Source organism: Lepisosteus platostomus, chromosome 9 (genome assembly GCF_059453375.1).
Source record: "Lepisosteus platostomus isolate fLepPlt1 chromosome 9, fLepPlt1.hap1, whole genome shotgun sequence".
Taxonomy (NCBI): domain Eukaryota; kingdom Metazoa; phylum Chordata; class Actinopteri; order Semionotiformes; family Lepisosteidae; genus Lepisosteus; species Lepisosteus platostomus.
This window is the reverse complement of record NC_142619.1, coordinates 42,881,980-44,035,412: the sequence shown is the minus strand read 5'-3', so window position 1 is coordinate 44,035,412 and position 1,153,433 is coordinate 42,881,980. Positions and strand designations below refer to the sequence as shown.

The following is a 1,153,433-nucleotide window of genomic DNA, read 5'->3' as shown; positions in this document are numbered from 1 at the left end:
CCCAGAAGGGAGTGTAAACATTGTCCAACGCGTTTGTTCCGCGTGTCCAGTAATTGATGTGCTGATGCAGGTTAGGCATGGTTTTCTTCAGGTTTGCTCCATTGCAGTGCCCAAGTGTGATGAATGTGCCCTCAGGGTATCCATTCTCATGTCTGTTTAGGTAGTTTGAATAGTTCATCCAGATCTCCTGTGGTGTTTGCCTGAGGAAGAATATTCAATGCTGTGAGGATCACCCATGTAAACTCCCTTGGTAGATAGAATGGGCGACATTTTATTGTCAGGTTTTCAGGACGTGGAGAGCATTACAATTAAATAGTCTCCATGTCTGTGCACCAGGAGTTATTAACCATGAAACACATCCCTCTGACCCTGATCTTCCATGTCCATTGTCCTGTCCTGACTGTGGACAGAAAAACTTTTCGGGAGAATAGCAGTGTCTGAAATAGACAGGTCAAGCCAGGTTTTGCAGTTTTGCAGTTCTTAATGTCATTTTGAAAAGCAAGCCTTGCTCTCAGCTCATCTAGCTTGCTGTCAAGTGACTGAACATTAACGAGAAGTACAGTATGGTTGGAAGTGGAGGGCGATTGCTGCGTTGTCTCAGTCTAACCAAGACACCTGCCCGCTTACCTCTCTTCCTGCTCAGCCACCGCTTTCCTAACGGAACAAGTATAGGTAAGATTCCATAGTCCAGGTAATCCATCATTAATTTTGGTGCAAACTTAGTTGATCCAATAGACGATCTTATGTCCATTAGCATTTGTTGGTCATACATTTAGCAGTATGGAAAACAACATAAAGTAGAGAAATAGACAGAAACGAATGGGAGCTTGCGGGACGGCAGCCTTCCTCAACGGCACCGTCTTTCACCCTTCCAAGTTCTCTAATTATTTTCTGATTACACTATTTCCTATTGTTTCAAATTGTTGAAATTGTATACATTTTCCTGATCACTGTTTTAATTCATTACCAAATGCTATTGAATAACACAGATGAGTAATTGTCAATAGCCATGTGCATTTCTTCATGCTTATGTGCATAAGTAATTAATGACTAATAGAGATTGATTAAGGCATCACACGAGGATGATTGTTTAATAAGTGTTTTTAAAATAGGCCCTATCAACCTCTTGGTGATGGGGAATTTAAATTAAAATGAGAAAAACGATTAGGAAAACCTCCAGACTCCAAACTACAGCACAGTGTCACGAAACAGTTCTTTCCGGGCCCTATGCAGACAACACAATCTGGAATAGTGAGGAAACATAGTTATGCAGGAGACGGGAATGGAGACTGGGGGCATGTCCTTGGTGTTCATGTGTCCGGGGGGAGTGAGTCCGGAGTGAACAATCCAAGAGCAAGTCCAAACGGGGAATCCAAAACACAAGCATAAGTCCAGGGCCAGGCGATCCATCCAGTAGAATAAAAACAGGAACCGGGTCGGGACCAGCGGGGGGAACAGGAACAGAAAGTTGAAAACATGACGGAGCCAGACGCAGCAGGACCTGGGCTCACATGAAACAGGATTCAATGTAGAGCCTCGATTGACGTGAGTGCTTGGCTTTTAAGGCAGACTTAAAGGGGGTTAGAATAAGGAACAGGTGCGGGGAATGAGGCAGAACGGGGATGAGCTGGAGCGCCCTTAAGAGGAGGAGTAGCGATCGTGACACACAGGATGTATTAACATTTATGTTGATCCTTCCAAAAATTCTACCATAACTCATGCAAGACTGGTAAAGAAACAAAATATGGAGGTTTAACACATGGCTAACAGATTGGAGCAGAGGACAGAGGTGAGCAGTATTTAAAGTTAGGAACTGAGGGGCAGAAAACATACAATAGGTCCAAATACTTTCATTCTTAAAAGCTAACATGTCAGTTCTGAAGCATAACAAATAAAATGTAAGAAGTGTACGCTTCTACATAAACAGGAATTCCTGAGACATAGCTGGTGGGTGATCACGAGTATGAATATAATTTTAATGGGGTACACTAATAATGTTTTTAAAGACAGACATCATAGAAGAAGTAGTGGGTTGAGACAGTATGTCAAAACCTGCTAGGTAGATAATGGAAGCAAGAGGATATAGGAAGTTTAGCATTTACTGAATGCTAGTTTAACCTGAAAAAAATAAACTCTAAAGTCTTAAAGGGAAAGGCATAGAATACCTAATGCAGGTTCCATCCATCCTTGGAGCTTACTCCAAGTTCCATCCGTCCATTTTCTTACTGGTTCATCCAGTTCAGGGTTGGGGGGTGACAGAGCCTCTCTCAGCACACAATGGGAGTAAGGCAGGATATACCCTCCAGTCGCAGGGCAGACATAGACACAGATACACGCATCTTGGGTGATTTTAAGTATTTCAAATGAATGAGCTCCTGAAATAATCAGCCTTAATACTTTTAAGGACATCTTTTAATTCCTGTTTTGAAGACCTATTGTTTGACTTACATATTGCTTTTGTCCTAAACAATAAAATAAAAGTAATGGCTTTTGAAAATAATCTTTGGTAGTTATACACTTTTTCAGAGGGGGCTTTGTATTCTAATGGGACACTGCTGCCGATGTTTGGTTTCTCAAGCCTTATTTTGTATTGTTGGCACTTGCATTATTAAAATTATTATTAGTTTGGGAATTAACAATGTTAAATTGGGCACAATGTTCCCAGGCCTCACCCACTCCTGCTTGATAAAATATTATACGAGTTCCTTGCAAAAGTATTCAAACTTTTTAAAAATTATCAAAGAGATCCCGGATTAGAAATGATACATCTTTTTCCAATCAGCATTTTTATTGCGAAAGTACATGCTCAAACAGAAATTTTTAAAAGAAAATTATTTGTCTACACATATCTTAAAGAAAGTCAAAAACTGAAATATGCTGCTTGCTTAAGTATTCAGACTCTGTACAATAATATTTGGACACTTTTTGCCACAATAACAGCTTTAAGACTTTTGGATTAGGTGTCTACCAGCTTTGCACACTGGTTAGGAGTGAAGTTCACCCATTCCTCTTTGCAAACTTGCTCCTGCTCATTCCAATTTCTTGGACGGTGCTTGCGGACCACAATTTTCAAATCAAGCCACATATTCTCTATGGGGTTGAGTTCAGGACTTTGACTGGGCCACTCAAAAACCTTCAGTTTTTTATTCTTGAGCCATTCATATATTGTTTTGGCCCTGTACTTGTGTTAATTTTCCTGCTGAAAGGTTAATAAAAGGTTACTTTTTGAGCAGGGTAAAGCAAGTTCCCAGGCAATATTTCCCTGAACTGCTTCACCCATTTTTCTTTCAGTTCTGACAAACATTCCCGGTACTTACTGATGAGAAGCATCCACCACCATACTTCACGCTTTGAACTGTGGCCAGAAAGCTCTCTTTGTCTCATTTGACCACAAAACCTATTTCCAAATTTTCGCTGGATCACTCTTGTGCCATCTGGCAAACACTACATAGGCTTTGACATGATTCTTTTTGAGTAACAGTTTCTTTCTTGCCACCCTCCCATACAGGCCAGTGTTATCCAGAACTCTTAAAGTCCACTCTCAGCCACTGAACTCTGTTGGACTTTCAAAGAGATTGTTGGTCTCCCTCACAAGTCTCTTTCTTGTTCGGATATACAGAATATAGTACAGTACAATTATCACATAAACTACATTTTGTGTGTAATAGTAATTAGATACTTTGAGTTTTAAAGAACAGCCTTTTTGTGGCAGTCTGGGTGGTGTGATGCAGCTTTCACTTATTTATTATTAAAGAGTGCTCACTGGGATATCCATGCACTTTGATATTTTTTGTACACTCTTCCTAACCTATACATTTTTATCACTGTATCTAAGTGATAGTGACTTTAACGGTGCAAAGCAGAGGCCAATGGTAAGGCAATTATTGCCTTGTTAGGGTAATTTATTTAATCTGTGCAAACTTAGAGTTATCAGAGCATAGGGGTCTAAATACTTATGCAAGCTGCACATTTCAGCTTTTGACTTTCTTAAAATATTTTCTGACAAATAACTAATTTTGTCTATATATTTTTTTCTGTTTGAGCTAGTCAGTTTGCAATAAAAATACTGATTGGAAAAAGAGGCTCACACCTGAAGAAGCCTCCACGACCGAAACGTTGTGTTTTCTATTTGCTCTTTTCAGCATGGAATTAACCTATTACTTGTTCCTTTGCAGCCTACGCATGCTGACACAGCCACCCACCTGAACAACTTAAACCTACATCTGCTGCTACCCACTATGTCTTCCTCTAAATCTTTTTCTAGATCTCTTCATCATTCCTTCTCTCTCTCCCTGGGTCACTTACATCACCCTCTCTTACTAAACCAGGTTTCCACCCTCACACCTGAAGAAGGCTCAATGGCCAAAACATTGTGTTTTCTTTCTTCTCTTTTCAGCATGGAACAAACCTATTGTTCCTTTGCAAGCTATCTATGATGTCTCATTTTGCTGAACTAATCTGCTAGGTTTATACATAGTTTGAAAAAGTAGAGTTTGTGTATATTTATTGCCTTGCAAACATGATCAGACCCTTCTATTTTGTGATGTTACAAAATGTTTAATACACGTTTTATAATAATTCATATTTTATCTAAAGCCTGAATGCTCAAACTGCTCAAATTGAAGATTTCTAAGAGTAAGAATATTCTACTCATCAGATTTTCTCAAGCTCTCTCAGGTTGCTTGGGGATCTCTTAAGGAGAGAAGTTTTCAAGTGTTTTCAGAGAATCTCAATATGCAGACTTTTGACTAGGGCATTGAAGGACAACCATGCATCCCTTTTCTAACTGCTTCTACTAATTCAGGGTTGCATGGAAGCTGGAACCTATCACAGTAAGCAAAGGATTGCAGAGTACACATTGGATAGGCCGCCAATCCATCACAAGGCAGACACGTGGACATAAACACACCTACTCACACTTATGGACAATTTTCCCAGAAGCTAATTTACCAATTAGCCAATATTATGGACTGTGGGGAGGAACCAGAGCACCCAGGGGAAACCCACGCGAACCCGGGAAGAAGATACAAACTTCAAGCAGATAGCTCTCCAGGTCCAGATTGAAGCTATCATTATTAAGACATGAGAGGCACAGATACATACTGTAGATGAGTCTCTAAATGAGGATTTCTCTCCCACTGAGTGGCTAGGTGAGGAGGAAACTTGTAAGGGATTTCACTATGAGGGCAACAGTTAATCTGAAAGAGTGACAAGGTGCAGTGACTTGTATATGAGAAAATGTCCATTGGAGAAAAATATCCCAGTCACTACACTAGAGAGTCTGGTCCTTGGCAGCCTCTACCCAGCAAGTTTGCCAGGTAACCATTAAAGTAGTTTCTTAAGAATTGCAACAATTTATCTGTGATCAGTTAAACAGGTTAAAGTAACATATTTTCAAATGATTTGGAAAAAAATCAGACCACAGTTTAATTCTCAAGAGTTGGGGTTCCTTATTTGAGAAATCCCTGATTTAGACTTGGACTAGGAATCCTCACATGGCAACACATAATTAACTGAGCACTGCTTAGATTACATGGGCTTCATTAAGGTCTTTGATCAAAATTCTTACTTAAATGATATGATATACTTTTATAAAATATAACACCTTCCTATCTTAATGCATTGCAGTTCTGTCTCATAGTTCAATTTAAGATGCAGTACTTTTATAAGATTTAAACTTCCATGAGGAATTACCATTTTCATGTGCATGTAATTTCAATTTGATGCTAATGATTGGAGTAACCTACAGAGTAATCTATCCACATGAAACTATTCACCTTTGTATCCAATATTTAAGGGTATTTTTCTTTTGTACGGTGAAATTGTTTCTACTTGATACTTTCACTTATTGACACTACTACATTTTCCTATGCTATTTATATAGAGTTGATCATATTTTTTTTCTCTGCTTTGTTTTCTGTGCAGCAATGGTGTTGGCTTCTTAAGCCGGTCATACCTGTAAATGAGAATTAGTTTGACCTGTCTGGTGAAATGAAGGATTAAATTTAAAACAAATATCATGAGGTTTGTGCTGCAAGATGAAGACTTACTCATTGATAGTTAAAGCATGTCTCAAACTTTAAACTATATCCCCAGCAATGAAAGTTGTACTATACAGTATGTTCTGTCAGAAATGGCAACTTGCAGTAGCTCCCCATGTGTAAGAGAATATGGACAAAAACATGCTCATATCATTTGTTATACAGTGTTTATACATGTGTAGGTGAAAAAAACAAGGATGGAAATGTGCCAGAGAACTAAAGAACAGCGGGGCTTGTGTAGGAAGAAATATACTGTATGGCAGGCTTATGAATTTCAAACATTACATTCCTGACAGTAGATTACTCTGCCACTGAAGACAGCTGACTATCTTTGTCATTAGTCCTGTACTTTCTTCCAAGCTACAGTATGATTAGATCATCTTTATCAAAGCTCTAAAGGGTGGCTCTGCCTTATCAAATCTCCAAAAACAGAAGCTAACAAACACCAAACCCATGCTGTTTTTATTTCTAATTCTCTTTAGGACAGAAAAATGACAAGCAGGGGGTTATTCATATAAGGAACAGATGAAAGATTTCACCTTTACTTTCCTGGAGTGGAAAATCATACAGTGAATACAATTTTGTTAACAATGTCTTGAAACAGAACAGAATAAAGGAAACTGAATCTTTTAGTACTGTTTGAATATTGCTCTAAAATAATATTTTTAATAGCATAAAATGTGTTAATTGTAGTTTGTCATTAATTTTAGCTGTAATTATTCTGCAGATTTGTCTAAGCTTTTCTTAGGAGAGTTAAAGCAGGCATCTGGAGGTTTGATTCAAAGCATGTGATATATTTTGCTTTAGACTTCTTCAGAACAATTAGGCTAATCAAAACTGTGTTTTCAGTTCCCCTTTCCACTACACATTCTACATTGAACTGAACATATCTTTTACAGTAGAAAACACTGCTATCATACCACTATCAATATGTGCAATGGCAGTACATTAGAAAAAAACACAAAATATTAATAAGCACAATCACCTAGATTTTAATTCCCCCCTCTATGTTAGTTAAGAAGATTAATTGCTGTTTACTACTTATTAATTATACTAAATGTATGTCTGTATTGAATTTTATCAATTATAATGAAATTATTGTGTTTGATTACTTAGTTTTAGTAATTCAGCTTTATGTAAACTGACTTTGGTATTGAAAATAATTCTGTTAGGTGCCTGAGGAATAGAACTGCTGTAAGTATGATTTATGAAGCAGGTGTCATGAACTATACAGTTATGGGGAATACAATTTCTATTCAATTGGCGCAACACACATCACACATCACACAAAACTTTGTAGCTGGTTTGTATGTCCTTGCAATGGATAATCCCTGATATCTCAAAGTTCAGAACATTTCACCCCCAACAGTATAACTTAATTGTGATCTGATTTTGAGCTTGTCTTCCTGTGAGTGTTATTTTTCATGCTGTTTTAAAGTTTTTCTTGTCTTGTTACTTGCTCTTCAGGAGACCAACGTTTTCCTTCCAACTGCAATTCTCAGCATTAGTATTCACAACCATTGCTGAAATTCCCAAGATTTACTCTTGCAAAGCAAGGTAATCTCCTAGTGAGGTTTTTCTGGTCTGTTCACAGTGATGCATTTGGCAGCACACCATCAGAGAGTTCATACAACTAATGCAGACCGGGGTTTTATTCCATCTTCCTGAGGATCAGCCCTACCATTCCACACACGAGTGTTTTCAATGTAATCGAATCTGAAGCAACTTTAGCATCTTTTGCCATTTTCCCTGTGATGCTCATCACATCCTGTTTTCTAGTTGTCATATAGCCTGTATCACGTACCTACCTCTGAATGTGCAGAGATATCAATAGCATGTCTCACTTCAACATATTGTATCACTTATTTGTACCACTTAACTGCACAACTTTGTTTCAGTAGTTTGGACAGAGCCTAACAATTGCAATATAGAGACAAAATATCTAAGCTGTTTGTTTGGCATAATTTGCCTAGCTGAGAGAACACCAGCCTAGACGTGAGGATGAGACTGACAGAACCCCTAAAAGGAGACTCAGAAACACAGATCTAGAATTCCTAATGGGGGAGCTTGAGACACACAAGTTTTTACTATCGCTGTGTTGGTACAGATATATGTAGATTTTAATGGTGGTGATTAGTATGTCATGACTGGCTGCAGAGGGTGCTATGCGGCTTCTTAAAGAGTGACTGGAAAAGTAATCATCTCAGAATCCAGCTCCAGGTAAAAAGGTCTGGAATGTGATGTGGGAACCAATGCCAAATAACCACTGGCTGCTTCTCTTCCATATATTGGGGTTGGATGAGAGACGTGATTGGGATGAACCAAGGCAATAGTAGATAGAACAGACTTGTAATGGCTAATATTGGAATCAAGTTTAAAGGAGTGAATATAAACATTTTGAACTGACTTATCAATCTTGCTTTACTTATGGTGATGTGATGGTTATGTGATTGTATTGTGAGTAAATAGGTTGACAAAACATAGATGAATGCATGGGAGAAAGATACAGTAGGCAACAGTGAAATCACATCATCACAGAATTTCGAAGAATGTGAGAAGAAATAATGTTTCTAGGGTTATTCAAAGGAAGCTTCAGTCAAATTTCCAAATTGAACAAGGAGAAATGAGTTTTGGGACACACTGATCTAGAGAAATGTGTGAGGCCAAAGAAGAGGAGGGAATAAGAACCCAAAACACAGACGCAGAACCATTAATCGTGGAACATGAAGAACGTTATTGAAGTAGATTGGATTAGGATTTGATATAACACCCATACATTCTAGTAGTAATGTAATGTTTAAACATGGTACTTGGAATTCCATGACCTGCAAAGAATACTATTCTACTCAAAGGAATAGTCAGAAAGCATTTGTTCTTGAAGCTAGTATAGTTAGTACTTCAATAAGTGGTGCAGAAACCAGTTAAAAGGTTTTATTTATTGATTGTCAAAGACTCTCGGTGGTTCAGAAGGGATGGCTGTTTCAAATGGGTTATTTGTAGTGGAAACAGAGAGGCTATGGAGACTTTTATGGAGATGGTTTTGAATGAATAGTTCATAGTGTGATACTCTGAAATCTGAGAAGGTGACACGGCATTCAAGAAAAAGACACTTGACTGTGGCTTCTGATAAAGCACAGATCCTTGACAAATGGGGCTGCATGTGGTACTTTAGTGAGTGGGCAGATTAGAGAATTAGAGGGCCAACACCACACCATTAACTGTGGGGAGGCGGGAACAACATCAAGATAGGCTTAGAGCATGGCACAAGCACAAAGGACAGCAAGGGCTATAAAGAGGGCTGGACCCAGTCCAGACTGATTGCATGTTTTTGCACCCTCAGATTGCAAGAGAGAGGAAGCTGTTCTGGAGATCCAGGGATTGGTGAAATCGGGTGAACTGAAAGAAATGAAAAAACATCATAGCAGGTGAAAGAAGCTGTTATGTTCCATGATGAGCTTGGAGTTGAAGAGCTACAGTACCTTTTAAAAATGGGTCAAGAAAGTAACTCCCAGTGTAGCTTGGTAATAGAGCGTCTGTCCCATTGACAGTGGTCAGATTCTGGTTTATAAAGGCCAGTGAGCAGGAGGATATGATAAGGTGAGAGGAAAGCAATGAGCATGGAAAATGTGCAAGAGCAACAAATGTAAGTTCCAGCAATACAGAGTGCAGAAAGCTGAATACAAGAAAGATGCACAGAGGCCGATTGAGGAGGAAATATACGTAGGAGAGAGATGAGATGGGTGAGATTAGTACCTGACCTACTTAGTTTCTCTTAATTGTAATTTTTCTAAAAACTCATTTTCCCTCTATTTCTTTCCTACCTTCCCTAGAAGATGCATATACAGATCTTAATATACAGTATATTTATGTAAATAAAGTATCTTAAATTTAGACTGTTTCAGCTACCATGTAACTCTCTGCATTTAAATTTAATATGCAAGGTACAGTGCCTTGCGAAAGTATTCGGCCCCCTTGAACTTTTCAACCTTTTGCCACATTTCAGGCTTCAAACATAAAGATATAAATTTTTTTATTTTATGTGAAGAATCACCAACAAGTGGGACACAATTGTGAAGTGGAACGAAATCTATTGGATTTTTGAAACTTTTTTAACTAATAAAAAAATGAAAAGTGGGGCGTGCAAAATTATTCGGCCCCTTTACTTTCAGTGCAGCAAACTCACTCCAGAAGTTCAGCGAGGATCTCTGAATGATCCAATGTTGTCCTAAATGACTGATGGTGATAAATAGAATCCACCTGTGTGTAATCAAGTCTCTGTATAAATGCACCTGCTCTGTGATAGTCTCAAGGTTCTGTTGAAAGCGCAGAGAGCATCATGAAGACCAAGGAACACACCAGGCAGGTCCGTGATACTGTTGTGGAGAAGTTTAAAGCCGGATTTGGATACAAAAAGATTTCCCAAGCTTCAAACATCCCAAGGAGCACTGTGCAAGCGATCATCTTGAAATGGAAGGAGTATCAGACCACTGCAAATCTACCAAGACCTGGCCGTCCCTCTAAACTTTCAGCTCAGACAAGGAGAAGACTGATCAGAGATGCAGCCAAGAGGCCCATGATCACTCTGGATGAACTGCAGAGAACTACAGCTGAGGTGGGAGAGTCTGTCCATAGGACAACAATCAGTCTTACACTGCACAAATCTGGCCTTTATGGAAGAGTGGCAAGAAGAAAGCCATTTCTCAAAGATATCCATAAAAAGTCTCGTCTAAAGTTTGCCACAAGCCACCTGGGAGACACCCCAAACATGTGGAAGAAGGTGCTCTGGTCAGATGAAACCAAAATCGAACTTTTTGGCCACAATGCAAAACGATATGTTTGGCGTAAAAGCAACACAGCTCATCACCCTCAACACACCATCCCCACTGTCAAACATGGTGGTGGCAGCATCATGGTTTGGGCCTGCTTTTCTTCAGCAGGGACAGGGAAGATGGTTAAAATTGAGGGGAAGATGGATGCAGCCAAATACAGGACCATTCTGGATGAAACCCTGTTGGAGTCTGCAAAAGACCTGAAACTGGGACGGAGATTTATCTTCCAACAAGACAATGATCCCAAACATACAGCAAAATCTACAAAGGAATGGTTCACAAATAAACGTATCCAGGTGTTTGAATGGCCAAGTCAAAGTCCAGACCTGAATCCAATCGAGAATCTGTGGAAAGAGCTGAAAAATGCTGTTCACAAACGCTCTCCATCCAACCTCACTGAGCTCGAGCTGTTTTGCAAGGAAGAATGGGCAAGAATTTCAGTCTCTCGATGTGCAAAACTGATAGAGACATACCCCAAGCGACTTGCAGCTGTAATCGCAGCAAAAGGTGGCTCTACAAAGTATTAACGCAAGGGGGCCGAATAATTTTGCACGCCCCACTTTTCATTTTTTTATTAGTCAAAAAAGTTTCAAAAATCCAATAGATTTCGTTCCACTTCACAATTGTGTCCCACTTGTTGGTGATTCTTCACATAAAATACAAAATTTATATCTTTATGTTTGAAGCCTGAAATGTGGCAAAAGGTTGAAAAGTTCAAGGGGGCCGAATACTTTCGCAAGGCACTGTATTTGCCCAGTCTTGAAATGTTACTATTTTTAAGAGTTTTTAGAGTGTTTGCTTCAAGCCATTCATCTGTCGATTCATTGTCAATTGGAGGACGGGTACGTCTCTCACCAACAAAGTTTTAACTCTTAAAAAAAGTTACATACTTTTTACCTTGAAATGAAAAGTGCATTATTAGTTATGAAAACGTGATTTATTTATTCAAGTTTTTTCAATTCATCAACCATATGCCCATTAATGGATTGTTTTACAAAGTCTGAACATCTTAACATACTGTTCTAAGTCTCCTCTAACAATTCCAGCATTTCATTAAAGACACCACTGCATGTCTGCAGGTGCCTGGGCAGCAGCTGGGGTCGCTACATCACTGAAAACCTAGCCGAATAATGTAATTCTACCCCCATGTAGGGTCAATTGTGTGCGTTTCACTTCGGGAATCTCTGTCACAGTTGTGATAACCCTGGCTCAAACCCATGATAATAGAGCTCAGCCTATGCTCAAGTGAGCATTTCACTCCTTGAGACGATAAAGAGCCCCCTGATCATCCTATTAGCTTGTCAGAATAGGCATCTTAATAATTCCTAAATAATCCAAAAATAATACAAATTAATAATTACAATTATTAAAATTAATAAAAATTAAATAATTCCTTTAACTCTCATAAGGTTATGCAGCTATTGCATTAAGATATGTTGTATTTATGAAGTACAGTCCCTTGAAAACAAGATATACAGTAGTTGAAGTGTTTGTTGAAAACAAATAAAAGAATAACAGTTAGGTAAGGAATCCTGATTTTCAATACCACCATTGCTAACTTAAAACTCACTTGTGACTTTACAGATAAATTGGTACACTTGCATACAGTATTCACTTTCTAAATTCTTCAATTAAACTATAATTTAATTCATCCTCCGATCATCAGCTACCTCATTTGAATTTCCAGAAAGTATTTGCAATTAAATATGAGTAACGATGGCTTGTGCTTTTCTCTCCTTTGTTCTGGCCTGCAGGCAATCTTGCTTGAACTTTCCATGCTTCTAAATGTCAATGTTTAAGGAAGTTCTTTAAAAATTGAAAAAGCCTATTACCAGTGACATTTCATCATCTCCATACAACAAATTTGGAACTGAAGCATTTTATCCACATGCAAATATTTTAATGTTTGATTGTATTTTCTTTATTAATTTTGGTATCCATGTTTAACAAAAGCTTTTTTCTCTACACCTGTGGGACCTTCTAACAAACCCATCCAATATTACAGATATGCTTTACTAAACATTAAGTTACACTATCTTCTTAAATTATTAATGGATAACATTTCAAGATTAATGAGTTGCGCATATGCAGTGATGCACAAGTGCTAAAAAATAAACAAGTACTATGTTCCAGTATATTGACATCTTCTGGTCCCTGTTCTTGGAGGGCACAAAATTATTTTTTAGATCTACATTTCTATAAGAGTAAAGAGTTGAATTAATGCAAAATGAAGTATGAGTTATAATAGTAAACAAGAAATTCACTTTGACTACTGCTCATTTTTCTAAAAGGAATAAATTATTTAATATACACCATAAACTCAAACTGACAAATATAAAATCTTACTTTACAGGTTAAAATTGATTACAAGTAGAAAATAAAATTATTTACTTCACTGACATGAAATTCAGTTTGAAGGTAGAAAATATTAATTTTACATGCACATGACTTGATCAATGGACATTTTATGAGTCTTATGAAACACTCACAAGTACTCACACACACGGATAAGAAGCATAAAATGTGTCAACATCTTAAAAATAAGATTATGGGTGTTTTAGCAGAAAGCTGCTGAAAAACATTCAAATGTTGTGGAAAGAGCTTGAAGAAGGGTAATGATATGAAAAATGCATATTGTATTTACAAAACCTTTTTAGGCATAATTTGCACTAACATTAAGTGAGCACAGATTGAAAGCAGGTACTGTACTGTATATTGAGCTAAGATCTGTCTTAGCAGAAGCTGCTGGGTAGCACAATTATTTTATCTTTTCATGGAGGTACTTTTTGACTTCAAGGAATTAATCTAATTGATGAATCAATTATGGTTGTTTACTGTAGAAAATAGTTTTAAAAACATAATGCTGTATTTAAATAGTAAATCAAGTGTAAATAAAATCAAACAACTATACCAGTTGAAAACTGTGATTCAGAATGTAATACATATTGCAATTTTAAATTTATAAAGGGAATAGAGTGAAGAGCTTTGCAGAAAACAACAAGCAGAGTTTAAGTCCATCCTTAAAAATATAAAATACCCTCAGTTTCAGATTAGGAGCCCTGTTTTGTCATGTAAAGAAAAGAGAAGGGTAGCAATAACAGGGAAAGAGGTGGAGCAAGAAAAAAAACAAAGGAGAAGATGGCTGAAGGTTACTGTAAAGGGAAACAGACTCCACAGGGAAGTGTGAAAGTCAGCAATCTGTAAGATGAAAAGGCGTAAAAGGAGAAAAAAATAATTGTTAAATTCTTGAAAATGTGTGATCTCAGCCTAAGGTTGATTTTGGCTTGTAACCTGTTCCTAGCATAGGAATCTTTGAATAAGCATGAAAAAGAACACAGAGGTCAGGGGAGTGTAATTACGATTGGAAGAGATAAAACAGTGGACTGTAGGCCTGGAGAGGGCTTTGATCCTCTCTGCTCTCAGTGGTGTTTTTCTCAGGTAAGAGCTCTGACAGTGGTCTGCAAAAGGTCACCTGTCACTGAGGAAAACTGTATTGTGATATTTTTGGTTTGGAAGTGAGACTCAACATTACGTTAAAAAGTCTGAGAAACTGATGAGTTTTTTGTGTGTTTGGATTGGAAGCACAGTAACGGTGATTACTGTGTGAATCAATGCATTTGTGATTGACAGAATTTCTTAATACAAAGACATTCGGGAAAAGCAGATTGGTGGAGGATATACAGTATCAACAATACAATTTAGGGACAGTTTTTTGGTGAATGTTTTGCCACTTGGTGACTTTAACCCTAATTTGTGCAGAATGCACAACTGATGTTTCTATTTGGACCTTTTGGTTTGTCAAAAAGATCTGTATTGCACTTGCATCAGAAAATACTAGTGATATTTGTTCAGTCCTTTGGAGACTACGGTGAAATTTTTTTGTGTTATCAGTCAGATGAGTTTTGAATGTCCTAATACATTTTGAACTACAGTTTGGCATGTTCTACATTTGTTTCAAGCTAGAATTCTCATTTCCTGGTTTGAAAGTTCATTATGAAATTCTGAATTGCTTTCTGTTCCGTTTTGGTACATCACATATCAAATTAGTAAGTATGCTCTGAGAGTGTCCCTGAAACTAGAAAGAACAGTGTGATGGTAGAGTGGGGTAAATTGTGACCTGGAATTGAACTTTGAAAAATTAATACAATGTATTTAATTCTTTCTGCACTGTTGTCCCTACATTACATTGCAAATGACTGCTAAATTGATGTAAATCACTTCATTCTTGAATAGCATTAAAACAAATCATACTGTATGTTCCCACTGAAAATACATAAACTTTCTTTCCAAACTAAAATTACTTTCAAACCTTTTACACAATGAATCTATCTAGCACTATACCACTCTTAATTCTATCTAGTGAATTATATCCCTGTTTTAAGGGTCATCACAAGCAGTAACTGTGGTGCAGTATCTGAATATTCAGACACTTCACTGCCTTAAAGTCTGAATTTAGTACGTGTAAAGAATTAATGAAAATCTGGTATCTGGTCTGATCAATAGTTGGATGGAAGACATTCTGGAAAATCAAATTTTCTGGAAGCAACTCTGCAGATTCTATAAGACGGTTTTGATTGTGAAGAGCTATCCATGATATGGAATATTAACGCTTTCTCCAAGAATATTTAATTATTTTATTGGAGTGCTTTTACAACCAACTCAAAGCACTGTATAACAGTATATACAGTATATATATTACACAACAAAGGAAAAGGGTGTAGAAATAAGCACAACAAAATGACAGCTTAACTGTATGTGGAAGATTCTTGCTATAGGCTATAGGATGACTCAGGTGACTTTCACACACACAACACAAAGAAAACAACTGTTGTTTTTGAAGATTGGGAAGGTTCCCTATTTTTTCAAAACCTTCTAAATGAAAAGTCTCCTTATAGGAGATGGAATTTTAAATAATCCTGATTGATAGTTTAAAATAAGGTTAAGGAAGGCTGCCATCACACTTCAATAACTAAATTGTTACCAAAAATAAATTTCTAACTCCAGGTATCATTATCTCTGCTTCAGGCTACTCACACCCTGACTACTTTATAACCTTTAATGCCAGTAGACACTAATTTACTGTATTCCATAGAACAGTGGTTTTCAAACTGTCTCAAACCCCAGGGGTTCCGCAGGACATCCGCAGGGGTTCCATGAGCTCTCGTGGAAATGGAGAAACAGACACTAAGACAAACTAAAAAGGGAGAATTCCAGCATGCTTCAATTAAACCTGGAACTATGAAAAGTCGAAAATATGATGACAGTTATTTATCCCTTGGATTCATTGAGCAGGTAATAGTTCCCCTCAATGCGCACTACTGTATGCATGAAAGTCTTCCCAAACAGCTCAATGGCACCTGCTAAAATGCACCGTCATTTTGAAAGTATGCATCCAGATTGTCAAAGCAAGAACACTGATTTTTTCATTCAGAAGCGAAATGAACATTTAAAAATAAAAACATATATGGTTCAGGCATCACAGTGACAGAAAAAGCCACTGAGGCATCTTAAATTGTTAGTTATCCTACCGCACGTGCTGGAAAAGTTCAGGAGTATCGATCTGGTCAAATGTATGTTGGACGAAAAGTCTGCTAAGCAGTTTTCTGCAGTGCCCCTTTCAAATGATACAGTTGCTCGCCATATAAAGGACTTGGCATTAGATGTGAGGACTGAACTAATATCCGAAAACATTCTAATTTTGCACTACAAATGGATGAGTCCACAGATGTTGCAGGACTAGCGGTGTTGCTTGTGTTCTTGAGGTATCAGTACCAGCAGTCACTGAAAGAGGACCTTCTTTTGTGTGAACCATTACCGACTAATACAACTGGAGTTGAAATATTCAATACGTTGAATAATTTTTTTGAGAAAAACAAAATACTGTGGGAAAACTGCGAAGGCATTGGTGGGAACAACAGCCGTACAGATTCAAAACGAGTTTGGTATGCTGCGGTAAAACTCCTTGGGTGTGTTGCATCACAACGCATTATAACGCGTCATATCTCGTCATACCGTATAGTTATGATAATAGTATCCGGAATCACCGCCAGGTGGAGCTAATAAAGCTTAATCTCTCATGTGCAGCATTTGAGCTGTCGCCGGAAAACACCTAGTTTCAAATCCGAGTCACTGCTGAAGGACAATCTTATTCCAATTAAGAATTTAGGTTGTATACTCTGTAGACTTTTGATAATTTTAAACTGTGTATTACAGCATGTTAATCATTAAACATTAAAAAGTCGGTATATTTTATAAAAGCAAGATTGCTCAGTTGGACAAAAGTACACCTTTATCATACATATTTTAATTATTAAGAAATATTTTATGCATCAAAGTCTTTACGGAAGATATTACTCATAGTATTAATAATGAATGACCTTGGACAGGCTGTAAGCTCAAAGTATTACCGTGGTCCATTTTCTTTGTAACCGTCTTTGTAAATAAAAATACGTTATTTTTTCATTGACAAAAAGTAACACCACAGCATTTAGTTTCACATATTCGTTTCCAGTCATACAAAGTAAGCTTTGAGAATCTCTGATTAACCATGCCTTTCACATGCTCATAAACGATATTAATTTAGAAACATAAACATATTATATAAACTGTATTAGCTGGTATTGGTAGTTTAAAGAAAAAATGCACACCAGTATTTCACTTTCTTCCTAAACATTTTAAGCATCAAAGTCTTACATGTGGTTATTTTGGAAACGTTTTTTATGTGCTCCTTCTGACCATATTAAGTTTATATACTTTGTGAAAAGTTCTAATGTTTTAACCTTTTCTGTGAATATGCTCGTTATCGGAGTAAACAAAAGCATATTTTAGAATAAACCATAATAAACCACATAAATAACCATAACCAAAATGGAATACTGGTGTGTATTTTTTCTTTAAACTACCAATACCAGCCATATAGTATACATAAACATACAGTTTACATAATATGTTTATGTTCCTAAATTAATATTGTTTATGATCATCAGACACGTTATGCTCCTCTTCTTTTTATGCTCAGCTACTAAAATTTCCCTTTAGTTGTAAAATTCCATATAAATCCCTTATCAATCATGGCCTCCTAATTAATCCCCATCTATGAATTGGCTTCATTACTCTGCTCTCCTCCCCACTGATAGCTGATGTGTGGTGAGCCTTCTGGCGCACTATGGCTGCCGTCGCATCATCCAGGTGGATGCTGCACATTGGTGGTGGTGGAGGGGAGTCCCCATTACCTGTAAAGCACTTTGAGTGGAGTGTCCAGAAAAGCGCTATATAAATGTAAGCAATTATTATTATTATTATTATTATTATTATTATTATTATTATTATTATTAAGTGTGTCCTTTCTTAATGGGCTACAACTTTAATTTGAAAGAGCGAATGAAAGACAGGGACTGGTTGCTCAGATTGGTTTACCTAGTGGACATATTTACAAAAATTAATTAAGTTAATCTGATTGAAAGGGAATCACACGACTGTATTCAAAGCCAGTGACAAAATCCGTGCCTTCAAGAATAAACTAGAATTTTGGGTCAGCGGGGTACAGCAGCACGAGCTCGATTGTTTTCGCAACACTGAAAAGTTTTTGTGAAGAGCTTGATGAACTCACTGAAGAAATAATCCAATATTTAAACAACCTACATAAGTCTGTCATGCAGTACTTCCCGAACGAGCAGGATGAAAAACTGCAGAATTAATCCTGGGTTAAAAACCCATTTATAGTTTCAGGGAAACCTCAAGACTTCACGTCACAAGAATATGAAAAGGTCATTGACCTGATTTCAGACTCTTCTTTACAAATAGCTTTTAATGAACCCTTTGCTAACAATGTAAAAAAATGAAAGTTTTCAAACCAGAAGAAAACCCTAACTTGGTCGAAGTTAGAACGTCGATACTTTTATTCTCAAAGAGTATTTCATAGAGTGATTAAACTTTATTGAACCCTAGGGGTGCTAATTGTAGACAAGTTATCTTGCGATTAATAAATGACCAAAATAAACTCAATGGGTTCATGTGATGCTTACAATTAAAACAAAAGTAATCGATAGTTTTTTTCCTTAATAATTGGCTAAATTGTCTCTGAATAATAATAATAATAATAATAATAATAAACTTTATTTTATATAGCACCTTTAAAGGTGGCTTCTCAAAGCGCTTTACAGGATCTTCTTCTTCTTCTTTTTCACAGCCTTAGTCCCAGACTGTCCTGGGGTCAGCTGCTTTGGTTGCTCTTCTCCATTTGTCTCTGTCGAGCACATCTTCCTCACTCACTTCACATACCTCCATATCTTTTCTCACACAATCTATCCATCTCTTTCTAGGCCTGCCTCTTCCTCTGTTACCTTCCACCTCAAATTCCATTACCCTCTTTGTTACTTCCTCAACGTCCCTCCTCATGATATGTCCATACCACCGTAACCTCGCCTCTCGCATCTTCTCAACCACATCCACCACCCTACATGGTGGTTGTCATGGTTGTCACCCTACAGGATGACAACAACAATAAATAAGAAGAATACACAAGATAAAACACAATTACAATATATAGAGGAGACCGTGGATGGTGGTACTAGAAAAAGCAGAGGGGTGAAGTGTGGAACCAGTTAAGTAAAGGCTTTTCTGAAGAAGAGTCTGGATTTGAAGGAGTTTAGAGAAGGTGACTCTCTGATATCCTTGGGGAGAGAGTTCCAGAGCTTGGGGGCATTACAGGAGAAGGCCCTGTCACCCATACAATGTAGACGGGCTTGGGGGACAGTAAGGAGTGCAGAATTAGAAGAGCGAAGGTTGCGAGGTGGGGAGTAGGGCGATAATAGTTCAGACAGGTACTGAGGTGCCAAGCCATGCAGAGCCTTATAGGTGAGCATGAGGATTTTAAAGTCTACACAGAATTTGACTGGAAGCCAGTGCAAGGACTCCAGGATAGGAGTTATGTGATCACTTGCACTAGACCTAGACTGCACTAGAATAGCAGTCCTAGAATGCTTTTTGCAGAACACCACCATAGCTAATCCTGAAAAGTAAGAAAAAAGGTTGCTGGGGATCCACGACATTAGCTTCGACAGAAAAGGGTTCCATCATTGAAAAAGTTTGAGAGCCACTGGTCTAAATTGATGCCCTGATGGAAAGAGCTCATATCTGCTGTTCAAGGGGTGGTCATGGCAGTAAATGATTATATTGGCCTTCCACATGATTTGTTTGATGTAGATGTGTTTCATCTGCAGCTGTTGTACACTGACAATTTTTTTGGTTACCTTCACTGTCATGTGTGTTTTAAATGCATGTATTAAGGTAACCAAACCGGGTCACTACAGCAAATAGAACAAATTCAATAAAGATATATAGATAAAAATATAGAATTAAGACATCATTGTACTATGTGCATTAAAAAATGTAGCTGGCTGTTTTGACATCTTCAAAGGTTAGCTTTTAATCAACAATAGTGCAGAGATATTTGTAATTTCTTGTTCCTCAGTGACTGTTGGTTTTGCTATTGGTGGTCACTGTCTACAGTCAATGATGATATCTTTGGTTTTTGACACAAGTTTAAGGAAGGAGTTGTTACATCATTCAACAAAATAATCCACCACAGGCCCATGATTAGTGTCTACATCTTAGAGAAGATTTGCAATGAAAGAGTTATAAGCAAATTTAATGATGTATCTTTCCTTAAAAGGACTTCTACACCTGTCTGTGTAAATAATGTACAGGATAGAGGATAGCACACAGCCCTGCGGAAACCCATTATAAGAGCTAAGCTACTCAGATATAAAACCATTTATCTCACTCTTTATAATCTGTTGGTCATAAAGTAAAAAATCCAACCAACAATATTAATGTTGATTCAAATTTGAAAGTAATCCCTCACTAACAAGTGTAGTAGAATGGTGTTAAAGGCTGATGAGAAATCTGTAAATAAAAGCCTTGCATTGTAATGACACTGTACAAACTGAAGGTTTCCATATCCCGAGAGCTGGGCTCTTTGACCAAAAGACAAGTGATCATAATGAAAAAAACAACAGAAATGATTGATACTACATTTTCCGTTATATTGTTGGAGTACAGCATGCACTGCTCAAAACACTTACTGTAATATAATTTTAATGAACCCCTGCTAAAAGTGATGTAAATAATGGCATCTAGATAAAGGCAGTCTGCAAGAATTATGTTAATGTTGTAGCGTACAGTTAAGTATGGATATCTGTGGATATTAATTCATGGAATTCTTCATGTGGGAAAACACGTCGGAAAATGTGTCTGTCCATGTATTCATTTCACACACCAAATTAAAAACTACAGTACAGTACATGCTTTGCTTGGTTGAAGGGTGAGGCACTTCCTGTTTCATTTGAAATGAACCCTTTACAAATTAAAAAAAACCTTACAATTATTTAATAAAATGTCAAATTAATTAAAACCACAAACAAACTCCAAACATTTTATAAATATTTGTCTCATGTATTTGTCTCTTCATGTCAGACCAAGTAGTCCAAATATATAATAATATAATAAATCCTGAAGGGAGGGTGGCAGGACAGCTTGATTGAAAGGCATCTGTATGCTACAGACATTGCAGGATGATTAGTGCAGGAAAGCACTAATGGGTTAATAAACATTTAATATTGTATTGATCTGTCTAACAAACACATCCAGCTGTGGTACTTTAAAAATTTACTGTGCCACCTGGTAGTTTTACAGTGGAGCAGTGGAGTCCTGTAATAGATTATTCAAAAAAATAAAATCATAAAGCACTGCTGTCCATGATATTCTGATGCCTACAGCTTTAACAACTGACATCTTGCACATTGTAGATGGCTGCATCTGTGTACTACCCCATGTACTGTCCAGCTCAAAAGTGTCCAGGTCCTTGTTAAGGGATTAGAGACAACATCCATCTGTAAATTTTACTGTAGTCCTGAAAACATCAAATAGACTTTAAACTTTCAAGCTGACTGTTTGTTTGCTTATCTTTGCCCTTCTTTACTTGCCCCCTCAAAAACTGACAATTTACATTGGCATATGTATTATATTTGTTGCACGGCTTCTCCTGCACACCAAAGATGAACATAGTGCTACTGTATGTCAAGCCACACTCTTTGAGTTGAATGTGTGTGATGGTGCAGGCTGAGACTCTGGTCATAGCCTCCTCTGAGAGTAAAAATTGGACATACCTGACTTAATTAACTAATTTGCCTCCTGTGGAATCAAATTTCACAGGCAGAAAAAAGGGTTCATCTGATTGGTCCTGTGCATAATTGAACATTCCTCAGGTGCAGCAGTCAGGTACATAGGCTTGGGGCTGTCTAAGCTCCTGCAGTCCAGGGAATTTAGTTTAGTTTAAGTTTTTTTTGCATAATGAGTTAAACCAGCATTTATTTTTGTTTTGCAGTTTTTGATTTTCTCTAAATACATTATAATTTGCTTATTTTAACTAAACATTAAATATTGTTTTTGCTTTCTTGTGCACAAGAAGTAAAGAGTGTAATGTTTTTTAAACACCACAATGCTCTTTGACAATTCACTTGTGTGATTTGCCCTCTACAACTTTTGTGAGGGACTGCATCATCACAGTGCTATTTTTTTCTTGTCAAAAGTGGGACATGAATTCTGACCATCATATCTCCAAAACAAAACTACCACTGCCTTTGAAGATTGGATCATTTTTACTATCTTTTCAGGTGCCTCTTCTTCTGAAGTCTGTTTTTTTCCCCAGCATATTCTTTACTGAATATCTACAAAACATTGTGGTCTTTTACTAATTGAGTTCCCAGCCGAACCAATTAACCCACAGTTTAGATGGTAAATCTTAGCTCTAAAGTTAAATGGAGACTTGTGTTTTGCTGAATAAGTTTATCAGTTTCAGCCACTGAAATATTATCCTGTTTCCATCTTATACATAAACTCAGAAGTTCAAAAGCAAAGTATTTCATATTGTCTCCTTCTTGTTGTATTCTCATTTTTATTCTTTCTATTAACTCATCCTCTAATCCTCTGATAGAAATGCTGCCATGAATAGAGTCTTAAACTCCTTTTGCTTAGTTTCTTATCTCCCACCAATCCCTTGCTGTATCACACACATTTCTCAAAGTTGCAAGAATTTCCTTCTCTGTCATAGGATTTAGAGCTAACTCCAAAACTGGATATATTTTGAGACTACCACAATAATTTAAATAACAGTTTAATTGTTGGTTCTTTTCATGTCCTAAACTTTTAAAACTAATTCTACTTCTTTATTATATAGTTGCAATAGGAAACATACCCAGATCATATTATCTTAAAGTCCCTATTTCTGTTCAAAATTTATCCAGCACACCTTGATATCTTACAAAATTAAGAAACATTTCATTTATCTGTTGTTGATACTAACCCTTGACTATTCTGAGAATTTAAATTCATGGGATAATTTAGCTATTAACAGTTTAATATTCCAACTTCTCTTGATTCCTAAATCTAACCTTTTTCAGTTAGAACAAATGCCAGAAATCTAAATTGTTCTAGTATTGTCTTCTTAACTGTCACAGTATTAACAGCCATTGTAAAATGTTCTTATTAAATGGTATCTTCACACATTTATACTCCTTAACTGGTTGCCAAATTCTGTAAAATAATTTGTTCAACGTTGGTTGGAGTGCAAGTCAGGTGTTATAAACTAACTGAAGCTACAGTAGGTAGCTGGTCTCAAATCAATATTAGGACTCGGCATCAAAAGCATTTTGCCTAACCTGTGCTTAATTTGTGCCAGAGATTCAGCATTGTAGACCATACACCTCTGAGCACATCACAAACACCTCCTCATGACATTAAAAATGTATTGTGCATTTACAATTTAATAACACCCTAATATAGACATCGAGAGTATTAAAGTGGAGCAGGATGAAGAGCCTCACTATTTGCTGCACTGTGGATGCTGCCAGTGTAGTAACATGCATTGTGATCTCCTCTGCTCCAGATGTTAAAAAACAGCAAAATGCACTTTGGAAAAAGGTTGTAGAACATGCTTGAACCAAGTCAGATTTAGCCACAGAGAAAGCTAAAGGGGACGTTTTAGTGCTGTCCATCGACAATGGTCAAAGTGAACAAATATCCAACACAGTCACAGTTTTCTGCACAGCTTAAAAAGAGGCTGAATCTCATAAACCTGCTTATGGTTTATACATCGAATTATCAGGACTTTAATGGGATTGATATGGGGTGGATTTTGCACCCCTAAAATTTAAGCTGAATTCAATAACAAATTTCCACAAAAATAAGGATAAAATAGTTTAACAATATAGTATATCATGCTCCAAAAATCTGACTCATGCTATATGAGGCTACTAGTTTAAATAAAGAGTGAATTGTAGTGTTACACACCTCCTTGTATATTAAAATATACCCACTGTATACAGTATATTAATATTAATAATATATATTAATATATTAGTATCAATGTTAATGGTATATAATATCATAATATTAATCAATATACAGAAATATGTTTAAATCGTGGTTTTATAAAAATAAAAAAGACACTGATTTTATGCAGAATGTGCTCTATGTAGTTTGCTGTGTGAAATTCTAGGGTCCAGCTGTTTAGGGTTCCAGGGGTAATATAATTTCTTGTTAACTGCATTGAACTCTATTACATATAAAGTAGATGAATAGTAGGTTGAAGAGTCAGTTTCTGAAACTCTTTTGGCAACAGGTGCATCAGAATAGAAGTGTTAGAAAAAAGCCTAACAACATTATGATGCTCTTTGAAATTAGTAATTAAAATGTATCTCAATGTTACTTTTTCGCAGATTATCCCAAGTGGTGGCTTGAACAAACTCTTTTAAAGTGTGTTATGTTGAGGTTATGCATGTCATTATTAAATGTTTCTGCTCTTCTTCTGCCCCTCATATATCCACTCTCTCCCATTCACACTGAGCTTTGTTACCTCATAAGAACATAAGAAAAATTACAATGAGAGGAGGCTTGTCAATCCATCTAGGTTATTTGGTAGTTAATCGATCCAAGGATCTTATCCTGCTGTTACTTGTTCATCCAGCTAATAGACAAATTAAGCATTGACCAAACCCTAACCAAGGGATGAAGGGATATTCACAAATAATTAACAAAGCTTTCAGATCGAGAAGAGAAGTATTTTTGTCACATGAGATTCTCAAGAGCCCTTCCATCTCACAGTACAGTTGTATTCCATATTATTAAAAGTCAATTGTGATTTGGTTCTATCAAATTTCACTTATGAATTAAGCTTATTGCACTTATAAACAAGTAGCATAAAATACTTATGATCAATTATTGCTAGAGCTAATCTCAGGAGCATGGCATATTTTACTTAAATTGTAATTCAATGAGCTCTAAGCACATATTTAAACTAGCTTTTCAACAAAGTTGAAATAAAACATGTCATTTAACATACTGTTGTGTTCATATGTGATTTGGTTGAGGACCAACTAGGGACCGCTGTTGTGATACTGATAGGCTTTAAAGGGGACAGGAAGGAATCTGAAAAAGTGTAAGGGCCATGTTTTTCAGTAAAAGCTATGTTGTTATTTGTGCTTCTTCATTTCGATACTGATACCTACACAACACATACATCTTCAGATAATTCAACACATTGAATGAATCATTTATTGAATCATAAAAATAGTCAAATACAAAAAAAACATGTACGAAAACACAGTCACTAAACCTCAGAGTAGGAAAAGTGGGGGTATACAAAATTTTGTTGCTCTACTTAAATCTTTACTGACCACAGCTTTAATTGTGAAGAAAACTAGGACACAGAAGAACTCTTTTTTCATATACACGCGGAACAGTTTATAGCATTAAAGGAGGTGTAACTTCTTCTGTCCCGTTCTCTCATATAAGTGTTTTAGCACACTGCGTGCTTCCTTCCCTTATAAAACGCTTCCAATGATTAATAACTGAACGACTATCCTCTTTAAGGAAGTATGGTCCCAGTATTAGCATACTGACAGGTTATGAGGGGCGTATGGGTGCAGAAGGACAGATGACTTTTAGTGCCTCAAACAGATATTGCTTGTCTATCCAATCAAAACATAATCTTTGCTCACATTCAAAACCAAAGATCCTGGAGACTTACAATACAAATATTGGATAATGCAAATTATTATCCAAAATACTGGGGCACAGCAGGAAGGGTCTGGATAAGCTTGATGCATGGCCATGATATTCCTCAGAAGGTTAACTAAGAGGCTTTACAGAATCTTGTACTCCTGATGCAACAATGACACAGGCCTCCAATACTTGATGAATTCACATTTGTTGAACAGAGTGATGACAGTTTCTCTACAACACAGTGGTAGCAGTTTGTCTCTCAAGACCTCCTGCAGATTAGATTTGATCTGAACACAGCACAGAATGACTTATAGAACTTAGTGAGTCCAAAACATTAAGTACATCCCTGGGGCAATCCCAGCAATTAGCCAGTTCAAGGCTACTGTTTGACTCTGTTAATCTCAATTTGGTCAACTTGATTTTTTTGTTGTTTCTTACTGTATAAATAATAACTGTGTAGATATGTTTTATGCATGTTATGCTCTGGAAACATGATCTTATGAAAGGGACACACACCTGTGCCTTGTTCCCAGCAAACTAGGCAATTGAGGCTTTTAAACTCTGAGTCATCTAGTAACCTCCTGGGATACCAACATTTTCTTCTGCTCCATGATATCCCCATTCAGCTCTCTTATTGACTACTTGTTCGGTTCATGTCATACTGCTGACAGAAAAGCTAGATCTCAACATCTGCAATCTTCAACCATTGTCTCAAAGCAAATATACAAAATTATTTTCTATACAGCAATGGAATGCTGTCATGCATAGCGCTGGGAAATATGTATAATAATATGGCAATGGTCAGACAAGCCATTGGGGGTTATGAAGCATCTAGCAACCAGAATGCTGTTATGCTTGCAGAAATAAAATCTATCCTACCTGGCTAGCAAAATAATGTTGATCCAGATGTACTGTATGGTGAAGCGATTTTAAATCCTCCAAACATCTACCAAATCATGTAGTTTTATAATTGGAAAAGGCTACTTCACCCTCTGTGGATATGACTCCAACTATTCCTGTACAATTTATTATCCACAGCACAATTCCAAATCACCCCCAAGGATCAGAATCTCTTCCACCTCACAGCCTGTGAAAACAGTACTGAACATGGGGAAAACTGTGTTCTTGTCTTCACTATCTTTAGGAGCAGACATATTGATCAAAACCACAGAGTCCCTTTATCTCAGCTCTCACTACCCATAATAATAAACATAAGCCACTGAAAATGTCTTTTACATTAAAAAAGCTATTTAAAATGAAAAGAAAGTATTTTTCCACATTCCCACTAACATTTGGACAATAACAAACTCCCCTTCCAGTTCCTTCTCTACTTACTCCCATTAATGACATTTGTATAGGTTTTGTGTACAAAGCATACATCTAATTTATTGTTGTTAATTAATTGAAACACACTGCTTGGATCTCCATTTATGTTCATATTCCCATATTACAGTTAAGACATACATTTTAGTGAAAAAGTACACCAATTACTTGTTAGGTGTTAAATCTTCACAAAATGTATTTTGTTACAAATTAGCCAGCTTTCAATATCTTGGTGCAAAAGTAGATAGTATAGTTAAAGTTTTCTTAACTATATTTTTTTAATTAAGAGAGTATGTGGAATCGGGTGCACCATAACATGTGCAAATGATTAGTTGATCATCAAGAAGTAATTCCACCTGTGGCATTCTTTGAAATGAGTCCTCCCTTAGAAAATATCAGGAAATAAATATTTTGCCTTTAATTTTTTAAGCTGCCAACAAAGCCACTCCCTTCCCTCTTCATCCCAGTCATCTCCCTTCTACACTATCTGGGCCTGTCATTATGTGAGTTATCCCCCCAGTAGACTGAAGTACTAATTTCTGGCATGGGAAACTCACCCTATCCACACTCAGAACAAGAACAATCCTTCCTAGACAAACTGCTCTTCCTGGGGTAACTCTCCTAAGCCAGCAGTCATACCACCCTGCAACTCACAACTGGCAATCCACTGAAGCTAAGCAGGTGTAAACCTACCTGGTCAGTATTTGGAAGGGAGACCTCCTGTGAAAAACTAAGGTTGCTGCTGTAACTGATATTAGTGGGGCCAGTGGGGGATGCTTACCCTGCAGTCTGTGTGGGTCCTAATTCCTCAGTATAGACATGTAAACAATGACTGGAGATGTGCAATAAATAAGAAATCATAATGAGGTAGATGGTGTACTGTAGGTGTGGTCCGAGGGGCATGACTAAATGTGTTCGCCAATCACACTGCTTGTGGATAGAAGCTATTGAAGAATCTGGTGGTAAGTGTCCATATGCTTTTGTATCTCTTGCCTGACGGCAATGGGGTGAAGAGCTCATGCCTGGGGTGGTGACTGTCCTCTGTGATGGCCAGAATTCTACCACGGCAGGGGTCCTCATAGAGCTGTTTAATCTTAATAAGACTACAGTCGATGATCTTCAGGGCCATACTGACCATTCTCTGCAGTGCCTTTCTTTCTCGAGAAGAGGTGTTGCCGTACCACATGGCGATCCCGTTGGTGAGGATGCTCTCGATGGTGCAGAGGTAGAAGTTCACCAACACAGGTACAGGTTAGATCTTTAGAAATGTGAATTCCCAAAAATCTAAAGCTGGTGACTGTTTCCACTTCCGTTTCATCAATACTGAGTGGGCTGTGAGTGTGTGCCCAGTGTCTCCGAAAGTCCACTATCAGCTCTTTCGTTTTAGTTATGTTCAAGTCAGAGGTTATTGCTATGATACCACCTAAGCAGCTGTACGACTTCATCCCTGTAAGTGGACTCGTCATCATCGCTGATCAGGCCGATTATAGTGGTGTCATCCACAAACTTAATGATGAGGTTATGCTGTGTCTTGCTATGCAGTCGTGAGTGAACAGGGAGTACAACCTTGGACTCAGACAGCAGCCTTGAGGGGTTCCAGTGCTCAGGGTGAGTGGTGTTGATGTTACCAATCTGCACCACCTGTGGTCTCTCGAAAGTCCAGCAGACAGTTGTAGACAGATTTGCACAGACCTAATCCCCTGAGCTTTGTCACCAGTTGACTGAGTATGATGGAACTGAATGCTGAACTGCAGTCCACAAACAGCATTCTACATACAAGTTCTTAGTGTCCAGGTGTTCCAAGGCTGTATGTAGAGCCAGGGAGACAGCATCATCAACTGATCTGTTGTTCTGGTAGGCTAACTGCAAGGGGTCCAGGGACTCCTTGATGGAGGAGTTGATGTGTGACAACACCAGCTTCTCCAGGCACCACAGATGTTAATGCTACTGGGCGGTAATCGTTCAGGCATGTCACTTTTGCCTTTTTGGGGAGTGGAACAATAGTGTTTTTTTTTAAGCAAGTGGGGACAATGGGCTGTGACAGGGAGGAGTTAAAGATGTCCGTAAACATTGTGGTCAACTGGGCTGCACATGTCCTAAGGATGCGGGGTGGTATCCCATGAGGCCCTGCAGCCTTATGGATTTTCACCCTGCTCAGAGACTTCTGCACGTCCTGCTCTGAGAGTTTCAGAACAAACTCACCCTGCACACTTGGGGTCTTCTCAGCAGTGTCTCTGTTCAGAGCATCAAAGCGGGCATAGAAATGGTTCAGCACGTCTGGCAGGGATGTGTTGTTTGTGTCAATCTCCTGGATCTCCTAATCTCCTGTGATTGACTGTAATCCCTGCCACAGCCTCCGGGTGTCAGCGCACTGCGTTTCAAGCCAAACTCTGTAGCGCCGTTTAGCGCATTTTATGGCTTTCTCTAATGCATACCATGATTCCCTGTACAGCTCTTTGTCCCCCGATTTGAACACGGTGGATCTATCTTTTATTTTATTATGAATGTCGTTGTTGAACCTCAGTTTCTGATTGGAAAATGTCCTAATTTTCTTTTCTGGTACACAAATGTCAGTGCAATATTTAATATAGCTGGTGACCGCGTCCGTATACTCATTTAAATCTGTGTCGGGAGCTCTGAATGTGTCCCAGTCTATACTATCAAAGCAGTCTATTAACCTGCTTTCCGCCGCCTCAGACCAGTCTTCAGCTTCTGTTTGTACCCAGGAAGCAACAGGAGAGCGATGTGGTCCGACTTACTGAAACTCGGTTTGGGAAGTGCTTTGTATGCTCCTTTTATTGTTGTGTAGCAGTGGTCCAATATATTGCCTCCTCTTGTCGGTACAGTGACATGCAGAATCTATTTTTGCAGTACTTTCCTCAGATTGCTGTGGTTGAAGTCCTGACTACAATTGAGATGGCTTCCGGGTGGGAGTTTTCGTGCTTGCTGATAATGTCGCGGAGTTCTTTGTGTACTGCTTCCACGCAGGCATGAGGCTGAATGTAAACGGCTGTAATAATGGTGGCGGAAAACTCCCTCGGCAAATAAAAGGGTCAACATTTTATGGTCAGGTGTTCTAGATTCGGTGAGCAGGATTTAGAGATTACCTCAATGTCGGTGCACCATTTGCTGTTGACCAGGAAGCAGATGCCTCCTCCCTTGTGTTTGCTGGTTGCTTGGTGGTTTCTGTCCATGCGGTAAACGGTGAACCCCTTTGGCTGGATGGCGGTGTCCGGGATGCAGCATTCCCTCAGGTCCCTTTCCGCATTGATCCGGCAATGTAGCTCGTCTATCTTATTCTCCATTGACTGAACATTAGCTAACAAAATAGACTAATGGAGTGGAGTGTCCAGAAAAATACTATATAAGTGTAAGGATTTATTTTTTCCTTTTGAATAACATCAGTGACTGCTCCACCAGAGCTCTGTCTATGAACAGCAAAGCAGCAGAAGACTTTGATTTTATAGTTTTCTTTGCAGTTTCTGCCGACATGTACTGTAACTTCTTTAATCCATAAAAGTGCTCCATTTGGCATAGAAGTTTTGATTAATAATATTCACTTAAAAAAATTATACAGTACATCATTTGCATTCAACAAAATGAGGCTGGAATCACTGGAATATGTTTGCAAGGAGCTGCAGGTTGTGTGCATCTAGAACTCTGTTCCAAAGCCTCTAAGCTCCCATTTAGCTCCTCTTCAAAAGAGTCCTGTTTGTTTCTCCAGTGTTTTAGGATCAGTGTAAGATTGTAGTGGTAAACAATGATGAGTAATACTCATCTGTTCCCAAAGATCAAATAATTACCTCTATCCATTATTGTAATTTATGAACTGCAAACACAGACACCATCAAATTGCTCCAACCTAGAACAATGTTATTTGAGATAAAATCAGGGCTATTTGAAATGAGTTTTAAAATTTTCAGGGTACAATCAAGCCCTGATAAGAAAAATGAAGGAATTAGTGATGACTAGTAAAACACTTGCTCCTTAACACTGGAGTAGTGTTACAATGATTTGGCCAGGTAAAAGAATATTTCCAAACAAAGTCATAGAATTCGATTTTGTCTTTTTTCTAAAAATCATGCTGTAAAAGACAATCAAAAATATCCAACATTCAAATATTCCCAAATATCTTCCACTGTTACAGTTACAAAACAATGGAAAACTCATTGACAGTTGATTATTTTTTTCCAGAAGAAGTAGATAAAATTTCAGAGGTAGTATCCTTTAGAGATTACAGAATATTAGACAGTACCCATATATCAGGAGTTATTTTTCCATAATTTATTTACAGTGACATTATCTATGTTCCATTTATTTCTTATTTTTTCAATATCCACTGTTTTTACCTAAATAAATAACTAAAATATATTATTACAGACCTCTTCCTCTTTTGAGTTATTACCCATTATCAGATTATTATGGATATTTAGCTAAAAAGGACATGAGGAATTATTACAATTTATAAGCTTTAAATCTTGTGACACCCTCTTAAGAGAAAGCCTTACCTTCAAGAACAAATGTTTGATCCCAAACTGTTTTATTTAGTTTCATTAAAAATGTTATATTTCAAACATGCGGTATCTGTTTATTTAATTTTCTTACACCTTTCCTGGACTCACACTAGTATAAGTTACAATTATCCTTTACTCATTGTTGAAAATGTAATAATGATCAGAAAAAAATATTGTTTTAACATTCATGGTACATGACCACTTGTCAGAAAATACAATAAACATTGCTTTTGTATATCTGCACATGTAAGCATTAATATACCATGTTTTCTATTAGTTTCAAGGTAATCTCTCCTGAAGGATTATTTTTTATGTACAGTATATACTGTATATTATATAATACCATCATAATCATCAATTTCCCTACGGGATTAATAAAGTATTATCTATCTATAATCTCAAAATTATTGCAATTATAAAACTTGTAACATTATGCCTGTACTCGAAACATTGATAACCTCACATCTGTAAAACATGTTTAAAACTCTTTTTTTGTCCTTGTGATTCTGACATAATGCATAGACTGCAGGTAGCTGCAAATTAAGTTTTTGATAACAGAAAGGCAAGAAAGGAAAGCCATTCAGCTGCTGGAAGAGGGGGCTGCAGAGGAATGAGAATTGTAACTTCTGTTATCTGGCTATAAAGAGAGCTCTGCCAGGGGAAGCGGGCTGAGAAAGAAAAAGGAGAGAGAAAAACTTGTTTTTTTCCTCTCACACTGCTGTATGGTGCCTTCACCTCAGATGAAACAAAAGAACCATGATTGCTTCACGTCAGTAGCCTGGACTCTGGTTCTTTTCCCAGTCCCCAGGGATTACTCTCACACATCTGCCTTCACTCCCCACTACTTCATAGTTATATATGTGTTGACATTTTTAATCAACATAAGTCCACATTTAAATGTAAACTAATATTACAGCATGCTGCAGTTCATACTTCTTAGTACTTCAAAAATGTGTTGCTTATTTGTATTGTATCACTTTTACTATTTTGATGGAATAACTGCAGTAGTAAATTAGTATTTGCTTACAATACTTAATCAGTAAATAGGAAGAATGAAATGTGCTGCTACTGCTGTCATCAGCTTATACATTTATCAGTACAGCCTGGTGGAGATCTACAGTATATATACTGTAGGTACTGTATACTGTATGTGTGTCTTCTGAACTGTATAGTCATAGAAATATAAAAAGTAATAGTGTATACAAGCTTGATATTAATAATGACTGAAATAAGTGTACAACTTTAATTTTAGTATGACGTTTTTCTCTAAAGGCAAATATTAGTGCAAAATACCATACATAAAACATTATGTTATAATTATAAGATCCTGATTTCTCACATGAATTAAATGCGGCAAGAATAAGTAACGTAAAATGAATACTGTTTGTTTAACAGAAAATATTATTCCCCCAGTTCAATAAGGTACTTACTACTGGTATGGATCATATAACACAAGGACAACTAATTATTTTCCTTCTTATCTTATCCCTTTCAACAGAAGAATATCTGAAAATAAATATGGATTCTTTTTGTACTTTGAGCTTTTAAAAATTGGGTTGTTAATGCTCAGCTGGTTTTTCTAGTCCTTGTCAAATGCAATGCTTAAAATCACTTGGAGCAGGATTCTTTTAGACACTGGATGTGGGAGGTTATATAAAATTTGTAACCAGCTGAGTGTTTCCTTAATGTTGGTGGAAATAAAAGACTCAAGAAACCTTTTGTGTTGCATTTATTACTGTTTCCAAAGATAGTCTTTTTTGGGGAGGGGGTATTAAATATGTATTTATTATAATTATTATTTTTTCTTATTGGCTAATATCACTTAATCATTTCTTGGTATTATGAAATGCAGTTTGTTTTGCTCTTTTCTCTAGAGTGTAATTCATGCTTTATGTGTTCTACTAAATGCCTGTTCAAAATATAATCCACCAGACCCATATATTGTTCCAATGAGACATGTCCTTTGTTATACAGTATCTCTAAGAAATATTCCAGACACAGGGCTGTTATGCTGAGACTGCTTTTATTTGTTGTCATAAAGCAACAGAGTGTTTGAAGCATAATCATATTTAGGATTATAGTTCTGTAACAGAAAATATACAGACTATCTATCTAAACACAAACTAGGTGTCTTTCCAGTGCTTTTGATTTTCTTCATCTATGTTGTAAGCTTCATGCTATTTTATAAGCCGATAGAGTGAAATGAAAAAGTGAAGGCTTTCTTCTTAATTTTCACCTTTGAGATTGGATTTACTAATATCTATGAACATAGATGAGACCATCATGGGCCTGCATAATATAATTTTATGTTTCATGTAATATAATTGATTTCTAAATAATTGAATTTGTGTGATGTTCCTTGCATTTCTCACTAATATTCTTCCTCTATGAAAAAAATTAAATAAATTTTATTTATTTAAAATAAACCACACCTTTCTATTGGTCAAGCTGTTTTGCTTACAAAAACAGTGTGTTCGTAAAATATCTAGTATATACAGTACCTTTATAGATAGTGAGATTATAAATCAGCAGAAAAAAATAATAGAAATGTACAAGCATTCAAATACAGATCTTGCAAAAGTATTCAACCCATTCCAATAATGTTAATTTTATTACTTTACAAATGATGTATACACATCTTTTAAAGTGAATATTTTGAATCAAAACTTGAATGAAGTTCAAAATACTTGAAGGTACTGGTGTGTGGAAATAAACACCTGTTTTCCAGTGTTCAAGGTTAGCATACTGCCAGAACATTAAAGGACTCTAGTTAAGTAATCTGGTGCTACTTGGATGTATAGTACATACATCCTCAGAACTCATCATGTGGTTATGCATATATAGTATGTGTACAGTATATGATCAATCATTTTAACACACTCAAGACTTTGGCAGTTCAGGTGAATGTGGGTATGAACAAAGGGTGTGCTCAAGTATCAAGTGTTTAAGAAGGATCCAGTTCATTTTGCAGGAAAAAAAGGTTAAGTCTTAAGATATTCTGAAAATATAAAAGGGAATATGGCTTCAACTACATGACTGGGTATTTAGTTCCCTACGCTTTTACATAAAAGCAGTATGTTTTTTCTCAGTCTCAAATCCACTTCTACAAATGGGGCTAAGACTGTGGATGTCACTTAAGATGCGTTTTATAGTATTGTAACGCTTACGGCCGACAAGCAGTGTGTGTAAGAGCCGGCGTACCAGAGCGGGTGACGTCACCGCCCTTCCCTGTGATAGCAGGACCACAGCTACTGGGCTGTGGAGAGATCTCTCTTTAGCTCACGGGGCTAGGTCGCTGCAGAGAGACGCCGAAGTCCCGGGTTCGAGCCCCGAACGGTGCAGGGGCCGACCTAATGCGGCAAGGGCGCCCGCCTGAGCCCCCGTTGCGTTACAGTATTTTGCTTAGTTACATTAATAACATTGCTCACCAGACTGAAAAAAAAATAAAAATGTTAACAAATATTAAGATAGGCGTCTATGTAGTTCTATTTAAAATAGGTTTAGTGATTATATATTACTATAAGACCTTTAGTAGAAAAGTGCTGGCTCTTAAACAAAAAAGGCCAGAGGTTTATTTCATATTTTATTAAACAAATAGTAAACCAATTTGCCCTTATTTAAGTATGCAGCATTAAAGACGTACATAAATCAATGCACATTACAGTCATATTTCTTTTTGTTTCCACAGACCATCTTAACAATAAACTTTGAGACCCAAAAGGGCCTACAGTATATGCATTGTGAATAGCTGAATTTTTGTTATTTTGTGTTTTGGTACTTCATGGCTTATGTGTCTGTCAGAATATATACGGTATTACTATTATTACTGTATTTGTTGGCTGTGATGGTCTGGAATGTTAACTTGCTTCATAATTTTTTATTACTTTAATGTTACAGTAACAAAGTCAACAATATTTTATTTTCATATAAAGGTTTACATTTACAAAGAATGTTTAGCCTTGTGAAATTCATAGCAAACACATTTTGTATCTTTTTTCCTGAGTATCTTTTATTATCCTTGTTTAAAAATCACATAATTCAATTTTTAATGGGTGAAATTTTGAAAATATGCCAAATGCACTTTATTCTATTAGTTTTAAATTTCACATGAGAGATTTGAAATGCATGTCTTATTATTATAGTCATGTACCTAAAAAATATTTTAATTAAAAAGAGATATTGTACAGCCTCACAATTTACAAGCATTTAGAATTTTAAAGGTCCCCGGAGATATAGAGAAACATTTTATGTATATTGTTTCTTAGTCTTAGGTCCTCCTGTGCTGCTGGGCACATTGGGCAGCGGTTTGACGCCAGAGTGTTTGATCGCATGCAACCATCTCAGCATCATCTGAGTTAACACACTGTAGGTCTTCTTGAAATGTGCTATGCCAGTTTTTCTTTGGCCTTCCTCTTTTCTGTTTACCATTAAATGGAGTCCATCGCATTGCGATCTTCGAATATCAATGATTTTGTAGGCACAAAAAATAACAAAACCTGCGCTCTGCTATGATGTCTTGTAATCTTTGTGAACCAGCTCTCTGTAGAATTTACTCATTGGAGGCATCGCTGGTGGAAGACATTTAATTTCTGTGCTATCTGTGTTATGTTCTTCCATGTTTCACTTCCATAGGTCATAGTCGCAGGATGCTGGCATTGTACAGGGGGATCTTCAGCGTGGTGCTGATGACTATTGTTGACCATATTGAACCTCCTACAAAGCTTTAACGGTCTTTTGTAGAATACACATGTTTAGCCTTATATACTTATATACTGTATCTTATAAGTATCTCATGGCTTTTAAAGATTAAACTAATAAGATGTAGTAGTATTTTCAGTGCAAGCTTTATTGTCCTCTGGGGGAAATGTGTTTAATGGCACAGTGCAATACAACACTAAAAACAAGGAAGACGTTTTTAACGTTTAACGTTACCAATAGAGAATAGAGTACAATAGAGTTACAGGAGATAAGAGAGTTTCTTTTTTCTTATATTGTTTATAAGATAAAGTAATATAATATTTTTGCATATCGCCTCTTGTTTCTGCCAATAAGACAATGTCGTCTGCAAACTCCAGGTCCATTATTCGTGTCAGTTCATTCCACTCTATGCCCAGATTCGGCCCTCTTATTGCTTTATGGATGACAAAATCGACTACCAGAAGGAATAGAAACAGTGATGTTGTAACAGAAAGAATAAGGTTCTGGATCCCGAGATGAAGTTAAACAGATGAGTTTATTGCATGCAAGGAACAATAAAGCCGAAGTCTTGTTTCCCGCAAGAAACAACAAAACCGAAGTGTTGTTCAATGTGCCAGTACAAACTTTTAGTTCATATAGTATTTTCTTTTCTGTTTCTGACGTCACTCGGTCTTATGGTAAAGAGGGGGGTCATGGTATTTGGCCAGTTAAGAGATCCTGGCCAAATGGTCAGTTTAAGATTACACCCCCAGGGGGTTCCTAGTTTGCATCTGGAATCCTTATCAGTTAATCCCCTTTCCTGCCATAAACTCCAGCTTGTTGTTTAGAAGTCTAAACCTCATACAGAAAGGATTTAATTTAAACCCCCGTCTTCACATCTTTCTTCAATGATAATACACATCTCTGATGGACACCGGTAACAATGGTGATGCCACACATATTATTGCAATCAGTGATGTTTCCTTTCCTCGGCAGTTTGACAATCATACCTTTCCTCCATTCTTCAGGAACACATTCTTCTTACCAGCAGGTGTTCAGCAGTCTTATTAGTACCGTTATTATACTAATCCTGCCATATTTAAGTAGCTCTGCTGGAATCTGATCAATTCTTGCAGATTTGTTGTCCTTCAACGCTTTTAATTGCTTTCATTGTTTCTCCTTCCGTAATCGTATTCATTTTTACATCCAATTCTTCAAGGAAGGTGGCATCATCGAAATCAAATATTGCGTTTGGCGGTGGTTGGTTTAGGATCTCTTTGAAGTGCTCCACCCAACACGCATTTTGTTCCTCCTGTCATCAGCAGCATTTTCCCATTCTTATCTTTGAAAGGGATGCCAGAATTGCTTCTTGCACCTGTTAGCTCTCTAACTATGCGATGCAATGTCTTTGCATCGTTTCGATTTGCTTCTTCTTGCACTTCTACTCATTTATTCTCCAGCCACTTCTTCTTATCAGCTCATCAACTACTCTTTACCCTACGGTCCAGTGCTTGATATTTTGCAGCAACTTTCTCCTTTTCCTTTGGTATTCTTGCCTGATCCTGTTGGTTTTTCATTGCTTTTCGTTCATCAATCAATAATCATGTTGTTTCTTTTATCCACCGTTCTCTCTGTGTACCTCGCCGTCTCCCAATCATTTCTTCTGCAGTCTCAGTTACTTCCTGTTCTTCGATATCCATGGCATGTTGCGACACCTGAAATCGATTATTGAGCTTCAGTTGGTATTGATTAGCGGTGGTAGAGTCTTTTAATTTCTCGACTGCAAAAGGCTTGGCAGATCTTTGTTCTTGCCATCTTTTCAACCGTAACTTTAGCTTCACTTTTACAAGATGGTGATATCAGCTCCTCGATATGTTCTGACGTCCTGTATGGCCGATCTACAATGCTTGCTAATGCAAATATAATCAATTTCATTGTTGATAATTCCATCTGGTGATCACCATGTCTTCTTATGGATGTTAGCACAGCACAGGCTGTTGATACTGCAGAACAGGAGAAGTAGCTCACCGTTGTTATTGGTCTGGCACGTCGTTGCATGTGGTCCAATCACATGCTTCATGCCCTGTCTATTATTTTATATCTATGCATTCATATCACCAGTGATCAATTTGAGGTCATAACTAGGTATGTCATTGACGGTGTCTTGCAGCTGGTCATAGAATGGTCCTTTTCGGCTTCATCAGCTTCTTCGGTCAGCGCGTATACCTGCACGATCACGGTCTTCACATGCTGAGATTGGAACCGTGTGGTAATAATACCATCATTTACCAGTTTCCACCTGATGAGTGGCCTGTGTTTTGCCTGTTTATTCAACATTATGTTGACACCGCAAACATCTTGTTCTTCATGTCCAGAATACAGAATGGTCTTTGCAATCACTGTTCATTTTGCCAATGCCAGTCCACCTCATCTCACTAACGCCAAGGATGTCTAGCTGGTAGTTGTCGAATTCTCTGAGTAGTTGCGCCAGTTTACCACTCTGATATAGCGTTCGTACATTCCATGTTCCGATTTTTGTTGTTATTTTAGCACTCAGAATCAGGCTCTTCATCAGGAGCTGGACTTTCTCACGGCTTTCATCCAGATCCATCATTAAGTTGAAAGACGAGCCATCATCTAAGTGCCGAGTGTGCTTAATTTCTCTGTCTACAAATGACAGTTTTCCGGGGCTGGGGTGCTAATCCTGCACCAACCTTCCTCCTTTCTCAGCACGGGCTTCGGACCTGCCTTGGCAGAATTATTATGTATATTGTTTACTTGAATGTAAGTATTAAAAGTATTTCTTCTCCTCTTCCTAGAATTCATGATGATATTTCACTTTAGCTTGAAGTAACCCTCAGTCATGGTCTCAAGAGAGTGGTTTGGAAATTACCTAAGCATTAGCTAAAATGGACATGTGATTTCTTTGTATTCTCTGGTACAGTTCTGGTGATTGGGTTATTTAAATCCTGCTTAGCCTCTCAAAGGTAGGACTTCTCTGCCCTGAGCTACACTCTTGTCAAAGCTAAGCACAGTTCCAGACCCTGGTGGTTCTCCCTGACCTTCACTTGCCTTCCCTGTGTTCTAATCCCAGCCTTCCAGTCTGCACTCCATGTGATCCTGGTGGACAGTCACTGGGCAGCCCTTGCTCCTGGATCCCAGCTTCTATTAACTCAGACAGTATCTTGGGAGCATACTCTATGGGCAGCCCCTGATTCCCTCTGATTCCCCCTGTCAGTTTTGCTTCATACAGGCCCTGCTTTGTGCCAGCATGTTCTACTGCTGAGGTGCAGTGAGATGGCCACTCCCCTTGGACTGCCGTGCTCTTGTTCTTGAGTCTATAACACCTCTGCCCCCCCCCCCCCCTTGGTCTCAGAGGCAGCATACATTATAACATATTAACCATAATATAACATGCTTCCACAAGACACAATGTTACTCAATATTAGGAGAGAACCGAGAATGTTTTAAGTCTGAGGATTCCACAATACAGAAAATCAGAATTTCCTAAAAAAGTGGCAGCAAATCTGTTATAATGTTCAGACTGGTTCTGTTCATGTTCTGGACTCCAAGGCTAATCAGAACAAGGTCCTCTGACATGGCACAAGCTTAGAGGAAGAGGAGCGTGAATGTGGTAGACCTTCTTTTCTCTGTGTCTCCATCTGTTTTTCTCTCTCCTTGTCTTCCTTTCTTCTGTCTGTCCTTTATTGCCTTTGCTTTTTCTGTGTTGTTACAGTATGCTTTCTATTGCTGTTAAATGTTTATCCCTTAATCAAGGTAAAGCACCAGAATTCCTCTTCGATCATCTGATCATTCATGTTTACCTTCCTCTTAGCAAACCTGCTTCCTGACTTATGCCTTGAGTAGAGCAATCAAGATTAACCACACACAACTAAACGTTGATATCTAGCCAGATCTTATAACTACTTAAAGGCCGCATCCCACAGTATAAGGAAAAATAAGTTTGACTTTGCTGTTCCAATATGTAGTAGAAATGCACTAGAAAAGGCCTGAAGGAAACATCAATGTTAACAATTGTTTAATTAAATAATTTATTAATTAAGTAGCATTACCTCAAATAAACTTCTTCTTCAGGCACACAATGTCATCTTTGGACAACTCCTTACATCAGAGTAAAAAAGTGTGTGGCAAGCTTACTGTAATTGTTGGATGTCCAAGAGTCCCTGGGGAGATTAATTAGCACAAGACAATGAAGGGTTGAATTGCTGTGCTATTTAATTTAATTGTTTTGTTGTATCCTTCAGGCTGGAAGCTGTGCTTAATTAAATGAGCTCTAGATAATTTTCATGATCTTCATGCTTTGGGATACACAAATATCTAGGTGGATAGCCCTACCAAATTTAAATGAGGAATCTTCAGTGGTTGCAAAACCCTCACCTTAGAAAGGGTTACCAAAAGAACGACACTGTTAAGTAATTAAATCTGAAATGTAAGTTAGGAACAAATGGGAGCAGACAGTATATTTCAATGTCATTTTTATTTGAGGTTATCAAGTAACCTATTTTAACCTATCTTTGTTCTCTAAGGTGAAATTAGTAAGGAGAATGTTTATTTTTATTATTATTATAATTTACAACTGACCTTGTGTAAAAATTAATATTTCATTTCATTGTAGATGTGCACATCCAAACCATTAGAAAGATTTTTTTTAAAGGCATGTCAGCCAGCAATGCTAATGGTTTTATGGATGTCTTCTCTTAATTCCCTATCCCTGACAGAAGCCTTATATGCTAGATTTGTATGTTAAACAGAGATAACAAAACCTTTCTTGTTTTTGGCCTGTGGTATTTTTTACATACAGCGTGATGTTTTAAGAATTTCATTTCCATCAGTATATAAATATAAACACCACTATCTGAATTCTGAAGAGTGTAACATATACTGTAGATAAATAATTCTAGTTGACAACCTTGACTCAAGTCAGTCTTAATGTTTCATATCAAGTGAATTGTCCCTTGAATACTTTTAGATATACATTTGAAAAATATTGATCAAATTCCCTATGTTCAGCTAAAATACTACAACACCATGTAATGCTAGCAACTCAGGTTGATGAGTTAAATGATCATTAATTGTCTTATATACTGTATGTCATTGTCATATTTTGTGTATTGGCATTGGTATTTAAATCACAGGGAACTGCAGTCCCAATTTCTCAAACCACTTATTAAATCTCGGTACCAAAATAATCTAATTGACAGTATTGCAAAATTGTACAAATTCCGAATTAAGCACAAACAATACTGTATAGTCTCTATGTTGCCACAGGTAAGAGCAAGAGTTTACGCAAATTGCAATGTGAAATTGCCCTTCCTGATCACTAGTCATTGTAATGACTAATGTAAAGAGATGTATGATTGAATAAGTACAGCTTTGTGCAGCAGAAACTTCACCACAGAAATTATGGTGACTACAAATGCTAACTTGTCAAAATAGTAGACAAGTGTACAACTGCTGCCTGAGCAGAGCATCTGTCTTTGTTTACATGTCATTAACTACAGCAGACAAGGTCTATAACATAAGTATTGAATGTTACACTATAATGTTTTCTCTATAATGTTTATTATATGAGCTTATGTTCTCTAAAGTGTAGTGTAATATTAAATATTCTTTGTTTTAGTATTTACTGATGAGTTAATTTGTCAAGGATAACAGGTGTACTGCAATTGCAACTGCAAATTTAATTTAATATTGTCTGCCAGAAATGCTTCATCCTTCAAAATCATTACATGGGAATATATGTTATTAATATATGTTATTACTGGGACTTGTATATACCATAGGTGTGGTGTAGATATTAAAATAACCATTCTTTAAAGTGTCAAGAAAAAAAGTAGACTGAGTATGCGGCTACACTTTAGCTATTAAGGCATGTGTACTGTTACTTCAAGGGTGATTTAGATTAAACATCTAAAATTAGAGCACAAGGGAATATACTTAGCTCTCCTTCTTCATAAATACATCATACCATGCTAAAGTAATGTGATTTCTCCATTGTTACAGGGTCATTCATTGATCTCTAATAATACAATAAGCTCCTTGGATTCAAATTCAGAGGTCACGTACAGGCTACATATGATTAGCAGACTACAAAGTATGTCTCACTAGATTTAAAAGATACTGATTATACAGAGTGGAATATACTATCCCTATCACTTAACTTTCATGGCTATGTGCGTAATTGAGCATATTTAAGTTTTTAACTTATGGAGCTTGTTTGAATTCTGTTCTGGGATACTGGGAATTGAACCCAGTATCCCAGCACAGTGAAGTGAAGCAGCAATGCTACCTTCTGCACCACCTTAGCACTATGTGATAACACTAATTGTGCTTTACCAAAATAGTGTGTAAACATATCCAAAATTCTTCAACCTCGTGTTGACTGAAAAGTTGATTGAGAGAAAAAATGACATGTTGTTAAAACAGTTTTTAGAATAAAGTCTAGATTATAATTAAATACAATTATAAAATATAAATTGATTGTGCAGCTTCCCATCTTATTCACGCATTAACTTGAAAGTTCCTGAGTTTTCATGAAGTAATACCCATTCAAACTTCTTCCCATTTTGTTATTGTAATTCATTTAGTTGGTTTAATAATGGCCTGATATATTTCTTACTCCTTATGTGTTTTAAGAAATAATGCACACAGTATCGTGCTAATACTTTCATCAATTTTCAATTTAGGGTCATGGGAGAACCAGAGCATGTCTCAACAAGTAAAGGGCGCAAAGCAGGGTACACCCTGGATGGGACACCAGTCAAACACAGGGCATACAAAGACAGACATAAACAGAGATACGGACACAAACAAGACCAATTTTCCCAAGAGACAATTGATCAAATCAGTATTGTATATTTTTGGACTGTGGGAGGAATCCCAAGTGAACACGGGAGAAGATACAAACTCCACATACAGTAGATAACACCCCAGGTCCGCAATAGAGCCCAGTATCCCAGATGAGTGAAGTGGAGCAGCAATGCTAACCTCTGCACCACCATGTGATAAAGCTTATTGTGCCTTATTGAAATTGTATGTAAACATATCCAAAATTCTTCAACATCATGTTGACTAAAAAGATTATTTAGGAAAAAGGGGACATGTTGTTAGAACAGTTCTTTAGAATAAAGACTGGATTATTATTCAATACATTTAAACTTTAAATACACTGTAAGTAAGTTGTGCAGCATTTCCATTAACTGTTTAAAAACAGTAATACAAATACAATTGAGGAACCATTCTATGCAACCTTAAATTGCAGAGAATGGGCAGTGCATGTTTAAGGGTGGTGCATTAATTTTCCTTTTTCTTAGGTTTCCTACTTGATCAAGGGCCCTACTTGCGCAGACACTTGTTGAGGACCACACAGTTCAGAGGTGACGTGGGATTGTGAGATAGGTCTGACTAGGACGTGGACTGGGAGGGGGTCTCTGGAACAGGGTGCGAATACACAATGCATCATTACACCTGGTCCTCTGTCTGTAGCCTGTTGACTAATGACCCCTGAGCATTTAGGTCTTTTCACACCCACGACATCAAATAATCACTCCCACCCCCACACGAAAAAGTAATCTGTCTGTGACACACTCTTTGCATGTTTTGTTAAAACTTAGAAAGTAGAGTTATGTTAGAATTAACACTATTAAAAATCACATAAATCATGCTTGTAATTTGAGAGTGGAAATAGAATATAAATTATTCTCACCTTTCTCAAATTTAGTTATAAATAATAATTAAATATAATAATCTCTCCAAAGCTCAGACACACTTAAGCTTTCTGATGACTGTGTTCTTTTATTGTATTAAGGTGGATGTATTGATGTAAGGATATGTTTTCCAAGTAGTAGATACTGTATATGTTTATTTCATTAATATTATTTCTGCAGTAAGATCATCTAGATGCTTTTATAATGCAGCACATAGTGATTCATTGCATTCAAGATGTCTGCCAGTATTTTAAAGTTTGTCAAGTGTCTTCAGTAATTAAAGTTCTATACATTATATGTTTTTTCAGAAGCCCAGGCACACACAACAGTATTATTTATCAAAACTAATCAACATTGAATTGTCTACAGCACAAAGTGAATTGCAGTCACATACGGTACACGTAGAGAAAATTATTTTTATTTCCATGCTATTTTATACATAATAGAATACTACTTAAAAATATTTACATTATAGAGGGATAGATGTTGTCATGAATACTTCAGTTTTATGTTTTTTCTGTTTCCGGGACAAAGGACATAGATTTTCAATTTGTCAGAAGATAATAGTTTTTTTACTCACCATTAATGTGAGGTGGCAAATTCACTTTTATATTGAATACCACAATTTGCTCACATTAGTACCTTTATAATGGAAATTAAACCATAGTGCAACAGCTGTGATGAGATGCTGTGAATCTCCAGGTTTCTGTGATAAATGATTGGCATCCAAGGATACACACTTTCAAACACCGAAATCGGGAGCCTGTCACGCCCTTTGCAGCCAGAGGGCAGTCCTACTCTGTCCTGTCCCTAGCTTCCTGTGCTTTGCTGTCCTTCCGGTGTCTCTCTCTCTCTCTCTGGGGCTATATATTTCCGGTTCACTGATTCACCTTCGCTCAGCATTGTCGTTCGGATGTCCTGAGACCCGCCTAGCATCCAGGTCGCCCTACGTCTGCTGCCTGATGGCTTTGGTTTCTATACGACTCGTGAACTGCTGAGCCCGGGCTAATCCCCCATTCCGCCACTACGCATATGGGTCTTTTTCCCACTCTCCTGTCTCTTCACGGTTCGTCCCTTCCGACATCCGTGACAGAGCCTCCATCCCTGGTAACAGTCTTAAATGTCACCCTACATTGCATGTGTTTTTTAAAGATTAAGAACACTTCAAGTTATCGATCAATTAAGAAAGTAATTTGTTCAATTAAAGGATTTCTGTTCCTTGAGGGCTGAAGAGACAGTTTTGTTCCAAATGGTCTCTAAATTACTTTATTTAACAAATTGCCTGTTTAACTGATCACAGTTAAATTGTTCATGGTAGAAATAAATGATTAAATGGCTATCTATAAAACCTGATGAATAGGGGCTGCTAAGAACCAGAGTTAAAGACTCCTGTTCTAAATCATGAACTGTATATGAGTATGCCTAGTTTTGGCATGCCTCTTCTCTGTGTGACAGATATCATTAAAATAAGCACTCTATTTTTGAGATCTGGAGAAAGTAATTGTTTGGTATACATATGTAGACAAAGAGGGCACAGATGTAGTGTGGAACTTTATGCTTTAAAATATTGGAGCTTATTTATACTCCATGTTTGCCACTGGAGATGATCTATGGACTCTAACAAGACTAAAACTACTGAATTTTGTTACCGACCTCATTGTCCTAATCGGATCCTGTAACGAAGCGTTCTTTCCGGACCCTTTTACAATTACACAATCCGGGGATGAGTAAGGAAAAAATGGGGAAAAAAGCATGCAGGAGTCGGGAATGAAAACAGGGGGCGTGTCCATAGTGCACAGGTGTTCGGGGGAGGTGTGGCCGAGGCAAACAATCCAGAAATAAGTCCAAGGGGGAATCCAAGAGGAGGCAAAAGTCCAAAGCCGGGGCGGTCCATCCAAGACAAACGAGGTTAAAAACAGGAACCTGGTTGGGACCGGCACGGGAACGGGAACAGGAACAGAAACTAAAACCTTAACGGGACCAGACGCTCAGATCCCGGACTCGCTTGGATTGGGAACCAATGCAGAGCCTGGAAGATAGTGCGCGTCTGGCTCTTATAGGGAGGCAGGAACCGGGAGCAAGTGCACAAAATCAACTCAAAAGTGAAGGAGCTAGAGCACCCTTAAGAGGGAGAAACTACAATCGTGACAGATCATTTTACTGTCTTTGATCCTCAAATTAATATTGTGTCTTATTTATAAAATAAATCCCTTTTCATGTCCAATTTACAGACTACAGAACATCCTTGATTTACCCAGTTAATTTTGTATTTCTACTGTATGGGTTTCCTTTCGCATCTTGTTGTTTTTCTATTGGAGCAATATTAAGTATAACATTACAATTAAAAGAGAAGAAAAGTACCTATCAATGAGTTCTCCTGTTTGAATTTCTTTTTATTTGTTTGTCCCCATCTTATTTTAACTTGATGGAAGAAGTTGGAATACATGAGATTCTCTAGAATCTAGTATCTTGAGTATTTCTACCCGAGGCAAGAAGCACCAATTTATGGTCATTTCCTAAAGCTTTTTTTGTCCATGCTTTTGTTTTTTATATTACAATATTGTCTTCATAATTTCATATAATATATGTGATTCACAAATAGAAACATAATATTTAGGTTTAATACTTTTAATTAATACTTCTGCATTGAACATTTTTCCAGGAATAAAGCAGGGTGACATGCGAGGGTCATGCAACATACTGTGTGCTGTAAATGTGTCTAACAATTTGGATTCAGATTATTTTTAGATACATAGAACATTTTATTTTTTTAATATAAAATAATTTACACTATGAAAACAGAAGTTTGTCTTCTGTCAAGTCCTTAGTTAGGGGAACACAGGCTATATGCATCTGTTAGCCATTGAGATCTTTTATCATACTCAGAAGAGTGTCTAAGACATTGTGAGCTGGATTTATTTAAGATTTTTAAAAGACACATCTATGAAATATAATCTTAGTTTAAAACAAAGAGACTGAAACAGATCTGTGCTTTACAGTGAAACTACACCTTATCTGTAGGGAAGATACTGAATTGAGCTCAGACTTTGTATTTTACGTAAGCCAGTGTCACACTACAGGACTCAACAAGACTTATAGTCGGAGAGCATGTCAAATTTAATGACTGCAGTTGCTGAATCTCGCTGCCTTTTCTGTCAAAATATACGACTAGGAATCACAGGGGGTAATTCCCTCATGACTTTTCATCACGGTTCCAAATCTTGCATTGCGCGGTGAAACTATTGCGAGGACAACTTATTTTGGCAGCCAATCAATGTGAGTCACATAGGAATAAGAGGAGAGGCACCACACGAAAGTAAACAAACAACAAACACGAAACGGCAAACACAAAACATCGAAGAGACATCTGTGCTGGCTCCAAAGTCCGACGAGCCTCTACTCTACTCCATTTGCACAGTCCAAAACATTTGCTTTCCTTCTTTCCTTGCAGCAACATTGTATGCATTGTACTTCCAGTTGAGAGCTCACTGTTGCAGACGCAAGAACCCACCCCAAAAACCTGTTTGATTTTATTGTAAAGAGTTGCAGAGTCATAGGGGCTATTAAGAGTGCTATGAGTCACTGGGGGTTTCACACTACACAACTGATGGTAACGGGCACGCGCTGAGACTCTACAATTCACTGTGATTTTCTTACGATTATGTAAATGAAGGCTACAACTGAAAATCCTAAAAAAGTCGTGTAGTGTGAAGCTGGCTTTGGTGTTGGTGTTGGTGTTGTACTGCAAATGTGAGAAAGAACACATCACCACCCAGAAAATGATTTAATATAACAACAAATATATAATTTTAATGTATGTGTTTTTTTAATCATGAAAATTAATTATAAGGGAAAATGCAGTAATCTAAAAAAATAAACAAAGGCTGATTACATTTTTTAAAAACATAATTCTATAACTATATAATAACTAATTATAGTTAAATATAAAAATAGTAATTTAATGCCTTTAATCAACTAATATAAACAAGTAACGAGTGTAAGAAGTAGAACTAAATCTATTCTCAATGGTAAATCAATTAAATATTTTTCATCTATTGAAGTCATCGTTAAACATTGTTTATATAATAACCACAGTCAATATTAGCATTGCCTTGAGTTTTAGAGCACAGTCTACTATACAAGGAGAAGTAAGAAAAAAAAAGTTCCAAACAAAAGCATTGGCTGTGTACAAGTTTTGTGTGGTATTCTTTAGTTTACTTTAAAATAACTATCACTATTCTGAAGTAAAAACAGTGAGAAAAGCTAATGATTGAGGTGAGAATAAAATGGCCATATATCCAAAATCCCATAGGTAATCCCTAGGAACCTCTTTTAAGGCACTGCAGTCGTTGCCCTGGCAACGCAGCACATAGTGATTTCTCCTAAATTATATAGATACTGAAGAAAGAAATACTAGCTTTCAGGCATTCCCTGGGCCAGAAAAATATCATAAAACTAAGTGAATCAAGACAACTTTTATCAGCTATGTTTTAATGTACAAATATAACAATGACTTTTAATGCAAAATCAAAAACAGAGATAAGAAAACACATTCTGATTGACAAAAGAGATGAGTGGAGTTTTGCCGTGATGGCAGTGTTAGGTACACCAAACTCGGTGCCTATTTGAAAAATGTTATATTTTCAGGGCTAAACCCCATTATGTGGGCACTTTAGAAGCCTGACTTGGTCACGGGGGAATTGGAGTCGGGTAAACCCTAGACAGAACACTAGTCCATCACACAGACCAGTGACACAAACCGAAACATAGCAGGAACAAACAAGCATGTACACAGTCACATCTAGGCTGGCTACGATTCCCTCAGTTAAGTGAGTCATGTCAAATACATCTATACATATTTCGTCCCGCCATTGCATTTATTAGAATCTAAGCAAAATTCTGAAGTTCCATCTCAACCTTGTGAATATCAAAGTCTAATATGCTAGCTTTTTTTTAGCATATTATGTTTCTCAATGCAGTCACTGAGTTATGTTTTTACTGCTTGGCTTTTTTCTGAAGAAATGTCTTTGAGATCAGATTTGAGCTTTTGTAATACCGTGACGGCTCCAGTGTTTCCAAGGGACAGTGGTGTGGAAAAACAGGCTGTAGCAGGGGAAACACATTTACACAGGTTTATTGCCCTATTATTTAGAGGTTGTATAATTAAGGAAGCAAAAAAATAGCTGGAAAGGCAGAGAGAGACGCAGACATCATCTGGACATACGTAATGAAAAAGAAAGAGTAAAGTCTTCCAGCTGTTTTTATGGGAGGCAGATGAGGAAAAGAGTGAGCTTAGTAAAGAAGAAATGGGAAAGGTGATGAGACTGTCCACTTACAGGGGAGCAAAACACTACAGTACTTTCTGTGACTGAATGTTATCAGACCTTGATAATACTCGAGCAAAAATAAAATCTCAAAGCTCTTCCACATTAAAAACATTTTAAATAATTACATTTTCATCTTGAAAACTTGCATTATCCAATTTACAGTGGCCTGTGAAAGTATTTAACAGAAATATTAAATAAGATTTATGATTATTTAAAAAAACTAGGATGCTTAGGAAGCAGTTTTTCTTGTATTGTTATGTAATGTTTTATATGCGGCAAACTAATAACGCTTGAGTTATTTTCAGAAAAACACCTACACCTGTAGCTAAAGAATAGGTGCCACAAGACCCATTGTGAATGAAATTGTTTCTGGTAACAGGTGTGTGCAATAATTATAGCATGTTGTCATTGTTTTTTTTTTAGTCTAACTAGTACTGGTAACTGTAAGCCCTTGCGATGTTTTGATGAAATACAAATACAGTATAGGTTGTCTTAATAAGAGCCCTTTGCCGATTATTCTAGGTAAAGCTAGGACAACTTATAACTTAAGACTTAAATAACTGCGCTACTCTAACTGGACAAAGGTTCCATCAGTAAGAAGTTCAATTGTTATATACATAAGCAGTTCCTCAATTATGCTGACAACTAATATTTTGAAAAAAACTATAAAATATATTTTTTAAATCTTAATAGCAGTAGAATTATCGAGGCTGAAAAAGTGAGTATACTGTCAATGACAAAGGTTTACCCTTTGTAGACAATAAAAAAGTAATACCAGTAAAGAGTGAAAACTAAACCAATTAAAATATCATTTTGGAAATTGCCATTTCTTATTAGAAAACCTAGACTTCCATAAACCATCTAGGGCTTGGGGTTTTCACTTATAATAACAGTATTTGTTATAATTATAATTATGTTCTTGAAAGTGTCTATTGTAGTTTCATTTTCATAGTTCTACAATGTCTTTGCCTTAACGTATATGGACAGGGGCCTTAGGCAGTGTACTTAGACTGATTGTTACTCTGAAAAGTTTAACTACCATCATAACTTTCTAGATAAATGAAACAAGTATCGGTGCAATATAGACTGGTACATTACCAGGTTGAACTAGAGGTTGAACAGTGTCCAGTCTCTTGATTTCTAAATAAGCAATCTTATTGTACTACCAATAATTCTTTCATTCCAAAATGGAGCATGTTTTGTTGGATGCTGTCATAATTTATTTATATTGATGAACTTTGCATTTCTTTCATCACACCACATAACTTAATTGCTTAATTTCAAAATCCACTGCAAGAGGGAATTACGGATTACTGTGTATGGAATTGTATCCATTATTGTCAGTGAGTCTAACAAGTACTCGTGTTGTGTATGTTGGTTTTGATTTTAAAAATTATACCATTATTCTAAACAAGAGGCACATAAAAAAATATTATTTTTCTGTCCATTGAGGGCTAGTTTCATTAAATTTTGCAGATCATGATGTACGACATTTTAAGCTACAGGAAATACATGTTTTATGACACTAATTCCTGAATATTTTATACCTTCTGCTGTAAGTGTGATGTAATAGGTACTGTACATATACAGCTTATAGTTATAACCACTGTCCATCGTGAAATGCAATGTTTAATTCAGTATGAAATTTCAGATTGAAACAAACCATTTGTGAACATACGAAAGGCTACAAAAGAGAACAGAAATTTTGGTATATCTTGCTTGTTTTATTTCTAATACCTAATTAAGTAAGTTCCATCAAGTTGCATTTGAGAGTGTTAGATTCTTGTTTGCACATTGGAGATGACTCATTTCATGCCACTTTAACAGCAGTTTTTTATCACAATTCCTGATTAGTTTGCTTGAATATGAGACAAAAGAATCTCCAATGGTGTAAAGATGCAAATCATGAGTGGGTTTTGTTGAAACAGTGTCAATGAACATTTTTAAACCTCTTTGGTTCAAAGCAAACACCTACTGTACATTATCACAGATAGAAATTATATAGTATCATGTAGTTGATCTTGGTATTCCAATATACAGTATATACAGTATATGTGTGGCAAGCATATATATATGTGTGTCTAGTGACAATAACAGCATGACACCTTGTTCTTTGCTTTTTCAGCAGCAGACACCTGTGGTAGCATATCGACATAATAGCCAGTTATGCAAGGTACTATAATTGTGAGGTTCATGAGTTTATTGATGTTGCAAAGATTAGGATTGGGGTATTCTCTCCTAGGACAAAACTGAACCTCATAGGAGAACAAAATGAAAAAAAATAACCCAGTCCTCACCGAGTGAAAACAAAAAACAAAAGGAATTTTATCACAACTTTAGTTTACAGTTACAAGCCTCCCAAGCAGTACCAGTAGTCTAGTTTAGTGATCCAGGACCAGATCAATTGTACTTTGCAAAAGAACATTAGGATGCAAGGTACTCCTCAGGCTGACAGCATGTTTATTGGAGCTCATTTGTCTTTTGCACTTTACAATTTTTTACAAGTGAAATCTGCATTCTTGAACAGCAGTGAGTACAAGATTCTGCCATCATTTCTAAAAGGGTACCTTTACACCCTTATTTTAAATACACTAGAGAGCTCTTTCTCTGAGTTTGGAGTGTATAATGTAATACAGATTTCAAACAGATCTATGCAGCTGATCTATTATGTTATTAGAGTTTGAGATTATATATGTTAAGAGCAGTTTTTTTCATTTTATTCCATTGTTTTATATTCAATGGCTGTTATGTATTGCTATTCGATGTTGTAGTGCTATGTCAATATTAGGATTAAAGATGGAAATTATATTTTTTATTTAAGTAAAAAAGTAATGTAACAGTCACACATTCAGTTGGATTTTAATAGTCTTCAATCAATTAGCTGAACTAGTTGAAAACCAGGAGATAAAAATAATTTCCTCATTAAAAGTTGCAAGAAGAAATAAACACCACTAAAAACATTGCAAAAGGACAACACATTTTTGTTTTGAATATGAAATTAATACAAAATAGAACTAAACCACTTTTTTTTCTAATTTAATTTTAAATGTATACACATTCCACATTAGTTCACATAAATACAGAGTGCAGGCAGATTAAAATAAAAATTACTTAAATCATAGAGAAGAATAAAAGATTTTGAAACTGACATGATGGTGTTTCCAGTCCTCTGCCTTCAACCACAAATGGTGGAGTGCTGACAGAATATACAGTATACACTCTGGGAAATGACTAGGAGTCAATATACTTCTAAGGCTGTTTGAAAGAGTGTCCAGAGAATGTATTATACTGTACCATTGTCACGGATGTCTGAAAGGACGAACCATAGAATGGCAGGAGAGCGAAAAGACCCTATGCGTAGCGGCGAGACGGGGGTTAGCCCGGGCTCAGCTGTTCAGGGAATGCCGTATAGAAACCTATGCCCTCAGGTAGCAGACATGGGGCGACCTGGTGCTAGGCGGGTCTCAGGACATCCGAACATCAATGCTGAGCCCCAGGATAGTGAAAGACCCGGAAATATATAGCCCCAGAGAGAGAGAAACACCGGAAGGACAGCGAAGAACCGGAAATGAGAGGCAGGACAGAGAAGGAGCGTCCTCTGGCTGCAGAGGGCGTGACAACCATACAGGTAGCAAAAAACAATTTACAGTACAAATACAAGATAAAAAACACTGCTCCTGAAGAAATTAATTCTGATTAACACATACGTACAGTATTTACATTTTCTAGGCAATATACAGTATAGGATAATAAAATAATGTTAATGTTATATCAATGATATACACCTATAGACCTACAGAGTGCCCCTGATTAAAAGAAGAAAGAGTACCACGTTCAATGTGTAGTGGCAATGCTTGTTAATAAGACAGAATTAAGTGTTGTGGGCTTTCCCAAATGAGGCCCCATCTCTCCCTTCATCTTTGTGGTGCAGCCACAGAGAAACTATTCATGCAGGCTGATTTAAAGATGTTTTCTTTTGATAAGGGACAGCTCCCAAAGGGGGATGCACTTAGCTAAGCCTGGCTATCATGATCAATGGTCATCCATTGGCGCCTATCTGTCTAGGGAGTGCCAGATGGACATCTGAACTGCATTCCTAAGTGTCAGGAGTAAGTGACTCAAATCTCACCTTGATCAACCAATCAGGGACTGGTAGGGCCGAGTAACCCACGCGGGACTCTGATGCCCATGGAACTTTCAGCCAATAAACGAGCTGAAGTTCCTCCAGGTAAAAACAGGCAACACAGAGAGCCTGAGAGAATTCTGGAGACTTCTGTGGACTTTTCTAAAGGGAATTCAAAGGAGAATTCCAGGGCAGGATGGCCCAGGAGCAGAAGGCTCCCAAGGGCAGGACATTCTCGCAGCGCGCCTCCTGACCATCCTGAGACTCAGCCCGGACAACCACGGAATGGCCAGTGTGTCCGAGTGCCAGAACTTTCCTTTGTTCTAAGAGTCGAGAGCGGAGGTTGCCAGAGAGTAACCAGAGGATCCACCCGAGGTTAGCACCAGCAGCAGGCCTCGTGAACAGGTCAGAACTGTGGACAGCTGAATCACTATTCAGAACTAGCTCTTCATCAGGAACGAACCGGTTCTCTTCCTGACTTGCTGGGACCCAAAGTCATCTTTTCTCCTGTTCACAAACTTTGCTAGTTAAAGCCAACACTAACTAGCCGGTCCGTGAACATCAGCAGCGCACCGTCGCATGCCGCACAGCACAGCCTGGCACGGAGCCAGAGAGCCCGCAGGAGATCTGAATCCCCAGAGATTGGATGAGTATTCAACTTCAATGCATTACAGCTCGAGAATTCAATTGTTATCCCAACCAGTTGATATCAATTTAATTCCTAAGAGTTATGTACTTGTTTTGAGTATCTAATGTAGAAGTTATAACCAAGTTCAATTACGAAACAGTCTTAATGAATGATATACTGAACGTATGTCCTCTTGATATGTGTAACACTTTGTAACTGACTGAATATATACCTTTTGTATTCTGATAACCCTCTCAATAAGATCTGTTAGGTTTATATGCATATTCTATGTATTAATAAATGTATCCTCGTGTATTAGTGCCTGTGTGTGTGCGTTGTTTGAGTTATATCGCATGGTTGGATTCTAAAGCCATCAAAAGAATCAATTTTGTGATTTACTGCTACAATTAATAATTGTCCCAGTAAATGCCCAAACCCTACAGAACTGGTGCCTTCAGAGAGCACACAACAAATGTATAGTGTGCATGGTTATGTTAATTAAAAACTATTAATTTTGCAACACTGTCTCTGCTTGGAGTAACACACAGCAATAAGCATGACAAGGATACTTCAGGGATGCAACACGATGTCCATGAAACATGAGAAAAAATAAAAAGACTTTGATGAGATAGTAATCATCCTTAGAAATCAGTCTAAATGAAAGCCACTGCTTACAACTGATCATTTTCCTTTCCAGCACTGCAATCAAAACACAATTAAAAGTGTGATCCAATATATGGCAATATAACTCCAATATATGGAGTTAAAATGATATTTCATAAACTGATAGTTTATTGCAACCTTAAGTTGTGGCACTTACAATGAAACGTGTCAGCAGTTATCATTGTTGGAAGCTAACTTAATACTTGCAAGAGTATATCAAATTTGTATTGCACATTGAAAATGTTTCCTAAAATACTCAAAAGCTTTGAAAAAATTAAAACACCAATGGGATCCATAAATAATGTGTCATCAAAGTCAGTTGTTCAGGCTAGTGGTTGCCTGTAATTATTGTCACAGTAAGAATCACAATTTCATGTCCTCTGAGGGTCACAAAAAAAGGCAAAATCAGTCATGAACATTAAAGCTCACAAATCAAAGAAACGAAAAAGGGAAATAAGCAAGTATATTTACTAAATAAGTGGGGACTAAAAGTCTGAACTGAAAATATTTTCACTTTTACGCATCTGTTGTAAATCTAAATTCACAGCTAAGTGTATTATTACTGATAAGGAGATAAAAATGGAAGTTTAAACTGGTGTCCTTACAAATAATTTACCTGTTAAGCACAACTACTGTATACAACCATGTTTTCACATATTCAACGTTTTGGTCTTGTAGGAGATGGATGTCTCTTACACTTTGCAAGGCTAAATGTGTTACGCTTGTCATTCCTGTGCATTTCTCATTCTCCTTGCTTACCTCTCATCTCAGCTCCTCATACTTGCTGGCCTTTCAAGCATGAAAGAGACAGTAATCTGACCACCATTTATTACAAACAGTTTCGATGGAAACTGTGCAACTGCAACAACCCTGATACCTATTCTTTCTTCCAGTTTTGCTTTTGTCGTCACCCCACCTGGAACCCTCAAACAACCACAGCTCCTGTTCCCAACATCCTCCATTCTCTTTCTCTTTATTGTAATGCTAGCTCATATGACTCTCTCCCTCTTCTTATGTTTCTGGTTGAACATTCATCTCACAGTGCCTATGGCCCCAACCTGTCTTTCTTTTTTCATCTGTTTACTCTTCCACATCACTGGGACAAACACCTGACAAATAATATTTAATGTAGACAAGTGCAGGAAACAGGTAGTAAAACCATGAACTGTAAATACAATACAGGAAATGCTGAACTTGAAGAGGCTACTTATGATAAAGACTAAAAGTCTTATTGTTTATATTTTTTATATTGACACATGATTTACAACTTTGGGACAATATAGGGAAGCAATTAAAATGCATTAAAAATGCTAGAATGTGTGGTTAAAAGATTAGAATTGACTTAAAGGTGCATAATATTAAAATTATACAATGCACTGTTTAGGCTTTTAGAACAAGTTTGGTACCTATGCTATAGAAAAGATACAGTTGCTCTGGAATCTGTCCAGAGAAGAGCAACCAGATATATTCCGTGGCTTAGTGAAAGAAGTGTCCTACGTTGACAGGTTTATTAAAAAGGAACTGAACTATTTTGGTCTTGAGCAGAGAACATTACAAGGGGACCTGATACAAGTATTAAAAGTCCTCAAAGACATTGACAAAGGCAATTCCATTAGGATGACCATGAAACACAAACTAAAGGATACATGTGAAAACTACATGGAAGTAGATTTAAAACTGAGAATAAGAGGCACTTCTTCAACAAAAGGTATGTGGGAGTGTGAAACAAGCGATCAATCAATGATGTTGAAGCCAATACTCTAACTTCGTTCAAGAAAGGGATGGATGAAATCCTTAAAATACTAACTACCAAGCAGACTATATGTGTCAAGGCTTCTCCTCTTTTGTAAATATTCTTAAGTTTAAAGATGGCATGTAAAAATCTTTTAAAATTATGTTTGTGTACAGAACATACAGACAGCATTGACATTTTTCTGTCCTAACTTACAAAAAAAAAAAATCATAGCATTATGGAAATCCTACAAAATACAGTTTAAATGTAGGTGCCTTTAAAATTCTTATGACCGGGCAACAGTAATAATTTCATATTTTTAGATGGATTTTGAATACTGTCATTGGTTTCCTGCCTGGTAACATAAGCAAGTTGTACGATAAGGTTCACTATAACATTTCATGTAATATTTCTGTCATATATTTTAGCCTTTGCTGTCCCAAAAACAATATAGATGTTTAAACTTGCAACAGTTTTATAGAGTGCTATATTAAAATGTTAAAATTATTTATAAATCTGTCTGAAAAATTAGAATTTAATTTTAAAAATGTTTATGCTATACTGTTGTAGAGACTATGCCTATTATTTCACTAAGAATTAAGTGTTATTAAAAATTTGTAATAATCTTTGAGCACCTAGACAAAGCAGCTGGTGCCTGTCCCTAAGTGCAGAGGAATATGGCTAAAGAGGCCCCTCAGATAAGTGACCATGTAAAACTGTGTCAATTACTTACATTTAATGATATATAGCGCAGATGGGCTCTAGCTTATTCATTCCAAAAACCACAGTATAAGTTTTGAGTATAAAACATCATTATTTTATTGTTCATATTATAATTCTCAAGAACTGAACAATAGTTGGGAGCATTGCAAACGCATGTTTGATGTTTAGCTCACAATAGCAAATACATATTTATTTGAGTCTGAGAATATAAATATGATCTAGTTATATGAGACTGATAAAACCTACGAACCCCCACTGTAACACATTACAGTCAATGTGTGTTGTGTTAGTAGATATCCCTGTATTTCCCTTAAGTCTGGTATTGTAACTGAATAAAATCATTCTTTAAAATCATTAATAAAATTAAAACTACATGAAAATGGGACTTAGGGCATGATGGTGGAGTGGTTAGCATTGCTGCTGTCTGCACATAATCAGACACAAGCCCTTAAACACCAACACATTCCAATGAGCACAGATTCCTGCCAATGCACAGACTAAATATCCAACCATGTTCCCCGTCCTGCACCACACCCTCCAACTACCTACTATTTTAGGACTGCTCACCAGCACCTCAACACTCAGTATTGGACTTATCAGTGTAGCTCCCTGTTCTCGTTCCCAAGATCACCTTTATTATTGCTAAACCTCTGAATCCTCTGCTTTTTGACCAGCAATCCGATCCTGACTATGATTCCTGACTGCTCGATTAGGCTATTCAACAGTTTGTAGGAGAATGGTATAAGTCATCCAGTCATGTTAACGATACGGATACCATGGATTATTTCAAGAAATATCTTGGTGAGATCCTCGGATGAATGTCCTCATTTGTAACTGTCCTTTTTATTTTTAATGCATTGTGTGCATAAGGCCTATTATTCCACTTAGAATGTGAATATGGCTAGGATGCCCCTATGATAAGAAATATTGGAAAGTGTTTCAAAACTAAACAGTGTAAAGACATATTGCGCAAATGGACAAGTACCAGTCTGTACTTTTCTGTTACTTTTCTGTTACTATTCATCACCCAAAGGGAGACCAACGAATTTGGATCTACTAGGTTGGCCAGAACCAACCCTGAGAGCATTTTCACCGGTTCCGAATTTCTCCCACTAAACTGAAAATCTGACTTTTCCAACCATGTGACTGCAAGCAGTCTAAATAAGGACTTAAAATCTTCTCCAAGATGCCAAGCTGAGAGAATGCATCAATAAAGTATAGAATTCTGTTTAAGATACTCTCTCTGAAATAGAAGAAATCTTGTGTTTTCGAACCCACTGTTATTTTTGCCTGATCAATGAAGTAAGACAGTTGGACTTTTTCTTTTTGTTAACATCTATAATATCCAAGCATATTCTGAACAAAACTATAGCAAGACAAATCAAAATCCCCTTTTGTCTACCTTGGGGCCAGACTGAAAGGAGACAAAGTGTGCACAGAGTGCTTAAAGTCCGCAAGATGTTAACTTTGGCAGAGCTGCCTGAGGCCATCTCAAGCTCCCCAGTAAAGTAAGGCAAAGCCTTTCTCTCCTCTGTATGTACTGGGACCCTTCCAACAAGGAGTAGCAGCAAGTCGGACCATGGACCAATCAAACCCCATCTATATTTTATGATCAGGATATTTAACTCATCAAGGATGTCTTACTAACATATCTTGAATATAAACTTTTTGAGACTGATAGGACCTACAGTATGAGCTGGACTGTAACACCTTATAGTCAATGTTATTAACGCTGGTCTCTGTAATCCCTGAGTCAACAATCAGTCATTTATGTCACAGTAGAACCATCACAGATACACTGTATTCTATGATGTTTGTTGTTGTTTTTTTTTGCATGTTTTGGTTTCATATAAAATTTAGATTTTACATTTAGAAACTGTGTGAGACTATAAATTATCATGTGATTGATTCCTAAACGTCATCAAGTACTCTTGTAATTTGCCTTCACAATTTATGATTGTTACAGTAAATTAAAACCCCCATCGCCTACTGTATTTTATCTCTGATAACTATTGACAATACAGTATATGTACCAAGATCAACCTCAACATCTATTTAAAAGGTGCATACCCAGTACACTATTACTAATGGATATCTGGCTAATTGTATGATGCTGTATGTACGTTCTTACTTTAGAAATTGGTTTAGTGATTTGGAACATACATGCCATTACCTGAATAACTATATATACTGTAACACATACGGCCGACAGGCACTGTGTAAGAGCCGGCTTATCAGAGCGGTGACGTCACCACCCTTCCCTGTAATAGCAGGACAACAGCCACAGGGCTGTGGAGAGATCTCTCTTTAGCTCACCAGGCTGGGTCCCTGTTGAGTGACGCCGGAGGCCCGGGTTCGCGTTGTAGTGTGCTCTCACGAGGCACCAGTTCTGTAGGGTTTGGGCATTTACTGGACAATTATTAATTGTAGCAGTAAATCACAAAATGATTCTTTTAATGGCCTTAGAATCCAACCATGCGATATAACTCAAACAACGCACACACACAGGCACTAATACACAAGGATACATGTATTAATACATAGAATATGCATGTAAACCTAACAGATCTTATCGTGAGGGTTATCAGAATACAAAAGATATATATTCAGTCAGTTACGAAGAGTTACATATATCAAGAGGACATACGTTCAGTACTGTATATCATTCATTTAGACCGTTTCATAAATGAACTTGGTTATAACTTCTACATTGGATACTCAAAACAAGTACATAACTCTTAAGAATTAAATTGATATCAACTGGTTGGGATAACAATTGAATTCTCGAGCTGTAATGCATTGAAGTTGAATACTCATCCAATCTCTGGGGATTCAGATCTCCTGCGGGCTCTCTGGCTCCGTGCCAGGCTGTGCTGTGCGGCTTGCGACGGTGCGCTGCTGATGTTCACTGACCGGCTAGTTAGTGTTGGCTTTAACTAGCAAAGTTTGTGAACAGGAGAAAAGATGACTTTGGGTCCCAGCAAGTCAGGAAGAGAACCGGTTCGTTCCTGATGAAGAGCTAGTTCTGAATAGTGATTCAGCTGTCCACAGTTCCAACCTGTTCACGAGGCTTGCTGCTGATGCTAACCTCAGGTGGATCCTCTGGTTACTCTCTGGCAACCTCCGCTCTCGACTCTTAGAACAAAGGAAAGTTCTGGCACTCTGACACATTGGCCGTTCCTTGGTTGTCCGGGCTGAGTCTCAGGATGGTCAGGAGGCGCGCTGTGAGAATGTCCTGCCCTTGGGAGCCTTCTGCTCCTGGGCCGTCCTGCCCTGGAATTGTCTCGCACCCCTGGAATTCTCCTTAGAATTCTCCTACTGGAATTCCTCCTTTTAGTTCTCCTACTGGAAAAGTCCGAATAGTTCTCCCTCTCCAGGCTCTCTGTTGCCTGTTTTTACCTGGAGGAACTTCAGCTTGTTCATTGGCTGAAAGTTTAATGGGCATCAGAGTCCCACGTGAGTTACTCGGCCCTACCAGTCCCTGATTGGTTGATCAAGGTGAGATATGAGTCACTTACTCCTGACACCTAGGAATGCAGTCCAGATGTCCATCTGGCACTCCCTAGACAGATAGGCGCCAATGGATGACCATTGATCATGATAGCCAGGCTTAGCTAAGTGCATCCCCATTTGGGAGCTGTCCCTTATCAAAAGAAAACATCTTTAAATTAGCCTGCATGAATAGCTTCTCTGTGGCTGCACCACAGAGATGAAGAGAGAGATGGGGCCTCATTTGGGAAAGCACAGCAACACTTAATTCTGCCTTATTAACAAGCATTGCCGCTACAGCGTCCTCGACGGAGCGGGGACGACCGTAAGCGGCAATGGCAAGGGCACCCGCCAGAACCCCAAAGCGTCACATTGGTGTCAGAAGCGGGGTGGGATAGCCCTTCGCCGAGGACAGCGAGTTAAGCGGGGGAAAGTGTAAGGCATAAGGCCGACAGGCACTGTGTAAGAGCCGGCTTACCAGAGCGGTGACGTCGCCGCCCTTCCCTGTAATAGCAGGACCACAGCCACGGGGGTGTGAAGAGATCTCTCTTTAGCTCACCAGGCTGGGTCCCTGTTGAGTGACGCTGGAGGCCTGGGTTCGCGGGGCCGACCGTAAGCGGCAACGGCAAGGGCGCCCACCAGAACCCTGAAGCGTTACAATACTATATTTCACAGTGAAAACTACAGTTGCTTACAGATCTATTCATACTGTACCTCCAATGAAATGTGAATGAAACCCATCATATAGCAAGTGTGTTACAAATTGTATAAATGTGTATTACCTAAAAAATATATATTTATATTAAACTGTAATCATAATAGCATTGCTCAAAGCAAAGTAATATTGAGTTGCATAATTGAATTCCATAAAACAAGAGATTCACAATTAAACCAACTCTATGTATTCCTTTAAATAAAATTAAACAAAACAAAATTCTACAATAACATTCTGTTCTTTGGAAATGCAATGGATGCCTCAGGAACTATTAGTGACCTTCAAAGGTTTCCTTTTTCCCTGGAGTATAAATGGATGTATTACTGCAGACATATATTAATTGACCTCAGAAGTTTGGATGACTAAAAAAGAATCCACATCTATCACTTTCCACTTTAGTTTCAATTATGACATTCAAAGCTTCTGTTACAGTGGCCACCTTGTCAAGTAGAGGACACAAGTGCATCTTATCACCATTGACTGCAAAACAAGTGGTTTGGATGGCAACAGCCAATTCAACCAGTTGGAGAACTCCAACAATGGCATGTGGCACGATACAAAAGTGCTGAAAACCACCATTTAAAAGTTTACCTGCATGTGGCATCATAGTGCTTTGCAAAGAAGACTTTATAAAGTGAACCAATAATTGTCCACTATGAAATATCGTGGAGGAATTGTTACAGGCTGGTGAAAACAGGCAGGGAAAGTTTTATTTTAACAAAATAAAAACAAAAACATCAAGTTCAGCAAGAAACATACTGTACCTTTTCATATCAGTTTTCTATTTTCTTCTGTAGGTCTTTTAGCTGCTTCCTGCAGCAACTTCAAACTTTGGCTCATTTGTCTTGCCTTTCTCCTAGTATTATCAGCCCCTTGGCTGTTTTCTCAGCAGTTTGGGTCTTCAGTTCATTCATCTGGTCTCTGCATCTCTGTCTCGAGGCCTTACTGAGCCCTGGCATGCATTGTCTCTCACCCTTCTCCTAAGTAACTCATACACCTGATAATTGGGAGCACACATTTAAATACAAAGGAGGACAGCTGACAGGTATCAGGATCACATGGACCGACAGCTGCCTCTTTTCAGATGGTGATTAGGCTGACTGCCTGTCACAGGGGTCTATTATGTTTTGGGGTTGTTTTACATCCTTGGGACTTGAAGCCCTTGTCAAGATAGGAGAAACCATGAATTCCAACATGTACCAGGGCATTTTGTGTGGACAGCTGGTTCTTTCTCCTAAACTCAAGCTTGGCTGAAATTAGACATTCCAGCATAACAGTTATCCAAAATGTGCATCCAGATAGACAAAAATGCTTAAGTGCACATGCACTTAACATGCAATGTTTTTGACTAGCCGTCTGAAGTCAAAGAACAATCAAGTTCACTGAGAATTGGGATTCTCAGTGATGTCAGTTCACTAATGGAAGCCAAAGGGTCTGCAGGACTTAGAACAATTCTGCATGGCTGAATGTTTATAAATTTCTCCTCTGAAGTAACAGAACAACAAAGAACTACAGGAGGCCTCTAATCAGTGCAATCCCTGCCAGAGAAGATTGACAAAATACTCACTACAGGCAAATGAATAAATGTAATCCTTTGGACTTCAATTAATTATTAGAGGTATGATTTGCTCTTTGCAATGCTATTCTTATCACCATGTAAGCTTTTTAGACATGTTATTTGATGTTTATTCTTATTTGATCTGGGATATGAATACATTTTGAGGACACTGTAGCAGTTAATCACAATCTTCATCTAAATATAATGATAGCTTCTAAAGAGAAAGTGGGACACATTTTTCAGTATCAACCATATCTATAAGAGAATTCACTCCTGTGGGACTGTAAATGATTGTATTCAGTTAATGTATTTTATTATTTTTAACTGAACAGTCTTCATTGGTGGTTTTGGCTTTAAAATAGTTGTAGGGATGATGTCCATGCATCAATTACAGTGACCTAAACTATATTAGTATAAAAATGTCATATTTCATTTGATTAATGTAGTAAAAAGCAAAAATGTTAAGGCAGTTTTAACTGATGTGGTTAAACAGCTGCATACAAGTTTTAAAAGTCAAATCCTGAGCTATTGCACTGCAAGTGTTAATTCATCTCTTCACCTGACACAAACATTTTTTTAATGTCTACAATGATCCACCACTAAACTATTGTATGTGTTGTTCCAATTATGTGACTCTTACTTCTTCATTGACCTCCTTACATTCTCCTCCGACTCACTGTGGCCTGTCATATATTCATCTTTCATCATACTTAACACTAGAGTTCAGATTGTGCTTGGGCTCCAGCTGATTTCTCCCAACTCCTACTGTTTGTCTTGTTAAATAATGCTGGAAGGCTGCACACATTACTTCTGCATATACTGCAGCTTCCCCAGTTGGAATGAATCTGGTCAATCAAAACATTTGCTCTTTGATCCATATAAAGAATGTGTTAAAATGACTGATAGAGCAGTTATAATGCGTCTTCTCAAAACTATGATTTGAAAAACACTTTATGCATTACTGATGCAATATTACTTAAGTACAAAACGTTAAACTGCTGTTCTTTCAATCAAAGGGATGCTATTTTAATAATTTTGTTTCTTTGGTTTACTACAATTACAATTTTTTACAGTTTACAATAAAAATTCCAAGGTTATGTGAACTCAACCACTCAAGTTATTGTTTAACAGATGCATAATTATTTGTTATAATTCTTTAAAGAATTTTAAACAGATTACATTTCTTTCTGCGTCGACTCTATCATCCCCACCAAAAGCTTTAAGGCTTTTCCCATTAACAAACCCTGGGTAACAAAAAGCCTTAATCATGTCCTCCTAAAAAAGAAATGGGCTTTTTCTCAAGAGGACACCCAGTTCAGGAAGTGAGGAGAGAGATGAAAAGGGAGATCAGGAAAGCTAAGGAACAGTATACGGTAGAAATAGAGAACACCATGATAATAGGTGACACCAGGATGACATGGCAGGGCATTAAAAACATGGCCAATATCCCTCAGAAGCGTAGTGGCAGCACTGTACCTCTGTTAAATGGTATGGATGGGCAACACCTGGCCAATGATCTGAATGTGTTTTATACCCGCTTTGAGTTGAAATCTACAACCACCTCAGCTCATAGTGATATTCACCCTGTATCTGGAGAGTTTTTTTTTAATTGACACAGCAGAGGTATGTAGACTTTTTAGGAAAATCAGTATTAGGAAAAGTGCTGGTCTAGATGATGTGTGTGGTAAGGTCCTACAATCTTGTGCAGATCAGCTTTGCAATATTTTTAGTTTTCTCTTCCACTCTTCCATATGTCCTTAAACTTACGGATCATTCCCTCTCTGTGGAAGAAATCCATCATTATTCCTATTCCTAAAACTGCCAAGCCTAGTGGCCTTAACAGTTACAGGCAGGTTGCCCTCACATCTCTCCCAATGAAAGCTCTTGAGAGAATAGTGAACCAACACATCACAAATGGTCAGCCTGTTGAAATTGCCGATGACTATAAGTACTTGGGACTGGTCATTGACAAAAATGACTAAAATGGGACAAATGTTGTGACAATATCTATAAAAAAGGCCAACAGAGTCTTCTTCCATAGGAAACTCAGCTACTCTGAGGTAGATAAAACTATTCTTACACTTTTCTACAATTCATTCATTAAAAATATCTTAACAAACTGCTTCACTTGCTAGTTTGGCAACATAAGTACCAGTAATTGTAATAGGCTGGGTAAATTAGTGAATATAAGTGGCAAAATAATCAAATCAACTTAAGTATCCTTTACAAACAGAGGGTGTGTCTCACCCCCTCCATTGCGAATTCATACTTCTCCCATCTTGGAAATGCCTTTTTCCCCCAGGTGTTAAACCAACAGACTCAGGAAATCTTTCATTCCCACTGCAATTACACTCTTAAACAAATGCAAAGTAACTACCTTGGCTCTTGTTTATTATCTCCTGCAACACTACTGTATTCTCTTCCCTTTTGGTGATGTTTATTTGTCAGTGTGCTGTGTTTGATTGTGCCATAAAACAAATTTCCCCTAGGGGACAATAAAGCTGGGATTGAAAACAGTAACACATGCTTCCAGTTAACAGTAGCTAAATACTGTTAAATATGAATCTTTGAAAATATATATCCCTTATATCCTCTTTAATGCTGAAAATGGACTTGTTTTTGAACTAAGAATGAAACACTATCTAGCTACAAAGAATCGATTTTGTGCTGAAGGGATTGTCAGATTGCCAGAAGTGGAGGATTATCTTATTTACCATATCATGTACAATTTTTTGTATTTTCTCTGAAGTTTAATGTCGGTTAAAGGGATCAACTAATTGCATTCTCCCAAGACTCCCAAGGCAGATATCAGCATGACAACTGTGTGGAGTGAGATGGGAATGGTACTCCCAGTAATCCATTGACTAGCCCATAACATCCTTACCTAATGCTACCCAGTACTTACATAAGCCATCCACTTCTTCCATTGATGTCCCCTTTCTTGCTCTTCCTCTTCCCATCCAGACTCTTTTCCAAATCTAGTTGCTGCTTCAGATAACCCGTTCATTACTTTCCATAATTTCTGTGTAATAAATGTAGTACTTCAGAGAAACCAGGTCACTTAATGAGCCACAAAACCGTGACATCACATATGCATTGGATATATCTGAAATGTGCTGCCTTGCCTTATTGATTCATTAGCTAAGTCAGCATAATGGATCATCTTTCTTTTATATGCTTCATCCACAACATCATCTCAACACACTGTTAATTCCATCAACTGAACCAGCCACGTTGAGCTGGACCGCAAGACCATATCTGCTTGAAGGGTAATCATGGCAATCTTAAACAGGAAAATGAGGTGTCCTCTAACATCTGTCTGAATCTTCTAATCTTTAGTTTTCTTTAGATGTCCATGTTTCAGGGAGGTTTCCATACAAATTTGGTATCTGCTTAAATTATTACAACATTATAATTAAAAGTAAAATAAAAATCTTTTATTTAACAAGGTAAGTCAGATGAGAACACATTCTCATTTACCATGACAGCCAGGCCAAGAGGTATACACCACGGTTCAACAGCAGACAGTCATGAAGGAAAGAAAAGAATAATCAATAAAAAGTAAATAGCATAACAAGACTTAGCATAACAGAATGTGGCAGTGTTAACATGTATCAGGCAGAAAAGATTTAATCACACAACTGAAAATGCCCTCAAATACAAAGGTGGATAGTTTCAGCTTACTCTGCAGATTGTTCCATACATTGGCTTCAGCAAATTGAACTGACTTGCTTATAGAGTCAGTAGTGCACTTAAGAGATTCAATTGCATAAAAGTAGTATTTACTGTGTATTGGTAATTCAAATGTCCATGTATGGACCTGGTTTACTTTACCTTTTTACTTGTAATTCTTTATAATTGATATTTTTGTACTGCCTGAAATGCAAAGGGTTTCCTTACATCTTTGTACATATTTAATATTATTTGTGTGACTGTGATTTTTCTACTTTGTGTTGTATTTTTTAGTCTTGCTCTGTTATAAAGAGAGATGACGCTGCATCTTTTTTACTATGCGTATCAAAATTAATGCATTTTTAACTATATAAGATATATAAGGAACATTGCTTGGATTAAATTACATTTTTAACAATGAAAGTAGCTACTAAAGCAATATACTAGATTGCTAGAAGAGATAAAAATTGAAAATATTTTTTTATTTTACTAAAATATAAAAAAATATATTTTATTGTTTTCAAGTGAATAGCATATGATTTGTCTAATAATATTTGATAATATCATGTAAAGGTTATTCATTATTTAAACTTCTGAAATTGAAGTTAGTACATTTCAGTTACATCAAGAGTTATATTTCAAGGCTTCATATATCCACCCATTTTCTAACTGCTTATCCCTAGGGTAGCAAGGGAAACAGTGCTTATCCCAATAAACAATGGGTGTAAGACATAGTACACCCTGATTTTTATGCCAGTCCATCTCAGGGCAGACACACAGACACAAACACAGAAACACCTAGGGCAACTGTAACCAGAATGTAACAAAGGCATTCTTTCCGGACCCTTTGCAGATGACACAATCTGGGGTAGAGTGAGGAAAACACGGGGAAAAAGGCATGCATGAGTCGGTAATGAAAACATGGGGCGTGTCCATAGTGCACAGGTGTTCAGGGGGATGAGTCAAACAATCCAAAACAGAATCCAAAGGGAAATCCAAAACGAGGCAAAAGTCCAAAGCCAGGTAGTCCATCCGAGATGAAGATAAACAGGATAAAAAACCGGAGTGGGATCTGGTGGAGGGTCGGGAGGAACAAGGGGGGAACGGGACCAGACGCTACCGGTCCCGGACTCGCCTGGTACGGGAACCAATGCAGAGCCTAGAACAGAGTGAGAGTCTGGCTCTTATAGGGAGGCAGGAACCAGGAGCAGGTGCACAAAATCAACTCAAAAGTGAAAGAGCCGGAGCATCCTTAAGGGGGATGGACTACAATCGTGACACAGAAGCCAATTAACCTACCAGGATGTTTCTGGTCTGTAGGAGGAAACTGAAGCACCCAGCAGAAACCCACGCAAACACGGGGAAAATGCACAAACTCTACACAGACAGCATTCCAGGTCCAGAATTGAACACAGGGCCCTGGTGTGGCAAGCAATGCTAACTACTGTACATACTTTAAAAATTCTTAATTTCAGCAAATTAGAATAAACAGAAATTATGGGCATTTTAGTTAGTGGATATTTAATTTTAATTTAAAGACAGAAGAAATATGTAACATTAGTACAATTAACAGTCACTAAATAATAAGCAGTAATAATACTTGTAACAGTCTTTAAAATTTTATATCACACTTTCACTTTAAAGAAAATATGGGTATAATAAGATATGAAGCAAATGAGAAAAAAACAGTTCTATATACTGTACATGGTCAGCATGTTTGATTCCTGATGTGATGGCTTGGTTTTGAAATTCTTTGCACTTTCATTTTCTTGGTTGAAGCCTTGATGGATAACTAAAGTTGGATTACGTAACATGTTTCACATGAAAAAAAAAACAAAAAAATTAAACAGTGCAATTCATTGAATATGCTTTTGAAATTGTATGCTAGTTAGCATCAACTTTCCAAAGTATTAAAAACTCCTGCAGGGATGGTCAGAGGATATGTGCACCTTTTAGATTAGTTTGTATAATTCCAAACATGTACTACAATAGTTGTTTCTTTGGAAAATCTTCTCTTGCACATTAGTGACTTAATGCAAAGGGAATACAATGCCACTGCAAGGTATAATAACAATCTGATACATATTCCACCATAATGCAGCAATGCTGTAAACTGGGAAATCTGTCAATGAAATAAACATTGGTACCAGAGAAAGCCAGCAACATACTGTAATCCTAATATCTAAATCCATTTTGGCACAGGAAGTCTAGAAACCACCGTGCATATAAACACATTCTACTTTGATACATTAAAAAAACATCTGGTTCTTTTTCTCTGGGTGGTTTTTAGAACAGCTATATATTTTCTATAATGTGGTTACCAATATTGTTCACAGTAGTCTAAAAGAGGCCAAACTACTGTATGCAATTCTACAATTGCACAACTCTTGATTTGAATTCTATGATTGATTTGAATCTTTTTGATTATATACTCTAACTTTGATGTCTTCCAAACAGTAGAAATGTAAATGGTATTTTAACATAAACGACAGTCTTTTATTTCATAAGTAGCCTCTTCTAGTTCAGTATTTCTCATATTGTATTTATAGTTTGTGCTTTTACTACCTGTTTGACAAGCCCTGCATTTGTCTGCATTAAACATCATCTGCTACATATTTGCCCAGATATGAATGTTTTTGAGAAAGGAATTTTAAAAGGAATAGAATGCTGAGATTAGCAGATTTATTGGTCTTAAATTAGACTAATTTAGTTAGTATCAAGTCAAGTTACTTGAAATAGCTTGCAATAGCACTTTACAGAAGAAGACCCAATTGATTATAATGTACAGAACTTACAGTAATGCCATTATGATAAAACAATTGTTTAATCAATACAGCTAATTAGGCCTGATGCCAAAAGTCATAACCAATTATAAAAATAAGGGAATATGTTTCAATTTTACTTTAAATCAATAAACAAACAGTATTGTGACCATGAAATATTTATTATGATGACTTTAGTGTGCTTTAATGCATATTAAGATTTATAGTTTATTTGATGTCATAATGATATAAACAAAAACTGTGATATGCATTGAGTAATTTCCATTGCAAGTGAAATAAAATGCCATGAATGACATTGTTATTAAATGCTTAAAAATTAAATATTTTTCCATTTTTATTTCAATCAATAGCACTAGCAGTGAAGAATTTAAGAAAACAAGGAAAAGAATGTTACATTGTTTGAATTACTACATTTTGTAATGACTATCACTGTAAAATAACTATTTTAGCTCAAGCACTGAGTTTATAGGTGAAAAAACAATTTACTGTGAGCCTGTCTGTTCTTCATGATACTTAGCACCATGTAGGATTTTCACACAGTCTGAAATGAAAGAGCAAGTGAAAGAAACTAAAAGATTACATGGTTTTGTATGAGGGCTCAATCTATGAGAAAAACATTACCACTTTTTTCATTGCAGTGGGTAATCTGTTGTTGTTTCTTTATCTGCTCAGAATCTCATTTGTTCTCTCTCAAGTCTATATGATTTCTTGTTGGGACCATCACTGTCCTCTGAATGTACAGCATGTTTGTACTGCAGCCTGAGAAAGCCAAAACAAAAAGAGAGAAAGGAAATTACATTAAAGTCTTCCATAGTGGCAGCTTAAGCTTCACATTTTGTAAACTTGTACAACACATCATGAAACATTTTTCATCTAGGTATAAATTTTAATTACTACCTTACATAGATTGCATTCTCAATATTAATACTGTGTCAAGTTAGCAAACACCGTTTCTCCTTTCTTTCCTACTTCTCATGCAAAACTTCTTTATGTACAGTATATGCAGCCTGGAGTTATTAAGAATTAATGGTTTTCTGTATATACAGTAAGTGAATGGTCATACACACAAATATACAGTATATTAATCATCACGGTTCTGCAACTTTTCAATCAAAAGGCTGGAGACAGCACTATTTTAGGGTTTGTTATTTTAAGTAAAGAATGTAGGGCTACAGGAATTTCTCCACATGCTTCATATAATTTAAACATATTACAACTGATTTCTTAAGATAATCTATCTTCATTAATAAAAGAATATAAAGCCACTAATCTGAATTTGGCAGACATTCCATAAGAATGCAACACCACACATCAGTAATAATAATTGCTTACACTTATATAGCGCTTTTCTGGACACTCCACTCAAAGTGCTTTACAGATAATGGGGACTCCCCTCCACCACCACCAATCTGCAGCATCCACCACACACACTCCAGTACTATGAGGCACTAAGGTTAGGGTCTTATATAACACTCTATTTATATATTATCCAGTCATTTTCTAACTATCCAATAAAGGGTTGCAGGAGAACTGGAGTCTTTTCTGGGAAGCAACGGGTTCAATGCAGGATTCACCTTGGACTTGACACAGTCCATTGCAGGACACACACACACACACACACACACACACACACACACACACACACACACACACACACACACACACACACACACACACACACACACACACACACACACACCAGGGACAATTTTCCAATTAACCTACCAGTATTTCCTTGAACTGTGAGAGAAAACTGGAGCGCCCATCGGAAACCTACACGAACATGGGGAAAGCATACAAACACAAAGTCAGAACCTCAGGAATTAAATCTAGAGCACCAGCACTGAGAGGCAGTAATGCTAAACACTGTGAAACTGCACCACCTGTATTGATGTATTAGTATAATAAAATATCAGTTAGAATATTTTAGGTGCTTGCATAAGTAACATATTTATTTTTTAATCAATGTGTTTATGAGGTTTTCACAAGCATGGTTTCAAACAGATCTTGAAATAAAAAAATACAAGACCAATTTGAATAATTTCCATCCTATCATCCATCCCCCTCTACCCAAGCACTACATTTTCAATAGTAACACAGTATTATTAAAAAAAAAACATTTGTGTAGAAAAATGTACACAGAAATATATAAAGTAGTACAATACAAAGATTAAAGAAAGAAGCTTGATAGGCTTTGTTCAAAAACAAAAAAAGAAAAGAGAGGATTTATTGTAATAGATAAATTTAACCAGAGAATAAAAATTCTGTGGCATCAACATGGGTCTTCAGATTGTTTCGGCCTGGATATATTTCATATGTATGAAAGGACCCTCTTAGTGCTTTTTTAAAAGGGAGTTGTTTATTTAATTATACAGAATCTTCTCTGAAAGAACAGATAAGGACAATCATTTTATCCACATTGATTCACATGGTGGTTCAGCTGACTTCCTACAATTTATAACAGCTATCATGGACATCTTAGTGAATCTAATGTTTTAATCCCCTCTATGTTGCAATACGGAGTCATCACCCAACAAAATAAATCTTGGTTCCGGAGAGAGCTTAAAACTAGTGATTTCTTCAGTAACGTAGAATTCTCTCCCAATACCTATCTGATTTTGTACAGATAAACAACATACTGTATTTTAGGCAGTAAGTTCTTATCTCCTGTATACATCAGATATTTAGAAAAAAACATAGCATCCAGAGACTTAAAAGACACCACAACTCTACTGAAATACAAAAAACATAAATGAAGGCCAGTTTGCTTTTCAAAGAGACATTTTGTTGTCTCGAAACATCTGTATAAAGGCACACTGTCAATGTGCAATGTCAATATCATGAGTGCAGCCTTCTCAGCCTACCTGAATTTTTGTGTTTCAAATAGTACTGAACAAGTCTGGAGTCAAGCGTATGCACACTGCAAATTCCCTATGGAAATACATCATAGATCTTGCAACAACACGGTCTGCAAGTGCTGTTCTACAGCTGTGGGGAAAAAAGACTGAGTAAAATTGTCCATTTCCTAAACCTGATTTAAATTTCCAGTGGGAAAAATCGGTGCAAATTTAAAACTTAGTTCCTTGTATGAAAGGAATTTCTCTGATAAGTAGTACAAGGAATACAATGAATAGAATATAATTAATCAAATAATAGCTGATGTTACTATGTAAAAGGGGCCTCTAATCTGCACATGCCATAGAGTATACTAATACAAATGCTAATACTCCTTCACACATATGAAAATTGTATTGATGAAGAATGTTTTATTAATTTAATTACTGCCCATCCAACAGAAATGTCTAAATCTTATGAGGCTAATTTAGGACAGAATTAATGTTAAAGTCTTATTTTGCCTATGTTTAATAGTTATAATTTAAGTTTAGTCACATGCATAGTTTTTCTAACTAGCAGATAGATAATTTAAAAAACTGAACTTCTGGTTATTTCTACTGTGTAGTCATGCTATTTATAGTAGTCTTAGTAATGTTTTTTGTGTATATTTGTCATTACATATACTGTAATGTTGTAATGTTGTTTGGTTGTGCATTCCTTCATACCAGTGATTATATTATTAGTGTTGATTATTTTCTTTCTTCACAAATTTGGCACATTACAGCTATAATTTCTGTTGTTTAAAGGTGTAGTCCAAAATTCTAAACAGTTGTTACACTGGAGATTATGATGTCCCAAGTAATTTTTGAGAATCTATTATATTAATTCAGCTGCTGTAGTTGCTGTAGTAGCTGTAACTTTTGTCCTCTGTGAAATTATTTGAAAAGCAAAAAGATCACACTGCCAAAAATTCAAAACACCACATTTTTACAATGAAATGAGACTTCATCAATAACGAAGCCATTTGGAGATGTCACAGAGCAAAAACATAAATTAATTAGAAAAATAATAAATGTATTAGTATGTTAAGTCTGCTGACATATTTTAATATACTGTACAACATTATTTCAATTGTGGGACTCTTATCATTAAAGACACATATTCAATTTTGACGCCACAGTGTCTTGTTCACATTCTCTTGTAGAACATTCTTACAATATAGTTAGTGTACTACGACAAAAAAGGATTAGTCTTTGTTTTTGCTTTTAAATTAGTGTGTCTATTGTTGTGTTCTGTATCTGATATTACATTAGCACATTAATTAAAAAAAATACTGTGAGTAGATGCAAAAACATGTGAGTTGAATTTTTTACAATAAATCCTTTAGCATTTCAATAATCCTCCTGTTATTGTACAAATTAATTAAAACACGGTCGTTTTATTCACTAACCACACATAATATTTGCTTATAAAAAAGTTTCTAACACATTCAAGAAATCCAAATAAAATCCATTCCTTTGTGATAGGTGCTAAAATACATTACATCCTTTTGAAGCTGTAGAGCTGAATATATTCTTTGGTATAGAAAGAAATACATAAAATTAATGTGGGTCTGCCACCAGACAGTTCAGCATTTAGTCCCCATCATGTGCAACCACAACAGTGAGGAGACATATTGGCAGATCTGAGAGAACTGCAATTTGCTTTGGAATAAGTCTGAGGCAATATCCATTCTTCTTCTAAAACAGTACACACAAGCTGCTGTTTTTTAAACTTGCATATTGAATATAAAGAATATGGTGTACTGTATACTGATGATTTCAGAAGAAGATTGTGTTAGTCACAGATGTACTCAGATCTAGTAACTACCTAGAGATGTTTTATGAGTATCCTATGATAGAGCAGGAGAACTTCACAAGATCCTTCACCTGTTGTGTGCAAAACAAATGTAATTTGTTAACTACAACTACCTTGGTTAGTATATCTGAGCATCAGTATTCATAGGCCTAAACCTCACATAAGACAGCTGTGAAAAATCACATGCATTCTGTACCCAAAATGCAGATTGCCACAATTACAGTGATAAAAACATCCATTTTGTATACTATTCTATTACGAACTTGCTTCAGTACTGTATATCCATATCTTTTTGTCATGTCATTTGCCAAACCACTTTAAACAATATGGTGTCACGGGAAGCCGGAGCCTTCCCATCAAGCAAAAAGTGTCCCCGCCACTATACTGGGGCATTAGAACTCACACAGATGGCAGGGTGGGGACACCCCCCACTGGTCCCACTAACACCACTTCCAGCAGCAACCTTGGCTTCCCAGGAGGTCTCCTCTCCAGGTACTGACCAGGCTCAACCTTGCTTAGCTTCAGTGGGTAGCCAGTTGAGAGCTGCAGGGTGATATAGCTGCTGGCAATATCTTTTTCTGTCAATGCCATTATAACGTTAAAGTGAAATGTAGATAAAATATCAAATCTACCTCTATAAATAATTACCCTTCTTGCACAAAACTGTTTATACCAGAGAATCCCATACTGACACCAACTGTTACAAATGTGGGGGTTACAGAAATGGTCAATAACAGGAAATGACCAAGAGGCTTAGTCAACAATAAAATAAATAATTGTATTTCTTAATTTGTAAGGATTTCTCCAGGAATATACCCAAGCAGGTGGTATAATTAGAGACGTATGAATTATGGCACAGATTTAGTGAAAAGAGTAATAATTCAGGTGCACTTGGTTAAATATTTATTAACAATGGCTGTGACACACACTATACTACACACAACATAAACATAAAACACACAAGTTACTATTTTTACAGACAAGGCATTTCAGAGACCTACATCTAGACCACCATTAAAAATTCCAGACTGCTACCAAGTATTTTTGTCTTAAGTAATGCCTACAGAGACCAAAATAAGAGATAAGCTGCCTTCTACACTAAATTCTGCATAACCTGAAGTTAAATCTTTGCAAAACCGAATGCCACAAAATAAATGGGAGCCTATTTCTCTATTCTAAATATGCACCTACCAAGCAGGCAAGGCTGTTTTTAGCTCATGTATTCTTTCCACAAGAAATCCAAGCTCCTAATAAAAACAGAATAGCATGCTCTCTGTAGAAAGGTTCAAATCCTTAGCTCCAATTGGGTCTTTTCAGTTGATCTTCAATAAGGGACTCTCACTTCAAGTTCCTCTCCTTTCTCCTCCCTGTATTTTGTGGTCTGGCTTTCTTTTCTTCTCCTCTTTCCTTTTTTTCTCTGTCTTGATCTGATTTTATATGGTGTCTTTCTGGACTGTTGACGGACACTGTATCCAGAACTTAATAAACTAAGGTTAACCAGAAGATTTGTTTAATCAGTATTTCTCACCCCCAGCAAAACTAAGCAAACATCCCTTATTTTGAAGCTCTAGGAAGTGGAATAAAGCTAGTTACAGTAGGTCGGTATTTCCTGGAAAAGGAAAAGAAAACAAATTTAAAAGAATGAGAGTTGGACAAATTGCAGGAGCAGGAGAGTTGATTAAGTGAGGAGTTAGTACACTTAATTTACTTTGTAATTATTGTGCTATAATGAACTTTATTACAATACAGTAGTGCCACATTAATAAAAGTAATAAAAGGAAAATGTAAAAAGAAAATGAGCACTACTTAGAATAAAAACAGATGGCTCTGATACAGCATTAGCTATAATATCATAATTGTGATCTAATTGATTTGTTGACATATGCAATAATTTGAATTATAGGGGGAAATCAAAGCTTTTTTAAGTTTCTAGTGCTCATTTTCATTGAAATACTATGAGTAATTATTATTGTATTATATAATATTTAACAATTCTAACAAAAATATTACTTTGGAAATGCTTGTTTCGCAAGCTGTTGAACCATAGTCTATTTATCTCACAAGATATTAAGTACAGTATTCGCAGATTCGCCATTCACGGACTTCAGGGTACCAAAGCGAGATTGTTTACTGTACCTCATCTCAGCTCAAGGAATTGTGAAATTCTTATACTTTGGCAACTTATAAAAAGTTATGGTACTTAACAGATAAAATATAAATAAATATCTTTAAGCCTTAAGAGTTTGGAAAGAACAAATAACATTAAGTTATATTAATACCTAAACTGTAGGGGAGTATACTTTTGATAAAAAAAAACTATTTTCTGTTTATTTTAAATTAGCACAGGAAGGCAATCAGTGCAGATAGGAACATGATTCAGTTGAAAAAGCTTTTTAAAAATTTCAGTGGGACATCTTACTTTTCACTATCTTCTTAATGGTCAAGGTCTACAGCTTAAAACCTTTTCAAAAGGTATTCTTAAACCCTTCTGAGGTTCCCTGATATAGTCCAGCTTTAACACAACAACTACACAAAAAAGAGTATTTTATTGTTCATACAAATTATTGACATTCCAAGTAGACATCAAGTCAATATGGTGCCCAAGATGGGATATTAATATTCCAGTAGTAAGTCGTTTAAATCAGGAAATATGTTGTGTGATCGTCGCGGTTCCGCGCGGGGTCATGCCCCCCGCCACCCGTTCCGTCTTGCACACCTGGGGCGCGAACCCAGGTCTCCGGCATAATGCACCATGGAACGAACTGCGTGAGCTAAAGGAGACCTCCCCTCAGCCCAGGCAGCTGAGGTCCCTGCTACGTGCAGTGAGGCCGCTGACGTCACTGCACTAGCTCCGCTACAGTTGCTTACAGTTAGCCAAAAGAAGAATTGGAATCTTATTTGGAACAATGGATGAATGAACAGTAAGTGAAATCACCAGAAGTTCATAGATTGCTCAAGAATCAGATACTGCAGAATACGCCAAGTGAAAAGTCTTTGGATGAGTTGACAAAGCATCTAGCAGACCGTTATAACCCAAATACACAAATGCACTAGTCATAGCAGTATGCTTCTGATTTCAAAGAGAAATCAAAAAGTCATACTTTGCAACACACTGCAAATTTCAAACACTTTTTGAAGATGTACTGTGATACATCAGTGGCCTACACTCTGAAGCAAAGCAAAGAAGATTAATGTCAGATTACTGTCAGAAAACAACTTGATTTTTTAAATGGCTTGTGCTTTCGATAGAGATGGTTTCTAAGAAAATACTCAAAGTTTTGTTAAAAACAAGGAACCGGTAATGATGAACATGTTTAATTAGAATTAAGTTAACCATTTCTAAAGAGGGAAATAGGCACAAAGCATATTGGTTTTAGAGTTGTAGAGTTCAAAAGAAGCTGAATAGATCAACAGAGCTACTGTTGTGATGGAAAATGTCTATTGCCCATTTGAATTATAAATTCAAAAAAGAAAAATCCCATCATTGATTTAAAGCATGGCACAAGAATCTTACTCCTGAGAAAAGATCTACAGTAGGATAGGTATCTAGTCCTATTAAATGTAATGATCAGCAGGTTATGCTATACTTATTTGTAATCAAAGGAGAAAAAACAGCTCTGTTAAAAAGAAATTATAATAATCTAATCAACATTTCTTTACATTCAGCTATTATTTTTGTTTTACAAAAAATAAACCTACAGTGCCATCTCGATAATACTATGTACAATTTACAATGGGTTGGATATGGTCTGTTGATTATTTGATGGTAATGTTTTTGATGTCAGAATTTAGAAGTCCATGATCCAGATCGTAACTGTTGCTGTAGATTTATATGATTCCTACAATACAAAACAGTTACCTAGACTTTCAACAGTTAAACTTTCTACACTAACAAAAATGGTTTATTTCCGCTGACTGCTTTTGCCATCAAGCTTGCAAGTTTTTTAATGTTAACTTGTTTTTTTAACAAACAACCAAGGACATTATCTAAATTTCTGCTGAGCTAGAATAATAAGGAGGCAAGACAGAGTCACCTAGGCAACAGCATGAATGCAGCTGTGTTATATTAGACAGATTAGGGAATGGGGAATGGGGTTGAAATTCACCCTGAAGGGGAACTATTTTATTTTGTTAATATGAATTTTTAGTACTGTTAGAGAATGTCTTCAAGACAGATCCCCCTGGAGCGGTAAGCGCTTTGAGAAGCTACTGTACTTTTAAAGGTGCAATATAAAATAAAGTTTATTATTATTATGAAAAATTAAATCTGCCTACCTAAAGGCTATTGAATTCCAATACAATCTCAACCAATTTTTTGTAGGCTTAGGGCAGGACCATATTCACCTAAAGAGGCTATGGAAATGGAGCTGGATAGGTTGGAAGATAGTGGCATTATTTGAGGGTTGAACAAGGCACGTAGGTTGTAATTCCAAAATAAGAAAAAGATCATTATATCTATGATGATTATAAGGTGACTGTTAATCAGAGTGTGGAAGAAGAGATATTTCCAAACTCAGATAATAACTATCTCATGTTTGCTGTTGGTAACTATGGTAGAAAACTGGATTTCTCTTATGCTTACTAGCAGCTATAATTGCACAAGAACAAAAGAACAGTTCCAAATATGATGAGGTCATTTTTTTCAATTTACTAACCAATATTTAATCCAAACGTACATGTCCTAAAAGACCGCTAAATGGTAATTTCAGAATGAATCTTTTATGAGGAACTTTGCCAAAAGCCTTTTGAAAATTTGAATACACCATATCATATGCTCTGTGTGTATCCATTACTGCTGTTGCTTGTTCTCTAACAAGTTAGTTATTGTAGGCAAGACCTATCTTTATTAAATCTATACTTTTTCCATGGATACTATTTCCATGTAAGTGATTCTTTATTCAGTTCCCAGTTTCCCTAACCTTACATGTAATGGAAGTTAGACGTATTAGTTTATAATTAATTGGGTCCTTCTGTAAGTTCCGACTACAATGAAGCATATCAAGTAAGATACTCCACATGTCTTGAGCAACTGTTGTACAGTAAGTGTTGCATCAATAGCTTATGAACAATATCTCGTTTCAAGGGGCTTTATTAATCACCCCTTCTAGTTCCAGGAAAACTTTAGCCTCCTCTCTGCTGGATAACTTTGTCCTTCCCACTCAGACTTTTAAGATAAGATAAGATAAGATCACTTTATTGGCCATATACAATTTCTTGTATTAGGAATTTGTCTTTTCGCATACCCCAACTTGCTCTCCATGAGACACACAAACAGGGAGAGAAGCTTGAGCTTCTCTCAGAGCTCAGAGCGCAGGGTCAGCCATTTATACAACACTCCTGGAGCAGTTGGGGTGAAGGGCCTTGCTCAGGGGTCCAGGGGAGTAGGATTTATCTGCCGTCCTTGGAACTCAACCAGCAACCTATCAGCCACAGGCGCAGATCCTTAGCCAAAGAGCCACCGCACCACCCCATTTTAATTTTTCATTAGTGAAGGATAGAGAGAAATACTCATTTACTACATGAGCCATTTCCTCTTAATTCCCTAGAAGTTTCCCATTGTTGTTGTAGATAGTTTACTTCATTGTTAATGTTTTTTTTTTACTCCTCAAAGATTCATTCAATTTTTTAAGCAGTGATGGATTAGATTAGACCAGGCTTAGACCATACCATGTGCCTCCTGGAAGATGTAGTTGTTACATGTTCCATAGATGAATGTCTGAGAAGACTGGAGGAGACGCAAGTGATGGCTTCAAAAATGTCAAAATGCACATTATGGCAAAAATGTGTAGTATTAGATATACATTATTAATGAACATTATTGATGAACAAGGTTTGCATGCCACAGCTGAGGATGTGTCGCTAATTATAGATGCATTGATACCTACACACATTACTGAGTCTCTGTTAAATTAAGGTTTTTTTAAGTACTTGAAATGTACTTGGTAATGATGCATCTGTATAAGGAGTGAGAGATCTAATATCACACACATTCAGAATGCATTGCAGATAATGCAGTACATTGCGGCGCACGTGCTGTGGGCTACTGTACTTTAAAAATAATATTTGTCAGACTGCAGTACTTTAAACCACCAGGTGAATCAGTGAAAGCTTAACGTGGTGTGTGAAAGCATTTGGGCTGTCGCCAGAAAATGCCTGGGTTTGAATTCTGGTCAACGCTGAGGGACAATCTTTTTCCACTTATAGTGTATTACAGTATTTAAAATATTTAATTAAAAAAGAGACTAGGGCTATATTACAAAACCAACAGTACTCAGTTTGATATAAAAAAATAGTTTATTATTCTAATATGACTTGTTGTGAACGCGATGTGCTTCTTTCAGGTTTACATCCGCATTGAGATAATCTATATTGAGCCTTAATGCAAATTTCAGCAAAAAGTAATCAGGATAATTTCACTTTAAATTTCGATTGTGACAAATATATTTCACACATACTGTACATTAGAGGCTTTAAAGCCATACAGTCTCATATATGATATATACCTAATGTACATACAGTACAGTAGATGGTAGTGGTAGCTAAATAAAATATATATTAAAAAATAAACACGGTATTCCACCATCTTCATAAAAATGTTATGTATCAAAGTCTTAAACTTGGTAATTTACGGTCATTATTTTGTGCTTGTTCTAACTATATACATTTTATATACTTCATAAAAAGCTATAATTGTTTATGCTCTTCTAAGAATACGTAGTAAGAACACTTGCTGTTATTGTTATAAAAAAGGTGTAATAATGATTTAATTTAACATTATAAGGAATATTAATATGGAATCGTGTAACTAACAAAATTTTGACAGTTAAAAATATCACTGTGGATATTTGGGAAACATTTTGACGTTCATTTGTTTAACTTTTATCGTCCTTATAGTGGTAATGGACAATGAAATGTTCATAGACTGTAATGTCTGTAATGTAGCAGACCACACCCAAGCAGCAGTTTAGCTTTTCAAGTGGTTGCTTTTCTGAGGAATGGGGTTCAAATCCCCATTTGAGCAATCATTTTGGCTAAGTTTGATATGTTTCTGCATGCTGGTGCATATGAGTCCTTAAATAATTGCATGATAATATATATTTTTGGCAACGTTTTATTTGAATCTATCCTGTGATGTTCAAGTTAAGGTCCCTTTAAAGGTGGCCTTCTTGTATACAACATGTTTATGCACCCATCAGGTATTAAATAAAAAAATGACATCCTGCCAAGCTGTTCCAAAGGAAACAAATTTAAAATAAAACATAAAAATTACGTAATCTGTTGACTTTTCTTTCATTGTCATGTTTTTGTCTTCATAACTTTTTATTGAAATAGGGCTTCTTTAGAAAACAGGATCCTTGGCCACAGTTGAATAAAACACAGAAGATTGAAATAGATTTTGAACATTTCAAAGCAACCTAGATTCCTATTGTCATGCAGTATTTTGTTTTAAAGATGTAACCAAATAATTCTGTAAAAACACAGAAACACTATGGAAATAATGTCTATATCATCTCCTGCTGTGAAAGACTGGAGTCCATATTTCACATGCAGAAGGCAAGCCTTTATAAAAATCCACAGAGATTTCCAAAGCGAAAAATGAGAAACAAAATTTTATTGTTCTATGTAACAAAATTCTAAGTCCTGCTTTGGGTAGGGGGTGAGTTGGAGTCTTCGTCTACAGCTTTCTATAGAGTCCTTGGTGTCTAAATCCATTCCTGGGTGCTGTGTTAAAAATTAGTTTCTCCATTTTCTTGGTTTTGAAGCTCACCCAACCATGGGTCAAAACTCATTTTTGGGGGGAAGGAAGTGTCTCTTTGAAGTCTTTGGTGTGGACATAGCTAAATGCTGTGGGCTTATTGATTATCTGGCTATATGCAGATGGCCAGGTGTAACAGTGCGTTGTGCATTTGTACCCTGTTCAAGAGCCTCAGTCTCAGTCTGAGGCCCAGTTAGACCTGTTGTGCACTCCCACATGTCATCTCTGTACTGTGTGGACATTAACAAATGTCTTCACAAGAAGGACCTTTGATCAATGGGAAACAGCAGATAAAGTGTCACACCCCAGTGTTGTGTGTGAGTAGATGTGGGTACAACAAGGAAGGTAATGCACCACCATTGTGGAGACCTGGCTATTCTATGCAAACTTAAGGTCAGCAGAGTCCCTGACACTCGTTGTCCCCACACCCAAATTTTGTCATTCTGTGACATATTGTTCAAAGTTCAAAACAATCTAAATGAAAGGCACTAGTGGATATCAATATGTACAGTATATAATTATATATACTTGTTTCTACATCAGCAGTATTATAAGGTATTTCAGAAAATCATAAGGTATTTTAAGTAAATTTGATTTCAAATAAACATGGTTAATCAATGGTAATCCAATGATTATTGCTTTTCAGTCTACAGACCTTAAATGCTAAATGTTTCAAGAACAAATCTAGTTATTTCAGAGTATCAAACATGTGACATGGGTATACCAGAGAAATGTATGTCTATCTCCAGGTAGTCATCAACAGCAAAGACTAGAAAGTAAAAGGTGATAAAACCAAGACAAATCAGTGATAACTCTCAGCCCAGCAATTCCCTTCTGGGAAATCTGAATCATATGTAGATAGACTGCCTAAAACGAAATGTAAATGCCAATTCTTAGACTTCTGCTTAACATCTTACAATGGTTGCTTTATTAGTATGTTGTAAACTATACATATTTTCATAATATTGTTAGTCCCATTTCACAAATGAATTAAGATCTGAAATTGTTCCTTTGATCTTTAAACATTCTGTAAGTGCTATTTTGTAAAAAAATAAGATGAACATATTACCGTTTCTAAAGACATATTGGCAACCTCTGACTCTGGCATTCTGTGTATTTTTATTACATTTGATATTAATGCTGTTTTTGATATAGCTGATCATGGAGTCTTGCTGGCCTGGAAAGGGTTGTCAGAAATAGTGGAATTGTTATTTTACAGTTGAAATCTTATTTACTGATACAGAAATACATGCTCAGATTGGGCACTGCTCTTCCTTAACAAAATTGATTATTTCTCTATCATCCAAGCCTCTTTTATATACCTTATTTTGGTTTGGGTTTATATGTCTCTATTGGGTCAGATTGTATTCTATTATTCTATTCTATTCTACTATTACGTATGGTATGAGATTTAGTTTATGCTTATGCTTAAGCCAACAGAACAATTGATAGAAAAAAAATCCCTCACAAAAATCAAGTATTATGTCATGGCTAAAAGGAATAGATGCCAAGAGTACTGATCTATCTGTTCTGTTAGGGGCTACCAAAAAGAACTACAGGAGAGCACATATTCCAGCTTCTGAATGAATTATCAAAGAGAATGGCATCGACTGGAAAAATTCGTCAGAGTTTTTTACAAACAGTGCTAGAACTATGACAGGCTGACACAGTGGTGTAGTTGCACGAATTAGAGAGGTTACTCCGGATATGAAGTGGACGCACTGCAGCATACACCATGAGGCCTTGGCAGTAAAGAAAATGCATGAGGATATAAAATCTGTGTTAGACTCTGCTGTCAAAGTTGTGAATTGTATCAAGGCTCGGCCAATGAATTCACATCTGTTCAGTGTGCTTTGTAATGAAATGGGCAGCAAACAGGTGCAGCTAAAGTGAGATGGTTATCAAGGGGTAAAGTGCTCACGAGGCTCTTTGAACTTCACTCCAAGGTACAGATGTTTTTGCATGACCAGCAATTTCCCTTTCCAAGTCTATTTGATGATCCAGTGTGGCTGATAAAATTAACCTACCTGGCTGATATATTCTCACATTTGTTATCATCTGACGCGACTTGAATGTCAGAATTGAAACGAAAGTCACTGTTGGATTTCTGGATCCAAAGACAGAGTGAATACCAAGCCCTCCCATTAAAGGCTGTGTGTTTTTTATGCCTTTTGCTACTACCTACCTTTGTGAGAAAGGCTTCTCTGCTCTCACTGCAATCAAGACAAAGTACAACAACAAAATGGATGCTGAGCCACATCTGTGTTTGAAGCTCACTGGCATTATCCCTGACATTGCAAGGCTTTGCTCGACTAAACAGGCTCCCAGTCTCACTGAAATGTTAAGTGCTCAGTGCTATTTTTATGATATGTATGTGTGAGTATGTGTGCATGCATGCTCATTTTGGTCATTGAGATTTTCTGTAGTTCCTATGAGAAGATGGCTTGTAGGTGGTACTTGGATGCTTTGGTTTTATCAGGGGTGGTACTTGGTCCAAAAAGTTTGAGAACCACTGCTTTAGATAATATCATTATATTGATGCAACAAATATTCATAAATGTGAACACAGATAAGACTGAAGTTGTGTTGATAGATTCCCCAATTAACACTCTAACTGTGTCATCTTTAGTGTGAATATTGATTATAGTTAAATTAGTTAGAACATGAAACTGTATGGATTAAAGGCACTCGACTTATAACTGAAAGAATGTGGGTTCACATTCCAGGTGGGGAAAGTAATGTTGAACCATTGAACAGTGTACTTTGCTCAGGATGCTTCATTATTCCCTACATTGTCAAGCTAATGAACAGAGAAGAGGTTATAAACAGGTATTCCAAATCCTCAAAGGCACTAACAATGATAGCCCAGTGGGCATCTTTAGAATCAACAGTGAAACATTAACCAGAGGGCACAGGATTTATCTACTGTACGTGCATTTAGAACTAAGGACTGCAGGCACCTTTTTACTCAAAGGGTTATGGGGTTGGCTTCCTTTCTTCCTTCCTGACTTCCTTTAAGAAATTACTTCATTTTTTTACCTACACTGGCATGTAATGTGTATGTTAGCAAAGTTGTGAAAGTGTCATTTTTTTCACCTTCATCACTGCTCATATTAGTGTATGTCTTCTCCAGTCTGGGGTAGAGCTGAAACTGTACACATATTTGCCTTTTCCAGGCTTTACTGGTGTAACACCTAACTTACTCATGCATCTAAACATACACTTAATCAGTTGAAATATGTTAAAAACTAAAACATTAGCTAAAACAAACAGGGCTCCTGTTTTACCTTACTTGCATTGGATCTCTGTGCAGTTCAAAGAAAAATAAAAAAATTATTCCCTACTTTTAATCAGTTCACATTAGTGCCTTGCAACACCTCCCTATTATCTGTTCGCAGAAAGTGTATGCAGTTCTACTTTAAAATTCAGCTTAAAAACATATTTAACACCTACATTTTCATGTATTAATTTCATGTTCAATTTTACCATGAAAGGCAATATTTAAAAATAACAACAACAACAACAACAACAACAACAACAGCAATAATAATAATAATAATAATAATAATAATAATAATTATTATTATTATTATTATTATTATTATTATTATTATTATTATTATTATTATTGATGATGATGATGATGAAGTGGAGGAGGATTATAACAATATCACCTAAATATTTATAGTTAATAGTTAAATATTTTTTTAACAGATACAATTGCAATCATATATTGTGCTTTGTATTTCATATATGCAGGTTTTAACTTATGGAGATACAGTGTATGTACCTTTATAACAACCTTTAAAAAAATAAAACTATACAGCTGTCTAGTCAAAAAAAGAGCTTTGCAACAGAACTGTGAACCCGAGATTACAAAATAGACAGTAATGTGGCACACTACCTGGTTAAAAAAAAGAAACAAAAAAACTGAACCACAAGTACACTACCATAACTTTATACAGTATGTATTTTTCATGTACTGTATCTTTCAGATTTTTCTAATCTACTTTTGCAGGGGACTGACTGAGACCATGAAATATATGGCTGCTTGTTGAGTTTCCACTTGTAAGCAGTCCTCTGTAATTTTTCTTTTGAAGCATACACAATGCCTAAAACTGTCAGGTGCACACTGCTGCAAGTATTAAATTGAGACCAGATGAAAATGTTCAATTATATACAATCCAGTAAAGTAGCAAGAAAATTGTCATGTAAGCTGACAATTTGTACAAAGGGAACACTGAGACTTCATATTAGGAAGCTTATGAATGAGGTGTGTTTGCAGCACTTAAACCCACTTTAAAATCTGTAACCTTTTCATCTTGCAAGGAAAAAGGTGAAAGCACTTTTCCTGAACTAATTCTGAAGTTTTTCAATGTATTTAAATCACTTGAAATTTATATTTGAAATATAATTTATGTGTGTGTGGTTGTGAGCCAATATACACAACAGTTGTGTCACAAAAACTTTTTGAATTAGTTTATTTGTTCAGTTCAACTCCACTCCTTGGCACATTGTGTTTGGTGTTGCATAAACAGAGCAAGTCCCCTGGTCTAAAGAGATTTAATCTTTTTCAAAGCCAATGACATAATGCACTTCATGAGGAACAATGACATCCAAGAATCAGATGCTTTTGAGAATGTTTGAGTATTTTAGTATAAGTTGTGGCTTAATCCACTTGGTTAAGGGTAGCTTAGTGGTTTCTCAACCACCATTCAGAGAGAGGAGTTAATGAAGGTTAGCTGCCAAGGTGGAGATGGGGTCTAAGCGGGGTAAATGTGAAAAAATGCAAGAAGAGATTTTATGTTTATAGCAAAATGGTGGGAGTACAAAAGGATTGACCCAGACCAGATCTGAGCCCATCGCTGTATACTGAAGGATTGTTTAGGATACCACAATGAAAAAGTTAAAACATATTGTGCACATGAGACAGACTTCTTCCATGGTCTCACTGACATAGAGCTTAAAACAACAAAAATACTCCCCCTTTCTCATATTTACAATGCTCTCATTTACAATTTACTATTTTCACAATACCTAATGATAAGATTTACAATAAAAACCAGCACACAATAGAGACAGTGATTTACCAGTGGAGCAGGAGGAAGAATGAACAGCAGGAGACAGGTTCATTTTACAATTTCCTCATATGTATCACTAATTTGGCAAAAGGTCTGATTAGTTTTATGGGCCACATTTACACAGTCACTCCTAAACTTATCTACTGGGACACTAACTACAGTATATCAATATAAAACCAAATCCCAAAGATAACTGAATGTAAATGAATAAATATTAAAATCACATTTCTTCCCATCCCCAGCAGAGAACCTATAGTGCCACTATACCTGTCATTGAAACGAATTACAAGTCCCTTGGAATTCAGTGAAAGACCAGATTTACTCTGCTACATGTGCAAAAGATATATACTGTATATAGCAAAATTCATAATTGTCATTTAAAAAGTAATAATTGTGATTTAAAATAGCTGGCTGTGATTGGTTGTTTGTCAGTAATTCATTTAAGAAATCGCAGTCTGTAGCACTTTAAGAAATAAATAACACAGATAAAATTAATACTAATTTTCAGGAAGAAAAACATAATTTTTCAATTGTAATATATACAAAGATAATTATACATTTTATGCACAAATTTGTACTTTAAAAAAATACATAATACCATGAGTACATATTCTTTTTATCTTTGCAAATAGGAAAACTTACTCAAAACAAATACCAGCAGTCTCTAAAGAAGTCATTTCTCCTCTGGATTTACCACTGACTGCTGAGTAAGAGCAGTTGGAACTTAGGAGGAGCCCATAGATAATGAGATAAAACTTGTGACAGCAAAGGCAGACCACACATGGAAACAGAGGATTAGCCATAGAGTATCTTGCAAGGTTAAAAAAAATCCATATTAACAAAAGGATTTGTAACAGAAAAGTCTATTTAAAAAGTTCACATTTCTACAGCTCAAATATACAGTATGTTTAAACAATTCTCACATTTTACTAATAATATCTACTTGCTGCAAAATACAATTGTTTTAATGGTTCTGTTCATATTTGAAACTTCTTCATGCTACATGATTCTACATATCTATCTAGACATGGGAATCAAATTAAAAAGAACTGTAGGTAGCCTATGTAAATTTCAAGGAATCATCTACCCAGAGGCTTAATTTTATTCAGTACAGAGGCTGAAATCAAGCAAACCATTTAAAGAAGGTTGCTACAATTAATTTTGACAAGGCAAATCCAAGCTTTCAACACAAATCTGCTTTAATGTTTTTTTTTCATTATTTTACCCTTGCTGGAAACAACTGAACTGCATTTGATAATATTCGTATTTCCTGATATTCAATGCAACTTGTCTTCTAATTTTGTAATATTATCATTTTTACCAACAGATATTTTTTTTCTTGTACTTTTGTTGAAATAAAAAAATGTTTTAGTGTACGAAGTTATCACCAGGAAAAGCAAAAGTCTTTCTTTGCCTTGAAAAACTGTTTTTTCTTGACATGGTGATTTAAGCCATAATGAATTGCAAAATGTAAGGCTGGAAAAATCCTTACAAACCTATATGCAAGTGTCTATTCATACTGTATCCATTCAACGCTTGAACCAGAAACCAGGAGCTTTCTCTTTGAGATCTCCCTTCTTACATGAGGGGAATGAACATTGGTCATGACTGAGAGTCAAGGAAGTTGAGATGGGTGGGTGGTGTCTGAGATTATTTGAATTTTGTTTATTTGGATATCAACAGGACCAGTATGGCTTGAGTTGTATAATACTGGTACACAGTACCCTGCAGCTGAGTAGACAATGACAAGAACTGATGTCCTAAAGGATTGAGCATTTGCACCACATGAAGAGTAAGCACATTTGCTGAAGAGATTGTTTGGAATTTCAGTCTTGGCTGCTATACGAAGTGATTACGAATTACTGAGCTTGAGAGGTGCAGCAAACATTGTGGGCATATATTCTTCTTCTGAGACTTGGTTAATGGCAGATTATTGGTGTAAGGACTGAAAATGTTTGGGACCAACATAAATCCCTGAGGTGAACAATTATTCTGAGCTCTCCGGACTCGATAATATCTTAAAAATTATAGTTAAAAGGAATTAGTGACCTAGAGAAAGAGAAGAAGGAGATTATAACAAGCCGACTGATTTGCCTGACCATATCATGTATGACACTGAGATCAAGAAAGAAAATGGTTAATTTGATGCTTTTTCCAACTAGTGATCCATCACATATGGGGTCACCAGTTTTTGAGGAAAGACTTATATTCTGTTTCAAGGCACAGGGTGTATGAAGAGAACTGTCCTCTAGGAATAACTTTGGAAATGGCTTTTTCAAGGATTATATTCATGATGACAAACATTTGTGTCCTTAACAAATGAAAACCTTAATATTTATATAACCAATGTGAAAACAGAATTCATCCTTATATAAATATATGAACACATAGATCTTCCAAAATATATATATATAGTACATAAATATTGAACCTGGATCAGCAGTTACGGTAGCAATACATCATTGTATTGATTATACTAAATCTGTTTTCTCCAACCCTGGCACTGGAGAGTCCCAGTCCAGCAGGTTTTATGGGTAGCCTTTAAATCAATTTCCCAAGGCCTGGAACAATATAACCATGATTAATTAAACAGGTGGTGTGTTCAATTAAGTGATTTAGAGATAATCTGAAACACAATTCAAAATATCCTTCAGCCTTCAAGCACCAGTGTACCCTTCATTGTATCATTTTAGGCTCACTGATCAATTGCTTAAAGAAGCATTTTTAAATAACAGGTGATTTAGGGTGACTTCCAAGACAAACTGCACTAAGGCTCTCTGGGAAAAGTGTTGGAGACCCCTGCACTCACTACCTAGTAGGTATTGAACCACTCAGCCAAAAGTACTTGATAAAACTTGAGTGGCAGTGACCTGCATCTGAAGTAACATTCATGTCATCCCACAAGTGCTTAATGAAAATAAGATCCAGAAACTTTGATGGGAACTGTAAGTCAATCTCATTTTCTCAGAACAACATCTGGGTATGAGCATTGTCATCCTAGAGTACACTATCACCATTTGGATAGTAAGCATTGCCACAACAGTAAATGCACCATCAGAAATGATAAGAAGAGCTGACCCAAACTAATGCCTCCACATCAGAGTGAACAACAGACATCATCCAAGCTGTTCTCTAGATTTTTCCACTAGAAAATTATAAAAATGATTATTTTTGTCTGCCCACATTGCACACTTCCATGTTTAGCAGTGCAATTGTTTCATTATTCACACCACTGTTGGAAGACTTAATGCCTTTTCTATTAGTGATTTAAGTATGCAAATTACAATTCCGCTTTGAATGCCCATCTCCTGAAGCTTCCATCTGTCATGGACAAAGATTTCTCCTTCAAGTACTAAAGTATACTTTGACCTTTTCCAGATTTGACTGCTTCTTCTCACAAAATATGAAGCTTGCTGTCTAGCTACTGTAGGAAGCTTCTTGTGGCCTGATTTGTACTTCTTGATAATGGTTATTTGCATCTGCATCAACCATGCCTTTAAACATTTGAGATTGACGTTATATATGAGCCAGGTGTGTTGTTGCATTTATTGATACACCAGAAGTAAATGCACCATCAACCATACTTCTCACTATTGTCAGCTCTTTTTATGTTTTCATACAGATTAAAACATCTAAAACATCTAGTCTATTACTCCTTTAAAATGATCAGTAACCAATGGTCATATGCTGGATTATTCCCAGTACATTTGGATAAGACTCAGCTCTCCTGTGAAACATACAATTTTGGAAATTTGGTACAGCATTATGTGTGACAATTAATAATCACTGTGTCTAGAAATATTGCAGTTTCTGCATTCTTCATGTTTTCCTCATATCTGCAAGCCAGAACAAATCAGTCCACTATGTGTAAGCAACCCTATTTTCAAAGCCTCATGGCACTGAAGAAGACATTTTCTTGTACATGTGGTACTGATAGAACATTAAGTATTAATGGAGTTGCTTGAAAAACAACATCAACAGCACCAAAAAAGAAAGCATCCACTGCAAATTGTGTTATGTGACATTGATACCGACTGTTAAGCAAGACAGTATTCATCCATATCCTTAATTCATGAAAAATATATTTTTGTGTGATTTTAAACCAATTTTTCAATCTCAGTCTCTTTTTTATCTTAATTGATTATAACTGACAATTCATTATACAACTGAATTCTATTTAGCTACATCTCTATATGTCTATTGACTCTACATTAATATCTAATGTCTATTACCTGGACCAAATCCAAGAGAATTTTGTAATTATATTTTATTGTGTTATCTTATCACACTTTAAAATAGATTCCTTTCAATGTGGTGTTTCTAGAAGTATCATGATTCTGTATTGTAGTTTGGAAAATAATTAATCATTTCCACAGATTTTAAAAACTGCACAATAAAATTAATGAAAATGTACCCTTCTGGAAAAAAAAAACAATTTTTAGAATATTTTTGTCTCAGATTTTAATGAGCTCACCTAATGTGTTTCATGTTGCTCATAAATGCATTCTGTTGTGTATCTTCTATTCTGTAATCCAATTTTTAATCTTATTTTCACAACATGTTTTCTGTGGTTTAAGAGAAACAATACTTCAGGTGGGAGAGTATATAAATGTTATCCATCTAAATAAACCTAAATATCACCATAAGAAAAAAAAACTGCATTACAATATTTCAGCAATGCAAAATACCTGAAGTTATTTTCTCTTCAGTTCTCACAAAGATCAATTGCAATTAATAAATCTGTTACCCTGAGCTTTTGGTTTTAAAATGACATGCTGTCATTTTTTCAAAGAATTGTTCTACCACATGTAACACATCACTGAGAGACCTTATGAAACTCCTGCAAAAAATCATTTTTTCATCTTACTGTTCTCATTTGCACAAAAATATTTCTTGTGTTCCAAAGAAATATTTTGTGCTGGAAATATGCATATATGCAAATAAGATCTAGCTGACTGTGCCTTAGAGCACATCCTGCAATGTGGAGATGTTAGATTATTACAAAGCATATAGGCCCTACAACAGCACACCTCCTTTATTAACAAATGGGGGCAGATGTGATGTGGAATAAGCCAAAGTCTTTCTACATTTACACAACATCCCAAGGGATGTTTGAAACAAGATTTACATATTTCAAAATCAACCAAGATTATCTGCACAACACATATAACTGCAGTGTTGAAATCAGTGTTTTAATTAGATGAAAACTCTAAGATGAAAGTGTTTGTCTTCAGTCTTTCTGTTCGTTTGAGGGGAGTGATTCCAAAATAACTTTAAAGAAAATAACAACAGTTTGCATGATATTTTTAAGAACAATGAACTCAAGCCTAAGTATATTTGGTACAACATCAATCCTGCATTAGGTTATGACACAAATAGATCTAAAGACTTCACATATTGCACAACTGCAGATAAAGCTCCAAGCGGCCACCAGGAATTTAATTCCCTCATGATTAAATAATTCAGGGTCTAATAAAAAATAAAGCCTCATCATAGAGCAATTAAACTACAACCCAAAGGCATAGCATTCTGTCACTCAATGACACAATGGTGTGAAGAGTGATAATAAGTCATCAATCTTCATGATGTAAAATTGCTTATTTATAGTGGTAGGAGTTTGTGCTGATGGAGCAGAGAAACACAATCACAACAGAGCAAGCTTTACAAATTAGTCCCTTCCTGGGCAAGTGTACCTGGTGGATTTAAAAAACCAACAGTGTAACACTTAAATCAGATGATCCATAAAAGGTGTTTTTCAGACGATGCATCAAATACTGCTAAATGTCAACAGCTTGGTAGGTGTAGCTATTAAACCAGAGTTGCATTTTATTAGGCTTGCTTTTCATAAAATCCAGTTCAACTGCAATGGCTTGTCACCCCTGTCCTGTTAGCACTTTTCTATCATATCCTCCCTTTGTATTTTGCTAGTCAGATAGAAGCAGCTAGCTGAAGTCTATACCAGAATGGAGCTCCAGGCAGGACAGAGAACAGACAAGACACAACAGCTTTCCCCCTAGTTATTGACCGATGGTCAGCAATCTAACAGAAGGAGCGTGCCAAGAGTAATCTTCTGCACTTGTTTAATGGTTTTGCATGCCATTTATACTTTGTTTAATGTTAATAACAACCCTACTTACATTGATTAATACAAATGAATATTAAAATATAGTAATATTGAGAATTTATAAATTAATATGCATGTCTTACCATTTTGTGATCCTTAGCCTTGCTTTTCCTTGATGAGCCCTCCAATCTCAGGCTCATAGCGTGAATCTTTAAGCAACAATCAAGCCGTTGAGTGTTCAGTTGTTAACTGGCTACAGGAGAAAGAGCATAATTTGTGAAAATACTTGTTCACAGATGGATGTTGAACCAAATTATGAAAAAATCCCAAATCATGGTCTTTTACAAACCAGTGTATTTTCCTCACAGAGCCTTTCACATCTGATGCTTAAAATATCCAAAATATACCTAAAAATAATTAGGCGTGTAAATGATGAAGTGAAAGATATGAAAAACTTCATACATTGCTCTCAACTAAATGCAGGTGGTTTCATTAAGATCCTACTTAAGTTCCAAAAATGAGTTAACTTTAATGCAGTGCAACACTGAAAAATCCATGTCGCTGGTATCAAAGCTGTCTGTTTCAATCAGAAAAGAAAAGAAAATGCCAAAATTTGGAAATCATGAAATCTGACAGAAAGTTCTCATGCCATGTATGCAAAAACGATTGTGCAATGTTTTGAAAGTTCTTTAAAATGTTACAAATAGCAGAAAGTTAAGATGTCAATGTCACAAGAAAAAAATACAAATTTTGCAAGAAATACCTTCCACGTTTCGAAAAGACCCATAACAGTTTGACCTGCACCTTGCAGATGGAGGTTGACTTCATTTATATGCATGGTGGTGTCGGCTAAACATTAGTTTTGGAACCCATTTTGCAGTTGGATAGTTTTGCAGTTTGGGGTAGTTTTGACCTCATTCTCACAAAAAGATCTTGATTGCATCAAGGCTTTGCAAAGTTTGACTTTACACTTAAGTGTGAAAAATGTAATTAGAGCCACAGATTGCGAGCTTTTGAGAAAAACAAAACAGGCTAGGCCCTCTAAAGATAATACAGTAAATAAATCAAGTGAATTGTTTTTTTCTACACCAAAGAGCCTTCATTGGGTAGCATGTAGAGACTTTCAGAACAGTCAAGCATATTTTATAACATTTATTATAACAATTTCGTTGTAGTTTATTAGAATGTTATTGCATGTACTGCTGTCATTACACATGCCCTTGAAAATCCCTATGCATGCCAAAAATGGCTTAGGTTGTTGACCTCAGCAGTTCGTTTTCATCATCGAAACAAAGTTAGACTATTCATATAAATAAGTGATCCAACTCTCTGATCGTGAATTGGAATTTACCCTAGATCAATGTAGTGCTCAATTCCTGTTTTGGCTGATGTGGATGCAAATTTGAATAACAGTTAATGTCCCAGCTGATCTAATTATTGGCAAATCTGAACCAGTTGAACAATACTACTAATGATTAAAGGGACCTCTGATTAACCTCTGATTAAAGGATTCCATAAAACACTCAACTCTTTATTAAGGCCTTAGATGAATAAGGCCATATATGAAAGGATGTTGGGCTTAATTCCTGACCTGGGGTACCAGCATGGAGCATATATGTTTTCATGTTTGTGTGGGTTACCTCTGGGTACTCTAGTGTGAGTGTATGTGTGTTTTTGTGACAGTGTGTTCCCTGTGATGGATAGGTGTCCCATCCTGGGTGTACCCCATCTTGCACCCGTTGCTTGCCAAGATTTTCTCTGCCTCCCCTGAATTGGATGAAGCAGTTAGAAAATGAATGAATAAGGTTTATAGTAGGTTGCTGACCCCTGTAGTAGCCGGTCAGATCTCAAATACCATTATGTCTTTGGGAGGTGGGAAGAAACTGAAAAACCTGAGTGAACAAGCAAACCTGGCACAGTTCAAAATCAAGACCACATAGGTCTGAGGCAGTAGAGCTAACTTTCATGCTGTCCTGCCATCCCTGCTCTAAATTAGTGATTCAACCATATTACAAATATAAGAAAATACGGGTTATTATTGCCTATTTCAAATATTGTTTCCTGCACATTTTCACTTATAGAATAATACACTTACAGCATATAACTGGTTAATTTCAGTAAAATTTAAATCAGTTCTATTTAATCCAGTCCTATAGAATTTTTTATATCATGCAGTTTCTTTCAGATATCAAATACAACCTTCCTGAAACTGGCATAAAATAAAATGCTTAAAAAGAAAGACAGGCTTCCTTTTACTTTGATGTGACTGAGGAAACTGCATTAGTTTGTCATGCTCCTTTTGAAGATTTCCTAATCCACTGCTGAAAGGTATTCTTGGATAAACTATAGTGAAACAGAGTTACCTATTACAGAAATAATTAGAAGTTATGAGGAACAGACAATATGGATTGAAACAAGGGTCAGTCCATTTTCAGACCTGCCACTGTTCATTATCACCTAACTTCATACTCATATTAAATACAGATGGGTTTTTAACTAAAACATTTAACGGCGTAATAGAAGAACATATTTTATCATGAATACCGAAAGAAATTCATGACAAATGGATAACAGAATGAATAGAGACATGTAATATTACTCCTGTCTGCTCTCTTTCTCCAGTGCATTTAATAGTTGCCAAAAGCATTAATTTCTTTATTGAAAACAATTAGGGGTTTGAACCCTGATCCTTTTCAAAAGTTGTGATTTTCCTCACTTACACTAAAACCTTTTTAATGTTGTTGTGTCTATTAGGCTTCAAAGCACAATCAATGAAACATACTGTAGTTGGACTGCCAAGGTTTGCTAAGCATTAGTAAGCTAGAGTATCCTTGTCTTGTTATGCAACAGCTACACCTGTGGCATTCTAGAATGACTGTGAGCATGAAGTACTGTATAACTTAGTAAGAGTCACATCAAACCTCCATTTTATACTTTGAGATGTGTTACACTAGCACTGTGTGGTTTTCAGTGCATAAAAGTATCCTCATCCTTCCTGTGCTTATACAAGGGTTATAGTAGAGGTCTGTGATGATAGACAGCTAGTTCTTTTCAAAGCATATGCACATGAAAGGAAAACCATTGGTTGACAATCTATTTTTAAAATACAGCCATTGCTAAATTCCCCTTATCAACAAAACAAGCACTTTTATTTGAATTCCAGAATAATGCTTTTAAGATTGTGATACATTCTGTATCACAATAGTGTTTTTGCACTTGCATGAAACAGTCAGTTCTATAATCTCCCAGAATCAAGTATGAAAATGTTAACTGTACAATCTTAGAACATGGTTACATTACTCTATAAACATGCCTACACTGCTGTATGAAGATATCAGAAGTTCTCTGTATGGAACCAAGTTCGTCACCTAAATCAAATTCAATGAAAGCTGTGGAAGAAAACATAACAGGTAAAACAGAAAATATAAAGGCAGAAATTTAAATAAATCCATCAAATGTATTTAATGATGGATTTGGTAAACTGCACTAATATTTGTTGTTTAGCCTCAGAGAGGGAAGAAATAAAAAAGTTCATTTGAAAAGCTCACAATTTACTTCGCCATGCACAGAGATATTAAGGATCATTAAAATGTTTTAATAATATTCTTCTGATTTGTGCCTTTATACAGCTTTTTTCCTGAGTTCTTGCTTCAAAATCACTACATGTCTACCAAGTAATCTCACAGAAATGCTTTTTTTCTGAAATCACAAGAACTCCTGTTATTTGACACAGAAAGAGGCCATTCCACTAATTGTGTGGTTTGTTAACGTAATTTTGTGCACCTAAATTAATTGAGATTTGCATCAACAAGGGGTTTGAATAATTATGCGGTAACGACTTCTCCATTTTCTTTGATTTTAATGATCTATTTACATATTTTTGTTGTTTGAAAGTGGAGAATAAGATGTGTACAGTTGAGTATATAACAAATACTATTACTATGAATACATGTAAATGATTTTTAAAGTATCATGACTGCAAGCTTTAAAGCAACACAAATATACATCGTGCTAGGGTCTCAATACTTTCATGATACTACTGTATATATACTGAGTGAAATTAAATATACTGTATAACCAATAACAACATATACAATTCATTCCAGTACCCATTCTTGCATTTACTGTAAATGCACATGAATGAATATATAAATGATTATTATTTTCCCATTTTAAGGATCTTTGCCACCAGGAATTCATACAAAACCATTTCCTATCAAACATAAAAATAACTGCTGGTTGTCAGTTTATAAATTGCATTGGTACCATTGATGATGGGCATGTGGTCACACAGTCTCCCACAAACGTTGGATCTGTCTTCTACAACAAAAAAATGTTTATATTTTGTGGTATCAATAATCTTTGTGGATTACATGTACTATGTTGCTACACTATCACTTACATTGGAGCAAATATGCTAGAAGCACACGGGGTAAAACCTTGCAAAATAACATTCTCTTTATTCCAACTGTCTAAATTTGTGCCTGGTGCATCAGAGCTTAGAGAAGTGCCATATGTGATAGCATGCAATGAGGCATTTCCCTTGAAATGCAATCTGATGAGCTCCTACCCTGGACAAAACATGGATGACAACAAGTGAATTTACAACTACAGACTGTCAAGAGTGTGCAGAGTAGTGGAAAATTCCCTCAGCTGTCAAATACAAGATGGAATCCTGGTACTATAGCAAACCTCAGTTTGAGAGGGAATCACTCATCAAAAGACGTCTTTACTGTGAGGGAGTCATTCAAAAATTGTCTTGTCACTATCTGGTGAAGTTTCATGGCAAGGAAGAGCTTTGGAGAGACATATTAAATGAAAAGCCTATGCATTAACGCATAAAGTAGCATGATATTACATAATGTAATATGTATGTATTGGATATACAGTATGTTATTTGTTTAATAAGCTGTTATGAAATATTTAATCTTTCTTGTTTGGATACTTAGACAAACTGTCTGTTAAAGGTTACAAATACATTTCATATATGAAATTATTTTGGACACACAAACATTATTGTGTCTTTGTTATTATTGTTTTCATGCTATCTGGCATCATGACACGCATATCATGGGTACAATATCAAACCAGGGAAAAAGATGTGGTTGTGATGACCCCAATAAAAAAGGTTTATGTATGAGGGCATAGTCAGCTTGCCCATCCAATTACCTCTTAGTTCGAACTGCTCAGATTCTAGGGATTTATAGTATTTACCGTAAACATTTACTTTCAAATATAAATAATGAGGTGTTTGATTTGTTGTTTCATGTTTCTTGTTGTTGATGTTCTTATAACTCATCACATTTAACATATTGTGCTGACAGTCTAGTTAATATTGGCATTTTTTAGATGTTTAGTCTCCTGTTTTTTGATGAAGTGATATAAAAATGAAATGGTATGAATGTGAATGCCAATTTTTTCATTACTACTGCCTTGGTATATTACAATTGTATAAAAGCTGCAATGTTATGCAGTGGAGTTGTGGGTGAAAATGATTTACTATCTGTTCAATATGATTATTAAATTTTTACTCATGGATTTTTGATTGGTTTTATCCTTGACGCATGCTTTAACAGCATATTGCCACAGTTTTTGGAATTCATTGTTCCATAGTTAATAGACATGAGAAAACAGTGTTGCCCACTGTTCCAGAGTTCAGTCTTCCAAGTTCACATCACAACAGCACTATCAGACCAATATCCTTTCTCATTAACAAGCGTTTTCTGCAAACCCTTCCTACAACAAGACTATCCGTTGGAAAATATTGGAGAATAGTTTATGTGAATACTGGCATTGCAGGCACCATGCACCTTTATCAAAACTTTGATGGTGTGTATTAACTCAATGTTAACAAAATATAACTTATTTTCTTTGATTACCGCATATTTGTGTGGACAGGACTGAGTGAGAGAATAAAGAAAACATTGGTATAGTATTTTATGATGCCTGCCTTGTTGAAAAAATGACTATTTCTAATGAAGTAGAAGTTATTTACTTAATATTATGTCTAATTAAAATTAACGTGAATCTATCTAAATGTATAACTTAATTTGACATTTGCAGATGCAACCACCTAGAATGTGCAAGGTGTCCGTAGGCATGCCACCATACACATGCAGTGTTCTTATTTTTCCCCAGTTGTCAAATGCAAGTCTGTAACACTGCTAGGTGGTGCAGTGAAGAATTAAATTCCCACACTAGTGTGCTGTCAGTTGAGAACACGTGTGTAAAAAATTACTAGTACCACACATGTATGACTCTCAATAACCTGTAAAAGTACAATTATATTTGCCATTGTATTAACAGATACTGTGGATTTTGCCTCTGAAATACAGTTAATATACAGTAATTACAACATAAAAAAGTTTTCTAGTTACTATACTATATGTACAGAGTAATCTTTAATTTCTGTATACAGTGCTGATAAACCCGGTAATTTCATTATCATTGTTATATTGTGATAAATTGCATTTGGAATTGTCGCTGTGGTAGTGATGATGAAAAGGGTTTATGTATAATGTTGTTTAATCAGTTGTTTTATTCTAGTATATGAACAGCACATGAATGCCCTAAAAGGTTAAAGAGAATATCTGGAATTTTGCAACTGAAGGGAAATTTTGGTAGCTGAAAATAAAAACAGAAGTATAATGTAATATATTGAGACCTGAAGAATGTGGCACAAATGAAATGTTGTGTCTTTTTTCTTTCCATTTCAGCATGGAATAAACCTTTACCTTTTCCTTTATAATGTAAAGGCAGTGAGATATTGGAACCATAACAGCAAATGATTGGCACAGACTTCATGCAGTTATTGCCATAAAAGATTATACTACCAAATACTGACTTTAACACTGATGTTTATTTAAAGTGAATACAATATGTCCCAAACCACATAATAACATGAAATCACTGAGCTGAACATAAATTGTTTCTTTTCTAATATGACCAATGTAGCGTGGCAAGGTGGCATAATGGTTAGCATTGCTGCCACACAGCTCTGTGGCCCTGGGTTCAATTTCAGACCTGGGGTGTTATCTGCTTAGAGTTTGTACATTCTTCCCATGTTTATGTGGGTTTCCTTTGGTTGCTCTGGTTTCCCTGGACAGTCCTAAGACATACTGGTAGATTAATTAATTTCTGTGAAAATTGGACCTGGTGTGAATTTGTGCATGTGTGCCCTGCAATGGACTGGTATCCTGTGCAGGCTGTAACCTGCCTTGTGCCTGTTGCTCTCCGCAATAATCTCTGGCTCACCCGCAACCATGAATTGGAAGAGGAGGTTAGAAAATTGATTAATGGATTGATTATAAATGGATATGTGGAATTACCTCAAAATATAATGTATTGTATTTATTCCTAGTAAACTCAAGATTACAAAGACAAATTGCTTGACTGTAAAGCAAAAATAACAGCTAATTTCTTACCGGTTTTTGAGAACACATTATTTAAGTAGTAAAATTGCAAACAAATGGAATTATTGTATCTGAAAAGTAACAGTAAGCAATGATGATGTTTATCTTTGTCTCAAAGTCCTTACAGTCAAAGGGAATTGAACAGTGTATAGGGATAATGTATTCTGAGGAATCTGGGGCACAGCCTTAGACATCTTTGTGACCATCCTGAGGTCATGACATTAGTTCCTTGTTGTGCATGCACAAAAGTGAACGTTTTTAGTGAACATATACTGAACATTATAAGAAACTCTGATAATTGAAACAAACTCACTAAAGTTATCAGGAAATGTGCACTGATATTTTATTATTGTTTTGTAAAAATAAAAAACCTGGTTTGAGTGTGTCAGAAGCCAATAGCACGTCACCACCTTTGGAAGTAATACAATCTGTGACCCATTCTTTGTACCAGTTTGCATATGATGTCATGTAGGCTTCTGTCTCTTTTAGAGACTGGATAAGTATCTATTAGTTTACTGGTCTCTGACATCAGTATATTTCACATACTGTATGTTGTACATTATGTTGTAAAAGTCTCATATCTGTCATGTATGGGATGCATCTAATGCCATATTCCTATCTTGCAAGAAAGCCCATGAGCAGCATGAGGTTGTACAGTTGGAAGTGTTCTTCAGGAAGGACAGCAAGCGAGGCCCCAAGGCTTGATCGATGTAGTGTTGTGGAGTCAGATTGTAATTAGTCACTATAAGTGATGTTCTGTAGCATCTGGGTACTCCTGGCTAGAGTAGCATTCTTGGACACATCCCATTGATCTTACTGAGATGTCATAAGTCATGGTGTCTTATTGATAGACCTAAGATCATGGCTTATTATTCATAGACTGTGTTTTGCTGTAATGCCTTACCAGGTTAGAAATTACTGTCTGTGAACACCCTGATGAAGATCATTCATGAACAGTTGGAGAGTGACAGTATACTGTTTTATTCTAACTTCCAACAAACTGTTGACAGAAAATAATATTTTTTCTGCTCATCAAAATATATTGTTCATTTCAGGGTTTTTCTTTCCTGTTATTTACCAGGCTTGACATTCAAGAGGATAAATCATCTCATCACCTGTTTCTAGTTAACTGTCTCACTAATGAGGTGATTTACAGTAGTTCTTATGCACTCAAGTCACTTGAGTTAACATGGCCCAGCATAATTGATAAATTAATTAGAATTGTTCCAAGAACATTTGATTAATAACCAAAACCCTTATACTCATTTTTTCAAAAATTATACTTGCAAAGAACAATACTTGTAATGAGACCCTGTATATTTCAGTCTTACACCATGTGTTTGAAACACATAAAAATAAAAGAACATATACAGTATGTTAGCAACTTCAAAAACAAAGAGCAAATACAATGCCCTGAGAAAGTATTCACCCCTCTTGGATTTTGTCACAATTTGACATGTTTGAAACTCAAATAGAAATACATTTATATGGGATTTTCCCTACACAAATTACACTATGATATCAAAGTAGAATGAAAGTAAAACAATTACATGCATAGTAAGTCCCCACCTCACCACAGTTTCCTAAGCACAATTTTGCCATAATGCATCAAAAGAATGCAAACAAAAATGGCCTTGTGCACGGACGTTTTACAACAAAGTGGTCAATGTCTGAACTGGCTTCCCTCACAATGTTAAGCTGCACATGAATTCTGCTTGTTTTTTTCATATCTATTCTCTTCAACTGCAAGTCTATGTTTACATTTTTTTACATTTCATATTGTTCTCACTGTACATGGAGTTGTGTTGTGTGTTTTTTTATTAATTGTGTCTCATTCCTGCATTGTCTTCTAAAAGTAAAATGTCAGCCAGATTCATGATGTTGAAACTAAAAATAATAGGAAACTGGTGACTTTAATGGAGGAAATTAGTTTTAGGTAAGCTGCAAGATGGAACATTTGCAGCAAAAATTGTGATTGTTGATAAAGTTTTAGATTTAGTGATATAATTTTGTCTTCTGTGAGAGTTAAGGCAGCAGAGTTCGGAGAAATCTGTATATGGAAAAAAATGGAAAGATGATCAAATGTGTTAAGCAATCAAATGAAAATAAATGCTCTGGAAATGCTTTATTTTGTTTTATGGTGAAGTATGATATACTGATATACATGCTATTGCACATATTGATTTATTTTTCAATTAATAAAACACCATGGTATATATTATATAAAAGTATCTAGTTTATTGCTCTAAGTGGGTATTTAGCATGATGTAAATCCTCTATCCTCAATTTTCCCATAAGATATTAATTTCCTCCAGTGCAGTTTCTTTCAGCACAGTACTGGAGAAATAAAGAAATATAACCCCTGCGTTGGAGGGGGTCTAATTGTAATGTAGACTGAAATATTTTAATTTAAGTATTCACTCCCATTGCTATGACACTCCAAATGGAGACCAGGTGCATCTTATATCCTTGTGAATTGAGTCTACTTGTGGTGAATTTAATCAATTGACACGATTTCAGAAGAGATATAAATAATATAAATATAAAAACATATCCACAGTAGGGTGTTGAAAGTTCAAAGGAGCACAATCAGGTCTCTGGCTCTTCCTAGAGCATGCCTCCTCCCACACTGAGCAATTGGGCAAGAAAACCTCGGTCAGAGAAGTGACCAAAAACACATGACTACTCTGACAAAATTACAGAGTTCCACAGTTGCGATGGGAGAATCTGTCCTGAGGTCAAACATTTCTGCAGTTTTACACATGAATCCATTCCTAAGAAAGTTTGTAAGAAGGCACATGGAAGACCCTGAGACCATGTGGCAAAAGATTTTCTGGTCTGAGTAACAATTGAATTCTTTGGCCTGAATGCAAAGCACTATGCAAACTGGACACATCTCATAATCTATGTAAAACTATCCCTACCATGAAACATGGTGATGACAGCATCATCTTATGGTGTCCCATATGTCTTATGAGGATGCTTTTAAGAGTCTGGGAATGGGGCACTGAACCTACTTCAGTCACCAAAATAAATTATACTGGGCCAATAATTGACATTCCAAGTCAAAACAACACTGTAGTGGCTTTAGAACAATAAATTGAATGTCCTTGAGTTGGCCTAACCAAAGCAAGAATGGGTGAAAAATCCCAAATCCAAATGTGCAAAGCTAATACAGATATACAAACTTGGCTAAGTTAGATTCACACAGAGTGACTTCCAACAGATCTGTACATAAGGTCTACAGAGTGTACAACAACTGCTTCTCCCTTTGAGGCTGCCATTCAAACCAACATTCACATAATTATGCAATACAGGTGAGATATTTAAAAAGTGAAAACTTTGATTACTATCCTTATGGTGGCCAATTATGGCTGTTATATTGTCAGTACAGATTGTAACCATTCAATCAAATGTATACTACTTCATTACATCTTTAATGGATGTTTTTCAGTTTCATGCTACCCTTGCAAAACAATCACAATACAATAAAGGCATGCATCACTAGAAATGTAACAGAAATAATAAAAAACATCTGTTTATACAGTAGCATAGTATTAAACTGGAAGCCAATCATTGCAGTGATTACATGTTAGCTTCCTTCTGTCCTTGAACTTTAAAAAAATAGACAAAGGAAAAACTGCTATTTTCCAGAGAATATACAAGGTCTGAATACAAAAATGCAACTGTGAGTCATTTCTCATTCAGCAGACAAAAAATTACACTGTATATCTGTGCATGTATTCTGTAAATGCAATAAGATGTCCTGGCCTTGATGAAAAAATGATCACTGTAATATGTATCCTGATTCTCTCTTAAAACATGGGTACAGCACAGGATTGAGTTCTAAGCCTAGCTGAGTATAACTGACTACTGCCAGCAGCCATATCACTCTGCAACTCACAACTGGCAACCCACTGAAGCTAAGCAGCTGTGAGACTGGTCAGTACCTGGATGGAAGACCTCCTGGGAAAAACTAAGGTTGCTGCTGGAAATAGTGTTAGTGGTGCCAGCAGGGGGCTCTCACCCTGTGGTCCATGTGGGTCCTAATGCCCCAGTATAGTGATGGGGACACTATACTGTAAACAGGTGCCGTCCTTCGGATGAGACGTAAAACCAAGGCCCTGATTCTCTGTGGTTATTAAAAATCCCAGGGCGTTTCTTGAAAAGAGTGGGGGTGTAACCCTGGGGTCCTGGCCAAATTTCCCATTGGCCCTTACCAATCATGTCCTCCAAATAATCCCCATCTATGAATTGGCTTCATTACTCTGCTTTCCTCCCCACTGATAGCTGATGTGTGCTGAGCGTTCTGGTGCACTATGGCTGCCATCGCATCATCCAGGTGGATGCTGCACATTGGTGGTGGTGGAGGGGAGTCTCCATTACCTGTAAAGCGCTTTGAGTGGAGTGTCCAGAAAAGCGCTATATACTGTAAGTGTAAGCAATTGTAATTATTATTATTATTACTACTGCTGATGCAGCTATTTTAAACCCATGCTGGGTTAAACTTTTTTTTTGAAAGATACTCGATGCTAACAAGAATTAATCATATTGGTATAACATACAGTATCCAATATACTGTATTATTAGATTATTATGACACAGGATAGTTAACTGAAGCAAATTTACAAACAGCTCTTTAAAGTGTTAAAGAACATAAAACTTTTTTCAAATTTTTGATTTTCATTATCCATTGTGGTTAAATTGCAGTATCAAGATGTTACTGCTATGGCATACAAAGAGGAAACTCAAGCTTTTTAGTACTACATTGTTGACAGAATTTTGCCTTCAGCGGTATTCAATAGTGTTTTACATATCAGATTTTAGTGATGTTTGAATTAGTGGGATCAGTGAACTGCAGAGTGAAAAAGGCAGAAAATAATTTAAATGCATTAATCATTACAGTTTCAGCAGTACATGTCACAGGTTATGTTAATCATCAAGTACGTAAATATCAGTGTTTTTTCTTAGTGACACCAAAATCATGAAATCATGAACAAAACAAACATGAAAGTTTATATTTTCAGTAATTCACTAAACAGCATTTTGTTGCTAATGCAGAAGCAGTAACAAACCCACCTGCTCCTCTTACCATGTGATTAAACCTCTGTGCAAAACAAAGAGTATAAGAGTATGAAGGTGTTTGAAGAGCAATCATTCAATCAATCAGTAAAACCAAAAATGTAAGCTGTGATTAACCAGAGAACTATTAATAACAAAAGAATATGTTTTATGGCACACAAAATTATTAAAAAATAGAATCTAGAACACTAATGATAACTTCAACGACATCCAGGAAATTATTCAAAATACTCAAGGACATTGCCAAAGTCAAACCAACTGATTGCTTCAGAATGTACAATGAAACACCTCCCAGAAGGTACAAATGAAAACTACATGGAAGTGCTTTAAAAATAGTACAAGAGTTCTCCGTTTTATCCACACAGCTTACGTTGTGAGAGTATGGAACAAGATACCTTGAGATTTTGTTGAAGATGATTGTCAGAGTGAAAAGAATGGGCTGTGGGAAAACTAGGTGTCAAGGACTGTATTGATGTTATGTTGCATTGATTGACCAGTGTCATCCTAGTGGTGATGTAGTTTCACACCTTATTATTTCTCCCATTTCTCCCTAAACATTTTAAGCATCGAAGTCTTTAACTAAAGAGATACAGTACAGTTTTCATACGGTAATATGTTTATGTTCCTAAATCAATCTCTTTTATGAGCATGTGAAAGGCATGGTGAATCGATTCTCAAAAATTACTGTACTTTGCATGATTGGAAACAAATGCGTGATTGCGAAATGCTGTGGTGTTACTTTTACAAAGACGGTCAATGAAAAAAAGAACGTGGACAAAGGCAATACTTTGAGTTTACACTTACAGCTTGTCCAAGGTCATTCATTATTAATACTATTAGTAATATCTTCGTTAAAGACTTTGATGGCCACAGCTGAAACATGAGAGGTTGAGCTTTATTAGCTCCACCTTGCGGAAATTCCGGATACTATTATTTTGCTTGTCGTATTATAGGAGAATTTACGGTAACTAGCGGTATTTACCGGTAACTCGCGGTATTTACCGGTAACTTGCGGTAGACTGCGTACAGCGTACCGGAAAATAATGCGGTATCGCCCGCGCATTTTGAATGGCTGCATCTGTACCAGTAACTTATTCAACTTAAAATAATCACTTTTGCAACAACACCTGTTGTTCACGCTTCTTAGTCCCTCACCAGAACCCACCTGCATCTAAAAACAATCTTAAATGTTACACCCCTTTACCACTAGACACTTGGGGTCATAACAAAAATTTAGAAAGTAACATTTATTTAATCAGGGGTAATTTCTATTTGAAGTGTTGAAATCATGCGTTTTGCATATGGCCAGTTAAGTTGAATATTCATTGCATCTTTTACACACTAGCAACACACTTAAGCTATCCTACTGAATATAACTGTTATTCCTGGTTGTACAACAATATAAATGTATACTTTATCACTTAGAAATAAGGTATCCTTCACTATCAGATTAAATAAAAACTGGAGTCAAAATAACATAGGCATTTAAATGTGGCAATATGCCTTATAAATTATACAGCATCTCACAACAGCTGCATTTGGAATTTAAAAATTAACCTACAAAATACATTTAATAATTCTGCATTAGTTTACAGCATTTTGGGACAGGTTGGTGCCTTATGCTACATTGGGGCCTCTAAATAATTTTCCTTTTGGATGATGGAGGTTGTTCTCCTCACCACCACAGAATTAAATCACATTGTTGCTTCTGTACTCCAGAGATAGATGTATCAGCCAGGGAAATGTATGTTTATTATTGTTTCATTAATATAAACCACCATCTTACCTTTGCCAGCATCTTATTATTATTCCATTTATCCACAAAGATCTCTAGAGCTTTCTTTCCATCTTGAATATGTTTGCTTACTTCGTGAAGAAGCATATAGCACGAATCAGGTTTAGCTAATTAAATTATGCCACCGCACATTCATTCAAAAATGATTTATTAACATATTTCTAATTCAACAATGTTCAAATCTGAATTTCCTGAAAATATGAAGGTGAGAGCTATTAAATTTAACCACAACTGACGGCACGCAATGTCCATAGAGCATCCTGCTGAGAACTTAATTTAAATTATCTTCATGTTCTCAGATTAGATTCTAGAATTATCACCTTGCCATGAGACTTATCAAACTTTGGCGACAAAAAATGTGCTAATGAACCCCCATTACAATCCATCAATCCATTTTCAAACCGCTTTATCCAATACAGTATTGCAAGGGAGCCAGAGCCTATCCCGGCAAGCAATGGGCGCAAGGCAGGATACACCCTGGTCAGGATGCCAGTCCATTACAGGACACATATGGACAAAAATAGGCACACACTCACACTAGAGCAAGTTTTCCCAGAATCCAATTAACCTACCAATATGTCTTTGAACTGCTGACCACCCCCCATTACAATGGAAACAATTATTTCATTACTCAAAAAGAGGTATAATTTAGGTGTAACCAGTTTGATTTTTGTGTGTGTGAGATTTTTGGGGGGTAGTGGAGAGAGAATACAAAAATGACAACCTGAGGTAAAAAAACAATCCCATTGTTTTTCATGCTCCTTATATGCAACCCTACCCAGCAAACAGCTCGCTTCCTTCTTCCCCATTCACACAGGACTCAGAAAACTGCAGAAAACTGCATCAGATAGTAGTATTTAGGAATACCCCTTAAGCCTTAAGCATTCCTCTCCTTGGATCCATGGACCTGAGCAATGGAGAGCTCCATCAAGAAAGGAAAGTCTCCCCTGACTTCAAGAAAAGGAATGTGAAGAGCACCAGCATAGAGACACAATTTTCTCCACAGCAATAATCCTAGCCTGCCAAATTCTGTCACTGCTGGACAGGCACATCCAGCAAAGATTCATTCACCAAAAATAACACTACAGAACAAGAAACATTTTTTCCAAAATACTAGATGAATTTGAGGAGACCCATACCCTGAACATTCATATATCATATGAAAAAAATGTCAATCACCCCCTGAGGATATCAGTGAGACTCAGAGTAGACAAGTAGGTTCCATGTATAAAATTAAAAGTAAAACAGTAGATAGGGATTTTAGAGGCAAAATTATTCAAAACACTATTCCAAGAAATGTCTTAACTCACACAAAGAATAACAACATTGATCAACATTGATCACCTTTAGTGTATATGGAGCTCTTAACAGGTGAATAGAGAGCTAATAGAGTTCTGCAGTTTTGTCCTTTACAGTCAACATTTTATGATTTTAAATGGCAGCTTTATGCCACAGGAAATCCCATTAGCACACATAGCAAAATGAAAAGATAGATAAAACAGAAAGACGTAACCAGTAAATTCTAATATGATTAGACATGCTGAAATTTACAATGATAAATGACTTTCGTGACAGGTGCTGGAGAGCAACAGAATGATTCTGAAAAGGATTGAAGTTTTTTCTGTGAGTCAGGAAGCTGGATATCATTATTCAGAAACCTAAAGGAACCCATTTGAACTCATAAAAGACCTAGCTTTTTGTTCTAGGGTTGCTGTAACAAAGTCCTTAAAAACTACTGCATACAGTGCCTTGCGAAAGTATTCGGCCCCCTTGAACTTTTCAACCTTTTGCCACATTTCAGGCTTCAAACATAAAGATATACATTTTTTATTTTATGTGAAGAATCACCAACAAGTGGGACACAATTGTGAAGTGGAACGAAATCTATTGGATTTTTGAAACTTTTTTAACTAATAAAAAAATGAAAAGTGGGGCGTGCAAAATTATTCGGCCCCCTTGGGTTAATACTTTGTAGAGCCACCTTTTGCTGCGATTACAGCTGCAAGTCGCTTGGGGTATGTCTCTATCAGTTTTGCACATCGAGAGACTGAAATTCTTGCCCATTCTTCCTTGCAAAACAGCTCGATCTCAGTGAGGTTGGATGGAGAGCGTTTGTGAACAGCAGTTTTCAGCTCTTTCCACAGATTCTCGATTGGATTCAGGTCTGGACTTTGACTTGGCCATTCAAACACCTGGATACGTTTATTTGTGAACCATTCCTTTGTAGATTTTGCTGTATGTTTGGGATCATTGTCTTGTTGGAAGATAAATCTCCGTCCCAGTTTCAGGTCTTTTGCAGACTCCAACAGGTTTTCATCCAGAATGGTCCTGTATTTGGCTGCATCCATCTTCCCCTCAATTTTAACCATCTTCCCTGTCCCTGCTGAAGAAAAGCAGGCCCAAACCATGATGCTGCCACCACCATGTTTGACAGTGGGGATGGTGTGTTGAGGGTGATGAGCTGTGTTGCTTTTACGCCAAACATATCGTTTTGCATTGTGGCCAAAAAGTTCGATTTTGGTTTCATCTGACCAGAGCACCTTCTTCCACATGTTTGGGGTGTCTCCCAGGTGGCTTGTGGCAAACTTTAGACGAGACTTTTTATGGATATCTTTGAGAAATGGCTTTCTTCTTGCCACTCTTCCATAAAGGCCAGATTTGTGCAGTGTAAGACTGATTGTTGTCCTATGGACAGACTCTCCCACCTCAGCTGTAGTTCTCTGCAGTTCATCCAGAGTGATCATGGGCCTCTTGGCTGCATCTCTGATCAGTTTTCTCCTTGTCTGAGCTGAAAGTTTAGAGGGACGGCCAGGTCTTGGTAGATTTGCAGTGGTCTGATACTCCTTCCATTTCAAGATGATCGCTTGCACAGTGCTCCTTGGGATGTTTGAAGCTTGGGAAATCTTTTTGTATCCAAATCCTGCTTTAAACTTCTCCACAACAGTATTACGGACCTGCCTGGTGTGTTCCTTGGTCTTCATGATGCTCTCTGCGCTTTCAACAGAACCTTGAGACTATCACAGAGCAGGTGCATTTATACAGAGACTTGATTACACACAGGTGGATTCTATTTATCACCATCAGTCATTTAGGACAACATTGGATCATTCAGAGATCCTCGCTGAACTTCTGGAGTGAGTTTGCTGCACTGAAAGTAAAGGGGCCGAATAATTTTGCACGCCCCACTTTTCATTTTTTTATTAGTTAAAAAAGTTTCAAAAATCCAATAGATTTCGTTCCACTTCACAATTGTGTCCCACTTGTTGGTGATTCTTCACATAAAATAAAAAATTTATATCTTTATGTTTGAAGCCTGAAATGTGGCAAAAGGTTGAAAAGTTCAAGGGGGCCGAATACTTTCGCAAGGCACTGTATATTGAATACATATTAATATTTACAGTTTTGAGAAGTTGTATAGATTCTATATATATATGTATATAAATGTACATTCTATTTAAAAGTGTCATAATTGTGAGTACAAATTGTAAGAACATTTGGAAATTTTGCAGTGAGTGAGGTTCCGTGTAACTGTAATAAACACAATATTTATTGCATATTGTCAGGAAATGTCATTTTTGTAATTGGTGCACTGTCAGTTTTGTGAAGAAATAAATTAGGTAAATTCATTTTGTTGAACAACATTTGTCTTCAGCTAGGCGTAAGCTGTGAAAGTCACTGGCTAGCAGCATGTCTGGCTATCACTGGAAGCAATACAAGCTGAAGAACTGTGACACATGGTTTGCATCAGGTTGCAGAGGCTCTCTTTTGTATTGGTATGTCCTATTCCTCCTGCATGTCCTGCACAAGCACGTGCCCATTCAATTCTCTCTGAATTATGGATACCACATGACATCCTAGCTAATCTCACAAATGTTCAATAAGGTCCAAGTTTGATGAATAGGGCATTTAAGGCATACCGTAAGTGTCACACTCCCATCTCGAAGGAAAGCCATAGTTAGCAGTTTGGAGACAAACATTGTCTGTGTTGGGGTGTTGTCACTTTAGGATGAGCCTGCTGGAAGGACAACATATGAGGTCCCAGGACTTGATCAGTGTATTACCATGCAGTCAGGTTGCCATCAATCTTTACAGGTGGTATTATTTAGTAATGGGATTCCCCCAGATCCTCCCAAATGACCTCTCCATTCACTAGTCTGTTATACAGAAAAAATATGTACATTGTTCTGCACCACATCAGAATAATCTACACAAAACATTAATTCTATGCTAAAGAAATCCATGGCTGGTGAGTCAGCCTGAGTGATATAATGCAAATTAAACATTCGGAATCTACTGAGAGTGTATCACGGTCAGTTATTACTGTGTGGGGTTTATTATTTACTCGTTGCTTTTTGGGTAATTATTATAATATGGTTGTGGTGTTAAATTACACATTCTCACATGGGTGCTAATTATTGATTATAGGTATATAAAGGTATTATTTGGTATTTGGGGTTCAGACTAGGAAGCAATTGGAGCAGACTAGTTTTGAGTTTAGTACATACAGAGAATGGAGCTTCTCTGCTTTCTTTGAGTGTAAGAACTACTAAAACTGTGCACTAACTAGTTACTTTATTATTTTAAAACCTTTTGTGCATAAGAAGTGGTAATATTTTTTTATGTTTAGCATATTTGTCATTTTGATATCATGAGACCAAATCAAAGAGGAAAAATATTAATGTCTTTCATTGCCCCTCACCTCAGGGTTCTACTCAATAATGCTGCAGTACTCAGAAGGCTTCAATGATGATGGGAAGTAATAAGCCAAAGCATTCCATATTAAAAACACTTTTACTTGTTCAGACTGGATTATCCCTTCAAGAAATATTGAAATGTCGAAAAAACTATTCATTATCACCAAGCACAAAATATAAAACAGGATATCATCTCTAGTGTTGTATGGATATGAGTATTTCCTCTGAATATACTGTATAAAAGGAATGTATTTTCAAAATAAAAAGTTATATGGATATATTAAAATAAGGTAATATCAGGCAAGAAATCAATGTATGTGAAATATTATGAATATGAAGATTACAAAAGCGTATATTTCAGGCTGACATTTTTGAAAATATGGTAGATTTCACAAGAGGTATATATAGTGATGGAAAAAAGAAATGCAACACCTCCTCCTCCACACTCTGCCCCCCCATCTGCATGCAACAGGCTAAAGAGTGACTCTGTCATGAATTGCATGCGAGCACTGTGACGTCACCGCATACCCACGAGCACCTCTCACTGTAGACAGTCACACACTAATTAATCAATTATCATTCCACACGATCTTCCCTATTTATACCCTCTCACTCCACTCAGTCTCCGCTCACTATTGAGGTTCCCTCTCCCGAGCTCAACCTGCGTCCTAGCTTTTTGGAAAGACTATTCTTCTGATCTACTTTTTGGCTCTTGAAACTCTTGCTCTATCCCTTGACTACGGCCTTACTTATCATTTTTCGGACTTACAGATGCAGCCATTCAAAGTGCGCGGTACAGACACGTACCGGAGGTAATTGGCTGCGGCGTCGCGCATCGTGACGCAAGATGACGCGGGGTACCGCGGTACGTGATTGGTTGACCGACAGGGGCACTCGTGGTCCTGTCGTAGAAAGATTTACAGTAAACGTCTTTACTGTGCCCGTTGCAGTATTTAATATTTATATGGAATTTTACCACTGAAGGGAAATCTTAGTGCCTGAGCATAAAAAGAATAGGAGCATACTGCAACGCGTGTGAAGGCCATAAACGATATTAATTTTGGAACTTAAACATACAGTATATGGCTGGTCTTGGTACTTTAAAGTAAAAAATACACACCAGTATTCCATTTCTCCCTAAACATTTTAAGCATCGAAGTCTTTAACTAAAGAGATACCGGAGTCAACAAGCATACTTTTAGAATTTGATTAAAAGGGAATATAATATGGAATCGCGTATCTAAAGAATTTAATAACGATATGATTATATTCGTGTACTGCGACAGGGCCGTGTAGGGCTGTTTCGCCTCCCTCTTCATGCGACTTCCCTTGTAGCCTACTGGTCTATGTGCCTGACTACCAACTCACGGGTTGTGTGTTCAAATCCAGCTGGTGCTGGACTTTTCTTTTAACAAACATTTCTTCGAAAAAATAGAATAGCGATAGTATGGACAATCAATTGACTTTTATATTTCAATATATCACAACATGATCGATTCTAAGTCATTTTTGATAACAATCAACAAACAAACATTTCTTTGAAAAAATGAGACGTTTCCCTTGGTCAGAGATATAAATATATAATATATAAATAAATTAAATTTAACTAACATGTGAAATAGTGTGTGAAAAAGTGGTAGTTTTAAGCTTTTCTGCTAATATAATATGGAATCGCGTATCTAAAGAATTTAATAACGATATGATTATATTCGTGTACTGTGACAGGGCTGTGTAGGGCTGTTTCGCCTCTCTCTTCATGCGACTGTACCAGGAAGAGGATTTCTTTCTATTCGAAACGTGTATTTTAAAAGTTTAAGAAGTAAAAACCTTACAGCGTACACAGATTTCTAAACTGATCAGGATCGTTATCTTTGTCTTATGCATAATGTTCACCGCTCTGTCCAGCAAATTAATAATAAACTTTATTTTATATAGCGTTTTAAACAAATAAGTAATTAGATTGCTCATAAACCTAATCACTTGCTTTTTCTTTTTATTTAGGCTCAGATTTCAACTATAGATTGTATTATTAATAACCATAATAACAACCAACCAACAAAAACAACCATATAAACATAATACCAACCAAAAACATAGATAACGACCACAATACAAAATCAAATATATCAAACCATTATACTCTTGCAAATTCCTCCAATTATCATAATCCCGCCCCTTATGCAAAACCAAACCCTCCTCCCATCCCAGTTTATCCTCTTTATCATAAACAAAATCCACCTCAATTTTCAACATAAAGCATTACTGCTTACTGGGTTTTTGAGGGGGGGGGGGGGAGGTGTCTTTCGCTGGAAATCTCGCCTGCTTCTACTTTACGAGTACAACCCCCTCTCTGCCGGAGTGCTGGCTGTGACGAATTAAACCGGTTTCACAGGTATTTTCAAAGTAGGAAGTACAGTGTTAACTGGTAGCTGGGCTCCTCAATGAAATCGCTTTAACATGCTAATGCATTGGTGTAACAGTCCGGGAGTGGCAAGTTTCCAATGTCAACTCAACTCGATTGGAAGACAATGAACGTATTTTAGCCCTAAATGAATTAATAGCAAACATGGTTTACATAAAATACATTTTTCCAAGAAAGTTTATAATAATACGATCTATAGTTGAAATCTGAGCCTAAATATAAAGGAAAAGCATTTTCAGAGAGCAGTCACGCTGTGTTTATGTAGAAAAAGCGATTAGGTTTATGAACAATCTAATTACCTATTCGCTTAAAACACTATATAAAATAAAGTTTATTTAGAGATGAATGATCAGTGTCGCAGTTTAAATAATTTTCGTAGGAGGGCTTGGACAGATTCCAAGTGCATTTTTGCAATTTACGTTGCATTGTCCAATGTGCTGTTGTAATACAGTTTAGAATACAGTTAGTCTAAGCTTTATCAGCTTTATTTATGGGTTGCAATTTAGAAAAAGTCAAAAACCGCACTCAAAATGCAGTTTAGAGCTTTCTGGCAAGAGGAGACACCCAATTTATAATGTAACATGCCACTGTTTGTGCATGAACAAAGTTATACTGCAATTTTCCTTAGATACGCGATTAAAAAAAAAATTGTTTGAATCCCCGGCGGAACAAAAAATCAGCGCTTTTATACAGTATATCGCCTTTAAACACATATATTTAAACACGCGTTTACGATTTAAATCAAAACGCGATTCAAATCAATATAAATGTTTATTTTGTAACGCATAGGTGACTATTCATTGTTATTAAAAAGACTTTAATTCGATCATGTTGTGATATTTAGAAATAGAAATTTGTTTGGTGCGAGTGAGGTTTTATTTAATCTCTGACCAAGGGAAACGTTTCATTTTTTCAAAGAAATGTTTGTTAAAAAATAAAGTCATAGTTCCATGGGATTCAATCACAGACCATGTGACATGGGAGTCAGGAAACTAACACACAGCGCCACCAGATTTGATAACGCTATAAAAACGCTATAAAATAATGTGACTAGGCACAGAACAAGTTTACAGCACAGTACAATAATAAATGCTGACCATGACTTTAGAAGCATAAATTACCTTACACTCAATTTAAACACAAGCTGTCTTTAGCCCTCTAAGCTGGTTCATACAGAAATGTAGAGATCCAGGCTCAGAACACACAGCTTCATTAGCGAATACATATGCAGGACAACTAGAGAAGACGTTTTACAGAGGATGGATTTTTAGAAACATCCCATCAGTGACATCACTGAAGTCAACTCCTAGGTACTGTAACTGTCGTGTGGATAGTTTCACAAGAATCAGACAAAGGTTTAAGCATCGCTTGTTCTAGATAAAACTGCAAAAAAAAACAACAACCCATAATGTACTTCTTTGCGGCTCTGTTTTCCCAAATCATATATTCACAACGTGAAATTTAGAAAATAATATTACATAACCAAAATCCGCAATATGGAAACAGAACCTGTGTAATTGTTGATAGATGATGTACTCGTAACATTTTTACAAGACGAACTACAACATTTACAAAATGACTTGTATGTACTTGATATCTCTAATCAATCCACGGCGACATTGTTAAAGCAGAGTCCCAGCACAAAACGAAACTAAAACGCCCTGGGCATACCGTTTCGCGCTTCTTATTAGTTGCTCAAAAGTAATTTGACCGTATGAAATGCATAATATAAACCTAGAAACATATACGTGAGCAGTATTTACGTACTGTAGTATCGGTGTTAAGACATACCTCTCAAATACTGTAAATCAAGTTAAAAATATCTCAAGACCGATTCTGGTCATAATGAAACCATGTTTCGTGTATGTTTTCTTTAAAGTACCGAGACCAGCCATATACTGTATGCTTATGTTCCAAAATTAATATCGTTTATGGCCTTCACACGCGTTGCAGTATGCTCCTATTCTTTTTATGCTCAGCTACTAAGATTTCCCTTCAGTGGTAAAATTCCATATGAATATTCAATACTTAAACGGGCACAGTTAAGACATTAAATATACATATACATACTGTATACAGTACAGTTTTCATACGGTAATATGTTTATGTTCCTAAATCAATCTCTTTTATGAGCATGTGAAAGGCATGGTGAATCGATTCTCAAAAATTACTGTACTTTGCATGATTGGAAACAAATGCGTGATTGCGAAATGCTGTGGTGTTACTTTTACAAAGACGGTCAATGAAAAAAAGAATGTTAACCAGGGCAATATTTTGAGTTTACACTTACAGCTTGTCCAAGGTCATTCATTATTAATACTATTAGTAATATCTTCGTTAAAGACTTTGATGGCCACAGCTGAAACATGAGAGGTTGAGCTTTATTAGCTCCACCTTGCGGAAATTCCGGATACTATTATTTTGCTTGTCGTATTATAGGAGAATTTACGGTAACTAGCAGTATTTACCGGTAACTCGCGGTATTTACCGGTAACTTGCGGTAGACTGCGTACAGCGTACCGGAAAATAATGCGGTATCGCCCGCGCATTTTGAATGGCTGCATCTGTAGATACTTTTGTATTTAACAGAACCCTTCTGAGAAAGAACCTACTACCACCTCGCATAAAGTCCAAACCAGCTGCTTCACAGCAACACCTGACAGACTCATCCGTGAAGAGGACCTGATGCCACTGCTGATGAGTCCATCATAGCCTCTGTCTGGCCCAAGCCAGTCAGGTGTGATGTCTAGGAGATGTGAGCAGAGGGCCTCTGACAGTCCAGCAGCATGGGGCCTCACTGTCCTGTCACTGATGCAGGCATTGTGTCTGCTGGCAGTTTCAGCAGCAGTACAGATGGCAGATCTGAAACAATCTCTCAGATGGACCAATATGATGTGTCAGTCCTGCTCTGGTGTGGTCACTCGAGGGAGACCAGATCTTGGACGATCATCCGTCCTGACTGTCTGCTGAAACCGTCTCTGCAGTCGGGACACAGTGGAGGGGCTTACTCCATAGTGTCTGGCAATGCTGGCACATGACATCCCTGCCTGCAGCATGCCAATGGCCCTCTCCCTTGCTTCTGGTGACATTCGAGGCATTATGGAATGCACAGGAAACTGATTAAGTGTGGCCTTTTTCTTGCAGTGACCTAAGGTTTGAATTAAGGCCTTTTTAAAGGTGACCTGATCAGGCATTGTTCCACCTAGACCTCTTTGGGTAAAAGTGCACCTAATGAGCTTTCATGTGATTGGCAAGTTGCAATGCCTCACTGCACAAGTTGTATAAGCTATAACTATAGTATTCTGATTCCAGAAAATGTTGCTTCATTTCAATTATCAAATTGACAATCAAGATTAGTTCTTTACAGCACTAAAATTGATGTGATGGTTAGGAGATATGTAGGTGTCTGTAAATTGCAGGATACAAGTTACATTTCATACTGATTTCATCACATTTTGTCTTCAACATAATGTTGGACATACTCTTGTAACCAGGAGATCTGCAGAGTGTCATCACTTGTTCCTACTGAGCCTCCCTGTAAACCAACTTTTGTTTGGGAATGATACAGTAAAAATGTAGCCCTCCTTTTAGAAAAGGCACCGCTATGATATACAGATGCAGCCACTCACAACGTGCAGTATTTCTTCCTGGTATGTTACCTCTAATGCGGTGCGTTGCATTATGTGATTCACTGGTCAAAGACAATCGATAGGTGGCACTTTTGATGTGTAAGATCTTAGAGAAAAGATTGCTTCATTTTATTTGTTTCTCTACTGTGCATGGTTTAATATTCCATATTAAGTGGATTTAATATATAATATATTGCCTGAGAAAAACTACTTATACCACACATTAAGGCCAGCATCCCCAAAACACTTGATCCTCACTAGTTTGCCTATCGCACAAACCTCTCCATGGAGAATGTAATCTCTATAGCTTTACACACCACATTAACCCACCTGGATAAAAGGAACACCTATACAAGAATGCTGTTCTTTGACTTTAGCTCAACGTTCAATCCCATCATACCCATAAAACTTGCTACCAAGCTCAGGACTCTGAGTCTAGTTTCCACCCTCTGCAGCTGGATCCTGGACTTCCTCACCAGCAACCTTACCTTCAACACTCTCACCCTTAACAGTCCCTCAAGGCTGTGTGCTCAGCCTACCTCTATACTCCCTGTCCACCCACGACTGTACTGCCAAGTTCAGCACAAACACCATCATCATGTATGCTAACGATACCAAAGTTGTGGGCCTGATTACTGACAACGATGAGACTGCCTACAGGGAGGAGATAAAACAACTAGCAGCTTGGTTCAGAATCAACAACCTACAGTATGTCTCAACATCAGCAAAACTAAAGAGCTGATCGTTGACTTCAGGAGACAAGGAAAAGTCCACTCCCCCATCTACATCAAAGGGACTGCAGTGGAAATGGTCAACAACTTCAAATTCCTAAGTGTTCACATCACTGAGGACCTTACATGGGCACTTAACACCTCCAGTCTCATCAAGAAGGCACAACATTGGCTATACTTTCTGAGAAGGCTGAAGAAAATATGCCTGCATATACGGATCCTCACAAACTTCTACAGATGCACGGTGGAGAGCATACTGACCAGCTGCATCACAGGTACGGCAACTGCACTTCATCTGATCGCAAAGCCCTGCAGCAGGTGGTCAAAACTGCCCAACACATCATCAGCAATTCCTTGCCATCCATCCAGGAAATCTACAACACCAGGTGTCTAAAAAAAAACACCAAAATTAAGACTGACCCCACTCACCCCATTCACAACTTGTTTTTCCCCCTACCATCTGGTAGAAGGTTCCAGACAATCCAGTAGCACACAACAAGACTCAAAATAGCTTCTTCCCCAGAGCCCTCAAGCTGATGACCCCCCACTTCCGCCAAACTTGAACTTAAAACTGTACTTTGATTGAGTTGTACTATTTGACTTATGCTGTATTATTTTGCACTGTTCACCATATTACTTTGCACTGTCTGCTCTGTTTGTGTACTTTTGCACAGTTTTTAACAGATATGGGTACTGTCACACTGGTACCATACTCGTTGTTTACATTGTTATTGTTATTGTATTTACTGTCTATTGTCTTGTCTGCTGTTCTATATATACTGCACCTGAGAGACTAATGAGAAACACTTTTCATTATATTATGCATCTATGAAAGTATAATGACAATAAAGTTGAATTGAATTGTATTTCATTATTATGGAATTTTACAACTAATAAAAACTATTTGGTAGCTGAAAATAAAACAAAAATTAAATGTAAACCTGAAAGTGGCACATCACATTCACAACAAGCTGTGATAATTGCCTGTGATAGTAAACATTATTTTTATATAAATTGAACCACTCCCATTCTGAGTAACAGGCAACCATCTAAACCACTGTGCTTAACTACCACGGCTGCAATGTGCTACTTTACAGTTTATGAGTGTTTCATTGTCAATTACCACTATAAGGATAATAAAAGTTGTTAAAAAATGAACGTCAAAATGTTTTGAAAATTTTCATAACTTGAATTTAAATTATTTCCTGATTACTTGTTGCTGAAATTTGCATTCTAAATATAGATTAATAGATCAAATTAAATAAATATATACAAAATATAGATTATCTCAATGTGGGTGTACATCACAAGCACATCATGTACTCAACAAGCCACAGTAGAATAATAAACTTTTTATCCAACTGAGTAGTTTTTTTATAAAATAGCCCTACTTTCTTTTTTCAATTAATTTATTATTTAAAATATTGTAATACACAGTTTTAAATTAATAAGTCTAAACACTTTACAACTTAAATTCTATAATTGGAAAAAGATTGTCTTAATGGGCTCAGCATTGACCAGGCATCGAACACAAAGGTTTTCTGGCAACAGTCCAGATGCTTTCACACGCCACGTTAAGCATTCACTGCTCCACCTGGCGGTTTTACAAATTCCCCCAACAGAATATTTTTTAAAATGCACAGCACACTACAGTGGTTTAAGGTGTGTACGGTGCAAAATAATGCATTATCCAGCATGCATTCTGAATGGCAGGATCTGTAGGTGTGGGAATAATTATTTCCTTTCTGGGGTATCCACCACAAAAAAAAAATCTGCATTTTGGTATATGGAGAAGGTTCTCTTTAGTTTAGGATCTATTTAGAGAGTTATGTTGTCCTGATTAGGGTCTATTATTTTATAAGAAGCAAATTTCCCTTTTCATCTATAGTATTTGTGTCGTTTTCAGGGTTAAATCTGTTTACTGATTCTGTAAAAGGCTGAGCTAGGTACTCACAGGTTTTGTAAATATTATTATTTGACTTGTGTGTCTGTGTTTTTCTGTTTATATTTGGAAATAAATATTAACCATCACTGTGCCCACAAGTGTTACTGCTTGTTATTTCCTGACAATAGGGTGTGTGTAATTATTAACTTTTATGATTTGCTTGCAAGGCAAGCTGGTATTAGAATTGTATTAAATGTTAGCCTCCTTTATTTAATTTGTGGACACTCTAGTAGAATGCAACAGTATTTAATCTTTCTCTGCTTCATGTTAATATCTGCGAGTGCCATTTTTGAAACTTCAAGGTTGTTTGAGTCCCCTGAGGCTCCTGAATTCATTCGCTCTGAATGCACAGTTCTTGCCTCACGAAGACAACAGTCCATACCTGATTAGTTCTTTTTTTTGTCATAAGTGACAATTGAATTTCTAAGGTTTAAAAATATCACTTAAAATAACTATATTTTAAAGTCTCCAAAAATATTTGACAAGGTACTATCTACTGCATCAAGTGATCCCCCACCTTCTTTCATATGGAATAAATCATTGAGCAACTTCATTTCTTCTGTGCAGATTAAATTTGTTTTAAATAGCAACCTCAGTTTTCAAGTTGATGGCAAAATATGGGACTGTCATGAGATAAGGTGCAAAATAAGTATACTTCTGATGCTCAGGTTCTGTATCTATTGGCATTAAAGGGAGTTATCTTTTTTTATTTTATTTCGGCAATTTCTCTACTTACCAAACTAATAAAAAATACATTTTTCCTAAATCTGAATATGTTTATACTTTAAAATATATTACCAGAGTTTTCATGATTACCTTAGACTCAAAAAGATTTTTTTTCTTATCTGTAAAAACCCTGCAGTAGAGTATATAGTTTATTTTTAAATCCATTTCAAATGCAGACAGTCATTTTCTAATCTTTTTGATGAAAGCATAGTGAGCACCTCATTAAATTCTACTCCTTCTAATGTTTTTTAAGGTGCAATGATGGGATTCAACTGTTAGCTTGATGTGTTCTGTGCAGAGTGAATAGAACTCAAAGATGTTTAAGATGTCAAAGATGTTAGGTTTTTCTTGTAATTTCTTTTTTGATGCATTCCTTTTCCTTCAATGTAAAATGGTTTAGTCTTCATCCAGAACTAATTCCATTCATCCATTTTCTAACCACCAATTCAAGATTGCAAGGGAGCCGGAGGAACAGGCACAAGCCACCCCGGACAGAATGCCCATCCATTGCAGGGCACAGAAAGACACAAGCACAAATAAGTTTGTACTAGGGCCAATTTTCTAAGAACCTGTAACGAATTGCAGCCAAGATATACACTGTAAGTAGGACCTTAATTGATATTTGAACAAAAATACAATACAAGTATAAGAGAAGCCAATGTACTTAACTAAAACACTGAATCCAATATCTTGGTAAAAGGTGGAGGTGTGGAGGAATGTAGGCAGAATGCAGGCTTGGAGAATCTGATGTTGTTGTCTTAAAGAACATTTAAGAAAATTTTTATTTTTTTACTTTTCCTGTCTGCTACGTCCGCTTTCGCTAGCCAATTTTCAGCATTCATATATATGGGGTTAGGGTTAGGGTTAGAAAATGACTGAAACCAGATGACTGTAAACAATGTGAATATGTTTTTAGTTCAAGGAGAATGAATTTTTTAATGGAACCTTTGAGTTTCTATAACATTTTTATTTTTTTACTTTTCCTGTCCCTGGTATTAGGTATTTGGCACGGCAGTAATGCACAAAGCATTGTATAAAAAGTTTGCAATTTTCTTCCTAAAACCATTGAAACACGCTTATTTTGGCCCATTTAAAGAACGTGGTATGCTTCTTTTCTCTTGAACTTTGATAGAAATTTTAAACCTAACCCTAGGCAGACCCCATTTGATCCCTTATTCTCATTACAACAACAATAATGATTTGCCATGTCAGGACACTCAATGTGTGAAACCTTGAAAAATCTTACTTCATCCTTTCCAAAATCACGACATTGTCACACTCTCTTACCTTGATATGTCTCCTCTATGTAAATTGCTGGTAGAACACATCCATGGAATTAAGCCGTAGCTGAATCGCTAGCCAATTTTCAGCATTCATATATATGGAGTTAGGGTTAGGGTTTTAAAATGACTGAAACCAGATGACTGTAAGCAATGTGAATGTGTTTTTAGTCCTAGGAGAATTATTTTTTTTTATGGAATCATTGAGTTTCTATAACATTTTTATTTTTTTACTTTTCCTGTCACCTGTATTAGGTATTTGGCTCTGCAGTAATGCACAAAGCACTGTATTAAAAGTTTGCAATTTTCTTCCTAAAACCATTGAAACACGCTTATTTTGGCCCATTTAAAGAATGTGGTATACTTCTTTTCTCTTGAAATTTGATAGAAATTTTAACCCTAACCCTAGGCAGACCCCATTTGATCCCCTATTCTCGTTACTACAACAGTAATGATTTTGCCATGTCAGGACACTCAATGTGTGAAACCTTGAAAAAATCTTACTTCATCCTTTCCAAAATCACCACATTGTCACACTCTCTTACCTGGATATGTCTCCTCTATGTGAATTGCTGGTAGAACACATCCATGGAATTAAGTCGTAGCTGAATCGCTAGCCAATTTTCAGCTTTATATATTTAGGGTTAGGGTTCGGGTTAGAAAATGACTGAAACCAGATGACTGTAAACAATGTGAATGTGTTTTAAGTTCAAGGAGAATGATTTTTTTCATGGAACCTTTGAGTTTCTATAACATTTTTATTTTTTACTTTTCCTGTCCCTGGTATTAGGTATTTGGCACGGCAGTAATGTACAAAGCATTGTATAAAAAGTTTGGAATTTTCTTCCTAAAACCATTGAAACACGCTTATTTTGCCCCATTTAAAGAACGTGCTATGCTTCTTTTCTCTTGAACTTTGATAGAAATTTTAACCCTAACCCTAGGCAGACCCAATTTGATCCCTTATTCTCGTTACAACAACAATAATGATTTTGCCATGTCAGGACACTCAATGTGTGAAACCTTGAAAAATCTTACTTCATCCTTTCCAAAATCACCAGATTGTCACACTCTCTTACCTGGATACAGTATGTCTCCTCTATGTGAATTGCCTATAAAACACATCCATGGAATTAAGCCGTAGCTGAATCTCTAGCCAATTTTCAGCTTTATATATTTAGGGTAAGGGTTAGAAAATGACTGAAACCAGATGACTGTAAACAATGTGAATGTGTTTTTAGTCCTAGGAGAATTATTTTTTTTAATGGAACCTTTGAGTTTCTATAACATTTTTATTTTTTTACTTTTCCTGTCACCTGTATTAGGTATTTGGCTCTGCAGTAATGCACAAAGCACTGTATTAAAAGTTTGCAATTTTCTTCCTAAAACCAATGAAACACGCTTATTTTGACCCATTTAAGGAACGTGGTATGCTTCTTTTCTCTTGAACTTTGATAGAAATTTTAACCCTAACCCTAGGCAGACCCCATTTGATCCCCTATTCTCGTTACAACAACAGTAATGATTTTGCCATGACAGGACACTCAATGTGTGAAACCTTGAAAAATCTTACTTCATCCTTTCCAAAATCACCAGATTGTCACACTCTCTTACCTGGATATGTCTCCTCTATGTGAATTGTTGGTAGAACACATCCATGGAATTAAGCCGTAGCTGAATCGCTAGCCAATTTTCAGATTTATATATTTAGGGTTAGGGTTAGGGTTAGAAAATGACTGAAACCAGATGACTGTAAACAATGTGAATGTGTTTTAAGTTCAAGGAGAATGATTTTTTTAATGGAACCTTTGAGTTTCTATAACATTTTTATTTTATACTTTTCCTGTCCCTGGTATTAGGTATTTGGCACGGCAGTAATGCACAAAGCATTGTATAAAAAGTTTGCAATTTTCTTCCTAAAACCATTGAAACACGCTTATTTTGGCCCATTTAAAGAATGTGATATGCTTCATTTCTCTTGAACTTTGATAGAAATTTTAACCCTAACCCTAGGCAGACCCCATTTGATCCCTTATTCTCATTACAACAATAATAATGATTTTGCCATGTCAGGACACTCAATGTGTGAAACCTTAAAAAATCTTACTTCATCCTTTCCAAAATCACCAAATGTCACACTCTCTTACCTGGATACAGTATGTCTCCTCTATGTGAATTGCCTATAGAACACATCCATGGAATTAAGCCGTAGCTGAATCGCTAGCCAATTTTCAGATTTATATATTTACGGTTAGGGTTAGAAAATGACTGAAACCAGATGACTGTAAACAATGTGAATGTGTTTTTAGTTCAAGGAGAATGATTTTTTTAATGGAACCTTTGAGTTTCTATAACATTTTTATTTTTTTACTTTTCCTGTCCCTGGTATTAGGTATTTGGCTCGGCAGTAATGTACAAAGCATTGTATAAAAAATTTGGAATTTTCTTCTTAAAACCATTAAAACACGCTTATTTTAGCCCATTTAAAGAACGTGCTATGCTTCTTTTCTCTTGAACTTTGATAGAAATTTTAACCCTAACCCTAGGCAGACCCCTTTTGATCCCTTATTCTCGTTACAACAACAATAATGATTTTGCCATGTCAGGACACTCAATGTGTGAAACCTTGAAAAATCTTTCTTCATCCTTTCCAAAATCACCAGATTGTCACACTCTCTTACCTGGATATGTCTCCTCTATGTGAATTGCTGGTAGAACACATCCATGGAATTAAGCCGTAGCTGAATCGCTAGCCAATTTTCAGCTTTTATTTATATGCGGTTAGGGTTAGAAAATGACTGAAACCAGATGACCGTAAACAATGTGAATGTGTTTTTAGTTCAAGGAGAATTATTTTTTTAATGGAACCTTTGAGTTTCTATAACATTTTTATTTTTTACTTTTCCTGTAACTGGTATTAGGTATTTGGCTCGGCAGTAATGCACAAAGCATTGTATAAAAAGTTTGCAATTTTCTTCCTAAAACCATTGAAACACGCTTATTTTGGCCCATTTAAAGAACGTGATATGCTTCATTTCTCTTGGACTTTGATAGAAATTTTAACCCTAACCCTAGGCAGACCCCATTTGATCCCTTATTCTCATTACAACAATAATAATGATTTTGCCATGTCAGGACACTCAATGTGTGAAACCTTAAAAAATCTTACTTCATCCTTTCCAAAATCACCACATTGTCACACTCTCTTACCTGGATACAGTATGTCTCCTCTATGTGAATTGCCTATAGAACACATCCATGGAATTAAGCCGTAGCTGAATCGCTAGCCAATTTTCAGCTTTATATATTTAGGGTTAGGGTTAGAAAATGACTGAAACCAGATGACTGTAAACAATGTGAATGTGTTTTTAGTTCAAGGAGAATGATTGTTTTAATGGAACCTTTGAGTTTCTATAACATTTTTTTTTTTACTTTTCCTGTCACTGTTATTAGGTATTTGGCTTGGCAGTAATGCACAATGCACTCCCTAAAAAGTTTGCAATTTTCTTCCTAAAACCATTGAAACACGCTTATTTTGGCCCATTTAAAGAACGTGGTATGCTTCTTTTCTCTTGAACTTTGATAGAAATTTTAACCCTAACCCTAGGCAGACCCAATTTGATCCCTTATTCTCGTTACAACAACAATAATGATTTTGCCATGTCAGGACACTCAATGTGTGAAACCTTGAAAAATCTTACTTCATCCTTTCCAAAATCACCAGATTATCACACTCTTTACCTGGATATGTCTCCTCTATGTGAATTGCTGATAGAACACATCCATGGAATTAAGCCGTAGCTGAATCGTTAGCCAATTTTCAGCATTCATATATATGGGGTTAGGGTTAGGGTTAGAAAATGACTGAAACCAGATGACTGTAAACAATGTGAATGTGTTTTTAGTTCAAGGAGAATGATTGTTTTAATGGAACCTTTGAGTTTCTATAACATTTTTTTTTTTACTTTTCCTGTCACTGTTATTAGGTATTTGGCTTGGCAGTAATGCACAATGCACTCCCTAAAAAGTTTGCAATTTTCTTCTTAAAACCATTGAAACACGCTTATTTTAGCCCATTTAAAGAACGTGCTATGCTTCTTTTCTCTTGAACTTTGATATAAATTTTAACCCTAACCCTAGGCAGACCCCTTTTGATCCCTTATTCTCGTTACAACAACAATAATGATTTTGCCATGTCAGGACACTCAATGTGTGAAACCTTGAAAAATCTTTCTTCATCCTTTCCAAAATCACCAGATTGTCACACTCTCTTACCTGGATATGTCTCCTCTATGTGAATTGCTGGTAGAACACATCCATGGAATTAAGCCGTAGCTGAATCGCTAGCCAATTTTCAGCTTTTATTTATATGCGGTTAGGGTTAGGGTTAGAAAATGACTGAAACCAGATGACTGTAAACAATGTGAATGTGTTTTTAGTTCAAGGAGAATTATTTTTTTAATGGAACCTTTGAGTTTCTATAACATTTTTATTTTTTTACTTTTCCTGTAACTGGTATTAGGTATTTGGCTCGGCAGTAATGCACAAAGCATTGTATAAAAAGTTTGCAATTTTCTTCCTAAAACCATTGAAACACGCTTATTTTGGCCCATTTAAAGAACGTGATATGCTTCATTTCTCTTGAACTTTGATAGAAATTTTAACCCTAACCCTAGGCAGACCCCATTTGATCCCTTATTCTCATTACAACAATAATAATGATTTTGCCATGTCAGGACACTCAATGTGTGAAACCTTAAAAAATCTTACTTCATCCTTTCCAAAATCACCACATTGTCACACTCTCTTACCTGGATACAGTATGTCTCCTCTATGTGAATTGCCTATAGAACACATCCATGGAATTAAGCCGTAGCTGAATCGCTAGCCAATTTTCAGCTTTATATATTTAGGGTTAGGGTTAGAAAATGACTGAAACCAGATGACTGTAAACAATGTGAATGTGTTTTTAGTTCAAGGAGAATGATTGTTTTAATGGAACCTTTGAGTTTCTATAACATTTTTTTTTTTACTTTTCCTGTCACTGTTATTAGGTATTTGGCTTGGCAGTAATGCACAATGCACTCCCTAAAAAGTTTGCAATTTTCTTCCTAAAACCATTGAAACACGCTTATTTTGGCCCATTTAAAGAACGTGGTATGCTTCTTTTCTCTTGAACTTTGATAGAAATTTTAACCCTAACCCTAGGCAGACCCAATTTGATCCCTTATTCTCGTTACAACAACAATAATGATTTTGCCATGTCAGGACACTCAATGTGTGAAACCTTGAAAAATCTTACTTCATCCTTTCCAAAATCACCAGATTATCACACTCTTTACCTGGATATGTCTCCTCTATGTGAATTGCTGATAGAACACATCCATGGAATTAAGCCGTAGCTGAATCGTTAGCCAATTTTCAGCATTCATATATATGGGGTTAGGGTTAGGGTTAGAAAATGACTGAAACCAGATGACTGTAAACAATGTGAATGTGTTTTTAGTTCAAGGAGAATGATTGTTTTAATGGAACCTTTGAGTTTCTATAACATTTTTTTTTTTACTTTTCCTGTCACTGTTATTAGGTATTTGGCTTGGCAGTAATGCACAATGCACTCCCTAAAAAGTTTGCAATTTTCTTCTTAAAACCATTGAAACACGCTTATTTTAGCCCATTTAAAGAACGTGCTATGCTTCTTTTCTCTTGAACTTTGATATAAATTTTAACCCTAACCCTAGGCAGACCCCTTTTGATCCCTTATTCTCGTTACAACAACAATAATGATTTTGCCATGTCAGGACACTCAATGTGTGAAACCTTGAAAAATCTTTCTTCATCCTTTCCAAAATCACCAGATTGTCACACTCTCTTACCTGGATATGTCTCCTCTATGTGAATTGCTGGTAGAACACATCCATGGAATTAAGCCGTAGCTGAATCGCTAGCCAATTTTCAGCTTTTATTTATATGCGGTTAGGGTTAGGGTTAGAAAATGACTGAAACCAGATGACTGTAAACAATGTGAATGTGTTTTTAGTTCAAGGAGAATTATTTTTTTAATGGAACCTTTGAGTTTCTATAACATTTTTATTTTTTTACTTTTCCTGTAACTGGTATTAGGTATTTGGCTCGGCAGTAATGCACAAAGCATTGTATAAAAAGTTTGCAATTTTCTTCCTAAAACCATTGAAACACGCTTATTTTGGCCCATTTAAAGAACGTGATATGCTTCATTTCTCTTGAACTTTGATAGAAATTTTAACCCTAACCCTAGGCAGACCCCATTTGATCCCTTATTCTCATTACAACAATAATAATGATTTTGCCATGTCAGGACACTCAATGTGTGAAACCTTAAAAAATCTTACTTCATCCTTTTTAAAATCACCACATTGTCACACTCTCTTACCTGGATACAGTATGTCTCCTCTATGTGAATTGCCTATAGAACACATCCATGGAATTAAGCCGTAGCTGAATCGCTAGCCAATTTTCAGCTTTATATATTTAGGGTTAGGGTTAGAAAATGACTGAAACCAGATGACTGTAAACAATGTGAATGTGTTTTTAGTTCAAGGAGAATGATTGTTTTAATGGAACCTTTGAGTTTCTATAACATTTTTTTTTTTACTTTTCCTGTCACTGTTATTAGGTATTTGGCTTGGCAGTAATGCACAATGCACTCCCTAAAAAGTTTGCAATTTTCTTCCTAAAACCATTGAAACACGCTTATTTTGGCCCATTTAAAGAACGTGGTATGCTTCTTTTCTCTTGAACTTTGATAGAAATTTTAACCCTAACCCTAGGCAGACCCAATTTGATCCCTTATTCTCGTTACAACAACAATAATGATTTTGCCATGTCAGGACACTCAATGTGTGAAACCTTGAAAAATCTTACTTCATCCTTTCCAAAATCACCAGATTATCACACTCTTTACCTGGATATGTCTCCTCTATGTGAATTGCTGATAGAACACATCCATGGAATTAAGCCGTAGCTGAATCGTTAGCCAATTTTCAGCATTCATATATATGGGGTTAGGGTTAGGGTTAGAAAATGACTGAAACCAGATTACTGTAAACAATGTAAATGTGTTTTTAGTTCAAGGAGAATGAATTTTTTAATGGAACCTTTGAGTTTCTATAATATTTATATTTTTTTACTTTTCCTGTCACTGGTATTAAGTATTTGGCTCGGCACTAATGCACAAAGCCCTGTATAAAAAGTTTGCAATTTTCTTCCTAAAACCATTGAAATATGCTTATTTTGGCCCATTTAAAGAACGTGGTATGCTTCTTTTCTCTTGCACTTTGATAGAATTTTAACCCTAACCCTAGGCAGACCCCATTTGATCCCTTTTTCTCGTTACAACAACAATGATGATTTTGCCATGTCAGGACACTCAATGTGTGAAACCTTGAAAAATCTTACTTCATCCTTTCCAAAATCACGAGATTGTCACACTCTCTTACCTGGATATGTCTCCTCTATGTGAATTGCTGATAGAACACATCCATGGAATTAAGCCGTAGCTGAATTGCTTGGCAGACCCCATTTGATCCCCTATTCTCGTTAGTATAACAATGTAGCGGCAATACTTGTTAATAAGACAGAATTAAGCGTTGGTATGCTCCTAAAAGAGGCCCCATCTCACCCTCCATCTCTGTGGTGCAGCCACAGAGAAAGAATTCATGCAAGCTGATTTAAGATGTTTTCTTGTGATAAGAAACAAACTCCCAGATGGGGATGCAATTAGCTAAGCCTGGCTATCATGATCAATGGTCATCCATTGGCGCCTATCAGTCTAGGGAGTGCCGAATGGACGTCTGGACTGCATTCCTAAGTGTCAAGAGTAAGTGACTTATATCTCACCTTGACCAACCAATCAGGGACTGGCAGGGCGTGGTAATACCACGTGGGTCTCCAATGCCCGCCAAACTCTCAACCAATCAGCACACATCTGGGTCTTGATCAAAAGGGAGCGCAAGCTCAGTTCTGGGCTCTCCTTGGCCATTTTCGCGCATCCTCAGAGACAATCACGTGACAACTGCTGTTGTCTGCAAAAGGACTTGGACTTTGTTCAAAGCGCGAGGCCGAGGATCCCGTACGTACTCAGAATTCTACCAACGTGAATGCTCCGCTTGATCAACGGCAGCCTACACTTGGACCCTCGTCGACAACCTGAATAGCTTATTCAGAAGCAGCGCTGGACCGGGAACGAACCAGTTTCTTCCCAGGCAAAAGAGTGACTTGTGAGGACTCGCGGTCACACTCTGTGCATAGAGACTTTCTACTAGCCAGCCGGACTGCTGGTAGATCCCCTCGGAGCAACGACTGCCCTGCGCGCCGCAGTTAGATTCCTCCGCCCGTCCTACTCCGAGCTGCACCTCGACTGGTTGGCCGGTAGCCAGAGGATGCCGACACAACGCCCATTGGACAACCGCTGGAACAGAGGCTGCAACAGAGCCTGTCAGCTGGTTTGGTGTCCGTGCCGGGAAATTCCAAATCCAAACACAGTGGATAAGTAAACCCCATGTTCTACATTGCGTCTCGAGAATTCAATTGTACCTCAACACAAGTTGTTATCAATTTAATTCATGAGTAATGTATTTACTTCCGAGTTTAGAGTAACAGTGGGTAATAACACTGATTAGCGATTTGGTAACCGAACGATATATATTGACATATATTCTCTGTTGTGTATCTCTTTGTGTTTGCATCTCTTCGAGATTATATACCTTGTATATTGATAACCCTCACCGTAAGGTCTGCCGCTCGTATCCAGGCAGACTAGTATATGTTTGGTGCACAGTTATATTAATAAATGTATCCCGTGTATTGAACCCGTGTGTGTGCGTTGTTAGTTGTTCTGACGATTGATTTTCTAAAAGCCCCAACGAACAACCTCGTGATTACTGCTACAATTAATAATTGTCTCAGTAAACCCATCAAACCACTACATTTAATGGCATCCCTGGGTGGGCTGAGTTTAGAATGAAATGAGAATCAATCGCACAGAATAACTGATATTGCTGTGAGTTCAAGTTCAGCACAGCACCGCGGCTTCTATACGCGAATACCGGGTGTGCTGATAACTGCGCAAAGAAATCCCCCTGTTTTCTAGCGTTTAGTGTAACGCATGCTGATTGGAAATCCATCTGCTCGGGTGTTTAGATTCCATACTGTATTTTGGTAAAAGGAAAAAAAAAGTAATACTCTTAAAGTTTCTCTGACGTAATGACAATGGCTGCTAAAATGTCTGAAGTGGAGTCGCTTAGAAGTACTATTTCTAGCGACGACAATCCTGGTTACTGGAGCGGTATCGAAAAGTTGAACTTTGATGATATTGAGAAGCTGCAAGTAGATTTAGTAGCTAAGGTAGCGAACCAGCTTAACACAGGAGGGTCCGTGAACGCAGTTCAGGTCCTATCGAGTTTCGCCTTAAATCTAGCTAAACAGCTGGAACTGTCTTTGTCCGAGCTGACAAAGTTTCAAAAGCTTCAGGGAAAGCTAGAAAGATATAAGGCGGAGCGAGTTGAGTTGCTGGATATAATCAGAGAAAAGAGAGTGAAAAATGAGGAAAGTGAAGACAGACTCAGGGAAGTTTTAGGTAAATTAGATGACCTGTCTGCTAGAGAAACTGCGGCTGAGGTAGCTAGGAGAGACCTGGAAGCGAGCTTGAAAGAAAAAGAAAAAGAAATTGAGAGTTTAAATGAACTCAGCCAGGAAAGGCAAAAGGAGTTAGATGCTGCCGTACTGGAAGCAAAACAGGCTAGATCCCACTTGCATGCCAGCCCACCTAGCAGCCCGGAGCACTCACCCAGTGCGCCGGGAGGAGGTTTCTCCCGGCCAGGGTCTGTGGTCGGATCGGCATGGGGGAGATCGCCGAGTGCTGCGCGAGACGCAAGGGCGATGCAATTCAGGCATAGACCCCCTGCTCCTGATCACGGCCGTCCCCCTGCCCGCGGAGAAACCATAAAAATTAATCTCCACTCCCTGAGGCAGTTAGCCAAAGATGTAGAAAGGTTTGACCCGTCAGTGTCAGGGAATAATGTGGAAACCTACATCGATGAGCTGAGATATACTTTGCAGTTTATGCCCGGAGCGTCCGAACAGGAAAAGGCTATGTTAGTAAGGAAAACTACTAGCCGAGCGGTCCACGAGTGGATGTCTAGACAAGGACCGGAGGTCTGTAATAGCTTTGAGGAGCTGTGTCAGGCAATGATCGGAGAATTTTCGGCTTTTATCGATCCCATAGCTGCCGTGGCCGCTGCGCACCATATTAAGCACGAAAAAGCTAAAGCCCCTCGCGACTATTATGAGAGGCTTAGGCGCACTTATTTTGCAGGGCGGAATGAAGAGGGTTGCGAAGAGAACGTGAATTTCAAAGGTTTATTCATTGCTAATCTGCATCCCTCAGTCAGGAAAATGATTGTGATGCACACTGATGCAAAAGCAATGAAAATGGCTGACATTAGAAGGTTGGCTCAAAAAGCCTGGGGAGCTGAAGTCTCTGCTTCCTCAGAGCGAAAACCTGCTAAAACGGCCGTGTTCGCCACTAAAGCCAGCAGGGTTGACGACTCGCCTCAGCTCGAGGGAGCTGAGGTTCCTGAGCCCTATAAGCCCCGGCGCAAAATAGGCAGGCAGGACCGCACTAAGTGTCAGAGCCGCCGTGAGCGCTACGGGGAAGGCAAGGGCTCAGGCAGAGCCTATCATAAGGCTGGACAAAAGGAGTCGACTGCAGCCCGTCTGGCCCGGCTTGAACAAGCCCTGCTTGAGAGATCGGGACAGGGTAAACCTTCCGCACCGAATGCCGGAAGCGTGAATGAGCTTAGGGGGACCACGCCCCTTCTCACTGGAGGAGGCGGGGATCCATCCCAAACCCCTCCCTCAGTCTATCTGATTGGGTGGGAGGGTTCCTGCCTGAAAGAAGGCTGTGACTCTGAGTTGGGCGCTGACCCCGCCCCTGAAGTCAAAGGAAAGGCAGGCAAAGCAAGGCGTATTTATATCAAGGTTTCTCTTAAAAGCCTCTTAGATAGAGAAGCACTGATTGACACTGGGGCTGAAATTAGTTTGATGTCAGCCGATCTACTCAGCAAGCTCAAGCGAGTAGCGAAAGGAAAAGGCATCAGACTTAAGGTAGAACCGTGTAAGATAGATATTTCAAGCTATACCCAGGATCATGCCAGGATCACACACCGAGTGTGGGTGGCACTTAGGTTCGGGCCAATGAATGTGGTGCATCCTGTTTACATCTCTAGGTTTAAAACAGAGCCACTACTCATTGGCCAAGACCTGCTTGACAGGCTGGAGCCTCTGGTGGACTGCCAGCGTGGAAAATTGTGGGCTCAGGTCAAAAACCCTAAGCCTGTCGTACAGCAAAAAGGGGGATTCAGTGGTTATGCTGTGACCACACAGTGCCCACTGAACACTATAGCTGAGTTGGAGGTTCCACCTGGTTCCTCTGGACGAGAAATAAATGTCTCTTCTTGCTTTCCAAAACTACAGGGAAGTCCTGCCCAGGCCAGCACTCCCACGGTCTCCCAACTACAGGAGCAGTGCTCCGAGCAGCTGCTTGACCCGCCAGGTAAAGCACACCCCTTTTTCATCCCTGAAGAAGAGTGGATCTCCCTGTCCGGTAATGAATGGGAGTCCTTTCTGTGCGCCCTGGTACCTCAGGGGGACCAGGACTACCACCCCATGGTGGTGGGAGGGGTCCAGGTGGCAGAAGTGCAGGTTGATGATGTAATTCTCAGCCTCAGCTCTGAGAAGTCCATAATCAGTGAAGGTCTGTTCAAGGACCTATCGCGAAGCCGTCAGGTGACCCTGGTGACGCAGTCACAGGTTCTGTGGTGGGCACCCCCACCTCATAGGTCCATTTGGAGCAAAGGAAGTTGTGTAGCTTCCATCTCCATCGGAAAAAGGAAGTTTGCTCACTACTTCCAGGTAGCACCTCAGCTGACCAATTCGGTCTGTATTGGTGCAGACCTCTTGGTTCGACTGGGCGCCCAGCTGGACACAGTAAACAGTGTGCTGTGGACACGGGTGAACCCAGATGCCCACTCTCTAAGCGGCGACCCCGAGAACATTCGGTCAGGTCAGACGATTCCTCAGGCCTGCCAGGTTGTAAATGAATCGGACCTGATCGTTCCTGCATCAACAGCAGGGTTTCCGGTACGCCTTTCCCTGAAGAAGGGACAGAGAATGGATGCTGAGATGGTTTTCTTCCAACCATCAGCTCAGTTTATCAGACTGAACCTAGCAGTCTGTGGTACCCCCAGACTGGAACGGAATGGCCGAGCCACCTGCCTGTTGGTGCAGAACATAGCAAAACAAGATGTCAAAATCCCTGCTCGCACTGACATGGGACTGGTAATCGACAATGGTTTCTATGATTTCGAACTGGCCATCCCAGTACTGGGGCAGCTCCCTGGTCCCTTGGCCAGGGAGGGGGGAAACGAGCAGGTGTACTACACCTACCCCCGGCGGATGATCGCAATTATGCCAATAGAGGGATTCTGCAACCAGGAGGTGTGCAGAGTGGACCTTAGCGATAAGGATGAGATGGTTGTGTACACAGTACACGCAGGTGTTCCGACGGACCACTCAGCCAAGAATGCGACCCGGGATACCGCCATGCCGTCAAAAGCGGGGTTCCTAGAGCAGGTACAGGAACAGGTTGGTAAGGCAGATGCCCTGGAAACGGAAAGCCAGCGTCAGCAGCTGCGTCAGATCTTCCAGGATTTCCAGGAAGTGTTTGCACGGGATGCCTATGACTGCGGGGTGACGGATTTGCACACAGTGCGCATTCCCACAGCCCCTGGCGCCCGCCCAACCTATGTCAGGCAGTATCGCGTTCCCCTCACGGCATACGAGTCCATAAAGCAGACGTTGGATGCTCTACTAGAGCGTCAGATCATAAGGGAGTGTAACTCCACTTATAACTCCCCACTGTGGCCGGTGCTGAAACCCAATGGTAAGTGGCGTCTGACCATTGACTACCGGCAGCTGAATAAACAGGTTCCTTTGTCACGATGGCCAATGATCTACCTAGATCAGGAGTTAGCCAAGGTGACAACAGCGAAATATTTCACCACAGTGGATGTGGCCAATGGGTTCTGGACCCTTAAGGTAGAACCGACAGACCAGTACAAACTGGCCTTTTCCTTCGGAAACAGGCAGTTCACCTGGAATCGATGCCCCTTTGGGTATTCCAACTCCCCAGCGGAGTTCAACATATTTCTGCACAAAGCCATGAGTGATGCAGCCGCCAGGGGCAACCTGGTCTATGTGGACGATATTCTGATGCGGAGTCAGACCTGGGAAGAACACATGGCCGAGATCCGGCATGTGTTGACCCAGCTCTCCCGTGCAGGGGCCAAACTGTCTCTGGCTAAGGGACAGTGGTGTAGGACCCAAGTGGAGTACGTGGGACTGTTGGTTGGAGCCCAAGGCATACAGCCACAGTCCAGCAGAGTCCAAGCTATCCAGAATATGAAGTCGCCCACTAACCTGTCTGAACTGCGCAGCTTTCTGGGAGTATGTAATTATTCCCGGCAGTTCATTGAGGATTACGCTGAAAAAGCAAGGCCCCTCCACAAGCTGTTGCAGAAAGACGTGCCCTTTGAGTGGGGACCTTCCCCAGAACAGGCTGTGATGGAGCTGAAGCGCAAACTCGGTAGTGCGCCGTGCTTGGCCAACCCTGACAAAAATAAGGTCTTCTACCTTGAAGCAGGGTTCTCAGAGCACTGCCTTGGGGCTGCTCTGAGTCAGGAATATGACCAAGAGCGAAGGGTGGTGGCGTATGCCAGTCGAGCCCTGACCCCAGTGGAGCAAAAGTTCTTGGACTGCGAGAAGGCCCTGTTGTCTACGGTCTGGTCGGTAGAACACTTCCGTAGTTATGTTGGGGGACAAAAGATCATCATCGAAACCTGCCACCAACCTGTGACATTCCTGCATAGCCAGAGACTGAAAGCAGGCAGGGTGTCAAATAGCAGGATTGTGGCATGGATGATGGCCCTACAAGGCGATGAGATAGAGGTACGTTATGCACAGAGCAAGAAAATGTACCTGGGACAGGGCCTGGCTTTGGGCCAAGTGTGTCACGGCTGTGACACTGACATGGAAGCTCCAGAAATGATTCCCGCTGCTGAGCTACCGAACAATCATCGGTACTACGATGAGAACGTGGGCCAGGGCTTACCCATGGCCTATGTTGACGGTTGCTCTTTTCGCCACGAACAGCAGGTGCTAGCAGGGGTAGGTGTAGTCTGGCAAGACAATACTCCCTGTGGGCCGACCCGCTATAAGCTAGGACCAAAGACTAGTCAGTATGCGGAAGTAGCTGGGGTGCTGATCACCCTCCAGCAGGCCCTGACAAATGGCCTTAAACAATTTGTCATCTGTAGTGACTCGAACTACGCCCGACATAGCTTCGTGTCCCATCTTCCGTATTGGAAGGGTAACGGCATGAAAAATGCCCGGGGCAAGGAAGTAAAGAACAAAGAGTTGTTCCTGGCCAGTGACAAGCTCAAGACCGAGGCTGGAATGATGGTTTACTGGAGGAAGGTGAAGGGACACTCCCAGGTGAAGGGACCCGACAAAGACGGGAATGATGAGGCCGACCGGCTGGCCAAATCTGGCGCCTTAGAGGGTGATCCCTGGCAGTTCCAGCAGGAATGGCTACCCCCAGAAACCGTGGCTGAGGTCAAGGCGGTCACCCGAAGCAGGGCTAGACAGGATGTCGGAGCCGACCCTCAATCTGTAGTGCTTGGGTCACAGGGTTTTAACACCGATCTTGCGGAAATGCAGAAACAGGACCCAGCAATTGAGCAAATGTATCAGCATATCGCTGACCCAGTGCGTCAACCTCTTTCAGAGCAGGTGCTGAGCCAGTCTCCGGAGGTGAAGGAGCTGGCAGAGGTGAAAGACAACCTAAAAATTATAAAGGGGTTGTTGGTTTGTGTACCAGTTGCACAAGGTGTCCCAAAGTGGGTAATTCCCCGCTGTCATCGGGGGGTCATGATCCAACACGCTCATGACGAACCCTGTGGGGGTCACCGGGGAATCAAGGCCACGTACGACACTATCCAGCAGGTGGCATTCTGGCCTCACATGGGCCAAGACATCGCCGCGTATGTAAAGGGGTGTCTGACGTGTAGCCAGTTCCAACCATCACGGCCCTTGCACCGTGCACCACTCCAGAAAAAGGGCATGACATTCCCCTGGTCCAATCTACAAATGGATTGGGTGGGGCCGCTGGTGAGGTCATCCAGAGGGAACAAATATTTCCTCACTGTTACGTGTGCATTCACAAAATGGATTGAGTGCCTCCCAGCACCCAACGACACAGCAGAGACAACTGCAGTGCTGTTGGTGAACCATGTGTTCAGCCGATGGGGACTCCCCCTGACCGTGGACTCGGATCGGGGAACCCATTTCACAGCTACAGTAATGGCAACCCTGTGGAATATGCTTGGGGTCAAGGCCCAGTTGCATATCTCCTACCACCCTCAATCCTCGGGCCAGGCAGAAAGGGCAAACCGAACGGTGGTTAGTATGCTCAAAAAGTTTGTCTCCACCAACAGTAGGGACTGGGACATTAAGCTGCCCCTGGTTCTGATGGCCATCCGAGCCACGCCCCATTGCTCTACGGGGGTCCCACCTTTTGAGATGATGACAGGTCGGAAGATGACTCTTCCCCTACACTGTCTCTATGGGGTTGAGGACCTGAGCACGACGGGGGCTGCTACGGCCCATCAGTATGTGTCAGACCTGCGAGCACATCTGCAGGCAACCTTTGCTTTTGCCCAGAACAATCTGGGAAGGAGTGCAGAGGGTAGGAAAGCATACTATGACCGAAAGGCAGTTAACCAGGAACTCCAAGTAGGAGACAAGGTCCTGTACTTCCAATTTGCCAAACCCACAGGGGTGGCCCGGAAGTTCTTACCCAGTTGGACAGGACCCCACGAGATTGTCGATAAGGTATCACCGGTAGCTTATCGAATTCGGATTGAAAAGGGAAGGCAATCTCTGGTCTACAAGTGGGTGCATCGCAACCACCTCCGGTTGTATCGCCCATCTCAAATGGCGCCGGAGGACACAGAATAGGGTTAAAAGTCTAAACCCGATCAAAGAGGGGGGTGCCCCTTTGTAGTTGCAGGTAGTTAGGTACGGTAGTGTAGGTCCTGCTAGGAAAATATATTCAAAAATATAGTGGAACTGTACCATGTGCCTCATCTGTGTTCCAGAATGGGAATCCTAAAACTGCCACGGCTGGTCCTGACAGTACTGTGGATCGCCTCAACACAGCCCCTTGAAGTTGTGGAACCTGGTTCTCCTACCGGCATAGTCCTGCAGGACGCTCCCGGATTGTTGTTAACAAATTGCAGAACATATACTCAGCGAGTGTATGTACGGCTGGACCCACATGATGTGTTTCGGAAGCACATCAACATGAACAGAAGGGTGTCCTATCATGGTAGGCAGTGGGCTGGGGATACTGTATGGCATGCCCAGCTAGACACTATACACATGCTCCGCCAGCTGAGGAAGGCAACAGTCACCCAGGAGGAGATGACAGGCCTCAGCCGCCCCAAAAGGTTCTTGGGGGGTCTGATTGCTGCGGCCTCCGCCGTGGGTTCGCTATTTTCAGCGGGTCTGTTTGCTGCTAACACTGTCACCCTGACCACCCTGAGAAGGCAGGTGTCTGGGTTACGTAAGGAAATGCCAGAAATTTATGACAAGCTGTATCAACAGCAGCAGCGGCTGGAAAGCCTAGGGAAAACCTTACAGGGCACAATTTTAGCAGTAAACCTTCATGCAGCACTGTTAAATAACACCCTCCACACCGTGGGCAGGATTGTCGACGTGTTACAGTGGGACTATTCTTATGTGCAACAGGTCAGAATCCTGATGCAGGATCTGCTTAGGGAGCTTAGTGCCACAGTAACTAGCCTAGCCATGGGACAGATTCCAACCTACTTGGTTCCACTGTCCTTAGTAGAAGAAGTACTGAAGACAACCACTTCCGAGATGGTACAGCCATTGCAAGTACATCTTGCATACAGTCTAGGCAGTGCCATTCCCATACATGTCAACCCCGAAGCCAAGGAAATAGGTTTCCTGTTGAACCTTCCCATCGTGAGTAGCAAGGATATCTATAGACTCAAGTCTATATTGAACGTTGGCTTCTGGAGGGGGGACATGCATGTGAAGTTGACCACCCCACCGCTCGTAGCTTACCAGGAGGATGATCCAAATTTGTACCTTGTTCCAAACCTGGAACTGTGTATATCAACCAAGGATATCCACTGGGTATGCCCAAGTAAGCCATTCCTTAGGGACACAACTCAGAGGTTGTGTGGTATCAGAAAGGGGGCTGCCACTGAAAAGTGTAAAGCCACAGTGACGAGCAAACGTGAGGTTAACGAACCCCAGGTTGAGCAGGTGGGAAAGAAATGGCTGGTCAGCACACCACAGTTAACGGTTACAATAACCTATGACAGACATGATACAGCTACCGAAGTGCAGCTACCCAACCAAACAGTTTTTCTACAAGTTCCTGAAGGAGCTATAGTGCATCTCAACGATTTAGCACTGTATCACCTGGAGTCAGAACTGTATGAAACGGAACTCGAGATTGTGGACGCTTTCAGAGGACACAGCGTTGACTTGGATGAGAGAATCCAAGAGACAGTAAGTCTTGAGGGTGTACAGGTAGTCGAATTTGTTCTCAACGACACAAACTTAAAAACTACACTGGTAGGTCCCAAGCACAGTCGTTGTGGATCCTCTGGGGCGCTAGGAACAGTAAACGTGGTCATCTTGACACTGCTGCTGGGTAGCTGGATCATGGCTGGGGTAATGTGTTGGATGCTGTTCTCTTGTATCAAAGCCTTGCGGGGTAGTTTGAATGAGACAAAGGGAGCAATAGTTTATCACCAAAATCAGGTAACCACGCCCAAACGTCTGCCTGCTGCAGAGCTATCCGATACTGATAGTGAACTGCCGGAAGTTTAAGGTCTAGGGCTAATGATGACGCCCGATGCCTCATTTCTATGTACCTTATAACTGAGAGCAGGTATACGCAATGTTCTTTCCAACACTATTTCCTGTACAAATTCTCGAGAGGTAATGTGAATATTGGGTGGTAGAATCCACCGGGGTACAACAGACATCACTTAACTCTGTTTTTGTTTTGAAGGCAACAACGCCTCAGGACCTCGTGACCTTCAAAAAGGGGGGATATGTAGCGGCAATGCTTGTTAATAAGACAGAATTAAGCGTTGGTATGCTCCTAAAAGAGGCCCCATCTCACCCTCCATCTCTGTGGTGCAGCCACAGAGAAAGAATTCATGCAAGCTGATTTAAGATGTTTTCTTGTGATAAGAAACAAACTCCCAGATGGGGATGCAATTAGCTAAGCCTGGCTATCATGATCAATGGTCATCCATTGGCGCCTATCAGTCTAGGGAGTGCCGAATGGACGTCTGGACTGCATTCCTAAGTGTCAAGAGTAAGTGACTTATATCTCACCTTGACCAACCAATCAGGGACTGGCAGGGCGTGGTAATACCACGTGGGTCTCCAATGCCCGCCAAACTCTCAACCAATCAGCACACATCTGGGTCTTGATCAAAAAGGGAGCGCAAGCTCAGTTCTGGGCTCTCCTTGGCCATTTTCGCGCATCCTCAGAGACAATCACGTGACAACTGCTGTTGTCTGCAAAAGGACTTGGACTTTGTTCAAAGCGCGAGGCCGAGGATCCCGTACGTACTCAGAATTCTACCAACGTGAATGCTCCACTTGATCAACGGCAGCCTACACTTGGACCCTCGTCGACAACCTGAATAGCTTATTCAGAAGCAGCGCTGGACCGGGAACGAACCAGTTTCTTCCCAGGCAAAAGAGTGACTTGTGAGGACTCGCGGTCACACTCTGTGCATAGAGACTTTCTACTAGCCAGCCGGACTGCTGGTAGATCCCCTCGGAGCAACGACTGCCCTGCGCGCCGCAGTTAGATTCCTCCGCCCGTCCTACTCCGAGCTGCACCTCGACTGGTTGGCCGGTAGCCAGAGGACGCCGACACAACGCCCATTGGACAACCGCTGGAACAGAGGCTGCAACAGAGCCTGTCAGCTGGTTTGGTGTTCGTGCCGGGAAATTCCAAATCCAAACACAGTGGATAAGTAAACCCCATGTTCTACATTGCGTCTCGAGAATTCAATTGTACCTCAACACAAGTTGTTATCAATTTAATTCATGAGTAATGTATTTACTTCCGAGTTTAGAGTAACAGTGGGTAATAACACTGATTAGCGATTTGGTAACCGAACGATATATATTGACATATATTCTCTGTTGTGTATCTCTTTGTGTTTGCATCTCTTCGAGATTATATACCTTGTATATTGATAACCCTCACCGTAAGGTCTGCCGCTCGTATCCAGGCAGACTAGTATATGTTTGGTGCACAGTTATATTAATAAATGTATCCCGTGTATTGAACCCGTGTGTGTGCGTTGTTAGTTGTTCTGACGATTGATTTTCTAAAAGCCCCAACGAACAACCTCGTGATTACTGCTACAATTAATAATTGTCTCAGTAAACCCATCAAACCACTACAACAATAATGATTTCGCCATGTCAGGACACTTAGCAAGGCAAAGCTCTGGAAGCCCAAGATTTGAAGAATAGTAAATAAAGTGTAAGCAAAATATTTAGAAGATTGGATCTACATTTGGAAACCCAATACTGAGCATAGTAATGGAGGTAAAGAGTCCTTAAATATTATGAGAACTGGAGGTGTTGTCGTCATCGAGGATTTTAACTGGGTAATTAGATTAAGCGCTCTTTGCTGGAATTAGAAGGTGCTTGATTAAGATTAGGTGGCATTTGGCGCCAGTGTTTGTTCTTATTAGCGCAGATCTTGACCTAACCCAATTAACCTACCCGTATGTCTTTGGATAGTGGGAGGAAACCTGAGCACCCGATAGCAACCCATAGTGACACAGGGAGAATATACAAACTCCACACAGATAGCACTCCAGGAATTGAACCTAGGATCCCATCACTATCACTGAGAATCAGTAATGCTAGTTACTGCATCACTGTGCCACCCAGCAGGGCAAATTGCTATTGAAAATATTTAGAAAATTGCAAGTGCTCTGGTTTGCAACAGTTTCCTCCAATAAACACCTCCTAGATTCCTAGAGTCCTCATGTAACAAAAAGAACCATTCTTTCTGTCCTTGGCTAGGCTTTGATTGATTGCTCTTTGCTCTTTTTCTTGGTACAGTATGTACCCTTTTGTAGTCTTGACATTGGATGGGATTGAGATCTTCTGCTTTGAACTCAGTCCCTGCTGCCTGCTTTCCACAGCAGTTCTGATGTTCATATATTATTTTTTGTCTATAAATACCAGTGTTTCCACCAGAACTGAGTGTGCTTTAATTGGAATTGTGCTGAAATTAGCATGTGCTCATGATAGGTTATAAAACATAAAAAGACACATTTACATATTTCTAAATGATTAAAACAGAACATAATAATAATAAAATAACAAAACATGGGAAATCATCAAAAATCATGACCTCATGGCATTTATGTAGTGGCAAGTGAAGTTGCAGCCCACTGAAATGACATAAACCATTGACTCATAGGCATAGTCTCAGGCTTTGTTGGCCTTTTCTACAGTGCATGTTGTGCTAAGAAAAATTTCCTTTGTGAAAATCACTATTTTATCTATTTATTGTTTTTTCTTCAGATACTGGTTGGTTACAAACTGTCATTAAGATAATGAATTAGCAATTTCACATGTAGTCAAGTAACAATACAATGCTTAATCCCTACATTATATCAAGCTGAGTAAATGAATAGAATCACAATTGTTCAACTGTTTTCACAATTGTGAATTTCAAGGTTCTGATTTACAAATGTTTTACAAATCCAGAACAAACATATTTGATTCCTGTATTAGACATATTGTTGAGTGTTCTCATACTCATATTGTTTAACATAAACCAAATATGCTTTATAAATAAGGAAATTATTATACATTAAATAGTTAAATAGTTGTGACAACCCCCTAACAAAAAGCTCTAAAAAGCCCCTAAGGCAGACAGAGGTATAATTTGAATTAGTTGCTTCATTGGTATAAATGGCCAGGCTGAGATAATGACAACCTGGCCAGGAGGAAGAGGCTGTTGGAAACCCCACTTTCTGAAGGAAGAGATAGGCAGTTGGTGCAAGGAAGAAGGTGGACTGGGGGCAAGGATGTGAAAATGAATTGCAGAACTAAGTGAGACAGAATAGTGACCTTTTTACATAGGTAGGCAGAAGTGGGGTGAAATTAGGGTTTGACCTCCTCTGAACTACAGTATCAAGATCTAAAACTTTCTTTCTGCCATAACGTTTCAAAGGGATTAAGATCTGCTTGAATTTTTAGGATCATGGTCTTGTTGCATGACTCACTTTCTGCTCATCTTCAACTAAGGAATGGATGGCTGTCAATGGTGGCAAGCCATTCACAAACCGTAGTACTCCCTCCACCAACTGAAGGTCAGGAGGACGTCTGTCTATTGGAGTGTTTGGTTTTAGCCAAACAAAATGTTTCTCATTGGAGCCAAAACTAAACTGTTGACTTGTCTTCCAGTAGTCTCATGGGTCATCACACAGAGAGGCTGTATATTACCCACACAGAACATGTCATTGACCTTCACTGTGGTCACAAGACAAGGTCCAGAGTTCGCCTTTTGTAAATGAATGGCAATTAATTTTCAACTATCTCTCTAGAGCAGTTACCATCTTATTACTGTTTGGACCAGGACAATTTGCATTTTGGATTTGTTAGTGTTACAGATGGCTCCTTGAACCAAACAAATTCATGAAAAATAGGTCTTCCAAAAACCATCTTCTTGGTGTCCTCTTGGCAACCAGAAACTCTAGTTGTTGCTTCCTTCATAAAGGCACCTTAGTAATTTAAATATGGACAACATTTCTAAATGTCAACATGTTAAAGTATAACTTTTTAAACTTTCAATTTAATTGGCTTTTTCCCTGGATAAGGAAATTAGAATTAAACTAAAATAAAACACAATGGTTATAAGTGCTTCAAACAAAATTAGAAATAATTGAAAAGGTCAGTCTGCATATTGATGATTCCACAGACATAAGCGGACACCCTGTTCATAGCCATTGCTAGGAATGTTGATGATGACTCCATCAAGGAGAATTTCTACTTTTGCAAAGTCACGCAACAGGAGAGGAATTTGTTACATCATAACTGCAACTTACCTGGATCAAGTACCATAACTTTTGCATTGATGAAACAGATTCCATGAAGGAAAAAGTCAAAGGATTAGAGCGCCATTTGAAACAAAATCCTGACATCCACATGTCACTGTATTTTGACCTATGTTGCCAAAACTATGTTGCCAAAACAATGTGATGTGTTTTGTTAATATGAGTGTAAGCAAGACCCAATGTGTAATTATACTTCAGTTATTGAACTATCATTACCTTTCTCTTGAGAATTAAAATAATGGTACTGCAGCTGTGCCTTTTATAATACAGATGTTTGATGACTGTACATTTTATTTGATGTTTGCAATTGATATTTCTGTACTTTCAGATTCCCTTTGTTGTCATTAAAATCTTTGTATAGTCTGAATGTTAGGCCATCTTGTTATTTTTATATGAGTTGTGACAAACAGGAGGCATTTAGAAAAACAAGGACCCTCCAACTTAAAATATGTATCACCTTTTTCTACATCCTCCTTCTTTAAAGGGTAAATTACTTCAGGTTCATGGACATGTAGCACACGTGTCACCAGTGGCTTCAGTAACCTTTTATCACTAATTGCATACCATTACAGTACATGTACAGTACAAACAACAAAAAAACCTAAGGGTGAAGTGTATTATAATCTTTCCTTCCAAAAAAGAAGATTTTTTAAAAATAAACAATATTAAAAAAATATTTTCTTAATTACCTAAAGCGGTTGCAAATTTCAAGATATGTAAGTATAGTTCAATTATGTTTTATAAACCACATCCCAATTGAACAAGGTTAAAATGTATCACAGCATTTGTTCCCCAATGTAGTCTTAAATCATTTCATATGATGAAAAAGTTAACATAAAATAATTGATTGGCGAGGTAGATGTCATTGCAGCATTCAGGAAACACAATAAAGCAAATTTGATTTACTGTATATCTGAAGCGACCATATACATTTCTGTTTTGGAAATGTCTTTTTGCAAAGCAGTCATCTGTTGAATTGTCATGAGAAGCAGTGTTGCATTAACTAGAGGGACGTAAAACATAAGATAAGACAGAAAGATGTCTGTTAATTTATTTGAAATATTATCAGGGATCATGTAATAAGTGTAGATTACAGTATATCAGACAGGAAGCAAATAACATATAAATGCCACTCCTTTATTGTAAAGGTAATAAAGTATTAATTCTGCCAGCAACTGAGTGAACAAAATCAAATGCTCACTTACCGAGGTTAAATGTTGAAAAAGAAAAGCAGGAAGAAGAAAGTCTTCTGTGAGGAGGCACCTGAACAACTAGATTTTTTAAGGAAATAAACTTTTCCACTCAAATGTTACCTCCATGGATTCAAACAATTTAGTTATTTTATATAACTCATTTTTAATAAAATGGCAGCTGGAGGACACAAGATCATACAGCTGTTTTTGAAGTTGTTTTTTTTATAAACCACTGCACTTTTCTTGAGCTTCCTCAACGCAATACAAAACAATACCAAAGGGAAAAATATGACTGGGCACTATACAAGAGAGCTCCAGAAACATAACCATGGCTTTTAAAATCTACATATTCACATATACTGTATGTGTACAACATTTAACAAAAAATCAATTGTGCAATATTATAAATGGAAAAATATTTATTCTACCATGGTTGTTAGATCAGTAGATAGATAGATACTTTATTGATCCCGTGAGGGAAATTGGAGTGCAACAGCAGCTTAACACACACAACACAGCCACAGTGTAACGAATTATATACTAATAGTACAATACATACAATACAATACAATACAATACAAGAGTTACTCACAGTCCGGACACACAAGAGGAAACTAGAACAGAACAGTACACAGAAAATCGTATCACACGTATGAATATAAATATAGATGTAACCATAGATATAAATATAAATATAAATGTATTGCACAGGTCCCTGGCATATATTGCACAAAAGTGGTTGTAAACGGGAAAAAGAAAAAGAAAAAGAAAGAGAACAGATGTAGCAGTAGATGTGTATATGCGTTTAGTCCAGAAACAGGTCACTGTCGCTGTTGCCTCTGCCAAGACGCACGGTGGATGCGTTGTACAGTCTTATGGCAGACGGCAAGAATGACCTCCTGTAGCGCTCCCTGTCGCACCGTGGATGAATCAGTCTATTGCTGAACGTGCTCTTCATTCCTGCAAGCCTGTCATAGAGGGGATGGGAGAAGTTGTCCATGATGGCCTCTAGTTTGGACATCATTCTCCTCTCAACACTACCTCCAAGGGGTCCAGGTCAGACCCAATGACAGAGCTCGCTCTCCTGATGAGCTTGTTCAGCCTTTTGGAATCTACTGCTCTAATCCCAGAGCCCCAGCACACCACTGCGTAGAAAATGGCACTCGCTACCACCGACTGATAAAACATGTGCAGCATCTTACTACACACATTGAAGGACCTGAGCCTCCTCAAGAAGTAAAGTCGGCTCTGTCCGTTCTTATAGATGGCCTCGATGTTCTTAGACCATTCCAGTCTATCGTCGATGTGCACTCCCAGGTACTTGTACGAGTCCACCATCTCCACGCCACTCCAATGGATGTAGACAGGAGTAGGTTTGACCTTTTTCCTCCTGAAATCTACCACCAGTTCCTTTGTCTTTGTAACATTCAGTTCCAAGTGGTTCACCCCACACCACTCCACAGAGCTGCTGACCAGTCCTCTGTACTCCTCCTCCTGCTCTCCCTTGATACATCCCACAATTGCAGAGTCATCTGAGAACTTTTGCAGGTGGCATGACTTTGAGTTGTACTTAAAGTCCGAAGTATAGAGGGTGAAGAGGAATGGAGAAAGAACTGTCCCTTGAGGTGCCCCTGTGTTACTCACTACCAGTTCAGACACACAGTTCTGAAGTCTCACAGACTGTGGTCTGCCCGTCAGGTAGTCAGTGATCCACGAGGTCATGGAGGCATCGACTTGCATCTCCTCCAGCTTTCTCCTTAGAAGTAAGGGCTGGATGGTATTGAAGGCACTGGAGAAGTCGAAAAACATGATCCTTACAGTGTTGCCAGCCCTGTCCAGGTGTGAGTAGGCCCTTTGCAGCATGTAGATGATCGCATCCAGTATACGTAATACAAAGCAAGCAAAGCATTAAACATAAACAAGTTATAATTACTACACTTACCCTGGCTGTAAAAAACATGAAACAGCAATATAAAAGGTATATTTTCATAAACACTACAAACATTACTGCTTTTTTCCCTTTTAACAGTTGATAACAAATACTAATGCCTCCATGTTTGTGTGTAGACTGATTAGTCATTTTTGCTCTTGGGTCTGGAGAGAAACAAAGTTCTCTACTTTTCATTCCTCCAGAGCATTTCAGTACTGTACATAATTGAAATTATTGACTCAGTCAATCTAAATTACTATGATCTATGTTCTACATAGATACAGATTGTATAATGATAAAGTATTAACTTGTTTGGAATTTTCCTGATGTAAACTGGCAAGAACATCTTCCTTGAAGAATGGAAGAATCTATGTAAGCCAGCACTGCAGAAGTGAGTGTTTGATCTACAGCAGAGATTGTTACAGTAAGACTCTTTTGGCATTTGTCCATCATTCTGCCTAGTTTGTCTGTACTGTCAGAGAAGAGAGACTGTCTTTTACCATTTATTGTATTGAGATTGCAGCCTATTTTCTCTGTCTTGAAAGACCCCTTTTCTGGATTGGGGACTTTGTTCTGTCTTTATCTTTGGAGTAAAGGACTGTAAGAACACAAACAAATTGCTGATTGCAAATTTCCTTTTGGGTCAGACCAAGCCATTTGATTGATCAGAAAGGATAAAGAGATAGGGATTCTTATTGGAGATGCTGTAGCAGTTTTGATATTTTCATGGGTCCATTTTGAGTTCACTTATTATGCAGAAGTAAATCAGCTGGACATATTTTGAAAAAAAATTTAAGTGGGGAAAGTGTGAAAGTTATTTTGATGCTTAAATTGAATTGAGTTTTTCTGTGTGGTTATTGAATTTAATGTGAAAACAGGTTTATTGAAAACTAAAATTTATCTGTGACATCTGTAATTTTCTCATTTTATTTATGTCTGCTTATAATATGGAGAGATGTTTACATCTATTTTTTTGCCATGTTGTATATTATTCTTTGAAAATAATTGGTTAATAAAGTTTTATGTATCTTAAAACCTTATCTATATAGCTTTTCCACTAATAGAACCAGAATTTGTGAGGACATGACTTAGACATTATGTTACAAAGATTAAGGCAATACCTTACAGTCCAGTGTGGTTTGCTTAGTATTCATTTTTTGCAGCAATTCTTCGGCAGTACAGTAGGTGTACGATTCACCCACTGCCAAGAATAATACTTTTCCTGTCTTGCGACAATCTGATCAATACAGGAGGAGTAGAGATTTCCATAGAAGTTCCTAAAAAAGGTTGGGCTGGTTAGTTTTACATTGGATGGAATGATTTAGTCAATTTTGTCAGAACATGGAATAATAAAGATATCTAGTCACATACATCCTCCACAATAATCAAAACTCAAAATATGAGTTGACTGACAAGAGGTAAAAATGAAGCTCAGCCTATGTGAAATTTTCTCATATAAAAAAGAGATTTTTTCTCATAGTTTAAAAAAAGTACAGTGTGAAAAAATTAATATTTCTTAACTATCAATTAGCCATCATTGTTTGCAACCCTTTGCAAATCATCAATTTGAACAACATTATTTAAATTCCCTCTCTGATACTTGAGTACTTTGCTTTATTGGTAAATTTTCCTGTGGCACATAAATGGATAATATCTGCTGTATTAGCATATAAAAGTGGAGAAAACATAACATAAAAATATCTACAAATGACAGCTACAGAAAAAGTCTTACTGCTGCAGAAATTATAATATGGAAATATTAACGCAGAAGTGTGTTCCTCAATCTCCTGCTGTTTTGGCAAATTGATAAAATTACTGTTTCGGAATCAAATGGATTGATATTTAAGCGGTTTACATAGGCCAGTAATAGGCATGAAGCCTGTCAGCATTAGTTAGGCAAAACACATATACTGTACACCCACTCAGAACAACTGCATGCAGAAAATTACATGAATAAAGGACACAAATCCTGACCTTCTTAGAAATGATTACTTCTATTATACTGTATAACTCTACATTCATTGCTGAGCAAAATTATGAATTCCCTAACTAATCCTAAATTTCCCTTTTCAACATAATTACTAATCACAGAACACTGTGAAAGGAATGCATATGGCTCATTCTATTGTCTGGTTTAGTTTTTCCTAACCTTTAAATATGTCATTTCCATTCATGGACAAAGACAGCTTGTCTGAAAAGTTAGTTAAATATGAAATATTGCATTTAAAGGAAGGACAACAGTATAGTTTGTGTAAGATAATGAATCTTGCTAATTATCTAAGGCAATTTGTTTGGTCAGGCATTTTAAAGTGCTCTTTTTGTGCAAAATGTATATTTAAGTCGGTGCTAGTAAAACTATAAATCTATTGAGGATTAAAGAATTATGCATCTCCCATTGTATGTGAGAAAATGTGTACCTCATATTTGAACAGATTTCCTGTGCTCAGTTTAAAATATAGAAATGTCATGATTAAATTTGTCAAACCTCCTTACAGTTTCAGAAAACATCAGTCAAATATGAACAAAATGTATTTTGGTTTTGATTAAGGATTACTTCAATCCATGGAACTCCTCTGCTGACATCAAACAGGCATAGCTGGGCACCTACTGTATATGTTTTCCCTTGTGACAAATGCTATCATCTATCTAACAATATGTGGTTAGCCATCTGGTTTGAAAGTGTGTCAAAACTGATGATACATTTTTAGTATTATTTCAAAGCTTGGGAACATTATTCATTTCACTTAGTATAACTAAGGTTGCTATTACTTCATAATAGTATTCACTTCATTCTTCATCAATGTTCCTCTGCATATGCAAATCTATTTGATCAGACAAGCTTAAGCCTGCACTCTATGAGCTTGTCATTCATTCCAAACTACGTGCACTTTCTCCTTAGATCTTCCAAAACTATTGCAATCGAACCAACACATTCTTGGCTCCATGTTAGTAGGAATCTGAGTCTGTGTTTTTGAGGACTGTCAGCCAGTGCTGCAATATCCTCAACCAGGCCAGCTTACAACAAAACAACAATAAATCACATGAATGATAAGTAATTTAAAAGTCATGAATGCAAAAGTATTCAAAAGCTTTTTCTGTGGAAAACCTAAATTACATTAGGCACAGAATTACCTTAAGAAGCCATGCAATTAGTTGAGTTGCCTCTGTCTGAGTGCCATAATAGTACAAACATGATTTCAGAAAAAAATATAGATATTTCTTTAAGGTCCCTCAGTCATATAGTGGATATCAAGCAAGGATTCAACCAAGAACACCAATGAGGGGTTATATCCCTACACTAACCTGAGGTGTACAGCAGCTGAAGCACAGTAGAATGAACCCAGTAGCTGGGCTCAAAGTGACCAGCAGGCAGCAGCCAGAAGAGAAACTGAAAGTGCACACAGTTTGTAGTCCAAAGGAAGATCCAGAAATCATGGTTAAAGAGGTTGCAAAGGTGGAGCCAGGAATACGAAGGACAGACAAGCTGACGAAAGTCCAAGAACAAGATCAAGGGTACAAATGAAGATCAGTTCACAAGTGGTAGAAGCAGGGAAATAAACTTAGGTTGCAAGCAAAGCTTGGGAGTGTTAAAGGAAAGGGATGCAGTGTTAGGGGATATGTCAGATATCCAGGTGAATAAACCGGACGACTGAGCTGGGAATGAGGCAAGATTTAAATACTGAAAGGACAATGAGGCAAATACCTATTAATTCATTAGAGGAATGGGGCACTGACAGTCGCACATACCATGTACAGATAACTCCAGTGACAGTTTCCGCCCACGTGGAGATGTGGCTAGCTACCGTAGGAGCATGAGAATGTAAGTTGGAATTTGCATGGGTATCACAGGAGGTTTAAAAAAAACTCGGGTATAAAGTTATATTCAGGAGAGGGGAATAAAAACATTTTTTAAATTCTTAATATTAATTTGTGCGTGGTCCAAATGCAAAGTGTTAGACCTTACATAACCCTTGCATTACTCTGTCAAGGCCATCCCTACTATCAAGTGTGGCTGAAGCAGAATTATGTTATGGTTCAGCTTCTCATCAGCAGGGACTAAGAAGCTTGGTAAGAATGATGGGGAAATATATGGAGCAAAGTACTGGAAGATCTCAGAGAAAAGCCTGTATCAGTCTGATAAAGATAAGAAACTGTAATAAAAATTCACGTCAGCAGGACAATGATCCACAACAGATGGCCAAAGCTACACTGGAGAAAACAATATCTTCAAGTGTTGCAGCCAAAAATTGCACCAAATTTGTGTGCAAAGTTGATTGGGACTTTCACAAAAAGGCAGCTGTAATTGCTAGCAGACATAAGTTTAAAGTTTGAGAATTCAGATGCAATAAAATAATAAAATAATAACTTTAAAAATGTGTACACATCACTTTGTAATTTCAGAAAATGGGGCACCATAGGAAGGGTCTGAATACTTTTACAAGGCACTGTACATTGTCACGTTTATACTTTGAAAATGTTGTCAAACATTGAATGTATTTGACAGCATTTGAAATATGTTATGATTGTTATTCTCTGCATAAACATACTGTAGAAAACAAGATTTTAATGTGAAAACTCTGTCCCCTGACCAACATAGGACTTCAGAATATCTGTTACTATCCATCCTTTTTCATTAAGCTCTTAGTCAAATACAGGATTGGGTTAAGTTGGAGCCTAACCTGGCAGATAGTAAACACAAGGCAGAACACACTCAGTCCACAGGGCACAAGTGTTTTATCATCAGTTTAAGAATGAAATAGTGTGCAAACAACTGGGATTTTTACTTCACTCTCAGTCAGCTGCAAACACGGACACTCTATATATTCTGTTACAATCTGAACAAATAGTTCTTACATTTCAGAATATTTTGTGGAACCTCTGACATGTGGGGGGCTCAGGTCTTTCTTTCATTTGATATGCATTACTTTTTCAGCTTTTTCAGTGGGTATCAGATTACAGCTAAAACGTGCATTGAAAAATTGAGTTTGGGGCAACTGAACTAAAAAAAATGGACTTTCTGTGTTTCTATATTAATAACCAATTTTATTTTTGCCTCACTGGAGCAGAGGTTTAACTTTCAAAATTGTTCTGATTTCAAGTAAATAAACACCTCTGGACATTTACTGTAAGCTGCAGTACATATACACGCAGTGTACACAGAGGTAATAAAATCACAGTTCTATGACTGAAATCATTTTATGACACCACAAAGTTTCATATGGAAATTATATTGTTTGGTTCTGTTGATTGGTTCAATCACCACAAAAAAAGAATCACATTCTTTATTGATATTGCTATAAAATATCACATAATTACATGCAGGGATCAATTATTTAATATGACAGGTCTGATACCTTTGTGTCCTGGCTTACATTTTGCTGATCTTATAGTCATATTTTTTATTACATTTTGATTTAATGGCACTGTAATTAAGACCAATTGAATTGATTGAATTATTTATTACTTTTCTTGGCAACAAGAAATTTATATACTGTGTATTGTATATGTTAATGGTTGCACTTGTAGATTTTTCTTGTTACTTATTTTCTTGTACTGTTTTCTTTTCAGTGACACGTTCTCCAGGTTAAATTGTCAGATTATTACTTTGAGAGTACTGTAGAAAAAGTGTTCAGATTTGGGAAAACATTTTTATTGTGACCTTAGAAAACATTTTGTGATAATGTAGAAAAAAATCTTAATAAGGAATATGCTTCCCATATTCATCTGTTGAGGGATGACCACCTTTTGAAGGACAAGGAGAAAGAAAAGTTATAAACTGTAACTGAATTGATTTGAATTATTTTAAATTTGCTTTAGCAAATACTTTGAACTAGAACATGGCCAGAAATTACTTTGCCCAGAATGACCCCTTTTCAAAATTAAAAGCAATTGCATTTAAAATCAATTTGGCATCTTTCTCCAGTGTAATATTCAAGCACAAAAGAAGGCTGCTTATCTATTCATTTCCATTTTATTAAAAAAGTATAGTAACATTGGAATTCGAAATCTGCAATTAGGAACAGTCACACTTAACCAAAATAGTTTACTAGCTATTTTAAATCATCCTTCCAAGTCACCAAAAATCACTTTACATAATTCTTTCATTATTGGTGCAATAATGTATTAGTGTCAGTACTCTTTTTAGTGCTCTTCATGCCTAACATTCTCAAGAGTGCTGCACAGATGGAAAACAAAAACACACACAACAGATAAAATCAACATGAATAAAAACATGATCAGATAAAAATATGCTTGACTTAAAACAATTCATATTTTTTAAACCTTCCCTGCATCAGGTAAATAGAATTCCACTGTCTGGAGGCATAACAGCAAGAAGCTCTGTTTCCAACAGATGTCAGACATTATCTTTGAACAACCAGAGTCAGCATTTGCTGATCTTAGGGGGAGTGTTGGATCATACAAATTAAGCAGCTCTTGAAGACACTGAAAACATTTAATCAGTTTTTCTGGTGTTTCCAGACATTTCCAACCTACACACATTTGAAACAGGTGTTTCTGATCACTGTCTTACTGGACCCGTTAGTTACTCTGCCTCCTATTAACAGTAAATGGAATTTCAGTAGACAGATTTAGGTGAATCTAATTCAACCGTTTGGTGGAGGAGATCACAAAAAAAACTTTATGTAAAGCAGCTCTATCTGATTGGCATGAGAATTATGTTATTCTTTACAAACACTGTAATTATATTGCTATTCTAGCTTCTATGAAAAAATAATTTCCTTTTATTTAATTTTTGTTCTACTTGTACTTCTTATAAATGCATATAATGATGCCTGCAAGAAGGGCAGATCTTCCTCCTGTTTTAGTGCTATACTGAGAGGCTACAGTATTTCTACAGTTTTTTACTCTGCAATCAATAGAATGATGAAACCAGCTAACAGCACTCTAATAAACAATATAACACACATGCAGTTTTATTAGGACAACTTTGCAGATTTGCTTCTGAGGACACCCTGTGACAGCATAGTGATAAAAGTTCCCCGAGTACAAAACTCTGGATGGCCAAAGACAACCTTGCAGATTTCTTCACAATGAACAATGAAACAGGTACAGTACCTTTCTATATGGCTTTGCAGTGTACATACTTAGCATACAGTATATAGTATTTTGCTTTTTTCCACTTTGTGTTCTCTTGATGACAATGCTCTTGCTTAAAAAGCTCACAATAAACTTTTTTATCATCAAATAAGGACATTACTTGGGGAAACTTTAATAATTAATTTGGTGTTCAATAGCTAATTGATCTGAAGATCTCATCCAGCTACCCTCTATCTATCCTGTTAATTCTTTTTGTAAATATACTATTCTCAATAACATATTGTTGTTTATTTCAACCCAATTCATTGGAAACATTCACATTGCGGATTGTTTCTCTGTAATCCCCGCTTCAGAAACCTTTATCTATTTTTTATGTGACTAACTAGGAACTTGCTGAATAGTTGTGCTGTAAATTAGTTTTTCTGGTATCTATATCAATGAACAAACAGTATTAAATCTGCAATACAAAAAAAAACATGATTGGAAGTGTGAATAAATAAAAAAAAATCCCTAAAAGTAAAATTTACATATAGTGTAATAACATGAAAATCTCTTTAATTCATTCTCTTAATGTATTGCATACTTTAATGTATATCATTTCCTATATTACATATACTGTATCAGGTCAATATTGCAATGTTCCTCCAAGTAAGCTTATCTTTAAGTGTTTCTACATACTATCAAAATGTGTCAATTATTACAGTTCTATACAGTTATTACAGTTCTATACAATAATTTCAGAATATACATATATATAAAATGTAGTAGTTCAGGTGGGTAGCTGCATCAGCATGCATAGGCTGCAAAGGAACAATAGGTTTATTCCATGCTGAAAAAAAGAAAAGAGAAAACACGTTTCGGCCGTGGAGCCTTCTTCAGGTATAAAATGCTGTGTATATATACTGCATATATACCCTATACTGGGGAATTTAAGTGAGAGGGGCTGGATTATTTTTTGTGTATTGGCCTTCTCAACAAATGAGAATGTTTTATCTACAAGACTGTAACAACGTTTGTCCTCACGAAAATAAATGCATTTAAAACACATAAAATAAGCAAACTAAACGTTTATATCTGTCAATATTTGTATTTAAATATCTGTTAATAAATCTAGTATTGTACTTTGATTTTCGTACAGTGTAATTTCACAGCGCCTGATATTACTGTAACAGTATAACATCGCCGCCGTAGCCTGAGCATGCGCACTAGCTGTTAACACAATCAAATACGCTTGCGCCTATTTACTTTGACCTTTAACCTGGCAGTTTAAACCGCAAGCGCGAGGGAATTGTTGTGGATGTAAGTATATTATTTTCTTTTATTGGTTAAAAAAAAGTTTGTATAGCGTTGACCTGTTTACAGTAACAATGTTCGAGTAACAAAAATGTGATCAGTAAGCGATCTAAACAGTTTCGAGATCCTTACATATATTTATTGGTAGCTAGTTTCCTTGTGTTTCTATAAAGCTTGATTTTACAGTGGCCAATAACCTGTTTTTGTTAGTATTATTATTGAACTTTGAAGGTGACAGATCGAGTTTTAATATTATTAATTACCATCTACTTTGAACTCATTAGCGAAAAGCGTAGCAAACCAGAAACTTAGATGCCATGCATATTTTACAGAAACGTAGACGCACTTGAGAAAATAACGAAATAGTTTAGTATACAGTAGCTGAACTAGGCGATATTAGGTCACGTTCTGATGTTTTCAAAGAAACCAGATGCAGGAGGAATATTCAATGTTTTAATTTAATTTAATAAATACGGATTTTGATGTTTTTATTACCTCGTGGATGCACTGACAATATGCCGCTCATTTCTGTGGTACAAATTGCAAACTTATTCACTATTGGTGATCACAGTAAAAGCTTTTTTGAAAATTGAAGTTTTCTTGAAAGCTTTGCAGTCCTCCATCCTCCAGTAAACCATTTTAGCTGCAGTTCTGAGTTTATTGAAACGGAGAGGATTAGCAGTTTAGTGGATCAAATATTCGTAAAGGTAATTGTATTTTTTTGCTCTTAGCTTCAAAGGCTTATTATTTGGACGTTATGTCGCATTTCTTTCGATAATGCTCCGCTCACCTCCTGTTCTGTAGTGAAACTCTTAGAATTTCGATTTCTTGCAACACTTTTATATTTTGTGAAATGAAGATGCGTTTCACTTTTTAGTCAGAAAATAGGTATGTGAAGAGTTGGGTTTAATGACATAACTGTAGACATACGTCATAGTAATTTGAGAACTGTTAACTTCCACTCTGTAAGAAAATTGCTGTCAAGTAACCCGACGAAGTGTTCTTTGGTCTAAATGTCAAAGTGAATGACGTTTAATAAAGGATCGAAATGATAGACTTTTTTTGTGGTATGGCAAGTTAGTGTCAAGTGTTTATTTTCCCCTTTAATTAACTCTGTTAAATATGTATGCATTTTGCGACTTTAACAAGTAACAACTTAATTTGAAAGCCACTATTTTCCTTTGTTTTCAGAAAGATTATGAAATAATAATAATTATAATTAGTAATTGCTTACACTTATATAGCGCTTTTCTGGACACTCCACTCAAAGCGCTTTACAGGTAATGGAGACTCCCCTCCACCACCACCAATGTGCAGCATCCACCTGGATGATGCGACGGCAGCCATAGTGCGCCAGAACGCTCGCCACACATCAGATATCAGTAGGGAGGAGAGCAGATTAATGAACCTAATTCATAGATAGGGATTATTAGGAGGCCATGATTGGTAAGGGCCAATGGGAAATTTGGCCAGGACGCCGGGGTTACACCCCTACTCTTTTCGAGAAACGCCCTGGGATTTTTAATGACCACAGAGAGTCAGGACCTCGGTTTTGTCTCATCTGAAGAATGGTGCCTGTTTACAGTATAGTTTCCTCGTCACTATACTGGGGCATTAGGGCCCACATGGACCGCAAGGTGAGCGCCCCCTTGCTGGCCCCACTAACACCACTTCCAGCAGCAACCTTAGTTTTTCACAGGAGGTCTCCTATCCAGGTACTGACCAGGCTCATACCTGTTTAGCTTCAGTGGGTTGCCACTGCCAGTTGTGAGTTACAGAGTGATATGGCTGCTGGCATAATAGCATAAAATCTTGCTGATGTGTTGCTTAATCACAGGAGAGTCGTGATTCTGTCTATAGAGGTACTGATTACTGTTTACTTATGAAAATATTGATCAAGACCTCTACTGTTGGTGTTACTACGCCATTACACAAACTGAAAAGTGGATTGGGTAACAGACTTCCAGTGTCTCTTATTTCATAGAAAGAAGCGAAAAAGAGGCAGTTGAGGTTTATGCGGCTATTGACAATTTGACGAATGATTAAAGATACAATAAAGCCTACATTTATATATGTAAAATGACCTTGGATAGCTTGACTACTTATAATCACTGCTAAACGATAATGGAGGAAATTGGAAAGAAAAGTTAGAGAAGACAGAAGACAATGCAATACTTTTAAACAATTAAATACTTTTTAAGCAAATAAGTTTATTTTGAATTTCATCAGTGAATTTTGATACTGAATCAATGTTTAGTTGTATATATGGGGAGATTCATCAGAATCATTTATACCCTGCAATTTACAATTAACACACTTTAATTGTACTGTATGTACTAAGGACTTCAGGGGTCTCTGTATCAATATGTAGGCCAAGATAATTGTGGCCAGCTGAAACCTGCCCAACAGGTTCCACACTACAGGACCTCGCCTGTATGAAATGTGGGTACTTTCAGTGGTTGAGACAGTTGGAGAGTTGTTTCTGTCTACTAAGTTTAAGAATTTGTGTAAGTTAGGAAAACTACATGGAATCCAGTTTTGATACTTTTAATTATTATTATGATGATGAATGCAAATGTTAATACTTTCAAAAGTATACACTAAATATGTCCCTATAAAATAGGTTTTAGCTGCCTTCTTGGTACATACTGTATAGTTATTTTTGAAATATTTTCAGTAATTTTCTGTTGTTACAGTAAGCTAATGATCTTTATTTTGAAGTGTGTAATGAATATTTGCACATTTAGCTCAATTAATTTAGCATAAATTGCTACTGTTGCAAGATGCTTCTCAGTAAATTAACTTCTTTTATACCGTTGGGCTTTGAAAACAAAAAGCGTGTGTTTTGACCCATACTGTTCTGTCATCACAAAAAGACTGCTGCTGCTGCTACTAATTGGTCAGATTAACTGTACAGTCTAACATATATGTTTTTTCAATCCTGATCTTAACCAGACAAGTCAATTAAGATCAAATTGTCATTTAAAGTGACAGCCTAGAGAATATCTTTTTTTACAGCATGACCTTTACGAGGGCAGTTTGAATGAAGTATGTTGCTCAAGGGTACAGCAGTAGGATGCCACCTAGGATTTGGTCCACAGTACTCTAGTTCAGAGCTCTAACCACTGCTCCCCAAACATGCTGTGGATCTTCTATAGTATGGGTGTCTATGTTTGGTCTGGAGGACTGAGTAATCTGTAGATTTTCAAGGTTTGTTTAAAGAGGAGGCATCTGAAGAGCTGGTAGAAGTTTGTAATTTTTCCAGTTAGAAGGCAGGAACCTGCTGGTTGAGCTTGTTGGAAATGGGAATGAATGAGAATGAAAAGCTGCACACACACCAGTTTCTAGGAACAGGATTGGAAATTCCTGGTTAGTAGCTACTATAATTAATCTAAAAATGACATTTTTCAGCTTCAAAAGCTAGAGTAAAGAACGATAACATGAAACAAATGTAAGTTGCTTTCGATAACCTTGTCAGCCAGATAGATTAATAATAAAGCTGCAATTCATTGCTCTGCTGGTAATGGCATCCCACAAAAATAATCCATATGCTTTTCCTTATTTGGTCACAGCTCAAAGTTTGCTGAGGTTCAATTTCTACAAAACTGTCCTGCAGGATGGACATTTTTAAATGACTGAACAACCAATTGACAGTAATTGCTACTTGGTACATGTCTTAAGATAAACAGTGTATGTGACGTGTATGAAGCTTGTTATTATTTTGTGCCATGTTCCAAGGAATAGACATGTCAAACATGCTACCGGTCAAGTATTGAAGCCGTCTTCTGTTTACACCTCAAATGAAAAATTCTAGTCATGCTTTGTGACTTTATTTGCAGCCTTTGTCTACTGAATGTCTAGTTATGAGATCCATAACAACAAGCAACAAGAGAAGGACTTTTTTTCACAGTAAATATTGATCTTTTGCAGAATGAATATTGGTTGGCTATTTTTTATGCAACTGGTTTAGCAGTGATACTCTGCATCTTTCTTCTTAACTGTTTTCTCTAATAGGTTTTCTTTTAACTGATTGTGCTTGGATTTAGACCATGAAAACATAAAAATAATTCATAAATTGAAGTAGGAAATTCTAATCCTAATGCTTGCCCTTCTTGCGATGTGAATGGTAAATGATTCAAAAGTATAGAAATACTTATAATACTACTACTGCTAAAAAGGTTACTACTATTTAACAATGCTTATTATGAAGTTGTAGCAAAAATTGTTATGCTGTAGTTGAATTCAGAGGCTGTGGGCTTCGAACTACTCTGGAATTACCGTAGAGCCTCCATTTGTACCTGTGGTGAAAGATCATTAAAAATTGATCTGGATGCAACAAACTGCAGTGGAAAAGACAAACGGCTTTTAAAACAAGAGAATTTAATTATTTGCTACTTTAAGTCTGTATTTAGTGTCTGTATCATGTGATTGTGTACTGTATGTATCACGTTTTGTTAAATGTTTTGCTGTAAGTGCTGTTAAGAATGAAGCCTAAAACAACCCACAGATTCATAAGAGTCATGGGAGCACCTGAGTTATTATTTGCCTGCAACATAATCTGGAGACATTATCAGAGGTAAATTAATTTGCATTATAAAGGTACCATAATTGCAAGAGTTAATTAGTTTCTACTTGGAAACTTCAAGGGCAAAAAATGAACATCTTTTGATGGTAGAAAAATATAAAATACAGCAGACTGAATGTTTTTTTTCCTCCAAGCCACTAATTTAAGGCCAGCTAACAAATAATCAGACTGCAAATTGTTGGGTATATTTCCTAATCAAAATTAGTGTAATTTGCTTCTTGTTAATATGAAATGTCATGAATTTTAATCACTTACATAACTTTTTTTTTTCTGTGTGTAATTAGAGAACCATAATTTCTTATCTTTCCCATATCTGTGGCAAGAACTATGCTGTGGTTTGGGCTCAATACTGAAGGATTAAGAAGATGTTAAAATGCTGTTAACACATTTGTAGGTTCTAGTATTTAATGAAACTGGGAACATGATGTTTCAAACATCTTTGAAACCTTCAAATGTATGTGGCAAAACATGCCTTACTAGTAGGCTCTAAAAAATTAAACCTGAAGCTTAAAATCTTTTGTTTGTTAAATATTTTTTAAACAATACCATTTCTAAGAGTCCGTTAGGTTTGTAATTCTTTTCCAAACAAACATATCCTTTACACAGTGTTTTTATGTCTGAAAAAATCTCTGAGCAATTCATGCCATACTGTAGTTATTGTCATGTCAGTAAAAATGCATAACATTGCTCTAATGATTTTGGTTTGCCTTGAGGGTTTTTTTTGTTCCTGTGTCATTATTAGCCATCTGTAATTTATTCAATTTGATCATGGAGCACTGGAGACTGACTGAAGATAACTTGCCTATCCTTGAGTTCCAACAAGAAAGAGTGTTCTTATTCACTTGATCCTGTGAGATTCTGTGTTCTTTGCACTTGTTCATATTCCTTTTGGATTTTGTAGGTTCTCAGCCTTTTATATCAGTAATTCATTCACAATTTCAATAACATTTTATATTTACAATTTTGTATTGTTTTTATCTTCTGCACTATGACACCCAACAACAAAAAAAGCTTTGTTACTATACAGTGCCAACAAGAGGATGGCTACTTCCTTTGCTGTCCACGCATACGTCTTTAGGATTTCAGCCAGAGGTCAATAGAGATTCTCTGAGCCAGCTCAGCCTGCACATGGCATAGCACTTATTACAACTTGTACCGTTTAGACTAAGATTCATTCCACCCTCCAAAGGAAATTTTCACAGATGATCCAGTCAGTAGCTGAATTATGTTTATTCCACTTTGTTTCATTTTGTACTAATTGAAAATATTATAACAAAGTAAAAGCATAGCAGTTAAGTATATTCTGCATAGGAAATGAATCTATAAGGACACACTGTAGCTGATGGTATTGAAATGCTTTTCTGTTGTTTCTTTGAGTCTTGTATTTTATTAATCAATGGACTGTTTCACACTAAGATGAGGAGGCAGAGATTATTGCAATTGTGCGAAAAAAGTCTGTACTATCACTGAAATGCAGAAGAACAAAGAACTGAGCTGTGTGCAGATTGTGAGGGGATTAACGTGGAAGTGGTTGCATAGAATTTCTGATGTAACCTAAAACCCAATTTAATGTGGGCCATTAAAGGAAATTGTCAACTTTTTTTCATTCAAACTTTGATAGAACTTCTAACCCCAGCACCAGTTAGATCTTATATTTCTAACATTACTTCCATTATTGTATTGGCATGATTTTGACTGCTGGACAATCAACATTTGCAAAAGCATTGCAAATTACATTGTGTTCCCAAAGTAAATATTTTGTTTTGCTTCACTGTTACTGTAACAAATTAAATGAACTAATTAATACCTGAGGCATTAATCATCTCTTTGCATGCAAATCTAGTGAGCTGGGAAAAGGTTTGAAGAATCAGTGAACCTTAAGAAACAGTATCGATGTGGTTTAAGTCCTAGTAATTATACAGATTTAATGCAATCTCTTGTTTCTTTCACATTTTTAGTTTTGAAGTATTTTGTATTGTTCACAACATCTATGAACAACATCACACTTGAAAGTTTTCATTTATGTGCTTTCTACAATTGAAACTTGCCTAACTTTTATTAAAAAATAAGAAAACACATAATCCTCACATATAACTCATATTAAATGACTGCATAAATCATAAGGAAGACTTCTGGTGATTTGACACTTTAATTGTCCAACTGCCAACATTCTTGCCATAGTAATGAGAGTAGTTTAAGAAAAAGCCTGTACCTGGGGTTTTGGTTTGAAGTTCTATCAAACCTTGGCTTACTGACTTGCCAAGGAAGTTCTAGTCATTTCTAGGTGTTTCTAAATTTGCCTGGTCATTTGGCTTTTGTGCTGCTTTAATTAATAAGATAAGAACAGGGACAACTGTAGAGCCTTGATCAGACAGGTTATAACCAACCATGGAATGCACTTGCTTTTGCTTAGTGCTGAATGTAATTTATTGTAACCTTATAACTCACAACAATATTACAGTAATTTGAGAATTTACCTAAAATACTTTTTTCACTGCACAGATGTATGCACAAACTCTAGTTTAATTCACACAGAATGACCTTCCTGTGTTTGATTCTGTGTGGCATTAGCATGTGCATGTGCATGCTGATTTTCTCTGGATGGTCTGATTTCCTCCCTCCCACCATCCAGAAATAACTTTGCTGTGTTTTATAGTCTCTTTTAAATTGTCCCTTTCTCTTTGCTCCTGTAATTGACTGCTGTCTTTTGCAGGGTGAGAGCATTATGCCTTGCACCCTATGTCTTGAGGATAGGCTATGGGTTACCATGACCTCCAGCTGGACAAGTGACTCCATGACAGTGGATGGATGGTGCTTTTATGTAACCCATTTTCTTCAGTGTTAATTTTCAAGTGATCCTTTGCTGTAGATATGTTTTCCTGTAGAAACTCTACTGATGCTAATTTTACCAGAAACATTAAACATCTAGCATACTACAGGACATTAAATAAGTCTTGTGAATGTCTGTCATTTGCCCTTTATCATGTTCTGTGTTTATTTTTTTCATTCTTTGTGCTTTGATTTCTCCTTGGTAAGTTAAGCACTCTATAATTAGCTTTTGAAAAGCCTAGTAAAAGCTGATTGCAGTATCCTGGCTCAGTACACGTCCCAGTAGCTTTCACTGTTTTTCTGCTAGGAAGAAATACAGTAAGCAGATGTTATTTTGTTTGCACTGACACTGTCTTCATTCATTCATTGTGTGCTTGCTCCGTAAAACATGGAGAATGTGTCTTAGACGCTCGGTGTTCAATTCATTAAGCCACCTGAGAACAGGGCTTATGTCATACATTTTAATACAATGCTAAATTGTAGTGTAATAACTACATGTTCTTAGTCAAGCATCTGTGTTTTACTAGATTTTTCTCAGAGATTGAAAAGTGGCATAGCTATTTCACTCTGTGTCTGGACTAAATCCATAGATTGTGTCTGCTAATTCTGGTTGGTCTGTCTTTTTGGTGAACCCAATTTTCTGTTACAGTATCATCCTTCAATGGTCGTGACCTGGCTTATACTTTTTGTTGATACTCACACGATAGCAGCTGTTTCCCCAGTGCTGTGAGCTGCATATTTTTCTAAGCTAAGTCATCTGCACAGAAAAATTAAAAACAGAAAAACATAACAGTGCTTCCAAATGTATGGAGGTCATTTGGCCCATCTATTCCATTTGGTAGTTAATTGAACCAATGATCTTATTCAGCTGTTTCTTGAAAGACACCAGGGCATTGGTTTCAACAGTATGGCAGTGAAGCTTGTTCCATACTTAGTACTGCATATTGAATACTGTTATACTATCCTGTTTCTCTTCTTTTCATGTCTTCTTGTTTTTGTAACCTGTTGCTGACCCCAGGACAGTCTGGGACTAAGGCTGTGAAAAAGAAGAAGTTGTTTTTGTAACCTGTTGAATTGTTTTCTGGAAGAGTTAGCATTAAAATGAGCCATTTAAACAAAAACGTAAGAGAATGACTATAAACACACAAAGAAAACTTGCAGAACAAACTGTTCTTTATGGAGGGTATAACATTTGGTAAATAAAATATCTCTGTAATCGAAGATGATCATTGTACTGTTTCAGTGGTATACAGGGCATAATTGTGTAATTGTGAATGTATCTTTATACAGTATGCAAAAACATGCATTATTTTAAATGCATCCTCTTTGAGGGCAGGTTTTTATATTTTCAACAGCTAATGTTGTAGACCTGATAGTAATTTTTAATTTTAAGACCTGAGCCTTAATTATCTATGAGTTTTTTATTAGCATGACGTCTGCAGTCAACATTCATGTTGTTTATATATTCTTATGTTTATTAGAGTGTAGGCTTTGCTGAATTTCTGTAATGTTAAAAACAATATAGCCTGTGCATGAATGATCATTGTTGTGCAACTCTTTGGTAGAAATGGGAAATAAAGTACAATATATAAATATACAGTTCCCTCCAAAAGTACTGGGACAAAAAACGTGTTCCATGTTGTATACACGAGAAATCTAAATTCACATAAAACAAATTATTCTGGGTCATAGTTCAGAAGGTCACCTTTTATTTTCAGAATATATTATATATAGATATTTATTTTGGTCTCATCTGTCCATACACCAATCGAGCCCTTCTCTTCTTGCTGCTGATGAGGGGCTTACACCTTGCAGTACAGCCTCTGAATTCTTCTTGGTGACGTCTCTGTAGATTGTGGTACTAGAGATTTACACCCCCACACTCTGGAGATTATTTTTGATTTCACGAACAGTACTCATGGGGGTTTCTTTACACTTCGAAATATTTTTCTGTCATCCGCTGCATTTGTCTTTTTTGGACACCCTGTTCTCTGCCTATCGTTTACTCCTCCAGTTGTTTCCTTTTTCTTAAGAACATTCCAGATTGTTGATTTTGCAGTGCCAAGAGTCTCACCCATTTCTTGGATTTTTCCTGTCATTTTCCAAACAGCCTTCTTTTCTGTCATAGTGTGTTCTCTGGTCTTCATGTTGGTTTTAGCTGACCTTCACAGCTCTTTTATGTGTGTGACATGTATGCAACTTGTAACACCTGGGCAATTAGAAACACCTGTAAATATCTGATGAAATTGAAGCCAACTAAAATAAAATGTGGTTTATATAAAATAAGTTATGTTGTCTACTAGTTTTGTTAAGAGGCTGTCCTAAAAATGAGAGCTGCTTGTCCCAATTCTTATGCTCATCTTAAATGAGGGGGGTTGAGCAAAGAAGTTGTTGTATATCGGTAAAACATTTATGCATAAACATAGCCTTATGTAAAAGGGGATATTCTCTGCTTTTGTCTCATATTCATCTTGTGATTTAAAATCCAAATTTCCTGAGCATACAGATATGGACTAATTTGATCTCTTGTTCCGTTTTTTTTGGAGGGCGCTGTATATACAGTACACTGATTTTTTTTTTCACTTGATAACATTCTACTTACCAAATGAAAGTACAATAATGCATCACCAAATGTATTTGTGCTACTTAAAAAGACTTACATCACTGTCATACTATATATTTTCTACAGTTATGAATAATTTTGTCACAGATTATTTAATTATTTATTTCTTCATTTTGTCTGCTCAAACAACATCAAAACAATTTGGCATATTTCTATTTTCTTCTGTAAAAGAAACAGTGAATTTACTGTAATATGATATTCTAATGTACTATACAAGTGAGCAATTTATGCAGAAACAAATACAAATAATTTTTGTGGTCTTAATATATTCTATTTGTATTTCAGGCACAGAGTGAATGTGATTCAGTGCAGGATTTTCTGCACTTAAGTTAAACTCTTTAGTTCATAATTATTATAAAAGCCAATGGGAAATGGTGTCAGAGTGAAGATTACTCTGGCAGTTCATGTAGCTTGCTGGTAATACTAGAGTTCCTCAGTTCATGAAAACTTTCAAAATTATTCTGTATAACCAAGCATCATAGAGGTTTGAAAACTGGTGGAACACCTTATTCCATGTCCAATTATTCCAATTTGAAGCATCATTAACTTCATCCATAACCAAAGGTTTGTAAACCTGCACTTGAAAGGCTGATGCATCCTAGGGATGAAGGACCAAGATTTCATCATATACATGCTGCAGTATAGTGCAACTTTGGAAGAATTTAAACATCCAAATAAGAGGATGCCATTCAGCCCAATAAGCTCACTGGGTTGCTACTTGCTAATTGATCTGAGCCTTACATCTTTACATGAACAAACCTATGGTATCATCTTCAATAGCGTAACTTGGTATATAAATTATTACTGCATGTAAAAGTACATTAACATTTAATATTGAGACTGGAAATCATATGCTAGAAATTTAATATTTAGGATCTTTTGTGTATTAAAGGGTAAGTAACTTTCCCTTGTGGTTGAAGGGATTGCTTTTGTTTTTAGTTTTTAACAAGTAAAAAATTATTATATTTTGTAATAATTTAATACCTTTTGTGAGAAAATGTAACAGTTATAGTAGAACTTGTTTTCTAATCAATATATTGCTGTTTATTAATATTTATTTTGTACTTACAGCAGCATGCAATAACCAACAACATTTTGCTTAATTAAAATCAAAATCAAAATCAAAATTTAGAAGTTACTTTTAATATTGCTTTTTTATCAGGTAACTTTTAATTCATCCCTTACAAAAGGGATTGGCTGTTTTACAATGTGACACCTGTCACAAGTGAAATTAACATTGGCTTAGCTCTGAGAAGCCTTAGCCCTTGGAGTGTGAAGAATTGAATTGACTGATTGGTACCAGTGATGCTACTATTGCTCCAGAGGAGGAATTACAGCTCTTTTATGCAGCATTGTTTCCCTTCAAATTGTGGAAGGAGATGTGCAGTGAAAAGACAAATTAGAAGCAAATTCTGTACTAAAAATGAAATCTGTAATATACCCTAAAGGCAAATGGGCACAGTACTGAGGATGTTCTGAAATCCCTCGCGCAGAACTATGTTATGCAAGCAATATAATGCAGGATGTTCCCCTTTCACTCCTACCATATGTATGACAGCTGTGATACTTTTTAGTTTTGACAATGTTATATTGGATTGGCCTCTTAAAGATAAAAAAGCATTTTTATGTTCCTTTTAAACCTCTGCTCAGATTATGGGAAAAATAACAAAAACAAAAATTTACAATTTGGCTTTTGTCAGCTTTCCAGGGAGATTTCTATGTCTAATCTTTTTTCTTAGATTTCTTTATAAAATATTCACTTTTGACAACATAATTCCAAGTAGGAGAACAGTAACGTTTTCAATACTTTTCAATATAAAGTTGAAAAACATCTGTTTAATCACTCTTGCATAGATTTCCAGGATGACTGCATATGAGTAAAAGCCACAGGACTCAGTCTGTGAGCTGTCAGTTTAGATTGATGTCAGAACTCAACCTGAAGCCTCTTCACACTTGATATTCATTCTGTATAGAACTTTTTAAAGAAAGATCTTCTGGCATATTTAACATTATTGGCTAATTTAATAAGAACATGATAAAAGTGTTTATTAAGCTATAGTATTATTTTAAGTTAATTGGACACTTATTCAGCAAGTGACAGGTCTTACTGAATTAGTGACTTACTGAATTACTTATTTTAAGACATGGGGGTTGACGCATAACATATGTAAATACTGTGTGTACAGACTTATTTAAGGTTAGTTATTTCCCATGGGCTCTTGGCAATGACAAAGTAAATTTCGTATTAGCATTCAAAGTGAATCAAAATAATTCAATACGTTATAGACTGTACAGACTATACAAGATTTGATTAATGTTATCTTATATAGTCTGTAGTCTATACAGACTGTTTGCTAGTGTTCAAATGCTAATGTTGTTTTGTGTTTGCTAAGGTTCAAACAAAGAACAGCAAACAGCTTGTAAGACCACACGCAAGATTATAAGCAACAGGAGGCCATTTAGGCCATCTAACTTGTTTGGTTGCTAGTAGCCAGTTGATGCAAGGATCTCATCCAAGTGTGTCTTAATGTATCACCTTCAATCACAAGGCCGTGTAGCTTGTTTTTGACTCAACCTATCCCATATATAAAAGTTCACCTGTTCTGCTTTAAACGTTCATCCCCATAATTTCCACTACTATACTCCTGTTTGTGTTTTACTTTTGAAGAAATAATTGCGTTAATTTTTGCCTTTCCTCTTTTAGGTCAATGATTGCCTTTGGTGATTTTGAATAAATGAATCAGGTCTCCTCATAGTTTTGAGTTTCAGGATTGTGATAATTTTTGTGATGTGTTAAAGTCCAGCTTCTTAAAACTTATATTCAAACTTAAGTTATTTGAAAACTTTGCATAATTTTTCTGTGGGATTATTCTTGTAGACAGACAATTCTGCATACACATCATCCCATTAGCAGCCCTTTAACCCAAGGAAAAAACAAGCACAAAAGAGACTTTTAACATGTCATTTAACATAAGCATTGTCAATTTTCAATAAATGTCAGTGCATGTAAAAGTGTAATATCAAAGTCAAGGTCAACACACAATTATTAACTTAGTGTTTTATTAATTGAATAAAGATCAGTGCTGTTCTAGTGGATATATATGCAATCAATTTTACATTTCATCTACTGAAACAGTAATTTCCTCTCATTGAATATTAAATCAGTTTTTCTACTTTGATGAAAGTGAACTATTTATCATATGAAACATGGTCATTTTGGTGTAATTTAAAAGTTTCTACAGAAGACATTTAGAGTCTCTTTGGTTCATTTAAGCATTTTTTCATGTCTTTGATAGAATTAAAGGTAGGACACTAAGCTGTTCTGTTGACAAAGTTAAGGTGCGTTGTTATTTAACAAAACACTCTATTTTCCATTTTGGAATTAAAATAAATAAATAAAATAATTAAAAAATAAATACAAATTATGCTGTTTTTATCAGTTTTGCCTTAAAGGAACATCTCTCTCCAAGGCAGCTTTGCCTTTACTTCTTGGGTTGTTGCTTAGTAGACCAGGAGTGACTTCAGATAAATGTAGCTTCTCAAAGCATTTACAAATCAAAGATACATTTTAAACATTGCACCCCAAGGGTGATCCCAGAGAATACACCCTGCCAGTCTGGAAATGGAATTGTGTCTGAAGGAAAACAGCCTTTGAGGAAGATTTGTCTTTGAGGCGAAAGTGATTTACTGAAAAATAATATCTGCTAAGAAATGTCAGTAAGACAAGCCTCAAAAGAAATGAGGGTAACTATTTATAGACCACTAACTTGGATATTTTTGGTGAGTCTTAGGGGTTGTGCTTACTGAGTTGAAAATTGCAAATTGCTAATATGATGTATTTTCATAAGAATTAGCATAGAACTGAGCCAAGTCATCACCGACCAATCAGTCATGTTGTATATAAACTACATGTAAATTAATGGACATAAAGAGCTTAATACAAAGTGCTTGATGAAAATAAAATAAAAATTGTATTATCGGAGAAAGTCGCCATAGATTTAGAAGAGACAAAACTTGTTTAGTTAACTTTGATTTCTTTGACGAATCAGCTGTATCTGGATAGTTATAAGGTGCATGTAAGAATTGTTTTGATAATGTTCCAATTGAAAGACTATTCTCAAACCAAAAGTAACAGGAATCCAAAGAAATGTAATACATATGGATTAAGTACTGATTTTTCTGCAGAAAACAAGCTACTGATAAGGTAAGTTACCTCAAATTAGCTTTTGGTTGCGAGTAGGGCACCACAGGGATTAGTGTTAGTAGATTGGTACTAATTTATATCAGTTCTGTAGTCTCTGGCACAGTTGGTATTCACATTAAGTTTACAGGTGAGGCAGAGTTACAAATAGTATATCAGCAGGACAAGCTGTATAAGAGGACTTAGACTTTATTCAGATGTGGTCAGAATTTAATGTGAATATGTTTAATGTTTTGCATGCAGATAGCACTAAAATACTTTTGAAATATCGAATTGGTGATACTGAGCTACATTAAACAGTGTAAAAGCAAAGTGAGGACATATTAAGTATGAAAAGATACAATTAAGGGTTTTCCAGATAGATTCAATTTTTTACTACTGAAGGATAAACTGTTGCTTAGTATATTTTTAGTATCCCAAGACCCAGGATTATGCTCCAATAGCCTCCAAATTTATTCATACTCTTGAAGTGCTGTACGAAAATTTTAGAAAAGAATATGTAGGAGTATCTCACAGTTTTTAATCTTTTACATGTTAAAATATAATCCAAATTTAATCTGTAAAAGTTCAAATAGATCCTTAGCAGTAATTGTAATAAGTAGTTTTCTAAATATTGAATGGTTATATTGAATGGTTGTGACTACCAGAAATAGAATGTTATTGTATAATTTTACCTAAATTTAATGTCAGAAAAAAAGATGTAAATCATATCTACTGGAAGTAAATCCATTCTAGTTTTAAATGTCACCTAATGAACTGGCTTCCACTAGTTGGTAAAGTTACTGAGGATGTTCTGGGTAATGTGATTTCGGAAAAGAACGACCATCTTTCCTAACCTGCTACTCTAATGCTACTAAGAAGTGGGGGCATTGTACTCAAGAAACATCTGTTAGCAACTTGATGAATGTGTGAAGAATTTGTAAATAGTAATATATTAAATTGCTTAATTAAGGCTAGAGTGAAGATGTTATATTTAAGAATACGTGATAATTTGAGAAGGTAATACCGTTCTTTGTATACTATACTGGAACCGCAGGTAACACCAGGAGATTAAAACAAAAATGTCTTTACAGAATTGTAGATGTTTTGCACAGACATAATAATGTTTAGAGGCAAATTTCTAGGGATTTAATTCAGTAAGGTTGTGGAAATCTTTTAATACAGTATGCTGCCTTCAGTATTTTGTTGTGTTTTTTTCAGGGAAGCACCACAGGCTGTTAAAATGACTAGCATAAATGCATGTTTAAAGACAGAAGGTAGTGTATGCCATTAATGATGCATTGAAAAAGGTAATGTCAAATCAATGAAGCAACCTAAGATTGTAAGATGAGATAAAAGAAGCATTGTGTGCTATTTTTTACAAATGTGCTGAAAATTATAGAACTAAATTAGCAATTTTAAAATCTTTCCTTATCCCAAAAGTTTTTTTCATTTCTTATCAGTGCTGCTTAGCAGTCATTGAGGTATTCAGCTGTCATAGTTGCAGATGCAGAACTCATTTTCAGTGGGGATTATCAGCACCATGGGCATGGCATAATACTGTAACTGCACATCTGCCATACCCTGTGCCTCTGAGTAACACAAACTCATTTGATTTTGAAAGGCTCATAAATTAGAATTTTCATTATGGATATAGGTGTCTTTATCAAACTAATTTGGTATTCTATTGTGTAAACTAAGGACATACACATTTCTTGTTTTCTCTAAAAGCAATGATAGGTCCATTGTACTGTATGTTTTAGTTTTTAGATATGCAAGAAATAGCTACTACATGTATTTAACTTAATACAATTGCAACATTAATAGTGTTTTAATTTGGATAGTCAGGACACTTTTAATATTTTTTTAAAAAATACCAATAGCTGTGGTCTTTCCAAGAAGTGGCTGCAGTGCCATCCATTGAAGAGGAGCTTTTGAATGAGTGGTTAACCTGTATTTATTCCTTACAAGCAGAGGGACATTTCCTCATCCTGAACATGCATGCAGCTGTGTCTAGAACTTTTGTTTTGTAGCACATCAAAGTTAAACCAGCCTGAAAAGTTCAGTATGAGTTGTATGCATATTTTTACATAAGGGAAGTCTCCCATTCTGCATCAGAGGCCTGTTTCAGTGGAAATGTAAATTAATTCAGGGAATGTCAGCTTCATAAAACAGCTTGGAATCATAACCTCTATAGGATTATTGCTTTTGTTTTATATTTAACTGATTTTTCTGCTTATTTTTAGAACCATTGTGATATTTCAGATTGAATTAATGTTTTTGAAATTGGAAATAGGAATATATTTTAGAATTCCTGTGAAATATGTCCAATATAATTATAGCGACCTGCCTTGACTAAATATTATTATTGGATTTCATTCTAAATTACTCAACAATGGCCTGGAAAACATTTGGAAAAAAGTATATGTGTCCTGGAAATGACCTCTAAATTCCTTGGAAAAATGCAGTTCTAATCTTTCAATAAGTGTATTTAAAATCACAGATGCATATAAACGATCTTTCCATTTTACTTAAGATCGTGCAGATTGGTCACATTGTATTCTGCAGAAATAATGTAACAAGTGACCAGATACAAATAGCTCCCTGCTTTTTGAATGCAGTATCTCTCCATTTCCCCTTCCTGCGCTGTGATGTCCTGCCCTTCATTTGCACAGTTATACGCACCCCAATGTCTCACACATATTTTTATAAAAGCAGACTAGGGACATTTATCATCTGTTCGTGCACTGCATTGACTGGACAGCACGCAGATAAACATGAAGCTTGCCTAACCCCAACCTAACCTGAAACCACAGGCCATATCGTTATTTGTAATTAAAATACCACTCATGGAGATACAGTATATAATAAGACAATTTATAACTTGGTAAAAACTATTCAAATTGAAATTTCACTGTCGTTTAGATAAACAGAGTTAAATGCACCTACCTTAAACATCCTTATTTACAAATATAATTTGATGTTAAAAGCAATCTTTTTTCTAAAATTCTCAATTAAAAATTATTGGAATGACTGAATGCAAAGTTTTATAATATTAACCACTGTACAGTAAAATGGTGCTGGAATAAAACCAAACCAGTTTTGCTTTTTAAGACTTTGAGACTTACACGATTCCTAATTATTGATTCAGCTGTATATACTGTGGATATTCTTCTGAGCTTATGCTTTGCACATCTGTTTTAAAACATCATGACATCTATTTTTGTGTGTTTGACTTTGAAATACTCTACTATTGAATGTAAAAACTTTCTAACTCTACAAATGTCAGTTTCTACTGCATATTTACTAATTATCAAAATGTATCCGAACTGAAATAATGCATCACTGTTATTTCTTGTTATCTTTTACGTTCCTGAAATAAATTGACTTTTTGCTGATATGCAGTTGAAGTCTTTCACAGGCAATACTCAATGTGATTTTTTACAGTCTTGTAAAGAATATATTACTGTGCGGTTTGTCCTACATTCGTGTATTCAAGATGATGGTGGATTGTACTAGAGGTTAACTGCAGCTTAATATTATTAACCAGTTTGCCTTGTGAACAGTCCACAGGCATTGCATTAAAATATTCTGTTTCAGGTAACAGAGTATGATTTAGGAAACTATGCTATGTACTTTAACAATTTACAATAATAAGTTTAAATGCAATTTGGTAAAGTTGCCAATTTAGGACAGATTTATTTTGGGAGGTTTTTGCATCATTGTGATATTAGCCTATAGTGCCTGCCTATACTGATCTACATGAATACTGGGTTAACATTAATGAATTGTGGCTATTTAGACATCATATAGGCTATATTTACTCTGTGTTCATGGGTAACTTGGTCAATATTTGAATATTTTGTCATTACTGCAAAAAAACTTACTTAAAAAACCAAATTATTTCTCAGATATGATATCCACCTACATCAATTTATTCTAGTCTGCCAGTTTGTCTCCTGGCCTTAACAGTCGCTGGCTGACTGAAATTAAAGTGCACTGTAAGATGACCTTCATTCTGGTTCAGGGCTGTAATGTTAAAATGTTTTGTCAATATGTTTCGGACACTGGAGTTGACAATTTAAGAATATGTGCTGTTTATTATTTCATCCCTTATTGTAAGCTGTTTAGTTTAATCTTTCATTTGAATTGTTAAGGTTGATTTTGTTTTTTAAATAAGTTTTTCTTTGCAAATTATTTTAATTGAATTTATTTTTATTTTATTTTTTTCCGCATAGTAGCTTAGTTTTGTAGTTTTTATTATTTTACTTTAGTGTTTGATAGAAATGCAAGTCAATAAAGACATTTATAGATTTAACAAGGTTAAAATGATAGAAGAAAGGTATCTGGAAGAGCACTTTAACAAAGACTGGTCTGCTCACCAAGGCTTTTCTATACCTACATGTATGCAGCTGGTACTTGCATGTTAATTTAAAAATGTGTAAATTCAAAATCAAGAATTAACTATTGTGTGGTGTGTATCTAGTTGCACATGCACATAATTAAATGCTTTTGACAGTATATGTAAGTACTAACGTGTAACAGAAAACCAAAAGTAAATCTGTAAGTGTACCATTACTACTATATAATCTAGTTTAAAAAATCTTGCATTTACATTATAGGCATGTTAAACTGTAGTGCTGAATATGTTAAGGACAATAATGAAAGGTTTAGGTTCAGAATGTGAATGACACATGAATTATCAGTACTATTTTTTTTATTGATGTCCAAGAATTAATATTGTATACCGTAAATTATCATTTTGTATGTTTCAAAAAAGTTGATAACCACTTCTACAGCTTATATCCTACTGTATATGCAGGTCTATTACACTTACAGCATTGTTACTTTCTGACATCTGGTTATGTTGCAATCATATTCATACGTGATATCACATTTCTGTGGTTTCATATACCGTGAAATGAACTAATTGCATTTCATCTGCGTCTTATAACCTTTAATTGTGTACAGGGGTATTTTGTAAGTAAAAATGTAAATGTACTGTAATCTGTAAAAATGTGAAGTATAATTCAATCACCAAAGAATATTGCTTTTCTTAATTTTTTATCTCAAACATTTAAGAACATTCAAGATGTTCAAAAGAATGCCAATTAAATTTTGTATACAGAAGAGGTTGTTTGCACTCTTTGTTACATTAATATTAAAATTATTTATAGGCGTATTTGTCAAAGGTTTGTTTTGCATCTTATATATATATTTTCAAAATATACTACAGCATTGGTGGACAGAAAAAATCTGTGTTGAGCTGATAACGTGTACTGGTCTTGCCTTTTTTCATTCCAAAGCAACTAGAGCAACACAAATCTTACTTTTCTAACAGATAAGTACAAATCCTGACTATCAAATAGATAAAGCATAAAGAGATCATAAAAGGAAACGCATACTTGCCTTTTTCCCACATTTGGAGGTATCCATTTTTTTATAAATGTTTTTTAGATTAAGAAAGTGTGATTTTCTAAATGAGGTCTTGCTAATGTGTTTGAAATCTAGAGCACATTTTCCTTTGATTTACATTCCATGCTTTTGTGGTATATATCCACCCCTTTGTTTTACTTTTCATTGCTTAAACTTTTTCACATGAATCTGCGTAAAAACATCCAGATCTGTTTCATATGTAGATTCCTACTCATAATTACCTATCCAATATTAAGGGCCCATATTGTATGTTTCTGCTTCCTATGTGGATCATTAACATTAAATGTAATTTGCAAAGTTTTTGCCCAGTCCCAAGTCAATTTGTGATGTGAATATGTTTTTATATCATGTGTAAATTAAACATGTTTGCTGACAATAAAATAATTAAAATCATTGATACTAAAAAGAAAGGGAAACAGACCTAATCAGATTATTGCTGTACACAATTGGTTATATTAATAATAATAATAATAATAATAATAATAATAATAATAATTGCTTACACTTATATGGCGCTTTTTCTGGACATTCCACTCAAAGCGTTTTACAGGTAATGGGAACTCCCCTCCACCACCACCAATGTGCAGCATCCACCTGCACATTGGTGGTGCAGGTGGATATTGGCCCAGTCAGATGTTAGGCTCCTTAAGAGTTTCATCTTTATCATCATGTTAATAGCAGTTCTCAGTTCATGTGCATATAATACCTTGGGTCCATGCAGTTTGTCATTTCAGCATTAGTTTTTTTATGAGAAGGCTTATCAAAAGCTTTCTGAAAAATCAAAATATATTAAGCATCAAAATGATACAATACTGGTACAGTATGTGGACTAAAACATTATACTTTTACATGGTGCTTGCAGTGAAGTGAACTTATTTTGCCTTGTGCATTACTGTATTTCAGCTTCTAGTCATGATGGTTCTCATGTTGATTTAATAATTAGCCTGCTTTTTATTTGATGACAGATAATAAATAACTAAGTGCAGATAATACTCCTTTAGGGACTGTAGCTTAAGTGATGGCATCTATTCCTTACTTCAGAATGAGCAGTTAAATCATTTTGATAAACACCTGTATTTCTCTTCAGAATTAATTAGATTTATTCACACAGTGTTGGGCATGGCAGCAGAAATATTCCAGTGAGGTCTGCATAATAAACAATAAAAGGATGAATGCTTTTTCTGTGTTTGATGTAGAATTTAAAATGGTAGATTTGTCTTCATGAATTCCTTAATTGCCAAAAGCAATAGAAACGGACAAAAAACGTCTGTTTTGGGGAAAAATGTTCATAGCTCTTCATGCCACATTCATTTGAGATAAAAAAAATACTGAAGTGTTCCATTTTCTTTTAGTTTCTTTTACCTTATGCCTCTGTGCTGCTATTAATTTACACTTAGCCACTTAAGTTTTACTTGGTTGAGTGATGTGGCTCATTGCCACAACTAGCACTCTACAAAAACATTTCCTTAGGAGTTAGAAATGGGCACCTTACTTTTTATACATTTAGAATCACTATTTTTTAAATTCACCCATTTTGGAATAGCCCATAAATATGTAAAGTAAATTTCACAAAGGAAGCAATAAGTGCTTGGACACAGATGTGCATTACATTTTCTGTGAATTGAATTGCAGAAACCTGCCTCTGTTTTTCATGGCAATACAGTCGGCAACATTATTAAATTATTATTTCTTAAAGCTGTGATAAATATTGATTTGCTGCAATAGTTAAATAAGCTCTGATTTTGTAATTTTACATTTACATTTTATCTTTTAGTAAGAAATTGCACAGTTACATTCTGAGAATGTGAAAAACATAAACATGCATGGCACAGTTTATTCATTTTCATATCTTTTGGTAATCTTAATACTGTTTGTTGCAAAGGAGATTGGAATTTTCTGCTAGTGTGTGCTATGATAATTAGATCACTTGTGTTTCTCTGTAGAATGCTTTGTGTCAGCACAAAAAGTCAGAAGTCTTCAACATGTTAATAAAGAATTAACAACTTAGCTAATGTAAACTGTTCAGTTTATATCTTATTACATTTTTTTATTTGTTTTAGGATTCAAAAGCATTTTTAAATTTACATTTCCATACTTGCATATACATTATTAAGCTTTTTGTTCCAATTGACCACTTGATAAAGACGAATGCAGATAGTATCTTATAAATAGCTATCAGCACAAGTTAATTGCAGTTTTTATTTTAAATAACATTGCTTTAAATTCTTAAGAATAGTTGCAAAAAACAATACTTAGGTGCTTTGCATCTTGGTAAGCTGGCTAAGGCTGCACTATGTGCATTTCCATTGTACAGGGTATTTGTATTCCATTGTATTGCCTCTGCTACTTTCTTATCCACAATGTAAAATGTATAATTTTTTCACAATATTTCTTTTCAAGTGGTTTGTTTTGCTACTTTTCTCCAGACTGAAATTGAGATAGATTAGGCTTAGATGTGTTGCTTGGCAGACGACTTTCTGAGAATCTTGGCAGAGGTTTCACCCAATGTCATGAGTGGTTTCTAACTTGGGTTGGGTAGTGTTAAGCAAGTGTTAGACAGCTCCTCCTGTGAAACATGCAACACAAATTCTATTCTGAGAACTGTAAGATCTTGTGTTGATTGAGTGCGGCTGCACATTTTGTCATGCAGCTTAGACTCTTTTTTAGCCTAGAGTAATTGCCTAATTTTCTAGTTGTTTATCCTAATCTTTTAAAACCGGCATCACCAATCCTGGTATTGGAGAAGAAATCTAGCAGGTTTTTTAGGTATAAAAGTTATAAATAACCACTGAATCATCAAATTCTAAAAACCTGTAATAATTTGATTATGATCGGGTAAGTAGGTTAAAAATAAAGAAGTCCTTTCAAGCCAAAATTAATATAATGTCTAGAATACAACAGTTAAGAGTTTCTTTGACTGAAGAAATTGCTTAATAGATCAGTAATTGCCCAGTCTTTAAAAACAGATAGTGTAAATTAACTTATAAGCCTCAAGTTGTTCGGACTCTTCAAGATATGGGATGGAGACTTCTGCTTTAAAAATAGTTGTCTTGACTATATTGATTCTGGCAATTGGCTTTTACTGTTCTTTTTATTAAGCTGAGAAACAAAAATCAGCATTTTATCCACTAGATATAGATTTGTTTCCTTGATGTCATTATCTTTCAGGTATTTCCAAAGGCAGTAACTTTGTAGTTATAGGAATCTTCTTTGTCTTTTCTAGGGACCTAAAAAGACTACAAATGATTATAGTAATAATTCCTTACCCTTATATTGTGCTTTTTTCCCACTTAAAGCACTTTAATGGGAACTCCCCTACAACACCACCAGTGTGCAGTACCCACCTGGATAAAGGCCATGCTATTACAATATACCATACTGTATATACTTCCACATTTTATTTTACAAGAGTATTACGTATGTTGGGTCTCAAAATAAGGATGTGGACTTTTGAGGACACATTATATATAGATACAAGTTATTTGAGCCACAGAATTTCTGCAGTTACAGCGTAGACCAAAGGAAAGCACACATAAAAATGCAGTATGTCCATTGCGATATCTGAAGCCCCAGTTTTTTGCTAATGGCATGCCGCTATCTTCTGTAGAGAATAGATGTCATGAAGCTTTGTGTTTCTCTCACAGTGTCACTTTTATCTTTCTGGCTTTGTTGAACTGAAAATTCAGGACTACCTTCTACTTGTCTGGTTGCAGATATAATCATGGCACAAGAGCTAAGCATGTAAACTTAGAATATTATTTTTTGTTTCACTTATGTCTTAGAAATACTCCCAAGGGAGTACTATTCAATAGTAAACACAAACAAGAAAAAAGGGATGGCTCTCATGGTAGAAATCAAGGTAACCTTGCAGGAAGCAGGCACACATTTATGAAAAGTTATCGATAACCTGTTACCATAACTTACTCTTTGCTACCTTATTCAGGGGAAAACGAGTGACATTTCACAGTGCTCTGTTGTTACATTTTCCCCTGGAATGCTCAAAACCAAACTGACAAGCTGCCTTCTTTTTACCTCTTCTTTTCACTTGTGCGTTGGTACTGCTTTAGTGTATCATTAAACCCATATCTTCTGTCCTGCAGGGCAATCATCACAAAGTTTGGCATCATAGTTCAGATGACATTGACACATTCTTCAGATGCCCAAATGCATTGCATAAACTTAAATCATGATGCTAGTTGTGGCAATTTCAGCTGATAGTTGAGTCTTGTTAGTTCGCGCTGTCTGTGCTGAGAATGTGAAGCACTCCATTGTTGATTACTCCGTCACCCTGGGTCATGTTTTCTGCACAGTGAAAGATGTCAAGGTTGACAATCAATAAGAAGAGTAAAACAGGAGGATATGTTCTCTGAGTATACTGTCCAAAAATAACAAAAAAAAATGACCTAAAGGTAAACCGCCTCAAAAACATGATATACTTGTGTGCCATGCCTGTAATAAAGTTCAAAATAAGTGACATTTCTAAAACCTAGAGTAGTTTATGTTACTAAACCTGTTTATTGATACCAGTGTATGCAGTTTTCTTGAAATTACATGTAGCCAGACTATTCAGATTGTAATGTCTGGCATCCCATATCAATATGTAGTGTTCCCCGGGATGTTCAGTGATTTTTTTTATGCAAAAAGACAGCACACAGTAGTGGTGCATTATTTGCTCTTGGTTCAGTTCAGTACTTTGAATATGGCCTTGTCTGGACCACATTCTGGGAAAACAGGGGGAATGAGCTACCACATCCGGTAACCTGACCAGTTGCTGGAGAACAATTGGTCAAGAGACTGTTTAAAAAGCAGGAAGCGAACACTTTCAGGGACAGTCAAGGATTAATCTGCTGTCTGGAGGTCAAAAGGTAAACATTCTGTATGTGCTTTTCAAAAGAGGGAGAAGGATTAACAAAGGATAAAAGGAGCTTATGGAGATCAAGTTTTGAGAAACATTTTGGGGAGTGACTGAGGTGCTATGATTGTTTTGAAGCCAGTATGCAGTTTAGCTACCCAGCTATGATAGTCCAGGGACTTTGTGAACACATTTAGTCGGGAGCTCAAAAAGGAGCTTTAGCTTTTGTTTTGGTTTCTAGTGACTATTTTACCCTCACTATAAATAAATTGCATTTGGGCAGAGCGGTGGCTCTGTGGCTAAGGATCTGCGCCTGTGGCTGGAAGGTTGCCGGTTTAAATCCTGCAGCCGGCAGAGGAATCCTACTCCGTTGGGCTCCTGAGCAAGGCCCTTAACCCCAACTGCTCCAGGGGCACTGTACAATGGCAGACCCTGCGCTCTGACCCCAGGCTCTCTCCCTATCTGTGTGTCTGTGTGTCTCATGGAGAGCAAGCTGAGGTATGTGAAAAGATCATTCCTAATGCAAGAAATTGTAAAGGGTTAATAAAGTAATGTTATTATGTAATGTTATATATTATTTTTTAACTTTACGTCTGGACCCACCTAATTAAAAGATCCTGTTACGACACCCACAAAGAGTGTTTGTCAAAATACTTTTTATGTTGTGAATAGAACTCTATGAGCACTGCAAAACACTTCAGTCAAACTACTGATTCGTTTTAAAGCTTCATAATTTTACATATTAGGTAATGTTAAAGGAAGGCAGCATGATGGATGGGATTGATCTCGAGAGGTTGGTTTTTGCACATCTGATATTGTTTTGCACATTACCTGTTATCTGTTGTTGTATTTGCACATTGCCTGTTGTCTCTGTCTTTCTTTTTTATACAATTGTATTGTTTTTTTGTACTGCTTACCATCTGAGAGCTAGCTAAATAGCATTTCGTTATACCATATACCTGTATATGAGTATAATGACAATAAACTTGTTGAACTTGAGATGTTGAAAGCACTCAGTGGTATTGGGGTTTTGTAGTTATAATGCCTCTTGAGTGTTACATGGAGTGTGGGCATAGTACCTTTGGACTGGCAGATTGGAGTGATGATCCCCTGGAAGCTGGAACCTGCTGCATAGGAAAGAAATGTCAGAGTACCTGACATACAGCATACAAAGTGTCACTACAACATTTGAGGTGCAGGCCTGAAGCAGGTGTTTGTGTGATGAAACCTGCTAGGGGTCAATTGAATTAATATTTTTGTTCCTGAGACAGCCGCAGTTTGGTGATCAGTTAGTCATTGTAATTTATGCAGGAGCTTCATTTCATCGTATGTTAACTGTATATTCACTTGAATAAAACATTCCAAGTTTGATCAAGATCCAAACAGTTGGTGAACAAAACCAATTTACCTAAGAGACTGCGTTTTGCCAAATATTTGATGATTCAGTGTGGGTGTGTAATTGATTGTAGCAGCTTGTGAGGTGCAAATGAGCAGCAACTTTGCTGAAGAAAGCTGCCAAGTTCCAATTCAGTCAATGCAGTGGTTATCAAGACAGAGATAGCTTTAATTGAGATAACAAAATTGCATTATGCTGTTATCTTGGTACATGCAGGAACCTTTCTGGTTCAGGGTAAAAGCTTTGGTTGTTAATGTAACCTGCCAAGTTTCAAATCAATTGGTACACTGGTTCATAAGAAAAGTGAAAGTTTGAAGCTGTAGATAAGGCCACCATCATGGTTAACTCATGTTTTAGTATATCTGCTTAGAATTTACTATGCTGCCCAATCTTTGAACATGAAAAGTTTCCATTACAGTAACTAACAAATTCAGTGCTTAGAAGTCATAAGATAAAATCACTTTATTGGCCTTATATAATTTCTTGTATTAGGAATTTGTCTTTGCGTACCCCAACTTGCTCTCCATGAGACACACAGACAGGGAGAGAAGCTTGGGGTCAGAGCGCAGGGTCAACCATTTATATTGCGAGTAGGATTCCTCTGCCGGTCGCGGGATACGAACCGACAACCTTCCAGCCACAGGCGCAGATCCTTAGCCACAGAGCCATTAATAGGACAAAACAACTGAGCATTATGCATGAAATCTTAATAATCTTTCTCAAACCACTAAGAAATTATAATTAGGAGTATTTGGGAAAGTTATCTAAAATTAGGCTGGAAGAAGCAGTTTGGAGGTCATGGGTTCTTTTTTATTTGTTAATGACAATATCTTAACATTAAATTTAAGCAGTTGTGCAAAAGGAGAAAAAAGTGAGAAACAAAACCAAAGTATGCAAAACAATTTCCTAATTTTTACTCTTTAGATACATGACTGCAGAAAACAAACTTAGTTTTTATGCTGAACTCCACTGTCTAATTTCTCTTGAACTCATTTAAAATTGAATGTAGCTAATTAGAGCCTTTGTGATAATTAATCGGCCTGGTCATTTATAAGCTTCAAGTGATTCTTTTAAAAATCATCTCTGACATTTAGCCTACTCAGGGATGACTTACATAACCGTGCAGAAAGATTCATGGCATTTACTGGATTGTTAGTCACTTTCTTGGGTCTTGTTCTAAATTGTTTTATATAATGCACCCTGGAAAGATTTGACTGACCTCATCTCATGCTTTCTATAATTGTCCATTGCAGAGAGACCCTTCTGTTTCTTTGAATGACAGATTATTCCCTCAACTGAATTTTTTAAATTCTTACAAGAGCAACTGTATTGACAGCAAGAAACCAGTAACAGTATGAGTTCTCATGCACTTATGGTTTTTCTTAGTTTTGTTAGGGAAAATCCCTAAAGATGTTTGACTGATTTCACAGCTGTTCTGTTTTCTCTGTTACAGCCTGTTAATTATGTTTTCAGGTTGTCTTGAAAAGTGTTGAACATTAAAATAAAACATATTGTCACTTTATATTAATGTATTTCTGGTGCATATTTTAATTTTTGTTTAAAAGGAAAGAAAATTTGAATATTAATTTTAAGTATTATTATATACAAAACCTTGCAAAAGTATTCAGCCCCTTCCAATGATGTCCTGTTTTGCTGAATTATAAGTTATGTATACACATTTAAGTCAAAACTATTCCTCAGACTGATCTTTTTGATGGGTGAAAGAAGTTATACACCGTTAAAAACTGCAAAGAAAAAACAAAAACTAAAATATGTTGATTGTATAATTATACATCCCCCTGTGCCAGTATTTTGTGGAAGCACCTTTAGAAGAATTACAGTTGTGAGTCTGTTTGGGCAAATCCCTATGCACTTCAACTCTGATCAATTAAAAAAACAATACCAATTTTTTCAACAACTAACACATTTTTGATTGATAAATTTAATTTATGACAATAAGGACATTCCACCCAAAACAGCAGTTTCTATTTGGATACCCTCCCATAAAATTATTTTCTAGGTTGTAATGATGAATGCATATCCATGGTAAACAAATACAGAAAAATGGCGGTGGAATGTATTTGGTTGATTTTTTTGAAGGGAGCTGAAAAATAATTTCCCATCATAACACTAAAGTCTAAAGTAATTTGCCAGTTGTTATCAATTCATTTGCTACTGAAAGCATTTTTTCATCATGCAGGAAGTTTTTTATATAGCACTGTCATTGAAAGATATATGGGGAAACTAAAAGCAAAATATAATACCTAGATTTTATACAGATGTTTTCGGTCACTGAAATAAGATGCACTCCCTGCGAACATTTTAATTTTTCCATGCTATACTGTAAAAAACTGAAGAAAACTTTTTTTTTAGAGAACGTGCTGCAGTTAATTATGTCACTCATTTTCCAATTTCAAGTTATTTCAAGTTATTTTTTAATACAATATATCCATGCTCATGATGGTCAGTGTAAATTATTACTGTATTATCTGTGATGGCACTGAATAAAATGGACACAATATAGTCACTAGTTATATACATTGCTGTTAAACCTGTCTACATAGAAGTAAGTTGCAGTGTGATGAATGTTTAATTTAGAATATGCTCTATTGACCTCTGGGTGCGAGAGTACTGAATTGCAGGTTAGAAAATTACAAAAACACCCACCACTAGTTATAACTGATAAGTTTCTTTTGATAATATTTTGATGTATTTGCAAAAAGTGTCAATTTTGGAAAGAGATTTTATAATAGGAACTATGTTTTACTGTAAAGGTTTTCTATCCTTTTTTAATATGTATTCTAAGAACTGCATTTTAATAACTGTTTTACAGAGCTGGAGACATGTCAGTGCATATACTCACAGGAGATGCACAGATACCATCGACCCTACAGAGGATCTACATAAAATACCTCAACCACGATTCACAATGTACAGACAAATATGTGAAGGTAAGCATAGCTTAGACAAGGACATGTCTGGTTCAGAGTGAAGATTTTGATAGTCCTGCTGTCTGACCGTGGAGCTGTGGTACTTTTTCCAGTCTGTGGTCTCAGTATCAGTGATTTAACCATTTGGCGTGACTGTAGAGGTGACCAGAAAGCCTCCCCTGGACTTTTTTCTCTCAATTTATTATAACGTAGTCCATGATTAAATTCACAGTTATTTAGTCTCTTCACAAGATTACGAAAGATCACGAAATGACTTTAAATTCCTTTCAGTTTAAAGCACTGAAAGGGGGGAAGGTGTGTTAGTTACCACCCAGTGTTCTTTAAATCACAAAATATTAGTCCAAGAGCACAGTATTATGTAAGAAATATACAGTGCCTTCAGAAAGTATTCAGACCCCTCCACTTTTGGATTTTGACACACAATATCCCATAATGACAAAGTGAAAACATGTTTTTAGGCTGTTTTGCAAATTTATTAAAAATAAAAGACTGACATCTCTCATTTACATAAGTATTCAGTAACACTTATCAGTAATAATAGCCCAGGATCTGGTATTTCTAATCTATGTTCTTGCTACCTGCAAGCAATACATAAGATTTTCAGACCAAGGTGTGAGACTTTAGAGTTATGCATTTACGTACCAATGTGGCTAGCAAATGGTCTCGTGGTGTATTACTACATCACAGTATTTCAATATGGATTCTTGTGTACACTTTGTTGGTGTTCATGCATTTGGTTTGCTAGGAAACCCTGGAAATGCTGCTCTTAATTTTTTATTTGATTTGATTTTTGTTCTTTTTCCCTTTTCTTTTAGGGAACTGTAATAATGAAGCACAATTTAATTGCCTTGACAAGAGGAGAAGATATGCTTAAGGCTGTAATAGAAGGTAGGGGAATTTGGTATTTTTAAATATTGCCATTCTATGACACTGCAGTCAGTTATTGAAGTCTGATGTTTTGCAGTAACTTCAAATTTAAACCTTTTAGGATAATTTTTGTGGATATTTGGTTCAGGTCCTTTCCTTTCTTCATTAAATGAGGAGCTGACTAGTTAATACATTTATTTCATGTCTACTTTTTTCCAGTGTATTTGGTGCTAAAACATAAACTGTTTATAATGTAACCAGCTTGCCTTATGTATTATTTGTATATACAATGCATATTCTCTAATGTTCCAGCATTCAAGTGATGCACTTAAAGTAGATCCAGTGAATCACACATACAATGGATATAAATTATCCTTGAACATTATTTTAAATAAACCTACAGTACAGTGCCAGTATAAAAATGTAGAAATATTGTGCCCGTATAAATATATGTAGAAAACAATGGCTTTGGTAGTCCAATATTGTGTATAGGCTTAAATTCTTACCAAATTTACCAACATCACTGTCTAAACAACAGTGTGTATTTAGTATAGAAATGTTTGCCAGACATTCATTTGATAAGCTTTTCCCTGTATAAAATGGTATTATAAATGTGTAGAATAAACAATTCATATTTCTCTTTCAGAACATGCACATCAGCATGCTAAATTATCAGAGACCACGTCAATCAATGTCTTTTCATTTGGCAAGCTGGCAAAAGACTTCTCAGATAAAATCAATCAAGGGGTGAGCTTTCATTTCATTATTTCAGAAAAAAACATACAAGCACATACTGCATGAATGCCTTTTAAAGTTTGGTATGAATAGAGATATGAACTAATTTTTAATGAATGTAATGAAACACATTTTGTGAGATCCTAGCTCTCACAATTTGTTATATTAAGGGGGGGTTATTTTTCAAAGAAAGTAGCTGTTTAAAAATAGTTTAAGTATTCTTACTCATTCTTTCTGTTATTAAAGGTTGTTATTTGGATAACAATAACTTTGTAAATGTTATTCATTTACAAAGCAGTTTGCTAAAATATAATAATCAGATGTTAATTCCATCCAGAAAAATAAAAAGAAAGGGTAAATAACAATGTTTAATCTGTGGCATTCTTCAGGTATATTAAGAAGCAAAGGATACCAGGAAAGAGGTCGGCTGGGTTAGGTAATATAAGGCAGACTTCAAAATAACTATAGTTTATAAATAACGTTAATCTTTGATAAATTAACTTGACATAAAGTCACAAATAAGCTCTTAAAAATCAAACAATGGTACCATCCTTGAACATTAACTTAAAGAGTTAGGCTTTTAAAGAGGTGGAAGCCTGTAGTCACTATAAGGATGTTTAAATGAGGATTTCAAGTGATGAAGATCTGTAGTGACTGCACAGAGTGCCTCTTAGTTTTGACGTATGATTGCTGTTTACATCAACCAAGATATTGGCATGACCCATGTATTCAAAAGCCCTTTCAACTCTTCATATGAACTGAAATATTTCCTGTTTAAAAAAATATTTGTGGTTTTTAGATAGTAATATTTAAATAACCTTTAATGCTTGCATTAAAAAGAATTCAGTAAACAAGATTTGCAAGTGTTTTTTTTCTGAGGCATAGCTTTCATTCTTTTTTACTGTGCAGTATGCTTCTCATTGTAATGAGTATTCCATGGTTAAATGTTGCCATGAAGTATTTTATGTCTTAAATCATCTTGATTTTCTAGTAATATAACTGTCTTCCTTCAAAACTCTAAATACAGTAGATCAGTTTAAATTATTAATAGGTATAAGTGCTCCTCATCTATTTTTAATATCTAAGTTACCAATACTTTAGTTTCTATTTGTTTGTGTTCTAATATTGTTTGAAACATTTTTGCTCAAACCAAGGTACTTTTTTCACCCAATGTCATTCAAATATAATATGTACGTTTGGTGTGTGTAGGGCTGAATACAAATTTTTGTGTTGTTTTGCACTGAAGTCCTGAAAATATATATTTCTGTACACAGAAAAAAGCAATACAAAAGCCCATTCTTGTAAAAGGGAAAATTGTTTTTTAGTTAAACAGTTTAAAGCATTGTGACGTAATAAATTAATTGATTTTTAAATGCCACGTGCCTTTTGTTTTAATTACTGATTTTAGATTTCTTTCCCAATATGACCATATGCCAGTATTGATCCATGGGTAGTTTGGCGTACATTGTGATACATTTTAGCTGTGGATTTTTTATCTTGCTCCTCAGACTCACATTTTTACCTTCTTCATTTCTTCTCTTATTTGAAAATAGCCACTCATAGAAAGTAGTCCAATGCCAGATATAAGACTCCTCATCTTTGTAAAAAAATGTACAGTAAACCCTCGGTTTAACAAACCGTTTAAACCTCAGATTTAGTGTACGGAATCTGCTAAAGGGAATTTTGCCTGTAAAATCAGAAATAGCAATTTCCCCCACAATATTGGTAGGAAAATTGTTTATGATGGATGTTGATTGTGTTTCTTATTTCCTAGCAAATATTTAAAAAAAACATAAAATACACCAAAATGCTTAAAATGCTAGGTAAATGCACAAATAATAAAGCAAATACTACACAGGTTTGAAATTAGGGAATATCATTGGTGCCCTTTATGGTAGGTCATTTGCTTATGATGGTATTGTTTGTATTTCATATGCTTTTACTTAATTTTGTACAGTATATTTAAAACATGAGATAAAGTGCTTGTATATTTAAGATTAAAAAGAAAAAAGAAGTCAAAAGTCCAGAAATCATATATTTTTTTCTCATATAATAGCGTGCTTCTGGGCTGAAAAAAACATCAGCTTCTGATATACTTAGCCAAACAGTTAAATTGATAAAGATAGGGGGAGCAGTGAACACAAAAACAGGAGCAAGGGAATTACAAAAATACTTAGACAAAGTGGCGTGTGATGCACATAGGTGGAATGAATACCATGCATACTATATGAGATATAGTGAGCTGCAGGAAGCTGTGGATGAAAGAGATCTACGTATTTATGTTAATTCTTCTATGTCCTCATCAAGACATTGTGGGGAAGTAATAAAGCAAAAGGATAAACTAGATATATAGCTAAATAGTCTAAATTATATACAGCGTAAGTTGTGTTCAGGTTTTATAAGTACTATTAAGATCTTATTAATAATAATGTGTTCAGTTTTGTAAGACATACCACATAATATATATTTTACCCTTAGAAACAGTTCAAAGAACGGCAACAGGAATGATTCATGGTCTCAGGATATGCCAGATATGGACAGGTTAAAGGAGGTAGAACAAAGGAGATTGAGTGGAGAGTGGAGTAGAAACCACAGTAGGAGGATCTGTCGTCCGGGCTATTTAACAGTACTGGGTGAATGCAAGTGAAGTACATGTGCCATGAAGACAGTTTTCCTTTCCTCCAGTAGTTTGTGGAGTAGTGTGTTGTAATGAAGTATTACTGTGCTTCTTCCTTTTTGTTTGGACCTTGTTCTCTTTTGCTGCATTTAATTACAGCTGTTATTTTCAAACTTTTCTTTTTAGCATGATTTTAAAGAATATATAATTAGTTTAGTATTACAAATGAAATAGTTATTTGTTGTTGTCATAGTTTGTGTGCTTTTTAAACAACATCAAGGAGCAACCAAACTAGCTACAAAGAAGGTTCCACAGCCGAAACATTGTGTTTTTTTTCTTCTCTTTTCAGCATGGAAAGAACCTATTACTTGTTCCTTTGCAGCCTATGCATGCTGACACAGCTACCCACCTGAACTCACTACAACTATGTCTGTTGTTATGTTTTACACAATACACCCACTCCCTGGTATCATAATGATTCAGCTCCTCAAGTCTTGGTATAACCTGGGATGCTGTCTATGTGGAGTTTATATGTGTTCCAGTGGATTTCCTAATTGCATGCATAATGTAGTTAGTAATGATGTCCAATTAACAAAATCAGTCACTAAAGTTGAAATGATCTAATGCTTTATAATTCTTAATCTTATCAAATGTTTAAAACATAAAATGACAACTGCAAATTTAAATATACAATCAAAATAACATATGTATGTACACATTTAGGTATATTATCCTACACATGACTTCATTTACACTTGTGAAGAATGTAAGAATGTAGAATTCCTATTTTATAGTTCACTGCGAGGAATGCTACTGCCTCAACTTGTGGCTTTGTGACAATGACCTGAGCACTCTGAAGGCTAATCTCAGCTATGGAATGACATATCAAATATTGATAATGATTAACACTGATAAAATTGTTTATGCTATTATTCCTCTTCAATAAAACATTTAATTTTTATTCTAGGACGCTATTGTCATAACTGGATTTAGATTAGGCATGTCACCAACAGTTAATAAAGATAAGAGGCACCTCTGTCAAATAGAGTTAGAAGAAAGAAGAGCAACAATTTATGTGAGTACTACACTTAAAACTACTAAATATTTATGTTTCCCCAGTGTTCTTTAGCCTGAATTTCCCCAAATTAACTTATTTTTTTTGTTTTCTCCTATGTTAGTCCTGCTGTGTTATTGCTTTATGTCCTTGTGAGAGGAAATGTACAGTAGGAGTAGTTGTGTGCCATTGCATCTTCCTATTAAATCTTGTTTCCTCAGCTAAAAAGCTTGTCCTTTGGCTATTTTGCCTGTTTTTAGTTTGCACTTCCAGTTTTCTGCATAATTCTGTGCTTATGATTTATATGTGAGGTGCTCTGTTAGCTTTCTGCAAATGTACTGGTGAATTTGTTATGATAGTGTAAATACTTAAACATTAGATGATCACATGAATGATGAATGAGTCAGCATAAGTTTATGTGTCTGGAACATCACTGAGTCATTGTGCATCCATGCAGAAAATATCCTTGGCCATGCGCCTGCAGGGTAACCTGGACGATAGCAGTGGAAAGTTTAGTTGGGATTGTTTCTTCCAAGATTGCTATATTTAGATCTTCAGCAATATAACCTGACTAAGTTAACGTGGAGTGTTAACACTTTATTTTTTATTTTACCACCCTTTTAATTTTTATCATCCAGTTTTGGCCACTGCAGTTTAGTAAAATGAAAAAATGAAGAAAAAAAGTTATGTTTTTTTAATGTTAAGTTATTTTTTAATGTTTTGTAGAATAAGAGCCATCTGCTTTTTTGGGACTGTAGATCAAATAAAAGAAAAGGCCAAGATATTACACATTGTAATACAAATGACCAAAAATAACTTGTATCTTTATGTATGACACTATTACGAACCTTTCAGGTTTGTCCTGCAGCTTTCTCTGGTCAGAGCTCATCTGTGGATTCTTCAAGGACTTCAGAACACAGTGCTAATGTGAGATTTCACTTTTTATGGATTTATTTATCAAAACAAATAAACCCAGAGGGAGCTCGGTTGCTGTTGAATATTTTATTTTTACAATGAACCATTTAACAGATACAGGCTTCTCATTTTAAAATGAAATTACCATCTGCTCTATCACTTGAAATGAATCCTTGAGTGGTCATTAAACCAGGTTCATCTTTTATTGTAATTTTTGTTTGATCAAAACCATGTATGAGTATTTGAGTTCACAATCTCAAACATGAAAGAATATTTCATGTAGTCAACTTAATGGACCACTTGTGAAAGCTTACATTGTCTACTACATGTGATCTACTGCACTCCAGAGCTGGATCTTAAAATAGTTAAACTCAATTTGAAAAGCAAATGTTCTCTATCCTACTTTTTACTTCAGTTCCTTGATCAGTCTGATTCATCCTAGTGCAACTGGCTCTGAAGTGCAGATCCAGTATGAATGTAGCCATCTTTATCACAAATTGATCAAAACCATTCACAGTAGACCAGATGTATGATTTGATATTGTTGGTACACAACATACTCAGCCTCTCCATACATTGCATAAAGTAGCCACATAGTTCTAAGCACATGGATTAGACCAAAAAGAAATTTGGTTTTATTCCTTTATTTTAGTACCACTATTGCTTTTATTAGTTCTTATAAAAAGTAGTAATGTTCTCAGTAGATTGTGATTTTTTTATTTGATGAATACTGTATCATTTTTCTTACAGTAAAAAAATGTTATTTTTATATCAATAAATCGGTTTTGTCCTTAACACATGTAAGGCTAATATATATTTACAAATATATGTACTGAAAAATAATAAATAATTTTATTTCCCTTTATCATCATCATGGCCTTATGCGCCATGTGTAACCACCAATGTCTTATTTCTTAAGAATCCTAAGCCAAAATATACCTATGTTCCTCTGAATGAGCTCAAGCCTGGAGAGGTTGCTAACGTGTATGGAATCGTGACCTTCTTCAAGCAGCCTTTTCAAACCAAGGGAACTGGTAAGTACAGAATAAGGAATTTGAAATGAAGAAACCAGTACTATGTATAATATGAAGGAGAGTTCATTCTTTATTCTTCATTATGCTAACAAATCAAATTAGAAATAACATTTTAGATCAGCGTGTTTCACAAGTGTATGCCTATACTGCTACCCTGGACTTGGTGTGAAGTAGTCTAGCAAGAAGCAAAATATAGTTGTAATGTCTAGGATCGGGTTGTCCTATGTAGCTAATAATAATAGGGACAAGTAAAAGGTTGATTCCATGCTGAAAAGACAAAAAAGGATACTCAACGTTTTCGGCTGTGGAGCCTTCTTCAGGTGTCAGAAACCAAAGTAGACCCAAACCCGAAGAAGATTTCAAAACCGAAACATTGTGTTTCCTTTCTTCTCTTTTCAGCATGGAATAAACCTTTTACTTGTTCCTTTGCAGCTTACCTATGCTGACGCAGCTACCTACTTGAACTATAATAGGATTGGAACATTTCTAAATTTTGGAATTTTGCTTGTTCTTCACCACAGGTACAACTTTCATGTTTTGAGTGGTCATTAATTTACAATACATTGTGAATGATTTTATTTGTGTAGCCATAGTTTTCATCAATTGAAATATATGAATTTTATTAAGAAAACAGCAGCATAAATTGGAACAAATGAGCAACCTTGCTCTTTCTGCAGAAATTGACACCATGTTTCTATTAACTCCATGATCCACTGAATGTTTGTATTAGTTTTTAAGTTATTAGCAAGCTTTGTGTTTGACCTGTGGCTGGGAGTTGTTTTAGCTGGTCTTCCATCCCATTAATTCCTCTACAAATTAGATTAATCTCAGTGGTCAGCCAGCCAACAAAGTATTTTTTGTGATCTGTGTTAACCATGGAGACATTTGCAAGAACACGTGGAATGTTTGTACAACAGGGCTGTATTTGCATGTAAGAAAGATGTATTTAGCTAGATGCTAACTATATTTAAATCCTATTTTCCTTACTTAAGTTCAATAAAAAAAAGAAATTGCCAAGAAAAAGAGTGATAGTGGTAATGAGGGTCATGTTCTGAGTATTCTTAATGAAAAAGGGAAATATTCATACTTTTGTATGAATATTCATTCATACTTTTCATACTTTCTTTCATATATTCATACTTTTGTTTGTAGAGGTATCTGGTACTTCAGATGCTCAGTTTAATCTCCTTTCTAGCCATACAATGCATGTAGAAAGTATTCACCCCTTTGGACCTCTACCACATTTTGTTGTGTTACAACCTCAAATTGAAACATATTTTAACAGGATTTTTTGGGTACAATTAACAAATCAAACTTACCATTTTGGTGGGGCATAATTATTTTTATTAAAAAATATTTTTTTATGAAAATCAGAAAGCCAACTTGAACAAGTATTCACCTCCCTGAGGCCTTAAGCATTTAATATTCAGTTCCCTCCCCATTTACAACAATTAAAGCTTCATGTCTTTTTGCGGTCTGTTGTTACCAGCTTTTCAGAGCTTGGAATTTTAATTTTCACCTGCTCTTCCTTGAAAAAATTGTTCCCGCTGTTGTAGGTTACTGGGGGAGCAGTGGTATACAGCATTCTTCAGTTCCTGCCATAGATTTTCAATGGGATTTAAGCTTGGACTTTTATGGGGCTACTCAAGGACTTTTACCTTCTTCTTTTTAAGACACTCAAGGGTAGCTTTGAATTTGTGTTTTGGGTTATTGTGCTGTTGAAACATGAATCTCTGTCCCAGTTTCAGATTTTTTGCAGACAGGGATAGCCTACAAGTCCCTTCTGATGCAAAGCAACCCTGGAACATTATGCTGTCACTCCCTTGTTTCAGTGTGGGGATGGTGTTTTGTGAGTGATGAGTAGGGCTTCATTAGGCAAGCCTTAATGAAAAAGACCACTCTTGCACATATTGCTGTTACTTTCATTATTCCTCTTCCCTGTATCTTCTAGAATTGCTTTGTTGTAAAGGATTTTTATGTTTACAAGGAAGCAATTCTTGTTTGTTTTAGCTGTTAAGATACTGATTTGCTTGATTTAATGATAAATTGATATTTGTAGATGGTCCTTTTTATACACTATAAGTAATCCAAGTAAAAAACATGTTTTACACATACTTAAATATTTCTGCTATACAGACATGTTTTCTTGACAAAGGGTTTGAGGTATCATATAAGGAAGCCTTTGCCATAAAACTGTTCCACCAAGAATCCCTGCCTTTTTCACTAAGCTCTGCTTCACTGATAAGAAAGCTGTAAGGAATACAGTACCACATTGAAATGCATGAAGTCTTGTCACAGCCAGTGGAACTAAAGCTGTGCTTTGATCAATACAGGCCACACAGGTGAAATCCAACATACAGATAACATTTTTTCTCCTGTTGATCTTCTGTGAGGTTGAGAGGTGTGTCTACATTCTGTATACCTTGCTTTAGAATTCGTTAGGTGTAAAAATCTATTCTTATCATTCTTTCTGTTCTATCAGTGATACCAATCAAAATTCACATTCTGAGAGTTTAGTGTTATAATGGCACATTTTTGCAGTATTCCCCACAGTCATTGAACCTTAGGTTTTGCAATTAAAGAATGATCAGAATAAGAGATGAATTAACTTCTTAAATTTCAATAATCTTGTGTTCATTATTAGTTTCTGACTTCATATATTTATTTTCTCCTGGGAAAAAGAAACATATCTGGATGAAACATAACATAATCAAAAAATAAATTAATAAAAATTATGGAGATTTGTGAGGAACCCATTCGCAATGTCGGCTACCAAACTGTACATGAATTGCTGAATGTTATTCCAAGTTAATATAATTTAAATAGCTTGCTGTATTAATAAGTTCTACTGCAGTTCCCTACATCACAAAGAAATCATCATAATGCATTATAAATTGCCCTGCAAGAACAAAATTAACACCTCTAAATCATACATTGCAAATTTATTTTCATGATTAATGAAAGCTATGTTACATGTAGAACAATGACAAAGAAGTAGTGTTTTTCTTTCAGTGTACTTTCTCCATCACTTCAGTCCATCACTACATAACTTTTACTTTGTGCCTTAATTTGATTAGGTATAGGATTAACACAATTTTAAATTATATTCTTGTGTAACTTGCATTACATTTACTATGTGTCAGTTATACCTTGAAAGGCGGCTTATGACAGTCATAGTTGATACTTAAGGTGGTCCTCTTGGTGTGCAGTTGACTTTGAAGAGGGTCCCTTCTAAGTACGTGCTATTTTTAGGTTTGGCATTAGACACCTATTTTTTGGTAATTTAGACTTACATTTTATAAATTTTATAATAGTCTTGATGACCAAATTCTACAGTTATGTTTGAATTGTGGCACCCATTGATAAGAGGCTTGTTCATTATCGCAACAGACCAGGCGGTTTGCTGAAGATTCACTTGTTACAGTAACCAGACTTGGTTTTCACACAGACACATTTCTTTTCCCCAGAATGTTTTCCCAATTTCATCCAGTATTCAGTAAGGTGGTGCCACAGATACCATACCACATAACATAAATGAAGGTGTGGGCCTTCTCCCATGGATCCCTCAAATCCAGGTTGTGAACCTTATGGAACCATTATGCAGACTAAATTGATGAGGGCTCAAACCTTTTTTTCTATCAGTTTGTGCAGTTTTTAAATGATTAATTATTTACTGGTTATGAATGTGGGCACAAACATTTAATGTGTGCTTTTTCTTTTTGTATGTTTTTTGGTATTTTCCTGGCATAACAAAATAATCAGTGCCTAGCAATTCTTGTGAGTCTTTGGGAACTTGAGTAAGAAAATGCTATGGTTTTCATGATCTTATTTAGAGTTGGTTTATTTTGGGAAAGCTATATATGATACGGTATGATACTACTTTGTCTGATTTGTCAGAATTTTGTTTTGCCACCGAGCAGCTATGTTTTACACACACAGAGACTTCCAAAAAACAAACTATACATTTGTTTAGTAGTTTGATTGAATGTGGGATAAAGGAGCTCCTTATTTTGTTGCATCTGCATTGAGGGACTCTAAAATATCTAGTTGAAATATATAACTAATGTAGTGTATGAACTATATGAAAGTTGTTAAATAATGTGTGACTAATATAAGTTACTCATTTCCAGTAGTAGTCTTATCAATTCATGCACTTTTGTGTAAAATCTATGCTGTACTTTCTCCACCTTGAAAAAAATAGGTTTGTCTCAATTGCAACATTTTATTCTGCCTGGCAACCCTTTTTAAACTTATTTAAGAGCTTGCAGATCGACTCAGACATATGGAAGACCTTGAAGACTGTGGCTTCCCTCTTCTGTCTTTACACTACCTTTTGTTCCTTTCTTTTCTCTTTTTCCCTTCGCTTATCTCATCCACATCTCTAGTTTCCTTTTTTCTACTCCTCTATTCCTGTTTTTATATAATTGTTGGATTAACACAGTTTGTTTAGGTACCGAGTCTGTCATGCCATGATTATTCTTCACATTTGTTCATTATTGTATATGGTACCATGTAATATTCTTTATTTTTCCTGAAAAACACATAAACGAATTGAACATAAAACCGAATCTGTACACTGCCTAGCCACCCATTACTCCTAAGGGGATTGCTCTAGTTCTTTACAAAGCAGAACGTGAAGTAGTGTTACTGCGCCATCTGCTGAACAAGTTGCCTAGAGTGGAGCACTACTGAATATTTAGATTTTTAAAATAAAAGTTATATCCACAAAGCATGTTGCGGGCTGATTATGTCTAATCTAGACTGGGGATGCACAACGTGTACACACTAGAAATTTGGATTTTAGGTAATAACATTTATAAAGAATGACCAATTTTTGTCACTTGTTATACTACATAAAAGGCATGTCTGCTGAACAAATACTGCTAAGCATGTAGGGTATTGGAATGTTTTGAATAATTATTGTGTTATAATTAAGTGTCCACAAGTGATTTTCCAGTATGTGAACTGCTTCATTGAGGGTGTTGAGCTGTTTTCATGTTCTAGTAACGGGAACCCGTAGTATTGGTTCAGCATTAATAAAGTTCTTTTTTGAATTAAGTAACATAAATTAATCTCCTTTTTCCTGTTCCCACCCTTGAGAAGTTATTGATAAGAGTAGCAGAAACAGAGCAAGTGCTTCTTTAATGAGTGGTTTAATTAGATGGGCTTTACTTCAGCCCATTTACATGAATTTTATGTTTGATCCTTAGTTTATATATAGAGAGTGGGTACGTTTGCGTTAGGAGTTACTTTTTTCAGTTGTTTTATTTACGTCTTTTTATGGCAGGTTGTAATAATTAGTGAAATTCTGGGTCTTGTTGCTAAATTATTTTGTCATTTGCTGCACTTGTTTCTTGTGCGGAGGCTATTGATGTTGCCGTGCAGAGTATGTGGCATCTAGCTCCATTTCGATTGCATTATCTGAGCTGCAGAATTTTGTTTTTCTTGTATGCCTTTCAAACTGACAGGTTGAATAAGTTGTTAGTCTGGCCAAGCAGTTAGTCATTTCATCGACCTGCTTCGGAAAGTGTTTGATAAATAACCATCCTCTCTGTGTATATCATCATGAAGGATGCGATCCTGGACTGAAACCAATTATGGTCTATTCAGTGTTTGATACTTAATGCGACTTATTGTATGGAATTATCTCTGTGTACAAACATTCAAATAATTGATCATACATTAGCTCTTATCACACAGCACAATGTAAAACGGTAAAAATCATTTTGATTGCATTATGAGCGCATTTCAGGGGCATTTTATAGAGTATGACACCACATGTTCTTTACTTCTTTATTGTACCTTTTTACTTTGATTGCAAAAGGTACACAGGATCTATTAAAATTAAAATTGCAATTAAAATTAGTTGTTTTGCTATACTTTGACTTTTACTTGTGACTTGTAAAAATAAAGATAATGTGAAAAGAGGGCAGTACTGTTATTTTACTAAATATTTTTTGTATGTGCTCTCATACAAAAGGACACAGTAAACATTCTCAAAGCGTGGCTTTTTTTCCTTTTTTCCATCCCAAGAGATGGTTTGTTCTTTTACAAATTATCTGGTTACATGTGATACCAATAATCTTGGAATCTTGGAGCCTTTTATCAGAGGAATTTACTTCAGCATCAAATGCTGGATGCAGGCTATGCACAGGTTGCTGCCATGTGTTTAGAAATGTAAAAAAGCCTCTATGCTTCAGGTAGTGTTGTCCATCAGTTGTACATTGGACTCCCTAAACAATTGTATATTAAGTGCTTCAGGTAGCTGCTAGACATGAGTGACCACGTTTATTGGACCAGAGAGAGCCTGATCTAGAAAGTACTGGCTATGGAATCAAAACGTGACAGGACTCTTTTATGGGAAAGAGTAGTTTTAATGACTGCAAAAATGCAATTTCGGCTGTCTGATTGGCTGGGCTGAAGAATATTCCAATTGTGTTATTATATTAGCTCATTTGTACAGTTGGATTTTGTATGCAGATGCAGAATAAAAAAAAAACTGCACACTGCATTTTGCAGGGGTCCCTTAGAATCTGAATATGAGTCTTGTACAACACATAAACACCAACTTAATTGTCAAAGGCTGCAATACATGGACAATTGTGCTCTAGTTCTCTAAGTGCCAGACTTTCTCTAAGTTAAAATTGTTTATGCAATTGTCATGTGATATCCTATAGTTGCAGGTACACACATAGGTCAGGAACTGGTTAATGAACAGGTGTACTGCAAGTACTGCAAGGACAATTAATGGTGTACTGCAGGGATCAATGATTCTGAAATAGTTCAGAAACTAGTTATTTGAGCATGGTACAAATAGGGGAGTGGCAAGTATAGAAACAGCAACAAGGGAGTTTAAAAAAAGATACAATTGTGGATTCCAAGACTTGGGTAGTGAAATTTAATGTTGATTATTGCAAAGTAACACACAGGAAGTAGAAACCATTGATATGCATATAATTATTCTGAGTTTCGTGAAGCTCCTTGTGGAATGAATTTGGGGCGCTGAGTACACTCTTCCATGTCCCAATCAATGTGGGGAAGCAATGAAAATGCAAAAAAGAATGCTTATGAATGTAGTAAAAACTTTAGAATTAAAATGAAGGGAAGTTGTGTTTAAACTTACCAATGTATAGAACTAATAAAATCCAATTTAAAATGTTGTGTTTTTGGCATTGTTCATAAATATATATATATAACTTTAGAAAGACTTCAAAGAGGCTCAACAAGAATTATTACTAGTTTCAGTATATTGTCTTATACAGACAGGTGGAAGGAGCTAATTGTCTTCTTTCCAAAATAAACACAAGCAAGGGGAGACTTTATTATATGAAATTAAACCTAAGGGGGTGTACGGTAGATCAGCAGTGAAACATTTAGGGCAGAGAATAATAACAAACCCTGGGTGTTAGGGACAGCTAGGTGATTCTGTTCCACAATATATGGGCTCTTTCAAGAAATGAAAGACCCTACTCATTTGCAGTTATTTGTATTTTATGGTATTAATAAGCTAAAGCATGCATTAAATGTTCACATCTTCAGCCATGAATCAATATTGAAAAACCCTTCTTATTTTTGATTTGATTAGTAAGAAATAAAGCAATATTATAGCGATCTTTTATGATTTATTATAACTATAAATGGTATATGTAATATAGACAGATAATAGAATAAGAAAAAAAATATCAAATGACAGTCTAAAGAAAGAATTACAGTGTTGAAATTTTCAACCTTTACACTAAGTTAAGTAAATGTATTTTGTTACTTTGCAAGGTTAAATAAATTTTTATATGACTTTAAATATAGTTTTTGATTCAGTAGCATGATTTAAGTTTCTTATTCAATGAAAAGACATTTTTGAAATAATGTATTCCATCCGCTGCCTAATCAAATCAGCCTGCAAAACCTTTTTTAAAAGAGTGGCTGTCTGCACTTATCATTTTCTTTTGCAGAATGATGTGACCAGAAAAGTTAAATGTATATTTGCGTGGTAGTGGGGTTGTGATATTAAAAATGAACCTCCAATAAATCTAGCTGCAATAATATTATATTTATAAACCTAAAATCTGTTAAGATTGAAAAGAAATAATTACATACTTATTATCTTCAAACCTTAATGTGAACGTCCTGAAAGTGTTGAAGCATAACTTGGAACAAGCTATGTTCAGCAACATCTTACTGTAGAGTATTATTGAGAACAAATTCCATTTTCTTTATCAGTAATATTTTAAACCATCAAGTGGGAATCATAAATGTTGGAACCTACACAGACAATAGCGACAACAAAGCAGAACATAGTAGTAAGAAAAGGTTCTACAGAATCCTATTAGTACCAAGGAGAAAACAATATTTTTTTTAAAGAATAACACAGCATTTAAATGCAAGATTGTTGAAATCAATAATTAGTATTAATTGCATTGTTTTTGGACTTTGAGGGTTGCATTCCTGCATTTCTTTGCATTCATGTAGTGTGCAAACTGAAACAGAAATACTGTTGACAATTTTCTCAAATCACATTGCGGAAAAAGAAAACATAAAGAACACAGTGCCTTGAAGATGTACAGTATTTAGACCCTTATAGTTTTCACATTATTTACTCTGTAGCTTGCAGTCATTCAGACACTTTGAAGTAGCAGTTAATATTTGTTATGTACAAATAATAAATGCTTACCCCATGCATTCAAAGATTGAAAACAAAAAAACAAACAAACAAAAAAGAATTAAGCAGATAATATGAAAGAAAATACATAATTTCATAGGTTTTCAAACCTTTTGCTCTGGCAAGCCTTAAATACTTTAAGTACACAAAATTACTATAGCAAGCCACACAATTAGTGAAGTAACCTCTCTCCGTGTACAATAACAATTATTATAAGGACCAAGGAGCTTTGAAAGCTGTGCTGGGATAAAGTTCTATACATGTACAGAACTGAAGGGCATAAAAGTAAACCCTTAAAATATCTTTGAGCATGGTGAAGTTGATAATTAAGTGGAGGCACCCAGATGCTACCTAGATCAGTCTGTCCAACCTAACTGAGCAGCTGGGCAAGGAGGAAACTTGCCAAGGGCGATTTTGAAAGTTCAGCGGCTGAGGTGGGAGAAAATGGCCATGGGTCAACCATATCCCAGTCACCCCACAAAGGAGGCGTGCGACAAAGTACTTAAGTGATTCTGCAAACATGTAACACAAAGTGTTGTGGTTAGATAAAACATAATTGGAGCTTTCCGAGGTAAATCTGAAGCTTTACATCTGTTGCAAACCTAACATAATTCATCATCGAGTCAACGCCATCTCTACTGTCAAGCATGGTGGTGGTAGCAATAGTTGTGCTTCTCATTGGCGGGGACTGGGAAGCATATCAACACTGATACTTAGGGAAAAACATGTTTTAGTCTGCTATAGACTTAAATTTGGGGTGAAAATTCACCTTTCAGAGAAAAACAACCCAAAGCGCAAGTCCTAAGCTACACTGGAGTGTCTTATTCTTAAGATAGTGAATGTCCTGACTTGAAACCTATTGAGAATCTCTGGAAAAACTTGAAAACCATTGTTCGTAAGCCATCATTAAGCAGCTTAAGCAAATCTGCCAAGAACAATAGGAAAACAATTAATCAAGCCAGTGTACAAAGTTGGTGAAGACTTACCCAAAAAGCTGCTATAATTGCTGTCAAAGGTGCTTCCACCAAATATTAAGTTCATGGGTCCGAATTCTTACACAGTTAATATATTTCAGGTTTTTCTTTTTTGTTTTTGCTAACATTTACAATAGTATATATTTCCCTTAGAAAGTTTCAGTTTGTGTGTTCAGATTTTGAATAAATTATTAATTTAAAAAATGTGCACGCTTCATTTTGTAATTTCACGAAATGGTACGCCATGGTTACCTGGAAGGGTCTTTTTCCACGATACTCTAAATGAATGCATTTAAAATGTCTTACCTTGGGGCTATTCTGGATTTTTTAACATTAAATTCTAAATATTAATGCAATTTAAATTAGTTAAGTTAAAAAACTCCATCACAGTAATGTATTGTGAATTTAAAAGTCTAATTGCAAATTTAAAATGTGAACGCTACAAGCATTTGCTGATACTTTTCATTGAAACTCTTGACAGTTTTTCTTCATAATTATGTGCATCTTGCTGAATGACCATTGTTGGTGTAGTGTTCCAAAATAGTACCAAATGTTTTTGTACTTTATTAATGGGCATTTTAATGTAGTGCAGATATGATTGACTAATGGAATTATATACAAACTGAATAGAATATATGGCTAAGTGAAAGGCCTTTATTGCTAAACTTTTAGTTTCTGACAAATTAATCAGTCTCATTGTGTATGACTTTATATGAATGTAGTAGTGCCTAATTATTAAAATAATGCATTACTAAAGAGGTTAGATTGACAATATGTTAAGATTGTCTCTGGAATATTAAATAATGCAGTAAACGATATCCCACAGATGACTAAATTGTATAATCTCATTATAGCTAAATGAAAAAATATGATTCAATTAACTCTTTGTTTTGGTACAACAAGAAACCACATTCACTGCAAACCTGTCCTTTAGATTAATGTGTTTGAATATTTAATAATATATCTTGTTATGCAGATTATCCACATTTATTTCTGAAGTCTAATGAGTATGAAAGCCATTTTTCCTTGCCATTTTATGCACTGCCTGTAACAGGCATGAGTACCTAAAGACTATGTAAGATTTCCCTTTTTGATATATGTGCAGTAATTACTTACTTTTAATCTTATACATTTTGTAGTTGGACACTATTTTCCATCTGCCTAATAGAATGTCAGTGGATTGCAATGGTTTTTTGTAATGCAGTTAGAGTACCACAGGAATCTGCAAGGACTGCTCTTCCTGTTTTGTATAACTGGTGTTAAGTCTGGTACATTGAGTATATTAGTGAAGTGTTCAGTGTATACTGAATTAGGAAGATTACTAAACTGTAGGCAATGCAAAGTAAATAATCTTGCCAGTGCTTTTTAATATAGAAAAATTAAGAGTGTTGCATGTGGATAGCAAAAAGCAGATAAGAAATGATAAACTGAGACTGAGCAGCTCATAAAAAAACAACATTTATACTGTATGTCTTGTAAAGAATGTGGGTTTACAAGAGCAGAAAAGGCAAGCATAAATGTAGGATATATATAAATAACACAAAAAGGAACAAATATGTCAGTGTATCAGGGGAGTGATCAGTGTCATCATGTATGATAGTAGGCTCTAGTGGAGCCTTAGTTTCTTTAGTGATTAAGATATGTATAGTTCACAATGATGGAAGTCAGAGGGTGTGACACATACTTGCAGAACAATATACTTGTACTGTTGTCCTTGTGTGTTTTCTGCCTTAAGTTGACAACCAGCCAAGCTCCATTCTTTAATTAGATGGGTGTCAGAATAAATGAAATAAATGAAATACTTTGTTTAGTTATTTAGCAAGCATGTAACTTTGGAATATGGAGTGCAACTAAAAAGATACAACTTAATTCTTTACTCACATATATACAGTTGGCCTTTTTTATTCTTAACTGTTTATTATTATTATTATTATTATTATTATTATTATTATTATTAATTATTATTATTATTATTAATAATAATATTATTATTATTGATCTTTATCTTTAATTTATCTTTACTATTTTACTATTTAATTTAAAAAAATACACAAATGTATTCCTTAATTCTATATTAAGAAAATATATTTTTAGATACAAATTATAAACAATACTAACTATGCTACAACTATACACATCACACTAAACTGGTAAATGTCCTAAGTTTGCATCATTCACTTAAAAAAGTTAAGCTTAGAGTATTATTCTGAAATATAACTATATAATGCCACAAGATTAAATAAGCACTTTCACCCAGCTTCAATGTTTTTGGTGGCAGGAACCAAATGGATGGTAGCAGATGGATACGCTGGCAGCCGATTACTGGCAGTGTGCTCATCAGTTAAGTTACTGTATCATCTATCCATAAGGTCAGAATGGAAGCACCACCATAGAATAAATACTGTCAGTCTTTCGTCGAACAAAAACGATCAGCGGAGGGGGCAAATGATAAAACTGTAAACTGACTACCGAATAATGCTAACTGTGTACACCAAATCAATTGATATACAGTGCCTTGCGAAAGTATTCGGCCCCCTTGAACTTTTCAACCTTTTGCCACATTTCAGGCTTCAAACATAAAGATATAAATTTTTTATTTTATGTGAAGAATCACCAACAAGTGGGACACAATTGTGAAGTGGAACGAAATCTATTGGATTTTTGAAACTTTTTTAACTAATAAAAAAATGAAAAGTGGGGCGTGCAAAAGTATTCGGCCCCTTTACTTTCAGTGCAGCAAACTCACTCCAGAAGTTCAGCGAGGATCTCTGAATGATCCAATGTTGTCCTAAATGACTGATGGTGATAAATAGAATCCACCTGTGTGTAATCAAGTCTCTGTATAAATGCACCTGCTCTGTGATAGTCTCAAGGTTCTGTTGAAAGCGCAGAGAGCATCATGAAGACCAAGGAACACACCAGGCAGGTCCGTAATACTGTTGTGGAGAAGTTTAAAGCCGGATTTGGATACAAAAAGATTTCCCAAGCTTCAAACATCCCAAGGAGCACTGTGCAAGCGATCATCTTGAAATGGAAGGAGTATCAGACCACTGCAAATCTACCAAGACCTGGCCGTCCCTCTAAACTTTCAGCTCAGACAAGGAGAAGACTGATCAGAGATGCAGCCAAGAGGCCCATGATCACTCTGGATGAACTGCAGAGAACTACAGCTGAGGTGGGAGAGTCTGTCCATAGGACAACAATCAGTCTTACACTGCACAAATCTGGCCTTTATGGAAGAGTGGCAAGAAGAAAGCCATTTCTCAAAGATATCCATAAAAAGTCTCGTCTAAAGTTTGCCACAAGCCACCTGGGAGACACCCCAAACATGTGGAAGAAGGTGCTCTGGTCAGATGAAACCAAAATCGAACTTTTTGGCCACAATGCAAAACGATATGTTTGGCGTAAAAGCAACACAGCTCATCACCCTCAACACACCATCCCCACTGTCAAACATGGTGGTGGCAGCATCATGGTTTGGGCCTGCTTTTCTTCAGCAGGGACAGGGAAGATGGTTAAAATTGAGGGGAAGATGGATGCAGCCAAATACAGGACCATTCTGGATGAAAACCTGTTGGAGTCTGCAAAAGACCTGAAACTGGGACGGAGATTTATCTTCCAACAAGACAATGATCCCAAACATACAGCAAAATCTACAAAGGAATGGTTCACAAATAAACGTATCCAGGTGTTTGAATGGCCAAGTCAAAGTCCAGACCTGAATCCAATCGAGAATCTGTGGAAAGAGCTGAAAACTGCTGTTCACAAACGCTCTCCATCCAACCTCACTGAGCTCGAGCTGTTTTGCAAGGAAGAATGGGCAAGAATTTCAGTCTCTCGATGTGCAAAACTGATAGAGACATACCCCAAGCGACTTGCAGCTGTAATCGCAGCAAAAGGTGGCTCTACAAAGTATTAACGCAAGGGGGCCGAATACTTTTGCACGCCCCACTTTTCATTTTTTTATTAGTTAAAAAAGTTTCAAAAATCCAATAGATTTCGTTCCACTTCACAATTGTGTCCCACTTGTTGGTGATTCTTCACATAAAATAAAAAATTTATATCTTTATGTTTGAAGCCTGAAATGTGGCAAAAGGTTGAAAAGTTCAAGGGGGCCGAATACTTTCGCAAGGCACTGTAAAGGTCCAAGTATGATGGTCTGAGCAGGATTGTCTTGTTGCTACAGATCACCACTTTAAAGACTGTACAATGAATGAGTCATGTACAGTAGGACTCAGAGACCAGTGACAACATTGTCCATGTGCAGGTTTAATGCCCAAAGCACAATATTCCAACACAGCATCTGCAGCCTGTTTCAAGGCATGCATCACACATGAATAGTTTCTAACTGTGGCCACACATTTCCCAAGTGAAATCTTAATCAGAACAATGACTTTAATCATATTATTTCAGTTCCATGAAATAATCAGTAATAAAAAAAAATGTTTCTGTGCCTTATGATAATTTTGTGAATGTTGAATTTATAAGCAGAAGGTTTCTTTGATGCATAGTAAATATATATATACAGTAGATTATGTATTTAATATAAAATACTACTATTTTATTATTCCAAAATTAGCATTACTTCACTTGAAATCAGATTGTTATAGAATCAAATACTTTCGTCTTTTTGAAGTGCTACAAAATTGGTACGAAAAGAAAAATGATTATAAAAAGCAAATCCTTCAGCTTATACAAGTTTTTGGGAAAGCTGAATAAATTAGGTTTGGGTTTTATCAGACAAATATATATTTTTGAATGTATTTTCAATTAAACTATTTCTTTAATAACCTACATGGCTTGCCTCTACAATCGTTTTGTAATAAATAGTTTTTTATTGCAGTACTCCACAAATTATGAACTATTATTGAGTGTACTTTTAAAAACCAAAAAGATTCTGTGAACAATTATGTGATATCCGCGATGAGCTTTTGTTTTTCCCTGACTTATATCGGGACCGGTTATTGTGAACAAAACAGCAGGTATATTATGGCCGGGGAGATCAAGTTAAATATACGTCAGGAAAAAATATTGTGAGATCTCCGCAGAACTCCTATGCCAACAGACGAAGAACAGTGGGAATAATCGAGCATTATCACTTTTAAAGGATAAGATAATGCTTATAATGATGATGTCATTATAAGCAAGGGACTAGTCAATAAGGCCAATCTTTCGATATCTTATAAAGAAAATTATATATTGTAGTTTCCCAAATGGTACACAAGCAGAATGAGTTCTTAATAAACATCCGATGATGAGAAAAAATTGTTTCCAAATCCGATTGTTTACGCAGTCAGTAAAAAGTCTACAAGAAAAAACAATCAGCTGATGCATTCTATGATGATGTGTACCAAATCCTACATTTTGGCTCATTGAGGATAAAGTATGTAGGCGAGCTCTTGACAGAAATTACACCTTATAACTCTTATGGCATGCTCTGAAGCTTAGTCAGCAAATAATGAACGCATAACAAAGTGTGGGATTGACCACTGCAACCACCTGGTTGAAATGTTATGAATAATTGTGAAGGAAATCATAGCTGCAATGAAATCTATAAATTTATTCCATAAAGTCACTTGAAAAATTAGTATGTAAATTCACCTGAAGTAATTATATAGCCATCCACAACAATAGGCTTTTGGATTTTTCTGCTCTAGTTTTTCAGAAAGTGAACATAGCAATGATCAAGATCTTTATTGTGATACATATCCGTATTGTGTAAGGAAGAAGAGGAATTATTGTTCTTGTTCGAATTTATTAATTATGTTTTCTGTTAAGTGATTTGATGGTGTATTCATAACTATTTTCAGTGAATAACTTTAAATAGACTCAATATACTGTAGCAATGTTATTTGAACTCTATAAATTGAATTTAATATGATCATTTGTTGGATATCTGTAGTGACTATGTGAAAATGTATTATGTTTGTATGTTGCTCATTTTGTGTCTTTCAGATTATTGTTTGGTACTCACAATTACAGATGAATCTGGTGTGAAACTAGGATGCTCGATATTCAATGAGAAATTAGAAGCGCTTCCCCAAATCTACAAAATTGGTGACATTGTCCGTTTTCACAGAATAAAGGTAATACATTATTTTTTAGTTCTTTGTATGAAAGTAATCACATCATAGTTTGAGTTTTATTGTGCAGCCAACGGGATATTTGTCCAGTGTTGCAGGAATTGTTGAAATGTTGTAGAGGTATATTTTAGTTTACCTTTCATGAATAACTCTGATGCACTCATGTGACTTTGTTGCATTAGCACTAAATCACCTCATTAGTGAAAGAGTTGAGTTAGCACAGGTGATGAGGTAATTTAACCTGTGGAATGTCAAGTTCATTAAAAATCAAGAATACAGAAACAAACCAGAAAAGTGTTTATCAATAAAACAAGGCCTTTATGTCAACAGTATGTTGGGAGACTGGACTACTGTACTGCTTGCTGTGGAGCCATGTTCTCTTAAGTCATGAATCAAGGTTTTATTTCACTCATCAGCAAGTATGAAATATATACAATTTTTTGTATACAACAAACCAATCAATGGGGAGGTCTGTTGTACACAATAATAGAGATTGATGACAAATGACATGACTTCCACCCTTTCTGCAGGCTTATCCTGACTTTACATTCCAGCAAGACAATGTATTTCCCCATGCTGTACATGTAACAGGCAACAGGTTTCCTGCTGTCTGAGGACAATATGAAAGTCATACTGTATATGCCCTGCTCACTAGACCTGAGCCCCATTGAAAATTTGTGGGATGAGCTGGAATGATATGTGGTATCTGTAACATTATTATTATTATCCAAGGCTCTTGGAGAGGAATGAGACAGGATCCCACAAGAAAGCATCTGCAACCAGGTGCAAAACAAGCATTGCAGGGTTGCTGGTTGCATTTCTTACAACAGTGGCCACACAAAGTACTACCCTGTGATTTTCAGAGTAGAACCCTTGTTGATCAACATTGTAGATGACTAATTTAAGCCCACCTAATGAATTTACTTACACCTGTTTAATAAAATGGCAGGGTTCCTCTACCTTCTTCAAAAGATGATTATTTGTCTGATAGCATTGTGAATTTACATTTATAAATGTTTCTTTTTGATGCTCAGTATATAAATATACTTACTGAATTTAACTTTCTTTCCATATGTTATTCTGAATCATAATGTTGTTGTCTTTGCTTTCTAACAGTCTCTCCTGTTCAACAGCAAGCTAAGTGGGATGACTAGTTTGGGTTTTTCTGCCCTAACATTTGATGGTAGAGTGGGAACTCCAGTATGTCCTCGAACATCAAGCAAAACCTACCATTTTGGGGAAGAAGATAGAAGAATTGTAGAGAAATTGCGTCAATGGGCAGCAACTATCTATCCAAATTCGGAAATAAGCCTGGCTACAGTTCAGCCTAAGTCATTTTTTGACTTGACCTGTCAGCTTCTGGCAAAGGCAGAAATCAGCAGAGCCTGTGTACTTTTAAAGGTATGAGCTGTTATATAATTATTTTAGTATATTTCAAGTATTTAAAGACAGAGTTTCATTCACTAGGGCCTTGGTGACATACAAAAATAAATCTACAGTATATTATTCTCATATGTCACGTAAGAAATATTTTGTCTTAAAGCAATTAAATTCTAAATGTATTTATTCAATATTATATATCGAATAACCCAGGAAGATATTCTTATAATATTAATGTTATTTTAAAATTAATATTTTAATTCATTTCGATATTTTAATTGGCATTATTTAAAATATATATCAATTTCATTTTTAGATTCTCCGGTACCTGTTGTTTATACCTTTAAGATGTGGTATATAGTATAGCTATATAGTACTTTAAAAACTAAAACTACAACAGTTGAACTTTTTTTGTTTATTTCCTATTGCCTAACTAAATTATACAGAAAATTGATTGTCACTAAACTTCACAGTTATTTTGGAAGGTTTGAGGTGTTTGGGGTATTTCCATGTAAAAGATGAAACACTGAAAATTTGATAATTCCATTTGTGGAAATTGTGTTTGTGACAGGCCAGCAATATGTATTAGTTTCAATAGACCTGCCACTAGAGGTTGTTCGGACCTCAATCTTGATTCACATAGTGTGAATTAATTAGGTAATTGATTAAGAGTGAGAGTCACATTCACAAATGGGTGTCATTTAGTCTAGCTGTGGTATATGAAACGTTTCACAGAAGATGTTGGTAATGCATTGCTACTGTTTCTTTTTTTGACGATCTTTTGAAAAGCCTTATTTCACAGCATTTTCTTTCCATCATGGTTTGTCCATGTGCTCAGGCCTCACGACCCACCTAAGGAGACGTACGGTGAAGTTGTGACATGCCTATAATTTGTGATCAGTATGAGATTTAGAGAACTGCTTGTTGAAAGATTACACGAGGCTTTAGAGATATCATTGTAGCTTAACAAAGAGCTCAAACCTTTCTTACATTGGTTTTCATGAATTTCCTGATTTTCATTTTGTTTCAGTATTTGCATTTATGATGCATTTTGTTACATTCATCAGGTAGTGTCAGATTACAAGTAACTTGTTAATTATTAGCATAATTTTTTGGTTTCAGATTGACAAAATCAGATGGTCCTGGCTGCCAGGAGTTCATTTCAGGATCTGATTATTTTAAATATATCACTGAAGCACACGTATTTCATAAGATAGTGAACAAAACAACAAAGGTTTTTCTAATGGGTTTACAGGAGATAGTAACCTATGGCAAACCAAGTGTAAGCTTCTTTGGACAGAAAGTGTTGTTTCCTGTAAGGCTGTTTTCAAGTTGCCTTATCTGCTCTGTGTGACTGCTCTGGGACACTGGCTATAGATGAGTAAAGACCAGACAGTTCATTAAACCATAGAGTTTTTTGGCCTGAGCTGATCATTACTGAAGGGCACACAATGCTGAGCAGTACTCTGTGGAATAAGAATTAGGAAATTCTTACAAGAACATCACAATAGCCAAAAATCTAATTTCATTTTTATGACAGCATGGGAGTATAAATTTATATTGGAGAAAATGTTTTGCTTGTCTGCACAATTTTTCTGTACAAAATGTTTTAATACCTAAGGAAGAGTGATGATCACATAAGCAAACAATACAGGTGCAACAATTGTCGTGTCTCGGAAAATGGAGATTGGTTATTTGATTATACTTTTTTATGTCAAGATTTCTGTAGTAACACATTCAACAACTATAGCACGTTGTATCAAGACTCATAAGGTATACCTAAATTGTGTAGTTTTATCAATTATTATTAGTACTAAGAATTTAATAATACTTACAAATATTTATGCAATACATAAACAATACAGTGTCTAACAGAAATACAATAGAAACATGATATTTGCAATTTTGCTTATTCACACAAAAAATGTAGTGACCACTTTTTCCACATTTGCTAACCAAATTCTCTCTATTCATGAACTTTTCAGTAGGACAGTAAATGTGGGCATCCTTTTTCACAGCATCTTCATCTCTCTGATCTACCTCGGCTGACCTGCATCAGTCCTTAAAAGTAAAGGCATAGCTTGGTTAACAAGGATAGTATGTTTAAACAGCAGTGCATCATGGGTTATGCTTTAGTTCAGGGGTTCCCAATCCTGGTCCTGGAGGCCCAAACACCTGCTGCTTTTCATTCCAGCTGAGCTTAATTGCTTAACTGAAGCCTTAACTGAATTAAGGCAACTTGCAAAAGTGACGGGTGTGTGGGTGTCTAGCACCAGGATTGGGAACCCCTGCGTTAGTTATTCAGTTTTCTTCATGAAAAAGTTAATGTGCTTTGTGTGAACACCTGTTACCAGTTATGTCTGTATGTGACTCAATGTTGTACTATGAAATAAAAGATACTTTAAATAACAAAAATAACTCTGGTCCCCTCAGTTATCATGACTGTTTTGAGTGCTTTGCAGAAAAGGGTAAAAAAAATATGAGAAAGAGAATAAGACAAATCGCAAGAGCAGGAGTCAGTTGATTGGGTGGGAAAGGAGTATTGTAAGTACACTTACTTTGTACAAAAACAAGATTTAAAAAGTAAAAAAAAATCACTCTTCTAAGAATTTAAAAAATAACCATTAATACAGGGTTAGCTATAACATCATACCAGTGATTCATTTTATTTGTTGACACGTGCAATAACTTAAATATAATTTAATAATAATAACACAAAATATAAAGCAGTTTTTCTATTCTTGCTTTAGGATTTGTTTCTCTACTCTTCCTTGCAGAACGCTTCTAGTTCAGAAATATCGTAGGTCGTCTTGCATGCACTGCATGTTTCAGATCTAAATTTTTACTTCATCAAGCATTTGTGATGCGATCGCAAGTAAGGTTTCCTTCTGATGACTCTTCCATGCAGATCATTTTTGTGTAACCAATGCTACACAGTGGACCGGTGCACCACTACTCCAGCTAAACCTTCCTGCAGGTTCTTTGCAGTGATATGGGGGTTTTGCTTTGCATTCCTGACCAGTCTACGAGCAGTTCTATCAGAGACTTCTCTTGATTTTCCAGATCTTGTCTTGACTTCAGCAGTTCCCCTTAACTTCCATTTCTTAATAACATTTTGGACAGTGGAAATTGCAAGCAGGAAGTGTTTAGATATCTTTTTATAGCCTTCCCCTGCTTGGTATGAGTCAATTATCTTTATTTTCTGCTTCCTCAGTTAGCTGCTTAGAGGAGCCCATGGTTGTTGAGTGTAAGCACAACACCCTGAGAGGTTCGAAGAGTCAGAGAATTTATGAAGCTCTGGAATTGTCATTACCTGACTTAAATTAAGGCCTAACGAGTCAATTAAGTTAGGACACTAATGGATCAACTTTTGCACATGCCACATACTGTATACTGTTTTATTTTTTTCAGTCTTTTACATTTAGCAAATAATAGTAACTGTGCATTAATATTTGCAGAAACATGTCAAGTGTAAGTTTGTTCTCTGCAGAGGTTGTGTTAACTTCTTTTTTTTTAATTGAAAATCAACAAAACATGTAATTTGGCCAGGGGTGCCAAAACTTTTGCATAAAACTGTACTTCAACAACAATACTGGATAGCTGATTCCATAACCCTTTTGGTAAAGGAGTCCCTCTTGATTTCAGTTTTAAATGCACTTCCTCGTACATGTGTCAGTTTGTTTTTCACGTTTGATTCTAAAATTCACTGGATTGACTTTGTCAATACCTTTGAGGATTTTGAGGATACTTGTTTCAGGTCCCCTCATAGTCCGCTCTGTTCAGGACTAAAAAGGTTCAGTTCTTTTAGCCTGTCAATGTGAGATAGTCCCTTAAGCTCTAGATAGAATGTGTGGCCACAGAATCATTGTTGCTCTTTCGAATGATTCTGGTGCACCAACAACTTTTCTAGAATATGGTTATCAAAATAATATTTGAACTGAAGAAAGTTAACTAATTCAATATTTTTTCACCTGGTTGAGACCTTATCAGTTTATGCTTTTAAGCATATGTTAACTTGGGAGCATAAGCAATCTGCATTTCTAAAACAGGTTTGCTGTACAATGGTTTATGATTTTGATACAGACAGGAAAGGAAACAAGTAATCTTAATGGCACTAGTGTTATTGCTATATTATTCTATTGTGATTGCATTTAAAAATAGAATAATTGATAAACATAGCACATAGCATGTGAAAGAGAATGTTTATGTGAATTGATTTCATTAAAAATAAAACAGATGGACGTGTATGTTATTGCTGCAATCAATTTCATTTGGTATTTAAAATTGTAGTGAATTTTAGGCCAAAAGGAAGCTAAAGTGAACTTCAGGATTTCAGAGCAGACTGAAACTTGGGTATTTTTATCCAAATAGAAATAATAGAAAAAATATTATATAAAACTAAAACTCATTTGAACTGTATAAGGTATGTAGATAAAATGGATGAACAGTCAGGGTGTTTCTCTGATTTTCAGTGAGTTGTTTTAAAGGTAGTTATGGAACAGAGATAATTGTTAAAAAAGCAAGGTTTAGACCAAATTATATACTACATTTGCTGCAGCAGATCATGCCAATTTAATAGATCTGCTTGGGGTGGTCTTTGTTGTAAGGTTATGACATGGCTTTGATAAAATATTTCTAATAACTTTCAAATAAGTACTTTTCTGTTTTTATGGATGAAGAGGGTGTATCCTCCACAAAGCTCTTTTTTATATTTTAAACCCTCTGATTAATGGACTAATTAGGTGAAGGGGTCTCAATTATTGCTGAATGTCCGTTAAATCACAAATGTTTTTTCAGCTCCAAAACGAACTGTTATATGAGAAAAAAATAGTGTGTGTAAGATGTTTTGACCCCTATTGTATTTTGGCACATTTTATTGTTACAACCGGAAAATAAAAGATAGATAAAATGCTGAAAATAACCCTAAAAGATCTATAATGTCTCAGAATTGAGACATTGAGAAACTGTGAGTCAACAATACCTCAGGTACTCCAAGAATCTGGACTGTATGGTTTATTGTCAAGGAGGAAGCCATATTTGAAACAAACACATATGAAGTTCCATCTTGAATATGCAAAAAAGCATGTAGGAGCCTCTGACACAATGTGGAAAATAAATTGTGGTCTGATGGGACAAAAATTGAGTTATTCAGTTTTATTGCCAAGCATTATGCATGGCGAAAGAAGAGCACTGCTCATCACTCACAGAGTACCATCCCTACATGAATGGTATGAATTGAAGCATGGTGGTGGGATCATAATGTCTTGGGGTTGCTTTTGATTGACAGGGACTAGTAGGTTTGTCAAAATATAGGACAGAATGGATGAAGCAAATTGTAGCAGATCTTGTATCAAAACTTGGAACAGGGAGAAAATGTTGTCGTTCGTTCCAAGTATTGTGAAGTGTAGTTTGACCAATAAATAATGTGAATGGTAGATAAATGATAAGGTGAGACATTCCATAGAGTAAAAGAAATCAAGAACATGAAAAACAACTCAAGAATACCACTTTCTTCAAACAGGTCTGGGATGGAACAAAATGCCCACATCGCCTTCTAAAGATCCTTGTTGAACCCAGTGCCATTGAAGGTAATATGGCTGCCATCCAAGACTTGCAGGACTTAATTGTGGAAATCCTTGTCTACGATAATCATGTGGAAGTAGCCAAAAAATTGAAGGTAACACAATTACTGTTATTGTTTATGATTAACATTAACATTGATTTATATGTTAGAACTATATAAATTCATATTGAACTCTATAAATTCATCGTGAAAAACTATTATAATACTATTCTGATTGCTTCTACTTAACTAAATTCTTCAGTAATTGTTATTAATTGCTTACAGTTATATAGCGCTTTTCTGGCCACTCCACTCAAAGCACTTTACAGGTAATGGGGACTCCCCTACACCACCACCAATGGTGCTTATCTAAATCACCATTTGTGTATATTTTTATATCGTGCAAATTATATGTCATATACTCTTCATGCTTGAATACCCAATGCTTTGAAACTTTTAAATTCAGCATTCAACATTTTGAGAAGAAAAGTATTAATTTGTGATATTGTCTCTGATCATTTCTGTATTTTGAGTTTAGCCTGAATGTCTTCACCAATATCCTCACTTGTGACATTTCGTGTCATGACATTTTAATAGATCTGTTTGGGTCATTCTTTGTTGTAAAGTTTTGACATGGCTTTGATAATATCTTTCAAATAAACACTTTTTGTGTTTATGGATAATTAAGGTGTATCCTCCACAATGCAAGTTATCCTTGGGTAAGATTATTGAACACAATGTGAATGTTCATTTCCATGCAGATTACATAAATGTACATATTCCTGTGATGTCAGCAGCCATATCACTCTGCAACTCACAACTGGCAACACACTGAAGCTAAGCAGGTGTGAGCCTGGTCAGTATCTGGATGTAAACTTCCTGGGAAAAACTAAGGTTGCTGCTGGAAGAGGTGTTAGTGGGGCCAGCAGGGGGCGCTCACCCTGCGGTCCATGTGGGTCCTAATGCCCCAGTATAGTGACGGGGACACTATACCATAAACAGGCGCTGTCCTTCGGATGAGACGTAAAACCGAGGTCCTGACTCTCTGTTGTCATTAAAAATCCCAGGGTTTTTCTCGAAAAGAGTATACGTGTTACCCCAGTGTCCTGGCCAAATTTCCCATTGGCCCTTACCAATCATGGCCTCCTAATAATCCCCATCTAGGAATTGGCTTCATTACTTTGCTCTCCTCCCCACTGATAGCTGATGTGTGGTGAGCATTCTGGCGCACTATGGCTGCCGTTGAGGTGGATGCTGCACATTGATGGTGTTGGAGGGGAGTCCCCATTACCTGTAAAGCGCTTTGAGTGGAGTGTCCAGAAAAGTGCTAAATAAGTGTAAGCAATTGTTATTAATTATAATTATTATGTATGGTGATACTTAAAGTATATGTACAGTTTGTGAAATTGTGTAAATAATTGTGATGTCTAAATGAGTAAAAACTGTTTTAATTTCTAATATGAGGTCTGAAATACCATCTTTAATAATGGATTAGATTTTGATTTATGTTTTAAGATAATTACAAGATTATCCTTTAATCGCCTTAGAAATAGTTCTAAAATAAGATTTCTGTTCAGACTTGATTATCCTTTTGTTGATTATTGTTGTTAAGGTTTTTAATTTTTTTCAACCCAGTTTCTCAGACATGTTTTTATCAACCCTTGTAGTAGTTTTTTTTACTCTGTATTTGAAATGTTAAATCTTAGTCATTCAGAGTGTAGATCATTCTCTCCCAGCAAGATGATTCTTGCCTGCAACATGTCCCAGTAGTGTTCTGCATGGTACCTCAGCAGGGTGATTAACTCTCTAATCCTTGTTATCTCTTGGAGATTGAGTTTTGAGTCCCTTTGTGAGCATTTGTTTTTAACTTCACGTCAGTTTTACTCTAAGCAGTAGAATGCATGTCATCCTATAAATAAGCTGCAAAGTTCAGACATTTTCTCTTTTTGCATGCGAATACTCCTTGAGAACATTGCACGGTATACATATTATGCCTCAGGATCATGTTCTATTTCCTTATTGGCATTGACATTTTTGGATGTAAAAAAAGCTGCCATTTGCAGCAAAGTCCTTTATTTCTGAAACAACTTTTATTTTTCTGTCACTTACCTGTTTTTTTAGCTTTATACTGTCTTGCTTGTCTGTAGTTCATAACTGCGGCTTTTCAAGCCCAATTACAATGAATAAATTGCAGTTATATGATGTAACTTTTGTCTTATATTTTTCTTACTCAGTATATCTTCTGTGGGAATCATGAGGCATTCTCACTCAGCTTGCACAATTTAGTTGCCACTTTTATATTAAGGACACTCATTGTAGTATTTTAACTATCTTTAATATTATTTTTCTGTCTAATTCAGCAATAGAATAGAATCTAAAAAAAATTAAAATTTTAGATATATCATAAATTATATTCACTTTTGGAGGCTTACAATTTTTTCCTTCTTGTTTTGATTCATGGCTATAGAATCCGCAGTGAAAGTTGTGCTTGAATAGTAAATTTAGATTCCCTACATAATAAAACAACAGTAAAGTATGACTTTTTTTTACTTAAGTATTGATGGAGGGAGACTACTTGGGTTTTTATACAGCTTATTGTATTGGAATTTATGAAGAAGGATGTTACAAATTAATTACCACATACAAATTATAAAAAGATAGGGAAGTGCCAAGTTTGTCTAGTGGGCAAATTAAATGGAACTTCCCAACGTATTGAACCCAATTAACTTATGCCTTAAGCAGAGGAAAATAACGTTTTTTTCTTTGGTCATTTACTCCCAGTTCCATTGTAGGTCATGTTTTCAGTCATGTTGAATAGCAGGGAAGGCAACTAACAAATAATAATAATGTTTCTTTATTAGCCCTGTACAATTTCTTGCATTAAGAATGCGTCTTTTCGCATACCCCAGCTTTTCTCCAGGGAGACACAGACACAGAGACAGGGAGAGAAGCTTGGGGTCAGAGCGCAGGGTCTGCTATTGTACGGCGCCCCTGGAGCAGTTGGGGTTAAGGGCCTTGCTCAGGGGCCCATCGGAGTAGGATTCCTCTGCCGGCCGCGGGATTTGAACCGGCAACCTTCCGGTCACAGGTGCAGATCCTTAGCCACAGAGCCACCGCTCCGCCCGTAAGACGTGCATATGGCAAACATAATACTTTGGTATTGAGCTTTAATACTGTTGTGTGTGCCATGAGACTTATTTTTATATGTGTATTATAGCTATAACTAATGTTGAACTGTTATTATTAATAAAGGCAATATGGATTTAAGAACAGAAAGAGCCTCTAGATGAGAGCCTCTTATCACTCTTTTGTCTCTTAGTTATTAAATTAAATTATATATCAAGTATCGTGGAAAACTCCTCAACATACAAGACATTATTATACTGGCTGTTATTGCTGGCAGCAACAGTATAATTGGATACCTCAAGATACCCTGAGAAAGTGTGAACCAGAACTCATGGGACTACAATCCTGCATCTCTTCAGAGGAGCTTTTGCAGTAAAATAGTGTGAATGGAGTTTAAATCAATATGTAGATTATATATATAGTCTGCAGTGAGACAGATAAATCAGGAGATTAAAGGCAATCATTGGTTTCCTGCATGACTAAATTTTATATTACATATATTCTTTATATTGGTATAGTATAGTATATATGGGGCAGTATATATTTAGGGGGAGAGAGTATGTAAATGTGAGTGTATAAATATACAACTATCAAAAGTATGGAAGCTTTAAAAATAAGATATCTAAGTCAGGAAGAATCAGTCCATTTAGTAGTCTATTGAGTTTAACATTTATTAACTACCTAAAAAAACAAATGCACAAGAGGATACATTTCACTGGTATTATTCTAATGGAAATATCCTTACTTGATAACAATCACATTGGCATGTTTGTAGAATTTCTCACAATTTCATCTTCATCTGTATTTACCTGTTGATTGTAACTGACTGATTGTGACTGGCCAAAACACATTGAGATACAGGCTGAAGTGGTGACAGGATGCCTAGAGCCAGTGCTGCCCATTTTGTTTTATCTCTATAGTACAGATTGTAAGGTAATTTCAGTGGTTTCCAGGAGAGGTAGCTGGGGGGGGGGGGGGGCTAGACAGGTCAAATGGTCTCTTGTCATTTGTAAAATTTCTTACATTCTCATGAAAAATAATGCCTTAGATTTTGCATAATGTTGAAGAACGTTGCTTATAGCTTTTGTTTTTACCGAATCTGCTCTGGGAGTTGAAAATGTCATACATTGTTTCCTCTGTCCTAGGTGTTTATGGTAGTTGCCTCAAGGTTTTCAGGCTCCATGTCTCCCCTTCCTTCCAGCTTCTCAGACATTTTTGTTTACCACCCCTTTGTTTATGAAGAGAGTGGATAATGCAGTAAATATGCACTTTTATTCAAGTTGGTGTTGTTTCTTAGAAGTTTTATGTCATATGTCAAATGTCATATGTTCTCCATTATATTTTTTGACAAAAAATTAAAAAAGGATTGAGTATCAACGTGTTACAGAGTTTAGTTGCTTTTGAGAAAATGTATTACCTTTTTTCAGGAAATATCCCTGATATAGTGATTAGCGGTTTCATTTTAGGATGTCACAGATGTTTTAGGCCATTTACCTGTAGAATTCTAAACAGGAGCACAATATATTTACTTTACCAATATGTCACTCAGTGATTGATGCACCATTTACACTATCTCTCATTTATTTATCCTTCTGTTACAATTGCTGCACTTTGTCTTTCTACAGATAAACTACTACAGATGTGACGTTGTTTGGTGTTAGAATAATATTTTATTTCATGTAAGATATAAATCCATTTTATTAGATTGTTTACTAGATGGTAAAACTTTCTGGGGACTACAGTACTGTATATAATGTGACTTCCAACAGAACAAAGTGTCAGATTTCACTGATTTTCAGTGAAGGATATTTCGGCAGATTTTACATAGATTAAATTAAAGTGGAAAGGTAAAATGATTTTGTTTAACTGGTTGTTTAGAAGAATTCTTCTTATAACAAGTACAATGCCATGAGAATATTAGCATAAAATCATTTGGAATTTACTCTGGTATCTATATGATGGTGTTCTGAAAAATATTGTAAATATAAAATATAAAATAGTTCTAGTATTTACATCCTAGATGCATGTTGTAACTATCATTTAAGAAAGGAGTCACAAAGATTCAGTGTAGATTCTGATGAGTAAACAGTGAAGTAGCTCCGTAAATATAATACAGTTTTACATTTTGTATCTTCACAGAAAATGATATTTAAATGGATTTCATGTAACTGGATAACCTTTATAATGCGAAAACTAATTTTATTCTCCCTGTTCAGAAAGAACTCTGCATTTCTGGTAATGAGATGCATAAAATTCTTAAATGCCAGGCATGGTGCTTCCAAACTAAACACAGCTATACTGTGATTTGCTTGGTGTCAACCTTAAATCAGTTTGCTTCAAATACAATTAGCTCAAGTAAAATTCTATATATGCTCTGTATGAAGAAATCTATGTTAAGTGAAAGCAGACAATGATTATTGCAGTAAAATCTGAGTTTAATTTGCATGTTAATGAAGCTTTACATTTTAGAAGATATCTTTCTTGTTACTGATGCCCTTCAGGTTGGTTTAGAATTGTGTATTAATTCCTAGAGTGAAGCAACAATCTGACTTTATGATAGTAAGCATTTATGAAGAATGATATTTGTGAATGTATGTTTTGAGACAATTCTTGATATTAAATGGACCTGTTTTTCCAATGTAGTTATTGAAGTGTTTTGGGATTTTGTGATTTAAGGTAATGAGGTCTATGTATTAGTTGATAAAAATCTTTAAAAACTTTTTAAACCCCCTTTATAATAACAATGTTAGAGATGCTGTTCTGCTGAGGGTGTTTTATTTTAATAATTTTCATTGGATTTAGCTGTTTTCTTCTTATTAACATGCATAACACTTGAGAGGAGGAAAGAAGAGGTCGCAATTAGTATTCCATACCTCAAGACAGTTTCTCAAAAGAGAAGGTACCCTATCAGCCATAGACCTTAACAGGCGTGATAAATGGATTATGTACTGTTCATGCTCAAGCCAGTGAAGAAAATTCAAGAGCTGAACACTGTTGACTTTGGCTTGTCTGTTTGTACAAGTCCCTATGTTAGATGACTGACCTACTCACCTCCTCATAAGCACGGCTGCATCCACGCCCTGAGTCTTTGTTTTCTGTTATTACACTTCCTACTTTTTTCATGTTGGTGTTAAATACCAAATGAGAATTGGAATCTCTTTTACTGTACTTGTCAGATTTAGATGATTCTGTCCAGCTGAATTGTGGTACAATACATAACTATGTAGTACTTTCTATTGTAATATTGTAAGTAACTGTAGATGTTTTAAAAGTCTGAGTCTTGTGGCCAAAACAGTGCTGCTTAATTATGTCTCCTATCTCTGTCGCAGCTGAGATTGTACTGTGACTTGACGGATTACAAGCCTAGTTAACACTCTGCATGAAAAATGTGTGCTTTGTACTATAGGCTACCAACATCTTTCATGGAACTGAGTATCTCCTTTTTGCAATTTTTATGACCATATACAATTATTAAATGCTTAAAGTGATACAAACTGATATATCTGTGTGCTATTGTCCTTAGAATATCCAAAAATCTGTGGAACCATCTAAAAATAATTGTTTCTGTTATTTTTAATATGGTATTGTTTCTGTAGGTATGTTGATGCTTAAATTTGAATTCCTTGTAATTTGTTTTTTTCTAATTAGAATTTGTAATGTATTCAAGTGCTTGCTACATTTTAATATGCACCACATCTAATTAACCAAATGCTTACTGCCTCTTAAGTAATGTTTTCCAAAATCAGTCTACTGATAAACATTTTTGTCATCTGTTGACAGCTGTGTAACATTTTAATTTGTTTTTCTTAAATTATTTGTGTCATTTGATGGATTGCATCGACATGTTCTTATTATCATTACCCTGCTTTTACCTTTTAGGACATTAAAAAAAAAATAAAGTAAAGTAGGAAATGTTAATAACTATTGAATTTTATCAGTATTACAATGACATATTACTCTTTTGTGCACTGTTTCAGTAATCTCTCTATGTTGTTCCTAATGGTAATTTGTTGTGTTTGGTTCATTGTTCCTTTGATCCAAGACAATTAACATGTTTTATCTACTGTAATTGTCCTTTGTGTAAGTGAGACATTTATACTGTACATATATAGAATATAACTGAAAACTTTCCTTCATCTAACAAAAAAATCCAAGTTTCTCACAAGAATTATGTGTACACATTTCAGAATAATATAAACCTATAATTGAATTTTGTGAACTTATAAAATGAGGAACACTGATTCTCTAGTTAGTTTATTGTAGTTTAGAAAAGGTGTACTTTATTGACCAGGTCCAGAGTTATCAAAATTTCAAAAACAATCACTGGATGATCATGAATATTTTTTATTGCATTATTGATACATAAAGTATTTGAAGCATTTTTTTTTTCCTTTGAGCACAAAATTACTACTTCAGTGCAGTAATATTGGTAATCCATATTTGCTGTGTAGTTTTCGAAGAAGTTTAGAAAGAATATAGGTAGAGATTTTATCTACAGTTTAAAGACCTGAATTGTATTCATGATTCATAAGAGAAGTTTTCAATAGTCTTGTAATGTCATTGGTTTTATAGATAAACCTGATGTTAAGTGAACTGTACTGTCAAAAAACGAAAAGGTCATAGTATTACTGCTGTGCTTGTTGTAGCTGGTTGAAAATCCCAAAAATGTTATGTTGGCAGGTATTCAAATAAAAAGTAAAACATGAGCCTGCCCTTTTATTAACACTCCTGAGCCAATTCATTTTTCCCTGTGGTCTTTACCAGCTTTATTTTATCATAAAGCATGTGAACGTACCACATTAAGCTATCCATAACAGTTCACATGGTCATTATGCTTTTAGCATTTAAAAGTTTCAATGTATTGCTTTGCAGGTAGTGGCAAAAAAACTGCATTTCGCATTAAAATCAAAGTAAGGTTTGTAAATGCTGTGTGTTATAAGGCTGTGGATCCAGACTGTGCTGATATTATTAGATAGCTTTGTCTCAAGCTAAATAGTTTGATCATACAATCAATTAAGATGCATAGGTGGTTGATCCTTTCTACTGTGTAAGTGAGCAATACTGTGTAGGGACATTTAATAGTCACAGTTCTATTTTTCCTTCCTACTTCCTTTTGACAAGGGTGACTAGCCACTAGAGATTGGGGGGAGGTGTTCAGACTCTTACTACTGAATTATAGTGTCTCTTATGATAAATCCATATACATAATATATACAGTACTTACGTAGTTCAGGATCCTGTCAAGCTCTGTTTGTTTGCTGCACAGCTTTATTTTATGGATTTTGTTTTCATATTTCATAGTGTGTAGAATGTTTGTGTGTGTATTGTCTTGCATACAGTGGGCTCCTTAATTGTCTTGTTACAAAGTGGGTTGGTATTGTATAAATAGTGTGGTGGGTGTAGACCATGAGTGGAATATCAGGATTAAAATGTGTACTCTGTGAGACTAGCAGAGAGTTCTGCTCTGAGTCTCAGAAACGACAGAAGACTTTCTTGTCTAGTTCTGATATTGAGGTCAGATTAAAAGAAGAGGAGCTTTTTTAAATGCTTTTATCTTATGGCTGCTACTCCTGATAGTGCGAACCTGTTTTCTATAATAGATTTACTACTTTTTTCCTGCATGCTTGTCTTCAATGGAAGCTCATTCGCTAGATTCTCTCTGTACAAACAATGTTAAAAACTGATTTTACACTTATGATTAAACAAAAGAAGCTGTAGATTTAGGAGCCATGCTACAACCTAATCTGTATTTTGCAGTAACATTGGATCCAAGGTATAGCTTGGTATAATGCTTTTACAAAATGACAAACCACATACCACTGGAATTAAAAGTAAATACATGCTAACAAAACATCAATTACTGGTAGTTCAGGTGGGTAGCTGCGTCAGCATGCGTAGGCTGCAAAGGAACAAGTAATAGGTTTATTCCATGCTGAAAAAAGAAGAAAGAAAACACAACGTTTCGGCCGTGGAGCCTTCTTCAGGTGTGGAAGAAGGCTTATCATATCAGAATCCAAGCCAGGTTTCTTCAGTAGTGATGTGATGCGATGTAAAGCTTTAGGGACCACACCCATGGAAAGGGAACTGTTGTGCCCCCCTGGAAATTCTGGAAAATTTGACTTATACCCATTTAGCTCTATAAATGTTTGGTGGAGTATACGCCATTGTTAGGGACATCCTGAGTACATTCAGTTAATGATGCAGCTGAGTTTCAAACCTGTGATATCTTGGTTGTATAGCTCAACCTGCACTCTTGGCAGGTTCCTTTATACTCGGAACTACTCCCACCCCCCACCACCCCCAAAACATACACACACACAAAACATTACATTTATTTTACTGTTAGTGCTAAACAGCAGAATAATAACCCTTCGCTGAAGAATAGTATCCTTTTGTTCAAAATATGAGGCAAAATTCCTTACATCAGAATAATTGATTTGGTATATTGAGCTGGTCTTGGGAATTCAAGTCTGCCTTTCTTTAGTTATTTGGTATATAGAAAAATAATGCTTGAGAGGAAATACAGTGCAGCAAATGGCATAGTGAGCTGGTATTCTGAAGATTAAGAATTTACTTGCTCTGTGTTTGTTGTTTATAGAGTGCTTTCTTTGAAAGTTATGTAAAGGTACTAATTGGTTACTTATCTTTTAGTTTTTCATAAAATGCTACTTTATCTCCATATTTAGAGGAACTGTTCAATTGTTTTTTCACTATTTATTATTTATGCATTTTATATACATTTATAGGATCACTGTTAACATGCTCTGTGTTCTTTACTTTAACTATAGTGTTTTAATAAATATGTTAAGAAAATGAAAATGTGTAGGTTGAGTGGAATATCCGAGGTAATTTTTCATTTTTCACAGCACAGTAATGGAGCTATGCATGGGCCTCTTCTATTTTTTCTGTCTCTTTCCAGGATGTGGAATCAATTTTGACTGAATCATGACTCAATGATGATTCCCTCCTTGTAGGCATTAACATGATAGAACTTAGTACTTGTAGTATTTTACTGTTTTCTTTCTTAATTTGTGAATTATTTATTGTTTTTTGGTAAAGTCACACCCCTAACAGTACTTAAACTGCTGTTACGTAATAATTTCCTCCACCTAAAAGATTCCTAGAGTACCGAGATTACTTCAAATTTATAATATATCATTGCATGTCAAGTTTGTAAGGGAACAGACAACAGTCAGTACTATTTATTATTACTATTAATATAGGCTGTCTGCATTGATAGTTTTCTACTTATTTAAATCACATGTACTACAGGACAAATTAAATATTCTACCTTAAATTAAAAATCATGATTTAACAAGTGTACTTTGATCTATTGCAAAATTAAGTAGTACCATGACACGTATTGAGAAGGCTATTGGTACACAATATGTGTACCAGTACACAAAATGCAAAATGTAATTTATTAAAATCTAGATATGGCTAAAAAAATATTTTACACAATGAATTTTTAGATCATATAGCATTTATTGAAACAAAACAAGATTCCGTGTAATATTATGTTGCCCTGGATGACTTTTCATTATAAAAACAGATGTCAGGCAAATTGTTTTCCTTTCCATAGTGTACCTTGGGCTGTTAATCAACTGTGACATTTGCTGCTTTTTCATTTGCTGTACATTTAAAGCATTTTAATTTCAAATATAAATGCCTGTCCTTTCCAGCTGAGCACAATTCTTGAAGACCTATTTCTAACAGGGATGAAAGTCTGAAGCTTAGACTGCAAATCCTGCACTTTATGAAATACAGAATGAACCAAAAGGCAATAAAATGAGCAGTGGGCCAGTGAAACTACTGATTTAATGGCATACTAGAACTGTACTGCATTCAAAATATATTTTTACTTGGTTAATGGAAAGAACACATGCTATAGGGGAAATATTTTCTAATTTTATAATTCTGCTTTCTTCAAAAGCTTCTTTCTGGTTTAGAGAATGGTCATATTTTCTATCATGGCTGGTGTTTGCAATATTATTTTTTACTTTGCTGCACAATTAACATATAACTTGACACTATTAATACTGAAACTGGATTAAAATGTTTTATTTCAAATAATTTCAGTGATAACCTGTAATAGAGGCGAAAAACTATAGTGTAGGTGTTGTACTGTGTTGTGTATTTTGATTTCCCATCAGCATTTAGTGTCTTTAAAGAACTCTGTTAAAGTAAAAATGTATAAATTACAGTAATAATATCATACTTCAATGGGCTAATTACACTATAGCAATTACCATCATTTAAACTTTAAAGAAACTTTATCTTGCACTTTGGAGTGAAAAAGTAAGATAAAACGTAAAAAATCTGCAAAGGAAAACCAGAGGTTTCAGTGTGCCCATTTTATTTACTTAGATAACCCTTGACTTAAGCCAGTTAATGGTGACTCCCTTAACTGAAACAGCTTACAATACAAAAAGTGTACATTGTGTATATGTACAGTACAAATAACGGTCATGGAGGTACAATAGAGTTTGATGTTTTTTTAAGTTTGCTTGGAGTTTTAATTATATAAACCATTTTCTATTTATGACAAAGCAAAACACAACACAATGTCACTATATTGTGACATTCAGTGTCACAATATAGTATATGCAGTATCAGGGAAACTGCACATATAATCTTTATATTTAAACATAAAGTTTTATTTTATGTTTTCCATTCACAATTAAACTGTTATGGAGGTGAACTGCAATGTTGATCAACAACACAGGCAGATGGAAAATGCCAACTACTTGAAATCTGTACATTTGATGAATGCTTTGGAAAAGACTATCAATATATTGCCAATAAATGTATATTTTGATCATGTAAGATTTTGATGATTAGAGATAATTAACCATGCTTGTGCATCAGTATTTTTTTATTTTGCCCCCTGTTCCTCCACCACACTCACGTCACAGCCGGTTTGCTAATTCTGCTTACAGTTAATACTACTGTCTCTATAGCACAAGGTGATCTGGACTAATGAGCAAGCAGTATTTTGCCTACTGTATTTCAGTGTTGAAATGTTGCCATTTTATGACCACAATCACAAGTCACAAAATAAAATTGTAAAATGTTTTACATTGGCCAATCCCAAGAGCTCCATAAATCCCCCAAGGAAGGACTATCATTGATAAAATATAAAAGATACAAAGTTTATAGATGTTGCATTTACATTATGCCATTATTACCTTGGCAGACACTTTTATTCCAAGCCATCTATTATTTCATCCAGTCAAGATGCGAAGGGTGCATCTAGTATTTGCGTAAAAAACACAGAAAACAATAAGAATAGCATTCATTAATGTGCTATGATGTTGCAAAGTGCTGAGGAGTTTTAGTCCTGCTTGACAGAAAGCAGTAATATAAGATCATAGACAGTAAGTGATGGTTAGTCACAAGCCTCCGGGATAAGGTATACCATGGATAAATTATTGAGTTTTTTTCTGGAAGATAGCAAATGAGCCCACCGTTTTTACTGTGGATGATAGGTTGTTCCACCAGACTTTTTTGTTTATTGGTATATTTACTTCAGTGAAAATGATAAATCGTTAATAAAAATGCTCATCATCCTAGCCTTACTCTTCGGCATGTCACAATGATACTAATTTACTCACTACTTTACACTCATTACTTGAAATTCTGTTTCTATAATTTATGCACCACACATCTTAATTTTACTAAATGTATGATTTTGTTTATCCGGGTGTAATCATCATTCGTTTTTTTTTTCCCCCTGAAAAGAAAAATAGCTATCGTTTAATACCACATCACCATCTGCTGGCCTGAAGTGGTATTGTCTGTCATCTAGTGAGAAAAAAATAAAAATCTATTAAAAATTAAATTGTAATGAATGTCTGTTACAAGAAATAAGTAATATATTTTTGACTGAGTACATATATATTCTGATCACATTTTGCAGCTGTAATCATTTCTTTGTACTGCAAATTGCATATTCTGAATATTAAAACGAAAATTGAGTTATATTGGTAGAGAGATTTTCAGTTTATCATCTTCACTGTTATTGTTTCAATTAAGCTAATAATTATGTTACTGTAGTTGTTTTTTTTTACCAAATTATGGTAAATCAGCATTTTTTAAATGTTTCTGAATTTTCCATTTTGAGTATCTCTGTTCTTAAATGCATTCAAGCTAAGCAACTTGAGAAGTGTCTAATATTATTTTAGTGCACTGAAACAACATCTTTGGGTTTAATCTAAATATTGACAGAAACAACCTCTTTTTGTGAATCATTTGGAGAAAATATATATTTTTTTCTATACACTGGAGATTGCACAGAAAAAAACAGCTTTTTTCTGCAAGGTCAATGGTTGACTAGTAGGTAGCTCTTCCCTCTGTACCTGAATTTCTAAACTAATTCCCCAGTATGGTGCCCAGTAGGCAGTGCTGCCCTTCAGATAAACCAATGTCCTGACTTCTTGGCCATGAAAGATCCCATAGCACTATTCTTCAGAGCATGACTGTCAACCTGGTATCCTGGCTAGAGTTCTCTATTGTCGTTATTCATCATTATTGTTATCCATCCATTTTCTAACTGCTTCATCCAATTCAGGTTTGCAGGGGGGAGACATAATAATGATAACAACATTTATACATGATAAAATAGTGAATAGTTCAATAGAAAATAATTGAAACAGAAAATGGAAATAATAGCCATCACGTTTTGTGCTGTACATTTGTATACTGTGTACATATATATAATTATATATAAATTGTTTGTTTTTTTTTTACAGCCAGGAATGTATCTACGAATTTATAACCTCCATGCAAAATTACAGGCTTCAGGAACAAAAGAACAAACTTCAAATGAGTGTCATCTGGGATTTCACCTTCATGGAGGAACTTCTTATGGCAGAGGGATTAAAGTCTTACCGGAGGACAGCAGTGACGTACAGGAACTAAAGAAGTAAGTCTTGGTTTGATTCATTATTTTGGGGTTTTTTTTCAGTTTGTTTTTTTTTTCAGCAAGGCTACAGTTCTAAGAACATCATTTAATATGCTACATAGGCTTGTTTCTGAAAAACATCAAACTGTAAAATTAATAATAAGATTTTGTTACTGAAATAATGGATGACTTTTCTGGATGAACTTGAAAAGTGAGATATTTTTATATATACTGAGAATATTTGCAGATTTGTTTTAATCAAAACTTAAAAGACACATTATGTAACCTTGTACAACCGTTCACTTTGGGGAAAAAACCTTTTCACCTTGTATTCAAAGTTGTGGTTTTGAATACTATAAAGGATATATATGGTGATGAATCACCAAGAGATAATAGTACATTTGAACATGTTGATCTACACCTATAGAGAAAGCCTGAAGCTACATTTGTGCATTTCTCTTACAGTGCAAGACTGTTGATATAAGACGTTAAGTAGGCTTTGTTAAATTCATACATTTTTAATTTAATTTGCCACCACTCTGCTTCCCTGCCTCCCTCTGTTTGAAGTTGTTAGATGATGATCAACTCACCTTTACCGCTATGACCAATTAACCATCACTTATGTTCTGAAATGCACACAGGAGTCACAAAATGCTTAAATAAGCCTTGATTAAGGCTACAGTTCTAGCTTTCAGTGACTGGATTGCAAGCTCACGGGCATGCTGTAGGTCACAGAAGCCACTGTTGCAGACAGGCATGGTTACACTGGATGATACAGTTCTGCCCAACAGGGGTTGGAGATTTTCCCACATAAACCCAAAGCATGATTCCCTTTTCATCATGAATAATTGAAAACAATTGGCTCATCTTCCATTATTAGTTTAAAAGAATCAAGCTGTAGATAAATTCTCACTTTATCAACTTTATTTTGTGTTTTTTTCATGGTTCATTTATATTCTGCCTGGAATATCCACGTTATGTATGCTTTCTCACCTGCCTGTCTTAATCTAGAGTTGTGAGAAAACGTTTGTGAATCCTTAGGAATTACATGGATTTCTGCATGAATGGCCACTAAAATGTGATCTGATCTTCATCTAAGTAATTATAATATATAAAGACAGTCTTAATTAACTAACAACACACAAAACATTTTACATTTCCATATTTTTATTATAGCCAGCAGCCATATCACCCTGTAAGTCACAACTGGCAACCCACTGAAGCTAAGCAGGTGTGAGCCTGGTCAGTACCTGGATGGGAGACCTCCTGGGAAAAAACTAAGGTTGCTGCTGAAAGAGGTGTTAGTAGGGCCAGCAGGGGGCGCTCACCCTGTGGCCCATGTGGGTCCTAATGCCCCAGGATAGCGACGGGGACACTATACTGTAAACAGGTGGCGTCCTTCGGATAAGATGTAAAACCGAGGTCCTGACTCTCTGTGGTCATTAAAAATCCCAGGGCGTTTCTCGAAAAGAGAAGGGGTGTAACCCCGGCGTCCTGGCCAAATATCCCATTGGCCCTTACCAATCATGGCCTCCTAATAATCCCCATCTATGAATTGGCTTCATTACTCTGCTCTCCTCCCCACTAATAGCTGATGTGTGATGAGCGTTCTGGCGCACTATGGCTGCCGTCGCATCATCCATTTGGATGCTGCACATTGGTGGTGTTGGAGGGGAGTCCCCATTACCTGAAAAGCGCTTTGAGTGGAGTGTCCAGAAAAGCACTATATAAGTGTAAGCAATAATTATTATTAAACAAATGTTTTAAACAATCAAGATCATTGATGGAAAAAGTATATGAACCCTTATATTTAGTAACTAGTGGAACCTCCTTTGTTGGCAATAAATAACCTCAACCAAACGCTTTCTGTAGCTGCCGATGAGACCTGCGCAGCGGTTAGGCCCAATCCTCTATACAAAACTGTTTCAGTTCATGTATATTTTTAGGATGTCTTGCTTGAACGGCCTGCTTCAGATCACATCACAGCATTTCAATGGGATTAAGGTCAGGACTCTGACCTGGCCATTCTAAAATATGGAATGTCTTCTGTTTGAACCACTTTGTTGTTGATTTACTTCTGTGTTTTGGATCATTATCATGTTGCATGACCCAACTTATTTTGAGTTTTAGATCACAGACAGACGCCCTGACATTCTGCTGTAGAATTTCCTGATACAACTTGGAATTCATGGTCCCTCAATGATTGCAAGCCATCCAGGCACTGAGGCAGCAAAGCAGCCCCACACCATTATACTCCCTCCACCATGCTTCACAGCTGGGATGAGGTTTTGGTATTGGCGTGCAGTGCTTTTTTCCCATCCAAACATAGCGATGTGCATTTCTGCCAAAGAGTTCTACTTTTGTCTCATCTGTCTACAGAACATTGTTCTAGTAGTGCTGTGGAACATCCAGGTGGTCTTGTGCAAACTTGAGACGTGCAGCAATGTTTTTTTTTTGGGAGAGCAGTGGTTTCCTCCGTGGTGTCGTTCCATTAACACCATTCATGTTCAGTGTTTTTCTGACAAGTTCAAGATATTTCTGCAGGTTTGCTGTTACCCTAGGGTTCTTTTTCATCGCCCTCAGGATTGCATGCTGCGCTCTTGCCATGATCTTTGCAGGACGCCCACTCCTAGGGAGGATAGCAATAGTACTGAATTTCCTTCATAGTAGACAGTTTGTCTTACTGTGGATTGATGAACACCCAGGCCTTTAGAAATGCTTTTGTAGTCTTTTCCAGCTTTATGCATCTCTAGAATTCTTCTTCTAAGGTCCTCTGATATATCTTTTGATCGGGGCATGGTTCACATGAAAAGCTCTTTCTTGAGAAGAGCAGACTCTGTCAGTAACCAACTTTTGTGTGCCTTGTTTATAGGGAAGGGCACCTCCAACCCACACCTCCAGTCTTTGGAATACCTGACTCCAATTAGCTTTTGACAGAAGTCATTAGCCTAGAGGTTCACATACTTTTTCCAACCTAGACTGTGAATGTTTAAATGATGTGTTCACTACCTACAGTACAGGAAGAAGTACAATTGTTTGTGTGTTATTAGTTTAAGGAGATTGTGTTTCTCTATTATTGTGACTTAGTTGAAGATCAGGACCATATTTATATGAGTAATTAATGCAGAAATCCAGGTCATTCCAACGGGTTCACAAACTTTTTCTTGCAATTCTATCTGATATGAGGAACTTTATTAAAAGCCAGCTGAAAATCTAAATTTACCATGTTTATATGCTCTGCATGTATCCATTACTGTGGTTACTTATTTAAAGAATTCTAACAAGTTCATAAGGCGAGACTTTTTATAAATCCAAGATGACCATTCCATAGGTTCTTTCCATTCCAAGTTATCTTCTTATTCCATTCTAATAATTGCTTCCACAACCTTGCATGTAATAGAAGTAAGACTTTTTTATATATAATTTCTTTGGTCAGTTTTGTTTTGTCTCCTATCTTGAGGATGCATAATATTATATCGTAAATTCTTCTGTTCATAGCTACCACCTCTTGCTCTTGTCTTTCTAGTTCATGTGCTTTCATTCTTTAGAAAACATTTGATTAAAAAGTAAGTACATGTTTTGGTGGGAACATATTACACAGTATGGGAGAGAGATTTGTTAATTATGTGCTTCAACAAAAGTAGATTTTTTTACCTTTGTGATGTATTAATTTATTTTTTGAAAAAAATAAGTGCATCTTCTTTGTTGCTTCTGTCAGGGCACTAGAATCTGCTAATCCTGAGGACACCATGGATGATTTAACATTATTAAATGCGTGTTGTGCTTCAGGTGAGCTTTCAAATGTGGTTCTCTATGTTGCTGTTCTGATGACAGTGATGGCAGTGCTGGACATATCTTTTGAAATTCCTTTCCAGTATCCAAGGTGCTAATGTTTTATAGGTCCCAATTTAGTGGACCATAGTGTGAAATTAAATAACAGGTTTAAGATATGTTGTTTTAAATAACTGGTAGAAATCACAGGAGGTCAAAGTAGTCTTGAATGAAGAGGAGAATGACTGGATGGGGCCACACAGTGGTGCAGTGGTTAACATTGCTGCCTGGCAGTGCTGAGGTCCTGGGTTCAATTTTGGACAGAGTGCTACCTGCGTGAAGTTTGTATGTTCTCCCTGTGTTCTTGTGGATTTTCTCTGAGTACTCCAGTTATCCAACTCCATTGGGCCCCTGAGCAAGGCCCTTAACCCCAACTACTCCAGGGGCACCATATAAATGGCTGACCCTGCGCGCCGACCCCAAGCTTCTCTCTCCCTGTCTGTGTGTCTCATGGAGAGCAAGCTGGGGTATGCAAAAAGACAAATTCCTAAAGCAAGAAATTGTATATGGCTAATAAAGTGATCTTCTTCTTCCTTCCACAGTGTAAAAACTTACTGGTAGGTTAATTGGCTTTAGGGAAAATTGGCTCCATAGTGTGTGGGTGTGGCTGTCTGGTTTTGTGTCTGTCTGCCTTGTGATGGACTGGCGTCTTATCCAGGGTGTACCCTGCCTTGTGTCCGTTGCTTTCTGTATAGGCTCTGGCTCCCCTGTGACCCTCACTTGGAATAATACAGTTAAAAAAAGGATGGATAAAAGATGTATGTACAAGTAGAAGTGGAGAGAAACTTCTATTTTTATGTAATTTCTTTTTTTGTTGTTTAAGCCATTGAGAACTCATTAAATGCTGAGTTATCACCTTATCAGGAAGACCCTTTAACAGGTATGGAATACTACAAAACGTTCATAGCATAATAAATATATGTAATACAACACAACTGAAATACAGTTGAGAGAAGCAGAAGAGATATAAGAACATTTCCCAAAAAATGGGAAGCCTTTGCCATTTGGATTTAATTAAATTCATGATGATTTGATAAAGAAAACAAACATTATTGAAGATAATTTATAAGCCCCTCATATTCGGTGTTGTATAGTAAAACCTTCCTGTTCCAGACAGCTAACAAAACCATTGACACTTCTAGAATTATCAGGAACAAATGAAAAATTTCCTGACTGCAAGGAGATAACACCTTAAATAGTAAAAACTTACATGTTGGCATTCTTGTCTTCCAGAATGCAAAAGTGAATAATTTTCTTTGGGTAAAAGCAGTCAAATATATATATATAACAAAGTTTTTAGACACATGGCTTTCCCGAGGTGTTGCATAATGTTCAAACTATACTACAGGGGAACCACTTTGCAAACCCCCCCCAACAACAAGAGATACCATTAAAGAACTTGCTTTATAAAAATTGATATTTCAACCATTTACATTGTTTACATTGATTAGTTTATTTTTTATCTTTATATGTGGGTTTGCAGTACTCACCTGTCATCACACAGTGAAGTCGGACCTGCTCAGCAATGTAAAGAATTCCACGCCTCCACAGAAGTTCCATATCAAGGCCAAGCTTAAATCCTATCAACCAGACAAGCTCTATCAGTCTGTAAAACTTTACTGTCCCAAATGCAAAAGAGTGTAAGTTCAAATGTGTTCTAAATATTTTAACAGTCTGGAAAAGTTGTTTTATTTTACTTAGATAGATGGGGATATAAAACAGTAATTGCTTAATATTGATTTGTTTACAGTTATGTCCACATGACATGTCCGATGGAACTCCAGATACCACACTAATTGAGACCATGTATAAGTACATGGTTAACATTAACCTCCCAAAACTCAATCTGCTCAAAAATCAAAGTAAAACAAATTGTGATCAATTAAATCAACATGGGCATGGCTTGAATCAAGACAGCTGCAGAGGCAAAGTTTCTGATAAGACTTAACAGAAATGACATTATATAAAGGTGTTTCACTTGTTTTTTTTATCAATTATGAGACAGTTATCCTGTGTTTATTATCATATTAATGAACTAACTTTCTGAGTAGGGATTTAGAATGATGTCATTTAATCTTTGATACATCCAGTAGTCATTGCCCAGTTTTCTTGAGAAGACTGAGCAAAGGGTCAACCTTTAATTTTGTCCTTGAGGTGCAAAGCCTTTAAGTCATGCATCTGGAACTCATCAAGTCAGGATTGATAAGGAGATCTTTTATTTAATTTTTTTGCTAAGAACTTAGCAAGATATTTAAACCATTTTATTCATTAATTTTAATTGAGGGGTGAGTTGTTTTTTAGTCCATGTATCATACCTTTTATTTCGGAGAAACTCATAATTTTCAAACATTTAAAACATTTTTCCTGCAAACAGTATTACCTTACTATTGCACTTCACTGAAACAGATGTGCTATGGGGTTTTTGATGCATGTTTTATTTTTAAATGAGATTTAAACCTCCTCTGTACGTAATGTTGGCTAGCCAGTTTTAATTGAGACTGCATTGGTGTTTTATGACTGTTTCAGACAGGAGATTCCAGATGATGAAACTATTGGGAGTCTGTTTCAAGAGGCTTTAAATCTACCAGTCCTCTCCAGTGATTCATGGTATGAGACATTTCTGTGGGAATCCAGCACCGATGTTGGAAGAAAAGTGGCAGTTCACTTTGTTAATGTACTTGGGAGTGAAGAACATTTATTAACCTTGGTACAAGGTGAGGAAAACAAGGTTTCAGATAACAATTGGGAAGCTTCCATATGTTTTTATCCCATGGTGGTTATTTTTTCACAAACATGATTTTTGTGTATTGCGGGAGAAAAAGCATGCTTCAGAAAAATACAGATAAGTCTAATTTCATTAATAATGATGAAAAACACAGAAAATCCACATCCATTTCACATTAAAACTCACAGTTTGTGTAAACATGTCTTGCAAGGGAGAATATAATAATAATAATAATAATAATTGCTTACACTTATATAGCGCTTTTCTGGACACTCCACTCAAAGCGCTTTACAGGTAATGGGGACTCCCCTCCACCACCACCAATGTGTAGCATCCACCTGGATGATGCGACGGCAGCCATAGTGCGCCAGAACGCTCACCACACATCAGCTATCAGTGGGGAGGAGAGCAGAGAGTAATGTAGCCAATTCATAGAGGGGGAGTATTAGGAGGCCATGATTGGTAAGGGCCAATTGGAAATTTGGCCAGGACACCGGGGTTACACCCCTACTCTTTTCGAGAAGCGCCCTGGGATTTTTAATGACCACAGAGAGTCAGGACCTCGGTTTTACGTCTCATCCGAAGGACGGCGCCTGTTTACAGTATAGTGTCCCCATCACTATACTGGGGCATTAGGACCCACATGGACCACAGGGTGAGCGCCCCCTGCTGGCCCCACTAACACCTCTTCCAGCAGCAACCTTAGTTTTTCAAATATGTGACTGTTGTCTGAAACACATCCCTATAATCCTACGTCTCTGTTGGTATGTTGTAATACCAAGTTGGATAGTTTCATTATTATAACCCTGACATTTATTTGTCAATAATTAAGTGGTGAGATTAATTAGTTAAATACCATTCACTGCAAATAAATTAGAGCCTAAACCTTCAAAGAAGAAAGCCTTGAATGTATACATCTTGAATGTATGTTTTCAGTAACTAATTGTAGGCATGTAAATTAAATAGACCTTTCAAAAACAATTTTGTCTACGACAACAAATCATTTAACAAAGAGACACAATGGTTTTACAAATCACAACTTTATTACAAGAAGATATCCAAAGGGAACATTTGGGCATTGTTAGACCCAATCATCTACATGCAGTAGTTAGTGCTCTTTGCACTGAAGCAGTGAATACTCAAATCCATGAATGCACAGTGATTAATGGTGAAGACACCCTGAGTGATGTATTGATTACTTATTATATTGTTAGGAGCAACTCTAGAAGAAGTCTGTAGACTTTCAACAAAATTTGAAAGCATAATTCCGATAAAATTCTCTGAAGATCAAATTACTTTGCTGGATCTTTCTGCTCCATTTCTCATCCAAGGAAAAAAGTGGTCCTATGGGTATGTAATTAATTTTGATAATCCTCTCAGGAATATAATGGAAGCCAATTGTCTTATCATAAATGTAGGTTTAATATTATTTATAAATCATCTTTGCAGCTTCATTAAAACGTAATCTATTGTGTAGTATAACTATATGCTTTATAGAATGATTAATGAAGCTTCATTAATGCTTCGTTATCTAGAGAATTATTTTGTAGATTGTTTTTACATTATTTGTGTGTTAAAAATAAGTTAAACAAGTAATTTATGGTTTTATAGGTATCTGTAATTAAAAGTAATTTGGAATCCTATCAGTTTTATTCACGTATTATGCATGTAACAGGTGTCTGATCTATAACATGTTTGTAGAAAGTAATTTTTGTTATTATTTGTAGCTATTTTCTTAAAGTACATTTAAAACATATCAGAAAAATAATTTAAGACTACAGAGTTTTACAGAGTTATAAAGTTAAGCAATTTCTATAATGTAAGTATCAATGTAGACAATACAATACAATAAATGGAATGCAATACAAGTGAAATAATGCATTACCACTGATATGGGATTGCAGAAATATGGAGCTCTATCGCATTATAATAACAAAAGGCACAAATCAATTGAACAAGTAATAGGTTTATTCCATGCTGAAAAGAGAAGAGAAAAAATACAACATTTCGGCTGTGAAGCCTTCTTCGGGTGTGAAGACTACACCCGAAGAAGGCTTCACAGCTGAAACTGTGTTTTCTCTCTTCTCTTTTCAGCATGGAATAAACCTATTACTTGTTCGTTTGCAGACTACGGATGCTGACACAGCTACCCATCTGAACTACTATAAATAAATTGAGCTGCTTTTTCCAGTGAGGAGTTTCAAAATTTCCAGAATCAAAACTTTTAAATGAAAATGGTTAAAATTAATTAATGTAGTGATATGCACGTGATTCCTGTTGTTTTATGAAAGCCTGGTCCATTGTTTGCTGAGATATAAAGTAAATTTGGAACCTTTTCGACTGAATACATGTACTGTATATTGTATGCGACACTAAATAAAATAAAAAAGGCACTTTTAAAATGTGCTTTATCTTAATGTGTTTTAGGTGCAAACACTGTTCCTGTGTCAAGAATATAGGCTTGTATTTAGAGCAGGAGATGGTATGGGAGCCTGAGAATACTGCAGAAGGTACAGTACAATTTCAAATTAAAATGTTAGCTATAAACCTGCTATTTACTGTACCGGTACCTACATTTTCTAACTTAATAATATACAGTAAAACAACATCAAAACAATTCCCTAATCTTCATCTTTACACTTTTCTAACAAGCTGGAACAATTTGAACTGTGATGGTTGCAACCATGTGACTAGTTCATTGTCAAATTGCCAGGATTTTGGAGAACATAACGTTTAAGTTGCATCATCATGGCGATGGGTTGTATTGTCATGAGTAGGTGTAGTGCGAGTCCTCATGTGGCATGTCCCTCAATGGTTGATCACTCTGGTCCCGTCAGTTGATTTATGGCAGGTGAGGGGGTTTGAGTCCAGACATGCCTCTCCCTTGAATACTCCCCGCAGACTTAGTGGTATCGATTTAGCGACTTCATTAATGGTGGTGTCAGGATAGGCCCAATTTGTTGTTGCCTAGTTTGTGTGTTGAACAGCCAGGATATCCTGCTTAGCAGAGTCACATCTTTGCAACATTTCTAAGAATCTAATTCAAAATGAGTTCTACAATTTCATTTTCAGTCCAAGGCAAGAGCAAAATTATTATAATATTTACAAACACTTCATTCTAATCATAGCCATTGCCTTCATTCTTTAACAGGTATTCTTTGGCTTGCACTTATATTGATAAGAGGTTTCTGGAGTTGTGCATAGTTCGAGTTTGAGCATTTTCTCTGTATAGCTTACTTTGAAATTGTTAATTTGAAATGTGGGGGAAGAGGAGCAATGCAAATCTTCTCAAGACTTCTTGCAACTTCACTGTAAATTCCAGTGGTTGCAGTAATTTTAAAGTCAGTGGCTCATATGGTCCTGGAGTAGCTAATGGCAATAAATAGGAAATGCCAGATGAGCTACATGCCTCCTCTAGTTTCTTATGTTCAATGGGGTTATAGCTGAACATAATGTAATACTTAATTATCAGGCAACAGAATTACAGTTAAAGATGTAATTTGGAGAATTAAGAGTTAGGGGAGTCAGGGAATGCATATGTTTTATAAACGTTTCAGATTGCGTTTAGGCAAATTTACATAAAGATGTTATTTTTGCATAACTCCTGTCACATGCCCATTATAGTCAGTACTGCAGTCTACTCTGGCTGCAAAATAACTTTTCTGTCCTCTTCTGCTTTTTTTTTTTTACACTTGCGGGTGTCTATTTTCAAATGTCCTATACAGTATATGCAGGATAAGTGGAGTATAAAAATACAAAAATTAATTCCTTAATGCAATGTCGATATTACACTTTCATACCATCCCACTATCATTCCCCCATGGCCCGCTCCTCCCAAAATGTCAATGGTTGCCTTTATCCTTAGATGCCACTAGGTTCATTCCTATGGCTGAATTGGATGGACTGGTAGATGAGGTCATAGTTTAAGGTGTCAAACCATGTTTTGCTTATGTTTACTTTCTGAGAAAACTTTCAAAACTAATTTCAAAGACGGATTACACTGAATTTTCTGTTGAGGTTAAGAAATACTAAGATCTCTATGACTCTAGCAGTCCTCGCATGACAAAAAAGATATGGTCTGGATTATCATTTCATCTGCTATCAGTGCACAGTGCGAGAATCAAATTTAATACATTGTGTGATGGCAAAATAATGGAATGAAATTTTTAACCATTACATATTATCATCTGTTGTACATATGTACATATGAATTTGTTGTTTGGTTATATACAGTATTGCTGGTGTTCATTCTATAAACTTGACGTTGGGAAGCTCCTTTTACTGGGCAAAAGGCGGTGGAATAGGATGCACTTTAGAAATAGAACTAGTTTAGAGTCAGGCATGTGGCATTTGAGCAGATCAGTCTTATTTCCTAAGCAGTGCAGAGTTCAGTTTTAGACTCAGGGTAAGGGTGTTGATTAAAGCACACTATTGGGATATAGGGGCAGGATTAGGCTTAGAGTATGTTTAGGAGTACTTTATTGGCCACATATTTCCTTTTTACTGTATGTGGATGATAAAGTGCTCCTAAACATACTAAAAACACTCATGCTGATGTATTACATGAAATTAAATAAATCCCGATATATATTGTGGTGTCACGGGAGATGGACACCATCTTGGGCATGGTCAGGGTCCCATTCTTACCTTTCACTCCCCTTTTTAAGCTGTTTTGGGTTCCTTTTCTTCTTCTTTACACGCACTCTCCTCCGAGAGTGGTGATCACACTGGCCCCCTCATTGGGGTAACAGGATACATGACTCCACATTCCGTTATTTCTGGGCCCTTTGCCTTCAGAGTCTCAGGTTCACCAAGTTCATCCTGTTGTCCTTACTGCTTGGAGCTTCCTGCTCCTACTCCATTAGGCCACTGTCTAATACACAACCAGTGCCTCAGACTCCCAGGTCCGCCTCCAGCCCTGACGTCCTCTCTTGACATCACCAGGTTGCATTACACAATCACACACTACCGACATCCCCGAGTCTCTTCTGCACTACACACCATGCCGAGACCCAACGCACTATCCCTCTCTAACACACACTCACAACCTCTCTGGCGCCTCACTCTCACGCCCCTAGGTTGTGAACTTACAGCTCCCAGCGCACCTCACATCGTGCCCAGCCACCACTGCACTATCTCCCAGATGGTGTAGCTAGATAAACCGCGCTTGCTTCCCCAATACCAATGTATTGCCAGAATGAGGGTCCCTCTACCACATAGCCCACTCTGGTCCACACACACTAACTCACAACTCACTCATACAGTGGACACCGACAGCCCAGCTCTCACACCCTAGTAGGATGCTGCCCCTTTAAATCTTTCGGTGATCTCAAAGCTCCGTTTCTTCTATCAGTCTCCTCCCAGATTGACATTCTCACTCTTTTCCTCGCAGGCTATTCCTCTCCACAATCTCCTCTGGGAGTGTCGTTCTTTTTCACCCTCTCACGGGGCTACTACAGCAGCTAGTCAGCCTTTGTTCACTCATACACTGCGGCGGCACACTCTTCTAACATCGCCCTGTCTATTAGCATCTCACATCCGCCACTGTCATGCTTCGGCCCCGCTCTCTCACAGCGGAGCCTCCGCATTCGTCCTCTCACAACTGCCTCTTTTTCCCTTCAGGAAGTATTCAGCCTAGTTTTAAACCACTCCACGTTGCATACAAAGTAGTTTCCATTTTAAGGTGGGAGTAAGATGGACAATAATAAAAGTGTAATACAAAGTGCTTAAATTATAAGTAAGGGATATTGCTCAGGTACATTTGGGCAATGGCTAAGGTTTGGGATTAGCCCTGAATAGTAGATATTTTGGGAATAAAAGGGATGAGATTGCCTTAATTAAAGCCTGCCTTTAGCTAAAAGTTTTGTAACCCTAAACTCACACCTAATCTTGCACCATAATGAAAACTTTACCCAACACTGATGTTTTGTTTGACTAACCAGATTAGTAACTATAATTCAATCTTTAAACAGAAGGCCAACCAAAACTAAATTAACTGTTGTTAATATTATTATAACACTGACCAAGATGAAATAGAGGAATGTTTTCAGAACTCTTAACTATTTCTAAAATATAATCATCTGCATTTTCCCTATACTTTTCTCTTTTCCATGAAGTGGGTGCTATTTAAGGACTTTGACATTTTTCCCAAGGCAAGATGAACAGATGGTGTTGCCTGTTGTTAACAGTTTTTAAATTAATTGTTTTAAACTGCACCTTTCAGTTTGAGAAATACAGTATACATGTTAGGAGTTCTAAATATAAAGTTCATGGCTTTGAAAATGTAGAAAATGGTGCTATTATTAAATTGATATTTCTTTTTTAAAAACAGTTTTAGGAGTCGAGCTGTTGCAGTATGTTTTTCTAATGAAGTTTGAGTTGGATGATGGAACTGCTTCATTGGATGCAATTCTTTGGGAAGATGCTGTGAGTAAAACATTTTTTAGGCATTTTTATAGGGGACTGTAGAAACTGAATCGACTTTCACAGACAGAGCAAAATAATTAGTCATATTGACTGGAAGTGGCAAACGAAAAAACATTCTTTTTAATTTCAGATTTACTCTAATGATCTCAGTCAATTTGTTAAAATTCGCACACTGAATTAGAAATAGAAATAATAAATTATATATGCAAATTTAAACTTTTTGTTTACCCAGGGCAAGTGTTGGATTCTGTGAAATCAATGTTCTTCTCAAAATCCTTCACCCTCACAGTTCTATAACCGCCTTATCACAGACAGTTAACCTGTAATGGTCAAAAACATTCAGCCTTAAAATTCTTCATGTTAATCTTACACCAAAGATGTGTGACATTTAAGAGAGTGCTCTAGCACCACCTCTTAAACTACATAATCCACAAAGAGAGAGTGTTTGTAAAGTAAAAAAAAAGTCACAGTCATGTAGGAAACACAATATTTTCTTTGTGATTTTATGGGTCATAGGAAAAGTTGTGAAAAACTTTTAATGACTGTCGGTGACCCAAGGGCCTTCAAAAGTCAGTTTATTAAAGTGTTTACAATTTAACTACATTCAGGTGATGCAAATTGATCTGTTTGTTCATAGTCTCTTCATCCTCTAGAGGCTTGCGGCAAGCCAGAGCCTGGGTGGGATACCATTCATGTCCATTCATCTTTTATAGACCTGGTTTATAGACCTTTTATAGACCTACTGGCTTGTAGGATTAGAATTTTCAGAGCATGTGTATGGTAGGTTTAATTAATTTGAATAAAATACTTATAAAAAACTAGGATTTTTAGATATACCAACAAGCAAATGGCTGTGGGTAAAATATGTAGACTGTTTGGCATGGATGTTGTGCCGTTTTGGGTAGACTCACTGTCACCAACTAGGCAACTACACAAGACTGTCCAGTATGACATTGCTGATCTGGATTCCATAACAGTTGGTATTCCAAATGTTTTGCATAAAAGGTGAAAATTTGCTTTTTATACAAAATATGGTTTTATTAAATATAAGATAAGTGGTTTATCCAATCATGAATTCTGTTACGTACTATTTATGACTGGTTTCTTATTTTTAAAGGAAAAGTTTTTTCAGATGCTTCCAGTTGAAGTAATGGTAAACAGAGCTATGCAAGAGAAAATGCAGATGGCAATGGCTACACTTTGCCCACCAGGAAAACATTTTGGTAAATAGTCTTTCCTATTTGTGGACTTATATGATTAACAGCTTTAAAATGTATACAGTAGGTAGTGTTTTCTGAAAAATGATTTTTTAAAATCAATTAAAATGAAATTAACTAATGAAATGAATTAAATTTCAGTGGATGCACTTTTCCTTTCTGGATATCCATCATTCAATTACAAAAGGGTAGAGGTACCATCTTAATATTTGAGGCTGCAGTGAGGGTTATGAAATTCTTAAGCCACATACAGATGATGTCAAATAAAGAAGATTTGTCAAATGAAGTGTGCCGAGCATATTTCTGTATGAAATCAGGTGATCAGAATAAATAACTATATAGTATATATGTATTGTATTAGGATGTATATATAAAAATTAATGAATGGGAGACCCTTCAGAATGATCTAATTCTTAATAAATAAGTATATTCTCAATGATCTGGAATTTCAACAGTTTATATTTGCACATTGGTTTTCTAAGCAAAGACCTCAAGCTTTTATAGTTAGAGAAGGACTCCAAATGTCACAGTTTCTTAAAAGACATCAGTAAGCAGATTTGTTTTCACTAAAATGAGATGTCTTGAAACTTGTCCTTTATGACTAAAACCAACACGTGATTTTTCTTGATAGTTCCTTAGTAATATTGGTCAGATCTTGTTTTCCCTGTAGCAGATTTACAGTGCCTTGCGAAAGTATTCGGCCCCCTTGAACTTTTCAACCTTTTGCCACATTTCAGGCTTCAAACATAAAGATATAAATTTTTTATTTGATGTGAAGAATCACCAACAAGTGGGACACAATTTTGAAGTGGAACGAAATCTATTGGATTTTTGAAACTTTTTTAACTAATAAAAAAATGAAAAGTGGGGCGTGCAAAATTATTCGGCCCCCTTGCGTTAATACTTTGTAGAGCCACCTTTTGCTGCGATTACAGCTGCAAGTCGCTTGGGGTATGTCTCTATCAGTTTTGCACATCGAGAGACTGAAATTCTTGCCCATTCTTCCTTGCAAAACAGCTCGAGCTCAGTGAGGTTGGATGGAGAGCGTTTGTGAACAGCAGTTTTCAGCTCTTTCCACAGATTCTCGATTGGATTCAGGTCTGGACTTTGACTTGGCCATTCAAACACCTGGATACGTTTATTTGTGAACCATTCCTTTGTAGATTTTGCTGTATGTTTGGGATCATTGTCTTGTTGGAAGATAAATCTCCGTCCCAGTTTCAGGTCTTTTGCAGACTCCAACAGGTTTTCATCCAGAATGGTCCTGTATTTGGCTGCATCCATCTTCCCCTCAATTTTAACCATCTTCCCTGTCCCTGCTGAAGAAAAGCAGGCCCAAACCATGATGCTGCCACCACCATGTTTGACAGTGGGGATGGTGTGTTGAGGGTGATGAGCTGTGTTGCTTTTACGCCAAACATATCGTTTTGCATTGTGGCCAAAAAGTTCGATTTTGGTTTCATCTGACCAGAGCACCTTCTTCCACATGTTTGGGGTGTCTCCCAGGTGGCTTGTGGCAAACTTTAGACGAGACTTTTTATGGATATCTTTGAGAAATGGCTTTCTTCTTGCCACTCTTCCATAAAGGCCAGATTTGTGCAGTGTAAGACTGATTGTTGTCCTATGGACAGACTCTCCCACCTCAGCTGTAGTTCTCTGCAGTTCATCCAGAGTGATCATGGGCCTCTTGGCTGCATCTCTGATCAGTCTTCTCCTTGTCTGAGCTGAAAGTTTAGAGGGACGGCCAGGTCTTGGTAGATTTGCAGTGGTCTGATACTCCTTCCATTTCAAGATGATCGCTTGCACAGTGCTCCTTGGGATGTTTGAAGCTTGGGAAATCTTTTTGTATCCAAATCCGGCTTTAAACTTCTCCACAACAGTATTACGGACCTGCCTGGTGTGTTCCTTGGTCTTCATGATGCTCTCTGCGCTTTCAACAGAACCTTGAGACTATCACAGAGCAGGTGCATTTATACAGAGACTTGATTACACACAGGTGGATTCTATTTATCACCATCAGTCATTTAGGACAACATTGGATCATTCAGAGATCCTCGCTGAACTTCTGGAGTGAGTTTGCTGCACTGAAAGTAAAGGGGCCGAATAATTTTGCACGCCCCACTTTTCATTTTTTTATTAGTTAAAAAAGTTTCAAAAATCCAATAGATTTCGTTCCACTTCACAATTGTGTCCCACTTGTTGGTGATTCTTCACATAAAAACTGGGACGGAGATTTATCTTCCAACAAGACAATGATCCCAAACATACAGCAAAATCTACAAAGGAATGGTTCACAAATAAACGTATCCAGGTGTTTGAATGGCCAAGTCAAAGTCCAGACCTGAATCCAATCGAGAATCTGTGGAAAGAGCTGAAAACTGCTGTTCACAAACGCTCTCCATCCAACCTCACTGAGCTCGAGCTGTTTTGCAAGGAAGAATGGGCAAGAATTTCAGTCTCTCGATGTGCAAAACTGATAGAGACATACCCCAAGCGACTTGCAGCTGTAATCGCAGCAAAAGGTGGCTCTACAAAGTATTAACGCAAGGGGGCCGAATAATTTTGCACGCCCCACTTTTCATTTTTTTATTAGTTAAAAAAGTTTCAAAAATCCAATAGATTTCGTTCCACTTCAAAATTGTGTCCCACTTGTTGGTGATTCTTCACATCAAATAAAAAATTTATATCTTTATGTTAGAAGCCTGAAATGTGGCAAAAGGTTGAAAAGTTCAAGGGGGCCGAATACTTTCGCAAGGCACTGTACATGGATTTTTGTCACTAAGTGTAGCTATTTTTTGTTTCTGTCATTTCCTGTTATTCCAATAATACATTCATAACACACTTTCCTTTTCATTTTACTGAATAAGGTCATCAGACTTAATTTATCTATAATTTATCTTGTTGCTTTTATAAGTTTTAATACATTTCTTAGTAGAAAAAAACATGCACTGTAGAACTGTTAGAAAAGATTAGTTTCATCACTTATTTAATCTACAAAACCATTCAGAAAGTGCTCTTCTGACCTATTGTGTCCATTTTTACAGTGCGTTTCCAGTGAATAAATTATACTAAAGGCTGTACATGCAAGGTTTGAACTTGAACTTGAGGAATGAAACTGCACTGATAAATGTTTCAGGAAAATAAAGACAATGAAGTAAATGTATTATAACAGTATATGCTTCCTTTTTTCTTCTAGATGAACTCCCTTGGTTGGAGTTTTGTATCGGCACATACACCACTGATGAAAACGAAGACCGCAGTGTGTATTATCAGATATTTGACACTATGGTTGCAGAGAAGCTGTAGGACTCTCGTAGCATATTGCTAGAGATGATATACCGGACTGTTGGCCATTTTAATACTATTTTCAATGAGATTTTATATGGAATCAGTGTTTTGCAAGAAATGCCAAATTTTACAAGAATGTTTTTTTTATATATATTGTGATACTTTGAAATTCTGTATTTATCTTCCCAGAATAAAATGCAAAATAAATGTGAAGCACTTCTTTTAATGTAAAAAGGCATGGATATGTACAATGTTTGTTATTTCTAAGTTACGTGTACAGTTTAATACAAACTTAAACAGTAAACTATGGCTATTTTAACCCTTCATCGCTCTGACCCATTATTAGTAGCCAAGAAAGAATCTCAGTTCCTTCCCATTAGTCAAGTAGCTAATGATGTCTTAAGTACTTTATTTGGCATAAGCCCAAAAGTTACTAAATCTGTTCCTACACAGGTCAAAGGCAGTTCTATCCTGTTGCCATGCCTGTCATTTTCTGCCGCTTGTATCTCCAGCTGAAGATTTTAAGAGCAGCTGGGTTGTACCTTGGTAATGGAAGTCATTTAGGAATGATTGATTTTTGTAATGGGATTATAGGCATTGTACAATGAGTATGCATTTGAGCAAGGGATCATTAACCACAGCTGTAATCTGAATTTAGACCTATCTTGCCACCTAGTGGTTTGCTCTGTACAAATCACCCAATAATGCAAAAAATAGTAAAAAAAAAACATGCTGCATATCCTACAAAGAGAGCAAATACTATACATAATATTATACTGTTTTAAAATTCTTATTATGGCCTTCAATCTGAATAGAGGTTTCAATTATACATTTATTTTTTCACATTCCTGATTCCATTGACATGAGTTATCTTATCTTTTTCAACAGGAGATTCAATATTTACTGGCAAACTGCCAAGGTAGATCAAATTCAGTTTCACAAACTACCTACAGGCTAGATTATACAGACTGCAGAGTAGGCATTACATTAATCTTATTGGATAGATTTGTACAACTTCCAAAGTCTCTTTTGTTCCTTCACATGTTTTCCATTTTTGCGTTTTCCTTCAATAAGTCCAAAACTGAATTCACCAAACATTGTTTTTACACAAACGTATCATAGGCAATTTTTGACACATTATGATTCATGTAAAGGTACCTTGCAAAAAAGAAAGCTCTAACAGGTGGTTTTTCATATTAGAAATCTGAATGTATTCATCTGAAAGCATGAACCTGCTTGTTCATTTTGTTTTCATCACATTTTCCTGTGCAGGTAGTTCGATTGCCTTGTTGTCTTTTTTAATCTTTAGTGTTGTTTTTTTTAATTAAATTAAAGAACTTGAGAGAGGTTAAAGCAAGTTAAGGTGTTTCATTTTTTCTTGTTCACATTGGATTTTATCATACTGTACTTATTTAAAACAACAATTTACTCTTGGTTGCTAACATATCATTGCAACAACTGTTATTTCATCACTTGAAAGTCTAATGGTGCAGTTTATTATTATGGTTGTAGTTAATTTCCTGAGGAATGCAAATTGATATTCCACGTTAAAAGAATAATGTTCTGTAATGTTTGGTAGTGTAAATATACTGTATCTGATAGTTGTTATAGCACATGATAAAAGTGGCAGACACAGCCATGTCAGTACTGACAAATCAATATTTACGTTTCAGAGAAATTGTACTAGATAATTGTTTAAGAAGGTTGTATCTTCGCCACGATAGCCGAAATCACCTACAGCACATTTGATTAAATCCAAATTAGCCTGGGGTGCAAAGATGTGAAACACAACAAGTAGAAAGCTTGTTGGATCATGAAAGCTCCCCTACTATTCTTGCTAAGGACACAATAAATAATTTTGTAAGTACTGATAAGTTTATTAAATTTACCTTAAGCTGTGGAAACTGCCACTGTCATGATGTAATCTTCTATATGTTTTAAGTGCAACAGCATCAAACCAGCTCTAGAAAATTAAATTTTGCTTTTGTAGTATGTGACTGTTTATAAAATAATTTTCTTACTATTTACTGTAAATCAGTAGCCTACTATTTTATTCTATTACCACTTGGTATCCTTGTACTTATTCCATACTGTATGTCCTTTTTTTTCTTCCAGAACTTTTACTGACTGGGTGACAAATTTGTCCATTTCATAAAATGACAACTATGCTGTTATTGTATTTATACTAATGGTGCATATTTTTCATGAAAGAAATGACAGAGACCTCCTTTTACAGCTGTTTAAACAGTTGAATGTAAATAATTGTACAGTACATATACAGTATAATTAACATGATATAATGTTAAATAATACATCTTCATTCTATCTCAAGGGCCATTTAGGAAGGAGTCGCAACTGATTAATCATGATTGGTGTAATTAAATTACTTAATTTTTTTTTCTTATTAGGAATTAACGTTGAATGAAACAGTATGAAACTGATCCTTATTGATTTTACTTGTAAAAGCTGAATACTGTATAGTAACTAAGCTACATAGTAACTTCATGATGTACTTTACATCAGAAATCCTTTCTTCTTTTTTTTCTTAACAAAGGGGGAAATTTTACTTGGATTATGATCGATTGAAAATATTCTAACATTGCCAAGATAAACAGAATTACTTTATTTCATTTTTATATGAAGAAAATTCCACCAACTGATAATATTTCATCTTCCTGATTAAGCACTAAATTTAAATAAAATCAAATCTATCTGTTATTATTGTAGAAGGGACAGTGAAGAACTACACCCATTGGCAACAAGAAAGCTTTAATTCATTTTACTGTCAAGCCTGACCTGTATAATCTTTGTCAATTAGTCTAGGGACTCTCATTGCCAAATTGTCAGAATTGTGCTTAGACATGACAGCCGTTGTTTTCAAGACTGCATTTTTTCTTTTATCCTGTTTTCTTCTGCATCAACATTAATGCTATCAGAAGTGTTTTGAACAGATTAACATTGATTTCAGATACTTTTTGCATATAATGAGTGATGAGGTGCCAACCACAATAAATACAGAATTATCATAAAGCAATTGGGATATAAGGGGCATGAAAGTCATGTAACTAGCCTTTTGTGACACATCAGCTAATTTTTAATATTTACTGCAAGGATTTTAAATAAACATATGAAAGATTACAAAAGAGAGAGGTCTTGAGCCCATCTAGCTTGTTTGGTAGCTAATAGGATCTCATCCAGCTGCTTCTTGAAAGTATCAGCTTTGACAATATAGCTTGTTCCAAATTCACACTACCATTGACGTAATATGGTGATTCCTGCTCTGTTCTTAATATGCTTCCCGTTGTAAAAATAATTTTAAAAAATGCATAACATCCAGTTAGAAACTAATGTCAAAAAGAAAACTAGTATATATATCTGACTGGTCTCAATTTAACCATTTACTATACAATGCATATGTTGTCTGTCTCTATAAAACAGTGAATTTTTGGAAGGTAGAACACAAACTAGGTATCACCCTTATGAAAGCACTTAAGCAAGGGGTTTGTCTGTCTGTTACGGATTAAACGCAATTAGACTTGGCCCCACTTTAAGGTTTTATTGCATTAAAGCACTGTCTTATTATTAATCACAGTGATGTGTAGTTCTGTGTTCTCTTAACCTTTCTGCTGCCAACAGGGGAGGATTCTTAATGCTGCTCTGTTAGCACTTCATCACTTCATTGGGCAGCTGTGAGTGACATATGCAAGCAGGGGGCAACATTCTCTTGCTTTTAAGATCTGAAAGCTCTCGGTAGCTTTTTAGGAAGGTTATTTTTGAAGTGCATCAGAAATGTAATTGATTGAAGCTTCACACTGCTGCAGTTCACAACAAGAGATGACATGGCAAATTAGACTGCTGCCATTTTACTTTCTCATATTATTTGAATGCAATTCAATACAGATAAACTGTCAGTGATAAAGCTTTTATTTTATTTTTTATTAAATCTTTGCTTTTAAAATCCTCACTTAGATAGCTGACAAAATGTATAGCCTTTATGAAAAATTGCTTTTTAAATACTGTATATAGTTTGATGAGCCGCATGCTTTGGCTGCAAAAGAGCAAGTAAGCTTTAATTCCATGCTAAAATTATAAAGAAACATTTCTGCTGTTAAGCCCTCTTCAAGTGTGTGACACCTAATGAAGGCTCCACATTTAAATATATGCAAGTATTTTCATTTTTGTTATGATAGACCTGATAAGTAACATTTATGAAGTATGAAAAAACAATCGGAGAGGGTTTATATAATAGTCGAGTTTTTCAAACACATAAAAGAATCCATTTGAAAAGCTTTCTTTACTAGTAGGTAAATATGCAGTATAATATTTTGAGAATAGAAAAATGAGTACCTTTAATTTTCCAAAATATTTTAAAACCTATCCTTCATGCTTTTCATTTATTTTTAATCAGTCCAAGTGTTAATTATGAGTTGGTCATTGATTGTATATTTGTAACTATGTAGATGCACTGCATATATATACAGTATATAACCTACATACTGTATGTACAGTTACAAAGAAATGAATGGTGTCAGTGGGTCTAGGTCTAAAAGCTGTATAGGGACTAGGAATCCAATCTCTTCAAATTAAGAGAGACTGTGCTCCAAGCAGATGAAGCCTTTCCAAGAACCAGGTTGGCATTGAAGTTTTCCTAAATTATTTGAAAATCATGTTAGAAAAATAGAAGTCATATTGGCTCAAATAGTGAAGACAATCATTCTGAGGAGAGATTGTGATCATTTGTCCACACAGTACAGGTTCAGATCTGGGTGATGTGGGACTGAAATGTGTGATATCTTGACTGTGACTGAATTTGAAAAAGCTATGATTAATTTGCCAAATAGGACCAATTTCTGGATTTTCTCTCTAAATTCCCATTTAATTTAATTTCACATCTTAAGGTACTGATGCATTAACATATTATGAATAAAACATTAAATAAAGAACATAAAAACATATAGACACAACAGGTATAAAATGTGCACTACCTGCTGTGGCATATGAATAAGGGAGATCATGGGGTGCATTTTTACATGGGCAAGCAATTAGTTTTGTTTTCCATCATGTTTTATTTTGTTGTAGAAGTCAATCATATTTTGTGAAAGTCAAAGATAGGGTAATAAATATTCAAAACTAGTTGGTGCAGAATGATCCTTTCATAGGAGAGAATTCAACATCATTGAGCATTAAATGGATCATCAAAGCTGGATAACAGTTAAATCCTTAGTAAGGTATTTGTGCAAGCAGCTTTTCTGCATTAAGTACTGTATTGACTTTTTCTTAACTGAAGTAATTTTGGAGTGAATATTTGTAGCGAAAAACTGAGGATTTCTGTTTTAGGAAAGACAATTTTGACAATGTGAACTATATTAATACTGTATTTTGTATTTTGATTTCTCCATGCTTACAGATATTAATTCAACTAAACCAGTGGTTCTCAAACTTTATGGACCAAGTACCACCCCTGATCAAACCAAAGCATCCAATTACCACCTACAAGTCATCTTCTCATAGGAATCCCAGAAAAGCTCAATGGCCAACATGAGCGCGCGTGCACACACTACACTGACACACACACATGGTAAAAATAGAACTGAGCACTTTGATAATTTGAATCGTACAGCCTTGTAGTCATTTTCCAATGCTTGCTAACACTAGCAGTGCTGTCTGTGTCAGGTTCAGCAGCAGAGCTAGTTTTGGTGGCCGTCTGGCCGATGTATAATTCTTCTCGGGCGTGCGTGATCTATCGGAGCTGGCTTCAGTACTCTTGGCATCTGTTCCTTTCAGCCATGACGTAACACATGATTTTTGCTAGGTATTCATTTTCGATCACTTGTTCTCTTGGCGAATGTGGTGCTAAGCTGTGTCAGTGGATGCTCGTGAGGAGTTTGAACACTCATGTATTAGGGCACGCTTTATCTACTTAGCTATGTATGTAGACTGCATATTTCACGCAAACTAGTTTTATTAAAATAGTAAATATGAAAACCCGTCTCAAGATTTCTGAAACCGATTAAGTAAATCGCAGATTAAAATTTACATAATTTTTAATTCCCAATTTTTCAGTGCACACAACAAATTTCCAGTGTCATCTGGCGTACCACCTGGGGGTGCCACTGATGGTACAGGTACCACAATTTGAGAACCACTGAGCTAAACAACATACTAATGAAGAAGGTGTAATATTTTCATATCTTTGTTTCACTGTCATTTTAACACAGGTATCTATACAAAGGGCACTATTCATAAATCTGTTATGGTCATGCTAACATTTCCCTTTAACAAAACAAAGTGCACTGATATTTTATTAAACAGACACAAGCTGATAAACATTTGTAGTCAACACAGATCCTACTGGGAAAGTCACAGGCTACTGTTTGTATCCATTGGAAGCAATGCAAGCTGTACATCTGTGATACCTATCAGAGGTTGCAGATGCTGCCTTGTGTGATTTTGCTCTGTTATTCTTGTAGAGTCTGGACAACCTGCGGCTGTTCACTGGTCTATGAGCCCTCAGTACATCAGTACCTAAAAAAGTCCAAAGTACAGCATCTCTGGCACAACATTCCCAACTCATCTTATAAGAAAGCCATTGTACCCAGATGAACCCAGAGGGAGTCCATCAGTTGAGGTTCCAGGATATGAACAATTAAAGTTGCCATCAATTACTATAAGTGGACTTCTGTAGAAACTAAAAAGACCTATCCAGACCATTTGCATATTGATTGGTAATAGCTGAATGCAACTATTAGCATATTCTTCTGCATGTCTGCACCACACTTTCTGATTTCCATCAAGGTAGTTTACAAAAGATCTTGATTCCACACTAAAGAGAATTTGATGTCCTGTGTGGTTTTCTGAGATGTATGTTATCTGTTTAGATGCCTTCCCACAGTAGAAGTGCTGATGGTTCCAACCTGACCTTTCTAATTCAGTAGAACCTACTGGCACTACATACATACACACACAATCATATACAGTAGATGGAGCACAATAGGTTTTCAGACTTGACAAAGGTGATGCGACTTATGGTCTCCCACATCATGGACTACCATTGATAGAAATTTCTGGCTGTGAATTTCCCAGACTCCCAGGAAAAGTGTACACACCCAGTCCAGTGTCCAGGCAATGGCATAAAAGCAGTGTTATCTTGCTAATCTTGGCATATTGGTTCTTTTTTTGTCTTGTTCTGTGTTGATTTTCACCGGGTTTGATGTTCAACGGTTAAATTATTTCATCTCCTGTGCCCAATCAAGTCTCTTAATAATGATGTTATTTAGTCTTTCAGCAACAAAGTCTTGAATATATTGGGGTTAAACCATGAGTGATCAATTAATCATAATCATGATAACTTATTCATAATTATTCAAAACTTTAGTGTATCTGAACCAGTTCTAATACAGTTTTACAGAGCCAGTATTGAGAGCATTCTGACTGCCTCTAAATCTGTTTGGTTTGGCAAGGCGTCTACCCATTCCAAAGGCAAACTACAGCGTGTGGTTCACTCTATGGAGAGGGTTAATGGCTGTCACCTGCCCTCCACTGATGATTTGTACAATTTCAGATTAAAGGAACAGGTGGGAAAAATGACTGATGACTCTTCTTACCTAGATTATCACTTGTTCCATGAACATGCCTCAGGCAGACACTACCTGTCTATTAAAACTAGAACCACCTAGTATTTGTAACTCCTTTACTAGGACTGTCTTTTTTCTTAACCAGAATTCCTAGTTATATTTTTATGATGTCTATTGTCTTGTTTGTGTATGGTATGTATACAATTCTTTTTGAGCATTAGGAATATCATAGTAAATTCCTTGTACATAAAATATACTTGGCAAGTAAAGGCAATCCAGATTTTGATAATCATGCCCAAGACATTTAATCAATATCCCAAATTTTATTTTTCTAAAAATGTATACACATACTGTACAGAGTGAGTTTCATTTGATGCTTAGTATAATAGATTTATATAGAATTTAACTTTTTAAAGAAGCATGTCATAAGCGCATTTTCATAAATTCAAACTATTAATAAAGTAAAGTGAGAAGAAAAAAAAACTATTTTTCCAAGAGTAATGTTTCTGACTAATGGCCAAATTAAAATAGTGTTGTTTCGTACTGGGTATTCAGTCATTTTTAGCTAAATTGCCACTTAATGATGTTCACAATAAATTCTGAAAAACTGTAACTGAAAGACTTCCCAGAAGAATTGGTTCTGCAGTTTTCTTAAAAAGAAAAAAGGCAATTGAAGGTTTTGAAAGGCATTCAGTGAGCAGCATAAAGGACAACTGCTAATGTATTTTACTCTTCTGAATACTATTATTTCAGAGCTTGTGCTTTTATAGCACTCCATTCTCACTCTGCAGTAGTCCTTTCAGAAATGCAATTTAAATAAATCCATATAAATTATAAAATTGAACAAGTCAAAGATTTATTCAATTCAATCCCCTCTAAATGTTCAACAATATGGGAACAATCATTTGCTAATGTTTCTAATGTCAATCAAAATGGAAGTCCAACTTATGATAAATAATACTGTACATTGCCTCTTTAATTTTTATTATCTTGTTACTTATCATTGATATGTGTTCTTGTGTATGATTTGTTGTTATTCAGGTTCAGCTGCTCATTTTGTAAAAATGGTCTAACAGTTCTTTCATGTTTGCCTAGCCTTAGGCTTTTATGGGGCATCCTGTCTACCTTCATTTCTTCAGAATGTTTCACAATAATAAGTCTTGACATGCAATAGGAAGGGCACTGCTAGAAAAATGGAACACATTGTTCCTATAACAACTATTAAACCAGTGGTACATTGCTTATTATCATGTCACAGTTTCCTGTTTCTTTGTTATTTGGCAAGAAATCATTTACAAAAAAAGTAAAGTAGATCTACCTGAATAATTAATTGCACACATCATATACCTCTACCATAATATTCACTACAGATATAGTAAATAATCTCTAAATTGAATGAATCATGGGGGGCTTAAACGTATTAGGAATAATTTGTTATTTATTGATTTAATAAGACATATTTAAGTTATTCTCTATTGATTTTTTTTCTTTGAATCACTTTAATGGGGACTTGCCAGAAGTCCTCTTCTACTATTTTCTTAACAGTCGCCAGAGGGCACCCAAGAGCTACTATCCTTGTAATTAGAATTAAATTTTCTATTTTGAAGGTAAAGACTTCAATCAGGTACTTATGGCATCATTTTGTAGCTATCACTTTGCCTCTGTGCATAAAACATGTTCTCAATTAATCACTTAATCATTATTTTCACACTGTTTTAGATGAAAATACCTTGATAATACAAGTATGCATGTACTATTTATGAGGTGAAATGTGTATTCCAATGAATTAATTTAATTATGTACTTATTTAGGGTAGCATTGTAACTATAGAGTCTGAAATTGGAGTTTACTTATCATCTGGTTTCACATCATTTTTTGTCAGGTCCCCTAGTTTCCTCCCACTTTCCAAAGACATGCTGACTAGGTTAAGTGGTGTCTCTAAAATGTCTCTTTCCTATGGCTTAGCATCCCATCGAACATGCAGTCCTGCAATGTGCCTATTAACACAAGATGTACTGTATGCATTATGTATCCATCATACTTGTGTTTCTTATATCAACATTTTGCTCCATTAGAAGAGTAAAGGTTTTGAATAAGAGCATAAGAAAAGCTTTAAAAGAGAAGGCCATCTTCTCTTAGTGCATCTTCTTGCTTACTAGTTTTGTAGCTAAGAGATTCTAAAATGTCACCCAGTCACTTCTTGTGAGCCACAGCTAGGACCTTAACTATATGGATGGGTAGCTTTTTTCAGATACCTTCAAGTCTTTGTGTAAAGAACCATTTCCTGCTATTGGTCCTAAATGTTTTTGGTTTGTAACTGTGAAGATGTGTTCTTATTTCACTACCGAGTAAGTAGAAAGTAATCCCCTGGGCTGATCGATACCTTGTAGGATTTTATAGATGTGGATCACATTTCCACTCAAGCTCTTTTGTTCTAGACTGAAATGGATTAGTTTATTTAATCTGTAAAGGATTAACAATCCCCTGTGACCAGTAAACATTCTTGTTTTTGTTCTTTGATCTCTTCCTAAGGCTATAATAACCAGATCCCATTCACGTGTAGCTTTCTGCTGCACAAAATGACCTACACAATATGGATAGTGTTATGCCCAGATGAGCCAGAGCTCCCACCCCTTGATTTCCTTGGAAACCATGCTCATTCTCACGAGGAGCTGCATTCCATCCTGGGCTATTCAGACTCGCTTGGGCCGATTTTCGCAGCCTCTCTCATCCAATAAATGGATGCTTCAGTCATCAAGACCACAATATATATACCCTGCTCTCCCACTGATCTGGGGCTCCGTCTTTGAGCCCTTCAGACTTAGTTAGTATGCCATGCTATACTAACCTGCATCACTGAAGGATACTCTGCCTGAATCCACCTGAAAGTTTACTAGACTGTCCTGAACCTCTTTTACCTGTCAGCAAACACCCCTTCTCAGCATGGGACCATGGGCACAGTTCCCTGCCTGAATCACGGACAGCAGTGCAGCCCCACTGTCTGCATCTACCGTGATGGCTATCCTCGTGTCCAGTCCTCCCAGATTCCGATTGCCATCTCACTTCCGTTATGTCTGTCTGTCTTCATCCTGCCTCATCCATCCCCAGCCATCCTCCAACATACAGTACTCCGAGCCCCAACAGACTCTTTGCACTTGGATTCCCTGGTCTGTCAGCAAGATGTGCCATAACACAGTGTACTTAATATTCCTACTCTAAAAGAGTTTGCACTTAAGAACATTGCATTTTACTTGCAATGTGTCTGGTTAATCTATGAGTTCCTCTGTAATTCCTTTGCTGCTATTTCTTTGAGTGCCACACAAATAACCCACTATTTTTCTACTAGAAAATAAATAATTGATACAGATAGGAAAGAGACAATGGGCCTAAAACAGATCTCAGTGGTACACCTGTCTACTTAGAAGTAATGCCCCTTAAGAAGGTCTTTTTCCTGTTTCTATTGATATTGAATTGTGTGCACACATTAATTTCGGTTCCCAAGAATTAAATTTTAATTGAGGGACTTCATCAAAATTTTAAAAATAAAGCTTTTGGAAATTGAAATATATAGTGTAATATGATTTAGTTATCAAATGCCTTTGTTACTTGTTTGAATAATTCTAGCAAGTTAAAAAATACATTTTATCCAAGTTAGAAGTCTATGAAAATGACATTGTTTATAAGTATCATTTATCTTTTATATAATAAACTGGTAACTATTACTTTAAGAGTGCTTTTACCATTGTAATACTAAAAAAAAACCTTTGTACTATTTTTGACCTGTTGCAGTATTTTTATCAATCTCCTTTTTGTCAATTCTAATATCTTTTTTCAGCATACTCTTTTCTTTTAATCTTAGTTTCTTTTACAGTCTGGAAAGCACTTCCTTCCAGTTTTTTTTTCATACTTTAGAAATGAATCCACAATATATGAAATATTCATAACAGTCAAGCTTGGAAAATTCATCATCAATTCATTATAAGCGTCTGACTTCTTCTCAGTACTCGTAGACTGAAATAATAGTTTTTAAATACACTGCAGAATATTACATAGCCAGTCTGTGGCATGAATTTGAATTAATGTTATTCAGATATTAACAGTGGTATTCCAATAGTTGAACTGGTAATTGGTTCACTGATAAATCTGAAGGTTGGTTTGATGTGTATCTGTTTAAATTAGTTCCTTGCTAATTAAACAGTGGTATCCTTATACTGGGGTCATTTCACATACAAAGCATGCTGACTTCCTTCAGTTAATCATAATAGGATGGTTAATTACTGTGCATTGCTATAGCAACCTGTAGTGTTCTACAGACCCCATCCATAAGAGGCAGTCTGAAGCCAGCATGAGGAAAATAACATTTGCTTAACTGTTATAACTTGGATCTTAGTCTGAAAAACAGCAGAATCTTTAAAGTTTTTCCTTTAAAAACATAACAAAGGTTACTGCGATGATCGATTCTTCATTAATAGAATCCACAATCATAATATTATTTTTCTTCCAGACTTTGGCAACCCCCTTTTAAAAGATTTTCAGTTTTGAATAGCCATGTGATGTTTTAGGTCAGCGATTCAGTACCTGTCCGTTGCAATATGAACATGTAGAAGCTATTCTGATGTTAGAAAGAAGTGAAATGTCTGGCGTATTAAAAAAGAAAGACATTTGATGGTTCCTGCTGATGTTGCTCTAAAATAAATGAGGCTAACAATATATGGAAAAAAGGTTTCAGAGCATATGTTTAATGGAGCTTTCGAGGGAAACAGTGGTATTCATAGTGCCACATCATGGCATGTTTTTTGGGTGTGTTTTGGAGCTCTGGCTTGTGCGTTCTGTATGTACTGTATTCAATGCATCATGATGTTTTTCAATGGAAGGCACTGCAGCCACAGCAGTTAGTTTCTGTAAATTTATGACAATGGCAACTGGAACCCTGGGGTTACTGTAGTTTAAACTCATATAGAATGCAGCTACAAAAATACTAAATGATTCATCATTATTAGAATAACTATAAACCACAATTGCATAAGAATTTAAAAGTAAAATTTAGCTCCAGAATTATTCGTAATTTTTGAAGGAGAGGAACATTGGAGATCAGTCTTTTCAGTGCAATAGTAATGGACGAGAAAGAGGCAAACATAAAACATTTATTATTGTTATTAATTTATACTGTCATAATCGTAGAGATTAGAAGAACAAAGGGAAGCCATTCGGCCCATTTAACACGTTTGATTTTTAAATAGCTAATTGAGCCAAGGATCATCTCACCCAGTCGTTAAATAACAATTAACTTTTCAGCGCTATATTACTGTACCCCAAGGGATTTTATCACACAGATTTTGATACCAAAGGTTATTAAAAGGTCATTTATTAAAACAATGACTTATTTTACGCCCTTTATTTATCGCCATGACAGTGCAAAAAAATCTGTTTTCCGTTTACTCCTACGATATTGTTTTGCCCACTTCTGTCGTTTATCCTAAAAGCGGCCAGATGTGCTTCGTAATTTATTTTCCCCCAAAAGTGTTTAAAACGTTAAAAAGGGGGCAGAAAAGGGTTTTAAATGATCAACATCGGTGTCTTGCTATGTGATTCTGCTTGTCGTTTCTAATTTTGCAGAAATTGTTAGTAACGTATTTGTTAAGAAAAGGAGGGCGCCGAAGCAAGCCAGCTGGTTTGGTCTGAAGGGCTGATCCTGATGGATTTGCTCTGACAGATCCGGGTTAGCCGCCAGGGGAACCCGTTTCTTCACAACAACTCTCCGAGACACACAGATCGCAGCCATAGAGGGGATATAGGCAGAGCTCACAGCACCTCCCTGCTTTATTTCACAAATATACTCCGACTGCTGTTTTGAAACCAAACTGAGACCACTAACTCACGGTGCCTGAATTTTATTACACGTTCTTCAAAGAAGCGAAGAAGTTTGGCTAAATGCAAGAGAACCGAAATGAGATTATTTTTGACCGGACAACCTGTTCACTCACTCCCTCCGCCAGATTTTGTAAGGTAAAGAAGCTTGTGCGAAATAAAGAAGAATTCGTTTTTTGGAGGAGTATGGAAATCTACGAATTAACGAGTAAAAATATGCGAGAAGAATCACTGTGATTTAAAGATATCGAAGCGCTCATCCAAATATTTTAATATTTTGAAGTATTTTCGGTTTAAATAGCCATAAGTATTGCATTTTAAATGCGTATGGGATGACTTGGCTCACAATGTGTTGATGTTACCAAGACTATATAGGGTGTAGGTGAATTACTGTACGTTGTATTGCTTCCACACGTGCGTCGCAAGAGGACTTCGGCATTCGATTTGTATTGCATAGAATCACCCTTTGTCTCAATGGATGTTCTGCCTTGGATTATATATTTGTAAATACTGTGCTTTGAAGAACTCGTTAATTGCGTTTTTTTACAATGCAGTTATCTACTCTTTTAAGAATACCGTTTCTGCTGTGGAGTATTGATGCTTTATCTTATCGACATGATGAAAGATTAAGAACTAATTTCACTCGGACTGATTATGAAGCCACCTTTTCCCAAAAAAAGGTGAATAGGTCACCTTTGTCAGTAACTACTCGGAAATGGCACAATGCACATGGAAAAGTAATTAATACCATGACATACTTAGAGGGGCATTCTACAGGTGTTTCTTGGGAGGCAGAGAGGAATTTGAGACACCGAAATGCAGCAACCTTTGAAATACGAAGAAAATATAAAGGATCATTGAACCACAATGGAAATGTGCCCCCCAGCTCTTTAGACAAGAGTGCTGAGATTATTTTAGAGGATTCTGCTGCGATCCTGCATGGGGAATCACAAAGCCAACACAATAGAAAGTTGAATTTCAAGATGCTGGCTGCCATGGAAACACAGGGTGGATACAATCACTCAAAGGCTCTTTCCATGAGTAAACAAGGAGGTCTGACATCTGAAATGAATCAAAGACGAAAAAGAGGTACCAACAGTATGGAAAATGAAAAGAAAACAGAAAAGAACCGAAGCAAAAAGCCAAAGAAAGGCGGACATTCGTTGAGACATTTAAATGTTTCTTTTGTTGGTCCTCTTACTCCATGGGAGAAGTTACCGAAACCCCTGCCTCTTAACCAATCCACAGATTATTCAAACGATATTAAGAATTATGGATTGTATACTGTACCGGATGACCTAGGGGTTACTATTCCATTGATCCCTTTTGATTCACAAGGGAAAGAAAATGAGGTCAAAAACCCCTTTTATCCCCTAACAGATGAATCGTATGGAGCATACGCAATCATGTGTCTTTCTGTGGTCATTTTCACTGTTGGAATAATTGGGAACATTGCAATTATGTGTATTGTTTGCCACAATTACTATATGAGAAGTATCTCCAATTCACTTTTGGCCAATCTAGCTTTTTGGGATTTCATAAATATCTTCTTCTGCCTGCCTCTGGTGATATTTCATGAGCTGACGAAAAAGTGGCTGTTGGGAGAGTTCTCATGTAAAATCATACCCTACATTGAGGTAGGCCTACTGTATATCCCAGATACAGTAACTCACAGTCCAGTGATTTGTTTTCCTGATTGTAGGACATATTATCTATTAAGGGGAAAAAAGCAGTAAACTGAGTTAAGGATAATAACCAATGATATGTTGTTTCTTTAAAGTATTAAAACTCCCAAACACAATTAGGAAATATAAAAACAGTCTTAAAACTTACATCATTTTATACAATGTATTCTGAATGAAGAAATGTTGACTTGTGGTTTTGATTTCTGCTTGGTGTTATACTGCTTTGAACTTTGTTGGCTAACAAAATCTTTACATACTTTAAAAAATTAACACCACATTCCAGAATGTATACATTGTCATGTGCAAAGTAGCAAAACAATTTAAAGTGCAAGTTAAACAATCACTAATATTGATCTGAAACTTGACTGCTTTAGGGTTGCAGTTTAAATCACTGTTTTAAAAAAGCTTCAAAGCAATAGACTGTTAGACAACCAGAATCCACTGGAAAAAGGACAGTGGTCGGTTTAAGGATAGAATGCAAAATATTAGGACCACTGTAGGGATGAAGTTGGATGTCATATTGTAGTTGTAAATGCCAGAAATAAGATTACATAGCAGAGTCCAGATTGAAAGGCTACCAAAAAAATACAGAGATGTAAACATTTCTCGCACATAAGCCATCTTCAGTTAAAATTAACCCTGTACAGTATATGTCATTTGTACTCCATTAATCATGTTTTGATATTTGTATCTACAGTAGGAAAGCTTATAGAGCTTTAGTAAATCTGCTAAAGCAAAAGGACTGCAAATATTGTTTTTAAATGTAGTCTTTAAGAAATGGGAAATGTTTTAATGCTAAAAATGCATTTAGTAGCTACCTAATTAGAATGAAAGATATTATTATTATTATTAATTCGTTTTTTTTTAATGGGTTTTAACTCGTCTTTTCAATATGGATGCCCTCAGTGCCTGTGGAACCTTAGCATTCCTGCATGCACTGATGAATTTTGTATTGTCTAGTATGATAATACCACAAAGACAAATGCATTTCCCCATCTTCAGTGCTGTCAGTTGGTGTGAGGTATATGGTGTTTCTTGAGGCTGTACATTTTCAAATCAAATGATAAGAAAAACACATTAAACTAGCAACTATACAGCATACCTGCAAGGACCAAATAATAGAACACATACTGTATGTAACTCAGTAGCACAAAGTAAAACAAGCAGTGTAGGCAGGGCAGTAAGCAGTTTGAAGATATCAAGGGCAGGAGCAGCACCTTAAATTCTGTAATTCCAGATCCTTATTAAAGACAGTTAAAATTCTGAAGTCAGACAGATCTTATTGATGGAGAATAGGAAGGCTGCTCCTTCATGCTAAGTTAACAAGACTGAACACATTCACATTCCAAATGGATAGTCCAATTGCTTTTCTCAGAGTCAATCTCAATCTTCTGTCTTTATTATGCATTTGGAATTATTTATGCTGTACTAGCATTCACTTAAGTATTGCTGTAAATTGACTGTAAAAAACAGTTTTGAAATACATGTCACTTCAAGGCAGTCATTTTTGTAAGTAGTTTGTACATGTATTAAATAAGCACTTTAGAGCAGAAACTTTAAAGTGCATCATTCTCAACACTATTATTACTGAAGGAACATATTCTGCGCAGTTAGAGTATGCCTCTTGTAAAGCATCAGTGCGAGGGGTGGGATAACTCACAGATTGCACAAACCGTATCTCTGTTAATACCAGTACGGTAGATCTTAAAGCATAATATAGAAAGTACAAATAAAATCGGATAACCCCCTTTTTTCAAATTGTAAAAGTGAGTACACCTTAAATTCCAGATCACTCAAATGAAATCCTGGGTAATGAAAAACCCAACCAAAGCTGTTTTGACAGCTTTCAGGGCATTTTGCTTATTCTCTATACCTTTGTATTCTTTTTCGATTGAACAGATAATTAGACTCAGATGATTAATTAAACCTGGCAATACTACACTCAGTGCTACAGGCTTGTATTAATTAATTACTTAGAAACACCCACCTATGCTAACTAGAATCTGCAAAAGGGCACTTTGTAAATATAAGTTTAATACCTATTTTACACAAATTAATCAAGTTATATATACTTTTTCTATACTGCAGAAATTTGGCACCTATTAAAATCTGAAATAGATCCAAATTTATTGAAAATAGCAACAAGAGGCAAATTTCACCTTGTTTACTATTTATGTTTGAAAGTGTTTTGAAATTTCTGCTGCAGTGGAAAAAAATATTGGAGAAGAGAAAATTGTAAATGTAGTTAAATAAGAAGAATATGAACATGATTCTTCATATCCATTTGGCTTTTCTTGCACTGTGTCTTAGGCTCTGTAATAAGGGTAATAAAATACCAGCTATTCAAATTCATTCCAGGGCAGAAGTATGGTACAACCAGTTTTACGTAAACCGTACTACATAATTTATGTAATTATTAAGTGCTCAAACAACAAAGAGATCATTGTGGTAAAGCCCTTCAGTTAAGTTGACTAACTAGATTTTTAAACTTATTCAGTGAAGTGTGTTGACATAGCTCTTAACATAAAGGGACACCGTATAAAATGGATTTATTCATCTTTTCACCTCAACTCAGTATATTTTTAAAATAAAAGTTTAAAACATTTACTACTACAAATAGACCACTTATTTGATGTAACTCTTGGTATGAGTGGAGTGCTAATTACCAGGTTAAATTATGAAATTATTGTTTTTTTAAAGACCTGGCGTGCAATTGCAAAAGCTTTTCACTTGCATGTACTGTAGGCACACCAGGTATCCAGCAATGCTTACAGTACGTCTTACTTATTATTTACTTGTATCCCAAAAGGTGCAATATAAAAAAAAGTATGGTTCCATTCAGTGATGTTATGTCATGCTATGTTATTCTGACTTTAGCTTAAGCGCAAAGTAAGTTTTACCCATTCTGGATTCATAGCTCTCTGTTGCCATTACATACATTATTCACATACTTGCAGTAAATGTAAAAAATGAAAACCCACCAGGATACTTTTATATGTATAACCACATTTTTTTATTAATTACAAGATTTTCTTTTGAATTCCACCCTGGATTAATTCATAATTTATGAGATGTTCAGAGTTTCACGGTAGGTAGTGTTCATTTGTTTTAAGCAGTAGTTCTTTGAAACATCTGTTTATTATTTATAACGTATAGTAACACATGGACATGCTGCAGAGCTTAATAACTACACCACAGCAATATATGCTAAAATATGAAGTGGATATGGTAAAGAATGTGTTATGAAAGGGGAAGTTTAGGTTTTTAGCATAAGGAATATCTGCTTTTTAGAGATGGGAAGACACTTTATATGCTAAGTGACTTTTTCAGCCCTATGGGTGAATCTGCTTTTCTTTGCAATATGTTCCTTCATTTTACAAGCAGTCCTCTAAAGCAATTTAGTAATTGCTGTCTGACCTTTGGGATTGGTTTTTATATGATCTGGCAATTACCAACTGACAAGGCATGTTATGGAAAAATGTCAACTACTTCAGTGTAGTATACCTCAACAAATTCAAGCTAAATCTTTCTTTCCAATTTATAGTGTATATTTGTACTATAGGTCTGGGGTGCTACAGTACTATAAAAGGTCTAGAGATGTACTTCTTGTGCAACTAGGACTTTGTTAAGTAATGTTTGTTAATTAATCTGAAACTTCTTTTCCAGATTTGAGATATAATGTATTCCAAATTTATGCTCATATGAAAAATTGGTAATTGCAGTTTAAATTAATGATGTAAAGGACACTGGGGTGTACTATAATTCAAACACTACCATTTTTTTTTATAAACTAATATACATATATTGTGTTTTGTTCAAGTACTTACCTTTTTGTTATATTCTTACAGGTCGCCTCACTTGGAGTTACAACTTTCACATTATGTGCTTTGTGCATAGATCGTTTCCGTGCTGCAACTAACGTGCAGATGTACTATGAGATGATTGAGAACTGTACATCCACCACAGCTAAGCTAGCTGTTATCTGGATAGGGGCTTTGCTGTTGGCTCTTCCTGAGGTGGTTTTAAGGCAGCTTGTCACAGAAAATCCTGAAGCCCCTAATACAACAGCATGTGAGCGATGTGTGGTGAAAATTTCTCCAGAGCTCCCTGACACCATTTATGTCCTTGCCCTTACCTACGACGGCGCCAGGCTCTGGTGGTACTTTGGGTGTTATTTTTGCTTGCCCACACTCTTCACCATTGGAAGTTCCCTAGTGACTGCAAGAAAAATTCGAAAAGCTGAGAAGGCCTGTGCAAGAGGAAACAAGAAACAAATCCAACTTGAAAGTCAGATGAACTGCACAGTGGTGGCCTTAACTATTTTGTATGGCTTCTGTATTATTCCTGAAAATATCTGCAACATTGTCACAGTCTACATGTCCACAGGAGTTCCCCAGCAGACTATGGACCTCCTCCATCTCATAAGTCAGTTTCTTTTGTTCTTCAAGTCCGGCGTTACGCCAGTGCTCCTCTTCTGTCTTTGCAAGCCTTTCAGCCGGGCTTTTGTGGACTGTTGCTGTTGTTGTTGTGATGAGTGTGTCCAGAAGTCTTCAACAGTGACCAGTGATGACAATGACAATGAGTACACCACAGAGCTTGAGCTGTCTCCTTTCAGCACCATACGCCGGGAGATGTCTGTTTACACCTCTGTTGGTACCCACTGCTGAAATCAACTGGAAATAGTATCCTAGGCCTATTATTATATACTGATAAAAGCATGAATGCCGCATATTGGCTTTACATGCAGGAGTTTACTAATGTTTAGAGATTTTTTTACAAAAAAACATTTATGTTGTTTCTCTGTTTATAAAAAAAATGGTTCTGCAATGGGCTCGAGATTGCTGCGTCCCTCAGCAGGAATAAGCAGCTTTCTCATAGTGGATGAATGTTTTTTTTTATTGTTTTGTTAATTTTATAGTCATTGAAGTTTGTGCAGTTTTAAGTAAGGGTTTTGCATTCCCACCGTCCCTCTGATGTATTTTTTGCTATCTTTTGAGTTCTACCTTCTTTCATTTTCTTTGGCACATGCAAATAATGTTTGCCTTTTATATTGAAAACTCTGTATTGAAAGTAATATATTGAAAATGGCTGGTTGTAGTGTAATGTCTTTTAAAACTGGTGATTCTTGTGAATCAGTGATGAAGTCATTTTAGATTCCTTGCTACTGTACGTGAGTATTTTAGTCAGAGCACTCTGAATGAACACATGCTTATGTTATTTATAGCAGGAAGAAATGTACCAGTATGCTTGTGTTAGTTTCATGGTATTTTGCTGTTTTTCTGGTAGCGGAAGAAAAAAACTAGACCTGCTGGGTCAGTTAATCGGGAGTTGTTTTCTTCTGAGGAATCAGATGGATTAACCAGAGGCTCGAATAATGACTCCTCTTCAGATTGTTTTGGTGTAGAACAGCAATTTAACCTTTTTTTAATCACATGAAAACTGTATTTGTTTATAAACCTGAAAATAAAATCATTAAGACAGTTTATTTTAATCAGATTTGTGTATTTTTGACTGTTACATCCATACATTCATATTTACTCTGTTAAAAAAACATGATAGCTTCACAGTATACTGTACTTTAGATACTTTCAATATGTCACTTGGTTGTGTCGTTATGAAACTGCCATTTATTATACAGGAGTATGTCAGAATAATGACATGCAATCATAATGAATGCATGTGTAGAAAATAACCCGAAGCTTTTTGTGAAGGATCAAGTCTAGAGAATAGGAGGAAATATCTCATACCTCAGCTAAAGCTATTTAATGAAAGTTCTCAAAGTACACGCAGTGCTGGCACACATACTGTACAGTATGGCTTATTATAATGGAATGGAATTTATTCTCAGGAATAATACACATCTCCTAAATGTTGCTTTATTTTATCAAATACACTTGTACTGAGCTTGTATCTATACATCAAAGCATTTTTATGATTTGCTTTAAAGTTAGAGCAGAAGGAAATTCCAGACTCATCCCCTGCTGGCTTAAGGCCATTATAATGGTGATTTAAAACAGTGGTTGCCAGGCTTGGTCCTCTGTTTCTGCTTGTTCTTGTTTCAGCTGAGCTCTAAATCACCAGTACAAATTGTTGCCTTTAATCAGTGTGCTTGCTTGTTTAGGCTTGTTTCTGTACTGAGTCCTAAGTTTCAAAACTACTGAAATTTGAGTGTATTGTTAACAACCATTTCAGCATACAGACATTTAAGCAATCTCTCCTTAACTTGCTTGAATTTATTGCCGATTAAACAGCTACTAATTGCTAACATATTTATGATTGGAAGACAAAGTGTCAGATAATCCCAAAATGAGTTTTATTTAATTCTTAATGGTCTAATTGTTTATATTACCATTTAATCCACCCAAATGTCCACCAAAAAAGTTTTGAAATGTTTCAAATGGCATATACTTGATAACATTCATAAATCTAATTTAATCTTAAAAGCTGACAGCATATTTAAAAATAGATGCCAAATAGTAAATTGTAACTAAGCATTCGGCTTGAGCAAAAATCACTGATTTAACCACTGATTTAAAGTCATCCTACGTTTCCAAGCTACCATAAGGAACAACACATTGCTGCATTTCAGAGAAGGCTTGCTGTTACATAAGGAAGAAGTCAAATCTTTTCCTTCTTAACATTTATAGGCCGAGATCTTAGGAATTCTATTAACATCTGTTCCACACATTTCCTTAAATCATGTTTTAGGACTGATTCATTATTAGTATAGTTCATTTTTGTGATCTAATACTACTGCTGGCTACCATTGACTTTAGTTCCTTACATAACACTACTGAAACTGTTATTTCTAATTTGTGAGTCAACATCTGTAATGTTTAATGCTATTTAGTCTAGATTCAGGCCTAAGAATAAATATCTGATTGAGTAAAGTTAATTTATTGAATTGGAATTAATGATTGTTAAGGCAATTCTAATTGCACAGTTTAAATGGAGTCAATGCAATGTTTTAAAGAACTAACCACATAAATTATGTTTCATTGTAATTCTTTATTCTTTCCTAAGTGTTACTGATGCTAAAGAAAGGATTGAACTAGAAATTTGTAGAAATTTTCTACCTTCCCTCCACAGCCTTCATTTCTAAAAAAATACTATTAAGCATGGTTAATTAACTCTTAAGTAGTTCACGTAGGTAGCTGCGTCAGCATGCCTAGGCTGCAAAGGAACAAGTAAAGGTTTATTCCATGCTGAAAAGAGAAGAAAATAAACAACATTTCGAATGTGGAGCCTTCTCTTAAAAGGTTAAAGGGATTAACCTTTACTTGTCCCTAATTAGGAATTAACCCTAATAACCTCTTACATTTTTAGAAATTTTAAATTCAAAGTTTTCTAGACTCATTCTAGGGATGTAAATATGTAAATGAAGCATAATATGTTTTTGGTAACATCTGGAAACCTGTTGTGTGCAAGAATGTGTATTTCCATTTACCATGACCCAGTGAACTGCTTAAACATATACTGTATACTTCATAGTGTTACTGTGTAGTACATTGCAATTAGGAGAGTGTTTTAATTTTTTTCTGTTTTCTATTTATATTTCTTTATCATCTAATGTGCTATTGTTTCCCAGTTCAGCATAAAAGTGTATTTCTGCTGAACCATTTTCTCTTTGTGCCATTACAAAACATTCAGTATCATTAAGGGTTCATTTAGCAAACGTTTTATCCAGTATATCAATAATGGCTATCAACACTCCTACTGTATTACAGAGTGCTCTTTCTCAATATAGAATCTCAGCAAACAACAACAGCGTAGTGGTACCATAAGACATCTTTTAACAGTATAGCTTAGAATTCTGAAACATGAACATCTGTGTTTTTAATACATTTCAATTTGAGTCTGTACATCAATTCTACAGTACATAAAATGAATGAATCTGTCAGTGACAGAACATCTACCTGAGTGTTATAGCTTCGTAGCAGTATGACTTTGAGCCACAGAGAGATGGAATTGTACAACTATTGATCACTTCTGACCCATTTTCCGTCTCCAAGTAGAATATAAACCCTGTATTGCAGATGAAAGACTTGGGATGTAATCATCTTGCAATTTAATGTTGAAGCCTAGAAAATTACCATTATTTCAATGGACCTGTAATAAATTACTCTTTTGAAATGTGTACTGCCCCTTAAAATGAAAACATCAGTTGCTAAATACATGAAAAATCAGCATAAGAATTTTGAATTTTTTCTTTATTTCTGTCATTTTATAGGTGAATATTGTAAATTAGATGTTTTATTTTGACAGTTTTTACAACTTTATTTTTAATCGTGGTTACAGTTCACTCTTCATCATAAATTACATGTTTTTTTTTAAATTATTTTTATTTAGAATCTCATTTAGATCATAATGAATGTGATAGAGGAATGAAATATGTAGATTGTTTTTGGGCTATCTGAGAAAATGGCAGTCTAGCCTGTGTAGCCCAAACCCCCCTCACTGTGGTGAGGAGAGAGCTAAGGAGCTGTTGCCAGGCTGTAGGCAGGCTGGTGGAAGAGGTGTGAGAATTTGTAACAGCGGTTCAGGAGGAAGGGTAGACCCTAGTCTGCTTCTGCTCACCCACATTATAAATCTCACATCCAAGTCTCCTCTTCTCATATCTCTCTCACATCCCCTCAACATTCTTTAAGATCTAGCCAAACTACTGAAAGATTCACAGGATTGTGAAAGTGGTTGAGATTAGGCTCTAACCTTCCTCAAGAACTCATTATAAACTCCATTAACGTTTTAGTAGCAGAGTGAAGTGGTGGTAAGGGCTCTGAACTTATGACTGGAAGATTGTGGACTCAAATGTCACTACTGTTGAGCAGTATCTTGGGCAAGGTACTTCAATAGTTTGCACCTGTACAGCAGTATAAACGGGTAAAATAGTAAGTTGCTTTGGATAAAATTATCAACCTGTCAATCTAATTATGTATGATCATTTATATAATATGTTAATATGTTCTTTTGGAGAACTTCAAGCTCAAAGGGAAAAACATGACTCAGTGTGGGCTGCTAAATGTCTGTATACGTGATTGAAGATTACACTTTTGATGCTGCAGATGGTGCAAAGCTCCACATTTTAAGTAAACATGTTTTGAATTAATTTTTGTTTGTTTAGTGTTGTCTACCACAAAGAATAATTTTAAAATTAAAAATTGCTAACATTTCCACGTTCTGCTTTTGTGTGGCTATCTGGAATGTCTCTTATTATTTACTCTTCTGATTATTATTTCATTTTGTTGTATAGGAGTATTTACAATACACATGCATGCTGTTACTTTCATAATTATTTTATTGACCTTTCATTATTTATTTTTTACTTTTCTTATAAATGTTGGGATATTGTGTTTTCTTTACCAGTTTTATTTGTTATGTTTGTATGTTGCACCGCTTGCTGCTTAAAATGCCCCCTTAGGGATGGATAATGTATTTTGAGTTGAATTGCTTTTTTATCAGATGACTACACAAATATTCAGTAACCTATGAGTCTGTCAACAAATGATCAATTAGTAAGAGCTGCTTAGTCAGAGATAACAGCAAGCAAGATGATGAGAGGCTGAGCAAAGTTCTGCATACTGATGTTGTTGCAAACAGTCCCTGATAAGTAGGTTATTTTGTTACTCAGGATTAACTGATGAAACAACTTAAATAAAAGTTTCCATTAACACTGGAGATACAGAGCGAGGATGAAAATCCGTCAACCAAGGTGTTTCTCCAGGACCAGGGTTGGGAACCACTGCTCCTGATGGCAGTGACAGACTTTAAATCTACGTGAAGGATCACAAAAAGAACCTGTGTTACAGTATGTGGTTTGGATTACATGTGTAATAACATTTATACAGTACTTCATATACTGTAAAACCCTAGACAGGGTATTTGAAAATATTATTAGTTTTGACTGCCTACCTGCTTCACGTGAAAACTTCTTATTTCTATGGAGGCAAAAAAAGAACTGATGGAAAAACACCTGGAGAAAAAAGAGCTCATCTTCCATGGGCAATCGGGAGCAAAGCAAATTTGTTTATTTTTTGCATTAAATAGAAAAGCATTTTACATTTTATGTGTTCAGTCCATTCATTTGTCTGACCCTTTGTTTTCTATATGCTAAGGGAGTGCATTGTTTATTGTAGTTATACTGTTGCCTTTTAATTAAACGTCATGGATTGAAAAATATGAAATTGTTGTCACATGAATGAAATAGATGTATTAAGAAAAAATTTTGCTGCTTCATAAATTATGACCCTTTCCCTGGCATATTACAGAATATCTTGTTGCATATATGTTATTTTTCTTTCAATTGTATAGGTATGAATTCTGGAGAAATCCAAGCTGATGGTATTGTTTGTAGTTTTGGGTAAATAGTCAGTTTTCCCGGAGCCATAACAATGATTTGGAGCCAAAAGATCTTCCTAGCAAAATAGCAGTGTGAAGCAGTACTGTATATTAAAATCTGTCAAATAGAAATCTCTGAAAACCTAACTAAGCATGACCAAAAAAATATATCAAAAGAAAATTGGCAAAAATAAAAGGGAATAATGTAAATTGCAATCCAACTGCTACGCTCAAATTATACATTGATCTTTGGCAACAACCTTGCAATGGAGTGTGCAGTTGGTTTAAAGATTCATGAAAACATCTAAAGACTCCTTATGTTTCAATAGTATCAGAAGGGAATTAAAACACTTTCCTATCCCTGTGGCATGAAGCAGAACTGTTATTGAAGAAAAACTTGTAAAAGTCCCAGTTCCATCTTGAATTGTCAGTTTTCTATGTCTTCCCAAACTTTACTCTGGCATTAAGGTGTCTTTAACAGAGCACATTAGGCAACCCACTACTTCAGATGGCACTGACATATGAAATGATAAATGCACATAATTATGACATTACTGTCTAGACAGATCATGTGGAACTGCTTATGATACTACATGTTTGATATGATAGTAGTTATAATTCAATTTAATTTATGAATACTCTGGTGGCAGAAATGTACAGAATGCTACACACTGATGACTTAATCCATTCAAATACCTTCAGTAAATCCAATGTTGTATATAGAAATGGAAATTTGTTGAAAGGAATTTTTGTGTTGTGACTATATCAGTAATATACAACGATTTATCAGTAGAATAAATTATTAATTACATTCATGTTTTGACACAGGTAAATGAGAAATACACAGAAAGACACACTGACAAACTAATATTATTTTTCAGTTCTTCCAAAGACGGCTTATTAAATCCTTTTATAACTCCTGTGGAGAGGATGCATCAGAATCTGTTAGGTTACTAAGCAACCAGACATCAGCACATTATTTTGCCTTCCTAATCATAAAGGTCAGAAAGATGCAGCAAAATGGCAAGAATTTCAGTCAGACTGGATTTTTTTTCAACAAGCTCTATGTAACCTTTACTATCCATGCAAAACACGTACTGTAGAGCTAAGAAAAGCCAAAGGAAAGATGTTCCCAAGGGTATTGAAGCATTGATGACTGGTGCCTCTTCATTTCAAAAATATTATTAATTCTAATTATCCTTTTTTTATTTTCCTGTGGTCTTTAGACCCATTTTTTAAATACGGGACTTATATTATTTAAAAATGTATAGTTTTGAAATACCTAACTGTAATTTGTATTATAATGTAAAATTACAATGTATTGCATAGCAAATTAAAATGTTTGAAATGTAATTGCAGTTGTAGAGCCAAATAAGAGATCTTCTTCATAAAGCATTCAAACAGTATTTAATTCTTGACATAGTTTATGTAATGTGCAGATATACAGACATTTCAAGGGCAATTTCTAAAATGTATACACCTACATTTTCTTGGAGCCGTTCTTGATCTTTTAAAATAGTTTAGTCGAATGTTTAGCTATTTACAGTATGTATGTGAATTTTAGGAAGACTGTAGAAAAGCAAGATAAACTATATTATTGTGTTATATCTACAAGACTGATAATCCTTAGATCTAAAATATACTATCCATTAATTACAGGGGATATTTATTAACAGTACTAGGAAAAATATGAAGAATTTAATTTAGTTTAGTTTCTTTTTTTAATCTACAATATCAATCCTGAAAGATTTGCACATTTTGTTTAGTATGGGATTTTGCTGATATGGCTTCTTTTGTCTTAAAGAAAATCATTTTTTTTATTTATACATTACATAGAGATAGTTAATTTGCTTTTGTTCCTCACAGTAATTTCAGAAAAAGTGGAGCAACAGGAGTCCTGATATCCATTTTGTTTATTATGCATAATTAAGGAGCACTTGCTGTTTCTCTATGTTCTACATTAATCTTTCCTAGAAAATACCCTTCCATTTCCTTTCCATTTGTGGTAATTTTCTGTTTTAAAATTGAGAATATGCACTAATAGCTTTAGTTTCTAAACTAAAACTAATTGTTTAGAGTAGTTTCTTTTCAAGTGATTAAGCTGGAATACACTTGTATATGGATCTTACGAAAGATGGTTACAAATATTAATGTGAAACATTAGAAACAAAACAGCTTTTTGAAAAGGAAAACAAAACACACAAAACCCATGTTTTGTTAGTTTTATTTTAATAGAAATCGTATTTCGAGTAGCAGACACATACAGTACTATTGACAAACAGTATAGTCATGTTTGTCGTGGTTAGTATGTAAAAAAAGAAAACAAAAGAATATTTTTCTCTATCCAAACTCACCATGATAAAGATATATTACATAAACTTTAAAATGTTGATTTTCACTATGTGAGACAAAAGGACATACTACAGATCCACGGGACATGTCTTGCCAGTGGAAATTTTTACTGCAGTTGACTTCATTGACACAGTAATTTCCCATGTGAAGATTTCAAATTTCTGAAACAAAACGAGCAGAAGTCAAGAAAGCAGGTAGCCATTGAGAAATGCTTGGCTAAAAGAGCAAAAGAACACACCAGAAGAATTCCATCCTTCTATTTTCTAACCACTTTATCCATTATAGAGTCATAGGAGAGCCAGAGCTTATCTTGGCAAGCAACTGGCACAAAGCAGCATACACCCTGGATGGGACACTAGTCCATCACACACACAGAGACACAGACACACACTCACACCAGGGCCAGTTTTCTAGGAAGCCAATTAACCTAGCAGTACGTCTTTGGACTGAGTGAGGAAACTGGAGTGCTATCGGCAAATTCCTATGCAAACACGAGAAGAACATACAGATAAAAGCCCAAGAACTGAATCCAGGACCCTAGAGCTGACAGGCAATAATGCTAACCACTGCACCACCGTACCACCCAAGAATAGCATGGCAAATTGTGCTTAAAGTTGAAATTAGACAGCAACAGTGTTGTCTCCTCCTGAGAAAGCTGTGGTCGAAGAGGTAATGTAGTTAACTAGAGAGTTTTCTACTGGCACAGCCTGTAGTAGAATATTAAGCCAGACCCCAAACCACGTTCTTAATAACAAGCCAGAAATTCAGGGGTGATATTCACTCAACCTTGAATTTTAAATCTTAAGTGATTAAAGAAGCAAACCTTATGTTTATTGAAGGAAAAACTGCCAAAAACCATTAAATGTATAAGGAAACAGCTCACTTTTTACTTATATTTTATAAATTAAAATAGAGTGCCTGCAAATTTAAACATTTCACTTATACCACGATACAAATATCTAAGAGATAAAAATACATAATTGTAAATAAACAGTGTTTTTAATCCCATCTGTCATGCATTTTTCAAAAATCAACTGAATAAAATGCTTAAAGGCAAAAACATAAATTGAGTAAGTGTAAAGAGGTTAGAGTATGGAGTATAAAGATGCATCAGTATGTAAGATGCAAAGGAACAAGCAGATATTAAATCAATCAGGAAAACAAAAAGAAAACAATTCCAGTATGGAGTCTTCTTCAGGTGTGTGGGGCAAAGAGAGTGAATAGAAAAAGGATGCAAAGGGAGGGAGTAGGGTAAATTAAAGAGATCTGGGAGATGTATTTCAGAGGCAGATATCACTAAATAAATAGAGAGATTATAAAGAAATCAGTATACCATTGAGTGCAGAAGTGATGGAAATTAATTTTAAGGATAATTATGGCTTCTGTTATAGGCGTCTTTGAATAGCTGTGAAAGCTATATACAGTACAGTCAGAAAGTACAGTGGATGACTCTCCATAAATAGCCCTTGGATACTTGCCTTCAATGGACAATTCCTGTAGCTAGAACCACCTGACCTTCCATTCCAGTCTAACACCCGTTCTCTTCATCAAACAGAACTTCTCCATTAGACAGAAAGGCAACTGAAACCTTTCCTCCAGACACCACAATCATCTCATAGTAACAAGCACCTAGGCTACACTGCCATATTGTTCAGTCCCATTACATGTTAACAACCACCATTCACAGCAGGCATTTAGAGCTGCAACATACAGTAAGACAAAAATAATTATAATTTGCAGATTATTTCATCAACAGCACACAAACTTCAATAAATGAAAAATGGATCACTTTATTTATGCTTGCATGTTTTACAAAAACCATACCTGTACATACTGTATTTTGTATATTGATTTGTAGTGTCATTTTGATTAATCATTCATGTCTGAGTATGGCACACTTGAGTGGCTTTGACCATTTCACCAGCACTAAATCACCTCATTAGTGAAAGCGGTGGCTGGGCACAGGTGATGTAAATTGCTGAATGTCATGCCTTATGGAAATGAAGAAAGAATAACACAAAAAGGAAGCAATATGCCCTAGTTATTAAGAGATGCCTTTGTGCCATGAGTATATTGGAGCAACACTTATCTTCTCTTGCCTGCAGCACTGCTTTAGCAAGAAATCGTGGTTTTATGTAGATCCTCCTGATGATGTCAGCAACTGTAAAGCAGAATCTGTAGAGTAATACACTATTTTAATAATGCACTAAATTAGAACAGTGATTATTAACAAAAGACATAAAAATGGAGGGCCAAGTTTTAGGGAGTTTCTAGTCATTAGGTTTAGCTATTGAGGGCAACCTGACTGCATAACATGACATTTATCAAGTACTGGGACAGAAAAGGTAAAGGTTTACTCCATTCTCAAAAGAAAATCGAAACATTTTGGCAATGGAGCCTTCTTTAGGTGTCACATAGGTAGCTTAATTCAAAATATTAATTTCTCATTATTGTTAAATTGTTGGTTTTGTTTGCAGGAGAAATGAATTCATTGTAGGTCTTTACAAAATGAAAATTACAAAACAAAATTATTATACTTTTTCTTCTTATTATTTTTACATTCATGGTTTCTCCATAGCTTGACTCCTGAAGGTACTTAAACAAATGAATCTCAACTGGATGTCAGTATATTACAAACATTACAATGATCAATTAATTTGATCATTGTAATATTTAAAATATACTTGAATCGTGAGTTTATTTTAATCATGAGTTTACTTCCCCAGGTAAATTAAATTTAGCCTTAACTGCTGCCAAAAAATGTATAATATTTCAATTGGTTCAAGTAGGTAGCTGCGTCAGCATGAGTAGGCTGCAAAGGAACAAGTAAAGGTTTATTCCATGTTAAAAAAAGAAGAAAAGAGACACATAATTTTAGATGTGGATCTTCTTTGAGAGACAGAGGAAAATCGGCAGCTGATATGGCTTTTACCCAAGATTTTGTTGCAGTAAATATTAATTGAGTTTCTCTTTCCACAGCTTGAGTCTATGAAATATAGCTTGTATTGTCCCTTACATCAATATTTGTTGTAATACAGGAAACCATTTAAGTTTAATGAAGTAGATATTATTTGCAGTTACAGTATGTAAAATGAGCAGAAATTCAGTACTAAATAAGACTATACAAGTTAAGTTATCATTATTTTTGTCCTGTCCACATATTAGAACAACTTGTTTAGAAAGCTGATACACTGAGAAATTCCAGTAAATTGGTCTAGAAAACTAATTTCTTTAGCCTGCAAATTCATGATTTGAAAACAAAATAGACATGTGAATGTCTTAATTGAATTTATTTTTATATTATACTGAAATACTGTGGTATTAAGGACAACTACTGTATATGCAGTTATGTACAGCCACTGAAGAGTCTGATCAGCTCCCAGCTCAATGCAGAAAGCGGTGAACTGATGGTATAATAAGCCATATACACTGGGTTCTTGTTTGAGTGAGAGGTACAAATAGGCAGAAATCAGTGTAAAATATGCACAGCTACTGTACTTTAAAATGTCAAACTAAGAATGAATGGTTGGTGGGAGACCATCAGAGGATACATCAGAGGATCAGCCATCATAATTTACTCCAAGTCTGAATATGAAGACTTCCAGCACAGTTCTTTGGGCTTTCTATGTGAAAGGCTGAATGCTTGCCAAGTAATTCAGGCCTGAAATGACCAAATTTAAAATTAGAAGAAGGTCTGTATTCATTTATTTATAAAATATCGATTTCTATTTTGATGTATAAACCAGGCAAAACAAGCAACTCTTTGTTGACATTTGACCCATTTACAGTACTTGCTATAGAAAAAAATGTTCCCCCCTGCTTAGCGTCAGTTTAAAAAACAATTTTGTCCTAGATCAGACTTTTTGGATGGCTTTAACTTATTTTAACTGAATGTATATTTTCCATATATTATTAAGATCTATTTGTCATAGAGAACATACAAGGCTTAGTCTTGGTTCTATAAAAAGGATAAAAGGATGGGCCTACTGTAGGTACTTAAGCTTTTTGCAAATATGTTGTAATGCTGTAAATCTGTTAATAATAATTGATCAATTTTGTTGCTTTTTTTACATAACATTCACAAAGCAGCCATATGGTCAAGCTTTGTATTTCCCTTTATATGTAACAATATAGTATTATACAAGAAGTTTGCATGCTGCCAGAAAGTCATTTTTAACTTCACCCTTTTAATTTATTTTCACCCTTTATTCATTGCAATTGAATAACTTGCGAAACACCACCTTGGTCACTGGCCTCCAATTTGTAACAGCATTACCCTTCCTTACCTTAACCCTTTTTCTGTGTTTAGTGAAATAAAAATATACTTTGTCAATACTAGACTCAGTTGGATACTTACAGTATTATTAATAAACCAAACTATATTTGATGGTGAACAAGAAAGAAAACACACCGTTTCGGCCGTGAAGCCTTCTGTAGATGTGGCCGAAACGTTGTGTTTTCTTTCTTCTTTTTTCAGCATGGAATAAACCTACAGTATTACTTGTTCCTTTGCAGCCTACACATGCTGACGCAGCTACCCACCTGAACTATATTTGATAGTGCATGCTTTGTGTCTATGTTATAAGGTTGGTAGTTGAAAAAGACTGTTACTCTGAAAAATCATAAACCTGGCATGCCTGCTAAATAAAACATGGGGTTAAGAACTGAAAGGTTGTATGTTCAGCTTTGTCAAACTATTTGCATTATAACTGACATTATAATATGTAGAAAAGTTTTGTCTTTAAGTTTTGCTTTTTGCAGCAATCTGAGCTGGACTCAGTTATGGGTAATCTGCATTTTATATTTAGAATGTATTCTCCCTCATACTACTAATGTTATTGAGTTGATTTTTTTGGCTACTCTTGTCTCCCTGCATGCTGTTAAGTTATGCAAGTGTGTATTAACTGGACCTATGGTTGGAATTGTGGTCAATGAAGATTTGTAACAGTACATTTTGAGAACTTTTCCATTTTCAGACACAATGCAATGCTATGACATACCATTCTAATAAATGGAGAGCTTTTGTCATACAGTATGTATATATGACTTTTAAAGGAGTCAGAGACACTGATCAAACTAACAAAAACAATGTAAGAATATTTGTCTGTGAGAATGTCATGTTCACTAGTCCTAAAAACGAACTAGACAGAAACCTTGTTGTACATAACGCAGGAAAGACAAGTCATTAGTAAGATATAAAAAGCAACATTTTCATTAATTTACATGAAGAAATTATCTGCACTGCACTCATGTTACAACGCAGTACAGAGCTATTCACTCTCCCCCCATAAGAGTCCACTCTGCCGCATATATTTGCTATGCACAAATCCTTAATTATTTAAAGCACCATTGCAAGGATCAATATAACAGTTAAAGTGCAGACTGTAGTGATGTTCTGCAACGCAGTGGATTGGAAAGCCAACACCGTGCGTAGCCCTGATGTAATTCATTTCTGTCTTATACCAGTCTGCTATTGACAAAATTAACAGCTTGTTCAAGTGGTCTCAACAAAATCTCCTTGTGCTCCTGAATGGCTCAACCACTGAAGCTACATGGGTTTAAAGCACAGGTGGGTTCTTGTAATCCAGATATTGCTAATTCAGACTTGTTTGAATTCCTATCTGACTGAGACAAAGGATTCCCAAAATGATTGTATACAACTAGTTAAATGCTACTGTGCTCACGTGTTTCAAATCAGCAAGGACTGGCTTGTCACACAAAAGTAAACTTTGGTGTTCTCAGCAAGAGCTCCATGAGTCCTCTACTCAGAGCAAATACTGCTGGAAGCACTGTGGGGATCAGAGTGTGAAAAAAGATAGAAAGATGCAGCAATCTGCAATATAGCTGAAGACATTCATGAAATCTTCATTCCTCTTGTGCTGGTACTGTATGAGGGCTGTAGCAATGAGGACATTGTATTGATAACTGGTAATTTCACACTGTTGATTAAGACAGAAAATAATTGCCACTTCCTCAATTTTAACAAAAAAGTACATCACTAAAAAAAAGACACATAATCTCACCAGTCTTTCAAATATTTAATACTTATTACACATTTTTCAAGTTGTAGTTACACTACATACTATCAAACCATCTCAGGTTGCAATATGAAATATTTTTCATTATGAAAAACATTTTTTATCTCGCTTGTGTTTCTGACAAAACAATCATACATTTTAATGAAAATCCCAAGCATTGAAATGCATCCAGTCCTTGTGTCGAAAACATTATTAACATTGCAATTAGCAAGTATATTGTTTTACTTTGCGTGCAAAATTCATATTTTATTTGTAAAGTGAAAGGACTAGACAGTTTGATGTTCTAAAGAAGTAACACTAAGGGGTAGAATGTCAGAAAATATCATCACACTACTATATGAAAGGTATAAAACAATATCAGGCACAAAGACATCGAATTACAAAAATATATTGCTGTCCAAGTATGATTCTGGGGAAGAACAACCAGGAAATTATTAGACTCAAAAGAATGTCCAGCTCTGACAGAAAGCAAGGAAAATCTTTTTTTTTCTCAAAAGGTTTTTCTCAAACAGTGGCTACCTCTTAAAATGCATTAACAAACCTAATGCTAAGACCTTCTGAATCAGCAATGAAATATGATCTAGATGACACAAATGGATTTAAACTGAGAACACAAAGAACTACTTTATGAAAGTTATTAACTGTAGTTCGGGGAGGATAACAATGAGATGTCACTATCATTTAGCTGGTCCTAATCACAATCATTACAGAGATTACCTATGTATATCTAAAACACAACAGCATCCAACCTCCTCCCGGTTTCAAACATCAACCCATCAACCAAGTAGGCTAAGTCAAACCTATACAACAACAAAAAAAAAATCATACAAAAACTATCTAATCCATAGGTGTTGTTGTTTCTTGTGTAATGTAAATAATTAAAGAAATCTGGAGCAAGCTACCCTGCAATGTATTCATTGCAGTGTTTTCAAAGCTGACACATTTTCTTGCTAGATGGGTGAGATCTTCAATGAGACACTAAAACCCAAATGAGATAGTTTAGTTGTTGGAACTTTAAAGTGTTCTTTTGTCAATCTACCGTTAATGATTTCTACACACAAATCATCATGAAGCATGGGTTAAGATGCTGATGAAATTTGGAAGACATTCATACTTCAGGAGGCTCAGGAGAAATTGAAAGGGTGGTGTTGCTGCTGACATTTCTGTGCAATTACTAATCCTAATTTTGTCTATGATGGAAAACAGAGTTGTTATTCTTGTGTATTTTTCACAGCTGGATTTATCATCTCAACTGGAGATTGTTATATGTGTGGCACCTTTGATATAATTTGGCATAACCTATTTATTCCAGACCTGTAACATTAAACAAGGAGTTTTAATTTTGTTTCCTGTCCACTGTGTTTAAAAGTGGGAAATACATCACTTCCTTCTGCTTTTAATACTCCTTTTAAGCGACTCGAACTCCATGATTTCAAGGTTAGAAATATAGTCATTTCCATGTTCTTGAGTTCCCATTCTCTAGTTGATATCTTAGCCAGTTTTGGAGTTCCCAGGCTACAGATAGAGTGTGGTGTTCTAGATGGACATTTTTTGGACACATGATTAGAGATTTAATTCTGCAGTGGACTTCAACTGCCAGAACAACCATTCAGATATTATATATGGTAAATCTTCCACTTGTTGTGCTCTAGACATGTCAGATCCATGTCTGCTGAGAGTGGAGAATGCAGGAATCTTAACGGACCTTATGGATAGCTAAACTAGCTGCTGGACTGAGGGAGGCCTTCTTCACCTTGTTGATTCTTAACTCATATTATTCATTGCCCAGGTTCCATGGCAATCTTGAGCGAATCCAAGATTAGATTGAAAATTGAAATGTCAAGGGCCTCAATGAGAAATTAGGGTTCTGTTTGTTGGATTTTTATTTTTTGGGGTGTTTTTGGATTGCACATTTTTACACAATTACTTTAGTGTTAATGTAATGTATTTTACACAAAAATCTTTTCCACGTTTGTTGGCGATTTTACAAAACACAAATGCTTTAGCATATGTGCCTAAGTATTCAGCTTAGTCATCTAGTATATGCTATTACATTGTATAAGCTGATACTTCTGATTGACTGAATACGATCCACTAAAGACAAGGGCTTTATTGTCTACCACTGGCTTTTGTTTTATTGTTATTCATTTCTAGGTCACTGACAGGAATGAATGCTTGAATGCATAAATGAGTTTTGCACACTGAGTGCTGGCTTCCATTAATGGCACAATGAGCAATTGCTATCTACTGTTCTGAAATAAAAGGAAACTACTGAATCCTAAAAGCTGCCAAATCATTTTTCATTGCCCTTTTGGACTCATAAAAAGCTTTGTTGATGTTTGCTTAAACTTTGATCAAAGACCTTTTATGTTCATTGTTGATTTCTCTTGCTTCATTTTTTTCTTCTAAATGATTACCATTGGAGCTTTTATTTCATTTTCTCACCTTTAAATGCAATATATTCACATACTATACAATGTACTAAAGGGAGCACTTAAGTGAAAATTATTTATATATGTATTGAAAATGAAATTTATGCTAAGCTTGTAAGTTTATTTTGAAAAAAATTAAGCATATGAGCCACATACAGTACATCAACATTCTGGATATTGATTACATTTTAGTTTTTATGACTGAGTGTGATACACATCAGTGAAGCAATGAGACAGCCTTTAGGAGATGTAGAATGGTATAGGATGGATATGCAATCAGTTAGTGAATGGATGGATACAAATTTTATATATTCTGCTTGAAGTCCTTCAAGCAGAAGTTAATGTCAACAATAAGTAAACCAAGGCTAAAAAGTTGGGTCCCAAAAGATTTAACAAATAAAAAGAAAATAAAGAATAATTTAATAAATGTAAGGAGAAAATATTTTATAAATTGAAAAAAAAACAGTTTAGCATTCCCAGTTTTAGTTAAAGAAAATAAAAAACTGCAAGCTCAAGTGAAAATAAATATTTGAAAGGACACAAGAGAGAGAAGAGAAGACTGCAATAGAGGCTTAATCAGTTTTTTAAGTATTAGGAAGGCACAATAAGAGTAAATAATGATGTAAAGTGTATCTGGGATAATATCAGAAACCTTCTAGATGACAGGGAAATGTCAGATGTATAAATGAATATTTTACCAAGTAAGAAACCATAAACATATCTTAGACTGAGGAGGTTACAGTTTTTTTTAAACTAGTATAAGCATAAAAGAGGCAGAAGTGTTACTGGTACTTAAAGCACTTATAATTTGCAGGACCCCATGGTTTTTTCACCAAATGATGCCTGAATATGGGGAGAATTTTCAAACAGAATAGAATCTGAAGAGATTTGGAACAGAGGTGCGCCTATCAGGAATAGAACCTAGGACATAACAGTTGTGACTCAACAGTATTACTTTTGATTTTGATCCAGATCATAAAAATATACCAACTGTATATTTTATACATATATCAAATTAGTAAATTTATATATATATATTTCTATTTATTTACTTAAAACTCATTTGCTCAGACTGCATCTGTGATTCCTATGCTTTTTCCACAATTATACCTAAAGTTCATTATACAGTTTGTTATCAGTTCCTATTATTGTTACTCAACTGTTACAGTTACTATTGTATTGCTACTGTTACAATACACCAGAGCTGGACTAAATTTTTATATACTGTAGATAGATACCAACACGAATGCTTTTTTTTATATATACTTAGTGAACTCCGATGTTGGTGAGAGTTACCAGGGCTTCTCCTCCCAGCATGAACACCATATTATTGTGATATCAGGGACCTGCCAGGGAAATTAAATGATACCACCTCACCTCACAGGTCCAGGAATCTGGGATTAGTTGCTCTTGTTGGTACATGTCACTGTTGGTCTTGATGTGATTGCTTTCCTTTCCAGGTTGAATACAGAGGCCCACATTGTGAGGATTAAGATAAGGTTACATAGCTTATGTTCCATAAACCTTTATATCACAAGCACTTCTTTACTATATTGTCTGTTTTCCTAGAGTAGTTGTCAAATTGAATGACAAATCCCCTTCCAAAGAACTTCTCCCTGGAGGAAATGTAAGAGATAAAAATTACCAGTCAGCACCCATCCCATTATCTTCATCTGGGATGAAGCCAAACATTTTATTTCATTCAACATGATGCATCATAGTAATTGTTGTACATTGACGCACATACTTCCCTAGTGTGATTGGAAGTGATATATTCAGAGTACCACAATTCAAACATGGACTCATCTGTAAAAAGCATCTTCTTCATTTAGTACATTTGGTAATCAGCTTTTTAACAAATGCTGCTCAATTCAGCATGAGTTACAGCTCTTAAGAACATATGAAAGAAGAACAAACAAGAGGACATTTGGCCTATCTATCCCATTGAATTAACAGTGGATAACTGATCCAGCCGTTTCCTGAAAGGGGGGAGAGTATCACCTTCAACAACAGCTGTACTCCCACAGACCTTTGGTTAAAGAAGATGCTTACAGTTCCCATTCTTAAACGCACTTCCATGTTGTTTTCATTTGTGTCCCCTGGTTTATGTTTCACTGTTCATTTGGAAGACATATGCAGGGTTCACTCTATCAGTGTCTGAGGACTTTGAATACTTCTGCCAGGCTCCCAGTACCTTCAGCCTGTCCGTGTAGGAACATGTCTTATTGCTCTTCTCTGTACTGATTCTAGAGCAGCAATATCTTTATTATTCTAAAGAGGCCTTGCATGTGAATTACACAGTTTTAACATTAACATCCCTTAACTTAATAACTACAATTAAATTAGATTTAATTTCATATCTTAATATCTCATATGTCCTAATAATAGATAAATTTAATCTTATGAAACAAATTAGATAAAACATAATTCTCCTTCAACATGTATTTATCCTCAAATGATGCAACATTAAATATCCGTGTGACAGCAATGACTACAACTTAATGTCAATTTGTTGCATCAATATGTGAGATGTGGCAGGAAATTCTCAATTCTGCATTTGAGGAAACTTACAGAAACAAACGCATTTACTTTGAAGTAAACCATTTGGATTACATAAAGACACAGGCCATTGCACAGATTTTGTGACCTTATACTATTTTTTTGCACTCAAACTGATTTAGCTTCGGTATTGTAAAGGAGGTGAATATGCAACTGAGAATCTTCTAATTTCTCTAATTATAAAGAATTGTAAGATTTTCTATTTTTTTATCTTCATAATTTCTAAGATACATTTCGTTCTGCTGAGGCTTCACCCCGACTTCCTGACCATCTGAGTACGAGGCTTGGAGCGCCTGGCTCCGCTTTGCTTTTAAATTCTGTGTTCCTAGTTCCACATTCCCTGCTCCTCGTCTTTGTCTCGGATGGACCTCCCAGCTATTGGATTTTGGACTGCTCCCCGATTTCCCCTTTGGGCTGTTTCGGACACGTACGACTTCGCCACGCCCACGGGGACTGGATCACTGCTGTTCCCTGTTGTCCTTCTCCAGTCACTTCCAGATTATACCATCCACAAAGGGTCCTACGCACTGTCCGGGAGTCAGGACTGGCTCCCGTGACAAGTCTTGACTATTACTATATAAAATCATCAATAAATCCATGTAACATGAGAATATTGTAGAGTAAATTGACTTTCAAAAATGATTAAGCTGCTGCAATTTGCATAAAAAGCAACAAAAGTAGTACAACTACACAGTATTAGTAAATTAGAAATATGTTTTTGTATTACACACTGCATTATTATGTCACAATTTGACTCTAGACCTGTTATGTTATTTTGGATCGTCCCTTTTGAAAACTATTGATATATCAGCTGGTAACACTTTGCATTACCTATAGTTAGGTGTACATACTGTATAGTAAACTGCCCTTCACTTAACACATCATTGACAGCCACTGTATGAAGGCTGGTTAAGTACTTATTTTCTTTGTTTCAGTAATACTTTGCTACCGTCTTTCGGATGAGACGTAAAACCGAGGTCCTGACTCTCTGTGGTCATTAAAAATCCCAGGGTGTTTCTCTAAAAGAGTAGGGGTGTAACCCCGGCGTCCTGGCCGAATTTCCCTTGCCTTCTAATAATCCCCCTCTATGAATTGGCTACATTACTTTGTTCTCCTCAAACCCCCCCCCCCCCCCAGGACGGCAGGTTGGAGTATTCTCAGTCGCATTTAATGGCAATGTCAGCACAAAGATTTGGTTCAAACCACCAAATGGAGACGGGCGTGCCGACTTTGCTAATACTTTGCTAATATACAGTATACCTTTTATTTAGCACTAACAAGCCGTATGTACTGTAGACATTCTTAGGTCAACTCTTGTGCTGAAGGTTTGTTGTCATTTATGAATCAGTAGGTGACTGATTAACTTCTTCTATTCTATTCTAATGCTGCCTCTGTCTCTGTAGCAATTACCTTGTTTTAGCTGGCAGAAGAAACAATTATTTGGGATTCTGGAGTTCATACAGTATGAAATACTTCTGCTAAACTCACTTGCCATCTGATATTCTCAATACAGTATGTGTTCTTTCCTCTTCTGTGACACATCTCTTTATGAGTCTATGATAACACAAAGAAAAACACCCGTTGCTCCATACTACTTGAATGCCATGCATGCCTCTGTATGGGATACTCATGGGGCAACTACTTTAGGTAGAATTTAAAATGTCTCTCTAGTGTTTATGAGGATAATCTGGCTAACCTTACTTTGCACAGTTTCTTTTTAATCCTTAACAGAATGTTTTTATTCACTTTGTAAGAAGTTGTGTATTTCAAAGTGCTTTTTCCATAAAGATCACCACAATTTCAAACTGCATTAGCTATATAGCACTTTGAACCTTTCTTACATATTTTATACTAAAATGTTATATCCCTAAACTTGAATAAGAGCATTTGATTGTGTTATATAATTCAGTTTAACTAAAAAAGCAATTAAGTTGTTTCTATGTCATTACAAAAACTGTAATATTCCTTCATGCAGGAAAAAGTATAACAATTATTTTTATTGTTATTATTATTAAAATTAAATGATGTAAAAAGTGGGCAAACTGTCAATTTTAGATGGGATTGAAGAAAGCTTTTCCTCATTTAATGTTATGATTGAGCTTTTGGCAGCTGTAGTATTTCTCATTAAATTCATTCACTATAGTCAACATTATTAATAAAACAAATGAACACAATTTATCACACTAAAAGCTTTCTTAGAAAAAAAAGTGAAAAGTGAAAGCCACAGTAAAAAGCCATTACTTCTGTAGTCAAAATTGCCTAGTTCCATAAAAAATCAAATAGAACAAAAATGTCAACACTGTGCATTGTTTTCAAACTCATATACTACAAAATACCACCACCATGAAAAAACATTTTATTCTTTAGGATATCTACAGTATATAGTTGTGTACAAGGAAGAAAATTAGAAAAGCCCATCGGACCCATCGGATTTAGCTACTTAGAAGCAATAATAATAGAATATAAATTCCTTTTTAATGACTCCATATTCTTTCCATTTTTTAACCTCTCCATCCAATCTTAGGTCACAGGGGAGACAGGGCCTATCCCTGTAAGAAGTGGGCACAAGACAGAATACACCCTGGATGGAATGCCAGTCCATCAAAGTGCACAAAACACAAAAACACTCACACTCGGGCCAATTTTCCCAGAAGATAATTAACTTACTAGTATGTCTTTGGAATGTGGGAGGAAACAGGAGGACTAGAAGAAACCCACATGAACACAGGGAGAATATAGAAAAGCCACACAAATTGTACCTATGACAGCAGACTGTGAGCTAGCAATGCTAAACTCATATTCTGAGATATAGTGTAAACTAATAAAGTGAATTAAAGTAACATATAGTAAAAAATGTCTCATTTACCTTTATTTTGCTCTTAGATTTTGTATGAATATCAGGACAGAAAAGACTTAGGAATTATATCGGGTCTTTTGGCAATATAATACAGTATTACCATAAGTTTAAAGCCCGCAAACTTCCATTACAACATCTTAGAACAGAACGTACTATGAAGTAGTTCAGGTGGGTAGTTGCGTCAGCATGTGTAGGTTGCAAGGGAACAAATAAAAGGTTTATTCCATGCTGAAAAGAGAAGAAAGAAAACACAATGTTTCGGCTGTGGAGCCTGGATGAATTATATGGAAGGCTTGTGTCTGAGGAGGAAAGGGGACAGGTAAGGCCAAACATGCAAACATTTGTGATTACGTGGGACATTGTAGCCTTTCACCATTCCCGTGCAGTCACAGACTGGTTTGCAGCCCATCTAAGGATAATTTCCCTTTTCCTTCCACCTTATTCACCATTCCTCAACCCTACAGAGGAATTCCTTTCCTCATGGAGGTGGAAAGTGTATGTTCATCGTCCACATGATCAGATGTCCCTCCTGGAAGCAATGGATGCTAAATGCGTGAACATAACTGGAGACTGTCAGGGATGGATCAGGCATGAAAAGAGATTCTTTCCCCGGTGTATAGCAAGAGAGGACATAAGGTGTGATGAGAACATGTGGCCAAATGCAGAAGAACGGGTAGACTAAAACCTGCATTACTGTACCTGTGACTTATCTTTTTTTTTTCAGTACTACAGTACAGTTTTTCTATTATGTAGATATTAGTGTATTACTGTTTTGGAATTTTTGTCACTTTTCATTTGTCTGATTTTTTTTCTGTTGCATGTACTGTGGTGATTCATTGTATAGAGTAGTGCATGTGCAATCCTGTTTTGTAATGGAAAGATTTTTTAAAAAAAGATTATGTACACAAAAAACAAATTAAAAACCTATAATTACCTATAACCTATAATTACAATAGAGAGCACAACATTATTTGCTACATGGAAGTCTGACATAAAATAAACCATCTACTATAATGCCACCTGTCTTTATTGTTTTTCAAGTCATTATGCTACACTATGATGGACAAAGTATTCTAGTTGGAAGAAAAAAGGTGCTGGTGTTTTGATAGGATAATTTTATTTAGAAACAGTTGGAAGTGTTTTGGTAGCTTTAATACATTTGAGGCATGAAATGAACAGTTGTGCCAAGCTTCGTGATGGTGTAGAGAGTTGTTTGAAGAGTTTTGAAAAAGTGAACTTGGTATTGAAAAACAGTTGTTAGCAATTGTAAAAAACTGTAAAGATGGTTTTTCTGCTAGCTTAGATTAACATACTTCCTTCCTGTTTCATGATGTTTACCTGCATTGTGTGATGTATATACATATATAATTGCTGTAAGTGTGAGAACCAATTTACAGTTACTCTAAAAAATTAATTATTCAATATCATTATGATGTGTCACATTAGCCTAATCATATAACGGTGAATCTGCATTTAGACACTTGAGGAGGTGAGAGTAACAAAACATGCTCATGAAATAAGAAATTAACACTATTGTGCCTTGATAGTTCTTTTCTATACTGATTTGTTGCTCAAAATATTAATTGAACTAAGGTGTAACTGAATTACTAAACATTTTTGAGCAATTATATCTACTGTGTTATGGCTGGGGTGAGGGAATCACTAAACCCAGATGTTAATAAACAACATAAATGTAATTTTAGTTAAAGTAGAATTCATGTTTAAATGGAAACTGTCTTTGACATTTTTATTTTTTGACAATTTCCTGTCAGTGAAATTAGGTAGTAGACTCTGCACTACTACACAAAATGCTTTATCAAACTTTTCCAATTGTGTCCATTAAGACATTGAAACTCACTTAATCTGGCCCATTCAAAGGAATTGTTATGCTTCTTTTCATTCAAACTTTGGTAGAAATTTTAACCCCAACCCTACGCAGACCCTACTTCTTCCATGACTCTCATTACTGCAAAGATAATCATTTGAACATCAGGACATTTAGAGTATTAAACTTTTGAAAAATCTTCATTCAGCTTTTCCAAAACTACCACAAATTAACAGGTTTTGTCTTGATAGTTCTTTTTTATACTGATCTTTTGCTCAAACACATTCATAAGGTGTAACTGAAAGTTGTAACCATGTCTAAGTACTCATATCTACCGGGTTAGGGTTAGAGAATCACGGAGCCCACATGCTTATACAGTATACAACATGAATGTGTTTTTAGTTCAAGTAGAATTAAACTTTTAATGGAAACTTTGACTTTGTTTGACATTTTTATTTTTTGACTACTTCCTGTCTGACAGGTAATAGACTATGCACTATTATAGAAAATGCTTTTTTCCATTCCATCCATAAAGACATTGAAATTCACTTAATCTGGCCCATTTAATGTGAACTGTGAGGTTCAGATTGTAGGTGAGAGAGGCTGGGAGTTTAATGTTTGATAGTGCTGTCAAAACTATAAAAACTGTCTCTGGGGCTGGTAGTCCGTGCCCAAATGTTCCAGTACCATTTTCCAGATGGTAGAGGGTCATTCAGTCTGTAGCTGGGGTGTGTGGGGTCTTTGATGATGCTTAGAGCTTTCCTCAAGCACCGTCTGTCATAAATGTCCTGGATAGATGGGAGGGCAACCCCAGTGATGGACTGGGCAGTTTTCACCACCCGCTGTAGGGCTTTGCGGTCAGCAATACTGCAGTTGCCATACCACACTGTGATGCAACCTGTCAGTGTGCTTTCTGTATTGCATTCTGTAGGAATGTATAAGAATGTGTGGTACTAACGTAAGTGGCCAATTGTATTTAAAAAAAATGTGCATGGTTTTGGAACACTGGCAATCTTGTGAGCATAGGAAAGAGTGATAGATAACCGAAAAATATTTAAGGACTGTTCTAGGTTAATTTGAGAAAAATGCACCCACTGTCTCTGTGTTTAACTCCCATGCGCATAAAATAAAAACTTTTAACTTCTGAGACAGACTCCTGAAACGGAAAGGGGGAAAAATGCAAAATTGCAGATTGCTTTAGCAGGTAAGCTCCACACTATTTGTAAAGATCTATGTTTACTGTTGGCAAAAGAGCTGAAACGTATTATGTGTGGAGAAAAAGCTGCTTAACAGCTCGACCTGCTGCACCCTTTGAAAGACACAGGCACTCATAGAAGTATTGATATGGCAGATGATGTCAAAAGTACGCTGATAGAGCGTGTTAAGATGAGCAGATGCTTTTCACTGCAATTATATGAGTCTGAAGATGCCTTTGATTAGGCCAATTTGCTCGTTAACGTTAGATACGAGTTTGAGGGTATGTCCCATGAGGACTTTCTGTTCTGTAAGCCACTACCAACAAGAACTACAGAGCACATATTTCAGCTTCTGAATAAATTTATCGAAGAGAATGGCATTGACTGGATAAAATGCGTCGGAATTTGTACAGATGGTGCTAGACAGATGACAAGCCGACACAGAGGTGTAGTTCCACAAATTAGAGAGGTTGCTCCAGATATGAAGTGGATGCACCTCAGTATCCACCGCGAGGCCTTTGCCATCAAGAAAATGCATGAGGATTTAAAATCTGTTAGACTCTGTTGTGAATTGTATCAAGGCTCGACCAATGCATTCACATCTGCTTTGCTAGACTAAACAGGCTCACCCCTCTCACTGAAATGGTGCTTTTTTATTGTTTATGTTTAATTGTTCCTGTTGTCATTCTGTAAAGTGCTTTGAGAAGCCACCTTTAAAGGTTCTTTATCAAATAAAGTTTATTATTATTATATTTATTATATGTGTGTGTGAGTGTGAGTGCGCACGTGCTCATGTTGGTCATTGAGATTTTCTGGGGTTCCTATAAAAAGATGACTTGTAGGTGGTACTTGGATGCTTTGGTTTGATCAGGGGTGGTACTTGGTCCAAAAAGTTTGAGAACCACTGACTTAGTCAACACCATCCTTACTGTCAAGCATGGAGTTGATAGGATAGATGGAACAAGGTATAGGTAAATCCTAGAGGAATATCAGCTTCAGTTATAAAGGTTGGACAAACTTTCACATTTAGCATGATAATGATCCAAAGCACAAGACCAGAACTACACTGGAGTGGTTTAAGAATAAGAAAGCGAATGTAATTGGGTGTTTCAGTCAAAGTCTAAACTTCTTTAGAAAACTGCTGAACATAAGTGATTCCCAAGCAACATGAGAGGGTTTCAGCAAAAACTGTACCATGCTGGTGTGCAATGTTTGTTGAGACCCAAAAGGCTTTAATTGTTGCCCAAGATGTTTCCCACAGAAGCATCTTGGGTTCACAAGTTTCAATCCTTATGCAGTCAAGATGTTCTTTTTTTATTAAATGTAACCTGTTTTACTTTTAGAAGTATTCAGTTTCAGGATTAAGGTCTTGAATAAAATATGAACTATAAAATATGTTTGCACCATTTTGCACTTTCACAAAATGGGACGTTGTAGGAAGGGGTCTTTTTGCAAGACACTGAACATGCACTTAAACCTTATGTCAGACTAGTGAGCTATGGAAGCAAGTAAGGTATTATTATTCCATGCTGAAAAAGGAAGAAAAGAAACAACATTTCGGCTGTCCTTTTCGGGTGTGATTTCTGTTGTTTTTAGGAAACTCTGATTGTCACGATTATAGCTCCCCCTCCTTAAGGGCGCTCCAGCCCTTTCACTTTAGACTTTATTTTGCGCACCTGATTCCCATTCCCAGCCCACCTTAAAAGCCAGGCGCTGACGCTCATCCGGGCTCTGCATCTGATTTCCATATCGTGCGAGTCCGGGACCTGGAAGCCCCTGGTCCCGTTAAGGTTTTAACCCCTGTTCCTGTTCCTTGTCCCCTGTCCGCCGGTTCCGACCCGGCCTTCGTGGTTTTAACGTCGTGTTTTGATGGATCTCCTGGTTTTGGACTTTCTCGTGTGTTTTTGGATATTCCCTAAGGACTACTCTTTTGGATTGTTCGCCTCGGCCACACCTCCCCCGTGCACCAGCGCACCTTGGACACGCCCCCCTGTCTTCAGCTCCGTTTTCCTGCATGACGTTTCCCTAGTGTTTCCCCACTCCGTCGGATTGTGTCGTCCGCATAGGGTCCGGAAAGAACTGTTCGTTACACTGATTTCCTGTATAGAGTAGATAATCACTAGTTTATAAATGGCCTCTTTTGTTTATTGGATGCATTTTAAGAATAGGTAGATATTCTTAACCCCTGTTTGTAACAGTGCATGTAAATACTTAGATAATGCTTTGTTGATATCAAACTGCACTACTGTTATAAAAAAGCACAATTCAAAAGGGGGAAAGCAACAATAAAAACAAATTCACAGTATGATAGAATATGGGGTGCGATTATCAGGGAGCCTTCTCTTGTTAGGAAAACCTACATTTCTGTGTGACCACATTTGAAGGAAGTTAGTGATCTAATGAGCTGCAGCTGTGAATGGTCCTATAAGGACAGGTTGGATAGTCCTGTTTGAAGAGAATAAGCCAGGCCATCAATCCTAGGCTAGCTGTGGGGCTGAGAAGACTCAGGATCAGGTCTCCTGTTTAATATGCATGAAAGTGAGCATTAGACCTGGCTGAGGAGAACAACTAAGCTGCTGTTGTCTGCACAATTATATGTTTGCTGCGAGAGGCTTGGCCAAAGCTGCAAGAGAGAGAAAACAGGTCTAGGAGATCACTATTTGTCTGCGTGTTAGCAGTGGGCATGAAATGCTGCTGCTGTCTGTTGGGAGAGAGCGATTCTGCATTGTGTGCAAGCAGTTGGCTGCATGCACAGAAACTGCAGTTTCATCAGAATGCTGGCAGATGCATATATGAGTTGTTAAAAGACAAACTAGCAGGCTGCAACTTAACTGCCCCGCAAGGGGAAGACTTATAGAGACATTCTGGAGGGAATGGGAAGTAAGGAAATGTTTGTGTTTGTCTAAGAAGTAATAATGTGAAAGATTTTCTCCCCAGAAGGGAATGAGAAATGACTATAGGGGACTTTGACTGTTTTAGGAGACCTCCACTGTATGAAAGTTTAATTGTGAGGTTTATGATAAGTGAATGCCAAAGAGCAGGGGTGTAGTAGATGGACCCTTACTCTAGAAATATGAGGTATGAGTTGGTGGAAAGGGTCTATCTAACTACTAGCCTTTGGCAACATATGATCAGATTTTTGTACTGTAAATGTAGAGTGAGGGCTCCTCTACTACACATGTGTAGTTATTGGTGGAAGGCTACTATCAAGGACCTCTGGTTGTAAGAATGTGTCCCAGATGGAATTGTGAAGGTCGATACCAGTTGACATCATTGAGGGTAAGTTACACCTGGGAGCAGGATGTTCCAGGAGTAGTGCTCATGTGTTGTGTCCTAGTTAATGATGAGGTGTTTTTGAGCCCCACTCTTGGTGAAAAGGGGAATAAACTGTACAGAACAACAAGCTGTAATGGGCCTGTCAGTCACTGTGAACCTGCCTGGATTATGCCCTTAAATAGATTGATGTTAAATAGATAGGATTTGCTCAACGAATAAAACCCCCTAGTGCACATTGTGCAATAGTGAAACCCTGATTCAGGGAAATTATATGATAAATCTGCAAATTCCCTTTTATTATATAGTACAATACTTCCCAACTACACTACTCATCATTTCCTACCTGCATAATTGAAATTATGATCTGTTTAAGTTATTATAATGCAACTGTTTTAATATTTATTTTCCTGATAACAACACATAACATTATGGAACAGTGATAACATTATGGCTGTATTTCATTTTCTTTCGATTAAAAATAAGAAGAAATGCTTTCTTTTTTAGAAATGTCTAATTTTCCTCAAGTTCTTTTTGAACATCAGGGTAGTATTAGTTTACAGCTTCCATTAAAGACCTTTTTTATCTAGAACAAATACTTATACAAGATGGAAACAATGCAGAATTTGTTTGCAGCTACCAACTTGTAGTGTTTCAATACCAACAATGATAAAGCATTGTTCTAACACAAAAAATTTAAAACACTCCTTAGCTTCAGCCTTGCATACTGCCAGAAAACTGACTGGAAAGTTACTTTGATATTTTTTATTTAAACTTGGATCTTATTAAGAAAGTAAATACAGTACTTTTGCAATACACTGTATATCACGGTTCTTACAACAATGTTATTTTTTATATTACATTAATGCGTTTTCTGAAATAAGGTGTTACACATTTTAGTTAATACAATTTTTTAAAAGAGGTGGATAGGAAGGATTGAAGATACACTTTCCAAGGCGTTTTGCTTTTCCAGAAAGGTGTCCAGTTTATTCTCCTTTCTCAAACGGGACGAAGTCCTATCAGCTTTTTCCTTTTTGTTCTGAAATACAGAATACATTTAATCATGCCTTTTTAAATATCTTTGGCATAACCACCTGATTATAAATTGATTGTCAACCTCAAATATAAGTAGCAAGTATCTGCAAAAACATGACATAACATTAAATTGTGATAAAAATAATTTCAAACAATATTTACAGTATGGGGACCTCCTTTTTTCCCTTGAAGTGTGTTAGAAAGTGGAAAAGACAACAGCTAAACCTACAGGTTTCCAAGTTCAAAGGAGGTTTCCTTTATTCTTTAATCAGTATTTGCTAGGCACAGAGAAAAGGTCTACATCACAAACTCTTCAAGTGGTAAAGAAAAATAAACAATTCTACTCCCCCTCCCCTCTTTTTATAGGGGGAGTGAAAAGATTGGAAAAAGGTCAAGGAAATAGTCCCACTGTCCAACACTGGGGAGTGAAACGCTACAATATTCTTGTATGATATTCAACTGCATTGTTTTCTACCACAATTTAAATAACTGTGTAGCAGTTAATCAATGTTTCATGCTCTCAAAAAAATATGTACAATAAATGTGGGGAGAAATGGGCTTGCTCCTACTGTCCTTAAGTGATCTGAAATGAAGTGTCTGGGTGGTAGCCTTCAGCTCTGATTGTTCCAGTTCACCAGTGATGCAAGAAATCAAGGAACAGAAGGACTTTCTTTACTTTTCATTCTTGGATATTTCCTGCCACTGTGCAGAAAAATTGGGCTACAAGTCCGACGGTGTCTATTAATACCTTTTCAGTTGGTAAATAGTACCATTACAAAATATTCTAGAAGTATAATTCATGATGAATACGGTGACCCCAACAAAATAATGTCAAAGATATAAAGAACTCACTTGTCTTAAAAATGTTTCATAGCATAATTTCCAAAGCAGATTTCATTTTTCAAGCTCCGTGACGTTGGCCTCCATACAGACAGCACAAATCTTCTGTGCTGTCTGTAGGTGAGCCAACTTCACGGAGCTCATTCTTTATATTCATGGTTTGTTCAGTCAATAATCATAGACTTTCAAATTATATTCAAGCTGACTTTTGGCTTTTTTTCACAGGAAATCGCTTTGACTGATATACTGTTTTATTACCCTCATAGGTGTCCTTATATAGCCATTCTATACAAGGGTCACTTGTGTGATGTTTTAAATAATGTTTTGGCTTAAAACATAAGACAGAAAAGCAGAATCAAAGTTATTATATAAATTACTTAAATATAAGTATAATTAAATATTTTAGTCACACAATGTGGGAGCAGTGTGAGGTCTTCAAATTTACACTACATTGTGCTATTTTTATTGCTTAGAGGCTGTGATGTATATTACAATTAATGTAACGTTACTGTGTAAACACAATCCAGTTTAAATCCATTACAAAAATAAAACATGAGCAAAACAAAGGTAATCTAAAGGTTTGACTCAGCATTGTTAATTACTTCTGTTTTGTTAGGAACCACGCTTTGTTTGGTATACTGAACTGAAGCTTTAGAAAGAAACCTAAATTGTGTGCGTTTGTCTTTGCTCACTCCTTGATATATGTGCCATGTAAATTTAAAGCCCAGATTATCACAGTGGTACACTTCTCTAAAAAGGCCTGTACATTAAATGGTCTCCAGGCGATGGCTATTTATAAAACCTGCTTCGGCTAAACAGCTCACACCCGATCAGAGCATTAAAAGGCAGGCAGATTGTTTTCACAGATGAGACAGCAATGCTCTTTAGAAATTCTAAAAATTGTGTTCAGGAAAGAATAACTGATTTACTACAATAACAAATTAAGTATATATTAAAATTTCAATCTAGTATTTATTTAAAAGTTATAACCTTTAGGTTGTGAGTTATAGTAGGTTGTAACCTGTTTTCCACTGAATATTTTTTCTTCCCTAATTTAATTATGTTAAGTATAATTTCATCAATCAGGTTAATTTTTTGTGAAAGACACATTTTAACCTATTTAACCATTACAAATTCCCAACATAATGATATTTTCATCTTTATGACTTGTTCCTCAAGATTCATGGGTTGAATGTACGCAATTGTGGCATTTGTATAAAAGGTCATCTCTAGATTATTTTTCTAAGGGGTATCATTTAGAGCAAGGTTCTCTAAATGCCATTGGCATTGCTGGATGATTAATTCAATTAAAATTTAAACAGTGTAAACTCTAGAAAACTTGTAGTCTTCTGAAGGTCTTTAACCTTTCACATAAAAATCTTTAAGGAAATTTAAGGAGTAATGTGTACTGCTTTACATTACATTGCATACATCTACAGTAATAAAGCCAACTCAAGTGACAGTTGACCATCAAAGTTCTGTCAATCTTCTGAAATTTAAACATTTAGGTACTGCTGAGAGAAAAAAAGTTTAAAAGGAGTTTAAAACACATTCACGAGGAGGTCAAACTGTAATCTTGCACACTTCCATCTGCTTATGTCTAAATATCATTTGCTTACAAGTATTGTTGTCACAAGCATCCATCTATCCATCTAATCTTCACTCTTACAGCAACTCTCTGACTCATCTTTCATTAAGGCAGGGGAAGTTCTGACAGAAAATAAATCATCACATGAATGAATCACACCTCTTCACTGCCTTAATGAGGATTTGACTGAAATACTAGAATAGTTAGGGTCTTGATCTATGGTGTTTACTGTACATAGAGTATGCCAATGTAAAATTATTCCATACTTCAATGCTCACTATCTTATGCTTTCATGCATTAATGAAAAATGTGAATATGATTATTTCCAAATGAACATGAGTGTTGGAAACATTTTTAATATTTGCTGTTTAATATGAAGATAGGGGATTCTTTTGGAGGTGCAATAGAGCTGATCTCCGACCAGCACCATCATTTCCTCAGCCAGGTGAGTTAGAGCCAGAGTACTGAGCATGCTATCTCTTATATTCTCAATTCATCATTATTAGAATTTGACTCAACAACTGAATGTTGAGATTGCATCAGATACAATGCTTTGCATTTTGTGAAGATGCCAGCACACTCGGAACCAAATAATGGGAAGTGTGTCACTTATTCTTTAGGGTAAATGATCTAACCTTGTCTTTCAGACTTCCTCCAGGTCATAGATCTAACATGTTGGTCACCTCTAGTGGAAAATGACTGGGTGAGCTGGGACAAGTTTTTACACTGTTCCACTGACATATTTTCTCAGTTACACCTGGATTCTTGTACTCTTCCACTTGAATCTCCAGTATTCTGTCATTTCAATAAACTTATTGCCTCCTAATTACCATATTCACCAAAATAACTCCATTAATACAAGAGCCAGCGGAGCATTAATCTCAGTTTGACTTTAATGCCCCTTCTCCATCTTCACATTAAACAACATGAGTCACTTTTTCTCCACTGAATACTCATTGACAATAACCAACTTTTACTGCTGATCCCATTTAGCCAGGGATACCGCTGTTTAAATAAAGTGCACCCCTGACACAGCAGCATCCAGTTTGTCATTTTCTGTCCCATCATACATTCTTAGACCACTTGTCAATCAGCTGATATTACAGACACAGGGAGTATTCAGGTTTCAACCCATAATCATCTAGTATCCAAATCTCTCATAACATCTCCCCCATTAGCCCTGGTTCAGTTGCCCCACACTGTTCCTCCACAGCACGTTCACGAACTTGAGCCCTTCACACAATCTTCCAAACACGTAGATTCTACTAAATCTACCAAACCAACCTACTGCACCAAACAGGCACATGGACAGCACCTGTGATGTCCCTCAGTACAGACTTAAGCTTTATTTTCTGGAGTATTCTTAACTCACAGAGTCCCACAAGCCTGTAAGCTATTTCAAACCATTTCTAATGGAAGCTCTCCTCAGTACAGCTCTCATTCAACCTTTTCTTAACAGCCTGGAGACCAAATTGAGTGCCTCAATCAATTTTGTTATCCTTGCTAGTCTTATATACCTCTTAATTGGCTCAAAAGACTAATTCCACGCAGAGCCTATCACACCAACCCCTTTCCATCATTAGTTATTCGAGACAACTGTGTTTCATTTTGCAGGCTCTCTCTGTTAACAGCTGGCCATCCCAACATTTAAAACAAAAAAACGTTTTGTCCTGTCTAACCACAAAAGGTTTTTGCACATTTGCAATATAACTTAAATGCTTAGTTACAAACCTAATGTAGGGTGTGAGTTGTTTTTTTTTTTCATTTCTATAATTAGCTGCCTTTGTGGAGTGATGGGATATTGTTGACCCTTGGACATTTTATTTCATTTCAGCCTCTTTGAATATGAACCTTTTCTGTTTCTGTTGGTCTCATTCCTAACTTGTTTCCTCCTTGTTTGCCTGTGCAATTTGATAAGATTTGCTGATCAGAAATAAAAGGCTTCCCCTAGATTTCACTATGTTATTACAGTTATTAGTGTCTTTGGTTTTATTATACTCTTTTCTTCATCTGTGCCTTTCTGCAACTTTATCCCTGAGTTGTTTTGAGAACTCCATGATTTTCCTATTTGAAACTCACTACCTTACTCAGAGATCTTCCAGAGGTGTTTTTATTCTTTAAATTTGTGAAATCCTATTATTGCATACAGAAACAGGAGACTCAATTAATTGAATGTCTCGTTATGGTAATTTGGTGCACCGAAATTAATTTAGGATTACCACATCAAAGGATTTGAATACTTTTGCAATCATTATGTTTCTTTCTTTAAACATGGTTACAAATGAGATGGCGTTGTTTGTCCTCTTTAGCCCATTTCTCGGATTGTAGTTAACTGATCCAAAGATCTCATCCAGTCACTTTTTGAAACATACAATGGTATCAGTTTCAACAACTGGGAAGCTTGTCCCATTCTTCCACAACCCTCCTGTCCTCCGTTTTAAATGCATTTTCAAATAGTTTCCTATTTTCTCCTCCAGTTTGTTTTTCACTATTTATTCTTATTCTTTCCACTGTTCATTTTCTTAATGCTTTCAAGAATTTTGAATACTTGAATCAGGTCTTCTTAAAGTGTCTTGTGTATTCAAGACTAAAAAGGTTAAATCCTTTCAGCTTGTCATTGTACCTGGTTGCTCTTTTCTGCTCCAGAACAGTAATGTATATATTTAACTAGGTCACCAAACTTATATCAAGTATTCTAAATGTATATTATTATTATTATTACAATATACAATTTAAACTAAACTGTTCTTGATTTACATCTTACACTATTAACTACTGTATATGCTAACATTTAGTTATGTTCAGATTATACTGAAGCTGTACTTCAACTCCTCTTATACAACCTGTGAAACAGCACATTTCCACATTTTAGTGAGTACAGAAGAAGATGCTATTTTTCAAAATATGTTCTAAAATATATTTTTATCAGTTTTGAATGATAAACAAAATTTAAATCTCAGTAGGAGAGAAAAAAAAAAGATATTTGGAAGGCAGCCTTTTGTCAACTCTATAATTTGTGTTGCTTTAAATTACAGATATTCTTAAGCATTTTATCTAAACAATATACCAAGGACTTGCATTTTGCAAATGGGAAAGAACCTTGAGGGATTCATCTATAAACAGCTGAAGCAGAAGCACAAACTTGGTTACACATTCTGCCCTGCAGGGATATGTCAAGTGAATTTTCCATTCAAGAAAAAAAAAGCTGACATGGGTAGAAGGAAAAAAAATTCTCATAATGTCACTGCAATATTAAGGACAGACATTGCTGAACTTTCAATGAGACAAAGGACAAAAACCTTTGCCAATGCTAAACACACATCAAGAAGGAACAATCATTGCCCTGTGTATTTTTCATAGCATGTGGGTGAAGGCCAAGCCATCCGCTCCAGCATAAAATGCATATAATTACAATAGGAAATATACTGTAGATAGAAAGATTCTTTGAGTAATCTGGCATTCATTATGTTTAATGTTTCCATTATTGCTGTGCATTTCTATGCCAAAGTGCTAGATGATTTGAATGTCTCTTTTTTTTTCCAAAACAGTAGGCATGTATGAAGAGAATTTTCCTGAACCATAGGTTGCATATGCTGTAACTGAGCATTTTAAACAGACGCAGTTAAAGATGCAGTGCGTCATACTATAGAATCCTAAAACAATGAAAGAGGCTTAAATGTAAAAACCTGGTATATATTTTCTTTATCTCAGTATTATAAGTAGTTTTTATTGTTATCCATTATACAGAATGTGACATTTACATATTTATGGTAATTCTATAAAGTCACAGACAAGGGTATTTACATGCTTTTTAGGAACAATGATATTCATTAATTCATTTAGATTGGTAAATACCGTTTTATTAAACTTTGTTTATCACTGTTATCTAAAATGTTGTAGACATTGACTCTCCCTGTATGAACTCAATTCATGTGGAATTTTACTACTACTCAACAGTTTCAATCAGTGTTTCACAAACTTTGAAAACACAGCATGATGTAGATTTCAGATTTTAAAGTAAGTTAATGTATAACTTCATTTTAGTTAAGGTTGTCAATAACTTTTTTCAACTTTACAAAGTAAATGCAAAAAAAATACTGTATATGTATGTAAAATGAACGTTAAAAACAACAGGAAGAGGTACTTGGAAGAGGTAAGAAAAGCCATTTAGCAGATGAAGAACAGCAAGGCTTTTGAAGCTGATGGAATCCCCCTTGAAATCTTCAGACAGGGTAGAGAGGGGGTCGTGTCACAGCCCCATGCCATAGAGTTGAGAATTTGGAATGCCAAGGAAACTCCAAATGACGTCAACAATGCCATGACGATAAGAAAAGAGAGTTTAAGAAAGTCCAACTGGGGAGACTCCACTGAAGAAAAAAAAACAATTATTGGAACACTCCTGAACACTCTGCTTTTACTTACTGAAGATCTCTTCCCAGAATCTCTGCAGGTTTAGACCTCAAGAGGCACAACTGACATCATATTCAATGCTTGCCAGCTGCAGGAAAAATGCTGGGATCAACATATATCTTTCTACTTAGCTATGACTCAGAAGCACTCTGGAGAATCCCTCTAAATTATGAATGCGTACTGAAATTTATCACTGTTCTTTGCTTACCCCATGATGATACATGAGCAGTAACCCTCAGTAATGGGTCCATTGCAGACTTGAGCTAAACATGAGTTAAGCAAGGCAAATTCATTTCCCAAACATCATTCTCAATATTCCTTTAGACAGTTTTTGCATCTGACAACTGACAAGCTTCAAGTGACTATTTACAACATCAGACGTAATCTTCTTTCATAGAAGGCTGACATTGACAAAGAAATCTAGTATTTCACAACTGTGCAAGTGCAGCCTTTTGTTGCGAGGGGAACTAAGTGTTCCAAGTGACTGACTGTATGGAGCTGAGATGTGGGCAATGTGATATACCTCAAGACACTGAAGACAATATCAATTATACCTGAGGAAAGTTCTTTGAATAGTCAGAAGACAAATGTAACAACATTCGAGTTATATTACAAGCAAACACCAAAAGCACTGAAGCAATAACCATCCAACATGAGCTTTATTTAGCCTGCCATGTTGTCATGAATATCTGACTTCAAACTCCTGAAGCAAAAGTTACTTTCATTCATGGCATACAGTTAAGAAGGCAGAGAAGGGGTTTTAAAGATGTCAACAAGAATGTGTAGGAAATTATTGTCCATGCCTACCTGAGACAGACAAAGAATGTGCTGCAAGAATCTCTTCAAAACCTTATGGTGAATGTAAGGCAGCATGTGGAGATGGAAATAGCAGAAATACTTTATTGTGGGCTAAAAAGTAATCACAGATCACCATTCCATTCAACAAAAAAACATGTCTGACCTGCAATAGTGTCTGTTGATCCCAGGACAGACTCATCTGCAATTTTTGGATCGACAGATGAGACAGTTACTATGAAGGATTGCAGAAGAAGTGGATGTTTTTCTGTTGTGAGGGTACTACTGATCAAGATACAGCAGCCTTGTCTGGACTACATTCTGCAGAAGCCTTTGAGGAATAAGCTGTGCCTGCTCTCAATCACCTGACCAGTTGGGGGAAGAGGATTGGTCAAGTGAATATTAAGAGCTGCTGTGTGAAAGATCACCAAATAAGAGAAGAGGAGAAATGACCAAGAATGGGAAGAACTTTACCAAGATGTGAATGCTTGATGTTTATTTGTTTTTCTGTTTTGAAGTGACTCTATGTGAGAACCAAGATCCTGTGTGGGACTGTATTTAGTTTGTTTTATGAAAACTTTCAGGGAGAGGCTAAAGATTGTTATAAGCAGTGTGGTAAGCAGTTTAGCTGCCTGGCTAAGATACAGAGGAACTGAACCATTTAGTTGGTGACTCAAGAAGAGTTAGGCTTTTGTTTAGTTTGTTGTGTTGGTTTGCGGGTGCTGGGATCCGATGTTCACTCACTATTAATGAAGTGCACAACTCCCCATTGGGTTTCACAAAGTATAGAAATTCAAAGTCTGTGCCCAATTAAAGTAACCAGGGATACCGCCTTCTACAATGTGCATTTTTGTGAATTAAACAAATATAGCTCTATTCTAGTTTTTTCGATTTAATCCCATGTTTTATACTGACTTATCTCCTTACAGAAAGGATATCTGAATATCAAGTGAATTTCTTTACAACATAAATATTAAAAACCCTACCCTCCTCAACAGTGTAACAATCACAGTAGCTTTGTGTGTTACCTTTTTATCCAGATATCTTGTGTGCTGTATATGCATGTAAAGACAACCGTCTTAAATGTTGTACTAAAAATAATAAACAGTTCTTTGATTTTTAGAGCACTTATTTACTTAGTCAAAATGCACTATGGCAGGCATTACATTCTAGAGAATATTTCACATTAGTTCGCAGCTAAATGCCTATAGAATGTCTTACAGTATATGACTTAAAGGTCATGTTTTATCCCTGTTAACAGCATGAACTCTTACATGTAACAGTGAGCCTTCGGCAAGTATTATGTACATATTACTAATATGATACAATTTAGCAAAATTACCTAATACAGAAATGGATAGTTTTTCCTTCATTTTGGTCTGTGTTAGGTTTGCTTATTTTTTAATAAAGAGATGCAGTAATAGAAGACAATGAGAAAGTGTTTGAGATACTGTAACAATATATCTTACTCAATCATATAACCACAGTACAAACCACACCATAAGTGACTCCAGCGGTGACATATTTACATAAAAATAATTATTAACATTTTGTCAAAATCATTTCACAATATAACAGTTTTTATGGAAAACCTCAACTGGCTGAATAGTTTTCTAATGTTCATGGTAAGAAGCAAAACCAAGATAAACAGGAATTCCAATCATGCTCAAAAGGCATGTAGAAGATGTCTAATACTACATGCACATATTATTCCATTTTAAAATATTCTTGAAACAATTTCACTAGCCTGAAATATTTATCATTAACCTAATCTGATAACCTTCTCAGAGAGAATCTTTATGAAGTTCATTCACGCAATGAGATGCAGAGTATTTCATAAAACCGGAAAATGGCAAATATTCAAGCAGATTCTAGCTGACATTTAATATTTTAACATTTCTTTATATAAAGCTTTGTGACATCCCAATCCTTCAATTTACAATAAGCTTACTGTAGCATTACAAACTAGATCGCAGCATAGCAATGCCTCCATACTCCTATTTGCAAGTTGGAGAGCAAGCTATGGTGTTACCTTGTTTATAGAATAATGAACAGTGTATTGGCAAAGATAAAGAAGGTTTGCTACAGACCAAAAATGTTCACATTACTTCTAGGCCCATGGCCACCCTGTGTGTTGGATAATTAATGAAGTGATCATGCATATTCCAGTTAATGAGATGTTTTCAGGCATTGCAAACGAAGCCTGGAGCCATTTCTCAGTCATGCTTCACAGCATCTCATTATTCCAATGTTTAATAGTCTTCTACTATCTTAGGAATTTAAAAAGAGGAAAAAACAAAGTTAGGCTCCAATATACTTACAGTTTGGTGTCACACAGCTAATATGTGAGCACATAACTATTACAAAGCCAAATAAAAAATGTAGTTAAAAGATTCAAAAATTTAAATAAAAAATATGTAAATTATAAGAAATATAAAAAGGTTATGACACTATACTGCGTGGGCTCCGTCTGTCGAATGAGATATTAAACCAAGGTGCTGACTCTCAGTGCTCATTAAAGATCCCCGGGCATTTCTTGATAAGAGTAGGCAGTTACCCTGGTGTCCAGGCAAATTTACCCCCTCGGCCTTTACCGTGACTTCCAAATTGTCCCCATGTATGATTGGCTTGCACTTGCCCTGCGATGGACTGGCAACCTCTCAAGGGTGTACCGTGCCTTGTGTTCGTTGCTTGCCGGGTAGGCTCCGGCTTCCCGCGACACTGTATGGTATAAAGCGATTTGGAAAATTACATGTCATGACATAAAAAGGTTACAAATAAATAATAAATAAGTCCATTCTATTTTATCTATCCATCCATTTTAACAACTTCAGCGAATGCACAGAGGAGGCAGGGCCTATCCCAGCAAGCAATGAGAGCAAGGCAAATTGGATGGGATTTCATTGCATCACAGGACACACATGGTTTTATTTGCTAACAAATAACTACTTAACTGAGAGTGTTAAACATCAAACAGCAAATTTACAACCCATTAAGCTCACCAAGATCACTTTTCTTAGTATAATAATTGTAATGCTTTGAAATACTTTGCCAAACCACTTTTGCCTATTCTGAGGTCTTTTAACTTAATTTCTGTCTTCAGCACATAAAGTTGGATTTTCCAATGTTGTCTAGTTTTTTTCACCTGATGAACTCCTTGTTTGCATTAGCTATATGTTTAATGTTATTGTCATATTGCTTAGTAAAATGATCTGTCAGCTTGAAATGTGTACTTGTCACCTCTCGCTTTCAGCCTCACCGCTGGCTAGCAATGCTTTTGGCAGAATTGTGAAAAGAGAGCTGAGTGCATAAGTCTCTTCTGTCAGTACATAGCCTCTCCACATCAAGCCCTATGCACTGCCTCCTTGTGGCGACAGATGGTGACTGGGTACCGTAAGGCCCCAGGCTAGACTGCAAGGAACTTGGAGGTGGTCTGGCCCCCAGACGTGCGGGTGTGGTTATGCTCTGGGCCCCACAAACCAAACCCCCAACTATGGGTGAATAGTTTAATTGCCTCAGTGCTCCTGCAGCCATGTTAGTGCCAAACATCGTGCTCTGCACTCCTTTGGACTACACTGATGAGGCGGAGAGGGGGACCCTAATGATTGGGCAACCCGCAGTCTCCATATACTTTGCCCAGGTGTCCTGGAGAGGTTACTCCAGTGTCACTGATCATAGTGGCAGAACAACATGGGGGGCAGCAGTTCCAAGTAATAAGCCCACAACGATTGGCATAGTTAATTATCGTATTCCACTGGTCAGCTACCACCCACCTCAAGCTGGACCCCAGCTAGTAAGGTGCTGACCCACCACAGTCTGTCTGCTTCTTTGGGTGCATGGAACTTAGAAAATAGACTTGACAAGCAGACTGAAAACACTACACCAAGCAAACATAGAAGCATTAAAAGATCATCAGTTCTGTGCCTAGCAAGTTGGAACATCAGGACCATGTGTCTAGTTGGAACATCAGGACCATGTGTCTAGGCCTTTCCAATGACTCAGGTAAAATAGACGACTCTAGGAAAACAGCCATTATCAACTTAGAACTCAAGAGGCTTAATATTGACATTGCTCCTCTACAGGAGGCTAGGCTCCCTTCAGATGGTAGCCTTCGCGAACAGGACTACACTTTCTACTGACAGGGAAGGGACTTTCAGTGAAAAACTGTGCTTCCTGCCATATAGCCACCAACTAGAGGCTCAGAACACATCCTCTTGCTCCGTCTTTCAAGCTCTTCAGGCCCAGTAAACATCCTGAGTGTCTATGCACCAACACTTTGCTCTGGTGAGGCCAAGGACCAGCTCTACGAGGAGCTTGACACTATAATCAGAGATGTACCCGTCAAGGAGCAGCTGTACCTACTTGGTGACTTTAATGCCCGAGTAGGATCCAATCACAACTCCTGGCCCACCAGCATTGGGCATTTAGGCATGGGCAACATGAAGTTTTGGTCGCTGGCGCCAGTTGGACATGGTCATCACTAGGAATACATCACTAAGTAACATCCTAAATACTCGCACTTACCACAGCACTGGCACTTTTCAACCTGGCACGACTCCGGGCGAAGGTTCACTAGGTTTAGATCAGGGAAATGCTATTTGCCTATGACTCATCATGGGTCAGGAAGTTAGCAGTGCTCCAAAATATTCATCGGGGGACGCACCCTTGAAGTCATGGAGGAGTTCACCTACCTTGGCTCCATCATCACCAGCAGCCTGTCCTTAGAAGTCGAACTCAACAAACGCATCGATAAAGCAGCAACCACGATGGCCCACCTTTCCAGGAAGGTCTGGGAGAACCACATGCTGACTATCAACACTAAGATAAAGGTGTACCAGGCCTGCGTGCTTCTGTATGGCAGTGAGACCTGGACCTTGTACACCCGGCAGGAGTGTCACCTCAACTCCTTCCACCTTCGCTGTTTAATGAGAATCTTGGGGATCACATGGAAAGATCGTGTGCCCAATAAAGATGTTCTCAGCCAAGCACACATCCCCATTATGTTTGTACAGTATATTGTCTCAGCAACACCTACGCTGACTCGGCCACGTCAGCCAAATGGAAGATGGTTGAATACCAAAGGACTTGCTGTATGGTGAGCTGGCCACTGGAATCAGACCCGCTGGCAGACCTACTCTGCGATACAAAGATGTCTGCAAACATGATATGAAGGCTACCGATATTGACCTTGGAACATGGGAAACCATTGCAGTGGACCGAAGAAAGTAGACGCAGGCTGTCAAGGCAGGCATTGGGAGGAGCGGTCAGAGGAGGTACAAGATGTGGGAGGAGACGAGGGAGTGCAGACCGCAGAGGGTAACCCTATCCCCTTTACTGCCATAGTCACATTTCACCTGTGGAAACTGCAACAAGGCCTGTTGCTCCAGACTTGGTCTGTACAGTCATAGCAGGCAATGCCAATCTAAAAATTGACTAATCATGGCGCAAAACTCCATTGTCTCTTGAGACAGACAGATGCCAGAGACAGAGATAGCTTGGTGAAGCACGGCCCAATAAAAGTTGAAAGCATTTTCTTCTATATGAGCAGACAAATGTTTTTGTGAACGGTTATTGCCTCACAGGGACATACAACCAAATACTGACTTTTTTAGTTTTAAAAGCACTGAATGAAGATGAGTCTCAATTACTTAAAGAGAAATTACTGAAACTGGAAACCAAATAGTTTTTTCAAGAAATGCCCACTAATTTATTCCAAAGCCAACCAATTTATGACAATAAATTTTAATTAAAAATAATTAAATTAATTGCTTAGACACTACGCCACTTTTCATAAATGTAGATAGAGGTGAATTTATTATTTTGATGGTTGAGACATCTTCTTGCAAATTTGACACTCTGCAGTAATTAACATGTAATTTCATATAATTATGTAAAATTAAAAGACATAATATTCAGTAAAGAAGTTTCACAACATCACAGAAGACATGACATGCCAGTTCTCTTGCTTTTAACAGTCATAAACTCCTTACAAATGTTATTTTTTTTCTCACTGGAGTGACCATGAATTTCATATTCTTACATATTCTTTTTAATCAGAATGGCTTTTGCCACTTCTTTCTTTCTATGTTTATATCTAAATTCTGCAATGGGGAACAAAGCTGTCTACACACCCAGAAGTAATACAAAGGGATAGGTTTATTCTATTTATGTCTTTCTATTACAGGTTTCATATAAGCTTTAGCAGCATTTACTATTTGAATATTGATTGATAGTTGTTTATTACTCTAACTAAGGATATTTACTTTCACAGGGAATCAGCTCCAATTGTGTAAGAATTCAAAGTAATTTGAAAGTTCATAGTAGGCTGTACAACCATTCTCAAATATGAAGGTAGAACTTCTCTAAAACTTAATTTAGTATGTACAAACACTGAGGCACTTTGAAATATAATGGATAAGCACATACAAAAGGAACATTAGTATAAATGTAAGGATAATTAATAATAAGGATCAATATAATGTTATGGATAAAATAGAGCTCTTTACCTCCTTTATAATACATTCTATACTTAATATACTCACTGTAAATTGCTTGTCTTGTTGATGTAAATTTGTTTGAATAGTTTTATTTATGTTTGTAAGAATACAGATACTTGGACAATTTCCCTTTGTAGTTTTCTCTGTTAAAAAAATAGCCTTTTAGCCCATTGGTGCAGGATATTACTTTAAATCCCCAAATGCCTCTGGTTTTCCTTATCTGGACTGATTCTTGGGCTGCAATATCTTATTTATAACATGGTGTCCAAAAGTGGTTTTCTGAGGAAACCACTGAATTTGACCTGTTCTTCAGTTTTACAGTATGCCAAGTAGTTTAAATTGATCTGGATTAATTTGCTCTGGATGAATAATGTACTTTTTATACTAATGCACCAATGCTGTTTATTCTCACATGGCCAACAGCTACTAGATCATTGCTTCCCTTAACCAGGACCCTGTCAACTCTTTGGATGATATCAATCACTATTAATTTGTGGAAACAGCACACTAATGTTGTCTTGAGGTCCCTACTGCAAAATGTAGTTGCAGTGCCCTGGAGAAAAGAGTGTTTAGAAACCATCACTTCTCTTTTTGGTTTCTTAACAGTGCTGAGAACACAGTAGTTGTAGTCAATGTTTGGGATTTCTGGTCAGCAGTGGAAGTGTCCTAGCCACCTGGCCTCCCACATGCGATTTTGAGCCCTGAAGTGGGACAAATCTGTTTGACAATGTGAAGCAAAATGGTATTGTTTGGATGAAATTTATATTTATATTTATATTTCACCACCTGGAACCACTGTCTTCACAATCTGTTTCTCTGACAGTCCAGAGTGCACACCTCCCTGGAGGCTGTTTTTTTCAATTCTTCAAATCCCTTGGAGCTCTTATACGCTAGGTCCTTCTCCAGTGCATTAACCTTTTCATTCAGTAGTTGGTTTTGTGGCAGTTTCCACAAATGTAGTTAAGCTGTTGGTGTGACCCCCCAAATACTGCACATATCACACAAGAAGCTTTTTGAAGTTTTTACTATATATTTTACCTGACGTTGAGAATGTGTTCTTGGAGAAGAGCAACAGCACACCTGTTTAAGTGCTGTCAGCCTTCATGCCTATAAGTAACAACTTTTCAGTTCTTTTTTGCAACAATTTGGCTTGCAAACTATTCTCTAAGTGTTATGTATCATTGTGGCCAATATTCACACCTCATCTATAGCAATAAAATGTTTACAATGCCTTTTAAAATTAATTTTGCTAACAAATTAAAATGTTGGTTACAAACTCAGCTATTTGACAAATATTTACTCCATTCTTAAAATGATCTTCACCTGGCTTGATTGCTCTCCATCTAAGCTTTTTCTCATCTAAGTTTCTCTCTCTACATCTGTTTTTTCATTTGAATTCAAAAGAAAATGCCCACACTAATTTGTAAAAATTTTCTTTAAAAGATGTGAATCTTTAGCAGTTTAAGCTAGTTTATAGGTAGGACAAAGGCTTAACATGTCATTATGTCACAGCATGACACACAAACTGATATTAATATTAAAGGTTATATCCCCAAGACATTAATAAACACCTGTGAAGGTTATGAGAAACTGTTCTAGTGCTTGTTATCTTCTGTCAAGGGATAATATTATTTTTATTCCAGTACCCCAGTAAGCATGTCTGATTAAAATTGGTTTGCATTGATCATAAATGTAATTAGACTCTGTGGTAGGTAATTCATATCAGAAAAAAAAATATTCCATTTAGAAAAAAGTCTGTATTGGAAAAGCATATTTACACCATTTCAATAGGCACTTGTGTATTATTCTATACAGTAAGTTCACCACCTTTCCCTTTTATCAAAATCAATTATACAAACTGTAATCCCTGAGTCCCTTCAGGGGTCACATTTTTCTGTGCGTTACCTTTAACATTAACTAATGATATGGAAATTTTGTGAGCACTGTGAAATTTAAGTTTTTTGACTAAACTATTTTATGGAAATGTAATGAAGTTCCATTCATTTTTGTTATTGCCATGGCAACCAGTGTCCCTTCTGAATTTCCATCCACGACCTAGCTATCTTAAATGAAAGCCATGCTTGTCTTGATAGCTCAAAATATCCCACAACATGTCTCTTTTTATAGCAATTTTCATATTCACAATTTCCAGTTATTAATTTTATGGTAATTTTATACAGTAAATGTTCCTTTATATCAAGCATAATCTCCAATACCAAAGCTCACCATCCATCTCATAAAGTTGTTTATTCTGAGTAATTATCATGGTAATACAGATTCTGCCCTGAAACTAAAGGGATCAAGGCATGGGCAGGACAAAGGTCCATCACATGGTACATACAGGTATGACTATATATAGTATATCAAATACACACGTAAAATCACACAGGGACAATATAGATTCTAGTTAACCTAGGCAGCATGTCTTTAGTAGAAGGGACGAAACCAGGTCACCTGTAAGGAACCAACATGAGCACAGAGAAAACATGTTCCTCAGAGAAGACCTTCTAGTCTGCAATTGAACCCAAGATCCAAGAGCTGTAAGGCAACAGCATTACTTGACTCACAGCCATGCAATCCAATACAGGGTTGCAAGGGAGCCGGAGCCTCCCTCTATAATACAATTTGATTTCAACTTAAAAAGCTCTGTTCTTTCACTTCTTTTTTGAAACTGTACTCGTGTTTGTGCTTGTGTGGGTTAAAATTTGCTGAAACTGAGATGTCACATACTGTATATATCCCCCTGCACACTGAGAAAACAAAAAACTAAATAAGAAACAGGACAGAGAATAGGATTGTACTTCAGTTTATGTGATGCAAATATATCAATACCATTTTGCTTATACACTGTTAATTGCTCTCAGTAAAATTGTGGCAGCTATTTGTGTTCTCTGACAGTTATTTGTATTTACTGTATATTTCAGATTTTTTCCAGTCACTTATTAATTCAAAATTCACTAGTATCCTTTGTAACGTGAAATGTTAAAATGTATAGAATACAGTTCATACTCAATTCATGTTGATTTCATGATTCTTTTCCAAAAAATATTTGTAGATTACCATTTCTGTGTATTTGCTCTTCAGTAAAATGCAACTTATTTATGTGGAAATAAAAATGATGGTGTAATGCTCCTATTATCTAACACATAGCTATTAGGTCCTGTCAGTTCTTCCCATGGAGACTCTATTATTTTAATCAGACATTGGCTCCACTGTCTACAGACAAAATAACTGATATTAATATAGGGGACTGACTGACTTCATTTGTTTAACTGTGTTTAAAAGTAATCAATATTTCATGAATATTTCTTTACATATACAATTAAATCTTAGGTGTAGTAACAAGGCATATTTTTAAACTAAGAATTAACTGTTATCAAAGATATCTTATCTTTCTTGTGCCTTGACCAGGCCTACATATAAAACACAAGGAATGCAGCTGAAAAGGGCCATTCTGATAAACAGTATATCCTGAGTATTTAACACAGAGCAGGACATCATGGATTGGAACCATTCTCATCCTCCCTAATGATAAACTCTCCGACATTAATATCTGAGTCTGCTCCACCGAGTGAGACCACGCAAGATCATAAAGAGTCAAATATTACAGAACTCTACATTTGACTAGTTGCTGATCTTGCCTTTCTGAATGTTTTCAAACCTATCAATGTGTAAGTGTGGACCAAGAGAAGAAGATAGTACCTGAGATACTGCAGCAGCCCTTTGGGAGTCTGGTGAGGTCTCATCAGCAGCAGCAAGCAGGGGTGTCTTGTCCTCAAAAAGAGGTGACCTGAGCAGTAAGAGTGCGAATCTCCCTCTGGTGCAGCAGCATTCTCTTGATAGAAGCTGTCTATGGACTACCACTATACTCTAGCCCTGTGGAGGTAGACACAGATGGGAACTTCTCACACTCACCTTCTCAACAACAGTTCATGGTGCAATCTACTTCAAGTCAGCTTTGGGACAAACAGACCCTGATCTACTTTGACTTCCTTCCAGTAGTTTCAGGGTTAAGGGCCCCTGGGTCAGAACAGGCATCCGCACTGTGGCCATTCTCACTGGGAAGGGTTGAAGGACTGCTTGAGAATCCTCTTGAGGGCCCTTGCAGGTAGTATAGTAATCGCAGCGGGGGTGGTATTCCTTCACATCCTGTTGGATGCATCCCCAGTGTAAGGCCTGATGGATTTGATGGAGGGTAAGGTTATCCTAGGGGAGACCATGATGCTCTTAAGGAACACTATATTTCAAAGCTGCTGGAACCACTACCTGCCACTCCATCTCAGGGGTGAATTGTGATCATGGTCACTGAGCCCAGAGCACCTTTGGAGAGGGCAGTCGACAGGCCATTTCATCCAAGGTGGGATGCTAACACCCACTGGGCTTCCTGGAGATCTAGTTTTTTTTTTTGTTCTCCTCCTACATGGGCAGTAGGAGGAGACTTAAGATATACAGTAAGTATTGCAATCTGGGAACTCACAGGAGAGAGGGGCCAGTGTTTCTTTTCCACACAGCCTTGGTCAGCTCTAATGTGTTAATAGCCACAATCCTGTTAGAGACAAGCATTCTGCCAGGTGAGCATCCTTGACTTACAGTAATTCTACCATTAACCTGCCAAAGTGATGTTCATTCATCTTCTTCCCATCTTCCGTGCTGTGCCCTTTGGGTCAGAGTTGATAAGAATCCCACTTAAGTGACAGTAAATGGTACAATATTTTTAATCATGTTGTAAGAAGTTAGGAATTCAGGTTTTAAAACATATTGTCTTGAAGACCTTAATGCTGCATATATTATTTCAATTTTAAAATAAACGGGATTGAAAACATTCAAGTTCTTTTTGTTTTGTTTCCAATATTATACTGATATGATGTGAAATAAATATCATTTGCCCAGGGATGACCTACTATTTAGAGTTTCCTCTTTATGTTATCTGACTGTACTTTCTATTTTGAGGTTTCACAAATAACCGCAAATAATGAACTTTATTCAAATTTCTTGAAAATGTAATGTGAGGCGTGATTTTCAGAAATCATTACAAGCAAAAATTCATGCCTATCATGACTATTCGTGACTAGAAGAATGATAAAAAGGCAAATGTTTTTGTTGAAAAAATATTACTTGTAGTGCATTCCTGCCAGAAAGATGAATGATGTGCACATTCTTGCTTTATAAAGTCTGTAAATACTGTGAAACAATGTCCATGGACAAAAATATCACACAGAAACTGTGCAGAAAAACATAAGATAGCTGTGCACTGCATACATACAGTATGTTTGACAGGGAGACCCAGAAACATCAGGCAAAATTATGGGGAAGGTACTGTATAATCAAGTGCTATGGCAACATCCTGTGACTGTAGCTCTCATGTCTGCAGTTCTTGCACTCCAGTTAGTACAGTTCGTAACCCCATAAAAACTGCTGTTTACATACAGTACATGGAAGTTTATATGGAAATGATGTATTTTAATTATTCCTTTGTGTATAGAGCACAACCAAGACAAAATGTCATATTTTCTCTACACAAAGTCTGTTATGTTTTTGGATGTAGCTACATTTTGGTGATAGATTTTTTCTTCTATGCCTGTAATTCTAAATAAGAATATTGTTAGCCCTCACTTGCACTGTTTTTAAATAAAGACTTTGTCATCCTTTTTATGGATGAGTGCTGCTTTAGTATTTCTCCAGTCACCGGCAATTACCGTTGTCGAGTTGGAAGATGTTGGAAGTTTAATTAGCAGTCTATGAATAATATATATTGTTTCCTTAAATAAAATTTGTAGAATACCATCAGGCCCTTGAGATTTATTTATACTAAATGCTTCTAATAGCCATAACACTTTTATTTTAATTATAATGCTAATTAAAGCAGAACATCATCTTTGCTCAGCATGAAGCATGTTATATAAATTGCTGTATTTCTGGGTAAGCACCTGAGCGAAATATGCATTTAATATATCTATTTTTTTCTTTTACATATTTGTGTCTTATTACATATCATATCTGTACTTAATTTATTATTGTTTTTTTTGTTGTAGTACTGAAACAAATATTTTTAGCTGCTAATGAAATGTTATTTTCAAATTTTTCTCTTGGGCTTTTCAATATCCTTTTTTATCTGTGTTTACAATTTATTTTACTTCATTTTATTACGTGGATGACTGTCATTTTATAACACTCTTTCCTTCATATTTTATGAGTTGATTTATAAATGATGTTCAAATTACTCTCAGACTGGCAAACATTTGTGAGAAATTCCAGAAATGCTGATCATGTGTATTAACAAAATAATTTCATGGGCCAATATGGATGCCAGTGTTGATTGTCAATCATTCAATAGTCTTGAAAAGAAAAGGTTGGCATTAATCATCTAGAGAGTGTTTGAGCTGCAAAGTAGTTTGAACCCATTGATATTTAAATAAGTCAAAAATTGGTATTATTCATTATATATTATGTTTAAATTAGACAAGACAATACTGTGCTATACAGATTCTACCACATAAAAGGGTCATTGTTGTCCTTAACATTAGTTACAGTATAACTACTAATACTTTATAAAAATAAAATGTAACATTAATAAGAAGAAAATTATTCTGCTGCCTTGGTGCAACACTGTAGAGAGTCCAGTTTCCCAGTGTTTGGAGCTGCATATAGAGCACTGAAAGACTGAAAGTCTGAAGACTGAAAATAACATGTAGGTGTATAAGGAGTAGAAAGTTCACATAAAACATAGCCCTGTTTGAATTATTCTATTGGATAAAAGACAGATGAATATAAAAATAAGTTGTTTAGTAATTGTCAAGTTTTTATTTTAATTTATATTTTATATACATAAATAGAATTTCTATTTAAAAATTAACAGACCATCTGAAATATACAGCAAAGTGGTTTTGCATCACTGCTCCTTGTGAGCCTATCCCTGAATATGTACAGTACTTGTTTATCTGCTTACTGCTCTGCTCTCCTGCCTGATCCATGCTGACTCCCCAGCATTTCTTATTTGCAGTTTCCTGACTCATCTATTGTTTCTGGGCTCCTGCTGCTATCCATTTTACAAGAGCTCTTCACAGCACCTGCCATCATACATTTGCTAAAATCTCACTTATTCTTGCCTGACTGCTTCCAGAATGTTCCTTTTCTTAGCATTTCCAAACATACTGTAGCTCAGAACTCTTCTTTTAACAACCATTCACTGCCATTAAGGCTTATATATTTGCAAATATCTCCTTGCAAAAAAAATATTTAACTGTTTGTTGTTCCACTGTTTTCTTTAGCTTGCTAACTATTATAGTTTACTGCCTATTAGGTTGCAAACTTAAGCACCGGATTACTAATATTTGAAATAACAAGTCAGCTTTGCTGAGTTAGCTGAGTTGTACCCAAATATGAAATCCAATTTTTAGTTCTTTTAACGTTTTTTTCTAGTTTTATGCCTTTTCAAGAGCAAATGTTTACAAGCAGGTGCATAATTATATTTCTTAAATGCTTAAGAATACATTTAATTATAATATTGCTTATTTGGACATTTGTTAAATACCACTCTCTCTACCTATGGACAGTTCCATTCTGTAAAATTCAACATTTCATGTTAGTATCCTACTTGTCCCTAATTTCCATCCTTTCCTCCATCATGTCATCAAACTTAGCATATACAGTACTGTATCTCATTCCCTTTGTATCAGTTGGTCATATTCGATATCCTACAATATCCTTGGTAATAGTTGTCCTATCCCAGTTTTCATTGCTGTTTATTACATTTTCTAGCCCATCTGAAACTCAGCCCATATGAATTATTATACCCATTCTACCAGTTACATTGTTTCTCTGTGAAAACTAGCAATTATTGTCTCCTGCCACATCCCTTCTTTACCAAATGACTTTGGAGTGGTGTTCATTCATTCTTGATTTAATTGTTGCCCTGACATGGCATTTATATTAAGAAAAAACTGTTCTCATTCATTCAGACAGCATGATAGTTGTTTCCATAATCAATAATGTGTATTCCCATTAAAAAAAGAGCTCTATTTATTGAGGGGGCAGAAGTTTCTGCCCATATGGCACTTAAAGTCTGAGCTAAATTCACCAGAAAGCTGTTGGTAAAGTCCTGTCTCACTCAGACATCTGTCCAATTGGGTGAAAATGGTTAGGCGGGTTATTGTTTAAAAAAAAAAGAGGAAGTGGAGGCTAGCATGGAAGAGAGAGGAAAATGAAGAAAATAAAAAAAGAGTGAGGGAACGCTGTGTGGGATGTTGGACAGATCTTGTGTGAATTTCTGTGACTTGATATTCTGAGCTTGTACTGTACTTTGAGAGAAGTGCCTCAATGTAGAGATTCTGTGATTAGGTAACACAATTCACTGCCCGGTGTTATAGAGAAGTCACTTGATAAAAAGTTTTATTAGTAGCTCAAAGAGGCTTAGACTTTTGTGTTATTTCCTCACACTGTAAAATAAAAAGCACAGAATTTGTACCTCATAGTAGCCTTTGTAGCCATTTTCACGAGACCCATCTAATAAACGTTCACGTATTATGGCACCCCAACCCCCAGGTGTGACACTATGTGCAATTACTTCACAATCCATGCTGACCATATTTTTCATCACTTAACCTCCACGATTCATACTGAATTACAATATTAAGTAATAAAAATAAAATACAAATATTCAAAAGCTCATTGTAAATGAATTGTGTTCCAACAGCTGCATAACCAAATCACTGGCTGAATTAGCACAATTGAGAAGTTAATTACCAGGTGGTTCAATAACTAGGTAACAAGTACACAAGGACTAAGCTTGGTGTGTTCTGTCAATAATAATGATAACAACAACAACAACAATAATAATGATAATAATAATAATCACCTGATATCATTAAGTGGTGAATTATAACAGACAAAAAGTACTCAATTACAATACTAAAGCCAGAGTAAAGAAAAACTATAAACCCCTGGAGCAGATGTGTAAAAAGCAGCTGTTTTAAACATTTTCTTTGCCCATGCAATGAGTAATCTGTGACTGTCTGAAAGCCTTAGGCCAGTATTCACAAAGGCATAATACAACATCAAAACAAATCGACAGAGCAGTCACTATGCAAGTTGCCAACAGCATGATGTGTTCTGCAGCTGAACAAATGAGGCTTACTGCCGCCCAACTGGACCAGCCTGCTGTTCAGAGCTGCACAACTGTGCTGGACTGAAGGAAGATGCTTATGTCATCACAACAAGCTCAAAGACGATGGTTTGAAAAGCACAAAGAAAGGCTTTTTAGAGCCAAGCTGAGGCACTCACAGAGATATCACAGGACTGCTTGCTGTCCATCCAACACAACAACAGTAAAATGTGTTCTTGATTAGTTCCCTCTGTATAGAACTTGATCCATTTTCACACCATTTTGTTTTGGGTTTTTTTTTGGTATAGATTAGAATGAAAACTGAGATAATTACATAATCTTAATGTGCAACAGTTTTTTCCATTCTTTCGATAGATATTTGAGCAAACTCTAGACAATACCCATATTTTCAGTAGTACAAATAACCTGACAAAATGATTTATTTCTCAGGAGCATTCATGATTATAGAAAGGCTGCTTGCTGTTACAGCAAAACAATCAAGCCCCCTTAAGGTGGCAACCTAGACTGTAAATCATTTATAGTACAGTACTTCTGTTAGTAAATTAGTAGCAGGTGATGATGGCAATAGAATTTCCATAAAATAAATTATGGCCTGAACATGTTGTGATGGTTCCAGTGAAAGGATAGTCGCTGCTTTTTTCATTTCTTTTTGTTTCATTTATTTAACTTTTGTCTATGCTTTGATATTTACAGTGTATTTACGGTGTTTATGGTTGTTGGTTTTAGTCTTGAGCTTCTCAACTTTTCTCGTCTGGAAAAAGTCTGGTTAGGTTGACACTCTTCTGTTTCTCATGATTAACTCTTCACAATTCAGATTCAGATTGCAGCAGACGGCTACTGACATTCCTGCTGCAGTCTGTTTAGCCTTCTGCTTGGCTGCCACTGTAGGATTCAATTCTGCTGTGTCATCAGCTGATGGTGCCATTTATAATTTTAGAGCTTTGTTAATCAGCCATCTACTAGACAGTTGCAGTGATCTGTTTCCAATTGAAAATGTTCCTTCTTTTCTGCTTTGTCTGCCTACCTAACTACTGTATATCCCTTCTTGGAGTGTTTCTCTATCTGCTGCCCTTTATTACTGCTGTGTTCATGTTCTGCTTACTGATCAACCTGCTGCCTGCCTTCATGGACCACTGCTGCTGCAGCAGCCCTTGTTGGTCTGACCATGGCAGCAGGTCAAGCTGCCAGCTCACACTGACAATGGAGGATATGCTACATATGCTCTGACATACTGTACATATGCTCTTGAACCACCTATGGATTATCAGTGTTTTCTATGTACTTTAATTGTAATGTGTTTTTGGTCTAATACCTCTAATTTTTTATTCTGTCTGAAGGTTACTGATTTTTTTTACTTCATACCAGGACTCCTGTCACAGTCTGTTTACAATACATTTTAAAGCAATTGTAGTGCTATTTGGTTACATCATCATTAGCACACAATAGATTGTCTGTCTCTGTCTACTACAGTATGTTCCCAAAACTTAAGATCAATGTAATGTCTCTTATTCTTCTTCACCTTTTGTAACTCTACAAGATTAACTCTCCTGAAAAGCTTGTTGTTATATAATGCTATGACTCTCAATCACTTTATCACTGATCAGAACGTGCACTTTTGTAGCTAGAATGTGGCTAGACCCAAATTATCTTTTCTACAAGTTCTTGAACTTTCTCAACTGTTTGCACTATAATGTGCAACCCCAATAAGTATTTTATGTCTCAAGCCGTTTCAATATATATATGGATTCTCCTGAGTATTTAACAACTGCTCATTTCTTATCAGATTTGGAGTGCTTAGGTTTTACTGAGCATGTCACCTTTCTAACACATAACCATGGTCACACATTACTTTCTGGATACATGTCTGCCTTCAGGCTTTTTCACTGGGTATTTCTTATCCTAAGACTGTCTTTGTCAGGGATGTCTGAAAAACGAGACGAACCATGGAGAGGCAGGAGAGCAAAAATGGGGAGTTAGCCCGGGCTCAATAGTGCAAAGAGTTCAGGAGTGCTGTATAGAAACCTATGCCCTCAGGTAGCGGATGTGGGGCGACCTGGTGCTAGGCTGGTCTCAGGACATCTGAACGTCATTGCTGAGCGAGGCCAGAGTGCAAGACCCGGAAATATATAGCCCCAGAGTGCGAGAAACAGTACAGAGAAGGAGCACCCTCTGGCTACAGTCTTATTGAATTTGTCAATCCAATACTGACAGTAAAAGGCCTATTAATAGTGAATTAATCATCACCTTCCATAAACAGTACTAGTTCCATTTGCAACTAGCATAAGAAATTGAAAAAAACATGACTTAGTTTAGCTCAGTGTGCTTTGTTTATGAATTCTATTCCTTTTTATAACAAGATACAAAATGTAATCTTCTTAAAAAGCATCTAATTTAATTTGGTCATTCTTCCCTCTGGTACACAAATACAGTATGCTATGGCAAATTCTATGAAAGCAGCACCATGAGCACTTGTAGAGGAAGGCAGGGCTTGCTGTTCATGTACAGGCCCATGAATGGCATCAGCTATCTTATCAGGATGTTCTTATGCCTTCCAGATCCTCTCTTTGTTCCAGTCTATTCAGACAGGTTCGTAGTAATCCCACAGTACTTTCAATCCTTTACTTTTTTCCTTATAGGAAAGAAAAGGATACAGGAAAAAGGAATATGACCAGGTAGATATAGCTGGTAGATCAGGGGTGGGGAACCTTTTTTCTGCCAAGGGCCATTTGGATATTTATAACATCATTCGCGGGCCATACAAAATTATCAGTTTAAAAATTAGCCTGCTATATTTGGTCAATCATTTAATTAACTCACCCCTAATGTGATGGCTGGAACTGCCTCTCTTTGGTGAGGCGTGTGATGTTAGCTGGTATTAATGATGTTGCTACTCGCAACTGCTTTTCCAGGTTTGCGTTGGTCAGTCTGGAACGCAGTTGATCAAACAACCACTTGCTAACATTGAGTTCCCTGACAGGTTTTCCCTTCATCTCCATGAACTGCTTGACTTCATCCCGCAGTTCGTAAAACACAGTGTGTTAACACTTTCGCAATGTGTACACTCCAAGCCTGCCTGGCACTGACTGTCCTCTGAGTCACCGCAATACAGGCAGATGGGCCGCGGGCAGCTGGCGAGAAACATGCGTGTCTGTCCATTCATGTACTCGTATGTGTCCTGTCTATCCCGTAATGGACGTTCCTTGCTTGTCCCTCAAAATTTACGTTATTATTATGATTCACTTAATATAAATTTATGTTGCTATGAAAAAAGCTCCTAGATTTATTGAATTTCAAGTCCCACCTGCGTAGGGCTGGGCGATATGGCCAAAAACATTATCACGATAAACAATTTCGTATCAGTCGATATCGAGAATTATCGATATCGACTGAATTAATGATTTGATAAATGTCAAATCATTATTTCTTTCAAGTTTAAAGGCAGATTTTTTTCTCCTGAGTGAAACTTGAAGAAACCAGACAGTTAATTGGTGAATTAAACAACTCTTTATTTTAAGAACACAACACTTGGCAAACAGCAGAAACATTAAACAAATCTGTTAGCTGCCCGGTCTGCAACACGCACGCGCACTCGCGCAGTATTTAGTGCGCATGCGCGTATCATGCGTAAAGCATGAACATTTATCGAACTTTTGTTAAAATTATATCGAGGAAAATTATATCGCGATAATTATATTGCGATAATTATGCGGTTGCCTTGGCAGGGCCAGACCAAATGATTTCACGGGCCGTATACAGCCCGCGGGCCAGACGTTCCCCACCCCTGCGGCAGATCATGTGAAAGATAGATCAACAAGCATATTAAATTATACTATTCTACTTGAATAGAAAATAATATAACAACAGAAACTGTTCATTTACATATATTACACATTAAAAAATAAATTCTTCACATATTCAGAGTAACAGAGTTAGACTAATGGATCGTGGTAGGCATTTTCATGGTTAACCTGTGAATTTACAGTATATCTTTCAGCAAGGCCCTTTATAAATGAGAACAATAAAATGCCATCATAAATAAACTGAAGTACATTGATAAAAAGAGAACTCTTACCACATCATACAAGAAATTAAAAAATGAATCATCTTTTTTCCTGATGTTTTAGGTTCATTTCAATAGGAGGCACTAGCTATTAGTCTTATACTGTACCTGTCTTGATTTTTCTTCCGTTTACCAATTGTGAATTAATGCTGAATAAAATTATTATTCTTCACTGTGCTTGGGAATTGCTGAGGCATTCTTTAAAATGTTATCAATAACCAATAATTCTTCAATTAATTACTGATTTGAGGATTGGGGAGCTCAGTAATTAGTAAACAGATCTACAGATAATTTTGAAATATTACCAACAACATGAAATATTTTGTTTGCAATTACTTCCAAAAACTGTGGAGTTATGATAAATAATTTAGAAATAACTGTGTAGAGGAATGAGTACTTGATTTGCAAAAAGTTATTCATGCAAATGTTGATTTTAATTGCTTGTTGTACAAAAAATACAGTAACTGAAAGGTTTCACTGATGCAGCTGATGCAGCTACCTACTTGAACTACTTTAATCATAATCTTCAATTGAATATAAAATTGAAGGGTTAAAATTCTTTCTCTGTACAGCATGTTCAGCAAAACACCAGCTGCAACATGAAATGTATCTGCTGCTGATAAGACCAGGGGCCTGCAGACACAAAGAATGCTTGTTTTAAGAATCCCGAAGAATATTTTTTGTCTAGAAGGCCAACTGTAACTACTTGCTTTTAGAAAATACTGATATAGCTCAATTACATAGACATCTTCTGATTAAAGTAGAAGTTTGTTTAACCAATATAAATTAATTATTATTAGTATTAGTATTAGGCTACATTGTTATTTGTGTCATAATGGATTTTTTTTAGTCTTTAATTATTTCATTCAAACTTATTTATAGTATTTTTATTATCCTATCATTAAAGTGTGAATGGGCCAATTGAGATGGGGATTACATTTTGCCAATAATATTACTATATTTTACCCTTTCTGGATAATTGATATTGAATTCTAGCTGAAGACAAGCCTTCTGGTAGAATCTAATGTCCTTCATTGAGAGCCCTAGACTTTGTTTTACCATATTTGGTATCACACCTTTTTACCTCAATAGCGAAGTCTTGGTACCTTTGGATCTTGTCAGCCAAGGGATTTTAAACATTCTTATCAACAGAAACTGCAATGCCAATGGTGTTAGCCCTTTTGCTCTTATAAACTAGAGTGGGAAAGTCCCGGAGGATATGTTATTTCATTAGCTTGATTAAATGTACTTGAACATTAGTACTTAAAGTGGGAGATTTTCTCACTCAGCAGTCCCAAGTCTTTAGAGAATGCCTTGTGGACAATTTTGTCAATGTTGTTCTTCCTCTAAAGGTGCTCAACAATATTGTGTACAAAGCACCCATCGACAATCTGCTGGATTGCACTATTGGGTGCTCTGGAGTAACAGTACTTGTCCACAGTCACATCTTAAAAGACTCCAAACTGTTGTTCTTTGCATGGAAGACTGCATGAATATCAACAGCAGTTTCCTTTCAAATCTTCTGTCTTCAAGGAAGAAACAGATCAGTGTGCACCCCTTGCCAGCACTGATAATTGATCATAGAAATAGCAGTTCTTTCTTCATCAAGTGTCTTGATATATAAAGGGAGTCAGTGGCACTGGGTTACATCACCCCCTTGTAAACTAGATAGTGTAGAATTATGCGGCAACAGAAGGCCTAGTCTTTTAGGGAGTGGCAGTGTGTGTGGCCTGAGGCTGTGAACAGTGATCGAAGAGAAAACTACATTCATCACATCCTGTATATACTAGACTCCTCGCTGGGATAGGCTCCAGCTGCCTCCCAACCCTGAATTGGAAAGAGCGGATAGAAAATGGATGGATGAACATTGCTCCTTCAGACAGGATTTCCTTTTTAACTATCCAACACAATCAAAAATCTACACTTTCTGACTAAGTCATAAAATACTGAGCATCAGAAAAAAATTATAAAGAAATTAATTTTATTTTTTGAGTAATTGATCCTTCACAACATTGTAAAATAATCTTTATTTTGAGGGACTTTGAGTGATGCATGATGAGTAAATCACCTCATTACTGAGAGAGATGACTGAACATATCCATCCATTCATTTTCTAATCTCTTTATCCAATCAAGGCTTGGGGGGGACATGGAGTAAATCCCAGCAAGCAATGGGTACAAGGCAGGATACACCCCTGACAGTATACCAGTCCATTGCAGGGCACTGCAAAAAAAAACATACCAGGGCCAGTTTTCCCAAAAGCCAATTAACGTGCCACTAGGTCTTTGGATTGGAAACTAGAACACCCAGAGGAAGCCCATGTGAACACAGGAAGAACATACAAAATCCATACAGGCAGCACCCCTAGGAATTGGGCAAAGGGCTGCAGAGATGTGAGGCAGCAATGCTAACCACTGCGCCACCTAAATGAACATATGTGATGAGGATATTAAAAAAGTTTAATGTCAAGTCTGGTGACAATCGAGAAAGAAAACACATAAAGGAATCAATACGCCCAACTTATCAAGACTTATAACACTTTTATGATATCAGCATGTTGGAGGCTAGACTAAGTCAGTACACTCTTTGGAGCATTCACAGCTAGTAACTTCTAATTTGGCAAGACATTACAGCCAAACATTGTCAATAAAGGATAGGCCACAATCTAGAAGATCATAGTTCACAAGACTTTACCAACAAGATGTCAACCTTATTGCATGGAACTAAACTGAGCAATGTCCTGTGTATCATACAGTATATGTACAAATTGTGTTAGCAATAGTGGCCACTCTTGCTACTAGTCTGAAACTTAAACAGCAGACCCCCCCAAATATGACAAATATTAATCAGCATAACAAGTTGACTTTGTCATGTTTGTTCAAAACATGTCCGTTCATGTCCTATAAAAATATCTTTTATCTCATAAGAGCACTACATATTTGTTGGTTATAAATTACACATTTCTTATGATGCTCAGTAAATAAATGTAAAAAAAGTTCATTTAAGTTTCAAGTGAAATAAAAAATGTGAGATATAATGGCATGTTCTACCAAATTATACTTCTGAAAATGTTGTAATAGAGAAAGAAATATAAGCTAAGGTTTCTCCATTGCAGCATATTAGTGTGTTATGGGAATAATTGTCTTAGATACCATTCCGTTACTGCCTTAGGGACATCTAGCATTATTATAGTCCACATGCAGCATGTTTTGTGAATTCATTGTATTAAGTATACCTGATACAAGTATTCATAGTTATCAAAGGTATCAATAAAGACGATATAGACGTTTTCTTCAAAATGAACACTGAAACACAGACAATCGGACAGCAGTGGAAACTATGTAGCAGTAAATTAAAAAAATAAAAACAGCAATACATGTTTATCCAAAGGATTGTGAATAGGCCAAGCTATCAACTAGCAACTAAACAAGATAGTTTACCAAACCTACCAAACATTATAGATGGGTCAAATGGCCTCAACTCATTTGTAACTCTTCTTATGGTTCTATGCTTTTACCACTTGAATGTAACTTTATGTAGTATTATGCTGTCTGGTTCTGGTGCCTGGTATGCTATGTGGTTGAAGATGCAGTCTAGTTCTACTTAGAGGTTTTCCATTCCAGTATTGAGCAGGGCCAACCTTGCTGTGTGTCAAAGTTCTGACAAGGTGAGACTGCTACTGTAGGTAGTAATTTTGGTGACTGAAGGCACTGGGAGGATTATGCTAATTGGGTGAAAACCTCTGCTTTTTTGCCCTGTGTTTTATCAGTGTTCACATTCTCCTTGTGTTGCCCTTCTGTGTTATGGTGTGTGATAATCTTCGGAAGGGCACAGGGGAGAATCCAGCTGGTGCTAGTTTTTACTCTCCCTGTTCAAGTGATTATGTTGGACTGTGTGAATGCACATAGTCTGCATGTCACTAGACAGTGTCAGTTCCATGGCTGAAAGCTGTAAGGCCACATTAAAGAGAACTGAAATCCATTTAGTTGGTCGACTCATTTCTAGAGCCCCCAGGTGTTTATTTTTCAAAACAATGTGATAAAGCTCTAGCAAGCAACATCACTTTCAAATAACAATTTCCCATTTCACTGAAATAATTATAAAAATAATAATAATAACTATTGAAATTATTTTAAAAGAAAGATCACAATAATTTAGATGTAAACAGGTTTCGATCTCAGGATTCCCTTTATATTTATTTTTAAAATACTAATTATTGAACATGTCAGTAACCAATAATGCAGACAAGTATTAACACCATGAAACTTAAGATTTTAAGCACCAAAAAATTAATTTCACTTAATTTACGGCATCCATTTTGAAGACTCCGGAGAGTAAAATGTTTTCGAGTACCTAATATGAATATTTTGTTTTATTGGCTACATATTAAAATATAATGTGCATTAAAAAATTATGGCAAACTGAGGCAGGAATGAAATTAATTAAAATAATTTAAAATTAAATATTGGGGCCTCATTTAGAATATTGTGTGCAATCGTTTATAGAAATAAATTCCTGCTCTGGAATCACTCTGGGCTTCAGTAAGTTATCTGTGTTAAATAAGGTATCAGTGCATCTGCTTCAAAATGATTTTTTCATGATACCTTTTTTAGGTACCTTATGATACCTTTGCCAATTCAGTGCAGTTGCAAGTGGAAAGTTTCTTTTTATTGTATGCTCAGTGAGAAACATCTTTGAGGTTTGTGTTGTAAGCAAATAGCTGTGGAGAATGGGAATTAGGATATTATTATCTGTGGCTGTTTCACAATGTCAGAAAGAATAACCACCTAATTCCTCTTTGTTTATATAAGTGTTTATTATATTGTAACGATTGTAGTCCCTCCCCCTTAAGGGCGCTCCGGCTCTTTCACTTTTGAGTTGATTTTGTGCACCTGGTCCCGGTTCCTGCCTCCCTATAAGACCCAGACGCTCACTCTGTTCCGGGCTCTGCATTGGTTCCCGTACCAAGCGAGTCCGGGATCTGAACGTCTGGTCTAATTTCCCCCTTTTTCCCCCCGACCCTCCACCGGATTCGCTCCGGTTTTTAATCCTGTTTGTTCTCGTCTCGGATGGACCGCCCAGCTTTGGACCTTTTGCCTTCCTCTTGGATTTCCCTTTGGACTCTGATTTGGATTGTTTGCCTGCGCACCATGGACATGCCCCCTGTTTTCATTCCCGACTCCCGCATGCTTTTTCCCCCGTGTTTTCCTCACTCTACCCCGGATTGTGTCGTCTGCATAGGGTCCAGAAAGAACTCTTTCGTGACATATAAATCAAAACATTTAAGATATTAAAAGCAAAAATCATTCATTAGTGGTGTTCACACATTCTCCTAGCACTAAAGAATGGATTATTTCGTCCTAATATTGTTTATTTACAGATCTCCACTAAAATTTGCCATTCGGATTTTCATTTTATTCCCCTTTTCACTCCATTTATTTGTTTTCTACTTTTTGTCTGCCCAACCCCTTTGTCATTGATATCTATCTCTACCCTATGCCCCTGACTCCACAGCCTAAATATCATCATGATATCAATCTCTGTCTTTACTTTATCAGTTCACTGGGGGTACAGCTCCACACTCTAAACTCTAAATTATCTCCTGTGCTTTATATTACTTGGATATACTGTATTATTTGTAGACTTTATAATTATATGGGGGGGGGTTTCATTCTGGTATAACAATAAAAAATTCTAACAGTAAATTGCAAGACTACTTGACGACTTGTAGAAATCAATCAAACATAATGACTTACAGTGTTACACTCAGATTCTAAATACACAGTATACAAGACACAATTTATTGTTATAACACCAAAACATGCATAACAAACAACAGATGCAACAGAATATTTCTGTGAAATGATCTGATGTGATATGAAAGACTGATCACTCAGGGATTTTAAAGACAAGAGTTAATAACTTCAGAGTTAAAATACACTGACTATAACATATGTTATGTTCTTGCTCATAGGTTTTATCAGTCTCATATAATAACATCACATTCATATTCCCAGATACAAGTAAATATACATTTACTATCATGAACTAAACATCAAAGTTATGTTTGGAATAAAAGTTCAACTCTTGAGAATTATAATGTGAATAAAGAAGTTTTATACTCAAAGATCCATTGCTCAATTGACCACATTTCCTTGATAGTTCAAACTTCCTGCTGAGGAGATGAAGCTGGGCTGGGTTGGTCAGTGGTCTGTGGTCCGACTTGACAGCTGCTTGCTCTGTGTGGGAGTGTCTAGTGCCAGAGAAAAGAGGTTGGAAAAGACACATGGTTAGTAAAGTCAGATTACCAGTTTAGTTGGAAAGACATGAAGAGCCAGTGAGCTAGCCAACCAAAATGAGTGAAGTTGTAACTTTTAAGGTACAGCATCAAACTAATAGTTTGTAAATGGCTGAGGTGCTATCAGGTATAGTTTTGATACCCACCTGCATACACCTGTATCTCTCATTTGGTGGATCTTGCATTGTATGATGAACAGTGACTTTGGACCCATGGTCTTGGGTAGAAACAGAATACAGACTGCATGTGTGCTTTACTGTACAGTATATCATTACATTGTAAAGGATGTACAGCTTTTAAAGGTACTTAAAAGTACTTAAGGTACTTTTAAGGCAAAATACTTATGGGAAATACTGGAAAAGTGTTAAGGAAGATACAATAGCTACAAACAGCAATGCTGTCATCAAACCCTATGAGACCTCCGCTTATAGCTTCTGTTTAGTTTATTGAACAGCGACAGCCCTCAGCTCTTAAGCTGTAACCAAGTTAGCTAAAAAGCTCATTTACATCAGTAGTCCCTGGGCAGGCTACAACCAATTAAATACAAGACATAGACATATAAAAAGCATATTAATCCATATCATCTGATAAATAGCTATTGATCATCACAAATGGTAAAGTGCTCATTAAAAAAATAAAAACAAAAATAATGGCATGTTAAATTAATCAGTACAATAGGTCCCCAAATAACATCCTTAAAAGGTTCCATAAAACAGGGACATTAACTGAATCAACATTAAGCTGGGAATTATTTTGCATAAGAAAAAATAGAAATAGGGGTTAATGGAAACCAGGAGGCCATAAATATTCCCCACAGGATGTTAAGTATGGCATATTTCTCAATAAGAATGAATGTATTCAACAATTACTGGGACCAGAATATAACAATGTAAGTCTACAGTAGTGTACGATCTGAAAGTTAACAGAACATTCACATCTGCATTTGTAAACAGAATAATTATTGTAATGGCTTATTAAGTTGGGCATTTAAATATAATTTAAGCTTGTTTGAAATGTTTTAGAATCACTTAGAATTTGAAAAGTAACAAATGTGATGAGTGTATGTGTGTGAGAGAGAGTAAGCTACTAATAATAGTACTATATAATAGCAGTACTGTATGAGTGTGAGTGATTAACAACATTTTTAGACATGAGTCTCATTTAAACATTGAACTTAAATTTTCAATATTTTGAATTCATAGTGTATCATGTACACACAGCAGAATTTGTTTAAATTCACCTTTTACAGTAAGTACAGCATAATACTACATAAAGTTACATTAAGGATTATATGTGTGATGATTAAAGACATATAATACTGTATAGAGTGAAATTACTATTTTTTGCATATCTAATGTACTGTAGTCACTGCTCTTCTTTAGGTTTCAGTTCAGAGGACTTGAAGCTGGGGTATAGAAAAGACATTAAAATTACATAATCATCTTAAACACAGGCAACTATAAAATAATATATATTTAATGATTTTTTATGATACAAAGATATTTTGCAATGATTTAACTACAAATATGTTATTTTCATGTTTTAAGGGTGGAATTGTAGTCAGGGAATTTTTACATCCACTGTCACAAAAAGTCAAAATGGCATAAAATCGAAGAGAGATGTTAATCTGGGACTCCCTGTATGTCAAAAACTGCAAGAGTCACATTAGAAGACAATCACTTAATCAAGATCTTACTTTATCTAAATGGTATAATTTCAAATAAGCTTAAATATATAGTGTGGTTAATGACATGATTCCTAATATGGAAAGACCAGAATGATTATTAGCATAGTTTGGATTATTATAAAAAATCTAATTATTAATAATGACAATTTAAATTATAAATAGAAAGTGAATGACATGTTGTTAGTCATTAAAAGATACACCAGGAGAGTAATGATTACATGATATATGAATGAAGCAACTAACTCTGATCTAAGTGCCTCCGGGTACTGAGCCTGGGTTCTGCCAGTAAAGTGATTCAAGTCATATTGTGGTATTCTTTGATATAAACTAAATGAGATTTTGACCTCTTACTGTACCTCCAATATTTTAAAAGCCAGTTCAACAGATGATAAATGTTTCTCCCTTATCATTTTATCAATGTATTTGAAAGAATCCACATATAGTAGCAGGTTAAAAATAGGCAACGATGTCTAAAAGCTAAGAAATACGGAGCTGTTCCAAATCCAATTTCAACACATTATGCTTGGAAAAAGAAAAAAACCCAAGGCTGTTAATAAACATCCAATACCTTCCTGAAGAGAAAGGAAGCATTATATTGTGTTTAAATATGCATTGAATCCAAGTGTGGGGAGAATTTAGTGTAACTCTTGTGTGGCCTTGGAAACGAGTGGAATACTTAATGAGATTTTTTTTTTGTAAACAACACCTGAAACTCAACATGGGAATTCAAATCTCCATAATGATCTGTTTTCCAGAGGAGGTAAGGCTACTTGCAAATGCAATTAAAAAAAGATTAAAAGGGTACAAAGAAATGTAAGCAAAAATATATAGATTGTTTACTGAAAAAACAGACAATGATACTACTCTTTCTGATACAAATGTACACACACAAACTCATAAAATGTGTTTGCAACCCATTATTGTAAGATTTGTATTAATGAGTTTTAAAAGATGTATATGAAATTTCAAACCATTTGAAATGTAAAGTCTACCAGTAAGTGTATTTAACACTAGTATACTTGTTATATCTGTAGAAAGCAATGTGCTACACAGTTCATGTGGCTGTAATGCCATCTATTGTTTAAAATATGGAAAAGCAACCATAAAGTACTGTATCACATTAATGGTAACATGAAATGTTCACTTCTATTTGATTAAAAATATTAATACTTTCTATATACCGCTGTGCAATTGCTTTATGCAACATAGCAATGTAGAAAACTTTGTTCTGACGTTGTTCTTAGCTTAAAGAATGAAAAACCCAAAACTATTTGTTTAAAGTACTTCTCACGCTCAGTCTAATCTTATTTAGGATTCTCATGTCATCAAGGATTGCCATATCATTTATCTTGAGCTGTGAAGGAATTTCACAGTGCAGATAAACTTCAACAAGGATTTATAAGCTTTTGAAGAAAAAATAACAAAAATAAAAAACACAATGGGTGGTACGTGTTACATTATTGGTAGGGATGGACCCTACACAGATCCAGGGAACTCAAAGACTACCAACAGGATCAAACAAGTAAATCCGAGGTCAAAGTCAAAAAGCAATAGATCAAAAACCAGAAGGTCCTAAAACAAAGTTAACCGAGGAAGAATCTAAGAACTCATGGTCACAAAACAGGGCTAAAGTCTGTAGGCCAAATAGGGGAATGCAAAGAATGTCTCATGGGAAAACAGGAAGTGACACTCTCAAGTGAAAACGTAATACTGAGCAGGGATGACCCAGAGAGCTGGGCTTAAGTAGGCTTGGGAGGGGAGGTGTGGTGATGAAGAAGTGCTGGGATAGGTTAACGAGGTCTAGGTAGTCTGTCTGAGGTAGGTGCCTGTGGGTCACAAGCTCCCTGGTGGCAGGATGGTGGTACCGTAACAGTAGGTTGAATGATTTGTGCTCTTTTTGCTTTGCTCACAATATACATTGGTCTGTCACAAGCCTACACAAATTGGATAGTTTGTAATTTGCCTGCTGTAAAATGCCATGTGTATAAAATATTTCGAAGAAAGACTAATAATATGACTATTACACAGCTATTACAGTAATATGTGTTACACAGCACTCCACTGTTTCTTTTTTGGTGTGCTACTAATTTTTTAATACTACAGTATGTAGACAATATAACATGAAAGGTTATTATGCAGGTTCTCAAACACTACAAAAAGTTTTTCTAAACATTCTGCTTAAGTTGCTAGTTAAGTGCATATAATAACACAAAAAACAAAAATGCAAGCATAGTATTGGAAAGCACAATCATAACAATTCAAGCACAGTGCTTCGTAATGTAGTTATGACAGCAGTATGGCAAGAGAGTACAAAATGGGGATTGAATAAGACCAATCTATAATTCCTAGATAAAAACTGATTCACACTCTTACTGCAGACTACTAGCACGTAAAAAATCAATTAGATTTAAGTAAGATGTACTGTCCAGGAGGATCAATGGTGGAAATCTGCCCACTATTTTGTCACAGTTGTCTTTATAAACACTAACAAGCAATTTAAAAAAATGAACATCAACAATCAATTTCCTGTCTGTTGAACATTTCAAATTCTAGTTTGTTAGCAAGTGAATGTGTAAGATTCTACTATCTAAAAAAACAGACACGGGCTGTATAAATTAGAATTTATTAATTGTATTAATAAACCAGGACTGTTTAAATGTGACGTAACTGTCTCAATTCAATTAATGTCTGCTACTGTATATTTCTGGCTTATATGATGAATGTAACAACAACAGAATTCAAAGATAAAACGAGGTACTGTCACTGTACTTCTTAATTTTCTGTAGCACATCATGGCAGATCCCTCTGTCCAAACATTCACTTTTTCTAAGAACTAAAATTGTGTTTATAGGATACTCAATTTAAACTACAGAAAAAAACGAAATGATACTATCTATCTCGGTTACAATGAAAGGAGAGAGGAATTGCAAATATAAAGGTTATGATTTACAGTATTACAATTCATGCATAATCTGTGGTATTACTCTTTTAAGTGATTCTCGGGATGGATGGGTTAGTTTACTTATGCTAACATAAATAACCTAGAGGAATGTATATGCCACACTACCCTTCACAGAGCATCATTTATCATCTTGAATCTGACAGTAAACAAAAGTGCAATCCAGAGGAAACGATTAATCTCTCTTTGAGGTGAAAATACTCATATACTTTCACTTGCTAATTCTAAATCTCCAGATTTTAAAATGCTGAAATGCAGATAACAGATAAGTACAAATATCAAACACAATGGATCTCATGTCTGAGAAATGCTTGAGATTGCTTCTAAAAAGTCTACCACAAGCAGTTTAAATAAAGTACAGTGGTTGACTACAGTATATCTAATAAAACTGAAAGGAAATCTAGTAAGGGCTGATTAGGAACCATTGTCATCTATAAAATGAATTTAGTCAGTCACAACAGACTTTCCTTGCTGTTATGAGGTCTATTGTATAGGACATGTACTTCTTTCTGATAACAGTGTCAAGGCCTTTCTCATTCATGTTTCTATTTACTCTCACATCATTGCTCTACCTCATAATGTAATACTGTAAATAAAAACTTATTTTCCAAAAACCTTCAAAAGTGAAACAAAACATTTTATTATTTACTTTATTATTATCCATCAAGTGCTTAACCAAATCACTGTATTATTCCTAATATTAAAAGATTCCTAAACTTTTTGGTTGTGCAATACAAATTTCTCAGTTTCCAGAAAAGTCATTTCTGATCCAGAGGACAGACTGCCATCTATTGGTGAACTATTACCTGTTCTGAACAGTACAGACCTTCTAATCTAAAAGAAATATTATTAGAAAAATTAAACTATTTGTGTATTTTTTGCCTTTTCTTACATGTGCCAATGCATGACACAACGTTTTTTATGAGCAACAGCTTCTAAAAACAAACTCATTGTTCTATCATGCCAACAAATACCAAGAGTTACAAAGAAACCTTTGTGAGTTCAAACATGTTGTACAAAAATTACCTCATAACTCTGTAATGACATTTATTAAAGCCAAATAGCAGATGATGTTAATACATTAACAGTGTAGTTTGTTACTTACACAATGACTTTGTGTGTTGTGTGTATTGAATCTCCTATCATCAGTCATAAATGCATTAAAAATGTTCATTTGTATTGACATTTTGCCCTTGTTTCATTGTTAATTATTAATTAATCTTTGGGGGGTGACCTGAATAAATCACATTCAATACTTTAAAATACTGTGCTTGCATCAAATCTCCAAACTATAAGAGTTCAATCATAAACTATTGAAATGCTGTTGTTTTCTTCAGAAAAACACAAAGGGTGTTCAAACAAACTAATGCAAGGTTTATGTACAGTACATTACTGAATGCTGAACATACTGTATACCAACAAGTATTTTATGCTTAATTTTTAAATGTTTTAAGTGTTTTATTCTAGCTTCATTGAATGAAGGTCTTCTTAAACCATGAGCAATGTGCAGTCAACAATTTTAGTTACTAAGTTAGGGGAATCTGTTCCTCATCATTCTTTAATGATCTAATGAGTTTAATGATCTAATAAGTTGCTGTAGGTGTGACTGAATATCAATGGACCCCAGATCTGGATGACCTCTGAATGAGACCAAACAAGAAAGAAACTATTCTCTACAATACATATTGAAAACAATTTTAGTATGTAATTATTAGGTTTTGATTTCAGGCTGTTAGGACACAAAATGTGTTACTTTGCAAAAGGTGTGTATTTCTATAGGTGCTGTACAGTAGGAAGGTCATTAGGTTTTGAAAATGAACAAGTATTCCATGCCCAAAAGTGAAGAAAAGAAACACAACATTTCTTCAGCTATCTACTTGAAGGTTTTGAAAATGGTGTATTACGGTAGCATGCTGTTGCTCCTATATTTTTGACTAAAATGTGTATACTGTATGTGCATGTAGATGAAACATCATTCATAATTAAAGTTACCAAGAAAACAAAATAAACACTAGAAATTATGGCAAATATCCTAAGTCTATTGAGGTGACTGTTTAAAAAAGAAAGCTGTCTAAAACTACAGTATGTTTCATTCTGTCTGACATATATTTCATCAAGGCTAGAAAAATATACAAAAATGTATGAATTGACACTCATCCACTTCTGTGGCACAGATAATGGCCAGAAGGAAGAATATGCTCAGGAAAAGGAAACCAAGACACTCGGAGGTATGTCTTGGGAGATCCCATGACGGCACAGAGCCAGATGAAGACCCACTTAAGAAATGGGATATAAATTAGTGTGAACCCACTGATTCTCTGTTGATCTTGTTGTATTGCGGATGAGGCTTTCACTTACTACAGCTTCACCTGGGGAAATCAAAGGATAGCTGACAGTAAACAAGAAACAAGATTTTAACCCCTGGTCAAACACCAGACAATGAGGACATTCCAATTATTGGAATATCATTGATTGACAGGTGGTATATGAGCACTCTGGAGAGTGTACACCACTTCTAAAAAGTAGTGAATTACAGTTACAAGTTATGTGCAAAAAAAGTTTTTAAAATCATACATTCTAAAATATTGTGTGAAAAGAACTTTAAAATTCAATGAGTTCCAGTAATCTCTATATTTTTAGTATAGTTGGTATGTAAAGTAATACATTTAATTGTAATAATACATGTATTGTAGTAATTGTAGTAATACATGGCCAGCAGCCATATCACTCTGCAACTCCCAACTGGCAACCCACTGAAGCTGCGTACCCCAGCCGGGCGCTCTTCGGCAGCAGTGCCAGGCGAATGCTCTACACTGCCCCCACCTGTGTGGCATCCCGCCGGCATCGAATATCCTGCCTACATCCAGCACACAATCCCACAGCCCCCGCTGCACCCGGCGAGTGCGCCTGCTGCGTCGAGGTGGAGTCTGGTGGTCTGCCCCTCAGATCCCCCTGGCCCGGTGAAATCTGGACCTGGCTGCTCCCCGGACTCCTCCGCACTCATCCTCCTTCCATCGTCCCCTCACAAGCCCTAAAGGGAGCCAGGCGGTCTCGGTGCAGGACCACCACCCTCCCTCGCTTCCCGAACCAGACATGGTAGCAGACCTCCCCCACAACCTCCAGGACCTCCCCAGGTCCCTCCCCAGGTCCCTCCCAGGTAGACGCCAACTTTGGGCTGAGGCCCTTGTGGCGCCGCGGGTTGTAGACCCAGACGAGGTCCCCAGGTCTAAAAGGGGTCCCCCTGCGGGGCAGATCGTAGTACCACTTCTACCATACCACCACCTGAGTCATGCGGCTTCGGGCAAAGCTGTGTACTCGCAGCATCCACTGCTGCATGTCCTACTCTTAATCTGGCCCGTCTGGCTGTGCCAGCACTCCTCCGGGCAGCGAACATCATGGCAAATCCACCGGGATGCACCCGGTAGACTCCTGCTTGTTCTCCGAAACCAGGATGGCCAGTTGAGTGGAGAGCATCCGGTTAAAACGCTCCACCAACCCATCGCTCTGGGGATGCAGTGGGGTGGTCCGCATTTTCTTAATCCCCAGGTGCTGGCACAACCCCACAAACACCTGAGATTCGGAATTCCGCTCCTGGTCGCTGTGGAGCTCCTCCAGCACCCCCAGGCTGACAAACATTCCCTCCAGCAGGGCATCAGCTACGGTGGACGCGCTCTGATCCAGGAGGGCATAAGCCTTGGGCCACCTCGTAAAGTAGTCCATCGCCACCAGCAGGATATAGCAGCTGCTCTCCTTTGTGCGCAGATACGGGCCCAGCACATCCACCCCCACCCGCTCCATGGGCGCCCCCACCTGACGTTGTTGGTGGGGCGCCCGTGAGTTCCTGGGGGGACCCTTCTGGCAGAACTGCTCCACGGCCCGGTGACAGAGACCCGAATAGAAGTGGCCCTGGAGATGCCGCAGAGTTTTCGTAGAGCCGAAGTGCGGCGGCACCGCAAGCTGCCACCTGACCTAGCCGCTGGAGCATACCCACCACTCCCAGCGCAGCACCCCGTCCCTCACCTCCAAGGCCTCCCACAGTGCACAGAGAGCCTTCACGGACTTTGGGTGAGGAGCGAGCTCCTCCCGCGCAGGCTGGGTCCCCACCACCTTCCAGCAGAGCACTGGCCCGATGTTGGGGTCTGCCTCCTGCTGCTGTGCCAGATCTGCTAGGCCCACACCAAACAGCCCGGTGAAATGGAACTCTAATAAGTAAAGTGATTCTTAAAATGTAGAGAGCTTTGCAAAAAATAAATTGGTGCTTTTAGAAAATATATTTCAAGGATGTAATTGCTGTGCTACATTACGTGCAGAATTTTAGAAAACAGTGCATCAACAAAGTACACTGTTTAGGTTACTTTAGAAGACAATGTACCAAAACAATATATGCTGTCTAGGTCATTAGATTAACTGAAAGTAACGGATAAGCTTTGAATAACAAATCTAGTGGTGCTTCTTCTTTCGTTTTATGATGTAATCTGTTTTGTCTTAGGGAAAGGGGAAGTTTAAGAAGGGACAAAGCGCTGAGCTTTTTTACAGCGTAACGTCTTATAAAAACCCTGTACTGCTTGTAACAAACTGAGTCTCTGGTTGCACTTTGCAAAGTGGCAACAGGGCTCCCAGTATTGCAATATTGAAATAAAGACCTTACTCAGGTGAGAACTCTCTCTTGTGGCTTCCTTGATAGGTAAATTTCCACGACAAGATTGGCGACACAGATGGGACACTAACCTGAGCGCGGACGGCTGCTGAAACTCCATCCTGGCCCGGACAATTTTAGCAAATTGGACGAACCTCGGAGGATAAACTGTTTGTCCTTCCTGAGATGCGTCTGGAGAATTGAACAATATCATTACCTTTCTCGCAGTTCGCCTGGGCATTGATTTAAAACAGCATTGTTTGTACCACTCTCAAAGTAGTGGAGCGGTGGAACGTGTAAATGGGACCATAAAGAATAAACTAACAAAGATGATGGCTGAGACAGGAATGAATTGGTTGACGTGCCTCCCATTGGTCTTGATGTATTTAAGGGCCAGGCCACATTCCACCATAGGACTCTCGCCACACGAGGTTCTTACTGTACGCCACATGAGAATAGGGCTTCCAGAAGTAAAGGGGGAGGCCACAGACCTCACCCACCTCACTTAGATGAGTGTTTGGTAGCATATTGCTGGAAAATGTCTAAACTTGTTAGTGATATTCATGAACAGGTTAAAGCTGCGCTGCCTGCACCAGACCAGGACTTCTGCCACACACTCCAGCCAGGAGACTGGATTCTGATGGATTCTGATGAAAGTGGTGTTTACTCAGGTGGAGGGGGCCGTACCAGGTGCTGCTGACCACTGCCACTGCTGTGAAAGTCCCGGAAAGGGTTCCCTGGATTTATGCTTCCCACTGTAAAAAGGTCACAAACAAACTGGGCAAAGCGCAGGAGTGATGTCTCCACAAGGACAGATGGGGATCACCTGCTTGGGACTGATGTGCACAGCCTTTTTCCTTTTTATGTGGAAGCCTGTCACCACCCAGAAAGAGGAAGAATCTAAACGCGAAGCTTCTTTGTATACAAACTGGCTGAATGAAACTAATAATGAGGGGGATATGAGCAATTTGTGGTACAAATTTATAAATCATACTGTAAAGTTAAAGAAATTTAATGCATCTTGTTATGTATGTGCTTTAATGCCTCATTCTACAGCCTCACCCATGCGACTTTTTCCCCGACCAGTTGGTAGTCACATTTCTGAATGCATAAGTCTAGTGGCAGGATTTCCATAGCCAGACCATAGATCTTTTCCCACCTTCACCATAACATATTTGACCTACTCAAAGGGGCATCCATATGCAAATAGCCTGAAGATAAATAAGTCTACTACAGTAGCATTAGGCTTCGTTTCTCCCAGTGATCCAGCAGGGCATTTTGCTATTCACTTCAATGTTATCAGTAAAAACTGATTCTCCTGTTTAAGTAGCAGTTTACCTGCCTTCAAGGGTTAATCACTCTTATTGCTATGAAAACAAAGGTCGTGGCCCCTCAGTAGGAAAAACAGGACGCTGTAATGCCACGGTTACTAACCATACTTTAGTTAAACGCGCTCTCAGTTGGGCTGACAGATATGGTCCAGATATATCTAAAATATCTAAAATACCAAAGGACAATAGACTATTTGCTGCAGCTGAAATGATTTTTTCCTCAGGACTGAGTATTCAGGCAGTAGCTAATGCCCGCTGGTTACAAATTACTCACTATGAAATGTACTCGTTTATTTAGGCTTAGACGCTATCAAACAAGAATTAAGGGGAGTTAGATTAATGGCACTTCAGAACAGGTTCGTGCTGGACCTTCAAAATGCAGCACCTGGAGGAGTCTGTGCTATAGTAGGAGACTCCTGTTGTACATATATTCCAGCAAATGACGATGATTACAGAAATCTTACGCTCGCTATTCAGCATTTGAAAGAACTGAGAGACAAGGTGGACAAAGAAAGAGGCATTAAAGATACACCGGCTTTTCTCTCTTGGTTAGAATCACTGTTTGGGAAAGGGGGAATGTTTTTCTTTAAGTTACTAACACCGATTATAGTAGCTGTGATACTTGTCTTCCTGTTTTTGTGTTGCTGTATGACATGTATTATTCCAATGCTTCGAATAATGGTAATGAATATGTTTGCGCATCAGTATGTTCTGATAAGAACGCAAGAATCCGAAGTATGGGAGCCTCCTGGGAGTCCATATGAAGAATCTAACTTTCAATCATTTTCAAGAATAAAAAGGAGGGAATTGAAATGGAAATCTAATAAGTTAATTGATTCTTAAAATGTAGAGAGCTTTGCAAAAAATATATTGGTGCTTTTAGAAAATATATTTCAAGGATATAATTGCTGTGCTACATTACGTGCAGAATTTTAGAAAACAGTGCATCAACAAAGTACACTGTTAAGGTTACTTTAGAAGACAATGTACCAAAACAATATATGCTGTCTAGGTCATTAGATTAACTGAAAGTAACGGATAAGCTTTGAATAACAAATCTAGTGGTGCTTCTTCTTTCGTTTTATGATGTAATCTGTTTTGTCTTAGGGAAAGGGGAAATTTTAGAAGAGACAAAGCGCTGAGCTTTTTTATAGCGCAACGTCTTATAAAAACCCTGTACTGCTTGTAACAAATTGAGTCTCTGGTTGCACTTTGCAAAGTGGCAACAGGGCTCCCAATATTGCAATATTGAAATAAAGACCTTACTCAGGTGAGAACTCTCTCTTGTGGCTTCCTTGATAGGTAAATTTCCACGACACCGCTCAGGGACATGGCTGCGGTACTCACTTCCCCCCCGCCGTGGGTGGCCTCCTCATGCTGCTCCAGCAGTCTGCTGCCTTGCAGGGCCTCCGCAAGAGAGCGTCTGTGTTTCGGTGGCGAAACCCTGCACGGTGCATGACCGTGAAGTCGTATTCCCGCAGGATCTCAATCCACCTTGCCATTTGACTCTCCGGCTCCTTGAAATTGAGCAGCCAGGAGAGGGACACATGGTGCGTCCGCGGTTTAAATTGGGTCCCGAACAGATAGAGCTTGAAGTGGCGGACCGCCGAGACTACAGCCAGCAACTCCCTCCGGGTGACGTAATAATTCCTTTTGACCTTATTGAGTGCCCGGCTAAAGTACGCGATGACCCTCTCCCCGTCTGGCCCCTTCTGTGCTAGTACTGCTCCTACCCCTGTATCACTGGCATCTGTATCCAGCACATAGGGCAGCTTCGAATCCAGGAAAGCCAGGACAGGAGCCCCCACCAGCGCCTCCCACAGCCCATGGAAGGCCGCTTCACAGTCCATGTCCCACACAAAATGCTGCCCTTTTTCCGTAAGGCGGCGAAGCGGGGCAGCGAGGCTGCCAAAATCTTGAATGAACCTCTGGTAATAAGACGCCAACCCCAGGAAACTGCAGAACGGTGTGGGTTACCGGCCAGTTGCGCTCCGCGGTGACCTTCCCCTGGTCCGTGACCACCCCTCGTGGCCCGACCACATACCCCAGGAAAGTGACCTCCCGCCGCAGGAGCTTGCACTTTCCGGGTTTGAGCCTCAAATGCAAGCCAACACTAACCGGAGGTTCACCAGGGCCTGCTCAAAATCCCGGGCATGCACGAGTAAATCGTCTAAGTACACCATGCACTTGCTGGGGGTCTGGCTGCCTCGGTGACCGGCAGGAAACGGGGACGCAGCAGGGTGATGGACAAGCCGGTGTTGACCAGGCCCTGTCAGGGTCTGCCCTAGATGAGTCAGGGAAGAAATAAACCCCGGCTGTGGTCAACCCTTCTTACGGCAGCAGACGGGGTGAAGCGCTCCTCCTGACTCTCCGGAGCAGGGGTAATGTCATTCAAGGGTGGCTTTTCCCCCTTTAGGCCACCCTACTCCCCTTTCCTGACAGCCTCCGGAGGCCCCACAGCGGTGGCAGATGACCCACCATCGTTCATCCCCTGGCATCGCCGCACTGGCCATCTCCTCCTCCCCATCTAATTCCCCGGGTGCTGCCTCTGCTGCCCGGCAGGGAGCACCCCTCCGGTGATGCCCACCGGTCTCCTAGAACACGGCATCAGCCTGCTCAGCCAGAGCCAGGGCCTCCTCCAAGGAGACCGGCACTGCCAGCATCACGTGGCGCTGCACCTCAGTCGGCACAATGGCCCGGAGGAACGCCTGGAGCAATATCTCCCGGTGGGCCTCCTTCAGGAGAGTAGGGTAACCCTGGCGGGCTGGACTTAGGGAACATAAGCTGTCTCATTCCCGCCACATGGACTGAGGGAACGCAGGAGTAGGCCGCCACTGGGAAACCCTGATAAGGGTTATGGCACCAGTGGCGGCTGCCGCTTGGCCATAGAAGGCGCTTTAGGGGGTCGCCTGGCTGCTGGAGAAACCGGCACTTCTCCAAGGCCGACATTAACAGCTGTTCACTGTCCATCCTCCTGCTTCTGACATGAATGTAGTATTTTCGGGTTTGGCGAGGACGGACACAGTGATTCAGATACTCGTTGAATTAAAAACGGCTCTTTTATTTTTCGCCACTACCACCACACCCGCACACCTGCCAAGAGAGAGAGAGAGAGAACGACAGGTCTATTCGGGTAGTTACACAGGGATAGGGTGGCAGTTGGGTACACGTATAACAGGGGTGCTAAACCAGGAAACTATTTACACAAATCTGGGCGATCTCACCACTCTGTACGCCCGTTTTGCAATGGGTCAGCTGCACTGGTCAGCGGCCTTCCTAGTCCCCGCCCTGGCCACTACTACTCCCATCCTGCCCCAGCCGGGCGCTCTTCGGGGCCAGGCAAATGCGCTACAATAAGATACAATCTCATAAGACAGTATCTGCTGCTAGGTGCAAAGAATGCACTACCGATGTACAGCTTGTTTAGCTTTCAGTAGTGGACACAGATGGTACTAGACTTTGACTTTCAAATTAGATCCCTGGTGATCACCGCCATTGATGGCAAATATCATTCAGTGTAATTAATTTACCTATGTCAAGTCTAATTAATAGAATTTCCATTCCATTTACATTTTCATGACTTAAAATGACAGTGAACCTATTACAAACCAATTTTTAATGTCCTGGTAAACGCTGTGTTAACTCAGGGTCAGAAAGCACAGATAGCAGAATGTCTTTAGTATTTTCCGCTTCTGCAAGCAATTACTTATTATTAGAATGCATTCTGGGAGATGAAAGGCACTGCTGACAAACTATTAAACACATACAAACAATAAATACTGCAGCAAATTAGCCAAAAGTAGGAGTATACTGTAGTCACTCAGAACAATGGTGGCAACAATCCTAGTGCAATTATAACACTCTCTCTAGAGAGTCCCCTCAGATTCCAGCAGTTCAACTCTTTCAATCCATGCACCAAAGGGGACAGTTTATGAATTTCCTCTTCATGCCCAGACACTATTAGTCTGTCCCATGTGTGCCGTTGGACATGTCTATGACAAAAGTGATGAGCTAAAGCTCTTTGGATATGCACCTCTCCTCTTTTGAAAGCAGAACCCTCAAGGACAACACATGGTCACACACTGCACTGCACACCCTCTGAAACAATCAGATATGTTCCTTTAAAATACTGTAATATACAGAATATCACCTGGTTATCACTGCTCTTGAGATGTCAGCAAATCTTAGTGTGGATCAGCAAATGGAAAAAGTAGAAAACCTTAATTACATTCAGACAAATGCCAGCAGCCAGTCACAACTGGCAACCCACTGAAGCTAAGCAGGTGTGAGCCTGGTCAATACCTGGATGGCAGACCTCCTGGGAAAAACTAAGGTTGCTGCTGGAAGAGGTGTTAATGGGGCCAGGAGGTTGTGCTCACCTTGGGGTCTATGTGGGTCCTAATGCCCCAGTATAGTGACGGGGATGCTATACTGTAAAAAGGTGCCATCCCTTGGATGAGACATTAAACTGAGATCCTGACTCTCTGAGGTCATTAAAAACCCCAGGGCCTTCCCATCGGCCTTTACTAATCATGGCCTCATAACAATCCCCATCACTAGGGGGATTCATCACTTTGTTCTCCTCCTCAGAGATAGCTGATGTGTGGTGAGCGTTCTGGCATTGCTGTTGCATCATCCAGATGGGTGCTGCACATTGATAATGGTGGAGGGGAGTCCCCATTACCTGTAAAGCACTTTGAGTGGAGTGTCCGGAAAATAACTATATAAGTATAAGGAATTATTATTATTAAATATACTGAATAAAACTTTATTCGAGCATGCCACTGTTAAAATACAATACCAAAAAACATAAAAAATGTTCCAGTAGCTGCGTCAGCATGCATAGGCTGCAAAGGAACAAGTAAATGTTTATTCCATGCTGAAAAGAGAAGAAAAAACCCCGAAGAAGACACCCAAAGAAGGCTCCACAGCTGAAACATTGTGTTTCCTTTCTTCTCTTTTCAGCATGGAATAAACCTTTACTTGTTCCTTTGCAACATAAATGTACTGTATATGCCATACACAAATAAGTAAAAGTACTTTTAACAACTTAATTAAAGAAGGGGACCCACTTCAGATGCCATATATCTCAGTGACATGCAGGAACAGGCCTGTTACACAACAGACTAATGACATTGGTGCTAGTACCCCTGCTTTTCTGAACAGTGGGATTGGATCATAAATTATCACAAGTAGTCAAAAACTAGCACTCTAGAAACTACAGCTTTCTGTATTTTTGTACAATTGTACTTTGCATTTCCTTTTCGAGAAACAACAATATTTTATACAAATGGGCAGGCTTTACCTCATCTTCTCACTTTAAAGAAGAAACACAATAAATATCTTATTATATAAATAAAATGTTGGGCATCTTTGTTTCATCATCTGCTGTAGAAAAGAAAAAAAAAAGGCTTCTACCAGAAATAACCGTGGCTTGCAAACTTTTACTGACTTCCTGTTTTTAGAGACCAAAAGTTAACTACAGTAGGTTGCCATTTTTATTTTAGAAAGAAAACAAAAACATGAATGAACAGTCGTTTTAGAATAAAAATTACTTAAACTTACTTAATGTACATTTATCAATTAAATATAATAAGTAATACTGTGTTTTTAAAATATTCCAAACAAAAGTGTAGACTAGTATATGAGCACATTTTTTGTGATAGAATATTACCGTATTTTTTTAAGATTGTGATGAAAATGATGATGACAACAATGATGATGAAGATTATGACAATGATTGTACACATTATGCTAAAGTCCGATATTAAAGAGGTTTACTAGCTTCAGGTACATCCGAAGAAAGAGGAGTCGAGGAACGTCATAACGGGGACGTCCTTCTCGCCAGACATTACGCCTCCTTTCAGATTCAGTAATGCTGATTAGAAACGTTGTCAGGTGCTGGAGTACAGTAGCAGCTAGCTACTTAGCCTCAGGGCAGCTGGAAACAGGATGCAGACTAAGCAAAGGCGATTAGAAGTCTGATTGTCTCTTAAGGATATTTCCTGAAATAAGAGTGATCATGACAAGCCGACGGCGTGATGGTCAGCAAATGTGCTCAACGAGAGACTGCTATACATCGAATCTGTCAAGACTCCCGCAAAAGGATCTGTCCAGTACTGAAAAGGCAGAAAAATCAATGCAAAAGCTTCCAGCTTGGATGCGTCTTTATTTCTACGGAATGCATGGAATAACGTTGGATATTATATTGTCATCGGCGCAAATATTTGTTAAAACAAATGATTTCAAAATGCTGGGTTTCTCTTCTCCTTTTCTTTGCGTTGTTCACTCGATGACCCATTTTGCACTGGAGAAAGTATATTTGCAGAGAAAGAGCTTCCACAGATGCCCTGTTGTTTTCCATTGCATATTGTATCCTTCTGTTTATATTTTTCTGCATATTCTGGTTGAGAAAAACGTTGCAAGCTTAAACCACGTCAAAAGTGTGTCTGTAGGACATCTTGCTGTTCAGTACCTCATAGCGCTCTACTACGCTTACCTATTTCACAAAAAATTCTTACGACTACAGTACCATTGCCTTGGAAGCAATCAAGCTGAACTGATACTAGAAAGGTCTCTTCGACGACTGCCTGGTATTATTCGATTTGTGTTCTTCGGTATGCACGGGTTTTTAGATGAAGTCATTTTCACCTCCATTTTCAATCTGATTGAAAACGATGACAGGACCTTGACTGGTCATACGTCTCTGTGGTCTTTTCTCATGTACGGAAGTTGCAGTTTCGTTGTGGAAAAGCTGTATTTATATCTACATTACAAAAGAGGCTGGAATGCGTGGAAAAGACTCCCTATTTATATTGGTTTCGTTTACACATGGGAATTTTCGTGGGGTCTGATCTTACGTCAGTACAATGCATGTTCTTGGGACTATTCGCACTATCCTCTAAATTTCAAGGGACTCATTACCCTGCTTTATTTACCTGGGTGGATCTGCCTGAGTTTGTACCAGGATATATTATCTAACATCCTGCTGCGTGTGGAATGCGCCGAAGACAAAAACACCCAGACCTGCGTTATTAATGGGCAGCACCGTGTTAAAAATCATAAACATGTGACCTAAGGGGCGCTATCAGTTTTAATGTGAAAACTCTTCAATTACAGCAGTGTGCAGATTTAAAATATTATTTCTACAGAGAAATTCCAGTAGCTGTTAAAGCAGCGTTATTTTCAGACGGATAACGTTCTAAGAGTGACGAATACAACATAAAAACAATCGTCAACAAGTTATAGCGTGTCATATGACGCCAAGTTTTCATTACTGTATTGACAAACTATTTTTTCTTGATTTTATTGAAACAGGCTCTATGGCAATAGGATGCTTGTACGTGCATGTACGTGTACTGTGCATACTGTATAATAATAACAACAAACTCGGTAGAACTTCAGGATTTTCGAAGATCGACTTCTACTTACCACAATTAGTCCTTAGGTCTGCGATATTCATGACAAACCATGCTTTTTAATAAGTTGGCATATAGGAGACGACTTAATTGTATATTTGAAGGCCAAACCTATTATACTTACATAATTCTTGAATGAGTTTAAACTTTACAGAAGCAGGGATAAACAAAAAAAAGTGTATCATTAGTAACGTGAACATTGTAAAGATAAGGCACTTGTGTAAGGCCACTCAGGTATGGGCAATGCTTTTAATTCTTGGAAAATTTAGATTAAAAATTTTCAAACATTTAAAGTTATATAATTCAACACAACATAGTTAAAATGTCATGGTGTCCTCTCTACTTAACAAAATGTTCACATCTTAAATATTAAGTGGTCTCACACAATTTCTGAAATAGTATAGTATACTGTATGTACTGTACTTGTTAAAAACAGTGATTTTCAAGACATTCTCTAACACATGCTGACAATTAACATACAGGAAGAATTACTAGTTACTGGAAATTGCCATTTGAAAGAGAAAGGTAAATTAAACTTAGGTAAACTCAAACTTGCCAGAATCCAACCTATGTAAAAGTAGTGGAAAATAGTTATGGTTGTCAAAATAGATTATAAATTAATGGAGTGTTACTCTGAGTCATCCAAGTTAAATAGTATGGTAATATCTTCAAGAAGATGATCCTTCAATTAAGAAAACTGATCTTGGTTAAATCTTATGTGTGTTTAATACAGATGCCAACAATCAAGAAAAACAAATGTATCACAAATATTACATTTTGTATTAAAATATTACTGTATGTGATAATATGCATAGGCAATTTAGTATATGTTAAATATGAATGCATATTGAAAAAGATGGTGTATTAATTTTTCAAAACGTTTTATTTAAAAACATGACCAATATGTACAGTTGCATTTCAAAGTAGCTTTGCATTGTGAGAGCTAACATTTAAATAGCAAGCCTTCTAATCTCAATGAATATGTTGTTTAAGACCTACTGAATTATACACCTTTGTTTATACAACATAGTTGTGCAACTAGTTGAAGTACTTGGATAATTGATATGCCTTGCAAAAATTAAAGCTAGAAAAGTGTTAACATATTTTCTATATACTGTACAGGAATAATTTAACCTGTGTATTTGAAAGATTTACTCAGATGCCTTAGCTGTAAACAATGTAATTATTTACTCTTTACTGTGTAATGTTCTGTACTTGTAATTCATATACTTTCACCTTCAAATAGATTTGAACTCACCTTTTGTCAGTTTGTAATATTTTTTTAAAAATGAAAAATGAAAAAGTTTTTATAAATTTAAGATTTATTTCCAAATTGAATAGCCTTAAGGGTCTGAAAGATCATGTTGTTTTTCATAACACAGTTATTGTTGTATTCCCTTTTCGACAGAGTTGACTTTAATTTGCATGCAATTTACTCTACAACTTTTATTTTGGGCATTTCTACAAACTCAAAATACAGTTTTACATGTGTTTTGCAGCGTGTATTAATGGATGCAAAAGCCAGAGAGGTCAGATACAGTCCACGTCAAATGTATTTACACTTCTAAAATCACAAAGCAAACTAGGGAATATGCAGTGTACAGTACCAAAGCTCAATTTCATTTTAAAATATTAAGTGTACATAGAAATTCACCAAAATCACAACTTTATAGTACATTTTTGCACATTATCACTGCAAAATACTGGTGATGAATTAGAAATAAATGGCAGAAAAAAACAACCTATCCGAATAATTACAAAATAAATAGAATTCATCTCTAATAACAATACTTTAGTATACCAAATAGTTGAGAACAAATGCTCAGATATGATAACAGCCTATCCAAGAGGCTTCACAGCATTGTAGCTAAGGAGACAAAACAGCTAAATTAATTAATAATCATTAACATGTGCATAACATAACAGAATGTGGCAGTGTTAACAGGCTAATTCCTTTTCATAACATATAAAAATGTATGATACACAAAAGTAGTGGAAAATAGTTATGGTTGTCAAAATAGATTATAAATTAATGGAGATTAAGATTAAAGAAGTCTGTCATACAATGTGAAATATACATTATGTAAAAACATAAATGATTCTGTAAAACTAGTGACCAAAGACATGAAACAGCTTAGTAAGATGTGTTTATAAGAGAACAGTACAAAAATCCCTGAGCACATACCATGCTAATGCACAAAATTTACATTAACAAATCCAATTGGTGTTTTGAAAGAAATACATAGGTGAGATTAAAATAAATTGTTCGTAAAATAGGATCAAATGTCTATATGAATACAATACAAAAAGAAAGGTTTATGATTAAAACTTCATCTAACCTGCTGTCAAGCAAGAGAGTTGTGCTGTCATGGTGAGGTTCTGCTTTTTCTCTTTCTGGAAACCTTTTCATGACTAAAAGTTAAATGTAACAGTATACTAGAGCAATATTTATTCATGCATACTGTATATCTGCATTTTGTGTTGTATGATTTAACATTTCACAAAAAAATTGTTTTGCTAATCAAAAAAAGAAAAAAAGTCAGGAAATCTTAAAAGTTGGAAATCAATGTTGGAAAAAGTTGCTTTCATGGAGAGCAAAGTTCACAGGCTAGGTAATAATAAAATGCTGCAAAAACATTTCATGCTATAATTGAAGTCAGAGGTGTACAAAATACAGTATTAACCTACAGGACATTAATTCAGTTAGTTTCTCTAAACTGTACGTGTGCGTGCACGCATGTGTATTATCCGGGTACGTGTGCATGCACATCCTGCAATGGACTGGCATTCAATTCAGGTAAGCTCCGAGTTCCCACACCCCTTACATTTTGATAATAGTGATGCATTTATACATTATGATGTAAAGACAATATGTTTTTCAATGTCTTCTTTTAAGCTTCTTTATAATATGTTTATTGTGGGTAGCTGTGTCAGCATGCGTAGGCTGCAAAGGAACAAGTAAAGGTTTATTCCATGCTGAAAAGACACCTAAAGAAGGCTCCACAGCCGAAATGTGGTGTTTTCTTTCTTCTCTTTTCAGCATGGAATAAAACTATTACTTTTTCTTTATAATATGACAATATTATTGATGTTGTTAATACTGCATGATACCTTGCATCATGCAGTATATGTAAGAGGGTAAATACATATGACTTCTATTTTGCAGTTTAAATGAAAGGTGCACACTTGCATTTGTTTCTTTCATTCCCTCCTTAGTGTGTTTTTTGTAAATTCCGAAATCATAAGTACAGTATATGTTAATATTATTAGAAGATATTTAATGTTATATTGATTCATGTACTGAACTTGTTAAGGCACCCTGTCTAGCCATTTTGAAAGGTTTGGACTCCTGTTGAGTCGTAAGAGACCTTAAATGCTAATCGCTGTTATATTTAGTATATTATATTATATATACACTGTTATAAATATATTTGTGCTTTCTTCATTTTGTGTTGTATGATTCAATGTTTTACAAAACCTTTGTAATTTAGCTCAGCTTAATGAAGAAAAAACTAAATAAAACACATCACAATTTAATTGTTTTTGCTCTAAATTCCAATGTTTTTGAGTTAATCTTCTCAAATGATATTTCAAAATTTTCTTAATTGAAGAAGCAATATGTTTTATGAGACTTTAAAGTTCTTGTTCAATTACATTATATTGATTTTTAATTATTTTTTAATTGTACTGTCAATTGAACCTTTTTCACTTTTTCAATTAAAATATTTTAAAGCAAAGACTGTTCCCCGGTATCTGATGTAATCTAAAGGATAATATATTTTTTATCAATTTGGAGAGCTTAATATTTAGTATGTTTGTTATTTTAATTTTCAATGTACAGTATTCAAATAGAACTTGCAGCTTTCTTATGTACTTTTTCTCGATTAAATGTGTTGTATATGACCAAATAATATTGTAATTGAAAAAATAAGTGAAGTGAAATTACAGCTTAAGCATGAATACCCTGGTATGATGATAGTGCTATGGTTTTTTCCTTCAAGTTTTGATGATTTTCTCTTTGTATTTAAATTAACAGATAATATGTTTCTGTGGTTTCTAGCTATTCTTTTTAACATGTCAGTAGAACACAGCAGGGAAACAAGCTTGCAGGGCTATGCTCATTTGTACTTCACACTTGCTGCCTCCTGTGTTCAATTCCAATTGCTTGGGGAGCCTTCAGTGTGAAGTTTGCATGCTCTCTCAAACCCATGTGATTTTTTTCCAGGTGCTCTAGTTTCCATCTACTGTGTAAAGATGTGAGTCAATGCATTTAAGTGTGTTTGCCCTGTAATGGACTGTTGTCCTGCCCAGTTTGTTTTTCCACTTTTTGCCCTGTCCCTGTCAATTTGGACTCATCACTGTCAACTAATAGTAAAGGGGTAACTTAAAGCCTATAGAAAGGTTAAATATGAAAGCAAGTCATTTAGGCCATCTGCCTCATCTGTTTACTTGTAAGTAGTTGATTACAAGGATTGCGGCCTTTCTTGAAATAATCCAGTGAGACGAAAACAATTTTTATATCACCTCAAATTGGTGTGGAGTTATTTGTATCCAGGTTATTATAGTGGTACAGAGAGTTACCGAGGAAGAAAGGTTGAGAGACAATGTGCATGGCAGAGTTAAATTAGAGATGAGGTTTAAGAGTTCTCATGGAATAAGAGTAGAAAGAATTGGTGAGAAGTGTATTAAATTTGCCAAGCTTGGCTGGTGGGAAGGAGGTGCAAAAGTTAGAATCAAGGACAATCCCTAGAGATCCAAGGAAGAAAATTTATTTATCCATCTCATCTGACATTCAAAAACACAGTCAAGGCTGAAACGGGTCTAGTAGGGAAAGTTTCAGGATAGGTGTTCTGCAAGTGTTGAAAAGATTTGGAGTGGTTCAGCAGTCCAAACTAAAATGTGAAATAATATTTATCTCGTTCATGCACCAAGGTGGCAGACGTTGTTACTTAACCCAGCAAGTGGTTTCCAAATCATGAAGGTCAGACCAGCGTGGCTGGCTTGGAGAAAGACGTGTAGGACTGAAAGCAGAATAGAGAGACAGGCTGGCATGGGAAGCCAATTGCTGACAGACTGAGCAGTCACCTGCAGGTTCTGTAATGCTACAGAGTGCATTATGGAATTATGCAGAGCTTAACATAAGTTTGTAGCAACAAATGATAATGTGAGCAAAGTGGAGAATGAAATAAAAATAAAACCTCTTGGACTGAGAAGAAAAAAAACCTCTGGGAGTCCTCTTCCAAGCAGAATATGCTTTGGGATCTAATAAATCTTGGATGATCTCCACTTTGCAGATCAGGCTGGTGTTAAGTAAAATGGAAGACACTGTGCTGATCCATAAGACAGCCCAGCTACTCACATTGAGGTCACTTTAAGAAAGAGACGAAGAAGTGGTGCAGGAAATGGTACTGAGTGTGGTAGCTGATACCTATCAGTGAGCAGGAAGTCTTACAGAAGTACTGAGTGATAATAACAGAGACTCATAGGACTCATTGTGGAACTGAGCTTAATGCACTGAATATAAATGCTCTTACCTGTCTGGTGTGTTTTCTGTATAATGAGTAAGGATGGATGAATGTTTTCTGGATGAATAAGGATTTTTGCAGAGAGCTTGAGTCATACTGGTTAAAACAATTTTGAGGGAAAATGGTCTGGTATATTTGAAAGGGTTTCTACCAATGTCATGTGGATGGAAAACTTTGGGAGGTTGTGGTTGGGAAAGTTGGAACCTAATCTCTGCCACTGGAACTGTGTGATGAGAAATACAAATAAGGGCCCAGGCCAGGTGCAGACTGACACTGTGCGCTAGCACCCACAGGGCAGTATGAGTGTCAGATACCAGGGTGGAGTGCACAGAAATGAGTTATTGATGGCAAGCAGTAGTCTGGTGGAGTTGAGAAGACCTGAGCCCCTGGAGCACTGGACATCCAGGGCCATAGGTGGAAGAAGTGGAGAGGGGCGGGCTCGAGTGAGCATAGAGGCCTGAACCAGATCAGGCCTCTATGCCAGTCCAGTCACACCAGAAACGACAGCAAACCGGAGAAGATGGTATGGTGCAAGCTGAACGAGGAATGCAAGAGACATGTAGGAAAAGCAAAAAAAAAATCTAGTGACGCCAAATGCAAGAAATGTCTGTATGTGATGAAACTGAAACACCGGATGCAAGAAAGAACCACAAAGGGCAAGATTCGAAATTTGTCATGCTCCAAAATGTCTGCTTTAAAACACCATATGGCCCCACATCCAGGAGTTTTATATTTGACTCTTGTGTTTAATCTTAATAACAAAAAACGTAATCAATTTCAAAACCTAAACAGCAATTGTTCCCATAGATGAAACTTGCAAATTAATTGTTGTAGGTAAATGAGGTTTAAAGTGTCACTAGACGCATTCTTGAACATTTTCAGAGACTGTGTAATCAATTCTTTAGTGACCCCTAGACACATATTTTGCTAATGTGATAGTCACAGTTCCCCGCGGGGTCGTGCCCCCTGCCACCTGTTCCGTCCTGCACACCTGGGGCGCAAACCCGGGTCTCCAGCCTAACATAACAGGGCTCCAACCGCGTGAGCTAAAGGAGACCTCCCTCAGCCCAGGCAGCTGAGGACCCTGCTATGCGCAGTGAGGGCGCTGACTTCACCACAATAGCTCCGCTACACCAATTTGAGTTGTGAATGCATTTACAAAGATAGTGAGTTTCATACATAAATTGTAACAAATCCTTTCCACAACAAAGTGACCGCTTTTCTTTGTTTTTTGTTTACTTTGCTAAACAATATACTGCATCCTGTATATATATAAAACATTTTGGATATATAGAATATAATTGAATCTTTAATGTGTACATATATATTACTGATCAGAGAAACCAGTTTAGTTAAACACAACATCTTAGGGAAACACTAACATACAGTATACAGACCAACAGGAATCATGAATAAAAACCATTTAAAAAATTCTAGAGAAATTGCAAAGACGGGACTTTGATTATAAAGTGTTTCTGGAATACCCTTCCACATCCATTTTGAACGGCAGGATTTTCCAGTATAACAAAGACATGTAAACTTTGCTTCAAAAAAGTTGATATCTTCCTGTGAAAGCTTGCCTTCCACTGAAAGTGCTCCTGTTACTGATTTCTTAATTATAAATCTCCTGGGATCCAAGTGTAGGTAGTCACTGGTGTTCCATTTCTTTCTGACGCATCTTCCATTGTCATTGCAGAGGACAGTGCTACAAAATTTCGCTGCTGTAGATACATTCACAATGTACGGATTCAGTTTTTTTTCTAGATAGTGTTTCAACATGAGGCAAGAGTTCTTTAATGGAAGGAAATAGCACAAAAACATAGAACATTATTAGAAAAATAGGACTAATAATCACACAATGTTTTTGTAATGGCAAAGTAGATGTGTTAATGATACACGACAAAGTAAAGTTCCTAATTGATCTTTGCTAGCACGTTTTTCATCATGTCATCTTTTTTCCTGTGTACCTTGATACAGTAAACCTACTTCATAAAGTTAAACTACATCTCTAGCTTTTTGCTCTCCTCCTGATTGGCATCAACTACAGGTTATGTCTAGAAATGAAAAATACTTATTATATGATAATGAGTTGACTTTATTTTCCCAGTCATTGCTATCTATGCTATCGGTATGCTTCTACTTTGCTCCTGTCATCTTTAATACTCTTAATATCTGTAATGTAGGGTAGTTTGTTCCACCCTCAAATAACATTGATTTTACTCTTTTTGAAATAACCTCAAAGCTCTGAATCCTTCTTCAGATGGTTACAGGTGAGAGAAGAGATATGACAGAAAGAGGTGGGTGGGGTAAGCAGAGAATGAAAAGATTGGTGTGTAAAATGGGGATATTGTTTGGAAACATGAGGAACACCTTACAGTGAGAGGTGTGAAACGCAGCAATCTATAATAACTGGGAGATGAAAAATAGATTAGTTGATATTTGGGTGCTGACAGACTGTATGAACCCATTCCGATAAATATTTTAGCTTATGGTGTCTTTTTGGCAGGGCTGTCTTTGAAACCCTATGAAAACATACAGAGAGGTTAGTGTACAGTAAATGTGATTGTGAATTAAAAATGTGAACAATTGACTTGGATCTATCATCTTTGATTGTCACAGCTCTGACATGTACTGTAGCAATGCTCATGTTCTCTCTGCTTTTTAATGTGAAAATAACCTCTGCTTGTTCCCATGTATTTGTCAGGCTACAACATGCTGTAGCATCAAACTATAATACTATCCCACAAATGTTAATAAAGATGTCCTAGCAAATAAGAAGCATACAGTACCTTTTGCAATTTAATTGGAAAGCAATGCCAAAATATTTTTAACTAAATACAAAATGTTTCTCTTGAGCTTTTTGGAAATTGAGTACCACATATTAGAAAGTTATTTATTGGATTTTTCTTTAGTTCCTTAATATTTAAATTAAAGTCTACAGAATGAAGACATTTCTCAAAAACATACTACCGAGCAAAGAGATACCCAGCTCCCTAAATCACTGGATTACTGTTAAATCACATAATTAGTGTTGAACATAATTACTGTAGAAATATTCTTTGTTTAATGAGTTATATGGTGTTACTATCTAAGTTTTTCAGTAAGTATTTGTATTTTTATTTTATGCAATTGTGATAGCGCTGGCTGATTTAGGAAAACAAAAAAATATTTAATTTTGCTAGACATAGAATGTATTTCTTCCCTAAATTGTACAAGTAAATCTTCAAAAACAACCAGTGGGAATGTAGCTCACCTTACTCTCTGTAACATTCATGTCTCCCCATGCAATAACACCAGCTGAACCCAAAGCAGCTGCTTCCCCAATAGTGTTCACCAAGTCAAACTAAAAAAACAACAACATGGTATTTCAACCAATCATACAGATTGCATGCACTTTGTTATGTATTACCCTAAGGTAATGGAGAACAGGACAAGAGTATTGTTATTGTACATATGTTAAGCTAGACAAACGTTCTCAACACAGCTACTTCCAGCTACTAAGGCAACATTATAGTGATCCTCTGCATGAAACAATGACAAGATGACAGATAAGGTTGCTCTCAGTCAGAAGGTTTTACATTGGAGAATTCAACAGAGAAATAGACACGCTCTTGCTTAGTCAGTGCATACATTTTGGCTACAGTGCAGGTATATCAACAGCTTAGATGTAATAAATTATTCCTTTCTTGATTATATTTTCCCAAATAAGTGAAATAGTATTGCAATGAGATGAACAGTCTTTGTCTTTTTCAAAGGCCCATGATGATCCAAACTAAGGTCAAAATTGTTTTCGAGTTTGGATATCTAGGCAGCTGGCAATCAATTTTCCAAATGTACTGTAGATGTGCCCTGCGTAAGGTCAAGTCAATTTCAAACAATTTCCTTGGAAATAACAGTTATGATCTGTACATTGTCATTTGGCTTAAGTCTGTTAATGTTATAAAAATGTTCTATAGGTTTTTCTGTTGCTGTTAAATTGCAAAACGTGGACATTTATGATTTATAATTTTGAGTAGAGAAATATTCATACACTCCATTTCTCCATGAAGAGATAATGCAGAAATCTGTTAAATTATTTTTATTAGGTAAACTTCAAATTGTGTGTTTTCAGTAGCCTTTTTAATTCTTACAATTTAGAAATGAATAAAATGAGTATGAAATGAGTAGTTTTGAAGGTGCTGCGTTCTCATGAGAGTAAGGCTTGACTGATACAGTAATGACCTAAATTAACAAGCTGAAAAGTGTAACAGTTCTTTGAGGATGATAATGCTTAAAACATTTCAAGGCCGTCTTAGTGTTCTGAATGTAAAGATGGAGTTTAAATAGGTACGGTACAGTAGCTGCGTCAGTATGCTTAGACTGAAAAGGAACAGGTAAAGGTTTATTCCATGCTGAAAGGAAAAGAAAAGAGACAGGTGTGACTAAAACATTTTGTCTCTTTTCTTTTCCTTTCAGAGTGAAATAAGACTTTACCTGTTCCTTTGAATGTATCGATGACTTCTTAAAGGATATTAGGAGGCTGGAGAGACAAGCTTCTCCTGCTGCACTAGAATGTGCTGTGGTAGCAACGGCACAGATTGTCCCTAGCCAGCTTTTAACAGAAGGTGAAGGACTTCTAGGACTGCAGCAACCTTTCAGGTCAAGTGGTACAAACAGCTTTTCTTTGGGAAATAGTTAAAAGAGCAGGTTCCTTTCCAATTTATTTGACTCCATCATCATCGTTTCATCCAAAAAAAAAATGCCTATACATGCCAAACATGTCAAAGGGTTTTTTGTGCTTCAGTATTTTGCAATAGAATTTAGAAGTTCTGTTCTTCTATCTGTTTCTTGTTTATTTTCATTGGACAGCACCTCATTAATCATGGGCATGAATTGTTTGAACAGCTTTTTTTAACATTTTGTCTTGCCAACTCCTGTTAAACTCTATGTATTTAATAAAATCCATATACATACAGACACTGTGAGAAAACAGACATAAAATAGACTTATGACTATTTTATCATAAGTCATAACTTACCTCAGAAAGGTAATCTTGATCGCTGTTTTTAAACACCAGGCGAATATATGCGTAGATGGGAATAGAGTAATTTTTCTTGGGAAGCATTGAGACTCTCATGGATTCTTGGATACGGTGTCGGACATATAAAGCAGCTTTAAAAGTGTTCTTCAATATTATTTCCAGATATATTGAGGGGTAAAGAGCTGTGGACTCCTCCCAAAGCCACATTAAGTCATTATTTCTTGCAATTTCAATATCAGGGCAATTACCAGAATAATCAGTTAAATCATCAGTGTATTCGTAATTATAGCAATCTGGATACAGGTAGTAACCCCAAAGACGGTTAGGCTTTGATGCCTTTCCAAGCCTCAAAGAATCCTTGAAATACCTTATTGCTGCTTTTTCAAACTCTTCTCTGGCAGCATCTTCAGCTTCAGCAAAGGTTAAGGTAAGATCTTGTTGCATAACCAGATATAACGACAGATTTCTGTAGATGTCCTTGCTACCCCAGTTTCGTATCCATTGTGGTCTCCACTCTTCAAAATCGAGTACAGCTAGGCCAGGCTGTTCAGAGGGAATGTAAAACATAATATCCTCTTTAGCCTCTTTGTAATGCTCTTTGAAATTTATCAGCTGAGGAAGTCCACCATTGTATATCATACCAGTGTCTTCATCTACATAGGGAAAGATGCCAAACCTATCAATATAGAAAATAGCAATGCTCTGGTTGGTGGAAGACTTCAAAGTGCTACTCACATAGCGAAAATATTTCAGATCGAAACTAATGTTAAACCAGCTCTCACATAGTTCTGTGGGTGCATTCCATGCAAAAACAAAAGGGGATTTCAGGTCCAGTGGAGGGGCAGTCTGAAAAAGTGTCTTGCAATGGTTAACTTGAGTTATGAGAGCAAAACATAATGTTAATGTCCAAGCAGCTGTACCAAAGAACAGTCGCAAAGGGAAGATTTCCATTGCCAGTGGATTTTCAAATAAATGGTTGTGTAGTACCTGTAAGACAAAATATCTTTTCTAACAAGCAGTACATTCAATCCATATAAGAAGCAATAATTCTACCTGTTTTTATCTTTAAAGCATGAATTTATTATTTAGCTACAGACAAATATATTTCAAGAAACACCTTTCAGAGTTAAGGTGTCATTTAAGACCATATGTGGTCTCTAATAATGGTTCACAATGTTTTACAATGCTGGGATATGAATATCAAAGTTCTTAGACTAGGGTCTAGCCTGGTCTGTGAGAGACACAATCCAACACAATCCATTAGGTCTTATACATAACCCATCAATAAATTGCTAAGAGTTGGAATACAGTTTTAATCACTTTGACAAACTAATTGAACTAAGACTTGTGATGGCCTTAATTTATATTGATATACTGCATACTCTTAAACCCTGTAACCGTGAAACACTGTATATAAATGCCAACATTAACATTATATCACTTACTAAGGTTCCCTTATAACAGCTGTCTGGGTCTGCTAATTTTTCACGTAAAACCATAAAAGGGGAAAGTTATGACAGAAGGAGATATATAAAGGACATATCCATCCCTTGGTAGAAATGTAGGATTTGTGCTTAAAGTTAAAAAAAAACTACAAGCACACTTAGCACAGACTTTGTCTTTAGAGGAATTGTATGATCACTTTTGCTTTTGTTGTAATCTGAGCCAAGTGCTTCATGAGAAACAGAGGCTAAGATATTACATGCTTATCTGGACATGTTTAAACAAGTAAAGCATAAAAGCAGTTCATAGCTCATTCATACAATACAGCTTAATTTGAATATACAACAAGCTTTGCTTTCAAGAGGACTAGCTACATTGAAACTGCAATGCTAGCAATATTAAAATCTTGAAATGATCCTTAGCATATTAACAAAAATGGCTACTGAAACATATATAAGAATATTTTCAGTATCTTGGACAATTATATAACATTAAACAAGAAATATAGTTTCCTTTGTGAACAATTGAAATATGTTGTTTAAACCAATGAAATCTTATTATTGAATCCTAAAATATTAAATTGCAGTCACAAAATGTATCTAGATGTAATACTATTAAAAATTGTGTAATTTTCTAGACTTGTTTCAATATGGAACTTACAGCAGCTACAATTACATAAAAAACCATAATATTCTATAAATACTGTGAAGTTAATGTAAGAATAATAAATAAGTCAGGATTTGCTGGCAACAGGAAAACCATAATCTATAATTTCTCATTATAACCATGAAACCATAGAAACAAAAGTGGTAGTTCCTATGTTAATCACACTTGCCATATTTTTAATATCATGAAAGATTAGTACCTTCATGGTACAAGGTAATTGTGCATACAATCTTTAATTACATTTCTTAAGTAACTTTATGCATGATGAGCAAAAGTGGCAAAATTAAAACAACTGAGCTGTTCCAATGATAAATTCAAAGACTAAGAAGCCTTGATGATACTGTACAGCACAATCATTTGTACAATATCACAGGATTTTACCAGATTAGCATTAGGTAGTCTTATCTTTAGTGCTCCAACATTTCATATTTAAAATTAAATCAAGTTTTATTTACCTGTTTGTTTTTGGCGTTTTATCCTTTTTGTCAGTTGACTTCCTGAGCAACTCTTTCAAATGCAGGAGCCTTTGTGACATCACATAAATTATGTTTTAAATTTTGTAACTGAAGTGAAGAAGCATAACTGCCTAGGTGAATGATTCTTTCACTGTAAAGTTTGCTCTTGAAAGGTGGTATGATTCACACATTTTAAAAAATATCATGCTAAACAAATGAAATATGACTGTGTATTACATGATTATTAGAACAGCAGTACTGTATATCATATAAACTGTTGCTGTGTCTCTCAACAATTATTTTATATATGTATTAATAAAGGTGTCAATTAAGATCAGTGATTCTACTCTTTCAGCACAGCTGCTCCCACATTCCAAAAACTGTATCTCTAAATTTGCTTATACTGTATATGTGTGTGTGTGCATGCCCTGCAATGGTCTGGTATCCTGTCCAGGGTGTTATTCAGCCTTATGCCCTTTGCTTCCAGGACAGGCTCCAGATTTCTCATTATGAATGCGCCAAAAAAGCTTTTTTACATAAAAGCATTCATAAGGTATGTTTTAATTTTTATCGATTGAATTAATTCCCACAGAAAAAAAAATGTTTTGTAAAAAAAATACATCAAGGAATACAACTTATTTCTACAAGGTATTACTTATAATAATTAAAAACAGGGCAGCACGGTGGTGCTGTAGCTACAGTAGTATTGCTGCTTCACAGTGCTGGGGCCCTGGTTCTATTCCTGGGGTGCTATAGGGTGCTATTTGCATGGAGTTAGTACTGTATGTTCTCCCCATATTCACATGGGTTACGTCCAGATGCTCTGGTTTCCTTCCTTCCATATGCCAATAACATACCTGGAGGTTCATTGGCTTCCAGGGAATACCTGGCCCTGGTGTGAGTGTGTCCCATCCAGGGTGTACAGTATCCTGCCTGGCTGTTGCTTGCCAGGATATGCTCTGGTTCCCTTGTTCCCTGAATGGGATAAAGCAGGTAGAAAATGTATGGATAGAATTAAAGAAAAACAATTGAATGTTACTTTATGCTAATTCTACTATGTTAATAATACAATTCTGTATTTTCTTCTTGCGGCTGTACTGTGTATGTTTAAAGCACAATTTCTAATTAATGCCATTATTTCATCCTTGTTTTCCCTGAGAATAAACTGACAAAAGGCAATGCACAGAAACTTTTGTTATTTTTATCATGAATGTGCACATGGATTTTTCATTATATTTCAATACATTCAGTTTTCTTTAGACATTTGTAAATGCTCTCAGCTTAAGAAAAAACACAATTACAAAAGAAGAAAATAATACAAGAAGTAGTAAAATATCACTATTTGAACTGAAAGGCAAATTTTAGCAAGGAATGGGATAAAACAATATAAATAACAATAAAATTTAGACGTGACAAAGATTTGCTAGTTAATAGAAAAAAAAAACTACTATTAAACACACCTGGAAAATATACTGTATGCATTAGAAAATATTTTAATGTAGTGAGAAAGGCAAATATATTGTAAAATGTGTTTTTTAATGTAGATCTCACACTGAAAAATGCCAACAACAACAGGATTTATTACTCTTCTGGCATAATTCAAGAAGGCATTTGTCTCAATTTATTAATAAAGATCAAAGATGCAATATCTTATTGTTAAAGGGTAAATTATTATTTTGTAAGTAGCCTGTCAGTGATAAACACAGTATATAAATTAATAAATAGAGCATATTAAAATTCCTCTGATATTTAACATGATTGAAAGAAATGGTTGTATTCAACTGAGTTCATTCAGAAAGTTTTCAATAAAGATTTACAGTACCTGTGATAAAGGCTCCTTTAACTCTTCTTCAGAGTTTCTTATTTGTCACTTGAGACAACTTGTCACTCAATGTAGCAAAACAGAATCAAGAAAAGAACTCTAACTCCCATCACAACATCCACTCAATTATACAAGTAAACACTATAAAATTATCTCTAGATAGAATTTCACTCTATGCCAAAGCTGAAAGCTACAGGGCAATCTGAGAATGATTTATGACTGATGCACTGTCAAAAAATGAGATTTTTTTCCAATTGATTATTGATGTAAGGTACTAATAGTGAACATTTCTATAACTTACTCAAAATGAAAAATATCCAAATAAAATTAACAAGCTCTCTGAACTCCATGAAATCCAACTAAATTCACCAACAGGACAAACAGGGAGCTTTTTCTCCATTGAAAATTAACGTTTTTTTATAGTATGGTAATGTAACATTTTATCTAGGATAAATATAATCAGATTTGTGTCTGATAAGATTATACTTCCATTTTTCACACAACAGTTAATGTATTTACACTAATTTCCACTCTTGTCAAGATGTTGTATATCTTTATAAACAGTGTTAATGACATGGTTTGTGGACACATCAAACTCAGCCACATACAAAAAGCCCTTTGTCTCAGTGTTCCTGTGTTTGTGTGGGAAACAATGCTTTCTCAATATTGTTTGTGAATGAGGAAGCATAAAACATTTCCTTGCCCTCTTGTGTAATACAGATAAATGAACATTATACTGTGCCAAGAGCACGTTTTCGACATGAGCATTATATTAACCCTTTACTAGTGTGTTTATTAATTCAGTGTTCTGCATTGCATAGAAGCATTGCAACAACCTTCCCTAAAAAAAAAAAACACATTACATTTTTAATGATGACAAAAACAATGGTCAACATTAACAATGGATTTCGGTCTTCATATGGGTAAATATTTTACTATTTTGTATGTTCAAAGACTTTATATTAGCAGCTGGGATGGTTTAAAATAGGTTTTATATGATTAAATGTTAAATATATATATGCAATATAAAATGTAATTAATTGTAAAATATTCTGCAGATATTTAAGTGAATTCATATATGTCTGTGTAGACATGGTGTGATCAACACATTTCAAAGGAGAACTTGATGCACACTCGAGTTACCGTGGACACCAGCCTGTTTTGAGTGGTTTCTTTTATACTTCTTTTATTACTACAGTACATATAATTTTAGATTAGATGCTTCAGAAATTAATGCCCCAAAGCAATTTGTGATTTGTACAGAATGAGTCTATTTTAGAAAACCCATCCTTAAAGTTCTTCAGCATAACAAAGTAACATTATAATCAATATACAGTACTTGACTGATGTCTTTATCCAAATCTTCTTACATGTACAGAATCAGTTTATGCAGCCAGAAATGTGACATGGATGATGGAGCAGTCTCCATGAAATAATTGTACAACAGTTAAGCCCCACCAAGGTTAACTAAGGAGTTGAACACAGAGCTTTTCATTTACAATTGTACAATTCTAAATACTGTTCACCTGCTTATATCCACAACCCACGCACAATAATCACATAAGCAGCTCAATCAGATAATGATGATAGTATTAATCAAATATAATCAGCAATAATTAATAATCAATGTGTTACTTTTTAATTAAAAACAAATAAGAACACAAAATGTTGCATTTAAAAAAAATCACACAATGAATTAAGTTTAAAAAAAGAAATAGCCTTCAATAAAGCAGAGTTGAATATTAGGACAAGGAAGTATGCATATACTTTAAGTATGAACTAGGTCTTTATAAAATTATTTGCATAAACTACTTGTAATGTATGACTTGCAAAACAGAGAATGAGAAACAATATGTTGCTGGAGAATTAAGGAGAATTCAGCAATACAAGAATACAATAACACACTTCTTTTTATAGTTAAGTTGCTTTTCACTGTCTTGTTACATACTCTTTCTGTTTACTTGAGGATTAGTCCAGGTTTTCATTTTTGAGGGCTACAATCCAGCAGGGTGTCTGGGTGTCTATAAACACCCATAGAGGGTTTATCATGTTGTCATTATGGACAGAAAGCAAGGATTAGTATCACTGCACAAAAAGACAAAAGCTTTATTTTTACTGTAGGATAAGGCTAGGATATCCATAACATGCTGATGTTTAGCAACAATAGCTAAATATAGAAATATGAATTAGTTTTTCAGTATACAGAATGTTGATTGATTAAATACATTTTCATTATGAAATGTAGAAAGAAATAATTGTCATAAATACTTTACAACTAAATTAAGTGTCCCTATAACCCCTCCCAGGATAATAACAGGTGAATTTTTTTCGGAATCCATCCAGGTCACTTTCAGAGGGTGAACCAACAGCCACATGTTTCCCTTCAGCATCTTTTTCTATCTTGAAGCTGCGGGGGTTTAAATGCAAGTAGTCACTGGAGTGTGGATGCTTTCTGACACATCGACCAGTGTTCCTGCATATCGCAGAACTGCAGAGTTGTGTGGCGGCAGTAACATTTGCAAGATAAGGATTTAGAATTTCCTCTAAATATGTACCCATGGCACAGCACTTTTCCTGCAATGAATGAAAAAAAACCATCAATACACTTTTACCAAACTGGCACGTTGAACTGACTTTTTAATTTACCCTGGTCCTGTTTCTGATTCTGATTCTAATTTTTACCCTGATCCTGGAAAACAACAACTGAGTATATTCGACTGTATAGAATACTGTATACTGTATGGAATATACATATTCCCTTTGTTAAAGTTAATTTAATATTACAGTTTTCATAATCACAATCTAGTTTATGTATTTTCAGCATATAATTCAAAGACAGCTTGTCTATTTGTCACTTCACCACTCATCCTTTTGCTCATTGTTTTAATTAATTGTTGATGGGAAAACTCAGAGCAGCCCCTTTAGTGAATGCTCAATAAACTCATCAAGAAGGCTGGCTCTGTGTTGGGGCTGAGCCTTGACCCCCTGGAGGTGGTGGTTGAGAGGAGAATGCTGACCAAGCTCACAGCCATCATGAACAACACCTCTCATCTGCTTCATGGGACTGTTACTGGGCAGCAGAGCACTTTTAGCAACAGACTGCTCCAGCTACGGTGTTCAAGTGAACGTTTCCGCAGGTCTTTCCTCCTGGCGACTGTCAGGGTGTATAACACTGCCATAGGCTAGGACTGTTAGCCCTTCATTTGCTCATCTATGGACAGCATGTTGCTCCATTGTACTTTTTGGACACTCAATCTGTATATACCTATGCACATTGCACACATATTTTATTGTTTTAACAGTGACTATGATCATATTTTTCACACACCTATGTATTTATTTTTATTTAGTTATTTTATTTTATATTTATTTTGTATTCCTGTACGTATTCTAATTTTTTGTCTATCCTGATGTCTGTTTTTTTTGCTTGTCTTGGGCTGCTGTAACAAATCAGTTTCCCTTCGGGAGCAATAAAGTCTTATCTATCTATCTTTGCTTATACAGTAGTCCCATCACAGTATGGCAATCTGTAGTACACATGTTTAGTTTTGTGATGAGACGGGTAAAATACATCTTTACATACAGTAGGTCCCACTCAAGATCCCAAGTGGAAATCTCACTTCTTAAAAAGAAAAGAACTTGAACAAACTGACCCAATCTACCAATTTTGCATCTGAAGTAAGGCAAGGGCTGGAATTATATGAAGTAAATGCCTTCCATAGTAATTGTCATGGATGTCGGAAGGGATGAACCGTTGAAAGGCAGGAGAGCAGAAAAAGACCCTATGTGAAGCTACAGAATGGAGAGTTAGCCTGGGCTCAGCAGTGCAGGAGTTCAAGAATTGCTGTATAGAAACCTATGTCCTCAGGCCACGGACGAAGCGGCGGCCTGGTGCTAGGTGGGTCTGAGAACATCCGAACGTCACTGCTGAGCGAAGGTGAAAGAGTGACACTGAAATATATAGCCCCAGAGAGAGAGAGACACCGGAAGGAGAGCAAAGCACAGGAAACTAGGGACAGGACAGAATAGGAGTGCCCTCTGGCAGTTATAGTTTCTTTCCTCTTCAATGAATGTGTGGCAGACACTCATTTTCAGTATAAAATGTGATTCAAAGGATTGAAGCACATAAAAACCAACAAGGACTGTTTCTTGAGGCAGAAGGCTTGATTTAGGAAGCCAAGCAGGTCTTAGAAACAAGAAGACTGTTGACAAGGAGAATCCTTATTTCATCCTCATTCTCATCTAACTTCTAAATTGTCTTCCCTAACTGTTTCCAACCTAAACCACCATACAGAATATTACAGAATGTTGTAGCATATACATGTACAGTGTACATACAATATATATACAGTATTTATATGCAATAACACACATATGAGATGCTTCTCATGGTGAATTTGACATACAATGACACCACTAATTAACCCCATGTAAAAATGTGCATTCTAACCCCTTAATAAGAAATACACAAATTAAAATAGACTTGTTAACAGAACATCAGTTTAAAGGTGGCCTCTAGTGGCATATCTGTTATCTACAGCCTATCTATAATTCTGCCTTCCACAGGATATCTGAGAGATTCTATTTTCTTTAATCTCTAGAGATTGTTGTCTTTAGAAAAAGTTACTATGAAAGTTGTTTTTGTCTGACTATAGATTATTTTAATAGAAAGAGTCTTTAGAATAATATCTATACTCCATACTTCATAATTGTATATACTGTATTTGTAGTTTTATGCAATGTATTTCATAAACAACAGTAAAAAAAACTTAGCATTTATGGAGTCTGTTTAGAAAATGTTTAAAATGAAACATATTATCTTAATTTGAAACATTAATTACAGGTAATTGAGTACGGGTATACAGGTATACACTTGGAAATATAACAACAATATTATATTTCATTTTTATTGTGTTCTGTGCATTCTGAGTTCATTTTTTTTCAAGAATCATTGATGTTTATCCCGTACTTCAAATTGCATTTTTCTCATTACAACCCCATTGTATTTACCATCATTGAAGTTATTAAAGTTACCTTATCACTGAAGTCACTGTAGGCTCCCCAAAACACAATCCCTGAAGCTCCCAGAGCTGCACTTTCTCCTACAGAATGCACAAGATCCACCTATTCAACGAAGCAATACGTATTGTTAATACTGAAAATATCAAAACATATACAAATCCTACATGTTTGGAGAATTGGTTAAAATGCAGAGCATTAAACATTTTGCTTCCTACTAAAAATGCATTTGAGTATTTTTATATTTTGCATTTTACATAAAGTTTTGTGTTATTGTGTGTAACATTATTTTATTCTGAGAGTTGTTATGTACAGTGCTTCTAATGTAGACTAACGTACCCAAACATAGCATCTCAATTTACAGTATTTTATATTCATTGTGAATTATTCATTTTTAAGTTGATAATTCTGAATTTGTGTTGTATCCTGTCAATCAGTTTAAATATCTCAACACTAGACAAGATAACAATCACAACACTAAATCTCAAATCTAAATCTCTTAAATATCTCAACACACTCTAAATATCTCTAATCCTGAATTATCTAATATTAATTAATGCAAACAAGAGGGTGAATTTACTCCTCTGTGTAATTCATTCCTTCAAATGACTATAATTAGCACAGAGAACATTTTCCTTAGATCAGTGCATATACAAGAAACAAGGATATCCAATGCCTGTAGCATGCAAGTTTGGTGGTCAACCTATTATTATTATTGAATTATTATTATCAATCATAATAATGTTTTTATTATCCATAATCATACAAGAAAAATAGTTTTTTTTCTATAAGGAAATAAAAATACTTTGTAATATGGTATTTAAGTGATTTTTTACAACTATTATTATGATAACTGTCGAGGGAAAAAAAGCACAATTTTTATAATATAAATTCAGGGGCTATAAAGTGGTACACGTACTTCTGTCAGGAATTCCTGGGTGCGACCAACAAATTTAGGACGATGATAAACATACACAGGAATGGGATCTGGCTGTTTTGAAAGCTTTGCCACCCTCATTGCTTCCAGAACACGATAGCGAACAAACAGTGCTGCTTTCTTAGAATCCTTCAACTGTTGAAAGAAATAAATGGATGGGTAGAGAGCTGCGCTTTCTTCCCAGAGCCAGTGAAGTTCATCATTGTATGCCTTCTCGCGTACTGGGCACTGGCCATCATACTGCTCATTAAGGATATTCCTGTGATTGTAACATTCAGGGAACAGATAAAAGCCCCAGAGGAGATTGGGCCTCAGTTCTTTACCCAGCTTTAATGTTTCTTTCATGATGTTCTTTGCAGCCTTTTCAAATTCTGCTTTTGCCATTTTTTTTATGTCTTTCAAAGAAAAAAACGGGTTGGCTTCTCTTTCGCGAGCCAGAGACAGCTTCCGATAGAAGATCTTCTTTCCCCAGTTTCTCATCCAAATAGGTCTCCAGTTTTCCCAATCAATCACAGCTAATCCTTTGACCATTTCAGATGAAATGTAGAACTTGATGTCTTCTTTGGCTTGTTCCAGGTGCTTTTGGAGGCTAGCTTCCTGAGGGATTCCACCATTGAACTGCTCTTCATTTTCTTCATCTATAAAAGGGTAGAGTCCTAGTCTCAGGTTATAGAAAATGGTGAGAGGCTGATCTATCATATTAGCCATTGGAAAACTTATTACAGAAAACTGACGCAAGTCTAAAGAAATATTATGTTTTTCTGAACAACGAACTGATGGTGCATTCCACACTGAAACAAAAGAGGTGTTTTCAGAAAGTGAAGCAGAATTTGTCCTGGAATCATGAGATAAATTAAAAATTCTCAGGCAGGAAAGGCTCATAATTGTCATGAACAACACTGAGAAACTGAAGATGCTCATTTTCTTCATGATGTGCTGTTATTTCAGTTCATACCAGAACAAAGGGAATGCAAAGAGAAAAAAATGTTATTGTTTGTTGCACACAGCATAGATTTCCACATACTGTATGTTTCTATTTCAATATAAAATATGTTTAAAATATAATTTCACTAATATGTATGTTTATGTTTACATAAAACAATATAAGAAAAGTAAAAAACATTTTACTTTTTACATTCAGTACATTTTCAGGAGAAATGTGAATAACATTTATTAGGAAAATACTCGCTTTTTTGCCTAGTTACAAAACTAAAATAACATTAAATGAAAAACCTGTTCTTAAGAAGAAAAAACTCACTTTGTTACCCTTAAAATACATATATTAATATATTACCTTTTGTTGTTGTTTTCATCAGCAGCAAGAAATAGGCAAAGTTGTTACACAGTTCTTTACTTTTTAAAAGAAGGAGGTCACCTGGACACCCATTACACGTACATAGAGGCCACGTAACCAAACCAGGTAATCTAATTCCTCAGAAAAAGCTCTGCTTTCTTTGTTGAAGTTTTATACTTTTTGTAAACTACTATACAATGGCATAAGCTGTAAGTAAACAACAACTACTTTATTTTAAAACCTTAACTGCAGTGATCTGTATAGTGATTACTTTGCTTGCAGTCTTGAAAAAAATTACTTAAATATACTCTCATATAATATATATTTTTTCTTATAAAAACATAATAACCCACACGATCTACCATTTTTAAGGGAGGAGTGGATACTTCTAATTACTCTTGCTGGTAAGATGTTATTTGCGATAGCACAAGAAACATAAATTACACTTTTTGTAAGACGTATTAAAAAATATTCTCAAAATTGCTGTTATAGAGAAATTAATATATTGAAAATGATATAACAGGAAATCCAAATTAAATTATTTTAAAATATATATATATATTGGATCAAGATAAAACAGGAAAGTACACACTAGGCAATGTCAGTCTTTCCTTTTTTAAAACTACAGTACATGTTCACATTACATACATGTAACATGCTTACACATTTGTAATAAAATGTAAAATATAAAAAAATAAAAAATAAAATGTATATCCATCCACATTTTTTTCTAAAAGCGTTATCCAATACAGTGTTGCTGCAGGGGAGCTAGACCCTATCCTGTCAAGCAACAGATACAATGTCAGAGCACTGTTCCAGTGGCATAACAGGTTGTAAATAAGGAGAATAAGATTGGAAAATTACCTGGTTAATTGGAAGATAAGGGCATTTATAAATGGCCAAAGAAGCCTGTGGAATATTGCTGGTTACTGGGCCAACCAAGAGCTGTGTGTTCCTGCCCACCTGGGCATTACAGTAATACAATAAAATGTGTCAATAAAGTCCAAGGGGAAAGAATAGTTTTGATAGACAACTTAGTAGCTGTATGAAAGATACACTTCATTGATTTATTATAATCAGATAACATTGTTTTTCTCCAGTCGTGACAAACATTGACAGAAAAAGAAATTGGAGAGTGATGAATTGTGTGTGGTGACTAAGTATGTGCTACACCTGTCATACAGTAGGTAACTAGTGACATGACCCAGGTACTGTATGAACCTGCCGCATTTGAATAATGGAGTTTGGTTGCCAATTCAGCACAAATGCCGATTGAGCCATCTGTGCAACACCCACATTCTTCTTGAAAAAGTTGTTTCAGAATGTTTGAAAATCTACCAGCGTTCTACCAGCATGATTTTTTCTGTATTAAAATGCTATTTGATTGCTACAGATGTAGTTACATTCAAATGGATATTTATTATTTGCATAAGTTCCAATACAAAAAAACGTAATGTTTTGTATTGAGACAAAACTTGTGGTTTAGCGAACTCTAAGGCATTTGAAATGACCTTTGGAACAGAGGCCTGCGTAGGAAAAGGCGTGTTCCCTCATAATAATAAAACACAAGCCTAAAATACTCAGTTAATGTCCCATCTGGACTCCCAGCCTTATTCATCACCCCTATCAGTGACATTGAGTCCAGGGGAGATCGGGTTTCTAGACAGACCTCAATTAGCTACAGTATACTGTACAGTAGGTCCACTAGTCCACTGGGGGTCTCTCTACTCACTTCCCTTCATTCCTCTGCAGGTGCAGCTGGATTGGCCACAGTTTTTGTTATCCTGTAGCCAATGCTAATGCACACATGCAGTGGTGAAAGGTCCTAAATGAAAACAAGCTACATTCACTAAGGCTATGTTTTTAGGAATATATTGCAGTTTGTTTTATTTGTATATTTTTTTCTTTTTAAAGAAATAAAATGGTGTATATTGCAGCTATATTAATAGTATAGTGTAGTTCATTATAATATCATTGTCAGTTCAGGTTTTATTCCTCATATCTTACAAAGTGGCAAGGATCAACAGAGACTACATCTGCTAAACTGTCAGTTTTAACAATGCCATGTTGAGCTTTCTTTTAATCTTCAGCAGTAAAATCACAAATTACCTTAGTGTTACAGTACAATCCTGTATCAATATACAGTAATCCTCTATGTGAACCTCTTTCAAACAACTACTGTATGTATGTCCACCTCATACCCATCTACAGCTAGATTTATTACTCTCTTAACAGAAATGTATCACAGAATCTCATAACAGAATTTGACAAGTACTGTATTGCAACTTTATTTTGCTTTGGAATTTCTTCTACAATGTTCTTCATTACTATCATTACCATCATGTTACAGTAGCACATGTACAGTACATCTATGTTTTAAACAATAACTGTTCAGATGAATACAGATACAGCTCAGCAAACAAGTGAATTGATTGAAGGTGTTAATTTTAGAAAAGACATGTCTTTGTAATGTGAAGCTAAATGTTTATGACAGTCGGAGTTTGTGGAAAACTGGCTGGTAAATGAGCTTTGCAGTTCTTTCCTGCATAACACCGGCAAGTAAATTTGTTCATAAAAATGGTCAGGTCAGCAGAGCTTGTCATGCCAACAGCAAAGTATTTTCCATTTGAGCCTCTTTGTATCTTGAAGTTAGCGGGATTGAGATGGAGGTAATCACTGGAATCATAATTCTTCCTGACACATCTCCCATTGCCCTGACAAAGCATGTCACTGCAAAGCTTGGCAGCTGCAGTCACGTTTACAATGTAGGGGTTCAGAGTTGAAGGCAGGTAGCGAGACAATGCTTCACATGATGCCTGTAAAAAAAGTTCATTATTAGCCTGAAGTACTGAAGATGTAGTTACTAATATATTTCTGGCATCTTGTAGTTTTATGAAGTCACGTTACATTGTGTGATATTTTATTATTTTCCATACAGTATATAAGAGACGAAAATAGTTTATAGGACTGTTTTAATTCTATTACTTCAAGACCAGATTTTTCAAAATCTTAATTGATTGGTTTGTTTATTTTAGTAGATATTTAATATGTACAGTTATCGGTATTGAAAGAAATTCCAAATTATTTCCCTATACAGTACCTTGTCATCATAGTCTGCACTAGCTCCCCATAAGATTACACCCGAGGCTCCAACTGCAGCAGATTCACCAATGGTGTTGATCAGATCATTCTGAAAAAATATCAGAAAACAACAAATGTAGGGAACAGCAGAATGTCACGCACTAGTGTATTTAAAACTGAGAGCAAGAGATACAGTACATCTTTTACCCAATGGGATGTGGAACTGTGGAACAAGCTACCCAACTATGTTGTTGAAACTGATACTCTGACTTCTTTCAAGAAATAACTGGATTAACAACTAACTATTAACTATCAAAAGGTTCAAATGGGACAGATGGCCTCCATTCACATGTAACTATTTTAGTCATGTACTCTAACTGTTGGAACTTTCAAGCCAATATGGAAGAAAGTAAATTACATGCACATACTGTATCAGCCAAAGCTTAAATTGCCATCATTTGCTTCACCTAATCAGCAAAGGCCCATATTGTAAACAGGAAAGGAACGCAGAAAATCACAAAAGTGTATTTTTGCACAGAAAACTGAGAAAACCAAGGTTAGATTCCATATTTGTATATATATTTTATAAACCAGTCAAAGCCTTAGCTTGACTCATGTGTTCTACTGTTCTGGAAAGGCAATCATGCTGTAGTTAAGATGATCTTGGGAGCCCAGCTAAAGTTTTGAAAATACTGTTAAATTGTGAAATTGTGAAAAAAAGAGAGGCAGAACATTCTCAACCTATGATTTTAATGTAAATGTTAGAAACATGTTTTTAAAAATAACCTTTTCAGATTAAGTATTTTTATTTATGATACATTATAGTCGGAAACATTGTGTTTTAAAGCAAATTTCAACAAAATCAGCTTTAAAGGGAAAAGCTTTTGTCTTCTAGACTTCAACTTCTCTGACTTTGTTGGAACTCTACCCTTTCTATCTGTAAAGGTTTCTCTAGAGTCTGACAGCTTTCTGTGTTGAATTGTGACTGAAGAGAGGGAAATCACACAAAATATAAATGGAATATTTTAAAGGTCAGATTTGAAAAATGCAGTACCAGTAAATTTCAATTGAAGGATGTTTGATCATTTGATATCTTTATTCTGTAGCTTACCTCATTCAAAAATTGTTTGTTGCTGTCAACAAAAACTGGACGGTTGTACACATATACAGGAGCAGTGAAAGAGTGTTTGGGAAGAGCTGCTACTCGCATTGCTTCTTGGACACAATTGCGCACGAACAGTGCTGCCTTGTAAGACTCTTTCAGCAGTGTAGACAAGTAGACTGAGGGATAGAGTGCGGTGCTTTTTTCCCACAACCATATGAGTTGATCATTTTGACTTTGCACTTGAGGGGAACATTTGCCTGTATAGGGTTTGCTCAAATCTTTGTACTCATAATTATAACAGTTTGGGAACAGATAGTAACCCCACAGTTCTTGTGGTCGGTCCTTTAGTCCAAGTGCTAATGTGTCTGCCATGTAGTTTCTGGCGGCAGTCTGAAACTGTTCTTTTGCTTCAGCTATAGTCTGTTGGGGTGACAAAGAGTCATTCAGCTGTTTCGTGTAAATGATAGACAGGGTCCTGTATATAGCTTTTGAGTTCCAGTTCCTATCCCATAGTGGTCTCCATGCTTCCCAGTCAATGACAGCTAATCCTGGGGAAGCTGTGGATGGAATATAATATGCTATGTCATTTTTGGCTTTTTTTAAGTGCGCAGCTAAATCACCTTTTTGTGGAATGCCACCATAGAATTCTTGCTTTGTTGTTTCATTGACATTTGGATATAGCCCTAATCTGTCACTATAAAAGAGGGTTAGTTCCTGATCTTTTATCTTTTGGGGTGTAGTCACAGCTGCAAACGGTGCGAAATCTAGAATAACCTGGTTATTTTCACATATATTTATTGGGGCATTCCACACAGCCACAAATGGATAGCCGTTAAACAATGGGCCAGCTGTAGGTGGTATATGCTGAGTAGAGCCCAAGTTCTCCAACAGAGCGAGATACAGAAGAGTGAAGAAAAGATGTCTGTTTTTTCTTTTTTGGATTAATAGGTCCATCGTAGTTTCTCTCTGGAATCCTGTAAAAGAAATTATACTATACAGTATATGCCATTGATCTGTTCAGCCTATGAGATTGACTATATTTTCCTCTGATTTTAAAATACTACTTTATAAATACTTGGATAAAATAAAGTATTATCAGGTACAATTTACAATAATATACTCAATCCACCACTTGGTCTGAAGGTGACCTTCAGCTGTTGTTTCTGCTGTTGTATAATGTGTTTCACAGAAAACAGTATATCATATTGAAAAATGTCACATTTTTATAAGACAGAAAAGTGTGAAGGATAACAATTTCATACATGTATTTATACTCTCAGTATTCTTCAAAATATCTATCAGCAGACTGTGCTCATGCAGCTAAATCTCACTTCACAGACACCAAGCTTGTTAAATACAAGTACAAACAGTAAGTACTATACATATAAGATATACTGTATACTCTGTATCTGTATAGCTTACTGTCTTTTGGTTTTCTGTCATAGAAAGTTTTAGAATTAATAAAGAAGTTGTGGTATTTACAAAAAAGTAAAGAAAATAAAATAATTTCTGCAAAAGAAAGTGAATAAAGAAATCTAGTCACACTTGGGTATTTCTAGATTACAGTATATGATATTGTAACACTTCAGGGTTCACATGGGCACCCTAGCCACTGCCACATCAGGTCAGCCCCCCACTGTCAGGGATTTGAACCTAGGCCTCCGGCATCACTCAACAGCAACCCAGCCTCTTGAGCCAAAGGGAAATCTCCCACCAGCTGCGGTCCCTGCTATTCACAGGGAAGGGCAGAAGTGTCACCGCTCTGGTAAGCCGGCTCTCACAACCAATGGTGGCCATATGCGTTACAATATCAATAAAGACATTGGGATTCATGGGAAACATCTGCAATGAGATGACTACAGATTTACCTGATTAACTCATACAAAGACATTTGCATAATACCATAAGATGGAGACAACAATCAGATGTTTTAATTGTTGGCTCCTGAGGAATTAAAAAAAAATACAGTACCTGGGCGTCATTCATTTTATAAACATTCCTTCTACCGAAGCCTGGATCTAAGCAAAACACTGTAGAGAATAAAATGTGGCTGTCTACCATGGGCAAGCAGAATTGCTTCTGAGGCACAAGTCCTTTTTGGTAGCACTTTAAAATAAGGTTGTGATATTAAGGCTTTATAAACGTTACCTCAGGTTTTCCCATATATGAACTAGAGGGAGGTTACGTACAATAATACCTCATATGTATATGTATCTATGCAGAATGTTTTGTTATAATCAAGACTGCTAGGGTTGTTTTGGACTATAATAGAAGTTTGCACCTCTGTGTCATGTACTGAGACTTTAACCTCTGCAATAGTGTGATCAAGAGGAATTTAAAATTATGTCATTTAAGAAGCTCTGTATTTTAGAAATTTAGTTGCACAAAACATTCCTTGCAGTTAACTTAAGTGAGCCAAATAACATGCAATCAACAAATGGAACCATCCACTTATTGTGCCGGTCTCCCACTTTGATTGGTAGTTAACACCCAGAGAGTCTTTAGAATTGTATTATAGTCTGCTAGATTGTAATGCTCTGTGTATCAGATGGGAGAACGGAGTATTTCTAGAGCATTGACAGTGTTGTAGGTATTTTTGTCAGACGTGATTATAATAAACCTGTGATCAAGTGTTCAGACTGAACACAATCCCATTGTACAGGTGAACATTTCTGCTGGTTTTAGTATGATTTTGTCTAAAATATTTAATTACTGTAAAATGATAAAATATTCAATTACTTTATTTAAGCTATGAGAGATGCCTTTAAGTTACAATATGCAGGGTTCAAATAAACATGAATATACTGTATAGAAATACAGGAATGTGATGTAATTGTTTCATACAGTACATTCAATTCAATGAATGTATATGAAAGTGGATAGAAAACCTAAAGACATTCAAATGCTTTATAATGAAGTTATAGTATATTTTATAGACGGATTTGATTTTCTTTTTGATTGTGATTTATTAGTAACATTAATATTTGAAAGCCTAATGGCAAAAAAGGAAAACAGATTTTGTCCACTTACCAATTACTTGACTGCAGCAGAGACTTTACTGCTAACTTCAAGCGTCAGATTTTACTTTCTAATGTCAGAACGCTCTTTTATGTTAAAGGACTATTGACATTATTGATTACTATTATGAAAGAGCTTTTGAATTTTTTTAATTGAATAATGTTAAACTAAACAGAAGTCTTTTCACATATAAATCATTCCGGTTATCAAGAACCTTTGGCCTAAAGCATCAAGGAGTTTTATTTGCAGAACACAATCAATATAAATTAAGTTTATTTTGGCCTAAACATTTTACTGCTTATTTATAATGTTTGCATTTGGGACAAAAGCTATTGTAAAAGGTTGGCAAGTAGTGGTAGTAAATGATTTATAATTATTATATGTATACACTTACAAATATATACAGTACATACATTGTACAATAAGGTGCATTAAAATGGAACAAATGGGTACTGGAACAAATAGCATTTGATGCATTTTTCATGGCCCGCGGTGCAGAAATACTGTATATGTATGAATGTTTATATTTATACACAAAAAATAATATATTAAATATCTCAGCATTCCTGACACATTCCTAGAACAGAATGTGTATTAAGAATTCCAAGGAGACAGGTTTACAGTAATTTGTATGGGAACTGGAAATTTTTGTGCACACCTAGACATGTTCTCACAGTAGATTGTTAGGATTTTCACACTCTGCACATTATGTAATTGCTATTGATTTGGCTGTTGGGAGCCCGGATGTTTTGTGACTTCTTCTAAGTCCTGGACAACCATCCTGTTCTCAATTAGGACCAGAGAATTTTTAAACTTCCTGTTCAGTTTCCCAACATCTAATTTGTCGGTTTTTCACTTTGATAATGGATATTTTTCATACTTTTACCGGCAGATAATTTGAAAAAAATGAATGAACTTGCAATTAATTACTATTCATTAAGAAAACGACCTACAGTATATCACAGCTTTGTTCAGGCTTAAACACTATAACAATAAGGTGTTTTTTGGTAAATAAAAAACAACAATTGTTACTAGAAAACATAAAGGCAATGTTGAAGGTGTCACAAAACCCTATGGTAAATTAATGTGACAGTAAGGTTACAGTACATGGTCATCTAAAACATAACCCGCAGCACCAACAAAAAATGCTACAATATACTACTTTTGTAAAGCAATGTACCAGGTTTCTAAGTTATTGGTAAAGTTGATTTGCAAGTGCATAGGATGATACTTTCCAATTGTGAAACTGACCTCCAACAGTCAAGTGACGATACAGGAGCACTATCGTAGATTAATGTTGTTTTTGAATTTATGCAAGCTTATTTATTACATACTCATCTTATTTGAGAGGTTAATTTTCCACACTGTTTGATATCTTAAAATCACACTCAAAATGGAATGTTTGAGAAAGACTAAAAAACATTTAATAGTCCATCCATCTATCACTTATCCACAAGAGCTTCATCTTATAGAGCATTCTGGTAATTAGAGGCCTAAACTGGAAATCAACAGGTTGGAAGACAGGACTACTTAACGTACAAAATGTCTGTGTAACACAGGACACAGGACACAGTTCTTGTGATGGTCCAAAGGGGTGTGTCCTGTGAGGCATGGCTTTCCCTCTGCTATCTGTCGGTCTTTTTCAAAGCTTCCCCCTGCCCAAGATAGCAGCATGTAGATCATGGGTGATTTCACAGGCGCAACAATCACAGCCACCATGGAGACAAGGTTGACAAGGAACCCATTCCCTGATGGAACACTGTCCAGATTACCCCACTTTTACCCAGCACAGATCAGATCTGTCCCTTCTCGGAAGGTTTGTGGAGAAGGGTGTTTTTCCTAAGAAGAGCTGCACCCTTGCTCATGAGCTATTATCTCAGCACTGACAATAGAGCAGCATTGCTGCTGAGGAATTTTCCCTAATTCAGATAAGAAGAGCAGCACTTAAGGTAAGTGTTATTTTTTCCCTTCTGGGGGCTGTTCCTTGCACTTGTTTACCTCAGGGCCAGGCTTATTTCAATACTTATATTTTCTTTTAAAGTCTTGTGCATCTTGTGTGTCTGTGCTCTGAACCCACCTACACCCTGTGCCCCTGTTGTGGGCTGCCCCACATGGCATCACAGTCTGCACATAGGGACAATTTAGAGACACCAATTAATCAAGCAAGTATGTCTTTGGAAGTTGGGATGAAACTGGAGAAATTCATAGCAGTATTTTTATCATTTTTTGTAAATGTTAATGTCTGCAATATTTTAATGAAAGTTGTTGTAATTTCTAAACTGGCACAACTTCAGGCCTAATTTGCATTTTTCAGCCTAAGGTGTTCCTTCAAAGTGGCAGGGTGCTATAATGGTTCATACTACTGCTTCACAACTTTAGGGCAATGGACTCATTTCCTGATTGGGGTGTGTGTCTGTATGCAGTTTCCATGTTCTCTCGACATTCAAGTGGGTTGTAGCTGGAGTCTTTCTTCTGCCTCCCAGGGATAAAGATGTAAGGTGTGATTGGCTGCTTTAAATTGTCTAAATCAGGAAGAAATGGTTAAAGCAGGGGTAATACTAAGGCTTTTATTCCTGGTACATTTATAATGGCAAAACAGTGTGCAAAGAGAAAAATTAGAAATATGACAAAATAAGGTTTATGAGTCTAATGATCTTCTTTCAGTTGTGACGTTTCAGATCTGTTGTTCTGATATTCTATCAATTTATCTGCCATAGGACATATTTCAAATAATGTGACAATTTGTTTATACAGTATATGTCAATTCTTACTCTTTCACTCTTGGTGAAATATTTGGTAAACTATTTAAACTGATATGATTTATTTTTACTTTGTGATAAAATCTGCATCACTTTTTAGGTAGATTTTTCAAATAAGCCTTTCTAAATAAATATTTGAATGGAATATTGCAAATAAACAGTACTCAAACTGTATTTGTGTTGGAATATTATTTTCTTTCAATGTAAATATTACGTTTCACAACTGATGTGATTGATGTAGGTTTTAGAGCTGCTATATAGTGCAGGTTATTTTCTTATTATTTAATGTATTTTGACTGTGTCAAGGTTTTGACTATTTGACCATTAAAGGCAGTAGTGGCCTTTAAATTGTCCTAACTAAATCACCATGTATCCAGATTAAATTCCCTTCTTAAATCAGTTGTTAAAGCAATTCACCAGTGGTGGATGAATTGGGTTCTCTCCTTTGCTGTATGTGAGGCACTTTAGGAGCCTTTTGGATGAAAAGAATTCCATGAGTACTGGACATCCATGTGTACTTGATTCATGAAGTACAATTCATATTTTTCAAAGCAGCCACTTGGCAGCCATTTCTTAGTGTTTTAAACTGCTTTACTTCAAATTGTGAGATAAAAAATATTATTTTACTTTTTCTGGCATTTGACTTCTAATTCTTCTACCCTTGCAGTGAGTTTCATAAAATGGATAGACACACTGTGACTTTGACTTGCAAAGTCATGTGATTCAGCATTAGACAGTAGCTACAGTGAAAGAGAACTACAGGTTAAAGAACTGCAGACCTTTATAACATACTGTCTATCTGTAAACCATAATCAGGTATCATGTGACAAACTTAGAACAAAGAGTACAAAGGCGTTTTATTTCAAAAGACTCCAGCAGTCTTTTGTTTGAAATTTTACAACCACACCTGTTTCATTGAAAATGTTAAATATTTGAACATATTTTTTTAGTTAAGTAGGTGTATGCAAACATACAATGATTTTTTTATACCTGCTTTTGTCATTAAACTCAGATATAATGTACAATAGTATATACTGAAAACAACAGAGGAGAATATACGATTTTTCAAAAGAAAGTGGAATTATCTACAAATGAGAGGAGGTCATTTGGCCCAACTATAGTTCTGTGAAAAAGTATTTGTCCCCTTTCAGATATTCTACAATTTTGCATATTTTCACCATTACATTTTGTCAGAGATTCCTGTGAGGGTCTACTAATATATAAAGGGAGTCTTTTGATGGTTGTTTTATTTTTTTAATAAACATTTCAACATCCAATGTCCCTTTGTGAAAAAGTTAACGTCCCCTTAGGTTCAGTAACTGGTTACACCACCGTTAGCTGCAATATAGCTGCTGTGTGGAGATTTTAGTCCATTCTTCATGACGAAATGCTTCAACCAAGTAACATTTAAGTGTTTTCCAGCATGAACTGCTCATTTTGTGTCCTGAAACCATATTTCTATGGGGTTTACATTTGGACTTTGACTTTCTCTAATAGCCTTGCTAGTACAGTATGTTAGGGATCATGCTGTATTAACCAATGGTTCTAATTCTTCTAACCAGCTTCTTCCCAACTTCCTGATTTTTATTGGCTTCATTCATTAACTGATTGAAGAAAGGCACTCTTTGTGTTTCATTGTTTATGAACACCATTATGCATTAGATGAAGCTGAGGTGGAGGCTGTACTAATCCATTACCTGCCTTAAACCACCTAGTTTACTAAATGTCATGGTTTAACCACATCTCATTAGATATAAGGTGTGCAAACAGCAGAGGAATCCTTGCCACAAGCAGAATAGTAGGGAGACACATCCCAATTTACTTGTGAAATGTCATTATTATCCACTTGTCAGGTATACTTCTAAAACATTGATTGTCATTGTCATGGCATTAGAGAAAGAAAAAACAATCAGAACACCAAAAACAAAAATATGGTAGTCAAGGTCATGGAAATTAAACAATACAATGTGAAACTCACAGGATTTTAATGTGACATATAAAAAACATATTTGTTAAAGGAAAGAGGAGTATAAAAAAGACATGTTGTACCTCTCTGCCTACAACCCAAGTTTCCCTCACCCCCAAAGTTTTCACTAAGTAATCCAGGTAGGCATATAATGCAATTCAGGGGGCCCCCACTTTAAATGACCCCAAAAAGTCTTCTGTGTTAAGTCTTACACAACCATTTTGTCAAATTAAATCCTAAGGTTCTGTGTCTTTCCAGTTTTATGGATTGGAGTTTACAAATAATGGAAAAATTAATAGCATTTAAACAGAGACATACAGTACAGTATGTGTGCTAATGACTAGCTAACTGCTAAATGTGAACAGCTAACTGTTAACAGGTTGTGTCATAATAATAACGTATAAAAATAAACTCTGTAATAACACAAAAATATTGAAACATTAGCATCACTGTGATGAATACGCCAACAATATTTCTTCAATACTGATTTGAATGCATTGAGCAAATATTGGTTTGATGAAATCAGAGTTCATTAGTCTTTAAAAAACAAAGTTCAAAATGTAAACAAATATAACCGACACCAAACACCAGGACGCTGAAGGCCTGGTGATCGAGCTGTCAGGTTTGTCCATTTGCTTGAGAGCATCACATTTGTCCCCATCATAACCCTCATAACAGTGGCAGGCAAATCTCTCTCGCAGCTCGGAGAGCTCTTGCTCAGAGTGCCACCCGCTGACGACGAAGCCCTCCTCCTCTGAATGTTCAATCCTGTAGCTCTCTGGGCTGAGGTGCAGGTAGTAGGGGGCCTGCCAGTCCTTCCTCACACACCTGCCGTTGTTCTGGCAGAGGAACTCACTGCAAACCTCCGCCGCCCTGGTCACATTAGTTATATACTGTCCCAGTCTGTGGCTCAGAAATGACTTCACTTTGGAACAGTTATGCTGGAATGATGAAAAATAGAAATTCACGTAGAAATACCAACACCAACAATAATAATAACAAAAAATAAAGGTGAACAAACTATACAATGCTGACTTTTGTCTAAACGTCACGCAGTGCTGCAATAGAACATAATTTGTGTCGAACATCAATATTAAAGAATAACTTTATTGTTCCTTTAATTGGGGTATATTTCAATTGGAATACATTTATATAGTGTCAATGATAACTCTATCTAAATAGCACAAATACCCTTGAAAATAATTATTTTTACTTTGTATAGTTAGTGAAAAACTATTTTAAAAGGCATTTGAATGCATTGAGCAAATATTGGTTTGATGAAATCAGAGTTCATTAGTCTTTAAAAAACAAAGTTCAAAATGTAAACAAATATAACCGACACCAAACACCAGGACGCTGAAGGCCTGGTGATCGAGCTTTCAGGTTTGTCCATTTGCTTGAGAGAATCAAGCTTGAGAGCAAGTCGATGCCTCCATGACCTCGTGGATCACTGACTACCTGACAGGCAGACCACAGTCTGTGAGACTTCAGAACTGTGTGTCTGAACCGGTAGTGAGTAACACAGGGGCACCTCAAGGGACAGTTCTTTCTCCATTCCTCTTCACCCTCTATACTTCGGACTTTAAGTACAACTCAAAGTCATGCCACCTGCAGAAGTTCTCAGATGACTCTGCAATTGTGGGATGTATCAAGGGTGAGCAGGAGGAGGAGTACAGAGGACTGGTCAGCAGCTTCGTGGAGTGGTGTTGGGTGAATGACTTGGAACTGAATGTAACAAAGACAAAGGAACTGGTGGTAGATTTCAGGAGGAAAAAGGTCAAACCTACTCCTGTCTACATCCATGGGAGTGGCGTGGAGATGGTGGACTCGTACAAGTACCTGGGAGTGCACATCGACGATAGACTGGAATGGTCTAAGAACATCGAGGCCATCTATAAGAAGGGACAGAGCCAACTTTACTTCTTGAGGAGGCTCAGGTCCTTCAATGTGTGTAGTAAGATGCTACATATGTTCTATCAGTCGGTGTTAGCGAGTGCCATTTTCTACGCAGTGGTGTGCTGGGGCTCTGGGATTAGAGCAGTGGATTCTAAAAGGCTTAACAAGCTCATCAGGAGAGCAAGCTCTGTCATTGGGTCTGACCTAGACCCCTTGGAGGTAGTGGCTGAGAGGAGAATGGTGTCCAAACTAGAGGCCATCATGGACAACATCTCCCATCCCCTCTATGACAGGCTTGCAGAAATGAAGAGCACGTTCAGCAATAGACTGATTCATCCACGGTGCCACAGAGAGCGCTACAGGAGGTCATTCTTGCTTTCTGCCATAAGACTGTACAACGCATCCACCTTGCGTCTGGGCAGAGGCAACATTGACAGTGACCTGTTTCTGGACTGAACGCATCTACACATCTACTGCTACATCTGTTCTCTTTCTTTTTCTTTTAACGTTTACAACTGTTTTTTGTGCAATATATGCCAGGGATCTGTGCAATACATTTACATCTATATTTATATCTATATCTATATTTACATCTATATTTATATTCATATGTGTGATAGATTTTTCTGTTCTAGTCTGTTTGTGTACTGTTCTGTTCTAGTCTGTTCCTTGTGTGTCCAGACTGTGAGTAACTCTTGTATTGTATTGTATGTATTGTACTATTATTATATAATTTGTTACACTGTGGCTGTGTTGTCTGTGTTAAGCTGCTGTTGCACTGCAATTTCCCTCACGGGATCAATAAAGTATCTATCTATCTATTTGTGCTGTTAAGCAAAAATATAAGCATTTGTATATGAAGAGGATTCTTTTTTTAAGAAACAAACTTAACAAAGCTTGTATTTCAGATAAATCCCACTTTTTGTCTAATCATGATATCCATCCATCCCTTTTTTTACTGCTTTGTCCAATTCTGGGTTGCAAGGGAGCTGGAGCCTATCCCAGCAATCACTGGGCACAAGGGAGGGTACACCCTGGATGGGACGCACACATACACTCACACCAGGGTCAGTTTTCCCAGATGTCTCAATTAACTAGCCAGTATGTGTTTGGACTGTTGAAGGACCTGGGGAAAACCCTACACACACTTGGAGAAAATATAAATTCCATGCAAAAGCACTGTGAGGAAGCAATGCTAACCACTGTACTACCATGTTACCCCTGATCTTGATATATATGCTGTTAAATGTACAGTATCTTGCAAAAAAAAATAAAGACCTTGGACTTACCCTTGAGGATGTTAGATTTACATCTCCCCAGATAACAAATCCAGCAGCTCCCAAGGCAGCACTCTCTCCAATGGTGTGGATAAGGTCTTTCTAAAAAGAAACAAACACTTGAATAACAGATGATTTATAATTAATAAAGTAAATATTATTGGTGACACACTAGGGAGAAGTGGCTAGGGATCTGGACTCTGGACCAGAGTACTTACTGTATGTATGTTCAAATCCCACATGCAATGTTGTTGCGATATTCTTGAGAATCTTGCTGTCTAAATGGATATTCTCCAGGTCATAATTGTAAATGGGAATTCAAATCACAAAGAATAATATCACAAAATAGGAAAATGCATTTACGAATATTTAGTGGGAAATTAAGGGTTAAGAAGTTTTGCCTTATGTTCCTATCCATATTTTTTATATTATACTCTTTTCACTATTTAGTCTTATGTACTCATATGTGTATCGCATAATCAAAATTATGATTTTTTAATTATTATTTATGTGATAAATAGTATTATGTTTTTTGCCTTGCATAAACAATTCAAATGGGTTACATTGAATTGTAGTGTACACATCTCACCACAAGATGGCGGGTACATATTAAAAACGTACAGACTGCTTTCACTTTTAATAATAATAACTATTTTTATTTTATGTAGCACCTTTAAAAGAGAGGATTTGTGCTAAATACATTGCCAATAAAATAAACTAGAAGTTAAAATACCCAAGAATTGTTTCTAAATATAAAAGAATGTATAAAACTCTGCAAAGGCCATATGTCCTGTCACAGGACTACCCACCTAAGAAAGTCAACTCACATTGCAACACTTCAGCAAAAGGAAAGAAAGCAAATAGCTGCATATACTGTATACAGTACTGTATGTGTGCAAACTTGTCTGACAAACTTACACATTTGTCTATCATATATTTACCTCTGACGCTTTGTTTATGTATTTTAGATAAAAATGGATTTTATGTTTACTTATTTTAGAGGGCAATGGATTACATCATCAGACACCCTGCAATTGGAAACACTAAATTAGTAGATGAGCTCACTTGTTAAGCCAGGCAAACCTGCAAACATTCGTACTGACAGACTTAAGTAGTCTGTTATTCTTTCTGCTAGAATGCTGTATCTAAACACAAACTATGACAGAAAGAAAGAAAATTATTTCTTGCAACAAAAATGTCAGTTCAGTAGTTAAAGGCCTTATTGAAGGGACACAGTTTCTTCTGAAAAAGTCAGCAGAAATCAAAATAAATTACTTTATATATTACACTAAATATTCTTTGTGCAGTGATTGTATCTTTCAGCCAAACTGAAAATGATTGCTGCCAGGTAATCAAATTTAATTTCTTTTTACAATAGAATTCAGTTTTCTAGTTTCCACTTTAATCCTAGAATCTATTTTACAGTGAAGTATACACTGCATTTTCCTGCTTTCAGTCTAAAAGTCTTAGGCTATCCAAAGGCAAATACTGTAGTATAACTGTATCATTACTGTCTTGTATTATTACTTACATGTCAGCTTCTGTGTTTTCCCAGATGCACTCTTTAATGACTTTTATATAGTTTACAAATTCCACTCAAGAAGTGTGAGTACAATGCTGTTTACTATCAAATCTGTATTGTCTGAATGAACCCTCGACGAAAGAGTGGCATTCATTGTTTCTTTGTAACAGCTTTGACTCACTAGTCAATTTCCAGCAATACACTTTCTAAATCTACTTTTCTATCATATACTGTAGTTATGAGCATATTAGACTAATCAAGTTTGTTATTATTTGTTATACTTCTACTGTTGTTTTTTTGCTTAGAAATTACCGTAGAAAGAAATGACAATGCTTCATCCCGGTACCCAAGTCGAGTATAAACGAATGTAGGCAAGTCATAGTCCATAGATGTCATTGAAGCAATTCTTAGAGATTCCAGGACTCGAAACTGTGCGAAATACAAGTTGCTGACACTGTCTGCATGGGATTTCTTAATAGCTATGGAAGGAAATAGAGCTGTGCTGCTGTTCCATAGCCAGAAGAGCTCGTCGTTCCTCAAGCTCTCGAGGACAGGACAGGACCCAGTGTAGTTATTATCAAGAAGATTGTAATTGTGGCAGTCTGGGTAGAGGTAGTAGCCCCAGAGTCCATGGGGCCTAGTTTGAATGCCTAGTTGAATTGTTCTCTTCATGAAAGCCATGGCACTTCTCTCAAACCTTGCTTGGGCTAAATATTCGATTTGCTGAGAGGTAACATTTATATACCCCTTAGAAATAAGATCCCTGGATTTCCTCCTGTATATGTCCTTCTTCTGCCAGTTTCGCAACCACTGTGGCCTCCAGTATTCCCAGTCAATTATTGCCAGTCCACTGAAATTTTCAGAGGGAATATAAAACTTGATGTCTTTATCAGCTTTCTGCAAGTGCGTTTCCAAACTGCAGTTCTGTGGGAGGCCACCATTCACTGGCAGTCCCTCTTCTGTGTAGAAGGGGTAATGTCCCAGTCTGTTTGCATAAAATATAGTCACATTCTGACCCCTTCTTGAAGCTCTTGGGCTTCCACTGATGTGGAACATTTCTAGATTGACACTTATGTTATACTTTGTTGTACAAAGGTCAAAAGGTGCATTCCAGGCAGCAATAAAGGGCTTTCTTCCAATCAAGGGAAGCTTGGCAGGTTTCAGTGCAAATGAAGAGCTAATAAGAATCAATGCCCACAAGCAGGTCAAAATATAAGAAAAAGGTGCAGTATGCTGGAAAGTGGCATGGGATGTCACGTTTGTCATCATGCTGTTTATATCTCACTGCAGACCGGTTTCATTCAGCCTAAAAAAACAAACAAAAACAGCATTAATTACCCTGTATTAATAATGAATTACTTTGATATAAAAAATATGTCTGGTTATTATTTTGGTATTGTAGATAGACACTGTTTGATTTGTTTTTCTGATTACCTCTGGAATTCTCCATAATTCTACTTTGATATATCAAGTACTTTGTAAAAACAATAATTTATGATTTACAGCATCTTTCTAGATCTGTGTCTGTCTTCTTTCTCAAACTAACTTGTTGACATTCATTTCATTTCTTTTTTAACTATGTGCCGCATCAGTCTATGGATCAGTCCGAATTTGTATGGTAAAACCATTAAAACCTCAGAAAAAAAGCAGCCTATACCCGAAGGGTGAAGAGGTTACAGACTGTGCAGCAGTTCACACCCAGAGATCTGACCAAACTCTAAACCAGAGCTCAGAATTCATTCTGCCCACATAGTTCAAATGATAGCCATGCCTTCCAAAGGACACAAATATCTTACCAAAATTAGAACACACGACAACCTGTTTATTTGGAGCGTGTGCAGTGATACCACATAACAATAGCTCACAGATATTCTCGCTTTTGCCTGTTAATTTAATGTAATTCTGGTATCCCTTTCATTAGAGGTAAAACGTTTCTTGTTAGTCAGACATGAGCCCTTCATAGTTAACTGAGGTAAAATCTAGCTACACTTATGGATACATCCCATCAGTAATTGTTGCTACATGTGGAAAACAGCACAGAATAATGGTAAAAGCAAACAGTTATAAAGTAGAGGTTTATCGAAAGGGAAATATGTACATAATGAACACTTTTGAAGGGGGTTTATTGCTTCTGTTTTTAAATACACATGTGGCCTGGGAGGAGAATAACTGATTTCAGAGCAAAAACTAAGTCTACCACAAGGTGGGGGTGTTACAAAAGATTTTCTTTTCATCCATTCACATCATACAGTAAATCCTTTAATACATTCAAACAAAATAGATGAAGATACAAAAAATACTTGTTTCCCTCAAAGATCTGTATAGTTTTGTTCTTTTCTTTGAGTGTAGGATGATGAGAGTAAGTCATTTAATGTATGTGACAGAGGATTAAGGGTGAAAATATTGAAAATTAATCGAGGTCAGAGAGCAAGAAGTACAGTATGTGCCCCCTCTTTAGTACTCTCACACCTGAAAAAGGCTCCACAGCTGAAACTTTGTTTTTTCTTTCTTTCTAAATTACTAACCTATAATTTTAATTGTTTTTGCATATATTTTATACTGTGAAATTCCAGAGTAACTCTTAAAACATAACTCATTCTAAATGCTCTTTCTACACATCATCACCTTATGATAACATTCTTCCTAGCTATTCTCTGCATTTATTAGCCCTACCCATTGGGAACCAGGCTCCTGTGATAGGTTAAATAAAACTGGACACCCATGGGATGCTATCTTGTTACATTTTCTGTTAGATTTTAGGTATGCTTCATCCATTTCATCCAACAGACTCCCACAGGGAATAGCACATACTGTACACTAGACCAGTTTCCCTCTTTTCTCAAATGGGGGAAAATATTTAAAACAGATCCCATTATAATGATTATACTAATGTTCTGTAATCATGTACTATAATCATGTGGATTAATAAGGATCTAGGTGCTACTGTATATAAGTTGAAAAAATGCAATGGTAATGATAACAATTTATGGTACAAGCAGCAGCAGTATTAGAAGTGATGGAAAGTAGTAGCAATACAGTCTTTTGCTACAGTATCATCCTTGGGTGATTAATGCGTTCATTCAGATATCCTAACCTTTAAAACTATGCTACAAATTGAAACTAGGTGAGTCAGACTGCTTATAAAGTTAAACAAACTATATCATAACCATATCATACAATATCACAACTGTTTAAATACTTTTTTACATTGTTGGATCGAAATTACAAATTGCTAGAAAAGAAAGAAACAAAGAAAGATTTTAATGTAGATGATAGTACAGTACCTGCAAGACTATGTGAGCAGCAATTCCTTAATAGAGTCCTGAGCAATAGTAGCACTACTACAAATCAGGATTTAATCTGCTGTTAGAGACTAATAACTCTATTTCATAGCATGTTTTAAGTCATGGATTCAGTAAACAGGTTAGCAAAAAAAGTTCCTAAGCTAAATAGTACTATCATGTCTTATTCTTTTTTAGATTGATTAAAGTCAGATTTTAGCTAAGTGAAGTATAATGTGTGTGTCCAGCTTCCTTATATTCATATTAATCGAAGTTTTATTATTTTTCAATCATATACTAGTTAAATGTACAGTATGTATTTCTTTGTGGTTGTGTTGGAGTGAGGTACAGTATGTACAGTATGCTGACCATTCTTGCAGTATACACTAATGCAGTATTGTATATTTTTATACTACCTCAGAAATCTCAGATTTTTCAAATTAATGTTTCATGCATTTAATATAATGAGTGTTTGATGAAAAATTTCCAAATTGATTAATTAAAATACACATTACCAGCATTAAATACAGTAGATATGCAATTTAGAAAAAAAAACAAAAGAGTTAAAAAATTAAATAGCTGAAAATTACAAAGATTTAAAAAATGCTTAAAAACTTAAGGTACTAACCTAGCATTTATAACAAATCGTGATAGTCTAATAACTAATCAGAAAAAAATATTATAATCATATAGTAATCAAGCATAATATGCCAGATAGATTAACAATAATGATTTTTTTTTACCCATTGGTTCCATGCAGCTCCAAAGTTTCAAAAGAGAACAGTTGCTTGGTTATTAGAAGACCATGTTTTGCTTCAGTCTGCAAAAAGTGAAACACAAGCCTCCCAAAATGTTTTATACAGAATGGAAAGTTTCCTGAGAGGAGGGATTTAAAAAAAAATAAAAGCCTATGAAAAACCACTACAGAGCATAATTAAAATGATGCAGAGAGACAGATATTCTGTCGGATGTATAGTATTATCCCATTGACTGCATGTCAGCATGTGTGTTATCCTTTGGTAATGACAAAGCCTATTATTACATTTTTAGTGTCATCCAGATTAATTAGTATTACAAGAGTTTACCAGAAGCATGTGTGCATTGCGCCTCAATATTCATGAGGCATGTTGATTCCATGTAGTATGTTATCATACACCATGCCTCTGCTTTTAATATAATATTTATGCACTGCAGCATCAACTACAGTAACAACAAGCTAGATTTGAGAAATAAGAATCTTACAAATTTCCACAGTAAATTAATTTATCTTGCCATTTTGGGGCAGCATCAATACATTATATGATAACACCCTCTTGATTGTTTTCTTTATTTAATTAATTTTTCATTTTTAAATACTTTAAATTATTTGGTTATTCAAAGTATGACCTCATGTTAAGTTTTATATAAGTTAACTTTCAAAATTAAAGTTTGGTGTTTAACCACAAAGCCTAACACAAATATGGTGTTTTGTAACCCTCGCCAAAAAGTGTATTTTGAAAATATATACATACAAGCCATTCCAAGGTTAAAAAGGGCTTTTAAATTTATATTATATATTTAAGTCAAACAGACAATGAGAGATTAAACCAAACCGTAGATGCCAGTTCCAGTATGTCACTGATTCTTTATCAAAGTTTTTCTTTAACCAAACATACCAAAATCGATGATACCAGAGGCACCAGCTATACCATCTTAAAACAGATTGCTTGGACCATCAATTTTAAATTAAAAGGTCAAATTATTTCTTCTATGTTCCATAATGTTGCTCAATCAGTTAATCTATGCCATTATCCCATATTACGGTTTGATTTTATTAACTGAAAAGACACTTTAAGCTAAAGGATGTTTTATCCTCAAAAGTTTTCCTCATTGTCTCAAATGTAGGAGATCATACAGTATTTAATCTCTACTGGGCTGCTGAGGTCACATTAAACAACCATTATAATAAAAAACCTAACACAATACTATTGTGATACCCTTCCATGTTGTAACATATTGTAACGCAACGGGGGCTCAGGCAGGCGCCCTTGCCGCATTAGGTCGGCCCCATCCCGACTGGAGGCTCGAACCCGGGACTCCCGCATCTCTCTGCAGCGACCTAGCCCCGTGAGCTAAAGAGATATCTCTCTACAGCCCAGTAGCTGTAGTCCTACTATCACAGGGAAGGGCGGTGACATCACCTGCTCTGGTACGCCGGCTCTTACACAGTGCCTGTCGGCCGTATGCGTTACAATATGAACAGTATGAGCTGAGACACAATTCTTTTTCAAAAACAATGCTGCCCTCTTTAAATACATTACTATTGGTTCTGACAAGCAGAAACCCTCCTATACAGTATATTGAGACAGCAGCACTGACCACTACTCCACAATATTGCCTTAAACAATGATCAAAAATGACTGTTTTAACATGTGTTTTTTATTACAAAGATTGTTTGCTTCAGTGGTTTTAAATTGAGAAACAGCAGAACCAGAGTTGCCTTGGACAGACTGGTGGGCTCCTTTTAAATGACTTTGTTACATCCACTGAGATATTCAGAGCCGGGGATTGATACAGTACATACTGTAGTTTAAAACAGTACCCTTATGCTACATTAACTTGAGCTTTTAATGTGATACATATCTCAGAATACAGAAGGTACAATTGTTGGTAAGTGACGTATCTTTAGAAACACCAAGCAGATTATTATCATAAAAGATTTTTATGCCTTGCTTGTTGAATAGTGAGTAATATTATACCAACTGTTTCTCTAAACTGAGAAAGCAGCATAACATGTACTATTATTTTACTGCACAACAAACAAAATTATAGTTCTCAAGTCCTGACAAAATATAAGTATAAAAGAAAAATCAGAATCTACTGCAGTGTGGGGCATTACATTAATTCCATATATAGAAAGTATAATAAGCAACACAATTACAAGGAAAACAACTCTGGTTGACCTTTAAGATGTCTAGCATATACTCAGCAAATGTCAGTGTAATCTAGTTTAGGTGCATTGATTTGTATTGCATATATTTATTCTATCTTATCTTACTCAACATTAAGGTAACATAAATGTATTCTATTCAATTTTAAACTTTGCAAACGCTACATTTAAAATAAATGTTAAATGTATCAATTTCAAAATGAAAGAAAATACCTTTAAAATGCCTTTAAACCACAATCTGTTACTCTTCATTGTAAAAATAGGCTAACTTCTGTGCTGACCTTGAGAACAAGAGTCCTGTAAGTTTTACACACACAATTCAGTTGCCAGCTGTTAAAGTCTTAGAAAACAGTTGAGTTGACTTCGTGTTCAAAGAAAAATAAGAAACAATTAGTTATAAACAAGTGACTAAGATGAGAGGACCACAAAGACTGAAGTTTCTCATCCCTGATACACACATTTCATGAATAGCTTGTGTTGATCTACTGTAAAGAACAATATTAAAACGTACTGAAAACAATACAGTTCTTCAGTGACTTTAAATGTAATAATTTAGAAAAAAAATATTTATATGATAACTGCACATATAAAAGTAAAAATATTTTGTGGTCATTACATATCAAAACTAAATACTGTAATCACTTTAATTTCAATGCCCTTACCTTCTGTCTGCTCCTGGATTGTAAATGTTAAATGCCTACCATTTAAACACTGTTTCACTCTTAACTGAGAAATAATTTGCTCTGACACTGTCAAGTAAGGTTAGTGAGTTCAATACTTCATTCGAAAATACAAATTTATCACCTTTATACAGTCCAATTTTAGACTGTTGTAATTTTATTTTTCCTAAGGGATATGAGTCACTTGTGTCTTCCTTTAGGCTTGAGATCATCAAATGTTACTCCTACATCTTTTGTTCTATAATTCATTTGACTCCTTAGACACAGGAAATATATGCTTCCACTGCTGGCATTGAGAGTTATAGACATCAACAGATTTAGTTTGATTTTACCATCTGTGACACAGAGTATAAGGTTATTAATGCTATAGACTGACACACTTTAGTCAATTGAAATTGCCTTGGGCCAGAATTCTGGCAACTTGCATCAATTTATATTCCAATCCAGCAACAGCTAATTTAGATGATCTCCCAATCTCCTCCAAATGTACCTGCACAGAGCATTCAAAACTGGCCACTCAGTGTTGGGTAACACCGTCACTACTGTCTCAAATTATTACAATATTCTTGTATCTTCTTATTTCATTTGACTCTGTACTGGACTAAATTCCATTCTATGTCACTAATTCCCAAATGAGGATAAACATTCAGTAACTCCTGTTATGAACTTGCATATCTTCTGTCAGCAGCAACATTTACATATATTTCTAAATAAATATTAAATTGCATGTGTTAGAATGCTAAGGAACTAAGGAGGGCACACCGAAACTAACTCATTTTGTGCAAATTAGATTCTCCATTTCAGGCTAACAATTTCTACTGTCAGGAGGTAACCCCCAATAAGACCAATTGCATCTTGCGATCCAGTTCATCTGGTGGGATCTTAATCCCATTGTTTAAGATTATGAACACATAAGAAAGTTTACAAACCAGAGGAGGCTGTCTAGCTTTTAGGTAGTAGTAGTAGTTAATTCATCCAAGGGTACAGCCATCTCCTGAAAGAAGCCAGTGTATCACCATCACCAGCACGACAGGATAACTGGTTCCAAACTCCCTCAACCCTTTGTGTTTCTAAATGTTCTTCCATAATTTGCACTTGTGTCTTATGGTTTGTGTTGATTTTGAAGAAAACCATTGAATTTACTTTGTCAGTGCCAATGTGGATTATAAACATTTGAACCAAGTCCCCTCATAGCCATCTCCATCCAAAAAGAGCAAGATTCTGTTTCAGCATACAACATTCCTGGAAAAGTCACACTTATCTCCACTGAGAAAGCAATATTGCTTGGCAAAATGGTTGCCAAAATGGCACACAATATTCTAAACGAGATCACATTACTGCATTTCACTATTTAAATTGAACATTCCTAAATTTAAACTCTAGAAATCTAGCTATATTGTATATCATACATTTCTGCTTACCTATTTAATGTCCCATCTAAAAAATAAAAATAATTTGTTAACACTTAAGTCTTTTGCAGGTTACTTCTCCAAGCTCAGTGCTTCTAATTTATATTTACATTTTAGGTTTTTTACCAACTGTTACTATACCAACATCTATTCCACTGATATAAATTAGACAAAGCAGTTACCCTATTGTATTAGGTGTTGTATTAGGTTACCTTAATACAGATCCCAGTGCTGTAGGGGGTGCTATCCTTGGAATGAGACATAACATAACTTCTGGCTACTAACACTAACCTTACTAACATCCGCAGTACTATTAGTAAGAGCAAGGATGTTAACCCTGGTGTCCTGGATGAATTTAAAACAATTCACTTTGGGCTTGCATAAATCATTTTATGTTTTTAATGTCCTCCTGCATTAAATTTGTGCCAGATCTCACTTCTTCACCTGATCTGTGTGTAGGACTTGCTGGTGCAACCATTCAGGATGGGTGCTGCACTTCAATATAAGATAAGGTAGGTGTCCTGTACTATACAGTATATGTAAAGCACTTGGGTTGAAAAGTGCTAAGCAAATGCAATCCATTTTTATTACATGTTGTATTTTTTCATCTTACAGCTATTAAAAGAGGATCAGCTATTCAAGCAACTAGAACCCAGAGGAAAATAATCCATTCATACATTTTAACCACTTTATCCAATACAGCTGAAGCCTATCCCAGCAAGCAATAGGCGTATGGGAAAAGACATCCTGGACAGGACAACAGCAGGGCAAACACAGACAGTAACACAAGCACACTGACACCAAAGCCAATTTTTCCAGAAGCCAGTTAACCTCCCAGTATGTCTTTGGACAATGGAAGGAAACCAGAGTACCTAAAGGAACCCCACATTAACACAGGGAAAACCTACAAACTGCAGAGATAGTACCCCACAAACTGAACCCAGGACCCAGTGGTGTCCCAAGGAAAATAATATTAATCTAAAATAAGTTGTTTTTTTCTCTACCAAGTAAGGGGCTATTTGTGGGGTAAGTCAAGTTTTGTTCCAAGAAGATTTGCACAGAAATGTATCAGTCTTGGAACATTTGGGATCACTCTGGACAAGCAAGCAACCAATCTAACCTCAAACATCATCCTCCCAGCCAAGAGTAATGTATGATTTCTAAATGCTTGTCATACTGAGTCATTTGGCACTCATCTTACTCCATGTCATGATTTAGTAAATGTCTTCTCAGTTTTATATAATGTATTGAAATGCTCAGGAGTGTTAGGTAGACTCACTGCTACCTGTAAAATACGGGTGTTATATTACTGTGTTCAATATGCTAATATTGAAAACAATCAAGATCTACTGACATGCTTTGAATACAGATACTGTACAGTACTACAGAATCTGATGTTGATTCAAGAAAGAAAAAATGAAATTAGTGAATTCTAATTTTCACAGCTAATGTGAAAAATATTCTTGGGAACATCTCTACTTCCTTATAGTAGTCAACCCAGAAGCAAACTAAATTATCACTTATTCCAATAATTTTGGCTTAATTATGAATCTCAAAGTTTCACAAACACAGTTGACTTCTTGTCAAAACAAGGACCTAATGTATTACAGAAAAGCCTCAATTTTGTTCTTGCACATTTACAAAAGCTTGTTGTTGTTTAAAATGTATAAGGTCCCTAGGGCAGCCCACATCGACTCGGTGACTACAATGAAATAACTACAGGGCTCATCTTAGAACTGGGGGAAGGGAGGAGGTAGGAGAAAGAAATGTTTTCATTTGTACAATGATATCCACAAAAGCACCAAATCCCATGTAGTACTGTATATGGTGTAGTTGTACTGTATATACAGTACACATTTAGCAAACAAACTTTGAAAGATAAATACTTAAACATCACAAGGAATTCTTTAAATCTGGAGAGTTCTTAATAACAATTGGAATTAGAGCTGCTGCTTAGTGTTTCCCAAAAAAGTATGTTCCTTTGTCAGGAGTTCTTTGTTCTCAGGGGTTTTGTTGCTTTTACTTGACTTCTTATTTCAAATATTGTTTTAAATTGCTGTAAAACATTTTCTTCAAAGCTGTATTTGAAGCAAGGAATAAAAAACTGTTAGCATTTCACTGGTACATCAACAGGCTATTTTGAAATACTCAGTAGTGAACACTGTACTGCAGTTTCTTGCCACACATTCTTGAAAATTTGCTTTGTGAGGCCTGTTCGGGAGTCTTTTAAATGGGATTAAACACATTACATCTAGTGGAAGTTAACAAAATAGAAAGAAGCCATTACAGCATATAAATAGTAAAATATACTGAGCATCAATACAAACTTATGACTCTAAGCATGTGTATTTTTACAAAAATAGAGCATATTGATTTTCTATATTGATTAAATCACCTTATTAACAAGGGAGTTAATTTGGCACAGGTCATGAGATGATTTAACCTGTTGAATGTCAAGGCTTGGTGAAAATAAAACAAAAATACAGAAAAGGAACAAATATGACCTATTTTCATGAAAATAACATCATTGTGCCATTGCTGTGACAGAGTCTGGATTAAGTTACTTCAGGCTGGACACACAAGCAGTGGAGCCACGTCCTGCAGAGTCAAGGTTTTGCATGGATGAATGCCAGCAGGACAGGGTGAAGAGATGCAGATTAATCAATGGGGACGTCCAAGCGTAATGCTGCTACAGAACTCATGCAACCTGAGTCCTGGGATCTCACCTGCTGCACTTACTGTGGTTCAGATTTGATTTGACAATACTCCAGTAGTACAAAGAACATCTTCATGCCGCTCAAGCAACAAAGTCTTTCTTGCTAGATGAGATATCTATAGTATGTAGCATAGATGCCTGACTTAAAATTGAGCTTCCTTGAACATTTGTGGGAGCTGCTAGGACCACCTGTGCCATCTACAGGTGTCAAAAACCAGTGAACTGACGTTGTCCAGGCACTATAATGAAGTTAAAATGGGACATAAGCCCCCAAACAGCAACCTCATGCAAAGCAGGTAATGAAAAAAGGTTTTTAATATTTGATATTGTGATCACTAACCCCTAAATAATGACACCTGCATCGATATCTGTGATATATGTAATTAAATAGAATTACTGTAATTTGTAAGGAGTTTTACCTGATTTTGTAACTAGAAATAGCATCTAACTGGGTAAAAATACCATATACCCTATTTAAATGTCTTTTCAAGTGCAGCAAACTAAACCCTTTCATTCGCTGTACACATTGTAATTTAGTTGTTTCCATGCACATTTGCAGAATATGAAAACAGGCTTTTCTTGTGTACTTAACTCAATCTGTTTTGGGAAACAAAACCTCCTTATGAAAATGAATACTTGGGATATGTCCAATGTTCACAACATATCTTTTTTATAATCATTTTTCTTTAAAATATGTGGCACATTTGAGTTTAATGATAAGGACATAATTTCCCTCAATGTATGTTTACTTTGGACTGAATTCCTTACAAAGCGGTAGGTTTTCAAAGGCACCCAGGATGTTTATACAACAATCTAGTTAGGTAAGAACGAACTGTATGTTAAAAAGAAATAATTGTATCACTCCATACATTTTCTGGCCTGTAGATTGTTTACTCATTCAATATGTAACTAAAATACTGTATATCTTAATACTTAATACAACCATGTGACTTTCAAAACATTATAAAAATAGATATCAATGGTTACTCTGATGATAACCCCTGCCATTGTCTTTCTTTCTAATGAAATGACTGTTTATTCAACATAAGCATTTAACATACTGATAATGTAGGATTTCTCACACTTCCACTTTTTAATTTAGACTGTTCATTTATAAAGGTGCTTGGGATAAGAGTTAAGGCCCTTACAAGAGGCAATGGTATTATATATGTAATTGACTTTCATTTTCAGTGTAACGTCTGCCTATTTCCAGTCCAATATACTGTATATAGGAACACCTTTAAGGGCACGTGACAGGCGTATCTCTGCTCTACCCCTGCTGGGATTTGATAATGATTGCTCATAGGCAACACTCCCTAGGCTCCAATAAATCAAAAGACTGCATCTTCTGTTGTGGGAGGATTGCACACTGTCTGTGTTTCAAGGCAGGTGATGTCACTTTCCATAACTGGTTTTGTGCCTCTGGCCCTTTTACACTAAGACATAATAGACCAGAATATACCCCTACAACTTAATGATTACACGTCTGCTTTGCTTACGCCAGTGCATACATCCCATACAGCAAGTTATTAATGTTATAATTTAATCGATTTTATTTACCACACCATAAATGTTTTCTAAAATCACAGTAATATTACAATCTCATGCATCTTAGCTACCTCTTCTCAAGCTTTCTCTTGAAGCAAAGTATGTATCAGGATTATCAAAATAAAACACAATTATGTTTAATGAGTGGCTTATTGGAGTAGTGTTTTCCACAATGCATTCAATTCAGACTGAATGAATTTAGCACAACCATACACAAAAAGCAAAAAAAAAAATACAAGAATGAAGAGCAAAATGCCACTTAAAAAGAAAACAAACCATTTTGGAAAACAATGAAGCCACTTACAAAAACAAACATCACAATCAAATATTTAATTATGTATTTAAGACTTTGAAACTTTTAAATGCATCTCAACATTTAATGCCTCTCAAAAGGCATAAGTTTATTTTCTTTTGAAACATCTAAACGCAGCCTTAGGAAACTCAGCAATGACAAACAGTCAATTGTTTCTCTAAAGCACAATCAGGAAGACTGCTAAGACACCACAATACCGCAGTTCATGGCATACCAGTGTTAGAGCATATAATTTTAAAAGGGGGGTCTGCATCAGTGTTCAATCTGCAGAAACTAGTAGAAGTTAATTCCTTGCTGAAAAGTAAAATGCCTGAAGAAGGTTCTACAGCCAGAAGGTTGTGTTTTTTCCTATTTCATTGAGCTTTTCAGCATAGACTTAAACCTCTACTTGTTCTTTATAATAAAGGGCCTTGTTTTCAGTACACACAGTCGCACCCTCTAGAACAGTGATCTCCAACCTCCAATTAACTGAGCTTTCATGCTTTTGGAATATTAGAGGAAACCAAAGCACCTGGCAAAAACCCAAACATTCACAAGGAGAGCATGCAAACTCCACACAGAAGCCTTACCTGTCCAGGACCTGTGAGGAAACAGCTGACCATTTATGGTACATGAGTGATGTTAATCCTCTGAAGTGCCATCATTATAGACTGTGTCAATGAAATCAGCAGTTCTGGTTCTTGGTTTTGCAATCCTTTCCAAACATAGAACTTGTGTTAGTCCTGGAGAAGTGGGTTAAGGGATGCTCCACAATCGGGGTTGGTTTCAATAATTTTTGAGGTTCAGATTCACTGAGTCTTTGATGTTATAGGTACTATATATAGGTCCTGTGGGTGACTAGAAGGTGGCAGGTAATTAACTTGCCCAATCTACTATGCATAAAACTCAATCCAGCTCCACTGAGTAATGACATCATTAAAAAATTATTAAAAACATGAATATTTTATCACTACTATATAAGAGAGCGGGATTGTTAAGTTTTAAAAAGTTATTTTTTAAATTAATTGCAATTATCCATTGAAATACATTCAAATGTACTTTCTCACATTAGAGAACATATGATGCAAACAACCCAAATGTTGTTGTTTTTACAATGTCATCATAACTTTCCATACAAGGTATTTATTCATTCTTAACATGAAGTATGGTTCTTAAGCTGAAAGCAATCAAAAATAACAGAAAAAAAGGTAACAGGGAACAGATTTTTTTTGTATTCTGAAATGCCTCCCTACAGTACATTGTTGGAAATGTCAAAAAGGCTGATGTGTACCTAAACTAAACGAGCAATGCAAATATTACAAGAATATACATACATACAGTACAGTATAATTTTAATTAAAATGAAACTGGTATCTGCACACTAACAAGGTAAATCACACAATACACTTATATGACATAGTAATAATGTAATTATATAACATACCAATAACGTAAATCAAGAGAAAAATCTATATTTTACCTTCATCTTTGCAACCTCCAAGTGCAGTACCTGTTAAATAAGAAGTAAGGAGTGAGTTTTCCTGTGCCTGCTCAGTTAAACCTGCTATTATGTGGTGACTCAGTGAACTAACTCAAATTGGTAGCTTGCAGAGAAAAAAAAGTTTTTAAGGATGGGTTAAAGAAGTCTTCTTCTACTGAAGTTTTTCTTTTTTGTTCCCCTGGTTGAATACATTTCCTTTGTATTTCCTTTAGAATCAGATATTTTCTCTACCTCTGTGAGAAACAATGATCTGGTTTAACACTGAGCAGATGGCTTATCCTTCTTTAAAGGTCATAGTCATTTGGCCACAAATAACCAGCTTGCCCTGCTTGTTGAGTTTATTTATTTTACATTGAACAGTTTGAAATTGTGTGCATCTGAGAGAAAAAAGCACACTGACAATTCCACCTGCAAGGCATTTTGTATGTAACAACCCCAATGTGTACGTTTTCTGATTTCACAATTGGAAACAAGTTCAATTTCACAATAGCTAAAGATTGATTTTAATGTCTTTCTTTTTTATATTTGGGAGGATAATAAACTTATAGTAAAGCCAACTAAATGATAAAAAAACATAATTGTTTATATAAAAGAATAGAATAAATATATATTTAAGTCACCAATTTAAAAGAAATCAAGATGAAAGCTTCTGATTTTTTATTTAGTGAATGCACTTGATGTACTTTAAACTTTTTACTATAGTGATGGAAAAATAATAAAAAAAGAAAAATAAGTAAAACTCCATAGATAGAACTGTATTTTCTATCAAATAATATTTTCACATTTCAGCTAAATTTCTTCACAACTGTTTTGCTTCTTACAAAAATGTCTCATACTAACTCAAATGTTCACTGATTCATCTAGTCAGTGTTACTCCACAGGCCTCCAAAGTCATTATGTTACATAAAATAGATGTTCACCTAAAATATAAAACAATATTGTCACTTATAATATACAGGAAATCATCTCCTAGTATTCACTGAAGTCTTCATGGAGTTTATAACAGTATTTTGAGGGGAAGGTTAGATTCTAAGATTTCTGCCAGCAGCCATATCACCCTGTACAAATGGTCACCCACTGAAGATATGCAGGTGTGAACCTGACCTGGTCAGTACCTGGATAGGAGACCTCCTGGGAAAAACTAAGATTGCTGCTGGAAGAGGTAAAAGAGGGGCCAGAAGGGGGCACTCACCCAACGGTCTGTGTGGGTCCTAATGTCCCAGTATAGTAACAAGGGCACTATACTTTAAAAGGCAGGCGCCATCCTTTGAACGAGATGTAAAACTGAAGTCCTGACTCTCTGTGGTCATTAAAAATTCCAGGCTATTTCTCGAAATGAATAGGGATGTTACCCTGGCATGTTGACCAAATTTGCCATTGGCCTTTACCAATCATGGCCTCCTAATAAACTTCATCTTTGAACTGGCTTCATCCCTCTGTTCTCCCCCACACTGGTAGCTGATGTGTGGAGAGCGTTCTGGCGCACTATGGCTGTCATCGCATCATCCAGGTGGATGCTGCACATTGGTGGTGGTGGAGGGGAGTCCCCATTATGGGTAAAGTACTTTGAGTGGAGTGCCAATAAGTGTAAGGAATTAATATTATGAATCTTGCACACTTCTATTCAACTACAATATATAAGTCTCGTACCCAGGACTTCCTTTTATGTATCTCTCTTGCATTCTTCACAGCTAGCTTGCCATTCCTTTTTCAATCACACTATTCTATATATGCTGTATTTTGTCACTCTATTGCTTAGGGTATAACCAAACAACTGAAAAAGTAATGAGTTGAGTTAAACTTATTTCTAAACTGTATGTACATACAGATAAGGGCTGGTTCTACAATTGTTTGTCAATCTCTCTCACTTATACACACACCATGTTTATCTGAAATGCAAATCAGTGGCACTCGCATGATTTTTACACCCACCTTTTTGCAGACACTCATTCCCTGTTTCATTGTGGTCTGAAGGCTCTTTGCTTATACGGGAAACAGGAATGTTAGTTATATGTTATAGATGTTGAATACTGACAAATATTGGTATTTAAACTGAAAGTCCATACACCAAACAAAAATGTCTGTCAGTTATGAATGATTTTTGCATAGGTTCTAGGATGAGATAATTTTCTTACCGCATAATATTCAGTTTTAGATCAACATTAAAATCATAAACTTTAATTGTAAAATCTGCAGATTATTAACTGAATGTTCATCGCAATTTAAAAATAGTATAAGAATATATTAATGTGTCTTCAAATGGTTTGGCCAACAAAATGTGCAAGAAGAATGTTCAATGTGATTACTAAGTGATACAACTTCTTTACACAGTTACAGTACATTGGCACAAAAAGTTTATTGAAAAAAACAGCTGCAGTTGGTTGAATGTGAAAAGGCCTTTCATTATTTCATTGCGCTTTCAACAGAATGAAATTCACATCCTTGTAATTAGCAAAGCAAAAATTAGTAAGAGGTGCCAAAGGTGCATATTACATATACTATTCACATTATCTAAAGATCACATGATTACCACTTGTTGACCACAAATATCTCATGGTCCTCAAGGTAAAATGATGCCAATAAATAAAAAAAAACTTCACAATCTAATTCTGAATGGCTCATGGTCATTGTAGTTTAGAAACAACCATCATATTCTAGATCCCTTTTTGCTTGTTTTCATCTTTGTCTTCCTTAATGTTAGAGTTCATATTGGTGACAGAGTTGTACTGTACCTGATACAGCAGAAAATATCTGAACATAAAAAGGCACAGGATATTTCTAATTTACCACACATGGCATGTAACCAGAAATTGCTCTATCAAAATATTAAAGTGAAATGAGCAAATTTAACTGAAATCTACATACATATTCTGCAAGGATGACAAATATTTTTGTTTAATATATAGTACATGAATGCCCTATGTTTATTTTTACTTTCTATTGATATAATTGGTGAATTTGATTTATTAAATACTCCCATTTAACCATTTTCCAGCGCTTCTAAGCAATTTTTTACATACTGTAAATGTAATGAGTAACACACTTGTCACAAAGCGTTTTTTAGGACCCTATGCAGATGGCAGAATCCGGAGGGGAGTGAGACAAACAAGGGGAAAAAAGGGGGGCGTGGCCAAGGCAAACAAATCCGAAGGGATTTAAGAAAATCCAGGAAATGCAAAAGTTGAGAGCTGGGTGGTCCATCCATGATGGAGACAAGACGAAGTTAAAAGCCGGAGTGGGATCTGGCGAAGGGTCGGGGGAATAAAAAAGGGTAAAGGGGCCAGGTGCTCCCAGCCCCGGACCCAGATGGTTAGGACACCGTTGTGAAGCCTATGACGCCGAGCCCTTCTTGGACTCGCTGGTAGGTGGGCTTCCAAATGTCCATCTTCCAAAGCTGAGCCAAGATTGGTAGGAGCATCTGGCTTTTGTAGGAAGGGGGCTGCAACTGGAGGCAGGTGCAGAAAATCAAAGGTAAACAAGAAACGGCTGGACCATCCTTAAGAGGAGGAGCTTACGATCGTGACAACACTCTTATATGTCCCAACTAAGTATGTTCATTTAGAAAACAGGATTAATATTATATAAGGTACATCTGGTGTTTCGCGATGGTGTGTTGCATTAAAGTACTCTGATACTTTGTTTTTAAGTTAGTTAGTTTGTTTTTAAAGTACTTTTTAAGACCTTCACTCCAAACACTAATATGATCTAGAAATTATTGACAACACATTCCAAATTAAATCAGAAGTTATTCCGAGATAAGAACATAAGAAAGGTCCCAAATGGGAGGAGACCATTTTAGCCATTTAACTAACAAGTAACCAAATGAATTAAATGCTCAGAATGATCCTCCTCTTACTTCTGGCATTTACTGTTTTTTTTTTAAGATTTATTTTTAACGGTGATCTATCTAAAAAGTAAGCATTTAACGATGAGGCACAAACAGAGAAAGACAATTAAAGAAAGACAGGAAATATGCAGAGAAGGGGTGAATAACATGCCCTTCATAATTCTGTTTCTATACTCAACAAATAAGATTGAAGATTCAGGCATCTCACAGTATATTCCTATCCAGCCATGATAACACTGGCAGGTGAACTTCTGCTTCATGACAAAGATATCTTCATTGCTGAGGTGTCCACTGACAAAAAATCTAGGGCCTTGACTGCTTGAGCTACTCCTTATTTTAAAATAGCGGGGGTTAAGATGCAAGAACGCTCCGTTGTCCAGGCTTTTCCGAACACACTTGCCATTCTTCTTACAAAGAGCTTTGCTGCAAAGCTTTGCAGCTGACGTTACATTGATGACATAGTGTCCCAAAGGCCCATCTATGTATTTCTTCACCGTTAAACAATTCTTCTGCAAGAGAAAACAGTGACGTTTTACATGCTTTCTGACAGGATCTGTTTACGGTTTCACTCACTGTGAAACTCTTTTCAATCATAGATATCAAGCTAATTGCAGATGTTTTAATTCCAGACATTACTGTGGGCCTTTTCTCAATTGCTGTCTTCACATTTTACAGTAATTACCCCGTTTGGTATCCCCTTACACTAAATATATGGCTGTTTTTTGCATAGATGACCTGTAAACAGGAAATACAGTACATTAATTTAAAATAAAAACTTTCCACTGACTTGAGAAATATTTCTTGATCAACAGTGCTTCACATTAACTTACTGTACATTTATTAGTTCTATTTTTTTACTCTTATCACCAGCATTTGAAGTTACAAAATCAAATCTGAACTTTCAACCAGACTACTATTTTCATGAATCCACAAAATAAGTGTTTACTCTTCTCCAACATACTGTACGATACTGTTGGTTATCACTAATAATCGGTTTTAATTTACCTCACAATTCTAGGTCAATATTCTTACTGCTAACAAGGAAACTAAGCAAAAATAGCACAACCGTTTCATTCCTCAATAGAAATCATTAGAAGTAATAATTACAAGATGTACTGTATTACAAGTTATTACAAGTATTAAACCAATATTTTAAATATTAAACATAATTTAAAGGGTGATGTTTAAAACTTCTTTGTCTCTATCAGCAAGAGCTTCTAACGTTCTTGTTTCAACAATGACTGAATACAGTACCCGAGATCTTGCATATTCTGAAGATCCCCATAAGACCACTCCAGCTGCTCCCAGTGCAGCACTCTCACCAATAGTGTGGACCAAGTCAATCTATATGAAAACACAAATATCAGTCTGGCAAATCACTGTCTCCTGCAATACACATGACAGAAGTATCCAATACAATTGGGGATTAACAGTGCAAATGACAATAGCAACTACAGTATATCAGCAGCTCTTAAGATGTTTAATTGGTTTAATTGAGCAACATGAAATACTGACTAAATATGTATAATACAGAAAGAAAGAGTCAGTGAGACAATCCTATTTGTGTATTTCAAAGCAAACAAATTTAATTAACATTAGAATTTGCACAAAAAAGCAATTAGCACAAACAAAAGAAAAAAGCTGTTCTTACCTCAGATAAAACATGAAATGTGTGGGCATAAAATGGTCTTGAGTAAACATATACAGGCAGCATGTGGTCCGTCCTTGCAATGGATGCAATTCTCATAGCCTCTTTCACACGATAGTGTACAAACTTCACTGTGTTTGATGTGGATTTAAGTTCATAGTCCAAGTAAATGGAAGGGTACAGGGCAGTGCTTTCTTTCCAGAGCCACATTAAGTGGTCATTGCGCACATGTTCTATATTTGGACATTCACCTGTGTATTTTTGTGGGTGTTGTTTGTAGCCATAGTTGTAGCAGTCTGGATAAAGGTAGAATCCCCAAATACCATTGGGCCTCCTATTTTCTGCCAGCAAAAGAGTTGTATTCATGAAATTCAGACCAGCCATCTCAAACTCTTCTTTGGCCTCTTTCTCAACTTTCCTATCTGACCATTGTGGGTGAAGCCTCCTTATTAGTTCCTTAGATTTATTTCTGTAAATGTCTTTGGAACCCCAATTCCTTACCCACTGGGGTCTCCAGTTCTCCCAGTCAATTACCCCAAGACCTTTAAAATCCTTAAAAGGAATGAACTTGTCAATGTCCGACCTGGCCTTGCTCAGGTGTTTAGCAAGGCTTTGATTCTGTGGAAGCCCTCCATTGATGGGTGCCCCATCATCGGAGTAGAATGGATAGTAACCTAAGTGGGTATGATAAAATATTGTAACATTGGATCCACTCAATGTTTCATTTAGGTTAGCCACAATGTCAAAAATACTGAGGTCCAGGTCAACTTTGAATTTCAGTCTGCATGATTCTGTGGGAGCGTTCCACACAACAATAAAAGGCTTGTGTTGCAGCAAGGGAATCTTAGCCTGCTTAAATTGTTGGCAAGCAACATGCCAAACGAAGAACATAAAAGCTCGCCAGCAAATAAAAAGTGTAGGGCAAACAGCACTCATGGCATGCAAGTCCACATTAATTACTGAAGTCTCCCTTCAAAAAAACAAAGAAAAATGTCTGTATTAAAAAATAAACACATTACAAAGTTCACTTGGCAAATATAATTAAATGCAGTTCTCAAAGGATGTTCAAGCATGGTTCATTGAATTCACACGTTCTAAATATGAGAAAACAGTAGTCTTCTATTCTGAATAGAACATTTACTGTATCAAACATCTTACAGATTTCTGAAAATGAACGTGAAAAATTATGTAATCAATTCAAACTACTTTCTTTTTTACAAGTAACTGAGTTTGGGATAAGGTTTAATAACATTTAATCTAGTTTTGACAAATGTGTTTTGTTCAGTTACAGGATTGTGATTAAATTAATAAATAAAACAGCAATAATTCATGGAAAAACTCTTGCAATAAAATGTATCTAACACAGAAATACTTCACTAAGAGGCAATCATTTGATTTAGATACACGGCTAATAAGTCTGTTACAAACTTTTAAAATTACTTTTATCCCAGTTTTTCTTTATTGGAATTTCATATTTCACTTCAATGAAAATCCATTTAACACTGAATTAATTTGCAGCCATTCACATTTTCTACATCCCAAGAGGAAAGACAGGAGCTGCCAGGGAACATGACCACTGACTTTGCAAATGAGAATCATGGAAACTCACTACAAACATTCTCATGCCCCACTGAGTGAGGTATGAAAAATGTTGTTACAGAGGACTGTTTAATTCTGCAGGCTAACAGAATCAGAATTTTATTAGGATAAGGTAGCTTTTTAGTAAAAATACTACTGATATGATTTATAAAGTGAGCATCAAAGAACTCCTGAGTAATCATATGTGTCATTTAAGACCTCCTGATTCTTGAGTCTTGGGTCTGATTTTAGGCTGAGGCCCCTTCAGTGTGGAGTTAGCATGTTTTCCCATTTTCACCTGGTATTCTCTACGTGCTCCATTTTCTTCCCACCTCCAAAAAACTTTAAATTGTCTTTAAATGTCTTTAAATTGTTTGGGTGTGTGCCCTATGATGAAGAACTTCATGTTTTAGAGATATCAACTGTTGCACATTCAAAAAACACTTAACAAAACCCTAGATTTGTCATTGCATGTCATCACTCTCTTAAAATACAATTTCTTTGCAAAATATTCTACTTTAGCTGTATCTTTTCAGTAAATTTACCATTAATAGAAGCAAGATTTTTGTCTATAGCTTCATTATTCAAAATAGCCACCATTTTATGAGTTGGTCTTGCATTTATGCATTACTAAGATCTCTCTGTTGTAATTATTATTAGAATTCCATAAACATGATTTTCATCACTATATCTCTAACACCTTGATTGCAAATGTCTATAACATCTAAGAAAGAGAGTTTAGTAATGTTACAGAAATAAGCTCACCATTAAAAAACTAAAATGCGCCATCATGTTGACAACAACGAATTTTTAAAGTTGTTTTTATCCATTGAGATATAAAAGCTACTGCAATAGTTATGGAACATAAAATCCAGACCAAGAGAAGCAACAGTTCAATTGTGGTAAAGTCACTCAGACTAGGAGATTTGCCACCAGAAACCACAACCATCCAGAATTCTTTGTATTTCTTTGCTTTTGATTACCACAAAAGACCCCCTACTGCCTACATTCTCCAAAAGAAGAAAAAAGAATTAAACCTATACTGAATCCAGCAATCCAAACTCTGAGATAATGTGTCTTTTTTTTAATGTCTGTTTGTTCTTCACTGTATTGGAACCCTTACAGAATATGAAATGTATAATCTGTACATCATTAAAATGAAATGTTGTATTGCAAACACATGCTTTGCTTTTTGTGTTTGTCTTTGAAATGTGGGGCAAGTACCTCACACATTCTATCTAGTTTTTGGTTCTTCAGCAAACGTTTTTAAAAGAATAAAATAAAATGCAAGAAATCACAAAAATTATTAATCTGAATCTAGATGAATAGACATAAAATAAGCTAAGGTAATGCATAGAATGCCCTGCTTTTCTAAATGCTGGCTTAATAAGTAAAATAATATTTAGATGTAGAAAAATTCTACATGTACTGTAAATAAACTTGATTGTGATGCATAGCTCCTTCTTTATGTTTGATATGCCTAGTGAAAACTATTTGTACCCCTTAAACCATTTTGTCACTAAATACATTTTAAAACTTTTGAAAATAATATTTCCTGGTTCCAGTTTATTTTCAATATCACAAAATATTGTGCATATACAGTATTATGAATAAGAACTATTGTTTCTCTTTGGAAACAATTTAAATAATTTTTCTTTCTCCCAGTGTAAGATCTGAAAAAAATACAATATAATGTATTTTTTGTTACTGCTTTAGTGTGCGGTGAAAAACTCTCTGCTGCATATTTGAAACATGTGTGTTTAATTGAAGTTAATGTTTTGGTTGGGAAAAGTTAGCCATACACTTAGACACAGTAAATTCTTCAGGAGACTGTGTTCATATGTGTTTAATTCACACTGCTTTTAATGTAATTAGGAAGAATTCAAACTGAGTCAAAACAGAGGTAAATATTTCCCCCATATAGAAAAAGCATATACAGTACAATACATGTTATTTCTTCTGTTTAAAAAAAGCAAAGGACCATACCATAATATTAAGAGGAGTTGTGCAGCTATATATATTTGCAATTACATTTCTTAAAACGTACCAGATATTGTTCAAATTATGTATAATACTACAGTTATGTACTGTAGTAGATAGTTACTGTCAATTTGTTGAACTCTTTTCACAAACATCTTAATACACTTTACGGATTTAATTGGCAAAAGAGGGATATTGTAAAGTGAGAAAAACAACAATTAAGCATTTATAGTGGTTCTACTTGATATGTCTGTGGAATAACTTAGTGTACCATGAGTACAGTACTAGATGAGTCAAAAGTAAACAAGATTTGCAAATATGATTTTCATGTACTATACATTCATTTCATTCTGCAGTAAAGCATGTTTGTGAAATAATAATGGGTCCGAATTTGAAATCTATAAAGAATACTTTTCTATCATTTTGTTTTGGGCATCAAATTTTATATTGTGATACAGTACATTGTATTTCCTATGACCACTGCTGAAAAGACACAGTAGTGAATATGACAGCTTGTTTTTTATTTTCTAGCAGTGAGGTAGTAGAACTGAATAATATTTGTAATTCTCACAGTTCATGTTACACTTCGTGAATATGGTGCTATAATTGTAATATGTTTACTGCCAAATCTCCTAAAGTGTAAAAGGAAAGAGGGGGAGTTTGACTTCATTAGCTCTCTGCTTTGTTTATTGGTGCTGTCCTAAACCCCTATTATTTTTCATTCTGTATGCTGTCTCTCCCTGTGGTTTTTACTGAACATAGCCTTGTGAATGCAATTTCCATATGTGCTGGTGGTTTTATAAAGTCTACTAAGAACAAATTTATTATAGCCCCTCATCTGGATGTGTGACAAAGCTGAGTTTAAGTCACTCTGTCCCCATGGTTAAAATAACAAAAAAATATACTTTAAACAGAAAAAAAGGCATTAAATAAACCATCCTGTTAAATTACAAAAAACGATATCCATCTTGATTTTTAAAAGTGGAAATAAATGATGGATGTAAAATAAATATTTGTATTACATATATGTACTGTGTTATACATATTATACATATATACACTTTGTAAATGCAGTATTTTATGCTGTGTGTTGTGAATGAAATACTCCAAAAATATTTAATTTAACTACATTATATTTTATAATGCACTTCTTTAATATCTTTTTTAAGATAATTCTAAAACATTGTGACATATTTACACTGAGACACAACTGAGAGTATCTTATATTGTTTTAATTAATTTAAATCCACATTAATATCTCTGTAAGAAAACTCGCATATAAATCACATTACCCATCTTTTTCCTCAAAATTAAATCATACTAAAAAATTAAAGCATCTCTATGGCATGTGAGATTGATACCAGTGTCTGAACTACAACTGAAGTCTCACAGTAATGTAAATCATTTAGCATGAAAAAACACACCAACATGTGGAAGCTTTATAACTACCAAGATATATTTGACTTGATATGCCATGAAGATAAACAATTAAATACAAAACATAATTTTGAACTTTGATATCTCTACATAAAACCTGTATCTCCTACTTTCAATGGAAAGGACTAATAGTCTGTACCTACCGATCTCTCCTACTGTTCTGCAGGAAATAGTCGTCTTTCACTGACCCACTGAAACAGAGTGAAGCCCCTCTTTGTTGGCATGGCTCCTCCTTATTGATGGACAAGTGTTCCTAAAGAGGATGCTAAGAGTCTCGGTCTTAGAAGTGTCCAGAAATTACATAATTAACCACCATTTTCAAAGCCTTCTGTCTAAAATGAAAATTCAAATTTGTTCATACAGTATGTACTGTATGTTATAGACCACTTTTCATGGATCATCTTCCCAATATAATAGACTGGTAATGATATTAGAACATTCAAAAACACTTTTACAATAAAAGATGAATTCCCACACACATACAGTAAGTAAACAAAAGTTAAGAAAGTACAGTAGTTCTCCAATTGAAATTGAGGTTTCTTCAATTATTGTACTTTCAGCGGTTCAGTGCAATACTATTGAATATGATGTAGAGACGAAGCATTGAAAGATTTAGTTGTGTTGAAGGTTTATTTGGTGTTACAAGCCTGGCTGAAGGAATGGCAGCCTGCCAACAAGGATAGGATAATTGGACTCTCTCCTTATGAGGAATGAGCCAGGGAGCTGTTGCAAGGATGAAGGTGAGGTGAAAAGTGGGGGCAAGAAAGAAGCACAAAGGGGTTGCTCAGCAGCCAAAATATCTATGTGCAGGAGAGTGGCAGTGGGAAGATTAGGAATTTGTCCTCCCCCTGAACTGTTTAAAACAATGTTATATATTGTAATTATAACCGCAAATAAGGTGGTGGAAATGTTTTAAACTAAAATTATAGATACTGTAACGCAACGGGGGCTCAGGCGGGCGCCCTTGCCGCATAAGGTCGGCCCCGCACCATCGGGGGCTCAAACCCGGGACTCCCACGTCACTCAGCAGGGACCCAGCCCGGTGAGCCAAAGAGAGATCTCCCTACAGCCCAGTAGCTGTAGTCCTGCTATCACAGGGAAGGGTGGTGACGTCACCTGCTCTGGTACGCCGGCTCTTACACAGTGCCTGTTGGCCGTAAGCGTTACACTCTCCCCCGCTTAAATTGCCGCCACCGGCGAAGGGCTATCCCAACCCGCTTCTGACACTAATGTAACGCAACGGGGGCTCAGGCGGGTGCCCTTGCCGCATTAGGTCGGCCCCCCACCGTCGGGGGCTCGAACCCGGGACTCCCGCGTCACTCAGCAGGGACCCAGCCCGGTGAGCTAAAGAGAGATCTCTCTACAGCCCAGTAGCTGTAGTCCTGCTATTACAGGGAAGGGCGGTGACGTCACCTGCTCTTACACAGTGCCTGTCGGCCGTAAGCGTTACACTCTCCCCCGCTTAAATCACAGTCCCCAGCAAAGGGCTATCCCACCCCGCTCCTGACACCAATGTAACACAACAGGGGCTCAGGCGGGCACCCTTGCCACATTAGGTCAGCCCCACACCATCAGGGGCTCAAACCCGGGACTCCCACATCACTCAACAGGGACCCAGCCCGGTGAGCCAAAGAGAGATCTCTCTACAGCCCAGTAGCTGTAGTCCTGCTATCACAGGGAAGGGCGGTGACGTCACCTGCTCTGGTACGCCGGCTCTTACACAGTGCCTGTCGGCCGTAAGCGTTACAATACTCAACTGTCACGATCGTAAGTCCTCCTCTTAAAGGCGCTCCGACTCTTTCACATTTTGCTGATTCTGTTACAGAATGCAGTGCCACATCAAGGACCCCGCGGATGGTACTCCAGAAGTCCAGGACTCCGTCTGTTTTCTTTTTTTGTTTTGGGTTTCAGATCCGCCCTGGAAAGGAGGGGGGTACTGCCACAATCGTAATCCCTCCTCTTAAGGGAGCTCCGGCTCTTTCATATTTTGCTGATTCCGTGCACCTGCCCTCAATCCTGCCCCTCCTTATTTAAGCCTGGCACTCTCTCTACTCTGGGCTCTGCATTGGAAAACGGATGCCCAGAGGCCCGCCTACCACCAAGTCGCCCTACGTCTGCGGCTTGAGGGCATAAGTCTCCTATTCGCGTCCTGACCTAGGTGAGTCTGGGGCTCAGAGCACCTGGCCTCATCATCCTGTTTTTGTTCCCTGTTCCTGTACTGGATCCGGTTCTGGCTTTTAATTCTGTTTTGTCACGTCTCATTTGGATCACCCTGTTTTGGACTTTTGGACTTCGCCCTTGATTTCCTGCCTTGACTCCTTGGACTTGTTCGCCTTGGTCACGCCTCCCGAGCACCAGATCTCCATCGTCACACCCCCTTGTCTGTCAACCCCTCCTGCTCCTTGTCGTCTCCTCCCCGTCATACTTTTCCACTTACTTCCGGATTATACCGTCTGCATAGGGTCCAGAACTCTGCTTCACGGGATCCTGGACTGGCACCCGTTACACTGAACACAGAGTTCATGCAGTAACTTGCCTTATTACATTTTTAAATATTATACCATTGTGTAGGTGAGATCAACTTTTATTGTCAGTAGTCTTGGCAAAGAATGTGTATGAGTCCATCCTTGGCAGTGGGTGTTGTACAATGGATTTGCAGAGATTAGTCAAGGGTAAAATACTATTGCTCAATGAGGTTGTGTGGCCTGTGAAAGAATTATTATGTCCTGAAATTTCTGAAGTAGGCTAGCTGGTCATCTCTAAAGGGAGAGCAACATTGCTCAGTTCTTCAAGATTCTTCATGACAGTCTTCTTTCTTTTTGTGCAAACTGTCAATTGTTCAAACAATTCATAAAACACTACAGATCTTCTATGGAAGACGGTGCCGCAGCACACACTGTCCATGTTACGCGTAGAAGGAAAGAGGATCAGGTCATAACACCTTTGGATATATTAAGCACATCCTGAAAGCCAGCCAGTAATGTTATATGTACTGTATGAAGACATTGGTTGTGAAAAGTCCAGTGTCTGGCCTGGCCTGCCTGTAGTACAGGAAGTTGTTAGATTATATCCTGTCTGGACACAATAATAATAACTCTCTTATGATACCTGACGTGGGGCTTGTCTCATTTCTGAAGTAATCACCAAGGATGTAAATCTTTGATGAAAGGGTACACAACTGACCTTGTCCACACAATGTATAAGTGAGAGTAAACAAGCTTCTGCCTTGCATAAAAGCAAATTGCAATGAAGTAACCAGACATATTCAGTAGGTTACCAGATGTTCTTCTGGTAATAAAAATATTCTACATACATTGTCTACAATTTTAAAATAAATTCAAAATGTACTGTACCTCAGGTGTTAGTAATATTATATTTCTTAACTGTACCTCAGGTGTTAGTAATATTATATTTCTTAACTGTTCAGCAAACAAAATGCATGAAGTGAAACACTTTTAATAATGTTTGCAGACCCAAAATGTTCTTTTATTAATTGTCACAGTGAGGGATATACCTTCAAGCACCTAAAGTGGTTTTAGGATTTATTTTCTCCTTTAAGTAAAACCACATATAGGCATCAAAAGATGTGGGTTCAGGTTTCATTGCATGCAAATAAAATAAAAAAACACCTAAAGATCTGTATTTCTCCTAGAAACAGCTCCACTTTGAAAATGTGCTGAACTCAAGCAAGTAAGAGCTACTATTATAATCTTTTCCCTGTTCACATGCCAAGATAGTCAAAAGTTTTATCATAGTGCCAGACAATATAAACACATTCTATTACCGTATGGTCTTAAAATAGAGTTCCAGGAAGTGTGTTTGAATTCAAAGCATAAAGATCTTTTTGGCACTATTTGTCAGAATTCTGATACTGCATTCCCTCTGTCAAAACCTAAGTGTTTTATTCTCAGCAGAAGGGAAAGGGTTTTTAATAAATTGAGGGAATTTTTAGTTTTCAGCTGTGAAAACTTTGGATTAACAGTATTTATCGAGGCTGGCTTTATGGCTTTTGTTAATTAACAAGGTACATTATAGCTCTCAAAATATATTGGTGTTAAATCATGGTCAGAATTGTTATAATACTGGAAAACAGAAACAGAAGAGATTAATATACAGAATGTGACTTCCATGGCAAAGACAACCTGACAGTGTACCGTATTTTTAATGTAACAAGAAGAGACGAGTTACTCTCCGTGCTGACAAGGCAAGATAAACGGATAAACAGTAAAGATATACAGTAATTAAACCATTAGGTTTTTTAAGATGCTGGAGCAAAGGATGCGCCTTGGTAATATAGATACAACCCCTCTCTTCAATTTACAATTCTTGAAGATCGGTGTTTTGTTTGTGCTATATTATTTTTAATTTCACCCATAGATTACAATATTTGGATCGGTCTTGTGGCATTCACCACTCCCTCTAGTGGCGAGGCCTTCGTGTGAACTTTATGACATTAAGCGCTCATGCATGAAAGAAGTTCAAACGCATGCACAATGACTTACTGTATATGATCTGCCTAACGATAACTATCAGGAGAAATGTTTTACAGATTTTATATGGTTTACTTATATACTGACAAAAATTACTTACTTGATTGTTTAATTCACTTTTCTTTAAAAACATATGAGTACCAGAAACTATATAACATGGAAGACGATTCTATTTTTTTCATTCACTAGCTGGCAGTTTAACATCTGCCATTTGGCAAGACCTATTAAAGATACTAAACGACGTAGGAGGCCCTTTTAAAGTTTAACTCAAACCAGAAAACTATTGATTTTCTCTCGTAAATATGATCTGTGCTTGTTTTATTTGGAAAAATCACAAAAACTCTATGCGTGGCTAATTTGCATATCAAACTCCCTCTTGACCCTTTATTTGCCAGATATCGGGTGAACTGCGATCTCCAGTTGAAACCTGGTCTTCAGTACTTTTACTTAAAGACAAGAAAAGATACACTGTTTAATGAAAATACACAAGGAAACGACCACATTTTAATCTTATGTTTTACATTAATGTACAGGAAGTTGATATTTGTGTAAAGATATACATATATAAACGTAATAATAATTGTTGTTGGAAATGTCATGAATGCTTAATTGTAAAACCGCAGGTGTATTAGAACACACATTGAAAGTAGTCCCCCGCTGATCGATAGCACTTCGTTTGCAGTTTACTTCGATTACACTCACGACTCTTTAATTAAAGGAAAACACACGATTGCCTCAGAAGTTCCATTACAATAATGACTCTACCCCTCCCAGTATGGCTGAAAACCAGCGAATACATGGCTATACACATTTATGCCACAATTAGACAGCTTCCTGATGCTTATGGATCCGTCTGGAAAAACATCCTTAAGCAAATCCGTATGCCTTGTTATCCGATGCTGTTGGCTAGTTACTGTATACAGATGTTTGGACACTTACTCATGATTGCTTGTGCGCTTTATTTTCATGCAAATTGCAGTTTCTCCCGTTTTTCATTATTCTGAACCATCTCTTTATTCTTAATGCAATCTCAGAGAATTTCAGTTTTTCTCGATAATAAACGATTTTCTGCCAAGAAAGCTCTTGCATGCATATCATTTTTTTAAAAAAAAATCTGTAACAATGCAGGAACATCTGTGAAGTACCTATTGGCATTGATTCCATTTGCTTCAGATTCGCTCTCTTTAGTTTTATTATAATTAATGTATACAGCTTGTTTAGCTGCACATTAAACATTCAGGCATATTGTCCTATATTTTAAAAGCATTGTTTTAAAAACATTTTTCACTGATTTAGTTTGTGAGATACTGCCACCATGTGGTGATTCTAAAAAAAATGCAGTGTGAACATTTAAATATGTTATGGCGGAAATTAAATATGATGGGGATACTGAATTGTTATTTATGCAATACATAATATAAAAGGCTCCAAACAGCACTATCTTGTTGAATCTCATAAATGTATCAAAGTGCAAACAGCTCATCAAATGCTGAAGAACGTTTTCTGGGACAAGAATTAGAAGTACAAACTATGTATTTACAGTATTAATAAATTATAAAAGTAAAATAAAGTCCATAGGCAATTCCATTTATCAGTTTTATCAGTTAAGTAAAGTACAGTTAATACCTTATTTCAATAAGGAGTTTTGCATACAACAGATTTATAATTTTTCTATTTTTTCCCCTTCCTGTTCCTTATCCCAAGATCTTTGTATTTAAATGTCGTTGACAGTTATCTAAACCACACCATGCTAGATTAAAGTAAAATAAATAAATAAAAGCTTGAACATTACCATTCTCCTTTAATTTCTCATGGGTAAGAACATAAGGTTACCAATGAGAAGAGACCATTTGCCCTATCGTCTTTATTTACTATAGCTCAGTGAAATACAGAACTAGTTATGTGCATCCTGTACAGTTTGCTGCTTTAGATTCTGCGCAATCTATATTGACACCATCTGCTGCTAAAATTTCCAAATTTATTTCCAGTAACATTTGTGAAATGCAAAGGAGAGACCAATTTGTGTTGCACAGTGCTCTAATATCTGGTAACAGGTGCATTCTATCTTCTTATGTACTATTATTCTTGCCATGCTCATTTCTTCATACTTTTTTTCCTTTTTCTCCTGGCTTTTTTGTGACCCCTTATTGGGAATAGAGAATATGGTTTCTATTCTTTGGCCTCAATGGTGGACATAATACTTCTTAGACTGTACTTGTTGCCATTGCACAGTGATCCTGGGGTCTACCCTGGTAGGCCTTGGTCTGTCACACCAGCCTTCATTGAAATATGTAGAAAGGCAAAAATGTACCAACAGAAAATCCATAAGAGCTCATAAAAAGGCATAGCATGAAAATAAACACAAGCAAAACCATGATATCCATTTATATAGGTTATATTATAAAGAAGGGCACATGGAGGTTCAATGGTTAGCATTGCTACTGTACCTCACGGTACTTTGGTCCTGGGTTCAATTACAGACCTGGGGTACTATCTGTGTGGAGTTTGTACTTTCAGTTTGTGATAATTTGGGTTTCCACCAGGTGCTTCAGTTTCCACACACAGTCCAAAGACATATGGTAATTGGCTTCCGGGAACAGCCCTGGTGCGAGTGTGTGCGTGTCTGTGTCTGCCCTGACAAGGACTAGTGTCAGTTCCAGGGTGTATCCTGCCTGCACCTCTTGCTTGCCAGGATAGGCTCCTGCTCCCCTGTGACTCTGTATTGGATGAAGTGTTTAAAAAACAGATGGATGTTATAACCTATTATATAGGTATATAGGGTCTTATATATTTGTTATATGCAATATACAGTACAAACTATTATTATACATTGATGTACAGTATATGCTGATAAAATGTACAGTTAAAATGAACCATCATTTTAGTTTAATGAGCATGCCAGAAAGATTGCTTCTTTACAATGCATGAACTATAGCCCTGACATTAAACATAATTTAATACATAATCATGACAGCCAGAATTCAAACTCATTTGGAATTATCCACTGTATTCACTGCAATGTTCTTGTCAATAAGGCTGACAACCTAGAAGTGCACTGAAAGACTACCTGGGCTCCAGTAGCTACACTGAAATGACATGTGTGCTGCTGGGATTGGGTGAGTGAATTGACTGGCGAATCTGTGTCTTATCATTAAACAACAATTCCCTGTGAAACCTTTTTCTGTTTTGAATTTTTAAGAATCTGTTTATGCCTTGGTCCTCCATGCCAAGTACAAAAAGTGACAGATGTCATAGGCTTTCCCCAGGCCTGCGAGTAGGCAAAAATAATAACTGTAGATTGAGGGCTTTGTCCTTCAAATAATAAAAATTGTTCATTTAAAACATACAATACCAAAATGTCATTTATTATTTTTGCAAAGGAACAAGTAATAGGTTTATTCCATGCTGAAAAAAATAAGAAAGAGAACACAACGTTTCGGCCGTGGAGCCTTCTTCAGGTGACACCTTCGGATGAGACGTAAAACCGAGGTCCTGACTCTCTGTGGTCATTAAAAATCTCAGGGTGTTTCTCGAAAAGAGTAGGGGTGCACCCCGGCGTCCTGGCCAAATTTCCCATCGGCCTTTATCAATCATGGCCTCCTAACAATCCCCCTCTATAAATTGGCTTAATTACTCTGCTCTCCTCCCCACTGATCGCTGATGTGTGGTGAGCGTTCTGGCGCACTATGGCTGCCGTCGCATCATCCAGGTGGATGCTGCACATTGGTGGTGGTGGAGGGGAGTCCCCATTGCCTGTAAAGCGCTTTGAGTGGAGTGTCCAGAAAAGTGCTATATAAATGTAAGCAATTATTATAATTATTATTACGCATGCTGACGCAGCTACCCACCTGATTTATTATTTTTGCCTACTCGCAGGCCTAGGGGAAGCCAGTACAGAGATATCTGTATTAAACACTATATTAAAAAGTTTTTTATTCTTAATTTCAGCTACACAACACAATTCTTATTACCAGACACTGTGATTGTGATTAATCCTACACCTTTGTATTACCAGTACTGTATATGTATGATTCTGACTGATGCATAGCCATTTAAATACATGCTGTATGTTACATAAATGTACTGCCCTGTACTAATTATAGAATATACAGAACATGTATTGAACTGGATATCAGGAAGTGAACATATGGTGTTTTGGCAGAAAGAAAGTAATTTCCTAGCCTTACTGGGCTACAAGTAAAACGTTGCTAGGGATGAGCCGAATTTTGAATTGAAGTGTTCACATTTTACAGTAAAGAGCTGGTGATCTAGACTCTAAAGCTCCAGGGGCGCCTCAGAGTCCCACAATGTCAAATAAATAATTTACATTGACAGAGGAAATACAGCTTTTGTTCTCCAAAAACATGGATTTATGCCATTTGTAACCTCGCATTGGCGAGTGTTTGGCTCTGGCACTTAGCAGGGTTCTCTTTTCATGCTGTCTGTCCATCTGTGCCTTCAGTTTTCTAATTTAGCAAACCTAAGGAAAAGCAGGACAAATACTTTTGATGCTCTACATGACATTAGACTAGTGTTTTCCTTTACGTGGTGGGGATTATTACAATTTCTCTTCTCTTTCTAGTACTTGATTGGTCAAAAACAGCAAAAATGTTAGCAATACAGGTGCACTCATGATGTATATGTCAGTACAATGTACTGTAGAGACACTAATACACATTAACAAATGCAGATTAAAAACCAAGTCAAGAAATATGATCAGGAGACCAACCAGCATATTGATTTTCAGTGTTTACTGGATTAGTAACTCCCTCTAATTAAAAATAAGTTTTTAATTCATTTTAATATAATTCAATGTTTTTGATGTCATCTTTTGTAATTGTGCTATTTACAGCTTGCCTTGAAACTTTAACTAAATATGTAACTAAAATAAATTACTTAATAGGTGAGCTCCTTTCAGACTGATTGTGTGCACTCCATGAGCAGAGGGGCAGGAGGCTTCAGACCTGAGAGAGAGAGCGAGTAGGTGACCATAAGCTGTAGCCACAGGAAATGGTGTGTACACTTTACATGGGCTCCATATCCAGAGGTTATGTCCAGACACTTTTATGCCTTAGTAGAGATGGATATGAGCACTGGCAGCATGGAGCAAAACGGGTGGAGTGATAGGCCATAACGCATCAAATTCCCCCTCCAGTTTTATGTTTATTTATGTTGTTTTTACTTAAAGGTGTGGTATAAAATAAGTTTTATTATTGCTGTGGCATGAACAACACCAAACATAGTAATTGTGTCATTTCAAATGTGGAACCTAATGACAATTCTTCTTCAGAAACTTTAGGAAAAAGTAATTATTTTCCTGGCATCCACATCTGTCCCTTCAGCTGGTGCCAGAAATGCCTCACATAAGTTATGATATTATTTACTGTGTTACTGTTAAGACACTACACAAGTAAAATAATAACAATGGAAGTAAATAAGGAAAAATGTATTCAGGCCTGCAGGCTGTAACCTTGCCCATGTGTGATCTGTATAAAGTTGCAGCCCTGGTTCGCTCAATCTCAATGAACGAAGCTTACGTGAGGTTGAATGTAAAAAAAAAAAAAAAAACACTTTACAACTTGAAATACAATATTTTAAATGTTTTAAATGAAAGCATTTTGAGTGCCGCTGAGACAAATATTGCGTCATCTGAGACAAAACCTTTGTCCTAGAGAATCACCTCCTGCACTAGCTCTCATACAACCTATCATCCATCCGAAGTGTTTCTGTGATCCAAATGTCCAGGCCTGGTCGCACCACCTCCGCAATACAAATAAAAAGTCAGAGATTAATAGAAATATGAGTTTCAGTGATGCAATTTTCTCCCACCAGAAAGTCTCTGCAATTGTTTGGTCAAATTCTAACAGTGAAGAAAAGAGCAGATGAATGTAAACTAGAAAATATGCATGTAAAGTTGTGAGCAGCTAGTGAGTATTTATACAAGAAGAGTGGAAATGCAAAATTACAATTTGACCTCCTCCTGAACTTCTCTTAAATAAATAATACAGTATTAATTAGATTAATACTGTATTAAGAAATAATAGTGTATGTACAGTATACATTGTATTAAAGTTTAATAACTAAAGTATCTGAACTTATTCCAGGTACCAAAAAAGGAGCATAATTCACTACTGCCACAATACAGTTTCTTCAGAGCAATGATATGCCCTATGCAGACGATGCAATCCGGAATTGTGAAGATACACTAGGAAGAAAGTCATGCAGGAAAGGGTCTGGATACAGGGGGCTGTGTCCAAGGTGAGCAGGTGTCCCAGGGAAGTGAGTCCGGGCGAACAAACAAAGCCAAAGTCCAAACGGGGAATCCAAACAGAAAAGTAGAGTCCAAGGCCAGGAGATCCATCCAAGGGTTAAAAGCATGAGCCAGGTCGGGACCGGCGGGGCAGGGAATCAGGAACAAAAGTTTAAAACCATAACGAAGCCAGACGTAGCAGGACCCTGGGCTCTCATGAAACGTGATTCAATGAGGAACACGAAGTGAAGTCTGCGTCTGGCTTTTAAGGGGGAGCCGGAATACGGAACAGGTGCAGACAATGGGAGAAAACAAGGAAGGTCTGGAGCGCCCTTAAGAGGAGGGGTTAGCGATCGTGACACACTGCTCTGTCTCTAGAATATTGTCAACACATACAGAGCCTTGAAAAAGCATGCAAACCCTTATGAAACTACAAAAGGATACATACAGTACACCTGAATGCTCAAACTGATGTTTTCTAAGTTTAATCCAAGTTACAGCAAATGCCCACAAACATTAAAGAGAAAAGATTAAATATGTTGATTGCAAATTTGTGAAAAGTGTGTAAGGGCTAGAATATTTTGCATTGCACTGTATGTTGTGTTGCTCAGAAAGGTATAACAGGTCCAACAAGGTATTAAACATGGAAATCATGTATTTACACTGGGAGCTTTGCACTCATGAAGGACGTCACATATAATTAGACTGGTTTGCCCTTTGTGCCTAACAAACCAAAATCAGATATAAATTGTGAGATATCTAAGGTAAAAACAAAAAAGTATCCATGAGCAAACAAATTAAACAAATGGGCAGTGTGGTGGCTCTGTGGTTAAGGCTCTGCTCCTGTGGCTGGAAGGTTGCCTGTTCGTATCCTGTGGCCGGCAGAGGAATCTTACTTTGTTGGGCCCCTGACCAAGGACCTTAACCGCAACTGCTCCAGGGATGCCGTATAAATGGCAGACCCTGCGCTCTGACCCCAAGCTTCTCTCCCTGTCTGCATGTCTCATGGAGAGCAAGTTGGGGTATGTGAAAAGACAAATTTCTATTACAATAAATTGTATACTGTATGGCCTTAAATAATACCCTCTAATCTAATTTTAATTGCACTGCACACAGCATATTTGTCATTTTGGTAGTAAATAATTTTAGACCTGAAAACACAAGGGTCACATTATCCACACCCATCTAGTTTGGTGATTTGTACTCTGGCATGGATTTGACAGGCAAAATACCTCCTGACATATGCTGTGAGGTTCTGACACTTCTGAGAGGGGATCTGTGACCATTTTAAACTATTCTTCCAGGAAGTATTGCTCTAGGTCTTTCACACCCTTTGACTGCAATCTGTGAGCTGCTATCTTGATTTTGAAACAGAAATATTCAACTGGAATAAGGCTTAAAGATTGAGATGGCCACTTAAGAGATTTTATTTGGCCTTTTTTTTGGATGTACTGTACTGTATGCAAAATATCAATTTCTGCCAAGCTTTTAGCTCCTTGGCCAAAATGAGGTGATACATGATGCAAGACCCTTAGATGCAAAACAATTCCTAAACATGATATACTGTAAAGTATCTCCCACCATAATTCACCGTGGGCATGAGGATACAATCTTTATTATATCAAATGTAATGTAGATGAGCAGGTCCAAAATGCTTAATTTTCATTTATTTTAACCAAAAGACATGGTTCCAGTTATCATTCTGATATAGTTTGGAAACTGTAAGTCAACTCTTTCTGTTGCTGGCTCTCATTAGATTTTTTTCTCCTGACCTGGCCAAGAATGAAATATTCATGCAGGCAAAGGTACATAGTAGACTTCAACATTTTGTATCCTGGAGATGCCAGTTTGTTTTAGAGATCACTAACTGTTGCTTTTGAATTTACATTTACCTTCCTTAACCTCTTGTTTCACAGCCTGTGGTGGCAAGCCTCTTCCTGGCCGGCTGCCACTACACCAGTAGACAAAATCTCTGAATAATGGACATTACAGTGGAAAGTGGCAGATTCAGCTTTCTGTGAATTATATTATAGCCATCCCCCAACATGTGGAGGTCAATCACTGTTTGCCTGCAATCTTGGTAAACTCATTGACCTTAACTACTGAAAGTCTTACATGTGTTTCCTCCTTTTATTCCCCAGGGAAACAGGAAACCTTTGGAGGCCTCCTTTGCACTTCCAAAGAGCAGAATGTTATTGTACATCCATTTTTGTTGGATTTTAGAAATACGTACAGATGTTAACTAATGTGACCCTAGTGCTTTCCGGAATTTTATTATTTATGATAAAGATGATTTTGCTTTGTGCAATAATATTACAGTTATGATGTAACATTTTTTATACTTTTTATGTAACATACAATATCTGCATATATATACTGTATAAAGATATATATATCTAGATACTGTATATACTGTATATATAGAAATATATAAAGATATATATACTGTATACGAAGAGTGGTTTAACTACAGGTATCTATAAAAATTTGTTATATGATATTTTCATTCATTCATTTCATTCATTTATGATTTTTTCATATGAATAAATCTAGAGGGAAAAGTCAGAAAGTAGATATTTACAGTTAGTATATCCATTTAGTTACTACAGAAATAGGTGAATCAAATCTATATTCTATAATTTATAAAAGCAGGAACTAACTTGCATCCATTTCAAAATATGGGGAGTAGAAGGTGACTATCAGTTCAAATATGCAGGCCATGACAAACATTCAGCGTTTATTTCTGATGCAGGTCTAGCACAACCTTTCATGTTCACACTCACTCAAAGTTAATTAAAAACATGAAGTCACAAAAAAGAACAAGCTAAATTTAAGTTACCATTACAAATATTCCATAAAACTCTAGGATAAATCCAAATATTCATCCATTTTATAACAATTTAATCCAATTCGAGGTCACAGGGGAGCTAGAACCTTGGCAGGCAACAGGTGCAAGGCAGGGTACACCCCAGACAGGAAGCCAGTTAATTGCAGGGCAGAGATGCCCCAACACACACACCAAGGCCAAGTTTCCCAAGATCCATTTAACTAACCAGTATGTCTTTGGTTTGAACATTGTTAAGAGGGCTTGCCATTTTGTTAGTTTTAGGAAACCCTAGATTAAAGATGGCCTCTCCTGCTTAATGACATTTGTAGGATATGGAAATACGTTTCCCATTCACTGTGTAGCTCCCATATTTATATAGAGTGGTTTAACTATAGGTTGTTTTCTTTTTAGTTTAAAAAGCAGGTTTATCTGTCTTTTGGCCTGTGTAGGTGTTATTGAGGATCTTTGAATACTTAGTAGCACTCTGGAGTTTTTCTGTTTGGTCAGGACAAAGGCGTCTGGGATGGCATATTTTTATATAGAGTAATTTGTATGTTTTATGTTGAGTTGTGTGTTGGTTAATGTTTAATTTCAAACAACCAAAAAATGTGGTAAAAATTATATTGAAATGAGCGTGCATATCAGGTCAGCGTAAGGTTTGGGTGAGTAGAATCATTAAATGTTCACTCAAATTATACAAGTTAAATGAGAAAATTTACCCAGTAGAACAAGTTTTGTTTGTTTCTTTTCATAAGACTCCATTTTGAACGTTCCCTTGGGACCCAACATCCAGCACTGAGAGTAAAAAATCTCTAAGTAGTGTGGGAATGTTAACCTTAACCCTAGCTGGGGTTTCAACAGAGCAATTCAGAGCAAGCATGTCAGGCCAGTGCACAGTGTAGGTTAGAAGAACCATTAAATGTTCACTCCAGTTATACATCTAAATACAGGTTAACTGAGAAAATTAAATAGATTTTACTATTTAAGTTTTGTTTGTAACTTTTCATATAATTCAATATTGGACTCAAACTACTTAATTGTGCAGTAGACAATATAAGCAACAGAATGTCTCTGAATAAACATTGAAGATAGGAGCAAATTAACACTCTTCCTAAGGCTCTCTTGGGATCCAAAATCCAGAATTGAGAGTAAAAAATCTCTAAGTAGTGTGAAACTGTTAGCCCTAACCCTAGCTTAGGTTTCAGCAGAGCAATTCTATAATGGGTCTGTGACCTCCAGTCATCAGGTTTGGAAATGTTCTCCAAACCCAAAGAACATGAGTTTAAATCAATCAAAACCATTCATAAAGGGTTTTAGATATGCACTGTATGTGTTTTAGTTCAAGGAGAATTCATGTTTTAATGGAACCTTTGAGTTTCTTTTACATTTTTATTTTGTGATTTTTCCTGTTACTGACATTAGGTATTAGCCTAAGCAGTCCTGCACAAAACGCTTGAGTAAAATATTTAAATTGTGTCCACAAAACCATTGAAACACACTTATTTCGGCCAATTTAAAGAACTTGGTAAGCTTATTTTCTTTTGAACTTTGCTAGAAATTTTAACCCTAACCCTACGCAGACCTTGTTTGCTCCCCTATTCTTGTTACTATAACAGTAATAATTTTGGCATGTGAGTTCAAGTTTAAATTAAAAAATGTCTGTGAATACACCTGCCACTTGATTGGCGCAACCTCTGAGGACGCAACTGGGTATGTCATCAGGTCCTGGAGCCTTGCGTGTGTTCACATTTAGAAGAGATCTCCTCACCTCATCTGCAGACAGCGAGAGCACCTGGTCAGCTGCGGAGGGTGCAGCTCTGTTGACTGGTTCTGTGTTGCTGGCTTCAAACTGAGCATAGAAGGTGTTGAGCTCTTTAGGCAGGGAGGCATCATGGGCAGGTGCACAGATGTTCTTCCTTTTGTAGTCTGTGAGGGCCTGTATACCTTGCTGCATGCGCCTTGGGTCATTAGTGGTGAAGTGTTACACTAATTCCTGTTTGAGTGTGTTTAATGTTTAATACCATTCTTTAGATTGATCCTGGCTGACTTTAGTTCTGATTTATTGCCCGATTTGAATGCTGTATCCTTTGCTTTGATTAGGACGTGAACCTCACTGTTCATCCATGGTGTCTGGTTAGGAAAAGTTCTATTTATTTTGTGAGTGTAGCATCATCAGCACATTTCCTGATGTAGCTAGTGACTGGATGCATATTCTTGTATGTCGGTGTGAGATTCCTGTGTGGCTACCTCTTTAAACACATCCCAGTCAGTGCATTCAAAAGTCCTGCAGGACTGATTCAGCACCTTCAGGCCACACTTTCACTGTTCAGACCACTGGTTTCACTCGCCTGTGCAGCTGTCTGTATGCTGGGAGGATGACAGGAAAAGTAAAAAAAATAAAAATGTCGAAGAAACTCAAAGGTTCCATTAAAAATTAATGAGCATATTGTTAACAGTCATCTGGTTTCAGTCATTCTCTAACCCTAACACTAACCACATACATATAAGTTCTGAAAATTGGCTAGCACTTCAGGTACCCCTTAATTCAATGGATGTGCGACCTCAAAATTATACCCAGATATAACACCCCTTCAAGGAAATAATGAGGACTGGGATAAATATCCTGATTGGGCATATCCAGATGAGGGGGTGTGTTAACTAACCCTGTGGGGGAAAGGGGGAGAAAACCCCAAGATAAAACTACTAATAAGCTGGTATGCAGTTACTGTAAAAAAAGGGCATGTTTGGAGAAATTGTAAGAAAGAGGCTTAATTTGACAGTTAAAGAACATGTCAGAAGCTGAAATGAGAGCCTTGCGTGAAATAATAGATTTAAACTAGGAAACCCCTTTGTAGCCTCCTCAAATATATCTCAGGATTTAATGAAAATAGAAATAATCTTATAGTGAATAGTAGATGATGTCCAGGTTCCCCTCTTGGGGGACACATGAGCACAATTGTCCTGTTTATTGACTAAAACAGCAAAAAGATGTGATATAATGTTTTCTAACAGGCGGCAGGGGGCTACAGGAGTACAGGAGGGTTGGGTTTAAAGGAGATACAAGCTGTCACAATATGCTTGAGAAAAAATGTACAGTTTCAACTACAGATGTGGGTGGGACACACACCAGACCTATTGGGCTGGGATGCCCTGCAGCATTTACAGTATAAGGAATTACTGTGTGAGACAGCATTTATGTGAACTACCTCAATAGAGGTCTGAGGTATTGTGATTGTTTTACCTGATGAGGGAATCCATAAGGCTGGGTTACACCAAGTATTAGATCTTCTGACGGGGAAAAAAAAGGTATATAACCAACTACATAATAAAGTCAGGGTGAATTCCTTCACAGAATGAGCTCGCCTGGTGACGAATTGGCTTAAGGAGGGTCATTTTTAATGATTTGAAACAAGCTTTCTTGCAGGCACTGGCCCTAGGCTGGATTCCCTCAGACTGATCATCTGTATATAATCTTATGCAAGTGAATGAAATGGGTTGTGAGCTGCTGTGCTGGCACAGGAGCATGGAGGTAGGCATCGTCTGGTGGGTTATTATTCAGGACCCCTCGATACGGTGGCCAAGGGGCCATGTTTATGTGTTGTACAGGCTACCTGCCTGGCTGTATAAACTGTGAATAATCTGGTGTTGAACCAGCAGATCGGATGAAAAGATTTAATTGAAACTTGTAAATATGCTAAGTGGTCAAACTTTTACAATTTATATGGATTCACAGTATGCATTTGGGGTATGCCATGATTTTGGGAGATTGTGGAGAAACAGGATTTTCTCACAGCTACAGGGACTCCAGTAAAAATGCTGGGTTGGTAGCAGAATTTTTAGAAGTTCTGGCCCTCCCAAAACAGATTGCAGTTGTTAAATGTAAAGGACACACCAAAGAGGACTCTGCTGTGGCTAAAGGCAATGCCCTTGCTGACGCAACAGCCAGGCAAGCATACTTCAAAGAAGAACAGCAAAAACAGGAACCTGAGGTTTGTCTTAAACCAGCTGTACAAGACAGACAAGTACAGCACATACAGACAGAGGCACCCAAATAGGAAAAGTGGGCCCGGCTCGAAAAAGGAATCGGGCTAGGAGCTGATGGATTATGGTGACATCAGAGCACTGGAAGGCTAGCATGTCCTACGTAAGTCTCTGATGCCTTTTTAGCCCGACAAATGCATTCTGTCGGACACCCAGGAGTGAGTCAAATGGTGAGCCGGTTTTCCCAAAACTGGGTGGGGGTGTGGACCGGGTTTGAGCAGTAGTCACCTATGTGGTATCTCAATGTGATGCTTGTCAAAGGTATAGGGGCTACAGCTCCAAAGGCCTACTTCTGAGGGACCTTGCATGCACTGGAAAATTGACTATTGTAGCTTCCTGATTTGTTTTCCCAGTGGGTTGAGGCCACTGCCTCTGTGATTGCCAAATACTTGAAGCCCTCAGTGGGGACTGCCCTGCCGCTTGTATTATGAAAAAGGGACACACTTCACAGGGAAGGTGTGTCAGGCAGTGGCTGCGTTGTTCGGGGTGAGATGGGACCTTCATTACACCTATCACCCGCAGTCTACAGGAACAGTGGAACGAAGGAACAGAACTGTGAAAGTTCGACGAAACATCAGACTGGAGGAACACCTTGGATGGATGCTCTGCCTGCGGTCCAGCCTGTTTTAATCACGGGCCAACCAACAAAACTTCCTGGAGGGCCAAATCTGGCTAAAGGATTGTTGAATTTGCTATCTAATTCTCTATTGTAGTATTGTAGGTTGTTAATTGAAGTGGTGAACAAGTGCTGGACGCTTGGGGACCTCCAGTAGAGGAAAGACATGACCTGATACCTGGCGAGTGGGTGCGGGTAAAGAAGATAACCTGCCAGATGTTGCAACCCCACTGAGGAGGGACCATACTAAGTACTACTGACTAGCAACTCTGCCATCCGAGTGACAGGATGAAATCGCTCGATCTACGTGTTGCAATGTCATTGAGCCACTGCACCAGAGACTGAGTGAACAGAAATAATTATGTTGTTACTGTTTCTGTATCTGTTGGGCTTCCTAGGGGGGGTTGACAGTGTGCCTGTTAAGAGTAAGGAACGTTACACTAATAACGCAGAATATGGAATCAATACCTTCTCGGTGTTTCATATCTATCAGTCACAAATAATAATCAGAGCTCATGTTAGGTTTCTATTGCTATACAAGATGCTCATAGGAGTAATCCCCTTTGATAGAGGTGATTATTTAGGTTTATTGGTATGGGAAAATAGTTCTGCTTTTCATCTGAGTGTACCTCAAATGTATTAGAATGGAACTAACCGTATGCTCCCTGCTATAATCAGTTTTAGGCCATCACCTATTAGGGTGATAAGCAGCTGTATGTAGTACTCATATTCCAGACAATTGTGAACATATCACTAACTTAGCACAACACATCCATGATGTAAGACAAAAATATCACGACTATTATCCTGATGATTGGGAAAGTGGCTGCAGTCTGTTTTCGGAGCCTGGGGAGGATCACTGGTACAATATATCTTTATTGGTCTAATACTACTAATCATTTTTATTTTATGTATAAACTGTCTTAAAGCTGTATATACCAAAGTAACTAACTCTGTTATGATAATTCAATATAATTATGACGAGGACAAGAATCTCATTGTTTGGAAGATTATTGGTGTTGATACAATGTGTTCTAAGGAGGGACTGAGGAATCTAGAATAAATGCTTTTAACAATTTATCTCCTAAAGGTTAAGCTGCATATTCTTTGCCTGTCAGCAGGAAATGCATAGCAAGTGCTGTCCGTTCGTGATTTCACATAACGTCTACGCGAAACTTGTAACATCCTGTTTTGTGAATGCTGAGTTCTGGCAAAGTGCCATATAAAGAGGTCTTTTCTGTTAGACCAGCATAAGAGCGGAAAGGATTCAGTCGACAGTTAGCAAGTCATATGATGTATGTGCTAATACTTTGTTACACTGTATAAAAAGATTTACTTTATAGCTGTTCGGAGAGACTAGCTTTTGCAAGCTGCTCTCCTGTGTGCACACGAATAAACAGCTCTTCTTTCACCAACATCCGAATTCTTTCATTTTAATGTTTCTTCAATACATAATAAAATATTTCTCTTTATCTCTCTCACTTGAGTGTCCTTATTGAAGAAACAACAGCATTCACACACTACTTAGACAATTATTAAGCTCAGCACTGGATTTTGGGACCAAAGTCACGTTTACGACAAGTATTTTTTTGCAACTATCTGAATTTTTTTTTTTGCGAAAACTCTCTGGGGCCTGCATGACGAGATGCACCACACGGTAATTGTATCCCAAAACTGAGTCAGTTGGATTAAGTTGTAAAAAAGCATTATGGTCAATGGTCTTGATTGTTTCCCACTCATACTTTTTGTTTTGGGAAACATGTCTAAATCCTATGCCCAGAGAAGTTCAGATATAGATCATGGAAATGCTCAGTTGACACCCCAGGTAAGGTTAGGGTTAGAATTCTCACAGTATTTAGACAATTATTAAGCTGAGCCTTGGATTTGGGCACCCAAGTCAGGTTTGGGACGAGTGGTTCACAATGTGGCAATTGTATCCCAAAACTGAGTCAGTCTGATCAAAAGTTGTAACCAAGCATTATTGAAGTTCGTTCTTTTGCAAGAGTTTTGTTTCCCACTCATACTTCTTGGTTTGGGGAACATGTATAAATCCTATGCCCAGAGACATTCAGATATATATCGCGGATATGCTCAGTTGATACCCCAGGTAGGGTTAGGGTTAGCATTCACACAGTACTTAAACAATTTTTAGGCTCAGGGCTTGATTTTGGGTCCCAAGTGAGGCTTAGGACGAGTGGTTTTAACGTCCTATCTGAATTTTTTTTTCAGAAACTCCTGGGGCCTGGATATCGAGGTCCACCGTGCTGCAATTGTAGGCAAAAACTGAGTCGGTCGGATTAAAAATTGTAACTTAGCATTATTGAATGTAATTTCAATGCAACTGCTTCCATCAGTGGTTGCTTTGATTCCCATTCATTCTTTTTGGTTTGGGAAACATGTCAAAATCCTATGCCCAGAGAAGTTCAGATATACTGTATAAGACAATGGAGTACTACATAAAAAAAAAACTTTAGCAAAATATTTCAATTGACGCCATAAAACCATTGAAACACGCATATTTTAACCAGTTTAAAGAACTTGGTGAGCTTCTTTTCCTTTGAACTTTGATAGAAATATTAACACTAACCCTAGGCAGGCCCCATTTGGTCCCCTGTTCGCCATTACTATAACAATAATGATTTTACCATGTTAGGACATTTAATGTTTAAAATCATGGTTCAACCATTCCAAAATCACCTCAAAGTCACCATATATTTCATTAATTTTTCTCCCGTATTTACTTTGCTGATAGAACACATCCATGGAATTAAGGTGTACCTGAAGTGCTAGCCACTTATCAGCACTCCAATATATATGGTTAGGGTTAGGGTTAGAGAATGACTGAAACCAGATGACTGTAAACCACATGAATGTGATTTCATTTCAAGGAGAATTGATTTTTTAATGGAACCTTTGAGTTTCTGTGACAATTTTATTTTTTTACTTTTCCTGTCACTGACATTAGGTATTAGGCTCTGCAGTACTACACAAAAAAACACATTAGCAACATTTTTTCAATTGTGTCCATAAAACCATTGCAGGACGCTTATTTTGGCCAGTTTAAAAATCTTGGTAAGCTTCTTTTCTTTTGAACTTTGAGAGAAATTTTAACCCTAACCCTAGGCAGACCCGATTTTATCCCCATTCGCATTACTATAACAATATTGATTTTAACATATCAGGACATTTAATGTGTGAAATCTTAAAAAGTCTTGCTTCAACCATTCCAAAATCACCACAAAGCCACAATCAATTACCTGGATATATCTCCTGTATGTAATGTACTGATTGAACACATCCATTGAATTAAGGGGTACCTGAAGCGCTAGCCAGTTTTCAGCACTCATATGTATGGGGTTAGGGTTAGGGTTAGAGAATGACTGAAACCAGAAGACTGTAAACAACATGAATGTGTTTTTATTTCAAGGATAATTGATTTTTAATGGAACCTTGGAGTTTCTGTGACAATTTTATTTTTTTACCTTTCCTGTCACTGACATTATGTATTAGGCTATGCAGTACTACACAAAAAACACTTGTTTTCAAAGCAAAATGTTTCAGGTGTGTCAATAAAGCCATTGAGGAATGCTTATTTTGGCCAATTTAAAAACAGACAGTCCAAAACAGTTTACTACAGAGCAATTCTGTAATGGGTCTCTGAAGACCTCCAGTCATCAGAATTGAAAATGTTCCTCAAACCCCCAAAATATCAGTCTAAAACAATCAAAACCTTTGAGAGAAGGTCTGGTGCAGTATGTGTTACTGCACTTCATTTGTTTTTTTATATATGTCATTAACTACAAGTAATGAAACTGATTATACCTGTACAGTACACGGAGAACAAAATATATTCATATATTAATCATATGTTCATACACTAGTCATATTTGAATAATTGGACGGTGATTGCTTGGACATTTTTGCAATGCTGAAAACTGTCTCTTTCTATATTTTGTAATAAGATGCTTAATCTTATATGACCTGCATGTAATGAGTCTTGAGCTTTTTCTAATAATATCAAATATTATACAGTAGTTGGGTTGCACTGTGGTGCAGTGATTAGCATTGCAGCCATCTGGGGCCCTGTATTTAAATTCTGGACCTGGTAAGCTATCTGCATGTTCTTTGTACGCTCTCCCTGTGTTTGCGTGGGTTTCCTTTGGGTGCTCTGTTTTTCTCCCACAGTCCAAAGACATACAGGTTGGTTAACTGGCTTTTGGAAAAATTGCCCCTTGTGTGAGTGTGGGCATGTTGTGTTAGTGTCCGAGATGGATAAGCAGAATACGCAGTAGTTAGGACAATTATTTTTTTATCTTTCATCAGTTTAATTCTGTAATTTCTTCTCTATTCTTTTCCCATCATTGTGTGGTATGGCAACACTTCTGCCCAGGATGAGAATAATAATAATAATTATAATAATTGCTTACACTTATATAGAGCTTACACTCCACTCAAAGCTCTTTACAGGTAATGGGGACTCCCCTCCACCACCACCAATGTGCAGCATCCACCTGGATAATGCGACGGCAGCCATAGTGCGCCAGAACGCTCACCACACATCAGCTATCAGTGGGGAGGAGAGCAGAGAGTAATGAAGCCAATTCATAGAATTGGAGAAGCAGCTAGAGGGAATAGTGCATATCTCCTCTAAAATTGTAAGATATCACCTTTCCTCTGTGGACTCACTACCTTTTCAGACTGAAACACAACACTCTAATGACCCTTGCTGACCCCTCCATCCCTGTCCAACCTCTGTTGACTTCTGTTCCCTCTGGGAGGCCGCTCAAGTCTGTTAAGACAAGGACTACCAGGTTTTATAACAGCACCTACCCTTAGACTGTTCACTTTAACTTTGATGTCTTGCACGGCTCAATGTTACTCCATCATACCCCCACTGTTTTATCTCACTGCCCCACTGAATTTATCTCACTACTATTCATTTTACTGTACTACAGTTCTGTGTTTAGGATGTTCGTGAAAATGTTGGGTGGATGCATTCTGTTATTGGATTTATGTTGTTTATTTGTACTGTATGTCTTTAATTGTATGAGCTCACTAAACCAAATTTCATGCAACTTGTTGTTGTGGTTATAAAGTGTTAAAGTTCAACTTTAAATTGGGAACTAGAAACACTGTTTCTGGTACAGTAACTTGAGTATGAAAATGAACTCAATTAGCAACAGAGCATGACCATAATGGGTGTCTGTATCATGTGTGCCTTCTTTTCAATCTTCCTTCCACATCTTAAAAGCATAACAATAATACTGTCCATATAGCACTTTTAGATCATGGCTATCTCACCTCCATTGGTATTGACCTACTGTAGCAGAATCTTTAAATAATTTGAATTATGTTTATAAGGCAAATCTTGGCAATGTACTGTATGCTGACTGGTTATATGGGGGTTAAGGGTGGGGACTTCACAAATAACCTTTCTGGGGCTCTGGCCATGTGAAGATGTATAAAACCCTTTGTATTCTGTAAGAAGAAAGAGGAACTAAAACGTGAAGTACAATTTTATGGGTGAAGTCAGATAAAGTCCAAATATTCTAATGGTCTAGAATATAAACCAAGTGATACTGACACAATACTAGGCCACATGTGATAGTTGAGACAGCACAGAATGTGCAATCACTATTTTCCCATTATATTTCTGATTATATGGATTCATACTAGTCCACACATATTAGTAATAAGAGACACATGCCCAGGCTGCTCTTTATGAAGAAGCTGTTACTGGCCAACAGCTGACATACAGTACTGCTGTTTCTGAAGAAGCTGGTACTGGCCTACAGCTGGCATGCTACTACTGTCAAATGGCCCCATGTATTTTTCCCCAAAATGACTTCCAGCAGTGAACCACAGAAAACACAAATGGCCAAATTTCAGGGCTAAACCAACACATATGTAGTGATAACTACACACAGCTGTCTGAAATGCAGTCATGGTACACTGATGCAAAATGAAAATGCAACAGTTTAAGTTGAGGCCACAGTGTGGACTACTGGTGAAGGCTCTGAAACAGTAGGATTATAGATTCAGATCTCATGTCATATTCTGCTGTTGTACCCTTGTGCAATGTATCTCACTAAGATTTCTCCTAAATGCTGTGCTCCAGAAAAGGGTTCCTCCTAGGTCATAAATGGGATGACCTAAATGGGAATTTGCTTTAAATTGACCTATCTGGTAATTTAATAAAGTTTTAAGTAAATAGCTTATAATATTGCATTCCAAATAGTAAACAGTTTTCTTTTGATTGAGTATTACTATTTAATGGAATAATAAAACAGATAAAATTATGTGATTTCATAAAAAAAAGGTAGGTACTCAGTGTTTGGTTTTTTAGATTATTAAGAATCTATATTACGGTCTATTCAGAAACACAGGCTGCGTTTTTAATACTCAGGTTCAGGTTTCCTTTCTTCTTAAAGGGTTTCCCTATATAAATAATCCCAAACCACCTTGTTTTTCCTGTTTTTTTCTGCTTTTTTCCTGATGACAAAGAATCCGTGAGGGAGTGGTTAGAAGCAAATGTCATCTTATACACTCCAGGGAAAAGACATTTCATTATCATATCTTGGGGCTTTGGTCTAGTATATCCAGAAAGAAAGAATCTATTTTAATTATAGCTTTAGACCTTACAGCTGGAGGGATTATATTAGTTTTTTTTGGGGGGGTTTACTCTGTACAGCATCAGATCAGTAAAAAATTATTTACAAAGGCCAGTATAATGTCAATAGCACCTAGAATATACAGTTTTGAGGAAAAACATTATTTTAATTCTCTGAAATATATTAATAAATTGTCCTTCGTAAAAAGAGCAGACACTGGCTTAAAATAATTTTTTAACAAATTGTCAAAAATATTTTTTTCTCAATGTATATTTTGCTTATAAAACACAGTTGTTCTTATTGCATTCATTTATTTTTGAGTGCTATGTTTATATTAGACAGATATTCACAATCGTATTATGAAATGTACAACTAACATTTTTTCAGACATAATGAACATAAAGTACTGTTGCATTGTTGAAAAAGTAATTTATTATTATTATTATTATTATTATTAACAACAACAATAATAATAATAGGTCCTTACACTTATATAGCGCTCAAAGTGATTTACAAAATGATTTACATGTAATGGGGGCTCCCCTCCACCACCAACAATGCAGCACCAACCTGGATGATGTGACGTCAGTTATAGTGCGCCAGAACACGAGAAGAGAATAGAATGATAAAGCCAATTGAGAGATGGGGATTATTAGGAGGCCATGAGTGGTAAAGGCCAATGGGAAATTTGGCCAGGACACTGAGATAACACCCCTACCCTTTTAACATTACCAGAAAAGCATGAATTACAAACATAATCCTAAGTGTGTATTAAACCTCTAGCATTTCTATGATTCAGAAAACTCATTCTCAGTATTGGTAAGGATAACATTGGAAACAGTGGTTTTAAAACTATGTTAAATAATTAATAAGCGCTGAATTACCTTTGACAGGCAGAAAATGCCCAAGTTAATGCAAAATCAAATAGAAACCTGAATGAAACCATTCAAATGGCCAAATACATCACAAGGGATATTAGATTCAAATATAAGTATTTTACCATTTAAGAATATACAGCTGACAAGAATTCAATTGTAAAGATTAAATTAAGTAAATTCTTATGAAAAAGGCAGGGTAGAGTTATACAGTATATAGACACTAAATACTCTGAGGCAGTGACAGGCTCCTCTCCAAGCTCCATACAGTAGGAATGGTCTTTCACTGATGCCATTCCTTAGCTCATAAATAGACATAGCCTAGATGATTTTAGCTCATCCAAAAAATGTTTGCAAACTTGCTTAATTATGTCTGCATGCACAAACATCTCACCAACACTGGCAAATATGTACTGTAACAAGGATATATCAGTGGATTCTGATGTGCGACAGTAAAACAAGTCAGCTATTTCGGTGGTAAAAGATTAAAAACAAATCCTGTTAAGAATTTATGTACCATATATAAGATAATAATTACATAAAAATAAACACCTGTTGAAGACTTATTCTATTGGTTATGTTGTAATGTATCCATAATTATAAAGATGATTCTAGTTAACAGAGTCAGTAGATTTTAGGTGATATTCAGTATTTTAGGAACAAAAAGAAAGGATTTAGCAATAACAATTAATCAATGTTATTAATATGTTCTCTTTATGCCATACAAATTGAGCTATATCTTACTAAACCCGGTCATCATTCTTCTCAACATTTGTTTTTGTATTTGGGTGACACTATTATTTAAAAAAAAAACTTGCATTTGTGATTAATGCTCAAGGATGCAACTGCAGTGTTCCATTCAGGGTTAAAACCCTTGACTTTCCAGCTGGAAGTCCAGAACCCTGACTTTCTTACTGCTGGACACTGCTTCTTATCATTTGTCTTCACACAAAGGCTTCTTTTCTGTCTTCCTAGAAAGCTTTGCAGATGATATGTATGTACTGTACACTCTCTTATTGAGAAAGCCATTTTGAACCTTAATGAAATTTGCTTCAATGGAGCTTGTTATCATTAGAAGGTATAAATATGTATAATTAAGTCTGGGTTACAAACCTAGATAATTTGACCTGTTTTTGAACTGGAATTTCAAATTGTAACCTAGGAGCCTCTCTGTCCCCATCTCTGGATTTTTACAAAATTTTGAAGCTGTATATCATCACCACAGTAATAAAAGACATCTGACAAATTCATCCATTAGTACGAGATGCATACCATTTGTAGAACAATTACAAATTCTGGTAATCTGATCTCTGAATGTTCATGTGACTCAGAAAACAATTTTTTCTTCCCCATTCCTGGAGGATTCATACTGTAGTTTCTGTTGGTTTCTGTTCTTTACCTTTAATGTTTAAAATGCAAGATTACATTTTAAAAATAATAGTATATAAAAAAATATTTCCTAGAACCGTCCTTTAATAGTGCTTAAGTGTGAAAAGTCTAGTGACAAACATGACTGATATAATTATGTTCTAAACTATAAAATGAGTGCCTTATCTGCTTTAAAACTGAATTAAGGCATTTAAATAGAACGATACCTTACTTGGCATCCTGATTAGGTACCCCTGGGGCTAGGTATTCGCTGACAAAGTGGAATAACAGAATTGAATTGAAGAAATTCAGTATCTTAACAAAATGTGTAAAATGCATTGACTTTCATAGTTGAATAGTATGGCAGAGCACAGATATCACAAAACGCAAATTTACTTTCCTGGTTTCCCATTTTGCTCTCAACGCACCAATTAATTTGTCCCGTCTCCCTAAACATTCATTAGTTATGCTATTAAGTTAAACGTAAATGGTGGTCTAAACTGGATCCATTGATTTTCAGCGCCCTCAACAGCACAATATCAGACAATTCAAAAATGATGTCCTTTAATTGCGACTTAAAGACACCCCACCCGACATCACAGAAATTATGATGCAAGTCAATTTGTAGTAAGTTATTTATTAAACTACTAACAACAAAAAACAATTGTTATTATTACAACCGCACTGCTGTTGCTGTTGTTAGCTGATTAAGTTTTGGAAGTACGTTGTGTATTACTGTATATTTTGTAAGCGGTTCTGGGTATGGGCGTCTGCTAGGCAAATGTTATTAAAAACCTAGGTAATGAAGCTGAAAATAACAAACGATTACAGAGAAGGATTTTAATATTTAACACAATTATAGAAATACAAAAATTTCTCTAAGGCACAAAGTGTTTGACCTATATTACTGTACGTCCGGATTTACTGTACCCCTTAGTTTACATTAGCACCAACTTGGCAACACGCTCCTCTTGTCCCCGCCCTGCTAAATGCTCACCCCTCTGCATACTGCATTTGTTACAAAATCCACAGGCCAACAGGGCTAGACCATTCCCTGACACAAGGAAGTGTTTCCGGAGGCGCTGGGCAATTTTACACTCCTGGCTTTCTCTGCTATCAGGGGTGAGCGGCGTACCTGCTGCTGCAATCAAGATTGATTTTACGATCCCCGGACAGCTTTAAGAAGGGACGAAGTTGAATCCAGCTCGCTATGTTTTCCCGCATTCCCCCGTTTGGTTAGTGGTTGTTTCTTCCTGCTGCCATGTTGGATAGAGCTGCCGATGCTGCTGTTGGAGTTCGGATGAAAGTTTAGGTTTTTGTCCAACCGAGAGATCCAAGTTTCTGGGGCACTTCGGAAGGCCGAGGGATTGTTTGCATTATAGACCCAAACTACAGAAACAGAACAGTATTTAACCCCCCCCGCCCCTCGCATTCCTCTCGGATAGAAGCACCTACAGCATCAATGAGAAGATCCGGTGGAAGGCCACGCTGATCAATGACTGAAGACATTTTATAAAATACCTTAATTAGTGTTATATACATATATTCGTCTGGCTTTTTACCCCTGCAATCATGAATAGCCAACATCCCCCTCCGCCGCGGCGTGTCACAAATGTGAGCTCTATGCTTCTCACCCCACAAGAAAACGAATGCCTCTTCAATTGCCTCGGCAGGAAATGCATCGTAAGTTTTAACATTTACTTACTTGATTTTAGTCTCGTCCATACTATTATAACTTATAGACAAGTATGGGATCTTCTTGTAATTATCTTAAAACAAATTATCGGGCAAGTTTTTCATTAAAAACGGCCTAAACTGCATTGGGTTTTTTTTTGTAAAGATAACTAAAGTGAAGCAAAACAACAGTGCCTGGATCCCCTTGCTCTTAGGTTAATGCTTGCGTGTACGGTTGTGGGTTTATAAGAGCGTGGATATGGAGCGTGCTGTCCTGGCACTGGCAGTCCGGAGGTCGGTGTGACAAGGCAGTGGAGCCCCGAGGCCGCGTTCGTGTCCGACGGCGTCCGGAGCGCGAGTCGGAACCTCTGCGCTCCGCGGTGCCTGTTTATTTTCCTCATCGAATATGGAGCTGGCAAGTTCGGTCAGCTGGAAAGCACATTCTTTGAGGGATTCCATTACATAACACTGTTTTTGCTCCACTCGGATCACTCAGCAGCAGAAGAAGATCGTGCCGCTGTACTGTCGCTTGTTCTAATGTTGATTTTTTTTCCCATAACATTCTCCGGAAAATTTCATTTCATTCATTACTTAAAAATGCATTTAAGAAACTGGGATAGCGAGGGGATGGCAGGGGTTAAAGGGATGCCTAAACTCAGTTTTGTTATTTTTTTAATGTTCAAATATATCAGGAGAATCTCAGGAGAGGTGGGGTGCCATAACAGTTACAGTATGTTCAGTTGAGTCCGAGGGCGCTAATAGTCGACTGAGTAATTTCTGCATTAGTGTTACAGCATGTTCCTGTTGATACAGGGCCTGTATGTTTCCAAAAAGGAGCCTTCAAGGGCGTTATGGATATTTACGCCTTGTAACGCCCTATACCTGCCTTACTCACCTGCTGCGGGGAGTTAGTGTCGTTGTGAACTAAGACATGCTTCTTGGAGAGGTAGCCAAGTGAAGTGAACCATTCACTATAACTTTGTAACTTCAACAGGAGGTAATTTGAAAACATTATGTAAAAAATATCTTGCAATCATTCATTTTGAACTGGACTGTGTTTCGTTAAACGGCTTTTTATTTTTCATATGAGGTTGTTTATTAAATTATGATACTTATTAAATCCCTGCCTATAGCAGTGTTATAATTTAAGAACTTCAAAAGCCTGCGATTAACAGTCCTCATCTCAGCGAAGTATCTATTGTGCTGTCACCTGATCATGCGTCATCAAGATTTCGTCCCTTTCTCATGCAGCAGTTGTTAAAAAAACGCACACGCAGCTTTTTAAAAGATCTTTATTCCTGCATACATATCTATTTAATCACTTCATTGTGGATACCAGAAAGAGACGCGATTCATTAGAATTACTGTAAGGTTTACTATGCGGCATTTTATCACTGTCGCATTAGATAAAGTGGCTTAGTAGCAACAAAGTCTCCTAAATTGTAAAATGTTTTTCTGTTTCTCTGTTCAACACAAGTGTTGATGTACTTTGTCAAGCATTTATGCCTGCTGTGATAAAGTTATTGTAGCTTGTTTATAAACGTACGTAAACATGAATAGTTATCTGGAGCGATGTTAAATTGTGACATTTTTTAAATTAGTGAAAAAGGGTTCTCCCAGGTTAATATCAGTTACCTACACATTTATGATACCCGGTCAGAAGGAAAAAAAACACGTGAAAAATGTTGCACAAGTCTTTAGATTTACTGTGCTTACCATTTTTTTATGAATATCTAACAAAATAAGTTATTTAATGGATGTGCTTTTTAATCTGAAAGACATCTCCTCTCCATCAGTGTAAAACACTATACCTATACCTAGAGATTTGAGAGTATGCAGATTGCAAAGCAGAAACTTTAGGTTAATTGTACACTGAAAAGTAGAAACGAAACCCATGTCAGCTGTTGAAGTTTTGAGCCTTGCACCTGAAGAATAAAAATCGATCGATAAACGGAAGCCATTTGCTTGATGTTGTTTTTTTTTCATTTCTATACTGTTTGTGTATGTGGTTTTTATGCCCTGTGTTATGTTATGATAATGTAGTGTACCTTGCATACAGTATTAAATCCATTAATACTTTTAACATAAAAGAGGCATCAGTCAACTCTTTCTACCTCTTTAACTTGTTGACATCTACAGTATGTTGATGTACACACCTTTCATACTTGCAAAGTACTGTGTTGGCTGGTATAGGAAGAAAAAGGAACATATTCTTCCAAGTGTTGGATTTGAAGTTTATGATATAATCAAAACAAGCTTGTGGTTTTTACAAATGAGCAAGAGATGCCAAATTTGAGCAAAATGTTTTTTTTGATTGAACCCTATAGTGCACTTTAGACTTGACAAGATAGATCCACCTTGGACTAGATTGGGGGTAAAAATCTTTTGCTCTGAATATTGTCAGTCCAACTCTAATAACGTGGATGCATGTTTCTGTCTCAAGAGCTTTTGACGTGTTTTATCACTGATACTTTCATGCTTTTTTAAATCAAATTTTATCCAATAAGTGGCTTTCTCAGCATTGTTATACAAATGAAAGTGTATGTAAATGCAAAATTAGGGAGTTTTTAGGAATTAATGTATATGTGTACTACAATGCATTGTTTGTAGAAACTAAGACTTACATTATTTAAAGTTTGAGATTTGCTGTAACTTTTTTTTTCATTGTAGTTGTCTCCAGTGTGCCACATTAGACTTTGTGTTAAAGTGCCATGCCTCGGGATTGGAAAAGGGAGTTCACTGCATCTGAATATCAGCTTCTTTTACATTTTAACGCTCACAGTTAGCTTCTCTACAGCTGTGAAAGAATTGTTGTGGTGCCTGCCAAACAGGTTGGGATGAGTCATTCTAAATTAAGCCTTTTGGTCATACCAGGAATTTACTAAGATTCCTGCTACTCAGGCTACACTGTGACACGGGGATACTTCAGAAGGAATCAAGTCAAAGCAAAATTATGCACCTTTGTTTCTTGAGTGTGTGTTGTACCGTTCAGGCATTTTCTCTTAAAAGGTCTTCAGTGCTCCTGAACTGCCTGTAGTGCTCGCATATGGACGAATATAGTAATAGCATATAGTAATTTGCCCTTATACTTTTTGAATCTGGGTATACCCTTATTATCAGCTGAAGTACTCCAAATGACGTTGCTGGAAAGTGTGTGAATTCTTTGCCACAGATGTCTGCACTTGTTTGGTTATCTAATATATCTTGCCACTGGAAACAGTTCTGTCCCATGGCAATCATGACATCTTTAGTGCTATTTTCTTCATAACCACCTAGAAAAAAAGAGCATGTCCTGTAAGGCTGCAGCATTCCCAGGTTTGATCATTTGTGAGCCACGTTCACCAGGAAAAATTGGGGCTCTGATGTGAAAATTTTTTTTCAGAGCAGTTCTGCAAGACAAATTAAAAATCTCACTTGCAAAAATGTGAGTGCATTAGTGAGTGAACCTCTCCCTACCCATCTGTTCATAAGTACACAGCACTTATGACACCAGTCCAGAAAGATTTGCTTAGTCACCCAAGGCTTGTTATTTGACTGTCAGTGAATGAGGAAGAGCTTCTCATTCTTGCTGCATAATCCCCTGGGCTTCGCAGTCTGGTACAGTAAGCCTGGCTATATCATGTGAGCAGCCGCATCACTGCACAGAAGAAGCATCACTTGGTCCTTCGCTGCCTTGAATCCTGGCACTTGCCCACTCAGACATGCATCTCAAAGGCGGAGGGGCGTTTTCTTCCAGAAGAAGCCCGTTTCATCTGCGATGAAGACTTGTTCCAGCCTATATACCTTCTCACTGAGGAGCTTCTTCAGCTTCTTAGGAAATAATTCTGGGGCCACTTGATCAACCGATGCAGCCTCCCCTGTCAACTTGATTATATGAAGAGAATAGAATTCTTTAAGTTATCATTAAAAGTGTTAGGTATTTTATATGGCATTTACCTCTTTGTTTATTTAGAACCTTATGGGAAAACATAAGGGGTAATTTTAAAACATAACATTTTATTCAACAGAATCTACAAACATTATAAGCCATGAGGTTATTTGGAGATTTCAACTTTCATGAGGATTTTGAACATAACCCTGGTCAATGTAGAGACCGTAATGTACTAGACAGTGAAAAAGGCTTTAATTTTTTTATACAAATACCAAATGTATGTAATGGTGACTAGCTTGGTTTTCTAAACCTATTCAGAAACGGATCCTTCTGCATTCTGTATTAGTATTTAGTGTATTGGTTACAGAAGTGCCGGTTTTGCTTTAAGCATGGAATTGAGTATTGACAAGTCTCTTTTTGTTGATGAGACTTGCTCAGGTTGCTTTTATTATTGAAACCTTGCTTTTAGCCTTATTTATGGTGGCATATGCTTGATTTGTACCCAGATGTACTGTCGTGGAGTAAATAGCTGCAGTTAATCCACAGTGTGATGGCATTTAACCTCTTATCCTCAGAAATGGACTCCCTTTTCTTTTCCCAATGACATTCTATGGAAAACCTTTGTGGTGATAGTATGTCAGTCAATGCATCCAGTAATATTATTTTAATATATTGCTTTGCAGTTTGGCATTTTAAGGTTTTAAGTGGTTTGGGAGCAGGTAAAGTTTTTTTAGTGTGGGGGTTTTGGTCTCTGAAGAAAATGTTCAGTACCGGTTCTTAAAGGATCCCATAACTCTTAAATATAATAAAAAATAAACCCACTTTATCCATCATTCTAAAGTTTGCTGCATAGCAGCCATTACACTACAGTCATTACACAGCAGATCACAGCAGTTGAATTAAGAGGGAACTGTAGACAGGCCTGATTAGACAGTGGAGTTGATAACCCTACGCTTAGGAAGCATTAGGTGCCATTGATTTTTTTTTTTTAAGACCCAGGTAGTCAGGCCCTTGGCTTAATATCTTATCCATAGAATAGCATTGATTGGAAGAGTGACACTTGCTGGTACCCCAATACCACTCTTGGTTCTTTGCCATCCTATTGCAAGATTTGAACCAGGGACCTCTTCATCAGCAGTCAATTGCTCTCCCTTCGCAAATCAGATCTTCACTATTACTTTCAGTTCAGTTCCAAATCAAAACTCTTTTCCCAATCCAGTATTAATACGTTGGGCAGATAGTCCAACTCTAACTTTGCTTTGGGTTGATTCTGATGGAAGATGTACCACATTTTAACATTTTGTTTCTAATGTCGCTTTTTTCACATTATTCCCTTTAAGTTGACAATTCTGGCCTTTGATCTTATCTCTCTGCTGTGTGCGAATATGACCAGATCTTTATTCTTTAAGACTTTTTTTTTTATTAATTTTGATTTTAATATCCTTTGTTCTACACTGGAGAAATGAAGTTGCTTTTATATGTACAAAAAATCATCTGAGACCAGGACTCAGCCTTAATGCTTGTTTGAACTAAAGGTATAACACAAACTGAATTTAATTCAATTGAATTAAATTCCCAACTTTTATGCTATATAGCCAAGCATTGATTTTTTTTCTTATTGCTTCTCCACTTTATCCTGATGAGGGCATAGAAGGTTCTGTGCCAACAGCCAGAACCTGAACTTGTTGAGCTCCCTGCGTTCTATGCAATATGTATAATGTAGGTTTCTTTCCACTTCGCAGCCTGTCTGCCTAATGTTTCACCTATCCATTGTAAACTGTTTTAATTCCTTTGCTGCCGTGTCTGTTTACCACTCCCCCTATTTGTGTGTCTTCTACAAATTTAACTTGTTTGCTGACTACACCAGAATCTAAATTTTTTGTTAGGAAGAGCAACTGCCCTCAAAGTGATTGTCATACCACTGCTTCCATCAGTCCAATTACAGCTTATATCCCTTAAGATGTTTTCTGTTAACTGGTTCTGCATCCACGTGCATGCCCCACCTTGGGTTTCAGTAATGTTGGTGCTTCTCGTATACGGCTTATTATTGAAATCTTCCATTGTGAAAACCTGTGTGAAAGGTCCATTTTGCACGATACAGGGAATACTTTTGAATCAAGCCCTCAAGGTGAGTTGCAAAGGAAAATGGGTTCATTCTAGAATATAGTGTAGAAAGTGAAGATGAAAAGTAAAAAAAAAAAAAAAAAGCCTTCTTTTGCTTCTATTGTTCCCTAACACAGTAAGCCTTAAGCCCTACAAACAGCAACTGATTAACAGTCAGTACTGTATAAAAATACACTGCAGGGGAATATTTTGATGTTTAAGGATAAATGAAGGCTCAAATCTTCAGTAGTAATTTAATTGAATTAAATTGTAATTACATGTCTTCATGTAATCGGTTTTTGATACTTGAAATTGTAAAAAAAAAAAAACTTTTCATTTTTCTCAAGTTGTAGTACAAGCTGCTTGTTTATTATGTTCATAGCATGTGCTTTCCCTTATGGGAGTCATTAGCAAATTTGCAAATACCGAAAACACCTGCAGTTTGTTGCTGCAAGTTATGTTTAAGAGGACTGATAACTAGCCTAGCAATGCCAAACTATCTGTGAAACTGGTGGGGACTTACGGTTTACAATGGACTAAAAATGAAAATGTTTCTTATCCTTCAAGTTGGTCACTACTCTGGGTAAAGGAGATAGATTACATTTTCACAAATACCTGGAAAGCTCTGTGTCTCTGGCTCTAATGGGGGGGGGTGAGGGATTTATTGACATGACACGTTGCCATAGTGACCAAATCAGAGGTAAATGTTTCTATAACAGGTGATTGTAGCTGAAAGTTCAGGGGTGCTTTACAAATATTTTAAGCATGTACTTTGAAACTTAAAACCTCTCTTGTTTCTTAATTTGACTGCCCTGAACTGAACCAAAGTGACCTATGCCTATTTGCTTTAAAATATTCAATTAGTGGAAAAGCAATTGGAAGACTCAAGGATGATTAGTAGTATTAGGTGTAACTTTGGCAGTTTGTGTCAGAACTTCTTTGTGAGTCATGGTTTTTGAGGTCAGCACTGAAAGAACTGTGGTTACCAAAAGGGGGAAGTATAATTGCCGATTGCTTCCCCTTTTTGATTTGCTTCCGATCTGTTTGCTGAGATTTCATCCTTGATTTGAACTTTAGCTGTCCAGTTTGTGACTGTTAAGCTGTTGTAGGGCAGTGATGCGCTGTGTAGTGTGCTGTTTCCTGTTAATGTAAATCATAATAGCTTTGTTTTATGTTTATGTGTAGAAAGTCATTGTCAAGGAAATTGAAGCTAAAATCCGGTTTCCCCTTTCTATGGCTTAATGTGACAAGTTGCCAGATTAACTGAACAAAGCAGTTAAATAAACATACAGGCCAATATTTTTGTAAAGTGACGTGGCGGCTGCAACATACTTGACATGGAATTACAAGTATGCAAGCCTGAATGAAGTTTTACCTGAACCTTAGCAGTGTCCTCTTGGCTTAACCCACCTACCTGGTATTCTTTTCCCAGTTTTCCAATATTTGTTGTATAAAGTAAATTATTTTGCTGAATTTCTGTGAGGTGTGATTATGAAAATGAAAAATATATAGGTAATTAGGATGCAAAAAAAAAATGGTTTGCCTAGTGTACTTTCTTCACTTCTTTACTAATACCAGTAGTTACCCAGATGTGGATTTGATCAAATACTCATCTGTTTGGTTTTCTTACTTTAATGTAGTATGGCAAATTAAAAACAATTGGTGAATGGGAATTTTGATTTTTGAAATTGTTTTTGACATTATTCTATCATTGGATGAACTGGAAAGCTCTGTTACACACTCCGTTGGTCTTGCCTGGTTTATTAACAGTGGTTGTGCAGGCGGCTGCTTTCGTTCTCAGCAGTTTGATGGAATCTAAAGTGGAGATTTTTGTACTGTACCAGTCAGCAGGCTTTTTACAGGAAATGTTGTGGTTTGCTTTTTTAGGACAGCTTAGTTTCACTGAATGTGCTTTCCTCCTGTTTTCCTTACCACCAAGAATTTGATAGATTCTTATTTTTGGGGCAGGAAATCTAACACTTAAATCCTTGGCTGTATTTCTTGAACTGAGTGTGGTTAATTTATAGTTGGGATTAAGAGAACTTTAATTATACTTTTGTGCCTTATATGAAACAGGATATTGTGCCTTGAAATCTACAAAGAAGTCCAAGCTAGATTTTTGACTTTGTCACAGATCCAGTGTTTTTGAAATGCGGTATTAACTCGGGTCCTCAAAAATGAAATTATTATATATCTTTTACTGTACATCAGTGCTCAGATACAAACCTGTATTCCACTGCAGAGCTTGAAATATGTTAAAAGATACATGGCTTGAAGGCTTATCAGTTTGGAGGAACCTGCGCTACTTCATTTTCCCAATGTGTTTCCCACTGTGCCAATGTATAAATGTCAATGTTGTAAATCGAGTGGTAAAGGCACATTTTGCCGTTCCAGATAGGATGAATGTATAATCAATAATTGGTAATTCTGCATTAAAAACAGATGGTGCAGATTAAGTGAATGACTTGCATTTAAATTCACCGTTTCAAAAGGTGAACATTATGCCCGTTTTCTTTGTATTTGTTTCTTTGTGACACTGGATGTGATTTCTGAATCTCTGTAATATGTGTAACTTCTAGAGAAGTTATTAAAGCTGTTTGAGGACTAATTTAAAGAAACAGAAGCAGAAACTCACACTCTTGCCTTCTTGGTGATCAGACCATGGCTCCCTGCTCTAGGCACATGTATATGAATCTTTTTCTCAGTAGAAATGACGTATGATTTTTTGGGGATAATTTGAGGAAGTTGTACACTCTCCTTTAGATGTTTAGCTTTTTCTCCAAATCCCCAGAGAAGCAAGTAGATGATAAAAGCCCTCCCTGAGGCTAATCAACCCCTTTACTGGCTTTTTACTTTAACACGTGCATTTATCCTGTATGTCCTGCTGTTTTTGAGTCATTTCCATTGGGAACTTGGTGAAATACTTTCCAGCCCTGTCTGATTGTCCCAATCTTACTTATTAACTCAGTACAAACCAGCAAGCTGTTTTAGTCCCTTTCATTAATTCCTCAAAGGTTGTGTGACAGGTTAGGCAGCTTAATTTGTAGGGACCCTTTTCCTGTAAAATATTTTGAGTGTTTTAAATACTTTGTTGAACGATAAGCGAAGTTGAATAATGTCCCTTGCTATGTAAAATGTAGCTGTATTGACGGTAAACTGTTCTGCCTTTTGCAAAAACATGCACTTTCACTTTTTAAAAATTATATATATATATAATATATAAGAATCAAGCCAGAAAAAAAAATGCTGAGAGATGTGTAACTGCTTTCATATTGACAATCACATTCTCACAATTTGGTCTTTGTGAAGTTACTGTATTTTTTTTCTCATTTTGATTACTTAAATCAGAACTACAATATCTAATTAAAATAAAGGTTATATTTAATTTATATTTACATTTTGTAACGGGGACAATTTTAAGAAGTACACTGAAGTACAGTAGTAGTCTGTGTTAGTCAGGCAAATATACTAATCTTTAGCTCTTCCTAGTTATTGAATTGTGATCCTATAATGGGGTTTCCTCATTTCTTAATCATTGATGTATTAAGCAGTTGATTTATTCAACTATGCTGGATGTCATGGAATTGTAGAGAAAGGGTAGTCTAAAAGGGCAATTAAAAACCTGTTTTTGAAACGTGCTTTTTTTTTTACAATACCAATATCTTACTGGAGGTCTTATACAAATATGTACCATTTCTTTTGAATGCTTTTCTCAGCAGAATGGTGGTAAGGCTGTACATCCCTCTTAACTAGGATTTAAATTGGGAACTACCCAAGCCGCACACCCCAAACACCAAGCACATTCTCAGAAAGTCAGCCTAGGGGGTTTCCAGCTAGAATTGTTCTTGGAATCTTAATCTGTATTGCTGATATCGCATGAATCCTGCTGTATCTTTGAAACTCTCCTAGCAATTGCTTTTCAGTTTTTTTGCACTAGCATTCTGTAACACCCAGGATCCCAGAGATCCACTGTATGGTTCTTGTTGAGTTTGGGGGTGTTTGTTTTATTCCTCACAGGAGAATGGGTCAGTTGCACTCTGTTTTTTTTATTTTATCTGAGTGGTTGAACTATATTTAATTACAATATGTGTTTTCTCCGCTAGTAAGGAAATGTTTCAACAGGAAAACAGTGACGCTTCTTCAATTCGGTGTTAAATTTCTGTGTGTATAACTATGGAAATGTTGTTTTTGTTGACATTGTGGCTGTCTTCTGTGTGATTTTAAGTTCTAAAACCTAGAAAACTCTTTCAAAGCTTATCTTCATAACTGAATGCATTTTCTAAGTCAGAAACATTTTGGTCTTATTAAACTGAAAAGCCTGACAGTAGTAGTGTACATGTCTGGAAATGGTCTTAACAGAGTTGATATGAAAGTACGTGGAAGGCTGCTCTATGGCTCTGTACTGCACTGCTTTATTTTCACTCTGGCTAGATATGTGCAGTGCTTAATACTGGTTAGACTTTAACTAGGCCAGTTCCTTTTTACTACAGTATGGGGGGGAATGTTTTTGCAAGTAGGTTATTTAGTAAACTTCTTGATGATTTAATAAAAAATATTTTAGATTATATACAGCAACAACCAAAGGTTATAGACTGTGAGAAAAATCTTAAGAATTAATTTAAATGCAAAGAGTTGTAAATACTTTACTTTGTTCATAGCCTTTAAAAAAAGTAGTCTGGACATTCAACAAATATTTGAATGTCATTACTAATGATCAGATCCAATCAGAAATAAGAAAACTGTATTGCCAGTGTTACTTGATTTCATTTGAATGGCTTACTGATCGTGGAAGGACTGAAAACAGTAGTGCAGTCCAGATGTTTGTGTGCGCATGACTTACATGAATGACTTGGTATCACTATATAAACTTTTTATATGTATTCATGTATGTTAATTGTTCTTATTTAGGAGTAGACCCTAAAAGCACCCCTCTCATGAGGAATTCGTTTTTGATTCACTTGGCAATTTCAGGAACAAATCTGCTGCATAAATCCAAAACTACCTACCTGTATGTCTTTCCGCTTTGCTGACATAGTTTCACTAAGATCATGACATGATGATGTATTGCATCTCTTTTCCAGACCTTGTCTTCTGCTGTTGTACAAGTATATGCAGCTGAACGGAATTCAGTTTGGTCCAAGAAGTGCTGTGGTGTCGCCTGTCTGGTAAAGGACAATCCCCAAAGGTCTTATTTTATCAGAGTATATGATATAAAGGTAAGAATCTATCTAAGTACAACTGCTGTGTCCTCTGTCCTTGATAAGTCTGTGGTTAGAGAGTAATTTAACATTATACTTTTGATAACTGAAGGTCCTCTGTAAAGATAAGCTAATTGTTTCCTTGTCAGAAACAAAGTATGACTTCACGAGAGGGAGTGTTACCCTAATCTGATCTGTTTCGGTGTTCTGTTTTAATTAATGCTTCAGGCATTTTTCTGTGCCATCCCCAAGAAACTATTAGTACTTTATTTGGAAGTTCCGCTTCTGCTACCACCTGGCAGGGCTTTCTTACTAGATGGGTGAAGCATACAGATTCACGTTTTTTCTCTGGCTGATTCTCAGATTTAATGTCTTTATTGTCTCCTCTTGCATGCAGGAAGGGAAGGCAATGTGGGAGCAGGAACTCTACAACAACTTCCTATTTACTTCTTCAAGAACGTATTTTCTTTCATTCCCAGGAGATGTAAGTCTTTATCATATTTCATTTTAAAAATGAAGATTAACTCAAAATATATTTAAATATGCCTAAAATGAAGGTACACTGACTCTTTGTGTGAGAATGAAGGAAAGCGTCACATTTGTAATCAGTGTTGTGACTAATGTTTTTGTAAAAAAACTGGTTTTACATCAGCAGTTGGTAACGTAACCCCCCGTTCCTTTAGTGTTTTCTGAGTTAACTTGTTTGTAGTGTTTGATCAAAGGACGTCAACTGTCCGATATACAAAAATGCACAGAAGTAATTGAAGATGATTGTTGCTGGTGGTGCTTCTGGAATGCTTGGCACTTGGTATCACAGTTGAATAAATAGTTGACTATATTTGTATGATTTGGGGAAAAAAGCATTGATTAATTTATTGACCTAAATGTGAGTGACTGTTTCAATTGGTTTGTGACAGCAGTGGAGTTAGCTGGATGTTCTATAGTCTTCATTTTGTATATTAATAATGCCATCATTCTGGTAATGTTGGAAACATAATTTTGTCTCAAGCGTTATTACACTTGGAGATGGAAAGGTCACTTAATATGATAAACCATTGATCCATTAAATACGTTAGTTTAGTGCTGTGTGTTTATGTTCATACTGAAAATGATTTTCCTAAACACATTTTTTATTTAGGAACTTGTGTTAATGAGGAAAAAAGGCTTAAGGTGGGCAGGTTAAGGATCGATGAGGGCACCAAGATAGTTTTCTATGCCTTGTTTACAGTAGCCTCCTCTGGGCATAGCAGAACTGGATCATCTGGCTACATTTTTTGTGTTTCCACACAGCAGTTTCTTATGTACTCGTGACCCAGAAGTATTTCTGACACATCTAGCAGGATTCTAATGAGTGTAGCAATTAAATTACATTACCATTAATATGAATACAGTTGCTCTGCATGCTAAATTTAATCATCATGAAGATTAAACTCTTCTATAGTCCTCTATCAGTTGCCTTTATTTGAATGCTGCCTGTAGGTTTTGCTTGTAAAGAAAGCTGGGCTTGATCTGATTTTATAAGAAATTCTTTATTCATCATAAAAAATCCCAAATCATATATCACTTAAAAAATTTCTTAGTTGTAATTAAGGCATGTCCTAAATAGTTATTTACAAAAGTATTAACCCCGTTCCAGTGATATTTGGTTATTTTACAAATAATGCATACATATGATTTTAAGTGAATAATTCAATCAAAATTCAAATGCTCAAACTGAACACTTCTTTGAGTAACAAGTTTAATATTGGCTCAACCTGCAATTAAATGTGAAAAAATGGAATATGTTGATGGTATAAGTATTCACCCTCTTTGCTATGGCAAACTTTAGCTTCATTAGTTGCACAGTTAATTGAATGGTATTAATAGTGGTTCATAATGCATCAAGTTGTCTCTGTTAAGTCTTTAATTCATGTAGTGAATTTCAAGTAATGCATTAAACCATGCAAACCAAGACCAAACAAATTGGGGACAAAGGTGTTAACTTCTTGCACCCATAAAATGTTTTCAGTTTGATTATTGAAAGTTCTGATTAAAAGATTCAGTTTTTTATGTATATTTCACTTAAAGTCAACCAAATGGGATGTCATTGGAAAGATGCAGGTACTTTAGGAGCTGGTTTCCTAAGAGCAGAAATGTCAATTGAAAGCAGTGATATTATCAACTAATAAATTTGTTCACATCTTTAAAGATGTGTGTATAAATAGCCTGTGTGGTTTCATAATTAAAAGTAAAGAACATCCTCAGCATAAAAGTGGTAAGAGAAGCCATTTGAAGTAATGAGGGAATCTAGAGCATTTTTGTAGAGAGAAGAGAGAACCAGACAGGCATTGCTAGAAATTCCAGAGGAAGGAGAAGAGAGGTATGGTGTGGTGAAGAACAGTTAGGATTATTAGCAGAGTAAAGTATTAGAGACATCATCTCTTGATTATACCTAACTTGTATTGTGTGTTTGAAATGTCCTTTGAGTTTATGTGGGACTAATGGTTTCACACTGTACTTCAGTGCCTGGTGTCCAGTCCTGGTGTATCTTTCTCTTGCTCTCATGGTCAGCCAGGTTGGCCTCTGGCTCCCGTCACTCTGTAATGGACCAAGTGGTTATTGAAAATGGGCGGATGTTAGTCCCTACACTAAGTTACAAAAAGGTGAAGGAATTCTAGTCCTTTTGAATACATAGCCGAGAACTTTTATGTTTGCTTTTGAGAGTATCACTCTCAGTGCTAAATGGTGATAAATGCTTGGCATCTTAATTAAATTTAAATATTAAAAATCCAAGTGACTGAAGATTTTTTGAAAAGATTGAAATTGCTACTCACCCACTTTGCATTTGCAGATTACAGATACTGCTGATTATGAGTTCTGGTCTTCGCTGTCTACTGACAAACAGACTTGAGCCAGGTTATGGGTTCACTGTGCAGTCTAGAAAATTGTGTGGTTGAGCTGTTTTCAAGCCCCCCAGGAACTGGAGACTTATAAGTTAGTGACAAATAATACGAAGGAGAGGATGTGTTCCTTCTGCACTGGATCAGTGAGGAACAAAAGTTTCTGCATTGAATTTTACATGCATTTTCTTGTCATTTTAGACTTGTCAGGTTGGGCTTAACTTTGCAAATGAAGAAGAGGCAAAACGTTTCAGAGCTGCATTGGGAGAGCTACTTGGAAAGCGACAAAGAAAAACGGGTGAATGTTATTTATGTCTTCATCTGTGTTTTGCTTTTCCCATATGAAATCTCTCTCTGCTTCAACTTCTGCTTCCTTAAACGAATGCTTTCTTACAAATAGGCATTGGTCTTAAATTGACAAAGTTGGCCTGAGGGAGCTTTCTAAAAAACAGCTAACGTGTTGTGTGCTTTGAAAAGTCCATCTACTCTTAGTTGTCTTTGAAGCAGGCTCTCGTGCTGTGAAAGGAAGTTATTTAGGGTTTAAAAGGTTAGCATTAGTGTGCATCGACAAACGCTTTTTCCTGAGTGGTGTACATTTGTTCTGCATTAACACCCTTTCCTGAACGAATTTCTTTTTGCACTCAAGTACCCTGCCAACATTAAAGGAGGAAGGAGAATATGAACAGTCTACCTTTTGTAGCCCTTATCAGAACACTACTTTATTACGGACGGTTTTCTTTTAATTTTATTTTTTAAATCAGTGGGCCTTGAGACCTCTTATTTCGCTTGATGTCTTCGTATTCTGCAAACAAGATTCGTTTTTCCTGTCAGTATGTTTTTCTGTGAGTTCCACATGCAAACTAACTGGAAAGAACAGCTTATGGATTCGATTGTATAAACTCCGTGCCCTTGGAATTCCTAGTATTTTTTTCTTTCACTACTTTTTGCCACTAACATACACTTCTAAGTTGTAATTATTTGAATTTTTTGTTTTTGCAGAAAAAAGACGTGACCCTCCAAATGGTAGGTTATTAATTACATTAAATTTACATAAACCACGAAAACCATCTTAGATTACAGACTGTTTTTTGCTCTCTTACAAAGCAAACACATAAAAATGGCCTGAACAATTCTAAAGATGACATAATTAAAGATGATCATTGTGTTCATGGCATAACTATTGTAGTAGGTAATAGAGCAGTTATCAGAAGTCTTCTCAATTACTGTGTTCACAATGCGTTCTTTTCATAAAAACGGTACCTATATACATGGATACATTTTTTCTACACTTAACTAATCAGTACTTTTTTTAATTCAAACTGATGCCATTGCTACATAAAGATTCTTTAACATCTGTTGTTTTGAGTTAAGTTAAGCACTGTAGTGTGAACCTCATGAGTTGAGAATCGGGTCAAGACATGGAGATCTATGATCATAAAAGGTTTTCAAAGATGTGAAAAAAGGCATATCTGATGCACTTCTTTAATAATTTTGTTGTTCTTAGAGAGTGACCAACTGAAAGATCTCAGTGTTTTGTATTGCAAATTGAAATTTGAAGGCGCCAAAATTAATTCCTGTTTGCATCGCTCAATATTTTCACAGTTCAGTGAAATTTAAGGTAAACATTTTAACCTAGCACAAAAGTTGTAGAGAGTGACCACAATTTTAGGGTTTTATTTGGTTTTTATGCTCTATTTGAATGTTGCTTTATAATGACTTCATAATCCCTTTATAACTGCTCCACAATACTTGACAGGGACTTGACAAATAACATGACGTGTGCCTTAGAGGTCATGACGCATTTCATTTTGAGAGTTTGGTCCAATACAATACTGCAAAAAATGTGATGCATGTATTGTGATACTGCAACAAATGTGACCTCTTAGGCATACATCATGTCATTAGTTTTGTCTATATAAAGTTTTATAACATCTTGTATACCAGTTATGAAGGGATTATGAAGCTATTGTACAGCAACATTCACATAAAACACTGCCAAATCATTTTTGTTTGTGTTTTATCTGTGCATTTAACTAAATATGTTTAAGTACCCTAAAGTTCCTAAGAGGTGCTGCTACATGTTATCTCATGGTTTTGATTTCCGAACACTTTTGTTTTTGGTAATTCTGAGTAACCTAAATATAAGCACAATTGTGCTTTTGTTGCACTGTGGACAGTGTGATGTAACAAAAGTTTGTAGACATAATAAATATGGATTAAACATTTGCTTTGTTGATGGTGGATATGAAGCAGAAAAGCTTTCTAATACTTTACTGTTGTTAGGTAGACAATGTTGAAATTTTGCAGAATTTATAGCAAGCGTTCAATGATTATTGATATTTTGGGGCGGTGCAGTGGCTCTGTGGCTAAGGATCTGCACCTGTGACTGGAAGGTTGTTGGTTTGTATCCCGCAACCGCCAGAGGAATCCTACTTTGTTGGGCCCCTGACCAAGGCCCTTACCCCCAACTGCTTCAGAGGCGCCGTATAAATGACTGACCCTACGCTCTGACCCCAAGCTTCTCTCCTTGTCTGTGTGTCTCATGGAAAGCAAGTTTGGATATGCAAAAGACAAATTCCTTATACAAGAAATTGTATATGGCCAATAAAGTGGCCTTATCTTATCTCTTATTTCATGACTGCACTTTATGTAAAATTCCCGACAGACTGTGAGGGTTGTGTCATATTATTAAATTGAATCTTACAGGATTCAGTGACTGAAAATGGTTCTCATTAAACCTTTAACATCACATGCAGCAAGACAGTGTATATTTTCAGTAGAAGCTCTCGAACGTAGGTAATCTAGTGATATTGATAGACGAGGGATATTTGAATTAGATTTCCTGCTCCGTCTCAACTGTGTATATAACAGTTTGAATGTGAAGGTAAAGGAACAGGGTGACGTTTAGACTGGCACAGTCTTGTGCATCAGATTTTAGTTTGCCACATTGCTAGAAAAAAAGTTTTCACCTTTTCAAGATAAAAACTGAATTAATTCAGCTGCGTGTCTCCATTGGTTTGTAAGGCTTGTTGTTTATCAGAGAGAAAATGAGTAGTAATGAGTCAACAGTATGTTAAGAAACATTTCCAAGAAATACTCAATTTTTTCATTTTGTATTTTAAAAACATTCTGCCATTTTAAAGTGAGAGGTTGAGCTTGACAATGAGCTTCTACATTAAATAGACATCATGAAGGTGCATTTAAGCTTTAAATATATCTTTTTTTAATTACATCAAAATTTATGAAGTTTTAATGTGCTAGATTTTTTTTTTAATTATGCTGGTTTTCATTACATTCATTATAAGTACCTCACAAGACCCTTTCTTGTGAGTGGGTGAGCCTTATCCATTATTAAGCAATGGTTCTTTTGTAGGTTGGCATTATTAAACATTTAAATTTATGAAACTTTTAAGAAAACCTTAAAATTCTTTTTGTTGTTTTTTGTAATGCTTTATAATGAAAATGCAAGAATTCTGCAACAAGCATTTGTGAGACTTAAGAAACTTCCTGGAGACAATCTTCTATGATCAGTCAGACAATTGGAGTGGAGAATCATGTTAATTACTAGCAGCTGCAGAACTTTTACTAATTCCATCAAACAGTGAAAATAGTCTGATTGCATAAACCACCAGCCTGACTGTTCATGTGTTTTTCCTGGCTTCGTTTTTTTTTCTTCCTTTATAAAGTAAGCAGGAGTCTGGCATTAGCATTCTACTGGCATAACAACTATTGGACTTGAAGTTAATCGGTTTTAAGTGGTTTTAACACTGACACTCCTGTGCCGCTTATCAAGATGGTGTGCAAGTGAAGAAACTTGGAAATTAAAGTTACATGTTTAATTCACTATGCCTCACTATGCTTTACAATTTCATGTGATCCCAAGGATATAAAAAAATACTAGTGTTGCGTATGTTTCTGCATGGAAATCAATATTAAGACAATGTTTTTAGTTTCTGCAGGTTCTGAGAAGTTACATTTTGTAGCACGGTATTGTTTGTAGATGAGTAAATTGCAGATTTAAATATTTCTGGAGCTTTTGACATCATTCGTTTTTTCATCTTTCTTAAACATCTAGAGAAAACCTGCCCCTTGGGTTTTAGTCCTTTATATTATCATTCTGAAAGACATTTGGTGCACGGGCTCTTTTGGAAAGGATTTCGCATACTTTTACGATGGAGCAAAATGCTAGAAGGCATATAAACCGGGGGGGGGCTCCTGATTGAGTCTGTATGAGGAGATGGTTGTTTTCTGTTTGCTATATAAAATCCTTGTCATTGATTTTTTATGGGATTTGTGGGCAGAGTAAGGCGGTGCTATGCTGAAGGAGATTTAAAATGTTTAAAGGGGTTTCTAGGATTTGACAGGATTAGCGGTGGGTTTAGTGGTTATGTAAAATACAGTGGGGTTTGTAATTTCTTAGGATTAATACTCCATTCTCAATGGTCGTGGCCACCTGGGCAGGCTGAAGGCTGCTATCTCTGACCTCGAAATACATGCATGTCTGAGAATGGAAGCGATTGGACAGAAAATATAATAATTTACAAAGGCCTTTGTTTTTGTGCTGCAATGAGCTTGGCGTTGCAGCTTGCTGAGTAGGTTCTCCCACTCGGGTGTGGTTCAGATGGAATAGAGGAGCCTTACCCAGGCAAGCTTCGTCTCCAGACTCCTTCAGGGAGAAAATGTTCTGCACCACTTTCTATGGAGCTCCGTCCGAGGAGCTATCGGACTGCAGCTATAAATCCAGTGGGTGTCTTGCCCCCCTGCTCTGCCTGGTGCTTCCCAAAGATGAACTGTACCTGCCTCTTTCCTCTTCGGTTTCCAAGCTCTCAGTTAGTCGTGGAGAAAGTGCCTGTGTAATGATGGGAAGAATACTCTTAGATGTACACATGGGAGCTATGGAAGATGGTAATATGAACTACATTAAACATGCGTGCCTGACATCTTACCATAAAGAAAGAAAAGCAAAACGTGGAGGTGGGTGTGCAGTGAGCTTGTGACATTTATCTAACCGTTTAGTGTGCTGATTTCAGGTTCCTAGCTAACATCAAAAAGTAATGGCACAACTTGCCATACAGGTCGGTTTATTGTGTGGCTTGATCATATTTTTGACTTGAAGTCTGCAATCTGGAATTCCATACTGAAAGGTGTTAACACAACAAATGAGTATTAGAACCTCTAGCATTTGTTTTTAATGTCATTCAGTAATTGTTACTTCCTTACAACAGGGTAGAATATTTTTCCAAATGCAAAATTGTGTACTTTTCTTTCGCTTTTGCCGTGAATAGCTGAGAATGTTTGCCTGTGTTCACGGTCTTGTGACAAGGCATTCTTTTCTCGATGACTTGTTTTTTGGTCTGTGTTCTGGAAAGGTGCAGCTATGTATAGTGTAACATAGGCTACCTTGCGCTAAGCTCTCCTGACTTCTTGACCTCAACCATGAAGGAAATAACACTGAGCTTTGTTTATCCCTCCGCACAGAAACTGTATCTGTAGTTAGAATGACTTTTTGTAAGTAGAGTAGGTGATGTTGTAGGTGTGGGGTAAGAAAGTATATAAAATCAATATAAAAAGGTCAAGGTGGTGATGTACATTTAACAGACTTTTTTTAATGAGCTACTTTGTGTCTATATCTGATGGTATGTTTTTCTTTCCGTTTTTAGGACCTGCTCTGCCAATGGCTACAGTTGATATAAAAAATCCAGAAATTACAAATGTGCGATACAGTAATTCTCAAGTCAATAACATCATGCACTCCAATATGATTAAGAAAAAGGATAAAGCGGGGAAGAGGAAGAAACTGACAAAGGCAGACATTGGAACCCCCAGTAACTTTCAGTAAGTTAATTTCAGTAACTTGTTTTTTGTATGCGTTTTCTGTAATTTAACTTGCGACGATCATAAGGTTTCTTCTCACTAAAACCTGACTGTTCCACTTTTTGTCCTGTTGGATCTGCAGTGCCTTGCAAATGTATTCATCCCTAGTTGTCCTTTGCTTGAAATCCTACATGGTTGAGTGATTGCTGGAAATTCACTTCTTGACTGAAATACCTTACAGAGACAGTTGCATTTTGTTGCACACAGACTGAAGCTACTCAGTTACTTGCCTTGTCAAGGTAATTTTGTATACCTAAGTTAATTTAGGTTTGCCACAGTGAAGGGTCTGAATACTCATGCAGGTATGACTTTATCAATTTTTTTTATATCTACTTTGATGTGTTTTGAATGTGTGATGTAGGTTGTGTTTATGACAGACATTAATTGCTTCTTGAAAGTGTGATGACTGCAAACTTTAAAGCAACTAAATGTGAAAAGTGCAGTGATCGGGATACTCTTGCAAGGCACCGGTTAATTTTAAGCATGATGTCATGAGGACCATGCTTGTCAGTAGGTTCAGACACTGCATTTTACTTCCAAATGTCTACAGGTATTAAAGCAAACCTATCTCATGATTTCCCCAATATGCAGTGTTTTTGCCCAAATGTTTGTTGAATATTACTATATCCGTAGTTATTTATATATACCTCATTCATTTCAGGCACATTGGACATGTTGGCTGGGATCCAAATACAGGCTTTGATGTGAGTAAAACTGACTTTTGGTTATACAGTCTGGAGACCGAGATGGCCAATGCAAAATGTTGATTTTGTGGTCAATTAATCATTTCTGGATTTCAATGTGCATTTGGGGTTATTGTCTTACTGGAAGGTCCATCTGAGGAGAAGTTTAGGGTTTTCTAGCAAAGGTAACCAGGTTTGTGGCTGAAATGTCCTGGTATACCAGTGCCTTGCTATACACAAATTTACCTTACATGGTTTTCAGTATCCACACAGAATTTTCTGTACACTAATCCATGACCTGCAATGTGTGATGGCTCTTCTCTCCATAATGTTCTGTTAGGTAACATTATTGCATCGGCCTTTGATGATTATTAATATTTTGCAGAGCAGTGTTAGTGATGGTAATTTCCTAAATAAAAGTGATAGTTAAATAATATAATAATGAAATAAATAAAGTGGCTCCTAAGCAAATGAGAAAATATACCAGTGTTGATCTAGATAAGAGATGAGCTTAAATGAAAAAAAAAATAGTTTGATAAGTTGCATGAAGGACTGAGTAACAGTACTGTTTGTCTTTTGTTTTCTGTAATTGAATATACAATTTTTACAATAAAGAAACGTTAGGAAGCGATAAGAGCAAGTGTAAGAAGTGAAACGGAAATTGATTTGTTCAATGTCATTTAATGTTCAAGTGTACTATAGTTTATGAAAATTTTATTTCTCCACATAACTATCTCATAATACATTTAAACGCAACATAATTGTATGGAAAAAAGTGTTTTAATTCTGTTGTAAAATATACATCACAATTAAGGTTGCCAGACATACAGATATGCAAGAAAACTACTTCAACTGGTTTAAGTCCAGTTACACTCGCTTGGAATGAACTGGAGACCTTTAAATGTATTTTAATGGGAATTTAGTTTCATTTTTACAAGTTTTCACCTGTGAGCAGAATTGTTGAAACCAGTTGCCTTTCTAAAGAATAGAAAGAAAAGGGATAAGTATATTTTATCGATAGATTAATTGATGTCTTTCAATGGAAATAGATTAACTGTTCAACAATTCATACAGTATCATTGTGTGATTCAAATACAACTTCTTGCCTGAATACATGCTGATTGTGTTGTTCCAAGCACCAGGTATTCAGTGTGCAGTAATACTTTTAAATCTGAAATGAGTTATCATCGGGCTTTAGCAATTAACACAATGGGAGAGGAAATTGGCAAAATGTCTAATAATGTAAAGCAATTATCCCAAAAACATGATTGCAGTCTACCAAGAAAAATATTACATTCCTAACTTCATCTTGATGCATTTTTTACATTAGCAAATTTTTTATTATGTCTACGTCAGTTGCTAATTTCTTGCAAGTGACCTTAATGCCATTTTCTGTTTGCCCTGTCACTGTTTCACAGAAGCCGCCCTGTTTAATAACATAACTGAATAATTTTGGTGGTTATGCAATAAGATTTAAAAACATCTTATCTCCACATTAGTTTAGGAAAAAACGAATGTAAAATGATGTCCATCTTGAAGAGGATTAAGCTATTTTTAGTCCAGTGAATTTATTTGTCATACAATGTAATATTTAAAGAAATATCATGGCAGTCATTTTTTGTGCTTTTGCTTTTGGTTTCCATGTTTGTAATTGTTGCAGGGACACAAACAGATCACAAGGTATAGCAAGCCTTTTCCATTTCTGTGTGTCAAGATATTAAAGGTTTTGTAGATAAGAGTGTTTGTACCAATATTCCTGTTCAATTTTCTTATGTAGTAATGCTTCTGTATCAGCTTTAATTTAATTGCACAAATTTAAGTGTTTCACATAGTATAGTGAATGTCATTGAAACATATAACAAATTCGCAAAGTTATCAGAAGAACAACTTTTTTGCAAGTGAACTTTTATTTTATTGAACAGACATGACGTGGGTAAATTCATCATATTGATTAACATTTATCGTCAATGGGACTGATTGTCTTCTGTTATCCTTCTCCTGTTAGCCTGTTTCAGTCATAGGCTAGACTGTGTTATTGGCCACTGCTGGAAGCAGTACAAGTTGCACATATGGGATTCATGCTGTGCACTAGGTTGCAGGGGCTGTTTTGTGGGACTCTGTCCCATTCCCCTTGTAGAGCCTGGATAAGCATATGCCTGTTCACTGGTCTCCGAGTCCAGGATAGGCGCATACGGCATTCTCAATGGGAAAAAGTTCCATTCTTATCCCGCAAGGAGCTTGACATTACAGTTAAGGGGAGATAATGATTTAGTCATTCAACTATAATCCCACAGATGGTAGCTTCGCAGTAGTTGAGGATACGCGTTATCTTTCCGAAGTGTGGTCACAATGTGATGCTCCTGCAGGAATGTCAACAAGTAAGGTGCCAGGAATATAGAATTGTGCAGTCAGGTTGCTATCAATCACTATAAATGGAGTACTGCAGCCACTTGTTGCTAAAGCAAAGACCACTTGAATATGCCTTTCTGTCTGAGCAGGGTGTCATGACCTCAGGTCTCAGTCAATAATATCGCATCATGGCAACAATGTCCTGCCAGATTAGAAATTGCTCACTATGAACACCTAAGACTGAGTGACAGTGTGCTGACTAAATCCATATTCAATTCAGTTTTATTTTTATATAGAGCCTTTCACAACAAGGTTGCCCCAAGGCGCTTAACAATACAATTGACAATACATTTTGTCAATACAGAAGACCAGAAGACAACGGAGGAGAGGAACCAAACTCCTTAGTAAGGAGAGAAAAAACCTCTAGGGGTCCAAGGTCAGCTGGTTGCCCAACCCCTTCGGGCATGCTAACATTATATAATTTAAAAAAGGAAATGATGAGGGTATTCATCCATCCAGCCATCATGTCTTCTGTGTGCAGATCTCTGTAGACCAGTAAATTCCTCCTCCTCCTATATTCCAGTATACCAATATGGTACAAAGCTGTTCTACTGATATGTGAAGCATATTGGTTTCTTTATGCATTTTTATTTCTTGTTTTTCACTGGGCTTGACTTTCAACAGGTTAAATCAACTCATTACTTTTGCTCCAGTCAGCTCAGTTATTGATGAGGTTTAGTACTTATGCAACAAGGTTACTTGCATATCATGGTCAGCCATGAATAATCAATTACCCTAATGCTAAAAACATTTAATCAATATTTGATTGATTATAGTCTGTGTACATATTTTTAAAATGCATGCTTAAATAGTCAAGTTTATTTTGATGCTCAGAGTGTATATATAAGTAATGTTTTGTGAGGTTCCTGATACAAATTTATTTAGATTTCTTCAGTGGTTTAATTTCATTAACTGAAAATGCATCGATCATTTCAGGACTGCGGGTGCAATCAACATTCATAATTTTGAGGATTTAGATGTTTTTATTTTGTAAAAATATTTTGCTCGTACAAATATTCAGAACGGCTTGCGAGGTCTCTGCTAGAGGCATTCCCTTGTCACAGTTGGGAGTGTTTAGAATCATTTTTAATTTCTTAAACATTTCTTAATTTTGAATGCCCATTTCATTTAATGGTCTTAATGACTTCAGAAATATTATACTGTATAGCTCTAAGATCCCCAACTGAAAGGCCCCTTGTAGAATATGCTGTGTACATTGATTTTCCTATATAGTAACTTGTATATACTGTACATGAAAGCTGTCATATCCTTGAATGAAGGAGCACAAAATAAGATGTAATCAGAGCACATTGTTTTGCCTGACATGTGGCAATCATGTTAGATATTGGTAATGTTGTGTTGCAGTGCTCAGACATTTGTATTGTGGGGAAAAGGTATTTGAAAGCAGTACAGATAGTAAACCAAAGTCAGTTTTAGCTCCCTTAATTACTGAGGAAGAGGGAATACATCTAACTGAATAATACTGTTGAAAGTTTACAGCATCAAATTTAAAACTTTATTTTAATGTTAAATGTAAACTGCCATAGTCCCAAAACTGATTGCTTCTATAATCCTGAAGATTTTCAGAGCTTTAGGTGAAAATGTAGATCTTGATTTTATTTATATTTTCTAAGTTTGTTTTTGTTGATAATTCTACATATTAGAGGCTGTCTGGAGTTTTTGTCACATTATGGTGAGAGCATGAAACAGGGGTTTCATTACTATTTAACCAGGGATTTGTATTTATATATATATTAGTTTTTTAATTGAATATAATATATTGTAATTGAAAATAATTTATTATTACAGAAATCCTCTGTTTACACTTGTAATCTAATGTATACATCTCACCTGCTTTTAAACATTGAGCTTTTAGTCTTTTCCTGAGAACACCACAAGGTGACAGGCTTGTTCTGTCTTCAGACTCTGCTAATGTAGGCCTCAGTGAATTAAAAATATTTAGAGAACAGGAAGTGTTTCTGTGTGCACTACAGTTAATGGAATAATCCTTCAGTTGAGCAGCTTTTGAACCCAATCCAGACTTTCAGTATTCCATTTCTTTAGTTTTAATTTAGTTAGAGGCATTAATGAGATTAGCTTGCACTCATATAGACCATATTTTGCTGTATAGAGGGAGTTCATTTATTTTCATACGGAAGGTTTCTTTTCACCACACTGTAATGGCATCATCTGATTCCCTGTTCATATTTCTATTTAACTCATAGAGTTAAAAGATGATCAGGGTAATATTTTTTTTTCTTGTCTGCAGCTCAATAACCTAGACCCAGAACTGAAGAACCTTTTTGATTTGTGTGGAATCTCAGAGGCACAGCTGAAAGACAAAGAAACATCCAAAGTCATTTATGACTTCATTGAGAAAAAAGGGGGGGTGGAGGCTGTCAAAAATGAGCTGCGCAGACAAGGTGAGTTGTTTTGCAGATCTTTTCAGCAATGTCCAGTTATATTCACTTTTGTACTGTGAACAAGCCTTTATCCAAAGAGTTAATAAATGAAAGGTAATGTGAAATGCCTTTAGTTCACATCCATGTTCCAGCTTCTCGAGGAAATAAAAAAATTGCACACTAAAACTATCACCTTGCAAAGTGTATTGATATCCTCAAACACCACCATTTAAGAATTAAGTATTTCCTTATAAATCTCCAGGGAAACAACTTCATATTTTAACCAGGACATATAACGCTCTATGGGTTTTGTAAGTATAGCAATTGTGAAAATTCCAGCCTGTATACTAATCCATTAATGGTAGGTATAACAGTGCAGAGCATGAAAGGTGCATGCTTGGCACTGTTCTGTTTTCCGATCAGTGCTCTAATAGATTCTGAGAGACAAACTATTATGCTCACGGTACTTTCTTTTTGAAAAATCTTGGCCTGGCGATGTCATTGACAGAATCCTGTCGCCACACATTCCTATATCAAGAAACAAAGTAAAAAAAAAAGACCAATAATATAATTTGCTTGAGTACTGTACACTACTGTACCACTGCATTTTATTTGGTAGACGTTTTTAATGTGCATGTCTCTGATTGCTGTGGGATGCCAATTTGAGGTGATGTGATTGCTGTGTGCCATGTTAGTTTGTGTTCGGTCTACAGTGAATTGGAACTGTTGACATCTTAAGTGCTTTGATTTCCCCAGCTCTGTTTTTATGCAGGAGCTATTTTACTCACTGAAAAATGATGTTTTTGTTGTTGAAGTTCATTTTGGAAATGCCAAAACAGCATGTTACAGTATGTGTGTGGTGGAAAAAGGGTATATTTTCAGAGATGTCTTTGGGAGTGGTGGCTTGGTCTGTATGCCTGAGTGACTGGAGAGTCATGGGTTTATATAGTATCCTTGGAAGGAACTCTACTTCTGGTCCATTGAGCAGGACAAATTCAATAGCTCTGGTAAATACAACCTTAGCAATGGGTAACAAAATACTCAGATGGAGAGACAACAGTAGCATTTCAGTTGTTTTGACAAAAGCAACAGCCAAATAATTATCCGACTGTGGCTTTTTTTTAAATAAATTGATTTTCATCACTAAGTACAAATATGTGACAAAATGTAGTATCAAAAAAAGCACTGTATCCATTCAAAATATATTGTGTTTTCCTGATTCAAAGTACAGTGAGCTCACACAAACTTCTAAAACAACATTGCAGTTTATACACAAAATGCATCGCTACTTATCCAGGTTTAGAGGGAGCATCTCCAAAGCCCTCTCTTTATCCAATGAGATGTGCCTCTTGATTTGTGCTGTACAATGGATCCATTCAGTCTGTTACACTGTTACATCTACAGCAGGGTTTTATGAGAGCATGATACCTGAAAATATGATTTTAAACTAAAGGTGAGCTTGTATCAAAGGTGAGATATTTAAAAAATATTACACAGCTGTACTTCAGCCTATAACATTGAATATCCTATTAAACATATGTTGTTTCATGTTATATAGAGTATCATAATCATCATTGTCAACAATGAATGGAGAAATGGTTGTTCGCTCACCATAAGGGAGTCAGTGACATTGTCATGATTGTAATTTGTACTCCATTATAGTAATGCTGCAAACAGCTAGTCACGTGTTTTCTATCATGGAGACTTGAAAGTCTCTACTTATCATTTTAAATTAAGTGCTGTTACCTAAGTTAATCAAATTGGTGTTGTTGATACTTAATCTTTAGTTGAGAAAGAAAACCAAGAAACAAAATAAATACCATATATTATTGATTTGCATAACCAGTAGAAGGCAAACGCAAAATTGCTGTAATTCAGAACTTTTCACCTGCTTCACTATTCCCATTTCCCTTGTTTCCTCTTGTGCTCAGTCTTCCAACAGCATGTGCACTGTGAAGCCTTTACTGATACCTTCAGTTTTTTTACATTTCCAGTTTCTAGTCACTAACTTTACTAGTTGTGATTGGGATGGTCTTTCTGGCAGAAAGATTGAGTGTGCACCAGAATCAAATGTTCATTTCATAAACTTTTTATCATCAGTCAAATGTATGCAAAGGGATCCAGCACCAGTGTGCTTAGTTGTTTTTTAGAAGAGCTTCAGGTCTTCTTCCCCAGCAATTTGCAAGCAGTCTAAAACACATTCTGACTGTTCCAGTCTTTTCCTTTTATCTCACTGAATTATTCCAGGCAGCTTGCTCTTGTGGTGTTATTGTACTGTACAGTAGGGTGAACTGCATTTTTAGTATTTTATTTTCTAAAAGAAACTTGTATTGGGGACAAAGCAATACATTGTAAAGAAAAATATTGAATTAAAGGAGTCACACCACCACCTAGTGAGGATGTGTGGCATAACTTTTTCTACTTTTTTATTGCCAGAACAGTCATCAACAATGTGAACACTGCACTGATAAAGGATACATCACTGTCAACATAATCTCCTGTTAAAACTCAACTGTCTTAATCATTTTTACAGATTTAATGCTAATTACTAATGCAGATGAAACATTTTATGCTGTTGCCCAGGACTCGCCATAGCTAAGAATGAGGCTTTTATTTTAAATTCCTGTATTTTGAAAATTGTAGCACACACCAGCAAACACTTCATAGATTTTCTTGAGTTCTGCACACAAGTGTGGAGGCCATTTTAAATTGAACAATTGCACCTTATAATTGGGAAGTCTTTACACTCCTTGGACTAACACTCTCTCACAGACAGTAGGGGATGACGCAGGTGTATAGCAATACCAAAACCAAAAAGGTTCCTATTAAATTCCAGTAAAAAAACATTAGAATTAGGAGAGAATTTTGTAGGTCCAAAAGATCTAAAGTGCATGTCTTGTCTCTTTATCTGAACAAAATAGTGGAATGTGGAGGGTTTGTTAGTATCATACTATCTTACAGTAAACATGCCAATTGTAAGAAAACAGGTAAAGTTGTGTTCTTAACACAGGTGTTCATTTTGAAGATAGTGCACATTGGAACATTAGAAAGTACACCTTGTATGTTCTTTTTGTTATTTGTTATGCTTATCAGGAGAGGAGTGAACTATTTCTATAATCTACATAGAGATTTGTTAAGTTTTCGTCCAGTTTGTGGTTTGAACCATGGGCTTTCTCTCTCTTATCCAGCTCCTCCTCCTCCGCCTTCCAGAGGTGGGCCCCCTCCGCCGCCCCCTCCTCACAGTTCAGGACCCCCTCCGCCACCCCCTGCCAGGGGGCGGGGGGCACCCCCTCCCCCACCCCCCTCCAGAGCACCCACAGCTGCTCCTCCACCCCCTCCTCCTTCCAGACCTGGGATAGGGGCTCCACCACCACCTCCACCGCCAACCAGGAACCACCTGCCTCCCCCGCCCCCGCCCTCACACGCCTCCTTGGCCCCGCCTGCGCCTCCCCCTCCCCCCCCTCCACCGTCCTCTGCTCCAGCGGGCCTGGGCTCGGGCGTACCCCCTCCACCACCCCCTCCACCACCTCCCCCGGGCCCCCCGCCTCCCCCTGCTCCAGCCATGGATAGTGAGCCACTTGAGTCTCCCCTGGGAGGAAAATCTGCGCTCCTGGATCAGATCAGAGAGGGGACTCAGCTGAAGAAGGTGGAACAGAACAACAAGCCCGCGTCCAACACAGGAAGAGACGCACTCCTAGACCAGATACGGCAGGGCATTCAGCTAAAGACGGTAAGTGTCTGCCCATCTCGCGTTCTGCAGTTTTGTCCTCTAGGTATTGAATAAGTACGACATTCATTGGGTTCATAGGAACATAAGGTTTGCAAATGAGAGGAGGGCTTTGAGTCCACCTTGCTCGTTTGATTAGGTAAGTGATCCAAGGATCTCAACAGCTATGTCTTCACAGATGTGATGACTGACTTTGGCAAGTTACATAGTTTTAATTAGGGAATGGGCAGTATATTTGATATGTCCATAGTGGTGGTGATGTAGGGATCTTTGGTTTAGTAACTGCCTTCTCCTGAATTGGCAGTTGCATTCTTTCACTTCAGGCAGCTGGTATTGGATCTGAATTTTCACATTCGCTTGATCTGGTACACTTTGAATTGTGGTACACTTCTATGCAAAACAACTTTTGTGTCCCTTATTTATCAAATTACAAAATGATCCATGCACATGTTTTTAAAAACTCAACATTTTAATGAAAAATGTATGCAACGACCACGGGCTTCAGTAGGGAGTGGAGCAGGCATGGGACTCGGAATGGGGTTGAACAACACATTTATTAACTTGAACCAGGGAAAGGTACACACACAGGGACAGGGGTTACAGCACTGCACCTTCACTAACACACACACACACACACACACACACACACACACACACACACACACACACGAAGGGAAGGGGCTGTCTCCCACTCAGTCCTACTATATACAGTCCCGTAGTGCCCCCCCCCCCAAGGCGCTGTTCTCAGCCTGCTTTGCGTGCCCATGGCTAAAGTGCCACGCGTGGTGCTACAATGCCCCTGCCTGAAGAGTCGAGCGTCCCGCCGACCCCAAACTGTCCGTCTTCCAATGAGGGATCACAAGGACAGTTTGTGAGGGCAGTATTGGTTGCAAACAGGAGCAGAGTTGTGAGTTGCTGTGCTTGTTTTCCATCTGAGTGGTAGGTATTTATATGGAAATCTGTTTCCTTTATCTAAAAAGGACTAGGAGATTTAAATAATTTTCGGGTCAGTGCTCAGGTGTTCTTGTATATTTATCAAACTCACGGATAGTTTCACACAGGTGCTGTTTCTTTCAGAAGGAGCTGAAGCCTTACAATTAAAGGGATTTGTAACTCTAAAAGCTTTATTATGTCCTTCTGTCGAAAAGAAGAGGCAAAAGCAAACTGGGTATTGGTCCGAAATATTTTTTAGCAATTGTGCAATTAATTTTCGGGTATGGTTTGCTTTAGTGTGCAATTGAAATGAAATCACGCTGCGTAAGGAGTTCCTGGCACCTCCCTTCGCCCACACAGGTTCCAACCGAGTTGCCGTGTTCTGTCATGACAGGACTCACTTCACATCCAATCCCTCTTCTTTTGCTTATTTCCATGTTTGAATGCACATATAAGTAGGCTGGGGAAACGATTTTTAAAATTTTTTAAAAAGAAATAAAAAATGAGATATAATGATGTGTTCCGGCTTAACTTAGACATTGCACGACTTTAAAACCTATAAAAACAGGTTTCGAGAGTTAAAAACCACTTTTTATGCACGAAAAATGGATGATTTTTCTTCCTCGTGATCAGCTCAGAATCTTTGTGTACGCTGTAAGGTTTTTACTTCTTAATTAAACGTTTAAAATACACGAATTTCATTAAGACACCACACGTTTCGAAGAGAAAAAGTCCCATTCTTTTCTCTTCCTGTTGTGTGAAACTAATCAGCAGGTCTTTTTTTCCCAATCAGAGGCTCTGAAAACAGCGTACCGCCCACTGCGCTCCGTCAGAGAGGGGCGCGGCACCGAGAGAGGGAGGAGGCGCAGAGCTCAGCAGTACAGAACGAACGTTCTACTGCCTGGAGCGCTTATGGCAGCGATCGCGTCTGCATTTATAACTTAGTTTTTAAAATCAATCAAGCAATATGAAGCATCTCCTTTTACTTCTAAGTCCTTTACTTATCATTAAACAAACAGCTTTTCAACAAATTAGACGTATCACTTTATAACCGTTAGCATCTTATTGTACTTCCTAATTATATTACACGTGGAAAATAATACGTTTTTAATAATCTTTAATGATTTATACATTTTGGAAAGGTTTCATCTATACAAAACAGTGTTAGTATAAATTATAAATATAATAATTATCATACATAATATAAGGTATAAATGACAAATATAGCAGTAATAAAACTGTGTTGGAATTGTTGCACTTTTTTCCATGTCTTGTAAAACGTAATCATTTACAAGACTTTGGTCAAATGTGCATTTGATCTGACAAAATAAAAATATAAACAAATGAAAGTAAACAAAAAAGTAAATTATGAAATAAAATGTGGCACTAGTAAAATAAATCAAACTTAAGTTCTAAAATAATGAGAAATAAAATTTAAAATAAACTGAAAAATGCTCCTTTTCCCATCGGCACTGAGATGAAGCCCATCAGCAGCAAAGGCCTGAGCAATGGGCTGCTTATTCTTCAGAAGCACTCTGTTGCTCCTGAGGAACTGCACATGGTCCATCTGAGAAGGGAGCTGTGAAAGAGCCCGGTTAGCTTCTTTCACAGCTCTAGCCGTAAATGAGTCATCACAGAGCCGTGGCAAAATGGAGCAAATGGCGAAATGTACCTTACAAGGATATGCTCTCCTTACTGCCACAATCAGTTCTTTCATAGCTCTAAGGATGTCATAGTGGGAGTCACCCTGAGCTATGTTATTTGTCCCTATGTGAACGATCAGTAATATATCCTCTGTCAGGGCCTGGAGGTGGTACAGGTGCTGGTGGGCACTGCGCTGCAGTGTTGTGCCAGGGTGCAGCCACACCTGCTCTGCTGGCAGAACTTTTTCCAGGCCCCGCAACATAGAGTCGCCGAGGACATACACTTTCTTTGGACCTGATGGGAAAAAGGCATTATCAAAGCTACATCATAAAAATAAATCTTAAAAGTATATAAACTATAACTGAACAGCAAACATATTCAATAAATAACAATGAACAATGAATAACAATGTAAATGTTAAAAATTATAACCAACGAGTAACTATATACAGTGCTGGAAACCAGCTATCAGAAGGCACGGGGAAGTTACATCAGCAGTTATGTACAGTATAGAGGATTAATTTCATGTTGCTGGCTCCAGGGATCAGCCTTTTGACCTCCCTGGCGCATCAGCATCCATAATCTGCATGTTTTCAAATTAATGTACTCCCTAGGTATCTACAAATACAGATATCTTAAGATGCTGGCTCCAGGGATCAGCTTTTCACCAGCCTCCCTGGCGCATCAGCATCGGCTACAAGATGTTCCTATTCGTATTCCTCAAAATTATCTGCATCTGACACACAGTGTAACATTAGCAATAGCCTGGAACTTAAGAAACCTAAGCAACAATCCTCACCTCAATATTTATGTAATCATCTAACAATGGATACTCAATTATGCCACTAACTTCATCGTCACCCTCCTCTACATAATCCACAACAAACAAGTCACCTGTTCTATTTACATTTACTACCCTGCCTGGCCACCAACATTCTCTCCCATCTTCACTACTCACAAACATGTGCTCTACTTTCTTGCCTACGAAGTCCTCTGCACTAACAGGAAGCAATTCTAAATAACTATCCATATAATCTTTCCACAAATCAAACCACCACATTTTTCTAAATCCATCATATTTTTTTTAAAAAATATACTCCTGGCCATCTAGTCTAATTTCAGCAACTGTGCCCTTGTACCACACCTTCCTACCTTTCTCATCAAAAGCATGTCTAACTCTCTTTCCTAACAAGTGTTCTGGTTTAATTAACATAGGAATTCTTAATCTTTCCATACCAACCTTTTTTCTACCTAGATCTCTAGCCTAAAAATGCTGCTTAACAGCCTCCTTTAAAAACTCTGCCTTTTCTTCAACAATACGTTCTGATGGTGCCAAACAATAATCTTTTTCTTCTCTAGATGTACCTGGGATTTCCTCTGGCCTGCAGACAACACTTTTTAAGTTAGCAATCAGCTGTTCTAGACTAAGCCTTTTCCCGTCCTTTGAAAAATTGAAAACCCCTTTTTCATTTTTCATTCCTATCACAAATCTCCTAAACTTCAACTGTGTTGTAACTGCAGGAAGCTTCTTGTCCTCATCTAAATTCCTCAGTTGCTCGTCTATTTCTTCCTCACTGTTCCAAAGTCCCCCATACTTTCCTATCTCTACCGCTAGTACTTCCTTTGTCCTTATATCTCTTGTTTCCTTTTCTATCTTTTTTTCCTTCTTCTCTCTAAGTGTCTGCAACCTGGCATCTCTTATCCTAGCCATCCTCTCACAAAACACAGCCCTCTGCTCTTTAACTGATTCTCTAGCTTGAGATAAAACTTCTGCCTTCTTTTCAGAATCTTGTTTTTCAAGCCACTGCCAAGACCTGTTCTCCTTGAACATAATCATCCCCTCGACAGCTAATGCTGTTGCTCTGGCCTTAACTTTAAGTAAATTATCAAAGATTCCAAAATCCCTCTCACAGCTAACATTCGTCTTGGGTGCTGATTCAAGCTTTTCAAACATCTCCTCTGAAACCTCATCATACCTGCCATATTCTAAATGATCTGCTACCATCCTACAACACACCTTTACAAAACTAGCAAGGATCAGTTCCACAGCCTGTCTAGTCATGTCCTCAAATTCAGGGCTCCTCTGTTCTGTTAGCTTCTGTAGAACAGGTCCACAATGTACCTCTATGTCGATGAACAAGCGTACCTCACCTCTGACTAATTTACTGCTATCAGCCTGCCATTCTTTCAGTTTGCACACTAACTCCCTGTATCTTGCATTAATTTTTAAAACATGCTCTTTTCTTCCCAGAGCTTTCCACAAAGGCTCTGTCACTAATTTACAAATAATTCCCAGTGCTCTGCATCCTGCAATAAACTGACCTACACTCAAATCCTCAAACACTGCTTCTATTAGTTTATTTTCATTACGTATATCATGCATGAATTCCAGCAATTCAGCATGCAAAAAATAAACTCCAGCTGCATTGTGGAACATTGCATTAATTCGGTTTCCTTTAAAGGGAACCAGAGGGACATGATCAGATTTGCCCTGACTCAACAAAAAAAATCTAAACTGCACAGATTTGCCACTTTTCTCACACCCTCTTTCATGGATGGCTTTGCACACTGATCTAATCAATCTAACTGTACCACTCTCTCCTACTGTTCTATGCATCCAATCTAAACTAACACTGCCCACCTTTTCACCACCAAAAATCATTCTTTCCCAGACAGAAAGTGTAACATTTGGCTGATGTGCCAAGCCATCAATTAAATGTAATCCACAGAACAACTCATTGATAACTCCGATCCTAGCCTTGTCTGTCTCACTGAGGTCATCAAATCCATCTACAATTTCAGGCAAAATATCAGTTCTGTACTGAGCCAGAATTTCATTAAATTTTTTTTCTGTACTTGCCCTGTCGCCAATTAGATTTGTAATTTTGCAGAAAATTTCCTTCTCAGAACGTGTTGCATCCGAATCCCTGCTTCCACTGTTAACAACATCTTTCACCATCTCTCTAACTGTGTCAAATATGCACTGAACTGAACCCGATGCCTGCTCTCTGAGTCCTAAATGCATTCTGCTACCATCCTGGAAAGAAATCCCTGCAGTTCCATATTTATGGCCATATTTAGTGGTCCCATCTGTGGCAAGGGTTAAATTACTTTCTTGCAACAGTTTTTCTTTCAGATGTTGCAAAGAAACTTGCCTTGCTTCTAACACAAGATATTTACAAAAACTTTCCCCTGGTAATCTATCTACCTGAATACCTACCAATTTATCCAAAACTAGTCTGACTATCTGAGAAGCCTTTCGTGCACTAACGCCCATGTTTGCTACTAAATCCATATAAGCCTCTCTTACAGCATCACTATACTTGCCTTTTTCATACATGCTAATATTGTGACTCACTATCCTGTCTATCTCTGTTTTCAAGCCTTCATATTCTCCCTGCCAGAACTGTACCTCCTCATTCAGGTCCCTCACCCTATGTGCCAAATCTGCTTCAGAGTCACATTTCCTTTTATAATACACAACCTTCTGCGATTCCTTTTTTTTTGTATATCTAAGCTTTTCCAACTGTTCTTGCAATTCATCAATACTCTTCTCTAGCTGTGCCTTTTCCTTTTCTAACTCACTTTTCTCCTGTTCATTCAAAATGACTGTCTGCTCACACTCCACAACTTTTTGCTCAAGTGTCCGAATTTTACTATCCCTGCATCTAAGCCTTTTATTCACATTCCTAACACTTCCATGTCCTAACTTTTCATTTGCCTTGCTTAATTTATTTGAGAGAGCTTTAATTTCAGTTTCAGCCTTATAAAGCATAAGTCCTCTCTCTTTTTTTTTCTTGTCTAACCTAGCTCTTTCATCATCTAGTTTCCTGCATTCTTCCATTAATCTATGCACATTTTTAAACTGTGCTCCTAATTCACTAACTACCTCATTAGTGCACTTTACATCACTTAATTCACTCATTCCTGATCTTACATCACAAGCAGAACTAGTGCTAGCTGTTTGCTGTGCATCTTCTGCAGCTGAAATTTCACTGCTCTCCTTTCTTACTAGGGGCAGAGCAAAGATCTGGCTGTCAAAATCTTCCCTTTCACTTTTTCTTATGCGGGATTTCTTATTGATGATCCTCTGTACATACAAACTAATCACTCGCTGAAAATATTCTTTTTCCTGTTCATTTCTTAGACCTAGGTCGAAATTGTGATTTAAAATATCAAAAAGTATCTGTTTCCTATTTGATTTTTTGGCTCCGGAAAATTTGTATATCTCCATCATCGCTCTGTTCGTCAAGATTTTAACATCTAGTTTTTTTATTCGTTCAGATTTTAATTCTACATCTATCCCTAATTCCTCGAAGTAGCTACTGATGTATTGCTTCCCCTTACCACCAGGGCACACAAACGTTTTCTCTGGATTCATTTTTTTTCTTTCGCAGGGTGTCTCTGATTCGCTGCGGCTCGGCACCAGAACGGTTAAAGATGGCGTCAAGTCAGGCACCCAGGGGGGGGGGGGCGTCTTCCCGCCTCCATAACTAAAATGCCAAATAGGAGTGGCTTAAGCGACATACACAGTCGTGTAACTGACAGTTTGAGGTAGCCTATCGTGTAGTTTTCGCTTTGTTGCTGATAGGTAAAGCTTTTGAAACTCAGCCCCAAAGTCATGTGAATGATTTTTCGCCCCGTTTCATTTGTTAAACGCAATGATCACACGCACCACCATGGTAACTGGGATGTGTAGTTTTTAATTCCGTTTGAATTATAACTGTACGTACTGTCTTCGTATTTGGCCAGGGCTTTAAAGAGAGGGCGCGCCAAAAATTTTTGGTGCCGTCGTCTCCGCTTTAAAGGTACCCCCGTCGCGGAAGAATTCGATCTCGGGACGTTTGCCCAGCGTAATATAAGAAGACCCATTTTAAATCCTGAATACTTCCCACCACTGTATTTTAAAACTTCTTTTTACCTTACAGGTATCAGATGGCCCTGACTCAGCCCCACCGACACCAGCACCTACTTCTGGGATAGTAGGGGCACTAATGGAGGTGATGCAGAAGAGGAGTAAAGCCATTCACTCTTCCGGTAGGTGTTGTAGTATTTTGATAGTGTACGGTTTTGATCTACTGATGCTTGTTCTCGGATACTGTGTAGTTGAAAGAGCTGAATTTGGAAAACAAGTGGAATTGGAAGGCTACTTGTACTGCCAATGTAATTAACTGCTATGTGTTTAGTTTCCTGGCTTTGTTACCTTCACCATAGCAGCATCCTTTCCTAGATGCAACATTTTGTCTTTGCACACCCATGTTTTTAGAAAGTTCTGCTTATAATATACTCCAATGTTATTTATGCACACTGTTCCAGAAATATAAAGCGCCAGACAGATGGCAGACATATAAAAAGAGAAAAACAAAAATGCTCCTCAGTCCGAAGTCCTAATCTAGTAAAATGGAGAAACAATAAATTCTGTTAAAAGGTTTTGTGAGGTATTATAGTACTAAAGTAATGAAGTAGCAATGTAAGACACTCATGGATTAATATTTCAAGCATGGTCTAACTGCATATTCCAGAGATAGGGGACCTTTAAAGTTGTTTCATGTAGTATGTGTTGAGTAAGTTGTTTATATGGGGGATGTGTTGCACCACATTTATACCATGAAACTGAGAAAGCTTGGCAGGGACCTAGAATGACTCATGATTCAAGAACGAAAATAGTTCCATATAACTGAAAGACAGCTGACAAGCCAGGAATAAAACTGAACCATTTCATGTATTTTAAAAATCTTATACACAACTCCTTCAAGAATATTGCTGTATTTTTTACATTTATGGACAAAAATAGCCATTTTAAAGATTGTATTTAAACCACTAGAAAAAGTGTTGAGTTTATGTATGTGAAATTACTTGATATGTGTGAATTTGTGAATCTCTTTCTTAGGTATTGAATTCCTTTAGAAACTCTTTAATGTTCTCCTAATTCCAATTTATTAATTACAACACCCAATACAAAAAATCCCAAAGAAAAAGGAACGATCACAAAACAAAAAGAGAATTCTGATGATGGAAATCACTCTTTTTCGTCATCACAGTGCAATATGCACTCCACAGTAACAGCCTTTGCAAAAGAATTCCAGCAAACCATACCTAGAAATAATTAGATTTTTCTAACATTAACTTCTGTGTTTAATGTGTATTGGGAAACAAGAATGCATTTTGCAACTGGCAGGAATTGTCACATTGACCTTCTAGTGCTAATGTGTGCTTGGCAACATTGTCTAATTGAACCCACTGATGATTCCTGAGGTATGACCTTACAGACTTGGACGAACGCCTGTCTAAGTTCCTGCAGTGTCTGGACCTATTGAGGCATCATTCTGTCTCATAGATCTCTGCCCCACAGTGCATGAGCAGTATGTCATTGGCTTTTGGAGCATTTGGACATTGTTTTGTGGCAACCTGAGCAATCCAGGGTGCATGGGCTTCACATTGTGATTCATTAATTTTTTGGCTCCTATCTTTATCCAGGGTAATTTAGAGGGTAAACAAGCAAAATTTCTTTATATATAGAAAAATGTGGAAGCACCTGAAATTGTAGAAGAAACTACAATGTCATAGACGCGCACACAAAAAAAGTAATATCAGGGATTCATAGTGGAATGGAGTTAAGCTCTTAAAAGGTAGAACAAATTGTATGATCTGTGAACATAGTCTGAAAAGTTTTGATGAGATGAAGTATGAGGGAAAGCATGACCAGTCAACCAACAGTAATAGAATGAGCAGACACATTGAGGAGACTGGAGTTTGGGGGATTAAGAAACCTTAAGGAGATAGTCTTTGAACAGCAGGACAGAGGAATAAGACAAAGTAAGGGAGTTGTTGGTCAGTTGTAAGGATGTGAGACTATAGGCCAAACGCCAGAGATTTGTATGAGGAATAAAGGATGGATTGTAGGAAGACGAGCTAGAGAGAACTATTCCCAGGTTCGAAGTTGAAAAGAACAAAGGTGTTCTTATTTAAAATTGTTTCAGTATTTATGTATTATAAATGTTATCTTAAATAGATCTTGATTGCTTACGTTTTTCCATGATCTCAGAGGGCAAGACAAACTGATTTATCAGCTTGTTTGAACACTGAGTACAGTGAGTTGAACTGGTTTTCTGGGATGGCAGTAGATCGAATAATTTTGGAATAAATAGAACAGCAGAGCAGATATTTAATGAGCAAGTTTCAGGAATCGGTCATGATCGGTGACTGTCACAGTCTCCTCCTAGCAGAGTTTAGAGGTGTAGATAAAATATAACAATAACGATGGCACAGCCACAATTGCAAAGACGCGCAATTGTTTATTACGAGGAATTGTGTTCTCAAAGTCCACCCCCAAAAAAACTAAGTGAAAACCAAAAACTAACCATGGGGAAAAAAAGAAAACAACGCAAAGCTATAGTATAATATATACATTAATTGCTATAAAAAATAGATTGTTGTAGGCAGTTCCTATTCTACCCCACAACCCACCTTCTCCTATATCCCCTCGTATCTTGAAGAGCTCCTTTTCTAGGCTAAACTCCTCCCCCTAGAATATTCCACTATAAAGCAAAAAATAATTTTACAAAATAATCAGAATTGATATACATATTTCTTCATTAAGTACACAATTAAACAATGAACATAGTATTATGAAAAATAAATTATCATATCACTTTTGTGTACATAACTGTTGTTAAAGAAAATACTACCCCCTTTTAATGGTATCTTCTTAAAAATCAATCCACGCATGCACAATCCTGAAACAGGCACTACTAAGCCAGCCCCTGTTGCCATGCCAAAGTTTGGGTCCTACAGGTTTGTGGGAAAAACTAGCAATGACTAGTTTGTTTACATTGGAAACCGGTTATCGCCTCTGTTTAGATAGTGAAATGTTAATGTATGTGTTCATATGGATACCTCACAAGTGTCAGGTGATCTGATAACAGAGTCTCCAGTCACACTGACATTACCCGATCTTGGAGCTTGTAAACTCCTAAGTAATAGAGCTTATCCTGTGCCCCGAGATAGTGTTTATTGGTTAAGACACTCAGAAACTGCCATTTCGATGTTTGTGACAAGAAGTTTCGGAAGAGAAAAGGAGTCTCAAGTAAAGCCAACCTTATGCATCGTTCAACCACCCTTTACTAACTGCAAATCTCGGAGAATTGTTTTCTTTCAAGGCAGGGATTGGGAGACGGTTTACATATAGCAGTATAACAATAGCATGAAGTAATATTCATTATTGACCTACTTAAATTTAGAAATAGTAGATTACCAGCCGTCTTGAGATCTCTAACATCTCTAAGCAAGTGCCTCTAGAGATGAAAAACTGGGAAGATCACTTGTTGTTTGTTAACACCTTTTTCTGGATGGTAATTTAACCATTAATGAAATATGATCCCGATCCCACGTGACTAAATATTGAGTATAGGTATTCCATGTGTGGTAGGCAAAAGCATTTTCAGCATCCAGTTAAAGTGAATTAAGGTAGTGTCTGTGCCCCCTAATGTTATGGAATTTTTTTTAATAAAACCTTAAACAAATTAATCTGTTAATGGTGCACTCATTTAATAATATTGGCCTCCAGTTGCCGTGATCGCACCTTTGCTTGCAATATTTCTTCAGAGCAAATCAAAGAAATGGATATTATTATCACCATCATTATTATTGCCATATATCCATGATACTGGGGAAAAAAGATCTTGCACTTTGTGTGAATTATTGTCCATCTCAATTAAACCTTGAATTTATCATTTCAAGATAACATTCAAAAGGAAAGTTATCAGTTCTAGTAGATTAATGTTTTGTCATGTCCTGAACTTTGCTCAAACAAGTATTTCAGTGCATCTAGAACAGTACTTTTAGGAGGAAAAGTTTTTTTTTCCCCCCCATTGTATTTTATGTTGATCTAACTGCAGGACTGTTATTAAAGCATTTATTGCTTCAGAGTTTCAAGATGGGTTAAACAGTTAAAATAATTGTGCCTGGATCTATATGAATTAATATCATATATATATATAAAATATGCTGCCTAGTTAGTGGTATAAGAAGATTTAAGTTGAGTGTGTTCAAAAAAGCCAAGATGCAGTAGCTGTTATGTAAGATAGAAGACAAAATAGCAGAAGCAGTTTAAACCAGACTCTTGGTAACAGGAATGACCTTACAGGAGCAAGAGCAAGTTAAACCCTCCCCCCCAATACTTTTTTACAGAAAAACTGAAGACACCCTTATCACAGAAAAATGTCATAAAAATTAAATTAGATTTCAATCATGTGTAACAAAGGAAGAACTATTCTGTCCATTGACCAAAGTAAACGGATATTTTACGGTCATGGAAGGCCTTGAGCACTATGTACAAGTGGATGGATTGGTTACCTGCCCCCTTTTGTAATTTCTTCACTCCTGCAAAGGTCCTGGTCTTCTAGGTGATTGTTGGACTAAAATCTGGGTAAAAACTCATTACAGCCAAGCACACTAGCAAGCTAGACCTGCTTCCTTCCAAAAGAAGTGTGTCAGGATAGCAGTGACATGTAAAAATAAATGCTCTGGACTTGATGTGGCCTCCAGAAGAGCCCCTTTCCATACTTGGGTCCCCTCTGCCAAATTTGGAATCCACCTTGGTCTTGTTTTTTGCAAAACCCCAACTGGGTTGTCACATTCTCTTACTTCTGGCAGACTCACAATGTGTGTTTTATTGTACTGGGTGTGAACCTTTATCTTGGTAGCCTTGTTTCAGGCTTTTTAAATTCACTGCATCTTCTTTCTTTATCATTTTATGTTTCCTTTGTTTATCTGAGAACTTCAGCACTGCTTTTCAGAGCTGCTGCATGGTTAACAATATCTGGGTGTTTGCACCCGTTATGATCACATCTGATCTTTCTAATTTTTAAATTATTGTAACTTTTGTGATTACAGTGAAAAATATAGCTTTTAAATGCAAAGAATGTTTTTATCTTATGAGGATGTATATGCTGATTGTGTGCCGATTTTTAAATTATGCAGCTTGCATTAAAGTTTCCCTTTAATGCAAGATGCATTAAAGGAAAAGCTCTAATTAAAGTGTCCCCAACTTCTTAGTGTTTTGTGTAATTTGAAATGATTAAAGAGAACAATATTGATTATGGAAGATCATTTTTGTAATGGTAAAATATTTATAGACCAGAAGTAAAATAAAATTTAACATTTAGTATTAACTCTCTTGTCCTTTCTCTAGATGAAGATGAAGATGATGAGGAGGAGGAGGATTTTGAAGATGATGATGAATGGGATGACTAGTGTATTTTCACCAGAAATAATTAAGACACTAAATTGATACCATCTTTTTAAATCTTATTAAGATTATAATGTAAATGTTCTACCAATTTGCTGTATATTTTTGTTGCCTTTTGCTTTTTTATTAATCTGTGCAATACCTCATTTAATCTGTAAAGGTTTGTCATATATCTTTCGTAAAGCTACTCCCTATTAACTTGTGCAATTTTACATCAGGAGAGATACACTTGACTTTTAGATTTGAATGTTACTTTTCTTCAGTAAAGTAAGGGAGTTTAAAGGTGTCAAGAAAACTGAAAAAATGCTTCATGTTGTAATTGTTAGTTAATGCAAAATAACACTATTTTCATACCCTACTTTTCTGTACCTTAAAGTTTCTTATCAAAATCCTAGTATAGCACTATTTTTTTTTAAATACAGCTCTTAGAATATTTAGCCCCATCATTTCCAATGTAAAGTTACACAAATGTTGAGGCTCTTATATTTTTGCACGATTAAAAAAAGTAATTCACTACAGTAATACAGTTACGAGCTCATACTGTATTCAGCAATGTGCTTTAAAGACTCCAAGAATTCACTACAAAAGTATACATCATCCTATAAACATTGTATGTCACTTACTGTAGCAATACTCTGGACTTGAGGGTGAGGTTGTTTTTTAATCATGTCACCTTGTATATCTGATTTTGTTTGAGTTTCACGGTTCTTTTTTCTCTTTATTACTGTAGCATTTATAAAAAGAATGTTATTGAGATCAGGTCAGTCTTCATTTAAAAAAATACCATCTTTTATTTAAAAACCTGCAACTTACCATTACATAGTGCTGGTTCATATATTAATGGCTGCAGTAAAAAGGTAATAAATTAATTTACAGTCTTTTGCAAGATATTTCTGAGGGTCTATTGCTTGATATTTGCAACTACTTGCAAGGTAATAATGCCTGTAAAGATTATTGAACCTCTATGTAGTTATGCATACTGTTTTTAACAGTACTGTTGTACATGGCTGACTTTTACAATCTTTTTTTTTTCCTGGGGTTTGTGGTGCATTAGATACCAGACTATTGACATCAAACCTGCAAAATAGGTTGGGAATGGAATAATACTAAATTGTATACTTAAATAAATGTTAATATTTACAGATCATGGCTGTGATTTTCTTTATTTTAAAATTTGAGAGTGGAGCCACAGCATCCGCTATGTATCAGTACATTGGAAACCTTTTGTTAATTCTCTCATAATCTAGTTTTGCATTTTATTCAGCATTTTGGCAGATTAAAGAAATAAGATTGCACTTTAAATCAGGCTAATAATGTCAACTCGTCTGTTGTACAGTTCTTGTTCCTGAGTTTTAGATATATTTAATTTTCAAAACTGAAGGTGCCTCATCAGTTAATAAGGAATGAAAAATCTTGTGGGAAAAGCCACCTTTCACCTGTAACAATGTTTTCTATATATATATATTATTGTATTGTTTTCTTCTGTTATTTTCAGGATATTTTTTGGTATAAGTAATTCTGTTTTATAAGAAAATGTAGTTATTGGACAGTGGAAATCTAACACTGTTGATATTTAAAAACCAGTTCCCATGTTTTGGGTTTTAGGTTCCCATTAATTCAAGCATGCAGTCCAGAAGCCATTCTGGTGGGTGTCTGTTGGTATGTGTTTTGTCAAGTCTTACAAGTGTGTGACTGCATCTGTTTACAGGTCAGTCATTTGGCGTCACAGCAGTATCGGTCTCGCTTGATCCATTGTAGAAAGTGTTGTAAAAGCATTTACAGTCAAGGTCTGAGTACACCCATTCCATGGCTTACATACCGGTTGCTTTCTGCAAGTACATAATCCTAATTATACACAAGTTAGAAGCAACCCTTTCTTAGCCATTTTGTGAACACAAGTGGCATTTATGATACCAATAATAGGATTTTTTTTTAAAACTATTATAAGTTTTTCTGAACACTCCACTCAAAAATCGCTTTACTATTTATGGGTAATGGGAGCTCCCCTCCATCACCACCAATGTGTAGCCAGCCACCTGGATGATGTGACAGCAGCCAAAGTGTGCTCACCACACATCATCTCTCAGTGGGGAGGAGAACAGAGTGATGAAGCCAATGGATAGATAGGGATTATTAGGAAGCCATGGTTGATAAAAGCTGGAGGGAATTTTGAATTCACTGGGCACATACACTATTAAACATGCACACACTCTACTGGGGCCAGTTTTCCCAGATGCCAGTTTACCTACCCTCATCCACAGAAAGGAGCCACACAAACCTGAGAATATTAAAATTCCATGCACATAGCAACCAAGGAACTGAACCCAGGGACCCAGCACTAAGAGGTTGTATCATTTTCACAAAACCAGTATTGTCTGAATAGCAATACTAGATTGGTACTCATCCAATGACACTAGAGAATAATCTGACATAATTTAAATATAACTTTAAATATATCTAATTTTAGTCTAGTACTATTGTATAGGAAAATACCCTAGTCCAAAATGTAAGTATATAGAGTGTAACTATAATCTTAAAATAACTGCTAATTCTGGCAACGTTTTACTGCTTTTAATTGTTGTATTAGTGGTAATGTGGAATAGGTGGTGAAGAAATGGAGTTGGAACAAAATGTTAAATTATCTTACCTTTGTTGAAGTTCTGAAATGTGTACCTACCTGATCAAATCTTTCTTCATAGTTTTACAATAATTTAAGTAAAATGTTACAGTTGGTACCAAACCTCTTCAATGCTAATGATAGAATGTCAGATGACATTACTAATATTAACATTACTAATTGAATGTTCCTAAGCAATTTAGTGACACAGGTAAGGATATTAAGCAGTTCTAGACTGAGCTGTTCAGATTTAATTCCTTGTCAACAAATATCATGAGATGCTAAGAAACGTGAGTTTCATTCTTCAGTGAAAAACATTAGCTTGAAGAGTCACCTCAACTTGATTATTGTCAAAAATACACCAGTTATTTTGTGTAATGTATGAAATATACTTCAGTGTTCAGTCACAGATCTTGGTGTGTCTCCAGATACAACAATATACTATATACTGTTTAAGTCAAACAGGATTGCACATGAAGACTAAATTAAATTCATACTTTCCAAGTAATATGTACCAAAAGCTTTCAAGTAGTATCCTCACTGTCTGAATTGAATCTCAGTAAGACAAGAACCTTTGCAAAAAGTAAATGGATTTTGACTATGATATGGTAATATTTGCATTATTATATATTGATGGAAAAAAGAAACATTTTCTGGAATTAGAATACTATAGTTATAGCTTATGTACTTTCACAAAAAGTTGTCCATTTGTTTTAAGCCCTTTGACCAGCAATACAGCTTGTGCAGTGAGGCATTGCAGCTTGCCAATCACACAAAAGCTCGTTGGGTGCACTTTTACCCAACGAGGTCCAGGTGGAACAATGTTTGATCAGGTCACCTTTAAAAAGGCCTTAATTCAAAATGTAGGCCACTGCAAGAAAAGGGCCACACAAAGTCAGTTTTCTATGCATTCCATAATGCATCCAGTGTCACCAGAAGCAAGGGAGAGGACCATTGGCATGCTGCCGGCAGGCATGTCGTGCCAGCGTTGCCAGACACTATGGAGTAAGCCGCTCTACTGTGTCCCGACTGCAAGAGAAGGTTTCAGCAGACCGGCAGGACAGATGACCGTCCAAGATCCGGTCACCCTCGAGTTACCACACCAGAGCAGGAGCAACACATCAGACGGGTCCATCTGAGAGATCGTTTCAGATCTGCCATCCGTACTGCTGCTGAAACTGCCGGCAGACACAATGCCCGCATCGGCAACAGGACTGTGAGGCTCCATGCCTCTGCTCACACCTCGTAGACATCACACTCGACAGGCTTGGGCCAGACAGAGGCTGCGATGGACTTATCAGCAGTGGCATCAGGACCTCTTCATGGATGAGTCACTCTTCAGCCTGTTCCATGCAGACAGGAGGGCCAGAGTGTGGAGGAGTAGGTGTTATGTTTCTTTTTTCCATCAGTATACTTTGATGATACCAAACAATATTATCAGTAATCTTATAAATATGTATTTGTTTAAACAAAATGATGTTAAACACTATCACATTATAACACTAGTTAAAATGTTGTTCCTCGGATGTGTGTGACTAAAGTGTGGCTTCTAGAAGCTGTTACAGTACTACTATTGTATTAGAACACACTTCCTAGCAGAGGGTTATTTCGAGAGCACCAAAACAAAGAAATATGTCCAAAGTACTAGTAAATATGTGACATAAGTTTACTACACTGTAATCTTAACATTTTTTGAGCAACTGAATTCTAGTTAATTACAATTAACTGACAAGAATTAAGTGCCCATTAGTGAAAGATTTGCCTTTGAAACGTTTGATTCTTTATTTGGGATCTCTGCTGCTAAAAACATGTTCTGTGTTTGCTTTGAACAGCTGTAAAGTGGATTTAAGAACAGGGAACACTTCCAAAATACACAATCTTATAGGGAATGGATTAGAGCTGAGCTATTCTACCACACATTACAAAACTTTCTAATTTTAATTCAGTTATCTGGGTTGTGCCACAGAGATAACAGTCCTAGGTGTCTGATGTTTAACCAGTTTTTAACTTTTAGCTCAACATCAAATAACACAAACATGAGAAGATTTGCAAAGTGAAATAAGACCTGTGACCTTGTTCATTTGATATTTAGTAGCTAACTGAGATAGGATTTCATCGAACTTTGACAACATACTGTATACAGTACATGCTTCTTTCATATAGCTTCTTTCTGACTCGCACTAGACTTCATGTAAAGAAGTTCATCCTATTCCTCTTGAAAGTCTCAAGATTCCATCAGCCTGCTGAAGAATATCTTGGTAAAGAACACTAAAACTCAGATGAGCTATGAAAGCAGTATATAATGCATAGTTAGTACTGTATTTCAAGGACATTTAGAGCATTAATCACCTTATTCTGAATAATGCATGAATGTGCAAATTTCATGAAAATGTATTAATAAAGCATTACAATGAAACGAGTTGCCAGGATGCCCAAACTCAGGATCCCACTTTTAAAAATCATAATGTATTGTGTTTTTATATGTATCATATTTTATAACTGTTCATTTCTCCCAAAGGCCAAGAAGTCTTTAATTGGAGACAAACTTATCACTTGGAGGAAAAAAAAATCAGACAGCTGAACTGTTTAGCTAAGAAAAACATGTTGCACGACCATAGAATAAACTATTCATGTGATGAAGGATGAATGTATACTACAGCAGAATGCACAACAGATGTACACAAATTATTTTCATGTGACAGCTCACAGCATGTGGTGCAGTATAATTGTCTTGCACTTGCCAGACTGCTCTTGCGTATGACCAAATTAGCATAAGAAACAAAATCTACAGCAATTATCTGCTTACAAAGCAGGAGTTTCAAACAACATGTTTTTAGGCACAGTTGTGATATAACAAAACGTGTACTTTGACAGTTTTACCTTTAATGAATATCGTCAAGTATAGGAGATTAAACATTAAAGCAAATGTCTCTTGTGTCTCTTACTAACTCATTGTTAAACTAGGGACAAGGCAAATTTAAAATGTTGTTAAAGGGGCTCAAAGATAATAAAATACAACACTGTAAGACATGAGCCACATAAAAAAATACACTAAGTAATAATATAGTAAAACAGACAAATTCTAAACCAGAAATTGTAGGCAGTATACGTATACTGTATTTAAAAACAAGGTGCATTATTGTACTAAAATGTTCCAGTGAAATCAGAGATACATACATGAACAGTTTATTCTGCAAGCTCCATTTTATTCAATAACTGACAGAAAGTTATCCTCACATTTTGCAGAAATAGCTTCACATTTCTTTGAAATCTATCAGATACACAAAAACAAAAAAAGAAGCTTATTATATGACATTATAAAATACTAATATCTGATCTTTGTAAAAAAGAGGATTTTTTTATCACATACAATTCTAACCAGATAGGTATTAACTTTTGTGTCATAATTTCTGTGCATGTGGTTCAGTTCTATTTATTTGCCATCTTGTTATCTGAGAAATTCTGGAACTTCCACCTGGAAAAGAAAACAATTCTTATTTAGGTTCTGCATTTAATGCTTTAGTTATGCCTAAAACTGGAATATATGCTCATAGTGACGCTAACTCACAGACATGTGAGCTCAAGTATTTACTAGTCACTTGAGCAGATAGACCATAAGATAGGCAGAGAAATGTTCATATCAGCTGTTGATAAGCCTGTGTTGATGTGGAACAAGGTCACATTGACCAAAGGAGTAAACAGTTCCACTGTGTTTATTAATTAGTTTACCATTCAATATCACACAACCTGCTTTAATGCATGTCTTTCTTAAATACAATAAAAAGCTTCAAAAGTAGAGATTTGTCAGTAACAGTTACATTGAAAATGTGTTCCTTTATTTCTTTTTACTGTCAGTGAGCCTACTATACCCACTACCGAGCCTAATATACCAATGTTTTCTGTTTCTTTTTTATTTTAGTAGGCATTTATCAAAAGTAATATCAGTAAAATAGATTAATCATATATTCTAAAATTGTATTTTACTTTAATTCATGAAAAAAGGTTATGAAAGACAGTTGTAACACTAGCTTGTTCAGTTAAAAGTTATGTTGGGGCCAAACACTTGGCCTATAAGTGATCTCATCTGGGATAAAGAGAACTTTTTAATTTGACTGAGCAATGTTGCATTGACATTCTGTGATTATATTTCTATTTTTGGCTGCCTCTTGACTCACAGCAGAGCACATTCACTTACTGAGCTGCAAATTTAGTTTTAAATCACATTTTCCCCATAGAAGGAAATTAAGTGCAAAGTGCCAATGCCTTCAATTTAATTACTCAATAAAAATGATTTAAAAGAGAAGTCTCATACTGTGTGGGCTCAGCTTTACTGGAAAGTAGTTGTAATATATTTGGCAATCAAGGTTTATGTTCTTTAACTGGTCAATCTATGGCACAAAATGATTTTGCAGGAGTTATCAAAAAAGAGATTGAGAGCTAAAGTACATTGTCAAGCTATGCATTCAAGTACACCAAGCAGTCTTTGACCTAATCTTGACAGACTGTTATAGGACTATTTATAACACTATTAAGTGGAATGAATTCCCAAGGCTTGGAAGACTGTCAATGAGTACTGATAGCATTGTTTACAAATCCCTGCAGTAGAAATGTACGCCTTCATTAACTCTTTTTCAAACTCTATACCAGTTACATTTTGGTCCCATTAATTCAAAATAAGTGCTTGTTTGTAATATTTCATAACCATTATAATGAACGTCCTGACTGGAGACAAGTCAATCTAACACAACAAGAACAAAATTCTTCAGCTGTTACAAAAATGCCTCTGACAGTGAAAGGCCTTGCACACGAGACTGTGATTCATGAGCTGAAAATGGAAATATAATTAAACTAAAAGCAGTCTGCATATCCCGTGACAACAATTTCTAGTCTTTGCTTTAGAATTGCTAGACTAAATTGATAGATGAATACATAGCTTCACATTTCTTTAAAATCAATGGACTGAATTGATAAATACATGGACTGAAACCGCCTCCAAAATTGTAGGATGCCACCTTCCGTCTGTGGAGTCACTCTCACAAATCTTTAAAGATCCTTGTGGACCCTTTCCACCCTGTCCAGCCTGTTTACTCTCCTCCCCTCTAGTACTGTAGGTGTCTCAGGTCTGTTAAGACAATGACTACCAGGTTTCTGAACAGCACCTACCCAGAGACTGTGAGGTGCATAAACTCTGCACTTTCACTTTAGTTATCTGTTATTGATCTCACTGTTATTTATTTTATTATTGGTGCATGTTTAGGATGGTTTGTGAATGTGTTGGGTGGATGCATTCTGTTATTGGCTCTATGTTGTATATTTGTATTGGATGTCTTTAATTGTATGAGCTCACTGAAGCGAATTCCATGCTACTAGTTGTTATGACAATGAAGTACTGAACTTGAACATGCTGCATTTAAGTAGAAAGCATTGTCGCAGTAATACATGGACTCAGATTAGTACAAGTTTCTTTTTTGCTCATATTTACCCTTCTCAGCTGTTTCACGTTGCTGTTTCGAATTGCTGCCATCAGATCATCATGAAGTGACCTCTGGGGTGTTGATGGTCTTGAGGCTTCTTCTGTCTTTTCAGAAACTGGCTTGAGAGCATTTTTTAATTCCTTGAGGATATTGTTTTCCTTCACCGATTTTTTGCCTTTTTTAGTTTTAGACTTCTGTTGGCGCAGTTGTTGTTTTTTTCTGGACTGTTCATGAAGTTTAATGACTTCTGCAATTTTTCTGGTGGGCACCTTTTTCTGTGGCATCGGTGGTGGAGGGGGAGGGGGAGGAGGAGGAGGAGGGGGCGGGGGAGGAGCCGGAGGTGGGGGGGCATTTTTTTTTATTTGGGAACTCCGGGCCACTTTGGGGGAAGACCATGGTGAGCTCTTTGGTGATGTGTAAGGCGAAGATGATGGTGTGCCTTTCTGCAAAGCATTGGTCCTTGGATTGCTTGGTCCATCAGAGCCTTCCTTTCTCTCCATTCCCTGTTGCTTCTGCTCTAGCAGGCGTTTCTGTCTGTGCCTATCCTGATTTCTTGTCAGGATGCTTGTCATGCTCATCCTTGGTCCAGGAAGCTCAAAATGGTATCCCAGCTTCAGCAGTGTAGTGTTCTCTTTCAAAAGTTTGGCTATTTCCATTTCCACCTGGCCCCCACAAATATGTCTCTGGTTGTGGAACCGCAGCTCTGTTAGTGCAGTGTTTTGCTGGAGTGCCCTCATTATGGCAAGGATTCCTTTCCCCGTAATGAAATTGGACTCAATATTTAGATTGGTAATGCAATTGTTCTCTTTAAGCATCTGTGCAATGGCAAATGCAACATGGTCATCAGCATGGGTGTTGGCAAGACTGAAAACCCGAACAACAGTATTGCTCTTCAAGGCCTCAGTAAAGTGGATGAGTGTCTCCTTGGATATATTTTCAATATTATTCAGGTTAACCTCATTTGTGCTGATATCATTGTTTGAAATCTTTTCAAGGGCATCATCAATTACAATTGGATTTCCACATGGACGGTTAGTTACCACTTTAAGGTTGGGATCTTCATTTGGTGTTTGAATGCAGTTTTTAGCAGCTACAGACTGGCCATTGCAAAGATCATGGTTTTTGTCTTCCTTTTTGCTGCCTATTTCCTTTTGCAAAGTCCTGTTTGGTGTTTCCTCTGCTTTATCTTCATTTTCAGATATAATATTTTCTTCCTCCTGCTCACTGTCTTCATCTTCTTCATCCTCATCTGCACTGGGTTCTTCTTCTGAAGCTTCACTGTTGCTTTCTGTCACACATTCCTCTTCACTATCAGTGACCTTCTCTGGCGCTTCCTCCTGTAAAACCATTAGTGGACTGAAGATCAGTTAAACTTAAACAGTTATCAGTACCTGTAAATCTCTGAAGGATCCTATGCACAATCCTTTTCATCAGGCTAATTTTTTGTTAGTGTAGACATTTTATTTTATGAAAAAATTGCACAACTAAGGCAGTTCATGTCCTTTTCATATATCTAGCTTTTTTTTACATATACACATTATATTCAGTATTTTTTAAAATGTACTGGTATTTAAGAATTCCTAAAAGTATCTTATCTTTACAAACTACTGTGAATTTATAATTAATTAATTTATAGATGGTTGTAATGACACAGTGTTTTATCATAACTAAGACTTTGATGGAAACCTGGTGATATTTGTAAAATCTAATGGAAGAAAATATTTTTTCTTGTGGTTTCATGTATTATGCAAATAATTAATCCATGTAAATTCTGACCTGTTTCAGACAGGTGAGCTTTGCCTTAGTCTTTTGTCAATTCCAATTTCAAGAAAAACAATTTTTACATAATCTTTAAAAGATAAAAAAGATTATTAGTTGTCTAGTGAGAAAGGAGGGTTCTTTTTGAGATGCAATTTCTATTTCAACTTTTAAAAAAACAATATTACATATATACCTGTGTGTGTTATGAATTGTCAGATCATACTGTTAGTCAATTAGTTTGAGTTTGAATAATATGGTAGTATAAAGCTTTTAGAGTATGTCTGTCAGGATCACAAGGTCTTCCGTCTGCAAATGTTTGGTCTTAAAGACATTGATCTGTGACTTAATTAGGATTTAAGGTCAATTTCATCTAGCTGATAAACCTATTAGTAAAGTTAAATCTATAAAGTATTAGCATTGTCCAGCTACATTAGTTTCAAAAGGTCAATAGCACAACATCCTTTTTAAATCTTTCATCCATTTCAAACTAAGTGAATATAAAAATGAATAAATACAGTAAATATAGGTATTTACAATTAATCTTGTCCCACATTCCCATGCTAGTTAATGAAGCCTTTAGTTAAGAATCAGTCATGTTTTTCCTTGTTTACGCAGAAAGCCAATTAAATTGAATTCTTCTACTACAAAGTAGCCAGTTCATTTTAAGATAAGATTTTTCTGGGAGATTAGTCTTTTGTACGACAAAAACCAGCCTTTTAGTTTTATGGTTGAATTGAGAAAAAACAATGATGCTGTTAATGAGGAACACATAACAATGTGTCAATCAAATCTGATTGTTAATAATGTTATAATAACCGGATAATTTACTATTGATTTAAGACTTTGATTATTCTTAATAAAGGGTTACTAAATGACAAGTTTAGTATTGTCTCACACAAATACCAAAATATAAAATCTTTGCATTACTAATACAGATGTTATATTAGTAGAAAACACTCTGAATAAATTATTTATTCTGTTAACAATAATATTTTTCTCCTTATTGTGTCTAAGATGTGTAAAATGTTTAAGTCAGCAGCATATAAACCAAAACTGTTTATATATACAGTGAAAACTTTAAGAATTGGGACAGAGAAGTGAAAGTTGTCATTTTTACTCTATTCAAATGAAATTTGTATTTCAGATTGAAAGATTAATATGAAACTTATTTACAGAATTCCAGCGTTTGTTTCTCAGTATTATTTGCATCCATTTAACCAGGTAATAGCAATGTTGTTTGTTGTGTTCACTCCCACGATTGTGGGTGAGTGTAAGTATTGGGGAACATGGCTGACCATTAAAAACAGGATAGAACAGATACAGTATAATCTCTCGAGTGCAGAGTCCAGAGTGCTACACTGCTGATTACAATGAGTCCTACTAGTTAACTGGAATAAGCTTGTGTTGAAGAGCAATAGTTTAACAACAATAAGAAAACCATAGGCTTCACCTGTACAAACCTTAAAATGATGAATATTGAATACTAGGAAAAGTAAGAAATGACATGAAATACAGACAGGTTAAACTGAAAGAAGATCTCTAAAAATATATTCTTGTTTACATATTTTAATTAGTGTAAAAGACTGCAGACTAAATATACCAAAAATAACAGTGTAAAGCTGGTGAAATTTTTACACTGAACTTTCTTTAGATTTTCAGACAAATGCCCAAGGACCTTGATCTGAAAACAGATCATGTATAGTACAATTTAGTGTTTTTTGATAAGAAATACAATTTATTACTCATAATAGTGTTAAATATTGGTCAGTTGTTATATTAAAATAAATTTGCATGTATAATTTTCATGTATTCAAAGAAAAAATAATTTTAGAATTGAATGTTTTTTTTTCTTATTCTACTCAACACATTTTTAACAATAAGGAGGGATATTTTCTCCAAGGCATTAATTTAAATCTGATTTTATTTTCCATTTTGCACGACAAATTACTATATTCATTTTAGATTAGTCAATACGTTTAATAAATATTTTTTTAAATGGTTATTACCTGTTTTTGCCCATAGACTGTTCTTTCACTTTCCAGGAGTTTCTGAGTCTCTTTTTCCCAGTATTTTAACAAAGCCTCTCGGCTAAAAGTCCCTGTTGGCGTTTTCTGAGTCTGATCCTTCTGTCTCAGCCCAGTGGGAACATTGTCATCAGGTTCAATATCAGCCAGCTCCCGTTCAAGCTCCTGGATCTCCTCTGAGGTCAAGGAAGCCAGGAGTTCATCTTCATCTATATCCTCATATTTATCAAGCTCTTTGCGATACCCAAACGCTGTCATGGCCACGTCCTCTTGAAAAAGATGTAATTTAACTTCCTTTGTATTAACTGGTGTTTATAACTGTCACAGATTCAATAATCATATGAGTTTGTCCTTATCAGTTTTTATGTACATCTAATTTCTTCAGCAGCTGAAGGAGCTTTTAAAGGGAAATCATCAGGGACTTAGAACAATGCGTCTAGTCATGATGCACTTTCTTTTTTGGGAATCAGGCGTCACCCAGATACTTTTGCAAAAAAGAATGTGAGATCACTTTAGTGCCTTTGGTCCTGCATGACAGGGGATCATGGACACATTGTTCATGACCAAATAAAGCTCAGTTGGTCTTGGAGTGGCATTGTTATTTTTCTCCGCTGAAAACGACAGATATTATAGCATACTATATTAAACTCTAGGGAAAAAATGTAGTGGTGGTTTTATATGTGAATTAAATTTATAACAATAAATGTTTAAACAAAGCTCAATCATGTTTGGATCCTATTTGGATATTGAATAGGGGAACCATATTTTCCACAGCTGCAACTGTGAGAGCTTTAGCTATCATCCTCTGAGAGTTTTCTGTGGAGATTATTATAAAAGGCTTGTGTATAAAGTTACAACCATTTATCTCAGAGCTGAAAGATCACAACAACTGTAACTAGTCTGACTCAAGCTGCATCCCTAAGAAAAAATCTACATTAAAAAAAAATCTTCTATTCATTATCATGATGTTTCAGAGGATGACAATTAATTTTTGCTCTTTGATCAATTTAAATATACATTACGTATCTTTCCAGGCTTAATAAATATGTTTGATGATGTTTTTGAAGACGCCACAACATGTACTGACACATGTAGGGCTTACATGTTAAATCCAGGAGTGTCTGATTTTTCATAAAGCCTTTGACATGACTCACTAAGTTTACTTATGACACTTAAATAAATATGGGATTAGTATAGTTCCACACATTAAAAATAATTTCAACACTAGCTTTAGCCCAGATCTACCACAGTGAGAGCAAAACTGTGACAGTGATAGAGTGATAGTCGCTCAGAGGTTTCAGTTCAGGAAACACTACTGAAAACTTTCTGCTGTGATACACCTAGTGTACAGCGATGAACACTGATGGACTGAATGGCTTGCTCTAATCATGAATCTCACAGTTATCTTCGACCAAATTCATGTATAAATTTGAATACAGTTCTAATTTTACAGAACAACTAAGTTATATACTAAAATACATAATGTAAATACCTATTTCTGCATTCTTGCTGGTGATTAAGATGTTGCTTTTCCTATCTGAAATATTTTAGATCCAGAGCTCCAAATAGTTTTAAACAGAAAAAGCAATGATCAGGTGTTCTAAGAATGACAGTGTTCATCTTCACCTTTTCATTACAGCACAAAATTTACTACTTGTGAAATTTGGCCAGATTTAAAATGTCAAATAATTCAAATAACACTGGGAAATAACAGACAGAACATAAGCCAGATAGAATCATCTTATTATGCTGCGTTATGTACAGTATATGCGTTTGAGTTCCTATGCATTTTCTTGTATTTCTCATCGAGGCTGTTTATCCTCTGAATGCAGCTTAAATTAGAGGTGTGACTGGAAGGGGACAGTTCATTTTAAGGTCCTGGGTTTTCAGCCAAGGGAGGAGAAAGTGCCTCACACTGGCGACCTTGGTAGGGGAGGTTACAGGGCAGAAGTGAGCACCATGCAATATGACTACAACTCCAGCTTATGAAATGGTTCTTTCAGACATTTACCAAGGTGAGGCTGCTTCTGAACCTCTCAGAACTATTTCTGATCTGTAGTTGTATATATCTATATCCTCAGAGGTACAAATAAATTCTGATTTATAGGAACTGGTGATTTAAAGAAGAATTGTTTTTTTTTAAAAAAAACATCTTTCTTCAAAACATGTTATGTGATATCTTATTCTATTGCTATACTTTGCTATTTAAATTAAATGTGTTCCTAAGAAACCTACCTTAAGCATAATGTTTGCACAGTTAAACCTAAAAACAGAAAGTGCACTGAAGTTTATAAATAGTGAAAGCTAGAAAATTGTAAAAATAAGAAATATTATCAATTCAACTCCTGACTTTATTGTACAAATTTTAGTTTTTGTTCAGTTTTTCGTCTCCATTTATTTTCTTCTTTTATATTGCCATAAATATGTAATGAAATGCAACATCTTGCTCACTCTCTACAGTCAAAGTCACCAACGATCTCCTAATAGCTTCTGATTCTGGTTCTCTTTCCATACTCATCCTTCTTGATCTCAGTGCTGCCTTTGACACTGTTGACCATAACATCTTGCTTTCTCATCTCGAGACTGTGTTTGGAGTCTCTGACACTGCCCTCAAATGGTTTAAGTCTTACCTCACTGATCGCTGTCACTTTGTCTCTCTCAATGGGTACAGGTCTGAAATTGGTCTTGTCAAGTCTGGTGTCCCTCAGGGCTCAATACTGGGCCCCTTGCTCTTCAGCATTTACATGTTCCCACTTGGTCAGCTTTTAAGATCACATGGCCTCAGCTTTCATTTTTACACTGACGATACTCAAATATACATCCATACCAAACCCGACACTGATGTGGCTGCCTCTATTCTATCTAATTGCATCTCTGACATAAAAATTTGGATGACTCAAAACTTCCTTCATCTTAACTGTGACAAGACTGAAGTCATGCTTATTGGTACCCCCCATCAACTTCGTAAAGCCAGTCCTGTAACCCTGTCTGTAGATGGCTCTGTACTTGAGCTCCAATCAAAATTGAAAAACCTTGGGGTTATATTCGATTCTGGCTTAACATTCGACCCACATGTACAGCATACTGTCAAAACATCTTTTTTTCACCTTAGAAATATCGCAAGACTACGCCCTATGCTATCATTAACTGTGGCTGAAAAGCTGATCAACATATTTGTATTCTCTCGAATTGACTACTGCAATGTTCTGCTCCCTGGGGTATCTAAATCTACTCTGAACAAGCTGCAGTATGTCCAAAATTCAGCAGCCAGAATCCTGACCAGGTCTAGTGCAAGTGTTCACATTACTCCTATCCTGGAGTCCTTGCACTGGCTTCCGGTCAAATTCCCCGTAGACTTTAAAATCCTCATGCTCACCTACAAGGCTTTACATGGCTTGGCACCTCAATACCTGTCTGAACTTTTATCGCCCTACTCCCCACCTCGCAACCTCCGCTCTTCAAATTCTGCCCTCCTTACTGTCCCCCAAGCCCGTCTACATTGTATGGGCGACAGGGCCTTCTCCTGCTATGCCCCCAAGCTCTGGAACTCTTTGCCCAAGGATATTAGAGAGTCACCTTCTCTAAACTCCATCAAATCCAGACTCAAAACCTTCTTCTTCAGAAAAGCCTTTACTTAACTGGTTCCATTCTTCACCCCTCTGCTCTTCTTAATACCATCTTCCACGGTCTCCTCTATTGTTATTGTTGTATTGTTGTAATTATAATTGTGTCCTGTCTTGTGAAATTTTCTTATTTATTGTTGTAGTCTTCTTATTTATTGTTATTGTCATCCTGTAAAGCGCTTTGAGAAGCCACCTTTAAAGGCGCTATATAAAATAAAGTTTATTATTATTATTATTATGATGTGAATTTGTGTTTGGATACAAAGTCATCAGAAAAAATGATCAAAACTGAATCCAGTTTTTTTTTAAGGACTTGTCCTGCTAGTTTTGTAAGTGTCTCAACCTAAAAAAAGTGGTCACTTGGCCCAAAAAGACTAACAATACGTTCAACTGAATTAATGCAGAAATGAAAAGCAAATACACAATAGATTACAGGCAGCTTTTTAATCAAATTAAATACCCACTAATACCCATGGCATTAATATTTATTGCTATAAATAAAATAAATCAATTTAGTATGTACATTATCCTCTATTTCCAAACAAGTTACCCTATGTTCACCAAACTGATACACCTTCAATATTCAATTTTCAGGTTTCAACAGGTTAAAATCACAAACATTCAGATCACTTGATGTAGGTGGCCAAACCAGTCCTCCACCATGGATATCAGATATTATATAATTTTGTTCTCTCAGCAGCGGCAGTTCTAACACAAGAGTCAAGCCCTCAATTTATTTCTAAATAATAGTAAAAATAATATTCATTTTAAGAAACACCAAATGCTGCACTGATTGTATAGCCTACCCTTCCTTAGAAATCAAATAAACTGCAAGGACCTCTATCCTGAAAAAAAGATCCTGAAAAACCCCCCCAAAAAATAGCAAAGACAGACAAGGAAGACCCTGATATTCACTGTGTCAGGTGAATGCTTCTTCCATATAAATCATACTCCCTGTATAGTATATAATGTTGTAGAACAGTTGGAATTGGCAATGAGGATACAATCTCTGGTTTCTTCAGTCTTTTCAGTGTTATTTGTTTTCGTATCACAAGTCGACACAGGTGCTTCAGTGGTCGAGGATTTTCTGGAACAAAAATGACAGCTCAAAAAGTTAACTGTTTCATAAGAAAGAAATTAAAGGGATACAGAATTTTGCCTGGACAATTTTCAGACATTTGAAAAACAGACTCATTGCACATCAGCAACAACAGCATGTCTACACTTCAGACAAGTATGTAAATAAAAGGTCTTTTAAAACTAAATGTATTGCAGTGAAAACAACCACCTTTATTTGATAAATCAGAACTGTTTTTTAAATTATTGACTAAGGTGCAGACTGCAGATAGCGTTTATCTCCATTTTCGAAATGTTTTACTTAAAATGATTTTTGTGTATTATAAACAAATATTTTGAAGTATTTGCCTTGTGCTTTTTCTATGTTCTTAAACTTTTGTGGTGTTTTAATATATTCCCCCAAACTCAAAACAAAAAAGCTTAATGGAAAAACATTTATTGGAAAAGCAATAATTTCATTTCATATAACCAAAACTAAGACAACAGCTATCTTAGAAATTACATTTACAGTGCAATTGATATTTCTTTAGGTGGTGTAATTTGTATTTTAATTTGTATTTTGTTACATGTATTTACATGTATAGATATTTTGACTTTTACATTATGTTTGTTCTTTTTAGTAGAAGTATATAAACATCAAAGTTACTAAATTATTTATTCCAAAATCATACTACTTAGTAAAACAGTGACAATCCATGTTTAGTACCATTTCTTACTCAGCCCTGAGTACCTCGACCTTAAAATTTTATACACTACACTACAAAATCAGTTCCACCAACATCCAGGTACTCCGCAAAATCAAAATGGTATACTGTAATTTAAATTAACTTACCAAGAATGTCACAAATTACTGCCCACTCTTTCAGCTTCCCCAGAACTGCTTTTAATTTAGAACATATTGGAACATGGTTGACATAATCCAAAAGAATCTTCACTAAGTTTCCAGCCAAGTGAGACATCCAGGAAACCGTGATAAAGTCGCAGAACTAGAAAACAAGGAACACAAGTGGCTGAGTGAGGCAAAACCAGAAATCCTACCCTGAAATTCTGAGTTTGTGAGAAACAAAACGCTAAGAGGTTTGAGTTCAGAGCTGTATGAGCTGTGAAGGAACAAGTAAAGGTTATTTTGATTTTGGAAAATAAAAAAAAGATTAAAAACAGCAGGTAAAGGTTAATTCGATTTTGGAAAATAAAAAAATATGAATAACATAACGTTGTGCAGCTTTCTTTTAGTGTGCCCCACTTTAAGGTTTAAAGTTTACTTGATGGAAGCTTATTGTGTATTGCATCATTACTGAATTCACACAAACCACATGATATGGTATATTTAGCCATGATAAGACTTTAATGTAAACATCTATGTAAAAGAAATATAAGATATATAAAAAATATTCATAAAGTGAATACACATATCTGGACAAAAACTGGTAAATGGACAGATAAAATAATTTTAAGGGAAGAAAACTGAACCTGGAAGAAATGGTTAGTTGAGTACTAATTACCACAAGGATCTATTCTAGGAGAGCTGCTCTTATTTTAATGAATGATGTCAGCTACTGTATAGAAGAATTAATGAGCTAGATTTAACACCTATGTTAAATGCATAGAAGAAAAAGAACCAAAATAGAACAGAAGAAAGGACAAAAATGAAAAAGGCCACTAAATCTATGCTTGAAGGTTAGTACCTAAATTAAGTCTAAAACTCATTTTTAAGTTTAAAAGAAGTTTAAATTTTAAGTCTAAATATTTTGTCAAGCAGTTTCTTGGAGGAACCCAGCATTCCGAGGTCTTAACTACCTCACTTGGAAGACTGTTCCAAATATCTACAACTTTTATATGTTCCCTATTCTAGTTCCCAAATTAGTGAAAAAAAAAGTTTTAATTTTATATTTTGACCCTGCGACACAGTTTTATTACTGAGTCTGCAGTGGTCCATTAGGTTGAATATATACTCCATTTTGCATGGTTAGATCAAGCCTCCACTCTCTCTCCCTTGCTCTCTAGACTGAAAATCTGTATTGCAGTCCCTGAGTCCCGGAATTCTTTATGGTAGTCTTCTTTCCAGGCTTTAATATATTTGATTTGTCATGATGACCAAAACTGAAACCACTATTCTCACTAAAGTCTTACAATTCCTCGCTTTTACCTGAATACCCAATCATGATTTCATGTTTTATTACTCCCCCACTTCATCTTGATGAGGACTACATTAACATTCAGATTTCTTTAATGCATAGTTACAGTACCTACATCTCAGAATCACCCATGTAATTCTCTCTTTACACTCGATCTCTAGGACACCTATTCTCCTCCCAGTTTTTCATATCACTTATATGAGTATGCAGATGATGTCCATTTCTTCTTTCCTCTACTCTTGTAGAGAATATTACTCTGATAAATTCTAAGGATATTCTTCGTTCCTCCCTTATTAATGCCTGCCTGTGAGACATCTACTCCTTGGGTACAATCCCATCATCTAAAACAGATCTCTAGATCTGTCCTCTACCTATTTCAACATCTCTATTCCTATTGGCTCCATCTGTCCTCTTCCCCTTCTTTGACAAGAGTCTCAGTGTCATGTTTGAACCCCTGTCTCCTTTTTGTGTTACTGTTCTACTCTGGATGCTTCATGCTGTGTAACATCTGCACCTTGTTCACTAACTTGTGTACCGAAGACCTGGTGCTCTTATTATGAAAGTATTCTTCTAATTTAGCTGTAATTTATTTGAATAAATTTGCCAGTAACAAAAGTAAGAATGAGTCATCTAGCATTTCAGGTTTAGGTCAGTCGACCTTTTTATTACATTTGCAAGTCTGATCTGTGGGTGAGCTCAACTAAAGTGAGAGATGAGGTATCTTAGCTAGGGATCTATGAGTAATATTTCCATAAGTACAGTTGGGAAATACTAGCAGGCCCCAGGAATTTATTAGTTTTAAGGTCCTTTAGCCCCTGTAGATCCTCTTTGGCTGTTATGCTACAATTATCCAGTTCTAATGGAACTCCTTCCTATATGGAATGAAATTGCCATTTTCTATTTTAAATCGGAGAAAAAAATATGTATTTTGCAAATTTATTTATTTTTATTTTTTGATTACTTAACGATATTATAGAGGATAATATGCTTGTTCAAAAGCTCTGACATGTTGGTTAGTCAGGACCTATAAATAAATTGAAAGGTAATTTAAAAATTACCATTAAGTAATTACATTGGGTACATTTCCCTTTCATTTTCTAAAAGTTTACCATTTCTGGACATACTTTACTTATTCCCTGAAAGATCTTTTTCTGCTGTTGTACTGAAAGAACTTTATTATTAACTATGATTATTTATTTTAACCTCCTATGGTATATTCCTTTCAGCTACACTCTTGGGCTTTCTAATAACCTTTTTTACTTGTGTGTGTCATATACTGCATACAACACAATACATTGCCATACCCTAACTGGAACATTCTTTAACTGAAAAAGGTTATTTTTAATAATTTAATAAAGTACTTGCTCTTCCCTTATATTTTCCTGATTGATTTGTTGAACCATTTGGGATACTGTTTTTTACCTTTTGATTTATTCACTTTCTAGATGCATTTCTTCTGTGCTTCAAGTAGAATCTTTTTCAGTGATTTCATATCTATCCTATCGCATTTAATTTGTCTTAAACTGTCTCGTTCTTTCACAAATTGATTTCTGGAAATTGTGAATAGTGTACTTTGGATAACAACAGTTGGAAACTTTCAAAGTATACATTATATTATGGTCACAGTTCACTAATGGTTCTGTCATCTCTCCCTCACTCTGACTTGATGGTTTGAAAAGACAAGATCTTAAAAGACAGTATTAAGTGGTCTAAGAATAAACGTACTGTTTAACCCTTAGAATTGTTATTTTCCACTTTAACCCATATAGGTACTAAAGTGCTTGTAGCTTCTGGTTTTAGTCCTCAAGCTTTTAAGTTGTTTTTATAATCTGACCTCACCACTCCTTCTGTTGTGTGCGTATTTTGTTATTCTCCATTAGCCATGTTTCATTTATTCATATCACGTCAGAGTTTCCTGCTAATGCAGTAGCTTCAGCTTCTTGCAGTGAATTTATCATACTCCTGGCATTGTGGTATAATGTGAGAAATAATAGTTTATTTTAGAATATATGATTATTTGTAAAATAAATAAGGAAGGATTTTCTTCATGCAGGCAGCGTGTTTAGGATCATTATCATTCCAAAGTCAGCCCTTAATTCTAATGAGCCATTTTTAGCTACTGGTGACATGGTGTCTCTGCTTGTTGACAGCAGAGAAGAAAATGACAGTTTTCTTTATACCATACAGTAAAAGGGTAGAATTTTAATTAAGAATCTAAGCTATTAATTCCACAGAATAAGCTATGTCTTTTTTCATGAAATGAAAATAAACAATTTTCCTTCTTCAGCTACTGATTACTCTGATTATTTAGGATAAATTTGGAAGACGAGAACACATTGTGGCCATTAGCGAACAACTAGAACATGATACCCCAACAACCCTGCTGAGGGCAGCAGGCTGCATTGGTAGGTATGGAATGCTGTTGTGCTGATAACAAATGTCAGTAGCAACAGTAACCACAATAATTACTTTTCAGGATCAAAGCATAAACAATTTGTTACAGTTAGTTTCAGTTCAAAAACATCCTAAAACAGGAATAGTTTTTGTTGGCTTTTTAGGTTGCATAAAGAGATGATTTTTAATGAAAAGGCAACATATACAGTATTTGAAAGTAAAATACAACTCTCCAAAAAATACGCATTTTTTTATCATTTCAAGACAAAAATAGGTTGGTGGTTAAATTAGAGATAGACATGATAGCAACACAGATTTTTACAATCATTCTCCGACTTCTTCTATTTTACCTCATTGAAACACTTGCGCTCTCAACACTAGCTCTATAGGATTTCTTTAGACAGTTAACTTCCAGCAACTTAAAATATTGAACTTGATACAGTATGTACTCTGACACTCACTCATCTTGAAAACTCTTTCTATAGTCTCTAAAGTAACTCTTAGGGAATTTCTGTAATGGAATCGCCCCCCTGAATTATGGTAGACACTGCTTATGTTAAAACATCTATGAGATAAAAATATTTTATTCCAAAATGAAATACGACTATTTTACATAACTCTATTGTACAATTATGCAATTATTCAACAAATTATTGACTGACGATACAACATACAAATCATTTAATTGTCCTCTGGAATGTTTTATAAAGGATAAACTCGTAATATCAAATTACTCTAAAGTAGTATTAAAAGCTTCCTCATTCTGAAAGAAGTCCTAAAACTTTAGCCCCTTAGACATACAGTAGATTGCTATATTTTTATAATAAAGCAATACAAGATCCGTACAGATCACTGTTTCGACAACTGTAATGCACAAATCTGAATTTCTAGATTATAGCAGTTCTCACTTACAGTAGTGGTTTTTGTATTTAAAAGAGATTTCAGATTTCAAAACAAGTGTAAAAGTTTAGTTTCCTGTAGTTTTTTTTTATTTTCTTATTTAGAACTTTTGCATTGTAATGACCCTTTATCATCTCCTTGGTGGCACATTCCATTTAGACAGCTAAAATGTAGTTATTACAATACGGGGGTAACCTCTTGAGGTACTCACAGGTGTCTTTTTTCCTTCATTGCGGCTCAGAGAGAACCCACGTTGTTCCGTAAAGACGGACACCCACTGAGACTCCAGAAGAAAGCTTTTGTCATGGTCACAGCAAAAGCACTTCTCAGCATCATAGCCATTGTTCAGCAGAAGTCGCATCATCATCTCATCCTTCAAACAATACTGAATGGCGCTGGGGAAAATGGTGTCATGCACCATAGTGAAATAACAGTTAATATCTGCTCCGTATGCAAGAAGCAGCCTTACAATTTCATACCTCATTGCTCTGACTGCCACCAGAAGGCAGTTTAAGGGATCTTTGTTTGTTGCTGCACCCTGTTTTAAAAGCAACTCAGTGCACGTAACATCTCCATTTGAAACTGCGAAGTACAGAGGGGTTCTTCTTGCATCTTCATAGTTGTCAGAAATTTGAGACTCCAAGACCACATTGACATCAAACCCATTTTCGATGAGGAGCTCAAGGCACTGAGCGTTGCCTCCATCTGCTGCAGAGTGAACAGGGCTTTGCCCGCTATCTCTGATGGCTTTTCTCGAGGTAACAGGAATAAGAATTTTCACTGCCCTGTGGAGAAATGCAGTGGAGCTTCATTACATTACAGTTCATACATTATGACAAGTCATAAAATGAGAAAGCTACAATTCTGTACTGCACTATAATGAAAGCCTAAAAAAACATATTCTGCATGCTTTTTTACGTCCACTTATACGTCTTTGAAAGTTCAAAAAGGATTGAATTCATACTCTACCAGAGACTTTAGCATGTTATCTAATCACTGCAATTCTTTTTCAGTAAGGATTCTGACTAGAGAATACCTTTGCAGGATAACTGTCTCCTTCTCCTCCTGTATCTAAAATATCTCTACAGACCCACTTTCTCAACAACTAGAACAGCAACTATTGTTTTTTGAGATAATTAGTGCAATCGTATATACATTTTACAAACAGTTGGCATTGATCTAATACATAATTGCAAAGCTGATCATTATAACAAAAACAAATACACTGAATCAAAATGGAAAATGTGAACTTCTGAGCATATTATATGGACACAGTATTATAAAACTTTAGTATTCCTACCACCAAAGCATCATAGAGTGATTGAAAGTATTTTTAAACAACAATGTGTAGAAGACAGAAGGCAGCATCACACACACACTTACAGATAATGACCTCCATATGCTGCTCTGTGAATTGGCAAATGTCCACTTAAATTGGGAATATTAGGACTTGCACCATACTCAAGGAGCAACTCTATACAGTCTGGATTCCCTCCACTAGCAGCATCAAATAACACACTCTCCCCGTGATCAGACTGTGCATTTACATCACCACCTAGTGAGAAGGAAAGGAATTTGCTTAAATATATACTATACTTGGGTTTTTTTTTAACTAAGAGGTGTAGTCTAAGGAACAATCTTTTTTTGTATTATTTACCTTTATGTATCAAAATCTCCAACACATCTGCATGTGCATATTCAGCAGCTATTCCTAAAGGAGTCACTCCGTACACATCTCTTTGAGAAATGCTGCCTCCATTTCTTAACAGCAGGGACATGATGTCACTTTGGCCCATCTTGGCTGCCTCATGCACTGCTGTCCACTTTTTCAAACATAGCTGGTCCACGAAAGCTCCATTCTTGATAAGAGTGGATACCATTTCACGTGACCCACTCCTCACAGCTTTGCAGGAGAAAGAGAAAATATTATATACAGTATATATAAATATCCTCTTATAAAAAGTATTTTAAATTGAACAAATTATTTTAGTGGGAACCCCTGTACTCCTTTTGTTTCACTCAAGACAGATGATTTATTTTGAGATTACTCTTTGAGTCACAGCCCTGACCCTCCAACAGTCAGAGTTAGAAAAAAAATAGAAACTGCATTAGGTTAGAAGCTGTACAAGGCTGTATCGATTTCATATGGCATCTATCAATGACAAGCCTTTAACCTTAATTGAAACCTTATGAAACTGAAAAGCAAATGTCCTGATTTGAAACAATTTTTCCTACGGTTGTAAGATAAATTAGTACTGTGGGTAAAGCACTGGAATTCAAGTCTTGCCAAGCAAAATGCATTACAATTTTTAGAAGATCATCACAACCCTTCAGCCCACTGAGATCTTCAATGCTCCTTGAAAAATGTTTCAATTTCCAGAAGATGTTGTGAGTTAAAAATCCAAGGCTATGCATTCCTGGCAGTGAGGCACAATGTACTTTCTCAGGTAATAAAGCAGTACTACCAAGCAAGAGAGGAGTCTCATTCTTCCTGTTGGCGTTGTGAGGGGAAGCCCCCTTTTCCAGGAGAGCCCTCACATTCTGCACATGACCAGCCTGAACTGCCAGAGTCAAAGCTGTCTCTCCATCCAGTGTTGTCTCCTCCAAAGATACCTCGCAGGAAGCTATCAAACAAAATCCCAGAGGTTCATTTTTACTGATGGTTTCTCATAAGCTAGCCATTGTGATTTTTACATGGTGTATAAATCTACATGTAAATAAACCAAGAACTCAGGCTATAAAGAATCTTAAGCCTTACAAAATCATTGTTATGCAAATACTGCATCCCAGTTGTGATTAAAATATTCTGTATTACACTATAGTGTAATTCATACTGTACTTACACAGACAGGTTCACAGAAACTGGTTTATGAAGCACACTGTTGTAAAAATGACTTACCATCCAGGACAATCTCTAGGATTTGTAGTATAGGCTGGACTACAGCTTCATGAAAGGGAAACCATCTTCTTTCATCTGTCTCATGGAAGGCAGACTTAACCTTAGCAAGCTGCTGGAGGAGAAATATTTCACCTGGAAAACAACAAAATGATTTGGAATTTATTATGATTTAAAATAGAGACATCTAAAAAAAGATACATACCATGCCGGATCGCTTCCATTATCCTTTGGTTTTCATGACTGACTGATTCCAGACTATTGAAGAAATGACAGGAAAATAAAGGTTAGGTTGTCTTTTTTTTGTAATACAGCTTTTTTCCACAAATAAGACTTTTTCTGAAACAGTTTTATTTAGAAGAGCACAGGATGTGGCTGTTGAATGCTGATCTAATTATGATTCCAATTCCTTGACATGAAATGATTTGTTATGAAAGGGTTAAAGACATGCTCAATAAGTTAGACACAGTTTTGTTATTGTAAATCACAACAAAAGAATGACTCAGTCTAAGGCAGAGACACTTTGTCTGTTACAGTATGCATGGCAAGAGCCAGATTTAATTGGAACAAGAATACAATATTTTTCTCCCAGCTTTTGCTTCTCCTTGGTAAGGTGCTACATTTGCTATGGATTTCATTCCTTAGTTGTGTAGTGTTTCTGATTAAAATACAACAGGAAGATAATGTTTTCAACTAGTAAATTTGTACAAAAAGTGGATTTGCTTTAATCATAACTTATAAAATGCAGAGGTTACAATAAGTGTTTTCAAACTTGTTTTTACATACTTTTTGTTCTGTAAAGGCAATCTAAAGAATGGGATGGAAAACATCAAACCTCAAAATAATACAAAAAGGAAACCATAAACAGATGGAAACTATTTTATGACTTAAAAACTAGATGTAGAATGCATATAGTGGCTCTCATGAGTATTTGTACACATACCAGAGCCACTTCAAATTGCTTTCCATCTTTTTTTAACTAGTTTTGAAATACAGTTTTTTGTTCTGTGGACAGAAAAAGAGAAAGAGTACAGAACACAGTTTAAACATTAGAATATCAAATATAGTTATTCAGTACTGTGAATTTTAAAATATTACCAGTTTTAAAGAATATTATGAAATACTGTACTTAAATGATCTAGGAAACAATAATGAGAGTGTTATTTAAGAAGTTAAAACGTAAAGATATTGCAGGTGTAACCATACTGAGGACAGACATGATTTGCTTTTTTAATAATGCTTGAAACATCTCAAGCACAAAGAAAAGATGTTATGTAGAGAAATGACAATCTAGGAGATTTTTGTGTACAGTAATATTCGGCTAGGGAATGAAAACAAAAACCCAGTCCGTTACCTTTTGCAGACTGCATAATCTTATCTAGGATAATAGATTAGATTATTTCAAAGTCAATCTTAAAATAAAGGAAATATTGACATTTTGCCAGGCTATAAAATGTTAAAAAAATAAAAAATAAACTAAGGGCAATGCTTCTCCAAAATGTGACAGAATGTTACTCCTAAACAGAGGTGTTAGTACAATCTAAATCAATCACTTTTTTTCTTAATTGTAAACATGTGCAGTTCTCTGTACCTCTCTTTAAATATCAACAAAGATGAGAATGATTCGTGAATACTCAGCTGGATTGCATACTCTGTAAGCTGATCTTCATCCATTTTGTCAATGTTCTCCATTGCTTTACAAAGAGTATTACCTGTTAACAATCCAGAACACTCTGTTAAAATAGTATAGACTACAGATGTACTGCCAAGAAGTGCTATCAAAGCTGTAAAAACTCAATTATCAATCATCCTTTTAATTATAGATTTTTTAAAAAAATTACATTGTATTTCCAGTATTAGGGTTATTAGCCTCTGTCAAATCAAAAGTGCCAGACGGCTTGCAGAAAAGAGCCATTCCATCACTATTATAAGAACGTAGCACAGCATCCTTCATTATTTGAGAACTCATTTAAAATACCTGTTCCGAAGTAGTTTCTGGATTATCACAAAAGCAGAACAGCATGCCTCCAACAAATAACTTTTCATGCGAAAACTGTCTGCTGTTGCTATGTACATCATGCTATTAAACGTTTGTGGAAATAAAATAATGGAAAATCTGTAATTAAAACAACAGCATCAATAATCCAGTTTTCCCATGAAGAGATACAACTACATTGAAACAGAATAGAACAGTTTTTATTTTTTTTAGTCGCATTTATATAAATCATTTGAACACAAAAACAGTTTGGGGAATAGTGACTGTTTCCTCTTATCTAAAATGAAAGAACAAATTCAAGGTCATGTTCGGCTTATTTTAAGGTTTGACTTCATTTAGAAGAAGCACAGCCCAGGCCGAGGATAGAAAACCTAAAAGTTATATTCATCATTCAGTATTTGTTAATAAAAAAAAACAATTAAAATACTAGTAAAATTACACGCCGTAAAGAACAACACAGCTGCAAAGAAATCTCCTCTGAGTCTTTAAATTGTCTTCATGTATCCGATATTTAACTATTTTAAAATCTTTAGTGTCAATAAGATTTTCTTAAATAAAGCTAAAAAAACATGTAGCTTTCAGAATTCAGTAACTCAGTTTCAGGATGCATCACAAATCCGTCCGTTTTAACGTACGTTATTAGTTTGCGTTTTTCCAATCTGTTGGTTTAAACTCATGCAAAACATTTTATAGACGCGAGTTTGTGTTTCAATGTTTTTGGCATCTGCATGCAGGTTCGAGCGTTTTAAACAATTAAGAAAGGCAAAACCGCCTAACCAAACCAAATTATCTTCCCAAATATGAAACCACTGAATACTATATTCAAACACATTAATTCAATTTAAAAGGTGATCTAAAATCTGTCCTTATGAGATTTCCTTGCAGAGCTTGCCTGGAGATGACTTCTGCAACTCATACACATGCCTCGGTAAACATCACAACACGAAATCTCTTGTTACAGTATTTCACAGGACTCGCATGTCGAAGACGGCACTTGATTTATCCTGTCTAGCTATCTGGAAAAGCCATCGATAAAACAAGTGCTCTTTTTTTCGCCTGGCGTCCCAGAATCCTGTGCACGAAAACATGGCTGGTTTGTTGAAGAAGGTAAGTATGGAGGTCACACAAATAAGCTGATATTATAGTTGTCTGAGACGGTTGCTGGCAAGAATGAAAATGGATACTGAATTAGGTCGTGTTAGTGTATTAGTGTTAATTTAATATGAATAAGTCTTAACCTGATTATTAGTTATTTACATATTCAAAGTGAAGGGTAATGCTGAATAGCGAAATTGTATTATTGTTATCGAGGTTTTGCATTACATTGGTTTATTTAGTAATGCATTATCCGTGTTCATGTTCTTATTTTATTTGGAAGTACTATTTGTAATATGTTTGATATTTAATAACTGAAAACTGATAAACAAATGTCATGGTTGTCAGTGTTGTATCTTTTGAGTATAGATTTTTGGATTGAGGCAGTAAATCGTTCAAGATTATTTGTGGACATGTCGAAGTGATCTTGAGCTTGACTATTGTATAGATAAAGAAATAAAACATTTCATTTAACGCACCAACCGAAATATATTGCATATACAAGGTAATTATCGTTGCATTCGCTGACAAATGGTGTGCGTCACATTTACGTTCGACGTCGTTCGTTAGATAGTGATTTAATGTTTATCAGTGCATGTTTTTGCTGTTTCGATATCGAGGGCATATACGAAGTAGTAGTTTATCTTTTCTAAAACTTGCATATCGTTTTCGGCGACTGTCTTCAAAAGACTCCTTTATAAATATGTACAGTACGAAACGCCTTCGCATAAAAGCTCTTTAATATATTAATGTTGACTTTTTTGCAGACCACTGGCTTATTGGGCCTTGCAGTTTCTCAGAATCCACATGAGGTAAGTTATTTTAATGAGTTTAATGTTTAGTTTTGAAGATTAATAGATGTATTATTCCCGCATGATTTTCATAGCTGGAGAAATATTTAAAACGTGAAGCAAAAAGAAAAAAATGTGTGCATCAAAAGAAATTGATGCATGTCTTCTTGCTTGTATAGTGATATAGCTATCGACCAGTTTTTAATGTATTCACAATATTTTTTTTCTCTTTAGATGAGCTACATGTATTAGGAGAACCATTTAAAGAAATAAGACAAAAATCATTAGGGTGTAACTGAAAACACTCCCTACAAACTGATTTTATAGAGATATTTGTGCCTGAAAAAATATTTTTAGCAATGTATAATATGGTAGTGGCTTTTTAATATTCATATTGTCTATCTTATATCTATATATGGAAGCATTCTAATTATAATTAAATGTTTCCTTGATATCATTGGAATATATTTTCCAGTTTTAGTAGTTATGCAGACTGAAATAAAAACTTCTTTTCTTTATTGTTACTGAGTATTGAAGTCTTCTTACAAAGTGAGTGGAATTGCTGATATAGATAATTTTGTGGTTTGTTTTCATTTTTCCTGGAATACAGAATATGGTAGCCTACATGTTAAAGATGTTTTTACATTCTTTGTGGAGCATATTTACCAGATCACGTTATTTCTTAATTAAACACAAGTGTTCTTTCTTTTAGCGCCTCAGGATACTTTACACAAAAATTCTAGCCTCTCTGCAGACTATTCCTCAGGATGCTGCCTACAGAAAGTACACAGAACAATTCATTACTGAAAGGCTTAATCTGGTGACAGCGGTAAAGTATACTAATACGAAATATTCTTCCTAAGTTCTTTTGTGCCTTTATTCTTTCTTGTAGTAAAAAATATCACTTGTTAATATATTTGTTTTCAAGGAACCTGATGTAGAAAAGCTTGAAAAGAAAATTAACTCTGGACAAATAGAAGAGGTTATTTTACAGGTAAGTGCCTTGTGTTATTAGTGGAGTAGTTCCTGTTGATATTGTCAGTAAATGAATAAAGTCTTATGGCTATTAGCATTGTTTTGTTCCTGCTCTTGACACACAAGCAAATAAATATTGTTCACTTTTGTTGCTCTTGACCTCATCATTCCGTCATGGAGTCTTATGTGACAAAGACATCCCTGTATCACTCTGTTTGGAATTCAGCTAGATTTTTAATGTCTATCAAAACATTTATATGATACAATATTATGACACTGCTACATCAAGAATGTTCAAAGTTGTATTTTTGGTTTACTTGTGCACTGTGTCTGTATGTTACTAAAATGATTAAAATGTATTCCTGTATTAAAGGTAGTCATTTTTCATACCCACAGGCAGAGAACGAGCTTCATTTATCCAGGAAGATGTTAGAGTGGAAACCCTGGGAGCCCTTAGTTGAAGAACCCCCTGCCAACCAATGGAAATGGCCAATCTAAATTGAACTAAAGTGAAATGAATATCAAGATCTTTCAGGTTTTATGTCTCCATGGTTTTTGTCATTGGACGTACCACCTGTTTATTGTGTATTATATGTCAATAAATTGATAAATATTTCATTTTTTGTATTATTTGAGACAGATGCATTAATGTAAAATTTTGTTTTGTTTTTTCAAAGGAAGCATTAGAAAAATAATCTCTTTGTGAGCTTTTAAAGTGATAGAATATTGTGTGGAGCAAATCGATTGACAGCAGTGTAAATAACATCCACCCACTTAACATAGTCCTGGCCCCCCGTCAGATTCATTTACCATCCGACAGGTCAAAAGCCCCACAGTGCCTTACAGGGGAGTTAACATGGACTGGAAGAGCAGCACGTCCCACACTGATGTCATGATGTTGGTAGAGACTATGGAAGCCCATTTGCAGCTCATCAAGCCCCATGGCACATATCAACTCGGAATGGCTATGCTATGCAATTTCCCATTACAGCTTGGGCTTGGTACAGACACGCAATAATGGCAAAAAGGATGTTGGATTTGCATGCACATTTTTAAAATAAAAACACAATGTATAATGTTATGGAGATGTATGAGAGAACCTCAATCATGGTCCACATTAAATGACAGAACATGAAACCCTAAATCTTTAGGCTTTTGCATTGTCAGTTTCACAGCACACAATAGGCAGAACTGTCGTCCACTGTCTGAGTCAATACCTTAATATGGAAATAGTCATCCAGCAAGATGTTTTCAGGCTTCAGGTCCTTGTGCACCACATTTTTATTGGTTAATATACACCATCCCTTCAATGATCTCTAAAATAATTCTTCCCTGTACTGAAATGGGCACGGGCACCTAAAACAAACTAAAGCAAACCATATTCTGGAGGGTGTTTTTCCTGCACAGTGAAGAAGAATAATTTAAAAATAACCAAAGAACACGCGAGTGCTGCTGTCCAGCAAGAACTGTCTCTACTGTACATTAAGACACAATCATACTCTTGGTTTGTTTATCAGACCCTAGTTTTAACTTGAATAAAACTAATAAAATAATACTTTGAACCAATGATAACCTGGACAAGTTATGCAAAGAATGTCATATAAGTTATGTTTTCATTGACCAATATGGGTGGACTGAGCCAATCATAAATTAAATTTTTAGCTTTCGATTACTGTTAATCCATGATTATGGGCCAAATAGCTAGAACATCTTTGCCTTTTGAAGTTATTTATTATAAGGCAGCCTGACAATTCCCTCAACTTGACACTGCGCAAAACAAAAAATAACACTGGAGATTCATATTTCATTTCACACTTTCAGTGCTTTCTGGCTGGTAAGTTACCACATACTTTAAGTACATGAAATATGGATTGTGCAGACTGATCACACTTTTTTCTACTGAAATATTTCCAGCCAGACCTGCTGTTAGTTAAACTTGCCTTAAATGTTGCTTATGAGTTCCACATGAGCTACTGTATATGGAGTAACAGATGATAATTGTGATTATCAAAAGCATTCTTTCAACAACATAACATGACTCAAAGCAGTACTGATAACATCATCCTATTATAAAGAGAGCTCCTTTCATGAGTTGAGGGTTTTCTAAACTTTCTAAACTCAAAGCTCTTCTAATGTTTAATGCTTCTTTCACTAAATCTCTCATTCATCTTTCAGCTTTGTTTAGTCAAACGTCTAGACTTTATGACTGCCAAATGTCAAAATCACTAAGAATGCAGGCACATTTTTAGAAAAATAAATTACACGGGTTAGGAATATTGATTAAATATTCTGCCATCATTTTGATTAATTGATCAATCAATGTGACTGCCTGTGAAACATTTTAGTGACTGTTGCATAAGCACTAAATTACCTCAGTAGAGAAACACTGGATTGAGCCTAGGTGTTGAATTGATTTAACCTGTTGAATGTCAAGCCTGGCGAAAATCAAAGAAGAAAAACGCAGAAAGGAACCTATACGTCCCCCTTCTCAAGAGCACAACACCTTGGCACCATCAGTATGCTGCAGGCTGGACAAGGTTACTCCAGGTGGATCCGTCAGCCCTGGAGCTGGCCATGGGCTCAGGTCTCTAATGATGAACCAAGCTTGTGTGCAGACCATGCTTTTGTGTCAACCTGTGTACTGGACATTGCAGAGCATGGCACAGACGTGCTGAATGATACGCTAACAGGTCAATTGACTTGGGGGTCCTTGCAGTGCCTAGGTGCCACACAACTCCACTTGGAGTGGTTGACCATTTGGTGATACACAGACCATTCTGGCCTAATGGTATCTGGCCCATCTAATCAAGTCCATCGAACTTACATGATGCCCATCCGGTGGGTTCATCCTGACAGGATGACATTCTAGAAGGAGAACTCACAGACTCGTGTTGGTTGTGTGATGATGGCTTTTAAGCGCAGATGGTGTGAGGAACGTAGAACTCAGAGACCACCGATCAGGCGCAAGGCTCTACAAGAGGAATGGGACTGAATCCCCACACTACATCCGCAAGCTGATGCCAAGCCAATGTCACAGATAGTTCAGGTGGGGAGCTACATCAGCATGCATAGGTTGCAAAGGAACAAGTAATAGGTTTATTCCATGCTGAAAAGAGAAGAAAGAAAACAATGTTTTGGCTGTGGAGCCTTCTTCAAGTCCCTCCCACCTGAAGAAGGCTCCACGGCCGAAACGTTGTGTTCTCTTTCTTCTTTTTTTCAGCATGGAATAAACCTATTACTTTTTTCCATGTCTGTGCCACTTGTGATGGTGTACTTTCACATAACCTGCAACAAGGTTTTGTGCCAGCCAATTCAGTCAAAAAGCTGTGGGGTCTTAAATTAAAAGTACAAATGAAATTAGCAGTTGATTCCTGTAATAGGATGATTTTCATTTCCCAAGCAAGAGTAGCAAAGGAATGACATTAAATTTAGCCTTAGCTAATTGGACTACCACCTATCTGTTCTTTAAACACCTTGCTGCAAATCAACACTAACAGTAGCAGTCGGAAGGAAACCTGATATATCCATCCTTATTTGCACAGGCAGGAATCCCATGCTCTGTCCCTCTAAAATAAATCATCATGAGTGAGGTTTTAGATAAAAAAAAATATTGTATATATGTGATGACAATGTGGTGTAGTTGTCAATATGGGAATTGGGATGTTCTTGGTGTGGCTATTTTGACAACTGGGCCTCTAAGAACTGGTTGTTTGCAACAGCCAGTAGGGTCAGTTCTGTGATAATACTCAAGCGGGGCAGAACTGCCTTTTCCCTATTGGCATCCCATCTATATTCTTTTTTCTGTGTTTTTTTATGAGTTATAATTTTGTCTTTGGGTCTCAAAGTGTCAAATCAAATTTATTATATTTTTTACACTGCACTGTAAATAAAAGCACTTTCAAAGTAAATTGCGGAGTTAGGTGCGCACTGCTGTTGACTATCCAGCATCCTAACTCATAAATTGGCCAGCAACCGTAACACTCAAAACTGACAACCCACTGAAGCTAAGTAGGTATGAGCCTGGTCAGTACCTGGATGATCTCCTGGGAAAAACTAAAGTTGCTTCTGGCAGTGGTATTAGTGGGGCCAGTAGGGGGTACTCACTCTGCAGTCTGTGTGGATCCTAATGCCCCAGTATAGGGATGGGGACACTATACTGTAAAATTAGGCACTGTCCTTCGGATGAGATGTAAAACCAAGGCCCTGACTCTCTGTGGTCAATAAAAATCCTGGGGAGTTTCTTGAAAAGAGTAAGGGTGTTACCATGGCCTTCTGGCCAAATTTCCCATTGGCCTTTACCAATCATGGCTTCCTAATAATCCGCCCTCTATGAATTAGTTTCATCACTCTGTTCTCCTCTACACTGATAGCTGATGTGTGGTGAGCGTTCTGGCGCACTATGGCTGCTGTCACATCATCCAGGTGGGTGCTGCACATTGGTGGTGGTGGAGGGGAGTCCCCACTACCTCTAAAGCACTTTGAGTGGAGTGTCCAGAAAAGTCCTATATAAGTGTAAGCAATTAATACAAATCAGATGCCTTGTGATAGGTCTGTGACACTTGCTGATGTCCATCAGGATGACCCACATTGAAACTTTATTCATCTCTAAAGAAGATTTGGCTACACTGTGGGTAAAACAACCTGAGGTAAACACCAATATGCCAATGCCATGAAGGCTTTGATCCCCCAGTAGCCTGAGCACATTGCTTCCATTCTGCATTTTTCTTATTGTCTTATTTTTCACCAGGACTGACAACCAACAGCTTACATTTCCCCATAGCCTCTGCCCAATCAGCTTTCTCACCACTGAGGTGGTTCAGTGCTTATGCAACAGTCACAGTTTGAGGTGCATGAATGATGAATTTATCAGAAGGATGCCAAAAATATTTAATCAGTAAGCCAAAATGTTTAAAACGTTTTCTAAAAAAATACAGATAAAGAGGGATAGGTTTCTTTTGATGCTCAATACTTAACTCTTAATATTTGGCTTTTCTAACTAATAGAAAAAAAGGCACGGGATGAGTTACTGATGTGTTGAGATACAAAAGCAAATTCTATCATTATAAGTACCAAATAGAATAATTGTCAATAACTACAAGTGTTATGACATATATGCATATGCACATTATATAAGAATCTGTTAGAAAATCTATTAGTTAAGCCTTCAATATTTCTATCCATCAATGAAACACAACCACCATCTTGACAGGGCTTGAGCAAGTCTGCAACAAAGAGTGGGTTAGGGTGTGTGGGGGGTTATACTGTACTTATTATACAGCATTATTCATGTAAGTTTGTTAAGCAGAAGAAGAAATTTAATAAACTTAATAAACTTTATTAAAAAGTTTACTTTACTAAAAATCTACATAAACAAATTATTGAAATAAGATTAAAGTTTCTCTTCATTGCTAAATTAATGTTATGTTCTCTATGATTATCTGCATCAAAGTTATATAACCTCTTATATATCTAATTTTAGAACAAACGAAACGTTTATAGATAATATACATAAAAACGTTTTTTTACCCCTTTTCACCATTTGAACATGCAATATTAGTTAATGAACTAAAACCGCTACCTCACTTACTCAGGAAAGAATAAACTGTAAATTATCCTGGTCATTTGTTATCGTGCCAGGCCTAACTTTGTACAGTCTAGTAGTTTTTTGTTTTATTTTATTTGTCCAACCTGCCAAAGTTGACATAAAATGCACTTGTAGGTGTCATTTTGACCACAGTTTGATAGCGGCGGTATTAACGCTCACAGCCAATGAGTACTCAATCTAGCATTGTAATATGGCGTATCCATGTTTCTTTGTGAGGTTAGCCACAATCACATGACTGTTTCCATGGCAGCGCAAAACAATTGTTCTGGTAAACTGCAGGTAACAGAATTGCCAATGTTTCGGGAGGCTCACATTTACACATTTAAGGTAAATAAAACGAAAAAGCAAATTTATGCTGTCAAACTAGAGGTTTTATCGTGAATATCTACACAGAGGGTTCTGGAAATGTAATTTTATGAATAAGATACAGTACAGTTACTGTGCTATAGAACATGCGAGATTATTATTTAAAAAAGTTATGTTAAATAAAAATTATTTTAACTTTGTTTACAAGATTTATCTGACAGTTTGACACAAAGCAAAATATTTGTGGTATAATTCATATTTGTCTTTTACTAGGTGGTAGTTAATATAAATTGGCAGCTACCTGTATAGAATCATTGATCTTATTTTGTATATTTTACGTAGTGTTACTGTAAATATAAATGTTTTTTTTTTAATTCCTTCAAGTGAGTATGTCTGACCAAAAGACCGAAATTCCCGATCCCAAAGATGAAGGAGAAGTTCACAGTACTGAAGCAGATCAAGTTGTCACGGAAGACGAAACACCACCCACAGAGCCTGCTGTTGTGACTTCAGCGGCAGAGGAAGGGACAGCAGACCAGGCTCAGCCATCCGAGGCAGCCGATCAAGGTCTTCTGTCGGCGTTCGTGCCCGATGACATGCTCTCAGAAGAGACAGGTCCTGACCAGGTTGTGCAGAGTGTGGATCATGGCCACCCGGTTCCTTCAGCTCCCGCAGAGACTGATGCTCAGATGGGGCCGGTCGCTGCCGAGGATATGGATTCGACAGATGCAGTGGCAGAAGAGGTTGTGCAAAAGAAGGAAACATCTTCGTCTCCGGCCGTAGAGAACACTACCGTAACAGGTCCAGTCAAACAGACACTTGGTTTCCATTGCTACGATAATCCCCGTTATCACGTGTTTAGGTTTATTGTGTGCACTGCTCTGCATCTGTGTGAGACGTGGGGCCCGCGTCCTGCAGTGCAATCAAGCGTAATCTCCTATCCAATGAAAATGTATGTCTGACTGACAAAACGCAGTGCAGAGGCTACAAAAAGGCAATGTTGCGACTTGGAAAGATCTCGTTTTGAGATCAAGTAGGGCAGGAGTTCACAATCCTTGTCCTGGAGGCCCACTGGCCTTCTGGGTTTCATTCCCAGATGAGTTTAATTACTTAATTGAAGTCTTAATTGAACAAAGAAATTACTTTTCTGAAAATATTTTCATTTTTTTCTACTAGAATGTTTGGGATTTTATTTGATTTAGGAAATGCAGTAGTTAAAAGGCAACCTTACACCTGATTTAGAGCTGAAAACAGTTCAAATTCATCAAGTCATTAAGGGCTCAATTGTATAACTGAGAACTTGGCTGGAACAAAAACCAGCAGTTCATGTGGTCATCCGTGAGTAATACTGTTTTAGAATATAAAAAATAATATCTTGTGCTTGTACCGTTTGTGAAGAATTTTACCTGGTCAGGTATTCTGCCCATGTTTTCATTCTGGTTTTAGGATCTCAATCCGGATTAGTTGTCCCTGAAGTCCCAGTTTGATGGCTGTGGGTTCAAATTCCAGGAGGAAGGGCGCTGTTGTTGTCTCTTTCTGGTTCACTCAGATTAGTTCAGTAAATGCCCTTTTGTATAAACAGAACTTGTTGTACTGTCATCATTGTAAATGAGAAGATGTTCATAATAGATGTGTGCATTTAAATAAGGGGTTAATAATAAAATGTCTGCTAATAAAATAGATGAGCTTTTTGACTGAAGAGTAAATATTAAATATAATTATTAATGAAAGAAAGGAAATTAGGGTATTGTTTGATCTCATAATTTGCAGAACTGACTGCATCTCTGAGTAGTCTAGATGAGCTTGTTTTTTTTGCATGGAATCCATTAAACAGACTGTCAGAATCTTGTATCTCTCAGCTGCTATTATCTGGTCCCATACAGGCTATGCTTTCTGTCTGTCTTCATTTACTGTTGTTGCTTCTTAAATTGGAACCGATATTTCTTTTAGGATTATGTACATCCATTTTAAATTGTATTAACTGTGTTATTTTTCAATGTACATATTATTATAAAAGCAACTTTGATAAAGACAATTTATAAGCTGTTGCCAGCATGTTGCAAGTTAATACAGCAAGATATTTTTACATTTTGTTTACATATTGTTTTTTTTCCCTTTCAGTTAAAATCATGCTCCTTCCAGATGGTCATATGATGACCATGGCATTTGCAATAGGCCTTACAGCTGGAGACCTGAAGGAACACTTTGCTACAGAGCTTAAAATGCCAACCAGTGCATTACAGGTTTCATTCAATGGTGAGATTTCCTTTTAAAAAACGTTTCCACAATTAGTTTATATTTTCTGTAAGCATTTTATATTATATGACTATTTTGTGAAAGAATGGACACTTGCTGGGGCTGTGTGTTTTACAGGTAATAATTTAATTTTCTTGACCTGATTTTGAACAATGGATAAAAACACAAGAAAAGATATGAACAAGAGGAAAGCATCTAACTTATCTGGTTTTTACTATTTAAAGGATTTTATTCAGCAGTTTTTTTTAAAGAAGTGTAACAGGCTTCTTAGTCCTTTCTGTTTAATCCTAAAAATATTGCTTCCTCATGATAAGGGTATTTTTTTGTTATAGTTTATGTTCCTGCTACCTGAACGTAACACTGCACTTGACTATATTAAATTTACAGGCATTTAATCAATCAGGTCTTTTTAAAACCCCTTTCCCACATTTACAGTGCTTGCTAATGCTCCTATTTTGTTATCATTGTACATTTTACTAGTTCTCTAAATATAACAGAATCTAAATCACTGTCATTAATGACAAATAACAGTGGTTCCAATACAGATCCCTTATTCATTTCTGTCACCATTTCATCTCATAGGAAAAGCTGTTGAAGATTCTAAGACACTTATAGATCTTGGTGTACAGCCTCATGGCACTATCCAGTTAGAAATGTCTTCCTCTGACCCTGAAAACTACCCCATCAAGCCACTTAAGCCACAGCAGGAGTACAACATGCCAGATGTCATAACTGTCGGGGTTCAGAAAGGTAAAATGCACTGGTATTTACTACAATCTCATTTCATTTCATTCAGTACCATAATGATTCTTTCTTGCAGCAATATTTTAATATACACTGTTATGCAGAAGTCTAAGTCATTTGACACAGTCAAAAAGGTATAAAATATGTGTTTTATGAGCATCACCAATTTGATCAAAGTCTCCACTAGTGTTCTATATTATTGGAACAATACATCTTCATTTTTGTGAGAGGAAACTAAGCTGTTCCTATAACCATCTTTAATTTGTATTGATCAAATCTTCAACATGAATACATGAATATCCAATTTGAAGGGTTGTAGTCATTAATCCATTGTTTTTATTCATTAAATATAATGAATGTATTATCAGAACATGTTCAGGATGGCTAATTTTTAAGGAACGATTGCCATTTAAAAGAGATAAAGAAAGAAAAACTGAGTTAAGAGAGTGTTAGGAATTAGTAGTGAACACCCTATGCAGAACAATCTGAGGTCCGAAAGCCGTAGGTAAACTAGCCGGTGCAAAAGTACAATAACCAGAGGCAGAGCTGTAATCTGTAAAGATTAGCCGAGAGTCAAAACCAGAACGAGAGCAAAAGTACCAAAACCGAAACCAGGAGAGGTAGACAGAGAACAAACCAGGTTCAGGAAGTCAAAAACCAAGTAGTAAATAACAATGAGACTGGGAGTAGTTCTAGCCAGGACAGCCCTTATACTGAGCACCGGGAGGAGTGTGAAGCAGCATTAAATAGGCTGGGGGAAAGGGCTAATTGGGAACTGTACTGGAATGTGAGGTGGAATGCTGATTCCCCTGGGGGCATGGCGTAACAGAGAGTTGGGCACTGCAACATATCTGATTCTCGCAAAGTGGTATGTCTAAATCAAATGATAGTAAAAATATGATTTCTTTTTACAGAAGAGGATACATATCATTATGTAGTGGTTGAGATTGAAAGGGCTACACACCGTAAACCTTTTCTTGGCGGATATCGGCATAAATTAACAGGGACAGAATTTCATCATGCTGCAGTGCAAACATTGCCCAAAAAAAGGCCGGACAGAAATGTTGAACAGTATTGCAGGGACACACAGGTATGGATGTTAATATTACAATAATCAGAGAATACCTCTTATAAATTTATTAGAAAAAATATTTGTTTTAGGGTGTTACATCAATCTGTTATTCACGTCAATCAATAACTCGGGTTACTGGAAATATTTTTTCTGTAAAATGATTTGACTGTGGTGGTTGCTGGTGGTAAAATTAATCAATATGAAGTTTATGCTTATGTTCGCAACAGGAGTGAATTGTCAAACTATGTGTTATAAATTGATTTTTCTGTATTTATGTTCCTGAATATATAGACAGTTGTTCAAAAAAGTCAATGCCAGCAGGCCACTAACTCAACATCTACGCAAATGACCAAAATAGGCTGTTATGTGTCCAATGCGAAGGACAAGCTACTGATACCCAAAACATATGTGACAGCAGAAGAATATCATGCTAAAAGGCTCAAAGCAGTAAGTGACTTTTATCATTGTTTTTGGGAAATATATGTACAGTATAATGCATTAGTATATATGCTCTCAGACTCTTAGATATACAGGGAATAATTGCTAATAATAGGATGGAATTTAAATGAATTGAAGACTGTGTACTATTGTGAAAATGTGATTTAAACTGACAAAAACAAACTCAGTGCTGTAACATTATGTTAAATACATGTATTCTACTAATCTATAATGCTTCCCTTCTCTTGTGTAAAAATAATGGTAATATTGATTCTGCATACATTTTTATTTTATGGGTTCAGATTTGTCAATATTGAACTTTTATTGCTATTTCACTAACTAATATCAAAATTGCACAAATCTCTCTTTAGGAAAGTCTGGTGCACAGGTCTAGGCTTTTTTAATAACATCTATTTGCTGTTTCATTAAATTACATTTTGTGTCAATTATTGGATTTGAGGCATAGTACAGCTGATAAACATAACACTGAACAGCAAATACAATCATATGTGTTCTGTGGAGGTGATAGTCATCCAGGCTTACACCAGACGCTGGCAAGCCAAAAGACTGACGGAGCAGCTGAGACAAGAGAGACAGCGCAGACTGGATTGGATGAAGCAGGAGGAAATAAGAAAGAGGAATGAAAAGGAAGACAGAATAAAGAGAGAGTTTGAACGAAGGATGAATCCTCAAACCAAAGAAGATTTTGATCTGTTGTATCATGCTCTTGAAAGTAAGTGAAGTATTTAAAAAGATTCATGATTGCCTTATTTTAAAAATGAATTGTGTGAGTTGCACACAATTCAATTTTATGTCGTGACTGAAGTATATAAAACAGTGTCAATTGTTTATTTGTTTGGTTGTATTTTACTTAAATGAATGCTGGTTTTAGTAAAATGTATCAAATGTGTTTTTTTCTGTATGAGTTCATGTTAAATAATATTAAATACTGTTCAGTTCAGTTTCTCATTATTTAACCATAAAGTAAAATGGCTCTATAGACATTAACTTACTTAATTTTAATCTTTTGTGCTAATAAGCAAGTGTGTGACTATCGCTGAGATATTAAAGTATTTAATCTTTTAGTTCATACAGGAACTTGTATTGGTTGATAAATGATAGTGATGTACCAGTACAAAAATCATAAGCTTGTCTGCGTTTACAGTGCCTATAAAAAGTCTATACACCCTTTCTAAAATAAGACATTTTGTGGCTTAACAGCCTGAAATCAAGACATTTACTCAAAATTTATTTTACTTTTATTTACACATTGTAATGCCCAACCTCCAAGTTAAAAACACATACTGGGACACTCTGAAAAGTGTTTATTATAAATGATAAGCTAGAAAAATGGGTTGGATGTGTACACATCCCTGAGTTAGTACTGTACGTGGAGGAAGCACCTTTTTTACCATTATTGCTGTTTGGATGGTTCTGAATCAATATAGCACATTTAGATTTGCCCATTTTTTCCTGTCAGAAATGTTCAATTTTCAAGTTGATGGACTGCAGCCTTCAAGGTATTTCATAGATTTTCAGTTGGATTGAGGTCAAGGCTCTGACGGGGTCACTCGAGGACATATATTGTACCTTTTTGTTCTTTAGTAACTCCACTGTTGCTTTGGCTTTGTTGCTTGTCTGTTGCCTTGGCTCATTGTCACTCAGATTTGTGAACTTCTGTCCTAATTTCATCTTTCTTGCAGAAGGCAGCAGGTTTTTTTCAAGGACTTTTCTGTACTTTGCTACATTAATTTCCCCTTCTCTCCTGATAAGTGTCCCAGTCCCTGCAGATGGGGAAACATCCCAGGAGCGTGATGCTGTAATTTCCATTCTTCACAGCTGTGATAGTGTTCTTTAGGTGATGTTTTGTGTTGGATTTGCGCCATTACCTTGCATTTAGGTGAAAAAGTTCCATTTTAGTTTTTTGTCAGACCAAAAAACATTTTGCCACATTTGCAGTACACAATTTTTTTCCCCAGTAGTGTCTTCTTTCTTGTCCTCCTGCCATACAGCCAAATCTGTGAAGTACTTGGGATATTTTTTTGACCAGTTTTGACCATTAAAGCCTGTACAGTAGCTCAAGGTTGCCATTGGCCTCATGGTATCCTCTCCGATGAGTCTCCTTGTTTGGTCATTCACTTTAGATGGCAAGTCCTGATCTAGGTGCCATACACCTTCCACTTCTGAGTAATTGCCTTGATCATGCTCCAAGGGATATTTAAAGCCTTTTTGACATCTGTTTTTATATCAATCTCTTGCTCTGTGCCTTTCCACAACTTTATCCCATTTGATGGCTCCATGTTGCCCTTAGTTGACTTAGTTATTTTGAGATGCACTACTCAGCAGAGGAGACCTTCAGGGACAGTTGATTTTATTCTAAAATCATCAGAATCGCTACACTTGAACACAGGTGAAGGCTAATTAACTTGATGTGTGATTTGGAAGGCAATTGGTTACACCTAATTTAAATTGCTTTTACTTATCCAACAGATTTTTCTAAGTTTTCATTTGTAATTATATGTCATAGTGCTCGAGCATTTGTTTTTTACTTGAAGGTTCAGTGTTACAGTGTGTAAATAAAGATAAAATAAATTGTGTTACTTTGAAAGGTGTGTGGACGTTCTATAGGCACTGTATGTGTATGAGTGTGTTCAAGCAGTATATATTATAGCATATATTATTGTCAGGCAATAATATAAAAACAATATTTTCTTTGCTTCTTTTGAGAATGGAGACAAGAGGAGATTGACCATATTAACTCTACCCTCACTGGACCTGAGCGGAAAGCAGCACTCTGTGCACTGCTGGAACAAGAGACCCAGCTAATTGCTTCTATTGGGAGACACAGGCTGGTTGCAGGTGAAGAAAACCTTAAGAAGTCAGTTACAGCATTTTTAGAAAAGGTCAGTTTGCATCCATTGCAAATATCACTCCATCCAGAATGGGAACATACAGTAGCAGATATTCTGAGCTCATTAATTTGTTTTGTTGTGATGAAGTCTGAATTTCTTTTATATGTTCTATTAATCATCTATCCTAAATTGATAGCTGTTTTTGAATACACTAAACAAATCAAGCAAAAAGTCAATACATTATTTGATAAATTAGAAAAATACTCATCATTTTTTTTACAAAACCATTTTCCACTGGAATGAAATTACACCTGCTTTCCTTTTTGCATCACATGTAGTCTTCTCCAGTAAATGGCTGTAAAAGACAAAAATAATTTTTGAAAGAAAATGTGAAAAAAATAATTTTATTTAATACCAATTGTGCAACCAAACACTTTTTTTTGTTTTTAACATACATACATATATATATTTAAATAAAGCATTATAACTCTGATTAAGAGAGAATTTCAATAATATGTTTTATGAATCTTTAATAGCACCCTTGGTCTAAATTGCAGACATGTTAGGAAAGGTTAGTGCTTCTTTGTGCCTTTCTACAGGGGTTGAAGGGGGTTTCTCCCAGTATTGCCAGAACTAGTTGGGTTTTCAAAAGAGAATGAAAATATTCACTTTTAGAACTTTTGATGTTACAAAAATAATTTATATATAATGTTCCTATTTTCAGTAGATATCCATTGAAACTATATATAAGCCTTAAGGTTATTTACTGTAAGTGATACAGTATACAGTTTTCAATGGAAAAAGGAGACCTGCTTCTCAAAAACTACATGCACGTTTCTCTGTAATGCAAGTATGACATAAATATGACAAAATCTGAGACAGGGCTGTTTGATGCATCTATCATGTTTTCTTATGCTAGATTTCTCTTTTCCTTTTAGTGTGCTGAACCAAAGAAGTGGAAAGCATTTGATGGAAAAATCACTGAAATGGATACACAATACACAATCAGAGCTAGAGAGCTACGGGATATTTATGCCAGTATAAACATGAAGTATCTAAGTCAAGATGAAAGACTTGATGTCCTTTTAACCTTGAAACATACTGTGAAGGTAGTTTTTATTTTATATTCAAGCATTACAAAATAAATTCATTTGATATACCAAGGCCCTAACGATGGTCTTTTCTTTTTCTGGTTTGTGATAGGAGCATGACTGTAAGTTGACTCAAGATATTGTGGAGTTGATTGACAGAGAGGCTGATCTTATGATGAGAGGAATTAAGGAAAGCAATTTGGAGGGGCTCAGAAAGAGGATTTCTACCCTTTTCCTTCAGTATATTAAAACACCAACATTTAACCCTGAGGTTACAAGGTTACTTAAGGTAAATATACCAGCTTCATGCATTTGCCATATCCTACTCCAAGGTTTCTTTCACTAGGTGAACAATGTTATATTGAAAGATCGTCTTTGTTTGGTGCTTTGTTTCATGTTACTTAACTTTCTCTATCACTTTATTTTTTCCTTCTTTAGGTTCCACAAGACCCAGCACAATTACGCAAAAATATCTACTTCTGTCCAGGATGTAGAAGCTACCTGCCTTCTACTGATTTCTCTCTAACACTGAACTCCCGTTCAGTAGGCAGGTGCCGAAAATGCAGCAAGCTGGATAATGAGGCACGGCGGCGAGAAGACTTATCTAAATACAAGAACATTCTTAAGCATCTTAGAAAGAGTGAAGCTGAGCACAACGAAGATGCAAAGATTGCTTTCTTATTGCAGGTATTCACTCCAGTTTTTTTAACATTTATATAATTTTTTGTTCTGATGGAAAATTCTTCTATAAAATATAGTTTTGCATACTTCAATATACTGTAACTATTAAAAACTAAAATGATAGGGATTTTCTTCTACTGACATACTGTGCACTCTACAATCTGCCAGTATGGTTATGCCTTTTATTTTGAAATTCTAACTGCCAGACAACCATAGTTTTTGGTATTTTTAAAATTCCTATTTTTAATTTGTAATGCACTAAAATACCGATATATGACAAACATTTCTGTAATTATATTATATATCCCATTCATAGGCTTCTGTGCACTAAATGCTATAGTGTACATGCTAATGCTACAGTACGTAGCTTTGTATGAAATGTGACTGGATAGTAAAGTAACAGGACTCATCCAGACTGTGGTGTATGTTACACAAGATCAGGAATAGCCTTTGGACACAGATTCTCACTCCAAGTCCTGGGCCATGGGTACATCTGTTTTTTTAATTTGCCCGAGCTCTTAATGATTCCAGTGAATCAGTTTTCCTTAACTGATCTTAATTCAGTGTTTCTAAGTCTTCAGTCATTGAGAAGTCTGAATTCTCTATAAATCATGAATAGACGTGACTCTCCAGGACTATGAATGGGGATCACTGACTTGGGAGATGTCACCAGATTTGTACTAATATGAGAAAAACCCTGATAAGACAAACAGAAAATTGTGACATTCAGGCATATCAATACAGCATGATACCAATGGGACTCATTTATTTGACATAATAGTATGCTTTTAGGAATTGAAGTCATTAAATGTTGGTAACTAGCAATAAGGGAGGGGATCCCTGTTTTCTAAGAAACCAGGCAAGAAGGAGCTTGATTAGAGTTTACTGTGCTGGGAAGAAGACATGGTAAACCTACAATAAGGTGACACAATAGGAAAAATCAAATTTTAGAAATGGGTCATTTTATTAGGCGATAATGTGCTCACATAAAGCACTGAAGAATAAAATTATAATCTTGTAATTGATTCTTCATAATAAAAATACTTTTTCTCAACCCCATTCAAGGGTACTCAAAAACTGAATTTCAAAGCACAAAATATGTAATGAATTTTTAATTTCTTGGTTTGCAGCAGCTGTTGAAGTATGCATTGTCTGTTTTGGTTGTATTTATAACTATATCTTGTTAATTTCATCTAGAATTTGTCATGCTGATGTAATTGTTTGCAGCTATTAACATGAAAACTGTGAGCCCAGTAAACCTGTTTTTGCTTGAATTATTATTAAATGTTGATATATAATATTGTGCATCACCTTACAGTGTATATATAGTGTGCATGTAGTATATACTACCAAGCAAATTTGTATTCTCATTGTAGGAAAAAGATCTACAGTATTTGGTGGATGTTATATGGGGCGCCCAATCACCACTTAGTGCATGGGATGACTTGCATGATCTTGTCATCGTGCGCTGGGACAGGTTCTCTGAATGGTCTCCATGGAACTGTATTCTGTTAACAAAGGAAGAAGCAGCTGCTCATGTAAAACTGGACAATACTGAGCAGGTGGGGGTAATTTCTGTTTCGTGTTTAATGATGATACAATTTTCTTCTGGAAAAAAATCTAATACCAAAACAAAAAGATCACTATCAGCTGTAGTTATGGCACTGTGATGTTGCTGTAATTCTTTGACTTATCCTTACACTGAAAATAAAAATTTAATATGAGGTATTGTATTTAAATCCTGAGTTGTTCAAACCGCAGCATTTCTTGTGTTGTTTCTCTAACACTATTTATTGCATTCTGCCAGCAGGTGGCATTCTATGCTTAGATGTTGTAAACAATAATAACAAATTGAATTCCTTTAAATTCCTTTGAAACTGTAGTTTCCAGTTCATTCGTCTAAACTTTTTTCCTTATAGAAGGCAATTCTCCATTCTCCCTTTTTTTCAAGTGTGTGACTCTTAAATAAATGTTTGGTTTACAGACTAGAATGATTTTCCTCTTTCCAAATGATCAGTTTAAATTTAAAATATATTTCCTTATATAACTATGAAATTAGTTTTTTTAAGAAAATATTCTTTTTTGAATTGCAACCCAACTCCTGAAATGATTATTACTCTAGTTTACAGTCGCAAGCATAAGAAATCTCCTACGGTATAAATAAACTGTAACTAAATTATTTAGTATCACTAAGATGGAAATTCCTATTTTACAATGATACTCTTTTACTTTAACTCTTACTCATGACTGTTCAGGATTCTCCTACTTTGACTTTTTTTTTCTCTTTTGACAGGCCTACGGGATTGTATTTATTCGTAAGATCAAGCACAAGCACACTTTGGCAAAAAAATATTTTGCTCAAGTTCCAGCAATGGCACAGTTCTTACATACTTATAACTCTCAATCTGCATCCCAGGATGACCTTTTAATAACAAAACCTATTTCAACTGAAACGCAATCATGATTTATTTTTTAAATGAAAACTTGATGTGGTTTTGAATTGCAAGAAGCCTTTTTATTATTAAAGAATTTACTGAATCTAGAATAAACAAAATATTGTGTTTTCATTTATTTCTGGGGGTCCTTGAAAAAAAATGTTGTACAGTAGAGTTATTATGCTGATTATTCTTATTTTCCAGTTTAATTTCAAACAATATTGCACAAAGAATGCATTAAAAACCTTTTTTCCAAACAATGGACTATTTTTTATCTTATGTCTTCCAGCTACAAGCTGGAAAAAAATGGTGTGATGGTATAGCACAGTCACAGCATAGCAGCAGCCTTAATTGTTTAAAAAAAAAAACTTCTTTAGCTCCATCATTCCCTTAACAAAACTGTTCTTACTTCAGGTTTGTCTCACAGGTTCAGACAATCTCTGCCTCTTAATGGCAGTCAGTCCCTCTGAAAGCTTTCACAAAGCTGTTCTATCTACAGGCTCATTGGTCTTCAAGGTTCAGTCAGTCTCTCTCCCTCTGTCTCTCTCACTGTCTGGGGCTCTCCCATGGAGCCCAGGTGCTTGGCATCTCTGGCCATTGCCAGCTACCTCACACACCTGCTTCAGGAGAGTACCACATTATAGAGAGAAGACTTCAGCTGTCAGCAATCACAGCTGTGATCACTTAGAGCTGCCCTGTCTTCAAATGCCTATGAGCTGACAACCTGTCATATAGGGTATTTTTGAAACTCAGGACAAAGTGCAGAAATAAGTTCATCAATAGTCTAAATAAGCAAGCAGTCATCAAAGACAACAGTTACTGTTACTGGCACTTTTCTGCTGGAAAGAAAACCAGAAACACAGTGGTCCCCCAGGACTAGGACTGGGAACCATTATTTTAATTTGTGTTACAGGAATAAAGGTCTCTTGTAAGTGACTATAAGTGAGCAGACATATTCTGCCTTGATCAAAAATAGTAGTATGTCAGATTGTTAAATTTGTTAGTTATACTGTACAAACCACACGCTTAATTCAAAATGCAGTAAACTACAGTACTATTAATAATAATAGGAAAATACTGCAGTAACGTGTATTATGTATTATTATTATACTTATTATGAGAGTTAGCTGTTGCATGGGCTAATTCTAATAAAAAAGATGAAACGTTTCCTCAAGTATAACAAGGATAATTCCATACTACTGTATATAAATGCTTCTGAAATGGCCTAACAAAAGCAAGCAATTGTCATTGCTAGTCTGTAATTGTCTTTTTTACTGGGGTATGCAGACACCTTCACCTGGACTGGTGAGTTGGAAGTCTGTATCTGGTTTACATTTGTAACCAAAATTGGTTTAATAAATAATTCATTACATCACCTGTACATGTCATGTATGTTACAGTAACAGTCCAATCCATACGTTCATGAATGGAATTCTTGTGTAAAGATTTATTAGTTGAATGAAATTCCTAGTCTGATGTTCATACTGTAGGAAGTACTGTATACTGTAAGTGTACGTACTGTAAATATATATGTGTGTATCTAGAGTCTTTCAAAAGTATTCAACTCCCTGCGGTTTCCATATTTTCTTGCTGTATGACACAACCTACTCCAAATTGATTAAGTTAAAAATTGCAATAATATGTAAATACATTATATTTTGAATAAGGATCACCAAAATGAAAATGCCTTTTCTTAATGTGTGGGAATTATATATTATCTGTCCTACTGCCATTAGAAATAGCTATAATCTACTCACTACTAACTACTCACATCAATTTTTTTATATTGATTGATTCTGATTGATTAAATTAAGTAGTATGCATGAATGTTGTGATTCCTGTCTTTTGTGATTATACCCTCTGATGAAAGCAGAACATTGCTTTATTGTACTGTATACAGACAGTTAAAATTAGAGCACACATGTGATCAAATTAATGTTACAAACTAAATATTTTATTGCATATCTATGATGCCGTTTCAGCAGCCACTGACAATTCAATTGTATCTTTGATAATGTAGGAAAAATATTTCCTTTTATGATAGTGGTATCAATAAAAAGGTGCGTGTTTGTAAGACAGCGATGTTTAGAAATTAATACCTGAGCAGCAGTTTCATTTTCTTTTTCTCAATAGATTCTGTTGGTGCTGGGTGTTACTATGGTAACAATTGATAAATTAACTTTGCGGTGCTCTAATGTATCCTAATTGCATTCGAACTGGTTATAATTATGACTAATTTCTCAGTTATTTAATTATGAAACATTTTTCAGGGGTGTATAATGAATTATGTAGCTTATATTGAGGGTGGAAATAACATATTACTAAAGAAGGCGGTTTCAGTGCTTTTTCTGATGTTCCCCACAGAAAATCTGACCCTCAGAGTATAACAGAAGAGTTATTTTAAGTACAGAAAGGTGATTTTATTATATTACACTATATTTATGGATGTATTTAAAATCAAATTCTTGTGTATTTAAATATACTGTACTACTCAGCTTTTGCTATAAGGTCAAAGAGAAATATCTGGTTGATGTTGGTGGACCAGTAGATGGCACTCTTCCCTCTGGAGCAGAACTTATTAATCAATACCCTAGAATGATGACTGAGGATATTGTATCAATGCTGAATGAGATACCGTTCTTTTGATGAAATATTAAAACTGAAATTCTGACTACATGTCATTAAAGGACACAAGGCAGGTGTTAAACCTGCAGTGTTAAACCCTTAAGGTTAAAAACTTACAATCTATAAACACAGATGTCATCAATTCAATTTCAATAACTGTTTATCCAATTCAGGGTCGCGGTGACTCAGAGCCTGTTCTGGGAAACAGAGTGCAAGGCAGGATACACCCTGGATGGGACGTTAATACACCGCAGTAAAGACCGGCGTGCAGTTTAATTGTAAGAAAATTCTGTAAGCGTTTTGTGAAATGCATCTCCTGTTATGCTCACTTAAAACTAAATTTATGCTATTCAGTTAACTTAATTTGAGCTGCTTCTTTTATACCACACCCAAAACTTTGTTTAAGCAAAACAAATCTGTGCAAGTCACCATCAAATATCTAGGCATCTGATTGGATGGCGCTTTAACTTTCAAAACTCATTTTGCTTAGTTTACAAGCTAACATCAAGCTTAGACTTGTTTTTGTTTATTACAACAAATCTTTTATTACAGATTCCCATAGTCATAAACTAGTTCAGATGTATGATATGGCCTCTAGAGCTCCTCTTGGGGAAACTTGATGTCTTTATTCTGCCAGAAGATTTATCACTGCTGCCCTTATTGCTCTTATGATTCCGATCTTTATTCTTTGATTGATTGTCCCTCTCTGCATACTAGATGAACGCTTCACTGGTTTAAATTATTTTACAGATCTTTAATTGGGAAAACACTTTCCTATCTTAAAAATTTATGGCAATTCTCTGTACCATCTTACTGTGTAAGATGTAAGTCTTCTATCAAACTGAGCTTCCCAAAAGTCTGACAGCAAGTCATTTCAATTTGCCACCGTCAATGACTGGAACAATCTGTGCTATAAGCTGAAACTATCCATTTTTGTGTCTGAAGAAATTTTCAGTCATATATTTACATCTTTTTACCTGACACCCTTGTTTACACTGCCATGTTCACTTCTGCATGTGGTGGGGAGTCATAATATGCAAACTGAGCTGCAGTCTACTGTTGATCTTTTGCAAAGCCACCAAGGTACATAATCATGATTTGATCACTGGGTCACTTTTTTAGATGTATACTGTACACCTGTTTGTGCACTACATTTACATTTAGTGAAAAAAGATCCAAAATGCAGGAAAATGCTTTTTACTGATGAATTTTCTTGATTATTTAGACTGACAAGGTGGTCTGGCCTTGAAGACATTGTGGTGAATATTTCTTGCCAGTGAAAAAAATGGTAGATATCAACTAAGATAAAACCATTTATTTTATTGAGAATGCTGTTACCAGTAAATAGCACATTTTAATTTGTCATGAACTATATAAATGACCTTGATAGAACACAACCTTTTTTCTGGTCAACGCTCACTAAATAGAATGAAAGCTTTTTCAACTCATGGAATAAAAAATAAATTTAAACTACAAGAAAAATAATGAGAAATAAACCAGAAATACTGTATATCAGTCCAAAAGAAATATAGAAATCAAAAACCTGCAACTAACATGATATGTTGATACATAGTATATTGGTATATTGATAACTCAATGGATTAATTATATCTCTCAAAACACAATGCTACTGGCCTTTATGTAGCTCTCTCTATATGTGTGTAACAAAGTACAAAATGTTATTTTTACGACAAATGAACAACCTAAATAATCCAACCCTGTAATGTAACAGCCTAGGACTCGTTGCCTTTTTTAGTTTTGTCTTAAACTATTTACTGATACTTAAAATTCAAGAAAAAAGTGGGTAGTGTTGGTGATAATTATTAGAGAAGGTGCAATAAATTCTAATGTAATTATAATACCCAGAGGCATGCCAAGACAAACACCCTTACCCACATTTCTGACCTTTATGAGTTATTGTATGATTTGAGACAGCATCTGTAAAGGAATTAGATTTTTGTCCTGCTGGGAATCTCAGAGGTGAGAAGGTATAATTTAATTCCTCTTTTCCCTGTAGGGCTTGTATATGTGTAATGGCACTCCAGGACCACAGGGGTTCTGCATGAGTGAGCTCTATTACAAATTCCTCACTACTACACTTAGTCTCTTATTGGAGTATGTTTTATTTATTTATATAGTGGTGACAACAGAATCACCTCTGAATCGAGAATGCAGTTTTAGCAAAGTGTTGAGATTTCTTAGACTTCTATTCCCAAAAGAAATTAAAAAGCAAAATATCTGTGGAGATTATTTAATCTGGAATGTTAAATAATTCAGTAATATGTACAGTATATGAAAATCTGATTAAAAAAACTTCATGTTTTGTAATGCAGTATAATTTATTGTGTTTTCAGCACAAAACAAAGTGGTTCTTTTATAAAACCACATGTTAAAGATTTACAGAACCCAATGTTTTTATACCAAAATATATCAGTCTCTACAGTTGCTGTATTTGTCGCTAAACATATAAGACCTTATTATGAGTTATTGCTCACATATCATTAAGTGGAAGATTTTGCACCATGGTCATGTTGCTGTGGAAACTGCGAATATTCTTTTAACAAAAGCAGGCAACCCTTATTTTTGTTTATTTTGCATTTAATTCTGCAGTGAATCTAACTTAATTTCTATTATGTGTGTCTAGGTCTGTACACATTCTGTCTTCAAATAACTTAGGAACAGTATAGAAATGGTAATGTTTTTCTTTTAGGTTTTCATGTTTTATGTTAATGGAAATGGATTTCCAACATTCATTTATTCAATTTAAAACACATAAAAATGAACAATCTCTAACAATTTATTTAATTACACAAACAGAAGTGTATCTTAGTTGGAAATAGGATAGACAGACATTGTCCAAATGCAATAGGTATTGTATTGTACATTCCTTTAAGTATTTCTGCTCAATTCTTTGAGTTCATAGGTTGCAGTCCTACAAAATATTTTTTAAACACAAATCTTAAAAGTAAATTTAGAAGTGTTTGAGGTTGACAACATAATGTACCAAAATAACTTTTAATGCTTTTTGAATCTACAGAAAGGGCTATTCCTAAACCAAATTGGTAACTTAAAATAAAAAAGGAGAGCAGGACAGTCTTTTACACTGCTGGTCAGTTTCAGCATTAACACACGATTTTCATCGCTCTTCCTTCAGCATCCCTTCATCATCTTGGATACCTTACGCTTACCCCCAAACCCCCCCCACCACCACCACCACCACCACAAAAAAGTAACAGTCTGATTGCCAAATCTTGGGTGAGGAAGAGATTACCCACTCCCCACTTCCCAATCCCACTCCCCAAAGTCATCACACCTATGCACTGCAGGCTCCCCTCCTCCCCCAAAGTTTCTGGTTCATCTCATACAAGGCTGAAGTCTGGCTGAGCCCAGTAGGGCAACAACCAATCCTGGTGGAGCACCATTGACCAGTTCCTCGTGCACAGGTGGAACCAGTACATCCCAATTTACCATCTCTCCAGCACAGCTCCTGCTTACACCTGGGACAGAGCATCCAAATTTGTTCGCCTGGCCCAAAAGGTTACCCGCTAGCATTCAGGCCATAGTACCTCTTTTGGTAGATCCCTGCCTTTGTCAAAGCCAGTCTGTGTGGCCTGAGTACGCATAAAACATTCCACTATCCAGTCACTTAGTGGATGCAGAGTGGTGGTATGAATTTTCTTAATTCCCGGCCACTGGCACAGCTCATGGATGACCTGGGTTTCTAAGTTCCACCCCTGGTTGCACCCGAACCTTACTGAATCACAGGATGAAGTGATTCCTGGCCTAAGTTCATCAGAAGAAAGCATCCACATGCTCAATGTGTGCTCTTGTCTGTAGTTACTGCAGAGGAGCATGAGACCGATATTGAGTCCTTCTGTGCCATACAGATGTCACATGTGCAGCAGAAGTCACAAGAGTCTTGATGGCACTGCCACAGTAGAAGTGAGCCCTCAGCCATTGCAGGGTCTTGGCCACCCTGAAACCGGGCACAGCGTCATCTCTTAAAGCATCCTTGACTCCACCAGCAGCCACTGCCTCATGCCAGAGCTGGGCACTGCACGATATAAGTATAGCACTCCATTGTGGAATGCCAGAGAGTCATGCAGGGCCAGCAACCCCTTCACAGACCTAGAGTAAGGGCTCATCTCTGCTCTCTCTTGCACCCATCCCCATTCCAGCCAACCCCTCACATGTGCCAGGTCTGGGTCGTTCCCTTGGAGGGTTCTGATCTCATCTAATTTGAACTTGAGAGCGCATGGCCAGGCCCTTGTCTTTTAAAAAGCTCAAGAAGGCCATGTTCTCCTCTTAACTTGCAGTGGGTACAGGCTTCATCTGCACATGGACGATGGGATAGAGCATCAGCGTTGGTGCTGAGCCTGAGGGTGGTGCTTGACTGAACTGATATTCCTACAGGCACTCTAACCACTGGGTTAGCTGCCCCTATGGCTCCTTGAATCCCAGCAGCCACTATAGAGAAGCATGATTGGTGTGGACCAGGAATGGCCTCCCATAGCGGTAGGTACAGATCGGTCAGCTCCCTGTTATGCTGGGGTAGGACAGAATTCACAGCACTTAATCTCCTTAAAACTTGGTGCATTTGCATAAAGAGTCCTGGGGCAGTTCGGACTGATTGTCCTAGCCACCTTCCTCCAATTAACGGTTGATAATTCAATCAAGTCCAGGATATAGCTAGCAGTCATATCACTCTGCAACTCACAACTGGCAACCCACTGAAGCTAAGCAGGTGTGAGCCTTATCAGTACCTAGATGGGAGACCTCCTGGGAAAAACAAAGGTTGCTGCTGGAAGAGGTGTTAGTGGGGCCAGAAGGGGGCACTCACCCTGCAGTCCATGTGGGTTTTAATGCCCCAGTATAGTGACGGGGACACTATACTGTAAGCAGGAGCTGTCCTTCAGATGAGATGTAAAACCGAGGTCCTGATTCTCTGTGGTCATTAAAAATCCCAGGGCGTTTCTTGAAAAGAGTAGGGGTGTAACCCCGGTGTCCTGGCCACATTTCCCATTGGCCCTTACCAATCATGGCCTCCTAATGATCCCCATCTATGAACTGGCTTCATTACTCTGCTCTCCTCCCCACTGATAGTTGATGTGTGGTGAGTGTTCTGGAGCACTATGGCTGCTGTAGCATTATATTGGTGGTGGAGAGGAGTCTCTCTATATAAGTGTTTATTATTATTATTATTATTATTATTATTATTATTATTATTATTATTATTATTATTATTACTACAGTATATCTAAACCCTGATATGCCACTGATATGATAATATGAATCCTGCCTGGAAAATGCCCTGTCTGTCCTGAACCTGAACCTTTGCCTGTCTGCACCCTGCTGCTTTCACCAAGCACTGGACAAGCTGCATGTTTCTAAACTTCCAGACAATAATCTTGCAAGATGACACAGCCACCCTGCCTCATTCAACTTTTAAATTTGCCATTTTACATGGATTGGTCCCATCTGCAACCCAGTCCAGTTTCGGCAATCCCCATCAGCTCTAGTCAATAATAATTATAATTAAAATTTGGTATTCACCTAGTTTTCCTAGGACTTTACCTAATCTGTGATTGCTATGAACATTAGGTTCAGGGTGGAAGCATGCTTTTATGTTAACATTCAAATAATGTATTATCTTATTTTCTAGAGGAATACATTTATTTAATAAATTAGAGAGTATTAAAAAAGGAAATATTCACAGCCTTGGGGTTCACTTTTCAATCCTCCTCAAATACATACCTGCAGTTACTTTAGTGGCACAAAGCCCAACAGCAACATAAATATTTCAATATAACATGAAAATGTATTATGCGTGCGACTTTGATTTCTTGCTCAAGTCAGTTACTGTATGTCTACTTGATATGTTGCTTCAGTATATTACATTTTTGAAATATGTTGTACACCATAGTACCCATTTTTGCATTCTTTCTCAGGAATGCAAAAGATGTAATGAAATAAGAAATATTGATAACAGAAAGAGATATTGGGTGAAATACTTTAGTGGAGTTTCTCACTGAAGTGAGAAATACAGATTTACAGGATTACTGGCAAACAGGCTGATGCTTCTCAATTCAAAGTTATAATAACACTGAAAGTGGTTTTTCGATCCTTTTCTTGTAACTGTCATATTTTTCTAAAACACTTGGACTTTTTGTGTAACAGTGAAATGTAGAATATCCTTTTCTTCTTTAATATAGGGGTTAATTGTAATGATCCTGATGCTGAAGGCTAGTGTGCCAGCAGGATTTTCTAGGTCTCTTTATGGCAATAATGACTTGATTCAGGTCACCAGTCTTCCAGCACCAGGATTGTGGATCCATGAATTAAAATACTATGTGCGACTTACACTTTTCCTGAAATATTATTGCTGCCAAAACTGGTTCTGCTTACTATATATAAAGCAATCTTGTACTTGTTCCAGTTGAATTTACATGGTTGATGTTGCATACAGGAAAGAACCTGCTGTGATTCTGTCATTGTAAATGTACAATCCATCAACACAGAACAGCTTATACCACTGTGTATTTGTCGCTGAATAACAATCTCTTAGCATATCTGAACAAAGGTGGTTCTAAAGAGATTTAGAAAGAAGAAACACAAGAACGGGGCTACGAATGTTATTAGACCATTCATCTAGCCTGTTTAGTTGCTTTTTTTACTACAGTAAGTGATCTGAGGATCTCATCCAGCCATCCGTTAAAAGAAACCACAAGCTTTTGTGTAAGGAAGTGTCTCCTTATTTTCCACTTGTATCCTGTAGTTACTATTGCACTGTTGATTCTGAAGAAGCACATTGGGTTGACTTTGTCACTGCCTTTGAGGAGTTTAAGATCACCAGATGTCCTTGTAGTCTTGTCTGTTCGAGACTAAAAAGTCAACGTAGGACATTCTTTTAATCTCTGTTTCTGGTGACCCTTCTCTAGACTTATTCAAAAGCAGCAGTATATTTATTTGTATAACACTGACCAAAATTGTGTGCAGTAATTTAAATTATGTCTTATTAGAGCATTGTATAATTTAATGTAACATCTCAAAAGGTATTTTAGACTTTTCTTATAATAAGACCATCTAAAACTGTAAATATTTCAAATAATATGCTCTGCATCTATTACGGTTCTTCCTTTCACCTAATACTCTAGTTTAGCAAGAGCTGCCTTTTCTAAATCCATTTTGACCATTTTCTAGAATCCTATTCCTATGCAGATAACCCTGTTATTCTGTTCTAATTATTGTATCCATAACCTTCAATATAACAGAAGTAAAACATATTGGTGAGGAATAATAAATTCTGCAATTTAGAACTTAACTTACATAGCCTATATTACTGGTCTATTCCTGTTCTCGCAACAAAGGTTTTTCATTTCAAAGGTTGTGTGCTAGGAAGTGTTCTGGCTTTGACATAAAAGGAAGTACAGTTCAAAGTCCAGAATCGTTAAAAGGCATGCTCACAGGTCATGTTCATTAAATGTTAAGGTTGCATGATGGATGCTAGTCTGCAGCAGCTAGTAAGATACTGTAACTGCGATGTGCAAGCTAGCCAGCTGCAGGTGACATTAGATTTAAATATAGCAAATGATGAAAACAAATAATTACAATTAAAAAAATCAAGAATAAAAACGTGATTTCTCAAAGGTATTTACAATTGTGAATGTAATTTTTTTTAAATAGCGAGTGGTGACAATAAGACTGAAGTTAACTGAAGCAAAATGTTCTACTTTCTTTGTCCTTCACAGTCCCACTAAAAAAAAGAACTAATATGTAGATTTAGTAATTTTCTGTTTTTTTTTTCCCCTACCCAAGTCCAAACGTCCAAAATCTATGGGACCAATCCATCACTGTCAACAAGAGACAACCACCACCTTTTCCACCTGGCTTCAGCTGCAGAACAATAATAACAGAACTGTCTATCCAAAAGCTAATCAGGTCAATGTATCAATACTACCAGATTTGTGTTAATGGTCTGAGAGTTTACATCCAATATTAAATTATAGTTTCTTATATCTATACAGTATATCACACTGTTATAATAAAGTGTGTCTCATTTCATAGTGAAAACATAAGATGATCCTTTGAACTCTATGTTTGCTCACATTTTATTTAATTATTTATAATTTAATGTTTAATATATTTGATTGTAAGCCAATAGACTTGAGTGCTGTTTCTTTTGTGCAGTATATCATGAAAAAAAGCTAGAAAGCAGCTATTCCTCAATATATTTTCAACAGTAAAACATGATGTCCTTTCAAAACACACAAATATCCACATTTTACTTTTACTTTATTTTGTACTTACAGTTTTTTTAAAGTAGTATTGATTTAAAGTCAATATGACTCTACATACTGTAAGAAGGTTAAGGATGGCAGTATTTCATGAAAGAAAAAATGTCACATGCCTATCACTGGGAACTGTTAAGTTATTGTCCTTTACAGTAAATAATTGTCAGGGCTGCATACTGAGAATAGAAGAATTAATCCAATAAAAACATCTTGAATATTCTACCTATTTCACAAAATTAATATGTGAGAAAAAGTGCTCACAAAATGTTATTGAGTTGTCTGTATGGGTACTTAATGAACTGTTCAGACTTGAGTAAGGATATGTTTTGAATACGTATTTTTTTCTGGGAAATCCTAACCAGCTCTTTAACTACAAATCCTTTGATATTCATCAACAGAAGAACCCACACTCAGCCACGGTGTAACTTCTTTGGATGGCTGCTGGCTGAGACAATCAGTAATCACTGCCCAGAACTATTTTAAACAAGATCAATCATTTCCACAGAGATCTACCAGGCTCAATTTCATTCCATAGATAGTTTTAAAACAAAGAAAGGTAGCTCTTTTAAATTCTAACTTACCACAAAATAGTAAACGAATCATTTTAATATCTTTCTATGAATCAACCAGAAGACAATATTGTAAGAGAGAGGTTACACGCTGTTTTATTTTCCTTTTTCCATTTAGTTTAAGGAACTTTGAAATGTGGTTTTATATGAGTTTAAAATTCCCACATGAGTTACTATGAAGAGCATGGAAATATCAAACATTTTCACAGTCTGAAAGGACTACAGATAGAGCCAGCACATTTACATCATGCTTGTGTCTGTAGTCTGCGCTGTTCTTTGAAGTTCCTAGTATTTTAACAAACATTTTCTATTCTTGTAAACTGAGCACTCAGAAACATTTGGAGCCTGATGAGGTAATGAAACATTTACTTAAGAACACAACACAAGCAGTTTAATGATCAGCATAAACTCAGAAAAAGTCAAAGGCACTCTGACTATTTGACAAAAAAACTGCTTTACATATTTAATTATTGTTTAGTTCCACATCATCTTTCCGCACTGTCTGCTTTGGCACACACACACTTCAGTTTCTAATATTTTTCACCCTGAACCAGTTTGCTTCTTTCAAAAATGTCGACAGTAATAGGGCTTGGTGGTTACCATTTTTTTCATCATGTATTGCCTATTAACGATTGGTTATTATGTAGGTTTTATAGCATTGGTTTACTCAGCTGGTAACCTTGATCTACTCTGACAGAACATTTCCCAGGAATGGGAAATTTGTATGATGTTTTTATACCATGTTAATTAACAAATTGAGGCAAAAGGCTTTAAAAAAGCTTGATCATTCTTTGCAATTGTGTCCCTTATTGGCTTTTACAATTTAGAGCTACAGTTTTTAAAAATGTGATATATTTCATCCATTTTCTAACCACTTCTAAAACAGGGTTGCAGGGGGGGAACCTGAGCCTATCTGGACAAGCAAGGGGTAAAAAAGCTGGACACACCCTGGGCAGGATATCAGTCCATCACAGGACACACACAGACTTACACAAGAGGGACAGTTTTCCCAGAAGCCAGTTAATGTACCAGTATGTTTTTGGACTGCAAAAGGAAACCAGAGGGCCCAGAGAAAATCCACACAAGCAGGGTGATTACATAGAAACTTTACACATATAGCATCCCAGGCCTGGAACCAAACCCAGGGACTCAGTGCTGCAAGGCAACCATGCTAACCACTTCACCACCATGCCACCCTTTGTAATTTACTTTAAAGTTACATTTAACAATAACTGAAATGCCAGTTAATATCACATTGTTCATTCTGTTGCTTAATAATCCAAAATTGTAATTAAGTTACTGTATTTCTTTGGCAATTGACAATCACCTTAAAAATATATTGTTAATTGTTTATTTTTATTTTTAATACCTGAATTACCTCTATGACATTTCATCCTTGAATCCTGACTAAAAAGCTGTAGTTCTGCTATTATGTCATTTTTAGGAGACGTTTAAATAGCTCTTTGTTGTATTCTATATAGGGCAGCAATATGCATACATCAAAATTTACAGCAGCATACTTTCCTATACAAGCTCTTAATCTGTGGTATATGTCCAACATTTCATTCATCCATTTACAATGAACACTTTACGCTTAGAGGGTGGTTATGAGCCTAACCAGGCAGCAACAGGGGGCCAGGCAGGTTTGTTTCCCAGACAGCATGCCAGTCCATCACAGGGTACACAAACACACTTATACACTCAAACGGGGCACTTTGGTGATGCCAATCAACCTAGACAGCATGTCTAATGGTAAGACACTGAACCACTTGGAGAAAAGCACCCTATGTGGACAGGAGGAGAACACACAGAAGCACCCCAGCCCAGAATTAAATCCAGAACACAGGACTTGGCTTTGAGACAGAAGCACTAACTGCTACCACATACAGTATAACTTTGCCACATCTAAGTTTGACATCAGTTCTTTTTATTAAGATACTTCACTTATCACTGTATTCTAGCTTTATTATTGTGTAGATAAGATTATTCAGGAATCAACAGGAGCTCTTGTTTCATGCTGCTCCTTCAGAACAGATATTTATAACAAGTCTCTACTGCTTGTTTTTCAACATTACATTTAGTTTCAGAAGAGTCTAAACAAAAATACAACGCAGTTGGTCTAATGGAAATTATCGCTGTGATACTCAGTTGTTCTTTGTTTCCTTCCTTTATATCATATTTTTCATGTTAAAAAGTTTTAATTTAATACATTATGGTGCAGATAACTTTTGAGACTTAATCTAATCATATTAGAAAGCTGATTATGTCATATACTGTATATTACATTTTCTATGTTATGCATATGGTATGTAATATGTGTGCTCCTTGTTCATAGAAAATGCACATTGCAATTGCATAAACAGTATCTACTGTATGTCTTCTAAACCCAGTCATGATACTTCTAAAGTAGATTTTTTGTTGACCTTTTGTAGGTTTGTTTTCTGAATTCATTCTAGTATTTATGGAAAAGCTAAAGAAAATGTTTATGGAAACTAAACAAAGCTGGCAAATAAAACACAGGGTCATGGGTCCTATCCCAGTAAGCAACAAATACAAAGCAGGAAACATCTGGGATGGAATGCCAGTCCACTACAGGGCACACATACTATACAGCAGATACACAGAAACTCACATTAGGGCCCTTTTTCCCAAAAGCCAATCACCTACCAGTATGGACTATGAGAGGAAACCAGAGCAACCGGAGGAAACCCACATGAACATACAGTATGGATAACATACAAACTCCATGCAGGTAGCCCCAAAGGAATTGATTCCAGGGCCCCAGCACTGCAAGGCAGCAATGCTAACCACTGCACCACGAAACAAATTGCACCATTGTAACAAATCTTCATAATGCTATAATACTATATATCTAAGGTCAGTGTTTATTGGACCAATACTACAGTCCATTGCTATCTGTCTATTGATTATCTTGATTTCTTATGCATGAATATCCTCAATGTAAAGTTGAACATTCATACTGATCAGTATTCATTCTTTGCATCATTGTGTTCTGTTAATGTATATACAATACACTTACAGGCACAGTACCAAAGTAGTTTCAAGACGTGGGATGTTGTAAAACTACTTGAACTGAACCCAGCATTTTCATAAAGCCTTCTGCTCAGATGCAAAATAGTTTAATAGTTAAATGTATCGACAGACCACAGTGAACTCATTACCCTACAGAAGAATATCCAGATTTAATATTTAAGCTGTCCTTATCTAATTCTTAAGGTAATTCATTCTTAAAGTGTTTTAAGCAGGCATGGCCTGAAGAATTATAGTGTTATAGATTTGATACAAGTTTTTAATGAGCAGCTTATTCATTAACAGTGTTTAGACCTTGTATGGTTCACGTGGTGCCTCACCTGGTTTACATCTTTATTTTTTAATCTTTCTTCTTTTGTGAAAATTGCTTTTTAAGGATTTAAGATATTTAATTTTTTCTCTGATTTGTATTGTAAATATTAAAATGATCTAGACACAGTACCTGTAAGCAGAGATATATGGTATCTCAAAAAAGAAGTATCTTGGTACTGATGTCTTTCTTTTTTCTTTCACCATGGTTTTCTGATTATTTGGGAGTATCCAATGTGCTTTATATTACAGTGTTGATAATAAATATATTGAGAGCATCACATATATTGACTGTAAAATACAGATTTTAGGATTATACAGTATACACGGTTTTCAGACCATACAGTTTCAGTTGTTGTTTTAAGTTCATACATTCACAGCTCAGTTTACCTTGGCTTTGTAAGAGGTTTCATCAGAGTTAACCATGGGGATGAAAAGTGCTCTATTAGTGTAAGGAATTCGAGTACCCCACTCGGTGTAGAGATGTAATCCAGAGGACTTAAGTTCTTTTCACACTTTTCATATTCAAATTCAAATTGTTTTAATGTAATGTCTTTCATGACATTTACTGTTGATACTTTGAGTACATAGATAAGAAAATATAAAAAAATCTAAAGAAGAAGTAAATTCAATACAAGTGAATAGAAAATAAAATCTTTCTCTATATATAAATATATACTGTACAGTACGTGTGTGAAGAGATGGCAGAGCCAAGAAAGATGGCAGCTGTTGCCTGAAATACATTCCCCGGGGAACAGACTGGTCAGGTGATGGTTTAAAAATTTGGGAGCTCAGATTCCAAAAGAAGATAAGACATAGACAGAGGGAAAAATCAATCCACTGTGAAACAGTGGGTAAATCCTATGTGGAATTTGGTATCTATGAGATGCAAGCTTTTGGAAGAAGTCTCAGAGTGAGACTTAGTTCTTGAGAAGCCAATAAGTTTCTTTGATGTCTGGTGTATCTAGTTTAAGACAGATATTTAATTGAGAGGCTGGGCTTTTGTTTTGTTTTGTGGGTTTCTGTTATCCTCAACCTGTAAATAAGAGTACTGGTTTTGTCACTTTTGGCTACATTCATGTTTTCTGGAACATACCTATTAACAGATTGCTTGCTATGGCACCTCAGCTCCCAGGTGTATCACATATGATACTAACAACAAACTTTAACACTGTGAACTGTGAACTCCAGTAGTGCCCTTGACTGTGTGTCCCTCAGGTCTTGCCAGGATGCAACCTACTGGGCAGCCAGTGGGGTGACAGCTTTCCTAGGTCTGTGGATTGTGGGGAATGGGGCAGAGAAACTGACTTTCTCTGAAGTGTCTCTTGTGATGTAACCTGTTCAGAAAAAACTGTCAATTAAACTAAAAACTGTCAATTTTTAAGTGTATTTGTTTCTATGTCTTCTGTCTGCCAGTTGCCACATAGCCTTTTTGCTCTAAAGAGCAAGAAGTACTTGTGGCCAGGCTGAGGTCACTAGCCTTTTACTTCAGAGTCTACATTCCTATTGTAACGCAACGGGGGCTCTGGCGGGCGCCCTTGCCGCATCTGGTCGGCCCCATCCCGACTGGAGGCTCGAACCCGGGACTTCCGCGTCTCTCTGCAGCGACCTAGCCCCGTGAGCTAAAGAGAGATCTCTCCACAGCCCAGTAGCTGTGATCCTGCTATCACAGGGAAGGGCGGTGACGTCACCCGCTCTGGTACGCCGGCTCTTACACACAGTGCTTGTCAGCCGTAAGCGTTACACTATCATATTTGACAGCGCAAGGGTGTTATTTATTAATATGGCCCAATACCAATCATGTTTGTTGTGGAAATTGTAATTGAGCCTTTTTAGTCCTGAACAGAAGATTACGAGGATACCTGACCCATGTATTCAAAGTCAACATTGTAACAGGAATCAGTGGGAGCTATGAAGTATATTTAAAACAGAGAACAGGAAGCACTTTGTTATTGATTGTCAGTATGGAACAAGCTACCCAGCTGTTTTGTGAAGCTGATACCGTACTTTATTTCAAGAATCAGATCCTGGGATATATTAGCCCCAAACTACCAAGATAACCTTTCTTATCTAAATTGCCCCAAGGCTCAAAACATAGCTTTGATTAGGGTTATAATTTGGGGGATTGCAAATCAGAGCTAGAGCAGTGCTTTCCTGAAACTAGCTAATCCTAATCTGTGTTAATGTGATGAGCATCAGTACCAAATAGCTGTGGGGATTTTTCCAGTTTTTATAAATATCAATTCTGAAAAGAGCAACATGTGAAAATGGTCTTCACTCTAATTCTAGTTAATATGACCTATCGTTTCACAAATATAAACAGGACAATGAACTTGTATGAATTTATTTTTATTTTAGTACTGTACTGTATGTTGTAAGAGGGCAGCAGTTTCAGATAACATGAAAGCCCTTGTCTTGAAGGGCACTTCCCATAAAACTGTGGGAAATTAACTGCTGCTCTCAGTTATCTGACCAATTATCTTCCAGCTGCTGTTTTAGTTGTGGGAATAGTTTTTTGAGGTATCCACCAGGAAAATTAAATCTTGTTTCTTTTAATACTCTTTTTAAAACAGTGAGAAAGCTCTCCTTTTGGTTAGTATCTATTTAGGAAGTGATTTCGTACTGAATTATATTTTATAAGAACCTGATTCCCCCCTTCCTCTGTGATATTTATACAGTACCTCATTTACATGGTCAAGATTAGCTTCCTGTTCTGTAAAAATCTGGGCTCGGGTACTCACAGTGCTTGTATCTTAATAAGCCTACCCAATGTGTTTTTGCTTCTATTTTTTCCTGATTCCTGATCTTCTCTTTTATAATTTATAAATTACGGATGTTTAATATAAATATTTATAATTGTTCTGATATTGAATTGTAATTGCTTTGGCAATACTGTAGTGTATATCATTGTTTGTGACGATAAAATTATTTGAATTTGATTTAAATTATTTTTCCTTCTGGCAAAAGGAATGTCATTAGGGGTGGAGGATTACTCTGTGGTGTCAGTCCAGCATGCGTCATATTAATGTTGATCATATTAATTAACCAAATTACTTCCATAGAACATAATAACTGGCTGCCTGTGATAGTCATACATCAGATTTTTAACCACTCTCCCTTATTAATCAACCTGTGGAGGCTGTTCAGTGCTTTAAATACTTGGGAACCATTTTTAAGAAGGGTAGTCAGTGCATATTTGATCAGGATACTGAAACGCTTTGGGTGAGTCAAAACGTTTTAGAGAGGGTTAACAGAATGGTATTACTGAGTGGTATGGTAGCTTGAGTATTAAGAAATGAAATGAAAATTTGGCCAGAATTGTTCATATTGCTATTAAAAGTTCTGGTTGACCACACAAACAGTTCAAAGATCTGTATTATACTGCAGTTCAAAAGAAAGCTCAGCAGATCATAAATTTCTATTCTTCATTCCCATTTCCAACAGCTACCTTCAAGGAGGCAGTTTAGAATGACTTTTGCATGTTCCCCATGCAGTCGGTATATTAAACACTGCTAAACGACTGTTTCCTGTATGGAGCTATCAGATTATGTGTAATGGTAGTGTAATATGGGCAGAGCGAGAGGTGTGCATATGTTTTGTTGTATATCTACCTGTAGAACCATTGTTTGTTTTAATGTGTATTTTATGTTGATTCTCATGTTGATGTCTTGTATAGTGATACCAGAGACACATTACCACCCTTTTGAAAGGACAATAAAGTTATTTCTTATCTTATTTAGGATGTGATTTCATTCTGAGTAAAGTGTTTTAGAAGAAATATTTACCCCCTTTCCTTTATGATATTTGTACTCATTTACATGGTCAAGATTGATTTCCTGGTTCTGTAAAAGTCTGGGCCCAGGTACTCACAGTGCTTGTACATTAATAAGAGTTCTGAACGTGTGTAAACTTCTATTAATATTTTCAGACCTTTAAGATTTGTCACCTTGGTCACTACTTCACTAGCTGGGAACAAAGAAACCTCATACCTACACTCAGTATTCGCTGATAATAGGGTGTGTGTAATTATTAACTAAAGTTTGCAAAGAAAACTTATATGTTAGAACCTGATTTTCTCTTTGACATCGTAGCCTCATTTATTTATAAATAATATGAAATTATTAATATTACACATCTCTATAACTGTACTGATAATTGCTATTGCTTTGGCGACACTGTAAATCACACTGTAAATCATTGATAATGACAATAAAACTCTTTCAATTTGATTTTAATTATGCAGATGAGTGACTCAGCTGACTGCTTTCATTAATTAACTCTCCTATGAATGTAAATTCTGGGAAAACAGAGATTAAGATGAGGAGTGCTCCTTTCAACCTGATTTTAAATGAAATGCTTAAATTAGTTTGTGGTGGACTTTTACCTCTTCTCTTGAACTGTTGGTTCTGGAAACATTTTGCTTGTGTTGGTTTACTACTACAATAACTATTTAACAAAATGTTAGCTAATGAGAGCCAATTTTACAGTTGCCACTTGCTCTTCTGTATACATAGCCATGTTTAAAAGAAGAATAACCCTGAATTTTTAAATATCAGATTGTTTATCGTCTTATATTCATCTTTATGAAAGCTGGTACACATTTTACAGTCGTTTTTCTCTGTTCTATTTTTGTGTGGAAGTATTGTTTTCTTTAATCAGAGAACAAAGATACTGAATCTCAAGGAAGGATGATAAATCCAGAACTATAGATTAAGATGTTCCTTACACGAGTCAATTTTCAGTAAGTGGCTAACAAAAGAAGTTAAATGAAGACAATGCATTATCACAGCTATGAGACTGAAAATATTTGTTTTCTTTATTTTTTAAATGTTCAGGATTGGTCTGTTTAAAATGATTAAAAAGACGCTTTTGGTATGGATTCAGAATATATATATTTATATATATACATATTATGTAGCATTATGGAAGAATAACATGCAACTTTTCTTTTTCACAGCAGTTCTTGGAAACTGTAAGATTGTGTTGTAATAATCTAAAGGGCTTGCATCTGCTGAGCATGTGCAGTTCTGAAGACTCTAAAACAATAAAGTTTTATTGTTAACTAGGAAGATATCTGATTTTTGTTAATGGGTAAAGGTGACTGTTTAGAGAAAAATTAATCAGGATAGACTATTTAATATAGTTAAGTGTCTGCAAAGGCGTGTAGCTGGCTGGACAAGAGAGATGGGGTTCCTTACCAAACTCTGGGCTTTTCACAAGGTCTTCATAATTATTCTCACACCTCTGCTGCTTCTACCTCTTCCATTGCTCATCAAGACAAAAGTAAGGAAATGACAATTTAATGTTGTGCCTTTAGTATGCTGTACATACGGCACAAATTAATTTATAAAGTTAATTGATTTATTTTTGTGTATAGCCAAATGTATATCCATGTGGATATGATTTTGACCAAGTAATTAAACAGGGTCTGCAGAAATGTAGAAGGACAAATTACGAATGGTGAATTACATCCAATATATTTAGTCTTTCACTGGAAGTGAATATTATTCCTAGAAATCATCTCCTCAATAGGCTCCAGTGCTTGCTGAAAGGATATAAAATGGAATCTTGTATGAATGTATTTTCATTGTTTTGGTATTGCTTGTAACATAAATTAATCGAAATAACTCCTTGATCTTATTGACAATTTGCCAGTGCCTTAAATACATACATATATTGTGGCCAGCATCTTCTATTGGGAGGTGCCTGCACTAGTTAAACCAGAATAGATTTACAGCTTCCTTCATTTTCCAGCCCAGTTTTGCTTCATATTTTCTTTCATATACTGCATACAGTATATAGCCTTATTCTATTATAATAATCCTCATTTTCTCTACACATGTTAACAGCAATATTACTGTTGAAGAAGAACAGGAGTTTTTTTTTGGGGGGGGAGGGTTATTATATTTTGTTTTGGAGCTAAGTCAGTTCAGTGTCTTTTGTTTAGAAATGGAGATTACCCTAAACAGCAGCAATACTATCTGTGAGGAAACATTAATTTGCAGTTCAGCAGCTTGGAACAAATAAAAATACTTATCAAGCTCATTTGATTCTAGAACATTACAGACTAAAGAGATTTGATAAGAACTGGGGATTTCACAACTAAAACAAATTGGCATTCCCTACTGTTGTGTTAATCAGATATTGATTAACTTTGAGTTGGAAAGAAATTAAATGAGAAGACTCCAATTAACCAAACTAAAAACATAAACTGAGGTATAAAAAGAAACATATCATTACTAATTATGTATGTTTTTTTTTCAGAAAAATAAAGTATATGCAGTACAGTAGATTTTGGGTATTGATTAAGTTTCAATTAACTGATCATTCATGACTAACCTTGATACAGTTGAGTGACTTTGTTGCATAAACTCTAAAGCACCTCATTAGTGACACATTTGATTGAGCACAGTGATGAGGTGATTTAACCTTTTGAATGTCAAGCCTGCTGTAAGTCAAGAAAGAAAAAATACATAAAGGAGCCAATTCTCCTAGTTTTTCAAGAGAATGCTGCCTTTTTGTGATCAGTACAGTATGTTGGAGACAAGATCTCATCAGTGCACTGTTACACATTTCTGGAGTGTTCAGAGCTAACAGTTTCTAACCTGATAATTGATTATCAGACTATGTCATCACTATGTCAGCATAATCACTCTCAGTCTGGCTTGACTGATTGGAACATAGATGGGCACCAGTACTGGCAAGTCTTGGAGTGCTTGACCTAAAACTGTGACAAAAACTCACCTTTCAGCAGGACTTGAATTATTTTGAAAAAACTATAGATATACTTGACAACTGCTGTCCATAAGTGATCACCAACCAACTTGAGAGAGACTAAGCAAATCTGCCAAGAAGACTGAGCAGAAATTGCACCAACCCTGTGTGCAAAGTCAACAGCCCTTTCCCCAAAAATATTTACTTTTGTGATTGCTGCCAAAGGCGTTTCCACCAAATATGGATACTTATGCATCAAATTACGGTTGTGACGCTTATGGTGATTCATGTGTTTATCAGGGTGTTAACCCTCCTGTTCTAGCTATAATTTATTTTGTCTCGTACAATTGACCTACATAAAGTTTCCCCTTAATTCAATTGGTGAAGCCAATTGGTGGAGGAAGTGGATTCCCTCCTATAGTATAAAGTATATACTAGTGCTTTCAGATCCTTTGGGACTGAAGTACTAAATAAATGTAATGAATTATTCTAATGATTATTTATACATTTGTTGTTGTTTTTTTTGGTTATATTTCCAGGTAGCAGAATGTGCGTTTACCATGTTTGTCATTGCCATTTACTGGCTAACAGAAGCAATGCCCCTAGCAGTGACATCCCTCATTCCTGCCCTATTCTTTCCCTTGTTTGGCATTTTAAAATCATCCGAGGTAAGCCAACACTTTGTTTTGGTTTCTCCTTTAACTATGAAGACCAAAGCAAACCCTAAGGTTGTCAAGACTTATAAGCATTCTTCCTTCTCTGGGATCCACTGAGCTGGAATAAGGGAAGAACATAGACATAGCTGGGGATGTGTTGAGAGTATTCATTGAAAAGTTCTAGATTCTAGTTCTAAGTGCTATGTTCTAGAATTTACACATATTTTCTGGTAAAGCCCGTGAAAGAAAATCTAAACACCTTTTACTGCACAGCAGGTGATTGTGAAATGTCATGACAAGACATAATTTTCCTTCCAAATGATTTTCTTATAAATGAATATGTCTGTAACAGTTTAGTCAGTTTTGATTTACAGTGTAAGTCACAAAAACCAATGTAAAAAAACAGATAAATTCAACACAGATAAATTGAATTGGTTATCTGCTGATAGCCTTACTTAACAGAGGAAATCTCTCACTATTTAGAAGGTTGATGTAACCCTAGGCTGGGTAATGGTATTTAATTATTTTATCCTGAATATTAAAAGTATTACTGTGTAAAGTTTAGAATTCTTTGATTGTGACAAAATAGATCTATGTAATCTGGTATAGAGACAGACAGACAGAAATGTCCATTATAGTAAATGAGTTGTGGCATATTTAGAGAGCTAAAGCATTTTAACACACTTATAAACACTTTATGATATAAAATACTTTGAGAAAATCCATACAAATATCTATGAATTCTATAATAAAAAATTACCATAATGTCTATAATTCATTTCCTAAAACTACAGGTAAGTTATTATTTTTTATTGATAAGTGCGTCAGACAAAATGGGACACTTTTGGTGTAGAATGATCTATGTATCACAAATATTTATTTGCTTACTTATGATTTATTTTCTATTTTATGTATAAAACAAATCAATATCCTATCACAGTACCTATTGGGTATCCTGGAAACTGTTTTCTGCAGACATTTCTGCAAATGACATTGGTCCCAGTGGCTGCATTACTTTTTCCTATATGATTTTTCTCTTACATTTTAATATTATAGCACCATTTATAGAATTTCACCGTGACAGGGGCAGTTTCGATATGTAAAACAGTGATCATCAGAAACTTATTGTTGCTCCTCTGTATGTACAATGCTTTACAAAATAGGAAAACTGGTTTACTGGTTGGTGTACTATTTTTTCAGTTATACAGAGCTTTCATTTGATGTTTTGACTTGCATATATAAACATCCAAAATGATGACAGCAACTTATCTTTGTAATAAAACATTTTACATTACTGCTGCACATTGCTGTTTTTCAGGTTGCTTCAGCCTATTTCAAAGACTTCCACCTTTTGTTGATTGGGGTCATTTGTCTAGCTACATCTATTGAAAAGTGGAACCTGCACAAGAGAATTGCTTTGAAGTTAGTTATACTGGTGGGAGTCAATCCTGGATGGTAAATGCAAAAGTTTTGACAACATTACTAAAGAAGGAATTGTTGGTTCAATTGCCCTTATCCTGTTGTTTGCATTGTTTAGCCTCAGTAAAGATTATATAAATAGCTTGCTGTTACCTGCCCTTTGATCCTTGTTACCTTAAGTTTCTAACAAAACTGGCAGCAAATTATCCATTTGATATAAATTTTTCTTAAGTTACCCTTTAATTTAAAAAAATCCGTATAATGACGTGAAAAGGTATGTTATCTACAAATACACAACTGATATAATTTTGTGTTTTACATTCATAGATTCAAAACACATGAATTCAATCCAAACCTGAAATGTGATGGCAGTCTTCCACAGACAAGATAGCTGTTATCAAATACTGTGATTGAAATTTGTAACTATTAGGTGTCCCTTTAGTTTTCATGTGGTCCTGACCTGAGTTTTTCAAAGAATACATAAAGGAAAACTAACTGATACTGGTGATATATGCATGGCAGTAAGAAAAAAAAATCAAAATCACATTTACATATTTGTCATGAATACGTCTTTATATGCACACAGGCATTTCCCATATTAGAACATGTTAAAGAGCTTGTGGGATGTGTTTAATTTAGCATAAAATACTTATTTTACTTCTAGGTTAAGAGCAATTTAATATTATATACATTATGGGGGGTTTTGAACATCTAGAAACAAAATGCTTTCAATTATGAGATGGGGGGTTGTTTTAGCAACACAGCAATCCTCATTATCACTGCTTCTGAGACAAAAATGTTATAAAATGTTTTTTTTAATGCATTTTGAAATCACTGACAATGTGTTATAAATTAATGAAATGCATGATATAAGTCTTAATATCATGGCACATTCTTCGCATTTCACAGAATAATAAAATATCAAAACTTCAAACAGATTAATTAAACAGAAGAATGCATTTCTACTTTGTCAAAAGGGCACCCATTTAGTATCAGGTTCTATTGTATAATGTAACAATTTAAACTAATGCACCAACATAATAGATCCTATTAACAGAAACCAACCTCATAACAAACGACAATAAAACTACAGAAATAACAAAAAGTTCATATTTTAATCTCATTTCCCAGTTTTACAGGGGCTGAACATTGTGTAATGACTTCCAAAAACAATTTTCAGGGAACCTGTAACAACTGGGATGTTTTCCAGTATGTGAATAAAACCATTTCTAGAGAGGTGTTTATAACTAATAAGTATTCATATTCTCTTAATGACGCAATTAATTATATAAGCCTTAAATAACGATGATGTTTATTTTCAGGCTCATGCTTGGCTTCATGGTCAGTTCTGCGTTCCTTTCCATGTGGCTCAGTAACACAACCACCGCTGCCATGGTGATGCCAATTGTTGAAGCTGTTATTCAACAGATTTTAAATGCCGAAGCTGAGGCTCATGCTATGCAGATGAGAAGAATGAGTGGAACAACAAACAGAGGGTTACAGCTCGATGGTACCATCTCTTAAAAAAATCATTAAATGTGTTCAATAACCAAGCACGAGCTTTAGATCTTAAAATCTTGAGATTAAATTGTCTCCATAACCTTCCTTTGTCTTTGTATAGATTATAGATTATAAATTAGTATTATAGTAAAACACTCTACCTGCTGGTCAGATAACCATTAACAAGAGAGGGATGCTGGAGGTTAAACATGTTCACATTAAGCAGGTCAGCATAAAGACTGATACCTGAAATAATATTTTTAAGAATATGAATATTAAGAAAATTGATTTTGCATTATGTATCATAATTTTGTGGTGAAATTTATTTTCACAGAGGATGACGAAAAAGTGGACAATAATAATGAAATAATAAGGTAATCCATATATCTTAGATCATATTTTTAAGATTGTAGAAACTGATCCTGGCTAAACATTGAATTTATTTTAATTTCTATCTTTTCTTTTAGTAATGGAGCTGGACTGAAGGCTGTTGTGTGCAAAGAGCCGATGAATGCACCACCACAGACTGACGTAAGTAGGGATTGGCCACAATTACCACACTTGGCTAATATTACACTTCGGGGCATATGTTAGCCATATGAAAAGGAAAATGTAATCAATACCCTTCCTCATTGGTGTAAGTACACAAAAGTAAGATAATCTGTTTCCTGCCAATGGAGTATAGTGGATAAGAGTCAATAGCATACTTGAAAAAAGAGGTTTGTTCTTTCATTAAAGAGCCACAAATGGTATCTTCTTTGAAATGATTACTGTATTTACTAAATTATCTATCACTGAGTATTTTTGTCCCATCCTGATTTTTTTATTCTTCATTCACCTAAATCATCTTCATAATGACTGGATTTAGAATGTCTTCTTTTATGCAATTATATATTTCCACATCTGAAAACAAAAGTAACAGAAAAGGGAATACCTATCTAAGGTGGCTTTAAATTATTTCAGTAAAATGTGACTTACAGTACATGCCCAGTTCTTTTTTTTTACCTGAGAACCATTGATTTGACAAGTGTGAGTATGCAAGCAGAGCCAAATACAGATATGAATTAAACTGTGTACCCTGCTTAGTTAATTTAATAAAATTGCTCAATGTACTATTCATTTAAGTAAGCTACATTTCTAAAAGAAAGCAATTATGTATTAGAAACAAGATTTTACATCTCTCGTTTTTTCAATGCTTGATAGAGATATACAGTAATTTTTCCCACATTTCTGGATATGATACATGTTCTTACCTGCAATTATCTCTCTCAACATAATGCAAAGCTGCTGGACTTTGCTGATGAGGAAGGAAAATGGAACACATAGATCATAGTTTCAATCTTTCAAATATGTGCTTCCCAGGGGACCTTTTGATCCACAGTAATAAAGTACCTGACCCTTTCCAATTCTGGTTATGGCACTCTTATGCTATTAGATCTTCTCCCCTTCAGAAGACATTGTTACCCCTGACAGTGGCCTTATATTTACTAATATATTCTATTTGTGTGACCTAAAGAACTCTGGGTGGTAAATTACATACGTAGCTGTCAGGTACTTGCAATGTGTGATCACTCACAATCTGGGAAGCATACTGTTGTATAAATATTCATACAGCAGATTGTTAAACCACAGACTTGATGCAGATTTGCTAGTGGACCCCAGCCCACCCCTTTCCATCTTTCTTATGTTTTACCTATGCATATGATGACTATTTTGTTCTATTCACTTTAAATTAAACAACGTCCTAAATAACGATTCCTTTATTTATTAATCTGTGGAAGTTTTTATTTCCTGTGAGACAATAGATTGGTTAGCACACTTGCGAGAATAGTTTACCTAGACTGCTACAGTCCTTGTCCCTTCTCTGAGGTAGTAAGATTTCATATTGTTTAACTTAAGGGAAACAAAAGATTTAAAAGGCACAGACAGATCCTTAGATACTACTGAACCCACATTTTAAAATTATTTTTAAATATTTAAATTTGAAAACACTGGAAAAATTACGAGTGAAATATAAGATTTATTTGTAAAAGCTAAGATAATTTAATTGATTTTTGTCAGCAACAAGGTATTGAAATGATTATTTCTAACATAATTTCAATAAATAACCCATAAATAACCATTCCATTAATTGAATTGTATTATTCAGGTTGAAATTCCTACAACAAAAGGAAAATACCGGAGCCACAAGGACCATATGATGTGCAAAGGCTTGTCACTCTGTATTGCCTATGCATCCACAATTGGGGGATTGACCACAATCACAGGAACTTCTACCAACTTGATTTTTGCTGAACAATTCAACCAGTATGTTTCTCTGTTATAACTTGTCCAATTTATTAAGAAGTACAGGTTTATCATAGGTCATAATTGACATCAATGCTTATTATTCTGTTTTTATAAACTAAATTTATTTACAAATTTAAATTCTGAATCAAGTGAAGTACTGTAGTCAGATGCTTTAGGCAACACTTGCTGCCTATAGTGTACCTACAGGTATATTAATCTTTAAATTTCTCCTATACTGTAATTTTCAAACAAATCTCTATTGTGTATATGAGGATGTACATTTTCTTGTACTTATTTCTATAAGATCATGGATTTTGTTTAGACTAGGGTATGCCTAAAAAGTCAATTTAAATGTTTAAATGGCATATCTCTGAAGTGAAACATGACACATCCTTACCAGTCTGTAAAAATTACCTTTAATGCATTATAGACATAAACACCTTGATAATTTTAGACAAGCCCAACTTGCAACACCTTGCTGAAAGAATATCTTTGGCTAAAGGCAATAAGATCTGAATCAATAATGGTTATCTGTTATGGGCATACAGTATGTACAGTATGTGTGTGCTATTTTATTAGTGTTGTTAATAAGAAATAATTTATTTTTGCAAAAAAACAGGTTTACACTTTACATACTGTACATCTTTTGATCAATTAAGTAAATCCTGATTAAAATAGGTATGGAAGTGGGAGGTCAGTGTACTTCATGATGTTTCTTTTCTTTCCTAGTTTTTACCCAGAGTGCCAGTGTATCAACTTTGGAAATTGGTTCATTTTCTGCTTCCCCATCACTCTTCTCATTCTCGTTTTATCATGGTTCTGGTTGCACTGGGTTTTCCTTGGCTCAGAGTAAGTTCAGACTTGGAACTCTTTTTATTCTGTGGCTGAGCAGTGGAAGAGGTCATGGCAATACATAATTGGATGAGGGCTGCTGTGTTATTGTTTAGGGGGGAATAAAAGAAAAATATTACAGGCCTGTGTTGTGGTTTGAAAGAAGCAAAAGCCTAAGATTTGGTTTATTGATGTGAGTCATTAAATAGGTAAATCTATGACAACTTTTATTGCTATTATTGCTACTGCCACTGTTTAATATTTCACCAAGAATTGCATTGTGATTACGCATCTCAAGCTTCTCTTAAAGAGATGAAAATGAACTGAAGAGAAACACATTTTCTTTACTAACACCAGCTCTTTTCGTTGAAAACCATAGCTTCAAGGCATTATTTCACTGCAAAAAGGAGAAATCGGAAAGAGAAAAAGCCTTTGCTAAGATCATAGCAGATGAATACAAAAATCTTGGGCCTCTAAGGTAAGAAATAATAAAGTTGTTGCAGGATGTATTTTATTTATTTTTTGCTGTGTGTGTTGCAAAGGAAAATTGGACTTTTAATTGACTGATTCATTCTGGGTTTGCAGCTATCAAGAGAATGTTACCTTGATCATATTCATCTTAATGGCTCTACTTTGGTTTACAAGAGATCCTGGATTTATACCTGGCTGGTCATCTCTTTTCCCACAGTAAGAATTTTAAAATAAAAATTGACAAATGTCTGTGTTGAGACAAATACTGAAGTTGAGCATTTGTCAACATTTACACCCATATAAAGCTAAGCAAAACACATTCCATTTTTAAGGAATAATGCAGAAATTGCTAAAATATTGAGGGTTATAAAAAAGGGATATATATCTTTTAATTAAATTAAAAGTAGCTGGATATTGCTCCACATCAAAAATTTCAGTTGAACAAAGAAAATATAATTACAATGAATGTTTCAATTTCCTTATATTGCTTAAATGTTTCTAAACTTTGACATATATATATATATTCTTCTTCTTTTTATTATTGCTACTACAATTCTTACAAACATTCATAAAAAGTACCCTTTTCCTGTACAGATACAAAGGATATGCTACAGATGCTACTGCAGCATTAATCCTTGGACTCCTGTTTTTTATCATACCAGCAAACATGCCAACAAAACATTCATCTGGTAAGTATCTGTTGATAAAAACTCAATATTACTATGTTATCAAGCCCCTTCCATAAGGGTTTCTTATAATGTTTATAATACTATAATATTACCAGTATTATAATACTTGTAATATTTTGATTTGATCTGATTATCTGATTTCTCAGAGTTTTATATTAAAGAATATAATATATTGCCAATATGGCCAAAAATACAAATTAGTTTTAGAAGATTGAATATTGTACTCATGTTTTAAAAACACTGGTAGAATTAGAGCTTATGAAAGACTTGTGGAGAGAGTTGATGCATTGCAACAGATATTGTAAATAGCTATAGAACACAATCACAATTTGGACATTTAGATCAATCCAGGGTCTATACACCATAAGGAATGAGCAATGACTGTGTCACAAGACTTCTTGGCAGATGCTTAGTATCTTTATTGCAGTAATTCCACTGCCAATATGTGCTACCTGACTTGTTTTCACCAGTATGTAGTTCTAACAAGGAGACAGAAGTATTTGCACTACAACTGCACTTCTTGATGATTAATCAATATTAATTACTGTTACAGTTCAGTAATATTAAACCCATTTCCAATTTGTTATACTGTATATGTTTGTGCAATAGTATTTTTATGATCTGTTCAACGGCCTTTTCAATAATGTACAATGGCCTCATTTTACAGACATTTCTTACTCAACACTAATTACATGGAAAGAATTCCAGTCTTGCATGCCGTGGGAAATTTGTCTTCTGGTCGGTGGTGGTTTTGCCCTGGCTGAAGGCACCAAGGTAATTTACAGCCTTAACTAGTTATACTGTTGTATTAAAAGCATATTATTTTCAAATACATTCATGAATAATACTGAAATCAAGAGTTTAGCACTATACATTCAGGCATCCATCCATTTTCTAACCACTTCATCTAATACAGGACTGCAGGGGAGCCAGAGCCTATCCCAGCAAGCAATAGGTGTAAGGCAGGATACACAATGGACTGGATGCCAGCCCATCGCAGAGCACATACAGACAAACATGTGTACAGTCACTCCAGGGCCTATTCACCCAAAAGCCTATTAACCTACCAGTATGTTTTTGCACTGAGGGGGGAAACTGGAGAAAACTCATGTGAACATGGGAGGAACATACAAATTCCACACAGATATCACCCCAGAAATTGCTAATCACTGCACCACTGTGCCATCCATTTGTACATTCACATTATTTAAAATATTGAAAGTGGATTCATATATTTTTTTAAGATAATATGGAAACCTGGTATTCAAACAAAGAGAAAAGTGAAATAATCTTCACCTGCTTCAATAATAAAAGATAATAAAAATTATAATGTTAATTTTTACAAATTGCAGGTTTCAGGATTATCTATGTGGATTGGTAACCAGCTAACACCACTGGCATCTCTTCCTGTTTTGGCAACAATTGTATTATCTTGTTTAATTGTAACCACTGTAACTGAAGTAGCCAGCAACCCTGCCACGATTACAATATTCCTGCCTATTCTTTCTCCATTGGTAAGTATGGCATTTTTTTCTATGCAAATTGATAGCTTCCATGCAAAAGATAAGAATTACACCAAAAATCAAGTGGTGTGAACTAGGAAAACATCTGAAGAAGGTGTTGTTAGTTAAATACTTTTCTTTCTACTTTTCAGAAAAGGATTAAATCTCTACTTGTTTGTTTAATACCTGTACCAATAACAGACATAAGGCAGTTTCCTGTATAAAGCCTTCATAGTTTCCTGCTCCTGCAAACTTCCAGCTCAATTTGTTGGTATACCTCCCATCCATAGTGACATTTGAAACAGTCTGGTTCAAATTACTTGAACAACATCTCTCATTTCCTCACGTACAATGATAAAAATACCGTCAAGCAAGATTTAATCTGTCCTAGCCCTTGTAAAACCTGTGATGTCAGTTATGGTAAAATTTTACTCATTACTCATGTTGTGTGAAATATCCATTTAGGATATATTCTATTTATTTTTCATCATTTATGATTTAAAACCATATTATCTTGCAAAACTGGTTAAATATTTGTCTCTTTGCCTTTCACAGGCTGAAGCCATCAATATAAACCCTCTGTATATTCTAATACCCACAACATTAAGTACTTCTTTTGCATTCCTTCTGCCAGTGGCAAATCCACCTAATGCTATAGTATTTGCCTATGGTCACCTGAAAGTAATGGATATGGTAAGAACATCTTTAAATAAGCTTGTAGAGTAAAACATAAGTAATTATTATGTGCAACTGCTTTTGCTATTTCCTAACATCTATTATATTTTTACATGTTTTTAGGTAAAGGCTGGACTGGGAGTTAACATTATTGGAATTCTTGTTGTTATATTGGCCATCACAACATGGGGAGACCCTATGTTCAACTTGAGCCAGTACCCCGCATGGGCTCCCTCTTCAAACATAACAGGTTCATGACCCATTATCACAATAATTCATAAGAACTAATTTTACACTCCAGCTTCATAATCTCTAGCCTCGTCTCCATGAAACCAATATGCACCCAGTATTCTCTGTTAGATAAGAGTTTGGAGGTATGATATATATTTTCATGAAAGAGCATATAGAAGGAAATCTTAATCGGTGTTTCTGCATTAAAAATAATACCAGGCATACAAAAACCTAATATCATGAACCATTAATATCTGGAGACCCAATTGTTTTACAGATGTGTTGTAGATCAGTTGTATATTGTTAGGGACTAGTTTTATAAGAAATAGTGTGGACCCTATGCAGAATCTTGAACGAAATCCAGAGACGTTGTCGAGTGGTCAAGCTGAGGTCAGTAAGGCGTAGAAAGTCGAGCCGAGCAGAAGTACCAAAAATGGAAACGGAGCTGTAAACTATGTGGAAGCCGAGAGTCAAAACCTGAACAAACAGTAGAGTGCCAAAACCGAAACCAGGAGACGTAGCCGGGAGACGAACCAGGGTCAGGAAGCCAATTTCCGAATTGGAATGCTGGAATGCGAGATGGAACGACGAGTCCTCCGGGGCAGTGGCGTAACATATATAGGAAGTGTAAAATAGCACCTTATAATATTTATAAAAAGCTAAAACAGTACATGTTTTAGCTAAAGAGGTATAGTTTAACATATCTATATAGTTGAAAGTAGCATATGTTATAGACACCTACAGAGACCTGCTACCTTGAAATGAATGACCTTCACACAGAGACTTCACAACTATGATAAAACACCATATGCAGAACAGAGCAGATACAAATGCGTTGATTGCTGGTGGTTTGATGTTGGCATAATGCAGAGCCTGATAAGAACAGACAAGAAGATACTCAATATTTCCGGATATTTGGATAAAATCACCATTTAAGATTGTGGTTAAGAAACACTTCATCAAAGCGATCTGTAAATACAATGTATGCACTTTTTTCTTAGTTTTGTTTTTATAGGACAGGGAATTCAATTTTGTTGACCCTATAAAAATCAAATTTGAACATTATATTATTACTTGTATTAATGTCTGAAACTGGTGTTTTAATACAGTATGTGTTGTACTGCTGTAAAACAGTTTTTAGTGTTATGTAGTGTATGTTATAAGACATAGAAACAAAAAGAAGAAAACATGTATGAAGGGGATTATCATCTACAATATCATTTTGCTTTGATTGGTTCAGAATTCAATGTTAAATTGTAAAACATTTTTTCATCATAATTTCTATTGCATATTTAGCGACAAACTTTCCTCTTGTGATGTTAGTCAATTAATGTCACATTTCAAATAGATCATAATAATTAAGAAAATATATTTTCAGTAACCAAAAGGCATATCAATGTTTTCTGTTTATCTCTACAACTTTCTAAAATTCTAAACACTGTCCTTTCGTTTATATAATTGTCATGCAGTTGTTCATTTATTGGTAAAGCAATTATTGTACAATATTTGGAAATACAGTATATTTCCAAAATGCCACACATTTTGGCAAGAATGTGATATATGTCTATACATATATATGAGCTGTTTACTTATTCCATATTAATGAAGTAGCATGACTAAAGGGTTAAGGAAAAGGGTTTCTGGCGAAAGTTAATTAAATTTTAAAAAAAAATGATTTTTTCTGAATAAAAAGATTTGCTGTTTTAGTTCCTGTATTTATATAGGTATTTTTTCCTATGACCAGTGTACATTTTTATTTTGTTTTTGGTATCACAAATAAAACTAAATATTCTTTTGCATTTCTTTCACTGCAACTCCTGTCCTTGAAATGGAATTTCTGTAACGTCTTGAGCTGATACTTTTAGATGTTTTTCATAAATTTTATTGAATACATACTGTAGATAAACTTTAGATGTTTACTTTAGACAGATACATCCTGTAGTACTAGTACTGTGCAAGCTTTGACATAAACAAAATAATAACTACCAAATCCTAACATATCACTAAAGCTATATCTGTACTTGAAAGTTCAACTGAGACTGAATTCTTAAGCTGACTAAGATTTTGTATTTATATTTATGCCTATTCATACAATATTTATGGTATAAAACTTAAGAACAAAAGGCTTGTGAGGTAGTGTTGTGGCCTTGAGCCAAGACAGCTGCCTGGTAATTAGGAGAACTAATAATGAATATATAAGACCAGTTGAGAGGAAAAGGGTTTCATTCTGTGTCCATTCTCCGGTGTCTCCAGAGGGGAGTTCTCCTCCAATGGATTGGGGTGGCTTACAGACCTATGGAAGACAGTGAACTAGTTGAGTATTGAGAAAGTACAGCTTAGTCTGTACTGAAGGGTGCCACAAGTGCTGGAATGGTGAGCTGTGGGTCAGTTTGTTTCCTATGTTGAATGGGAATGAAGTGTATTGAGGACCAGGGGTGGCCAGCTCAACCAGGTCTGATGGGTGCTATTGGCACCTGGATGAGTGGGACATCAGTTGCCAAGATAGTAGTAATCTTTCTCCCAACAGCTGAGAGGGTGAATCTAAGGCTAAATCACTATTATTCCTAGGATCCCAGAGGAGGTTCAAAAGGCTCAGACCACTGAGTGTGAAATACTGTGACATGTTGGCAATATAAGAATTAGAGTGGTGCATAATTCAGCAGTTGTCACATATCTGTATTAACGTACCTTTTAATACCTTACCTAATATTTTTGTATATTTATTTTCTTTTACTACCAGTGTAAAATAGCTTTAAAATGCACTATTGAAAATAAATATTTTAGAAAATATTGACAGGACTTTCATCTGCATTGGTAGTTTTCAACTCAATAGTGAATATATTTTAACAGAACTCTGTGTGGAACTAAAAGTTACAATGTACATTGGAAAACTGGAAAATATCAAGCAGTCAGATTGAGTGAAACATCCTGAATGCACCCATTTAAAAATAAAATAGATCAGATAAGCTTTTAAGAAATCAAAGCTTGTAAAAACAAGACTGGAATATTTCTCCATGGAAAGAAGTGAATTACTATGAGTTGTGCAGAAACATTTCTCATACATAATACAAATTTCACATGTGTAGTCAGATTCACTGCACTGACCTGATGGAGGCAGAGGCCAGTAGACGGAGATAAAAAACAAGGGTAGGCTTTGCAGGAGGCGGGACAATGCAGGCAGGTGAAATTAAAACTAAGATTCTCTTACAATCCAGTTTTGTAGTCAAACAGGCAGGGGTCAAAGAGGGAGGTTGAACAGGCCTATTCAGTGATAGCCCTACTATCGCTACATGATAGTAATGCTGTGCAAACTGGCATTCCCATGGGTATGACAGTACCCCCTCCCCCCCTCAATGGGTGACCTCTGCATGCTGGACTTGGTCTTCAAAGGAACCGGAGTGGACAGATCATACCACTTGCAGAGCATAAAGTTCCCATGCAGGAACCCAGGAACACTCTTCGGGGCCATGACCCCTCCAGTCTACCAGGTACTGGCTGCTTCCCTGGATCCATTGGGAATCCAGGATGTGTGGCACCGAGTACTGAAACTTTAAAGGGCCTGATCGATGCAGGTGTGAGGGTGCTGGTCCTGACTGGCTTCAAGAGGGAGATTTGGAAGGTCGATGAGATGCGATGTCCAAGATGAAGCACTAGCTGATAGGTGACTCTGTTAATCTGCTCCATGACATGGAAGGGACCAATAAACTGAGGAGCAAATTGAGCTGCCAAGATGGAACCTGCAGGCGGGGAAACCTGGTGGACAGTCAAACTCTTTGTACCGGATGTAAAGGACATGCACTGCACCTGTGATCAGGCTGTGAAGACTTCAGGAGATTCTGATGCACCTTGATCCAATCACTCGAACAAGTCTCAGATTGTTCGGTTGGCAGCGGGAACATTGGAAGAGACAGGGTTCAGAGAGAGGAGAGGAGGCTGAAAACCATATACACAATGAAAGAGAGACATACTAGCAGACCTGTTGATTAGAAAATTGTGGAACAATTCATCCCATGGTAGCGGGTGCACCCAAATCCTCTTGGATCTGGAAACTTCTTTGAGAAGTGGCATTTCAAATAAATTTCCAGATCTTGATTCACTGCTCTGTCTGGCCATTTGGTTTCCGGATGATAACCTTAGGACTGGTTAACTTTATTCCCCAGCTGTTTACATAAGGTGCACCAAAACCTCTTAATGAACTGGATGCCTCAGTTAGAAGTAAAAATGGAGGGGAAACTGTGGAGTTGAAACACCTCCTTAGTGAAAATGTCCACCATGTGCAAGGCAGGAGGTAATTTGGTAAATGGAATGAAATGAGTGGCTTTGGAGAAGTGGTCAAGATTGATAATCATTGCTAAGATTATTGAGCAGCCTTGGGAGTGGAGAAGCCCATTGATAAAATCCTCCAAACAGATGACCACAGGGGTTGAGGAGTGGCCGAAGAAGTCCAGCAGGTAGAGATCAGAGGAAGAGAATACTGGTTCTTGATTGTAATTTTATTTCCAAACTTGGTCAGACAGGGAAAGCGTCAAGAAATCAGTCCAGACTGAGGTCAAACAGGCTGGGTTGGCACACGGAAGACAATACAAAATATGGAAGACCCAGAGAATGGTCAAGATGAAGCAAAAGTCGAAAACCTAATCCTAATCTATAAAAAGCCGCAAGGAATGCTGAGAAAAGACTCAATGACAGAGCAAGGGACGGTGTTATATACTCACTGAACCAAGGTAATACTGGCTGATTGGCGGGCAAATGATTTCAATGACCAAATTTCATTACCAGGGCGAGTGATGAATTGGTAGTCGCTTTGGTAGTAGTGCTGTGCAAGCCAGCATTCCCACAGATATGTCATGTGAAAAATACTTTGTAAGATGTCAGATATGAAATGGCAAATATAGACACCTTATTTATATTCAAAATAATCTCAGTTTTATAACTGAAATTCTAAAATGTGGTTCTCTGATATTATCTGACACAGATTTGAAAAACAAAATGTAGTTTCCAATAAATTGTGCTTTGTGCAATTGAATGCAGTAAAAATGAGTCATATGCCAGAGCTTAGCACTTGATTAGAAGCAGGAAGGAGCAATCAGCTTGAACAAATAAGGAGGGCATAGTGTGGCACAGAGCTCTAAACACATCTGGCAGCCTTTCTCTGGTTCTTCTTTTCAATCATGGACTAGGAAATAAGAAAAGAAGCTCTTGTTTGCTTTGCCTAGCATCTTTATTAACGTCTCTCGGGCTCTGTGACCATTCCTCCAGGAGATTGCAGAGAATAAAGGAACACAAGGGGATCTTATACTAACATTCATTCAACTATGCCACAACACTGGCTTAGTCAATATACTTAGGGAAAATGCTTAGGACTTTCAGCAGGAAGTCCTGTTGTTTTCTGCCAAGCAGTGAGCTGTTCTTAGAGAGAATCTCCTCGGTGACAAACTGGAAAATTAAGTTCCAGACATGATGAGGGAGAGGAGGCAAAGAAACCATTACTGTACATGCACAGTAAGGAGGAGTCACTGCTGTCCTAATCCAGATCAGATCTTAACTGGACAAATTGCACACTATTGTCACATAGATTTAAGTTTTACATACATGTTAACATGATAAATCTATTTAAAATCTGTGGTATTTGGTAAAGAATTAGCCTGGCTATACAGTATGTTTTTCAGTATGCTTTTATAAAAAGTCATTTCAATTGCTGCACTTTTGTCTCATTATGGAAGTGAAGCTACTGTTCTTTTATCTGTATAATGAGAATAAAGGTATAAATAAATGATTTAACAACAATTTACTGATAAATTTTGACTTATAACTTAGTCACATATGGTTCTTGTAATTTATTGAAGGAGGTTATGAAAGCAAAGTCTTCAGTTAAATTTCTCTGAAAACATTTGCTCTGTAAAAAGTGCTGTTTCATTAAAGAATCAGAAAAAATAAACAATAAAACAGCTTGATCACTGTACTACAGTATAAAAGATCTTAATTTTTTTTGTTAACATAAAGGCCAAAACATCAACTGTCAGTGAATAATTAAAGGCAATGTTGTATCAGGGGCTCTACACCTCATCAAGTTTTAATGCTGCCATAGCCTTTGAGAAATATATTCATTAGCTTTATGTGAATAGAGACTATTGTGCCTGACAGATGTACAGTAAACCTGTTTACTAGAAGGAAAATGAAATACTCTAATCACATACAGATTTTGATTATAGTACATATTAGTTAAAGATGGAACTGAATACCAACACAATATGACATTCAATGCTTTCAAATGCTGATAAGCCCTGCAACAGAAGTGACAGGTACAAGGTTGATTTCACAATGAAATGCAAACAAGACATTGCCTATCAGCCAAAAAATAAATTACTTATCCAGGAAAGAAAAGGCAGAGCACCATCAAGTGGTATCATTTTGTAACACAAAAGTATACGTCGCAAGCAAAATGTAGCATGCCTGCTTACAACAGAAGATCAACATAACTAACAGCAAAGTTAGAGCACTCAGATGGGAAATGAAAAATAACAAGATGATCTTTATACATGAATAAAACAATATAGTTGGTTATTCATGTATTTATGATTAAATTGGGGAACTCTTTGCTCTGATCGACACATTCACAATTGTTGTCATTTATTAAAAATGCTGTTTCAAGAATCTAAAACAAATCTTAAATTCTATTTTGACAAAGATTATATTGACATCTACCTGGAAAGTTACAGTCCTTTTCTATTTGTAAAAGCTGATGTTTACGATTTGTTTAGATATTTGCAAATTAACATGTTTTTTGAAGAAAATAACCTTCACAATTCTTCCACATTGGGCAGAAGACAAGGCTATGCAAATCAAAGGACTAAAGAATGTTCAGATTTAAGAAAGGTATAAAGAACAAAAGAAGGATTACACAGAAACCCATCTGGTATTTACTAACAAATTAATCCGAGGATCTCATCCAGTCATTTCTTGATGGAACCCAAGGTATCGGCAACATTGTGGCTGGTTAGCCTGTTATCCCTTTTTACATAATTTAGGTTCTATGCTTTTAAGTATGTATCTATTTAAATATTTGAGTCCTTTTAGACAGCAGGACTGTTGTAAAATCCTGATTAATGATCATGATTAATCATTCTGAGGTTTGAAGACCTAAAACATATATGTTGGTTAGATTTTTGTCTCTTGAACATTTTATTTCAATTTTACAGCAGACAGGAATGTGTTTGGTTCCGTTATAAAAATGCAAATCAATGGAAATGTATCTTATAAACACTATTTTATAGTAAAATGTATCTCAACTGGCCACAAACTGTTCTTCTCCCTGCCCTCTGGCAAGTGGTACCACAGACTTAAAGCAAGGACCACTAGACCCAAGAACAGCTTCTATCCCATTGCAGTATGCATTCAGCTAACTGCAGGGCTTCAGACTCAATACACATCTGCACTCCACACTTTTTACATAGTCGTGTACATATGGCAATAAACTACCCTACTCTAAAAGTAGTTTCATTTTTTTTCCAGGAAAATACATTTCATACTAAAAATTGAAATACCTCTATTTTATCATAGCATAATGGAATTCACCCGAACTAAATTCAAAAGTTATCACTAAAGTACTAAAGTACTAATTATAACTCTTGCAACAAAAACAGAATACATTCTCACAATACAAAGGTTTGACACAAATATTATCTTTGTTTCCATGGTTTTAACCAGAAAAAAATAAAGATTAAAAATAAATGGATTTCTCAGCACATTGCTAGGAAACAAAACATTTTTGTTCACAAAGGGTAAATTGAAAGTCTGTATTTTTTTTAAATAGAAAGATGCTAAATCAGGGTGTATGAAAAATGATATATGGTAGACAGAATTCCACAAGTTTGAAAAGAATATGATCAATGCTGGGTACAAATGTGAGGGCTAAAGACCAAATGTAAGTGTAAAAGGTCCCAGAATAACTAAACATGTTATGGAACTGACATCTTCCCCTTGAAACCTAGACATTTTGGAATTCTCCTGCTACTGAAGACCCAGTCTTTTGTCAAATCAAAGTTTTCTCGGTGTCAGAATGTGGCACTGTGTACGCTCTGCAAGAGACTGTGATCAAATCCCAGCAGAGGCTGAGCAGAGCTGTACTTGCCACATAAGGTGTAGAAAATTCAAAAGAGTAAAGCAACTGCATGTCATTGCAAATAACACTTATAAGCACAATATATGGCTCATGGCTGCGCAACACTTTTTTCATAAATTTAGAGAAGCTAAAGTCAAAGACTAGCAAGATAGGATGAAAAAACATGAGCACTTTTTAGAAAAACGTTCTTTCTAAAATGCATCTTCTCATACAGCTTAAAAGCAACGACCATGTCCTTACAGATTGTAAGTAACATTCTTGTGGTATCAGTGACATGCTTCAAATTTACCTGAATTCTTCCTCTCTTCTCTTAGATTACATTTTGCAATGTGAGTTGCAATTCTTAGACATATCCTTAGGCACAAAGTTAACACATCAGTAAGGATTCTTATGTCTAAACTTCAGATGATGCCAAAAAGAGGTTTTGTTTTAAATAAGAGCAAAATGGAGCTGAGACTGCAATCTGAGTGCTGTTCCAGGTCATTAATCGCTAAACCTAATTGAGTTTTAAACCTGTACTTTGGAAACTACAGAAAGTATAATGAGTACCATTTAAGTTATAAAAATACTGTAGGTGTCCACAATAACAAAATATCCCAAGCCTGCAGTGTTAATAAACACTGAGAAAGAACTCTCTTTATCATCACAGTTCCATGGGAAAGCCTCAGTAATACAGCACTTCTACATCTTTGAAAATAAAGTATATTACCTTCTGGTGACAATTTTGAAACAACATGAGATAAAAACATTATGACATCAAATGGATTACATTACTCCATACTATAATGATAACTGAAATATTTTAAAATACATATAAAATATATTCAATTAAGTTTTTTTTTTGCTTTGAATGGGTGCATATTGAATTGCAGTACAGTATGTGAGTTAACATGCTCAAATAAAAGAATGAAGAATAAACTCCATTAAAGATAGCACTCTGTTTTTTAATTAAAAAATGACAACCACAATGAAAGTTTAAATGTACAGTACTTCTTGTTGTACTTCTCGCATTTTGCAATGATCAGTTTGCATCATGAGTCTGTGAAAATTAGTGTAAGTGTTGGAAGGAGAAACCCTGGCTATAATTTACAACATACTTTCTCTAAGACCGAACTCTGGTACAGATCTGCTGCAGATTTAATGTACAGTAAATTAGGAAACAACCTCAGTAAATAGTTAAATAAAGAAAGGAATTACACTTCAGTTTTGGAGAGAATAAGGGGATTTCACAGACACAGCTCATGAAACATTCCGTTTTTTAAACATGCACTAATTTCATTGATCACTTCACAGCTAATAAGCTGTATCAAGCTCATTGAGGCACCAGGCTAATGAGATACCAAGGTACCTGCAGCAGAGAACCTGAGGTACAGTAAACCTAAATTATTTTACTGCTGTCAGTTGAAATGGGTTGGAAACCAGCCATGCACTCAAGGCAATATGTTATAAGTCTATGTCCAATTAACAATATGGATGCATTGGTGGTGATAGAGTACACGTCTGATTTGCTATACTGTACTAAACAAATTCAGTTACACTGGTGCCTGAGATTTGGGAAAATAACATCTAGGCTAATTGATTTATAGAAGCAAAACTTTTAAAACCTCTGCTTCTACAAATACAAAGGTGTCTCAGATATTTCAACTTTATCTAATTTAGGTAAAATACGTTTTGCTTCTTTTATAATTTTACAAAGCACAACTCTTTTTCTGACTATGGAAACAAAAACTTTCATAAAGCCAAAGCTGATTTTTTCTTTTTAATCACCTTCTTAATTGTTAAGAATTATACTGTCATGTTCCGTTCTCAGTGAATCATGTGCAGATACACTACATATTCTTTCAGTTTCTGTCTGATAATGAAAATTAGATGATTTTCCCCTTAAGCTGATTTCATTTCAGAAAAGGTTATCAAGAAAATTCATATGATTTCACCACGACTGGATATAAGAGTTGTCTTAGTGATGTTAAAATTGTTTTTAATCTTTGAGAATAATTAAGTTTGTGATTTATTTGAAGCTGAAATGATCCAAAATTCTTATAAAGCAAATTACATGCAAGAAGGCTAAAGTTGAATGATTCCACACAAAAGTATTTTTTAAACATTATTATATTGTCAAGATTGTGCTTCCTTACTATACCTTAATATCAAAATCATGTTTACAGTTCATTACAAATATGAACTAAATGTTTTTATAGTGTAGCGCCCACGTGAGGTGCTGTAGCCATGCGCACGCAAGACAGGCTGGGAACTGCGCCTGAGCAGCGGGAATAACCCCCTGTATATAGTGGGACGAGAGCTGGAGACGCCCTCTTCCCTCTTGTGTCTGTGCAGGTCTAGTGCATTGCTGTATCACCCCTGTCCCAATGTGTGTAAGCCCCCTCAGCGTCTTTAATAAATGTCCTGCCAACCCGTGCCAGAGCCTCCGGCCTGTTTCTTTCCGTCGGCGAACCCCGGAAGTGTTACATTGGTGTGAGGTGTAGGATGGGATAGCCCTTCGCCGAGGATAGCAAATTTAGCGGGAGAGAGTGAATTGCATATGGCCTACATTACAGGTTGTGCAAGCTGACTTGCCAGTGCGGTGACGTCACCGCCCTTCCCTGTGAATAGCAGGGACCTCAGCCGCCGGGCCAAGGGGAGATCTCCTTTTAGCTCAGCTTGCTGGTTCCCTGTTGAGTGATGCCGGAGGCCCGGGTTCGAGCCTCATCAGTGCAGGGCCAACCTGAGGCGGGAGCGACGAGGGCGTATACCCACGTGAACCCAAAAATGCTACATCGGTGTCAGGAGTGGGACGGAGAGAAGTGGTGGAGTAAGAACCCACAGAGAGGTCCCTGGCAGCGGAGAGGCCGTGTGCGCGAGAGCCCTACAAAGGGAGGCCCCCAGCAGCGGAGCCCCGCAGCGAGAGGCTGGAGCATGGAGAGAAACCTATAGGAGCCCGCAGAGGGGTCCCTGAAAGCAAACAGCCCCCTCAACGGAGAGGCCCAGTGCGTGGAGAGATGCCAAGCGGAGCCCTGGGAGACCGGCCTGGTGCATGGGAGAGGCCCAGTGGAGCCCTGCTGGTGTGGTGGCAGCCCTGATGAGAGGCTCAGCGAAGGCTGGGGAGAAGCCAGCCTTGCAGTGCGGCCTGTAGGAATGGTCTGTATCTGTGGGACAACGCCCAACTCTTTAAGCGGAGGCAATGTAGCACCCACGTGGGGTGCTGTAGCCATGCGCACGCAAGACAGGCTGGGAACGGCGGCTGAGGGGCGGGAATACCCGCCCATATATAGTGGGACGAGGGCTGGAGACGCCCTCTTCCCTCTTGTGTCTGTGTAGGTGTGGCGCTGTATCTCCCCTGTATGTAAAGACCCTCAGCGTCTTTAATAAATGTCCTGCCAACCCGTGCCAGAGCTTCCGGCCTGTTTCTTTCCGTCAGCAAACCCTGGGAGCGTTACAATAGTAATATACAGTACCAGTGGAACCCTATAGATTTCTACAGAGAATTTTCACATTTCTATAGAAACCTTTAGGTAAACAAGATGCTATTTTCATAAGAAGTAAGTCTTAGAGGATTTCTGTGCTGCAATGCAGTGTGCAGTTCTCTACATTCTATAAACAGCAGATTATAATGTGTAATGCGAGACAATAGTGGACAATATTTGATTTTAAAAAAAAAATTCCAAACCAATTCATCATTCGTTTTAACCGCATAGTCCAATACAGGCACAGTATATGTAATGGGAATGCATGCCATCTTATAGCAAATCCATACATTTATAATGCTCAGCTAAAAAATAGATAAACCTGTCTTGGAGTAAAGCTTTTCTTCCCCTAACTAATTTAAAGCAGTGATTTAATTCCTACCTCTCAAACTGTGTTTACATTGTTTCATGCTATATTTGTGCCTTCAAACTATTTATTTATAGCTTACCTTTATAAACTGGGAAGGGAAGTGCAAAGTATTTGGTAAATATAAGCTGAACGTTTTCTGAAAAATAAATTAAGGAACTTTACATTTTAAAAGTCGTGTATTGCTTAGATATTTGGATATGAGCTTTCTTCACAAAAAAGATGGCAAAAAAGCCCAGATAAATCTAAAATCGATGACAAAGCTGCTCTAAACGTTAATATTTAAATATGATATGAAGATATCAAAGCGCATTGCTAGAAATCCGCTTTTATAAGATAAATTATATTACTTACATTCAATACAAGTAATTTAATATAAATGTTATAAATATACATTTATAATAATTCTAATATGTAATCATATTCAATACAGTCGTTCAAATACCAAAGTAAAACAAATACAAACAGGAGTTCACCTGAATTTTTTACTTATCAAAACCAGATTAATAAGGGGATGTTTACTATACTTTATGTGTATTCGTTTATGTTTGTATTAAACAATATTAAAACATAAAGAACTCAATTGTTTATTTTTATATGATCACAGAATGTTTCATTTGTACACTGTGGACGCTAGATTATTTCGAAGCTCGAAAAGGTTCTGGGTTGACTTTATAGCTTGTATCCCAGGTTACAAGGAAGTGCCCTTGAGAACCGTTTGTATTTAATTGCTATTGCCTGTCTACGGCTCAGGAATGCGGATGCTCATGCACTGAAGAGCACTGTTTTTCAAACTAGAAAAAATACTAGAATAAAAGAACAGAATTGTACTATTTACATAAGAACGATACCTGAAATGTAAACGCATTTTACTGGAATAGTAGGACATCAGCCAAATCAGAGAAGGGGGAGGTAGTATAACTCATTCACTATTTTCTTTTAGTTTCGGGGGAAAGCATGCTGATACATTTCATAAGGGTGAATAGCATACGACAAATAATAAAAAGGTCAATATATTCACTCATTAACTGCAACAGTTTATAAGACAACATGAAATACAAACTGCTGTTTATTAATATACGTAAAACTCAGATATAACGTGCATTTCATCGCCGCTGTACCCTTAAGGGGAAAAAAAAGCTTCCCACGTGTTGCTTGTTGTCGGTGCTACAGGTTGCCTACCTGTGCTCTCTACCACCACTTACATCTCTGTTGGTCTGTACTAAACGTGATCTGCTTACAGCAGCATCGGCAGAAACATTTTAGCGAACCTCCCAAGAGAATGACTCGCCTCTCTCAAAACTCCGCCCTCTAGGTTTGTGTTGGGAAACAGTCTGTTTAAACTCGACGTGTACAAAAAAAAAAACAACCCACCTGAAGGTGCTGCGCCTGTTGATATCCTCGCCTTTGTAGTTAGTGAGCTGGGCACAGTTTTGACCAGTCGTTAAAAATGTTAGACCCTTCTTCCAGCGAAGAGGAATCGGGCGATGAGGTATTGGAAGAGGACCGCAGAGATGTCCCGCTGGCCGTCAGCTCACAGAGGTCCCTACCCGCACAAGGGCGAAATTCCTGGGATGAAAGACGATCACACACTGCCAGACCTGCGAGCCCCAGTCCTTCTGTCATCAGTGAGAAGGAGAAAGAAGAACAAGACAGGTTACAGAAAGAAGAAGAGATGAGAAGGACGAAACTACAGATTTATATATTTGTGCTGAGGTGTATAGCATATCCTTTTAATGCCAAACAACCTACAGACATGGCAAGGAGGCAACAAAAGGTGAGCGATGAAAAGCCTTTATTTTAATAATAAATGTCTTCTTTCCTTAACTTTAAAAGGACATCCGCTATCAGCTGCTTTACCGTAGTGACAATTAGGGTTTATTTTGTTTTGGCGTGCTTTATTTTTGAGTACAGACATTCTTCACTATACTACTGAGTGCCTGTTGTTTTCGACCCAGCGTAATGAAAGAAAGTTGAAAATGTTTCAAGTTTCTTAGCAAAATGTTAGGTTCTAAAAGTAAAGTGTTTTTCAACGTACTGTATACACTTTTACATTACACCTATAGTGCTACCTGGTACTGTATTACTAAGCGGAAAATTTGGGAAATAAAGTGGGAATTTCGCACCTTTGATAGGGAAGGCCGTGTAAGATTTTATGACAAATGTAGCAATTGGCATATCAATATAATATTGATCTTTGCAGTTTGTGTAGTATGGTGTTTATTTACTTGAAACCCCCCTTTTAAAGTTTTGAACATTTCTTATTGGTTTTGAAAATAAGCAGTTTAATGCTTCTTCATTAATAAATTTTCTCTAGCTGCAGTTTCCACCCTCTTTTGCCTGCTTAGGTTTGATAAAATTAGGTTTAATTTTTGCTTCACTGAAGAGACAAAATTGGCATGGTCTGATTTTGCATGGTGTGCATAATTATTTCATTTATGTGGAGGGTATTGCTATAGACTTCCCAAGCTCCAGAGACATTAGCATCAATGCTATTTTTACTTTATGAACACCCACAGGCACAAAGATTTCATTTCCCCTTGGAAACCGTTACTTGCAGATTTCTGTTTTTATTGGGTAATCCCACATAAAATGCAAACACAATAGCATTACGTGGATTAAAAATCTGTTTTTTCTGTTAATAGTAGTACATGCATTAAAAAGATCAATTATATTTGTATTAGAACTACTGTATAAGAACATGTTAACCTGTTGAGAACACAGCAGTTGTGTACATCTTTTCAATTTTAATTCCTTTCTGAATTGATCATTTGCTACTCAGCTAAGTGAGTCCTTCACTGTTTTGAAGACAGAGAGGCTCAGGCTAAGGGGAATTATAGCTTGGGTAGTATGAGAATGCTCTGTTGATACAAAGTCTTTAACAGTTTGGCTTTTTGTAGTGCATATACATCTGAAACAAACTTAGGATATATATAAACCCTCTCATATATCTTTGCTGTACTCATCAGAATAAGCTAAGCTTCTAAATTATGAGTTTCAATAAACTATTTTAGACCAACAAACAAACAAAATATGTATTGACTTCTGTTACTTTCCTGAAGCTTTGATTTTGATTAATACTATGAACAATATCCTTTATAGAATCAATCAGCTATTTTAGTAGGACTAAGCCAGAGGCTGAGTAGACTAGATTTTATTTAGTGCCTTTCAAAGTACATCATCTCAAAGAGTTGTCCAGTCAAACAGAGAGAGACAGCTATTTCACTTGTTTCCCACAAGTGAAAACTGTAAATTAAACAGAATTAAAAGCTGGAGTATTAAAGAGAGTTTTAATACAAGATTTAAAAGCACTGACTGACAGAAGATCTGATATGGCCTGGGAGTTAACAGTTGTAGTCAGGAGTCAGATTATTCAAGATCTTAAAAGTGAGCAGCATGATTTGGAGTTGTTTTCTGAAATCCACAGTGAGACAATTCAAAGAAGCTAAAACAGGTGGTATATGTTCATGTATCCTAATTTTCAAATTCCATGCTCCTGAGATCTGAATAAACTGCTGCTTTTCAAAAACATGTTTGGTTGTACAGTATCAATAAGCAATAAATTACAATAATCAAGCTTCAGGAAGAAAAAAACACATTAGCCTTTCTGTATCAGACTAGGAGAGTTGCTATAATTTCATAGCACTGTGAAAATGAACATCAAATGCAAAACATGGGTTAGAAATGACCCTGGGATTCCTCACCTGAGTTCTTGGACTGATTCCAGGGCTAATAGTCATTTATAGTCAGTTTAACATATTTGTGGAGTTAGTCAATATCACTTTGGTCTAGTTGGAGTTCAGATATAAAATGTTTAGTTGCATTAATTTTTTAGATCGTTAGATCATCATTTTTTAAATGACAATGCAGATGGTGCTTGATTAACTTCAGGTTGTGTGTGAACATACATTTCAACAACCAGTCAACATTGAAATGAATGCTGATGTTATACTTATGAAGGGTCTGGCCCAATGTAATGTATAGATACTAAAAACAATTAGACCAAGACAAAAAGCTTGTGGGACATAAGAGGAGAGCAACTTTGTAGAGGAGGAACTTTGACTAATTGGAAAAAAATATATTCTGTCAGATAAGATTTAAAGCACAAAGATGTAATACCAGTAATATCAACAACCCTCCATAATCTATTCAGCATTATAGTATGATCAAGTGCCAAAAGGAACATTACTGTTCAACAGTCATGAATGGCTAAAACAACAACAGCAACAACAGTTATCAGAAGATTATTAATAACCATAACAAGAGCTTGTTCTGCTTTATGCATTGATCTTAACTCATTGACCTGAACCCCATTTAATCTGTCAAAACGATGGTCTGTTTAATTTAAGCGCACACACATTTGTTCGTTGAGATTTTTAGGCCTTCGGATACTGAAGAAGCTGAAAATAACAGGCTTTGGTTTCGATTGGGATCCCTGTACTTTTTCTTGTTGCAATGATTAAAATGCCTAGTCTGAAAGATACCCAACCAGACTTTGTGCTTAACAGTTAATATATGAAGTAAAACTAGTTTAGAATGTCGATTTTGCACCTTGGGGCAAAACTAACTGGGTGGGAGACGGTACATCTGATCAAATATTGCAAAACGGTGCCCTCCGAAAATATTGGGACAGCAGGAGCAAAACTAATATATTTACCTTACATTCAAGCCATCTGTATTCATGATTAGAAGATTAATGTAAATGATAATAACAGTAGGGGCTGCATGATGGCATGTGCTTAATTCAGTTGAACTCTCCAAAGTCTTTGTGTAATGTTGTGAGATGCAGCAACTTTAGGTTCTTGTCGGTTCCTGGGATATTCTGGATTTCGTTTTTTTTTAAGCACATAAAATGTATGCTTATTTAGAATTACATCTGGACTTTTTAGATGTTGGTAGTTTGAGATTTTCAACTATTTTTGATAAATGTATTGATAGCATTGGCTGCATGTTTTGGGTCCTTTGCTTGCTGCACAGTGAAGCCCCGCCCAATAGGTATGGAAGTATTTTGTTCTACATAAGTAGACAAAATGTTTCTTCAGATCAGGTCAGGTTCTTTTTGAGTGTGTTCTTTGGAGCTACAATTCTTGCCTTATTTGCTTTAACCTTTCCATCATTTTGCTAAAGGCTTATCTTCATTTTATCTGTCCACAAAACCTTGTTTCAAAACTCTCCTGGCCTTTTTTTGTTTTTCCAAGCAAATTCTGAAGCATGGTGGAGGTAATGTCATGGCCTGGGCATGCATGGACTTTTCTGGAACTGGCTCTTTTGTGTTAGCAGCAATAATACAGAAAATGTCTTTCTCATTCACCAAGCAGGAAACCATTCATGGCTTAAAGTCAGTGGTGGCTTTCTTTTAATCTTTCTCCCGATATTGCATCCAAATTCCTCTTTTAAAATGTTGATACCAACAAATAATGTTTTAAATTCCTCAAGTTTATTAAAAAGTATGGAATACAAAGTGAGTTATAATTCCACACATTTTATAGGTTTTCTAGGTAGGTAAATGTAAAGTAATGTGTGAGATATACAATGCAATATTGTTTAGTGCAGATGCTACATTGTTGTTGTAATCCTGACAACTTCAATCAAAACAAGCTTGCAATGTATTCATTAAATCATTAGGAAAATTAATCCTTTGACAATGTAATGATTACATTTGTCATCAACAGAGTTGATCAGCATGGGGTCTAATATAAAAGTCACAGTTAGTAATGTGTGTGGCCACTGTTGGAAGAAATACAAGCCGAGCATCTGCCACACATTCATTGCACCTGTTTTGTGGGATTCTGTCCCATTCCTCTAGCAAACTTTGCACAAGCACATGCCTTTTCACTAGTCTCTAAGCCCGATAAGCAATATGTCATGCCAATTACTGTATGTGCACACGTGCCATAACTCATATTCTCATTTTGCGAGAAAGTTATTACATGAAATAGGTGCTTCTTCCAGGTCATGACTCAGGGGAATTGGATACTTATGCACCAATATTCCTCACACAGATATGCAAAATTAGTGATGAAGTGTATGGTACTATCTGCCACATACATGATGTTGAAGAAAAAGCAGAAAAAGAGAGAATTATTAATGGTGTTGCAAAGTCTGTAATTAAGGAATTTTATAAAATTTTGTTTGTGCCCTCTTGAAATTCTGCTGGTTTAAATATAGTAATTATGGATTAATACTGTATCATGTGATTCATAGTGCTTGAACATATTAATTTTGGATCTGTAATTGTGCATTTATACTCTATTTAGGAATATGCTGTTTTCCTAAGGAAGCCACAGCATTTAATACATTCAAACCAGAAACAGTGTCACCTACTTATCCTAACTGTTTCCACATGGTAACCAGCTTCACACTCAATCATCAGCAAAAACATAACTAAAATGTGTAGTGAGGTATTCAACTGCTATCAACACTTCATTATTGAAAAAAGTATGAGTTGAAACTAGGTAGAACAGCAGTAGATCTCATTTTGCAATTAACACATTTTATTTGCAAGATAGTGTGTTATGTGTGTGTGTGCTATCAGCATAAAACATTTTAAAGGAGAATTACAACATGAATGAATTTGTTAAGGAAATAAGTAGTAGTTAATGCTAAACATTCAGCCACATTATTCCTTGCAGGCCTGCTGGAGGTTATAACAAAACTGCACGGATGTACAAATTATACTTTAAGATATGAATATTCCTCTGAAAGTTCTGGCACATTGCACAGATATTAGTGAACATCATACGTTTTTTTTTACTGAATGATTTGTTAGGGATCCATAAGATACACTATGACAATACAAGCCAGCATGTGTATTGCTAATTTTTATTGACCTGGAAGGGCTTTTATTTTAAATGCAGCTGATTCAATAATCACTTATCAAATTCAGAGTCACAGTGGCCCAGAGCGTATCCCAGGAAGCAATGGGTGCAAGGCAGGATAGACCCTGGACAGGATGCCAGTCCATCGCAGGACAAAACACAAACTCAGATACACCTTCACACCAGGGCCAATTTTATAGAAGCCAATTAATCTACCAGCATGTCTTTGGACAGTCAGAAGCAAACCACGCAAACACGAGGAGAATGTGCAAAGTTCTGTGCAGATAGCACACAGGAATGAGGCAACAATGCTTACCTCTGCGCCACCATGCCTTTGGAGACTATTTTATGATACAAAATTAAAGTAAAATAAATTCAGGTTGTCTATATGGTTGCGTCTCACTTGATGTAATGTGCAGAGGAGGCTGAATGCCAGATGGAACTTAAATGAGCAGTTTGTTTTTGTTGTGAAGTTATCTGGGATACAATTTTTAGTTTTTGAAAATGTATTTGTAAAGCTATTTGGCCATAGACTAAAATTAAAATTTGCATAATGATAAATCAACCTTTTGCTTAGATATTTTCCACTAATGTCTTCAAATTTGTTTTCAATGCTTTTTTCTTTAGTCAGGCACTAATTAGCTAGTGTCTACAAAGTAAAATTAATTACCTGTAAATTTCAGTGTTTTTGGTAGTTTTGTTTTCATTGTGCAAATAAGAGGACTGAGAATAAATAGATCTGATTTCAGAGCATGAACGCACAAATATTTAGGTTCCTATTTGATGTATCTGCCTACTTTGAATTTTCAGTGTTCATGGTGTTTTTATTGTTAGAAGGTGTACCTAAGAGAGTCATATGTTCTCCCTTTTTAATTTTGGAGATCAATATTATATTTTTGATTCACTATGACTTGAAACATAAACATTAACTCTTACTCACTTTTAAAATACCCATACCTTAAGTTCTTACTTGTACTGTATGTGATGCTATTTCAAACTTACTTGGAAAGTCTCATCAAACTCTAGATTAACCTTATTAATTAAAATGGATCTTATTTCCCTCGAAAAAAATAGAAATATTTAGCTCAAACCTGAGATGACATTGTATAATTAACAACCTTTTTTAGCTGATCATATTGGCATTTTGAGAGTATTTTGCTTTCCGGTTTGTGTCACTTTTTACAATTACCTTATCCTCTAAAGATGTAAATAATACCCAAACCATGTGACACAGTGCATCTTGACAGTAGATTTTTTTTTTACAGTTTTATTGGAACTGCAATTGTTTGCATATTACTGCCACCTCACAAGTGCTAAGAATTTGGCTGTCCAAGCTTGCTCCTGCACTGTTAGTCCTAGGGGACCTGCTAGACAGTGCCAGCTTTCCTCATATGGTAACCTAGCTGTCAGTCCTCAGTGTTTGCCTCTGAGAATGTGCCTTGTCAGTTCAGTTCTCCTGAAACAATCACACTGACAGGGGAAGCTTGCTAACCTAATAAATCAAGAACAAAGCCAAAACCAAAGGAGTTATCACCAATTATTGTATATAGAGTTATTACTATGTCTACATACTGTAGGTAAACAGAAGGATGTAAGACACTTCCAAAGGGTGTAGTAACATTGTTATTTCATGTTCTATTATGTTTATTTCTAAGATATAAAAGTAGATATTTTTGGTCCTGACATTTTTGGTTACATTGTGCAAAGACTAGAGTGATCAAAATATCTAGGGGATAAAACTCCTAGGTTTCAGATTGTATAAATATCTGGTCTTCTCCATCTGGGCCATGTACATTAGTTAAACAGCTCCATGACAACTCTTCACACTTTTTGTGTATAATATTTCAAGTGTCACATTAATTAGTTCCACAGTAATCAGGATTGAAGTCTTTTTTGGTTTTGAGTGTGACCAGTCTCTTATAGACCATAATAATCTGTCTTGGGGGCCTGCATGTTAAGACTTAATACATTGTAATTCACCTACTCTTTCTAGTTAAACATCAGAGGAATTGTTTACATTTTATATCTCACATTTATTAAAATTATTAAGTATATATGAAGACCTAGCTTGACATGTAGTTTATGCTATTGGATCAGGTATACAGTATAAGATCCAGAAATAAAATCTCATTTTGTATCTTGGATAAAGAAATCTACTATATTTGTCATATCACAAGCTAAAAATGTAATGTTATCTAATTGAAAGTTAACCAAAAACAAGTTAAAAATCATATATTATTTTTTTATAATGCAATGAAGAAGAGCAATACCAAATAGTTATAACATTTGTGGCTCTAGACACTGGTTTTCAGCTTTCATTTTTTCCTTTTGACTGACTCGATTTCCTGATTTTAAAACCAAACTAAACTAGACAATTCCGTAAATACTTCCAAATTTCTAATAACCTAATTTCGGTGCTAATGCAACCCCGGCACTAGTCTGGGAGTCACTAGTCTGGGGGTCATGACAACAGCCCCAATATCTATTCTGAGAGATTTCCATCATCAAATCATCTTTTCATCTTGTGGAAGGACAAAGCTCTTGCATATGGTAGCCAGAAATCTTTGGCTAGAGACAAGAGTTGCTAGTGTCTGCTTAGATGAAGAGTATACCACTCAACCCTAACAGTGCTACAGTAGGCACTCTTCTTTGGAGTTTCCAGCAAATGTTAACTAATCGTATAGACTGTGTTTTAACATAAGACCTCCAGGCTGTGGAACTCGCCCTGCTTTTTAAATGGAAGCTTTTACTGGAGCTCCAAGTATGTACTGTAAATATGCTCTTAAGAGTGTTTTCTACAAATTATATTTGAAAAAGTTAAAATTTTGTCAGTTCATTTGGCAGATAAAGTAATGGAAAACTATTTTGTAGATGTTCTATTTATTTACTTGTTTAGTTTTCCAATATGTAAGCTGCAGATTCACTACTCTGAGCTGACAGAGCAAACACGCACTTGTCTCTTGCCGTATGCTCTGCCTTCTTATTAGTTCCATTTAGCAGTTTTGTATTATAATTATCCCCTGTGGGGCATATAATGAAGACTCATCAATGTTGCATTCATGTATTCATCAATCTCATAGGTAGATTTTGAGGATCCTTGCATGAAATTTATCAGATTGTTCTGGCGTGTCATTCCAGTTGTTGGAATAATGCAATTTGTGATGAAAAAATAATTGACCTATTACCTTTGTTTAACCAACCAAATGTGAACTGGTAGAATCTATATGTTAATTGTCTTGTCAAATAAGTTTTGTCTACACATGCAGTGTTTTGGTCAGTATATAGTATAGATATCAGTATCTTAATAATTATGTCCTTCCAAGTCACATGTTGTTATGTATGAAGAAGCAGTCATTAAGCCTATTGCATTCATGTTATTTAAAAGATGTCCATATCATAGCTAGTTTTAGTATTTTTCTTCTAAATCATTGAAGTCATTATGGGTTAATACAGTGCCTTAATAACAAATAATGCTAAAATCAAGTCTTACCTAACTGTGAAACTCCCCCGTGAAAACATTTTTTTTTTTCATTTTCTTGGTATTTCGTTGAACATTTCATTATGTACAAGATCCATTGAATCTTGTATGTAAGATAGACATTAAAAAGTTTTCAAGGTAAGTGCCCCACTGAAATAATAGATGGCAAATTGAGTGGATAATGAACCTTTCAAAATCTGTCCTTCAGCCTTAATTTTGGAGTCTGAAATGAAATGACCTTTTGTAAAAGAACTGAAAAGGGGGCAAACGTCAGAGTCACAATCTGAAAGAGTAATCAGACAGATAACCAAAGGAAATGACTAAATGGGATTTTTAATTGTTCGCAAGGAATTCTAGTAAATATCTAGAAGAGAACCTCTTGTATGTTTCATGCTGGATTAATATTGTTGCAAACAACAAGCTGCGCTTAGTCCTTTTGATGAATCCCACAGATGATCAGGGTAGTAGCTCATATGGTATAGAAGTCCTCAAAGGTGAAAATAATATGTTATTTAATACACCAAGTCCTCATTTTACAAAATGAATGTGATCCTTAATAGCTTTGCACACAAAAAAATATTTGTTATAAGTATATGTAGAAGACATAATGGTCACACTTATTCACCCTCCTGTTGCCAGTGTTTTGTAAATCCTCATGTGGCATGGATTACACTGACAAGACACATCCTGTAGTGTGCTGTGTGGTTCTGTCACTTTTTAAGGAGGCTTTGTATCCTTCTGACCCTTGGGCTTCCTTCTGTGGGCTGCTTTCTTACATTATAACCTAACAGTTTCAAACAAGAGGCAGTCACTGGGCTTTTGGCTCATTTGAAATCTTTCTTATGCTTATGTTGTTGTGTTTGACCCAGAAATATTTGGATTGAGTACTGGTGACTGGGATAGCAAGTCAAGAGCATTAATTTTGTGCACAGTTAACCCTTTCTTTTTTTGATTTGGACATATGGTTTGTCCATTTTCCCACCATGTTTTGCCAAAATAACTTGGTACTGTATATTCATCATCGGCAGTGCCTTACCATCCATCCAGGAAATATACAACACCAGGAGTCTGAAAAAAGCCACCAAAATTATGTCTGACCCCACTCACCCTAGTCATAACTTGTTTATTCCCCTACCATCTGGCAGAAGGTTCCGGTCACTCCAGTCGCACACAACTAGACTCCAAAATAGCTTCTTCCCCAGAGCTGTCAAGTTGGTGACGCCCCCACTCCCTTCCACCTTATTATGATCTCTCCTAACGTCCTCCTGTACCCACAACGACTGTACTCCTACACCAGCACACACACATGTAAGCCGAAATTGTACTGTCCCCTCGATAGCCAAGTAAAACTGTAACAGGCATAATAATATTTAATATTTATTGATTAACCATACTACTTTTAACCATACTATTTTTTGCACTGTTCCAAGAATTACCTTGCACTGTTTTTGTCCTGTTATATTTTCTCTGTTTGCGGAATTTTGCACAGTTTTGATTACTTGATTACATGTTATTTATGTTATGTTATTACATGTTACTGTCATTGCTATTGTGTAACTGTCTATTGTCTTATCTTCTGTCCTATTTATATACTGCACCTGAGTGACTAATGAGAAACACTTTTCATTATACTATGCACCTGTGTAAGTTTAATGACAATAAAGTTGAATTGAATTGAATATGTTGGAGTTCATGATTTCCCCTAGCTTTACAAGTGCTCCCGGACCCATAGATGCAAAATTCCAAAATAAAACAGACCCTCAACCCCATCACATTTCGCAATGTCCATGAATGCTGACATGAACTTCTCCTTTTTTACAGCTTTTTGTCAAAAAGTTTGTTTTTCATTTTATCTGACATAAGATGCAGTTCCAATTGTCATTCATATGACATATTTTGGCATATTTGAGCTCCTTAATTTCAAGATTTATCCTCAGACATGGCTTTTTCCTTGTAAACTGGCCATGAATGCCACATTAATGCAGGCCACATTGAATGGTAATTTTCATTCTACCTGTTGCCTTCGGATTTATGATTGCCTTCTGAACAGCTTAATGCATAGCCAATTGTGAAAAAATAACCTTTTGTTCTATGACTGTCAGGCTTGCCACTATACCAGTAGCCCTTAATTTCTTAATGGACACTTCAGGGGAAGATAGTAGATTCAGCTTTCTGTGAATTCTTTTATAGCCATCCCCCAACTCAAGGACAACAGTGACCAACTTAATGTGTGTTCTATTATATCTTCCCCTGTTGTTTAAGTCACCAGGCATGATATGTACAATATACTGAAACACTTATGTCATATTAATAATACTAAGTCAAAATTGTATGAATGTATGTTTAATTATCTATTAAAATGTAATAATATTTTTGTTTTGGAGTTGTAGCGATAAGACCTTGCATCTTTGTATCTCCAATAAACGGCAATATCCAGGAATAGCTATAGATGGCTCAGGCATTGTTGTACTGACAGGACACCATTTCTCTTCACTAATGAGTTGAAATTACATAGAGGTATTACTGGCAGTCAGATCGGGGTCTGAAAATAAATGTGTTGTAGTTTTTTCATCATACTTTATAGCTATCTTATGGTAATATGTTATATAGTGGGATAGAATCAGCACATAAAGATGGGTGAACCTTCTTATTAAAGGACAGCATCTTCACTTCTCCATTTCACACTTAGACATAGCCAGGTACAGCTAATACAAGTAGATATTGATTATGCCCCTCCATAGTCACTGTACTGTATATCTTGGACAAGAAGTGAATGCAGCAGATGAATTGGCTAACAGGGTCTTTGGAATTGAACTTAACCAAGTTTGCTTGTTGCTTAATAAAATACAAAGGGTTATTGTTGCTCCTGCAGTGCAAAACAAGACTCTGCAAGACCCTGCCTCATATCTAAGAATAGATACAGCTCCCACAAAGCAATAAGAATAGCTTCTGATTAGTCAGTTGCAGAGGTCTGTTTAAAGTGTTACAATGTTTTGTTACAGATGTTTATGTATATTAGATACAGCAATTGTCAACACAAAAGAGGTGTTTTTAATAAGTGTTCTTAACTGTTTTTGAGGGGAACGTTTTATTATGTTAATTTCATTCATATGTTCAAATCTGTTTTTTTGACAGTTTACTATTGTTAAACCAACCCCCCTTCATATACAGCTACAGTATATGGAACTTCTGGTTTTCATGAATCTTTCATTCTTTTCAAAAAATTGTATTTTCATCTCTTGTTCTATTTGTTTATTATAACTCATTCATTTTCTGTAGGGTTCTAATAACCAAATATTATTTTTGTAAATTATGTTCTTTATTTTCAGTAAACTGTACAGTACGCACAAAAATCAGTGAAGTAACCTGAAGTATTAGAATGTTGTATTTTTCCAGAATTGAGCTCAGTTCTGAAGATGCTTCATTTAATTAAACATGTACAGCAGAACATACACTACTGTGAACATGTTACATTATTAGATGATATCTTCAGACATCTTCAGTTTCTAAAGTGTGGTTTGCAAATTACACGCATGCTTAGTGGTTGTGGCTGACAAACAAAAAGTATATCCAATATGTACTTTTCTGGAGCTCTTAATTACAGCCGATGTGTGTTTACTGAAACTTCCCTGAAAGCTTTGTTACACATTCCCAATTTACAATATGGTCATTCTAACAATGTGCATTTCTGTTAAGAGCTGATAATTTTTCAGGATTTATGCCACTGGCTGTTCTTTTATGTGACACAAATTAAGATGGTTATGTTCAAAACTGGCATTTGGAAGAACAATTTAAAAAATACTGCTGAAATGTAGCTAAATCCCATAATGCCAGGCACAGTAGATGGGTTTTTCCTAAGTATTTGGCCCTAGAATGAATTAAAATGGGGAATTACCCTTCTTTAAATATGCAGCTATGTCCTTCTTGGTTGATGTGTGTTGCAGTGATAGGCAGAGGCATGAGGCTGTCTGGCAGTATCAGTGTTCATCCTACAACTATATCAATATGATTTCCAGTTTTGTCAGCATCCCCCATATGTGGGCATGAAATTCACTAATTTGCTTTTATATGCTGATCAAAAAATATTACATGTTTTACCCTCAACATAGTCCTCTGAATTCCTGGATTATTGATCTTGATGCCAATGAGAAGTCCCTGTGATACCTCAAAGGCAATAAAGTCTAACACTGCTCTTATTTTTTGCCATTTACAGAAATACAGTCATGGTTTTATTTAACTACAGCTTTGGGACTTGCAGACCCCTTAGTTTTGACTTCCAAGTCTAAATTGTTTGAAAAACAGTTGACTGGACATTCATTGTTAATATATTAAGATTGCCAATTTAAATGGGCATGCTGATCTTTAGAGAAAAATCACTACCCATTACCCAAAAGTTCAAAACAACATCAATAGACATTTCAAATTAAAATGCAGTGAAACTTTTCTGGTAGTGTATTATGAACTAAAAAAACTTAACTACAAATGATGTATTTCATAGCATATGAAATGCAATTAAATTATAGTAGGCCATATTAATAAAATCTGTTCATCACTTTAACTTTGCCACTCATATTTTGAAAAAGAAAATTAAAACCTCTAATGTTATAAGAAGTATTCAAATCTATTTTTGTAACTCTGAAATTAATATTATAAAAAATGTTGTTTGCTTATAATGTAAAATCTTGGGTGAATTGAGTCAGACAGTTAAGGCTTTCTGAATGTGGCCTGGGGTGAAATTTCAGGGGATATCGAAAGGAAAGTTCATGGAAAACAAACAGGGTTTTATGAGCAAAGGTTTTTTTAAATAAAGCAAATGAGTCCCTGTAAAGTCCCTGTCATAAACTTTGTGTACACACCACAAGCAGAAAACAGTCAAACACGCAATTAACTGCTGTAAGTTTTATACCTTTGCTCTGGATAAAATGTGCTAATTGTTAGCTTTGAATTAATCTAAAATGCAACTGAATGTTGTATTTAAACAGTTCCATTTAGATTTAAACAGACACTAAATTAATGAGAAAGCCCTTTTCCAACAGCCATCAAATTGTAAACTAGAGGAAGTAAAACAAAGGAAATTATCAGTATAACAGATGGATGTTGTCAGAGGCTCTTTCAATGTGTTGTTTCACATTGTTGGTCATTATTTATCAGTCTGTTATTTTAACTTTTGCCCTGATCTGCCAGTTTGGGAAGCAGAATCTAAGGAGTAAGAACATACTTGGGAGTTTCTCAAAGTATGTCAGAAAGCCATCGCCCATGATCTTTCAAAACTGTCCCACGCCTATCAGTTAAGAGTCTTTCGTTAAGCATATTCTCCCCTGGATGAATCTTCATACCTTTGTTTAATGAATTTCAGCTACTTCCTAAGAATGCAGATACAGGTTTCCCAATTTAAAAATGGGTTCAAGTTCTAATTTATTCCAATGGCCATAACCTTGCTCAACCAGTTAATTCTCTTGCTCATGTTTATTAGTATTGTTTGCTTGTGTATTTTCTTTATATCATCTGATGCTGTAAAACAGATTTCCTCTTGGTGACAATAAAGTGTCACTGTCTGTCTGTAATACAACTTGAAACGGCAAAACAAATGCATTTCTGTGAGAGAAGCCATTTTAGAACCCAATGAAAGTTCATAAGCATTATATCAACGTAGTACATAGAAGAAACAATCACAGTCTACATTGGTATGGATTGCCTGTGATATAACAGATGCAGGTAAAGGTCACTGATGTCAAATAAAGGGTGGACCACCTTCTGTCTTCTGTCCTGAGAGCCACCTGAAGCCTACAAGGCAAAAGCTATGATTAGAACCTAATTCAGCTTTATTTCCCAGCTTGTACCATTTAGTTTATAACTATGATCTCTTCTAAAAATAATCTTCTAAAAAATGTAAGTTTAATTGAAAAGTAAAAGTAAAAATATGCTACATAACAACAATTTTCTACATGTCAGTATCAATTGGTTTGTTTCCAAAGTACAGAGAATTATAGTATAATAATTAAAAGCATAATGAAGCTAAATACACATACGGTACATTAGAAATAAATGAATGTATTCCATCACAATATATGAATATAGTTGTGCAAAGTACAAGTCATATACAGTATATAGAATATGTTAAGTTTAGGTTCTTAACTTAGAGCTTTTTATAACTGATTCAAGTGTAAAAACATTCATCAAGTGTTTTTGCTTTTGGCTGCGCTATAGGCCTGTTTCCAGAACACTTATGAACACTCTTGATTCTGGTCTGCTACACTACTGCAGTGACAGCACAACATTCAAGTACAGATTGTACTTCGTGATTGACTCGTAATGTCTTGTAGAAACCCACCTCTCCAGCCTCCCTAGAGAGAATAATATAAAAGCACATTGCCTTTACTGTGGTCTGCCTTGGGGCTTTAATCAACAAGCTGTTCACCTTAACTGCAGTAGATGATACTCAACATAATCATAGTAAATTATGGAGTAACATGATTGTTTCTCACTGGATTTAGTGATTCATGGATGCTGAAAGCTTTTTCTAATCTTTTGTGAACAAAGCATTTGGTCTGTGATTGTCTATGGTGGATTTGAGGGCACTAAGTGATCTCAAATGTGTTTTAGCATTTTCAATTGGACATTGCACCTGTTGCTAAATGGGAACCTGCATGGTTTACAAAATGCATCAATTGTCTGGCACCCCACCAGCAAGCTAAGCTACTGTGTGTGAATTGATGTATCTTAATGTTATTTCACTTTTGCCTTTTGAGCACTTATTTTTGAAGAATTAGTCCTAAAAATGGCGACTTTAAGAAATGCCAGGGAAGGATTGAAGAATTATTTTGATCATTTTTGCTAAACAAGCACAATGTTTTATTTACTAATCAGGATTTTTTCTAAATGCTTCCATACTTACAGTACATGCAGCTCTTTCACTTTCTCATACATTGGTTAAAATATATACCCAGGAAACGGGGAATGTCTCCTTTATTTGGCAGCCTGATTTAAAATGAAACAATTGAAGGAAATAGCTAGACCAGATCTTTCTTCCTCTTTTCCAGGAAAACACTGCCAGTATTTTGTAAATACAGCTTTAACTTACATACTGTAGAGAGAAAAGAACCTTCAATGAGGAAAAGGTGGACTGAAATGTTAACAGCGCGAGTAACAACGTCTAGTTCATAATTTTTCTTATAATATCACATAGGCCACCATTGTTTACTTTGCATATTGGATGGTATTCCACACATTCACTTCATTTAAGCTGAGTTTTGGTTTCGGTAAAATGAGGTGTATTTGTGCTTGATCAAATGACGGCTGAATGCACACTGAATCAAATTTATTTGGCACCTAAAGGACTTGAATATTTAATTATGAATCACTCAGCTGTAGCTGAATCATAATGTTATAGCTTTTATTCTCATGATTTCTATTGTATGTTTTATCTTATACTTAAAGGATTCTGTAACTGAACATCCTGTTAAGTATAATAATCTTAATGCTATTTAATAAATATCCTTCTTTAAATTCTTTCACTTAAAAATGATGTTTTGTTTTGCATTTCATGGTCTCTTTTCAGGTTGTTGTTTTAGTTAAGAGGCACTCAAATACAATGTCTGCTTTGTTTCCAAAATCAAGATATATCTTGTTTTAGAGGAGTTTTCACTGCTTGAAGTGTAATGTAGTTTGTGACATAAGGGAGTATTTTTTCTCTTTTTAAAAAAAAACTCTGCTAGTCCCCCTTTAGAAAATCCTAGCACTACTTTCTTTCTCCAGTGCCACATGAGTCAGTGCAGCATCCGTGTAGCACTTGCAAAGCGCCCACAGCTGATAGCAATCATGTCCGCTTATAAAATCTTCAGTTTATTTGTAGTGTAATAGAAAATGAAATGTTTGTAGTTTTTAATTTAGCTTGTGCAGTCAGAGTGATGCAGTATGCAGTAAAATGCAAGGTTCAGTGGTAGAACTCTTGCCTGCCATGCGGAAGGCCCGGGTTAGATCCCCAGCCAATGTGCAAGTGGTATTTCTAACAAATTGGCCCTCGGGGATATTATATTCTGATGCATGTACTCCCCTACTAATGTATTTGAGATGATCCTTTCAGTGGTTACAAATTGTGTTTCTGCTGAAAAGAAGGGTAAACAACTAAATAGGGCAAATACATTTCTCTTAAAGAGATATACCACATTTTCATTTGGCGTTTAAATGGTAACCTCTTGCCACCTAAGCTTTATGCTACTTACTGGGCTGGGCAAATATGGCCTTGATCAAGGCTGTATACAAGAGGAGTAACATAAAGTCCTGTGTATAGTGGGAGTTCATGAAGTCTTAATTAGAAGATAAAATGTCCTAATTGGGAGAATAAACATCTTGAGTTTATTTATTTCAGGAGTCCAAGGTGAACCTCCTTAGTTTGCTGTTCATTTACTGTACATGTAAGCTCACAGTTAAAAAAAACCCTACCTGCACTCCATTTATTGTCCTTGATGTGTGAAGAAGCCGAAAAGAACAATAATTAATTTACCACTACATCTCACCATTTTTACCGTTTCTTTTGTTGAACCATTTGTAGCCTGTTTTTCAAGTTTTAACTGTATATTAAATCTGCAAATGTATACTCATGCTTAAGAATGTGAAGTATAACTCAAACTACAGCATGACCTGTCTCACTGAATTTCTCATGATCTCAAATCCCTCTTTTTTTACTTTTCATCTGTGGCACCAATCCACCACCCCATTTCCTCTTTTTCATCTATCCATTTATCACTTTTCAATCTGCAGGGAGTCCAGGCCTCCTTATCCTCAAATGGGAGAAGAGGAAGGAGGGGGATTTAGGAGAAATGTCATTCTTGCAGACTGCCTTCAGCTAGACGCCATTACTAGCACCACTGTTTTATGGGAGCATAGTGCTCAGTACCTCGGTGGCAAGTTGAAATATCAACAATTTAAATATACTAATCAAAATATATTGCAGATAGGTATTAGCTACAATGCAACTTACTGTACAGTACACAATGGACAAAGTTATTGAAAACTTATTTTAATTTTGCCTCTGTATTGTTTTTTTTTTTACAGTACATGTTTATATAATGAAAGCACCTAAAATGCTAGGCATTACATTGTAAAAAAACAAGAAAAAAATGGCAGCACAAAACAAATATATATAAAATATTATACATACTGGTTTTAATGATTAGCTTTTAAAAGCAAAACATGCATAAAAACCTCAATTGCATTTTTAAATACATTTCTGACAATCTTGAGCATCTTGGAGATCTGAGATCTTGTTGGTCCTGAGATCCTGTTGGTCTGATAGACAACTGATTTTCTTTGCTCCCCTATGGCACTTTTCACTCTTTGCTAACTGTACATTACTTCATTTATTATTCAAAATATTTTTAGATTTAACATAGCATGATATAATGTATAAAAATAATCAAAATATAAATTAGTATACATATTATTTATTATATTTTCATTTCCGTTATTACCACAATAACAACAGCTGGTGTTGCTGGGAAATCTAGTTAAACCAAACATGTCAAAATGTTTCCCAAATAACTACAGCAAGTGACTGTACATGATTCCACAATACCTGATGTTAATATTCCATGTTAAGTGGATTTAAAGAAGTAGTACAAGAGATTAAAGGGGACCTGCAATCCAAGTTTTCTTGGACTGGTTCTTAAATCTCGGTAACAAAATAAATAATTTGACATTCTGGAAAAATTGTACAAATTTTGAATTTAGCACAAAATCATTAACGTTATGAATGTATTGTAAGTCGCCATGTTGTCATAAACTCGCATTCAAGTTCTCACAAATTGCGACATGATACTGTCCTTCCAGCTCACTAGTCAACGTGATGACTAATGTAGTGCGAGTATGAGTGAATAAGTACTGGTTGTGTAGCAGACATTTCACCGCAGAAATGTTCCAACTGCATGCAGAGTTAACAAGTAGTATTTGTCAGCAAAACCGTCTCAAAATCGAAAGCAATATTTCTGTTGGATTAAAAGAGATGTATTCCCAAGCATGCTTGTTTACAATGTAATAAGGTTGCAACACATCACCAGAAATTTTGTTGCCTCATTTTGAATCGAAGAATGGTGCTGCGCACACCTGAAAAATGGACACAAATGTTAATGTACATTGACAGCATCTGTGATTAATTAATATGAGGAGGCTTAATTTTTTTTATACAGTATATTTGATGTGCACAAATTATTGTAACAAAACATTGCTTTTGAAAGGGAATTGCTTTGTTTTAGTCGATAACGACACCTGCAAACTCCTTTCTTAGTCTGTCCAGGTAATGGTACTCTATTCTGGTCAGTGATTTCAACTTGTTTCAAGAGCGCAGATGATAATTTAATTAATGGTCAGGCTATGAGAATCACTGCAGTGTTGTGACCTGCCATTTCTTTTATTTTTTTTCAGGAGATTTTTTTATTTGTGATTCTTAGATTAAATTTATGCTTAATATTTAAGAATATTGGAGCTCCTTGTTATACTATGATGAGACTATTTAAAATTTTCTGTTTGATCATAGCTGTGGATTATGCCTTCGACATTCTTTTGTTTCCTAGTACTGATGTGTTTTGCCCAGCAGGTAATTCTCCAGTGCTGCTTTTAAATGCCCTTTATGATGACTTGCAATATTATATCCTGGAATCGGCACAGTTTGAATTTACTTGTCAAAAGAGATAAATGTTTCGATTTTTAACATCATAAGTACATTTAAATTGCTTTCCTTCAGGAGACCCATCTCAAGTCTGCTGATGTTCACAGATTTAAAAATAACCACTATAAAGACATTGTTCATTCTTGCACACTGAATAAAATAAAAGGGGTGCTTGTAGCGGTTGATAGGAAGATAAATATTGCTGTCAGGGATCTTAGCAATGATACTGAAGGTGGTTTCAGTCAAGTGCTGGTAATGTGCAACAGTATGAAGTTGAGCTTACCATCCATTTATGTATCTACTCTTTTCCATCCACAGTTTTTGGACTACATAAGGCTTTCTTAAGCTTACAAGGTAGAGAAGAGTGTGTACATGTTGTAGGAGGAGATCTTAATTTATTTTTATTGCAGTGCTGAGAATTGAGAAATCTGTTTCTTATGCAAAATTAATCTTTAAGCACCTCTCTAAGTGTTTACTAATTAATCTTGACTTTTTGTTTTTGGGAGGTTCCTAAATACTTGTTAAAGTAAAGTAACTTGTTAAAGTTTTTCTTCCTATCTAAAGTGAAATGCAGCCGGTGCATTTCTCGCCAATTCTGCATTCACAAATAGGACAGAAGTGTGACTTCCTGGAGAGTTAATTCTACATATCTGAAACGTAAAATCAAATATGTCTCCTACATTAGAGCAGATTTTCTGACACACAAGACAAGTACACTCTAGTACAGGCAATCTGCTTTATTAGTACAATGGAGTTTTTCTTGACTATGGTACTTTCAGGTGTTTTTTATAATATGTGTGTAATGTAATAAGTGTAGTAGTGCTGCATGCGTAGGCTGCAAAGGAACAAGTAATAGATTTATTCCATGGTGAGAAGAGAAGAAAGAAAACACAACGTTTTGGCCATGGAGCCTTCTTCAGGTGTAGTTTCTAATGGGTATATATCCTATTAGAAAGTAAGACGTTACAACAGTTACTGCATCCAAAAAGAATTTAACCGGGTGATCTCATGCAAAAGTATCCACCAGGTACACCGTAGACTCAGAGATGTAACTTATTTTGCTATTATTACTGGAATACACTCAAGCACTAACAACAGACCAGCATTTAATATCACAGAAGCAAACAAAATGAAATGCTGAGATTGATACTGGTGAGATGAAGTCCTATGTAAAGAAAACACAAGAGAAAAGAAAGCTTGAAACACCAGAATGTGATAATTTACAATCTGACAGCAGTATAGGTGTGTGATAATATTCTCCTGGAAAAATTCCACCATTGCAAGAAATGTGCATTTTTCAACAAACATGATAAACGGTGGGGCCTTTCCTCCTAACCAGTCAACTGCGAAAGGAGTATTTACCACAGACTGCTGATTTACACAATAACAAAATGAGGGAAATGATCGAAATGTCTGAGGGTGATTTTGTAGCTACTGACTAATGTGAAGGTATAAAAGATAACTGTGTTTTGCACATAGTTTAATTTACGAGAATTGTGAAGTATTTGTGACTTTACGGTTATTTTACCAAATGCAGTTTATCTGCACTTTGTAAATTACTACTGGTGGCATATGCTATCATGAAATGTTTAAATGCATTTTAAGTGGATCTTAAAAATGTGGCAGGATATTTTTCAAAATAGGACCTCATGATCAAGACATACTGTACAATGACATTCAATGCCTGTAGAAAGTCTGCACATTGTTTCCAAAGTACAGTAGGGTCTCTACATTCAAGAGAGGGTTCGGTGCAGAGAACCGTCTCGAATAGTCAAATTTGCATTAAAGTCTACACCTATACTGTTGTATAGGTGTACTACATGTAGTTGTAGTGTACTACTGTAGTTGTATAATGTACTACAGTGTGTAGTACGGGTAAAATATTTAAATAATACTTTCTTGTATGATAACTAAATTATTAATGCATTGACTTTAAGTTAATTAAAATAACATTAATCAACTAAAGCAAACAACAGTAAACACAAACTTATAGAAATCAGCTAAAATAACCAACATTAATTCCTTCTCTGTGTCCAACGGATGCCAGCACTTTCTCTCTCTGTCTGGATGATTAGTATGCCCCAGTTTAATAAAATTGCCAATAAAACTGTCAGTGTGCCTGTAAAGTTGTCTTCTGCCAGTCCTTCCACATGCCAACCCACACAAATCTTGGAGCATTCGTTACAATAGAAAAAGAAGACCATGTTGAGATGCAGATGCTGAGTAATGGTTATGCGGGCAGGAGGCAGGGAGGGGCTCACTTGCTAGCTAGATTTTTCTCACGATCCCAGTCTCTAGCACAGTTAATTTGAAAGTTGCGTTAAATAGCCAGTTTCATCCCATATTGCTCTTTTTCCATCCAAGACCCTGTTGGCCAAATTCGGCGAAATCATAGATGAGTGAATTTGTAAAATGTTATATTTGCAAATGTCGACCCTACCGTGACACATTCTTTGGCCTATCAGTCTTAAATCAAGACACATTACATTTGCATTTATTTTACCTTTATTTACACCTTGTAATATGCAATGTTCAAGTGAAAAAGAAATACAAAGATTCTGAAAAGTTACTAAAACAGAAAAGCTAGAAAAATGGGTTGAATAAGTGTACACAGCCCTGAGTTAGAACTTGTTGAAAGCAACTTTTGCTTGAGTTACAGCCACTATTCTGTTTTGGATAGGTCTGTACCAAGGTGGCATGCCTAGGTTTGGCAATGTATTTCCATTACTTCTTCAACCCAGATCAATTAAGAAAAGAAAACAAATATAAAAGGTTCTAAAAAACCTTTAGTTCGCTGAATATTTAAGTGATTCTTGCAAACTTTCTTTTCTTATTTTTGCTTTACAGTGTTCTTATAGAGTATTTTTTTACAGCACTTTTGTTTTCAAAGTTCCTTGGAAAAGTTTTGTTGCCACATTATACTGATGTTCCTGATGATTATTTTAATTTAATGCTGTATTGTGCAATACCATTTGAATAAAATCAGCGTGTGATTAAGTGTAGTCATATACGTCCCTGTAAATGTACTGTGCATGCCTATGTTCATAAATTGTTGTAATTAAATTAAGTAAGATTAAGTTCTTAATTGGGATGATTGTTTAGTAAGTGGCTTTAGAAGAGACTTTATTGAGCTTTTGGTTTTCAAGGACAGGTTAGAAAATAAGTCAAAAACACTAGACCTGTTTTTGGGCCTAAAACATTATGACACCTTAAGAAAGCTCAACAGCTGAAACATTTATTGTTTTCTACTTTTTAATGTAGAATTAACCTTTACTTGTTCCTATTACCTATTAGTTTACTAGCACTAAGACCGAAACAAATCAAAAGAGTATTGCATCAAGCTTCTGTTGAGGACAATAATTTATCTTTTGATGTCGCATAGGTTAATGTAGTTCTCAGAGCTCGGAACCCATTGTACTGTATATGTAGCCAAGATCAAGAAATGTTAAACACACTGAATTGCCTTCTTTACCTTGTGACCAGGCTGAGCTGTTGCATGTTCCCATCATTTTGCAGGATTCAAAGGCAGTTGCTCAATCTCTGCAGACACAGAGATCTTAGGTGGAATACCACATGCTGTTGATATGGAATCAAGTCAACCCTGTAATGCTACAGTAAATTCTGGAATTTTTATATTGCAGACTCTCTTTTCTTAGATAAAAATAGCTCTAATTCATCTTTAAAATGTCAAAGCCTTATTAAAAGTGCTCTAGTTATTGGCCATTATTTTATATAGCTATACCTTTCTAAGAGTATAGAGACATTTGGAATTTGTGATGTACAGTGGCTCTTCCGTATTCTGGATCAGCAGCCTCTTGTGTTTTCTTTAGATGGGGTCTTAAGATGGCACACTTGGGTTTGGCCATTCATTTTATTAGTTCAATTTGCATCCTACAGAGTAGTGAAACCACTTGTGTGCAGACAGTTTCACCTGGCCAGAGGCACTTGACAAGGTTGTGCATATCAGCGTTTTTGTTTGTTCTTTCTTTAAGACCAAAAGTACGGGCTGTTAGACAAAATATAGGAACCATTCCAAATGACAAATGCTTTTTCAAGTGGGTACACCTTTGTATACTTTTTTACAGTTTGGATCTTCAAAGGTTTATACCCTAAGGAAGGACGTTTTTAGGTTGCATTTATGGTCCTGGGGATTGAACACCTGATTGTTTTTGTTCCAGTTAAACTCTCATTTGCATAAGTGACCTTCAATTGATGTAATTATATGATTAATTTGAGCTCTTTGAATGTTTTTTTTTAGTTTCAAAACATGTTGGAGTTTGTCTTTTAAACTATTGCATTTCAAGAAACTTAATCAATGTTTGAGTATAAAAACTTCCAAAGGTTTCTAACAACTTTGGCATTTCTTTTAAATATTCAGTTAAAAATAACTCGTTTGGAATAAAACACCTGATGGTTATTGGTTTCCTTACCATAATTCTAATCATTCAAAGTTTTCATAGTTGATTATTAAAACTGAAAAATACTAGTGATAATATACATCTATTCAAGAAATAATATTTCAGGATATGAAGGATAAATAAATCAAATCCCAGAATTATTTTATAGAAAATAGTTTAAAAATTGTTTTTAAGAAATGTAACTTTTTGATTGTTTTTCTTAATATCCTTTTGACAGTTACATTTCCTTTGTCACATTTGCATACAAGTGCTTAGTGTGCTTAAAAATAAACAGAAATAGCAGATTTGAAAAAAAAAAGAAATCCCTACTTTTGTATTACAAATATAGGGGTTGATTAAAAGGACTACTACTGAAAACCATATTGTTGTATTTGAAAAGATGATGCAAGTACTATCGCTGACCTTCTTAGTAAAACAGAATTAAAGCATCTATTTCCAGGAAGACCATCATTTAAAAATTATGTTCCTAAGTCAATTGAAATCATTTTAGTTTTGCACTTTAATTAAAACCTCCCTTTTGAGCAGTGCAATAATTCCTCACAGTGCTACACAGTAAGGTTCTCCTCAGATTGATCCACAAAAATGTAAGAGAATGTAAGAGAAATAAGCAATCAAAATGACCAATTTTATTTGCAATTTAACATTGTTTCTTAGTTTGTGTGGTTAGATCACATGATATAAAGCAAACCACTGGGTCTCATGTCAAATAGTATTTAGGCTTTGTAACTTATTATTAGGAAGGATGTCCCTCCATTCAAGTAAAAGATTCATTAAGTGTCAAGAGAACTGTTCTCCAGTATGGTTATTCTAATGTGTGTGTTCTGATATTGGATAAAAATATAAACACTCTATAATAGTCTGTTATATAGCACCCCATGTATATCTCCAAGCACTTCAAAACAGAGATTTTTAAAAGAAATCAGATATTAGAAATCAAAAGCAATAAATGCAGGAAGATGATGAGATATACAGTACTTTACAATGCAATAACATACATAAAGTGCATACAATAATATGGGAATATATGCCAAAATGTAAAAACATCCCAGAAGCAGCAAAAGGAGTACAAATGGGGCTTCTTTGTCTGTTCTTGTTTACCGACCAACACAGACAGTGCTACTCTTTACTGTTGGGTGAAAGGCAAAGATGCAGGAAAACATGATCCCTCCGCATTTCGTCATTAACAGACAAAGGAAGATCATAGCTGCAGCAAAGAAAACCTACAGCAGTGTATGTCCACATCAGATGAAATCAGCTGGGCATGCTGGACACGTTGTAAGGTGTGCAAGATCTAAGAAGTGCATGAACAAATAACCTACACCTCCAATTATCTGTCTCTTCCTGGTGTCACATGGAAGGCTGAAAGTGTGAGTTGTATGCGAGCTTGGACAATGGTTTTTACTCTCAATGCATCACAGGCCCTTTGATGTGGGGTAATGGTGTTCTTACTATAGTACGCTCCAGCATTTGTATAGCCACTCCATTAAAGAAAATAATCATGGATTTATATAGAACATTCTCTTTGACACTTTCTTTAGTCCCCCTTCCCCTTACCCTCTGCCTGCCTGACCTGTCCCCATTTTTAGGCATTCTGTGACCAAATCGCAGGGGGTGAGAGAGAGTATGGAGAGACAGGAAAAAAGTGAACCCTTTCTTAATTTTAAATTATATTTTACCTTCATTTTTTATTTTATAAGTATGTATTTTACTTATTTTCTGATAGTCAGATTTAACATATATTTGAACATGGTCTTGTAAATTAATGTTTTTACAAGATGAGGAAGAAGTGCAACAATTTATCACAGTGTAAATTTTAATACGAATTATTAGTTTATGCTATAGCCTGAGTTTCTTGTTAAGATGTATATAAAATATTGAACTAAGTGTGACATAACATCCAGAAATGCAATCGAAAAGTAATCAGTGGTATTTGTGTAGATGAAACTTTTCTAAACTTTATTTAAAAAATAAAACCGATTAAAATATATAATCTTGCCACATGTAATGTCATTATTAAGTACAATAAGCAACTGCTTTGTTTAATGATGGTTTCAAATATAAAACTGATTGATGAGAAAGCTATCTTCAATGAGAAATAAAAAGACTTCAAGTTAAAAGAAATCATTTACGTTCCATTATTACATTTTAAAGGCAGATGGACATGCTCAGTGTAAACCTGCAGTATGGTCTTGATGTACTGCTGAACTCCATGCCTCCACTTAGGTCTGTTTCTTTGACGGAGCTCTGCAGTTGGTGTCCTGTTTCCTCAACAACCTGCTTATTGCTGATTGCTTCACACATCAGGAAGAGTTGAGAAGGAGTGGAATTTTATCTGTACAATATTCGTGTTACATTTACAAAATCAAAATGTTTAAAATGTTTAATTAAAAAGTTAAAAATACATCTTACGCAAAGATTCCACGGTAATCGTGCATCAAAAGTGTCAATAACTATGTAAACCCATAAATAGCTATCTAACCCTGTTTTTTCATGGATTTTAAAGTCATGCAATTTTAGGTAGGGACACGCTAATTCTTATTTTTGATTTTCTTTAAATTTTAAAGAATCAGTTGCCCATCGTGCCAGAGAATGTTACATTTTTATGTTTTTGGTATTTATTTATTGAACATGTTGTGATATATAAAAATAAAACATCAATATAATGTACATTATACTAACTACTTTAAATGTGTAGTTGTTAAAGGAGAACTCATCCCCTGAGGAGGATTCGAACACCACCCACCTTGCAAAATGTTTCCACGTAATGAGTGAGTGAATGTGTCTCATTGATGCAGATGTTTACAAAGATTGTGGACTACGGTAATTGGTACTATATGAATATAATTCAATCCTAAAATATAGTTATTAATTTACTTTGATATGCGATTCCATATTATATTCCCTATTAATTACATTCTTAAAATATTTTTTTCTGCAATAACTTTTTATAAAGTATATAAACTTAATATAGTCAGAAGGAGCTCGTAAATACTTTTCCGAAATAACCACAGTAAGTAACTGAATGAAAGACTTTGATGCTTAAAATGTTTATGAAGAAAGTGGAATACTGGTGTGTATTGTTTATTTAAACTACCAATACCAGTCATATACAGTTTACTTAATATGCTTATATTCCTAAATTCATATCGTTTATGATCTTCAGACATGTTATGCTCCTCTTCTTTTTATGCTCAGCTACCAAACTTTCCCTTTAGTTGTAAAATTTCATATTAATATTCAATATTAAGTAGATTTAAACATGCACAGTAAAGAGATTGAATTAAGCAATCATTTCACTTACAGCCAATGCACCACGAGTTCCGCCTGTCAGTCATTTTGGCCAGCCAGTCACGTACTGTTGTATTCTGTGCTAATCTGCAGATAATTTTGCGGAGTATGGGCTTTTATCATGCATTTTGAATGGCTGCATCTGTACATACTAGGTGGTATATAATACCTATTTTATCACAGGCTTGAAAAGTTCCCCATACAAGATTAACTGTATTGCAGGCAGTAGAAATGAGATGAAACCATTCACCCTATATAGCAATTTGGTTGCTAGAAGCTAATTGATCAGAGGATCTCTTCAAGACATTTCTTCAAAGAAGCAATGGTACAGTATCAGGCTTAAGAACACTTCTGGGTAACATATGCCAGACTTGTAGAAACTGAGTAAAAACCTGCCTTCTGTTCTCAGTTTTAAATGCACTTCCTCTTAGTTCCCATATGTGGCAGCTGTCACATTCCCACAACATAAGAACCATGTTATCTGTTGTACTTAACTATACAACAGGATACTGTTCTGTACCTGGCCAGGAAAGATTCAAGAGTTGATAAGATCTCTAAACCATCAGATCTCCTGGTAATTAGATCATGTAAACATCTAAAACTTCCTTTTTACTCTGTTGATCTTGATTTATATTACTGCGTACTATTGCTTTAAAATCTGTGTAGGCTAATGGGTACAATCACTTCACAATGTAGGGTTATGGGTTGTTAGTGTTTGATCTGTATTGCTCCCAATCTCTGTTAATAAGAAAAAAATCTATTACTGAGCACAAGATTTTATTTTTGTTGTCAAAGAAACTAAGAAGATGAGTGCAGTTATCTCCCAGAGTGAGAAACTGGATCGCATTTATAATAATATAAAATCTTAAAATTAAAAGATAATATACGTTCAGTTGTAAAAAGAACCCCACAGTAATACAGTAATGCAACTTAAATGTCAATTTATGCTTAAAGAAGAAAAAAAATAATTAAGTTATAATAAAATAAAAATGAAGGATACATTTAAAAAGAAAGATAAATACAAAAATAAATAGAAATAAATAGATAAATAGAAAACTAGTTTAACTAAAAGCTAAATGAAAAAGATATATTTTCAAATGTTTTTTAAAACAGTGTACCAAGCCTGACTGCCTAATAAAGAGTGGTAATGAGTTTCATAATTTAGAAGCATAAAAACAAAAAGCGGCCTCTCCACTATTTCTGTATTTCACCTGGGGTATTTGCAGAAGTTCAGTATTTGCAAATCTCAAGTCACTGATAGGAACATATAAAGACATTCAGTAAGGTATACAGGTGCTAGGCCATTTAAAGCTTTTATAACAAATAAGAAATTTAAAACAGGGGTGAAATGTGCTCTCCTTTTTGTTTTTGTTAGGATCCGTGCTGCTGCATTTTGAACAAGTTGAAGGGAATTTATTTTCTTGGGGAGCCCACTAAACAGAGCATTACAATATTCAATTCTACTAGTAACAAATGCATGGACATGTTTTTCTGCATTGTCCTGGGATAAAAAGGCCTAGCTTTTGCAATGTTTCTTAAATGATAAAATGCAACTTTAGTAACCTTATTTATATGAGGGACAAAACAAACATCAGAATCTAGAGTTACACCCAGTTTATGTACCTCCGATTTAACACACAAAGCAAAAGAGCCCAATTTATCCTGCTAGAGTTCTCTGTGAGTTTTAGTACCCAATGCCAATATTTCACTCTTGTCCTGATTCAACTGTAGAAAATTTTGAGAAATCCAATAAGAAATATCTAACACAGCCAATTAGTCTGTTGACGGAGATTTGATCTTCAGATGGAATAGAGATATACAGTTGTGTATCATTGGTGTAGCTATGAAAATTGATCCCATAGTTCCTGATTACATTAGCTAGAGGTAACATTTACAATGAGGTTGTAAAGGGCAGAGGTTCTAAAATGGAGCCCTGCGGAACTCCACAAGAAATATAAAAAAAATCTGATGATTGATTTCCCAAAGCAACAAAAAACTGTCTATTCATCAAATAGGATTTAAACCATCGGGATCTTGTGATCAACTGTATTGAAAGTTGCACTTAGATCAAAGTAAGATCAAAATAGAGGCATTATGTTCATTGGCACTCAGTCTCAGGTCATACATAACACGGACTAATGCCGTCTCTTTGCCATGGTTAGAACGAAAACCTGATTGAAGTTTGAAATGGGTCTAAAATTGTTAACAACAGTAGGATCCATATTAGTCTTTTTTAATAAAGGCTTCACCAAGGCAGTCTTGAAAGAATTTGGAAAACCTCCAGTTGATTGAGAGCAATTTACAACAGTTAAACCATTATCTTGCACACAATCAAAAACCTTCTTAAAAAAAGTTGTAGGAACAGAGTAAAGATCACATGTGGAAGACTTTAATTTGTCTATAACGGTTTTAAGTGTCTGAAGATTAATAACAGAAAAAGATGTCATAACAGATGTAGGTGACTGAGAAAGAGAAAAGAAAGAGATTACAAATACTTGCAAACACTGGCAAAGACAAGAATCATTTTTCCTGCTTCAGAATCAGGAAACAGTGGTGTTAAAGGGTCTTATCCATTGATAAGTGGATAAGGGGGATGAGTAAGTTTCTTTGTGGGCAATGAAATTTGGACAAAATGTTGAATATCTGAAGGATAGTGTTTATGGGGCAAATAGCTTTAGTGTTTAGAGTGGATCAGATGATTCTGCCTTTTCATGCACTTAAAAATTATGGTTCTTTTAACTTTACTCCCAGCTAAAGTTTTAGTTTTGAAGACAACACAAGTAATTTTCACAGAAGGGTTTCTCTTGGTCTGGACAATGAATTACAGTTTATTGTAAAAAATATTGGGATTGTACATTTCAATACAATACTGACACAGAGAAAGCTTCTCTGACTAAAAGAAAACATATTTTTAAGTGAAAAATGGGAGAATTGGTGTTGCTTGGTTTACAAAACATGCTGATATTCCAGTTAGATCATACAAGATCATACCATTTAAAGTTTGACTTTAAAAAAATAAATTAATTAAACTTAACACTGTTAGTCTACAGCATACTTTTAAAGGATAAGTACATAATAAAAGATGCAGATGAGAGGATACAGTACCTTCATATGGTTTTATTACCCATGCTGAATAAGATATTCTATGTGAGACTTTAGCAATGCAATGGAAAACTGACATACCCAGGCATTCTGTTAGCTTATTTCTTCACACATGTTCTTAATGAAGGCATGGATAAAACCATATAAGCTCCCACATACAATTTGTGTGTAGTTTCCTACAGCTCTTACTACTGTGTATGTTCCTATTACACCCTCAAGATGTCAAGTTTGTTTCCTGTTCAATTAGGGGTAAAGTACGGAAGCGCATTGCTGCCACAAAGGGGAAAAAAAAATTGCCCCCTTACCTCGTAATTACGAGATAGCAATGATTACTTCAGTGTATGTGTAACCTGTTATGTTGTGCACTGAATGCATCTTGAAGCTACCATGTACTTGGCTGGCACTTTCGGTTTAATGGTTGTGTCAATGTCCAGCGCTGAAGAATTTGTATGGATTTACTTTCGACTGGGGTTCAGTTAAAAATGAAATTTTGCAATTTTTGCAGATACGAAAAGAATCATTATAAGCATAAGGATCTGTTTTGTGGAATTTAGAGATGAAAGCAAGGATGGTTCCGTTATGAACAGTTATACAGTGCAATCGGTTCCATTGTTTAAAACTGTAAGTCTGCAAGTAGTGATATAGGTATTATATGACAATTGTGCTATTGTGTGATCACATAAATTATGCAAGAATTACTGTCTCATAATTACGAGAAAGTTATCTTTCTTAATTACAAGATAAGGGCGAGGATTCTTTATCCTTGGTTGCAACAATGCTCTTCCATAGTAAAGAAAGCACTTTTTTTTATATTGTGTTGAGTGACTTTGGCAATGTCTTAAATGTTCATCATGATTTAAAATTTAGATAATGCTCTGTTCTATGAATCTTGATCCAAGACAAACTGATTACACTCCCTACCTTTAAAGACATTTCTAACACAAAAATTAGACCTTAAGTGCCACAAAGGTTTTCGAATGACTTTTTTGTTGACATAGAAGGATTCTATTACTGCATGTGGTCAATATCTAGCTCATAAGATATCCAGGATATTATGACATTAGGTTATGTTATTAAAAACGGAAACAAACATTAAATCAAATGTTTGGGAAAAGTGCTGAAATCCCTTAATTCAGTTAAAAAAAACAAATTTGCAATTAATAATTGTATTTTGTGAAATTCTTCAGTTCTTTCAGAACCAAGAAATCGATAATCAACAAATTAATGGTTGTGCATAGGCATCTTTAGGAAAGACATTTTATTTTTTTACTATTAAAATATTGTATACATAACATTTTTTAGACAAGGGAAAGGTAATTTGTCTATTTAAATAGTATGCCTTTGAGATAAATAATTGATTTTCTCCATGGTAATGTAATTTTTTCTCCTGCTGCCATCAAATGTAAATCATAATTACTAAGGTATGTTATATAGCAATTTTACAGCTTTGCTTAATTCTAAGCAGTCGATTAAACTCCACTTATGATCTGAGTATGTAATGAGTACTTAAAAAGAGTAAATACACTTCCAAATAAACACCATATACCAAAAGCTGATGCTACCTCTCAATATTATTAATTACCCATTTCATAATGGTTACAATCAATCAATTTTGAGAAACAAATTGGATGTAATTATTTAATTTTAATTTTAATATACGTGTATTTTATTTTAAAAAAAGCCTCAAAGTGTGGGTTTGTGACAAAAGGGCTTTTCGCAACAGACAGAAGCATATTTTTTTCATTACATTATTTCTGGAGGGGCAATCAGTACAAATTCAAGAAGGTGTTCTTCAGCTTGAAGTGCTAAATTACCCCAATCAGCAACCTTTTAAACTCTCCCTGGAAGCTCATTCCAAATAATCTGTTCTGGCAGCTCTATTATACATACTATGTGTCCTTTGACCTACTTTGTTGGTGTGTCAAAGCAAAGTGAATTGTAGACTTCAGATAAAACCAATGGCACATCCCTTCTTAAACACTCTGATTTCAGCAAAATTTTCAAGTCCAAATGAAAGCCTGGATTTCACATATCAAATTTGTGAAATGCCCTTAGCCAAATAATATTCATCCCCATAATTCATAACAATAACACGTATTTAAAATACACCATAAACCTGGAAGGTGATCCTAGTAAGAAGCACATAGAATTTAATTTGCACACGTAGGACCACTGAACAGTTCATAAAGCATAAGACTGCCATAGGACATGAAAGTTAGTTTCTTTGCATATCAAGAATTTCATCATAAGCTTTCCACTTCTGATGATGTGTCTCTAAATCTTTGGTCATTCATTTTTCTCTCTTTCCTGGAAAACAAAATAGGAAAGTTCCTCAAACACCTTGCAAAAAAAGTATTTCAAAAATTTTTATTTTTTCCAAACAAAAAGTATGCTCTGCAAATTAAAAGTGCATGAAAATTGGTATTTGTTCTTGGGATTTAATTACAAATACCCACATACTGTAGCACTATAGTGACTGAAATCCCAGACTTCTGGACATGTATTCAGTTATTCTAGTGAAGCATAATGTGTCTAAGGTATTGGCAGCATGCCAGTCTCCAAGGTACCCACAGAGTTACAACCAATGCAACAAAGATGCTGAAGTAACCACAACAATTTTAAATAGTTTCAAACAATTAATGTAAAACAATGGAATAATGAAAGATTACTGTTTAAAATCCTTTCTCAGTTGACACACAAAAATTCACAGATAGAATGCCACCCACCCTTTTGTCAAATACATTCACCACCCATTTATAAAACAAACTGAGCACTTCCACACAATGAACATCTTTAATCACATAAGAGCTGCAATCTATGAACTTGGTTTTTAGAAACAAAGCAAATGACAAATCTTTAGCTTTTTCTTGACCAAAGTGCAATAAAATTTGATGACAAAACAATTAATAAATTAATAAACATGATGCCAATCAAGCCAAAGATTTAACTTTTCAACTTTTGTCCTTTTGCACACATTTGTGTGCTTAATTGAAATATTTACAGTATGAAGAATGCGGAAGGCTGTGTACTTTTATTCAACTAAGCAATCTTGATTTTATAAAATATACCAACTTTTTAATCAGTTTAATGTTTAACATGCTGTAATACACATTTTAATATGTTTACAAGTCTGAACAGTATACAATTTAAATTCTGTTATTGGCAAAAGATTGTCCCTCAACATTGACTGGGATTCATAACTGGGCATTTTCAGCATACAGCTCAAATGCTGCACATGAGACGTTAAGCCCACCTCAGCTAAGCCCAGCTAAACATGCAGTACTTTGCAGTTCGTTGCGGATCGTCCACCGCGTTTTAGTGCAGAAAACGTCATGCATTTGAATGGCTGGATCTGTATATATTACTGTTGTTGTTTGCATACAGAAATCTTACAAGTTAGTCAAGACTAAATCCATGCCATTTTCTAAAATTCTGTTTCCAAAAATTGGGTCTTGTAGTTTAATTCTCATTAATGTTGTTTTCAAAACCTTACCTGCAGTAGAAGAAGGACTTATTGGTTTAAAATTGCTTGGTTCAGATTTATTGCCTTTTTAATGAATGACTGCTGCATGATTAATTTGCAGTCATTGGGTTTTACCTCTGTCTTGAGAGACTGGTGGAAGACATTTGTTTACAGCCTATGAATAAAATATTTTCTTTCTTTAAGAACAACTGGTAGAATATCATTAGGCCCTGGAGAGTTGTCTTCTACATGTTCTTCTAGTAGCAGTATTGGCCTTGCCTAGTATCATATTTTAATATAATGTACTATAGAACTTTCTAAGATGAGACTTTGACATGTTGTCAGTTTACTCAACAGTCATGCTTGAATGTTTGTGAACCCATTGCATAATTTGATTTTTTTTTGTAACCACAGAATGCATATTTAATCAGAATCTGTCACTTCCTAATTGAAATAAAGTATAACTATTCACCAATTTGAGTGTTTTGAAAGAAAATGCCCATGCAGCATAATATACACAGTATACAGAAATTGTGCAGGTGCAAAAATAAGTGATCCCTTAGTTCTAGGACTTACATCAAGGTAAAGCAGGATCAGGTGGGTCAGTGACAGAGTGTTAACCAATTAACTTAGATAACCAATTAAATTGAAGACCTGAAATAGTGTGTTAGGGAGGAGAAAACATAAATAATTGCAAGAAAACAGGTCAGTTACTCTTCCTATGAGTCTAGCATAGTTTCTCAAACTAAGGAAAAATCAGCAGAACTGAGGAAAAAAGTAGTGAATGCTCATCAATCTGGACAAGGTTATAAAGCCATTTCAAAAAGATTCAGACTCCATAAATCCACTGTTAGGCAAATAGTAAACAAGTGGAGGGCATTTAAAACAATGGCAACCCTGCCAAGAAGTGGACATCCTCCTAAAATTTCACCCAGGGCCACAAGGAGAATAATAAAAGAGGTAAAAGGTAATCCTAAAATAACATCCAGAGATTTACAAGCCTCCCTAACTGCCTCTGGAGTAGTGGTGCATAGATCAACAATAAGAAGAACCCTGAACAGAAATGCATCCATGGAAGGGTTGCCGGGAAGAAGCTTCTTCTGTCAAAAAAGAATAAAGCTACCCATCTTAAGTTTGCCAGAGACCACCTGGACAAGCCTGAAGAGTTCTGGAAGTCTGTTCTCTCGACAGATGAGTTTAAAATTGAACTATCTTGGCAGAACAAGAGGGCTCATGTTTGGCAAAGAGCCAACACATCCTTCCACCAACAAAACCTTATCCCTACTGTCAGGTATTGTGGTGGGAGTGTTCTTGTCTGGGGCTGTTTTTCTTACTCTGGCCCTGGGCAACTTGACATCATTGAGGGACGTATGAATTCTGAGAAATATCAAGGAATTCTTGAGAAGAATGACAGGCCATCAGTTCGAAAACTCAAGCTGGGCACAAATTGGATGTTTCAACAAGACAACGATCCTAAACATTCAAGTAGGTCCACTAAAGAATGGGTTAGGAAGTAGACATTCCATGTCCTGGAATGACCAAGCCAAAGCCCTGACCTGAACCCCATTGAAATGCTGTGGCAGGACCTGAAGAGGGCTGTTCATGCAAGACATCCTTCAAACCTCATAGAGCTGGAGGAGTTTTGTAAAGAGGAGTGGGAAAAAAATCTCTCCAGCAAGATGTCAGAGACTGAAAATTGGTTATAGGAGGCGACTGTGAAGTTTTTGTTGCCAAAGGAGGTACCACTAGTTATTGACTGAAAAGGGCTAATTTACTTTTGTACAAAATATCTGGTGATTTGTTAATCACAGTCTAATAATCTATTCATATAATATCTCTATAATATCTAAAAGAATGACCACCTTTCAAGCATGACTGTATTTGAATGGGTAGCTTGGATAAGGATGGAGATTTAGATTTAATGGATGTTTTCTTAGTATTTCAGAGCACAATATATCAATTAGCACAAAGAAGAGTTGATACCCAGTAGTTAGATTGAGTAACATGAGGAGCAGCATCCTGTAAGACTTCCAAAACATCTATGAACAGTCCAAATATCCAGTTAGATTTTGAAAGAGCATGTACTTTAGTGGTAGCTGCAGTGACCGAGAGAAAACTAGGAGGAACTGATTTGTCAGAGGGGATAAAATCTATCCAGATAGTCCCCTAAAGAAGAACATTGGCAAACTAGTTTGCTTCACTCCAAGACCCGGAGACAGATAGTTGAGACTTGGAATCTTTGGTTCAGTCGTTTTATATATTGGGACAATGGTATTGACATAAACAGCAAACATTCCATACATACATATTCATGTCCAGAAACGTATTTGGAGACCTTGTACACAAACTGAAGAGTGGGACCAAATCAGTTTTGAAAGCATCACACCCACCGTATGCTTTCTTTTAAAATCAGATTGATCTCTTAACTGCTTGTTAAACCTCTGTGTCTGTTCTCAATATATGAAACTCCCTGTTGATGTTCTCATGAAGACCAAAAAAATAACGCTCATTCCCTGCCTTTACTACACAGCTCTCTTTGCTTTCAGGAGCCCACTTTAAAGTCAGTCTCACCTTAAAAATTACTAAAACAATAAAGTCTTTTGGCTAAAACAATATAGATTCTGCAACTTGTATATTCTGATACCGCTTCTTGGTTTCACATTTTTCTCACTCTTTGATCATTTTTTATTTAATTTCTTATTGTGTGAAACATTTGAGTAAAGTTACATTGTGTGGCAGTTAAGAATGTTGACCTTAATGCATTATAGCTGATTCTGTGCTGTAACAGGGTAACACTGTATTAATGTGTGTCATGTGTGAAAAGAACAGACTACTTTTATGTCTAATTCTTAAAAGCATCCTTGATTCAAATACATCAATACTTTTTAATGCTCCAATAAGTAACTGACTCTTGTCATTTGGTAAATGACGTTGCCATGACAATATCATCAAATGCTTCAGTGGTACATCAGTGAGCAAGTAAATTTGTATATACAGAAAAAAAATGCCATCCCCCAACAGATAGCATGCAATTAGGAAGTTTAATTTTCAAATTCTGTCATAACTCTTACAAATGTACATGCATGCTTTATAACTCTTTACTAAAAATGCTCTGATTATCTTAATGGGGCTTCAGAAGCCATATTCAAAGGGAATGGAGAGGGACAGACAATCCATATTGGCAACTTTTGATGTCTGACATAGCACACCCACACACACCTGCTAGATTCAGAATTGTATCACCATATGCTCCTAAATCCTCCCACTGCACACTTCATGCGTTACAGTTCTGGTTTGTTGTGCAAACACGTTGACTAAAATGTGTTTTCTTCTTTAAATTATATGAAGGTTGAGTACATGATGTATATTTGCAAAATGATTGCATAACAGTGAGATGCTTCTGGAGAGTTCTGAGGTCTTGTTGCATTTAGCTACAGAGTAATATCACTTTTTAAGAATGTGACTTTAAATTAAGAATGTTTATCCTAGCTTGTAGTTTACTTGCTATTCGCCAAGTGCTTCTGAAAATGAGTTTTCACACATCTTACTACTGCTAAGTGTCTTGTATATAGCCATTATGGTAATGAACATGTATTTGATTTATATTTTTAATTATTTTCCATAATGAATTCTAATAGTCATGAGCAAAACTGTAGCTATTCCTGCCATTTGTAAAGTATTAGCAGAACTCCTTCCTAAAAGAAATATCATTGCTATTGTACGTTTATGAGATTACACATGCAGTAATTTAGTAAAATTAAAGATAATAATAAATCTCTTTTGGCTCAAGAATAAATCTCTGTAATCAGTCTAACTCATGCCATTGTTGACAGTTTGACCTGTTTCTTTTTATTTTTCAACTTGTGATCTTGTTGAGAAGCATATTCCTTCCTTATTTCGGGAGGCACCAGCATAAGAAGTTTAAGGTACATGCCTCTTTTCTGATATCCACCTTGTAGACAGCTGAGACGTTTTACATTATATGCATGGGCATTTAGGAAATAAGTTCTTTAAGTGTGATTTACTTTTTATTTCATTATTCTTAAAGATTTCAAGCATCATTGTGCAGTGTTTAAAACTAAGGGTCTATTTACCCATCCATTTTGTAACCGCTTTATTCAATACCACTGGGGAGCCAGAGCCTTTTCTGGAAGTAACATACGCAAGGCAGGATACACCCTGGACTGGCACACACAGACACAAACACAGTTTGTTTACACGGTACAACAGTTTATTCCATCCTTTCATTCACTCTTTTTCTGAACTGTTTTGTCCACTATAGGGTTACAGGGGAGCCCGAGCATAACCTGGCAAGCAACAGGTGCAAAACAAGACACCCGTTCATAGAAAGTCACAAACACACACACACTCACACCATGGCCAATTTTATAGAAGCCAATTAACCTACCAGTATGTCTTTGGACTGTGAGAGGAAACTTGAGTACCCAGAGAAAATCATGTATGAACATAAGGAGAACATACAAACTCCATCTAAATAGCACCCCAGGAATTGAACCCAGCACTGTGAGGCAGCAGTGTGAACCACTGAACCACCACTGTACTACCACATTTCCCAGGGTCTATTTAAAATAAAAGCGTACATATATTATTAACATTTACTTAATTATTATTAAATATTTGAAATCTTTATTAAGCTTGCTGCCTTTCCTATATCGGATTGGTTTGAAGTGTATGTATAGTAAAATTAATGTTCTGATTGTACAGTAATGGCAGATATTCCAACCTAGTGCATAACACAGCCTCACCACCCACATGATGTTTACTTCAAATAATCCCTAGTAGTTCTGTTTTCATCTTAACAGCTTCAGAGGAGAGCACCCATAAATTAAAGGTTCATTACTGAATGTCAGTGGCAGTGTCCTCCAGTCAACACTTTCAACACTATTCAAAAAAAGTTGTTGCAACCACACACTACTAAAGGTGTTAATAAAACAAATTTGGTTAGATTTCTTTTCCTTTGACATTTAACATTTTATTTTTATACCTTTCATTCTACATTTCTGATACAAGAAAATGAAGAGAGATGAGCATTCACCTGCTAAGTATAATATACACCTAAATGATTAACATTTATTAATAAGGGGACTTTAATCAAACCACAGATCCCAAATGAATAGAGACTGTCTACATTAATAGCTAGTGTTTTTCCTAATGGAATCAGATTGATCTCTTAAGTGCTTGTTAAATACCAGTGTCTGTGTCCAGAAGAGATCTTTTTGAGTGACGTCTATCCAGTTTCTTGCTCTGGGAGATAACCACATTTAGTCTTCTTTCTTAGTTGCTCTGGCAAGCAAAAAAAATGATTGTGCAGAATGACAGATTTATTTCTCATAGCAGGAAATAGGAGCTTCAGTAATGTGGTGTAGCACCCAGATTAACCCAGTTGCCCAAGAATTCAGTAAAATAATCATTATGACTATGACTGGGTGGTATTAGTTTAAAAGCAGAGAAAATTGTTAATGCAACATGAACATTATATGGCTCGTGTGAGGTGTATCCAGGCATTGCTGTCACACAAATGTGCACTTAACTTATTTAATTTTGTGGTCTGGTCTCTTCTCCAGCCTGAGGAGAATTCACAAGGGTAATTGTTGTTGTTTCAACTGTTTGGGAATTCATTTCTTGCTTGCTCGTGCATGGCTTTCCAGATGGCGAGACTCTCAAAAGATTATTTTCTACTTCACAAATAGAATTTCTGTGAATGGCAGGATTTCTAAGCAGTGAAAAAGGAACCTAATTAGAAAATAAAACAAAAACATTGTCACAGTGCTGTTTTATTCTGTCACCTCTGATTAAGTACATACTTCTGTTGGAAATACTTAGTTCACTTAAGAAAAGACAATTATGCTTCAAGGGAAACAAACAGTTGATTTTACATGGAGCAAAGCCATATATTGACAGTCAAAAAGTCCATCACTGTATTTTTACATTGTTTTACACTGATTCAGAAAATTTGAAAATGAGTTAATTATCTCTTCTGTTTGGGGATCACTTGCAACAAATTGATCATACTCAAGCACCACAAAACAGCAGGTGTTTCTCATGTCTTGGATTAACATGATATTGATGGCATTACTTGAATTCATATGTAAATGTGTTTATAGGAAACGCTCTGCTTATACAGTAATAAAGGATAGTAGTTCAGGTGTGTAGCTGCGACAGCATGCGTAGGCTGCAAAGGAACAAGTAATAGGTTTATTCCATGCTGAAAAAAAGAAGAAAGAGAACACAACGTTTCGGCCGTGGAGCCTTCTTCAGGTGTGAGAGAGACAGGGCAGTAGGCAAAGGTAAAGTAGTGGGAGAACAAAGGTTGGGAGGGAGGAGGAGTGAGAGGCAGGAGCAGGGGACAGAAAGAGAGGCCAATCAAGAGTTGTGACGTCAGAATTGGTGCAGAGAGGTGTGAAATGAAACTTCCAATGAATGGAGAAAATTTTAAAGAACGGTAGTCTGTCGTTAAGAAAAGGGAGAATGTGTGATCCTAGCTGCAGAATAATTTTGGTTTCGGTGGTCTTTCTGATGACCTCATTTAAATTTTCTCCATTCATTAGAAGTTTCATTTCACACCTTTCTTCACCCATTCTGACTTCACACCTCTTGATTGGCCTCTCTTTCTGTCCCCTGCTCCCGCCTCTCACTCCTCCTCCCTCCCAACCTTTGTTCTCCCGCTACTTTACCTTTGCCTACTGCCCTGTCTCTCTCACACCTGAAGAAGGCTCCACGGCCAAAACGTTGTGTTCTCTTTCTTCTTTTTTTCAGCATGGAATAAACCTATTAATTGTTCCTTATACAGTAATAGCCTTCCTGCGAGCTTCTGATCAAGAAGATTGTGGATTAATGAAATATTAAGATATATATGGTGTTAAATTAAAATACCTTTTGGAAATAAATGCAAAACTAAACCTTTTTGCTGTACTATTGAAAAAATAAGATAAAAAGAATGGGAGAAAGTAGTTTGCATATTGGTAAAAATATAAATGATCATTTTTGTAGATTTTAATTTTCATTTTTTTCCTTTTCACAATGAGAAACCTGAAAGACTACCACTAACTCTGGTCATCTTTAATGTCTTTCCTCTGAATTTGCTGACCTGTTGCAGAGCATTTGATCGATTTGATCTATGTTTTATGAGCTGTAAGGTGTTGAATAAACCAGCATTGGGTCCTGGAACCCAAAGTATGTTTTTACTTACCTCCATTCGGCAATAGAGTGTTATAAACATTTTTATTAACATAACTTTTTAGGTGACATTTTGTATGTACTATAAACATACAAACATACAGAAGAGAAAATCTAAGCTCAGTGAACTATTATTTACCTTGTAGATTAATTCTGCAGTTTTAAACTTTTTTTTAAAATAACTTATTTTTTTCTTTAAAAAAGTGTATTCTTTCTAGATGACTCTAAATACGATTCTTGGATCCAAGAGCTGATAACCACCAAATGAGCAAGACTTGTGAAGTGACAGCAATATTTTTTATTTAAGATATGTGCTGCTTTCAGAGAAGTCCTCAGTGATAAGCCGTCTAGACTGTTATAAAAAATCTACATAGTACAAGTACTGTATATGCCTGGGATGTTTGCCCAAGGGTTAAACTGTGATGCCAAAAAGAGTTAGTGCATTTCTGTTTTTGTTAGTGCAGTATTCAGGTTACACTCAGTAAGCATTAGAGGCTGAATTTTATTCACTACTGTCAGTTCTTAATAAAAGTAAAAGTCTCAAATTTCACATTACATATTCATTTATTTAGTTCTTGTTAAGACAGTAACTGCAGCACATTGCATTTTTCTATATGTCGCACAATTCTGTACAGTAAAAAAAAAAAGTGTTAACAAATGAACAAATTGATTAAGGTAATGCAACAGAAAAATGCAGTAAATTACTTGGCATTAGTTATAGACCAGTAATGTATTATACAGTACTAGTTTAAAAGGTACTAAAAACATACACTACATAATTACAACTTTTGAAAAATTGCATCTTTGGGGGGAAAAAGTTCCTCAGTAATCTGTATTTAAGTATTAAATCCTCATATCTTTGTTGCCATTCGATTTTAACTCCTTAAGTAAGTAGGCATACCTGTAGGTAAGCACTATTCTAATTATAAGTTAGCATAATTTACTATCAGCTGGTAGCAGTAATGTTTTAAGGGCAAAAATGACAAAATACTTTTTAATTGACATAGCTGTAAATTAACCAAAACTATGTCTAAACAGTTTAGTTATCAAAGGAAACCGTAATCTCCTCTCCATAAAGACTTTGGACCATGTGAATATAAATACTGCAAGACTTAATACAAATACCTTCTTTTGGTACATGGAGTGTTTGAAAAGCTACTAAGGACAAGACTACTTACCCCCAATAACACTGTCAAAGTCTGTAAATTCCAATCAGCTACACAATGTATGTAATGTTTCAGAGCAGCAAGAAATCACTTATGGAAAAAGGACTTAGCCTCTTGTCTTGCAGCAACATCCTTAGCTTACCTTGTGTAGCTTCTACATTAAAATTCCAGTAACATAAAAGAAAATTGCTCAAAAAAAGATGAGTAATGTTGTTGTTTGGTAGGGCTTTGTGAAGTCTAGAGGGAAATTGATTTATTTGTTTTCTAAACCCATCTTAAGTACATGCTAGAAGTATTGATTTATTTTTTCGAAGGCACTTTTTTTTCTGAAAAGTGTTTAACTACCATGGATTGCACCGCAGGGACCTCGGCGTGGGAACAGTGATGTGATCAGTGAGACTTGTCCGTTATCTCAGAGTAGTTCATAATAGAATAGAAACTGTAGGGACATGAATAATATCAACTCAGATACTTTGAAAAGGAAACCCAGGATAACTCCATACTCATTTACATCTGATAATATTTAGATAAAAAATGTACAGTGCTCCCTTTATGTCTGTCATAATAGCAGTTATTAAAAGGACACATCTAAGTATTATACATCATCTTGCAGGTAAAAGAAAATGGGCTGTAACCAGTTTATTTTTTTCAATATATCACTAACTACAAGCAAAATTGTCAAATTTTTTAACAGCTGATTGTTTTTTATATTGCCTATTGGCACATGAGCAAAGAGCATCTAGAAACACATAGTTTATATCACTATTACTAAATCATTCATCTAAATAACTCTTAATAGAAATTGATAATTAGATGTTACTCATTCATGGACCTATTTTATTTTTGGATTTTTGATTGTTTTTTTTATGAGAAACTGAAATAGGTTTCATATATCTCAAGATTATGTTGATAGAACATATGAACATACTGTGTACCCTACTAACACTTCTTGGATATAGATAAAGAAAAGGATTTTCTATATCTTTTTTTCAGGTCAGATTTTCTGCTCCATGGAGAGTCAATATATATTACCTCTGAAGTTTGTGAAGCTACAAGGCCTGTAGTGTACATATTATTAGGTAAAAACAGGCTGAATATTTTAATTGCATTCTCACAAAGTAGTAATTGTTTTTCTTTTGTTAGTGAGGTTTTGATAAAATCTCTAGGATGACTCATGAAACAAAAACCATGCTAGGTCAAAAGTAACTGACACTAGATTCTGCATGTTATTGCTTTTCTACAGACTTCAGCAAAACAAAAGAGTCAACATTGTGTTTTTCTCACAAAACTGACAAGACTGACAAGAAGTGGTATTTTTAAATTCCTTTCATGACAACCTATATCCATCTTCCCATACATATTTATTTTTTTAATTTTCTGAGATACATATTGTATAGTATTGGCTGTATTGGTTACATGAATAGACAAATAATAGCTTGCCATAGAATAGAGGTACAGAATAGGCAGTGGTGTAAAGAGTAATAGCCAATCACACTACCTTTACCTGTCAGTTTTGAATGTTTTAATACACAATCCATTACCTTGTTCTTTTCAAAGTGTATTTCCAACCTGATGGGATCCCATATGGGCACTAAATAATTTAAATTTGAGAGAGGGGGCAATGAATAAAAAGTGACCTGACCTTATTTAATATAAGTGCATTGCACATTAAAATAAAACATTTTCTTATGTAAATCCATCTTCTGTATGTGCTCACCCTGGTAATGAATTGTATTTTACCCAAGTCTTACATTGCAGTGCTGCCTTCCAAGTTTGAACCTGCAACACAGTATTTAAAGTGGAAAAACACTTATGTTTAAAAATGTTTTGTGTTCAGCGTGGAAGCAGAGCCCTGGATTAAGGGCGACACGTTGCCTTCACAGCCACAGCTGTACTGGCTAATTAATGACAAGCCGCAGCTGTGAGGGCCCTTTAAGACACACTGAGCACCTCCCGGAAGGATGAGGAGAGCTCCTGCATGGGGAGGACTATTCCACCGACAGGCCCGGAGGGGGTCTGTGACCGAGCATAAGGTCCTTCTTTTCCTTAGTTTTATTTTCTTTTTCTTTTCACCTGTCCTTCCATCCATCTTCCACCTGGACTGGTTGAGTTTTTATTTTTTGTTTTGGCCTTGTTCTCCCTGTTCTTCCATTCTGGACCCTGTTAAATAAGGTAAATCCCGTCTGGATACCACTGAGCAAAGTGGCACATTTGGCCTTCTTTTGTTTTTCCCCTTTTGTGTGTTTTTTTGGGGGGTTTTGCTAACCTCACACTGGTGCCTCCGCACCCTTAGACGGGGCGTCGAGTTTTACTAGTGCTTGCCGTAGCTTCTACCACGTCTGCATTGTTACATAAGTTATTAATTCTTGCAATAAATAAACTTTGCTAGTTTGTCATTGTTTGTTATTGTTCGTCCCAGTGGATGGTTTACAGCAAGGATGGTTGACATGGCCTAATTATGCTTCTAGAATAAGCCCGAGATGTTCTAGGATTTATTTACACCATTTACACCATTCTTTGAGTTTGGGTTGTTTTGTTTTAAGTACCTGTCTCTCGCCATTATAAAAGAATGGATACAAGAAGATAATTCCTGTGTCAAGGTAGTCAAGGACCTGATTTCAAATTAGGCTACTAAGAAAAGAGAAAAAAAAGATTCACCTTCCCAGTGTGCTAAAGATTCAAAGTGCAGACATACACCTAAAAGCTAACTTATTAATTAATTATTTTGTGTTGACATAGACACAAACTGAAGGAAATAACAAAATATGAATCTAGTTATTGATACACATGGAAAAAGATGTTACCTTTCTTTAGTATTTTCATGCTTTAGGTGTTACTGCTAGACTTAAAATGTCTAAGTTACATTTACATATGAGAAAAATATTCAGTCAACCAGTATCTTTAAGTTATACTGATTGTATTATATTTTGTTTAAAATTTAGGTGTTTTCAGTTCGCTGAACCCAGAAAGGCTTCACTTTCTCCTATCTGTACAAGGTGTTTCCTGGTAGTGTTCTAGGTTCTGGTTTCTTATCTTCATAATAGAAATCTGAGGTGAAGAGGCAGAGATGTCTCTGCTTCCATGTAAGCTCCCAGGGCCATCTTGATGGTGACCAGCAAACATTCTGCTCTTATTTCTAGTGGATAAAACTTTCTACATGTATGCCTTAACGGACAAGAGGAACACCTATGCCAGGATATTATTTATTGACTTCAGCTCAGCCTTCAATACAATTGTGCCAGGCAGGCTGGTGGATGAGCTCAGACTTAGCAACTCCATCTGCAACTGGACTTTCTGACAGGCAGACCCAAAGTGGTGAGGATTGGAAACAAAACCTCATCCCCTCTGATCCTCAACACAGAGGTCCCCCAGGGCTGCTGCCTGACCCCACGGCTGTATTCTATATTTACAGATGACTGTGTGACTAGATTTAACAGCAACCACATAATCAAGTTTGCTGATGACACCACAGTAATAGGTCTTATCGGCAAGAATGATGAATCCCCCTACAGGAGCGAGGTACAAGAGCTGGTGGAGTAGTGCCACAACAACAACCTCACACTTAGAATCCGCAAAACAAAAGAGATTATAATAGACTTCAGGAGACATGGAGAAACTGTCAGCACCTTTAGGTTCCTCAGCCTCCAGATTACTGAGAGGCTGAGCTGGTCAGAGAACACTGCTGCCATCCTCACTAAAGCCCACTAGCGTCTTCACTTCCTGAGACGGTTAAGGAAGTGGGGGATGAGCAAGACAACACTCACCAATTTTTACTGTAATACCAAAATGAGAGTGTCCTGACTGGTGGTATGGTGGAGCCACAGTACAGGACAGAAAAGCCATACAGAGGGTTGTGAGGTCCACGCACAAAATCATTGGGACCGAGCTACCCTCCATCGACCGCATATATCTCGACCCCTGCCACAACTGGACTCGAGCTGTACTTCGGGACCCAATTCACCCTGGCCACGATCTGTTTTCACCCCTGGGTTCTAGTAAGAGGTATCGCAGTATCAGAACACTGACCAATAGATTCAAAAACCGTTTCTTCCCCCGAGCAGTCCGCATCATAAACAGCTCAAATTAGCACCTGCACTTTAAGGTACTGCACTGTTTATCTCCTTTTAAAACACATACCATGTAGAACTGAGTGTCAGTATCACCTTTTCTCTTTAAAACTGCATGTAACAGGTTTGCCTTCAGCTTATCCACCTACTTCATGTGAGATCAACCCTCATGGAAAATGGATCTAAGATGACTAAGGTGCAGTCACATTTGCATTAAATTCTACCTAAAGGGAATGACAGGTTATTCAAGGCCCCTGCTGGGGTGCGATTGAAGACAGGCTAGTTTTTCAACCTACTGAAGGATCTAGTGATTTTTTTATTTAACCCGATTCCCCAAAATTACTTCCATGCCACATGTGTTTTATAGATGCAAATGGTAAGTCTTAAACTGGAAAAGATTGAAATACTTCATGTTTTTTGTTCTTATTTTTTGTTTAGAATTACAAGTTCATGTGTGTAGTCATTTTCATATGGGAATGTACTTATTTGTTTAAATTAAACATTTCCAACTCTGGACCTTGGGGATCTGGGAATTCCAGCAGGTTTAAATAAAATATTAAAAATAAGCATTTTTTTCCACATAAGGAACTGTTTAAAAATTAGGAAATGAAAACATGGTTGATTTCAGACTCTGAGAACCATATCTGGGACCTCCTATTTTAGACCTTTAATGGAAATTAAATCGATAATTTACTTTGGTGCTCACCAAGAAACAACATGCCTTTGGCAGAGCAAAGACAAAGTTATATATTATATTTTAGCATAGAAGAGATTGAAGTATTGCAAGTACTAGAAGATCTCAAGATGCCTATCCAGGGCCTGTTGGTATCATAACCATTGTACCTACTCAGGACAGGGGCAATATCAGTTGGCTATAAAATTGCTAATATTTTGCACAACCATAAAAGGGTGATAGAACTGATCCGAACAGTTATATATAGACCAGTAAGTATCACTTCATAAAAACAATAATTATAACTTAGCTAGAGGATCATCTGTATGACAGTAGGAGTCTCATGAATCTAGAAATGGTAGGTTTCCTTATCTAACTTTTTCCTTAATCAAGCGACAGCACTAATGACGAGTAACAGGTGAAATTTTTATTTACAGAGATTGTACATATGTAAAGAACTTCTCAATCCCCATTTAAATTCTAAATTCTACCCCTTTATCTTTACTCCCCAAATAAACTTGCAACTCCTCTTTAAAATAGCAGTCTGACAATAACAGTCTGTATCCTGAATATTTACCTCGTTCTTCAGAATAAGCAGACAATAAAACATGCTGCATGATTAATAGGACAAACATGGAAACTAGGGGAAAGTTCTCAGAATTACAAGCAGATTGAGACAGGGACTTCACCTGCTGATGTGTGGTGGGCTCCTCCTAATATGGCAACACACAGTAGAAAAAAGAGAATATGATGGTAATATCCTACTCGCCAGATTTGAATCCCTTTGAACATTTGTGGGATGAGCTGGGATGATCTGTGGCATCTAGGGCTTGGTGAATAGGCACGTGATTGTTCCCACTTTACAAAACAAATGGGACAGAATCTCGCAAGGCAGCAAAAGCAGCCTGGTGCAAAGCATGCTTTGCAGATGCAAAGATTATATTGCTTTCAGTGGTGGTCAGGCACACAGCCACATAGCCTGTCATTTTCACAGTTTACACCTTGTTGATCAATCCTGTTGATGCAATGTAAATCAGCCTTATATGTGTTTAATAAAATGTTAGTGTACCTCCGATACAAATGATTTTTCTGATAGCTGTGTTGCAGGTAAAAGTCATGTTTCTTTTGATGCTATTGCTTTCAGTTACTGTATATTGTGAAGGAGTAACTACTGTGCACCTCCCATAAAGTAAATAGTGCCTTTACTGTTAATGTACACACATCATGTGGAACATTTCCCATGCCAGTTAAGGCAACCATAAGAATTTAGGAACAGTCCTAAAAACACAGTAACCAAATGGAAGGTCTGTAGTTTTTGAGGTAGCTTTTTATTTATTTGCCAAACACTAGCCATCTCTGGCAACAAGTTAAGCAGTTAGGTTAATGAACAAAGTCAGGACACTTATGAGTGATTTAAATTTGGCAGCATTGCATAATTTAATGAGTTGCAAATTTCAAATTGCATCTAGTGTTTCAACATTACAGAGAGTACTTTTGAGGTTTTCATTAGGTCAGTGAATTCCTTCCATAGTCTTCAGTGATCAGGTTTTACATAAAATACATTTGAATGTCAAAAATAATAATAATAATAATAATAATAATTGCTTACACTTATATAGCGCTTTTCTGGACACTCCACTCAAAGCGCTTTACAGGTAATGGGGTCTCCCCTCCACCACCACCAATGTGCAGCATCCACCTGGATGATGCGACGGCAGCCATAGTGCGCCAGAACGCTCACCACACATCAGCTATTAGTGGGGAGGAGAGCAGAGAGTAATGAAGCCAATTCATAGATGGGGATTATTAGGAGGCCATGATTGGTTAAGGCCAATGGGAAATTTTGGCCAGGACGCCAGGGTTACACCCCTACTCTTTTCGAGAAACGCCCTGGGATTTTTAATGACCACAGAGAGTCAGGACCTCGGTTTTACGTCTCATCCGAAGGACGGCACCTGTTTACAGTATAGTGTCCCCATCACTATACTGGGGCATTAGGACACACATGGACCACAGGGTGAGCGCCCCCTGCTGGCCCCACTAACACCTCTTCCAGCAGCAACCTTAGTTTTTCCCAGGAGGTCTCCCATCCAGGTACTGACCAGGCTCACACCTGCTTAGCAGCAGTGGGTTGCCAGTTGTGAGTTGCAGGGTGATATGGCTGCTGGCAATGAAGAATATTTTGAAAATAGTGATGAAGTTGATGAATAATTGTGGAATACAGTTCCCGTGATGTTTGTTATTTTGAGTCCATCTAGAACAATATTGGTGTAAGAGTTACCTCATTGGATTTTTTAATTTGAAATTCTTATTAAGTGAGAAAAGTCAATTTAATATTTTCCAGTCAATTGTAAGTTAATCAATCAGTTTTTATTATTATATATTGGTAATAAACAGGATAAACTAACATAAAATGATAGGCTGTTAGACTGGAAACATTTTAATAGCAATTATGGCAGCCGGCCTGAAAGCATCTCATAAAATATACTGCAGTGATATAAGAACATAAGAACGCTTGCAATTCTCCAGTCTATAAGCCCTGTTGCAATTTTAAAAGAGTTGAAATCGTAGCTTGATTTTAGTTGCTTTAGCCATTGTAAAATTTCAAGTGTCAGTAATGCTAAAGTTACCCAATACAGATAGAGTGTGTTCTATAACATCTATTTAAAAATGTGTGACATGTGTGAAATATTAAATTAGCACATTTACTGTATATTCTTGTTGTTACTAATTTTCTATTAACTTGACACTATATACTCCTGCCTTTACAATTATTTTATTGCTGTACTAGAAATAAATACTTTGCATTAATGCAATATTCTCTTTGTCTCTCTCTTGGCAATATAAATATCTTTTCCAGGTACAGCTGAAGCTTGGGCCTCTTTTCAGTCTGTGCAATATCATATTCCTTTGCATTTTTTCTTAATATTGCCATTAAAGATTTTAGACAATACTTTCTTAGACTTAAACTTTGTTTCTGAGGAAAACAAGTAGGATTATGCTTCCTCTGTAATCTCTGTATCCATCTGTTCCCAGTGCATTGCCTGTACTGTATACTCAATATACACATGCCTCATTCCTTCAGTCTGCTTTTCAAGATTTCTGCATTCTCATTTTTGACTCACTTTGTAGAGATCGAATGCATACATCAACACATACCATATTACAGTTTTCCATTAGTTCTAACATGTCAGTTTACTTATCTACGGTATATCTCATGTTGTAACCTTAAAAAGCAGCTATGAGTTAAAGATTATAGAAAATGAGGTATTATGAAACTGTATTGTTATTTTATTTTCAGTGTAATAAAATGTAGGGTAATTTTGATTGAATGTTGGGTCTTAATTTCTTTTTAAAAGAGCTATGAATTTTGTCTTAAAATCCTATGGAACAACCAAAAAGCTTTTTCTGTATATTTGAAACTGTAGAGTTATTCCTGTAATATTCAAAGCTAAAACTACTAACAGGAAAAGTAGTGTTGAATAATGAATAATCAATTAAAACTTGCCCAACTTGTCATACATGTTCTTCGGCAACAACTTAACAGCTAAGTGTATGTTGGCATTTCAGTCAAATGTATTTATGGAAATTCTCGTGACTCCATATTAGTGTGTCACTCAGTCTATTTGCATGCCTCCCCACATCCCTGAATTTGTCCCTTCATGTTATGCCTAATAAGCACAGACTTGTAAAAAGTGGAAATAAAAAATGTTGCATATAACAGAACTTAATTGCATATTCTACAGTATATAGTATATGAACTTGTTCCTTCATATCTCCCTTGAAATATAGTATGTCTAAGGAATTGGGAAGAAATTGGTTTTTACACGTCACTTCCACATGGCAACAGAGTGGAAGTGATATTTCAGAAAACATTTGGAGAGGTTAACATACTCATTTGTTTACTGTAATTTTAAGTTTGGAAAACTGCATGTGCAAAATGAGATATGAAAGGTAAAAAAAATAGATAGGTATACCACCCTCAAATACACATAAGTATACTGTATACAGTGATAACTGGCTACACTTTATTTAAAAAGTCCATAGAACACATGCATAATGTTATTACATTTTAATATTTAGCAGATATGTTGGTTAAGTAGTATTGTTCCTTGGTATAACAAATTACCAAGATTGGAACAAATCCTGTAAATACTTGGTGCCATATGTTTTGCATTTCAGATGATGTAGAATTTGTATGAAAATCCATTCAAAAAGACATAACTTAAATTAACACTAGAACCTTGTCCTGCTTGAATAATTGGTGCCAACGTGACTGAGGGGCAGTCTGTCTTTGAGAGAAGGGGCCTGCAGAATGAGATGTTGTGCTCCAACAATCAGCAGATTAGTCCAGGGAAACCAGAAAAAGCTCTTTGACATTTTGGCCATCTCCTGGAAGGCAGAGGGTCACCATACCAGCACTATTCTCACATCAACCCCTTGCATCTGCAGAATAATTTTCAGACTTCAGTGGTTGCAGCACGAGAAATTCCATGATGAGGTACTCTGTGCATTACCAATTGACTTAGCTCAATCTGTGTGCTCAAAGGGCTTTGAGCGCTGACAGCCGAGAGACAAAATTGCTGTTGACTGTGTGGAAGAGAGCATTTCATGTGGTGCAGAGAATGATGTAGATAAATGCTGTTTTTTTTATTGAGGAGACCAGCCTTTTCTCATAACTAGAGTTCAGTAGAACATCTATAGAACCAGCTTGCTGCTGTCTACAACACAAGACAACACAGGCAGCTGCACAGGAGTACTGATGCAACATCACACACCAGTATATCAAGAGCCTGGTCATGACTTTGGGTTAAGATAAGATCACTTTATTAGCCATATACACTCTCTTGCATTAGGAAATTGTCTTTTTGCATATCTCAGCTGCTCTCCATGAGACACAGACACACAGACAGGGAGAGAAGTTTGGGGTCAGAGTGCAGGGTCAGCCATTGTATAGGAGCAGTTGGGGTTAAGGGCTTTGCTCAAGGGTCCAAAGGAGTAGGATTCCTCTGCCGGCCACGGGATTTGAACCGGCAACACGCACAGATCCTTAGCCACAGTGCCACCACTCCACCCCGAGGAGGCCTGGACTGTGTTAGTAGTAAGATAGGACATAGCAGATGCTGACATTTTACAGTGTTTTCATTTAGACATTGTACCCTATTCTATACTGAATATATACAGTATCAATAGTTTTTATGTCAACTATGAGACTTTGTGATTTTATTTTAAATTTATGTTTAAAGTTTAAGGTTATGTTTATATATATATATTTAAGAATAATTATAGTAATTGCTTACACATATATAGTGCTTTTCTGGACATTCCACTCATAGGTAATGGGAGTTACCTCCACCACCACCACCAATGTGTAGCACCCACCTGGTTGATGTGATGGCAGCAATAGTGCCCCAGTGCACTCACCAAGCATCGGGGGAGGAGTGCAGAGTGATGAAACCAATTCATATTATTAGGAGGCCATAATTTATAAAGGCCAATAGGAAATCTGGCAAGGATGCTGGTTTAACATCCTTATACTTTTCCAGAAACACCCTGGGATTTTTAATGACTACAGAGCCAGAAACTTGGTTTTATATCTGATCCGAAGGATGGTGTCTTTTTACAGTATAGTGTCCCCGTCACTAAACTGGGGTATTAGGACACATACAGAATGCAGAGTGAGTAACCCCTACTGGCCCCACTAACATCTTCTCCAACAGCAACTTAGCTTTCCCCAGTGGCCTGCCAGGTGTGAGTTTCAGGGCAATATACTATAGCTGCTTGCATGGCTGAATTGACTAAATTCATTAGACATGAGTCTTACTCAGAGGGCATCAGTATATACATTGGCATTGTGCTTGTGTGGTTGACCTGCTCAAAAGTATTTTTTTGTCCCACTTTAGGTCTGAAGCAAATTTTACTCTTATGATTTGCCAGTGTTATGCTCTATGTTCCCATCAGTCTTGACTAGCTTCCCAGTTTCTGCAGATGAGAAAAATAATTTTGGGTTTGTGTCATATGTAAAGCTTTACAATAAGATCAGAAAGTTCCAGTTTGTCTTATATACCCACTAAATCTTTGTCACAATATGTTTGTGGTATCACTTACCGGCTTTATTGCAAACCTGATGTGGGATTTCAGATTTTTTTTTCAGTTCATACAAGCCCCATTTTGGGAGTGACTTGTATATTTCTGAACCATGGACATTTGCTTCCAACTCTGAATTCTATAACTTAAATTTGCTCTTGGTCTCAAGATCGCATGCCTAACCAGTTTCCAGCTCCTCATTCTGGAGGGACAACCTGATCTAAGCAGTGTCCGGGTGCTGTCCTCTTCTTAATGATCATCTTTACTATGCTGGATCATTAAGATTAAGGATCTTTGAAATATTTTATGCCATTCTTTTTTCCTTTATCCTACTTTGTCCCTGAGTTTTTTTTTAATGGTCCTTGGTCTTTATAGTTGAATCTTCTCTTGAAATTCACTACCTGATTGAAGGACTTTACAGAGATTGGTGTGTTTATTATGAAATCATTTAAACGCTATTATTGCATACAGGTGGAGTAATTGTGTGGCACATTAAGGTAATTTTATGCGCCTAAATTAATTTGGTTTGCCACAGCAAAGGATTTGAATACTTATGCAGTCATGACGTTTCCATTTTTCTTTCAAATTAATTATCTGTTTACATCTTTTTTTTCTTAGTTTTTGGTTTGAATTTGTGGAGTAGGTTGGGGATATACCAAATTTTATTGCTACTTCAATGTGTCGACTTCAATAACATGTAAAAACTTTACTTTTGAAAAGCACTGTGTAGTGAAAGATTAAAGTTATTTGAATATCTTCAAATATATATGTACAGTACAGATGTGTTCTGCATGGGTGTGAAAATTAATCTGGTACAAATCAAATCAGATTTTTGGCTAGAAATTCAAAAAGTTATTTCTTATTGACCTAATACAAATACATAAAGCTAAATCTGCTGGAAATGTGATAGCATTTGTCTCTGCTGTCCCAATATTCACATTTCAGTTGAAGCCCATATCATCAATGTAGGCCTGACATTAACTATGAGTAACAGCGATGTTTTTCAAAATGGTTCATGTCATGTCTTAAGAAAGTGAAGAACAGCAGACACTTGTTGTCAGAATAGGCCTCGCTCAATGGAATTGGTGCCAGAATTATTTTAAGGGAAATGGATATCATGTTTTTTTTGCAGAGGAAAAACAAGGTTAATTTAATCCTCAATTGCCTCAATATTTCCCACGTTATACAAAAGATTCACCTAATTATGTGGTAACTTATCACTGAATATCCTGCACGGTAGATTTCAAATAGTGTCACTTCCCACTCTACTGAGGAGTAATAAAATCCACAGAGGCAACACAAAAAGCATTTTGGTGCCTGGCTGCACGCCCAGGGAAATTAATTCATAGAGTTGGCAAGATTGATTACAGTACACCCTAGGTTAAATATTCAGTGCCATTTAGTTACCACTGCAAAAGTGATGAGTAAAAGGAGTTGACTGTTGTGAAGTGATATTTGTCTATTTGCATGCCCATTGCTGTATTTTTTTATGTGGAATAAAACATTTTACATAAAACCTATAGAAATATTAGAAAGTGAAGCAATATATTAATACATTTCCTGCCTCTAAATTAACTGTCATGTTTGAATCAAATTTCTGTCTAGTTGTCTGTCGATAAATCCTGAAAGCTTGATTTGTATCCAAACTCATTCTTTGCTTTACTTTTCCATTCTTGAATTACATTTTTTGTGTAGTCTTCATAAATGAAGCGGCATCATATTTATAATTCCATTAAAGTGTCTACTTCACTGACATTAGTTAGATGAGACAAATTATGTTGTGGCTGAAGTCCCATAAATATTACACGATGTTCAAAAAATTGATTTTTGGCTATTGCTTTTGCATTATTTTATCATCAGCTGTCTTGAGATGTTGGTTCATGTGTTGTTTTATCAAATTAAGAAGCAAATTTAGTAGAAATGTACAAGAAACAGTAGTTGTACTTCGGCTGTTTTCAATCTAGCTTCATATTAAAACAAACTTGGTAAGCCACCTCTAAATCTGGAGTAAAACTGGTAACTACATATGACAGAACATAGTGCTAACTCATCTTTCATGATCCTTAACCATTTATCTGTTCAATAATGATCAACATCCCAAAAGATAAAAGGAGGAAAATTATATTTTGTATTTATATTTTCATTATTGTGATTGTGAGCAATATTAGTAATTTCTTTGACATAATGGTTCTTGTTATTTGCAATTGTCTTACCTGTTGTAGAACCACAGTGTTGTCTTTTATTCAGTTCAATTCAAGCTTTATTGTTCCCTAAGAGAAATTAGTTTTACGGTACAGTCAAACACAACATAATGACAAATAAACATCATCAAAAGGGAAGAGAATACAGTAGTGTTACGGGAGAAAAGCATCAAGAGACAAGGTAGTTACTTTGCATTGTTTAAGATTGCAGTGGGAATGAAAGATTTCCTGAGTCTGTTGGTTTTACACCTGGGGGCACAGAGGCGTCTCCCAGTTGGGAGAAGTGTGAATTCACATTGGAGGGAATGAGACACACACTCCATGATGCTTTTGGCTTTCTTAGGCTCCCTCTGTTTGTAAAGGATGCTTAAATTGATTTGATTATTCCAGATTATTTTTCTATTTATATTCACTAGTTTACCCAGTTTATTACAATTGCCGGTACTTTTGTTGCCAAACCAACAAGTGATGCAGTATGTTAAGACACTTTCAATGAATGATTTGTAGAAAAGTGTAAGAATAGTTTTATCTACCTTAAAGTACCTGAGTTTTCTAGGAAAGAAGAGTCTCTGTTAGCCTTTTGTATTAGTGTCACAACATTTGTCCCATTATTTCATTATTAATTTATAATAATAATTATTCATCATTATTTCAGTCTCTTACACCATTTTGTCAGGTCACAGACCCTGACTAACTTCTGTCGTAGACGGAATGTTATCTGTGTATCAAGAAGAGTTGTGTGGGCATCTTGGGGTATTTAACCTGACACTTATGGTATAGCAGTAATCTTTGTTTTTGTAAAGTTACCTTGTCTCTGTACTGCAACACAGTTTGGTTTGATTAACTCTGTCATTCCTAAAATTCCTAGACGTGAATTGAATAGAGACACTACAGTTTTGTTGCTTTAGTTGTCTTTTTTGTAAACATTATTCCTTGCACAAGCACACCTAAGTGAATACTCACTGGTTTTCCACTTTATTTTTGTACCTTGCCTACTTGTATTAATTTTGTGACCACTCGAAAGACCACTCGAAAGAATTGCTGTCTGGCACTTTAGTCACACTAGCCAATGGCAAAAATACAATAAAGCAAATTGCATTTTTCTTAAAAATTAGCTCTTTGAACATTCAGATGAGTCATATACTGTACGCATGTTATAAAGTGATGTAAGTATTACGAACACAGGAGCATCTGACACGAACTCACAGCTCTCCATCTATGGAAAACATACAGGCTAAGTTTCACTGGAAACGTCAAGCATCAGGTTCACCTCTATAGGGAGATGTACTGAAAGAAGTGCAGAATTCCAACAGGAGAAAATATAAAGGAGAAATAACATGAGGTATCTCATCCTTTCAGTATGGAATTCCTCAATGTGAGGTCTTTAAATGTTTTTTGTTTCCAAAATGGCAATTTAAATGCCTGCTCTAGACTCATCTTGCAGTGTTTTTTTATGTGGGGAGCTGTTAGCTTGTGTTAAGTAATTCCCAGTATGACAAGTGGAATTGTAATATGAATTTAATAATTTAATTATTGTACTACTTCAGACATTGTGCGGTAATTATCATATACAAAGTATATATCATACAAAGTTTGAGATGTTTGTATATATACCTATATAACTATGACCTTTATATAAACTGTAATTATATTCCCCCGCCACCATTTTGCTGTTCTGTTACTACAGAAAAATATGTTGTTAGAAACCATCCTATGCTTCCTCTATATGAGTTCCATTTCCATATACATGACTAATTTAAGATAAAGGGCTTCAATAGGTACAGTATGTCTGCAGCATTGGTGATGTTCTAGAAATATCGGATTCCTGTGTTACAATTATTTCAGCAGAACATAAGACCGCCACTTGCTATGATGAATGATTGAATCTTAGAAGAGGTAAAACTGGCAAGCAATTATGGATTTACAAACAGTATTTTATTATACTTAATATGTTGGACTTTTCCAAACATCAGCTCTACATCTATCACTAGTTGTGATTAATTTTAGTTGAAAAACTTTTTGTGTGTTGTATTGAGGTTAGATTTGTTCTGCTGTTAATAAAATGTATGGTTTAATGATACTTATCAAAGACTTAAAAATAGTGCCTGTTAATTTTTTTTTTGAAGGTCTTATCCCTTGCAGTTTTGTAATACTGGTCAAAATGGATCCAAATAGTACTCCTTGTATTTAAACATAAACTTGGACTTTTTTAATTTCTAACAAACAAATGGGTTTTAGGTGCTGTGGCATAGCGTGGGGCATGTTCAGTGTGGAGTTGGAGCCCTTGTTTAAGGGTAATGCGTTACCTTGGTGACCACAGCTAATTTAAGATTGCAGAATGATAGAAATACAGGTGCATATTTGAAAGATGTATACTTTGGAAGTTTGAAAAGAAAAATGGTGCTATTAAGGCGGTGTTTATTTATTGTTTCCTTACGTGCTGTGAACAGAAAACCTTAACATCAGTTAGTCCTATAAATGAAGGCTGCATTAACTAATTTGAAAAATATGTTTTTGTGACACTCTGAAATTTACTTTTCTACAGCTCAACAAGCAACAGCTGCTGACAATCAAGGAACGGTTTCAGGCCTTTCTGAATGGAGAAACGCAGATTGTTGCAGATGAAGCTTTTTGCAATGCAATTCGCAGTTATTCTGAGGTAGGTGGATTTAAATGTTATACTGTATATACTTTAATTAAAGGAAATCACATTGTTTTTAATGAGTTAATTTCAGTTATGAGTGTGCCTGAAGACGGGCATCTATTAAATAACATAATATCAGGATTTGTGGGATACTGTATTGAGGAAAGAAAAAAATATTGGCAAGATTTCACTATTGTGGGCCACAGTACAAATATTTTATGGGCCTTTCTCCTCTGACATCACACACTAGGAGCACCTCAATAAAATTAACTAGCCTGCTGACTCATCGGAAGTTAATCCTCTGACCTGAAAAACATTTGTCTTGAGTAATTTATTTCAGTAAAGGCCCAGAGTGCTTACAAGAACCTTTGATATGATATACTGCTTTACTCTTTCATTTGTTATATTTTCAGTAAAGTGTTGTCCACTGTCAGATAAACATTATCCTCCCATGGAGCTGCTGTAGATAGTAGCGTAGTAAATGCCTTATCCATCTTCTGTGTCCCACCATTTCCTCCCCAGTCTCCACAGGAGCCTCGAGTATTATGGTGTGAGCAAGTGGTGAGCTAAAGTTAGCAGACATTGCGCTCAACTTCGTTGATTGAAACCCAGTCTATTGTAGTCAGTGTGTTTGACGGTAAAATGGCTACCTTTTGATTTTCTCTTTTGAGAACACCACTTTTTTTGTTTTTGTGGCAAAAGTAATGTACAGTTGTATGACTTTAGATATTATGGAGATGACTTATGGCCTATTTATAAAATTGCCACTGACGTCTGTTTTTTCCCCACAAAACTTTATTTTGTAATTAGCATGTTTAAATTCATTTTTTTTCTAAAGGCTGTATATGTCCCAAAGCAGACATAAAAACAAATTTCATTGACAATTGAGCTCCACACTTTGAAAAATAATCAAAGATTTGATTATTGATGAAATCTGTCAAGTTCCAGTTCAGTCAGTGGAGCAATTTTTGATATAATTTTGAAAGGCTTTTCTACTGTGTGGATGAGGTTGCGATCTTTTTTGATGCAGGACCTCAATTTTTGGTTAAATAATTCCTTGCTCTTGTACAGTATATCTCTTTTCATCACAAAGGGTCAACACGTGATGCAAGCTTTATATGTAAACATCCTTGGTTTGAGAGGGAAATGAAAGTATCATTTATGAGTCTTACTTGGTATAATACAATAGCTATATACTGTAACATTGCTACCTAATAATAGCTTTATAGATCCCTGTCTATCTGTACAATATTTATCAAGGATGGAAAGCCGAAAAGTAAATTTATACTGAATATTGCTGCCTATTGATTTATGGAATGTGATTGCTTTTACTTTATTTTGTTTCCTGCTGAAAGCCAATCTTCCTACATGAATGGGTATAATGCATCAAAATGTGTCAGTTTAAGTACCTCTCCTTCTTGTACTAGTTGAAGACTTCTTTTGTGACCCAATAGGCTACAACGACATTTGAGATTGGCAGTGAGGTATTATGAAGATGTTTTGCAGCAAGTATATAATACATTGACAGAATACATTCTGAACTGCACTGTAGTGTGATATAGGTTGTTTGTTTGTTTGTTTTTAATTCACATTGCTTTTCCACTTTACGACTATCATCTTTAGATAATAATGCAAAACAATAAGGTGCCTGTTTAGGTGACTTAAAGTATTTATAAATAAAATATTGATAAAAAGAATCAACGAATATTAACAGGTAACATGAAAACAACTTATATTTAATTTCAGTCGGAAGCTGAAGTTGATAGTCTTAACACGTGGTTTAGAAGAAGCTTCTTCACCTGTGTTGATTTCCCCTCTAGTACATTGGGGCCATGTTAGACGTGACCCAGCTGAAACATTCATTTATGTAGACAAAAAGTCCTATATACTCTTCAAGACCTACACTACTAGATAACAAAACGATCAAACTCATCTCCCCCTAACTACTTAGCAATTTAAAATGATTTCAGTCTGTTGTATTGGTGATAGAAATAAGGAAGCTTAAAGAACAAATTGTTTTCAACAAAATAACTGTTAGCAATAAGGTCCTGGGTATTTATGAGCTTAAATTTTCCTTGAAACAGCCTCCTTTCATGCACAGCTATAATATGGTAATTCCTCATACTGGAAAAAGTTTAGCAAAACCAAATAAATGTCATCTCATTTAAGGTTTTTTATGAGAAAGATTTTAAAAAAATAATGCTAAATTTCTCAAAAAGTTTTCTAAATATTTTGCAGATATTGCATATTTTATGGTGGCTGTTTCCTTGTTTTGCAAGGGTAGTTAGTCTTGTTACAGCTAAAAAACATGAACTACAATGAACTACAGTATTCATCCATGTGAACATGAACCCTGGTGTTCGATATACAAGTGCCATATGTTTAATGTCCATCAAGCATGGATGACTGCATAGTCAAAGGCTGTGCTTTCTGCCTTAAAAACTGGTCTCTCAGTGCAGGTGCTCATTGTATTTTATGTTATTCTAAAAGGAAATATCATCAGAATTTAAGTTTTTTTAATTTCCATTAGTTACCTTCAAAAAATGTTGTTTTTTAATCGTCAAATCTTGAAATATTGTATCATTTTAATTTCTAAATATTTTAATTTGAATTGTGTTATTAACTTTATTTATCGTGTATTTGTGTAGTTAACAGTTACTATATTTGTAGTAATATATTTATCTTATAGTATTGCACTGATAATATGAAATAGCAGTGCTCACGCTTGGGTAAGTGTTGTTTCCAGCTGTAACTCCACGGCTGGTGGTCAATTACCAAATCAGTCAATCCAGTTCCTATGGCAGTGTGGTCAGGCAGGTTGTCAGTACCACTGGCCTGTAATTAAATGGCACTTAACTTGTTACTAGAAGGATCCTTATTCTCACTCTCCCAATATTGCAGTCCTCGGTCTTAGCACTAACACCAGTGACTTGGCACTTGTTCCTCTTGTTATTCCTCTCCAGTGTTTGTGTTTCTTCTTGGCTGTACTTCTCTGCTTGTCTCTTTGACCACACTTCCTGGATCTCCCTTTGTTTGTAAACTCTGTTCTGGCTTGACCTAGATCACCTGACTTTGTGGACCCTCTCCGCCATTTGGGCTCTCTCACCTGCTTGACCATTCTACATGGATTTCTCCTTTGTACTTCTGCCTTTTCATCTCTGCAGCATGCCTGCTGGGCTGCGTAGGTGCATTCTGCCTACCTCTCTGCTTGCTTGTTCCTGCAGTGCTACTGTCTGTCGTCACCACCCCTTAGCTAGGATTCTTCATCCAACATAGACCACTGCCTCCATCCGGTTTGTTCAGCGGTTCATTACAGAAATACAGCAAGCTAAATATCATTATGTAGCTGCAACATTATGGCCAGACCTAGAATGAACTGTTTAGAAAGATAAGTCTTCAGAAGATTAATCTTCCTCTTGCATGGAAACTAAATTCAGGAGCTGGTCTACTTTGAGCCACCTCTTTTAGGAATATTTCCAAGATTGGGCTCTAATAATTTGGATACCCTGGAATTCTTGACCAAGCCACCGTAAGTTGGGTCCATTATGACACCTCCCGTGACATGCCCAAATTAGAACATCTCAGTGTGCAATTCCAAGAGGATGTAACTTGTTATTAATCCAGTAACATACACTTCACATAACAGTGCATGGCCAATCACCATACATGGTGACGCAACTTAAATGTTGTTGCACTGTGTACTTTGTCTCCAAGGTTTTGGTGGCTTGACATCATAATTATTTGACAATGACTATCACTGACCATGTCAAACTGCTAAGGCAAAAAAAAACCTCAGGCTGGCACAGACCTGTGTAAAACAGATTTCTCTATTTGACATTACAAAACTGCCTTGGTAGCTAGAGACGTTTTTTGATAAGCTTCCAGCTTTGACACTATAATGATACAGTAGGACATTTGTCAATGCAACCGATTATCAATGCATATTTAACATAGCAGCTACAAATTATGGAGCCAAATTTACCAACTTTCTCCCATCTGGATCTCATCATTGAATTTTATGTGATAAAGACATTTTTTGTACTCTGGGGTATATGGAATATGAAACTGTCACTTGATTTTTGCACATAAAGAACTTCAGGGACAAATGCTGCCCTTAATATATATATTTGCAAGTGTATGAAGAGGATGAAAGATGTAACCCCATGTGACTTCTTGTGGTCAAAGAAAAACAGTACAAATGCAGTATGTTTAATTGAAAAATACATGACTGGGAGAAGCTAATGAGTTAGAATAAATTATATACATAAGAGTGTTTGAGTTTCCTGATTGCTTTCACTTTCCAGGAAGACATTCTCATTTCTGCTTTGCTAAATCACTGTTCTTCCTAGAGTGTCACCTCACTGTCCTTATTGTAATTAACTCCAATGTCTACACTTTCATAGTGTACACTTCTCCCAAATGTAATTATGTTTTTTTCTAAAAAAGTAAGAACTGTGATTTGATCATTGGAGGATTTTGGCAAGTTAATATTTAAAATGTTTGGATTAGAATTTAATTGATTTTACATACCGTGGGCAACATTTTGAAATTAGAAATGCAACATTACTAACCTGGTATTTGTACAAATAGGTTTTTCAGGGAAAAATGTCTTTAAGAAATCATTGAGCATTGTTCCAAGCTCAGGTGAAGTTTTTTAGTAATAGCTTTTTAGAAGTTTATCACATTACCATTTCAATTTATTATGGAATTAAAAATTGCAGGTATGTTAAATATTCTATGTGTTAAAATCCAAACTATATGTTTTGTTTTAATGTTCATAGTACTATAAGACTATATACTATGGAAGTCTGTTTCCGCCAGGGAGTAAAAAAAAATGCACTATGGTATCTTGCAATTGCAACTTAGTATCTCAGAATTCCGACTTTATATCTCACAATTGCGACTTTATATCTCAGAGTTCTGACTTTATCTTTAAATCGACTCAATTTGATATATGAAAAACAGTTTATTATTCTAATGTGACTTGTTGTGAACGCAATGTGCTTCTTTCAGGTTTACATCTGCATTGAGATCATCTATATTGTGTCTTAATGCAAATTTTAGCAAAGAGTAATTAGGATAATTTATATTTAAATTATGATTATGATCAACTATTTCACACATACTGTACTGTAGTGGCTTTATAGCCATATGATCTCATACTGTACATAATATATACCTTACTGGTATATATTCCACCATCTTCATAAACATTTTATGTATTAAAGTCTTTAACTTGGTAACTAATGGTGGTTATTTTGGAGAAGTTTTGATGTGCTTGTTTTAACTATATAAAAGTTATATACTTCATAAAAAGCTATAATGTTCAATCGTGTTCTAAGAACACATAAGAATGCTTGCTGTTATTGTTGTAAAAATAGGTGTAATACTGATTTAATACCACATGATAGGAAAATATTAATATGGAATCATTTAACTAAAGATATTTTGCCAGTTAAAAATATTACTTGTGCACATTTTGGAAACATTTTGACGTTTGTTTTTTAAAAACTTAAAAATAAAAGCTTTTGAAATGTAATTAAAAAGTATATGGCACACGCTTCTTAATAATAGCTTCATTTATGAAGTCACATAAAACAGCAGTTCTTTTATAGTATTCTATTAATGTACTGTATACTGAACATGCTAAGGAACCAAGCTAACATTTTATAACTTGAACTGTAGCAGCCTCAACTGTCTCATGAACAGAATTAGATTCTGTGACTTATTTGATGTCAAGCCATTGCTTTTCACCTTTCCCCATACATCATCTTAGAAGAAAGAACACTCCCTTTTGATTTTTATGTAACATCTGTTACAAAATACAAGGAAGTCAAAATTACATGTAAGGAATTAGATTGAGTGAAAATTAATTCTGCTCCATGCACCTGCTTAAATGTTTACCACCTCGATTTTTAAGGAACTTAAATTATACATCAATAGACATAATTCTTTAATAATTCATAGAGGTATTAGGAACAAATATTTTAGCTTGTAGTTTGTAAGCCAAGCCTGCATAAGAACTAAGTTAAAGCAAGCGCTACAGGATGCATTTTGCAATGGAATATTCTAGTCAAAGTTGACTCGAAATATTTTGTGCACATGCTCGTCTGTTTCTTCATAGAAAGGTAAAGAGGTTTTAACACCTGTGGCATTAATGGAAATTGTTAGCCATACATTCTTCTTGCTAATAGCACATACTAGTTAGTAGTTTAGAGCGCTTAAAATGCATCTCCTGAAAGCAATTCCATTATAGAACCCGAAGGATTTCTAATTGCCTTGATGTAATTTGAAGAGAAGATAAAAGGCCTAAATATGCAAATTGGTTGGAAAAACATGACAGAAATCCAATATATCAGTCATGAAGCTGATGCGAGATCACTTGCACTTTGCAGTTAACAGTAAAATCATTTGACATCGTTCTGTCCTTGAGTTAATCATGTATGAACAGCAGTTTTATTTTACAGTACAAATATATACATAGAAATATAAATGGGGGGGCAAAATCCTGGTAACTCGTGGGTTTCTAGGGTTTTATTATGTACTGAAGTAATGCTTTCTAGTTTTTAATCAAGTCTTTGAAATAGAATATAGTTATTTATATTAGTAGACATGACCTGTCATACTGTATATACTGCACATGCTATGCTGAAAGGTATTAAAAAGACAAATGAGTTGGGGAACCAACAGTATTTGTTGCTTTTTCCATACCTCAGTAAATATAGAAACATCCAACTATTAGTTTTCTCCATTATTAACATTGACATTACTGGGCTGCACGGTGGCATATTGGTTAGCATTGTGTCTTGTAGTGTCTTGTAGTGCTGGGGACCTGGGTTCAAATTCAGGCTAACTTTGTGGAATTGGTATGTTCTTCCTGTGGATTTAATCTAGATGCTCTGGTTTCCTCCTGTAGTCTAAAGACATACTGCTTGGTTAATTGGCTTGTGGGAAAACTGGTGACAGTGTGGTTGTGTTTGTGTCCTGCCATGGGCTGGCTTCCTGTCCGGGATGTATCCTATCTTGCACCTGTTGCTTGCCGGGATAAGCTTCAGCTTCTCCATGACCCTGTATTGGATAAAACAGTTAGAAGATGGATAGATAGCTGTATGAGTTGTTGTCTTGGAAGATATCCTCTTGTGTGCTGTACAATCCAGTCAATGTGAACCCTATTTAATGCAATTTGTGTTTACTCCTCCTTTGGGTCTTTGGGTCTCAGTATTACTCACATTGTTTTCCTCCATCTGGTTTGGTTAGGGGCTAAATAAATTCCGGTAGGTGGCTGTGTTGGCATGCGTAAGTTGCAAAGGAAAAAGTAAAGGTTTTTTTCTATGCTGAAAAGAAAAGAGACGCAATTGGCCACTTTCATAAAATTAATCCTAGTATTTATTAATATGTGTTCCTTTTCACTGGAACAGATTTTTTTCTGTTCTTGCTTGAGTCTTGAGAACATTTCACTAGTGATTTTTAGAATATGTTCTCATTGGATTCTTCAGTGCTTTGATGTTGAATTTAAATGTACATTTCCATTTCTGTAAGCAATGTTTAAGAATCAGTGTTATGGACATAATTGAACAGATAAGCTGGATATATGAATATCTTATTGTCTGTTTTTCTGGCAAAAAAGGAAGACAAGCCTATTTTGGGGAAAACAAATGCAATTGACATAGACATATTTAACTCTTTACTTTTTAGAGGTTCCATCTCTAAAGGTGAAATTTTCAAGTTGAATAGGTCACAAATACAGTGCAACGTTTTGGCCAAACATCATTACCTGGATAATCTGTTCTAGTTCTTAATTTTCAGTGTTCTTTTTTTATTTTAAAAAGTGATTTTCTTTCAGGAACAATGATACAGACTGTGTTTAGGGTTAAGCAGAGTGTGTCCTAGAACTAGATGCTCAATGGCAGGTAGAACTGCCAAAATGTACTGTACTTCTGCCTTAAAAGTGCTTGACAACCTCTTGTTACCATTAGTTGGTTGAAAAAGGATTTGGAAGAATGTGCTGAGAAAGGAAAACGCCTATGCATGACATTTTATTGTGTGAAAACTGCTGTGCAATAGCATGCAACTTTGATCTAGTGGTGTGGAGACCAAGACTATTGGAGATCCCATTACAGTCCTGTATGTGCCAGAACAGCCATTGAAATATTCCAGATGGTACATTTTCTTCTTCCTGTTTTGCTGTTGAGGAGATTCCCATTTGCTGACCATGCAGGAATCATAACAAGCCTTTAGTGTAACAGTAGTTGCCTCAGGACTGAAGAAACCTGCTTGTGCTCCAACCTCTCAATACTGACCCAGCATTATTGATTGCCTGTGTGCGGAGATGGACTTTAGAACCCCTTTCGCCTGGTAGTGGAGACCAACTGAAAAGAGGTGCTCCATGTAATAACCAAATATACAGTAGAATACTTCCACTACTATAACAATTGGCCATCATGGAAGAACTATAAACTCTTATTCTTATGGTCATAAAGTGTGGCTCGTGTCTGATGCGGGTGGTCTAACAATGAAAACATATTGCACTGGGCAGTTTGCAAATCAGTGTGGATGTCAAACCCCTGGGACTGTGACAAAGTAAGAAGTTTTCAGATGAAACTCATAACAATAGAGGAAGATTTTTGTTGATTTTGCAATGGTAGACCGTTCATATACAGTACCGGAGAAACCCCAAAAAAATGTTTCCTGAGCAAACACAATGTGAAAGGAAATGTCGTTTTAGTGGCAGTAGCATAAAGATGTGGGGGGTAACTCATGCCAGCATAAAAAATAAGCCTGTTTTTGTCAGTACTCATTTCAACAGTGTTGGCAACATTTTCAGATGTATGTTCCACATATTGGTAAAACTACCATTTTAATCATTCAATACATTAACACAACAGTAACATTCACACTAGACTTTTTGGGGGATCTAGTATAAAAATTGGATACTTTTTGTTGTCTTTTGTTAAAAAAATGTGTAAACCTGTGGGGGTTCCAGTGGGGTTGATTGTATAAACACACATTAACATCAACCACACCAAAAGTTTCTGATAAGGGTGTTGCCTTACAAACTGAGGAATATCCCTGTTCACAAGGTCACAGTGTATTGAATTATTCTTGTGTTTGATAGACCAGATGCTAATCAAAAGACTTCCAAATTTTTATAAGTGTGTTGGTGTATAATTAAAATGAAGGATTGAATTTACTTTAACGGTGATTGTGAAGTGACAGGTTTGTCTCTTGACATGAACCTGACAATAGCTACACAGCCAGAAAAATATATAAATTGCATAACTCAGGAAGAACAATTCTATTTTTTAAATTGATGACCTGGTCATGACCAGTACACAGACCTTGACTGTACTGAAATGTTATGGTTTGAGCTTGACAAGAGAGTGAACAAGAATGATTTTAACAGCTAAAGTCTGCCTAGAGAGATGACTGAAAAAAATGAATTGATACTACTAAATCTAAGACAAACAGTACTCAACTATATGGATTTTAATAACAAGATATTTCGATAAGTTGCTGACCTTGCTGTAAAATATGCACAAAACTGTCAGGATTCATACATTTACAAATTAGAAGCTTATTCTGTTGCCTATTATTGAAGTTGCACAAGCAAGTACAGTATGCATAAAGCAAAGTGTCATAAATTTTGTAGTTGTCTAACTTGGATTTTTACAGGAGTCTAGTAAATCTGGTGTTTAAATCCAGTTTATTTTTATGCATTCCTTGCAATTAAAAACATAATTCCAAATGGAATTCCCCTAACCTCCGTCATCAGAAACACATACATCTTAAATCATGGTTAATGAGATCTTATAATAGCAGGTATTTCTGCTATTTCTGCTTCTGTCCCACATTCTTTTACCGTAACTTAAGTAGTGGTCAGAAGCTTATGGTAATCTAGGATACTGTCATAGCTGCATCCAGCCTCTTTGTCCTTCTATACTAGTCTCCTCACAGGAGACACTCTTAAGCTTTAATAAGCTAAAGCACATATGAATCTTTTAATGTCAGAGTATATTTGGTTTATCTATATCTTCTAGGTTTCCCTGCAATCTGGCATGTTGCACTGATCATTTTCTTTTTCAAATTCCATTCAAATTAATTCTTTCAAAATGTTTTTTTTTATATTGTATCTATTTGTTCACAAATACTTTAAATTTATTTTGAAGAAGTTTATATATTTTGATATATTTCCTGCATGTGGCTTACAATATATTTGTGTTCTTTGTGTATTCCATAGTTGGGTTGTAAATCTGTTTCTAAGTAATGTGTTAAAAATAATCAACCGTAACCAAGTATATTAATTCTTTCTAGTAGTTTGCACTATATTTTATCAGTCCCATTTGTACTACAAACACTGAGGGACTTGTAAATTATTGTTACAAAACATCACATCCCTCATTTGTTTGCCTTTCTTTGGTAATTGATTTTCTTTTTTTTGTACATCTATTGTACTGCAGAGATGTGGTGCTTTTTGGGAATCCACGTGCTTTTACATATAGTAAGGTTGTCTCTTTTCCCAAGTAAGCATTTTGTTGTTTTGAAAATCTTAGTGCATTGAAACAAACTGTGGGTGATCCCTTGGGGAAATAATCCATCCAGTCTCTGGAGTTTAAACAGTATGATGACAGTTGGACTCCCACTGGAGAAGAGAGGCTCCATATTGTTGTAAGTCTGACAAGAGTCAGTTGCTATCTTTGAGGAGGGTAATTCATTTATATGGTCATGGGTAACAGAAACGCAACATTTTCTTGAATGAGAATATGATAGTTATAGCTTTTGTACTTGTAAAGGTGTTAATTAGTTTTAAGCCCTCTGACCAGCAATACAGCTTTTGCAGTGAGGCATTGCAACCTGCCAATAACACAAAAGCTCGTTGGGTGCACTTTTACCCAACAATGTCCAGGTGGAACAATGCCTAATCAGGTCATCTTTAAAAAGGCCTTAATTCAAAGCTTAGGTCACTGCAAGAAAAAGGCCACATGTTGTCAGTTTTCTGTGCATTCCATAATGCCTCGAATGTCACCAGAAACTAGGGAGAGTGCCATTGGCATGCTACAGGCAGGCTTGTCATGTTCCAGCATTGCCAGACACTATGGAGTAAGCTGCCCCACTGTGTCCCAACTGCAGAGACAGTTTCAGCAGACCAGCAGGACAGTTGACCGTCTAAGATCCGGTAGCCGTCAAGTGACCACCCCAGAGCAGGACCGACACAGTGTCCATCTGAGAGATCGCTTCAGATCTGCCACCCACACTGCTGCTAAAACTGCTGGCAGACACAATGCCCGCTTCAGTAACAGGACAGTGAGGCTCCATGCTGCTGGCTTAGAGCAAGGCAACCTGTCAGACACCTCCTAGACCCAACTGGCTTGGGCCAGACAGAAGCTGCGATGGACTCCTCAGCAGTGGCATCAGGTCCTCTTCACGGATGAGTCACTCTTCAGCCTGTTCCACGCAAACGGGAGGGCCAGTGTGGAAGAGGAGGTGTTGCATTTCTTTTTCCATCAGTATATATATGGTTTGCCAGAGCATTTGAGTAGTCACTTCTCCTTTTGTACTTTTATTGTTTTAAAGCCTCTCAATTTTAAATGAAATCATAGGAAAACATGTAAAATGTATTCTAATTATATATTTATGTGTACTGTATGAAATGTAATATATCATGTACAGAAAAAATAATGATAGCAATATATTTTTGTTAATGAGTACAGTACAAAAACATATACAATACAAACGTAAATAGTAAGTTAAGAAATACAATGAAGTGACTTGGTAAAACAAAGAGTAAATTTAAATGATTTAGATAAAGTTCTTGTAAAAAGATTGGCTTGAAGCAAGATTTAAAAATGTGGATAGTTACAGAGTCCCAGAGTACAGTAGGATTTGGCTTATGTGTTCCATAGATGTGGTGCAGCATTCAAGAGATTTTATCACCCATTGTGTAGAGCCTGGTCTTTTGCTGAGTAAGAAGAGATTACTTTAATTTCAAGAAGGTTTTGCAGCATCCATACCATAATAACATAGAAACGTAAATAGATAGATACTTAGATACTTTATTGATCCCATAAGGGAAATTGCAGTGCAACAGCAGCTTAACACAGTCAACACATCACAGTGTAATGAAATGATACAATAATGCAAAACATACAATACAATCAGTACAGTCAGTGAGAAGTGCACCAAGAAGAGTTACTCACAGTCTAGAATATACAAAGAACAAACTGGAACGGTACACATAAAGTTGTATTGCATGATATAAATATAAATATAAACGTAGTACACAAGTCCCTGGCATATATTGCACCAAAACTATTGTAAACGGGAAAGCCAGATGTAGCAGAGAGTTTACTGTTTAGTCCAAAAACAGGTCAATGTCAACGTTGCCCCTGCCCAGACGCAAAGTGGATGCATTGTACAGTCTTATGGCAGAAGGCAAGAATGACTTCCTGTAAAGTTCCCTGCGGCACCGTGGTTGGATCAGCCTATTGCTGAACATGCTCTTCATTTTCACAAGCATGTCATAGAGGGGATGGAAGACGTTGTCCATGATGGCCTCTAGTTTGGACACCATTCTACTCTCAGTCACTATCTCCATGGGGGTCCACGTCAGACCCAATGTCAGAGCTTGCTCTTCTAAAGAACTTGTTCAGCATTTTAGCATCCCCTGCTCTAATCCTAGAGCCCCAGCATACCACTGTGTAGAAAATGGCGCTCACCACAACCGACTGATAGAACATATGTAGAATCTTACTACATACATTAAAGGACATGAGCCTCCTCAAGAAGGAAAGTCGGCTCTGACCCTTCTTGAAGATGGTCTCGGTGTTCATTCCAGTCTATCTTCGATGTGCACTTCTAGGTACTTGAGTCCCCTATCTCCACGCCACTCCCATGGATGTAGACAGGAGTAGGTTGGACCTTTTTTCTCCTGAAATCTATCACCAGCATCTTTGTCTATGCCACATTGAATTGCACATGGTTCTCCCCACACCACTCCACGAAGCTGCTGACCAGTCCTCTGTACTCTTCCTCCTGCCCACCCTTGATACATCCCACAATTGCAGAGTCTTCTGAGAACTTCTGCAGGTGGCATGACTATGAGTTGTATTTAAAGTCCGAGGTATAGAGGGTGAAGAGGAACGGAGAAAGAACTGTCCCCTGAGGAGCCCCTGTGTTACTGAAGCTGCAGTAGTAGTATCTGAGTAAATATGAGCGTCATCAGTGTAGGAATGAAACCTAAATCCATGATGAGGAGTAATGTGACCAAGAGGCAACATGTAAATACTAATTAGTAATTGTCCCACACAGAACCTTGTGGGACAACTGAGATTCAGAAATTATCTTCTGGTGGCCAAAGAGGAGCCAAGCCAATAGAAGGAAGTGATAATGATCACCAGATAAATTTCCCTCAAACAAAATGCCATTATTGGATATTAGTGGACTTGTGTCTAGGCTTCAAAGAATATTATGTAACCCAGAATCTAAACTATCTTAACATGGTATTTTTCCGTACAGTGTCTACCTGACCTGCTCAAAACGTTCAGAAATCATTAGATGCAAGATGAGATTACAGTTGAGATGCCACTGCCAGTTCTAGAATTTTAGTGGGAAGAACAGGTGGATTGGAAATAGGGTGGTAGTTGTTAAGGAACAGGTAAAAAATCATTCTGTACTGAAAAGAAAAGAGACACAACATTTTGTCTCTTGAGCTCTCATCAGGCGTAAGGGAGAGTGGGAAATTGGCAGCTGCTAAGCATGGGAGAACAAAGGACAGAGTAATTGTGAGGAGGTGGGGAACAGAAGAGAAGGAGTATTGACACACCTCTCTTCCCATTCTTCCTGAGTGCAGACAAAACCTGCAAATGAATAGAGAGGATTAGAAGCTGACGTGTCTGTTGATAAGAGAAGGGGGAAGGTGTGATCCTAGTTTCAAGATAATTGTGCTTTCGGATGTATTTCTGCAATAGGAGTCCCGAAACAACTTGTTATTTGCTAAGTACAAGCTGCAATCAATTAATCAATTAATCAGAGTTTAACTAAGTGACTAGTTAAATTTACTAAATTCAGTCTAAAAGACCGTAGACCATTTGTACCCTTTGGGTGAGACTGCCAGACCTAGTAAGAGACAAATAATAAACACACATTTAATCAGAACTGGTTTGGAATGCATCCTTATTTGAATGTACTTGAACAAAGTAGAAAGAATTAGTTCATATGTATATAGACTAATATTTATTTTAATTCCTTACACCATTCATCAAAGTTTGTGTCAATCAGTATTTTTATATATTTTTACTTGTCACATCATACATTTTGTATAACAATAATCTCTTCATCTATAGTATCAAGCCAGACTGTAGACTGTGACTGTGCAGTCAGTGAAATGCTGGTAAAAATCCAGAGCTTCCAATAAAAAGAGAGGTATGGAATTCATATCAAGATAATGTCCACTTGTTCTTTTAACAAGCACTCTTATTTAAATATAAGTTTAACAATCTCAATTTGAATTTTAAAATGAAATGATTACTACAGTTGTCAAAACACTAAGTGTCAAGGTATTCTTACAATAACCCTGTACAATCTATACTGTACATTGTGGTTGGAAAAGTTAGTTTTCTTATAAATGATTAACACTTTAAATTTAAGCTAATGACAAGATTTGTGTAACAGAAGGAGAATCGTTATTTTTTAAATTTGTATTGAATACTATGAAATGCTTGATGTAACATTACAGAAGGCTTGATCCAGGCATAGTCTTGATGGTGCTATATACAATACCTTCACTTCTTAATGATCATCTTCCCTATATGCCAATGGATATTTAAAGCCTTTTCATATAGTACCCATCCCCTTATCTGTGCCTTTGCACAACTTTGTCCCCTCAGTTCTTCTGAAACCTCCTTGGTGCTCATGGTTGGGTTTTTGCTGAGTGTGTGCCGAAGTAATGTAAATCCCCAGAATTTAATGCAGGTTGAGACCAGTTAACTTGGAGTGTGGTTTTGGAGGCAATTGGTTACACATGAGCTCATTTAGGATTACAAAGAAGGTGAAAATTATCCAACTTAGCTATTTCGATTTTTTATTTCTAGTTCATTTTCTTAAAGAAAACATGTTTGCTTGGAAGGTGTGGTGTAGGATATGTAGATAAATAATAGAACTGTTTTAATGCATTTTACCTCCTAGCCATAAAGCAACAAAAGAACTTGTAGATGCTCTATAGACACTGTATAAAGTACGGTCCGTTGTATTTTCTTTAGAGAAGAAGCTTAATTTGGCTAAATAAGCTAGAAGCTGCACAGTGTGATGAAATACAGAAATGTGCCTTCCTTCTTTCTTTATTTTCATTCACAGATAGTGTGGGAGGAGAACAGTATAAATGCCTATAAAACCAATGCTCACCATAAACAGTACTATATTTTGTGTGTCTTTGTTTTGAGATATCAGAAAGATATGAAAATAGTTAGTTCTGTTTCCTCACAGCTCTGGAGTCCTGAGCTAGATTCTGCATTGCCTTTTTGTGTGGATTTTAAATGTAATATCCATGTTTGCTGGGAGCAAACAGTGTCCATTGTCCTCCCATTTTTTTAAAGACATGCTGGTTAGGTTGACAGGTGTCTGTAAATTGTCCCTGTGTGTGTGTGAGCATGTGTACCCTTTGACTCCGAAATAGGTTCTGGGTTTTTGTGACTCCTAAGAGAAACAACCTTTTGGACAGCAGTGAGTGTATGTCTGTTCTGTTTCTTTTTCTCTTCCTGATGATCTATTTTATGTTGAATGTTGCTGAGGTAATTCATCAGGGGATCACATTGATGATGGCATTAAGTAGTTCCTGTTAAAAGTACATTCTGGTATCACCTCAAAACTGTTTATTAGTGGCTTTGATTTAAAATGGTTTAGGTTTCCATATGCAGGGCACTTTGTTCAAGCTGAGTGGTTCATTAGTATTTACGTGTGAAAAGGACACAAACATCAGAAGTTTTATTTCTATTTAAGGAGAATGTGACATAATCTCTTTTTTATTTTTGACCTATGAAATATTTTCTTTGTAACTAGATTTAATTTTGTTGGCATGCTTCTATTCTTGTTCAACAGCCTCATCAAACTGAGACACAGCTCAAACAAGCCAAGAGGGCCTCACAATGTCTCATACAGTATGCAGTATGCATTTCTGACCACTAATGTTATCCCTCAACTGCAGGCTAGGATGCTTAATTCAGTTTTTCACTAGCATTGCATACCAGGGGGGTTTCTGTTCATCTTGTTATGCAATATGTAATACTAGCCTGCCCCGTATTGATATAGTTTAACAAGCCTCATTGTTCTTTTCACAGGATGCTCAATGTTTAGTGTAGTATAAAACTAAAACAAATTAATAATTAGATGACCTGGGTGAAGTGTAAGCAAATGATTGGATTCAAATGGAGTCTTTGAGTATTGATCCAGTTTAATTTACATAATTAAAAAATTAAGCAAACGTTGAAAGTCAGTGAATGTAATTTTGACTGGTCATACCGTATGAGACACTGTGAGACCCTCTTGGCTTGTTTGAGCTGTCCCTCAGTTTTATGAGGCTGTTGAACAAGAATTGTGGAAGAAAGGAACAAATCACAAAGTCTTTCTCAATAAATGTAACATGATTCACTGGACACCATGTCACTGGGGTTCAACCAGTGCTGCGCAGGAAAGTATTTCCTATAGAGCTGTGCATGCAAGTGTTATGATTGACACTGCCATCTTGTGACTTGCTAAACCTTACAGTATATTTTTTATCGGTTCAGTCAGATGGAAGTTGTACTTGGTGCGGTTACACATTTAGCTGTTAAGGCTGTTGCTGGGACGGATAATATTACACAAATACTTACACATTCTGGAAGGCTACCTTCAATCTGGATCAGAATCAGAACAGGACATTGCACTTCATCCGTTATAATCTAGGACCGGTGATAAGGGAATTTTCAGTTATTATAACTGTAATCTGTAAATGACCATGATAATCACAATTACTGGTTAAATAAATATCTAACATTTTTCAGAATGTATTACTCTCATAGCTGTTTACAATACTGCAGATTGTAAGTTGTTTCTAAAAATCACTGAGTATTGGAAACACTTAACATGTTCAGTGCAATTATTCTGTACAATGAGTTATTATTTACTGTTCAATTTGAACATTGGTCACACAGTTTCAGCTGTTTTCTTTTAAACATGGCTTTGCAGGTCACTTCAGTTGGACTCTTTTACATTCTGTCCTCTATCATAGAAGAAGCAGAAAAGATAATTTTGGGGTTGTTTAAAACTCAGTACGGCATTGGTCTGTTTGTTTGCCCAAGTTAAGGAACAGAAAAAAATCACAGAATCAAAACCATAGCTCTCTCAAGCTAAGTAAAGTTTTTTTTTTCCGATATTAGCCGGACAGCTCCGCTTCTTACCAGCAAAAAATCAAAAGCCCCTTTCAGGATAAAAATCCTCTTGAAATACGTAATTTTATTTTTGCTTTGGGTTTTGCTCATTCTCTATCACTTGCTCTCTGTCAGCCCTTTCTCTACTGGTGCAATGCTCTGCATTCAGATTGCAGATACAGCCTCAATATCCTGGTTTTGAAATCACTATCTGACCAATTGTCTGTCTTAAATTAAACAGGAGACAGAGGATGGTTGGTCATTACTTTTGGCTTTTCTGGGGAAGGTAGTTCAAAAACCAGGAACTTGTCTAAACCTACCATTCTGTCACATTTTCCCATTCCCTGTGAGGGAGGCAATCTGACTCTAAAACACCAAATTGAAAGCTAAAACTGCTACTTCTTTTTTGTCTATCTCTCTTCACCTCTTCACAACCTCACCACCTCACCACATACAGAGCACATTTTCCTTTTTATACAGTAGTGTTTCACAAGTCCGTTTTTTCAAACAAAACCGAGAACGCATTCTTCGTTTTCACCAGCTCTGGGACCCTTCTGGCAGGTTTGCAGTTCCCAGGGCTGACACTGTCTCTTGCTTCGTTTCTTCCTGTGGTGCTGTTCTAGCTGTCCTCTCAATGTTCAGCACAGCAGCAGGTGGCTGAGGCACTCCAACTGGTTCCTCTGAATCTGGCGTTCCTTTGACAGTACTAGTACTGTAGTACCATCAGTAGCTCTTCTACCGTGTTTCCTTGTGCTCCCTGTGTATATATATGTTTATAGAATTTTTCTTACTAATACCACCCTGATCCAAGTTTAATTTAGTAACATTCTGTTTTTTTATTTCAGGCTCACTAAATGTTTTCATATTTTGTAAGAAAAAACAGAACATTTTGACTTTATATTGAGCTTTCTTTTCCTTTTGATGTTGTTTTGAACAATAAAGTGGGACAACATGCAAATCACACTCTTTCAACAAAATAATTTTGTCATTTTTCTACCATACTGTATACTTTATGATGTGTTTGCTGCCCAGAGGATTAAAATTTTATTTTTCCTTGCAAACATTATGCTTAAGGCACTTCCTTTGAAGACTGAAGGATTAGTAAGAAAACTTGCCGATCTGGGTGCTTTTATTCCTAAATTTTAAATTAAAGTATGCCTGGGCAAATACTGTATCTGTGGTACATATGCCTTGCACAGCAGGAACTCAGTTCCCTCAAATATTGCTTTACATTTAATAATTAATGAGAATATGAAATCATGTAAAAAGTCAGTACATTAAACTTCTACTGAGTCTCACACTATTGCACTATTAAATTACTGCATGCATGCACAATGTGTCTTTTAGCATCTAAGAAACAATTATATATATATACTGTATATAATCTTACACTACAGGATTGCATGCATTTGCAAATTGTTTTAGCGAAGACTAATTAATTTAATTACTTTAACATAAATAAGTATTGTACTTTGTAGAGTTTTATAAAATACATCACAGATCTCTTTAAAATAAAAAAATGAATCCTGAAATGGCATGAGTCTAAAATTGATTTGCCAATTTCTAAATTACTATGTTGTTACATGTAATGAAGAGTGAAGTACCTCCACTTTAGAGTTTATCCGGAACAGATGATTGCTTTACTTAAGCATGCTCGTGGTAATTCCTTTAGTGTCCCAGAACTAAGAATCAGCCACTAGTTTAAAATGGAAAAAAAATATGATTAATAAAATGTCCTAGTTTTAAGATACAAAACATGCTTTTCATTACATTGATTTTTTATTTCTTTGATGTTCTTATTAGTTCCTTATGTGCCCTGTACCCATCACTACTCATGCTGTCTTACCAGTGGGAGCTTAATCATATGCAACTTTTATTTGCATTTAGAAATAAGCAGATCTTGGCTGGTAAACATGAAATGCAAACGCACACCTGTGTGCCCTTGAGCAACACCACTCACTGACTGGGTGCTTGAGCTTGCATTGAAAACACCTCATACACAGTCTTCAAAATAGGTTTGGAATGTTTTAGATTGTTATGGATAATAAGGATATTTTCGTGCAGTTCCTGGTCCGTTCTTCACTGCAGTCTTTAGGCAATCTTAAGTATTTTTTGTATTCTCCTCACCTATAAAGTGTCTTGAAAAAGTATTCACAAAAAGTGTTGTTTTGAAGTTTTTATAGTGAATATTTTTAAACAAATCTTGGAATACTCAAGCTTCATGACAAAAATGGACATCATGTAAATGGGAAAAAAACTGTGAAGCAAAATGCCCCAAAAAGGTGCACAAAATTGCTTTGAAAAGTCAAACAATTATTTTAAATGGCCACTTTGTGCAATAGTAGGGTCACAAGATTTTAGAATAAATACACCATTCTCTTCAAGATTCCTCATTCAGGTGGTGAATTTGAAGCAAATATTCTGACCTAGAAGCTTTTTGTAAGAACTCAAGAATGAAGTAGTAGAAATAATATTAATAATATTTTCTAATAGTGAAACTAGGAGAACTCTTACAGAATAAAATATTAAAGGTAGTATTTAATGTTGTAATATCTAAATTAGTTCCGTGTTCAAAACCTTAAGGGCTCATTTGCAGTTTAGCAGGCATTAGCTTATCTTGGAATTAAAGTCTGCAAACACGTCAGTGATTAAATAATGCCTTTAGCTGTATTTCCCAGGGGACCAATCATGTTTGAAGAAAAAAGGGGAAAAAAGTCTAAATGTTATAATTCATGGTGATATATGTGTGCTCATGTTTCCCTCTCCCTGCTTTAGTTTTCCAATACATGCTTTAAATTTGTTTGTTGATTTGCATTCATTGTAATATTTTCCTTTGGCTGGGTCAAGGAAAAAACACTCAGGCTGATGTTTGCTGACCTTTAGACCCTCTGTGATACCATTGTTGTAGTTGTATACGTTTTGCTGATTTTATACCTCAGATTCCTTATTTTATGTAGATTACATATGGGGAAAAAACAACATTTCTCTTTGATTGTATATATAATTTGTTGCATATAATAATATTGTTCCTATATGTGAAACAGTGAGTGATTTATTATAATAAATTTTGCACTGTTCCAAATGTCACAGTTCTCGCTCACACACAATATTTTCTGAATGGACAAGGAAATAATTTTAATCAAGGGGTTTTTAGATCTTTATAGGAAACGTAGATGTTTTAAATCATTATATTGTACTGTCATCAAAAATAGAATTTGGAGATCAATAGCAAATATTTGGAAATATGCAAAGACACTAAGTTTAAAATAAGTGTATTTTATGATATATTTAAATAATTATATAGTCGATATTATTTAAGACATCTGAAATGCATTTGGAGATATCTTAAAACATTTTGGAGATACAGTATCTTCCAATGGTTTTCAAATATCTTCAAATGTATTTCAAGCCAGAATAGTAAAGTGCATGTTTGCCTTAGGGGCAAGGTCTTGCAATAACTTTCAAATGTAGATTTCATGTCTCTGAGAACATCTGCAGCCTAGCATAAAATGAGGTCAATAAGAAGGTTAAGTGAATTCCAAATATTTGTCCTAGCTATAAATTCTTTTAATATGTCATATCTGTGATGTACTTTTGTTTAAAGCTATCTGAAAATTAATTATGTATTTGCATTAAATCGAGAGAATTGTCAAGAAAAGATGAATATGCATGCAAATTCTACTGCAGGTTAAGAGTTACTGATTTATTACTGCGTGTATATTGAAATAAATAATATTATTTATTAAATAATTCTATTGCCTATTTAGAAATGGATTCACTGCTTTTGCTGATTTATTTTGAAATTTGTTATTAACAAATGCTTTCTTGATATAACCTCTGGATTTGGAATAAACGATACTTGGATCAATTATGCATTTTGCTTTCATCCCACCAATGACTACAGGAGGAAAGAAAACTCCTCCTTCAGCCCTCCTAGTATTCAAAAAGTATCCAAGGTCTTAAGTGTCACTTAAGTAAAAGTACTGTTGAAAATTATGCACTGTAATTAAGTAAAAGTAAGTAAATGTTTTCTTCTTGATAGAAGTATTGTCTCTTAACAGTACTCAAGTATCATAGGTAGAAAGTCACTCTTCTTAAAGTCTACCTTAAATTCATTACAATTTACTGTTACAGACCAGTTTTATTTATTGGTGGCACTACTAATGTATACACACGTAGTTACCTTTAAATCTCAAACATGAATACACATTCATTGTCATAACCCATAATTTAAGCAATTTTGGAAACAATTAAAATGTTAAAAATTTGTAATGTATCTGAATAAGACTAAAACACAATAAGCACAAATTAGTCAAATTACTTTTATTGTTTTCCAATATCATTTTTGTTTTTCCTACCCAAAAAGCACCCATTATTTTTGCTATAGTTAATTCCAACACCTCTTGTTCAGCTTCTGTGGGTGGACTAATCAATGCAAATTAGGATTCTATTTGGGGAAATTACAGCTTTTAAAAAATAGATTGCTGCAAATGATGGAAAAAAAACTAGAAAATAAATATAAATTTATTTTCTAGTTTATCACACTCATAGAGGATTATTGCATTGCCAAACACCACACAGTAATTAAACAACAATATTAGTTTGGTTTAGACATAGTAATCAATTTACATTAATCCTAGGAGGATAGCAGTTTTTGACCTATTTTTAACTTCTTGTCTACTGAAGCCTTCATATTTATAGCACTATGCTTTGGAACTTATTGGAGACTCGGCCAGAGTCTACCATATTAGACTTGCTTTTAAGAATTAAATAAATAATATACTGTAGTTACTCTCCATTTTACTGTCAGTTGTATTATTATTAGTAGTAATAATATAACCATAATTATTATTGATGCTATTATTATATTTGAATATTAAGAGTATTTGATAAAAAAAACTCAATATCTAGTCTTCTGCTATGGTCTAGTCTTCTGCTATCCATTTATTAATTCATAATAATTGAACAAAAGACATGGAAAAACATGTTTGAAGGATGTATTATTTTAATCTAAGCCTTTATTACTGTTTCATCACAGCATTTATGTATTTTATGTTCTTTTTTTATATTTGTATATTTATAGACATAATAAAAATATTCAAAGGTACCTTGCACATAAAATATTTTCTTATCTGTATATTTATAAGTGTACATGTTTAGTACTTCAGTGAAGTGGTGACTTTTGGGTGCCCACAGGCAATTACGTACTGCTAGGTCCTGTCTTGTTGCCTGAATGAGGATATTGTTGTTTTGAAAATTCTGTTGCATTGGAACAAACTGTAGGTGATTCCTCTGGGAAATATTCCATCCAGTCTGTGTAGTTTAGAGTACACAGCCTACCACTGAAATGCCACTGAAGCAGATAAGCTTGACATTACTGTAATTCTGAGAACAGTCTGCAGCTGTCTTTAAAGAGGGGATACATTTTTTTATCAAGCATTTATTTCACAAACATTAACACATATTTGCTAAAACATAGTTGTAAAACATTTTAATATCACAAAATTCTCATTATCAACTCCATCAACTTATAGCACTTTGAAAAAGGGTGGGTTGTCAATTAAAAGTTGTTCTCCTTAAAATGACATTGTTACCTTGTTGGTTAACCGGTTCTCAATCCATATGCCTATATTAAAACAAAAATACCTTCAGCACATGGTGATTTATGGGTATTTAGTTCCCTTAGAAGCTAAGGGTCAGTTATGTTAAAATTACTTAATACTGATGAAACCTGTTCAATAACATGGGGCATATTGTTCATGACTTCTGTTGTAAAACCCAGTGTGAAATGTTCATTTATAGTTTTTACTATACCTTTCTCGACTTCTGTTATTGATCCCCCATCCCCTATTATCTCACATGCTGTTTATTATTTTTTTACTGTTGTAAGGCCAGAGTTCAAGGTCAAAGATTATTTGCTATTTGGAAAAAAGTACATTGAAATTCTTATTTGCACTTGTACTCTCAGTGTGTAGATAGGTGAAGTCAACAATAAATAAACACATAAGTGAGTAATGCAAAAAGACAGTGTCATGCAGTATTCTGTCTGTACCGCTTACTCATCCCACATTTTCTCCAGCGCCTCAGAAAGTGATGGATCTTGTGTCTTTTTCAGAATGGTTTCAGTATTGTGAGGGAACCAAGCCAGGTCTTGGAGATCTGTAAGCCAAGGAAAATGAAACAGCTAACAATTTCCATTGATGCTCTTTCAATGTGGTTTGGAGGTTTTGCTCTGCGTCTACTGAGGTCCACAATGAGTTTTTTTGTCTTCGTGACATTCAGGGTTGGTTGTTGTCATGATACCACTTTATCAGATCTGCCGCCTCTTTGGTTTATGCAGACACATTATTGCTGATCATCCCACTTACTGTGGTGTCATCAGTAAAGCTAGAAAAAAAAATGTTTTGCGTTGTTCTTTGCCACTAATTCAATTTTTTTTTCACTCTCTCTTGGCAGTTCTAATAGGTTTTTCAGATGTCTGAACTTGGTTTACTATTTTATTTTTACTTTTTTATCTTTATTTTATCTTTTGTTCTTGTTCCCTTTTGCACACCATTGAGTGATGTCTTTGTTGTACTTTTTCCAGTAATTTCACAAAGTCATTTAGATCATATTTTCCAATGATTGGACTACTTGTTCTAGGGATAAATGGATTGTGAGTTTTAATCATGTTTTTGAAGAATGGTCTTTCTTATTCTTTTGACTCTGTATCCATCTGTTCTTCGCTCACCACGAGCTCTGCCTCATTCCATCATACTTTGCTTTTCTATAATTTCTTGTAGAGATTGAATGTATACATCAAAATGTATAAAAATATATCCCATTATGTTCACAATTTTCCAGTGCTTTTTGCATATCTATTAAGTATACCCTGGAAGTTCACAAAGTGTGTGCTGTTTTAAACTGCATATTAAGCAATCATTAACTATTTCAGTATCCCTATTTACCTGTGATAAGTTGAAATCTCCCAGTAATTTCACATCTGCTTTGCTACATGGCTTCTTAGTGTCATTATTAAGTAAACCACTTCTGCCTTTGTCTGCATTAGGTTGTCTTTAGCATCTACCTATTCATTAATCTTAACAATTTTTATTGTACAGTTTAGCCTAGACTGTTTTTTAAACAGTCTGCACCCTCTTCCTTCAGTTATTTTTTAAATATAGGGCCAAACCTCTATCTTCCATCCTGCCTGTGTTTCTGAAAAAGATTTCACCCTGTCATCCATCTATCCCATCTCTAACTGCTTCATCCAGTTTAGGGTCATTGGATAGCCAGAGTCTTTCCTGACACACAGTGGCTACAAGGCAGGACACACCCTTAACAGTCCATCCTGTCATCCTCTCCTTGTCATGTATTGTATAGTCATGCAATGTAATTGTTCCTTGCTATTGCAGTCATTTCAATTTCCTATAATATGTGTCTATTGCTAGCATTGCATTATAAACATTTATGAAAATGAGTTGTTTTAGGTATTTTCGAAGTGTGGATTTTCTGATCCCATCAGAGTTAGCCTGCCCTAGGTTCCCTAGTTTAAGTATTTCTCAGTTCCTCTATACATACTGTATGGTTCACCAACATGTGATTGTGTCCCCTGGTTCAAGTGTAACAGCTCTGTTTGTATAGGTGCCATCTGTTGCCGAAAGACCCCCAATGCCTCATATACCTAAATCCTTTTCACTCCTTCTTTTAGTCATTCAGTGTTAAAATCACCATATTTCCTCTTACTTTACTGTGTTCTCATGTGGCACGGAGATATATCTTGAGAATGCCAGAGTGCGTCCTTAACTTTGTATTGTAGAATTGTCAGCCTGCTAATTTCTATGTCATTTGTTCCTACATGAACTATGACAACTGGATCACCATGGTTCTGGCACAGAGCCTTTTCATTTTCTCTGTTACTGAGGGAGGTCTACAGCCTAGGCATCAGAAAGCCAACATACTGTATGAGACTTGTCACTTGTCAGTACTCCTATGTACTGTACTGATTTTATAAAATAATTAATTAAAGCTCTTATTAAAGATGCATTCAAGTTAGAAATCAAAATATTTCTAAAATGAAAAAATACCTCTTACAAATAGATATCATGTGTGCATAAATGGTTTGCTCCCAGTCTAAACTTATAGGAAAGATTTTGACCTGGGGTTGAAGACGAGATGCCCAGTACCACAGTATTGAAGCAGCAGTGCGTATGACTTTCTCATGGTCTGATATACATACCTTCAATTTGCTCACAGTAAATAGAAAAGTGACTTGAATTATATTCAATACATTAACAGCTTTAGCATTTTTTTCTAAATCTAATTGATTTTATATCTTTGAGGTGGATGAGATCCTTTGGATCAATTAGATACTAAATACCTAGGCTAGATGGGCTAAATTGCTCCATGTCATTTATAACCTTTCTTATTTTCGTAGTCTTGTATTTTAAATGATGATATCGTATGTCTTGCTATTAATCCTGGCCTATGGACTATGCCTGGACATTATTTCTACAATGAAAGACTATCATTTATATGTCCTTAGTGTTTAAATATTAGAAATAAGAACAGTCTTGTGCTCTGTTGGTAATAAATAATTGACTTGGATTTTAAGCCCCAATTAAGTGGAACAGCAGGGAAAGAGGAAGTCCCATGGTGACCAATTCATTAGTGATGCTGCCTGACATTTGTAACAAGACTAAGTAGGAGCTTTCCGGCATTTAGTTAAATCTATCAAAACCTTTGAAGACAGCTATATTTTATTGTTTTTTTGCCGACCCTTGACATACTGTACCACATAAATATTTCATAGGCTTAGAAATTGTAGAGTACTCTTGGCATGTAAAGATTTCCATCTTTGCTAGTTTTTATCCTTCTTCTTATTTCCTTCCAATAACACCCTGCTTGTATAATTGAAAATATTGTATCATTTGCAAAAGAAAAATCTTAATCTTCCCCTGCTCTCTTAGGTGTCCCTCAGGGTGCCATTTTCAGTTCTTTTTGATATATGTAGACTTCATTTATATAGCAATCCTGATATACCGATATAGTATTGTTTTGCAATTTTAACCAGTGAAATTGGAATGGAGTTCAGAATAAGGAATAAGTAAAGGTTTATTCCATGCTGAAAAGAGAAGAAAAGAAACACAATGTTTCGGCTGTGGAGCCTTCTTTGAGTGTGAGAAAGAAAGGGGAGTTGGTAGCTGATATATCATAGGAGAACATAAGCTGGGAGTGTAGAGGAGGCAGGTTGTATGAAGTAGAGAGAGGTGAAGAGAGGTGTGAATTCGAAACCTCCAAATGAATAGAGAGGATTAGACGGAAATATGTCTGTTGTTGAGAGAAGGGAGAAGGTGTGATCCTAATTTCCGGATAACTTTGGTTTCAGATGTCTTTCTACAATAGGAGTTAAAAAACCCTTCTTTGAGAATACAGAGATCAGTGTGATCATGGCTGTTAGAGGTGAAATGAGAAACAATGGGCTTGGAGAAATCTTTGATCTTCACAGCCTATTGTTATCTGAAGTAATAATAATAATTGCTTACACTTATATAGCACTTTTCTGGACACTCCACTCAAAGCACTTTACAGGTAATGGGGACTCCCCTCCACCACCACCAATGTGCAGCATCCACTTGGATGCACCATAGTGCGCCAGAACGCTCACCACACATCAGCCATCAGTGGGGAGGAGAGCAGAGTGATGAAGCCAATTCATAGAGGGGGATTATTAGGAGGCCATGATTGGTAAGGGCCAATGGGAAATTTGGCCAGGACGCAGGGGTTACACCCCTACTCTTTTCGAGAAACGCCCTGGGATTTTTAATGACCACAGAGAGTCAGGGCCTTGGTTTTACGTCTCATCCGAAAGACGGCGCCTGTTTACAGTATAGTGTCCCCGTCGCTATACTGGGGCATTAGGACCCACACAGACCGCAGGGTGAGCGCCCCCTGCTGGCCCCACTAACACCTCTTCCAGCAGCAACCTTAGTTTTTCCCAGGAGGTCTCCCATCCAGGTACTGACCAGGCTCACACCTGCTTAGCTTCAGTGGGTTGCCAGTTGTGAGTTGCAGGGTGATATGGCTGCTGGCTTTAAGTGATCTCCTAGTCTCCTTCTTATTTCCCCAATGTAGATAAGTGGGCATTTTCTGCAAGAGATGCAGTACATAAGGTTGCTAGAGGTACAAGATGTCATCTGAGTGATGTGGAATTGTCCTGAAAGGCCTCGAATGAGCGTGGTGTTAGATATATATTTGCAGGTGATGCAGCAAGTTCTGTTGCAGGGGAAAGTGCCTATTGTGGCTGATTGCTTAGGGCAGTCAAGGGAGATGTGAACAAGAAGTTTATGCAGATTAGGTGTTCGGCGATATGAGATGATGGGGGTGTCAGAAAAAAAGGGAACTGATGGAGGGATCATCCTGTAAGATGGAAAAGTTGTCGTTAATGGTCCTGGGGATAGAAAGTGTGTTAGGGTGGTAGGGAAGCTCCAAAGAAATGCGGTTGCGAGGCCGGGAGTTCCTGAGTTGATGATCCAAAGGGCTGTTTTTGGCTTGGGTGAGGGCACTGTCGGTAACATGGGTGGGGTATCCTCTGTTGATGAAAAAAGAATGCATTCTGAGTGCTTGGTTTTGGAAGTTCATGTTGTCAATGCAAAGTCGTGATAGCATAGGAACTGTGAAAAAGGGAGAGAATTTTTAGTCTGTTTGGGATGAAGTTAACCGTAAAGTAGATAGCTGTGTGAATCTGTGAGTTTGTAATATACCGAAGTAACGAGTGGTTGGTACAGGATGGTTAATGAATAGGTTTATGTCTAGAAATGGAAAAGTAGTGGAAGATATGAAAGTAGTGGAAGTTGGTGAAGTGATGCAGGAAGTGCTCTAGCTGGTCATTAGAGCATGTGGCGGTACCGACGCAGCTAGTGTAGGAAGCGAAGAAGCATTCTTCTACCGAGCCGAAACAAATATTGGCATAGCTAGGTCCTATCCTGGTGCCCAATGGCGACTTCACTAACTTGCTGATAAAAAGAAGGTTATTGAGTAAGAAAACAATCAGTGTAAGGACCAATTCCGCAAGACGTACAAGAGTGTGGGTGGATGGATCAAGCACTTTTGCGTTTGTCCAGCATGTGCTTAAATGCTATAAGACCATCATTGTGGGGAATGACAGTGTATAAAGATGTGATGTTCGTGGTAAAAATGTAACATTCTGGGCCCTGAAACTGGATGTCTTAAAACACTGGAGGGCATGGTTGGTGTCCTTGATATATAAAGGAAGCCCTTCAACCAGTAGTCTCATTAGGCTGTTGAGAAAGGCCAAGATGTGAGTTATAAGACAGTTGCATGCTGAGACGATGGGGCATCCAAGGGTGTTTGGTTTGTGGATTTTGGGGAGGAGGTAAAATTGGAAATACCTGGGGATGTTCAACGATGAGACGGTTCGCCTCCTGGGGGAGCTCCTTGCTTCTGATAAGAAGAGAGATGATGGATACCAATTCCGTTTGGTAGCCAGTTGTAGAATCCTGTTGGAGAGGACGGTAGGAGGAAGTGCTGGTTAGTTGTCTGGAGGCTTCATTAATATATAGGTCTTTTTGCCACACCACAACAGCCCCTCCTTTGTCCGCTGGTTTGATGATCACTCAGACGACATCTTGTACCTCCAGCAACCTTATTTACTGCATCTCTTGCAGAAAATGCCCAGCTATCTACATTGGGGAAACAGGAAGGAGACTGGGAGACAGCTTCAGAGAACATGTTATGGATATGAGGATCAAAATTTCTCCAAGCCCGTAGTTTCTCATTTCACCTCTAATGGCCATAATCACACTGATCTCTCCGTCTGTATTCTCAAAGAAGGGTTTCTTGACTCCTATTGCAGAAAGACACCTGAAACCAAAATTATCCTGAAACTAGGATCACACCTTCCCCCTTCTCTCACCAACAGAATCTTTTCCTTCTAATACTCTCTATTAATTTGCAGGAGTCGACTTCACACCTCTCTTCACCTCTCGACTTCATACCACCTGAGTGCCCACTCTGCCACCCCCCTGCTCCCACCTCCTGTACACTCCTGGCTTTTGTTCTCCTATGATATATTCCCTCTCTTTCTCACTCTGAAGAAGGCTCAACAGCTAAAACGTTGTGTTTCTTTTCTTCTCTTTTCAGGATTGGAATAGACCTTTACTTTTTGTTTTGCAGCCTACGCATGCTGATGCAGCTATCTACTGGAGTACATAATAGTACATCTTCAATATATGTGCAGTCTGTTTATCTTAGCAAACAAATATTAGCAAGTAATAATATTGCAGAACTGAACACAGATCAGGAGGAATACTGATTTTTTAATGTTATGTAATAATAATAAACTTTATTTTATATAATGCCTTTAAAGGTGGCTTCTCAAAGCGCTTTACAGAATGTCAACAACAATAAATAAAAATAATACATAAGATAAAACAATTACAATATACATAGGAGACTGAGGATGGTGGTACTAAGAAAAGCAGAGGGGTGAAGAATGGAAGAGTTAAGTAAAGGCTTTTCTAAAGAAGAAGGTTTTGAGTCTGGATTTGAATGAGTTTAGAGAAGGTGACTATCTGATTTCTTTGGGCAGAGAGTTCCAGAGCTTGGAGAAGGCCCTGTCACCCATACAATGTAGATGGGCTTGGGGGACAGTAAGGAGACCAGAATTTGAAAAGCGAAGGTTGCGAGGTGGGGAGTAGGGCGATAATAGCTCAGACAGGCCTTATAGATGAGCATGAGGATTTTAAAGTCAACACGGAATTTGACAGGAAGCCAGTGCAAGGACTCCAGGATAGGAGTAATGTGATCACTTGCACTAGACCTGGTCAGGATTCTGGCTGCTGAATTTTGGACATACCGCAGTTTGTTTAAAGTAGTTATAGATACCCCAGCGAGTAGAGCATTACAGAAGTCAATTTGAGAGAACACAAATGTGTTGATCAGCTTTTCAGCCACAGTTAGTGATAGCATAGGGCGTAGTCGAGCAATATTTCTGAGGTGAAAAAAAGATGTTATGACTATATGCTGCACATGTGGGTCGAATGTTAATCCAGAATTGAATATCACTCCAAGGTTTTTCAATTTAGACTGAAGCTCAAGTACAGAACCATCTACAGATAGGATTACAGGATTGGCTTTATGAAGTTAATGGGAGTGCCAATAAGCATGACTTCAGTCTTGTCTCTGTTAAGAAGGAAATTTTGAGTCATCCAAGTGTCATGTTTGGTATGGATGTATATTTGAGTATCATCAGCGTAGAAATGATGTGATCTTAAAAGCTGACCAAGTGGAAACATGTAAATGCTGAAGAGCAAGGGGCCCAGTATTGAGCTCTGAGGAACACCAGACTTAACCAGACCAATTTCAGACCTACTGTACCCATTAAGAGAGACAAAGTGACAGTGATCAGTGAGGTTAGACTTGACCCATTTGAGAACAGTGTCAGAAACTCCAAACAGTCTCAAGATGAGAAAATAGGATGTCATGGTCATCAGTGTCAAAAGCAGCACTGAGACCAAGAAGGATGAGTATAGAAAGAGAACCACAATCAGAAGCTATTAGAAGATCGTTAGTGACTTTGACCAGGGCAGTTTCTGTGGTGTGAATTTGACGGAAGCCAGATTGGAGGGGTTCGAAAAGGTTATTTGTCTTGAGGTGGTTATGTAACTGAAATGCGACAGCACGTTCTAGAATTTTTGCAAGAAAGGGTAATTTGGAGATGGGTCAAAAAAATTGTTAAGAGCAGTGTTAGGCTTTTTTGGCACGGGAGTAATCGCAGCAGTTTTGATGACCGTTGGTATAATGCCAGTGCTCAAGGATTCATTTATAATATTGAGGACAATGGGACAGAGAGAAGAGAAACAGGACTGAAAATGGGAATGGGATATAAAATAGATATGGTGAGTTTTATATGTGTAACGAGTTTATTGAGGGATGCTGAGTCAAGAAGAGAGAAACTGGAGAGAATGGAACCAGAAAAGTTGGATAAGGAGGGAGGAGGTATGGAAATGATATGCGTAGTGGAGAGAATGTGGTGCCGGATATTGTCAATCTTGGAGCTAAAGAAATCTAAAAAGTTGCGATGAGGCAGGTAATGTGGTGGGGCAGTTTGGCTTTAGCAAGCTGTTGATGTATTTGCTTTTTTCTGTTTTACAATTGCCATTTTAATTCTTCTCCAACTGCAATATCATTTTTAATCCTACTCTTTCCTTTGTTTCACATCTCTTCCATTGTTAAGTCTGATTCTGTGTTTCTTAAGTTATTTCTCTATAATAATATAAAAAATTACAAATGAAAAGAGGCCATTTGGGTCATGAGATACTTCTTGAATGAAGCCAGGCTTCAGTAACATGATTAGGCAGCTTGTTCCTTACTCCCACAACCCATTGTCCATTTAATTTTTCCAGGTCTTGGCTATTGTAATATTCTCTTGGCTGATGTGATAGGGTGAATTTGTTAAACAGCTTTCTATCCAAGACTACAGAAGTAGATCTTGGCTTCTGCGGTTTGTGGCATTTCACCATTCTATTCCTATATAATTTGTAATTTTCACAGTGATTTTTCATCAGCATCAATTAGAGGTATGGAAAGAACTAGGTACTTGAACAGAATTAATTTGAAGGCTCACTGTTAAGCTATCCCTGTCCTAGAAGGTAATTTAATTAAGCAGAACCGTAGTGCTCTTTTTGATCATTATGCCATTATTATTGGTCTGTAGAATTTTAATGTGGAATTCCATGGGGAAAACTGTAACAGGAGGTCATATAACAGGAATATATTTGCCTTTCTGGTTTTAGATACTGTGTCTATAAGCTGCATATGTAGTTTTGTTAGTTTGGATTGACCCAGGTTCAGTCTTTTAGCAGATGTGCTTATTTTTTATTTGATAGACAATCATTTCATTTGGTCATGCCTGTTGAATAAAAGTCAGGATCTTGTACAGTAATACAAGTACAAAAATGAAACCCTGGTCATTGACTACATTCAAGTGTGGTTCGGTAAAGCTTTCCTTTCTTTCTCTAAACATAAGAGAGAACATTTACTAATGAGAGAAATGTAAGTTTACTAATGAGAGTATGCCATTCCACTTATCTCTGATATGCCCCTTGGAAACTTGTGAAATGACCTGCCTACTGATCATGAATTAATCTTCTACCTGTAAGCCTGTGGGACATTAAGGTAAAGGAGATAATCTAGATCAAGCAATACTGCTACTATAGCCTCTTGGCTATTTAGAATTGGAGTATTGTCCTTCATTCCTTTATGTTTGTATTATATATTTTTTTTTATTTTAGCACCATTGTGGCAATTCCAAGAGTGATGTGTCTGTTGAAACAAGTGTTAAATGTGTGTATCCTATAACCATCTAGATGGCAAAATAATACGATACAGCTGGACAGATGTTTTTTAAATCACCTTTTATCAAAGGACTTCATGACCAAATGCAAATCTGTAGAGGAAAACTCCCAGCTGACTGCATGATCATGAGAAATGAATTAAGTAGAAAAACTAGATATTCAAAACACTTTGGAACTATAAGTAATGAATGACACTACACTTCAAAAAAGGAGTTTGAAATATGTCTGTGGGGCTTTTAGAAAAGTAACCAGCAATGTGAAAAACACAGTGAGCCTTTTTTATTGTTTAAATAAATGAAGGACCTACACGCAAGTAGCAAAGAGTTAATAAAACCAATGTATGCCAAGAGGGCAAATTAAATATTTTCTTAATATTTATTGTACATCTAATATTTCTAAACACCTTTAAGGGCTATAAATGGGGGATATCGGCATAAGAGGCTGTTTAGAATGATGCATTGTAGAGTGATCACTTTTCCAATGAAGGCTCGTTTTCTTGTTTGTCTTTTTACCCATTCATTTGGTTTTCTGTCTCTTGTTATTCTGAGTGGGAAAACACTATGGTAAGGAAAAAGTAATAGGTTTATTCCATGCTGAAAAGAGAAGAGAGAAAACACAATGTTTTGGCTGTGAAGCCTATACCTGTTGCTTTTAAACAGCTCAGATTTATAGTAAAGAAGGCAAAAAACATCTTGGACAAGGTGCTATAAATTATTTGCGTATTACAGGTTCAAGGAAAATATTTTAATGTAAAGATAATTTTTAAGTAATTTAAAATAATTAAAATACATTTCAAATAAATGTTTTGATGATAAACAAAACCTGAGTGTGACACCAGAAGCCATATCACCCTGCAACTCACAACTGGCAACCCACTGAAGCTAAGCAGGTGTGAGCCTGGTCAGTACCTGGATGAGAGACCTCATAGGAAAAACTAAGGTTGCTGCTGGAAGGGGTGTTAGTGGTCCAGCAGGGGGTGCTCACCCTGCGGTCTATGTGGGTCCTAATGCCCGAGTATAGCGAGAGGGACACTATACTGTAAACAGGAGCTGTCCTTCGGATGAGACGTAAAACTGAGGCCCTGACTCTCTGTGGTCATTAAAAATCCCAGGGTGTTTCTTGAAAAGAGTAGGGGTGTAACCCCGGCGTCCTGGACAAATTTCCCATTGGCCCTTACCAGTCATGGCCTCCTAATAATCCCCATCTATGAACTGGCTTCATCACTCTGCTCTCCTCCCCACTGATAGCTGATGTGTGGTGAGCGTTCTGGCGCACTATGGCTGCCGTCACACCATCCAGGTGGATGCCGCACACTGGTGGTGGTGGAGGGGAGTCCCCATTACCTGTAAAGCGCTTTGAGTGGAGTGTTCAGAAAAGCGCTATATAAGTGTAAGCAATTATTATTATTATTATTATTATTATTATTATTACTACACTGGCCAAAAGATTATTGAAACATGGGATAAGCAGTAAAGATGTTTTGAATACCCATCCCCCTCTAAACTATTTTGCCACCTACACTACCTATAACACAATTCTAGTAAGTAGATTCTTCTGTATATTACAGTAGGTACGGAACTGATATTGCAAAAGTCATTCTCGTCTGTATTTTATGCTGCAGTGCATTTTGACTTATCCAGAAACTGGCATTTCAGGCTATATAACCTTACAGCTTGTAACTAGAAAATGACTGGTGCTTTTTTAAAACATGCAAAAAAAATGCGTTGCTTTTTTAAGACATGCAAAAAAAATGCATTGGTAAAGTTGGTAATGTACAATTTAAACCTTTATTTTAGAAATCTTTTTGTACTTTGGGAATTTAAGGATTCAGATTCTGTAGTGTTTTAGTTCCTCTTCATTACATTTGGCACCAGGATGGTATTCATTGCCATCTGTTGCTCTGTTCAGGCTTTAATTGTTTCTCTCCCTGTGACATACTAGCTGCTCCAGAATACCATGACACATGAGCCATTTCTTGCTGGTTGTGTGCTTAATTTATTGCCCTTAAAGCATTGCCATATGGTATTCCAGGTATTTGCTTGAAGTAAAGTTACAAAATATTTGTTTTTGTCCAACTATTTTTTGTATGTTTCTAAATGATTTTAAAGTAGTTTGATTTTTGTTTCACTTTTGCGCTTGTGTGGATCACTATACAGTACATACTGAATGTGAGAGCATGTTTAAGGTGCTAACTCTGTATTTATAAATTTAGAAACTGAATCACTATAGCAATGTAACCTCTGTTGATGTTAGAATGGATGTTTTCTGTTTGTATCATTTGTAAACATTTTTCTTGGAAGAAAGTTCAAAAGTCACATGTTCATTTTCATGTTCCATCAATCAAACTTACTGGAAAGTGTTCCTTTATTCATTGAGCCTTTTAGTGTGATTAAAATTTGAAAACCTTTGTGCCTTTTATCACATTTGCATGTAAAGACTCTGAAGCACAAATATCTGGCCCTAAAGGTGTACTCACACATTAATAAATACATACACGGAAGGTTATAAGGAGTACAAAAATGATACCGGTTCTAACATTTTTTACAGTCATGTTACCCCGTCTCACAATATACACAAACCCATGAACTACAGTATTTAGCATTGTATATTTAATAATTAGGAATGTAACTGTGTTCTGTACTTTTTACATATTTTTTATTATAAGAAAACAGGGACAAAATATACACTGAAAACCAAATAACAGACTTTTACTAAATATGACATTTTAAAAAACTTAGTTCTTGAGTTACTGGACATAACTGAGGAGACTAGAATGGACCACAAGTTATTTCAGTCATTTTTAGGTGTCCTGGAGAATGACTGACTCTCCCATTAGTGTACAGAATTTCTCACAGACTTTTAGCCCCAGCTAAGCAACCAGTATACCAAGATCATTAGTAAGGCATATGCAGTTAAGTGATGCACATAAACTAAAAAAAAAAACCCCGCTATACTACTGTATATATACTGGTGGAGAAAAAAAAACGCAACATTTTCTGGAATGAGAATACTATAGTTTATGTACTTTCACAAAAAGTTGTCAATTTGTTTTAAGCCCCAGGACCAGCAATACAGCTTGTGAAGTGAGGCATTGCAACTTGCCAATCACATGAAAGCTCATTAGGTGCACTTTTATAAAAGAGGTCCAGGTGAAACACTGCCTGATCAGGTCACCTTTAAAAAGGCCTTAATTTAAAGCTTATGCCACTGCAAGAAAAAGGCAAAATTTTACAGTTTTCTGTGCATTCTATAATGCATTGAATATCACCAGAAGCAAGGGAGAGGACCACTGGCATGCTGCAGGCAGGCATGTCATGTGCCAGCGTTGCCAGACACTATGGAGTAAGCCACTCCACTGTAGAGAAGGTTTCAGCAGACCGGCAGGACAGATGACAGTCCAAGATCCGGTCGACCTCAAGTAACCACACCAGAGTAAGACTGACGATCAGACTGGTCCATCTGAGAGATCATTTCAGATCTGCCACCCGTACTGCTGATTAAATGATGCGGACATTGTTTCTGATGCTGGCAGACACAATGTCTGGATCAGTGACAGGACAGTGAGGCTCCATGCTGCTGGCCTTAGAGCAAGGCGACCAGTCAGAGGCCCTCTGCTCATACCTCCAAGATGTCACACCCGACTGTCTTGGGCCAGACAGAGGCTGTGATGGACTCATCAGCAGTGGCATCAGGTCCTCTTCACGGATGAGTCACTCTTCAGCCTGTTCTACACAGACAGGAGGGTTAGAGTGTAGAGGAGGAGGTGTTGCATTTCTTTTTTCCATCAGTATATATATATACAGTATGAAATGTGTGAATGAATAATCAAATAATAATAACCTAAGTTTCTTAATGCTGAAAAGCAGAATCATCATAATATTTCTAATTTTTCTTTGAGTATAATCAAAGTAGGAGTCATGGAGAGCTCTTTCAATTTTATTAGTTTCCACCACAAAAGAAATGGGTAAAAGCATTGAATATTGTTATAGGTTTCCCTCTCAATCTGCACGTTAGCCCGCTGAAGAATCAATATTGAATAACAGTTATAATTCAGAATCCATACTGAATACCAAAGGAAACCCACTCATACTTAGTTCTGTAAGCAACAATTTTTAAAAGCATCTTCTGCATCAGTGTGTGACTCTTGAGTTTTCTTGCTTCCCTAGCTCATCTGCCTCACACACAACTTGTCCTCAGCCAGCAGGGATTTCAGTTGTGTATTTTCACAGTAGCTTATGCAATGAATTCGTTTTTTTACTTGCAATGATTTTATCAACCTTATGACCATTTGGGCGGAGCGGTGGCACTGTAGCTAAGGATCTGTGCCTGTGGCTGGAAGGTTGCCAGTTCAAATCCCGTTCAAAATCCCGTTGCCAGTTCAAATCCCCAGTTCAAAAGTAGGAATCCTACTCCATTGGGCCCCTGAGCAGGGTCCTTAACCCCAGCTGCTCCAGGGGCACCGTATAAATGGCTGACCCTGCGCTCTGACCCCAACCTTCTCTCTCCCTGTCTGTGTGCCTGTGTGTCTCATGGAGAACAAGCTTGGGTATGCGAAAAGACAAATATCTAATGCAAGAAATTGTATACAGTATGACTAATAAAGTGATCTTATCTTATGAATTGGAAATTTTTACAAAAGATAGCTGTTGATGATTGTAACATAGACTGTAGGAACTTAACATTTCAATTCCCCATGTAGTCAAGTACTGTATTTACCATCTGCAGAGGTTTTCAGGAATGTCATTATAGAAACCTGATCATGAATAAAACTACAGACATATACAGTATTATGTTCATGGATGAAGGTTTCAACACTAAGTGAAATATTAATCCAAGCTATACATGTATGTTTTCATTTCAGTTGAGGTACTGTATTTAATTTTTAATACATTTATAGAATGTATTTATTATATTGATTTTAATATACAATATGTAAATTAAAACAATTTAACTGGAGGTTTTATATTTTTTTATGGGCAATATGGCATAAAATGACTAGTATTTTTGTAGATGTGCTGTTGAAGTGAGAGAGAGAATTCGCTTAAGTCATTAACACCTTTTTTACTATTTAATTGTTTTGTTGTCAGTGTCCGACATTACCATGAAAGTGTGTTCCCAAATAAGAGCAATACCACTACATACATATTGCAACATTTTTCAGGCAACACCAAAAAACATTTTGGTCTAAAATCTAACATGACATGCTTTGCAGGCTTAAAAAGGTGCTACAGATTTATTGTTAACCTTTATTGCTTTTCCTATGATTCTTTCATCAGAGTGTATACAGCTTAAAATTTGACAGAACCTATTAGTTCTAGTCCCTGAAGGAAGGTACTGTAGGTGACACCAGATAACTAGATCTAGTAAAATACAATCAACATCTAATCTGTTCTGTCAGGAGTAGCCAACAGACATTCTGCACATCAGCCCAGCTCTTTTTTTGTATTCAAGCTCTTGCCTCTTACAATGTTTTGGAGCTTGAAACTGAGTCTTAATCGTAATATTACTGCAGGACCAAAGAAGTCCAGTAAAACACATATTCATCACAAGGATTTCCACATAATGTTTTATGTCTCCCACTGCCATAGTAAAACCATGCACTATATTCTTATGATTCTTTTTACACACACCCCCTCCCCCCAGTAAAAAGAAGAAGCACATATAATTATTTGCTATGGCACATTTCAGTTCATGTGATAAATTTCAAAGACATAATTATGAATCCCATTGGTATGACAGCTATGTTACAAACAACATGAAGAACCTGTCCTAGGAACCCGAAGTACACAAATGCTACATGAGTTACCATAAAGTCTTGTCTCATATCATACAGTAATCCTGTATTTTATTTGACGTGCAGCACCTGTTTATTTGTTGTGACTGACAGAGGCCATTGCTTTGTAAAGAATACAAAATATCTGTTTTTTGGTTTTGAGCTCTTTCAAAAGTGACATTTGACCATCGTCTTTAGCATTAGGGAGCTGACTGCCGCCTGCCTGCTGTTTTTTTCATCCATTCCCATTTTTGTTGTTTGCTCCCTAGGTATTTCTTAAGAGTGACCGCGTTGCCAGGATGGTTCAAAATGGAGGGTGCTCTGCCAATGACTTCAGAGAAGTCTTTAAAAAAAATATCGAGAAGCGGGTCCGCAGCCTTCCTGAAATTGATGGCCTCAGCAAAGAGACTGTGCTGAGCTCCTGGATTGCCAAGTTTGATGCCATTTACAGAGGGGAGGAGGACTTTCGCAAACAGCCGCCCAGAATGCACCTAAGTGCTGTATCAGAACTGATCCTCAGCAAGGAACAGCTCTATGAAATGTTCCAGCAGATCCTGGGAATTAAGAAGTTTGAACATCAGCTGCTCTACAATGCTTGCCAGGTAGGTACCTCTTAAGTGTATAATAATCACCATCATGTTGTTTATTTCATGGAAAATGTATTTTAAGTAACTTTGATAAACATATATTTGAATGAATTTTCTTTAAAGTTCTAACAATATACACCACAACACTCTAATCTACCAAAGAGTTATTGAAAAATGAATCGATGTGTAATATGTACAGTGTTGCGCATCTGTGAATTTACCTTATATTTTGGTTAAATTAAGGAAACTTGCTGAACCGATGCATGTGTATTGAAACAGTCAAAGTCTGGGTTGTCCTGTAGTGTTACACGATTCTTTATCATCACTGGTCTATGTCGTACAGTAATGATAGTGTTAAGGCAGCAAGATAAATGTGGCAGCATAGCATGCTCAGTTTATAGTAGCAGGCTGAGCTTGTCTGTCTAGATTTGTACCATCAATGTGTGCTTAGAATTTTTCTGTGTCCCTCCTTCTCTGGTGCCTGCAATTGACAGTCTCAGTGGTTTCTTTAGTCTGTCTCCAGGAGGACACAATTCAGAGCACTCACTGGCGATTTGGAGGCATGCTGTGTTTGTGAACTGCAGGTTTTTCTCTCTCAGGTTTGAGGACAGGTTCCTTTTAGCTCTTCTCTCCTGGGTGAGGGTTATACTGCATCTTTTTACTGAATCATGCCTCACCTGGGCCTACTGGTAGACAGCCTTTCCAGCTTTCTCAGTTTTTTATCTTCACCTCCATTCAGCATTTATTTCTATGAGCTTCTTCTCAATATGTTTAATGGAAAATGCAAATATTGATGTTTCTGTGGGAATATCCTGTCATGTATCTTGACTGTTTTATCCATTTCCATTCTGTGTTGTCACATAAATGACACATTGGCTGTGAATTGCATGTAGTTAAAATTGTGAGATTCACAAGATGTAATTCAAGGATGTAGATTGAGTATGAACAGCTTTTTCATGATTTTTTCCTGGATTTCAAATTTATGGTTAATGTATACTTTGTAAATGTGAGGTTATGGATCATTTGAAATCCCTGTCATTCTTTTCCCCTGAGACGCTTCAAAGTTGTTTTCTTTATTTCTGTTTCAGACTATACTGTATGTGATTGAATTACATACTGGCATCTACAATCTAGTAGGAATGAGCATTTATAATTGTTACTTTAGACATAATATAAATAGAAATGCTGAATAGTTCTATAAATAGTGGTATATTTTACAATTGTGAAAACAAGCATTTAAAATATCAATAATAAATGGTCTACAACCTTTGTTAAAATCAAGTAGCAGACAGATTCAAAGTCTGTGAATGTTTGATAAAAGAAAATGATGAAGGCCACTTACACTGTCTTATTTCTGTAGCTATTTATTCACTTTTAGAACACATCCAGATTTGAAGCCTGCTACATTAATAATTGCTGGTTTAAAGGAAGATAACTTGTTACCTATGGTATTATTACATTCGTTAATTTTCTATCCGCTTTCTCCAATACGAGGTCATTATGGTGCCAGTTCCTCTCCCAAAAAGCACAGTGTACAAGGCAGGATACACCCGGGACAGGACTGGACTCTAGTCCATCGCAAGGCACACAAATACAATCCCAATTTTCCTAAAAACCAATTAACGTATCAGTACCAGTGTGTCTTTGACCGTGGGAGGAAACCAGAGCTCCCTGTAGAAATCCATGCGAAAATGGGAGAACATACATATAGAGAGCGTCACAGGAATTGAATCCAGGGACCCAGTGCTGTGAAGCAGCAATTCTGAGTACTGTGCCACCTTGCCTCTCTGCTGCCCTGTAATTATTAAAATTTCCCCCTTTTTCTAAGCAAAATTCTACTCTATTCTGTTGTACTCTGTCTTGATAATGAACAAAACAGAACTCTAAGTTGGATGAAACTCTACAATCTACCAGGGGAAAAAAATTAAAAGGAAGTTTCACTTTATTTTACAAAGCTAAAAATGTGAAAACTGCGATTCATTTTTCATTAAAATTTCTTTAATTTCTTAGAAGGGAAGTCTGTTCTAAGGTTTACTCTTTTTGTAAGTGTGGTGAGAGGATTAACCTAAAGTAGTAAGGAAGAATTTTGATTTGTAGATAGCAAAGCTATTCAAGAAAATACATTTGGAGTGTTTTATAAAACTCTCATTAAATGTGGGCAGAAAGGACATAAAGCTGACGTATGTGTAATTAGTATGAGGAAGAACATTAACTGCAAGGGAATCCTAAAATAAGAGCAAGTCACAGAGTAGCCCAGACAAGGAATTGAGTAACCGGGATTCTTAGTTCAGAGGGAAGAAAGAGAATCTCATGAGGTGGGTGGAGATCAATGCAATCTGTCCTGACAAAGGATATCTGTTCAGCAGTCTGAGATGGCTCCAGTACTGGAGAATGTAATGGACGGGGAGTTTCTTTAGGTGTGAAAAATGCAAGGTGAGCCTGATGTGCTGATGGAGACTCGGGATGTTATTGAGGCAGGGGACATAACCCTTCATCAGAGTGAAGAGAAACAGGTGGCTTTTTCAGGGGAAGAGACTGAAAGAAGGGGGTGTGGAACAGAAGAAAGCGGAAGAGTTTAATCTGCTGAGTAGGAAAAGAAAAAAATATTATGATGTTGTATACCACATTACCTTGTTGTAAACAAGTTACTTTTTCAGGGCATCTTACAATCAGTGAAAGTTCTCATTTAGGAGAAGGTGGCACAAAGCTTGGTGAAACTGATTCTTTTTTGTATGCATTGACTGTCAGTAAGCAGATGAGAGAAAGACACAGTTGGACACTAAAGGAATACTGATTTCTGTACGATATCAAAACCTCTCAGAGACAGATGCTCCAACAAGTTACTACCTCTAATAAATTACTCTTTGCTCTTTAAAAAAGACAGCGCAGCGTAAACTGGTGTACTGTCTGCAGACAGCAGCAAGCCAAATGGTGTATAAGCCTGGTGAAGTTCAGAATATGGCAATGGATTTCTACTTTGACTTGTTCATCCACAGTCATCACTGTGAGTGAGGGGAGCCACGGTGGCTCCATGAAGATCTTCCCCAAGTTCCTGATGAGGAAGTAGTGGCTTTAGGAACAGATGAAATATCTTAGGCAGTCATTGGATGGAAAGTTGAAAAAGCCCCAGGCATTGATGTGTGACTGTTGAATTTTATAAAACCATGTGGGCTTGGTTTGGAGGACATCTTCTGGCAGTCATAAGGGAGTGCCTAAGGGACAGTGAACTGCTTCCAAGTTGCTGTTGTGCAGTGTTGGCTTTGTTGCCAAGAAAGGAGATTTGTGTAACATCAAAAATTGGCATCCTGTTAGCCTTCTCTGTTCAGATTATAAGATTCTGTCCAAAGCTTTGGCAAATAAATTGAGATCTGTGATGAGTAAAATTGTGCAGACACAGCAAATATACTGTGCGCACTGTGCATATATTTTAGCAGTATCCAAACTCTTCAGTTTTGATGAGTTGATATCAATTGATAAAGAAGAGGTTTTTGATTGAGTAGATCACACCGTTTTTAATGTCTGTAAGATAAGATAAGATGAAAATAGTGGGGGTGGTGCGGTGGCTCTGTGGCTAAGGATCTGCACCCATGGCTGGAAGGGTGCCGGTACAAATCCCACGGCCGGCAGAGGAATCCTACTCCATTGGGCTCCTGAGCAAGGCCCTTAACCCCAGCTGCTCCAGGGACGCTGTATCTGATCCCATGCTTCTCTCCCTGTCTGTGTGTCTGGGTGTCTCATGGAGAGCAAGCTGGGGTATGCGAAAAGACGAATTCCTAATGCAATTGTACAGGGCTAATAAAGTGATCTTATCTTATCTTATATTAAGTATAAGATCTGTTAGGTTCATAAGTAGATTTCTTATGCAGATATGGGCTGCCTTGTCAGGAGAAAGGTTGCTTATATTATGATTTTTTTTCACAGGGGCTATTAGTTCTGAGTCAGAACTCCCAGGTGAAACCAACCATCACACAGGATGGTGACACTCCTGGCAACCCCTTGCAATTTGAAAATATTAATTTTCTACAATTCAATTGTATGGGGAAAAAAGGATCTCTACAGACTTTGTATAAGGATTAAATATTAGGATAAGGATTTGCTTGACACCCACTGGTGAGAACATCTAGGTACTGAATTCTCTGTAGCTCCAGCCTGGAAAAATCTCAGTAGGCCACCACTACAGAAATCAATCTGTATTTTTTTCTCTTTTTGAAAATATATATCTGATTATGTAATTTAATGTATTGCTGAATGTGAAAAATGAGTTTCCATTTTCTCTTTTCTAAATGTGTACTGTAACTAACTGTGATGTAATGTATTACTAAATTTAATTATTGTGGAATGCATTGATGTTGTTAGATATGTTAGAAGAACATTTTTTCAAATTTATGAAGTGTTTTAGAAGCATGCAGTCTCTAAAAATTACAGGAATGAATATTAAAAAAAATGTTCATTACAACATTGCAAAATTTGAATCCTGATCCAGCCTGTTTTTTTTCCTTTAAGGAGAAAGTTTAGTAACATGTCTGAGGGAGATGATACAATTGTTATTTCGGAAAATGAGATGATAAAAGTATACTGTACAGCATAATTTTTAAGGCTCGTTCTTTCTTCTGTTCTTAATAACTTAAATTGTTTAGAAAGAAGTGTAAAGTCTGCCAAACCATTTAGATCCATATGCTGTTTGATATATTGTGCCTTAATTAGAATTGCTAACCCCTGATGCAAAGGTAAAAACATATCCATTTGGTGTTTCCATTTGATTGCACAATTCCTGTTACTACTGAAAGAGCTTCATCTGCCACCAGTCACTTTAGTGCCAAAACAGTCTCTTAATGAAAGAGCTTAATAAACAAAAGAGTGCAACTGCATGGTTTACCTTCTTCCATCCATCCATTTTCTAACCGCTTTATCTAATATACTGTAGGATCGCGGGGGAACAGAAACCTATCCCAGCAAACAACAGGTGGGGCAGAACACACACAGAAATACCCACACTCTCACACCAGGGCCAATTTTGACAGAAGTCAATTAACCTACCAGTACAGTATGTCTTTGGACTATAGGAAGAAACTGCAGCACTCAGAGGAAACCCAGTAAATGTGAGCTTTGCCGCATTAACCTACAGACTTTTACTGTTTTTTAAAGTTCATACTTCATAAAATTGAGCTGAATCACTGATAAAACGCACTTTTGTTGAAAGATATTTTTATACCTGGCTAGCATTGTTATTTGCAAAAGCAGTAGAATTTCTAATGAAGATATGAGTTTAAGCATCTGCATAAAATAAATTCTATTTGATTCATATAATTCATACTGATGATATAATATCATCTGAAAATAATGTATGAAGTATTAATCATTCAAAAACATACAAAATCCCACCTCTGCTAATGGCATTACGTCTAATGCCTTGGTAGTCCAATACCAATTCTATTACATTCTCCTTCTCCTGTAGAAATATATTCAGCTATGTACAAGTGACATTTAGTTTTCCGGTCCAGTGACGGAATCACTGCATGTTGCCCTGCCTCTTGAAATTATTATATTGTTGGATTTATTTCTCTTTACCACCTCCCAATAAGTTTATGCCACTCTTAAAAGTAACCATGCACTGTGCATGACGATGGTACAGAATATACTGTACGTTTAGACGTGATACACATCTTTTAAATTTTGTTTCTTAAATTTGAGAATGGCATCACATGTTGGATGTATAAGGTAATTTTTTTGGGGGGTGAGAAACTAAGGGGATAAATTATTGTTCATTATGATAACTAGTGTTATAATTATTCCATTTAATATACAGACTTTAAAAGGAAATCTTTCAGTTGTTTGATCCAGAGATATAATTATCTCTTAAACAGTGGTGCTATACTTTTGACAGATTCACTTTGAATGGTATCTCTGAAGTTTGTACTCTTGTGAGTTTTAATAATCTATTCTGGAATGTACAGTACACATTAATTTGTAAAAGCATGTTTTTCAAGGACTACATTCCACTGTTTCATTGTTTCAAGTCAAGTCCTGATTCCCACTGTCAAATTACAAATTTAAATTTAGTCACCCCCTATACAGTTTTCTGCCTTGGAAGGATGTGCTGTAGGTATACTAAATCACCCTAAAACACCAATTCTCCATTGAATAGTCAATTCCATGCATGCTTAGGTCATATGCAAAATAATGATTCCGGTACTTCTTGAATATATTGATTGTAAGTGAGTTTTTTCTTTTTATTTCAGAATTGTCAGTTTAAATATTGTTTCTTAAATGCATACTAATTAAGTAAAGATAACTGTTATGTCGTGGCCATACATAGCTGTGGGGGTGTTAAGGCTGGATTCTGAAAGCTTGGGCTTGGGGAATTTCTGAGGTTCTCAGAGACTTCCAAAGGTTGAGGACTGAGCTCGCTGGAAAAACCCGAAGGCTGAGGGGTCAAAGCTCCCTGCAGGAGCCTGAAGGTTGATGAGGGTTGTAGTTTGCCGGTAAAGCCTGAAGGCCAAAGTTACGACCTGTTAAGCAGAAGATCACCACGGTGGTGGTGGACCGGAAGTCACTGTGACAGTAACCACAGAAGTCAGTCGTCGACCTTACTCAATCCGGCAGAGAGGAAGCAGTCACGGCAGTGATAGGCTGCCAACTTGTGGACTGGTGGAGCTTGGACAGTTGCTGTAGAAATGGACTGCTGACTGTTAGTTGACTGGTAAACTGTTCATGTCTCTATTTAACTGGTGCAGAGACTGGCTGCTGGTTTATTGCGGAGCAGTTTAGCTCTGGAAGTCACCACAGGGCACTGCGGAGATGAATTGCTGGCTTGCAGCTAACTGGTAGTGCTGTTGGAAGACTATGATCCTGCAGAGACCTCAGTGGGCCAGTGCAGGGATTGCCTGCCGGCATGTAGTTGACCAGAGTACCATAAGAGTCACAGCAGGGGTTGGTTGCTGACTCATATCAGTGCAGGGGTGCTGAGGAGACCATGGTAGAATGGTGAAGCCCAAGACCACAGTGGGTTAAGCTGGCAAAATGACATCTGGCTTGATGCAGACCAGTGTTCCTGTTGGGCTGTGACAGGCTTTGAAGCTAAAGGAATGACAGTGGACTGGTAAAGTTCAACAGCAGGTTGGTTCAGGAACTGACTGTTGGGTAAAGGCAGACCAGAGAGACCATTGTAGCCATACATGATTAAGACAGTCAACTGGGGATGCAGCTGACCTCATAGCAGCAGAGACTGGCTACTGACTGGAGTAGCAGCGTTGGCAGTTGCTCCTCAGCAGGGGTTGGCTGCCAACTGGTGTCTGATGCAGTCATAACATGGACTGGTTTTCAACTAGGGTAGCAGCTGGCACAGTTGCAGTGGTGGCTGTCTGCTGACTAAGGTTGATGGCACTGGAGATATGCTTGATGTCAGAGGTGTAGACCAGTTCTGGAGTTAATAAAACGTTATTAAATGTATAATATTTGAGAGTGACTATTTGCCATTCAAAGGTACTACCATATATAAAGATGATACAATTAAAATGAATCATTAAATAGCAATTTCATTTAAATATTTAAATATTGCATACTTTTGTAGTAACATTTAATTAGTGACAATTAATTGTCACAAATTCAGCAACATCTTTCCAGACATTTATATACTTTCAATAAAGTGAAAAGCTCATTTAAATGTACTGAAAAGCAAAAAAAAAATAGTTATTGGATTAAACATGTTGATGCCAAAAAACTAAATTCCTGATACCAAAAAATGAATTACAAAAAATAAATGTTGATATCTTTAATGTATTTTTTATATAAAACTTTCATTGTCCATATGTTAAAATCATTGGTATTTTGACATTGATTAACATGTTTGATAATGTACCTTTTTCAGTCATTCAGGATATGTAAATTTAGTATCACAAAATTGGGATTGTTGGGATTATTGACATGCTTTAGTGATTTCAGCAAACCACTTCGGAAATCGCTAATTGTGATTAAACGGTAAGATTGTTGTGTATTGGTGTACAGTGGAGTTATTTGTGATTGGGTCTGGCAGATGGGGTCTTGGATGGAAGAAGAACAGAATTGGATGAAACCGAGCTGATGGTTGTTAAACAAAACACGGAATAACTGTGCTACACATTAGGATCGCGAGAGAGAATCTCGCTAGCAACTTTCTCCCTGCCTTCTGCTCGAGTACCCACTATCCCACATCCACATCTCAGCCTGGTCTTGTTTCTGTATTGTACAGAATGCTCCTGGTCTTGTGTCGGTGGTGTAGGGAATGGCAGGCTAGAGACATCTTTATGGGCTTAATGAACGCTTTATTCGTTACAGTGGGGTGTACTAATCATGGAAGAAAGATGCATGTTTAAACATGTTTTGGAGGAATTTGTAGTTCAAAATAGTTTTACATATCATTGATACTGTATGTTGATCCACTGTGTGATATTTTTTAAACAAACTCTATAAAATGTGTTCGGGTACAATCTGTTCATTATCTCTGTATCAGGGATTTCGGTATAATGATAGTCCTCTTATGTTTGAAGACTTGCATTAAAGGTCATTCCATGGCTGGAATGGATGTAAAATCCCTTAATTAGGAGTCAAGATATCTCAACTGAACTAACAAGTTTGTTTCCAAAGGAACTGGATGTGCCAGTGCTTGCTCATTTTCAGTTTTGTGTGTCAGTGTGAAATATATGGTGATTAACATTCAAAGTGTTCAGTCCCTTTTAAAAGTTTGCTATAGTATTTTCATACTTCACTGAAATAAGAATAAGTTTGCATGCAGACGTCTGTCATGAGGTGGTTTTTTTTAATTATATTTTCACAGGCAACTTTGTAGATGGGTGCTAACATGGCTGTGTTTTTGCACCACCTTGTTCTCTTGTTAATAAGACAAAATCCAGTGCTGTGCTAGCAGGTTTACGAAAGGGATACAGTTTTCATTCAGAAATGTGATTGAGTGGACCTTTACCTACTGTAGCAAAATCAAAGAAATCAGGGGAATGTGATGCTCCAGCACTTATCATCCAAATGAGATGGATCTGAGCTTAGTAACTTCAAAAACAAAAATTTTTTTTTAAATGTCAAGCAAGGAGTGCGAGCAAGAACTGCGAAAGCTCTCCCTTTTCAGATTCTCTACCCAAGAGGCTGGTGTCATTACAAGCTCTGGGGTAGAAGGGGTAGAAGCTGGAGTCAAAATATTAACATGATAAACAAGGTTATTTGTCATTGTTATTGCATTCCATAACGATTATACAACTGTACTCTCTTGCACGTTTTCTAAAACTGCTTATTATTCACTTGTAGGACCATAAAAAATAGTTTCTTTTATGTTTCACATTAGAACAACATTGTACAGGATGTAAATAGTCACAATGCAGTAAAGATTTGAAATGAGTTTTAATCTTACGAAAAGCATACCCAAGAAGACACACAAAAGATGTTTTCTAGTCAAGTACATCTCCAATCACTCTCTGTTATCACCATGAATTGGTGTTTAAAAATAATCATTCCATATGCATTAGAACTACACAATTATTTCTACATATGGCACAATGGATGTTTCCGATTAGGTTAAACCCACCTTTTAGTTATTTCTGAAATCTTACATACACAGCCCAGGTTAGGTTCTACAACGTTTATGCAAAGTAACAAAAGTTAACATTAGTAAGCTACTGTAATATAGTTAGAGCATTGGCAGCTCAAGTACCTTTTTAAAACTTTTCATATTATTTTTTTTCATCTTTTCAGCAAATTAGTTATTAATCCAAAGGCAAGATTAGTCCCAGACTGTCCTGGGGTCAGCTGCTTTGGTTGCTCTTCTCCACTTGTCTCTGTCGAGCACATCTTCCTCACTCACTTCACATACCTCCATATCTTTTCTCACACAATCTATCCATCTCTTTCTAGGCCTGCCTCTTCCTCTGTTACCTTCCATCTCAAATTCCATTACTCTCTTTGTTACTTCCTCAACGTCCCTCCTCATGATATGTCCATACCACCGTAACCTCGCCTCTCGCATCTTCTCAACCACATCCACCACCCTACATCGTCTACGGATTTCTTCATTTCTGATCTTATCCTTCATTGAAATCTGCAGAATCCATCTCAACATCCTCATTTCAGTTCTTCTCATCAAGTTCTCTTCCCTCTTTCCAACTGCCAAGCATTCAGCTCCATATACAGTAGTAGTACAGGTCTAATCACAGTATTGTACATTTTGCACTTTAACTTTCTAGGAATTTTCTTGTCACAGATTATTCCAGTTATTTCTCTCCACTTGTTCCATCCAGCTTTCACTCTTTGTTTTACTGCCTCCAGTGTTTCTCCTCCCTTTACCAGTTTTGATCCAAGGTATTTAAAGCCATCAACTTGTTTCAGTTTTCCTCCATTTGTCTCCTCAACATTGGTCATAGTATCTCCTCTTCTCTCCATTACCATTATTTTAGATTTTTCTGCATTCATTTTCAGTCCACCCTTTTCCAGACTCCTCTGCCATTTGAACACTTTCTCCTGTAGTTCTACTTCTGAATCTGCCATCAGTGCCACATCATCAGCAAAGATGAGTTCCCAAGGCACTTCTGTTTTTACCTCCTCTGTTAGTGTGTCAATAATGTTTATGAAAAGGAAAGGACTTAGTGCTGATCCTTGGTGTACTCCAACTGTGATTTCAAACTCTTTTGTCTCTCCCCGTTGTGTTATCATCTTCGTAGTTGCATCTCTATAGGTTGCTTGAACTAACTTCACCATGCTTTCTGGTACTCCTTTCTTCCTCAAGCACCAATATACCACCTCTCTGGGCACACGGTCATATGCCTTCTCCAAGTCCAGAAAGGCCACATACAGCTTTTTCCCTTTCTCTAGTGTCTTCTCCTGTAACTGTCTCATCACAAAAATGGCATCTGTTGTGCTTTTCCCCGCTGAGAATCCAAATTGTGAGTTGTGGATCCTGACTATCTTCCTGAGTCTCTTGTCCAGAATTTTTTCCTGGATTTTCAATCCATGTTCCAGAAGTTTTATTCCTCTATAGTTTTTACACTCCATTGGGTCTCCTTTCTCCTTGTAGATGGTAACCATACTGCTTTTTGTCCATTCTTCTGGAATTCTCTCTTCCTTTCCAATATTGTTTAGCAATCTCGTCAGCCACTGAATCCCCTCTTCATCGTGGTTCTTAAAGTGTTCTGCTGCTATTCCTGATGGTCCAGTTGCTTTGCCCACTTTCATCTCTTTGATAGCTTCTGTCACTTCCTTTACTGAAATTTCTTGGATTGGTCCACACACTACATCTGCCTCCACTAGGTTCTCCCTCTCATTTTCTACATTTAGCAGATTTTTTAAATACTCCAGCCATCTTTGCTTGATCTGTTCTTCTTTAATCAAGACTCTGCCTTCTCCATCCTTGAGTACTGCCACCCGGATAATATCTTTTTTCTGTCTCGCTCTATGTTAAGCAATCTTGTAGATTTGGTCCTCTCCTTCCTTTGTTTCAAGTTTCTCATACCATTCTTTCCAGGCTCTTTCCTTTGCTCTTGCTACACTTCTTTTTGCTACCTTCTTTAGTCTCTTATATTCTTGTAATTCTCCAGTGCCATCTTTCAGTACCTTGTATGCTTTTTTCTTTTCCTTCAGTGTTTCCTGAACTTCCATATCCCACCACCACTCTTCATTTTCCCTCGGTCTGCCTCCTCTTGTCTTTCCACAAACCCTGGTAGAAGCCTCTTCTAGGATGTGGCTCATCTCAGTCCACTCTTCTTCAACTGAAGGGTCCTCAGTTTCCTCTGTGTTGTTTTTCATTTCTCTCACCAGCCTGTTGAAATCTAGTTTGTTTTCTCTCAGTTTCCACACTTTTGTTCGTGCTGGGTGTTTCCTCTGCCTTATTCTTTGCTCCTTCAATATTGTGATGTCCATCACCAGTAGCCTGTGTTGTCTGGTAACAGCCTCATAGGGCAGGACTTTAGCATCTTGGACTTTCGCTCTCTCAATTCTTCTCACTAATATGTAGTCTATTTGGGTATCATGTCCTCCACTCCTGTATGTCACCTTTTGCTCATAATTCTTCGTGAACCCTGTGTTCACTGCAAACAATTCAAGAGCTTGGAGTGTTTCTAGTAGCCTTCCTCCTTCTTCATTTCTCTCTCCTAGCCCTCTCTGACCATGTTCATCTGGATAATCTGGGCATTTCTCTCCTAAAAGTGCATTGAAGTCTCCTCCAATTACCACCATTTCATTTCCTGGGATTCTGCTAACCACTTCTTCGAGATCTTCCAAGAAGCTATCCTTTTCCTCCTGTGGTCTTCCTACCTGTGGTGCATATACAGAGATGATATTCCACAACCCACTCTCAAAAGTCACCTGTACATTGATAATCCTGTCTGAGTGTCTAACCACCCTCACTATCTTGTCTACTAGGTCTTTGCACACTATCACACCCACTCCATTCATTTTTGTACTCTTTCCAGCGTATAGAATCTTGTATCCCTCTCCTAGCTGTCTTGAGCTGTTTCCTTTCCACTTGGTTTCTTGCACACACAAGATCTCCACTTTTCTCCTTGCCATAGTTTCAACCAATTCTCTCCCTCTCCCTGTCATGGTACTAACATTCCAACTCCCCACTCTCATTGACTTAACATTCCTTCCAGGCCCCTTCACCTTGTTTCTTTTCTGTAGCCCCCACTCTACAGTTTTCCCCACAGTAGCATAATTTCCATGAGTACCCTGTTGGGACACAGCACTAATGGCGGCCGTTGTTAACCCGGGCCCCGACCGATCCGGTATGTGCTTTGTGTTCTTTGCAACCATGGTTTTGGCAAGATGGTTTTACATCGGATGCCCTTCCTGACACAACCCTTTTAGGCAAAGGCATGCAATACCTTGAAATCCTAGAGCCTATAATTTAAGAATTTACACAGATGAATCTTTATGTGTGTGTATAGTTTGCTATTCAATACTCATTCAAGCCTATTGTTTTTAACTTTTTTAATGTATTTATCTTATTTGCCTGAACTTGTAATGTGTAAGAAAATATTATATGCTACCTAATTCGCTTCCTATCTTGAGTGATTTGGTTTATTTCACTGTTGTAATTAAAAAAGAAACCATGATCATTAGATTGTATTGCCTGAACTTCATTAATAATGTATAAGTTGTTATTCAGACTGTTACTCAGTACAGTCATTACTATATTAAGTTTTATTCTTTTAACTCAAAAGTAACAAGTGTAGCAACCATCTGAAAATCCTGTTAACTGTTGACAACATTTGGTACCTAAAACATTTGGTTATTTTTATCGGACGTAAAATTGTGTGAAATCTGTAGACAAATAATAAATACAATGTGTTAAGGAAAGTCAGACAGCATTGTAAACCAAATCCTCTTCTACTGAAATGTCTGTTATTGCTTCAGACTGCTCAGGCTGTTGCTTTAAAGCAGGTTTATTTTTCAGTGCTTCTAGAAACAAATATTCCAAATACTTTTATTTCCCCTATACACTCCAAAGTTTCCACAGCTTTTAATGCTTGCCAAAAATAATGTTTGTACAAATGTATGGCCCAATTTGTTTTGTAGTCTTGGAACTTTTGAACTCAATGTGTCTGCTGTTTATTTTGATTTTCTGCAGATTTACACACTAGGTTTTGTGCTGTACTTTGACTAATTGACATGTATTTCTGTAATTAACAACATTATTGTGTGGTTTGGTGGTACATTATATTACAATGCTTTAATTCTAAAACAGGCATTGACTGGGAGTTCAACTCCCACATCATTTCTAGCTGCTCAGCTATTTCAGGTCTGTTGAACATAAAGACTTCCCTCACTAGCTGTGGGTTTTCCAACTGTGGAATTAGCTCATACACAGTTTCCATGTTCAGTTTCAGTCTTCATAACCACATGAAACCTTTGCTCATGCTGTATGTAGTTCTTATTGCTGAAAAGTTTAAAATTCACGTGGCTTCTCATGTGGCTTCTCCACCAACTTGCTACTTTGCATCTGTCTACCTGTTGAGTGACTCTTGTTTTTTTCTGTGCATTTTTTTTGACTTTTCATTTTTAAGTCTCAGGATTCAAGGTAAAATGTACCATCTTACTATTTAATGTATTTTATTACATCCATATGTTTAATTACTGTAACCTTAGTGTATTTATCATTTTAAGGGAGTAATCTGCAAGCCATGCAGTCACGGCATGGTGCTAACCTGGGGAATGCTGCGACTGTGAGATAGGGTGAGGAATCCAATCGCAAAAAGTCCAGGTTAAAGCAAGCAGACAGGTGAGGAGGAAGATGGTCTAGGCTAACAGGGAGAGCAGAGGAAGTACTGCACAGACCTGCCAAGCAGAGAATGTGTTGTGCAGCCAGGCAGAATAAAGGGAGTTCTGCGCAGCCAGGCAGAGCAGAAACTGCTGTGCACACTGTTGGCAGCCATGCAGAGCACTGCATATAAGAGAGGATTCCAGTCGTTGAATGGGTCCAGGTGCAGCGTTAGCTTGGAAGGTTCAGGCAGTTTCAGATGGATTGCTGGATTAAACACAGACAGGAGGGTTTGTGCGAGAAGACTCTCAGGGTGATAGCCCAATCACAGACAGAGGATAGGACAGGGCTGAGGTATCTGGTGCTGATGAGGTTATTACCCTTTAAGTGGGCGCAGACAGTTGCCCTGATCACGTACAGTAACTCACTGGACAGGGAGGCATGGTACTGGGAGTCACATGCAGATGTGGCTGGTTGCTGTGACTGGGGGCTGTGTGCTCGGGCATGCCCATGTGTTACATACATTAGCCATTAATAATTGTAACACAGACCATGGGTGTGTAATACAATAATTTCTATTTTCAAACCGTCATTTTGTCATTCATGGGGCAAGAATTTAACCTTCATATGTGGTGAGGGGGAACGTGTATGGCACTTTAAAACCCAAAGAGGCTGAAAACTGCCTTTGTCCATCAGTAACAGAACAGTCAGATCTGGAGTTTCAAAACTGGGTTAGGCCACCAGAGGGTGGCATAGAGAGACTCCAGAAAGAGGGAGAAAAGGAATAACTTGCATTACGTAGAAGCCAGGTACCCTATATAAATGCATAGAGAGTAAACAGAGGTTGTGAGAAACTCATTAAGTTTCACAAAGAGCAGCTACTTAAGTCCTTCCCATCTCAGCCCACCAGTAAAGTAACAAGGGTTTTAGAGCCAGTCCAGCCAAATGGGATTAACCAAATTGAGGAGCTGCTAACTTTATAGACCTACAGATTGAGAAAGAGACAGGCATGCAAGAAATGGACCAGACTTGGAATGGGAAGGTCAATTATATCAAGGTTTATCCAGATTCTACCCATCTCTTGTGAAAGGAGGTTTGTATGGGCAGATCCGGCATCCCATGCTGCCAAATATAGGGGATCTGTCACACCATCCATTCATCCATTTTCTAACTGTTTTACCCAGTATAGGGGTAAGGGGAGAACCGGAACCTCTCCTGGCAAGCAATGGACACAAGGCAGGATACATCCTGGATGGGACTCCAGGCCATCATGGTCACACAGACCCACATATTTACACCAGGGCTAATTTTTCCAGAAGCCAATTAACCTACCAGTATATCTTTGGACTGTGGGTGGAAACTTGAGCACCTGGTGGAAATCCACGTGAACATGGGGAGAACATACAAAATCCATGCAGATAGCACCCTAGGAATTGAACCCACTGTGTCACTGTGCTGTGCAGCTGCCTTTGTATAGCATTGAATTGTAGTAGAAATGATGTTTAAGGATGTGATGGAAAAGTATTTATTGCATGAAACCTTATAACAATAATACACCTGCGTTGGAACATATATGTATACTGCAGTAGTAATGGGGGTCTTATTATGGCACATCCCTGTGACACTCCTGTGTCCCATGGATAACATCCTTTAAAAGGCTCTGGAATAACTTATAGTGCCATAAAAAATCATGGATACAAATTAAGGGAGCCCTCTGTTGCAGTGCTTCATCAAACACCGTATAAATGTATTTTAATTTAAGACATTTGTTTTCAATCAAGTGCTTAATTTTCTTTTCGAGCTGCATGATGCAGTGACAAGTTTTCAGTGACTCAGCTGTTACATTCATATTCTTGGCATTGCAATATTTCACTGGTGTGGACCATGAATACAAAACAAACTATACAAAAATATTTCCTTTTGACAAATATAAAAGACACAGATCTCTAAAGTATTTAGAAGCTGTGGGTCACATAAATATAGTCAAGAAAAGGAAGTTAGTCATTCTGACATTTCTGTACCATTTAACCTACAAATAACTTCAAATGTTAAAACTCAATTTCCTAGTTTTTCATGGTGTCATCTCATATTCATTTATGAGGTGGAAGAGCTTCACAAGTCTAGGAAGCCTTGAAGTGGTAATAAATCAACATCCAAGAACTTCAGACAACTAGAGATATTTATCTAAATTTCAGGGAAAAGCGAGTGCCATTGAAAATCTGGGCAATATAATTAAACTTAGGTTTTCTTTAGTTCTTCACTCATCAGAGCTGTATTTTTCAAAGTACTGAATATCTATCTTAGAGTCATGGTAAATATTGCATTAATCAAAGATTAAGCGTGATAAGATTGACAAGATTACTTTGATCATGTGTAGACATTACTTTTATGGTTCACTGGAGATTTTTGCTGAGTGTTGAATAACACATTTTGACCTAATGGACTGTTTATCTTGCAATCAGGATAGTGTTACTGTAATTGTATATTGGAATCTTTCTGACGTTTTGTGAGTTTGAAGGGACACTGTGAAGGCTCAGCTCGTTGGCACTGGAGTTCTGACTTTAACGAGAAGGCCCTTTTTACCACCTGCATGTTGAGCTGATGTAGGAACTGAAAGTAGAAATCATATGACAACTGCTGTCAGCTAGGGTTTTATTGTCTCTATTGCCTAAAGATGTTCTTAATTTTCAGTTTATCTTTACCCCATTTTGTTGTTTTTGGTTTCTAATTGTTTTGTCTCTTTGAAATTATTTACTCTGTGTGGTTAAGAAAACTACATCACCTACAGAATATTTTAACCTCTCTTTCAAAGAAATAAAGAATCTTAATTATTAGGTAGTTCAAGTACAGTAGGTAGCTGCGTCAGCATGTGTAGGGTGACACACCAGAAGAAGGCTCCACATCCTAAATGTTGTGTTTCCTCTCTTTTCAGAATGGAATAAACTTTTACTTGTTCCTATGCAGCCTATGCATGTTGACACAACTACCTACTTGAACTACTTCAGCCCACTTCTGCTGTGACCCACTAGGCCTTCTGCTAAGTCATTTTCTAGATCTTTGTCATTCCTTCTCCTCCTCCCTGGGCTACTTCCCCCCTTCTCTCACCAAACCGGCATTCTGTCTCTTCACAATGATCTGTTTCAAGACCAGGCTTTCTAACCACATCCTATTCGTTTCCTGATTTTGTTGTTGTAATAGTTCAGGTGGGTAGCTGCGTCAGCATGTGCAGGCTGCAAAGGAACAAGTAATAGGTTTATTCCATGCTGAAAAGAGAAGAAAGAAAACGCAATGTTTTGGCCGTGGAGCCTTCTTCAGGTGACAGAAGAAGGCTCCACGACTGAAACGTTGTATTTTCTTTCTTTTCTTTTCAGCATCATTGTTATAATATCATTCCTAAAGGATTAAACTCTGAATAAAGCTTTACTTGTTCCTTAATTATTAGGTGTCTGCTTTGGTGTTGAATTTGTTTGCCTTGGCTTTGCTTCAATATTTTACACAATATAAAATCCGAATTTTATTGTTGAAATGTAGCATTAGAATGAATAAGATCAATAGTCCACCTTGCTCACTGTTAAGCTGAATTGTTTTTAAAGGGGAGCTTACTTCAACTCAAAACGCAATCTTTTAAAACACTAAGTATTTGAGTACACCACTAAAATGGAAAGATCATTTATTTGACATATTTGCTTTCTATTTTAATGCAATATACTATGAATTAAATTTCAAGTTAGCAAAGTTGGTATTAATTAAAAAATAATTCACAATTCACAAGTATTCCAATATTCATCACAAAGTTCTACTTAGTGAAACTGGAAATACTTTAGTATTAGTAAACTCTCTTTTCAATCAAGCAATGTTTTCTTTTGTATGTAGAATCTTGTGTGGAACCTTTTTCTCAAACAACACACTCAAGATGTTTACTGGAGGAGACATGATTCTAGATTACCTCCTGTTGTGACCTTTTGATTTGAATGAAAGATAAATAGCATTGAGTTTCAGATATAACAGGCTTCTTATACAGTCTTTAACAGTATGGTGGGCTGTGGTGAAGAGTTTTGTGGATACGTTTTCATTTCACAACATGTACTGTATTAATCTCCACTACAAAATTAAAGACTTTAAAGTATTACAATATGCTTTTCTTTGCAGAGCTTCTGTCACAATAGTCCTAAAAATATTTAGGAGAGTAGCTTTTGCCTGATCGCAGTGTTGTTGCTTACTGTATATTTTGGTGATATGACCGCTGTCTCATAAATTGATGAACTGAATAGCAACATTATCTGAAGCAAAGTGGTTTAAGTGGTTTTGGTTATCCATTAAAACTTATATGCATATTTTAGAATGTTTTAAAAAACAGCACTACAGATAGAAGTGGTTTTTAAAAATCATAGTGTGCTTTGGAGAAAAAAGAAAAATGACTACTGAGAAGGTAGTTACAATTAGTTATGTTATGGCCTTATTTCTTTAAATTGTATTACATTTAACAGAAACTGATGTGAAATAAATACCTTATGACGTTTGACTCTGAAGAATATAAAACAGGTTTATAAATGAGAGGAGGTCATTCAGCCCTTCTAGCCTGTTTGAATTATCTCAGTGGATTGATTGAGTTACTAATTGATCTAAGGATCTTATTCAGCAAGGTCATCAACCTGTGGCAATATAGCCAATATAGCTTGGTTGCTTGCTCCATATTCCCACAGACCATTGTGTAAAGAAATGTTTTACACATTGTTTTACTCTTCTTAGGGATGTGGCTTTTGACACAAATCAGAGGCTCCTAAGTGGTTTCTGCATCTGTAACATGTCTCTGAACAGTTTTTAAACACTTAAAACTGTTTTGTGTAACACATTTCTAAATGTTTAGCCAATCATACGTTATTAGTGTTCTTTTACTCAATTGGCTTACCAAATACTGTACAAGCAAGTAATAGAAGTTGAGCCTGCATACTTACATAGTTGTAAAGTTCTTTTCGTCCATTTTTATTTTCAGTATAAAAAATAATGGCGACTAAGATGTAGCACAATAAGTGTTTTGTTTATACAGGCTTCCTGGCTTCTTTTAAACTCTTCTCTCCTTGCAGGATAATAGCTCACGTGGAGCTGTTAAAACTACTACATTAATAGTGCCTCTAATCTAACCAACAGTCTAAATCACCCACCCCCCACTTTAGGCTGTACAGTATATCAGCTGTTCAGTCTTTAGTATTAATTTGAAACAGCACATTTTAAAACACATACCAAGTGCCTTGTTGTTGTCGAGCATAATAAAATTAATACAACATAAAAAGCAGTGCAGAACAATACCTTATGAAGCATCAGTAAGAGTAATTAATGCACATGTTATCTCTGGTCCTCTTATATACAGTATATCTATCTATATATTTCATGTGGTTAAATTGAATGTGAGTGCTTTCCATTCCAGACCTATCTTCCTAGGGAACCCTTGTTATTCACCTCTGAAGATTTATGTCTTGTGGGGAATTCAGCTGTTTAATGTACAGAACCTTCTAAAACAAATCCAGTTAAGATAAAATAAAAGAGATACAGTTGCATGAGTATGACTAATGGCTAATGAAAATGACCTCTTTCTAATAATATGCATATTATTTTTTATGCAGAATGTGGATCATTACCCCATAATTCCAGTAATATTCACGACATAAAGTTTTACTATAGTAGTTCAACTAGGTAGCTGCGTCAGCATGCCTATGCTACAAAGGAACAAGTAAAGGTTTATTCCATGCTGAAAAGAGAAGAAAGGAAACATCTGGTGTGGGTCTTCGGGTCTTCGGTTTCTGACCCCGAAGAAGGCTTCACAGCCAAAATGTTGTGTTTCTTCTCTTTTCACCAAGGCATAAGGATTTATTGTTACATTATATAAAGGCTAAAGTAAAACGTATGTAAAACTTTCTATCTTATTTTTGCAAATGTTGTTCTTGGCCAAATGTTAGCCACGTGATAAATTAGGATTATTACAAAGGCTAGTGATATGAATGATTACTGTTATGCTTTCGTTCACTGCAGAAGATAAAGCAATCTGTGCTTAAAAGTACCCTTGTACGTTACAATTTTGAAAAATCTTATTTTTCTTTAAATATTTTCCTTTTAACTTATCCATGTTCAAATATTTGCATTACAAAACAATGAAATGTCAAAATGTTCTGAGTTCTCAGGTTCACATTAACACATTTTGTAGTCACATTCATAATTTGTGTGATATGACTCGGAAAACATTTCATGGCAGTGCTGCATATCTAGAAAATAATCCCAGCTGCGGAACATTGCCAACAAGTTGCTAGAATAAAATGTAATGGACAAGAAACAATTAAAGGCAGTTAAACATGATATTAGTGCATCTAAAGGTATGGAAAACATATGCGTCAAAAATACAACATAAAGTATAAAAAAGCCTTTGTTCATTCTGGATACTTCTATATCTACAGAAACAACTAAACATGTTTCTTGAAGTTTACTCAGGTCTTATGCAAACACACGAGTAATACTTTGCCTCTGGCCAATCAGGTAGGATCTGATTCTTGAATCTCATTACAATGTAAGGAAAAGAAATAACCTTAATTTAGAGTAATTATATCTAAAGGCCCTTATTCAATATACAACCCTTACTCATTGTTATTCCATTATATAATTTGTAATTATGATTACAGGCAAAAGAGAATAATATCGCAATTGAAAACTGCATGAGACTCAAATAATTCACTTCCACCAAACCCAACAGTATTTTACAAGATAAAAAATATATTATATATTTTAGTTATTTCTTTAGGTGCTGGTTCAGAAGCAGAATTATTTTTTAAAAGGTAATTTTTGCATTGTTAAAATATTACATGCTGGTATTACCTTACCATATTACTGACCTGCAAGTTAATTATTCATTCTGAAATGAGCTATTTCATAACTAAAACATACCCTTTTCCTATATGCCTGAGGATACAGTTAATTGAAATATTATATGTAGGAAGATACTGATTCCTTAATCAGCTTCAAGAATCTGCTTCAATATTATTTTACTCACTGGACTGTGACAATGAAGTTAAATGAAGTAGCTGATGTAGCACACTGTCTAAAACGGAACACGATAATACAATCATTATTGTACCACAGGAAAAAAAAAGATAATTAGGCACACAAGGTAAAGAATTCTGTGTGCTTCAAATATGAAAAGTAATGAATATAATACGATACGGCATGCGGGGTTCTCCATGAACTGATTTCAGATTTTAATATTTTTGCTGCAACAAGCTACCATTTGGATTAGAACATTTTGTATTTCTGATAGGAATTAAATAGAACAAATATTAACTAAATAATAATTAAAAATAATTCAGTTGGAATAACCTTGGAATAACACCAAGTAGAAAATAGAGCATAGCACAGGTAGGTTGAACAGCATATATTCTCTTATTATGCTAGATGGAGAATAAGTGGTTTCAATCCATTTGACTTCACTAAATTGAAATGCAGACCAATGTAATAGTTTTAAAAGATGTTGGACCAGTTTTACTAAAATAGTTCTGGCATCTACAAATAACATGTCAGCTAACCTGACTTGGTTTTTCACAATTTATAATATTATTGTGTTTTGTTTAAAAACCTTTGAATAGAAAAACATAAACTTAGTTTTAAATGTAGCAAATCTCCGACACAATTGCGTGTCATATATAAATAAAAAGCCGATCTATAGTAATTCATTGGTATATAGTGTGTCCTGTGTTATGGTCTTCCCCATTATCTTGCCTCTTCAATCTTTGCTAATCCTTCCCATGAAGATATCCTTAATATGCAGCTTCCTATTTTTTTATGTTTTGATTCTTTTTCTAACACATTGTAAATGTGACTGTGACTTAAATTTAAGTGGTGCTGAATCCTTTAAAATATTAACTTATGTAATTAGTAAGTGAAGGTAATTTCTAACAGCAGCATTAAACGTAATCTATAGTTAGACAAAAAATGACTTCTGCTTGGAAACATGTCTTTAAATAGAAGTGTGTATAATCTAAATTCCCTATCACCATGGAAGTTTAATTGGAAAACAAGTGCATTTAGAGTTACTTAAATCCCTTCTACCGTACGTACAGTACCTTGAATGCATGTAGCAATGTTACCCTATGTTTCTTTGCTTTAATTTGAAAGAAGAAATGCTGTTTCCTAACAAAAAAAGTAAACTTGTATGTCTAAATTAATAGTAATAATGCCAAATGGTAATCATTTACTTTGTCATAAGAACCTCCAAGCTGTGAAATCACTTTCCAACATTTTCCCTTTCCACCAGCTGTTGTTTACTGTAATGAAGATGTACCATAATTGTCTAAAGCCGTGGTTCTCAAACTATGGTATGCCACCAGGTGGTAGGCAATATGACCCTGGAAATTTGTTGTAAGCACTGAAAAATTGAGATGGGTTTTCATATTTTCTATTTTAATAAAATTAGTTTATGTGTCAAATACGCAGCCTACGTACTACGATACAGCGCGCACTAATACTTGAGTGGACACAAGAGCTACTATGTAATTCTATACCATTGTATAGGAATGTGTGCTGCGAACATAAGTGACCAATTGTATTTAAAAAAGTTATCTCCAGCAAATGGGAAGGTAGGAGAATGTGCCTGATTTTGGAACAATGCCAATCTTGTAAGCACAGGAAAGCATAGAAATGCGTACTACGAACGTAAGTGACCAATTGTATTTTTTAAAAAGTTATCTTCAGCAAAAAGGGAGGTAGGAGAATGTGCATGGTTTTAGAACACTGGCAATCTTGTAAGCACAGGAAAGCATGATAAATTTTTATTTATAAAAATATTTAAGAACTGTTCTAGGTTAAATTGAGAAAAATACACTGAGCGTCTCGCTCCCATGCGCATGAAATAACTTCTTTTAACTTCTGAGACAAGACTCCTGAAACGGAAACGGGGAAAAATGCTAGCTTGCGGATTGCTTAAGCAGGTAAGCCCCACACTATTTTTGAAGAACTTTGTTTACTATTGTCAAAAGAGCTGACATGTATTATGTGTGGAGAAAAAGCTGCTAAATAGCTCAACCTGCTGCCTCCTTCGAAAAACAGTTACTCGTAGAATTATTGATATGGCAGATGATGTCAAAAGTACGCTGACAGAGCCCATTAAGATGAGCAGATGCTTTTCACTGCAGTTAGATGAGTCTGTAGATGTAGATGGTTTGGCCAATTTGCTTGTTTACGTTAAATATGAGTTTGAGGGTACTGTATGTCCCATGAGGAATTTCTGTTCTGTAAGCCACTACCAACAGGAACTACAGGAGAGCACATATTTCAGCTTCTGAATGAATTTATCGAAGAGAATGGCATCGACTGGATAAAATGCTTTGGAGTTTGTACAGATGGTGCTAGAGCGATGACAACCCGACACAGTGGTGTAGTTGCACGAATTAGAGAGGTTGCTCCAGATATGAAGTGAACGCACTGCAGCATCCACTGCGAGGCCTAGGCCGTCGAGAAAATGCCTGAGGATTTAAAATGTGTTAGACTCTGTTGTGAATTGTATCAAGGCACAACCAATTAATTCACATTTGCTTTGCTCGACTAAACAGGCTCACCCCTCTCACTGAAATGGTGCTTTTTTATTGTTAATTTTTATTCGTTGTTGTTCCTGTTGTCATTCTGTAAAGCGTTTTGAGAAGCTGCCTTTAAAGGTGTTCTATCAAATAAAGTTTATTATTATAATATTTATCAAATTTGTATGTGTGGATGTGCGCGCACGCGCGCTCATGTTGGTCATTGAGATTTTCTGGGGTTCCTATGAGAAGATGACTTGTAGGGTGGTACTTGGATGCTTTGGTTTGATCAGGGGTGGTACTTAGTCCAAAAAGTTTGAGAACCACTGGTCTAAAGCTATGAAAAGTACACATAAGTTGTAATGGATTTTTTAGAAATACGTCTGGAGCAGTTATAACGCACAACAGCACAGCTGCACAAGGGAGTGACTAAAAAATAGTATTGGTTAGAGATACAAAGAAGAGCACATGCATACAGAGCTAGCTCTTCCACTAGAAGCAGAATTTCATGCATTTAGTTATTAAGGTATGGATTCTGCTGCATTATAAATTGCAGGCTTTCCCAAAGAGCTGTTTCATTTTGTAATTATAGCAAAACTGTAAAATCTGTGGATGGATTTGTTCTGGTTGTTCCAATGCTCATTTCACATTATTAAGTGGAATTCGTTTTCTGTTGTGGGAGAAATCTGGCCATTTTGGAATTTGTTCTTAACTTATGTGGTAAATTAAAAAAGTAGTTAAAAATATATTGCAAACAAGTTAATTAAAGAAGAGAAAAATAAGGAAACACTTGTATTAGAAAGTTCACCTATGGATTTTGCACCTATCTAACATAAAAAGTGCTGTTGTGGGAAATTTTTCCTCAGAGGAGCAGGACACAGTCTTGTGCAGATTCAGTTTTATTGAGCTCTCAATAAGGAAAGCAACGAGCGCTGGGTCTGCCCCATAGAACAGACAAACTGCATGGGTGTCCCGGCTCTTATATACAGTCAGAAAGAAGTTTTTCTCACAATTTGAGTGCTTGTCCTGTTCTTTGATATGTAATTACTTCTTGTCCTGCTCTGTCTTGCTCTAGGTTCTGTCCTTTGATATGCAGCAGGCATTGATCTGCTTTATCCTGTTTATGGTCTGTTTGTGGGTGTTGGTCCTGCCATTTGTTATGTACTGTAGCATTAAGTCACTGGGGCTGTTAAAGCAAGTCAGCTTTATTGCATCTTAGCATAACTTTTGTTGAAGGTTAAATTAACAGACCCCAGCAACACCTTCCACAATGTGATTAAGTGGTAATATTGCAATGCTGGATATGTGATTTACTATATTTACATAATAATAATTGATTACACTTATATAGTGCTTTTCCAGACACTCCAGTCGAAGCGCTTTACGGGAAATGGGGACTCCCCTCCACCACTACCAATGTGCAGCATCCACCTGGATGATTTGACGGCAGCCATAGTGCGCCAGAACACTCACCACACATCAGCTATCAGTGGGGAGGAGAGCCGAGTAATGAAGCCAATTCATGGACAGGGATTATTAGGAGGCCATGATGGATAATGGCCGATGGGAAATTTGGCCAGGACACCGGGGTAACACCCCTACTCTTTTCGAGAAACGCCCTGGGATTTTTAATGACCACAGGGAGTCAGGACCTTGGTTTTACGTCTCATCCGAAGGATAGCGCCTGTTTTTTTACAGTATAGTGTCCCCATCACTATACTGGGGCATTAGGACCCACATGGACCGTGGGTGAGCGCCCCCTGCTGGCCCCACTAACACCTCTTCCAGCAGCATCCTTAGTTTTTAGTCTCCCATCCAGGTACTGACCATGCTCACACCTGCTAAGCTTCAGTGGGTTGCCAGTTGTGAGTTGCAGAGTGATAAGGCTGCATGTCCCACTTCAGTGCTCAACTGGAAAATGTAGATTTTAGGATTCTTGTGATGTGATTCAGTAGATATACAAAAGCTTTGTATTGTTTGTACATGAAAATGTTAATTAAGGGTCACAAGAAAGTCCATAAAAATTGAAAACAACAATGTAAAGTGATTTAATACAGCAGGTCCTTGGGCTGCCAATTGCTCTGTGGATGGGGACTATGCACTGTGACATAGTCTTCCAACATCTTGAATTCTGCAGAAGAGATATGGCACCATTATTCCTTGAGATAGTCAATTAGCCTGTGTTTGATTGATGGAGGTATAAAATGCTGTCTCAGACATCATTCCAAAATATATCTTAAATGCTCAATTGGGTTCAAATCTGGTGACCTAGAATGATGTCTATTTGCTGAAAATGATGAAGAACGATTCATCTGTCCATTTCACATTTCTCCACTACCTGCTACTTTATGCCTGTGCTCTTTGTACCTCTGAACTCGCAATCTTTCATTGCCTGGTGGGATGAGAGCTTTGTGTACTGTACCTTTAACCCAACTTTGATATCTCGTTCTGTTGAATTCTCAGCAGACGGGTTTTTATAAACCGGGCTGCTCATGCGTCATGTTGCTCTCCTGTTTTGCAATGCACTTTCAATTAATGTACAGATGTTACAATACTGGTTTCTACACTTTCGTCATCTGCTGATGATGATACCGGGATCACCTTAAACACCATTGCATGTCAAACATTAATTAAGTTGAGCTGTGTTAATCACAGAAGCTTCTGCCAAATGTGCCCCAACAATCCCTTGTGCCCTAACAACACCTCTCTTTCAAAGTCACTCTGGTCACCTCTTGCATTGTCTGTAATTATATAAAACCAGGCCTGTGCAGCATTTTTATACATTACCATAGCATGCTGGGATGTTGTTGCTCAGCATACATGAATGTGTAAATCCTTACTTTCAGTAGACTTGGTTTTTAACCTTTTATTTGAGATTTTTTTTTCACTACCTGTACTTGTTCACTGTGGTATTGAAGAACATTTTGATGATCCTAGCATAACAAATTTGATTGGTTTAATGTTTTCTTTATGACTTCCTTAGTGTCTCACCTTTTACAAGTACAGGTTCTTCTTTTTGTTTTAAATTAGTTTTAAGTCAAAATGATGCTACATTTCTATTACATTACAGTAAATGATCAGCTGTGTGTAATTCACCTTACACCACTCTAATTAATTTGTCATTTAAAAAATAAATGTGCCATTACAGAAATAAAATGGGTCATTGCAAGCTGTTTTTTCTGCTTTTTCTCAGCTTGACAATGCAGATGAACAGGCTGCACAAATTCGAAGAGAGTTGGATGGTCGATTGCAACAGGCTGATCTGATGGCAAAGGTAGGTGCTGACAGTAACCATATGCACATGATACCTAGTCTATTATTATCCTAACTGGAAAGGTATTATTATTATTGAGTTTCCATCAGTTTAAAAAGCAAAACATTCTAAACCTCCCCCCAGTGTAATAAGAAGCTATAACAAAGAGTGCCAGAAATCTTATTATCATACTGTATACTATATTTTGCAGATTCTGTTTTGAATTACATTGTGAGACTCATGAATCATAATTACTGTCCGTTCTTTTGTTCTTAAAAATAAATAAGAACTTAGTTGGTTTGAATAATTTCATTGGATATTGTGATTATGTGTACACGATGTAGTGGCTCCCATATATATTTGGCATATGCAAAACATTTTTTAGACATACAAGGTTGAGAATGAATGAATCATGCCATGCTTACCTTGGAATAGTATTGCATTCTTTTACTATTTGGTCTGTAAAGTGTTCATGTTAGGAGTTAAATTACTTCAGCTATAAAGCCAAACTAATTCCATCACTTGGACCTTGCATGTAGTCTCCATTACAGGTTAATTTATGCAGTAGTTTACTTAATTTTACAAAGCTTTTCTGCTTGTGAGGTTATTCATGCTTCTGAGTTTATAAATGTAAAAATTTGACAGTAACTCTAGGAAAGATCAGTGATAATATACTGTAGGTCTGTTCTAATGATCTTCCTCAGGAGAGGAAACTTCCAAAGTTTGTTTCCAAAGAGATGGAAGTCATGTGTATTGAAGAGTTAAAATCCTCAGTGAATTTGCTTATGGCCAACCTGGAGAGCCTGCCCGTTTCAAAAGGAGGACCTGATTTCAAACTTCAAAAACTGAAACGGTCACAGAATTCCTCCTTCCTAGAAATTGGAGATGAAAATGACATTCAGCTCTCTAAATCTGATGTTGTTCTTTCATTTACACTGGAGGTGAGTTATTTTATAATATTACTTTTCTTTCACCTACAAGTTACTTCAAGTTGTTATTGAAAAGTGTGGCTGCCTGATGGGTTGTAACTCATGTTTAAGGTACTTAGATGAAATATTCAAACATTAGAAAAATGAATGGGGAAATTTATTTTACAGTGAAAAATATAAAACAATATACCACCTTCACCAGTAGATTTACAGTATGTTTACAAGGGACAATAGTTTATTCCATCCTTCTATTTATTTTGAAAACAGCTTTATCTAGTACAGGATCACAGGGCAGCCAGAAAATAACTCTGCAAGCAACAGATGCAAAACAAGACACGAGTCGCTCTCAGGACATCCATAGGCACAAACACACACAAAATCACACCAGGGCCAATTTTATAGAAGCCAATTAACCTACTAGTATGCCTTTGAATTGTGGGTGGAAATGATAGTACCAAAAGGTAACCCACACCAACGCAGGGAGAACATACAAACCACAAATAATGCACCTCACGAATTTAACCAGGGCTCCAGTGCTGGATCACTGTACCACCCAATTGGGCCACCCAGTACTTAATTGAATCCATCCGTTTTCTGATTGTTTCACCCTATTCAGGGTTGCAGAGGAGCTGGAGCCTATCTTGGCAAGCAAAAGTGAACAAGGCAGAGTACACCCTAGATAGGACACCAGTCCATTACAGGCACACACTAACACTACGGGCAATTTTCCTAGACATCAGTTAACCTACAGTACCAATATGTCTTTGGACTGTGTGTTGGAAACTGGAGCACCAGGAGCAAACTCATGCGAACCCATGGGGAGAACATACAAGCGTCCCAGGTCTACAATTGAACCCAGGGCCCCCCAGCGCTGCAAGGCAGCAATGCTAACCACTACAGTACCATACCACACTTTCATGTTTCCAAATTCTAGAAATGTAGTTTTTTGTGTTGATGTGGTTAAAAGAGTGTTATACTGTATATAAATACATTTGTTGTATTTTTTTAATAGAACATTTGAAATGCTAACTAGCTGCTTTATCAACTAGACACATTAAACTGATGATTTGATTTTGATGATTTATTTGTTGTTTCAGATTGTTATTGTTGAGGTGCAAGGATTGAGGTCAGTGGCTCCCAACAGGATTGTATATTGTACAATGGAAGTAGAAGGAGGAGAAAAGCTACAGACAGACCAAGCTGAGGCTTCAAGACCCCAGTAAGAATGTATTTAATATCTGATCTCTCAGTGCATTCAGGTCTTGAAATTATGCTATCAATAAAATATCAGTATTTGTTTTCATGTTTATTATTCTGTAGCCCGGGAAAGAACACACCGTACTACAATAAACTTAAATGGGGATTCTTTTTATTCTGGATCTGCATGAAATCATAAAAATGAGTGGTTGTATTATTTTCTGTTACAGAACTTAGATTGGAGGCAGTATAACCCTTAACCTGAAGAATTCACATAGATATACATGGAGATATACACACACCAAGTGCTACTAAAATAACTAAGACAAAGAAAAAAATACAGTAGTGGCAATTTTCCTAAGGAAAGAAGTACTCCACATTTGTCTGAATGCCACATTCTTCATTGATCCCATTACATCACAGAAATATAAAAACAAAACTACTCACTTTAATCTCGTCTAATCCAAGACGCAGAGAATATCACAGTCTTCTTTTAACACGCTCTGAACAAGTTAAACAGGGTCATTCTCAAAGAACAAAACGAATCATTTCCTCCACAAACAATGGTTAAAGAAATGCAAACTAACAAAAATGTATGACCATTTACTGTTACGGACATTATTCCCGCGAACCCGCCCACACAGCACTGGAACGTCATGGGAGTCGGGATCACTTCATCCCTAAACATCCATCAATTTTGTTTAACTAATAAGTCACCCTCCCTTCATATATCAACAATATACATCTCTTTCAAGGATTTCCAAACTTCATTTTTGATAGCTACACCATCATCTAAATTCTGAACATTTACCTCTGCATTCACATCACACGGAGCCACACACCAAGCTCAGCTTTACGATGTCCACGATGTCCTAGTACCCCTTCAGTTCCATCCTCTGAACTTTCGGAGTCAGACTCCAAGTGCGAAATCACCCTAGAACCAAGGTCGGTAGTCTTGACCCCCTTACGAGGAGTAGGGACTGAGGCTGCTCTCTCATGCACACAAGGCCCAATATCAACCCTATTTACCCTCTTAACTGGTCCACCCTCGATAGGTTCCACAGTGTAAGTTGTCCCTCGTACCTCAAGCACACAATAAACAGTAGGTCCCCAAGCATCTTGGATTTTATTTCGACCCAGAGGTCTATTTCTAAGATAACACCAACTGACCTACACTGATTGGTGGACAGTAAACCTTGTCTCTCTGTGCGGCAATCCTTTCCGCTGCTCGCTGCTCAGAATATTCTCTAGCTCTTTTGTGAGCATCCTTCAACCTTTCCTGGTGCACGACTAACCAGTCCACCTTCGGATTCACAACCTGCTCCTGCCCAAGCAGAGCATCAACTGGAAGATATGACTTTACCCCAAAAAGGAGATAGTATGGTGAATACCCTGTAGTTGCATGGGGCGTCACATTAAAGGCAACTCCGGTAAATGCTCTGGCCACCGACGTTTCTTGTCAGCCGGAAGTGTACGCAACAGGTCATGTAAGGTTCTATTAAACCGCTCGCATTGCTCATTCCCAGTAGGATGATGGGGTGTCGTACTGCTCTTCTTGACTCCGTACAATCGATACAACTCCGCAATCACCTCACTCTCAAAGTTACAGCCCTGATCTGAATGCAACCGTTCAGGCACGCCGTACTTCATGAACCACTCCCGTAAAAGCACCTTCGCTACAGTGTCCGGCTTTTGATCATGTGTCGGGAAGGCCTGGGTGAACTTGGTAAAGACATCGGTGACCACCAAAACATTCTCACGACCATCTGATGCTGGGTCAAGCAGTGTGAAATTGACCGCCACTACTTCAAGGGGCCTGCAGGCAAGGAAAGACTGCATAGGCGGCTGGATTCTGGGCTGAGGCATCTTAGTTAGCACACAACGCTGACATCTCTTCACCCAAGACTCCACATCATCATACATGCCTCCCCAAAAACACCTCTGTCTGAGAAGCTGAAATGTACGCTCTATACCTTGATGTCCCATATTGTCATGTACACACTCAAGCACCTGGTTTCTCAGACATGCTGGTAAGAGCAACTGAAAACACTCTATCACTCGATACAACAACCCATCCCTCTCTCTGACTCTATTCCACTGTTTCAGTAGTACCTTGACTGGTTTTGGCAGACTTCTCTGTTCTTTAAAGCTTGGTTTTCTCTTTGTATCCCAAAAAGTTTTAAACACACTCAGCACCAGGTATTGATTCTGAAACATCAGAAACTCATCCTTACTATAACCAGGGAGAGTGGGAGTATTCCCCTGACCCCCATAATTCACTGGACATGTTCCGGTGTAAAGAGCTCTAATCTGTCTAACCTTACAACTGGTCAGTCCAGCGGTCATGAGATCTGTGTCAAGGACTGTTCCTCGTGACATCCTATTACAAATAGCCACACAATTATCAAACCGCAGGTCTTCCGGATCTGCTTCTGACTCCCCTGCTAACGGCTGCCTAGACAGGGCATCTGCTGCTGTGTTCGCCCGACCGGGGCGATACTGGACATCAAAATTGAACGCCGCTAACTGAGCAACCCATCTCTGCTCAATGGCCCTGAGCTTCGCAGTCTGAAGATGACATATTATTGTGTGTTATTATCATTCACCACCGTAAACCGGGAACCTAGTAAATAGCCATGAAATTTTTCACCCACTGCCCATTTGAGAGCCAGAAGTTCGAGTTTCATGCTGCTATAATTCTTGTCATTCTTTTCTGCATTGCTAAGTCATCTGCTTGCATAAGAAATCACTCGTTTTCTGTCACCTTGATATTGATGGAGGACAGCTCCTAGACCATGACTGCTCGCATGTTTCTAAAATGAATGGCTTTGTGAAATCAGCAAATCCAAGTACTGGTGCACTGGTTAGCTTTTCTTTTAAAGTTTCAAATGCACTCTGACACTCTGAATTCCACCATGAGGTAAGCATCTGATTGGCTTTGTGTGGCCTTCCCACCTTCAAGCAACCATCGACCAAATCGTGGAGTGGGCCTGCAATCTTGGAAAACCTCTCTATATACCTTCTGTAATAGCCACAGAAATCAAGGAAAGATCTTAGTTCCTTCAAGGTAGAGGGCACAGGACACTTCTCCACAGCTGAAATCTTATCAGGATCAGTTCCTATCCCCTCAGCCGAAATCTGGTGTCCTACAAATTTAACTTCCTGCTTCAGGAAATGACATTTTTCCAATTTCACTTTAAGACCCATTTCCTTAAGGCATTTTAAGACCATTTCCGATCTCTCCAGATGTTCCTCAAACGTCTTAGAATATACAAGAAGGTCGTCTAAATAAACCAACACAATCTGAAAAATCAAATCATTCATAGTTGCCTGCATTAATGTCTGAAAAGTTGCTGGCCCATTAGAGACTCCCATTGGCATTCTAATGTATTCAAATAGCCCAAAAGGTGTTGTAAAATGCCTGACTCGCTCATCTACTGCTACCTGATGGTAACCACTGGCCAGATCAATAGTTGAGAAATATTTTGCACCCTGCAACACATCAAAACTTTCATGAATGCGAGGTAAAGGGAACGCGTCTTTTCTTGTCTCCTGATTTAATTTCCAGTAGTCTACACACATGCGGATATCACGATCTGCTTTCTTCACTATGACAACAGGAGAAGCATATGAGCTACTACTCTCCTGTATGACCCCTTTTTTCAAGAGCTTCGAGATGTGCTCCCTAACTTCCCTGTGTTGCGTCGGAGGAATATGACGATAGGGCTGTATCACTGGAACATCATCCACTAAATGGATTTCATGCTTAACCTTATCCGTATACCCTAAATCTTCCTCCTTCAGGGCAAAGATGTCTACATACCTAGATAGTAATGCATGTAACTCTGCCTGCTGTTCTGTAGAGCCTTCAATATCTGGTCTAATACTGACAACACACTGGGAGAATACTGTGCATCTTTCACATCCACCGTCACTTGTTCTACATCAGCAGACACCCGTTGGAACTTCACTTCACAACCTAATGCACTACTGGCGCTCTCCACTATTGACAAGACACCCAGCCGAGTTCCAGGAGGAAGCCACACATCCTCTGCAGAGAGGTTAACTACCTGTACCGGCGAGATATGTTTATGACCCTCTATCAAAGTGGGAACAACAAGGAGGCCTCCTGGCAGTGGTATGTTTAATGGCTCAAGTAACATCTGCATGTTCTTCTCTGATGGTTTTGGACTACCTGTTACCATGAGGGTGGCCACCGACCATGCAGGCACATGTATTGTACCTTTACCGGCTACCCTAGCAACAGCCTTCTTCTCCACATTACCTGTCTGAATGTTCTGAAATACCTGTCCCCAATCAGAGTCCAATTTCCCTCCCAACACTGTATCAAATTCAGAATGGATCAACTGTTTACACCGACTTATTATATTCATACCAATTATTCCTGGAATAGACTTCTGATTATTCTGGGGATCCTTCACCACTAAGAACCCACAGTCAGGGATTGTCAGGACTAATGCTTCTATGTCTAACTCCAAATATCCCAAATATGGAATTTCTAATCCATTGGCTGCAGTTAACCTAAGACAGCCAGCAGTTTTCAACATATCCTCATCCTCCCCACACAAATGCTTCCTGAAAAACTCATCTGTTACAGTGCTTACTTGACTTCCGGTATCCAACAAACAGGGCATAGAAACTCCTGCTATCTTTATGTCAAACACTGGACAAACCCCAATAGCACGTTTCATTACTTGATCTTGAGATCGCTTCACTCTGTTGGAGTCTACTGCTTGCCCCTCGATTGTCCGACTCACCACAACCGAGGGCTCTAGTTTCCCTGCTGACTAGGAGCAGCTGACCCCTCCCCCTTTTCAGTCAGCCTCACTGGACAATTTCATGCTACATGTCCTTCCATCTGACACTTAAAACATATAGGGTTTCCATCATCTGTGAACTTCATCTGAATGCTTTGTTTACCTCTAACCCCGCTAGACCTCATTCTTTGAATGACAAGATCTTTTACCGCTTGGGATAGCTCTCTAATGGCTTTCCCTTGCTCTGCTACCATTTTCAGGACATCCTCCAGCGTGACTGACTTTGTTTCATCAGTGTTATCCAAAGTACATTGTCCCCCCTCTGCAAACTTATCCAGCTCCTTGCTTGTAGTTTCAGAGGCCTTTACATTCACCGAGTTCTCCTCCATACTCCACATATATGCTTCCTCACGCACTTTTATCAGGGTAGATTCTGGTTTGTCCCTCACATATTTCTGGAGCTCCCTCCTAAGTACAGGATCTTTGCCTCCCTCTATGAATTGATCTCTAAGCATCTCTCTCTCTTTGGCCACAACCCCAGGAGTTTGTTTCAAGATCAAACTCCAAGCTTGAGACAGAGCATGTGAAAAATCACGAATGCTCTCATCCTCCTTTTGCTTTCGGCCATAGAAATCATTCAGCAACTGAGAAGTACTGCGCTTATCTCCGAATGCATCTCTGAGATAGCCAAATATATCACTGATTTGATCCGTTTCATCTACACCACGCAGGCAAACCTCTTTTAAGGCTGGACCTCTCAGAAGAGACATAACAAAATCAAACTTATCAACAGGGGACTGGTTACAAACAAGCAATACCCGCACTTCTTCGTCCATGAAGTCATCAACTGATCTGCCATCGTTTTCATAATCACCACTAAATGGAGAAATATGATGTTCCCTAGGGACATAGACATAAGATCGTGAGGATGCATTACTCCAAGAAGCAATATTGGCCATCACTTCTTCATGCTTCCTATTCAACTCCCTAAGCTGAGTTTGCACATCTGTCTCATTCAGAGTTTCCTCCTCTGAGAGAGAACAGTCATCTGCTTCTCGTGACATTGTATAGTGCACTATTTGCCTGTAGAACTCAAACTCAGTGACTGGCTACAGAAAGTGATAACTAGCACTAAAGTCTCTGCCAGTGTGCGCTAGAACAGTCCGGGATGCTGGTTCTGCCGGCGATCCTCTCCTGGGTCCCTGCTCCGGACGTCCAGGATGCTCACCTTGGTGTCCTTCTCATGCCTCTCTGCACAGACCGGACACCCGCAGTGCAGCTCTTCACCACTTCCCTTTTTTTTTTCTTGACCTTATACTGCATCCAAATGCTCAGAATATCCCACTCCTGGTACCAAGAATTGTAGCCCGGGAAAGCACACCGTACTACAGTAAACTTAAATGCGGATTCTTTTTATTCTGGATCTGCATGAAATCATAAAAATGAGTGGTTGTATTATTTTCTGTTACAGAACTTAGATTGGAGGCAGTATAACCCTTAACCCGAAAGATTCACATAGATATACATGGAGATACTGTATACACACACCAGGATGCACAAAGTGCTACTAAAATAACAAAGACAAAGAAAAAAATACGGTAGTGGCAATTTCCCTAAGGAAAGAAATACTCCACATTAGTCTGAATGCCACATTATTCATTGGTCCCATTACATCACAGAAATATAAAAACAAAACTACTCATTTTAATCTCGTCTAATCCAAGACGCACAGAATATCACAGTCTTCTTTTAACACCCTCTGAACAAGCTAAACAGAATAAGGTCATTCTCAAAGAACAAAACAAATCATTTCCTCCACAAACAATGGTTAAAGAAATGCAAACTAACAAAAATGTATGACCATTTACCATTACGGACATTATTCCCGCGAACCCGCCCACACAGCACTGGAACGTCATGGGAGTCGGGATCACTTCATCCCTAAACATCCATCAATTTTGTCTAATAAGTCACCCTCCCTTCATATATCAACAATATACATCTCTTTCAAGGATTTCCAAACTTCATTTTTGATAGCTACACCATCAACTAAATTCTGAACATTTACCTCTGCATTCACATCACTGTAATGAAAACCGGCCGTTCAGGGACGCCAAATGTGTAACGTAGCTGTAGCAAAATTATATGTAGTGGCTCTCTGAAGGCACCAGTTCTGTAGGGTTTGGGCATTTACTGAGACAATTATTAATTGTAGCAGTAAATCACAAAGTTGATTCTTTTGATGGCTTTAGAGTCCAACCATGCGACATAACTCAAACAACGCACACACACAGGTACTAATACACGAGGATACATGTATTAATACATAGAATATGCATGTAAAACTAACAGATCTTATCGAGAGGGTTATCAGAAAAACAAAAGTTACAAAGTGTTACACATATCAAGAGGACATACGTTCAGTATATCATTCATTAAGACCGTTTCGTAAATGAACTTGGTTACAACTTCTACATTAGATACTCAAACAAGTACATAACTCTTAGGAATTAAATTGATATCAACTGGTTGGGATAACAATTGAATTCTCGAGCTGTAATGCATTGAAGTTGAATACTCATCCAATTTCTGGGGATTCAGATCTCTTGCGGGCACAAAGAAACAGTTGCAGGCTGTTGCTGTCCAATCCGCGCTCTCTGGCTCGGTGCCAGGTTGTGCTGTGCGGCTTGCGACGGTGTGCTGCTGATGCTCACTGTTGGCTTTAACTAGCAAAGTTTGTGCACAGGAGAAAAGATGACTGTGGGTCCCAGCAAGTCAGGAAGAGGACCGGTTCGTTCCTGATGAGGAGCTAGTTCTGAATAGTGATTCAGCTGTCCACAGTTCCGACCTGTTCACGAGGCCTGCTGCTGGTTACTCTCTGGCAACCTCCACTCTAGACTCTTAGAACAAAGGAAAGTTCTGGCACTCGGACACACTGGCCATTCTGTGGTTGTCCGGGCTGAGTCTCAGGATGGTCAGGAGGCGCGCTGCGAGAATGTCCTGCTCTTGGGAGCCTTCTGCTCCTGGGCCGTCCTGCCCTGGAATTCTCCTTTGAATTCCCTTTAGAACAGTCCACAGAATCCTCTCCAGAATCTTACTGAATCTTACTGAACCTTTCTGAATCTTACTGAATCTCTCGAATCTTTCAGGCCCTCTGTGTTGCCTGTTTTTACCTGGAGGAACTTCAGCTCGTTGATTGGCTGAAAGTTCCATGGGCATCAGAGTCCCACGTGGGTTACTCGGCCCTACCAGTCCCTGATTGGTTGATCAAGGTGAGATATGAGTCACTTACTCCTGACACTTAGGAATGCAGCCCAGATGTCCATCTGGCACTCCCTAGACAAATAGGCGCCAATGGATGACCATTGATCATGATAGCCAGGCTTAGCTAAGTGCATCCCCCTTTGGGAGCTGTCCTTATCAAAGGAACCCTGCATGAATAGTTTCTCTGTGGCTGCACCACAGAGATGAACAGAGAGATGAGGCCTATTTTGGGAAAGCTCAGAAACACTTAATTCTTTCTTATTAATAAGCCTCGCCGCTACATCACACAGAGCCACACACCAAGCTCAACTTTACGATGTCCACTTCCACAATTACTGGCACACTGACGTCACTCATACGTTCGTGTCTTAAAGCGACAGCTACCAATTTCAGTTTCAGATTTCAAATATCCACTTCGTAACCACCCGGTTACAATTCCATTAGGTTCTGTTTCTAACCCGGAAGCCCATTCATTTACCAGTATGTGTTTGGACTGCTATTTTTTGATATTTCAAGAATATCAATGAATATTTGTACACATTTCTGTTAACCAATGTTTCCAAAATGTCTTTACTTTGGAATAATTATCTTCCTGTAAAATAAATCTTGATGGCTGTAATGTTATTTTACTTACATACTTCTGATAAAAAATGAAATGTATGCTTTATTCTATGTAGTATGCAGTGATGTGAAGCAGTTATTTTGCAATTACTGTATAATTTTCTGTTTGTGGGAAAGATGAAGATAAAAATAAAACCACTAATGAACATGCAAGCAAGATTTTGAGGTACATAGAAACGTTATTATAAGATAAGCAAAAATGTGATTATATACCAAACACAAACAGGGCTCTATACCTTGAAACGAAAATGTTCTTGCATTTGCGTCTAATAGCTAAGGTGCTCCTTTTCCTTACTCCTTACTGTGTTCCACCTCACCTGCAGATCACACTCTGTGCCTTTTCTAACCACAAAGACTGTTTTACAAGTAATGCTTCAGCAGAATAGCTCACTTCTACAGACAACTACCACACTTCTGGAACTACTGCTAACCACATTGAAAATAGCCTCAGCAGGTTCCTGATATGGAGTTTCTAATATATACATATACAGTATTATGATCAAATAATGCATTACAAAATTAAAGGAATACTCCAGAAAATTATGTTGTTAAATACTTTAAGAAAATACAGGTGATGCATTATACTTCTGAAGAGCTGAATTACTGATTAATTACAACAATATCTAGCATAATAGACTACATTTATTCACTGTTTGGAAGGCATATTCTGGCATTCAGTTTGCCAAATATATTATTACTTTAATGTTCTCTTTGATTGGCACACTCTTTATAAGATTTAAAGCTATTGTATTTACACTGTTGGTTCAATCACAGTATTACCTTTGTATTTCAGACACATTATATAGGCTGAAATGCTCATTACAGATGAAGGAGATAAAAAATCTAAAACAGCAAATGATTTAACCATTTATCAATGTATACAACATTTTCAAATTAAAAATGTAAGAAATGTGGCAAATTAAACTATACCACAAGGTGAAATAGTTAGAAACAGCAAAATATAAGTAGATACAGTTGACATTTCTTATGAACTACTATGAATGCAGTACTATATGAATGTAGAAAATTGGCAGAAATTATCAAAATAACTCCGATTATAATTTTCCTTGTTTTAGTCTATAATTTTGCTTAATGTGCAAGATCATGTGATCATGAATATGTTAGGCATATGTGTGGAGAACTGCTAATAGCAGTCTGGTACATTGTTTTAAAATTACAGCTGGAAAAGGATGTGGTAAACCATCCGTTTTTCTAAGTGAATGAAGTTTAACTACCACTTAATTGCTTGAATGCTCTCATTTATTTCTCATACACATATAATTGTGCATAAATAATCATATAACATTGCACTCTCCAGGCAATTGAGAATGATGAAAGCCATTCCGAGGACAGGCAGTACACAACACTATAAAAGATTTAAGAAATACGAAAAATCAGGATTCTTCATACTTAGCTTTCCATTAATGCATGCAGTCGATTAACAGTAGAATAAAAGAACAATGGGGTTGAGATGGAATTTATGTCCATTTTAAAGTTTTGGTAGAAAGTAATCTGACAGTATTGTTTCATTTTCCTGAATTAATTTTCATATCACCTTTAATGTAATACTAATGGAAACAAAAAGACATTGTCAACAAAATTTATGTAGACTTCCAGCATAAGGACCCCCTGTATAATTCATTAATTTTTGCCTGCTGTGATACTGTAATTCACTGCAGTGACTTCTCAATGCCATCTGTGTCCTCTTTGCTTGTCATATAGCATGAGAGGATGTTTCTCCCCCTTCTAGAGACAAGATTAATTGCACACATTATCTTCTTATGAATAACATTTTAATTCAAATCAATTTGAGTTCCTAATATTTTAATTTTAAAACAAGTTTGTGTTAGAATGTGTGCCACATATTTAATAAAAAATATATCATTATCAGTTATAGTGATAAAGAATTCCATTGGTTTTCATCAATCAAAACGTAGTTATGAAACCACTGCTTTAAAGCATGTCTTACTAGTTATATTTAGGTTGTAAAATATCTGTCAGTTCTAGGATAATAAGCTGTACAGTTTAATAGCGAATTATATTTTCATAATTTACTTTGATGTTTGACACAAAGGAAAGACTTACCTTTCTTGTCTTCATTGCTATTGCTCATTTTATTTCTAAATTTATTTTTGAATATAAATAAAAATAAAATACATCTCTTTTGTTGTCTGTGCACTATTTGAAATTGTGGGTTAAGACTGGACACTACGCTCGTTAACAGCCTGCTTTGCTGCAGGACTAAATTAATTCTCAGCTGATATGATGTGCATTTTAGTGTTTCATGCTGATGAGGAAATAACAGTAGCTTAATTATATGACCTCATGGGATGTACAACCATCCATTTTGATCCTTTTCATTAATAGATTTAATAGGAAAGGACGATATAATATTGTCCTTAATCCCATGAAGTCACTGTACAATATGCCAACAAGAGGCTATGATTTTCCATAAACAGTAAATGTATTTCAGACTTAAACAGTAATGCAAAGAGGGCACATTAACAGGGTGCACTTTAATTTTTTTAGCATCTCAGAGTAGTATATATAATCATTAATTAAAATTGGGAAGAATAAATTCAAATGGGCAGATTTGTCTGTGTTTTAAGAGCAAATTAAATTGCAAAATCATGTTCATTTTTGCATCTCCTTTGATTTAAGATTTCACATATGCATTAATCCATGTACATGCTTTTACTTAAATTAATAATTTAACCACTATTAAAGTGGACCCTTTAATAAATTAATCTGGGGAAAAATTAATTATTGTAACTAAAATGAAACATATATGCATAACAGTTATTAATTCCAAAAGGATTAATTAAGATCGTTACTGGTGTGGGAAATTCTTAATTAGAGGAGCAGGACACAGTCTTTTGCAGATTCAGTTTTATTGAGCTCAATAAGGACAGCTACACTTGTTGACTGCCCAACAGAACAGACACTCTGAAAGGGGGTTCCAGCCCTTAAATGCAGTATGGGGTCAGAAAAAAATGTTTTGTTTCACAGTTTTATGGTTTGCTATGGATATTTCTCCTGTTCTTTGATATGTAGCATAAGTTGAACTGCCTTGACTTGCTCTAACTCCAATCCTTTGATACACAACAAAAATTGATCTGTTTTATCCTGTTTGTTGGTACAGTTGCAAGAAAGAAATTGTGAACCCTTTGGAATTACCTGGATTTTTGCATTAATTACTCATAAAAATGTGGTCTGATCTTCAACTTAAATAGACAAACACAATCTGTTTAAAATAATAACACAAACAATTGTACTTCTTTTCAGTACTTGTCAGAAACACATCGTTTAAACATTCACAGTCTAGGTTGGAAAAAGTTTGTGAACCTCTAGCCTAACTTCTCCAAAAGCCTGTTGGGAGTCAGGTGTTCCAATCAATGAGATGAGATTGGAGGTGCCCTGCCTTATAAACAAGGCACACAAAGGTTGGTTACTAACAGAGTCTGCTCTTCTCAAGAAAGAGCTTTTCATGTGAACCATGCCCTGATCAAATGGAATATCAGAAGACCTTAGAAGAAGAATTGCAGATATGGATAAAGCTGGAAAGGGCTACAAAAGCATTTTGAAAGACCTGGGTGTTCATCAATCCACAGTAAGACAAATTGTCTACAAATGGAGGAATTTCAGTAATGTTGCTATACTCCCTAGGAGTGGGCGTCCTGCAAAGATCACGGCAAGAGCGCAGCGTGCAATGCTGAAGGAGGTGAAAAAGAACAATGGGGTAACAGAAATCTCTTGAACTGCAGAAATATCTTGAACTTGCCAAACTCTCTGTTCATGTGTCCACTATAAGAAAAACCCTGAACAAGAATGGTGTAATGGAACGACACCATGGAGGAAACCACTGCTCTCCAAAAAAAAAAACATTGCTGCACGTCTCAAGTTTGCACAAGACCACCTGGATGTTCCACAACACTTCTGGGACAATGTTCTGTGGACGGATGAGAAGAAAGTTGAACTGTTTGCCAGAAACGCTCAAAGCGTTGTTTGGAGAAAAAAAAGCACTGCACACCAACATCAAAAGCTCATCTCAACCATGAAACATGGTGGAGGAAGCATCATGGTTTGGGGCTGTCTTGCTGCCTCAGGGCCTGGACAGCTTGCTATCATAGAGGGAGCAATGAATTCAAAATTGTATCAAGAACTTTTACAGGAGAATGTCAAGGTAGTGGTCCATCACCTGAAGCTTAATAGAAGTTGGGTGATGCAACAAGACAATGACCTGAAACACAGGAGTAAATCAACAACAGAATGGCTTAAACAGAAGAAAATGTGTGTTCTGGAATGTCAGAGTCAGAGTCCAGACCTTAATCCAATTGGGATTCTGTGGCATGACCTGAAGCGGAGCTGTTCATGCAAGAAATCTCAGAAATATAGATGAACTGAAACAGTTTTGTAAGGAGGAATGGTCTAAAATACATCTAACCATTGTGCAAGTCTCATCAGCAGCTATAGGAAACATTTGATGGAGGTTAGTGTGGCTAAAGGAGGTTCTACCAGTTACTAAATACAAGGGTTCACATACGTTTTCCAGCCTAGACTGTGAATATTTAAACTATGTGTTCAATATTGACAAGAAGGAGTACAATTGTTTGTGTGTTATTAGTTTAAACAGATTGTGTTTGTCTATTTTTGTGGCTTAGTTGAAGATCAGAACACATTTTTATGAGTAATTAATGCAGAAGTCCAGGTAATTGCAACTGTATTTTTATGGTTATGGTTATTGGGCCTCTCTTTTGTTACAGTATGTAGCGTTAAGTAACTGGAGCTGCTAAAGCAAGTCAGTTTTATTGTGTCTTAGCTTAACTTTTGTTGAAGGCTAAATTAACAGATCCCAGCAACACCTTCCACAATGTGGTTAAGTGGTAATATTGTAATGTGCAATATTTACATGTCCCACTTCATTATCACTATTAAAATAACAAGTCAAGGTTATTTAAATCCACTCATTTATTTTCTAACCACTTCTTCCAATTCAGGATCTTAGGGAAGACAAAGCCTATCCTGGCAGCAACAGGCACAAGGCAGGAAGTAAAAGTTAATTTCTTGCTGAAACGCAGGAAGAAGAAAACCATTTGAGTTGTTTAGCTTTCTTTGTGTGAGTAACACACATGAAGAAGGCTCAACAGCCAAAACGCTGTGGTTCCTCTTTATACTTTTCATAGAGGAATTAGCCTTTACTCATTCCTTTACAGCCAATGTACTGTATGCTAATAGAGCTTCCCACTAATACACAGGAGATTTTAGACCACAAGCCATAAGTGAAAAATAATCTTTAGTTATCACAGAATAAAATTTTTAGATCTAAAAAATCAATTTCTAATGCTGTCATTTGAAGTGTAATGCTCTGTTACCTGTTATGAAGTTTGATTTGTAATTCTATAAATATTGTAGCAGCCCAGGGGCACAAAGTGGGTGCTACACTGTGTGTGTAAAACAGAGCCCTGACTGTAAATTGCACTATCTGACTGCTGCATTGTCAGCACATGTTAATAACCTTGCTTGTTAGAGCATTGTAAATATTGGGTTTAATACTTAATGTTTGAAATTTTTGCTTGTTGAGTGAATTATCATTTTCTGCTTTGTTTGAAATTGAGGTCTGTTTTTAGAATCAAGTTGGACAAATATTTAATTAACACTGTTAAACAAAGCTGCTGCCTGTTAAAGCAATGTTATTTGTTATAAACAATGCTCAACACTGAAAGCTGCATTATATAATTTGATGTGTGTGCTTGCATACACTGAGAATGTATTTTCTTTTTAGTATACTTAAGTATACTTTTATATTTTTTCTTACTGTTAGTTCTTTGGAAAAGGTAAGAAGGTAAAGTGTCTTATCTTCTATGGTTTTAGCATTCTCTTTACTGCTCTAAAATACTACAATGTATTTTTCAGAAGCGTGTGCTAATATATAACACAGCTAGAGTTAATGTATGGGCATAATCTTTTTTATATACAGCATCTGCGTCAAGTCTAACTTACATTGTACACTGGATCAGAGAACAGCATTTTCAGGTGTCTGTAACCTGTTTAGCATTTTTTATTAACAAATGCATATACTCAAGCCAGCTAATTTAAACAAAAAATGAAATGTGTGCATAATTTTAGAACATATGGAAAACACTGCAATTTAATTTGATGACATTTGTGGTTTTACTAGGTTTTTAAAAATACTAAGTACTGAGAAGGTTTGTTTACATTTATCGGTTTTAATTGTAAGGTTGTCACATCAGTATAAACCAGAACGTTTTCTCCCATTAGATTTCTACCTATTATATAGATTATACACTTTAATCTAGACATTGTTGTTCATTTCCATTATAAGGCAGGATTATGAGAACCCTATCAATGCTGTTCCTAAAGAAGAAAATCTAGTCCTTTTTTTAGATGTCTCTTACATTGGTTTTAGTCTATTTAGATTGGCATAACTATATCAAGTTATGAACTTGGATTCGTCACATTTTGTCTGAAAATCACTTAGTGGTACACAGTGTGACGGATTTTTTTTTCTTTGAAGCTTAGAAAGACAATCACTGATAAGGCTTTATTCGCTGATAATGAAGGAGAAAAGATTTCTTGCCTTAAACTATTCATGCTTGTTGAATAGAAGTGAATCTCTGTGTGTCAAAGTCATTATTAATTAAATAATAGCAAGTTCTGTTGTAGACAAACTCCAATGAAGATGAGAAAGTAATAAAATCAGAAGTTAGATTTTATCTGAAAAATATGTTAAAAAAATAAAAATAAATAGACAAAGTTGTGAAATTAAAAGAAGGGAAAGTAGTATTCAAAACTGTGTGGGGCACTACACTTTTTAATATGCTAGACTGTGCTTGGGAAAAGGGAGAGCATCTACTGCAATGTAGAGCCATGTTTAGGGCTTTGCTTGAATTATAACCTTGAGTCTGTTTGGATACATCTCTATCAACTTTGCCCACCTAGAGGGAGGAATATTTGCCCATTCCTCCTTACAGAATTGTTCAAGCTAAAACTGCATGGTGACCATTAATGGACTGCCCTCTTCAAGTCATTCCAAAGATTTTCGATGGGATTTAGATCGGGGCTCTGACTAGGCCACTCAAGGACATTCACCTTATTGTCCTTCATCCACTGTACAGTTGCCTTGGCGGTGTGCTTTTGGCCATTGTCATGTTGAAAGATGAACCATCTTCCTATTTTCAACTTTCTGGCTGAGGGCTGTATGTTTTCAAGAATTGGCCTGTATTTTGCACCATCCATCTTCCCTTCTATCCTGACAAGTGCCCCAGTCCCAGCTGAAGAGCACCCTCCACAACGGGATGCTGCCACCACCGTATTCTTTGGATGGAAGATGTATTGGGTTTTTGCCAGACATACCGTTTTGCATTCTGGACAAAAAGTTCAATTTTGGTCTTCTGACCACAGCACCTTTTGCCACTTGGCCACAGAATCTTTAAGGTGTTTTTAAGCAAAACATAAACGAGACTTGATGTGTCTTTTTTTAAGGGAGTGGCTTTTTCTTGCCATCCTTCCCTACAGGCCAGATTTGTGGAGCACTTGTGATATTGTTGTCACATGCACACAATGACCAGTCTTTGCTATAAAGGCCTTTAGCTCGTTCAAAGTTGCCATCGGCCTCTTGGTTGCCTATCTGATCAGTCTCCTTCTTGCTTGGTCATCCAGTTTGGAGGGACAGCCTGATCTAAGCAAGATCAGGTTGGTGCCATACGCCTTCCACTTTTTAATTATGGTCTTGACTGTGCTCCATGGGATACTTAATAAAGCCTTTTAAATCTTTTTATACCCATCTCCTGACTTTCTAAAACTTTATCTCAAAATTCTTTTGAAAGCATCTTTCCGCCCATAGTGGATTCTTTGCTTGGAAATGCAAGCAATGGAATCCTCTAGAAACATTTGCTTTTATTCTGAGCTGATCAAAATCACCACATTTGATCACAGGTGGGGGCCAATTAGTTTGTTGTGTGATCTGTAAGGTGATTGGTTATACAGTGCCTTGCGAAAGTATTCGGCCCCCTTGAACTTTTCAACCTTTTGCCACATTTCAGGCTTCAAACATAAAGATATAAATTTTTTATTTTATGTGAAGAATCACCAACAAGTGGGACACAATTGTGAAGTGGAACGAAATCTATTGGATTTTTGAAACTTTTTTAACTAATAAAAAAATGAAAAGTGGGGCGTGCAAAATTATTCGGCCCCCTTGCGTTAATACTTTGTAGAGCCACCTTTTGCTGCGATTACAGCTGCAAGTCGCTTGGGGTATGTCTCTATCAGTTTTGCACATCGAGAGACTGAAATTCTTGCCCATTCTTCCTTGCAAAACAGCTCGAGCTCAGTGAGGTTGGATGGAGAGCGTTTGTGAACAGCAGTTTTCAGCTCTTTCCACAGATTCTCGATTGGATTCAGGTCTGGACTTTGACTTGGCCATTCAAACACCTGGATACGTTTATTTGTGAACCATTCCTTTGTAGATTTTGCTGTATGTTTGGGATCATTGTCTTGTTGGAAGATAAATCTCCGTCCCAGTTTCAGGTCTTTTGCAGACTCCAACAGGTTTTCATCCAGAATGGTCCTGTATTTGGCTGCATCCATCTTCCCCTCAATTTTAACCATCTTCCCTGTCCCTGCTGAAGAAAAGCAGGCCCAAACCATGATGCTGCCACCACCATGTTTGACAGTGGGGATGGTGTGTTGAGGGTGATGAGCTGTGTTGCTTTTACGCCAAACATATCGTTTTGCATTGTGGCCAAAAAGTTCGATTTTGGTTTCATCTGACCAGAGCACCTTCTTCCACATGTTTGGGGTGTCTCCCAGGTGGCTTGTGGCAAACTTTAGACGAGACTTTTTATGGATATCTTTGAGAAATGGCTTTCTTCTTGCCACTCTTCCATAAAGGCCAGATTTGTGCAGTGTAAGACTGATTGTTGTCCCATGGACAGACTCTCCCACCTCAGCTGTAGTTCTCTGCAGTTCATCCAGAGTGATCATGGGCCTCTTGGCTGCATCTCTGATCAGTCTTCTCCTTGTCTGAGCTGAAAGTTTAGAGGGACGGCCAGGTCTTGGTAGATTTGCAGTGGTCTGATACTCCTTCCATTTCAAGATGATCGCTTGCACAGTGCTCCTTGGGATGTTTGAAGCTTGGGAAATCTTTTTGTATCCAAATCCGGCTTTAAACTTCTCCACAACAGTATTACGGACCTGCCTGGTGTGTTCCTTGGTCTTCGTGATGCTCTCTGCGCTTTCAACAGAACCTTGAGACTATCACAGAGCAGGTGCATTTATACAGAGACTTGATTACACACAGGTGGATTCTATTTATCACCATCAGTCATTTAGGACAACATTGGATCATTCAGAGATCCTCGCTGAACTTCTGGAGTGAGTTTGCTGCACTGAAAGTAAAGGGGCCGAATAATTTTGCACGCCCCACTTTTCATTTTTTTATTAGTTAAAAAAGTTTCAAAAATCCAATAGATTTCGTTCCACTTCACAATTGTGTCCCACTTGTTGGTGATTCTTCACATAAAATAAAAAAAATATATCTTTATGTTTGAAGCCTGAAATGTGGCAAAAGGTTGAAAAGTTCAAGGGGGCCGAATACTTTCGCAAGGCACTGTACCTGAGCAAGTTTATAAATGCAATTGTAAGTGGAAAGTTCACTTATCCAAATAAGGTATTTTACTGTTGAAATATTAATTATTTTTTAGAATGTTTTATAATTTGATTTTCACTTGGATAAGATAAGATATATTGTGTGTAAATAAAAATGGAACAAGGCTAATTTAATTTGTTTTTATTTTCAGAGAGTCATACAAAAAAAGTACATATTTTGAAAGGGGGTGGTGACTTTCTATGCCCACTGTAAAAGGGAGCTACATGATTACTATAAATTAGAATTTGTTCTTAGTTGTAGTCCGGTTAAATAAAGGTTAAATAAAAGTTGCTCAGATCAAGAGGGAGTCCGCTATTCTGTTTACATAACTTGTAACATGAGCAGCTTTTATGACAAATTGGTAAAGGGAAGCATCAGACTCACCCTACAGCCAAGATATAAAGTGAAACAGTAGTTAATTAGCTGGTATTTATTGTATATGCCTTGGACCTGGCACAGTAGACTTGTCCTTTCCAAGTCACCCCAGGATTGGTAGCCAGTCTTTGTGGCCACAAGACAGTCAATGTGGCAGTGTCAGTGTTCCAGTGGCCCATCCTATGTGTAAACAGTTGAAAACAGGAAAAAAATATATCACAGCCAGCCTTTATCCCTGAAGCTGGATAATAAATAATCTGAATCAATGAGTGCAGTCCTACCGTATCTCCATCTACAACCATAAATTTAAACTACAAGAACAATATGGTGTAATTCAAAAAGCATGAAGACAGCACCTGGAGGGAAAGGGGAGGAAAATTCACATGACCATTCTGCCACAAATTATTTGCCTTGATGATAATTTATTTACTAATTCATTGGTGTACAGTCACATGTCCATTGTTGCTAATTTACACTCATCAGAATGTTGGAGTTTAGGAATACTGAGTATTATTCTGAAGAAGGAGACTTGATATAGTGCATGTATTCTATGTGTTATGTGAAGTTTGCATTTACAGATACAGCATATGTATTATGGATATAGTGTATGTGTATATACAACAGGAATTAAAGTATAATCCCCCAAAAAATATACAGAAGAAGCATAGATATAATAATAGAAAATATTCTAAATATAAAAAGTAGATTGTTCAGAGGCTGTAGACTAATAGTTGCTTAAAACCTATGGATTTCAAGTTTTCATTAAACATATTCATATCAAAGGAATAAGAAAAGAGATGTCATTTCAGAAGAACTGCAACTTGTAAATGATCAGAAAAAGAAGCCTTTGCAATTACTTACGAATGGGCTCTACACCTTTAATATAGCTTGAAATTTTTAGATTGATGGAGTAGCAGTATGTGAGAAGAAAAGTGTAAGTGTTAGAATTGTGTGCAATGACTGCAGTAAAATTCAAAGGTGATAACATGAAAGTTTGAATTGTTTTTGGTAGTGCACAAGCAGGTGAGACATTAAAATTGCAAAGACTGGAACAATCTTTAGTGTAAGACAAACTTATTCACCTTTGTATCAGGGTTTTTTCTTTTAATTTATTTTAGTTAACATAAACTTATTCTGTTATGTTATCTGTTTTTGATTGTATTTTTCTTTTTTCTTTTTCTTTTTTTGCTTTCCTCTGAGTGACATTAGTGTAGACCTCTTGGCCAGGTCTGCGTTTACATAATTTGATAATTTTATTACCTTTAGCTGTAACATGTAGCTGAAATTACTTAAAAAGAAGGAATAATTTAACCTTTTGTAACTCGTATTTTATGACACTTTTTTAAAGCTGTTCCTTTCACAAATAGTAAGATTAACTGAATTCTATGAATCCTTTCCAACAATTGCTAGATTCTTTTAAATGAAAACAGCTAAGGACTGTAAATGAACAGTAAACAGCTAAGGAATGTTCTTAATAATTTGCTTGCTTTTAACAGTAATCTTAAATTGATGTTTTTATGTCATAAGCACATGTAAATGTGGTGATTAATTTTCAGAGAATCATTTCCAAGAAAAATAGCCAGGAGCAGAAAGAAAAATTAAAGCTTGACTGTTATTGCAGGATCTGTGAACCTTAAATAAAGGAGCCGGAGATACCGTTTGAGATATTTGACAGTTTTTGTAGGGGTTAAAAAGTGCATTTTATGGATGAACTCAAGCCTCCGAGCCAGCAGAATCTAAAAGCATTGCTGATGCTAATTTATTTTAAAGTGCTTTTTAAGTTGTTCTAAATGTAAGTGTCTGCTTAGAAAAGTGTATAAAATAGACATTAAGCTATTTAGTAATCTGTGTATTATATAAAATTTAGCATTTTTAAAATGTTTTGTTAAGTAAAATCCACTGGAAACGTATACTTCCATTGTCTTCAAATATATAAAATCAACAAAGAAATCAGTACATTATCAATGGTAAATGCGGTCAGGTTGAAAATGTAGGCAAGCTGTAGCAGCAGTTTGTTGTTAATAGGTTTTAGTGTGGCATGTGTTTTTATTATGATGCATGAGACTTGTGACTGATGAACTGCTAGGTCCAGGTGAAAGCAAGCAAGCAGGCAGGGCAGAGGATGTGCTGTAAACATGGTCGGTGGCTGTGCAGCACACTGAACAGAGGGAGGCATTATGGCTCATATTAAAGGTTCAGGCAAAGGAACAGGTCTGAAGAGTCAGGCAGAATACTGTTTAGCACAGACAGACAGAATCATGTGAGAAGCATTCGGGGACTCTCAGGGCAAAAATCTCAAATGACAGAGGACAGGTTGGGGCTTAAGATTCCGTCACTATGATGAGGTAATTACCCAATAACTGGGGGCAGGCAGCACAGAAAGCCTCCCCAGTTGTGTTTTCATGGCACCTGGAGGTGTTTGAGCCTGCGTGTGATTGCATCCAGTTACCGTGGTGACTAGTGTCTGTTAGCTCAGCCCTGCCTGGTTCTTACAGTTTTTTTTTTAATTTAACAGAAGGAATAATCTTGAAAACATGTGTAGTCCTTGGAAAATGTGTTATAGTACAGAGTAAAAGCAAATGTATTTTGTAGTGCATCTGGAAGTGAAAATACATTCAGAAGGGAAAGATAAGCCATAAACAATACAGAGAACTGTAATGCGGTGGTGATACACTGAAGGTAGACGCGGAGGTGTTTTATTTTGGATCCCAAATGCTTGGACTCTGATGATTCTGGAGATGTCCGAATGTGGAGGTCTGAGGTCACCGAAGAAGCCCGAAGGCTGAGTGGCCGGAGCTTGTTGGAGAAGCCTGAAGCCTGAGGGGCTGGAGCTCATCAGAGAAGCCTGAAGGCTGAGGGGTTGATCGGTAGAGTGGTAGAAGGACCAGCACAGATTTGGTGGACTGGAAGTGACCGTGACAGCCACTATGGCGGTTGATCATCAACCTAAATCATTCCGGCGGAGCAGTAGCAATAGTAGCAGTGATGGGCTTTCAACTTGCTGCAGACCAGTGGAACTGATATTATCACAGAAGAGATGGGCTGCAGAGTGGTAGACTTGTGAAACTGTAGAAGTTGTCATTAAAATTGTGCGGTGACTGGATGCTGTTGTGTTGCAGAGCAACAGAGCTGTAGATGATGCAGTGACGAGCTGCTGGCTCGCAGCTGACCAGTGGTGCTCTTGAAGCCATGGCAGTATGTGGTGCTGCAGAGACTGCAGCAGACTGGTGAAGGAACTAGCTGCTGAGTTGTAGTTTGTACGGAGTACTATTGAAGTTGCAGCAGGCGTTGGCTGCAGACTCATATGAGTGCGGGGGGTGCTGAGGAAACTGTGTCACACCGATGAAGCTGACAGGACCACAGTTGTGGTTCTGCTATCCACAATATTTACAGAGTTTCAACGTGACCAGTGGCGATTGTGCTGATAATGGTACTGCCACTGTTAGCAGAATGAGCTTAATTAGCTCAATGGTGGAATGCCCCTAAACTTCAGGATTAAATAGCCAGTGAATGAATAAGTGATCAGATGCCTGAATGGCAGAGGGATGAGCTGCCCGAAAGGTGGCCCCAACTGCACCTTTTGAGCCATGGAACAACCGTGATTCCTCATGGGAATGTTATGGTCCCCCATTGCAAGTACAGATTGTGAACCGCTGCTGGCACAGGGCATAACGGACAACTATGTTATTTACATTAGCATCAATTTAAGAACACAGTGTTATAATGTTTTGTATTTCATATGGATTCTTGCTGGCATTAGCCTTGCTCATATAAAACCTTAAAATGAGACAATATATGAGACATAACAGCCAATAAATTGTGTGTAATAAGATAGGGAGTTCCAAATATAACCCAGTAATATTTGTATAGAGATTAGATTACAGTATCAGATTGTTTAACAGTATGTATTGGTTCTGAAGTTTATGACCAATTGAACTTGGTCGAAAGATTTATTATTTTTATTCTCCAATTAATAACAGTGACAGTACAAGCTCACAGGTGCCTGGTGAGCTGTCAGTTGTAGTGCAGTAAGCCCAGGATATCTTAGCCCACAAAAGCCTACCTAACCTCATGTAATGTGATTAAAAACCTTTCTCAAAATTCAGTCACTCTTCTGTTAAATTATGTATTTTTTCTAGTTCTCACCGCTGTGCTTTAGAGTACTTTTGGGATTTAAACTACCTAAATCAAGTGTCCTTGTTGTCTCCTTTTTAATTAAGACTAAACGGATTTACTTCCTTTAACTTTTCTGTGTAAGACATTTTAAGGCCTGAGGAATTAACCTTGTTTCTCTTTTTTGCACTGGAATCCAAAGGCAAACCATTCTGTAGCAGTTTATAATATTTTCAGATTAATTTATCTATAGAGAAAATAATTAGATGGCTATTTTTGAAAGAATGCTTGTCTGTTCTGTAACTGTACATAATTAACCTGCAAATGACACTGTCTTTCCCATCTTCTGTTTATCATTTCTTTGTTAATTTCAGAGAAGTCGTCTTCTGGTGAACAGTTTGCCTCCTTCTCCTGATTTTTTGGTCTTCAATTAGCCGTTGCCTTCTTTAGCTACTTCAGGTTAAGCGTCCATGTGATGTGTCCTTTCTCATATCATTTGGTATTCTCAGCTCATTGTGCATGCCAAGCATATATTCTTTTTGCCATGCCAGACTGTTCTTGGCCATTTGCGCTTTCAAATGATATTTCAAAGTCATATAGCATGAAATTAGTCCAGATTCTTATATTAATATCTTGTTACAACTCACTTCTCTTTTCTGTGTCTACTTTAGCCTCTAGTCTGTAGAGGTGCAGTCTGTTTGTTGTATTGAATATGAATGAGGGAGTCACACAAAGTGGGATATTTGCATGACAAACGATTGAAGACACACAGAGGGTCAGTGAGGTACATGTTCGTTGATTTGACAGGCAATCATAGAGCATTGCTGTCTTTCCTCTCTTTGAACCACTAAGGTGGTATGAGTGAGAGTACTGTTTTCTATAAAAATATGACCCTTTTGGACAGACCATTATTGGTACACACAGACAAAATTCCCACTTGGAGCATGTTGGTGTATGTGGCATACAGTAAGTTACAAATTCTTTGGAGACTTCCAGTTTTGACCATGCAGAAGTGCAAAGAAAGTTCCCCAAATGTGATTGATAAGTGGTCAGAAGATGTGTATCCATGCTCAAATTTCTATCACAGGAAGTGTTTACATGTATTAGATTTATTTGTCCTATTAAGTGCAGCACAAGAGGTACCTGAACACAAACATGACTTTTTATGCTACGATATATCCTAGGCTAATTCTTTTTAATGGTTTTATTTAATAAATGTGATAAAACATTGAGAAATAAAAGAGAAAGAAGATGCAATGAAACTGTTGTGATTGAAGAAAGAAGCTTCATTTATCCCTCCTCATAAAAATGTCCAATTAAATGGAAAGAATTATTTGTCTAATGATGTCATGGATTAAGCTCTTATAACACTTTTTGTGTGATATATGGTCATGTGATGCTCAAGTTGTTGCATTATTTTATGAGAGATATATTCAGTTTGTTAATTTGATTCAACCTTAAAGATATTTTGGCATTTAGTGCATTGCCTTTATAACATGCTATGCTTTTGTCAGTGTTATTTGTTATACTGAGATCAATTGTAAAATTGTATTAATTATTACAGCTGCTTATGTGAATGAATAACTAATTTGATTTGCTCTTTAGGAATCATTGCTGTTATTGCAATTATAAACTGTTACCTTGGTAACTAGGGAATATGCCACCTTTATCACTCTGTTTTACAGCCCTGAAGTGACATGTCATTGTAAATTCTGTTAGACACATTTATGGTCCCATGGAAAGAAATAAAAAAAACTCTTTCTTCTGCTAAAATAAAAGCCTAGGGGGTTGTATGTTTTAATCATTGCATGAGAGGTTTTGAGATGAATGGAGATTTAATAGCGATACCACTAGAGGATTAACATAATGTTCTTTACTGGCAGTTGATTACTTGTAGTATCATTTTAATTGTCAATAGGAGAACTGCAAAAGAAATGCTTAATTTTGAGATTTTACTAAATTATGTTTAGAAATGGATATCTGAAATTGCATTATCATAAACCCATTCAGGTGGCTGTTACTCTGATCTCTTTATTCATTGGTCCAGTAGATAGACCTTGGAGTTATCAGTTGTGAATCCACAATGTACAATTTTAGTCATCTTGGAAACCGTCCAAAGAAGAGCAGGCAGATACATTCCCAGGCTTAAAGGAATGCACCATAATGAAATAAAATATATAATCCTTTTACGTTTTGACAGAGAAAACTACAGGGGGACCTCATTTATGTATTCATAATGCTCAAAGGCATTAACAGTGTCATCCAAGTAGGTTTCTTTGGAATCAACAATGAAATACAAATTAGAGGACAGAATTGGAAACTATGTTGACATGCTTTTAAAGAATAAAAGCACATTTTTTTCAAAACAGCTGGATGAGAAGCTTAACCTTGATAAAAGTTCACTTACGATTGGTATTAATCATCCATAAGAATAAAATGCACCGTATGTACAGTATCTTCTAACCTCAAGCTGTTTTAAGTACTATAGTACGTATACAACATATGAAGATAATATGGAGAGCTTCAGCTCTTACTGCCTGAAAATGCATGCAATCACAGCTGTGATGATATGCTGAATAAAATCTACAGCACATACTGTGCACACATCTTTAGTCATAAAACCAGCATCTTTAGTAACAGTGAACACTGACACTAAATGCAGTGAGCACTACAAATGGAGTTTGTTTTCTATATTTATTTTTTGATAAATCCCTTCACGGTTTTAACAAAAAAATAACAGTTGTAACAAAGTATATATTACTTTTATACTTTTGAAAGGTTTACATGTGTAGATGTTTAGAAGCATTTTGCTGATGACAAAACAATAACAATGAAATAAATTATTCTGAGTAGCTACACTCCAATAAAGAGCACTTTGTGTTAATATGTGTGTCATCATTTTTGAAGAAGGATTAACACCTGTACTTGCAGCAACATTATTCTCAATATCTCTGTTGGATAATCACCTATTTTGTACATAATTTGCCCAGAGGAGCTTGGCATGCAGATGCAACCATCAAGAATGTTCAAAGTGTCTGTATGCATTGCACGGTAGGCACTGTGGTGCACAGAGTTGATGTGTGGCACATCATTTTTATTTTTCCTCAATTGACAAATGGAGGACCGCACTACTCTGTAATACTGCCAGGTGGCACAGCAAAGCCTTAAATTTCCCAACCACCATTCCACTTCCCACTGGTATGCCGTCACTTAAAATCATGTGTGCATGTAAAAAAAATAGTTTAACGGTGTAAAATGAATAAATACCACTTCAAAATCTAAAACATTTTCACTAAAATACAGATCACATAATTAAAATGTCAGAAGGGTATTTGGAATGTCGGTTTTTCTTGATCATGTCATGAATGGGGATTTTTTTTTTACTTCTGAGTAAGTGGTGTGTAATGATATTTAATCATTTTTACAAAGCGACCCGCAGATGGAAAAAGGTTGAAATACTTGCCTAAAGAGTACACTGTAGCTGCATGTGGTCAACAGACAAATATGTACTACTGTGTGGCAAATCAAAATTTAAATGTTTATTATACCTGTTAGTATTAATGCTTTCATGTTCTGCACATCTACTAGTAACAAACAATTGGCCATAAAATGTTGAATATAAACCCCTTTTGAACCTCAGTACCACAGTGATAATTCCATTGTGATTTATCCCTAAAAATTACTGGTTTTATAAACTATATAAGTTATACTATATAATAAAGCCAGCAGCCATATATACCTGTAACTCACAACTGGCTGCTGGAAGAGGTGTTGGTGGGGCTGGCAGGGGGCGCTCACCCTGTGGTCTGTGTGTTTCTTAATGCCCCAGTATAGTGATGGGGACACTACAGTGTAAAAAAGCGCCATCCTTTGGATGAGACATAAAACTGAGGTCCTGAGTACAGAGCCAAAACAACAAAAGTTGTGTTACTGTCTAAATAAGTATGGACTGCACTGTAAATATATTTATATTAATAAATTAACATTATTAAAACATTATTATTAAATGTACTTCCACATAGCTTCTACTTACAGTATATCCTCTGATGGTTCATTAATTTAGTGACATTTGATTTATACTGATAATATACAATGCATAATTTGCATTCTATACCCACTTTCTCTTTGTTTCCACAATTCCAATACTGCTTACACACACAAATGTTTTGTGACATATGACCACCTGTGCATGTAATGGCCACTTGAAAGTCATTTCTTGAACCAATGCATAGTTTTGATCTTAAGTTTACATAGGCTCCATGAATATGAATATTTTCCTACATGTAGTAATTAAGTCTAATTCCTTATTTAAAATAAGTCTTTTCAAACTCTGTTAATTTTGTATTATGGTTTTGCAAAGAGAATATAGATTTATTTTGATGGAGTGTCAGCATATAGCCTCTACATACCAGTAGTGCCCTAAATTTGTTTTTAATTGTGATGTTTTTTTATAAATGATAAAATAATTTCTTTCAAGCATGCAATCCTCATGAATCACTGTGGAACCTTAGTTATCCGCTGTTGGCTCTTCTCAGATAAATGTCTTTGGATTTAAATGGCATCAATTGCACCTTACAGTATGTACTGTCTGAGCAGTGTAGTACCTACTCCAGGTTACAGCTTTAGAACCCCTTGCCTCCCAGAGAAATCTTAAGTTGACTTTTAATCACAGGCCAAAGTTTGCCAGATTTTTGCCTGGTATGATCCTCTTCGGTTGACAGGTTTCTGTTTCTGTTACATCTGTATGCAATGTTATGGCTTTCTGTGCAATTCTAAATCAATGAATGTATTGTTTTTTTTCTTGTAGGTGGGGAACTCAAGGAGATTTCACCACCACACATCCTCTCCCTGTTGTTAAAGTGAAGCTTTTCACAGAAAGCACAGGGGTCTTGGCCTTGGAAGACAAGGAGCTGGGAAAGGTAAAATGCATGATCAGTTGTTATCATAGCCATTCCATTAATGTTCAATGCATTTAGTATAGACAAAGAAAGCAACCTTTGTCTGAGTAATTTTAAAGTTTAAAGGTATGCATTGTCCTTTAGGATGTATGGAGTTATTAGTTTCCTTAGGAAATGTAGTTTAAGCCAGAGATGCAATTTTGTCTAAACCTACCATCTTTAAAGGTTAAATACTAGGCATTTCAGAATCTTCTTATTTACATACAAGACATTTCTTAGCTTAATCTGTTTGAGCTCCGTGAAGTTGGCCCCCCTACAAACAGCACAAATGATGAAACCCCTCTTCATTTGTTAATGCTGCGTTTATGTCGGTTTGTGCCATTGAAAGTAGCGTTTGTGCTGCTTCCCTTTCCGAGATATAGCGCCTTGTTTTTCAGGTGATCACGTGACCATGCATGGTGACTTTGACCTCCAGTGACCCCGTCTGCTGAGTTAAAGCTCTCTATTACTGGTGCAAGAGTAACAGTTCTGGAATTTTGTTTTTCTGTTTGCCTGGGTGGGGGGCGGCAGTGGTGGATTTTGCGTTTAATATCAGTATCTTCTGCGCGTTTCCCTAATCAGAAAAGTTGCCATACCCTAATCAAAAAAGTGACATTAGCAAACAATTGTATGTTTTTACAAAGAGGCTTTAACTAGCACGTCTTAATAGTTCATAGCGATGTCCTTTTTCAAAAATCTGAAGAAGTTATCAGTTTCTCATTGTCTCCTTCTTAAATAAACATGCGCACCAAGGGACATGTAAATATTCAACCCATCTTTCGACCCACATATATAAAAATGCTTGAATATGCAACTTTATGAATGACAAGACCGTCACAGAGTGATGTCACATCCAGAAAAAGAAGTCACCATATTGAAATGTAAAACATCCACCCCACCCGACCAGACAGACTCAGAAAACAAATTGCACCCATTCTTTTCATCACATCTAGTAATTAAAGTAATTAAAGTGTGTTGGTAGCTGTAAACTTCCTTGTAGATAGTGACGTGATTACCCAACAAATACAAGGCGCTATATCTCGGAAACGAAAGCAGCACAAACACTACTTTCAACAGCACAAACTGGTAAAAACGCAGCACTAACGAATGAAGGGGCTTTCATCATTTGTGCTGTTTGTAGGGGGGCAACTTCACAGAGTTATCAGTTTGGGGTAGATTGTATAGTTTCTAAATATAAAGTTTTATCTGAAAGTGTAATGATTGCAAGCTCTACTGCTTGGTGAAAATATACCCAATAATGCAAGCAGATCCTGTTCAAGGACATCTGGCCATTGAATTCTTAAGTTGGTGAGTGCCATTCTTCCATCATTCAATGACAACACAATTTTAAAGTATTTTGAAATTGTACTTATGCTTAAATCAAGATGGCTTCTTGTCAACATTTTTTTAAAACATCAAGTTACAGCAGGTTTAGGAAAGTTTGACTTGGTGAGTTTCATCATACTAGTAAAAATAATAATAATTAATAATTAATATTATTATTACAATAATAATTTACTCCGAATTCACTCACACTCTTTAGTGGTTAGGGGTGTACTTAGAATGCTTTATAACTGCAGTTTTCTAGTTATACTGAATTATTTCCTAAGAAAACCTCTTTAAGCATAGAGCTAAAAAAACATGGATCATTAGTATAAAAAATGTCTTTCTTTTGTACAATTGGTATCGCTTTTCATTATTCTGGATCACCTCTAAAGAATGACCAAAAACTACAGATGGCCAGATGGCTCTTTAATGCTTAATTAACATCATTGATGGGAGTGTACATGCATATTTAGTGCTGGAGTGGAGTTATCTGAGCTGAATAAAATCACAACTTAATTTCTTGGTTTTCAAATTCTAGTTGCAGTACAGGCCTACAGAGGAGCTCAGATGAGTTGGGTTCCGTTGCTCGACCAATCAGATGCAATTAATGGCGTTACCTGAAGTGTGTTGACAAATAGTCAGAAGGGATAGAGTCCCCCGGAGATAAACAATATGACTGATTATACAGTATATTCATGAAGTTAAAATAGTGAGAGATTAAAAGACGTGGTGATAATGATGGTTGTCCGTTGTGTTCGACGATGACGGTTGTACTTTGTGCAGCTCATCTGTTTAGAAAATGAGCTGCATGAAGAAACCTGTGCGGAAGAGCTTTTTTGAAGTGGGAAAGCCGTTGCACTGGGGCAGTCCTACTTTCTCGACCTCAGAAGCCTGGGTCCAGTGGCATGAGTAGTCGTGCCTTGTCATGCCCTTTACTTTCCAAGGAGCATTGCAACCGTATAGTGTCCCATCACACTATACTGGGGCATTAGGACCCACACACACCACAGGGTGAGCACCCACTGCTGGCCCCACTAACACCTCTTCCAGCAGCGGCATTAGTTTTCCCCAGGAGGTCTCCCATCCAGGTACTGACCAGGCTCACACCTGCAGGGCTGCTGGCAAAAGACATGTAGTATGTTTCTTGCGTTTGTAGATTGCACATCCCTATCTAGAGTACATTTCAACCTCTGAATTGCACTTTCACTTTTTGTAAATGCAGGTTGATAGGACTATTAGGAATTCAAAGACAGAAAAATCTCAGCCTACGTGTGCCTCAGGCCTAGTCAAATTTATTATTCATAATCACAGACTATAGTGACTGCGTGGTATGCTTTTGTTAGCTATTGTTGATATACTTTAAAATCATTTGCTGTGTAGCCCGGGTGTTATTGTTTTTCTTTTGATTCAGTTGGAGGATCTGATGAGGAGCCATAAACAGCACAGAATGTTATCTCAGTACTCACAGCTTTTTAAATTATCCCACGATATGGAGGTGGTTACAGCCAGGCTTTGCCCTTGAGATGCCATTCAAAACAAGAACAGCAAATACAGAATTTCCACTTAAGAGGTTGTCCTCTACATGCTATCACTGCCTTTTTTTTCATTATATTTTCTTGAGCAAAGTATATTTTCACACAATAAAAGTGCTAGCTTCTGTCTGTTACTCAGTATAAATGGTAAGAAGCATGTATCCTTGACAGGACAAAATCACATACATGTGGTGAAAAACAATAGAAAAGTGAAGTAATCAGCTGCAGAAATAATGAGTTAGGAAGTTGTCCATTAGAATCTGCATTTTGTTAAAAAACATTGTTATACTTTACATATGTGTATAAAAAATGTCCTTCAAAGAGTTAAGTTGTGGGAGATGTCAAAAGCATTTTGTTTAATATTGCTGTGCATGCCATACTTTCTTTTTGGCACTTTTTCTTAATGCCTTCAGTGAACATGTTATGTGTTCTTAGGTACTTATTCTGAGTTCTTGAGCTTGTGCTGAGGGACTTCATTCAGAGTTTCCACATTTTAAATGCTCCTTCCCTTTCTAGAGGTTTAGTTTTGCTAACTTTTTTCAAATGAGTTCAAATCTCTGTAAAATACCTCAGCACAAATATGATAAACATATGATAAATATGAAAACATGCATTTGACAGAATATATGCATTTATGTTAAGAACCACATCTGCTGTGAATGCAGTGAGTTAATAGGGTTATTAGCCTTGGTCCAGCAGTGACAGGCTTATTGCTATCCTAGAACGACACGATGACAGATTCTATCAGTCAGAACATATCCATGGCATCTGCTGGCTGGGTTCCTTGTTGGCCTAATTTGAGAAATATTTCTCTGTTATTTAACAGGTTGTTCTGTATCCAACAACCAATAGCCCCAAGGCTGCAGAATTGCACAAAATGATAGTGCCAAAAAACAGTCAGGACTCGGAGCTGAAGATAAAGCTGGCAGTGCGGATGGACAAGCCACCAAATATGAAGCATAGTGGGTAAGACAAATTATCTATGTCATTTATTACATTTATTTTAATTTTAATTTGATCTTGTTTCGTGAGCTCTCTGCTCATTAGCATTTGGAAAATACCAGTCCTGACAGCAACTATAGATACTGAGTTACATTATGTCAAAAACACATTACTACGCATCTTGTCCCAAATGGGGACAGGTGGATATACTAAACAGATTGTTATTATTAAGTTGTGTGTTGGGTCTTGTGGCAATTGCACATCTAAACATTAGATTTTATATCATCTGAAATATGTTATTAAGAATCTTAAAAATCTGAAATGCTGCTCATTGCTGCATTTAGTCACAATGTATAGATTGAATGTCTGGAAAAAAACTCATGAAATCATATGCACCTGCCTTAAAAAAGTGAGATCAGAAGAAAACCAAAACTGGCAGAAAACAAAGTTTAAGCACAGTTTTTGCACATTTGTAATAATCACCCATGTGTAAGCCAACATCATCAAAATTTAGTGATACTGTCATTTTATATTTATAGCTCAAGATAGTTTCCCATCTTTCTGCTGTAGTGGTAAGCTCACGTTCAGTAAGACCAGGTGCTCCTGACTCCACAAGGAGCCCAATCTGCTTCATCAATCATGTAACAGGTCACTCAGCTCTGTGCTGATGAGGCCCAGCTGCGAGTTCTGTCATCTGACAACACTGGTATCCATGGTGCTGTATTAGTGCATCTGATTGATGGAAATGTCATGGAAAGAATTATGTACACTGCATATTTTGATCTGTTTTGTATGTGTGTTAAAGATTCTTTATGTTGTTACTTGTATGTAAGTTACAAGTTTCCTTTTATTTTCAGTTGCAAACAAAACTTAAATTTTCTATTGTTCAGATAAATGTAGGTTCTGAGAGTATATTCCAGTGGTATCTCACTACAAACAATACATTCTTAATGGAGTTTATACAAATTAGGGTTAATGAAGTGTTTGATGGATTGACTGGGTGACTGACTGACCAACCTAATTGACTAATTGACTAATACTGAAGCTTTAAGACTAAAATAGATCTATAATATTGCTATTTTGGGTTTGTCAATTTTTTAAAAATGCAAAAAGTAAGCATTTTCTTAGCTACATGTAAGTCAAAGCCTTGAACACCTGGAATGGTCTCTGAGGAAGTGGGAAAATGCTGATAAGTAGAGTTGTTAATGTCAAGGAAAACATTAATTGTGTGACAGTTTCCATTTGACATAATGTATTAGTTCAAGCTAAGCAGTTTTACCTCATTAAGCAGAAGTAGGAAATAATTAAGCAGTAGTCAAAGTTCATTTTTACTTTTTAAATCTTGTTTGATTTACAGCTCTAACATGGTAATCTTCAAAACTACAGGCTTTAGAAATATATAAGACTGAATGGCTTACTTTGGCTAAAGTACATAAAATAATGTAGTGCTCTGCCCTTCCAAATCAATATTTTTGGACCAAATTGCACCTTAAAAAACTTTCTCAATATATACTTTTTGTTAGATGAAGGAACTGTGCTTTCAGGGGTTTGATAAAACTACAGCAGGTCTCAGGTATGTCAGTCTCGTATGATTCTGAAGTAACTTTGATGTACATTTAAGCTGAGGATCAGAACATATATAAGAAGGTATGTTGGCTCCCTCTATCTGCCAGAATCAAGAAATTCAGTTCAAGAATGTTTGCAGCAAACTACTGCTACTGTAGCTTGAGCTACTAATTGTGAAGCTATAGGATAATATATTAATAATATTTGGACCTTCATTTCAGAAACATGAGTTTAAACAAATCCTGTCTTATATTAAGTTATCAGAACAGGTATTCACTTTCATCAAGTGATTTTATAGTAAGAACTTTAATTGAACACAAAGGAACTGCTTTCACAGAATTCAAAGTTGTCTTCTCAGTGTGTCATTATGTAATTTATTCTGTTTTTTTTTGCCTTGAAGCATAGGATTCTTTCTTTTTAAACTCATGATCTCATAACATCATTAGAAATGTTCGACCAACTCAGAACCATTCAACCACCCTGCAACTCACAACTGGCAACCCACTGAAGCTAAGCAGGTGTGAGCCTGGTCAGTACCTGGATGGGAGACCTCCTGGGAAAAAGGTTGCTGCTGGAAGAGGTGTTAGTGGGGCCAGCAGGGGGCGCTCACCCTGCGGTCCATGTGGGTCCTAATGCCCCAGTATAGTGACGGGGACACTATACTGTAAACAGGCGCCGTCCTTCGGATGAGACGTAAAACCGAGGTCCTGACTCTCTGTGGTCATTAAAAATCCCAGGGCGCTTCTCGAAAAGAGTAGGGGTGTAACCCCGGTGTCCTGGCCAAATTTCCAATTGGCCCTTACTAATCATGGCCTCCTAATAATCCCCCTCTATGAATTGGCTACATTACTCTGCTCTCCTCCCCACTGATAGCTGATGTGTGGTGAGCGTTCTGGCGCACTATGGCTGCCGTCGCATCATCCAGGTGGATGCTGCACATTGGTGGTGGTGGAGGGGAGTCCCCATTACCTGTAAAGCGCTTTGAGTGGAGTGTCCAGAAAAGCGCTATATAAGTGTAAGCAATTATTATTATTATTAATAATATAAACAGGTAAATGTAACAACATAAAGTGCCTTGCAAAAGTATTCTGGCCCTTGCACAGTTTTCACATTTTGTTGCGTTAACGTTTGCAACACTTCAGGTACTGTAGTAATTAATATTGGTTATATCCACAATCTACTCCCCACATTCAAAGCAAAAAAATAATAATAAAGCAGTATATAGATAATTAATATGAACCAAACTTCTGATGTCATGATTGCTTAAGTAACCAAATCCTTTACTGTGGTAAATTAATCTATGTGCACAAATTAATCCTAAAGAGCCACACAACTATATGAGTCACCCTTGCCTGTGTGAAATATAGCCGATTTCAGTAGAAAAACACAAATTCCTCAGTCAAATTGTGAATTTTGAAGAAAGATTCAACCATGAAGACCAAAGAGCTTTAAAAATACACCCCACTCAGGAATACAAATGTATTGAAGGTAAAGATCATGAGAAGGGTATAAAAACATTTTGAAGACCATTTATATCTCTTTGAGCAAGGTGAAGCAGATAATTAAGAAGAGGAAGACACTTAGACACTATCTAGAACAGGCTGTCCCTCCAAACTGAGAAAGGAGGAAACTGGTTACGGTTGACATGCCTACAATAAACAGATTGTATATTGAATTGAGCATGCATATTGAAAGCAGGTTCTGCAGTTAGGCTCAATCTTTACATCAGAAAAAAACCCATTAACTTACAATGTTTTTTTTTTAGAACAGTTTTTCATTCTTTGTGTTCTAAGCAGAGGTGAAAGAACATGGTAAAATGTTGTTCTGAAGGAATGATTTCAGTTTGTTTGTGACTCAGAGGTCAGCTTCTACAAGTTTTGTTGAGATCTCAAGTTACTGTACCACCATTCTCCACATATTTTCACTGGTACTTATGAAACAACACAATATAATTAGTGTGCAGTAACATTTTCTTCTAACATTTGCATTAACAATAGCTTTGGATTTGACCTTGTTCAGTTTTCATTAAGGGACTCTGGTTACTCGGGAGATAGAAAAATATTCACATTAAATTTATCTTTCTCTGTCAAGATCTCATTTCAGGTACTCTTTCTATGAAATTGTTCTTTCTTAGTTCATTCCTCTCTCTCTTCATTTTCCAGCTGTGGCCTCTGGCCTGTGCTCTGAATAAAATTAGCATCCTCTTAATAATTCCTTCCATAATGTTCAGACTGCTTTCATAGATTTTAGTCTTCTCTCTTGGTTCATATGGTTTTAAACCCCAGGTACTGCATTCACCATTTGCTTGAATTAGTGGTCTTGTTGCTCTGCGTCAGTTGTTATTTTATTTGTCTGTAGTCGGTGTGTTAGAATATCTTTTTTCCTCAAAGCATTTTCTTAAGCACCTAAAACGTAAAACAAAATCAGTAAAAAATAGAATGCTACTACTTAAGAGTGTGTGAATACATTTTGATGTTTAATTTCCCATTCATAGTACTTTTGTTCTTTTGAAATGGCAGCACCCGTTGCTTAGGACAAAGATGCTCAAAAGAGTACAACTGGTCTTCGAGCAAGACTATATCAAAGGCTTTAAAAAAGTTATTTATTGGCTTATTTCATGTATATAATGTCATTTTCAGCTTTATCACTTTCTTCTTTTTAAACTTGCTAGCAGTGGTAAGGAAATGGTAGTGGTGAATTTAAAAAAAAGTATGTAGTGTTACCAGCAGGTGGCACCACAACCCAGTTAGTTCACTGAGAAATATGGTACTGTTGCTACAGGTAATGATTTACTTATTGACAAAGTCACCATGATTCTGGCTTTTCTATCTGTAGGATAGAAGGAAAATTCTATCATAATTTTAAAAACTATTTTTTATCAAATAGTGTATATGAGTGTTTAGGACGGCATATATATACTATATAATAAAACACAATATTAAGGCAATAATGGTTTGTTTTTGTACTTGTTTATGTACAGTATCACAGTGATACAATAAAATTCATCTGGGATCATTAGTTTCATTTTTTTTCTCTAGGATCATATTTTATGATAAACTTTACAAAATACAGAAACTCTCATCAAGTCGTGCATAAGAGTATAATCTAGCAGATCTTGTAGAATTTTGGAAAAAGAATTGGATTGGATTGACACAGCAAAGTATGCAAAATGATAGAAAATTAAAATATTTTCTAAAATGACTGGAAGGAATGGAACCAAGTTTCATTTAATGGCATTTTATAGAAACAGTAACAGTAATTGATTTGAGATTTTTTGCTCGGTGGCCCGAAGTCCAAATCCAAACTGGGGGTGCTATCTGTGTGGAGTTAATACAGTATGTCTTCACCAGTTTCCTCCTACAGTCCAAAAACATGCGATACTGTAGGTTGGTTGGCTTCTGTAAAAAAAAGTGGCCTTGGCATGGGTGTATGCATGTTTGTGTCTGTGTGTGCCCTGCAGTGTCCTGGCATCCTGTCTAGGGTGTATCCTGCCTTGCGTAATTTTCTTGCTGAATTATGATCTGGCTTCCCTTGTGACTCTGTACTGGGTGAAGAAAATGAGTGGATGGTGCAAAAAAACAACATAAAACTGTTTTACAACTTATTTCGCAATTAAATGAAGAGCCTTGAAGTGACATAAACTAATACTGTTCGGAAATTTGTTCCATCAATGGGGGACTTTGTTCTGTTCAAGTTAAAATTGTGAACCATTACCATGTTACAAATTGTTATTAACTAAAGATTAAATGTAGTGTTGGATGTAAAAATGATCTAGACAAATCCTATTGATTTTACTTACAAATACTGAACTCTGCATCCTTATTAACTTTATTATTTGAATGTACTGTTGATCAGTTTAATATTTTGAAAAGTAATGAACTTATAAATGACAAATATAATGTTCAGTTTGGAATATTTTGGAGAAAAATATTAAGATTCTTAACAGACATAGATCTGATATCAGAAATATAATTTGTTGTAATTATAATCCATGATTAAAATAAGAGGACAATACTTTTAATGAGCTGGTGAGTCAATTATTTATTCAAATTGTGATTCAGATATGGGCCTGAAATACACATTTCATTTTTTTTCTTCTCTCTCTATCTGTTGTTCATATGAAATCCTTAGCTAAATGTTTTTGCAAAAAGATTAACACAAACATTATGTGTATGGGTCCAAGTCACTAAAACCAATTGTATTTCATGAGACAAGTTGTTTACGGTACATATCCAGAAAGGTTGTATGTTCAAATTAATCACAAAAGGATTTAACTTCTTGTTAATCATTTTGTTTAGTACTCCATTGCTGGAAGATTAAAAATGGATATTGCCTCAAAATAATCCTAATCTTATATAAATGAATTAGGTGGTATTTTATAATTAATTCTTATACTGTATTTTGACGTTTTCTGACAGCTGTTCAACACTGTTCCATATGAGTAGGATTGCACAGAGGACCTTCTTCTACTTTGTCTTGATAGGATATAAACATCTTGTCATTACAGCCCTGCTTCCCACACATGTTGATTTCCAAAGGACAGATAGGTTAAAATATATTTATAAAGGATAAACTTGTTTTTTCTTATTTTCTGGTGGCAAGATAGAAAAAACGGATACATACTCTTTGACATTATAAGATTTCTTTTTCTGAAGCAAGATTGTTGGACACTAACGGGTAGAATTTGCAACTTATGTTTGAATAATGGTTTGTGTTGAATGGTATTTGCTGAGTTCAAGAGGTTGTTTCTTATCGCTCCTCTTTCTAATTAACGAAGAGTCCTAACATTGACTGTGAATCCTGATGATCTCAAGTGGGGCTTTAATTGCAGAGACGCACTGCTAATTTTAATTACATTCTCTTCTGACCTCTTGAGTGACTGAACCAGAATATTGTTAGGGGTCCACACCAAGATGGATCTCCTTTTCAGTGCTAATTGAAGCTTTCTGTCAGCAGGGTTCAACACATAATGTTGCTTAAGTCTATTAAGAACTATTTTTACATTCTTTCTATTACTTCATTACAAAATGTCACTTTAATTTTCTTGGTCATGTGTTGATAATATAATCATTGCTGCAGCTGAACTCTGCAATTGCAATTGCTAACTGTGAAAACATAAAGATTTTAATAAATATGCTATTATTTTTTAAATCCAGCAATTAGAAGTTGTAAAAGGTTTGAAGGTCATTCTGTAAATCTCAATATTTATTGATAAAATGTTTGTATTTCTGAAAAACAAAATATATTTGTAGTTAAGTATACATACAGTAACTAATGAAATCTACTGAAACATTTACAATACCATATTTGTGTTGAAGGCAATTATTCTCAATGCATTGAAGACAATGCCTAAAAATAATAAAAAAAACTACAGTCAATCCACTTGTGTAGTTTGGATTAAATGTTTTTTGATATACTGTAACCTAATAGCACCTCTGTGTCTCATAGCGATGAGTTAGCTACTTGCAGTTTATTTTGTTACTAAATACACATGATCCACAATTCATATCTTGGTAAGTTGCAATTTTAACAGAGTTCTATCAGAGTAATTTGAAATTAGTAAAATAACACATCAAATGAATTAATTTTTGGGGGACCTTTCTTTGTTTGCTTTGTTTCATATATTAAGTGTAAAAAAATATAATAAAATAAAGCATTACAAAATTTGATATTTTTATTATTTTGTTAAATATAATTAGTATTGTTATCTGTATTTGTGCTTTTTTTCACAATTGTCATTTTGAATCTGTTTGGAATTTTCCACTCTGATTATTTTAATACACACCTGAGAGTTTGCTTAACTGGTTTCTGTGGGAGCTCAGAAACTCATGTACCCTTCCCAGATTTTAAGGTTGAGTGCTTCTGTTAAAACGGCCATCTGTTGATCTTGCTTAGGAAGCAAAAGCACTTTGTGATTGATTGAATGCCTTTTCAACTACTTTTGCTGCATCTAAAAGGATGACAATCTGTCACGACTAGATTCTGATGAAGAATACGAGAGAGATTAATAAAAGAAAAGAAGAAAATCACTGGGACTCTGATAAAGACAAAGGTTTTAATAACATGACAGAAGTTTAATTGTAGTTATTCTCTGCCACTGTTTTCCCTGCAGTCTGCTAAACATTCTGTTAATTCTTAATTCCTGGAAATTCATACTTGCTTTTTCTTTCTAATTCTGTAGACTCAACTAAGTAAGAGGCATATGCAAGCTGAAAGGCTTAATTCATGGCATGCTTGTCGAACAGTTATATCCTCTTTTTATTCTAATGTGCTGTGTGAATTGCAGTGGTTTTGCTATAATTAATCAGAACTGCTGTCCAAACAGGTAATTAATAATACTTTAATTTATAATAAAAATAAAGGTATGCATCAAATAAACTCATAGACCCTGAATGTTATAGTCCAGGTATGGTCATGTAACATCTAAAAATGGGAATAAAAGTTTAATGGGTTAAAAAATCAATTCCCTTGGACTTCACAGCATCTGCACATGTAAATTAATAATTGCTTGATTTGATGTTGAAACACAATATGGATGACATAAAAATCTGAAATGAAAGAAAAATTAGAGTTAATGTCACAGATGTCCATCTTTTTCATGTTTGGAATGCAACTGAAAATGTCAGTAGTGTCTGTTATTGGGATCTTCAAGGACTGAGAATCAATCGCAATATTAGTCATTGTAGTACCTTCCAGTGTAATCTATGCATTTATATTTTAAAAAGTTGGGATTCTGTCTCTCATCATGTATTAAATGCATTATATCAGTTTTGTCTGAAGCCGCAAGCTGGGTATGATCATCAAACGTTAATGATGCTTTGGTCTGAAATTCCAGAAACTGTCACTCAAAGCATGAAATAAACAAATGAGTGACTGTTTTTAATCTTTCTGACTTACTCTTAAAGGTGCTGAAAGGTTGAAATTAAGAGGTTTTATCACATAGATAATGAATAATTCCATTAACACTGCTTTTCATTCCAAAGGATCCTAACAGATTTAAATATAGGAGGATAACCACTTCACCCACCCCTGAAGCGAGGCACACACTTGAATGATGTGCAGTATCCATTAGTTGCTACTACACAGCAGATCAGGTAGAGAAATGTGAAATTGCTTCACAAATTGAATTAAGAGGGAATTGTAGGAAGGCCAGATTGTGCAACCCCAGAGTACAATTTAGCACTAGACACCATAGTTAACACTCCTACTCTTAGGAACAGTGCCGTGGGATCTTTAATGACCTAGTAGGACCGTGGTTAATATCTCATAAACACTGTAGGACTGTGCCTTCTACAACACAGTGTCCTGTTCACCTGTTCACTATCCTGATTCATTGATTTTAGAAATTGTGTCACCTTCTGATCTACCAGCAGCACTCTGTTATTTTCCATTGAGGTCTTCCACCTCAGTATCAAACAAGCCCTGTCTTTCTTAGTTTTTGATGTGATTAGCTCTGATGTGATCAACTGAGAAGGTGGGAATTCATACATACCCTCTAATTTATGTATACTGTATGACTAATAGTAGTCTATATCTTATTTACTATCCCTGTAAATGAAACAAAGCTATTTTGCACATTTAGTGATGATTTCACCATCCTTTTCCTTTAAAGTAGGCAGGGTATAGGCTACAACAACATGTCTATTTGTATAAAACATGCAAGTTGTATAAAATTGTGTTTTCTATTCGCTGGAAGTAGAATCTGACTTATTTAAAAATATTTGTGTTTACATTTTGTTATAAAATATCTTGTTTTGACTCAGTTTGTCACATTTCACTTCCCAAGAAGGAAAAGATTTTTGCACAACAAATTAGACAGTGGTCCTATGACTATTAAAATAGATTTGCTTTTTTTCAGGAACTTAGTTTGTTGTCTGATAAGTTTTAAACTTTGTTTTGTTCTTTTTTTATTTAGTTGTGCACAGTGGTTACGTACCTGAATTCGTAAGTAGGGGGTTGTGGGTTCAGGTCCCAGCTATGGACTTACCGTTGTACCTTGAGTGGGGTACATTACCCAGATTATTCCAGTCCCCCCCACTGTATAAATGGGAAGTAGCACTGTTGGAGGATTACCCTGGTGATAAACTAGAGACCAGTCCAGGGGGAAGTCATGTGCTCTCTAAACGCTTCACACCTAGAAACCAGGATAAGCTCTATCCTGATGATCCATTGTGTCCATTTTGAATGGAATTTCCAACTGTAACTAGTATTACAAAAAAACAGAGCATGCAGTCAGATAGATTTACAGACAACTTTCTAATAGTTTGGTCAAGCTTTCTAAATGTTTAGAAAAACATAACCTTTGACCCTCAGGGATTTCAAAGAGATGTTTTAGGTTTTTTTGAGAACCTTTCAAAACCTTTCAACCCATTAATTGATTAAGAGGAATTTGAGTCAGTTAAGGAAACTTTGTCATCTTTTTTCTTCCTATAATGTACAATGTTTTGTCACAACCACCATGTATCTGGATTAGAATCTCTAATTAGGATCAGAGGATTCCTCTTTACCTTTATTTAGTAGTGGTAAAGTAGTGTCCTACTGTATACATTTTATAGAAAATAATTTTCATGCAACAGCGTGAAAGAGAGGGCTTCCTATCCATCAGGATTACATTATAAGAATTGGGAGAAATACTGCATTAAAAGACTGAAACAGATGCAATTAAGTGTTGGTAGATGTAAAGTAATAATAAGGATTTGACTAATGATTTCATTCTTCTAATATCAGGGTATGGAGCCGAGAAGGTTGCATTGTCAACTTTTACTGCCTGTAAAAAAGTTATTGAGCGTTATTAAGTTTATATTTTCATATACTCTTTGTCATCTTGATCTCAGAGTATCAAAAAAATATTTCAAATGACTGGTACATACTGGATCTGGTTCTAAAACAAATTACTTGATTTCTTTATTTAAGAATTGTTCTATATTTTCTTGTAAGAGATGCTGCAGTGTTTGAGATTAGTCTTCAGATGTATGTTTACTGAATCTTTATAATCGCCAAGTGACTAGAGTTCTTCTTGTTTTATTTGTGCTACACATTATAATACATTCAATCCAAACCTTTCTCATCCAACATCTGGTAACGCTATGCACATGAAGGAATTACTGGTACTGCATTCCCTGTGATCAAGCTTAAGATGTCCTTGTAGTTTAGCATGAGTTGCCAGAACTAAAAGGCAACTGAAGACTGGAATAAGTGAAAACATACTATCCATAGAATGGACACGAATTCTCCTTTTACAAGATATTATAAATACAAATATCACACTGTTGCTATGCTTTATGGGTATTGAACACATTTGCTTACCACATAGTGGTAATATTGATCTGTTGTTACTCAAAAGGGAAGCATGTTAAATGCGTTATCGAATAGTGTTTCCTGGTGTCTTAAATGATGAATTAGACTTATGACCTTTTCTGCTCTAATGTTATTTTAGAGAGTCCTTTTCCATGTACATATTCTTGGAATGGATGTGAATACTAGTAATTCTTCAATTAGAATTTTTTACAGTGGTATTTTCTCATTGCATGATTATTAACATAAATTATTTATTATTATTAACAATTGTTTTCTTTATTGTGTTTCATTTTAAATACTTCCCTGGACAAACAACATTAAATCTTAAATGTCTGGTGTGATTAGTCTAGGAGTCAATTGATCAGCCTATTTAATATATTTTGTGTAGAATTCGGAGGGCTGTACTATTTTAAAGTAGATGAATGATGATTGAATCTTATTAAGCTAATTAAGTCAAATTAGGCCTATATATTTGTATAATGTTTTAATAAACATTCATACCTGTAACAGCTGAATACAATTTGTATCTGATTATAATTAAAGTGAAAAATGTGATTTATTATGTGGGAATTATGTCTTTATTGACTATTTGATTAATTGTAATTGTAATAGGTTCTCTTGTTAAACCACTGACAACATATACTGTACATGTTCAATGATAATATCTGTGTGCTGAAACAACTTTAAAAATACATCAGAAAGTTTTTTTTTTATTGTTTAATTAAGTGCATGCTACTCATTTGTAGTAAATTAGCAAATTACAGGCCACCATTTTTTTTCGATGTAATGATTTTTTTTTTTGCCGGGATTTAATCCCCTAAACTTAATCAAAAATACATGCTCATCAAATTACAAACAAGGTGTTCATGGTAGATTTCCATTGGCACAAGAAGCATCTGGCAAAGATGGGTTTAAAATAGTGACAGTCAGGTATCTCCAAGCTTTTGTTTAAACCAGACCTCCATGTATTAAGACAAAACAAATATTTTTTGCAGTGGTTATATACTGTACAAATATTCCCTGTACTTCAGAAGATTGTGAATGAATCATTAGCAATGGACTATTTTCTGTAGAAGATCTAAATCTGTTATTTAAGTGTCAAAGATTTTTTCTTTATTCGGGAATCATAAATTTATAATCAATGCTTTTCTTTGTGTGGTATGCAGAATTACCATTACTTTATAGGCAAATATACAATATTAGAGTATAACTGATTAAAATGCATCAGGATAATGGAAACTGAATATCATACTGAAATGGACCAATTCTTCAGTACGCCAGTAGCAGGATACATTATGTGTAAGGATAATTTTCCACAGATCTATCTTTTTTGCAAGATGGTTTTCTGTAGGTTCAGACATTTTCAAAATTCCAATGATTTTTTTCAAACAATCCTAAATTCTAAAAAATGCTAAAACAAAATCTTGCTTCATCTTTGGGCTAGTACACCATTGTTGTATATTATCAATGTCCTGTTTATACAAAGGCAAGAATACTGTGATCTACCTGTTCCTTTCCCTAGCCAACAGTTCAGAACCACATATTGTTGTTTCCTTTGGGTTTTCACAGAATACACTGATATAATTATTATGCCTTGAAACATTCGGAAAGGCACTTTTATCAGTTTCTTATAAATCTTTATGAATATGTTCTATGTTATATATTAAGCACTCTTTTTGCATGAAGTTATATATTTCCATCATTCAAAGTTGTTTTTAAGAGAAAAGTGACTGCTTAAAGACTCACAATCCTGTCTGTATGTACTGTATTTACAAGTTCTCTCGAATTGCGATATTTTTTATGATTTAAGCAAATATCCACAAGAGGGCACTGTTGATGTTTTTGAAATAAATGACGAGTGCCGCAAGTCTTTTAGAAGCTTATGTTACCCTTTGTGTTTCTTTATCTAATGATACAGTCAACGGCATAAAATTAAATAAGTGATCAAATTAAGATGAACGTATGTTTTGAATTTGTGGTTTTTTTACAAAACTATATACATAATATAATTTTGCAGGGTGATTTTAAATTACTTTATAATTTCGATAAGTAAATTTAAGTTTCCAATAATTTTGAGATAACAATTTCTTTGTCATCTAGGTATTCAGGTTATTTCAAGATCTCCACATCTTGACTACAAAAAAGGAAGTAATTTTCATTTATGAAATGAAAATTATTGTGTTATAGATTCCGAGGAACCTAAAATTGAATACCTTCTTTCAAAATGAGAGACATTTCGTATTATTTAATATTTTATATTATATACATTCATATAATATATATGTTACAAGTGAATTTATTGTTAATTTCAGTGGCATTTGTTGTTTTTTAAAGAAAATTTGAAAATATACAAATATCTTCAATAAACTAGAAAAAACAAATATAATTGTAAAGTGTTTCTTATGGGTTTTCTAGTTTTCTGTATTCATTTTAAGTATTCATATATTAGATTTAATCTTTTTACATATATATGTTGATTTACCTGTTCATAGGTTACCTGGCTTTGAATAAATAGTATTGCCTCACGCTATAAATATTTTCTCTCTTGAACTACCCAGAATTATTCATTTAAAAAAATGCAGTAAGAAACACTACAGAGCTATTTCTCATGTCTAATCCAGGGGATTTCTTTTTATTTTATGTCATATTCCAACTGATATGATCATACTTATACTGAATGCAACATGACATACTCTACTCAGAAATATTAAAATGTTTGCATTACTTTTTTGTGATCAGGTTGTAAAGCACACGATTTTATTTATGCTGTGGTAATAACATTTATCACATTGCTCAGTGAAGAGTAGTATATGTTATACTATGCTATATTATAGCATACAGCATTTTAGTATGACCACATTTGATATTAACAGTATTCTTTGCTTCTTTCAAACCTCAAGTTAAATCAGTCTAAAGTATATTAAGATTTTTTATGCACTTTAAATTATATCTCCTGTTTTTCCTATTATTTTATTCCTCCGTTAAATGTATTCAGGAATTAGGAGTACTTGTCTTTCTGTACATGAAGATCGTGCTAAAAGAGCAAGTTGGGTCTAGTTGAAAGGAGTGAATGTTTATACATCTTGTTTGTAGTCTTTCTTAAGCTTGCATTAGAATGTTCTTTCAGTTTTGTGATCCAATAGAAAACTATTTTTTAAGTTAATTAAGGAATTTCAGTAATTTATAATCACCAGATTTGTAAAATGATGTTTTCTGGTTTGTGTTCCAATATATTTATATTTTTACTAAATGCAGGTAATCCAGATCTTAAATTTGTGAAGAATGACAGCTCATATAATGAGAGCACAGACTAATAAAGTACTGTATATATTAAAAACTCATTATTTTTCTTTAGATAATTTATGATGAGACACTGCATTTAGGTTGGTGATCTATCTGTTAAACATTGTTAATTATAAAAATCAAAAGCAGTTTGTCATCCTTTGCGATTAAAGTTTTAATTACAACTGTCACTAAGTAAAAAGAATCAACTATATTTTGTGTCAACTAGCAATTTTCCTCTTCTCTGTAGTTTACACCTCAGCGATATCCACGATTGTTTTGTATAGGCTTAGTGGAGGTGATGTGAAATGTAAAAATTTTAAGATTTTTTGAACACATACAGTATGAATCAAACTAAAGGACAGAATTAGAAAGCTTCATTGTCCCACTGAAGAAAAACCTCTTTTGAGTCAATGTGAATATAGCTAATGCATTTTTATTTTGTTTGGAATGTTTCCATTTATTGAAGGTTGTCTCGTTATTTATTTATGTTCTTCTTAAAAAGAAAAATAAAATATAATTTTTCTTTCAGCAATGGGAGTTTTTGATGGCCTCCATCATACTGTTGTGTTGATTTGGTGGTCTTATCTTTTAAACGAAGACAAAAATGGCTTAATCTTGTGGATATTGAATGCAAGAAGGAATGTAGTCTGCAGAGGACTTCTATTATGCAGTGAGCACAGAATGTGCAGTGATGACTGCAAGTGCCTGTGGGCATTCTGTCTTATTGGTTCTCACATATAGTGCTGTGATGCCCACAGATAGCCTGTATTGTTGTCAGTTAAATGGGATCATGAGTGTCTGAAAGGTGTTTGAGAATGAACTGAAAATCATTTTCACAAGTGGATGATTACTTCTGCCACATGTTAACCGAACACGATCAGAATGGCCCAGATTTCTTAGACTGCATTAATTGCTCTTTCAACCTTGGCTGGGAGTTTTTCTTCAAGGGACCCCTTTCCAACTATAAAGAGTCTCACTATATATTGATTTTTTTCCCCCATATATTTTCCCATTGTTTGATTTGCAAGAATGGATGATTGATTATTCGAGCCTCAGATTTCTTCTATCACCTGATTTGGAAGATGGATTAAACTAAAAAGGAACTTTTGTGAGGGGTCTTTTTTTTCTTCTAACATAAGTAATAGTTTTAACAAAAACAATTCAATTCTGTATCTTTCAGCTGTTCATTTAGTAGAATCCAGGTAAATGTGGAATTAATCTATGAGCTTTTAGCTTCTTAATGTGTATTAATATGTTTGCAACGTAATATTTACTTTTATATTTGAACCTTATAACTGCAGCATAAGGTAAAATGGGTACTGTGCTTACTAAATATTGTCACTGGGTTTCATTTTTGATGATTTCCCAGACAAAACCTTATTTTTACATTAATCAATTTTTTATGTAATTTGGTAAGACGTTAAACATGGTTTTCATTCTATCCTTGTTTTTTTAAATCCCAGAAAACAAAGACATCAGTTACATAGCTATCAAAATCTGGTCATGTACTCCACTATTTATTTCACTAGTACATGCATTTTACTGTGTACACAACCTGTTAACCAGGGAGGCATTAATCTCTTGGAAATCTCACCTAATTTGGGTGAGCACTAGGGAAAGGATTTCAACAGTTGGATTAGTTTACTGTGTTTATAGTGGTTTGTAAATCCTTAGGACATAAGGCTCTTCACTGTGTTAAATCCTGGCTTCTTTTATATGGTACTAATTTCTTTGTTACTTAATCCTATGTAACACCAGAAGCTTGCCGAGTTAAACAGTTTGTCTTTAAAGAGAGAGCCACAGTTAAACTTTTGTCCGGATTGTGGTCCTTCTCTCCACTCTATTATTAGAGTAGGAAATCAACATTAAACTAATTTTATATATATCACTTTATTCCTGTTACAGTGTTCAGTGATTATCTCATATATAAACACTCGATACCTTTGTATTTTAACTAAGCTCAGATTCTCAGTTTATATACTGTATATCAAAGCATAAGTAATTTAGTTACTGGATACACACCAGAAAAAGAAAATTATTTTAACCTAAAACATTAAATAAGAGTTATTTAATATATACAGGATGTTTTGGCTTTATTTTTGGACATACTCAATCACACATTCTTGTACCAAACAAGGTATTTTATTTTTCAGCAAAAGTATTAATTTTCCTTTCTCTTTTTTTAAAAACAAGGTATCTGTATGCCCTTGGGCAGAAGGTCTGGAAACGCTGGAAAAGGAGGTATTTTGTACTTGTCCAGGTAAGCAGGAGACTTAAGTTATTTTTTCTTCTTAATAAATGTGTTTATTTTTCCTGACCATGAAATGAAGACATTTATTCTAAGAATAGACATGTTTTGAAACAGTGCTGTGCCAGGAGTATTAGGATTTGGGTTGTATTTTATTTTTGTTGTGAACACTCAAGTTAAATTATTCATCCTGGCACTTTATCTTTTTCAGAGACCTTTTAAATTTATTTTTCAATAGTGCATGTATTTGGTAATGAAATAGAAGATAACCACATGTGTTAGTATTATTTAAGCTGCAGTTTTCCTTGTCTGTTTCAGGTTAGCCAGTACACTTTTGCCATGTGCAGTTACAGAGAGAAGAAATCGGAACCTCAGGAATTAATGCAACTTGAAGGATATACTGTTGACTATACTGACCCTCAGCCAGGTCATTGATTTTTTTTTGGCATTTAACTTTTCAGTTACACCCAGTTACTTTTTCAGTTACTTGGTATTTTTCAGATGTCTTCTAGGTGATTAGCCTTCTGCATGTCAACACAATCTATTTATTAATCCACCTTTCAATGGTTATATAAATTATTCTAGTCTTAGTTCCATAGCCAGATGTTGAAATTCATTTACTTACCTGGAATTAGATTATTTTTCTATATTATTTCTCTTTGTATTATCTTTTACAAACAAATCTTTCACATGTTTGCATGCATGTGAGTTAATAACATTGCCAAGCAAGCAGTCTTTCAATATTTACTGTATATACCTTTTAAGTCACACATAACCCTATGTAAACTCAATTCCAGAAAACACGAGGGTCACATTTATTTACCCCTCTAAGTATTCCCTTCAATAAAATCCAACAAAAACAAATCTACAATAACATTATGTACTTTGGAGATGTAGTAGAAGCCTTTGGAACTATTCAGAGGCCTGTGAAAGTTCCCAGAGGTAAAAAAGGAAGACACTCAGTAGTAGAACACAACATCATAGTTAAGGTAAGACAGCTCTGAGAAATGGGCACCAACCTCAGTAAAATAATCCACTAATCTACCATTTTGCACTGTAGTGTCCATTTTCTAAAAAAGCTAAGGCTGCTGGTATAGTAATATCCCTGCTTGGAAGAGAGCACAAGTACTGTATATCTTGCCACCACAGACTCTGAGACAAATGATCTGGGAAACAAACAGAAATGCAGAGGCAACAGCTAGAGATCACTAAAATGTTGAACACTTCTAAAATTTCTGAAATTTAAAACTTCTGAAATTTGTCTGCACCAATATGACATTCATTGTCAGGTTCCAAGGAAGCAGCTTTCTATGTGGGCAAACCACAAAAAGAGGTGGCTCACATTTGCCAAACACATTTGCCAAACATTTGTAACCAGGAGAATAATGGGAAACCTCTCAACATGAAAGGAAAGTGGCCGATTTATTAAATGAGTATTTTGCTCAGGTGTTCATGAAGGAAGTCAACATATCTTGGGTGTCCAAATGGTATCTTGCCAATTGTACTCATAAGCTGTTGCTGCACCTCTCCAGTAGTCACACAAGACAGGGGTAGTACAGATGGACTTGAGAATTGCTAATGTATTGCTAATCTACAAAAAGTGTATAAAACTGAAACAATTATAGACAAATATGACTCACTTATATGACATAAGATTTCATGAACAAAATTAGACATATGGAATATAACAAAATGGAAATAGGATCCTCGGAGGCAGTCAACATGGGTTTAGAAAAGGTATGTCTAGCTTAATCTGTTAATTCTTAGAACGAGAACAACAATAATGGACACACAAAGAGTATACAATATGATGTATTTATATTTTCAAAAGGCTTTTAATGAAGCTCCTCAAAGGATTAATTCTCAAATTACAGGCTGTTCATTTTGGGGTAAATATGTGTTTGGATTGAGAATTGGTTAATAGATAAGGATGAGGAGAAGGCTCAAACTGAGGTGATATACAGTAAATAGTGGATTACCACAAGAAACTGTACTAGGACCACTGTTCTTCTTAATTTATATAAATCATCTAGATTGTGGTATAGTTAATAAATTCTAATAAAATCTAGTTTGCAGACAATACGACAATAGGGTGATTTACAAACACTGTAGAAGCTGAAAGGAAATTTAAAAGATTTGGATAAAAGACTACACATACTGTACAACTAGCAGGTGACATTTAATGTGGAGATGTGCAGATTATTACATGCAGGGAGCAAAGAAATATGTACTTTTAAATATAAAATCAGAAATGCAGAGCTTGAAGAGAGTCATTATGACAAAGTTTTATGTTAGCACATCATTTCGATCTTCCCCAGAATATGGGGAAGCAATAAAAAGGCAACAATGTTACAATACCTACTGTATAGTTAAAACAACATAACTTAACAAAGGATGTTATGTAAAAGTTGTGTAATGCATTAGTAAAACCTCATTCAGAATATTGTGTATAATTATGATGTTTATAAAAGACGGCTATCCTGGAATCCATCCAGAGCATTCCGGGGCATAAAAGGAATGTTATACATTAGAAGGATTAAAGAATAGATCTTTTTTTTTAGTTTTGATCAGAGAAGACTACTAGGAGACCTCATCCTAGTATTCAAATTCCTCAAACAGATTACAAAATCAACTCGGAATAAAGAGTGAGATTAAAACCAGAAAAAAGAAATGTAAACTATGTGGAAGTGTATTAAAGATGTATACAGTAGGCATATTTTCCTCAAAGGGTTGTTGTACCATGTTGTACAAGCAGTTAACCCTGTTTCTTCAATAAACACCAGGACGAGATCCTTGGATCAATAAACTACTACCTCCTTTAAGAACTTGCTCTCATTTGTAATCTTACTTATGTTCTGATGTACATCAGAATGACCATTGGAACCATGTCTTATGGACAGGATGAAATGAGAATTAGTTTTCAGATATGCTCATCAGTGTTATGTTTGGTATCAAAAATGTAAAATGCATTTTGAGAATACACTCAATTTACATTTCATATGAAATATGTCTGGGGGGGTTATTATGTTTTAGTTTCTGAAAAGTCCTTGTTAGTTTAGAGGAAATCACGAAATCCAACATGTACCAGAACATTTTGGACAAATAGATATTCCAGCAAAGTCAATGATCCAAAGCACATATCCAGATCAATAAAGAAGTTAATAGCATATCAAATAAATATTCTTTATTGTTCATCAGGAATCTACAGACTTCATTCAAACAGAGAAAGACAGTTCACTAAGGAAAATCAAAGGGTCTAAAGGACATAGAGAAATTCTGCCTGGAGCAATGGTCAAAAATCCTTCTTTAGACATATTAGAACCCCACAGCACACTACAGGATGCGTCTTGTCAATTTAATTTACAAAATACTAACTACAGGGGTGAAACTAAATGTGATTTTTGTGTTTTCTGGACTTCGATTACTTATGACAAAGATGATTTTTCTGTGCAATGCTCTTTAATAGATTATTGAATTACATTTTTTGATTTTTAAGCAAAACTTTGTCCAATCTTTAAGTCTTTGTATTTTAAGATAAGAGATAAGATCAATTTATTGGTCATATATAATTTCTTGTGTTAAGAATTTGTCTTTTCACATACCCCAACGTGAGACACCCAGACAGGGGGAGAAGCTTGGGGTCAGAGTGGAGGGCAAGCCATTTGTAAAGCACCCCTGGAGCAGTTGGGGTTAAAGGCCTTGCTCAAGGGCCCAACAGAGTAGGATTCCTCTGTCAGCTGCAGGATACGAACTGGCAACCTTCCAGCCACAGATGCAGATGCTTAGCCAGAGCCACCACCCCACCCCGCCCCATATAATAAATTATTATAGATTTTTCCTATTTCTTCTTGCATATGAATAAATCTGAAGGACAGTGTCTGTATATATATAAAATAATTGCCTAATAACCTAGCTCTGTACTTCATGTATTCTTGTATGATCCACAAATTCTGGAGTGATTTCAGAAACACTTTATCACCTGCTTCCCATGCTTGTATAAGTGTAATAATCAATGGAGTGAGATGAAATAGAATTAAAGGATTCAAACAGAAGCTTCTGTCAGATAATGAATGAATGATTACATTTAAATATCCAGAAAAACAGAAACATACACTCCAGCTGAGCCCTTCTACAGCCTTTACTTTTCTAAAATTAGTTACTAAGTACAAATCCAACTTTATTATGGAGGAATAACACATTTTTCTAAGCACGAAGACTTGCTGTATGTGTCTCTTCTTTATTTTTTACAGAAAGAATGTTTGCTTTTTCTGTTAACAGGTCTTACTGGTGGAAGAGCTTTTTTCAATGCAGTGAAAGAAGGTGACATGGTGGTTTTTGCCAGTGATGATGACCAAGACAGAGTCCTTTGGGTCCAGGCAATGTATCGAGCTACAGGCCAGTCGTACAAACCAGTCCCTCCGACACAGGCTCAGAGACAGAACTGCAAAGGTGGAAATCTACCAGTGGATGCACCTGTATCACTGCTAAGTATGCATTTACCTCAAATGGGTTTGTTGCCTACTTTTATTATTTGATTTGATTTCATGGAAGATGTTCTATATTTTGGGGGGTGGCACGGTGGCAGAGTGGTTAGCACTGCTGCATTGTAGGGCTGGGGCCTTGGGTTCAGTTCCTGCGGTGCAATCTGCGTGGAGTTTGTATGTCCGGCCTGTGTTCGCGTCGGTTTCCATGAACAGACCAAAGACATACTGGTCTTGTCCAGGGTATATCCTGCCTTGTGGCTGTTGAGGCTCTGGTGTACCCTTTGACCCTGTACTGGATAAAGCAAAGAGAAAATAGATGGATGTTTATTTGTTTTGAATTTACAATCTATTAGTTGTTTTACTTTTCCTAATAAGAAACTAACATTTCATTTATTTATAAATGGTACTATTTTAATAGATAAAAAATAATTTCATAGGCCTTCTAGTTTGTACTTTCGCAATTACATTTTTTGACAGAATATTTCAATCACTTTTTCCACCCAAGTTAATGTAAATTATTTTTATTGCTGAGATATCATGAAAAATTAGAAATAAGTTGAAAAATTAGCACAACGGGATTACAGGTTCACAATCTCAAATCCAGGTGTCCCTAACTTTGAAATTGTCCAAAATTCTGACATCTTTAAGAACATTCAGTTTGAAATAATGTGAACTGTAATCTTTATTTTACTGTTCAATCAAGTGTTAATAATTTTATAATTTGTTAATAGTGCAATAGTAGCTAATACAGTGTTAATATATTAAGACAATAGTGTTACAAATTACAGGGGGTTACGAAACTGGTGAAACTCAGGAATTGTCCGAGTGGTTTAGTCAAGCCCCGACTTGTAAGTGATTTTTATACCCGGGTGGCTGGTACAGGGGCACATGAATTCTTTATTCTCTGGTACAGCTTTGTTGAGAGGAGTAATAATCCAGGCACACTTGGCTAAAGCAAATATTTATTACAATAAATTACATAAGACACAAAACATATAACACACCAAGTTACATTATATTATTAAAAATGGGGCTGGACAGATATTTTAAAACAATGACACAACACACAACAACACATGTTACTTTATATACAGTATTTACAGACAAGGCGTTTCAGAGCCCTAACGTTCTGGTCACCCAGAAATCCCCAGACTGCTACTAAGCACTAAACTCTTAATGTGCCTACAGAGGCCACATAAGAGATGAGCTGCCTTCTGACTAAGTAAAAAAGTAGCCTGCAGTTAAATCTCTCTCTCTGCACCCTAGATGCCACAGAATAAATGGGATCCTATATCCCTATTCATATAAATACACCCTAAGCAGGAAAGACTTTTCTAACTGAGTTACCAGGAAACCCAAGTTCCCTAAAAACACAGAATACCATGCTCTCTCTAACAAGGTTCAAATACTTGACTCCAGTCAGGTTTTGTTTGGATGATCATGAAGTACAGTAATAGCTCTCGTCTGGCGTAAGCTTGTAGTCCCAACTGCTCCGGACTCCTCTCTCCTCTCCTTGCTCTCCTTGCTTCTTTCTCCTGCTTCTCTTCTCTACCCTGTGCTCTTAAGGTGAACCTATACTGTGTCTTTCTGCCCTGCTCCTTTGCAATCATTAATCCACAATTTGCCTAGGCATACCAAGATAAACTTTACTATTGTTTCTGCTCAAGGGATCCCACCAGACCTCAGAAAACATCCCCTCTGCTTAGTTAGAAGTGTTTACTCTTCTCAGTGTCACAAACATTATCTAAAAGCTAAGAGACTCGTCTCAAGTCACCCAAAGCTGTGACAATAGTTTATGTAGAACAATATTTAACATTTTGAAATTGTAAATCAAATGACAATTCTAAAACAATTGTAAGTCAGCTTAGACGAAGACATCAACAAAGTCATCCCAGCCACCCAACACGGATTCCCCCAGCACTGTTTTCACATAATGCATAAAAAAGCGACCTGAAAGTGGAAGTTTCACTACAGTGCGGTTGACCCCTGAAATGGCTTTTAAAAATCTAGTTGTATTTCTCATGTCTTTTCTCTCCATTCCAGGCAGCATTGCGACACTCCTTGCATCCCAATCCACACTGTTAACTGTTAATTGTTTGTTGTTTTTACGATTTGTTGCGTGTCATTCCTGTATTTTGTCTGCTAAATGTGAAAGTATTAAATAGTTATGATATTGAAAGTTAATAAATAGGAAAGCGATGACTTCAATGGAGAAAATTACAATTTTAGATAGACTGCAGACTAGGTCATCTGCAGTTTTCTCGAAGTCACTGAGCAGATAAATGAGTAAGTGATGATTAAATGACTGAGTGCGTTTATTACTGATTTATCTTTGCAATTAAGTAACCGATATACTCTTATATCCTCATATTCATATTCCTCATATTCATTTATTTTTATTGAACTTTTTAATGCCATTATATTAACAATGTAAAAAAATGCCAGATTTATAGTGCTAACAGGGAATTTTTCACAACCTCATTCCTCTATCCCCAATTTTCCCATAAGATATTAGTTTCTTCCAGCACAGTTGGAGGGGAGACATACTGTAATTTCAAAATCAGACAAAACTACAGTATAATTTGCTTCCTGCTGCTCAGTTAACCAAAGACAAGTCAAGTGATCTATGTTACTGCTATTCACTGCACTGTGACTGAATTCACAGTAATATCTAAGCAACCTACAGATACAGTCACCTCCTACAGTGGTAAGAGGAATCATAATGCATTATCCATTCTAAAGAAAGTGGAATCTTTGCAAAAACTAGAAAGAAATGTTGCATAAACTCAACAACTATAGGGGGTTAGCATCTATATACAGCATTAAGAAACAGTAGGAACAAATTCTATTTTTGTTTGCAAATAGCAACATGCAATAAACAATTGTCAATTTTTTTTTTCAGGTAATATACTGTACATTATTTGATATTCTTTATTTTATGCATATATATTGTTGTATAAGACAAATTAGTTCTGGACCCTGAGATGAATTTTAGACAACTGAGTTTATTGCATGCAAGGAACAATAAGATGAAAGAATTGTTCAGAGATATAGGTACAGTACAAAGATCCAGTTTATATAGCAAACTTCAGCCGTTTCTGACGCAAATTGTTACTATGGTAATGGTGGGAGGTCACCTGTGTTCGGACATTCTCCAGATCTTGAACACTTTGAATGGCTGGTCTCCTCTTCCCATGGTTAGGGAGTCTCTAGCTCACACTTGGAATTTCTTATCAGTTCACTCCTGTCCCTGCCATAACTCAAAAGTGCTTAAGCATGGAATGTATTGTACCAAAAGAAGTCTTTGTGCAGAAAGAAATCAGTTAACCCCTTTTGCACATCTTACCTGTATATCTTTCTTCAGTATTTATAAAATAGATATTTTTTTCTGGCATCTGGCGTGATTTCTAAATTAAACATTACTGTTAGCTGAAAATTACACAGACAAATGCATGTTAAAACATTATTGCTCCAAATTTAAAAAATATTTTTCTAATGAAATTGGCAAAGAACAAATTTGGTCATTGATAAAACATTCTCATGATTTCCTTTTGAGTACAAATCAGGCATATTTAGGATTGAACTAATGTATCTACAAGTACTCATTACTGCTAATACAGAAAATGGTCGGGAATTTCTCATCTACCATGATGTTACAATATGTTACAATTCTGTGCATGTTGTGAAACAAACCACTGTTTTTATCTGACAAAGCCTGCCTTTATCTCAAAAATAAATAGAGAACAATGTCATAGATTAGGTAGCTCAACCAGCCTTGGTATGAGGATTATAAAGACAAGTGGTAAATTATGGCTGTGGCATGTACTATATCAGATAATTTCTCCAGCAAAGAATTCTCATGCAATCAGCAGATATTTTAGTTAATATAGCAGTATTGTAAAATTGTAATTTTTTCATTTAGTGGAGTTGTGTTACAAATAAGAACCTCACTAGCAGAATAAAATCCAGGCTCTATTTGGTAGAATAACTGAAAAAATATTTGGGGCTGGGATTACAATGTCTTTAAAATTTGACTTTCTCTTGATACCTATTTCCGACACCAATTTGCACTGTGAAATCAATTTATGCAGTGAAATTAGTATCACATACTCAGACCAGGAAAGGCTATACTGATCCAAATTGTCATACTTGTAGTCAAACTCAAAGAAACATGAACAGCAGATACACAGTGAAAAGGACAGTAAAAACAGAACAGATGCTCTAATTTTGGAGAAACATACAGAAATCTTTGATGTGTCATAGGGGAGCAGAAAGGCTATCATTGCAGCACTTTACACATTATTTTCTATGAAAACCTGCAGATGAGCAGCCTTATGATCAGGCAGCTCTGTCAAAAAGCTTCTCCTCACCACTGCCTTCAGTGGTGCAAAGATCATCCAAGTTGTTACTTTGATTTGGTGAATAGTGTGAAACAGTTACACTACATGTTTCAATCAGATGGTAGAATATGACTGTGGACTCACAAAGTGCGATGATGAAATGTGTGGTATTATCAGGTGTTTGTGTTTTTGATCATGTGTTAGTTTATTACATAGTTTTAATGGAATTTAGTGTCTGCTGGATATTCATTACAGTACGCATTTGCTTTGAGAAAGTACACTCATTTTATTTGTATGCATTTTAAATCTAAATCTACTTTGAACAAACTGCAGTATGTCTAAAATTCAGCAGCCAGAATCCTGACCAGGTCTAGTCCAAATGATCACATTACTCCTATCCTGGAGTCCTTGCGCTGGCTTCTGGTCAAATTCCGTGTAGACCTTAAAATCCTCATGCTCACCTATAAGGCTCTGCGTGGCTTGGCACCTCAGTACCTGTCTGAAATATTATCACCCTACTCCCCACCTCACAACCTTCGCTCTTCTAATTCTGGTCTCCTTACTGTCCCCCAAGCATGTATACATTGTATGGGTGACAGGCCCTTCTCCTGTTATGCCCCCAAGCTCTGGAACTCTCTCCCCAAGGATATCACCTTCTCTGAACTCCTTCAAATCCAGACTCATAACCCTCTTCTTTAGAAAAGCCTTTCCTTAACTGGTTCCATTCTTCACCCCTCTGCTTTTCTTAGTACCACAATCCACAGTCTTGTGATTGTGAGAGAGACAGGGCAGTAGGCAAAGGTAAAGTAGCGGGAGAACAAAGGTTGCGAGGGAGAAGAAGTGAGAGGCGGGAGCAGGGGACAGAAAGAGACTTCTCTTTCTCTTCGCTACTTTACCTTTGCCTAGTGCCCTCTCTCTCACACCTGAAGAAGGCTCCACGGCCGAAACGTTGTGTTCTCTTTCTTCTTTTTTTCAGCATGGAATAAACCTATTACTTGTTCCTTTGCAGCCTACGCATGCTGATGCAGCTACCCACCTAAACTTCTACTGGATTATAGATGTGAAACTATTAGAAAGAACTTCAACTGAGCCCAAAAAATGTAAACATTTTGATTGATTCCTGGGTCTATACGTTTCAACATTTTAAAATGTTTTTCATTCTCATTCAAGAAAAGTATTTTACGATCCAGGACCTTCAGTTCTTGTTTTTTCTGTTAAGCACAATCTCTCTCTGTCAAACAAAAAGAATAAGTGAATTGGAAGCACTTGCTGTTGATGATCCTTTTTTTTAGTTTGCCAAGGACATACAGTTGTCGAGACTGCATCCTCCATTTTACTGAAGGCTATACCTTTTCAATCATAGTGTATTAAACTTTTAATTATCACAGCTTTTGAATGAACCAACATCTGGAACTGTAATGGTATTCATGTATTCAAGTCTGAGTCTTGGGTTTCCCTTTGTCTTTTTGTTTTCATTAAAATTGAGCTCTTCCTTAATTAAGCATATTGAACCTTTAATTGATTTTGGTTTGGTTTCAGGTCTTAAACTAGGATCAGGTAAGAAATTGGCATTAACCCTGTGCCATTTGTTAGGTGTCAGAACATTTTGGCTGTAGGGACATTGTTTCAATTTCTGTAGATCATTATTGATAACCAATTAGGAGTTGTTTAGAAAACAACTGGGAAAGCAACAGTTTAAAACTGTAAGTTGACATACAGTAGATCTGGTTGTTACATTTCTTGAAAATTATACACATAATAAGAGTTTATTTCTGAAAGTGAGAGTAAGTAAACTAGTGAAGTAAACCTAGTGAATAAACCGTTAAAATCAAGTAATTTGTTGAATTAAGGAATATAAAATCAAATAATTTGTTGAAGCGCCAATCCAGGACCATGACTGGGAAACACAGATGTATTCGGTTTTTGAGCAATGGTGTTATAAAGCTGCCATTTCCTGTATGCATTTAGAGGTGCTTATGGTTTTAGTTGGCAGAAAGCAACCACAAAGCACTATTTCTTTTTAGTTGCAAGATAGAGAATATGGAGTTCTTGTGCTCCATATAGAATGGAGAAGGCCTTTTTTTGTGTGGATGTACTGTACTATATATTGCTTAATGTTGTTTTGCAAAAGTCTAGATTTACCTACAGAAATTGAACTCTTAATTTTTAAAAATATTAAACAAGCACTGTCTTGTCCTTAAACTGTTTGACAAAGGTTGTGTACATTATGATGCTGTGCTTATGTTTTAAATCAATAAGCATGTTATTTTTACCAATACAGCCTGTGTTGTTGGGCAGTGCTGTGTTTTGTGGAGCACAAGAAGCTTGGCCATCATCTGGTGCTCTCAGAGCCATCCCTGGGCATGGCAAACCAGGGCAACTGCCCTGGGTCCAGCACTATGAGAGGCTCTGCGCTGCAACATCAAGATTTTGGACACAATGATGTGCCATGACTTTTCTTACAAGGCTAGCAACAACTATATATGCAAATATGTAGATACATGCCACAAAACATCAAACATGTAACAAATTATTAAGTCCTGTCTCTATACAGTGATACATCTTGAAACATTTACATGGCAAGTTAAAACAATTAAAGGTTTATTCCATGCTGAAAAGAGAAGAAAAGAAACACAACTTTTTGGCTATGGAGCCTTCTTTGGGTGCAAAGTCAAAAAAATTATCTTGGGGATGACACATCACATGAATAGTAAAATGTGTATAGTTAAAGACACTTATCGAAATTCTAGCTCTTGTCATTTCCATGAAAAAACAAGTACAATTAAATTACTGTGTTGTTCACCCAACAGCAATTTGTGCACTACATTTTTATTTTAAGCAGTTATCCAAAAACAAGCATAATTGTAATCAGTCTAATTCATAAGTGGATCCAACTACAAAATAGTCTTAAGTGTGTTATTTAGCTATTCTGCTTTTCAGTTCCACTCATTAGTGCTGTGATCCTTGATTTTTTTAATGAAATATGCTGTGACAGCCCATTGGGTTTGCTATAACAGGATCTTGAAAATAAGTGCCAAAAGATACTCCTAACACAGCTGTAACATTAAAAAACTTCAGTATCATGCAGGGAATTAAAAGCAACATCACAAACCGAAATCAGCCAAACAAAAGCCTAAGCTCGTCTTTGGGCTCCTGACCAAAGTCTTCTAAAAGTCCCTCACTAGCACAGCTGAGTAGCTAAACTGCTTACCAGCCTCAAACAAACAATTCACCCATCTCCACTGAGACTCAAAACTCAAAAGGTTTCTGAGGAATGTGGTCCTAAGAGGGCTGTGCTATCGAAATAAGATCACTTTATTAGCCATATACAATTTCTTGCATTAGGAATTCATCTTTTCGCACACCTCAGCTTGCTATCCATGAGACACACTGACAGGGAGAGAAGCTTGGGGTCAGAGCACAGGGTCAGCCATTGTACAGCGCCCCTGGAGCAGTTGGGGTTAAGGGCCTTGCTCAAGGGCCCAACGGTGTAGGATTCCTCTGCCAGCCGCAGGATTTGAACCGGCAACTTTCCAGCCACAGGTGCAGATCCTTAGCCACAGTGCCACCACTCTGCATATCACTCTGTATCAGTGTTCATAACATGTGCATTGTAGTTTATACAGCTAAGTCCTTGACGTTGGCAGTAACTATTTTGTTTAATATGGCATAGTTAAGCTGATAGTGGGGCTGTGTTAGGGGGGTTTAGGCTCATTGTAGTTGATTCAATTAACCTCTCCCTTTGATTTGTCCCAGCCCTGCACTCCCCTTGGAGACTTTGTTCTTAGATTGGGAAATTGGACTTTCAACTTACTATTCTTCCTTACTTCTGTGTGCCATGTGTCGATCTTCAGGGGTTATGATTCCTGTGCATAAGGTTGTATTACTTTGTGACTTTATCATGTCATTGGAAGTGTTTGAGTGAGTAAGGGTAAGGAGGTGATCTAGTGGCTGCAATTTTCCCCTGTCACCTGTCTGGAATCTTGTGAGTTTTATGCTGACCTGTTACAATATCTCAGAGATTAACTTCAGTCTTACGAGTTTTGTTTTATGAGTGCCTTGTCAGAAAATTCATTTTTTTTACCTTAACCAATGCCTTTACTGATGCTCAGTTTAACATACAGTAATGGATTTATTTTATGACAATAGAATACAGTAGAACCTTTGCTTGCAGAGTCTGTTGTGAGCATTACTCTACTGCTGATAAACCAGAATACAGAACAGTCTATATGTTATTTTACTTTTTTCCTCTAAGGGTAAAGACTAGGCTTAAGATATTAATAACTTTTATTTTGAATGCCTGTAGGTTGAAGTTCACAGTTGTTAAGAGCACACAAAGGCATGTTACAGTAAGTATATCTGGGTATTACTGGAAAAGGTTAGGGCATTTGCAACTAGAAGGTCATTTGTTCAAATAACAGGTACACTGTACAGCTTATCATTTAACAATGTACATCAATCATATAATGTCATTAAACTTTGAGATGACTGCTTTTAGGGGCAGTATAGAAAATGTAGGTTATTATGATGACTGTTGTGACTATTGTGACCTGTTCATATATTTCATTTTAGATGTATTATTATATTTATTTATAATTATTTGGCATTTACACTGAGAACTATAATTGATGTTGATATTGCCATCTTCTGACTTTACTGTTCACCACAATTAGCATCCCACTTCCCACCCAGTCCATACTGAGGCACTTCAAGGCTGTCTGTCAGCTGATAGAACTATCAGTAAGGAAGTGTTTAAGTTACATACCTGAAGGATATCAGAATGCCTTCCAGGGTACTCCTCATATTGTGAACATTGATGTTTCTTTAAAATTCAGTTATTTGCTAATTGCTAGTTTGTTGCATATAATCTCTGCAAGCTCCAAGGATAAACTCCATGTTGTCTCAAAGTTTGATTATTTATTTTCTAGTGGGAGTTGAAAGATTACTTAAAAAGTACATTATTTTAGGTTCCACAGTATGCTGAATAAACTGACATACATATCTCTTCTGTGCTCTTTCTGAGATAAAGTATATATTCTAGGTGCTTCACACCTGAATGTCCTTATTGTAAAATTAACAGCTATTGTCTTATTTGTAATACTCACTTCATGCTTCCGTTAATATATGATAAGTTTACTGGAAAGATCATAATTCCCCAAGCAGGAAATTAATTAAAAATTAATAACTTCTTACTTTTTAAATTGTTATTTATGTTTTTATTAAATCTATTTATAAGCACACAATTGTTGTAATTTAATGCAAATAATGTAGATGCCTTATACTGTATATATCCATCTGTCTTTTAAAACATGAAAACATGTTCTTTTCTCCAGTGGCCAGCTCAGTTAAAGTTAAATAGGAATTCATTTAATAATAATCATTTCTTTCTCAAATTAATTGCATATATGACCTATGGTATAATGGTATAACGTCATAGGTTATAAACAGACCTCCAACTTTTAAATTTAAAACTTTTAAAAATTATTCTTTTTCTCTTAAATATGTTGTGAAATTGTTTAATAATATATAATATTATAAAAATATAACAGTCTAGTAATCTGAAAAAAATAGTTATTTTCTTTTAACTGTTAAAATGTATTCAAAACTGCAGGCCGTACATCCCTGTTTTTTTGTTTGAGACTAGATTTTTGTATTTATGCTACATAACATAATTTTTTTAATGAATATGCCTAAATCAGTTTTTAGCACACATAACACTGCATATTTTTTGTCACAGTTGTTTACTTAGGATAAATTTAAGAAGGTTTCCAATGATAATGTTTTCATAGTTGAACGTTGAAAAGCTGATGTACTTAATGTCATCAGGGTTTACTGAGATTATTGAGTTTCTGAGTGTGCATTGCTCTCTGTAATCATCTGGTTATTTTAAAATCACTGCTTGTAGAATATGTTTCATGCTAAATGTTCTCATACCTGAAATATTGCAAAGCCATGTCAATATTCTGTCAACCCTTTTATACGCTGCAACCACCTTGCAAGAACTGTCACATGAATGTGACTCTTGCTTTGACAACGGAAATCCAAGTGAGTTGAATTAGTTTATCTATATTTCCAGGACATGATGTCGTGAGTCCTTCAGCTTGGATTAAATAAATCCTCAATCCACAATAATAGCTGAAAGTTGGAAATGACATGGATCAATATGATCTCAGGCTAAATTTCTAAATGTGACTGAAAATGTTAACATCATGCTCTCCAGATCAATATTGAGTTTTCTTGTCTCTATTATTGGATTTAATCTATAACTCTTTGTCTCGTTTCTTTAGAATTTTCTTGTTGGGGCTACACTGTTTTTTTTTTCTCTCTTCTCAAAATTACATTAGAAGCTGTACATTTCTGGTAATGAATGTAAAATGACCTACATCGGAATTAAAAAGGGACAAAGAGGGAAAAGCCACTATTGTAGGAAAAAGTCAATTCCAAGTTGATTGCAAATTGACTTATGCTGCTCTACACTTAAAAAGAAATGACGTGCTAATATATAAGTACCCCTTACGGGCACTGTAAGGCTTCTTCTGTCTATACAGTGCCGATTAAGTAAATTGCATGCCAAAAATGGCAGCGTTAATAAAAGCAATCACTAAAGCTTGCCTTATGATAGACCCGCAGGGTTTCAAGGCGTTGCAAGATGCATTTCTAAAGACCTGTCTGTATTTGGTCTTTTGTGGACATGTCATATAAGAAGGTTCTGTTTGAAATGTATTTTTACAATAAGCAAAAGAGCTGTTATACTCTTGATACTTTTCACATTAAGCCATTAGTTCATTTTGACTTCTTGTATGTTCGGTATAATGCAAAGACTGGGAAATGAACCAGTAAGCATTGCTTTTCTATTACTAACCTCGCTTGCCACTTTAAATCCATCTTCATTTACTTATGTACACTGCCTTGACTTACCAGCTGAGTACTCTGAGAATGTTGCAGTCCCAATGAAATACAATTACACATATACAGTTCCCTCCAAATCTATTGGGACATCAATGTCATAATGTTAGTTACAGTATTATTTTTAGTCAAGCAATTTGTGATCATGAGGTCAATAATAAAATTAGACATACCTCCACTGATAAGTATTGCATAATATCCTTTTTAGTTTCGGGTAATTTCAAACATGCATTTGATCATATTAGACTTTACATATTAGACATACTTTTGTTCAACCAATTGATTTCAGTTGGCCATAGGTATAAGTATAGCATTTCAGAGTGTAAAGTATGTATTTGAAATAGGAACGACATGACGTTCATAAACCATTGAAGTCTACAAGTTCTTCATGTAATCATTTGATATGCTTTGCTTCAGTCACCTTGAGTTCTTGCCTATTTTTGGGCTCTTCTTCTGACTTCTGAGTTTATTTCTTTAACATGTAAAATCTCTTGTTCAATTGGATTTTAATATGGAAATTACTTGGCGGAGATTTTCCAGTTTTGTTCTTCTGATGAACTCCATGATTGAATTGGCAGTATGTTTTTGGTCACCCTCATGTTGTTTGGTGAAGCACTATTCAATTCAAGTATGGACACAATTTCTACTGAATGCTCTAGCACAGTGGTTCTCAAACTTTTTGGACCAAGTACCACCCCTGATCAAACCAAAGCATCCAAGTACCACCTACAAGTCATCTTCTCATAGGAACCCCAGGAATTCTCAATGATCAACATGAGCGCGTGTGCACACACTCACATACACATATAATAAATATTATAATATTAAACTTTATTTGATATAGTGCCTTTAAAGGTGGCTTCTCAAAGTGCTTTACAGAAAAAAACAGGAACAACAAAAATTAAAAATAAACAATAAAAAAGGACCATTTCAGTGAGAGGGGTGAGCTTGTTTAGCCAAGCAAAGCAGATGTGAATTCATTTTTCGAGCTTTGATACAATTCACAACAGAGTCTAATAGACTTTAAATTGTCAGGCATTTTCTTCTCTCACTGGATGTTGCAATGTGTCCATTCATTTCTGGAGCAACCTCTTTAATTCGTGCACCGCTGTGTCGGCTTGTCATCGCTCTAGCACCGTCTGTACAAAATTTATCTTTGATAAATTCATTCAGAAACTGAAATTTGTGCTCTTCTGTAATTCCTGTTGGTAGCGGCTTACAGAACAGAAGGTCCTCATGGGACATGTCCTCAAACTCGTATCTAATGTAAACAAGCAAATTGGCCAAATCGACGACATGTACAGACTCATCTAATTGCAGTGAAAAGCATCTGCTCATCTTAATGGGCTCTATCAACATAATTTTGATATTATCTGCCATATCAATAATCATATGATATCATATATCATATCATATTATATCAAGCTGTTTAGCAGCTTTTTCTCCACACATAATGCGTGTCAGCTCTTTTGCCAACGGTAAATAAGGTTCTTCAAAAATATGTGGGGCTTACCTGCTTTAGTAATCTGCAAGCTTGCATTTTCCCCGTTTCCGTTTCAGGAGTCCATCTCAGAAGTTAAAAGAAGTTTTTATTTAATGCGCATGGGAGTGAAACACAGAGACGCTCTGTGTATTTTTCTCAAATTAACCTAGAACAGTTCTTAAATATTTGTGTGTTATCTATCACGCTTTCCTGTGCTCACAAGATTGCCAGCGTTCGTAATACGCATTTCTATGCATTCCTGTGTTTTCAACATTGGCATTGTTCCGAAATCACACATTCTCCTACTTCCTTTTTTTGCGAGATATGTTTTTTTAAATACAATTGGTCACTTAAATTCGTAGCATGCATTTCTATGCTATGGTATAGAATTACATAGTAGCTCTTGTGTCCACTCAAGTATTAGTGTGTGCCGTATCGTAGTATGTGGGCTGCGTATTCGACACGTATTAAAATAGAAAATATGAAAACCCATCCTGATTATTCAGTGCACACAACAGAGTTCCAGGGTCATATGGCATACCACCTGGCGGCGCTCCATGTTCCACGAGTAGTACGCGTACCATAGTTTGAGAACCACTGCTCTAGCAAAATGCTTCTATAAAATTCTGAAATCATTCAGTTGGAACATCTCAACAACAGGCAGAAACTCCAAGGTTGCTGCAGCAAACTATTTCAGATGATTACACAAAGAGTTTGATGACCTCAATGGGTCACAAACTTCATGCTGTTACAGCCTTAAATAGATATGTACTGTAATCAAATTTTTTTTTTACACTGACATTTACATAAAGAAGATGTGTTGCATTACTTTATGATCACTTAAAATCACTAGGTTGTACATAGTGTAGGATTTTGTGCTAACATGAAAATAAGTATATAGAAGCAGCCATCTAGAATGCACATTAAAATTCAGGCCAGCAGAAAGTGCACTGCGGCATACTTCAAGTCTGTTCAGCATGCCACTTTCAGCACTTCAAGGCTCAAAGCAGAATGATGGATGGCACTTGTGTTACGTTAGATATTACTGAAACAGTAGCTCCATGTAATGTTTTTTTTTCTTAATGTAATATTCATGTTTAATGAAAATATAAGGTTACACCTATGGTGACTAGGAAGTCTCTAAGAGTCCAGATAAAGTGTGTAACACCTTAAGTACAAACATTTCCAGCTTCAATGCAAAGGAGATGTTTGCTGAGATTTAGGGGGTTCCAGATCCCATGATCAAAGCAATCATAAAGTTTAACTTGGTTTACCTTAGTTAATTCAGCTCTGGGTCAATGATCATTGGTCAATTAACAGTCCAAAAAGTTTTGATGTGCTCATTTTAACTACATTTCCCATGAACACTTGCAAGGTTAAAAAACCTTATATATATATAATATATGATCGAACAGAAATAAGTATAAGTACTTATAAACCACAAAGGCTGTGTTGAACCAAGGAGGTTTTACAGTTTATTGTTTAGTTTTGTAAGCTGAAAAAAGACAGGTATTATTTTGGAATTATCTGTTCCGTCTCTGATTAATTAAGTTCTTAATTACATATTCCATCAATGTGAAAATTTTGTTTTTCCTAAAAACAATTATTGTACATTTCAGAATTGAATGACATTAATTAATTTTAATTAATTTAAAATAAACTTTTTCTGTTGTCAACCAAGTTACTCATATATCAGTGATGTTACTTATAATCCTATTTGTCTAAAATAAATAGTATTTTTATTACATACTGTTGTTTAGTTGTCTGCTGTCAGGGGGTTATGATATTTGTAGTATCAGGAGGGAATTAATTGATTCAAAATAAAGACACAAATTGATTCACAAAAAGCCAACAAATGCATGAAAAATACATATATCTGCACGAGTGTGCACACACGGATTCAATGAAACATAGCCTAAATCAACACAGCAGCTGCAAATTGTTTTCAATGTGAAAACACTAAGACTGTACCTATATAGTAATACTGCACACCCAACTACATCACAGTGTACTTTTCAAAATAATAGCTTTTCTTCCCATGTGTACATTACACAATATAGCTCTGACATTAGTCACTCTGATTAAATGACTGAATGTGTGGGACAGTGGGAAATGTAGTTTCTTACTTTATATATTTAGAGCCATATGGTAAATTAAATAGTTAACATTTAGTATTTAGCTTAGTAAACATTTAATTTTTATTTGCCATATATAATTGTCAACCACGCACAGCTCCAATACACCACACACCATACTCTTAAGACGACAGTTCCAACCATTTTCCACCTGCGGCACAGTTTGTAAAAATGATTAAATGCCACTACACACCACTTTCTCAGAAGTAAAAAATAAATAAATTATTTAGTTGTAAAGCAAAACTTACTGTTTGCTATTCCAAATCTTTGGAGGGCACTGTATGTTGGATAGCTATGTATGCATTCATTAGGTTTAAGGCAATTGTGTTGGTATTCATTCACAGTATATAAATTGCAAAAAAGAGGGAGATGTCCATTTGAGATTATCAAGACCATGTCCATTTTCTGAATATTACAAAGAGCATAAGATGCATCCCACTCTGTATGGATGTGCACAGTATGTATTGTACAATAAGTGTAGGCAGATACTGAGGGAGTATCTGCCCATTGTGTTTCCCTATCTAATCTCACTGGTACAGTAGCAATAGTAAATAAGCGGACTTTTCATAAAATTTCTGGGGTCCCTGCTGTTAATTGCACATACATTATATGCATTTAAGTGTAAAGAGTCAGTCTCTTTTACTTTAATTGTGAAGGAATGCTTTCTTTTAATGTGCCTTCTACTAGAAAATAGGAATATATTAAATAGCAGATGACTTCCAACATGATAGTCTTGGTTGTGAAAGACTTGGGTTACAGTGTAATTAGATTTTACTTAATGTTCATTGGAATATTTTATAATGATGGAAATTCATTCAGTGTAGAGATATTGTTAATAGTGGAATCAAACTCTTTTTACTCTTATATATTTGCATAAATCAATAAAGTGAAACATATATGTTGGATTTATACATTTATACATTGACATTATGAAATTGGTGATTTTTCTTCCTCGTGATCAGCTTAGAATCTTTGTGTATGCTGTAAGATTTTCACATTTTAATTAAATGTTTAAAATACTTGAATTTCATAAACACAACCCACATTTCATATAGAAAAAAATCACATTCTCCTCTTCCTGTCATGTAGGATAGATCTGCTGGTCTTTTTTTCCTAATCAGAGGCTGTGAAAATACTGCACTCCGTGTGGGGGGTAGCACAGCCTGAGCTTTCTGTGGCGAGCAGTGCAAATGGCACCAAACACGTCTGCATTTATCACTTAGTTTTAAAAATTAAACAACGTAAATCACTATCTTTGTCTTCTAAGTCCCTTAACTAACTTTAAGCATAGGTTTCTCACCATTAAGATTTATTTTTCATACGATCGTTAAACAAAGCAGGAGCGTATTGTACTTCCTAATGGCATCACACGTGGAAAGATTCGATTGTAATTGTTTTTTTTTAATCAATTTTAGCTAAGTGTCATCTATACAAAAAAAAGTTGTATTTATTTAATACCACTTGATAGTTATATTAACATGAAATCGTGTAACTAAGCAGCTAAAATATCACAGGTGGACATTTTGGAAACATTTTGACATCCGTTTTGTTTTAAAAAAACTTTTATTGTCCTTGTACTGGTAATGGACAAAGCACTGCACCCAGTGGTTCAAAGCACGATCGGAGTACTACTTTCAGTTTGTTTTTTATATAGTGAATACATAAAAATAGTCCACTATTATAGCTTGTTGTTGGCTCTGGGGTGAATCTGGGTATCTGGATGAATTAAGTGATGGTTTTATGATTAAGGATTTCTTCGTGAAATTCTTTAAGTTAAACAAAGGAGGGAAGAAGGGTTATTTTTACAATTGCCACTCTGAGATTTTGACTGATTTGATTCCCCTCATTTAGCTGAAACGGATAAAGAAATAATGCAGTAGTTATATGTATAGGAAGGCGCTCTGTTTTATTAACAGACACTCCGACTCAAACCTGTGTCGTACAGTGATATAGACATATAGATGTCATCCCCATTAACAATGTGCTTATCAAGCAAATCCTACTAAACCAGAAGCATTGCAGAAGGTGATAAACTACATTACTTACTAGAGCGCGGTTGAGTTCAAATAAGGAAGTCTGTGAAGCCCCCCTGTTTAGTGGTAACAAACATTGATGAGCCATCATGGTTCTGTACAGATTGCAGAAAAGTGAATGCTGAAACTCCACCAGACATCCTATGTACTGTTTAACCACAGTCAAGGACCAATGCACTGTTCCCTTTTGTAACAGGGTTACTCCCTGGAAATTAAACACAAGAAGAGTATTCTTGGAAAATGTTGTGTGACTCTGGCAGAATTTCTCTGTAAACTGAAGAGTTATAGAGGAGACACGTTGTGTATCACCTCTTTTTACACATGTAAGAACATTCCAATTTTAATGCGACACGGAACATATTGTTAATAACATTTAAATCTGAAGCTGTTGACTCTATTTCACACCTGCATGTCAAGATCACGGTTTAAACAAAAAAAACATCAAACCTGTGATTGGATGAGAACGTCATGATTGTTATGCAAGGATGTGAAACGTGACAATTTGTTACAGTTACCATCAGGAGAATAAAACGTTTATTTTTTATTTATTTGTGGCTGCTGCAGTTGAACCCTTTGCAGCCTAAACCTTTCCCAAAACACTCTGCCCCCGCTGTGACTGGAATATACACAACAAAGCACTGAAAGCTTTTCAGTAGATGGTCAGGTGTTTCGCAGACATAGGGGTAGTACGTAATTCTGGCTTTTTTTACAAGATGTGGAAGAAGTGCAACAATTTATTACACTGCGACTTTTAATATAATTGATTACTAATAGTTTATGCTAACACCTGACTTTCTTATTTAGATGCAAATAAAATATTGAACTAAGTGTGACATTCAGAAAAAACAATCAAAAAAGTCTGTGGTATTTGTATAGATTAAAACTTTTCTAAATGTTTTTTAAAAAAAACAGAAGCTGTAGAACAGTGTTTATGGTTAGTGCATGGTGCACTATTTTGTCAGCAACCTGCCAATATGCTTAACACCTGTAGAAAACATGATTGTATTTCTTTATAAAATGTGTGTTGTGTTTACAAAATTAAAATGTTTAATTAAGAAGTAAAAAGAACTTGCAGCTTACACAAAGACTCTAAACTGAACGCATGAAAGAAAAACCACCCATTTTTAACCTTAACCTTAACCTTGAAAATGTTGTGATATTTAGAAATACCAAAAAATTCATTATAGTGTCCATAATATTTACAATTTTAGTTTTTCAAAGAAATGTTTATTTGTTAAAAGAAAGCTCATGCCAGGAGCTGGGTTCAAACCCCCCGACCTCCGGTATGCAAATCACATGCCAAAGCCACTACACCAACACGCCACTTGACAACTTAAGCTATAACTGAAAAGGGCAGGTAAAATGTTTCCAAGTATTCCCAGGTGAGTGAGTCAAACTAATGCAGATGTTTACAAAGAAAGTGGACTACGGTAATAATTTGAGCTATATGAAAATAAATAAATCCTTGAATATCATTATAAATTTCTTTAGATACGCAATTGCATATTATATTCCCTATTAATAAAATTCTAAAAAGAATGCTTTTTTTACTGTGATAACAAGTGCAAGTATTCATAAAAAAGTTTAAAACATTATAACTTTTTATAAAGTATATAAACTTAATATAGTCAGAAGGAGCATGTAGAAACATTTCCAAAATAACCACAGTAAGTGACCGAATGAAAGACTTTGATGCTTAAAATGTTTATGAAGAAAGTGGAATACTGGTGTATATTTTTTATTTAAACTACCAATACCAGCCATATATAACATAATATGTTTATATTCCAAAATTAATATAATTTATGACGTTCAGAGACGTTATGCTCCTGTTATTTTTGTGCTCAGTTACCAAAAGTTCCCTTTAGTTGTAAAATTTAAACATGCACATTTAAGAGATTTAATGAAGCAATCATTTCACTAACAACCAATGCACCACGAGTGTTGCCTGTTGGTCCGTTTAGCCAGCCAATCACGTACTGCGGTATTCCACGCTAATCTGCAGATAATTGTTTTATCGCACATTTTGAATGGCTGCATCTGTATGACAAAAATTGGTAAATTTCACAATTAAGAAAATGTGTAACATTGTTTCCAGGCTTACCTGAGAATTTTCTTACACACAAAATTTAGTTTTTTTAATACCTACAGTATTATACAGTAGAGTGCATTATTGTTAACAGACTGATAAGACCCCCTCGCTAACAATTTTCTTTACTACTGATAGTGTAAATACTGTTTTTATTTTCTGAAGTGTCCATGTATATTATGGCAAGCTTTATGCATGCACTTAACTAGATATCATGTCAATTAGCAGATTCAGCATCCTCCCAGTGTATGTAGCTGCTTTGTGATTTTAAATTTGGTTCACAGAAGATCTTCTGGTGCATATTGTTCTTTTCAACCCCAAAGGCCCAAAGACATTCCGACATGGTCTCAGATTCATAGTAGGAATTGATCATTGAAACATCACCCTGTTCTTTTCCAAACAGACTGGAAATGTATAGTCCTCACCATGTAGAGCCTCAGCAATCAATGGTCACAGGGTAAGATAGACCCTGGACAGGATGCCAGTCCATTACAGAGCACACTAACACAAACATGCAGACACTCACACCAGGGACTATATTGCAGAAGCCAAGCCTAGTCTTTGGACTGTGGGAGGAAAACCACATGAACATGAGGAGAACATACAAACTCCACGTAGATAGCACCCTGGGAACTGTACTGCCCACTCTTTTTTTGGTGGTTAACACTAAGTACCACGCAAGATATTTTAGTGGGTTATAATTTTGTATTTCTATTAAGATAAATTGAATTTTTAAAATCTAACAAAATGACGTTTTTAAATAAAATTATTTCATCTTTATTTTTAAAACTGAAAAGGATCCATTTATTATTCTGAAGTAAAAATGAGGTAGTTTTGTTAATATATCTTACATATACAGTAGTATATATAAAATCCTTAAATATTCAACAAATCCTTGGCTATATACTGTACATTCACACATTTTGTGTACATACAGTACATTATTTAGAATGCACTAGATTGTTAAAAAAAACACTTATTATAAATCCCCTTTCTTATTCCTCCCCATGAACATTAAAATATTACCTGTTACTACATTTATTAATTTTGAATTATGCTGTGTGTTCACTGTGAGACTTAGCTATTGGAAAATGTAAAAAAGGAGTAGGCTTAAAATGACTCATGAAAGTTGGAGTTGACAAAGGCTAAAAATCCCGCTGGAAAAAGCGGTTTGTTATGTGACATTAAAAGGTAGTCTGAGATGTACTCATTTTCCCTTGCAGTCACTCATGCTATTACTCAAATTGTGGAATAGTCTTTTTTTTACTCTTGAAGAGAGCAATATTAAAATACAGATTTCTGTAATGAAAATACAAAATAAAATCACCTTTTCTTTAATTTTTAATTCTTATATGTTTTGAAAATAGTGATGCCAAAATAATCAGGTTCTAGTAGACAGATCCTTGTTGATGTTTTTCTTTTTTTCTGTGTTCTCTTTCTTTTGTGTTTAGCTTTAGAGCGGTCTCCTAAGCACGGGATGGATGAATTCATATCTGCAGTCCCTTGCAAGTTTGACCATGCTGCCTTGTTTCAAGTGCTTCAAAAGCAGACGCTGCAGCACAGAATGAATGATTCCTTTTCTTGTCTGGTGAGTACAAAGTGGTAAGAAAAAAAGGTGCAAAATTGCTGTTATGAAGAGGCCCTAACCTCCAAGCTCTTTTAATAACCACACTCAGGGTTGGGATAAAGGATTCTAATCAATTGGTTTAAAATATGAAAATTATATGCTCCAAGGCTACTGCTGTGCAACTCAATAGAGTGGAGAATAGGCTCAGGCTGACGGTAGGCTGTGGCTTATAGGGTTCTCCAAAGAGCTTAATGAGGACAGAAGGCTTAATTAAGGACAAAAAAGAGAGGAAAGTAGGATTTACTAGCACCTGTACAGGCATTCGAGGGTTCATTGTGGCTTACCAGATGTCGGACATTATGTCATCTTGTATTTTTTTTGTTTGTTTGTTTTTGGTTTTGAAATGAAAGGTGAAAAGGCCATGATAATGGAGTAGTGTTATAAAACTCCTTTTTTGGCAAATATACAAATGGAAATGCATGAAATGCAGACAAGGGATCACATATCAAGTACAAATAATGTTACACCTCTCTCCTCTAACCCCAGCTGCCCACCACACCACACATGTACACATTGGAAAAACTGGTGCCTTGGTCTTTGTTTTAATAAACCTGCCTTTTGGTGCAATAACCTTTTTTTTAGGATGTAAAAAAATATCTGATTTACAGAAAAAATCTGAATGTTAGAAAATATTAAACAATTAATGAAGCACGAAAGCACTCTTATTATAACTTTACTTTTCTTAAACATGTCTAATTGTAAAATATAACAGCTATGATACAGACAATAGTGGTAAAATTATAAAATTAGAAAATGTAATTGCACACGAATGTGTGGGTAGACACTGACAACTGAACTGTAACTAATGTCATGAAATACCAATATTTAGCTTTGTGGACAGTGCATTTAGCCACAGGAAGACCCTCCAGGCAGATTTAGGAAATCTGTAGAAAGCAATTGTCACTTCTCAAAAAGTACTTATCATCCCAACTGCGAAGCCCCAGGGGTTGGACACTTCTTTTCCCCTGACAAATTCAAGTAAGTGTTATCATTAAATCAGGAAATGTTAAGAGAAGTCATGTACAGCCATAATGTAGTTATAAACATTCAGTGTTCCTGCCTCCCACTTAATAGTTGATTTGCCTTGTGAGACACACCTTCGCTTTTGTTTCCTACGTAGAGCGCAATTAAGGCCTAATTAATTAGAAATATTGTGCCTCTAGACTTCAGATGAAAAGCTCTTAATTACAGAAAGTAGTGCTCATACAAAATGAAGTGCAGTATACTGAATATACTGAATATATCTGTAAAGGACACGGTTTATTATTAAGCAGTAAAATAACTGTAGCCAATGTAAAAGAAATTAGGTGTTATTCTTGAATTTAGCCATATCAAAACTACATTTTTTTTGTTTTACAAAAATACTATTTAATAAAGAGTTAAGAATCAATGACACAAAATAATTTCTCAGGAGCAGTTAAAATGCCACTAAGGAACATGTTAATTTCAAATATGAAAGCAGACAGCTCGTTATAGGGTCCATTATTGCCAAGACATGAGTTTACCATCTGTTTCTTAGGAGTTTAACATCTTGCATAGCTATGGACATTTTGGTAAATGCTACATATGTATTAATAGAACCTACACACTTTGAGTTCCCACATCAAAACATTAGTAAAAATGTTATCCATTGTCAGGATAGCGTGAAACACTTTTACATACAAACCAGAAAAATGTCATTTAGCTTCATTTAAATCAGTTTTGCCACAGCTCTACTGTATTAACAACTATACTGTATACTGTATTAGTGTTGTTGTTATTATTATTTGCTTAGCAGATAGCCTTATCCAGGACCACTTACAGTATACAAAATAATACTGTGTACCAATACCGTGAGCTATAAAAGAAAAATAATGAATGTTTTCCAATTTCAGTGAACACACATTTAAATATTTATTGCTTGTAACATTAGCAACAATGATCAATAGTAAAGTATTTTTCCTTGTATATACTCTAAATGGTTCATTGACCCTAAAATGCCACTAATACTGCACTATACAGTATGTGTTAATTTCAGTGAGTCTTCTGGGATAATAACTGAAACTTAGGTGTAATGACTCATCCATTCATAACAGTTGTCTGCTAGATTTTTACCATTTAATATCTAATTTTAAATTATTTAAACCTTTCTATTAATTAATTTTAGTTAATTAGTTAATTTTTCAACGTGTTTTTTCAGCTCCTAAAATGATTTCCTATGTATGGCATCTTTTTATTTTAGTTGCATTGCTGCTGTTTGTCCCATATTATACAGTATGCAGTCGTTAAAGTTGACACATACAGTACAGTGGCCTTCCCTTTCAGATCAATGATTCATTTTGACTGGCTGAAAACTGAAATCAGGTGGATTTACAGTTACTGACTGATTTGTAGATTATTTAGATGTACTGTACTGTAGTTATTTATAATGATACATAATCGAGAAGTCAAGCTTTTGTATATTTACCTATGTTTTTGGTGGTTAATCATGCTTCTCAGTGTTATTGACTGTGAATTCAGACCTTGCAGCACAGTGATAGTATTAACTTTGACATAGCTTGTGTTTTTTGCTGGTCAGACTTTATAGAATTTACTTTATAAATATTACAAATGTACATAACTTCCTTTTGTCTACTTAATCCTCTTTTTTTACTGGTATGGAAATGTAAATGTTAAAAATAAATGGATAAATTATAAAAAACCTGTCTTTCTGATCTTGATTTTGAGCAAATTCAATTACATGGTAATTAAGAAGAATTAATTTAATAGTGTTGTAAACAGCAGGGTGCCTTTTTTGAGTTACATTACAAATTAAATGAGTGCCAATGCATTTAGCTGGTATTTTTTTAGGTTTCTGTTCTGTTTTGTCATAGTGTAATTTATAGCAATTGCAACATGGTTTGCATTTGATATATTAAAAAAAAACATTTGATGATAAATATGAAATATTTCTGTAAATCAAGCCAAATGACTTTTTATCATTTCTTAGCACTCTTAGGAAGATTACTTATATGGTTCAGTTTGAAGAGTTATACCACTGGTGAATTAAAACCATGATAATGTTATCATTCTAGAGTATCTGTCATTTTTTAACATCTGAAACTAAAATGTGACACAATTGAAACAAAGAGCTATGATTAGTTGGGACTAACTTTGGATATTTCACTCTGACTTCATTTGACTTTTGTGAAGAAAGTGTTTTTACCATTCTGTGGGAATCTTCTATTAAAATTTCAGTTAACTCTGCAGATTTATATTTCTTAGTAGCCCTTTAGATTTATGGATTTATAGAGAGGAACAAAAAATACTTACAGCAGCGAACACTTGACAATAATCAATTAGATGTGACTGGTAAATGTGTTCATATTGGATGCTCATGAATTAGTTGTTGTAATGTTTTTTTAGATCCTGATCAATCTGAATCAAAGATTGCTAGATGACAAAACTGTTTTCCTTTCATGTAGACTAGGCAGAATTAATAACAGGTGTTTCAATAGTCTTGTGGATTTGTTCTTTCAAATTGCCCAACTTTTGAAGACTCTATGTAAAATACATGAAAGGTAATTGAAAAATGACAGATGTAACACAACAAACAAAACTGTGTATATATTAAAAATATAAGGTAATTTCAAATCAGCCTAAGCCTTATACCAAAATCCCTTAGAGATCATGTGTAGGTTAATTCCAGCACTTTTTCACTGATTCTACTAAATAAAACACATACAATACGTATGTATCTGCTGCCTGATCAGTTCTTTTTCCCACATTGCTGTCTATATTGCACTGTAGGGCTGATTCGTTCACCCGTGGTCATTTTTAATGACTGGAGGATTTCATTGTTTCCGTCTAGGGCTGGTTCAGTCCTGGCCAGGTGTTTGTGCTGGATGAGTACTGTGCCCGATATGGAGTAAGAGGCTGCCATCGACACCTTTGCTACCTTAAAGAGCTGATAGAGTATGCAGAGCGCTCAGCTGTGATCGACCCGACCTTGCTTCATTACAGCTTTGCCTTTTGTGCTTCTCACGTTCATGGCAACAGGTAACTTAATATCTCAACGCCCACTGGTAACCAACAGCTCATATCCAGGGAATGTGCAGACCTTTTATTTGTCACTAAATGTGCACCTTTTGTTCTGTTGTTTTTTTTCTGTGCTTAACTGACGTGGAAGGGAAATGCTTAACATTCCTTACTTTTTAAGTCGTGTACCACAGCTGCATGTAATTTTTAAGTACACTGTTACATGGGATACATAATAAAGTGTCTTTTAGACAGATACTCTTCAACAAAGTTAAAGGTGTTTGTTTTATCAGTGCATAATCAATATGTGAATGTCAGCAGATAAATATATTGTGAAAATTAAATATATCAGTGTATAAGTGTGAAATAACTGCATCTTTTGTTTTAAATGCAAATAATGTAAGATGTGTTATGACAGTGATATTTGGCAAGTATTAAACAGCAATGAAAGTTAAGGCTGGGCTTCCTACAGTATAAACCTCTTTATACCCATTACTGAGACAATTGATCTTTTAGTTGTTCAATTAAACACAATGTCACCATTCATTTAGCAGAACAAAGGATGGCTATAGAACAGTTAAAATTATAAAGATGTATTCTTTTAAACGAATAGAGACGTTTATCTCGTATTGTATATTTTGACCTCTGATTTATATTTCATTTTAATTTAAAATATTTCTGTACCTTATAATAATATTGTTTGATAATAGTCCATTGTAGTATTGTATAGAGGAGATGTGACACGGACGTATGACACAGAAAAATAGCTACAATTAGTTATGAGTATGAATATTAATGAGTTTATTTCCAATTGGAAATGTACGTATGTACATAAAGCACACCCTAACCTGATAAAGTATTCCTTCTAACAGATGCATAGAAAAATGTATGTGTTAAAGAGTTCATTTTTTAGCATCAATTACCTTTTAGGAACTGCCTATCATTTGTTGGGCCAATTTTGAGTATTTTATTTAAAAGCAGATTGACAGGAATATAGATAAAAATAATGTTTTATACAAACAGATGGTGCTTTATTGTATGTCAAAGGAAAGTCAATTATCAATATAGTGTTGAAGTGAAAAACCTCTGATGCTAATCAGATCCTTACATTTAATAAAAGAAGATAGTAATAGCTGTCACTTTCAAGATTAAAGGAATGTGAGTTTGTGAAAAGAAAAGCTATGTGTGAGTATAGGTAAATCAAGTGCTGCACCCAGACTACATACTTGATTTTAACAACAGCCACAGAGTTTTGTTCTTTTCAGATGTTCCCTTTGAAACTCTTCTATTTATCATATTTGTTTTTTAACTGCACATGACATTTTCTTATCCTTTCAATATAAATTCAATAAAACCACAACAATTTTTGTGTGCTTCTTTTATTTGTTGGGCAATTTAACAAATTAGTGAAAGTAATGATTAGCCCTTCTGTCTAATCACCTCCTATAAAGGAATAAAATTGCACTCACTGGCTTTTTGTCAGTCTGCTCTCTAATTTGAATAATTAAGTTTCCTCTAGGATTTCTTTTTATTCAGCACCTGGCAGGCCCTGTTGTGAACGTGCAGTAATGATACATGGGGCTAGTTAATTCTTCTTCTTGGATTCAAGGAATGACTGTGAAGTAAATTATGACTGTTCAAAAATTGTAGACTAGTTGTTTTCTACTTAAGCGTGCAGTGAGGTTGTGCACTTGCAATTTTACTATTATTTTTTTTTTAATTATTTGCTTTTCCTTTGTTATTTACCATTTCAATTTATTTTATGAATCTTATATTTTTTGCCTACTTAACTAAGGTTGGAAAGCACCCGTGGCAGCTTGCATCTGCATTACTCTCCTATTTCCATTGTCTTATTTCAGTCATGTTGTCTGTGCCAGGTGTCATTGTTTCTTTGACGTCTTTTTACGGGCCCATCTGTTTTCCTTTTCTGAAAGATTTTTAAGGAGGTCAGTGCCGTGAGACATTCGTTAGCAATTTGTTTTTCAAACTGAAATGCATGTTGATGTTTTCATGAGTAAATCGGCACTGTGGATGCTAGTCATCCCGATTTATCAGAGCAAAGACAATATAAATACTTGGCAAACAATTGCCTTTTTAGGCTGGTATATGCTTAATTAATTAAAGTGCATTGGTTATGCATTAAAATGGTTTTGAGATTCCTTTGTTATATGTAAATTGTTAAGCACAACCAGTAAACAATAACATTTCTTTTTTAGCTCATAGTTAGGAGGAATGATCATTCAGGTAGGAATGTTGACTCATTACATACAGTATACAGAGCTCTGGAATTTTGAAATAAGCTGAACTCATTTTCCTACATCACTTATGCACTGAAGGTATCAATGTCTGACTTCTGCATGTGCCTCTGTATGAGGTAGTAACTAAGACACAAGAGCAAGATACCAGATACTGGTGTGGCTGTGACTGCTCTGTATTGTACACTGTGTTCTGCTTCTAGCTGCAAAGCTACTCAAAGTTCATAGTACTATCATTTAAAATGTAAGAGCAAAAGGATTACTGATTAATTTATTTTGATAAAAGTCTGAACCATATAAATATTCTGTTTTTGATAGAATAATGTCCCTACTGTGGGTAATGAATGGTGGACAAATAACAGATAAACTACAATAGCCAATTAATGGAATGGTTGTATTTTCTTTTACTCATGAAATGGAAATATGACTGTCAGGAGGATAGAAACCACTAGTCAAGCCCAATTTGAGGTTGGTGAACTTAAATTATGAATATTGTAATAAAATATTTGAAATTGTAAAAACAATTCATGTCTGTTTTAAAAGGTCTATTTGTGGATTTGATTTATGCCACTGTTTTAAAACTACCTTGATTTTTTCATGGGTTTTAACACTTAAGATAGAACTGTACATCAGTCCTATACAATTTGGATACAGATGTTATTCATATATTTTACAATGGACAGAAATAACTATGATTTTCTAATATCACTTAGGAGGTATATAAGTAAACTTTTTTTATGTCATGTGGAAGGATAAACCTGAGTTTGAGATATGACAGGCCTGTTTTAGGTTTGAAATGAAACAGATTGAGTAAAGTGACAGATTTCCATAACATAACTGAGGGGATGTGTGGTTCAGGATGACAGGAGTGACAGTCTCCTAGCTCACCTTTCTCACTTGTCACTTTCTATACCTAAAGCTTCTTGCTGTCGTATCTGTCAGTAGCTCTGCTGAGGCTAAATATGACAGAACTATTTACTTCAATCCTTCTCTCTTAGTCACTCCTGATGTTTGGCCATGATGGTGAAATTTTCTACTTTATCTGAACCTTTATAGCAGTCACCCCATTAAAGGGACATGACATGTACTAGACCTACGGAGCATAAATAAATATTGTATTTTGTCATTCAGATCTGATTTATTCAAAATATTGCTTTGTTGGCAATGCACTAGGTTGCACTTGGTTGGAAATGTTTTTGATGAGGCCTTCACATCCAAGGTTCACAAATGTCACTCACAGTTGAGCAAATGCTATGGTAGAATTATTCAAATAAAGAAATCCTAAGACTTAGTAACCTGTACCCTTTAAATACAGTCAAAGAAGAGGAAGGTAATTTCTGTCTTTTCAGCAGCCTGTTAACTTGTCATGACCTTCACAGTACCAGGTCAGTATTATCCAGGCTCAAACATTGTCACTTCATTTCATTTGGACAATACAGCTATCCCTGATCTGCTGTCTCTCTCTGCTGAACTCTGACATGTGCAGTGAAGCATTATGGGAAGTTTGATAGGATTTTGATAAAAAGAGCCTCACCAGGAGAAAGCTGCTTATATTTGTACACAGCCAGTATAATAAAGGGTGTTTTTCAAGTGCCTATTGGGAACTTGCTTCCAGTTACACAGTCGATTATGTTTGTTTAGGACAAAATAAAACATTGACAGTAATATTTTTGACATATTGTTATTTATATGGACATACTGTACTTAAAAAAAGTTAAATGTATTTTGACCTCCAGTGAACAAACCATTTAAACCTTTCATTTTGCTATAAAATAACGTTGGTAACATTATTTCCAAAATCTTATTATCCACAAAATAATGTATTAATAAATAGGAACTATATCTCTCTTTTGGTTTTCAGGAGGAAAAAGACTAATTAACAAAAGTCTAATCTGTAACAGTTGTAAAAATGAAAGACTGTTTGTGGCACCAGTGTTTAAGATTAACTGAGCTGTTAAAGCATGAGACTTTGAATCTTAATACTGTATGAACCTCACCTTTAGTATATGAAACTATGAAAGTAGTTGTGGATGACATAACTTAATTTCAATTGACTTTTGAAGTGGAAATGCATTTAAATATTTAGCATTAGCATTTTTCCTCAACACTTTTCTGTTTCTTCCTTCTATGCTTGTAGTTCCTCTAGTCTGAATCGGGGAGGTCTTGCCCTGGTACAGGAGAGCTCATTGTCTTCTGGCTTTCATTGCAAATGAGGGGTGAATGACTGGGGTCAATCAGTTTCTTAATTAGGAGAGGCTAACATGCTTTCTCACTCTCTGAAATTTTAAGACTACCTACAGTATAAAACCTTTCTGCTTCCAGGCCTAGATATCCCCAATTGAAAAACTGTTACTGGAGTGTGATATATATATAGTAATAATATTATAATGTCACTAAGACTGGAAGTGATGCATGTTCATCTGATGTCCTGTCATTTTCATCACAAAGCACTTGATTAATGAGTGCATTAATCACATTTTCACAAATACCTTTGATTTAATTAACAAGCACAACTTCTTTCTAAAGAGCTATCTTTATTGCACTGTGAACAATAAAACTGCTTTTAGGACTCCTGGTTAGGGTGCGGATGGTAATGGCAGCATAATATGGATCAACGCCCGACAATTTTGTAATAAAGCCTTGAATTTTTATTTTTCTACATTACGTTTGAAAAAATAATAACTATGGCTGAAGGGGCTATCAGGAGAAGTAGGAGAAAGCTACAGACCGTGGAAAATGTCGAAACTGCAACTTCTGACCGCAGTCGGAGCAGCTCACCGAGTTCTGAACAAGATGGCGCAGACGCCAGTCTTCAGAAAATATCATACGAACTTAGAGACTTCAGATGGGTCAATAAAGAGCAGCTTACAGATATTAAACAGGAGCTGAGCAAGGTTAATAAGAGACTGGATAAGGCAGAGGGATGGATCGAAGAAGTGGAAACAGGGGTCTTAACAACAGGAACTGTGATAAAGAAACTCTTGCAACGACAAATTACTTTGGAAACTAAATTAACAGATCAGGAAGGAAGGTCGCGCAGAGAAAACATTCGGATTTACGGAATCCCCAAAGAAACAGAGGGTCGCTGCATGGTCACCTTCCTTGAAAATCTGCTGAGGAAGGAACTTGATTTACCGAAGGATGTGGAACTTAGATTTGAAACGGCGCATAGAGCGTTAGCGCCGAGATCTAAAGGCCCTGACGCCAAACCGCGCTCCATTGTAGCCAAGTTCTTAATTTACAAGATGAAAGAGGAAGTGTTGCGTAAAGCTTCTCTTTTTCCATAATAACAAACGATTTTACGTGGATCATGATTACCCCTCGACAGTACTCAAAAAACATATGGAATATTCTGAACTCTGAACATTTCCGAAAAGGCTATGGGTGTTTTACGAAGACGGCACCTGCCTATACCATTTGGCAGCAGAAGCCACAAAGGACATGGCAGAGCGGGGACTCAAAGTACAAGTTATACCACCAGCGCCTACACTGGAAGAAGAAATCGAGCGACTGTTGACTTGGCAGAAGCCTGGTAGATGGGGTGGCCCTGGGAAAGACCGGTCCTCGAAACAACAATACAAGGAGAAACTACAGAGTTTCAGGCAGAGATCCCCCCTTGCAAGATTGAAGAAAATGGATACAGTGAGTTGTTAAAAGTTGGTCGGTATTTAATTGTTTAGGGTTTTTTTTAATACGTTTCTTGCGATGTTTAAGAGAATTTGTAAATGTCGGGATAGATCTCTGGTGATTACGACTACAGTGACTTTTTATTTTACTTGGATACCCTCTTTTTTCTTTTTATAATATAAGTTTGGATTTGCCATCGCACCGCCTGCTTAAGGGCCATCCTGCAGAGGAGAAGGAAGACTTCACTAACAGACTTTTTTTTTTAGAAGAGAAGCCCACACAGGGTTCGTAGAAAAGAACCCCACAGTTGGAAGAAAGTACTGTGAAAGAGATGGAGATGGATACAGTTTTGTTTAAGATTGTTTGGTTAATGTTTTTGTTTACTGTGTTTTTTGGTTTTGACGCATTATTAGAAAAAATGATGGGAAGAGGATGTTTAACAATATGAAACATATGTCTCATGGGAGAGAGTTTGAAAGTTCTACCATTTACATAAAATATGTCCAAGCAAGACCTTAAAATAGTTACATTTAACTATTGGTAATGGAGTACCCTATTAAGAGAAGTAAGATTTTGTCTAAATGAAGAAAGAAGGGGCTCATTGCTTTTTTTTTTACAAGAAACATATTTAAGTGTATTGGAACATGAGAAATGAAGGAGAATGGGTTTCTCAAAAATCTATTTCTCCTCATATAAATCTGGCCATAGGAGAGGAGTGGCTATACTGATATCTCAAAGGGTTCAATTTGAGTTGCTTACAGAAGTTAAAGATAAGGAGGGAAGATATGTATTAGTTCTGGGAAAATGGAAGGGGAATTACTAACGTTACTTAATGTATATAATATAATAATAATATATTATTATATAATATAGTATATTATATAATAATAATAATGTATAATGTTTCTTTATTAGCCCTATACAATTTCTTGCATTAGGAATTCGTCTTTTCCCATACCCCAGCTTTTCTCCATGGAGACACAGACACACAGACAGGGAGAAGCTTGGGGTCAGAGCGCAGGGTCTGCCATTGTACGGCACCCCTGGAGCAGTTAGGGTTAAGGGCCTTGCTCAGGGGCCCAACGGAGTAGGATTCCTCTGCCGGCCGTGGGATTTGAACCGGCAACCTTCCAGTCACAGGCGCATATCCTTAGCCACAGAGCCACCACTCCGCCCTATGCCCCACCTGGTAGTGATTTTAATTTTTATAAAAAATGTTCGATTTGATGGTTAATGCACAAGGGATACTGCTTTGTGGAGGTGATTGGAATGTGCGTTTTAACCCTAGGCTTGATTCTACAAATATATCTTCTCAGTGAGATAAGTCATTGCGTGAAAGGATTAATGTACTGATGGGGGAATTGGGAAGAATAGATCTTTGGAAAGATTTCTATCCAAGTGGGCAGGATTATTTTTTTATACACAAGAAAGAGAGACATAGGATTCAGCATTGCGATATTGGTAGAATTGATTTTTCAGACCACGCTCCTGTGTCATTGTCCATATGATTAAGTAATAATCATGGAAATACAACATGGAAGATGAACTCCAGCCTGTTGAACGATCCACAATGTAAAACACAGATAAAACAAGAAATAAAAATATTTTTGGAGGAGAATGATAATGGGGAAGTGGGACCAGAGATGATATGGGACACATTAAAGGCAGTTATAAGGAGGAAATTATTGCTCTGAGCAGTCATAAGAAGAAGGTAAAGCAATTACAATGATCTAATCTGATTATAGTTATAAGAGTTGGAGATAAAACATCAAGAAAAACAGGATTAAAAAATCATGAAAGAAATAAAGAAGATTAGAAACAAAATAGATGTCTTATGTACACAGGAAATTGAAAAAATATATAAACTGTAAGAACTGTAATGGTGTATTATATAAATGGGAAGAAATCCAAAACACTTTTACAAATTATTACAGAAAACTATATACACAACCCCATTCAGAAAGTGAAGAAAAGATGGATACTTTTTTGGAATCTCTCAGTTTACCAACTCTTACCGAAGATCAAAATAATATATTAAAAGCGCCGATAACACCAGAAGAATTTAATTCAGTGATTACGAGCCTCAGAGCTAATAAATCACCTGAAACTGATGGTTTTAATTCAGAATGGTATAAAACCTTCTGAGCAGAATTAATACCAAATCTTCTTTCTGCTTGTAACTTGGCATTAATTGGTGGAAAAATGCCCCCATCATGGAGAGAGGCTATCATCTCAGTTACCCTAAGGAGGGGAAAGATAGATTAGATTGTGGATCGTTCAGACCAATCTCAGTCCTTAATGTGGGTTATAAAATTTATACAACAATACTGGCTAAAAGAATTGAAAAGATTCTCCCTCATTTGATACACTGTGATACAAACAGGGTTTATTCAAGATAGACAAACCCATGATAACATTCAACACACATTGTATATCATGAGCCATATTCAACAATATAATTTAGAAGCTTCTTTGATGAGCCTAGATGCTGAGAAAGCTCTTGACTCTGTTAGTTGGAAATACCTTTATAGGGTCTTAGGTAGGTTTGGTTTTTGTGAAAATATTATCAAAGGTATTCAAACTTTATATGATAGACCAACAGCACAAATTAAAATAAATGTTATCTGATAGAATAACTTTAGAATGAGGGACTAGACAAGGCTGCCCTTTATCTCTATTCAAACTTTATATGATAGACCAAGAGCACGAATTATGAGTTTATGAGTTTCAGTTCTAGAACTGAATCTGTAAAAATGAATCTACTGCCTCAATTACTCTTCCTATTTCAAGCACTCCCTGTAGAAGTCTCTGCAAAACAATTTTCAGAATGTGATAAGATGATTTCTAGGTTTATTTGGCAGGGGAGAAAACCTAGAATAAGATTCAAAACATTGCAACTTTCAAAAGATAAAGGGGGTATGGCTTTACCAAATTTGAAGGATTATTATTATGCATCTCAAGTTAAACCTCTCATTAATTCTTTAAATCCATTGAATTATCCCTTGTAAATAGCCCCCCAAATTCAGGCATTATTAGGTAATAGGAATTTAGACAAAATTACTGAAAAAATAGTCAATCCATGGATAAAGTTTCAACTAAGGACATGGAATACGATCACAACTAAGTATAATTTATGTTTTATGGAAAAGAAATCATGTTCTACAGAGTATCTAAAAGATAAATGGGTGAAAGAAAGTGAAGTTAGAATTTTGAATGAAGAGTGGCTTAAAATTTGTGAATTTCAATGTAGATGTACTAACTCACATTTATGAAGAGAGTTTTGCTGGAAAAACATTGTTCAATTTTTCATTACTCAGAGTCAGAAGGCACACCATACTGAGAAAAACTATAAATGTTGGATATAGTGCGGAAACCAAGGTAATCATTGGCATATATTCTGGAATTGGCCTAAAATAAGGCTTTTCTGGAAGGAGTTACAATGAAGCCCTGGAAACTATATTTGAAAGGAATGTACCCTTTACATTTGAGGTTTTATATTTTGGTAAACTGGATTTTGATTGGAGGGGAACTGATGAATATTTGTTTGGAATCCTTATATCAGCAGGGAAGAAAGCTATAACAAGAAAGTGGCTTCTTCCAGATTTACCAACAATGAATCATTGGATTGAATTAATAAAGGAAATATATATAATGGAAAAAATAACATTTTCACTAAAATTACAAATGAAAAAAAATGTCAAATATTGGTCTAGATGGGTTCAGTACATTAAACCTTTAAGGTCGGATTTTGTTGAGATACAAATTAAATTAATTTAATAAGGTACATTTATATAGTCTCCTCCCATTTCATATTCATAAATGTTTAGATCTTCCTTCTTTTGAATGTATATAGTTTTGTTAAAAAGTTATATAATTGTACAATACTAGGGGAATAAACAGGAATGTTTGCCTGTGATGTAAGGCTAAATAATGGTGGTTTATATGTAAAATGGTTTTGTTTTGTTATTTAAAATTAACAATTAACTGCTTTTAACCATCACATCCAGATCTGTCTTTGGATTATTTTCTGAGCTGTTACTAAACTGAACTTAATCAAATCAGAATTTTAACTGATTTTTTACAATCTCAAACTGACAAAAATGTTTAATTAACTATATTATTGATTTAATTTATTAATTTAGATATTAAAAGCTCACTTAGAACAAAAGTTAGAAATCAGTGTGTGACTTGAGAAGCAATGGTACTTACAGTACAGTTATAATGTATTTATACTTGTTTTAATACCTTTAGGAGATATTAGATGATGATTTCTTAATGAAATATGATTGGAATTTAGGTGTAATCTTGATGGCTGAAAATATACATGTACTGAAGGTTATACTCATATTTTTGCATGTCAAAGAACACATGTTACTGGTATGGGCATAGTCAGGGGCGAGCTGCAGTACAAACGTATAGGCATAGAAATTGTAACTTTTATGACATGATGTGGCTAAGGATCTGGGCCTGGTGCTGGAAGGGTGCCTACTCCATTGGGCCCCCGAGTAAGGCCCTTAACCCCAGCTGCTCCAGGGGCGCTGTACAATGGCTGACCCTGCGCTCTGACCCCAAGCTTCTCTCCCTGTCTGTGTGTCACATTGAGAGCAGAGTTGGGGTATGTGAAAAGACAAATTCATAAAGTGATCTTATCTTATCTATTAGCATGCAGGACAAAAGGTAACCCATCACTATGCTATAGAGAGAAGTAAAAAAAAAGGTAGTGGCTGCAGGATTCCACATAAAATTGTCTGAATGATTATACTTCTCATTCCTGCCAGGCTCTAGCAAGCACATTTGTACTGGTCTAGATCACATCAGTGATCAGCTGTTGTACACATGACATATCCTCATACAGGTCTAAGAGCAGAGTTACATAGAATTTGTGGTTAGGATAATATATTTCAGTACATTTAATTAGGATAATCTTTGTCTCATTGTGCTGGCATCTTAACAGCTCACTTTTTGTGCATTTACAGAAGTCTTGACTGTCCTGTGTTTACATACTATGGCATGACTCTGAGGAACTCAACAAAGAAGAACCATTAACCTTTTTAACTATTAACTATCTAATTTTTTTTCTATAAAGGTTGAGACAAGCATAGACTCTAAAGCGTAGCAATAAATACCAAACTTGAGTTATTTTAATATTATGTCAATGGGGGTATTTTAACTAAAAAAGTAATATTGCTGTGCTACAATGTGTTTTTGCAGTTCATCCACACCATAACCCCATTTGTGCTTACATTACCTTTCTTCATGAAAGGAATATGTACTCTGCTACCTATATACTTACACTTTCAGTTTTTGATCAGATAATATCAACGTGTTTGTTCCTGACCAAAAGCACAGTGTGAATGTGCCATTTCCAAACAAAAATCAAACATGAACGTTATCAGTTCTCTGAAAAATATGATTGTACTCAGCATTGCTATAACTGAAAGAAACAATGTGTTTCCATGCAGTTGAGGAAATCTTTTTTATCAAATGTTTTTTTGAGGAACTACCACCCTTCCCCCAACCCCTGGTGGGAGTTCAGAAGACTTTGACTCACATTCAACACTTGGTTGGATTGTGATGCAGCAAAGATTATTATTGATGTTAAATATACCACAAGACTTTGCATGACACAGTGCCAAAACAGACATTTTACAGGCTTTACGGTCATACCAGACAATATGCTTTTAGTTTTGAAGCAACTGAGCAGGTTTCCCTGTGTACCAAGAACAGGCACAAGCATGTTCATCTTAAAATCACTTGTTGTTCTGTGGTTTCTTTCTTGTATATGTGGAATGTTACACAATTGAATACAGGACCTGAAATGCATTCCTATGCCCTGTGATAGAGTACCTGCATTCTATTTGCTATAACCTGAATAAACCATGAGGAAATGAGAATTGTCAAACCAGGGCTGAGGCAAGACCAACCAAGATGTAAAAACCTTCCCAACTCTAAGTTGGTCTGTACCGGTTTTGTCGTGCAAGACGCTGGTCTGCGGTCGGTGAGAGTCGGGGTTCAAATCCCCAGACTAGTCTGAGGACTGTGTGGGGTGGGTTCAGGTCCATAGACTGCAGAGCCTCACTGCATTTCCCCAATCTAACCTGGAAGAATAGGAGAGCTGTCTGTACTTCTCTTTCCTAACCTTAACCATATGGAAAAGTGATACTGTACATGTTTTTCTCTCCTAACCTATGGAAAAGCATTACATGCTCCATTACATGCCTCCCCATCCTACCCAACTCTGTCTGAGAGATGGAGCTACTGCCTGCTGGAAAGCAGTGCTCTAGGGCACCAGCATAATCATGTTAGCATGGGTGGAAAAAAAAGGAAGAGTTTAAGAAATAACCCTTGGAAATAACTATTCATCCAAGGGACTGCTTCAACTTCTCCTTTCCTCAGCTCAATCAGGAATGCTTCTCAATAGAACACAGGTGGAAAGGCCAGTTCAACACCATCCTCAAGGTATGAACACTAGTATAGTAACTATAGCATTTATTTCTTAAGACAGACGTTGGGGCCCTGCTGGGACTGGACTGCAATTGTAGTTTTTTTTTTCTGTAGACTGTAACTAATGCACCAGTGGCCTGTTCATCTTCTTCCTTACCTGTGGGGACTCTTGGTATATAGGCAGATCCTCTTTGCTCAGCTCTGGTTACTCATGGGACACCAGACACTTGTTCCTCCCTCATAACTAGGAACTTTTGGAATGTAGACATATTCTCCCCCTCACCTCTGGGGCCTCTTGGGTCAAGGGCCTGATCAAACCCTGCTCCTCTATCAACGTTGATGCAGCAAGTTTTGCAGTTTCATTGTGGCTCAGAATTTCAACTAATCTGGCCCTTTATACCAAGTCCTCCTGTGTCTGAAGGTCTTCCAATTTATCTTCATTGTCTGCAAGAATCACATTCACTGACACTCTGTAATTTGCTAAGAGACTTCTCTGCAACCTTCAGCTTGATCAATAGGTGCTGAGTCACTTTGGTTAACTGATCGAAGACAACTTGTGCTTCCTACTTGAATTACGGCAGCCATTTTTCCCCATTCTGCCTTTATGGGAATCTAGAACAACGCTAGAAGTACCTCCTTCATCTCCTTCTGCCACTGCCTAAGCTGTTGTTGCATAACAACCTTCCCAATCTGAGTAAAACTGACTTCTTCTTGGTATTTATTTTTCAGCAGACATCAGTACTTTCAAGGATTTCTAAACGTTCCAGCTAAAGATTATATTTTTGGATCTGTAATTGTGCACATTCATCATACAGTTGGAGATTCTTCTTCTGTTTTCATTTATGTCCTCTTGATATGTTGTTAGGGGGGCTTCTGCAGTGAGGATTCTCTCCTCCAACTGTCTTCTCTCAGCAAAGACCTGGCTGTGCTAGGTCTATAGATTTTCCAGCAGTATGCACCATCACTTCGGCTTCAGAACCTTCACTTCTACTTTGGCACTGAATGCCCTAGACAGGAGATCTGGGAGGGAAGCTATCACCTGCTTGACCTTCTCTGGCTCTGCATGTAGGCCATGGACTTCAGCTGGCTGATCATGCAGCCTTAGCAGATATTTCTCTGCCTTGTATGAATACCTGCACTTTCCTTCCCTCTGACTGGTCTCTAATGCACACACCCTGTAGCACAGATCATCACAGATTGCTCAGAGAAATGACTTCTTCATTACAGTAGCCTTCTGAAAATACTGTCAAACACTGAACCAGTAGCAGAAAGCAATCTCTGTCTTCTTGGTTGGAACCTTTCTTATGGTCTGATTCTTTTTGAAGTGCTATAATGCCAGGTCCACACTACCAAGAGCACTGATGAGTGGTTATGGTATAAATTTTAAGAGGTGTTGACCCACCATCCTTTGATTTCCAGCTCTTTGGGCCATTTAAGAAAACTCACTAATGTGTAATCACTTGTGATGCTTTGGTGTAGCCACTTTGAATTCTTATCTGTTCTTGGGTTTAGGAACTTGAATGTTCTGTGCAACTTTAAATAAGGGCAATGACTTCACATAAATAAAATTTCCACTTTTTTTCTGAGATGAACTATTTGTTTGTATTGGCTATGTGTTTTCTATCATTGGTAGACTGCATTGTGAGCATCTCCCAATAGGTTTGAAAGCATTTTTTTCTACAAAGAGGTACAGTACAGTAGCTGACATATTATATGGCAAAATGTTTCTGTATACTTCAGAATTAATTCTACTCCACCTCATCATTATTTCCATTATCAGCAAAGATGAGTAAGACTGTTCCAGGGTCAGCCACTGGGGCCCAGACCACGTTATTACTTCCTTCTCTCTTCACAAGTGAGACGGTATTCCTTTAAACATATATACTTCTCTCTCCCTCCACATTTGAACTTTTCTAGAGAAATTTGACAAAGGATTATTTGAGTCTCACCTTTTCATAAACCTTTATTCCAGAGCCCCCTCGGCACATCTTGATATTTACAATCGAACTCTTATCTGTCTTTTCCGGTTTTTGGTTATGATGGTTATGATGAAAGGTTTACATTTTGCAGTGCAGCGTTTGAAATTCTGCTGTGTCAAATCTTTGAGAGCTGTGGATTTTTATTCCTTAACCTTTGCACTCTGGATTGTTGGTAATTTCTATGAAAGTTGTTTTAAAGTTTTCCTTGAAAGCTCTTACAATTTTTCTGGAATAAGCTGCAGATGTTTTTCTATGCCAACAAGTTCGTGGCTGACTGGTAATTATACCCCTTGTAATTTTCTTTTTCAGTGCATTCCAAATTGTAGATTTTGGTACACCCAATTTCTGTGCTATGGGTCTAATTGAGATTTTTTTATCAGCTTCAAAATTACCTGCATTTCTTAAACAGGGTGTTCCTAGTTTTCATTTTGACTTGCAACTACAGACTCCAAACACTGAAGTCACACAGATACAGGTTTATAGGATATTCTTTTATGAGTGTCTAATTATCAAACAACACAAATATGTCAGATTTGGTACTTTGATTATCACAGTATTTGTGCTCCTTTATAATAAAAATAAAAAACTGTTTTAGCAGTCATGAGCTGTTTTATCAGTCATGTTTTTTGTTCACATTAAATTATTATTGGAATTCATAGTGAAAATCCCACTTTAGACTTCACTGTCCTCAACCTTTTGGAAGGTAATGTCTATATTATTCAACTAGGCATTAGTTAGAATCTATAGAGATGATCTTAAAATGATTATTTTGTACTTTAAATATGCTACATTTCTATACATTATGGCCTGGAGCACACATGACGAAGGGAAACAAAATCAAGCACTGGTTACAATTCTAGATTGTTCTTCTTTACTCCACAGTCTGCTTTGTAACCATGAATGCTCAGATGACCTTTCTAAAATGTACCTACAGCTGGCCTGTTCTGTAGAAATAAATGAAAGAGCACTGAGGATCTGGAGATTGGAAGGGCTTTATTTCTCAGCAGGATATTTGCAAGAAGGAGGGCTGAACGGGGTATTTACTCCTTCCACTTTACGAGTGCATGAAAAGAGATTTACCTTTCACTTTGTCCAAGTGCTTAGAAAATCCCTCTACAACATTGCACCTCTGACAAAGTTCAGATCTTATGTGGCTCTTTCTTAGGAAGGGATAAGAAATCTTTTCCCCCTTTTTTTCACTGAGATTAGCGGTTGTTGTTAAGGCAGTGGATTTTTTTTAAATGGACTATAAGTGTGAGAGGGGAAAACTCCAAAAACAACACATAAAATACAGCTTATTTGAAGTAAAAATATTAATGTAATTGTAGAAACTCATCATTGCATTTTGAAACAGTGCATGGTATTACAATATCCTAGAATCTGTTAGACGTCCTTTATACAGAGATGTGAAAACACATTTTGAAGGAAACCAGTGATGATGTACAGTAGCCTTAGATCGTGATTTGCAGGCACTTTTCCAACATAGCTAAAAGAGAAAAACACTGATTAAAGTAAATCAGACCAGGGGGGTTCTACCCCACAACAAACTCACAGATGTGATACAATCACTTTGTTTCTACTTTGTCATACATTACATTTTTTCTTGCTTTACTCCTGATGTTGAGTTTTCCTCCAAATAGGTATATCAGGTGAATATCAGCATTTTAAACATTAAGTAAATGGAAAGACTATTTCCATTGAATCTGCTACTGTATATACAATGTGCTTCATAACCTGCAATATTAATGAAAATAAAATACTGTAAAAACAAGACTTAAAAAACTTTCAAACCCGACTCCAGAAGGTTTTTCTGGCTTTTTTTTTTATAATACTAAATATTTTATTTTTCATATGAATTGAACATTGCAGTTCTTCCTGATGCTAGTTTTGTAACAGAATGGGAAAATATAATTTTATTTACAGACCTGATGGAATTGGGACAGTGACCATTGAAGAGAAAGAACAATTTGAAGAAATTAAGTGCAGACTTCTGGCTCTTCTTGAAAACCAGATTATCCACTTCAGGTAAAGACCAATAAACGTGCATGGGAATAAAAAATGCATTGTCCACTTATATTGTCTTTGTTATTTTTAAGTCATGACTTTAATTTCTCTTGGTTATGTAAACTATTGCTTTTACTAATATATTTTGACCAGCTGATCAGCCTTTCATACTAAAATATTGCTGTGTTAGTAGAAAGATTAAGATTTTTAAAAATCTAATATTAAGGGTGTAAAATAATGTTTTAAAAGAAAAGACTAATTAGGTTTCACATCTTTACTGCTTCAATACACTGCTTTTCACTTTATGTCCCCTAAAGATGAGTGTAACTGATAAACCCTATATGTTAATAACATACTATTTAAAATTGTTATCTGCTGTCCTTTATATGTTCCTAAAATGTCATACATAGTGTAATTCAGATTGTTTTTATATCTAAATTAGCACACCTGTGTCTATAAATAGAGCCAAGAATGATGATAAAACTGAATCAACAAACTTTTTTGTAGGGACCCAAGTTTCTAAAGTGTGTATCACAATACAACGGTCTAACTAGAACACTAATGCAGATTTTCTGTTCCCACTAATTTCATAGCATGTGGGAGAGCTGAGGATAGGATATTATGATAAGAGGATGTTGTTTTTCTGATGTTCATGCTCAATATCTCAGTAGCTTCCCTGCAGTGAAAAAATGATTCTGTTTCATCGCTATTCTTTGGTTAATTTATGAACCAGGGTATGCGAATTAAAGTATAAACACTTTCTTATTTGTGTCGAACATTGTATTTTTGGAATACATACAACACAGTGGGGAGTAGTGGAAAGTAATATGTTAATTATCAGAATCACAGGGTGTTTTGCAACCTTTGAATAACTAGCAAAAAAGAAAAATTCTAATGACATTTTTCTCAGCAAAACATAGTACATGGGATGCTTTTTAAAAATATATATTATTATTTTTATTCCCACAGAAAATATAGCAATGATCATCTTACAGAAGATTTCTGTACGTTTTCTGCTGAATATGGCACTAAGAATAAGTTGTGAAGCTGGGAATGTTATGAGTTAATTACTTACTAGCCCATATATTTAATCTGTTTTTTAAGCATTGAAATGTTTTTTCTGTTGCTTATATTCTTTATATATTGTAAAACATGAATAGCTCTTCAAAAAATATCCACTTGGGACTCTACTGATTGGAATTGGTGAATGTAAGATTAGCATCATCAACATCTACTCATCAATGCCTCTCACTAATAGACTAATAGGAGTAAACAATGGGTTAAAGAATGTATGGATTATGCAAATATGTAGAGTAGGACTGGCCAGTAGGAGGGAAATGCAACAACAAAAATCACATAGCTCATTTGCAATCAGGATTAGGTGGTAACACAGTGAAGCTGATTAAGACTATTTTACTAATTTGTTAATGCCCCCAAGGGGGAGTGTTGGAGTGTCAGCACACGGTGGGATAATGGGTACAAGTGGAAGCCACTTCAGTAGTTAAATCTTTGGTTGCACCTGCACGTAGATTGCACTAGCAATCTTAAAGACTTTAGACTTTTAACTAACTCAGTAGGAGGATGTCCGAAATTTTGCTTTCAATTTCCATAACATGTACCCTCTCCAAACAGGTAATTCTAATACAAAAATATCTCTCTCTTTAAAAACATATCAATAATGATGTGTTCCTCTCCATGACCAAATCAGCAACATGCATTAAACAAAACAACCATCAAGTTAACAAGCATGATTCAGAATCTCACATAATATATCGAACATAAAAGTATAGCGAAATCAGCACTAGCAATTCTGCTGTAATAGAAATACAGTATGTATTGTTTGTGACTATTTAGACTAGAAGATGAAGAAATATTGCACAACATATTACTTTATCAAGAAACAAATGCCCTGAGCGTTCCTTTAATTATCACTATCATTACTGTTGTTAATATTATTATTGATAATAATCTATATAAAGTAATTAATATTATACAGTATATATACCAGAGATAAAGTAATATTTGGGTCACCTCAGAAGGGAAGGGATTGATAGTTGTTTCGAGGGCTTGTTCAAAAAGTGTTAATTTCAAAGGTATTGCATATCATATAATAAAAGCATAGACACAACTTACACAATCTGTCACCTAATTAGTAATTATAAATTATTATTGTAATTATTTTACAGTAAAAGTAGAGCTGAAAGGTCCAAAAGTTACTTCTTATTTTCTGTCCTTTTTATTACAGGTACTGTTTCCCATTTGGACGACCAGAAGGTGCTTTAAAAGCTACTCTTTCCTTGCTTGAGAGGGTATGTCTGGGATTTGTTAATGCCTTGTGATCTGTGGGTTGGCATATATTGTAAATGAACAGGTGATCAAATGAAATACAGTACATTAATATTATACAGTATATATATATATCAAATCTTATATTTTTAAAACATTGATAGGTCATTGTAAAGTTAAGACTAGGGGGTCAGTGTAATTTAAAGAAGGTAAGTGGGGATTTATTGCGTTGATATACCGAAACAAAAAAACTGCTTCTTTTGAACTCGCATGCCTTGTTGTAAACAACAAGGAAAAACGTAAAAAAAACGTTTTGAACACATTTTAGAGTTTGTTCATTATCTCTATATTAATGTCAGTTAAATGCCACGCTCTTATCCCTTTTCGTTTGCAGTGTAGCTTGTAATTTATTCAGCTAAAGCGGAATGTCCAAAACATTTTACACTGCTATTTTGCATGCTTTCATTACATCTGTTTTATTAATTTATTAAACTTTATAACGTAGAACAAATATGAATTAGTACGCAACATTAAACTCAGGTATTTATGAGAAATTGTTTGATAGGTCCAGCCTGTATTCTTTCCATAAGAAAACAAGCAAACAGACCTTTTGCTATTTTGCATGCATTCAACATATGGTTGTCTGAAAAGCAGTGTCCTTTATTTAAAAGCGGTTATTACATTTTTTTTTACGATTTTCAGTCATTCAACCCGTTCCTACATCTGTAGTAATGTATTTATGTCATGGAGTCAGGTAATTCATGTTCTACGTATGTTCAAAATGTCGGCACAACCGAAACTAAAACCACGAAGTCAGCGTTAAAATGTAGTAAGTTTTAAAAATATATAAATTCAGAGCGTTGGTGGATGAAAGCGACAAGGAATTGGGTGCTGAACTGAGAGTTTATTACACTTAATTGCTGTTGATTTTTTTTTACCGTATGTGTTGCTCATAGAGCGACCTCATACAGTATTTCTTATTCACCCAACTCAGAAATTAACACTTCAATCCTCCAACTGGAGCATCAAAACTTTGCAGGAGACTTGTATCCTAAACGTAGAGGCTTGCGGATTGTGATTGCTTATTTTTCTTCATGATAAAATGTGATTTGTATAAAATGTGAAAAAGTGATTGTTGGTGCTGTGTATGCTTATTATAAAGTCAAAAGTAGACACTCTCACTTCTGATTAAAGACGGTGCGCAGCGACCCGTACTAGTATCAATGTGTGGTGTAGTTCGCATTTCTAATGTCGTCCGGAAGTTTCGTTCATGTTCGTTAAGGTTACAAAGAAAGACAATATGTTCAAGTACAGCAGCTGATCTAACCTGACTAGCAGGAACAAGGCACGTGTGTTATGTCAACCAGCCAGCAACTCTCATAAACAGACGCAGTATGTGCTTCATGATACAGTCTAACCTGGCAGGCATAGATTAAAAAAAAACTCTAGGAACTGTAAACGTTTTTAGAATTGATTAGTACCTGTATCAAAGACCTCGATTTAATACTTTTGACCTACAGTATAGACTATAGGTGTTGTATAAATTAGTGACATAAATCTTACCCCAGAGAGCTACACTTCAATGTCTGAAAGTGCTATTTATCTTGGGAAATGTGAATAATAGCAGTCCACCGTGGCAACAGAAATCTAGTTTAAATTTAAGGTGCTCTGCCCATGATGGATTTTCAGTAGTATTTTATCATTAATTTTAGTAACTAATTGCCTAATTAATAAAATCAGGGAGGTTCGTGAGCTACTTTTAAAAGGCTCTAGACTTCAAACCGAAGAGTCGTGGTCTGTAATTCCGAGTATGATGCTGCTGTTGTACCCTTGGGCAAAGTGCTTCACTCACATTCCTACAGTAAATACGTTCTGTATAAATGAGTCTCCAGTACGTCATGGTTCTCAAGTGCTGTACTCGGTAAAATTTAAAGATTCTTTGATTGTATTATTTGCTGAATGTGCGAAATAGGCATCGAGAATACTAATACCTATTTACTTTTCGTAATGATCTATTCACGCGTTCTTAATAACAAATGTCGTTTTATGATCTGCCAATAGTAAAACGCCCATTTTTATTTTTGTTGTTCATTTAACATGTATGTAAATAAATATATTTTACTTTCCGGATTTATCAGGTTATTTTGTGCTCATATTGCATCGAAGAAACGGAAGACTACAGCTTTCTTGAACAACTAGTTCCATGATAGATTGTTTTAATATATCGACAGATTTTTGCTGCTTGACCTGATGTGCCATCACTCATGGAAACTAAAACATTTCTCAATTTCGAAAGTTTCCATTTAGAAGGGAAATTACACATATGAAAATATTTCAAATCATTTCCATATATCTGGTAATAACATGGTGTTTTCTTGAAAATTCTAATATAAACAGCATTTTAGGTGCACAATAACAAATTAAATTTTTCAGATTTTATTTCCATCAGTATTGAATTGCACAATTTTGTGGGTTCTTATACAGAATTTATAAATTTACAATAAGTAAAGAAACTTTACATATGTCTTATATATTATATTTTCTAATAAATATAGAATGTCTTTAAAATATATAATGTTTAACATATAATGAGTAAAAAATGATCCTGTTTGTCAGAACTGGACAATTAAGTGTTAATCAAATCTACAGTATACACACAAGAAAATCTTCCTACGAGAATATCTGTCATTTAAAAATAAAATGAACAACAATAGCAAAATACCAACATTTTCTCTTGTCTAGGTTTTAATGAAGGACATTTCTACTCCTGTTCCACCTGATGATGTGAAGAAAGTGGTCCGTAAATGTCTTGAGAAAGCTGCTTTGATAAATTACTCTCGCCTTACAGAGTATGCTAAAATTGAAGGTTTGTACTTTGGTGTCTACATCAGAAAACGCCTGAGAAAACCAACAAGGTCTATTAACTGAACCGTCTAATAAAAGTCTCTCTTTTTTCCCCCCACTTCTTTTCTGAACAAACCTGAGCAATTGCGACTGCAAATGTCTCATTAAAATCTCAGCTGGTGAATTGTAGAACCTGTTCCTATTCACTCTGCTAATCTGTCTCCTGGGAACCCGCTGCACTGCAAACCTCTATTTAACTCCTCCCTGTTGCTTTCTCCCCTTTCCTTTGTAATGTCACTGCATTCTGGAATAGTTCTCATTTCTCTTCTCTTTAAAAAGGAGTTTTCATATGCAATCTCCATCTTGATTTTTAGCTTTAATCAATGAAGATAATGTAATACACTTTCCTAATATTGTATTAGTAAGAAAATGTATAGATTTTCCTAATATTGCATTAAAATCACATTATAGTTTTTTTTTCTTGAATCTCACCAGTCTCTACTTTCTCATTAAGAATATTAGCAGATTCTAAACATATAATTGCAGCTGGATTGTCCATCAAAATATACCCTTGTTTGCTACAATTACTATTTTTTTAAAATAAGATACATACATGAAAAAAATATTTTTGTTGTAAAAACTCACAAGAAAAAATATTGATAGCATATATTTAAATACCATAAATCAGTATGCTGCTATGGTCTTGCAAAGCATGAATAAAATACTGGAACATCTACAGGTTTTAGACATCTCTTTTTGGAAAAAAAATACTTTGAAGGTTTATTTTGCAATTGTTCTGATGAAAGCCATTAAAATTTCTCATTCATTTTTTATGTATGACTGCTTTTTGTGCATTACTTTGAGGGTGAAGTACAGTAGAAGACTGTGTCCAAGAACATATGCCTTATTTCTTTGTTTATATTTCTGTAGACACAATAAATCTAGGTGCACCTACTAAAAAGCTGGAAGATGTAATACGCCTTGGAGAACTGTGCATAGAGGTACTTCAGCAAAATGAAGAACATCATTCGGAGGTAAGGAAGGTTCCCAGTGTTTTTTAAGACCTGTTACTCACAAAAGAGTTAGGTTTAAGTAGTGTCTTTTTTAGATGCATTTCTTCTTTAAGAAATATAATTGTGGGCAATGCATGCTATAATTATTTGTCCTAAATCGTACAGCTTCAGGTAATTCTTTTTTGGTAAGGGGACCTTTCTGTATTGAAAAGGAAAAATAGTTTGTAGAACCTTAACATATGTAAGTAGATATATGCCAAGCATAGATTTATCCAATTCCTGTACATCTCTTCTGTAACCTTTAGTAAGGCTTTGTGCCTCCATAACTGTACTGCACAATTGTAGTTTTCTAAGTCCAGTGTGAATCATAATTTTTTAATGACACAATTATAGTCTTTTCCAGTAAAATCTGTTTGTGTGGAAATAAATTTTGTCATCTGGGGAAGACCTGGTTCTTTTATTGTCCAGAGAATTAGAGGGCAAATTTGTACAAACCTTTGCAACAGTTCATGGGGGGAAGATGCCAAAGTTGTGGTCAATAGTTACAGTAGATGCCAAAGGCTATTGAGATGCTGTCTTGCAATTGGCAGAATAGGTCATTTACTGCTACTGTCTTATGAAGGCCCCTTTAGGGTGGGTGTTGATGGTTTCTCTCCAAAGTAAGTAATTTTGATGTTTTGGAAATGCTCAAATTCCTGTGCAAATAAGGGAGAAGAATGGATGAGAATATTGTAAGATAATCTGAAGTATCTAATACTTTTTATTCATAAATAGAAAGGAGAACAGAGCTGGAAAAATTGGATATTACCAGTAGAGAAATCCAGTGTACCTCTTTTCTTAAAAAAAGGAAACCAAAATTTTGAACACATATTTTTAAAAGAGATTGACATCACCAGCACAAACATGGCTTGACTGTAGCAAGGCATTTATCATGCAGAATACAATAAAACCATGTACAGTAAGAGGAATTTCGCCAGAAACTGGTGAATTTATTGAAAAGCCATTCACTTGCTGTTTAATTGCACAGCTGGCTGAGGTGCAAGAATGTAGGCTCCATTTGGCAGCTGGTACTGTAGCCTTCCTACCTGTGCAGAAAGTCACAGTGGATTTTTTGAAAGGCTTAGAAAATTAAAGATGTGAATAAATTAAATGTCAGCACTAAAATTAGTTCTGTGCAGATGTTTTGCAGGTACAAAAAGCAAGCAAAGCCCCTGCTATTCTCACTTCCCTGTTGTAAATTTCACACCTACATTAAAAAATAAATAATTTGCAATGGACATATGTGAATTCATTATGATTATTTGTATTGGAAAAAAACAGATGCTGAATTATTGATTAAAAAAGACCCTCATTAGCATGTATTCCAATGTAGTCTCAGACATCTGTTCGTGATGAAAAAGGCTTTCTTTCATGGGGCTGCACAAAATAAGGCTCATGTTGCTGCACTTAAATAGTAAATAAATTCAAATTAGTTCACTTTTGATATTATAGAGATATTGTTTCCTTTCTGCATATCTAATACAGTTAATTGAAAATGCCGTTGATGTGTTGCTTTATAAATATAATAATAAAGCATTTAACATGTAAGAAGGAGGTGAAGGAAAATGTCTGGAGTGTTCCCTCAAACATTGGTAAAATGTTTATTTAAAAGATATCTTAGAAAACATATAGTAAGGTTTTATCAACGAAAGTCTTATCAAATGTTTTATTATGTTCTTTTTCTACCTTATAAACAAATGGCTTCATACAGGGAAAAGAGGTATGTAGATTTTGTGAATATCTGTTTTTTAATTTCTTTCGTGATGATACATTGTCAGCACAGTGCTTTATGATCTCTTAGGTGCTTTAAAAGTTACTCTCACATCATCATTCCCATGACTGGAGTGTACTTTATCAAAAAGCTATTTAGTGGTAGTTACACATTATTCATAAATGTGAAATTACCATAATATGATTTTTTGTGGTTTTCATGTTATGATGTACCATTTCTAAACATACTCACATACAGAATTTAACATTTATGATATGTAAATTGTTTTTGCATTTAAAGTAGACTCTTAAGAAGGTTAATGAGTAACACATTCACTTAGAACTTCAAATTAAGATGATTGCTGTTCTTACACCTCAATTCTGTGTGCGCCCATATACTCATATTGCGCTATGTAATATGGTTAAAACAGTGCCAGGTATGCGAGTACTTAACTAAAACCAAACAATAAGCTATGCATGAGGCAATGTAAAAAAATGCATCATTCAGTACACAAGAGAAAATAACCCCACTGTATAAACCTTTGGAAAAAAGCACTGTGATCCTCTGACAAAGTTTTGAGTCCTTTGCCTGTTTTGTAAGGTCACCATTTTGCAGATGTCATATATAGTGAAAAACTATATTTTGTTCTATCTGATGTTTTAGAGTGTTCATAAATAAATATGTAATTAACCAGTTTTATTTAAATTCATTTAATTTGAATGTCTCTGAATTCCAGTGGCATAAATCATAATCATTGTGTTTAGTAGATAAGTTTGACTGGAATAACCCACAACACATTAAACTGTGTTTATTGGTGATATTAATGATATGGTATTTTTCAAACAGGTTTGAAGATTTAAAAACATTTTTATCAAATCTGTAAAATAGCACATTCAAGCGTGTACTGTACTTTAAAAGTATTCGCATATTCCGGTGAACACAAGTGCATATTATAGTATTTTCTGGTAGTGTCTATTGTATACATCTGTGCCTCCAGTAATGTGTATGAAAAAGTAATACATTTTTAGGATAAAGCAAGAATTTCCTCATTTTAAATATGTTTCAAATGTCATGCCATTTTGTCTGCTCATCTGTGTGTTGTCCACATACAGCATAAACAAATGGTTAAAAAAATGGAGATGATGAAGATTTCTAGTTCTAGGCATCCAAAACCTTCAATGTGATTTTTATTGAAAAAGTCAGGTATACAATTAAAAGCATAATTTGTGAAAGAAGGATATAATGCATTGGTAAATTGGTTTGAAATTTTTATTGTATTGTAGACTCTGCAACCTGACTCTTTGTGTCAAGTTCCAACAGCTAGCAGACAAATGACACCACCAGAAAACAGGGAATATGGATATTTCAAAGGGTAGTTTTCTAAAGAGTCAATTCCATCAGTTATATTAAATATTACCATAATGGCAGTTTTCACAGATGCTGAAATAAAAAGTCATGATGTTATTCAGGAGAATTCTTTATCATGTTTATCCATACTCTACATTTTTTGACTTTCTAAAAAGATAGTTCACAAAAGGCTGATACCAAGCATTCTCAAGGCTAGATAAAGTATTTAGAGAGCTGAACAAGGTTTCAGAAGGTTAAGGTAACGACAGTTTTAATGCCATTTGTCTTCACTTTGTATTACATTTTAAATAATTTAAGATGACTTTGTTCTTTATTTTTTGATGGTGTTATTTTGTTTCTTCCAACTACTCCGTAATTCATCACTATTTTTGACATCTGTTTTAACATGAAATTATCATCTAGGAGAGCAGAGACAATATAAGGGAAGGATGAATGTATTATCTGTGTTAAAACTAAAAGAACAAAACAGCTGTCAAGATGTTTTGACAAAGTGTAAAGGTACTGTAATTAGGGTGAAGCCTGAATGCTTCCATCTATATACACCTGTAAGTGCTTTTGATTTTTTAAATGTTTTTGAGTGGATTTTACTTTGGGTGTAATTAATTTATTGATTACAGTTATCAAGTAACTATTTGTCTTGATAACGTCATTATAAATCATTTTTATTTCCCATTACAACAAAAAAGCTTTGTGTGCTGAAACACGAAATAAAAACTTTAATAGAACCATTGAACAAATAGGTTATTGCCATGGATTTTTTTAAAGTACAGTAGAAAACAACAATATTTGAAGTTAAAATCTAAGAAACCTAAAATCTAAGAATTTCTTTTTTATTACCAGTGTCCTACTGAATGATATATTTTTTTCATCTTTATTTTTAATAAATATTGCATATTATTTGAGAAATGTCTGAAATGAAACATACAGTAACATGCATAACTATTTTCATAATTTACTGTTTGTATCCCCAACCCTTGCCTTCATGAGAGCTTTTTTCTTGTATTTGGAAAGTGGTATATGAAGCCTTCCCTAGGGAAGTTTGCTCATTCTTTAACATACAGTATGTAGTTTTGAGGTCTAGAATAAACTTTGGTTATTCCAGCCTTCACATCAACTTGCATCTAGATAGGATTCAGGTGTGTGGACTTGAGTGGCCAGGACATAGCCAAAGTCTCTTTTTTTCCCAGAATGTCTTTTGCAAAGTTTACAGCTCCCCTTTGGTCATTAATCTGCTGAAGTTCAAACAATAATAATAAACCATCTAGTGTTGCATAACAGAGTGTACCGTCACTTAATTGTTTTCTATATTACAAAGATCACTGGCATATGGGGATGAAATCCAAGCCAACACCATCACACAGCCTTCCTGATATTTAACAAGTAGTATGAAGATGTTTTCTTCAAATTCTTCTCCTCACCTTTCCTAGGAAAACATGTTCTGTTTGTGGTTCACTTGACTATATAAAAGTTATCATGAGGCTTCTTCAAGTATTCAGTGGGAAAAGTATTTGTAACCTTTCTTATGTACTGTATGTTATTACGACAACTGCAAACACCTTCTTTTTGTGTTTTTTTTTCAATGGAGGATTGAAACCTGATTTTTGCCCATTAGATTTTCATCATATATTCATTATAGTAATTTTGAATAATTTATTTTTTTCTCCTGGCGAAAATATTTGCAACAATTTGAGGATTTTTGAAAATTACAGTTAGTTACAAATAACTTATATTTTTAAGATCGCTTCAAAACCTTTATTCTTAGTTAATTCACACATTTTTTTCTAAACAGTAAGTCTTTAAGTTAATTAAAAGAATTATTAATGTATTGAGGGTTAGGCTTAGTTTGTTTATTAATCATCCCTGTGCTTAACAAAATGAATACATTCTTTTTATTTTACCTCTTAGGTTTGCTGTAAATAAGTGCTTTTGTCAACTTCATTTTAAGGTATATACAGTATGTGATTATATAGTTCAGGTGAGTAGCTGCGTCAGCATGCATAGGCTGCAAAGGAACAAGTAATAGGTTTATTCCATGCTGAAAAGAGAAGAAAGAAAACACAAAGTTTCAGCCGTGGAGCCTTCTTCAGGTGTGATGTCACCTGCTAATTTGAATAACATTAATTTTACACTGTGTCCAATTTATTCACAAAAGAAACTCCTCTATTTACATAATCATGGAAATGGGATCAAAAATGTACTTCAAGTGGGAATTGTTTGTTCTGTCATATTCATAGTAATATGGTGATTTGGATTTCCTCCCAAGTGACCTGATCTCACTTGAAAAATATAGTAAGTACTATAACACCTGGCTGCATTTGAACCAAAAGCAGATAAACAGGCTTTTACCAGCTTGTCTGCTGAACGAGAGCCTTTCTGAGAAAGACTAACATTAAGAAGTTAGAATGAGATGCTATTGCTAACATGCTGTTAGCAATAAATTTATTATTTTCAAAACTATTCTGAACCATATGTTTTGTGGGGGTTTATCCATGCTGTTCAGCACTTAATATGTCTGATATAATTATTGTTTCTCCTAGGCCTTTGCTTGGTGGCCAGAATTAATGGCAGAGCATGCTGAAATATTCTGGTCCCTATATGCTGTTGACATGGATGCCTGTCTTGAGGCCCAACCTCAAGACTCCTGGGATAGCTTTCCACTCTTCCAGCTCCTCAATAACTTCCTGAGACTCGACCGTAAGTTGCTTTTTCATTGTGTATATCCCTGAAATGTGTCCAGAACTTTGTGAGATTTTTTTTCAATAATAATTGAGCTAATTAACTTTCATGCCACAACAGAAAACAAAGCTTGTTAGTAAAAGGTGAACACTCTTTGGTCTTCCCCTGGAATTACAATAATTAACACCAAAGTCAAGAGTTAAAACAGCAAAATCACTGTAATTAATGTCAAATGCAAGCAGTAATATGTCAGGGAAATGATTCTTCTACTAGCTTTGTTTGACATTAAATAACTTTGCCTTTGGCTTGAGGTGTTCACTTGTCACCATATTGAGTTATCTGTCAAATAATCCCTGTCATGTATTTGTGCTTGAAATAAATCTAGGACACATAAAGTGACATTCAGTATTGCTATACAAACAAATTACTGTGGGAATTATTCATGAAATTTAACAACTGTTTTGCCATGGTTGTAACAACTGCTACCATCTCTTTTATCTTTTAATCAGTTCATAAATAGCATGGTGGTTGTACTACCATGATGGCAGTCAATACTGTCAAAGCTCTTCTTTTCCTTAATTTGCTTACACTGAAAGTGATTAATAAACATTTGTGTCAGTGAATGGCTTTTATAAGGGCAGAAAATATCCTATCCTCTGCAGATAGCAATAGTATTATAGGCTTTTCAATAATAATAATAAAAATGTTATTATTCCATTAAATCTTATTGATGTGTACCTGTTTAGAATTATGGTTGTTGTGTCTGCAAAATATTGTTGTGAAACCTTGGACCACTTTTAATTGCTGATAGTAAAGGACATAAGAACTCTTCCATATCAGAGGAGGCCTTTCAGCCTATCTAGCTCTTTTGGTAGTAACTAATTGATCCAAGGATCTAATCCAGTCATTTCTTGAAAGAAGTCAAGATATCTGCTTCATCAGCATGGCTAGGTAGCTCTTTCCAAACTGGCATATTTTTGTAAAGAAGTGCCTCCTGTTCTCAGTTTTAAAAGCACTTTTACATAGTTTTCAATTGTATGTTCTGGTTTGTGTATTGCTGTTGATTCTGTAATCTTTAGATAATCTTTGTGATTCATTTGAGCCTTTTTTAATACCTGTATCAGGTATCCTCGTAGTCTTCTCTGTTCAAGACTATAAAGGTACCCGCCAGTGTAGGACATTCCTTACTGTGTCTTGTTTCTCAGAGCAGCAATATAGTTTATTTAATGTGGTGAACAAACCTGTGCACAGTGTTCTAAATTAGGTCTTTTTAGTGCATTGCAATTTTTAAATCCCTTGATTTAAATTATTTAATTTTAGCTATGTATGCTAATATTCTGTTTGATTTTGTTATGCTTTCTCATGCTGGCTAAAAGATTTAAATGATGTTTCAACATGCCTCTTTAAATTCAGTGGTTCTGTAGTTAATGTAGTTAATTATATCTGTAGTTATTTATATTTTAAAACCCTGATTGTAATATTCTGCATTTGTCTACCGCAACCATGACTAAAAGCAAGTCTCGCAGGCCGCATATATTAAACACTACTAGGCCTACCTTATCTGTGTGCGTAATAGCTATTGACCATGTGTTTGTATATATATATAAGAGAGAGGTTGGAAAAGTCATGGTGTAGTACACAAAGTTTCTTGAGAAACAGGATGTATCGGATGGAAGTCTTTCATCAACTGTGTAACTTCAAAAGCACTTTGCTTGCAAAGGGTGCTCGGGGGGCGTGGCGCAGGCAAACAAGTCCAAACAGTCCAAGGGGGAATTCCAGGGCACAGTCCATTGTCCAGGTAATGGGAAAACCATCCAAGACATACGAAGATTAAAATCCAGAACGGGATCCGGAACAGGAACAAAGAGTTAAACCAGGGTAACGAGGCCGGGTGCACCGAAACCTGGTCTCAGATGGTCAGGACGCTGTGATGAAGCCTATGCTGTAGGGTCTCTCCTGGACCCACTGGTAGGTGGGCTTCTTGGCGTCCATCTCCCATGCTGAGTCAAGAATAGCGAGAGCACCAAGCTTAAATAATAACAGACAAAACAGGAGGCAGATCCACATAATCAACTAAAATACGGAGGGATAATGATAACATTCTTAACTCTGACAGTATAGTACTCACATTAATGGGATAGTTGATGCTGTCTGAAGGAAACCAAATTCACGTAGTCAGGCTCTAATTGTGTGACTCATCTATGAAGTTGAGATTCCAGGTGAAAGTTTCTCAAACATGCATGGAAGTGTGACTTGATGCGGCACATTGCAGAGAAGGTACATCCACAAATGTATGTCGATGCAAATATAACAATATTTTTGCACTTAATAGTCATAAATTCTGGAATGGTTTGCTACAATTCTGGAATGGAAGACAAGAGTTGGGTGGCATAGGACTTCCCTCCAGCATGTACATTAGTTTGTCCTCAAGTACGTGGCGGGGCAAATTGAAAGTTTCAGCCAATTCCTTCATTTTTTCACAGGGAAAGTGAATGGTTCTCTGAAAAAATGTCCGGCAAATTTAACCCCCTCACATGTCGCATTCAACAGTGGTAAATGAGTTAAATCACACTCTTTCAATTGTGTAGCATGCAGTTCTAGCTTCATTTTGAAACTTTCAAAGCAGCACAACAAGTCATCGACATGTTTCCCTTCACCTTGCAATTGCAGGTTCAGCCTGTTCAGATGAGCCATGAGGTCAGTAAGAAATGCCAGATTAGTTTTCCCTTGCTTGTCTTTCAAGTCTGGAAATCTCTCTCCCTCGCCATTATCATTGAGAAAGTGGTCAATCTTTAGAAGTGATGTGAGAAATGTGTTAAGGACCTTGCCCAGGGTTAGCCATCGGACTTCGCTGTGCAGAATTATGTCTCCATAGGCAGCATTCATTTCTTTCAGTAATGTCACAAAATGGTAGTGCAGTAGCGGCCATGCTTGGATGAAGTGTCCATAACCCTTGTGAGGTATCCATCGGCTTGCTGGTGCACAATGCAGTGAAAGGCTAACAAGTCAGAAGAGTCCTTTCTCATTTCAGCGACAAGTCCCTTGTGTTTACCAGCCATTGAAGGTGCACCATCAGTTGTGACGGAGACCACGGAGGATGACGGTATAGTCATGTCTTTGCAAGCTTCACTGATTGCTCTGTGAATGTCCTCACCCCTAGTTCGTCCACGGAGTGATTTCAATGAAAGTAAATCTTCAGTAATTTAAAACGTTTCCGAATTCACACATCTGACCCAAATGCAAAGCTGAGCAACATCCCTACTACCCGTAGATTTGTCTGAAGCTACACTCAGTGCAAAAGCAGCGGCTACTTTAGCCTTTACTGTGCTGTCAAGTTCTCAAACATTTCTGCAATTCGTCGCGTAGCTGTCATTGCTTAGCTGTAAACCTTTTATCCTGCGAATTATCTCGCTCTTGTTGCTCAAGTCCTCAAAGAGACATTGTGATTCAAGAAAACAGTTCTTTACTAGTTCACCATCATTGAATGGTTTACAATGTTTAGTGAGTAGCCATGAAATTGTGAACATGGCTAGCGTCATCGCCTGGGATGCTTTTAAAGTAGCTCGCATGATTTTCCGCTCGGCAATAGCATATTACTAATCTTGAGAGACCTGTCACTTGAATCAGGTAGGTATCGCTTGTCAAAGTTCTTGTGAGTAGTATCAAAATTTTTACATGGTACATTTTGCAAGCGCCCGGTGTCCTGGCCAAATTTCCCATTGGCCTTACCAATCATGGCCTCCTAATAATCCCCATCTATGAACTGGCTTCATTACTCTGCTCTCCTCCCCACTGATAGCTGATGTGTGGTGAGCATTCTGGCACACTATGGCTGCCGTCGCATCATCCAGGTGGATGCTGCACATTGGTGGTGGTGGAGGGAAGTCCCCATTACCTGTGAAGCGCTTTGAGTGGAGTGTCCAGAAAAGCGCTATATAAGTGTAAGCTATTATTATTATTATTATTATTATTATTATTTATTATTATTATTATTTGTTTGGTTGACATTTTCTTCCTCTGGCCCATGTCGTTTTTCACCTCACCTCACAACAAACATCAATTTTTCTTTCCTTTTTTATACAAACTAGCAGGCTACTAGGCTAGGCAACCCTTCTGTGAGCGGGCTATTCTTTGCACTCAGACGTATGTCGGTGAAGGCAATATGAAAGTGTGTTCTAGTGACGTGCATTATAGCCTACGTGCAGCACTTTAATGAAATTAAAGATTAATGAAAATTAATCTGATCACCAGTGAATCTGTTCAGAAACGGTTTTACGTGACTAGAACACACTCTTAGTGGAGCTGTGAGTTCTACCTATTTTTTTATCGACTGCAAACAAATGTAATTTATTATAAAGGGGTCGGACGTTGCAGGCCACAGGTTGAGAACCAGCCTGAGTGTCACCCCCTCTGTAGCCAGAGGGCGCTCCTTCTCTGTCCTGTCCCTAGTTTCCTGCCTGCTGTCCTTCCAGTCCCTCTCTTTCCCTTGGGCTATATATTTCCGGGTCTTGCACTCTGTCGGGGCTCAGCATTGACGTTCGGATGTCTTGAGACCCGCCTAGCACCAGGACGCCCCACGTCCGCTCCCTGAGGGCATAGGTTTCTATACGGCATTCCCGAACTCTTTGCACTATGAGCCCGGGCCTTTTTCCCGTCTCGCTGCTACGCATATGGGTCTTTTTCTGCTCTCCTGCTCCCCACGGTTAGTCCCTTTGGATGTCCGTGACACTGAGCATTAATCTCTTATCTGTACTCCCTATTTTCAAACCAAAAACAATTTTGCAGTCTGAGCAAATGCATTCAAATGCATACCACCTGTAATTAACCTGTAAATTAATATAGGCAATATGGGTACGAGTTACCTTGACTAAGATAGTTAAGGTTGTTGTCAGGAGAAAGGGGCTGTAGTTTTTACCTATAGAATGATCATTTCTTTTTTTTCTAATCCTGAAACAAGATAAAGATAAATCTTTGTCAGGAGCTGGACAAGGAAACAAAAAGCAAAACCTTGTGGGATTGTGCTGCATCATCTATGCAATTACTTGCTGGCCTCTATTCCATGTTTATGTAAGATTTGATGTTTCCATTGTTTTTACTGTTAGCATTTGTTACTGTAATCTATCCCTTTTAAATCTGTCTCTTAAACTTGCCTGTTTTCAATACTATTGATCATTTGCAGAATACAGCAATAATAACCTGAGAGTACTGCCTTAATTTACAGTATGTTTTATATTGAGTCTTTAGCATGTTTTCTATAACATAATTTATTTATAATTGTATTTTTTATTGTGATGTTACTTATTTTGTTGCCTAATTTATATTGTGGTTTCCAGTTTAATTGCAGTCGAGCTCTTGAGGTGTTTGGTTGAGCTATCTTATGTCCTATTTTGCCTTCAGATGGTACTTTATTGTGGTGTAAAACCTTTTCCCCATACTGGACAGCTGTTTTTATGTAGCACATTTTTCAGAATTTTTAAGCAATTGAAAAAAGAATAATAATAGTTTTTAATCTTTCATTTCTGTTATGTCAGATTTTGCCAGTTATTTACACAATTTATACTATGTTGTCTAAGATTAAACCCTCTGAATGAGATTCTCCGATCAATTAGCCATCTCTTGTAATGTTTCATATGTTCTCATGTTCTAATTAGAATTCTGAATATTTGGTGAAAATTATCAGGGATTTTGGTATAGTTTGGTATGGTTACATAGCAGTTCCATTTTGTCGAGATAACTTCTGTCTAATTAAACAATTAGGATGACAGTGCACCACTGTATTAATGTAACATGCTGTTTATTGATTTTTCAATGGTAATACCCCTTTCACAGTTTTCAAATCACATTTACATGGCTGGTTGTAACCATCACTGCATAAATAAAAGTCAGATCTGTTTTCTTTGTTTTATATAAACTTCAGAAAAAAATTCTGTCTTTTTCACAAACTCTTGTCTTAAAATAATAAGCTACTGAGAGGAGATTGTTGGCTTTTTGCCTTTCTGCTGTGTTAATTATAATTCCACAAGCCATTACCACAAATCAGTCTACAATCAGCTCCGTCATCAGGCTTGGAGACTTTTATCTGCATACTAACCTTTATTGTCTACTTGCTAGTTAGGTTGTTTTCCCATCACTTTTAACTTACCGATATAACATGACTTTCATGTTATTTATCCTGACAATAGTTTAATGAATGGGGTAAAAAAAGCTTTTGTTTTGATGGACATACTGTGTATTTTTATGTTTATTTTAATTTTTTGAATAACCCTGTATTTCCTTAAATGTGTGTCATGCTTAAGTTAAAGGAGTTGTAAAGGAAGCAGGTTAGTAAAACAAGCAAAGCTTAATTTTGTGTCCAACAGAATAAAATAGAAAAAAAAAACTCAACCTTTCAGTTGTGGATCCTTTTTCATGTGTGTTGGGCTATAAAAGAGACAACTGGAAAATGAGGGTAACGAGAACAAAAGAAAGATATTATGAGAATGTTTAGGGGCAAAAGGGAGTGGTTGGTTCTTCATTATGCAGGAATATTTTACAATTAATCAGTAGATGATGCGTTAATTACATAATCACATTTTTCAGTTCACAAATGAATTGGTAGATATTGTTGCTTTTAATGTGAAAACTGTATTATACAGATGATCAATATTTTTTTTTCCATAGCTTTAGCTTTATAACATTACTGCCTTGCAGCACTATGGCCTGGGTTCAATTCCTGGGTGCTATCTGCGTGGAGTTCGTATGTTCTCTCTGTGTTTGCATGGGCTCCCTCTGGGTGCTCCTGTTTCCTCCCACAGTCCAAAGACATGCTGGTAGGTGAATTGGCTTCTGTAAAAATTATCCTTAGTGTGAGTGTGTGCATTCCTGTGTCTGTTGATGGACTAGCATCCCCTCTGAGGCAGATCTGGCTTTATGCCTGTTGCTTGATAGGGATACGCTCCAGCTTCCCCCATGACCCTGTACTGGATTAGTGGATTAGAATATGGATGGATGGAAACAGGGTCTTTTCACCTCTCCATAAACACAAAATTGTGTTACTATATATGTGTAAATGTGGTTTTTAGCATTTGAGGCCAACAAATTTGTGTAGATTTAAGTACTTTAAATACACTTTTAGAGAAAATAATCATTCAGATTATCAACACAGATAGGGATTCAGTTTTTTAAAAAGTGTGCTGCATATTGTACATTTTTAAAGCCTGTTTTCCCCTGTTGAAACTTCCTGTTTAAAATTTAAAAAGCAACCAGAAAAATTGGAAGCCCATTTTCAAGCTCCATATTGATTTGGATGATCAAGATCAAGTGAGCTTTTGTCCTGCTTGAAAAGTTTTTTTTTTGCCTGACAAGTAATTGTCACATTGATTTTAATGTTATATACAATATACAGAATTTGACAGTGAAGTAGGACACCAGAATTTAGTAGCTTGAAATGTTTCTCTTTGTTGTATTGAGATAACAATGGATTTTAAATCATTGTTTGGAAGAACATTGCTTTCTTTAATTTATCAGTTTATCAAATGAATTAACAATCAGTACAACTTGTAGCAATTAATACATCTGATGTATATAAATTAGATGTTTAGTTTGAAAGGCTTTTTTTGTAGAAGCTACTGTACTACCCTGGCTTCTTTCAAGAAGTGACTGGATGAAATCCTTAGATCAACTACAGTAGCTACTAACTACTGTATAATAGGCTACCTGGACCAAATGGCCACCTCTCATTTTGTAACCTTTCTTATGCTTTTAAGTAACAGAAATATGCTACCTTAATATGGTCTCTTATTGATTCCTTTGATTATTTATAATGGGCCTATTTGTGTAGTAATTTTGATTGTATACATTGTATCACCCTGCAGTAGCATGCAGAGTGTATTTATGTCTTTATTTCCAAGTAGCGTAGCTGAGTCACCGCTATATTTTGAAAAAAAAATCTGCTTTGCTATTTCAAATGCGTTTAATTACATGTGAACAGCTTAAAAGAAACCAGAAATGTCATCCAGGCCTATAAGTGCAGTTTTATTGTGCCGTATGTTGGCAGAATACCAGATTGTTCAGGTGCTAGAAGTTTGTTTTAGTTCAAGGACTTAATTGTGACTTAATTTTTTAGAGCGCCTTTGTAGGCCATGGCAAGAAATGATCCTGAAATACGATAGGTCTTTAACAGAGTACCCTTTGTTGAAAAGCACAACACTTAAACAGAAGGGATTTTCTTAAGAATATAAATATGCTAGAGAGTTCTGGGGATCAAACAGGGTTTCACTCCTTATCTTGAAAATATGTGTCAATCAGAATAATCAGTGATAGAACATCTTTGAAGATGTGAGATATACCTAAAAGTGAACTGCAGTCATTCTATTGATGTGAAGACGAATATAACAGATTGAAAATATTAACATACTGTATTTACTTTCACTTATGTGCACCACAAATATGTAATATCAATTAAATGTATGAAAGTTTGCATGCATAATGTTCTGCAAAAACTAGTAATGTTTGAAATTATATGTCTGACTGAGGTCTTTTTTTTGTATTCATGTAGTACTGTATATTCATTGGAATTAGAATTCAAAGAGCTCATATCAGGATTAGTTTATAATACTGTAATTAAAAAATATATTGGGCAAAGCTTAGCTGTTACATGTAAAGCTAAGTTCTACAGCCAGCAGCAGTGATCACACCATTGGTGAGTCATGCTCTACAGTTACTGTATTCTTTAATTAACAGAGATATTTAAAGCCTGTGTTTACAAGTTATTTGTGAATACTCCTAGTAATGGTGAGTGTGGCTTACCACAAACTAGAGATTGTAATTAAATGTGTTTCTAGATTTTTTTGTTTCTAATTTACTGTATAAATGCACAGTATATATGTATGCACATATATATTAAGGACATTAAAAAGTTGTAAAAACAAGATACCACCTCAGGAGGATAAAAAGGCTAGTGTTAATAATTAACAGGGAGAGTGAAGTGGAGTTAAATTAGTCATAATAGAGCCCAGAGTGACTGCTAAAGTCACCGCTCATTATCAGAACAAACTCATTAGGAAATGAAAAGGTGAAAATCCCACAGGGAGTATCTCAACACTAATGTCTTCCAGCATATTTTCATTTGTCTTTCTCAATAAATCCACGACAAAAAATCAGATCCTAAATTAACTTCACATTTTTACAAAATGAGCTAACAAGCAACAAAAGTGATGAAAATAAAAGAAAGGATAATATCATTCAGCTGTTGTAAAAACAATAACTTTGTGATTTGGAAATGGGTTTGAAATTCAAGCCTATCTTCTTAGTTTCATCTGTAACTTTACAACTTTATGAAGCAATAGACCTTGCTGCCTTAAATTTAGATGTTGTTTTCCAAACTTTAATTTATATTGTACATACTTTATCAACAGCTATTCGATTTATTTGAACATCCATATTTATATTATTTTGGTTATTTTACATTGTGTAATTTTACACAATCATAGCTGCAATTGTGTGGAGTACTGGTTAGTTCTCTGGATTCTGGACTTGCATTGGATAACAGTGTCAGTGAAGTAAATTAACATTTAAGAAATGAAGTAGCCATAGATTCTTCTAAAGTCACTACATTTCTAATCAGGTGGGGCCATCCAAACTCAGCCACCAAGATCTACATAATTATTTAAACACCTGATTCTAATTATTCTCTTAACTGAGCTAATGAAACTACTGGTTTCTTACTTTTTCACATCCCATACAGATGCAGCCATTCAAAGTGCGCGTTACAGACACATACCGCAGGTGGCGTCGCGCATTGTGACGCAAGATGACGCGTGGTACCACGGTACGTGATTGGTTGACCGACAGGGGCACTCGTGGTCCGTTGGTCTGTCGTAGAAAGACTTACAGTAAACGTCTTTGCTGTGCCCGTTGTAGATATTGAATTTTACCACTGAAGGGAAATCTTAGTAGCTGAGCATAAAAAGAATAGGAGCATACTGTAACGCGTGTGAAGGCCATAAACGATATTAATTTTGGAACATAAACATACAGTATATGGCTGGTCTTGGTACTTAAAAGAAAAAATACACACCAGTATTCCATTTCTCCCTAAACATTTTAAGCATCGAAGTCTTTAACTAAAGAGATACCGGAGTCAACAAGCATACTTTTAGAATTTGATTAAAAGGGAATATAATATGGAATCACGTATCTAACGAAATTAATAACGATATAATTATATTCATGTACCGCAACACAAGAATAGTACACGCTGTACATTGTCTGTCGATAATGTTTCTGTAGTGCTTTTTCAGCACTCTGCATGTGACTGCGCCGGTGGCGCTGTGGGTTAAGTTCCTGACTCCCATGTCACACGGTCTGTGATCGAATCCCATGTAACTATGACTTTATTTTTTAACAAACATTTCTTTGAAAAAATGAAACGTTTCCCTTGGTCAGAGATTAAATAAAACCTCACTCGCATTTGCCCAGCCTCTATTGTTGTTATTGTTTTTATCCTGTAAAGCGCTTTGAGGAGCACAGCTTTCTCACCACTTAGATTACTTTTTGACACCATCCTTACACAAAGCAGAAACTGATTGTATTTTCCGATGACATACTGTACAAGTGCAAAGATTACAGATTTTAATCGTCTTTTTTCTGAACCAGGGAAAATCTGATCATGTTTCTCTATAACAATAATAAAAAACTTTATTTTACATATCACCTTTAAAAGTGGGATCTCAAAACAATACAGTAGATGTAAACCACAGATTACAAGGTAAATACCCTTAATCGTTTATTAAATTTAATCGTCTTTTTTCTGAACTGGTTTCACAGCGAAAGACACCTCCCCCCCCCCTCAAAAACCCAGTAAGTACAGTGCTAGTTAAGAAAGGCTAGGCTCCTCAATGAAATCGCTTTAACATGCTAATAAGTTGGTGTAACAGTCCAGGCGTGGCAAGCTTCTAATTTCAACCCGACCACGGCGAAAGGAACCCTTCTTTCATTTGAAGGCAATGAACATATTTTAGCCCTGAATGAATTAATAGCAAACATGGTTTACATAAAAGACATTTTTCCAAGAAAGTTTAGCCTTTGTCACTAATGAAACCACTAAATAAAGACATAAATATAAAAATCTTAAGATTTTTAAAATACATGACTTAAATTTATTTGAAAATAAAAACGATTACAAACGCCAGGGGAGAGAGAGAACAGGGGAGGGATGTTGGTTTTGAATAAGGGGCGGGGCTATGGAAATGAGGTCTGTTTGGGAATGTGGAGTTACATGTTCTGGCTGTTTGTGAATTATCGTTGTTGAGTATGGAGTGTTGAGGTATTGATTTTGTATAATGCTTTATGTTGAAAATTGAGGTGGATTTTGTTTGTGATAAAGAGGATAAACTGGGATGGGAGGAGGGTTTGGTTTTGCATAAGGGGCGGGATTATGATAATTGGAGGAATTTGCGAGAGTATAATGGTTTGATATATTTGATTTTGTATTGTGGTTGTTATCTATGTTTTTGGTTGGTATTATGTTTATATGGTTGTTTTTGTTGGTTGGTTGTTATTATGGTTATTAATAATAGGATCTATAGTTGAAATCTGAGCCTAAATAAAAATAAAAAGCAAGTGATTACGTTTATGAGCAATCTAATTACTTATTCGTTTAAAACGCTATATAAAATAAAGTTTATTATTAATTTGCTGGACAGAGCGGTGAACATTATTATGCATAAGACAAAGATAACGATCCTGATCAGTTTAGAAATCTGTGTACGCTGTAAGGTTTTTACTTCTTAAACTTTTAAAATACACGTTTCGAATAGAAAGAAATCCTCTTCCTGGTACAGTCGCATGAAGAGAGAGGCGAAACAGCCCTACACAGCCCTGTCGCAGTACACGAATATAATCATATCGTTATTAAATTCTTTAGATACGCGATTCCATATTATATTAGCAGAAAAGCTTAAAACTACCACTTTTTCACACGCTATTTCACATGTTAGTTAAATACTAAAAATGTTTAGGGAGAAACGGAATACCGGTGTGTATTTTTCCTTTAAAGTACCGATTCCTGGAATCTGACTGGCTGACACCCTTCTGAAGTGGTTCCATAATACTTGGTATACAGAAAAGACAGCGTTGATAAAAAAAAGCCTGGATTCACATGTATCTCAGAGAGCGAGTGATCAGAAAAAAGGAACAGCTGTTATACCTAGGTTTTACACTCTCTCTCTGTTGAATGAATGAAAGCATTTTATTAAAAACGCGTTTGCGTTTGTCTGGGTATTTACCTTGTAATCTGTGGTTTACATGTACTGTATTGTTTTGAGATGCCACTTTTAAAGGTGATATGTAAAATAAAGTTTTTAATTATTGTTATAGAGAAACATGATCAGATTTTCCCTGGTTCAGAAAAAAGACGATTAAAATCTGTAATCTTTCCACTTGTATGTCATCAGACATTAACGAGTACAACCCCCCTCTCTGCAGGAGTGCTGGCTGTGACGAATTAAACTGGTTTCACAGGTATTTTCAAAGTAGGAAGTACAGTGTTAACTGGTAGCTAGGCTCCTCAATGAAATCGCTTTAACATGCTAATGCATTGGTGTAACAGTCCAGGAGTGGCAAGCTTCCAATGTCAACTCGACTCGATTGGAAGACAATGAACGTATTTTAGCCCTAAATGAATTAATAGCAAACATGGTTTACATAAAATACATTTTTCCAAGAAAGTTTATAATAATACAATCTATAGTTGAAATCTGAGCCTAAATATAAAGGAAAAGAATTTTCAGAGAGCAATCACGCTGTGTTTATGTAGAAAAAGCGATTAGGTTTATGAGCAATCTAATTACCTATTCGCTTAAAACGCTATATAAAATAAAGTTTATTTAGAGATGAATGATAAGTGTCGCAGTTTAAATAATTTTCGTAGGAGGGTTTGGACAGATTCCAAGTGCATTTTTGAAATTTACGTTGCATTGTCCAATGTGCTGTTGTAATACAGTTTAGAATACAGTTAGTCTAAACTTTATCAGCTTTATGGGTTGCAATTTAGAAAAAGTCAAAAACCGCACTCAAAATGCAATTTAGAGGTTTCTGGCAAGAGGAGACACCCAAATTATAATGTAACATGCCACTGTTTGTGCATGAACAAAGTTATACTGCAATTTTCCTTAGATACGCGATTAAAAAAAATAATTTTTTTGAATCCCCGGCGGAACTCATTCCATAAGAATCAGCGTTTTTATACAGTATATCGCCTTTAAACACATATATTTAAACACGCGTTTACGATTTAAATCAAAACGCGATTCAAATCAATATAAATGTTTATTTTGTAACGCATAGGTGACTATTCATTGTTATTAAAAAAGACTTAAATTCGATCATGTTGTGATATTTAGAAATATAAATTTGTTTGGTGCGAGTGAGGTTTTATTTAATCTCTGACCAAGGGAAACGTTTCATTTTTTCAAAGAAATGTTTGTTAAAAAATAAAGTCATAGTTCCATGGGATTCAATCACAGACCATGTGACATGGGAGTCAGGAAACTAACACACAGCGCCACCAGATTTGATAACGCTATAAAATAATGTGACTAGGCACAGAACAAGTTTACAGCACAGTACAATAATAAATGCTGACCATGACTTTAGAAGCATAAATTACCTTACACTCAATTTAAAAACAAGCTGTCTTTAGCCCTCTAAGCTGGTTCATACAGAAATGTAGAGATCCAGGCTCAGAACACACAGCTTCATTAGCGAATACATATGCAGGACAACTAGAGAAGACGTTTTACAGAGGATGGATTTTTAGAAACATCCCATCAGTGACATCACTGAAGTCAACTCCTAGGTACTGTAACTGTCGTGTGGATAGTTTCACAAGAATCAGACAAAGGTTTAAGCATCGCTTGTTCTAGATAAAACTGCAAAAAAAACAACAACAACCCATAATGTACTTCTTTGCGGCTCTGTTTGCCCAAATCATATATTCATAACGTGAAATTAGAAAATAATATTACGTAACCAAAATCCGCAATATGGAAACAGAACCTGTGTAATTGTTGACAGATGATGCACTCGTAACATTTTTACAAGACGAACTACAACATTTAAAAAATGACTTGTATGTACTTGATATCTCTAATCAATCCACTGCACTGCATTAAAACAAAACGAAAACTAGAACGCCCTGGGCATACCGTTTCGCGCTTCTTATCAGTTGCTCAAAAGTAATTTGACCGTATGAAATGCATAATATAAACCGTAAGCAGTATTTACGTAGTATCGGTGTTAAGACATACCTCTCAAATACTGTAAATCAAGTTAAAAATATCTCAAGACCGATTCTGGTCATAATGAAACCATGTTTCATGTATGTTTTCTTTAAAGTACCGAGACCAGCCATATACTGTATGTTTATGTTCCAAAATTAATATCGTTTATTGCCTTCACACGCGTTGCAGTATGTTCCTATTCTTTTTATGCTCAGCTACTGAGATTTCCCTTCAGTGGTAAAATTCCATATGAATATTCAATACTTAAACGGGCACAGTTAAGACATTAAATATACATATACATACTGTATACAGTACAGTTTGCATACTGTAATATGTTTATGTTCCTAAATCAATCTCTTTTATGAGCATGTGAAAGGCATGGTGAATCGATTCTCAAAAATTACTGTACTTTGCATGATTGGAAAAACATGCGTGATTGCGAAATGCTGTGGTGTTACTTTTACAAAGACTGAGAATGTGGACCAGGGCAATACTTTGAGTTTACACTTACAGCTTGTCCAAGGTCATTCATTATTAATACTATTAGTAATATCTTCGTTAAAGACTTTGATGGCGACAGCTCAAACATGAGAGGTTGAGCTTTATTAGCTCCACCTTGCGGAAATTCCGGATACTATTATTTTGCTAGCGGTATTTACCGGTAACTTGCGGTAGACTGCGTACAGCGTACCGGAAAATAATGCGGTATCGCCCGCGCATTTTGAATGGCTGCATCTGTACACTGTACATTAATTATTCATTGTTTGTTTCATTCATATATCATTTTTTGGTTTTAGAGCTATGGAATTATTTACTATAAACCCTATTGGATCCTTACATAAAACTTTTTTTCATTAAAAAATGACTATCATAGTAAAACTATGACATTTCCATTTTTACCTTTGAGGTTCAATTTTATTCTAGGCACTGTAGATCTACAGTCATGAATGTCTTCTGAGATTGGTGTCCTGGTTTCTCAATTTCTCTTTCACATCTGGTTTTATTTTTGCTGTTACGTATGATTTTTGTGTACTTTTGATAATCCATTATGAGACACATCTCTTTTTTTAGGGTTTCTTGCCATAGGTGTGCTACATGCTTCATGTTTCTTCATTGCTCCTCTGATAATTAATTTCTGAATTATGAACTTCTCCAAAAGTTTTCCATATCCAGTGTTTTTCTTTCTGTTGCTTATAATGGTGTCTTTCTCATTCATATCATATTCCTTCTATTTTAAACCTTTATTGTTTTTCACATCAAGTATCTTCTAATTATCACGAATTATCAGTTATATAGTCACTGAAAACTCACGTATTTGTACCTTTTATCTATTTGTAAAATTAAATCTTCTGCTAACAATTATTATGGTACCTCTACATTTATCAAGTAGGCATTTTAATTTTCACGCTGAGAGCATTGTTTTACTAAAATAATTGTCTCTTAACTTTGTAGATTTGATTCTAAAGGTTATTTGCTATTCTGTATTGGTTTTAAATTATTTTTTTAAAGGAACTCATTCCAGACTAGAAGTGCCGTGATGTATGTCTACAAATCATGTGTAAAATAATATTTTATGTGTTTTATGTTGTTATTGCTGCACCTCATATGAAATATTCAAAAAGTTCACAGTGCTCCATTATGGGAAAGATCCCAATTTTTGTCTTTTTTCTTTAAATTCTTGTTGTCATTTATATCAACAATTATCTGTATTAAAGCTTTTAGGTGCACAGAGTTGATAAATGTGGCATTTTCAAACCATTAACATTGTTGTATTTTAGTTTTGGAGATAAAAAACATTCTGTTTTTAATTATGGCCCCATTGAGCTCATTTCAGGTGTATATTAAGGCTTTAAATATGAATTAATCGAATGAACTGCTGAATTTCAGGAACTTCTGAAATTTTACAGAACAAAACAGACACCTGTTCATGAGATATAAACATGGAGTGATGCATTGCTCTTCTAGCTTTTTATAATCTTTTCAATATTTACATAAAATTTGAATTTTCAGAGTTACATAAAGGCAGGATTAGCATTTGTGGAGTGTCCTTCTGAATAAACATACTCTAATTCACTTCATTCTTGGCTTTGCATTGAATGTGAACTGCATGGACTCTTAAGAAGGAAATTACAAGGTCTGTTATCAAGAGTCCTCTTTATTTTGTCTTCCTCAAAGGCACATTGTCTACTGTTGTCAGTAGTTTATCATTTTAGATACCATTCTGTATATTATAGAAAACAAGTTAGTATCTTAATGATTACATACAATAGGCATGTAAGGTTCTCTCATCCGTGTGTAATGCAGGTATTAGCTAGGTATTCTTTGACATAAGAAAGTAAAGCATAAATTACATTTTAAATTTTGGAATGCATTGTGATGAAATATGACACTTTAGAGAGTCCTGAGGCAATATTTAGGCAATTAAGGGTAGTTGTGCTCAAAATACTATGGTTAATCAGAGGGAAAGTAACAAAACCTTACACCAAAAAATCACTTAAAAACAAATGAATGGTGATGAAAGTCACACTCACAGCTCTCGTTCTCTAACAACAAGACTGTGAAGGGACAGCTCCTTATACCTACCTCCCAGGAGGGGTGGTGGAAGATGAGATGGGGGATGCCTTCTGATGAGAGCTGGATGCTATAGCTACCACCACCTGAGATCAAACCTTTATTTTCATAAGGAAGCACACATCACTACTCACATAGCCCAACCAATCCCAGCAACTGTGTCCTAAAAGTCCTGGCATGTGACACAACTACTGCAATACTGTTTCATTTTTAGAAGATTCCGTTTTATGCATTATATTGAATGTTAAATCAAGTTGAATGTATAATTTGTGCAGTCCCAAAGACAATTAATAACTCCAAAAAGTAATTGATGCTTTATTACTTTGACTCTTTAGAGCTGCCACTTTGGCATGATATGTAAAATAATGTCACACTCTGTAAGAAATTATATGATCTGCCTTGCTCAATGCATTCCATTTGTCAATTTAGTTAAGGGTGCTTGTGGGTTTAAAGAGGAACTGCAATGCTATTGTCATATCTTGGGGTTAGAAAGAATCAGTATTGATGGGTGTATTTCAAACAACAATAAAAAGTAAAATGCACACAGTAACTTGTAAAACCTCCAATTTACACCACAAAATAGACTACATTTCCAGGTATGCGCAGCGCCATGTTATGCAATTCAGAATGAGGCAACAAAACTTCCGTGTGCAGCTCTGTGACATTGTAAAAAAGCAAGCTTGTGAATAGATCTCATTAAATCCAATAGAAATATTGTTTTTGATTTCAACACGGTTGTGCTGAAAAATACCACTTACTTATTAACTGCTTGCAGAACACTTAAGAACATTTCTGTGGTGAAATGTCCACTGAACAACTTGTATTTATTCGCTCATACATCAAATTACATTAGTTATTACAGAGACCAGTGACTAGAAGAACTAGTGGGCAAGAAGGGCTGAATCATGTCGCAAATCGTGGGAACTCGAATGCCTGGTGCATGATGTCGAAGTTTGCGACACCATGGCAACTTATAGTTCTTTCACAAAGTTAACGATTTTGTGCTTAATTCGAAATTTGTATTTTTTTTTCTATTACATTATTTTGTTACCAAGATTTAATAACCGATCTAAGAAATTGGAACTGCAGTTCCCCTTTAAGTTCCAACTGTAGACACTGCTCTTATAGCTTTGAGAATGGTTCTTTATACTTCTTACTATAGTCCCCCCAGTTGTATTAAAGGGTAACAGTATTGTTGGTGCTAAAATTAGATCTTGCTGTTACTCTTATTCTATTGCCGCATGTCTTAAGTGAATAGAATTAACCCCCATCCAGCTGCTATGCATTCCAATTGAGTTTAATGTTTTTATTCCTTTTTTTTCCTTTGGCAGCTTACCTGTGTAACGGAACATTTCATAAGCATTTGCAGGACATTTTCATTCCTCTGGTTATCCGCTACATTGATCTCATGGAGTCTTCTATCGCACAATCTATTCACAGAGGATTTGAACAGGAAACATGGCAGCCAGTCAAGTAAGCCATTTATAAACATTTAACTCTAAAATTGTATGCTTTGCAGCTCTCCTTAATTCTACCACAGTACTGTTCAACTGTTCTTTCCATATTCATTAGTGCCCATACCATTCTTTAGGAAAGCAAGAACAATAATTTCCTGAAGAGGTGAAACAATTAAGCATTTTTGTGTGTTGTTTTCTGTTAAACCTTTTGATGTGTTACATTGTAATGCCAATATTCACAGGAGATAATGCTCCTGTGCAATTTGACAATGTTATGTTATTTTATTTTTCAGTCTTATAAAGGCATAAGGTGCTTCTATTGAAATGAAAAAAAAAATAGAATTTAAGAATTTAAAATCTCTCTATATCAGTTCTAAAAATGACAATATTCACAGATTTCTTTAATATTAAGTAAAAAAACTGATTTTTGTTGTGCTTTTTTTTACAGTTGTGCTTTAAGATTGTGGGTAAAACTAACCGTTTTTGGACAATTCTACAGATTTATTACCTACATGTACATAAAATATATCTAAATAGTTTTAATATTTTCTTATTTCATTGCAACTTAAATTTAGATAAATACAGTGCCTTGCGAAAGTATTCGGCCCCCTTGAACTTTTCAACCTTTTGCCACATTTCAGGCTTCAAACATAAAGATATAATTTTTTTATTTTATGTGAAGAATCACCAACAAGTGGGACACAATTGTGAAGTGGAACGAAATCTATTGGATTTTTGAAACTTTTTTAACTAATAAAAAAATGAAAAGTGGGGCGTGCAAAATTATTCGGCCCCTTTACTTTCAGTGCAGCAAACTCACTCCAGAAGTTCAGCGAGGATCTCTGAATGATCCGATGTTGTCCTAAATGACTGATGGTGATAAATAGAATCCACCTGTGTGTAATCAAGTCTCTGTATAAATGCACCTGCTCTGTGATAGTCTCAAGGTTCTGTTGAAAGCGCAGAGAGCATCATGAAGACCAAGGAACACACCAGGCAGGTCCGTAATACTGTTGTGGAGAAGTTTAAAGCCGGATTTGGATACAAAAAGATTTCCCAAGCTTCAAACATCCCAAGGAGCACTGTGCAAGCGATCATCTTGAAATGGAAGGAGTATCAGACCACTGCAAATCTACCAAGACCTGGCCGTCCCTCTAAACTTTCAGCTCAGACAAGGAGAAGACTGATCAGAGATGCAGCCAAGAGGCCCATGATCACTCTGGATGAACTGCAGAGAACTACAGCTGAGGTGGGAGAGTCTGTCCATAGGACAACAATCAGTCTTACACTGCACAAATCTGGCCTTTATGGAAGAGTGGCAAGAAGAAAGCCATTTCTCAAAGATATCCATAAAAAGTGTCGTCTAAAGTTTGCCACAAGCCACCTGGGAGACACCCCAAACATGTGGAAGAAGGTGCTCTGGTCAGATGCAACCAAAATCGAACTTTTTGGCCACAATGCAAAACGATATGTTTGGCGTAAAAGCAACACAGCTCATCACCCTCAACACACCATCCCCACTGTCAAACATGGTGGTGGCAGCATCATGGTTTGGGCCTGCTTTTCTTCAGCAGGGACAGGGAAGATGGTTAAAATTGAGGGGAAGATGGATGCAGCCAAATACAGGACCATTCTGGATGAAAACCTGTTGGAGTCTGCAAAAGACCTGAAACTGGGACGGAGATTTATCTTGCAACAAGACAATGATCCCAAACATACAGCAAAATCTACAAAGGAATGGTTCACAAATAAACGTATCCAGGTGTTTGAATGGCCAAGTCAAAGTCCAGACCTGAATCCAATCGAGAATCTGTGGAAAGAGCTGAAAACTGCTGTTCACAAACGCTCTCCATCCAACCTCACTGAGCTCGAGCTGTTTTGCAAGGAAGAATGGGCAAGAATTTCAGTCTCTCGATGTGCAAAACTGATAGAGACATACCCCAAGCTACTTGCAGCTGTAATCGCAGCAAAAGGTGGCTCTACAAAGTATTAATGCAAGGGGGCCGAATAATTTTGCACGCCCCACTTTTCATTTTTTTATTAGTTAAAAAAGTTTAAAAAATCCAATAGATTTCGTTCCACTTCACAATTGTGTCCCACTTGTTGGTGATTCTTCACATAAAATAAAAAATTTATATCTTTATGTTTGAAGCCTGAAATGTGGCAAAAGGTTGAAAAGTTCAAGGGGGCCGAATACTTTCGCAAGGCACTGTACATTTGTATAGATTTTTAATTATTACACATGGTTCCTCATTCAGATTTATGTTGCTATGCTATTTATTTTTCTATGCAGGACAATTACCAACAATCTTCCAAATGTGCCTCTACCAAAAGTTCCAAGTCTGCCTCTTAATCTTCCTCAAATACCTAGCTTTTCTGCACCATCCTGGATGGCTCCTTTATATGACAACACGTGTGTATTATTCAGTGTCAAAAATGCAACCTTTATCTGCATGCTATCAGTGCATGCCTTGTTTGTTGTCTCTGGTGGATTGGTGTTGTTCAGTGCTTTGTTAATTTTGATGAGTGGAGTTTTACTTTGTACTTTTTCCTCCTGATGCTATATATAGTATAAACATCTGAAATCTGCATACAATAGGAAGCACTATATGGCATTTCAAGATTCAGTTTCAACTAATCTACAGTACTTATTTGAACTGTAAGTCTAATGTTTTCAACAGAAAAATTAATTATTCAAAACAAAGAATAATTGTTTGTCTTGAAAAATGTGTGTATTCAGAAACTAGTAAAAACCATAGTGTGAAACTGGAGACCAAAAGATCTAAAACAGTTAGGATTTTAAGTGATATGATATCACTTGATATAGTTAAAGTGATATAGTTAAAACACGACTGAAAACCCCATCCTCAGTGAAAACAAAAACTATTTTATGTAATTTTTGTAATTTTAATATTTTTGCCCTGTAGCTTAATGAAGTCCAAAATTTGAAAACAGTCAAAGAAGTCCAAGAGTGATATAGGGTCTTAAATAAGTATTCTGATCCTACCTATGGTATCCCATTTTCTGAAATGACAAAATCATAGATACGCATTTTTTAAAATGTGAATGGTGAAAGAATAAGAATTTTAAGAATAAAATAAATTACAGTACATACCAGCAGAAACTTAAGAGAAAACAAAATACATTTGTTGAATATGTATTCAGGCATTTTGGTAGAAGCACTTCAGGCAGCAATTGCAACTGCAAGTCTTTTTGGTTAAGTTTCCAACACTTTGCATACAAGTTTAGTGTAATGTTTTCCTTCTTGGCAGATTTGCTCAAGTTCCCTTAAAGTTGCTTAGAGATCACTTATGGACTTCAGTTTTCATGTCTATTCAGAGACTCACAATAGGATTCAAGTCAGGAGTTTGAGTGGACCAGCCAGGGCATTCACTTTTTTATTCTCAGGCCATTCTGGGTTGTTTTGGCCTGGTGTTTCAGATCATTGTCCTGTTGAAAACAAAATGTTTGTCGAAGTTTTGGGTCCAAAGCTGGTTGTCCTCTAAGATTGTCAGTCATTTGCTCTATGTATGTTCCCATCAGTCCTGACAAACTTTGCAGTTCTTGCTGATGAGGGATGATGCTAAGTGATGCACTATGTTGGGTTTTCATCAGATGTAAATGCCTTGCGTTTAGAACACAATGTTCCACTTTTGTCCTGTCTGACCACAACACCCTTTGCTACATTTTGCAGGATCACTCATATGCTTTGTTTTAAACCCCACATGGGCTTTCAGAAGGCATATTTTTAGTCATGGCTTCCTTCTTTTATATTCCCATTTATTAGTCTAATTAAAAATGCAACTCATGAGCACAAGAGCAATCTTTTTCTTTAATTTCTCAGTGCAATCATCCTTCATCTAAATGCACATAGCACATCTGTCCTGTCTTCTCAATTCTGACAACAGATTTCTGATAATAGAAATCTTAAGATTACTCCTTCAAAAAATCATTGGTGACCTTTAATGAGTCAGTATCTTAAAATCAAGTACCACGCAGCACATATTTCATATGCTGGAACAAATAATATTCACTCGGGGCAAAATCCAGGCTTTGGAGTGGATGATTCAAATGCTCAAACCTACACTTGTGAATGGTGACCTATGAAAACATGTGCTTATTTTTTAACAAAGCTTTTTATTTTTAAAATAAAGTAAAATTAGCTCATAATAAAAGTCAAAGATCCCTTTTCAGTGCAATCACTCAAAGTGGGAAAAGAGGTTAATTAAAATGATTGTTAATAAAAGCGTCCGAGCATGATATCGCAGTTTTTGCACTAGTGGAATGTAACATATTGTAGGTACTGTATACAATACTTTCATACTGTAGGTATACTTTGTAGGTTTTGTTCTATAAGAACAAAATCTACAAATGAATAATATCCAAGTGCAATCTATGGAAATCTCAGTCTCCATCCAACCTTGTAAGATGGATTTTTCTCCACAGTTCAACTCTATTAAAGTTATCATGCCTGAAAAGTCAATAATAATTAGGAAGCTGTCATTAAAAAGGAACAGTTGGAGGATCAGTAGCACTGTCACACCACAGAGCACTTTTGGAAATATATGACTGATATATAAGTGCTCTTTGCTGAAATATTACTAGGCAGGTGATTAATCTCTGTGACAGATGTTTTGGAGGTGCTGGTATGGTTTTATGAAAATTCTATGAAAAGCTAAAATGGATTAGATTAATATCCTATTCTGCTTCTTAATCAGGACTACCATTCAGTTTATCTGTGTGATAGTTCTCTATTCCATATATAGGTAACTGAGAAGGAGCGAATTATAAACAAATGAAATAGTGAAATAGAGAAGAGACAAGACTTCTTGTGGTGACTGATGAACTAAAGAGGTCTGCCAATGTGAGGGAAATTAAAGACATTATACAGTACATGTATATTGCAACTCCACAGGCGCAAAGGCATGAGTGGTGTCTGAAACATAGGGTTAAAAAGGTTAATATCTTAAACCCTACACAAAATAATTAAAGGAGAAAACTTCAGTTTAGGAATATTTCAATATGGAATAATATAAAAATGAATAACAATATTGTACAAAAAATAAATTTTGAAGAATGTCATTTAACTACCATTAATACAATGTACTGTATAGCCTCTTCTGGTACTGCAGACTCTTGGTACTACTGTATATACTCTTGATCTGTCTAGACCTGCTTCTTGAGGAATGGTCTACTACTTCTGTATCAAAGCCTGCGTTACTTCAGCCACCTTCATTTTAGCAACTAAATATCAGCAATCTTGCATGACAAACCATAATTCCGATGCCTTCCTCTCACAGAAACGATATGGAGAACTGAAAACTATAAAGATATTTACGATTTGTATGGCCTTCTTGAAGTACTTTTTAAGTATATTATTTAAGAAGTTTTGAAATTTTTAACAAGACAGATAAAAACTAAAACACATACAAACATTAAAGCAAACAGTCAGACATGAACAAATAGCATAGCCTTATGGCTTTTTAGAATTTTCTTGTTGAGATAAGAACGTTCTTCCCAAACACTTTTGTGTACCACTGGAATATTTCTACCAATAATTTATGTAACTTGGGACACAGACTGAAGAAGTGTGTGAGTATGCTTGTTACATAATGGGGAGAGTGAAGGATATCTTGTTCAGCTTGGCTTTGGACTAATTGAGATGAAATAAGACCATGTACTGTATTGTGTGATGTGGTGCTGGCAAGTTGTTGTTCAAGATCTGATGAGATTTTCATATGGGGGCACATTTTGATCAACAAAGTGTCTGACCTGTAAATAATAAAAAGTTCTTTGTGCAAGGCCAAATTTCTCTTTTAACTGACTAAACTGGAGTCCTTGCACTGGCTTCCTGTAAAATTCCGTGTTGACTTTAAAATCCTCATGCTCACCTATAAGGCTCTGCATGGCTTGGCACCTCAATACCTGTCTGAACTATTATCGCCCTACTCCCCACCTCGCAACCTTCGCTCTTCAAATTCTGGTCTCCTTACTGTCCCCCCACCCTGTCTACATTGTATGGGCCTTCTCCTGTTATGCCCTCAAGCTCTGGAACTCTCTGCCCAAGGATATCAGAGAGTCACCTTCTCTAAACTCATTAAAATCCAGACTCAAAACCTTCTTCTTTAGAAAAGCCTTTACTTAACTGTTCCATTCTTCACCCCTCTGCTTTTCGTAGTACCACCATCCTCAGTCTCCTCTGTATATTGTAATTGTTTTATCTTATGTATTCTTTTTATTTATTGTTGTTGAAATTCTGTAAAGCGCTTTGAGAAGCCGCCTTTAAAGGCGCTACATAAAATAAAGTTTATTATTTATTATAAATAATGCTAATTGTTGACTTATATTGTATACAAATCTTTAATCGTAATCAGTTCTTTATCCTTCAATTCTATAAATGTTGTTGAGTAAAGGCGTGATTGGCACAAACTGGAGCAGAACCTGACCTTTAGGGTAATTTTTACACTTATTTAACCTGATTTAGTGTTCTCAGAGTGTTCCTTAGAGTAATACTTTTGTTTGCCATCTTATGCAGAGATACAATTTTACAAAAAAAGAAGAGCAGTGAGAGAGGTTTTAGTAGTGATTTGAGCTTCCATGCCTAACCATACAGGCATACTTCTATTCATAATAAAATTTGCATTTGCAGCCCAATAATAGCGACAAAAGATAGAACGATCTAGCCCTTTGGCATTCTTTGGGTTTTGCAAATGAGCTTTAGAAGTATGAGGCATCTTATAGTTTCAGGTGAATATCATAACTTGAACTTGAACTTGAACTTTATTGCCATATGTAACCGGTACTGGTACAAATAATTTTATAAATAATAAATATTGGTACAATAATTTCATCTTAGTTCTTAGTTCAAAGATGTAAAACATGCAGGAAAATTCTGAAATTAATAGAAGAATCTAGGAACGGAAACCATCTTTATAGCAATTATGCGCTCACTCATAGGCAGTGGCAGAGCCTCCAACTGTCAACATTTTGTTTCAACTTTAAAAACTGTTATGAATTAGTTAAGTTTAAATATTAACTTAGGGGTCTTGTTTGTGGAGTTGTGAAGTGATCTTGTACAACTCTGACTGGAAGCTTCTGCAAAGTGGTGGAATATACTTGCTGACTGAGGCATGAATGTACCCTTTTTCACAATTAATAGTGTACCCTGATAACATACCAAATAAATAAAGTTCAACAGATGGGAAGATACAAAATCAGAAAGACAGAGGAGCACATTGCCACCATAGTGGTCTGTGTTAGAAACTTTAATACCTTTAATACTGCTCTCTTATACTGATTGCCAGAGGCTTTAGGGAAATGTCAAACAGGGTGATAAAGGAGAAACTTGACTTGTGCCTCATGTGCAATGAAATATGATCCAAGTTTTCAAATTAGTTAAAATTGTGGTTTCTGCATATAACATTTCAGCCCATTTCAGGGCTGAAACATTGCATATAACATTTCAGCCCACTTTAAAAATTAGTCTCCAGAACTGAAACATTTGAATACCAAACAAATGTTACAAAATGTTATTTCCATTTAACTTGATCGACATCTTTTATAGTATCTTATGATATGACAGCAGCCCTGGAGTTTTTATCATGATCAGCATTTATAATATGTGTGGAGCAGCTGTCACACATTAAAGAACAAAAACTCATCAGGGACAAATCCTGTCTAATCAGGGTTGATAAGGGATAATATATACTGTATTTACCTAATGTAGCAGGCTATAGTTTTGCTACTGTTTTCAAATCAAAGTTCAACAAACTTCACGGACAAATTAAGTGGTGACTGCCTCCTCCATACCATTTTGAGTAAAAAAATGGATATTTGTTTTTTCGCTTTGTACAGTGATTTTGGGAGTATGCTGTTCTTTGTTGAATTCTTGAATAAACATAGTAACAAAGGAGCTATGGATTTACAATGGAATTTATAAACTTCAATCCTGAATCCATCCAGGCTGGAGGCTTTGCAATTGGGGAATGTTTTTATTGCTTCAGGTACTTATTTATTCCACTGTAAAATTAGAATTTAGAATTGTCTGCACACGTTCAAACCACCTTTTTATTTACCAGAAACCAACAGAAATTACAGAGATTGCTACTCACTCAAACGTCACAGTCTCTTCTTCAGTCATATACTGTAGTTCATTCCACAGCCACATGGATTTCCCAATCACATAGCCCAGTTCTCCCTCACACAATCATGTCCTGCTGACACCCACCCTTTGATCTTTCACTGGCTTGCTAGGGTCAGACTCCTCTGAGTCGATCAGGACTGATCACTCTCCACACGTAGCATAGGGAAGCCAGCTGCACTCTACTGACATCACCCCCCTTATATCCACATGCATGTTCAGGCAGTATACGCTCTCCCATTGCCCTGTCACAGTCATGAAAAGTCCCCATTCGAAGTGTTTTTGTTTCAACTTCAACAGAAGGTTTCTAATTTGTTCTCAAAAATGATATTCTATTCACATTTTAATTTTAGGATATTATTAAGGTTTTATATGCTTTCTATAGGCTGGAAGCTGTTTTTCAGTGGCAGATAACTATTAACATCATTCCTTTTTCATGGAGGGATTGTATGAAATAATGTTCTCTCATGACAATCTTAAAGGTTTCCCATTACGTGGAACCTGATACAGTATATCTGCCATGTCATATGTCTCTAGAAATTCATTCTTATCGCTTTATGGTTGCCTTTAAGTGTGGAAACATTTGGGCATCAACAACAAAACTAAACAAACCCTCAAACCCTCACCTATGCAATTTGCCCAAACAGAACTGCAAAAACTAAAAAACCTCATGATATCAAGGAGACAGCTGAGCATGTGCAGAGCACGACTGACACTAAAACACTATGTAATCCTTAAACAGCTGTCTGCCATGATTCTGCTAAAATAAGAAAAAAGGTTACTTATTTTTTACCAATTATTTTGTAACAAAAGGCTCTGACCATAGGTTATAGTAGCTGAAAAATGACAATTGTAATTTGTGCTGCTTAGATATTTTGAGCTGTTTTTGGCCTCAAAGGTAGCACCAGGTGGTTGCACATTTCAGTGGTGGATAAAGCATGTCCCCTCCTACATGTTTAGTGCTTGGGGATGAAAAATGCTCTACAGTGGCAGTTAATTCATTTTACTGTCTTCCCTTGAGCTGTATTTTAAGATTTTTAGCAGTAATAATTCACCCTTTTGGTAGACTTTCATGTGTTTGAAATATATAGTCTACACAACACCTTTTTTAGTGGTGCTACTTGCTGTTGGTGGTACTACAGTATCTTGATGTTATATGTTTCACTTCAATGTGGTATTTGTGCACTCCTAATTTTCATCGTATTTTTCACCATATTTAATGTATTACATTATGAAAACATTATTCAGTAAAAGAAGTTTTCAACCTTCATAGAACTGCATATTCCTCCTTTTGCCTAGTTTATGCAGAAGCACATATATGTGAAAGTATAATTTTTAAAAGTCATCCTACAGAAGTGGCAGGAAGTTTCTTTGCGTATATATATTCTCATTGTGAGGTTTTATTATCCTTTTTAAATACTGTATGTCTGATGCTGTAAGGTTTATCATACTGTACATTTTTAATATGTAATGAGATTTGTACATTTGTTCCAAGTTAAATAGCTCCAAAATATTTACATACTTAGAATTAAAGTTTCCGCACAGGAAGTCTGCAGAACGATGTCCATTTACTGTATAATTATGAGGAAATAAACAGTTTGGAGACTATTTATTAGTCTTTTAGGGTAAGGGCCCATGAGATTTCAGAGAAGTGTTATGTGATGTATCAAAGTGTTTGGAGGCTCCCTACCCCACTGGGATCACTGCTCTGAGAATACCAAGTGAAGACAAGGAAGAGACAGTGTTAGCCAAGTTACTTGAAAGGAAAGCACAGGAGGGACCACAGAGCTGGGAAGGCTGAGTGAAGAACCTTCTTTTAATTAGCCGGAATGGGAGTTATTGTCACACTGACTTAATTGCATTGTAAATTGCCAAACTATTTATATGGTATACCATTTATGAAGGGAACAGTCTTTTAAAGGCAAAAGGTGCGCCTTTTCCCCTTTAGCTGTTTGTTGTACACTTTGTTGCTTGTGCGTCTTTTTCTAACCTTTACAATTTCACCAAAACTAAGTGACCACTGTCTTGTGTATATTTTTTTTTCTAAAATGTGTTTGTAATCAGGACTTTTCATTTATTTCCTAGAAACCATGTATGGAATATTTCTGAGAAATGTATAACCTAAATATAAAGGATTTAGAAAATGTGGACACTGATTAAGAAGAGCCACAAATTAAACATATGCTAACCACTATCATTTCATATGTAACATTAAAAAGCTGAAATCTTTAAATACAAGAATATATGTTTTTCCTGATTTCACTTGTCGACTTGTTTATATTGTGCAAGATTCAATTAATCTCAGGTAATCTCACAATACTTTTACAACAACAGTTTCAACGTTGTCAAAAGTGTAAGTACTGTATACATCTGAATAAAAGTATTAGGACACCATGCTCTTGGAGGAATCTTCCGTCATATGTAATGCGGAACAGACCTGCCATCTGCTTTTCGATTATAGATATAATGTATGGCATGTGTTGAAGAGGAGTAGGGACACAGTCACCTCTTAAACTCTGCACAGTTTGACGGTATTTTCACAAATGCAAAGACATATGTTTTACATTATTAGAATGATTTTAAGTTAAAAACTACAATGTTGTTTTGAATGTATTTTAACACTGTTGAAAATTAATTAAGATGTATATGTCTCATTAAGATCTTAAAAAATGTTTTAATGTTATGTTTTATGTACTGTGATCCTCCAAATTATGGTTCTTTTCACAACTTCACAGCTGCACTCAGTAATGTCCTGTAAATATTGGTTTACAGGATATAAGTACAAATAGAGTCTCCAGTTAATCAAAACTATCATATTATGATTTTATATCACAGTGTATATATATACACTGTATATACAATGGTGATTGAAAAATATCAGCCTAACATAGAAGAAATAGAAACAGATCTATGTCTTTAGCTTAGATTTGTCATTCCAATACTGATATTAATTTGTCATCTATTTATAGTAATGGATCAGCAACATCAGAAGATTTATTTTGGAAACTGGACGCATTGCAAATGTTTGTCTTTGACCTCCATTGGCCAGAACCCGAGTTTGCCCAGCACTTGGAACAGCGACTCAAACTGATGGCCAGTGATATGGTCGAAGCCTGTGTTAAAAGGTCAGAAATTCTGTAAATAACGTTGTTACTTTGTAAATAATTAATAGCTTTTAATCAAATACTGTAATGTCTTTGGGTTATCTGCTGTTTCCTGGAAATTGTATTTTGGTGTCATCTCCAGATGCGCTGGTTCTCTCTCACCTACCACAAAAAAAAAACATGCTATCTAGTTTAATTGGTGTCACTGATTTGTACATGTAGGTGTCACAAGACTTTCTAGGTTGTGACAACAAAGGTTTTCTGATAACTGATGGATATTCAGTTTTCATTAACAATATATTCAAAACAAAAATGTAGCTATTTGCTTTAGAAATTGTTTATAGCCAAGACATTAGTAAACTATTAGTTTAGATAGTTTAGATATTTTCTTATTGATCAGCTTGCAGCAATTCCATACCCCAGTTTAGCTCAAGTATATGACACATGATAGCACATCTAAACAAATATATTTTTAAAGTGTCAATCAATTTTTTAAATATTTTAAGATAACATTTTAATTTATTGTGCTGTTGTTCACATATTTTTACAACATAAAGATGGTTCATTGATTTTTCCATTTTGTAGATACTATACGGCAGTGGTTCTCAAACTATGGTATGCGTACCACGAGCCGCCAGGTGGTACCCAATATGACCCTGGAACTTTGTTGTGTGCAATGAAAAATCGGGACGGGTTTTCATATTTTCTATTTTAATACGTGACGAATACGCAGCCTATGTACTACGATACAGCGAGTGCTTATACTTAAGAGGACACAAGAGCTACAATGTAATTCTACACCATTCTATAGGAATGTGTGCTACAAACGTAAGTGACCAATTGTTTTTAAAAAAAGGTATCTCCAGCAAATAGGGAGGTAGGAGAATGTGCGTGATTTTGGAACACCGCCAATCTTGTAAGCATAGGAAAGCACAGAAATGCGTGCTACGAACAAAAGTGACTAATTGTATTTAAAAAAAGTTGTCTCCAGCATATAGGGAGGTAGGAGAATGTGCATGATTTTAGAACAGTGCCAATGTTGTAAGCACAGGAGAACATATAAATATGTGCTACGAATGCTGGCAATCTTGTGAGCACAGGAAAGCGTGATAGATAACAGAAAAATATTTAAGAACTGTTCTAGGTTAATTTGAGAAAAATACACGAGCGTCTCTGTGTTTCACTCCCATGCGCATGAAATAAAAACTTCTTTTAACTTCTGAGATGGACTCCTGAAACAGAAATGGGGAAAAATGCAAACTTGTGGATTGCTAAAGCAGGTAAGCCCCAAGCTATTTTTAAAGAACCTTATTTAACGTTGGCAAAAGAGCTGACACGTATTATGTGTGGAGAAAAAGCTGCTAAACAGCTCGATCTGCTGCCCCCTCTGAAAGACAGTCACTCAGAGAATTATTAATATGGTGGATGATATTGTAACGCAACAGAGTTCAGGTGGGCGCCCTTGCCGCATCAAGTCAGCCCCCCACCGTCGGGGGCTCGAACCCAGGACTCCCGTGTCACTCAACAGGGACCCTGCCCGGTGAGCTAAAAAGAGATCTCTTCCCAGCCTAGTGGCTGTGGTCCTGCTATAACAGGGAAGGGCGGTGACGTCACCGCTCTGGTAAGCCGGCTCTTACACAGTGCCTGTCGGCCATTGCGTTACATTGGTGTTAGAAGCGGGGTGGGATAGCCCTTCGCTGAGTACGGCGAGTTAAGCAGGGGAGAGTGTAACGCATACAGCCGACAGGCACTGTGTAAGAGCCGGCTTGATGCGGCAAGGGCACCCGCCTGAACCCCGTTGCGTTACAATATCAAAAGTACGCTGATAGAGGGCATTAAGATGAGCAGTTGCTTTTCACTGCAATTATATGAGTCTGTAAATGTCGTCGATTTGGCCAATTTGCTCGTTTATGTTTGATACGAGTTTGAGGGTACGTCCCATGAGGACTTTCTGTTCTGTAAGCCGCTATCAACAGGAACTACAGGAGAGCACATATTTCAGCTTCTGAATGAATTTATCTGAGAGAATGGCATCGACTGGATAAAATGCGTCGGAGTTTGTACAGATGGTGCTAGAGCAATGACAAGCCGACACAGTGGTGTAGTTGCACAAATTAGATTTGCTCCAGAAATTAATGGACGCATTGCAACATCCACTGCGAGACCTTTGCCGTCAAGAAAATGCCTGATGATTTAAAATCTGTTAGACTCTGTTGTGAATTGTATCAGGGCTTGAAAAATGAATTCACATCTGCTTTGCTCGACTAAACGGGCTCACCCCTCTCGCTGAAATGGTGCTTTTTTATTGTTAATTTTTAATTGTTGTTGTTCCTGTTTTTTTTTTCTGTAAAGCGCTTTGAGAAGCCACATTTGAAGGCACTATATCAATAAAGTTTTTTATTATAATTTTTATTATATGTGTATGAGAGTGTGTGCACGCACGCACGCTCATGTTAGTCATTGAGAATTTCTGGGGTTCCTATGAGAACATGACTTGTAGGTGGTACTTGGATGCTTTGGCTTGATCAGGGGTGGTACTTGGTCTAAAAAGTTTGAGAACCACTGCTATACAGTATAGAAGGCCCATGTTTTGGGGGGTCTTCAAAAAGTCTCATAATCAATCTGACTGTTGTGTCATTCATGCTGTATGCATTATTGCGACCAATCCAGAGTCAATCTCTATTATTGAAAGCATGATAATGTGAGATTGCTGGATCTTGTTAATAGAATTTACAAAAGAAATTACATCTTTATTGAAACTTTTGAAACCATCATCCATAAGCATCTTAATATATGTAAAGCTTCTGCCTGATTGGCTCCCTGAAAGATCAGCTTGCAACATCTGTACCAGAGGGTAGAATCCATTAAAGAGGTGCAGCAGCTCTTCAGCCATGATCCAGCTAATCTTGTACCTTGTCTGACAACAGTTTACTACTGCTTCCCTGAGACTAATGCAGAATTTCTACTCCCAAAATTCATACTCCTCAAATGGCTAGATTATGACCTTTATCTTTTGGAATTTGAAAAAAAAACAATGCTCATTGACTAAAAGCAGCATAAAATTGCAATCACTGGTCAACATTACAATTTGATGGACTGGTTGGGTGAAAATATCCATGAAACATAACAGGGGGATATTTACATAAGTATGGTTTTGTAATGAAGCATAACAATTCACCAGTGTAAAAGACCAGGGTGGCATGGGCCAGCATTTACCAGTGATGGTCTGAGCATTTGAATCATCCACCCTACAGTTCAGACTCACTTTTATGTGATTCAACATCTTACGTCCGTGTGATGTGGAACCTAATATAAGGATAATTCATTGAATTCTGTCATTGGCAAGTGCTTAAACAGTCAGCAAATTACTCCTATGAGGGAATCACTAGTTGAGGGACAAATGTCTTAATGCATTGAGATGAATGGTACTGTAGTTCCACTGAGAAATAAAGTCAAGAAAATTTATCTTTGTACATGTATTATATATACATTTTGTTAGATTTTATTATGACACATTAATTGGCATTAATTGGCATATTTCACAAATAGCAGAAGTGCTATTTTGTTCGTTTAAAACTATTTTTGTTAAATACCATAGCAAATTTGTTTTCAGTTTGAATAGTTTTATTATTCTCATCAGGTCTGTAAAACATTTTATATGGCCTCTCTAACCAGAAATAAAGTTAAAAAAAATCTTTATTGCTTTACAAGCACTCACTGTTTCTTTTGGTTTCATCTCAGTTTGCTTTTGCTTTTCTGTTATTGCCATTTTTTAAGTTGCACTCGAGAGAATGGTAGAGATCTTTTTAATTAGTCCCAAAAGAAGATCCATTTAAAATGGCCTTTTTATTTTCTTCAGAACAAAAGCTGCTTTTGATGCCAGGATGCAGAAGGCCAGCAAATCAACTGATTACAGAGTGTCTCCTTCTGTTTGCACCATGTTTAATGTGCTAATGGATGCCAAGAAGCAGTGTTCCAAGCTCTGTGTACTAGATGCAGGGCAAGAGGTATGCATGTTGCTTTTTGTATGCTAAAATGTTGATATTTTAGTGAAACAACACACGAAAATCAAAAACAGTAATGTTTTGTTAGATTCAGGTGCACACATATTTATACATACACATCAATTTCCCTTCGGGATCAATTAAGTCTTATCTATCTATACTGTACATTATACCTGTACATACATTCCTTAAATGTAGAATCTTAATAATACTAGAAGAGAAAATGCATACACATGCAGCTGCACTTGTGTTATCTTAAATGTGTGCATTATTTTCTGTACGTTTTGTTGAAAAGGGTAATCAGCTGTCCTTCACAGTCTTATTTATCCATTTATGTTTAGAGGAATGGTGTTTTAATGGTTGTTTTTGACTTTTGTGTCAATCATCAAATAATGTTTGAGTTACATGGGGTGTTGTAATCACTTACCTCTGGTTTGGGCATTTTTATAAGTTGTTTTGAGTTCAGCTTTTTTATCATACAGTATCACGCTTATTTTATTTATTAGAGAATCATTGTGATTTTGTTCTCATTTCTGCTTTTTCTTCTGTCTTGTATTCTTATTTTCTTAACTCCTGTACATCATACTTTGAATCCAGATTGTTAAGCAATGGGTAAGTGTCATATGTTTGGTGTGTCTTTTGTCTTCCAATACACTTGAACAATATAAAAGTTAAATTTGCATGATAGCTTCAACTGAGTAATTCAGGAAGAGAACAGATATTTATACACCCAGCCCTTGCTCCATTCCCCCACATTCTACTGTGTAATTAGGTACCTCATATACTGTACGTGCAGCTGGCTCCCCCTGTTCTTTAGTCTTACTAACTAAACCTAGAAGGTGAACAAGTAAAACCTTGTTGCTGAGTGTGCGCACTATAAACTACCACATACTGTATATTCTTTACATATGTTTTTGAATATATATTTGCTCTCGATATAATACACCTGGCCAGTGTTGAACCCTCCTGCCCATGATAGGTTAATGGGGTGGTTATAACGCTCTATGTTTATTAGTGTCATTTATTTTAGGGAGGGCATCACTACATAATTCAAGTCATTTGATAAACAGCATATTACTAGCAAACAACAACAAAGCAACTGTGTATATTTCAAGGCCTCTTTTTTAATACGTGGCTTTATTGAAAGTATTTTTGAAATTTTCCAAATGCATTAGGTTTTTGGATCATCTGTAAAAGTAATTTCAAATAATTACATATTCATTGATAATAAAATTTGTTTTTTTTTTGTATTAGAAAGTTGGAGGCAAATTTCCTTTAGCCATAGAATATATTGTCATATTCCATTTAATACAATTTGTGGTGTTTTCAATTACTGTATGAGGGGGCTGAATAGCTTTTCATCAAATGTTCTTCGCCTCATCTTTTCAAGAGCTAAAGGGCTAAGAAGCAAATTTACAAATAACAGGATTAAATTCCCTAAGCTTATTTAGATAATGCTAATTTCTTACTGTGTGTTAAAGGTTCAATAGCTGAATTATAAAACTACAACAGAGATAGCCTTTATGTTTTAATTATAGAACGAATTTCTTAAAAGAAAGGATTATATCACAAACAAAATACTCCACAAAACAGAGATGTCTGCATTTATTTGTATGTTCTCCTTGAAGTGCGTGTAATATATATAAAATAACAATTGTTTTAATAGGCTATAGGCTTTTTGTTTTATATTCAATGTGTGATGTGGCCTCGAACTATGAATGCCAGGTTAGGCTTTTGAAAACGAAATTATCTAAAAGAGTCTATTGCTTGCTTGCTACCAGATGAACTCTGGTAGAAAGAATTGTTCTTTTTTGTTTTCACATTTTCAGTATGGATTGTAAATTCTACTCTTCCTAGTAATACGTTAAAAGCAAACATTATAGTGTTAATTGAATTATAGAAAAAAAGTCCTTAAGCTTTATTTTGAATGTCATTTATTAAAAAACAGCCATTTTTTGAGGTTAAATAAAAGGGTGAAGCGAATAAGGGGCTACTAGAGTGACCTCTAAGCACCTCTAATTTGTTACCAAGCATCTGTCTTTGTTGATTGAAAATTTTAATTTAGATGTTCTTTAGAGATATTGTGAAGGGAAATCATCAAATTTTATGAACTTCTGCCTGCATTGCTATAAGTAAAGGCTTTCTTTCACACAAATAAATAAAAGCACTTTTTTTCTCTTCAGCACAATTTAAATAACTTGTGAATAAGAGTTATCAGACATGAAATGCTGCATTAATTGAATCTTGAGCAAGTCTTTCGTCCTCCCAGCTGGACCTGTCCTTTAGAAAAACACAAGGCTGTCCTAATTGTAGGGAATACAAAAAATATCCTTCAAATTCCTTTGCCTAAATGAGAGTGGGAACTCAATTCACTCTTATAATAGACCTATTAGCTGCTTAACTCAACTGTGTACATGGGAAGATTTGCAGTGCTGAATGTAAAAAAAAAACGCTTGGGGTGGGTAGATTGTGTTCAAGGTTTTAGGTCTGTGGTGTTCATAACGAGTCAGTAGTGTTTGATAGAAAGAGGAGATTTTGAAGCTTTTGCCAGTCTGTTCTCTATTACAAACATCTAAAATGTCACCCATCTTGTGCCTTTTATTTTTGTTAGCAGCAGTACCATTCCAAAATAGATGACCTGATTGAAGAGGCTTTTAAGGAAATGATTTCCTTGTTGGTTTCTAAGGTACGAGCAAGTGAATTTCCAATCTTAATGTGTTAAATGGTTTAAAATAAGAAATGTTAATTCCTGGTCTTATTTATTTCAAGCCTAATTTATTTTTGTTTTCGACATGTTTTAATGTTAATGTGCTGAACCAAGTGCCACAGACGTTTTCCTATCAGACATCCCAGCTCAGCCTCTCTCTAATGAGCCCAGGACTCAGCAGGGGGGATTTCAGATCTATGAAAAGATAAATGATTTCATCACCAGTGTAAATCACACTTTACTATAACATTTATTGCAGGTCAGGTTATTTAATAGAGCTGTAACTAAGATATGTGAAACCAGAACCCATAGCTGTACCTGTGGATAGCCAACAACAGCGTGAGAGAAAATTGCACTCACTGAGAAGATTCAGATATTAGGATATTTTCTCAAAATAAAACAACTCTACATTTTTATTGCTACATTCTCTTTAAAATAAGTAATATATTTTTCAACAACTCTTTGATAGTATTTAGAAACTACCAACCAAAACATGCACATAGGCTTTCAATACCAATTTAATGCAGTGTTTCCCTCATTCTGTCAAACAAAACTGAATCAAAATTATTTTCCTTTGTAGTTTGCTGCTGTTTTAGATGGCGTACTATCCAAACTCTCAAGATACGATGAAGGAACACTATTTTCCTCATTTCTGTCTTTTACAGTAAGTACCAAAGTAACAGACTTAAAATGATTATCTTAAATATATTTAATTTCCTTTTCAATTTGTGATAATTATGTAGTAAAAAATGTCAGCATTTATCTATCTTTTTGTTTTTAAGGTAAAGGCAGCTGCAAAATATGTTGATGTTCCTGTAAGTATGGACTTTTTTAAATTAAAAACCAAAACACTTTTTGTTTTTGTAATGACAAATTTCTCATAAAAAATACAGAAACTCTACTCCCCACCACCCCACCTTCCTAAACAAGTGAAATTGTTTTGTTTTTCCATAATATGTTTTTTTAAAACTTTTGCATCCTCTGGTTTCAATAGCAGTTATCTGCTTTAATACCAACATCATGGCCTACAAAATGCAGTTAATAGTTACTCCTATTCCATACTCAGCACCTTCTACATTTAACAGATTTTAGTTTAATAACTCATTGAACATGACATAAACCTAAATAAACATACATTTACATTTTAAAATTGTTTTGTTGATTGTTTGAGCAGCAGTATTGTAATAACTAAAGATAAAAACCTGTTCTGCTCAAGTGATGAAGATCACTTGATTATTATTGGCATGATTGAAAGCAGCCTATCTGTAAAAGAAGTTGCCCAGAGAATGATCTGTTCTGAATCAACATATCAACATCTATTCCAGAGAAAGAAAGTCCAGCACAAACGTGTCTGATCTGCGTATCATTTTTAGGCTGATCTATTATTTTCTTACTGCAGTGGCTACAGCATGAAAACTTTAAGGACCAAATAACCATCATGAGCGTGACTGGTACTGTAGCTATCCACCTGCATAAAAATGATCTGCTCAGTTAGAGTCATATTGATGGTTAACTTTGCCAATTGAGGAATGAATGTATATAAAAATTTAATAAGGCCAAGAATCTCATCCTGCCATTTTCTTATAAAAGCTTACAGTAGGTATCGCCTTCAACAATATAACTGAGTAGTTTATTTTATATTCACACATTTCTTTGTTTTCACAAAGTCCTTGTCTTTTGTGGGTCAATCGGAGTGTTGGAGTGGATTCATAAATTCATGCCATTTAGCCCTAATGGAAGTCAATATGTATAGAGATGTCTTGGTGAGAGTGAGGTGATGTCAGGGTTTTAATTTACTGTAACAATCAGGAATTGCAACAGTAAATTGCAGGAGTACTTGATGACTTTTAGGAATCAAACATAATAATTTACAGACTGACACATGGATTCTAAATATACAATATATTATGTATTGATATAACAGCAAAAACATGCAAAACAAACAGAATAAATTTGTGAAATGATCTGCTGTAATACAAAAACTGATAATTCATGCAGGGATTACAAAAGAGTTAATAACTTCAGATTTAATTTAAAATACATAGACTATAACGTGTTATGGTCTACACTGTAGGTTTTATTAGTTTCACATGATATATATAAATATGTGTTTACTATTTATTATATATATACACTCAGATATATATGAATATACGTTTACTATTGAGAACTAAATGTGAGCATGTGTTCGGAACAGTTCATTTATCAAGAATTGTAACGGGAATAAAATCCATTGGCTAAATGTCCTTGATGAGTCTAAACTTCCCATTGAGAAGACAGAACTTGGCACAGTTGGTCCATGGTCATACTTGGCAGCTGCTTACTCTGTGCAGGAAGTGTCCTGGCTGCAGAAAGAGAGGAAAAGGGCTTTGTCTAACATTGCTGGGGGCAGCCCTGCCAGAAGTTAGTGTCTTGTTGAACTTCAGTCTTTAAAAACAAAAATAGTCTGTGCACAGTTGTCTTCTTGTGCCCTGCTGCAAGGTAAACATGAAGGAGAACTCTGTTTATCCCAGCTATAGCTTGGTACTGAATATCCTTGGATATCCAGGATTACAACAAAAAGAGTCCAGCTGTTATTTCACTGATCAGATGAAAATAACAGTGGGTTTTCAAACACAAAATTATTTTATGTTGGGCAGAATTCTTTACTTTGTTGAGTCTCTTGGCCTAGTGTTTTGGAGAAAGTTTTTCTTCCAGTCACATGGTTGGAAAAAGCATATTCCCAGTTTAGTAGGAAAGAGAAGAGGAGCCTGAAAGTTAACCAACAAAAATGTGTTGGATGCTATGTGATTGGTTGAGATACTATCAGGTATCGTTCTGGTACCCACCGCTTTAGTTGATGAATAGTACCTTTAGATCTACGGCCTTGGAAAGAAACAGAATACAGACTTCCATACCTCCTCCCTCCTCATCCAACTTCTCTGGTTCCCATCTCTCCAGCTTCTCTCTTCTTGACTCAGCATCCCTTAACAAACTAGTTACGCGCATGAAACCCACCACATCTATTTTAGATCCCATTCCCACCACTTTATTCCAGTCCTGTTTCTCTTCTCTCTGTCCCATTGTCCTCAATATTATACATTGAGCACCGGCATTGTACCAACGGTCCTCAAAACTGCTGCTATTACCCCCGTGCCAAAGAAGCCTAACATGGCTCTCGACAATCTTAACAACTTTCGCCCCATCTCCAACTTACCATTTCTCTCTAAAATTCTAGAACGTGCTGTCACACTTCAGTTACATAACCACCTCATGACAAACAACCTTTTCGAACCCCTCCAATCTGGCTTCCGTCAACTTCACAGCACAGAAACCGCCCTGGTCAAAGTCACCAACGATCTCCTAATAGCCTCTGAATCTGGTTCTCTTTCCATACTCATCCTTCTTGATCTCAGTGCTGCCTTTGACACTGTTGACCATAACATCTTACTTTCTCATCTCGAGACTGTGTTTGGAGTCTCTGACACTGCCCTCAAATGGTTTAAATATTACCTCACTGATACCTCACTGATCGCTGTCACTTTGTCTCTCTCAATGGGTACAGGTCTGAAATTGGTCTTGTCAAGTCTGGTGTCCCCCAGGGCTCAATACTGGGCCCCTTGCTCTTCGGCATTTACATGTTCCCACTTGGTCAGCTTTTAAGATCACACGGCCTCAGCTTTCATTTTTACGCTGACGATACTCAAATATACATTCATACCAAACCCGACACTGATCTGGCTGTCTCTATTCTATCTAATTGCATCTCTGACATAAAAATTAGGATGACTCAAAACTTCCTTCATCTTAACTGTGACAAGACTGAAGTCATGCTTATTGGTACCCCCCATCAACTTCGTAAAGCCAGTCTTGTAACCCTATCTGCAGATGGCTCTGTACTTGAGCTTCAATCAAAATTGAAAAACCTTGGGGTTATATTCGATTCTGGCTTAACATTCGACCCACATGTACAGCATACTGTCAAAACATCTTTTTTTCACCTTAAAAATATCGCAAGACTACGCCCTATGCTATCATTAACTGTGGCTGAAAAGCTGATCAACATATTTGTATTCTCTCGAATTGACTACTGCAATACTCTACTCCCTGGGGTATCTAAATCTACTCTGAACAAACTGCAGTATGTCCAAAATTCAGCAGCCAGAATCCTGACCAGGTCTAGTGCAAGTGTTCACATTACTCCTATCCTGGAGTCCTTGCACTGGCTTCCGGTCAAATTCCGCGTAGACTTTAAAATCCTCATGCTCACCTATAAGGCTTTACATGGCTTGGGACCTCAATACCTGTCTGAACTTTTATCGCCCTACTCCCCACCTCGCAACCTCCGCTCTTCAAATTCTGCCCTCCTTACTGTCCCCCAAGCCCGTCTACATTGTATGGGCGACAGGGCCTTCTCCTGCTATGCCCCCAAGCTCTGGAACTCTTTGCCCAAGGATATCCGAGAGTCACCTTCTCTAAACTTCTTCAAATCCAGACTCAAAACCTTCTTCTTCAGAAAAGCCTTTACTTAACTGGTTCCATTCTTCACCCCTCTGCTCTTCTTAGTACCACCTTCCACGGTCTCCTCTGTTGTTATTGTTGTAATTGTAATTGTGTCTTATCTTGTGAAATCTTCTTATTTATTGTTGTAGTCTTCTTATTTATTTTTATTGTCATCCTGTAAAGCGCTTTGAGAAGCCACCTTTAAAGGCGCTATATAAAATAAAGTTCATTATTATTATTATTATTATTATTATTATTATTATTATTATTATTATTATTATTATTATTATTATTATTACTTGATGGAGGCCACCTGTGCTAAATATCATTAGATGGTTCAGTATTGGATATAGCATTATGATGTCTCTTTTCAGAGGGGCCTTTCAAATACATTCCTTTGCATTTACACAAAGACCCAATCTGCTTGGTCAAGGCTTTGCAAAGATTATTATAAATCTTTGATAAATGTAAAATATTAAGTGTATTAAGTGTAAAATATTAAGTGTACCTTTAGAGCTACAATTTACTGACTGTTACAGTGCTCAAGCCAGCTGATGGGAAGTGGATATGTAATGATGTGGAGAAGAATCTCCTTTTAAAAGCAAATTCCTGTGGTGCTGGCATGAGGTTTATGTTATTGCCCAGTGACATTTAAAGTAGAATTTTTGTTGCTTTCATTTCTGAGATACAGGGCATTCTTTTATTAGGAGAATAACATCACTCAGCCCTGCTACAGCAGAGCAGGTGAATCAAACCAGTCTCGTTCATTTGTGCTACATTTGTGCCAGCTTGTGCCATTTACAGTGCAAGTGCTACCCTGCACTGCTTTAATTTATGTCGTATAAGACATTCTTTTTTTTAGTAGTGATGTTACTCAGCCACTCTTGAGTGGTTCAGGAGAACCAAACCTCTAGCTTTTGTGCTATGTTTGTGCTGGTTTGTGCTTTTCAAACTACGGGTTGTGCTTATGATTCCCTTATATTAGGATTTTTTGTTTTGGGGGGGGGAGTGACATCACTGAACCTGTGTATTTGCCTCCCTTCAAACAGTACAAACCAAACATGGATTCCTAATTCACCCAATTTATTACATTTGTGCTGTTGTAACCAGTGTTTGTGCTTCTTTGGTTTCTGAGATACTAGGCAGGCCTTTGTTTACAGTTCATGAGTTAGCACTGCTATATTTACAATGACTTTACCTTTATAAAATCTTTCAGCTGGGGTGAAAAATTGTGTAGCACTTTGTAACATGTTCACCTTTTTTCTTTCTGTGGAATATTTGATATCTTGAAATCTCAAACATTTTAGGATGTGTAGTACTATTATTTGTCTTTCATTGTTGTTTTATATAATGTGTGCCACAATTAGTGAGCAACACCATGTTGCAAGATGAACATTACATGTAAGTAGGACAGAAATGTAACAGCTTGGTGCATCCTTATTCCACATAATATGACTTCACGATTGAATGATCAACAAACTCTTAACAGGGTAGGAACCAAATGGCACTGACATTTGTGCAGTGAGGCCAAGCATTGCCTGATACAAGTGCAAATGATGGAAGTAGTGCAGGATGCACATGCATAATAAGTATACACATATACTGTATAAAACAACTGTTACAAATCATGTGTTCCTGTGTTACAAATCCTGTGTTCCTGTGTTCCCACAAGCACCTGATTTATTCAAAAAGTCTCAAAAAACATTATAATTCAACAAAAATGTGGAAGTCATTCTTTCCAAAATTTATTTGGTCATTATTTCAATGCGTTAAAAATGTTATTTTGCTGCCTAATTTAGAAAAACAGTTAACTCAGTACATACATGCAATGTGCCACCACTTCGGATGTTGTGGTATTGACTGAAATTAACTCCAACTGTACGGTATTTTGTGTCTTGTGCATTTAATAATTATTTTAGAGGTTTAATATCTTTATTTCCCTAACACCACTTGTCACAGAAATGTAAATATGACCTTGACTGGTATTTTGTTAGTAATTTGTTTAATGTATTTTCATGTTTCTATATCGAAATTGTTCCTGTACATACCTATATTTGTGTGACAATAAGTCAACTTGTGAACTATGCACCCAATACACTTCACATGCAGGGAAGAAAAACATTTTTTAGTGGTTCCACTTGCACATCCTTGTAATTGTGCCACCATTTCTTATTATTATCAAACATTATAGATGACATCATGAATAAAATGATTTTTTGAGGGGTTTCTAAGTCATTTCTACATAATTGTGTGGACATTATTGACATCACAGAAGTTTCAACCACAGTGAGGTTCCTTCTATTTTGGTGTTGGTGATCATTGGTTGTGGTATATTCCCAATCAGTTTAAATCTTCAACATAACCACAGGCACCCACACACGGCAAGGACTGCAGGCTGTGCATTGAAAAACTTAGTGCTGAAATGTTATTCCATCCAACTTTCAGTCTTATCTCACACTATTGACTTTCATTTGTTAGTCCCAATGAAGGGAGCTTTCCATTGCTGGAGCAACATTGATGACAATGAGGGTCAAGTGGACCTGCTGGAGTGACTCAGTAAAGAGTCATTTCATCAAGATAATTCTGTCACAAGGGCATCTTTGTGAAGCTGTGGTAAAACCCTGTGGATATGAAAGGGGAATGTGGTGAAAGAATCAAACCATATTCCCCACATGGCAAGGGAGTTTGGTGGAAATACATATGCATATACTGTCAATTGCCATCCAGTTTTATTAATAGCCCTGTTGAAATATGAACACAAAACCTCATATAACAGAAAGCTGTACTGTTGGATAATGTGTTAAATTAAAAAAAAAAAATTGCTTCAATTGCTTTATTCACATGAAAACCAAAAGTACATGCTCATTTCTTTCTTAAAAAACCTAAACCAATACCAATTACATCTAACAAAATCTAACAAAAGGAAACTTAAATTGCCATTTTGTTTTAAAGGAATTTGGTTAACCTTGTATCCTTTTTCTTAATTCACAACATAATCTTTTATTTCATTTTAACATTCCTATACAAATATAAAAAATAATTAATGACTTAAATAGCATCTCTTACATGTAGTTTCTTTGCCAGTCAGAGAAAGAGACCTTCACCTACTTGTGATCACATTTCAGACAAAGTGGGGAAGCTAATGGCTTCCGTTGCTTCATGCAGTGATTGAAAAAAAAGGTCAATCCATAGGTCAATCAATAGGTCAATAAACTGTTGATATTACTAGATTGACCGCTGCCTTTTTCTACATGTACATGAAAAATTGTTCATATTAATGCTTAAAATCTTTGTACATGTAACATTTTTAGTATGAAAATCACTCAGCAAATGATATTGGTTTTATAAGGCTGGTTAGAGAGTACTATTTTATATAGGTCTCTGATTGATTTGACAGTGTTGACATCAGGGTACTGTACAGTATGAATCACCATATGAATTTTCATAAACAGCCTTCAACTTTTAACTGCATGAGTTACATAATGTAAAAAGATTCAAAGGCTTCAAGGTACTAGGTAAATAGGCTGAACCGATTAGGCTTACTCCAGATGTAACTTTTGTGACATCATATTCAAATTCAAAGTATTGGCCTTTTGCAGCCACACCCATCCAATGGAATCACACCAGTTCTGATGTCTTAAATACTACTATGGCTAATCCTTAATGTTGTCATTCTTAGTTGCTGGTTCATTATATCCATTAACACTTTAGGAAAGTCTTGGAAATGGTTACAGTTTTGTCTGCCTCACAACCTTTGAAAGTTATAAAAATCTTTTTTTTTTCTTTAAAACAAAAGAAAACAAATGGATTCACAAGATTTTGAAAATGCATACGTTTTTAGAATACTGAGATTCAGTATCATGTTTACGACATTTCAGAATAACAGCAGATTTTTAACCCCATCGTTTTATAGTCTTTTCTTTAATCTTAAGGTATAGTTGTATCAGCCTTCAGAATTAGTGTGGATCATTTCCAAGTTTCTGTGAACCACATGCTTGGTGATTTTTAAAGGCTGAGCTCTCTCATTCTATTTCTTAAATTACTTTATATTAATAGCTCAGTTTAATATTAGTCAGGTTGAATGAATTGAATTTTATTTTTATTTCAAAAGCCTTCTGGGTGGTTTTCAAAACCTCTAAAAGGAGAACAAAATTAATTCATTGGTTACATCATCAATAAGGATGAGTGAGCCAGTTCCAAAGGCAGCCAGATAGTACAAAGGTAAGCCAGAGGAGTTTTAGAACAAAGTTTCTGGAACAAATGAGAGGAAGATTAAGCTTTTTGAATGTGATGCACCATGTCAATGGCTCATAACACAGGGTCAATAATTCCAAGGAATTTATCAGAAGAATAAAGTGAAAATCTTTAACTCTTCAAGTTAATCTCCATATTTAATCCAATTGACAATTTATTGTACACATTGAGGAGACAAGCCAATTTTACTTGAAGTGAATTTGTCCCAATACTTGTGATTACTTGAAATTACTGTTGAACACAAAGTATTTCTTTTATTATATGATCAGATGTAATTATGGAAAAATCAACATATATACTTTACATGTCATTTTCTCTATGCCAAATACAAATTGCTTAATTGTATAGTGAAATGTTTTGACTTTGCTGTCATAATAAGTTTTCAGGGTGCTGTATACAGGGACAGAATGGTAATATACAGCTAAATATTTCATTTGTTAGACCCAAGATTGCTTCCTTTTATTGAAAGAAAAGAAAGAAATGTTTTACTTTGGGGTGTTTTTGAGTCAGTGAATAGGTAAAAGACGTAATAACAATGTCCTCATTTGCACAGATTTGTGACCCTGTCACGAAAGGCTAAGCTTCTTATTCCATTGTCAAAGCTACTGCTGAGAAAACAACCCAGGAAACAGACCCACCTACCAGTTAGCAGACAGACAAGCTAGAGCTGCACCTGTGGGATTGGGTGTAACAGCAGGAAGCGATAGATGCAGTAATATATAATTACCGAGGATTTTTTTCCCCTTTTCCTTTCTCACAAAACGCTTATCTGTTCAGGTTAACTAGTAATTAACCTCAAGTTAATTGTTTGAGTTGTACACCATTATTCTTCTTAACGATTTCTTCATCCACTGATGTCAGCTTTGGAACCTATTTTTGACACCTTTTGGTTTTCAAACACTTCCTTCATTTCTGCTTGTTGGAATTTAGTCTTTGCACAACAACACTTCAGATTACGTGTGCTGAAGTCAGTCTGCTCAGTGTCCAGTATTGAAGTTCCATGTGGGAAGAACATATTATTAGATTTACATTTATATATTATTTACATATTTATCAGATATACAGATAAATCTAATCATATATTTGAGATAATTTTTCATTATTTTAAACATATGTCATACCATATACAATACATTTATATATTTTTTAAAGTTTTTATATATCAAGTCTAAGTGAATAACAAGATGGTTGAAGTTGTCTCTCTACAAAGGGATCTGGTTTTAGAACTCAAAAGCTTTTTTGAGTAATCTATGGGTTTTTATATCATTGTCTATTGTATAAATATACTTTTTTTTTCTATCATCCAGGTGCTCTTTGCTGAAATTGAGACAGGTGGCAAGAATCTTTTAGACAGTAGTGGTTTCTTGCTGGCTATCCTCCAATTAAAACAGTTCAGTCTTTTCCTGACCTGTTAAGCATGAATACTGACAATAAATGTAAAGATGTTACTCTGTGGTTCTTTATGATTTCCTGGATTATTTTCCAGGTTGCTTTCAGAACGATCTTGTCAGGATGAGAGGTCCTGGGTAGAGTCACTGAGGTCATGAATATTTTCCATTTAGAGAATATAATTTAGAAATGTTTTTTAACACTCCCAAGACATTAGAATCTGATACTCTTTTTCATGTCCTGTATGGTGAAGACCAAATGCACAATGTTTCTGTTCATTATACAGGACAGGGTTGCCCATATTGAATTCTTGATTTCTTAATTACTCAATTATTTAACCAGCGGATCCAAATTACTCTCTTAATATGATAAGTAATCTAGCGTTTCACTTGTTATTTAATATACATTGTGTCTTAATTATCATTTTTTTCTTCTTCACTCACCATTACATCCAAAGAAACACTGAGCTGGTAAAATCAAAACCCTTTTAAGGTAAATCCAAGAAAAGACAAGTTTTGATTAAACCTGACACTGAAGAAGCTTTTCTGCATTTATATGCAATATGGTCGCATTTCTTCAGCTACCATATTTTATACTTAATTCTTAATGCACCCAAAATGCAATATCGTATACACTACCATGTTAGAATCTATGAAACCTTTAAGCAAAATATTGGCAAACTGCTGTTTCAGTGAAAGTCTCAAGATATTCAAGATCTCAAAAGAATTTTTTCTCAAAGAATCTTTACTCATGTTATCATAAAGCAGTACTTTTAGGGAGGAAAATACTTTCTGCTTATCTGTTTAGTTTATGTCACAGGCTTTGAGCATGTGACCCTATAGTAATACAAGATTGGTTGAATCCAGGACTGTAACTATGTTATGGCCAGAAAAATAGAACATTTTTTTCTGGAATTTTAATAACATTCAAAATTGTCCCCATTATTTGAATGACTGTGTGTATGAGATTGGTAGATAAACCAGTGAGACTTAAAATGGATTTGAACAAGATAGGAAACCATAAAAGCGTCTTTGAAGATTATTTCTCATACTTCATTTTATTCTAGTTTTTTTTCAGCATGCTGACGTATTTTTATTGCTTTGAAAAAAAATCCACTATAACCAATAGATTGGCTGTGGCCTTACACCAAATGTCCTACTATATTATGTTTTACAAAATACGACAATAGTTTTATGCCAGATAGCTGCAAACACATTAAGGAATAAAGGGGGCATTTGTGACAGCTGTGGGGTTCTTTAAGCATAGTTGAATTCAAAAAGTTATGAAGTACATGTAGATTTATGTTGTCTTTTGTGTGCAATATTTTAGAATGTAAATTTGTAAGGAGGTTTAACTAGTAATGCCATTTTTAGTTCTCAAAAAGTCAAATGTCTAGATTTAAAGCTTAATTGAAATGAAGTAAAAAAGTTCACAAAGTACACAGAAGAAAAATAAGTGTTCAAATGGAAATTGCTTCAGCCGATACACATTGCTGTATTAGTATTTTAATACAGGTAATTGCTCTGAGTACCTGTAATGCATAGTACAGTATCTAAAAAGAACTATAATGCTAATTGGAAATTGTCGCCAGCTGTTGCAATTACTCCTTTAAGTTGTGCATTTTCAACTAATAATTAGCTATAGTCTCACATTGGAGGTTACAAGAAAAAAAATCCAAGGTGTGAAATTCCCATATGGCATTAAGCCTACAAAAGGGAGACAGGGAGCGGGGGAGGGAAAGTGGAGCTCTTGGTACTTTTTGCCACTTTAAAATTTGCAGTTTCTTAACCCTTTCTGCATTTCTTCATTAGTTATTGGTCAGGCTTTAGATCATCCTGTATGACTCAGAGTATAAGAGATTTAAATAAATAATAGTAAAAGAAAGAGGTAAGGTAAGTATCATCTCTTCTATGTATGGATGTTTTGAATGTACTGTATGTCACCTTATGAAAGTAAATTGATCATTCAACTACTGTATATAACTAATCAGACTGACAGCATTTTTTCGGATTCTTTTTTTGTCAGTATGAAAAGTGTAAAGTGATATTCTCCTAGTGGGAAAGAAAGATATAATAGACCAGAGATTATTATTTTTGTAGCTGTTCACATTGATGGAATTTATTACTGCAGTTCAAATGTATAATGTGCATATCTGTTGTTCCAAATGAGCAAAAGTTGTTCTATGACAAGAAAATATTTTACAAGCAGGTGGCACTGTGGCATGATGGTAAGCAGTGCTGCCTCACCGTTAAAGGATACTGGGTTCAAATATGGCCAGGAGTGGCCACATAGTGATAGGTTGATTCTTTGCTCATTCCATAATTAACTGGAGTGGGGCACCTTCCTTGATAATCTTCCATGTCTGGAGTAGCTATGCTACAATGCCAATTCTAACATAGATTTGGATCAAAGTGAAACTTTTCTCATGGATTGCTATAAAACTCTACATTTCTTTTTGTGTCCTCCACTTAGTTAAATGTATATAAATGTTTCAACCATGGTAATGATAGCTACAATGCAAAAGAAAAAGCAGCACACTATATGTCAAATGATAGGTGATGTAATGATAGAAAACAACAACTGCCACACTTGAGGCATAAAGAATTCAGCAAAGAAGCATGCAATTTGTTTCCCATGATATAATTTATTGCTCTGTATATGCAAGTTACTGTATTTTGCTGTTTGGGAGAAAAGAGAAAAAAATGAGCTACTTTCATACTGATATGTTTTGTGTGAATATTTCTTTATGTTGGCTTTTTAACCTTTATGCAAACTGGAGTTTGCAAACTGGAGTTTGCATATTATTTTAATATATGAACACATTAATGAAATAGCTATAGGTCTTTCATTACTTTTGTTTCAAGTTTATTCAAGTTTGAAGTTCAAGGAAAGGTATTCATTGAACACAAAGGAACACAGGGAAAAGTAACTGTGACTAACTGATTTGTACAAGTAGTCATCTTTAAGAGAGTGAGTCATCTAATTGAATACAGCCTCCAATCCTATTATTTGACAGCAGAGGTGTCATTTAGCCGAGCTTCTTTTTGGTCTTAAACTTTAAATAATACAAGTACATTTTAAAGAAAAATGACAAAGACAACTAGCACATTTGGAATGACACCTTCACTAATGGAACACAAATTGCTAGAATGGATTTGTACATTTGTCACTTGCCAAAGAATGTGCACTTTCTTGCAAAATGGTGGTTAATTGAAAAACAGTAAATCTTTATTATACTGAAATAGGATATATCATAATGCTTTATAAATAGATTACTTTTAAATAGACTGGCACAAACTTGTCTGCCTAGCAAATGTATTTAGGCTTCCATGTAAGGAAGTGATTGTAAGTCATTTCTTTTTTAACTGTCTGTGCCTGAAGACCAGGTAGTGAAGCAAGCTTTTACTAGGTAGTTTACTAGGTAGTTGTACTCCATCAAATAATTCATTTTTTGACAAAAATAGGGCCCTGCATCCACCATTATGGCAGCCTGATATGTATATTCAGCATCCCTTAAAATCCTCTTCTTGGGCCTGTTGTACTGATTGAATTGAAACTTGATAGATTTCATCAACGTACAAAGCACAAAAATTACAAATGTTATTAAGTATCATTCTATCATTCTATTTCAAGATGTCTACATATCATCCATTTATTTTCTTACATCTCGAAGTGATTGGGCCCGTCTTGCTCATTTGGCAATTTAGTAAATCTAAACCATTGTCCAACTGTTTCTTAAACATGCCCAAAATTTGGACCTCAACTACCTGGCTGTTACAGATACCCAAAGAAGTGTTTTCTATTCTATTTTGTACATGAATGAGTGTTAAACAGTTCCCTGGGTTGAACCTAGAGTATATATGCCCCTTGCCCTTTAGGATTTTGGATCAAATCTTCTCTAAGTCTCTCTCTCCTCATGACTGGAGGGATTTTTTTCCTCTTAAATTATCCATAAATGATAATCCCCTGAGAACAGAAATCATTCTTGTTGCTCTTATGTTCTTGTTACTCTTATTTGAACACTTTCTAAGGCTATTATATTTTTTGTGGTGTGGTGACCAAAACTGAACACAATATTCTAAATGTGGTTTTACTAATGCATTTAGCATACCCTCTGTGGATTTAAATTTCATACTTTCTGTTGTATACACAGTCATTTTATTTGCTTTTTTATTGCTTTTCCACACTGTCTTGATGAGGACATGGAAGAATCTATAGAAACACCCAGATCGCTTTCATGTGTAACTTCCCGCAGCCCAGAAGCACCCATGCAATGACTACCCATGCAAGCACCTTTTTCTGCATTTGCCACTCTTGCTATTTTAGTGTCATCAGCAAAGCTGACAAATTTGTTTATAACTATACACAAATCTATATAATTTGTAGTCTGGAAGGAAGAGCAATATGCCTAAACATATCCCTGTGGTACACCACCTCACACATCTGTTAATGGTTCCAGTTCTTGATCCATATGCATACTGTACATTACATTTCTTTTAACTTATGAGAGAACTCATCAAAAGTTGTTTAGAAAATAGAAATGCTATATATAATTTCATATGCTTTAGTGTTATCTAATGTCTTTATTGCTTGTTCACAGGATTTAGGTAATTTAAAGAAAACGTTCTTTTCAAAACCCATGTTGTTTGTCTCTTAAAATGCCCTTAATTTATATTTTTCTCATTTAGATCTATCATTTTAAATTTCCCTGTAACAGAAGCAAGAATGATTTATCTGCAGTTAACTGATTAAGTTTGGTCCTCCATGACTGAGAAAATACCATCAGATCTTAGAGATTCATTTATTGTCATCCTTTTAGAGTGTGCTCTTCATTTTGCAGTTTCCCTAATGTTTCATCAAACCATTAAGGCTGTATTTTCCTGAGCTTTTAGGACTTTAAAATTTTTAACATCCTGTTTTTTTAAACAGATTTCATGGACAATCCGATTTAACAGAAGCTCAAAAATGTTTAAGCAGATATCATTCCAGGCACTTGGTTGCTGATGTGTAAATTGTGTTAAATGAGATAGCATGTACTGTGTTTTGTAAGAAACTTCAACCTCTTTCTTTAGAACCAGTAAACTTATTGATATTAAACTTGGTACTTAATACAAAGCAATATCAGCAGCAATGGTGGCATTGGTATTTATCATCCTCCAATAAACAAAACCAAAATATTTAATGTTTAAATGTATGTGCTTGTTGGTTTCAGGGTATTTAAAGTAGTGCAATGCAATGTATTTTTGTAAGGGCTCTGTCACGTCATGTAGTTATGCATGCTAGAAAATTACAAATCATTAAAAAATTTAAAATTATTTTCCTAAAATACTTAAAATCTGATTAAATTAATTAGCTAAAGATATAAAACATTCTTATGCATTGTTTCTTTGCAGATAGTACATCTCTCTCAAAAATTTTAATGTCATATTTATCATAGCATTTCATAAAAAGAACATGCTAGGAATCCATCAAAACTGCTTGCAGTTCTAGTTCACCTTTTTTCTGAAGACCTAGGAGAAAAATAAACTAGATCTATTTTCTCTTGTCAAGCGTTGAAAATTCTGAGGCATTTCTTGAGAAAAATTAAGCTCCAGTTGTTCTTATACTTGAAAAAGAAAATTGGCTCGAATGGCCACTGTTGATTGATAATTAGCTGGACATTTCTCTACTGATGAAATGCAAAACATAAATACACTATAGCATCTGTCTAGACTGGATGTCTTTTTCATTTACTAAGTGTAATTTTACCTAGAAGCAAAGGACCTAATGCTGTAACATGACAATGTACATTCACACAAAGTAAGGCTGAGCAGTTTCCTGAAGTTTATTAAAGATCTGGATTCTGAACCTTTAACCCATCTTAGGGTCAGAATCTTACACTGCCTAATGGAAGAACCTCTGAGTTGGAGCTTTTATGATGCTGATCAAGTTCAAGTGGAGGTGCAGAAAGGAGTCAAGAACAAGTGAAACTCATTTTATTACAAGTCCATAATTTGTTTTTTTTCTTTTCCTTTTGTATTCCTGTTTTGTGCAATTATTTTAGTTTACAGCACCTTGAGATGATGTAGTATGAAAGGCACTACATAAAATAAATATGATTATCAAAAGTCTGTGAAGCAATGGCATATGTGGATGGATGTGTTTTGAATTTTGGAAAATAAAGCGGCCGTGAGCACCTGTGAAGCACATTTGGTAGATAATTCATAAGTTCCCTTTACTTATTGACCTACCCTATTATACCTTCAACGTTGGCATCTCAGAACCTAGTGCAGCAGCTGTTATTGAAGCTGGTGCTGTGTGGTATGAATAAGTAAAGTGTTATTTGTGAAAAAAATATCAAGAGTGGGAATTCTGCTGTGAAATGAAGCTAGCTTGAAGTTTTTGCTGCAAACAACTTTCTGCATGAAACTTTTGAAAACAAACTTCTTTCAAACAGTGCCCAATATCCATGCCAGAAGACTGACTTGGCCACATGATCTTAATCCCTCTAATCATTATGTGAACACCTGAAAGATTGAGTATTCCATGCTAACTGCTGAGGATTTAAAGGCAGCAATTCATTAGGTTTATCTAGTTTCACCTGAGTTTCAGGCCATGTTAAGATTTAAAAAAAAATATTTTTTTCTTAGTGAGGATTTAGTCAAATTTACAGCTGATCCCATTAATTCGATGTTACTGTGTATATATCTGTAAAAATATATTTAAAGAGTTTTATTTTTTTAATTCTGACCATATAGTTCTCTTTTGTTTCAATCTTTTGTTTTTCAGAAGCCTGGAATGGACCTAGCAGATACTTATATAACCTTTGTACGACAGAACCAGGATATTCTGAGAGACAAGGTCAATGAGGAAATGTATACAGAAAAAGTATTTGATGTAAGTGACTACGCTTGCAAAGCATATTAAGGAATACATTTTGAGAGTATTTGGGAAAAGAGGGGTGTGGTGAGTTATCAGTTTAAACTTGATTGTGCCATAGTGAATTTGCATGCTTAATGAAAAAAAAAATCGAGTGTATTTTAAACTAATGCTTAAACTAATTTGAATACTAAAATTAGATAGTTGAGGGCACTGATTTGTTTCTTGCTTGTAGTTTTAATCATTTTAATTGTATTAGTCATGAACAATAGGTTCCCAAATGTATTATTATCTAACATTTATTAACATTCCTGAATTTAATGTTACACTGTTTGCTATTGGGCAACACATCTTACGCATATTTGTATCCATTACGTTATAGGCTTTACACTGAAATTGCATAGTTAACACACTTCTTGGGAGGAATAAATTACTTTATAGTCACCAAAAATGGTCCCATGGTCAGTCAGACATGGTGAAAAGGGAGCAGGGGTGGAATCCGTAAAAGGGATGATTATGTGATGATGTGCTGTACACTTCATTGTTGTGAAGTGTGATACCTTTGGATTAGTTGGTAATAAGCTATACAGTCCTCATCCCCATGTAAATTGCTTGTCAGGTTATGATCAAAGCATTTTAAATTAAACCCTTTCTTTTTCCCCCTGACATGGCTTTTCATTAGCCATAGAAGCAATGACGTTGTCTCCTGCACACCTTAGATAAACTCTTCCTCAACCCCATCCAGAAAACACAAAACTGAACACTGGAAGCCAAACATCTAAAAGACAGGGAACATTTTTCTTTCATAAGATTCCAATTATATTTTGCCTTCCTCAGGCTGTAATTTGTATGAATTTAAAGTTAACGAATAAGATTAAGAATTCTTTGACATAATTAACTTCATGATAAGATAAACACAGAGTACAGGAAAAAAAACACTGTATCTTATACCATACATGAATGCAGATTTGTCTTTTCTATGATTTTAATTATTTGCTAAATTATGTATTAGTGCTGAGAAGAAAACTACTTGATAACTTCATTTGTGTATCTTAGTTCACTACATGGTTCTATTAGAGCAGTGTTCAATTAAAGACATTCATTTTTAGCTTATGAAAGGTTAAAAGAACAACACAGTTGTAATGGAGATATGACCAGTTTTATTTGTGTACTTTCCATTTGTTTTAAATTACAAAAAAGTTAATTGTATATAAATAAAGTTTAAAAAACAATTTGCAAGTAATTTGCAAAAGCTTAACATAACAAATGCATGCAAAGTTTTTTTTTTCTTTTCATGCTGTATTTGTGAATGACACATTGCTGAATAATGTGAATATAATTGTAAAAGGCAGTGAATGCCTGGGAAATTAAATTATAGAAGTATTCATATTGCCTCATTCAAATATGAATCTGTTCAAGTGTTCTATGTGCTTTTGCTGTAGAAAATACTAACAGTTTTTCTTCTAATTATGCAAAAAGTCAAATGTTTTGATAACAGCAATTCACAGCACACACTCTAACACTGTACATGGTGTTACTCATTCAAGGCCTTGTAGGCACTAGAAAGAGTAATGTTGAGTTCTCTTGTCATGGTGGACATCAAAATGAGACTTAGCTCCTATATCATAAACTAGCCTGTATTTTTGCCGTTGTACAGGAGGGAAGGAAAAATATCATCTGTCTCTAATAGTCTGAGTGTTAATATGTGTGAAAAAAGGATTTTATGAATGTGTTGATGCCCTGCAGGGGTAGAATAATTATCATCCATCCAGCTGGCACTTCACTCAATATCAAAATTCATATCTGCTACTTTTGCATTTGTTTGGTGTTGTAGTGTTTGTGCCAGCATATGTTTTACATTTTCAGCTTTTTATTTTTTTTAGCACTCACTTTTTTGTAAGTACAAATGACATCCTTTTTGGATAAATACATCATCCAGAATATTTCAATATATTGACCAACTGTCGAATATTCAAATGCATAATCTACCAAATACATCAGGTTTTAGAAGTTATAATAAACTAGGATTAAATCATATGTAATATGCTTTTTGTATAGCTTTTAGCTAAATAAGTAAATATAGAAGGAACACGTTGAAGAAACGTTTCAGTTGCAATTAAATACATCTGAGAGGAGAACTGAATCCTTCACCGTTTTAAAGGGAATTAATGAAGCCGATTCCAATAGTTATTTTAAATTAAGTTTGAAATAGCAGAACACAAGGACATAGCTGGTAAATTGTTAAAATTTTGCTCCAATACGTGAAAGCACTTTTTTACACAGAGAGTGGTCAATGCATGGAATAGATTACCAGAGCACACTGAAAAGCCTGAAGTCCTATGACAGAGTCACTTAGTATATAAGCACTGATTGGCTCAATGGCCTGTTTTCACTTTTAATTTGAATATGATTTTATGCATTTAATTTCAGTTTGGTTATTAGTTATAATAAATGGTAACAGACATCCATGGAATAGAAGACATACATATTCCCACATCCTGTCTGAATTCCTAATAAACATAGAAAATAGATAATTGATAAACATGTACACTTTAATAGCCATTTAACTATTTAGTGTTTAAATAAACTAGAGAATGCATTGTTTTAAAAGAAGAGTAGTACTTATATTTGTAAAATTACATCCTTTTGATTATGAATGATAAGAGCAGTATTCATGTATAAAAATCATAGCTGTTTGAACAAAACAATGTGATTTCCAGTTTTAGATGCAATGTAATCTTTAGCCTTAAACAGACATGCTAGCAACTCATAATTGACTTTCTTTCAAAGAGAAGTACTGAATGTTTCTTTAGCTTGCCTGGATCCCTGACCCAAATCTCATGAATATTCTTAAGGCCAATGTAAAAAAGACAGGAATGTAATAGATTGAATGAGTAGAGTTAAAGAAATTATTTTTCCTCTGTTCAATGCCACAGAAAAATGGCGAAAATGTCATATTTTCCACTTCTGTTATTGCTCTTGATGCTCTTGGATTGCTAAATTGTATTAAAATAAAGTATGCTATCAGCCTCAATGGCTACCCGTGCTAATCAGGCTCTTTCAGGAAAAATGATCAAGGTTAGTTCTGTGCTTCTGTGGGGGGGAGGGGTGTGTGATTGAAAACTGTATTTGGTGAAATAAGTATTTGTTTTATAAAGGCTTTGCAGTTTACACCGTTCAGCTGTAATTTTTTTATGAACATCTTATGAACAATGGTTACAACACAATGTAAGGCCTTATACAGTTTCAAACACATTGAGGGAATATCTTCCACTGTTGATTTCCAAGAGGACCTTGGTTTCCATCTTAAATTCACATTTTGTAGTTACTCAAAGCTCAAACATCTCAGAATCGGTTGAATGCTCATATTAAGTTAATTAATTAATCATATTTTGCACTAGGTGTTATTTTCATTTAGAAATAAAAACAAAATACTCTTAGTTTTTCATTAGAAACACTAAGAGAAATCAAACAATTGTTTAAATATTAATGTAAGGAAAGCTGTAGGTGAAAACTGTGCCAATGATTGTTTTGTGGGTTTTTGAATGCTGTCTATCTGCCATTTATTTCAAACACTGTGTGCAGCAGCTACTGGGTTGGGAAGAAATGAGTACCTGAAATCATAGGTCACTGGGAGACAACCTCTGTCCCCTACATTTTATTTGGCTGTCAGGCACTGTACTGAATTCGATCCCAGCTTTTCTCACATATGGAATTCATTTAATAATAATTGCTTACACTTACAGTATATACCTGGATAATGCGACAGCAGCCATAGTGCACCAGAATGCTCACCACACATCAGCTATCAGTGGGGAGGAGAGCAGAGTGATGAAGCAAATTCAGAGATGTGGATTATCAGGAGGCCATGATTGGTAAAGACTAATGGGAAATTAATGGGAAAAACTTTGGCCAGGATGTCGGGTTACACCACTTCTCTTTTCGAGAAACGCCCTGGGATTTTTAATGACCACAGAGAGCCAGGACCTCGGTTTTACGTCTCATCCAAAGGACAGACATTTAGATTGAAATATTCTGCAGATACTGATTTTTATTTAATAATGCCTCACACTCAGGGCTAATTAATTATTAAATTCTTTGTTGATAAACAGCAAACAAAAGTTTATTTTCTCTCTGTTTTAAGGCTAGTTTAGAATTAATATTCTTTATTTTAAAAGTATTTTTCAGTGTGAAATATATGATATTCACTTTCTAGGTTTATGTTTTCACTTGTCTTTGCTGTACACTAAATTGTTTTTTTTATTATGGATCTTATTTTATATTAGATCCAGTTTCAATTTTTTACAACAAAAAAAAAAGTTCTTTAAACTACCGGATAACTGTATTCATTAGAGTTATTAATATACCAAATCGATGTGTCTGAAGATTAAGTTCTCAATCATTTCAGCAGCAAAGTCAGGCCATGCCTGTTATTTGTTATTTTATTTGCAAAAAATGTTTGTTCATTACCGTAAGTGCTACATTCTAAATCTTAAAAACATGTATTAAGTCATACAGGCTCATCTACAGTATGACTGTTATGATGACAGATGGTAAAATTGTACTGTTCTAGAATTGGTTTTGGCTTTATGATTTATAATTCTTTTTCATTTACTGCATTGTTAATAACTTTAATTAATGCCAGTTTTTTTTTTAAAAAAAAGAAGGAAATTGAGTGATTCAGCTGAAACCACTGAAAAAAATAGATCATTGACAAGAGCTTTGATTTGTGTGGGATTCAGAAGTGGGAAACGTGTTTGCCATTCCATTCTCGGCATAGACAATAATCATGACCGCACCAGTGCACAAGTGTTTGAGGGTACTGTTTGCTATTAACTTAAAGTGCTGAACAGGTCCCTTGAACAACTGTTCACTAAGTTCCACTGGAAGGGATGCCATTACAAAGGATAATAATGACAACGCAAGAGTTAATTACCACCATTATGCTTCAGTCACTTTAAATAATGCAAATTGTATTCAACCAGGAAGATTTCTTAATTAAATACTACTGCAGTATCCATTCTCTGTTTCATTCAAAGATTCTGTGTCATTAATTTACATTAGTTGCCCTCCAAATGTTTTTAGACAAAATTGTTATTACTGTTTTACAGTCAAGCAATTTGTATTTGTGATCATGAGATGAGACTGAATAAGTACAAAATATTATTTATTTTTCTGGATATATGTTTTATTTATGTGTAATGCCATACATTTGATCATATTTAAACAAAACACACTTTATGTTCAAATAAATTATTTTAAGTGAATCTAAAAACTGTGATACATCCACTAAAACAGTTTTTAGAATATAAATGTTGGTATTTTGTAACTGGCGTAAATGTAAGTAATACGTAATAAGGCTACAGTATTTTGTATAAGCTTTTGAAGCAATAAGTTAATGAAGTCTGCAGCCCACTGAGCTCACCTCTATCAATTCTTGCATATTCTTGGTGTTCTGAATTATTATTTTCTTCAGTATTATAAATGCTGTTCAGTTGGATTTATGTCTTGGTCTCCACTTGTTTTTCCTAATGAAGTCCCTGGTTATATTGACCATGTATTTTGGGTCATTGCTATGTTGGATGGAAGTGAAGTTGAAGTGAAGTGTCACCCACTAAGTATAGAAGCCTCTTTCTCTACATGTGTAGACAAAACATTTTTTTTCCTGTAAATTTCATAATTAATTCTGCTGTTACCTTCACTATTAACATCATCGATAAAGATATGAGAGCCCAGAATATTCCATGCTTTACAAATGACGTGATAATCTTTGGACTATCTGCAGATCTTTCCTTTCTCTACCTAAATTTTCCTTCAGGGTAAAGATTTATCTTGGTCTCATCTTCCTGTAAAACGTTGTTCCAAAACTTTTCTACCTCAGCTTTTTACTGAATTCTGAATTACTGAAGTGAATTCTGACACTCACTTGCCAATGCAACTTCCGATAACAAATACAAATTTATAATGTATAGCAAAAATAACAGCTTTGTCTATGAAGTATTAATGCATTTGGTTGGCACTACAAGAGAGAATTTAATTTCCTTTTGCCTTTTAAATATAAAAAGCAGATATTCCTTCCATTTTATTTAGTTGTTTGCAATTATGCATTGATCTAAGGTTCTTATCCAGTGCTTTCTTGCAGTATCCATGGGAATCTACTTCAACAGCAATTCACAATACAGTGCACATTTCTATTCATTTGTTTTCCACTACATACTAGCAGGAGGACTTACTGTATAACACAAAAACATGAACCATATTTTATATCAAGACTTTTATTAAAGGAGAAAGAAACAGTTGCTTTTATATTTATATATTGAAAATAAGAAAGAGAGCGGTCCTCCTGAGGTTTACTGGACTTTAAAACCCAGTAAATACTTCTTTTGATCCATGTGAACATATGTGAAAAATCATAAACAGCTAGACGTTCTCAGACCCACTTTAGTTTAGATGTTTACAGTATACTGTGGCCTTTACTTTATGCCGATGTTTGATTATTATTATTATTATTATTATTATTATTATTATTATTATTATTATTAGTTGGGTGCAATGATTAGCATTGCTGCCTTGCATTGTTGAAGCCCTGCTGCTATCTGTGTGGAGTGTGTGTGGGTTTCCTCCCACAGTCCAAAGACATACTGGTGGGTTAATTGGCCTCTAGGAAAACTGTCCCCAGTGTGAGTGTCTGTGTCTGTGACTGTGTGTGCCCTGTGATTGGCTGGACTCACCCAGGATGTATCCCACCTTGTACCAGTTGCTTGCGGGGATAGTTTCTGGCTCCCCTGTAAGCTTCTATTGTATAAAGCACTTATAAAATAGATAAATGAAACAAAGTGTCATATTTTTCTGCCAGGGGAGAAAGACATGGTTGGCCATGACTCTCAGTCTTCTACTGGTTTCAACTTCAATCTCTAGTCATTGCAGCTGGCCAGAGATAGCAAGGCTTGTAGAATCACCTAATTAACAATGCAGGCTTAAACAGGCACCTCAGCTGGCAGTGTAGTTAGCCGCCTGTTGGTTCTCAGCGGGACTTGGTGGTGCTTCTCATTCTCTGCCCTAATGGTCTTCTGCCCATCTAATTTTGCCCTATTGAAAGCCACTGTTTACCACAGCTTGAGCCCATCCCAGGGGGCTGAGTTATTATCAAAGGATTACAAAGATGTAGTCTTATTGCTCAGACATTTCAGTTTCCTTGACTATGCCAGAGTGCTAATTAGCTGTGACTAATTAAGAAAAAATGTTCTGGCCGCACTGCATCATTTTACCAAGTGCTAGAGAGTGAAAAAGAGAATTCAAAAGCTTACCACTGGTCAATCTGAGCAGCTTCTTTTAGTCTTTTAAAGCCTAGCGTTCACCTTTCTCTTCTGAGATATTGCTATTGTAATTAGTTCTGTTGATCTTTTACTTGTGCTTTTCCTTTCTTTACTTGAGGTAATCACATGTGGATAGGCATATTTTTTATGATGAATGTTCAAATATTCACGCAGCCTTTAACAAAGAAAGAAGGGTGCTATAATTACTCTTTTGAATTAGCATTTTTATGTGCATTATTATTACTTAACAAAATACATAAGATTTGTAGGTATGATATGCCATTCTTTGGTTATGAAACAAATAATATGGAGCAGTGAATTTGACTGGAATATACGGTGTATACTGTATGTCTTCAATTCCTACAATAAACTAATTTACATTGTATTGTACTGTAGCTGTACAGTAGAAAGGATTAGTGCCAGATTTTCTTTAATTTTAAATAATGAAAAATACATACTGTATAAAGTGATATAATATATTGAGATTAGGATTTTTGGGGTGTTTCATGTAATATTATATATACTATAACAATATATTATTTGTGGTATATTGACCAATACATCACAAAGAAGAGAAGAAGTACAACTTGTATTATTCTTAGTTACTATCATTATAAGTTAAAACAACTAATCACTTTCAGTGGGAGAATAAAGGTAGCAGCACATTCTATAACTCAAGACATGCTTCTTTACTATTTTCAGTTAATGTCTTTTACATATAACATTAACCTTTGTTATTTTTATTTTAAAAAATTAAATTTAAATGAAACATCCTCATACAGTACTCTAGTTACTTATTTCTATTTTTATGGTTATCCCTTGAGAATTTCTTTAATAGCTGCTGTTTAACTTGTCAGAAGAAAGCACACTGTGCTGTGAAATCTCTTTTGAAAGACGTCTTCTGAGAAACAACTTTAATCCTTGTTAGAAAATTGCAGTCTGGATCTTGTAAAAAAAACGAAAGTCCTGTCCTTTTGTTGGTTCTCCAAAGCTCTTATAGGAGCCCTTTACAACAGCAGCGACAGCATAGCAAAGCTTCACTATTTAGGTGAGTAGAGCTTTGACAGTCTAGGCAGACAATGAAGAAGCCTTTATGTAGATCCTGTAGCAATGCTGAACATAGCTGGGGATCAATGCCAGCCATTCAGGCCTGCCCCTTTTTTTCTTCTTCATTGCTTCAAATTGTTAATTCAAGACTAAAGGTAATCTGGGGAGGTGGAGAGTGTTTTAAAAAGCTGATGTACTGAGAGTGCTTATAGCCCCGTTGTGGCAATTTCCATAGTCAGTGGCTACTGTTAGCGCATAGGGTTTTTGTTTCATTGTTGACCTGTTTACTATTAAAAAATGCACGAACGCCCAGAGACTCACTACTCCAGCACTCTTTTATAACAGCTACCACCTTCTGAGTCCTTGAGCTTGTCTGTAGCTTCGGAGTTCCTTTTAGATTGGGTTTGAAAACTTCACCACAAACACTAGATTAGACTGATGTTCTGTTTTCCGTGCTCCTGTTGATTTGTTGAACCTTCCCCAGGCTGGATAGCAAGTACCAGCTTGATGGAAAGACAGACCACTAATGTGATTTACCAGCCTGCAGTCATGCACAATAAGTGTGAATAAATATAGAGGTCTCACAGTGTCAAACATAGCAGTTTCCTTCCCTTTTTATATAGTGAGGGAGATGTCAAGAAAATGAAGTGGGTAATGCATGCCCTTGCAAGTGCTGGATAATCCATGAATAGGAATATAATACTGATTTAGATTTTTATTAGGTCTGCTGGCAGAGGTAGCACAAATCTATAGATGGTCCACAGGTGTGAAAACTCCTCTTGACTGTTAAGTTAATAACAGCAATTGGGACATTTAAGAGCATTATTATGACAGCATAAAGATGCTTGCATTTAAATATGTTCAAATTCTGAAGCAACATTAGAATAGCTAAAAGTCATTTTTATTGTTCTATAGAACCAGTGTCTGCTTATTGTGTGCTACTGTTCACATTACAATGACTGATTTCCATAATGGAGTTTTAAAACTAGAATCCTTTTCTGAGTATTAATTAATTTTGTATTCAAGTAATTTCTTCAGGCTGTCCAGTTGAATATTTAAAAAAGTGATTTTGTTTTAAATAAAAGAATTCTGCTGGTCGGAAATTTGAGAAAATAATTCAAAACCAAGCTTCCTTTTTGAGGTGAAAAAATACTGTGATCTAAAAATAGAGTTCCATTTCACTATGAATACCACAAGGTAAAATTGTTTATCAAAGACAAGGGAATGAGCTGACATGGTGGGATCTGTAAGGTTTTAAATGATTGTTTTTGTTTACAGTAGTGTAAAGCCACTTTTCACATTTTGAGAAAAAACACAAATTAATTGATAAACTGAGCTCCATGTGAACAGATTGTAGGGTTTGTCCTATGCTGTAGAATTTGTTCTCAGATGTGTTTTTTTTGTGTGTTTGCAGCAATGGTACACAAGCTCTATGAAAGCCATTTGTGTTTGGCTGACAGACAGGCTTGATCTACAGCTCCACATGTATCAGCTGAAAACCCTTATCAAGATTGTGAAGGTAAGAGATGCTGCAATTCATAAAGTATTTTAGCAGCAAGAAAAATGTTGTCTATTTTTAACTATAGCTTTGCAGAGCAAAACATATATTCTCCATCATTATATTGTACAATTGTATCCCTTTTTCAGATCACAGGTACTACAACATCTACTGTGTTGATTATGTATATCTTTGTCACAAAAGCAATGGAAGTAATTGTACCTCTTGCTACTGTCAAAGAGGCAATAAAAGGAAAAGAGCCCTAGGGATATATGTATTCTTCTAGGACAAGGCAGCCAGGGAAAACCAGCTAACCAGATACAGGGAAACATACAGTAAGCTACATAAACAGACTAACAGAGGAAAAATAAAAATAAAAGTCAGACAGTGCTGGATTTGTTTCATTTGAAAATCACATTGTAGGAGTCAGATTCAATCCAAATTATTCTGAATGAACTTTTGAAACCTTTATTTGGATAAAAACTACTAGTAGTATTTAGAAGATATCAAGATAAATAAAACACTACTAAAAAAAGGAGTGTTTTGTTTTCCAATTAATTAATTGCTTTTCAAAATTAATCAAAATACTGTGTCCTATTTCATTTGGCGAGTTTCAAAGCGTTAGAACAAAGTTTACTCCAGTGTTCTGAATGTTATCTTAATCAAGATTAAGCTTTTGTTCTTTCTCATGGTAAATTTGGCACAACATAATCAAAGAGATCAGAAGTCATCTTTTGGTATTTGATCATCACAGTCTTTTCTTTTGCTTATAAGATCAATAACTTTATGATGTTGGTCATTATGTTATACTATAAATATTGATCTCTCCATAATCCAGCTATTGGTGTATTTCTTATAGAAGCTACTCAATGAATTACACTAGGGCAAGGTTAATTCCTGATGCTACATTTATAGTACGCCTTTTTTTCTTATTTATGCAGAAAACATACCGTGATTTCAGACTGCAAGGAGTGTTAGAAGGAATACTGAACAATAAAAACTATGAAACCATCTACAATCGTCTTACTGTGGAGGAAGCCACTGCCTCTGTAACTGAGAGTGGTGGCCTGCAGGGGATCTCAATGAGAGACAGTGATGAAGAAGAAGGTTAATTTCCAAATTCATTGTCAACCTTAATTCATTGTTGCACAACCAGAAAAATACATCTGTACCTGTGCCATAAAGTCAAATTTTCAGATAGTATTATACTACAATGTGCACTGCCGCTATTTTGATGACGTTAAGAAAATCATTTTTCCATATTACAGTTCAAAAGATGCCAAGGACATTTATGAAAAAGTGAATAGAGTTATACAGTATATATAAAATATATAACAAAGTTGTGTAAATGTTTTAATTTTTATCTTAATTCATGCTGGTTTTGATTGATGTTGGGGTTTGCATAATCATAAAATCATTTTTTTTTATTTAAATGAAAATGACAACTTAAGTTTACAGCTGTTGTGTGATTGTGATTAAGTTGACTAGATGTGATGAATATCATGTGTGTTCAGTTTTCCAGTTGAGGACCTGTCACCGTACACACTTCCTCAATCAATGTGTTTGTGTCAAGATCTGATCTTAAGACATGGTCCTTCATGCTGACTTTATTATTCATGTTGATGTTGTCTCTCGGGGCCAAAGGACCAAAGTGCTGTATTTATCCTTGTCAAGATATTAGTCATTTGTTGTATGTATGTTTGTGCTTCTAATTGGTGGTAAAATTGACATGACAGAGACAAACAACCATACTAATTGAGGTATTCATGATTTATTAAATGTCTAGTGGCCAAGATTTTGTGCATTACATTTGAAATATTAATGATGTATAATAATGTTAATGTAAGTTTACACCAAACAACTGAAAAACACATTACAACTGTACATTTATATGGTCATACATACTGTATACCTGATTCAGGTGCTTAATATGTATCACAATAAAGTGTTCTAATGATTTATGTGTGCGCATGATTATTACAGATCTTTTTTATCCAAGTCATATTTGTAAATAAAACCATAAATCTATTTTATATAAAGTTTGTAAAACATACTTTATATTTAAACTATTTTTGTGTTCTGCAAATAGGAAAATCTAATTGTCCTGTATTACAATACTAATTAAACACAACAGTTTATTACTCTGACTTCACATAAATTAATTATAATTAAATATGCTATGACAAATAAATGTTCATTGATCATCAGTAAATAAATGCCATTCATATCTGATTGCTTGTTATTTGCTTGGGAGTCAGTCCTCAACCTGTAAATTGCATGAATGTAGACTCCACTTAACAACAATTCCAGGTGGCACAGTAGTTCAGTGGTAAGCATTGTTGCCTCACAGTTCAATTCCAGACCTGGGGTGCTGTGTTGAGTTTGGGTGGGTTTCTTCCCACAGTCCAAAGACATACCGGTAGGTTAATTGGTTTCTGGGAAAACTGGCCTTAGTGTGAGAGTGTGTGACTATGTCTGCCCTGTGATGGACTAGTGTCCCGTCTAGGATGTGTCTTTCCTTCTGCCTGTTGCTTGCTGGGATAGCCAGCTCCCCTACCCTGCATTGGGTAAAGTGGTTACAAGATGAATGGAACAATTCATGACGACAGTTTATCGTTGTATATTTACATTAGAAAACAGATTCTGAAGCAAACAAATGAAGAGCATATATTCCATATTTCAGATGTCCAAACACTGATGCATATGATGATTATTTGAGTGGTGTGTGTAATCAGAACATAGGAAAGGTCACCAACAAGAGGTGGTCATTTGCCCTATTTATCCCTTTTTGATGAGAAGAAGAGATTTTTATTTAAATCATTTTAAAGCAAAGTGTAGATGTATGTAAAATGCTAAAAATATTTTATTTTTTAATAAGCTGTGTGGTATCTTTGGCAGGGAATATAACTCATCCTCAGTGTAGATGAATGAGAAGTGTGTTCTTCAAATATTTCTCATCCCACTGGTGGAGGTGCTGTGCGTGACTTGGTCCACTCATTGAACTCATCTTCCACGGTCTGCTCTCTAATAGAGAAAAAAAATAAATGTGTGTGCATCTCATGAAATCAAGTTTCTTTTAATTCTCTTTTAAGAACTTAAATTGGTTTAATTAAGCAGTGAATCAGTTCAATTAGGGAATTGACAGTATCTGAAACATACAAAAGACTTTCTGGTGCTTCTTGAGAGGCAAAGATAATATTGTAACGCAACGGGGGCTCGGGCGGGCGCCCTTGCCGCATCTGGTCGGCCCCTGCACCCTCGGGGGCTCGAACCCGGGACTTCCGCGTCTCTCTGCAGCGACCTAGCCCCGTGAGCCAAAGAGAGATCTCTCCACAGCCCAGTAGCTGTGGTCCTGCTATCACAGGGAAGGGCGGTGACGTCACCCGCTCTGGTACGCCGGCTCTTACACAGCGCCTGTCGGCCGTAAGCGTTACAATATATATATATATCACTCCTTATGTATTTAATGCCTTGGTAATTAATAGAAACATTACTCTTTACCTAGAAATTGGCATGCAAGCACTTTATTAAATATTGTGTATTTTGGCAGTCCCAATTCAAGATTTTTATTTTCCTTAAAGAAAATGTTCCAAAAACTCATCCTGCTATGATAAATGACTTGGCACTTGGGTCTCAATTCTGCTGTTTCCATATTTTCAAATGTAAGTAAAATCTTTTCAGAGAGATCAACATACTGAATACACAAGCCCCCTAAATGGAATTTTCAACATTCATGCAACTCAGCTTGTTTGCCTTCCCAGAAAAGGGAGAAGAAGGTGCATTTAGAGTGAAACAATTGGTTTCTTTTTAAAATCTTTTTCTTATTTTTAAACAAAAGACAAGTCAAGGGTCTGAGCAAGGAAAAATGAGCAACAGAATCCCCACCCCCAGTCCTTCTGTACATCATCTGCTGTCCGAGCACTGCTGGCAGGGCAGTGTGTATCCACACTGTGAAAGCATCAACATGCTCCTCAACCAACTGGTTTGCTGTGTAATTTATTTTCTAGATTTACTAAATTTCAGTTAACCCATCAGTATCATTAAAAAGTATAAACTTTTGCCACTACAGTCTTTGTAACATAGTACTTCATGTTTCTTTTATACAAATGTTTAGCTGCTCTAATGGAATGGCATACGCACAAGTTCTGTTTTTCTGTTTGCTTATAAATGTCCACTATGAAGGAAGAGATTAATATACTGTACCATGTTTTACCTTTAATAATGTCCTACAGCATATGAACTTTAAACACCGGGTAAAGCTTTAAAAAGCTTAATTTCATTGTTAGTTTGTATTAAAATATTCCTTAATAATTAATTGGTCACTGCATTTCTTTTCAATACATTCTGAAATTGAAGTTTTTATTTTTGATTAAGTTAATGCATTTCTGTTCCATACATTCTGAAATGAAAGTGTTTATTTTTTATAAAGGGTTTATAAAAAGAGTATAACATCATTTTACAATTCACTGTATTGACAAATTAAGAAAATAATATTATTTTTCCACAATCATCCAACAATAATCAATTGTTAAAATAAAGACATTAGTATCCAAAATGTAAAGTGGCATCCTGGCCTTAAAATGCAACATTACAATAATTTGTGCCAACAATTCACTCCTACACCTGCATCCAGACATTGTTCAGAATTATTTTAACTTCCTTTTCATGGTTGTCTTTTCCAATATTAAATTTAGTTCTGTTTTATTTTGTGTTGCAAATGTAAAAATAAATGTTTAAACTATTCAGCACTGATATAAAATCAAAATTTCAACTAAAAGCAGATATTTTACATAAAGCAAGCCTACTGTATAAAACCTTAGTGCTGGTGAAAGTCACTGCTTACTGTGAAAAACAGAAAATGTAATTCTCTTACAGCATAGAGTTATGTTCTTTTTAACTACATACAGTAGTTAGATAAATGTAATATATACAAGGTTTGTAAATTGAAAACTTGTTGTTCGTTTTAAATATGAGAAGGCAATTAACAGTTATATATTCCCGTTGTGTTGTCAACAAATAACAGATGAACAACGAATTGGATATAAAAATACTGATTTCATTATTGTGGTTACAATAACTTACTGCTATTGTTTGTTAGCTACTACTTTATGACTGTCTCACATTGATGTTCCTTCATGCTTGAATAAGGTGTGCGTGAATGAACTCGGTAAGAGTCCTTTACTTTGGATATCTCGCAAGACTCGCCATCTTTGCTTCGATTGCAGATAATCACATCTATATAAATTAGAGATAACAGCTACATAAGACTCAATGCATGAGGCGTTTCAGCCAAATTGTTTTCTAAATGAACAAATTACATCCATGAAATCAGGAGGAAACACTTGACTGTTCTCACAACGTTCTTAAAAAACGCAATTTGCAATTTCCAGGGCAGCACACATGATTGCTGTAGCTGATACTTCAAAGCGGAAGACAGAAAAGGATTGTAATAGCGCGCTGACAGAAAACGATTGCTACAGGAAATCCAATATTTAACCTCAGAAGTGGATAATAAAAGTTGATTATGGCGTTTTAACATTTCTGGTATATAAACCTTGTAATAGCATAAATCATGTTTAAGTACTTTTTAAATTATTTGCTTTCACCAGCTGCTTTCATAAATGCTTATCGCGGTTCTTTAAAGTTTATATGAATGTGAATTTCTGTAGAAAAACAGTAAAAACGTGCTAATACAACTACCAGTCTCGTATTCAAGGCAAGCCTCTTAGTCTTTTGCCGTGAAGCTAATCGGCAGGTCCCTAGAGTAAAATTATAGCTCATTGTAGACTTTTTCTCTTACAGCGAAAGCAAGAGTAGTGTTGATGATAATATCATGGTAGGAAATGTGAACTTGAGGTTGATCTCCTTGGTTGCCGTCGTCATTCATGTATTTATTATTATTGTTGTTGTTGTTGTTGTTGTGTAAAGCCTTCCGTTTTAAAGCCCTCAAGCGATTTACAAAAATCAAAAATGTGTCTTAATCGTAATGGCAAATACAAATGTAGCAGATTTAATAAAGCTAAAATTTCGATCTTCTGTTCATTGAGAAATTAGCACTGGAAAAGACTTGCTTTTTAAAGAAGCGTTTAATTTTCATAAAAAAGGACAAAGACTAAGTTCATTTAAAGCTATTGTCGCATCAATGTGTGAAACGAATTTAAGAAAAAATATGCAAGCTTATTTTTGAATTCCTAAATGTGATTTAACTACCTTTACAGTTAATGTGATTTAAATGCTGATGATGACACAGCATGGAAAAGTAATTAAATGGAACTATTAATCAGATTTTTGCCAAGACATTTTAAAGTATTATCTATCTTGTTTTATCAATTATTATAATAAAAATGGTGAAGCTGATTTAAAACAGTTTGGCAGTAAAATTATTTATAATCAAAATAATATAATTCGTAGCCGATTAAGATGAAAGTAGTTCGATTATAACGTAAAATAGCAATAACATTCTCCTATTCTTGGTAATTTTTACCATTTCATATGAAAACGACTTATTAAAGCCTTATTGTTATTTATGAGCAAAACGAAAGTCTTAAATAAAACTAGGCCTGTATGTACAGTATGTGTGACTAGACAAGCTTTAGCCTGGTTTTAAAAAGTATTCTTTTTCCATTAGAACCCACAATGTTATATTAAAAAATAATAACATTTTGGATTAGGCGGACGTTTATCTATGTAATCGCCTTTGAGTGGAGTGGAATTATATTTGGTTAGCAGAAGATATTGAAGATGGCTTGAGATCTGAGTGTGCAACTTCTAAAAGCAAAACAAGTGAGCAATATCGGAACTATGACCCAGAATCAAGAAAATGATAAAACCGATTAGAAAGAAAAGGAGAACAGGCAAGGATTACCCTGCAGGGAATGACACACAATTATTCGTATTTAAAGCATTTTGCTAATTACACGGGATTAAAATGTGAAACAAGTATCTAAATTGTACTTATGATAAACCGCAATGGCTTGTATTACTTGTGTTTTATACTTTTTAGAGGGAGAAAATGCTCAAAAAAAACTTTTATGCAAAAAGATTCAGACCTGTAGAGTTTTGATGACAAATATAAAGATGTATGGGATATGTACAGTATCATAAAGCAGGTGTTTGCATGATATCTGCATGTAGCTTGAGTACAATATGGCTACTCTCAAGGTTTTTATAACCTTTTCTCTTGTCAGACCTAATGTCGTGTTTGTTAAGGCGAAACATAAAGAATAAGATTATCAAGAGTATTTCTTTCCGAAAAGACTTATGAATAGACTACCACCTGTAGCTACGTGTCCCGAGTAGGTCAATTGATGAACTCCAGAGTTGCGGTCTATAGAAAATGCTTCAATTACTAATAAGAAACCATCTGTTACTCTCCCCACATTTAAGGATTTCGGGAAAAAAATAAATGAAGGATAAGGCAATGTTCAGATTTTAAAAATGTTTTTTTTCCACTATCGATTTGAAAATGTCTTCATTTCCGAGAATTTTAATTGATAATCACGTTTTTATTAAGCATTCCTTCTCTTTGATGTTCTCACTATTGGATTTTGAAATTGCATTTAAAATTAGTCTTCAGTAATTATTCTCACTTCCAAATAGTCATTACACAAATAGTACAGCAATCCTTTTTAAACATAGTTTCATTAACATGTCAGTGTTATTATTAAAGCAAATCCCTTTGAATTTAATCAAATCAATTAAGATTACTGTCCCTAACTGTGCCTAGAGTAATCCACGGCGTATTGTCCTTGACTGAAGGGTTATAAAACCGCCTGAAACCAGAAGGCAGTGGTACAAGTTCGACTTTAGTTTTACAAAATTCTATGGAATTTGCATTTCCTGCATTGACACCGAAATGTATGTTCGACGTCTCATAGTGTAATAAATATTCTTCTGAATATTCTTTTGAATCGGTATAGACGGGTGTGAGTCACCACCACGATAACACCCCCCACCACCACAACCACACACACACATACACACACAAATTCTCACATAAACAAACTAATAATTGCTCTGATTATTAAGATAATGACCAAGTATTAAAAATACACTACAGTATGTAAACCGTTAACACTAACACTTGGTAGAGACAGCGTAGTTCAAACTACCTTTACCTTTACAAGCGATCCGTGTTGAGTTTGCTGTTACAATAGTTTAGACTCATCTTTATATTGCTCCCTGTTTATTGCGTTTCCCTGTCAAGAATATTGTCCATTACAGAGTGCTGTTTCTGAGATAAATATCCCACCTCCTAACGTTTAAGGTAATCCCTCAGTGTGCCTGCTAACTCATGCATTCCTCCGCCGGGTTTCACCCACTGAACCTTAATGTTTTCGCTCCCTATAGGTTTAAAGCTGCTTATAAAATCGTTTGATATCATTGACCGATCGTGCAAACATCCCTTTCTCTTAGACAACCACTGTTTACATCAAAATCTAAATGGTTTTCAAAGGTAATATAATAAATACTAAAGTGGTAGTTGTATTATCATATTTAAAGTTGCTTCCTCAAAGTTTATTTCCTAATCTTTTGTAAGCACAATTAATGAAATGCTACAATTGCTTTTTATAGATCAGTTTGATCCCTGTGGTTTAAAAGGTATCCAGTGACATATCCTGTGCGCTCAAACGGCATTATCATCGTTATTAATCACAATACATCATCGTGAGCATTGTTAGCATCAACAAATAGCCAGATAAAGTATGTGCTTTATTTGATTTCGTAAAAAAATGAGTTTTGCAAATATATATTAGACTTTTTTTTTCCTCAATAAAGCAAATGCACATTTGGAGCGGTAGTCCCCTAAATTCATATCATATCGATTTTTAAATATAAGTAAAGACATATACAGTAGGTTTCTTAGTTTATTGATTATAAAGATCATCTCTACTGGGACAAATTGAAACAAAACGGAACAAACGTGGTCATGTTGATACCTTTTTCGCAAATAGACAAATGTTTTTCCCTTTAGCATTTTAATCATTTCCAAATATAATTTTGTAAGAAGTTACTTTTTAGTTGTGAGGCTCTATATTAAGTTGACAAATGTATTCCTTTTTATTATGAATTTATACAGATAATAAAACAGGCATCAACAGGAGGAAGACAAATCTTCTGTCCAATTTAAATAATACTCTTTTCAAAGATTGTTATGCCCAAACGAGTTATACTTGTTAGTTGTTGCCTCCTTTAAGGCCAATAAAAGATCTGAAAAGCGTATAACATTCATATCTTATATTATATGTTTTAATTGGTTATGTGCCGTATATATCTATAAATATAAATCTGGATTTGTCAAATGTTAACTGACACGAAACCTATACGGACACAACTAAGCGTATGTCACCTTGTTCTGTGATTTAAAGTGATGTCACGTAAAGCCAAGGCGACCTCAGATTTGCTAAACGCTTTTCTGTGAACAAGACGCTTACAAATAAAGAGCACCTCCTTCCCTGGGCGGGTGAGTTATAGTCACCAATAATAGCAGTAGACAAGTGAGAAAAAAAAGTTTCTCTGTTGACTGATGTAAGTGAATTGAGCAATTGTCTAGTTTACCTTCTCCTCTTGGAAGGTAACGATTGGCGAGATCTTTGCTGCGTTATTGACACAACACGTTTTATTGAGCAGTCTTGGTAGAAATAAGTGCTGATTGTCCAGAGTCATCGTAAAGCAAAGTGAACTGTGAGGCGCTGGCAGTAACCCAGGCTGCCTCAGATGATGTTCTTTCTTGCAGGTCAGTGAAAAGAAGAAAAAAAAGGCATCTACAAAGGGAACATTCACACCAGATTGAAGGTGGTTTAAGACATGGACAGTGCGCTCTTCCACACATCGGCAATACTTGGTTCACCTTCAGTGGCAGAAAATTTATCCGCTGGAGAAAACATGATCGCTACAGCCAAGCCTCTTGCTTTCTCGATCGAAAGGATAATGGCCAGGACACCAGAACCAAAGTCAGTGCCTCTTCCAAACTTGTTTCAAACGCCTATGAACAAGGCAGACCCAAAGCAAGTTCTGCACTCCTCCACGCTCCCATGCATGATACCGTTTGTGCCACTAGCGTACGAAGCTGGTCAAAAACTGAGCGTCACTGGATCAGAACCAAGAAAGAACCATTTAGACTCGTCTTCCTATATCCCTAATGATTTATTAAGTATTGGTTTAAATTACAAAGGTGAGCTATCAGATGGAAGTTCGTCAATAGGACAATATAAACTTTTTCGACCACGAGTGGTAAACCAGTCTTCTTTTCATGCTATGGGAACATTGTGCTATCTAAACTGCGGAGAAAACCCCTGTCCCCCACCTGCGAGTATTCTTAACATTCATCCAATGGCTTCGTATCTTCTTAACTCTCCACTTAACCCACGCCAGAAAGCTTTTCTTTCGGAGAAAAACAAACTCGTTCCTGCTGTGGAAAGGTACCAGTCTGGGGTTGCCTTTAAAGACTTATCACAGACCCAGCTGCAGCACTATATGAAGGAAAGCGCACAGATTCTCTCTGAAAAACTATTTAAAAACTCTTCAAAACTTACAACCGGATCCCCAAGCAACAAGCCGAAGGTTTTTACCTGTGAAGTTTGTGGGAAGGTAAGTTCTAACTACTAAGTTTTCAATATTTACAGTATTTGTCACCACTAAGGATATTTCAGAAAGAATACAGTGTATTTTCCCCAATTACAGGTGTTTAATGCACATTACAATTTAACCCGTCATATGCCAGTGCATACCGGCGCAAGACCTTTCGTCTGCAAAGTTTGTGGCAAAGGGTTTCGGCAGGCAAGCACGCTTTGTCGGCACAAGATCATCCATACACAGGTAATAAATATTTTCTAAATTATTATTACAGAATCTAAAATAGTTGTTCTCATTTCTTATTTAGAGTACACATGAGAATGCACCTGAATACAGTATATAAAATGCGAAATGGAGAGTCTACTTATCAGTCTTACAGCTTGTCTTAGACTGTGAAATTGAAACATTTTGTGTTGTGCGATCTCTCTACTTTTAATTCGGGACAATGGGTTGCGCCACGATGGAAACAAGTGTACGGTTTCTACTTTAAACTTATTTTATTTTTAAATTAAGCATGTTGACACCATCAGTTTTGATTGCAGATCTTATATGTGGAATTCGGTGTAAAATAATTTTTACTTTCGTTTGCATTGTAATTTTTATCGCGTTTTAATAACCGGAGAAGGAATAACGTAGCGTGGTGAACCTTTGCACCTCATGTGCTTACTATACCTTTTACAGGAAAAACCCCACAAGTGCAACCAGTGTGGGAAGGCGTTCAACCGAAGTTCCACTCTGAACACGCACACAAGAATTCACGCCGGTTACAAACCATTTGTGTGTGAATTCTGCGGCAAAGGATTCCACCAAAAAGGTGAGAGAACCTAGCGTTTAACAATAAAGAAAACACAGAGTGGTCGTTATGGTGTTTCTTGAACTCCTCAAATCAGCAGTTCGCTAAGGCTGTGGTACGCTTGTGATAGCTACTGTATTTCTTAACTGGTTAGTTTGAATATATTTTGTTCATTATAACTGAAGAGCTAAAAACAAAGGACTATGTTATTCCAATAATTGCGTCGACACAAACTGTATTACTATTGTTGTTATCCCTATAGGATCACAATGTTTAAATTTTGGAGGCTAAACGACTCTTTTGCTAATGCTAAACTAGTAACTTACTGATCCACAGTTCTCACCCAGTTATTATTATTATTATTATTATTATTATTATTATTATTATTATTATTATTATTATTATTATTGTAGTGTATTACGTCTATTAGCTGCATTTTGGGCATAAATTTCAGTTATATTTGAGTTGTTTTTTCCCTTAACACTTATTTTGTTGATGAATGTTACACATAGTAATATTTTCTTTGTTTTTCTTAATTTCAGGAAACTACAAAAATCACAAGCTGACGCACAGCGGGGAAAAACAATTCAAGTGCAATATCTGTAATAAGGCCTTCCACCAAGTTTACAATCTGACTTTTCATATGCACACCCATAACGACAAGAAACCTTTTACGTGCCCCACCTGTGGAAAAGGATTTTGTAGGAACTTTGACTTAAAAAAACACATCAGGAAACTACACGACATTTCCCCGGGATCTCAGACAACATCGGGTAATAAGGGAGATCCTCATCCAAATCAGTAAAATGTCTGGGTTAAGTTCCCTACTAAATGAAAAGATATTTTTGCATGCAACTTTATTTGTGCGATGTGATCGTTGTGGACTGTAGAAACCCCAGTGGATACACTTAAGAAACTTTCGTAAAAACAAAATATAAATACCCTTATTAATTTTCGTTTTATCTCAGGTTTAAGGATGTAAAACAAAGCTTTGTAATATTTATTTTAATTTGTATCTTATTAAATGCTACAATAACTTAACAAATCTTAAATGGTATGAATATATTATCTGTTGTGGTGATTCTGGTATGCTGCAATTGCCTGAATATGGTTCATTATTTATATTATGGTTATTATAATAATTACTACACTGGTCATTGCTTATAAATTAATGATTGTTTTTATTTCATATAAATTATATATGCAATGTCTCATTGCCGGATGATGTTGAGTGTCAGTTGAGTATGCTGGCAAAGAGGCGCACAACATACACAACGGAAAAAGGATAAAACCTTTAAAAGTGTTATGGTGAAAATAATAAAAATGTTTTACGCCTAATATGTCTCAAATGCTCTTTTCCTGATTAAACATGGAATTTTCTATTTATATTTAAATAACTTTTTTAGAGCAAAATGTATGTAGTCGAATAACTATAGACTGGGGACGGGAGAGGAGCGGATATTGAGTTTTTAAATATTGATAATAATAATTTAACCACTAATGTTTGTACACTGTTACAGTATATGCGTTTTTAAGAATGGGTACAGTCTTAAAAATATACACTACTGCACAAACTAAATGTACCTGTATAGTATCTTACGAACAAAGGAAAATGGCCATTCAAGTAGAATATTCTACAGTATTTTTACCTAATCTGAAATATTTTGTTAAAATCAAAATGCGAAAGAAAAGCAATGTCATAAAATGTATTGATATGCACGACAAATAATCTGTCATCTCTGTTATACATAAATCATTCTGATGTTTCATCAGACAGCCCGCAGATTAGAAGTTTTGAATGAAATAATAAACGTAACAGTTACCAATAAGAATATTAGCAATCAATAGTTTATTGTCAGGTATATTCAGGAAATCAATGTTTTTAGTTTATATTTATTAATGGTTGAAAATACCTCTTAATCTGTATAAATATAATTGATAATGATTATGTAAAGTGTTACAGATGAATTTTTCATGTTTCGTTTAAATGGGTTATAATTGAGTATTCCACTTATCTTTTTCTTATTTCATGAATATTGGTTAAATCAGAAATCAGAAAAACAACTAGAATGTCTTATATCTTTTATTACCAAACTAGAAACAGGAGATTTGGAAATTTTATCTGTTATCAGAAAGCGGCTTGTCGTGGTGAGAGTGACAACAATCTGGATCCTATCCCCGGAGCACAGGGCGCAAGACTGGACATGACTGCTTTCACTGTGGACTAGTATCACGGAGTTATTGACAATTTGGCATAGTCCATTAAATCTACCCTGAATGTTTTTGGAGAGGAAAAATGGTGCGTACGGCGAACACGGGGCGAACGCAAACTCCAGAGAAGTTCCAGACGGAAATCAAACTGGGTGTCATAAACAGCCTTAACAACCATCGTGCCATCCCGATTTATAGTCATCATCATCATCATCATCACCACCACTGTAATTCAGGTTTAAATGTTTAAAGTTCAAAAGAAAAGCTTTGATGTTAATGTCAGTAGTTCACCTGCTCCCGCTTAAGTAATAGATATGGGAAAATGACTTGTAAAAGCATTGTTACCAACTGAAACTGGAACTGATAAACACGTTTTCTGTTGCCATTTTGCTGGAAATGTCTCCCTCTTGCGGAATTTAAGAGAAACGCTACAGGGGTTTAGTACAGTACGTGTTCCTGTGTTCAGTTTATGCCTCTTTAACAAAATAGGTTTTCTAGACTTTTGTCTGCTTCTTTGTGAAATGGACATTATGAATAAAGTCATAATAGCCATTCTAAAGTGAATAAAATAAATTGTCAGGCACCCCAGTTCCAATGTTGCTGCACAATGAATAAAAAATAATGCATGTGCCAAATTACTCTATTTTTGGCTGCTTAAATTGGTCGATTTTTGTTTCACTTTTTTCAATTGAAACTGAATACATTGAAAATGGTCTTTACTGTCCCTCAACATCAAGAAGCGCCTTCACCCTAACCTAAGTGTGTGTAATAGAGTAATTTGATCTGCAGAGGGTCAAAGGTAGCTGATGACAATAAAGTAAAATGTCAGAACATGATCTTCATGAACATATTGCAGCAGGTAGAAACATAATGAATATTGTGGAAGGTTAAGAGCTGACTGACTTTGAATGGTGATTGACTCTACAAAGAACTTCTGAATGTCTCTGAATAGGTAAGTGTATCAATGGTGACAAGCAACTCTATTTGAACATCAGTTATCAAACAAGATTTAGTTGTTTTATTGAGAGCTCATGTATTCCTTACTCTCAGCACAATCCCAAGATTACAATTATGGTGACATATCTGGGGTGTCAACATCTAAAAAGCAGAACTGGAGGCCATGTGAATCACATGTCTCAGGGTCATTATGTGAAGGTCAAAAAGTTCAAGCAATGACTCGTATGGCACCATATCAGTATGACGTGGCTCTGAGAAGACACTTGCAATATAAAATGATACAGTTGTATCATTGATACAGTTAACTGCTACTGTACCATCAAAAACCACTGTTAGACACAGAACAGCAAGGATGCAGAGGACTGCCAGTGTTAGCACTAAATAGAAGATCATTGACAGACTTAATTGATGCTGTTTCAGTACTGTGGCACAGCTGGAAACCAGACACAGAGGATTAGAGAAGGTTATGTTTCTTTGCATGCTGTATGAGCTGCCTGGAGAAAGCCTTGCAAGAAACCTAGAAATGAAAGAAAATAAATATTTCAACAAGTAAAGAGGGTTTTAGGTTTAAATGTAAAAAAGGATGTACAAGCCTGCAAGATCATTTCTATACTGGCAGGCCATTTATAGTGAAACGTCAGTCAAAAGGCATTATTTAATCTCAGAGGCAGGGACAACAAAAGATTCAAAGAGAGGTAGCCAAGAATACATTGTTATCATGTTTATATAACTGTTTTTAATTATAATAATGTTCAGCACAATCTGTACACAGAAGTAAAATAATATTATAGACAGAAAAAAACATTGCCTGAAAAAACCTTCTATACACTTTTAATTTTGTAGTAGTGTATGACCGAGAGAATCTCATATTGTTTCTTTACATTTATTTGTACAATCTGTAAGTAGTTCATTTTTTTATAAGAAAGTATCTTATGTAAAAAAATCCCTCATATACAGTATGTAATATCTGCATGTACAAGTAAGAAATACACATAATATATAGTGTTATTAGAAAAGCTGTGGGATGGAATTGGAACTATAAATATTGTCGTGTGTCTGTAATTACTCAATTCACCTGATATTCTTACTGTTATGTTAGATTAAAACAAATGTGAAGTTAATTTTGAAAACAAAATCTTGATAACTACTGTTATCAAGCCAGCAGCCATATCACTCTGCAACTCACAACTGGCAACCCACTGAAGCTCAGCAGGTGTGTTGCCTGGTCAGTACCTGGATGGGAGACCTCTTGGGAAAAACTAAGGTTGCTGCTGGAAGAGGTGTTAGTGGGGCCAGCAGGGGGTGCTCACCCTGCGGTCCATGTGGGTCCTAATGCCCCAGTATAGTGACGGGGACGCTATACCGTAAACAGGAGCCGTCCTTCGGATGAGACGTAAAACCAAGGCCCTGACTTTCTGTGGTCATTAAAAATCCCAAATTTCCCATTGGCCCTTACCAATCATGGCCTCCTAATAATCCCCCTCTATGAATTGGCTTCATCACTCTGCTCTCCTCCCCACTGATGGCTGATGTGTGGTGAGCGTTCTGGCGCACTATGGCTGCTGTCGCATCATCCAGGTGGATGCTGCACATTGGTGGTGGTGGAGGGGAGTCCCCATTACCTGTAAAGCGCTTTGAGTGGAGTGTGGAGTGTATAGTGTAATTGCTTACACTATATAAGTGTAAGCAATTATTATTTTTATTATTATTATTACTGTTAAAGGCATATTTACTAAGTTAAATAAATCAGGGTAATAACAGTTTAAAACTAAGGGCACCAACATGTATGTGTGTGAGAGTACATTGCAGATTATAATTTTTTTCTTTACTAAAGTCACCGATCAGCAGAAAAATAAATAACATTTTGAATAACACCGTAAAATGGTGTTTCCATTTAAAAAATTCCCCAAACCTTAGACCTCTGTTCACAAATGATTGAAATAATTTAATCTATTTAATAGATTTTTAATCAATTTTTCCTATATAGTATGTTTATCCATCATATGTATTTTTATATTCTCAGTTTGCTGCATTGTAAAAGTCTGTGTATGACCGATTTAGCAAGTAAACATTTTCTGTCAAAACTCTTATTCTGATATTCTGTCAAACAGTATATTTGAATGTCTGATTGGATTTTAATAATTTTCATGTGAGTGTCTGCTTGTGTGTGCATATAATGAGCAAGTAAATATGAACAGAAAAGTAGTGACACAGTACACTCATATGTACACAAAAAATGGATCTTTTCATTAAATTAAAATTAACTTCCTACTAGCGATTTGAGAGTGGGGATATAGAACAACTAAACTGAAAAAATAAATACAAAGAATTTCTGAACAGGTAAGAAAAACACACAGATTACAGTATGCCCTAATGACAGACTGCAACTGTATGACTGCATGCAGAACAAAACTAAAAACCAAGTAAAATGAAACTATTTCTTCTGCCTGTTCAAGAGGTAGGGTGTGCCTCCCAGTGACTGCCCAGGAAATGAGAGGATGGAATGCAATCTCCTTCCTCTATAGGTCAATTAGTCACTCAAGCCTCCACAGCAGGCCATCTTACAGCCTAGTTAAGCCTGTGCTTGATTTAGCATAGGGCTCTGCTCAGTGAACTGTTTGGTGGTAAGAGTTTTGATTTGGAGAACTGCCATTGTTCCTTTTTACCTTATTTATTATCTGACTACTTATTTTCCAAGCATGAAATATCCCTTTTAAGCAATGTTTTGGTTGTATACAGTACATTTCTAACAAAGGAAAAAGTAATAGGTTTATTCCATGCTGAAAAGAGAAGAAAACACAACACTTCGGCTGTGGACCCTTCTTCGGGTGTGAGCCTCTCACCCAAAGAAGGCTCCACGGCCAAAACGTTGTGTTTGGAATAAACCTTTACTTGTTCCTTTGCAGCCTAAGCATCCGGACGCAGCTACCCACCTGAACTACATTTCTAACAATATTCTTATAAAGCATCTAGTAACTCACTTGTAAGATAACTGAAAGAAGTATTTATTCCTTTAATATCTCTGTTTGAAAAAAGAAATTTGAAAAGCAGTTTTTTTACCAAAAAGTCTGAATTTGTGTCTCCAGTGTAATCCTGTATGTATTAACACAGTTAATTGTTTCACACTGTGATATCAAAAAGAGAAAGAGTCAGCAAATAAAACTTTATAGTTTATTTCTAAATATAGGGATTCATCACTCACCTTAAGTTTGTGATGTTTAAAAAATTCTGAATAGGGGCAGCAAGCATCGTGTATTTTATTATGGATCCAAATATACTGTAGCAATGACCAGTCTTTTTAGGTCACTTAAAACTATTATTAAAGAATGTTAGAGTACACTTAGGTCTTTTTCTAAAGATGTTACTTAGTAAAAAGCCTAAAAGCACACACTATTGAACACTCCATTAAAGCACATAAAAATCAGGTTTTAAAAATTTACAGTAGACATAAAGTAGTTTGTTTTGAATTTACAAGATTTGTAGGTTAGTGTGCCAGATTATGTATATAAAGTGAGATTATAGATTTATAAACAAAGTAGAAGGTATGGTCCAATCAGTCATCTTTAAGAAATAGGTCAGTTCTCAAAATTTATCTAATTTGGTTTAATTTCTTTGACCATTGTTTTCCTAAAGACACTTGTCAGTAAATAGCTGGACATGCAGGGTGATTTTGGATTAATGTGAAGGAAAGGATTAAATTTGGTCATTCTCAAATACAAAGAAAGCAGTGCAGGATAAGAAATTGACGGTATTTTAAAATTATTTGTAAGATGTTATGAAGAAACACAGTAGATACAAAAATGGCAATAACAGGAAAGAGTTCAACACCATTTGCCATACTTGTATAATATGAAAAACTGGTATTACAATTGCTTCTGAGGTCGCCACTCTGAAATATTAGGTACTGTATTTGTTCATTCAACACTGATTTTAAGTAGAAATTACACTGCAAAACTACAATTTGTCACCACAATGAAATGATGGCATCTACAACCTGATCATGACAGGTCTAATACTGGAATGCTTTGTTGGTCTATATGGTTTCCTACTTTCTAAAAATGGATGTTTTGAGAGATGTTGAATGATTAATGTTTAGCTACCTGTCTTTTAATAAACTGTGAGATAATGTGGGCTCTTAATTGTAACACTAGAGAAACCTTTAATCATAATTCAATTTTCACTCTGTAGTCTATTTTTAATTAATTAACAATGAAATCGTCCTGCATAGGACAAATATTTGCAATTGGTAGAGTTTTAATGGACTACCCATTGTTTTAAAATAAATATTTAATTTATCATTATTTATTTTAACTTAATGTAATGGCTGTATTGCTTTTACTTTTTATAAAGCAAGATCTACACAAAGCATGAAACAGATATTACCTAAGCTTAATCCCAAAAACTATTCAATCGTTCACTATTAATTCACATTTCTAAGGTTAGAATGGCATTGCTCTTTAATTGACTACTGTGCATCCTGTTCTGAGTGGCTGATTAAATGTTTAAATGGAGTATGAGTCATTGGAAACAAACAAGCAAGATAAAAATTCCTTTTTCTATGTAAGGTAAAGTGATGTTAATAAATGATTGGAAATTGCCTGCAATTATAAACTGAATAACTTTAACATGCTTAGCATTGTTTTTCAATGATTTTAGCATCTGAATATCAAATCTATTTCACTGTTCACAATATTGTCTCAGTGTTTACAATGTCGTTTCGGTGTACTGACAGTGTGTCTTACACAGTGAATATTCATGTGTGTTTTTCCTTTAAAATATGACCGGTTAAACATCAGTCTTTTTCTATTTTAATGGAAATCACAGAACTGTGACACCTTCATCTTAAAGCATCTTGCCTAGAGTCTGACTTATTTCTAAATTTTTAAACCTATTGATGGCTTCTTTTAATTCAGATACTATCATGTCTTAGTCTGGATGAAGTACATGTAACCATGTGCAAAAAAGAAGCCCATCTAGCTGGTTTGGTTGCTAGTAGTTAATTGAACCATAGGTATCATCCATTAATTTTTTAGAAGTTCAAGCAGGTAGCATCGTCAGCATGCTTAGGCTGCATAGGAACAAGTAAAGGTTTATTCCATTCTGAAAAGAGAAGAAAAGAAACACAGTGCTTCAGCTGTGGAGCCTTCTTTTGGGAGCCAAAACGTTTTGTTTCTTTTCTTTTTAGTATCAGTTTGACAAGATGACTGCAGGACAGCTGGTTCTCCTGTTACTTTTTTGACTACCCGGCTAGTTTTCACTTGTGTCATACGTTTTCTTCCCAGTGTTGATTTAGAAGAAGTCTACTGGTTTGACTTTATTAATGCCTTTTTAGGATTTCAAATATCTTAATTAGGTCCCTTCAAAGTTTTCTCTGTTCAGGACAAAGCAGGTTCAGCTTGTTAGTGTAGGGCTTTCCTTGTAGCACTGGAATGGATTCGGTCACTATCCACTGGACTGTTTCCATAGCAGTGGTTCTGTTTGTCCTAATATTGTGACATAAATTGGACACAATATTGTAAATGAAGTCTTAATAGTAAATTGCACAACTTTAACATAACATCTTGTTTGGAACTACTAAACTACACTTGGAACTGTATATCTTGAACATTTTCTTTTTAATTGCTTACTCACAGTATCGAAAATAAAGCTTCAGTAAATAATATCTATGTACAATAATTTTTATGAAAAATAAATAATATGTTTATGAAAAAAATCTTAATTCTAATCTAATTCTCTTTATTTCTGTCCTGCTTTGCACCCTCTACATTCACTACAGCCCTTCAGAAATAAGATTTTACTGAAAGAGCATGGATATACTGTACAGAAAAAATGAAAAAAATAAAGTAGTGCTTTTTAAAAAAGTTGGCATATATTCCAAAAAGTTCTTAATGGCATTTTATATACCTTTTCTAAAGTTTAAATATGTAAATTAAAAAGAGCACTGTCATTTCATTGTGGTATGCTGCATATTCTCTTTAATTTATAATGAAAGTATTTTTGTCTGAAAAATGAATTTCAGTAATAATTCCACTGTTTGTCTTGGTTTGAAAAAGTTATAATTGACTACAATTTTCCATTACATTCAAATAAATGTGACCTTGGTATCCACCTTTAAAAGAATTAAAATTCGGTATGTGATAAATTACACAAAATTCCAGCAAGATATATGCAGGGTGCTATTGACAAATTCTGCTTGCTGCATTCATACATCTATTCAACCTGCAATTGTTATTAACAGCTATTTCATTAAGGTACTTCAGGCCTTCACAATTTAAAACACATAAAGTATTACTTTTCAAGTTAATTGTTAAGGATTTGTTTTCTGGAATCCTGGGACCAGACCTGATTAAGGCCAATAAAACCACTAAAGATCACAACAAAACTGTTTAGCTTTGCAGTAAGTCTTGACAGGAAATGCCAAGGTTTGAACTGAATAAATGGAAAACTGACAAAGAATTGCAGGATAATATACCAACGTGAGAGTGGGTATACAGTACATACACACAAGTTGTTAATATATGTAAAATCTTGTTGCTCACTTTTTTCAAAGTAATTCACAGTATGTTACTGTATGTTGATTAAAACAAAATGAATTTTGAGCAACAAATAAAAACAACTTTAAAATGAGTATTTTACAAAAGTTGAAGACAGAGCTTTACCTAGTGTGTGGAAAGTGAATCCCAATATTCATATCTTCACTTGTGCAAACACTGTGCTGAGCTTATGCTCTCATCAAAATTGTGCTCATGCTTGTCACTTTCTGGAAAGACTTGTCTTCTGCTTCCTTCCTCCTTCTGTTAGACCTGGCACTGTCTGCATCCTATTTAACTAGACACAACCTGTTCTTTATGCTTTTGTAAATATTTCATATATTCTGATTCTGCAGACAATGAGCTGCAATGAAACTCCACTCAGCCATTTCTGAGAACCTTGCACTCTCTTCTTTGACTCTACTCAGCAGTGGTAATCCCAACTTGCTATCTTCTAAGACCCCCTCCACCAGGCCATAACTGGTCAATTTATTTCCCATTTTCATTCTCATATAACAATGCAAATTGTTTCCTCTAATTCTAGAGGAATACCAAACTGGACGTACCTGCCTGTGTAGTTTACTAAAGTATCAACAGGTCTCTTTATATCTTTTTTTTAAATGAATCTTTTATTTAAGAATATATGTTTTGTCCTCACTTAAGAAACAGCCTGAGCAGAAGCAATGACATCCTGCTTTCCCCTAAGAACATTGGCACAGTTGGATGTCACAGCCAAGAGAGATAGGTCTTTGTCTTAAACGGAGACAATACATTTTTTAAATGTTCTGCTCTTTCCTGCATGCCCATGTTTATTATGTGCTGTTCCTATTCCTTGTTTTTTCCCCTAAACTCAAATAATTCCCCTTCAATAAATCATCCTCTGTGCTCAAGCACCCATCACTGTCTATCTATTGTTCCTGAATCCTTTATTTTCTTTCTATAGTTCACTGTCTTCTTTCTCAATTGACTCACCAAGTTAAACCTCATCACATTACACTCTATGCTTTTCAATCTACTGCATTTTCTCCTGTCTCCCCCAACCTCATTACTATCACTGTAACCCTGCCAAAGACCCCTGGCATTCTGGAAGCATCTTCAAGTGTCCTACTTGAGTTCCTCAGCAGTCTACAACAGAGTTCTAAAAGCAATATAATGTTCTGTTTGCTCTAATATTTCTTTAATATTATCCTATTTCCAGCAGTGTTGCCACTTTACTACTTATGTTGTCGGCTTTGGCAATGGCCCCTGAAAACATGGAAGTCACATCCAGTGCCTCCTGCATCCCAAGTGTCCTGCTTGCTGCCCCAGCCTTTGTAACCCCTCATCTGGCCAGAATCCTGAATACAGTTCCGTGTTCTGAGCTCAATAAGCTTCTATTGCTTTATTTGTCATTTTGTGTTGTCTGTTGGCCTTGTTACTTTATTCTTAATGCCTCCAACCTCACCCATGGCTGCTGATGTCCTTGCAGTCGCATCCCATCCTGCAAAGTGCTCAACTCATCATCACAGCATCAGTCTTTCAATCAGATGGTGTCCAAGAACTGGTATCTGATGTTCTGAGTTGAGCTTTTTTTTAGGGGGAGGAACTGATTCACTTATTTCTTTTAGTCAGTTTTTATCAACCTTTTTGATTTAGAAACTGATTCTGTGTTTAAATTTCATAAATCATCTTAAAGGCTACATTTAGATGCCGTCTGTCTGGAATAAGACATTTATGTACAGTATTTCTGCAGTGGTGAGATGGGGATAGTCTTGCTGTTCTTCAGAGATTTAATTTACCATTTGTTCCCTCAGCCATGTGAGTCATCGCCAGATTTGCACTTAAGTGCATCTTGCAAAGTCACATACCATACAGTAGGGTTTATCTGAAGTGTATCAAGAGCTGTCTTAAAATGTTTATGCACTTCTTCTTGAATAACTGAAGTGAAAAAATGATTTTTAATCTCCTAAGGAAAAAAGTAAATCCTGTTGAAATCAAAGTAAAGAGAGCATTTGTCCATACAGTATTGTCATACTGTACCACATTTGTAATAATTAAGATCAAAACAGTGCTGTGTAGATTGTACAGTAAATTGTAAAATGTGAAAATAATTTACAAATAAAATTGAAAAAATGTGATTTAATAGTATGTATACATTTTTATATGTATAAAACCAAATTCAAATGGTAGCTGTTTTATCTCTTATATTTCTTGTTCTGGATCACAGTTTGGTTGAAAAGCTCTTATCTTACTTTAATCAATATAACACAGCACCATGTTTCTCATCCCTTTGCCAGACCATGACATCAGGCCCTGAATCAATGCTGACCAGTCCTTGCCATATATCTTTTATTACCGATTCAGTTTTATTCCTGCTATGAATTTCTTTATAGCCTAAGCAGTTCTGAAAGAATGAAGACCTTAAGAAGCTGGTCCCGGATTCAAAACAGGTTGGACCACCAGCATAGAAAACTAATTACTAATGTAGTACATACTGTACAGTAGAGGATTTCACAATCGATTAATTGTGAATCAGTATGTCTATGTACTGTAAAACACACATTACATTTTAAAAAACTTAACTAATAAGTGTAACATATTTGTGACATGTTAGGAATTCCTTAGCTTTTGAACAATAATCAGTCTTACAAGGTTAAAGTATATTTCACTTATATAATATTTCCTTAATCTTTTTATTGCTAATAATGAGGGGGGAAAACACAGGATCTATTATTAACATCAGTTTCTAGATGTAACAGTACAGAATGTGCTTGTGCTTTAGTGAAAAAGGTGAAGTGACACAGTGAGAAGTTTTTCCAATGGGACTTTGCTGTAATGTACATTGTCCTTTTATCAGTATAGATACAAAATCATAGGTATTTTCAATGGAGATGCTCATTTCATTTTGTTCTTGTGTGAAGTACTCAGCTAAGACCTCCAAAAAACCATTTTAATATCTTGTGTTCACTAGGCCTCCAAATGGGACCATATAATAATTTTTCAACATGAATCTACTGTAGGTCTGATTTGAGAAGAAACATTTTATCTTTCTCAGAAGATTTATCTTGGTCAAGACCCCTCCTCCTAGGTCAATAAGCAGGGGAAAAGTATTATTCCTCCTCCTGTTCCATCTATGACTCTTGGGAATGCTCTTCCATCTCAAAGGAGAGCATGACTGAAATAATTGGTGCATACACCAATAATGTCTGACCACTGGTGACTGTATTCCTGTTAAATAAGTTGCTTCTCCAGCTGCCTCATATTGTTATTATCAATCAGAAACATTATGGATATGTGGCAGTAACAACCCAGTCTTACTTTCATATCCAGTATACTGACAGAATGAGATGCTATGACCCTACAATGTCTGGTGACCACTAAGCCACTAGACTAGACTCAGGGGTTCCTAAGATTTTTGTAGGATCCTGCTAAAATGTTCTACTTGAAGGTTAGAAATCGGGAGCTTAAATGAGCAGATCTCAGGGAAAGACACACATATGATTAAAAATAGTGCTCTTTATTTTAAAGTGAGGCAAAAGCACACCAAAATACAAACAGAAGCCTTGCTCTTCTTCTGGAAGCCTCAGCTTCCTGGTTTTAAATGTCACCTGACCAATTGTCTTCCACCAATCGACCAACCAGGCAGCTGAGGATGGCAGGTCATTTCCCATGGCCTGCTGGGGCCAGTGAACCTACTAGTCAAACCTACTGCTCTCTTACAGATGCACTATGAAAATACAAATAAACTGTAAATATACCATATCATATGATCTGTGGCTGGCAAGCTTACAGTCCCCTGTCTCCAGGGTAAGTAGTGCCATGAAAACGTGATTGGGACAGCTGGAAGTGCCACCTTCCCCCCCATAACGGGTTATTACCTCATCAGCACCAATGACTGGACGATGCCAATGACTGGACGATGTTATCAGCAACCTTTTTGTTCTGCATGACTGTGCAGTGCATCCCCCTTTCAGTGACTGGATTCCTCTGCCTGTTTAAAGATGCAACATTCTCCAGATCTGCACTGCATCATATCAATGTTGTTATTTGTATATATAATAAAACGTTAGTTAAGCAAACCATTCTCCAGACTCAGATGAACTAGTCTAGCTCTAATTATCATTACCCTTACATTTAATAGAGTAGCTCTCAGTAGTTACAATTACTGCGCTTAGCTTTGTCATTCTATTATGGATGGGTGCTCCATTGGTGATTTTCTAGTCAAATTTGTACTCCTGTCTTTAGTTACTGTTTGAAGAGTATTGCTAATGGCCAATGAATAGCAACTCATGTTTCCTTAATTGGTAGAATCTCAGACCCTAGAAATTTATCTCAAGTTCTTCTAGCATGTTTAATACTTCTTCCTCTTCTGTGTTAATACCATAGCAGAGGTTCTCAAACTGTGGTACGCGTACCGGCAGTGGTACGTGGAGTGCCGCCAAGTGGTACGCCAAATGACCCTGGAACTGTGTCGTGTGCGCTGAAAAATCTGGACGGGTTTTCATATTTTGTATTTTAATACGTGTCGAATACGCAGCCTACGTACTACGATACAGTGCGCGCTAATACTTCAGTGGCCACAAGAGATACTCTGTAATTCTATACTACTTTATAGGAATGCGTGCTACGGATGCAAGTGACCAATTGTATTTAAGAAAAGCTACTGTATCTCCAGCAAATAGGGAGAAAGGAGAATGTGCGTGATTTTGGAACAATGCCAACGTTGTAAACACAGGAATGCATAGAAATACGTGCTACGAACGCAGGTCATCTTGTGAGCACACGAAAGAGTGATAACAGAAAAATATTTAAGAACTGTTCTAATTTGAGAAAAATACACCGAGCGTCTCTGTGTTTCGCTCCCATGCGCATTAAATAAAAACGTTAAATAAATACGGAAATAAAAACAGAAACGCGGAAAAATGCAAGCTTGCGTATTGCTAAAGCAGGTAAGCTACACTATTTTTGAAGAACCTTATTTACCGTTGGCAAAAGAGCTGACACGTATTATGTGTAGAGAAAAAGCTGCTAAACAGCTCGACCTGCTGCCCCCCTCCCCCTGAAAGACACAGTCATTCATAGAATTATTGAAATGAAGGATTATATCAAAAGTACACTGATAGAGCGCGTTAAGATGAGCAGATGTTTTTCACTGCAATTAGATGAGTCTGTAGTCGATTTGGCCAATTTGCTCGTTTACGTTAGATACGAGTTTGAGGGCATGTCCCATGAAGACTTTCTGTTCTGTAAACCGCTACCAACAGGAACTACAGGAGAGCACATATTTCAGCTTCTGAACGAATTTATCGAAGAGAATGGCTTCGACTGCATAAAATGCGTCTGAGTTTGTACAGACGGTGCTAGAGCAATGACAAGCCGACACAGCGGTGTAGTTGCACGAATTAGAGAGGTTGCTCCAGAAATTAATGTACGCATTATAACATCCACCGCGAGACCTTTGCCGTCAAGAAAATGCCTGACGATTTAATATCTGTTAGACTCTGTTGTGAATTGTATCAAGGCTCGAAAAATTAATTCACATCTGCTTTGCTCAACTAAACAGGCTCACCCCTCTCACTGAAATGGTGCTTTTTTATTAGTTGTTGTTAATGTTTTTTTTTCTGTAAAACACTTTGAGAAGCCACCTTTAAAGGCGCTATATCAAATAAAGTGTATTATTATAATATTTATTATATGTATGTGTGAGTGTGTGTGCACGCGCGCTCATGTTGGTCATTAAAAATTTCTGGGGTTCCTATGAGATGATGACTTGTAGGTGGTACTTGGATGCTTTGGTTGGATTAGGGGTGGTACTTGGTCCAAAAAGTTTGAGAACCACTGCCATATAGTATAGAACTTTACCTTTCCTCAGTCTGAGGCATATTGTTCATTTATTGAAGATTGATTTGGTAAAGACCTGAATAAAGAGGTCATTTCATACTTTAAAATGTGCCTTTCATAATCCAAACGTTTCTCATTATACTGTATATCAGTAACTGGTAAAGTATATGTCCCATTTATTCCAATAACAGACTTTTTAATTAATCTCAATTTTAAATTGCAGTGAAAATGGTTCTTTAATTGCTTGGCTTATTCATTAATTAACCCAATTATATGATCAAAAGCTGATTTTCCAAATAACTACACTGTAAGAGATTGGAATTTTATTAGGCATTCACTAGGTCCTATGAAATTGAATAATTTAGTACCTTACTTATTTTATGCATGTGTTCTGCATAAGTACATGTAAATATGGACATGTGACATGCACACAATTCTCTTCAGTCATGAAAAAGATTCAATCCATTACTATGCTAGTATTCTCAAAGGCTAGCTTTTCTTTTTTAAAGTATTTATTAAATAATGACCACAAAAGTAGCATAACGCTAAGCAAAAACATTGAAAGCCTAGTTTGAAAGAGCTAACATATTATATTAAAATACACCTTCTTACAGGTATATCAGAGCTTGTTTCTGCCAACTTCAAGTTGGAATGTTTTATTCTGATTAAGCATTTACTAAAGGACAGGTTCAAGGATATGGACAAAACACTTCAATTATGCTGATAGGTAAGAAGAAAAAATGTGTAATAATTAATTAATATCATAATGGTCAAGGAAAAACCTTGAAGTACTTAAGTAGAAAATGATGAATGGTGCACTTCAAATTAAGAAATAAAGATGTACACAGAAAAAAGTACCAGAAATGTAACAACAGATGCAGAGCATAAAAAAACAAGTACTCTTGAATGTGTCATTAGATTGCCAATATTAATATTATGGGGATATGGGCAGAAAATGACCTTGGAGAGAAGTGTAGAGAGCAAAACTAAAGCAATATACATATGTCATCTATGACTAATTCAACAAGAATATGGCTTTTACAGATACTGGGATTTTAATTAATTGCTCTTCCTATGATTAATGGATCATTTTAGCATTTTGTTCATTCCTGCCGAATTACACTCAAATTGCAACACTTTAAGCACAAATATGATTATACTCAATTATAAAATAAAAAGACAGGTCCAGTGCTCATAACACATTCATCCAAACATCTCATACTGTAGCTATTGCTTGAAGAATCTAATCGATGCTCTTGAAGAGGTACTGTACAAAACAGATACTGCAGAGCACTGGGAAGTCAAATGTCAACATACTGTAGATGAGTACACATGGAGTCACTTTTGGGATTTAGAGAACTGTATGTGTACTGTAAGGAGAATTGGAGGCTGGCAAGGAGTTGAAGATGCAAGATTACAAGTTCAATGAAAGAAACCATGCATTTAATTCTGTAGAAAAACAAACAATTCCGTTATTGTATTCCTGCTTATCATGATTCATGTTTTACAAATAACCGTTGCTGCTATTTTTGTGAATCCTCACAATATATACACACACAATACAATACGGTGGAATTCAACCTTAAAAAGTGTTTAATACATTTAATTTAATATAAATTCAATGGCATATTCAGTAATTGGCAGTAGGTAGATACTTGAATAATTATATTGATGTTGCAAATAATGTCTGAGTTTTTACTGGTAGGTTATTTGAAACATATTGTACAGATACAATAGTCAATCAAGATCAACATTTGCAATAACTGAACTGTTTTAAGAGAAGACCTCATTTGCAGAGAAAATAAAATAAATGATGCTTTCATACTACATGAGTAGATATACTGTAATATAAACTCATGTGCATAAACAATGCACTCTTAACATTTAGTTAATTAATATGATAAATTTAGACTACATTGAGTAAAAAAAAGTTACAAGCTAGAAAAAAATTAAGATATTTACCATTAACAATTTTATTAATTCTGTTTTGGTTTGCCAATAATTGATTGTTATACCCACTGTGGTGTCTCCGGGGGATAGTTTATGTAAACGAAGGTCGTACTTACACCACACTTTACTGTCCTCCGATCCGTGGCGTTTCTTCCAACACCTGTCTTCCGAATACAGTCCGTAATCCGTTCCCTTAGTCCAGATTCGTTCCGAGTTCCAAAAGTTCGTAATAAAGACAATCCGCGATGTATCCTAAACCAGTGTCCGTAATCCAAAATCATAAACCTTTCTCCTTGCAGTCGTTCGTTAGCCCGATGCTTAACATCCACCTCTTTCCACTCTTTTCCTCCGAAACGCATTCACCTTACCGGCTTCCGCGCCGTTCACTGCCTCTGGGCCACTTATATTCCGGTTCCTGATGCGTCTCAGCTGTGTCTCGTTGTTCGCCATCTTGCTAAGGTCAATCTCTAGCATTTTCAGTGTTTCATTTCGGAAATACCTGTTAGAGATGACCCTTCCCCGGGTCCTCTTACACCACCTAATTTGGAACAGAGACTTGTATGGTTTCCCTTTATGGCTTGTAATTGCAAACCCATGAACTGCACTGAAATCATGATTTTTTTTAAATAACATCACTATTAGAATTGTACATTTCTGAGTATATATTGTTTTGCCATATGAATGGCACAGGTTCTAGGCAAGCGCCAAGCACAGAAGCACCCTACAACCCCCACACACAAGATTTTAAGGGAATAATAATCTTTTATTTAAACAAGTCTTGTATGATGGCAAAAGTAAGCAAAAAAACAGCCCACACTTGGGGAAAATAGAGCTCTTCACATAGCACTACAGGAAGAGTACTTGGACATGACCCTACCTCTCAGTCTAAGCTGGAGAGGAAAACAATGGCCACAGTGTGGCACTCCAGCTGGTGCTGGGGAAAAATAATAGCAACATATTGCCCTTTTAGCCAGAATTGGAGAAAAAGAATACAAACCTTCAGACAAGGAACAGATTCAGGCTGTGCTGGCTGAAGGCTGGGACATCTGACAGAATTCCTCCTTAGACTCAGCTTCTTGTCAACACCATCCTCTCTGCTCTATGGTCCATTTATACTGTCTAGAGCAGGATGTGCAGCTGATACTGCTCCAGTGATTACTGGTGTCCTGTCATCCAGACTGTTATCTGCTGCCATCTTGGGCAGGGCAAAGCTTCAGAAAAAAAGTAGCCACTTCCAGCTCCGTATTTCTCATTTGGTATTAAGAGTTTGTTTTTATTACCTGCATGAAATTCCCTGCCCCTGTCTACGTCATACTGCATAGCATCAGCCTGGTGTTTGAGAAAGATTTGCATCACAGTTTTATTAAATTTAATACTAGCAAATACAGAGTTTCTAAATAAAGGAATACCAATAGATAGATAGATACTTTATTGATCCCGTGAGGGAAATTGCAAGTGTTCTCTGAAATTATGCAATACATAATTATTCAAACATGCATGAATAAATGCTTAACATGAGCCATGGCCCAAAGTAATTTGATAAGACTATCCATATGTTATTCCATATTGAAATTATTTACTGTTAAATAATCTTGGTGTAATTTCAGCTGACCTACCACTAGAGGTCATAAAGACTTCTATTGTTTTTGCACATACAGTAGGTGCACTTGTGGTGCATTGACTGATTAATTAGTGTAGGTAATAGGTGAAGACTGAAAGCTTAAAGAGGTTAAATTAGATAAGTTTGGTATATAAAGGCACTCATGGTGGTAGCTGGTGTTGGGTTGGTCTAAACTAAGACTTACAGTATTTTGTGTATAAAGAAGATTTGGTTAAATAAAGTGTCCTAACCCCATTACTTTGCTGTCCATTGGGATTTCTGTTTGCTAAGACCTCATGAGCTGCCTGTGTAGAGGAAGGCATGCCACATTTGAAGGCTTCTATGGGATCAGTTTTGAAAGAAACTGAGGAAAAAATTAAAGGAATGTAGTGCCCTTGCCCAGTGTGAGGAGGAAGCGCACCCAGTCGCTGAGGGTACTGCAAAGCAGCCTGGGAGTTGTAGGCAGGGGGAGTCCATAGGATGACCAGCAACTGACCCTGCTTATGTAAATAGACCTGTTAGCTAAAGTGTTCTCTGAAGCTTAGTGTCCCATAAGTTAAGCGTGTAGTGTATGTTAAAGAGTTACCACCCTAAAACTTTGTATGTGTTCCGTTTATCCCCTAATGTGTGTGTGAATCCTGTAGAAGAGTTCTTGTAAAAAACATTAAGGTGCTTGTGTGTCTATATTGTCTCCTCGTGTCTTTTCCTGAACAAACCCATAGTTGGGTTTACCTCAAAATGTTTTTGAAGGAAAAAAAGAGCTGCTTGACAGGAATGGAAGGAAGGGACTAGGACCATTGGTCATTTGACCATTCTCTAAGCCCATCTAGATCTGACACTTGCTAAGCAAAATCGGTTGGAGAGGGTTCTCATTACCAAAGCCATGTTTCAACATAGTCAGGGGAAAGGAAAGGAGAGAGGGAAGTAGTGCAACTAGAAAAGGAAATAGAAAACAAGTTGATCTAGTGGCGGACAAGAATAATGGAACCATAGAGAACCAATGGGTCTTCTGGTAGAATGGGGTGACTTAATGACCTTTGACATGAAAAAAACAGAGGTGTGGGAGATGCTACCTGCCACCACTCCTCTCGCTATAGTGTTCAATGGAAAGAGGAGAGAGTGTCTCCAAGGTTCCGATGACACTGCTCTCTCTACAGTCTCTCAATGATGGAGGTGGTAGTGTCCCTGAGGTGACAATAAAGTTGCTCTCCACACAGGCTCTGGTGACTCGGGTAAAGAGTGTCATGGGGACAACAGCACTGATATTCTCCCTGTAGTCTCTATCCATGGAGGAAGCAGTGGTATGGATGCTGAGGGGGATATACAGTACCTACAGTCCCCATCCTGGGGGACTCCTGTTGCCAGTGTTGCCAGGGTGAAAACTGAAATTTGTAGTCTTCAGCCTTAAACAGGAAGATCCATGCAGGAAGACGTTTAACCCTGAGGGAAGCATGGGGACTAGTCACATTTGACCTGCCATTAGCGAGGCGTGTTGTTACCCTCTCCATGTGTAAGAATAAAGGGGGGTGAGGAATGAGGCAGGGTGGCAGTAATAGAAATAGTAGTTTCAGCTGACCTGCCACGAGAGGTCCTTAGGGTCTCTATTGTTTGTACATAGGGTCACACGTGGTGCTTTAATTAGATACAGTAACTGGTGAAGGGCTGAGATCCACATTTTTACATTGGCTTAATGTAGATTAGTCTATTCATCCATTTTCTAAACACTTCATCCATTTCAGTGTTGGGAGGAGCTGGAGCCTATCTCAGTGGGCAATGGGTGCAAGGCAGGGTACGCCTGGAAGGGGATGTCACTACATCGCAGGACAGACACATAGACAAAAACATACACTCACACTCGCAGCTAGGGGTACTTTTTCCAGAAGCCTATTAGGAAACTAGAGCTCTCAGAGGAAACCCATACAAACATAAGGAGAACATACAAACCATGCAGATAGCACACTGGGTCCAGAATTCAGCCCAAGGCCTGAGTGCTGTGAGGCAGCAACGCTAACCATGGTGCCGCTGTGCTCGCTGTATAGATTAGTTTGGTATATAAGAGGCCTTGCAGCAGTAGTTGATTTGGGATTGGTTTAGAGTAAGTCTTGCTATGTGTACAAAGATTTGGCTAGTCTCTCCTTTCACAAATACTATGCTGTCCATCATGACATCCGTTTGTTCAGACCTTACAGGCCACTTAAAGGTAAGCCTGTCACAGTTAGCATAAGGGAAAAATGTAAGTAGGTTTAATTGAACATTGTACAATGCTTTGCAAACGTTTTCAGACCATTTCTCAGTTCCTATACTCTGCTGCTTTGTATCTGGAGGTCATGAGATAGTACTTTGAAGTAGCGACTTAAATTTGTTAAATACAAAACCTACTCCACACATTCAAAGCACGAAACAAAAAAAAGAAATATATAAGAAAAACAACTGTAAAAGTCACGGTGACACAAATATCCAAACCCTTTGCTGTGACAAAACCTAAATCAATTTAGGTACAGTACATAAAGTTACTTTAAAACTATCAGAGTGACCTTTGTGTCTAACAACAGACATTCACATTATATCACAATAAATAGCACCTCTCTCAGTAAGGCTCCTCAACCAGGTGGTGAATGAAGACCTGAGAAGCTTCCTAACCAATTCAGATACTGCATATAAGTTGTATGAAGGTGGCAACCAGCAGGAAGGGCCTAAAAATGTCAAAGACCCTTAACATCTCTTTGAGCATGATGAAGCCATTCATTAATGGCTATCACCCAAACAATGCCTGGATCAGTCTTTTTCTCTTTAATAATCAGTTGGGCCTGGTGAAAACTGGTTAGGGTTGCTACCATGAGGCCAACATAAGGATCCTGTGGCTGTGACAGGAGAAAATGTTCATGGATCAGAAATATCCCATAAAGGACTCTTGAGTGGTATTGAAAAAAAAAACATTTTTTTATCCTTCATGGGGTTTGCAACAAAGCACCTAACATATATTGAAAAGACAAAACAAAAGCTTTTTGGACTAAATAGAAAGTGTTAACGTAAACCCAACATAAACTGACATTGCTGACATAAACCCAGCACAGTGCTTTACTTTGTTTAAAATGTCCATTATCAAGCATGGTGGTGGCAACATTATGTTATGTGAAAATCCTCCTTAATTGACAAAGTCTAAAATAAATGCATTTTGTTTTTGTACATAATGAAGTGTTTTCAAATGCAAATGATCTCATCTCACATGAATGTAGTAACTTGAACAGAGAAAAACAATCAAAGCTAGATAAGCTCATTCATTTTTTAATTATATAAAAGAGACCAGTTTATTGTTTAGTATTATAGTTCAGGAACTTTTTCCTAATTTCAACATGAATTTTCTTGGTACAGTACTGTTACGTCCCAGTGTGTGTTTTTTCTGTTATGTCCACACTGCTGACCCTTGATTGTTCTCTCTTCCCCATTGGGCAACCATCATACCACTGTTTCAATATGATGTCATCATCAATCAGCCTCAGCCAATCAGAACTCATTTTATTCACTATATAACATGGAGGCTTTCAGGAAGAAAAGGCCTTTTGTTTGACTTCGGTCCCGTTTGGTTTTGGTTATTGCTTCGGCTTCGGCTTCGGCTTCGGCTTCGGCTTCGGCTTCGGCTTCGGCTTCGGCTTCGGCTTCGGCTTCGGCTTCGGCTTCGGCTTCGGCTTCGTTTTGCATGTGTGTGTATTTTCGTATAGCTTCGGCTTTGTTGTTTTGTTGGTTTTACGTTAGTTTCGTTTGTTTGTGTGTTCATCCTTGTTTTGTCATTACCTTGCCCCAGTGTTACATGCTCAACTTTTGTGTTCTTTTGTACCCTGCTCCTGTTGATTACTCTTGTTTTCCCTTATTTGTATTCCTGGTTCACTTGTGTTTTTGTGTGAACGTTTGTATATAAGGTTAGTTTAGGTTGTTGGGTACACTTTACACACTTAGTTGATTTTGTATTAGTACACTAGTTTAGTACGGGTGAGTGCCGTTTGTCTTGTATGGTTTTGGGTAGTCAGTGCAGGTTAGCTAGGGTGTTGAAGATGCCGAAGACCATGTGTTTCGGGTTTTCTTTTGAGCTTTCCCTCACTGTCCTAGCCAGCTCCATTTTGTTTATTTTCTTTTCTTTGGCACCACTCTAGTTCCTTACCCTTATCACGCTTCCTAGTCCCTCACCAAAACCCACCTGCTTCCAAAAGGATTATCCTAAATGTTACACCCCTTTTCCCCTAGACACTTGGGGTCGTAACAAGTACAAATTAAATTATAGAACAATAACCAGCAAACTGTAACACTACATAGTGGTGCATGCTTCCAGCAATAATGTAAAAACACATAGAATGCATTAATGATTAGTATTTCAAATATAGGGACTGTAAATATAGCTTCTGGACACAGACATAAGTTACAGTTATGGGATTTTGTCTTCTTCCTATATCACCTACTGTGTGTAAATCTGAGATTAACCTTGTTGAAACAAAGCTTGAATGATTCTCTCAAAATAATATGAAATTCAAAACAATTAGCTAAATACAAAGATACACTTGATTTTTTTTTTGTTCTATTGCCATTTTTAAAGGTTTATCAGGATCTCTCTTATGTGTCTTCTGATTAAACACCATTCATGCTGGTGACTATACTTATGACTGCTAATTCCACCTCAACATACAGCTGAAACAAATATGTTTTATTCAAATTAAAAGAGACACGTAATATACTGTACATGGGTTTTGTTTTGGAATTTCAAAAATAATTGGTCCCTTCATGGGTTTGTAATCAATAGAACTCATCAGATGCAGTGCCTTGCAAATGTATTTGCACTTCCTATGAAATTATGTAATAATAAATATACTGTACAGTATATCTAAGGGTTTAAATAACTTTAAAATAGTTTAAATAAGTTATAGCAAGTGTCAGGAAAAAATAGAGAAAAAGAGAAATATAAAAAAGAAAACTAAAATATGTTGATTATAAAAGTGTTCAGATCTGTGAGCTCAATATTGGAGACACCTTTTGCATTTACAGGTATTCTTGGGAAGGTTTCTGCCAGCTTTGCACATTGACATGTTGTAATTCTTGGCTATTCTTCTTTGAAAATGTCCTCAAGCTCTATCACGTTGCTTGCAGATTGCTTATAGACAGCAATTTTCAACTCTTTCCTCAGATTCTCAACAGGATTCAAGTCAGAATTTTCTGGTCCAATTAAATTATTGGCCTTGTATTTCAATGTCATGTGATTTTCAGTCCTAGTTTTCAGCCTGAAGCAGGTTTTCATTTAAGATTTACCAGCATTTTGCACCACCTATGTTCTTGTCAGTCTTGACAAGCTTCCCAGTATCCAATGAAAAGCAGATACAAAACATAATCCTACCACCACCATGCTTGACAGTAGGAATGGTGTTGACTGAGTAAATGCACTGTTGGTTTGTATGAGATGTAGAACTTTGCATTCAGACCAAAATGTTTCTGTTTTATCCTGCTGGACCACAAAACCTTTTGCCACATTTGTGCAGACCAAATTTTGGATATGAGATTTCTTTTTCAGTTCCACAAGCCCCCTTTATGGAATGACTGGGATATTTTTGACCCATGAGCAACCAAGGCTCCTTTCTCAATCACTGAACTCTGTAACTCTTTTAAAGTTGCTGTTAGACTTACTGTGGCATCTCTAAATAGTTTCACTTGGTTCTACAAAGTGTCTGGTTGCTGTTCACTTTTTAATGATTCAGTACAGTATGCACAAAGAGATACTCAAGGTTTTTCTTTGTATCTTCATGCAGAGTTGTTTAGGAAGGTTTTTGATTTTCATAGTTAAGTCCTTGTTACATTTTTCTCTCCTTGTTTCCATTGACCAAAAATCCTCCTGCACAGGCATTCGTTAATTACCACACAGCTGAGAGGTGATGTGGAATTGAGATACAGTGTTAGTTGGATATGGGTTAGTGAGTTACATATCTAACTTGTCCTCAGACTGAGTTGGGGGTCTTTAAAACAGGGTATAAATACAGCTGTCCATCTGCATACAGCCAGTTGAGCAATTAACCCCAAGCAGTTAGCTCTGCCCATCAAAGACATCAAAGGCACACTTCTGCATACTCTACACACATACAATACACAGAGACAAAAGAAACTGGAAGACTCACCAGTTGCTTGAAGAGGAATCAGACACCAGGGACTATAAAGAGAGTGCCAGCAGCCATATCACCCTGCAACTCACAACTGGCAACCCACTGAAGCTAAGCAGGTGTGAGCCTGGTCAGTACCTGGATGGGAGACCTCCTGGGAAAAACTAAGGTTGCTGCTGGAAGAGGTGTTAGTGGGGCCAGCAGGGGGCGCTCACCCTGTGGTCCATGTGGGTCCTAATGCCCCAGTATAGTGATGGGGACACTATACTGTAAACAGGCGCCGTCCTTCGGATGAGACGTAAAACCGAGGTCACACTTAGGTCCTGACTCTCTGTGGTCATTAAAAATCCCAGGGCGCTTCTCGAAAAGAGTATTCCAATTCCAAAATTCCAATTGGCCCTTACCAATCATGGCTTCCTAATACTCCCCCTCTATGAATTGGCTACATTACTCTGCTCTCCTCCCCACTGATAGCTGATGTGTGGTGAGCGTTCTGGCGCACTATGGCTGCCGTCGCATCATCCAGGTGGATGCTACACATTGGTGGTGGTGGAGGGGAGTCCCCATTACCTGTAAAGCGCTTTGAGTGGAGTGTCCAGAAAAGCGCTATATAAGTGTAAGCAATTATTATTATTATTATTAGTGAGGAAGGCTTTATTGTTTTCTTGGTCCCCACCCAAAGCTGGACTTGGAGAAAACAACAGTTCTGGGGGAGGTGGGATGACTAGGCTTATGAGAGTATGTCAAAGAACCACCATAATGCTATAAGGAGTTTCATCCTTTCTTTTGGTATGGTGGAAGTAGGCATACCTGGTCACCGAACGGAAATGGTTTTGAAGAATGATTCTACTGAAATTTTCATTTGGGACACTGGGGTTTTGGTAACTGGGGTCCATGGGATTCTTGTGCTGTTCTAGAATGTGTCTCTTGGAGGTACTTTTGTGTTATAGGTTCTGTTTGGGTAGAATGGTAGAACTGTAATTGCTAGATTGTCCTGGAAGATAAAAAGAACCTGTTGCAGGAGAAAAAGGGTCCAAGCATCCTTCTAATTTCTAGGTGGCATAGTTGGGTACTCACCATGTTATAGTAACATGTCTTGATGAAGTAAGGTTAACTTCCTATACTAACGTGGGAAGATCCAGCAACACTACCACAAAAGGTAGTTTAGTTCCATCAAAATGAATGTAATAAACAAAATATGTAGATGTATAAAGTATTTGGCATGACTTGCTTAGCTAAGTGAATGATAACCTATCCATGTGGATAAGCTGCCCAGATCCCCTTCATTATTATGAGGTGTGAGTTAGAGTTTGCTGCAAGGGTGTACTTGGTGAGGTGGGAGGTGTAAGAAAGATAACTGAACATAAATCCTAGTGCACGATATATGTATAGCACACATGTGAAAGGAAATTTTGTGAGATTAGCATTTCGTTTTACTCACAAAATTCTGTTATAAACTCCACTGAATAGTTTAGTATGCAGCTCCGTCCCAGATCAACAGTATGATCAGTATGAATGGATAAATGCATTCATATAAGGAACAAGAAGAGCTTAATTCTCTAAAAATAAAGTAGGAAAATACAGCGTTTCCACGTTCATATTTTTCTTTTTTAGCGTGGAAAAATCTGTTCTTCAGCAGCTTGCAATCTAATGCAATTCCTTGGCTTTGAGTGCGGGAATATGTTATCTATTATTACGAGTATTAAGCCTATCACTTTCTTTTATACACCCTAGTTGTCTAGCAAAGGACTGTGGAACAAGAACAAATTCAATGAGTGAGAAGTTATAAATCAGCCTAAAATTTACCTAGCGTAACCTTCTGAAAAATCTGGAAACAGAAGAAATTCTTGGGTATTGCTTCCTTGGCAGTCATAAACCTGCGTCAAGGGTGCTCACTCTGACCTGAAGCTCTATTGGTTAATATCGAAGGCCGTTCCATCACTCTGAAATTCTATTGGCGTGTGAGTGAGGTGTCACGTTACTTCTAATCCTTAATACTTTTTGTGTGTTCTTGCAACTTAACCTTTCTTTTTTGGTTGAAAGTATCAACACTGCCGGTTTTATCTAAAGCAGTAAATTTGGACGCTAGTCATTATAAAAAGGTAGGTGAAAAGTAGAGTCGAATGTTCTCTGTATTATTTTCTTTAAGCACAATTTTCGAATCTATTTCTGGTTATAAAGGTGGTTGACGTTGCAGATTGTTCTGCAGCATGTGTTAAAAATCAAGTTCATCCTTAAGTAAAACGCCTTGGTGAAGTTGGGTAGATTGCAATTGCCCAACTTTGCGTTAATCATGGAGGAATTAATACGCAAAGTACTTAATGTTTTCCTAGCTCGTGGAGGAATTGTCATGTGTTTATTCTATTAACATTTAAATTGTACTTTATGGTTCCTAATTTCATAAAGACGCGATAGATACATCAGCTACGTTAATATCCTATCAGAGATTCGTCTGTATTAATTTATTAGTGAGTTACAGTCCTTAGGTTCTTATTTGTGAAGGTAAAAAGTACTCTAACAAATCGTGATATTAACTGTCGCTGCTCTTACCCGGTGTTTTTTTTTACCGAACTGTAGTGTTATCTAATGGGATCTGTAATTTAATTTTGATTCCAATTTTGTCTTCCTGAAGTTTTGTTATCTGAAATATGTATATGGAGGGTTACATTTGGCTTTTTCAAAAAGTTAAGTATCGGAAAATTATAAAATATTTTATTAGGTTAATGTTATTTGCAAATATTCTCACGAATGCATTTTTATAACGTTTTTTTAGTAAGAAAAACATACTTTAACTTTCTTAATCTAAATTCAGGATAACAATTAGCATTGAATTACCTTTTCTTACAATTGCATATTTGACAATAATTGAAAATATTTAGTTAAACCTGTATTTGCCAAATGTTTAGTATAGAGATTTCATTTACAATTTTGCAATACATCAGATAATTTTCTAGATAACAGAGGGGGTTACTTATGTAGAGAATTTTTCTCATTCTGCCAAAAAATATCCAGTTGTTCAGTTGCCTGCTTTGCAGTGTTCTCCTTTGTTGTTTATAAGAGAGTGAACATACAGTAGGTGATTTTATTGAAGTTGACCTACTGTGAACACTGTACTGTACATGTTTCAGTCATCTATAGTCTGTTGGTAGGATTATTTGATTTTATAATGTTTCTTGCCAGACACGAGGCTAGCCATGCTTCGACTTGCAAGACACAGAAGTAGAGGAACAGGACTTTGCCTGTGTGGTCATGCAAGGTACCATCACCATAAAAGTGTGCTGGCCATCAGGAGAGAAGACATCAATGTGTGGGAAAGACGGGCACCTCTGGCTCCTAAACACGTCAAGGAGATCACAAACGCAGGGTACAAGGTCCTGGTGCAGCCATCAAATAGAAGAGCTATTCATGAGAAGGTAATTGTTCATCTGGTCTGTTTTCTCCACAACAGAATTTCTTTTTAGAAATGCCCATTAAGTCATTTATTATGGATTCCAACACATTTACATTGTCTTTTGACTAAAATGGAAGACTTTTTTTTACTCAGAATTGTAAAAAAAAGGGATGAGGTTAGTTAGATTAAACATGACTGATTGTATAGGTCATTGTGTAGAATAAACGCTTTATGTTTTTCATAATGTGTTTCAGTACTATTTTAAAGCTGGTGCAGTTATTCAAGAAGATATTTCAGAAGCCTCACTGATAATTGGAGTAAAGAGGCCACCTGAGGAAAAGCTCATTCCCAGAAAGACCTATGCCTTCTTCTCCCACACAATCAAAGCACAGGAGCCTAACATGGGGCTTTTGGATGACATTCTGAAAAAGGTATGGTTTTGTTTTGGTTTCATTTTCAGTTATTCATCACATGTAAGTCACTATTTAGGGTGGATGGTTTAATACGAATTTAAATTCCCATGCCTTTGTCTGGGGTATCCAGTATGGTATTTTTCTGTTTTTAAATATAGAATGTAACGTTTCTCCTATGTTGTGTTTAACTACCATTTCTCACCATTGCAGTGAAGTAATACAGTCAACTTCAGTGCTTCAATCTTGGATTTCACAATTTTTATAAAGAAGTATAATAATCATTTTGGTTAAGTTTGCAAATGCAGAAAATTAGCTTTTAAGCTTTTGAGCTTCACAAACATTGTTTTATTATTTTTATTAGGTGTAATGTTTCATTCAAATGTTGACCAGGGATTATATTAACATCGTGGCATATTGTGGAATAATATTACATACTGCCACCATTAAAAAAAACAAAAACATTTGCCTGTTTTAGAATTGTCCTATCTCCAACAATAAACATGATACTTTTGGTGCTGTTGAATTTCTTCATTACTCTATGACAAAAATACAGAATTCAAATGTGATATTTATGTGTGTGAATGTCTTGTTATTGCTGTTACTTTGTAGGAAATTTGTCTTATTGATTATGAGAAAATGGTTGATCAGAATGGACTTCGAATTGTGGCCTTTGGGCAGTGGGCTGGAGTGGCAGGTATGTTTTCCTCCTTAGGTATTGCTAATAATCTACCTTGCTGAAAAATTAATTTGGTGAAATGACGGTTAATGATGGAAATAATTACTAGCCTGGTCTAAGCAATTCTAAAAGTAAAAAGCTTAATTTTGCACCCCTTTAGCATTATGGAAGTTCCTAACTGAAATCTGGGAAGAATGACAACAACCAGGCTTTTCTTTGTCATAATCATTCCCAATGTAATTTCCCAAAGTTCAGAGCTATACATTAATATCATGATTTCCAAACAGCTGGTTTCTGAATTTTCTCTATAAATGAAATGTGTATTTTATAGCTATTTTTCTGCTACACTGAGATTTTTGCTGTTTTCGAGGAAAGAAATCGAAGAATGGGTTATGTTTCATGCAAATCCCTCTTTTTTTCCCACATTTTGCCTCACACATTCCTTCTTCTGTGTTTAACACCTCACTCTGCATGAGGGTCCTAGCTTCCTCGTCCTATGTCCAGGGGGTTGGCCTCCAGCCAAGAAGGTTAATTCAGATTTCACTACATTAAAAATTCTAAATAAACATCCTCATGCACTGTATTTCTTGGGTGTTGTTATTCCTTGAGGAACTGCCCTTGCAGCAGCTACTTGATCCTCCTCCCCTTTCCAAGTCCTAATTTAGCAACACTGTAAGACTGTCTGGAAAGCCAAATGGAGTTTTATTAAAAAATAATTTTAAAGGTTTCACTTTTTTAAGTTCTGTTTTATCATGTGTGTTAATGCAAATATGCATGAATTGAAATTCTAAGCCAAGAACAAAAAAGCTTCATTTCCTTTCCCCTTGTGTCTTTTAATTCCTTATGATAACACACATACTGTATATTGTAACAATGCCTTTGTTTGTGTAGCAATACTGTATAATATTGTTTTCTTTTTCCCCCAAAACCGGCCCTAAGGATTTATGAGAACGAACTTCTTGTAGGATTTTCACCTGGTTCAGATTTTTTCAGTCAAATTGAGGTTCCAGAAATAACTAGTGTATCCATTTTGATTCTGTACAGGATGAGTAGAATTTGGCTGCTGCAGAGCTTTGGATCATTGACAGTTGTGTTCCTTGCTTTTTTTCAGGAATGATTAATATTTTACATGGACTGGGGTTGCGCTTCCTTGCTTTGGGACATCACACTCCTTTTATGGTATAAATGTGAATCTTGTATTTTGGCGAAACAAAATAATGATAATTTTTCACAGGATATGTTTAATATTTCTTTTGTTCCTTTGACTTCTAGCATATTGGCATGGCTCATAATTACAGGAATAGCAGCCAGGCTGTACAGGCAGTGAGGGATGCTGGATATGAGATTTCTCTGGGTCTTATGCCCAAGTCCCTTGGACCACTAACCTTTGTTTTTACCGGATCAGGGAATGTCTCCAAGGTAGGTTCAGATGAAGATGTGCGTTAGAATTTGTTTTGAGTTAAAGTTTTTTATTTTTAATTATTTTGCCTAAAATTATCCATTTGTTTTTCACTTTAATATTGTATGTTACAAGATCTTATTAAAGGTGAAAAAAGGTCTGTCGTGATATGTCTATATTTCAGCCTTTACATCAACAAAAACTGAAATTTCAATAAGGGTGTGTAGACTTTTGATATCCACTGTACACTAGAAGTATCAACATACTGCAAAACCCTTGCACTAGGCTAAATGTTAACCAGGAATTAGAAAACAGCAAATTATTACAACACATTTTTTTTGTAATTTTGTATTTGGCAAAAACATTTTTGGGAACCTTTTTATAGTTTAACAATAAACCACAAGCAGTACAGAAATACAGTAACTCTAATTCTTCTACTGTATATATTATTTAAATGTAAGATTTGGAATGCAGTCAAAGATGCATCTTTGGTGTATCATTTTCTAGGGATAATACAGGTTGTTGTTATTATTATTATTATTATTATTATTATTATTATTATTATTATTAATTTTAATTTGAAACTAAAACACTGACCAGTCTAGTGAACTGTGCCTTGATATGGTATTTATCTTCAAGACACAACTGTCAGGTAATCCAGTGGTGACTTTTGTTACATGCAACATATTACAGACAAAGACTACAAGATGTATTCTTTAGTTCTTTAACATTTCATCTTTTATATGAAGAATCAGGGAAGGTAACACAGCTTTTAAGCCATTTGTGCCTTCACCTTGAAATTTTGGCTATTTGTCACTCTGAATTTCCCTTCTATAGACATTGGTTTCAGATGTTCTAAATGAATGGATGAAGGATAGCAATCAAAAGTGTCCTTCAGATTGTAAATTAAGGTCAGCTTCTTACTCACTTTAGTGTATTTTGCAAATGATATTCTTTTTGATTTTAATTGATTGTGGTTATAGAGATCTTATTATAACATGTCATGTGTAAAGTATTAATTAAACCTTTTTTTAAATCTCTTAACATACTTCATGTACTGTAGGTAAATAATGAGCACAGAAAACAGTAGTTTGTTCAGTTAAATACTGTATAGATTTTTAAAAAAGTTATTAAATGAGGGGTCTTCTATAACCTATGTCTCCAGTATGATTGTATTATCTGAGAATTGTCATAGGGATTCCAAGTTTTTTTTTACTTGGGTAGGTTTTGTAATACTTCCCTGAATTCTATTTTTGGATGTTTCTCAGATTTTTCTGCAGAATATAATGTGTTGCCTTCATTAGCTTTTCAGGTGTATACAGTAGATCATATTCTGGACCATACAACTTCAAAATGGCATCATTAAAAAATAACAAATGCATAGTGGACCATAGGAGGCCACAAATTAGTAGGATGAAAAAATTCCTAGCATGGTTAGAGAAAAAAAATATTTAAGTGGGTCAATCTGGAGACTGTAAAGTTACACAGTCATATTGTTCCAGAACCTGTTCTTGTGGCTGATACCCTGGCTTTTTTAAAAAATATGTCTTGAGATTTTCTTATCAATTATCTTCTAAAACCGAAATGACAGAGTTAGGCCGATAGTAGGATAGATAGCCTCCACTTTCTGACATTTTTCCAAACTTAATTTCTTTTGCTTTATTTCATGAGAGGAGTCAGTAAGAGGCTTTGTACAGTGTCAGTACTGTTTTTGTACCTTATTAGTTTGAAGTTATTGGTTTTTAGGCAGATAAACAGTGGTGTGGTATTACATTTTTGTGACTGATAAGAGATGGTGTATAATTGTTTAGCATCCTAAACTGACCTAGATACAGTACATTAAGCTCTCCTACAGTGAGTATTGGGCTGAATTTTTGGTTTTAGGAAATTGTGGTAATTGTAGTAGACATTTGAATTTTTTTAAAAAAGAAGAGCTAATAACAATTATGAAAATAGAACTGAATACTGACGAGAACTTTATCAATGTGAAAGTTGTTTTTTCACAGACTAAAAATACATAAAAATATAAAGCTCATTTCTTATTTATATTTAAGTAATGTTTTTATTTTCTTGAGGTACAAGTTTAAATTGGCAGGCAGAGGCTAAGATGTGTAATAAGTGGTATAAAGGTCAGATTTACAAAGATGGTCTATATAGATTTGTAACCACGAAGTTCTTTTTTATGTTCTTTTGTTTATTGTTAAAATCTACAAATACATTTTCTATATTGCTTAGTAGAAAATACACAGTTTTATATACTGTATGACACCCTATTACTTTAATGTGAAACGTATCGGTAGCCTTTTTGTTTAGAGGTTATCATTAAATATAAGCATAGTGAAAGTTGAATTTCAAAATGAGTCATTCTGAAGAAAGTACAAATAAACGTAAGCTTAGCAAGAACTCCATTTCAAAATCAAATTAGAGGAGTAGTAGTAAACCTTGGACAAGTAGAATTCTCTTTCTGGTGTTTTGCTAAATTTACTTTTTTCAGGCAGGTATAATCAAGGTTTGAGAACATTCTAAACTATATAGTTTTGGTTTGGAATACTATTTATATTAAAGCTGCCATAGTTTTGCATTTACAGTAGTTAAAATAAAACAATACACCTTTACTTGTTTCTAAATATATTTATACTGTTTTGAAGCAGATAATAATTTGAAAACTCCTATACATTTAAAATAGACTAAAAACGAAATGTTTATGCTCTAAATGGCTGTACTTCATATACCAATGACAAAGATACACTGGATGGCCTCCTCTCATTTGTGACCTTCCCTTCTTTAATAGAATAACGACTGTAGCTGTGAAAGTTACTCACTGCACTCAGTACGTGATTATGAAGGTCACTTGTACATAAAAGCACTGGTTAGGTACACATGCACCCCATAGTTCTGAAAATTTGACTGAGATGGTATAGATCTACAGTATGATCATCAGATTTCATAACCAGTTTAAATGTCTGAATTAAACTAACTTAAATTGATTCAGTCTGTAGATCAAGCAAATGCCATTCTGATTTTTACATGTACAGGTAACATTGATATTCCTCAATCTGTCTTTTCTGCAGGGTGCCCAGGAAGTATTCAATGAGCTTCCTTGTGAATTTGTGGAGCCCCATGAATTGCAAGATGTTTCCAGATCTGGAGGTAGGTTTGTTGGTGAAGCTTTGCTCTATTAGCTGATTTTTAGCTGAATGTTCAAAACTGAAATGAAATGTATATTTTTCAAATTGTAGACTTAAATAAAGTTTATGGAACTGTACTGAGTCGCCACCATCATCTTGTGAGGAAAAGTGATGGAGAATATGACCCAGTGGAATATGAACAACACCCTGAACTCTATACTTCTCATTTTAATGTGAATGTAAGTAACATTTTTTCATGTAGTTCAGAATTAAAATATATATATATAATTATAAAGATGCATTTTCCTAGCTTTTGGCTGCTTGTTTGACAAAAGTCATACTGTAATTTGAAAAATTGCTTATATTACAGCTCAAGAAGGTACTTAACAGCTTTCTTTGCACCTTTTTGACATTTCCTCCTGCTGGTTCTTAGCTTGTGCAGGAGATACATAGAATGTAAAGAAATCTAATTGGTTTTAACTGTTAGCCTCTCATGGCTTACCTATTTAAAAAGAAACAGAAGAAAGAAAAGGGCTGCTTTCTCTGTGTTCTGATATATGACCTGGTGTTATACACGTATGGATATTCTCTGTTTTTCAATTCTATTGATGACCTTGGATTGGATGTGGCTGTTTTCTGTTTTTTAGTGCTCTCAGGGTAGATAAGAAGTGCAAGCCAGGCTGTGTCATATCAGTTGCTATTCAAGAGTGTTAATGCAATTGTAGAGATTTACTGCATTGATCTATTATTGATTTTATGGTATTTTGTTGTATGGAAATGTGAAACGCCTTTTTGTTTTTCAGATTGCCCCTTATACAACTTGCTTGATTAATGGGATCTACTGGGACCCACACACACCTCGCCTTCTTAATCGAAGAGACGCGCAGAGACTTCTCAGACCCGTAAAGCCATCTGCTTTCTCCACTGAAGGCTGGCCAGAATTGCCACATCGGTCAGTGGCCGATGACAGTTCATGATGTGGGAATGGGGCTGAAATCATCTCAATCTGTAGACCCATAAAATATACAACCATCTTTAGAAATTGCCTAAATTATGGTTATTGTTTACAGTGAAACTTATTTGTGACAGATAAAAAGTATGTTGCCCATATTGTTGTGGCATAGACTGGATATCTCCCACCAACCTTCTGGCTCTACATACTGTATCACCAATTATCACTGTATAACATTCTTAAATGTGTAATGGGTTCTGGTTCAAAGGTTTAATTTAAATTACCCGCATTCCTTTTACAGATTTCTTGCAATCTGTGACATTTCTGCGGACACTGGGGGCTCCATAGAATTTATGACAGAGTGCACAACAATTGATAATCCATTCTGTATGTATGATGCCGACCAGCATATAGATCATGGCAGGTAAAAAAAAAAAAATTGTCTTGTATTCACCTAATTCTTTCCACAGGCAAAATTCCCAAATCTCTTCTTTACCTATTTAAATCTTAATAGGTGTTGGGAGGAAGACAGGAAGAAGTCATACTATACATCCTATATCATGAAATATATACTGTATGATGTAGGAACAAGTAATAGGTTAATTCCATGCTGAAAAGAGAAGAAAGGAAACACAATGTTTCTGCTGTGGAGCCTTCTTCAGCTGACGCAGCTACATATACTATAGGATGTTAAGTCAAAGTTCAGTTGGATTTAAGCTTTCAAGAGAAATTAATTTAGTTGAGACTGAAAGCTACAGTACATTTAAAGTTGCATAACTTAAATGTACACAGTCTTCAAAATAGCTGCTGTGCCAAAATGTTGATCTGATTGTTTCCAGTTTAGTTCACAGTTTTGAATGTTTGTTTTTCCAAAAACTTATGCATTCTGTTATTGTTTTTAGATAGGTTATGTTTTCCAATGATTGAGAATGGCATCAATTGTCCTGAGAAATAGGTTTTTTAATTGCAACCCTTTAAATTTGTTTGACATTGTCATTTTTTAAGTTTGCATATATAACTGAAATACAAATGAAATACCATTTGGCTTTATATTGCAGATGCAGTTGCAGTAAAACTGCTACATTTTCTATAAATGAGTAATGTCAATTTTCTTTTTTTTTGACAGTGTGGAGGGCACTGGCATTCTTATGTGCTCCATTGATAATTTGCCAGCTCAGCTGCCTATAGAGGCCACTGAATACTTTGGAGACAGACTTTTTCCTTATATCTGGGAGATGGTAAGATACCAAAAAAGGGGACCATGAAGTGTTGTTTAATTTTCCTGTGAATGCTGATATGCATCCTGGCCTTATACAGTGCCTTGCGAAAGTATTCGGCCCCCTTGAACTTTTCAACCTTTTGCCACATTTCAGGCTTCAAACATAAAGATATAAATTTTTTATTTTATGTGAAGAATCACCAACAAGTGGGACACAATTGTGAAGTGGAACGAAATCTATTGGATTTTTGAAACTTTTTTAACTAATAAAAAAATGAAAAGTGGGGCGTGCAAAATTATTCGGCCCCTTTACTTTCAGTGCAGCAAACTCACTCCAGAAGTTCAGCGAGGATCTCTGAATGATCCAATGTTGTCCTAAATGACTGATGGTGATAAATAGAATCCACCTGTGTGTAATCAAGTCTCTGTATAAATGCACCTGCTCTGTGATAGTCTCAAGGTTCTGTTGAAAGCGCAGAGAGCATCATGAAGACCAAGGAACACACCAGGCAGGTCCGTAATACTGTTGTGGAGAAGTTTAAAGCCGGATTTGGATACAAAAAGATTTCCCAAGCTTCAAACATCCCAAGGAGCACTGTGCAAGCGATCATCTTGAAATGGAAGGAGTATCAGACCACTGCAAATCTACCAAGACCTGGCCGTCCCTCTAAACTTTCAGCTCAGACAAGGAGAAGACTGATCAGAGATGCAGCCAAGAGGCCCATGATCACTCTGGATGAACTGCAGAGAACTACAGCTGAGGTGGGAGAGTCTGTCCATAGGACAACAATCAGTCTTACACTGCACAAATCTGGCCTTTATGGAAGAGTGGCAAGAAGAAAGCCATTTCTCAAAGATATCCATAAAAAGTCTCGTCTAAAGTTTGCCACAAGCCACCTGGGAGACACCCCAAACATGTGGAAGAAGGTGCTCTGGTCAGATGAAACCAAAATCGAACTTTTTGGCCACAATGCAAAACGATATGTTTGGCGTAAAAGCAACACAGCTCATCACCCTCAACACACCATCCCCACTGTCAAACATGGTGGTGGCAGCATCATGGTTTGGGCCTGCTTTTCTTCAGCAGGGACAGGGAAGATGGTTAAAATTGAGGGGAAGATGGATGCAGCCAAATACAGGACCATTCTGGATGAAAACCTGTTGGAGTCTGCAAAAGACCTGAAACTGGGACGGAGATTTATCTTCCAACAAGACAATGATCCCAAACATACAGCAAAATCTACAAAGGAATGGTTCACAAATATACGTATCCAGGTGTTTGAATGGCCAAGTCAAAGTCCAGACCTGAATCCAATCGAGAATCTGTGGAAAGAGCTGAAAACTGCTGTTCACAAACGCTCTCCATCCAACCTCACTGAGCTCGAGCTGTTTTGCAAGGAAGAATGGGCAAGAATTTCAGTCTCTCGATGTGCAAAACTGATAGAGACATACCCCAAGCGACTTGCAGCTGTAATCGCAGCAAAAGGTGGCTCTACAAAGTATTAACGCAAGGGGGCCGAATAATTTTGCACGCCCCACTTTTCATTTTTTTATTAGTTAAAGTTTCAAAAATCCAATAGATTTCGTTCCACTTCACAATTGTGTCCCACTTGTTGGTGATTCTTCACATAAAATAAAAAATTTATATCTTTATGTTTGAAGCCTGAAATGTGGCAAAAGGTTGAAAAGTTCAAGGGGGCCGAATACTTTCGCAAGGCACTGTATGTGATTCTTAAGACATACCTCAGTATTTATGTATGGCTGTAGCTTTGCAAACCAACTTTGAAATCCTGATTGTGACAGACCAGAATGTTGTAATTATTAGACAAACATTGTAATGGTTTGAGAAGAAGTAATCAAATGGATTCAAGACCTCAGTCTACCTGACCCTGACAAAATCCTAACCCCTAGTTTCATATGGCCAGCAGCCATATCACCCTGCAACTCATAACTGGCAACCCACTGAAGCTAAGCAGGTGTGAGCCTGGTCAGTACATGGATGAGAGACCTCCTGGGAAAAACTAAGTTTGCTGCTGGAAGAGGTGTTAGTGGGGCCAGCAGAGGCTGCTCACCCTGTGGTCTATGTGGGTCCTAATGCCCCAGTATAGCAACGGGGACAGTACACTGTAAACAGGCGCCGTCCTTCGGATGAGACGTAAAACCGAGGTCCTGACTCTCTGTGGTCATTAAAAATCCCAGGGCGTTTCTCGAAAAGAGTAGGGGTGTAACCCCTGCATCCTGGCCAAATTTCCCATTGGCCCTTTCCAATCATGGCCTCCTAATAATCCCCCTCTATGAACTGGCTACATTACTCTGCTCTCCTACCCACTGATAGCTGATGTGTGGTGAGCGTTCTGGTGCACTATGGCTGCCGTCACATCATCTAGGTGGATGCTGCACTTTGGTGGTTGTGGAGAGGAGTCCCCAATACCTGTAAAGCACTTTGAGTGGAGTGTCCAGAATATGCTATATAGGTGTAAGCAATTATTATTATTATTATTATTATTATTATTATTATTATTATTATTATTACTATATGGCTATTTTCCATTGGTTGGAAACAAGGAGCCACCACCATGTGACAGACATGGGACCAGTGATTAGCTAGTGAGTTTTATTCTCTAGAGCTCTGTTTTTACTACTTTAGCAACGTGTAAATCTGTTGTAATACAGTGTAAATATTTATTACTGTGCATATTCTTGCTGTGCTGAGTTACATTCTTCATTACTGATTCATTTGACTGCCGACATTTGACTGATTTGACAGATGACAACCTAAAGTAATTTACTTTTATATGGGTGGGAATTGAAGTAGTTGTGGCAATGTACCTTACTCAATGGTACAAAACCTGGAATTTGAACTTGCAACATTCCACTTACTAGTCTAAACCAGTGATTCACAACCGGGGGTACCTGTACCCTAGAGGGTATGTGAGCAGCTACTAGGGGGTACGTGGGTAGATTGTGGATTCAATTTAATTGTCAAAATAGAAATTACTACTTGACATTTTAATAAATATGTCAAATACTGTTTCACTTCCAATCAACATAATTGTGATTAGGAACAAAATAAATAAATAAATAATAGATTAAATCGGTGAGATGTTGATGTCTAGTGTAGCCTATTTATAACAGTCATTCCTGCGTTATTGCACGGCACACACCTCATCTAGTTTACCACCTGCCTGTGTCAGGTGTAACACCACTTCTTCTGATTGAGAGAAGCACGAAAGCTAGCGAGCAAAAGAAGAGAGCTAATGGATATACTGTATGGTTGAAACATCCGGCTGCTATCACTCCAAGTGGCAATAACAGAATGAATTCAAATTAGGTGAGCCTACCGAAAAAAAGAAAAAGGAGACAAAGCCCAAACATCGCCAGTTCCAAGATCAATATGTTTTGTATGGCTTTACATGTACGGTTGCGGACCCACCGCAGCCACTGTGTTTTTTCTGCGGTGAAGTGCTAACGAACAGTTCCATGAAGCCAGCCCATCTACAGCGGCACCTGAACACCAAACACCCCTCCTACTTTGGTAAGACTGATGCATTTTTCCAACGAAAACTGTCTGAAGTCAAGTCAAGTCAAAGCAAACTGAAGAAAGCCCCAAACTGAAGAAAGCCACAACCGATTCAGCCAAAGCACGGGAGGCTTCTTTTGCTGTGTCGCTACTTGTGGCCAAGTCAAAGAAGCCTCATTCCATCGGTGAGGAACTCTTTCTCCCCACAGCCGTAATTTTGGCGGAAACGATGGTTGATAAGAAAGCAGCCGATGCAATCAAAACAGTTCCATTATGAAATAACACAGTCTGCTGTCGGATCGATTACATGTCCCTTAATATTGTTGGCCAAATGGTGGAAAACTGAAACAAGCAGGTCAGTTCGCTTTGGTGTAAGACGAATCTATAGATACTAGCGGGGAGGCACAGCTGATTGCCTTTGTCCATTACAAAGAAGAGTCTGACATAAATGAGCATATTTTGTTTTGCAAGAAGCTTACAGAGAAGATTACCAGTGAGGACATTTTTCAAGTCCTAAATAGTGTTTTCAAGGTCAACGATCTGGATTGGAAATCAATCGTGCAGTCATGTATGTACTGATGGGGCAGCAGCGATGATGGGCAGAGTGCATGGGCTGCACGGGCATGTCAAGAAGGTAAACCCCAACATTGAGTGGATACACTGCAATATTCACTGGGAGGCATTGGCCAGTAAGATAATGAGCCCTGAGTTAAGTGCTGTTTTGAACGATGCAGTTAAATTGATCGACTTCATCCAGTCCAGGGCTGTAAATCACAGATTGTTTCAAAGTCTTTGTCAAGACATTGGATCAGAGCATGAGCAGCAACTGCTTCATACTGATGTCTGGTGGTTATCTCGTGGCAAAACCCTAGAGAGACTGTTTGAACATCGCACCGAGGTATGTGCTTTTCTGAAGGAGGACCTACACCCCTGAACGTGTATGACAAGGTGAATGGATTCATAAGGAAGGTCAAACTGTGGGCAAGGAAATGTGAGGGTGGAGATGTGAGCTGTTTCCCACTGCTTGATGCCCATCTTACCACCACTGACACAGACAGAGCTACTGTAGTGAAAATTGTGAAAGCAATTGTGAACTCATACTTCAGTGACATTGAAACCAGGTCTGCTAAACTGGACTGGGTCAGAAACCCTTTCAGTGTGACAGAGCAGCAGCAGCCTTCCTGCCAGGCTTCAGGAACATCTGATGGATGTGTCCTCAGACCGTGGGCTGAAGATGAAACATGCAAACAAGGCCCTGACACAGTTCTGGTGTGATGTGGTATAGGAATACCCTGAGTTGGGGAAATATGCACTTAATAAACTTTTACCCTTTGGATCTACCTACTGGTGTGAAGTGGCTTTCTCAGCTTTGACCCAAATCAAAACCAAGCAGAGGAAAAGACTCAATGTGGAGAACAGCCTGATTACAGCCATAGCCACGCTGCCCCCAGAAATGTCAAAACTTTTGAAAGACAAAAAGCTCAGGTGTCTCATTAAAAGGAGATTAATCTGGCTCTGTTTTTTTACCCACAGTATCAATAATTGTTCTTTTGGTTTAAAGTGAATCATTTTAATAGTATCCAGTATCCAGGAGGAGAAGTAATGCGGTCTCCAAGAGGGCCCTGTTTTACACTTTAGTTTTGCTTTGTTTTGTAGCATTCTCTCGTGTGTGGTAATCCTTGTCTATTATTTTGCACCTTTGTATTGAAGATTCTGAGTATTCTGCGTTGCAATCATGCCAGGGATGCACCCAAGTGATTGTATTATTTTTATTATTTATTGTGCATATTATTTTTGTGTCCAATTACTGAACAGTACAGTGCTGAAAGACGTACAGTACTGTATTGACATGTTTGGTAAACTGTAATATTATCAGATATATTTATGGTACTATGTATTTTTAAGTGTATGCTATATTTTGTGTTTAATTGTTCTAATTATAGATTTTTTAAATGTTTTTTTTCCATCTATCGATATTTCATTCCTGTCCCCATATGTAAAGATTGGAATTTTCTTTCTACGTCATGGCCTGCTAGCTGCGGTTTCCATTATCTCTCTTGCTATGTGCCACTCTCTACGATAAGCAACAGACAAGAAAGGGTTACTTCCGATTTACACAAGATTCAGATTGCATAAAGACTTGAAAAACCGAATACTTACATAACCAGGCGGAGTCGATGTATACACTTTGCAATCACTAAAAACTGAACAAAGGGAACAAGGTTAAAGGGGATAAAAACATGAGTTAGTGTGAGATGTAAAAGATGCTGATTATATTTTAGTTCTAAATCACTATGCTAACTATTTTATGCATGTTGAAAAAGTTTTCTTGACAAGGTAATTAATTTTACTAAAACAAAAACAATACACATACCATCTAGACCTCTTGAGTTCATCTTATAATACAAATATTTTCTGTGCTTCACAGCTTTCTTCAGATGCTGCACTTCCTTTGGAAAAACAACAGTTCTCCCCCCAAGTGAGAGATGTAAGTTTTAGAAGTTTTTTTTCTTTTTAAAAAACCATGTGCAGTGCTCACTTCCATGTATCTCACTCAGAACTGCAGAAGGCAATTGTCTCAACAAAAGATCCCCAGAACTAGAATTTTCTCTTTATATACAACAGTATTAGTTCAGAGAGTTCATTCATGCTAAATAAAGCTAAGATTCACTACTTTTTTAATGGCCATGCTAACCTTTTCTACTTTCTTTCCATTCCCAATATCGAGACTATTCTTCAAAATAATGTTTCTATGCAGTACAACTCCTTAAAAACACATTTGCTTATTCTTCTTAAACTTTGAATATGCCTGTACCTTTCAAGCCTGTTCTGGTAACTGATCAGTCATAGTCACACCCACCACCAGGAGTCAGTGTCTCATCTTTCTGTGGATTTACGATTAATTTATTTTGATTTTCTTTTTTGGATTATAGGCAGTAATTGCATCTAATGGAAGGCTGACTCCAAAGTTTGAATATATTCAGAAACTCAGGGAAAGCAGGTGAGGATTTTATCCTTTTATTTTTTTAATACTGTGCATGCACTTGGCTCCTTTCTATTTCATGTTGTTGCAGCTATTATAAGTGTTTTTCAATCTGACATTGGAAGATAAAACAAATACTGTGTATAAGTCTTTATAGTGTAACGCTTACGGCCAACAGGCACTGTGTAACAGCCGGCTTACCAGAGCAGGTGACGTCACCGCCCTTCCCTGTAATAGCAGGACTACAGCTACTGGGCTGTAGAGAGAGCTCTCTTTGGCTCACTGGGCTGGGTCCCTGTTGAGTGACGCGGGAGTCCCAGGTTCGAGCCCCCGACGGTGGGGGGCCAACCTAATGCGGCAAGGGCGCCCGCCTGAACCCCCGTTGCGTTACAATACTTTTTACAAAATTTGTGCATCTTATCACTGAGCAAAAATTGTATTTTTAACGCAAACTTTGTAATCTTGTGCAGAAAAGTTAAAAGAAATTCTGAGAAAGAGAACAGGTTGAGGGAGGGAAGTTAATACACTTAATTTACTTTCTTGTCAGTTATTACCTTGATGTAATAATTATTACAGTAGTGCAGTGTTTAACATAGTAATAAAAACAAGATACAAAAAGTAAAGAAAATGCTCTCTACTAATAATGAATAAAACAAACATACAGCGCAAGATATTATATCATAATTGCTTGATATTATTTGTTTGTACATGCAGTAACTTGATTTATAGGGGGAAAACAATGCTTTTTAAGTAACCAGTACTCATTTTCATTTAAAGACCTACTGTCAATAATTACTAACATTATTTCTGAAATAACTAGCAATTGTAACAAAAATATTACTATGGAAATGCTTGTTTTGCAAGCTGCAGAACCATGCCTAATTCTCCCCATAAGGTATTAAGTTCCATATCTGTGAATTCACCATTTGCTAAAACCTCTAGATACCTAAGCCTCGGGATACCGAGGTTTTACTGTACTCAGAAAAGACATAAAACAAGTAATACAACTGTTTTTAGATGTTTAGAAATTAATGCTAGAAGCCTAAGGAACAAATTCCAAATGCTCTAAACAAGAAAATTCCATGAGCAACTGTATTAACATGTAATTATTACCCTATAAGAATAACTGAGATGTGACTAGAGGAGGATGATGGGTGTGTACTGTATATCATACTGTCACAGTTTTTTAGAACAAATACACATCATAGACAGGGAGGACTATATGTACAGAGGTGGGTATTAAAAACGCAACATGCTATTGCTTCCAATAGTCATTGTTGGATTTTTACAAATCTTAGTATATCACGCAATAATCTGCAAATAGTGCGGTGGCTCTGTGGCTAAGGATCTGTGCCTATTGCTGGAAGGTTGCCGGTTCAAATCCTGCGGGTGGCAGAGGAATCCTCCGTTGGGCCCCTGAGCAAGGCCCTTAACACCAACTGCTCCAGGGGTGCCGTATAAATGGCTGACCCTGCGCTCTGACCCCAAGCTTCTCTCCCTGTCAGTGTGTCTCATTGAGAGCAAGTTGGGGTATGTGAAAAGACAAATTCCTAATACAATAAATTGTATATTGCCAATAAAGTGGTCTTAAAAAAAATCTTAAACAGCTGAAACAAGAGGATACAGTCATTTTAAGATGCATATTTGTTAAACTGAAAAAGACATTTTAAGTCCTTGATAGTCTGTTAATGTAGACAATCTATTGCAGTTACGGACACAAGAGTAGTGTGTGAACAGATCAGGAAGGAATTTCTTTTGCAAATTTAAGACACTCTTATTTTTTTTTTTTGTCTAACAAGCGGTGAAGTTGGTACACAAAAAAACAGGATCAACAGAGAAAAAGGTGGCTAAACTTCAAAAACAAAAATGAAATGTACTGTATGTTGATTTCAATTAATAAATTACAAAAATGTGTTGTTAAATGGAAAAAACAGGAAAGGAACTCTCTAAAGACTGTAAATAAGATCAGGATTTGAAGATAGAATATTGAGTTTTACTGTAGGTGCAGGTGGGAAAAGATATTAGAATTGCCAAGACCTAGAAAAACAAAGCTTTTGTAGTACAACAACAGTAAAAGAACTGGGGCCTCATTGGATTTTCCGTCTTGCTAGATTATATCAGCTGTCATATAGGATGGGAAGTGCATTCACAGTTTAGAGCATGAAAATCTGTATAGCCAGGCAGAACAGAGATTTCTGTATGTGCAATCAGCAGCCCTACGGCAACCAGGAAACAGGTTGGGATCTGGCCAGTGGTCAGGGCTGGGCTCAGGTTTGGAATTTGAACGCAAGCATAGTCCCAGGCAGTGTAATTTGCAGAGAGGCTGCAAGAAGCACTAGAGAAAGAAGAAGAGGACAGGATGAGGCTTAAATATCCAGTGCTGATGGGGTAATTACCTGTTAATTGGGGGCAGGTGGCACGGATAGCTTGTCTGATCATGTTCTCATGGCACTGGGAGGTATTTGAGTCCACGTGCGTATGCAGCCAGTTGCTATGGAGTCTAGGGGCTGTGAGCTCTTGCTTGCCACACAAGTGTTACACAAATTACTTGCCATTACATTAACATAACTTTACATTTACTGCTAATGCTATGGAAATGATAGTCGAAGCTAAATGGAGAATTTTTACAAAATAATAGCATTTTTAGATATAGCCGAGATGGTCTTAAGAATGGAAAGTCTTATTTGACTTCATTTTCTAGAACTTTTTTAAAAGCAACAAGGACAGTGACATATCTTCAGTTCTCCAGAAGGCTTTTTGAAGGGTTACTCGTGAAAAATGACACTCAAATTTGAAGCTATAAGATTCAAGATGGTGGCATTTCATTCCTAGGGTGCCTTCTGTATTCTTCTGCATGATCTCTCTGTGGTTGCCCAGGCTTTTCCCAGATGCTCTGGTTTTCTCCCACCAGCCAGAGATATGTCCAGGTTTAGTAGTAAATCAAGTCTGTCTGTTTTTGTCCTGCAAATGTCTGGCATCCAGTCCAGGATATATTCTGTGTGTTTGCTAGGCTAAGTTCCTGCTTACTGCTACCGTGTATTGGGGAAAAAAAAACAATTGACTTGCATTTATTAAAGGGAAATGTTTAATAAATGTCAGGCTTTCAGTTAAATATTTTCACCTCACCAGACCTCACTGTCTTTCTGCCTCTTTATATATCTGCCTGGTTGTATGAATTCAGAGTAGACTGGGGGAGATACAGGTAGGATTGTTACTAAGCTAAGCATATTAATTCTCCTGTTATACCAGCCCTAGATATTAATCTAATAAGATCAGTAGTTTTATTTTTCCTCCAGTGCCTCAATATGTAAGCCTTTCTTGTGTTTTAGTGCCACATCTCCCACAGAATAGCCAATTGTATCCCGTTTACAGAAAATAGTATGGACATGGAAAGCATAGTGGCAATCCATAAACCCACCTTCCTTTGTCTCAGGTAGTTTTTGGATGTTTGACTTCCTACTATGATTTGAACCAAATTATTGATAGTGAAATCTTGGTTTTGCAAGTTATCTGCCTTCCATGTTGATATATATATGTGTGAATGCTTTTGTTCCTTGATTCATCTTAAAAGTACAATTAAATGGCTCTCATAGCTAAAGGTTTATAAGCCTGGAGTGTCCATGTCTTTTCTATTCATAAGAACTATTCATAAAAAGTCTATAAAAGTACATTTAGAACTCTCTTTGGAAGAAAAACTACCCTCTTCTTCCTTCTTCCTTATAGAAAAGATAGTGAAAGAATCAATAAACCACATGCTGTTCGCTAAAAGCTTAATTAAATACTTATGTGATTAAAGGCATTGCAAAATTAAATCAGATGAGTGCTTACTGTATACTGTTTCTATCTTTGCGATTCAAGCTAACATTTGGCCCAAGCTGTGAGAATATTGCTGATTTGGAAGCTGGATATTCAAGAAATACAATTCCTAACTGATAGAATCCAATACAACAAAATGTTCTTTTTGTTACAAAGTGTCTAGAAAGCTTTTTCTTTTTTGATTAGATGTGTTTGGTTTTTTCCATTTTACATGGCAATATGTTTAGTTTGAGTGAATAAAAGAAATGGCCACTTTAATTCTTTATTGGTATTCATTAACAGTTTTCCATTAAAATCACAGATGCAACAGTTGGCATTCCCGGCTACTGTATATTATTCACTCATTCATTAAAAGTAAAATAATTGGCACTATATTCAAAACAGCCAGACCCTTAAATAGTGTTTGATCCCTACAAGGATTTAAATACCTAAGCTTTTAGAATAAATAATATTTATTTGTCTATAGAATATATAAATATATTTAGAAGTGCCTGTTATTTGTAAAACCATATTAATTTGATAATTGAATCATGTCTAGTTTCTAGAAATTTCATTTATCCTACTAGCTTGTAGGTACAATTTCTTGTGAGTTATTTCCTTTAAAACTCATAGCCTAAAACATATTTGTGATATTCTTGTGAATGTGAAAGAAAGTGAAAAGGAAAGTACACTCTCTTAAAAGAGAGTGCAACACTATTTGTATTATTTGGGGTTAGAAAGAATCAGCTTTGGTGAGTACATTTGAAACCACAATAAAAGTAACATGTACATAGTAACTTGTAAAACCAACAATTTACATCACAAAATAGACTACATTTCCAGGTATGCGCAGCACCATATTCAGAGCGAGGCAACAAAACTTCTAGTGACAGCCCTATTACATCTCTTTTAATCCAGTAGAAATATTGCTCTTGATTTCGACACGGTTTTCCTGGCAAATACAACTTGTTAACTCTGCATGCGGAACAAATTAGAACATTTCTGCGGTGAAATGTCTGCTCCACAACCTTTACCTTATTTGCTTGTACATTACATCAGTCATTACTAGTGAGCAGTAAGGGGCCGCATCACGTCACAATTCGTTGAACTCTCATTCTTGCTGGTGGTGAGACCATGGGTTTGCGACAACATAGCGACTTTTAGTACTTTCACAAAGTTCACTATTTTGTGCTTAATTTGAAATTTGTAAAAGTTTTATACCGTCAATTAGTTTATTTTTTGTTATTGTTAAATTGTTACCAAGTAACAATAACTTACTTAATAACCAATAACTGGTCTGAGAAATTGGGACTGCAGTTCCCCTTTAAAATTCTATTCTTTTATGTATTAAGACATATCTGACCTTCACCAAGTCCTCACAAAGTCCCAGCAGTAGATATATCTAACCTCGAGTGACAAATAAGACACATAAGTGTCATTATGTACTGTACTAAATAAAACAATCACCCAACACTCAGAAGTCTTGTGTGAAAAAGTAAGTGTTCCCTTACTGCTTCCATGTCAGTTAAGAAGTATTTAGAATTAAGTGCTGCTACACAAGTGCACATGATTAGTTGATCATAAGGAAGTGCTTCCACCTGTATATAAAGTAAGAAACTTTGTGAGTTTGGTCTGGAGCACTCAGGTTTGTTGTAACACATCATGCCTTTGTCAAAAGATATCTGTGAAGGTCTCAGAGAAAGAATCGTTGCTGCTCACCTGTCTGGGAAGGATTATAAAGCCATTTCCAAATAATATGAAGTCCACCATTCCAAAGTGAGAAAGAATTTACTAATGGAAGAAGTTCGAGACAGTTGTCAATGTACCCAGGAGTATTATTGGAGAAGATGCCAATGTTGATGTCTGTGATCGTATGAATTTACTGCTGATAAATTATTTTTTTTATTTTAGAGAACATGCACAGATTCTCAAAATGGGTGGTAAACGGAGAGTGCTGTTGCTAGGATCTGGATATGTATCTGGGCCAGTCATCGAGTACCTCACTAGAGATTCAGGCACACAAGTAACAGTAGGTAAGGGCTGTGTTGCATCCTTGCAGGATAACAATTATAATGAACTTTGCTGTAAAACTCATTGGTTCCTTCAAAGATTAACTTTAAGATCATAGTTGATATGTTTTAGATTTGCATATATCAGTAATAAGAATATACAGCACTGTACTTGGTACGAAATGTGCTCATGTTTTTTTAAAATAAGTTGCATCACAATTTAGAAATTCTCCTGTGCAGTTTTTTAGTGTTAATGCTCTGGTTAATTTAGATTTACCAGCCAATTTGTCAGAGAATCATCATGACTTAAATCTGTTCCATGTTCACTTGATCATTATATGTTTTTCTCTTTCTAATCAGCATCTGTGATGAAAGATCAGGCTGAAGAGCTAGCTCACAAGTATCCTAACACCATCCCTGTTATGCTGAATGTGTCCAATCAGGAGAACCGTCTTAATTCTCTTATTAAAGACCATGATCTAGTCATCAGGTATTTACATCACAGTACAAAAAATCTTTTTTTGTTCAAATTGGTGTTAACTGTTAACGAATATTCAAAACATGTAGAATCTAGTTGTTTTGTTTTCAGAACTCAAGAAAAATGTACACATGTAATTGCAGTTTATCTAATTGAGGAGTATGGTTCCTTCAGTTAATTATTAGAATTGTTTATCAGCTTCTCCAGTATCTGTTATCATTTTTAAGAATCTGATTTTTTTTATTGTCCTTGGTATCAGACTTCTGTTATTTCAAGATCTGAAACTTTTGTTGTCATTAAGTTTAATCGACTCATTCTTCTCGTACAATTTTCTGATTTTTCTTTGGCGCCTGGTGAATATTTTTCTTTCTGTTAACAGTTTGCTGCCTTATTCATTTCACCCCATGGTTGCAAAACATTGTATCAATAATAAAGTGAACATGGTCACAGCAAGTTACCTCTCTCCAGCCATGAAAGAACTTCAGAAAAGGTAAGTTCCAGCAGGTCTGCTGTTTATTCACAATTCAAGCTTTCCATACAGTGGTAACATGGGAGTCTTCCATTTCAATTGGCATACTTGATAAATAAGGTTCATAACATTAATTGATTTTAATTATAGTTGTAAAATGTTTAATGTGCTTAAATAATCCTAAACCATTAATTAAATCAATGCTGTCTAAAGTTACAAAAACATCTTGTATTTACTTTAGTATTCATTAATAGTAATTAAGATGTGCAAATCAGAAAGTATCTCCTGTTATGCATAATATATGCAGTAATGCTACTTCTTTTCCAGTGACATTTATACAGATAAGTATTTTACTTGAACAATTCAGGTGAAGTATCTTCCTCAAGGGTACAACAGCTGTGTCTCACTTGGGATTCAAACCCACAGCCATCCTGTTATAAGTCCAGTGCCCTAACCACTGCTCTATACTGTTGCCCTGAATAGGTTAATGATTTGATGGGAAACTAATCATTGCAGTCTCATTAGCTTGTTAGTCCATGTTAACTTTTTATACATTCCTTATTGTCCATAGTGCAGAAGACGCTGGCATAACTATTGTGAATGAAATGGGTCTAGATCCTGGCATTGATCACATGTTGGCAATGGACTGCATCAATCAGGCAACAGCAGATGGATGCACTGTACGTATATTTGTGTGTAAATAATAGCAGTATGCTAACACCTTTTACACTTATCACCTTCTGGAATTTTGTGTGCTTTTTTTCAACCTAGCACTACTCAGAGATGGACTCAGAGATAATGTCATTTATTCATTTCTTAAATCCATATATGTAAATAAATTAGCAGTTTCACATGTTTATATTGGTGGGCATTACCGGAACAGTTCAGTTGCAGCACAGAGGCTTGCGCTTCTAACCGTTATATTGTGAAGTGCTTTAGCATTATATATTATATGTTCTGTCATATGTTCTTCAATAGTTAAAGTGTGTACATTTTCAATAAACAGGGCATTATGAATGTGTTCTGTGTAGTTACCTTCATCTGTGCCACTTAATTTGTGATTCAACACTAGTTTAGGGACAACATAAGTATATTTTTATATTTTATAAAATAAATATTTTTTGCAATATTTCCAACCAGTATCATATGACACCATTGCAATTAAATTTGCTATTCAACATTCTTCAATTTGATAGGCTTTCTAAAATCCTATCAGTTTTTGTTCATTTTTGGTTATTATTACCGTTAAGTATTACTGATTAAATAATTATGGAGGTTCTGAAGCTTAATTTACATCTTTCGCTTCTTCCAATTTTTTTTATAGATTGTATTATTCTGAGATTCAACAGCTTGAGATACCATGTGTTTGTGAGGATGGCATCATTTGTGCTTTTTTTCCCTTTTTGACCTGGTGGATTAATTTTGCTAAAACCCAACACTGTCTCCCACCCGACGTTCCATTGTTTCAAAAACAATGAGAGAGATGCCTCTCAAGATGTGTTATGATCACACATTTTCACAGTGCCTACTGAACGAGGTGGGATGTGAATGCTGTCTTTGTATCATGTAGGGATAATGTGGGTGAAATTCAGCACGCACTTGGCACTGAGCGAGTAAAAAGACAGTCGGGCTGTCAATAATATTACAGTAATTCTTCTCTTGCAGAAGTGTGTACTTTTAAATTTAGGGCAGTGTGGAAAAGCTATTGATGTGCAGTCTTTAATGAGGGAAAAAGCTTATTTTCTTTCACACTGTGACTTCAGGTGGAATCCTACGTATCTTTCTGTGGAGGACTTCCTGCCCCAGAGTGCTCCGACAACCCATTGCGCTACAAGTTCAGCTGGAGTCCTTATGGGGTCCTGCTGAACACCATCAGTCCTGCTACCTTTTTGAAAGATGGAAAGGTAGGCAACTTCTTAATGTGTGCCATTTGTAACTTAAACGTCCTTAAATTAAAAGAAATACGTGTTAATTTCTTTATTTTATACAGTAGGTTCTCGACATCTGCAAAATTAACATTCACAGATTTGCTTATTCACAATTCTATCTGGCAGAAGGGCTCTTGCATAGAAGAAGAGCAAACTGAGCTGAAGATTATTAATCGCAACTTCCAAATTAGTAGCACAGCAGTCTAGGTACCTGAGACTAATCGAGTAGTGACTGAGCCTCTTCTGGATACCTGGCCATGTACCCACAACCCAGCATCTGCATCTTAACCTGGTCTTGTTTACATATTGTACAGAAACCTTCAGGTTCCTTGTCTGCTTTGTGGGCAATGACAGGCTGGCGATGACTTTACAGGTTTTATTGCCTGTTTTATTACAGTGTATTGCCGATAAGCATGGAGTCAGAGAAAGAAAGTGCAAGCTGGACGGAGATGAGGATTCATGTAGTTTTTCATCTGGTCACTATAGATTTGTAATGCTATTTAAATTAACCTCAAGCCAATGCATTAGTACTTTAATTAGCATATAAAGGAGGGTTACTTATGTCTTTTAACCATAAATACTGCTGTATATACCTTGGTACATGACACAACTGTATAGAGATGGACTTGGTTATATGCAACTTGGGCAATTTGCGACAGTTGACTGCAAGGTTCCCTTGTGCATATCGAGACTCTACTCTATATTTCTTCATTGTGATGTGTTTTTGCTGCTAAGCAGAGGAAAGAGTAGTGGTTCTTCTTTGTAAGCATCAAGCTTAGTATACATTAGATTTCTGTTGTCACTTGTAATTGATCTTAACTAGAGCTCATGTTCCTGGATATTGAGTGGGGTCTCATAAGCATCAAGACTTCTCCAGCAAAAATAATCTTCCCATCAGGCATTTATATAAATGTTGTTTGAGTTAAAGATCATGATACACTTCTTTCATCACAGGCATGGATGTGCTCTGCAAAAAGTGCTCAGCAAAAAGTGCAGTCACTGAATGTGCATAATACTGCATACTTACACACCGAAATCTGACACATGCCATTTCTCTGTGTCTTTGTCCCATGTGTTCAGGTGATCAACGTTCCTCCAGGAGGAGCTCTGTTGGACTCTGTTACTCCATTGGATTTCTTCCCAGGCTTTAATCTAGAGGGGTTCCCCAACAGGGACAGCACTAAGTATGTTGAACCTTATGGCATCCAGTCAGCTCAAACAGTGATAAGGGGGACGTTGAGATTCAAGGTACGTTGCAGTCTTTTGTTGTTGTTGCTTGGCAATACTAAAGGGTATATTAAGTAGTATTAAGTATTATATTTTAAAGACCTAAAAGAGACTTCCATAAATCCATAAAAAGTTCCATAATTTTGAAAATCGTGTCCTCAGAAAGTATTTTCAATAGCTGTATTCAGTATTCAGACCTTGATAAATATTGTGCTGTCATCTTGAAGCTTATACATCTATGCAGTGCTCATCCTTTCTGTTTCAACAGGGGTTCTCCAATGCTATGAGTGGGCTTCTCAAGTTGGGTCTGATAAACACAGAGCCCTGTCCAATGCTGAACACTGGGAGTGCTCCAGTTACATGGGTAGGTCTTGAGAAAACAGTGAAAGTACTTTGAAAGTAACTCATCTCTTCATACCAATCTGTCTGTACACTTAGTGTGATTGACAACCCACAGGTGAATTGCCACAAAATGGATGATCCTGTTACAGGTTCTGCCCTTTGACTGTTTCATCAGAATGACACATCTTTATAATCATATAAACTCTTCCTATAGTTGATTATCATTATTGAAAAATCACTATTGAAATTGAGATTTCTTCAGCTGACTTTGTCTAGGTAAAATATACTAAAATGGAAAAGATATAATTTAATTAGAAATTGAATTGTTTCTGAATGATTGAATTGTGTAAACAAAGCACTGTGTATTACTTTTGAATATTTTGTAAAAGTATGTAAAATTCAAAACGTATCTGAAGAGTTCTTCTTTCTCACACAGTTCTCTCTTTAGTCTATTACCAATTGTGGTAAACTGTAAATATTTTAATAATCAAAGGTTTGCCCAGAGATTAGCTAGAATACTAAGTTATGAGTATCCTTGGTGCTGCCTAAATTGCTTTCTTAATGGTGTCCCGCAGAAAGAACTTCTATGCCATCTTGTTGGAATTTCACCATCAGTCAGCATGGATGAATTTAAAGAGGCCGTCTACAACAAAATTGGGAAAGATGATTACAGGATGCAGACACTGAACTGGTCAGGAATTTTTAATGTAAATCTCCCTCATCATTTAATAACTGAAATATCAAGTATTTTATGTAAAACCTGATAATTGTATTCTTGCTAGGTTTGACATGTTAAGTGAGCATCCTGTTCCAAAGGCAGATACTGTGCTAGATGCACTGGCAAAACACCTGGAAGCAAAGCTCTCATTTGGTATGTGCAAAAGAATAACCTGATTTACTTTTTTTAATACTGAAGTCCGGCAATAGAATTTCTAAGTATAATGTATGCATTCATCATCCATTTTCTGTATCTAATTAGTCCAATACATGTTCACAGTGAGCCACAGCCTAACTCATCAGACAGTGAATGCAAGGCAGCATATATTGTGAACAGGACACCTGTCCATCACAAGGTACACACACACGAGCACTCATTCACACATTCATATGGGGGACAATTTAGAAGTATTTGGATTGTTGGAGGAAACGTAGCACATGAAGAACACAAACATGGCCTCAAGGAGAACATATAAACTCCCCACAGAAGGTGAACATGTAAACGCCCCACCACTTTGCTGCCAAGTGTAATGTAACATAACATTAATAAGTAATGAAGTAAAGAGTTTCCATTTTGTAAAAACATTTTTTTCTAATGAGTGATCTTTTTTCTTTTTTTTAGAGAAGGATGAAAGTGATATGATCATTTTACGAAATGATGTGGGCATAAGACACTCCACTGGAGAATTAGAAACCAAGCATATCAGTCTGGTCGTATATGGAAATTCTAAGGGATACTCTGCGATGGCTAAAACTGTGGGCTATCCTGCAGCGATTGCTGCAAAGATGGTGCTGGATGGTGAGAATTTATAGACTGCATCTGTTTTTTTAGCAAAGTGAAAAAAGTAATAATTTGATTAGAATATATACTGTAGGAAGTACTGTACAATGAGCTACAGAAATTCATCTCTAATACTTTTCCTTGTTTTTCAGGAGAAATTCAGACAAAAGGACTAGTTCTTCCCTTAACCAAAAACATCTATGGACCTCTATTAAATCACCTTCAAGCTGAAGGAATAAAATTTACGACAACAAGCTCATTTTCAAATTAGGCAAATACTGTCCTGTACAGTATATAGGTAATGCATGTTTGCTATACTGAGTGAAAAACATTTTAATTTTATTTTTTTCCCAAAAGGAATATGTATTTTTGAGTGATGCAAGTCCTTTTAGAAGTAAAGTGCATTTACGACAATCAGTGTTACACACTTTGTATGATGAATGCAGAAATCCTTTAGCCTCAGTTATTTCAAGTAATAGGATACTGTACAGCAGGTGTAGTGATTTGGTGAATTTACAGTTTGCTTTTTTTATTAAAATATGTATGTACTGTACCAATGACCAAAAAAGGGATCTTAACCTACTGTAATTTTAAACCCCGAAGCACACATATACAGTAAGCATTAACTGTAGCATTAATGTGATTCAGCTTTCTTAGTTTTTCTGTAGTCTTGCACCTACTGTACCCCTAAAGTGGACATTGCACTATAGGCCAGTAACATTGACTGTAATGTTTTCATTCATTTAATAAGTGATGTTAACAGTTTTTTTTGGATTTTAATCATATATTATGAAACTTGGCCAATAAAAAATGAAAATGAAGCTTTTATTTTCTTTTTTCTCTGAATAGTCAAGAAAAATTAGGAAACCAAAAGCTTTTCATGGACTTCCTGCTCACTTGTTTTCGCAGTGTGAATGAACTGTAAGAAAAGTAAGGGCAGTCTAGAATGAAACTTGCCATTCACAAAATGGTTTTTGAAGAAGAGTGGTTAGTGGTATGAGCAGTTTTACTCTAAGAAGGTGATTACTGCAACATATGAAGTGCAAATCTGAAGCAGGTGGCAGTACAATGAAACCTACCAAGTCTGACCAGCAAAATGGACATCCACGTTAATCATATTGCCACCAAAGGATCCAAGTTCGTAGTTAATTGGACAAATTTTTGTAAAGGAGAATTTTGTGGCGCAAGGTGATTAGCAGTAAGAGAAGAAAATGCCACTCACTAGATCCTCCTGGGTTATACAGAAATACTTTCGGACTGTACTCGAATGGTATTAAGAGAATGATGTTTATCAGGTTTGAAGCAGATTGGTCAAATTGATTTGTCACAAAAAGAGTATTGCTGCAGCCTGTGAAATGCAGTTTGAGGGAGGTCCAGTTTTGATTAAACCTGTTAAGTTTCAAGTCAGTTACTGCTGTGGTTCTCAATTCAATGATAGGTTGAATAATGTAAACTGTTGGTTAGCCAGACATTTAGAATTTATGTAGGAAATCCATATGGCCATCAGTTTATGGACACTGGAATGATACAAAAGTTAGGAGTTAATTAGCCAACAATTTTTGAAGAAAAGCAGGTAGTGTTAAATGTCATATTCAGCTGATGACCTGGTGTGGCTTTATAATGACTGCAACCTGTGAAGTGAAGGTCTGAACATGTCTGCAAGTGATTAAACCTATCAAGTATCGAGTCAATCAGTTATGTCGTTGCCAAGATAATGAGACATGTTATGACATTTTATGAGCAAAGTGTTGGTCATATCTTCATTAGGGTACATACACAAACTTCATTACTCCATATATTAACTCTTATTATTTTGAAACCACAGGAATTAATATTATGAGCAGAACTTGAAGAATAGGAAATGCTGGTTAGTTGGCCTTTTTAGTTTATGCAGGAATGCTATATTCACACAGTATATATTCATCCTATTAGTATTTTGTTTTTTTGGAGTTAATTGGCCACTTGGAAGCCCAACAACAAAAAATGTCTTACAATTACAATAGATTACCATCCTTTTGAGTCATAAAATAGATAATGCAGGTGAAACTATGTTCCCTGTGTTTTAAAGTAATTTGTAACAGATAATGAGTAATGACATTTTGTGGTACTTCTACAATTAAGTAGAAGATAGCTGGCAATGAAGTTCTATCTGAAGGACAGCTTTGTGTTGTTTGTTTTGACTAAATAACAAAGATTAATTTTGTTAACCAGATTTGTATTTTCCAGTATTAAAATGTATTAAACTGTCTGCAAGACTAAAACCTGTAAAATATCTGGTGTTCTGTATAGAAGCAATCGGTCCATTTAAAATATGTATTTTTTTGTGTGATCAATTTATAGAAGGTGTACTATTAAATATTAAACTATAGCTGTATTTTTATTAAATTAAAACAACCTAAGTATCCAGATTGTTGTAACAGAACCATTTTCCTAAGATGATTTGGCAGAAACTGTTTTTCCTCACTCCGTAGTAGAAGAGCAACAGTGACTTAAAGTAGACAGTGATCATGTAAATTTGAATGTGTATGTATCTTTTTAGAATGTAATAAAAATGTTGTCTTCCGATATAAATTATTTGTAAAAACCACTGTAGGAAATGGGGGGGAAAAATCAATTTTCCCTTAAACATGTCCAATTTTGTTTTCTAGCTTGACAATGGAAAAAAAATATTCTTATGATCCTGTCTGGTTTCCTTGTGTGTTGTACATAAAACTGAATTTTCATAATTTTAGAGGGAAACGGATATTATTGCTAGATTATTTCTTTATACCTGTTTTTAGCTATTTCAGATATATTCATAAATATTTGATTGTGCTACCATTTTCTTAAGGGGTGGTACTTAACAATTCCAAAGACGTCAGTGAAGTAATAGAACATTCGGCTTCAAGGTGGATTTTTGTCTGAATTTCTTTCAAAGTTATTGCAGATATTACATTAAAGCTTGAATGAAGGTCTCAGTAATTTTTAGATGGCAGAGCGTTTTCCAGTCTATGTAGAGATGGTTCTAGCCTGCAGAAATTTATAGAGCATATTGCACAGATGGGAAATTTGAATATTTAAAATACATTTTCAAATTTAGATTTGTATTATATAAATACTGTACTGCATACAATTGTTTTGAAACTGAATTTTCTAGAATAACATCACCATTATACTATAGAATATTAAATTTGTATGTGACTGGGTTTTCTCATCCTTTGCATGTGTAATATTACAGTGTTAATACATGTTGTTTGTAATTATTTGTCAAATGTGTGCTCTTCTAAGGTAATTGAACACCATTACAATTAAATGTACAATAGTTTATAGTTTCAGTTCCTGTGATTGCATCTACATGTATGTTGTTTGCTGAAAGTAATATTGAGGTCTAGTACTAAACATTGTTTAGAGTGTTTGGAGTTAAATCCAGAATAACGTAAGTGGGGAATTATTCAATAGAAAGCAGAACATTTGTAAATTTATCAGAATAGTGTACAGATGAGTGATGCTTGCTAAATTAAGAGTTTAAATCTCATGGCTTTAAAGAAGAAAAAAATACTTTTCCATGTAATTATGTTTAAGATAAATGTGTTGAACTACCTATGATGTTCAAGACATTGTCTGGATACTTGACCTATTTTTGCTCAGAAAAAAATGAGCACCGTCTTAGGAGTCTGAGACTGGATTAAAAAGTGGGAATTAATTAGAGTGACCCTTTTTCTCTGAGGATTATTTTATCTTAATTTAGACATTTCTGTTTTGAAATTGTGTAATCTACCATCTTTGTTTGATTAAGATAATTTTGAGTACTATATATTCTTAATTTATTGTAGTTTCCTAAATAAAGCCATATTTAGCCATTAAAAAAGGTAATCTTCAAATAATTACTCTAGTCTTGTACTAAAGTGGATATTTTGGACAAAGAATTTGAACCACTTAACATTTTCTTTCAAAGAAATTATACAATTTTCATATTTAGTATACTGAATTTTTGTGACCTTTTCAGTACACATAAAGTAAAAATATCTGTTACATTTCTCAAATCTTTCAGTTTCCTGCAACTGAATTCTCGTAGTTCAAGATCATACTGAATATAAACATTTGTTATACGTTATATACAATATGGAAGAATTTTTGATGAATGAGACACAACTGTGTTACAATTGTTACAGTAGGCATTTTGCATTATCGCAGAAAACAGTTAATCTAAAAAAGCATACCCTTTTTAATTGCATATCTTAGAAAATGCATCAAGTGGGTGGTGCAGTTACTGTTCCCTTATTTTTTGTAAATTATGTATTTATGCCAATTTGGCTACAACAGCTGCAGGTTTGTGAGAAACCTTCACTGCAGTGCTGTGGTGATGACAATCTAAAATGCTATCAGTTACATTTCACATTATTTTCCGATGTTGGTAAATTACTTTATTAATCTGAAAATACTTCTGTAAATCATCAACTTTGCTTATTTTGTACCAGATAATGATAATTTTAACTAAGATGCTGCTGTTTTTCCAAAATCAGTGTTTTAAGCACATAGTTCACCAGAACTGTTTTTTTCTCGTTGAGGAATTATACAAAATTTTAATTTTAGCAAATGAATATACAAATAAGTAAGTATCAAAGACTAATGGAACAATTTTTTGCATTAAAAAACAAACTTATCTGTTGTGCTTTCTACTAAAAGTATAACTTAATTATATATATACTCAGCATCAAAATAAACAATAGTATACTGTATGCATGTATGTTTTAGAAAAAATACAGTATATGGATTTAGGTTATTCATGCTTTTGACTCACTTTGAATAACTGACTATAATATACTTGTATGACTTTGTTACATTAGCACTAAATTACCTCAACAATGACAGATTTGATTGAGCACAGACGATACAGTGATTTAACATGTTGAATGTCAAGCCTGGTGATAATCAAGAAAAAAATATACTTATTTTTATTGAGAGAACAATGCTTCATGCCATTTGGTGTTGTAAAATAAGACTTCAGGAGGAGATTAAATAGTATTCTCCCATTTCTGCTTCTCACATATACTCACCTGCTGTCCACAACTCTGTGTGCATCTTTTCTAGCACTCTGCGGTTTGGTCTTGTCAACGTCTGACAACTCTCACACATTGTGTTGCTAGTTTTTCCATGAAAAACTTGCTAAAACAGGAGAAAGTAATCCAGTTCACTTGAATTGCATTCCATTGTCCATTTCATCCACTTTATTCTCTGTAATATCCAGACTCGATCAAACAGAACTTGAGTCTCCATCATACTTACAGTACATGCTTCACCCCCATGCTATGGCACTATTCTCCGACCAGTTCCTGCGAAACTTTGTATATTTGATCCAACTTAATCAAACAAAGCTTGCACTCCATCAGCTCTGTCACTGAAGTAAACTGAATTGCAGTTTTGGGTTTCCTTTAATCCTTTTTGAGGGTTTCGACAGCTTTGACCTTAACGTCAGATCAAACAAATAGGTGAGTTATCCCCAAAGACTTACATATTAAGTAATCTTTCCCTGTGTATTTGTCATAATTATTTTGTTGTATTTAGCATTTGACTTACAGTACATTAACTACTAATGGCATTTAGAAGCAGTGTGCCTGGTGGACTCAGCAGTAATAAAACTAAGACCCCTTTAACAATGAATTAGAATTTTGCACAGACAGCTCTGATGGACGTCAGTGAATGTGGCACAGCTTTCTTTCAATTCACTCTAATTTTAGTACCACAAGGCAGATGTTATGAAGGCCACTGATTGCATAAGACAGTATTTGTAAGACACTGCATTTTGACACTGAGTTGCTACATGTTGAATCTTATCTGCATAAATAATTGCACCATGAGTTCATACCACAATGACTTTAAATGTCCTTATTTATTGTCGGTTTACCATGATGTCAAACAATAGATTGAAAAAAATTCATCAGAACTTGAACAGATGCCTTGTTTGTCCCTATGCTAATTCTAGAACTAATATCTCTCTAGTACAATTAAAATTGTTAATATTCCATGCTTAAATTTAAAGTTAATATAGCAAAAATACAGAACACTGGAATATCAGAAATATTAAACCATTACCTTTACCAATCATTTCACTAAACTATTAGAACAAAAGCAGTCATACATTTTAAAATGACTAGAAAACCAACTCTGTAGTAAAATATAAAAAATTCTAGAAGTATAAATAGAAATTTGGTCCGTAGGTTTGGTCACTATAATGCTATTTACATTACATATTAGATTATTATTCAATTTTCCTACTTAATTCATAATCGACGTAATTTTGCTAAGAACGTAATTTTATTTACATCTACCTGTATATGGAAAACAAAATTCTGCTGAAAATTTGTGGTTTCTACAAAAAATATATACTAATATGTCATTAAAAAAGACATTTTCTTTTATCCCTTTGAAGCAAAGTTGCTGCCAATAAATATGAGGTTATAGAATATGCTAGAATTAAAAGAAGGGCATTTAGGCAGAGCAAGACTACAAGCATTTTTTTCAACACAAAAAAACAATGGAATTAGTTTGAGCAGTATAAAATCAATTAAAATTACAAGAAGAATTACATAAAGGCACACATTACTTGATTGTATTATGTCCAGCAACAGAGTCATGTCAATTAAAGATGGAAAGTAAAGGGTTTAACAAAAAAGGCAAAATTCTTAAGAAAGTCATTACACAAAGTACTGGTTTCAACAGATGTGGCATTGTAACAAGAATCTACACCAAGGATTCCAGGCTCTCTGCAGCATTGTTGGAATCTACCAGAACTGTGCCATTGTTATCTGCAGAAAGTATTGTTCTCTCGTCTTCCCTTGTGCTCACAAGACTAAGAATAGATTTGTAGAGGAATTGGTAGTGATCCTGCAAGAGAAGACCTGTACTTTAAAGACATGAAATAATCTATATTTCACGCTGTACATACAGATTACCTTTTTTTAAAAAAAGCTCAAAATGTTTGCAATTAGTAATGTTACAAATTCCATATGGTACACAATTCTATACACTGATCCCTTCATGAGTTTCTTGTTATCATCAGATTTACTATGTCTTATTTTACCACAACCCGTCTTTTGTAAGAGCTAAAATTCATCTCCTTTAATCACCCAGAAAAGCTTTTTAATTAACTGATTCCCAATTGCTAAGCATTCCTTAATTAACAGTTTAAATGTAGTTTAACCCAAACTAAAATACTGTTTATTTTTTTGTATGCATTTTGTGGTTACTTACAATGTCTGTGAAGACCCCTGGCCTCATTAGGTTGATCATCTTTGCCACCTGATAGACATCGATGGAGTTTTCACTCTCCAGCTGATGGACGAGAGCGGTCAGAGCACAGAATGTTCCAGCCGTTACTCCCCCGTGCCTGTTAAATCACAGGCACTGTGTCAAGACTACAACTTTGTCTCCAAGGTAATCAACTTATTGAGAAAGAAAACAGGAATTTGGAGAAAAACAACACACAAGGTCAACAGCTCAGAGTTAAAGCAATCGCCTTTTCCCACCCACTATTAACTTTTGTTCTAGCTTTTCTAAAGATCCTTTTTGCAAGGAATGGATTTTTTTTTAAAGGTACATCACTTTTGTTGAATGTTTCAGGGATGTTAAAAAGCATCTGACTGGGATGTAGCATTCAGAATTCCACTTCAGTCGATATTTGCAAGTGAGGAGTCAATGGGACTTCAACTTCTGCTTCTTGAGTATATGTGTAAGATTATCTAAGATTACAAACAACGGCCGGTCAGTTTAATCATTTTACAGAATCCTCTTCTATTTTGATTGTAATGCAAAATGCACAATGTATTTCAAAAGGACTAAGGTACTGACCTTTATACCGGCCTCACGACCTTAGAATTGTTTTAATGCACTTATAGAAAAAAGAGGAATATTATCTTACTCATCATGCACAATCATGGGGCCATCTCGAGAAGCTGCTTCCTCTTTGATAATGTTTATCAACTCAAAGGTTTTGCTGATAGAACTATCAGGATTTGGCCATTTTGGAGATCTATACTGTCTCACTTCCAGGACATAGTCATCCTAAAAAAGGAAAAGGAAATACAGTGTATTTTGGCAAAATAAAGTAAAATAAAGAACATATGGGATCTTGCTTAACTTCATTTTAGAATGTGAAATTTTGATTTCATCAAAATTTCATATGACACACATTGCAGATGGCATTACGACTAGCTTGTTAAAATTAACAGATGTGTGCTCTGTTGGTGTGTGTTGAATGTTTAATGATTTAGATTTTCTCACTTTCTGTTGCAAACTGGATTTTGTTCTACAACTGTAAATGAAAGCATTTAGCACCAACTTAGAAATGGAAAGAAAAAATAATACACCATGATATTCCTTTCTGTTTTTTATTTAATTATACACAGCTTTTAATGAAAAGTCTGTGAATGATACAACAATAAGAAAATAAATATAATATGGACAAGAACATACATTCAACATAAGACCATATTTTATCACTATTAAGTAGACTATCAATAATAAGATACAATGGTATGTTAATATATAAATGGATGATAATTGATTTCTGTAGTTGTGTGATATATATCTTGCTTATATGAGAATATACAATGAAAAATACAGCTTGGAACACAAGGAGGAAACAATAGTTCATAATGTGAGCAGTAGTCAGCTATTCATCCATAGCCAGATCCATCCAGATTACTTGACCACTCAGCTATTAGAAAGGTTGAGAGAAATTGCTTCAGAGCATTTAAATCAAATATACTGTGGCTTTCCTGGGCTTTACAGCTACTCTGGTCTGGAAATATTTTATCTACATTGTTAATATGGAAGGAGGAAAATTAGAAAAAGTAGTTAAAAACATGCTGTAATAACGAAAGGATAAAATGAAATCCATGTTTTTTTTGTTGATCTTGTTAGTATGATCATGTTATCACATACCTGTGTAGCCTCCAAGATGAAGTCCTGCACAACAAGTTTCTCCTCATTGGAAAGGCATATGTGATCCTCACCAGTCAAAGTAACCGTGAATGTTTCACATACGATTGATTTTTCTTTGCTTGGCCAGTATACACAATTCTCATCTACCTAATAAGCACAAAAGTGACATTAGGAAGTTAGAACATAAGTTGGTCAACCTTATGATATTATTATTTATTATGTTTTTTTTTAATGATACTGTATAAGAAATGACATACAGTATGTAAAAATGATAGAAATCCAAATGTCTCACCAAGCCTTGGTTATCTGGAAGCATGACAATAATCTGTGCATTGTGATCCCATATCATTTTCCAGAAATCCTTGGTAGTGTTTGGAAGTGGGTTTTGAGTAACAATGAACTCGGTGCTCTGGTGATAGCCCTAAAACCAGATCAATTAGAGTGTTTCAAAATCAACCCTTGACACTCTTCTCTGAATATGAGATTTCATTTATAGTATACGTACCATGATATAGGAGGCATTGATGTAATCTGTTACATCACCTGTTACAGAAGAGAGGCAAACTCTGGACCTCTCAACTAAAAGGAAAATACATAAGATAATTTAGTTATTTTGTTTCATGTGTTTGTGCTTGTATTTTATATTTGCTTTCATTAGAATGGACAGTACAACTTTAGAATTCATACCCACACATTTAATCTTAAACTAATATGAAATACGACACCTGAAGAAGGCTCCACGGCCGAAACGTTGTGTTCTCTTTCTTCTTTTTTTCAGCATGGAATAAACCTATTACTTGTTCCTTTGTAGCCTACGCATGCTGACGCAGCTTCCCACCTGAACTAATATGAAATATGTATGGCTTACCAGGAATCAGAGATGAACTCCTGTTCTTTTCCCTGTTACATTGTTTCAGTGCTGTAGAATAATCACATTGCTTGGCATTGGACTGGGTTATTAACTGCAGAGGCACAGGGAACAGAAGATATGAGATGAAAATATCAGTAAAATGAGCACATTAATTTTCGTAAGACAACACCATCAAATATACGACTTAAGTCTTTCATATGAGCCCAGTTAATTAGTTTTTTAAATCACTTGTTTGCTTGTTATATACCAAATGAAGCCTTTAATACACTCACATTGGAGAGGGGAAGTAAAAAACAAAACAGTCAATATCTTTTACACTCTTGATTATGTTGCAAAAGTTAAGAAGATATTTGTAATTAATGTACCCTGTACTGAAAATGGTTAAGGAATGGACCTGATTTTTGGTCAATTTGATGGTATATCTGTTCGTGTGATCCATCCAAGCATTTCTAAATTGCTTTATCCAGCACAAAGTTTAGGAGAAATTCCATGCCTAAACATGAAAGCAACTTGCAGAAGCAGGGATCCATCCTGGACAGGATGCCAGTCCATCGCAGGGTACACACAGACACAAACATGTACAGAACACACCCAAACCAGGCCCAGTTTTTACAAAAGACAAATGCCTAATAATCGAACAGTATGTTTTTGGACTGTGGGAGGAAACTGAAGCATCTGGAGGAAACCCACGCAAACACAGGGAAATCATACAAACTCCATGCTGACAGTACCCCAGCAATTGAAACCTGGAACCCAGCGCAGCAAGGCAGCAATTTTAAACACTTTGCCACCGTGCTGTGTTCATGTGATCTTTCTATAAAATGATTCAATCTTTTTCTTCTTCTCTTCTTCTTAAATAAAAACATGGATTTCTAAAGAAGCTTAGCATTTTAGGACATCTCTCTAGATATATTCTATGAGAAGTATATAATTTTTCATAGGGGCCAATGTACACTTTGTAGGTAATCATAGATAAAAGCGTTTTAGTCTGCTAAACAAATAATACAACCCCCTTTTTAATATAACATACCTCTTTCATTATATAGTGACTCCATGAGTATTTATTTCAATACCAATTCCTATGAGGATGTATATACACAATATAAAGATTCTAGTCTTACCTTGAACTGCTTCTCCAATCTTGTTTTTCCAGATGGACCTGGGGTTAAGATGGCATTCACATAGCTATGAATGTGACTGACTGGAACCTCTGTTTCTTTACTGAGAATGGCCTCTACCAGAGCATCATGAATGAAGACATATTGTTCCTGGTTTGAAAGAGAACATGTTTTGTAAATATTATAAGAAGGCAAGCTTCACAACGTGTTATCTACAGTATGAACTTACTGTTGATGAACAAAAGTAAAATAAACAAACAAGTATGTCTGCAGTATTTTGTGCGCAGTGCTTACTCAATTGAAATTTGATCTTCAGTAGTGAGAATGGCCTAGTGTGTAGTATGTATCTTAAATCCTGGGTACTGTAAGGTAACAGAGCAAGGCAGCAGACCTTTTCCTCAATTAACTGTGCTATGGCTAAGAAGACTTATGTAAATAACCATACAAAAGGCATGACTTTTGGTTCCCCTGCCTATGTGTCACTTCAGCAAGCTTCAACACTTTTAAGAAGAGTACCTGATGTTAAAAAAGAGAGGAAGTGCAATTCAATGTACAAGAATATGGTCAGCCAAAGGCAATCATATCTGGAAAAGGTCACTACACACTTCAACACTAGAAGGAGAAACCTGTGTCCATAAAAAATCACCAGGAGCTGCAGGAAATACAGAATGTGTGGACAAGAGTTAATGAAGGACTAGACCTCAATATTTCTGTAAGTATTATGGTCTGGGATATATTCTGATGGCATAGGGCAGATCTTTTTATCAATATGTATGGTGTGCTTACTGCTGTAGCATACTGAAGTGTCACTGTAGCCCAGGTGCACTCAGCAGAGCTCACCACCTATCAGTATAATAATGGTATATTACAGGATGGCAGCAGCAATGTACCCTGAAACAGAAGTCTGAAGGCATGGCTCTCAGAATATGAGAAGGACCTCTGCCAACTCCCTAGTCCACCCACAGTCCCTGAATCTCCAACCCAGTGAGAAGAACATGTGGGATGTTCTGCAATATCAGATGCAGGACTACAGGACAGATGCACAACCAACATCCCAGACAGGACTGCATCATTGGCTTTCTGATGCAATGCAATGATGTCTGGAAATGCCTTAAAGAAATCAATGCCCAGTGCTCTGCAGTGATCTAGTTACAGTAATTGTAACTAGAGGTAGACTAAGCCATTATCTCTAATTGTTTGGTAGAGATGAGTGTCAATACTGTGTGTATATGTTATTATATAAATGTTGCATAACTCATGAATTAAGACAGAAAGTATAACATTGGTTTATTAAATACTGTGCTTGTCATATTATCATAACAGCTACTATTGTAACTTCTGATTTTGTTTAAACTGCAGGTGCAAAACTGTCAACTGTGGTTTGTGTGATTAAACTGCTCTGTTAGCATGTTTCAAACTTTGGCCTGAACATTGTTGCAAACCTGTTTCACAAACAGGTGGCAGCCATCCTTAACTACCATACTTCTGTAAGCCTTAAATTCAAATAAGCAATGATTTTATTATAATATATTTTCTAAACTATAGGGATAATAACCTACAAATCATTCATAATTTACCATCAAGGGAAATTTTAAATTTAATGCTTTAACACCAGTGCTGAAACTGAACCTGAATATAGTGGAAAACATAAGGTTTTTAAATGTTTGATGGAAAGCTTTAACAGCTTTTTAAAAATATATTCCTTTTCAAAAATCACACAAATGTGATTCACGGCATATCTTACCTCAGTCTGCACTAAGTAGTTTCTCTGTGTTCGTATGTGTTTCAGGAACCCTAGGATGTTCACTGAGCCTTGTGCTTTTATCTGTTGTAACATGCTGTCCAGCACAATGTAAGTGCCAGTCCTCCCAACACCAGCACTGCAAAGCAAGAGAATTACTATCCATTAATGAAGCCCTTTAGCCTATTCCTCCCACAACAACGTCAGCATCATAACGGAGAATGCCACCCACATACAGTACAACAAAGTCGTTTAAAACTGTTGGCTGATGATTAGAGTACTTATTCCTGAAATAATTGGATTTTTGTCTTCAATTTCTTTTATTTATGTTCTAACACTTCAATATCTATAATCCATTCAAATAATATTTTCCACAGCCACTCTTTCCAGGTTTATGGCTAAAAACAAATATTGGATATACAGTAGAATAATTGCTCATCAGATACCTGCAGTGCACCACTACAGGCCCCATATCACTTGTCCTTGCTTGTGAAGACTTTTGCACAAATGTCAGCACAGGCAGAGTGTAGTCAGGAACCCCCATGTCAGGCCACTGTGTGTAGTGGTACTGAACAACTGTGCGCTCATTGTATCTCCCTTTCTGAGATCCCTGAGGGAAACAACACAGCGAACCTTTTTATTTTTGCTTTACTGAACAATTCTGTCAACTGCACTTTTATATTTTAGTTTATTAATGACATACTGTAAAATCACAATCATATCTGATTGCTATCACTACTTTTACATGAAAATATAAACCACATCTGTTTAAAAAAAAGGTGTGGAACAAATGCTTTCTGTCATGCCTTCACACTGAGCTTTTATAAGCTTAAAAAATATCATTATTAAAAATAAGATAGTCTTCACGTAAACAAACCTTTTTGATTTTCATGTTTCTCACAGTAAAATATCTCATGGTGTAATATGCCAGGACTTTTGTGCTCTTCAATGACACCAGAAAGCAACCATACTCTTCATTATTTTCTAAAGGCCAGTACTGGTCACATTTTCTCTACAACACACAATAAAACAAACAATGTCAGTCTTATTTCTACAAAGAAAGTGAAAAATCAAAACAGTTAAATACCTAGCAAACAGAAACACAAGATTCTTTATTTCTTAAATTAAATTTTAAAAATCACTATCTTTTTCAGGTGCATTGTATTTATTTTTTCTCGTTGGTCACACAGGGATTAATTAAATTGGGTGTCTATGACATTAAAAATGTCCATTGATTTGCCGTGATGTGTAAAAAAGCTGGACAATTAAAAATATGTAACATTTTTTCAGACCTGTATGTGTGTTAACTGTTGTATGTATGAAAATGACCAATTGCCTGTGTAATTCAGTGTTGTGTTATTAATCAGTTTGTTTATTGTTGCAGGTTAATGGTTTTCATGGGTGAATATTTAATACCTCTCCTTTGTTTTCTGTTCAAAGATCTGCTGGATTGGAGGTGATTATTGTATATTCGTAAAGAATCCTATATACACACATAATATCTGTAGTGTGATTTCAATGCAATTATAAGAGAACAATAATAAATCAGAACAATAATCCTATGTCATGTCAGGCTGAACAGTGGGCACCAGACACCAGCAGTTTAAACCAAGATCTCCGTTTTAGTATTGTTCTGATTACAGTACCTAAATATCTCAACAGCTTTAGGTTGTTCCCAATAATGTTTTATTGGTTTTATATTTTAGACCATGGAATTTTAAACATTTATGGATGGAGGAACTCTTTACAAGAATCTTACTCAGTAAAGACCCCCTAATGTACACGTAAAATCAACCTGAAGTTGTAGTTATCATATCACAGTTAACAAATAATTATACACTATTAAAAAAAGAAAAGCAGATCAGCAGCACTGTAAGTGCACCTAGAGCAAATCCCCTGTGTAAGAGTGTATTTTACATACAACCAGGATTTTGTTAAACGTTATTTTATTAAATTACAAATTTAAAAGTGGGGAAGAACGTTTGTTTTGATTTAATTTTTGTCTGGTTTTCAGATAAAAAAAAACATTTTCTCTTTTCCCATCATGTTTCTATTATAACATACATTACAACTTGTAATTGAAAACAACATTTTATACATTTTTATTACGAACTTTAAAAAAATATTTTTTTTCTGAGAGGCACCAAGCCTTTTTTTCATTTAAACTTTAATCTCCAACTGACATCTAGTGCAGAAATAAAGCATAAAAATAAATAATAAAACCTAACTATTTTGAACAAGACATTGAAAAACACTCACCCGTCCTTTCTCAACTAGGTTTGTGATCATAACTATCACTCCGACATTATGTTCCCATATCATTCTCCAGAAATCTTCAGCAGTTGATTTAAGAGGTCCCTGTGCTGCAATATATGCTTTTGCTTTATTAAATCCCTGTCAAAATATAATTAATCATACACAGGTCAATACAAATGCATTGGGGTTACTTTAATTAACCATACAGTATACGCAAACATCTTTCTATTGGATTTCAGTGTTACAATAAATTTAGTGTAGCTGTACTGTACTCTTTGAAAGTCAAATGTTCTTCCATTATATTTTAATTTATTTTAATTTAATTAAAAAATAATTTTTAATTTCCCCACACAGGAACTACAATAAAAATTGAATTTACTCTATAAAATATAAAATAATTTATTGTGTGCTTGACGTTACCAGATACATTGCATTTTTTAAAATGGTACTGTACATACTGTAGAAACCCATAAATACACAGTGAAATAGGCAATCTACTTACGTCAACATAGTTTGCATTGATGTAGTCATTACTCTTTCCACTTTTATCTGGGTTGGGTGACAGTTTGACTCTACTATGATCATCTGAAATAAAATAAACATTCAAAAATTCCCATGAGATTAATTAGCGGTCTGCATTTTTTCCCAAAACTCATAGATCATTTGCATACTTACAGGCAACAATGTTAATGTATCTGTTTTTGTTCTTGTTATCTGGGTGGTTGGAGCTGTCTGATGTAATGCCTAGATCAACAGTGCACGTTTGAACCTCCTGTAAAAGAAGTTAAAAAGGATTACCAGAGACATCAATACCCAGCAGTCCACCACCATAAAAAGTTACAGAATCATGCAAAAATGGACACAGATATATTATGAATAATAACTACAACTACAGCTACAGAACGTAAGAAGAAAAAAAATGTCTTACCTCATAATACTCTTTCAATATCTAATGAGGGAGTGAATGCAAAAAGCACAGCAATGAAATTCAATGACAGTGCACAACATAACTGTATATATTATTGTATTTAAGAAAGAATAATCATTGTCATTCATGCAATAACAAGAGTGTAACAAGGTGAGGAGCAAGGCAAGACAATCACAGTACAGTATGTCAAATGTCATGCAGTGCACCTTTGCCAAAGACAGCATGTTTGTCAGATGAAAACATGGACAGACTGGAACTATCTATATAAACACTCCAAGCTTTTATGTGCTTCATCATGGTCAGACAAATGGTCAGGCTCAAAATCAACTGTGTTGTCAGAAATATAAAATTATACTTCTGATAACTGACAATATTGTATAATAAAAGTATTTGAAGCCATTAAACATTGTGGAAAGGAGTTACCCTTTCTTTTTTTTAGAAGAGATTTTATAATAATGCACACTTCTGAGTTACACTTTTTCTACTTGGTATAACGTTAGCTGATTATTATGAAAATGATCATTCCTTTTCTTCTTGAAAGCAAGATTAATATTCATAAGTATCTGAAGTGCATTCAGTGAGAATAATCACAAGTTTTACATTTACAGTACTGTGTGAGTTCATATTACTGTACGTTACCAAACATTACAGGCTATTTAATGAATTTGCTGTTCAGTAAAAGTTTGCAGAACATGTAATTTAATGTCCCAAAACATGTTCATTTTCTTTTGATCACCTGTCTTACTATTATTTGCTCTTGATTTTCTCAATATCAAGAGCTCTATTCTATGTTCAGGAATTTAATAGATGCACACATAGAATAAAATTGTTTTCATCCAAGTAAATGACCTGAGATGTGCATATACTGTAAATAAATCATGAAGAATTCATCATGTAGACTACAGTGAGGGCACACAGTAAATACAAGAGGAACTAATAATATCCTAGTCATTAAGAAAATATTTTCCTTAGATGAAACATCTTTTATGTCTGCAAAGGAACAAGTAATAGGTTTATTCCATGCTGAAAAAAAGAAGAAAGAGAACACAACGTTTCGGCCATGGAGCCTTCTTATTCATCACACCTGAAGAAGGCTCCATGGCCGAAACGTTGTGTTCTCTTTCTTCTTTTTTTCTGCATGGAATAAACCTATTACTTGTTCCTTTGCAGCCTACGCATGCTGACGCAGCTACCCACCTGAACTACTATCTTTTATGTCTAATGCCCATTTTCTCTAAATTATGTCATGCAGATTCTACAGCTGTAGCAGGGTTTTCCGTTAACATTCATGATTAACACAATCTTTATAACATTCTTATCATTAATCACAAATGCTTAACTGACCAAAGGTTATTCCTTATTGTAAATTATGGACAAAAAGTCTGGAAATCTCAGTTCCAGTAAATTAAAAAATAAACAGTTTCATATGTTTTATAATTAATGTTTATACATGAATGTTTTCATGTGTTTGATCTAATTAATAAATTGTACAACCAATGTGAGTAAAGGAACCCTATGCCTCTAGTTATTGTTAGGCTGTATTTTATTTCATAATATTACTGCCTTAATGTAAATGTTACTTTTATATTGGCATTAGGATTCTCTGTGCTATCATACAAATCTTTTCACATTGTGAACAAGTTGAAAATATATTTTCACAACATACCTCAAACTCTTCAGAAAATCTGTTATTGTCATGAAGTTCTGCTACATGTTTTGCAAACTGCTTCACTGGAATGGGCTCATGATCATCTAGAAAATGTCAAAATAAATTATGGCCTAAAACAACTTTTAGCCAATAACTAAGCCGTTTATTCCTTAATTTTTTAAATAACCCCATAAAAAAGTAGATAACAGTTAATAATCTGTTTCTAAATTATTTGTAAAATATATAATATGCAACTAAAAAGTATATTAAATACAAAAACTTTTAATACGTAATATAATACTCGATTATAAATGTTACAAGTTTACAAGTTACAGTACATCAGACAAATAAATGCAGCCATCTATGTTCAGCTTATTTATTTATATTTAGCAATACCAATTAACCAGTAGAGCGTGTCTTTGACTAACCCACTTGAATAGCCCACCTGCCCACAGAGCAACATCAATTATGACACTGATTCACCCAAGACCAATAAATAGAACACTTAAATGTATAAGTATGCATGTTAAATAAATATTCCAAAAAGTTTTTTTCTCAAAAGAGAACACTAATGGCATGCACCATGTAATACAAGGAGTAGTGGGCAATTTTAGTAGTGGGCATTAGTATTGCCTGTTGCCATTAGTAGTAAGCAATTTTAGTATAACTGACACTGAGGCTCTAAAGGGGTTAAGGCGTCTTAAAAAGAATTCTGTGAATTGCCAGAGACTGTTGTTATGTTCTCAGCCACACCTAAAAGGAAATAAGGAATGACATTCAGACACTAAGTTAAGATAAAGTATTTCAGCTCCTTTTAAGGAAAGGCGCTGTATCCACAGACCTGTAATTTGCAAATGGCAACACGAAAATAACGAACAACATAAAAAGGAGGACAGGAAACTAAGTAGGAACACTGATACTGTATCAGTTAGTTTCTTCAGCTAATATACCATATCTGTTAGAATCCTTCAAACAAGCAAAAAGGACAGCTTCTAACAACATTATACATTATTAGAATTAGTATAGCTAAAACTGCTATTTCTAAATTACAGTCAAGCAATGTGTGCTGTAGTTGTAATCATGAGATTAAGATGAATGACAAGAAAAATATGTTTTATTTTTGGCAAATTCCATGATTTCATTTGATCATATTAGAACAAAAACATACTTTGTGTCAAACTCAATGATTTCAAGTGACCAGACGTATTGGGACACTTGGTATAAATCTCAGAGTGTAAAAGTCAGTATATGCTTGCATATCTCCTTGAGGCAATAACTTACTGAAGTCTGCACTTATTGAGATCTCCAATCTCTCTGTGTAATAATTTGTCTTCTTACTTTGTTGAAGCCACTTTTAGTGATTGCCTATTCTTGGGATGTGCTGACTTCACTTTTTGCATCATTCTCCCTGGATTCTGGGAGTAAAGCTTTATATACAGTACATACATTTCAGAACAGAACAAAAATGTGAGAATTAATCTTAAAAAGTAAGTGAATACTTTAAAATTTGAATTATAGCATTCTGGATTTAGAGTGTGACTTATTTCCTCCTTAAAATAAATAACACAAAACATAAAGCCTTCCTTTTTTATCCAAATGACCATTACCTGAGGCTGGAAGGACTGGTGTTGGAGGTGAGGTAATCACTCTTGGGGATGTGTTATCTTCCAGATAGAAATGAGCAGTCTGAAAACATTTCCTTCATAAGGTAAGAAGACAAAACCAAAGACAATCAACATTAAGCAGTGAGTTCAGGATTGCAACAGTAGTGACACACATTGATATAAATTAGTATAGGTTCTGAAGAATATGGTTTTCTGGTTTTCTGATTTACCTCTACTGTCAAAATATGAATGACCCAGATTTCATACTAAGTCCATATCATCTCAATTTTTTTAAAATCCAAATCGTTCAAGGTTTAACATGAGTTCAAATATTACTAACCACTAAAAAACCCAAGACAAAGGTAGTGGTGCAGTGTTCTCTTGGCCTTGATAAGTGGCCTTGTGAGGGTTATTCATGCTTCATGTTACCCACAAACTCTGTTACAGAATTTAGGATCAGTTTAACAACATCAATTTTCTAAAATGATTATTGCACTGAAACATTGTCTGCTGTCTCATTTATTAAAGCATATTTGTATAAATTGTAGGATTAACCTCTACTTATAAATATAAATTTCCTTTTCAGCAGTTAGATAAAAATATACCATTTTTTATTAATGACATGCCTACCAAATACTAGGGCAAAACTAACTTAGATTACTTAAATTATACGAAAACATATACAGTACAATAAACTGTGTAAAAGAGTTCCAATTACTGTAGGTATGAGTGTCAAAATGTTTCTCAAATCCTCTATTCAAACAAACATATATAACACATTGCCTTCTTTTATTTACTACAAAATACAAATCTATCGGGAATAACAGTTCTGAGGTGATCAGTTGAAGGTCACTTTCGAATTATACCTCTGTATAAAGAAGGAAAACTAAACTTGTTTTTATTCAAGAAAAAAATGTGCATGAAAAAACAATTCTTTGAGTCTTAAAAGTACATAAAGTATGTGTAATCATTTGACACTTTAAATATCTTAGGGAAGACAAATATATACATTTTTATGATTATGGTTTATTACTCATACACTGAAAACAAGAAAGCAGAAAAACAACCAAACAAAAAGCCATAAGCGTGCACAAATTCATGAAAAGATTTTCTGTATAATCTGAAACAAGTTTTTACAAGGATAACTGAAACACCAATTGATTGACCTATGTTGTGTTTTCTAAAATACAGAAATCTTAGGAAGGATTACACTGGCAGATAACTCAAAATTTGGTCCCTGATTAAATGTTTTTCATCGTGAAAAGGCTAGGTTACAAAATGTACATCTGCAAAGGAACGAAATGAACACATTGTCGTTTGAGAGGAACACCGATTGAACATGCTTAGGATTACTAAACCTCTAGTGCAAAATCCATCTTACAAAAACTGAACAAGACTCTGACATAATGATTTGCTAGCCTTTCTTGGACCTCTTTCAGCCTTAACTTCAAAATGCAGATACAGCAGATAAAATTTTCTGATTGAAAGATATTTAAACTTCAATCTTTTTTCATAAATTACGGGTTTATAATTTAAGAATCTGTACATGTAGGTCGATTTAAATCTCTGAATGTTTTGTTAATTTCCTCAGAATGTTGTTTAGTTCATTGTTCAGCTTTATTTTTTAGGAATAAGAAATGGTAGATGGAGTATAGTTCAAAGCCAAATTCTAAACACCTCATCTTATTTCCTCATCAAATTGTCTATGAGCTTCCTCACCTGTGAAAGACGTATGACTTGTACGGCATGAATCACTTTTTATGACTCACAGTGTGTATAGCTGTTACAGTACATCTGGGTTTTTTGAAGCAAGAACTTTCTTGATGGTCACCTAATCAATAAAATGGATTCCCTGCCAAAACTATTGCTGTACTTGATTACCTCTTTGAATAGTGTTTGTTGCAGTGTTACAGTACCACCTTGTTGTCTGATCTTGTCAGATCTCAGAAGGTAAACGTGTTTATGCTATTGTACGTCAGTGCTGGGATGGGACAACCTCTTAGGAAAATCAAGTGCTATAAGTGGTGTTTGTGGATCAGTTAATGTCACATTTCCTCTAAGACCCGGCTTTCCAAACCACCATCCCAGTAAGGTGACTAGGTACACTGTATGGTACTGTGGAGTGTAAGGCCCTGTGCCCTGGCTAAATTCCACTCTGGGCTTGCACAGTTTGGCCTACATTAATTACCCCCTTAATTCAACTGCAATTAGGAATTCAATTATCTAATTTGCTGTGTAAAGTGGCTGCCATGCATTTCAGCAGTGGATGAAGTGGGGTTCGCTCCTCTATAGTATCTAAAGCGGTTTGGATCCTTTGGGATGAAATACTTACTTCACTAATTTGTTTTCATTCCCTGGTAATTTCTTCACTGTGAAAACATGCAATACATCCTACCAGAGTGTTATTGCTCTGTATCTTACAGTTTATGCTAATTTTCATTATTATAGGTTGACCAGTATAAGACCATTTACCAAGATAATATTAATGATTATAATATGATTATATTGATGGCAATTGACATTCAAGCTAAAGTATCAAGTCCAATATTTAAAATGGGATTGGCTTTATAAAGTGTTTATTGAATATTATTTTTCACAATTAGATCAGAGAAAATACATTCTGAAATAAATGAAACCTATAGTATTATGCTGTTGTGACACACATGATACTTGTCTGATGATTGATTTGTCAATGAACACGAGTATTGCAAAGAATATAATGAGACCATCACAGAGTGCAGATCAATACATCTGCAGTATAACCTGCAACAGTTCAGCCCTGACAGGACCTTGACAGCAAATCCAAAAGCACAAATCTTTGACACATACAGTTTATGATTGTAAAACAAAGACATCAGCAGTAAGGAATCCTTTAGTTAATAACAGAATTAAAATGGATAGCATAGCTAATATTGATTTATTTTTTGTAGCAGTTAAAATCTGTTTTTTTAATAATTTCATCTACCCTATTGAATAGCTTCAGAGAGTTCTTTTATTTAAAACTTAAATATTCTTTCTTACTCTGTAAATTTTTATTTTACTTACAAAAGATAAATGCTTTCCTAATTCATGAAATGGCATACATGTATTTTTTTATAGTCATCTAGGGTACTTGCAAAAGTAAAGTTTTGATATATTCAAACACAAAAATTGTAATTATTTCATACATTTAGTGAAAGCGTTAATATCCATAAGTTTTAAAAGGTTACACCTCCTGGACAGATATATGTAATTCCTATTGGTGCATGTTTTATGAGGTAAAATAAACGTGAAAGAGTTTTTTCTTATATGTCATAAAAGTCACTCTCATTCCATTCTCCCTATGTTTCTACAACAAGAGGGAAACAGCAGCCTAGAACTCAATGGATGACAGCTGGTGGCATCCGTGAGACTGTTTTTAGTTAAGGAAAAGAAACCTTAATTTTGCCTAGTTCTGTTTTCCTTCTTATCAATATCTCTTCTTCAGAACACCCACTGGAGCACCACTCCCTCCAACCTATCACCCTCCATGCATCAGCTTCCTCACTCGGTCCGTGGAAAAGGGAGGGGTACAGCTCTAGTTTGCATTAACTGGGGTTCGGGTGAACTACTGAAGTAAAAATTAGGTCTTTCATTTATTATAAGTTAAAATAACTGGTATTGTCAGACACTTTAGACACTCCATTATAAAAGCTATTCAAAAAAACATTTAAAGAAACACATCCTTTTTAAAAATATATGTTACAGTATCACCCAATTTACAGTCTGAATTTTTTGCAAAGTGTTTCTTTTTATGTGACTAAAGATTAATGAATCAGAAATTAAAAGCCTCTTTCATATACTTGAACCAATTACATTCGGTGTAATGTAATGTATTCTAAACAGCACCTATAAAGCATGTTTCACTTAATTTCTCTTTATTGACTTGCACTCATGTATATCCATCCATCCATTTTTGAACTGCTCTTCCAATTCAGAGTTGTGGGGGAGGAGTTGGAGACTATATCCCAGAAAGCCACATATGTATTAAAACACAAAATACCATTAATACATCCTACTACAAAATACTTCCTTTCATATAAAATGAAAAACATCAAATGTAATTAATATTTTATGTAGTATTCAAAAAGCTGTGTAAAGAATGAAAAAAAGAAAACCCTTGTTGAAACTGCATACCAAATAACTAACAGAATTTAAATGTTTTAAGACATGGTATTGTAATGTACTGCAAAAAACAGTTATCTACTGTATAGCAGTATACCAGAATGAATATACATAGCATATTACGTGTACCTAACATCTGTTACAACACTGAAACAAGATGCTGGAAATCCCCTCAACATATGAAATGAAATTCCATGTTATCTTTCTCTAGCTGAAAATGAGATTTTTGATCTATTAGAACAGATTATGCCTCCCAGAGAGAAAGACAAAAATCAAGGCCTTACTGTATAAGTAAGCCTTTTCATCTAGTCAATAACCTTGGGAGGCTTTTCTCTGTTTTAAGAGAAGATTAAAGACAATATAACTGAAATCACGGTTCCACTTGTTTAGAAAAAATGAATCTTAAGCAATTCATCCTTTTTGTATCTTTTATTGCCACATTTCACCACTCTCTCCACTACTAGACACAAAAGGAAAAAAAAATACATATTAGAATGCCATTTGTAAGTTATTGAGAAGAGGTGCTAAAATTCACTACAATCAGTGCCAAATCATCAAGGACGAAAATTCATATACAGTATTCAATTTATACTGTTTTATACATGACACCTCGGAATAACTCTTGTGGATAAAGACCGTTACCTTATAGCCAAATGTAGCTCCGGTAGAAAAAAATATTTCTTATTTTAGGTCTTATTTTTCTTTTCTTGGTAACAGCTGATTTGGCACTGGCACTAGTCGTAAATCATCTTCAATCATGTTAAAGCTTACTTAAAATAGATACTGTAAGTTTAAATAAGTATTAGCACAATGCTAAAAATATTAATAAGACAACTGCTTATACACATAGGGCTACAATACTAAAAGAGAATAATTAAGGATTTGTTGTAAAAGCAAAGTTCTACCCAGCTATGAATTTAGCAATTTAATTACCATTAATTAAAGCTATTTCTTTTTTATGCTGAAAATGAAAAATTCTGTTCAGAACACTTTCAGATGTTAATTTGCTAGATGTTTCATTAAATCCTTCTGTAATTATGCTATTTAATCTCTATACTTAGGCAAAAACAAATTAAACCTTAGAATTAAAAAAATAGTAATTATCTCATTAATACAGTATGTTATCTTCAAAGAGCAGGTACTAAAATTCAGACTTGCTATACACTTTTTCTATTTACACAGTGGTAATAACAAATCTTTATTTAACCATGTATGTTAAATCATAAACATACATATGCTTAATCAACCAGAATCTTATTCATATTGACAACCCAGAGATTACCCGTTGATATACAGTAACAGATCATTTTACTGGAAGAATTTGAGTGCAATCTTTGCTAAAAGGAATAAATAGCAAACATATTTAATTTGATCCTACAGCTGTCCAGAGCAAGTTAAAAAACCCTTGCCATAAGGAAAAGGGTAGTATAGACTAAGAGGAATTTGCTATCATTATCAAGAGGAAATGCAATATCTAGAAAATCCATAAAAACTCCACCATCATTTTATCAAAAGAAGTTTATTCCAAGCTGAATGAAATACCAGTACCACGGAAAGATGCATTATTCCCAAAATTCTAATTATTCCATCCATAATTACTGTACAAAGAAAATAAATTTAATGTTTTTAATCAGAAACGGTTTATAAGTGATTACATATTTTTCATGGATAAGTTATTTTAAGACAGACTGAAAATACACAATATGCTTTTTTATACAAGTCTTAAAAAAGAAAAACTCCTTTCAGCATGGTCTTTATACCATGTTTTTCTTGAATAACCTAAAACACCTTTGCAATTTGTGATACTGGTGGTGGCGCTAATGAGGATGCCTATGTTCTTTTAAACTCTTTTTCATAATTGATGACACGAGGACATAATACTTGGAGAAAATTATTTGTGGGCTGGTAAGCATGAACTTATTTTTAAAAAATGTCTGCAAGTAAGGGGAAATATCAAGCAAGGCGTTTTCATATTCGGCTTTTTTATTTTTGTTGCTCTATTTTAAACGTTAAGTGTTTAGAAATGTTGTTAAAAATGCTAATGGTACAACAGGACAACTACCATATATGCTAATTAAACAGTACCTACCTCCAATATACGAGAATCCCCACAAGGACCAGGAGACACAGGAGAGTCAGAGTAGATACCACCACCAGAGGTACTATTGCCCGTTTCTCTTCAACACTTTCCGCTAATCCAATACGGGACTCATGGCTACTGTTGCTTGCTTCTGTTGGTGAAGTAAATACAAATATTGACATGTTTCACCCTCAAGCAAACCTTATGCCAATTTAACTGCTACTGTCAATAAAACATTGGAGAAAAATAATCAGCTTACTCTCTTAGTATTTTTTCACTGCATGAAAGGATTTTATCATTTGCAAACCAGTTTGAATGAATTTAAAGGAAAGAAACAGACTGCAACAGGATCAGAAGCAAAGTACATGTTATGACTTACCTTTAAAACCTATGCAAAAACTCAAGGAAATGTTTGACATTTTGACAGTTTTTATAAAATATAACTTTTCATCCAATGCTTTTGAACCTTTATAAAACAAGCATTTTGTATTTCTTGCTTTCCCTGATTTTTACTTCATAATAAACATTCTTTAAATTACTGGATTTTTCCAGTGTCCTCTATGAATATATATCTTTGAAAATGTAAGTTACTCTCATTTGGTATTCTTCAAGGACTTGAAACTGAAACCTTTTTTCATCCGATTGGCAGCACACATTTCTTGTATTTTTGCAATAAAAGACCACAAGAGTGTATACATGCTGTTACATGAAAGTGGTGGCAGGTAAATCACAAGCATGAGAAACTAAAAGGGAAGCAGAACAGTCTTGACTTAAATAAGCACTACTGTGAAGAGTGAAGTTAGTGAAAAGGCAGAGAACTAAATCATTTCAAGACTGTTTAACAAGTGTCAGTCATCAAATCTGATAACAGCCATGCTTCTAACATTTGATGACAATGATTGGGCAGGGTCAGACATTAAAGATGTACATCACTCCACAGCCTCTGAAAAGACAAGATGTACTGTATATTAGTGCACAGCCTTCAGCTAGAAAAACTATGTTTTGCAAATAGCCAGTTGCCATATGAATGGAGAAGTATACTACTGCCATCTTGTGGATGATCTTTTGCACTTACTGGTTTAAAGTCTGTATAGATCCTAAAACTGTGTTATTTTCTTTCTGCATTTTCTTATAATTCAAAGCCCAAATTACACTTACCTTACTGTTGTTTACACTTACATAATGTTTCATACGAAAGGATTTGAACATGTAATTGAATTTATTACATACCTGAAATGTGGGAGAATGCTAATGACCACACATCTGTCACACCTTTAATTTCATAGATTAGTATTAGTTAAAAGTTCCTTCTTATACATAGCTATGAAGCAAAAGCCAACTGTTTACATGACATGCTTTTAAACACCAGAACACTAACAACCTACTGTAGATGCACATTATGAGTTTTGCATATATACACAAATGTATATATATAAATTACACAAATATTTAAACAATGGACATAACACAAATGTATTATAGTAGATGGATACAGAATTTTTAAGCCTTATGTGGTTTAAACCTATGAAAATCTATGGCAATGTTGTTAGATGTGCTATAAAAAGGCCATGATAATCACAATTAATAGTATGATGCATGTTAGATGAAATTCCATCTAAATAACCCCCAAACCTTACCTTACCCATGTGTCACAGGGTTATAAAGAAAGGTTGTTTTAGACATCTGTTGCTTGAGACGTGCTGGTTAGTAATTCCGTTACCCAGTGTTTGTAAACATTCACAGTTTAGTGGTTCCATGCACATTTCTTTTTTTTAACTGCCATTTGCCTAACCATAACTAACCTGCCTCAGATATCTTGAACACAGCTGTTGCAACCCCATTAGATAAAGACAGTGCTGAAGGGCTGTAGCACTCTTGGTGATAAGTCAGCTTTACCTGCATCCGTTGTACCATCAGAATCGCTTTCTGAGTAGTCAGGGATACTGAAGTCTGAAGAAGTCTCATTGTCGTTGAAGCTCTCCGAAGTCCCTTGACCAGAACCGCTTTCTTCATCTGTGTTTCCTAATGTCCAGGGTCTGGAGTCTGTTGTATTTGCTTCTTCTGTAAAGCTAACAGTCTCATTATCATTATTAAAGAGGATGGCAGAAGTATGACTCCTGCGGGGTACATCTGGAGTTGGGGTTATGGTGTTATGATCCATTCCATTCAGCATTTCTTGTGATGTATTGAGTGCTTTAGCCATCACTGTCTTTGCATACAGAAGTGTGGGTTTATCAGGGGTTACACTTTGGTTTCTATCCGAATCCTGTTCTAACTCTTCCTGAGATTCTATGTAGAGAACTGTACCGGTAGTATTGCTCTCTATTTGGTGTTCCCTGGGAAGTGGGGGTGTGGAATCAGCATCAGGAATGGCGGTTTGGGACAGAACTTGGATATCAGAGGAAGAACCCAAATTGATGAGGGTTATAGGGCTTTCACTGCTGGCTCTGGCAGCTGTAACAGAAACGTACAAATCACTATCTGAATGGAGAGACAACTGGGATTTTGAATTAGGAAAACCAAGAGATAGCTTATTGCTAGAAAACACCTGGCTTGTATCCAATCCATGGATCGCATTCCAGAAATGTTTGTTTTCAGGTGTAGGTAGTAGTTTCAACTCACTGAGTGATAGTCCAGGGGTAGGGTGAATGTCTACCTCATGGGGAATTGAGGGATACATGCTTTGCTGTGTCCAAGAGCTATGAAAAGAGGATGTTTGATGTGGGCTACTACCAGATGTAGAATGTGCTAATTCAGTGTAACTGCTTTCAATCATTGCTCTGCCTGCACTCAAAGCTTGATCACAACCTGAGAAACATTTGTGAGAGTGAGACACTGCTTCCTCCCTTTGGGATTCTGGTGTACCTAAGAGAAATGATGAACTAAAAGTAGCTGTGATGGTGCCAAATAGAGGCACTTTATTATTGTTAATGCTTACACTGTGTATAGAGGAAACAGTACCACTGGATGTTTCTGAGGTAGGATTTAGGTTTACTTTGCTGACAGAACTAGAAATAGAAGATAGCAGGAATATTTCAGCACTAACAAAAGCAGATGCGTCTTCCTGTGATTGTGCCATGCTGGTGCCCAAAGTAGAAACAGAAAGCATACGGGGAAGGGCAAACATATCTTGACCTTGAGAAGCATCATCCACTGAGCTATCAGAAAAGCTACCAGAGCCATCAGCAAGTGTTTCAGTGCTGGAAGAGGAAGAGCGGTTTTGCAGTGTGACTGAATCACTAGAATAAAGAAGCAGTATATCTTGTGATAAAGGCAGAGTTTCATGCGAAGAGTCAATATTAATAAAGTGTGATGGATTAATCTGAACCCAGGTCTTAGTAGCAGATGTAAAAGCAGCACCAGAAGTTGCAGGTTCAAGATCAGAAGTGGCAGAGGAAATCTGAAGAAAAGTTCCATCCTTACTAGCAGCGGTGAACCCAGAAAACACATCACCTGTTAATGCAGATTCCACATGCACCGATTCATGGCTAGCATGACCCAATGGCTGAATCTCACTATGACCCCCAGCATGAGACATAAGCACATCCCTATCAGTGAAGGCAGGAGTAGCCATGGTCAGAGTATCATCACTGGATAAAGGAATAGAAGATTCAAGAGTTTTATCAAAAATGGAAAACATGGATGACTTTGTTTCAGAAACAGTGCTGAATGGTTTAGACTTGTGATGATTTTCCCAGTCAGAATTAGACAATAGTGCAGTGCCATATGAATCAGGTAAAGTTTGAAGGGGTAGAATATCATTAGATAAAATAAGGGTAGGCATAATCTGTGTATCAACCTTGGCCATAGCTGTTGCATGAGACAATACATTATCAGCGGAAACAACTTCAACTTTACTTTTACTATCAGTCTCAGTCTTAGTGTCAAACACAGAGGTCTCAGACAGAGCATTTGTAGATTTTAACAGTGACAAACTGGAGGAGAAAGTGAGGGTAGGCTGAAGGAACAGGTCACCATCAGACTTCACTGAAGCATGCAGATCACCCCTATCCACCTCGGGTATAGCATGCTGAAACACATCGCTCTGAGAAACGGCATGTTTACCAACAAGCAACTCAAGAGTAGAAGAGGCAGAAGGGGTTTCATAAAATACATCTTTAGATGAAGGAAGGGTTAACTGAAGCGATACAGCAACACTGGGTAACAAAGGAGTAACATGCAACGGACTCTTGGTATCTGAGCCAACAAAGGAAGCTTGATGCAACATCTGGGTATCAGTTAATGCAGGGTCAGGAAGGAAAAGCACATCACTAACAGGGGAACCAGACGTAGTTGGAAGTGGTATCTCACCATTAAACACAGGTTGAGTTGTTTGAAACAGAATGTCAATGTTGACAGTAGATGGACGTTGAGCACCCAGATCTGGACTTGTAGAAAGTGGCAAGACCTCTACATGGGACAGTGCAGAGGTAGTATTGACAGGTAAATGTGGGAAAGGAGTACTCCGAAATATCACCTCACCACTGGTGTCAGTAGGGGTGACATTAACTGCCACTGTATTCCCTGTGAAATTCTCAGCAGAAGAGGGGTGATCAAATTTGTCTGTAGATGCTGTGACATTGCTAAAGATCTCACCCTCAAGAGTTGAAGAAGTTGGTCCTGTTGAAAATTCATAGCTGGTTGCATTCACAACATCTTCATAGTAAATATCTGTCACAACAATGGGGTTTCTTGGTCGAGTAGGACCACTGACATTTTTCAGAGAAGAGCCTTCAGATGATTCTGTGATTCCACTAGGGCTAAAAATAGTTGTGTTGCTTGTTGTTTGAAAGTTGCTGGGGCTCTCTGTTGTGGCTTGGAATTCTATATAGTCCTCTGTAATAGCTCTTCCCTCAGGCTGAAAAGTAGTGGAGGTTTGGTAATCTAGATATGTTTTCTCTGTTTCAGTGACATTCTGCTGAGTTGGCTGTGTGACAGATTTGGTGTGAGGGTAAAGCACAGCAAACCTGTCTGTTTCTGAAGTCTCTCTATCCAAGGAATAGGCTTCTTTTGTAACAGGTGCAATTTTTGTGCTCAGTTTGTCATAGCTTTCCACAGACAACTCTTTGGTCATGGCACTGTAAGGTGAGATTTCCTTCATATCTTCGTATGGGACAGTGATAGGCTGTGCAGTTTCCATTTTATTACTCATCTTATTGAAGACTCTGGAGTTTGGAAGTTTCTTTCTTGGGTTCATATTAGACTTCACCTTAGAAAGAATGAGAATGATATTAATAAATATAAAAGGGATCTTTCATAGTATTTGAACAGGTTGGTTGGACATTAATGGACATTCACAAAGCTTCTAGAAACTTATCCAATGTCTTACAGCTTTAATTGCTGCCAAAAGTGCTTCCACTAAGTACTGATTCAGGAAGTGATTTATGTAATCAGCACCTTTTAGACTTGAATTTCTTTCCAGATTATGATGAGATTTAACGTCTTTCATTTTCATTAAAATATTTTCATCAACATTTGGTTATAAATAATTAATATTCAACAAATACATTTTGAATAAATGAATTTCAGAGGCACTGTATATTAAGTGAAGAAGTTCAAAAGATGATTTCTCAAATCAATGTGTAACTAGTAACTAGCACTGAGCAGTATGTTTTTATATGCAGTGCATTGACCTGTAGGGTAGAGAGGAATCAAACCTTCTCTTTTCATGGTTAGGTACTGTATTCAAGTGGGGAAAAGAAATACCTTCCTCACTGGGATCTAGTCAGTGCATAGTTCAGTTTAATAAGTTTACAATTACAGAACACCAGAAAATCAGAATAAATACTAATGACAGGAGTCCATTCAAGCCATCATGCTCATCTGGTTCTATTTTAGTCACACATAAGTGACCATATTGGAAAATAGTTGGTCCCAAACAAGAAAGGGACAATTAAGACCAATCAAACCCAACTCATGTACTTTGGGAAGAATTTGTATTTCATAAAATGAAAATCCATGTAAATACAAAGACAATATGCAAGCTCCACACAGCTTATGATAACTTTGAGATCCCCTGATACTATTACCTCCAACTCATCTGTTGCTTCTTCGGTTTCATTAAAATCAGGTAAGGGTTCAGTCTCTGGAAAACAAAGCCCATAATTTTAGAAATACCACTCAAGGACTTTTTGATTGAAAAAAAAAATATTGAAATAATTCAGACTAACCAATTCAGGTAATCTAAAAAATATCAAGACATACTGTATAACCAAATTTCATATTTTGAGAAAATATATCTGAATCTGTAAAATAAGGGCTGGATATTCTAAATAAATTATCATACATTTTTTAAAGAATCACAAATATCTTATATATATATATTAGGAATACAGCACTGTGCGATTTCACTGAACTGCCACCAATTTATATCTATCCACTACTGCATTTAGAAATCTTAACAAGTAATTTTAATCAAATACTTCCAATATACTTAATGAATTGTTTGGTCATCCAGCCATTATTTTTGGATTGCTTGAATTTTGAGCAATTATGTTTTCATTCACATTTTGTAGAATAAAAATCATTCTGATTGATGAACTGTATTTACTTTTTAGTATATGTTTCAAATCAAATCCAGCATGTACATTTTATATCATAAATAAAAAGTGATGATGCAGTGTATTTGTTTTTGCAGTGATTGTTAACTGTAAACAGAGAGGAGGTTGAAAATATTTTTCTTCTTTTCTTCAGCAGTATTCAGTAAATCATGAGCACCTAATCTGTAAGAGATATGTCTCTCCTGAGGATAAAAGATTAGTAATTACTTTTGCTTTTGTGTGTGAAGTTACCTGCTTAAGCATCACACATTTTTCTAAAGAAATTAAATGATACACCATATTCTGCCAATTCATCAAAATTTCTATTTTCACCATCCCTGTATTTAACATTCATTGAAAAAATATTTCTGACACAAAATGTCAAAATGTGGTCTATGCGCTTAATGATAGCAAGATTCCTTTCCAATATTGGGAACACTTCAGATGTCAGCAAATTATTTGATATTATTGGTCTTACTCTGGATTCTATGGTTCTAATTCATGCATTTTTTCTTCATAGCATTTACCCATAAAATGCTATTGTACAGTCCAATACTGCAATATTTTAACATTTTTATTATGCTAACTAAACCTTAAATTTCATGCAATATTTTGAGGTCTTTGCTTTCTCATAGCTTTAAGCATGGCTAATTGCAGATACAATTGATTATGGATTAATATACCTACAGTTTACCATCATGTGATCAATGGAGGCTACATCAGTTTTCATTTTTTTCTAAACTCTGTAACCTGCATGTTGACTCAACTGACATTTGTGTTGTCAAAATGATCAACTGACTCATTGACTTAATCAATTTGGTCAATCTTTCCCTCATTTTCTGAGAATCAGGATTTTCAACAAAAAACAGAGATTGCTAAAAAGATCCCGAACAAACAAAAAAAATTAAGTAATATTTTTTGATCAATGTGATTTAACTGTAAATGAAAACATAGTAGGAAATAAATTAAAGCAATCCATTTTAAAACACATTTGCAAGTTTGCAGCATTTCTTTGAACTGAAAACCATTCAGTTTGAGCTTATTAACATTTCTAATTAATCAGCTTTGAAACTCTAGAAAAATGAGTTTCAAAAAGTTTTCATTCATGCAACCAGTCTGGTTTTCAAGAACATCATTTATTAAGCCGAGGCACATTAATTTGAGAGCTTATTATTCAGAAAATTGAAGAATTTAGTATACCAGGACATTTGTAACACTTTCAAGTCCATTATGATGGTCAAATATCTGTAAATGTTTGTAATGATTGGATTCTGTTTGAATAAAGGTAGATTTTAACATATCAAAATTGTTTTTTTTATAGGAAGAAAATTTCTTTCTTCTTTTTTAGACATCTTTAAACAAGAACCAAACAAGAAATACAAATGTGATATCATCTGAATTTATCTTCAGAGGCAAGAGAATGCAGGGAGAGAATAAAAGTTACTTAAAAGGTATGTATATAAAGCATAGACATTAGAAGGTATTCTAGGAAAAATAAGATAACGTGCAAGAAAAATCTGAAACTAAAGATGAAACATTCAAAGCCAGGCATTGCAGTTGCTTGTAATGTACTGTACGAAAAGCAACAGATAAATATGAAAAAATGCAAGAACAACTTAAAGTGCTTAAAGTACACTTGCTTACCCTCTCCAATATTTTTCTCAATTTAAAACATCGTATTAACTGCTCACTATGAGTAGGTGATACAAGATTGATAGAATAAAATCCAACAAATCACAAGCAATTGGGAATTCAACTCATAGCGAGAAATTACATGTATCATTCTGAAACGTTAAAACACTATAGCAGTTATGCAAGTGTCACTCCCAAGTTTGAAGTGCTCACATGAGGTAGGCACACTGTATTTATATGCCTTCAGTTAAAGGTTTGTGCACTTTTTTAAGTAAGCCAGGCAGGCTTGGTTGTGATATCTCATACTAGAGGTGACCTGGTTTCACCTGTGGGGTAAGACAACAAGCCACTGCAGGTTTGTGGGCATACCGTAATCAACACCTTTTTAGTTTCTTCCCAGGACGCTCTAAAGACTTTCTATGGGTGACATGTCTGGCATATACCTGACCTATATATAATGATATATCAGCAAGCCCTTCTAGTCATACTGCAACAGGACTACAGGAGGTACAGGAGCTCATTAACTCTCACCCACATTACACAAGAACAAAGCTTGGTCATCTCAGTCATCTGACTCAATTTATTACAAATGACCTATGTCACACAGTATAGCACTGATATCATCTACAGCCTGCTATAGCAGCAACTGTAGATTAATACTATTAATGACATTTTTGCTTTGTTGGAACTGGAATCAAGAGTCTGTCTAATAACCAATTCTGAAACACTTTGTTCAATTGTACAACTTATACATTACCAAAGTGATTAAATGCATTTTCATTATCTTTACTTTTAAATCCACTCATGTAATTATGTCAGCTCTGGATTGTATTTTTGCTATTTGATTGTCTGCTTTAAAATCAAAATATCTCCTATATTATGTGAGCAGTATATAAATACATTCTCTTGAATATTCAATTAGAATTTTATGACAGCAGGATATCAAGAAGTAAGGTTAGGAATGGTAAAATCAATTTAATTGTGAATACATTTCTGTAAGATGAAAAAAAGATTGTTAGAATAAAGATTATGCCACAACCACCATTGCACATTATGCATCCTGTGAAACATTGTTAAATAGTTATTTTTAAAGTTTGATTTAAAAATATTATTAGATATGTGATTGAAATGTGTGAATACAGACTTCATGCACTTGAAATTCCCCAATGTATATCAACATTTAAGGTAAACTTACCTTGTTGCTGTGACTATGCTACAGAAAATGGTGATAAGATTCCCAAGGTCTTAGGAGGGTCATGAGAGCACTTTTGGTTTTAAACCAACTAAAGGGAATCTATTAGAGAACATGTTACAGAGCTCTGTGAAATGTGTCCAAAAATACACTCACACAGATTAAATGAGTAGATTGTACAAAAAAATAAACTAAAATAATGTTGTATATGAATATTCAAACATTTTATTTTTTAAATATTTAACAAAGTCAATAAAAAAATCGTAACCATAATTATTGATTCTGTGCTTGACTTCATATATAACCTAAAGTTTTTTTTAAAGATAATCCTTGTTTTCCTGGGACATATGACATATTTATATATACTGTATATAGCATCACAACGTAACATTCATTTAAGATGCCAAATTGTGGCATATGTTCTTACTTTTCTTTTGAATACCTTCACTTTTCATATTGTTTGAAATATCAAACACTGACTGTATAATATCCAATTACTATAATGTAGCTCATGTTACTTCCAATTCTTAGCATGCAGTACATAGCATTACCCTAGACTTTCTCATTAGCTGAATAGTTTAAAACTACCTTAAGCTCAATTTAAACAGTAAACATCTGGAGTGAAAAAATAGCATTGATTTACAACATCAAAGAAAGAGCAGAAGTACAGATTTATACCAGCCAAATACTGTACACATTATACATACAGAGTGCAAAAGAGGCTAACGTTTAGCATAGTAAAGGTATTTGAACGGGAATCCCACCACCATTCATTAAAAAGCAGCAAAGTCATCCTAAAGATCAGTGTAGTCAGCGGCAGATATTCAAACCTTTTACTATCATTCATGGAAATAACAAAAAATGACCAACTCCTTCAACTGATATTTCATTGAAATATGAATTTATGGAATTCATACTTTCCCCATATTAAAAAATGACACCACTTGGTGAACACCTTAACCTCAAAGTTGAGAAGACAAAGGTAAGACTAACAAACACTATCCTTTTCCCACTGGGATCTATAAAATGTTTCTGCACTGCAGACATTCCACGTAAAAAGTTACACGTCAATATTTGAAACGATGAGGGGCATCGAGTAGAATCCAATCTTCACTCAGTCTTCTATCTGTGCTCATTGTCTTTGTAAACAAAAATTCTTTAATTTACATTGCCATTTGTTTTATAGTTTTACTTATTTTTCTCCTCCATGTGAAAATAGAATCAAATGTAAACTTGAGTTGCAATATTGCAGGATAAAAAGAAATCAGAGAGAACAAAAAGAAAAGCTACCATATTATTTGTAATTTGACAGTGGTACTGTATATCACCCACCACCTATCTTCGTTTTTTTTAATCATTATGTGTTCGTTTATTATATTCTTTTTTCCACATGTCTTCCCTTCATATGGAGTCATGCTCGCTTCAGACCTTGTGTAAGTGTCAGGTAAGTATGAAAGAGGGACAGTTATGCTCCCATCCCAATAAAGGTCCCCACTTCTGGAGTCGCCAATATTTAATCCAATAAGGTCTCTAAGATGGCACTCATACTGGCACCAGTGGATGAATATGGCTCTTGCCAATGCCATTTGCACTTCTACCCACTGTGTGCTCCACAGTGCCCACACGGGAAGGTAGCAGTGATTAAAGGTTATATGAAGTTCTCATTAACAACACTGCAGGTGTTCAGACAGAGAAATTAGAAGAGGTCACTAATGCATTACAAGCTTTGGCAATCTGAATAACTCATGCCCCCCGTAAAATATGCTTTTAAAAATGCTGAAATAGCCGCTGGTTGAGTGGAGATTAAAGAAGTAACCAAATAAATGAAAAAGAGAAGTGAGTTTAAAATAGAATGTAAACAACCTCACTGGCATCACTTTTCAGAAACATTGACAAGAATGACTGCCAATTCAGATAGAGCTGAATACAAAACTGTATTAAAAAGAACTTTAGATCTGTATAACTTCGTTATACAGTAGTTTCTATGATTTTATGGATTGCCTAAAATTTACAAAATATCCTGAAAAAATTATAAAAATAAAAAATGCTTTATACCACTAGTAGTGACAAAACAAAAAAAAGTCACAAAGGTAATCCATGACATAAATCATCAAACACAGTAAACCACCATTTCTTTTTTCCCCTGCTACAGATCTATGGACATTATCACTGTAACTGAAGAGTGAATAAAACAATGTGTTAATTCTATTTCATACTGTTCTAGTACTATCTCCATTTGCATTTTCATCTCTTATTTAAGTGCTTGTAAAAGAGCATTATGGTATCTGTCATTTAATTTTTTTGAACTACCAATGTTTTCAAAACATTATTCAGAGTAAGCACTCTGACTACACTGATTTTTAGACATACATTACTGTAAATGTACATAAACTGGTTTGCAAAAGATTTTAAAAAGAAGTTCAATTTTGCCATATTTTGAATTGATTCAATTAATGAATGCAATTATACAAAAAATACCAATAGAAAAGCTTTTAACTGATACTTTCATACTTACCAGGGTCATCCAAAGGCATATCCACAATCAACTGACTACTGTGTTGACCATAAAGGCCATTGGTGCACACAGCGACAACCTGGATCACATAACTTGTATTGGCCAACAAATCATGTATAATAGCACCCTGAAATGAAATTAAAAACAAATTCAAAGCCTTAACAATTTGGAATATAATAAATGTGGTTAATTAACAAGATATTCATATCTTAGTTAAATTATTTTCTTAGTGTTAACATTTACAGTGGAAAACTGAGTGCATTGAAAGGGCAACAAATACACTTTTCTGAAACAAACTCTTGTAATTACTTTAGAAATTCAGATTTCATATCTGACCAGCTATCTATATAAACAGAATTTAAAAGCATAAAGCTTACCTTAACATTCTCTTACAGTATATAAAGGGGGCAATGCAACATTAAACATGTTATGGCTCAGACAGATAAGCTGATCTAAGATCTATGTGGAACATGCTTTCTTCAAGATAAAATGTTTTATTTTATGAACTCACTGATTGCTGAATGCCATGGGTACCATATATTGTTTTAGATTGGGAATTGCCTACATTTTCTGGTCACCCCAGAAGGAGGATGAAGAGTGTACAAGATGTACACTAAGGAAAAACATACTGTATATCCAACTAAAGTACTCGTTTTAGTTGAATGTAGTGTAGAATTTAGTGTTGTCTTCTTAATGCTCCTTTGGACTTTGGCTCACTTCTTCTTAATGCTCCTTCTTTACAATTCTGTAAAATTCTAAACATGTAGTTACCGTATCCTGGTCTTCATCCGTTAAATATTCATGCTTGGTCTGATCTTTTCCTGCAAGGTTCTGATATGTTACAGAGTACTTTTCAATAACTTCATCGTACACAGCCCGGGGCCTCTCCCATGTGACCAGGATGCTGGTGTAATTCTTTGGATCCGCCTGGATATTTTCTGGTTTTGAACTGCAAACTTTCAAAAAATAAAAAACAACCCATACTAAACATTTTTGTGTTAAGTTTTTCATTTCTGCAGAAAACGAAGATGGTTTCCTTCATGGAAAAAAGTACATTGCTTGAATTCACTAAGATTTTTACATGAACTACTTTCATTGAAGTAGGGAATCAACGGCCAGTCTCTAAAGTGATCAATGTAATTTGCTATAAGATCCAAAACCTTCTTTTAATTCTTCCAAAATAGCTCGTAAACAGAAAGAGGTGAAAATGATAGACAGTATTGCATTCTAGTTGTTTTCTCCTTTAGGATTTTTTGTAGGTAATATGTCAGTCACCTTGGTTTCATTAATTACCATAAAGTATGTTTGCCTACTTGGCAGTATGGATGTGAATAATTGGCTTGCTCTTCGCACAAAAATAAGTTTAAAAAAAATAAGATCTATGCAGTATAATGGATTTTTAATTTGGTTGTCTGAATCATGTGTGTTGTTATTCTCAACAATTTATTATGTTTTTCCTTTAATATTTCTAATGACCACATATTTAGGAGAATGCTGTTGAACATGAATCTTCTCTTAAATGAATTACTACAGTACATCCCTCATTTAAGAACTGTACTTGAAAAAAACATTTTCAACACAAGAGGGCAGAGAAACTCTACAATAAAATGACAATTCATAATGACAGCATTTTATTCTAGAATAATACCTAACAATCCATAAAAACCGAATTATAGTAATAGTAATTCATGAAGATATATTCCAGCAGTGGACATGCTGTGCGGTACCTCAAGAAACTACATATTCTTTTATTTCTAATAGATGTGAATAACAAATTTTTAGCTATTATGGATGCAGTTTGACTCATTCCAGCTAAAACACTGAAACATGGTAGTTTTAATCCAATTTCCATTTAATGAAGAAGCAATTGCAATAATGGAAAAATAAGTATTAGAAGAAGGAGAATTAAACAAAACTTGGATAAGAGTGCAAGATGCAGCTGCAATCCACAGTAACCTAGCAACATACAGCAGTCTGTTTGCTTCTAAAAAATCCTGGCCTGTCCTTTGAAAATTCAGAATGGAACAAAATAAAGATACAGCATCTAGAGGGATTTTGAAGTCCTGTAATAAACCCACTGTCTTCAGACCAAATTTAGCAAGACATACAATGAATAAACATCACGTATCCTCAACAGACTTTATTGCAATACCACAGTTTCACAGAATGGTACTGCTTTTAGTTTCTCAATCCTTAAAAAGCAGCAAACAAAACATAACTGTGACAGATACCACCCACCTTAAATAAGATGACTCAAGGGCTCCAAACACATAAAAGCCCACAATAGATGATATTGGATAGAGCAGGAGGTATTATTGCAGAGACCTTTCTGCTAATATGTACTGTATAATACTACACAGCAGCCTCTCCAGGCTCCTACAGTAACTCCCCAACTTCAGCTAACACCCTGGGACATACCTCAGTTAATTTTTCACACCTATGTGAGAATTTATCCGTGTAAACCCTTCACAAATTACCTAATTATAACCCGCTGTGTCTATTTACGCAAAATAGAGACCTTTAACGGCCTCTAGTGGCAGGTTGGTGGTTAACCAGTCCGCACAAAGACAATGACAATAATATACAGTACAGGTAGAGGGAAAAACCATCAGTGCACACTTCATCCCTGTACCAAATGACATTATAATCAATGTGTTTCTGCCACTGGCAGCTCTCTTCTACAATTTAGCAAAAACTCACCTATGGTCTATTTTGTATCGGTTTATTTGTAAGAATTGTTCTTGTAGGAAAAGTAAAAACACAATGGACATAAATACATTTAATAATGGTCAATTTTGCAATGGCAAATTTTGACCTTTAGCTGAATTTTCTTGTTCATTGATTTACTGAATTTGTAAGTGAATTTCTGATACTTTAATATATCCTAATGCATAGACTTTAATAATCCCATTGTTTATGTTATAGCTGAATATAAGGATGGATTTTCTACTTTGCAATGTTTAAATACATTGCAAAGTACATTTGAACTTACTAGAAAACATTACAGTGTTCTGTAGAAATTGCCTGCAACATTAAGGCATAAAATGGAACTTTCAATTTGATTATCATTTATTAATTAAAACTTTGCAGCTGATATCTAAAACGAGGCAAGAAAATTGAGTTTTCTGAACGTCTGCCCAACAATTCCCACAATTATTATGGAGCACTTGAGCATGTAACACATGCCAGGGGGTATTTCTAAAAACATGAGGGCACAGAAACATTTTCCCTTCAAAGAACAGATTGTTTTGTTAACATCTGTATATAGTAGAGATGAATAACCTGCTTTTTGTGACAATATTAAATTGCAACATGAAACTACCCTTAGAAAATAAAATATCAATGCAAAAGATGACAAGATAATCAACATCTTAGTAGGATAAGTTATAAATATATCAATGCAAAACAGAACACTTGTACGGTATAATAAGGATGCACATTACAATGTGGCTTTCTATAAATACTATAATTACATCTATTACTCACATATTCAAGATTCTGAAAAAAATAAATATATATAAAAATGAAACTCGCTACAGTAAAATAAATGTTATCAAGTGATTTTATGGTAATATGAAATTCTATAAAACAAACTAATAACATCAACTGAAGTGAATAATATCACTTTAAGATATTAAGGATGCTATATACCTCTTACTTCGCAAGGACTGACTTCACCATGCTCAAAGAAATATTAATCATGTTGAAATGTTTTTTTTTACTTTTCTCCTGATCTGTGCCTTTATACAACTCTATCCCTGAAGTGATTATAAAGCCCCTTGGTTTTATTGTTGGAACTTTGCCCTAAATACAAAAGAGTGAGAGACTTTACAAAATTTGTTGTAATAACTGTGTAGCTTTTTATGGTAATTTTGTGCACCTACATTAATTTAAGTTTGTTGCAGCAAAGGATTTGAATACTTATGCTTTCAGGACTTTTCCATTTTTATTTTATATGATTTATTTCTTTATATTGTAGCGGCAATGCTTGTTAATAAGACAGAATTAAGTGTTGCTGTGCTTTCCCAAATGAGGCCTCATCTCTCTGTTCATCTCTGTGGTGGAGCCACAGAGAAACTATTCATGCAGGCTGATTTAAAGATGTTTTCTTTTGATAAGGGACAGCTCCCAAATGGGGATGCACTTAGCTAAGCCTGGCTATCATGATCAATGGTCATCCATTGGCGCCTATCTGTCTAGGGAGTGCCAGATGGACATCTGGACTGCATTCCTAAGTGTCAGGAGTAAGTGACTCATATCTCACCTTGATCAACCAATCAGGGACTGGTAGGGCCGAGTAACCAACGTGGGACTCTGATGCCCATGGAACTTTCAGCCAATGAACGAGCTGAAGTTCCTCCAGGTAAAAACAGGCAACACAGAGGGCCTGAGAGACTATTGTGGACTTTTCTAAAGGGAATTCAAAGGAGAATTCCAGGGCAGGACGGCCCAGTAGCAGAAGGCTCCCAAGGGCAGGACATTCTCGCAGCGTGCCTACTGACCTTCCTGAGACTCAGCCCGGACAACCACGGAACAGCCAGTGTGTCCGAGTGCCAGAACTTTCTTTTGTTCTAAGAGTCTAGAGCGGAGGTTGCCAGAGAGTAACCAGAGGATCCACCCGAGGTTAGCACCAGCAGCAGGCCTCGTGAACAGGTCGGAACTGTGGACAGCTGAATCACTATTCAGAACTAGCGCTTCATCAGGAACGAACCGGTCCTCTTCCTGACTTGCTGGGATCCACAGTCATCTTTTCTCCTGTGCACGAACTTTGCTAGTTAAAGCCAACACTAACTAGCCGGTCAGTGAGCATCAGCAGCGCACCATCGCAAGCAGCACAGCACAGCCTGGCACAGAGCCAGAGAGCCCGCAGGAGATCTGAATCCCCAGAGATTGGATGAGTATTCAACTTCAATGCATTACAGCTCGAGAATTCAATTGTTATCCCAACCAGTTGATATCAATTTAATTCCTAAGAGTTATGAACTTGTTTTGAGTATCTAATGTAGAAGTTATAACCAAGTTCATTTATGAAATGGTCTAAATGAATGATATACTGAACGTATGTCCTCTTGATATATGTAACACTTCGTAACTGACTGAATATATACCTTTTGTATTCTGATAACCCTCACGATAAGATCTGTTAGGTTTACATGCATATTCTATGTATTGATAAATGTATCCTCGTGTATTAGTACCTGTGTGTGTGCGTTGTTTGAGTTATATCGCATGGTTGGATTCTAAAGCCATCAAAAGAATCAATTTTGTGATTTACTGCTACAATTAATAATTGTCCCAGTAAATGCCCAAACCCTACAGAACTGGTGCCTTCAGAGAGCACACTACAATATACATATATCTATACATCTTTCTTTTTGGTTGTGTATATAACATATACTGTATTAATATCTACCTCAGTGCCATGACTTCAAGCCTTAAAGCAACAAAATGTAAAAAAAGCCAAGTCTTAATAGTTTTTCAAGTCACTGTGTAAGTTGTCATGAACTGAATGATATATCCTTACAACATTTTTCATTTTTTGCACAAAAAAAATATTTCTCAATCTCTTCTTCAGGATTATTGCCAGCACTGTTGTGAAACATCTACATGACAGAGGAGGTCCTGCTTAACTCCTGTCTTTGTACTCTAGGATACATCCAAGTCTGACTTCAATGAGTAACATTTGCTGATCCATTTGAGTCATATTTAATGGACTGACCCATCCATCCATTTTCTACCTGCCTCATCCAATTGATGAGGGGGAGCCAGCAAGCAAAAGGTGCATGGCAGGGTACACCCTGGATAGGATGCCATTTCATTGCAGGGCACACACAGACACAGATACACACATACCAGGGACAGTCTCCCAGAAGCCAATTGACCTACCAGTATGTCTTTGGACTGTGGGAGGAAACTGGAGCAACCACAGGAAATTCCGTAAACACAACATAAAAAATCCACGCAGACAGCACCCCAGATTAATAGGACTGAATACCACAGATATGAACTCTGCCTTGATCAATTCATATAATTGTTAAGGGTCTCATTAATGCCTGAGATTGTGATTAGAGTCCAAAGTTTTAAACACCTGCCACAGTTTTGCTATAACTTAGATTAGAAAGACTTAACTTCCTATTGATCATTGAGAATGATAGGATTATCAGTAGTGTTCAAATACGTCTGCATCAAAGAGCTGGACTTTTGTCATAGTAGTTGTGATACTCATCTGGGCTGTTCAGGTAAGGCATTCAAAAGTGCTTAAGATACCTCTGAGATAACTAGATTTGAGATCCAACTGCACACACCGCACAATGCTGATTAGAGTGGGGGTGAGTGAACAAATGGGAAAGGAACAATTAGAGGTTAATTCCACACTGAAAAGTAAAGAAAAAGAAACAGCAACGTTTCAGCTATGTAGCATTCTGCAGGTGTGTAGGGCAATGAGGGAGAGGGTAGGAAAATGAGGGTAAGAAGAACAAAAGATAGATAAATAGACCTATGAAAGGGCACAGACAAAACTGTAAAGAGTAATCATAGGCAAAAGGGAGACTATGATGCTTTAACACATTCCCTGAAAGTTGGCCCAACTTCTTCATGTTTTACCAATGCATATTGTTCCAGAAATGCACTGCATCATACAAGCATGGTAAAAGCATCATACGTACCAGGGGTATGAACTTCTTCTGTCCCAGTGTAAGAGGAAAACACCTGTCCTATGAATACGTCTTGCTGCTCTCTGAAGTTGTTTTGCAAATAATCCATCAGCATGACATACCCTGCCTGCTGCATTGTCAGCACTTCACAGAACACCTCCAGCTAAAAAGAAAGAAAGACTTTACACAAGTGACATTATAAACTTGCTACTACAGTATATCATAACACACTTCTGTAGTGCTCAGCACTTCCTTATAATATAAGACTTCTCTAATAATGTTTTGAAGACTGTTCTGCTGAACAATACACAGACAACATGCAACCCGGTTTCAAAAATGTTTATTTTCAGAAAGAAATCAGGAAACCATTAGTTTTTATATTCTTTTTTAAATATGTAAATGGTTTAATAGTTCAATAGTAATCTCATGAGATGAACATTATTTTACAGAAAAACAGAAACCACTTTGATGTTTGCATCACAGTAAATTACATTACATCCAACTGGATTCACCCACAGAAATCTAGTGAAATATTGATATAGTTTGCTATAGTATATAGAGTTTAAAAGAAACATAATACATTCAATCACTGTTCTATTTTGGGTAGCTTTGAAAGGATCAGAATCAGTTACAGAAACAAAAGCACCAGACATTATGCAGAGATTGTAAGAAATCAAACTCCAAGTTTGAAGGCACATAAACCACATTGTGCATTTAGATGTAAGCATACTGTCTGATCTGAAGTTGACTCAAGGTGAGAATTCTCATTAGACTACAATATATGTGTAATTTCTGTATTGTTACATATTTAAGTATTAATAACCTTGTTATGCATTCATAAAGTGACAGTTACAGCCCCTGAACAAATTGTAAGGAGCACTTGCTTAAAATTAACAAAATACACATACAGTATACATGTATGTGTTAAATTGTTCTAAAGGCTTTAAAAAATATTGATGACCTTTCTCATTAAAAGTGTAAGAATGGTTACAAATGAGAGTAGGCCATTCAGTTCATCTTGCTCATTGATGGCTAGCTTATCTGATCTGATTATCTCATCCATTCCTTTCTCACAGAAAATCAAGGAGAACAAAAACTCAGTCCAGGAGCTTTGCTTCAAAGATATTGTGGGCAGTTTCTTCCCAAAAATAAACAAAGGAAACAATTAAATATTTACTGGAATTGATAGGGGTACTATGATATAATAGTTCAAAGTGCAACGATCAGTTATATCTAGGGCTGTGTGAGCTCCTCTTTGTCAATCGATCAGTGGAGTAATTAGGAAAAAAAATGGATAAATGGGCCAAATGGCCTCATCTTGCTATAAGTATCCCATCTTGTTCCTACTTAAAGTATAGTAAATAAGTTCATAATAAGTTGAAACCTCCAACACCCCACCTAGGTGCAAGTAAAAAGTTGAATAAAAAAGTACTGTACATCAGAAAACAGATTAACATTCCATTCTGCTGAAGAATCGTATTTGCTCTTCCAAGTTGAATCTTGCCCAAGTTGAACTTCCGAGTTGAATTCTTAAACCTTCCACTTTGCTGTGAAATGTGCTGTATTCCTGAGGCTATCTTTTCTTTCTCTATGTAGTGAGTCCTATTGAATGCTGGGTAGGCTTTTGTACAGTTTTGAAATGTATTTATTATAATACATCATATCCATCAGTTTTCCTACAATTGAACTGGCATAACATGTCATGAATGTGGCACCAATGCATCAAAGCATATTGGGGGATGCTGTTGATGTGATGCTATAATATTAAATTACTATATTTTCCAAATGATGCTAGGGGCATTCAGGCATTCACACATGCAGCTGCAGTTCTAGGTGACGCCTCTTCTGTGCACCTAAACGTATAATGGTTGTTTCCTAACATGCTTTAAAGCAATGAGAAATATGTGAATATGTTCAAACGTACCAAGTCTTTTGTACCAAAGTGATTTTTTTGTGTTGTCTTGCATGGAAATCAAATGATGTATTTAGATTTTAGATGTTATTCCTACTTATTCCCTACACTAAGAATTTTACAGTTAAAATTTTGAATATGAATGCTTCACATGTTTTTCTCTATGAAAATAACCATTTAATTTATGGCTCCTGAGCTGTATGCATTATCACTGGCTGATAATGCATGAAACGATACACTGTATTTTTTTTGCCAATATTTCAAAACTCTTAAAATGTCTTTAAATATAATTTAATGTGTTAAAAATGTTGTGGTAATCAGACAAAATCAAAACAATAAGTGTTTGTCCACATATGCAATGAAAAATACATACAGTAATAATGAAGTTATATTTCTTAAACATTAATCAAAGTTCCATAAAATAAAAAATTGCTTTTGCTGTTCTGCAACAACATTTAAGTAGCTTGCCTGCAAGCTTTTTGGTTTTCATTGTGAATATCAAGAAAAACTTGTAAACGTATTAAATATATAAATTACATATAATAATAACGTTATTATATAATAACGGTCAAGAAACTATACAGGTCTTTTTGAGATAGCATGGACAACAGACTGGGTTAAACATATTGATACAGTTTGTACTCTGACTTCGACAGGAAAAGTGCATTGGTTTATGATTCAGAGCTTGCAGTTAATGTCCAAAAGAATAAAGGCATTACGACAAATAAAAGAATTCTGAAGGGGGTGTGATTGAGTCGGAACTAATAGGGTGTTGCTTGAGCTTCTTATTCCTGTGCGGTGTACCGGTGTGAAGTCGTCTGCGGAGGTGACTATTCTCCAGTATACGAGAGAATCCTTTTCGAATGAGGAGCATAAATCCTCTTATATATGAGGAAGCAATTGCTTGTGTGACCAGCTTGCAAACACATTCAGTCCTAAGCTTGCACGCCGTCTGCGGCCGCATGGGGATCTTAAAGCGCAGACCTGGTCAGCCTCAGGTGTGGTCGCTGCGCATTCCCATGCGCCCAGAGCGGGGACTGCAGTGGGAGGTGTGTTCCACTGGCACAGTGGTAAATTGCAACTGTGTAATGGCTGAAGTTTGAATACAAACCAAACATACAATTGACTATTGTTAAAAAATTCAGTTTTTCAGTACCTTCCTGGGACGGCAAAATCTAATTATTGTATAAAAAAATTATTTGTATTTTGTGATCATAAGGTTAATATAACTAAAACTAAAAAATAATTAAATCATTGTTTTATTTTAGGGAAATTGCATGCATAAATCTGATCATATTTGACAAATCATCAATAAAGGCAAACCAGAGGTGGCCATACTGTACATCACTAGGCTATTACCTCCTCTATGCTACAGATTCTTCTAGGAAGAATATGTCCTGCAATGGCTTACTTTTGTTTTTTGATTATGTAACTAATGATGGTAGCAGTAAATATGGATTTTTAAGGTTAAAGAAACATTTGCTCTGCCAATATACAAGAAAATGCTTACATACTGTTCCTAAAGAGTCACCATGCAGTACAGTACATGACCGTTACCTACAGGATACTACTAATGCAAAAAAGGAGTTCATCAGGACAAAAAAGTGGAAAATCTTTGACAACTCAAATCAATATACAGATTTAAATCCAACTAACCAAGTATTTACATTTTGAAGAAACAAACTACAAAGTAAAACTACTTCAACAACAGGCAATAACTCAAAGTGGCCACAACAAAATTCTGACAAACCATTTCAAATGATTACAGAGTGTAGTGAGATTTAATGGGTCACATATTTCATGCAGGTATTGCCTCAAATGGATATACACAGCAATACTGACACAATATACTCTGAAATGCACTTAAGTGCAATGTCCCAATAGTTTAAACTGAATCTGAACATTTTGTTTTTGTTCTACTTTTATCAAATTCACAGAATTACACAATAAAACATACTGTACTTATTTGTCCATATCAATCATGGTTGTAAATACAATTGTTTGACCATAAAACAAAAATACCAGTTTTGGCTTTGATGTCCCTATACTTTAGGAGAGCATTGTATGACAATCACAAAAGCTCAACATCCAGATGTAAATGGTAAATAACCTCAGGGATAAATTTACATTGACTTTTTCCCTTCAGTTCAACCCTTTGAGCATTTTTAGAACTTGAAGAGCCTTTCTTCTTCACAAAAGCCTCACCAACCAAAGTGCGATTCCACTAGGAAGCCAAACACTGTGAGAAGTGTTGAGCATATTTACAGATCTGTTTTGTAGTTTGGCACAACAGACATGAAATGAACTCACCTGGTCTTCAGATATACTGACAGTGTGTTTAAAGACAATCCATTGGACTTTTTCTGTACATGGAGGCGTTGTCAAAGAACCATTGTATATGAAATACTTGGCTGTAGAATTCGGCAGAAGGCTCATCAAGTTTAATGATTCCAGAACAGCATTCTTACCTAAAAACAGTTTAGTAAATAAATTTCAAAATCCATTTTAGATAAGGCCACGTTAGTACAAACTTAATCAAGTGAATATGATATGAAATCTTGGATGAGAACTGGAAATTAGCTCAAATAACACTGTTAATATATACTGTATGGTTTTAATGCAAAGGTCCCTCCAGCTGTAATGAAGAGGATCAAAAATTTTACAACAGCCTTACATATAACATATAACATACAATTTGCATAGAACATATAATTTTATTGCATATAATTAAAAAAATTAACATACCATATCGGCTCACACTGTTGACACCATTTATAATAGGGTAGTAATTTTCATTTTCATTGGGGCCAACCTGCAGCAAACAATAACACACATTTTCCTATCTTACATTTCTTTAGAAAAAAATCAATAAAACAGCTGTCTTTAACAATGGGAAAAATAAACTGTTAAACACTATCCGTATTTTGATACAAATAAACCTGGAATACCTATGAAATTTCACTAAAGACTCACATAGCCTCATACTTAAATCTAAGCATAATGTGGGAAGACATCATGGCCATTCCTAACAGTGGTACCGTATAAATAAAATGTGGTGCCAAGATCCCTTTCTCATGGAATGGACAATTTAAATAGGTCAATCACCTAACCAGCATGATTTTGGGAGGCGGGAGGAAATTAGAGCATCTGGTGAAAGCCCACACAAACTGGGTTCCATACAGTTGGCACCTCAGATCAGCATCAACCACAGGGAAGCTAAAGCTGTAAGGCAACAGCCCTAACCGCCGTACCACGATAAAAATCAATTTTCTAAAAATAAATTGCTGATGATGTTTTCTCCAGATAAATTCTACAGTTTTCTTACATCTGAGGAAATTTACCTGACTTTCAGTAAAATGTAACCATGGTAGTGATATGTAAAGCTGGGTTTAGGTTTATGTATTGTGATTTATGGCCTTTGAAATATCCTAATGCAAACATATACAGTGGTGTGAAAAAGTGTTTGCCCCCTTCCTGATTTCTTATTTTTTTGCATGTTTGTCACACTGAAATGTTTCAGATCATCAAACAAATTGAAATATTAGACAAAGATAACACAAGTAAACACAAAATGCAGTTTTTAAAAGAAGGTTTTTATTATTAAGGGGAAAAAAAATAAAAACCTACATGGCCCTGTGTGAAAAAGTGATTGCCCCCCCACCCCCGTTAAAACATAAATCAAGGCCTGATTACTACCACACCTGTTCTCAATCAAGAAATCACTTAAATAGGACCTGCCTGACAAAGTGAAGCAGACCAAAAGATCCTCAAAAGCTAGACATCATGCTGTGACCCAAAGAAATTCAGGAACAAATGAGAAACAGAGTAATTGAGATTTATTAGTCTGGAAAAGGTTCATTTAAAAACTGCATTTTGTGTTTACTTGTGTTATCTTTGTCTAATATTTCAATTTTTTTGATGATCTGAAACATTTCAGTGTGACAAACATGCAAAAAAATAAGAAATCTGGAAGGGGGCAAACACTTTTTCACACCACTGTAATTTGAATTGAAAACGTAGGACATACAGTATACGGTATGTAGTATATAGTATATTCACTACATCTTACGGTAAAAATAATCTGTATATCATGTCTTGAAAAGTCCTTGGTAGTAATCAGTTTCAATCCTACAGTCCTAGGAGGATTTCATATTGTATTTGTTTTAGTTGCTGGCTTGTACTGCCACCTCTATTTGAATTTCCATTAATCCTGGTTTTACTGAGAGGCAAGTCTTGTAGTTGAGTTATTAATACTCTATTGATGATCTATGTCTCTTGCTTGGGCAGCAGACTAAGGCAAAGCTGTATCCTATTTTGATTCATTGTCCTCCTCTCCTGTTGTAGCATGTTGTCAGAGTAGGAGAACACCCATCTCTCTTTTTCAACTATCGCTGCGTGACTTCAGAAATGAAATGGACAGACATATGCCTGATGATGTTCTTTATCAGAAATCATATTCCCAACTGGCACAAGTCTAGGACTTGCTGTACTGTTTGGCACGAGAGACCCAGTTCCAGGAATCTGACATTCCAAATCATCTGAAAACGCATTTCCATGTCCACAAACATTCAGTCACGAAAGATGTACTTTGTCAGAAAAGTGGCGCACAAACATTTTTAATTTAGACTGTGCCAAGTCTCAAGACCACACAGTACCTCCCATGCTGTCAACAGAAATTCAAAGCCCTGGCAGCTGGTATTCTGCAACTCAAACTGATAATGATGCATGTGTGTTAGACAACCCCTGCTGCGTTTTTTTATATTCTCACTGAAAGAGAGATCAACATACAACAAGGCTAATAATAAGCTGTCTGTCCTCTAGCAAATGTTGACTGTATAGAATGGCATTATAATACAAACTGTAGGTCCCAGTTTGTCCCCTGTTCCAGACTGAGCAGCAGACTTTTTTATTCACTCTGTAAGCTGTAGATACTGCCTGAAAGATGGTATTCTTCTTTAGATACACCCTAGAAGGTTAGGCTACTATCTATAATAAACTCAATAAAGTCATTTGAAAACAATAATATGAATCCTTAATAATTTATATACTGGTCAAAACTCCTCTATTTAAAATGCTAATTTTCTCTACTAAGTACTCAGTGCCAAAATACTATTAAAAAATCTCTTTTCACAGTTGATTTCTCACACTAAAACTGAATCTTATAACAGGCAAATCTTTATGGTTGGCTTTCACCACTTGTCAAGATCCATTAATTTTGAGACATACAATATACAGTACTTACAATATTTAGCCAAATACAATACGTATAAATATAAAGCTGTTACAACAAATAAGAAGTAACCTTTATAATTTGCACATGGCTGGGTATAATTAGAATCTATGATGGTTGTGAAGCTGAATCACTTTTTAATATACTTGTAGTATCACTAAATAGTCATCACTGTTTTTCAGGAGGCACTTTTACATTTACGTAGATCTGTAATACTCTGTCACTGAGAAACGACAAGAAAGGCTGGTGAGGAAGGTTAGAATTAAACCTTAAATTAAACCTTGTGCTGCATGTGATCATCTCTTTCATCATCTTCATCAATGCAGACGTACATTCATAATAAGTATAGTGGGTATTGATATTTTAAAATATATACTTTAAGTATAGAACACATTTTCAGACAAGCCAGCAGATTCAAAGGCAGACACTATAGCTCAAATTGTAAATGATCAAATAAAGAATTAAAGCATATTATTATTATTATATTATAATACAATCCAGGCATCTAATAATCTAAAATATGATACTTTACTTTTAATAGCATCTGTAATTCAGAGATTAAGCAAAATTATTCAGAAAAATACCTCGAACAAAACAGACAGAGCTGTTATTTTTCCACCACCTTTTATTGCCTCATCGATGTTGTCATACTCATGTGCTTCAAAGCAGAAAATTTGCATCTGTAAGAGGTGTGACATAAAATTTAATTATTTCTTCTTGCACTCACATTCATAACCAAACATTACACAAAGCCAATAACAAAACATGTAATTTCTTTCATCAACTTTTAGTATTAATGTTTGTTCAAAAACTTCATAAGCCAAGATACTGTATATGTGCACAGTAGAGTTTTTATTATGTTTGTATTTAATTATGTGCATATAAATCCAATAAGGTTCCAATTGAACATCATTTTATAACACATGCCAGAAAATAAACATAATCACTAAGGCACATAAGAGGATTATAAAACTAGAAAAATAATGCACTAGAAAACAATAGTCTACGTTTTCCCTTCATTGCTTAAATGCATGCTTCTGTCTTTGAAGGGAAGACTAACATTTTTTGGGAGGTGAAAATGAAAAAGAAAACATATTCCACTTGCAAATATAATCTATTCTTTCTAACTAGGTCCTTTTGGAAGAAGCAAAGATCAAAATAATCCATGCAAACAATTGTCCTTATTTACCTCTAAGGGAAATTTCTGTCCATTTAACCCATGTTCTGAACCATCAGAAGAGGCGTTGCATTTTCCCCAATGAAAAGTAATCCTGCCAGCTTTATATCTTGACCTAAGGCCTCCCCCACTGATATAATATTCTCCATTGAGATTAACTGCCACTGTGAGTTAAAAGAAAAACAAAACATACATCACATTTTGTAGTATATTATAGTACAAAATTCAAGTAGTTCTCACAAGATAATTGTTAAATAGATATGATTAATTAGAGGGTGTATGACTGTCACTTTGTTTACAGTTTTTCATCATCAGATATGAATTCCTGATTTGTCTTTTTGAAAACAAACAAAACAAAAAATACTCAGGTCCTTGTAATATAAAAAATTAACCAAGGAATTATTTTTCACACTCAAGCTTAGTCACCAAACACTGGCAACAACCTCATGCTCAATGTCATTTAAATTGTATTTTCTCTGTGTTTTCTTTCTCTATCCATCGACTTTACAGCTCTCCAATCATACTGCTCCAGTAGTTCTATTATTAAAAGAGTCATAATTTTGCTTCTTTTAAAAAAGCAAAAAAAGACTCACATAATATTTGTTGAATCTATTAGGATTTCATATATGTTAGCTATCCAATTCAATAAGATAACAATCACAAATTCATAGTAATAACCAATTTTGCTAGCCTGTGGCATGACTGCTGTATGGGCATGTTTTACAATAAGACATTGGTACATGTAGATATATTATATTTTGATCATTTTGTTATACAACCCGTACTGTATGATCATTATATGATCGCATACCTTCTTAGATAATGGGAATACTGTCACATTGTCACATACTGTAAACTAATAAGAATAAAAAAAGTAATATGGTATTATAAAACTACAAATTTACCTGTTTTGCCATCATTGTGTATAAAGGTTTTGTCTGATGTTCCTCTTTCCCAGCCTTCAAAATTCAGTTTCTGAAAATGCTCTTTGACTTGAGTAATATTCTCATCAATATTAATGGGGGATTGTTTGGCATTGTTACAAGATGGGTATTTCTTGCCCCAGTTCTTTTGGTTTAAAGTTCCTGTTAAAAAAAATCAAAATTAAATACAAAACTCATACAGTATAAATGTACAATACATGATTTGATAAAAATTGTAGCGTAAAACATAATTTGTCCTGAAATGTTTATGTATGTGTTTAATATATTCAAGAGTGCATGAATCAAACAATAAAGATGTACATTACCACAAAACAACTATTAAAGCTACTACTGTACATCACTACAGCTAACATTAATATGAGTAATCTGTGAACAGAGCTTTGCCCATGTGGAAAGAAGCTGAGCATGTAAAGAAGGCAAAAAATCTAATACATCCAGTTTTCAAAATGTGCCTTATAACTGATTAAGTTAATTATCGACTTCAACAGTAACAAATTGCTTAACTTGAGTTATGGTGTGACCAGGGCCAAAAAATGTTACATTAAAGAAATTAAATACTGTTATGATGCTGTATTCCTCCAAACATTACAATTGAACAGTTTCTTTTCACAGTCTCCACGGAATTCCATTGAGTGACTCCAATCATAATAATAATAATTGCTTACACTTATATAGCTCTTCTGGACAGTCCACTCAAAGCGCTTTACAGGTAATGGGGACTCCCCTCCACCACCACCAATGTGCAGCATCCACCTGGATGATGCGACGGCAGCCATAGTGTGCCAGCACGCTCACCACACATCAGCAATCAGTGGGGAGGAGAGCAGAGTAATGAAGCCAATTAATAGAGGGGGATTGTTAGGAGGCCATGATTGATAAAGGCCAATGGGAAATTTGGCCAGGACGCCGGGGTACACCCCTACTCTTTTCAAGAAACGCCCTGGGATTTTTAATGACCACAGAGAGTTGGGACCTCATCCGAAGGACGGCGCCTGTTTACAGTATAGTGTCCCCGTCACTACACTGGGGCATTAGGACCCACATGAGCCGCAGGGTGAGCACCCCCTGCTGGCCCCACTAACACCTCTTCCAGCAGCAACCTTAGTTTTTCCCAGGAGGTCTCCCATCCAGGTACTGACCAGGCTCACACCTGCTTAGCTTCAGTGGGTTGCCAGTTGTGAGCTGCAGGGTGATATGGCTGCTGGCGTGTAATTTACACATTTTTAATTACACACAATTTGGAAAATGTTTTAGACTGTAATACTATCCTGAAATAACAGCTGTTGTATTGCACTGGTATTAGAGATAATGTCGGAAGACCATTTCCTGTCTATTTTTTTAACTTTCATGAAAACAAAATCTAAGGTCTGAACAAAGTTCTGAATATGTATAATGGTCAGATAAAATAACACCTTAGACTTTTCTCTCATCTAAGATTGAAAGGAGGTCATTCAACCAATCTGATAGAGGTATTAAGACTTATTTTCTAAATACCTTGTACTATTAATGGGCTGCCTAACTGTTTCATTAATAAAATGCTCCTATATTGCATTTTACAATTTGCTGCCTCTGAAGACCTAAAAACGTTTTATGCAACCTTAATTCAAATCTCAATCCAAACTTGAGTAGTCATTACTTAAAAGGCAAAAACACCCAACCTACATGTTCTATGCAACAATAGGCTTATATTGAACTAGGTCATCTATTGTTTAATATTTACATTAGCATGTCAATGTCTCTATAACTCACAATACTGTGGGTTCCCTGATTAACTCGCATTACACTGTGACATGTTTTTCCAGACTGTAAACTTTAGCATAATTAACACAGTCCTGATGTCTGGTCAAGTAGCAGATGTTGAAAATTTGAATATTTAATCACAGATTGTTGTTGGCTTGGAAACTGAAAATGTCATTTACATAACATGTTTAAACAAATAAGAGAAAAAAGTACAACTCTTTGAGACAGAAACAACCACCTGTCATTTGCATTTTAATTAAGTGGTAAACATCCTTGTAGCAATATGAAATATCCATATAATAAGATTTATAGTAAGTTATAGTAATATCCATATAATAGAAATATCCATATAATACGATTTATAGTATTATAGTAAGATTTATAGTAAGCAGCTAATATTTAAAATATCATTATGGGCTAATTGATGTTACAGTATCATGAATCACAATTCTAATGAAAAGAAAACGAAAAGCATGAGTCATATAAAATACTATCACATGTATTGCTTTTTCAATGTTACCTGCAACCTGTTCAACTTGACTGACTGACCTTGTGAGATATTTATGAAAAACAATATATAAATTCTCAATTAACATTGACCATTATCTGTTAAAATTCCACCAGAGACAGTTAAGTTTTTGCATAAAAATTACCCTAGATCCACAGTTTATCTTTTGCATATGTATTGTTTTTCTTCTGCATGTGTATATATGTAGAAGGAGACTAAAAATGGTGTCCATACAGCTGTTGCTTGTACTATCATCATTATTTATTCCAAGAAGCTCATTATTTACCAACAAAAGTGCAATATAGCCTCAAATATCTTGCTGCTGCTTTATGATAAACATCGTGCCTAGCTGACTGAGGTTGGCTTGCAAAGTCTTTCCCAGTTCTTTTCATTTAGTCACTGGGGAGACAAGCACATCTTTTTGTCCTCCTCAGAGGTTTGAATGATTTTTGTAAAGGTTTAGTCCCAACCAAGCATACTTAATAGAGGATTTATAATGAATAATAATGTGTATATTATGTGTATTCTACATTCTCCAGTGATTGAAATGGACATTTTGGGTAAAGGATTTTTTGGAATTCACTTAATCAAAATGTTTATTCCTCTGACTGTGTTTAACATACATTTGGCTGCAAACTAGAGCTAGTGGCGAGTTTAGCCAGACCTACTGGAATGAACTAAGTTCCTGCGGCACAATACAGATCATACCTCTGTAGGGTGTGAAAACAAAACTCTAGAGACTAAAGGCATCTGTAGAGTGTGGGTGTTTGTGTGTGTGTGTGTGCTTGTGTTACAGATGGCATGATGCATTTAATGATTGTTTACAGCAAATGCCTGAAGGAAACTGCATTTCTGAACACCTTCCTCAGAATGTTTTGGCTTCTTTTCTATATTAAAGAGCCATTAGCAAATAGTGTGTCATGCTCACTACATGCAAACAAACCTGTCTGCAAAAATACCACCCTTAAAAGACAATTATCATTAATGAGAAGCAAGCAAGAAAAGAAACATTGCATTCTCTCTGAGCAGACACAATACTATGTAATAGACTTTAGAAATTGTGACATTTCTAAAGAACATTCTTTTAATAATTGGGCATGGTATCATAATTAGACATTAAACTGCTATGACGACAATTATATTGCTCTTATTGTCTTCTTGGTTGGCTAAGCACAAATAATTGGTAAAGCAATAAATTATATAAAATGATATATAAAACTTTCTCATTGGTTAAAAGTACAGTAGACAATGCACATTCCCTCTTAAACCAGTATACAATGGTATTACTATCTGCTTACTAGTGCTAATGTACTTCTCAAGGATAAGCAAATCTTCTCAATCAAAAAGACACATGGATTTTAAATTACATATTTATTCCACACAAACTGTAAACCTTTGAAAGTAAGAAAAATACTGAACCTTTTTAAAGATGTAATGTATTAATATCAAACATTTATTCAAAGATAAAAATACTGTAACTGGTTTGAAACTTTAAAAAATGAAAAAGTGAATGACCTTCTTTTCAATTTGATAAGCTTCTTTGACAAGGTAAATTATCTAAATAATTTTACAATATTCATTTTGAGAGAAAAGGTTATCTCTAGCAAAACATTTGTACTGATGTAACAACATTTTTCAAAATATAACTTTAATTGACAACATTAATTGCTTTGTTAAGACAAACATTGTAATCTAGTGTGCTAAAATGCCATGCCTGTGGTACTTCACCAATTCTGTTTCAGTATGAGAAGCATCATATAATTATTAGCAGAAAAAGCATCTGCTGGCTAATCTCCAACTAAAGCAGCATCATGAAAAACTGCACACTTGCCACATGAGACAAGATTTTACATATCTCTTAAGAGACGTACTCTTTTTCAATGATCTATATAGAACATATCATCTTCTGTATAACTGTAAAAAAAGTTTGTAGTGCAGTGCTGTCTGTGAATTTTCAATACTGTGTGCAAACATGTTCTTACTCCAAACACTTACAGTATATGTTCTACAAATAAATAATGTTGTACATTTCTCTCTGCTTGTACTGAAAAAAAACAAAAAGGAGAAGAACAATACCTGAAACATTAAGAATATAATATACAGTTAATTGAAGAATACTATAAGATCATACTAATATTAGATAATATGATAATATTATGAAGAATCATATTTTAAGAACCTTTAGTGTCGTTGTCTTGTTGTACTGCAAAGGTTTTCATCCCCATTCCTGAAGAGCTCCTTTCCAGTAGGTTATATATAGCTATTAAATCATGCTAAATTGATTAATATCTTACTGGAGTTCCTACAAATCCTTGAAAAGCCAGGTAATGTAGGGTGACCTATAACATTGACTAGAGGTTGAATATCCCTGATCAATGTATAAATATTTATATTTTACTGATTCGTTACATGTTAGTGGTCATATATCACTCTGTTGTGAAAAACAAACTACACAAAAGAAAGAACTCCAAGGACAGAGGTAAAAGCATAGACTCTGTAAATCCTCAAAGGGAATGTAATCTTTTGGCAAAAAACATATCCAGTAATTAGAACACAGTTCATATATTCAAGCTGCGTTCTTGACAGATGGAGAGAAGAGATGCACAAATTAAAGGAATGCCAAAAATTGCAGTACACCCCAGGGGTGACGGAGACAGCACAATTTGATCTCGGGCTCTGCCCAGTACACAGAATACAACACTGGAGTTGGAGCTAAGGATACAGCAAAGTAGACAAATTAAAGCAGCCAAATAAACACAAGAGCAGGGCATTTATGAGAATATCACATATTATTTTTGTATGTGGAGTCTATGTTATTATTTTTTGATTAAGGAGACAGAGTACAAAATATACCATAGTACTTAAAGCAAATACTCAAAAGAAATTCAAAAACAGTACAGAAAAAAATAAAAATATAACTAACAAGAGAAAACAAAATGGTGAGGCATACTTATGTAGTGATGTGAGGCTTTTTAATTTACTAAAACAATTACAAAGAGTAAACTGTGAGAGTACTTTGATGACTGTTAAGAATCAATCAAACAAATTAAATTTCAATCTCACACACAGATTCTAAATATACAATCCAATTTACTGATACAACACTAAAATATACATATTAAACCACAAGAGTAATAGAATATAAGAATCAATTTACTCTGGTACGAAAGGCTGATTTTTCACTCAGGGATTACTAAAATAAGGGTAAATAACATCAGAGTTAAAATACAGTACATCTATTTTAGATATACTGTATGGACTATACCATGTGTTATGGTTTACCCCATAGGTTATATCAGTCTCAAATAGTCAATCACATTCATATTCTCAGACAACTAAACTATCAAATTTGTTTGGATTAATACTTTATCTCTTGAGAATTATAATATGAATAAAGAGGTTTAAAGCTCAAAGACAAGTTGGTCAAATGCTTCTTGATGATTTTGAACTTTCCACTAAAGATTGAGCTTTGCTGGGTTGTCTTTGATCCAGTTTCTTCAGCTGTTTGCTCTGTGCTGGGAGTGTCCAAGTGCAGAGAGAAGAGATACAGTAGATGGAGCTTTTACCTACCATTACTTAGAAGAGGTCTGCAAGGAATTAAGCATTTTTCTAATTTAAAACTATGTACTGTCATCTGCTTGGGTCTGACTGCAAGTAAGATGTATGGGAGAAACTTGTTTTTTCCCCTCTATAGACAGTACAACTGTCTTAAATTTGATGATCAGGAAAAAGTATCATTTTTTTTTAACAAACCACAGTATTTCTTCTGTTGCAGAAAGAATATCTAGGGCAGAATTCTGTTTTTTACTAACTTACTCTCTTGGCCTGCCATTTTTGAAGATGAAGTGAAGTCAGATCACCAGGATACTTGGATGAAAAGAGATGAGCTAGTGAGCTAATCAATAAAATAAATTGGTATTGCCTTAATAAAGCAGGAAATTTACAACTGATGATTGTTTAGGATGTCATCAGGTATAACTTTTATATGCAGCTTGTAGGTCCCACATTGGTTGATCACCCTCTGGGTGATGGACAATTACTTCTGATCCCTTGCCTTGGGTTCCAGATTGAGAAAAACCATGCTGCACCCTCTCCCACAATGGGAGATATCACATATGACCCTTGAGCAGACTCTGAAATGTGGTCAGGGACTGAACAGTTCTGATTTCAAAGGGTAGTTCATTCCAACACTACAGAGCAAGAGATGAGAATGAACAGACTCTGGAGGGAGAGGAAAACTTATAAAGAAAGCTGTAGGTAAGAACAGTGTTTTGAAATGGATGAATGCATAGAGTACTGGAATCATAGTGTGACATGAAAGAAAGACGAGAATTCTGATTCTCGTCTAAGAAGACAAATAGTGCTGAACTGGAGGGTGGCTGCTGGAACACCTAGCCAGCAGTGTACCAAGGCCTGAACTAGAAGTTGCATAGACAAGTAAGAGAGGAAGGGACAGATCCTGCAGATTTTACACAGGAAGAAGTGGCAGGTATGGACCAGAGTGGAAATGTTATAGAAATAGAGAAGAGAAGAGAATGACACCAAGGTTTTTAGCAGAGGAGGATGGCGCAGTCAAGAGGAATAGAGATGGAAAGAGGTCAACAGAAGGGAAATAAGAAGAGGAGAAAAGAAAAGGAGGCCAGTCTTGGAGATGTTCAGTTCGAGATAATGGGACTTCATCCAGGAGAAGATGACTGAGAAACAGGCATTAATATGAGAAGATACAAGAGTATCAGAGGGAGGTAAATAGAAGATCTGGAGATGTGAATGAAGTACAGAAAGTGAGCCATGGCAAGGGATGTGGTGTGACTGGAAAGGTAGGAGGAGAACCAAGTGTAAGTTGTGCCATGCAGTGATTCCCAGAACATTGATAAATGGACAAGACTGATGATTTCAAAGGCAGCAGAGAGGTCAGAGAAGGATTAAGACAGATGATAAGGAAGCAGCAAGAGCTGACTGAGAGAAGAGTAGTTTCAGTAAAATGACTTCCACATACTGTATCTACCACAATACAGATAGCTAATCTGTTAATTACAATGTAAAGGCAGAGATCCACATGACTTTTAACCAAGATAATTTAAGAAAAAAATACACTAAAAACCTTTGAAGAACAAACAACAAACCACTTCAATCAATTCTGAGGTCTCGTTCCAGAAGCAGCTTTAAGACAAAAGCAGCTCAAGTAGGTAGCTGTGTTAGCATGTATAGGCTGCAAAGAAATAAGTAAAGGAACACAATGTTTCGGCTGTGGAGCATTCTTCGGGTGTCAAGAAGGCTCTACAGCCAAAATGTTGAATTTCTTTTCTTCTCTTTTTAGCATGGATATATTTTACTTTTCATCATACAGAATGAACGTGTCTTTCATGTAACAAAATAGTGTAACGCATACGGCCTCCATTGCTTGTGAGAGCTACAATATTAATGTCATATTGTTATATTGAGCTTTAAATTGCATTTGCTGTAATAATGTACTAATGCAGTGATATATAATGTTTTATTTGGGAAAGAATATAAAAAATATCTGAAACTTTATCACTGCAACAATTTGGTGTTATCAAGACAGGTTTCTGCAGAAGATACAGTAACTGTCATAACTAAGTATGAGTCTACCTTTAACTCGAGGTACAACATACAGTATAGTGAGTTAAACATTTGCAAGTAGTACAAAAAATTGTGTATTTTTTACTACAATCATCATGTTTAACTTGTATTCATATTATTAATATTGAAAGTATGGGTCACTCATAGAACTTTCTAAATATTTTATTTTAATAAAATAATGCAGTTAATCCATAAAAAATTAAGTGCCAAAAAAAGATTTGTGACATTGTGACCTAGATTGGTCCATACTCGTATATTTTAGATCTAAAAGGCAATTACATCTTCATTAAAGATATAACAAAATAGGACGATAATCTGATTTAATTGATGGTGCCTTCTTCAGCAACAATAACTTTATCATCATGTTACCTGTAACTTCTAACTAATCCCTTCCATCAGCTTTTAGGAATTCTGGTTCATTCCTCCTTACAATCACTGTCATCTCAGTGACATTTCATGGTTTTCTTGCAAGAACAACTTACTGTAGGTCCAGTCTTTGGGGTTGAGGTCCATACTTTCACTTAGCCAGTTCAAAATGCAAATCTGATTTTCAACCATTTAGCCATAAATCTGATTTTATATTTAGGACACTGTCATCAAATGACATTTTGGTGAAGCTTCAGCTGTAAAATGAATTGCCTAACAATCTACTCCAGATTTTGCTGATACAATGCCAAATTCACAGCAGGATGTCTGGGTCCTGAGGTCCACTATGCTTCATGGTTGGGATCAGGTTGTGGTAATCCAGTGTTGGGTTTTGATCACACATAACATTTCTCATTTGTCACAGACTGATGAGCATTAACTACTATTTCTAGCGTCCTCTGAAATCTTTTGATCATGGCATGACATGTTCCCACTAACCTGTATGGTGAAGAACCTGTATTCTAATTATGTAAAGTTCATGATAGTGTTACAGGCCATAACAAATGTGAGACAAATTAAATAAATGTGACTGAACTTCCAATGATAAAATCAAGTCCTGATACGTGCATGCTATGACTGCAAATTAAAATAGTTAATAACTACACACCCTCATTTGTCAGGATATACAAGTGTGGGCATATGATTTCTTTGTTTCCAATACAGCAAGGTAGAGGTATAATGAACAAAAGCCACAAACTTAAAAGATGAATAAATATTTATTTATAATTATTAACGGTATAGAAATGATTAATTATAATAATAATAATAATAATAATAATAATAATAATAATAATAATAATAATGAAGAAACAATCCTTTACTACTATTATTTACAATATTGACAGAATCTGTGCATACCTATGCCCAGCCTTTTAGAGAACCAGCAAACAGATACTAACATTGTAAATAAGGCATAAATACTGTAAAGGAATCTGGGGGAATCTGTTTCACAAAAATAACTCTCTAAATGGATTCTAGACACAAGTAGAACCTTTCTCTCTATACCCAAGAGTGCATTAAAATACAAGAGAGATTTCTTGGTGAATACATGAAAAAAGAAATAAATATTCCTGTATCTATAAGAAAAAAGTCATTTTCCTAAATTCTAAGAGCGATCTCCTGTGCTCAGACTACCTGACAAATTGTGTAGTCTGGCCTGTAAAAGGTAAAGAAAATTAATAATAATAATAATAATTATAATAATTGCTTACACTTGTACACTTATACAGTGCTTTTCTGGACACTCCACTCAAAGCGCTTTACAGGTAATGGGGACTCCCCTCCACCACCACCAATGTGCAGCATCCAACTGGATGATGCAACAGCAGCCATAGTGCACTAGAACGCACACCACACATCAGCTATTAGTGGGGAGGAGAGCAGAGTAATGAAACCAATTCATAGATGGGGATTATTAGGAGGGCATGATTGGTAAGGGCCAATGGGAAATTCAGCCAGGACGCCAGGGTTACACCCCTACTCTTTTCGAGAAACACCCTGGGATTTTTAATGACCACAGAGAGTCAGGACCTCGGTTTTATGTCTCATCCGAAGGACGGCACCTGTTTTACGGTATAGTGTCCCCGTCACTATACTGGGGCATTAGGACCCACATGGACTGCAGGGTGAGCGCCCCCTGCTGGCCCCATTAACACCTCTTTCAGCAGCAACCTTAGTTTTTCCCAGGAGGTCTCCCATCCAGGTACTGACCAAGCTCACACCTGCTTAGCTTCAGTGGGTTGCCAGTTGTGAGTTGCAGGGTGATCTGGCTGCTAGCTAACGGCATTTTTTTCTTTGGTTACAGGATTTCAGAAAGAGCTCTCCAAGAGTGTCATTTTATTTATACTTTACTGGGGGCCCACTTTTGTACTTTACTGTCCCCAAAAAGGCTGGCTTACCAACCTATCTGGTCATTTTTAGAGGTTTATAAACCTGCCTCATTCCCTGGCTTTCGGTCATTGTGGCAGCCTGGATTGATCAAACAGAATAAGTAACAGCTGTAGGGCTCCAATCAGGCTGACTCAAACACTTCAAAGAGTTCAGATTGTCTTGCCTTCAAAAAAAAAGTGCAGTTAATTTCTTCATGCCCCATTGCACACAATAGTAGTTTAATTGCATATCTTTGACTAGGAATTTATTTTCATTAATAAGGATTTATTTGCATAATCTTGACCCTGAAAAACAAATAAATTATATGTACAGTATACTAAAATTCAAATATCAAATCTGAGGACAGTGAACACTGTTATTAGCAATTCCTTTCCTATGAATATGAAATTCACTTCAAGGAACAATGCTACTCATATTAAAATTATTTTCTTTCTTGCTTAGTCAATGTGAAAACTCTGCTATGAAATTTTGTGGCGTTGCTTAAAATATAAAAAAAATTATCAAAATCAAGCAGATATGATCTAAGTAACCTCTCACAACAGGTGCACAGAAAATCAAAAAAACAAAGTGGGATTTGATACAAAACTCAATAAAACACATTTACAGAGAGCTGTAGAACAGGGTATGAAGAAAATCACTCTAATATGTATACTAAAAAACATAAAGGAACTACTATACTGTATGTCACTAACATGTTTGTCCATGTATTCAAAACATATACATGTTACATATACAAAGCAATGGAGACTTAAACGCTCTTGTGTTTTAAATGTAGGGCCTGCTATCTCTTAAACATACAATAACTACAAAGAGGTTAAACAGTACAGTTAAAGCAATACAAATCACTGTGATTCATTATTTGGTTATCTGTTTTGTTTTGCAAAATAACTTGTTGGTTGAAATCGCAAAGCTTACTTGTAGGTACAGTATCACTCTCTATTTTAATTGCTACAACTGTAATCCGAAAAACAGCTTCCGGAATGCTGCACATTAGTAGCAGGCACCATTGTGTTGAATAATAAAGCTCAGTTAATGCATCTTTGTGTAAAAGGTAGCAATCTCTGCTTGAAAGATGCTCGTTGATGTCAAACCAAGTAGAAAAATCAGTCAGAGACGGCATTTCTTTTAAGGGTAACAGATTTGAACTGTTTAAGATGTCTTGTTAAACTTAATCACCATAGTAACTAAATGGCCATGTAATATCTCTAAAAATATTTGTATTAGTATTTTCTACATATCTATAGTTCTAGTAATATAACAAAAATGTTGTTAATATTATCAGCCAATGCTTTTATCCATGGCAACTTACATTTGAATCCGTTTAAACAGCTGGGCATTTTACCAAAGCAATCTGACTAAAGTATCTTGCTCAAGGGTACAACAGCAGCTCCCCACCCATGATGTGAATCCACAATGTTCCAGAGTAGCGAGGAGCCCTAAGCACTGCTCCACATTGCTGCCCCAAAAAGAATGTTCTTATTTTATTATTAAAACAAAAATCTCAGTATAAATTACTCTTCTCCAAAAAAAAAAACATTTAAAGAAGCTATTTAAGATCAGATTCCTTTTTAAGGTGTAGCTAAAAACAAGGATCAGATCATGACAACCATGGAGAAAAAAATGGATTACAAGATCAGCTAAGATGCAGTTTTATGACACCATATTGGCACTCTTTAAAGGATTAAGAAAGGTGAATACTTTGTCTTGTCAGAAGTAAAAAGAACAAGTTATTACATACTTGCACTAACATGTACTGTGTACCTCTAACCCTGTATTCAAGCACAGCAGGAGTTCAAACAGTTACCTCTCACATTCTGCACATGACAAAGAATACAGAGCAGATACGTCCTGAGATCTGAAATGTGCTTGACTTTTTCCTACAGATTAACTCAAACTCAAGGGGCCGTTTCTGAACATGACAATAACAGTAATATGTAAATAAGAATTTTTTGTTCATTAACTGACTCAAAATGTCCATCTCCTGGTCACAGGTGATACACATTTAATAATAAAAGGGACTTTGTTCCTCTTTATTTATGAGAAGAAGAAAGGCTGTAATATATGTTCAATAAGAATCCATGTATTGTCCTTTGTCTCTATCTTCTCAACTACAAGTCTTTTAACTGAACAGTATCTTTGCATCCATGTTTAATGTTAGCAGCCACTGTCCAACCTTGCAATGTTTGCAGAATATAGAACATATCTAGAATGTTCTTTTAATTAACTTCACTAAACACAATTTCCTCCCAAGTAAAAGCATCAGTGGAAACATTAGGCTCTTAACGTGAAATACTTAGGCATTTTAATCACCTGTCCGTTTTTTAATATAGGGCCCTTTATGTTAATTTATGAATCTATCTGACAAGGAGGATGTAAAGATAACATGGTTTTATCCTTTTGTACTTCTCTGAGTTGGTTGAAATCACCACCCTAGTTTTCTTGTTTGGACCAGTGAAACAGGAAATCCAAATTGTTTTCTTTGATGTTGAAAGAGCATGACAACAGTGTAGGCCCCAAACATTTCTAAAGAAGCAAACAAACCTGAATGAAATGCAGAACAGTTCAAAAAGTAAAAGGTTTATATGAAATTCACTTCAAGGAACAATGCTACTCATATTAAAATTATTTTCTTTCTTGCTTAGTCAATGTGAAAACTCTGCTATGAAATTTTGTGGCGTTGCTTAAAATATAAAAAAAATTATCAAAATCAAGCAGATATGATCTAAGTAAACTCTCACAACAGGTGCACAGAAAATCAAAAAAACAAAGTGGGATTTGATACAAAACTCAATAAAACACATTTACAGAGAGCTGTAGAACAGGGTATGAAGAAAATCACTCTAATATGTATACTAAAAAACATAAAGGAACTACTATACTGTATGTCACTAACATGTTTGTCCATGTATTCAAAACATATACATATATATATGTTACATATACAAAGCAATGGAGACTTAAACGCTCTTGTGTTTTAAATGTAGGGCCTGCTATCTCTTAAACATACAATAACTACAAAGAGGTTAAACAGTACAGTTAAAGCAATACAAATCACTGTGATTCATTATTTGGTTATCTGTTTTGTTTTGCAAAATAACTTGTTGGTTGAAATCGCAAAGCTTACTTGTAGGTACAGTATCACTCTCTATTTTAATTGCTACAACTGTAATCCGAAAACAGCTTCCGGAATGCTGCACATTAGTAGCAGGCACCATTGTGTTGAATAAACAAGCTCAGTTAATGCATCTTTGTGTAAAAGGTAGCAATCTCTGCTTGAAAGATGCTCGTTGATGTCAAACCAAGTAGAAAAATCAGTCAGAGACGGCATTTCTTTTAAGGGTAACAGATTTGAACTGTTTAAGATGTCTTGTTAAACTTAATCACCATAGTAACTAAATGGCCATGTAATATCTCTAAAAATATTTGTATTAGTATTTTCTACATATCTATAGTTCTAGTAATATAACAAAAATGTTGTTAATATTATCAGCCAATGCTTTTATCCATGGCAACTTACATTTGAATCCGTTTAAACAGCTGGGCATTTTACCAAAGCAATCTGACTAAAGTATCTTGCTCAAGGGTACAACAGCAGCTCCCCACCCATGATGTGAATCCACAATGTTCCAGAGTAGCGAGGAGCCCTAAGCACTGCTCCACATTGCTGCCCCAAAAAGAATGTTCTTATTTTATTATTAAAACAAAAATCTCAGTATAAATTACTCTTCTCCAAAAAAAAAAACATTTAAAGAAGCTATTTAAGATCAGATTCCTTTTTAAGGTGTAGCTAAAAACAAGGATCAGATCATGACAACCATGGAGAAAAAAATGGATTACAAGATCAGCTAAGATGCAGTTTTATGACACCATATTGGCACTCTTTAAAGGATTAAGAAAGGTGAATACTTTGTCTTGTCAGAAGTAAAAAGAACAAGTTATTACATACTTGCACTAACATGTACTGTGTACCTCTAACCCTGTATTCAAGCACAGCAGGAGTTCAAACAGTTACCTCTCACATTCTGCACATGACAAAGAATACAGAGCAGATACGTCCTGAGATCTGAAATGTGCTTGACTTTTTCCTACAGATTAACTCAAACTCAAGGGGCCGTTTCTGAACATGACAATAACAGTAATATGTAAATAAGAATTTTTTGTTCATTAACTGACTCAAAATGTCCATCTCCTGGTCACAGGTGATACACATTTAATAATAAAAGGGACTTTGTTCCTCTTTATTTATGAGAAGAAGAAAGGCTGTAATATATGTTCAATAAGAATCCATGTATTGTCCTTTGTCTCTATCTTCTCAACTACAAGTCTTTTAACTGAACAGTATCTTTGCATCCATGTTTAATGTTAGCAGCCACTGTCCAACCTTGCAATGTTTGCAGAATATAGAACATATCTAGAATGTTCTTTTAATTAACTTCACTAAACACAATTTCCTCCCAAGTAAAAGCATCAGTGGAAACATTAGGCTCTTAACGTGAAATACTTAGGCATTTTAATCACCTGTCCGTTTTTTAATATAGGGCCCTTTATGTTAATTTATGAATCTATCTGACAAGGAGGATGTAAAGATAACATGGTTTTATCCTTTTGTACTTCTCTGAGTTGGTTGAAATCACCACCCTAGTTTTCTTGTTTGGACCAGTGAAACAGGAAATCCAAATTGTTTTCTTTGATGTTGAAAGAGCATGACAACAGTGTAGGCCCCAAACATTTCTAAAGAAGCAAACAAACCTGAATGAAATGCAGAACAGTTCAAAAAGTAAAAGGTGGGGCCGGATTTAGCAAGTTTTTCCCTAGGGGTAGATTCCTTTAGGTACAGTACTTTAGAAAAAAAAAATAAACCTTCTTCTGGAAACTTACATGTCAGTAATTTAGATATTTGAAAAAAAATGTTTTTAGAAACTGTTAATTACACTAATTAATGTACAAAAACTGTTTAGTTGTGCCAGATCTAGTTTCGTAACTTTCATAACATTTCATGCTGAGCATATCTGTCATACAACTGTCTACATTCATTCTACATGCATTTAGCTTAAAGATATTTGTATGGTAGATACGCATAAATATATACAAGAATTAAAGTAAGATTCATCTTTTTTAAAATGGCAATAAGCTCTACTTTTCCTTTTATCAGGAGGATCTGTTAATTAGATCAATACCAGATTTGCTGAATATGTCGTCCTTTAATGCTTTACTGATGTTGTAAGGTACTGAAAAATATCATGTGGAAAAAGCACAAAGCAAGGTGTTTTTTTCTTTCTTGGGTTTATTAAGAGATGAGTTTATTATTTACCTGCATAAGACCAGTCTACATCCTCGGAAAATCTGCGCTGTGTTCTGTAATATCTGTAGTACCCATGTGCCACATCAGCTAGAAACAGGAAAAAAGAAAAAAAAAATTTGCACACATTACCCCATGACATGACTCCAGCTTACACTTCTACATTGTAAAAATAAAGAACATCTCTTTTGTAAGAGCACAGGTCTTGATAAATGTCCCAGACCACACAGTGAATGAGATTCTTCGATAACTAGATAAGTTGAATGGCTTTGTCTCATTTGCAACTGTTCTTACAATTTGTTCTTTTATAAATAAAGCAAATCATTGTGCACAAAAATGGTCTCACTTTGAATTAAGTGCTCCAGTTTAGAGGAACAATATATCTTCATATCTCCTTCTCTCTTTCATTTCTGTATAAATATGAACACTAGGAAACCTCACCTCAAGAAATTTCACTTTTCACAAATTGAGAAATCATCAACTGTACAGTATGTATTTAATTTTAATATAAGAATCAGTATTTTTAAAAAAGTGCAAAGATGTATACATCTGAGTATGCTTCTGAATACCCATCTTTTTTATTTTTAAACTGCACAAAACAATTATATTGATGACATTTAGCAAACTAGACATCTGAATTATAAGCATAATAAGAAGAACCTAAGAATACAGAAAATGTTATGTTGTTTGTTTGACTGCTAATAGCATCAGAGTAATATCCAGAAGGTTTAATTGTGGAGTGGAGTCTTTTTCACTGTGTGTCATTGGTGTCATCTGGAAATTAGTGTAGCTTTCACAGTTTAATGAGGAAATACCAGAATAAGTAGAATGCCACATTGGCAAGTATACAAGACTGGTGTGGAATAAAAACATTTTTCCCTCAGGGGTAAAGATGCTAACAGACTTTGTCTTTCTCCCTCATTATATACAGTACATATCACTCAAATGATGGTCACTGTAATGTTTTCACTTTCACAAATGCACTGTAATGCCAACTCTGTAATGGTTTATTTTCAAAAACTTGTAAACACAGTGTCTATAAAGGTATCAGCTAAGCAAATAAATAAATTAATTATCACACAAATTGAATGTCTGGAAAAAGCTCCCAGCAGTTTTATGGTTTCAACATTTAATTTTTTCAACTCATTTTTACCACTTCAAATGCGATATGTTATTAGCTGATTTATCATTTAAAGAGATAAGAGTATCACAAGCCATATTACATATTACAATAATCAGTACAGTATTAACAAAGACTTAAAAACAGTATTCATAAATGTATTTCAGACTCACAATTAACATTCTGTATATTTTAGATAACAAATATTTAAGGTTGCTTTCAGAAGTTTTGAATGCATTTTGTTGACATAATACACATGGAACAAACTAAATCAGACAAAAGGCTTACAAATGACTTGATAGACACAAATAACTATGCAGTCTACAATTATACAGCAGTGTAGCATATATTGTGCATTCAAACTGTAACCGTGCTATCTGGGAATTAAATGTCACTGCCTTGTACAAAATACTAATTACAAAATAATGTCACAGATTTGTTGTGCGAATTTAAAAATAATACTGTATGTATTACATCTGCATTATTTAAATGAATTCTGTTTTAAACATTATAGATAATTACATTAAAATGTACCACATAAAGCATTGCACTAATCTGTTAGAATAAGTGTCACATAAAATGGCCTCATTTCCATACTGAATGCAAACTACACTCAATTTAATGTACTGTATTACTCAGTAGGGCTTAGAATTTCCAAGACACAACAGTCTCATGATTCATTTCTCTTCTGCTGCTTCTGTTCATTAGCGCAGAAGCCTCTGCTTCAGTAAACAGAACTTTTAAGGAGAATCAAAGAGAATGTAGAAATGTACATTTTTTTCTTTGATATCACAGTTGATTTTTAAAACAACTTAATCTGACCATTTATCATTAATACAGTATAAGTCTTTCTACACTATGGATGACCATTTTAATACACAAAAAAAGATGTGTGGCCTGTCAAGTGAAGTGATAGTTTGATCATCTTGATAATACCAGATTCCTAGATATCAGTCTACACACAGTGAAAGCATGCTGAGCAAAAATAGCACTTTGAAATATGGTGAATCACAGTCAGCATATATTTTTGTGTTTAATTCAGATTTCTTCACTGGGTAAACAAATAATTGAACAAAAAGTATTGGTATCATGGTACTAAAAACAATTCCTTTATTATGGTAACCTAAGGAAAATGTTAATGCAGTTTGCTTAACCTATACAACTGTGTGTATTCTGCCCCCATTCCTTTCATAAAGTCAGGACAAGTATGCGTCTATTGACTGGTCTCTGAGCCTTAGATGCCACATGTGATCGCAGCTCATCCCACAATATTCAATAGCGCTCCAATCTTGGAAGCAGGAAATGCATAACATAACCATCACATTTTCATTCTGGAAGAACGCCATTGTTACAAGAACAGCATCAGGTCTTGCACTGATCCTGCAGAAACTGTGGGAAGGTGAGCAATTGAGGTCTCAGGACAACAGAATACTGTCCAGCCTGGTTGTCATCAATTGCTGCATGCAGGGTTATGTAGCAACTAGACATTCCTTACCAGAACATCGCACTTTGACCTCCCCATTAATATTGTAGTAGATAATCCTCCTTGTACTGTATATATGTTGTTAACAGAGGCTAGTTTTATGAGTCAGATTCTTTCAGTCAACTGAGCCAGCTAAACATGTCACTCTATGATCACGGAGGTAATATTTTTATCATGACACAATCAAAGGTTACAGTAATTTAAAGGTCCTTTCATTTTGATGATTCAACTAATTTAAACTTATTGATTGACCCATCCAATGAGACTAAGGTAATTGGACACATGCAATCTAGGTTTGTCTGTCACACATTTGGATCCTCATTTCACTTAAATCTCTGGAAAGGCCGCCAAATACCACAACAAACAATAAGCTAATATTACAACCAATTCCTGCTATCTCATTGCAGACATGCATCACTTTAGTAAGGTGATCTGAAGTATTGATTTTGTGGTGTTAATATTTCACTATCAGGTGCAAATAGACCAAAAATATTAATCCAGTTGAGTTATACTCAAGTTGAATATAAATGGGAAATGTGGAAACGACTATCCAATGTGATGAAACAGGCATTCCTCAATTTATGAACTTATTTTTTTCTATGGAAATCGAAAATTAATTCTAATATGTAATATGTAAATTAGAGCAGCACAGTGGTTAGCATTGGTGCCCAACAATGCTGTAGCCCTAGGTTCAATGTATTTTTTTGTGGAGCTTGAATGTTCTCCCCATGTTTGCTTATGTTTCTGGATGCTCTGATTTCCACCCACAGAGTAGAGATACTATATAATGGTAGGTTAACGGACTTCTGAGAAAGTTGGCCTTGGTGTGAGTATGTGCACATTTGTGTGTGTGTGTCCTATCAAGGGTATATCCTTCCTTGTAACCATTACTTGCCGGGATAGGCTCTGGCTTCCCTATTAGAAGGCAGTGGATAATTTAGGATACTTGGATTAATGCTACTCAGTGAAATGTATCCAATCTGCCTACAGTAGGATACTTACCAAAAAGAATTTTGTTCATAATAACAAAAACATGCTCATTTGACCAATGGATATAAATTTGCATGCTCTGCTGTAGCAAAAGCAAATGGCTTTATTGTAAACACCAAATGCCATTAATTGAGTATGTATGCGTTTAATGAACATATTCATCTAGAATCAATTTAGCAGCTTCTGAAAAGAAAGAAGGGCTCTTTGTTTTATTGCACTGTTTTCTCTATATTACCAGCTTGCCCAACAAAAGGACACCAGATCCTTTTTTGTTCCCTTCAGGTTAGTGCCTAGACTGTGTAATTCTAGTTCACTTGGAATCTGCTAGAGCAATCACAAATCCTTTATCTCTTTCATGGTCATGAAACTACATTGCAAGAAATAAATTATTCATTTTTTAAAGGACTATCTAGTTACTGTGCAGGAAGCTTCACTTGAGCAAACAATAGGGTCAAAAGTCTACCGTCACAGTAATGCATTTATTAATCCAAAGTATCCAATGCACAGTTATTACTATGTGCTCTGAAGGATGTGTTACAAAAAGTGCTAAGAGAATTTTTTACCACTTCCAATTAACATTTGTTAGTTTCTCATCTCGCTTTGGATGTCATCCATCTCATTTCAGAAAAGACCTCACAGAATGAAATCTATCTTCATCAGTGATGCTGTTGAGATGATTATCACAAATTGCCACTTGGCACCATTAATCACTTTCTATACTCTGCGAGGGAACACTGATCCTGACATTGCCTTGTTCAACCTATAATTAAACTAAGCATTGGTTTCACTGCTGCCGCTAACAGTCTTCATTTTTTCAAAAGCACATAAAATGAACATACTGTACAGTACAGGAAGGTCTTATAAAAAATAAATGGGCATTAGCACAATTATAACATATTGTAAAGTATTATATAATTAGTGGTAATTGTCATTCTTGTTATTAGAAAGTTGCCTAGACACATTTACAACTTTCAGTCACTGGTAATTATTAAACTGCCTTACACAAGTCATAAACTCAATGATGATATTGGTCAAACCTTTAACAGCATGGAGGTGCAGTGATTAACACTGCTGCCTCACAGCACTGGGGGCCTGGGTTCAATTCCTGGGGTGCTACAGTATCTTCATGGAGTTTGTATGTTCTTCCCATGTTTGCATGAATTTCCTCCAGGTGCTCTGGTTTATTTTCACAGTTGAAAGACATACTGGTAGGTTAACTGGTTTCTGGAGAAATTGGCCATGATGAGAGTGTATGTCTATGTTCTATCCAGAGTGTATCCTGCCTTATGCCCATTGCTTGCTGGGATAGGCTCTGGCTCCCCATTACACTGTATTAGATAACGTGGTTAAAAAATGGAAGGATGGTCAACCCTTTAAATTTGAACTCTCTTGATCTTATCTCAAAACGTTTTATCCCTATAAACCGATTAAGAACCAGTCACTGTAAATATATGTGTTCAGAAATCGATGAATGTATTCTAAATCAGACAGCATCAGTCTAGGAATTCTCTGTGAAGTTCTTATAAACGGATATACATCTCATCACCCTTTATTTTCTCAACAGAATGAGCCTACAGTAGTTTCACATTTAAAAAAGCTTACAAAACAGGTAATACACACCTATATATCCTTACTGTATAAATACACCTCTGGCAATATTTACATTTCTGTTTACCTTCAGTTCTTATTGTTCTTTATAAGCTTTAAGCTTCTAAGGAGGTTTTCTTTTTTCAAAATCAAAGATAGTCTGCCTACAATGGGAAAGTTCGATGCTCTTTTCTACAATAGTACAAAAGCCCTCAGCACTTACATAATCCATAACACTATAATAGCCAGACAACTTCCTTGGAATCAGATTCAAGGTCTGCAGCTGTAGTTTATGCAGCTGTAGTTTATGGTCCTTCATATTTATACATGCTTAACATTATGTTTGTCAAATAAGGAAAGGATCAGGAATTTTAGAATAAAACAAAACATGACAGCTAAATTTTATTATGCAACACAGGCTTTAGGTATAAAGAACAGGTCACTAACCAAGCCTGCTACCCAGTTAATTGCTTTTGTGTGTGCATTCAGTATTCAATTTCAGTCAATCAACTTGCCTTTGTATCTGAAACTTCATTGAATGAACAGCTTCCTTTTTAGTATGCCAACATGATGTTAAAGGATTTAAGTAAAAAGATACTTCTACCATATAGTATATAAAATAAGTAAAAAAAAATTGTCTACATGTTGATGTAATACAAACCAAACTAAACACTCCACTTTTAATAAAATGTAAAAGAACTAAGGACAGAACATTTCACATACTGATGGTTGCGGCAGCTTTGAAAACTCAAGAATATACGGTGTAATTCTTGACAGTGCTTTGAATGTATTACAATGCATTTATTTCAGAATAAAACATTTAGTGACCACAGAAGCAAATTGATGACACTATGTACTACCTGAGTATTTCTTTATGTCTGTCAATAAAACAACATTAAAATAACTAAGTTTAGTGAAATTGTACCACCACGGTTGGTCTACAATTTCCCTCACGGGATCAATGAAATATCTATCTATCCAAATACTTGAATATATGGAAATTTGCACACATTCCTCTTTAAACTACTGTCTTTACCTAACAATTTAGAAAACAAACACTTCAAGAGAAATTACAACAGGAAAGTCTTTAGTTTTTTAGTTTTTGTCTTTAGTTCCCTTTTGTGTTTTAGAGTGAAAATTCTGTACAAATTAACAAAAGAAAAGTCACATCATGTTTATTTTGTATACCCTCTTAGCAGGTTTTTAATGTGAAAAGCACTGTTCCATCACAATAAGTTTGGCCTATATTATGTTTTATTTTTTAATATTGACTGATACTTTTTGATGAACCACTTAGGAACATTTTTTGTAATATTATTATATAATAACTGAGAGACCATAAATGAATAATGATTTAAAGGGACTACTGTGCTTTGTGGACAAGCTTATCACAACTAGTTGTTTCAATTTTAAAATGTGCCTCATTCTGTTTTCTTCTATTTGTGCTGAAGTACTATTGTCTAGGACACAGAATTACTATTCTGGAACTTTTGTACTTTGATGTGGAAAAAACATATTATCTGTACTACCTGAAAAAGTCACTTGAAATTCTACATCCATTTATAAATGGTGCCTGCACTGTCAATTAATTTGATAAATGTTTCATGCCCTGACACACATCAATACCTTTCCTTTAGACTATCTAGACTGGGTACATCTATGCATGAAATTACTTCGTCAGTGCTAAATGTGATGTGTACAGATCTTTTCAAGCCAGCAACCTGGACATTCTTAAATTTCTACAGTCAAATAAACTAGTAGAGTAATTTGCTAGTACAATGAAAATGAAAAAAAAAAGATTATTTGTTGGAAATCCATAGCTTTGGGATTTGTTAACCACTCTTAGGCTGTGGGCATTGAAGAAAATTTTTTAATTGCTAATAGTATATCTCTAATTGTAATTCTATAAGAACTTAAATGAAACAACAAACACTTTTAGTGTGGACTCAAAAGGTGATTCTAAGACACAAATAGAGGCCATCTACACTGCTAATGTCTGATCAGTCTGCAAGATCCAAATCACATCTCACTTTGTTATGAGTAATGTTTGTTAACTGTAATTATCAATAAAGCAACAAAACTATTGAGGAAAAAGAACAAATGCAGGAGGAAGAAAGAGTAAATTGAAAGAGTGATTAAATAAATGATTAAATAGAACTAAATCTAAAAGCACAAGTAAATATCTAATTTAGTGTGGTTGATATAAAAAAATGTAAATCATATACCAAGATTTGTGGAGTAGACAGCTAATATGCAATATCTCAGCTGTCTGAAGACCTGAGCTACAGTATATAGCTATCTGCAATTGTGATAGCATCCACTGTACCAAAAGACCAGCACGCTGGCACTGGATGCTCTTCAGAATCTTAAGAAGGGATTTCACCATGCTAAAAGAAGACCTAGGAGCCAATGTAACCAGAAGAATATCATCTTGATATGATACACTTGTAAATCAATAAGCAGTTCTTCACTTCCTAAATCACTACCAAATACCTAGAGTTGTGAGGCCACACTCAATCATAAGTTTATTTATTCACACCATTTAGAGTGTGTCTGGAAGGGAACCCTAACACCTAGCAACTCTTGTAGATGAACAGACTATTTAAAATTTCTATTGTGGCCACTTCTACATAATATTTGGAAAAGTCTGTCATGTATTAAATTCACATGTAGTAAACAAACTGTAAAAAAAAACAGGTCTAGACAGGAATACAGCACAGATGTGCGCAAAATTAAAATAACCCTGTCAAATAAATCACTCTGATCCCTGGTTTATAAAAGGGTACTTAAAAAATGAACCACTTCTTGGGATTAGAGGAATAAAGTAAGTAAATACATAAGCAAGAAACTAGTAGGATGTAGAATGTTTTATAGGAGCTACACTATGTCTGAAATGCAAATATCATAAGGATACAGTAAATAAATATTAAATTAGTGTTTTTTTTTTATTTGAAAAAAGTCCGATATTTAACATGGTATCTATAGACTTAAAGTAAAAATCTGCATCTGTAACAAAATTCAGAAAGTAATAAAAGCTTCTTCTAAATCTCCCAAAGATATTGTCTATGCCTGTGCAGTACTCACCTGTCAATGTCAATATCTTACCACAAACGGAGCAGTAGCAAGGGTGATACAGAGGAGGAGGGAGGGATTTGCATCGAAGAATGCAAACTGGGTTTGGAGATCAGGGTACAGGTATTTATATGGGCATGGTTAAGGGTAATACTTCTCTCTCAAACTTTCCTCAACTCAAAAAATGATAATAAACATGCAGATTTACATCAGATGTACTATACTACATGGACTTTGCATATATTTGTATCTATACTGACTTAAAACATATTTTGCTGTTCCTTTATACAGTAGATGTCTCTATTCACATTAGGCTATAAGACATGCCATTTCTGTGTTCAGATCTATTTCTGTGTTCAGTCTTGCACAATAAATAAGGATAAAATATTTTCCCCTTATGTGTTATTATGTATTCTATAGGACCAAAAACTGAAGAAGCTGAAAAGATTCAGACAAATATCAAGAGTAGACAAAGACATGGCAGGTGCCATTTAATGTAAATGAATGCTGAGTATTACATGTAGGTAGTAATAGCCTTATCTATACAATAAATTTGGAGACACTGAGTTTTAAAAACTACTTAAGGAAGACTTAAGTTGTTTTGGCACATTTAATGCATCTTCTAGACAATAAAATGCAATAAAAAGGCCAATAGAATGTTAGGATATTTAGTTGAACTTCTCAAATTTGTAGATGATACTAGATTAGGGAGGGTTGGCAAATATTGTAAAAGTAGCAAACAAAACAGCTAAAATTCAAGACTGTGCAGACACCTGGCAGGTGATGTTGAATGTAGGCAAGTGAAGGGTTTTGCATGTACAGTAGGTAGCAAAAATATAAAACTATAAATCCAAAATGGGAAACACTAAGAGAGAAGAGGCTACATATGAAAAAGACTTAGATGTGTATGTTGACACATTATTTACATCTTCTAGACAAGGCAAACAAAATGTTAGGATACATAGTTAAAAGTATAGAATTTACATCAACAGATGTAAAAAACTATGCATTTAACTTATAATGCCTTATTTAGAATATTGTGTACAGTTTTGGTCACCACATTAAGGAAAATATATTGCTACTTTGGAAGTCCAGGCTGATTAAACAGGAGCTGTTTAGTTTTGAGCAGAGAACAGTACAAGTGGACCTGATACAGTTCTCAAAGAACATTCATCAAGCTACCCCAGCAGACACCTTTAGAGTGAAAAGTGAGCCACATACAAGAGGACACAAGCAGATATCACCTGGAAGTGATTTTCAAACTGAGAAAAGAAGTACAGTGTGGAAGTACAGTATGGATCAACCTACTTAGCCTGATCCTGGGTTATTTAAAAAAAACAGCTAAGATGTTTCAATCAATTACCTTACCAAATGAGCATGAAAGGCTGAAAGGCCTATTCTCATTTGTCACTGTACTTATATGCTGATGACAAAAAGATTATTGCAACACTTGACAAATTCAAAACACCACAATCAAGAAAATGATATACAGTATAACACAAACACTGCGGTGGTGAAGCGGGAGCTGAGTTTGATCTACTTCCCTGTCCTCACCTATGGTTTCGAGCTGTGGGTAATGACTGAAAGAACTAGATCGTGGATACAAGCAGCAGAAATTAGGTTTCTCCGCAGGGCCACTGGGCTGACTCTCCATGATACGGTGAGGAGCTTGACCATCCGGAAGAGCCTCAGAGTACAGTCGCTGCTTCTCCAGATTGAGAAGAGCGAGTTGAGGTGGTTTGGGCATCTCATAAGGATGCCCCTCGGTCGGCTTCCGCTGGAGCTGTTCGGGGCACGTCCCACTGGGCAGAGACCCCGTGGCAGACCCAGGACACGCTGGAGGGATTAAATCTCTCAGCTGGCTTGGGAGCACCTGGAGATTTCCTAAGAGGAGCTGGAATCTGTTGCTGGGGACAGGGAAGTCTGGGTTGATCTACTCAGCTTGCTGCAACCACGACCCTCACCAGGAAAAGCGGAGTTAAAATGTATGGATGGATGGACAGACTAAGTAGACTATTAAAAAAAAATGGATTGGCTTTCCGACCAGGATGTATCCCGCCCTGCGTCCGTTGATTAACAGGATAGGATCTTGACCCTGAACTAGATAGAGCTGTGAGAAAATGGATGGATATATAATAATAATTTATTCACAATAATTACATTTCTACAGTTCTTCATTACAACTTCAAATTATGCAAAAGTTAAGGCGGTCTATATATAATGACATATCATATATTTAGTTCTATAAATTCTTTTAAAAATATAACATTTGTCATACAATGTTCATTAGCCAATAAGTTATTTTGTTTCAGGATTTACACATTAGCAGTAGTTATTCGTTATTACATATTTATTTGTTTTAAACTATAAAACATGCCAAATATTGTTTAAAACAGGCACAAACTTATTAAAATAATGTATTTACAAGATGGAATCTGATACTGTTTCAATCATTATCGATTCATACATTTGTTTTATTGAAATGATATTGAAACAATGTCTTTTAACAGATAATTTAGTCACAATTATTTCATGATGAGCCTGATGCTTGTAAATTGTGTGACTTCCAAGCAGTGGTGTGCAACTGCCTGAGCACTGTCAGGCTTGGTGGTTTTGAGCTAGCCAGGGCACTGCCGGCTTGCAAAACAGCAGCAAATCTTGAGTTTGTAAGACACCTCAAAGCTAACACATTATTAGTGAGACCTACATCAGGCTCCCATTCAAGCTAAGCTTGTCATAAGATTTGCAGTGTGAGAAATCATGAATGACTGAACAGGGAATGCTGCAGACTATATCCTTCCTGTGCTGGCACAAGAGTTGTAGTGGTGAGCCAGGATGACTGACAATTCCGAAAGGGTGTGTGTGCGCACACACAGTATACTCTATACAGGAATTGCATTGTCTTCAAGACTTTATATGTATGCTATTTAGCTATAAGCTAACCATCAATGGCAGAACCAGTGTGATATTGTGACATACCAGTAGTGATCCTGGATTATCATTGACCATTTAAACAAATATTGAGAAGTACAGTTAAAATCATTTTTATTACTGGCTTTCAAAATAAATATTCAAGAAATTCCTAAATTCTCCAACTAATCCTAACCAAGTCACCTCAAGAGAAATGTGTAAAATGCATATTGATAATGCAGTTTTCCTGTGTTTTGAATTGCATGATTAGGCAACACGGTTGTGCAGCAAATAGCATCACAACACTGGGGCCCTGGGATGCTATTTGCGTGGAATTATATGTTCTCCACATGTTCAGGTGGTTTTCCTCTGGGTGCTCCGCTCTGCTATGCCCATTTCCTGACCCTTCCATATATAGTGTGCAAATTTTAAAAACATTAAGCATAAAAAACTACAAATCAGTTTCTACTATGTTACAATAAATTAAGGCAGCCAATGGTGCAATTGCTTCCTCATAGTGCTCGGGGCCCAGTGGTTCAATTCTGACCGTGGTGTAAGTGTATGCATGTTTTTATCTGCTTGTGCCCTGTGGTGGACTGGAGTTCCATTTAGGGTGCATCTTGCCTTATGCCTGTTGCTTGCCGGGATAGGCTCCGGCTTCCCCACAGCGCTGATTTGGATAAAGTGATGGATGGATTTCCATGATTATCTTCAGTAGGGGTTACTCTGAATAACTTCTAAATGCAGTTCCATAGCAATAACAAAATATGATATGGTTGTGCTTTACAAACTCATGTTACCTTTTCATTGTTTTAATTTATCATTGTTAGCAGAAGACTGAAACCTATAACAATAGAGTAAGGCAAGGTGCAGGTGCAATCAGGCTACTATATACAGTTTCTCTCTGTACTAGGTTAGGTACCAAGATCTGCCAACAGTGGTTTATCTACATGCAAGACGTGTCTAAAGTGCCTCTGTGAAAACAAGTGGACCTTTTCATGGCTCATTGCCATTGTAACTTCCTCTAGTTTCAAATGGATTACCATGGACACAAATTCAGACTCTCTCCTTTCAGATCAGGTCCCTAAAAGTTTATATAATTTTACAAAGAGAACAGGCAGCCAAGATTTCTTTGGCATTGCTTCATTTTCAGAGCCAGCTTTACTGGTCAACCTTGGAACAATGGTGTCTTTTGTAACTTCAGATACAATCAGTTAAATTGTCAGCAGTCAGTGAAACTTCAGATGGACTTCCTGAAGCTAAGAAAAAGCCTTTTTCTATTTTCTCAGTCATTACTTCCTAAGTAAACATTTCTAAACATTTACAGTCAGATTATGGATGGTTTAAACATGAAGCTATTTAGTATTCTGTTTATACAATTAGCTGATTGGGAATGCCACAACCACACAAAAATGTTGATAATTTATAATAACAAATTAGACCCTATTGTTTATTTGGAGTCCCATATGGTAATACCCTGACAAAATTGTAGCTTGAAAGAACATATATAGTTTACAGAGCACTATATTTAAAGATAGAGGTCCAGACAACATTTGTAACTCCTGTTGGAAGACCATCTGTAACTTTATCTCCTTTTGCTTCTTCCTGGCCTGCTGCCCACAGTAAGGGCCCACAGAAAACATTTTTAAACAAAAATGTTTTAAATTAATATAAATGAGAAAATTGACTAACATTTGGACACATTCACAAGCCTTTTTCAGAAGACTGCTAATGAAGCCAAAAAAAGTATTCAAGGTTTCTGTAGTGTTGAATTATATAACTAATTAATGATGCTCAAGTTACAATAAACCTAAATGAAGACAATACAAGACTCTTTTCAAAGGATATTTTATTACTATGTTTAAATGTACCCTGAAGCATGTTCAATGTAAAGTCTATATCAGAGCCACAGTGGCTCATCAGGCCAGAGTTCATTTTCTGTAGGTTTCTCTGGTTTCCATAGCATTAAGTGGACTATGGAGCACGGGACTCCCTCCTGGATGGTACTCTGGTCTATCATAGGAATTACCCCCCAGCAATCCAGTAGCATGAAATAGACATAACTATTCTAATGACTGATTCCATCTCAGAATTCTATTGGGGAAAAAGAGAATCCCATTGACTTCAAAGAAAGATAAAGCACTGATTTTCTAGATACTATTCCCAGCTATACAAAAAACAAGACACATTGAAGATATAAAACTACATCATTATGTGAAGTACTGTATGTGCTTCTGCGTTGTCCCATTGTTTGGCTATAATATTTTATTTCTCCGTGCTGCTTCGGTTTAGGTAGTAATCCTAAAAAATGTTATGGATCTAAAGAAAATAGCTTCTTGCATCTATAAGCCCTTTGCTCATAAATTATAGCCATAATTACATAAGAATCTGACAGAACTCCTATAAAATGCATAAAATGAATTAGTAGTTCTGATGAATGACAGAGCTCTAAGAATGTTTTATGCATGTTTTTGAGTCTCATAAAGCACAACCACTAAATTTTGCATTTGGAGTTCTTGGTCTTTATTTATGGTCTATCACTGATACAAACTTTCTAGACTGCCACTTAACCAAAGCCAGTTTATAATTTTAAGTGTCAGTGGTTCAGATTTAAGAGGGGTTTCTGGCATGTAAAAAACAATCATTATCAGGCAATTCGTTTTATTTAGATTATTCATCACAGACTGAGAAATTACTTCAAAATGTGATAGAATTCAAAATAATTATTTCCACACTGAAATTACAGAAAACGTAGCTATTCATTTATTTAAATTAATGAATGTCTTGATACATACTATATAATATGAGCACAATTCTCACATACTGTACTGTACCATATGAACATGTATACACTATGGCTGCAATAGTAGCAGTAGCAGCCATGGTATCTTTGTTGTAAATATACTGTACTTGTGTTATACAAATGTAGGGGAAAATGTATTATGTTGGAACAACCTGAAGAATTCAAAAATCCAGAATAGCGAACTCCACTGTAGAGACTTTCAGAAGTGTCAACCAAATACAGATTCTCAAATAACACCTGGCTGGAAGAGCACAGAAAGGAAGAGACATTACTTACTGTATGACCTTTTCAGTCCATACTGTAGGAATTGGTTAGTTAGAAATAGAAAAAACGTTTCAGACCCTAGAAGTAAATATATCATCAGTGATTGTATAAATCTTGATAGACTGTATTTATCAAAACATATATAAGAATTAAAAATAGATCTATAGTAATTAATTTCACTATTTGTTAACATTAATGTGCTAATCTAGTTGTGAACACTAGATATTATTAAACTACTTCAAATTAAATGTATTGACCACGAAAAGATGTAGTTACTTTTACTCGATATTGTACACAAGGTGCTATGATTAAAACATACTGGAAAAGCAGCCTTTACACACTGCCTAAATGGTGGATGTTGATGGAACTGAGATTTTTAACTATTTTAATATTACTGTATTCAATTCATACCCCATACTTCTTATAACTGTAACATGCAGAAAGTACCCTTCTAAATTATTATTTTTTTGTTCCACTGCAACTGGAAAGGTCAACCCCTTCGTGCAAGAAGACAGGCCAATTATTACCAAACAGCCATTACAAAGTGACTCAAGGGTCAATGAAGAAATAGCAGAGTGAACCCAGCAATAAGATGTGATTCAAAGTGAAAATAGGAAATAAAATAAAAAAGCATTAATCATAAATGAAAGACACTACTGCTATTACTACTAAATAAAAAATATTATTATTTGCTGGGTATAAATTATATTCTAAGAAATTAAATTCTTATTGTCTCCTTCCCTTTTCCCTTTAAGATTACACAAATAAATACTGAATAGGCCAGGTAAAGTATGCTGGTGTCATCCAAGGACTGGATTGCAACAAACTGTAATAGAGAACTGGCCACAGGCCAGTTTCATCAAGCATCATGACCTGGGGTGGATCAGAAAATTATTACAGCAACTTGCAAGGAAAAATAAGAAGGTTTGGTTGTTCATCTGCCAAATTTCAATTCATACATTGTGGTTCTAAAAACTTTGAGTTATCACAACAAAATGGCAGCAAGACAACCATATAGATACTGTATAAAAGGGCATAATAGTGCCTAAGCTGTTAATAGTATGCTCACTAGAATGATACGTAAGATACATAAGAATGGTTACAAATGGGAGGAGGCCAAAAGTTAATCAGGAGAAGAGTGTTTTTTTAAGTTACAGTAGCTAAAGTTACAAGCTGTACAGTATATAAACAATGAAGAAAAAGTAACGGTAATTAAGAATTCTTTTTGGATTAGGCAGGAAACCTATTTTTACATACATTCATCCTATTGATAATAGAAGTACAGTATATGAAGCACAGAATGAAGTTTGGAGTTAGATGACCTATCAGTTATTGAGCAGGGGCAGTTTGCATGACAAGCCATGTTCCTCAACTTGATTTATGTCATGTTGCTGGTGTAAAATACAGTAATCACTCATCCACTGGGATTAAATTGTTCAAAAGCCTTGTGGTTTTTGAACCACAAAACCCTAGTAGGCAATAACAAAACACTATAGGAAAATTAGGTTAGCTTAACAGGTCTGTGGTTACACATCATTAAAGTCTGCTTTAGCTCAATAAAGACAATAAAATCAATGAATGTAAGATAGGACAAACAATACAATTAAAAAAGATATTATTGTACCAAATATATTGTTGTATTTCTCTTGAATCTCTGCATCATGATGAAGATAAGATGGTAAGGAGTTGTATCATTAGAGGAAGAAGGGTCAGACTTTTCCTGCAAGACCTCTGAGATATCATTTTGAGACAACTGTTTTGATGATGAATTGTTAGCAACAGGTGCAGATGATGAAGGTTTGCTGGAATGGTTCAACCACAGTCTGTGATGGCTTTTTGTAGAATATTGAGATGGTAGCCACTTCAAATTGGTTTGGAAATACCTTTGCACTTCCTTATGTAGCATTATCATCCTTGCTTGAAGTTAAAGCTTCACTCCTTAAAAAGATCGTTCTCCATAAAGCATTCTCAGATCAGAAGCAAGAAGCATTCCTTTGGCAAAATGAGAAACAGTTATATGAGCTTTTCAAACTCATCCTTGCCTAACACCTTACTTAAAAAGCTTGAAAATTTGGAGCCTTCGCTCCCAATTGCATCAAATGAAGCAAAAGCTTCCAAGTCTCACAGACCATCTGCCCAAATTTTACACTAATATCCAGGTCAGGCTGTTTTACCTCATCGAGTGACACTTTTTGACAATGATGCAGTCAGTAAGTCTGTACCTTTTTCAACACTCTGTCATTGTAGGTCTTGGATCATTCTCAACAAGATCCAAAATCTACCTGAAGGTTCGGCATATTGCATACAGTAACTCTTAAGTAACTAAGTTATTCTGATACCTTGGTCCAGGAGTTGGATAAGGGTCGTAGTGTTTAGGGGTGACAAGACAACTTTATGTTTGGAGTGGGCAAACTCCAAAGTCCAAATCATCCAAAATGACCAGCATGTAAAAGGCAAGATTCTTCTTAGAAAGGTACTGCATTACCTCATGAACTATATACTCAAATTCCACAGTTGCTGAGGGTTTACTGTAACTGTATCAGTTTTTCACAAGAAAGCCTAAAAAGCTTTGGTTATGCAGCAAAATGAGAATGCCAGCTTGGATTATAAAGGACTAATATTTTTGTTACATATTTAATCACCTGGAGGCGGGGCTCCCCAGCTGCTTGGTAACCAAAGGAACTTGTCCGAGTGTAGGTGGAACTATAAAAGTAGGTGGAACTTTTATAACCATGATTCCACAATCATCGGTGCACAATTGCCTGAGCACCACCAAACATTGGGTTGAGATCATACATCAAGGGCTTTTCTATCTCCTGCTGAAAAGACAACACCTCAGACTTCCCGCATAGCTACTGTAGATCTTTGTTGTTGGTAAGAGATGTGCCTCTGTACTGATCAGCACTAAGCAAACTGTACAGAACTGCATTGCAGGTGGCACTGCCCTCTTTGAGCCATCTGTCTTTTCATATCACAAGCTATGCAGTCCTACACAGCTAGTTCAAAATCATTTTCAAATTTTCTTTAAAAAAGGCTTATCTTTTCCAGTATACCAGCCAAGTATGAAGTTGCCCAGTTGTCCAAAGAAAGGCACATTTTAAAATGGCAAGAACAAAGATCTTGCAGTAACATTACCTTTCCACTATTTGGAAACCTTATTAAATTAAATCAAAGTGTGTCCCTCAAAATTTTGTTAAGCTGCACTTTAAAACAGTTTAAAAACGTTTAAAACATTTGGACCTGCATAAATGTAACTCCTTATTATCTAAGTGCTCATATGATAGCATCAATTGAGTTAAGCTCCTAAAATATATTATTTTAATACAAGAATTACATTTTTTAGCATAGTCCTGACTACCCATGACAACCAAGCTGAAACAGAAAAAAACAGAATATCCAGCACAGATGAGAGGGGTGACAGATAAGTTCTCTATCCTACTAAACCAGTCTGGGAATTTAACTGCAGAATTCTCCATCACATTGTACAAGTAGAAATGCTCTTCTTTGGTTAATGTACAAATCTGCATGATTACACCTTCTCCTTTTAAAATCATCAGTTTGCATTGCCACAGCTAGTTCAGACAGGATGGCAGCCTTGTCTGGATCACATTCCCCAGAAACCTTTAGGGAGTGAGCTGCTGCTGAAGACACTTGGGACAGGTGATAGTTTAAAAAGCAGAAAGCAGAGGCTTTCTGTGTATTTCTAATCTGCTATCTGGAAACAGAGGGCAGACCCTCTGTTCACACAAATAACCTGGGAGGAAGGAGTGACCAAGCCTGGAACTATGGATCTGGAACTCTGAGTTTGATTGAAAGAGTTTTGTGAAGAGTCTCAAGGAGAGATGGGGATTGTGAAGAGTCTAAGTGATACTTAACTTTAGAAGTGTTTGGTTCTGGAAGCTAGTAGGTAGCTCAGCTCCCTGGCAGAATAGTTTGGAATTTGAAGTGTAGTCAGAAGCTTAAGTTTTTTTTCTTTGGTTTAAAGGTGTAATTTATTCTTCTGTAAACTCTAAATTGCACTGTTTTTTAAGCTTACGGCTGTATTAGTGTGTCTGTTGTTCTGGTCCCACCTATTTTAAAGAACTTGTTATGGCACACCCAACGGGTTGTCACAGCATGTACTGTACATAATAAAAGCATGAACAGATGGAGGACCTCTACATGTAAACTGTGATACGTCACTGTTCAGAAGCACTCGCATATTTATAAGAAATCCATTTTAAAACATAAAAACTATTGAGGTGTCTTCAGTTAAACTGGAAATAATGTTATTCTTGTTTCAAGCAGTAGATAAAACACAGTAGCCTCATTTAACCTGCTTTGTAACTTATTGAACCTACATGGAAGTGGGCTTTTACAGCTACAACCTCAATTTACATTATTTAAAAAATCAAGTTTACCATCTTGCACATAAATCTCCAAGTATTGAAAAAAACATGGCAATTTACAAGCACATTCTCCGCTAATGGTATGATGTGAATTGAATCTGTCAGCCCTGTTTTTTGAACAGTGGTTACAATAACTAGATATGCAAAGAGTAAGGGCCAGAACACTTACAGAGAGCCTGAAAAGAGTGAAATAATAAATTCCAAAACTTTCTTGTTGTCATTTCCAAATGATTTCACATTACTCTTCAGCTTTAACCAGTTATGACATGGATAAAAAGTGAAGGCAACATTTGGGAAATAATGTACTTTTGTTAATTAAATGCAAATATTTCTGCAATGTCTGGTCCTAGTTATATACTTTCAATCTCAGGATAGTAGTTCCCAGGTTCTCTGCAATAACAAGACTTCAAACTTTTGTAAAACATTGTAAAAACCCTGCCAAATATCTTGTCTAAAATTAGTTATTAACACTTGTCAATGCTTCATGCTTCAAATACAGCAGAACCCTTCATCAAGACAAACAGACAGGTACTGTATCTGTCTAGCCAAAACGTTTTTCATAACGAAGAATTGTGTCTGCTGAAACACTGACGTGTTAATTAATAAATCATTTTGGAGTAGAGAGAGTGTCCTCCTAATTGATTCTACTATTTTAATTGATTTTTACTGGACAGCACTTACACAACGAATTAAGCCACCTTAAAACTCAAAAAGGCTTGATAGTCTACCCTTCTCAGAATGTTAAGCCTTTGAAATCTGTTTTGACCTTATGTTTATGTTTCAAGAGGCTGACAAAGAATAACATAGTCCCTCCTTTTGAAGACTGTTTATGTTTGAAAGTTGTGACTTATTCTGTTATAATGGACACAGATTCAATACCTCTTGTGCCATGAGAATCTGGACTGAGGTGTTTGTAGCATGCTGTCTTAAGACTGAATTATTATTATAGACTGAAATATTGTCTTAGAAAATATAAATGTAATGTAACACTTACACAATTTACTATCATTTGTTAAAAACAGCTCAATTAAACTGTTCCTTGTCCTGCCTCTTTTCGCATCCAGGTCAGCTTTTACAATCATATTTCAAATGCAATAGAACATGTTGGACTGCACAGTATGTAATCACATTAGTGTTATATTAATTCTACATTTATTTTCATTATGAAAAAGGACCAAAGCATATGGCTCTTAGACTTGTGCAATTCTCTCTGACCAGCAGTCTTCTGTACAATAATAATCAACATATAAATATAAAAAAGCTGATCTGAAATGTACACTTTCGTTTCAGGGAAAAATGTATTATCTGGTCACAAACAAAGGGATGTGTGGGTAAGCCAACAAAGCTTACACAGGAATTGGGGTAGCAGGTGCAAACAAAGCTGTAATGAAGGAAACGAATGACAGGATTTCTTTTTAGCCCTGTCCCATCTGTGAAAATCTGATATACTCTGGGAATTAAGCTATGGCATTAAAATGTTGAAATACCAATACACGATTGAAAAGTAACCGATTTATCAATTGCATCGGAACCCCCTCAAATTAAAATGTAAAAAATCAAACTTTATAGGAAATAGGAAATAGGAAGGCCATTTATTTCTTACAGAGGGTGAAATTGTGAAAAAGAGAAGCATTGTACACATTTTAGTAGTGTTGCCTTTGTTTTAACATTTGCACTCAACATTTTCAATAAGGAAAGAAACTGCAATGTTCAATTATTATATTAACTGACAGATTTCATTTAAATATTTCTATGCTCTTTTATAACATTACTTAAATATTCATAATATTCATTTTAGTGATATATTCACATATTCAACAAATGTTGTTTTGTTTTTCCCTTTAGTTTTCTATAAACCCACTAGACATACTGTACATTTGCACAAAAAAGCAAATGTACTTCTTTGCTGTAAAGGAGTTTAACTACATTTCTGCAGCAAGATGAATAATGAATGAAAAAAGTATTGAATCCAAATTTTCTGACTGTGTTTATGAAATTTATAACAATACTTTTTTATCATGAAACAGAACTTTTTCAGAGTTTTTTTTTTTAAAATACTCCCATTAACATTTTTAAAAGGCTCATTAGGGGCTGTCTAGATGCCTAACAAAGGTCTAGACCACACACACACACTTCAACTCTGCAATACAGTTATAAAGATGTTATATTAAGCATGATAGATATTAAATTCTAACACAATTATAAGTGTTTACTTAGAGATACTGATACATTGTCTATCACTTTTCAAAACAATAAAAGTAGTCATTTTAATTGCAATAGCAAATTGTTTTTATAAGAAATGTTCAGTGCCAAGTTAAAAAAAAAATCTTACAACAATATCATTATTTGATCCCCCCCCCCCAATTAGTTTTTGAAATAAATATAAAAACATCAATAATTGTATACTCCTCAGTCAATTGATACATAGAAGACACCATGATAATGAACACAATGATCAGTCACGAGTGACACTGCAATTAGTCATAAGCCATGACAACCCATTAAAGCTGTTTCAAAACCAGCCTTGGTGGTAGGAAACCATAAAATCAGAAGAAAGATTAAATAATGAGAAAAAGTGTTGTAAGCTTTTTTTTCTGTGGATTAAAGCCTGACTCTACACAATTCCCCCTGGCTTGGTGTAACGATGACAGACAACAAGAGCAATGCTAGTCCATTTGTGTAAGCTATCCAAGCGTTGTAGCTGTTCCCATGTTAGGAAGAACATTGTACTTCATTACTTTATATTACCCAGTATGGGTTTTCTCTCACAGTCGTGTTGCCACTCAGACAAATCACTGGCAGATTGAGTGTCACAGTCACATAACCTCATACAAAGGACCAAGGACTCCCTGTGAAGATATGCAGTGAAGAATACTGCCAACACTAAAGAACATTCTCTCTGCCAGTTCACACAAAACAAATCTTGCAGCTGACAGCATAATTCACAAGAGTCTAAAACCCACTCAGACTAACAGGCTAGCTTCCCAAGTCTTTATTTTATTTTAATTCAGCCTTATTTGTTGAAATGGAAAAGGAAAGAATTATTCTGAAGCTAAATGTATTCCTCTCCGTGCTTGAATGAATACTGTTGAGACTAATACCAACTAATCTGGTCATCAAATACCTCTGTTGCTCACTACTGGAAATCTGTTTCCTTTTTCAACAAATTCAGAGAGAGTGGAACTACAGAAGGACATGCTGTTTAGCAGGAACCTGAAAGCAGGAAAGAGCACACAAAAGCTTTTTCTTCAATACTATCATTCAGCTTATGTCATTTGGAACAAAAAAGACAGATTCCTGGATGTAAATCGTGCACTGCCACTGAAATGCCAACCAAAGTTCAGTAGTAGCATAGTGAATTACCATTTGTTCAGTTAATATAAACTAAAATGTATGTTTATGGCTTATTGGATGATGAAAGTGACCATGTTGTAAATACTATACAGTTCTGTAACATTTTGATTATAAAGTAGAACACATTAAATACTTTTTTGCTTATTGTTAAGGATTTTTTTTATTTATTTACAGTATGTGTTATTATTTATCATCATTTCCATGTGTTTTGTAAGTAATCCTGGATACGGACATCTTATAATAATGAGTAAAATCTACTTGTTAACCATACTGTAATTCTCACTCTCTCTTTGAAGTAAAAAGGTGGTCGTACTATAATAATGGACTATAATAGTTATAAAGCCACAAGAAAATGCAGTTACTGATTTACACATTTATTCTGCTCATAATTCATGGTCATGGCAAACAATGGAGCATTAAGTTTCTAATTGACATTTAAAATTGAAGGGCCACACCCACCTAAGTACAGTATAAACACAGGTAATGACCATCCCTTTTCCAGCATAGAATGTCATTACTTTGGCAGTAGCTCCTTCATTTCACCTAGTGAAGTTAAATTGGGGTCTTGTCCTTATGGTTAGATTCTGGTTCCTTAATGAGATAAATCCATTTTGTATTTCGAATTGCTCATGTATGGTACTAGACTGCTCAATACTATGGTTAGTGTGCAGTGACTGAATCATTAATTTGAATAACCTACAACAACAATAAACAAAAAAATGTGATGTGCATCGGCCTCCCAATGTAAGCGTGGCTTGTGTTGCTCATCCCTAACTAGCTTTCAATGTATGCCCATCAGGCATCTCCAAGCCCTAAGCCAAACAGCCACCACCAACAATTGTGAAATCCACTATGCCAAAAGGTCAGCATCCCACTGTGGGGGAGTTTAATGCTACTGGGAGTCATAGGCAGTGATGTCATCCTAACACATTCAACTACAAGGAACAAGAACAAGTTTATTCCATGCTGAAAAGAGAAGAAAATAAAGAAGAAAAGAAACGCAATGTTTCTGCCGTGGAGCCTTCGTCAGGTGTGTCATGGAATAAACCTTTACTTGTTCCTTTGCAGCCGATGCATGCTGATGCACCTACCTACTTGAACATTCATCTTACTGTATACACCATAAGACCTATAGCAAATACATTTCAAAACTCAACTTCATTCAATATACACATAGATGGAAATGCATTTGAAATATATTTTCTATACACAGTTTACAGGAAAAAAAGACATTTTTGGAAGGAACACAAACTATTGGCTTCAACCGTATAAGCTTCCCAGTCATGTGGTTGGACCTGGTACTTTTGAGTCCATTCAAGAAATGGTTGAATGAGATCCTTGAATCAATTAACTACCAAATGGGTCAAATGGGATGAATGGCCTCCTTTCGTTTGTAACCTTTGTTATATTCCTAAATAAAACCTTACTGGAGAAAATCATGATAATGTGTAGAATTTCAAATCTTGTTGTGAAGAATGTTATTTTGTTTTGTTTACTGATTTGGTTTTAGTTCAGATTGAAGTATCATATAATATTCTTCTTTTTCTCATTTGAATGGAAAGGATTAAAATCTACAAATATCTCAATATTTTTTAGTTACCTGTGAAGTAAAAGGTCCTGAATCACTCATAATCAAAAATTAATGGACTAACATCTAGCAGTGGATGTCTGAACCTTTACCACCACAGAGTCTGTAGATACTTTTTTACAACGATGAGAGATGGACTCAATTCTTAAAGCAAAATAATATGTAAATACCCTTACATTTGAGAAAATACAATACTTTCCACATTATTTATATGTACATACATCTTTGTAGCCATTTTAAAATGTTGTTACAATTACTTTTCTTTTTTCTGTCTTTAAGTTAAATTAAGATATAGCACCTGTGAGACATCCAAAGGAAAAGTGCACAGTTTGCCTATGGATGTCACTAACAATGATTCCCTTCTTATAGTGTCTTAAAATACATATTTTTAAATATAGATTTTAGTTCTTCTTACATTTTTATCACATTTTGAAAACTAACCTAACAAATATCCAACCAAATATCTAGCATGTGGGAAAATGTTAGAACACAGAAATACCACATTTAATACAGCATTATTTTATATACACTAGCTAATATTTTAGTTTTAGTTCTCAAAAAGACTCAAACCTTCTCCTATACAGATTAAACCTACAGAAATTTGGTCTCTTCCTAAACTACACCCTTCAAAGGGTAGGCTGACCCTGAATTCTTTATTTCTACAGAATGTGTTTACTTTGTCAGCTCATGAAAGCCTGATTTTTACTGTGACAAAACTGCCTAATCAATTATTAACGAAGTAAATTGATAGTTTTGCAAGAGGAATAAATGGAATCAGGCTTCTGTGAATGATCCATTGGTATCCTAAGATTTTATTGTTTGATGAGTCCTTTCTTGGTATTGTAACACCACTGTACAGAATGTGACATACCGTAATAGGTGGAATGGTTGCATACAGTATAAAACAGTATAATAAGTTACTCAAAATACCATATATTACCATGTAATATTAGCTATTTCAATGATTGCAGAACATGTATTATCATGTGCCTAGCAAAGCAACTGAATGAAAACCTTAAGAAACAAGGATACAATTAGATATCATAAAGAAATGCAAGGCAAATACTGTATGTAATCTATAGTACTCTTTTCTGAAAACAGGTGGTGTCGATGTTTCATTCACTATAATTTCATTCACTTTAATAGCTTTTCCTGCAAGACCATACCCCCAATGAAATGTCACTTTCTTTGTGATTGAGAATTCATCAAAGCATCATTTATACTATTCAGAATGAGAAGGAAAAAAATACAGCTCACTATTGAGCAGGTACCAACACATTAAAAATCCCAGTTCAAAAGCTTTGTTACAAAGGCATCTTTTTTTTTTCAAGAGAACGGATAAAAAGCTGGCTTGGGTATCTTTTTAAATCTTTGTCTGGATTACTATCCAAAAGATTAAACCAACCATATCAGTCTGCTCTGTGGAACTTTTCTACAGAACATGAATAATAATGAAGCTGCATTCAGAAGCTGAATCTTTTAAATATGTCAAATCAATTTAATTTTTTTATTTGGTTTTTCTTTTTAGATTAGAAAGTAAGTGTGGTATTTATAGAACTAAACATTTCCTAATTTCTGTTTTCCTATTTTTTAAATGTTTCGTTTTTCTTACTTGAAACTCAAACTATTAAATAATAAACACTATACTGTATAGGTTGTTGGAAATGAAATAGATACAATTAATCTCTCAGCTAAAAGGATATGGTGGGTTTCAATGGCCATAATATTACTGCACTAAAACGTTTAAAATCTATTTTTAGGAGCTGTTAATTAGCTATTTAATTAACGGCAGTACTTATGACAACTCTAAATATATCTACGCACAATTTTAAAGCTTTGAGATTAAAATTTAAAAAGAAAGTTTCCAAAAATCACTCAAATTACACAGCTTTAACTATTCTACAACTGTCATTTTTTCAATCAAAAAACAGTTAATTTGAGCGTTAAAAGTTGAGTTCTCTTTCTTGTATGTAGAGTGCCCCAAACAAAAACTTTGACTTTTAAGAGTCCTACATAGCTTGCTTATTGTATTTCTTCAAAGTATTAATTCTATATAATTATAAAACTAGAACATAATCAAAGATTTCAGCACACGTTTTCTATCCACTTTTGAGATAGCCATAGCGTCAAGGCTATTGAAAATAAAAAGACTGCATAATTGTTCACTGTATAAGGTAAGAAAGGTAGGAAACACGAACTCGGTCATACTGAATAATTAACGAGGCTGAAATTGACTGAATAATTACTAGTTTCATGGTTCTTCCTGGTTTCATTGTCAAAGCAAAAGGTTATATATAATTGGAGTCCAATGAGCACCAATGAGTCCAATGTTTCATCTGGACGGCTCAAGGTATGAGGAAAGACAGGTTTAAGATCTCGGCACGTCACCACACAAATCAAGGAGAATGCCATTACAGTAACAACGACTTCTTAAAAAGCCGATAATCTCTGGTTGTCTGCTCTATCGCGCAAAATTTACAGCAGCGCTAAAGTACATCTTTAATTGTTTGACGTATCATTTGACAAACGGCATGCAGTATGTAATTGGGTTTATAGAGGCAGGACCCAGTGATGATGTCATCTATGATTAGTTTTCCAGCACACAGTGTTGAATAATAGGTGACTGTAATATATACAAGCTTAGAAAAAATAAGTAATTGGAGGTGTTCATCATAAAAAGACTCCTTATAGTAGTGTACTAAATACGAGGTGATCCAGATGATCAGATGCTGTTTTTTTGCACATTTGCACAAAAGACATAAATCAGTTCGCATCCATAAAATAACACATGGCATACACCTGGCTTTTACTAAACCACAGAAGTGTGATTTTTAATTAATTCATATTATTTAGTCAAAGCAGTCAGTATCTTACTGTGTGATAAAGTGAGCAACAACAAGCAAACCAACCAGTTTCTTCATTACTTCACTGTATAATTAGGAGACAATAACTATTATGTTTTAATGACCACACAGCTGATACTGGTCACTGACGAACACACTACTGAAAAACACACAATGGGGATTTTATACCTTAAATGACATTCAATAAATTGTCAATTAAAGTGAATAATAATCCCAGAGATATCTGAAGTTCAAATAGTCTGCTTTCATATGTAGATGAGACAACCAGCTTGTCATTTCCAAACAGTACCTTGCTAATTCAGCGTGAAATCTTTTGCGATTGCACCAAATTTTGCCATGCAATGGAATTGAGCTCGTTTTTCAGAGGCTACTGTAGAAAAGGAATGAAGTAAAGTGAAAATCCTTACCGAACTGAAAAATGAAAAGCAGCTGACAGAGCGCGAGAAAGCTGGAAATTGACAGTTCCATATTTTTCATTTTCAAGTCCAGGAGTTGAGCAAAAATGGTAAAAAATCGTTTTTTTTTCCGAAATAAAACTGTACTCCAGTGGCGTATATGGATGCTATATTTGATTCATACCGGTGGAATATCGTTTTTCCCCTCAACATTCGCTCTTCGATCTTGAGTATCTAAAGCCGAAGCACGGCTATAGCCTGAAGACTGGGTACTCCGGTGTGAATGAAGGGAGAATAATTGTGACTGTGCACCGCCCACAGCCATCTCTTCATGCAACACAGCTTAGTTGAACACAAACTACACAGGAGGAGCCACGGTTTCCACGAAACTTGTGATATTCAAATCAAAATAATTAGACCCATCGTCCAATATCAGATATCAGATAATATCAGTTTAATTTCAAATAATATGTGCATAATACCAATTTGGCAGACCAGAAGCATGAATAAAAAGTAATTGTTGCTTTCAAACACAAATTATTAATAGAACCTCTGATTATGAGTTTTCATAAACTTTCTACGAACAAATAAAATGCATCAGGTACGAATTTGTAAGCGAAACGGTCGCAAATATTTAAAGAATTAAACGACTTCTCAATAATATACAGTACTGTAAATTATTTGGAAAACAATATGAGAATGATCATCAGAAATTGAAGACATCTACGCCAGTAGAGTCAAATGTACAATTAACCCAACAAGTGATAACCAGTCAAATAAGAAATTGATTGTTTCAAAGTTTCTGAAACATAAAAGAAAAAAATAAACTAAATTCTAATATTATTAAAGTATTAGCACCCAGGCCACATTCAAAACAGAACATAATACATTACATATACAGGTATCTGTTTGTGAAGAGTGTGTATGTAGATGAAACCACGATACAACAATATATTTCAGAGGATGAGATTCTGTAATGTTGGAATGAAGGGCAATGACCTAGCTAGAGAGAGGCAGGATTCCTATGAATGTAACACAACAGATCAGCAGTGACCCTGAAAACATAGGAGTAGTTGAGGGACATTAGGTCAAAAGAAAGAGATTGGAAGGGGTGTGAGTCTTCATTTCAAAAGAGGCAAAATCTTCAGAGTCGACAGAGAGCTTTGTCACATTCACAGTTACACACTGCCTATACACATAAACCCCACACAGAAAGCTAACCAGCCAGCTTTGAACTGCTATGGCCACTTTTTTACTCTCTTTCTTTCTCTTTAGGCAGAGAATGGAATGAGAAGGCTTATGGTGGCACAAGCTTTTTTGTATTGACATAAAAATAAATTTTTTTTTTATTCATACAAGTGAACAATATTTTAATTTGCAAAGGAACAAGTAATAGGTTTATTCCATGCTGAAAAAAAGAAGAAAGAAAACACGTTTCGGCCGTGGAGGCTTCTTCAGTTGTGAGAAGGCTCCATTGCCGAAACGTTGTGTTTTCTTTCTTCTCTTTTCAGCATGGAATAAACCTATTATTTGTTCCTTTGCAGCCTACGTATGCTGATGGCAAAAAAAACCCCCAAAAGAAGCATTGTAAGAAAATATTATTTCAATGCTGTATCGCCTACTTCACTGAATGAGTAGTGCTAAGATTTCAGTGGATCTATATATACTGTATATATCTTTATAATTTAAATAATTAAATATTAGATAAATATGTCTCAAACCTTAACCCAAACTGCTTTGTTAAACATTCTCTGTGAGGGAAAAAATAGTCCTTTTCTTTTCTTTTTTTTAAGTGGAGATCTGAAACAATTTAATGACTTCACAAAACCTGAGTTCCACACAAATGTGATTCCTTTTTCATCTAGTGGCAGGATTTTCAACTTCAATAACATACCCCCCTAGTGTTCTCTGCTGTTACCCTTTGGAATAAATTTACATAATTTATCCTAGATTATCTTTAATTTATGCAGGTTCAGTTACTAGGTTCCATTTTTCAATGAGGCATGGGATGACTGCTTTAACTCAGAGAGCTTGTGCATTCATAGTTTCTTTACAAATCTAAAGTTTATGTCTTTCATTTAAAAAAGATGATAAGGCTAAGTGGATTTCTTGAATGATATATTAATAATTAGCCTATAATGTGGAATATCAATGATCAGTTAAAATTCAAACTGTGAAAAATGATAAGAAATGTGAAGAAAATTCCCACTCTGTTTATAAACTACTTTATGTCTGTCACTGTACTGCAAAACATTCCTAAATTAAGAATTTTTTTACAGTTTAAATTTTTTCCATGATTATTATTTTATCATTATTAAACTAAATGTAAGGGTTTCTTCATGATCTAAAAATAATTAAACTTGTGAATATGCATCGATTGAGCAATCAAAATTCAAATTAAAAATTCAAATTTTGCTTTGAATTGACAATTATATGGCAGGAAATTGTGTATATATATGTATTTAGATTATCTTAAATAAATTGCAATAATTACAGTATAATTTGTTTCCATATTTGATAATAGATTTTTCTAGACTCTTAAGTCAGTTTTCTCTGTACCATAATACGGTATAGTGAGTTCTTATGTGAATAATAATTTGAGCCACACTGTCCAGCATGTGACCTAATTTTTGGTAAATCTAGCAGATGTGCAGACTGCAGACAGTGCATGATTAGGTGCATGATAAACCCTTATAAGTTCTGTGTTTTTGCACTACTATTATTGAGATCAACAGCTCAACCATTAATCAGAATTCTGTAAAAAGATGTCATCCTCTACACATAATACTTAGAAGGCTAGTCTGTGCAATTCAGTAAAACCAGAGGGTAGACAAGTCGGTTGGCAAAGCAGAACTAATTGGCAGAACCACACTGTTCAAGAACCACACAAGCTGCAGTACATACTCAGTCTGTAAGACCTAACACACATTTTATTATCAGATCTTGGTTTCTATGCCACTACTAAACTGGATTAAAATTTAAAAATTATGATCCAATTGTCTTCAACATTCCCATGATGACGCTTGAACCCAACCATCACCTCTACTTCTATTGTAGGATAAGTGAAAATGGGGACCACTCTTCATGATAAAAAAACAAGTGGAACAGATGAGCAAAGTAATATTTGAGAACTGCTCAAGCATTTCTTCAGGAAAGGAACTCAGACCAACAGATACATTTTCATTTGTTTAATAGATGTATAACAAAATAGGATGGAATCAGAGAAAGACTGTCTGCAATATCTTACACACACCTATTAGAAACAATAAGGTTCATGAATAAAACTCTGAATGAAATCATTGTTAAAAAACACATTGTTAAACGTCTTTGTTAGCCTACCCGTGTTTTTCCTAAACTTAAAAAAGAAGACTTTGTTAACAACAAGCTTGTGCAAGATTATTTGCAAAGAGAAGTAAAAGAGCATTTAATGTATCTGTTCCCAATAAGGAGAGGTACAGATTGACTCACCCAGATCATCAGCCACACCTGTGTATACTGTTACAAGTGTAACAGTACAAGTGGATAACATCTACACACTGGAGAATACTGTACACTGAACAAATACTAAGATAAGTGATCTCTTTCACATACAATACTTATTACATTACCAGCGATTTCCTAACTGTATTGACATGTAATAATTCACTTACAAACACAAGTAAAATCTCCCTTGAAGAGAAAATACAAAGTCAAATAAGGCAAAGATAAGAGATATGATAAAGGTAAATTAAATATACTGATTAGCAACATTTATGATTAAAAAGACCGATCAACAGTGATCTAAAAAGAAGGTGACAGGCTATAGAAGTGCTATAGTGTGGCTATCACTGGAAGCTATACTAGCTGAACATCTGTAACACATGTTTTGTGCCAGGATTCAGATGCCTTATTGTGGGATTCTGTTCCATGCCTACTGCACAAGCATGTGTCTATTTACTTGTATCAGAGCCCTTGATGCCACACATCATCTGAGCTTGTGTAACAGCTGTTAAGTGTGGCTCAAATCTAGTGAGAAATGCATCCACAATGACTATTGTGTTTTCATCTAGCAAATAAAGCATGAGCAGTATAAGAACAGATTCTGTGCTGCAGAAAAAGCTGTCAGTAAAGTCACTAGGGACTTGTGAGACCAGTAGGTGGTCGGACCCTATGGGGTGCAGAGAGAGTAGGTGTCCAAAATCCTAGGAGTGAAAGGTAGTATACAAGGTTGGGGTAGGCAGGCTTGGTTGGGTTTCCGGAGAGTCTGGTCGAGAGTAAACAAATCCAAAAGACACTAGGCAGAGACAAAGTTGAAGCCGGAGACAGAGCTGGGTCGGGTATCCAGAAGTCAGGTCAGAAAGGTATCCAAACCCAATAGCCGCTAGACAGAGACGAAGATGAAGCCGGAGACACAGCTGGGTCGAGTATCCAGAAGTCAGGTCAGAAAGGTATTCAAATTCAAAATACGCTAGACAGAAACGAAGACGAAGCTGAAGACAAAACAGGGTCAGAATCCAGAAGTCAGGTCAGAAAGGTATGCGCACAAGAAGAAGGCTAAAGTTGATCTCAACAGTGAGCGAGGACTGAGAGGAGTGAGAAGGTATAAATAGTTGAAAAGGGCGTGAGCAGTGCTAATAGCATAATTAGGGCGCAGGTGTTGATGCCGAGAGGTGCACGCGGGAATACGGTTAGTGACAGAAGCCAATAGGAAGATAAACAAATAAGGTCCCAGGGATTGATCGATGTAGCACCATGCAGTCAGTTCTGTAGTGACTAGTCAACCCTTCCCATCCATCACACATGGATGTCTCCTCAATTGATTTGTTGTATGAAACAATCATCATCTAATTCTGCAAGTCTGTACAGCATTATCTGATCTGCACCAGGGCAGTCTATACAAAAGCTTGATTCTTCAATAAAGGAGACTTGGGTATACTCATTTTAATGCCAAAAAGGCATTGTTCTCTTGATAAGTGTAGTATATTAATTCCTTTGTTCCTTTTTGTGTTTTTTTTCTTGATTTTCACCAGCCCAGATGTTCAGTAGGTTAAATCTCCTCATTGTCTGTGCCAATTCAGCTCTCAGTACTTAGATAGTCTAATGGCTTTGCAACAGTAGAAATTTGCTCAAGTGTATCACATCAGTAAAGTATGATCACTTAATCAAAATGAAACCATAAACATTTATAAACATAAACATACCTGAAATTTGTACTGTATGGTGTATTATTCCAAAAACAAATAGGATGATGCATGTCTTAATTCACCTGGAGGGATATTCCAAGTTTCCTTCTGTAACATTAAAAATACAAAACCAGTATAAGTGGGATACCCTGGTTCAAAGTGTTCATGCGAGGGTAACAAACTCAAATACCCTTCTCCCACAAGTTATTTTCCCATGATTTTCAATTTTTTTTTCAAAAGACCAAAAATGTTCCCACATTTCTATCCAAAATATATCACTTACACTGTTGAGATTAAATCATAACAGGGTGGTGCAGTGGTTATCATTGCTACCTTGCAGCGCTGGGGTCCTGGGTTCAGTTCCTGGGGTGCCATCTGCGTGGAGTTTGTATGTTCTCCCCATGTTCTGGGGCTTTCATCCCATAGTCCAAATACTCACAGGCAGGTTAATTGGCTTCTGGGAAAATTAGGTGTGAGTGTGTGCATGCTTGTGTCTGTGTGTGCTTTGCGACAGACTGGCATCCCGTGCAGGATGTATCCTGTCTAGCACCTGTTCCTGGCCAGGATATAGGCACCAGCTCCCCTCCGACACTGTGTTGGATAAAGAGGTTAGAAAATGAATGGATGGATAGACTATGGATATATGATTGAGTGGATGAGGACAGAATTTGTTTCGAACTGGAACTCCAAAGAAGAGTGTAGATGACAATAGGATACAGTTCACAAAACACTATAGAGGAATCTGAGAAGGGGAGGGAGGCAGCAAAATATTTTCCTCTAAAATAAAACCTTGGGACAGTATGGTGCCTATGAACATTATGGTGCAGGTGAAAAGCTGGAAGTGCACGTGGAGATATGGAGACATGATTGAAGACAGGTTCAGCTGCTGGAAAAGTTGTGTGAAGAGTGCTGCCAGTGAATGGGAATAAATGAAGATTGGAGTGGCAAGACTGCTGGGAGACTTGTAAACAAAATGATGTATTTTTTTTTACTTTTAGTTTTTTTTTTTGCTTTCAAATAAACAGGCAGTTTCTGGCTTACTGAGTCATATGATGTTGTGAAAGCTTTCTCGTTGTGAGAAACCACCTTTCTGGCTGAAACTACAGGCTCAGTGGTGTGGCCTACAGCCAAAATGGCCACCTAGTAATTAGAAAACCTGAAGAATGAAGAAGTAATTAGCACTCAGAGGGAGTGAATTCCAAGTGAGCAAAAGGACCTGTTAGGATAGGCTCTGTGTTGCATTAGCCACTCCTCTTGTACAATTAAAAGGCTTATAAGAGTACTGTAGGTGGGGGGGAGCTTCGGTCTGCATCTGGGCTCAAGCCTCGAAGGAGAGAGCATGAGCACTCCTTGGGAGAGCTCATGCTAGTAAATGGATTGGACCAGCAAGTCTGTGGGACTAAATCAGCTAGGGGGGTATGAGAAAATACAGCTTAGGCTATACTGAGGGGCTGTGTGGTAGTTTGTTTGCAGGCCCAATGGGGATAAAGATGCTGCAGAGGAACAGAACGTGCTGCACCAGGTCTGAATAAAGTCAGGTCTCAGAGAGAGAGAATGGAAATGTCAAACCCAGCTGTTGCTGTGTGAGAGACACTGTTTGTTGAAGAGAGGGGTCCCTGGCCAAACAGGATCAGCCAGGAAAGACGGTCAGAAAATCAGAGAATATCTGATGCTTGCTGTAGAGTGAGAGTAACGACTTGAGTTGAAGTGAATAATATGACGTAAAGATAGAGAATTGGGTTATCAGACCCTGGAGATTAATGAAGACTGAGAGTGAAGAGTTATTGTAAAGATCTATTGAATGTACTCTTCTCACACATTTTCCATGTATGAGTAGAACCAAAGGAAGAAAAAGTCTTTGGCAAGACTAACACAAGTGAGTGTGCTAGAAGAGTGAATATTTATACATAGGCGTGTGGAAATTAGTGATATTAAAGTTTTTTTAACCTCCATTTGTTACTTAATTAAAACTTTGTATTTACTGTTTAACTTGCATTACATATATAACTGCATGATAAAATAATTGGAAAAAAACAACTTTCCAAATAGCGGAAAGATATACCATATCCTTGGAAATCTTTCTGTGGCAGATTTGAACTAGCTGATCTGCAGGTATCCCTATTAATTTAAAAACTAGGAAAATAGGCGTGAATCTGAACTATTTTTCAACTGTTCTGACCCAGATTTGAGTGCAGCAATAGCAGATGTTGGGAACAACAGGTAGGACAAAGCAGTCAGCTTATGAATAAATCTAGAATGCCAAATTTTGTAAGGAGAGTGTAATTCTAACTCAATTGCTGTCAAGGAACAGTGGGGGAAACAAAACCTCCATTACAAGCTAGACAATAGCAGATGTACTGGTCTTCAATTTTTCCCTAAAGAATTTAAGAATATGTAATTCAGCACCATGAAGATAAACATAATTGTATCCAAATTTACAATAACAGAAACAAAGGGGGGATTTGCTTTTAAGTGCACCTTACTGAAATTCAGAGTTTAAGCATGGACAATCCTGAAGTCTATGAATATACACTAATATCCTAATTATATGTGTCACTTTAATGAATTTTTTACAGTTCAAATCTGTAGTATTAGAGAGACAGAGTATTCCAAGAAAAGATTCATATTCTTTGTTCATGCTACTACTATTGGCCTTCATTATCCACATTGGGTTAAATAAAATAAATTGTTTTTGTTTTATCTTAATTTGGGAGCAGCACCATTTAATATTTAAGGTTCTGGCTTTTAACTTTATTATACAGCATTATATCGGTTTCCATTATAGTCTTGGTTTAAAACTGAATACTCTAAATAACTATTGACATCTTGCTGGGTGGCAAATGTTCCAATACTCTACTTGGTGTGGCTGAGTGGCAAAGATCAATTACTGTCAAAGTAAATTATAGTATCAGACTTTGTAAGTTTATCCTTGCCACAAGCTGTCTTATGTATTCAATGCCATTGTTTCCATATACCTTGTGTCCCAAAACAAATCAGTTTCCAATAAGCAATGAAACAGCTGATGTTTCAAGCTATTTTTAGAGGAACATTGAGTATTCTTTATAAATAAGAGTTTTAACTGCTGCAAACTATATTTATTAATTAAACAAGCAGAAAGTACAATTTGTCACTTACTATGCAAGATATTACAGTGATATTCATACTACAAATTCTCACTTATGAATGAACCACATGATAGTGACAAAATATTGTTTTAACATTGTCTCATAAATTACATTACATACAGCTGTTAATCGGATCAAGACACGTTTGAGATCCTCAATGTCATCAGATTGTCTGAACAACTTGTCTATACTATTTGAACGTGAACTTGCCGACTCTCTAGACAGTGACAAGATTATCGCCATATTCAATTCCAAGTCCCAACGCCTTTTTTTCGTCTGTGTCCGCCGTGGCACAGTAGCGTTCGGCAGCCTAGGTTATTGTTGCTTAACCTGTGTCTGTGTGAGAGAAAGAGACAGTATGTATATATTGTAGCACCCTTGCATGGCCTTGCATCCGAAGAGTGCCCGGCTTAGGTGCGCGGTGAAGGGCAGGATGGGAATAGTAGCCAGGGCGGGGACAAGGGGAGCCACTGGCCAGTGCCACTGACCATCCGGAACGAGTGTACACCGTGTAAAGGTTGCCCAGATCCCTGTAAAGCTATCCCCAGTTTTGCACCCCCTTTTATACCTGTACCCACTTACCACCCTATACCCATGTACCTGTACCCCAAATGACCCTAGTGTGGTGTAGCCAGTTATATTTATTCTGTTGCTGTTGCTGTGCTGGACAGACGTCTGACTAATAAAGCACCGAGTTCTTAAATAAAAGAGGCTAAGTTCTTGTTTCCATCGTCACCAACCCCTTCGCGCTACAATATATATAAGGTTCTGCTAATTCTGCTGTTTGGTTACACCACATGAGGATTGGATTGTAAATTGTTGGAGGGGTACCCCTATGCTGACAGGATGGTCACTTAGAGCCCACCCAAAAATCAATTCCTAGCTACCCCTCTGGGTGGCAGTGGGTTGCCTTTTGCCTTGCGGTACTGGGGCCCTAGGTTCAATCCTGGACCTGGAGTGCAAACAGCGTGGAGTTTGTATGGTTCTCCCTGTGTTCGCACGGCTTGCATCCAGGTGCTCCAGTGTTCTCCCACAATCCATAAATATAATGTTAATTGACTTCTGGGAAATTTGGCCCAAGTGTGAGCATGTGCATGTCTGTATGTGCCCTGTGATGGACTGGTGTCTCATCTAGAATGTGCCCTGCTCTATGCCCTTTGTTTGCTGGAATAGGCTCTGGCTCCCCCACAGCCTTGAAGCAGTTAGAAAATGGATGTCTGGGCAATATGCTATAAATATAAAGTATATCTGTCACGAACAGTTCTTTCCGGGCCCTATGCGGACGACGCGATCCAGAATAGTGAAGACACAAGGGGAAAAATATCATGCAGGAGTCGGTCAGGAGACAGGGGGGCGTGTCCATGCAGTGCTAGTGTCCGGGGGGAGTGAATCCAGGGCGAACAATCCAAGGGTAAATCCAGAGGAGGAATCCAAGACGAAAGGTTAAGTCCAAGACCAGGGGATCCATCCGTAGTTAAAAACCAGAACCGGGTCGGGACCGGCGGGACAAGGAATCAGGAACATGAAACTAAAACCATAACGGAGCCAGACGCCGCAGGACCCCGGGCTCTCACGACACGGAAATCAATGAGAAGCCAGGAGTGAGGTCAGCGTCTGGCTTTTAAAGGGGAACGGGAATAGGGAACAGGTGCAGAGAATGGGAAGGAACGAGGAAGGGCTGGAGCTCCCTTAAGAGGAGGGGTTAGCGATCGTGACAATATCTCATTCCTGAAGATGATGCTAAATTGGATAGACCCCCAATCCATCTAATTTTCACTCTTTTTTTTGGCCGGAGTTACTTTTTTTTACAGATTTTTTACAGAATCTCTTTTGATTAGTTACATTTTGATAGCTTTGGCCCCACGAGAAACAGTTTTTAAACTTACAAACAAATTCACACTGCAAATGGAGAGTCATTAGTAAAATATTTCTAGAGTCATAGAGCTAAAACAAAATGCCAAGACCCTGAAAAATGAACTATACAATCAGAATTGGTATCCTTTGACAAGCTCTTGCATTAAAGTTAGAGAGCACTGCAAATCAGTTACTATTGCCCACCTTATTTTTTTGTCCTGTCTGCCTCATATTTTAAACCAAAGATAAGAGTGTCTTTTGTGAGGTTACTTAACGTTAATACATAAAGAATAATTTAACTTTGTTCATCAATTATATCTTATATGACATATGTAAGTAGTCCATATTTTCATAGTAGTTTGTTGCACAGGAAATGATACAAGCATCCCTGGCAATATCACAATGCCAGTTGTATTAATATCCACACATATGGTCTAGCTGAGACCACAGCATGGTGTGCTGGTATTTACCCCTGTAAAAGGAGTCTTGCCCCACGTTGAAAAAAGGGGACAGGTGGTGAGATTAAAGACAAGTTCCAAAATATATTGTACAGAAAGTAGCTAAGGATCATTTCCTCTTGGAAATAAAAATGTGTAACTTTTTTAGTCTGTGATTGCTAGTGTATCTTAAAAAGAATTCACATTACATGAATAATATTTGGGGCCTTATGTTCCATTGCTTCCTATTGTATAGCCTATTGTATTAAAAAGCCTGACTGCTTTCAATATAGATCTGTAGGTTTTACGCAATTCATTGTATTCTAACTACCCTGTTACCAAATGCTTCAGAAATATCCATCATTTTACAAGATTTCTTTGTTTTGCAAGTCATTCAATGAAACTGCACTTTGAAAAATCTAAAGAGTATTATAAAAATATTTGCAATGTTTATTCCAACTACAGTTAGCCACAACAAGTTTTCACTACCTAAAACTAAAAGTAAGTAATTTGGGGCCATTTCTACTGTGTTACATCCAGAAAGAACACATTTGTTGGTTTTTAAACTTGAAGTGCTTTCACAGGTCATCAGATTCCGTACAAAAGTATACGAGCAAAGTGAAGAGACATGGTTTTCATGTGGCTAAAATGAGGCACATGTCTGTACTACACTTTCTGAATCTGGAATAAAAAAATCAAACCATACATACAATCAATTAATTTGCTTAGCAAGCGCTAGACATTTTATTTTAGACATTTTGAGCAGCAAGTACTTTAGTATATGCCAGTGTTCACAATTAACAATAGAATTACAAGAGAAACGTGGAGTAACATTTTTTGAGGATACTTTACAGCTTCATAATTTTAATTAAAATATCTAATTATAGTATTAATATATAATAGTAAGAATAAAAATAATTCTAACTAATAACTAGTCATGTCAAATATTATTTTTACACAAGTTTCACAATCAGTTAACTAAAGTCTCTTACGCCAAAATTAATATGCCGCAATGTATTGTCAAATAAAATACTGAATATTACTGAGAAATGTTTTCATTTAAATATGTAACTCATCATCATTATTGTCTCATAAAACTAGCAAAGGAAGGCAAACTAATATATTCTAATGTATTTATAGAAATGTCATAAAGGTAAATTGTTTATTATTAAAATGAAATTAATATATTATATGCTAAAACTTATCTGTTGTTTGAAATTTACTTTGTGTCTTAGAGCAGGAGATCACAACCTTCATGTGACAGACAACTTTTCAATGCTCAGCTTAATTAATAAACATTGATCTTTAACTTTTGTAGTCACTGGGGCAGTGAAGCAAAGTCTATATACAGTAATTAGATCAGGAGGTCGTACAGACTATTTGCAAGCAACAACATGTTTTGTAACAACAACACAGAAATGAGCAATTATCCGTTTTAATACAGCACTACATAATCTTGTTTCAAACACATTAAAGGTGGCCTAAACTGTAAAAAGAAATGCAAACTCATTAATTATCATATGCAGTTATTTCTATTAAGATATAAAACTACAATATGTTTTGCAAATGTAGAACCTATTAAAAACAAATGCAGGAAGCAGATATTGCTAAAACAGCCAATGCTGGATAAGGACACTGAAAAGGTTACCAGCAAGAGTGGTGGAATGCAGCACTTATTAAGTGCATAAATTTATGATTAATGTTTACCTAAGATCAGCTGTTATTTTCAGAGACATGCATATTAAAAACATGCTGATTTTGTCCTTGTTTTGGGTTTTTCACATTGGTTATCTGTGTAGATTACAGTATATTACATACTTTTTATTTTTTGTAGACATTTAACAAAACAAGTGGACACGTTCATTTTAATATTAGAAAGCAGTATGGTCACACTGATTAATTAAATTGATTTGATCCTATTATTTCCTGTCTGTTTCTTCCATTGCTCATTAAGTTATAAAAGTCATTTAGAACAATCAAAACATTGCTCAGTACTAAAGGTGTTCAGAGCTAGTGTTATTTTCTGCTGTATTCATAGCAGAAAATAAGAATTCTTTTTTTTCAATTAGAGGTTTAAAGACAATACCTGAAAGCAATTTAGAAATAATATGAAATTAAAAAAATACAATTTAAATCAGGGAAGGCAAGATTATTTTATAGAGAAATTATATACTTTTGAAGAGAAAATATAAGACTGAGATAGATGAGTCTGGACTGTTTTGTCCCCTGGTAGTGTATAACAATGTGCACATGGTTAGAAAATCTGGAACATATATTTCAATACAATATTCTGTTCACTTTCTGAGTTCAGTGTTTAATTTATTATCTGACCCTAATTAACAGAAATGTAGCAGTGGATTACGACAAATAAAGTGGCGGTGCAGCACATTAAGTGTTCTTGTGTTGCCTAGCAACTGGCAGGCAGAGTGGGCATTACATAGTGGTGGAGCTACAGTATGTTAAACCATGTAGAAGATTACAAAATTAACCTGGCTGGTCCATTCTGCTGCAAGCACAGATTGTAATTTGGAAAGATTCGTGAATTTATCGTTATGTACGATATAGATTTTTAAGGATAAATTTCATTTATCCCTTATTTATTACGTTCCTTCCTTCATTTTATCATGCTCACTCATACAACCACCCACACAAAGAAAAAGGAATCATACTGCACACCAACCTTAATAAAAAGGATTTGGATTAGAAAGCTTACTGTCTTTGATAAAATGTTAGGAACATATGGAATTTGTGGTTCTTCATTAGAAATAAAACCAAAGTGAACATAGGAGAGTTCCTTTTAATTATCTGCTAATCTGACTGTTCCAGGATCCAGATGTATAATCATTCCTGGGCTGAGCTTTTTCTTAAGGTTTTTCAACCATTAGTAAGCCGAAATCTCAGCAGAAGCGCCCTCAGACAGCTGCGCAAAATGCCTTTTCTTTGGATGTCTAACCTTACAATAGATATCCTAAAAGCTTGGACAAAGGACTTAGCATGAAAAACTTTAAATTCAATGGCCCTTTTTTCAACAATGTATCCTAGAATATGCAAGAGCCTTTTGGGGGGACCAGCAATAAATTATGGTAATTCAGAGTGACATTCTCTTTCAAGTGTGTGAAAAAACTATGTTTTTGTATTATACTGTACATGTATATACCTTGCAATATTTTATAAAATTGTAAAGTTGTTTTAAAGGATACTGGCAATGTTGATTGTATAGTTACAAATTAATGTTAATAAACTTGCAAATTAATTCAACCAGTGTGTGCTGAGACCCCAGCAGATTTAGACCCTAAAGAATATTAGCTCCCCTCTCACATACTCTGTCTAGTCTGCTAAGAGCTCCCTATTGTAACACCGTACAACAGTTTCTTTGGCATCTCTGTAGCTTAACACCAAAGGCCGCATTGCTTCAATGGGGGGTTTCTAAGGGGAAAAAAGGAAATTTTGTGTGCGTCATAGAAGGGACAATCTAATCCTCTTTCCTGGTACATCTGCTCTGGCAGTTTTGCTCTACAAATCAAAAGGCATCTCATTAATTAAGCCCCCTTTTCTTTCACTTTTATTCAGCCTCTGAAATGTGACCAGAGTTATAAAAAATACCCACCACTTCACTGGAGATGCAACAACCCATTAGATACTTTTAAAACACATTATAGCAGTCTCTATACTTTTATATAGTGCTTCTAATTTATAACTGTCACTTTTTGTGTGCGGGTAAGCAAACAAAATCTGTTAAAAAAAGAGAGCTAATAAATGTAATTCGTTTTACTTCCTTTTAATGCTTTTTTAATTGCTTGCATACCATTAAACATATACAATGTTTGTAAAAATATTGACAGATATTACAGATTGTAAATATTTTACATACAGTAAAAAGTGCTAATGTTAAGATTCGTTGGTGCCCTAAAAACAATATGTACTTCAATCAAATGGTCAATATGATGGGTCCATCATGAAAACATTTCAAAGTGGCATGACAATTTTGAAAGGACTTTGAGGTACTCATTCGCTGTATGAAGTGGTTCTTGGTTGTGACAACTCTGAGTTTCCTGTTGTGGCCTTTTTAAGCTTTTTAAGCTCTTTTTGATGAACTAACCCTTGTCCTTAACTAGGATACGCATTATCTCCTAGTAGGGGGGCAAAAAGCTTGATTGCTGTACGCACTAAATATGTTACTTGTTAATAAACATGAAAATATATCCAATTAAAGTCTAATGTGTTATTATATTATGGCGTTTCACTATTTTCAAATATTAATCATGTCCTTTTATATAAAAAATGGAATTCTAAACATTCTTATTGGTTGTTTTTATGTCCACTTACTATAGATATGTTCAATGGGAAAGGTACCAATTTTTACAATAAAAAGCATGTAGAGCCCATAGATGACAAATCTATAAGATTATTTTTTTCTGTTAGAGTAACATTTTATACAGTTGCCTTTAACAACTTATCCACAATTACCACAAAGAATGTAGAAATTCCCATACGGTATGAAACACCACAAAGCTGTTCTTTCTATTCATAAAAAAGGAAGATCAATATAGTAAGAGAGAAAAGGTAGGATAAAAATAGGAAAAGGCTAATCAGAAATAAATTCAGTGCATTGCTTAATCACTTGTACCATTTGCTATTGTTACTGATATGACAAAATACAAAATGCAAGTACACCAAAATCTTAATTAATTCATGACAATGCCACCTGGAATATTTAACAACACACATGCATTTCTGACTTTCCCAGGTATACTCATAACAGCACATATATAAAAGACACATGAGCTACATCTTATCCATCCATCTCTACAGCACTCCATAGAAGAAATGCTTGTCTTCCTCTGCCAAAAATTAAAATGCTTGTCCCTTCCTTGTTTATTTGTATACAGGTTTTTGGTATTTTTAGTTATGCAGTACAGTAAAAGGTTCTTTACTGTATATTTTATATAAAAGCCCCTGAAACTCTTCCTCATAGTTTAGAATATATGTCCAGTATAAGAACACAGCTTTTTCCTGGTAGCAATCCGGAGTCTATCCCAAAAACACAGAGCAAAGGGTGGCTCTATACCCTTAACAGGACACCAGTCATCACATTAAAATATAAAAGGTTTACAAACTAGGGGGCACCAATTGGGACATCTTGGCACTAGGAATTTTAGCAGCTTTCTAAGATTTAAGTAAAGTAATTGAAACCAAGATTCACTAAGGCTGGGTAGCCATTCTATGTAAGGAAGTTCCTCCTGTTCACACTTTTAAATGCACTTTCCAGTAGATTTTACTTGTGTCCTCTGGTTTGTGTTTCTATGTTAGTTTTGAAGAGGTTCATTGGGTTGGCTATGCCTTTGTGAATTTGGATTAGAATAAGGTCCATTCATAGTCTTTGTTGTTGAAGACTAGAAAGTTTCAGTTCTTATCAACATGGAACATTCCTTTGAGCCCAGGAGTGATATTCTTTTGAGTACAAAAGCAAAGAACTGTGAGGCTGGGGAGCTAACTAACACGCCATCAACGCTGGTGTAAATACATGTTTATAATGTATATATTAATAAATAATTGCTATGTGTAGTCATTCCAACCCCTGATAGTTTACTGGAATTATTTAAGTGTTCATGTGTTATATGGTTTCCATGTTTACTTTTATTATTAGCATGTTTTTTATACACATAATTTCTTTCTGGGGTAAGAAATCCCATGAAACATACACATTCTGCACCATTAGAGATACATTTTAAACAAAAAAAAGTCTTCTTCAGAACAAGCCAGGGGTCTCTGTGGGTGCTTGTTATTGCATGTGGAACCAAGACCTGACTGTGTGAACTGAGTGGGATGATGAAAGCAGTTCCAAAATCTTGCCCTTCAGGTGACATTTATATATTCTAATATTCCAAAAGGACATGATCTTTTTCATCTTTTGCATTTCACCAAACACTGATTCAAGTATCTAGGGCATGATCAAAGGTTATTTGTCTTAGTTGGTATACTTTTGTAGATTAATCTACACTCACAAAACATCCTACAGGATACCAGAAAAAAAGAAAAGTATAAATAGTCATGCTAATACTTATACGATTACTTGTAGAATTCTTACTGTAGAAATCATTTCACAATTTCAATTTTCTTGTGTGCTCACATTGGGATATCTGAGGGAGTTCTGTAAGACACCTGGGAAAGAAGATGTTGTTGTCAGGTTTACAGAACTAGATAAACATCCCAAGATAACAGAATCTTGGTATTGGAATCTTGGGATTTTGATCCTGAGATATTGTAATGGTGTATTTGATATTGGAAAATAATGAATGTGAAATAAATAACTATAAATACATTTATAATGTGTATATCAAAGCATTTAATTCATATAACTACACCAACAATTCTTTTTAATTGGTTCTTTCACAGGGACAAATTGAAGAACTAACTGCAAGAAAATAAGTGCCTGATAATCAATGTATATATTAATATAACTCAATGGGTTTCAAAATACTATAATTTATAATATATATACATAATGAGGTACTGTATGCAAGTCACTCAATAGAAATATGTCTTGAACATGACTAGACAGTCATGTACATAATGATGGTAGCACTGAAAAATAGTCATATATTACTCATTGTGAAATATTTATTGGATAAAACTTGTAATTCTTTTACATATATGAAATGTCTATGTTTTTCTGCAATCTCTAATGAAGCATTAATAAAACCTGAACATTTCTGAAATCTAATGTCACAAAGTTGTATTAAGATGATAATCATACTAGCCACTAAACATATAAATACATTATATATGTTGTTGATGAGCTTTGTAGTTCTCACCAGATGTTATTACCAATATAACAAATGTCTAATTATATTATTGTTTTGGCTGATAAAAACACATAAATAATACCTGAATACCTGGAGTAAAAATATTTCTTCACACTTTTCAAAATGCATCACAGAAAGAGGGAGGAAGCATTTTGAAAGCTATTTATCGGTCCCTTGTACCATTAGTTCCAAACAATTAATGAATTAAAACCTCATTGGATGACTGTGAATACATGAATGACTAACTGTAGAGCACCTATCACAAAGATACAATCCAGAAGATGAAGGCAAGGTTGCAATCCGGGTCTAAGGCAGGGTAGACACAGGAAGTAATGAGCCGAGTAGAAAAAAAGGAGTCAGAGCACAATGAAGCAAGCAAGGAACTAAACTGATTGGGCAGGGGCCAAGAAAGCAAGGAGCCAGCTTCCTAGAGGGCACGTGTAGTGGACAACCATACTCTCTGGCCAGGCCTTGGATGTGGAGTGGCCCAGCAGCAGCATTGCTATCTCTGCAAGGTCTTCAGGAGATTGTCCTGAAGCTGAGGCCAAGCCCCCTCAAAATCTCACACCTTCCTATTTGCAGAATGATGATTGACAGTATCCGGGGACAGCCTGAGACACTGAAAGGCACTGGAATCGGGATATACTCGTGGAGGTGTTGAGCAGGATGTTTTGAGACAGTTCAGCCCAAGGCAACAGATGCACCCAGTCCACCTGGAACTATGATTTCACAGGAAGCTCTCCAGATCTTGATTCACCTGCTCCTGTCAGGCCATTGGTTTCATGAAAATCCAAGTCAACCTGTCCTAGAGGCAAGCTTGACCTGGTTTTCTCAGGTGTTTGCAAAATACATGCCAAAACCTGAAAACAAATTCCAGGCCTTGGTCAGAAGTGATATTAGTGGAAAAATCTGTGGAAGCAGAATACCTTCTTAGTAAAGATGTCAGTCATTTGGGGAGCTGATGATAGCTGGACTAATGGGATGTAGTGTGCTGCCTTGGAGAATTGTTCAACCACAGTGAGAATCAAAGAAAAACCTTGGGAGCAGGGAAGAATGGTGATGAATGCTGAGATGGAGACACGGGGGCTGAGGAGTGGGAAGGAACTAAAAGAGACCCACTGGAGCTTGAATCCTTGGCCCTGTTGCATGTGGAACATAAGACACTAAAAAGCCATTAATGTCAACACTCATTGATGGCCACCATTAGTACTGGCAAATTCACTCCAGTGAGGGGTGGATGCTGGGGTGACCTGCAATCATGAAACTGTGACCCCATAACAGTACCTTTGATCTGCAGGGAAGAGAAATGAACAATTTGTTTGTCAGTGCTTGGGGAGGAGCAGGATCGGAGGTGAAAATACAAGGAACAAGTGAGAGGCTCCCTCCACAAAGTACCACCATTCCTTCAATGCCAATTTGATTGCCAGCAGTTTTTCGGTTGCCCATGTCGTAGTTTAGTTCTGTTGCTGGCAAATTCCTTGAAAAAAAGCACAAGGATGGAGTTTAGGTGGCAACCCAAACCTTTGTTACAGGACTGCTCCTACTTCCACATCAAATGCATCTCAACTTCAAGGGGCAAAGAGAGGTGTCTGAGGAAAGGAGCAGAGGCGAAGTGGCATTTCAGCTCCTCTAAGGCTTTCTGCCTGTGTTTGGAACCCTTCTTGGTAAGGGTGGTGATGGGCACTACCACTGTAGTGAAGTTCCAGATGAAGCGACAGTAGTAATTTGCTAATCTCATGAAAAGCAGCACCTGCTTAAGGGAGGGAGGTGTAGGCCAGTCCTTCACTGATGCTACCTTGTTTAGGTCCATTTGTAGGCCAGCTGAGGAAATATTGTTCCTCAGGAAGGTTACCTCTCTTTGGTGGAACTTCAACTTTTCTACTTTCACATAAAAGGTGATGCTTCTACAGGTATTGTAACACTTACCTGACATGCCGGATATGTTCTCGGAGGGAGCTGAAATAAATAAGAATGTCATCAAAGTACACAACTATGAACAGTCGGCAACATAGTCACTGAAGATGTTGTTTACTAAGTTTTGGAAGATGGCTGGCTCATTGCACAGTCCAAAGTACATGACAAGGTACTCATAATACCCCGAGCTGGTGTTGAAAGCCATCTTCCACACATCTCCATTTTCTCATGTGCACCAGGTTCTAGGCTGCGCTCAGGTCTATTTTGGAGAAGATTTTGGCCTGGCTAGCTCTATCCAGAAAGAGGATCAGAGGAAGGGGATACCGATTTTTATGGTGATCTTATTGAGACCTTGGTAATTCATACAGTGAGTTGCCCTTTTTCCTGAATGAAGAAAAACCTAGCATCGGTAGGTGAAGTGGATGGACAAGTGTAGCCTTTCTTGATTTTTCCCTAGATATAGATTTTGTCCTATCTACTGTATATCTATGTCCTTCTTGAGTTTTTTCTAGATACAGTGCCTTGCGAAAGTATTCGGCCCCCTTGAACTTTTCAACCTTTTGCCACATTTCAGGCTTCAAACATAAAGATATAAATTTTTTATTTTATGTGAAGAATCACCAACAAGTGGGACACAATTGTGAAGTGGAACGAAATCTATTGGATTTTTGAAACTTTTTTAACTAATAAAAAAATGAAAAGTGGGGCGTGCAAAATTATTCGGCCCCCTTGCGTTAATACTTTGTAGAGCCACCTTTTGCTGCGATTACAGCTGCAAGTCGCTTGGGGTATGTCTCTATCAGTTTTGCACATCGAGAGACTGAAATTCTTGCCCATTCTTCCTTGCAAAACAGCTCGAGCTCAGTGAGGTTGGATGGAGAGCGTTTGTGAACAGCAGTTTTCAGCTCTTTCCACAGATTCTCGATTGGATTCAGGTCTGGACTTTGACTTGGCCATTCAAACACCTGGATACGTTTATTTGTGAACCATTCCTTTGTAGATTTTGCTGTATGTTTGGGATCATTGTCTTGTTGGAAGATAAATCTCCGTCCCAGTTTCAGGTCTTTTGCAGACTCCAACAGGTTTTCATCCAAAATGGTCCTGTATTTGGCTGCATCCATCTTCCCCTCAATTTTAACCATCTTCCCTGTCCCTGCTGAAGAAAAGCAGGCCCAAACCATGATGCTGCCACCACCATGTTTGACAGTGGGGATGGTGTGTTGAGGGTGATGAGCTGTGTTGCTTTTACGCCAAACATATCGTTTTGCATTGTGGCCAAAAAGTTCGATTTTGGTTTCATCTGACCAGAGCACCTTCTTCCACATGTTTGGGGTGTCTCCCAGGTGGCTTGTGGCAAACTTTAGACGAGACTTTTTATGGATATCTTTGAGAAATGGCTTTCTTCTTGCCACTCTTCCATAAAGGCCAGATTTGTGCAGTGTAAGACTGATTGTTGTCCTATGGACAGACTCTCCCACCTCAGCTGTAGTTGTCTGCAGTTCATCCAGAGTGATCATGGGCCTCTTGGCTGCATCTCTGATCAGTCTTCTCCTTGTCTGAGCTGAAAGTTTAGAGGGACGGCCAGGTCTTGGTAGATTTGCAGTGGTCTGATACTCCTTCCATTTCAAGATGATCGCTTGCACAGTGCTCCTTGGGATGTTTGAAGCTCGGGAAATCTTTTTGTATCCAAATCCGGCTTTAAACTTCTCCACAACAGTATTACGGACCTGCCTGGTGTGTTCCTTGGTCTTCATGATGCTCTCTGCGCTTTCAACAGAACCTTGAGACTATCACAGAGCAGGTGCATTTATACAGAGACTTGATTACACACAGGTGGATTCTATTTATCACCATCAGTCATTTAGGACAACATTGGATCATTCAGAGATCCTCGCTGAACTTCTGGAGTGAGTTTGCTGCACTGAAAGTAAAGGGGCCGAATAATTTTGCACGCCCCACTTTTCATTTTTTTATTAGTTAAAAAAGTTTCAAAAATCCAATAGATTTCGTTCCACTTCACAATTGTGTCCCACTTGTTGGTGATTCTTCACATAAAATAAAAAATGTATATCTTTATGTTTGAAGCCTGAAATGTGGCAAAAGGTTGAAAAGTTCAAGGGGGCCGAATACTTTCGCAAGGCACTGTATAACCCTACATGTCCTTGGATTCCAGGGGCTGCAACAGGCATAGGAAACTCCTTGGCACTGAGGTATCTGGTAGGATGTTGACCAGGCAATCATAAAACTGGTGTTGAAGTAAGGACTTTGTAAGGACTTTGTTCTTGCTAGACATGTTAGCAAAGTCCTGATATTCTGCACGCAATTGAGAAGCAACATTAGCAGACATAGGATATAGAGTCAAGGACTCTGACAGTCTTGCCCCAAGCTAATAGTTCTTGGCTGGATCAGTCGAGTGAAGGATTGTGTATTTCCAATCAGGGGAACCCCGGGACTAAGGGAGGATATGGCTACAGGAGGCAGAGGAAGACTATAGTTTCACTGTGGGCTACACTGAACATAAGATTCGGTGGACATGTATGTTTGTTTTTCTAAATGGCCAGCTCCTGAGGGTCTTCCATCCAGAGTCTTCCGTAGAAACACTACTTATTAATAATCCACAGACTTGTGTTGCTCTAAATTCCTCATTGAGGCCTCTCTCTGTGGTCCCAGCCTGAGAGTACGTAATGATCTGTGTGTGCTGGAATGTAGGGAGATTAAGTTATTCTTCGTAAGTACCATCTACAAGGACAGCGACACCAACCAGTACCAACATTCCTCATGATGGATGGCCAACTCTGGAATCTGGATATCTGGCCAAGCTGTAGTCGTATCTAAATGGTGGTCTTAAAGTCACAGTCATCAGGTACTTGTAGGACTTGGAGACCCATTCCACTCAGTGACATTTTAACCAATCACAAAATGTATTTTCCCGTTCAAAGCGATGCATCTCACGTCTGACTCTGATTCTATCCACTTACCAACTTGCCTGACTAAGAACAGAACCGCATGACTGCCCTTATCGTTGTTTAAACAATGGGACTTAAACTTTTTCCTGAAGTCAAGTTAGAGAGTGAGCCTGTGCATAAAAACAGAATTCGGCTTGAGGTCTAGTCTGCAGCCAGTACCTCATAACTAGCTAGCTGCCACTGTGTGTCTGTGCAGGTGGAACTTACAAATCTACAGTCGTGGAGGAGTATAATTCAATATTCAACATTACCGGTCTTGAGAATTCAGTTGTTACCCTAATATATTTTAATATCAGTTTAATTCATTGTAGTAGCAGTATTTACTTTTGAGTCTCTGAATGTTGATTATGTTAATGAGACTGTTTAACAAATTAGTGTTACTGTTGGTATGCTTAACACATTATCCTTGTTTGTGTATCTTTTCTTGATATTTGCTATAGCACATAGACCTCATGTAATGAAAAGCTGTTTGTATCCAAGCCAACCTTCACATATTTGCCCTGAATGTTTTTATGTACACATCAGACTCATTGTTATTCAGGTGATTTCTAATAGCCAAGGTAAATTCACATAGTGTACTGTTACAACTAAAATTGTGCCAGTAAATTCACACAAACTCCAGAACTGCACAGAGGGAGAGGTAGGACATGGAACCAAAGGTATTCTCAGATGAATAGCCAGCTTAAAGTCGATTAAATTCCCAGAAGCCCCTAAGTTCAAAAATCATTAAGCACTTACTGAAACAGGGCATTTCTCGGCAGCTTAGGACAGTTATTGCACAGGTGTCCTTGGCCCCAAGAGTTGATGCATAATCCCTCTCTTTGGCATAAAAAATATTTCTGCCAGCAACAGTCTGGCGTTTCTAATCTACATAGGTTCCACATCAGAGCTGGAAGGGTTTTTTGTATCACCAGGAGATACGTTGACTTGACAACTGGGAATGACACTGGACACTGATGAAGGGACTCTACTGGCATGTTGTGATGCTTCTCCAGCCATCACTCCCTGGAGCTGGTATGTAGCCAGGTGACAACATTGATGAGGGCTTCCAGGGTAGATGGAAGGTCTCTGCAGGCCAGCTCATCCTTTAGCTCATCTGAGAGTCCTGATTGAAAAATGGCAGTGAGTACCTCCTCTCCCCATCTGCATTCTAAGACCAGATTTCTGAAACAGCTGCCCTACTGCCTTTAAACACAGTAAATAGTTCATAGATTCAGAAGTGTGAATAGGGATGTCAAAGACTTGGAACGTGTCAGTGAAAACTTGATAGTTGATGGGGCCTCCCATCTCCCTCAAAGTTGAAGCCCAAGCCAGGGCTTCCTCGGACAACTGCAGCACTTTTCCCACATATCAGATAAGCCTGATTTGTCAGGAATTTGACTGTTCCGGTTCTCTCTGTGGAATAGAGGACTGAAGAGTTATTCCATTTGAGAAGAGGAATTGAAGATCTTTTGGGGACTAATTCCTCTGTGAAGGATTGTTTTCTGGGATTGAGCAGATTTCTCCGAAAGGGGACCACCAGTACTCTTAAGACCCTGGAGGGATTCCACAAGCCAACAGTGGCAGACTACCTAAACCCACACTGCTAAAGTGGGTATACTGCTGACTCTGTTTACAAGTTGTGGCTTAGGAGTTATTCATGGAAGGCTGGTTTTGGAGCAAGAGCTGTAATGGGAGCAGAGGCACAGAGACAGGTGCTGTAACTGGAAAGTAATCAGCAGTGTCTGCTGCATGCTGTTCATTGAAGTGCAAAGATCCTTCAACTCCATAATGCAAATGAGCTGTGATCTCAATGAAGACTTGTTAGAGGCCAAAGTCTGGAAAAGCTCTTCAGAGTCTACTGGATTCATGTCTGTTGGCTCAGTCATTGTGTAATAATGCACACTGACCTGGAGAGGGCAGCAGTTGCAGAGCTGAAGGGTGAATCCACTCCCTAGGCTCCGAGCAGTCAGCTAACAGATGCACAAGATTGAGGCCATCTCCCAGTATGCACACTTGCGGTCTTGCGCGTTCTTGTTAAATTCTGCAAGGGCTTAGGGTGTCCAATTTCTAAATTTGTGTTTTACAAGAATGCTCATGAGCACCTCCAATGTGCCCTTAAATGCGCCCTTGTCTGAAGTCTGCATTGGAGCGGACTCTGCTTATGGAAATTACCCCCAATTCTTTGCGGAATGTTGACATTTCATGATGTTACCTATCAAAGTGGAGAGAATTTCCCATGGAGAATAAAATATTACTCCGAATATTTTATGTAAAACAAAACTTCATCAGACTAATTTAGATTCAGACTGTATGTATTCTAGGTACAAAGTTTTGACATAAAGCTTTTATTTTGCCACCCCTCTTCACTAGTGAATATTCATTTGCCTGCGATGTATTTTGTACATAGAATATTTAATTGTACACATATTTAATAGTCAAATCTTCGAGGTTTTGCCAAGTTTACCTTATTTAGTTTACTTTGAACTTTGAAGTGGCAGGATATGTGCAGCTGCAGTGGCCCTGAACCATGCCTCCACCTTGCTGAGGAGGATTGCTGAGGAGACAGGATAACTCTACTCAGCCAGGTCCAAGGTACTTGTGTTAAATCTGCTAAACCCAGTTCCTCGTGTACTGCTACTTGACAACTCCTATGACGTGTGTCCTGTCCAGTTTGGCTCCAGATCCAGTCCCTTGTGTCCACCCTGCACTTCTGTCCTGTGAGCTGGCCTTTTGGTGCCTGCCTACTGCCTGGGCACCAGCCTTGGGCCGCTGTTCAACCTACCAGTCTTCTGCATGCCCCCTGTCCTGATGCATCCCTGGGAATCTGCTCAGGATCCAGTCTTCAGTGGGTGCACAACTTGGCCTGGTCCAGGGCCCTTCAGCAGTAAATCTGCTAAGACCAACTCCTGACAATGTGTGCCCTGTCCTGCCTGGCTCCTGCCTGATAATCCACCCTTCCTTGTCCCTGATTCTCTGTCCTATATCCAGAATTGTGAGGCAGATCCCATTCTCGAGCACTTTGCAGGGGCTTCTTCCCCAGTAGGCAGCCAGGTTCTACTGTAATTGTGTTGACCACTCCCCCTGGACTGTGATGCCCTTGCTGCTCAGTCTGTAATGCCTCCTTACCAGCACTGTCCTGGTGGGCATCGAGACATAAGAGGGATATCTTTCTAACTTACTGTGACGTGAATAATTTAATTGGTTTCCAGCCTAGTTAGAAAACTGCTGTGATTCACACATAGTATTGTCAGACATATCTGCTATTTTATTTATAATACTGTATTGACAAAAGAGATTAATACCCATTGGTTTCACATTTTAGTTTCTGATTACTTAATAAAGAAAATGTGCAATTTGGAAACATCCAGTGGGCAGGTTTAAAGTGGTACTAGACAGACCTAAAGACATAAGATTCCAAATTAACACAAGTTATAAACTCTACTTAACAACATAAGGAAATAAGGAAGCAAGAAAGGTTACAAACAAGAGCAGACCATTCCACCTGCTTGTTTGGTAGGTTTTAATTAATGGATCCAAGGGTCTTATCTGCCTTTTTCTTGAAAGAGGTCAGGGTATCAACTTCAACATGTTTGGTGTAAATAGTTTGAAATATCTACAACCAGATTTCAGTTTTAAATACATTTCCTTTAAGTTTCCATTTGGGTCCTGTAGTTTGAATTTCAAAGATGATTCTAAAAAAGTCCATTGAGTTAACTATGTCAATGCCTTTGTGGACTTGGAGTATTCGAATCAGATCCTTTTGCTGTCTCCTCTGTTCAAGAATAGAAAGCATTAGTTCTTTTAGGCTGTCAAAGTAGGACATTCATTTAAGCCTGGGAGTTTCCCTGGGAACTGCTCCTCTTTGGACTGATTCCAGAGAAGAACGATCTTCTGGGTTTGGGTAGGTTATAATAGTCGTGTGGGAAAGAAATCTGAAGAAACACCAAGTAGTAAAAAATGTAAAAAAAGATATTTCTGTACTCCATACCACGTCTTTGAGTTGTATAACTGCAGTACAGTATTAAAAGGAGTTCTCTTTATTAATAGTAGAAGCAGCAATTGGTATTCCTTCCTAGTTCCTTTGTAGAGATGTCACAACTCACAAGCATAAGTGGTTGCTGTAAGAAATTTAACATGTGACCCTTGTGTGATGCATCTAAAATGATAAATAAGTTATGAAAGTACTGTATATGATTGTGGACTTAAGAAATATCTATCATGCTGGTGAAATTGATATCCTGACATCTTTCAAAAGAATTTTGGGTGAGATCTTCAATTACATGCTAAAAGACATGCAAGCTATATGGATAAGTCCCCTCTCATTTATTGTAAGTCTTAACAGAAGTTCATACATTTTGTTTCATTGGGTAGATGACAGTCACTTAATCTAAATTCAATTTAAGAACACAGTGCTCCTCTGTTAATTTCTTATATAATCTTCCTATGCCTTTATAAGTACTCACTTTATCCACCGGACAAAGGAAGAACAGAACTAACCTTTCCCTTTACAGATTTTTTGTTTTGTTTTAAAGCTATTACTTATTTTCTTAATTCCATTGGTGTAATGCTATAAGAATGGTTATGATATGTCTCAAATCTTTTGAAAGGCATTTTCACAAATATTTTATCTTTAATAATGAATTTAATGTTGATGTAAATTTATTCCATGATTATATATATTTTTGATGGAATGTGGATATTAATCACACCAGTAGCATTACAGCAAATAGTAGATTATAAATGAAGCACAGAAAACAGTAGGTAAAAGGTAGGTTGTAAATTATTTATGTTCTTTTTTGTGCATGTCTCCTCTATAATTCATGGACTTGCCAGAAGGAAGCCTGAAAGACTACGGAGAGAAAACAGGAGTATATATTTTAATAGCATTTTGACATTTGCTCATGTTGCAAGGACTGAAGAAACCATTAAATATGTATTTTTACATTCCAGAGTAAATTAAGAACCATATATTTTGTGGTAGGACAACAACATGTATTTACCCTGGAGAACAAAAGTTCTGTAGTATTTTGGTAATGCATATTCAAAAACTAAAGAGTGTATATAGCACAGAGGCGTTCACTTATGGGGGAGTTAATTAATGAATACTGCACACAAAACCAACTAACTGGATAATTATTCATGGCACCTGTTACTCTGCCTTTATAATAATGGTATAGAGAGCTATAGAAATACTGTTACTGTTTCTAGTAAAACAATGACCTGTGAAGAAAGAAGAAACTTTAGTACCTGTATGGTATCTATATACTGTATAGTAACCATGTTCTTTGAATGTGAAAATCTTTTGTGCTCAATAAGAACAATGTCACGTATACAGTACGTTTTATGTGACAGCAAATCCCCCAAAGCCTTGACTAAGATCCTGCTTGTGAACATGGACAATATTTGCTATCCATCTCTACAACAATCTGGAACCATATCAACCAAGCCATCTCCACTTTGGAGAAGAAGAAAGCACTGGAGATGCACTCCTGAAAGAATTGTGCTTCTGAACCCCTAAGCTGAAAACATACTTCATAGAGCTCTACTGTCATTGGTGCTCTACTCTAATTAACACGATGGGACTCTTTTTCTAACCTTTTCTTACATGGACTTTGAAGTGACATTGTATTCGTTTCCACATAAAAAACACATATATTATGTCAATTCAATAAAACTGATAGTTCTAGTCTATGTTATTATTTTATTTGTAAGTAAAGTCCTTTTTATCCATCTTGTGAGTATTAATGACTGATACCTTCTCTCTGTTAATACAGGCGAAAAATCTACCACACAACCAAATATATTTATGTATGTACACATACAGAGTTCAAATAGTGCTCTCTAGTGGTATTTCAGCCCTCATTATTCACTGCAAAATGGGAGAAAGCTATTGTTTTAAAAAGTAATTAAAAACTGTACTATTCTACTTATGTGTACTGCACCATCTAAAGAGAATTTCCACAACAATTTCACACAACGTGACACATGATGACTCAAGTTAAAGACAAGAGAGGCACGTATTAGAAGTCTGGAAATATTAAAGATATGCAGAACAACTTTTTCAATTAATAAAATAAAATAGTATAAATTATTTATCTTTGCTTAAATGGATGTTGCAAAAATGATGAAACTCAGTAAAAAAATGTTGTAATCTGTGAATGAACATCTCAAATGCTATGACAAAATACATCTTAGATACATTGGCACATAAACAGGGAAACTGTAAACTCCTAGGCAACACCACTTCAGTCCATTCACTACCCCTTTTAACAAATGCTTTATAAAGCTGGTATTCAATCACACTATTTCGGTCATTTTAAACCAGTTCAATGCAGGCAGAATCTGAAAGTTTCTGTGAATTCTGTGGTCCCATTCAGAAGGATTTAGTGCCTCAATGTGGTCTTTATGAAAGTCCTATTAGTGATCTCAGGCAGAAAATGACATATTTGTTGCAGCTCTCCAAAGAAGTGAACAGAGATGACAGAATCCACAACATCACACAAGTTCCCGTTATGGGAGTGACACAGAGGAAGAGGAAAAGGTTCTAGGATTAACTTTTTAGATTCTTGTGAGAATTCATTTAGCAAACTTTCTTCAAAGTGACTCATTCTAAAAAGTAATTTTTCTAATACATTTTATTTGTCTGTTGTCAGAGCAATTTTTCAGGTCTGTTCTGTTTTTTTATACAGTCAGTCAAGATCTATCACACTAGATTTACCTGGTAAAAAGAGGCATGATTCAATCTGAAAACAGGTTGACTATGTACGGAACGTGCAAACTAGGTGATCTAAGGTTGAAATACCTGCTAATCTTTTTCACAATTAAATAGCGTGGGAATTTCAGTGTTGAAGAATACACTCATTTTGCTTAAGACACTATAAAATAATGCAAGCTTTAAGACAATTTGAAAAAATATATTTATTATTTAAGACAAAATAATAAAAAGTCAAATATTTTTAAAAAGTCAGACTAATAACATACGTTTCATGCTTATTTTTATAAATTACTGTGCTCTCCAAAGACAGCATTTTTTTTATTATGAACTCTAATAGTAACAACACGTTCTTTTAAAAAATATGTCATATGCAATATTTTTAATAAGATCACTCACTCTAAAATCATCTGTACTTGGATCAATAAAATAACTTTGTTTGAAAGAGCAAACATATTGAGACAATTGGCTGAGAAGTTATCTCTCTGGCCAGGTGTTTGTTGTTGGGTTATTAAACATTCATTAAAGAGCTTTGAAGATCCTATCAACCTGTCTCAGTGTAGCCTGAATTGAAAGTCATAACCAAATAAATTTATGTAAAGAAAAGCAATTTTAAAGCTTAAGGAAAATAACAAATAAAAAAACATATCACAGAATTTAAGCACAGCAAAATCAATAATTTGGAGTGTGTTAAATAATAAAGCCTAAAATTGATAGGAGACAATCTAGCTCATGTGGTAATTCCAGTAGTTGCTAATTGATCCAAGGCACCCATACAACTGCCTCTTGAAAGAAGCCAGGTACAGAATGGCTGGGTAGCTTTTTCTACATTTTCACACCCTTAGCGTAAAGAAGAACCTCATTTTCTTAGTTTTAAAATGCACTTTAATGCAATTTCCATTTGTGTCCTCTGCCTCATGTTTCACTGTTAAGAGAAAGTCCACTAGGACTCCAATGTCTTTGAGGATTTTCAATACTTGGATCAGGTATTGTCAAGGTCTTCTCTGATCAAAACTAAAAAGGATCAGTTCCATCAGCCTGCTGAGTAGGTAATTCCTTTAATTTAAGTTTAATTTAAACTCCTGGTAAACTATAATTATTTTTTGTTAAATAAAACCATCCATTAACTAGGTGCCAATAGACGTCACTTGTTGAAGTTTTAATGAAGGAACATTTGAGACATCCATGTTTGTATGTCAGAAATGCAATTAGACAGTGCAGAGCAAATTACTTCAGTGTCAGATTTAGTAGGCATGTAGATTTGAGTATCATAAACATAGAAATGATCATGTAGACCACATGATCTTAACAGCTGACCAGGAGGGAACATATAAATGGTAAATAGTAGGGGCCGCAGTATTGAGCTCTGAAGAACACCAGACTAAACAAGCTCAACTTCAGAACTGAAGCCTCCAAGACAGAAAATTCGTCAGCAATCAGTAAGATAAGTGTCTGAACCATTTAAGAGCAATGTCAGAAACTCCAAACACAGTCCCAAAATGAGAAAGTAAGATGTCATGGCTAACAGTGTAACATGGGAAACAGTTTCTGGTGCACAATGGCTGCTGTCGCATAATCCAGGTGGATGCTGCACATTGGTGGTGGTGGAAGGGAGTCCCCATTACCTGTAAAGCACTTTGAGTGGAGTGTCCAGAAATGTGTTATATAAGTGTAAGCAATTAATTAATTAAAAATAGCACTGAGGTCAAAGAGAATATAAATAGAAAAAGAACCATAATCAGAAGTCATAAGAAGATCATTTGTGATTTTAACCTGGACAGTTTCTGTCCTGAATCTTTGTAATTGTGTAAAACCAGATTTGAAGGATTTGAAGAGGTTATTCTTGTGGTTATGGTTGCTCTTCTCTGCTTTTATTCTACAGCAGGGGTTCGTGACGGTACTGCAGAGGGTCCTTGAGACTGTGATGGAAACGTCAATGTCAAATTAAATAGTCCTAATAATAAATAACAAAGTAAGAATAAGAATAAGAAAAACAACAGTAGTAATATAAATATTTAACAAAGTGAAAAGAAGCATGTTAAGAGGGTTGCTGTAGCATTTATTGAAAGGTTTGATTTTGTGAAAATCTCAAGGGGGTACTTGAGGCAAATAATTTAGGTTGAAGGGGTTCAGCTGACAAAAAAATGTTATAATTTTTATAATATGGTGACCAAAATTGTATAAAATATTCTAAATTAAGTCTTCAAAGTGTGTAATTTTATCATCTCATTCATTTATTTAAATGCTATGCTTTAAGTATACATCCTAACAATGTGTTAGCCTTTTGATTGCTTCCCCACATTGTCTTGAAGATGTAAATGATGTGTCAGCATAAATACCTAAATCTTTGTCAGGAATAGCCTCTTCAAGCTCAGCATTTTACTGCTCATTTTTATTTTCATTTGCAGCTTCTTTTATGATTTGTAGTATGTGTGTCCATCAATGTCTGTTCAAAGAACTGTAATAAGTTATTTAATTAAGACCGACGTTTTCTAAAACTATGCTCACTAACTCCCAGGATACTATTTCTATATAAATTGATCCTCTAGTTCAGTTCTAGTAATTGTTTCTATAACCATGCACTTAATTGTCAAACTTATTGCTCTTTAATTACTTGGTTCGGTTTGTTCACTATGTATTCTTTACCTGTGGAAAGTAAACCACAGGTTTTCATACGAATCAACCAAGACCTGGTCAGCCAAGAAAAACTTCTGCAGTTGATAACATAAAACATATCAAAAGTGTCAAGAAAAAATATAAAAACAACTGTCAGTGAAATCACCAACAAACTCCAGAGTGGAGGGGTTAAGGTATCGAAATCCACAGATCAAAGTGGACTGAGATAATAGGTATACAAATGCTAAATCTGGGTATGGTAATGTAATAGAACTTTCTCTCCTTTTAATCAATATTGTAAAGAATAATGCCAGCAGCCGAATGAACTCTGAAGTTTATAGAAACATTTTGTATCCTTAAATAGAAAGAAAATGTTTCCAGACTTATTGTGTGGAACTTCACCATGCAGCCTGACAACAACCCAAAACACAAAGCCAATGCAACCAAGGAGTTCATAAGAAGAACAAATGAGGTCAGTCTGCAGATTTAAATACAATAGAACAAGCACTTCTCATGCTGAAGAAAAAAAAAATGGTACCATAAATCAACTGAAGTAAAAAAAAAACACATCATTAGACTAAAAAAAAAAAACAAACATGCATGAATGTAGAGACCAAGAAAGAAATTAACTTACTACAAATGTAGATAAGTAACCAGCCAGCAGCCATATTACCCTGCAACTCACAGCTGGCAACCCACTGAAGCTACACAGGTGTGAGCCTGGGCAGTACCTGGATAGGAGACCTCTGGGGAAAAACTAAGGTTGCTGCTGGAAGGGGGGTTAGTGGGGCCAGCAGGGGGAGCTCACCCTGCGGTCCATGTGGGTCCTAATGCCCCACTATAGTGACTGGGACACTATATTGTAAACAGGCGCTGTCCTTTGGATGAGATGTAAAACTGAGGTCCTGACTCTCTGTGGTCATTAAAAATCCCAGGGTGTTTCTCAAAAAGAGTAGGGGTGTAACCCTGGTGTCCTAGCCAAATTTCCCATTGGCCCTCACCAATCATGGCCTCCTAATAATCCCCATCTATGAGTTGTTCTCTGTTCTCCTCCCCACTGATAGCTGATGTGTGGTGAGTGTTCTGGCGCACTATGGCAGGTGTTGCATCATCGAGGTGGATGCTGCACATTGGTGGTGGTTACCTGTAAAGTGCTTTGCGTGGAAAGTCCAGAAAAGCGCTATATAAGTGTAAGTAATTATTATTAGAAGTAGTTCAGGTGGGTACCTGCGTCAGCATGCGTAGGCTGCAAAGGAACAAGTAAGATTTATTCCATGCTGAAAAGAGAAGAAACAAAACACAACGTTTTGGCTGTGGAGCCTTCTTCAGGTGTTCATACCTGAAGCTCACCTTAACTATCTGTATTTTTTGCCTATATACTACAGTATATCCTAGACTGGATGTACTGTATGTTTTCTCTTTTTGTGAGAATACTATTACTCTCAGGCTTCAGTGAAGCCATCACAGAATTTCATAAGCAGCAATGTGTGCGTGCTAGACATTTTAATGCATTAAAGAAAAATAACCTTATCTCTAAAACATTACTTTAGTATATGTGTGTAAACTAAAAATAATGGAATAAAAATAATTGCTGGCATTTGTACAGTATAAAGCAATTCACACGTAGGAGGGGACACATTATATCCACCATTATACCATTATATATCCATTATTGCTGCATGGCAGCAATTCTGTTCCAGCAGCCCCATTTCACAGCAGATCAGGTGAAGGAACAAGTAGCTACTTCACCAATTGAATTAAAAGCTAACTTTAGGAAGACCAGATTGACACTATTCCTGTTACAAACCACACTAAAGGATCTTTAATGACCAAGATTTCAGCTTAGTGTTTCATTTTAAAGACAGCTCTTTCTATAGAAGGGCCAATGTGACCGTAATGGGACATTGGTTTGGACATTCTGTACCAGAGGAGAGAGTGCCACCTACTGTTTAACTAACATCATTACAGTATCAGCATGGTCTGCTTAGAGGTCTCTCATACCAGTACTAATCAGGCTCAGTCTTGCTTAGCTTCAGAGATCTACCTACAAGGTGGTAATGTTGCTGTCACAACAGGAACACAAAGGGTAAAACCTTCAGATTTAAAGATGCTCTACTATGCTTTATTCTTCTAATTAGAATGTCATTGCTCATATGTGAAGTCAATATACTGTATTTCCATGTATTCTACAGAAGCTACTGTATATCAGTAACTAGGGTAAATCAAATGTGTCCATAGTTTTAAAGCAACAAATTCTCAGTTTGTTTTATTGGGTAGGGCTATTTTGTGTAGAAAACAATTGTATAACTGTTAGGATTTTTAAAATAATATGTTCTTAGGTGGTTACAAAGACTTACTTTGTTAGTATAAATAATACCACCAAATTACAATAGCAATGTAATTTTACAGTGTCTCTAAAATGATTTCTATGCTCAATACTCAATTTTTTCCCTTGCTGTCAAATATTACAGTCCTTATGAAAGAATCCAGACCCTTGCACATTTTCTTCGCACAGCTTTCAAATTTTCTTTCATTAAAGCTCACAGTTATGACAGTAAAATACTGTAGTAATTAATATTTGTTATATACACAACTACACCACACATTCAAAGCAAAAAGAAGGAAATAAATAAATTGATAATTAATATGAAAATAATTGAAAAGTCTTATTGCATAAGTATTGAAACCCCATGCTGAGGCAAACCTAAATTAATTTAAGTGCACTCAATAACTTTAATGAGCCAACAATTACTTGATTGGCCTCTGTCTGTGCAATAAGATCCTTAAATAAAAAAATACAACATTGCAACACTATGTTATTGTTCAGGGCACTTCACTCAAGCACAAATGTTTTATGAAGTGCCTTGATTAAATAGTGGTTGTTTTTATGATTTCAGAATAACAACACCAGTCTCTCTAAGGCTCTGTGGTCGGATAGCGCATTTCAAGCAAAAATTCAAACATGAACACATACTGTAGGAGCTTTCCAAACAGGTCATTGTAAATTATTGAAAAGCACAGATCAGGAGTACTATACAAAAATATTAAAGTCATACACAATAGTCTAAGATAGTTTACTCAATCATCAAGAAATAGAAGATGCAACATACTATTCAGATACTAAGACACTGCCTAGATTAGACCATTCCTGCAATTTGAGCAAAGCTGGCCTAAATGGCAGAGTGGAATACCAATCTCATAACCCACATACAGTTTGCCTGAGTGCCTGCTATGTTATACTGCAGATATAAATCTGAAAATGTATGTAATGATAACATGAAGGTTTCCATTAAGAAATCTTGAAATAATACATTATATAAAGGAAAATTTATTGAGAATAATTTGGAAAATTATTTAATCTCTTTTGACTAATTTTAAGTATTCATATAAATAAACTTTATTAAGTTTTTGATTTACTTTAGTAAACACAGTCAGGGGATGGATACTCTATACTGATGAGCCCCAGCTCCACACTGTAGTTGCTAAATTCTTTTACTGCTTATTTATTAGCAGACAAATCTCCCACTCATACATTCTTGACAGATGAGTGTAATGCTACAGCTGGTATGAACAAGAGAGTGACTACATTCCCCAAAAGCAAACAGAACATGCAGACTCTTCCTCACCAATTGGGCCCCCTAGTGCTGGTTTTCTCCCTCGTGGGATTCAAAGGATAATTCAAATAGTGACTCTCCGGCAAACAGCATGGAAGCACTCTAATGTAAATTGAGAACACAAGAATACCCCAGAGCTGAACCAGAACATAGTGATGAGACTCACTCTAGATTCACAACTCCTCAATCTCATGCAGTCATGGGCTGTCAGCTGAAGTTAGAAAAGCAATTCCTGGACAGCAGAGTCCAGTAGTCTTTGATTCCACAAAGAAACCTTTCCACCAGTTAGTTTACTGTAATATCCACACAGGATGCAAGGTGGGACACACATGCATATGGGGATAATTTAGAAATACCTCTCCGGGCATGGTTTTGGACCATTCAAAAAAAACCTGGGGAGAACTCCTTCAAATATGAAGAGAACATACAAACTCCACATAGAATCACAATCAAACAAAAGGCCCTGGAACTTCGAATCAAGTGTATCCCATTGTACAACTGAAAAGACAATCTTCTGCAACACAGTAAAACTGTAAAGATGGCATTATGAAGATAGAAGCAATTCAGATTTTATTGCATTTTGATGGAAAAATGTATGGCAACAATACGATATTTATTATGACAGGGAATACAAACTTGCGTGACTGAAAAAGTTCCCATTGGAAGAAGCTACCGTATCTGTAGCATCTAATTTTTTTCGACGAGAAAGATTTTATATTTCATATAATTATTCCAGATAAAAAGTTTATAAGTTATGCTTATTAACACAAAATATTTTTTTACAGTTTTACTAAAACGTTGACTGTATCGTAACTATATAGAAATTTAGGACATATTCATAGAAGTCCTAACTGATCATTTTTAAAACATCTTAATTCACTTTAATTTTCATTTTTAAGAAAGAAGTCTAAAAAATAAATATTTCTGAATCGTACTCGCACGTTAAAATAAGGCATTAGAATGCTGCACCTTCTTTTTTTTTAACCTTAACGGGACCAGGCGCTTCCAGGACTCTTTTTTTATTATTATTTATGCTTAACAAAAGAACAAACATTACAATACAAACAAGAGTACATATAACAATTCCAAACAAAAATATCGTCAGGGGTACATACTACTTCATCAATTCAAGTTATGAAAAAAAAGTTTAAACAAATTAAAAAAAAGATATGTCCGCACCGCTTTCATATTTTTGCATTTCGAAATAGTCTGTAAATACCCCTTTACTTCCATTTTAAAATACTCAAACACAGGGTACTTCCCAGACCACTTCATTTTATGTATGTGATAACGTGCCAATATAATAAATTTATTACAAAATAAATTTTTATATTGTTTTCACTGGGGCTGAAACTTAACATAATATATTTTTCAACAAAACAAATATCAATATTCGTCTCTTTTTTATATAATTCTGCAACTTAGTCCAGAACATTTTTACCCTGGGACATAACCAAAACAAATGCTGAATAGTTTCAGGGCTATTGTCACAAAAAACACATTTGTCATCTATATTAATTTTAAATCGTTGGGTAACAAGAGTTTTAACTGGGTACATTCGATGAATTATTTTGTATGAAACCTCCTTAATTTTATTGGTTATACAATATTTATTGGGTATCATCCAAATTTTTCTCCAATCAATGCGCTTTCCAAATGCGGAATTCATGCTGCACGTTCTTTCCCTACAGAGAAAAATCTGCCGAAACCAATCGGTTTTCTCAACGTCATATGGCGGCGACAGGAAAAGCCACCCTTCTACGAATCCAGTGCGCAAGCGCAGAACAGGGAGTCCTTGGCTTTTCAGTCTTGCTGTAGGTTACCCAGAAGGGAAGGGACGTACAGTGAAAATGCAGAGTTGGAATCGGTTATATCGCACTTTAGCAAAGGTAAAAGAGTTGTATTGACTAAGAAATGGTTGTTATGATTCTGAATCGTTACTGAAGTTTTGAGCCTTTGTAATGATTTGATATTTCATTTGTTAAAACTGCAGTATACAGGCCTAGTAGTAGGTATTACTGACAATTTCGTCACTTACGGCGTTGGTACATTATCATATTTTTAAATTTGAATGAGTTTCAATAAGTCATCATCCATATTGATATTATTTCTTTTTTAAATACTAGTTTTCAGGTGAGAAAATCTGATATACGTTTTTGTATTATGCAAATTACGCAAATTGTAGCACTACAGGTTAGTTTAGGTCTTTTAAACTAGGAATAGCACCCTTGCAGTCATAAATCAGCGTCATAAATGGAAATACAGTAGGTTTTATTTCCATGAGAACAGATGAATTATGAAAACGGGTGAAGGTAGGTTTTCTTCATAAGAAGGTTACGGTTATAGGCTAGTGTGTAAGTAAAGAAACAGGTAAAGGTTCCATGCTGAAAAGAGAAGAAAAGAATCACAACGGGTGTCACCCGAAGAAGACTGGCATGCCAAATTGTTGTGTCTCTTTTCAGCATGGAATAAACCTATTACTTGTTCCTTTGCAGCCTAGGCATCCTGACGCAGCTACTCACCTGAAGTAATAAATACTGGCTTACTACTATGTTAATGCAATGTTAATCATTAGGATTTGTTGAGCTTTACAAAGCAAAATCGATCATTGTAGGCAATATAAAACTTGTATATTTAAGCTAATACTTTGTCTTCATATTTCAGCGTGCCCACCATCTCCCAAGAAGGCTCCAAGGGATCACAGCTTTGTCCCTGAGAACATATACTGATAAAGCACAAAGTAAGTCTCGGTTATGTTGTTTTACACTGTGTATTTATGGGTACACATATAGTAGAGATTTACAACACTGAATAAAAAATAATTAGAGTGATCACCTAAAACATTTACTTAAATGTTTCTGCTTTTTTGATGATCGTCTGTTTTCACAGATCTTCAAGAAAATTATAGTAGTTTAAAAGGGGTTTTGTGTCTTTTCCTGTCTAGTTGATGCTGATGTCACTGTAATTGGATCAGGACCTGGAGGATATGTGGCTGCTATTAAAGCAGCACAACTTGGTTTTAAGGTAAGGATAAAACATTTTTAAAGAATTTTCATGTGTTTTAAAATGGTTTCATCTGCAAGTTCTTTATTTTTGAACATTTTCATTTTCTAGACAGTATGTGTGGAGAAGAATGAAACTCTTGGAGGAACATGTTTAAATGTTGGCTGTATCCCTTCAAAGGTAAAATTCAGTGTTGGATATGTTTGTTTTAGTTGTTCTTACTTGCAGGATGTGTTGACAAAGTTGTGCTGCTTGTATAGAATGGAATGTTGTGTACAACTTGAACTAACGATACAGTTTGAGGCTTTTACATTTCTACAGTGTAAGATTTGGAATTACATTTATTGGCTCGAGAGACAAGAAAAATTGAGTTTTGTCAATTATAGAATTTTCTAAAATTCTTTTCAGGCTTTGCTAAACAACTCTTATCTGTACCACATGGCACATGGAAAAGATTTTGCAAACAGAGGCATTGATAGTAAGTGAAGCATTTATTTATTGCTGTTGTTTTCTCATTTAACCTTAAAGACCTTAATTCCTCGAGTAATATTGGTGATTAAATGTCTTTTTTTCTTTATATAGTAACAGGAATCCAGCTCAATCTGGAGAAAATGATGGAACAAAAGAGTGGAGCTGTCAAATCTTTGACAGGTGGCATTGCTCATCTGTTTAAACAGAATAAGGTCAGTAGTATTGAAACAGCCAGATGTTTTTTAAAATGACTTTACTAGCACAAGTGCACTGTAGTTTAATATTTTAAATAAAAAATATTTTCCTTAGGCACATGAAGAGCATTTCTTTGTAAACTTGTAAATGAGTCTTTAAAAAAGTCAGTGTCTTATGTCATTGTATATGTTCAGTTCTGCAGTTCCAGCATCCTTTGCCAGACTGAAAGTTGCACTGTCGCTGTTCATCATCCTGTTTGAATAACATACATAAAATAATGCCTGAGGGAGAATTTCACAGTATGTGACTTGATACTTTCATTCTATAAACTGAGTGAAAGTGAAATCCTTTTCCTGTGAATTCAAAATACAGATTTCATTGAGTTAAAAAAAGCAGTGTTATGCTGTAGTCCAAACTCAGTTTTTCTGTTTTGTTAAAATGGGATGGTGCATGTTTTCATCTCTGTGTTATGTCATTAAATGTTACTACTACAGTCCTAATGTACTGTACTTCTGCAGTTGCATTTGGTGTGACATTAAATAAACTTTACACTTTTAATAAAGGTCTCACATGTGAATGGATTTGGCAAGATCACAGGCAAGAACCAGGTTACAGCTACAGTCAGTGATGGCAGTGAACAAGTTATCAACACCAAGAACATCTTGATAGCAACTGGCTCCGAGGTCACACCTTTCCCTGGAATTGAGGTATTATGTTTTCTCAGTTTAAGTTTGTTTCACTGTTTCCAGTCTTGAAATGAAACAGTTTTGGCTATACATGAAATAAACTTTATGGTTCCTGGTTCCTAGACTTTTTATTACTTCTGTTTTCTCAACATAATTTAATGATTATGGATATGTAAAAAAATCCTCTATTATTATTGTTATTAGGAATTTTAGAAGATGGGTTATTCATTTTAATATGCACGTCTTATTATTTTCTTAATTTAATTTTAAGAATTTATTTAAAGATCTATTTGAAAAGTCTTGTCCTTAGACTAATGGGATACAACCCATAAAAGTGTTTCTTTTGAGATCATTGTGATCATGGTAACAGTGAACATGGTAACACTGTTGTAATGGAATACCTCCTGAGAGTTAAAGTCTAGCAACCTATGTGAATGCACTGTGTAAAGAGCTTTCCTTCCTGAAATCTTCCTGAAAGTGGCTTGATATGAAAATTTGTCAATATAATTGTGATCTATATGTTGAGAAGAAGGGATTTATGGGGCACAACTGTTACACAGGGCTGCTCTTCTTTATTGACAGGTTGTTTCCATGCTTGTATTTTCTTCATGTATCTTTAGTATTGTGTTAAAGTCTTAGGAATGTTGATTTGTCAGACACTTTTTTCCAGGTAATTTATAGAAACGTCCTTCTTAATGTATTGTTTTGTCATCTTGCTGCAGATTGATGAAGAAACTATTGTCTCTTCAACTGGTGCCCTGTCTTTGAAGAAAGTGCCTGAAACGCTAATTGTGATTGGTGCTGGAGTTATTGGTGTAGAACTGGTGAGCTTGCTGATTTTGTTTTTAAAGGTCACTGCATATGAATATTTAAAATGCGTAATGTTGTCATCCTACCTGAAACTTAATAATTAGAACCTAAAAGTATTAAAAAAAGATTGTTGGAATAGTGAAAACTGACATTTTTTATCGTAGATTAATATTGGATCATCTCTACTTCCAATGTTCTTTTAATTTTAAAATTCGTTTTCTAATGTTATCACTGACATAGCATCTCATTCACTGATTTCCATCTCCTTTCAGTCATTGCAAGTTTGAGAAAACTATTGTGAATTTTACTTTTTCTCATGTCTTTCTATACTGCTTCAGATAATATTTGACAAAGTAGATTATGGTACAGCTCCTTGCAATGCAGAATCTAAGTGTGTGTTCCCTGCAGGGTTCAGTGTGGCAGCGGCTGGGCTCACAGGTGACAGCTGTTGAGTTCTTGGGCCATGTTGGTGGAATAGGCATCGACATGGAAATCTCTAAGAACTTTCAACGCATTCTTCAGAAACAAGGCCTTAAATTTAAACTGGGGACAAAGGTCACTTCAGCCGCAAGGAGAGCGGATGGACAGATTGATGTGTCGTAAGTGGGTTACTTCAATTTAATAAATTACCTTGGATTTAGGATTATGCATTGAATTATAAAATAATCACTGTGCATACTGAGAGGATAAGTATAACTTAAATATAAACAACAAAGTGGGGAAATAAGAATTATGGTGTAGTAAGTCCAACATGGAAAAATACCTTTGGCATGTAAGAATACAGATGCATAAACATTTAGGCAGATGTTCAAATGATTTTGCTTTGTAAAGTTAAGTGTTTATTTCCTGTTTTCTTCCTTACTACATTGATTAGAGTTGAAGCAGCTGCAGGTGGAAAGAATGAAGTCCTCACTTGTGACGTTTTGCTGGTCTGTATTGGTCGCCGTCCTTATACACAGAATCTCGGCTTGGAGAATGTTGGAATTGAGCTGGACAACCGGGGCAGAATCCCAGTCAACAACAGATTCCAAACAAAAGTTCCAAGGTATATACATCTATCCCTTTCTTCCAGTCCTGTCTCTGACCCTTGGTCTCTTCAGTACTTTTACAGAAATGGGTATTATAGTATGATTGTTTAAAACTGTCTGGGGAATGTGAGGTAAAACATCTAAATTGTCTTAGACTGAACATTCTTTGGTGCATTTGTTAATATTTCAGCCTAATTTTCATTATGCAGAGTCGATACATTTAACGTTGTGGAAATAGATGTAAAGTCGCATCACTTTTTGTCGGACGAAATGGTAAACTCTTAATAAATTAAATTATCACAAGGCTTGCTTCATATATGTTCTATACATGATTGTCATTCATGCCGTTCATTTTCTGATGATATTTTTCTTCATAGCATACATGCCATTGGAGATGTAGTAGCTGGACCCATGCTTGCTCATAAAGCTGAGGATGAAGGCATCATCTGTGTGGAGGGAATGGCTGGGGGAGCTGTTCACATTGACTACAACTGTGTGCCATCTGTCATTTACACTCACCCAGAGGTTGCCTGGGTAGGAAAATCTGAGGAGCAGCTCAAAGAGGAGGTTGGTTTATGTGGGTGAATGTTTTTCCCCCCCCGCTTGAGTAGACGAGTCCAATTAAGGGAAACTTACTCCTCTATGCTTCTACAGCTTTTTCACTAATATTGTTTGAAAGCTCAGTCTTCATTTTCAGTTTGATGTATCACTATGTGAGTTATGTCTTGAAATTCAATACCTGAGGGACCATTGATGATTTTAAACTTGGAACCAGACTGTAGGAGGAGTGAGTTAGTTGGGACCAGTAGCCTGTTGCCGGTGGCTCATTTGGATTATTACCACTGCAGTGGTGGATGGAGCGGATCCAATGTACTTTCCATAGCCTGCATTCGAACATTGAGATCAGTACCTACAGTAGGACTTTATTTTACACAGCATTAAAAAATAGCATTTGTGATTGCAGCAAATTCACAAAGCTCTCAGGAAAATCAGTCTTTCTTGCAGCAGATGCATTGACGTTTTAATGAATTTACATTTCTTACGTCTGTTCAGTATGTTGAATAACATGTTATATGCAGGTGGTTTGCTGTGAAAGTCGTGGGCTATTTGTGCTTTATTGCCACAGTTGGAATCACTTTGAGATATACAGTACATCTGTGATGTATGCTTTGCATCAGGTTGCCACTGTTGTTTTGTGGGGTTCTGTCCTATTTCTCTGCTTAAGCCTGGAACGTATAGGTCTGTTGACTAGTCTCTGAGCCCTAAATTCCTGAAGGCGTCCCACAAATGTTCAGTGGGGCTCAAGTCTTGCAAACAGGAACTGTTGCATGACTAGCATGAGGATGTGCATTGTTCAACAGGGAAGTTGACATGTGAGCCTGCAGGAAGGACAGCAAGTGAGGTTCAGATACTGTATGTCTGGATTAGATGTTCACATGACAAGTGACAATGCACTTAGTACAGCCTCCCACCTACCAGTGTCACAAAAGATTCTCTTGATAAACAGAACACATTGTTTCCTTTTTGGTTTTCATTTTCACCAGCCTTCACACTCAACAGGTTAGGTCATAACACCTCTCCACAATAAACTTTCTCACCAATGAGGTGATTTAGTTCTTGTGTAACCAGGAAATGCAAGTAAATTACAGTAATGATCAATCAAAATGATGCCAAAATCAGATGCCAATCAGATTACACATACTTTGTCTAAAATTATATGTGCAAAAATATAAGTGTTTCTTTTGGTGCTCAGTAATTTATACCCTTATAAATCACTTTGTTTTTACTGCAACAATGAAAGCAGAGCCTGGGCAATATAAAATACAAAAAGGTGTCTTTAATGTCTTTTGTGTACAGCATAAAAAGATGAATGCGAGTTTAAGAATTTTTTAAGTTACATTTAGTAGTTATGGAGTTTTCTTATTGAAGTGGGGCAGGTTTTCTACTAGTTGTACTTTGGTAAATTTGGGGAAGTACATTTCCTTGTAGTAACTAAGTTAAACCACACGATGGCAGCTTATCCATATATTTCAGGAGCGGTATCATAAATCTCTTTTCAGGCTGAATGCCATTAACAAAAGGCTTATTGCTGCAATCCAGTGGTAACATCATAGTAGTTTAAAGGGGGCTCTAAGGGGGAGTTTAATGCTAGACCTGGTTCTCTGTAGTAATTGGAACCTCTGTCTTATAGGGTGTCCCATATAAAGTGGGAAAGTTTCCATTTGCTGCAAATAGCCGGGCAAAAACGAATGCCGATACAGATGGTTTGGTAAAGATCTTGAGTCACAAAGATACTGACAGGATGTTGGGAGCACACATTCTGGGATCGGTAAGTTAAACGCAGATTACTACTACAGGTTACTAGGTTATACTCTAGTAATTCATATACTGAACTGCACCTTTCTATTGGAATGTGAGGGGTAGATTTGTAAAATTAAGGCATAGATGATTATGCTCTTCTAAAACTAGAGATTATGTTCGGGCATGAAAACCACCCAAAACATGTTCTGAACATGCATGTATGTAAATCAGACACCTGACCTAGCCTTCATCAGAAATGTCAAACTCTTTGCTGTTTTGAGTAAATGTCATTATATGTGTGTTAAGTGAAGTTAAGCTATACATGCATTGTTTATATATATATATGGCGTGTCCAATCTAATGTACTGACTGATCGTTAAATGTTAAATTTATTAAGAAATGTAATAAGGATTGATATAAAAAAACTAGATTACAATGACCTTGTTTATGAATAGTTAACTTTATAACCAATTAATGAAAATATTGTAAGCATTTTTTCATTTATTTTGTTTAGGGTGCAGGAGAAATGATCAACGAAGCTACTCTAGCAATGGAATATGGAGCATCTTGTGAAGATGTGGCCAGAGTGTGCCATGCTCATCCAGTAAGTCTGGAAGAAATGTTTTCCTGGTATTAACATTGGTCAATATAAATATATATTTTTTTACTTATTCTGTTTATTTTCCCTATTTCAGACTGTCTCAGAAGCCTTCAGAGAAGCCAATTTGGCAGCCTCTTTTGGAAAAGCCATTAACTTCTAAGTTGAAGCATCATTTGCACAAAACGCAAATGCATTCTGAACTGTTCACTGGCACTTCATGTGTACTGGTCGTCTGGATTAAAAGGATTTTGGAGAGTTAAGGTGTAATCTGTACCACAATGAATCTGTCATTTACAGCATACTCTTAATAAAGGGGGATTGGGCTATGAACCTGGAACCATTTTAGAATATTAGTAACGGTGTTTATCAGTTCTGACCGTGTACCGTAATTTTCAGCTTTTAGTGCATACCATGTGCACTTAGTCTGAGCATTATGCACACTACTGAGTAATACTATTTAAGGTGACTTAAAATGTGCCCTTGCGTATTGCTTACCCATTCTGTTGTACAATGTCCTGAAAAAAAACCACTCCTACACATTTAAATATATCCCATTTTTGATATACTGCACATTCCAGATATAACGCACATCTTGTCTGCAATGTGCTGAAATGTATTTTAGAAATGTAAAAGGGTAGACCTTTAATACGGTAAATTACAGTATAATTACAGTATTTGAAATACTTTAGCCCCTCCTCAACGAGAATCATTGAAAATTTATAAAATTACTTGAAATTAATCTGCTGTCAAATACTAATTCTTGTTAACAATCCTCTGATACACCTCAGTAGGCTCACTTAAATTGTTTGCAGTTTCACTCAATTAAAATCGTACCATTTTAAGCATTCTGTACATTTTGTTAATTTTACTGTTTTAAAAGATAAAACTGTCAATACATGTAAACTTGTTTGTATGGTACAGGACTTTTATTGAAATGAAGTTCAAAATGCAAACCTCTGCTTATTTAAGGGAAAACAGGACAATAAATATAAGAATAACTGTTTTGGTGTACCAAATAAACAAACCTGTTCATTGAAGTTGAATTTAATAAAGCCTATTAATTGGTTTGGGTAATAGCCACAATATAAAACTGAACTTTAGAAAAATGTGCATAACATACTAAAGATTTTGCTTGCAGGTCAACAAAAGAATGCTATTTAGTAAAAATCAGAATGCATAGCTGGATATTATCTACTCTCATTCTGCTATCTAGGAATAGACCTGAAAGCTCCTACATTTTACGTTAACAGCAAAAAATCCAGAAAACACATTAAAATTGTAATATGCAAAAACTCTTAATCTGGCGGAGATCTGAAGATACCAAAGCATGGTCTGTATGACCATTTTAAGTCATACAGCAAAAATAATTATTTTATGTATATATAAACTATATTTCATATAGTTTCATTTAACTATAGAAATAGAGATTTACATAATGACAGGTGATTGAATGTTATAGATATTATATTTTAAATTTGTGTTAGACATGAAAACTTTTTTCAGTTAGATGTTTCAGAGCAGGTTAGTCTAGGAAAGTAATGATTTCATGATTCATTTCAACAAGTACAGTACATCCAGTGAAGTACTACTTTGATAGTATATTATCAAAAGTATGTCATATTGTGACATTTCTTACAAAGAACATGCATCCTTTCGAGTTCTTAAAATTTCAGTTTTATAACTGCATTGTTTTAAACAAACCTAATGTTCAAAAAGCAGAAACTTACCACATATTAAAATATTTTTAAATATGGAATGTAGGTTTACACAGAAAACCAGTATTACCATGTAGATTCAAACTTCGGTACATCTTTATAGTGACAACTTGTGGGTTCTGTTTTTTTAATTTAGTTCATTATTTTGCTGTAAACCTGATCATAAGTTTAACTATTTTAACATTTTTCTTTATGAGAAATGGGTAAAAAAGGGATTAAGTTTTTTAACAAAAACTTTACTATATAAAATGATTAAACTTTGTTAAAATAGGATTACAAATTCATTAGGTGAGAAGAGCACATCCAGACACATAGTTGCATAGATAAAAATATGTAGTTTTTTTATGTTTTACAAGCATGTACTGTAAACTGTAACCTTCTGGCTGATTTCTTGCAAAAGATCCCGCACTGCCTTCTCCAGGTCTACAAGCTGATTTGCTTTCTCTTCTAAGGTTCTCTGATTGTCTTCATAAGATTTCTCTAAATCTGAAGGGGGGAAAAAACTCTTTAAAAATGTGCTTTGCAAATGTAAAATTTGCTTTTTTTATATGAATATTTTCAGTGGTGGAGCAATCCTTCTTCACATTTTCATATCTTCAAATATGCTAATAAACACAAAGGTGGGAAGCTGACCTATAACACTAAAACATTAGCAGTGAGTTCTAAAATTAAAATTTTCATAGTTAAGAAACTCTGATTTAAATACAAAAGAATTACAAAAGTAAGCAGTCTTCCTAAATTAGATTTGACTAACTGCATATATTGGAAAGATAGAACACATTCTACGGTTATCTTTACTGTTAACACTAATACAAATATCAGGTTCTTTGCTCTACACAAGCACTCAGTATAAAATGTTTGTCAAGTGTCGTTTTATCTAATATACTTGGTATGAATGCTGCATGTTTGCTATCAGTTGTCCATTCTCCACCCCTAATAAAGTTTGATGTTTTACCTTTTAGAAGCTGAAGTTTCCTGCTTGCGTGTGATAACAATTCCTTGGCTTCATTCTGAAGCTCTTCTGCCCTCTTCCTTGCATCTGCCACACCTTCAGTCTTTTTAACAATCAAATCTTCTACATCGTTGTATTTATTCTTCAGTTCATTATCTAGTTCCTGTAAAAATCAAAATTTTGGTATGAAATCAACACTAAAGGGATTATGAAAGAAAACAATCAACTTTAAAAATCTTAAAATGAACACTTATAGAATTTGGAATACTTTTCAAAACTACCTATACCTTTTTGGCTTCATTGGCATCCTCTTGTATTTTATCTGTTGATTTCTCAATTTCATCCGCAGTAGCAATGTTTGTGAGTGCTTTTTGTTTTAGGTCATCAATGTCTTTTTCCAGCTGAAGTAATCTCTGGGTTGCATTGTTCAATTTGAATTCTGAGTTTGCAGTTTCAGACTCCACCTGAGGCAAAACAAATTCCAATCACAATTTAAAACATCTCCCACTAAATTCAGTTAACGTTTAGAAAATACTTATAGTCTGTGCAAGAAACATGTATCACCAAAGCCATATTAGGAAAAGTTTTTAAGAATTCTTAAATATTTTAGCTTGATCTGTATTTAATGATATACTACTTTTTGTTGATTATGTTAGACCTACAGACATGTTTTAATGCTTTCCAGTAATTGTAATGGGGGATAACTTCTTTGCATTTTTACTTTGTTCCTAACAGTCTGTTTCACACAGTTTTTTTTTAAAGCTAAATACCTAGACCATTAAATAGAACAGTTATGCTAGAAGGCAGCCAAGCCTCACTCTTTTCATGCAATATTCCCCACCCACTTCAAGAGCTCCCTGCAGTGCAGACTGGTGACTCACAGAGGTCAAGAAGTCATTGGTCCCCTGAATGTCTTTGCCAGCTTGTTCGATGGCTTCTGCTACAGCAGTTTGGGCTTTTTCTGCCTCCTCCAGGGCTTTTTTCACCCTGTCTGCAGTGTTCTTGATGTCTGTTGCCTCCTTACTGTAACAAAGATAATTCAAATGTATTCTGCAGAAGAATGCAAGGAATTTGCTAGTTTCACTGCGTCACACAGGAAGATACTGTGCTGTTGAACACTGCCTAGCACAAAGACCAATTCAGGATACTATTATCTGCATTACAAACTCCAGAATGAACTTTTAATACAAGATTATAATTAATGATCTATTGTTAAAAGCATTTGAATAGTTAAATGATGCCCTTTTGAACAAGATCCTGTATTACCCCCAGACTATTGCTACTCAACATAAGCTCAGCATAAAAATGACTGAAGAAAAGAATGTCTTCTTCTCAGTCCACCACTGCAGACTAGTCACTCACCCTGCCTTCTTAGCTTCATCAAGTAGTGTTTCTGCTCGATGAATGTCTGCTGAACTTTGGGTTAGAATGGCCTCTACATCAGACAAGCTCCCCACTCGCTCACGAATTTCATCTGTCAAATTCTGGAGCTGTGCTGGTGTGGTGGGCATCTGCATTTCTAACACTTCATTAGCAACAGCCTCAATGCTTTCAAGATCAGCACCATCTTCTGTAATGCAAGAGAAAGGAACAATGCTATTGAAATTGGTTTAGTGTGACAATATTGCATTTAGAGAAATTATCAGATTTTTTTCAGACTAAAACACTAATGCTGCTGTTTCTGCACTTTACAAGTTAAACGTTTATCTGAGTTGCAGATATAATATGTGATAAGACTGAGGTTAAATTCAGATTCCCAATAGTTTTATTTTTCCAGTGTTTGTATGTTCAATGTTGCCGACAGTAAATCCTTTGATTGAAGTCAGAAACATTGGTTTTACCTAATCTTCGGCTACCATTCGACATTCATTAACATAAACATCGCAAGCATAACTTTTTTCTTTCTGCACAGCCTTGCTCAGGTAACTACATCAGTGTATAACTCCTGTTTTCTGTAATTTTAATTAATGCTCAGTAAATTTAATAAAAAGTCCATATCCTAAATATGAATAAGGCACTGAATGGTCTGGTTCCCCATTTTCTAAAACATTTATATCAAGAAAAAAGTCACTGTTCAAATCCATGACATTGTGACAGTGCTTAAAGACCAATCTGTTCACTAAAGATTTCAATGCATAATGTAGTTTTAATTTAATCAAATTTCTTCTTTTTTCTTCTGTTGCATACTTCTGTTGTATATTTTACTCCTACTGAAAAGCTGAAAAGGACTCATTACTATTCTTATTCTCATATTTATTCTTAAAAAATATTTTATTTATTTGTAGTTTTTCTTCCACTGCTTTGTCATCTGTGACACAACAGAGTATTTTTGACCACGACATTACCGGAATTGAAAATGTGGTGTCAGCTGAATACGTTGGTAAATAAAGAGCTATTATGAAGAAAAGGTGTAAAATTCCTTTTCTTATTCTTTAATATTTTTAGCTTTGTTAATATGACATACAAACAGTCCTTACGCATTAAGAACTCTCGTATCTGCTTGATAAGTTTACGAAGATCTTCGTTGCTTTGATCCACTTTCTGCTTGGTTTGGTTGGTTTTCTGAAGAACCTCCTGAGCACTGAGCTTGGCTTCATCAGCCTTGAGTTTAGCCTCAGATACCTAATAATGACAAGGAAAATATCAAAAACAACTTTTTTTAAAATATTGTGATGGCAAAACAATATATCAGTCAGTAAAAAACAAAGTTCAAATACTTTAAGGTTTTTTTAACTGGACACTTTGATTTCATGCATTATATTGCTATATTTCAAATTTAAAAAGCAGATTTTTTGTAACTTTAAAGAATTTCCTACACCATCAGTTTAGTTTTCAATGTTGGCTAAATTTGCCTTTGTATCCGCTAAGTAAATTTAAACCAGTGAAAGGGAAAAATCACATGCCATAAGCACAAAGAATCATTGTGACTATGAACAACATATTGAAAACACATTGTAATATGTATTCTATTACCAAAGCTCTCTGTATGTTTCCTGATCCATGCACACTTTAAAAATACATTTTAAAACAGTATAATGAGATGCATTGCAACACCCACCATCTTAGATAGCCTGTCAACTTCTTCCAGGGCATTAAGAATTTCACTGTCAAAGTCTTTAGCTTTTTGCCAGGCATCATTTGCCAGAGTCACCAGGCCGTCGCAGTTCTTGCCTCCACACTTCCTGGTGCCATCTTCACCCTGGCAGCTTAATCCACCGCAGTGTGACTCAGAGCAAGTAGTGCCTTCAGAGCGTCCACAAGTCTAGGGGACAGAGATTAGCCATTTCAGGAAACAAACACTCTGTGTTAAGATTACAAATTACCTGTAAACTAAACATAGTGTTGATCATCAACAGTAAAAAAGTTATATTTGTTATGCAATCCCACAACAAGACCTACTTCATTTAATTCAATAGTTTTTAAGATCCTTATACGAGAGAGGGACAAAAGTATCAGAAGTTATTTGGAATATCTCGCCTAGCTGAGAGAACAGCAGTCTGACCGCATTGATGAGGCTGACAGAATGTCCCCTTGCTTTAAATATAAAGTAATTTACAAAAAATGATGTTAAATAAAATTAAGAAAAATCAAAGAAATTAATACCTTTTCACTGAGCTCAGTAAGGTCTAGGGATTCTAGTTGACCAGCAAGATCATCCAGTCTTTTGGAATATTCTGCTTGGTTTTCATCAAATTGAAGTCTGGTTTCATTCATCTTATCTTCCACTTGTTGGCGGATTGCAGATGATTGTTCTACAGTGTTGCCAGGGTCAGTGGTGGATGCATTTACCCTCGCTTCAGCATCCATAGACTGCTGGAAATACTTGCTGACACTGTCTGATGCCCCTTTAGATATCAAAAATTTAAAACAAAAACATTCAAATGATAAAAATTATAGTAGAAATAGAAAAAACACAGCAATCACCTTTGTCAAGAAAAATAACACATTTTAAAGTAGTTGTCATGTTTTCTAAAAAATATGTTTAGATTTAGTAAGAATGTTCAAAACTGCTTCTTGGCACATCATACAGGATGGTCCTTTTATTCTTTTCTTGATCATTTTCTATACACATTTCTACAGCTCTTGGGCTCTACAAATATTTTTATACTGTGACATCAGAGCTAATAGATTTATTTTTTATTGTAGCTTTGACATCTTTTGTATGAAATTAATTGCAATTAGAAGCATGTTAATATAACCTTCATTCAAACTGATTTCTTTTTTTTTAATAGTTTTAGTTGATACCATCAGTAATTGTTATGCAACTTCCCCCTTTTCCGCTGTTTGATCAAACCCTAATTAGGACAGTGAGGAAGCAATCTGAATAAAGAGATTCTTGCCTAGCTGAGGAGAATGACTACTCTTCCATGAAAACCCCTAACCCCACTCTCTGCCTCTAAATAGGTATGAACCCAGGAGCAGCTGCAAGGGTTAAAATAGGATGGAGAAAGGGATGTGAAAACTAAATGCATGTGCAAGTAACCAAGAAATGTTATATATTTATGTAGGTTAAGTATAAGTGGGCTAGATTAGGATTTGACCTCCAACCAAACATTTGTTTAAAACTCAGAAAAAATACCTACCTCGAACATCGGAATTTTTTATCAATTCCACTTGACCTAACAGGTCCTTCACAGATTTCTCCAAATTCTGAGCATCTTCTTTAAGAGCATCTAACTTGGAGTTAGTGCTGTTCCTATTAGCTGATGTTTCTGAAAGTGTCCCTTCTGTGCTGTTTATTTTCTCAGTCACTTCAATGATTACTTTTCTGTTTAAAAGAAAAACAAATCTCCATTATTTACTGCATTGAAAGGGAAAGACAATATGCAGTTGCATTATGGTCTGTACTAAGTTTAATTCAAGGTTAATATAATATTGGATTAATGTAAAAACAAATATATATAATATTCTATTCAAGAATAAATAGATAATTGAAGTTACGTTATAAGTACTTACTTTGCATTTTCCAGGAGATCCTGAAGATCACTTAGTGGCTGGGCTGCTGGATTCTGAGCAAGTATATCTTTGATGGTATTAGCACTTTGCTCCACTGCATTAATTGTCTCCTGGTATGGTCCAGTTATTCCACTTGCTTTAACTGAGTTAGCTCTCTGTATCAGTTTGTGTGTTTTATTGGTTAAGTCTCTAATAACAGTGTCCCACACATCAAAGCACTGATGGCACTGCACACAGTCAGGGAAAACACCAGAGTACCCTCGGGCACACTCGTTGCATCTGGGACCTGACACGCCTTGCTTGCAGATACAATGTCCTGTGGCTGTGTCGCACTGAAAAGTCTGGATACCTCTGGCATCACAGTCGCAAGCTGTAGTCAGTTGAAAACAAATAAAGCAAACAAAATTTCAGAAGAATGTAAATGTATATGCTAACTGCATGTAATACCTGGCCTTTATACCTAGTAAACTTTCTTTTGCTAGGTGTTTACTGAATAGTGACAAAGTTCTCATTCATTGTTTGGACTGTTAAATTGGTATTTATATATATTTTTTGGCCATGATCTTGAGGTTATACTTCTTCAAAAAACGGCATTTCTGGAAGTAGTGTGTTAAACGTTGGCCATTACATTTAGAATTCTTAGGAATTGTCTTTTGCTGATTGAGACTCAAACTTTTATCTTTCATTGCCGTCAGAGCCTTTATGCAGTGTTAACACTGTAATGAGGTATTTCAGACCAGTACTTATTTTATCGCTGCACTGAAAATTACTTAAATTGACCACAAAGGCAATGACCTGAAAGACAATACCTTAGAATTAATATATTTTCACAAAAACACAATAATTTATTAATAATGACCGACCTTAATATGCACTTAAATATAATTAGAATATTTATAAAAAACATTTTAAAATAATATTCAAGTCCCATCTCAGTCTCATCTAGAAAGACATGAAAGTTCTAAGACCACAAAGGTTTCAATTACCTGAAAGACAATACCTTAGAATTAATATATTGTTTTCACTAAAACACAATTTCTATTGAATGGATAAAACACATATTAGGTAACAAAATTGGTATTGCTATATTTTTGATGAAGAAAAATTAATTTGGTTACTGTTAATTATAATTTCTAGAACACTTTCTCAAGAAACGTAATTGTTTTTTTTGCTTGCTCTTCATTGCTAGTTATTCACAGGGGCCTTTTAAAATAAAAAATGTCATGACTATATCAAGTAACTATCCCCAGGAAACAGCAATTGTGTTTTATCAGGAGCGGGACTGACTACACATCTCTTAAGCAAGTAAAAGGCTTCAAAGAACAACAAAGACCCACTTTAAAACCCTGACCCCAGGGTGAAATGTTGCGTTTCTGAAGGGGTGGGTGGAAACTGGACAAGAGGAAATTACGGACTTCAAAGCTTTTGTTCTCATGGAGTATATGCATGTGCATTCTTGAAGTAAGACATAAGAACAAAGTGTTGCTCTCAACATTGTTCTCAGCCTTTATAAATAAAGGCACTGGGCTGTAACATTCCTGCTGCTCTATGCACTGTTTCAGCATTAGACAAACATGGTCATCTTCAACCAAAAGTTACTAGATTCACCATAAATTATCATCACATTTTTGTTTGCAGTACAAAAGAAAAGCAGTCACTAAAATGTAAAAGGCTGGGTGTAGATCTCTAACAAACTTTTTACAACATTTTCATATATTTTCCCAAATAACATATTTTTCTATGAAAAGCTAAATGAGAAAATTCAAAGGGAAAATGGTTCTTTATATGAATTGTTTTATTAGAATTGTAGACATTAGCCTGTTAAAATAATTCAATACATGGCTATAGTTTACTTTTCATTATGATTAGAAATGTGGAAAAGACAATACATAGGAACCTGCTGCAGAACTGTTCCAAAAACATTTTACACTAGCTGGTCAGCATTATACTTCAATGTTCACTATTACTCAAGACAAGATATTTTCTCACAACATTAAACTGATCATAGTAACCAGCACTTTTAATGTAATAACTTATAGCAGCAAAAACATTCTAAAAGTCTGAAATGCCTACAACATTGTCTCCTGAAATGCAAGTCTTTTTGTTAAATTATCTTTTGTATTCATAAAACATTTTAGTAAAAGAATGGAATATTTAGCTAGTTTTTTAGACAAATACCTCTGTTAATTAACTACTTGCAGACTATCTGATTCAAAGAACCTTTATCACTGGAATTATTGTTTGTGTGATGCTGTTTTGTCTCAGTGGCTGTGTTTACTAAAGAGAGGCTCCTTTTCTTTCATTACAGCCATCAGCACATACACAGCTGAGTTTACATTTAACTCCCTTATTTTACTGAATCCACCTCCCCCAGTGTAGGATTAAAGCTATGACTTCATGTTTACACTAGAACTACCCTTTAAACAGCAGTCCATACATTTGCCAGGTGCCAAAGTGTAAATGTTTACAAGACCCTCTAAACAGCTGGAGCACTGTATAACTTCAAAGGTGAAATATCTATGGAATCCAGCAAAAAAACATGTTAATACATGTGGTCAGTACCACGTTGGTGACAAGCATGTATTTGAAAATTGTCAATACTGGTACACTACACAGCAATTACAGCAAGAGTTCATTTAAGCCAAATCTAAAAAAGTCACTTTCACAGACACTCACATTAAACAGGAGTGCATAAGAGAAAGTCTATTGAGAATACAGCTAGGTCTATCTTGTGTTCACCTTGAAATGAGATCAAAATAAAAGTATCCTAGTGAATAACAAACTTGCTGGAAATATTCAATGGCAGACTTTCTGTAATATTTTAGGAATATCAATATCAGAAACTCTAGAAGCAGAATGCTATAAATAAAATTGAAATGACAAATTATTTTAATTGACATTTAGAAAGGGTGTCTGTGGCAGTTTACTCAGATTTTGTATCTTGTATTTTGGTTACTCCAAATTCTTAGCCATTTGTCACACTTTGTAGACTGCCTCTGAAATAAGATTAAACCAAGGAGGTTATTTGTTTAACAAAGGAAGCAAAGACTTTCAATGCTTAACTAAAACATTCCAAAAATGTCTGACAAGACTCATCTGTTTTGAATTGCTGCATCAACTGGCATGTCCAATGCAAAATGATGGCTTCACAAAATACCAAACCAAGTTTTCAATGTTCAATGAAAACTTTGAACCACACACCACTCACAAATTAAAAACTAAAGCTTGCCAGAGGTTTTTCACTTTTAAATGTAGCTTTTAAAAATCAGTGCTACATATTTTATGGTTTATAAGTATTAGTCTTAGTGTCCTGGATAATCTCCACGTCCTAAATTAATAAAATAATTTAAGTAAATTCTGAATTTTCTACCTGATCTGTTTTGTTGTGTGGCTGTTGACACATAATGGCTGCATTTCAGCAGGATACTATAGAAATGCAAGTAATTATCATCATCATAATCAATATTAACATTAAAACTACTTTAAAAATAATGAATGCAATTAGTGCACAATATAATGTGTTTTTTAGTACTAAGATTATTTTCAAAGGTATATTACAATATTTTTAATACTAACAAATCCCCACATAAAAGGCAGTGTTTATGTTTAGACTAAGAACTATTTAATGACCAGAAAAGAGTACATGTGATATATTTAGATATATTTGAGCAGCACAGGGATCTGGATTAAGACTACAACTCTTATTTCATTCACTGATCTAAATTGCTGAATGTAGTTAAAAGACTAGTCTAATTTGCACCAAAACAGAAGGAGTGGTAAACACTCCAGCAACAACAAAAGGAGGACAAAAGATTTATGCATGTGAATTATAAAAAGACTAGGAAAGGTTAAAGACTTAAGTGTTTATGTTAATACATTTGTCTCCCCTAGACAATGTTGAGACAATATTGGGCAGCAATAAAAATTGAATTTTAGGATATATAGTAAAAACACTGAAAACATAAATCAGAAAACATAAGTTGGAACTCTAAATAGATGCACTGAAGACTGAGAACAGAAGCTTCATATTTATACAGAGAAATTTTAAAAATATGGAATAAATTACCCATTTACTTTGAACCAGATATCCTGGAGACATTCAAGAAATAAATGTATGGATCAATTAGAATAGCAGCACACAGTGATGTGGTTAGATGAACAGCACGAAGTAGTGAACAACATATAGCATAATAAAGCTATGTAAGATTTACAGAAAAGCTAAAATGTTATCTTTATTTTATAGTGTTTTGTCAAACAAGATTGCATGGTCCTCTCGGAATGACAGTAAAGTTCCTGTCATGGAAGTGCTAGAAATACAATCCCAATGGAGAAGTACAATCAGTAGGTTGCAATGGGAGTCAAAGAAGGAGAAAACATTTCCTTTCATGAATTTCCTAAATGTTTTTATAGTGTTTATGTGTCGTACTTGTGGGACTGATCCAGGAATCACACATTGAGCTACCCTTTCTCTGTAATTAAAAACACTCACACACCATTTCCTCACTCCTAAATCACATCTTCACAGAAATGTATAAAAGGTCTTGGCAGAGACAGGGAGAATGCTGAGAATAAAAGCAAATCGTTTTGACTGTTTAGCGTGGAATTCATCTATGCTTGTTCCTTTGCAGGCCACACACAGAGTTTCCAACTCTAACCTATTCACAGCAGAATAGTAACACTCTAGTGTCTTATATTACACTAGTGGGCTGGGTTAGGGTTTGGGTATTCAAATCTGTATTTCTCTAAAATCCTATTCTTGCATTCACACCTTGGTGCAACTGATAGTATTTTATGGAGCTCATTATTAGATATCTTATATTTTATGAGATAGTCTTTAATTTTAACTTTGGAATTCTGGAGTGTCAAATTAAAAACTCAGTAAATCTTTTAAACAGAAATCTTCTCCACATAGAAACTGTTAAAGTGGTGTTGCTTTATGGGAGGGAAAAAGCATTTTTTTTCAAGGTACACTTCATGTCCAATTCAAGCAATTATATATTCCATATAAATAGCACAAAATAGCGGAATACATCACAGTGAAATAACAGCAACTCACAGAGGTATTGGTAAACCATGACACTAAATATCAGAAATCACACGAAAACAAAGAAAGTGCACAGTACATTTCTGAGTAAATTTGTGGGAAAAGTTTTCCAAAAATTGTTGAACACATTAACCTTAGCAAACTTTTAAAAAACTTTTAGAATACAAAGCATTTTGGTATTGAAGCAAAGGATGTATCAGATATACATTTATCAAAATGTTTAATTGTGGCTAATAGATAAGCTGTAATAATAACATTTATAATTCCTGAATATTTTTAAAATATTTTTAAAATTGCAGATGATTTAAACCTGAAAACTTTTCTTTCCAATTTTTGCATTTTAATTATTTGTAGCTTCTCTGATTTTAACATTTTTTAACTGTGTTTTCTGAACAACTACATAATTTCCTAAGAGAATAATAACTTTGGGTTTAAACATTGTTTTGCATGTTTAACACCCCATTAAAGTAAATAAATTCAGACAATTGTGATAACTGGAACTCTTCAGCATGAAATTAGTTAAAACTCAACAATACAGAGAAATGAATGAAAGGAATGAGATCCAAAAGAAACACTGTATGTTTCCTGCTCTATCCAACTTATCTAAACATGAGGGTACACATATCTGGAATAACAACCCCCAACCCCCTGTGCAAGAAAAAAATGGAGGGTTGTTTTTCCCTACTAAGAAAAATAAACTCACATTTCTGCTTACTGAGAGAGAACAAGCTTGTCACTCAAAAAAAGGTTGTACAAAGCTGAAGGAAACAACCTTAAGCTTAGCAAAATGTTTTCTATGCGAAGTTAATTATGAAAGTAAAATATACCACCCATATTATTAAAAACAATTGTGATATGTTAAAATTGTATGAGTCACATAAAATATTTTTAAGGGTTCATTTTTACTGCTCAATAAATGTATCTCCTGTTTTCCAAAAAATGATCTTCAGCATAGTATGAATCTTTAAACTTTATTCCTTAAGATATCATACGTCATTCATTATTCATACTAATTTTTGTCAAAAATAAAAAAATAAAAACCCCATGGCTTTATACTACTTACATTCTTAACACAACACAATTCAAGGAACAAACAAATCGTGATTATTTTGAATTGCTGGTAATAATATTTGAGGAGGAAAAAATATACTTTTAAAATATAAATAAACATAATCAAAACAGAGTTCCCAAATCATTAAACAGTACCATTTCACAAAATAGCAGTGTAGTTAAAATGATCCTGAGTAACAGAGGACTATATTTAGTCTGAGACAAAGAACTCTTTTTTGCTGATGAAGTCATTTTAAGTATTGCCTGCTTCCAAAGGACTGCCTTCAATATTCATATTAATGTCATGTACAAAGTTATTATGAGGTACAGACAGATATGCCCCATGTTAGTCATGGAAACAAAGCTAATGTTTGTACATCTGGCCATAATTCACTAGGACAAAAAATGACACCTAGAGTGTATGACTCACATTTTCTACAGAAAATCCAATTTTACCTCCTGCATTTAGATCAAATATTTTAATAAATATCCCAAATTGAGTTCTCTGTCTTCTAAATCAAGGTGGTTTTTAATATATCCTGAGAAAATGGATTTCTGATAACCTTCTTTGATCTAATTAATAAAATGTGAAAAATGTGCAGTAAAATACCAAAATTACATGTATTCTATTCAACAAACGTGCATTAAATGTTGGAACATTCAGTTTTTTGTAAATTACATTTGAAAATAAAAGTATTGGAACAATGTAATTCAATAATTCCAGCCATGTACCCAATTTGAATGTACTTGTCCTGGTACCCAATTTGAAAGTACTGGTGAGCGTTATTAGTTTAATACTTTTACCATTAACATTAGATAACATTCTAATTTAGGGGTGCCAAATACTTGCCTGTAACAATCTTTTTTTTTTAGCTAAAACTGGAGGCAAACTCAGCATATCATTTTTTGAAATGAAAGAGGTTGTATGTTAAGCATATAATTAAGTAAAAATAACTTTATAAATAATATTTGTCAATTTATCCCACTTTCCTTCTGATAAAATAAAGCCTGTCAGGAATTTATAGGATAACAAATTGATTAGATTTAAATGTTATATATTATAGAAACCTTAAAAATGAAGAAGATACAATACCTTCCTGTATATCTAATACACTTTTGCATCAAACATATCTTGCTGTTATCAAATTGCACATTATTATTAAATAACTTATACCACAAAGAGAGATCATAACATAACAGATCATAATATGCTGACCAAAAACAAATCTGTTGTCTACAGTTTCATGGAAGATAATATACTGTATATCACTGAACTTTGGTTAGTAACCGACATAAATTCAATGTCTGCTTTTGTTCTTAAAGCCCATAGTTGATACCAATCACAAAGCTGTTTAAATTGTGTTCATGAAACTACCGCAAACAAAAGATACAATAATGAGCACTATGGATCTAATGGATTAAAAAGTTAACATTTACGGAATTTCACAAGACTACCTAGACTGTATCAATCTGTTTTAAATCCATGTTCTATATGACAGACTATATACAGTAGGAATGTCACAGGGAATTTAAATTTCACAGGTTTCATTTTTATTAAAATCCATATAAAGTTTTTATTTCCTTTGGAATCAATTATTTTCTTCAGATATTCACTGTGTGTTGAATCAGCAATTGTTACTCCCCTCCACAGCACAGAAGGGATAACAACTGTGCATACTTTCAGCATGCTGTGTCAGTACCACCCCCCAGTTTTCTCACAGTGTATATAGTGTAGTATAACTGGCTGTTTATTAAAGTTTTATGAAGAATTGGGGAAGTCATATGAAAGGTCTATGAATACACTGGGATTTAAAACTGTAATTCATATAACCTTCATAAGAAATTCTATATAATCTTTGCAATTACATCAAAAATATACTTTTATATTACCATTTTTGTTTATGGTAATTCAAAATCATTGTATCAGAGTCTTTTGATTGATCTTTTCATCAGGAACCAAACGTACACTATTCTGTTTTCTCAACCATTTCTTCTTATTCAGCACCGCACACAAGCAGAACAGAGTGCACATAAATTCCTGTTACATCGTGATTTTTGTTAGCAATGGGCAGCAAATATTTAAACTTGTTTGCTCACCACTACCATTAAGACCTGTAAGAGTTCCTTAATTTAGATGTTTAATTTCATTCTAACAATTTAAAATATCAAAGCATACTACTATAAGGGTTGCAACAATACCTTTGCACTCAACATTGGGATCACCCCAGTAGAGCTCCTTGCAGTCTCGGCATGTTCTTCCTCCAAATCCAGGATTGCAGGAACACTGACCTGTCCACTGCGAAAAATAAAATAAAAAATGATCACAGAAGCTTGATGCGGTGCCTCTGTTTTTATACTTTATTGCGATTTAAATTACTAGGGTAGTGCAAGCATATGAAAATAAAGAACATATAATGTTATGACGTCAAAACCATAAAGAACTGATGTTTTTTTTTGCCAAAACTGGGTTTCATTTTCATGCATCCAAAAGCAGACTTGACATAATTCTCTTATAAGGCAAATCTAACTTAATAATAATATATATTTTAATTGTGCAAATAAACAGCAAATGCTTGTGTTTGCAGCTTAAACTAAAAGAAATCATGAACTCTAAATCAGACTGGCTTTGTCTTACTTCATTGCAAGAAGATCCCAGGGAATTGCTTTCATCACAATCACAGGGTTCACAACCTGTCCCACTAGCCAAATTCCAGGTGTCGGGAGCACATTGGTCACAATTCTGCCCAATCACATTAGGAAGACACTGACATTGCCCACTGGCCAAATCACAGTGACAGTCGGCAGCTGAAGGACAAGTTTCATTTGCTGTGCCCAGGTGGTTACAAACACATTCTTGAAGACAGAAGAACAAAAAGCAATGTAGTACATAAAATAACACAACAACAGGAACAGAAAAGTCCTAAGAATCTGCATGAATATTTAGTGAAAATATAAAATAATGGGGGAGGGTTTAGAAGATTCTACTTGTAAATTTCAAAAGGCACATAAGCATGAGATTTAAATTTAAATTAAAAAGTGTTACGTTAACCCATACTTCAATTGGCAGTTCTAAATCAAATGTGTATGTAAAAAAAAAGAAATCCTTACTTCTACAACTTTGAGTTAGAGCATCTCCAAAGTATCCAAGCTTGCAGCGACGACAGTTTTCACCCTCTGTGTGGTACAGGCATTTCAGACAAATTCCTGTATGCGCATCACAGGAACCCGGATCCAGCATGTCAATATTGTTATTGCACTGACATGGCCGGCATATTCCTCCAACTTCATTAGGATTGCCATAGTAACCTGGAGAACACTCATCACACCTGGCACCTATAAACAATATACACAGACATTTCATCCTTGTAGGGCATCACACAGATATCTGATCTGGGTTGTGAACTTACACCAGACAAACAAAAGTTAGGACAAGCACAATGTTACAAGCAGGCAGTAAAAATGTATACTTAGAGGCATTAAAATGCAACATGTGCTACTGGTGACAATACACTTTAATAAGTAAAGGGTGACAATACATTTTATTAAGTACTGGAAAAGTGCTTATACAAATGATGTAGGTGCTTATTTGGATTCACCTACATGTTGACTTAGAAAATACAGGATAACCGTAAAAACCATCAAGAGGTTACACAGTGAAAAGTGGAAATATTAAATCTAGAAATATAAGACAAAAGATGGCACATACAGTATAAGCCATTCTTAAAGGAATGACACACGCAGACAGGCACTGAACAAAGGAAAAATTAACCAGCAATACTGCTAGGTATTGACAAAGGCAGCAGAAAGTGAACTGAAAGTTGTTCAGCCCAACGTTCTGTACCTCATGTTTCAGCATAATAAGTCTGAAATACAGGTTCCAAGTCAGCAGTAATATAGCGTCTAACAATGTTTATTATTTTAGTATTTTCATTTCTCTGTTTCAAAATGTCTTTGGGTAATTTAGTGATAATGCACATTTGTGTCAAAATAATCAATGGGGAGAAATCACAAGACTCTAAAATGAATTAATTTTAGGGTTTTACTTTTCTGAGGAGGAAAAAATAAAAATAAAAGCAGCAGAAAATAATTTTTCCCCATTAATTAATCCCCATTCATTATTTTTATTTGTGTACGCTCCCCATTAAAACTTAACATATTACCTTTGTATCCCTGGTTACAGACACAAAACACTTGGAGGGAATCTCTGCTTTGATAGCAGGCACTGGCAAACTGGCGTCCGCTGCCTGGACCATCTGGGCATAGACAAGGGCGACAGTGATCCCCTGAGCCCAGGACTGGATCTCCATAGTACCCATCTAAACATCTGCCAAGAAAGGGAAGCACAATGTTAGTTTTCACATGACTCAAGTAAAATATCAAAAGCTATGACACCCAGCCGAAACACTGTGTTTCTTTTCTTTTCTTTTCAGCATGGAATAAACCTTTACTTGTTACTTTGCAGCTTACGCATGTGTAGCGGCGCTAGTTTGGACACAGTGACATCATCGCCCTCCCTGAGCATAGCAGGGACCTCAGCTGCCTTGGCTGAGGGAGGTCTCCTTTAGCTCATGAGGCTGGTTCCCTGTTGCTTTATGCCAGAGACCCGGGTTTGCGCCCAGGTGTTGTGGGACAAACCGGCAGAGTGGAGCGGCGGAGGGCATGAGACCACGCGGAACCGTGATGGTCACACATGCTGATGCAGCTACCTACTTAAACCTATCAAAAGCTTTGTTGAAAACTGTGCAAGGTGTTGTATAAATTTGCAGTTAATTAATAAATTAAGTAAAAACCATTACTTTTGGAAGGCACAAGCCAGGGAGCTGCGGCAAGGCAGAAGATGAGTTTGAGGGACAGATTTGAGAAAGAGGTGTCATGGGATGCTCAGAAGGAGGGATATTTATACTTAAGAGAGTGAAAGCAGTCTTTTATATTGTTGCATTTTCTTTTACTGCACTCTAAAACTATACTGTACCAGAAACAATCAAGCCACATGGCCAAGATTGCCAATCACTGAGTAGTGGCTGTTTGATTAAACTCTTAGAAATCTGCTTGCTAGACAAGCAGGTGGCAGGAACTGATTTTCATTTAATTATTTCAAATTGACCCTATTTAATTGGTTTACAATTGTCTCCACTTTGTTAGAGCTTCATTATTTCACTAGAACACAATCTATTACAGTACCTTTCGCAGTTGAGTCCAGTAGTATGATCCTTGCAGCCCAAGCACTCCCCTGTCTGAGGGTCACAGTGGTCTGTGTGCCCATTGCAGTTACAGGAGCGGCAAGTAGGAAATCCCCAGTAACCCGGCAGACACTTGTCACACTGACGTCCATATGTGCCATGAATACACTCACACTGACCAGTTGCCACATGGCAGAAACTGTTAACAGAGCCATGAGGGTTACACTCACAGGCTAAAATAAATAAAAAAACAATTTGCATTAAACAAAACCAAATGTTACAAGTGCATTTAATTAATAGCTTTATTTGTATACCATACATTACAAACATAAGACTAAAAATTTACTTACGTCTACAGCCACTTGGTCCAAATAAATAGGTAGCAGGAGCACACTGGTCACAGTTTCTTCCCACCACATTGGGCCTGCACTGGCACTGACCTCCGTTAGGATCACACACAGTGCTTAAGGAACCTTGGGGGTCACACTGACAGCCTGTCAAAAAATATCAATTGTTTTAGGAGGACTTCTGTCTGGACATTGCTATATTAGACTCCACTTCAGTTTTATGGATGATGCTTTGATGATGAGTGTTATGGAACAATAAAATTACCTCCTTGGCAGGCAGGATAAGAACAGCGAGTTTGGACTTGCATCAGAGCTTACATATTTTTGGCAGCAGATCAAATTTGTGAAAATAACAGGGAGTTCTAAGCCCTAGACGTGTATACAGTAATTATAAAAGAACAATGTCTCAGAGGTTTGTGGCTTTTAAAAACCACCATGGCTTTATGAAAACACCTGCAACCTTGTTAACCTCATTCTTTGCAAAAATGCAGTTAATGGAAGGAGACAAAGTAACAACATTAACACAGATTAGAGACTTGGCAAAGCGTTCAGAAATGGAAAAACAAAGGCATTTTCAAAGAATTTTAAATTACAAAAATGATTCTTAATTATGTACCTTAAACACCCCAGACATTTTAACCGCATTCTATAAATTATCCTGGTACACTTTTGAAAACATGTACTTTTATACATTCCCACACTTATGACATACACAAACAGTATGCTACCTATATATAAAAAGCTTTGTGCATAAATCTCGATTTTTGTTTTCAAATTAAACTACTTCCAAATTAGTTAAACAGCTAATATGCTTTAAAATATTTAAACCATTGCTGCTAATATTTTTTGCTTGTTTGTTTTTTTAAGCACATCACTCTTGCTTTGTAAATGATGAGTTATTAATATTCTTACTCAAGGCTCCTTGGTGAAGCAGTGCAGAAATACTGAAAATGAAGTTCCTGCAGATGTCTGTCATGGGGGTTTTCACTACACTCTGGCTGTTCTCCAAACAGCGGTACCTCTGGAACGTTTCCCATGCACTGTTTGTGATAACATCTTCCCCGGAAGCTCCAGTGAAAATTTCAAGGTTTTTACAGTGAGGCATGAGAACAATCTGTCAGACAAGAGAAAAATACGTTCCAGACCAGGATCGGATCGCCACATTTCAAAACAGGAATCAAAGATGTAAGTAATTATTATCAGTGTTTAATATTTTATAATACCTAAAAAATACTTAGCTGTATACTAGTCTTTAATATTCTGTGTTGAACTGGTTTATTTATGTCCGATTCTAGAGAGGACTAACTTTTCATGTGCTGTGTCAAGCAGCTGCTAGACATTAGGTAAATGATAAAATTTATAGGTAAGAATTTTCTGATAATGTGACACACAAGATACATGTAATTGGTTTTTGATGATTTCATGTAATGTTTAATGATTTGTTAGTATAATTTGAGTCATGTCAACTCACAGAATCAATCAGAGTGTATGGACTCTGGATCTCGCTCAGATTGGAGTAAAAAGGCAAGCTGAGACGGACTGTATAGTTCAGTCCCCTTTCAAAACACACAGGCCTTGGAAGAACCACATATCTAAGAGAGAAAATGCAGATTAAAAAAGAGGAAATAAGCAAATCAAATATGGAGATTAATTTAATTATAAGTGCTTAGGGATCCATACTGAACATTACACACCTGGAACCTGGAGGTAGTGACACCACTTGGTTGTCATCATCAGGCACTGTATTCACACATCTGCTCCCAGTGGAAATTATGCTAGGACGATCCACTCTTACAACAACCTCTTCCCACTTGTCTGGTAACTAAGAACAGCAGGAGAACAACAATGATTTGTTTGTTTTTTTAGTATTTGAAGGCTTCCCACAGCTCATGTTTGCTAAGTGAAATCATAATGTATTACCTGAGGTTCGTAGCGAATCAGAATATCATACTCCATAGAATGCGGGATGTTGTCAATGTAGAACTCCAGGTAGGCTCCCTCTGGTACACTCACAAACCCAATACCTGTCCATGTAGGTGTCCGATCCTGAGGGTAGGGTCTCTGTACAATCGTCACTCCCTAGTGACAGAAAGAAAGGCTTTAGAAAATAAAGTTACAAGAGTTTATCAAATAACAGAAATATAATAACATAAAATACTTACTGGCCCTAGGGTGGCATCCTCTGCTTCATACGTGTAATGGTCCAGAGCAATAAAGTAAAATCCAGATTCCACTTCACTGCACTGGCGTCCAAACATGTGATCACGACACTGACACTGTCCAGTTTCTGCAGAACAACTAGGAGAGACAAAAAGGAAACACCTTCAGAAAAGCCCACTGAAATTCTACTATTCCCTCAAAATACCACTGGTATCACCTTATTGCTGCTTATTATTTATTATGATTTTTTTTAATTGATTTATATTTTACTGTGTAGCAGTTGCTGACTCTACTGATTTTGAAAAAAGCTTTATGTTAGATGGTTCAAATGACTATAAGAAGAAAAAAAATCTATCTCCTGATATACTTTACAGGAAATGTGTATTGACTATTTCACATAGAAATATTAATTATTACATAATAAGATTACAAAAGAATATCACAATTAACCTTAAAACTTTTCTACTATACCAGCATAGGCCCTTATTTATAGAGAAGCAAGATCTTTCCTTTTAATATGGTAGTTATCATAAACCGCTGTTGCTATAAAGATTTTATAAATTACCATAATACAGGCTTTATGAGATACGGCTGATTGGAGGAAACTTCTGCTTCATAAAGTGACTTATTATTGCTAACTACATGTTTGTGGGATTAGTGGTTTCATTGTGTATCTATCCTGTTATAAAGCTAACCTAACTGGTTACTATTTGTTAATATTGGGCATTGTTCCTTCTTGACACTATTGGTCACATATGGTGTCTCACAGGGTTCTGTTCTGTGCCCAATCTTATTTATCTTTTAAAATTTTTCTTAGGTATGGTTATCAGTTTTTATTTGCTCATGACTATTTGTTAATATTGGGCATTGTTCCTTCTTGACACAAGTGGTAACATATGGTGTCTCACAGGGTTCTGTTCTGTGCCCAATCTCTTTATTTATCTTTTAAAATTGTTCTTAGGTATGGTTATCAGTTTTCATTTGCTCATGACACTCAAATGCATGTTTGCCCATTTATGAAATCTAACATTAATCAAATATACAGCCTAACACACCACCTAGTTGAAACTGAAAAATCAGTGCAACATTTTTTCTCCCATCTGAATTCTGACAAGACCAAAGATTGAATCAGAGTTCCTGACTGGTTCTGCTTTCTCTACAATTGTGCCAACTTTAGTTAAACTATCAATAGAGTTGGATTCAATATGGGTCAAGAATCTTGTTGTCATCTAATTATTATTAATAATATCTTCTAGCTATTAATGGAAACATCTTGACTTTAATCCATTCTTTCTGATTAGTTCGAAAATCATTGGAAATCACAGACTCTTGATTTAGAGCCAGAAAGAAAAATAATAATAATAACATTTAGGGTACAAACACGATTGAAATATCAGTAACTAAAATGTAGATTAGGTCTATTCATAAATAAATATTAAGTTTTGTACAATACTGAAAAGACAGAAGGAAGTCCAAATCTGAATTGAACTTTGTCCTTACTCGTTATTGATAGCTCCCCCTTGGTCACAGTCACATGGGCGACATCCATCCATATCATTGCTCAATCCCCAGTGCTGTGCCTGTTGGATTATAAATTATTACCACTGTCAATCTGATATGAAAAAACATTGATACTTACTGAACCAAATCAATGTCAGAAACCCTCCCTGCTTATACAGCCTTTTCACTGAGTAACGTTTTGCACTTGCAAAAAGTTAACTTTCCCTTAAGTACATCATAGTCCCTTTATATCCAGCAAGTACTACAGTTTTTTAAAATGTGAATTCTTAACTAATTTCATTACTGGTTACCAACTATACTACCCTCTTAGGCTAGTATGGGGTGACAAGTGCAGACTTTTAGTCGAATTCACGGATCTAACAATGGATAATTACTATTTTTGGTATGCCCACTGCATGCAAACCCTGGTGTCACAAAACTGGTACGAGTTATGGTCGTAGTCTTTGTAAACGTTTTGTGAGAAAATGTATGTTAATTTATAATCTGCATACCACTTAACCCTGATTATCCACACAGCACAAATTATGGGTACCCAACATTTTTCCCTAACAGCTTCATCTGCTTGAGAACACTCAAAATGAGATATCCGTGCAATATGATCTTCACACGGCACTTTCTATTCAATTTTTGGTTTCCTAATAAATGGACTTGATCAAATACACAGTACTCACTGATTTCCTGAAAACAAATTGTAAACAACTGTAATAAAAATACATTGTCCTTTTTCTGCAACAATTTTAGACAAGAGAGACAGATAACGTACCAGACACTGGTCACAGTTCCTCCCAGTTACCAAGCGTTTGCAGAAGCAGTTTCCTGTCTCTACATTGCATGGACTTCCTCCTGGGACAGTTCCCAGAGGATTGCACGTGCAAGCTATAAAATGAAGACACATTAAGACCACTGAGTAATTTAATAATGATGTGCAGGGCATTACGCATTTCTTGTTAAACACCTGCAAAATACCAATTCAATTAAAAAGTGAAAACACTAATGATTCTTACGCTGGCACCCCAGTGGGTCATCACTTATTCCATAGTATCCTTGTTTACACTGATCACAACGTTCCCCCTCTACGTTGGGCTTGCAACGACACTGTCCAGCAATGAGACCAGAGGAGACGTCAGTGTGTCGATCGCATATTCCACCATTGAGAGAACCAACGGGGTCACAATTACATTCTAGAGAGGAAAAAAAAAGTTTTCAGTCTAAGAAAATAACATTTTTACAAATTAATCTGTATGTAGCATGTACATGTTGACCAAAATAAATGTTAATGTTGCTGAGGGCTTGGTCTGCTTAGAAGTCCCCTCTGTAGTCTGAGATAAATCTTGAAAGCCCAGGTGCTACCCAATTCTGTCACGCACTATGAACTATGAAATACAAACATCTCCCTTCCTCTTACACTTGAGGGATAATACTATTGACTTACGTTCACAAATGTTAGGATCACGAATGTCTCTCTCTGGATGCTGGAAATAAAAAGGCTTGCATTGTTCACAGTTGCGTCCCATGGTATTGTGTTGGCAATTGTCACACACTCCCCCACTGACATTCCCAGTGGACATGTAAACTGCCATATCAAAATGGCAGATGTTGGAATGCTGGTTGCAGTTACACTCTGTAAATATAAAACAGATATTTACACATCTTAAAGGAAAAAAATGCATAATCATTATTATTATATAACAGGTCAATTTCCCCGTGTACTCCTTGTAGTATTATACTTACATTCACTTAATAATGCTGAGTTATTTCCTTTTAATAACTTAACATTTAGTTTTTAGAATTCAGACCCAAAACAACCTAAACATGCCTACATATCAAACCCTTAAACTCCTGCTTTCCACAAATGTTAAGGAAAAAAAACATTTCCAATATGTAGACAGCAGCTGATCATGCAGCAAGAATGGAGCAGATGGGAAAAGGCTTTATACACTTTTTCCAAAGAGTTTCTATGTATGGTGTGCAAATATTATGTAAAGACATTTCCTACACAAATCAATATACTTCTTTCATCTGGTGGGAGTTTTAACAGGTTTGGGAGGTGTAGCAGCAACCAACTTTGCATTCCCTATGTTACTCTAACTGAATCCTTCATAATACTGCATGTCAAAAAACTGTAAAGAACCTTTCTTTTTGCATTTGTCATTCTATTTCCATCCTTCACCCAATCTTCAATTGTGCAGCTGCCTTTTGGCCAACTTCTCACTCTACATTGGGGTTATAACCTCCTTGTATTACGAGACAGTTAACCCTCAGACACGCTTGCTCAGAAAAGCACATTACGTCAAAGCTTCTTATGCCTAATTACTCAACAACATTCCTAAATGCAATTTATTATTAGGCCTTATTGGGTGAATGTGTTCCACTTATTACAAGATTCACAGTTTCCATCCTGTTCTTGAGGTTGTCTTAACAATGTTTCAATAAGGGCTTTATTATACATCTTCTGCACATATAATTAATATAATGTGCCACTATCAGTAAAACATATGTATTTCATTATGAATGAATGCACTCTTGTATTGGTATTAAATTCTTTACATTCTTCAGTCAGGAGTGTAGGCGTGATAAACATACTTTTGCAGGCATTGGTATTGCGTCCTTCAGCTGGTCTCCAGGGTAAATCATGATAGAAGTCTTTGCATTGTTCACAATTCAGACCTTTGGTGTTGTGATTACACATACAATGCCCATGTACCTGGAAAAACACAGAAACAATTACAATTACTCCTATATACATTCACTTAAATTGTGTTGCGCTAAGAATGTTTTTACAAATACCATAATGTTGCAGAGGCATATAAAGCTGAAACTTTAAGCAAATGGTTTTATTAGTTTTATTGACAAAATAATATTTTTTATCTTTTAGTACTGCAAAACTACACTGCTATGCAAACATCTCCAGACAGCTTAGATACAGTTAGGAGTTGCAATATATGCATATTAAGAGTGTCAACAAGTTACTCAAAGCATTCACTGCTGTTTTCTACTATTTATGAATGCAGTTTAGTTTGTGTGAGAGGAAACTAAGCCAAAACATTTCATTCACATTGATCAGAACCTTCAAAAACATGATCATTAAAACTTGAGGTAAACCTTACATGAACAGCCAATAATACATGTGGCAGTGGCTAATCCATCACATTTACATTTCATTGACTCATTGCCAGTTGTTATTTTAATGGTAATAATCATAATAATCATCATAAAGATAATCTTCTTTACTTATTGTAAAAATACACATCTTTTAGGTTTAATTGCTTGTTTAAAACAAAATAACTACAATCACCATACAAGAACATCCTAAAGTCATGAATCTGTACAGAGATTGAAAAACAAGGGTAGAACTGTGCAATGTCTAAGACGGTCGTTTGGCAGTGTACATTTTCAGTCTTCAAGTATTAAGTCAATTCTTTTTATGAAATCTCTAATACACACTCTACACGAGACAAAATAATGATATGAAGATAAAGAACTTGCTATTCAATATCCTGTGTACTTTTCCCTGATTGACATGAAGGAAAGACCAAAGCCTACAATTATTTTCTTTGCCTCATTCAAGAAAGTCTGTTGTCAAGAAAGTCACGAAGGCCTTGGAACATCATGTGGTACAGGCTTTGTGTAAACACGACATGCTGAAGACTAAACAGGAACTTTGTAGTTCTGTTTGTACACATGAGACTTCTTTTGTGTCTGCTCTGCCACATATATGTTTTTGAAAGAATGTAATTCAGACTTTTTAAAAATGTTTCCAAAAAAGACAAAATATCACGGTCTTAATGGTCAAAATCAAGTCAGCTTACCATTCCTTCTACATCTTCTCCAATCCCATCTACAGGGGCACATTCACTGGCATGACCATAGCAGAAGCAGTTCCCACGCACAACCATGTCATAGATAGCATAGTAGTACTTTTCTTTAATTTCCATTCTGGAGTCCAGCAAGTTGTCTCCTAACGTATGTACTTTTGTAAACTTGATCCTTAGGTTTGTGATTTTCAACATGTCTTAAAGGGTGGAAAAGAAAATATGAAAAAATAACTACACTAAGCTAAGCTTTGTCATTTAAGAAAATTTCTTGGGCAGTCTACTACAGTTGGAAAGCTAAAAATAACACTTTTCAATACACTGTTTCACTCACCACTAGAAGCATTAGCTATCATAATATCAGATTAAGATTTGAATGGAATGCCTTTCAGAAGTGTTTTTAATCATGTTAATTATAATTATAATGCTACCATCATACCATTTGTGTTGCTACAGCTGGGTGGGGAGCATAAGGTCACAACTAGAATAAAAGCTGGAAGGTAACAGTGAGTGAAATCACTCATCTTCTTGATTCTAACTAAAAACATCCTGATAAGCATACCTCTTTCTTCCTGAAGTTAAGAGTCAGGAATGAAAAATATTATCAGAGAAGAACACACTCTACAGAAATATTGCCCCTTACTAGATTTTAAAAACCCACTAATGAATCAGAAGTTACTGATTATTGATGTGAAGTAGCCCACATTTTTAAATAAAATTTTACTTCAATGAGTAGAATGTAATACAACAATAGACATTAACTTAAAAAATGAAAAGTGTACTTTGGATTCTGGGGCTGTAAGGATCTTCGATTCTAAATGCAGGATCTAAAACCCGGAAGATAACCTACAAAAAAAAAACACAGAAGAACATTTATTTGAAATGCTCATAGTACAGACCACAATAAATTACATTCACATAACAATTTGTATGATTTATTTTTGTCCTCAAAAACTCACAACGGCATTATATACTGTATGATCTTATATAAGCACTGTTAAAACTGAAGTAATTCAACAAACCTCTCCTTCTGTAGAAGGCTCAATGTCTGAATATCGAGAGTCACATATCACATCATCAACTTTCTTCATAGGTCCTCGTGAGACTGATGGGAAAGATGACTCGCAGTCATAAGCAAAATAACGATACACTTGCCAGGTATTCCCAAAATCAGAGGACCGTTCAATCACCATTGCAGCAGGACGAAACGTCTAACATGAAACAAACACAGCACACCATTAACATCAGAGGTACACTTCAAATATAGCACAATATGAACACTTTTATTTAAAAGACTTAAACTATTAGCATTTTGCTGCCCTGCTCAGCTGTATTTCACCAAGTGTAGAAACACTAAGGGTAGTTACTGTAGAACAAAACAGTCTCATTTGTTAAAAAAGAAATCCACTTTGCACCGCAGAAGACAGCTGGAACCAGCCTCTGAACTGTTTTTGAGTACTATGTGTTTCAAAGCACTTTTTAAGTAGTGTGGAACTTGCTTCACTATGGTGAAACATTCTACAGGGTTTTATCAACAGCTGGAAACGTATGCAAGGGGAACTGTGCTAATTAACTTCTTGACAAAAGACACCCTGTTACCTTGAATGTCATAATGAGATGAGTGAAATGAAATTCCGCCTCCAGATTCAGCTGGATGGTTACAATTTCTATGCCTGAAGGGAGTTGAAAAAAATGTGACGAAAACAGAAACATCTGTGTGCACAATGTTTATCAGCCAAGTAAAATATGAGCTAGGACAGCTGTGTAATCCTGTTTCAATGAGCTTCCTGAGCAGAAACTACATTTGTGCTGTAAAATTAAATTCACTTGAATGAACACTATTTAATGTTTCTGTGAATCTTAACCATCTTTCATAATCTAAACTATACCTTTCAAAATAATGTAATTATTTATAACTTCAATATTCATTCTAAAAATAAAAACTCTCTAGAAAATGAATACGTATCTCATTCTGTAAGATGGTAAATGTACAACTGATGATACTAAGACACATTATCTGACAATGGCCCATCCAAGAGCTTTTGACACACAATGCCTATTTAACAAGGAACACTGGGAAACTGGGATTTGCACAAATATGTTTTAAATTGATATCATTCCTTTCTAAGTACATTTTTTCTGTCTTCTATCTAACTGATAATAAAAACAAAGTGTTTGCTTCTCACAAAGCAATTCTTAAATTATTAAAAAAGGTCATTAATAAAATTCATTCTGCTGGAGTTCCGTTAGTGGACAGCAGCCAAAAAATGCAAATTCTGAATTGGTTCCAGTGCATAACTGGATACATCTGTAGTACTTGCTGCCAACATCTTTATGATGAATCACACCATCCCTGCCTCAAGTTTACATTCCCATGAGTTTTTTTTAGCTTTGTAAAATTAAAAGAAACAAACCTCTTTTGCTCCTCTCAGCTAGCTTAAAATTAAATTTTACACTCAGTAATTGAAATTTATGCAGCATGCATTTATCCTACATTTTAGGCATTTATTTTAATAATACATTGTCAATAGTGTGCAGATTAACAGATGTTTTCTGAGGGTCTTCAAGATAATTATTATCGGCAGTTTAACTGTAAATCTTAAAGTGGATAAGTAGGTCCTTTGTGTATCGGTTAGCCATTACTTTTCACTTTGAATTTGACCCCAGTCAATGCCTGTGCTTGATAAAAGAGTTAACTAACAACACCTTGTAGAAAGCTGACCTGGAACAAGATGCCTTTAATTCATACCAAGAGTCTGTATTACATCTTATTTTCCCATGTGAACTCACCATTTTCAGACTGCCACCAGGTTTTCAAACGATTAGGAGCAAAAGTTGTGACCACATTCTCGATACGATGGCTGGTGGTGTGGTTTGTAGATTCATCATACAGTTTTTTAGAATCACAGACAAAGCACTTCTTTTCTTCCTGGAGCGAGCAGGACAACATAAGATTAAAAGGCAGAAAAAATTAAATCTGTCATTTTCTTCAAGGTATATCATGGTGTTTATTCTAATAATAATTTATTTTTAAGGAAATATGTTATTTTTTAGATATGGTAGATATACACAGTATTTTCCATATGATAAGCAAAATGTTATAAAGGTTTCAGCTTAAAAGTCATTTTCACAAATTAACTTTACTGAAATAATTCTTAAATGTATTTTTCCTAGATCTAAATATCCCAAAAATCTCCTGTCTTAGATATTCCTCCATATTCCTGTTGTAAAAATCTTTCAAAGCCAGACAGAAAAGAAAAAGTAGATTGTATTTGAACTAGCCCCATAAGTAAAATTCTCAAAGAACTTACTACTGGAGAAGTCGAACAGAGAATTGGTGCAAGTTACTGTATAATTCAGTCTACATTAAGTATCTATGCCTTCTGGAAAAACTGTTTTAAATTCATGTAAACTCTCTTTACAACCCCCTTTTTGATATTTACTTTTGTAAAACACAAATGTAGTGTATGTAATGAATAAGTCTTTTAAATGTAATTATATTAGCTGAAAGCATTAAAAAATTCCTCTAAACCTCTGTATTTAATCTTGTGGTTTCCATTAACTTATCAGGAAGCTGTCTAGACACCCACAATGAAGAGACCATTCCCATCTGATCTTCCCTTCTGTCTCCAAATGATTAAAAGAATAAGGACACATATTGCTAAGAAGAAAAAAAGGAAGAAAAAAAACTTCCCATAAGAAGAGATTGTTTTAGAAAGACCCCAGGGGGCTTTGGAAAGCATCCCAAAAATAAATAACACCAGGAAACACAGAAAGAAGCCAACTATAAACCAGATTTCTTCTGTCAGAATACAGAGCTCATTTTGCTTCAGGATACAGAGTTAAATTATAGTTTGTAACATTTCCATATTGTTGGGAAAAAGCTAAATGAAACTAGAAAACAAACTGGCCTAGGCTTTCATTCTCAGTTTTTGCTAAAATGTTTAAAAAGAAAACACACACCTATGCCATGAGTGAGGAGTTCTAGTTTTAACAGTGATTAATCATTCATGTAGAAATGCCCACGGGAGAGTTCTCCTCTACTACGTGAAACGTTTTGTTTTGCTTCTGAAAATGCATTAGAGCATTTAATCTGAGTCCTAGGGGATTATACTAAACGATTCCCACTTAACATGAGCTAGCCGTTAAGTTAACGGTATCTGCAGTTCTAAGAAAGTTGTATCCGTTTTGTAACGTTAATTCACACAATACCTGCAAGTGGCTAACAATGCAAAAGGGCTCAGGCTTCAAGAGTCCGCAGGTCGAAGTAGCTGAAAGCTGATGAGCTCTCCCTATCAGCAAGTCACCGGTGGCCGGGTAACAGCTTCCTTCCCTGCAGACATCGCTGAACTCTGGAACCTGGGCGAGAGCAGGGACCCACACAGCTATTGAGACATAGGAAAAGAGAAAATGTTTGTAAGAACAAAATCTGTAAAAAATCATTGTTTTGTACATCTGAACAGTTGCAGATGTTGGTTAAAAGGCATTGAGAATTAAGGAACCGAGCAGTAAAAGCATTTGTAAGAAGATCTCAAATTGCGCTAAACATGAACAGCAGCAATAATGATCATAAGAAAACACAAAACAATTTTAATGACTTTTTTCAGTAGTGTTATTAAGTAATGGCATAAAAAGAAAATCAAATACTTGCATTTTCTTTAACAAACAGAATCCTATCATTTTTATTATATCTCATAAGCACGAACAACACACGAAAATAAATAACTTCCTAGCCTGTTGTTGCACAAATTTTAATTCAAATCATATGGTGCCATTTTCTTCACAATCCAAAAATCATGGGTAAAGAAATGAGGCTGTTCTGCTAAATTCATGGACAACACATTCTTTATAAAAATATGTCCTTCCAACATAAAATACGAAAGCAAAATAGTTTTCTGAAAGGCGGGTATATTTTTTTTCCACACGGAACATGGAATTATAATTACTGTATATACAATAACTACTAAATTACAAATATCTTTCCAGAATCAACTAATTGAGACTAACTCACTAACTCTTATTTCGAATAAACTAACATTTGGGGTTCTTGGAATTTGTCTGTTGATAAGAAAATTAATAAGAATAATATTCTAAGAGGTCTTTGACTTTATGGGTTTGCTTTCCTGGTATATTTTGATGCAATGTAAGATGATTGTTTTTATTAACTTACCTAAAATTGCTCCGACTGCAAGCATCATTTTGAAAACTTTTAAAGCATTAACTTCGTACTCGGTCTCAATTCTTCCAGACCTTGTACTCAGCTGAGGAAGACAAATTTAAAATGTTTTGATACGGCGTGTACTAAATCTTAAAACGATGGGTGTCCTCGCCAGTTTCACATCCCACACGACTTCCCACTGTAACCGCTGGAAGACTGAGGCAGCGCAACTGTAACTTTAGTTTTACTATCTTTAGAGCATGCGCACTGGGTGGTCAAATTTTTAAATACCACATTAAGTACATATCAGACTGTGAGCAACAGATAGAACAAATTGTAGCCTCATATCTCCAACTCCTGGTTATATATTTGCTGTGCTTTAGTAATTCTACTGCTCTTAAATGTTACTCATGTTTTGACTTCGATATTTAACCGTGATATACTGTTTTACTTTTTACCGATATAGTACCGACTAATTGTGGACAAGCATGGCATGCGCTTAATGTTACTGATCTAAAAATACATATTAGAATGCCCAGTGTTTTTAATTACAAAGGATGTTGAGCTCTACATAGAAAGTAAACAAAAACATTTGAAATCAGATGTTCTTCTTCACTTCTAGAATTTATCCTAAACAGTTGTAAGTAGACGATCAAAGGAATAATATAAAAATAACACTCGCCAAATATAACCAGCGGAAAACATCTGAGGAAAAATTAAATTAAGAGTTTAAGCCACAAAGAGGTACCAACCCCCCACCACCTTCTGTTTAAAACAAAGAAATCTTTCCAGTAAAACAAAGCAATGCCCCTCCCCTGAGGCACTGGGAAAAGAAGAGTTAATTACCCCCGAATAGTCCCCTGAAAATGGCACAGGACGCAAAAAAAGCTCCCTAAAATGCTCATAGAATTTTTGTAATTGCCCATCCTTCCTGCTCTATTAAGAGGATGTGTAACTGATAGTAGTTAGAAAAGTGCACTCTAATGAACATTTATTAGAATAGTTTTTGTGCTTCAAAACTGTGCTTCAAGTAAATGCATGACTTTCATGTCTTCCAATATTAAAACACTGTAGAAAAGATAAACATACCTACACTGGAATCACTGTGGGGGAAATAACCGTTCACTAAGTGTATATTTTAAATACTAAAAATCTGCAGTTTAGAATAAAACAGAATTATGTTTGGAAGACCTCACTCATTAATTTGATGATACCGAGAACCATGCGGTACAGTAGGTCTTGTCTCTCGAAGCCCGGATTAGATGAATGTTAAAGATGTTTTTTTAAGAATCTTTTCACTGATTATCAACTGTCTTTGAAAAACATAGTTTGCTTTAATCTAACCTGTTTATCCCAAAATATTTCGCTACCGTACGCGTTTGCGTTGGAATGTGCCTGAAGCTCCAAGCGTGGCAATAGACAACTATGGCATTTTTTCGTGAAAACAAAAAACTCTTTGCGAAATGAACTGTGACTGTGTCAATTAAGGCATTTATACAAAATGGAGCCATCATTGGCCAGAAGAACTTTGTCTTTTCATTTCTTTACCTTAAAAACTAGCCTTCAGGATAGATGTTAAATTTAACTCCCAAAATGCATTTATTTTTCACCATCTTTGAAATACACAGAAAACACCTTCTAAAAAAACTGCAGATAATAACTGGGAGAAAAGTTGTTTTGTTGAATAAATTGAGCCAATAATTAAATTAATAAGTTCTTCATAAAGTCTGCAAAATTAGTTTTTTCCCCTGATGTTTCTTGTTTGTGCCCTTTTGGTTTTAGACCTTCAATTTGCAAATCCTGTAAAATATTTTCATTATCAAAGACCTTTTCCTAGTAGTACTTTGAGGTTCCGCTTATCCTACAATAAGAATTTGCTGTAGTAGTAAAAATTATGACCACTGACTTACCACATTAAGCATAAGCTGTATCATTCCAACCTGATATCTTTTGATTTCTATGATAATATCCAAAAACAAAATGCAACACATTATTCTGTTTTTGTTTGGAAAAGAATGCATGCCTAATATTATTTTTATTGCTTCTCTCCTGTTTCTATTTATCCTTTGTCTCGTAACCAATCATTTTCACCACAGCGTATTCCTCAATTAAAAATATGCTAAAAAGTAAAAAATGTAAAAGGGTTACATAAAAAAATACAACTTAATATATGTTTCCTTTAGAAATGGAAAATAAAATGTCTGCAGAGTTCCTCAGTTTACCGCCACCAGTCTATAACAGATTTTCTCGATCACACAGAAGAAAACTACATGAAAGGGTTTCAAGTAATGTAAATTTAGAAAAAGCCTTTCTTCCTTAAGACCAACTTTAAAAACAAGAATGGAAAAAAGATGGAGTATTGAATATTAGGCAGAAATACTTGATCAAGCGAAATAAATTACATGTAAAACTTAACGTTTGCCAGTTGAACAAACTCCAAAGAAACTGATTAAAAATATATTTAAATGCTAGATTAATTGTTCTTTAAATCTTTTTCACTCAAGTTTCTTTGATTGACAGTTTAAGGTTGCGAATCAAATGTAATTTAATATGTTAAATCTAATTTACCTGTGAATTGAGAAGGCCATAAAGTATCGAGGCATCAACTAAGCTTAAAGGTGAGGAATAATTAAATTAATTCCATAAATGCTTAAAAAAACATCTGTATTTCATTACTTTTTACTGCTTTAAGGGTTTTGGAGCTCCTAGTGCTATCTGTGTAAAAATAGTTTTTGTGCCATTTCATCCTGATTGTGTTGTTACAGATGTTTGCTCCTGAAGTGAGATTGTATTTCATTAACAGACATTTGCAAACTGCTTTTGTTTGAGTGCCTTATGAGATGTGTAGCCTTGGGTAAACCTTTTGGGAAATGTGTTTTGAAATTATAGGTTTTTACAATTCCATGTTACTGGAATTCTAAGTACTATTGCACTAAAATCATACAGTAGGTCATGTCACGAAGTATGTAACAAGTTAGATAGAGGTGATTGCTAAGACCTGGTAACCAGTCTTAACCTCCATCTATCATTTGGAATTTGAAATAAACTTACAAAATAAAAGAAGGATGCAGAATGTGGTCCTCAAAGGCAGAACTGTAAATGAAAGACTGAAGTATAGACATTCTACCAACAAGGGAAGGGTGAATAATATGCCCCAAAGGATTTCAGCCATAATTGGATGCCATTTTTATTTTTCAATCTGAAAAAGCAAAATTTGAAAAAAAAATTCAGTACTTATAATTAGGCCTTCAAAATACACAGTTTTTTATTTGACAAATAATAAGGTCAGCCAACATTATTCACACATACCCGATTTTTTTTATTCACTATATTCAATAAACATTTTGATTAGAGTTCCTAATTAATCCTTGCTGAGTCAGAGTACTTTGGACTTACAGACTGTGTGGTACAAATATTAAGATGTGGAAAGGGAGGCATGTAGTAGGACAATAAGCACTCCTGCCTACAATTTCCGGGTCCTATGTTCAATTCTACAATGATGTACCACCAGAGTAGAGTTTGCATGTTCTCCCCAGGTAAACAAGGGTTTTCTTCAGGTGCTCCATCTTCCTCCTACATTCTAAACGAATGTGGGGGTAATTAGTGGACTGTAGTGCATGCAATGCAACCTGAACCTTCTGAGATAGGTTGCTCTGACCCTTACCTGATAATGGATGAATGAAATGTGAAAGACCTCAAGGGCAGTGTTTTACTACTACAGAATGCACAACTAGAGCTTAAAGTGGGAGGTTCTAAATCTGTTTTTTCTGGGGCTGCATGGACATTTCAATGGGGTCAGATTTCTCAGTAAACTTTCAAGCAAAATAAAGGAAAACTGAAAGATATTTTGATTCATGCAAAAGAAAATGTTAAAATTGATAGGCTGTTATAATACAAAATAAATCCCATAAAACTATGGCACACGGTTTTTTAAGTAAGAGTATGACACAATTAAAATTAAGTATTTAGTTAGTCCAAAAATGAAAAAAAAAACAGTAAAGCTTGTTAATACTGCTTATAATGATTATTTTTTAAAATGTTTATTCAGGAGCATAAGACACTTCTTACTCAGATTACCATTTGACTTTGCCTGTTTTTAACTTGGACACCTGTACGCATATGTCATTTCTTTTTTGTCTTAAGTGTATTACACATAAAACAAAACAAAACATGCCCTTTCATGCAGTTCAAGGGACCTAGTAGCACCACACCAACATACAGTACAGTATTTGTAATTGTTCCTTCTAGTCAATGTCTTGACGTTTTTTATGGCTTTTTCAAAAATTACAAATCATAAAGGCAGTGACATTGCCAATTTTCCATGTGAAAAAATCTAAAAAATAAAAACATAAATTTGAGTATGGGGAATTAAAAGATGAGTATCTTTGAATTCCCTATTTGTTCTTTCACAGTATGAATTTTTTTTGCCATCCATCCTTTTTCAGTAACCTTTTTATCCTTGGAGGATCATGGAGAGTCAGAACTTAACCAAGCAGACACAGGGAATAAGATAACACTACATTCTGTATGGTGTACCAGTCCATTGCAAGACATACATACAGTATAAATACACATGCATGTATAGTACTGTACTTATAGAGACAGTTTAGAGATGCTTATCAGGAAAACACAGTAGTCAAGGAAAACCCATGTGAACAAAAGCAGAACTTTAAAACTTCCCATCATGTAATGCAGGACTCAAACACTGGATCCAAGAGTTTGGAAGCAGTAGTGCTAACATCATGCCATGTGGGAAGACTACACTCTCTGGCAAAGCAAAGTGTACACAGGACATGAATGTATTATAAAACCTTACATAAAGGAACAAGCAAGTTTATTCCATGCTGAAAAGAGAAGAAAGCAAACACAATGTTTCGGCTGTGGAGTCTTCTTCTGATGTGAGAAAGACAGGGAAGTCAGCAGAGATTATATATCATAAGAGAACAAAAGCCAGGAGTGTACAGGAGCAGGAGAGAGGTAGACAGGGCACTCAGGTGGTGCGAATTCAAGAGTGGTGAAGAGAGGTGTGAAGTCGAAACCTGCAAATGAATAAAGAGGATAAGAAGGAAACGAGTCTGTTGTTGAGAGAATGGGGGAAGGTGTGAAGGTGTGAATTTCTTTAGTAACTTTAGTTACTGCAGCAATAATTCCTAATTTTATAGTTTAATTAACGATTTCAAATTTAATATCTCCTTTGCTACTGTATTTGAGTACCTCTCAACTAGATAAGGTTCAATCAGTAACTAACCTTCTGAGGGTAGGTCAGGTGAAAGAATTATGTGTAAAGCCACATACTGCAAATTAAACTTCACAGAGTGATTAGCGGTCTCTGAAAAAAGTGTTCCAATTATTTGGATAACAAGTATTTCCACAATATTGTGCCAAAATATGCATGGATACCCAAAATGATGTATTTTCAGTGGACTGTATTAAAATGAATACATTAATTATCTTAATGAAGCATTTTATTCATGTGACACTAAGCTAAACATTTTTCACAACAAAAAAAAAACTTCCACTATAAAAACAACACCCCTTAACTGAAAATAATTTTATTTTTAGCCTAGAAGGTTAGTATTATAGATTACATTTCTAATTGCATGAGCTTGATAATTCATTTTCAACAATAGCCAGTAGAAAAAATACAATATTGATAAGTATAACAACATGAGGAAAGATTAGCTGCAATGGGGCATTTTATTAGCTTTGTTGTAGATTAAGCTAACAGGTGTTGTATCCTCTTCCACGGTCTAGGAGTTCTTTCCTGATTGCTTGAATTACTTCTTCTAGATTGGCAATTTCATTAGCTTTATCTTCTTTTTTCTTGTTAAGATCTTGGATTCTATTTTCTAAGTCTGAAAAGAGAAATAACAAGAATTTACAGTTCTGTACTTAAATATCTTAACATATACAGTATGACATCACTTATTAACTGTCTCTGCAAAGAATATTAAGTGAGTCTTGAATCATAAGATGGTGGACCATCTTTTGTTTTTCTAAAGTAAAGTGTGATGAAGTGTGAAGTGCTTTTAAACTGTAGTTCATTGTGATATGTAAACGATTAACTGTTTGCAAATTTAGTAAAACACTTTAAGCAGCTACAAATTACTGTGAAATTAAATCACTTATAATTGATGCTCTGTATAAACTGAATATAGAAACTGAACCAAGTTATTATAAAGTAATAAAGATTACATTTAATATTTCTACTCCCTTAAACGTAGAAAGAAAAACTGCAATGGTTCAACTGTGGAGCCTTTTTCAGGAGTGAGGAAGAGAGAAAGAGCACAAGAATTGATAGATACTTTATTAATCCCATGAGGGAAATTGCAGTGCAACAGCAGCCAGGCACAGTCAACACACCACAGTGTAACAAAATGATACAATAATACAACAATACAATGCAGTAACAGTCAGTGAGAAGTGCAGTAACAAAATTGGGTACACAGAATTGCACACAATACAGAGCTAAAACACAAACCAGAATGTACAGTACACAAGAAGATGTATTGCACATTATAAATATATTGCACAAATCCACAAGCATATATTGCACATCAGTTGTTAACAGAAAAACCAGCTGTAAACAGAGAATTCATGTTTAGTCCAAAAACCGATCCATGTTGTCCCTGCCCAGACACACAGTGGATGAGTTGTGAAGTCTTATGGCAGAAGGCAAGAAATACCTTCTGTAGTGCTCCCTGTCACGGTTGGATCAGCCTATTGCTGAACGTGCTCTTAACGTTCAAGCATGTCATAGAGGGGATAGGAGACGTTAGGAAGCAAAGGGGTAGATAAAGAGAACAAAATGAAAAAAAACGTGTGAGAAGGGGCATGGAAGGTAAAACCGAATATAGAATAGAAATCTGGGAGATTAATTCCTAAAATAAGTAAAAAGCTTAAATATGTACAGTAAATTATAAAACTTCCTGGACTGGCTCCTGCTTCCCTGCGATTGAGAGATGGCGATGTGATTTTGTTTTAAGAATACTTTTGGTATGGATTTGAAGGAGTTTAGAGAAGGTGACTCTCTGATAATCTTGGGGAGAGAGTTCCACAGCTTGGGGGCATAACAAGAGAAGGCCCTGTCACCCATAGAATGTAGACGGGCTTGGGGGACAGTTAGGAGACCAGAATTAGAGGAGAGAAGGTTGCGAAGTGGGGAGTAGGGCAATAATAGTTCAGACAGGTACTGAGGTGCCAAGCCATGCAGAGCCTTATAGGTGAGCATGAGGATATTAAAGTCTACACAGAAATTGACAGGAAGCCAGTGCAAGGATTCCAGGATAGGAGTGTGTGATTAGTTGGACTAAACCTGGTCAGGATTTTGGCTGCTGAATTTTGGACATATTACAGTTTGTTCAAAGTAGATTTAGATACCCCAGAAAGTTTAAGGCATTACAGTAGTCAATTTGGGAGAACACAAATGTGTTGATCAGTTTTTCAGCCACAGTTAGTGATAGCATAGGGTAAAGTCTAGCGATATTTCTGAGGTGAAAAAAGATATTCTGACTGTATGCTGTATATGAGGGTCGAATGTTAATCCAGAATCAAATATCACCCCAATGTTTGTCTATTGAGATTGAAGCTCAAGTACAGAACCATCTACAGATAGGGTTACAGGATTGGCTTTACAAAGTTGATGAGGGGTGCCAATAAACATGACTTCAGTCTTGTCTCAGTTAAGATGAAGGACATTTTGAGTCATCCAAGTTTTTATGTCAGAGATGCTATTAGATAGAATAGAGACTGCCACATCAGTGTCAGGTTTGGTATGGATGTACATTTGAGTATCATCAGCATAGAAATGATAGCTGAGACCATGTGATCTTAAAAGCTCACCAAGTGGAAACATGTAAATGCTGAAGAGCAAGGGGCCCAGTATTGACACCTGAGGAACATCAGACTTAACACGACCAATTTCAGACCTATACTCATTAAGAGAGACAAAGTGACAGCGATCAGTGAGGTAAGACTTAAATCATTTTAGAGCAGTGTCAGAAACTCCAAACACAGCCTCAAGACGATGTCATGGTCAACAGTGTCAGAAGCAGGACTGAGATCAAGAAGAATGAGTTTAGAAAGAGAACCAGAATCAGAAGCTATTAGAAGATTGTTAGTGACTTTGACCAGGGCAGTTTCTGTGCTGTGAAGTTGACGGAAGCCAGATTGGAGGGGTTTGAAAAGGTTATTTGCCATGAGGTGATTTTGTAACTGAAATGTGACAGCACGTTCTAGAATTTTTGCAAGAAAGGGTAAGTTGGAGATTGTGCGAAAATTGTTTAGATTGTCCAGAGCCATGTTAAGCTTTTTTGGCACAGGGTTAATGGCAGCCGTTTTGAGGACCATTGGTACAACGCCAGTGCTCAAGGATTCATTTATAATATTAAGGACAATGGAACAGAGAGAAGAGAAACAGGACTGAAATAAAGTGGTGGGAATGGGATCTAAAATAGATGTGGTGGGTTTCATGTGTGTAACTAGTTTATTGAGGTAGGCTTAGTCAAGAAGAGAGAAGTTGGAGAGAAGGGAACCAGAAAAATTGGATAAGGAGGGAGGTGGTATGGAAATGATATGCGTAGTGGAGAGAATGTGGTACCAAAGTTGTCGATCTTGGAGTTAAAGAAATCAAAGAATGTGTTGCAAAGTTGCAATGAGGCAGGTAATGTGGTGGGGCAGTTTGGCCTCAGCAAACTGTTGATGGTGGAGAAAAGATGTCTGGGTTTTTTATGGTAATTTTCAATGATGTAAGAGAAGTAGGTGGATCTACAAGACACTATTGTAACCTTATATTCAGACAAGTAATCTCTCCAAGCCTGATAATGTACATTTAGCCCAGAAAGACGCTCAAGTTTGCGGGAGGCTGCCTTCATAGATCGCAGATGGTTGTTGTACCGGGGGCAGGGCAAGAGATGGAGATGGTTTGAGTTTTTAGAGGAGCAAAGATGTCAAGGGTAGATAAAAGAGCTGTGGGCTGTTATTATGGGGAATGACAATATACTGTATAGTGAGGTGATGTTCATTGTTAAAAATGAAGCATTATGGAGTCTGAAATTGAAAGACATCTAACAAGTGAACAAAACGGTTAGTATTCTTAATATATTATAAAGGAAGAACTTCAACATGTCTCATTAGGCTGTCAAGGATAGCAGAAAAGGTTAGTATTCATTCAGCTGCATGCCAACACAACAAAATCAGAATCATAAATGTAGACTATTTCAGTTATCAGTTATATTTCAATATAACATGATTAAGCCCCTTCGGTTTTCATGTTTGTTTGTGGGTAGTTTTCCTATATAAATCTCTCTGTAATCAAGTGTCTTTAAATATTTTATGTCAAAGAATTATTCAAATACCTATTTAAAATAATGGCAAAATATTAAAATTTAAATAATTATATGTGAATTAATATCCTTATGATACAGTAAAACAAATGAAAGGGGTCAATATCTACACAATCAAATGTAAGAATATTTAAAAGCTGTATTAGACAAATAGAACAAACCCTAGAATTATTACATAATTAATACAAGAAAAGTCTGTCCATATTACCTGTTAGGAGCTTAATTTTTTCTTCAACAGTTTTTGCTAGATTTTCAGCATCCATTTTTAGTTTCTCTATTTTTTCATTGGCCTCATTGGAAGCTTCCTGGTCTTCTGCCTTTTCTTTCAACTTGTTGAGTTCGTCAAAGACGACATCTAATTGCTGTTAAAGAGATCGAATGCTATTACAAAGTGGTCTCATGATCTTTAACATTATGCAAGTCTACAGTGGTCTTTAAAACCTTGCACTGTGTACAACCTTTCCATTAAAATCAGATTATGACAGGTGTAATGTGGTTGCTTTCAGCAGAAAGACCTTGGTTAATAGACATGCTCTGTATTTACCCTCTCACCATCTGTAGCTTTATTAAAGGCAGTTTCTGCTGCAGCCTTTGCCTCCTTGGCTTGTAGTCTGTTCATTGCAGTTTTGTTCTTTAGTGCCTCTATTTCCTCTAGTAAAATTTGCACTCTTGCAAAGTCAAAGGCATTTTCAGTGTCGTTTATCTTTTCTTCTGCCTGTTTGTAAAACAAAGCATATAAAAGCAATTCCACAGGTTGTGGGTAGTGTAAATTAAATGTGCTGTATATAGTGTCTTCATTTTTTTATATTGTTCTTATAGTTCTGGCATACATTAAAGAATGTGACATCATTCTATAAGCATTGAAATAACACAATGCTGGATTTTCTTGTTCCTTCAGGAATATGCAGTAATAGTGCTGTGTGTTGTTTAAGTGCTATGGAATAAAGGGCCTATACTACCACCTGATGTTACCTACCCCTGTCTATTATCATATTCTATTTATTTTGTTCTACCTATCCACCCCTTTATTTACAGTATATTGCTCTCCCTCATTCCCCTAACACACCTGAAGAATGCTACACAGCTGAAATATTGTTTCTTTTTTTTTTTGCAATGTAGGATTAACTTCTACTTGCTCCTAGGTTATACAATTATTAGGTTATATAATTACATTGATTACAACATCCCTCAGTAACAAACACATTTCACAGTATGTAAGGGACAGAAGAATGTTTTTAAAAAATTGTATTGTGAAATTATATCACATTGAAATGTTTCAATTCAACTGGCAACCCACTGAAGCTAAGCAGGTGTGAGCCTGGTCAGTACCTGGATGGGAGACCTCCTGGGAAAGACTAAGGTTGCTGCTGGAAGAGGTGTTAGTGGGGCCAGCAGGGGGCGCTCACCCTGAGGTCCATGTGGGTCCTAATGCCCCAGTGTAGTGATGGGGACACTATACTGTAAACAGGCGCTGTCCTTCAGATGAGACGTAAAACCGAGGTCCTGACTCTGTGGTCATTAAAAATCCCAGGGTGTTTCTCGAAAAGAGTAGGGGTGTAACCCTGGCGTCCTGGCCAAAATTTCCCATTGGCCCTTACCAATCATGGCCTCCTAATAATCCCCATCTATGAATTGGCTACATTACTTTGCTCTCCTCCCTACTGATAGCTGATGTGTGGTGCACTATGGCTGCCGTCGCATCATCCAGGTGGATGCTGCACATTGGTGGTGGTGGAGGGGAGTCCTCATTACCTGTAAGGTGCTTTGAGTGGAGTGTCCAGAAAAGTGCTATATAAGTGTAAGCAATTATGATTATTATTATTTTCTGTAGTAAAATTAAGCTTTCTTACATATCATGGGATTGATAATAATACAGCACCCCCTGTAGGTGATGTTTAGAATTAAAATTGGGTTCAGAGGGAAACAATAATGTTTTACATTATTATTGCTAAAAATTGTGAATTGTATGCCTGATTCTGAAAAGGTGCATTAAAGAGCACAAATCTGATTTAAAAAAGAGATTCTACATTCTTGGATGGAAAAAAGTGTGTGTTTATGTTTAGAACTATGCTTTCTGTATTGTCTACATAGTATAGTCTCGTCTCCTTCTTAGTATTAGTAAACAAAAATCCTGTGCAACATCTTTATATATTTCTTTATCTTAAAGAATCATTAAGGATATTGAAGTGCGTACACAATTACCTCTGCAATTTTGTCATTGATGGCTTTGGTACTAGGTTTTGTTGAGGCAAGTGTCTTTTCGACTCTGTCTTGAATCTTGTTAGCATTCTCTAAGGCCTTCTTTACTTTTCTGAAGTCGACAGATTTTGCTTTTGCCCTTAAATATAAAGGAAATCTTAGATAAATGATTGTTCATTTATATTAGAAAGAATTGTTTTAAATTATGCATTTTACATTTTTTCATTTTATGTATCATATCTCAATTAAAACTGACTACTCATTCCTAACATATCTGAGGAAGCTACAGTATATATATATAAGTTTTAAAATACATTATTGATTATAGAGTAATGCTAAGGAAATTTTAAATTTGCAATATAAATTTATAGAAAATAAACCACACTAGCTTTTCAAAGATACAAAAGAGTCTGTAAAAGTCTTTAAAAGTTTGTTTTCTTTTTCACAAGAATTAGAACAAAGTCTTACTCAGCATTCTTTCCTTCTTCCACTAGCGTGTTTGCCTTCTGGAGCTGTTCATTTAGGTTTTTCAATTCAACTTCCACTTCTGTACAGTTAATCAAGATGCTCTGGATCTTTTTGATCATGTCTTCCAGATTTTTGGGTGAGCTGGGTAGCTTAAATGATAAGACAATTGTAGCAACTTTGTCAATGTCATCTGGTTCCACTCTGTCATCTGTGATTGAAATGGAAAAATAGAACAAAATAAAATGGAGAGGGCATACATTTGTCTATGGTCCTTGAAATATTTCTTTTTCCATTTTCTGCTATCATTCCTATTATGCATTTGTAAAATTCTTACACTAACATTTATTCGTTTCTGAGTGTGGGCTCCAGGCCCTCTACTTAATTTTGTCTTTCAGCTAGGTGGCTGAAATTTTGCGTATTCTGAGTGCTCCAGTCAAAATTAAGAGTCCAGTGGGACTGACAGGATCTCATCAGTCTATGTTCTGATGTAAAGCATTTAAGATAGTTACCCCCACCGTCCTGGTAGTAAGGTTGTCTGTATCGAACTTGATTAATTATTGGCAATAACAAAACAAATCAAGCAAATGTCAATTAAAAAGCCAAACAAATAAGAACAGCATCCTTACATGTAATTTAGTTTCAAAAAATACCAATGGCTGCCAGGAACAGCTGAGAACATAGTAGCAGTATTTATATTAAATAACGCTTTTTACCTGTTAAAAACTCCTTTACTTTCTTAATAAGAGTTATTGTGTCTTCCTTTTCTTTATGAAAATTTTTTCTTGTGCTTTCTATTCTCTTCTTCAGATCCACTGCTTTCTCTTTAGTTTCTTTTGTTTTCTGCAGTGCATCATTAATCTAGAAATGAAAACGTGTTGGTTTAAATTTCCATAACACGGTATTGTAAATAACAGAGGCAAAAGGAAAGAAATGCCAGTTACAGAACTGTAAAGATTCAAATATGTGTAGAGTAAATCTGTATACAGTATGAGTAGGTAGCTGTATCAGCATGCATATGCTGCAAAGGAACAGGTAAATGTGTATTCCATGCTGAAAGGAAAATAAAAGAGACACAATGTTTTGGCTGTGAAGCCTCACAACCTGAAGAAGGCTGCTCAGCTGAAACATTTATTTTCTTTTCTTTAATGCTTTCAGCATGGAATAAACCTTTACCTGCTCCTATATACTGTACTGTATGATTGTTTCTTGGAATGCACCATGATGGCATTGTCACCACTATCATGCTTGAGAGATATGAAGATGTGGATACTTTCAAACCAACATTAAATAACAACAGTAAGTAAAAACAACTTTTACTTTTACAGAGGACAACACTGTCTTTAATTCCTAAATAAGTAGAATTATAAGTCTTTAAACCTTCCATTGCAGAATTTATCACAACTCCCTAGGCTAGGATCAAATGGGAGGTTTCAAGTTGCCTCACAGGTTATTGTCTCTTGGTCAGCTGAGTTCAAGACACATATTACCTTCTAAAAATGCTTACAAAATGTGGGTTGTGTATATTTTAACATATACTTCAATTTACATGACAATAGCAAAGTAAATGTCTGATATGACCTATAACCACAGACAATTATGCATTTCAAGTTTGTGTTACACATATTTTGTATTGTGTTATGTCTTTTCTGCCTGCACAGCAAATTTCTCATCTGGGTAAATAAAGGAAGTAAGTAAGGTATAAAACAGGACTGTACTCCCTTTATAATCATTTGAGCATCTGATGCAAGCAACAACCCATATGCACGACCTACTGTATATGTGGCTCAGGTTTAGGTGACAACTGGATGGTCTGACATTCTGCCCCAGTTGCTGATACAATGCAGAATTCACGATTTGTTCAATAATTAGAAGCTGTCAATGATGTCTTCCAACACAAGAACCCCATCTTGTCTTAGGGCCAGGATGGTTTACAATCTCTACATCATCCCAAATGCTAGTTAATAACCTGCTCCAAGACAATGATCCTAAACAAACAAGCAGACCTACAATGTTGGCAAGCCATCTGGGTCCTACAGCAACAAAACCATACCAAACACACCAAGGGATGGAAGGTCTGCTAGTTTCCTTTACGATTGAAAATCAGACCCAGTTGTTCATTTGAACTGATGAACAATGCCATTGAACCTTAAGAGAACCTTAATTTCTATTTTAGTAAAGATGAAGAAAATTTGATTTGCTACATTAGCTCCCTGGTAAATAAACACTAGGAACTAGGAAGTGTTATTTAAAAACAGAGTATCAGATTTTAAACAGGTTTTTATCAATTCCAAAGACAAAATCACTGAACATATTGGCATAATTCTCAAAACAATTCACACAAACACCAAAAGTGACTCCTGAGTTGCAAAACAGGTCACCCCTTAAAATATTGTGCTAAACTAGCTTTAGGGCTAACATTGTGGATTAAGTAATTCAAGTTTCTCGTTTTTAGTGTCTTCCTTTTAAAATGGATATATCTGATTTAGCTAACAACCAGTATTTTTCATTTTAAATAATCACACCAGAAGTGATAATGCATGTCACGACTGTCACATTAAACTGTAACATTTAACTAAATGTTAGATAATTAAGTAAATTAAGATAACAATAATTGATTTAATATTGTTGTAAATAACAGGTATTGTAACACTTATAAGTAGGTATATACTTTTGATATTTTGTTTTAAAGTGGATTAATTTGATGAAGTTGACTCTACAGAGAGTGATTGAGAAATTACTTTAGTACCAATGCAAAAAATAGAAACTAGAAATTTACCTCTTTCTGAGAATATTGTAGCTGGTTTAGAAGGTAATTAATGGACTCTTCCACTTGCTTTGATGTTTTAGTAGCATTCTGGGAGAGTGGGAGGCTACCACTGCAGTCAGGACCTCCACATTTTCTGTATCCAAAAAAGCTTACACAAAGAGCCCCCCCACATCTTGCCTTGGAGCATTCAGCATCACCTGGGGAGCCACAGATCTAAGAAGAATAAAATATTTTTGTTCACAAACCAAGCTTTTTCAAGCCATTTTTTTTCTAAAATATAGTACAGAATGATATTCATACAGTTAGTCCCTTATCCTTAGAAACAGAAAGAAAAGAAATAAAAGAAAACCACAATAAATTAAAAATAAATTAAAAATGATTGAGTTTAGCACATCCTGAAGGAGGCAGAATAGAATGTCCTTCAAAGACACAGGTTAGTATTGCTGAGCGCTACGTTGGTCTACCTACAAAGTAGGTCTCAATGACAGAGCACGAATCAGTGGCAGAGCAGAGTTTATGTATGATGACTGAAGCACCTGTTATTTGGATGAAGGAGGCTGGGATATTCGGCCTGAGCAAGTCTGAATAGTCGGATGGAATGCAGCTCCTTGTGGGAATGCACCTGGTTGTCAAGGAAACTGAGGGCTGCGAGTTTGTGCTCACCCAGACATTACATAGACTCCATACTTTTTGGAGAATTAAAATGGTCTTTTCCATAGAATTGTGACCTATTCATAATCACACTCACTTTTTCATTTAGATTTGCTACAGTCAGAGCCTTGACCTTTTTCTCTAAACTCTCCCAGTCATTCTGCAGACATGTCTTATCCAGCAGACTGTCTGCCTTTTCCCTTGTATTCTGGGATTCATCAATGAGGGTTGTAGCTTGTTTTTTCTTTTGTTCTGCAAACATGAAATCTGTATGGTGCTTTCTGGTGACATCATATGCTCCTAATATCACACAAAATTAAAAAAAATACATAACAATCATATAAATATTTGGGATTTGTATACTGTATTGAAAGAATACACTAAATCCTAGCACAAAAATAACCCTTGAATTAAAATAATCATAATTTTTTTACTTTTATAATTATTAAACAAATATACAAGAACATTCCTTAATAAATACCATTTATCACATATTAAGCACTTTCGTAGCACATTTGTAATATTTTAATATTACATGCAAAATTTTTTTTTCCTTTGAACTTACTTAACAGTACTTTTGTGTCAAAATTCGGAAGGGCTTTCACTTTGTCCTTCAAATCTTCAAAAAGCCTGTTAAAGTCATATCTAATAGTATCAATATCACTGTTCAACAATGAAGTCCAGTCCATAAAAATTGTGTTCGGATCTATTTCATCTTTTTCTTTGCTGCAAAAGAAGTACATTTGAATTATTGGTAAACAATGCCAGAATACTTGATAATATTGGTTTCACTTACAGTAAATTACATGATTAAATATTTATTAAAAAAATGTTCTGTGCAGGCTGTGTTCACTAGATGAGTGTTTTTTTTTCATACAGCAAGGTCAAACAGACAAGGGAACCTGTTATAACTGATTTGTGGCATTCTTCTAATACACAGAACTACTGTACATGAAATGTTTTGGTAACCTGTTCTCACTGCATCTATAAGTGCAAAATGATATCCAAAGTAAGTGTTTTTTTAAACTCCTAAAATGTACCAAAAATCATAAAGGAAGTACACATTATGCTGAACACACTGAACTGAAAGTAGAAGGGCAAAATACATGGAGATTTTTTTCCTATGATTCAAAATAACTTAATGAGTGAATACTTTTGAGATATTGTTTCTGAGCAATTTAAAGACATTTAATTTTCAAATTCAGATTTCAAATCAGAACCATGGAAACCAAGCATGTGTATACAACCCAACCATCGTTGGTAACAGATGAGTTAACCAAAGCATAAAACAAAGGTACTCTTAAAGAAATAAAACAAAACATTCCACCTTGAGTTGTGAAACAGTAAAAAGAGAAACCATTTCCTCATGAAAGTTTACAATAGTAAATCTTCATACAGTGTAATACAACTTGATTTTTACTGTTAATTTATTACAGTTTTTAGGTACTTTTACATAGTACTTACTATGCTTTTTTCCTTGATTTACCATAGATTCCTATAGTTTGAATTATGCTTTCTGATACCTATGTGTTTTATTACACTTTACCATGCTTCTTTTACACTTTGCTACTCCTTTGCCATGGTATACCACAGTAAAACTGAAGAAAATTCTAGTAAAATATATATATATAGTCATATGAAGCTTACTTGATTTTTTCACAGAAGTGTTCAAGATTTTCTATTTCATCTGAAGAAGCCACTGAGGTGTTCAGAAATTCCTGCAGTTCCTGCAGCTTGCTCTCCATGTCTTGTAGCTGGTTGTCATAGATTGTAATGTTACTGTCACTGCAATGAGACACGCTGCTGTTTAGCCTTTGGAAGGTGTTCCGAATGCCGGTGATGTTTTTGTCCCAGAGCAGGAAGCAGGGGTGACAGGGAGTGCAAGCTGGAAACTCTGCATCATAGCCATGGGCACACTTGTCACAAAAGGCACCAATCACACCAGGACGGCAGTTACACTCCCCAGTGAACTTATCACACACTGGCTTCTCAGTTCCTTCAACACTGCAGTCACATGCTGTTGTATTAAAAACAAGCATTTACATGGAATTACTTCATGAACTTTGTCCTTCAGAAAGTCTAGCCTGTTCAAATGACACTGAACAAACTAATTTAATCACATCTACCTTCTGCCACTACTAGACTCACAAAAGTAACACATCGCTATTGTGTCAAACAAGAAGCAGACTTCCAGCATAAAAGATGTGTATGGTACGTAACCCTGTCTGATAAAAATCATAAATTAAATGGAATTAGGTGAAGGTGGCGATTTGAGATGTGTGGTGAAAGTTTATAACTTACTGAAGTTAGTTTGAAATGCAAAAGGTTGTGTGGATAACAATTTAAGATCTAAGAAGTGACTTGAGTAGCAACATCTGTCTCTTTTTACAATCAATACTTATACACTAATAAACTGATGTAAGTGTGCATTGCAGGATAACAAGCACTTCTTAAAAACATGTTTGCACTTACAAATACACTGTAGCTCAGGGTCTCCAAAGAAATTTTCCCCACATTCATCACATTTTCTTCCTCCATAATCTGGTCGACAGGGACACTGGCCAGTATTCTGTGCAGCTCAAAATAAAAGACATAGGAGATGGGAAAAAAGAGAGTATTAATATTTAGGAAGATAGTCGCAATAAATTATAATATTGTAGCAAGGCATACTTTCCATTGAGAATACCAAATATATAGCTATTGCTGAAAAGAGTTGTACCTGATTGCACTGGTTGCTAAGAGAGTTTGCTGAATTGCAGTCACATGGCTGACAGCCTCTACCATTTTCCAGGTTCCAGTATCCCACATCACATTGATCACAGTTTGTTCCAATCACATGGGGTAAGCATGGACACTGCCCAGAAGACTGCTCACAGATACACACCCCATTAACCACACACCTGGCACTGTCAGTACCCAGCTCATCACAAGAGCATTCTGAAAACAGTAATTAGAGAAAAACAGATTTAGCACAATCCAGGAGGTAGAGAGAACAATGGCGTCATTAAACTTTATCATTCACAGAGATGATAATTCTGAGAGAGAGATATATATATATATAAAGGCAAATTTTATTTTTGAGTCCTGGAGTATGTATGACTGGTAAATGGTAAGTAGTAATAAGACTCAACAGACAAGAAAAAAATACTTTCCCACCAAACTGGATACAAAGACTCTTGATTTCTTATTTAATTACTCCTGTCAGTGAAAAAAAAGAACACATTTTCAAATTCTAACAATGCATCAATATATTTTCAACATGTAAGACACAATGAAAGGTATATTGTTACAGGTTATGGTACGTGACTTTGGAAGTCTCTAAGAATCTAGACACAATGGGTAACACCTAGCTAGTGTCAACATTTTCACTTCCTAGAACTTCAAACCAAGGGATTTTTACTTGTGTTGGGTGTGAGACACAATGATCAAAATAATCTTATGCTTTACATTAGTTAATTAGTTACGTTAAAGTAAGTTAAAACATTAGTTAATTAAGTTCTGCGTAAATGATTAAGAGTGTCAAAAATGTAGGATAAAAAGGCAGACACAAGGGAGTGGATCACAACAGATCAAGAAAGAAGAGAAGAGACGGGAGGACACAGAACATAAAGCGTGTGCCAGGAGATCATCAATATTTGTCAGTATTTGAACCTTGCTAAGAGTGATTGTTATTCTGTGTTTTTAGGATCCCTCAGTTAACAACAGCCTCTCCTAATGAGTGCATTATTAAAATAGGGAGATACAGTAGGTTCCATTTCATTTAGTGGCATCTGGGTTTACAGACGGCATGTTGTATTCTATTTAGTTTAGAAGGCAGCTTTATCTTATTCTGGCTTTTGTAGGGTTTATTAGTTTGAATACTTGATAGCAGTCTGAGGTTTTTCTGGGTGATCTAGACGTACAGAAGGCTTCTGGAACACCTTGACTGTAAACTTGTAAATAGAGTGACTTGTATGTTGTATGTTTAGTGTTTACTGTAATTTTTAAATATCTGTTTAACCCATTGTGCCTGAATTATTATTCCTTCTATCAAAGGTATGCCAGAGAACAAAGAACTCATGTGGCTCTAATTATACAAATAGCTTGGGTATGTTCTTGGCAAAAACCTTACAAGTTGGGGGTTATGATTTTTTAATTGAGTTATTGATTAATCCACTCGATCATCAATTGATTTGATTTTCTCTTTTTTCGTAACCCCCCATTTGTACCAATATGTTCAGAGGATGTACACTGTACCACCTTTGCAGTCTTGAGACAGAGCTGATCCATAAAAACCAGGCCTGCAGGACTCGCAGTTGTGCCCCACTGTGTTGTAGAGACATCTGAGACATTGCCCTGTTATCTTGTCACAGGCATTCTCATCTCTGAGGTCTATATTATTATTACAGGGACATTCCAGACATTGACTCCCTGGCTGCGTCAGATTGCCATAGAACCCAGAGGGACACCTGTCACAGTGGCTGCCTGACACATACAAAAAGAGTTTATTTTCCCATTGTGCTGCAACTAACAAAGCTTCAAAACATATTTATGATATTATTTTTTAATCAAAGATGCACATTGCAACAATTAATATTTTGTTCATTAAAAAAGTCACTGTAGCACTTGCCATTTTTTCACATCATTTATTGTATATGTGCATTGTGGCTCACTTTGGCCAGAAATGGCCAGAAATGTTTAATATTTTTAATGTATTGTTGTGTTGATTACTTCATATAATAATAAAATTATCATTCTGACTGGAACTGATTAATGGAGTTCATACAGTACAGAAGTATTACACAAGTGTTGGCCGCAACTTAGTCTCATCCAATTTTTGGACTTCCAACTTTTTACAGTAACAAGGAACAAAGCTAGAAAAACCCTGAGAGTTTTAAAGAAAAGTATAGCCGATTGTCATTTTATACACAATGGAAATTCACTCCAAGAAACATAATGTAAGGGTCTTTCTCTGTTAAATGTACACTATAGCAAGCATAAGAGTATTTTTCTTTTGTGTGCATATAACAGCTCCTAGAAATTAATATAAAAAGAAAAGTAAAACATTACACAAGTTCTGACCTGCATATCCTTCTATGCAGTTACAGACCACTTGGATGGCATTCTGATCTTTGCTGCAAGAATTTGCAAAATAGCGGCCACTGCCTTTAGCGTCTGGACACATACACGGTTCACAAGGTTCTTTCAAAACAGGGTCCCCATAGTAGCCATCCAGGCATCTACAAATGCATGACATTGTTAATCCTACATTTCTGTTTAAATACATTTTAACATCTCTGGAAACATTTTACACATTTTACTTGCCTTTCACAGTTCTGCCCTGTGGAGAACCCCTTGCAGTTGAGACACGTTCCAGTTATTGGGTCACAGATCTCTGCCATCCCATTGCATTGACATGGGCGGCACTTAGGAAATCCAAAGTAACCTGGCTGGCACTGGTTGCATTGCCTTCCCGAAACATCCGTTCGGCAAAGACACTGTCCGTTCACTTGATCGCACATTTCGCTGACAGAACCTTGAGGGTCACAGGCACAAGCTATGGAAAATTGGACAGAATGAGCCTTTAGGTTGGGGTTGCAAACACTTTGCAAAGGCAGTATACATTTGGAAAGCTAAGCTTCTTTTCTAAACTGATCTGACCCACTTTTTGAAAGGGAAATATGTATACTGAAAGCATTTTATCCGTGTATTAGCTTGATCCGTGATCTGTGACTGACAGATCTGCAGTATTGTGAAAGAGGTTGTATCATATCAATTAGTCACACTTTTGGCAGATTGAGATTGATAAGCATGACACAAGATACTAAAATCTTGCCTTCCCTGTTTTTCAGCATTTTGTTAGTTGCATTTACCAACTAAACCATGTTTATGATTAAGTAAAGATGCAGATGTTTTTTTATGATTATGTAAGGATGCATCCTTCCTTCGAGCATAGGGATGCAACTGCATGCGAATTGCATGGTGACTCATAGGACAGCTACTGTACTGTATATTAATTATGAAGTGTTGTGCAGTCTTTTCGTTTCTTTCTATTTTGTTTCCTTTCTATCCTTTTGTTCCAGATTTAACACCACATACTCATAAGGTAACTCAAGAGTGTGTGATTCAATCTGTGAGGACTGTTGTCCACCACGTTGCTTGCATTAGGATTGCAAAGGACTTTAAGAAGGCGAGAAGCTGAAGATCAGGCAGAGAGATTTTCTTGTACAGCCTGTGTAGACCAGAAAGCAAACATATTTCTTTTTTGAGACATGCTGCTTTTGCTTAAGGTACCTTGGTTGAGTGTGCTGGGTACAAGAGGATGAGATCTTTATGTTGACTCTGGGCTTTAATGGTTCTGGGTCAGTTAAGCATGTATGATTATTTTATCTTGACTCACCACTTTGCATAGTAGTGTAATGTAGTGTAAGTCTGTCTTCTCTTCAGATTTAGTCTCTTTCTCTATAATACTTGGCTGTATCTTAGTTTGTTAGTGTGTGTTGTTACTGATCTCCATGATACTGATAAGTCTCTTGCTAAAATACTGTAGTTAGTACGCCTGAAACTTTTTTCGTTTTAATCATCCCTGTGTCCTTTAATTCACACAAAGAAAGCTGTGTACAGTACCTCCTCTGTTATTGGCACCAAAGTTGCTCAATTTAAGAGTCTTGCACTTTTCAGAACCCCCAGACCACAGAATTAAGAGGTTCTAGATCTCTGTAATACTACAGTAGGTGGCTATAATCAAAGTAAAGTATACTCATTTTATTGTTTACATTGGAGTGTAACCTTCCAGACTACACTGAACATTTCACCTAATTATGCAAATTTACAGTAGCAAGGCTATTGTTTTAAAAGAGAGACATACCTGTACAGCCATAGGGACCAAATCCAAAGGTTGCTGGAGCACAAGTATCACAGCATCGGCCAATTACATTGGGTTTGCACTGACACTGACCACCAAACTTACTGCAGGAAGGACTTTCAGAGCCTTCTGCATTGCACCTGCAGGCTAAAAAAAAAAACTCATACTGAATTATTTATTCAAAGGACCATTAATGGCTTAAATGAACTTAATTACAATAATACATTAAATGATGTAAATATCTTGCTGATATATACATTTTTTTCTTATCTGAAAGTATGCTAATTATGTTGAAGCAGTTAATATTGGGTAAATAAACCCAGGCACTTTGAAAAGGCACTGAAAGATTATTCATTGAAATTACCAAAGACTTTTAAGAATTTGATTTCATAATCAATTCATTTTTTTACATTGAATACATTTTGTAATATAGTTAATGATTAGGACCTGACAGAGAATATTATTAAGAATTTCAGATGTTTGCTTATACTTTTTTTATTTAAATTAATTCTTACATCTAACCATTCTGTAAAAATACTCTGACAATATCTGTAATCAAACATCATACTGTAAGTTATGATCAGCAAACAAAGTCCATGTACAACACAATCTTCCTTTGGTATTCACATTTGATTACTGACAAGTAATTACTGTAATTATTGACAAAAGGTGCAACACTTGGAAATGCAATTACATTTAAAAATAATTCACAATCCATTTTCAAATTTAGAAGAATAATTTCATGTCTGTATTGTTGAGGTGTTGGCATGTTTATTGTATATAGCAATATTACCACTAGAGGGTCATGTTTCACAAATATTAGGAAGAAATGTACGGAGTGGAAGCACAGAAATTGAGAACTAGTGTGTAAGGACAAATAACACAGTCAAGGGTTACAAAATGACCTGGATAGCTGGATTATAAAGTCTAATTTTGAAAATTAAGAGAAGAAGCCCAGGTACACTGCAAAACCCCACTGCCCAATTTCAGTTACTATTCATAGAGGTAGAGATCCAATTAATTTCCAATTTAGAAAAAAAATGTATAAGCTGAACTGGCACGGATTGACTTTTTGACAGACCTGGAATATTACAGATCAAGTACTTACACACAGCACCATTGTGTATGCGAGCTGACATGCTGGCAATAAGCCTCTCACACACATTAGGTAAGATCTGAGATCCGACTTCAGATGCAATCTCAATGCACTGGTACCGTCGATACTCATCTATATCAATTTGAGAGCAGAAATTCTGAAGGGACTCAATCTGTGGAATTAAACCCACCTGGAAAGCAAGGAAATACTGTCTGAAACAATATTTTCCAAAAATAGATCAACTCAAAACAGACGTTTTATGAGCTACACATAATGAGCGCAGCAACATTTTTAGCAATTTCTAAAACTCTCCAACTCACACCAGACCCTGGCAGCATATCACTCCTATACTTAAATCTCTACATTGCTAGCCTATAAAGTCATACATTGAATATAAGATCTTGTTACTGACTTTTAAAGCTCTAAATAATATGGTTCCATCAAAGATATCTTAAGTCCTTGATGTTTAGACTCCCTACTTTAGGCTCCATTCAGTTGAGGCTGGTCCTTTGCCCACTGTATTTAGGACTACATTTTGGAATTTTTCTGTTGCTGCTCCATTGTTATGGAATGGCCTTCCTCGAAATCTTCAAGATACAAATTCTTTGACTCTTTCAGTTTCAGATATAAACTTATAATTCACCTTTTTACTTTACTTTTTTTCTTCTTTATCACTATTGTATGGTGTCCTTGGCTTTGGAACGGTGTTTTATTTCTTTATTATTAGTAGCAGTAGCAGCAGTAGCTGTAGCGGTTTTTCATCTCAGGAAGGATTAAGGATTGGGATCTGGAATTTACCTCCTGTTGTATTAAGGTTAAATGTTCCTGTTATAAACCATTTATGTGTATGTTGTTAATCTAAATATTGTGGAGTGGAAATCTGATCTAAAATGTGCATCTAAAAAGCACTCCATTTCATTTTAAATTTCTGCACAGAGTTATGTTTGTGGAATTACTTTTTCCTTGCATGTAAAACTGTAATACAACTTTAGAAGCTAGAACATTTGGTTCTGGAGGGACTCTAGGGGACGTGGCTTGCAGTAGGAACAATACCAATGAATGAAATAATAACCTACATTATTTCAACAAGCTTACCGAATCAATCAGGATGAAGGATGACTGAGAATTTGCATTAGATTGGGTTTTAAATATGATATCTATTTGATAACTCCCATCAAGGTCCAAGCAGATGGGCATATCCCAGATGGCTATTCTGAAATCAAACAGTTATTTTATAATGATGAGGAACAATACTTTGACTTTATCTTTCTTAATAATAGGCCATTGTTAAAGGAAGCATTGTTAATTTTGCTTATATTTTTTTAAATTGAGGTTACATAATTGTAGGCTATATTTGTGGTATGTACCATAAGTGAGATACAGTATATCCCTGATGGACTGCTTGATTGGTGCATAGTGGTACAAAATCAAACAATCTCGGAAATGTTCAACTTTCAACATCAAGTTTTAGGTCAAAAGACTTTGTTTGTAATTTTAGTTGATGTGTAAAGTTAACCTTTTCATGTCTTTATGATAAATATATTAAGCAACAGATCAAGACATTATTATAACGAACCATTTAACTGAATAAGGCAAATGCAGAAACATAATACAATCTGTAGCGCCCACTGATTAGTAATACAATATTTACACAAACCAAATAGACACAGACATCTTAATATGGTTTTAGTGATTTCGGCTGTTTCTGTAGCATTAAATTGGATTTTTGCCAAGGGAAGCTTACCTTGCCAAGCCAGAGAGAGTTACTGTTTTGGTCTGTGTTTGATCCTCTGGGCAGCGTCCGTCAACAGGTGAACTTATAACAGAGACTTTCATGTTTGCTGTCCAGTCATCTGTGGACTTAAGAATGCATTAGAAGTTAAAAAATGCTTCTGATAAAATTGTATTGATATTTTCAAACAATCCAATCCCAGATATACAGTATGTATATATAAATATATCAAGTAATAGGTTTATTCCATGCCGAAAAGAGAAGAAAGAAAACACGTTTCAGCTGTGAAGGCTTCTTTGGGTGTGGACACTGATGTCTTTCCAGCATGGAATAAACCTATTACATGTTCCTTTGCAGCCTACGCATGCTGACGCAGCTACCCACCTGAACTACTATAAATATATCAATTTGCCTTAATGTTAATTTATTATTAATATTATTATTATTATTGTTATTTTGTGTTCATTTCTAATTTATTTTGGACATTATTTTATTTTCAGGTGTTAGTTAAGAAATAAAGTATACATTATTCCTGTAATATTATTCATTTAAAGAACCAACAAGAAATATTGTGATTTTTTTCATTTTTCATTAAATCATTAAAATGAACAATTGATGCTTACTTCAGGTTCAAAGTGGATTACTACAAAGTATTGCATTGAGAAAGGGACTTTTGTGACATTGAACCTCAGTCCTGCTCCATCCTGCACCCTAACAAACCCCAGGCCTGTCCATGTGACAGGTCTGCCTGCCACTCGCTCTCGAAACACAAGCTGGAGTGGAGATCCTGGGTCAAGGGAAATGGTGTTCTGCTACAAAAGATCCATGAGATAAAACAATATACTGTATTTCCAGTGTCAGCAACAAGTATCAAAATACTATTCCACAGTACTGAACAGTGTTCCAAAATGAACTAGGTCACTTCAGAATAATCATCTGTTATTACAAGAATTTAAAACAACCATTAAGAATGTGAAAAACACAGAAGGACAAAGTCAGAGGGAAAAATGTTTTCAATGGGATATAAACTAAAGAAACCTTGTATATAATCCCAGAGCCTTGTATTTATCACAAACAAATAATGTGAAAAGTCCTTCACAGGAGAAAATGTGATAGTACTTCAATAAAATTTGAAGTATTAAATGCATAAAATTGTCAGATTATGTTTAAAAAATTACTTGCTCTTGTCTTCTTTCCCAGACATTCTGCTTATTTATTCTGGTCAGGACAAATTTCCCATTTTTGTACTTAAAGTCATATCCTCTTTGGTGGAAATAATGCTCGCACTTTGGCAGAGCTGTTGGTTTTACCTGGAAAGACAGTTTGGAATATTGACAATAAAAAATTAATGTATTTTTGTCTGAAATTAATAGTTAATAATAAAATAAATGTAAAATCTAAAAATTAAATTGGTGTATTGCCATAGTAAGTAACAGCAACCAAAAATAGCTTAGAACATGTTATATAAAGCTAAGGAATATATCCAAAGCTCTGGCTCTCCAGAGCCATATATTGCTGAGCGTTGCTGGATGCTTAGTCTAACTTTGTAATCCCCATGGAGAGCTGGTAAAAATGGTTTGCTTTAATCATTTTAACTGCAAGGGCCACAGGGAAAAAAAATATCAAATCAGACTTTAATAAGAGTTTAATAACATCTGCTGTTTTGTTTCATTTTATTTAAGAGTAGAGCTAGAAAGAGAGAATTACTGTAACACCTGATTTACTCTAATTTGTGCCAGGGCAGCACATGTCAGGTAAATTGAATAATGAAAAGAGCAGGATTTGCACAGGTTAAATAAATAAAATATACCAACCAAAGGAGAGGGCCCACCAGTCATAGGTGCAGCATGTTCAGCTTCATAAAGGTAATAATCCAAAGGAGCAAAGAAATAGCCAGCGGCTGGTTCATTACACCTATGGCCAATAATGTGGGGGAGGCATTGACACTGTCCATCTACTGATGAGCACCTACACAAATAAGATTGATAAAATGTAATTTATTTATGAAAAAAAAAATTGCCCCCAAAATTCACTTCTGAAATACCTAGAAACAAATTTAAAATGTTGGTCTAGGGAGCTTTTACTGACATTTTTAAAAGAACTGCTAAACATTTTTAGTGCATCGGATGTATTTTCCATCAAACCCTTTTCTTACCATTTCTTCCAATTCAGGGTCATAAGGGAGCCAGAGCCTATCCTGGCAAGCAAGAAATGCAAGCCACTCCGAACATGACAATAGCAACAAATGAGAGAAGACACCAATTGATCAGATGTACTGATCAGCATGGCATTAATTACTTGAATGGAGTTGAGCTGATTATAACGCATACTTTTGCAAGTGCCTGTATAAGATCTGAATGTTTAGTTAAATTCATAATCTACGAAGAAATTAATTTCAAAATGCAACCAATAACCATGAAACATTTTAAAGTCACTGTATTTGTTACAGTATGTGAATTATGACTGTGAAAACATTATACGTACAAGTTATTATATGCTCCTCCAATATCACAATCGCAAGGAGTACAGATGTGCACTGAATTGCCTAAACCCCAGTATCCAGGCTGCAAAACAGACAAATTATTAGTGAAGAGATAGAAAGTCGAGTTTTTTTTTCAGTCCATTATCAACACTGTACTTTACTGTATCCTAAACAGAACTAACTGTGGCTTACCAAGCATTCATCACACAAGGGTCCAGTGGTGAAGCGCTGGCAGAAACACTCTCCTGTCACTTGGTCACAGGGAGAAGGGATCAGCACGCTTCCCAGCCTGTTGCACCTGCAAACTGCACAGCTCAGGATGTTAAAAACAACAGAAACTCCACAAAAATTGTCAATGCGTAACAATGGAGAATGAAATTGAGATATTGCAGTGTTTGTTTGCATATGAATCAATTGATGTTGCTGAGAAAGACATGATAGGTTGTTATGTGCAATTTGGTGATTTGTGGTTGCATCTCTGTTATATTTTTCAGATCATTTTAACTAAAGTAGAAACTTTTAGACCAAGATACTTATTTTGTTTTAATCAGTTTTGAAAATTACACATGAAGAGCTCTGTGCCGATACTTTCGGATCAAGAGCCCAGTGCTGTGAGTAATTGTGCTGTTTTTTCTAGTCTATTTATGTCTGTAAAATGTCATCATTTTTGGTCTCTGTTTACAGAAATGTTGTTGTTGCTTATTTATTTGTTTTATTTTTTAAGGGTGCAAAAGCTAATAAATTATTAGGATGAAATTTCTACATCATTCACAGCTATTCACTGAGTTTGATAGCTTTGAAGCTGGTTTACAGAGTGTTCTCAAGGAAACTAAATTTTTCAAACAAAAAATAATTTAAATTAACATATTGAGAAAATTACCCACTCTGAATCTATTTTACTGAAGTAACTTCACATGGTACCACAGGTACTCTGCTCTTCCCATTATCGGTCTTGAATCGTTCACATAGAAAATTCAAGATATTCAATCACTTGTGGTCTCTGTTTTAAAATAGTGTTCAACATCATTTGGGCAAAACAAATTATTTAGCAATATCTGACATATTAGTTTAAAGCCTTAAAATAATACTGAATAACACCAAAGTTATCTTGCTTACACTGGCATCCTTTGGGATTATCTCGGTTTATCCCAAAATATCCAGACTTGCAGCGGTCACATCTAAGCCCCTCCACATTCTCCTTGCATTTGCAGCGCCCAGCCACTGTTCCTAAGATGGTGTCCGTGCAAGCCTCACACAGTCCACCATTCACAGTACCTTCTGGGTCACAGTCACATGCTGTATTAAAAACAGATGAAAATTAACTCATCTCATGTTCTGCTCTCAATACATTTTCAAGTAAAATAAAATCATCACTGAAATAACTAGAGTGGCATTCAGAAGGTAATAAATGATATTATTTATTTGTTATGATCAAAATGAGAGCAGAATGTTCAATCTTGATTTACTGTCATACAGCACAAAACCATTAATTCAAGACAACAGAAAAGGCTAAGGATGGAATTTATGTATGGGCAATTCTATTGTAGATATTTACCCATACACATTCTGAATCAACCCTTTGTGACAGAGATTATGAAGAAAATTACATTTGATTAGGGAAGCAAGGTAGTGCAGTGTTTAGGATTGCTGACCACATTGTGATTGTGTCTGTCTTCCCTGCAATGGACTGGCATCCCATCCAGGGTGTACCCCACCTTGCACCTTTTGCTTGCTAGTTCTGGTTCTGTCCCCCCACCCCTGACCCTGAATTGCAAAAAAGCCGTTAGAAAATGGATAGATGAAATTTGGCTACATACGGATACACCCATGAGGGTCAGTCAGAGGTTGCTGTGGGTCTTGATAATAGAAGGGTTTGCACTGCTCACAGTTTGGTCCAGCCCTGTTATTCTGACAGTCATCACAGACACCCCCACTCACTCCGCCACTGGATAAATACAGTGCCATGTCAAAATGACACTTCTCCGAATGTCCATTGCAGTTACATTCTGGAAAGAGAAGTTTTACTCAACATTAATTTAAGTACAGTATTGTGATTCTGAAAGTAAACAAATCCCTCACTTTTCTTAAACTGCAGTAAACCTTTTTTTAACCGAGATTGTTGCTGATTAGAAATGGCCACTTAATAGTCATAAGCTGTGTGTTCCAACGTAATTAAAAATAAAGTGTCAGTGGTTTGTAGGTCACTGATTAAACTGATAAATTAATCAATTTTATTTTTGTACTTGTACAGGTATGTGTGTTCAATTCTTCAGCTGGCCTCCAGGGGGCATCATTATAGAAATCTCTGCATCTCTCGCAGTTTAATCCATCTGTGTTGTGCTGGCATACACATCTGCCATGGACCTGCAGCCAAAGAAAAACATTATTTGGAGTTTTCTTAAAAATTATCACATATAAAATCTTGTTTGAATTTAGATATTATAAATTGCAAGGAAGAAATTTGTTAAAACAGCTGAAAACTAGTTATAAACATTGATAGGTACTCTCAGCCTCAAATATCTGCTTTCATTTTTTTCAGATCTTAATTAATGGGAATGTTTTATCCAGGAGCATTGTTAATTGAACCAAGAGGAAATTATATGAATATAATCCTTGCCAAAGAGAGACCCATATGCATTCAGTCTTTGACCTTCACACGTAAGTACAGAAGGTGAGATTGCTGAAATTGAGGTTGAATGATTTTCTATGATTTTGATTGAACAGATTTAACATTTTTTCCTAAAAGCAGCTGATTCAAAGAGTCAAGTTAGCCATCTGGCTGTGAAGAACTGAAGTAGAGACCTCTGTATTAATGAATTAATACGATTCTTACCATCCCTTGCTCTCTGAACACATCGCCTCTTGTGTTGTCCACCAGTATGCACTGACTTGCATGGCCATTGCAGAAGCAGCTCCCGCGTACAACCATTTCATACAAAGCATAGTAATATTTGTCCTGAGGGTTGCGTTTCCGTCTTCCCAGCAGATTATCACCCAAAGTGAGAAGCCTTGTGAAGTTTATTCGCAGATTTGTAAGGGTAATGAGCTCTAGAGTGGATAAAATGTATTTAAACATCAAAGAACATAGGCCTAATTTGCTCAACAGGAGTGACATGGTGGTCTGGTGCTACTGCCTTGTGGTTCTAGGGTTCTGGGTTCAGTTCATGGTGTTCAAGTTTTCTTTTTTTTACTTACTCTGAGCTGATCCTAACCAGTACTGGTTATGACATATAGAGAAACACTTATGATGGGCGAAATGGCCTACTGTATTCTATGGTCTTCTCTATACTGAAGCTGGACATCATCAGTGAATGGAAAATTGGGACCACCATATTACGTGTCTACAATTTCCATGTTTTCAAGGAAAAATTGGTTAAATAGGCAGAATTAATGAAGAATTAAATATAACACGGCTTGAGCGCTGGTTAATTCTCTACATCAAAGCACTTGCTCTGACTACCCTTTTCATACTTGTTTGTATATTTTGAGAGACAGTTGTTTTGGGAGTGTGAATGTACTAATCTAAACACATTAGATGTCAATGAAATGCTCACAGTATTATTTAAAGCATTAATCTATGGTAATACTGTACAGACCTTGTATATGAGGAGCATATGGGTCATCAATTTCAAAATTGGGATCCAAGGCTTTCAAAACTACCTGCAAAACAATCAGCATTTTTATTTTGCTCTAGTTTTCTAAACTAAATCCATTTAGACCTGAGGAACATAAACAAACATTATTAACTTTAATCATTATGGTCTTAATGTACTGCATGTTTGATGTAATGTTTTAAAGGCATATGCCTAAAAATATAAAACTGTTGACCCATTCCCTTTGTTACTGGTCACTACCTTTACAGGGTAGTACTCATGATTTAGAGCATGTGATGAATCCCTGGAGTCCAGCTATTGTTAAGTCTAAAGGCAACATTTTCAGACTGCAGAAGCAATCTTGCCTAAACTCAGCCTTCGCTTTGTTCCAGTGGGCTGCTAGTGCCCTGCCATCAACAGAGGTTTCATCATCCAGCCTAGGTGGAAGTCCTGTGGTCTTAGGTAGCACTTACAGTAAAGAAAACCCTTGTTACATATGGAATATTAACATAACAATATTAAAATATTACATTAAACATACATGAAATCTGATGAAAAAGTGCCTCACCTCATTTCTACAGTACATGATCATGTCCATTGAACTTAGGCCATGGAAAATAATAACTAAGGTTTCTACTCTCAAGAGACATGACGAAAACTACAGTATGTATGCTGACCATTCTCTTTAGGGTAGATTGAGGGCAATCATTGTGTTCAGTGAAACATTGATGGAGTCTTAGAACAACAGTTTTTCCGTTCATGAAATATAATTCAAAAACATTTATCTTCTAACATCATAACTCAAAACCACTCAGTGCTAGCATTACAACTATACAACTTCAAGAAATCAAAGTCAAGCTATTTCTGTGCCCAAGATTTTCACCTGATCTGATTCAAAGAGAACATCTGTGGGACCAGCTTTACAATGCCATAAATAAGAGACAACAGTGACTGGCCTATTCTTTTGCCAGCTCTCTTCATTGGCATGTATAAGTGCTGCCTGATTATTAATACTTAGGGGAGTCATGTTTCCTATTGAAAATCAGTCAGGATTTTTTCATCCTTTGTAATGTGGTTCAATAACTAAGTTTAAATTGTTTCATCCCATCTTTAAGTTTTGAGTGTTGTATTTCGTTTATTGCATTTGCTCTTTTATTATAGATAATGCATAATTTTAGGCCTTAATTGCACAAAGTCAAGTTATTGTAAAGTGCTAAGACTGCTTGGAGTAACATTTTTGTGTGACAATTGTCTACAGTATTTACACACAAAACAAATGGAAGGTCTTGCCTTCTCTTTAACTTTAAATCTTTAACTCAAAACAGTGATTCAGATAGACCCCATTCACATGAAGAATTTTTTAAAGGACTGAGGTTAAGTTGCATAAATGTATATGATCACGTTTTGCAGGTCAATAGCCTACCTCCCCATCAGTGGATGGCTCAGTTCCAGAGTATCTTGAATCACAGATGACGTCTTCTAGATTATCAGATGGGCCTTCTGGGACTGAGGGAAATGAGGCCTTACAGTCCTGGGCAAAATATCTGAACACCTTCCAGGTTCTCCCATTGTCTTTTGACCTCTCAACTAGCATAGCAGCAGGACGAAAAGTCTGTTAGGAATTGGGGAAAATACTCTGTGATGAGAACAAGGTTATTATTTAAGGAAAGTAGGGCAGTCAGGACTGTGAATAGAACCCTGACTGGCAGTGCAAAAGGCCAGTGGTTCTTATATGAATTCTGAAATCATGCTATCATGTGGTCCGAGATTCTGTAGCTCGTGTTTCTCCAGCAGTCAGATAGTATCAAGTAGCAAGTGACATCAAATAGCAAGCAAGTCAATTCAGGATCATGCGGGGAATAAAGTATGCAAGGTAGGATAACTCTGGAAGGGATGCCAGTCCATCATTAAGCAATCATTGAAACATTCCAAATTTCTACAAATAAAATATAGACATATATATAAATCCATATATACTCCATTAGTTTATAAATGCTTTAAGAAGTTTTTTTTAATGAGCAAATACTAATTTTTGCGTCCTGGAGTCTGATACTTTTGTACAGTACCTTTTATGTAAAAACACAACAATACCTTGAATGTCAGAACAAGGTGACTGAATTGAAAAAGAGCCTCCAAGTTTAATTGGATACTGACATGTTCTACACCTGCAGGTAAGAAGAAAAAAAGTTATTGTTTTGAGAATGTAGTAGCTGTGTATGATATGTAGAACCACATAATGAGATATGATCCTGAAACCTCAGTAAATTTAAATAACAATAATGATTACTTCCTTGCATTTCTATAGAAATTTTCATATCTAAAAATCTCAAAGTGCTTTACAAAGGAGGGAGCCCATTTCATCCACCATGCAGAGCTCATCTGGATGATTACAGTTGTAGCGGCGAGGCTTATTAATAAGGCAGAATTAAGTGTTTCTGAGCTTCCCAAATGAGGCCCCATTTCTCTGTTCATCTCTGTGGTGCAGCCACAGAGAAAATATTCATGCAGGCTGATTTAAGGTTTCCTAGGACAGCTCCCAAAGGGGGATGCACTTAGCTAAACCTGGCTATCATGATCAATGGTCATCCATTGGCGCCTATCTGTCTAAGGAGTACCAGATGGACATCTGGACTGCATTCCTAAGTGTTAGGAGTAAGTGACTCATATCTCACCTTGATCAACCAATCAGGGACTGGTAGGGCCGAGTAACCCACGTGGTACTCTGATGCCCATGGAACTTTCAGCCAATCAACGAGCTGAAGTTCCTCCAGGTAAAAACAGGTATCACAGAGAGCCTGAGAGATTCAGTGAGGATTCAGGAGAATTCTGTGGACTTTTCTAAAGGGAATTCAAAGGAGAATTCCAGGGCAGGACGGCCCAGGAGCAGAAGGCTCCCAAGGGCAGGACATTCTCGCAGCGCGCCTCCTGACCATCCTGAGACTCAGCCCGGACAACCACGGAATGGCCAGTGTGTCCGAGTGCCAGAACTTTCCTTTGTTCTAAGAGTCTAGAGCGGAGGTTGCCAGAGAGTAACCAGAGGATCCACCTGAGGTTAGCAACAGCAGCGGGCCTCGTGAACAGGTCAGAACTGTGGACAGCTGCATCACTATTCAGAACTAGCTCTTCATCAGGAACGAACCGGTCCTCTTCCTGACTTGCTGGGACCCACAGTCATCTTTTCTCCTGTGCACAAACTTTGCTAGTTAAAGCCAACACTAACTAGCTGGTCAGTGAGCATCTGCAGCGCACCGTCGCAAGCCGCACAGCACAGCCTGGCACCTAGCCAGAGAGCGCGGATTGGACAGCAACAAGCCTGCAACTGTTTCTTTGTGCCCGCAGGAGATCTGAATCCCCAGAGATTGGATGAGTATTCAACTTCAATGCATTACAGCTCGAGAATTCAATTGTTATCCCAACCAGTTGATATCAATTTAATTCCTAAGAGTTATGTACTTGTTTTGAGTATCTAATGTAGAAGTTATAACCAAGTTCATTTACGAAACGGTCTTGAATGATATACTGAACGTATGTCCTCTTGATATGTGTAACTCTTTGTAACTGACTGAATATATACCTTTTGTATTCTGATAACCCTCTCGATAAGATCTGTTAGGTTTATATGCATATTTTATGTATTAATAAATGTATCCTCGTGTATTAGTACCTGTGTGTGTGCGTTGTTTGAGTTATGTCGCATGGTTGGATTCTAAAGCCATCCAAAGAATCAACTTTGTGATTTACTGCTACAATTAATAATTGTCTCAGTAAATGCCCAAACCCTACAGAACTGGTGCCCAGAGAGCCACTACATTACATTTTGGCTATGGCAACATTACACAGTATATTCAGGAACCCTCACTACAAAAAAGTTTCGGTAGAGAAGTGGGAAATGACTTACCTCTTAAATTAAACAAACAAAAAAAATCTTTCATGACCAGTACCTCAGCTTAACAGTTAGTTGAAGAATAGCACATACTGTACAGCAGAGTGTCACCTGTTTCATTACCTTAACGAGTTGTCACTTATTAGTTTTCCAACACCCCTTGCCTCTAACAGCAGCAACCTAGTATTTTTAAAAGGTTTCCCATCCCAGTACTGACTAGGAAAAGCCTTGCTTAGATTCTGAGACCTAAAGAAATAATGCTACTCAAAAAAGTAGACTCTGTGAAGATTACTATATATTACAGCAATTGTCAAAGTTAAGACAACTCCCTCAATAAGAAATGTAAGACCAGATGACAAAAAAGGAATACAAAAGATTATGAGAGACAGACATTAGGATAATTCAACATGTCAAATAGGAGTCAAACTAACAAAGTAACAATGCCAAGAAAGGTTTTGTGGGAATCTTAGTTTTTTCTTAGAGATTATATTGACAAATATTGTGGTTTTTGAGATGTGCAGGTCTTTTTCAATGTGGCTTATGTCAGTATTTATGCCTCAGAGATCAGTAAAATACTGAACAGGAAGGGTTTTCGATTGAGGACAACCAGTAATAAACCATAGCTCTCTAAAAGAACATTGATGCCTGTATCAAGTTTACCAGATACAATCTATACAACCTATATTGTATATAGATTTTTACCTATACAATCTACAAAGAATTTCCTGAAAGAATGTTCACTGGGACAGAAAGAAGTTGAACTTTTTGGCCACAAGGAGTAATGTTTCGTGTGGCAGAAACCAATCAGTTTATCTTAATCTTTTATCAAGACTTTCCTGAAGATATATTTACATTTTAGTTATAAAATATAATAGAAAACTGGTAATCCTAAGGAGTTTATGAACTGTATCTTGGCGTTGCAAGTTTTAGTGATCCCTATGTAAATTTCCATGTCTCCAGTATTATTTTATGATTAACAGGATGAAAAGCTGCAAATAAACCCAGAAGGAGAAGGATATTAAGTGGTCCAGAGTAAGAAACCACCAACAAATCATTAAAAATCTTATCAAGGGCTTTTTCAGTTCTGTCTCTCTTTCTCAAACCTGATGGAAATGGTTCAAGAACTTCATAGGTTACCATATTTTTTGCTAAGAATAGCTAGATGAAATCTTTGGAACAATCAATTTAACTGCTATCTGTCTAACTGACCAATTGTGCTGAATGGCCTCCTTTTGTTTGCAAGTCTTCATATGCATTGTAATTTCTTGGTTTTGTTTTTCTTAAATGAAAACCATGACTCAGGTATAGGACACATTACTGAGAATGAGATTCACATTTGTCTGATATCATATTATTTAAAAATTGTATAAAAAAAACAGATAACACATACCATTTTCTGATTGCCACCACTTCAATTTTCGATCTGGCTCAAAAGTTGTGATGATATTTTCAATTTGATGACTGTTGGGGTTGTTGTAGCGATTATATGGGTATCGAGAGTCACATGTAAAGCACTTCTGCTCATCCTGCACGATAAAAGAAATTACATTCTTTATGTAAGAAAGTTGTAGTATAATGATTGAAAAAAAGATTCAATTAAAAATAAATCAAAATGCTTAGAGATGATAAGATATACTAGCCATTAAAACACTAAATTTATAAGAAAATTTTTTTTGTTGCTCAATACTGTGAAATACTTGGAAATGAAAATATGGCATCACCATGAGCTCAGGAATGAAATAAAAACTGTCAGGATTTAGAAAAAAACAGAAAGCTGTATTTTTTTCTTCAAATACCAGTAGAAAAAAAAATGTGTAAAAACCTGTAACTATATGTATATAATCTTAGGTCAGTGCACATCTAATTTGAAAGTACAGTCAAGGCTGCTACAAAACTATAGTTTTTTGTAGAATAAATTGTTATAATTACATTTACTTTAATGAATAATGAAGTATAAATAATGAAAAAGAAATGTAGGTCTTGATTGCAGGACTCATGTAATCATGAGTATATATACTAGCACTATGGAATGCTATTGGAGAAAAGGTACAGATCTGAACAAGCCTTCAGAATGCACTGGTAGAATAACACCCAGAGGTCAGATTCTTGTGAAAATATGCATTCTTTAACTTCCATGAGAACAAAAAAAGTTGAAAATGTGAAGAATAAGTTTAGTGAAATTGAGTAAAAATGCATAGTTCATGAGTTGCCTCTTGTCTTTATGCCTTGATAGCCTTTCCATCTTACTGCTAGATCCTCGAAGACTGAAGTCATTAACATCATAGACTGATTCAATCATGCAGCGACAGTGTTATACTGAACTCTGACTATTTTCCAACCAAATACAAAAGTTTTTCAAAGCCAGTTGAGCTCAAGCTGTCCGTAGTCAGGGCTTTAACATAGGTGTGATTTGAACTGCTATATTGCTGATAGAATATCTATAGGCCTTACACACATGATGTCTTAATAATCATGCAGAAACATAGTACACTAAAAATCTGTCTTTTTTATCTAAAAAATTACTTAATTAAATGAACCGGTATCTTTCCTAAGACTCAGTTATGATACTGACCTCCAGATATCCAATAATGCAGTACTTTTGTGGACCACTTAATCCACAGGTTGAAGATGCAGAGAGCTGGGCATTGCGACCTATCATTAGATCTCCAAGTGGAGGATGGCATGAACTGACACTACACTCTTCCTGAGTGTGAACTGTGGCCACCAGCACTAGATAAACAGAAGAATATTATTGTTATTTTTCAATATGTGAAAAATAATTCCTACGTTATTTAAGGTGTTAAATTATGTACATCTCTGAGATTACCAATGTAAAGTATGTCTAAGTAAGGCTGTTGGCTTATCTTTGTTAAATGAAGTTTGAAAAAGGTACAGTATATTGGATTAAGCACGAGTGTATTTATTATTTTTAATCAAATCGGCAAAGGCAAAGGACAGTGGTGAAGGATTATGCACACTTTTCAGAAATAAAATAGCATTGTAATTGAAACTTTGTTACTTCCACTCAAAGTATTGTTATAAACCATATATGTACTATATTGACATATTATTTAAAATAAACCTTTATCATCTGAAAAGGCAGAGTTAGCAAATGTATTACAACATAATTTATATGCAGGGATACTTGCAGTCTTTTTTGCAGTCCTACACAAATAACTCCAGCCAGTAAAAATTATACCATTGATTTTCTAAGCACAGAAAGCTGCTTTTTAATTACATTTACCCACATCTTAAATTTTCAAAGCTGCTTTCTTAAAACAGAGAAGTACTGTAAATTTCCCTCATACTATACTTGTGCTGTTATATAAGTTTTTACATTCATCCAACTATTTTCTATCTTCTTTATCCAGTACAGGATTGCTGTGTAGCCGGGGCCTATCCTGGCATGCAATAGGCACAAGGCATGACACACCCTGGATGGCACTCACAGACACAAACACACACACTCGCACCAAAGCCATTTTTCCAGAAGCCTATTGACCCACTAGTACAGTACAGTATGTCTTTGAAATGTGGCAGGAAACCAGAGTGCCAGCAGGAAACCCTCATGAGCATAGGGAAAACATACACACTCATCACAAACAGCACCCCAAGAATTGAACCTAGGGCCACAGTGCTGCAATGAGGCAATGCTAACCACTGTGCCACTTTTCTGCTCAAGATTTTAAATATATCTATGGGTAGTGAACTCTTGTAATGTAGTCAACCCATTACACAGAATATGTAGGGTTTGTCGAGGCCTACTTTATATAAGAACTTACAAAAAATCATGAGCAGCTGTACTTCTGCCATCTTTAGTGTTTTAGAAGCTGAAATGTAGAAAGAAAAAAGAATGAATCCTGATAAATACAATAACACATTTTATGAAGACAGTCATGATTTTGTGGTTTTAACTAAAAACTTAAGCCATTAACTATAAGAGTTCCAAGAGAAAAGAAAGAATACAAAATGAAGAATCTGTTATTTTAACACAGCTATTAAAATAATCTGTATCATCTTCGTTACATGACTATGTCCTAAAACATTCTATCCCCGTCAAGCATAGTGTCTGTGTGAAAAAGAAATCTATCAGAAGAAGAGATTTTACTTAGAATGGAGTGTTCAGAAGGTTTAATTAGTGAAGAATCAGAATCAGACTTTGAAACTGACAGAAAACGTCAAATGAACTGCTATTTCCTGAGTGCATCTGTATATACAGTATGAGTGAGAAATGTAGAAACATATTTAAATGAGTACAACACACTTGGGCAATATTCATAAAGTACCTATAGTATACAGATATACAATAATCAACTATCAATAACACACAAAAATACAAATAAATATACTTGTAACTCATTTACTTTGTTTAAAAATAAATTAAAAAGCAAATTAATTTACTAAAAGTTGAAAGGGTTTTGTAATAAAATGTGACACACTCTTGCCAATATAGAGTATATACTGTAAGCCACTGCCTAATATTTACAGTTTCTCTATGGGACAGATGTGAGGGTAAAGAATCTAGCACTAGACAGAAGCAATAGCCTAGGCAATTGCAATGAAAGTTGTATACTTTCACTAAATGTGACTTCAGGGCACCACTTAATGTGTTTGCAAAAGCTGCTTCTCAGGAATCTTTCACCAGGTGCTGTAACTACCCATTTTACTGCTTGTTAAGTTCAATGCCTTAAGCTGAAATCACAGTGATATTCAACATTTTTAAAGACAAAATATGTATTCTTTTCAAATAAAAAGGCTTAATAGTGGGTAGGCATGCTGGTATGGCATGTTTAATGTTCTGTCTCACGACTCATGAGTTCTAGATACAGTTCTGGACTTGGATGCCTACTGTGTGAAGTGTATATGTTCTCCATGTATTCATGTGGGTCCTAAAACCTTTCAAAACATGCTGTGTAGGTTCAATGGTGTCTCTAAATTTTCCATGTGCAGACCCTGTAATGGACTGGCGTCCCATTCATGATTTTGTCCTATCTAGCACCCTATGCTTCACGGTTTTCAATACCCTTTCCAGGAATAAGCAGTTTACTGAACAGTTATTCTGATTAGTTTATGCCTCTTAACTGTAGCTGAGCAGCAGTTATCCACCACTTTGTTTGCTTTGTATAGAAAGAAATAATGTTGAATGCAAAGATATCAGGGGTTTGTGAATGATGTCCTTCACACAGCACCATAAAAATTATTTTCTTTATGTACTGTGACACAAAAAGTTATTACACAAGAATTTGGTACTTATCAAAAAATGTAATTAAAATACCATACATGGTTAATTCTGCTCTAGGAGGATTTATGAGTCTTAATCACATGCTTTCACTATTCATTTATTGTTCTTAAAATTAATTTGAACATAAATTCAAGTACTTGGTTTCCATGTTTGATTCCACAATTTATCAAGGAAATAACACATTTCTAAGCCTTACAAATGATACCAGTGGGAAAAAAATAATAAGAGAGTAAGGAGCTTTAAATAGGAGTGGACCAGTAATTTGAAGCTTTTTAATGTAGTGTTTTTCACTCCTGTAAAACAAAAATACCTAACACACTGTAGTAAATCAGATAGTTGCATAAGAGTTATAGAATTAAATAACAAAAGGAAATTCAACCCATTCCACTACAAAAAAGTAAAATGGTAAACAATAAAGAAAAACGAGAAAGAATGATAATACATTTAAACACAAACTAAACTCACACACAAATTATGCATTTTTAATCTAAAAATATTAATTTACAGGATTCCCTCTATGCTGGGCATACATTTTTAAAAGCAAGATGCAATACAGCAATATTCAAAATAATAAAGCATAATATATAAATATATTTAAGGTAATAAATATATTTTAATTCCGTTTAAATACACAACTATATATATACAATTTTCAAAAATTCAACACTAATTTATGCAAATAATTAAAGGAAAAGTCTATAGCAAAAAATAAAATTAATGCTTAGCAATTTATATTTTTCTTTAAAATGTGCAAAAAAGACTCAGTGCTTTAATAAAATTACTTGTTCTGTGAGTGTAATTCTCACAATCTTACCTGTTTGCTGCGGTTAGTGGAATACTGACACTTGCTCAGAAAAAGGTGTTTCAGCATGTAAAGGCACAGCTAAATCCTGCTGAAATATAAAGCAATTTTTCCCCCTTAGGCTGTGTGGTGAGGAAGATAAGGTTTCTTTCAAATCTGACAACTACAGGTCTGATTTATGATTACTTATATGACAGTGTAAATGTATAGTATGTCAGCTCAGTACTGAGTGAAGATGAACAACTATTACCACCCCAAATTATATTAAAGTTAAAACCTAAAATGAATACATCAAGTAGATTAATATAGGGGCAACAGTGAAGAAGGGAAATATATTTATCTGCTCGGTACACAACACATTAAGACAAATGTAGTATAAAAAAATGCAGCAAGACTCACTCATTCGGCAGTTCCACTGAGGGTTGTCTGAAGACTTGAAGGAACACATCATCCACCTCCCCCTCGACTTTCCCTCTCTGGAAGCCTTCCTTTTCTGGATCGACAAAATTGATACCAGGCGAAGAGCTGACAAGCCCCTTCCTGCCGCCCCCTCCCCCGCCACAACTCTCCTCATTGGTTATGGCACACAGATGGGATCGTGGTCGCCGTCTGTCGCCAGAGGAGAGAAGCAAACGTCTTCGTGATGGCCGTTGCATGTACTGTGGCTCCTCTGACCACCTTCACTCTTTTTGCCCCCTCCAACCCCAAAGCCTTTCCAGCAGCACCTCATCTCCCAGGGTCACTATCGTTTCCTCCTCACATTGTACGTCCGGACCATCTCTTGCGGCAACCCTGTTGTGGGGAAAGTCTCACTTTGTTCTCTTGGCTTTACTCGACTCAGGTGCAACAGGGAACTTTATAGATGCCGCCATCGTTAAAGATCTGAAGATCCCCTGTGTTCCGATCCCCCGGAGAGATTCACTGGCACACAGCCCCACTAACCCTCTTCATTGGTGCCACCCATCAGGAGACAATTCAATTCCTGCTCCTCAATTCCCCATCTCACTCCCTTGGCTTCTCCAAAACGACCCCCACTTCTCCTGAACCCGTAATGAGGTTCTGGCCTGGAGCTCCCACTGTCACGTGCAGTGCTGTATTTCCCCTGTCTGAGTTTCTGCCACTTCGACCTCTTCAGACCCCTCACACCACATTCCACTGCAATATTCTAATTCGAAACGAGCTTTCTATAAACAGGAAGCCTCGTCCCTCCCCCCGCACCGCCCGTACGACTGCGCAATAGATCTACTCCCTGGAACCCTGCTTCCTAAGGGGCATATTTATTCAGACACCCTTGAGAAATATATATAGTAATCCCTGAAATCTGGTTTTATTCACCCCTCCACATCACCTGCCTGTGCCGGATTTTTTTTCGTAGGAAAAAAAGATGGATCCCTCTGACCTTGTATCAACTACAGGTGACTGAACAACATTACCATTAAGAATTGTTAACCCCTTACTCTAATTCCAGCGGCGCTAGAATCAGTGCGGGGTGCCACTGTTTTTAGGAAATTGGACCAACGGGGCGCCTACAACCTGATCGGCGTTAGAGAAGGGGATGAATGGAAAACGGCGTTTATGACCACTCATGTGCAAAATTTGAGTATCTTGTTATGCCTTTTGGCCTGGCTAATGCTCCCTCTCTTTTCCAAACCTTTATGAACGACATCTTCCTGGATATCATTCATAAATACATCCTGATTTATCTGGATGATATCCTTGTCTTTTTAAATTCCCAGCAGGATCATGTTCTCCACGTCCGAGAGGTCTTATCCCACCTTGTTCAGCACAAGCTTTATACGAAATTAGAAAAGTGCATATTCCACATTTCTAGAATTAAATTCCTGGGTTATGTTCTTTCTCCTCTTGGTATCGAGATGGATTCTTCAAAAATTACAGCCATCACTGACTAGCCTCATCCTAAGAACCTGAAACAAATTCAGCGATTTCTTGGGTTCGTCAACTTTTATCGACGATTTATCCGCAATTTCAGCTCCATGGTTGCTCCCTTCACCGCCCTCACCTGCAAGGCTTCTAACATGGGTTAATGAAACCCAGAAGCCCACCAATCCTTCCTTAGGCTGAATCATCTGTTTACCACAGCTCCACTTCTCCGACACCCTCTTCCTCCTTACCTTTCGTGGTCGAGGTTGATGCTTTGTGTTATGGTGTGGGGGCAGTTCCTTCTGAAGACATGGGGACAGGGGCATTCTTCACCCCTTGTGCTTTTTTTAAGAAAAAAACTGTCTCCAGCCGAGATCAATTATGATGTGGGGAATCATAATCTTTTAGCCGTCAATCTTGCTCTGGAGGAGTGGAGACATTGGCTGGAGGGCGCTCAACACCCTTTTGTCATTATTACTGATCACAATAATTTATCCTATGTCCGATTGGCAAAATGTCTTAATTCCCGTCAGGTGGTCACTCTTGTTTTCCAGATTCTGTTTTGTAATCTCCTACTTGCCTGGACCCAAGAATGTAAAGGAGGACGCCATCGCCTAGCTTTTCAACCCTTCAGAACCTATCATCCCCGCCAGCATGATCATTGCGGTGATCCAGTGCTCCATTGAAGATCAGGTTAGATGTGTCTTGGCCGGTCACACGTTCCTCCACAATGTCCCCCGAACAAGCTGTTTGTCTCCAATCAAGTCCTGTCGGCGGTGTTACAGTGGGGCATCAACTTCCGCTTCGCCATACCCTGGATCTGATTTCCAGAGATTTTTTGTGGCATTCTATTAAAACCGATGTCGCCAACTATATACGAACTTGCTCGGTCTGTGCTAGGATGAAAGACCTCTGCGGTAAGAAGGTTGGCCTCCTCCAACCCCTCCCCGTCCCTGATCATCCCTGGTTGCATATATCTGTGGACTTTCTTACCAACCTCTCGTTATGTCAAGGCAAGACTGCAATAATGGTCGCCGTTGACCGATTTTCTAAATCTGTACACTTTATTCTCCTGCTCGCCTTACCCACTGCCCAAGAGATGGCGGACCTATTCATCCATCATGTTTTCGGGCTCCACGGCATCCCCAGAGATGTGGTTTTGAATAGAGCACCCAAGTTTCCAGTCTTTTGAACTTCCCTGGATGTCTCGGTTTCGCTTACCTCCGGATATCATCCCGAGGCTACCGGCCAAACTGAGAGGGTTAATCACAGTCTTCTGACATTTTTAAGAGCCTATGTTTCTGCCTCCCAGGATGATTGGGTACCCTTACTCCCGTGGGCAGAATATGCTCACAACTCTTTAACCATTTCTTCTACAGGACTATCCCCTTTCCACTGTTGAATGGGATATCAACCCTCCCTCGTTCCAGATACCCCCTCAGACACTGAAATTCCATCAATCCAGGACTACATAGCCAGGCACCGGAAATTATGGACGGTAGTGAAACATTCTCTTCAGGAGACCGGTTGCCGATACAAAAGGGCCACTGACCGATGCTGCAGGCCCCTTCCCCGACTTTGTAAAAGACAATTTATTTGGTTATCTACTCTGAACCTACCGCTTCATCAGCCTTCCAGCAAATTGGGTCCTCGCTTTATTGGTCCCTTCAGGGTTCTCACTCAGATCACTCCCCTTTCTTACCGCCTGGCTCTCCACCAACACTACGGATTCAACCAACTTCCACGTATCCCTCCTTAAACCTATCCATAGGTTCCCCCCCCGTCAAACCATAACCACGTCCTCCTCCTCTAAGTCTCATTGATGGTCTCCCGGCTTTCACTGTTAACAAGATCCTTGACTCTAGATGGTTCCGAGGTTCTCTTCAATATCTAGTCCACTGGGAAGGCTATGGCCTGGATGAGAGATCTTGGGTCCCGGAGAAGGACAGCATGGGCCGCGGCCTGATCTAGGACTTTCATTGCGACTTCCAAAAGTGACAGACTAGGACGTCAGGAGCTGCCCGTGGAGAGGGGGGTACTGTCACGCCCTCACATAATCAGTCACGTAATTCTGATAAATGCTGGTGCATTACCACGACCTCAGTCAGTCAGGCACCAGCCCTATCAAATTCCCAAAAACGACAGTGCACAATCTAATCATCCTATCACATTTCTCGCTTCTCACCGCACCTTCTATTTAAACCTTCCCAACCCTCACTTCACCGCTTGGTATTAAACAGTCAACTGTTTTTCTGAGCTCTTCACTCTCAAAACCTTTTTGCGAAACCTTTCCTCAATCCTCCTGGATAATGACACTGCCTGCCTTCCCGACTCCGACTTCAACTTGCCCTTTTGGATTCGTTTCCTATCCGACCTGTATAGGGTTCATAACACCATTCGTGACACTGATCTGATGTAATGTCTAATGATTAATGTTAAGTGTCGTGGGAGACTGGAACACACTAACTAGCCATGTTATTGTAAACAAAAATGGCTGAATGGGAGATACTAGCAATCAAATTAGCTATATGAGTTGTATGGCTTCTCATTTGTAGACTCTTAAAATAAAATTTCTCCTTTCATTATTGTAGTACTGTTATAATTTAGAGCTTTTTATCATTTATAGAAAGTGAAAATACTGCACATTGGTGGTAGTGGAGGGGGTCCCCATTACCTTTAAAGCGCTTTGAGTAGAGTGTCCAGAAAAGCCCTATATAAATGTAAGCAATTATTATTATTATTATTATTATAATATTGAGTTTATTATGTGAAGATATACGGTACAGTATAGTCTCCTTGAAGGTTTTGTTTGAAATAAAGGTTCTGCAGCAAATGTTCACAGCTTATCTTACCATTTGGTCATGTTTTCTGAGAAAAACAAAGAACAGAATAAGAGAAACAAATTGCAGACATACAAAAGTACCTATTTGTTTTGGCCATATCTCTTAGGAGACAAAACATTACAAAGGACTGCTAAGTTATTTGATCAATGCCTTTCAGAAGATTACTATACTAATTCCACAGTTTAAGAAATGTAGGGCATTTGAATTAAGTGTAAGTAGTTCAGCCTGTCTCGGGTTAGCTTACTTTAAATCTTGCAGACAGACTTTTTAAGCTGTTATTAAAATAATGAAAGTGCTACATTACTGTTTTTTGAAAGGTGATAATGTAAGAGCTATGCTCTGTACTTCTGGAATGTCATAAACCATAGAAACAAAGTGTTCAGTTTTGAATGTTATTACCCTTCATATTATTAAACTGTAAACCAAAATAATCATGACTCTGAGAGTGTCTTGCTCTACTACAAAAACTGCAAATAACACCACCCTCACAACTCCCTCCATACATAAAGATATATAAAATCTACCTTTTCTGTATTTAATCTCTGATTAATATTCAAACATAGATTTGAATTTTATATTGTATTATTGTCTGGTATCTAATAAAATGTTGATGATTCCTCGGGCACCAAAGATGTTTCAGTTTTACCAAAACGCTGCATCATTAGGGTCTTTGTATTGTATAACTAAATGCCGTAACTACGCCAGCAATTCTAGATAAACAAAATCTAGAGTTTGATTAATTAATAAAAGAATGTTTGTAGTCGGTACTTTTAATTGAATATACTGAGAAACCAGGAGGTTTTATCATTAAAGAAGAACGGATACGTGATACTTGGTTGAAGATGAACAACGTATCATAAATGTAAAGATTTACAGTAAATACATTTCACAGATTCTTATAAATGCAGCGTTAATTCCTCACCTCCTCCTAAAATTGTCCAATCAAAGCGTTAAACAGACCTTAGCTCTCACCAATCGAATTGAACTTATTTTTCGCCTTTTTCCTTATCGTCTAGAACTGAACACCAAACCGTAAACAGCGCTGAACAGAGACTCAAATCAAATCTCATATGAGGGACACCTGGTCAGGATTGAAAGGTGGGGAAAGCAGAAATGCTCGCGACTGTTTTCATATGTAAGGACCTGT

At 36.0% G+C, this 1,153,433-nt stretch overlaps 21 protein-coding genes and 2 long non-coding RNA genes across 53 annotated transcripts; 12 read left to right on the top strand and 11 right to left on the bottom strand.

The window, feature by feature from the left end:
- The first annotated feature begins 156,633 nt into the window (after nt 1–156,633).
- pot1 (protection of telomeres 1 homolog) lies at nt 156,634–247,250 on the top strand. 3 transcript variants are annotated; one of them, XM_088645156.1, is made up of 20 exons: nt 156,634–156,687; nt 185,416–185,533; nt 186,349–186,421; nt 187,047–187,147; nt 190,720–190,827; nt 191,662–191,733; nt 192,640–192,754; nt 208,340–208,470; nt 209,584–209,868; nt 215,369–215,524; nt 229,288–229,460; nt 233,158–233,228; nt 234,094–234,150; nt 234,754–234,910; nt 235,797–235,984; nt 237,210–237,345; nt 238,423–238,505; nt 242,327–242,421; nt 243,539–243,644; nt 246,835–247,250. In XM_088645156.1, exons 2-20 carry the CDS (start codon nt 185,426–185,428, stop codon nt 246,942–246,944), a joined length of 2,325 nt encoding a protein of 774 aa, XP_088501282.1. In that variant the 5' UTR covers nt 156,634–156,687; nt 185,416–185,425; the 3' UTR covers nt 246,945–247,250. The 3 variants fall into 3 exon arrangements, with proteins under 3 accessions (XP_088501282.1, XP_088501281.1, XP_088501280.1); XM_088645154.1 differs by lacking the exon at nt 156,634–156,687 and adding an exon at nt 170,435–170,922; XM_088645155.1 differs by lacking the exons at nt 156,634–156,687; nt 234,094–234,150 and adding an exon at nt 170,409–170,922 and having other exon boundaries at nt 234,775–234,910.
- A 12,830-nt stretch (nt 247,251–260,080) lies between these two features.
- On the top strand, nt 260,081–267,544 carry gpr37a (G protein-coupled receptor 37a). The gene is made up of 2 exons (XM_088645153.1): nt 260,081–262,005; nt 265,902–267,544. The coding sequence occupies exons 1-2, from the start codon at nt 260,917–260,919 to the stop codon at nt 266,718–266,720; spliced, it is 1,908 nt and encodes a 635-aa protein (XP_088501279.1). The 5' UTR covers nt 260,081–260,916; the 3' UTR covers nt 266,721–267,544.
- Nucleotides 267,545–329,047: 61,503 nt separating this feature from the next.
- On the bottom strand, nt 329,048–338,508 carry LOC148655046 (uncharacterized). The gene is made up of 2 exons (XR_015941176.1): nt 338,231–338,508; nt 329,048–329,519 (listed from the first exon to the last, which is right to left on the bottom strand). It is a non-coding gene; the product is annotated as an uncharacterized LOC148655046 (long non-coding RNA).
- Nucleotides 338,509–346,053: 7,545 nt separating this feature from the next.
- tmem229a (transmembrane protein 229A) lies at nt 346,054–348,857 on the top strand. Its single transcript, XM_088645152.1, has one exon. The coding sequence runs from the start codon at nt 346,200–346,202 to the stop codon at nt 347,253–347,255; it is 1,056 nt and encodes a 351-aa protein (XP_088501278.1). The 5' UTR covers nt 346,054–346,199; the 3' UTR covers nt 347,256–348,857.
- A 63-nt stretch (nt 348,858–348,920) lies between these two features.
- LOC148655044 (uncharacterized) lies at nt 348,921–351,327 on the top strand. Its single transcript, XR_015941175.1, has 2 exons — nt 348,921–349,584; nt 349,634–351,327. It is a non-coding gene; the product is annotated as an uncharacterized LOC148655044 (long non-coding RNA).
- Nucleotides 351,328–352,515: 1,188 nt separating this feature from the next.
- Nucleotides 352,516–360,784, bottom strand: LOC148655043 (hyaluronidase-like). The gene is made up of 6 exons (XM_088646612.1): nt 360,705–360,784; nt 359,061–359,127; nt 358,138–358,683; nt 356,374–356,463; nt 354,605–354,911; nt 352,516–352,697 (listed from the first exon to the last, which is right to left on the bottom strand). The coding sequence occupies exons 1-6, from the start codon at nt 360,782–360,784 to the stop codon at nt 352,516–352,518; spliced, it is 1,272 nt and encodes a 423-aa protein (XP_088502738.1).
- Nucleotides 360,785–364,608: 3,824 nt separating this feature from the next.
- Nucleotides 364,609–371,891, bottom strand: LOC148655042 (hyaluronidase-like). Its single transcript, XM_088645151.1, has 3 exons — nt 368,465–371,891; nt 367,561–367,650; nt 364,609–365,100 (listed from the first exon to the last, which is right to left on the bottom strand). Exons 1-3 carry the CDS (start codon nt 369,410–369,412, stop codon nt 364,807–364,809), a joined length of 1,332 nt encoding a protein of 443 aa, XP_088501277.1. The 5' UTR covers nt 369,413–371,891; the 3' UTR covers nt 364,609–364,806.
- A 148-nt stretch (nt 371,892–372,039) lies between these two features.
- spam1 (sperm adhesion molecule 1) lies at nt 372,040–377,128 on the bottom strand. Its single transcript, XM_088645149.1, has 4 exons — nt 376,993–377,128; nt 373,969–374,936; nt 372,877–372,966; nt 372,040–372,592 (listed from the first exon to the last, which is right to left on the bottom strand). Exons 2-4 carry the CDS (start codon nt 374,914–374,916, stop codon nt 372,254–372,256), a joined length of 1,377 nt encoding a protein of 458 aa, XP_088501275.1. The 5' UTR covers nt 374,917–374,936; nt 376,993–377,128; the 3' UTR covers nt 372,040–372,253.
- A 3,852-nt stretch (nt 377,129–380,980) lies between these two features.
- Nucleotides 380,981–402,982, bottom strand: hyal4 (hyaluronidase 4). 4 transcript variants are annotated; one of them, XM_088645146.1, is made up of 4 exons: nt 400,736–402,982; nt 386,713–387,706; nt 384,891–384,980; nt 380,981–382,646 (listed from the first exon to the last, which is right to left on the bottom strand). In XM_088645146.1, exons 2-4 carry the CDS (start codon nt 387,667–387,669, stop codon nt 382,245–382,247), a joined length of 1,449 nt encoding a protein of 482 aa, XP_088501272.1. In that variant the 5' UTR covers nt 387,670–387,706; nt 400,736–402,982; the 3' UTR covers nt 380,981–382,244. The 4 variants fall into 4 exon arrangements, with proteins under 4 accessions (XP_088501272.1, XP_088501271.1, XP_088501274.1 ...); XM_088645145.1 differs by lacking the exon at nt 400,736–402,982 and adding an exon at nt 390,425–390,818; XM_088645148.1 differs by lacking the exon at nt 400,736–402,982 and adding an exon at nt 388,058–389,552.
- Nucleotides 402,983–403,093: 111 nt separating this feature from the next.
- hyal6 (hyaluronoglucosaminidase 6) lies at nt 403,094–412,136 on the bottom strand. The gene is made up of 4 exons (XM_088645144.1): nt 411,390–412,136; nt 406,255–407,221; nt 405,858–405,947; nt 403,094–405,112 (listed from the first exon to the last, which is right to left on the bottom strand). Exons 2-4 carry the CDS (start codon nt 407,185–407,187, stop codon nt 404,660–404,662), a joined length of 1,476 nt encoding a protein of 491 aa, XP_088501270.1. The 5' UTR covers nt 407,188–407,221; nt 411,390–412,136; the 3' UTR covers nt 403,094–404,659.
- A 27,201-nt stretch (nt 412,137–439,337) lies between these two features.
- Nucleotides 439,338–483,114, top strand: wasla (WASP like actin nucleation promoting factor a). 2 transcript variants are annotated; one of them, XM_088645142.1, is made up of 11 exons: nt 439,338–440,007; nt 451,054–451,188; nt 451,568–451,654; nt 454,251–454,347; nt 455,049–455,072; nt 459,710–459,884; nt 460,585–460,627; nt 465,285–465,438; nt 468,606–469,147; nt 476,649–476,757; nt 481,913–483,114. In XM_088645142.1, the coding sequence occupies exons 1-11, from the start codon at nt 439,897–439,899 to the stop codon at nt 481,972–481,974; spliced, it is 1,539 nt and encodes a 512-aa protein (XP_088501268.1). In that variant the 5' UTR covers nt 439,338–439,896; the 3' UTR covers nt 481,975–483,114. The 2 variants fall into 2 exon arrangements, with proteins under 2 accessions (XP_088501268.1, XP_088501269.1); XM_088645143.1 differs by lacking the exon at nt 455,049–455,072.
- Nucleotides 483,115–487,771: 4,657 nt separating this feature from the next.
- LOC148655037 (leiomodin-2-like) lies at nt 487,772–494,279 on the bottom strand. The gene is made up of 3 exons (XM_088645141.1): nt 493,828–494,279; nt 490,069–491,397; nt 487,772–488,061 (listed from the first exon to the last, which is right to left on the bottom strand). Exons 1-3 carry the CDS (start codon nt 494,101–494,103, stop codon nt 488,035–488,037), a joined length of 1,632 nt encoding a protein of 543 aa, XP_088501267.1. The 5' UTR covers nt 494,104–494,279; the 3' UTR covers nt 487,772–488,034.
- A 3,604-nt stretch (nt 494,280–497,883) lies between these two features.
- On the bottom strand, nt 497,884–509,834 carry LOC148655036 (ankyrin repeat and SOCS box protein 15-like). 7 transcript variants are annotated; one of them, XM_088645132.1, is made up of 10 exons: nt 509,759–509,834; nt 508,462–508,582; nt 507,076–507,128; nt 506,874–507,005; nt 506,440–506,598; nt 505,632–505,877; nt 505,358–505,529; nt 504,186–504,759; nt 499,378–499,531; nt 497,884–498,555 (listed from the first exon to the last, which is right to left on the bottom strand). In XM_088645132.1, the coding sequence occupies exons 2-10, from the start codon at nt 508,560–508,562 to the stop codon at nt 498,380–498,382; spliced, it is 1,767 nt and encodes a 588-aa protein (XP_088501258.1). In that variant the 5' UTR covers nt 508,563–508,582; nt 509,759–509,834; the 3' UTR covers nt 497,884–498,379. The 7 variants fall into 7 exon arrangements, with proteins under 7 accessions (XP_088501258.1, XP_088501263.1, XP_088501261.1 ...); XM_088645137.1 differs by having other exon boundaries at nt 508,522–508,582; nt 509,759–509,832; XM_088645135.1 differs by having other exon boundaries at nt 508,510–508,582; nt 509,759–509,829.
- Nucleotides 509,835–509,871: 37 nt separating this feature from the next.
- ndufa5 (NADH:ubiquinone oxidoreductase subunit A5) lies at nt 509,872–512,343 on the top strand. Its single transcript, XM_088645140.1, has 5 exons — nt 509,872–509,973; nt 510,729–510,773; nt 511,465–511,581; nt 511,681–511,746; nt 512,124–512,343. The coding sequence occupies exons 1-5, from the start codon at nt 509,953–509,955 to the stop codon at nt 512,223–512,225; spliced, it is 351 nt and encodes a 116-aa protein (XP_088501266.1). The 5' UTR covers nt 509,872–509,952; the 3' UTR covers nt 512,226–512,343.
- Nucleotides 512,344–517,536: 5,193 nt separating this feature from the next.
- On the top strand, nt 517,537–529,326 carry iqub (IQ motif and ubiquitin domain containing). Its single transcript, XM_088645131.1, has 13 exons — nt 517,537–517,659; nt 518,023–518,439; nt 519,760–519,894; nt 520,477–520,644; nt 521,553–521,728; nt 522,002–522,157; nt 522,671–522,881; nt 524,876–525,051; nt 525,939–526,109; nt 526,204–526,380; nt 526,530–526,778; nt 528,149–528,334; nt 529,066–529,326. Exons 2-13 carry the CDS (start codon nt 518,028–518,030, stop codon nt 529,234–529,236), a joined length of 2,388 nt encoding a protein of 795 aa, XP_088501257.1. The 5' UTR covers nt 517,537–517,659; nt 518,023–518,027; the 3' UTR covers nt 529,237–529,326.
- Nucleotides 529,327–549,207: 19,881 nt separating this feature from the next.
- slc13a1 (solute carrier family 13 member 1) lies at nt 549,208–562,843 on the top strand. Its single transcript, XM_088645130.1, has 15 exons — nt 549,208–549,335; nt 551,306–551,434; nt 552,741–552,877; nt 554,164–554,351; nt 554,676–554,715; nt 554,809–554,872; nt 556,491–556,648; nt 557,360–557,479; nt 557,841–557,939; nt 558,047–558,148; nt 558,527–558,621; nt 559,289–559,395; nt 559,974–560,135; nt 560,679–560,816; nt 560,922–562,843. Exons 1-15 carry the CDS (start codon nt 549,237–549,239, stop codon nt 561,054–561,056), a joined length of 1,773 nt encoding a protein of 590 aa, XP_088501256.1. The 5' UTR covers nt 549,208–549,236; the 3' UTR covers nt 561,057–562,843.
- An 11,188-nt stretch (nt 562,844–574,031) lies between these two features.
- cadps2 (Ca++-dependent secretion activator 2) lies at nt 574,032–870,015 on the top strand. Of its 13 annotated transcripts, none has more exons than XM_088645117.1 (30): nt 574,032–574,756; nt 632,146–632,259; nt 671,039–671,371; nt 698,331–698,411; nt 699,095–699,331; nt 700,417–700,538; nt 728,145–728,256; nt 731,959–732,098; nt 748,416–748,482; nt 748,789–748,897; nt 752,749–752,958; nt 773,392–773,528; nt 777,397–777,584; nt 793,792–793,893; nt 796,118–796,181; nt 798,901–799,024; nt 799,933–800,045; nt 805,671–805,827; nt 808,841–808,912; nt 823,976–824,117; nt 826,395–826,514; nt 835,211–835,366; nt 839,205–839,352; nt 839,947–839,961; nt 841,964–842,035; nt 842,637–842,720; nt 842,839–842,871; nt 858,950–859,057; nt 868,817–868,921; nt 869,842–870,015. In XM_088645117.1, exons 1-30 carry the CDS (start codon nt 574,430–574,432, stop codon nt 870,010–870,012), a joined length of 3,963 nt encoding a protein of 1,320 aa, XP_088501243.1. In that variant the 5' UTR covers nt 574,032–574,429; the 3' UTR covers nt 870,013–870,015. The 13 variants fall into 13 exon arrangements, with proteins under 13 accessions (XP_088501243.1, XP_088501246.1, XP_088501245.1 ...); XM_088645116.1 differs by having other exon boundaries at nt 574,034–574,756; nt 841,961–842,035; XM_088645118.1 differs by having other exon boundaries at nt 574,038–574,756; nt 799,933–800,036; nt 841,961–842,035.
- Nucleotides 870,016–878,383: 8,368 nt separating this feature from the next.
- Nucleotides 878,384–882,761, top strand: fezf1 (FEZ family zinc finger 1). Its single transcript, XM_088645115.1, has 4 exons — nt 878,384–879,490; nt 879,584–879,718; nt 880,157–880,289; nt 880,811–882,761. Exons 1-4 carry the CDS (start codon nt 878,708–878,710, stop codon nt 881,071–881,073), a joined length of 1,314 nt encoding a protein of 437 aa, XP_088501241.1. The 5' UTR covers nt 878,384–878,707; the 3' UTR covers nt 881,074–882,761.
- A 24,650-nt stretch (nt 882,762–907,411) lies between these two features.
- Nucleotides 907,412–935,715, top strand: aass (aminoadipate-semialdehyde synthase). Of its 2 annotated transcripts, none has more exons than XM_088645113.1 (24): nt 907,412–907,569; nt 908,648–908,880; nt 909,113–909,289; nt 909,881–909,965; nt 911,059–911,126; nt 911,220–911,366; nt 914,418–914,496; nt 914,586–914,713; nt 915,278–915,426; nt 915,728–915,850; nt 916,553–916,664; nt 922,594–922,653; nt 923,099–923,166; nt 928,855–928,976; nt 929,313–929,442; nt 929,810–929,920; nt 930,471–930,579; nt 931,663–931,803; nt 932,908–933,075; nt 933,323–933,418; nt 933,972–934,087; nt 934,179–934,267; nt 934,736–934,912; nt 935,047–935,715. In XM_088645113.1, exons 2-24 carry the CDS (start codon nt 908,662–908,664, stop codon nt 935,163–935,165), a joined length of 2,793 nt encoding a protein of 930 aa, XP_088501239.1. In that variant the 5' UTR covers nt 907,412–907,569; nt 908,648–908,661; the 3' UTR covers nt 935,166–935,715. The 2 variants fall into 2 exon arrangements, with proteins under 2 accessions (XP_088501239.1, XP_088501240.1); XM_088645114.1 differs by lacking the exon at nt 907,412–907,569 and adding an exon at nt 907,762–907,969.
- Nucleotides 935,716–940,744: 5,029 nt separating this feature from the next.
- LOC148655029 (receptor-type tyrosine-protein phosphatase zeta-like) lies at nt 940,745–1,030,600 on the bottom strand. Of its 5 annotated transcripts, XM_088645110.1 has the most exons (31): nt 1,030,294–1,030,595; nt 1,003,476–1,003,553; nt 987,961–988,140; nt 987,068–987,219; nt 986,463–986,558; nt 983,394–983,460; nt 982,959–983,116; nt 978,749–978,899; nt 972,855–973,039; nt 972,084–972,210; nt 966,235–966,290; nt 964,517–965,414; nt 962,102–962,659; nt 960,215–960,356; nt 953,986–954,077; nt 952,397–952,482; nt 950,731–950,751; nt 950,478–950,574; nt 950,305–950,387; nt 949,806–949,940; nt 948,424–948,558; nt 947,993–948,156; nt 947,550–947,685; nt 945,809–945,955; nt 944,685–944,778; nt 944,322–944,395; nt 944,109–944,237; nt 943,817–943,963; nt 942,792–942,934; nt 942,125–942,260; nt 940,745–941,758 (listed from the first exon to the last, which is right to left on the bottom strand). In XM_088645110.1, the coding sequence occupies exons 1-31, from the start codon at nt 1,030,361–1,030,363 to the stop codon at nt 941,615–941,617; spliced, it is 4,881 nt and encodes a 1,626-aa protein (XP_088501236.1). In that variant the 5' UTR covers nt 1,030,364–1,030,595; the 3' UTR covers nt 940,745–941,614. The 5 variants fall into 5 exon arrangements, with proteins under 5 accessions (XP_088501236.1, XP_088501233.1, XP_088501237.1 ...); XM_088645107.1 differs by having other exon boundaries at nt 962,102–965,414; nt 1,030,294–1,030,600; XM_088645111.1 differs by lacking the exon at nt 962,102–962,659 and having other exon boundaries at nt 1,030,294–1,030,594.
- A 36,605-nt stretch (nt 1,030,601–1,067,205) lies between these two features.
- dld (deltaD) lies at nt 1,067,206–1,075,601 on the top strand. The gene is made up of 14 exons (XM_088645106.1): nt 1,067,206–1,067,358; nt 1,068,134–1,068,209; nt 1,068,414–1,068,493; nt 1,068,584–1,068,652; nt 1,068,881–1,068,950; nt 1,069,055–1,069,155; nt 1,069,702–1,069,845; nt 1,070,547–1,070,648; nt 1,071,043–1,071,233; nt 1,071,509–1,071,679; nt 1,072,040–1,072,229; nt 1,073,854–1,073,991; nt 1,074,478–1,074,567; nt 1,074,659–1,075,601. Exons 1-14 carry the CDS (start codon nt 1,067,320–1,067,322, stop codon nt 1,074,722–1,074,724), a joined length of 1,527 nt encoding a protein of 508 aa, XP_088501232.1. The 5' UTR covers nt 1,067,206–1,067,319; the 3' UTR covers nt 1,074,725–1,075,601.
- lamb1a (laminin, beta 1a) lies at nt 1,073,480–1,106,685 on the bottom strand. The gene is made up of 33 exons (XM_088645105.1): nt 1,106,472–1,106,685; nt 1,105,514–1,105,686; nt 1,104,092–1,104,230; nt 1,102,901–1,102,974; nt 1,102,324–1,102,512; nt 1,102,084–1,102,147; nt 1,101,299–1,101,501; nt 1,100,073–1,100,193; nt 1,098,922–1,099,110; nt 1,098,494–1,098,670; nt 1,098,253–1,098,365; nt 1,097,469–1,097,548; nt 1,095,971–1,096,106; nt 1,095,729–1,095,887; nt 1,095,503–1,095,630; nt 1,095,280–1,095,400; nt 1,094,721–1,094,922; nt 1,093,812–1,093,955; nt 1,093,463–1,093,694; nt 1,092,442–1,092,605; nt 1,091,390–1,091,614; nt 1,090,917–1,091,134; nt 1,090,481–1,090,577; nt 1,082,188–1,082,557; nt 1,081,815–1,081,999; nt 1,080,835–1,081,076; nt 1,080,290–1,080,493; nt 1,079,709–1,079,853; nt 1,078,594–1,078,801; nt 1,078,113–1,078,254; nt 1,077,519–1,077,695; nt 1,077,235–1,077,394; nt 1,073,480–1,076,765 (listed from the first exon to the last, which is right to left on the bottom strand). The coding sequence occupies exons 1-33, from the start codon at nt 1,106,497–1,106,499 to the stop codon at nt 1,076,629–1,076,631; spliced, it is 5,346 nt and encodes a 1,781-aa protein (XP_088501231.1). The 5' UTR covers nt 1,106,500–1,106,685; the 3' UTR covers nt 1,073,480–1,076,628.
- Nucleotides 1,106,686–1,111,995: 5,310 nt separating this feature from the next.
- Nucleotides 1,111,996–1,148,064, bottom strand: lamb4 (laminin, beta 4). 2 transcript variants are annotated; one of them, XM_088645103.1, is made up of 36 exons: nt 1,147,962–1,148,064; nt 1,147,575–1,147,653; nt 1,145,301–1,145,348; nt 1,144,091–1,144,248; nt 1,142,909–1,143,044; nt 1,139,727–1,139,800; nt 1,139,059–1,139,247; nt 1,137,639–1,137,702; nt 1,136,876–1,137,090; nt 1,136,286–1,136,406; nt 1,135,860–1,136,048; nt 1,135,159–1,135,338; nt 1,134,235–1,134,347; nt 1,134,045–1,134,124; nt 1,133,375–1,133,528; nt 1,132,739–1,132,870; nt 1,132,184–1,132,372; nt 1,131,573–1,131,688; nt 1,130,924–1,131,041; nt 1,129,841–1,130,018; nt 1,128,736–1,128,879; nt 1,127,193–1,127,424; nt 1,126,950–1,127,107; nt 1,126,128–1,126,352; nt 1,124,608–1,124,825; nt 1,124,361–1,124,457; nt 1,123,536–1,123,905; nt 1,122,454–1,122,614; nt 1,121,986–1,122,188; nt 1,121,247–1,121,450; nt 1,119,184–1,119,328; nt 1,118,471–1,118,678; nt 1,118,006–1,118,141; nt 1,116,348–1,116,518; nt 1,116,012–1,116,165; nt 1,111,996–1,112,314 (listed from the first exon to the last, which is right to left on the bottom strand). In XM_088645103.1, exons 3-36 carry the CDS (start codon nt 1,145,329–1,145,331, stop codon nt 1,112,181–1,112,183), a joined length of 5,397 nt encoding a protein of 1,798 aa, XP_088501229.1. In that variant the 5' UTR covers nt 1,145,332–1,145,348; nt 1,147,575–1,147,653; nt 1,147,962–1,148,064; the 3' UTR covers nt 1,111,996–1,112,180. The 2 variants fall into 2 exon arrangements, with proteins under 2 accessions (XP_088501229.1, XP_088501230.1); XM_088645104.1 differs by lacking the exon at nt 1,111,996–1,112,314 and having other exon boundaries at nt 1,116,017–1,116,165; nt 1,116,356–1,116,518.
- Between the last annotated feature and the right edge of the window lie 5,369 nt (nt 1,148,065–1,153,433).

Excerpts from the sequence above, each read along its gene's own strand:
- LOC148655036 (XM_088645132.1), bottom strand. The coding sequence starts at position 508,562 with ATGGAGAACATTGACAAAATGGATGAAGATCAGCTTACAGAGTATGCA. Across the intron at positions 505,530-505,631 it reads GGAGATTTTGATACATAAAG|GTGGTGATGTAAATGCACAG; the intron begins GTAAATAATACA and ends CCTTCTCACTAG. Across the intron at positions 504,760-505,357 it reads GCATATGGAGGTCATTATCT|GGCAGTGAAAATTCTTATTC; the intron begins GTAAGTGTGTGT and ends ATTTCTCCACAG.
- fezf1 (XM_088645115.1), top strand. The coding sequence starts at position 878,708 with ATGGACAGTGCGCTCTTCCACACATCGGCAATACTTGGTTCACCTTCA. Across the intron at positions 879,719-880,156 it reads ACAAGATCATCCATACACAG|GAAAAACCCCACAAGTGCAA; the intron begins GTAATAAATATT and ends TACCTTTTACAG. Across the intron at positions 880,290-880,810 it reads CAAAGGATTCCACCAAAAAG|GAAACTACAAAAATCACAAG; the intron begins GTGAGAGAACCT and ends TCTTAATTTCAG.
- spam1 (XM_088645149.1), bottom strand. The coding sequence starts at position 374,916 with ATGGACCTATTAATCCAAAAAAGAAAAAACAGACATCTTTTCTTCACT. Across the intron at positions 372,967-373,968 it reads ACAAACAATTTTTGAATGAG|AATGATCTGATCAACACCAT; the intron begins GTAAGCTACAGA and ends ATATTTTTTCAG. Across the intron at positions 372,593-372,876 it reads GTGCAGACTATGATGACAAG|GCATCATGTGAAGCATTGTC; the intron begins GTACTGTATAGG and ends CTTTTTTTACAG.
- cadps2 (XM_088645116.1), top strand. The coding sequence starts at position 574,430 with ATGTTAGACCCTTCTTCCAGCGAAGAGGAATCGGGCGATGAGGTATTG. Across the intron at positions 574,757-632,145 it reads TGGCAAGGAGGCAACAAAAG|CTCAACAAGCAACAGCTGCT; the intron begins GTGAGCGATGAA and ends ACTTTTCTACAG. Across the intron at positions 698,412-699,094 it reads AGGCTGATCTGATGGCAAAG|GAGAGGAAACTTCCAAAGTT; the intron begins GTAGGTGCTGAC and ends GATCTTCCTCAG.
- hyal6 (XM_088645144.1), bottom strand. The coding sequence starts at position 407,187 with ATGAGTGCTGTTTGCCCTACACTTTTTATTTGCTGGCGAGCTTTTATG. Across the intron at positions 405,948-406,254 it reads CATTTCATGTTTTATCTGAG|ATTGACTTGGTCCACACTAT; the intron begins GTAAGAACAGCT and ends GTTTTCATATAG. Across the intron at positions 405,113-405,857 it reads CAGAATATGCAAGATCTCGG|AAGAATTGTTTAACGGTGAA; the intron begins GTACTGTATTCA and ends TTTCTCTTGCAG.
- lamb1a (XM_088645105.1), bottom strand. The coding sequence starts at position 1,106,499 with ATGATGCTTGCAGTCGGAGCAATTTTAG. Across the intron at positions 1,101,502-1,102,083 it reads TTACAGCCCCAGAATCCAAA|ACATGTTGAAAATCACAAAC; the intron begins GTACACTTTTCA and ends CCACCCTTTAAG. Across the intron at positions 1,098,366-1,098,493 it reads TGACCCACTGGGGTGCCAGC|CTTGCACGTGCAATCCTCTG; the intron begins GTAAGAATCATT and ends TTCATTTTATAG.
- tmem229a (XM_088645152.1), top strand. The coding sequence starts at position 346,200 with ATGACAAGCCGACGGCGTGATGGTCAGCAAATGTGCTCAACGAGAGAC.
- LOC148655043 (XM_088646612.1), bottom strand. The coding sequence starts at position 360,784 with ATGTCACAAAGGCTCCTGCATTTGAAAGAGTTGCTCAGGAAGTCAACT. Across the intron at positions 359,128-360,704 it reads AAAACGCCAAAAACAAACAG|GTACTACACAACCATTTATT; the intron begins GTAAATAAAACT and ends TTTGTCTTACAG. Across the intron at positions 358,684-359,060 it reads CCCTTTGCGACTGTTCTTTG|CCTGGCCTAGCTGTACTCGA; the intron begins GTACAGCTGCTT and ends CCCTCTGAACAG.
- dld (XM_088645106.1), top strand. The coding sequence starts at position 1,067,320 with ATGCAGAGTTGGAATCGGTTATATCGCACTTTAGCAAAG. Across the intron at positions 1,068,951-1,069,054 it reads TGCAAACAGAGGCATTGATA|TAACAGGAATCCAGCTCAAT; the intron begins GTAAGTGAAGCA and ends TTCTTTATATAG. Across the intron at positions 1,070,649-1,071,042 it reads GAGTTATTGGTGTAGAACTG|GGTTCAGTGTGGCAGCGGCT; the intron begins GTGAGCTTGCTG and ends TGTTCCCTGCAG.
- gpr37a (XM_088645153.1), top strand. The coding sequence starts at position 260,917 with ATGCAGTTATCTACTCTTTTAAGAATACCGTTTCTGCTGTGGAGTATT. Across the intron at positions 262,006-265,901 it reads AAATCATACCCTACATTGAG|GTCGCCTCACTTGGAGTTAC; the intron begins GTAGGCCTACTG and ends ATATTCTTACAG.
- wasla (XM_088645142.1), top strand. The coding sequence starts at position 439,897 with ATGAATAGCCAACATCCCCCTCCGCCGCGGCGTGTCACAAATGTGAGC. Across the intron at positions 455,073-459,709 it reads AAGACGTGACCCTCCAAATG|GACCTGCTCTGCCAATGGCT; the intron begins GTAGGTTATTAA and ends TTCCGTTTTTAG. Across the intron at positions 465,439-468,605 it reads AAATGAGCTGCGCAGACAAG|CTCCTCCTCCTCCGCCTTCC; the intron begins GTGAGTTGTTTT and ends TCTCTTATCCAG.
- slc13a1 (XM_088645130.1), top strand. The coding sequence starts at position 549,237 with ATGGGGTTCCTTACCAAACTCTGGGCTTTTCACAAGGTCTTCATAATT. Across the intron at positions 556,649-557,359 it reads TTTGCTGAACAATTCAACCA|TTTTTACCCAGAGTGCCAGT; the intron begins GTATGTTTCTCT and ends TTTCTTTCCTAG. Across the intron at positions 558,622-559,288 it reads GCCAACAAAACATTCATCTG|ACATTTCTTACTCAACACTA; the intron begins GTAAGTATCTGT and ends CTCATTTTACAG.
- iqub (XM_088645131.1), top strand. The coding sequence starts at position 518,028 with ATGTCTGACCAAAAGACCGAAATTCCCGATCCCAAAGATGAAGGAGAA. Across the intron at positions 519,895-520,476 it reads ATTACAGGTTTCATTCAATG|GAAAAGCTGTTGAAGATTCT; the intron begins GTGAGATTTCCT and ends TTCATCTCATAG. Across the intron at positions 522,158-522,670 it reads ATGCTAAAAGGCTCAAAGCA|GTGATAGTCATCCAGGCTTA; the intron begins GTAAGTGACTTT and ends TGTTCTGTGGAG.
- pot1 (XM_088645154.1), top strand. The coding sequence starts at position 170,813 with ATGTTCCAATTGAAAGACTATTCTCAAACCAAAAGTAACAGGAATCCA. Across the intron at positions 208,471-209,583 it reads TCCGTTTTCACAGAATAAAG|TCTCTCCTGTTCAACAGCAA; the intron begins GTAATACATTAT and ends GCTTTCTAACAG. Across the intron at positions 209,869-215,368 it reads GAGCCTGTGTACTTTTAAAG|GTCTGGGATGGAACAAAATG; the intron begins GTATGAGCTGTT and ends TTCTTCAAACAG.
- hyal4 (XM_088645146.1), bottom strand. The coding sequence starts at position 387,669 with ATGATGACAAACGTGACATCCCATGCCACTTTCCAGCATACTGCACCT. Across the intron at positions 384,981-386,712 it reads CATTGTCATTTCTTTCTACG|AAAGACCTTATCCACACCAT; the intron begins GTAATTTCTAAG and ends GTTTCTTTTTAG. Across the intron at positions 382,647-384,890 it reads TAAATCTAACATCCTCAAGG|CATAACTGTTCCAAAGTGAA; the intron begins GTAAGTCCAAGG and ends TCATCATTCCAG.
- lamb4 (XM_088645103.1), bottom strand. The coding sequence starts at position 1,145,331 with ATGGCAGAAGTACAGCTGCTCATGATTTTTT. Across the intron at positions 1,132,871-1,133,374 it reads CTGGTGGGCCCTCTCCTTTG|GTAAAACCAACAGCTCTGCC; the intron begins GTTGGTATATTT and ends CTGTCTTTCCAG. Across the intron at positions 1,122,615-1,123,535 it reads CACTTCTGTGAAAAAATCAA|CAAAGAAAAAGATGAAATAG; the intron begins GTAAGCTTCATA and ends CTTCTTTTGCAG.
- LOC148655037 (XM_088645141.1), bottom strand. The coding sequence starts at position 494,103 with ATGACAGCGTTTGGGTATCGCAAAGAGCTTGATAAATATGAGGATATA. Across the intron at positions 491,398-493,827 it reads CAGTCTATGGGCAAAAACAG|GAGGAAGCGCCAGAGAAGGT; the intron begins GTAATAACCATT and ends ATGGTTTTACAG. Across the intron at positions 488,062-490,068 it reads ACGTGAAACAGCTGAGAAGG|GTGGAAGTTCCAGAATTTCT; the intron begins GTAAATATGAGC and ends TTTCTTTTCCAG.
- ndufa5 (XM_088645140.1), top strand. The coding sequence starts at position 509,953 with ATGGCTGGTTTGTTGAAGAAG. Across the intron at positions 510,774-511,464 it reads TTTCTCAGAATCCACATGAG|CGCCTCAGGATACTTTACAC; the intron begins GTAAGTTATTTT and ends TCTTTCTTTTAG. Across the intron at positions 511,582-511,680 it reads GGCTTAATCTGGTGACAGCG|GAACCTGATGTAGAAAAGCT; the intron begins GTAAAGTATACT and ends TTTGTTTTCAAG.
- LOC148655029 (XM_088645107.1), bottom strand. The coding sequence starts at position 1,030,363 with ATGAAAAATATGGAACTGTCAATTTCCAGCTTTCTCGCGCTCTGTCAG. Across the intron at positions 949,941-950,304 it reads TCAATGCAAACTATGTTGAC|GGATTTAATAAAGCAAAAGC; the intron begins GTAAGTAGATTG and ends ATATTTTGACAG. Across the intron at positions 941,759-942,124 it reads CAGGGGTCTTCACAGACATT|GATCACTACCAATTCCTCTA; the intron begins GTAAGTAACCAC and ends CTTCTCTTGCAG.
- aass (XM_088645113.1), top strand. The coding sequence starts at position 908,662 with ATGCTTCGACTTGCAAGACACAGAAGTAGAGGAACAGGACTTTGCCTG. Across the intron at positions 929,443-929,809 it reads GACCATGATCTAGTCATCAG|TTTGCTGCCTTATTCATTTC; the intron begins GTATTTACATCA and ends TTCTGTTAACAG. Across the intron at positions 930,580-931,662 it reads CAACAGCAGATGGATGCACT|GTGGAATCCTACGTATCTTT; the intron begins GTACGTATATTT and ends CTGTGACTTCAG.
- LOC148655042 (XM_088645151.1), bottom strand. The coding sequence starts at position 369,412 with ATGAAGAAAATGAGCATCTTCAGTTTCTCAGTGTTGTTCATGACAATT. Across the intron at positions 367,651-368,464 it reads CCCAGGAATTCCTGACAGAA|GTGGATCTTGTGCATTCTGT; the intron begins GTACGTGTACCA and ends TTCGTTGAATAG. Across the intron at positions 365,101-367,560 it reads ACAGTGACTTCAGTGATAAG|GAAAAGTGCTGTGCCATGGG; the intron begins GTAACTTTAATA and ends CATTCATTGCAG.